Genomic DNA, 1,153,433 nt, shown 5'->3' with positions numbered 1-1,153,433 from the left:
TAACGAGAATCGTCAGATCTTTTAGATCGACGGATATGAATGGCAAAAGAAGAATGGCAGAGGACTAGACCGTGGGGATAGGGGAGCACATAAATTCTTGATCGGGATTGGAGACCCGCACTAAATCACAACCGTCAATCCAAATTTCAAATGCTTATGTCGAAGTTAACTACGGGGGTTGAGCTGTTGGTAATTTGTGTGCTAGTTGAAGGGCTGCATAATGCTGGATTGAATGGTAAGATCAATGACGTAGAGTGAATCACCTGTGCAGAAAGGGAAAGTCAACATGGAAATCAATGTGGGACCGGTTGCTGTTCAGTTGTTCTTCAATTTTTATTCAATTGTTGTTTAGTTGTTGTTCAATTGTTATTCAATTGCTATGAAATTGTTGTTCAGGTGTTGTTCAATTGCCATTTAATTGTTGTTCAGTTGTTGTTCAATTGATGTTCAATCATTGTTCAATTATTGTTCAATTCTTGAGCAGACTAGAGAAGTTTATCTACATGAGTTAAAGTTATTTTTGTTCCAGAGGATGAGTGGAGATCACATGACAACCATTGATCTGATGGAATGAAATCGATGGTGGAGATTGAACTTATAAAGGTGGGCCTCGGAAAATGTGCCAAGGCTGTGGACAAAGTGGAAAGGTACGGTTAATGCAGTTTATGCATATTTCTATTATATGAGGTTATTATAGAAATAAAGCGGATTAAGGAAATTAACCATGGTATGATTAGTGTTGAGTAAACCCAAGACCAGAGTAAGAGAGTATGGTTAATATGCGCGGGTTTAAGAATTAATGAAAGTTTATGAGGGTTGAATAAGATTCCTCTGGAGAGTATAATTAAGTTTTAGACTATTGAATAGTCTTTGAAACATTTCTGCATGAGATATTATTAAGGGGCATTAAACTGTAATTTATGAAGGGTTGACTAGGCAGGGAGATTGAAATTCCTGGGATAAATGAGATTATGCATTTTATATGCATACTGTAGGTATAATTGGCTTAGCCAAGCATCATTTTGGTATCATAGTAGAATTGTGGTTGAGACATTTGGTAAAGCAGAACAAAGAAATCCTATGTGAAAATCTCTTTCAGAAAATTTAGAACAGAGTTATGTGTTAAGATGCGTATGCAGGTAAGAAGTGATCAGATTTTAATCTGACAAACAGTAGGCACACATAGATAAAGTATAGAAGAATATTGGAAGAATTCGGAAATGCAAAGAAACAGAGAACAATCCATTCAAAGTGCAAGTGAATGGTAGAACAAGATCATACAAAGTTATTGTTGTAGCGCACAAAGGAAATTCTACAAAGGACGTGGGTAGAATTGTGAAGGGATAAAAGAAGTGGGTAAAAGTTTCTGAATGAAAGCAGAATGTGGCAGAACCTTGAGGAATTTCAACAAAGGTTGGATAAAGAGGGTAGTTGCATTCTTAGAAGATGAAAATGAGTTGAAGCCTAGAAGGAGCAGAGAGAAGTGCTCAAAGGAGGTTCCAGAGATAGAGAACCAAGTGCTTGCCCAAAGACCAAGTACAGAGGAATGCTTGGTGAGGTAAGTGGCCACAGGGAGGACTTTCTGTTGCAGAGGCTTTAGTGCAGCTCATAGTGAATGAGTGAGGAACTCATAGAGATGGAGAAGAATATGATTACTGATAGTCATAGTGGAGGTTCTGAGGGAAACCACAACAGAATAAAAGTGAAGAAGGAAAATGCCAAGGCAAATGGCAAGAGGATGAGTCAAGAGGAAATTGACAGCGAGATGGCTGAGATAAGAGAAGAACTCGATGTCTTAACAATGTTGCTAGAGGAAAACCAAAGACTAGGTTGGGTATTAAAGAAGAATCTAGTGAAGTGACATAAGTTACAGAGAACGATACAACAGAGGTAAGTGAAGAGCCTAGTGGAAGAACTCAGAGAAGTTGAGTTGGAAATGGAAGTCTCCTCTTGTGAACTAAAGCAGGGTGAAGTTCTAGGTGAAGATGAAGACTTGAAGGTTGAAACTTCAAGTGAGACCAAAGGGTCACATGATTTTAAATCTGATAATTTGTGTATTTTTGCAGGTGAAACAAGTGAAGATGGACAATTTACTGATATTGACATAAAGGAAGAAGACAGACAAAATCTAAATTATGTTCTGAAAGAAGAAGTAGGGAAGGATATCAAGCAATCAAGCGAAGGACTTGATGATATTGAAGACAAGACCATTGAAATATTTATGCGTCATGTAAAGGACTTGGAACAATAGGAGAACTTGGTGATTGAATCATCAAATGAGATCATGAGGTCTTGTGGTTTTACAATTGACAAGTTGTGTGTGAATACAGGTATTGCAGAAGACAAACCATCTCATGTGACTGTCTTGAATGAAGCTGAAATTTGCCAAGTAAAGTATGATGATGACTGCCTTTCAAATGAAGATCGGGTTGAGTTATTACAATAGAAGGAGTTCATAAATTCCTTGATTAGTGGAAGAAATATCTTCGGCGGAGATCAGATAGTTTTGTCTTATGATAAGGAATTTGCTATTGATGAGGACAAAGACGAATTGATTTTCTTAAATGGCCGAAGGGAGAGTGATGGTCAAACATCTAAAAATATCATAAAGATGGAGGATTATATATTTTTTCTAATCAAGAATGAAGAAGTATTGTCAAAAAGAAGTTATACTTGTGACAAAGAAGAAGATAGTGAGGATTGTATAGAGATTTTAGGAGAAATTCCAAGTAAGATGGCAAATTTATGGCATGAGTTAAGTGTTTTGCAGAAAAGGCTAGAAAACCAAAAAGTAAGTGTTCAGGTTATAAAATCAGAACTGAATGAGAATTAAGAAGTTCACTACAGTGGACAAGGATAGGAAGACATCATTGAAACAAATGTTGTGGAGGTCTCGTGAATTATTTTGAGAATTTAGATCAGCATACTGATGTGCTTATAAAGGAGGAAGAATCAGAGCACCATACTAATGTGTTGCCAAAGGAAGAAAAGGCATAGAATCCTTATGATTTTTATTTTAATAATTGTTTCATTAGTGCAGGTTTAGTTGCAGATGCTAGAGAAAATTTGGCACGGATGAGCAGCCAAATAAAAATCAAAGAGGAAAATTATGTGGAAGTATTTAATCGATGGAACAAAGATGTTCAATTACTGGAGAGAATGTTGGATAGTCAGGATTCAATATAGAAAATGATAATCATGAAATAGGGTAAGGATGAAAGGGAGGCAGAACAAGTAAAAATAAGCGAAGAAAAAGTAAGTGTAGGAAAAAGAGTAAGTGATAGAATTCGACAACTTCAAAGAGAAGAACAACAGTTTGAAGAGTTAGTAGACATCAGCAACAACCTGAAACAAAGAGAAAGAGGTAACAATAAGTGGCAAAGTATGGACCAACCCAAGGATGTGCTAGACATGGAAATTGAAAAACTATGGCAGTTGATGATGAAACAATCCATATGGAGAAGATTTATAGCAACAAGAATGATGATTAATCAGAACTTGAACTTGATTGACAAAGAGAGGAAAATCAAATAGAAGACAGTAGATATATAGTAGCAGCAAAGGTGCAGAGCATTCAGACAACTATAAACTAGAGTTTGGGACCCTGGAGGTTTTCTAACTACATATGAAGACACATGATCAGGAGATCATGAACATTTTCTACTTTGGGAGTCTGATGCATGAGACTTCAGCTCAACAATATCATTGTATTTTAGTAGACATAGGGTGTCTTGTATTTTAAGGAAGCTGCTTTCCTAAGCGTTGAATAAATGTAATTACTTAGGTTTTGAGTGATTTTAACGAAAATAGGAATTAATTAAGTATTATGAAGCATATTGTAAATGTTCATGAATGTAGGAGAACATGAGAGAATCAAGATAGTTGAGAGATTGAGAGATTTGAGAATTAATTATAAATCTTAGATTAGGAGCAAGTTCATGGTTTTGTGGATTAGAGAGGATCCTTAGAGATAAGGAAGAGATTTTAGGGTTTTGTTGAGATGTTTGTGGATCTAAACAAAGAATTGGTTGTAGAATCCTTTTGTATAAATTTGAGCTTAAAAGGCATAGCCAGGGGTTAGTTAGTTAGTCAATTCAAGCTATTAGTTAGAGATTGTGAGTTAGAGGTTTGATTATAAGCCTATGTGAGATTGTGAAACAGAGGCCACTGATATTGAAAATTAGGGTTGAAAGAAGAAACTCTGTAAATACCTATTTGTTAATGCAAACAACTCGATTTTGAGTCTATGTGTGTGTATGGAGTAATTTAGTTATAATCTATGTGTGAGCTAGAGTAAGTTCTATGTAACAGAAGTTGCATGTGCAAAATCAGAGGCAAAATATAGGGAAGAGTAATAGAGAGGTGTTACGGCTTTGTATACACCGACAGTATAGGAGGAAGCCTTTAATGTTGCAGTGAAGCTGAAGGAAGCATAAAAGCACGAGCAGAGTTAAGCTTAGGAGGAAGTCGTGATGCAAAACAGCTAAAGACTAGAATCTTGGAAGAATCCCAAAACCACAAGAATAATAAAAAATGTACTAAACGAGGAGTAGGTAGAAAAGAACGAGAACCGTCATATCTTTTAGATCAATGGATATGAATGGCAGAGGACTAGACCGTGGGGATAGGAGAGCATGGAAATTCTTGATCGGGTTTGCGGACCTGCACTAAATCACAACCATCGATCTAAATTTCAAATGCTTATGTCGAAGTCAACTACGAGGGTTGACCTGTTGGTAATCTGTGTGCTAGTTGAAGGGCTGCAAACTGTCGGATTGAATGGTAAGATTAATGGCATAGAGTGAAGCACCTATGTAGAAAGTCAACGTGGGACCGGTTGTTATTCAATTGTTGTTCAATTGATGTTCAACGATTATTCAGTTGTTGTTCAATTGTTGTTCAGTTGTTGTTCAATTGTCGTTCAATTGTTATTCAATTGTTGTTCAGTTGTTGTTCAATTGTTGTTCAATTGATGTTTAATTGTTGTTCAATTGTTGTTCAATTGTTGAGTAGACCAGACAAGTTTATCTACACGAGTTAAAGTTATTTTAGTTCCAGAGGGTGAGTGGAGATCACGCAAAAGTCATTGATCTGATGGGATGAAATCAATGGTGGAGATTGAACTGATAAAGGTGGGCCTCGAAAAATGTGTCAAGACTATGGAAAAAGTGGGAAAGTAAGGTTAATGCGGCTTATACATATTTCTATTATATGAGGTTATTATAGAAATAAAGTGGATTAAGGGCAATTAACCATGGTATGTTTAGTGTTGAGTAAATCCAAGACCAGAGTAAGAGGGTATCATTAATATGTGTGGGTTTAAGAATTAATGAAATTTTATGAGGGTTGAATAAGAATCCTTTGGAGAGGTTAATTAAGGTTTAGACAATTGAATAGTCTTTGAAACATTTCTGCACAAGATTTTATTAAGGAGCATTAAACCGTAATTTATGAAGGGTTGACTGGGCAAGGAGATTGAAATTCCTAGGATAAATGAGATTATGCATTTTATATGCATACTGTTGGTATTGTGGGCTTAGCCCAGCATCATTTTGGTATCAGAGCAGAATTGTGGTTGAGACATTTGGTAAAGCAGAAGAAATAAATCATATGTGAAAATTTCTTTGAGAAAATTTAGAACGGAGTTGTGTGTTAAGATGTGTATGTAGGTAAGAAGTGATTAGATTTTAATCTGACAAACAGTAGGCACACATATATAAAGTATAGAAGAATATTGGGAGAATTCGCATATGCAAAGAAACAAAGAACATTCCATTCAAAGTTCAGGTGAATGGTAGAACAAGATCATACAAAGTTATTGTTTCAGCTCACAAAGGCAATTCCACAAAGGATGTGGGTAGAATTTCTAAGGGATAAAAGAAGAGGCTAAAAGTTTATGAATGAAGGAAAAATGTGGCAGAACCTTGAGGAATTTCAATAGAGGTTGGATAATGAGAAAAATTGTGTTCTTAGAAGATGTAGATGAGTTGAAGCCTAGAAGGAGCAGAGAGAAGTGCTCAACGAAGGTTCCAGAGATAGAAAGCCAAGTGCTTGCCCAAAGACCAAGTATAGAGGAAAGCTTGGTGACGTAATTTGCCATGTGGAGGACTTGCTGCTATAGAGGCTCTAGTGCAGCTCATAGTGAATGAGTGAGGAAACCATAGAGATAGAGAGGAAGATGACTAATGATAGACATAGTGGAGGTTTTGAGGGAAACCATAGCAAAAGAAAAGTGAAGAAGGAGAATGCCAAGGCAAATGGCAAGAGGATGAGTCAAGAGGAAATTGACAAGGAGATAAGAGAAGAACTCGATGTGTTAACAATGTTTCTAGAGGAAAACTGAAGACTAGGTTGGGTATTAAAGAAGAAGCTAGTGAAGTGGCATAAGCTACAAAGAAGGCTACAACAGAGGCAAGTGAAGAGCCTAGTGGAAGAACTCAGAGAAGCTGAGCTGGAAATGGAAGTGTCCTTTTGTGAACCAGAGCAAGGTGAAGTTCAAGGTGAAGATGAAGACTTGAAGACTGAAACTTCAAGTGAGACCAAAGGGTCACATGATTTTAAATCTAACAACTTGTGTATTTTTGCAAGTGAAACATGTGAAGATGGACAATTTGCTGATATTTACATAAGGGAAGAATTCAAACAGAATCTAACTTCTGTTCTGAAAGAAGAAGTAGGGAAGGATATCAAGCAATCAAGTGAAGGATTTGATGATATTGAATAGAAGACCATTGAAATATTTCTACATCAAGTAATGGACTTGGAACAGTAGGAGAACTTGCTGATTGAATCATCAGATGATATCATGAGGTATTGTGGTTTTACAACTGACAAGTTGTGTGTGAATACAGATATTGCAGAAGACAAACCATCTCATGTAACTGTCTTGAATGAAGTTAAATTTTTTCAAGTAAAGTATGATGATGACGGCCTTTCAAATGAAGATTGGGTTGAGTTATTACAATAGAAGGAGTTCATAAACTCCTTGCTTAGTGGAAGAAATATCTTCGGTGGAGATCAGATAGTTTTGTCTTATGATAAGGAATTTGATATTGATGAGGACAAAGACGAATTGATTTTCTTAAATTGCCAAAAGGAGAGTGATGGAAAAACATCTAAAACTATCACAAAGCTGGAGGATTAGATATTTTTTCTAATCAAGAATGAAGAAGTATTGTCAACAATAAGTTATACTTGTGACAAAGAAGAAGATAGTGAGGATTGTACGAAGATTTTAGGAGAAATTCCATGTGAGATGACAAATTTATGGCATGAGTTAAGTCTTTTGCAGAAAAGGCTAGAGAACCAAAAAGTAAATGTTCAGGTTATAAAATCATAACTGAATGGGAATGAATAAGTTCACTACAGTGGACAAGGACAGGAAGACGTCATTGAAACAGATGTTGTGGAGGAGAGCCTAGCTGATAGTCTCGTGAATTTTGTTGAGAATTCAAATCGTACTGATGTGCTAACATAGGAGGAAGAATTAGAGCAGCATACTAATGTGTTGCCAAAGGAAGAAAAGGCACAAAATCCTTATGATTTTTATTTTAATAATTGTTTGGTGAATGCAGGTTTAGTTGCAGATGCTGGAGAAAATTTGGCACAGATGAGCAGCCAAATAAAAATGGAGGAAAATTCAGTGGAAGTATTTAATCCATTGAACAAAGATGCTCAATTGCTGGAGAGGATGCTGGATAGTTAGGATTCAATATAGAAAGAGATAATCATGAAAGAGGGTAAGGATGAAAGGGAGGCAGATAAGTAAAAATAAGCGAAGAAAAAGTAAGTGTAGGAAAAAGAGTAAGTGATAGAATTCGACAACTTCAAAGAGAAGAAAAACAGTTTGAAGAGTTAGTAGATAGCAGCAACAACCTAAAATAAAGAGAAAGAGGTAGCAGTAAGTGGAAAATTATATACTAGCCCAAGGATGTGCTAGAAATGGAAATTGAAAAATTATGGTAGTTGATGATGAAACAGTCCATATGGAGAAGATTGATAGCAGCAGGAAGGATGATCAAGCAGAACTTGAACCTGATTGACAAGGAAAGGAAAATAAAACATAAGGCAATAGACATACAACAACAGCAAAGGTGCAGACCATTCAGACAACTACAAACTAAAGTTTGGGACCCTGGAGGTTTTCTAACTACATATGAAGACACATGATCAGGAGATCATGAACATTTTTTACTTTGGGAGTGTCATTCAGGAGCATTCAACTCACCAATATCATTGTATTTTAGTAGACATAGGGTGTCTTGTATTTTAAGGAAGTTGCTTTCCTAAGTGTTGAATTAATGTAATCACTTAGGTTTTGAGTGATTTTAATGAAAATAGGAATTAATTAAGTATTGTGAAGCATATTGTAAATGTTCCCAAATGTAGGAGAACATTAGAGAATCAGGATAGTTGAGAGATTGAGAGATTTCATAGTTAATTGTAAATCTTAAATTAGGAGCTAGTTCATGATTTTGTGGATTAGAGAGGATCCTTAGAGATAAGGAAGAGATTTTAGGGTTTCGTTAAGAAGTTTATGGATCTAAACCAAGAATTGGTTGTAGAATATTTTTGTATAAATGTAAGCCTAAAAGGCATAGTCAGTGGTTAGTTAGTTAGTCAATTCAGGTTAGTAGTTAGAGATTGTGAGTTAGAGGTTTGATTGTAAGCCTACGGGTGATTGTGAAACAAAGGCCACTGATATTGGAAATCAGGGCTGAGAGAAGAAACTGTGTAAATACCTGTTTATTAATACAAACAACTTGATTATGCATTTATATGTGTGTATTGAGGAATTTAGTTATAATGTGTGTGTGAGATAGAGTAAGTTTTATGTAATAGAATTTGCATGTGCAGAATCAGAGGTGAAATACAGAGAAGAGTAACAGAGAGGTGTTACGGCTTTGTATACACTGATAGTATAGGAGGAAGCCTTTAGTCTTGCAGTGAAGGTGAAGGAAGCATAAAAGCGTGAGCCGAGTTAAGCTTAGGAGGAAGTCATGATGCAGAATAGCTAAAGACCAGAACCCTAGAAGAAACCTGAAACCATAGGAACAATAAGAGATGGACTAAATGTGAAGTAGGCAGAAAGGAACGAGAACTGTCAGATCTTTTAGATTGACGGATATGAATGGTGGAAGAAGAATGGTGGAGGATTAGACTGTTGGGATAGGAGAGCGCAGAAATTCTTGATCAGGTTTGAAGACCCACACTAAATCACAACCGTCGATCTAAATTTAAAATTCTTATGTCGAAGTCAACTATGGGGGTTGAGCTGTTGGTAATCCATGTGCTAGTTGAAGGGCCGCAAACCGTCGGATTGAATGGTAAGATCAACGGTGTAGAGTGAAGCGCTTGTGTAAAAGGGGAAAGTCAATGTGGAAGTAAACGTGGGACTAGTTGATGTTCAATTGCTATTCAATTGTTGTTCAATTGTTATTCAGTTGTTGTTCAATTGTTGTTCAATTGCTATTCAATTTTTGCTCAATTGTTGTTCAATTGTTGTTCACTTGTTGTTCAATTATTGTTCAGTTGTTGTTCAATTGATATTAAATTGTTGTTCAATTGTTGAGTCGACCAAATAAGTTTATCTACACGAGTTAAAGTTATTTGAGTTCCAGAGGATGAGTGGAGATCACGCAATAGTCGTTGATAAGATGGAATGAAATCAATGGTGGAGATTGAATAGATAAAGGTGGGCCTCGGAAAATGTGTCAAGGTCATGGAAAAAGTGGAAAGGTAAGGTTAATGCAAGTTATGCATATTTATATTATATGAGGTTATTATAGAAATAAAGTGGATTAAGGGAAATTAACCATGGTATGATTAGTGTTGAGTAAATCCAAGACCAGAGTAAGAGGGTATCATTAATATGTGCGGGTTTAAGAATTAATGAAATTTTATGACAGTTGAATAAGAGTCCACTGGAGAGGTTAATCAAGGTTTAGACTATTGAATAGTCTCTAAAACATTTCCACATGAGAGTTTATTAAGGGGCCTTAAGCCATAATTTATGAAGGGTTGACTATGCAAGGAGATTGAAATTCTTGGGATAAATGAGATTATGCATTTTATATGCATACTGTGGGTATTGTTGGCTTAGCCCTACATCAAATGTGGACTCATGTGTGAGGGGAATAACACTTAAAGTGGAATTTATCTATAGATGTGATTGATAGTTCTATGCCTTTTATTAATGCATGTGTAGTGATGTTAAAGAAGATATGGCATACCATTTTGTTTATTTTTTATGTATGCACTCGAATAGATGTTGAAGCATCATTGGTAAAGATTGAATATTTGTCGATTCATACTTAAGTAATCATAATATTGAATTTTGCAGACGAAAACAATGGTAGGAACAAATGGTGACATATGCAAAAGATAAATTATGTTTAACATTATGACTGATAAACAATTTAATCATATTGAGGAATGGCATCAACAAGATGATCCATTGATGGGTACAACCAGGCCACAATGACAAGAGATTGAGGATTTGTGGGTAAATGATATCATGATGATTTTAATAGATTTTAGCTAGATATGTTGTATTTAAATGATACTTCTATGTAATATTTTATGACAATAGTTAAGGAAATGACTTCCTTGTAAGCCATTGAGTGAGGGTTGAACACACTCATGAGAATTTAATAATAAAATTAAATGTTTGCTAATTTTCACCATACGAGGTTTGTAGGATATATCAATGCCTAATGATGTGGTTTCATTTTGTGCCATTTTTATGATGATAATTCCTTGCATGATGTGATATCTACATTATCAAGTATGTGATTAATTAACCTAGTTAAAACAATCATGGAAATGATGCAAGGTTAAATAAGAAATTTTATGATAATATGCTACAGAGCTGACATTTAATGGTTATCTAAATTACTATTCCTTTACTAAAGTTATTGTATGTAAATATGATGATTTATAAAATGGCCAATGAAGGAATGTGGTAAGTAATTAAGAAAGTTACATGTTGGAAAATGTTGTTAAACGTTTCTAGCTCCATGCATTTTTATGCAAGGTTATCGGGGGATGTTACAAGTGGTTTCCGAGTTGAAAGTTGTAGCACTAGCACCTTTTGGGAATTGATAAGAGAAAGGAAGTTGAGGTATGATACTAGCAGGCCTCGGCTCAAGTATGATTCTAACAAATTGCATAATGGTATATGCAATAGGTTGCACTTGACATGACATGAATGATGCATGTTAATAACCGAATTGAAGAATAGTAAATGATAATATTATTTTTAAATTGTTCTCATGACATTTGAATCCTCATGTAGATTAACGTTAATACAACCTCTTTTGATTTATGAAAAAATTATGAGCATTCACAACTGATAGTATATAATAACTACGAACCTTTACTTACATACTTATTGATGCATTTAAACAACATGGCTAAAATTACAATGCATTGCTCATAAAGAGTGGAGGCATGTATTGATCAATGTGGTAAGAAAGGATGTAAAAAGTCAGGTTGTCCTTGAAGAGGACAATAGAATGTTTTAAAATACGTTGAAAGAACCCCTTTGATAATTCATGTGATAAGTCTTGACTCTAATGGCTAGAATATCATTGTGTCCTATCATGGTCATATTTAAGATGGTTGCTAGCATTTATTAGTTAGTTTTGTGTGGCTAACTCCTGAAACTTATATGCATGAATTCATTTGACTAAATCTTATTGCAAGTTGTAAACAAGTGATTATGGTAGTTACTTCATGTGTTGGTCTGTTGGTAACAATACACTATGGAAATTGAGAACGTTTGGATTTTTACTCTAATAGTTATTGACACTTACACGTTGATGATAAATCAATGTCTTTGAATGAATAGAGTTTTGTTTAGGCTTTTATGCACATGCAAGTAAACTACAAATATTGCAAAAGTGAATACTCATCTAACCATGCATAACTATGACTACAAGTTCTCTGAGGAGATAAATAACTTGGATTATGATACAGTAGTGTCATTAAAGTGGTTGATTTGAAGTTTCCATCAAATTAATGGTAGTAATAATAAGATGATGTTGATTACCTTATTTGTTAAAATTTACAACTCTACTAATTGATGATTCAATGTTGATGTTAGTTGTTATGCATTAATGGTTGTTGATTATATGCATATGCATAAATTAAATGACATGTTGCATGAGTTAGAAACTCTGGGAATGTTAATGATTAAAGTATTGTTCCCTTAATCGTTGTTTTGGAAAAACAAATTTATAAAAACTTTGTTTTCACATATTGAGGATGTATCCTTACAAGTTATATTACTTTTAATACGTAAAGGTGGTTTACGAAGAGCAACATGAACAATAACTTTTATTAGGTCGAGATATCAATAACATAGATACATGTGAAAGTGAAATGCATCTTGAATGTATTTGACAAATGTTTTATGCATAACAATATTTTGTAGAAGGTGTGATTTTATTAAAAACAATTGTAGCTAATGTTTCTAATGTGATTAAGCAAGGGTAGCCTAACAACAACATGGTACATAGGAACTTGTGAAAGGTAAAACGATGCAATGTGTATTACAACTACGAATAATATGATATAATGTTATGATATGCAAGACATGACAATGTTTTTCTAAATTACATGATGGTTATGAGGTAGAAAAATTTGAAATTAATATTTCCTTCATGATATGAGATGTTAGTTATGTTTTCTTATCAATTTACTTTTACATATTGTGGTACCTATGCTGAGGGTCAAGTATTAATGGATGATGTACATTAATATTAGTTTTTATTTGATGATAATGTGTATATGGTCAATTATGTAAATTATGATGAGAAAGGGTGCTAAAAGATAACTTCATATGCTAGACAACTGTGTACATTTGTGAAAGGCCAGGAGGGCTTTGGTTGATGGAAGTTTCATGTCCGGATGTGTTGATGGTGGTTTTCTTCTCGGATTTCCTCTCCCTAAAGATATATGCTCTCACTAATGGAAAATAATTTTTCAAGATGGTTAAGGGAGTAAAAAGAATGAGGTAACTCTATTGATTTTGGAAACTTTTGGATGAGCCCTAAAATTCCTCATGGAAGGGATGATATTAGAGGAATAGGCAAGACACTACCAAGAGGAATCCTATATTGGACCCTATTTGGTCATTGGAATTTCTAGGCTCATTGGCCAGTGGAATTCAAGACTGGAACTAGTATGGTCACTGTGAGGGAATTGTTTGGATGCGAAAATGGCTAAATTTAGTTTTGGAAACTAGTTTTCATAGGTTGGGAGGAGTATTCCTTACCTTATTGTGGTTCTCATAGCTTAAAAAAATAACTAATCAGTTATGGCTTATGTTAAAAAAGAAATTTTTTATATGATTGTTTAAGAACTCTATGCACATCTTAACAGGCAACGAGCCTAGTGCTCAGAAAAGAATTACTAGAAGTGTAAGTTCCATTTTTGTATTATCAATCTTGTGGATGTATTTAGTAGGGGCTAAGACAACTTTCACTTGATGCAATTAATGATCATTTCGATGATTAGAGAGCTAGGTGCTCTTTGAGTAATTTTAGAAGTATTGTGTGGATATATTTAATAGGAGCTAAGACAATGTGCATGTGGTGCAGTGATTTATAATTTTGATGATTAGAGGGTTCGTTCTCTCTGTGTACTTGTGCAAGTTCTGTGGTTAAAATATCACTTGACATTACATAAATAATTGATGGTTAAAAGTATTTTGATTTCATTAAAAATGTTGTGACTAATGTGACTATGTTGAATTTATCGATCATATATTATACTTCTTTTCTTATGGAGTGTTGATGGGCTATCAAAATATTCTTATAGTGCTTGCATAAAAGTGACCTTGATTTTCAAGAGTAATTGGTAAGTAATTTGGTAAGTTGATATAGATAATATATTTTGTTTCTATGAATATGAATAACAACGAAGTGATGGAAAGTAGAACTTGGATAATTTTGTACTTATAAATTCTTATGACTATTGATAAAATTTTATTGTTTTTTCCTATGAGAATTTCTTGGAAATGAAATCCATCATTTTGAGTGGGAAGTATCCCATTTTAGGTTGTTTACATTGTTATATCATGAGTAAAATTTAAAGTTCCAACGAGAGAAAAACATCGAGGATGATGTTCTCTTTAAGGGAGGGAGTATGTAATGTCAATAGAACCACATAATTACACTTGGGATTCAGAAAAATATTAATAATTTATTTTTAGTCGTTTCATCAAGAATTCATTTCCAAAACTAATTTTAACACTTATAAAATTAAAATGGTCTCTTAGAAACAAGATTGGAGAATGAATGGAAAAAGAAGGCCGAAGATCGTAAAGTTGATGTAACAAAGAAATAGTTAGATTTTGAGTAGTTACAAACTACCTTACACTTACCTTACTGAAAGTGGGTCTCTATGTATAGGGTTTATACAAAAATCTTTTGATGGGAACCAAGTGCATATATTGGAACGGGACATGTAAAGGACCTATCTCCCTATTCGAAATATGAAGACTGTATCATTTAAAAATATGGATGGGCATATGTGGAGGCTATTTCCTTTTCTCTGAGATCATTTAAAATAATTGGGAAATCTAATGCAAAGTCTACGAGATTTATTTGTTTTCTTGTTTGGAAAATCTTATTGCGAACTATATTCTTAAATTAGTCATAAGCATAGTGGAGATTGACCTATCTATTTATGGAGCCATATTATGGTAATTCTTGCACCTGTGAATTATGGTCATTGCAAACTGAAATAATGGTGAAAATAAAAGACTAGGATGGACCGTAGCCACTTGTTTCCCCACCATACAAAAACAAATCCAATCTATGCCAGAGATATAAGTATTTCTATATTTATGGTTTAAACGAAATAGATAATTATTGCGGTTTTCCTTAACAGAACACATTTAATTTGTGCTTAGTCATAGTAAAAGGAAAAATATATTGTTCCCATAGGAAATCATGGTAAAAAGTACGATTAACTATAATAATTTTTGGGAAATAATGCATCACTTACATATATTATGCACATCCAAAGTGTAATACCCCTCTATTTTATATTTTTTTAATGTTGGATATTTTAGGAATGGACCTATTACTAGACTAAAGGCCTATGGAAGCTATGTTTAAACTTTTGTGGTGATGTAATCAGTAGGATTTTTAATAAAATAAATTATTGGAAAAGCACTCAGGAAAATATCACTAGAGTTAGAAGACTTATTTTCAACTTGAGAAAAGTTATTGGTGGTGAAGTCCACATGGTGGACGTTCCCTAACATTCCTAAAAATACCTAGGAAGGAATAGCTAAAAGTACATTGATTTCACATGATGGGAGAGAAAAAATTTGTTAAATCACTTAGTTGGAGACAAATACTATATAGGGTGGAAGAAAGTGTCGCGGGAGAAAAATACAGTCCTTTAAGGAAAAGAAAGTATTCTTTAAGAAAAAAGACTAAAAACTCGTAGGCAAAAAGGATGGTAGACCTTAAGTTGGGATGTTGCTCAAATGTGCTTGGAAGAAATCCAAAAAAACATACCACACATTAATCAAAGGGGTTGTTGATTCAAAGGGAAAGCAAGTCTTGACTTGAGGGGAAATGGTAGAGGCACTTCATGGTTGGGTGGAACATGCTCCACTCTTGAGTGATTCTCCATGTTTTGTTACAATTAGATAAAGTTCTTCACCTTATTTATCTTTCATCCATGTATGTTTTATTTTTTGGAATGAAGTGTCGAAAAATACTAGAAGTATATGGCTAGAATGTTAGAAGTATATCAATGCTAGTGAGTGTTAAATGTTTACATATAAATCATGTGTATATGTTATAGTAGTCCATGAGAAATTTTTGAGCGAGATTGGTATTTTTAAAGCCCTGACTTGCAGGGACAAAGGTAGGACAAGATATGTAAATTATGGAAATACAAGCGAGCATTGTATTTTGAGCTAAAAGAATATTATAATTAGTCATAGAAAGGGTATGTAGCTAATTTTCTTTTAACTAGAATGAGTATAGATTATATTAAAAAATTCGCACCCGTTCCCAACAAAATGGGGTCTTTACAATAGTTTATCCATGCTTCAACATGCTGATAAAAAATTCTTGGCCCATCTAGACTGTTGCAATAGATATGGCTATCTTACTTACAAAAAATTCCCATTCTGGGATATCTACAACTATAACATCAACATCATTGAAATAAGAGGTACATACATTTAGAGTTCATCATTTTGATAAAATAAAAAAACAAAACCAATACAAAGGTGGTCAGATATCCATATGAGTTGGGGAGTTCAGATCCAGGCAAGGGGAGGCATCTTCTGAGTCATTAGAATTCTCATGGTCTATCACACGCTCCATGCTTTCCTCCATTCCATCCTCCATGGCTTTCACCTTGATCTTCAAATCAGCCAATGGTGCAGATCATCCACTTCTTCCTCCAATTGCCTGATGCATTCCAATTTCTCAATCTCCCATTCATGCATGGTCATGTCCTCAGGCATTCGCTGGTGCATGTTGCATTGGAGTTATGAGAGTGATTCCCTCATGTCCCAATAGTCTTGAACACAGGTGAGACAGGAGTGTTTGAATCTACCTCCCTGCCTTGAGGAACCAGCCCTCATCCCACAAGACTATGTCCTATGGCTACCCCACATGCCCAACCAAGAACTGTATTTTGTACCCTACATGTTGGCATCCCAAACCTTGATTTTCATCAGGCTCCAAAAATTTTCTTTGTTTTCCATGATTTCCCATAGCTAGGCACACTCTCTCACCCTCCAAAAACTACCCTGATCCTCGACAAGTATTCACCACCCAACCTCTCACTAAATCCAATTCTCCTCCTTATTCTGAAGAGAATTACAAACCCACTCAGTGTCCCAAATCCAGTCAGACTGTAAACACTCAAAACGACCGAAGCCAAGACCATCCAGCACCCGCAACCTTCCAATTATACTCAAGATTTATTTATTTTCCTTTGGAACCTTTGGCAGATAGACCTCCCTACCCTCATTTCAAATTTTCACATTTTAATTCCCAACCTCCATGACACTAAAACTGATACACAATAGCCTTAGCTCTAGCCACCAAGATTTCGCAGAGGCCACCATCCCACTCTGAAACCTTAAAACATACAAAATCCACATACTGGTTTTCACTTTATAACTAGTTCCTTACCGAGAGGTCATGCAGAGATGAGAGAGGAGATTGCTGCAATCGAGATCCCATGAGTACTCCATCATAGTTCTACCATTCTCCATTAATTTCCCACCAAGATTTTGATCTCTATCATTCATCCACATAATTCTCTCACGAGCGAACCCGACTTCACTAAGGTCCTGAATTAAATTATGCTCCATAAATCTCAAATCCCTGTAGAAGCCCAAGGTGTTGCACCACCCAATTCTTCAAGAACTAGTAAAAAAATAGTAAGGTCGCACATTGTGACTTAATCTTGAAAAAAATGTGATATAAAATTTCCATATGACGCCACGTTTTGAGTGAGCCTGGATTTTTCAGCTTGCCACGAGTCCTCATGGCTAGCAGGATCTTATAGAGGGTGATTTGATAGACGGAGGAGGAACCCAGGGTAGTGGTTATAACAGAGAGGGACAAAGTAGAAAGGGGAGGATCCACAAGGAAGGGGGTAGGGGAGGTTAAGGAGGAAGGCTAGGAGGAATGGGGTGAGGGATAGGAAAGGGGGCAGAGGAAGATGCCAGGAGAGAGTTAGGGGGGGGGCTTGATATCTTTATGGTATGCTAGATGTGACTTTTCCACTTCCTTAGTTATCCCTTGAGACTTTTGTCATGCTCACAACAACGTTTATAACACATTTTCCCTCCTCCAGATGACATGCCTTATTAGCCTGCCTATCATCATCATGGTTATTTCCCTACAAGACATGATAGAAGGACACTAAGTCGAAAGCAGGGAGCAAGTTCCAAATTCTCATAATGATTTGATTTAGGTTAGAGATCTTAGCATTCTAAGTGCTAATCATAGGCCTTATAATGATCATGCAGTCTCCTAATACCTGAGTCTTTTTTATCCCATTTCTTTGTGCCAGGATTAGTCCCATGAACATTCCATAAGCTTCATCTTGGTTATTTGTTTTCCGACCTATCCCCCAAGCATGAATAAATTCAATGATTCCTTTGGGATTAATGCGAATACCTCCCCCTCTTGCCACCCCAGGTATGTAGCTAATTTTAGCTATTATGTTATGGTTAGTTCTATTGAAAAAAGAGAAAATAAATTAGAAAAAAACTACAATCGATTTTTTTAGTGTAATTCTCTATGTTTTGTATAAAGAAATAAAATAGAACAGCAAGGTGAGTAGCTTAAAAATAAAATGAACTCTTCCACATATTTTAGTGAAATATACTTATGATAATTTCATGTTAGTATGAGTATTAGGATATGACATGAAGACAAATGATTATAACCACATGCAACTTGGTTTTAGCCTTTTATTCTAAAAGCATAGCATAGGGAACAAATAGAATGATACACCCGAACCTTTTTTTGTTTAAACTGTCAACCATATGAAACAAATTTTATAGGTGTTACTACTTAGTGAAAAACTCGTGAACAATGCTTAAATTAGTATGGAAGTTAGAACACCATTGTATGGTGACGTCATATTTACTGACCCCACATGGTTACTGAAAAACTATATGGAAGATAACTGGATTTATTTAGGAAGACGATTAAATCTCAAAGAAAACAAAAGGAGATAGGAACCTATTGGGTGGTTCCTATAAAAACCTCCTACTAATTATACAGTGAAAAAATCAGCCACGTGTCTTGTGTTGATAGTATAACTAGCATTTGCACCAGATGTTGCAAAGGAAACGCCGTAAGGCATAAATTGAAAAAAGCAAATAGAACAAAAAAATACTTTGATAAAGAATAAAAATATATTGAACACTGAAATCAATGCCCCATTAACTGAAACCACTTAGTAGACGTTCCATATGAAATGGGCATATGATCCAAGAGTCCCATCCCCAAACTGCTTCCTCTCTATGTAAAATTGTTTGGGTTATATTGTGATTCCATGGGATTGATGCCGACCTCGCAGGCAATGCCCATCCCTAGTGAGTATAGAGGTATTTTGGGTGGCATGATTGGAGGAACAGTACTGCAGACTCTAATTCTTATGTTTATCACGTATAGGACTCACTGGGACAGAGAGTTATTTACCTGTAATTCCAAATCTACTCTTTACTAACATTCTTCCTGGGCTTCGTAATTTAGTATATCGCTGGTTTTACCCATAAATTGCAGGCTTCACAAGCTAAAGATCGGATTAAACTTTGGGGAGGTTCAGTAGATTCAATCAAAGACAGTTTAAGGAAGGTAGATAAAGCAAACCCTTTATGATTTACTATGTGATATCTTGTATTATACATAGATGTTTATTGTTTAGAAGATTAATCCTCTCATGTTATATAGAGATGTTTATTCACAAGATTAATCTTGTGGCAGGACAGTGAAAGAGATGACAGGGAGCAGTTATCTTCTGAAGTATGAAATGAGGATTGCTACACTGTTACTCTGAAGTGATGCATGTACTCTAATCCATCCACATCACCAGTTTCGGCAGATAATAGACATTTTTAAGTGTATTTGAAGAGGACAGTGACTTCATGGTGAATTTGATTATGGTGTCTTCTTCCACAATCAAGAACAAGGAAAGCCATTTTGTCAAGCTGCATTCAATTGTCTAGACAAATTTTTAATTCCCTCATTCGTTGTTTTCGTGGAATCACCCTGTTCTTTTATTGTAGGCTTTGACTTTTACAAATGTTGATTAATGGTATTCTATTTTCCATAACATCATGTGACTATCAGGTGATGTTGAAAAATATACAATCTTCTGCCACATTCAAGGGCAGGGAGAGTCATTTTGTCAAGCTGCACTGACTTGTCTAAACAATTGTTTAGTTCCCTCATTCATTATCTTCATGGAACCACCCTGTTCTTTTATTGCAGACTGACTTTTACAAATGCTGATTAATGGTTTTCTATTTTCCCTAGCATTACGTGACTATCAAGTGATGTTGAAAAATATACAAATAGAAGGAAAACTTCACCATGTCTATGTGAATTTAAAACACATGACATATTTAAATGTGAAAATTATTTTTGTTTTTTTGTAGGGTTTAATCTTTATCAAGCTTTAGGTTTAAATTTCTTGGTGAAGAGTTGAGGATTGAAACTCTCCTATGGAACATCCAGACTTGATCAAACATTAGATACTTTCAATGACAACATCACACAATTGAATAGATTATTCTTCCATCCAACATAAAGCTGAACCTGACATGAAACCAGCCCAACCTAGACTCAACCTTCAACTTATAAAAATATAAATAACAAAATTCAAATAGCTAAGAAGAAAAGGACTACTATAGAGTGTATAAATAAAAAGGTATTAAAACTCTATAAATTCTATTCAAATAGTGTCTACATTCTAACTTCAAATAGCAAAGTAGCATAATTAATATGTTCACTTACCTTGGTATCGTTTCTTGCCTCTTGGTTGATTCTTCGGCTTTTACATTGTGTGGGGGCACATTCGTTGATGTTGTTCACCACATCTACTCTCCTTTCTACTTGACTCGAACCTATGTCTGATGACATCTTTCTCTACTGGCGTTTTATCTTCTTGAAACATCTTAGTTATCTTGTTTTTCCCCTAGGGCTTGAATTGCTGGACAAATCTTTTCCAAACGAATCCAATCTCATATTTCTTCCCAAATTGTTGGACAGATCTTCTCCGGATATAATCAATGTCATGTTTTTTTTGCTAAATTGTATTCTAATATCGTCTTCGAGCCTTCCAATATCATGTTCTTGATTAATGGAAACACCTTTGGCAAATGATTTCATGAATTTGATTTTCATAAATCTCGGAATTTTATCTCTCTAAATCTTGTGAATAGTCATATGCTTGTCTGAAAGATTAAGCCATGCATATCTACATATTAACCAATTCAGACTTTCAAACTTTAAAACTGTGGATGGCTAATAAGATCCAGTCTGATCACAATGCTTTGAATCTAATCAGATTTCCATACAGACAAGCCACCTCTTCAGTCTTACATAAGTGCCGAACATATCTTCTTTAGACAAATCCGATGTCATGTTTCTTCCTAGATTGCCTTACAGATCTTTTCTAGACAATCCAATGTCATGTTTCTTCATATTTCTTACCACACACAAGCCACCTTTATATATTTAAATAGATTTAGTGGGTAGTTATAAGTCAAGGAATAGTTTGTTGAGCTCAGGGTAAATAGTAATCAAACTGCCCTATTTTCCTGAGTAAATTTGGCCTTAAATCTAGTTTGAATTATGACGGAAGTCAGAGTTCTGTTTATTGGAGGTGAACTTTGCCTGTGGAATTTATTTTTGGAGTTTTAGTTGATTATCTCTTTTCAAATAAAGAATAAAAAAGAGTGGAACTTTTGACTCGTGGAAAAACAAAACTCACCAAAAATGAGGCGATATGAGTGCTGGATATCAAACATGGATCTCAATATAATTTCATTGCATCGACCTGGTTGTTAAGTTACCAATAATGTGATTCTGTACACGTTTCTCGTTTATTGGTAAATAATACATTTCTCCACCAACCTCTTTTTGTTGTCAATGAAACCATAATGTTTCTTAGAGAAATAATGTCTGTTACTTACGTGAGATAAAAAAAATTAAACCCAGATTTGGCCACTGCAGCAAAGTAAGTCATTTTCCCTTAATGTAATTGTATTCTCTAATTATCATTTGTTTTTGGTTTAATTTCTTTTCAGGTTGTTGCATTTGTCAACTAGGTTCGTTTGTTGAAAGGATTAGAAATACATCATTTTTTTCAGAGTATTGATTTAGACTTGTTTCTTCATTGAATTTTATTTATTTCTAAGCTAAATGGATCACTCACTACTTTTTTTTTTAATGAAGTTCAGATTTGCTTCCTCTGGAGTATACCTTCCCACCTAGATCTAGATTGGCACTCTCTCCTCAGCCTCCGTATTTCAATTTTGAATTGATTTGGAACCCTTTTTTCAATAAAAAGACTTCATCAGATCTAATCCATGGATCTTGGCATTCCCACTAAGATTTCACTGAATTTCTTTCAGGTCAGTTAGTTTTGTATTAGTTCTATTTTTTTTACATTCATTTGTCTCTTACCTCACAACTTTTTAGCTTTGTTATTCTCTTCCATTACTAGCTTGCTTGAACCCAACATCCACTTTTCTCTACGATTTAGCCTATTACTGGCCACATTACACCCCTATCACTGCTCCTGCAGATCAAGATCTTATGCTGTTCACGGTATCTAAAAGTACAGGTCATGCAGGAAGTCAGATTGGGTAAGTAATGTTGATTCTTTTACAATTATATGCAATTTGCTGTGCTACCTCTTCTTTCTCACTTGTAACTTGAATGTTGGCAGACCTTGTACTCTGTTTCTCTGGGTCTGTATGTGTATGCTTGTTTTTGTGTGCATGTGTGTACTCAATGGCTTGGAGTTTGACTGGTACTTATGCATGTCATGTAAGGTATGTACATTTCAAATGGGTCTATCTGTCTGTTGAAGTAGAGACATCAATGAATGGTGGAACTGAGTTGATGTCTCTACTTTAAATGGTTGAAATGAAAATACTTGGCAAAATGGACTAATTACTCTTACTCTGGCCGCCTGTATCAATGCAGCTCTTGCAGGGCTAAAATGTGAAGGAAAGGAGGATGAAGATTGTGATAAGTTATTGAAGAGCAATGGAATCGTCACACGCAGTGGGATGCATTTTGGTGCACCTCAAACTTATGTGAAGTTGAGTATTATTGACAGAATCCAGACCTTCAATCTTTTGTTTGACAGGCTTTCAACTATTCATGGATGATAAGTTGAATCGCTCAATCATTGATGTGAGATCAACTATATTCCTTTTCAATGTTTAGAACTACAAATACAGTAGTATCTTTAACTAGAAGGCCGAGCGACCATGGCAGGATGATACAAGGCTTTACAAAAGTTTATCCACTCTTCACAATTCTACAAGCAAATTCCCAAATCAGCGTTCTTTTCTCGGTTCTGTTCCAAATAATCTTTATATGTATGTGCACCACCTACTCCTCATAAAAAATCATTCTCAAGATCGTGGAGGGCCTTCCACCTTTTTGTTGAACAAAGAATTAATGTCACTCACTATAGCAATTGAACTTGAAACTACTGCCAGAAAAATCATGAACAATGCGATAAATATGTCCTTCCTGGTTGAGATTCCATGGGTGTCTCTGCAATTAAAAAATAATTGAGGTTAGAAGTTACATGCAAGCAAGGTGAAAGACAAAACCAGAAATGAAAAACAACTTTTTTTCTACCTGAGAGCAATGGAAGCTGGGAAGATGAACCCAATACAAACTGTTGTTGTGGCCCCTGTGAATTGAAATGCATCCCAGATACTTGGTATGAATGATGCCCCGAGGAAAACGATTCCAATTAACCCAGCAGTGATCAAAGTGAACCTCTTATTATCCAAAACAAGATGCTTTTTCGCTGGAAAGACAAGCCCATCAAGATTAAGTCTCAGGGGAAAAAAATGAGAGGAAAGACCAGAATCAGATGTACAACATAGGTCACACGAACAATGTCATTCAGCACAACACTGTAGGGAAATCCCAAGTTGGTGTCAAAATTGGCCAGGACATCATCCATGGTCTGGTCTCCAAATAGAAGAAAGCCAAAAAAGCTTGTACTTATGTATACAATTGAGCACAATACCAATGATGTGCGAACAATGGGCTGCATTTCTGAAGGGTCTTCAAGTTCATTGTATATGGAATGAACTGCATGGCGCAAAGACATCACAATTCATTATAACATAATTTTAAATGCAAATTCAACTAATGAACTCTAAGATACTACACTACAGGACTAGAGATGGAGGAAAATAATCCATACCATTGTAATGACAGATGTAAGCAGTCATAATAACTGGTACCACAGTGAAAAGCTTCAAGAACGAAGTAAAATCTTCAATATCTGGTAACGATCTTGGTGCTTTGACGGTGCCACTGATCAACTTTACAATCACAATACTAGCCGTAATCACAACAAATACAACAGCAAGTGCAACTGATAATGCAGAAGTGAATCTCAAAGAATCTGCAAATTCATGGAAATGAACACATCAATATAGGCATCAAGATTTGAACATCACAACTCCTAAGGAATAACCCATGATCCACATCCTTGAATGTATATTCCATATGCCATTTCTAACAGGGCAACATGAAAAGTCATACAAATCGTTAAGCAGATGCCATAAGTATGTGACATTCCCAAGATATGTTGAATCCCCTCATATAATTACAACAGTTTCTAGACATGTAAATCCCTAATAGCTGTAAGGTATGTATATTTCAAATGGGTCTATCTGTCTGTTGAAGTAGAGACATCAATGAATGGTGGAACTGAGTTGATGTCTCTACTTTAAATGGTTGAAATGAAAATACTTGGCAAAATGGACTAATTACTCTTACTCTGGCTGTCTGTATCAATGCAGCTTTTGCAGGGCTAAAATGTGAAGGAAAGGAGGATGAAGATTGTGATAAGTTATTGAAGAGCAATGGGATCATCACACATAGTGGGATGCATTTTGGCGCACCTCAAACTTATGTGAGATTGAGTATTATTGACAGAAACCAGACCTTCAATCTTCTGCTTGACAGGCTCTCAACTATTCATGGATGATTAGTTAAATCGCTAAATCATTGATGCGAGATCAACTATATTCCTTTTCAATGTTTACAACTACAAATACAGTAGTATCTTTAACTAGAAGGCCGACCAACCATGGCAGGATGATACAAGGCTTTACACAAGTTTATCCACTCTTCACAATTCTACAAGCAAATTCCCAAATCAGTGTTCTTTTCTCGGTCCTGTTCCAAATAATCTTTATATGTATGTGCACCACCTGCTCCTCATAAAAACTAATTCTCAAGATCGTGGAGGGCCTTCCTCCTTTTTGTTGAACAAAGAATTAATGGTACTCACTATAGCAATTGAACTTGAAACTACTGCCAGAAAAATCATGAACTATGCGATGAATATGTCCTTCCTGGTTGAGATTCCATGGGTGTCTCTGCAATTAAAAAATAATTGAGGTTAGAAGTTACATACAAGCAAGGTGAAAGACGAAACCAGAAATGAAAAACAACTTTTTTTCTACCTGAGAGCAATGGAAGCTGGGAAGATGAACCCAATACAAACTGTTGTTGTGGCCCCTGTGAATTGAAATGCATCCCAGATACTTGGTATGAATGATGCCCCAAGGAAAACGATTCCAATTAACCCAGCAGTGATCAAAATGAACCACTTATTATCCAAAACAAGATGCTTTTTCGCTGGAAAGACAAGCCCATCAAGATTAAGTATTAGGGCAAAAAAAATGAGAGGAAAGACCGCCATCAGATGTACAACATAGGTCACACGAACAATGTCATTCAGCACAACACTGTAGGGAACTCCCAACTTGGTGTCAAAATTGGCCAGGACATCATCCATGGTCTGGTCTCCAAATAGAAGAAAGCCAAAAAAGCTTGTACTTTTGTATACAATTGAGCACAATGCCAATGATGTGCGAACAATGGGCTGCATTTCTGAAGGGTCCTCAAGTTCATTGTATATGGAATGAACTGCATGGCGCAAAGACATCACAATTCATTATAACATAATTTTAAATGCAAATTCAACTAATGAACTCTAAGATACTACACTGCAGGGCCAGAGATGGAGGAAAATAATCCATACCATTGTAATGACAGATGTAAGCAGTCACAATAACTGGTACCACAGTGAAAAGCTTCAAGAACGAAGTAAAATCTTCAATATCTGGTAACAATCTTGGTGCTTTGACGGTGCCACTGATCAACTTTACAATCACAATACCAGCCGTAATCACAACAAATACAACAGCAAGTGCAACTGATAATGCAGAAGTGAATCTCAAAGAATCTGAAAATTCATGGAAATGAACACATCAATATAGGCATCAAGATTTGAACATCACAACTCCTAAGGAATAACCCATGATCCACATCCTTGAATGTATATTCCATATGCCATTTCTAACAGGGCAACATGAAAAGTCAGACAAATCGTTAAGCAGATGCCATCAGTATGTAACATTCCCAAGATATGTTGAATCCCCTCATATAATTACAACAGTTTCTAGACATGTAAATCCCTGATAGCTGTAAGGTATGTATATTTCAAATGGGTCTATCTGTCTGTTGAAGTAGAGACATCAATGAATGTTGGAACTGAGTTGATGTCTCTACTTTAAATGGTTGAAATGAAAATACTTGGCAAAATGGACTAATTACTCCTACTCTGGCCGTCTGTATCAGTGCAGCTTTTGCAGGGCTAAAATGTGAAGGAAAGGAGGATGAAGATTGTGAGGAGTTGCAGCTTTTGCAGGGCTAAAATGTGAAGGAAAGGAGGATGAAGATTGTGAGGAGTTGCAGCTTTTGCAGGGCTAAAATGTGAAGGAAAGGAGGATGAAGATTGTGAGAAGTTATTGAAGAGCAATGGAATCATCACACGCAGGCACTCAGGTGGTTAGAACTCCACGGGAGGTATCGTTAATGAGGCCTTAGCCTCCTTCCCTTGGACTTCTCTCTACAACTTGTGTTCGAGACTAGTTCCAAAATAAATCTAGATTAGGCAATATAAGTAAAAGTAACCAACAACTTGCATCTCACATAAATCTATGTCCTGCACTTCATATAGGATAGAATTTACATACTATAGCAACTGTTCATCTGGTGACTTGGAATTCTAATTTAAGTTGTGCAAGTAATCAATTTTTAAGGCACTGGTCTCTAACTAACAATCTCAATAAATCTAATCAAGTGGTGCTTAATGAATATACTTGCCCATCAATTTTAACCAAGTTGCTAGGCCATTCAGTTGTGTCTCCTTCACTTGTTGGTTTCCAACAAGTAGTTCATCTCTTCATCCATCGGGACTACACCCTTAGTTTGTGATTAGGAGACAACTGAAACAGAGAGGGTAGGGATCAGAGTGACAGCCCCTGCGCTGAGCGTTGTCGCAATCCTGTGTACAATTCGGGTGACAACAAGGCCATCAATGGCAACCCAATAATACAAGTTTGCCCTTCACGAGATTTCCAGCATGAGAGAGAACACAGTTCTATCCCAGAACAAGAAGGAGAACATAGTTCCAACCCTGATGTAGGCATGCACAAAGAAGACATAGTCCAATGTACAAAACACAAAGGTTTAATTGGGATGGTAATTAAAATTGCAGATGACTCATATTCAGATAGCACCAATGGTGACAATGAAGATGAGGATGAAGACGAACCTATTCTAGTAGACTGTGCATGGATTTTTTGGATGAATCTTTCTGAGAGTATCGACAAAATCAACGAGCTTGAGGTGATTGATAGGGCATTCTTCCATGGTGATATTGTGGCAACAACTTCAGATCCATAGAGTGGTTAATGGGGATCATATAATAGATTTGTTAACTCCCACATCAGTTACTATAAGAAACGTTTCCAGTAGTGATCTTCATCGAATAAAGGCATTTTTCCCGATGATTATGTCATTCATGGACCTTGGGTGGGAAGAATCGATGAATCGGTTGATAATGTGACAATTATAATTGATGATGGATCAAAATGCAAATATATGAAGGTCAACCCTGACTGCCTTATTCCAAACAAACTCCATTATCCTTACTTTCCAGGGCAACGTGTCCGGCATCAGCAATTTTAAAAAATGCTTGATGGTTGTGTGGTAAATGGACCAAAAGTAACAAGGAAGGTACAATATATAATGTGGAAGTGGGATGAGTTTACATGGATTGGATTGCTGCAACAAATCGTGATTGCAATTCCCAGTCAACTGTCACTCTCGCAGAGAAATAGGACCTGAAACAACCAAAGTTATTGTTTTGTTTTTCATACATTGGTTGGCAGCTAGGCGACTGGTGTCTGCTTCCTACATCTGTAAGCGAGATTAGGTGCATGATTTCCATCCACTTTACCCTGATAGAGCCACTCCTAACAACAACAATCCTCCAGAGGAAGAACATGTGGTAGCTGTTCTCTGCGGTGAAAGATGACGCACTGTACATCCCAGTAATGAATACTTTTAGAGCATGGTTAACTGACCCCAAGAACTGGAATGTTGCTGTGAAGATTTTGGCAACCACTAATCGATTGGTGATGGAAAGTCACCACCCTTCTATTGAATCACAGTACTGTTATAATATGAACGTGTTAAATTTGTAATTTTACAGCGCGCGGTGGTCTTTTGGAAAACCACCTGGTCTCCCCGCACCACCATTCGCTGAAGGCGGTTTCCGTAGCGGAGGCTCCGAACACCCTCACTCGCCGCCACGCGTCCCCTGTACGAACGCCCCAAAACCACTTTCCCCGGACGGTAAAAGTCGTTTGGTTTGCCGGAGGAGGGTGTGCGAATCACGTTGGATCGGCTCAGCGATTTGATCGCGTGATCTCCGCCGTTGACTTCCAGAATGTGCTGTCCGCCCACGTCACATCAAATCTTGTCATTTTCTTGTTGACCGCCGTAGGTGGAAACTTATGGTTTTTAATGCCTGTCGTATTTTCTTTGGTGGAGGCTTTTAATAAGTTATGGGCATACGTCCAATGACTTTAATTTTAGTTATGGGCATGTGTTTAATTTTAGTTATGGGCATACGTCCCATTTTTAAATATATGTTTTTCATATATCGTTATGTAAGTTAGGTGTTAAGAAGTTTTTTTATGTAATAGAGGTGTGGCTGCGTAGTGTGTGTAGTTCTTTTTGAAATTTTTTTTTGGAGTGGTGTGGCTACGCACGAGAGTGCGATTGTCTTTTGTAAATGCACAGCAGTGCGTTATAGAATTTGAATGGTAATGCTTTGATTTCAGATATTAAAGAACAGAGAGCTATTTTTGTAATTTCTACAGCAGTAGAAAATCTATGAGAGCAGCAGAGTTGTTTTTGTGATTCCCTCTTTGAACAGAGGAAGAAATATGTAACAGAGTTTCAGTTTGTTTTTAATTAATAGAAATGCTTTGTGACTGTGTAATGGTGTCTTCTGAGTCATTTTGATTTTAAGAGGTTCTCTGTCAAAAGATCCTGGACAGAGTAAACAGAGCATTGTCTCTGTAGTGGTTATTTTATTCGGTTTTGGTATTTTTCCATCCAAAAATACCCAACAGTGGTATCGGAGCAAGGCTTAGGCTCTTTAAAGAAGTTAAAGAAGCTGAAGGGAGAAGGTTGTTGCTGCAGCAAGATCTCTCAGGCAGACAGAAGACACAGACAGCGAAGGATTCAGGTATTCCCCAAAAGCATTTCTCTTGTTATTGCTGAAGACTGTCAGTTTTTTTTTTAAAAAAAAACCCACAGTCAAGGATTTAAAACCATAGTTCAAGATGCAAGGAATGGCAAGCACAAGCATGGGTATGTTCAACACCCAGCTCCCACACTTTAATGGGAAGAACTATGACTACTGGTCTATAACCATGAGAGCTTTGTTCATCTCTCAAGATATATGGGAACTAGTAGAATATGGGTTTGAGGAACTAGCAGATGAAACTGAGTTTAATGCATTAACTCAGGGAGAGAAGGATCAGCTGAAGCTCAATAGGAAGAAGGATGCAAAGGCCATTGTCTTGTTGTATCAAGCAGTGGACCAGAGTATATTCCCAAGGATAGCAGCAGCTACAACATCACATGAAGCATGGCAAACTCTCAAGACTGCCTATCAAGGCATGGAGAGAGTGAAGACAGCAAAATTGCAAATGCTGAGAAAGGATTTTGAAAACTTGAACATGAAGGAGTCAGACAACATTGAATCATTCTTCACTCATGTGATTGGTGTAATCACACAAATGAGAACTCATGGAGAAACAATTGAAGATAGAAGAATAGTGGAGAAAATATTGAGGGTCTTACCCTCAAGGTTTGATGCCATAGTCACCACCATTGAAGAGACAAAGGATCTCTCAAAATATTCAGTTGATGAGCTACATGCATCACTGATAACTCATGAGCAGAGGTTGAGTAGGAATGAAAACTCATCCCTAGAGCAAGCCTTCAAGACCCAGATGTCCTTTGGAAGAGGAAGAGGTCAAGGCAGAGGAAACAAGAGAGGAAGAGGCAGAAGCCAGAACAGAGGTGGAAGGAACAGCACAGCAAATGCACAAGGAAGAGGCAGCAATCCAAATCAGAACCAAGGTCAAGGCAGCAGCCAACAAAGAGATCAGTATCAGGCTCAAGGACAAAGGTATGATAAATCTAATGTTCAATGCTATTATTGCAAAAAGTATGGACATTATGCTAGTGATTGTAGAAAGAAACAGCATGATATGAACAGCAGACAAAATGCAAATGTTACAAGAGAAAACAGCAGTCAAGAAAATGTCCTGTTAGCTTGTAACATGGCTGAAACACATAGTGAGGACATATGGTTTTTAGACTCAGGTTGCAGCAACCATATGACAGGGAATGTAGCCCTCTTTTCAGCCTTAAATCAGAATTTGAAATCAGAGGTCACACTAGGAACTGATAGTAAAGTGTCTGTTATGGGAAAAGGGGAGGTAAAAATATTTTCAAAACAAGGAGAAAGGAAAACCATAGCAGATGTATACTATGTCCCCGGAATGAGATGTAACCTCTTGAGTGTTGGACAGCTTATCCAAAAGGGTTACAATGTTTATTTTGTAAATGATGTGTGCACCATCATGGACATACCACCCAGCAAAAGATGCATTGCTGAAGTGAAGATGACAAGGAACAGAATGTTCCCTCTTAGAATAAGAGCAGACTTGAAGAACAAGAAGGAAATGGCAGCAGTCACCCAAGAGGCCTTCCAAAGTGTGCCAAAGGATGAGAACTGGTTATGGCACTTGAGATTCGGGCATCTAAATTTTGGAGGTCTAAACTTATTGAGCAGAAAAGGAATGGTAAGAGGATTACCATTGATAGAGAAACCGGACAGCCTATGTGAAGGCTGCATATTGGGCAAACAACATAGAGAAAGTTTTCCATCAGGGAAAAGTATAAGGGCAAAGGCACCCTTAGAGATTATCCACTCAGATTTGTGTGGACCAATGCAAGCTCCATCATTAGCTGGCAGCCTATATTTCTTGACATTCATTGATGATTTTACAAGAAAGACTTGGATATATTTCCTCAAGAACAAAAGTGAAGTTTTTGAGAAATTCCAAAACTTCAAAGCACTTGTGGAGAACCAAAGCGGGCTGCACATAAAAGTTTTGAGAACTGATAGAGGAGGTGAGTATATCTCCAATGAATTCCTAAAGTTTTGTAGGGAAAATGGAATTCATAAACAATTCACAACTCGGTACACCCCACAGCAAAATGGAGTTGCTGAAAGGAAGAACAGAACCATCATGGAGATGGCAAGGAGCATGTTGAAGGCAAAGCATTTGCCAAATGAGTATTGGGCTGAAGCTGTACATTGTGCAGTTTATATTTTGAACAGGTGTCCTACAAAAGCAGTCATGAACAAAGTGCCAGAAGAGGCATGGAGTGGGAGAAAGCAAGGAGTCACCCACATGAGAGTTTTTGGGTGTGTGGCCTATGCACACATTCCAGATAAACTAAGGAGGAAGTTGGACAGCAAAGGGGAGAAATGTATCTTCATTGGATACAGTGATGAATCCAAAGCCTACAGGCTGTACATTCCATCTACCAAGAAGTTCTTTGTAAGCAGGGATGTTCAATTCATTGAAGAGGAAGCTTGGGATGGAAGCATAGAGAAAACAGTGAACATTAAAAGCTGTTTGCCTCATGATGAAGATGAAGAGGAAGTGGCTGAAATGAATCCCCAAACAGCGGCACCAACACAAGGACAGCAAGGGACACCATTGAGGATCAATGAGAGTGCTTCTCCAAGCACACCACAAGGAGGAAATTCAAGTGCATCTTCAAGCACTTGCACACCAAGTGAAAGAGGTAAGAAGTTTAGAAATCTAAGTGACATTTATGATGAAGGAATGAATTCCTTATTTGCCTTGTATTGTCATGTTGATGATCCTATTCATTTTGAAGAAGCTATTAAAGATAGGAAATGGATAGAAGCTATGGATGAAGAGATGAATGCCATAGAGAGAAACAAAACATGGGATTTGGTTGAGCTACCGAAAGGCAAAGAAGTCATTGGTGTGAAATGGGTCTACAAGACCAAGAGCAATGCTGAAGGCAAGATTGAAAGGCATAAAGCAAGGCTGGTTGTCAAAGGCTACAAGCAGCAGTATGGGAGAGATTATGAGGAGACTTACGCCCCGGTTGCAAGAATGGAAACCGTGAGAGCAGTGCTGTCCATAGCAGCTCAAAACAAATGGAAAGTCTACCAAATGGATGTGAAATCAGCATTCCTAAATGGAGTGTTAATGGAAGAGGTCTATGTGGAACAGCCTCTCGGATATGAGAAGAAAGGAGAAGAGCACAAAGTGTGCAAATTGAAGAAAGCTCTTTATGGGCTGAAACAAGCGCCAAGAGCATGGTACAGCAGGATAGATTCATATCTATTGGAGAATGAATTTGACAAATGTGAAGGAGAACCCACAGTCTACATCAAGGAAAAGGATGGTAAAATTTTAATTGTTGTCTTGTATGTAGATGATGTTATTTTCACTGGAAATGATATTTATCTTATTGAGAATTTTAAATCAGTCATGAAGAATGAATTTGAAATGACTGACATGGGTTTCTTGAGATACTTCTTAGGCATAGAAGTAGATCAAAATGAAAAAGGAATTTTTATATCTCAAGCAAGATATGTCAATCAAGTTTTGGGCAGATTTAAGATGCAAGAATGCAAGGCAGCCATCACTCCCACAGTGATGGGATTAAAACTCAGCAGAGAGGACAGCAGCAAGGATTTTGATCCTAGCTTGTATAAAAGCATTGTGGGCAGCCTTATGTATTTAACAGCAACTAGGCCTGATATTATGTATGCTGTTAGTTTGATTTCCAGGTTCATGGAGAGGCCAAAGGAGGCACATTGGCAGGCAGCAAAGAGAATTTTGAGGTATGTCAAAGGCACTAAAATGTTTGGAATTTTATATCATGCCTCAGAACATTCAGATTTGGTTGGGTACACAGATAGCGATTGGGCTGGAAGTGTAGATGATCGGAAGAGCACTTCCGGTTATGTTTTTAATATGGGTTCAGGAGCCATCTCATGGGCTTCTAAGAAGCAGTCCATTGTAGCATTATCTACAGCAGAGGCAGAGTATGTGGCAGCGACAGCAGCAGCATGTCAGGCAGTATGGATGAGAAGGATGTTGAGAAGCTTAGGCCAAGAGCAGGCAAAAGCGACAGTGGTCTTTTGTGACAATAGCTCAGCTATTGCTTTGTCAAAGAATTCAGTGTTTCATAAGAGAACGAAACACATCGACACAAGGTTTCACTACATCAGAGAGTTAGTGAACAATGGAGAAATTGTCCTAGAACATTGCAGGACCCAGGAACAGGTCGCAGACATCTTGACAAAGCCACTGGTTCAGAAGAGTTTCGAATTTTTGAGAAAGTGCTTGGGAATGACTGAACGCGCGGCTGTTAAAATTAAAGGGGAGTGTTAAATTTGTAATTTTACAGCGCGCGGTGGTCTTTTGGAAAACCACCTGGTCTCCCCGCACCACCATTCGCTGAAGGCGGTTTCCGTAGCGGAGGCTCCGAACACCCTCACTCGCCGCCACGCGTCCCCTGTACGAACGCCCCAAAACCACTTTCCCCGGACGGTAAAAGTCGTTTGGTTTGCCGGAGGAGGGTGTGCGAACCACGTTGGATCGGCTCAGCGATTTGATCGCGTGATCTCCGCCGTTGACTTCCAGAATGTGCTGTCCGCCCACGTCACATCAAATCTTGTCATTTTCTTGTTGACCGCCGTAGGTGGAAACTTATGGTTTTTAATGCCTGTCGTATTTTCTTTGGTGGAGGCTTTTAATAAGTTATGGGCATACGTCCAATGACTTTAATTTTAGTTATGGGCATGTGTTTAATTTTAGTTATGGGTATACGTCCCATTTTTAAATATATGTTTTTCATATATCGTTATGTAAGTTAGGTGTTAAGAAGTCTTTTTATGTAATAGAGGTGTGGCTGCGTAGTGTGTGTAGTTCTTTTTTGAAATTTTTTTTGGAGTGGTGTGGCTACGCACGAGAGTGCGATTGTCTTTTGTAAATGCACAGCAGTGCGTTATAGAATTTGAATTGTAATGCTTTGATTTCAGATATTAAAGAACAGAGAGCTATTTTTGTAATTTCTACAGCAGTAGAAAATCTATGAGAGCAGCAGAGTTGTTTTTGTGATTCCCTCTTTGAACAGAGGAAGAAATATGTAACAGAGTTTCAGTTTGTTTTTAATTAATAGAAATGCTTTGTGACTGTGTAATGGTGTCTTCTGAGTCATTTTGATTTTAAGAGGTTTTCTGTCAAAAGATCCTGGACAGAGTAAACAGAGCATTGTCTCTGTAGTGGTTATTTTATTCGGTTTTGGTATTTTTCCATCCAAAAATACCCAACAGAACGCTCTCGTTACAATGTCGCAATTCGAGGATCAATCTAGCCTTGTAGCTAAAGAATGCGTTTTCTGGTTTCGCACATACTCATGTTATTTGAGTGAGAGGAACTCACGATTAACATTGTTTAACTGGAAATCTCATCTCAGTCAAAGACGTCCCTGCTAGTCGTGACTGTACATATACAGTGACTATTCATGGATGATTAGTTAAATCGCTCAATCATTGATGCGATATCAACTATATTCCTTTTCAATGTTTACAACTACAAATACAGTAGTATCTTTAACTAGAAGGCCGAGCGACCATGGCAGGATGATACAAGGCTTTACACAAGTTTATCCACTCTTCACAATTCTACAAGCAAATTCCCAAATCAGCGTTCTTTTCTCGGTTCTGTTCCAAATAATCTTTATATGTATGTGCACCACCTGCTCCTCATAAAAAATCATTCTCAAGATCGTGGAGGGCCTTCCTCCTTCTTGTTGAACAAAGAATTAATGTCACTCACTATAGCAATAGAACTTGAAACTACTGCCAGAAAAATCATGAGCAATGCGATGAATATGTCCTTCCTGGTTGCGATTCCATGGGGGTCTCTGCAATTAAAAAATAATTGAGGTTAGAAGTTACATACAAGCAAGGTGAAAGACGAAACCAGAAATGAAAAACAACTTTTTTTCTACCTGAGAGGAATGGAAGCTGGGAAGATGAACTCAATACAAACTGCTGCTGTGGCCCCTGTGAATTGAAATGCATCCCAGATACTTGGTATGAATGATGCCCCAAGGAAAACGATTCCAATTAACCCAGCAGTGATCAAAATGAACCTCTTATTATCCAAAACAAGATGCTTTTTGCTGGAAACACAAGCCCATCAAGATTAAGTCTCGGGGCAAAAAAAATGAGAGGAGAGACCAGCATCAGACGTACAACATACGTCACACGAACAATGTCATTCAGCACAACACAGTAGGGAACTCCCAAGTTGGTGTCAAAATTGGCCAGGACATCATCCATGGTCTGGTCTCCAAATAGAAGAAAGCCAAAAAAGCTTGTACTTATGTATACAATTGAGCACAATACCAATGATGTGCGAACAATGGGCTGCATTTCTGAAGGGTCCTCAAGTTCATTGTATATGGAATGAACTGCATGGCGCAAAGACATCACAATTCATTATAACATAATTTTAAATGCAAATTCAACTAATGAACTCTAAGATACTACACTGCAGGACCAGAGATGGAGGAAAATAATCCATACCATTGTAATGACAGATGTAAGCAGTCACAATAGCTGGTACCACAGTGAAAAGCTTCAAGAACGAAGTAAAATCCACAATATCTTGTAACAATCTTGGTGCTTTGACGGTGCCACTGAACAACATTATATCGCAATACCAGCCATAATCACAACAAATACAACAGCAAGTGCAACTGATAATGCAGAAGTGAATTTCAAAGAATCTGCAAATTCATGGTCTTCTCTCCGTTTCTCAAGAACGAAGTCCCCTGAGCACCCATAAACCTTCCAACAGCGGCAGCCATGATCTGTAACAAAAATAGGATGATCCACAAACCTAGCTTGAATCCCCAGTGCAAAACAATTCTATCTAAATGTACAGAATGGGTGTACCAAAATCCAGTAAAATACTCAGAGCAGATATTATTGCAAATGTGGGAAAGGTAAGGAAAGCCAATATCTCAAGTTTACCATCATTCGCTAAAAGGAATTCCAGGCGTCGGCGCGTAGGGCTCATACCAGGCATTACAGTGGCAGATTTGGTTTTCTTCTCGCTGGCGTTTGCCGCTGTGTTTCTCAAAAAAACGAAATACAGAGAAAAGATCGAAGAATGGGAGCAGGATTTTTTTGGCCCCATAGATTCATTTACAAGGAACTCCGCATCGCCACCAGTGGATTTAGGCACGAAAATGTATTACGCCAGGGGATTTGGGAAGGTTTATATGGGCGTTTTCCCTAGCAGTGGCCAGGCATAAACTAAGGAGTCAGTTCGGTCCAGATCCAACGGTGTAAAATGTTTTAATCGTCTAACAATCAATTATACGGTGCAGATTGTGCCAGCGCAACAGCCAGGGGAGTTGTTTCCTTACGGCGTAATAAAAACATTAAATGAGCATATATGATCTCGAAGACAATTTATTTAAGGAAATTACGTGTATATATGCACATAGTATAAACCATACTATGTAGGTCGCAAACGAACACAAAGGAGTAAAAATTTCAAAATGCTACTATGGCCTTTATAATTGGAGGGAGTATCTAGAAAATAAAAAATAAAAATTTAATTCCCTTGAGACTACTACTCGGTGCGAATTCAGTTTGGTTTATAAGTAAGTAATTTACAAATGTTAAGTATAGAGGAATTCAAGGTATAGTGCATAAAATGAAATATGTGAACCAAAGTGATTATAACACAATATCCAATGCTTACTGCAACAAACTCAGTACACCAATAGAAGACTTTAGATTCCAAAATAAATAGAACAGAGCAACAATTCCAATATATAATATATCCATAAATACAATAGCAAGGTGAACCGAGGACATATTTACACAAATTCGCAGTTGGAATTCAATTCACTAGGAATTATAAAGAAAATAAGGCCATTGGTCATAATATATATTTTAAAGAAATCACAGTAATGTAAATCGTGACTAAATAACCCTCATGAGCAGGGGTATTTAATATAACCCTGAAGAGAACCCAAATATTGGTTGGAAGCTCATATTTCATTTCGTCGTGATATAACAAGAAGTAGCACCAAGATAAAGTGTGATAATGACTAACTCGTGTGAGAGTGAAAAATATTCAGGGATTAGGAACAATGTAATCCTCCAGTCAAATTTATTCTCTACTATCCTACGACATGCTTACAACCATAAAACTGGAGAAAAATTAGAGATATAATAATAAGAAGTATATACATAATCAATAAAATGACAAAGGGTTAGTAAGTTATAGATATTTCAAGAGGAAGTATCGTGTGCTCCATCCCTACGCATCCAAAAATGAAAACCCTTAACCACAATGAAAGAAATTAATAGTGGTGAACCCATTTTGTATCAACGAATTGACAGGGGGGTCTCATGGTCAAGTCCGCTGAACCCAAGAGGAAAAAAATTAAGTGGGGAAAATACAAGCTCTGCTTGGAGAGTATACACCTATAGGGTTGGATTCTATAAATTATAGAGAAAAGTGATTGGAACAAACTCAGTGAAGATCCCATAATTACCTGCATTCCTAGTTGTGTAATGTCTCATCAAGCCCTCACCAGAACCTATGATGTAGACAAGGGTTGATAACCGCTAAATAGGAGAGTAAACCCTAAACATTCATTCATGGAAATAAAAAATTTAGGAGAAAAAATAAAAGGAATAAAAAAGAAACAAATTACCTGTGATGTTGTTGTGGAGGACTCCCCAAGTTTGAATCAAAACCTTAAAAATCTCTAGTGTAAAACAATCTTCGTATCGACTTCACCAAAGGAAAGGAATGTTGATGGAATACCTGCAATATGGCATCTAATAGAAGTTGATTAGCGTGCAACAAAAAAAAATGGACCATTAAAAACTTATGAACCATAAGTATGCGAAACCCCATTGGTAACCCCACTAGTTGTTTCATTTTATTTTCTCGTGTAACAAGGATTAAATCGACAATATGCGAGTGCCACTGAGCCCCTATAACTAGGAACAAGTGCAGGGATATGTTGTACGCTCATGGTTGCATGATATCAAGTAAACAAAGATAAAAGCCAAGATTGAATGATTGAAAACTCCAAAGTAGAAGCCTAGGGCTTGGGACATACACCAAAACCCTTGGAGAAGGACAAGTAAATCGCCACCATTGAAAAATATTAGGTACTAATGGACATGTGATCATCACGTGGGCCATTGACGTGTGAATAATTCCCTATCACCAGATGTAAGCCACAATATCCATCCACAAATAAGATGTTCCTTAGTCCCACATGGGTTGCAACTTATATAAATGCAAATTATAATAATTGTAAACCAATTTTTCATAACAAGTGTACGTTCAAACCAAAATCAAAAGGCCATATATTATATCCTTCGTAACATGGGAATAATATGCATTATATACGCGCTACAATGGTTACATAAAAAAATATACCTTGGTATTAATATTTGAAGAAATATATTCATTCCATACTAAGAATTTGTCAATGTATATATTTATTATTTTCTTTAGATAGGGCCATCACTCCTTAAGATGTACTCCGACATAAAATGGGTAAAGTTAACAAAAAAGCAAGAGTTCCCCATTAAATCATGTATTGGAACTCTATTCACCTTTATAAGGAATTGATAATCATAAATGAATTAGTTAGAAACATAAATAATAATGGAAATTATTTTCTGGTGGAAAGTAGGTACATGACATATGGTATTAAATTCAGGTTAGAAAACAAAGCCTACAAAGAGTTACGTATAAAAATGTGTATATGTTTGATACATGTAACTTAACATGTGTTGTGTTGATAATAAGGTACCCAAGTAAAGAAACATTACAAGACAAATGGAAGAAACTTCAAATCCACCTCATGTGGAAGAAGGGGGGTTTATGTAGAATTGGGAGGAGAGAATACTCCTCCATCAACTAAATTCCTAGAGAACGTGAGAAGCCTACAATAGGAGTTAGCTAACATCATAACTAGTCATGAATAGTTGCTAAAGGTTATTGAGAACAAGAAAGTTTGATAAGAGATTTGACTGAAAAATCTCTTCATAAACACATGGAGATAATGGGGGATAGAGAGAAACATAACCCACTAAAGAGAAGTAATACAAAGATAGAACCAAAAAAGTAAAAAGGTGTAGATGAATCAAACAAAACCTATCTAAAGACATATAAAAGAAGAATAAAATGGAGATTTAGGGAGAATTTAAGAAAATAAAGCCCCCAACATTTGATGGTGAAAAGGAGGAGGATGCAGAAGCATGACTTCTAAGTATGACAAAGTATTTCCAAGTTTATGAGTAGGACAACAATTTGAAGGCTAGATTAGCAATTTATGAGCTACATGGGAAAGCTTCCCTCTAGTGGGAGGAGCTTAAAATACCTCATACACTGGAAGAAAAGATGGTTTCTTGGGAGAAGTTCCAACAACAATTCAAGTCTAAGTATCTAAATTAACAGTACTATGATGATCGGAAAAAAGAATTCGATGAGTTAACACTGGGACAATTAACTATGGATGCATTTGTTGCTAAATTCACCAATTTGCTACATTATGTCCAGTATATCAAGGAAGAAAAGGCTAAATTATAGATATTTTTAAATTTCTTACTTGTCTCCTATAAATAAAGGATTGAGTTCGACAATCCTAGAACTATGGATGAAGTTGTGAGAAAAGAAGGACTATATTATCAACAATGTAAAAATAAAGGAGAAGGATGAAAATTTTGGCAAGATAGGGACACAAACAAATTTGTAGTGGAGAAAAAAAAGACAAAATCCTGCTGACACAGGGTTACCCCTGCTCTACCCACAGTTTGCATGAATTATGCACATAACTTGTCTGTCCTAGGAATTTTAACTCTCTGCCAGGTTAAATCTTCAATACTTTAGGTTCTAAGGCCCCCTTCTATACACCTCATGTTGAATGATTTATTCACACCCAACCATAGTCTAACCCTTATACAATATCCATGTATCGGGACTTTTATCACCCCTTAACCTTCATATATGACTTTATTAAAGTCTTTCTTTTAAATCCTTCATATCAGGACTTATTAACCCTTATAAACCTTCAATAACCTTTTATCAACCCAATTATATATGCCCGCATATATAATTAAACCACTATTTAACATTGTTATACCATGGAATTAACCCATAAACCCTTATATCTGTGCTACATTCATTATAAACCATCTACAATGGAAATACCCATAAAGCATGCATAACATACCTTTTCCACACTTTTCAAGGCTTTGCACAGTTCCCAAGGTATCCCTTTATCACTAATCACAATCGGCGTTCTCCGCGGTTCACATTAACATGCCTTCCTCTATCGTATTCGATGTGCGATAATGCAATATCTGATTTGAAATAACATTAACCGCGCTTCATTTCCCTATCGAGTCTGCTCTCATCACCCCTTTGCATAATCGCATGTCGCATGTGTTAAAGCCAAGGTCTATTCCAATGAAATATTGCGATCTGATCACACCATTAATCACGTATCACTTCCACTTGAGTTCCAAGGTTAATTTTCTTACCATTGAAACATTGTGATGTGAATAAATCTCCACGGTTGATCTTCCACCATTAGATCGACGACTGATGTCTTTCCCGATCAACCACAACTTGCTCGATGGTCCTCCACCGTAGATATGCACTTAACGGATCCAATGGTCTACAACAATTTTGGGTTAACAACTTGCTGGACACTTAACCAACTTTACACACCCGATGGGAATTATAAACTCCCAGTCTACTAAAGTTTGGGTCCAATTTCTTAATTAATTCAAACTACTTTAGCACCTGATATCCATTGGATGATGAGATCTCTCAATCCCGCGGTCTCCGATTTTGCGATTAGATCACAATTGTTGATTTGATCGCTGTTGTCCAAGACCTGGTTCTGATAATTTCGAAAGGATTCCACCGATGTGATTTAATCCTGGCCATTAATCATAAAGATCCAACGGCTACGGTTCACTGATACTTCATTTCTTCTCTCTTCCACTTCACTTAAAATTTACGCCATTTCTTCAGGTTTCTTTGGTTTCTGGGTTTTCCAAAGGTTTCACCTTTCACTCTTCTGCTGCTCAATTCGTTCCCACTTGAGCTTACCTCTATGATTTCTGTATCACAATCATTCCATATCATCACTTGGTCTTCCAATTGGGTCCTACGACCCTTTACAATCCTCTGTATTGTCTCCTCCTTTATGCTCCGCCTCGACTCTTCCTGTATACATAAAATATGAAAATCTCTGATTACATCATTCAATATTCGAATCACACACTTACACTAAGGATCGAATTCTCTGTATATAAATATAAAACAAATGATTACATATTAAGACTCTGTCTCTCTAGCCTAATCTTCTAATATCAGTGGCCTCTATTCCAACTCTTCCTGTAGGCTTACAGTCACTCCAAATATCTAACCTGCCTTTAATCTGTGTCCTCTCTTCTCTGCCTTTTCACTTACATTTATATAAAGGGATTCTAAAACCAATTTATGGTTTAGATCCATAAATTCCTTAACAAAATTCCTAAATAACTTCCTCATTCCTAAAACTCCTCTCTAATCCATAAATTCATGAACTAACTCCTAATCTAAGATTCATAATCAATTCTCAAATCCCTCAATCTCTCAACTATCCTAATTCTCTCATGTTCTCCTACATTCGAGAACATTTACAAATATGCCTCACAATATTCAATTAAATCCCATTCTCATTAAATCACTCAAAATCCTAAATAATTACATTAATTCACACTTAGGAGACCAACTCCCTTGAAAACACAATATCCATATGTCTACTAAAATATAATGACATTATTGGGCTGAATGCTCCTTCATCAGATTCCCAAAGTAGAAATTTTTCATAATCTTCTGAGCATGTGTCTTCATAAGTTGATAGAAAAACCTCCAGGGTCCCAGAATTTAGTTTGCAAACACCCAAATGTTGTGCTCCTTTGTTGCTGCTATATTTCTGTTGTCTTCTGCTCCATATTTTTCTCCTTGTCAATCAGGTTCATTCTCTGACTGATCATTCTTCCTGCTGCTGTTAATCTCCTCCATATGGACTACTTCATCATCCACTGCCACATTTCTTCAACCTCTGTGTCCAACGTATTCTTGGTTTGGTCTATACTTTTCAACTTGCTGCTATTTCTTTCTCTCTGTTTTAGGTTGTTATTGTTGTCCACTAACTCTTCAATCTGCTATTGGTTACTTTTAGTTTGTAGTTGTTGGTTTGTTACTTGTTCTTCTACTCTTGATCCAACTTTTGCTCTTACTTTGACTGCCTCCCTTTCATCCTTTCCCTCTGTTAAGATTATCTCTTTTTGCATTGAATCATGATTGTCCAGCATTCTCTCCAACAATTGAACATCTCTATTCCATGGATTAAATTCTTCCATCGAATATTCTTCTTCCATTTTCATTTGGTTGTTCATTTGTGCCAAATTTCCTCCAGCATCTACAATTAAACCTGCACTCATAGAACACTTATTAAAATATAATGCTTATGTGTCTTATCTCCCTTTGGCAACACATCAGTATGTTGCTCTAATTTTTCCTTCTCGATCAGCACATCAGTATGCTAATTTGAATTCCCAATAGAATTCATGAGACTATCAGCTAGTCTCTCCTCCATACCATCTTCTTCTATGATGTCTCTCTGCTCTTGTCCACAGTAGTGAACTGATTCCTCTGCAATCACACTGTTATACTCTAAATTTCCCAACAAATACTCCAGCAGTTCAAGTTCTCTGTGACACTTCATAAGTACTTCATCATTACTTATGATTCCTGCATTTATATTTAAATTATCAATTTAAAAATCACAAGGTTCAACAGTCTCAATTGTTGCTTCATATATCAACTCTTCAATCTGAATTTCATCTCCTTCTCTCACAAGAAATTGTTCCTGTGCTGTCACAGTTTCAAACATCAATGCATCATTAAGTTCTTTCTGCTACAATAAGTCACTGCTTTTCTCATTTAAGAGACATTCTCCATCCTTCTTTACTTCAGAGTTTTTATCTTCTGAAAGACACTCTTCCATACTTTTGGCAACTTTAAAATCTTGCTCATCCTCTGCAAAACCTGTAATCACATCAAAATTATTAGATTCAATAATACAAGGTTTTACATTTTCCTTTTGATGGTATGCATTTGTCCAATAGTTCAAAAAATCATCAATGATTCCTTCTTCTTCACCCAGAACTTCACCGTACTCTGGTTCACAAATAGATACTTCCATTTCCAATTCAGCTTCTCTGAGTTCTTCTATCATCCACCTTACTTGCCTCTATTGTAGCCTTCTCTGTAACTTAGACCACTTCACTGGATTCTTCTTTAAAACCCAACCTTGTCTCTGGCTTTCCTCAAGTATCATCATCAATACATTGAGTTGTTATTTCATCTCTTCAATATCTTTGTCAAGCTCCTCTTTGCTCATCCTCTTGTCATTTGCCTTGGCATCCTTTTTCTTCATATTTCTTCTGTTGTGGTCTTCTTCAGAACCTCTGCTATGACTATCAGTAGCCATATTCTCCTCCATCCTTGTGAGTTCCTCACTCATTCACTATGAGTTGCACTAAAGCCTCTACAACAATAAGTCCTCCTTGTTGCAACTTACCTCACCTCCTTATGCTGTTACCTATGCATCAATATAAAACCCACACATTCCCCAATCTTCAAATCAAATCAAACAAAACATATCATTTCACCTTCAAGATCTTTGCATGATCTTGTTCCACCATTTACCTGTACTTTGAATGGATTGTCCTCTTTTTCTTACATCTGCAAGTTCTGCTACACTTTATCTCTTTGTGACTACAATTTATCAGATTAAAATATGATCTCCCTTTCCTGCATACACATCTTAAAATACATCTCTTTTCTATATCCTTTTCTACAGAATTCCCTTGTTTTGTTCTGCTATCAATTGTTTCAATCACAATTATTCTCTAATACCAAATCACATAGGGTTACCCCTGCTTTACCCATATTTTGCATGAATTATGAACATAGTCTGTCTGTCCCAGGAATTTTAACTCTCTGCCAAGTTAAATCTTCAATACTTTAGGTTTTAAGCCCCCCTTCTATACACCTCATGTTGAATGATTTATTCACACCCAACCATAGTGTAACCCTTATACAATATCCGTGTATTGGGACTTTAATCACCACTTAACCTTCATATATGACTTTATTAAATCCCTTCTTTTAAATCCTTCCTATCGGGACTTGTTAACCCTCATAAACCTTCAATAACCTTTTATTAACCCAATTATATATGCCCGCATATATAATTAAACCACTCTTTAACATTGGTTATACCATGGACTTAACTCATAAACCCTTATATCCACGCTACATTCATTATAAACCATCTAGAATGGAAATACCCATAAAGCATGCATAATATACCTTTTCTGCACTTTTCAATGCTTTGCACAGTTCCCGAGATATCCCTTTATCACTAATCGCAATTGGGGTTATCCATGGTTCACATTAACATGCCTTCCTCTATCATATCTGATGTGTGATAACACAATATTGGATTTAAAATAATGTTAACTACACTTCATTTCCCATTTGGGTCCACTCTCATCGCTCCTTCACATAATCACATGTCGCATGTGTTAAAGCCAAGGTCTATTCCCATGAAATATTGCGATCTGATCACACCACTGATCGTATATCGCTTCCACTTGAGTTCCAAGGTTTTTTTTTTTTCTAAGTAAAGCTAAACTATTATATTACAGCAAGAGCAAAGTTACATTATCAAAATTACAACGGGGCCGCGGCCCTGTAAGATTTGTCTGAGGACAGACAGTAGACACCTGAGTATTCATGCCAGTATTACATAGGACACATGGACAAAGACTTAGAGCCACACTCATGTAGCTGACACATGGACAAAAACACTTGAAGAACATCGACACAGAACAGAGATAACATAAAACCGACACAATTACATAGAGACAGAGTGACAGACTCATATATAACCGCATAGGGAGCTGACAGAGAAAAATTCTTGCTGTAGAACCTGGAGCGCGAGCTGGGCATGTTAATCTTCATCAGTAGTCTGCGGTTCATCTTCCGCCTTGCAGCAGGGAGGCTGGAGGATGGCTTTACCAGAGTTGCGCATTCCAAGGTCACTTGGGCCAGCGCCATAGTCACAAACAGGTTCTCTCAGGCTTGCTCCCGGGTCATGTATGGGCCACATCATCTCAACAGCAGGGAATTCCATTTCCACCCTAGGAACAATCCCAGGAACACGCGGAGGGTTGGCCCGGGGATTACCATCCTCATCTTCCCAGGGATTGCTGCAGTGCTCCACAGAGACAGTCACGAAGAAAGTAGAATTGGCTAAGGTGCAGGGGATGCGGTATCTCACCATTGGGTGTTCCGTATGCCCACAGTCCATGCGCGCTGGAGGTTCCCCCATTCTACCTCTGCCTGGGGGCCTTCCCCTCGGCCTTCTGCACTCAGAGGTTTCCTCAATTGAGGAAGAAGTCGAGGGGGCTCTACCACTGTGACCTCCCCTACCACTGTTGCCCCTTCCACGATTGCGCTGCATTCTGGTCCTCTGAACAGAGCGCTCAATTCCGCAACGCAACACCACTGTTGGCACAGGTTTATTGCCAGACCGGATCCTTGCCTCCCAATTGCCCAAAGCTGTGGCCGCAGAGCCTTGACCCTCGCTCTCAAAGCTTGAATGAGAGCCGAGACTCTGAACCTCCACAACTTCTATCGAAACCAGAACAAGAGCCAACGAGAGACGCGGGTAAGTAAGCACTGCCAAATTCTCAGAGTCACCACTGGCTTGCTTGTGAGCCTGCCAATTGCCCCACTCTGCAGCAGCTAAACACTCACAATCACATTCAGGGCCAGACTGAGAGTCGAAGGGCTGAACCTCCGTCACCTCTGGCAAGATCAGAACAGTTGCAGATAGGAATTGCGGGAGAATGTCCGAGAGAATGCGGTTATGAAGCGCCATGTTACGCTTCTCAAGACTCGCCATGAATGTCGACAGGACGCCTCTGTCAACTCCCTTAACTCCCTTCCTTAAATGCAGCGGGTTGATGAATTTATGGTGTGTCCTCCTGTCATGCGTGGCTCGTCCGGGCGGACACCTGCCCTTTGGACGAGCCTTATGCGCCATGTGTCTAGCGACCACCCGCATCCGGGGCACTTGAGTTCCAAGGTTAATTCACTTACCATTGAAACATTGCGATGCAAATAAATATCTATCGTTGATCTTTCGCCATCAGATCGATGACTAATGTCTTCCCTGATCAACCACAACTTTCATGATGCTCCTCCACCATAGATATGTACTTAATAGATCCAATGGTATAGCCCACCTATAATGCCTCTTTCTAGCTAGTTGTTGCATCCAAGTTCCTCCGATGATCCAACTACGATGAAGAGTCATTATAGAAGTAGCCTCACAAAGAGAATGTGCCCTTTAAAGATTTTTTAATCATCTAGACAATGAATTCTAGTCTTTAAAATATAAGTCGTCTATGCATTAACTCTTGAAAATATTGTTTGAATAGATGAATTGTGTCAATTTCTTGATTTAGGTGCATAAAGGGTGAATTTAACCTTATTATTATATGCTTGGTTTTTATGCATAAAATATTTTTATCTATGATAATTTCCTGAAAGGGAAGCATGAGAAACTTGCATGAAGAAAGATAGAAAAACCAAGTTATGTTTGTGAAAAGATTGTATGAGAATCAATTGCATGAAAGCACAAGTATCCATGTTTCCTTTGAAAATATTATGTGATTATTATAATAGTTCATGAATATAGAAATGTTTTGCATGCATCATTGTATTATTATTTTTTAGAAGATATTTTTTTTTCTTGCATGCATTATTGTATTGGATTCTTGGAAAAGAGAAATGTAGTTTGCATTCATGGACGAAATATCAATTGTTGTGGAAATTTTGTGTATTTAATTGAAAAACCATAGCCACTGTGAATGGTTATTATTGAATTAGCTTGAATGGAAGAAGAATTTGCATTCTAATATTTTTACATTTAAAAGAAAAGAAAGTGTCCATTACCTTGGAAAAGGGTGCATACAAAGATAAGTAAAGAAAAATTCCATGGTAAAATAATATTATTTTATTTGATTTCTTAAAGAAGAATATGTTCTTTGCATGCATGAAAAATAACATTGTACTTGTTTTCCTTAAAATGAATATGTTTGAATTCATTAAAGAAAAATATGCATGAAAATAGAGACTTATGTGTTAGAGGAATATATATTTACATATACATAAAATGATAGTGTCACACGGAATAAGTCAATCTTGCGGACAAGACAGACCTCCCTAGAATCTAAAGAAGACCTAATGACAAGCAAACCAACCAGACACTATCTTTCTCTAAATATGCTTTGATAAACAATAGCAAACAAGTGTTTTTAGGGCCTACCTTAGGTCCAATGCAAGCTTGTGGATGCCCTCGCTCCTTCGATCCAAATGAGCTCCTTTGTCGCAAATCCGCAAACACAAACAAGGCAAACAAATTAAATAGCACCTGAAAAGCCAATTGCATAAAACATATTTAACATGAAAGTCAAGGAGTCCATGAAACAAATAACATGAGATACTTGTTGAGAAAAATGAGTTTGATTGTATTAATTCAAAAGAAGAAGAACTTTACAACCTTTGCCTTGACGCTGTACAAGCTCCTCCTAGGGTCCAGCAAGAAGTCTCCTCTACTTTGACAGGTTTCACTAACTCCCCAATGAAGCCAAAAAGGTATGTGATCTCTCCTCTTAAGCTCAACAAGGAAGTCTTGATTTCACCAGCATTTACCCTCAAAAATGTTCAGCTTCTAACCTCCTCAGCAACCAGCCCAATGCCTGTATTTATAATGCAATGGAGGGAGGTTACTAGGTCCTCCTTCAGAGGGATAAAGCCCTCCTTCAAAGGGATAGCTCCTCTCATCAAGGGATTAGCTCCTTCTCTTTTGGGATGCATGAACCACCTCAAAGCGAACAATCCACGTCAAAATTCCTTCTAGAAACCTCTAGAATTAACCCAAAGTGAGTTTTTCAAGATAAAACTTGCGCCTTTTGACTTTCACAGGGGTCCGTACCTACACCGTTAGGGAAAGAGCAGGTAGGTCCGCAGTTTTTGTACACAGAAGGTGCGGGACCGTAGGTGACAGTGAGAGAAAGTGTGGAACTAGAGTTACATTGATTTTTAATGTCTTTCTCTCATTTTCAAAGCTTGATTTGAAGAGCTGAGGTCTAAGACTTACTTAGGAGGACAGTACAAGTGATGATAGACCCATACTGACTGCACATAATCATGGTGATGATATTTTTGTGTAACAGATTGCCCCCTAAAGTGCGAAGTCTGTAGTAGATGAGGATTTCTTATCATTTAGGAAGAGTGAAGTACTTTATCATTTCGAGGATTATCTTGTGGAGAGCCCCGTTGGAACCTGTAAAAACATTCAATGCAAGATATATATATGAGATCATATCATCGCTGAGGTAGGCATTCCCATACTCAGATCAAAACTGACTAGAAAAACTAATTACTGCTCTGATATAGGAATGATCTTGTAAAACATCACAAGTAAAGACTCATGTGGACACAGTATGGACACAGCCATCTGTTTATGAATAGTCCATTATATAATGAATACAAAATTCCTCGCAGCCTGGATTGTGGAAACTAGATCCAGGGTCTTCATTTCTACTTCTCGAAACAATATGATTCTATCCATGCGAATGAATGTGTTGATGTCGAACATGGTAGAAACCACTTGATTACCATTCAATGATGTAAGCCGTTAACAAGTGTGGGAGAAACCACCAGTGATGTCAATGGCTCTCAAAGTACCCAGTACAATCCATGAGATACGAATAAATGTGTTGATGTCGAACATGTCACAGAATCCTTTGATCGAAAGTCAATGATGTAAACTGTCGTCAAAGGCAAGAAACCTGCCATTGAGGCATGCAGATCTCAAGGTACATATATTTTGCAGATGAATGGCTTATTGGCAGTGACCTCTTGAACACATAACGACACGACAGATGGCTTGGTGACAATTGACCCAAAGTTAATACCCAGAAACCGGCTGAAGACTTTCAATGTGGTTTGATCAACTGTTAGGCAAAGGATTTCCCAACCCAGGTGAATAAAAGTGTCATGTTCAAGAGTGGTTACAAAGTATGACAAACAGGCTCATTTTTCTCTCTTTTCCCCCACCATTTCTGGCAAGTACCTCTTTATTCTTGAAAATCTTGAGGAGGATAACATTTGCTTGATTATAAGCTCATCCTTAGGATGAGTCCAACTTAGTTTAAATTCAAACCCTAAGAAGGAGTGGTTCGTTCCTGTTTGTAATTGAACAGGTCCTTTACTGTGAAATTTTAACGAGTCCAGTATAGGAGAAACTCAGGGTTTTTCAATTTTAGAGAGTCTGAAAAAACTTAAGAAAACTCCAGGGTTGACCTTTTTCGTAAATTTGTGTCTCCCAAGCCCGAAAAACTATAAAATAATACTTGAGAGAACCGCTTGATCTTTACGACCAAGGAGTACTTTTCATAATTAGTGCCCTTGATCCGAAAAAGTAAAAAAGTGATCAATGACACGTCGTTTTATAACCGATATCGAATTTGAAACGACAAAAATCCAGCAATATTTTCATGTTTTTTACAGTCGGAAAAGCGCTGTAAGTGGACCGTCTTTTAATTCCGTTTTAACGAGTTTAAAAGAAACACTCGGAAATCTTTTCATGTTTTTTACAGTCGGAAAAGAGCTATAAGTGGACCGTCTTTTAATTTCGTTTTAACGAGTTTAAAAGAAACACTTGGCAATCTTTTCATGTTTCAGGAGTCAGAAAAGAGCTTAAAGGTGACTCTAAATGTTTTTTCATTGAAAATGATAGATTTCGCCTGAATAATCTTTTATCCTGCACAAAAACACAAACATTACTCATACCTGTTTGAAATAGATAAAAATGTCGCAAAAATACCTTTTCAAAGTGAAACATAAACAAATTTGCAATTTATTTACTCAAAAAACTTATAAAAAGGGCCTTTGTCAATTCATTTTTACCGTTTGAGTTTGGGTGAGAAAATAGTGCTTTTGCTCAGAAAACTTCCCGTGAAGATTGCGGGAAATCCAACCGTCGGAATCGAACGTCGTCTTCTCCAGGTAATCCACATCATCCCACTCTTCATTTTTAACCGTTTAATTTTTTGTTTTAGTCATTTATTTCATTTTTGGGAGGGTTTTTAGGCACAAAACCCGCGCGCGGAGGCCCGCAGGTTTACCATTGCAGGTCTGTGGACCCCGACTTTTTCTCCATTGGGAAAAAGCTCGAGGTGCGCACCTTCCATGTAGACAAAGTGCGGTCCCACGCACTGTGTCTAACCTGGAGGGTGCGGTCCCCGTCGCAAGGGTTTTTAACCCAAAAATTCTCAAAAATGGACCACACAAAATAATTTCTAGCAATTTAATTTGTCTTTATACTTGATGCAGAGAGTACATCATGCTAGATTTTTGTGAACGAGAGCACAAGGACGTAGATGCTGCCGCATGGAATCATCAGCCTTCACTTGATGCTTTGAGGGCACGCGGCTTGTACAAATTCTGGGCCATTCTTGGCATGAGGGCTGAGGTGGATTTCTTACAGTGGTTGGTTGACAGATGGAGCATACAGGACCAGTGCTTCTTCATTGGTGGCCACTAGCTCGAAATCGAGCCGGTGGACATATATTTCTTAACTGGTTTGCCTAAGAGAGGCGAAGACTTGACTTTGTTTGGGGCTAGGGTAGGTGGCCAGTCTGTCGATAGCCTCAGGTTAGAGTACTGCAACAGCCAGACTAGAGACAAAGGGATAGACATAAAGACCATATCCTGTCCTGAGCTCATGGTGATTGTGTTCACTGTCACTAGACTTTGCGGAGCTGTCGCATTACATATTGCCACCGGATCCCAGATGAGTATGGCAGTTGATTTCTTCCGAGGCACCATCTTCAACTGGTGGGATGCTGTGTTGGCCAATCTGAAAGGCCAACTAACCAGGGCCAAAAACGGACAACTAAAGACCTTTGGTTATGGGGCTTTGGTTGTGAGTTTTTGCCTGGAGAGGGTTCCTATGCTGATCCCACAGCACCTTACTGTTGGAGCTAGGCTTCCTCGAGAGCCCAAACTGATGCGATGGGTCGCAGTTATGGCCTGTCACCTAGACGAGAGGACAGAGGTTGCTCGATTCAAACCTGAGTATTTCCAATGGCTGGAAAACCAGGTCTTTTCTATTCAGGACTTCCCTTACGCTGGGATAGATTTTCGTGGTGACCCAGACATGGTTCTTCCACCAGGAGAGCAGTGGGATGAGTCAGGTAAAATCCTTTTCAACATTTTTCGTATTTAAATTTTTTTTGTTATTTTTCCATCGTGTCAAAACTGATAGTAGAAAATTTCAAATGCAGATGTGAGTCCACAGGGACCAGCCGCTCTCTGGCCTTACGAGAGGAAGCAACCAGTTGCACCCGCGCCAGCCCCACAGGACGAATCAGCAGAGGTTTTGGCTGAGTTGGAGGGTCATCTCGAGCGCTTGACAGGAGATATTCCTGAGACCACTATAGATGACATTCCTCGTCGACTTCAGCGCTACGTGATTGGGGTCCCGGGACCTTTCAGGAGGTTCCTTTGCAAGGTGGCCCGTGCAGTGGTTTCTTATAGAGATCATCACCAGTGATAGGATGATCGCCTATTGTGGGCACATGTGTCATTTTGTTTTTTGTACTTATCATTTTTGCTGATCATAAGGTGTTTTTCAACCTATGATCGAGGACGATGTATTTTTTGACACACTCCTATATATATATATATATATATATATATATATATATATATATATCACTATCATCGGCTTATCTTGTAAATCATGTTATGGAATGGTTTTAAATTTACGTGTATGATTATTGCAAATGTCTATTTTTAACATTCGAGAAGCAATTGCATCTGCTAATGTATTTAAAGACCTTGGAATATGCTGATATGAAATATAATCATATTCACGTTCCAAGAGACGCACTCTCAAAAATAATCTCAATAACACTGGATTTCTAATGGCATACACTCTATTAAGCTGTAATACAATGAGTTCAGAATCTAACCTCACTATCAAACTCCGAATCCCAAATGAAATAGATTCAGATAATAACTCAATCACTGCACTATACTCGGCAATGTTGTTTGTTGTTTGACCGAGGCTTACCCCATGCATAGATACTAACTTGTCAGAGGGCAAATAGATAACCCAAGCTGCGGAAGAGATGTTCCGTGTATTACGACAAGCCCCATCAGTGAAACCAATGTATGTTTGGAGAGGCATCGACATCTGCAATATCAAGAGTAAAACCAAGATAAGCAGGAATAATGACGAAAAACACTCTCTAAGCTAAGCACACTGTTTAAACTAAAACACACCAGCTTGAAAGAAAAACTATCCTAACTACAAATCTCCATACCCATTCTTTTAAGCATAATACCTCTTCAAGTAAAGGCCATTTATGGGTTTACCCAAAGAGTCCCCGTCAAAGTCTACCAATTCATAGGCCCCTTTGGCTAGCTTTCGCTTGACAACATAGGGACCATGCCACATAGGAATGAATTTTCCAACGTCTAATTTATCATTAGCTTGATCATAAACTAATACTAGATCTCCTTCCGAAAAATTTCGAGGGGTCACATTTCGATCATACTGAGCTTTCATTCGTTTTGCGTGAGTCTCGATCGCCATTGCAGCATCACGTTGATTCTCATCTAATTGAGCCAAGTATAACAAACAATTTTCCTCTTCGGAAGTGGCTGGAAGTAACTCGATGGCCATTTGTAGTGACGGGATTTCGCATTCAATGGGTAACACAGCTTCCAAACCATAGACTAGTTGGAAAGGAGTGAACCCTGTTGATGTTTTTACTGAAGTTCGGTATGCCCAAAGCACTGAAAATAGCATGTTGTGCCAATTCGACCGCTGAATCCCAATGATTCGTCGGATCATGATAACTAAAACTTTGTTGATGGATTCAACCAGACCATTCGCTTGTGGATAATAGGGGGTTGAACTATCGTGACGAAAACCAAGCTGGCCTGTAAGTTCGGTCATCATAACGTTTCAAAAATGATGCCCATGATCAGTAATTATTGCTTGCGGGACACCAAACCTAGCAATTATATGATTGAATACGAAAATTGCAGCTGTCTTGCCGTCTGCCTCAAATGTAGGCATCGCCTCGGCCCACTTAGTAAAATAATCTACCGCAAGGATGATATACGCATGCCCCCCGACCGAGTGAGGGTTACATGTAATAAAATCGATACCCTATTTGGCAAAAGGACCAACGGCAATTATAGGGTGGAGAGGAGCAGGTGGAGCGCGCATCTTAGGATAAAAAATTTGGCAGTTGTGGCATTTTCGGACCGCCGTAATACAATCTTTAAATAAAGACGGCCAGAAGTAGCCAGCGCGCAATATCTTTTGGGCTGTGGCAAACCTAGACATATGACCGCCACATGTTCCAGAGTGACAGTCATTTAGAACCCTTTCAGCTTCCTCGTGAGTTAAGCAACGTCGAAAAACGGAATCCGCCCCATGGTGATAAAGAGTATCTCCAATAATCCTGAATTGTTGGGACTGGAATCGAATTTTTCGACGTTTTGACCTTGAAATTTCTGGCCGAAAGGATTGTGTCTAGAGATAAATGATGATATCCCCATACCATGGATCTAAAGTGCTGATTAGAAACAAGGATTCGTTCGCAATGGGCTCCTCCGCCACAGTTTCCGTGTCAGCACGCAAGAAGTCACACATTAACTCAGCAAAAACTAAAGAATTCTTAGACTTAGATTTCTCAAATTCCAAGTCGAACTCCTGCAGGATAACGATCCATTTAGAGTACTTGCCCCCTAGAAATTGCTTGGTCAAAATTTAGATCATAGGGTTGCAATCTGAAATTACCGCAGTTTTACGTAGTAGAATGTAGTGACGAAAACGTTGGACAGCTTGAACAGCTGCCAATGCCAATTTCTCCACATGTGAGTATTTTAGCTCAGTTGGATTTAAAGTTCAACTAAGGTAATATATCACATGTTCAGTTCCAAATTCATCTTCCTGAACTAAAACCATTCCAATGGTGGAATGAGAGGCGGCGAGATGCAAGAAGTAATCCTGGTTGTAGTTGGGAAGATGCAACAACGGTGCATGGGTTAACGCATGTTTGAGTGCATCAAAAGATTTATGAGCTATCTCATCCCAATAAAATGGAGTATTTTTCTTTAACAACTAGGTAAAACCCTTTGTAACCTTGGCGTAGTTAGGAATGAATCGTCGTAAAAAGTTTCCTTTCCCCTGCAAACTTTGGAGTTGGTGAAGACTCGAGGGACGAGGCAATTTGATGAGAGCTTCGACCTTCGAGGGATCGACGCGAATGCTGGCTTTCAAAACTACAAACCCCAGAAATTGACCTGTTTCTATACAGAAGACACATTTGTGTGGGTTCAACTGAATACGATAATGCCTACACCTTATAAAGATTGCTCGTAAATGGACGAGGTGATCAGCTCGATGTAATGAATGAGTAGGCAAGTCATCGAGATAGGGTTGCACAATGTGCTTGATGTCATGAAACGCATAAGACATCGCCCTTTGAAAAGTTGCTCCGGCATTCTTAAGCCCAAAAGGTAACTTGCAATAAGCAAATGTCCCCCATGGACAAATGAAAGCCGTTTTTGATTGATCAGCAGGTAGAATATTGATTTGATTGTATCCGGAAAAACCGTCCATGAAGGAGAATATTTCGCTGCTGGCACAATCATAAATGATTTGATCGATATAGGGAGTTGGGTAATTGTCCTTTGGACAGGCTCGATTAATGTCCCTATAGTCGATGCATATTCTTATTGTTCCCTGTTTTTTGTTAACCGAAACAATATTCGATACCCAATCCGCTAACGGGATCGGATAAATGAAACCCACTTTCAATAATTTTTCAACTTCTGCTTTAATTGCAACAACTTTTCGTGGGTGAATTTGACGCAAAAATTGCCGGATGGGTTTAGCGTCCAGGTAAGTCTTGATCTCATGAACAACAATCGCAGGATCAATTCCTGGCATTTCCTCATAGGACCAGGCAAACACGTCGCGGAATTCTTGAAATAGGGCCTTATATAGCTGAATTTTGTCATTTGTACACGAGGCACCTATAGGAATGTTCTCAATAATTCCGGGCTTAACCGAAATGTCAATAGGAATAGTTCGAGAGATGTTTCCCAAATTTAACTCTGAATCGGGATGTTTCATTGGATTCTGAGGTTCCTTGATATATTCAGTTGTAAAAATTGATGAGAAATCATTTTCAAAACGATCATCCTCAGGTAAAAACGAAGATCTGTGATGGAGATATTCCCATGGTAAATCATCTACACATAGGATTTCACGAATTTGCTCATCAGAGTGAACAAGTTCAGAAAACGTGGTTAAATCCGAGGTTTATGTGAAAAGTGATTCCTCACAGACCACGTTCATTAAGTCATTTTCGGTTGAAGATGGGTCGGCAAACGACTGCACGGCTTCATAGGAAATTTCATATGGACTTAAAGGCATGGCATTACCAAATGAGTCTATCTCAGATTCAGAAGGAACGATCCAAGGATCATCATAAACAATGGTGTCTGATGTAATCATATGAATAGTTGCAAATGAAGACGATGCGTTGAACGGAGGAAAATGAAAAGTTCTCAGTAAACTGACATCTTTAACTAGTCCTACTCCAACATCCTTATATGGGATAGTCGTTTTACCGACATGCTGAATACTCTCCGAAGAGGCTGGGTCAGATGAAAAGTAAGTGAGCTGGTCTATTGTTACGATCTTTCCATTGTGTGGAAACTTTATTACTCGAAAGACCGATGAAACGATCGCTGTCATAGCGTAAGACCAACTTCGACCGAAGAGAAGGTTGTAATCTAGAGGGGCATCAACCACCTCCACATCTAGACTAACGGTTTTTCCTTCAACCCGTATAGGCAAATCCTGTAGAATGCCAAAAGGATGAAACACACGGCCATCAAAGGCCTTTAGAATCGTCGGGGATTGATTTAGCGAAGGAGAACCAAGCGATCTCCAACACTATATCGACATAATACACGTTGAGGCTCCCTCATCAATTACAGTCCGATGAATAGGCCTGTTTTTTACTATCACTGGTATCTGGAAAGCCATTTGATGAGGTAAACGCGGTGTACTATTTTGTAGATAAAAAATTATTAGGTTCGGATCCTGAACGTCAACAGCTCCTATAGCAGACAAAAGTAATTTACGTTGTGCTGGACATGATTGCAGCACTTCCAAAGCCGACATTGCTGAGGGTGAAACAGCTAAATCCTCAACAATGTTATAATTCTGAGCCGCTCTCGCATGTGGATTGAAAGCTGACTTTCGAAGTATACCCTTGGCGGGCGATTTGATTACCAAGTCTGGATTAGGTTTCTCGATCTGTAGTAGATCGGAACTGGGAGCTGAGGTTGATGGATTAGAATGAGAAGATTCTGCTTCTTTACCATTAACAGGACTTTTACTACCATAATCTTGTGATCGAGTCGCAATTCGAACATGGGACATCATCAGTATGGGTTCTTCATTGGCATTCAAGGATGAACCTATCATCATCCTGTCTTGAGCCGGAAAAGGATCCTTCAAAACAGCAGGAGTTTGGGAACCCTTGACAATCTTCGTAACCTCTACACGATGAGGGTAGTCTCTTGTAAAATGTTCATCATCACAAATGAGACAAGGATAACGCGATTTGCACTTTTCATCATTGGATTCCGCCTTTTCAGGTTTCTCCTTTGAACTTTTGTCCATTTTATTCTTCTTCTTTCCTTTCTTCTTCCCACCGGATTTTGATTTGGCTATAGATGACTCTACAACGTGAATATCGGCGTAGATCTTTGCAGAAGAATCTCCTGTTGGGGAATCAGGCAAGGTTATGATAGGGGAAGAATTCTTGGAAGACTTCTTCTTACTTTTAGTGTTAATCGTGCCAATCATACGATCGGCGGCATGAGATCCCGAAGGAGCTGCAGTGATTTGATTTTTCTTGGGAAGATCGGGGATTTTTTCGTATAACGTACCTGACTGAGTATAGACCAAGTCAAGGTACTATGCTTGAGCAATTACTTGCTCCTCAGTAACAACTCTGTCTTTAGCAACATTTTCAGTGATCTTTGGCAACAAAGATTTTACAAACCACTCGGCCAAGATTTGATCCGGAATAAATACCTTCACTAAACGTCGTCGACATCTCCACTCATGAATATGATCTGAAATGTAAGTGGATGTCGATTGTTTTAGCGAAGTTAACAATTTCGTGCCATTGTAATATCAGACTGGCAACTGAAAATGAGTTAAAAACGAGGTAGCTAACTGACTAAAATTATAAAAAGTGCCTCGTGGTAACTCGATGTACCACTTGGCCGCAAGACCAATTAGAGTGCGCTGGAAAAGTCTAAGACGGATTGAATCATCTGTAATGGAGTTAGACGCACACTAGAGGTGGTAAGTTATCACATGGTCCGACGGGTCCTCTCCTGATTTACCTTCGAACTTGGGAATGTCACTGGGCAACTTATTTGGCATTGGCAGCCAAAACGGAAGATAATTAATGGGATCATTCGTTAGGCGCGACAAGTCAGGTAAGTCCAAAGTTGCGATAAATGGTAACTACCGATTAGGATCCCTAAAACTCTGGGTCATGAGACCAGCCCTAGGAGGATGATATCTAGGATAACTAGGAATAGGAATCGCGTTCGAGATATTATATCCTCCCGGAAAACCAGGATTAATAGGACCGTACTGGGGTTTTTGAGGTTGTTGATAAGTGTACCCAGGGTACAGTTGATACTGATAGACTGGCTGCTGTACAGCAGGACCGAATTGGTACTGTCCCTGGTACTATTGATAAGTGAATTGTGGTTGACTTGTGACAACCGTACTTAAACCAGGTTGTCCTACAGGCATATGAACCGAAGTTTGAATCGTAGATCCAGACGGTGGTAAAGATGTCTGAGGAGTAGATACAGGAACAGTAGAAACCGGAGCTGTCGATACTCCAGAAGTAGGTGGGGTAGATTGAACAGATGTTGCAGCAGTTGTAGCAGTCGTTTGAGGCAGAGTACGAGGTGTACTAGGCCCAGGCTGAGAAACTACCGAAGGTACAGAAGTTTGAATGTTAGACTGGACTGGTTGCTGGAGTGTACCAGAAACTAAGGGTTGTCCAGTTTGAGATGACAACTGTACACTTGGCTGCAATACCTGTTGAGCTTGCGATGGATCCCACACTATATTCATTCTGGCGTACTGACCCATAACTGGTTGAGAATATTGAGGACCATAACCGGATTGATGGTAGGATTGATAATTGAAAGGTACATTTCTCGTTCATTGAACATACGTTTTACCGGAGGGTGATTGGAAACCTTGGTTCGAGTATTGACCTTGGGGTTGATACCCTTGAGGCACATACTGATACTGGGGTTGACCTTGAGGTATAAATTGATACTGGGGTTGACCTTGGGGTACATATTGAGTCTGGGGTTGACCTTGAGGAACGTACTATCCCATAGGTATGTACTGTCCTTGAGGTTGCCCCCCAGATGCAAACTGTGTACCTTGAGGTTGCCCCCCAGGCGGTAACTGGCCACCTTGAGGTTGAGGATTGGGAATAGAACCTGACATCATGAGAATGTCTTCTATGCTCAACAGCTTAGTACCATTGTTTCCAGTTAATAACCCTTGCTTAATGGGTTGAGGAGATGCTCCCGAAAAAGTACCAGAAAGTGACTGATACCTGGAGGGAACAGAAGGACCGCCGTACAAAAAGGATTCGGGCGATTGAGTAAACATGGATGACTGTCCTGACATATTTAGGGGAGTATAAAAACCTCTAGGTGTTGGGTGATAAGGAGCACGAGGTGGTGAAAAACTTAACCCTGAGTTTTCTAGAAAATTAGTCACAGAAAGATACCAAGAACTGCTCCTAGGTGGACTGTAAAAAATTGATTCGCGCTCCCTTAGTTCAATAACAGGTTGATTTTCAGGGATAGGGATGCCTACTTCTTCTTCCGGAGCAAGTTCTTCAATAGCAATAAGTCTAGAAGGAAGATCTTGGGTGATTACTCTTTCTACCCTAGGTGAACCAGGACCACTAGAAGTTGGAGAAACAAACCCTGATGTTAGAGTAGCAGCAAATTCACTTTCAGGCTTGGATATTTCATGTTCCTCACCTATGTCACTAGTAGATGAAAAGCTACCAGAAATTTCGGAAACAGACACTGACTGTGGATTATAATCTGCTACTAGCGGTTGAAAATCAGGATGTACTATCAAAGAAGATTCTCCTTCCTCAGGTGACCCAACTCTACTGTGTCTAGGAGTGACGAGGAATTTCAAGCCTTCACGCTAGCTCGGTACTTCCTCAGGAGGTTAGCCGCGAAGTCTACGGGACTTCCTCAGTAACTCAGCCACGTTTACAAACTCAGGAGACTGGCCCCGAAGTCTACGGGACTGTCTTGGTAATTCAGCCACAGTTGAAAATTTTTAACTACTTCACACACAAACAAAGTAAAATCTCAATGAAGAGCACCTAAAGTCTCTAAAGAACCAAACAAATTTGAAGCACATGCCTAAAGAATCTAGGAGATCAAACACACACAAACAGTAACTTTCCGTACTGAAAACACTAGTTGGTGATGAAATCCAACGTCGCAGAGTTCAATACAGAAATGGTGGTTGGAACAGTTACCCCGGAAACCTGCTCAATGAATAGACTGACACAAGTTCCTCCACTTAACCGTCTCGAGTGAAGTGACCCCCCTAGAAAATCCAAGTGAGTCTAGCTGACGTCTACTCCAGGTACAGTGGGATCTTCCCACCACTGTCACCTCAGCAAGAGTCCTAAAGAATATGGCCACTAAGGTTACCAACTGAGACAAATATACCTGAGGGAACAGTCTACGATTCGATACGCACACAAGGGCAGAGTAGCAAGCTCAACCCCTTGAAGGCTCCTTGACATAATCCAAGGTTTACCAACAAGTGACCCCAGGCTCCTCGACAATGGTTAATCCGAGGTTTACCGTTTTTAATACGTGAATATCTGGCATCGTTCCCAATGAGGAAGGATTGATTCCCACACTGGTTCGGACATGATCTCGTGCTTCTCCTTTAATAGGAGCTTTCCCAGAGCATAAATGCAACAATTGGATTTCTTCCCTACCACAAGATACAGCTACTTGTTTGTTTTACTGTCTTGGAGAGTTAATTACTCTCCTACTCCAAGACACTAGCCTAAGCTAAGTTGGTGTATCAGAGCCCTAGAAATAAAAACGTTACTAAGTGAATTTTACTTTAAGCGTTAATTTTAGTGGTTTTTGTTTAAGTCCAAAGGTGCGGAGATGAAACTCGTGGTATGAAGACTCGACTCAAAATCACTAAAAATGCACCTAAGATGATCAAAACAATCTTTTTCTCTTCGATGAACTTCTAACTGAGAAAGAGTTTGAGAATGCAAATACTTTATAAACACAAATATTTCTCAATCAAACAAATTAAAAGAAGAGCTTTTGCCTTTTCCAATGCACTCAAAACGAGACAAGTAGTTATTTCACAAAAATTTCCCTTTTTCATTTCAAAGCACTCAACCACTACAAAACAAACCTTTTTCAAAAGAGATTTTTATATTTTTTTAACACTCAAAACTATGAAAATGACTAACTTTGAGATCTACAAATTATAAAAACCTATTTGAAGTCAAAGCCTACTAAAAGTCTTTTTTAAGGATGTTTTACTTAGCTAGATGTAAGCTAAGGACCAATTTATGCAGAATCACAAATAAGTCAAGAACAACCAATTTTGTTTCCTTTTTTAAAATGAAAATCCAAACTTTCAAACACAAGCTTTTCGAAGTTTTGTAAAGAGAAAACTCAAAGCAGATTCCTCAGCAAGGGGAGATTTCATAAATGGTCAGACTCATAAGAAGGCTAGTAGACACTAAGGTGATCTGAAGTCCCTACAGCTTGTAAGCTCAGAGCCACTACACAACCAAAGTGAAAAAAAAACCCAACAACAAAAACTCCTAGGAATTTCATTTAAAACCCTAACACTAACGAAATCAATCTAAGGAAAGCTTCTGACAAGTTATATGCAGGTCTGGGCAGTGGATAACAATTTCTAAACAAACACTAAGCTGACTAACAGAGGAAATCTTAGGGTTTTTCACAATTTTGACAGGGTCCGCAGGCCCACAGTTGACACAGGTGTGGTCCCGCTCTGTGCTAAAATCCAAGCTGCGGGTATGTACGCACTGTGTCAAACGGCTAGGGTGCGGTCCTCTCCCAAAGCTATGAAAAACAAAAAATAACCCTGGATCTACAAACTCTACCCAATTTTACACACAACAAGCCAAAAACAGAAACAAAAACACAGTTTCTAAGGTCAAAGTAAAAACAAGGAAAACAATCAAGTCCCCAGCGGAGTCGCCATTTTGTCACACAGAATAAGTCGATCTTGCAGACAAGATAGACCTCCCTAGAATCTAAAGAAGACCTAATGACAAGCAAACTAGCCAGACACTATCTTTCTCTAAATATGCTTTGGTAAACAATAGCAAACAAGTGTTTTTAGGGCCTACCTTAGGTCCAATGCAAGCTTGTGGATGCCCTCGCTCCTTCGATCCAAATGAGCTCCTTTGTCGCGAATCTGCAAACACAAACAAGGCAAACAAATTAAATAGCACCTGAAAAGCCAATTGCATAAAACATATTTAACATGAAATTCAAGGAGTCCATGAAACAAATAACATGAGATACTTGTTGAGAAAAATGAGTTTGATTGTATTAATTCAAAAGAAGAAGAACTTTACAACCTTTGCCTTGACGCTGTACAAGCTCCTCCTAGGGTCCGGCAAGAATTCTCCTCTACTTTGACAAGTTTCACTCACTCCCCAATGAAGCCAAAAAGGTATGTGATCTCTCCTCTTAAGCTCAACTAGGAAGTCTTGATTTCACCAGCATTTACCCTAAAAAATGTTCAGCTTCTAACCTCCTTAGCAACCAGCCCAATGCTTGTATTTATAGTGCAATGGAGGGAGGTTACTAGGTCCTCCTTCAAAGGGATAAAGCCCTCCTTCAAAGGGATAGCTCCTCTCATCAAGGGATTAGCTCCTTCTCTTTTGGGATGCATGAACCACCTCAGAGCGAACAATCCATGTCAAAATTCGTTCTAGAAACCTCTAGAATTAACCCAAAGTGAGTTTTTTAAGATAAAACTTGCGCCTTTTGACTTTCACAGGGGTCCGCACCTACACCGTTAGGGACAGAGCGGGTAGGTCCGCAGTTTTTGTACATAGAAGGTGCGGGACCGCAGGTGACAATGAGAGAAAGTGCAGAACCAGAGTTACATTGATTTTTAATGTCTTTCTCTCATTTTCAAAGCTTGATTTGAAGAGCTGAGGTCTGAGACTTGCTTAGGAGGACAACACAAGTGATGATAGACCCATACTGACTGCACATAATCATGGTGACGATTTTTTTGTGTAACAGATAGTTATTATGAATATGATTTCTTTTAGAAATAATATATATAGAGGTGCACGAAAAATTGTCATGCTTATGATTTATTTTGGAAAAAAGGTATCCACGATATTAGTTCTCCTGAAAACAATAGATTTTTATGTACATAAAATGATAGCTAATGTATCAATGTTCTTGGAAAAGAACACGTTCTTTTTTTTCTCAGTTATTTCTGTTCCTCTTGCATGCAAATGATAATCCATTATGATAGATGTCTTGGAAAGAAATGCAAATATACTTGCATGTAGAGGAGAATATCATTATTCAGTTACAATTTTTTGAAAACAGACATAAATTTTCATGGAGAAAAAAATAGTCTGTATATTAGACTTTGGAAGAGAAAGATGTAATTGCATGCAATAAATATGTTAGATTTCCTAGAAAAGGGACATGCATTTGCATCCATAATAATAATATCTCTTGTGTGGGAATATTAGATAGTTCCATTCATTAAGAAATAGCTAAGGGTCTAGCTACTTACTAATAAGTTTATTTAATTACATGAATGAAGATCAAAGCTAAGATGCGAGTATCCTTTAAACTAAAATGGAAAGTCGTAAAGGTTTTCATTTGAAAAAAAATGCATGCATGTGAAAGGAGGATAATAGTAATGTGGTATTTATCTATAGACATTCTTTAATAGTTATATTTTTGTAATTAATGCATGTGCATTGTTGTTAAAGGAAAAATGTCACGATATTTTGTTTACATTTCATGAATTCACATGAATACATGATGAAGCATCATTAGTATATATTCATCATTGGTTTGATTGTAATACTCGGTATAATCATGATATCGAAGTTTGTTGATAGTAACAGCTGCAAGAAAAAACCGAGATATGCGAAGATGAATTATGTTTACCATTATGAAAGGAAATATGTTAGTGGTGTATGAAGATCGAAGGAATGTCAGTTGTAGGATAATCCATTGAAGGGAATAACCAAACCCTAAAAAACAATTCTCAAGTGTTTATGGGTAAATAATTTCATGATGATTGTAATAAGTTGTAGCTAGTTATATTGTTCTTGAGATGATATTTTTTTGAATATTTTATGAAAATGGTAAGGGGATGGACTCCCATATAACCATTGAGTAAGAGGTGAACACTCTCATGAGCATTTAGTAATAAAATAAAACATTTGGTGGTTTTCAACCTATAGGGTTTCTAGGGTACATGAGTGTCTAATGATCTTATTGCCCCTTGTGCCACTTTTTTATGATGTTTATTACTTGCAAGATGTGACATTTGTATTATTGGGATTGTGATTAATTAACAGAATTAAAGAATGTTGGAATTGATGTAGGGTTGCATTGGGAAGTTAAAGTTAATATGCTAAAAGTGGCAATTAATGGATGTGTAACTTACTATTCCTTTACTAAGATTACTCTATGTAATGATGATTGTTTATCTAATGGTCATTGAAGGAATATGGAAAGTAATTCCGAAAGTTACACATTGGCAAATACCATAAAAATTTTCCCACTCCATGCATTTTCATGCAAGGTTACCGAGGGATGTTACAACTGGTATCAACATTGAAGGTTGAAGCATTGACACATTTTGGGAATTAGTTAGTGGAAAATAATTAGAGGTATGATACTAGTGGTTATCAGCTCAAGTATGATTCTAACAAACCACATAACAATATATGAAGTAGACTACTTTTGACATGAGATGCATGATGGATGTTTATAACCACATTGAAGATTTGTAAGTAATAAAGTCTGTTGCAAAATTTATGCTCATGACATTTGAATATTGATGAGGATAAAAGACAATAAAACCTTTGCTTCATCTATGAAGAATTTTGAGCACTCACTAGTGAAAGTGAGAATTGACTACCAACCTTTGCATATATGATAATATTAATGATATATTTAATGAACATGCTTGAAATTGCAGTGCACTACTTATAAAGAATGAATGCATGAATATAAAAGGTGGGGGATTGTGGTTGAATAGGGCAATAGAATGTTTAAAATACATTTAAGGAACCCCTTTAGATGTGAAATGTTGTTAAAGAAAAAATTTCACAGATAATAGTAATGTGTAGTGTTGTTAAAGGAAAAATGTTGCATTATTTTGTTTACATTTCATAAATGCACATGAATATATGATGAAGCATTATTATTCTAGATTTATTATTGGTTTGATTAATACTTAATATAATCATGATATGAAAGGTTGTTGACAATAGTTGTTGTAAGAAAAGACTGCGACATATGCAGAGATGGATTATCTTTACCCTTATGGTAGGAAATAAGCTAGTTCTCTATGCAGATTGAAAGAATGTCAGTTATAGGATAATCCATTGATGGGAATAACTAGGTGTTAAAGATACATTGCTCAAGGGTTTGTGAGTAAATGATGTCATGATGATTGTAATAGCTTATAGCAAGTTATGTTTTTTTTTGAGATGATATTCTTTGTAATATTATTTGACAATGGTCAAGGGATGGGCTCCCTTATAGCCATTGAGTGAGGGGTTAACACCCTCACCAGAATTCAACAATGAAATTAAATATTTTCTAGTTTTCACCCTAAGGGGTTTCCTTGGTATATCAATGTCTAAAGGTGTGGTTTCTTGTTGTGACATTTTTTTTTATTATGTCGATTCCTTACATGATGTGACATTTATATTATCAATAATGTGATTAATTAACTCAATTAAAAGAATCATAGAATTGATCCAAGCTGATATTGAGATGTTTAATTTAATATGCCACAACAATAACAATTAGTGGTTGTGTAAATTACTATTCCTTTACTATTATTATTCTATGTAATGATGATTTTTTATCTAATGGTTATTAAAGGAATATGGAAAGTAATTCAGAGAGTTACACGTTTGAAAATGTTGTAAACATTTTCTAGCTCCATACATTTTCATGTGAGGTTACTTGGGAGGTTACAAACTTGTTCCAATTTAGCTTCAATTTAAATCCAAAAATAATGAAAATAAAAAATCAAAAGGTAAAAGCTACATATACCAAAAATACATGTACACATTCCTTATATGAAATCATGAAATTTTTCTTACATTATAAATAATTCTAATTATGAGAAAAAAGCTTCCATGGTGATTGGGTATGATAATTCGTTGTTTGCTAAAGGGTTGTGGCAATTCATTTATCACTTTATTTGTTGAAATTGTTGAATGCATACTGATAGTTGCACTGGAATATTTCTTAAGGGATTGTGACATAGACCATGTAAATGTGCACTTAAAAAACAACAACAATATTTTCTTTTCATACATAAATATATGTATTTCATATATTTTTATTGATTCTTGAGATATAATTCATAGATTGTCACTGGATAAATACAGTTGGAAAGAAATTCAATTTAGGTGGCCATGCAAGTGTGAGTCAAGCTCCTTTACCAACGAGAAAATCAACAACCAGATCAAGTGTAATGTCCATGTACTCTCAATATTTCACAATGCCATTGTTTTCAAATGTCACGAAAAAATCATCTATGAGATGGTCATTTGACCCCAAGTGATTCTCCACAGTATTCTCAAACATTGATTTGTAAAAGTTCCCTAGAGTTGTTCCAAACATCACCTCTTCCCCTTTTGTAATATCTCATGATGGATGCAAAGGAAACACATTTAGAACCCCCATTCTCACTATTTCAAATGATTTATCAGTTCCCGCTATGCTCCTCAACAACTCAATAATTGGATCATAGAAAGGAACTTTGAAGGTGTCATGTTTTTCCTTCCTAATGAAACCCTTCCAGTCAAACTTGACTATAGACCGACTATATTCAAACCTAATTATCAAAAATTTAATCGAATTAAATGATCCATGTGGATATTGGTCGCCACCCACCTATGCCACTTGGACCCCCACCATTGTTTCTTTCATTTTTCAGTTTCATTATTTCTAGCACAATTTAATATTTTTTGGAAATTTTTCGGGTCTTGAACTTATAAAGCCATTTTGAGGCCCTAAATGATGTTTTGTTTAGAAAACTGGGGAAAACATGGGCCTTGCATTATTTTTGGCCATTTAAAAGTTGTATTCCTCAGATAGATCTCTCTAACGAGGTATTGTGCACATCAAACAGAGATCATATGCCAAATTTATGACCCCAGGGAAGTTGATGTACCAATTTACCCAAATAGGGCCCATAATTTGACACTTCATCTCCTAGGGTTAGGGTTTTGGATGTTTAGGATTTTCCATAATTTCTCAATAATAAGTAGGACTTTGAGCCTCATTTTAACATAGTTCATAGGCATGTAACCGCCATATATCTTATAAGAGAAAAGCTACCATTGCCCGAGCTAGTCTTATTTCCATTCTGTTTGTAAGCATATTTTTGTATTTGATATTAATGAAATGAAGTGTTTTTTTGTTGCATATCCGTATTTATGGTTATCTCTGTAATTTGTTGTGATCCTGTTAAAATTTGGATTAATGGTGTCAGTGCGTCTGCTCTTTCTTTGTTTTTCTTTGCATATCCCCAACAAGGTCTGGATATAACGAATCTGGGCTTGATATGGTTGAACCTTTGCAAGATCAGCCTTGCAAACCCTGAAAATTTCCCATCGGGGAAGAAAAGAAAGACGAGGGAGAAGGAGATCCTCTCAAAATATTGTTCAAGGAGGCCCTCGAGAAACAAAGGAACATGATGATGGATAAGTTTGCCCAGATCCTTCAACAGTTGCCCACCGATGGCGCATCCACATCCATCATCCAATCTGGGGTCTCCACTCCTTTTAAGGTACAAGTAAGCTTTTAAATTCTCACATTTGAGGGCCATGTAGATGCAGACATCGTAGATAAATGGTTAAACCTACTAGAAGGATATTTTTCAGTACATGATTTTACAACTGGGGAAATATTACATTTTCTCTTCTCAAAGTCGCCCCCCATTTCAAGGATTGGTGGGAAAGCTACTTTGAGTAGAAGGATGAAAGTACAAACTCACTATTTTCAGCACACCCAATTGGAATTCTTTCTGGGACACCATCAAGAAGAAGTACTACCCTACTGGGAGCTATGAGGATAAATACATAAAGTTGATCGCTGTGGCAATGAAGGGGCCAAGATGTGTCGGGGTTTACCAATGTTTTTTATACCCATCACTTGAAGTTGAGTATCAAGGATTCTCTGAAACATTTCGTACTCAAGTACCATGGCTGCTTACATAGGTAAATCGAGGACGAGATGGAATTTCTGGACATCTCCTCTCTCGCCACAGTGTACTGATACGCTATCAAGATCAAGCAAAATTTTAAACAGGAGAAGCGAGACTTTGGATCTGCGAATCTGAAGCAAGTGAATAGTGCCCCCAAACCGTTAAACAAAGGACAAATTCAAGGCATGGTGGTCCAAGACAACTTTCCAAAGCCACAAGAAAAGAACAACATCATGAAACCAAAGAAGGAAATAGGAAAGTGGTGTATGTTCCATAAGGTCTCCACTCAAAACACAAGTGACTGTCAGGCCAAGAAGTCACTAGTGGCTGAGATGAGGGCTTTAGAATCATATGAATGTTCTGACTCTAAGTGAAAACCTAATGAGGGGAATGAAAAAGGGAAGCATATTATAGATGCAGAGCTCAATGCCACCATTTCCACTACAAAGATCTAGAGGAGGAGGAGTGCCTCTTCCACTCCCAGATGTGGGTAAAGGGTTCCCCACTACAGTTCATTCTCAACAACAAGAGCCAAAATAACCTCAATTCTGTAGAGGTCATGAAGTTGCTCGGCTTACCAAATACATCACACCCACAATCGTACATCATTAGGTGGCTTCACCAAGGACAGGATCTTCATGTGAGCCAACATTTTCACCTTCCATACAACATAAGACCCTTCATGGATGAGGTATTATGTGACGTTTCTCCCCTTGATGTTTGTGATGCATTATTAGGCCAACCATACTTATGGAAGTGACATGTTGTGTATGAGTCAACACCTCACGTGGTTATTGTTATCTTGGAAAATAAGTTGTACAAGATACCAGAGGTAGCACTGCCTATCGCCATCTCTTTGGTTACTGCAAAAAAATGCAGTAAGCTCATTTCCAAAATTGGGAATGTTTTTTTCTTGATGATATGCCCTCAAGGAAATAATAAGACGGTGGCCACGACCTCTAGACAGGGCCCCTCTGTATGAGAATAACAAATGGACAAGGTTGTGGAGGAGTGCGAGGACATTTTCACCTCCCCCAAAGGGTTCCCTCTGCACTATCAGGTCAAGCACTCCATAGATTTGATCTGATCTGCATCATTTCCCAATGTACCAATATATTGATGCTCCATTTTGGAGAACGAAGAAATAAAAAGGAAGATTCAGGGGCTGCTATAGAAAGGTCACATCTAGCCAATTTAATCAATCTATGGGAGCCCGATCGTGTTGGTACAGAGGAAGGTTGGGACATGGAATATCTATATTGGCTATCAGGTGCTAAACGATATCACACTCTCGAATAGGTACACAATCCCACAGATTAATGACCCTCTCGACCAACTCAAGGGGGGGAAATTATTTTAGCAAGATCAACCTGAAGTCTGAATATCACTAGGTACCAATCGAACCCTCTGATGTGTGGAAGACTACCTTCAAAGCCAAGGAGGGCCTTTTAGAATGGTTGGTTATGCCTTTTGGGTTGACGAATGCTCCTGCAACCTTCATGAGGTTGATGGATGACATGTTGCGGTCATTCACCAACTCATTTGTAGTGGTATACATGGATGACATCCTCATCTTCAGCAAGATTTGGGAAGAGCACCTCCACCACATCGGCCAGGTTATCCAAACACTAAGACAACATAAGTTGTGTGCCAATTTGGAGAAATGCACTTTTGGCATGATCCATGTTCAATTTCTGGGATAAATTATTGATGAACGGGGGGTGCATGTGGAATGAGATAAGATCCAAGTCATTTGAGATTTTCCAACCCTAGCCACTCTAAGATAGTGCTGCAGCTTTTTGGGTCTTGCCAATTTCTATCATAGGTTCGTACCGTGGTTCCCTAATATCACTTGTCCCTTGAGTCAAGTCACCAGGGAAGAAGCGAAAAAAAATATTTTTAGTATGAATCTCAACAAAAGGCACTCGCAGAGTTCAAACATCGCCTCTCCTCTGCATCAATGCTCACATTACCATACTTCTAACAACCATTTGAGATCGAGATAGATGCATTTGACTATGCTATTGGGGCAGTCGTTACTCAACATGGGCACCCAATGGCATATCACAGTGAGAAACTTTCAGACACAGTCCATAAGTATTCTACTTATGACAAAGAGATATATTCCATTGTGCATGTCTGCTGACAATGGAAGCATTACATTTTGTGGAAGGAAATGGTCATCCACATAGACCACAAACCCTTGTAGTTCATACAGACATAGGGAAAGTTTCACATTGATCACCTTCAAAACTGTCCCACATACCTATAACAGTTCCATTTGAATATCAAGTACAAGAAGTGCAGCACCAATAATGTTGCAGAATGCCTCGGCCAACCAATGATCATAGCATTAACCACAGTGCTCAAGTCTTGTGGGTACAATACTTGTGATTGGCCACTTCTCTACAAAAGTGACCCAAAATTCGACCACACATAATAGATGGTTTTGGAGGGTCAGCAAGTTCCATATTTTCACCTCCACTATTCTATGTTATGCCACCTCGGACAACTTTGTGTTCCTTCAAGCGAGCGTGCCAAGATAATTTTCCAATTGCACTATAGTCAGACCACTCGGCATTTCATGGTCAATAAAATAGTGGTAGTATTGTAGAAGTATTTCTATTTGTCGAATCTTCGAGAGGATGTCGACAAGTACATAAGATCCTACATTTCCTGTGCCATTTCCAAAATGACCATCATGAAGAAAGGCCTCTATACTCCACTTTCTACCCCTAGTCAACTTATGGAATCCATATCCATGGATTACATGTTTTGCCTTCCTTCTACTAAGCATGGAAATGACTTTTTTTTGTGGTCAACGACAGATTCTCGAAGATGGCAATTATGGAAGCCTGCAAGAAGAACATCACATCGAGAGCCACTGCTAAAATCTTCTTGGAACAACTTTCGCTACACTTTTGGATCCCACAGTCTATCATCTCATATCAAGACAACATGTTCCTCAGTACATTCTAGTCTAGTCCTTGGTCAATGCTGGACAACAAGCTCACTAAGTCTACATCTTTCTATACCCAAAAAAATGGCCAGAGAGAGGTCATCAGCAAGATGATCATACACATTCTATGCATGTACAACTCAAAGCATCCATGCACATGGGATGAGGGCCTCCCCTATGTCCATCATTACAATAACCAGGCTCTCCATAACTCGATTTGCTACAGCTCTTTTTAGGTGAGCATGGGATTCCATCCACTATGTGCCACTGATGTGGTCATACCATTTACTGCTACTCAGGAAGATTCAAAACATGTCTAGTCTTAAGCCGATAAGGAAAAAAACATCATTGAGTTCATCCATCACCTCTGCCAGTAGGTTAAAAACATTTCGAAGAATAAAACTCCAAGTACAAGAAGCAGCATGGTCAACATCAGGTGCCACACAAGTTTTAGGTGGGCGACAAAGTCTAGTTGCATTTGTAGAAGGAACACCTAATCAGAGACTTTTAGAAAATCAGACCTCTCAGATATGGTCCTTACACCATTACTAGGTCTATGGGAGACAATACATTTGAGCTCAAAATTCCCCCATTCCTTGGCCTACATCCAGTGCTCAATGTTTACCGTCTTCTACCATACCTATAGAGTTAAATCCAGACTACATGGAACAAGCCACAATTGATTGGATCTGTGAAACACAGATGAATAACACCTAAAAACAAAGGATACAGCTATATCGAGTTTCCAAAGCAAGGAAACTCCTTCATTAGGGCAAGTGGCTTACCAGGGACCAAGTTCAGCAGAAGTTTCCTCATCTCATGGAGGAACTCAACACAATGGGGACCATTGCTTCCTAAGGGGATAGGAATGATCCAGGTGGATATTGGTGGCCACCTAACTATGCCACTTGAACCTCCACCATTATTTCTTTTAGTTTTTCAGTTTCCTTATTTGTAGCACAATTTACTATTTTTGGTAGTTTTTCGAGTCCTGAACTTCTAGAGCTGTTTTGAGGCCCTAAACAATGTTTTTTGGAAAACCTAGGTCAACATGGTTCCTCTTGCAATGTCCAACATTCGAAATTTGTAGTCATTCGATAGATCTTTCTAACAAGGTATTGTTATCGTCAAACAAAGATCGTATGCCAAAGATACCAGCTCGGCAAGGTTTTGTACTAATTTACCCAAGCGAGGCCCATAGTTTGGCGCTTCATCTCCTATGGTTACGTATTTGGATGCTTAAGGTTTTCCATTGTTTCTCAATAATAAATAGGCCCTTGAGCCTCACTATAACAAATTTCAAAGGCATGCAGCCACCACATCTCTTCTGAGAGATAAGCTACCATCGCGTGAGCTAGTCTTATTTCGTATCTATTTGTAAGAATATTTCAGTATTTCATATTAATGAAATAACATGTTATTGCTACTGCATCTATGTATTTATGGTTGTATCTGTAGTTTTTTGCATTCATATTTAAATCCAGGTCAGTGGTATCAGAGGAGTCTTCTCTTTCTCTATCTTCCTTTGCATGTCTGCAACGAGGTCGGCATATAATAAGTTAGGGCTTAATTTGGTTGAGCCTTTGCAAGATTAGCTGCGCAAACCTCGATGACCACCTATGGTTAAAGAAAATAAAAACAAGGGAGTAGAATAACCTATCAAAATATTGCTTGGGGAGGCCCTCGAAAAACATAGGAAAGTAATGATGGATATATTTTCCCAAATCCTACAATGGTTTCCCACCGGTGGCACATCCACATCCAATAGCCACTTTGGAGGCTCCACTCCTTTTAAGGTACAAGTAAACTTTGACATTTCCGCATTTGACGGCCAAATAGATGCAGACACTATAGATAAATGGTTAAATGTGCTAGAAGGATATTTTTTTGTTCATGATTTTTTCAATCGGGTAAAGATTACCTTTTCTCTTCTCAAAGTCTCCCCCCATGTCACGGACTGGTGGGAAACCTACTCTGAGCAAAAGGATCAAAGTATGACCTCACTATTTTTAGCTGCACCCACATGGAATTCATTCCAGGATGCCATCAAGGATAAGTACTAACTTATTGGGAGCCATGAGGATAAAAAAATAAAGTGGACCACGTTGCGGCATGGAGGGGACCCAGATGTGTCAGAGTTTACCATTGCTTTTCATACACTTCGCATTAATTTGGGTATCAAGTATTTTGAGAAAAATTTGGTACTCAAGTACTGCAACTGCCTACATAGGTATGTCTAGGACAATATGGAGTTCCTAGACATCTCCTCGCTTGGCACGACGTACTGAGACACTGTCAAGATCGAGCAAAATTTTAAATAGAAGAAATGAGACTTTGGATATATGAATCTGGAGTAAGGGAAAGGTGCCACAAAAACGCAAAAAAAAAGAAGAAAAATCCAAGGCAGGGTGGCCCAAGACAACCCAGCAAAGCCGTTAGCAAAGAAAAACACTGCAAAGCTGAATAAGAACATGAGAAAGTGGTGTGAGTTTCATAAGATCTCCACTCACAAAAAAAGTGAGTGTCAGGTCAAGCTGTCACTAGTGGCCAAGATGAAGGTTTGAGAATCATATGCATGTTCTGAATCTGAGTTAGAACCCAATAAGGGGAATGAAAAGTGAAGCATTTTATCGACTCGGAGCCCAAAACAACCATTGCCACCACAAACATCCAGAAGGAGGAACCTGAAGATCCAAAGGAGGAGGAGCACCTCTTCTACTCCTAGATGTGGGTAAAGGGTTCCCCACCATAGTTCATTGTCGACAATAGGAGCCAAAAGAACCTCATTTCAATAGAGGTTGTGAAGTAGTTGGGCTTATGGACCATAGCACAGCCACAACTGTACACCACCAAGTGGCTTCACCAAGAACGGGTTCTTCATGTGAGAGAGTAATGTTGTCTTCCATACAACATCAAGCCCTTGAGGAATGAGGTATTATGTGACATTTCTCCCCTTGCTCTTTCTGATGTGTTTTTAGGCCAACCTTACTTGTGGAAGTGACATGTTGTTTATGAGTCAAGGCCTCACACTATTATTGTTACCTTTGGAAATAAGTTGTACAAGACATCAGTAGTAGCATTGCCAACTACCATCTCTTTAGTTACTGTAGAAAAATGTACAAAGCTCATTTCCAAAACAATTTTTTTTCGTAATGATATGCCATGAGGGAAAGAAGAAGATGGTCGCTAGGACCTCCAGATAGGGCCCCTATACAAGACAACAATAGATGGACAAGGTGGTGGAGGAGTATGAGGACATTTTCGCCTCCACCGCATGGGTGCCTCTTCACTATCAGGTCAAGAACTCCATTGATCTTACCCTAGGTGCATCATTTCGTAATGGAAGAATCTATTGGTGCACCATTCCAGAGAACAAAAGAATAAACAGGCAGATTCAGGAGTTGTTGCAGAAAGGCCACATCCAGCCAAGTTCATCGCCTTGTGGGTGCCTGATCGTGTTGGTACAAAAGAGGGATGGGACTTAGAGACTTTGTATTGACTATCAGGCACTGAACAAGATAACTATCTAGAATAGGTACCCAATCCCACGAATTGATGACCTTCTGGACCAAATCAAGGGGGGGAAATATTTCCACAAGATCAACTTGAGGTCCGGATATCACCGAGTACCAATCGAACCATCCAATGTGTGGAAAATTGCCTTTAAAGCCAAGGAGGTACATTACAAATGGTTGGTTATTCCTTTTGAGTTGGCAAATGATTCTGCAACCCTCATGAGCTTGATGGATGACATCTTATGGCAATTCACCAACTCATTTGTAGTGGTATACTTGGATGAGATCCCAATATTCAGCCAAAGTTGGGAAGAGCTCCTCCACCACGTTCGATAGATTCTCCAAACACTGCAATAGAACAAGTTGTGTGCCAATTTGGAGAAATGCACTTTTGGCATGAGTCTCGTTCAGTATCTAGGATAAATTATTGATGAATGGGGGGTTGAATGTGGTTCCAACCAAGATCCAAGTCATTTGGGATTGGCTAGCCCTGACCACTCTGATAGAGCCCCGCAACTTTCTGGGTCTTGCCAATTTCTACCGCAAGTTCATATTAGGTTTCTCCATTAACACTTGGCCCTTAATTCAATTCACCAAGGGAGGAGCGAAAGAAAAAATCTTTTTTTCTAAATCTCAACATAACAGATTCACAGATTTGAAGCATCACCTCTTCTCTGCACTAGTGCAGACATTACTAGACTTGGAACAACCATTTGAGATCGAGACAGATGCCTCTGACTATGCTATTGGGGTTGTCCTTACTCAACAGGGGCATCTAGTGGCATATCACAGTGAGACACTTTCAGACACATTCTGAAAGAATCCCACTTATGATAAAGAGATGTATTCCATTGTGAAGGCCTGCGAGCAATTGAAGCATTACATTTTGGGGAATGAAACAGTCAACCACACAGACCACCAACCCTTTGTAGCCCATACATATGTAAGGCAAGTTGCATAAAGATCGTCATCAGAAGTGGTCCACATACCTAGAAAAATTCCATTTGAATATTAGGTACAATAAGGGAAACACCAATAATGTTTCAAACTAACTCATTCGACCATCGATCATGTCTTTAACCACCATGCTCAACTCTTCTGAGAACAAGACTTTTGATTGGCCACTTCTCTACAAAAGTGACCCAGAATTCGTCCACACATCTGAGACACTCTTGTAAGTTTAGCAAGTTCCATATTTTCACCTATAGGATGCCTTGTTATGCCATATAGGACACCTTTTTGTTCCTTCAAGTGAGCATGCCAAGTATTTTAGAAGCGCACTATAGTTGGCCCGTTGGGCATTTTGGGGTCGAGAAAACAGTGGAAGTATTGCATAATTATTTCTATTGGCTGAATCTTTGATAGGATGTCGGGAAGTACATCAAATCTTGCACTGCCTACGTCATTACCAAACTGACCATCAAGAAGCAAGCCCTCTATATTATGTTGTCTACCCCTTGTCGACCTTGGGAATTCATTTCCATGGATTACATGTCGGGCCCTCCTTCTACTAAGAATGGCAATGAATGTGTTTTTTTGGTTGTTGAAAAATTCTCGAAGATGGGCATTATGGCGGCCTGCAAGAAGAGCATCACAACAGAAGCCACTACGAAACTCTTCTTTGAATGAGTGTGGGTACACTTTGGGATCCCACAATCTATCATCTCAGATCGAGATAGCAGGTTCCTTAGAACATTTTGGTCCACTCTCTCATTGATGCTGGACACCAAGCTCACTAGGTCCACAACTTTCCATCACCAAACTAATGGTCAGATAGAGGTCATCAATGTGATGATCATACACATTTTGCACATGTCCAACTCAAATCATCTATGCACATGGGATGAGAGCCTCCCCTTGTTATAGATATTTTTGGGAACTGCAACCCAAATCATAAATGTCCATAAACCAAGGGCTCTTAAGTCCCTAAAAGTGTTGTTTCGACCCCTAAAAGAACAAGGTCAACTGATTACATCTTCTCCCAGAAGTTCTCCATGAAAAACTACTCAGAATTGGTCAAAACTAGATCATTTCACCTGCTCCATGGTCAAAGTGCATTGCATCCCACCTAAGTACACACAGTAGGTGCGATGCATGTTGAAAAGCCCTTCTATGGGGTGCGATGGGCGAGAGTGGACAAATGGCAGGGTCAATCTGCAAGGTGGAGAAGCAAAGAATCTTCTAGAAACTTCTCCTGTGACACTTGCCTCTCTACATTCGCCCAGGGATGAGTAAGAGATCATCAATCTCCAAGTGGATTCAAGAACTATCAGAGAGAGGACACTAATCAAATCTCAAAAGCTGACTCACCCCCCTTGCAAACATCTATATATGGATCCCTCATCCCAGAGATCCAGAGGCTGGAATTTTGTATCTTGTAAGGAAGTGCTGCTGGTTTCTTGGTGCTACATCATAGTGTTGGGTGATCTAAGATTTTCATGAGGTGAAGAAGGGCTTCTTGCTGAGAGGATGATGCTGGGTCAGAACAATTGGTTGTAATCCTCTTTGCTCTTTCTTGATTATTAATAAAGCTATTCAAGTTTTCCTCCACATTCTTGTGTGATTGATGTTGTATGCATTTGTGTGGTTAATATACATCTGGTCCTATATTGTTTATGATAATAGATCTATGTTCTCGTATAGTGTTATGCTGCTTTGATTCTACAGGTGCTCTTTGAAGCTAGGTATACAAGGAAGCAAGTAGCAAAGGACTATCAGAAGGGAGAGGAATCAAGCAAGGAACCAAGCGCAAGACTGAGGTTGGTCTCCTTTATTCTTCTCTCATCTATTTCTCATAAAGGAAAACAAAAGTAGTTTTAGTGTGTTTGTTTCTAAGGTAGCTATCACCCTTAGTGGGACTAGCAGTTCTGCATAGACACTAGTTTTACTGATAACAAAATGGCGACTCCACTGGGGAGCAAATAGATTGTTTTTTTATCTACATTTGTTTACTTTATAAACTTATAGATGGAGCCTGAAGTTGAGCCAGGTAGCCTTCGAACTGTATTTGCTATGCAAATGCAAAGTAGATAAATTCCACTTCATTCTATCTCCAGGTTTGGTTTATGAATTGAACAATTGATTTACAAGCCCTCTAATTGCCCTTGTGGTGGCTCTAGTAACCTCTTTAGATCTACCCCTGTGATTGATTTACTGATTACCATTTGCTCGGCCTAAATCCCTTAACTGAACTACAAACTGTGACCCAGAACCCAGTCAAAGTCTCGTCCCTGGTCCAACGCACTGTCTGTTCTGTGAACTTCCAATGCATCGCACTTCCTGAGTGTAGTAGGTGCGCTGCATTTCAGTTTCACTGTGTTACAGGTGCGCTGATCAGACAAGGCCTTGTTCCTAAATTTTGGTTTCTATGTTCACTCTTTTCAGATCTATTCAAGAGTTTTGCTGCCTGTAGTCAGTACACCTCTGTTGAAACCCCCTTCCTTGCTATTATTCCACCTCCATTGTGCAAAGAACTGTAAATGTTTTTGTGTATTTTGAGTCATTTTCAGTTCTCCTTTACAAAGAAGTAGCGTAATTGTACTGTCGTTTCTTGATTTGAAAGTGTCGCAAGTGTCGTTTTCAGTCATAGAAGAGAATCTGACTGTTCTTGATAGTTGATTACACTGTTACTCTTGTATCTGATTTGAATTAGTAGTTTTTCAAGTGTCCAAAGCAAGTTTTCAATTTCGAATAGCAAAGTGTTGTCATTGTCCTCATTTTGTGTTGAAAAGAAACTTGTTATTAATTGCCGCTTTGAAAAATAATTCAGATTTGTGCTTAGCAAGGATAATTTTAGGGGCGAATGTTCGCCCTTTGGCGAAATTAAGGGGTTTTAAATTTTTAGTGGGCGAATATTTTGTATCATAGTACATTTTTACAAATCACCTCAAATAGCCCACCTTATTTTAAGGGAGAGGGTAAAAAAGGTAAATTTAGCCCTTGAAATTAGGACTTACAACCTTCCATTCGCCCATTTTCAAGAATATGTTTTATTTAAGTGAATCCATTCGCCCATTTTCAAGAATAGGTTTTATTTAAGTGAATCCTATGGGCCAAATAACATATTTATAAAAGAGGTAGGGTAAATTAATAAAAATATAAATAAATGAGAGGTATGGTAAATAAATAAAACATTTTTTATATTTACTCCATAAGTCACCTTATATACATGTAAGGGTGTAAACAAATAAAAATATAAGTAAAGTGGAGGTATGGTAAATAAATAAAACATCTTTTTATACTTACTCAAAAGGTATGGTAAATAAATAAAAATATAAATAAAATAGACGTATAGTAAATAAATAAAACGTCTTTTTATATTTAGTCCATAACCCTCATTATATTTATGAAGGCTCAAGAAAGAGGTTTTATTTAAGTGAATCCTATGGGCCAAATACCATATTTGTAAAAGAGGTATGGTAAATTAATTAAAAGTATAAATAAACGAGAGGTATGGTAAACAAATAAAACATTTTTTTATATTTACTCCATAAGTCACCTTATATTTACGAACACTCAAAAAATGGGTTATATTTAGGTGAAACCTATGGTCAAAATACTATGGGACAAATACCATGGACTAGATTGTTATTGATACCATGCAGAAAGCCATTATTAACCCTAATATTAGAATTAATAAAAATAAAAATGGCACATGGTATTGACCCATGGTATTCACCAAAATGGCACATGGTATTGACCCATGGTATTCACCTGGAATGTAGCCTATTTAAATGGGGGAATTAAACCAGCATGTAGCCTATGCTAAGATTCACTAGGACTTTACAAAGTTTTATTATTTAGTGAAAGACTCGCCAAGATCTTACAAGATTTTATAATTGAGTAAAATATTCGCCATGCCTCGTGAGAGATTCGCCAAAAAAATATATATACATATTATATTATTGATAAAATCGCCTTTCATTTTTCCTATATACCATGGAGATTCGCCCATTTATTATATTTATAAATTTAGGGGGGGTTCTTAAAATTTTCCCTAGTGCTTAGCTTTCTTTTTATCGTTTACACATTAAGAAGGCTGAAAAAAAATACATGCATGTGCATTTTCATTTAGACTATTTGTTGGTTTGAGTTACGATAGTGCATATAGTGTGTTCTCTTTGCTCTTTGTTGAAAGAACGCCATCCCTCTTTCCTTAGTAGCTAGGATTTTCATTGCAAAAAAGAAGATTAAACAACTGTTTATCATCTTAGATTGCATTTTAGGAATTGCACATCTACATCACGCGGTGAACCTGAAAGGCAAATTTCTTAAGCAAGATCAACTATAAAATAAATTCAATGAATCTAAAAACGCTTTGGAACCTAAGGCACAACATTTAGAAGTCTAGGCTAGAGACGTGTTCCAGCGTCGTAAAACGTGGTAACTGTTGCTTTCATTGTTGGTTGGGTGATTCCTTCACTTTGAGACGACAAGTGCCAATACGGACTTGTTCTCCCACGTACCGTCGAGTATATATGGGGATACCACAATAGGCTTTATCCTTTATCTATAGGAAGCTGTGCCTGCTGCCCTATTGATCACAATGCACTGAACACAACATTCAGGAAAATTGATTGCCGTACCGTAAAAAGTATTCTGCAGTTTTGCGATCGGTTTGGTAATCCCTTTGTCTAGATTTCCAGAGCAGTCCCTTTTGTTCCTTTTCAGACTCCTTAACAGAAAAGGTCGATCTGAGCACTTGTCACTTTAGGCTCATTAAAAATCGAAGGCAACTAGAGTCATCTTTTGTTTTTTCTCGACTCTTAAAAATTGAAAAAACAAGTTGTGTCAAAGCGTTTAAAATTCATCTAATTTGGAAACATATTTCCCCTTTATTTTTAGTTGATCAAGTAATCCGCAATCATGGAAGAAATTCAATTGAAACCTCGTCGTTTTCAGAGGCTTACGAGTCAACCATATTTGTCTCGAGAGTCGAAACTGTTATGGACAAAGCGAACACGTTTAACCGGTTCCAAATCCCCTGGTAAATTTAGAACAAGTGTTCCAACACCATCGTATACTTCGGTTACTCCAAACATTTCTGGTATCCCTGCCTTTATAGAAGAAGTTCAGCAGCCACCAAAGGACAATAACACTGATACTAGTGTGAAGGTAAACACTTGCATTACTAAACCAGCTCCATCTACAGCTGATTCAGAAGGTGTTATTCCCCAAACATCTGTTGCTGCAGATTCTATACCTTCTTCGGCACCAGAAATATTTTACGGACCTAACGGTCTACCTCTTCCACCTGGTCTGGTTGCTATAGAAGAGATTGTAGAGGATCCTCTATCTAGTACTCCATTGCAATTTGGATTTGGGATCACTTTATATCCTTCTTCTTCAGAAATTAGTCTACCGCCATTGGAAGCTCCTGTAGAATTGCTAGGCAAGATTTTGGATAGACTAGAAATTTCTGAACAACCGTCGACATCTAGGACTATGTCATCCGACACAACGACGGCAGAACTTCCTGCTGTCACTCCAACAATGTTCGCCGGCATACCATATGTCCCAACTAGCTCTCAATTTCTAGACGGGGCCCACACAGGGTCTATTTCGACAGTATGGTCCGTTCCTGTTTGTTAATCCGGAATAGTATCCCAGAACTCTTATGTTGAGTCTCAACAAATTGGTCCTTCAGGGTGTCAATTTGGGCAGTCCGGTCCTCAAGGGAAAACAATTCCTTTGAGTACCGGATTACCGCTGTATGGGGGGCAGTATACCCTTTCATTGTCTCCTCTGGGAGGACAACCATACGAGAGTTCGCAACAAAATTCAGGTTATGCTGGAATTACATCTAGCGGTTGGGTGCCAATACTACCTCAACAACCAATAGTTGTATATTCGATGCAATAATGTTTACCTATGTCAAATATACCAACTACGCCGGCTATTGTGACAGTGTCGCAAGTACAAGCACTGCCTATTATATGCCAACCTCAGGTTTCTCAGGTTGTAATGAAACAGCCTCTTGTCCCTGCGACTCAACCACAATCGCCAGCTAGTGGGATGACACAGGCCCAAACGGGTACAATTACCCCTCATCTTGGTCAAACGGTTAGTATTGGACAACAACACATGGCTTCACAACCATGGCTGGTGCAGTACCAACAATCGCAATTCCAACAAGTATACCAAGGATCTGGGCAACAAATATTTGGAAATAGTGGGCAGCTGTATATTCAAAATGGTCAAAATCAACCATTCTACAATGGTTATGCCCATCAACCTTACCAAATTTACCAACATCAAATGCATTATGCTGGTATGCAAAGACCAACTGCTCAGGCCATTCCATCCTATCCTGGGTATGCTTCACCAAACCTGAATCAACAATTATCCTTCATGGCGACTTTAGAGTTACCAGATCTGAATCGGCTAACGAATGATCCAATTGCTTACGCCCCTTGGTGGCCAGCGATTCTGCATAAAATTCCATCATATATTCCTAAATTTAATGGAAATCTGGGTGAAGACCCATCGAATCATGTGATGACATTTCATCTGTGGTGTTCATCAAACACCCTAAACGATGATTCAATTAGGCTTCACCTTTTTTCAGAGGACGTTAACTGGTCCAGCAACCAAGTGGTATATCGAGTTACACAGAGCTTCGTTTGACAACTTCAATACCCTAGCCACAACCGTTTTAACCCATTTTCAGTTACCCATAAGGTACGAAACGGGAATAGAACTTCTTACCAATTTCAATCAAACAACGACCACACATATATCCGATCATATTCATGAGTGGCGACGTCGTCGCAGAATGGTAAAAACGTATGTTCCTGATGAGCTTTTAGCTGAATGGTTTATTAATTCATTATAACCTTCCATAACAGAAGATGTGGCAAAACGAGTCGTCACTAAAGAGCAAGTTATTGCTCGTGCGCAATATAGACTTGATTTATACTCAGTCTGGCATGCTCTACGATAAAATCCCTGATGCTCCCAGACCGGAATTTTCCGTCCCCCCTCCTCCTAAATAGAACAATGACTCTCATGCCGACGATGGCATGATTGGCACGACAGACACGAAATCGACAAAGGCTACATCTAAAAAGGCCCGTAAGATTTCCAGTCAAAATGTGAAAGAAGAAATTGTCACCTCGGAATTAAATGCCGTCTCGACTGATAAAGGCAAAGAAACCAAGCAACCAGGAGGCAAGAAGAAAAACAAAGTGAAAAAGAAGAAACAGGAGGAATCATCACCTGAAAAATCTTCTGCAAATCCTCTTGGAGATAGGAAACCAAAAAATCCATGCTTAATATGTGATGAGGATCATTGGACGAGAGATTGTCCATATAAAGCTGAGCTTAAGAAATTCTGCAAGAATTCAAAAACCTTGGCGGTATTAATTGATCTGTTTCCAAATCCAGGAACAAATCTGGTTGCGAGTGGAAATGCTTCCCCGTCCCAAGTGTTGATGTTGTCAGTTTGGAAACAGCAAAATGACGCTTTGATATCGACAAGGAATAAAGATTATCGGAATCCACAGCTATCGAACAACAAGGATAAAGATCAACCTAGTAGTTCGACAACAACTTTGACAGAAGTTGCGCCGCCCATCAATCTAGAACTGACAATAAAACCGCCAAAGGGAGTAGTACACAAGTCGACATTTAATCCTCATGCCAGAGCAGCACAACCTTATAATATAGTGGAAGATCTGGCCCAATCGCCATCCGCTATGTCGACACTTGAGGTACTCCAAAACTGCCCGTCCCAAAAGGAGGCTTTATTATCAGCTATCGGTGGGATAGACCCAAAGGATTCTAATCTTATGTCCTTTAATCATAAAGGATACGATCCTCAGTTACCAACTCAACTAGCTTTCCTCATTCAAGTGAAAGCCCTCAACAAAACTGTTCATCGAACAATTATTGATGAGGGGGCATCTACATGTATTATGTCGATGAGTTGCTGGAAAACTTTAGGATCTCCAACCTTGTCACGATCTTTGACAACATTAAAAGCATTTGATGGATGAACATATACCTCATATGGTATTCTAAGTAACTTGAAAGTTGAATTAGGGGTAAAAACAATAGAAATAGATGTCGAAGTAATCAACGGAAACCTCGATTACAACATCCTACTGGGAAGACCATGGATATATGTTATGGCTGCCGTTGTGGCGACCTACTTTAGGAAGATTTCATTTCGCTTTCAAGGAGGGATTACAATCGTCGACCAACAAACTTTTCTCCCCAATGGTTCCCAAGTTACGGGAAGCATTCTGATGATCCATCGAAGCCCCCATTCGCTTCAAAATATCGGAGTAGGCCTACTAAAAGACCCTATATTAATGGGTACTTTTGCCCTCCCACCTCCAATCAATCTGGCAGAAGTGGCAGAGATAAGAACCTGCAATATCATATCTTCTATTCACAAGATCTCTAAAAACGATATTAACATGAATCATCCATTGGTGTTGCCTCCAAGCCCAATAGAAATATTATAGCAATCAATGTTTCTAGCATGGGAGGCAAACCCAAATCAATGCTCATCAAGCATTTGGGTAGATAGGTCTAAGGAATATGGCAACCCTTTATATCCTTGGTCGCAAGTGCATTATAGCGACGAAGGAATTGTTCAGTCAATGATAACTGACGGGGTGCCATGGGAAGAATACCACCATCATTCCCATCTTTCGGATTTTAAAGAAGATACTCTTGATGACCGTCATCATCCTTCAGTTTTTGATTTCCTATCAAATATATTAAACACTGTGGATTCAGAGCGAAACTTGTCCAATATTGAAGAGACTATCGCCATAAATATCTCGACCAAAACAGATGTTGAAGAGAATATTTATGTTGGCAAATGTTGTTCTCCTTCAGAACTAGAAATATATAACACTCTTTTCCGCGAATCCAGAGATGTCTTTGCTTGGTCATATGATGAAATTCTAGGCATTGACTCGAGTATAGTTGAACATGAAATCAAGATGTATCCAGATGTCAAACCAGTACGACAACGGCTACGGCAGGTGCACCCCAAGAAAGCCGTTGCCATCAAGGCAGAAGTTGAAAAGCTTCTCCATGTTGGTTTCATTTACCTGGTTCCTCTAACCGATTGGGTATCAAACATTGTTCCTGTGATGAAAAAACAAGGAACGATTAGAGTGTGCGTCGATTATAGGGATGTAAATCAAGCTTGTCCAAAAGACAACTATCCTACACCCTTTTTTGACCAGATAATTGATGAATGCGCTGGATGTGGAATATTTTCATTCATGGATGGATTCTCCGGGTATAATCAAATAAATATCTGCCCGCAAGACCAGTCAAAGACTGCATTTATTTGTCCATGGGGCACATTCGCATATCGCAAATTACCCTTTCGTTTAAAGAACGCAGGGGCAACATTTCACAGGGCAATGAATTATGCCTTCCATGACATCAAAAACATCATTCAACCATACCTTGACGACCTTCTGGCTCATTTGCAAAATCGGACAGATCATCCGCAACATTTGAGAGCGATATTTCTACGTTGCCGACACTACAAGATACGACTCAATCCACACAAATGTGTGTTCTGTGTCAGTTCTGGTCATTTACTTGGTTTTGTAGTCTCAAAGGACAGGATTCCTCTCGACCCGTGTAAGGTTCAGGCAATCATAAACTTGCCTCCACCTTCAAATTTGCTTCAGATTCAGAAACTCCAAGGGAAAGCAAACTTTCTGAGGAGGTTCATTCCAAATTACGTCGAACTTGCTAAAGGTTATACACGTCCATTGAGAAGGGAAGTACCCTTCGTATGGGATCAGGTCGCGCAAGCTTCCTTTGATGCTTTAAAAGAATCCCTAATGAAAGCATCATTAATGTACGCTCCTAATTATCAAAAAGACTTTAACCTGTATCTGGCTGTAGTGGATACAACCATCGCAATGGTTTTAGTCCAAGAAGACAACGGTATTGAACATCCAATATATTATTTAAGTAGGAACTTAAATGATACAGAAAGTAAGTATTCCTATGTTGAAAAGCTCGCTCTCTTGGCTATTCAAGCAATATAGAGATTTTGGCATTATGTCCTCTTTCGAAAAACTACCATTCTGTCAAATTGCAACCCCATGACTTATATATTGTTGCGACAGTTGCTGGGGGGCAAATATTCAAAATGGATAGCAATTATTCAAGAGTTTGATCTGGAATTTGTAAAATCCAAATCGAAGAAATCCCTGGTATTCGCAGAATTACTATGCGATCTCCCATCGTCGTCCAACGATGAAACATCCGAAGAAACCATCGTGGATGAATCCTTGTTTCTGATATCTTCAAGCAATCCATGGTATGGAGATATAATCATCTATCTCCAAACCCAAAAATATAGGCCTAATACCTCACGCTCAGAACAAAAACGTATTCGATACCAATCAAAAGACTACATGATCGTCGGTGATACGCTTTACAGTCGTGGTGTCGATACAGTTCTAAGGAGGTGCCTCACCCATGAGGAGGCCAAAAAAGTCCTGAATGAATGCCATTTAGGCGCATGTGGGGGGCATCAATTTGTTTATGCTACAGCGCAAAATTTTTTTACGAGCAGGATACTTCTGGCCAACAATGTTCAAATATTGCATAACTGCAGTCAGAAGCTGCCATGCATGTCAAAAACCAGAAAACCAGCTGCACCTCTGCAGCCAATAGTTGCTATTGGGCCATTCACCAAATGGGGCATAGATTTCATGACATGTAACCCCACCTCGACCGGGGGGCATGGGTATATCATAGTCGCGGTAGACTATTTTACCAAATGGGCCAAGGCGATGCCTACATTAGATAACACTGGTGAAACAACTTCCCTTTTCTTTTTCAATCATGTAGTCGCCAGATTCGGCGTTCCACAGGCTATAGTCACAGATCAGGGATCGCATTTTCACAATCACATGATGATCAAATTAGCTTCCAAATTAGGGTTGTCCCACGACAGCTCTACTCCATATTACCCGCAGGCCAATGGACAAGTTGAAGCAATCAACAAAGTCTTGAAGCGGATGCTGCAAAGGATGATTGGAGTCCACAAAAGGAGTTGGCACCTAATCCTGTACTCAGCCTTGTGGGCATACTGAACGTCGGTAAGGAATGCAACCGGGTTCACACCTTTTCAACTGGTGTATGGCCTAGAAGCAATCTTACCAGTTCAGTGTGAAATCTCGTCCCTCAAACTCGCAGTTGACCTTCTCCCCGGAACTTCAGAAGAGGAGGCTCGTTTCTTGGAACTAATCCAATTGGATGAAACCCGTCGTGATGCCACTTTGGCTAACGAAGGCCATAAGAAATGAGTCAAGGCGCAGTTCGACAAGAATGTCAAACCTCGTGTCGTCTAAGAAGGTGACTTGGTCTTGCTCTATGACCAGAAATACGATAAATTGGGAATAGGTAAATTCAAGTATTTATGGATGGGCCCCTATATTGTTAAGCGAGTGTTAGTAAAAGGAGCCTACGAGTTAATGGATTATGATGGGATTCCACTGGCGCAACCCCGTAACGGGTTTTACCTCAAGCGTTACTATGCATGATTCAGTGTGGTAACACAATGCTTTTGTTACATTTTTGTTTTCGCTAAAAGTATTTGTTTTGGTCAAGTAATCCACTTTTTACATTTATCGCAAATGTCAAACCTATTGGAATCTTTTGTTGGATATGCTGACGAAGCGAGTCGTAGTTCGTGGAACCTTTCTTCTGTGGCCTGGGCCATTTTTGATCTAAGCGGCGAGTTAGTGAGTTTCAACGGAGTATGTATTGGTCAGTCAACGAATAACATCGCTGAATATAGCACGTTCATAGAACTTTTCTATGATGCCATCACACATGACATATGCCGACTTGTCGTCAAGCTAGACTCACAGCTCGTCATACTACAACTCACTGGTATCTACTCCATTCGAAATCCAGCTATCTATCACATGTTCCTAAGGGTCAAGATTTTGGAAAGGCAATTTGATTTTATTCAATATCAATATATTTCCATAAACTTAAATACGTTAATAGACTCATTCGCAAATTATGTGTTAGATAGACATTTGCGACATTTATAAAAAGAAGCATTTCATCAATATTTGCATTAGGATCATATAACTTAACCAAAATAAAACTCCGAAAATCAAAAATATATATATAAATGTTTATGGTTTACACATAATGTTCTGTAACCAAGACAAAAAATTGGTCAAAGGACCCAAAACTCAAAATGCTAGGGGGCACCCTAGTTTAATGATGCTGGTGTAACAAGTCACCACTTGTGCAATCATGCGTAAAAGCCTAGTCCATCGACTCGGCACGTCGGTAGTATGTCACTGCAATCTCAAAGGCAGCTCGTCAGTCCTCACATCTTGAATACCAAGAGTGAGGCCCTCGACCTAATCCTGTAATGCTAAAAGAGTCTCGGCCACATCAAGGTCGTGAAGGATAGCCCTTCCCACTACCTCTCCTGCTGGAGCGGCAACTGGCACTCTGAGGCGTACTACTGGCCGAACTGGTCCAACATCTGCATGAGCACATGAGTTCTGATTAGTCTTGATAGAATAAAGCACAAGAACATTATAAAGAGAAACAATAAACAGAGATATGGTCAAAATTTTACCGATGGCGCCCCACTGCTTGCCAGCCGTCAGTACCAAATCCGGGTCACCTCGAAATTCAATACCAACATATGGATACTCGAAAAAAACCATCTCCTGACGATCGAACCACCCAAAGAAGGTGTCAGAAAAGGAAATCTGGGACTAACCAGCTTGTCTGGACATATGGTCAACCCATCTCTGCATCCGTGGCTCAGTCGGTGGAGGTAGACCAAGTGAAATATACTGCGGCTGCATCAGTGGGATCTTTTCCAAGGCAAAAGCGGTCAAAATAGAACCATATCCAAAGTTATTCAATCTTCCATTTTTCACCTTGGTCAATTTTTCTTTCATCATAAAGAGTACTGTGTCACACCAGTTGAACACCTTTGGTTCAAGGCATTCTACAACATACTGCATATAAGACCGGTTGTCCACATGAAGAGCCACACTACCAGCCATCCTAGCAAAAATGAATAGAATGGTCCTCAAGGACCTGTCAGTGACATCTCAGATGTTGATCTTGTCATCCTTACTCGGCTGAGATCCCTCCCTGCAATACCTGCGAATGTAATCTCTCACAGATTCACCCCCACAGACCGACCCTGATAATGAGATAGGGGCACTCCGCCTCGATAAACTGGTTAAAAAATAGATTTCCACGACAGTCAAGGGGATAGATTTGACCCTAATCTGGAACACCTAGCTGGTAGGATCCCATGCATCGAGAAAATACTGCAACAAGTTGATTTTTTGCCTCATGTTGGAGATGCAGAAAAACTTGAATAGGCCACAGTTCTGTAGTGCATTTACCGTAACCGGATCATGTAAAGCAAACATGTCCTCTTCTTCATGCTCACTTTCTCACCATGTAACAAGCATTTTTCTCCAATGAATCTCTGAAAACAAACAAGAGAAGAGTTAGATCTTGATTTGGTGAAAAACAGGCAAAAATTTCCATTGAAAACTAGGCACAAATTTCCCTCCTTGCGCCCATCGGACCCCCAGTAGTGTTCTGGGTGCGTTGCATGCTAACTGTCCTATAGACAGGTCAACATGTAATGCACCTTTCGATATAGAAAGGGTGCGATGGAGCCAGGGCAAATTTTTCAAACCCCTGAGGCTCTAAAAAACAAGAAATCAAGCTCAGAATGCAAAATGGAAAGGATGAAATGAAAGAGCTTGGGTTTAGCGCCTACCTGGTCTAGATGGCACCAAGAATCGTCCACAAAATCTCCCGAAATCAGCTGGTGAAAATCAAAGGGGGAAAGCACCTCCAAAGCTCCAACAAACCAAAGTTCAAATGAAATGGTAAAATGAGAGGTAAAAGCACTTTTTAATTACTTTTTACGTAATTCAAGTAAAATGTTAGTGTCTTAACTCATTTTTCAAACATATATTGTTCGTTTCTAACTAGTTTGATGAAGCAATTGAGCAGGCAAGACAACCTTTGAAGGAACAAAGATATTAATGGTAAAATCAAGAAATCAATGACCATTATATCGAGCAGTTTTAACGCAGGGTTCAAGCTCATTAAAAAATAAACATAAGCAATGAGCAAATGTTCCTCCAGATTTTAAGCTCATTTTAAAATAAAAAATGAACCAAATTCCGGTAAATAACCGTCGTGAATGTATTACTTCAGCCTTTGAAGCCTTGGTCGTGTTCTCATCATCATCTCCACTCTGTATTGGCCAATCATTCACCTCCATTTGATTGTTTACCCCTTTTGAGGAACAACTGTGAAGAGTGATCTTGTTAGCCATCCTGTAACACTGCCGTGATTGGAAAATTCCAAACCTTACCTAGAATCAGCTGCTACCCAAATCTATCACTCGTTCCTCAAAAACGAGTCTCCTTTAAGCTCTTTTCAACTGACTCGTAAAATATGAAAATATTGCCGAGCCATTGGCCATCCAGCTCATTAAAGTGACCGGAAGTGCTATCCCTCCTTTATATTTTAATGTTTTTGGACCTGAGGGATTATTACACAAAAGGATCGAGCGCTTGTTTTGTTCAGCTCATTAAAAATACCGAAAATTCATCCCTTTTGTATTGTTTTATACTTTTTCGGACTCAAGGGATTATGTGATGAAGAATGATTTTTGGAGTTTCCTTTACGTCCCTTTTCAGACTCTCTAAAAATGAAAAGGACCGAGTTATCTTTGTCGTTAAAATCGTTAAATCCGAATAGCGACAAACATGTCCATAACAGACAAGAACGAGTTTCACTATCGCTAGGCTCGTGAAAACATAGTGATGGGTTTTCCTGAAGGGCGAATTATAGAACAAGCATATTTTATCCTCCTCAAGCTTGACAAAAATAAAGAGGAACTGGTCAGCAATGACTGGGGAAAAATTGGGATGAAAACTTGAAAAAACTTTGTTGGTAGCAAGTCGCTCTTGAACATGACACTTTCACTCCGCATCCAAGTCGGGTTGGGTTTTTCCATTCACTGGTCACATCACCATGGTTCCGTCACACCATCCACATATGGGGTTAATGCTACCAATCCATCATGTCAGTGCCGCCGATATGTTCAAGAGAAGTCGCTCAGAGAATTCACCTGTGTCTCACCCACTGCAATACATTTACGCTCCATTCTTTCATGACCGCCACCCTGAACCTTATATCACCAGATCGTTTTCACCTCCGTTAAAATCATTTGCTCCGTTCCATGTCATTGATGTGGGATTCCCTAAGGCCCTCCTACGACGGATCACTTCTTGTCAACATCAGATCATTATCTAAGAAGTCGATTTAGGAACACCCCTTTCAGTACTTTGAAGCTTCCATGCCTCAATGGCAAGTTTCTCACTTCCGGCGACAGGTTTAAATCAATGGCCTTCGACCGAAAGATTTTGCGTGGTGTTCGTTTCACACCACGTGAATTGTACTGTAGTACCTTGAGGGTCATCATCATTATCAGTGATTCCTCTCGCACCTGTTAACATCTTACATCATTGGCTGGTAATCAGGAAATGTCTTTCCATGTTCGACTCCTGAACATCTCTCACATGGATCGACTTGTACTTTGGGTGAAGATCGAATGAGATTGAAGACCCCAGATCTAGTTTCATCCATCCAGGTTGCGACATACATTCAGAGAAATAAAGACATCAGATGTATATCATTGTTACACAGATAATCATCTAATCTAAGGGATGATGGCTCTACCAGAATCATCAGTCTAGAGTCAGACGATTGTCTGTCTCATGTACATGAAAATGAATTTATAAAGCTGAGCATGGGAATGCCCGCCTCAGCTAGATTATAAAAATATTATGAAGATAATGTATTGTATTGTATCTTATTACAGGTCTCCTTCCAACTTGAAAGAACTTCAGACCCTCATGATAAAGCATTTCACCCGACATCAACAAATTAATGACCTCATGCTTTAGGGGGCAACTGTTATAGACATTTTTGGGCACTGCAACCCCAATCATAAATGTCCATAAACCAAGGGCTCTTAAGTCCCTAAAAGTGTTGTTCCGACCCCTAAAAGAACAAGGTCAACTGATTACACTAAAACTTGTCACCATGACTATTTGCAGTTAGTATGGCTCCATCAACTGTCATACTATCCTCCTTGGCAAGCCTCATACCTCTGCTCTCCATGTCAAACTCCAAGAAAGAGAGAAAGTCATTTAAAGTCATTTATCTCTGGGTACGCAGTTTCTCTAAGCCTTACCTGCGTGTACGCAACCCAAGTTCACAATACCTGCGTACTTGTATGCTCTGTCTGTAAAGCAATGGGTGCGTACTCTTGTAAAGGTCAAAAGGCGCAAGTTTCACTCCAAAAAAGTTACTTGTAGTCATTTCTAGAGCATTCTAGAAGCTTGTTTGACGTGTATGGAGCGCCTCCAGATGGTTCATGTATCCCTATCAAAGAGGAACTTATCCCATCAAGAGGGGAGCTATCCCATCCAAAGAGGGGGTTATCCCATTGATGGTGGACCTGAATAACTTCCTCTAGAGCACTATAAATACAGGCATTGGGCTAGAGGGAGGAGAGGTTGAAAGCTGAACATTCCTAAGGGTAGATGCTGCTGGAAATAGGACTCCCTTGTAAAGCTTGAGAGGAGAGATTCCCATCCTTTCCTAGCCTTATTTGAGAGTGGGTGAGCTGATCAAAGTAAAGGAAAGCTCTTGCTGGACCCTAGGAGGGACCTGCACAACACCAAGGCTCAGGTTGTAATGGTTTCTTTTGTTTCCTCTTAATACAAATGAACTCATTTTTCTCAACAGATTGTTATTCATGATTTGTTTCATATACTCCTTGGTCTGTATGATGGATATGTATTATTTTATGAGTTTATCAGGTGCTATTTAATCTTTTGGCTTGTTAGTGAATGCAGGTTTCGAAGAGAAGGAGGAGCTCATCCGGATCGGCGAGGCTAGACTACTACAAAGCGTTGGACTAAAGGTATGTTAAAATCCCCTGATTACTTGTATTCTCGATGCATGTTTAGAGAAAGGTAGTGTTTATTTGTCTTGTTTATCACTAGAAAGCCTTTGCTTCTAGGGAGGTCGGTTGTGTCCGCACTATCGACTCTTTTCGCATGACAAAATGGCGACTTCGCTGGGGAACATGTGATATATTATCTTAGTAGGACGTTAAATCCCACTGAGCTAAAATATTCGCATGTGGAGAAATTGGCCCTGGCAGCCGTTCACGCTGTCCAACGTTTTCGTCATTACATTCTTCTTCGTAAAACTACAGTCATTTCGGATTGCAACCCTATGATTTACATTTTGACTAAACAGTTGCTAGGGGGCAAGTACTCTAAATGGATCGTTATCCTGCAGGAGTTTGACTTGGAATTTGAAAATTCTAAGTCTAAGAAATCTTTTGTTTTTGCGGAATTGATGTGTGATTTCTCGCGTGCTGACGCAGAAACTGTGGCAGAGGAACCCATTGCGGACGAATCTCTGTTTCTCATCAGTACTTTAGATCCGTGGTATGGGGATATAATTTCCTATCTCCAAACCCAATCTTTTCGGCCTGAAATTTCAATGTCGGAACACCGAAAAATTCGATTCCAGTCCCAACAGTACAAAATTATTGGAGATACTATTTATAGTCGTGGGGCGGACTTGGTTTTTCGTCGTTGCTTAACTCATGAAGAGGCAGAAAGGGTTATGAATGATTGTCATTCTGGAGCGTGTGGCGGTCATATGTCTAGGTATGCCACAGCCCAGAAGGTGTTGCGTGCTGGCTACTTCTGGCCGTCCATGTTTAAAGATTGTATCATTGCGGTCCGAAAATGCCACAACTGTCAAGTGTTTGATCGCAAGATGCGCGCACCACCTGCTCCTCTCCACCCTATAATTGCCGTTGGTCCTTTTGCTAAATGGGGAATTGATTTTATTACATGTAACCCTCACTCGACCGGGGAGCATGCGTATATCATCCTTGCGGTTGACTATTTTACTAAGTGGGCCGAGGCGATGCCTACATTCGAGGCAGACAGAAAGATAGCTGCGATTTTCATATTCAATCATATTATTGCTAGGTTTGGTGTCCCACAAGCGATAATCATTGACCATGGGCACCATTTTCGAAACATTATGATGACAGAATTTACAGGCCAGCTTGGTTTGCGTCATGATAGCTCAACTCCTTATTATCCACAAGCCAATGGCCTGGTTGAGTCTATCAACAAAGTTTTAGTTATCATGATCCGACGAATCATTGGTATTCATCGGTTGAATTGGCACAACATGTTATTTTCCGCGCTTTGGGCATACCGAACCTCAGTGAAAACATCAACAGGGTTCACTCCTTTCCAACTAGTTTATGGTTTGGAAGCAGTGCCGCCCATTGAATGCGAAATCCCATCACTTCAAATGGCTGTCGAATTACTTCCAGCTACTTCCGAAGAGGAGAAACGTCTATTATACTTAGCTCAATTAGATGAGACTCGACGTGACGCTGCTTTGGCAATCGAGACTCACGCAAAATGGATGAAAGCTCAGTATGATCGTAACGTGACCCCTCAAAATTTTACGGAAGGAGACCTAGTGCTATTATATGATCAAGCTAATGATAAATTAGGTGCTGGAAAATTCGTTCATATGTGGCATGGGCCCTATATTGTCAAGCGAAAGCTAGCAAAAGGGGCCTATGAGCTGGTAGATTTTGATGGGGACTCTTTGGGTAAGCCCAGAAATGGACTTTACCTAAAGAGGTATTATCCTTAAATGATGGGTATGGAGATTTAGTTAGGTTAGTTTTTCTTTCTAGCTGGTGTGTTTGTTAGTATAGACAGTGTGCTTAGCTTAGAAAGTGTGTTTTCATCGTTATTCTGGCTTATCTTGGTTTTACTCTTGATATTGCAGATGTCGACGCCTCTCCAAACGTACATTGGATTCGCTGATGGTGCTTGTCGTAGTATGCGGAATATCTCTTCCGCAGCCTGGGTTATCTATTCGCCCTCTGACGAGTTAGTTTCTATGCATGGGGTGAGCCTCGGTCAAACAACAAACAACATTGCAGAATACAGTGCAGTGATTGAGTTATTATCTGAATCTATTTCATTTGGGATTCGGAGTTTGATAGTGAGGTTAGATTCTGAACTTGTTGTACTACAGCTTAATAGAGTATATGCCATTAGAAATCCAGTGTTATTAAGGTTATTTTTGAGAGTGTGCCTCTTGGAACGTGAATTTGATTACATTGAATATCAGCATATTCCAAGGTCATTAAATACATTAGCAGATGCAATTGCTTCTCGAATGTTAGACAGACATTTGCGATAATCATACATGTAAATATAAAAACATTTCATCATACATGTTTAACAAGATAAGCCGGTAATAATGATATATATAGATAGGAGTGTGTCAAAATATACATCGTCTTCGATCATAGGTTGAAAAACACCTTATGATCGGCAAAAATGATAAGTACAAAAAACCAAAATGTCACATGTGTCTACAAAAGTGACTAGCCAATCACTGGTGGTGCTCTCTATACGACACCACTGCTCGCGCTACCCTACACAGGAACCTCCTGAAAGGTCCTGGGATTGCGACCACATAGCGCTGAAGTCGGATAGGAATATCGTCTATAGTCGTCTCTGGTATGTCCGTCGTGAGACACTCTAGGTCCTGTTCCAACTCGGCTAAGGTCTCTGCGGCCGCATCCTGTGGGGCCGGTGCTGGTGCAACTGGTACTCTTCTCTCGAATGGCCGGAAATTGGCCGGACGCTGTGGACCTACATCTGCATTTTGAAAATTGGCACTGTCAGTTTTGAGACGATATAAAAAAAAAAAAAAAAAAAAAAAAAAAAAAAAAAGCAAATAATTTAAAAACTTGTGAAAAATGAACTACATCTGTCGTCCCATTGTTCTCCCTGTGGAAGAACCATGTCCAAATCACCGTGAAAATCCACTCCGGCATAAGGAAAATCCTGGATCGCAAAGACCTGGTCCTCCAACTAGTGAAAGTAACCCGCAGGAAATCGGACAACTCTCGCTCCCTCATCAGGATGCCGGGCCATCACCGCAACCCATCGCATCAACTTTGGCTCTCGAGGAGGCCCAACTACAACAGTGAGATGCTGTGGGATCAGCATCGGAACCCTCTCTAGGGCAAAGCTCACAACTAAAGGCCCATACCAAAATTCTTTAATTGCCCGTTCTTTGCCCTAGTCAGTTGGCCCTTCATATTGGCCAACACAGCGTCACACCAGTTGAAAATGGTGCCTCGGAAGCAATCTATCGCCATCCGCATTTGGGACCCGGTGGCAATATGCAAAGCAGCTGCGCTGCAGAGTCTGGTAACTGTAAAGGCAATTACCATAAGTTCAGGTAGGGATATGTATTTGATTTCTATCCCCTTCTCCTGGTGCTGATTATTGCACCACTCTAGCCAGAGACTAGCAAGGGATTGGCCACCCGGCCTAGTCCCGGACAGAGTCAGTTGCTCGCCCCTATTAGGCAAACCAGTGAGAAAATATATGTCTAAGGGCTCTATCTCGAGCTGGTGCCCTCCGATGTAAAATCATTGATCCTGAACGTTCCACCTTTCAACCAGCCATTCTAAGAATCGCACCTGGGCCCTCATGCTAGGTATGGCCCAGTATTTGTAGAGACCGCATGCCTTCAAAGCATCAATGGAAGGTTGATGATCTATTGCGGCCAAATCGACATCTTCGTGTTCTCTTTCGCGTCAATCAAGCATGGTGGGCAATATACACACCAAGAAACATTCATTAGAATTCATTAAATCAAAAATTAATGGTTTAGTTTTGAGATTTGGGGTTTTAAATTTACTTTGCGCGAAGTACGCACCCCGCTTTCGGAAAACAGAGCATGGGTACGCAGCTGTTCTGAAGGTAGGCTGCGTACTCCTGCCATTTTCCAATTAACGAAAATGTCGGGGTACGCAGGTCGCCCATGGGGCACCTGCGTAACCCGAAAAGCGGATCTTGAAACCCCAAAGCCCCCAAAAAATCAAACTAGGGCTTAAAATGAAATTCTAAACGGATGAAAACAAAGAAGAGGATGTTGTGAAATACCTGAAAGAGACGACGCTCGATTCCGACGGTCGGATTCTCCGCAAAGTCCACGGGAAGTTTCTTGCCAAAAGCCCTTTTCTCTCCCTCAACAGTAAAATGGTAAAAATGACATGGTAAAAGGACTTTTTATAGGTTTTTTGGATAAATGAATGCTAAGTTTGCTTATTTTTCACCATGGAAGGATATTTTTCAATGTATTTTTGCCTATCTTAAACAGGTATGAGTAATGTGTTGTTTTTGTGCAGGACAAAAGGACTTTCAGGGAAAATTATCATTTTTCACGAACCAAAACATCAGAGTCATCTTTTAAGCCCTTTTCTGACTCCTAAAACATGAAAAGATTGCCGAGCATTTCTTTTACACTCGTTAAAAACGAATTAAAAGACGGTCCCCTTATAGCCCTTTTCTGACCGTAAAAACAGGAAAAGATTGCCGGATTTTTGTCGTTTCAAATTCGATACTGGAAATAAAACGACGTGTCCTTGATCGCTTTTTACTTTTCAGGTCAAAGACACTAATCATGAAAGTACTCCTTGGTCGCAAGATCAAGCGGTTCTCTGAAGTATTATTTTATACTTTTTCAGGCTTGGGAGACACAAATTTACGAAAAAGTTCAACCCTGGAGTCTTCTTTAGTTTTTTCAGACTCTCTAAATATGAAAAACACCGAGTTTCTCCTATACTGGACTCGTTAAAATTTCACAGTAAAGGACCTCTTCGATTCCAAACAGGAACGGACCACTCCTTCTTAGGGTTCGAATCAAAACTAAGTTGGACTCATCCGAAGGATGAGCTTATAATCAAGCATATGTTATCCTCCTCAAGCTTGTTAAAAATAAAGAGGTACTTGCCAGAAATGGTGGGGGAAAAGAGAGAAAAATGAGCCTATTTGTTATCCTTTGTCTCAGAAGAAGCCTTATTACCACTCTTGAACACGACACTTTTCATTCACCTGGGTTGGGAAATCCTTTGCCTCACAGTTGATCAAACCACATTGAAAGTCTTCAGCCGGGTATTAACTTTGGGTCAAATGTCACCAAGCCATCTGTCGTGTCATTATGTGTTCAAGAGGTCTCTGCATATAAACCATTCATCTGCAAAATACCCGTCATCCATTTTGACCATCCCTGAGTCAGTCCTTACAGCTACATTTCTTCAACTTGATCTATGATTTCGTGTTGTGGGCTTGCCTACAACGGGTCGCTTTCTATCGACATCAGCACATTATCTAGAAAGATGACCTAGGAATCGTCAGTACCTTGAAATCTGCATGCATCAATGGCAGGTTTCTCGCCTTTGACGACGGTTTACATCATTGACTTTCGATCGAAGGATTCCGTGAAATGTTCGACATCAACTCATTCATTCACATCTCATGGGTTGTACTGGGTACTTTGAGAACCATTGACATCATCGGTGGTCTCTCTCACACTTGTTAACAATTTACATCATTGACTGGTAATCAAGTGGTTTCTACCATGTTCGACATCAACTCATTTATTCGCATGGATAAAATCGTACCTGTTCGGGAAGTAGAAATGAAGACCCTGGATCTAGTTTCAACCATCCAAGCTGCGAGGAGTTTTGTATTCATTATACAGTAGACTAATCATAAACAGATGGCTGCGTCCATACTGTGTCTACAAAAGTCTATGATTATGATGTACTGCAAAATCATTCCTGTATCAGAGCAGTAGATAGTCAATTAGTTAAAGTTTTCAATCTGAGTATGGGAATGCCTACCTCAGCGATGATATGATCTTATATATGTATTTTGTGTTGAATACTTGCAGGTTCCGACTGGGCTCTCCACAAGATAATCCTTGAAATGATAAAGTACTTCACCCTTCCTAGATTATATGAAACCCTAATCTACTACAGGCTTCGCACTTTAGGGGGAAATCTGTTACAATAAAATTTGTCACCATGACTATTTGCAGTTAGTATGGCTCCATCAACTGTCATACTATCCTCATTGGCAAGCCTCATACCTCTGCTCTCCATGTCAAACTCCAAGAAAGAGAGAAAGTCATTTAAATTCATTTATCTCTGGGTACGCAGTTTCTCTCAGCCTTACCTGCGTGTACGCAACCCAAGTTCACAATACCTGCGTACTTGTACGCTCTGTCTGTAAAGCAATGGGTGCGTACTCCTGTAAAGGTCAAAAGGCGCAAGTTTCACTCCAAAAAAGTTACTTGTAGTCATTTCTAGAGCATTCTAGAAGCTTGTTTGACGTGTATGGAGCGCCTCCAGATGGTTCATGTATCCCTATCAAAGAGGAACTTATCCCATCAAGAGGGGAGCTATCCCATCCAAAGAGGGGGTTATCCCATTGATGGTGGACCTGAATAACTTCCTCTAGAGCACTATAAATACAGGCATTGGGCTAGAGGGAGGAGAGGTTGAAAGTTGAACATTCCTAAGGGTAGATGCTGCTGGAATTAGGACTCCCTTGTAAAGCTTGAGAGGAGAGATTCCCATCCTTTCCTAGCCTTATTTGAGAGTGGGTGAGCTGATCAAAGTAAAGGAAAGCTCTTGCTCGACCCTAGGAGGGACCTGTACAACACCAAGGCTCAGGTTGTAATGGTTTCTTTTGTTTCCTCTTAATACAAATGAACTCATTTTTCTCAACAGATTGTTATTCATGATTTGTTTCATATACTCCTTGGTCTGTATAATGGATATGTATTGTTTTATGAGTTTATCAGGTGCTATTTAATATGTTGGCTTGTTAGTGAATGCAGGTTTCGAAGAGAAGGAGGAGCTCATCCGGATCGGCGAGGATGGACTACTACAAAGCGTTGGACTAAAGGTATGTTAAAATCCCCTGATTACTTGTATTCTCGATGCATGTTTAGAGAAAGGTAGTGTTTATTTGTCTTTTTTGTCACTAGAAAGCCTTTGCTTCTAGGGAGGTCGGTTGTGTCCGCACTATCGACTCTTTCCGCATGACACTCCTTCCAACTTGAAAGAACTTCAGACCCTCATGATAAAGCATTTCACCCGACATCAACAAATTAATGACCTCATGCTTTAGGGGGCAACTGTTATAGACATTTTTGGGCACTGCAACCCCAATCATAAATGTCCATAAACCAAGGGCTCTTAAGTCCCTAAAAGTGTTGTTCCGACCCCTAAAAGAACAAGGTCAACTGATTACATCTTCTCCCAGAAGTTCTCCATGAAAAACTACTCAGAATTGGTCAAAACTAGATCATTTCACCTGCTCCATGGTCAAAATGCGTTGCATCCCACCTAAGTACACACAGTAGGTGTGATGCATGTTGAAAAGCCCTTCTATGGGGTGCGATGGGTGAGAGTGGACAAATGGAAAGGTCAAACTCCAAGGTGGAGAAGCAAAGAATCTTCTAGAAACTTCTCCTGTGACACTTGCCTCTCTGCATTCGCCCAGGGATGAGTAAGAGATCATCAATCTCCAAGTGGATTCAAGAACTATTAGAGAGAGGATACTAATCAAATCTCAAAAGCTAACTCACCCCCCTTGCAAACATCTATATATGGATCCTTCATCCCAGAGATCCAGAGGCTGGAATTTTGTATCTTGTAAGGAAGTGTTGTTGGTTTCTTGGTGCTACATCATAGTGTTGGGTGATCTAAGCTTTTCATGAGGTGAAGAAGGGCTTCTTGCTGAGAGGATGATGCTGGGTTAGAACAATTGGTTGTAATCCTCTTGCTCTGTCTTGATTATTAATAAAGTTATTCAAGTTCTCCTCCACATTCTTGTGTGATTAATGTTGTATGCATTTGTGTGGTTAATACACATCTGGCCCTATATTGTTTATGATAATAGATCTATGTTCTCGTATAGTGTTATGTTGCTTTGATTCTACAGGTGCTCTTTGAAGCTGGGTATACAAGGAAGCAAGTAACAAAGGACTATCAGAAGGGAGAGGAAGCAAGAAAGGAACCAAGCGCAAGACTGAGGTTGGTCTCCTTTATTCTTCTCTCATCTATTTCTCATAAAGGAAAATGAATGTAGTTTTAGTGTGTTTGTTTCTAAGGTAGCTATCACCCTTAGTGGGACTAGCAGTTCTACATAGACACTAGTTTTCCCGATAACACCCCTATGTCCATAATAGCTATAACCGAGCTCTCCACAACTCGACTAGCGATCACCCTTTTCAAGTGGGCTTGGGAATCCAACCACTATGTCCCATTGATGTAGCCATACCATTTGTAGCTACTAAGATATATTCAGCTCATTTCTAGTTTGAAGACGATAAAGAAAACAACTTCATTAAGAACATCTAATACATCCGCCAGTAGGTCAATGAAATTATAGAGAAATTAAATGCCAAGTATAAGCATCAACATGATCAACATTAGGTGCCACACAATTTTCCGGTGGGCGACAAAGTCTGGTTGCATTTGCAAAAGGAATGCTTTACCAGAGCCTATCAGAAACTCAAACCACTCTGATATGATCCTTACACCATTCCCAAGGATGTGGGAAAAAATGCATTTGAGCTTAGCATTCCCTCATTCATTAGCTTGCACCCAGTGTTCAATGTGGACCATCTTCAACCATACTTCCCACCATTGCCAGACATTGCAAAGAAAATCACGCCTATAGAGTTAAATCCAGACTACATGGAACAAGAACAATTGATCAGTTCTTGTACATGCAAATCAAGAACACCTGCCAACAAAGGATCCAACTATATCGAGTTGTCAAAGCATGCCAACTCCTTCGTGAGGGAAAGTGGCTCACCAGGGACCAAGTTCAGCGAAAGTTTCCTCTTCTCATGGAAGAAATCAACGCAATGGGACCATTGCCTCCCAAGGGGGGAGGAATGATCCAGGTGGATATTGGTGGCGACCCACCTATGCCACTTGGACCGCCATCATTGTTTCTTTTAGTTTTCCAGTTTTTTTATTTGTAGCACAATTTAGTATTTTTTTTTGTTTTTAGGTCTTGAACTTCCAAAGCTATTTTGAGGCCCTAAACAACGCTTGGGAAACTAGGGGCCAACATGGGTATAACACCCATGTTGGCCATTCAAAATTTGTAGTCCTAGGATATATATTTCTAACAAGGTATTGTGCATAGCAAACAGAGCTGATAGATCTTTCAAACAGAGATCATATGCCAAAGTTACAAACGTGAGAAGTTGATGTACCAATTTACCCAAACGAGGCCCATAGTTTAGCGCTTCATCTCCTATGGTTAGGTTTTTGGATGTTTAGGGTTTTCCATTGTTTCTTAATAATAAATAGGCCTTTGATCCTCATTGTAAAATAGTTTAGAAGCATGTAGCTGCTACATCTCTTCTCAGGGATAACCTACCATCACTCGAGCTAGTCCTACCTCCATTATGTTTGTAAGCATATTTCAGTATTTTATATTAATGGAATGAAGTGTTACTTTTTCTACATCTCTATATTTATTGTTGTATCTCGAGTTTGTTGCATTTCCATTGAAATTCAAATCATTGGTATGACAGCAGTCTCCACTTTCTCTATTTCTCTTTGCATGTCCCCAACGAGGTCAGGATATAAGGAGTTAGGGTTTGATCTGGTTGAAAATTTTCAAGATCAGCCTCACAAAACCTGTTGACTGCCCATGGAGGAAGAAAAGAATGATGAGGGAGCAGGATATCCTATCAAAATATTGCTCGAGGAGGCCCTTGAGAAACATAGGAACATGATGATGGATGACCTTTCCCAAATCCTTCAACGGTTGCCTACCGATGACACATCCACATCCAACAACCACTTTTGAGGCTCCACTTCTTTTAAGGTACAACTAAACTTTGACATTCGCACATGTGTGGGACAAATAGATGCAGATTATATAGATAAATGGTTAAATCTGCTAGAAGGATATTTTTCTTTTCATGATTTTTCCAACGGGGAAAATATTACATTTTCTCTTCTCAAATCTGCCCCCCACATCAAGGACTAGTGGGAAATCTACTGTGAGTAGAAGGATGAAAGTGCGACCTCACTCTTTTTAGCCACACCCACTTGGAATTCATTCCAAGATGCCATCAATGAGTAGTAATACCCTGTCGAGAGCTATGGGGATAAATACATAAAGTGGACCACATTGCGGTAGGGAAGGGACCAAGATGTGCTGCAATTTACCAATTTCTTTTATACCCTTTGCACAAAGTTAGGTATTAAGGATTCTAACAAAAATTTTGTACTCAAGTACCATGGCTATCTGTAGAGGTACATCTAGGATGAGATGAAGTTCTTGGACATCTCCTCTGTCAGTGTGGCATATTGATACGCTATCAAGATCGAGCATAAGTTTAAATATAATAAGGGAGACTTTGGATCTGCGAATCCGAAGCAATGGAAAGCTTCCCCCAAAGCATAGAATAAAGGACAAAGCCAAGGTGATGTAGCCTAGGACAACCTGCCAAAGCCACAATCAAAGAATAACATCACGAAGCTGAAGAAGGACACGGGAAAGTGGTGTGAGTTCCATAAGTTCTCTACTCACAACGCAAGTGAGTTTCGGTCCAAGCAGTCACTAGTGGCTGATCTGAAGGCTTTGGAATTAGTTTCATGTTCTGACTATAAGTCAGAACCCAATAAGGGGAATGAAAAAGGGAAGCAGATTATTGATGCGGAGCCCAACGCCAACATTGCCGCCACAAAGATCCAGAAGGAGGGACTGGAAGATCTAAAGGAGGAGAAGCACCTCTTCAACTCCTAAATGTTGGTAAATTGTTCCTCGTTATAGTTCACTGTTAATAGTCGGAGCCAAAATAATCTCATTTCAGTAGAGGTCGTGAATAGGTTGGGCTTACCAACCAAAACACACACACAACCATACAACATTGGGTGACCTCACCAAGGATGGGATCTTCGCATGAGCTAGAAATGTCATCTTCCATATAGAATCAAGCCTTCCATGGATGAGGTATTATGTGACATTGCTCTCCTTGATGTTTATGATGTATTATTAGGCCAACCATACTTGTGGAAGCGACATGTTGTGTATGATTCAAGGCCCCGCATTGTTATTTTTACAATGGAAAATAAGTTTCACAGGATACCAGAGGGAGCACTACCTACTGCCATCTCTTTGGTTACTAAAAAACAATGACACAAGTTCATTTCCAAAACTGGGAAATTTGTTTTCCTAATGATATTCCAACAGGGAAAGAAGAAGACGTTGACCATGACCTTCAGAGGTGACCATGACCTTCAGAGAGGAACCCTCTACACAACAACAATATATGGACAATGTCACGGAGAAGTACGAGGACATTTTCACCTCCTCCGTAGGGGTGCCTCTGCATTGTTAGGTCAAGCATTCCATCAATATAACCCTAGTTTCATTGTTTCCCAATGGACCCATCTATCAAAGCTTCATTCTTGGGAACAATGAAATGAAGAGGCAAATTCAAGAGGTGTCATTGAAAGGTCACATCTAGCCTATTTCATCGCCTAGTGTGAGCCTGATCCTGTTGGTACAGAAGAAGGATGGGATTTGGAGACATGTATTGACTATCGAGTGCTCAACAAGATCATTGTCCAAAATATGTACTTGATCCCAAAGATTGATGATCTTTTGGACCAGCTCAAGGGGAAAACCATTTCAGCAAGATCAACTTGAAGTCTAGATATCACCAGGTACCAATCGAACCCTCGGATGTGTGGAAGACAACCTTGAAAGGCAAGGAGGGCCTTTTCAAATGGTGTGTTATGATTTCTGGGTTGACGAATCCTTCTGCAACCTTCATGAGGTTGATGGATGAAATTTTTTAGCCATTCACCAACTCATTTGTAGTGGTATACTTGGATGACATCCTGATCTTCAGCCAAATTTGGGAAGAGCACCTCCACAACATCCAACAGGTTCTCCAAACACTGCGGCAACACAAATTGTGTGCCAATTTAGAGAAATGCAGTTTTGGCATGATCCAAGTTCAATCTCTGGGATACATTATTGATGAAAGGGGGGTGAAAGTGGATCCATCCAAGAACCAAGTCATTCAGTAATGGACAACACCCACCACTTTCACAGAGCTCTTTAGCTTTCTCGGTCTTTCCAATTTCGACCGCAGGTTCATATTGTGGTTCTCTCATATCACTTGGCCCTTGAGTCAAGTCAACAATGGAGGTGTGAAAGAAAAATTATTTTACTATGAATCTGAACAGAAGGCATTTGCAGAGTTGAAACATCACCTCTTCTCTACACCAGTGCTCACATTACCAGACTTGCAACAACCATTTGAGATCGAGACAGATGCCTCTGACTATCTTATTGGGGAAATACTTACTCAACAAGGGAATCCAATGGCATATCACAGTGAGACACTTTTATACATAGTCGAGAAGTCTCCCACTTATTACAAAGAGTTGTATTCCATTGTTAAGGCCTTCCAACATTGGAAGCATTACATTTTGGGGAAAGGAAACAATCATCGATAGAGACCAACCACCCCTACAATTCCTAAAGATGCAAGCGAAGTTGTAGAATGATCACCATTAGTAGTGGTCCACATACCCACAACAATTCCATTTGAATATCAAGTACAATAAGGGAAACACCAATAATACTGCAAACTGGCTCAACTGACCACTGATCATTGCCTTAACCACATTTCTCAACTCTTGTACGCATGTGACTTGTGATTGGCCACTTCTCTACAAAGATGACCAAGAATTCGGCCACACATACCAAATGCTCTTGGAGGGTTAGCAAGTTCCATATTTTCACCTCCAGGATGCCCTATTATGCCACTTTAGAGACCTTTGTGTTCCTTCAATCAAGCATGCCAAGATAATTTGGTAGCCACACTATATTTAGGTGGCTAGGCATATCAGAGTCGATAAAATGGTGGAATTACTATAGAATTATTTCTATTGGACAAATCTTTGACAAAATGTCATGAAGTACATCAAATCCTGCACTGCCTGCATCACTGCCAAACCAACCATCAGGAAGGAAGGCTTCTATACTCTGTTTCCTACTCCTAGTCGACATGGGGAATCCATCTCCATGGATTACATGTCGGGGCTTCCTTCTACTAAGCATGGCAACTATTGTGTTTTTGTGGTCGTCGATAGATTCTCGAAGATGGCCATTATGGTCGCCTACAAGAACAACATCATAGCAAAATTCAATGCTAAAATCTTCGTTGAATGAGTGTAGGTACACTTTGGGATCCCATATTCTATCATCTTAGATTAGGACAACAAGTTCCTCAGTACATTGTGATCTAGTGTCTGGTCGATGCTAGATACCAAGCTCACTATGTCCACGACTTTCCATCCCCAAACTAATGGCCAGAAAGAGGTCATCAACAGGATGATCATACACATTCTGCATATGTACAACTCAAAGAATCGATGCACATGGAATGAGAGCCTCCCCTATGTCTGGTGTTGAGTAGTAAAAAGGGTTTTTTTCACCTCTAACTACCCTACATTAATTATCAATCCAGGTATGATTTGTTATCTCAAAGAGTGTACTGAATTTGAGGCGATCATTTGTCAAGAGTAATGCTAGTAGTATAGTGCTTTTGCAAAAGTAAATAACGGCTAGAAACAAGCTCCAAATGTAATCGCAAGAACTTGAAATGATTGTAACTAAATCATTCATTTAAGAAACTACAACACTTCATCAGTCAAGGGTGTAGTAATGATAACTCTTCCCTTTGTAAATTGATGTAATTGAAAAGAAATCAAGTAAAAGATCATCAATCTAGGAACCAGACAACAATAGTCAATGTTCACTATAGTTTCAGATCATTCTGTTCACACCAAAACAATTACTTGAAATGATAATTCAAATGACAGGAAAGGGAACAACAACTAATCTATTTAAAAAGATTGAATAGCAAAGCTTTAACCTATAGGAAGCAGTAGTTGTAATCTACAGGAATTAAGCAACAATCTTTACCTCAGAAATGATTTGAACAACAAACCGAAAATGGAACAACAAACTAAAGTGAGTTATGAAATATTGAACAACAACCCGAATCAAATGTAAACACACAACAAACTAAATCGAATGTTACACACAACACATCTATACTGAGGGAAGTAGTAATCTGGGTTTCGGCATAACAAGTATTAATCATGGTTATGGAGAAACAACAATTGCAGTTACCATGGAACAACAATCCCAGTGAACAGTAATCACTCTTAGTCATAAACTGTAGCTAAATAGACAATGGTATCGATCGATAAACACACAACAATGTTGCTCTGTAAATGAACAGTAATGGTAATCTATAAGCAACAACAATGTTATACAATAATATCAATATGTGAAGGAACGACAATGTGATATAAATTCAGAATGAGCAGCATAACATTCCAGTTGTAGAAGATAAACTTACTATTCATATATGAATGAAATATAACAGAGCCAATACATGAAATGATAATGAACAACAGATTACTAAATGAAGCAAGTAAAAGAAACCAAACCACACACAACTCGGAACTGGAAAATAATGGTATGGGAAGAAAGCGATCCACCAGGGCTGGGCCCTTAGCCTCCATGGATGCACTGCTGTAATTACTCTAGAATCAAAGATGGAACAAAAACAGAGTTTATGTATTAATCATAAAACATAGTTACAGTAATCGCTTTTTAAAGAGAGTCGATGATCAAAGTTTAAGTTACAGCAGTGAATTTCATAAAACAACAATAATCTACCCCTTTGGATAGCAATGCTGTCCCTTTTTATAGCAGCCAGGCAGGAATACCAAAGATACAGATATTCTTTAAGGTAGCGATCCCTCAGGATCAAAGGATCTTGAGGGATTTTCCACATCGTTTTATTTCAGTTATCTCCTTGTCCTTTTGCGCTGATTTGGTATTTCCTCTTCCTTTTCCTGGCCTATGCGCTCCGATCTAGATTGCCTCGTTTGGATGCGGTTCCTTGTCCAAGGGATAGCAGTTGATTTCATCTTGTCTTTTCCTTTGGAATGGCGAACTTCAAATTTCTTCCTTTTTTGCATAGCAAAAGGTAATAATTAGTCATTTTATGTTACTCACAAATCTTCTAAACTTTATCATAATCTTTCACCAGATGCCCATTTCGTAATGTAAATAAGTTATGAATTAAAGGAAAAGATAATGTGGCAATTACATACCTTTTCTAATGCTCAACACAGCCCCTTGCTAACCCTTTTTCATGCCCTCATGAAAACATTGTAATTGACATGCAAGGCAGTTAGGGAATAGGCTAGAGAAGGGTTTTTGGTCAGTGGTCTACAACCATGATTCCTAGCGAAGAATTCAAAAATATGCCCTGTCTGACCTTCAGGCAATTCATATAAGGCTTTATATCCTAGTGTAGGATACCAAATGATTGGAATTCAGAACCTACGGCCTAACCAAGATGGTCCTTCTCTCAAAATGAGGTCACCATAGATACCCAAGTGGTTAGCAGCTAGCTTAAAATTCTCATAATTGAATGGTTCTCTATTTTGGATATTTCAATTAGAAGTCTGGTATCAGAATTTGGCTACTGTTATGGAAAGGTATTTGATGGTAAAGAAGTATTCTACCCCTTGCCGGATGGTTGCTGTGTGAATAGGGCCCAATGTTTGGATCACACTCTGAGTTCTCATTAGGCTCTTATGTTTATTCCATAATTGCACTGGGTCTCTAGGTTCACCCCTCACCCATATATCTAATCCATTCTCCTATCTTTGAAAGATATTGTAGCCTTTAAGCCACTCTATCTGATTAACACCAAAAGAAACAAATGCCTAAAGTTGGACATCACCCACAAAAGGGTTAGGGTTCTGTTCTGTTTCTCCATCTAACACAAGATTGTGCAAACAAAATTCACATAAAAATCACTGAACTTTCACCCCGTAATGCTTACAACAGTTTATGAAGTCATCAATGGTTTTTACCTCTATAGGCACTTTTGCCATGATAACTTTAATTTTCAATTGTAAATATCTTTCCATTAAAAAAAAGCATAGTTTCTGGCAGGTGCCCTATATGCTAGAACATCAATATATAGAGAACATAAGGTATTCATTTGATTTATAATTGTGTCTAGTCTATGGGTTACCTTTTTGACTCTTTCCTCTGCTTTTTTCCATCCTTCAAAGGCCTGGCTTTCTGATGCATTGATGTTTTTCAGCTGTTGTTAAAACTTCAGGTATTTTTCTTAAGGAACAATCTCCTCTATGAGTTTCTCTATTATTTGTTGGGCTTGTGCCAAATATTTTCACAAAGATACTATCCTCAGGTCATTATCCCACATGGTAATTTTAGGCTAGAGATCTACTTGGATCTCCTAATTACGACATCTAGTATTTATGGTATGAATTTCCTTCTCACTGGAGGACAATGCCTTTGTTTGGATTTCCTTATCACAGTCTAGTGCGACGTCTGTTTGTACTTCTACATTTCGATTCTGAATGATAGGTTGGACTTGAGTCCTCTTGTTATTTTTGTTATGGGGTTTTGCCTGGGTGGTTGCATGCTTTGCCACAGAGGTTCCTTGAGTTCTTCCCCATTTTTAAGACTCTTATTTGCTATCAAAGTTGCTTAATTACGTTAAGAAACCTCCACTGTTCCTTTCTCAATATGTTAATTTCTTCCACTTTCTTAGAAGGAACAACCATTTGTTTTCTCAGGCCTGGGCTTTGTACCTCAGGAATTGTACCTTCGTCTTGGCCAATTTCCATGTTTCCTTCTTGGAAAAATTCTTCGGTGTTCTGCTGAGCAAGTTTTTCAGGGGTAGAAATCCTAGCTTTTTCTGTTGTCTCTTGGGAAACTTCTTCTTCTACCTCTTCTTCATCATGAAATTCTTTGAGTGTATTCTGACTGGGAACAGATTGTTCCTCTTCTTCATCCTCATCACTCTTTTCCCTAGATACACTCTTATCATGAGTAGAGTGATCCTCTTCTTCTTCCTCTTCATCGCAAATTTCCTCGGATGCACTTTTATCATGAGCAGAGTGCTCTCATGGTTCTTCTTCGGTATGGGGGTTGAGTGGGTTGTGACGTTGGACATACTCACCCATATTGGCCAAAATTTGGGCCAATTCATCTTCTTGCAGAGGGTTTTGTGGTGGACTTTTGCTGTGTTACTCTATTTCCTCTCCTTCTTCCTGACCGGATTGCTCAGTCTCCTCCTCCAATTCTCCTTCCACATTTTCTTCCAATTCTTCTTCATTCTCCCCACCTTCAAATCGTGGAGGTTGTTCATCTTCTGAATCATGTATTTCCATAGGCTGGCTAATGTTTCCCTGGGAATCTCCCAGCATTCCTCTGATCCTTCCCAGTCTAATAGATTTTCTTCGTTTCAGTGGTCTGCTCGATGTACTGGCACTATGTTTTCATTTCGGGGCTAGCAAAGCCAATCCTCTGTCTATCAAGAAAATCAATTCTTCCCAACTACTTTTTTGTTGGGAAAGACTGTAGCTAACTATCAGTCATATTAACCCATTGTTGCTTACTACTGACTCTACATGGCGAGATTTCTTCATGCTTTGGGCAATATCATGTAATAAAAAATTTAAAAACACAGGCAAATTCCCAACACATTTTTTCTTGAGCATTCGCCCATTGATTGGGCCTTCTTCAACTTCTGTACCATCAAGACTTCTTAAAAAGTAAGTGTTATTTCCTTGTACAGCCTGAATGACATAAGGTCCCTTCCATAGGAAATCAAATTTTCCATGCTTTCCTTTGTCTTCCCTCCTAGAATCCCACTTGAGCACTTTGTCCCCAATGAAGAAGTCCTCTGCTTTGGTTCTTTTATCAAATATCTTTTTAAGTTTTTCTTGTAAAAGCTGAGATCTTTGATATACTTCCTCTCTTGTCTGCTGCAAGTGAATTGTTTGATTGATCCTTCTCTGAATATCATTAGGTTCTGCTTGTATTTCTTGCATCAACTTTATCACTGGGATTCCCAAAGATGAAGGGAATCTTGCCTCCATGCCATAAACCAATTCATACGGGCTTGTTCCAATGGATCTTTTGGTGGTCAACCTGTCTGCCCATAGTGCATTAACCAACTTCTTATGCCAATTCTTTCTTTTCTCCTCTAAGACTTTTTTGATGATGTTGATTAAGCTTTTGTTGGATGACTCAGCTATACCATTACCTTTAGGGTAATAGGCTGTAGAGTGGCCCAAGGTAATGTGGTACTTGTGGCAAATTGATCATTATTTTTGATTTAAAGGCAGCCGCATTGTCTGTGATAATCTTTTCCGGACAGCCAAATCTAGACAAGATGTTGGCTTCTAAGAATTGCATGATAATTGAGTCATTGGCTTGTCTGCAAGGGGCAGCTTCTATCCACTTGGTAAAATAGTCTGTGGCTGTCAAAATCCACTTATGCTGACCAGAGGATGAAGGGTGGATTTCCCCAATGAAGTCTAAACCCCATTGTTGAAATGGCCTTTCAGTTGAAATAGGTTTGAGGGGCAAAGGCAGCAGCTTATTCTTGCCTTCAAAAATTTGGCATTTGTGGCAAGAAACTACAAATTTTTTCACATCAGCAAATAGGGAGGGCTAGTAAAAACCATCTTTTAGAATTTTATCAGTTGTTGACTTCCAATACAAGTGTCATCCACAGTCTCCTGCATGAAATTCTTTAAGTACTTTATCAGTTTCATCCATTGTTAGGCAATTAAGCAAAATACCTTCATGGTTTTTCCAAAACAACACATTATCTATAATACAAAACTTTGAAGCTTTCATTTTCAAGAATATCTTTTTAGTCTTGGATAACCCTGGAGGAGCTTGCAGGTTTAACAATATATAAACTATATCAGCATACCAAGGTGATTGTAAAAAGGCATGATTGATCTGTGGAGTCACCATCTCCTGTTCCTTACCAGTTCATTGATGTCAAGGGCTTGAAAATTGGTTTCAGTCATCAGCTTGGCTAGCCCTTGTCCTTTTATGAGTTTTGTAGGCTTGATTTCAATGTCATACTCAAAAATGTTGGCTATCCATTTGCCCCTTTTACCTTCAATTCCTTCTTGAGTTAGAATGTCTTTGACTACAACATTTGGAACATAAGCTATGACATGTGAATATAAGATATAAACTCTGAAGTCCTTGATGGCTTTACAAGGGCATAATCTTTTTTTTCCATGATCTGATATTTCAAAGGCGCATCTCTTAGTGCTTTGCTGAAAAAAGCAATGGGCTTCTCACACCCTTGGTCATCTTTTTGCAATAGGACAACAACAATAGTGTGCTCAGATGCAAAGGAAAAGATCATGAAATCTCTATGAAACTTAGGGCTGGTTAGGACTGGTGTTTTTGTTAAAGCTATTTTGATGTCCTCAAAGGCTTGTTTAGCTTCTGTTGTCCATTTGACTTTAGAATCTTTATTTAGCATATTATTCAATAGTCTTATTAACTCGGCCAAATTGGGAATGAATCTTCTTAGGAAATTGATCTTCCCTAAAAAATCTTGAAGTTCTTTAATGTTTCTTGGGTGGGGAACTTGGAGAATAGCTTGAATTCTGTCTGGATCAATTCTAATGCCATCTTTTGAAATTATGTGACCTAGGAGTTTGCCTTCTTCTAGGCGAAACAATGATTTCTTTGGGTTCAATGATATGCCATATTTTCTGCAAATTATAAACACTTGTCTCAGATGTTCTAGATGTTCTTGGTCTGATTTTGAAAAAGCAGTGAGATCATCAAGATATATGACTAAGAAATCATGGATCTCTTTTGCAAAGGCTATGTCCATTTCTCTTTGAAATGTGGCCCCTGCATTTTTGAGTCCAAAAGGCATTTTGAAATATTTAATGGTTCCCCAAGGTGTTGTAAAGGCAGTTTTTTCTTGATCATCTAGGTGGACTAAGATCTGATTGAATCCTGAGAATCCATCTAGCAATGAGATCCTAGAAGCACCCACTACCCTTTGTAAAATATGATCCATCTTGGGTAAGGGGTAGTGGTCTTTGAGAGAGACTTTGTTCAAATTTCTTAAGTCAACACACAGTCTTATCTCTCCCGTTTTCTTCCTAGTAGGCACTAGATTTGAAATCCACTCTGAGAACCTGATTGGTGCAATTATTCCAGCCTCATACATTCTTTTAACTTCTTTTTCAATCAGGGGAAGGAGGACAGGATTCACCCTTCTAAGCTTCTGTTTAAAAGGTTTTTGATTTTCTTTCAAAGGTATAGTATGTTGGATGACAGACGTATCATAGGACTTAAGGTCCTCATAGCTCCAAGCAAGGACATCTTGGAATTCTTTGAACAACTCAATGTATTTAAGTTTCTGCTCAGGTGGTAATGCTTTGGACAGTTTTATCATTTTGGGATTCTCTGTAGTTCCAATATTGCAGTCCTCAATTTCTGCATTTGGTGGTTGGATTTTTGGCTTTCTTGGAATGTCATTTGAATCAAATATATCCTCTAAAGGGGTTAAGCCTATGGGCAGAAAATTATCCTTTAGTTCAATTACTTCAGATTCTCCCTCAGCCATTTCATCAAGGTCCATTTGCTTCAGCTCTTGTAAGTTTTTACAGTCAAAGTTTGTTGGATGAAAAATCAGATTTTCTGTTTCAGCTGATATACTTTGTTCACTTTTGTCTATTTGTTGTTGATCATCAACAGTGCTTGTATCAATGTTTATACTTGAGAATTCCTCCTTTAAAGTAAGGAAATTATTGATTTGGGTATCATTTTGAAACACCTGCCAGTTTTTGACATTATCTGGGACAGCGGGCCTGTGTTTGATTTCAGCAGTGAAGTGGTGGTTTGGCTCAAATAGTAGCTTGCAAGTGTTGGCAAAAGTTGCCAAGCTATGTGCATGTAAATTGTGCTTTCTTGGAATTTTGGTGAGTTGATGTTCTAGGAAAGTGTTTAGTATTTCAATGGCTGCTCCTCTGTAAGCTCTCAACCTAAGGTCATTTGAGACAAAGCTTCCCTTCATCTATTATATAATGAGATCTGAATCCCCTAGAATGGAAATCTTGGTTGCCCCTAGACTTCTAATCAGTTTGAGACCCAACAAAAGGGCTTCATACTGGGCCATATTGTTCGTGCACCTGAAATTTAGCCTATATGTATGACCTTCAGCATGGTCATTTTGCATGTTGTGTATCCAAACCCCTACCCCTGCTCCTAGTTTGTTAACTGACCCATCAAACTCTAAGTACCATAAGGTTTCTTGACTGTGACTAGCCTTAGGAGTTTTGGAAACTTGCTCAGTGGGCAGATTTGGATTTTGTAGCTCATATACTATGTCTTGTTCATTCGTTGCATCAATCACATCAACAATTTTTTGATCTTGAGCACTAGATTGTTCATTTGTGCTTTTTGTTTTTGTTCTTTCTAGGAGTTTGACATCAGTTTTGGGACACATCTCAGCATTGTATAAAATGAATGAATCCATATCGGAAGGCATAGAATAGATGGGGATGTTTTGGGGCTTGTCTTGACTGCTAACCACATATTTCATTAATGTTTCCCGGTACAATATCTTTGGTTGTCCAAAGACTAAAATGGTGGCATAGGACATGTCTAGTTGCAGAGATCCTTGGAGTTTTGAACCCCAAGATCTGGATAAAATCATGCCATATTTAGGTGGAATTTCAGCTACCACCACATCCATCAAGATTATTTTGGCTGGATATTGGACCAAAGATACACAAAGGTCTTTGATTAGGCCTAGACACCTGACCTGTCTGGAATCAAATGAGAACAAGTCTTTGTATGGCCTTGTGATATCTAGGTCTAGTCTTTCCATCACAGACTTAGGCATTAGGTTATGGGATGCACCAGAATCAAACATTGCATTATGCAACACCTTGTCATGAATGTTTAAGTTCACATAGAATTGAGGAATTCCTGCGTTTACTATTTTACCATTGACTTCAGGACCAAAAATCAGTTCTCGTTGGTCATTTAAAACATTGACTGCATCACTATTCTTTGATATTTTGAGTGACCTATTGATTTTCTCTCTATAAACTTCATGTCCAGCCAATTTAGATAAAGGAATGGCTATCTTGAGCTTGCTTATTTCTGTCTCTAGACTAAAAGGTTTTTGCACTTGAAGTCTTGTGTTATGAACACCAAACTTTTCCTTTTCAGCTGAATTTTCAGTGACCATCTCTTCATCATGAGTGCTATTCCGAACTAAATCCATTTTGAAATTATTTTTAGGAGAGCTGGTTACATTTTCTTTTGAGAGAAAGGGTGTAGATGACTGATTTTTTAAGGGCTGTAAATCTGATATGTCTTCCACAGTGGATTCCTTTGGGTCAAAGTCTGTTTTAATAGGGAGTTCTGTTAGGGTAGCTTTGTCTTTTGTTTTCTTTGGCTACTTAGTATCTTTCAGCTTGGTAGCTTTAGGCACATCTATAGTTCTGCTTCTTAATTTTTATTGTTTATGAACCTCATAGACCGTTGCATCATACCCTTCTCTGAAATCAAAAGACTCTCCGGATTTGGTTTGAAATTGGTTGAAATTATGAGCTTCTTGGTCATCTTGGGTTAAAAAGATTTTTTGTTCACTGTTCAAACCCATTAAGTTGATTTTAGGGTCCTCTGTTGGTTCACTAGAGGTTGAGGCTTCGGCATAGTTCTCTTGAAATGGAGGCCTGATATTCTGATCAGGGCCAGCCCTTCCAACATTTGGATTTTGGTTTTTTCCAAAGTTTGGGTTTCTTGCAGTGTTACTTGTTTGACCTTCCCAAGATGATTTCCTTTCAATAGTTTCCACTCTATCTCCAAGTTTGTCCATACCTTTGATGATTGCATCCAGCTTTTGTTCAAATGCTGAAGGCTCTTCTTTGAAGGTTGTTCTTCTTTCAGCTCTTGCCCGATTTCATTTAGCAATTAGGTTTGCCTCCACACTAACAACTATATTCTGCATGTTTGCTAAGCTGGGGGGGCTCTTTCCCTCAGTTGATATGCCATGTCAGAATCAAATCCATCAGGGAATTTGATTAAGGCCAAATCAGGTGGAGGTCTAAGGTTCTGAGGAACAACATTATAGACATTGTTGAACCTAGCATAATAGTCTTGGACAGTTTCTTGCGGACCTCTTTTCAAATTGTCATATTCTGTTAAAATGTGTAAAGGGTCTTTCTTATTTTCCCCTCTGTCTAAAAAGGATTGATAAAGAGCTTCCAGATTGGCTATAGAATTTACAGCAAGTGCTCTAAACCAAGTCCTTACATCACCAGTTAGACTTTGGACAAATATTTTCATTCTCACATCATCATCATCAATCTCATAATTCTCAAAATAATCTTGCATTTTCTTAGTGTGTTGCTGGGCATTATAGGAGCCAGTACCATCAAAATATGTGATTTTACTCTGATAATACTGAGGCATAGCCCCTGGATTTCCAGGTGACTACAGAGGATCATAACGGTTTGCTATATTTACAGGGATAAATGCGACAACAGGAAGAAATAAGATAGTTGGATCAGTAGGGCCAGCAGTGGAAATATGTGCAGTGGATGGGGGAGTGGAGATAATGCTTTGAGGTGTGGATGAGGAACTAGGAGAGGCTGTAGAAAAGACTGTTGCTCTCCCAGGGGTGAGCTTATATTTTGCAGGGTTCTGCTGAAGTATATCCAGATTTAAATCAGTAGATTTAGCTAGAATTTCTTGCCTTCTTAGGGCCTTATGAATTAAGTTAGGGTTTTCAAAAATAGCTAGAGGACCTAGATCAGGATTTGACCTAGTGTAACGGACTTTCTTCTTTGGACTCAGCTTCTAAATTTGTTTTTGGTATTTTCTGAAAATGTTTTAAAGATCGTAATTTTTTGAGAATTTTCTGAATGGAGTTGTTTTGAAATATGGGAAAGTTTGGGCTTTCCTTTAGATATGTTGAATCAAAGAAACTGATCAAGTCTTTGGGACAGCTGTTTAAAGCCTAAAGCTATATTGGATATTGATTGAAGCAGCTTTTATTTACTCCTGTAAATGGACAGCAAAAACAGTTTCAAAGGCTACCTGGCTAACTTCAGGCTCCATCTGTAGCTTTCGAAAATAGACAACAGTAACAATCAGTCATTCAGATTCCCCAGTTGAGTCGCCAAAGATGTTATCACTCAGGTTGTTCCCCAGGAAAGCTCTAATGGGGGAATACAACTGAGGTAACCACTAACCAGTCTTTTAGCTACAGATTCTAGCCAATCTGCAACCAGAGAGGGCTCTCTCTTTTTATTTTAGCTTTGTTTTGGAGTATTTTAGGCTAGATATTATGCACAGATTTTTGTTTTAAGTTTGTTGGATGGTGATCTTGAAAAGAGCTGGGAAGTAACTCTAAACATCTTATTCCATTGGGCAGATGGAGTCAGTGAAGATGAACTGCCGAGGGTGCTTTCTTTAGTAAAGGGAAATACTACAGAGCAAGATAATCGATCTTGGAACAATTTTGAAATCTGGAAGTTGGTGGAATGTAAGCTAGTAGATGAAGGGTAGTTAAGAATCCTTCATTATGCTAGCAGAGGGAAGGTACATGAATATCACCAAGGAGCTGTAAAGAATTCCTAGGCAATATTCAAAGTCAAAGAATTAGTGCAAACATGAGCAGCTAAGAATTCCTATTTATGACTAATTTTGAAGAAAATATAATTAATAGTAGAGATTGAACACAGAGTGTATTTAAACAAATTCTGAGCTATTCTTTTTCTCTGTTACTAAGAGTTGTGAAACATATATGAAATTTTCAAACACAGAAAACATAAAATGCAGGTTAGAACAACTTATTGATCCATAGAAAGATGCAAGAATTCTGTAGCAGTTCCTAGAACTTCAAATCCACATTCAGACGGTCCAGCAACAATGAATCCCAACAGCCTTTTGTATTAAACAATCTCAAAATTACAGCGCAGTCCAGAGAGAAAATCACCAACCATAATACATATCAATTGGGAGTATATATAAGAGAGTTTTTTTACAAAAATATCCCATAGGAAAATATCTAGTAATAAATTTATCTATCTACTTTGGTGAATAGCAATAACTGATGTGGAAGTCTGTGCAACATGAGGGAGTAATTAGGCTGTACTGGCCGCCTTAGGTGTTTTGCCTTTGTTGACTTTTAGGCTCCTCTTTTCGGCTGATAGCTGTAGCTTTGGTTTGCGTCCCTGATGTGCTGTCTTTTGCCACCTATGTTTGATTTTCTTTTAATGAGTTGCCATCACATCTAACCTTCTTTTTCTACTATTTTGACACTTTGTTAGGTGGCCCGTGTATATGGAGTTGCTGACCTGTAGCTGATTCAAAAAGGAACATAAATCAAATCACCCAGGTAAAATTTCCAGCATTGCCTGCCACCAATCTTCTGTAGGCAACTGATGTCTTTGTATCTTTATCAGTGTTTCATCAGCTTCAGTATATCTATAGAAGTTTGGCTAGACTTCAAAAAGGTGATTTATCTCATGTTCAATGTAGAACAAGTTTTCCAGTTTGTCATAAAGACTCTGTCCAGAGGGAGGTCCTGTTTCTTCTGAGGTACTTGAGGATGTTGTAATTTGATTGGAAACATAATTATTTACCCTGTTGGCATACTGATCATGTGTTAACAATTTTCCACTGCTGGTTAGCAAACTGGGCAGCCCTTTGCTCTGTAATGTTGCAAATTTCAGTTTGAAGGCATTTATTTCTGCCTGCATTTCTTGGCATTTTCTCTCTAAAGTTTGTACAAAATTTCTCAGGGTCAGCACCTTCTTCACTGTCAGAATAGTGTCTGTCCTGCTACTGATATCTAGAGCTGCCAGCTGCTCTTTGGTATGAGTGTTCAGGAACTGAATCATTTTATTGGCCTACTCAGGCATATTTCCCAATGATGCCCTGTCCCTTTGAGTCTCAAATTGAGCTATGTTTATCAATTCTATTTTCTCATGTATTGTCTGAATTGACTTCCATTGGTCAGTGATAGACTGGCCAATTTTGTTCCACAAAATTTTCTTGAGTTCAGCAAGATTTTTATCTAGAGTAAGCTCTTTCTCCAAATATTTTATTTTGTTGTCCAAGGCCTTTATTTCTATTGTTTTTTCAGCCACTGTCATCTTGGACTTCTCATATCTTACCTCTAGTTTGGCCAATTTTTCTTTGGCCTCTTTCAGCTCTGTCATTTGAACTTCTAGATCTTTGACTGCTTTCATCATTTCTTCCATACTCATGCTAGATTCTGGTGTTGTTGTTATTGTTGTTGCTGAAGCATTCGTGGTTGTTGTACCTATTGTTGATGCTGGAATGATAGGAGGAATTACTGCTACTGCTGTGGGCAGAATAGTGGGGACTGTTGGAGCTGTTATAGGTGGCTGGGAGGTCGACTCTCCCTGCTTGCCTTGCAATGCTTTCTCCAATTCTTGCTCCATTTGAATTATTCTTTGATTCATCCTCATCATCAGATCCATCATGTCCTCACCTTCCTTTTCTTGTGCAAGTCCTGCAGTTTGAGGGTGCATGGTTGCAGGTAACCTCAATTGTTTTCTGAGTGCAACAATATCTTCTTCTTTTTTCTTCATAAGGGCCTTGATGCCCTTGGCATCCTTAGGATCATGCCCTAGTTCCATAATAATTTCCTCCAATGTCTTTATTCTATTGCCTTTGGCCGAGGAAGACATTCTTTCCAAATACAATTGAGTAGATGTATTGGTCAATGACTGCTTCAATTGGTGGGCCAGCATTGCCTTGTCTGCTAGTTTAGCATAGACCATTTCACCTGTTTGCTTGTGTAGCTCAATTTGGTCCATTGGGTGTATGTCCTTGGCGAGGACCTCTAAGTTTGTCTTTATGTAGTCTGCAGCTGTTTGTGGCTGTGGTATCTTAGGCTTGAAATGACTTAAGATCATTTTCTCTCCTTAAAGTCATAAGCTGCCATTAATCTCTGCTGTTTGGAGGGTGTTGTCTTGAGAAATTGATCATATAGTTGTATTCTCAACAACTCATTTTGGGCTTTGATCTCCATAAATGTTCCTTTAATACCAGGCGGTTGCTTGCTTTGCTGCCTTGAGGAGGACACCTCCATACCATGTTGCCTCTCTTGCTCTTGCTGGAATGAGCTAGTAGGTGTTTGTTGGCTAGTTTCCCTCTCCCTCCTTGGACTCTCTATGATTCCTTCACTAATTTCCTCTTCAATTTGAGGATCTACTCTCTGCCTTTTGGCCTTTGGATGCTCTGTTAACCCACTTGCGAGTGTGGTTTCTTCTCGGTCCTGCTTCTTGCTTCTCTCCTCATTGAGAGGAGTCTGTAATGTTGGAATTTGTGGTGCCTCTATCTGCAGTGGAGGGGCTTGCCCTTGACCCTGCTCCTTTGAAGTAGTTGGCTGTTCTGTCATTGTTTCTTGTTCTGTATAAACTACCTCCTTGCCTTTTGTTGTGCCTACTATTGGTGTAGTCCTTTCTTGGGCAGCTTGTGAAACTGCAGTAGTTGATGTGCCTTCTCCGACTTGTCGTGGCAGTTTGAATGTCACCTGCTCAAAAGAATCCAAGTCAAGAGTCTTTTCCAAATCTTTTACATTTTGCTCCATTATTTCTTCTTGGGTGAACTCTTCAACTAATGTGCCTTCCACCCACTCATCTTGGTTAGCAAATTGTTCTATCTGTGGGATTTTGCAATGGTCATAAGCTGACAGCCTATATTTTATTTTCCTTGCATTGATAAAGCCATATGGGTCATAGGGTACCCACCCAAAACTTCTTTTTAACCTAAGTTTCTCCCTCAATATTTGATCAACATCTTGCCATCCTTCTATTGTTCATGACAAAGGGGCCTAGCTAGTCTTTGAATTTTAACTGAGCCTTTTTCTTGGGGTTGTGAAAATGAGTTAAATCTGAGTTGATAAATTGCCTGTAATATTCCAAGGCAAACAATCTCATTGGCACATATCTTGGCAGCCTGTAGGGACACAACTCACAGCCGTATATCCTGATGACAGTGTGATTCTGGTAAAAGTACCAGTCACCTATTCTGTAGTTTTTTGAGAGTTGTAATATTTTCTCCATGTCCTAGGATAGCCTAGCAGAAGGAGTTCTCATTAGGAGTGAAGAAACTGGATAGAAAAATAGGTCAATGAACTCACAATAGGAGTAGGGAGAGCTGCGAACTTCATGAAAGATTGAGGTCCAAAAACTCACAGACCTCTTTTCTCCTTTTGAGTCCAATCTTTTGATGGGGGCATTGGAAACAGTCTGGCTGATAATAAAGGAAAAGATGATAGATGTAGGATGAGTATTTGAATACTCCCTCCCTATCCAGTCTCAATAGTTGGTCATGTATCTTATTGGCAATAAATTTAGCATAATTGTATTTGACAGCAGGGGGCTATCCTAGGCTAAATGCAGACAGCAAGACTAATATAGTTTCATCAATATGTTCACTTGTCTTGAAACCCAGCACATAGGATATCATATCAACTAATAATTTACCCACATCATTGAAATCTATATAGAGAAAAGGAGGTGGCCCTGTAGGCTGGCGATCTGCTCTCATGAATATTTGGGAAATTCAGGCTATTTATGAGTTGGAGAGTTTGGGACCTTCATCAAGCAGGAATTTCATAGAAAGAGGGACCAGAAGCTGAGTTTGCTTGAAGTTTAGCATTTGATTGATGGAGTCAGGAGTTATATGAAAGAGGATGCTCCCAGATGGAGACTTGACTACCCTTTGGGTTGGCTCATAGTTTTCACAGCAGAGGCGAATTATTTCAGGGAAGATATTGACAGAAGGGAGGAAGTATATGGGAAAATTTGATTCCCATATGCCATAAATATCACTGTTGTTCAAATAACTGTTTCTCAGTTGACAAAATGTATGCAGGTGGTTTCTGTCACCAACCAAGTCTTGGATTAGGTAGTCCCTATCAGCCAAAGGTAATGCTTCCAGTTCCTCGTGGGGTGCATTAAGAGGAGTGATATTCAAGGTTGTTGGAGTGGCCATCTTTAACTTCTCTATGTTTTTAATTTGAAACTCTAGCTTGTGCAACAACAGACAGTAGGACACCGGCTCTGAAGCCTTTCCCAGCGAATTTTTAGACTAAGCTTTGATATAGCAATGGCCTGACTAGGCAGAATTCAAAGGAGAAAGACAAGGTCTGCTGGGTTAAATTGGGCAGCTGGATAATACAGAGGAGATGGTGCTCTTTTACAAGGGATTTTGACAAAATAATTCACTATTTGGGCAGTTTTGGAGACTCTCCCAGCAAAAATGGGCTTGAAGTGTGTTTTAATGGCCAATTTGCAGAGGATGGCAAGGTTTGTGGGTTTTCTTTTGAACAGTGGTTCATATAGTGAATTAAAAGGTGGTGATTCATAGGTAGGAGTGAATTCTACTTTGAATTCTAGTTCCTCAGTGGATTTCAAATGGAGAAATTTTGAAAAACAGGGTTTACGGGTGAACAATGGGTAAATACCTGTTTCAGAGCCGACTGATACAAATTGCAGGTACAACAATGAGCTTGGGGGGCCGCGTTTGGAGGGTGAACTCGTCTGGGTGGCAAATTGGAGCTCTAGAGGAGAAATGGTCGTAAATTGCATACACAATCTTCGCAAGCGAACAAATAAAAATGAACGTAAAACTGTCGTTTTCACGACTTTTAACAAAATTTGGGCATTTTAGCGCTTTTTGGCGCTTTTTTGGCGATGACGTCATCATGACACGCTTTTTTCGTGTAGCGAGTACGGAGGATGACGTGGAAGCTGATGTGTTAAGTGATGTGACAGGCGACACGGTGGTGGGGTGGTGACGTCAGCAGATGACATGGCAGTGGTGCAGAGCAGTGGCGGACGACATGGATGCAACGTCATTATGTGATGTGGGGATGACGTCAAGGGGGGAGGCGGCGGGCGGTAAGCGGTTTTCACCGCATCGCCTTTGGCCCATGGTGGTTTTGCAGGAGGGGGCTCCGATCACGCCGGGAAGCCGACGCGTGGTGGGGGTACGGCAGCAATACCGCCCATCCCCCAGACGCTAATGTTCGGAAGGCGAGGGCTTCCGATATCGCCGGCAGCCGTTGGATCTATGGCGAGGGATCGAATGGTCGATGGGAAATGCAGATGACAGAGGGTTTATGATGCGAGACCCGCCGCAATATTTAATGTTTTAATAATATTTCAAGGGTATAAAACTTTAGGTTATGGGTTTTATGTGTTTGGCGCAAACAGTTATGGTTATTCGTTTAACCAAATGTTAAACAAAATCTTGATATATACAAGCGCGCCAAGGGTTAGTGTATGGTTTAGGTGGAGGTTTAGCGTGGTTATTTATTTAACAAGATGTTAAATAAACCCCAAGGTTTATGAACATGGAAGGGTTCTTATTAAAGTCCCAAATGGACTAATAATTCCCGGACTTATGTTATATGGCTATAGTTGCCAGGGGTAGGAATATTATTTATTTTTTGGGTTTTTTATATAGTTTTTGTAGAATAGGGGTAGGGCAAATGATAGGGGAGCTAGATAATAGAGTTAACTGTTAATATGAATTTATGGAGAGACAATGCTAAGTTTATAAGGTAATCACTTAGGTTTTTTGAAAAAATGAAGTGAAATGGTAAGATATTTTACACAAGAAATGTGGCTTCTTTTCGCTAAGTAAACTCAAAGTTCAACTTAGCATTTCTCATAAAATGAAGTCAAGTAGAACTATTGGGCAGATCCCAAGGTCCTTGAGGGAATGTCAGTAAATGATTTCTGGGGGAATGAAAGGGGAAGTTAGTCATGCTTCCACTGTTCTATAACCAAACAACTGCCATGGTACTTGTATCATCCATGAGATGAGTCTTTCCTAACAAGACAAAAAATGATCACAAACTTGCTTCTGCAACCCAAAACTGCCTACCCAGCCTAAAAACACCTAGCATTTTTTCTTCCTTTTGATTGGGTGCACTTGGACTAGCAAACCCTGATTTTTCTCCTTTTCTTTTGAATACCTTCTTGTCTAAGTCTACCCTTATCTCTTCCAAGGGCTCAGATTAAGCAGTTGAGACCCTTTGTTTCTCTACCTAACTTGTCATCTGCCAAGCTTAAACTGTTTGGACAGATCTTTATTCTCTATTCTAAAAACAAGTAAATTCAAACATGACATAGCCAAGATTGAACTGTCTGGCTATTCATTAGCTGTGGCAAAAATCAACCACCTATACACAATGAAATTCTTCAACAATAGGACAAAAGTGGCATTTAGACTAGCACACTTTCTTGGTCTTTTGGTCTGGGGTTCATTTCTATCATTTTTTCTGACCAATTTACTCTTTTTTTTCCCTTTCATTTTTCTTTTAGGGCATACCCTCTTTTCATTTTTTTTTAATTTTCTTCATTTTTTTACAAAATATGGAACCTTTGCAGCATGAAAGGATGAACATATTTGGCACTTCCACAGTCAATCATGAAAAATGAAACCTATTGGTATAAGAACCTAACACTTAGCACACTGTAAGAACACAGAGATGGTGATGGAACAGTAGGCTGTTCAAATTTTTAGTTCACTGTTAAGAAAACACAGAGGAGATGATGGAACAACAAGATGTTCAAATTTTTAACTTACTGCTAATCTTTGCAGAGAAAAACATCGAAATAGCGTTGGAACAACAATCCTTGCATATTCAGAAACAAAATACCATTAAGCTTGCTATTCCCAAGTCATAATTCTTCTGAATGATGAGATGACACATATGCCAGTGAATTATGGAGATCACCTGTGCCCCCTTTAATTTGATAGGCTGTCCTCGACCGTTAGATAAAGGAGAAGCGTGCTAAACTACAATGGTATGGAGGAATAAAGGAACAATGTATAGAGATATGTCATGTTTACAAAAATCAGCGGATTACTGAAATCAAGGCGTATGATAGAATCTCTAATAAATTTGGAAATGCCATGATATGATGTGAGAAATGGAGGATAGGACAACTGATGTGAATAAAAGTTCTTATGCGGTCATTATTGACTTTTACTGTCATTATTGATTTGTAAATGATTTTCATGTATCAAAGGTTCGAAAGGGTTATATACATAATCTCATTTGAAACCACTTATAAAGATATAAGAAGAAGGGTTTTATAATTACTATTGGTGTACAAGAAATATGACTTCAATACCATCAACAGAGCTCTGTTGCCCACATGTGTCCATAACCTTGACAGAGTTGTTTATTTCACCCTTAGAACCATAATCCTTTGTGTATGCCTAGGAAAGTGTTGCTGCAATGTTAGAATGGAGGCCATTGTGTTGGTTTGGTAATCAGCTAAATCACAATTCCATTCAACAAGAAGGAGTGAAAGGTGGGCAGGCCGGCTCGTGATGAGACCTCCTGTTCCAAGTACTCTTTTTTTTCTAGTGTGCCTCTTGGATCATATCCCTGGTGTGGTGGCCATAGTGGGAATGCCACTTCACTTTGTTCCTTATGATCATGGTAGTTTGGCTCTTGATGAGACCCCCTATCCTTTATCTAACAAATCATGTTAGTAATCATATAGATAAACATTTTTTATTTTTTCTCTCTCTTTTTTTTTTATAGCACATTTCCTATTTATATACAGAGGGTGGTTCAACACTCCTTAAGAGTAGGGATGGTGGAAGAAGTTTGAACATCTCAATAGAGAAAAGTATGCCCTTATTCTTATTCAATAATAATGATCAAAGAGAATTATGGGGATTTAGAAAGAACCATCATGATAAAAATAATCAATCATATTGGTATTAGTAAAATAATGACAGCAAGGTGATATAAATAGTTGTGTCCTTTCCTCTTTTCTCTTATCAATTCAAAGCAATTTCTTCTAAAGATGATGATTTTTCTTTGATTTGCTAATTTCAGTATCCTCTAGTTTTTGTATTCTTGCATAAATGTATGGTTGTGCCTTAAATGACCATCACTCACAAAATCCCTCTAAATGGTAAAACACACATACATAAAAAAAAGAAGAAAAATGCACTCAAAATGTGTTTTTCTCAAGATGGAATAGCTGTTGTTTCTTTATATGGATGACAAAAGAATATTTGCACAAAAAAATGCAAGCAAAAAAGAAAAAACATGCTTGAAGCTATTGTTCCTTGCGAGGAACATCAATTGTTCCTTAATCGGAATAGCAAATAAAGCAAGCACAAACAAAAGATGCAAAAATGTTGTTCCTTCAGAAAGGAACAACAGAAAAATGAAAGTGCTATTCCTTTGGAAAGGAACAACAGAAAAATGAAAGTGTTGTTCCTTCAGAAAGGAACAAAAGAAAATGCAAGTGTTGTTCCTTCGGAAAGGAACAACAAAAATGGAAGTGTTGTTCCTTTGGAAAGGAATAACAGAAAGATGAAAGTGTTGTTCCTTTGGAAAGGAACAATAGAAAAATGAAAGTGTTGTTCCTTCGGAAAGGAACAACAGAAAATGAAAGTGCTATTCCTTCAGAAAAGAACAGCAAAAATGGAAGTGTTGTTCCTTCGAAAAGGAACACCAGAAAGATGAAAGTGTTGTTCCTTCAGAAAGTAACAACAGAAAAACGAAAGTGTTGTTTCTGTGAAAAGGAACAACAGAAAATGCAAGTTTTGTTGCTTCATAAAGGAATAGCAGGAAGATAAAAGTGTTGTTGCTTCGGAAAGGAACAACAGAAAAATGAAAGTGCTATTCCTTCAGAAAGGAACAAAAGAAAATGCAAATTTTGTTCCTTCAGAAAGGAACATCAAAAACGGGAGTGTTGTTCCCTTGGAAAGGAACAGCAGAAAAATGAAAGTGTTGTTCCTTTGAAAAGGAACAGTAGAAAAATGAAAGTGTTGTTCCTTTAGAAACGAACAACAAAAATTTGTATGTGTTGTTCCTTAAAAAAGGAACAACAAAAGTACGGATGTGTTGTTCCTTCTAAAAGGAACAGCAAAAAGGTGGAAATGTTGTTCCTTTGGAAAGGAACAACAAAATGCAACAGTGCTTTTCCTTCGGAAAGGAATAGCAAACGGTGAAAATGTTGTTCTTTTAGAAAGGAAGAAAAAAATTCAAAAGTGATGTTCCTTCGAAAAGGAATAGCAAAACGGTGGACATGCTATTCCTTCGGAAAGAAACAACATAATGCAAAAGTGTTGTTCCTTTGAAAAGGAACAACAAAATGGTGGAAATCTTGTTCCTTCTGAAAGGAACAACAAAATGGAGAAGTGTTGTTCCGTGGAACAGCAAGATGGTGAAAATGTTCTCCCTTGGAAAAAGAATAGCGAAATGAAATAATTGCAGAAATGCATAAATCTGTACAGAAAGTCATTTACACAATCAAAACAAAATGAATTATGTACAAAATTTAAAAGTAATCAAATCACTTAATGAACCAAATGTGAGGAATATTTCTCTTCCTTAGCCAAAATCTGCATGTCAGAGTCTTCCTGGACTTGCTGGTAGAAAGTTTCCTGAGTAAGTGGTTTGCGATACAATCGAACTCGGTGGCCATTTGCTTTGAAGGTGTGTCCAAATCCGTCTATGGTGGTTAAAGTAATGGTGCCATTATCATGCACCTTCTGGATTTCATATGGTCCCAGCCAGTGAGTTTGAAGTTTCCCTGGAAAATCCTAAAACCTCGAATCGTATAGGAGCGCCCAATCTCCTTCACGGAAGACTTTCTTTTTGATGAGGGCATCATGCCATTTTTCTCTCTGTTGTTGGATTAATGTAGTATGTTGAAGAGTGGAGAGCCTAATTTCATCCAGCTCATTGATTTGTTGTAGTCTATTAATCTGGGCCTCATTTAAATCTAGACCAACTTCTTGTGCTGTTCTCAACGTTTGTATTTCAAATTCTATTGGAAAGATGGGTTCCTTTCCAAATAATAGCTGATACGGTGAATAACCAGTAGTGTCTCTCCGTGTTGTTCTGTATGCCGACAAGGCTTCCGGTAATCTTGTAGCCCAATCGTGTTTGTGTGATGCAATGGTTTTGGTAATCTTGTGGTGAATATGATAGTTTTTTAATGTTGCAGCAATTTTATTACCAGCAAACTGTGGTCCTATGTTCGTAATTATGCCTCTGGGGAGGTCATATCGAACAAATATCTGGAACCGGAAATGAATTATGGAATCCTCTGTATCTCTTGGAAGTACCTTTGCTTCAACCCATTTGGTCACATATTCCGTTACTACCAAAATATATGTTTTCTGGTTTGATGATGGGTTGATTGGCCCAACAAAATCGAGCACCCAACACTCAAATGATTCAATGACTAGCTGTGGGATCAAAGGCATTTCGTCGAACTATCTAGGGCATCCTGCTCTTTGGAAACTGTCACAATATTGAACAAATTTCTTTGAATCTTTGGAAATTGTGAGCTAGTAATACCCTATTTGCAGAACTTTATGACTAGTTCTTTGATCTGCAAAATGTCAGCAACATGGTCTGTCGCGACAGGCTTTTAGAATGTCAAATATTTCATCTTCACGAACACACCTTATGATGTGCATATCTACCCCAGTATGGAATAGGTAGCCCCCAATCCAAGAAAATCAGGTACTACACTGTACAATCTGTTTTCATTCATTGGGGGTCAGATGCTTTGGTAATTTTCCTATGGCTAAAGAATTTGCAACATCATCATACCAGGGTGTTTTGATAGTGACAACGAATAAATTTTCATCTAGAAATTGATCTTCGACTGTTTCTGCGTCTACTGGTTTTGGCATTACAAGGTTCTCTTTCCCAAGTCGATCTTTTATTGTGATGTCGAATCCCTGCAATAAAATCAACCATCTTTTTACTCTACCATTTTTAAATAGTTTATTTGCTAAATATTTTATGGAAGAGTGATCTGTATATAAAACAATAGGATATCCAGTGATATAATGCCTAAATTTATTTACAACATGTATTACAGCGAAAAATTCTTTTTCAGTAAGAGTATAATTTAGCTTAGCAGGAGACAAATTCTTGCTAATATAATAGATTGCATACGTTTTTTTTCTTATTCATGCCCAAGGACTACTCCAATAGTTGTGTCTGAAGCATCTGATGAAGTTTGAAATCGTAGGTCCCAATTTGGACCTCTGAGCACTAAGGCTGTTGACACGAGATTTTTGAGATCCTCAAAAGCACGGTCACATTTATCTGTCCAAACAAAATCAACATTCCCTGTTAGTGCGTATAGAGGTGCAGATATTTGAGAAAAATGTTCTATAAATCTCTTATAATAACCAGAAAATCCAAGAAAACTACGTACCTTTGTCTGTGTGGTAGGAGTAGGTATTAACAAAATTATCTGAATTTTGGCCAGATCTACCTGTATTCCAGCTGCTGAGATATAATGACCTAGGATGAGCCCTTCGGTCATCATCATATAGCGCTTTTCATGGCTTAAGTAGAGCCTAGTGGCAATACATCGTTGCAGCACCTTTTTCGATGTGTCTAGTGCTGGGTCAAAATCATCTCCGTATGGTGTGAAATCATCCATGTATACTTTGGGCCCTTCATTTATTAAATTTGAAAAGATGTTGAGGATGGCCCTTCGAAATGTGGCAGGGGCATTGCCTAGGCCAAAGGGTAAAACTCTGTAGGCAAATGTTCCCAAAGGATAGGTAAAAGTAGTTTTGTCTTGGTCTTCAGGGGCAATCTAAATCTGATTGTATCCACTGAAACCATCCAAGAAAGAAAATATTTTTTTCCTGCCAATGTATCTAATACCTGGTCAATGAATGGAAGGGGAAAGTGGTCTTTCTAGGTTGCTTTATTTAATTCTCTGTAATCTACACAAATCATCCACTTTCCATTCTTCTTTGGCACCACAACTAGAGGAGAGACCCACTTGCTATCAGAGATTGGATAAATAAAGTTTACACCCAAAAGCTTTTGTAATTCAGCTTTCACAATGTCTTTCAGATGAGGGTTACGTCTTTCTTGGGGTTGGTGAACAGCTCTTGCATCCCTTTTTGTATAAATGTGCTATGTACATAACTAGGGATCGATTCCCTTCATGTCTGGATAATCCCATGCAAATGATTCCTTGTATTTTCTCAGTAGTTGGATGAGCTTCTCTTCTTGTTCAAGAGTCAGGTTATTATTGATGTTTAAAGTTTTTCTTGGCTCAATCTCTATAGTTTTTCTATCTGAAACAGAGGTAGTAGGTATTGTTTGATCATCAGTGTCTTTCAGAGGATCTTCTTCTAGTTCATTATCAAATGTTGCCTCTATCATGTGATAATGTACGTGGGATCTGGCTTCAGCTTGGTTAATAAAGTTGTTAATAACATCATCCTCTGTTTGATCTTTGAAATCGAGGGCATCTTCTATAGTTAATGGGGATCTAATGTTTTCGGTAAGGTATGATAGAGGATGTTTGTTAGTTTTTATTATTGTTACACTTGGTTGGGTAGGAGGGTATAGGGCTAAATTCTTGATGTTACTCCCTCTAGTTATGGTCATACTACCTTGTTGGCAGCCAATGTAAGCATCAGCGGTTGCAAGCCAAGGTCTACCTAAAATTAACAGATGTCCATGAAGTTAGTTTTTGGGGTTTATTATCAAAACGTCAGTAGGATATTCCTAGGAATCAATAGATACCATGACATCATGTAGTGTACCTTCCGACCTAACCACTGATTGGTCAACCAGCTCTAGTAAGGTAGAAGTTGGTTCTATTGATCTAATGCCCAAATTTTGACAAGTGGTGGTTGTTAAGATATTATTTGCATCCCATAAATCAACTAAGGCATTTGAAAAGGTTTGTCCATTGATTTTCACTATCACTATTGGATTCCTTGGGTCTTCATATTTAATGAGTGCTTCTCTTCCTCATAACAGGTCAGATAAGGTGACAACTACTTGGATTGTTGGGTTATTTGTTTTCTCCTCCTTGGTTTTTTTATACATAGCTCTTTGATGGAATTTTCATATATTGGGATATCTTGGATAGCTTGGAGGAGTGGGATTTTTATGTACAAATTCTGAAGTTCTCCCAGAATATCAAAGTCAGGATGTTCTATAGGACGCGGTATAGTTGATCGTTCTGGGAATGGGAGAGAAGATGTGGTTGCTTGCTCATGAGTCTGTTTTCTGACCACATATTCTTCTTGTAATGGTTGTTCTATGGGTAACTGGTTTTCAACTTGAACATTTTCATCTCCCTCAGTCTCTATAATGCGCCCAGACCTTAATTGAAGGTCGTTGCACTCCCTTGGATCAGTTTGTAGCTCTGGTGTTTTGATTATTTGAATAGATTGAATTGGTCTGCTATTTGGGTTTGGGTTGGGTTGGGCTGGGAGTTGTGCTCTTAAGTTGGACTGGGGATTTTGTTGTAGTGCTGGCAGTGTAGGTTGAGAGAGTGAAATGGTACCTACTGGCTGATTCATCGGTCTTTGCCAGTTTTTCAGCCAAGCTTGACTCTGCAAAGTGGGAGGGGACCATTGTGTTGGATATGCATTGTTTTGCCAATATGGTGGAGCGTAGAGAAAATTTGGCCAATTAGATTGACTTGCTTGATTTGGCCATGGTGATGATGAAGGGAATGGTTGTTGTGATCAATTTGAGAAGGAAGGTTGATTTTTCCACATTGTATTATATTGTTGAGCATGATATTATGGAGGCTGGAAAGAAGAAGCTGGATCAAGGAACATACCTGATTGTCGCGGCTGCCATTGATGGCACTGATTAAGTTGGTACACCGGTTCTGGTTCTTCTTCCGCTTCTCTGTATACTTCTTTCAAACCAGGAAGTGAGGGGAAGCTCTCCATAGATTGGTCTTTTGTACAAATAGCGCAAACTTGAATTATATCTAACGAGCACTCTTTGTGTCTGTGTTTCTTTCTGCATCTGGGATAGAATATTGCTAGATTTTTCTCTGCTTCTAATTGTTTCTACTTGGCTTGCATAATATTGATCTGCATTATCAAAGTCCCCAGTATATTAGTTTGGAAATTTTCTAATAAATTTCCAATTTTCGTGCGAGTTACTCCTTCTCCAGCGATCTTGTTGTCCCTTGTAAACCTATCATGTTCTATTGGTTTTAGCCTTGTGCTTCCTCATGAGCTCCTCATAGATAAATCAATGATGTTAGCAAAGTCTTCTTGGTAGATGTCTCCTTTTCCCATAATATTTAGTGTTTCAATCCATCATTCCTTCATACCTTTAATCAATGTTGTTTTTAATACATTTTCAGGTAAGGGTAATGATGCATAAGGAGATCTTTGAAGATTATACTGAAAACATTCAAGATATTCTTCTAGTGTTTCATTAAGTCTAGCTACCATCTGAAATATTTCATATTTTAACTCTCTGGGTCTAAAATAATCTTGATATTTCCTTAGGAAAGCACCTTTCATCTGATCCTAATCATTTATGACACCTCCACTCAACCCATAAACCAACATAAAGCATCCCCTTCCAATGTAGATGGAAATAGTTTCAGCTTTTGGGGGTCGGTGGTATAGTCATATCCTCTACATAACACATTGAATTCAAATAAAAATGCATCTAGATCTTCCAATATTAGGCCATGGAATGTAGGGATGTGCTAGAGAGGAATGGCCTTCATAGGTGCATTAATTGCGGTATCTACAATGGGATATTGCAGTGTAGAGGTTTGAGGGGTTTAGTAGTTGTGGGCTATTTGGTCAAATATGTGCCAATAACCTTCCGAGATTTCTAGGAGGGTATTCTTAGGTTGGTTAGACGAAGCAGGGATGGCCTTAACAGGAATAGCCTTAACAACACTTCCTTGGTCTGGGATGATGAGAGTTCCTAATGTTTGGGGGGGTTTTAGCTCTTGAGTTTCTTCAACTTCATTTTGGATGATTTTTGTAGCAATTCCCTTATCTGGGTTGCTTAATGGCTGAATTATTCCAAGAGGATATCTAGGTTCTTCAATTTCCCCTGTTTCTCCTCTCCCTTCGCTGAGATTACTAAGGTTCCCTTCTTGCAATGATCTTGGGCTAGAATTCTCAATTTCTTGAAATTCTTGATCCTCTGTTTGGTTTTGAACCTTAGCAAAGGCTACAGATGGTGATCCTATGGCCTAAAGGGAACTAGTAGGTTGTCTAGAAGCAACTTTTCTAGGTCCTACTAAAGGCTGAGAATCTGCTTTTTTAAGGATTTCGGCTATAAAGGTCAATTGGCCAAGGGTCACCAAACCCTTAGCTTTATCAGGCTTGGGTAGTGGCTTAGGATTCTTTTCAGGCTTTTTCTACTTAGTCATGCACACAAATCAAATGTTGATTTATACCCAAAACAATAGCAAATCTGCAGCAAAGCGGGCAGGGGAGCAGGGTCGTTACATGCTCTGTATGCATGTTCTTACCTTCCATTTTTAAAACCCAATTCTCTCCTAGTAGGTACTTACACTACTCTCAAAAGAAACAAATGGTTACACTCTTCGTTGGCAATGGCGCCAAAATGTCGAGGAGTAAAAAGGTTCTTTTTCACCTCTAATTACCCTACATTAATTATCAATCCAAGTACAATTTTTTTATCTCAAAGAGTGTACTCAGTTTCAGGCGATCACTTGTCAAGAGTAATGCTAGTAGTATAGTGATTTTGCAAAAGTAAATAAAGGTTGGAAACAAACTCTAAATGTAATTGCAAGAACTTGAAATGCTTGTAACTAAATCATTCATTTAAGAAACTGCAGCACTTCATCAGTCAAGGATGAAGTAATAATAAATATTCCCTTTGTAAACTGGTGTAATTGAAAAGAAATCAAGTATTTTTAGATCATTTTGTTCACACCAAAACAAATACTTGAAATGATAATTCAAATGATAGGAAAGGGAACATCAACTAATCTATTTAAAAAGATTGAATGGCAAAGCTTTAACCTATAGGAAGTAGAAGTTGTAATCTACAGGAATTAAGCAACAATCTTTACCTCAAAAATTATTTGAACAACAAACTGAAAATGGAACAGCAAACTAAAGCGAGTTATGAAATATTGAACAAGAACTCGAATCAAATATAAACACACAGCACATCTATACTGAGGGAAGCAATAATCTGGGTTTCAGAATAACAAGTATTAATCACAGTTATGAAGAAATAACAATTGCAGTTACCCTGGAACAGCAATCCCAATGAACAACAATCACTCTTAGTGATAAACCATAGCTAAATAGGCAATGGTACCGATCGATAAATACATAGAACTGTTGCTCTGTCAATGAAAAATAGTGGTTATCTGTAAGGAACATCAATGTTATACAATAATATCAATCTGTAAAGGAATGAAAATGTGATATAAATTTAGAATGAACAACATAACATTCCAATTGCAGAAGATAAACTTACTATTCAGATATGAATGAAATATAATAGAGCCAATACATGAAATGATAAGGAACAACAGATTATTGAATGAAGCAAGTAAAAAAAATCAAACCACACATGACTCGGAATTGGAAAATAATGGTACACGAAGCAAGTGATCCAGCAGGGCTAGGCCCTTAGCCTCCAGGGATGCACTACTGTAATTACTCCATAATCAAAGACAGAACAACAACAGAGTTTATGTATTAATCATGAAACAGAGTTACAGTAATCGCTCTTTAAAGAGAGTCAATGATCGAAGTTTAAGTTACAAGAGTGAATTTCATAAAACAACAATAATCGCCCCCTTGGGCTAGCAACGTTGTCCCTTTTTATAGTGGCGAAGAGGGAATACCAAAGATACAGATATTCTTTAAGGTAGCGATTTTGCCACATTCTTTTATTTTAGTTATTTCCTTGTCCTTTTGCACTGATTTGGTATTTCCTCTTCCTTTTCCAAGCCTATGTGCTCCAATCTGGATTGCCTCGTTGGGATGTACTTCCCTATCAAAGGGATAATAGTTGATTTTCTCTTGTCTTTTCCTTTGGAATGGCGATCTTCCAATTTTTTCCTTTTCTGCTTAGGAAAAGGTAATAATTAGTCATTTTGTGTTACTCACAAATATTCTAAACGTTATCATAATATTTCACCATATGCCCATCTCATAATGTAACAAAGTTATGAATTAAAGGAAAAGATAACAAAATAAGCGGCAATTACATGCCTTTTCTAATGCTCAACATCCAGCACAGTTATAACCAGGCTCTCCACAACTCGACTAGACACAAACCTTTTTAGGTGGGCTTGGGATTCCAACAACTATGTCCCACTGATGTGTCCATACTATTTGCAGCTACTCGAGTAGGTTCAACTCATGTTCAGTCTAAAGCTAATAAGGAAAACAACTTAATTGAGCACATTATGGAGAAATCAAATGCCAAGTACAAGCAGTGACATGGTCAACATCGAGTGCCACACATGTTTCAATTGGGTGACAAAGTATGGTTGCATTTGTAGAAGGAATGCCTTACCGGAGCCTATCGGAAACTTATACCACTCCGATATGATCCTTATGCCATTACCAAGGTTGTGGGAGATAATGAATTTGAGCTCATAATTCCCCCATTCCTTAGCCTACACCCAGTGTTCAATGTGGACTAACTTCGACCATACTTCCCACCATTTTTGGGCACATCAGACATTGCAGAATATCTAACATCTATAGAGTTAAATCCAGACTATACGGAACAAGTCACAACTGATTAGATCATGGACATGCAGATCAAGAACAACTGACATTAAAGGATCTGTTATCACTCCTCTAGATCTCCAAGGCTGAGGAAGAGTCTAGTTGAGGTAACCATAAACAAACCTTTTCACTTGGTAGCTAGCCCTACCAAGTCGGAGAGGGCTCTCTCCAAAGGATCATAGCCAAGAGGGATGGATGGATTAGGGTTTTAGGCTAGGTATAAAGTGCAAAGGTTGTTTTGATTTGATTTGATGGGGTTTTTGCTCGATGGTGATATTAGGTCAAAGAAGCTAGGTCATGGAAAATAAGATATGATTGGATATATTAAAAGGGGAAAGATATGCAGAAGGCTTAACACTTAAAAGGTGATTTGGTGAGATATTTTAAGAATGATGAGGAGTTAGGAAGAGAATAGGAGATGTATTCTTCCTAAACTAAAGAAGAAATGGACAAATTATGATAACTTTCCTAAAACAGAGCATGAGAAAACATGTATTCTTCCTCTCAACTTGAAAATTATCTTATAAAAAACATGGAATGGTTTAAGAACTTACAAAACTTTCATACAAATGATAATAGACAAGAGACAATTGTAAACATTCATACCACCTGTATCTCAAAGAAATAGCTACAAATCATCTATTAAACTGACCAAATTCTTATACAATAGTGTCTCTGATAAATACTAGAACATCCAACTGAGTCCAACCTCTGAAAAGAGTGAAGAAAGGGAAGATATATACATCAAAAAAACCTTCTCTCATCCTCAAGGGTCAAAACCCTGAGTTGAGAAAGATATCCACAAAAATCTAAACTAATACCTACAGTGTAGAGAGCTCTAAGTGACTCCTCCCTTATTACATTGAAATTGATTCATTTGACTTGATTATAAATTTTACTTGATGAATATACCCCTAGGTAACTTATCCACATCATTATTACATTTACCATCCTTAATTACATAGGTGAAAACAACATTTTCTGAAAGAAAATTCAAAATTACAATGAAAATTCAAAAATAACAGCAAATGGTCAAGTGCGCCATTTTTCTCTCAAGTGCGCCCTCACAGTGTCAAGTGCGCCCTTCGTATTTCAGGTTGATTTTGACTATCTTCCTGGTGTCCAAATTAATGCCAGGATAGCTCATTAGAAAGCTTGTCTTCTCTAGTTTCCAAAATGAGATTCTCCCAATACTGGTTTATGTGTAGCGCCTAGGCCAAAATTGAGGAAGAAACATGATTTTTTGCTTCTTTTTTCCCTTTTCACCTACTAGTTTTGCAAACTAAGGTTGGAAACATGGTTTTCTTAGATGTATTTTTCATTTTGCATCTAGTGGTGGTCTCCATTTGCTTAAAACATTCCCCAGAAAGGTGTGTAGCCCCTAGGGTGTTGCACGTTTTACCATGCTGCTGATATAACATTGTCCAAAAACACACAGAAAAGACAAAAATTGTGAAAATGAGCCAAAATGTTCCAAAATTGGTGAAGTGGATGATGTTGGTGTGGCTAGGGTTGGAGTGAACCCTTTGTAAGTATATCAAGTTTATTTTTCTCTTCTTGGTGAGTTAGAGCTTCAATTTTTGCCTTTGCTTCCTTGAGCTTTGCCCTTGCATTTCTTTCTCTTTTGGCATAGTGTCTTAATGTTAAAACCCTAGGGAGGTATGATGTCGGTGGAATATGGTTTTTAGGAATAGGGAATGGGAAAGGGAAACTGAGAGAGATGGTGCTAGGGATTTATGAAATGGGGAAGGGGAGAGAGAGTATTAATATGGTGGAATTTAGGATGGGGAAATTATTTACAGATTGGGGGTTGGGAGCCTAGGTAGTTCTAGCACCTAGGGCTTAGGGTATTGGGATAAAGGGTTTAAGGAAATGGAATTGTAATGAGGAAAGGGTATGAAAGTGTAGGGGAATGCAAATTGGGAATTGATAGTGAAAATGGTGATTTGAGGGAGATACTAGGGTTTGAAATGAGTAAAACACCAAATCTTTAATGAAACTTGAAAAATACCATAAGCAATGACAATAGGAGGAAGAAGAATGATATATTTAATTGTCACTCACTTACTGGAGGTTGAAGAAAACATTGTTGAAGCTTTGGAGGCAATTTGGCAAAGTCTGGATGCGTTTCTGGCTTTCTTGGACAAGTGAGCAGTGCCACAAGGAAGTGCGTCCTTTCTTTGGCAAGGGTGTAGCCCTTGAAGGAAATGAGTAGTGCTAGAAGTAAGTGCATAGCGCCTAAAGGAAGTGCATAGCACTAGAAGGAAGTGCACCCTCACAATGTCTAGTGCGCAGTGGTATCTTCAAACCCACTTTTGAGTGCCTTCGCGAAATCCAAATTGAGCTCATGATAGCTCGTTGGAAATATCTCTCTCCTGGATACCAATCTACCTATCAAGCACTACAAATGATCAAGTATAGCCCCTCAAAAATAAATTCTCCCAAGACTGGTAAAAAAATGTAGAATGAGGGTGCAAAAATGAAGTGTGATCTTGTAGGAAACATTTGGAAGTCTTCCTCAACTCCAAATTGCGCTCATGATATCTCATTGGAAATCTACTTCTGTATAGTTATCATTTGACTAATCAATAAAGTCATTGGGACAATCTAGATGGAGAAACAATGATTTTCCCAAGGTCACTCCATAAATGTAGAAAACCTCTTGTAGACACTGTATTTTTGACATTCCTCCGAAACCATGACACCTATGTAAAAAAAGAATGAGTTTTTTCATCCTTGGCCTATGATGGACAAAAACCCCTCTCTCTTTTGTCAAATTCATCTATGTTTGGTCAAAAATACAGTTTGAAGAAAAAATCGCCCTATGTGTGGCAAATGATTTGTCCATTGGAATGACTACTTGAAAAATGATGGAGACATGATGTTTATGAGTTGGAATGGCCTCATACTTGCTGAAATGACCTCCATTATTCCTCCTTTTGTCAAATGTCTCTGATCTCATAGCCAACCCTAGCTCATTGGAAGAGGAAGCTATGGTTTAGTGCTTGTAGAAAATGATGATTTGGACACCCTAATGACCTAATGAAACCTTGATAAACCCTAAAATACCTAATGAGACCTTGAAGGACAGACTTTCAAGATGACATGATGCCATGAAATTTCATGAATGATGTATGCTCAGTAAGACATAAACATGGGCCAAGAAGTATTGATTTTTGAGGGAGAGTGAGGTTTCTTTACTAGGGCTATGATCAATGTGTAAATTTTTTGAATGATGACCTAGCTGGAATGATAAAAATTTCAGAATGGGACCCTAATATGATATAAAAGAGGAGTTGGTCATTGATGGCAGTATGCAAATACTGACTCTAACATCAACCTTATTGGGGATGGCAGGTCCTTGGAGGTGTCAATAACGCCATAGGCCAATTGCCTAACCATGTGGGCCAATATGGTTAAAAGATAACAACCAAATTGAACACTAAAATATTCAATCCAAACAATCAGATCATCAAAGCCTTAGGGCCTTCTCCTCAGGCTTCAACCCTTGATGAATTCTATCGTCACTTGTTGAAAATTGAACTTGAAAGGAAGTTGTTGCTGAAACAAAATCCACACACTATTATATTCTAACTGTTAAATATGATTGCTAAATTAGGTAAAGGAAGAATGCCATTGAAACCAATCAAGAAATTGGATACCTGATTGTCCTCTATTTACACTATCTATAGAAAAATTGAAGATTGGAAACTCAATATACAACTGAAGATGACAACTTTTATTCAAAACAGTATAGCCATCATTATATGTTAATTGTAGCAAACTGGTATAAGGATATTGAAAAGCATGTTCAAAGAATAGATCTTGATGATGAGCGGAAAGATCAGAGCAACTATCAAGTTGAATTGTTTCCTCTTCATGAGCCAAAGGCAACACATTGGCATGTTCGTTCACCTTTTTCCCTTCTACCACCATTGTTGATTGGGTGAAATGATCCTTCCAGTGTAACCAATATAATAGATGGTTACTTACTGAAATTCGGCTCCCACTCACCTTGAGCAGGTAGAATGATGTATATCTAGGAAACTCACAATGAAAATTGAAACCAATATTTATGTTGATAAACAAAACAAAATCCATCTTCTCCAATTCTTATAAAACATTGTCCAAGGGATTGTGAAAATTATGAAGCATTACCTTTTGTGAATCAATAAAAGGGGAAGAATAACCATTATTTCCATATGGCTGTAACAAATTAGCGAAAGGATCCTCCATAATATTTTCAACAACATAAGTGTCCATATCTATGGGATTTAGGGAAAACTCCTTTTCATTAAAAGACCTTTCATCTTGAACGTTGAGGAAGATTTGTATCTGTAAGGGGCTATAAAAAACTGCTTCTTTATCACTATTCTCCTCTTCATAATCACTTGGAAACTGGCAAGACTGTACAATAACATCATCATTCTTAATGGATGGAATATGGATTTGCAAATTAAGAATCTAATTTATTTCTTCTTCAGTCAAAGGAGGAAGTATTTTTTGTTTTCGTTGGACAAAAATACAATTGTCTTCTTTCCCTCCTAAAGTTTCATGAGGATGTTGAATATATTGATTAATTTCAAGCAAAGTAGTATATAAACTTTCATCAGACTGTTGATTCATTTCATGTGATTCTTTCTTGACTATCAAGATTCAAAATTCCTTCATCTTCAAGAAAAGAGGAAGTTATTGTATACTCACTATGATATTAAGTACAAAGTGATTGGCTTCTTCAGACTGTTGTTGAAGGGAAAAATAAGAGAAGGCTTCAATGATTTCTTCATCATCCATACATTTGATATCATTAATACTTTCAAGATATTCAATGAAACCTTCACTATAATCACAACATCTTTCTAGAGAAAGATAAGACTTCACATAATGGTTAGAGAACACATTATGTAAATCTTTTAGAGAACATAAGCTTCTTTCTGGTAACCTTTCAGACCATACCCTAGATTTATCTTCAAGGGTAGCCATAAACAACTTCATGAGACAGTCCTCAGTAAACTCAACTCTTAGTCTACATACATGTACATGAAACCTTACTAAATGAAAAGTAACATGATCTTCTTGTTTATTTTTAAAGATAAGAAGATTTGTAAACCAGTCAACACGAGCCATAGGATTTGGAAATCCATAGATTTGAGATCGCTTCTTAGGAACATACATCAGATTTCTTCTTGAAATAGAACTCATCTTGACAACAGTGAAGTGACCAAGAAGGTTTTGGAAGTACTGGTTTTTGAGAAGTGGAGTCGCCATGAAGTGATGATTTTTTGGATCTTTCAATCAATTGAGTCGCGTTTTGAATGGTACAACCTTCCTATGTGTTTAATTGTTGTTCACCATCAACAATTACATCTAAATTGTTGTCATTTTTTCCTGGAGAAGATAAATATTTCGATCCTTGGAAACAACGCCAACATGTTATCACTCCTTCGGATATCCAAGGCTGAGGAAGAGTCCAGCTGAGGTAACCATATACCAACCTTTTGACTTGGTAGCTAGCCCTGCTAAGCTAGAGAGGGCTCTCTCCAATGAATCACAACCAAGACAGCTAGATGGATTAGCGGATTAGGCTAGGTATAAAGTATAGAGGTTGTTTTGATTTGATTTGATGGGGTTTTTGCTGGATGGTGATATTAGGTCAAATAAGTTAGGTTAGGGAAAATAATATATGATTGCAGACATTCAAGGGGGAAAGATAGGCAGAGGGATTAACACTTAATAGGTGATTTGGTGAGATGGTTTAAGACTTATGAGGAGTTAAGAAGAGCATAGGAGATGTATTCTTCCTAAACTAAAGAAAAAATGTACAAATTATGATAACTTTCCCAAAACAGAGCATGAGAAAACATGTATTCTACCCTTCAACCTGAAATTTATCATATAACAGACATGAAATGGTTTATGAACTTAAGAAACTTTCATACAAATGATAACAGAGAAGAAACAATGCTAAACATTCATACCACATGTATCCCAGAGAAATAGCTACAACTCGTCTATTATACTAACCAAATTCTCATACAATAGTGTCTCTGATCAATACTACAACATCCAACTGAGGCCAACCTTTGAAAAGGGTGAAGAAACGGAAGATATAGACATCAAAACAACCTTCTCTCATCCTCAAGGGTTGATTCCTTGAGTTGAGGAGGTGTTACACACCATTTTTTCACTATCTCTGTACTCCCTGTCCACGATCTTGGACAACCTCTATAGTGAATCCTAAATGCTTTCCCATCATGAAGAAACTCCCAGTATGTCCCTCTTCATGAACATAATAATTCCCCTTTGCATCATTTCCCAAGAATCTTCCTTTCATCCCAGTTTACAAGACCGGCTCTACTAACCAGTTTCCTCCTCATGCCAATTTGCAGAGATTGAAATAGGCACTAGCACCATACAGAGCAACTAAGCCCTTTGGAAATTGGTAAGTTTTATAAATGTTGTGTCAAAGATTCCATCTCTAGAAGCTTCGTAATGGAAGTATGGTAGATGGTTGGGCTAGATGGAGTTGAAGAAGTTAGTTTGGGCTCCTTTCCCCTACTAGGATGGAACTAACTCAAGAGATATGACCTTCTCCCATGATGAGAGGAAGCATCTCCCATTCATCCAAGCTATATAAACCTCTCTTTTCCCAAGCTAAACTAGTTTTGGAGTGAGTTTGAATGAGAAACAAGACATCTATAGCTTGTAGCTTTCTAGTGTATGTTTGAGGGAGAATAGTTTGTTTTGGTTTGGTTCGAGACTAAAGGGGATATGCCTTAAAACTTCCATTGTTGGGCTATCCATGAGATGCTAGCATAAGTGTGGGAACCCAGATACGTCGGAGGAGACCAGCAATGTCAAGGCATTAGTTGTAATATCATTTTGATTTATATGAATACAACTGTTGATTGATTTCCTACATGAAGTGTTATTTTACATCTTTATGGCTTAATTTTCCTTGACATGTCAAGTAGGCTGAATACAATATTCTATTCTATCAGGTTTGTTGTTGTTGTTTGTTTTCTTGTTTCAAGTATTCTATGGAAGCAAATGAAAGATAGTTGGAGTAAGGAAGCAAGATCATTAGCGAGTGGAATAATGTTATAAGAGGTAGGCCCTCTTAATTGGTTCCATCTTAAGGAGATTTTCCATAGATTGTTTATTTGTGGCTAGACCCGCTCTCTCGGGCTAGATGAATTTTTTGTGTCTGCACGATCCTTCTTTTCCTCTTCCTCCTCTAATGACAATGTTCCGTATGTCAACTATGTCAAGCACATCAGTGATCCTTATGAGAGTGTGGGGGAAAGAATCTTTAAATATCATGCCTTGATAAGCATTTTTCCTCTCGCATCTCCTCATGTTGCCTCTGTCAACATGATTTCGGTCAAGTCTGATCCTTGGTTCATTCCTTCACAGGATCTTGTTGATACGTGGGGAAAAGTTATGTTGTTAAGTCCTGTCGTTAACTACTATGCTTAGGTCATCTTGCATGGCTACTTTTGTTCAATAGTGCGTTATTCATTTTTGTACAGTGTGGTTTGGTGTGTTGTTTTGCAAGTAGATTTCCTACTTATTATGTTTCTACCTGCTTTGCAAATGTCAGTGTCTCCTCACATCGGTTTCATTAATGGTGCTTGTCGTAGCACCCGGAATCTATCATCCATGACATGAGCCATTTATGATCCCCATGGTGAGTTTATTGATTTTCAAGGTATTTGCATAGGTCAAACAACTAATAACATCGTTTATTATAGTGTAGTTATTGAATTGTTGTCAGAAGCTATCAGTCTTGACATTTGGGAATTGGTTGTCAACCTTGATTCACAGCTTGTCGTCCTTCAACTCAATGGGAAATATTCGATTAGAAACCCTCAAATATTGAGAATGTATCTACATATTTTTCTATTGGAGATATATTTTGACTACATTACATATCATCATATTCATAGACATATGAATACATTGAAAAATGCATTAGCTAATTATGTGTTGGATAGAAATTTGTGAAACATGTAAAATATAAAAATCAAAACATTTGTACCATAGTAAGCAAGGAAATATAGCATATATATATGCGTGTGTTGATAATGTTTGTCATACATCAAAGCACCAAAAAATAATATGTGTGTTAAAATACATCGGTGGCTTGCAGGCCTTATACATCTGTGGCTCACAGGCCTAAAAAATGTTGAATGCTAGACCTATGAACTAAACAGCATGATGCTCATGATAACATGTAACTTCTTGGACTATGTGAGTAAGCAGTCGGCAAATCCGATCTGATACCCCCATTGTATGCCTCTAATACTGGATGGACATCACCCATCCGGGAATACTCTGGGATACAGTGGGTAAATCCCTCGAGGTTCCGCACAATCTCATCCTCATTATCACTTCCTTCCTGATAAGGAGCGACTTCAAACTGCCAAGAAACCTGCCTGTCAATCGAGGACATCTTGACAAGGCACTCTGGTCCAACATTTACATTCATAAAATTGAAATTTCATGAACACATATGTCTCAAAGACAATAAAAAAAATCATAAACTAAAAATTGTTTGTTCTTACCTCCATCACCATAATCCTTCCACTCTCAGAGTGGCATATTCAGATCACTATGGATGTTGGTACTACTATAAGGCTAGTCCTCTACTACGATAAGTTGTCATCATAGCCATGAGAAGAAGGCGAGATTATAGGACATCTGTTGGCTTCCAGTAATTCTGGGCATCAATGCACTCCAACGGAGCATCTGTGGGTCTTGTGGTAGTGGCAGTTCCACCTCAACCAGCTGGTAGTGAAACAACGAAACCCACTCTAGGAAGAATGTCACTAGAATGAACCCATAGCAGAATTGCATCAGGTTTCCCACCTTAGCTTTTGATAGTTAGTGCTTCATGTTTACCTTCATGTCTTCCATCCAGTTGAATATAGTTGGCACCGTAAAGTCGATAGAATATTTAAACTTTGACGTGTTGGTATCATGCTATGCTTGGGCCCAAACCACTCTGTTTATGGTCAATAGCAACACTCTCAGCACAATATCCTGAACAATCATGATGTCAATGTTGCCAGTTTTTGATTTGAGTGCTTCTGGGCACTGTTCTGCAAGTAGGATAGTCACACTTGCCCTAATCGGCCTTGACCCATATAGATTGACTGGCTGCCCTCTTTGGGACAGTCTTGTGATGAAATAAATGTCTGAAGTTTCGAACTCTAGTTCTTGGTCATAGAGCATGAAAACTTCTCGATTCACATCCCAGAGACTGATCAAATAACGTAACAATTTGGGTTGAACCTGTAGACCTGGTGTGAGGAAGAATTTGAGGAGCCCATGGTTCCTCAGAGCATTCAAGAAATTTGGTTCTGCTATTTCTTGAGTGTCAATGTCCTCATGCTCACATTCCTTCCAATCCACCATTTTTCATGATTTTCTCCCTGCAAAAACCATATAATAAAGTCAACAAACATATTTGGCTAGAAAAATTTGGATTCAATCAGAGAAATTAGGAAAAAACTTGCAAAAAAATTGTTCACAGCATCGGTGCAACTATTTTAAAAATAGTAGCACTGCTGGTGTGCTTCATAGTCTTAATAACCCCTGATTGGCACGATTCCGTGCCCAGAAATCGCACCGACTAAGGGAGAATTTGTTTTGTCAAAATCTCCTTAAAAGATCTGAAAACTTTTAAAAATAGCTAAAATAAGCATGAAAATGGGGCTTATGGTCTTGACTATTACTTGCAACTCACGAATTGACAAATGGCTTCCCGAATCTCCCACAATCTGCTCCTGGAAAACTAGGGAAAAAATGGGTAAAAAGCTCTTCACAGAAACGTAAAATGGTAAATGGTAAAAAATAATTAATTTTTCCACCTTTTATTCATTTTTTATGAAATATTAGGGTTTTTTAAAGTATTTTTGACCCTTTTTTCCTCAGAAACTGGATAATGCATTTACCTTTTATGTAGTGACAGGTGACAGATTATCGATGATGATACTGGAGTTACATTTAAGCTCTTTTCTCAACTCGTAAAACTTCAATGAAAAGATAGTTGAGTATTATTTCCCCATTTTACTCATAAAAGAGAATAAAAATGGGGGGTCTGCTTTCAAGATCTTTTCTAAGTCTTTAAACACAAAAACATTGTCAATCTCTTGTCGTTTTGAACTCGTTAAGGGCTACAAAATGCCGTTTACCTAGTATAAGTTAACACATTTTTCGGGATGGGATAAACTATTTAGGAAAAATTTACTCCTTGACTGAAATGGTCAACTGGTTCTCTCAAGTATCATTTTTGACATTTTCTGGCTTGAGAAACACAAACGTATGAAAAGGGACCGTGTGGAGTTTTATTTTCTGTGTCTTTTTCAAACTCTCTAAACATGAAAAAGATACCAATTTACCCTTTGTAGGACTTGTTAAAATATTAAATGACATTGGATTCATCACCATGACGAACATGAGCTTCTCCTTCCTAAGGCTCATTAAAATTACTAGGTCGGATTCATCCAAAGGATGAACTTACAATGCAACCATATGTTATCCCCTTCAAGCTTACGATAAAAAATATTAGGGTACCTACTTGTAATGTTGGGGGAAATTTGGAAAAACTATGAGTTGTGTCAGCAACTCACTCTTGAACATGGCACTTTCTACTTCATGTCGAGTTGGGATGTTCTCCTTTTCATCATTTACCTTCCTCGGTTGGGCCATTCATTTTTTCCTTCTATTTGATATCTACCAGTTCATCATGACCACTGATCCTATTGATCCAAAAGCTGCCAAACCCCAGAGTCGTGTCACCGATATGTTCAAGAGTTAGTCCTTCTATAGTTATATTGACTCCTAATTCTTTTTATCATCTAAAATCATTTGTATCCCTTTGTCTCATGTTGATGATGTGGGATAAATAATGGCCCTCCTTAGACACGATCACTTCCTTTCAAACTAAGCTCATTGTCGAGGAAGCTGGCTGCGAGACTCCCTTCTAGTACCTTAGAGCTTTCATGCCCTAACAACAAGTTCTTCGCACTCAATGACAAGCTCACATAATTGGCTTTCGATTAGGTGATTACAAGGGTGTTCGACATCAGTTCCTTTATTCACATTTTGTGAACTGTGCTTCTAGTACCTTGAGCGCCATTGTCATTATTGGTGGTTTCTCTTGTGCTTATGAACAATTCACATCATTGACCAGTAATTAAGCGGCTTTCTAGCGTGGTCAAATTCAACACATTCATTCACATGTTAGGATTTTTACTTTGATTGGGTTGTTGAAGCATAAGACCCTGGGCTTAGATTACAATAGTCTAGGTTGTGAGGCGATGTGACATGATCATGTTGATATACATGTCTCTTTCAGATGGATGGATGCGGCCATACCATGAGTTGTTATATTTGATCCTTCTCATTATTGGATGGCTACGACCATACCTTGGTTTCGTTATGATCCTTTCTATTGGATGGATGTGCCCATGCCTTCGATCCATTTACATGATAATTCTTTGGATGGTTACATCCATACCACGATTCATGTATCATTTATCAGAGTTTTCAGTGATGTATATGTAGCTATGCTTGCTTCCAAGTTTTCCGACGACAGACTCTGGTTCCTCACATCCACTTGTAAATAATTTCAACCCTCACTCTAGTTCGGCCTTCATGCTTTAGGGGCCATCTGTTACACATCATTTTGTCACTGTCTATGTACTCCCTATCCACGATCCTGGAGGACTTCTATAGTGAATCGTACATTTTTTCACATTATGAAGAAACTCCAAGTATTTCCCTCTTCATGAGCAAAATAATTCCCCATTTGCATCATTTCTCAAGAATATTTCTTTATCCCAGTTTACAAGAATAGCGCTACTGATCAGTTTCCTCCTCGCACCAATTTGCAGAGATTAAAACTAGCACTAGTGCCATACAGAGCGACTGAGCCGTTTTCCTGCCATGTTGATCCTCTTTTGGCAAGTTTTTTAAATACGAAGTCGAAGATTCCGGCTCTAGAAGCTTTGTAATGGAATTCTGGTAGATGGTTGGGCTAGATGGAGCTGAGGAAGTCAGTTTGTGCTCCTTTGCCCTATTAGGATGGAACAAACTCAAGAGATAAGACCTTCTCCCATGATGAGAGGAACCATCTCCCATCCATCCAAGCTATATAAACTTATATTTTCCCAAGCTAAACTAGTCTTGGAGTGAATTTGAATATCAACAAGACAACTATAGCCTGTAGCTTTCTAGTGTATGTTTTAGGGAGAATAATGTGTTTTGGATTGGTTTGAGAGTAAAGGGAAGAAGCCTCAAAACTTCCATTGTTGGGGCTATCCATGAGATGCTATTAGAAGTGTGGGAACATGGAAATATCAGAGGAGATCAACAACGTCAAGGTGTTGGTTATAATCTCTTTCTAATCTACATGAATACAACTATCGATTGATTTCCTACATGAAGTGTTATTTTACATCTTTATGGCTTAATGTTCCTTTACCTATTAAGTAGGTTGAATACAATATTGTATGCTATCACATTTTTTGTTGTTGTTTGTTTTCTTGTTTCAGGTATTCGAAGGAAGGGAACGAAACATAGCTGGAGTAAGGAAGCATGATCATCACCAAGTGGAATAACATTCTAAGAGGTAGGCCCATTTAATTGATTCGAGCTTAAGGAGATTTTCCATAGATTGTTTGTTTGTGGATTGACCCGTTCTATCAGGCTAGAGGAATTATTTGTGTCTACAAAGAGAATTTAACTGCACCACAGGAGGAGATCCACAAAAATGTGAACTAATACCTAGAGTGTAGGGAGCTCTAAGTGACTCCTCCCTAATTACATTGAAACTTAGTCATTTGACTTGATGATAACTTTTACCTGACGAATCTACCCCTAGGTAAATTATCCACATCATTATTACATTTACCATGTTTAATTACATAGCTGAAAACATCAATTTCTAAAATAAAAGTCAAAATTACAGGGAAAATTCAAAAGTATTAGCAAATGGTCAAGTGTGCCCTCCATCTTGCAGGTCGATTTTGACTTACTTCTCAGTGTCCAAATTGATCCTAGGATAGCTCATTGGAAAGCTTATCATGTGTAGTTTCCAAATATGCCTTCAGTTTATAAAATGGACTTGATTTGAATCTCCCAACATTGATTCTCCCAAGATTGGTCTTTTCATAGTAGCTAGGCCAAAATTGTGGCAGAAACATGATTTTTTGCTTGTTTTTTTCCCTTTTCACTTGCTAGTTTTGCAAACTAAGGTCTCCATTTTTCATCCAGTAGTGGTCTCCATTTTCTCAAAAACTACCCCAAAAAAGAGCGTAGTGCCTAGGGCATTGTGCGTCCGACCATGCTACTGATATAACATTTTCCAAAAGCACACAAAAAGGATAAAAATTGCAAAAATGATCCAGAATGCTTCAAAATTGCTGAAGTGGCTAATGTTGGTGTGGCTAGGCTTGGAGTGAAGCCTCTACAAGTATATCAAGTTTCTTTTTCTCTTCTTGGTGAGTTAGAGCTTCAATGTTTTCCTTTGTTGCCTTAAGCTTTACCCTTGCATTTCTTTCTCTTTTGGCACAATGCGTTAGTGTCAAAACTGTTGAGCCTCAAAATTACTCTTTCCCTAGTAACTCTTCTCATTCCTTTTCTTGTTTTTTTTCTTAAGAAAGATGCATTCTCATCACTAATGATTGGTATATACTGTCTTGAGTAGGACATGTAGTGATTTACATGTTATGCTTGCATGTTTTGCGATTTAAATAAATTTTTGTATATTAGCTACAGAACACAGCCTATTCTACAGCTAATCGGCTATTCTGGAACTACCTTCATGCTCTAACATGTTCCAGGTGTTAGAAGGAGAAACTAGCTACATGGGTAGCTTGGAAATCATCGTGACATGGACCCTGACCTATTCACTTAGCCCATGTCGACAAAGAAGATGGTATAAGACTATGATCAATGGATAAGTCAAATGCAGAGATCGAAGGTAATAGGACTCTATCCATGGTTAATTAAAACGTTTCACAGTGATGGGAAACATTATCTGGAAAAGCTACCTGTACCTATGGACTCCAACAGCCACCATGTCTTGGATTTATTTCTTCAATAGCCGAGGAAGAAATGCTGCATATCTGTCTTCTACGTGTTTGACTGTAGCATGTTTTTCTCCACAAACAATTATATGGTTTTTCTTATAAATACCCGTGTAAAGGACCATAGAAGTTAGTGGTAATAGTGATAGTTTTATTGTGGAATCGAAGTTCTAAACTCTGTAATTTTTAGGCATTTTGTGTCACTGTTTTTAATATGAATACTGCATATTTTATGAAAATATGAAGGAGTTTCCTTGGAGTTAATTGAGCAAGTGTAGCCTAATTAGTTGGCGAGGGCCCATGCACTGAAGAAGGTTTCATTTCATTTTATTTTCTTCTTCTTGTTAACTATAAATTCATCAATTTCTTTCACAGTGTTTATAATCATTTTCTTACTAACAATGTTTATAATGCAATTTCCATCATTTTATTATTAACAATGTTCATAATTTAGAGTAGTTTCCATTTGCTTGATCTCTTTTTAGTTTTCATCAGTAGTTAGAAGATGAAACTTAGTAATGTAACCTAGTTTACTTTATTCATTGTTTTGCTAGTTTAAATTCTCAATTAGAATGATGAGTGCCATTTACTGTCTTTGCCATTTTATTTTTAGTTTACTGACTCATGGTGTTAATGAATGTATATAAAAAAACCCTTCAAATTGATAACTCATCCTTAACTAAGTGGTTGAACATTTCATTTATGCAATGAGTTATTATTGCATCTCTGTATTTGTTTTCTCTTAGATTAATCAAGTATAAAATTCCTCAAATGTCATCCCAAGGAGACATTCTCCCAAAATTGAGAGGCATAGTAACTAAGTATTTCATTTATTTTTATTTCTATAATTGGTTAGACATCAGTTGTAAATTTCATTTTCAGTTTTAATTCATGATTTGGAAATAATGGTAAAACAGGAATAGAAACTTTGTTTTCATTTCTTGCTTAAGCTTTTCTTCCAAGTCTTTCTTAGCTATGTTTTCATTTCTTTCTTAAGCTCTGTTTTCATTTTTATATTTTGAGCAGTCTTTACGAAAGTTAGATTTAAGTTTTTGATAATTATATTGTAAATCATTAGGAATTAAAAGACCAAAAAACCCCCAAAACAACATAAAACACAAAAACAATGAAGTAAGAAGGGTTATCTAGCACAAATAGTACACTACACTTCATCAGTTTACGATACCCAGATTGATAATTTATGTAGAGAAATTTAGGACACTAAATTGACCAAACAAAAACCCTAGGGAGGTATGATGTTGGTGGAATGTGGTTTTTAGGAATAAGGAATGGAAAGGGAAAGTAAGGGAGATGGTGCTAGGGATTTATTAAATGGGGGAGGTGACAGGGAGTAGTAATATGATGGAATTTAGGATGGGGAAATTATTTACAGGTTGGGGGTTGGGAGCCTAGGTAGTTGTAGCACCTAGGGCTTAGGGTATTGGGATAAAGGGTTTAGGGAAAGGGAATTGTAATGAGGAAAGTGTAGGGGAATGAAATTAGGGAATTTAGAGTGCAAATGGTGATTTGAGGGAGATACTAGCGTTTGAAATGGGTAAAACACCAAATATTTGATGAAACTTGAAAAATACCATAAGGAATGGCTGTAGGAGGAAGAAGAATGATATATTTAACTGTCACTCACTTACTGGAGGTTGAAGACAATTTTGTTGAAGCTTTGGAGGCAATTTGTCAAAGTCTGGAAGCGTTTTTGGCTTTCTTGGACAAGTGAGTAGTGCCACAAGGAAGTGCACCCTTTCTTTGGCAAGTATGTAGCATGTGAAGGAAGTGTGTAGTGCCTGAAGGAAGTGCGTAGCACGAGAAGGAAGTGCGCCCTCACAATGTCAATTGCTCAACGCCATATTCAAAGAAACTTTTGAGTGGCTTCCTAGAGTCCAAATTGAGCTCATGATAAGGCATTCACAATATATCTCTCTCTTAGCTACACAATGGACCTATCCAGCACTGCAAATGATCAAGTATAGCTTCTCAAAAATAAATTCTCCCAAGACTGGTCAAAAAGTGCACAATGAGGGTGAACAAATGAAGTGTTCTCTTGAAGGAAACTTTTGGAGCTCTTCCTCAACTCTACATTGAGCTCATGATTGCTCATTCCAAATCTCTTTTTGTATACTTACCATTTGATTGATCAAGAAAGTCATTTGGACAATCTAGCTTGGAGAAAAATTGATTTTTCCAAGGTCACTCAAGTAATGCAAAAAAGCTCTGGTAGCAACTGTATTTTTGACATTTCTCCAAAACCATGAAACCTGTGTAAACACTGAAGGATGTTTTCATCCTTGGCCTATGATGGACAAAAACCTATCTCATGTTTGTCAAATTCATCTCTGTTTGGTCAAAAACATAGTTTCAAGAAACACTGGCCCTCTGTGTGGCAAATGATTTTTCCCTTGGAATGACTTCTTGAAAAATGTTCAAGACATGATGTTTATGAGTTGGAATGGCCTCATACTTGCTGAAATGACCTCCCTTATGCCTCCTTTTCTCATATGTCTCTGATTCCATAGCCAACCCTAGTTCATTGGAAGAGGAAATTAGGGTTTAGTGCTTGTGGAAAATGATGATTTGGACACCCTAATGACCTAATGAAACCTTGAAAAACCCTAAAAGACCTAACGAGACTTTCAAATACTCACTTTCAAGATGACTTGATACCATGAACTTTCATGATTGATGTATGCTAAGTAAGACATAAAGGTGGGCCAACAAGTTTTGATTTTTGAGGGAGAGTGAGGTTTTTTTACTAGGCTATCATCGGTGAGTAAATTTTTGAATGAGGACCTAGGTGGAATGACAAAAATTTCGGAATGGGACCCTAATATGTTATAAAAATAAGAGTTTTGATCACCGACGGCAGTATGGAAATAGTGACTCTAATAGGATCCAACTATATTGAGTTCTTAAGGTGACCCAACTCCTTCACCAGGGCAAGTGGCTCACCAGGGACCAAGTTCAACAGAAGTTTCCTCATCGCATGGAGGAACTCAACACAATGAGAACCATTGCTTTCTAAGGGGAGAGGAATGATCTAGGTAGATATTGGTGGCCACCCTCCGATGCCACTTGGAACCCCACCATTGTTTCTTTCATTTTTATTTTGTTTCCTTATTTGTAGCACAATTTACTACCTTTTATAGTTTTTTGGGTCCTAAACTTCCAGAGATGCTTTGAGGCCCTAAACGATGTTTTTTGGGAAACTTGGGTCTTGGGAGAGGTATCCTGGGATAAAATCATATAATTAATTTTTGTATACTTGTAAAGTATTTGTGTTTTGAGGGAGCGGAGTTCGGATTTCATAGGAGTCAAAAGGGGCTTTAGTCCCTTAGTTTGTTAGAAGATAGGAAGTTTTGTGACCCACCCATGGTCCGTTGACCACGGCATTGTGAAAGAGAAGGCTATATATAGAGGAATCATAGTGAATCTAGTAAGTAACTTGAATAAAATATCACTATAGGGGAAAATAAGCTAAGGCACACAAGTATTTTTGATGTACTTAGGCAAAGGGGAAGGCTCCTACTACCTAGTGCATGGAGACGTTGGTAAGTCTACAGGCTATGTGTGCAGGGAAGAAGAGTGTGTAATCGAAATATTATATCAATAAAGACTATTTGTTAAGCTATAATTGTGTATCTGTGCATCTGTATTTACTTATGTAGTTTCTATATTTTCACTCTATTATCTGAATTTAGATGAATGAATGTTTAATTGATGTGTGAAAGTAGTAGATCAACTCATTTAATTGATGTTATGAATGTTTAAATCTCTTCACGAAGGGTTAGATTATATTTCTACGAGTTACTGCAATTATCTATATTTTAAGGGTTAGGGTTTGCGAAGACCGGAATAAGCCCTAGGAACCATAGAAGCCCATCACACAAACCTTTGGATGTAGAATCCTAGTTATGTCATCCCCCAATACTGCTTCGGGTGATACTGCAACCTACACTACATGGGTTATTGCCGAAATGGCAAGCAGTTAGGGTTTTGTTAGTTGGTGCAACTAAGTCTGAACTTGAGTCAGGACCCCTTAAGCCAACAAATGGTTCTATTGCAGGGACCGAGATCTATCTGAGGTATGTGTGATAAGTGGTTTCCCACTAAGAAAGAGATTAAAATTTGGATAGATTGGAAATGACAAGTGTTTGCAGCCCACAAACACAGGAATATGCACTTGTCAAAGGAAGAGTGGCTGAATAGATACCTATTCACAGATGAATAGGAGATATCCTTATGATCTTTCCTGTATGAATTACATGAGTGGTTATCTAAACTGGTAGATAGTTAGGGTACATGGAAGATTGATGACCCTATTGTGTGGACCCAGAACTAGTGAAGTGCTTAGAAGCTTCATAAAACAAAATCACACGGTCTGTCAACCACTGGATCGGTAGTATTCTATGAGGATTCATTATCGAGTTCATGATCGATACATTCATCAGTTATAGCGAAGCGGAGCATAGATTTTTCAAGGGGTCAAGAGGTAAGTACTTGAAATCCTTGGAGACCTAGATTAAAATGTTATTGTGTGAAAATTGGGTTATGCCTTCAAATTGATGTTTGGGACTACACAAAGTGGAAGAAAATTTAGAAGGAATCTAGATTCGAGTGCTGAGTATAGTCTACTTTTGGGATTTTCTGATAGTGACGATGAAAGAAGTATTCTGAAGACACCATGAGGTGCATTGTAGATTGTAAGTCAAGGCATTGTAGGGGTACCACATCCATCCACTCTACCTCCACCTCCACCTCCGCCTCACACACCTACACATCCACCTCCACCTACACCTCCACCTCCACCTCCACGTCACACATATACACCACTACCTCCACCTCCACCTCCATCATTTAGCATGGTGAACACAATGAAGATGCCTATGTATAAAGGTCTGGGGACTGAAGGCACTGAAAATTATGGTTTGTCGCAGATGTTGTATGTAAGGCACAACAGATTATGGACGGTGACATGAAGAAAGTGTAGTTGGTTACAACACTACAAGATAGAGGTCTGAGTTGGTATATCAAGTTTTTTTTAGGTAAGCCTAATGTGACTATGCTAGAAACAAAAAAATCACTAAACAATGAGTTTAAGAAGCCTAAATCGCAAGCCTAGTCGATGACAGAGTTTAAAGAGATTAAGAAGAGAGTAAATGAGTCCGTGGACTTTGATCAAAGACTAAAATGTCATATTCAACAGGCTAATACGAGGATCATGGATGATCAACATAGAGATAGGTACATTGCTTCACTATTACCTCATCTAAGATTTCCACTGTCTCAATAGAAAATAGGAATGCAAGTCGAAGCCTTGGAGATTACCATGAGATTGGAGGCTTCACCCATGCAGGATATGAATCTAGGGGTTCAACAAGTTCAGTCACAATTGACCAACTTACATATGGAGCTACAAAGCGTCAAGAAGGGAAAGGAAGTCCAACAGGAGGTGTGTGTAGAAGTTTGGTGCCTGAAATGAGAGGGTTGTGGTCATGATAAGAACCATTGCCCAGTCCATTAGAATTATCTTATAGTGGGAGGCCATGTCCCTCTGAAGCCAGAAAATACTATTTCGCATATTGCAGGAGTAGCGTTGTGGTTTGCTATTTGTCAAATTTCTAGGAATCGCGCGATGGATAATTGTCATCTTCTGCAAATCTATAGGTCATGATGAGCGCGACTGTCAAACTTATGAACCAATGATAGAGCATACCCCTATGTATAGGATGCACACCAAAAATTAGCCTCAATATTAGGGTGCACCTATGGCACATGAAGGATTTCAAGGCTAAGGAAGAGGGTGAGGAGGAGGAGCTCGAAGGGGTTGGGGATAGATTATCTGTTACAACTGTGGGGAAGCGACTCATTTCACGCATGACTGTCAGAATCTAACACACCAGTCCTTTTAGTATTGTAGGCAGTTTGACCATGTCATAGAAGATTTTCCACTACTTATAGCGAATATACAAGAAAATAAGACTCAGACATAGCCACCTACGCAAAATATCCAAATGATGTGATCGAAACCTCGCGAGGATGAGCCTACTACTAATACCATTACACGAAGTGATATCACCACTAGAGAAGACAAGGGGAAGAAACCAAAATTTGAGGGATGGGTACACAACATTGCTGAAAAAAAAGTTTGATTTAAGAAAAGAAAATGAAACTTTTATGGAACCTAAGAAGAGATTCGCAAAATCTTATACATCAGGAAGTCAAGGAAAGTCTGGGGGAATCGATAATGCATAAGACATAGACCCTTCATTGTTGGCGACATTTTTGAGGATGTGCATGAAGCGTCTAAGGGATAGGAAGGCGATAGAGGGGCTATGGGAACTAATAGATAATTGTATGGGTAAAAATAAGACTCTATCAGAATAACTCACAATACACAAAGTAGGAAAAATCAAGAAGTGAACCGGTTGCGAGATGAGACTTACTACAAAAATTGGAGAGTATGAAATGGATTAGGTAATTATTTATCTGGGATCTGATGTGGACATTTTTCCAAAGAAAACTTGGGAGAGAATGGGGACACTTGTGTTGTAGTGGTTTCCTATCTAGCTACGAATGGCGAACCAGCAAAACATCATTCCTATGGGGTGCCTATACGGGGTAACGATAGTTATTGAACGAACAACCACTCTAGTTGATATTGAAGTGATCAAGATAGTCAACCATAATAACCCTTACCTTGCACTACTTGGCATCGATTGGGCCTTTGATATGGATGTGATCATTAATCTCAAAAAATGCAGAATGACATTCAAAAGGAAGGATCTCAGGGTTATTGTTCCATTGGATCCAACTGAGGGTGCATAATATACTGAACCATTCCACGATTATGAAGAAGAAGACAACCTTGATCATATCTATAAAATCACTACACGCGATGAGGACTAGATCAACCCCACTATGGACGGATGGATCATGTGGGATATGGATGGTTCCTGCACTTCAGATTTTGATGAGGAGCTTGAGCATTGGAAGAACCGACTACATGTAGTGTCATCGATATGTTGTAACAAGCTTACAAAGTCGCTTTGATGCATATCCACTAAGGTACGAAATTTACCTTATTATGATGGTTCAGAAGATGTTAATTTTATTTTGGATAAGTTTGAAAGGGATGTATAGGAGGAACATTGGTTCCAAGCTCTAGATATTGCAGTGTGAGCTACGCATGCCCATCGGTGGGGTACACATATGGACAACTTCGCCGATTGGAAGGAGTGTTGAAGAATGATGAAGTTGAGGGGTGCACCAATACCTACTTGGTGTAGAAATTCAAAGGGAATGACAATTCATGCAAGAACAAAATCATGGGGAGAAGAATTGCAATCAGAGTGGGTTCACATATTTTTCCATACTTTGGATACCATCCAATTGAACTAGTATTTGGAAACTCAGCTACGACATGGGACGACAGAATGGAATATCCTAAAGGAGATATTTTTGTTAACTTTCAGCTCTTAAGATGGGTTTGAATGTATAGACGGGGTGCTCCAAGAGATCAAAGCAGTGATATTCAAAATGCTTGAAGATCCGGTTGAGAGGGTACCACTAGATTCGAGTACGCAGTTGTGCCATGTGCGTGAAGGTTATAATGTGATCGCGGAGGAGGGTGAAGAATATCCTAAAAACATCAACATTCCTAAGTCTCAAGGATAGAGTGAAGTCAAGGGACCTTAGGAAGATATCCATGATATATTAGTGTCATTAGAGACCAACTAAGTGAATAGTAGATCAAAGGCATAGCCAAAGTTTGCAAAGATAGGAAACTATTGAGATGAAGATATAGTTGATAAACTCACGAAGCTATTGAGCCAATATCAGGACTTATTTCCCACAAAGTTCTCTGATCTAAAAGGGATAGTAGGGGATCTTAGTGTCACGAAGATCACTTTGACGCCAGATGAGAAGCCAGTAAAGTAGTGCCCCTACAAATGAAATCCCAAGTATAAAGAAAAGGTGCGCAAGTAGTTGGATAAGATGCTGGAAACTGGGATCATTGAACTTGTTGAGGAGTTAGACTAGGCGAGTCCCATGGTGGTTCAAGAAAAGAAGTAGCAGGATGAAATTCGGATATGTGTAGACTTGATAAAGTTGAATTATGCGTGCATCCATGATCCATTCCCTATACCATTTATAGACAAGGTACCAGAGAATGTTGGAGGGAAAGAAGCCTACTAGTTCAAACATAGGTTCCCAGGGTAACATTTGATAAAGATCTCGACAGAGGATGAGAGTAAGACCACATTCACGATTGAGTGGGTTTTCTTTCAATAATAGTTATTCCTTTTGGATTGAAGAATGCACCAAGTGGTAATTACCACCTTCAAGCAATTTATCCACAAATTTTTGGAGTTCTACTTTAATGATTTGATAGTGTCTCGATTGGTAAAGTTCCATGTTGTTAGTCTGTGCCTCATACTGGATACCTACTGAAGACATTAGATAGCCCTTAACCTAAATAAGTGGATATTCTATGTACCTTATGTGATACTCTTGGGTCATGTGCTTTCAAAGCAGCGATTGACGGTAGACCCTTCCAAGATAGCAGTCATTGTTAATTTGGAGGCCGCGAAGAGCATTAAGCAACTGAGTGCAACGTTGTGCCACACCAGGTATTTCAGGAAGTTCGTCAATGCGTATGCATAAATAATTGTGACAATGGAAAAACTATTGAAAAATGATGTGACATTTTTCTGGGAAGAGGATTGTTAAAAACATTTGGATATTTGGAAGGAGAAAATGGTCACTACGCCCATCTTAGTGTTCCTTGATTGGAAGAAAAAGTTCTACGTTCATGTACATATGCCTTGTATTGCACTAGCTGCGCTACTGACCCAAACAGGAGAAGGAGATATTGAACACCCAATAGAATTTGTGAGTAGGACTTTGTCGATGGAAGAAAATAACTACTTGACCATAAAGCATGAATGACTAGTGATGGTCTACACGGTGCATAAATTTTGGCACTATCTGTTGCGAGCGCACTTCAAGATGTATACAGACCATTTTGCTTTGAAATACTTGGTCAACAAGCCTGTGTTGGGGGAAATATTTGTAGGTGGTTGTTGTTGTTCTAGGAATATGATTTTGAGGTAATTATGAAGCCAGGATGCCTGAATGTTGGTCTTGATCACCTCTCATGAATTCAGACTGGTGATGATCCTACAAGTTTGGAGGAAGGGTTTCCTAATGTGCAACTCTTCGGTGTTTGCGTTGTAGATGATCATTTCACAGATATAATTCAATTTTTATCTATAGGTACAACCTCGGAAGGATACTTGATGCAACAGAAGAAATAACTGGTGGTCTGGGCAATTGATTTCTTTGTGGTTGTCAGTCACTTATACAAAATGGGCTCTAATGAAATATTGCGCAGATATGTCCCAGAGTATGAGTGGCCAAGAATTCTTGTAGAAGCACATGGAGGAATAGAAGGAGGACATTACGCAGGAAGAGAAACTACACAAAAAATCCTATATGCGGGGCTTTGGTGGCTGACTATGCATAAGGAATCTAATACCTATTGGACGACATGTGATGTTTGTCAAAGGATGGGGAGACCATCACAAAGAGATGAATTTCCCCTAGATCCATAAGTGACAATGCAGGTGTTTGATAAGTAGGCGATAGACTTTGTGGGTCCAATACATCAACGAGGCAAAAAGACCAAAGCTAGATACATTATTATAGCGACTGAATACTTGACCAAATGGGTGGAGACACAACTTGCAAAATATTGTAGCACAACTACAACAACGAAGTTTATCTTTGTGTATATCTTGTCTCGGTACAACTACCCTAAAATTTTAATGAGTGAGGCATTTCTTAAATGAAACAATTGTTGTGTTGCTTGAGGAATTTTAGTTATATTATCAGAAGAGTATGTCTTATCATCCTCAATAAAATGGCATGGTGGAAGCCTTCAATAAAATTTTGGAGTGCCTTGACAAAGATTTACAACGTGAAGTGGAATGACTAGGATGTGCACATAGCAATAGTCCTTTAGGCATATAAGAATACGTGTAAGAAGTTGACAGTCCAAACCCCATTCAGATTGGTATATGGGCCAATGACCATGGAATGCATTGTGCCAAGTTTGCAGTTATAGACATGGTTGATCATGATACTATGGATAAGCGACTTGCGCATCTCGTAGAACTGGAATAAGATCACTTCTTAGTAGGCTTTCATCAATAGGTGGAGAAGGATCATGAAAATGCATGGCATGATTACCATATCAAACAACACACCTTCAAGAATACATATTTGGTATTTCTATATGACAGTAAGTTTACAAAGTTCCTTGGCAACTTTCAAATGCATTGGCTAGGACCTTATGTTGTTAAGGAAATTACAGATTGTGACTGAGTTCAACTCACGAAGCTAAATGGGGAATTATTCCGACGAAAGGTCATTGGTAGTTGATTCAAGTTGTACAGGTGTGATCTTGCCCCCTTACAATGACTATATTATTGTAGAATAGTCTTATTACTCCATGTAGCTACAAGGAAGTACTAGACTATAAAATACACTACTCGAAAGTTTGAAAGCCAAAGTGAGGACGCCACATGAAAAATTGAAGTAAGGTGATGACGGGTGCTATGCTAAAGGAGCTACACCACAAGGTTGGGTGCCACATGGCCTAGCCAAAAAGTGACTATTGGAAGCACTGTATATTATTGGATGGCAAAATTTCCATTGAAAGGAGTGGGAAAAACACATTTATGGAGTATATATTTGGAAATATGCCACCGAAGATGAATTAATGACCACGGATTGGAGGGAACAGTTGCATTTGAATTCAAATTTGCCTATAAATATGGCATGCTTCTCCACATTGAAACACTTTGCTTCCTAAGAGTTTTCCTAAAGATTTTTCACCTTGCTTTGTGCCAATTACAGAACTATATGTCTGATCCAAATTGGGAGGAACTCTTTTCACGACTAGGATTGGCAGACGTGCTTGAATATTTATGTAAGAGTTTTTTTGACAGAATGACTACAAATCCCCTTGAGATGGAGGAAACCCCATCTGGCCCTGCAGTATTTCCAACTATGGTGCTTAGGTCTCCGAGACCTAAGTCTTCTACTTCCAAGGCGGTAGACAAGAAGAAGAAGAAGCCTTAGCAGGTCTCGGTGAGGCAGTCACGATGGAAAAACCCCACAAAAATCCACTAGAAGGGGAAGATAGATTAGTCGCAACAACCGACAGAGCATATGGATTTGGATGAGGAAGAATTGCACGAAGGAATAGAAGAAATTGATGCTGAGGAGGGTGAGCCAATGACTTGGTTGTCAAAATATATTCCTCCGTGAAAGGCCACGGCTAAAGTATTGAAAGATTTTGAGAATGCAAAGTTCATGGTGTCCACACCACTATTGCCAAAGAAAGTGATGTTTAGAGCACATTAGTGGCCCTCATACTGGCACTAAAGATGGAGGATTAGGACTTAGGGGACCATGAGAAGTTCCCTTAGTTGGTGTCGAACAAATACCAAACCAAGGTCTATTATAAAGATTCAGAGGTCACACGGTTGGAGTCGATGAAATGGGTCATTGGTGTTGGGGTCACTAGGCTCCTGAATATGATATGGGTGCCACACTTCAGTTGCACCAACATAAACACCATATGTATGCACCAATTTCTAACACTATTCCATGATAGGTATTGTTGGCTAGGAGAACCCATCACCATAACTGACATGTTGGTCCATCAGATTACATTGTTGGCATACCAAGGAGTGGACACTGACAAGGTGTTTGGAGGAAAAGCAAAGGAAAATAAGCTCGCAGATAAAATGAAGAGCAAGTTTGGTCTAACAAAAGAAGTCACAAGGATACTCCATCCACTCTATCTTGGATTCCACAGTGCAGTTTGTCGCGTAGAGACTAGCAAGAAAGATAATGTGTAAGTGCCACATAGATGAAGTACCAACATCGGTTATCTCCTTAGCTGCACAGTGCACCAAAGGAGTACAGTATAATTGGGCTCAATATTTATGCCATGAGTTTTTGTAGAAATGTAGGCAGGCCCAGGATGAGGGCAAGGCATTCCATTATCTCTAGTTACTGTTACTGATAGCACTGGTGGCTTGGCGGATACCTAAGGATTGTCATTTTCCTCTGCATGAGTTTCGTCTCCCAAAGGCAGCGAAGTTCACAAGGAAGGTGCTACATGAGAGAAAGAAGAGGAAGCCAAAGGAAAAGAAGAATAGGAGACGACAATATCACAAACCATAATTGATGTTGAAGAGTTGGAAACAGAGAAAACATTGAAGGAGGAAGAAATAGATGAAGACAATGAAAGGGCTGCAGATTTAGAATCCCCCTTCGTGGTTAAGAAAAGGAAGAAGAAGACCTCAACTAGGCTGTGCAAGAAACAAAAGTCCAACAAGTCACCAGGCGCGACCCCTTTGGTCCTCACTAAAGGGGACGTAGATGAGATAGGAGATGTGGTCTGCAATATGACCACAAATCTTTAGGGCCACTTTGAGGAACGGTACCAACAAGTGTTGGGAAAGGTTTAGTAAGACCAACGTGAGTTGTAGGTCTAGAAAGGTATGTTACGAGTGAGCATGGGATAGGCGAGCAAGCTTGAGTCAATTGAATGGGTCAATTTTGGACACAAAGATGAATTTGGATCTCCACAAAATTCAACTACCAGAAGGATCTCTCAGCACTGAGACAGAAGAATAAATGGTCCAACTCATGCAGATGAATAACTGAGCTTAAATATTGCGGCGCTCCCCATCCAGACCATGCATGAACTACACCAAGGGATGTCTGATGAATTAAGGATTTGGGAGAAATGCACACTATTGGTAATTAGTGAAGTCAGGACAAACAACTAGTAGGTTTTCTAGGAGAATGTGCATGCGCTTAAAGAAAAAGAGGATATCACAACACGAAGACAATAGTTGGAAGCAACCATTACATAGGTATGCAGTGAGCTTCTAATGCTCAAGATCCCAATACAAGCGGCCTCAGTAGAAAAGATTTAGAAACTGGCCACTGTAGTGAAGGAGTACAAGGATGAAATCAGTTGAGTCTGGCTTGAGCTGCAACTATAGATATCAAAGCTACAATTAAAGTTGCAACCCACTACTCCTCTCGAACATCGAGAGCAACACGAAGCTTCTATCAAAGAAGGCATGGAAACCTTGAAAGATGCAATCAAGGGCTATACTAAGTTGTTTGATCATGCCATGGAGTTAGGGACCTCACTTTTGGAGGATCCAAGTCTGAAAAATATTGGAGCTGACATCTAGGAGAAGTAGAGGTAATTCGATAAAATCAGGTCAACAACACAGACCTTAGCACCGGTGCAAAGGTTTGTTGGACTGCAGGAAGGCAAGTTAATTAGAGCGAGATCAATGAGCTATGCTGCAAGGAAACAATCATCTTTGAGCACGTAACCATGGATAGATGAGGCCAACTAGTTGACTCTATCAGTACAGAGTAAGATCAAAGGGATGCAACAGACTCAAAGTACCATCAGCCTTGCAGTTGAAGGGCCAACTATTGAGAAAATGACTAAGGAGGTGCAACAAGATGTTACGTGGGGAAAAACAAAACTGCAAGATTTGTAGCTTGAATTTAGCAAGCTACATGTGAGTATCAAGGTTCCAGTAGAGTGACTCGAGGACGAGTCATGAAATTGTGTTGGGGGCATGTTGGGACAGGGTCCCCTAGGGTAAAATTTTGTAATTGATTTTGGTATGCTTATAAAGTCTCCACATTTTGAGGGAGTGGAGTGTGAATGTCATAAGAGTCAAAAGGGGATTTAGTCTCTTATTTCATTAGAATATAGGGAATTTTGTGACCCACCCATGGTTCGCAGACCATGGTATTGTGAAAGAGAAGGCTATATATAAAGGAGTCATAACGAGTCTAGTAAGTAAGTTGAATAGAAGATCATTATAGGGGAAACTAAGCTAAGGCAAGGAATTCTGTTTCCTGTACTTAGGGGAAGGGAAAGGCTCCTGTTGTTAAGTGTGTGGAGACCTTGGTAAGTCCGCAGGGAAGAAGAGTCTGTCGTAGAAAGATTATATCAATAAACACTTTTTTTGAAGTTATAATTGTGTATATTTGCATATGTATTTACTTATGTAGTTTCTATATTTTCTCTCTATTATCTGCATTTAGATGAATGATGTTTAATTTATGCATGCAAGTAGTAGATCATCTCATTTAATTGATTCTATGAATGTTTAAAACTCTTCATGAAGGGTTAGATTCTGTTTCTGGGAGTTACTGCAATTATCTATATATTAACGGTTAGGGTTTGCGAGGAGAAGAATAAGCCCTAGGAACCAAAAAAGACCATCACATTGACTTGTAGATGCAGAAACATGGTTTTTGCATCCCCCAACATTGCTTTGGGTGAGACTATAGCCTACGCTATGCAGGTTGTTGCTGAAAGGGCTAGCAGTTAGGTTTTGTTTGTTGGCATAGCTAACTCTGAACCTGGGTCAGGAATCCTTAAGCCAATACCAGGGCCAACGTGGGCTGTAAACCCATGTTTTATATTCAAAGGTTATAGTCCTAGGATGGATCTTTCTAATGAGATATTGTGTGCATCAAATGAAAATTATATGCCAAAGTGACGACCCTTGGAAGTTGACCTACCAATTTACCCAATCAGGGCCCATAGTTTGGCGCTTCATCTCCTATGGTTAGGGTTTTGGATGTTTAGGGTTTTCCATTGTTTCTCAATAATAAATAGGCCTTTGAGCCTCCTTGTAACATAGTTCATAGGCATGTACCACCACATCTCTTCTCAGAGATAAGCTACCATCGCCAAAGCTAATCTTATTTCCATTATGTTTGTAAGTATATTTCAGTATTTAATATTAATGAAATGAATTGTTATTTTTTATGCATCTCTATGTTTATGGTTGTATCTATAATTTGTTGCATTCCTATTTAAATCTGGATTAGTAGTATTAGAGCAATCTTCTCTTTCTTTGTTTTTCTTTACATGTCCCCAACGAGGTCAGGATATCAGGAGTTAGGGCTTGATCTAGTTGAACGTTTACAATATCAACCTCAAAAACGCTAATGACCATCCATGGGGAAAGAAAATAAATACAAGGTAGTAGGAGATGCTATCAAAATTTTGCTCGAGGAGGCCCTCAAGAAAAAAAGGAACATGATAATGGATAACTTTTCTCAGATCCTTCAATGGTTGACCAACGATGACATATCTACATTCAATCGCCACTCTAAAGGCTCCACTCCTTTTAAGGTACAAGTAAACTTTGACATTCCCACATTTGAGGGCCAAATAGATGCAGACACCAACAATAAATGGTTAAATATGTTAGAAGGATATTTTTATGTTCATTATTTCTCCAGCCTAGAAAATATTACATTTTCTCTTCTCAAAGCCGCCCCCCACGTCAATGATTGGTGGGAAACCTACTATGAGAAGAAGGATGAAAGTAGGACCCTATTATTTTTAGCCGAAGCCACTTGGAATTAATTCCAGGATGCCATCAAGGAGTAGTACTACCCTAATGGGAGCTATGAATACATAAAGTGTAAGATGATGTGGGGAGAGAAGGGACCAAGATGTGCCTGATTTTACCAATGTTTTCCATACGCTTCACATGAAGGTGGGTATCAAGGATTCTGAGAAACATTTGGTATTGAAGTACCACGACTTCCTTCACAAGTATATCCAGGATGAGGTAGAGTTCCTGCACATCTCCTCACTCAGCACAATGTACCGGTATGACATCAAGATCGAGTAGAAGTTTAAACAAAAGAAGCAAGGCTTTGGGTCTATGAATTAGAAGCAAGGGAAAGTGCCTCCAAACTATAGAACAAAGGAAAAACCCAAGGTGGGGCGGCCCAAGAAAACCCGCCAAAGCTGCAAGAAAATAAAAAAATCGCGAAGTGGAAGAAGGACATTCGAACATGGTGTGAGTTCCATAAGATATCCACTCACAAAAAAAGTAAGTGTCGGGCCAAGACGTCATTGGTGGCCAAGGTGAAGGCTTCAGAGTGAGATGCATGTTCTGACTTTGAGTCAGAACCCAATAAGGGGAATGGGAAAGCGAACCATACTATCGATGCTGAGCCCAATGCCATCGTTGCCACCAAAAATATCTAGAAGGAGGAATCCGAAGATAGGAGGAGGAGCATATCTTCCACTCCAAGATGTGGGTAAAGGGTTCCCCACTGTAGTTCATTGTCAATAGCAGGAGCCAAAAGAACCTCATTCAGCAGAGGTCATGAATTTGCTGGGCTTACCGACCACAACACACACAACCGTACACTATTGGGTGGCGTCACCAAGGATGGGATCTTCGCGTGAGCCAGCAGTGTCACCTTACATACATCATCAAGCCCTTAACAGATGAGGTATTATGTGATTTTGCTCAGCTTGATATTTCCGATCTATTATTAGGAAAACCACACTTGTGGAAGCGACATGCTATGTATGAGTCAAGGCCTCTCATTCTTATTGTTACGCTAGAAAACAAGTTGTATATGATACTAAAGGTAGCACCGCTTACCGCCATCTGTTTGGTTACTACAAAACAATGCAGCAAGCTCATTTCCAAAACTGGGAAATTTGTTTTCTTGATGATACGACCTCAGGGAAAGAAGAAGACGATGGCCAAAACCTCTAGACATGGCTCCTCCACATGACAACAACAGATGGACAATGTCATGGAGGAGTACGAGGGAATTTTCAACTCCCCCGCAGGGGTACCTCTACACTGTTACATCAAGCACTCCATCGATCTGACGCCCAGACGTCATTGCCCAATGGACCAATATATTGATGCTCCATTCTAGAGAATGATGAAATCAAGAGGTAGATTCAGGAGCTACTGCAAAAAGGTCACATTTGGATGAGTTCATTGCCCTGTGGGAACCCAATCATGTTGGTACAAAAGAAGGATGAGACTTGGAGATTCTGTATTGACTATCGGGCATTGAACAAGATCATTGGCTAGAATAAGTACCTAATCCCATGGACTGATGACCTTCCGGATGAATTCAAGGTGGGGGGGGAATATTTTAGCAAGATCAACTTGATGTCCAGATATCACGAGGTACTAATTGAACCCTCTGATGTGTGGAAGACTACCTTCAAAGCCAAGGAGGGCCTTTTTAAATGGTTGGTTATGCCTTTTGAGTAATGATCCTGCAACCTTCATGTGGTTGATGGATGACATCTTGAGGCCATTCACCCAGTCATTTGTAGTGGTATACTTTGATGACATCCTCATCTTCAGCCAAAGTTGGGAAGAGCACCTCCACCACATCCGATAGGTTCTCCAAACACCGCAACAACACAACTAGAGGTGTGCCAGTTTGGAGAAATGCACTTTTGGCATGATCCAGGTTCAGTATCTGGGATACATTATTTATTAATGGGGGTGTATGTCGATCCAGCTAAGATCCAAGTCATTTGCGATTGGCCAACCCCAAACACTCTGACAGAGCTCCACAACTATCTGGGTCTTCCAAAATTTCTACCACACGTTCATATTGGGTTGTCTCATATCACTTGGTCCTTGAGTCAAGTCACCAAGGGAGGAGAAAAAGAAAAATTATTTTGGTGTCAATCTCAATAGAAGGCATTCACAGAGTTGAAATATCACCTCTTCTCTACACTAGTGCTCACATTACTAGGCTTACAACAACCATTTGAGATCGACGCAGATGCCTCTAACTATCCTATTGGGATAGTCCTTACTCAACAGGGGCATCTCATGGCATATCACAGTGAGACACTTTCAGACATAGTCCGGAAGTATCCCACTTATGACAAAGAGATGTATTTAATTGTGCATACCTTCCAATAATAGAAGCATTAAATTTTGGGGAAGGAAACAATCATCCACACAGACTACTGACCCCTACAGTTCCTATAGATGCAAGGGAAGTTGTAGAATGATCGCCATCATAAGTGGTCCACATACCTGCAACAATTCCATTTGAATATCAAGTACAAGAAGGGAAACACCAATAATGTTGGGGACTACCTCAACCAACCACCGATCATGGTGTTAACCACCATTTTCAACTCTTGTGGGCATGAGACTTCTGATTGCCCACTTCTCTACAAAAGGAACCCATAACTTGACGACACATACCAAATGCCCTTGGAGCATCAGCAAGTTCCAGATTCTCACCTCTAGGATGCCTTGTTAGTCTACCTGTTGATACCTTTGTGTTTCTTCAAGCAAGCATGCCAAGATAATTTTGGAAGCTCACTACAGTTGGACCGTTGGGCATTTCAGGGTCCAGAAAATGGTGGTAGTACTGCAGAAGTATTTCTATTGGCCAAATATTTGACAGGATGTCAAGAAGTACATCAGATCCCGCACTACCTACACCATTTCCAAACCAACCATTAAGAGTCAAGGCCTCTATACTCTACTTCCTACCCCTATTCGACCTTGGGAATCCATCTCCATGGATTACATGCCAGGCCTTCCTTCCACTAAGCATGGCAGTGACTTTGCTTTTGTGGTTGTAAAAAATTCTCGAAGATGGCCATTATGGTGGCCTACAAGAAGAACATCACAGTAAAATCCACTACTAAACTCTTCTTTTAATGAAAGTGGATATACTTTGGGATTCCTAATTCTATCATCTCATATTGGGAGAGCATGTTCCTCAGTACATTTTGGTCTAGTCTCTGGTTAATGCTAGACACCAAGCTCACTAATTCCAAAAATTTACATCCCTAGATTCATGGCCACATAGATTTCATCAACAGGATAATCATACACATTTTGTTCGTGTACAACTCAAAGCATAAACACACATGTGATGAGAGCCTCCCCTATGTATAGCACAATTATAACCAGGCTCTCCATAGGTCAACTCACCACAACCCTTTTCATGTGGGCTTGGGATTCCAACCATTATGTCCCATTAATGTGGCCATACCATTTGCAACTGCTGAGATAGATTCAACTCATGTCAATTCTGAAGATAATAAGGAAAACAACTTCATTGAGCACATCCAACACATCCTCTAGTAGATCCATGACATTCTAGAGAAATCAAATTCCATGTAAAAGAAATGATATGATCAACATCGGGTGCCAGACAAGTTTCGGGTGGGAAACAATGTCTAGTTTCATTTGCAAATGGAATGCCTCACTATAGCATATCGGAAACTCAGACCACTCTAATATGGTCCTTACACCACCATCAAGGTTGTGCGGGACAATCTATTTGAGCTCAGAATTTCTCCATTCCTTGTTTGGCACTCAGTTGGACCATGCTTCCCACCATTGTTGGACACATTAGACATTACATAACAATTCACACCTATAAAGTTAAATCCATACTACATGGAACAAGCCAAAAATGATTAGATCGTGGACACAGAGATCAAGAACACTAGACATAAAAGGATCCAACTATATCGAGTTGTCAAAGCATGCCAACTCCTTCACTAGGGCAAGTGGCTCACTAGGGACCAAGTTCAACAGAAATTTCTTCATCTCATGGAGGAACTCAATGCAATGTGGACCATTGCTTCCTAAGGGAGGAGGAATGATCCAAGTGGCTATTGGTGACCACTGGGCTATGCCACTTGGACCCCCACCCTTGTTGCTTTCATTTTTTCAATTTCCTTATTTGTAGCACAATTTTCTATTTTTGGCATTTTTTCGTGTCCTGAACTTCAGGAGCCATTTTAAGGCCCTAAACGATGTTTTTTTGGGAAAATCGGGGCCCACATGCATCATTCTCCCATGTTGACCATTCAAAAATTGTAGTCCTAGGATAGATATTTCTAATAAGGTATTGTGCGCGTGAAACAAAGATCGTATGCCAAAGTTACGACCTCAGGAAGTTGATGTACCAATTTACCCAAACAATGCCCATAGTTTGGCACTACATCTCCTAGGGTTAAGTTTTTGGATGTCTAGGGTTTTCCATTGTTTCTCAATAAAAAATAGGCATTTGAGCCTCATTGTAACACCGTTTAGAGGCATGTAGCCACCACATCCTTTCTCAAAGATAAGCTACCATCGCCCGAGCTAGTGTTATTTCCATTTTGTTTGTATGCATATTTTAGTATTTGATATTAATGAAATGAATTTTTATGACAGTGGTATGCCCTTTCTCTGTTCTTCTTTGCATCTCCCCAATGATGTCAGGGTATGAGGAGCTAGGGCTTGATCTAGTTGAAAATTTGCAGGATTAGCCTTGCAAACCCTGACGACCACCCATGGGGGGAGAAAAGAAAGAAGATGGAGCATGAGATCCTATCAAAATATTGCTCGAGGAGGCCCTTGAGAAACAAAGGAACACGATGATAGATAACTTTGCCAAGATCCTTCAACTGTTTCCCATCGGTGGTACAACCACATCCAACAGCCACTTTGGAGGCTCCACTCATTTTAAGGTACAAGTAAACTTTGAAATTCCCACTTTTGACAACCAAATAGATGCAAACATTGTAGATAAATGGTTAAATCCAGTAGAAGGATATTTTTGTGTTCATGATTTTTCCAGTTGCGAAAAGATTAATTTTTATTTTCTCAAATCTGCCGCACACTTCAAGGACTCATGGGAAACCTACTGTGACTAGAAGGATGAAAGTATGACCTCACTGTTTTTAGCCACACCCACATGGAATTCTATCCAGGATGCTATCAAGGAGAAGTACTACCCTATCATGAGCTATGTGGATAAATACATAAAGTGGACCATGCTACGACAGGGAAGGGACCAAGATGTGCTTCAATTTACCAATGTTTTTCATACCCTTCGCATGAAGTTGGGTATCAAGAGTTCTGAGAAACATTTGGTAGTACTGCCACTGCCTACATAGGCACATCCATGATGAGATGGAGTTCCTGGAAATCTCCTTAATCAGCACAACATACTAATACATTGTCAAGATCGAGAAAAAGTTAAAAAAAATCAAGCGAGACTTTGGATCTGTGAATTTGAAGCAAGGGAAAGGTGACCCCAAACCACTAAATAGAGGAAAGAGCCAAGGCGGGGGAGCCCAGGACAACCCACCAAAGCCACAAGGAAGGAAAAACACCTCAAAGTAGAAGAAGGACAGATGAAAGTGGTGGAGTTCCATAATATCCCCACTCGCAACACAAGTGAGTGTTGGGACAAGAAGTCACTCCTGCCCAAGCTGAAGGCTTCAGAATCATATCCATGTTCCAACTCTAAGTCAGAACCTGACAAGGGGAATGAAAAAGGGAAGTAGGTTATTGATGGAGAGCCCAACACCACTATTGCCACAAAAAATATCCGGAAGGAGGAACCCAAAGATCTAGAGGAGAAGGAGGACCTCTTCCACTCCTAGATGTGGGTAAAGAGTTCCCAACTACAGTTTGGTGTCGACAACAGGAGCCAAAAGAGCCCCATTTCACCAGAGGTCATGAAGTGGATTGGCTTACTGACCACATTACACCCACAACCATACACCATCGGATGGCTTCACCAAGGATGATATCTTCGAGTGAGGTAGCAATGTTGCCTTCCATACAACATCAAGCCTTTCACCGCTGAGGTATTATGTGACATTGCTCCCCTTGATGTTTGTGTTGTATTACTAGGCCAACCATACATGTGGAATCGACATGTTGTGTATGTGTTAAGGCCTCACATTGTTATTGTTACATTGGGAAATAAGTTGTACAAGATTCTGGAGGTAGCACCGCCTATCGCCATCTCTTTGGTTAATATGAAAAAATGAAGTAATCTCATTTCCAAAATCAGAAATTTTTATTTCTTAATGATACGGCCTCAGGGAAAGAAGAATACATTGGCCATAACCTCCACACAAGTCCCCTTTGCATGACAACAATAGATGGATAAGGTAGCATAGGAGTACAAGGACATTTTCACCTCCCCCGCAGGGTCGCCTCTACACCATCAAGTCAAGCACTACATCGATCTGACACCAGGTGTGGAATTTCCCAATGGACCAATCTATTGGGGTCTCATTCTAGAGAATGACGGAATCAAGAGCTAGATTTAGGATCTGTTGTAGAAAGGTCACATCCGACAGAGTTCATCACCTTGTGGGAGCCCAATCATGTTGGTACAAAAGGAGGATGGAACTTGGAGACTCTGTATTGACTATCGGGAGGTGAGCAATATCACTATCTGGAATAGGTACCTGATGCCATGGATTGATGACCTTTTTGACCAAATCAAAGGGGGAAAATATTTCAGCAAGATTGACTTGAAGTCTGGATATCACCAGGTACCAATCGAATCCTTCAATGTGTGGAATATTGCCTTCAAAGCCAAGAAGGGCCTTTTTGAATTGTTAGTTATGCCTTTTAGGTTGGCAAATGCTCCTACAACCTTCATGAGGATGATAGATGATATATTTTATCCATTCAACAACTCATTTGTAGTGGTATACTTGGATGACATCCTAATCTTCATCCAGAGTTGGGAATAGCACCTCCACCACATCCAACTAGTTCTTCAAACACTGTAGCAACACAAGCTATGTGCCAATTTGGAGAAATGCACTTCGAGCATGACACAAGTTCAATATCTAGGATACATTATTAATGAATGGGGGGTGCATATGGAAGCATCCAAGATCCAAATCATTCAAGATTGGCCAGCCCCAACCACTCTTACAGAGCTCCATAGCTTTCTGGGTCTTGCCAACTTCTACTACATGTTTGTATTGGGGTTCTCTCATATCACTTGGCCCTTGAGTCAAGTCACCAAGGGAGGAGAGAAAGAAAAGCTATTTTGGCCTGAATCTCAACAAAAGGCATTCACAGAGCTCAAACATTGCCTCTTCTCTACATCAGTTCTCACATTACGAGACTTGCAACAACCATTTGAGATCAAGACAGATGCCTTCGACTATGCTATTGGGGTAGTCCTTATTCAACAGGGGCATTGAGTGGAATATCACCATGAGAAGCTTGTAGACACACTCTGGAAGTATCCCACTTATGAAAAATATATGTATTCCATTGTGCAAGCCTGCCAATAATGGAATCATCTGATTTTGGTTAATGAAACATTCATCCACACAGACCATTACCCTTGCAGTTCATAAAAATGCAAGGGAAGTTGCAAAATGATCGCCATCTGAAGTGGTACACATGCCTGCAATAATTCCATTTCAATATAAATTACAAGAAGGGCAACACCAATAATGTTGCAGGCTGCCTCAGACGACCATCGATCATGACATTAACCACCATGCTCAACTCTTATGGGCGTGACACTTCTGATTGGACACTTCTCTATAAAAACGACAAAAAATTTGGCCACACATACCAGACACTCTTAGAGGGTCAGCAAGTTCCATATTTTTTCCTCAGGGAGGCCCTCTTATGCTACCTGGGACACATTTGTGTTCCTTCAAGCGAGCGTGCCAAGACAATTTGCGAAGAGAACTACAGTTAGGTTGTTGGGAAATTCGGGGTCAAGAAAATGGTGGAAGTATTGCAGAAGTATTCCTATTGGCTAAATCTTCAATAGGATGTGAGGAAGTACATCAGATCCTGCACTACTTGCGCCATCGCCAAATTGACCTTCAAGAAGCAAGGCCTGTATACTCTGACACCTAACCCTAGTCAGCATTGGGAATCCATATCCATGGATTACCTGTTAGGCCTTCCTTCTACAAATCATGGCAACGACTATGCTTTTGTGGTCGTCGACAAATTCTTGAAGATGGCCATTATGGGGGCATGCAAGAAGAACATAACAGTAGAAGCCACTGCTAAAGTCTCCTTTCAATGAGTGTTGGTACACTTTGGGATCCCACAGTATATCATCTTAGATCGGGAAAGCAGGTTCCAGGGAAAACTTTAAGGATGGAAGTTTATCTTAAAGTTTAGAAACCTTGGCGAATATTACTAGCCCCTAATATGCAAATTTTAAAAATTTTGGTAACATTTTTGTACAAATATTTATATTTCCAATGATTTTATATTAGTCGATATAATATTTTGGAAATTTTTAAGGTAAAATAATGATGTACTATAAAAATTGGGAAAATAATTTTAGAAAAAATGGAAATTGGCGAATCTTTGTTTCGGAAAAAGCATGGAAAATTAGCCCACCTGTGAATATTAGCCCCTAAAATTTTCCTTGGCAGGTTCCTCAGTACATTTTGGTTCAGTATTTGTTCTATGCTAGACACCAACCTCACTAATACCATAGATTTCCATCCCGAAACTGATGGACAGACAGAGGTAATCAACAAGATGATCATACACATTTTGCGCATGTAAAACTCAAAGAATCCACGCACATGGGATGAGAACCACCCACATGTCTAGCACAACTATAACTGGGCCCTCCACAACTCGACTGACCACAACCCTTTTCAGCTGGGCTTGGGATTCCAACCACTATGTCCCATTGATGTGGCCATACCATTTGTGGCTACTCAGACAGATTTAGCTCATGTCTAGTTTGAAGCTAATAAGGAAAACAACTTCATTGAGCACATCCAACACATCCTCTAGCAGGTCCATGACATTCTGTAGAAATTAAATGCCAAGTACAAGGAGCGACATGATCAACATCGAGTGCCACATGAGTTTTAGGTGGGAAACAAAGTATGGTTGCATTTGTAGAAGGAACCCATTACCACAACCTATTGGAACCTCATACCACTCCGATAAGGTACTTACACCATTACCAAGGTTGTGGGAGACAATGCATTTGAGCCTAGCATTCCCACATTCCTTGGCCTGCACCTAGTGTTCAATGTGGACGACCTTCTTGTTAGAAAATTATATATTAGAGATAAATGGAACACATAGAGTATATTGCATAAATATAAAGACAGAAAATGCTTAAAACAAGAGAGACACAGATATAAATTAACTACAAAAAACGATGAGGGATTCTTGGAGCTCTACAACCCTAATGACCTCGCGGCCATGAGGTAGGTGACATGGAAAACCTCTAAAAAAAGCAGACAAGCATAGAAAGCAAAGTAGACAGGAGGCACAAAAATGACAGAGGAGACTAGGAGGGGAGAGATCCCCTCCTACAGAGATGCAACAGCGGGTGAGGGAATAAGAAATAGCAAACCGAAGGATGAGAAAAGGACATCGCGACCAATCCTTGGAGCAAGATGGTAGGCAGGGAGCAAAGGTAAATGCCTGCCATGCACAACAGAAAGACTGTGATTTTTTATCCCTATGAACAAACTCGAGCATTACCAAAGTTACATGAAAGACCATGCATTGATATGCAAGTTTATTGGTGTCTAGCCGTCTAAGAAAGACCTGACAAGATGGATCTAGCAGAAATGGCAGCCATGCAGCCACAACGAGTTAAAGCTAGGCACAAGTGGGTTCTTTACGGTAATCTTCTCTAACCTACAAGACAAAGAAAAAGTATTTGAAAATGGCCCATATTTCCATAACAATGCAGGTTTATTTATGAGGTATTGGGAGGAATGCTACAACCCAAATAAAGATAAATTCGTAGCAGCGCCCGTATGGGTCAAACTATTTGGATTACCCATGGATGTTTAGAACCCAGAAATCCTGGAAGGAATAGGGAACAACATAGGCAACTTGGTTAAAATAGTAGAATCAAATAGGAAAGGAAGATATAGCTCCTATGCAAGAATCTGCGTATACATGAACATTGTGAACCCCATACTAGGAGTAGTGGAACTAGAATACCACGAAGAGGTATGGCAACAGGCTTTGGATTATGAACACATACCTTTTAGATGTAGAAAATTCCACGAATATGGGCACCTCTACAAGGAATGCCCCTTAAATGTCGAGGAGGAAGAAATAAAGACTAAGCAACAGAGGAAAAACATAGAAGATAATGAAGGGTTTCAAGAGATCAAAACCAGGAAAAGACCTGCAAAGGAAACCCCTAAGGAAGGAAGAAAACAATAGCCAACTAGAGAAAATGAGGTGAACAGGTTTGAAATCTTGTAGGTAGAAGAAGAAGACGAAGAAACCCGAGTCATGGACTACCAAGAGGAAAAGGAACAGGAAGGCAAAATAAATCAAGACACAAACAACACCAAATAGAAAGCCCAAAGAGAAATAGGGGAAAAGGGGAGAAAAGAAGAGGAGGATAAATAGGAAAATGAAGTAATGGAAATATATATGAGTAAAGGGGAAGACCCAACCAAAGAAGAAGAAATTCTGAGGAAACTACTGGACAAGTGGAGGAATATGGATGAGAGGATAAAAAATTATACAAGGAAATCATCCAAAGATATAAAGAAAAGTAAGAGCAAGGAACCATAGGGATGAATGAATAGTTAGGAATACAACCTGACAACACCCAAGAACAATAGAGTAAAGGAAGAGGAGGAAAAAAATGAGGAAGAAAGAATATCTAGGATTCAATACAGGTAATGGGAGAAATTTTAGTTAATACCAGAAGAGTAGTACCGCTCTCAATGGTCTTCCACCAAACCACCCCACCTTCTCAATGATAATTACATCATGGAATATCAGGGGGCTTAACAGCAAGGGTAAGCAAAGGTACCTGGCAGAAAGGATTAAAAAAGAAAAACCCCAAATCATGATGCTTCAAGAAACAAAAATAACGGGGGAAAAAATGGAGGAGATTCTTAAAAAAATCAAGCCCACCTATGAATGCATGATGCTGGATGCAAAAGGGAGTGTAGGGGGTATTGCAATCTTGTGGAACCCTGTAGAAGTCATTGTAGACCATTGGATAGGAATGAAGAGGATCCTCTCAAGTAGATTCAAAATGATAGGACAAAGAGAGTGGTTCTTAGTATCAACAGTTTATGGGCCTCATATACTAGTGGAAAGAGATTCCTTCCTAACATAGTTGCAATGGTTCGGAAACCTACACATAGAAAAACTATGGGTGATAGCGGGAGATTTTAATATGATCATGTCTACCGAGGAAAAGAAGGGTGGACTGCAACGGGAGGATGCAAACATGGAAAGATTTAGGGAAACCCAGGCAGCCCTAAAAATGATTGATATAAACACCATTAATGGAAAATATACCTGGAATAATAGAAGATGAGGCAATGGGCAGATAGCCTCCATACTTGATAGGTTCCTAGCAACAGAACACTTTCTTGGGAAAGACATATTCTATGAAGCAACTATCCTACCATGCCAAGGATCAGACCACTAACCGATAAAACTTGAAATTGCCATGAATAATCAAAACTAGCACAAACCATTCAAGTTTGAAGCCTTTTGGCTATGAGACCCAACCTTCATAGAAAAAATGGAAAACTAGTTGTTAGAAAATTATATATTACGGAGCAATGGAACACATAAAATATTGCAGAAATGTAAACATAGAAAACGCACAAAACAAGAGAGACACAGATATACGTGGTTCACCCAGTTTGGGCTACGTCCACCCCGAACAGCCAGTCCTTCCTTCCTATTATCCAGCAAAATGAATAGGCACAACCTACAGCAAATCCGCTGTAATATCCTCTATTTTCTCTCACAGTCTCACCTCTCTGTTTCTCGCTCACAAAATACACATCTATATCTTAGACTCAAATACAATGCCCTCATACAAAGAGAGGGGGTTGCCTTCTAGGGCAAAAAACCCTAAACTAAACATAAGTTCTACCGTTAGATCATCTGCCTAATGAACGGCCCAGATTGACTAGAAATTACTATACTTTTACAAGGCAATTTTACATTTGTTTTTAGCTTCGGGGGCACTTCCACAGAGCCCCCGCCAGGGGACCACTGGCCCCTGGACCCCCCAGCCGGGGGGGATCGGGCCCCCCAGACACCCGCGGGGGGGACAAGTCCCCCCCGCACCCCCCCGCGTGGAGGGTTGTACAAACTTCCTGGGGTATACATCTAGCTAAAACAAAGACCTCTGAACAATCATGCTCCACACACAACAATCTCCCACTCGGAGAATGATTGTAGAAACTCCACCGCTGCTTCATTTGCTGGACAATGAATCCTCTTTGGACCTGGCTGTTTCTCATCTTCATCGTCATCCTTGAAGACCAATTGAAACTGAGCATATTCTCAGTTTCTCCCTGGTTACAACTTTTGTTAGCATATCTACAGGATTCTGGCTAGTGTGTATCTTTTCCAGCTTCAACTCTTCATCTTCCAACATTGATCATATGAAATGGTACTTGAGCTGTATGTGTTTAGTCCTAGAATGAAATTTTGAGTTCTTTGCAAGATGAATGGCACTTTGGCTATCACTGTATAACGTGCCCATATCATGCTCCTTACCCAATTCACCCATAAACCTTTGTAACCAAATCATTTCTTTACTAGCCTCTGTAGCAGCAACATACTCTGCTTCTGTTGTTGAAAGTGCAACAACACTTTGGATTTTTGAAACCCAACTGACAGTTGTTCCTCTAATAGTAAATACATATCCTGTAGTGCTCCTCTTGTTATCTCTGTCACCTGCCATATCTGCATCAAAATATCCCTGTAGAGAAATGTTTGAACCACTAAAGCATAATGCTTGATTTGTGGTACCTTTCAAATATATGAGAATCCATTTAACTGCCATCTAATGTTCCTTTCCTGGATTGTTCATGTACCTACTTACAACTCCCACTGCATGTGCAATATCAGGCCTTGTGCAGACCATTGCATACATTAAGCTTCCAACTGTTGATGCATATGGAACTTTAGACATATACTCCATGTCTTCTTGGGTCTTTGGGCACATTTCCTTACTAAGTTTGAAATGGCTAGCAAAAGGCGTACTAACTGGTTTTGCATTGTGCATATTAAATGTTTTCAACACCTTTTGTATGTACTCATTCTAAGACAATGTTAATTTACGATTTTTCCTGTCTCTAGTTATTCTCATACCAAGGATTTGTTTTGCAGCTCCCAAATCCTTCATTGCAAATGAATTTTCCAATTTTCTTTTGAGTACATTTATTTCCTGCATGTTAGATCCTGCAACAAGCATGTCATCCACATACAATAACAATATAATATAGCTGCCATCATTTCGCTTTTTCAGATAAACACAATGATCAAAGTGACATCTAGTATAACCTTGTTCAGACATAAACTTGTCAAATTTTAGATACCACTACCTTGGAGCCTGTTTTAAGTCATACAAGCTCTTCTTCAACCTGCACACTAGTTTCTCCTTCCCTTTCACCTCATATCCTTGTGGCTGCTGCATATATATCTCTTCCTCCAAATCCCCGTGGAGAAAGGTTGTCTTTACATCTAACTGCTCAAGATGCAAATCTTCAGTTGCTACAAGACTTAAAATAGTTCTTATTGAAGTCATTTTAACAACAGGAGAAAATATTTCATCAAAATCAATACCTTTCTTCTGTGCAAACCCCTTCACCACATGTCTAGCTTTATACCTCTGCTTTCCTCCATCTTCTTCCTTCAGCCTGTAAACCCATTTATTCTTCAATGTAGTTTTTCCTGCAGGCAACCTGACTAAATCCCAAGTCTGGTTATGCATTAAGGAGTCCATCTCTTCTTCCATGGCTACCTCCCACTTCTTCTTGCTTTCAACCTGCATTGCTTCTTCATAACATTCGGGTTCACCAGAATCAGTCAACAATAAATAATATAATGAAGGAGAGTATCGTTCAGGGGGTCTACTTATCCTGGTAGATCTTCTAACACCACTTTCAGGTGTTTGGGGTGCCTGTTGCTATTGTGGTGGTTGCTGTTGTTGATTATTATTATTTTTAGGCACCTTTACCTTTTCAGTGATATCATCAAGAACTGCGTATTCCTTGTTTTCTTTTTCCTGTTTCTTTTCCTGCAACTGATTCTTATACAAGACCTTTTCATTGAATATTACATCTCTGCTCCTAATGATTTTGTGATTTTCGTAATCATATAAGCGATAACCAAAATCATTAACACCATATCCAATAAAGGTACATTTCTTTGACTTTTCCTCAATCTTTGTTCTATTTTCTTTATCAATATGGACAAAGGCCTCACAACCAAAAGGCTTTAAAAAAGAGTAGTTTACCTTTTTACCTATCCATGCTTCCTCCGGAACACCACCATCCAAGGAGCTTGAAGGCCCTCTATTTATTAGATGAACATCAGTATCTACAGCATCTGCCCAAAACTGTAAAGGCAATCCTGCATGTAATCTCATGCACCTTGCACGCTCCATGATTGTTCTGTTCATCCTTTCTGACACACCGTTTTCTTGTGGTGTTTTTGGAACTGTCTTCTCTCTGCGAATTCCATGTTATGAACAGTACCTATCAAACTCTTTGCTACAATATTCACCTCCATTGTCTGATCTAAGACACTTCAATTTCTTTCCTATCTCAATCTCAACCAAAGCTTTCCATTTCTTGAAAGTATCAAATACATCAGATTTATTCTTAATACAATAAATCCAAGTTTTTCTAGTTGCATCATCAATAAAAGTAACATAATAACGAGAGCCACCGAGAGATGATACCTGAGCAGGTCCCCATACATCTGTATGCACAAGCTCTAATTTTTCATTCTTCTTTTCTTTCCCAACTCTGAGAAATCTGACTCTCTTCTGTTTTCCATAAATGCAATTCTCACAGAAGTCCAAATCAACATTCTTCAAACCCGGCAACAAATTCCTTGAGTGAAGAATCTTCATCCCCTTTTCACTCATTTGTCCGAGCCTATGATGCCATAATGCTGCATCTGCTCCTTTGGAAGTTAAAGCATTAACAGAGTTAGAAATACCATTGCATAAAGACAATGTACTAACCTTTTCGCCTTTTGCTATTACGAGGGCTCCTTTGGTGACCTTCCAAGCTTTATCTGTGAAAGTTGTCACACAACCTTCACTCCCTAACTGCCCTGTTGAAATCAGTTTTTTCCTTAGATCTGGAACATGCCTTACCTTCTTTAATAGCCATTGGTTTCCATTCTGTTGTTTTACAAGAACCTTACCCATTCCAACGATTTTACAGGGTTTATCATCACCCAGACGAACTTGTCGAAAATCTCCTTGAACATAGTCATGAAAGTATTTCTTATCAGGTGTGGCATGGAATGAAGACCTTGGATCTACCACCCAGGAATCAGTAATATTTTTGAAAGAAAGAATGAAAGCATCTTGTAACACCTCACCTGTCACATTTTCTTCATGATTGTTTTCTTGCTATGCATATCCTTCTTTTCCCTTCCGAGATCTACAGTCTTTCTTTAGGTGTCCTTTCTTTCCACATTTCCAGCACACTATCCTCGATTTGGACTTGGATCTACCTTTCCTTGATTTACTGTGATATCCTGAGCTCTTTCCCCTTTCGATTTTTCTTCCTCTAGACTCTGCACTCAAAGCATTTCCCGATGTCTCACCGGAGCTTTTCCGTCGCATTTCCTCGCTAAGGATAGCACCGACAACATCATCAAACTTTAAAGTACTAGATCCAGAAACGGAGTTACTAATGGCCATTACCAAACCATTCCAACTTTCTGGTAATGAGCACAACAATAACAGAGCTCTAACTTCATCATCAAAGTTTACCCCTATAGAACTTAACTGACTTGTAACTGTATTAAAATCATTTAAATGGTTTGCAACAGATCCACCTTCCGACATATTCATATTAAATAACCATTTCATAAGAAATACCTTGTTTGAGGCCGAGGGTTTCTCATATAGTTTCGACAACGTCTGCATCAAACCCTCTATCGTGGTTTCCTTCGAAATGTTGAAGGCGACTGACACAGCAAGGCACAACTGTATTGTTCTGAGTGCCTTTCTATCGAGAAGGTTCCATTTTTCGTCTTTCATACCCGTCGGCATCTTTGTTTTTCCACCCAATGGTAGGTATAGATCTTTTTGATACAGATAATCTTCCATCTGCATCTTCCACAGCGAGAAGTTTTGGCTGTTAAATTTCTTGACCCTAAACTTACCATCTTCCACCATTGATCCCACTCGAACCAGGAACCCTTCTTTCCTGCGAGTTTATCAGCCAAATAGACCTTCGGCTCTGATACCAGTTGTTAGAAAATTATATATTACGGAGCAATGGAACACATAAAATATTGCAGAAATATAAACACATAAAACGCACAAAACAAGAGAGACACAGATATACGTGGTTCACCCAGTTTGGGCTATGTCCACCCCGAACAACCAGTCCTTCCTTTCTATTATCCAGCAAAATCCGTTGTAATATCCTCTGTTTTCTCTCACAGTCTCACCTCTCTGTTTCTCGCTCACAGAATACACATCTATATCTCAGCCTCAAATACAATGCCCTCATACAAAGAGAGGGGGTTGCCTTCTAGGGCAAAAAACCCTAAACTAAACATAAGTTCTAATGTCAGATCATCTACCTAATGAACGACCCAGATTGACTAGAAATTACTATACTTTTACAAGGCAATTTTACATTTGTTTTTAGCTTCGGGGGCACTGCCCCCGAGCCCCCGCCAGGGGACCGCTGGCCCCCGAACCCCCCAGCCGGGGGGGACAAGTCCCCCTCGCACCTCCCCACGTGGAGGGGTGTACAAACTTCCTGGGGTATACATCTGGCTGAAACAAAGACCTTTGAACAATCATGCTCCACACACAACACTAGTGGCAGAACAGTGAAGAGGAAAAAAAAGGAAAAAACAAGATGCACACACTCCAATTAATATTAAAGGAGTTAAAAGGCAAAATCAAGAACTAGAACAGAGAAAAATTTGGAAACATTCAACAGGGCCAAAAAAAGCTCCAAACATAAATGAAAAGGATACAATAGAAAATAATAGAAGAAGGGAGAATAAAAGAGCTAGCATAGGAAGAAGGAGGGGTGCTAACTAGATTGGAGGAAAGAAGAAAACAGGAGGAAATTCTATGGAGGCAAACGTCAAGAGTACAATGACTGAAAGAGAGGGAAAGGAATACAAAATTCTTCCATAGAGCCATGCAGCAACACAGGTAGTAGAAGAAAAATTTCTCCCTAAAAAATACCCAAGGCAACAGGGTAACTCAAAAAGAGGAAATGGAAAATTTACTGATACAACACTTCAAAGGAATATTGACGGAGACGCAAAGCAATAGAGAAGAGGAGATAGCAAAAATAAGTCAATACATTCCTAAAAAGGTAAACAGGGAGCAAAACATGGCCCTCCTAAGGGTAATCACTGAGAAAGAGGTAGAGGATACAGTGAAGACAATGGCCAAGAACAAAGCCCTAGGCCCAGATGGATTTACAACAGAGTTCTTCCAAGCAACATGGAGCTTTATGAAACAAGACATTGTAAATGCAGTGGAAGAATCAAGATGTAATAAAAGAATGCACCCAGCATGGAATGCAACTTTTCTAGCATTAATACCAAAGGTAGAAAAGGCAGATGAACCTCATGGCTTTAGACCAATAGCCCTATGCAATGTAATCTATAAAATTCTAGCCACCATAATGGTAAAAAGATTACAACCAATACTTCTAGAACTGATAGCAAAAGAACAAATAGGGTTTGTGAAAGGAAGACAGATAGTGGATGGGATCATAGTCACTCAAGAGGTGATACATTCATTAAAGAAGTTGAGAAATAAAGGAATGATGATCAAACTTGACTTAGCAAAAGCCTACGACAAACTCAGCTGGGAATACCTCCAAAGAATCCTAAAAGCATATGGGTTTGATGACAGATGGACAACATGGATAATGTCAATGATATCCACTCCAAGCATGTCCATACTGCTAAATGGAACACCAACAGAAACCTTCAAGCCATCCTGCGAACTCAGATAGGGAGACCCACTGTCATTGTTCCTGTTTATAATAATAGCGGATGGTTCAGGAAGATTAATAAAAGCAAGAGTAAGCAGTGGGGAACTTAAAGGTCTAAGATTATGGGGGGAAGAATCAACCATTACACATCAACAATTTGTAGTTGATGTAATGGTGTATAGTTAGTCAAATATTGAGGAAGCAAAGAAACTAGTGGAAATCATTGTGGAATTCACAAATGCATTAGGAATAGAGGTAAATAAGGATAAAACAGAAATATTTTTCTTTAACACCCCAATGGTGGCTCAAGCATTCTTAGCCAAAACAATGGGGTTTAGAATTGGAAAGCTCCCAACTAAATACCTGGGAGTATAGCTAAGTGACAAGCAAAATAGAATAGTGAATCAGAAGGCTTGATAGGGAAAATTAAAAAAGAATGGACAATTGGACATTTAGAACACTAAATATACTGAGTCGACTCATCCTCCTGAAGTGATTACTCCAAGCTCTGCCAATTTATCAAATGGCTAGTCAAGCAGTTCCTAAAACCATATGTCAGAGAATGGTGGAAATTTTCAAAAAAATTCTATGGCAAGGTACAAGAAAAACAAAAAAGTGCGCTTTTCTCTCATGGACACGAATAAGAAAATATGTCACAGAAGGGGGCTTAGGCCTGAGAGATCCCTACATATTAAACCATGTCATGAGTGCAAAATTATGGTGGAGGTGGATTCAAGGAGGGGAATATCTATGGAAATTGTTATGGGAAAAGAAATACGAGATGGCAAGGTAACCTGAAGGAAAACTCTAAAACCAATCAGAAAAGAAAGGTTCAACCATCTAGAACCTTGCAAGCCTTAATAGGGACCTGATAAGAGAACACAGTTTTTGGGAAATTAGAGAGGGGGACAAAGAAAACTTTTGGCAAGAGGCATGGCAGCAGTGAGGAACCCTTAATTACGAACCTCAGCTCCAAGATATCCCATAGTACACCACCCAAATAGAACAAGATGCAGTCAGAAATTACTAGTTACTGGAACAAGACGATTACTGGAGAAAATGGAAAATGAGGAGCGATTGGCCCGAAGCACCAGGAATATAACAACGGATAAATCACCAAAATGAAATGGAAACAACGAAAATTGCAACCAAAGAAGGACTAGATATAATAATATGGGGTAAACGCATAAAAGGCACGTTTACTATCTCAAAAGGATATCATATAAAGGTAGGAAGAACCAGAAACTCAGACATTAAGAAATGGGATAGAATATGATAGTTAAAAACTTGGCCAAAAGTGGAATTTTTTACCTGGACAGTGTTTCATAGGCGCACCTTAACCCGTGACCAACTGAGAAGGAAGGGGACGCATGGACCTTCGCGCTACGCCTTGTGCTAAAACCAAGAAGAAACCATGGAGCACATTGCAAATTCCTGTAGCGTCAGCAACAACCTATGGCAAAATCACCATCAACTCTTTGAGATCACTGACAAGAACATAGGTAGCATAAGAACAACAATAGAGAAATGGAGCAGCAAGTCATACCGTAGCACAATACTGAACCATGCTTGGAATCTATCCATCAGTTTCCTCCTATGGAACCTATGGAAGGCAAGAAACTAGGTGATATTCAGAGAAGATGAAAAATCCAAAGAGGAAATATGGAGCCAAACCATGAAAAACATAAGAGAAACAGTAATCCTCGAAAATTGGAATGAGGAAGACTAGAAGACGGAGGCAACAGAGACCCACATTATGAACCGCCTGCAAATCAAAGTAAAAAACACAAACAAAAGAGGGAAGGAACACAAGCTAGGCAATGCAAGAGCCGAAGAAAGCTATAGGAACCCATCACAGTGTTTCACTAGACTAAACTTTAATGGCGCGGAAAAAGGCAACCCAAGGGAGGTTGGAACAAGAGGGATATTTAGAGATGATGAAGGGGAGATTAGAAGGGCCTATGCAATGAACTATGGAATCGCCACCAACAACGAGGCAGAATTCCACGCGCTAAACAAGGGATTAGAAATAGCGGTTAGGGAAGGATACCAAAGCCTGTAGATCGAAGGCGACTCGATGCTAGTGATAGAAACAATTAAACAACTCTAGCAAGGTGCACCAGCCAAAAAACTGAGTAAAAGTTGGCGGACAGCATGGGTAATAACTAAAATAAGCCAGCAATTAAGGAAGGTCACATACACCATACCATCCCATGTGAAGTGGAAAGGAAATGCGCTGGCAAACCTCCTTGCAAACTGGGGATGCCAGAACAGAGAGCAGCAGTTGGATGTGAGTGTAGAAGAGCTTCATCAGAAAGAGGAAATGAGACAACTGATTCAGGCAGTAGAAGAAGACAGGCGCCAAAGCGAGCATCTAGAGAATTCGCTCGGAGTTGACGGGAGTGACGAAGGACAAGGGTAGATGCAAGTGGGACAGAATAGGTCAGACATGGAACAACAAAGGACAGACACAAGGACAGAGCTGAGTAAGATGATGGAGGGGGAATAGGAAGGATATGCCCAGAGAGTACGGGGGCAGAGATGGAAAGGAATGGAAGAAGAGAGGGTGGGACAGTAAATCCGAGGAGGGGCAGCAAACCAGTGCCAAGTGGCAGAGCAGAGTCAGCAAACAGATGGGTAGCATCGCAAGGTAAGTGGGAAGGGAGGCATGCCAAGGAAGGAGGGAAGGGAGGACAACTGGCAGTAAAATTATGAAGGGAAAATGACAAAGGGATAAAGCCTAAGGAAAAGGAAAAACATGCACTTTGCATGTGGACGAGCAAGGAGAAAGGTGGCGAGATCGAAAGAACAGACAACAAGTGAGAGCCGAAGGAGATAGCGAAGCAAAGGAAGGTAAAAGGGTATGTGAAACTTCCTCCCCCATCCTATGAAGAAATAACCAGTTTGAAATATAGAGTAGGTATGAAATATGTTATGTAGCTCTGGGTTGATGATAGAAGTCACAGTAGAAATTGTAGAGACAAGAAAGAATTTCTCAACGAAGAATCCCTAGGGGCCATGGCTAGAAAGAAGGATAAAAGTAAGGGTAAGGTGAGGGAGAGAAAGGGCTTGCAGGGCCCAAATTTGTAGGACCCCCATAGTAGAATTGACGTCTTGGCAAATAACAGTCCAGGAAGTTTGCATGTCATGTTGAACAATGATAGAGGGGATGGGAAAACCCAAAAACCAGGGAGGAATGAGTGGCACCTCATGGTGAGGGGCGAAACTGTAATCAGCCATGATATGGCTAACAATATTGAGAAAGCCAAAACTAGGAAAGGGGCATGCAACCCAATTAGTGTGAGGCATGACCTCTTGAGAAAGACTGAGCATAAGACTCAGGAAAAGGATTTTAGCATGCATAGTGCAAGTCAGGGTAAACGAGGGTACCCCAAAACCAAAAGAACTAGAGAGGCCATAGTATTGCATAAACTAGAGGGCGAAACCCCAAAGGGAATGAAATTATAGGAACGAAACCAAGAAGAGGGGGGGGGAGAAATAACCTGGATAAAAATGCAAACATAATTGATAACACTGACATCTGTGCTCATTCTGTGATAGGTATAGCCCTAGGAAAGGGTGCAACTGCAAACCAGAATGAATAGCTACAGGAAAAGAGAGCTAAGGAGCATACAAAAAGAAGAATGGCTCCCAAGCATAGCAAGAGGACAGTTAAAAAAGAAGAAGGCACCTACAGTGTAGGGAAGAAAAGGGGCAGGCAGCCAAACAGAGAGCAAATGAAGAAAATCATCTACTCCTACATGGAGGGAAACCTGAAGGAGGTTAGAGGAAAAATCTAGAGCTGGGAGAGAGATTTGAGAAATAACCTCAAGTGCAGAGACTTACCCATGGATGAATGAGAAGGAATGTTGTAGGATTCGAGAACTTCAAACGGCAGGAAATCGCTCTTCAAAAAGACTTTGCAACAATATTGGATCATGAAACACGTCGTAGCTCGAGCCATGACTCTTCATCAGGAACACATGGAAGGGGAAGTTCTAGATAAGCATGAAAGGAGTAAAGACCCAAACCTTGTCTGAGAAAAATTCTGAAAGACCTTTGTTGTTGGGAAAAGTATCCAATATGGAATGACCCTATCCCACTCTAAGGGTGATAGTACCTCAGCAACAACCGAATGCAAAGCTATTCAAGATTATTTCTTTATGAGATGTAAGAGAGAGGAGAAAGGGATCCACTAACCGTTATCTTCTGCTAATGATTGATCCAATCTTCCCTCTTCGCTGCTTGCTCCCAGCTACTTGCTCTTTCACTGGCCCAGCTACACACAGATCCTGCAAAATCACAAGAAAGGGAAACTACAAGAAGCATACATCCATAATTGATTCAAGGATTAGAATAAATCAAATATACGAGCATCAATACGCCATTGAGACACATGCATATAGAAGAACCTCAAATGCTTTATTAATGGAAGAAGTAAAGTTCTGAGAGTGTTACAACCATAAGAGGCCCAATCCAGCAACACCTCCCAACAGAAAGAAATCTCCTCTTCACCTCCTTCAAGCAAATCACCCAATAGTTCTATACTCAAACCAACAGCACTTCCTTACATTCACAAGATTCCAGCCCCCCTAGACCTCATGAGAGAGCTCTATATATAGGAGTTTTGGAGAAAGGATGAGTCAGCTTGACGCTGGCATGAAGCTGACTAGTGTCCTCTCCCACTTCAGTTATTCTTCAGTTCTTGAGTCCACTTGGAGGTTCTTGCTTCCACTTGGAGATCTAGATCCTCTTACTCATCACAAGGCGAATTCCCTGATCCAAGTGTCATTTTGGAAGCTTCCTGGGCATTTGACACCTTGAGGAATGACTGTGCCACTTGGCCAATCTCGCCCAGCGCAGGTAGCCTTCATTGGAGTTGACATTCAGCACAGGTACAGAGTGGAGCAGTTGACATTCAGCGCAGATGCTCAGTGGAGCAGTTGACATGATCCAGAATTAGCTTGTTTTTGAGTGTTTTCAGGTGGAGAACTGATATTTTGTGCTGTGGTTTGCTGACCTTGTTCCTCTAGGGGTAGGAACAACATGTTTAGGGACTTTGGATCCCTCAGATTATTGACATTTCATGCTTCATGCTGTAAGGCACAAAAATGTCTATAACAGTTGCCCCATAAAGTATGAGGTCGTTTATCGGGTGAAATGCTTTATCAGGAGGATCCGAAGTTCATTCAATCGCTGAGAGGTGCCCTGTAATAAAATACAATACAATACATTATTTTTCATTCTGCTTTCATGATCTAGCTGAGGCGGGCATTCCCATGCTCAGCTTTATAAACTCATTTTGGTACATAGAACAGACGATCATCTGATGGTAGACTGATAATTCTCTGCTGAAATTATCATCCTTTGAGTAGGATGATCATCTGCTGTAATAATGTACATATCAAATGTCTTTATATTTCCTGAATATATATCGCAGCCCGGATGGATGAAACTAGATCCGGGGTCTTCAAACTCGTTCGATCTTCACTCTAAGTACAAGTCGATCCACGTGAGAATTGCGCTGAAGTCGAACATGGAAAGACATCGCTTGATTACCGGTCAATAATGTAAACCGTTAACAAGCGCGAGAGGAATCACCGATAATGACAATGACCCTCAAGGTACTACAGTACAATTCACGTGGTGTGAATAAAGGACTTGGCGTCGAACACCACGCAAAATCTTACGGTCGAAGGTCATTGATGTATACCTGTCGCCGGAAGTGAGAAACTTGCCATTGAGGCATGCAAGCTTCAAAGTACTGAGGGGGGTGTTCCTAGATCAACTTATTGGATAATGAGCTGAAGTCGACAAGAAGCGATCCTTCAAAGGAGGGCCTTGATGAATCCCACATCAGTGACACAGAACGGAGCTAATGATTTTAGTGGAGGTGAAAACAATCTGTGAGATATGATTCAGGGTGGCGATCATGGGTGGATGAAGGATAATGTATGGCAGTGGATGGGACACGGTTGACTCTTTCTGAACAACATCTCTTGAACATATAACGACACTGATGTGATGGATCGGTAGCATTACCCCAAATGTGGATGGTTTGGCGAGGACCATGGTGATGAGACCGGTGAATGAAACAACCCAACCCGATGTGATACGGAGGACAAAGTGTCATGTTCAAGAGCGACTTGCTACCATTAAAGCTTTGAGGTTCTCCCAATTTTTCCCCAGTCATTTCTAACCAGTACCTCTTTATTTTTGTCAAGCTTGAGGAGGATAACATATGCTTGTTCTATAACCTGCCCTTCGGGCAAGCCCATCGCTATGTTTTAACGAGCCTAGCGATAGGGAAACTCGTTCTCGTCTAAAGACAAGTTTGTCACTATTTAATCATTTTAACGAGTCTAACGACAAAGAAAACTCGGTCCTTTTCATTTTTAGAGAGTCTGAAAAGGTACAGAAAGTTAACTCCAAAATTCCTTTTTCGTCATCTAATCCCTTAAGTCCGAAAAAGTATAAAACAATACAGAAGGGATGAATTTTCGATAACTTTAACGAGCCGAATAAAACAAGCGCTCGACCTTTTTGTGTAATAATCCCTCAGGTCCAAAAAGATTAAAATCTAGAGGAGGGATAGCTCTTCCGGTCCTTTTAACGAGCTGGAAGGCCAAAACTCGGCAAACTTTTCATATTTTACGAGTGAGGAGAAAAGAGCTCAAAGAAGACTCGTCTTTTGAGGAACGAGTGATAAACAGGGATAGCAACAGATTCCAGGTACAGGTTGGAATTTTCCAATCACGGCAGTGTCACAAGGATGGCTAAGTGAAATCACTCTTCGTAGCTGTTCCTCAAAATGGGTAAACAATCATATGGGGGTGAACGATCGGCCAAATGGAATGGAGGTGGCAAGTGCAAACACGACCAAGGCTTTTCATGGCTAATAATTTTACGATCACAATGGTTATTTACCGGAATAGGTTCATTTTTTAATGAGCTTAAACTCTGGAAGAAACTATTGCTCACGCTTTTCTATTTTTTAACGAGCATAAATTCCACGGTAAAACTGCTCGAACTTCGCTTTTCTATTTTTTAACGAGCATAAATTCCGCGGTAAAACTGCTCGATATACCAGTCATAAGATAAGAAATTTCTCCTGCGAGACTCCAATTTTTATAGAGCTTGCGCCTCACATAAGCTATGCTCCCTCTCATCCTTTCTTTATGCAAGTTCGGAAACGGCTAATCCCAAAAACAGATAAATAACCGCTCTTAGCTTGCACTCCAAAAGGTTTGCATGCCCCCAGGTATAAAATACAATTTCAAGGCTGCCCCTCCTCTCCCCCACTTCTGCTTTTCTTTGGGTGTTCACAGCTACTTGTCGTCTTGCTAGTTTAATGTTAACGATACTTGTCTTCTCGTTATCTTTAACGGGTCTTACGCGGTACTTGTCTTCCCGTCGGCCCAACTTTTGACAGCTCTTTTGCAAGATCGCAAGAGAATAGCTACTTGCGACAAGAGAGTAGCTACTTGCGACAAGAGAAGAACACTACTCAAAGATAAAACATTGGTGTTATTGAGGGAGGCTTGCCTCTTTCTGGTTACCCAAAGATTGTTTTGTTAACACCATCAAACGAAAACACTTCCTCGGCACTGTCTACCGAAGTAGACAATGGTGAATGACCTTTGTCAAACAAGTAACCTTATCAAAAGAATCCTATTCTAGAACAACCCCTCTTCCTTCCACGGACGGGGTACGGACTAGTCATATTCCTTCGCAGAAATTCTACCTTATACCCAAGGTTTCCTCTGCCCGAAGCAGACCAGGATGCATGCCCCCTGGGTTCCAGTCCCATCTTTCCGAATCACTCGCACTCATCGGGAAGGAGGACTGGGGGTGGAGACATTTCTTGGGTGAATAGACCATTGAGGGTTGGTATGTGACCATTTGTGATGCGTGATCCCGGAAATGAAAGTTGGTCTACGAGCTTGACCATTCTTCCTTCGTGTGGAAAACACATTACTCTAAAGAGTGAGGAGACTATAGCTCCCATGCAATATATATAGTCTCGTCCAAGGAGTAGGTTATAATCCAAGGGTCCTTGAACAACCATCACGTTCATCTGAACGGTCTTCCCTTTCAATGTAACAGGTACATTGGGGAGGATCCCTAATGGTCGACTGGTTCCTTTATCAAAACCCGAGAGATTTCTTATCTCAGGAAAAAGCTCCGGGGAACCCAGTGCTTTCCAAGCAATAGAGGAAAGGATACTCACAGATGCCCCTTCATCAATGATAGTTCCAGCCATTACCATTCTGTAGATTCGGACTATGATTCTGAATGGTATACTGGCTGGTAACCGGGGTCTGCCTAGTTGGTTCCAATCAAAGGACACAACCAGGTTGCTTGGTGGTGGGACCGAATACACGGCCGGATATGACCCTGACGATGTTCCTTCCTGCGATAAAGGAATGGGCCCATTGCCCTGATGCTCATCAGAGTCTGTGTTGATGAAAAGAATCTGGATGGTGTCATCCTTATTCTCTTCAGTGAGGGTGTCATTTGAAGATGAATCTTCAGTGACGGTGTCATTTGAGGATGAAACCTCTGAAGGAAGAACCGGGTCAACTGCCGTATCGACCTTTAGACTTTCTTCTGGTCTGGATTCAGTAGGTTCATTTTCAATGACTGACTCTTCAGCTGACCACCTGAGCGGGCCAGCTGTATTTTCAACCAACGAAGGACTTGGCACGAGTTTTTTGTATCCAGGAGGAAGTCTCAACGGTGAAACCGGGCGATCTTCCAAAACCCTCTTTGCTTCGTCTAAGAAGGGACAACGGTGGATGGCGTGATCGCCTTTACACAGCTTGCAGGGGGATCTTACTCCCCCTCTTTGTCTTGAACCTTCACTTTCGCTGGTTGACGGTAAGCATTCAACATGGCTATCAGAGGTTGATGCTCCCGAATCGTGCAACCGAGGGGACCAGTCCCTTAGTATCCGGGGAATACAAGGACAATTTCTATGGAAGTGGTCTCCTCTGCATATGACACATGGCGATTTAGGCCCGGTCTGTGCTGTGTGTGGATTTTTGTCAAATGTCTTTTGCTTGCCCCCAGTCGCCTTAGGCTCCTTCTTCTTCTTCTCTCTCTCCTTCTTCTCCTTCTTCTTCATGGGAGCTTGGCTTTTGCCGGCTCTACCTTGTGAAGATGAAGGATTGGAGGAAGAGTTATAAGAAGTAGAAGGCTGGTGGGCAGCTCTAGACTCATCTAACTGTTGACTCGACTGTTCAGGAACCATGGTGTTCTGAACTACACTGGTTGAGAATAGCCAAATGGGCAGGCCAATTGTCAGTCCTGGAAGCGACAATGTGGCCATGTGGGGCACACCAAATTCTCCCCAAGAGGAGAAAGGACTAGGATTTCCATCATGTGGAATTCCTTGGTTGGGGCGTTCCATGTTCTCAACCTACAGATCAACGCGGGAATAGGAGGTGATTATGTTCCGTTTAAAATAAATTTTATAACGACGCTTTAGACACTTGCTTTTTCACTTTTTAAGAGTCGAGAAAAAGCTAAAGATGACTCTAGTCTCCTTCGATGTTTTAACGAGCCCGAAGTGACAAATGCTCGGATGGACTTTTTCAGTTATAGAGTTTGAAAAAGGCCAAAAGAAACTGCTCTGGAGTTCTAGGCAGAGGGTGTGCCAAACTTTTCGCAAAACCACAGAATACGTTTTACGGTACGAGTGGTCGATCTTCGTGAATGCTGTGTTCACTGCATTGCGATCAGTAGGGCGGCCGACACGGTTTCCTATGGATAAAGGCTTTGATCCTATAGGGGTCTCCCAATATATACACGACGGTACGTGGGAGCACAAGTCCGTATTGATACTTATCGCTTCACCGTGGAGGAATCACCCAACCACTCAACGCTAAGATATCACGTTTAACGACACCGGAACACGTCTCTAGCTTAGACCTTTATGTGTTTGTGTTATGTTTCAATGCGTTGTTATGTAAATTCAATTTATTTTAAGGTTGATCTTGTTTAGCAGTTTGCCTTTATGGGTCACCACGAGATGTATAGTAACACTCCTAAATGCAGTCTAAGATGATAAGCAAGCTTTTCAATCTTTCGACTTTGAAAATCTTAACTACTGAGGGAAAAGAAAGACAACATCTTTTCACACAGATCATAGAGCACACACTAATGCACTTTTCCCTAAATCAACATGCAAACTGTCATAATGCACATGCACAATGCAGGTATTTCTTTTCTCTTTCTTAATGTTTGTGCGACACAAAAAGAAAGCTGTTGTATAACTTTGAATTCAATTTCAAGTGAAAGCAAACAAGCTTGTCCAAAATCAAAAGACACCTTAAGATTTACTTGTTTCGACACTAGAAATATATAAACTCAAACCATATGACGAAAGCAAAAGCTCAATCAGCTATGAACAGCAAACAAACTAACTCTTGAGATCAAAACGACACTTAATCACAGGTCTAGATCTAAGAGGCCACAGCAAGACTAGTTCACTTTCGTTATGGGAAACTGTAAATGATACAAGAAATACACAAAGAACAAACACAGTTTCTTTATGCAACCGAGGCGGAATAGTGGCAAGGAAAGTTGGTTTCAGATAGGTACATTGACTGGTAACAGGCAGCAAAAACAAGAGTGAAAACAGGGCAAGAAACAGCAGGAAACCCTAGTAGCACAAGGCAAGACTGGTCCAGCGCAGGTAGTACACAGGCAGTTTGACCTTCAGCGCAGGTAGCCCCTTCGGGAACTGCGCTGAAATGCAGACAGCCTTCACACAGCCTGCACTGAAGAACGAAACTTTCGTTTCTCTTGGTTTCCGGGTCACAGATTGCTCAAAAATTCACAGTTTTTGGCCAAATCAGAAGCTATCAGTCAAGGACACACTAAGGGATGACAAGGAGGATGAAAAGCTATCACTAAGAGCTATTTAGAGTCCTTGTGGATCAGCTCTTCAAATCATAAACTTGCCCAGAAACTGAGCTAGAGTAGCTGCCCTCTACTTTGCATTTGAAAGATCCAAATGCAGTTCGATTCGGTACTCGCTTTGTTTATGAAATGAATAGCAAAAACACAAACAACCAACAAGATACGATCCCCAGTGGAGTCGCCAATTTGTTGTTGGGAAAAGTATCCAATACGGAATGACCCTATCCCACTCTAAGGGTGATAGTACCTCAGCAACAACCGAATGCAAAGCTATTCAAGATTATTTCTTTATGAGATGTAAGAGAGAGGAGAAAGGGATCCACTAACCGTTATCTTCCGCTAATGATTGATCCAATCTTCCCTCTTCGCTGCTTGCTCCCAGCTACTTGCTCTTTCACTGGCCCAGCTACACAAAGATCCTGCAAAATCACAAGAAAGGGAAACTACAAGAAGCATACATCCATAATTGATTCAAGGATTAGAATAAATCAAATATACAAGCATCAATACGCCATTGAGACACATGCATATAGAAGAACCTCAAATGCTTTATTAATGGAAGAAGTAAAGTTCTGAGAGTGTTACAACCATAAGAGGCCCAATCCAGCAACACCTCCCAGCAGAAAGAAATCTCCTCTTCACCTCCTTCAAGCAAATCACCCAATAGTTCTATACTCAAACCAACAGCACTTCCTTACATTCACAAGATTCCAGCCCCCCTAGACCTCATGAGAGAGCTCTATATATAGGAGTTTTGGAGAAAGGATGAGTCAGCTTGAGGCTGGCATGAAGCTGACTAGTGTCCTCTCCCACTTCAGTTATTCTTCAGTTCTTGAGTCCACTTGGAGGTTCTTGCTTCCACTTGGAGATCTAGATCCTCTTACTCATCACAAGGCGAATTCCATGATCCAAGTGTCATTTTGGAAGCTTCCTGGGCATTTGACACCTTGAGGAATGACTGTGCCACTTGGCCAATCTCGCCCAGCGCAGGTAGCCTTCATTGGAGTTGACATTCAGCACAGGTACAGAGTGGAGCAGTTGACATTCAGCGCAGATGCTCAGTGGAGCAGTTGACATGATCCAGAATTAGCTTGTTTTTGAGTGTTTTCAGGTGGAGAACTGATATTTTATGCTGTGGTTTGCTGACCTTGTTCCTCTAGGGGTAGGAACAACATGTTTAGGGACTTTGGATCCCTCAGATTATTGACATTTCATGCTTCATGCTGTAAGGCACAAAAATGTCTATAACAACCTTGCCACAATACAGATCCAAAACTATAGGAACAATCTCACATTGGGCCGGATTGAACAGACTCTGTCAGAGATAAAGTGGAAATTATCACAGGGATATGAGCTTCCATGCCCTGGGTGCAGGCACCAAGTTCCGGAGTGAAGGCTTTAGTACAGATAGCATCTTTGATCCATTTATAATTCTGAATGCTCATACCCAATTTGATCAATATTAGAAACAAAAATTTCCAATCAATGCAATCATAGGCTTTAACCAAATCCACTTAATGAAGACATGATTTTTGATCTCCTGATTTAATAGTATGGATAATCTCCTGTGCTACTCCAATGTCATCCTAAATTTGTCTTCCTTCCATAAATCCGAATTGTTCTTGAGTTATAATATTAGACAAAATCAGTTTAACTCTTCTGGCTACCATTCTACATATCACTTTATAAACTAAATTACAAAGTGATATGGGCCTATAATCAGTGAATGTGTCTGAGTTCTTCTTCTTAGGATTCAGCACAATAAACATGACATTAATGGCCCTTGTTATATATCCCCTATGCCTGATTTCATAACCACCTAAAGTAGATATTGAAGCATCAAATCCTTGAGAAATATGAATTTTTTTACTCCCCAGCCATCTGGGCTTGGGCTTTTCTATTTGCATACTCTTGCAATGTATACAAGAGTTCTTTAACTCTGATTGATTGACCCAACCTTTGGTTATTGTCCTAAGAAATCCTATTCGGGATCAAATCAATAAAAGCCACCTGGTCCTCATATATATGAAACTTTGTCGAGAATTGATTTTTAAAATGTGAAACTGTTGCCTATTCCAAAGTCTCTAGTCTTTTGTATCCAATACATTCTTCATCCCAAATCTATAGAATATGATTACACTGCTTTTGAAGGTTGGACTGTCTATGGAAATATTTTGAATTTTTGTCACATGCTTTTATCTATGTGGCATCACTCTTCATTCTAATATCTTCCTCTTGTGCTTTCAACTCCAGATCAATTATCTTATCTTGATATGACATCGAAAAATAAAGAGGATCATTAATATCATTCAATAAATTCAACCTATTTTCAATCTCCTTTACCATGTTCAATTCCTCCCTTTTTTATTTCTGATCCAAAAATAGGCTTCTGTTTTCGTGATTGAAATCCTATGATGCATAATCTCCATTGGTGAACGAGAAAGACCAAGGGAAGGACAATTCCAGACTTTGTGAACCATGTCATCGAAACCTACCATCTGCAACCACCTAGTATTGAATTTAAAATGATAAGCCCTCATATCCTCCACACCTTTCCAATCTAGCATAATTGGCCTATGATTAGATACAAATAGAGGAATGATTCTCAATTCAACCTTCGAGAAATTATTTAATAGATTTAGACTAATCAAAAACTTGTCTAAATGTTTAGAGATTCCCTCCGCATCGGTCCTCCCATTCTTCCATGTAGGTTCCAATGGAACTGGCATGACATCGACCAATGCAGAAGACACCAACAATCTTTCAAAAAAGGATGAGAGATTTTCAGCTCTCATATTATTCCCCCGAATTTATGCATCTCCTAGGGAAATATTAAGATCCTTGTCACAATCAAAGAGCTTATATTCAAGATTCCCGAGCTAATAACCCTACTCTAACAACTCCTACACCCTATATATGGAGCACAAAAATTGATAATACAAATTTTATTGCATGAACCTGACATATAACCTATTAACAGGATACATGTAAAGGAATGGAAGGCATTCAAGACAAAATGTCTAGGATTCCATATCACCCCCAAGTCTCTAAGAAAACCAATAGCATTTGTAGCACAAACATGCCACTTAGGATAGATCTTTAACATAGCCCCCCATGCCTTATCTCTATCCACCATGGTTTCTTGTAGTAAAATCATAGACAACTTATACATCCGACAAAGACCTATAAGCGAACAGATTTTGGGTTCAGTTCCCAAACCCCAAATATTTAGGGAAATTGTAATCATGGAGGCACACCAACAACGAGTTGATCTCCTCTAAGGACCCAGGAGACATTTATATCCGAAATTGAAATTTTCCCCACAGTATATGCCTCGTCGATTTAAAATCTGGATTCTAGGAGTGGCCTTCCTCCCATGTCCAGAGAGAGCTCCATATGACTGCAATCAATGAGTTTTTTTAATGTGGGATGTCCCTTCTTCCTCACAGAAACATTGTTGAATGAGGGAAGATCCCTCGAATTCTTTATCGGATTGAAAAAGGACCTATTTATGATGAGATGCTCCAGTTCTTCTTTGTCTCTTAGATTGATATTTTATTTAATTAGTTATTAATATATTTATTAATGTTTTTGTTATTAAATAAATTTTTTTAAAATAAATAAATACATTTTTATTATTAATTATCTATTATAATAATAATAATTATTATAATAATCTATTTATTAGAATTAATAACTAAGTAATTATTATTAAATAAATATAAAACTATTATCAATAATTAGTTATTATTATTATTTATTTCTAAATTCATTATTTGAGTTCATTAAAAACCTAGGTTTTTAGTAGGCTCTTTTTAAATAATATTGTTTTTTTATATTTATTCATTTTTCCTTTTGAAATTTTGACTCTTCCTTCATTCATTCTTTGTCTTGAAGATAGATCCCCATTGGGATTTGAAACATTAACAAAATTCAAACTACACTGTGAAGAATCCAATTCAATTTTTTATATATAAAATTAATTTTTAAGATTTATTAATACTTAAATTTATATGTTAATAATAAATTATATTAGTGCAAAGATATAAATATTTGATAAAGGTCAATGAACACCAATGGGTAGTGGTGAACATCAAAGTATTTACTCATAACACCTCTAAATTGGATTTTAAAGGAAATCATAAAATCTATTTAAATTATGATGTATTTTAATTATTTTTAAAGAGAATTAATATATGAGTTAAATTTAAATATATTTTAAAAGAAAATATAATAATAAAAATATGGTGAAAATACAATAAGTAATTAGAATTCAATGTCATTAAAAGAAACATATTTATCTTCGAGATAAATTCAATTCCTTTTCATTAATTATTATTAAAAATAATTTGTAGATATGCTGTAATAATAATAATAGTTTATAAAATGATTAAATATATATACGAGAAATTCCGATTCTCTATTTTGTTTACTGTTACAAATATCTAGTGAATATTTCATAAAAATCAAATCTTTACCATCCATTTAATAAAAATTGATAATAAAATTAAAATTCTAAAAATTCTATTTCAAAATAACATCTGCATAAATATTAATAATTAAACTAAAATTTTCAAAATCATATTCTAGAATAGTCAGGCTTCTAAACGTAATTATCTTAAATTTAGATAATGATGATGATGGTGGTGGTTAGCGTCCAAACTTTGGACTTAAGATAATAAAAATATATTATCTTAAATATATATATATTGATAAATAAAATGTACTAATTTTCAAATTCAATCTTTTGTGATCCATAACTTGTTAATTCATGAAAATTTTGGGAAAAAATCACATAGAGAATATTTAGTCTAAACTTTTTGAACTAGCTAGTGTAGTTCATCTTCATCTATTAATTTGATATAAATAAATAAATTTTATTCTTATTTAAAAATTTTATTAAAAAAAACCAAAATGTTAAATTAAAATAGAAATGAGTACTTCAAATTCGATGTCGAGATTAGACTGGCGATGAATTATGTATGAAAATGATGAATGTTTCTAACTTTATGGGATGTGCCTGCTCCTTTTCACAGAAGCGTACAGGGACAGGGACACGGACAGCGAGGGGACTGGGTACATGGGTATCATTTCTGCTAAAACAATTCACTAAGTAAAACATGCATGTCGGATAATACCTCCACTGCCCTTTACATTCCATCCAACGCAGAGAAGGATGTATATTACTATTTGTTGTTTCAACCACGGCGGAAATAGGAGATTCCATAAAAACTAGAATGTTTTTGCTAGCTAGCTCTACATGATCGTCTATTCACCTAGAAGAACTTGGAAGATGTAAGATTTTTGAGATACACAGATCTAGATCTGCAAAACAATAAACAAGCTTGCAAGAGAAGGAAGGAAGCGAGCAAGAATTGAGGAAAGAATGAAAATTGATTCTACAATATTAGTTTTAGAATAAATACATAAAAGCAACTAAGTTAAGCTTAGTTGTACATGCAATAACTAAAGCTAAGTAGCTAGTCTAAGTGCATGTACACCAACACAGCTAGTTAACTGGAGCTAATCTAGGTGCATGTACACCAACACAGCTAGTCTAAGTGCATGTACACCAACACCCCCCCTTAAGCATAACTTAGGTGAGTGTGATGCAAAATGAATGAGTCCCGGCAACACGACCATTTTAGGTACCCATATACAATGCATAAAAAGGGAGGAAAGAGGGAAAACCCAGTGGGAAGAAACCCCCCCCCCCCAAAATATAATGCAAAAGTAGAGAAAAGACAACTGCTAACTCGATTTCCCCCATTTTTTTTTCACTCCGCTTGGGTGAAATAACAGGAGGGGATAAGCATTTGTGTAGATTCGATCGCTCTGTAATGTCGAAATTCGAATTCGAACCTTTCCAATGCGCATGTCTCTGCGAGTTGGGGGATTTTCGCTAGAGTATATATGGAAATTGTCGAAAACACCTAGGGTGAAGACTGTGCAAGGATCGTAGACCTCCCAGGTGTATTGCTCGTTCCATTTGGGGCTATAGTTGTCCACCACGGTACGAGTTCGAATCCACTTCTGCCCATATTTGGCAACACATTATCCGTCTGTAACACCCCGCCCATCTTTGGATTTAATGGGGACCAGATTCTTGGCCCCGAGAATTCCCACTTCAAGAACACCGACCGGCGGCTTCCAGAGCTGCTTGGCCGTGGGCCGGACATTGCTGGTGAGCTGCGCGGCCTCGTCGAGAACATGGTAACCCCCATCGAAGCAGAGGCAGAGATGAAGCCTGCCTTTGAATTTGTTGTCGCCACCGCTGCCATTTTCTACCTGCTCTTCCTTTTTTTCGAGATTGACCCAGTGGGAGCTCACCTGCCTGTTATCCGTGCGGCGCTCTATGGCGTTGGGAAGAATTAGAGCATGCCCAATTGCTTCCTCCTTTTCTGGGCTTACACGATCTTCGACTGTCAACACCAGATACTCCTCGAAAGGCTCTGCGGCGACGAAAAGTAGATCTTCGTTCCAGAATGGGCTGTGGCTTCGGTTCGTGGAAACTCCGGTTCTATAAGACTGAGAGCCCAGCTCGGCCTTCACGCTGAGCTCTCCATAACGGCTCTTTTCTTTTGGCTGAACGTCCTGTGCCTTGATCACGTTCACTCGCAGATACCAGAGCTTGGGCGAGAGGTATACCTTAGAACGAGTATGAACCAGGAGCCTGCCTGTATCAGACTGCCATGCCTCGGGGAAGGCCTCATCGGCCCGGGTGCCCATCCACACAGCCACCATGACATCCCCCTGCACTTTGCCTTCCCCTCGCATGTCCGCCAGTCGGTACCATTGCGGAGCCAAAGGGTTGTCCGGAGGCACTCTGGTAGGCACCTCCTGGAGATCGAATGCCACAATCCCAAGAAAATCGTCCTTCTTCCCAACGTCTGCGTCCCACAGGCTAATCTCAAGCGTGGGCGAGTTGAGATTCTCTTTACTAATTGCGAACACTTGATCCCAGTCGGGATTCAGGTTGTTGGCAATTGTTCGCATGCGGATGCTGTGGTTCCCCACTGTAATCCTCGCATAAGGATTCGAGCTTCCATTCAAGTCCTTGGCAGCCAAATTGCGGGCCTTGATAACTCGAACATACAGATATGGCATCTGCTCGACAAGATCGTAGGTGCTCGTCCTGTCGCCACTGATGGCTCCCAGAGATCGCGGGTTCAAGTCCTTGAGATCATAGTCCATGGAGTAACGAGAATCTTGAGCAGGGTGATGAAAAACGGGCACCATTTTCGTGGCCACAGGAGGCTCTTCGGCCAGCTTGGGCTCATCTTCCTTGACAGGTATTTCATCACTTTTGGGCTCCTCGGGAGCCTTTGCAGCTTCATCTTCAGGCTTCTTATCCTCCACAGCTTCAGCCTCTGCTGCTGGTTTTTCTGCCTCAGCAGGTATGATCCATTCTTGTGGTGCAGAATGAAGAGAAATCAAAGCATGCCCGTTACCTCTTGGATCTGGTGCTTTTTCTCCAGACTTCTTCTTAGCATTCTTAGGAATGTGGTCTCCAAGATTGTGTTGTTGGAGTGTCTGCGCCATAAGATCTATAGTCTTCTTCATGCATACAGATTCAGGATGAAAACCACGGTGGCAATAATTCCACATTGATTGCCTTTCGTTCCTTTCCTTTCCTTTGAGCCAGATGATCCATCAGGGGGTTTGGGATGTCCTCCCTTTCTTGGATCAGGATCCTTCTTCCCTTTTCCTTTCTGATGGTCTTTGGAATTTGCCTTTCCTTTTGCATGCACAGTAAGTGCATGCGCTTTGGAATTTTTAAGTGTGCCCATTTTGATGAGCTTATCTTGCTCATGCATCAAAGACTGAATAAAAGAATCCAGTAACGGCATCTTCCAAGCTGCACCAGTTGCAGATCTGACTGTGTGGAATGTAGAGACGAATACTGCATACTCTGGACCAAGTTTTGATAAAATGGAAAGAATCAACTGCTTTTCTTGCTTGGATTTGTCGATCCCGCATCCTTTCAGCTAAACCAACAAGGCTTTATACCTTGTGAAAAAATCTTGAATGTTCTCAAAGTTTCTCGGATCTAATGAGTTTAACTCATTTTTGAGAATGTGACCTTGCATTTCATCCTGTTTTCCAAACAATTCTTCCAAAATTTTCCATACTTCATTTGGAGTTGAACATGATTCAACATGAAATAGCAGTTCCAGAGAAATAGATAAACATAGGATGCCGAAGGCCTCGTCCATGCGATTGAAATATCTTGTTTTCTCCATTGCCGATGTTGGTTCAACTTCCGTTTCCATGGTTATTCGAAATAAGCCTCTACTTCTGAGATGAAGTTGAATCTTTGGCTTCCATTCGAAATAATTATATGGAGTGAGAATTGCCGATTGTGGAAACTCCAATTTAGACTCCATTCTTTGTTGTTGCTTCAATTTTCTGAACCTGCAAATAAAATTGCTTGTGCAGTGATTACAAATCCCTGTGCTCTGATAGCATGTAAGATTTTTGAGATACACAGATCTAGATCTGCAAAACAATAAACAAGCTTGCAAGAGAAGGAAGGAAGCGAGCAAGAATTGAGAAAAGAATGAAAATTGATTCTACAATATTAGTTTTAGAATAAATACATAAAAGCAACTAAGTTAAGCTTAGTTGTACATGCAATAACTAAAGCTAACTAAAGCTAAGTAGCTAGTCTAAGTGCATGTACAACAACACAGCTAGTTAACTGGAGCTAATCTAGGTGCATGTACACCAACACAGCTAGTCTAAATGCATGTACACCAACAGAAGATCAGGGTTTCATTGGTCCAGTTATCTGTCATGTGTGTATGAGGAGAGGAGTAGCAGAGAAGTGAAGCACTCGTTGGTGAAATGTCCCCTTCGCTAAGGAGATTTGGAATGGGGTTTTGGAAACTCTTAACATTATTCCCATTCAGGATCATTACTCTAGAAGCATGCTTAGTTTCTTGGTTCGAAACTGAGCAGGTAAATCGAACCTTTCCTTTCGATGTTATCTGTTCTATATGGCGTAGCATGAATTCTCTGGTGTTCCACCAGAAAACGGTTGTGGTCAGGATGTTGTGACTAAAACAGTGGTATACTATCCTGAAATAAGGTTATTTTATAGTTTTATAACTGTGCATGTATTACTATTTCTGGTGGGACAAACAGTAAGGCATAAATTATTGTTTTATGGGCAGTTCTTATATGTACATGGCGACAACAAAGCACATCATTAATCAGGTCAAGGATTATACACAATTTAATCATTTTATTTTATCAAATTGGATGTAGCCCATTCAAAATGTGGTGAATTCTTTTCAGAATATTTCTTTTAGGTACATTTATAGGAAACCGTTGCCTGTATGTAATCAAAAAGAGGTATTTCTAAAGTCATGGGAAATATCTACATTCCTTTATTTGTTCAGGATGCCTTTTATAAATGTTGGAACGATATTTTGTTCTATTTAGCTAATCTCACTGGGATCAAACTTTGGTTTCTTTTGGGAGACGCAATGTCGGTTATTAATGGTGGGATCAACATCTGCTGTAACTTTTTGATAGGCGATACGAAGTTTATTATGTTCTTATGGATTTCGGTACTTTTATCAGAGGAAAGAAGGGGAGATATTGCATCAAAACAGACAGAAACTAAAGACATCCTCAGTTGGGAATGACGATTAAAATGAGATTCATCTTTGATTTTGTACTATCTTTTTATATCAATAAAAAGAAAGCGTTTTTTCCCTTAAAAAAAATATTCCACCCCTAACACTCCGCCCATAGTCATACATATTTAGCCTTACCCGAAATTGCATGAATCAGATAGAATTGGTTTTCCCATAATTGGAAATAGCCAGATCCCTTGATCGAGAGCTCATTACCAGCTGTCAAGAGAACATCAATAGTAGTCGTCTCGCCACTTCTATTTAACTGTTTCCTATCATCCAAAATCAATTAGGTTCCACCAGGTGAGGCTGCAACCTAGAGAGTACTATAATGCACTCAAGAATTAGAGAGACGATTTTCAATTCTGAGAGAGTGTCCTTCGTCGGAGTATCAGCCTCGGAGTTTGAGTTGTTATAATGTCTCAGAAAATGTGTTACATGTTTGAATCTAGAGGGGATATTTACATCTCCAAAAGGGGCTAATATGTTTCTTTGTGGCCATTGAAATCTTGTGAAGAGGACAATAAACTATTTTCATATGGTTCTTTGTGGCCATTGAAATCTTGTGGAGAGGACAATAAACTATTTTCATATGGTTCTTTGTGGCCATTGAAATCTTGTTGAGAGGACAATAAACTATTTTCATATGGTTCTTTGTGGCCATTGAAATCTTGTTGAGAGGACAATAAACTATTTTCATATGGTTCTTTGTGGCCATTGAAATCTTGTGGAGAGGACAATAAACTATTTTCATATGGGAATGGGAATTGAAATCTTGTGGAGGATAATAAACTATTTTCGCATGGGAATAGGAATTGAAATCTTGTGGAGAGGATAATAAATTATTTTCCCATGGGAATGGGAATTGAAATCTTCTGGACAAGATAATAAACTATTCTCGTAAACATAAGAGTTAAACAATCGAGATTGAAATCTTTTAGTAAACAGAAGAGTTAAACCATGGGAATTGAAATCTTGTGGAGGATAATAAACTATTTCCATATGAAAATGGGAATTGAAACTTTGTCGAGATAATAAACTACTCTCACAAACACAAGAGTTAAACAAAACTGTCCAGTGTTGTTCCACACAGAAAAATGGTCTAGATACCAATTCTATTTTCCACGTGATAGATTATTAATTTTTTTCCTATTTTATATACCAATTAAATTTTCAAATTATAACATCAAACATTAATAATATTTTATAATATTCACTCATATAATTTTTATTTTTTTCCTTTTAGTTTTAGGATAACAATTGTTTTTTATATATATAAATTTAATTAAATAACTAATTATAAAAATTATTTTTATAAAAATTAGAAAATAAAATTATTATATATATAGGTTACATGATGTAGTCGAACATTAAATTAATGAGGGTTTACTTCTAAAATTGTAAGAAAAAACAAAAAAAATAGTTAGCGCCATTATGGGGAAGATGGTGCACTAACTTTTTAGATAAAATGAAATTATTATAAAAATAATAATAACTACAACAATTATATAAATTAAATGGATGGCAAATTGATAAGCATCAAATTATGAAAAGCCTTAAAATACTTCACGATACATTTCACATTATCAAGATTAAAACAAATCATAAAAAATCTCTAAATTATGAATTTATTATTATTAAAAAAATATTTAACTAATAGTCAAAATGACAATACAATTTTGGAGAAAATTATAATTTCTTGTTTAAAATGTATATTTTAATGGTTAAGTGGATTTAGCACTTTTGAAATTTACAAATTAAAGAACTTAAACTTATTATTATTACTCAAAAAAAGTCATTTTGTCTATTAATTAGATTACACTCTTATATACAATAAAAGAAACATGTAATAAAATTATTAACCATGAAGATTCAATCTCACTTGACCATGAAGATTATTAACCCATAAGTGGGATTTCTTACAATACCATTGGTTAATACCATGGATTTTCAATACCACATACACAAAAAACCATAACCCATTTCATAGGACATTTGTTCGTATGATAATTTTTTTTAATTATTCAATTTACTTAAAAAGGAAAAAAAAAGGGCATAACTACTTTTGAGTTAATTTTCTTGAATTTGTAACTACTACCAAGAATATTCTAGAATATTTAATGGAGGTTAAATCTTTACCATCCATCTAATAGTAATTTATAATTAAATTAAAATTGTTGAATCTCTATTACAAAATAGACATGCCTATTTTTGTAATAATAATAAAATAAAATGTTGGTGAGAAAAATTATAAAAAGAAAAATATAATAAAAGAAATCATAAAAATAATAAGTTGGCTTAAATCAATTTGTTATATTGAAACTTTCTTTCATGTCAAGGAAAAATGACATATAAATGTATGCAGCTATATATATTAAAGATGTTTAAATTTAGTAAGTATCAAAGAAAACTCATCCCTAGAGGTGCAAACCTTTTTCAAGCTTTTCACTCTAAAAAGTTTATATATTGAGATATTTAAAACATCTTATAGAAATTCTTGGGGATTTTATAAAACATCTCATAGAAATTCCTGAAGATTTTAAAATTTAACTTTTCTATTGGTTCTTTTCATATTAACATATAACATAAAAACCCAACAGAATATGCAAACGTTGTGATCACTATATATGAATAGTTAGAATAACATAGAGAGAATCTGACCTCCAATCACCTTCTATATAGGTGGCTTTGAAGATGATTGTAACATATCCAAGTGTGTAGCTAGAAAACATTGAAAGGATATGCTGAGGAGTTATTCACCCACTTCCATTCTATTAAGCATTGAATAATTGTTTTTCTTTTTTGTAAGCTTTGTATTACCTTTCAATTCATATATTTCAATAATCAAGTAGGTTACAGTCATATAAACCATTCGATGGCCTCAACCGGCCTAGTGGGAAACCAGGTATGCCGGCCACTGAACTTCATTATAAGCCATGCAAAACATAAATAGCCTGAGTGTGTCTATCTAAGCCTTATAAGACTTATAGTATGTAAATCATCTAGTACGCATAAAACTCTAAACATAAATGCTACCAGAAATTTACATCAAAATATAAGCCAAAAATTATCAAACATGACTTCTAGCAACTAGTCATATGGCGATTGCATCGGAGCAGGATCTTTTGCACTCAAACCTAGAAATTCAGATTTGGGAAGACATGGAATATAGCACTCTATGCGGCGAAGGCAGGCTTTCTAGTGTTGCAGCTAAAGTTGAATTAATTGGATTTCTTTTGAAATGTCTCTGAGACCTGGATCATAATCCACATTTTCATCTATGTTGAGGGAGGAAGCCATTACCTTAGCCACAATACATTTAATAAGCCAAAAACGATGGATAGTCTATTTATACAAAGTGAGGCGGTCGTAGGTATAACTAGGTTCGGGGATCAATTCTCTCCAATCCTATGTTAGTGGCTCAGCCTCAACTTTCAAGTTTAATTATGCTTCTCAGGTCGAAATCAGATGCCTCACCTCAGCCAGGGTCCCTACAAAATAGGCCTTGATCGTATTCTATAAGACCTCAGCATTCGTTTACTTGTCATGCGGGCATAAAGTCTTTCTGGATGCCAAGCCTGTTTCCTTTCCCTTACCACCCTAATTCTTGCAGCCACGGCCTCCACAGCCAAAGGTGCCACCACACAAAGGAGCCTTTGCCATTATGAGCAGAAATGGGACACCCTTCATCAACCTTCTCTCACCTTACCACACCTGAGTCCTAGCCTACTATGCAGTGGTCGGAGGGAGAAGCAACTTAGGAAGAACAACAATATAGAAAACCACCTGAAAATCAAACATAAACCTAATGGGAGGGTAGAAGAATAGACGTAGTGTTGGAGAACACTGCATCACACCATAAATTCACCACCCAAGCCAATACACAGAGACGAACAAGAAACTTCCTTGAGTGTGAGGCACCTTTTGGGTGAGAGCAGCAACCCCCATGCACGACTAAGACTAGAGTTCGTAGACTCGACCGTAACCAAAAATATGAATGATTACTCTCCATAGGATTTTCTAGTGTAGTTATGACTTGAAATGGAAAGGCCCATATTCAGCATGCAGAGGGCACATTATAAAAAAGACTTGAAAACTAGTAATCATGCCCATATGAAAGTAAATTTCCAAAAGAGATAGATATCAAGATAACATAGTTGAGAAATCCAAAGCTTTTTTTAATATAAACTTCCTTCTTAACCATTGTTCCTTTCCCCAACAAACACGAGGCGAATCACGAATTACATCCCCCAACCCAAGGTATATGATAAGCATGGAAACATACTAGACTATGTGCACCAATGGAAATCGGAGATAGATTGCTGTCATGTGTTCTCCCCATGTTCCAAGTGCCACAAACCAGCAAATAGTTGCTTTAGGCTCCCGAAGATACCGTTGACATCAATTTGATGGGCAAAGAAATCTTCTCAAATAAACCTCAGCTCCCACCACGTGTAATCGTAGTGGTCTATAAAACTTCAGGTCGTGGATCCGTTGTGATCTACAACCTTTCACATCATTAATACGGGAGAGCCCATGAGGGCATGGGAGAGACCACACACCATCCTGAGCATTTCAGCCTTCAATCATGTCAATGGCCCCTAGACAAAGCTCTATCTATCTCACACATTGTAATGTTCCAAACTTAAATAAATAGTGATATGCAAAAAAAAATCAATGTATGACATAGGAAATTAAAACAATCAGTAAATTCTCCTTAAAGCTCCATAAGTGAGAACGATTTGAGCCATTTTATTAATGAAATGGTGTACATACAATAATATGTAGGAATTCAGCTGGGATTGCCTCAAGGGCAAGCTTACAGGACCCAGGCAATAAAACAATAATATTGAAGTTGGGAATGACTGCTCCTCTAATGATGTGTGTTGTCCCCAAAACTACATTGCTAGCTAGAAAGGAATTGGAAGAAACCCTTTCTATTGTGCTCATAAAATTCTTAAACTTTATATCCATGATCCTTGTAATAAACCCAGAAAAACCCATAAAGGGTTTGTCCTATCTCCAAGCCAAATTCAAATCCATAAAATGGTACAAACTCCATAGCTACTAATAATTCGTCCTTTTATAAGAATGAGGATTTCATACCCAAATATCACCCAGAAAATTATGAAATTTTAACGACAAACTCCACTAACAAAACCCATAAAATCCTAGAAATGGTTTGGCCAGATTTTGACCATCGAAAATCGTCCCACAATGACTATATGCCCTCCAAAACTACTGAAGCACATTGTCTACCAATACACTAGCAAAATCCTCCTCAAACAATCTTGAAAAGTAGTAATCATCTCCACTAATGCTTTTCTTATCTCTCCCAACAAGTATCAACCTCAATGGTTGAGTCTCCAACTCCCACGTGAGCACAAGATGTTGCCTCTACACTTGCCGAGGAAGTGAGAAAGCCACACTAAATGGGAGCACTCTCCTTGAGCTCCAAAACACTCCAAAATGGTAGAAAAATCCATATGCCCCCTCTCTAGAAATTCTCCCAACAAAAAATAATACAAAAGGTGCCACCAAAAAACCCGGCATCACTCCACTACGTCGTCCATAAATATGAACCACATTAAGATGGATGGAACTGCTAGAAACCACAATGAAATCCTCCTACGTAAGAATGAAGATAAACCTCTCTATAGTGGCACTAAAACTCCTTGAAAGAAAGGGTGATCTCTTCACTTGAATACCTCTTGCTAAACAATAGGTGGCTCGACTAATCAGCTTGAGCAATGAACGAGAAATTTGAGATGCCAAAGATGATGAAATGAGGATAGTTGCCTTCCTTATATAGATTTAGTGGAGAATTTTTCCATCCAAGTTTTCCCTCCTTCATTGACCCTCACTTAACCATAGACTTTTCCCCTCCAATCAATTCAAACTAGGGAGTTCATATTTCCTACTATGGCTAGACCCCTCCTAGAACTTAACCACAACAAAATAACTTCTCCTAATAAAATTGAATGCCCCCTCATCTCCAAAATTGGCCCTAAAATGCAATAATTAGTCTTGTTCCAAATTAATTTAGGAAGGGCCCTCCTAAGGAAGAATGAATATAAACCTCTCTAGGGTGGCACTCGAAGTCCCCCGAAGAAACGGTGAGATCTTCTCTTGAAGAACCCTTGCTAAATAACCAGTGACTCGGTAAGGAGCTTGAGCAACCAAAGAGAAATTTAATTTTCCAAAGATGATGAAATGAGGAGAGATTCCTTATATAGATTTCGTGGAGCATTTCCCCCCAATTTTTTCCTCCATTGCAGGCCCTCACTTAACCATAAACTTTTCCCCTCCAAGAAATTTAAACGAGGGAGTGTGTATTCCCTAGTGTCGGTAGCCCCCTCATAGAGCTTAACCATAACAAAATAACTTCTCCTAAGTATAATCTCCTAGTAAAATCAAATGGTCCCCCCTATCTCCAAAATTGGCCCTAAAATGTAATAATTAGTCTTGTTCCAAATTAATTTAGGAAGGGACATGATAGTCCTCCCCTACCAAATGTTGTTGTTCCCCAAATAACTTTAGTGCTAGACAGTCAAGTATGCGCTTGCCATCCCAAGTAGTATCCTCATCTGGAAAGCTCCCGCAATGCACCAAAAATTGCTTGTCCTCAAACCGTTCCTGAACAGACGCCCTCTTTGACAGTGGATCCCCATTATCACTACAAACTTCACCACGGTCCCAAATATTCCACTGGATCATCCCTGAACCTTGTGCTATGCTATAGTGAAGGATTTCCTCGATATCAAGATCCAAAGACAACCTGATAAATGTGGAGCACCCCTTTCTCCGCTTGCTATCATGCCAGATAGGGCCGTTATAACCCCTCTTCCTACTGCCAATAAGTAGAGAATCATAATGATATAAAACTCCTTCCAAATCCGCATGAATATTCCCTACTGGGTCCACCTCATGTACAATTCATGGTGGGCCCCTTAATATACAACTTAATCACCATTGGAATGAAGCCCCTCTTGCATGAGCTCCTCTTGAAATCCTTTTGTTGGCCATCTTTCCATGTTAATGAAGTCTCACATACCATCAGTGAATCAAGGAAACCCGGTGGAAAATCTAGATGACCCTCTCCTGTAGAGACCAACTCACCCCTATGGGTTGCTGAACCGCTAAGTATTGTGATGCTAGAGCCCCCTACCCAGCATAGCAAGAAACTATCCTATTGACCCCGTGACACTTTGGCCATCACTAATTTTCTAGAACGCTCGTACCATAACCTCCTCTCACATAAATCTCGGCCACAATATATGCGAAGATCGAGGTTAGGCCCAACTTTCCAAAGAAACTCAATAGTTCCAGCACCTATTACCCCATGGTTGGTCCAAACCCTGAGAAGCAATCTACCTCACCCTATTGTGAGGGCTTTGGTGACACCCCATGTGTCTCCCTGTGAATAATCAGTTTTCCTATAATTCTGACCAGGCTGACTCAAGAATGGAGTATCCCATCAATCCACTAGATCCCTCAATCCCATATCCATACTAGAGTTCCACAACCCCAAATCCTCATTGTCTACTATTGTGTTATGTTGCTAGCTGTTGGGAATTCTTTATGCCCCACCTATGTCTCCTATGGGTATACAATAGGTAGACACCGAGGATCAAGAACCTGTGTCATGAATATCCTGTTTCTCAGTACCTTCCATATCACACACCAAGATTTGTTATCCCATCTCCTAATGATGTGCCTGAATAGTTCTAAAAGCCTGGGCATCATCCTACCAACAAGGGTTACCATTCTCTACACCTCATTCTCACCTAATGCCTCGAGTTTTCCAACTGAGAAAGCACCATGTAACTCCATCTTAGTCACCTCCCCAAGTGTGAGGCTAGGGCTGGAGCATATGCTACCTTGGCAATCAACCATGCCATGCCTAACCTTGTATTCTTCAACTCGTGCGCCTACCAAGTGTCTCAACTAGAGAGTCTCCTCTCGGCTCATGACATGAGGTGTCTAATCCAACTACCTAGGGTGAGCCTCGCAAGCCTTGTTTCCTGAATGGAGAGTGTCAAGGGGAAACAAACAAACACTTTGAAACTATAAACAACACCAAAGGAGGATGTGTATGATCAAGAGTCCCCGGAATGCTCAAGAGTAATCCTACGTACAACCCCTTCTCTGTCTCGGATCTATTGATAACCCCCTCGAAGCCCTATCTCCACTAAAAATGGTGTCCCTAGATGCTCAACAATGTCCTCATCGATAGTATGTGGGTTTCATCCAATGGTACACATAGTGCCCCTATCCATAAGTCTCCTAAGAGGCAATTCTCCAAGAACTTGCTACATCACATCATCTTCCATTGCCTACCACCCAGTATGGTCACACTCCTTGACATGCCACTGTACGTTGTAACCTGTCCCATTACAAAACTGGATACTCCTAACTACGGCTATACCATCTTGTGTCCCACCTGTGTCATTGCACTTGTCACTCCCCACATGTACTCAATGCGGTGTGAGGCACTCCCACTCCACAATGTGGTCCAACATACTATGACACAACCACATTCATCTCCATGCCCATCTGTAGACCACTTCTCCACGATAGATGCTCCTACCCATCCTTAATTTTTATGGCCTAAAGTCATGTCCATATACATCTGCCTACACCCAACTTGTATCATCACCTCCACCATCGCATCACTATGCTCTCCAATGAGGGGATATCCCCACCAAATCCTCCCTAAGGGACCTAAGAAGTGAATCCCCCTAGGTACCAGTAACAATGCTGCCATTTCTCTGCTCTTCCATGTCCTCCATGCCCCACACAAATGTGAAGAATCCGCAACTCCATACATGGCACTGTTAGATGGCCTAATGGTGCCACCTCCTCCGGAAAAATCCCGTCAGAGTATGATGATCATTGTGTGATCCCATGGACAACTATCATACCATGGAAAACCAAGGAGTATGCCCACAAACCAGTTGGCTACTCATACTAGCCAAAACTCCCCTATAGAATTTGTGTGCTCAACTGCTAGGCTAACTACTCAACCATGGTCACAGTCAACCGGTATATCTGGGGAATGATAGGTAGTCCCACCTAGATCCCAATGCCAGTCTAGACTTCTGCTATCCCCAATGCATGAAATGTCCTGCTGAGCTTCGTGTCACTCCACTACCATTTCCATAGCCCACTACACCCGGTACCAACTCATAATCCCTTGCCATCCAACCCCAAGAGAGGGATTGAATATACGAACTCTCATACTAGGACAAGTTCTCCATTCGGTGAATGTTTCACCCTACACCACTCATGTTTCCTCATCTCATTAGCCTGGTAAACACATTAAATATGTTGAAGTGGCTTTGCCTCTCTCCCTCAAAGGTCCATAGGAAAACTACTGAAGCTACAAGCCACGTCCATCTGTGTCTGAAGAGAGCTGCTTCGATGCTTTAAAGTGCACCCTTATGGTACCATTCAGGAATCCAATTATTCCCAACCCAGGTCAGTTTGATCGTTGAATTGGCACAAACCACTTTGATGCCCTCCAATTCCTCATTTTGTTGTAGAATAGCCTCTCGTACTATGGTCACCTTCTCTCTCAATGCTAGAAGGCTGAACCAAAACTGCTGAAACTACAATGGGTATATATCGCCTGCAGACTTAGTCACAACTCTAGATACCACAGAAACTATCAACATCTCATCCATGGGTGGCTCCTCCTCAATAGATGGCTCTATGTGTGTAATCTCTATTGTCTCCACCAAGGTGTCAACTGGGGATATTAAAGAGGTCTCGATTAATGGTGCCTCCTATGCCACATCGGGTAAATCGATGTGCTCCTCACCATCATGTGGGCTCTCAACATTATGCTTAACCTCATCCTCAGGCTCATGATATGTAAAGCTATGTCTCCACCAGAAAAAGCACCCCCTGATCTCACCCTCTAATTGTCCCTATCGTGCTTGCTCCTTTTCAGGAGATTTGGTGCCCATATTTTGTCGGCTTTCCCTACATCGTGTAAGTGGTTGTACTCCCATGGAATTTGCACCTCTAGTATATTTGTCGTGAGGAAAAGGATCGACTTGGCCTGACACCATTCTCAACTAAGCCAACCTGTCATTGTTCCAGTGGGTTCCACCCGATAATTCTTGCATATTGAATCTCCCTTGATCCATGGATCATGTATGGTGTAATTGGTAATTGTGAATACATGCCAAAATATCCCATGATATTACTGGTTACCCACAACTAGGCCAAGATCATGCTCCAATACCACTGTAATGTTCCAAAACTAAATAAATAGTGATATGCAAAACAAAATCGATTTGTGACATTGGAAATAAAAAAAATCAGCAAATGCTCATTAAAACTCTAGAAGTGAGAACCAGCTATGCCATTTTATTAATGAAATGGGGTGAGTACAGAAATATGTAGGAATGCACGTAGGCTTGCCTCAAGGGCAAGCTTGAAAGGACCTAGGTTATAAGACAATAATATCAAATATGGAAATGACAATAATATCTACGATGTCCCTAGAAACTACATTGTTGCCTAGAAAGAAGCTGCAAGAAACCTTATCTCTAGTGCTTAGCAAATGCTAAAAATTTATATCCAGGATCCTTGTCAAAAACTGAGAAAAATGTAGAAAGGGTTTGGCCTACCTCCAAGCCAAATTTGAATACATAAAATAGTGCAAACTCCCCACCTATTAAGAATTTAGCCTATGTTATAATAATGAGGATTTCATATCCAAATATCACCTAGAAAATTCTAAAATGCTAACCGCAAACTCCTCTCACAAAACCTAGGAAAAACTAGAAATGGTTTGGCTAGATTTTTACCTACCAAAATCGACCCCCAAAAACCCTACACCCTCCAAAACTACTGAAGCACACTACCTGTGAATACAACAACAAAATCCTCCTCAAACACTATTGAAAAGTAACAATCACCTCCACTAATGATTTCTTTATCTCTCACAACAAGGATCAACCTCAATCGATCAATATCCTCCTCCTATGTGAGCACAAAATGTTGCCTTTGCACTGTCCCTAGAAGTGTGGAAGTCACACTGAATGTGAGAACTCTCCTCCAACTCCAAAACTCTCCAAAATCGCAACAAAAATCCTATGCCTCCTCTCCAAAAGTTCTCCCAACCAAAACACTCCATAAGATGCCACAAACAGACCCGACCTCCCTCCACTCCATCCTCCATAAATACACACCACTTGGAGATGGATGCAACTGCTGGAAACCATAATGAAATCCTCCTATGAAAAAATGAAGATAAACCTCTCTAGGGTGGCACTCGAAGTCCCCCGAACAAAGGGTGACCCCTTCGCTTGAAGAACTCTTACTAAATAGCAAGTGACTCGGTTAAGAAGCTCGAGTAACCAAAGAGAAATTTTATATGCCAAAGATGATGAAATGAGGAGAGTTTCCTTCCTTATATAGATTTCATGGAGCACTTTTCCCTCTAATTTTTCCATCCATCGTGGGCCCTTACTTAACCATCAACTTTTCCTGTCCAATAAATTCGAACTAGGGAGTGGGTATTCCCTAGTGTGTGTGACCTGCACGTAGAATTTAACCACAACAAAATGACTTCTCCTAATAAAATCGAATGGCCCCCCCTATCTCCAAAATTGGCCGCAAAATGCAATAATTAGTCTTGTTCCAAATTAATTTAGGAAGTGACATGACACACCCCAATCAGGAAGATCATTGAATAGATGTTCATAGTAGGACTAGGCCATGATTAATTTTTTAATGGTAGGTGCAGAGCCCTCTACACCCCAGTTTATTTATGTCACTGCAAGTTCCTCCACCAGTTAATAAAAAATCCAACGAAAACACATAATGTGCAATAATTTATATTATTTTTATTATCAAAACTTTATAGTTATATGTTTTAATTTTGTAAAGTTTAAGATATGTTATATATTTAAATCTTTTATATTTAATTTGTAACATCCTTGGTTAAAAATCCATTTAAAAATACATAAGACCACAATCGTGGGACGCGTATTCGAAGATGAATGGTGAGAAAAGTGTATTAGTGGGTATTCATTAAGTTTAGTATGACTAAGGAAATTGGAAAAGACAATGGATAAGGCTTTGCAAAGACAAAATGGAATTTTCAGCACATGTATTTATGAAAATAATGGAAATTAGGAGAAAAGGAAGGCAAAAGGTCACAGGTTGTATGTAAGGAGGAAATTCAAGGAAAATAATGGAAAATGAATAAAATAGATGCCTCATTGATAAAACGGCTTCTGAGGATCATTTGGCAAGTTTTTTCTTAGCATTGTATCAATAAATGAAAAGAATGGAAGAGGAAGGAAGAAGCAAGCAAGAAAGAGCAGGATCAAGCGGCTAAAGTAGGATTCTTTGCAAGTATCAATCTTCTTGTGTGATTTCCTTGTTAGACATGGTATGCATGGTATTGCATGTCATTCTTTGTTATTATGGCATGGATTTTTCTAGGTGTGACAATGTTTCTGCCCTAGCCTTTCCATTTCCAAATAGTCATGGTGTGATGGGGTTCTCATGTTTTCGTTGAGCTAGATTGCCGAATGGATTTGAAGCTAACTGAGGTGGATCTCTCAATGATAGAACACATGGCCTAGTAACCCCTTAACTATACAGTGGGTTGCGGTAAAGATGTAATTTTTTTTTGCCTCGGTGGACCTAGGAATCCTCGACTATTTAATGGTAGGATATATGGTAAAGCCTAGAGGTGGGTGGTCTCCATTAGCCCTAGTAATCCTAGGATGGGATACATAATAAAGCATGAAGAGTTGGTCTCAGATTAGGGCCAATTTATCCGTTATGAATTGCGATAAATATTGAGAGACCAAGAGACAGGAAAATTCCTCATGATGTAGGTGGAGAAATCTGGTGGCATCTATGCTTGGCTTTGCCTAGTGATCTAGTGGAGAACATGGTAAATCTTGTTATTACATGTTTATTGTGTTGTCCTAGTGATTGGGGATGGATTACGAAAAATATTGGTTTCTATTGATGAGAGTGAGGTGGTTTAGCTTCCTCGGGATGTGCTAGTTGGTTATTTTGGTTTGAGTTGCACTTTCATGCTTGTAATATGGCATGGGGATGAATGGCTGCAGAGAGATTTTTTTCAGTGATTCTATGGTCGGGTGGAACATGGTAGTCCCATGCCAAGTTGGATTTTTCATTCATTAATAAGAGGTTCTTTCCTTTATATCTTATGTATAACGTATTGGTCTATATGTGGATTTTATGGCTAATATATCATTGATATTTATATTTATATTATGCTTGTTATAAGCATGTATTATGAAAATAATCATGTATGGATCTCCTCATGTTTTGATTTGTAAATGAATGAACAATGTATCTGTGACCTAATAGATGATAATACAACTAATGATATAATGGAAGAATGCTCCTTAGCAATTCTCAAATAAGTATGAGACTTCTATGTTTAGATCTATTGTTTGAACCTATAGATTACATATTTGTGATATGTTTAATGAAACACATGTCATGGCTAGTAGGGGTCCAATCAATCTATTATTAATTAATCGAATTTGTATGATCATTCCCTTGTTATATTTTTGTTTTGAAGGTGTTATTTAATACTTGGCAGTGACCTAGGCTATGGCCCCCAAAAAGTGGTCAAATCTCAGGGACACTCACACAACACTGAGCAAAAAAGTCCCTAGACGATGGCATACCATGTTGTGGGAGTTTTCAGAGCCATCTAGATGCATGTGTGCCCATATTAAGGCACAGACTAGGACTCTAATGGTAAAAAAATGCAATGGCACGTAGGGGCTGGTTACCTAAGAGGTTAGGATGGTTCATGAGAGTCTTGTTGTTGATGTGGGTATGGTGTGTTTCTATTGGTTTCACTTCCTTAAGGTGACTTAGGAGGTCGAATCATATCATAGTAACTTCTCATCACAAGTTTACCCCGGTTGGCAGATTACTTGGGTAGATGTGGGAGGAGGGTGTTACAAAGTGGTACCAAAGTGGGTTTCATTTTCATTGGGTCACATATGATACCAAAAACTGGTATCAGAGTGGGTTTCACTCTCTTTGGGTCATATCTGATACCATAGAGTGGTATCATAGCATGGTTCACTCTCAGACTGTATCGAAGTTGTGTTCATCATGCATTCATGTTGGTTCCATATGTGTTCCTTATGCTTGTATTCCATGGCTTATTGCAATTGGATTATGTTGATAATAGTTGTAGTGATGTCGCCATATGACGGTTGATGGTGTTGTTGTAGGATATGTCATCATGAATGTATAGTTATATATTCATTTGTTATGCATGACAGTGTTTATATGATGTTATGCATAATTTTCATGGTTATGGTTATGCATGTATGCCAGGTCAAGCATGCATTGTGAGGTCATTGTATGTAGTTAGGTTATCAGGATGCTATTGGTTGTTACTATGTTGATTCTTTGGCTAAGATAGAGCAGGAGATGTAAACCACCATAGAGAATTGTCAAGACTACATTGTTGGGTAAGAGTAGACCGTCATAGAGGTTTGTAAGGTGGGCTTGTAGGTATGTTGTTAATGGTTGTTATAAGAATTAGGGTTACTTATAGAATTGTCATTTTATTTTTGTTATGGTTACATGTATGATAAATGCTAGTTGATTAGCGTAGTCATACACACATGTGTTGGATAGTCATGGATGATAGTAACTTGTGGTTGTATTGTTGGAAATAATACTGAGAGGGGGGGTGAATCAGTATTATCAGATCAATAAAACCTTTTCAAATTCATACTCAGAAACATATACGCTACTTAAATTACGTGAACCCGCGTGTACACGCTACTGTGTCTAATGAAACTCGCGTATATCCAGAGATCTTATAATTCAGTTAGCTTAATCTTCAGTAAATGCATCAGATCATTATTAAGCATATTAACAGTAAACAGGTGCAGAATAACAGAACAGAACATCACACAAGAGCCACACACATGAACACAAAGATATAAGGTGGAAACCCAATGTGGGTGAAAACCACCTGCTGCAAGTCATCTCAATCTTCTTCTTAATAAGAAAATCCTTTTACAATATTTGTACTGGTGCAGTCTTATACCAGTACGGGAGCTACAACCCCCTTTGCTCTTGTACTAGCCGATCCATTTACTAGTACGCAGGCTGCTACCTGCTACAATGCTCCAAAGATCTCCTTTAGCTTTTGTACTAGCTTAGATACTAGTACGTAGGTGCTTGCCTACAATCTTCTCACCTCCAGGTACCACGTTTCATCAATTTTCAGACTGGATACACTGAAGCACAACACATAATCTGAAAGGCCACTTTTCATCCAATTTTCATACTGGACCCATAACTATCATTGAAGCTCAAAACTATCATCAAACTCTGAATCACTGAAACCCTGTTAACAACAGTCACCAGAACACAGAGCAGACACAGAACTCTGTAATAACCATCAGATCCATCTGCAACTTCAAATATCAAGCTTTACAATGTATACGCTACTTCGATGAATCAAACCCGCGTGTATACGCGCTTTTGCCAAAGACAACCCGCGTACAGATCTAAAAATAATTTCTCACAACTTGCAGCTGTACCAGACATCAGTCATACTCATAATATTTATAGAACAATACATGCGTCAGTATGTAGATCTAGAATAAGCATCATAAAGATAGTTCATTTCAAACCATTTGATCCCGATCTCTCCTTAGATCTAGTTCTCCATCAACCGATGAGATCTCTCCTTAGCTCAGATCAAGCAATGCATCATCAACCCATAACCCTGCATACTGGATCTAATGCTTCATCAGATATTCAAGACATTTCAGATGCACTTGCCTAATGATTTCCTTCTCCTTATATAGCCTTAGGCCTTGCTCAATACCAAGAGTAGAAATCCAATACCATCAACTTCAAAACTAGGGATGAGCACGTCCGTCGAGACACAATGGTCCGAAACCATAGGCACAACTTCCAAGGACTAACCGCCATGGACCAAAGGTACTTTTCCACATACACGCGCTTTTGCTGAAGCCAACCTGCGTGTACACGCGACTTGGGCTTAACGAACCTGCGTGTATGAACTTCCTCTTCTTCTTATAGTCTGATCATCAATTCCTTGCTGCTGACCTTCTGTCTGATCATCAATTCCTTGCTGCTGACCTTCTGTACTATGAGTTGTCATCAGTGAGGTTTGCCATCAAGGACAACACTTATCTCATAATGCCAACATGTATGTGTTCTTATTGTTTTCTTATGTCAGATAACTTGATTATTATGTTATATGTTGTTGATGAGTAGGTTTTAGGTTAACTTGTTTTTGTCATATGATAGTTAGCTTGATGATTAGGGTTATAACATTCATATCTTGATGTTACATGTGTCATACTAATTTGGATTTTTCTATGAAAATGGTTAGGGTTATGACATTCAGGTATGAGTTAGTATGTTGTGATATTATGTCATACTAATCTAGATTGATTGTACATACATGATTGTCATGCATGAATGACAACCGTTTACGAGCTTATGATGTGAACATGTTAGTTAGCTACTCTTATGGATATCATGATCTTAATTTTGCTCAAGCTGATGTGTTGTAAATTTATATCATGCTAACTAGATTGATTGTGCAAAAAATATAGCATCCCCAAAGATACATTAAGGTATGAGTTTTCTTATGTCATATACTTGGTGCTTGATCGTTTTATTATGTCGAATAGTTGATTAATGTAACATGGTATGTTTGCAAGTGGGTTGGATGTTTGATGAATTGCATAATATGAGTATGTGTTCAAATGATCTTTTAAGATGAATGTACTAACACATATGTGTTGAGGCAGTTGATATATACTTGAGTGTAGTAGGTGATAGTTGTATCATTATGTCTAACGATTATGAGTTGGCTATGAATTATGACATGATTGTTAGTCTTGGTAAAGTTTTATTTCAAATTGAAAGATATGCTTTTCTTGATATTTGGAACATGTAGTTAACAGGTGTAAACAATTGTAGGAAACATGCTTGGTATTAGCGTGACAAGGTAACAATTGATGTGTTTATATAACTTACAATTGGGTGATGTGACTGTACATAGTAAGACTCGATTGCAACAAGGTAAAAAGGTAAAAGGAAGGAATTGGGTGAAAAATCATTTGGGCTATTTTTGGAACCAACAAATGAGTTCTTTGCATTGAGGAGTCTTCTTAACCCTAATTTGCTTGAAATTATGTGGATATGTGCTATATTCATGGACATGTATTATGATAGGTATAACAGTTTTTACCTAGTCATAACTATATTTTTGAAGGGAATTGGAGTCCCTCGAGACATGGCACAAATATATTATGTTACAAGGCAACGTGCTTGGAACAACAAGATAAGACAACTGGTGTATTGTTATATTTATTTATGCGCTAAGAGTTATGTTTTTATGGATGTATGATGCATGGGATTGCATGGAAAAGAGATTGCAATGAACTCTTAAAGAAGCCTCAGGTTGAAGTTTCCTTTGGGAGCATTGGGAGCCATGTAGATTAAGTCATGGTGTTTGTTTTCAGTCTTGTGCTTTTGGTATTTTGGTGATTTGTTGTGCTTGATTGTGGTTTTGTTTGTATCTTGTGGATGGTCGTGCCACTTTCTTTCTGGTTTCATATTGTTGTTGGTTTTCAATGGTTTTCTTCTTGGTCTTTCCTTTTATGTTTTGGGACTTGAGAATTGGTTTGGGAAAGAGGAAAGTTAATGGAGTTCAAGAAGAGGCAGATGAAACCCAATAAGTAATGTAAGACTAGGATGAAGTTGGTGCATCTTTAAGGTTAGCTAAAGGTAAGAGTATGACAGTTGGCTAAGTTGGTTGGATCCATTAGTGTAAATGGATGGTGGCAAGACAATCATAAGAAAACTAACAGAAAAGGTAAAGTGAATGGATGTGAGGCATCTGATTCCTTGGTGATGTTGGCAACGATTGTTCTCGATGCTGTGCATGCGGTGCTTAGATAAAGGGAGTTCTCGTAACCTTGACCTTATGATATCTACTAGTAATGTTGTGATCGTGATTGTGTTGATGTCTATATGTGAATACATGTATCTATGTATGTATGCCATGGTTGATAGGGTCATCATGGTTCATGATTATTAATGTCAATATTTATATGTATATGTATGTATGTATGTATATCGTTATATGATAGATTGAGTCATTAGGAATCATTCTTGTGGAGGAATGATTTCTTACACAATTGAATGACATGAATAGGTTCCTGGTCCATGAGGAATCAAGTGGGAAGAGTAGTCATGACAAATATATTTGGTTAGTATCATGTGGATATGAATTGATATTGTAATGCTTGTATTATGCCCATATTTATATTGTGACAAGTAAGGCTGAAGGATACATCAACAGAATGAAAAAAATGTGCTTTGTGGCATGCTAAGATAAGCATTGATGGTAGAGATACATTCGAAGGAAGGTTGCTTGGTAGAGACAATGTGGTTTTGGATGTGTGGTACTACTGTTATGAATATGTTGTATACGTTGTACATGTTGCATCTATGATGTTGTGTATATATAGTGTGTGTACATGTTGTTTATCCAATGTTATGTACAGGGTCGTACAAATTGTGTTGTGTGAATATTGCATATGCAATGCTGGGTATAGATATTTTTATGTACATGTTATATATGCGGTGTTCTGTACATATCGTACTGTGCACTTGTTGGATATGCGATCTTGTGTTGTTATGGTATTGTACCCATATTGGATATGAGGTGTTGTGTACATATGATGTTATGTACATGTTGTATATGCAGTGTTATGTACATATGGTGTTGTGTGCATGACTATACATGTGCTGTTGTGTACACATTCTACATGTGGTGACGTGTGTAGGTGGTGTTTTGTACATGTCATGCATATCTCATTGTGTACACGTGGTTTCAAGTACATATTGTGCATGTGGTACCATGTACATGTGGTATTGTGTACACATTGCACAGGTGGTGTGGTGTACATGTGGCATTGGGTGCACATTCTACAGGTGTTGTTTCATACATGTGATACTATGCACACATCGTGAAAGTGGTCCTGTGTACAGGTGTTACTATGTACATATTGTATCTATGGTACTCATGTACATGTGGTATTATGTGCATGTCGTACATGATGTTTTGAGGGCATGCGGTACTATGTATGTGCATTATGTAGTTGTGGTATCGTGACATGTGTACTCATTGTGTTTTACTTTGTTTAGTACATGCATTAGGTTGTGTTGTATGCTAGGTGTATGTACATGTATTATGTGGTGTCACAGGTTGTGTGTAGATGTGTGCGTTGTGATGAACATTATGTATGTGTATGTGATTGAAGAAAATAAAAAGGAACTGGGTGTTTGCTAGGTGTGGCAATTGATTCGACGTGTGTACAAGAAGAGCAAAGGAAAAAGTAAGGATTGATGAAGGATAAATATCGATATTTTATTTCAGTTTATTATGCATGTGATCTATGATTCTAACTCATGATGGTTACATGCGATTTATGATGATTTCATGCAATTCATGATTATAATCTATGGTGGTTGAGTTTGAGCTAATCGGATGTGATATGTTTATACATGATGATTAGGTTAAAGACGCTAGTTTGACATGTTTTGACAAGAAGTGAACATAATTTCAAGTGTACCTTATTGATGGGTTACCAATGAGATTTGACTTGAATTTATTCAAATTATTTTGAATCTAATGGAAATTATGTGTTTAGGTGGTTGGAACCGAATTCAAGAATTAGAACCAATAGTGGAAGAAATTAGAATAGGCAACAATATGTTGGTAAAGCACTTTAGGAGCAGCGCCATAATGGGACACTGGTACCCAACAGTGTCCATTGATTTCCATGAGCATTCTATGCTCAATATGATGATTTTGAGGTAGGTACATGCATTATTTGTTTGACCTTCTGATGCAAGGAAGCCTTGCCAAGGGACGGATCGCCCGGGATAGAGGATGCTTGGGAACTTGGAAGGTGATTGACTACATGAAAGTGGGTGACCCGATTTCTCAAGGGACTGTGTAGTAGAGAAGGGAAGGTCGAGGATATATTTGTTTTGTTCATTAGCATTGCTAGATGGAATCAGATGCACATTGGAAGTGAGCCTTGGAACAATGAGTCGGTAACTGTTCACTGATAAGACACATGGTGCAATATTATAGCGTTGGATATTGGATAAATATTTGGCCTTACAGTGGATTATGGACTTTCTCGGAAGGAGTTCGATCCTGGTATTACTTTAAGGGTGGAGTTGTGAGCCTCTCATTCCCTTGTTTTGGATGCAGCCATCGTATCCTATTATTTTTTGGTTGATCAAATGTGCACGTGTATATGTGTGTATTATTATAAATACTATATTGAGCTAGATTTATAAAGATCCATAGATAGTATGATTATTTGTTGGGTGAAGAAAACGTATATGTGTGTATATGTGGTTATTATTGTAAATATCATAATTAGTTGTGTTATAAAGCTCTAGTAAATGATATGTTTGTCATGTTTTAGTAGATGGTCATTATAAATACTTCAATGAGCTATGTTATAAATATCCATGGGAAATATGTTTTGTTTCAATGGCCTTGTTGGTTATAGCAGTCATTAAATGCCGACAACAGTGTTCCCCTAAGGTGGAGGATTCTGTAACATCCCTGGTCAAAAGTCCATGTAAAAATATATAAGACCACGTTCATGGGACATGTATTCCAAGCTGAATGGTGGGAAAAACATCCTAGTGGGTGGTCATTTGGTTTAATATGGATAAGGAAATTAGAAAAGGCAATGGATAAGGCTTTGGAAAGGCAAAATGACATTTTTGGCACATTTATTTATGAAAATAATGGAAATCATGAGAAAACGAAGGTGAAACATCACAGGTTATATGTGAGGAAAAAATTGAAGGAAAATAATGGAAAATGAAAAAAATAGAGGCCTGACTGATGAAAAGGCTTCTGAGGATCATTTGGAAAGCTTTTGCTCATAATTGGATCAAGAAAGTAAAATAAGGCAAGACTAAGTAAGGAGAAAGCAAGGAAGAGCAGGATCAACCGACTACAATAAGATTTTTTGCAGGTATTGATTTTCATGTGTGATTTCCTTGTAATATTTGGAATGCATGGTATTACATATGGTGTTTTGCTATTATGGCATGGGTTTTGCAAGGTGTGACAATATTTTCAACTTAGCCTTGCCATTTCTAGATAACCATGGTGTGATGGGGTTGTCATGTTTTGGTTGAGTTGGATTTCCGAATGGATTTGAAGTTGAGTGAGGTGGATCTTTAAATGATAGAACACATGGCCTAATAACCCCTGAACCAGACTGTGGGTTGCGGTAAAGTCAGATTTTGTGTTGCATCGATTGGCCTAGGAATCCTCGACCAGTGAATGGCGAGACATACGGTAAAGCCTAGAGGTAGGTGTTCTCCATCAGGCCTAGTAATCCTAGGATGGTATATGTGGTAGAGATTTGAGAGTGGGTCTTGGTTCAGGGCCTAATGGTTTGGTGTGGATTGTGGTAAAGCCTGAGAGACTGAGAGACATGAACATTTGTCATGTAGTAAGTGGAGAAATCCGGTGGCATCCATGCTTGGTTTGGCCTAGTGATCTTCTAGAGATAATGGTATAGCATATTATTACATGTTAATTGTGTTGGCTTAGTGATCCGAGATGGATTACGGTAAAGGAACGTTTATATTGATGATGGTGAGGTGGTTTAGCTCGAGGATGCCCTGGTTGGTTCTTTGGGTTTGAGTCCCACATTCATTCTTGGAACATAGCACAGGGGTGAATGGATGAAGAGAGATTTGGCTCAACCATCCTATGGTTGAATGGAACGTGGTAGTCACGTACCAGGTTGTATTTTGAATTCATTAATAAGAGATTATTTCATTAATATCTTATGTATAAATGTATTGGTTTATATGTGGATTTTATAGCTAATGTATCCTTGATATTTTTGTTGTTATTGTGTTGGTTATAAGCATGTATTATGACAGTGATGATGTATGGTTGTCCTCATGTTTTGATTTGTAAATGAATGAATAATGTATCTATGACCTAATAGATGATAATGCAACTAATGATATAATGGAACAATGATTCTTAGAGATTCTCAGATAAGTATGAGACCCTATGCCTAGATGCATTGTTTATGCCTGTAGATTACATATTTGTGATATGTTTGACGAAATGTATGTCATGGCTAGTACAGGTTCAATGAAGCTCTTGATTAAGTATTTTCAATTGTATAATCATTCACTTCTTATCTTTATGTTCTGAAGGTGTCATTTAATTATAGGAAGTGACCTGGGCTCGGGGCTTTAAAAGGTGGCTCAAATCTTGGGGATGTTAGCACAACATAGAGCATAAAGGTCTCTGGACACTGGTATAACATGTCGTGGGAGCGTCCAGAGCCTTCTAGATGCATGCATACCCATATCAAGGGCGCGTGCGAGAGTGTAATGGTAAAAAATCTCAATGGGACTCGGGAGTTTGTTACTTGAGAGGTTGGGATGGTTCTTTAGAGTCTTGGTTGACGTGGAAGGTCTGTGTGGTGTGTTTTCATTGGTTCCACTTCCGTAAGGTGACTTCAGAAGTCGAATAATTTTATAGTAACTTCTTGTCACATTTTTACCCTGGTTGATCAGTTATTTAGGTAGATGTGGGAGGAGAGTGTTACATAATTGAGTTAATTTTATTCTACCGAGTGTAGGAGTGTGAAGGAAGCTTTCATTATTCTTTCTTATCACCTTGCATGATGAAAGCTTCCTTTGCACCTTTGCACTTAGCATAATGAAATCTTCCTTTACACCTATTCACTTGGCATAATGAAATTTTCCTTTGCACTTCTGTACTCGACACAATCAAAGCTTGCTCCACACCTAAGAGTGAAATTGATGTATTAGTTTCGTGCAACTTAAATTTTTGAGTATATACTTGCTTCGTATATAATATTGTTGAGTGTTTGTCTTGCCTTCATTTAATCCAACTACTTGATTCACTATGTCTTTAGTGATTCCGACTGCTAAAACAATTGCAATGTGTGCATATCTTAGGGCTTAGCTTCCATTATGCATAGTGCAGAGGTGTGGAGGAACCATCCATTATAAGCAATGCAAAATTATGATTTGTGGAAATAAAGCATTCCCAAATAATGACAAAACATGGTCCTACACAAAAGAGTAAAGACTATAGTAACATACAACTATCACCCTTATTTTTAAGTATCATAAATAAACTTTATAACAAACACTAAAATTTATATTTAATATTAATTCCATTAAAATAACAATAATAATAGCAGAAACTTAACAACATCAATAATAATAATAATAATTTTTACCATTAAAATTTTTCATTTCGAACATTTTTTATTAAGTAAAATATTTAAATATATATCTCCATTATTTACCAAAATTTTACGGTAACAAATCATATTTATTTCTTTCTAAATACGATAGATTAAAATAATATACCTACCATTGCATAATGGGAAGTACGAGGAACTGCAAGATTTTGTTCATCGTGAAATCAGAATAATGAAGCAACCATACATAAAACATTGATGTAGGAAAGCAAAACTTTGTTAATTCCACATGTTCTGTTTCCTTTCACAAATAATTTGTTAAGAAAAGAAACTTCCACAATGGTTTAGGAATAGCAATAGTTCCGGATTCTTCACAGCTTTTTGGAATTTCAATATTAAAGAAATAGGATCTTAAAATAATGATATGGGCAGCCTGTCATGTCAGGAGAGCCACCATTTTCAATGGAATATCAGCGTGAAGGAAAAGGACAGTAATTTTGATTAAGGCTGAATGGCCAGAGGCCATATATATGTAATTGTATTTTTTATAGATATAAACCATACTTAACAGGTTTTCTTCTGCGTAGTGTTTTCTGTTCTTTCAGCCGCCAGACCCTAACAAGGGAGACAACGGAAGAGAGTTTGAAAGGGCCGCCGGGCCAGAGCACAAAGGGAACGCTGGAAAGAGCTCCGAGGAGTCCGACCTCCGACTTGAGCGGCGCCCAGTCAGTCGAGATCTACCGTGAGAAAAAGAGAAAGGGTCGTGACGTTATGGAGAATCGGCCGAACACGAAGGGTGAAGGATGTTCCTGCGTTGTTTTGGCAGGGTCGAGGTAATGAAGGTTCAAGCTTTCGAATGAAGCTCGCAATCAACCCCTTACTATTCCTGTGGATACCACAAAATAATATGTTATTTCATATTTTTTTTAACTACACTAAAATTAATATAATATAATACCAAATTAAATAAATATGACAAATTGGTTTTTATTTATTTGGAATAGATATTAATTTTCACCCACACTATGTATAAATTTACAAAATATAACTTTTAATTCAATTGACAAATAAATAAATATAAACCAGACAAATACATCTATATAATTTAACTTTTAAAAGGTAAACATTTTTAAACATTAATTTTCATTAATGGTAGAAGTGTCTAAAGTATCCTCAAACACGTAGTTTTATTAATAAGAAAAAATAATTATACGTTTACACCTTAACAACAAAACGCTCTTGTAATGAGCTATTTATAAGTTCAATGTCCTAACTACCTCTAATTATGGATCACTTAGAAAATAACAAGTGTCCACTTATAATAAAACTTATTCAAACAACTTACTAACGATTCTCCTAAATTAGAGCCTAAGATACGACACATTTGTAGAGTATATACTGATTCCAAATGTTTCCATTAAATAATTAAATATTTTAGATTAATAATTATTAACTTAATATCCTAAATTAATAATTATTTTATTCTAACTTTATAACTTATGATAATATTTATTTTGGATCATCTAACATTTCGCCCCTATGATCCAAAGATATATTGCAACAGGTACCAAATTCATCCCTAAACTTAGTAAATTTTATTCTACCAAGAGGTTTTGTGAAGATGTCAGAGGTATGATCCTCTGAAGGACAATAAATTGGCTTGAGAACATCTTTAGCAATGAGAGATCTGATATGATGATACCTGGTGTCCACATGCTTTGTCTTTGAATGAGAAAATGGGTTCTTGGTAAGCTTGATGGCTAACTAGCTGTCAATAAATAATGACATAGCTTCTGCCTGGGAAATGCCGAAGTCCTACAAAATTATGCGCAACCAAACAATTTCACATGTTGCTTCCCATGCTGAAATATACTCTGCTTCTGTTGAAGAAGTTGCCATTGTAGCTTGTTTCTTACAACTCCAAGACACTGTTGTTGACCTCATGTTCCTTAAATAGTCTGATGTTGATGCTCGATCATCAATACTTCCAGCAAAGTTGGCATTTGAATATCCACCAAGTACAAAGTTTTTAGTCTTTGTGTAAAGAAGACCAAAATATTTTGTTCCTTGGATATATCGAAGAACTCTTCTGGCAGCATTCCAATGGCTGTCTCGTGGTTCCTGCATAAAAAGGGAAAGAATACTGACAACATATAAATAGATCAGGGCAAGTATTTGTCAAATAAATCAAGTTTCCAATCAACTGTGTATAAGTAGTGTTGTCCACAATGTCCCCCCCTTCAAATTTTGAAAGTTTCAAGTTTTTCTCCATGGGGGTAAAAACGGGCTTGCAATTCTGCATTCCAAATCGCTAAAGAACCTCTGCTGCATACTTACTGTGAGAAATGAAAATATGATGTGGACGTTGGGAGATTTCAACTCCAAGAATAGTAGTGAAGTAATCCCAAAACTGTCATCTTAAAACATGCATGTAACTTCATTTTCACCAGTGCAATATGATCATCGGTGTTTTCAATAATGATAAAATCATCTCCATAGATAACAAGAATCACCAAAAATTTACCCTGTTGTTGCACATACAAAGTATCATCAGACTCACTTTGTTGAAAACCAACTTTCCTAAGGTATTCATCCATTTTTACATACCAAGCTCGGAGAGCTTGTTTTAACCCATATAAATCCTTGATCAATTTGCAAACTTTATGTTCATGCCCTTCAATTTCAAAACCTGGTGGTTGTGTCATATATACTTCTTCCTGTAAATCCACGTTGAGAAAAGCACCTTTTACATCCATTTGATGAACTTTCCATCCTTTTTGAGCGGTCAATGCAAGTGTTAATCGGATGGTGTTCCATTTAGCTGTAGGAGAAAAAGTTTTCTCATAATCAATGGCTTCCTGCTACACAAAACCTTTAGCGACAAGTATTTCTTTATAATTTTCAAGTTCTCCCTTTTGGTTGTACTTAATTTTGTAAACCTAGTTGCATCCTATGAGTTTAACATTTTGAGGACAATCAATAAGTTTCCAAGTGTTGTTATCAATTACTACTCGATATTCTTCAACCATAGCATGTTTCCATTCTTTATGTTTCACTGCTTCATTGTATGTGGAAGGTTCAGTAAAATCATTTGCTATTAAGGAAAAATTTCCTTCACTTCTATGTGAATTCCTTATTCTTGTTTTATTCTACTCATCAGGCCTTACATCTTTCAAAAATTGAACTGCCCATTTTGATAGTTGATGCTCACTTGTTTGAGATTCTGAAAAGTCACCATCATTGTAAAGAGGATTAATATAAACTGATTTTCGTCGATCAGGTAAAGATTCTAGAGAATCACTGTCAGAAGAGCTGCTACTTCTTGGAGATGTGGATGAACTGCTAGAAGATCCAGGTGGTCTTTTTTAAGTAGATGGATTGAATGAATCATCTTTAGATGAAGGAAAATCAAGTTCATACCAATTTGGTGAATTTGGTTGAATTTGCGTATTTCATTTTCTTTGACTACCTTTAGTTTCTAACTTTTGAAGAAGGCTTTCAATTTCTTCAGAACTCTTACTCTCTGTTTCATAAAAAATTACATCCTTGCTAACAATAAATTTTCCATTGGTCAAAAGATGGTAACCTTTTTTCTCATCAGAATTGTTATCACTCAGGTTGTCCCTTTTGACTCCCAAAAGGATACGGCCGAGGTAACCACAAACCAACTTTGGACTGCAGGCCCTAGCCTGCTTGCAGTCAGAGAGGGCTCTCTCTTTATGATTTAGCTTTGTTGAAAGGGGTGATTTTAGGCTAGATATTATGCACAGGGGTTTGATTGAGTTTTGGCGGGAAAACTGACACTTTCAGGTAGAGAGGCTGAGTATAGTCTGAATGTTTCAAACCATTGGGCGTGGAGTCGAGGAGGGGAACTGCTGGTGTTTTTCTTTAATAATAGTGAGGTGAAAATGGAGCGAGATAACTGAGGCAGAAGCAACTTTCAGGTTCAAGGGATGGCAAGAATTCTAAAGAAAGAGAGGCAGTTAAGAATCTCTCCAACAGATTAGCAGAGGAAACAACAAGGCGCTACCTAGGAGCAGTTAAGAATCCCTAGATAATTGGCCAGCACAGGTGAACTGGGGTAAACATGAGCCAGAAGGAATTCAATGTTCATAACCAATTCATTCAGAAGAAAACATCAAGAAACAACAGGAGTTGAGCATAGAGAGTATTTAACTAATTCTAGGCTATTCTTTCTTCCTGCTATTTAGATAATGGCAAACACATAAACAGAGATAAGAGACACTTATTGCTTCAGGCCACAGCACAGGAATTCCATCTCCAACTCTTTGACACATTCATCAACAACAGACAGTTCGCTCTCCAAGCTTTAAGCAATCTTTGATTACAGAAATGTTCAGGTATACACAGCGAGTCTCTACCTGAAAGTGTCAGTTTTCCCGCCAAAACTCAATCAAACCCCTGTGCATCATATCTAGCCTAAAATCACCCCTTTCAACAAAGCTAAATCATAAAGAGAGAGCCCTCTCTGACTGCAGGCAGGCTAGGGCCTGCAGTCCAAAGTTGGTTTGTGGTTACCTCGGCCGTATCCCTTTGGGAGTCAAAAGGGACAACCTGAGTGATAACATAATGGCGACTCCACTGGGGAGATGAATCATGTGTTTATTAGTGCAAATCCTCAATTTTGACCAGTTCGCCTCGTTTTCTGGAGAAAGTGTTCCTTTTCTTCAGGGTTTTTCATGTTCAGCTCTGATCTGTGACGGTGGACAGAGATCAGGCACTTTAAGGTCACATCATCCACCTGGCGACTCCACTTCATCCCCATAATAAAGACTCCGCTGGAGAAATGAACCCGAAGGAATTATATAAGCAGATCAGGCTCTCGACTTGGATGATCATCCAAGAAATCATGTTCTTTCTCCTGCACCAAATTTTGTTGTGCATATTGTACTTTAAAAGCGATTTTATGTCAAATTTTTGTGTTTTTCCTTTGGAAGAGATTGTTGAAAAGCCTCCTTGCACATTAGAGCAGCAGCTTTCAAATGCTGTTGAAGATCATCATACAGTCAAGGAGGAACCAAAAATAGAGCCATTGAATATCAGATTGAGGAGGACCCAGAAGCAGAAGCATATGACCAGATGATCCAAATGGATCCCCTGCCTCTTTGTTTTCAGCCATCTGAATTATTCAAAGAAGAAGAAGACCAGCAACCCACACAGATCAGTCCGGCCCTATTCGAGCCAGATTGTAATAAATTACAAGCACCTCTGCAAGTACCGAATGACCTATCCGCTGGCAGGCAGAATAATGAAAGGAATCAGTGCACATCTCCGTCAATAGGCTGCAAGTCTCAGTATCGAGTTGACAATGATCTCCCGACTCCAAGGCATGGTAGTGATCCTGGACCTTTTTACAGTTCTTTAATTCAGCCAAAAAATTGTATATATATGTTGCAGGACAGTTTTGTATAGTATTTAAGCACCGCAAAGGAGGTCAGTAGCTTCCTGATCTTCTCAAAGATTGACAAAGCCATAACAAATTGCAAAATCTCAGTTGATGTCACTACAAGCATAAGCAGCAAAGCCCACTCATGTTATTATTACTTAAGTGGCTGCATTGGTTATTTCACTTCACCTAACAACAAAGTAAGTTCTGGTTAGGGTAGGTAGGTAGGTAGGATTAATAAGGCAGCCAGCCAAGAAAAATTTGCAGAACACAGTAACAGTTGAATACAAGGCAGTCTGACCTGCTGTTCTTGACTTTTCACAAGGAAAAGCCATCCCCAAGTGGAGCCACTGTTAGCCTCCTGCTGCAGCAGGTTAATCATCTTTCATGATCGACAGTTTTACATGCCAAATATGTCGTGCTATGCATGCTGCAATGCTCCATATTTGCTACATATGGCCATAGAGTATCCATGAGAGTAGGCTGGTCTAAAGGCCACTGCTGTGTTCCAGTTTTGATAAAGCAATCCATTTTTGCTTTGAGGCAGTTTTCCAGTTGGAGGTACTCATGCTGGAGTTCACTAACATCTCTCTTTTTCTCATCACCCTTATTATGTAACTCCCTATTAGTTTTTCCCTCCCCCTACTAAAAATCATATATATAACACTCCCCTATGTAAATATCCCATCCCTGGCACTATAGCCATAATTCTACTAAGTCCGGGAAATCTCAGTCCATCTAGGACTGTTTTTAGCCCATCCGAGTCATTGAGGAACTGGTTTGACATCTGGTCAGCCAATAACCTCTCCTTTAACTCCAAAAAACCCATGTTTTCACCTTCCCCCTTGTAAAGATCCACCCCACCGCTGTAAAAACCCCTAAAAACCCATTTCCCTAAGTCCTTACCCACCCCCCGCGCACATTAAACTTGGAATATTCCTGCGAATATTCCCGCCTGTTAACCCCCTGTCCCGTCGCGTTCGCTGCCAGCCCCGTAGATCAATGGCTGGCGGGCATCCTCATCCCCGACGCGCCCGGCCTTTAACGTCAGGGAGTTCGGCGGTTTTGCCGCCGTACTCCCGCCACGCGTCAGGCGCCGGGCTGTGGCGGAGCCCCTCCCTCCGAAACCGCCATCCCCCATAAGCGGTGCGCCACATACCGCTTACCGCCCGGTGACGTCACCAGCCCACGTCACCCCCCCTGTACAGTCATCCAATGAGTCACCTGCCTGCGTGGCCTCCTACCACGTCAGTGCCACGTGTCCCACCACCGTACCTACCATGTCATCATCCATACATGATGACGTCATGCTGATGTCATCCCACCACGTCGCCATGCTGATGTCACCCGCCGTACAATGCTGACGTCATCAGCCCTTTTTTGGACGCAAAGGCGCGAAAATCGCACTTCGGAGCCCCGGAATCGAATTCTGAGGCAGTTTTTGATGAGCGATTTGCGCCTATCGCTCATCGCAGGATTTTTTGGGCCAGAATGGAGAATCTTCAGGAAATCTTTAAGGAATCTTCGCCCCATGCGGTCCCGCGAAGCCCGAAAAGGCGCAGAAATGATCCGTTTTCTTCACAGAGCATACCAAAATGATCAGAAGACAATTCCAGATGATACAGAGGCCGAACCGCGGCTATTTACTGGTGATTAGACACGCAGCACAGCAGATCAATAGCCCAAATTTTGTCAGAGAGTATCAGTGGAAGAAAGGACGCCAGAAAGAATCAATCATGATTTTTTAGGGGCTCGAGGCACCTGAACATTGATGAAGCCCCCAGAAAATCAAATCGATAAGCATCAGCCCATCCTTGCTTTCAAATCACCGTCAAAACATTTAAGGCACCAGGACAGCAAGGAAGCAGAGACCCATACCCATTCATTGGAGAAAGCACTGCAGCAAGCCACCGAGGACAGCATCATTCATTCAGTTTTGACACATCGGCCCTGAGCATGGCCCGAGACATTCTTTGCATTTATTTCTAGATAGGATTAGGTCAAGTAGTCATTCTTATGACCTAATTAGGTCAAAATGTAATAAAGGAAACTCTGCAGAGAGTTTTTCCCTATATATACCACCCTCTGTATAGTTTTAAGGGTTGGTCAATTGAGATTTTCACTAGAGACTCGCTGTGTATACCTGAGTTTTTCCATAATCAAAGATTGTTGAAAGCTCGGAGAAAGAACTGTCTGTTGTTGATGAATGTTTTGAGAAGCTGAAGATGGAATTCCTGCGCTGCGGCCTGAAGCAATAAGTGCCTCTTATCTCTGTTTATGTGTTTGCCATTATCTAAATAGCAGGAAGAAAGAATAGCCTAGAATAAGTTTAAACACTCTCTATGCTCAATTTCTGCTATTTCTCTGTGTTTTTCGTCTAAAATGAATTGGTTATGAGTATGAATTCCTCCTGGCTCGTATTTACCCCAATTCACCTGTGCTGGCCAATTACCTAGGGATTCTTAACTGCCCCTAGGTAGCGCCCTGTTACTTTCTCTGTTAAGTCGATTGAGAGATTCTTAACTGCCTCTCATTGCTTGGCATCTCTTCCATCCATAAAACCTGAAAGTTGCTTCGACCTCAGCTATCCTGCTCCATCTTCCCTCTCTGTGTTTAAAGAAATATAACAGCTTTTCTCATCCTTGACTCCACGCCCAATGGTTCGAGATACTTAGACTATGCACTGCCTCTCTACCTGAAAAATCAATTTTCCCACCAAAACAAAACAAAGAACCCCCTGAACCCAAGACCTAGCCTAAAATCCTTTCAAACAAAGTTAAATCCAAAAGAGAGAGCCCTCTCTGATTGCAGGTTGGCTAGAACCTGCAGTCCAAAGTTGGTTTGTGGTTACCTCGGCCGTATCCCTTTCTTAACCTTTGGGGACAACCTGAGTGATAACAAGAATATCCAATCATTGTTCATTTCAAACTTCTTGAGTCAAGCTTAGTTCTTTTTTCTGTCAGAACTAAGACATAAAATATTGATCCAAAAGCTCTAAGATGTTTAACTCGAGGTTTGAAACTAAACCAAGCTTCATAAGATGTGACTCCGTCTAAAGAAGTAGTTGGAGATCTGTTTCTTAAGTAGATAGTGGTATGTATTGCTTTTGTCCAATATGTTGGACTTAACCTTTTGAAAGTTAACATAGATCTCTCCATTCCTAACAAGGTGCGATTCATTCCTTCTACTACTCCATTTTCTATGGAGTGTAAACATTTGTAAGATGTATTCTTATGCCATTATCGTTGCAATAAATTTTGAATTCATTTGAAGTGAATTCTCCCCCATTATCTGTCCTAAGAGTGCCTATCTTTTCTTTGACTTCATTTTCAACAAGTCGGCGAAAAGTTTTAAACTTTTCAAATGCTTCTGACTTTTGCTTCAAGAAATAAAGCCAAGTCATTTTACTGAAATCATCAATGAATAGTAAAAAATATTTACAACCACCGAATGAAGTTTGTAGTCATCCACAAACATCACTGCGAACTCACTGTAGCAGCCTGTTTGTGCACCATGAACTTTTCATAAAACTTTCTTGACTTTGTTTTCCATAAATGCAAGCTTCAAATTTTGCATTTTCCTTTTTGAAAGTTGGAAGTCCCTTAACCATTCCTTGTTTTTGCAATTGAGAAATAATATCAAAATTTAAATGTCCATATCTTACATTCCATAATCTTATAGATGAAATTCCTGTAGTCACTCCCCTGCAAAGTCACAAAGCCTTGGAGTAACTCTCCCTTTCATCCGTAACAATTTTCCATCTTCATATCCTGTCCTCATAGTTTGCAGGCTCTGTTCGACAGAATTAATCTTAACTAAGCCATCTTCCATAATTACGTGATGTCCTGCTTGATGAATCGTGAGTAAAGATAACAAATTTCTCTTAAAGGTTGGTACTTACCATACATTTGAAATCATTTTCTCTCCAATGCTAGGGAGAGAAACTTTAATTGCACCTTTTCCACAAGGAGTATGTTTTGTATCATCTGCAAGAAAGATGGAATTAAGTTGGAAATATTGAAAATTCCAAAAGAAATCATGTCAACAAGTCATGTGCTGAGTTTCCCCTGAATCCAACGTCCAGGCATCTTCATAATTGCTTTTAATATGGGAGGAAATTTTCAATGCCGACGAAGAAGTAAAGACATATTATGAGCGATCATCATCTTGATCATTTGCAAATTATGTTGAGTTCTTATGAAACTTGGGTATTTTATCAAGAGAAGTTCGACAATCTTCAACATAATATCCAACCTTGTTACATCTTCGACACACAATTTTACCTAAGTGTCTTCCTCTTCCTGGAGACTGTCCTCTACCTTTGGTTTGACTTATGTTTTGAGGTTGTCCTCTACCTTGATTATTATTTCATCTTCCTTGAATATAGCCTCTTCCTTAACTATTTCCTCTACCTTGAAAAATACTCATGCCTAAATTGTTGCCACTATTAAAGTTGTTTCCTCTTATCGAGAAATCTAGTCTCTATGCAGAGCAACTAGTCCCACTAAGACTAGTAGCTGTCTTAGAAACAAACAAACTAAAACTACTTTTGTTTTCCTTTATGAGAAGTAGATAAGAGGGGAATGAAGGACACCAACCTCTATCTTGTGCTTGGTTCCTTGCTTGGTTCCTCTCCCTTCTTCTGACAGATCCTTGTCGCTCCTCTCTCGTCAACACAACTTCAAAGATCACCTGTGGAATGAAAGCAACATAATACTATCGAAGAACAAAGATCTACAATCATAAACAATATAGGACCAGATGTATATTGACCACACAAATGCATATATCATTAAACATACAAGAATGTGGAGGAAAACTTGAATAACTTTATTAATATCAAGAATGAGAAAAGAGGATTACAACCAATTGTTCTGACCCGGCTTCATCCTCTCAGCAAGAAGCCCTTCTTCACCTCATGAAAAGCTTAGATCACCCAACACTATGATGTTACACCAAGAAACCAACAGCACTTCTTTACAAGATACAAAATTCCAACCTCTGGATCTCTAGGATGAGGAATCCATATATACATGTTTGCAAAGGGGGTGAATCAGCTTCTGGGATCTTATTAGTGTCCTCTCTTTTGATAGTTCTTGATTCCACTTGGAGAATGATGATCTCTTACTCATCCCTGGGTGAATTCGGAGAGGCAAGTGTCAGAGGAGAAGTTTCTGGAAGATTCCATGATCATCCACCTCTCAAAATGCCTCTGCCATTTGTCCACTCTTGCCCATCGCACCCCATAGAAGGGAATTTTAGTATGCATCACACCTTGGAGCAGGTGAGATGGTCCAATTTTGACAAGTTTTGAGTAGTTTTTCGTGGAGAACTTCTGGGAGATGATGTAATCAGCTGACCTTGTTCTTTTAGGGGATGGAACAACACTTTTAGGGACTTATGAGCCCTTGGTTTATGGACATATATGATTGGGGTTGCAGTTCCCAAAAATGTCTATAACAGTTGCCCCCTAAAGCATGAGGTTGTTAATCTTTTGATGTCGCGTGAAATGCTTTATCATGAGGATCCGAAGTTTTTCGAGCTGGAAGGCGACTTGTAATAAGATACAATACAATACATTATCTTCGTAATATTTTCATGATCTAGTTGAGTCATGCATTCCTATGCTCAGCTTTATAAATTCATTTTCATGTACATAGGACAGACAATTGGCTGTGTGCAGGCTGATGATTCTGGTAGAGCCATCATCCCTTAGTTTGGATGATTATCTATGCAGCAATCATGTACATTTGATGTATTTACTTTCCTGAGTATATATCGCAGCCCAGATGGATGAAACTAGATCCGGGGTCTTCAATCTAGTTCGATCTTCACTCAAAGTACAAGTCGATCCATGTGAGAGATGTTCCGGAGTCAAACATGGAAAGACATCACCTGATTACCAGCCAATGATGTAAGCTATTAACAGGCATGAGAGGAATCACCGATAAGGATGATGACCCTCAAGGTACTACAGTACAATTCACATGGTGTGAAAAAGGGACTTGGCGTCGAACACCATGCAAAATCTTTTGGTCGAAGGCCATTGATGTAAACCTGTCGCTGGAAGTGAGAAACTTTCCATTGAGGCATGCAAGCTCCAAAGTACTGAAAGGGTTGTTCCTAGAACGACTTCCTGGATAATGAGCTTGATGTCGACAAGAAGCGATCCGTCGTAGGAGGGCCTTAATGAATCCCACATCTATGACATGGAACGGAGCAAATGATTTTAATGGAGGTGAAAATGATCTGATGATATAAGGTTCAGGGTGGTGGTCATGAAAGAATGGAGCATGAGTGTATTGCAGCAGATGAGACAATGAGGTGAATTCTCTGAGCGACTTCTCTTAAACATACCAATGACACTGACATGATGGACTGGTAGTGTTAACCCCAAATGTGGATTGTGTTATGGATCAATGGTGATATGACCAGTGAATGGAACAACCCAACCTGACTCGGATGCAGAGTGAAAGTGTCATGTTCAAGAGCGACTTGCTACCAATAAAGTTTCTTCAAGTTTTCTTCCCAATTTTTCCCCAGTCATTGCTGACCAGTACCTCTTTATTTTTGTCAAGCTTGAGGAGGATAACATATGCTTGTTCTATAATTTTCCCTTCAGGCAAACCCATCGCTATGTTTTAACGAGCCTAGCGATAGTGAAACTCGTTCTTGTCTGTATAGACAAGTTTGTCGCTATTAGGTTTTAACGAGTTTAACGACAAAGACAACTTGGTCCTTCTCAATTTTTCAGAGTCTGAAAGGGACGTAAAGAAAAATCCAATAATCATTTTTCTTCATATAATCCCTTAGGTCCAAAAAAGTATAAAATAATACAAAAGGGATGAATTTTCGGTAATTTTAATGAGCCGAACAAAACAAGTGCTCGATCTTTTTGTGTAATAATCCCTCAGGTCCAAAAAGATTAAAATCTAGAGGAGGGATAGCACTTCTGATCACTTTAACGAGCTGGAGAGGCCAATTGTTGTGGGGAAAAATGCCTATGCAGGACGATCCTATCCACCTAAGGTGTGATAGTGCCTTAGCAACAAACAGAAGCAACTATTCTAGTATTCTTCCTTTATGAATTAAGAATGAAGAGATACGGATGGACTAACGGGTGTCTTCCGTTTGTCCCTCGATCTGGTTTCTCTTCTCTTTGAGAGTTCCCAGCTACTTGCCTTCTCGCTCGCCCAGCTTCAAGAGGTTTCTGCAAGATCACAAGAAGAGAACACTATACAAAGACATGGATTCATATTCATAACTAGTTCAGGATTAGAAATAAACTAAACATACTAATGCAATCATACATCAAAGAGACATCAGTATATAGGAGAAACCAAGATAGCCTTATTGATGAATAACAAGGTTCAGGAAGAGATACAACCCAGAGGGCTCCAATCCAGCATCTCCTTCCCAGCAAATGGAATTCCTATCTTCACCCCCTTCAAAGCATTAAGCACCCAATGATTTCAATCTCAAACCAACAGCAATTCTTTGCAATAACAAAATTCCAGCCTCTAGATCTCATGGAGGAGAGATCCATATATAGATGTTTGGAGAGAGGATGAGTCAGCTTGAGATCTGACTAGTGTCCTCTCCCTCTGTCAGTTCTTGATTCCACTTGGAGGTTCTTGCTTCCACTTGGAGATTGGGAACCTCTTACTCATCACTAGTCGAATTCACTGAGGCAAGTGTCATTGAGGAAGATTCTGGAAGCTTCCTGGGTCTTGACACCTCTTGGAATGAACTTGCCATTTGTCAACTCTCGCTCAACGCACCCTGGTAGTGCTTCTACCTACGTTGCAGTGCAGGTAGCCAGTGTTGGCTTTGACATTCAACGCAGACAGCTAGTGGAGCCACTGAATTGATCCTGAATTGACTTGTTTTTGAGCAGTTTCTGCTGGAGAACTTCTGTGAATTGCTGTGGTTTGTTAGCCTTGTTCCTATAGGGGTAGGAACAACATGTTTTAGGGACTTTGGATCCCTTAGATTATGGACATTTCATGCTTATAGCTGTAAGGCACAAAAATGTCTATAACACCAATTTCTCGACAATCTTTTCATATTTTACGAGTCAGATGAAAAGAGCTTAAAGGAGACTCATTTTTCTAGGAACGAGTGATAAATTCGGGTAGCAGCTGATTCCAGGTAAGGTTTGGAATTTTCCAATCATGGTAGCGTTACAAGGATGGCTAACAGGATCACTCTTCGCAGTTTTTCCTCAAAAAGGGTAAACAATCAAATGGATGTGAATGATCAGCCAAAACAGAGTGGAGGTGATGATGAGAACACGACCATGGCTCAAAAGCTGATGACAATGCATTCACAATGGTTATTTACCAGAAATTGGTTCATTTTTTAATGAATGAGCTTAAACTCTGGGGGAAACATTTTCTCATTGCTTATGTTTGATTTTTAACGAGCTTGAACACCACATAAAAACTGCTTGATCCAGTCATATAATAAGGATGTCTCATCTAAGATGCCATTTTTATGGGGCTTGCACCTTACAAAGCTTTGCTCCGAATCCTTTCTTTATGCAAGTTAGGAAACAACCAATCCTACGAGTTTAAAGGGGTAGAGGACCTATAAATTAAAAAAATAAATGGTCGCTCTTCACTTGCATGCCAAAAGGTTTGCATGCCCCCAAGTATAGCAAAAAATTCCCAGGTTACCAAATATTGTTCTATCCACACTTCAAACAAAACACTTCCTCGGCGATGTCTACCGAAATAGACAAAGGTGAGCGCGTAGCATGCCTCCACTCACATAACTTTGACGGAAGAATCTTATTCCAGTCTAATCTCATGGACTAGTCATATATCCTTCGCGGAAACCTACCCTATACCCAAGGTTTTCCTGTCGAAACAGACCAGGGTGCATGCCCCCTGGGTTTTAGTCATGTCCTCCTGAATCACTCGCGCTCATTAGGTGGACGGACTGGGATTGATGAGACATTTCTTGCGTGAAAAGACCATTTAGGGATGGTATTTGACTATTAGCTATGTGTGAGTCGGGAAATGACTGCTGGTCTACAAGCTTGACCACTCTACCTTCATGTGGAAAACACATTACTCTAAAGAGTGAGGAGACAATTGCTCCCATGCTATACATATAGTCGTGCCCAAGAAGTAGATTACAATCTAGGGGTCCTTGGACTACCATTACGTTTATGTAAACCATTTTCCTTCTCAATGTTATAGGCACATTGGGAAGGATCCCTAACGATCGACTGGTTCCTTTGTCGAAGCCTGTCAGATTTCTCATCTCAGGCAGAAGCGATGGCGAACCAAGCGCTTCCCAAGAAATTGAGGAAAGGATACTCACAGAAGCCCCTTCATCTATGATGGTACCGGCCATGACCATTCTATATATTTGTACAATGATTCGAAATGGTACACTAGCTGGCAAACGGGTCTGCCTAGTAGATTCCAATCGAAGGAAACAACTAGGTTGCTTGGAGGTGGGACCAAATAGACGACCGGATATGACTCTGATGAACTTCCTTCCTGTGGTAAAGGAACGGGTAGGCTGCCCTCATGTTCATTGGAGTCTGTGTTTACGAAGAGAATTTGAACGGTGTCATTCTTATTCTCTTCGATGATTGTATCATTCAAAGATGGATCTTTTGAAGGCAAGGCCGAGTCAACTACCATCTATACCTTTTGACTTTCATCTGGTATGGATTCATAGGGTTTATCTTCAATGATAGATGCTTCAGCTGACCACAATGATGTGTCAGCCGGATTTTCAACTAGTGACAGACTTGGCAAGAGTTTCTTATATGCAGGAGGAAGTTGTAATGGTGGAACCGGACAGTCATCCAAAACTCTTTTAGCCTCATCTAGGAAGGGACAACAGTGGACGGTGTGATTGCCTTCACATATTTTACAACGAAATTTACATTTTCCTTTCTATCCAGAGACTTCATTCTCACTAGTTGACGGTGTGTTCTCAACATGATCGTCAGAGGTTGATGACACCAGATTGTGCAAACGAGGAGACCAGTCCCTTAAGATCCGAGGGATGCAAGGAAAATCTTGATGATAGTGGTCTCCTTTGCAAATGACACATGGCAATTTAGGCCTGGACGGTGCAGTGAGTGGATTTTCACTAGACGATGCCTGGTTGCCCCTTTTCGTCTTTGTCTCCTTCTTCTTCTTCTCTTTCTTCTTCTCAGTTACTTGAATTTTAGCTTTACCAGCTGCATCAAGCGAAGAGGAAGGAGGAAAGGGAGAAACAGATGATGTAGAAGGTTGGGGGGTAACTCTGGTATCATTTAGTTGCTGACTTTATTGCTTAGGAATTATGGTATTCTGAATGACAGAGGTAGAGAAGAGCCATATGGGCAAGCCAATCGTCAATCCTGGAAGCGAGAATGAAGCCATATGGGGTGCACCAACATCTCCCCAAGAGGAGAAAGGAATAGGATTTCCTCCAAGGGGAAATCCTTAGTTGATGGACTCCATTTTTCTCAACCTAAAGACCAACGAGGGAACAGTGATGTTATTTCGATTAAAATAAATTTTAGACACTTTGACACAACTTGTTTTTTCAATTTTTAAGAGTCAAGAAAAACAAAAGATGACTCTAATCGCCTTTGATTTTTAATGAGCTTGAAGTGGCAAGTGCTCAGATGGACCTTTTCTTTTAAGGAGTCTGAAAAGGAATGAAAGAGACTACTCTTGAAGTCTAGATAGAGGGATTACCAAACCAATAACAAAACTGCAGAATACTTTTTACGGTAAGGCAGTCAATCTTCCTGAACGTTGTGTTCAGTGCATTGCGATCGATAGGGTGGTAGACACGGCTTCCTATGGATAAAGGATGTAGCCTATTGTGGTATCCCAATATATACTCGACAGTACGTGGGAGCACAAGTCTGTACTGGCACTTACCACCTCAAGGTGGAGGAATCACCCAACCAACAATGAAAACAATAGTTACCAGGCTTTACGACGCCAGAATATGTCTCTATCCTAGACTTCTAAACATTGTGTGTTAGGTTCCAAAGCGTCTTTAGATTCATTAAATTTATTTTACAGTTGATCTTGCTTAAGAAATTTTCCTTTCAGGTTCACTGCGTGATGTAGATGTACAATTCCTAAAATGCAGTCTAAGATGATAAACAATCACTTAATCTTCTTTTGCAATGAAAATCCTAGCTACTAAAGAAAGAGAGATGATATTCTTTCAACATAGAGTAGAGAGCACACACTATATGCACTGTCCTAAATCAAGCCAACAAACAGTCTAAATGCAAATGCACATGCATGTATTTGTTTTCAACCTTCTTAATGTGTGAATGATAAAAGGAAAGCTAAGCGCAAATCTGAATTATTTTTCAAAGCGACATTACTAACAAGCTTCTTTTCAAGACAAAATGAAGACAATGACGACACTTTGCGATTTAGAATTGAAAACTTGCTTTCAACACTTGAAAAACTACTAATTCAAATCAAATACAAGAGTAACAGTGTAATAAACTATCAAGAATAATCGGATTCTCTTCTATGACTGAAAACAATATTTGCGACACTTCCAAATCAAGAAACGACAGTTCAATTACGCTACTTCTTTGTAAAAGAGAACTGAAAATGGCTCACAATACATAAAAACATTTATAGTTCTTTGCACAATGGAGGCAGAATAATGGAAAGGAAGGGGGTTTACTCATAGGTATACTGACTATAGACAACAAAACTCCTGAATAGAGCTGAAAATAGTGAAGAAAAACGAAAGTCTGGAGGCAAAATTAGCTCTCTCTAACCATCGCACCTGTCACATAGGGATTATAGCATGCATCCCACCTACTGTACACGGGAAGTGCGATGCATACTGATATCCTTGAAGAGAGGGTGCAATGGTACAATGCGAGACTTTTAATCCAATTCTTGATCACAGTTTGCAGCACTTTTCAAGGATTTAGGCCGAGCAAGTAATAATTAGTAAACAAATCACAGGGGTAGATCTAAGGAGGTTACTAGAGCCAACACAAGGGCAATTAGGATGTTTACAAATCAATTGTTCAGTTTATAAACAAAACCCGGAGATAGACTGAAGCAGCGTTGATCTACTTTGCACTTGCATAGCAAATGCAGTTTGAAGGCTGGCTAGCTTGACTTCAGGCTTCATCTGTAAGTTTATAAAACTAAAAAATATAGAAAAGTAAACAAACTATGTGATCCCCAGTGGAGTTGCCATTTTTTTATCAAGAAATCTAGTGTCTATGCAGAGCGACTAGTCCCACTAAGACTAGTAGCTATCTTAGAAATAAACAAACTAAAACTACTTTCGTTTTCCTTTATGAGAAGTAGATAAGAGGGGAATGAAGGACACCAACCTCTGTCTTACACTTGGTTCCTTGCTTGGTTCCTCTCCCTTCTTCTGACAGATCCTTGTCGCTCCTTTCTCGTCAACAAAGCTTCAAAGATCACCTGTGGAATGAAAGCAACATAATACTATCGAAGAACAGAGATCTACATTCATAAAAAATATAGGACCAAATGTATATTGACCACACAAAAGCATATATCATTAAACATACAAGAATGTGGAGGAAAGCTTGAATAGCTTTATTAATATCAAGAATGAGCAAAGAGGATTACAACCAATTTTTCTGACCCAGCATCATCCTCTCAGCAAGAAGCCCTTCTTCATCTCATGAGAAGCTTAGATCACCCAACACTATGAGGTTACACCAAGAAACCAACAACACTTCTTTACAAGATACAAAATTCCAGCCTCTGGATCTCTAGGATGAGGGATCCATATATAGATGTTTGCAAAGGGGGTGACTCGGCTTCTAGGATCTTATTAGTGTCCTCTCTTCTGATAGTTCTTGATTCCACTTGGAGAATGATGATCTCTTACTCATCCCTGGGCGAATTCAGAGAGGCAAGTGTCATAGGAGAAGTTTCTAGAAGATTCCATGATCATCCACTTCTCAAAATGCCTCTGCCATTTGTCCACTCTCACCCATCGCACCCCATAGATGGGCATTTTAGTATGCATCACACCTCCTGTGTGCATTAGGTGGGATGCATCACACTTTGACCATGGAGCAGGTGAGATGGTCCAGTTTTGACCAATTTTGAGTAGTTTTTCATGGAGAAATTCTGGGAGATGATGTAATCAGCTGACCTTGTTCTTTTAGGGGATGGAACAAAACTTTTAGGGACTTAGGAGCCCTTCGTTTATGGACAAATGTGATTGGGGTTGCAGTGCCCAAAAATTTCTATAACATTTCCTCTACTTTGGATTCGAGCTCGACTTTGTACATTATGTGCTACTTGATTGTGCTTGAAATTCCCTCTTCCTCTATTTCTAAAACTATTAGTTGATAATTTACTAGTGTTGGCTTCTGTGTAAAAGACATCTTCACCAACTTTCTTTTTCTTCCCAAAGGTTTTATCATGTTGGGTCAAAATTTCACAGAGCTCATCAAACTTTAGTTTCTCTAACTTTCCAATAAATTGTAGAGTTTCCAAAAAATGTGTGTAGGAAGAAGGAAGTCCAACAATTAAAATTGTGACCATAAAACTATCTCTACTGCTTGAAAACCAAAATTAATGATTTCCTTCTTAATATTCTTATGTCTGGAGATGTATTCAAGAACATCACCTCCTTCCGTCAATTTTTGTTGCAACAATTTTAATTGTAGATCAACTTTCTTTGATTCAGGCTTAGTATCAAAGAAGCCTTTAAAAATTTGCAAAGCAGACCATGTATCTATAGCATTTTCTATATGGACATACATTTCATCATTAACAGAAGATTTAATGAGAGCTAATACCTTGGTATTTTTAACTTCCCATTTTGCTAGTGCAGCTGCATCTATGGGTTTATTTGGCTTAATATCACCATCACATATATCATGTCACATTTCATTATAAATTAGAGTGCTTTCGATGAGGCGTTGCCATGTTTTGTAAGATTTTTTGCTTCAAGTTTTTCAGAATCAGAAAACAAATTAATCAACTTTGACATTGTAGTGTTGAAGCTTCACACCAAGGATTATGCTTAGAAAAAGTGTCAAGATGCGCAACACAACATGCAACACGCTACGCAAGAAAACGATCTATCGGGGCTTGGCCTTGACCATCGTATAGTCATTGAAACAGGAGAAAAAATGACCGAGCTTTGCACTTGGCGCCAGTAAATTTCTAAAATATTTACAAGGTAACTTTCGAAACTTGAATTTTACAACGATGCTCTTGCAAATCCTGGTAAAAAAATGTTACCGCCCCAAAGTAAAATTACTTTGAGTTACAATTTCACACTTATCTCTCCAAATAAAATATTACAAAAAAAATCTCCTTATTACCCCACAATTTACAAAATTTTCTATCCCTAACATTTACAAATAACCCTTACACCTTCTCATACCTTATTTCTCCAAAAATATTACAAATAATAGTAAATTCCTTATATCTCCATATTAAAAATAATAGAAACTTCGTTATTTATCTGAGTTACAAACAAAAAAAAATTCCTTCTCTCCAAATTAAAAAATGCACAACTTCTCTTTGTGGATGTTGCAAACAAATTAGTGATCAACAAACCCACGTCTTCATTGGAATATGGTGGCCCTGCTTTCTTTGTGAATGAGATGAGAGAGGGTGAAAGCGACGTGGCATTTCCACTAGTACTGCACCGCCATCATGTGTTGGTAAATGCGAGGGGTGCAATCTTTTTATGTTTGTGCAGTGCACCCTCACTCCGAAACATCAGTGTCTCGTCAATCCAATATGTGAAGATGCAAATGCATATCTCTTGGCATGGAGATGCGAATGCGGCAACAAAATATTTGACCCATAACATCTACTCTCGAGCATATTAACAATATATAAAATAATATGTAACTTCAAACATTTAAACTTTGTGCAATCAGCTCTAGAAAATGGAGCGGGGATGTGTGTTATGTGGACGAGGGTGCCCATATTGCATTGGATAATGGAATTGTGAGAGTCACCATATCAAAACTAGGGGAAATATTGGATTCAGACCATTAATGCCTATCAATTCTTAAACCTATACATATGCTCCTCACTGATCGTTCATATATCTATATATTATAAATTTGTACTGGGCACCGACTATGGCTGCAACCACATGCTTTGAAGGAAAAAAAAGTATGGCACACTATCGCACATACACAAGTTCAACGATGGCGTTGGATGTCATTATTGGTAGCAGAAATGAGGTGTTTCGCCTGTTTGAGGCGCTGCGTGAGAGAAAAGATCTGGGAAAATGGGCAAGTGTAGGCTTCTTTGCAAAGCTCAAGCTCTGATTTGATTTCCCTCACTCTCTATACTCCACAATTTTGTAGTAACTTGGGGAGTTCTTATTACATTCACAATTTGTTATGAAACCAACTCAAGAAAAAATAGAGAAGATAGATAAACACCTTAGAATTCAGCGTCTTCGAGGGGGAAACCTCCTTTACATTACATAAATGAACAATTCTTGGATGATTCAAATGAAAAAACCTCCTTTCTATATATAGGAGTCTAAGGAGTCACAATATAACCCAGACGACCTAACAATAATAATATAAAGCCACGAAAATAACAATAGAGAGATTCTATGGGGCACAATAATAACAATATGGGGATAATAGGCGCACAACAATATTAATAAGGGATGCAACTACAATAGTAATGGGGTAATCACTAGTATTATCAGGACCCAACATGCCCTTCTCCTTCAAAAAAATGTTGTCATCAACGCTTGAGTAGTTCTGGATGCTTTTGTATAAAATTTTCATCCTCCGATGTGGAATCTTCAGCGGATAAGTTCTTCCACTTGATAAGATACTCTAAAATTGATCGATTTCGTAGCTATCGAGTTCGTGTTTCTCTGACTCCTTCTGGTTCCAATATAATTTTTCCTTCCTCATCAAGTTCTGGCAATATTGTTTGAACTGGGATCTTGTCGCCTATAAACTTCTTTAAACATGAAGCATGGAAAACTAGGTGCAATCGAGAAGCTGCAAGAAGGTCCAATTTGTATGCCATATTACCAATCTTTTGCAACACCTTGTACGAACTGTAATACTTTGGTGATAATTTATTATCCTTCTTAGCTTGCTTGAGGCACATTTGGTTATATGGTTGTAGCCGTAGGAATACCTAATCACCTACATCAAAACTTCTTTCACTGCGATGTTGATCTGCCTGTTGTTTCATTCTATTCTGTGCCAACATGGGGTTATCCTTTAAGAGTTGGAGGACTTGTTGTTCATGTTCGATGTGATGTTCCACTGCTTGAACCTTAGAATTTTCTCTTAAATATGATGTGATGCATCATGGCTGATATCCATAAAGTTCCATAAATGGGGTCATTTTTGTTGCTATATGGAAGGAAGTGTTATACCACCATTCAACCAGAGGCAACCATTTGACGCAGTGTGTCTATTTATTAGATACAAAGCAACAAAGATATCCTTCGAAACATTTTCTTACTATCTAAGTTTTCCCATCAGATTGAGGATGATAAGATGAGTTATGAGCTAACTGAGTACCAATACAAGAAAATAATTATGTCCAAAAATTTCCAGTGAAAATGGGATCTCTGTCACTTACAATAATCTTTGGGTTTCCATGTAGCTTTTGAATTGTTTCCATAAATGTAGTAGAAACTGTACTGGCTTTAAATGGATGTGATAATGCACAAAAGTGTGTATACTTGGTAAGCCTGTCAACTACCACCATGATGACACTCTTTCCCTCAGACTTGGGTAAACCTGTGATAAAATCCATTGAAACCTCCTCCCAACATTGTCTTGGAATGGATAAAGGTTGTAATAAACCCGGTGTCTTAATTTTTTCAGCTTTATTTTGTTGACAAACCAAACATTCCGCCACAAATTTTTGAATATCCAATTTAAGGCCATCCCAAAAAAATTCCTTCTTAACCCTATGGTAAGTTTTTAAAAATCTTGAGTGCCCTCCTAAGGGAGAAGTGTGCAATTCCATAAGAATATTTCTTTTTAGTTGGGTATTATTACAGAGGTATAAGCGATCTTTGTAACATAAAGAATTATTTTTCCAGCTAAATGTACCAGACGTACTAGAATCTTGTTGTAACTTTCGAATAAGTGCCCACACTTCTTCGTCATTCTTCCATTCCTCCCTTGCTTCATTTATCCAATCTGGTTGGATAATAGAAATGGCACACAAAAATGCTTCCACATCCTCATCCTTTCTTGAGAGTGTATCCACCATCACATTTTGCTTCCCTTTTTTGTAGATGATTTCAAAGTCATAACCCAACATCCTTGTGACCCACTTTTGTTTCTCTTCAGAGGATAATCTTTGTTCTAAAAAGTATTTAAGGCTATCATGATACGTTTTTACCTTGAAGTGTCTTCCCATTAGGTAGGGTCGCCATTTCTTAAGTGCATGGAGTATTGCCAACATTTCCTTCTCATAAATAGCTTTGCGTAAAAACTTTCCCTTGATTGGATGACTTTCAAAAGCAATGGGTATTTCATCTTGCATTAAAACAGAACCAATTCCATTTCCTGAAGCATCACATTCCACAATAAAGGTTTTTGTGAAGTCCGGTGTAGCGAAGGCTGGTGCTTGGCACATTGCCTCTTTAAGATGTTCGAAGGCCTTTGTTGCTCTGGAGTCCATGAAAATGCATCTTTCTTCAATAATGTTGTTAGAAGTGCTGTTATTCTCCCATATTCTTAACAAACTTGTGATAATACCCTGTCAACCCGAGAAATCCTTGTAGATGCTTTATGGATGTGGGGATTTTTCATTCCTTAATGGCTTTAATTTTGCTAGGGTCTACCTTAACTCCTTCATGAGATACAATATGACCCAAATATTCCACCTCTTCTACTCCAAAGAAACATTTGGATCTTTTTGAACATAATTGTTTCTCCTCCAATAGTTGTAGCACCCTATCAACATGTTCAACATGATCCTTCCAAGACTTGTTGTAGATTAGTATATCATAAAAAAATACTAACACAAATTTTCTAAGGAATGGTTTGAAAATGGAATTCGTCAAACCTTGAAATGTTGAAGGTGCACTGGTAAGGCTAAAAGGCATGACCAAAAATTCATAATGACCCTCATGAGTTCTAAATGTTGTTTTCGGAATGTCTTTATTCTTCATTTTGATTTGATGATATCCTGAACAAAGATCCAACTTGGTGAAGTAAATTGATCCATGCAATTCATCTAGTAATTCATCAATGATGGGAATGAGAAAATTATCTTTAATAATGAGATTGTTGAGCTCCCTATAATCCGTACACATGCACCATGATCCATCCTTCTTGTGCACTAATACCACTAGAGCAAAGAAATAACTTTGACTAGGTTGAATTATACCAGCCTCTAGAATTTCTGCAACCATACGTTCAATTTCACACTTTTGGGCATAGGGATATTTATACAGCCTGATGTTTGGAGGAACACTTCCCAGAATCAGATGAATAGCATGATCATGATCATGAATAGGTGGGAGACATTTGGGAGTCTCAAATACCTTGGAATGATTGTCCAAGACTTTTTGGAGATCTGGAGAAATAGATGATTCCAATGTGGAAACATCTAGCGAACATAATTGTGCAATTGCACCCCTTTGTTCCTTTCTTAGAAGATTTTTCATACTATTAGAGCTAATTATCTTTCCCGGTTTCCCTGCAATACACCTTAATTCATCTTCCTTTCCTTCCATAGAAAATTTCATGAAATGTTCTTGAAAATTAAAAGCTATTGTACCCAAGGATTGTATCCATTGGACTCGTAGTACAACATCAACACCTCCCATTGGAATGGAAAGCATTGGGCTAGTCAATACATATTCTCCCATCGATAGCTTGATATTATGGCATTTTCCAGAGAAATTTATTGTTCCTCTATTTGCAACCATCACTTGACACTCTGGTGCTGGATATAAGAAGCAATTCAATTCTTTTGCTACCTTACAATGAATAAAATTGTGGGTACTTCCTGAATAAATCAACACTATTACCTTTTTTTCTTGATTTTTCCTTCTATTTTGATGGTTTGAGGAGTGGTCATTCCCGCCAATGCATTACAAGATATGGTCGGATTCATTTCTTCTTTATCTATGCTTTGTTCCAGGAGTATATGCTCTTCTTTTGACCTTTCTTGCTCCTTTTCTTCTTCCTCTTCGCAATCTATGTAGAATAATTTCTTCTCGGCACACTTATGACCTTTAGTGTATTTTCTATCATAATTATAAAAAAGCCCTTCCACTCTTTTTTCTTCCAATTTTGTGGTGTCAACCTTATAGGTTGTGGAAGGCTAGGGGCAACAACACTTCCATCTTTATAGTGGTGAGTGGTATGCTTCTTGGTTGCCATAATTTTGCTTTCCATTTTTCTTGCTAACCTAAATGCCTTCTCTAATGAATCGGGTTCCCAAAGGTGAACATCATGTTGGATATTATCCTTTAAATTCCCTATGAACACATCAATCCTATGCTCCTCTGGAATATTTTTTACCCTTATGTTCAATCTTTGGAACAACTCAATGTGTTCCATTATTGAACCCTTTTGTTTGAGACTTATCAATTGGCTAAAAAAAGTGTTGTTTTTTGTATCCCCATAATGTGCTGTTAATTCTTCCATAAAAATTTCCCAAGTGATAATTTGTTTACGAGAGCAAAGCCATTGATACCGTACAAGCTGATTTGGTTCCAAATATAAAGTTGCAATACGTAACTTTCGTGTGTTTTTTACATTACTGAGATCGAAAAATTGCTCCATCTGTAATATCCATGTTGCGGGATCCTTGCCATCAAACTTCCTCATATCGATTTTTGGAATATGGATGGTCTTCGATCCCACATTAGAGTCTAAGAAATCATGATTAACATTTCTTTCATTCACATCATGAGTTTCCTTTACTACATTTTCACCATTAGTAAGTATTTCTTGTAGAAAATTTGTCAAATCTGTCTTCAAATCTGCCATGTCTGTTTTCAATTCTGTCGTGTTTCTTTTCAAATCTGTCTTCAAATATATCTTCAAATTGTCCATCTTAGCTTCAACATCCTTTATCTTAGATTCCACACCATTTATCTTAGCTTCTGTTAGCTTTTGTGAGAGTGACATTTGTTGCACTTATTCTTGTAATTTTGATATATCATGTATCATTTCTTCCTCTTCTTCATGAGTCATGCTAGAGCTTTCAGGTTGCTTACTAGGTGTTTGCATTTTCTTTCCTCGGGGCATCAGTTACCGATAGTAATTCTCTACTATGCCTTTTGAATTCCTCCAAAACAAATTTTGAACCAAATCTTAAGCAAAAATTTAAAAGAGTCTACACACCTTTTTTCACTTTGTAGGAGCTCGATATTGCCTCTGATGTATCTCTATACTTTCAGACCATCTAATTCAGAAATTACAACCTGAAGTAGCCCTCTGTGTCCTCTTTCTAATGCCACCATTCTGATCCAAATTGGATTCTCCAAGGAAGATTTATGCGAAATCTCCCACAGTGACCTGATTATAGACTAGTTTGGTAGAGCAAACATGTACGACGTGCCATGAGTCACTGTTTCGACCTTTGGCTCTGAAAAATATATAAAAGAAACTACAATCCATCCTATTTTATGTACCTTCTTATGAAATTTCAATCCAATGTGCAGAGGGAAAGTTATGATGATTTCCCCAGGTCACCTGTTTGGAATGTAATTCAGGAGCCTGCAAAAGGACCAAATTCCTCATATCATATCTCCGAAAATGTACTGTGAAAAGCTCTAAAATTTGGATCCGACGTTCAGCATGATTTCTTCTCAAATGGGTTTTTTATTTAGCTTATGAAAAATCACAGAAAAAAATTTATAGCGAAAATTCCACAATGACCTATTTGGAGCAGCGAAACCCTAGAATCCAAAGCTCTAATACCAAATGTTATGAAACCAACTCAAGAAAAGATAGATCAATGCCTTAGAATTCAGCCTCTTTGAGGGGGAAACCACCTTTACATTACATAAATGAACAATTCTTGGATGATTCAAATGAGAAAGCCAGGGAGAATTTTAATAACCCCCCCTAAATTTATATGTAAAATAAATGGGAAAAACTCCATGGTATATAGGAAAAATGGAAGGCGATTTTATCAATAATATAATATGTATATATATTTTTTGGCGAATCTCTCACCAGGCATGGCAAATATTTTACTCAATTATAAAATCTTGTAAGATCTTGGTGAGTCTTCCACTAAATAATAAAACTTTGTAAGGTCCTAGTGAATCTTAGCATTGTGAACTCTTAGAGAATTTTTTGAAAAAGTATAAAACCATATATGTCAAAAGCCACATGGTGGAAATATCACTGTTTTTTTCACATTGCCACAAAATGGAACTTGTTTATAAAATTATAAAAAAGCCAACCAAGTCCCTTATAATATGCATGTAAGCTTATAACAGAGTATGATACATCTACTATGGTTGTCTTCATTCAAGTGTCATAGCTGCTATACTTAACACTGTGAATCACAACTCTCTCAGAACTCAACTCTATAGTGTAATTAAAACCTTTGGAAATTGAATCTGACAACTCTATAAAAAGGATTAGTGAAATAGAAGCTTTTTTGAATGAGCCCACTAATTATCACTGCTAAACAATCAATCCAGACTATGAAGTCTTCCATCTTGATCACGATCATGCTCACGATCAAGGGAGTGCGACCACCTAGCCTGACATAATGGCCATCATAGCTTATAATAATCAACAACCACCTTGCAAGGACATCCTAGCTCATGTCTCATGAGTTTTATTCATCAATCTTAACTAATATAAATCTTATAAAGATAATATTAGAATCCTCTCTGGATTCACTGTTAATACAAGGGTAAAGGAATTTTTCTATCTCAAGTCACTAGCCAATACCAACTTTGGTATTTGTGACCCCTTTGTGGGAATGCACCTACCCTACCCCGTTGAGTTTCTGCCTTGTAACATAGTTCAAGGATCACAAGACTTTCCAATATTCCTACTCCATTAGACACACTTTATATGCTATACATAGTGAATGGAAAAGAAGCATTACATAGTGAATGGAAAAGAAGCGTTATAGAACACACAATTTCACAGAAGGAAGAAAAATCTTAGCCAGTTCAATATCAAAATCTTAACCACTGATTAATAAAGAATAACAAGTGGTGCAATGAATGGTTCCGAGTTATTTATTTACAAGCTGTAAAGAATGTAGTGGAATGGAAAATATTACTTAGGAAACCCTTCAATATTTTCTACTAATATGTCTGTGCATGTACATATGAAATTAAGAGCATTGTTGAATACAAAGTTTCCTTTTCTCTTGCCTCCATTTTGACAAATCAGTGTGAAATCAGTGTCATTTTGAATCTTCTTTCCTATGTGGATGTTTTGACAAATCAATGTGAAATCAAAGTAACTTTGAATTTCCTTTCCCGCGAGGGATCACATCCACAATTGATCAGTAAAATATAATCTACTATATATTATGTTCAAGAAACTGTCTGCAATCTAAAGTGGAAACGAGACCTCAATTCTTATTATAAATTTTAATATCTCAGGACAAAATAAGAGATAAAAATGCATATGGCCTTAGTAGCTAGAAAACAATCACTCCATCATTACAAGACCACCTAGATTTCGGCACTTAATCTAAATAATGGCACTAGTTGTAGTGCTTATTTGCATTAAAAACCATGGAAAAGCAACAACAATGTCTCAAAGTACACTTACTAGAAAAGGTGTAACGTTCTGAGAATATTTAATGATAGCATCTGAACCTCATAGCTATGGTGGGGAAGCTAGGGAACCCAAATATTGGAAGATATCTCATACCAAATCTGAGAAAAAAATAAGAAAGGGAAAAAATCAAAATCTATAAATCAAGCAATGAATTGTTTACAAATCAAATACCATTCCTTTAACTAACAGTTAAATTGTGGTGATATATTTAAATATTTAGTAAGAGGGTAACTTCAAACCATGGAATATTGCCTTTGTCATTACTATCATCCCTCAGTGACTGAGATTACAAACCAATACTTATGGAAAGATTGTAAGAAATTATGTGAAATAGTAAAGTGTAACCTCTATTTTCAAGCAAAAAAATCAAGACATTGTTACATCAAGAGCCATAATTGATACATAATCAATGAATCAAGTCCTTGTATGGCACAAGCTTGTTTCACAATGTTTATTTTCTCAATAACAAAATCAAGACATTGTATGTGGTTATTTCCAAAAGGAAACTGCGTTCTAATTTGGAAGAGGATCTTATCAAAAGACATGGATTTATTCAAAGCTAGACAGCCTAATGGGTTATTGAAAAATAAGTTGGAATATGGGATCATGATACTTAAATTGAAAAAATATGCTTTCCTTTTAGAAACATTACAATTATACAATGTTTTTTGAAAACATTATAATTTGAAATTGGGCCTTTCTATCAAGACAAATTTTCATTAGCAGAATGTACTTTCCTAACTGAAACGTTGTAGATATCCAAGAAAAACTTGAAAAGCATAAGAGAACTTAGCATAATGTACTTTCTTTCATTCCCTAACATTCTTAATAAGTTGAGGTTCCCCAAGTCATTAGGTAACTTTCGAAGGAAATGACAGTTAGTAATAGTCCAATTCACAACTGAAGATGTGTCACAAATACGAAGGGGCATCTCCTCCAAATCACAAAAGTGCTCCAGGTTAAAATCCAGCATTATTGGAAGCTTAATGCTTGACTGATTGTTATTGAACCCAAACATTTTCCATTCTTCACTAAAAGCTTAAAGATAGCTTCTCTAAGTTCTAAATGACTTTACTATGCTCTTGAAGTGGGGGCACATGCAGGCTCTCCAAGTGAATAGTCTTAAACTAAGTGAAGATAAGGCCAATAGATCATTCAGCGTGGATCTCCTTAACCCATAATTGAATACTATGTCTCTCTTGAATCCATAATTGAATACTATTATAACTTTCAAATTTTTCATGGAACTCAAAATTGTTGGAAGAAAGTATTTGCTTCTAAAAAGAGTAAAACTAAAGCCTCTGCTTGAGGACAATTGATGTCACACCACTAACACTTCTCCATGAAATCTATATCGGTAAACCACAAATGCAAAATTCCATTAGAATATTGTGTTTATTGAATACACAAATGAAATCATTGCATTTCTTTAAAATATCTTTTGAAATCAAAATTACTGAAATTACATATCGATAACCTAGTGGGTGTAGGATAAAATTCACCTGTGCCATTCACAGAAAGCATGATAAAAAACCTAATACTATATATAAAACCAAGAAAAATTCAAATTCATCACTTCTAGGGACCTCATAACCACCATGCCAATACACAAGTATGTTCCTGTTTACAGTTAGAAAAATTACCCAAATTACAATCTGTTTCCTCCAGCATATGTTGGAAAGTTATAAAAGGATGACTAGTGCAATCAATCCATTCCTTTTAGCCCTGGATTTGTTTCAGTTTAAAACAAAAGTATACAAATATACTTGTCCAATGTCTATGCTTTAACCACTCACCTTAAGATGTTTTTACAATATAATTTCCTAAGTCTATTTAATATCTTCATTATCATAAAAACCAACCTATATCCATCTACCACTCTTAGGGGGATGAAATCTATTTATCCCTCTGAGCACTTGGTAGACCCATAATTAATATGGATCTAAGATTATAGAATTTCCCCTTTAAATAGTCTATGCTCACATGAATACCATGGTATTACCATGGGTCAATACCATGGGTTATCATAAACCTAGAGCTTAAAAATTACTATTAGTAATTTATAAACATTAATAAAACTAATAGTTGAATTTTATTTTATCCAAGCTAAAATGTTTAACATACATTAAATTACCACATCCATTTTTACTCTTGATCCACCAAGCCCCGAGAGAGATCAAATATTTTCTCACTCTATGCTAGTTTGCATATCACGATATTTGATACCTCTCGGGGGTTAGTAGATCCAGAGTAAAGACAGATCTATGCTGGTTTAATTCCCCCATTTAAATAGGCTACATTCCAGGTGAATACCAAGGATCAATACCATGTGCCATTTTGGTGAATACCATGGGTCAATACCATGTGCCATTTTTATTTTTATTAATACTAATATTAGAGTTAATAATGTTTTTTTGCATGGTATTAATAACAATCTAGTCCACGGTATTTGTCCCATAGTATTTTGCCCATAGGTTTCACCTAAATATAACACATTTTTTTAGTGTTCGTAAATATAAGGTGACTTTTGGAGTAAATATAAAAAAATGTTTTATTTATTTACCATACCTCTCGTTTATTTATAGTTTTATTAATTTACCATACCTCTTTTACAAATATGGTATTTGGCTCATAGGATTTACTTAAATAAAACCTGTTTCTTGAGCCCTCATAAATAGAACGAGGGTTATGGACTAAATATAAAAATAGGTTTTATTTATTTACCATACGTCTAGTTTATTTATATTTTTATTTATTTACCATACCTTTTGAGTAAGTATAAAAAGACGTTTTATTTATTTACCATACCTCCACTTTACTTATATTTTTATTTGTTTACACCCTTCCATGTATATAAGGTGACTTATGGAGTAAATATAAAAAATGTTTTATTTATTTACCATACCTCTCATTTATTTACATTTTTATTAATTTACCATACCTCTTTTATAAATATGGTATTTGGCCCATAGGATTCACTTAAATAAAACCTATTCTTGAAAATGGGCGAATGGAAGGTTGTAACTCCTAGTTTCAAGGGCTAAATTTACCTTTTTTACCCTCTCCCCTAAAATAAGGTGGGCCATTTGAGGTGATATGTAAAAATGTGCTATGATACAAAATATTCGTCCATTAAAAATTTAAAACCCCTTAATTTCGCCAAAGGGCGAACATTCGCCCCTAAAATTTTCTATGGAAAAAACCTCCTTTCTATATATAGGAGTCTAAGAAGTCACAATATAACTCAGCCAACCTAACAATAATAATATAAAGCCACGAAAATAACAATAGAGAGATTTAATGGGGCACAATAATAACAATATGGGGATAATAGGGGCACAACAATATTAATGAGGGATGCAACTACAATAGTAATGAGGTAATCACTAGTATTATCGGGACCCAACACAATTTTTCTTGCTAGGTGAAATGGGTCAAAGAATGAAAATCAAGGAACATTTGATAATTATAGTTGTAGTGGTGATGAATCTAATAATCGGGGTGGCGAATGGGTTAACTTTGGAATCTTCTCCAAAATGATTGAACCACTTAGGAGCCAATGTGACTCTCACGCTCATGCCACAAATAATTGAAGCAATTTTCATTTATGTTGAAGCAATTTTTTTCTTTTTTTTTTTAAAACTACTAAAAAAGGAATTAGATACCAAATATTAACTGACCAAATTAATGGAGTTTTCCATGTGCCTGTAGAGTTGTAATCTCCTCCCCACACCAGCTGCAGCATTACTGAAGCTCTGATTCCACAATAATGGCAGAAGTTTCCTTAGACACGTAATTTTATTAATAAGAAAAAACAATTACATATGGAATTTTGCAAGAGTTTACACCCGAACAACAAAACACTCTTGCAATGAGATATTTATAAGCTTAATGTCATAACTACCTTTAATTATGGATTATGAAGAGAAATGAAAGAGGTCAATCGGGATGGGAGAGAAATTAAGGGTTCTCAAATCCGGATATCAAAGGAAAAGTATAAATGATTAACTGTGCAAAACAGAGTGTACTTAAAAAATTCTAGGCTAAATTTCGAGTTAGTTCATTCAAATTTAGATAACATTTAAGTTTATGAAACACATAAGAATGTAAAAAAATAAGTCAAAGAAGACACTTCACTATAATAACTCATCTCATGAATCCTATAATGCAATATTTTTACTACTTCCTCTAGTCTTTTGACATGAAAATTGGTACAATAACCCTTAGGTTTAAGATTAAAATAACTCTACAAATGTATAGAAATCCACACCTAATACTTTGAATTATGAAGTATTCATACAAAATGAATTTACAAAATATTCCAAACTCTCTAGGGAACTAATCTAGGAGAAAGAAATATCTTCATGGAAGAAGATATAGAGAGTTATTGAACTGCTGCTTGTTGTTCCTTTTATTTAGGTTCTGCTAGCTTTGATCTTTTGATATTTTGCACTTTAATCTACTTTGTTGTTTGGTCTTCACACTGGATGTTTCATTTACTCTGACCTTTGATCTAGTACACTTTGACATGGCTAACCTGTCAATATCCTTTTAATGCGCCCTTTTACTTTGACTGTACATTTTACATTTCTATTGTGTATTTATACATTAAATCATTTAGTTTTTCTCATGTCTCAACATCTGGTAATTTGATATTGAGCATCTTCCTATAAATCTCATATGCCTCTGTATACTTGGAAAAAGTAGGCTTATTGACAAAAAGGTGTTTTACCTCATGCTGGAGGTAAAAATAATTCTCAAAAGTTTGATACAATACTTTGCCAGTAGGTATACCCTTCATGGATGATGTATTTACCTGATCTTTGGTCACTTCTTTGATCTTTTTATTATAGTCTTCCTATGTCACTAACTTGTCGTTGATAACTAAGGGATTTGGTAAACCCTTTTGCCTCAAAATTTCGAACTTCATCGTGAATCTATCAATGGCCAATTGCATAGTTTGACACGTATCCTTTTGGTTCAACAATAAATTCCTCTTGGTGAGGACCCCCTTCACTTCCAAAATTTTACCTGTTCTGTCAGGTATCCCTAATTCTTGTAGCTCATACTTGTTCTTGAAGTTGAGGAAGTGAATGATCCTTGTAGCTTGCTCTGGTATGTCTCCAAGTTCTGCTTGGACTCTTTGAATGGCTTCTGCATCCTGCTTTATTAAATGAATCTATTCAAAAATAACTGCGATGGATGGCCAAAAATCTTTGATAGAGTCAATGATATTAGCCCACAGTTGATCCTTAGCGTAACCTAGAGTTTCTTTCAATGTCAGTTCCTTCTCCAAGTTTTTGATTTGTTCATTCATCCTTGTAGACTTCTATTGTTCTTCTTTGTGCATAATTTGCGCAAGTTTGTAATCTGTTTCTAGGCTGGTATCTTTTTCCTTAAGCCTGTTCATCTCAGTGGTCTGAATGAACATTTGTTCCATTTCTTTGGCCAACCCGTTTCTTTCATCACCTGTAGAACCTATTGCTATAGACCCTGTTGCTGATGTAGTTGTTGTAGATGTTGGCAGTGTTGTGGCCATTAGAGGTGTGTGAGCTAAGGATGTTGCCAAAGTAGAAGGTACATTAGTGGTAACTTTTGGGATGAAATTTACAGGGGCATGATCAAGACTAGCTCGATTTAGCTGAATCAAGCTATCCAATTCTTTCTCCATCTCCTTTAACTGACCATTCAGTTGCAACACTAGGTCCATCATCTTCTCATGACTGGTTTGACTCTCCAAGACCTCCTTTGTTTTTGGGTGTTTTAAATGAGGCAGCTTAAGTTGTTTCATGAGGGATGTTGTATCCTCATTCTTATTTTTTATCAATTTCTCAGCAATCTTAATATCAGTAGGGTCATGGCCCAGCTCAATGACCAAGTGCTCTAATGACTTGGTCCTATTGTGTTTGGTGTTTAGTCAATTTAGTGTGTTCTAAATTGCTATTTAAAATGTCAATCTGGGATTCGTAAACTGACGAAGTGAAGTGTACTATATGTACTAGATAACCATTTCCTTAGTCTTTTGTTGTTTTGAGTTTTTTTAGTTTGTTTTTGGATTTATCTTTCCCTAATGTGTGATGGCGAAAATGAAAGTTAAGTATGGATGGTGATGGTGATTTCTATAGTGATTTTCCCAAACTTAAAAATGTTCAAAAAGAAAGCTTTAAAACAACTGTAATGAAATCAATTCTTAAGAAAAAGTAAATGTATCAAACAGTGAACTAATGAAAATGGCCCAGTATCCTTGCTGCTGAATGAAAAGAAAGTAAAAACTGAACTTAAAGCAACTCAAAGCAAAGCAACTAATTCACACTACTTCAACTCTTCTGATCCTTTACCCTTCAGCTCAATCTACCTTGTGGGAAGCAATCATGAATAAGTTTAAGCAATATGATAAGTACATTGCAAGAAATTAAATTTCATAAAAGAAACTAGTCACACTACTTCAACTCTTCTGATTCTTTACCCTTCAGCTCAATCTACCTTGTGGGAAGCAATCATGAATAAGTTTAAGCAATATGATAACTAAATCACACTACAATAAGTAATATTCTGATTTCTTACCAATAGAGTCACTTGACTTTAGAAAGAAACCACAAACTGATGAGTAGCATGATGTCTAAGTAACAGAAAAATAAATAAGCAAATCACAACTTGAAAAAGGACAGTGCTGGAATTAAACTTCAGAAAATGAAAGTTAGCAGGAAGGACAAGATGATCTCATATGTCAATAGTTATCAAAAAGATGAAAATTTGCCCAGGCTGCCTAAGAAAACCTGCAGAAAAGCGTTGATCAGCTGACAGCTATAAGAAAACGGAAGTGAACATATAAACAATAGTGAATTTAAAAACATCAAAACAGCATGTTATATACAAGCTAATGATTATGAAAACAAAAACATAATGAAATCAAATGACAACTATATAGGGCTTTAGTGCGCAGGGACCCTCTGCCACCTCAGCCAGTCAATGAACAGTCACAAGAACGAGCTCAGCAAAGTAGTCTTCCCATGTATTAAAGCAGCAGCAACATATATAAAACAAAGTACATTGGGGTGCTAATAGAAACAGTTCCAAAAATTTCATCGCAAAAGCTTCTACACAGTGTTCATCAACGCGTTATTTATAATGAAAAAGTGTTGAAACTAACTAACTGAATCCTATGCTATTAACTGCGTTGCCAAGGACACGTAGATCTCCTCAGCCGAGATCTAGCGTAACTGTCATCATGTCTATTAAATCTTCGGAGTGGTAGCTATTGGATTCAGGTTACAGGGATGATCTCTAGGTGTGTCGGTGTCTTCGTGGGCTGAGGACTATGCCACGTAAACATTCACGTGCTCAAAACAGAGACGTGCCACCACTAAATTCCTTGGTTGGCTTTGCCTTTGACCCTTGTTGACCGTGACCTTCTATGGATGATTTGGCTGATTTGAAGGGACACGTTCCATGTACCCGTCACCTGTAGCTTGCCCATGTGGCTCGTTTCTTCATAGGACACTTGTAGCATAGCTTTTAACAAAATAGCTGCGGAATCCTGTGCTGGCTGCGGAAACTGACAAGTTTCCGCAGCTGCCTGAACAAAAATCTAAACCAAACAACAGTCATAAGCATAGTCAGAAAACCATGTAAAAAGCTCTTTTTAGACTATAATGCAATGATTTAACAGCTTGGTGGATGAAGTAAGTGGAAAAAGAAGGCTGAGAGGGTGTATAGGAAGGTGCAGGTTTGAGGCTCAACATACCCCCACTGTGAAGGTGTTGCATGTCCTCATGCAACCAAAATTTAGTTATTTCCCTCTAATCCATATGTTCTGAGGCTTCTACAAGGACATCTAGCCCTCTTTTCTTCTTCTTTGATGCTAACATCATCCTTGGTTTCCTGACTAGACATTTGAACTTGAGATTAATCAATGCTCTGCTTAAATTTTTGCACTTTTTCTTCAGCCTCCTGTTTTTATTTTGCCACAGTTCTAAATGGAGCATAGTTTTATCATGGACAATCTTGTCTACCTTACTCTGCTCTTTGAGTGCTTCATTTTCCTGTTTGATATGCCTATTTAGGACTTCTAATTCAAATACTTCCTGTTTCAAAGAATGAACTTGTGCATCAAGTGGCAAAGTGGTACTCGGTCCTGTAGCTGATTATTCTAAGGATTCCAGGTAGTTATCTACCTCTTGCTGATTAGGATCTACCTCAGGTGTCTTTCTCGAACTAGGCTCAAAATCTGGTGGAGGAGGAAGACTGCTCTCTCTTTCCGGCCGAAAAGGGCTTTCCTCACGTGGAGGACTTGATTCAATGCTTGGCTGAGCTGGAGATTTCTCAAGTGTCTCTTCACCTAAATCAATAAAGTGAGACTGTTTTTCTTAGGTTTTATTCTCTCTCCCTTTTAGCCTAGTGCTCCTCCTTAAGTATGGACTAGTACTCTTCTCTTGTGCACTCTGTTTTGCTTTTTGCTTTTTCTTGGCTATAGCAGCAGCCTGAAGGTGTACTAATCTTTCTGACAGAGGTTGATAATCCTCTTCTATGGATTTCTCAGGGGATGGATAGACTTCTTGAATGGTTCTTTTGCCTTTTTCTTTCTTCTGTTTCTTATTTTTAGCTCTATCTTCTTCTTCTTTTTGGACAGTTTCTTGAATTTCTATTGTAGGGGAGTCTTGGACTGTAATGTTCTTTTCTTTCCTCCTACTTTTCCTTGGAATATTTGGTGGACTACTTCCAGAGGCCTCAGACGGCTCTTGGAAGTAGTTCCTTGTCAAGAATTTCTCCCAAGTATCCTTAGTTTTCTTTAACTGGTCCTCAATAAGAATTTTTATGAATCCATGATGGTAAAGATGAGGTTCAATGTTGCCTACGTGTTTTTGAACTGTAAAACTTATCTTTTTCAAACTTAATAGCAGAAAATGAGGCAAATTAAGAGTGTGACTCTCTATGAAATTCATCATCAGTCTGGCATGATACATATACATAGAACCAAAATTACCTTCACACGTGATAAATTTCTGGATGACTAACAGTAGACTAGACCATTCCTCTTTTAGGGCATGAATAGGGATGCCTTTTGTAAATACGGTGGTATCCATACCTTGGTTTTGTAGCATGATTCTCCATATTTGATCGTCCACACTTCTATTTTTAAACCACCTTTCACCTTTTTGAGGTAGGCCTATGGCAGCTGCTACTGTGGCCTCAGTCACTGTAAACTTTAAGTCTCCAATCTCCACTATTTGTCCATCAAAAGACCGCACAAAAGCTTTGGTCACCTCATTGTTATGCCCTTTAAACTTTTGGATAAATCGTAGCCATCTGCCTTTCTTCAGCAATTCCTTAGTTTGAGGATAACCCTCCAAGTATTTCTGTCCTTCCGGCTCGGTTCTTAGTAATTTCCCCATCCTCTGTTTTAAATTCCAACTGAGAGTTCTTCTGCGTGTGAGGGTTCAGAAAAAAAAATGGCTCGATTACAGGATTTAGGATAGACTGTAGGGGCTGCAATCGAGATTTAGGATGACTGTAGTGACTGCAGTCAGAAATGGAGAACAGGGAATGGAAGTACTCAAATTACCGGAGGAACAGAGGGTGAGCAATAGTGAACAAGTTTAAAATGTGGATGCATACGAGGAGTATGGTATTAGTGGAGTGGTAAACGAGTGGAATAACAGCAGGATTCTTTCGAATCGGGTGACTATGCATGAAATTTTTACACGTCTCAACAAACGGCTGCGGAAATTACGGCTAAGAAGAGCCTTAACACAATAGGTCACGTCTCAAGAGTACAGGTAATAAATAGAAGTGCAGTCAGTCTTGAGTTTAAACTCAGAATAATCATGAGACCGTTGGAGAAATGAATGCAAGGTGTGTGGATTGGTATCGTGGAATAGGAGTGGTAGTGGAGCTATCGTATCAAATCATTGCACATAGTAGAACTTGTTATGGTTTAATAACTATGCGTAATTACGACTTGAATTGTTATTTGATAAATATTTTTGATCATACCTTTGGAAACTTTGTCATTTCTTGCTCAAGGCTTCTAACCAATTGCTTTTCTTTGATGCCTTGGAGATGCCCCATGTCTTTAGCTCAATTACACCTGCATTTCATGATTATGGCACTAACAGTTGACTATGAATTTTGAAAACAGAGTGATGCTGGCTGCAGAAATTGTTTCTGGCTGCGGAAACTGCTTCTGGCTGTGGAAACGGTTTCCAGCTGCGGAAACTGAGACAGCACCCCCTTAACTGCACAAAGATAGTTAGAGAAGAACTAATTGAATGAAAATAGTCCTGGAAGGGACTTTTATTGATGGAGTGAAATGGAATGAGTGGAATGAAATGAAAATGAAGTGGAGTGAAGTGAAATGGAAATGAGAATGAGATGGAGGTGAAGTGAAATGGCAAATGAGATGGAGTGAAGATGGAAAGAGAAGGAGAGGAGATTTTTTTTTTTGAAAAATATAGAGTGCCAGGTGTCCCTGATTTTCACTCTATATTTTCTGTATAAGACTGCCAATCTATGATTGGTTTTCAGGCCTATACGATTTTTTATTTTATTTTTTTTTTAGCTGAAAGAAACAAAGGCTAGGCTGATGGGGGAGAAGGATTCTTCTCCACCAGCCTTATTGCAGAATTCTCTTGGAACATTTTGACAAATTCCTCTTTTGAGAGTGGCTTATGATAAATTTTCAATCGGTGGCCATTCACAATGAGAGGAGTTTGAAACTCATCAATGGTCTTGATTCTTACCGCTCCATTGTTAAAGACTTTGTCAATCTCATATGGCCCAAGCCAATGAGTCTGAAACTTTCCTTTGAATTCTTTAAAATTGGAATCAAATAGTAATGCCCAATCTCCCTCTTGAAACTTTCTCTCTTTGATATATCTGTCATGCCACTTAGCTCTTTGATGTTGAACTAGATCAGTCCTTAAAATTGCATCTTGTCTGATCTCATCTAGCTCATTCAGCTGCTCCATTCTGTGCTTTTGGGCTTCTGATAGATTCATCCCCAACTGAACTGCCACCTTGAAAGTCTTGACTTGAAACTCAATGGGGAGCAGGACTTCTTTCCCATAAACAAGTTCATAGGGAGAACGTCATGTTGTGTTCCTCCATGTAGTTCTGTAAGCCCATAAGGCTTCAGGGAGCCTTTCTGCCCAATCTCTTCTGTGTAGATGAACAATTTTGGTGATGATGTTCTCAAGAACTTTGTTTGTAGATTCCACTTGGCCATTTGCTTGCGGATGGTAAGGAGTAGATTTTATCTGCTTGATTTTGTATTCTTCCATCAGCTTCTCCATCAAGTTAGATGTAAATTGACTTCCCTGATCTGTCACAATTTCTCTTGGGACACCAAAACGAGTAAAAATATCCAAGAAATTGAACAACTGAATTTTCAGTGGCAGAAGACAATGCTTTAGCTTCTACCCATTTAGTGACATAATCAGTGCATACCAATATATACTTTTTTTATTTAGATGGTGGATTAATAGGTCCAATGAAATCTAAAGCCCATTTTTCAAAGGGTTCGATGAGTACCTGTGGTTGCAATGGCATTTCATTCGAAAGAGTCGGTCTCCCAACTCTTTGGCAGCTGTCACACCTTCTGACATATTGTTTTGCATCTTTGAAAAGGGAAGGCCAATAATATCCTAAAGAAAGGATTTTATAGGCCGTCCTTTTGTCAGCAAAGTGTCCACCGCATGGTTCATCATGACATTCCTTGAGGATGTCAGGCATTTCGTCTTCCCGAACACATTTTCTGATCACATAATCTAGCCCTGTTTTAAACAATTCATTAGAAATCCATGAATAACTTCAACTCTCCTGAATAATTTTTCTCTTTTCATTAGGAAATAAATGTGGAGGTAGCTTCCTTGTAACCAAATAGTTAGCAATATCTGCATACCAAGGAGTCTTAGTAGTTACTACAAACAAATATTCATCTAGAAACTTATCCTCTACAGGAGAATCTTTGTTAGTATTTTGGATTCTAGACAAGAAATCAGCTACTGTATTTTGTTTCCCTGGCCTATCCAACACAGTAATATTGAATTCTTGTAAAAGTAAAAGCCATCTTGTAACTTTTCCATTAGTAACAGGTTTGTTCATGAGATATCTAATTGCAGAATGATTAGTATGGACAAAAGTTTCATAGCCTGTTATATAATGTCTAAACTTGTTGATTGCATGAACAATAGCTAAGAACTCTTTCTCAGTCACAGTATAGTTTAACTCAGTGGGAGTCAAATTTTTACTGGTGTAGTAAATGGCATAAGGAACTAAATCCTTTTGTCCCAACACATCTCCTAGAGCTGTATCTGAAGCATCTGTAGAAATATGGAAAGGAAGTTTCCAATTTGGACTTCTCAAAATGGGTGCTTCAGATATTCTTGTTTTCAAAGTTTCAAATGTAGATTGACAATTAGGATCCCATTTGAATTCACAGTCTTTTGTAAGTAATTTGAAGAGTGGAGATGCTATTTTGGTGAAGTTTTCAATAAATCTTCTATAGTATCCAGTAAATCCAAGAAAACTTCTAACATCTTTTTGACAATTTGGAATAGGCAACTTGGAGATGACCTCAACTTTTGATCTATCAACTTTAATCCCATCTCCTGAAATATGATGTCCCAAAACAATCCCTTCAGTAAACATCATAAATCATTTTTCATGACTTAATGATAGGTTTGTTTCTTTACATCTTATAAGGACTTTTTCCAAATTCTCTAATGCCTCTTCAAACGAATTACCATAAACTGTAAAATCATCCATATAAACCTCTACACAATCATGGATTAGATCGGAAAAGATTCCTAGTACTTCCCTTTGAAATGTTGCGGGTGCATTACATAATCCAAAAGGAAGTACTCGGTAAGCAAAAGTTCCCCATGGACAGGTAAATGTGGTCTTGTCTTGATCTTCAGGTGCTACCTGAATCTGATTGTAACCACTAAGACCATCCAAAAATGAAAAATACTTTTTGCCTGCTAAAGTATCTAATACCTGATCGATAAAGGGTAAAGGAAAGTGATCCTTCAAAGTTGCTTTTTTCAATTCCCTGTAATCAATGCATACTCTCCATTTACCATTCTTTTTAGGTACTATAACCAAAGGAGAAACCCATCGGCTATCTGAAATTGGATAAATGAAGTTCACATTAAGTAACTTTTGGAGCTCTTCTTTCACTATCTCCCTAAGGTTTGGATTCATCCTTCTCTGAGGTTGTCTGATTGGTCTACTGTTTTCCTCAATGTAGATGTGGTGAATGCAAGTTTTAGGGTCAATACCTTTCATATCGCTATACACCAATGCAAATGCAGTAGAATGTTTTTGCAAGATTTTGGTTAGTTCTTCCTGTTGTGATCTTTCCAAATTTTTGTTGATATTCAATGTTTTTCCTGGAAAGATCTCAATGGAGGAACTACCAAATTCTTCCATAGAGAAAAGAGACATTTGTCTAGATGATAGATACTCAATGTCGGAATCTAACTGAAATTGTGTGTGGTCATATTCTGAAGATGTTTCAAAATTTTCTAATGTGTTCAGAATTTGACTATCTTCACTAACTTCAGAAATGGTAAAGATAGGTTGTATAGTATCTTCATCATCAACCCACTCATTATCTCCTATTTCTCTAATTTCTTTTGTTGGAGGATACAGATTGAATTTCTTTGTCGAATTACCATCAGAAATATACATATGCCCAGACCTACAACTGATGAAAGCATCGGCTGTGGCTAGCCAAGGTCTTCCTAAGATGAGAGGATGTCCTCCTAAATTACTCTTGGGAGTTAAAATCATGAAATCCACTGGATATTCCCAAGAGTCTAAGGAGACTGAAATGTCTTCTAATACACCATCTGGTTTAATAATTGATCGATCTGCAAGTTGCAGTAAAGTAGGTGTAAAGAGAAGATTAGGAAGTTTCAGATGTTCCATAGTCTGTCTACTCATAATGTTGATAGCAGCCCCTAAATCAATCAAAGTATTTGGAATTTCAACCCCATTGATATGTGTTTGGACAATTGGACTACCGGGATCTACATACTTCTGCATAGTAATTTTTCCCATCATGATGTCTGCAATTTTCCCTACCAGGTGGATTCTTCTTGTGTCTCTAGGTTTCCGTCCTGGTCTTTTAAGAGTCAACTCCTTTATTGTTTTTGCTAGAATAGGAATCTCTTTAATGGCCTGTAACAAGGGAATCTTGATACAAACATTCTTCAATTCATCTAGAAAATCATAGTCAGGCAACAAGATTTGTTTTTCCACCCCTTTGTCAATTTGTAATCTTTCAGGAAAAGGAGGTGTGGATGAAGATGCAGGTTGCTCAACTATAGGAGTTGTGGGGGTTAGCTCTTTTTCTTTTTCTTTCTGAGTGTTTGGGTTTTGAAGAGATGCTTCAGAACCCTTATTGGATTCAAGAGACTCTTCCTCAGAAATGCTTTGATTTTGGTCATCTATAGAAGGTTTATCTAGAACTCTACCAGATCTGAGTTGTACATCATTGAGAGGAACAATCATATAGGCAGGAAATTGTTGACCTTCTATCATGTAAGCATTTTGAGGGTTTTTATTATTGGGGTTTGGCAATGGCTGAGAAGGAAGTTGATTTGACTTCTGTTGGAATGGAAGCAAGAGTTGATAATTTGGATTTTTTTGAGAGGGTTGTTGTTGTTGATGATATGGAAATGATAGTTGTGGGTTTTGATTTGGAAGTTGTGGAGCTTGTTGGTTTTGAAAAGATGGAGGATATTGATAAAATTGAACAAATCTCCCATAAGGATTTTGCATACCTTGTACCCATGATTGAAAAGGATTTTGAGGTTGGGACCAAGGTTTTTGCCAAGGATTCCAATTTGGTGGGGGTTGAAAGTTCATAGAGTTGTTAAACCCTTGATTTTGTTGCCCCTGCCAAGGTCTCCTTGCAACAAAACAGAGAGACTCAATTGTATTTGGATCTTCTTGAAAGACAACTTTGAGCCCAAGAATTGAAGGACAACCCTTGGTCTCATGATTCTCTGAACAGATCACACATGTTTCTACAACTTTTGCATCCAAGGGACATTCCCTGAGAGCATGTTTTTTTCTACATTTTGGGCAAAAGATGGCTAAAGCTTCAGCTTCTGCTTTCTGCTTATTGTGGATCTTAAGAGTGTCTAGTTGCTCACTAAGACTCCCTAAGATATCAGTTTTGGATTATCAAGCATGTTGCCAATCTCAGCCCTACTTACTGATCCAGTTGCAGATTTGTTTGCTCTGATGAGAGAAGGATCTCTAGGCCCTTTTCCAGTTTTAGATTTTCCTCTTGAGAGATGGACACACAGTTCTGCTATATCATGAAGTGGAAGTTGAGATATGTCTCCTTTTCCCATCATGTTCAAAATATCTATCCATTCATCTCTAATGGCCTTTAATAGAAGGTATTTCAAGGTCTCCTCATCTAAGTTACTCATTTTTGCTCTTTTCAGGTTGTATTGAAATCTTTCAAGTAAATCCTCCAAGTTTTCATCTTCTTTTTGTACCATTTTGAATACCTCATCCTTGTGATTGGTGGGCATACAATAGTCCAGGTACATATCCAAAAATGTTTGTTTCATATCATTCCAAGTCCTAATGGATTGAGTGAGTAATCCCATGAACGATTTCAAAGCTACTCCTTTCAATGTTGAAGGAAATAGTTTGAGTTTTTGAGAGTCTTCCAGATAATCATAGGTTCGACACACGACCTCAAACTCAAATAGAAATGTTTCAGGATCTTCATTTCTTAACCCATGAAAGTTTGGGAGGACAGATGGTGAAATATTTTTCATTGTTGCTCGAGAATCCTCATCGACTATAGAAAATCTGAATGAGTTATCTCCATCCCTATTTCCCCCATTGTTACCTCTACCTCCTCCATTATTTCCTCCTCCTCCTCCTTTACCTCTACCTATACCAAATCTGTTTACTCCCTCTTCTGTCATGATAGTTTCCTCAGAGACTTCAGAGTCCTCTATTTCCTCTACTAAGGGCGAACAAGGAGGAATTTCTCCCTCTTCTTCCTCAGGTGATTCTACTTCTTCAATTACAATTTGTCTCCCTATAGAAGGAAAGAAAGGATCTATTCCTAATTCAGATTCGATGGATGGAGTGGGAGAGTCAACTACTGCCTCTTGAATTCCAGGAATCCTAGGGCTAGGAGTTTAGGTTGGAGATGATGGAGGTGTCTCTTGTCTATTCCTTGAAGTAGAAGGAGTTGTAAAAATCGAACACTTGGCTCTAGCTAAAAACCTTCCCCTAGAATCTCTTGCTCTATGCATGTCATTTTTTTTTTCTCTTCAAGTCGGGCTAATAATTCTCTTTCTGATCTTCCAGGTCACTCTAGGTGCAAGAAGAGAGCATACTCAAGAAACTATTAAACCAATAACTTTCTCTTTTCTGATCCTCTAGATCACACTAAGTTCAAGAGGAGAGCATACTTTGAGAGGTTATCAATTTTCCTTCCTTGAAATTTTCTTGTGTTTTTTTTTTTTAAGAAATTGGCTACCTAATTTCATTTCCCCGGCAACGACGCCAAAATGTTTGGTCAATTTAGTGTGTTCTAAATTGCTATTTAAAATGTCAATCCGGGATTCGTAAACTGACGAAGTGAAGTGTACTATATGTACTAGATAACCATTTCCTTAGTCTTTTGTTGTTTTTGAGTTTTTTTAGCTTGTTTTTGGATTTATCTTTCCCTAATGTGTGAGGGCGAAAATGAAAGTTAAGTATGGATGGTGATGGTGATTTCTATAGTGATTTTCCCAAACTTAAAAATGTTCAAAAAGAAAGCTTTAAAACAACTGTAATGAAATCAATTCTTAAGAAAAAGTAAATGTATCAAACAGTGAACTAATGACAATGGCCCAGTATCCTTGCTGCTGAATGAAAAGAAAGTAAAAACTGAACTTAAAGCAACTCAAAGCAAAGCAACTAATTCACACTACTTCAGCTCTTCTGATCCTTTACCCTTCAGCTCAATCTACCTTGTGGGAAGCAATCATGAACAAGTCAAGCAATATGATATCTAAATGGCAAGAAATTAAATTGCAGAAAGGAAACTAATCACACTACTTCAACTCTTCTGATCCTTTACCCTTCAGCTCAATCTACCTTGTGGGAAGCAATCATGAATAAGTTTAAGCAATATGATAAGTACATTGCAAGAAATTAAATTGCATAAAAGAAACTAGTCACACTACTTCAACTCTTCTGATCCTTTACCCTTCAACTCAATCTACCTTGTGGGAAGCAATCATGAATAAGTTTAAGCAATATGATAACTAAATCACACTGCAATAAGTAATATTCTGATTTCTTACCAATAGAGTCACTTGACTTTAGAAGGAAACCATAAACTGATGAGTAGCATGATGTCTAAGTAACAGAAAAATAAATAAGCAAATCACAACTTGAAAAAGGACAGTGCTGGAATTAAACTTCAGAAAATGAAAGTTAGCAGGAAGGACAAGATGATCTCATATGTCAATAGTTATCAAAAAGATGAAAATTTTCCCGGGCTGCCTAAGAAAACCTGCAAAAAAGCGTTGATCAGCTGACAGCTATAAGAAAACGGAAGTGAACATATAAACAGTAGTGAATTTAAAAACATCAAAACACCATGTTATATACAAGCTAATGATTATGAAAACAAAAAATAATGAAATCAAATGACAACTATACAGGGCTTTAGTGCGCAGGGGCCCTCTGCCGCCTCAGCCAGTCAACGAACAGTCACAAGAACAAGCTCAGTAAAGTAGTCTTCTCATGTATTAAAGCAGCAGCAACATATATAAAACAAAGTACAGTGGGGTGCTAATAGAAACAGTTCCAAAAATTACATCGCAAAAGCTTCTACACAACATTCATCAACGCGTTATTTATAATGAAAAAGTGCTGAAACTAACTAACTGAATCCTATGCTATTAACTGTGTTGCCAAGGACACGTAGATCTCGTCAGCCGAGATCTAGCATAACTGTCATCATGTCTATTAAATCTTCGGAGTGGTAGCTGTTGGATGCAGGTTACGGGGATGATCTCCAGGTGTGCCGGTGTCTTCGTGGGCTGAGGACTGTGCCATGTAAAAGTTCACGTGCTCAAAACAGAGACGTGCCACCGCTAAATTCCTTGGTTGGCTTTGCCTTTGACCCTTGTTGACCGTGACCTTCTATGGATGATTTGGCTAATTTGAAGGGACACGTTCCATGTACCCGTCACCTGTAGCTTGCCCATATGGCTCGTTTCTTCATAGGACACCTGTAGCATAGCTTTTAACAAAGTAGCTGTAGAATCCTGTGCTGGCTGCGGAAACCTGTGCTAGCTGCAGAAACTGACAAGTTTTCGTAGCTGCCTGAACAAAAATCTAAACCAAACAACAGTCATAAGCATAGTCAAAAAACCATGTAAAAAGCTCTTTTTAGACTATAATGCAATGATTTAACAGCTTGGTGGATGAAGTAAGTGGAAAAAGAAGGCTAAGAGGGTGTATAGGAAGGTGTAGGTTTGAGGCTCAACATTTGGTCTGTGAGGATGCCTTCTCCAATTTATACTGGATTATTACATTATCTAGTGAATCCTGCAACCTGTGTGAATCCATGGCTTTTCCTGTTAGGGTGGAGTAAATCACTTCTCCAGCCTACTTGTGGAACTCTATTTGGTCAATGGGATGAACATCCCTAGCCAATACCTCAAAATTTGTTTTCTTATAGTCAGTTGAGGTCTTTGGTTGCGGAACAGTGTGTTGCAAAAATGATACCTGCATATTTCCTACTTTAATGTCAAATGCTAACATTAACCTGCTCTGGTTGGCTAGTGTATGTTTGAAGTATTGGGCATATGTCTTTGTCTTCAACTTCTCATTCCTCATCTTTATTTATTTGTACTTGTCTTTGATGTCTTTTTCTCTGTCAGCTAGGCTCAGAAAGGAAGAAACCTCAACACTTTGTTGTCTTTCAATCATTTGAGTGTTGGAGGTTGATGGCTGTTGTGTTTCACCTAATGCAGTTGTGTCTTTGCTTCTCTGCCCCATTGCTTCAGTGTCAGTTATTTCCAGTGATTCAATGTTCTCCTCCTGTTCAGACACAAGATTCAACTTGGGCCTTCTTCTGAGCTCAAACATCTCATATGTAGTATCCATGGTAGAACTAGATGCCTCGTACCTATCCTCTTTGGAATCTTCTCCTCATTGGCTGGGGTCTATAACACAGGAGGATTACTCATTGCTTCCACTAGTTCTGGAGCCTGCAGGAAAGAGCTTTGGTCAAATTTCTTTTCTATATCAATGAGTGTGTTTTCTACATCCACAACTATGATATCCATATCAATCAATCTATTTTCCAACCATTCAGTTTGGTTGGAAAACTATTCAATGTCAGGTCTTGGGTGATGGATGTAAGGTCACAATTTGACCTTGAGTCTTAGCTTGTTTATGACCCCATGAGGGTCATATTGTCACATAAAGTTGCTGTTGAACTTCATCTATTGTAGTATTTTGTCAGCCTCTAGCCCAGCCTCTATGTTATTGCAAATGAAAGGGCCCAATTGGTTTTTCATCTTAAACTGGGTCTTCTTCCTAGCAGATAGTAAGTGGACCTCATCAGACTTGTTGATTTTTCTAATGTACTCAAGTGAAATATCCTCATAGGAAGGTATTTGGGAAACTTATAAGGGGATAATTGGTAGCCACAAACTTTGATGTTAGTGTGGTTCTGGTACATGTGCTAGTCTCCCACCTTGTTGCTCTTGGCCAACTGTAACACCCTCTTGATTTCTTGGTTGATTCTAGGTTGAGTGCTACTAGTTAGCATGTTCATGACTGGGTAGATGAATGAATCTATGAAGTTTTTGTATGTAAATGACCTGGAGAATTTTCTTATGAAGGGTGTCTAGAAGACAACTGATCTCTCTTTTCCCTTGGTATCCAATTTCTGGATGCTTACAGGGAACTTATCTGCTTGGTAATATAAAAACATGTGAAACAACACTAAAGAGTACTTTAAAACTCTTTCAGTGGGCAGTCTTGTGAATTGTTCATGCATCCTTTCTGCAATGATCCGAGCATAATTGTACATAATAACAGGAGGCTTGCCCGGGGTAAAAATGGACATGAAGGCTAGTATGATCTCATCCACATGCTCATTTGTAGTGTATCTTAGGATGCATGAGAGCATGGTGATTATATGTCTGCCTGTTTCTGAAAAAATAGTGGCAGCATAAGGTGGGGTATCTGTAGGAGTATGCCGGTCTTTAATAATGAAAGTTTGAAAGACTTGTCTTATCTTAACTAGGTCTTGGGTGATATAAACATCCAATAGGTCTCCAATGGAGAGAGGGGTCTTATTAGGGCTAGGTTGGACTTGAAGCATTTGGTTGATGTGTGAATAATAACTACTGTTTTGGGGAAACAATAGCCCTTTGGCTAGGTATATAGCATGCATGACAAAAATGTATGATATCAGGGAATTGATGAACTTCTAGGATTAACTATTTGGGTAAATTGGATTCCCAAAGGTGGATATCATCTGCATGGTTTAGGAATTTGTCCTTACTCCAGCAGTGGAGCCTCTTAAGGTGGGCTAGGGTAGTAGTGTCTTTTATTTGGAAATCCCTATCCGCTAGTGCCAAATGGTTGATGTCCAGGTGAGGGGTTGACACAGGTCTTATGTCCAGAGAGGTCTGAGAAGCCATTTTTATGGGGAAAGGTGTGAATTAGGCTTGTATAGGCTGTAGTAGTGAGGCTTTGAAAACTGTGGTGTAGTGAGGGGGTAATTTGCAATTTGCAAAAAAGAGGGGTTTAGGTATTTAAGTGGAAATACTCTTCAATTTAGGGGAAAGCCAATTAAATTCAATTAATTAGTCTTTGAATTAATTGTACACTTTCAAATTTAGAGTGTCATTCTAGTTTTTTCTCAAAATACCTTCAAGTTGGTGGTTTAGGCTGCAAACTAGTTTTAATGGTGTCCATAGATGGTACAGTGGCTTCAGTTGTTTACTAGATGCTTGAACTGGGTGTCTGGATATTTTTCGGGAGGTAAACAATGGTCAATTTCAGTTGTAGAGGTTCAAGGTGGCGCAAGAAATCTTAGGCATCATTCACAGTGCAAACGAGTGAAAAGAGTCGAAATGGGCTTCTTCGGCCTTTTAATTGGCAACGGTTAGAATTTGGCATGGAATTCATAAATGCACCATGAATGGTTATGGCTTTTAGCGGAGAAGTGGTTTCTGGGGCCATTGCACCACTTTTGGGATGCACGTGGCATTTCCTTGAGAGCACACAATTTCACCTAGAGCTACCACGTAGAATAATAGGGCCCAGGAAAAACCTTGAATCTCGCGTGCTCTTAGGGCTAGTAAAGCTTGGAGAGAGAGTGAGTGTGATATGCATCCACACTGTTGGATCTGGGGGTGGAAGATCAGACTGCTGTAGTGCAGTCAAGATGGATGGAGGGAACATGGGTCAAGATTTGCAGACCCCAAGGGATTAACTACAACTAATTGTAATTAATAAATGAATAAGGTGAGGATTAAATATAAGTGAGGGTTAATGGAGTAGGACCAGGGTTTATTGTGGTAGGGTTTCCTTAACCACGCCAAAGGTGGTGGGTTAAAAGGTTTTTTGGGAAATTATGAATTCGGAAATTAATTAAATAATGTGGTGGGGGGGAGGCTAAAACTTAGGATAAGGGTGTTTCATGGTATTTTTAGGTAAAATAGAGAAATTAATAAGGGGGAAGGTATTTTCTTCAATGGGGAATGGGTTTCACACTAGGGAAAAGAGGTTTTGGGTAGGGGCATGATCTTTAGAGGGTGATTTACTAAGGAAATGTGTGAAACCAAGGGGTAAGCGCCAAAATGAAGGGAAAAGGGTATTTCTATAGGACATGAGGGGATAATGGGGAAATTAGTAAATAAGTATGTTGGGGGGGGGATGAAATGAGGGGAAGTTAATCAAGTAAGCTAGTGAACATCCTTTCACTCTCATAAATGCTCCTGGACACCTAAACATAGGATTAAGTATGATAAATGTGCTTATGATTTAACAACCTTGTACATCTGCAACCTTTCTTCTACCTACCCTTTGCTTATCCTAACATTTTTTCTTCATTTTATTGGGTGTGTTTAAGCTGGTAGACCCTTTCTTTCATTTTCTTTTGACAAGAAAACTATCTATTTCTAACCTTATAACTTCCAATGGCTCAGATTAAGCTTATGAGCACATTTTTATTTCTCTACCTAACTATTGACCTATCAAGGTTAAATAGTTTGGCTAGATCTTTATTATCTATCTATAAACATGAAATTTAAAGCATGAATCAGTTAAGATTAAGCTATTTGACTATCATGAGCTATGGCATTTATGACAAGCTAGACACAACCATTATTTTTCACATAAAAGTAAAAGTAGTGGCACTTGAATTTGCACACTTTCATGATCTTTTTTTGTTTTGGGTTCATATTTTTCACTTTTTTAATATTTTGTTTTTCTTTTTGTCCTTTGATTATTCTTTTAGGACATACCCTTTTTACATTTTTATTTTTTAATATGGAAAACATTTTGTAGAAAGAAAAAGTATGTACACTATTATAAGACTAACCATAGCCAAGTCAAAATTATGAATCCTATTATTATAGGACCCTAGCACTTTCCACCCAACTAAGTTGTATAAAATAATATGAAATACATCAATAGTAAGGATTATAAAAGGTAAAACATAGATGTTCATAGTATAACTTAGATATAAAGGAGTCTAATAGCTCATACAAATTTCATGACAAAAGAAACAAACTAATAAAAGAATTAGTTCATTTTCTCATTGAAAAGTCTCTTCATGAACAAAGTGGATGCACAAAAAGACTGGCTACAGCAGTAGAATGATTGACATAAATCATAGCATGAAAGGTTTCAAATGTTAAGTAATTGAGAATTGCAATAGAATCATGAGATAAAATACTTGTTTAAAAACGAGAGAAATAGAAGTTATAAGATTTCGTAATTTCAAATGGAAAGGAGTCTAGTCTAAGAAATAGAGTAGTGAGTGGAATTTATGAGACTTGTAAGTTGAAATCGATATGATAATATTATTTCGATACCCCAAGACATTAATAATAATAGAAGCACATCGATATAGTGTTGTTGATAACCGGAAAGATATCACCTTTACATCAAATTTAGTAAATATTTAGAGAGAAATATAAGGATTAATTTCAAGAATATACAAATTTCCACGCCCATTAAAATATAGAAAATGAATCATGACAACTTTTGAATCTATTGTACCTAATGGATACAGGGGGCATCGGAACTCAACATGGTGTGAGTTACAAACTTGTGGCACTAAACCATGGAATGATTTGCTAATTGGTTTACTTTATAACTACCCTAGAATTCGAAGGATTAGGTTTGATCAAATCAAAATGACAATAGAATTTTGACTAATAGAAATCACTCATGGTGCAATAAAATGAATAGGAAGAGACACAAGAAAGGTCCCTTGGGAAATTTAGTAGGACTATAGAAAACTATATATATAATAAGATCAAGTGATACAATCATAAATTACAGGGGAAAACTATGATGCTCTTTTTTTAAAAGTTTAGGTAAACATCATAAGTTGGAAAAAGGACAATTTGAACAATATATATATATATATATATATATGGTACACAAGACGAAAAATGTGTATATTAATATATTAAGGAGGTTTTTGTATTAACATGACTTCATGGATTTATAGTAAGCATAATGTGATGTGATAAAAAATAGGAGGACAGTTGAGTAAGGTAATCAAATAAACGTGGGCCAAAAACAAAAAACAAAAATTAAATTTGTCGTAATAAAAAAGTTGGTAGCATATTGGAAAAAATGTTACTTATACCATTTATCATAAGATGTGTTAACATGGAAAGTGTATCATGCCACTAGTCAATGGTACCCTAGGCAGGTAACTTAAATTACCTCAAATTATTTTATAGGTACAAGCAAATTTTTGTCAAATAGATGAATAGAATGAACTTATGCTTACTATATTGTTATGTCAATATAACCACATTAAAATAGTGTGTTAAGGAAGCTGACAAACATGGAGATTCAAAGGGAGGGAATATCCAATGGCTTATTACACTTCAACAACAAAGGGAGCCCATGTTACCTCCAAGCACCATGATTAATAAGTTGCAAAATAGAGAGGGATAAAAACCTCAAGAAAAGAATTGACAAAACTCATAGGTGAGGCAGGTGAGGAAGATATGGTGGTAACATTGGTAATGTAGTTTTCTGGTTTTCCTTTGTTGATTCTACTCTAGGTTGTGTCTTGAATTGTTATAGTGGGTTCTACGAATGTTACCTTATGTTTCTAGCCTTAATGGTCTAGTGGGGAAAGATTAAAAGGAAAAGGATATAATAAAGGAAACCAACTGAGTAATAGAACATTGATTTTTGTAGGAAACGACTAGCGAATAAGTAACATGGAAATGATTGGTTCCACTTGTACAAAGGACAAGATAATAATTACCATAAAAGAGGTAAGTTGAAATTATTGTCCTAGAACTTAATAATATTTTATTGTGGAATGTTCTATATCATGAAAGTATGATGGTGCCTCGAGAACAAATCATTGGTTTGAATCCATCATGGGAACAAGGTGAGCAACCCTTCTTTGTGACGATAACAAGTGCAGTCACTATATGAAGGTATAATAAGATAATCAATTATTATTATATTGGAATAGAACTGTTTTCTATTAATATTCCACCAAACCTTACATATCAAACATGTTAATATAATTGTTATTGAATGAAGCCGATAATGGGAAATGTTATGATATACAAGGAATGAATTATATTATAGTAATATGGCAAGTATGAAACAATCAATATGCATACAAACACAAGAGGGGGAAACCCCACGACTGTATATGGAAGAAAAATTGTGTATAACTTACATGAGTAACTTGTAATATAGATTGCCCATGGGGCTTTGGATTGACGATGAATGGATGTACTATTATGGCACTCCTTGCAATAGGTCACCGGTTCAAATCCCCCGTGGGTGCTTGGATAGTATTATATAGAAAAAAGAACTTGTAATATACACTGAAAAAGGGGCCAAATTTGAAAGAATACTACAAAGTGAACCCTTGGATGGCACTAAAGGGACTAGAAAAGAAGCCCAATATGGGAACAATTAAGTTTACTTGGACGAAGTAGCCAACAATATGGACATCTTAAATATATAAGGAAAAAGGAAGTCACCTTAAATTCCATTTGTTCATGACCAATGCATAAGTAATATTTGAATTAAGATTAAGTTATATTAGTGCTATTTAATACAATCTCTCATAAAAGACAATAACAATAAATGGTTTCCTAACGTATTATTATTGTTAAAGAAAATACTGGAGACAAAATTGATACCTTCGTGATCGGAACCTTATAATGGAACCACATGATGGGGTCTTTGTCAATTGGCATATCCATAAGAAGAAATTTAAAAAATGCGCTACAATGACGAGTTTACAATGATGATTGTTAAATATTATTGAATGCAGGTTACTGACCCTTGCTGGGTTCTAATGCATGATAGAACTTTTGATGGATTTCTCAGTAAAAATTGATAATGTTTGTAATGAACATTGAAAAAATATATATACATTATTGAATAATGATTCATGGAGACTAATGACATATGTAGGTCAAATTGATGAGAGTAATATTGGCTTAACCTCTGTGCATTCTCAATTAGAGAAAAAATATGCTACATCAAAGATCGTTTACCCAAGTTACTTCAGCTAGGAGAGGGTACTTCAGAAAATAAGAATAAATATTTTATATGCAAGACATTGTCCAACTTGCTTTGAAGGCTAGGAAACACCAAGGGTGGTGTTTCATTCGAGAGGGGGAATATGTCATACCCCTCGGTGGAAAGTAAATATTTAATTTACTTTTACATCCATGACTTGATAAGACTATGGGTTGAAAGGAAGGTCTAATGATAACATTTAAATGTTTTAAAGTTACTTTAATTTTATAAATAAGTTGGTTATGAGAGCAAGGAAATTACGAGAAAATGAATTAGGGGAATTTTGAGATCTAAAATGGGCCTCCTATGAAAAAGATACAACAAAAATAAACTTTATCAAAACCAATAGGATTCAAGATGATGATGTCAATCGTGAGTGATGATTCACTATATTTGGAGTAAAAAAGTAAAAATATAAACAAATAATAAAATAATAAAACTACTTTTTCAACTCATATTTTTAACTTATCTCCCTATGGTTTTACTCAAATTTCAAGTGGGAGTAGTCATTGGATGAAAAATTTAATTCCTCATCTAAAGAGTACCCATGTTGCATAATTTTGATGGACCCTAGTAAATGAGAAATACATGAAAAAACGTGATTGCAATCACGTTTTTCATATATTTATCATTTTTCATGTAGTAGGGTCCATTCAAAGTATGTAACATGGTACTCCTTGGAGGAGGAATCAAATTTTTCATCCAATGAGCATTGTGACTCGAAATGTGAGTAAACCGATAGGGAGATAAGTTGAAAGTACGTGTTGAAAAAATAATTTTTTTTCCTTCTAACATTTGATGATGTAATGTAATATTATTTTATTATTTCCACTATTATTTAATAATTTCCTTAAGAGGCATATTTCAGACCTAAAAACTCCCCTAATTTCACTAAGTGAAAGTTCATTTACCACATAGTTAGAGGACAGTTTCTCCCATCCCTAGAGATAAATAATATGTGTTGGGAAAAGAAGCAAAGATGAAATGAGAGGAGGAAGCCTGAGGCAACCCAAAGGGGATAGAATAAATTGAAAACCTTGAACAAAGCTTTGTTAAGGTGAGGTATAACACTGCCAATTAGGGTTTTCTGGAGATGGACTGAGAGCCAGAGGAAGCCCTAAGACAGACTTGTGAGTGTGTGATTTCTTGGTTGGACAAGGCAGTCTTGATGCCAAAGAATAGATATTTTTGGGTCATTATCCATTTGTTTTTATGGAAATGAAGTTGGCATGAGGGAAGTGTTGTTAAATATTACCATTCTTGTTAGTTGAGAGGAGTGAACTTCATTCCATGTGTATTTCCTCGCAAGTCTTACCTTGAATAGATAAGTATTTTAATTTGTTGTTCCAAGAATATGAAATTTATTTCTTTTTATAGTTGTAGAAGTATGGTTCCTTTGCATAATTTTTTTTATGAATGACAACATTGATTGGTTGGAACAAATGTTGTAGTTTTTCTGTAAGGAATTCGCGCTGTGATAAAATCACTATGTAAAAGAATTTGTGCTGTGACAAATTATTTGAATAGTGGTTTTTTATGATATGAAATATTATTGTGTTGAATAATACAAATGATCAGTTTCAATTAATAGAATGAAGTCAATCATATGAAATATTCTTCATTCCTATACATAAATATGTGTAGTGGAGCACTGCAGATTGATTTACAATAAGTCCCATAGATAGATAAAGACCCACTGAATATTGTCAATTGTTGGGTGGTGTTATATTCTTTCCATGACTACCCTACATGCGGGGGCATTGTCAAGGGGTCACACGGGACTGGTTGCCCCCTGTTGGGGGACAATAAGGGGGGCAGTAGGCGAACCTACCAATGGTTTTGTGCATTTATTTCACACATGATTTTCAGCATGATGGTTTACTATCCATGGTATTTTGTAGGTCCATTCAAGGGAACTCCGATTATGTTCTAATCCAAGGTGAATGGATTGATGTTTATAGATGCTTCAACATGTAAATATATGTATTGTAACATTGAAAAGAACATAATGAAAAATCAATGTGGTAGTCCCAGTTTTGGGGAAAATCTTTGTGTATATCTATTTTATGTTTTATATCCTGGCTATTGTTTATTTTTTGTTTTCGGAATTTGTATCTAGTTAATTTCTCTATAGGGTTAAAGCCTACATCCATATTATTAATAGTGGTATGAAATAGTAGTAATATTATTTTTTTCCCCAAACTAATATCTTGGCAGTGCCTAGAAGGATGATTTCAATTTCATGGAACCTAAATGAACAACTATCGAAGAGACTGAGAAACCTCAGGGCAAGTGATTAACATTCTTGTAAAAACTTTGGAGGAAAGTAACCAGGAGTGAGAACATGGACCATTTTTCTATAAGATGAAATTTACAGTCAATGAGGAATGTAAACGCCTCTAGTCGATTGACCATAGCAATCAAATCCAAGGTAAAACATTATAGTTATGCTTTAGTATTTGTATATTTAACAAACTTAATAGTATTGAAACAATAATTTTAATAGTGAATGTAAATGGATGAAGATAACAATGTGGTTTTACAAATTAATTAAGAGAGGCATTATGGGCCGCATAGCTTACTCATTGGGGAATAATATAATCTATAAAAAGATTTCATTTTACATCTGAAAACTAGAAAGTCAAATAAGTCTAGTGAACTTAAAAGGCGCTGCCCTTCGGAACCCTAAAATTGTTGTAATAAAAAATTAAAAAAAAAAATAATCTCGACAAATGACCGTGTGGGGAGTATCGTATAACATTGCTATCATAATTTATTAATGGATGCCTGTAGACAAGTAGGAATGCAAAAGAAGTTAAAAACCTGGGAAAATTTCGTATGGCCATAATTATTATACCCATGAGAAATGGAATGGAAGCCTCACCTGAAACAAAACAAATCAACCCTGTCAAATCCTTATAGTAGTATGTGATTAAGGATATTCACAACATGAGGGAAGGGCCAAATATTACCTAAAGAAAGTTTCCAGAAGAGAGAGTTCTCCCTATACCCTAAACAATATACTAACAAGAAGAGGTTAAAGTAACCACTAAGAGTAATGGTTAAATAAATAAATGGATTATAAAACCCAACAAGGAATATATTGTTTTACTTGTAACAGGGTGGTAACTGTTGAATAATCTCAAGCTCGATCGAATCCTAGAACCAAAGAAGGCTGAGAATGATTTTGAATATTTCCAACATATTCCTAGTAAAACGACTATGGATAACCACTAATAGATAAGAGGGTGTATAACCCTACTATGGAGGAGAACTCTAGATTTAGATGTTACCTCCATTTTTGTAATCAAGCCAATGCACAAACATTTTATGGGGCTATTGTGTGTAACAACTCGATAAATTACAAGAAAAAGGAGAATAGTAAAACACACTGCCATATACACGATTTAATGACCAGATTCGAACAAAAATTAAAAGAGAGACACATTTTGAGAAGAGCATCAAATGAAACTCATCACAATGTTACACAGGCTAGGGCATACGTATTACAAGAATTTGCATGATGTTTGGTGCTCACAATAGAAGCAATAACAAATTAGGGTTTCATTTTTGCGATTGAAGAGTCGTCCTCTCTAGGGAAAGGAAATGAATGAGATGGTGGAGTGTAATGGAAGGAGGTGGTTACTCCTACATGTACCACCCACAAATCCCAACCATCCAAAATAACCCTATTCCATATTAATCATAGATCCTTGAAAAATATTAATTACAACAATAATTAATTTCAACACTGGTTAACCACTCTACCAGTACGATTATGGAACATTTACATTATGATAGGTGTAGGTTATTATTATCCCACTAATCTACACATGTAAAATAGAAGGTCTAAGAAGGCCAAGGTCATAATATCCAAGTGAGCGTATCACAATCAACCATGGTGAAATTATTTGAAGATCATAATATCTAAACGAGTGTATCACGGTCAACCGAGATCTGGACTATTCAAGATCATACGATATAATGATAATGCATTTTAGAGATTTCCAGGGGAGGGTTACGAAGAGCTAGGGTTACAAGCTTCTGCAAGTGTTGAACTCCATGGAGGGGTACAAAGGGGTGAGCTCCACTCCCTCCTACAGTCAGGCCATAGCTATCCGAGGTAAGAAACCGATAGAAACTGCCAGAGGTCCTTTAGGAGAAGGGAAAAGGAACATTGAAGAGGAGCATGATTTTACCAATACAAGAGAGGACAATAGAACAAAAGAAAATGAGGGAGAAGACAAGAAACAGGAAGTAGAAAACAAAACGCAAAAGGGGCCATGTAAACCTAAGCCTGAGGTCACGCCCAGAGTAGTTTTAAATGATCCTACTTTGTAAGCACATAGGGACCACATGCGGACCTATGCTATCATTTGTAAATTCATGGGATTATGGCCCACAGAAAAGGCGCTACAAGCGTCGATTAAATACCATTGGAAACTGAAAGGAGGCATAGACCTCCATCTTTGGTCAAAGGGTTTCTTCATTGTGGTATTTACAAATATTGAGGACAAAGACAAGTTGTTTGAAGGAGGGCCCTATTTCTATGCAACTGCAGGCCTCTACATGTGGCCTTGGATGATGAATTTTGTCCTGGAGCGAGAGACTTTCACTTTGGTCCTGGTTTGGGTAAGACTCTATTCCCTACCTCTAGATTACTGGCAAACTGAATCTTTATCTACGATAGGAAACAAATTAGGGAATTTTTTCAAAGCATTTGAGGCCACCAGAAGGGGAAAATATACTTCCTTCACATGAATATGTGTGGAGATGGATCTCTCTAGAGCTCTACCAGATGAGGTCATCTTGGAAGTTTTTTATGGAGAATGGGTGCAAACAGTAGATTATGAATGTATTCCTTTCAGATGTCGCAGGTTCCATGAGCATGGGAACCTATTTAGAGACTGCCCTCTCATTAAAATAGAGAAAAAAAGTAAAGCTACCACAATGAAATACACTGAAAACTTTCACAAAGTGGGATAAGAGGAAAAGGGGGCAAAAGGGGGCCAAAGAAACATCAAACAGGAGGGGAATAGGCCAGTCTAAATAGGTTCTAAGTACATAAGAAGAGGAAGAGATAATAAAGGTAGATCAGGTAATGGAAGACAGCCCAGGGGAGAAGGAGAAAGACAAAAATAGTGGGCAAACACATGATGTTAATAAACAGAAAGAGACTACGTTGAGTGATGGAGAACTGCAAATGGACCAAGAAATGACCCAGAGTGAGATGGAAATGGACGATCATGAACTGCAAGATATTCTTGGTAGAGAACACCTAGATCTGGAAGGGTTCTTGAAACAGGGGACAATGGGAAGGGTAGACTCACTACCTCAAGAAGAGTTTAACAAAGTACAACAGCTGTTCGTATCGAAAACTCAGACTAAAGGGCTGGAAAGGCAAACAAACAATGAAAGGCAGGGCAACGAAGGTGTGAAAACTATGAAAAACACACCAGGATTAGCTCCCAAATTTCCAAAAAGGAAGAGAGGCAGAAAAAACAGAATGAGTTATTGATGGAATGTGGAAAGCTAATGATAGATTCAGGTAAGATGAAATATCTAACCAACTACTCCTTTATAGATCTTTCATAATGAAGTTCACATCTTGGAATATTAAAGGTCTAGGAAGTAAAAGCAAACAAAGAATACTTAGCAATAGAATGAAATAGGAAGCTCTAGTTATGATCTTTATCCAGGAAACTAAATGTTCCATTCAAAAAATAAAATAAATACACAGTAAATGGCTCAATAAATATGAGTTTCTATAAGTCAAAGCAAATAAAACAACAGGAGGTGTACTTACTCTTTGGAAACCCCCAAAAGATTGGCATAATAGATGTTGAGGCATCTAGGAATTATTTATCAGTGGTTATTCAGCTTGTGGGAGATAGGGAGACTTATTTGATTACAAATGTTTATGGCCCCCAAAGACCGAATGATAAACTCAGGCTTCTAGATTCTCTTGTGGAACTGAGAGATAGAGAATCAAGAGTACCATGGATCAGGGGTGGGGACTTCAACATGATCAAATCACTATCAGAGAAAAATGTGGAACCAAAACTTTAAGCAAAGACTCTATAGAATTCCAAACTTTTATAGACAATATGAAGCTAGTTGACACTGATATGAGTAATGACCTCTTTACATGGAACAATAAGAGGGGAGGAGAGTCTCAAGTAGCCTCAAAGTTAGACAGATTCATAATCTTAGAGGACCTTATCCTCACAGATAATGAAATGACAGTGAGAATTCTCCCCTTTAGAGGCTTGGACCATTGACCCGTACAACTTGAGGTTCAGGGAATAGGCACCCCCAAGAATAGACCTTTTAGATTTGAGAATATCTTGCTCACCCACCCAGATTTTATCACCAACATTGCAAAATGGTGGACCGAAGATCCACATATTCAGGGTACAAGAATGTTTCTGCTACACAAAAGACTAAAACACATCAAGCTCAGACTCAAATATTGGAACAAAAATGAATTTGGGAATATTTTTGAAGCAAAAAAAGTTGTTGAAGGTAAAATGCAGGAACTCAATCAAGCCCTTATCACAGATCGCTTTGATAAAGTCAGAAATGATAAATTCACCAAGAATCATCAAGATTGGGAGAACTTATGTAAATAAGAGGAGATATTTTAGAGACAAAAATCAAGAGTTCAATGGCTAAAAGAAGGGGAGCTAAACACTAGGTTTTTCCACAGATCCACCACGGTGAATAGATCTCATAACATAATCTCATCAATCAAGGACACTAGAGGTCAACTACTCAATACTCATTAAGATATAGAAGCTGTGTTGGTTCAACACTTTTGAAGTATCGCAGAGGAGACCATTTTAGACAGAGCTCATTTTATCAGGGACTTAACAAGGTACATACCTAAGCTAGTAACAAGAGAGGATAATTTAAATCTCAATATGCCAGTGAATAAAGAGGAGGTTAGTGAGGTCATTAAAGAAATGCAAAATGGTAAAGTGCCAGGCCTTGATGGTTTCAATGTGTATTTCTTTAAAGCTTGCTGGAACATTGTCAAGCAAGATATTATGAATGTCGTGGAGGATTCCAGGATGAATAGAACCATTTTTATGGTGCTCAATACATCCTTCATCTCTTTGATCCCCAAACAAGACATTTCTCAGACTCTAAAAAAATTTACACCCATAGCTTTGTGCAATGTGGTGTAAAAGATAATATCCAAAGTTATTGCCAATAGACTCAAAACACTTCTTCCTACTCTAGTTTCTATAAAGCAATCAAGATATGTGGAGGGTAGACAAATTCTCAATAACATCATTCAAGTGCATGAGGTGGTTCATTCATTGTTAAGCAATCAGAAGGTGGGAATGATTATGCAATTGGACCTAGCCAAAGCTTATGATAAGTTGAATTGGACCTATATCAGGAAGGTACTTCTAGGCTTTGGATTTGACCATAACTGGGTAAGATTGGTTATGGCCATGGTAACTTCTTCTAGCTTTTCAATTTTGGTTAATGGTTCTCCTTCCAAGACTTTTACTCCTTCAAGAGGCCTCAGGTAGGGAGAAATGCTCTCCCCCTTTCTCTTTATCCTCATGATAGAAGGACTTGGTCGATCTATCAAGCATGCTAAAGAAGTGGGTAGCATCAAGGGTCTCCAAATCTCTGAGACTAGCCAAGCTTTGACCCATCAATCATTTGTTGATGATACCATGCTGAAGGGCTCCCCAATGGTCAAAGAATCACCAGCTTATAAACAAATCTTGAGTGAATTTGCCATGGCTACAGGTATGGAGGTAAATCTCTCCAAATCTAATATTTTCTTCTTTAACACTAATATTGCTATCTAGAGGAATATCTCTAGAATTCTAGGCTTTTAAAGGGATTTCGTTCCTTCCAAATACTTGGGAGTTCCTCTAACTGATAAACCTTTGCACAAGAGCATTTGGGAGCCGATGATTAACAAGATGCAGGATAAAACCCATAAATGGACCATTAGATCTTTAAGCTTGGTAGGCCGGTTGGTGCTTACAAAAGCTATACTTCAATCAATCCCAGTCTACATGCTTGTAGCCCTTCGAGCTCCAAAAGGAGTTTTGCAACAATTTATAACCATTCAAAGAGACTTTCTTTGGGGTAACGGGGAGGAGAGAAAGAAATGGGCCTTGGTAGCTTGGGATAAGATTTTCAAACCTAAAAACCATGGAGGTCTTGGAATGGATGATTTGGAAGTGCTAAGCAAAGTTTTAGGGGAAAAATTATGGTGGCGTTGGGTAACAGATCGAAAGGCTCTGTGGGCTCGTATTTGGAATGAAAAATACACCAACAATTGGAAAGATAATGATCACATAAGGATGATTGGCATCATAAAAGGCTCCTACATCTGGAATAAATGCTAGGAGAATAGAGGCTTAGTGCAAAAAAATAGCTTCTGGAAAATCAAAGAGGGAGATCTTGCTTTGTTTTGGGAGGATAAATGGCAACAAGAACCTACACTTCTAAGGGAGGACTTTATAGACCTTAAGAAAGATACTGATACCAAAGGGTTACTTACAGCAAAATATTTTTTGGAGCAAACCAATAGTGAAGGGAAATGGAGAACCTGGAAGAATATGGAATATAGGGATGATATCCCCTTGAAAGCAAAAGTTGATGCACTTCTGACAATGTTGGACCAAAGGAAAATTCTGGTTTCAGAGGGGCATGACCAACTTAGATGGGGCAACAATAATGAAGGTACCTTCAATCTTAAGGAGGCAAAGTGCATAATCCTGGAGCTGGATTCTAATGAATCGGACAAGGTTTGGCAAAACCTATGGAGGCACCAAGGATGGATGAAAATCAAAATATTCATGTGGCTAGTACATCATAAGAAAATTTTGACTTGGGAAAACATTCAGAAGAGGGGTGTCTTGGGACCTTCTAGATGCCAACTTTGTGAATCCCAAGAGGAAACAATGGAGAACCTTCTTAATAATTTCATTTTCACGTCTAGGTTGAAGGATACTTTTGCCACAATTTTCAAATAGACAGATGGGGACAAAGGAATCATTATCAACACCCTTAATAACTAGAGAAGAAACTTCTCTAATTATGAAATTCTTCGCTTAGCTTGGGCTTTAACTACAAGCTTCATAATATGGAATGTCTGGAAAGAAAGGAACTACAGAATATTCAAAAATGAAAAAGGTTCCTCCCAGCGCATTATTGCACAGATCTTAAGACAAATTAACGAGACGATGGGAACTTTAGTATGAACCTCCCCAAAGAATCCACCTTCAGAAGCTGAAATGCAGATACTTCTTTAGTTGGGTATGTAGGGGCTTATACCACAGGGCATGGATAGGAAGGTGAAGAAACTGGTCAATAAGCCAAACTACTGGCATCCTCCCCCTAAGGGTTTTTTGAAATGCAACATTGATGGGGCCTTAAAACGAAACCTGGGTATTGTTGGTTTTGGAGGGGTGTTAAGGTATGAAAATGGTTGCATCCTTTTTATTTTTTATTGCCATTTGGGAAGAGCTACAAACAATATGGAGAATTAATGGCACTTGAGCAATGTTTAGAAATTCCGAAGTAGGACAATCTCCAGAATATAATAATTGAAGCTAATTCTGAGTTAATCATTAACTCGGTCAAGAGAATCTGTTATGGCACAGAGTCAGAAAAAGTCTCAAGACACTGGAGGCTACTTCAGGTCTTTCAAAGGATTTAGTTTCACCTTTTGTGCTTCCGTACTGTGAGTTTTACTCATGTGCGAAAGACGACAAATAAATTGGCAGACATTCTAACCAATAAAGGGGTGCTCTGCACCAAAAGCAGGGTCAAGTTGTGTTTGCAAGAGATGCCTCAAAATAGATTGAGGGAGCATTGTCTCAATCAGGCGGATGAGGATAGAACGTTATTTTGAAACAGACGCAGAGACAGGGTCTAGTTGATTCGAATTCAATATGAAGGGTTATTTCAGAAGTGATATTACACTTGGGATGCAAGTCTTTGTCTACCTCCTCAGCCCAGGTAAGCGTAAACCCAAAAGTCTCAGGTGGAAGTTGCTCAGCAAACAGTGGTTCTCAGATGACCAGATGGAGAACATCAAGAATGGTAAGAAGATTTTCATTTTCTTTTGGTTCAAGCACTTGAGGAGTTGGGATGGTGCGAGGGACCAGAGTCCTGGCTTTCTCAGTAGAGTAAAAAGCCCCCGCATTACTTCCCGTGGTGTCAATACCACCCTTAGGGTGGTTTCTGGTTTATCGCATGCACTCAAAGTCGGGAGCGGTTTTTCGGAGTTGGGAGTGATTCCACTCACCATGCAACACATGGCCAAGGTTGGGGAGAGAATACTGCCCTCATCGCACAGTAATTCTCTGTGCTTTTGGTTCATTCAATATGATCCTCTGCCTTTGGATCAGGTGAGGAGAATCAATGGTCAGGGAACAATGTGCATGCTGGTGGGTCCAGGTCTTTTATCGCGCGATGGGTCACAAGGTGATCACGCGGTAATTCTCTGTGCTTTTGGTTCTCGTGATATGATCCTTCGCCATTGGATCAGGTGAGGAGAATCAATGGTTAGGGAACATAGTGCTTATTGGTGGGTCTAGGTCTTTTGGCCATTTACATATTTTTATTTTGGATTTGAGTTACTTCGGGTCTTTAGGACCTAGTGGCGGGTTTTTTTATTTTGGTAAGGCTTTTACATAGGGCTAAAAGGTTTAGCCTGTGGTTGTTTGTATTTTATGTAATTTTACCCTTTGAACATTTTGACTAGAAGGCACGACTCTTGCATTAGAAAAAAAAAGTGTATCACAATCAACCACTGTGAAATTTTTTGAACCATACAATAGTCGAGAAATACTAATAATAATAAGTTCAAAGTTGTAAAGTAGAATTTAGAGTGCAGTGTAATATTACCCAAACAACATATATACTTTATATATGAAACCTGCAGTAGTATGGTAGTCGTTCCAACATTGGGATATGACACACCATTATATATTAAACCTATATATATATATATATATATATATATATATATTACTTGATAAGAACTGAGGGATGTTACAATATACTAAAATATATAATCAAATACGTTAATATGAAATTGAAATTGTAATTATTAGAATAAAATGTTTAGGATGATTGCATAAAATAAGGCTACATAGCTAGTGTTCTTTATCGCTTAATTTAATTATTAAAGTTTGAAATGTATGAACTACGTTGTTTATTACCCATAGTCTATATATTGGCCCATTATGACCCGATTAACAAAGTAGGATCTTTGATAGATGCATCTCAAGGTATCAAGGATTGTCAAATTATTAATTCCCTTATATTTTTTGAGAAAAATAAAATAATTATTTTTATAATATAATCTATTTTAATTTATTTTTAATGTATATATAATACAATTATTATATTATATAATTAATATAGATTAAGATTCATGTATGTCTCAATCGAAAAACGAACTCACCCAAGCACTATCAAGTTATCAATTCTTTTACATCTTTTAAAAAATAAAAATGAAAAGAATTATTATTGAATTTTTGTAATATTATTATGTTACAAATAAATTTAATATATCTATCTATATATATGTATATGACAATTATTATGTCAATTATAATATAATTTAAAGCTAATAAGAAAAATAATATTTAGTTTCTATCCAATTATCAATTCTCATAAATATTTAAAAAACAATATTATTATAATTTTATTATATATATATATATATATATATATACTTATTATGACGTATTATCTTCAAAGTTATATTTGACTAAATTATAATATTTTATTTATAATATTAATATCATTAAACTATTCATTAATTATTTAACATGGATATATTTAAAAAACAATATTATTATAATTTTATTATATATATATATATATATATATATATATATACTTATTATGACGTATTATCTTCAAAGTTATATTTGACTAAATTATAATATTTTATTTATAATATTAATATCATTAAACTATTCATTAATTATTTAACATGGATATGGATATAGTTATAATAATAATAATAATTTTGTATTAATACCATTGTTAATATTAATACTTATTTATATGTATAGTATTAATATTTTATACATATATTTTCCTTTAAAATTAATAAAATAATGTAATATTATTTTTAATATTATACTATTAAACCATTTTAAGAGATCATATATAGATCATATATAATATTTTCATTCTAATATTCAGTATTAATACCTGTAATATTAAGATAATAATATTTCTAGTACTATAAATGCATTGGTGAAATACTTATAATGCCTTGATAACCTTAAATACGTAACTTTAACATTTATAATGCTTTGGGATTAATACGTGTATATAAGTTTTTCTATGATTAATTGTTAGTTTATGATTTTTTCCATGATTAATTTTTTTCCTTTACTCCAAAATCAAATATTTTCATAACAATATTCATAATTAATACTCGTAATATCAAGATAAATTATATTTCTAGTATTTTAAATAAATTATTGAAATACTTATAATGATTTGACATCAATACATAATTTTCATATTTATAATGCCTTAGGATTAATACTTATATCTAATTTTTTTCATTAAAGTTATTAGTTTATGATTTTTTTTTAATGTTTTTTTTTTCTTACTCCAAAATCAATGTTCCCTACTAAGTTTAAGTCTAAGTCTAAGTCTAATGCTTACTTATAATAATAATCACAATGTTAATATTATTTATTTATTTATTTATTTTTTTCCGAAGGTGATTAAACCTATCAACTCAGGTGTCAAACCAACAGTGAGGACAGCCATCTCTGGCTGCTATCCGCGAATGCTGGGTTTGACTCATCACTGTTAAATAGGAAAACCACGCCACCTGGCATAACCCTGCTGGTGGTCCGTAATCGGGAGCAGGCTCTCACTCTTGCCAGATGCCTCTGGGTCTTGGGCCGTTAACCTGTTTCCTTACGTCCGAGGAAGACGAGCTCTTAGCCAAGCAGAAGCAGTTTATATATATATATATATATATCATTTTCTTTTAGAATTAATAATAAATTATAATATTGTTTTTAGTATTATAGTACTAAACAATTGTAATACATTACGTTTAATATTTTCATTATAATACTCATTATTAATACTTGTAATATTATAATAATTATATTTCTATTACTTTAAATACATCAATGAAATACCTATAATGTCTTGACATTAATATTTATATATCTTAAATACATAAATTTAATATTTATATTCATTTAACATTAATACTTATATAAATTTAGTAAATTCAGAACTAAAGATCGCTTGCAGAAAAAATTAGGTGCGATGGCTAGGGTTTCAAAGGGCAAGTATGGTGCCGCCGCCGGCCAGGAAGCTAGGATTCTGAGCCGTAACAATGTTGCGCTGCAAGGGATCAGTGTTGTAAAGCTTCGATCAGACCTTTCCCTCTCTCGAGCCGCAGTTCATACAGGCGCAGGAGGATCAGTCAAACAGGGGAGGGCTGCACAAGATGGCGAGAAGGCTATGCAGCCAGTTGAACTCCTGCCCCCATTTCGACCTTCCAATGCTGATCGATTTGGTTTTCTCGGGCAAATCAATGAGGAAAAGGGCAAAATCGTGAGGGAGCTCTATGCGGATGTGGAGCTAAAGACGGCTATGAATTTCCACGCATTGTGTATCGGCGCGAATGGCCTCGGCCGCTCAGGCAAGCCTCTACACTCCAAGGGTTCGTCGTCCCGCTGCGTGATCCCAGAGTTCATGTGCCAGGGCGGTGACCTCAACGGGGGCAATGGTACTGGTGGATCCAACACAAATGATCAGCAACCTCTCTACAGATCTGCAGCCCTATCCTTTGCAGCGGATCTGGGCTGGAGCAAAAGCTACCATAGGCAGAAGCTTTTTCCTCCCCCTCTACCTCCAGTGCGTCAAGAGATAGGAGACCCAAAAGCCTCTGGCCCTGTGTTGCTTTAGAAAGTTTTCGAAAATTTCTCTACCCCCTTTCAGGTTCAAATCACACAGATCTCAGGCAAGACCACTCTGCAATGGGTATACCCTTCAGATCTGGTGCAGAATCTCAAAGTAAATCTGGAACGCCGATTCGGGATCCCCTCTGCCCTACAGAGACTTATATTTCAAGGTAAACAACTCGATGATCCTCTTCCCCTCTCTTCTTACAGCATAAAAAATAATAGCTCTTTAGTGTTTTCCCTTCGTTTGAGAGGTGGCGCTGCAGGTCAATCCTCTTCTGCTCCTCCCTACTCCTACAAAGCTGCAGTACACTCTGAGATACCCACTTCCCCTGATCCTCCAAAACCCAAGCCTTTTCTGGTTGACAAGTTAGAGGAGGTCCCCTCTATTGAGATCTCCCACCCCGACCTTGCAGATGACATTCAAAAATTTGTTGAAAGAGCCATCATTTCCAGATTCAATGGGCTTTGGCCTTGCTCTAAGGACCTTTATGACTGGATCAATGACAACTGGACTCACCATTGCAAGGTTTGCTTCTGCACAAAAGGATATTTTATAGTTCTGTTCGACAGTCCTAAGCACTATGAAAAGGCCTTAGAAGAAGGTCCTTGGTTCATGGGTACAACAAGAATCTTCTTAACTCCATGGTTCTCAGATTTTGACCCAGCTATTGCAGTCATTACCAAAGCCCCTGTCTGGATCAGACTTCCAAACTTTCTAGCTCACCTGTGGCATACAACACTCTATAGGAGCATAGGCAACACCTTGGGCAGCTTTTTAATGGGAGATTATAGGCGGGAACAACAAGGTCTCTACACGTATGCTAGAATATGTGTGGAGCTAGATCTAAGCAAGGGATTACAAGAGCAAATCAATCTCAAGATCAATGACTCTGTCTGGACCCAGAACCTGGATTATGAAAACACTACCTTCCACTGTCGCCACTGTCACCTAACAGGGCACCTGCAGAATTCCTGCCCATCGCTGCCTGCAAAATAAAAAAAGGGCAACCATGCAAAGACCAAACCCAAGCGTTGGACCCCTTGTTCATAGATTGTTTCTGGATAATATAGTGGATAGAAAATAACGTGAAAGTTTCCGTGAGAAAAGCAGCAACCAAGATTGAGTGTAATGTATTAAAGATAGCTAATTAATTTTACATGGAGAGTTGATCAAATTTAGAGAGTCGTCAAGTGTAATGTATTAAAGAATAGCTATTATTTTCACATGAAGAGTTGACTAAATTTAGAGAGTCAATTAATTGAGTTAAGTCTTATTTTAAGTAAAATTGAATTTAGAATGTTTCTGCATGTCAAAATTATTTTAAGTGAATCGCTAGTTGAGAAAGTTGAATATCCCTCACTAGATAGAGTGTAATGTATTACCTCCTCATGAAGAGTTGACTAAATTTAGAGAGTTAGTTAACTGAGTTAAGTCTTATTTTAAGTAAAGTCCAATTTAGAATGTGTGTGCATGTCAAAGTTGTTTTAAGTGAGTCGTTAGTTGAGAAAGTTAAATATCCCTCACAAGGTTCATTGTAATCATCAAGTTTGTGTGATCAATAGAAGAGCCACAACTCACGTTATTGTGTGTATGTTAAATTTCCAACAAATTAATATCATAATTGCTGAAAAATACAAGATCCATTTGCAGAGTTAGTAAAGAAAAAGTTAGTAAAGAAGAAGATCAAGTGACAAAGTTGAGTCAGGTAAAGAAAAAAAAGAGTGAGGTAAAATAAGTCAACGATTTTGTGAAAAGAATTGCGTTCTAAAAATGTCGTATATTTAAAGTTTAAAAGTTATACGAACAAAGAGCGAAACCGTACATGTGAAGTGTTAAGGATGCACCAATTTGGTGTAGACTTATAGTTCGTGTCATAGGTTCCCTGTGTGGACGGGTGCGGACGGGTGCAAGTGTGAAATATTAAAAGGGTAAAAAAAATTGTTCCAAAGGTTTTTAAAACCGATATTAAAGGGACGTGACGTCCTTTTCGAGGAGTTTGTTTATAAAAGATTTGGGCATAATCTTTATAAAAGAGCTTTAAAAAGTTTATGAAAACGGATATTATTATAAGTTTATAAAATTTTATATATAAAGTTTATATATATATATATATATATATAACTTTTATATTAAAGTTTTAAATGAGTTTTGTTATAAAGTTTCTAAAAGGTTTGTTTTTTTGGAGAAATTATTGTGTTAGAACATAAAAAGGGTGTTTCGATTAAATTTTATTATTATTCTTTAAAGTATGGTTTTATGAAGTTTCCAATCGTAGTTTTCAATATTTATAGGGAAATATTATGATGTTTGGCTTATTAAGATGGAGACTACTTTGAAGGCTATGATGTTTGGGAGTATGTCACGAATAGATTTCCTGAACCTAAAGATGAAGCACTTAAACGAGTCCTCACTAATGCAGAGAGGGAATAATGGAAGAAAGAAAAAAATAAGAAAGTGCAAGTGTTGCATCTTCTCTAACAAGGAGTGGACCTAGTAGTGTTCCAGAAAATTATGACCACGTCATCAACAAAGATAGCATAGGAGACTTTGGCGACAGTCTATAAAGGTATGGCCAAAGTCAATATACTTAAGTTGTAGAAAACTAAGAGAGATTAAGAAAGTTTGCAGACGAAGGAAACATAGGACATCGATTCATTCATGAATCGAGTCTTGATTGTCGCAAACCAATTAAGGATTTATGGTGATCACATAGAAGACCAAACAATGATTGAGAAGTGATGAGCCTCGATATTGCAATAAGAATGCTGCAACTCCCAAGACCATCGACTTTAATTATCAACCCGGTGTTCGTACAAACTTAAGAGGTGTCGACACTATATCTGCAGCATACAATGTGTCCTTCCTTTGTTGTCATGATGTAATGGAGTGCATATACTGAAGTGAAATCCTAAATTAATTGCAAAAAATGAAATGTTCAAAATGGAGCCTTAATCTATTGCAAGAAAGAAAGTACAAGGAAAGAGATGTAAATTCAATGCTAAATCACACCATTTCCTAATTAACTACCAAGAAACTATGCTTTGAAATAATGTTAAATTATCATGAACCAAATGTTGCTATGGAAATAAGGAGCATCAAACATCACTAATGTGCAAGTAAAGGGACTGAAATAAATCTATTTTTGTCTTTTTGTCTTTTCATGCAAAATCAAGTATGCAAACTAATGCCTTTTGGTGATGTGGCAGGTGACTTAAGGATGTTGGAGTATGGTTGGAAGGGTTAGGAGATGGTTGGATGGTGTGGGAGACCCTTGGAAGGATTTTGGTGATTTTCTAGGGCTTTTCCCTCAATGCGGCCTCAAAACAAGCCATTTTAGGAAAACCTACATGATGTATTATAAACCTACAGGATGATCCTGTAGAAAAGACAGTGAACGTACAGGATACAAACAAGAGCAAAATGAAAGGTTTTGGAGGTGATGAAAGGCTTAGGAAAGGTGGTATATGGGTGGAATGGAGTGAGAAAATGCCTAGGATCACTCAAAACTCAAAACCAATGTTGGGAGAAGGATGGATTTGCTCAAAAAATTTGGAGAAGTTTCCTTGTGAAATGATGAAATTGGCGAGGGTTTAATGGCCAAGAAAATCAAATCCAAATTGGATGGGACAAATTTTGTTATTAACTAGGATGTATTAGGTCCCTATTCCAATTGGAATAACTCAAAAAGACCTATGTTAACCCATGAAAAAAAGTAAATAACATTACTAGTCGAATATCTAGAAATTCGAGAACTAGTGAGCTAGTAAATCTAAACAAATGCATAACCAAATCAAGTGAAAATGCAATGGGTAGTTTTTGTCATGAACTAGAATATCTTTGTAATCTAATGCAAGTGGAATAAAGTCGATTGAAGCTCATTAGCATGCTCTAAAAAATAGCAGAAATTTACTGTTCTTTGATAACAAGGAGGTCCAACAATCTAGATTTGGGAGTAAGAAGACTAATCCGAGAAACTCAATGATTATTATGAAATTCCAAATATTTTCCAAGGATGAAATTGTTCTTCTGATCCTGCAAAACATCTTACATCAACAATTTAACTCAATCCTATTGTAAGAAATCATTAATATTAAATGCATAAATAGAAAGAAATAACAACTAGAGATGCATGTGAATAAGTAATGGAAAAAAGGAAAGAAAATGATACAAAAGGGCTCTGAGGTTCCTCGGATGGACAAGCCCAAGGAAAATCAAAGCCCTATGGAGCAGAACAAGATTTAGAAGTTGAACATCACACCAATCTTCATTATTTTCATTAATAGAATTACATCTCTGCAAGAAAATATAACGGAGCTGCAAAAATACAAGTTGTTTTCACAATAACACTAATTAAAATATCTCCCTAGAGGAAAATTCGACTTTTTACTTATAAAAAATGATTTGGAATCATTCCCCATGAATGGAGGCAACTTTCCCCACCAAAATCCCTTGATTAGTGGATCTAGTCTCCAATACTAGGAATTTGCATTAAATGGGAGGGAACACATTCCTATATTTTATCAATCATTCCCTAGAGGAAAATTCGACTTCGTACTTATACAAAATGATTAAGAATCATTCCGCATGGATGCAGGAAGCTTTCCCCACCGAAATCCCTCGATTAGTGGATCTTCTCCCTTCATTAGTGGATTTGCTCCCTTGATTAGTGGAACACATTCCTAGATTTTCTCAACCATTGGAGTTCCACAATTTGTGCCATCGTTCCATAATATCTTGTTGACTTATTATTTATTACAGATCATCCAGTAGTAAGGAACAAGTCCCTAAATTATCTCCTCCAACTCTTCATAATTTGCCCAATATTCTCATAATATTCCACAAAAATAAATAATTTTAGGCACAAATATTCAATTATTCATAAAGCTTCTTAATGAATATATTAAAGTTAAAAATAAATTATCTAATGCAAAAACAGAGGTTTAATTTGCTGAAAGATGGTCATAGGCCTTAATTTAAGTTTTGAATTAGAGGCATGGGCCTTAATTTATGACTAATTTAGAGGCCCATCATACCTCCTATTGAAAGTGTTGCTCATACTCTGAGCAACGTAGTGACCTCATTGTGCCTCATCCATGACCGTGGTGGCCTCTCTGTTGTGCATTAATAATCTTTGTTGTAAGCTCGGCAAGGACAAGCCCAAAAACATATTTGTTCAAAGAAAAATCATCATTTCTTGAGACCATTAGCTAGCTTTCTTTCCCTTATTCAAGATGAGTTCTTGAATATTTTTTTTAGTTTTGAAAGGTCTTCCACACCCTTATCAACATTCTGCTACCTTGTTCCACCATTTGGATACCTCCTATAGGATTTTTGGGTCACTATAATTCCTACATGATCATCATGTAGAAAACACAGTCCCTTTGTAAACTGAAGTAATGGATTGGAAAAAATGACAGAAATGGTGGAGGAATGAATGGTAATGAGTGGTAAAATAAAATGTGAGTGACAGGGGTCTCTTTGTGATCCTCCTTTTCTCTTTGACCATCCTTCTTGCTGATGTACAAATGGAAATTTCATGAAAATGGAGAGGATTCTCTTTTTTTTTCTTCAAGAAAGAAATGGGATGGATGAATGATGAATAGACAGTGAATATGAAGTGGATAGAGGTCTTTGAGTGCTGTGGTGACCTTGGCCTTTGCAAAAATTTCTTCTTTTAAATACTGTCCTCATTCCTTGAAATCATCACCCTTCATAATTTGACTTTTCAACATTGCATGAGTGAAGGAGTGAGTTGCAATTAACTAGCTGAAGGCGACTGAGACTATTGACAAATCCTTAGCTCATAAAACCTCATCTCTTATACACTAACAACAAATTTCTAACTATAATATTCTCAAGAGAAAAGGTCAAGAACACTGCATACTTGTACCTACCTGATGGTTGTTGGAGATACATGCATGTTGCTACTGAGTTGATGTTGATGTGCAGGTATTGGATGGTAATGTTGATGATCTTGATGTTGCTGCTAAGATCTGAAGGAGCTTCTTTGACCTCTAGATCTCCTTTAAAGCTACTCGCTACCAATCATGTAGGTGTTGTTCTGTATCCTACAGGTTTATAGGAGATCGACTTGTTTTGTCCATATCTCCCAAATGGTAGAATGGATTGAGTTGAAACCTTTTTAGCATGTTGCCATCATCATTATGCACCTCCATATAGAGAAGGTTTGGTCAATGGATGCATGGATCTTGAGGAAAAAAAAATAATTGAAGGTAGTGGAGTCCGATTGCTTGGAAACCATGCATTGGAATTTGTTGAAATTGCTTGGGCATGTTATCATCCTCCATATGCATCTCCCCATGAAACAAATATTTAAATGTATACAAGGATATTGAGAAAATGAAAAAATGGTTGAAGGTGTTGGAGGACAATTTATTGGAAATTGTGCACTAGAATTTTCTAAAATTACTTGAGAATGTTACCATCATCCATATGCATCTCCCCATAAAACAGTTTGGCAAATGGATGCATGGTTTTCAAGTTATGGCAAAAACAAATTTATGCTCTATGTATTTTTGCATCCTATTGTTTTTTAGGACAACAAGGAAAATGAGTGGTAGAAGCTTGAGAATGATGGGAGGATGGTGAAAATAGATGAGGGTGATGGATTGGCATGGCCTTTGCCCTATTGGAGCATTTGAGCGAACTAGAAGCAAGTCAAAGTTTGACTTCTTTTTACTAGGCTTGACCAATTTTCCTTTTGGTACCAACTTGTTCTTGTTGCTTGCAGATGTTGGAGAGTACAAGCATGCATGGAGCAAGGGTTCTTTTATTTTTTCTCTTTTATTCTTCTAGGCCTACTAGCCGTGTCAATGAGGTTTTCAACTAGTAGGTCTACCTAGGCACCTCGAAGTAGGTTTTCACCTAGGAATTTTTTTTTCTCTTTTCTTTCTTTCTTCCAACCCATTGACCGCATCATGGAGGTTTTCAATCAATGAGCCAATCTAAGGCGCCTCCAAAGAGGTTTTCACCTTATATTTTTTTTAATTATTTTTCATTTTTTTTTTCTACCCTACCCTACTTGAAAAACAAAATCACTTTAAAGTATAAGAATACTTCCAAGAGAGCCATGTGCACCTCAAGATGACATATAAAATGATGTGGAGCCTTGAAATGTATGCTTTCGCATGTACCTAGGTTTCAGAGACCAAATGATTTGACCTTGAAAACATCAAGCATAGTTGAGGAAGAGAGTGATGCTACAACTTAGTGACTATCTGGAACCATATTTCAATTTGGTTGTGATGTCCTTGGTCCTTTTGTTGATCTGGATCATTCTTCATGTATTCTTCTACCGTGACCTTCAAGACTTCCTATTTTTTCTGATTGTTCTCTTCAATACATGGAGGATTTGTGGTAACCATGAGGGAGTTCTCTCAATCTCTTATTGTAATGTCTTCTCTTCATCAAACACACCCCATAATTCTATAGTCTTTTTATTTGAATCTTCTTCTTCTCAATGTGGTCCTTCAATGATATCAGGATAATCTCCTTTTTTCAATACTCTTCCTGAGCTATCGTGAATACCATTGAGCTCAAGAGGAGATGTTTGGAAGTTTTGTACCTTAGCATTGTAAGTGGGTTGAGCTGCCTCAATGTTTCGGTTTGGAAATGGCGGTACAGGTAGTTGAGTGGGAGTGTATACTTGAGATGGATGTGGATGGGGTTGTGGTTATAGTGGAGGTGAATGGTAGGTATAACATGGAGCTAGGTATGGATGATATTAAGGAAAATATTGAGGGTATTGTGGATGACTCCCATGAGTTCCTTTCCAACCTCATTGCCAAGATTGGTTTTGCAGTTGAGATGACCAATGTTTCCAAGGAAAGGGTGTGTTCAAGTTACTTCGAGGTAGATATGCATAACCTTGAAATTGTGAATTAGGCTCTTGCATCATACTAAGATGAATAGGTTGCCATGCTCCTCTTGGAGCTACATAACATAGCTGCATTGGCAATTGACTTGCTCCATTTCCTTCTTGGTAAACTTCCTTCAACCTTGGTAATGATGGACAATGTTTAACATCATGTGATTCTGCAACACAAATATCATCATTTTCTTTTACTTCATCTTGCATTCTTAACATTTCTACTTGTTTTGTTAGATTGCTAAGAATTTTTGTTTTAAAATCATGAAAAAACTTTCCAAGTTTAGCTTGACTTATCAATCTTGATGCTGATTTACGTACTCTTGCTTTTCCTCTTGATATGTGTTTGCATGTTTCACAAATTTCCTCAAATGATAATTGATATACATCACCTCTAATCATGAGATTAAGGAGATCAATCCACTCATCCATAATTGTTCCAAGTAAGAGGGTTCTTAGTGTGTCGGATCCTAAATGGTGTAGTTTTCCCCTCTTAACATTATACATGAACCTCTTTATTAGATCCTCAAGGCTCTATTCTTCTCTTTGATTCATTACAAAGATTTCTTCTTTAAGATCATGATATTTATATTTTTCTATAAATATATTTTGCATATCATTCCATGATATTACTGAATTAGTCCCTAAACTCATGAACCATTTAAGAGATCTATCCTTCAAAGTTGCTGGAAATAGTCTCATTTTTTGAGTTTTTAATAAGTAACCATAACATCTACAAACAATCTGAAATTCAAAGAGAAAGGTTTCCAGATCCTCTGACCTTTGACCATGAAATTTTGGAAGAAAATATGGAGCAATGTTCTTCATGTGCACACTACCATCAGTATCTTGAATGTAAAATCTGATAGGATCTTCCTCATTGTCATCATCAGCATCAATTTCTTCTACATTCTTTGCCATCTTCTTCTTATACTTGCAAAAGTGAATGGTGATATGGCTCTTATTGCACCATGTGATCAAATGGGGGGGTGGGTTGGTGTTGGAGAATTTTTTTTTTGTTTTTATGATTGATTGAAAACTATAATGCAATGCAATTTTCTACTTTTGAAATTACATATGCCTAATGAAAATAATTTTTTTTGTTTTGTTTTTTGCAAAATTTAAAAAGAAATGAATCAACTAGGGAAGAAAAAATGGATACTTTGACACCTCCTCAGCAACAACGCCAAAAAGTGATGATATTGCAACAAGAATGCTACAACTCCCAAGGCTACCGACTTTAATTATCAACATGGGGTTCCTACAAACTTAAGAGGTGTTGACACTATATGTGCAACATACAATGTCTCCTTCCATTGATATCATGATGTAATGGAGTGCATAATATGAAGTCAAAGCCAAAATAGATTGCAAAATAAGAAATGTTCGAAATGGAGCCTTAACCTATTGCAAGAAAGAAGTATAGGGAAAGAGATGGAAATTCAATGCTAAATCACACCATTTCCTAATTAACTGCCAAGAAACTATGCTTTCCAATAATGCTATATCATGAACCAAATGCTGCTATGGAAGTAAGAAGCATCAAATGTGACTAATGTGCAAGTAAAGGGACTTAAATAAATCTACTTTTGTCTTTTTGTCTTTTCATGCAAAATCAAGTATGCAAACTAATGCCTTTTGGTGATGTGGCAAGATAATTAAGGATGTTGGAGGATGGATGGAAGGATTAGGATATGGTTGGATGGTATGGGAGAACCTTGGAATGATTTGGGTGACTTCCTAGAGGTTTTCCCTCAATTCGGCCTCAAAACAAGCCATTTCAGGAAAACCTATAGGATGTACTAGAAACCTATAGGATGATCCTATAGAAAACACAATGAACCTACAGGATACATTCAAGAGAAAAATGGAAGGTTTTGGAGGTGATGAAGGGCTTAGGGAATGTGGTATATGGGTGGAATGGAGTGTGAAAATGCCTAGGATCACTCAAAACGCAAAACCAAAGTTGGGAGATGGATGGATTTGCTCAAAAAGCTTAGAGAAGTTTCCTTGTGAAATGATGAAATTGGCAAGGGTTTAATGACCAACAAAATTAAATCCAAATTGGATGGAAAAAACTTTGTTATTAAATAGGTTCTCTTAGGTCCCTATTCCAATTGGAATCATTGAAAAAAGACCTATGTTAACCCATGCAAAAAAATAAAAAAACATTACTAGTCGAAAATTTAGAAATTCGAGAACTAGTGAGCTAGTAAATCTAAAGAAATGTCTAACAAAATTAGGTGCAAATGAAATGGGGTAGCTTTTGTTATGATCTGGAATGCTTTTGTGATCTAATGCAAGTGGAATCAAGTCGATTGAAGCTCGATAGAATGCCCTAAAAAGTAGCAGAAATTTATTGTTCTTTGCTAACAAGGAGGTCCAACAATCTAGATTTGGGAGTAAGAAGACTAATCCAAGAAACTAAATGATTATTATGAACTTCCAAATATTTTCAAAGGATTAAATAATTCTTGTGATCCTACAAAAGAACTGACATCAACCACTTAACTTAATCCTACAACAGGAAATCATTAATACTAGATGCATAAATAGAAAGAAATAAAAACTAGAGATGCATGTGAATAAGCAATGAAAAGAAGGAAATAAAATGATACAAAAGGGCTCTGAGGTTCCTGTGATGGCCAGGCCCAAGGAAACTCAGATAACTATGGAGTAGAAAATATTAAGAATCTGAACATGACACCAATATTTATTATTTTCATCAATAGAATTACATCCTTGCAAGAAAATACAATGGAGCTACAAAAATACAAGCTCTCTTCACAATAACACTAATGAAAATCTCTCCCTAGAGGAAAATTCGACTTGGTACTTATAAAAAATGATTAGCAATCATTCCTCATGAATGGAGGAAGCTTTCACTACCAAAATCCCTTTATTAGTGGATCTAATCCCAATACTAGGAATTTGCATTAAATGGCAGGGAACACATTTCTAGATTTTCTCAATCATTCCCTAGAGGCAAATTCAACTTGGTACTTATACAAAATGATTAATAATTATTCCCCATGGATGGAGGAATATTTCCCCACCGACGTCTCTTGATTATTGGATCTTCTCCCTTGATCGGTCGATCTGCTCCCTTAATTAGTGGAACACATTCTTAGATTTTCTCAATCATTGGAGTTCCACAATTTGTGTCAAAATTCCATAAAATATTGTTGAGTTATTATTTATTATTTTTCCTCTAGTAGTAGGGAACAAGTCCCTAAATTATCTCCCACTCCAACTCTTCATAATCTTCCCAATATTCTCATAATATTCTACAAAAGAAAATAATATTAGGCACAAATATTCAATTATTCATAAACCTTCCTAATGAATATATTAAAGTTAAAAATAAATTATCTAATGAAAAAAGAGAGGTTTAATGTGCTGAAGGATAGTCATAGGCCTTAATTTATGTCTAATTTAGAGGCCATCAAGAAGGTCCTCAAATCTTTATCTACTAAGTTTGATGTTGCTGTAGTAGCCCTAGAAGAAACCAAGGGTTTAAAAATGTTGATAGTTGATGAGTTGATGGGATCATTTCTATCCCATGAGGCAATGATAGAAAAAAATAAGGATTCCACTTTAGAGACTACTTTTAAAATCCATGTTTCTATTTCAAAAGCAAAGTTCTAGGCATAGGTAGATCAATAGGTAGAGGATAAGGCAGAAGACATGGGACTCAGAGAGATGGTAGAGAAGAGTAGGAACATGAAAGTGCAAGTAATAGCAAAAGATCAAAGAACAATCAAAGAGTCAACAATCAAAGGTGAGATGTTATTATTGCAATAAATTTGGTCGTTATGCCCATGATTGCAGGAAGAGGATAACTAACGAAGGAAATCATAGTGCTAATGTAACAATAGGGAATACTAAATCCACCTTCCTAGTTTACCATACCATGCATGAACCTTCTTATAATGTGTGACTATTAGAAAATAGTTGCAGTAACCACATGACATGAAATAAGAATTTGGTTGCAAATTTGGATCAATTTGTGAAGAAAAAGTTAAAGTTGGGAAGTCACAAGGCTGTGGAGGTATATTGCAAAGGAGTGGTCAACATTCTAACCAAGCAAGAGGAACCGAAGACAATCTCAAAGGTATATTATGTCCCTGGTCTCAAAGATAATTTAATAAGTGTTGGTCAATTGATGCTTAAGGGATATAGAGTTATTCTTGAAGAACAAGAGTGTGTTATATATGATGGGCATCCAAGAAAGCAACTGATAACAAAAGTGCAGATTTCGGGGCACAAAATCTTCCCCTTAATCATGAATTACAATGATTAGGTCACTTCTTTTACAGTTGCATGTTCTAATAATTATTGGTTATGGCACATTTGGTTTGCACTTTCATTTCTCTGGTTTGAGATTTTTGTAGCAAAAGAAAATGGTTACAAGATTATCTCCCATCAGGGAACGTCTTAGTACTTGTGAGTGTTGCATCTTGGGAAAGAAACATCGTGAGATTTTTCTAAAGGGAGTTGCATATAGAGCAAAGAACCCAATAGAGTTGGTTCATACAAACTTGTGTACAACTATGAGGACACAGTCAATTGCTGGAAGTTGTTACTTCCTCAATTTCATTGATGATTTTAGCAGAAAGACATGGGTTTATTTCTTGAAGCAAAATTCCGAAATTTTGCAAAGTTCATAGAATTAAAAGCCTTTGTATAGAACCAAAGCGCACATCAAATCAAGGTATTGATACCTTATCGTGGAAGATAATATGATTTGAAGGCATTCCATGCTTACTTCAAACAACATGGAATAAGAAGGTAGTTTACAACTAGATACACACTGCAACAAAATGGTGTAGCAGAGAGAAATAACATGAAAATTATGAACATTTCAAGAAGCATATTGACAGGAAGAAACTTGTCTAATGTGTATTGGGCTGAAGTAGTTGCATGTCTTGTTTATTTCATAAACAGAGCCCCTACAAAGAGTGTGACGAATAGAGTACCAAAAGAATCATGGTTAGTTATGTTCTGCAGTGTCTCTCATCTTAGAGTGTTTGTATCTATAGCATATGATCATGTGCCTAAAGAGCTAAGAGGTGAGTTGGATGATAAAAGTGAAAAATGCATATTTACTAGTTATAGTGAGCAATCAAAAGTTTACTAATTGTGTAACCCTCTCCCCAAGAAAACTATAATAAAAAAATATGTTGTGTTCAAATAAAAAGAGTCATGGAATGAGAGTGCAGACCAGGCAGTTGGTGCAAGAGTGTCACTAATGGAAGAAGACGATGTAGCAGAAAAGGAGCAACAAGAATCACAAGATAAGACACCTAACAAAGTGACGTTGACAAGGACTCCAAGATTTTCTGAATATCATAGATATTCAAGCAGATCAACAGATAAAAATTCTCCAAAGAATAAATCAGGTGATAAATCAAGAAATGGTTAAAGAAAAATGAGGAGCCTTAAAGACATTTATGATGATTTGGATGTTAGTTAGAATTTTTCATTATTTCCTTTTCAACCTTAATTGTTTGAAGAAACAATTAAAGATGAAAATTGGGTGCAAAACATGCATGAAGAAATTGAAGCCATTGAAAAGAATGATACATGGGATTTGGTTAATTTGCCAAAAGATAAAAATAACATTGGTGTAAAATGGTCGTATAAGAAAAAAATTTAATGAGAAAGATGAGATTGTGAGATTTAAAGCAAGACTTGTAGCAAAAGCTTTCTCGTAGTGATCAAGAATAGACTTTGGAGAAATGTTTCCTCTCGTAGCCATATTGGATACTGTAAGAGCAGTGTTAGAATAAACAACTCAGAACAAATGGAAATTATATTAGATGGATGTGAAATCAACATTCTTGAATGGAATTCTAGAAGAATAAGTCTATGTATAGTAGCCTCCAAGATATGAAGTTGAAGGATAAGAAGATAAAGTCTACATGTTGAAGAAAGCGCTCTGTGGAATTAATCAAGTGCCAAGAGCTTGGTATAAGAGAATTGATTATCACATGATGAAGAATGGATTTTGCAGAAGCAACATTGAGCCTACCTTGCACATAAATTTAAATGAGCATGGACAAATTTTGAGTGTCTGCTTATATGTGGATGACATGATTTATATTAGTGATCTTGAATTGAATGAATTTAAAGCAACCATGAAGAAATAATTGGAGATGACAGACCCTGGTCTTATGAAATATTTTCTTGGCATAGAGATTGACCAATATGAAAAAATCATATTTATTTGTTAAAATAAATATGCTAAAGATTTGTGGAAAGGATTCAAGAGGAAAAATCCTACATTGGTTGCAACAGGTACAAAGTTAAGTAAGGATGGTGAAGGATCATATGTCAATACAACTTTATTCAAAAGATTGGTTGGAAGCCTCTTGTATCTCACAAATAAAGCTAGATATTATGCAAGGAGTTAGTTTGATTTCTAGATTTATGGATTCTCCAAAAGACTCACATTGGAGAGCAGGCAAAACAGTTCTGAGATACATAGTAGGAACTATAGGTTGTGGAAGAAGGATTTTTTTGGATACACTGACAATGATTTTGCAGGAATTTTGGATGATAGGAAGAGTATTTACGGTTGTGTGTTCCATCTTGCTTTAGGTGTGATTTTATGGCATATAAGAAGCATCCTATTATTAAACTTTCATCAATAGAAGAAAAATATGTAGCAACGACATCAACAACATGCCAAGCACTATGGTTAAGGAGATTTTTGTATGGACTCAAGTATAAACTCAAGTAGAAACAACAAGGAGCAACAACCATATATTATTAAAACACCTGAACCATTGCACTATCCAAGAATAGTGTGTTTCATCAAAAGAGAAATCATATTGATACAATATATCACTTCATTAGAGAACGTGTGAGTAATGGATAAGTCTACTTAAAGCCTTATAAATTAAGTGATCAATTGGATGATATGTTTTGTAAGCCATTAGAAAAATATGTATTTGAGTTTCATAGAGGAAACTTGGGTGTTGTATGTGTAGTTGAGACTTAGACCAGTAGGCATGTTTGAGTTGTCATCAGTAATTTCTTATTTTAGAAATCATAATTAATGGGGAGTTTTTGAAGATAGCTAATTACTCCCGCATGAATATTTCAATAAGTTCAGAGATTTAGTTAATTGAGTCAAGCCGAGTTAAGTCTTATTTTAATAAAAAATGAATTTAGAGTATGTGTGCATGTAAAACTTAATTTAAGTGAGTTGCTAGTCAAGAAATTTTAAATACCCCTCACTAGGTTCATTGTAATAATAAAGTTTGTGTGATCAATATAAGAGTCGCAACTTGTGTTATTGTGTGTGTGTGTGAAATTTTGTGTCTTTCTTCCTTGTCCTTTCCAACATAATGTGCATCTACTCTTGATATTTCAGAGTGGCTCTACTTTCAAATCTCATGAAAAACTCATATGCAAGATGTCGATCCAATCCCAAGTGAGTCTCCATGATATTATCAATCATTGCTCTATAAAACTTCGAAACAACTCTTACAAACATCACCTTTTCCCCTTCTGTAATTTCCTATGGTGGATGCAAGGGAAACCCATTTAGAACTTTGATGCTCTCTATTTCAAATGATTTATTTATTTTCGCTATGCTCCTCAACACCTCAATATTTGGATCACAGAAAGGAATGTTGAAGGTGTCCAGTTTTTCCTTCTCAATCAAACCTTGTCAGTCCAAATCAATTATAGATTGAATATATTCAAACCTAATTATCAGATATTTAATTAAATTAAAAGATTTACGTCCTTCACTATCTCCGCAAATGCATCTTAAATGAAATAAGCACAATATGAAAATCCCCCTTTATCCTTTGCGCGTGTCAATTTACGTCCATCGAGAGCTATGAACATGCATCCTCTAGGGATAATCTTCTCCGTTGTGGCCTCTATGAAAATTGTGAATTCTTGTCTAAACTGGTGGAGAAAGGCATCAACCACTGTATCACTGGATATGTAGACATGCCCGTCAATCCAATCAGGAGAAATTATGTCCATGATGCTAGGGGGAAAGTGGAATTTAAATCCATTAAAATGCCTTTTCATGATAATTATCAAATCTAAAAAAATATTGTGCAAACAGATTATTTCATGTCATGTAAGTTAAACCTGGAGGGGTTATTTACATCTCCAAGATAGGCTAATATTTTTTTTTCTTTTGTGGGAATTGAAATTTGGTGGAAAGGATAACAAACTATTTTCACAAAGAAATGGGCTAAACATAGTAGTCAATTGTTATTTCATAAAGAAAAAATATCTTACACACCAATTGGATTTCTAAGTTGACAATAATGTCACTTTATAGTTAGATTATTATTTTTGTAACTATATATACAACTAGTTTATGAAATTATAACATCAGACATTAATAATATTTTATAATATTTTCAAATTATATGTGCACATAATTTTTACTTTTATGATAACAATCACCTTTTATATACAATCACCTTTTATGATAACAATCACCTTTAATGATAACAATCACCTTAGCTTCTTGTTGTCCCTCTAGCTCATCATCCCACAATGCATCCTTAAAATTTGAAGTAATATTTTTTTTAATATTATCCTTATTCTCTAAGATGATCTCATCCTCCCCTAGTCATTGAGCCAGGGCTGGGCATCCTTATCCCAACCTCTCTTGAGCCATAGGTGGGGTTTTTTCTAGACTTAGAAGCAATTTTGGGGAGCCACTTGGATTCCATGTTCTACAACATTTTTTTTACATCCAATACTTTTTAACTATGCTTTAGATGGGACAAAGGCTAGCTTCAATCAAGAGAATATGGTAGGGAGTGTTTCCTTTAATGTTGAGGTTGTAATTTATAAATTAATTTTGGATAACATCAAACTTTCTCAATGATTATCTAGATATACTAAAAACCCAACTTCACATCCATATAAAATAACAAGGGCGACAAGCATCTCAAAGAGGATTTTTTTTTTTACTCCAAACCAAAATATTTGTCAACCTACAATCGTTTTCAAGCTCATTGTAAGTGTTCCAACCTCTAATAATATTTTTGTAAATGTTATGGTTCCAATTGAGCTGACCGTGAATGTCAATACCTAAATACTTGTATGATGAACTTCTCGAGTAATTGTTATCATAAATGAAATTATCATAGTTGATCCTTTTGGATATAGTTATCATGACTTTAGTCATGTTGGTATTAACTAATATACCCATCTTGGAGAAGTAATCATGGGGGATTGTAAGTTTCTTATCCAGATCGTCAAGCCTTATGTAAAGAATAATGATATTGTTAGCATTGAGAAGAATATTAATGAATATACCAATGAGCTTGGGTCCATCGCAAGCAACAACTTCTAAACACCCTTCTACCTTATCAATGTAAATTCCAAAATGGGAAGAGTATAAGGGATGACCTTGCTTAACTCGTATATTTCATTTAATCTCCTCATACGAACCTTCAGTTGTTTTAAGCTTGACAACAACATTCTCTTCTAACCTAGTTACAATAACCCTCATCTCAATAGGAACCATTATCACACTTATCATTTTCCATAAATTCTCCCGAGGAGAAGTCTCCAAAGAGTTTCTCGCAAAAAATATAACATAAGAGTTCAATGTTCCTATTGTGACACTCCTCGATAATGACCCTAAGAGTAACAAGGTGGTCAATAGTTGAGTGATGTATCCTAAAACTAACTTTCCCTTTATCTTTTTTACTATGGATTTGAAGCTAGAGGCAAATCTTCTTCTTCAAAATGAGCCCATACAACTTGTTAAACTATGGCTAATCATGATAGTCCTATAGTTAGAGGGAACATTTTTATCGCCACTTTTAAATATATGCACAATAAGGCCTTGAGTCCAAGACTTAGGGAAGCCATGTTTAACCACCAAATTTAGGAGCTTGTGAATACGATGGATGATGATAGACCCGCTTATTTAGAAAGTTTCAACTTAGTAACCTTCAATATCTCTAGATTTCCCATTAGCGGGCTTCTTAATCTCAAACTAAATTTTGTCCAAAGAAACTTTATCTTCCTCTATAGGAGTGTTTATGATGTTTCCCATTGTGTCTGGGGAGTCATATATATTCTTAAGATAAATATACCATTCTTTTAAGCACATTAAAATATCCTCTTTCGTTTTACAGATAAGAATATTCCTACAAAATTTTCTACTATCCTTTAGAAAGGTGAAGCAGACACTATTGCCTCTTATTTATATAGTACATTTCCCTCCTTTTGATAAGAGATTTATACACGATTATATTTTCAAGCTTAACAATGTTTTTAGGAGTATCTCTTATCATCTTCCTAGAAAACTTACAATCCTTAATTCAATTTGTTATATTGTAACATTTTTTCTTGTCAAAGTGATCCAGTATACCTTTCCTACCATCATTATACAAGATCTTTTCTTTGGTTGATGTTAGAAAAATTGCATGAAAATACCAAGTAAAAACCATATGTGCAAATACTTAATGAAGAAGCCATAAATGGGACCATAAAGACAATGAAAGACAATGCACACAAAATTTTGATAATGTAGTTTGTCTATTGTGGCCTACATATCGAGGCACTACTTCAATAGTGGGGAGGTTGCTTCATTCATCTCAAAAAAAGGAAGTCTAAGTGCATGACACAATACATAATTATACCTCCAACCATAGGATTGAATTGAAATTTGACTTCTCAAAACACAACAATAATAACACCAAAAGGTTTGTCTCATCCTCTTGAGGACTTGTTGATGGTGCCAGACCCACCAACATGTCAGGGGATCTCTCTGGTAAGAATTCCCAACAAGACCTCATATTTTTTGGTGTAGGAGCCCCAGCAGTGGCTCATATGGTATTGCCTTGACCTCGATTTCACGCAAAGGCAAGTAAGATTTCTCTGTTGGTATCAAGGGTATGACATGCACAACAAGGTAAGGAAGGTTCCTCAATGATTCTATCACATAGAGAGTGAGGTGAGTGCACCCCTTGGAAACCTATGAAAGAACATGGTTAAGAAGGGAACACATGAGCAAGGATGCATCACAAACTGGAAGGAAATTAAGTTGATAATCCAATGTGATGATTAAACCAACATCACATTTCAATAAGATTCATACTTACATATACAGAAGGAGTTTATACACACATGCACAAGAAAACAAATACATATATAATTTAGAGTAAACAAGATAGCTGAAATACAATAAGACATATGCATGAAATGTGTTGGATTTGTTATATTAAGCAGTGAGAGTTCCAATCATATAGTACAACCACGACCAACCACTAGTCTCGATAGGGGAATGTTATGGTCACTGCTGCCTGCTCCTCCAAAGAGATGTACTAGCTCAGCACAGTGGAGATGCCAAGGCTCATTAGAATAATCTCCAAGCTTTCTCTAAGGTACTCCTATCAGAAGCTTGGCTGATCAAAAGCCACTACAATGAGTTATGAAGTACTATAAATAGCAAAGGGTGGGGTGACCCTTGACATTCCCCTTTCTGACTATTCACCTACCCTCATGAATTTTCAACTACTCTATGACTGTTACATTCGACTATTGATAGTGAAAGTTTCAACCATACGATACAACCATGACCAAAGACTAGTCCCGATAGGGGAACGTTACAGTCACTACCGCCTACTCTTCCAAAGAGATGTACTAGCTCTGCATAGTGTAGAAGCCAAGGCTCATTAGAATACTCTCCAAGCTTTCTCTAAGGTACTCCTATTGGAATCTTGGCTGACCAAAAGCCTCTACAATGAGTTATGAAGTACTATAAATAGCAAAGGGTGGGGTGACCCTTGACATTCCCCTTTGTGACTATTCACCTACCCTCGTGAATTTTCAACTATTCTATGATTGTTACATTCAACTATTGACACTTGGACTTCCTCTTGACAAGATGTTACATTGAATTTGCACATATACCCATGTGAGACAAAATAGGCTTGAGATATCCATGCAAGCTATCACTAACACTCAGACAGTTGTGGTAAGACCAACCCTTCGACATCGTCATGATGGTCGACAATGGAGAAATGATGCCAATCTTGGTCATCTGTGATTGTGTCTATGTGCTGAATGGTGACATCTCGTTGAAAGCAAACTCTTACCTCTGTTGCATCTAGGTACACTCATATGGCTCCTCTGTCCAACTCTTATGACTAACATGCACATCACGTCTTGAGTGCAATTATGCCAGCAACATACTAATGCATAGTGTCTATGTTGATCTCCAAGTCTGTGGTGGTGACCATGCACATAAACTTGTCAAAATACATGTTTAGCTCTAGTCAGACTTGCTTCTTGTCTTCACCTTGGTGAGTGTGGAAAATGGGTGGGATCACATGCATGTGCATAATGACATTCGTGCTCCTAAACACCCTTACAAGTGATCAACGAAACTTCTCACCCTCTTTGCTCCGTGCCAGCTGTTGGGATGGGTCTATAACCTATATGGGCACAATTTCATGAGTTTTTGCATGTTGTGCCTCATTCTTTACCAGTTCCTACTGCAAATCCTTCGATCATGTGTGCAACTCCTATTCTTCCTTGAGTTGCTGCTCCAACACCTGTAACTCGTTCTTCGTTTCTTTCTCTGCCTTCGCGGGGTCCTCTTGTTGCACTATCACCTCATATCCTCAATCTCCATAGGTGGATCTGCTTGATTTTGCAACTTTATTCTGCATTTGCATTGTCAAAACCCTCCTATTGCATTTGTCGCATGTAGGTGTGCTATCTTATGTTGTTGTTGATGGTGATGCTCGTTCTGATGCTGCTGCCACTTCATCTTGATATCCTTGTCTATGAACAAATTGATGTCTTCATAGATAGGAAAATTCATAGACACTTGATTGACTACATCTCCACTTGTGCTCTGAATGGTGTCTTCCACTCTACCCCCCAAGAAGCCATTGTACCTATGTTGTTGGGAGGCAGATGAAAACTTGTGATACATAGAGACATAACAACACTCATGACAAGAAATATATGAGTCAAAAACAAAAAAAAACTATAGGACTGACATGCAACATACCTATGTGACTGTCTGAGAAGATTGTGCAATTTTTACTAAGAGGCTGGGAGAGTCAAGATTATTTGCAAAAACTGCGCAATTCATAATTTCAGTCAGCAGTGACATGCAAACTAGCAAACTGCATTGCATAGTTTCTGGGGCTAGCAAGGAACTGCCTCCTATGATTGCGCAATGCAATCCTAGAGGTTAGTGTTGGGCTAGACTCTCTTAATTTCTGTATGGAAGGCAGAGCCTTCATTTCCAAAAATGTGTTATGCTAGCTGGGTAACGAAAGGTTCAGGATAACAAAACCCATACCCTCTAATGGGTGATTAAAAACATGAGAAGACTGAATGCATGATGATACTGAGTGTAAGAAAGAGTGAATGATCACGCATGCAAATAGTAAGTGCAGGATTTAGAAAATGGGAGAGCATGAATACATGTCAAAAATGTCACCATAATGGCGATCGTCGGTGCAAAAAGAATATCATGCATGTGATAGTAGTGAGATGATAACGAAAACTAAAATGGTTCTTATACAAGCTAACATACATTGCAACAACAAAAAATGCTCATTGAAATCAAGTAGACAACACTCACACAAAGTGAAACACAAAAAGCAACTGAAATGTAGCGCAAGACATGAAAAGTAGACTTACCAGAAAACAACTAAGATGAAGGTGTCGAAGACTCCTGGATGTAATGTGGGATGTCAAAGTTGTAAGATCGATGTGAGGAATGAGCTTTGAAGTGTATGATTCATAAATTTTGATAAGATCAAGGTTAAGATGCACATGGCACAAATTTAGGAAAAAGCGACACTTGGTGAGAGGTTTCTAAGTGAGCTTTGCATGTAACCTCCAAGCAGTAAGAATAAATCCATAGATCTAGGGATGACTTTTTCATGTTGCCTTTTTCTATTTCAGGAAGTATATCCCATGCATGCAAATTAGTTTTTCTGATTCCCAAAGGTAATCGATCAAATTGAAGGCACATGTGACAAACTACTTGATTGAGAGAGAGGGATTTGCACAATTTCTAAGAAGAACTAGGCTGGCTGTCCCAGAGGGATTGTGCAATTTTTGGGAAGAGTAGGTGAATGCTGCCTAGAATTACCCAATTTCTAGGAGCTGAAGTGCTATCCAGATTGCACAGTTTTTCCAAGGAAACCTGTCTAACTGCTCTGCGCAATTTTGGAGCTCAGTAGTCTGCGAAACTAATTTTCACAATTTCTAGGCTGAATTGTAGTGCTAGGCTAGATTGCACAATTTTCCTAAGCAAGAATCTCTAATTGCATTACGTAATCCTGGCAGGCTGCCCCGTAGGTTCGTGTAATTTTTGGAGGGAAGGCTGGTTCCCCTCCATAATTGTGCAATATTTTTAGGGAGCTTCTCAACTAGCAACTAGCCCAATTCTGGAGTGGTAGCCTGTGAGGCGAGTGAAGCAAACTATCATGCACAAGTTGGAAAGTTGTTGAAAAACCAATGAAGCCTATGTACTTGACAATGCAAGACATGCTGCTAGGATGGTTGGTAGGGAGGATCCAAAATGAAGCTAAGAAGCTATTTTGGAGGGTGGTTGTAGCTACTATAACACTTAGCAACACACAAGTAGAACTCTAGCTCTCTGAATGGACCATGTTCATGAAAAGCAAGTCTAACACCTTTGGAAGTATTCTTTAGTTCTTTGTTTCTCTTGGTTTCCACACTTTCCTGATTATAAGATGTAGCATCTGCCAAGCTCTTGGTCAACCGACACACATTCCAACCCAAGTCAACACAGTTGTTTCGATTGGGTATGAGGGATATATTGGTGCACAAACTTTATGGTCATCAGAGTTTTAGTTTCATATCTGTTGTTGTGCCACAGCTAGTAGGCCTGGATAGTACCCTGGTGGAGTCACCTAGGAACACAAGCATCGCTCCACTACCAGCGAGCCTACACAGTACCCCAACGGAGTTACTTGCATCACCTCTCTGCACAGGAAGCCTTTTTCTTCTTTCACCTTATTCATTTTTCATTTTTTTGAAATTTTTTCACATTTTCTTTTTTTATTTTTTTATTTTTTTTTAACTGTGCATAGAAATTATTCATTTCAGAGGTGGAAGAGGGATCTCGACTTATTGAGAATAGAAGAGGTTTTTCCTTGAGAGAAGTAGTTTATATATACATCTGACATGTTTGTTAAGGTTTTCCTCCTCACCTTACTCTACTTTATTGAGTTGTCAAGGATCAACCCAAAAACATCGAAATAGAGTAGGTGACACTAGTTAGTGCGCAAGCGTTATGTTTTCACCAAAGTTCAATTCAAACAATACATATTTTCGATTGATGTAACATGGAATGAAGATAAAAAGTTATTCATACAGACACAGGATGATAGATAACCAATTATTGGTAACTACACAAGTCCTCTTGTACATTACCCATCTTGTTTCAAGATTCGCACACGGCTTCATGCGAAACTAACCTATGAATGGAAACAGGCATACAAACAAAAAAATAAAACAAAAGTAGAAGTAATGCATAAGAAAAGAGAATAACAAAACAAGCATGCAAGAAAACAAACATGCAAGGTAAGAAAAAGACGTACATGCAAGCAAACATAAAAAAAAAAAAAACACTACTCCTACTCCTAAGCTAATGGTGCATACCTAGAGACATAACAACACTCATGACAAGAAATATATGAGTCAAAAACAAAAACAAACTATAGGACTGATGTGCAACATACCTATGTGAGTGGCTGAGAAGATTGCGCAATTTTTACTAAGAGGCTGGGAGAGTCAAGACTGTTTGCAAAAACTACGCAATGCACAATTTCAGTCAGTAGTGACATGCAAACTAGCAAGCTGGATTGCACAGTTTCTGGAGCTAGCAAGGCACTACCTCCTATGATTGCGTAATGCAATCGTGGAGGTCAGTGTTGGGCTAGACTTTCTTAATTTCTGTATGGAAGGTAGAGCCTTCATTTCCAAAAATGTGTTATGCTAGCTAGGTAAGGAAAGTTTCAGGATAACAAAACCCAGACCCTCTAATGGGTGATTAAAAACATGAGAAGACTGAATGCATGATGATATTGAGTGTAAGAAAGAGTGAATGATCATGCACCACAAAAAGTAAGTGAAGGATTTAGAAAATGGGAAAGCATGAATACGTGTGAAACAAGTCACCGTAATGGCGACCGTCAGTGCAAAAAGAATATCATGCATGTGACAGTAGTGAGATGCTAACGAAAACTAAAATGGTTCTTATACAAGCTAACATACATTGAAACAACAAAAAATGCTCATTGAAATCAAGTATACAACACTCACACAAAGTGAAACACAAAAAGCGACTGAAATGCAGTGCAAGACATGAAAAGTAGACTTACCATAAAACAACTAAGATGAAGGTGTCGAAGACTCCTGGATGTAATGTGGGATGTCAAAGTTGTAAGATCGATGTGAGGAATGATCTCTGAAGTGTCTGATTCATAAATTTTGATAAGATCAAGGTTAAGATGCACATGGCACAAATTTAGGAAAAAGTGACACTTGGTGAGAAGTTTCTAAGTGAGCTTTGCATGTAACCTCCAAGTGCTAAGAATAAATCCCTAGATCTAGGGATGACTTTTTCATGTTGCCTTTTGCTATTTCGGGAAGTATAGCCCATGCATGTAAATTAGTTTTTCTCATTCCCAAAGGGAATCAGTCAAATTGAAGGCACATGTGACAACCCACTTGACTGAGAGAGAGGGATTTGCACAATTTCTAAGAAGAACTAGGCTGGCTGTCCCAGAGGGATTGTGCAATTTTTGGGAGGAGTAGGTGAATGCTGCCTAGAATTACCCAGTTTCTAGGAGCTGAAGTGCTATCCAGATTGCACAGTTTTTCCAAGGAAACCTGTCTGACTACTCTGCGCAATTTTGGAGCTCAGTGGTCTGCGCAACTGATTTTCGCAATTTCTAGGCTGAATTGTAGTGCTAGGCTAGATGCACAATTTTCCTAGGCAAGACTCTCTGACTGCATTATGTAATTTCTGAGCCTAGCAAGCTGGCCAGTAGGTTCGTGTAATTTCTGGAGGGAAGGTTGGTTCCCCTCCATAATTGTGCAATTTTTTTAGGGAGCTTCTCAACTAGCAACTAGCCCAATTCTGGAGTGGCAGCCTGTGAGGCGAGTGAAGCAAACTATCATGCACAAGTTGGTAAGTTGCTGAAAAACCAATGAAGCCTATGTACTTGATAATGCAAGACATGCTGCTAGGATGGTTGGTAGGGAGGATCCAAAATGAAGCTAAGAAAATATTTTGGAGGGTGGTTGTAGCTACTATAACACTTAACAACCATGTTCGTGAAAAGCAAGTCTAACACCTTTGGAAGTATTCTTTAGTTCTTTGTTCGTCTTGGTTTCCACACATTCTTGATTATAAGATGTAGCATCTTCTAAGCTCTTGGTTGACCGACACACATTCCAACCCAAGTCAGCACAGTTGTTTGGATTGGGGATGAAGGGTATATTGGTGCACAAACTTTATGGTCGTCAGAGTTTTAGTTTCATCTCTATTGTTGCGCCACAACTAGTAGGCCTTGAAAATACCCTGATGGGGTCACCTAGGAACACAAGCATCGCTCCACTACCAGCAAGCCTACCCAGTACCCCGACAAAGTTACTTGCATCACCTCTCTGCACAGGAAGCCTTTTTCTTCTTTCACCTTATTCATTTTTGATTTTTTTGAAATTTTTTCACATTTTCATTTTTTACTTTTTTATTTTTTTAAACTGTGCATAGAACTTATTCATTTCAGAGGTGGAAGAGGGATCCCGACTTATTGAGAATAGAAGAGGTTTTTCCTTGAGAGAAGTAGTTTATATATACATCTGACATGTTTGTTAAGGTTTTCCTCCTCACCTTACTCTACTTTATTGAGTTGTCAAGGATCAACCCAAAAACATTCAAATAGAGTAGGTGACGCTAGTTAGCGTGCAAGTGTTATGTTTTCACCAAAGTTCAATTCAAACAGTACATATTTTCCATTGATGTAACATGGAATGAAGATAAAAAGTTATTCATACAGACACAGGATGATAGATAACCAATTATTGGTAACTACACAAGTCCTCTTGTACATTACCCATCTTGTTTCAAGAGTCGCACACGGTTTCATGCGAAACTAACCTATGAATGGAAACAAGCATACAAACAAGAAAATAAAACAAAAGTAGAAGTAATGCATAAGCAAAGAGAATAACAAAACAAGCATGCAAGAAAACAAACATGCAAGGTAAGAAAAAAACGTACATGCAAGCAAACAAACCAAAAGAAAACACTACTCCTACTCCTAAGCTAATGGTGCATGGGTCTGCTCACATGAATTGATACTTCCAATGTAGCCACTAGCACATTGGTTGACCCATGTTGGTGAAGAAATCGTTCGCAAATAGCACAATTGCACAAAACAATATGCATGAAATATATAAAAATGAAGACAAACACACCCTGAGTTTAAAAGCATCCACAGAACATAAGTGGGTGAAAGTGCATGACATGCACTCTGTGGACGTTTCATGGTGTTTGCTACAATGTGTGTAGATGTTAAATGTGTGGATTCTCTTGACTGTGACATGCAAGTGAACGTGAGAAAGGTAGACCACTTACATTTTGCAAGTGTGCTCGCTGTGTAAGATTCCTCCAATTCAAGAAAGATGGTGTCATGTAGTTTGAGTGGAGGAAGTAAAATCTTGGTGTCTGGTTGATATTAAATGAAAATTAGAGATTGATGAGGAGCCTTGCTTGTTTCAACAATTTCCTAATCTGAAGTGAAACTAACCTTAGAATAACGAGGACCTAACATAACCATCAACTCAGTCTGAAGTGCCTTGACAGTCTGTAAGGTTTCAACATCATCAATTGATAGATCATCGTAGACCAGTGTCTTACATAGATTAACAATGATTGAATCAACATCATGATTGGATGAAGAAGTATAGGGATCACGACAACCAAGATAAAAAAATTTAGGATGTTTGTCAGTGTCCTCATGATTTGATGAATTGTGTAGAGGGGTGGATGAGAAACAAGGATGTTCACCCTCTATTTTTTTAGAAATTATAGATGACAGATTGGATGGATTTTAAGAGCAAGATGTGTCGTATCCACAATTTAATGATAGACTGACATCCAACATGTCCTGTGAATGATCGGAAGTAGAAACATCTAGAAAAGAGTTTTCACAGGGGAAATCAATAGTGGCAGAATCACAAGGGATGTCAGGATAGAACGAGTGAGGTGCAGATGGAAGGAAGTCATGCTTCACCGCAGGTTCTTATTAAGATTCCTGCACACACTCATGATGAATGATGGCAAAGGTTGGCTTCACAACACCAACTCCATCGACAACTTCATCCTTATTCACAACAGGTGAGGAGTCTGAAATGGAAGAGAACAAGAATTACAATTTGGAAGATCAACAGAATGCAGGGACATGGGTTGAGGGAATGAATCCATGTGACAACCAATAGGCTTGTAAGCCAGATCTTCATAGATATCATGAGAAGGTGTGGTGGGAGGATGTGACAGTTCATCATATGTGTGTGCATGTTCTCCCACATCACTCTACTATGGTGGAGTTGTTTGATGAGGTGAAGATGGATAATTGCTCGTGACAACAATTGTACTTGCCAGTGATTTCGTAGCTCCATCACTGAAGTGTGCTGAGAAGGTTTGGATGATTTCAATAATTACGAATTTTGATATATGTGATGAAGATACTCCAATATTCCATCGAGAAACTCCCAATCAATTTCATCTTCGGGAAATCAGGATGAAAGATTACAAACGCCTATGTGAAACTATTCAACAGATTCATCGGGTGCTTTTCGTAATTCCACAATTTCATTGTTGAGTTCTTTATGGTTAGGGTGATTGAAATCATGGCATATCTTTGCTACCTTATGAGAAAGAGAATGAATATATTTTTTAGGAAGCCTAGCACACCAGTGCATTGGGTTCCCTCAAAGCGTGTAGGTGAACAACACACAGGTCATGTGTTCTTCAAATATCCCATGTCTTTCACATGAGCCTACAACTTTGACCATGTTCCTAACCAAGGCGAGATAGCCTCCACCATCATTTGTCTTATGTGACAAGTTATCTTAGAGCTCTTCCGAGATTTTGAAGTTTTTCCCATAAGACATACAGTCCAAAAGAGAAACTCTATATTTATTCATGATAGATATGCAGAGATTCAAAACAGGTTTTGATGACACATCTTGTCATCTGGCCCTCCTTCTAGTGCTAGAAATGTTGATGGTACTAGAACCACTAACATGTCAGGGGATCTCCCCAGTCAAAAGTCCCAACTAGACCTCAGACTATTTGGTGTAGGAGTCCTAGCAGTGGGTCGCATGGTATCACCTTGACTGCGGTTGCACAGAGAGGCTACTAAGACGTGTTTGTTGGTTTCAAGGGTGTGACATGTGCAACAAGCCAAGGAAGGTGTATGAATGGTTCTATCACATGGAGAGTGAGGTAAGCATGCCCCTTGGAAACCTATGAAAGCACATGGTCAAGAAGGGAACACACAAGCAAGGATGCATCACAAACTGTAAGGAAAGTAAGCTAACAATCCAAAGTGATGGTTAAAACAACAACACATTTTAGTAAGATTCATACATACATATACATAGGGAGCCTATAAACACATTCGTAAGAAAACATATACATATATCATTTAGAGTAAACAAGATAGTTCAAATACAATATGACATATGCATGAAACGTGATGGCTTTGTTATATTAAAAAGTGAAAGTTCTAACCATATATTACAACCAGGACCAATCACTAGTCCTGATAATGGAATGTTATAGTGACTGTCGCCTCCTCCTTCAAAGAGATGTACTAGCTCTCCATAGCGGAGAAGCTAGGCTCGTTACAATACTCTCTAATATCCCTCTAAGATACTTCTATCGAAAGCTTGGTTGACCAAAAGCCTCTACAATGAGTTATGAGGTACTATAAATAGCAAAGGGTGTGGTGACCCTTGAAATTCCCCTTTGTGACTGTTCGGCTACCCTCACGACCCTTCAACTCCTCTATGACTATTACATTCGACTATTGACAGTTGGACTTCCACTTTACAAGATGTTACATTCAATCTGCATATGTACCCATGTGAGAAAAAATAGGCTTGAGAAACCCATGCAAGCTATTACTAACACTCGGACAGTTCTGGTAAGACCAACTCTTCGACATCCTCATGATGGTCAACAGTGGCAAACTAATTCAAAGCTTGGTCATCCATGATGGCGTCCATGCACTCAAGGGTGACATCCTACTGAAATCAAACTTTTTCCTTTGTTGCATTTGGGTACACTCATATGGCTCCTCTGTCGAACTCGCCTAATTAACATGCGCATCACATGTTGAGTGCATCTGGACCAGAAACATACTAATGCATGGTGTCTATACTTATCTCCAAGTGTGTGCTAGTGACCATGCGCATCAACTTGTTGAATTACATGTTCAACTCCAGTCGAACATTCTTCTTGTCTTCACCTTGGTGACTGTGCCAAATGGGTGGGATCACATGTGTGTGCATAATGATATCCATGCTCTTGAACACCCTTACATGTAGTCGATGGCACTGCTCACCCTATCTACTTTGCGTTAGCTACTGGGCTGGGTCTATGACCTATATGGGCGCGGTTTCATTGGTCTATGCATGTTGCGCCTTCTGTCGTACCTGTTCCTGCTACAACTCCTTCTGTTTTTTGTGCAACTCCTTTTCTTCCTTGAGTTACTGCTCTAGCACCTGCAACTCCTTCTTTGTTTCTCTCTCTGCCTTTGTGCAATCCTCTTGTCATGTCTCCACCTCATACCCTTAATCTCTAAAGCCACTTTCATCACATGTAGATCTGCTTGATCTTGCAACTTTAATTTGCCTCTATGTTATCAACAACCCTCCTCTTGCATTTGTTGCATGTAGGTGTGCTACCTTCTGCTACTGCTGATGGTGTTTCTCATTCTGACATTGCTGTGATTTCATCTTGATATCCTTGTCTATGAAAAACTTGATGTCTTCATAGATAAGCAAGTTCATAGACACTTGATCGACTTCATCCATAGTTGTGTTATGATGGTGTCTTCGACTCTACTCTCCTAGAAGCCATCGTACCTATGTTGCTGGGAGGTAGACGAACACTTATGATACCTAGAGAAATAATAATGCTCATGAAAATCAATCTCTCAGCTGAAAACCAAAACCAATTGGAGGTCTGATATGAAACATACGTGTGTGTCTATCTAAGAAGATTGTGCAATTTTCACCGAGAGGTTGGGAGACTGACTACCAAAACTATGTAAGGCACAATATGGGATGTCAGGAGGCTAACTAACTGCTGGAACTATGTAATGCACATTCCATCTTGGCATGTTGAGGACTAAAATTGCACAATGCATAATTTCAGTCAGCAGTGACATGCAAACCAGCAAATTGCATTACGCAGTTTCTAGGGCTAGCAAGGCACTACCTCCCATAATTGAGCAATGCAATCCTGGAGGTCACTACTAGGCCATACTTGTGTAATTTCTGGAGGCAAGGAAGAGACTTCACTTCCAAAAATGTGCAATGCTAGCTGGGCAAGGCACGGTCTAGGCTAAGGCAACCTAGACCCGTCGATGGGTGATTGAAAACATCAAAATACTGAATGCATGGTGATATTGAGTGTAAACAAGAGTGAATGATCATGCGTGAAAACAATAAGTGCAGGATCAGAAAACAGGAAAGCATTCATGCGTGTGAAATGAGTCACCGTAATAGCATCCGTTAGTGCAAAAATAGTGTCATGCATGCAACCACACTAAGACACTAATGAAAAATTAAATGGCGCTTCTAAAAGCTAACATACATTGAAGTGACATCAAGCACTCATTGAAATCAAGGAGAAAACACTGACACAAAGTGAAACACAAAAAACGAGGGAAACATAGTGCAAGACATGAAAAGCATACTTACCCTAAAATAGCGAAGATGAAAGTTCTGAAGACTCTTGAATGTAATGTGGGATGTCAAAGCTATAAGATCGATGTGAGGAATGAGATCTGTAGTGTCTAGTTCATAAGTTGTGATAAGATCGAGGTTAAGATGCACATGCTGCGAATCTAGGAAAAATGACACTTTGCGAGAGGTTTTGAAATGAGATTTGCATGTAACCTCGAGCTGCTAAGAATAGATCCCTAGATCTATGGATTCCTTTTGCATGCTACCTTTTTTCTATTTGGGGAAGATAAGCCTGTTAGTTGTTACAATCTCCTAGGCTGGAAAGGAAATCAACAAGGGTAACCTTAAACCACTTCAACTCAGTAACTCGCCCTACTGAGCATGAGAGGGATCTCTCTAAATATCTTATCAGTGATATGAATTTGAAGAAAATGAATTTTATGATAGATATGTGCATTTGTTTGTTTGTTTGTGAAAATTTGGTTTTCAAGGATTTGCTTAACTTAGGGTTTGGAGCCACAAGTAGGTCTAGGTGGTGGGAATGCAAGAGCAAACATACAAAGGAGCTAGATATCAGAAGACTTGGTGTAAATTGAGTATTTTTCAGTGTAGTATAGAGGATATAGTGTAGAAGAAACTAGTGAGCATAAGTAAACATGATTTCATTAGCTTAGGAAGACAAAACACATAACTATGAAACCAGATAATAGAGCTTGAAAAACAAGAATTATGTATATTTCATTGTAAGGAATCCATAGAAAGAAGAGATATAATGTAGATAAATATGTTTAAACCATGATAAAACAAAAATAATGAAGTACAAACACCATGAACTCACTGGGCTAGAGTTCCTTGAAAATAGCTGCAACTTGTATCTGTATTAGCTTAAAGATGATTACAATGCAAGCCTCCTTCACAAAAAGTCCAACACCCCCTTCTCCTGAGGAGAAATGATATATATAGACTCTCCTTGACCACTTGTCTACCTTCAGGAGTCAAATTCCTTATCGGAGGAACTAACTCTAAGATTCTCTTAACCAACTAGTGAGAGTGAGAAGGTGCAACTCAAACACTTCATGAAGAGTTTGTTTAGGAGTTTGCTTCTTTTACGAGGTCTAATAAGAATAAAAAACAACCTATGATGTACATTTACTCATGCCTACATCACCTATCCTTGTAACTAGTGCCATTACATAGAGAATCTTGACTTTGACCAAGTCAGACTGAAAACTATAAATTTTACATAGTGAAATTTTCCAAATAAAAACACAGAATGTGTAGAAGTGCAACGCCAACTTTCAGCTGCTTTTTCGATGTCTTCCAAGGGTCAAAATGAAAATATGAAAGAACGGTCAACTAGCCATCAAGTCTAGTTTCCCTAATAGTTTGAATATCTGAATTTGGAGCAAGGAAAGACCTTCAAATATCTATTGTCCCAAGGCCACGCCAGAAGCACAATGCATGTCAAAAAAGTGGTCCATAATGCTATTTTTTTGCCACTTTTTTGCATTTTTCTCCAAAACTAAGCCACCTCTACAAAATCTGGAAAAAAGGATTTTTAGAGGATGTTAAGACCTTTCCAAGAATGTATACCTTTCCTCAAATCGAGGCCTGAGGAAAAGTCATAGTGCCAAAGCATTGCAGTTTTGGAGCAATTGAATTTCTGAACTTAGACCAAAAATTCTTAAAAAACTCAAAATGCTCAAAATTTGCTCAAAATTGGAGGGAAGATGTAAAAATATGCTTTTTAATAGCTTCATGGATGCTTCAACAAGCATCTCCAAGTTTCACTCATCCTTTTGATCTTTCTTTGCCTCCTTGAACTTGTTTTCAAGTTGCTTTACCTTGACACTAGCGATCATGTTTTGAGCTTGGTAGTGGTGCACCATGTGTCTAAGCAACTGATTGTCTTAGTTTTCCTTCTCAAGAAGCTTCTCCTAATGTACATTCATTCTATTGAGCCAATATTCCTTATCTTGATTAACCTCTAAGGCGATCCTATCCTGTAGGTCTAGGTCTTCGTTCAATAAAATGTGTTCCTGCTCCCCTTGCAAAGCTTTCTTGATGCCTCTTGTTCATGGTATTTTACATTTTCCTCTCACCTCTGATGCTTCGGGCTCGCTTGATTTCATGATCTCCTTGCCTTTTCCGACTTGCTGCATTAACATGGCTTTTTTCTTTTCTAGGATCAGCTCCTTTGCTTTGAGTTGATTGTTTTCCTCTTCAAGGAATGATATAACATACCTTGACCTTTCCAAATTGATTTCTAGCTCCTTGGTTTGATAATCCTTATCCCTGATTATCTGTTGCATGTTTTAAGTTTGACCCTCAACCTCTGAATCAACTAGTTCAAACTCATGCTCAGTTGTGTCTTTCTCTTTTGCTATCGGTTTCTGCTTTGTCGATGAAGAAGGATTGGCCCCTTTCCCTCCATGAGAAGAAAACACAAGCCTCTATCCTCTCTTTTCCAGTTTAGTCACCTTCGGCCTAGGTACTTGAGTTTTCTCCACTGATTTTCTAGAGGAACCCACCTCCATTTGAATGAAAAATAAACTGTGAGGTATGAATGGGAATGAAGTGATGTGAAGTTGGATGTTGACAAAATGAAAGAGGAGGTTTGAAAAAGGTGGATATTAAATTTGGAAGCTGATGAAAATGAGTGAAGAAACAGTGGAAGAGTGATCTACTTGCAATGAGGAAAAACAGGGTTTGTAATGAAAAATGCCCAAAAACCTCTAGGAATGAGCTATATACTTTTTGAGGGATAAAACATTGTTTTGAGATGAATTGAATGGTTAAAATTGTTTATTAAACATTCATGAAATTGTAGGAAACCATTTTACATGTTTTAGAAACCAAAAATAAAGATGCCCATTTTCACCCTATCATTTCCCATGCAATTTTCACTACAAACCCTAACTTGAAGAATCATTGACATGAGATGAATTTGGAAAAGAAAAATAGGGATAGTGATGGTGTACTTACTTGTCCCTTGGCTTATAAGTCAATAAAATCAAGCTTTCAAGTGAAAAATTGAGATTTGGGAGAGTTTTGAAGGATTTATGGGCACTCTGTCTTGTGCGCAGTGCAGTTCACAGAAGCGCAATGCCATATTATAAACCACTTTTGGAGGCCTTAATATGCTCCAAATTGAGAGATTTATACCTCTTGGAAATCTCAAGACTGTAATTTGGACACTCCATGAGGGAGAAAAGTAGATTTCCCAAGGTCACTTCAAGAACACAGGGTTTCTATGACAAGAGCACAGCGCCAACTTGTAGATTACTTTTTGATTCCTTCCACTAATCCAAATCACAAGATGAAGGTACCATTGGAAGGCTTAGGATGTATGCTACATAATATTGGCCTCAAGCACTAACAAAACCTACTCTAGACCCCTGAAAATCTGTCTTGAAGTCAAGTTGTCCAGAAGTGCAGCAACTCTCCCGTAGCAAGTGTATTTTGGGAATTTCGTTAAAATCATAACATCTATCTATAAAATGAAGGATGTTTTTGTTCCTTGGACTATAATGGACACAAACCGCTTTCACTTTTGTAAAATTATTCTCCATTTGGTCGAAAAAGTATTTTGCAGCAAGCATGTCCCTATGAGAAATGATGAGGGGAGGTAGTGTATTGCAACATTGTCTTATTGGAAATAAAACATTACCTTTACCTTTATTTTTCTTTCCCTAATCTACTAACTCCGTTTACCCACTGAATTAACTGATGGACATGTTTTGTTTTGACATATTCTATCATGACGACAAATGGAGTGAAACCCTAGACCATGACCTAAAATGAGGAATTTAACCACTTCATGACCCAAGACACTTAAATGGAGATATGATACCTCCAAGAATACAATGACCATGATGAGAAATGAAGACCATGAGTAAGTTAAGGGAGCAGTAGTGACCTAGACACAAGAACTAGTGACCAAATTTTTATTTGAAGACTCACTGAAATGAAAAAAATTTGACTTGACACCATAACAACACATTGTAAGAGCATATTTGATCACTAGTGACAGGCTGAACTGACTGACATTAACATTGGCTCCAAATGGGGATAGCAGCTCCTTGAAGGTGTCAAGAACACCACAAACCAAGTAGCCTTATCCATTGGGCAATGGAGTCAGAATGCAAAGACTACACTCAAATTGAAAACTAACTGACTTGACTATACAAACATACTAACTAAACTTACTTATGTAAATAGACCATCAGGATCATAGGGCCTTCACCTTGGGCTTCAAATCCTGATGATAACTACCAACCTGCTGAAGATGTATAAACAATCATGTGTAGTGATCTCTCCATTGTAACCAATCCAGCAAGTGACTACTTACTTGAATTTTGCTTGTACTTTCCTTGAGCAGGTAGAACAAACAAAACCTAGGCAACTCCAAATTCCATATAGATTCAACACGTGTAGTGGCAAACTTGAAAAAATCTTCCTCTACTGATGATTGCAATAAACCCACCAGAGGATCATGGAAAGCATGCAACATATTCTTTTCTGGATGATTTAAAATAGGAAAACAAACCTCATTCCAAACTGTTGATTTATCTATGTGCTGAAACTGATCACCTTCATCAATGAATGTTGCAACATTGAAATTCATTAATGGCTGTAACAAACTTTCCATAGGATCATGAAGATCATGAAAAATTGGCTCTTTCCAATTTGGAGGAATCAAGAAACATCCTTCTATTGCAACTAGTCACTCTTCATGATGAATTTTGGGGAGAGAGTGCTCTTGGTCTTCAAAAAGTTCTGAACATATAGATGGAAAAGTTTCATCTTGAAACAATAATTAAAGAAATGAAATATTTGAAGAGAAATTTGATTGACACTCCTCATCAATGTCTTTGTCTCCTGAACACTACTGAATACCTTCATATAATTTGAGGGAATGAATGTGACCTTCATCAATTGATTGCTAATCAATATTATCTTCAGTCAAAGAAGACATTGTTTGTTGGAAGTTTTCCTGAATATAATTCTCTTCTATAATATTCTTTAGAACAAACTCCTCTTTCACTGCTCTTTTCTTGATCCTTGAGAATCTGATCAGTTTCATTTTCAGCCATAGAAATTGCTGCCTCTTGGAGATGTTCTTATGGATCATAAGATTGTTGCAAATCAACAAATGATTCTTCAATGATATGCTCAATTAATTTTTCCTGATGATTGGAAAGATAACTTTGTTTGACAGCCACAGTGCTAAGGTATACACCCACAGGATCTAAAATAACTTGTTCTTTTTCATTATTCTCCTTTTCTTGATTAGTTTTAGGCTGTTGAATTTCTTCCTTTACCTCTAGCTGATCAGTTTGTTGTGTTGCTTCCAGAATTGTTTCTTGTGGGGAATATTTATGAGCATCTTGACAATATTCATCATCTGATTCTTCATCAATCAAAGAGGAGGCTATTGTGTGTCGAGTTTGATCTCATGTATCAAAGTGATTAGCTTCTTCAGATTGTTGTTGGGAAGAAAAATCATAAAGGGCCTCTATGATTTCATAATCTAGACATTCTTCATCACCAAAAGCCTCTTCAAGGTATTGAATGAAGTTTTCACAGGATTCACAACAATCTTTGAACAACAAAAATGAATGATGATATTTTCCATAAAAATAAAAGAATGTTGTGTGGAAATCTTTAAGAGAGTATAAGCTACCTGGCTTCAATCCTTCATACCAAGATCTTGCTTTTCCTTCTAGGGTAGCCATAAACATTTTCATCAAACAATCCTCATGAAACCTGATCTCGAGCTTATGTATATGCCAATGAAATTTGATTAGATGCAGAATAGCCTCATCTTGGCCATCCTGACCTTTAAACTTTGGAAGCCCTATTTTCCAATCTATACAAGGAATATTATCCAAAAAACCAGGAATATGAGCTCGATTCATAGGAGCGTAACTTCGACCAATTGAATCCATATTGAAAACAATTAAGACACCAAGAAGTTCTTCAAACTACTGATTTTTGAACAGTGGAGTCGCCATGAAATTTCAAAACCTTTGGATTCTTTGACACTAGAGTCGCCAGCTGAAAGATGCACAACCTTTCTTGTGTCTGATCACTGTTCACCATCAACAATCAGATCTGATCCTTGTTGTTCTTTCCTAGGGAAGACATGATCTTTCATTCACCGGCAATGGTACCAAAAATGTTAGTCCTTACAATCTCCTAGGTTGGAAAGGAAATCGACAAGGGTAACCTAAAACCACTTCAGCTCAGTAGCTAGCCCTACTGAGCATGAGAGGGATCTCTCTAAATCTCTTATCATTGATATGACTTTAAAGAAAATTAGTTTTAGGCTATATATGTGTATTTGTTTGTTTGTTTGTGAAAATTTGGTTTTTTATGGATTTTCTTAGCTTAGGGTTTGGAGCCACAAGTAGGTCTAGGTTGTGGGAATGCAGGAGAAAACATAAGAAGGAGCTAGATATCAGAAGCCATGGTGTAACTTCAATATTTTTTAGTATAGTATAGAGGCTATAGTGTAGAAGAAACTAATGAGCATAAGTAAACATGATTTCAATAGCTTAGAAAGACAAAACACATAACTATGAAACCAAATAACAGAGATTGAAAAACAAGAATTTTCTATGTTTCACAGTAAGGCATCCATAAAGAGAAGAGTATAATGCAGATAAAGATGTTTAGACCATGAGAAAACAAAAATAATGAAGTACATGCACCATGAATTCACTGGGCTAGAGTTCCCTGAAAATAGCTGCAACATGTATCTGTATTAGCTGACAGTCGATTACAATGCAAGCCTCCTTCACAAAAAGTTCAACCCACCCTCTCCTGAGGAGAAATGATACATATAAAATCTCCTTGACCACTTTCCCACATTTAGGATTTGAATTCCTTAGTGGAGGAACTGACTCCAAGATTCTCTCAACCAACAGGTGAGAATGAGAAGGCACAACTCAAACACTTCATGAAGAGTTTGTTTAGGAGTTTGTTTCTTTTATGAGGACTAATAAAAATAAAAAACAACCTATGATGTACATTTATTCATTCCTATATCACCTATCCTCGTAAATAGTTCCATTACATAGAGAATATTTACTTTGATCAAGTCAGACTGAAAACTATAAATTTTACATAGTGAAATTTTCCAATTAAAAACATAGAAAGTGCAGAAGCGCAGTGCCGACTTTGAGCTTATTTTTGGGTGCCTTCCAGGAGTCAAAATGAAAATATGAGAGAACAGTCAACTAACCCTTCAAGTCTACTTTCTGGAACCATTTTAATATCTGAATTTGGACCATGGGAAGACCTTCAAAAATATATTCTCACAAGATCACTCCATAAGCACAACGCCTGTCAAAAAATGGTCCAGAATGCTAGCTTTTTGCCACCTTTTTGTATTTTTCTCCAAAACTAAGCCACCTCTACAAAATCTGGGAAAAAGGAATTTTAGAGGATGTTAAGACCTTTCCAAAAATTTTGACCTTTCCTCAAACAGAGGCCCAATGAAAAAGAAAGACGCCAAAGCGTTGTGCTTCTAGAGCAGCTGAGTTTTTGAACTTAGACAAAAAATTCTCAAAAAATTAAAAATGCTTAGAATTTTCTAAAAATTGGAGGGAAGGTGTAAAAATAGGTTTTTTATAGCTTCATGGATTCTTTAGCAAGCATCTCCAAGTTTCCGTCATCCTTTTGGTCTTTCTTGGCCTCCTTGAGCTTATTTACAAGTTGCTTTACCTTGACACTGGTGATCGTGTTTTGAGCTTGGTAGTGGTGTGCCATGTGTCTGAGCAATTGATTGTCTTTTTTTTCCTTCTCAAGGAGCTTCTCCAAATGTTCATTCGCTCTATTGAACCAATCTTCCTTATCTTGATGAACCTCTAGGGCAATCTTATCATCTATGTCTATGATCAGGTGCTCATGTCCTAAGTGTCGTAAAATGCTCAAAATTTAAAATGCTCAGAACTAGTTCAAAGTTGAATGGTTGGAAAGTTCTCGTCCTCCTAATTCTGGCACTACAAACGGTTCAAAAAACGGTCGCCATATGAGAAAGTTATGGCAAAAGAAGAATTTCTCAATAACATTGAAATTTTGAATTTTTCAAAAAAAAATAAAAAAAGAATATTCCACAGAATATTCCTTGGAATATTACAAGGAATATTCCATTTGACCAGCCAATAGCAGGCTTCCACGTGGCAGGCTCAGAGGCCGCCACGTGGCCAAAGGTGATGTCAGCAAGGATATGTGCATTGTTTAAAATTTTGCCTCGGGCCCGTGGTTTGAACTCGCAACCTGCTGGGCACAAGTCCTACGTCTAACCATTGCGCCATACAGGTGAGTCATGTTAAATAGGCGGAACAATGTATACAAAAGGTTTAAAAAGGATATGGCAGGGCCCTAAAGGGGCCAGCCCCTAAGGGCCAACCCCGTCCATATGACCCTACGCCCATGACCAGGGCTTAAGCCCAATAACCGCCAACAGGTAAATGCATACAGTCACGTACATGTTTCAACGTGGTCATATGTCCATTGAATGTGGGGACAAACAATCAGTTCACAACCGTTAATTCAAAAGGCTCGGCACGCTATTCAATGCAGCATAACCACCAAGCCCGCTCGGTCACATGCAATTTTAACAACCAATTAACGCGTGGTTAAGATGGTGGGAATAATGGCGGAGCGCCAAATTTGGGCGGTCCCGCCATATTTGGGTTGGACAATGGATCTTCTGAAGTTAGCCCACTAAACTGATGAGGTTCGACATCAATGCTGATAGGAGGCATCTTCAATACATTCCCTGAGCGGCAGAAGGAGAAACTTTCAGTACAAAGAAATCAGAGGAAAAGAGTAGCAACAACGAGGCATGAAAACTGGACCGGCGACAAGGGAGAATCTAATATATATATATCTTTGCACGTCGGGAAGGGCTTACCCTAACCTTGTTTCGCCGCTAACCTTAGCAAGCAAGCCTTCGGGACTCGAGGCTAGGGTTGAATAACTAAACGCGGGCCTAACTGGCTCCAACTAAAGTTAATTGGAGTTTTTCAAGGGCAACTGGCAGATGGGAGTAAATGGCCATAACTTTGGCTAGGAAAGTCCGTTTTGGACGAATTTTTATTTTTATTTTGGGTATTTTCAACCTTTTGAAGCCATTGGCATAGGTCTTACAACCATCTGAGGTCATTTGTAGAGGTTTTGGAGCCGTGGAAGTTCTAGGAGCCACTAGGGCCCAGTATTGGGAGAACTGTATAGGGTTGCAGGTATCCATTGGAGGTGAACCAGTAGTCAATCCTGAAGGATTCAACTGTGCTGAATCCATTTTTACCATATATTCCACCTGTATATGCTTCTATTCAGCTATATATTTAATTTTAGCATTTAATTAAAACAAGGACATGCCCATTTGGGAGCCTTGGACCCAACAGACGTAGCCCAGGAGGGGTGAACTACTTCATCAACTTCTTTTGCATATGTGGTTGATTTATTTTGCAGAACAGATTCGTTTTAGTGTGTTAAACAGTGAAAGGAAATAAATCTGCTATACTTAAATGGGTCATGAACAGCTGAAAATTTCATTTGTTTCGTTTCTGCAAGACATGGACATTTTTTAAACATGTATATGTCTGAATTGAATACCTTGCAAACCATTTACAAGTAGTTTCAAATTCAGATCAAGTTGGTATCAAAGCTATGTTGTTGCTTCTTTGTATCAAAAGCAGTCCAATAAGCTATAGACAGAGCCTGTAACGAGCCAGGAAGCCTTCGAAATGCTCTTGTTAGACAATTGCAAAGTAGATAAATGCTCTTTCAGTCAATCTTTGGTGTAGTTGTCTTTTGATTGTTCTTGTGCAAAGATATTCTAAATGTCTTGCAAGTATTGATGCTTACCAGGTTGAAACTTAAAAGAGGGGAAGGACAGTTGACTAGAGAATGAGAGAATCCTCAGTCAAGGAAGGCCAGAGAGCCATCACCTCCACCTTCAATTTCACCCTCAAGAGTCTCAGCAGAAGCTTCAAGAATGTCTGCACATGAAGGAGAAATTCCTGCAGACATGGATCCAAAAGAAGAAGAAAGAGTCTTCAGAAAGACTTTCTTGGACCTCACTGAAATGGTGAGGATATTGTACCAAGAAAGAAATGAGAAATTGGCTGGAGAAGGGTCCAAACATCCACAGGAAGGAGAGGGCTCTTCAAGAGGTAAGAAGGATGATGATCATTCCAAGACATGACATGGAGGTAATGGTGATCGACCACCCCCATCGTCACCTTCTTCCTCTTTATCCTTGTCTTCTTCATCTGTGCATAAGCATAGATCCTTTGGAAAAAGTCCTTTTTTGAAGATTGATGTAAAATTCGAATTACCTATGTTTAATGGTGAAGTGAATGCATAAAATCTTGACAACTGGATTAGGCAGTTGGAAGTTTACTTGAGGATCCAGAATATGCATGATGATGCCACAAAGATTCAGTTGGCTTCTTTGAGAATGGATGGAGCGGCATTGGTTTGGTGGGAGGCCAAGACTAAAGAGGAGATCAACAAATTTGGTAAGGTTACCCTAACATGGCCTGAATTTCTGTTAGCTATTAAAAAACAGTTTTATCCTCTAGCTCACATGCAAAAAGCCATTATGAATTGGCAAAATTTCAGACAACTTAAGGGTCAGAGTGTCCAAGCCTACACCCAAGAATTCAGGAGAAGAGCTCTCTTGTTAGGGGTAGATTTACAGACCCATGAAACCTTGTTGAAATACATTGGTGGCTTGCATAGCTACCTTAGACACACCATCTTGATGTTTAACCCTACTAGCCTGGATGAGGTTTGTGTCCAAGCTACCCATTTAGAGGCAAGGGGAAAAAACACATTTGAAGAGGGTAGAAACAAGCCCCCCAAGGGGAATAACAAAGAGAAAACCTCCAAGGGAAAGGGCAGAAAGAATGCATCTGTCAAATAGGAGAGTGAGAAAGTGATTTGTAAACACTGTTCTAAACCAGGCCATGAGGAGAAAATTTGTTGTAAATTAGATCCTGAAAAAAGACCTCAATTTAAAAAATCCAAAGGGAAACAGAAATCTGCTGCTACTACATCTACACCACAAGATTTAGGGGATGATTCAGGTGACGAAACCAAAATTGCAGCCATGGGTTTGAAAAACTTGAAGGGAAAAGAAATTGAAACTCAAGCCAGCACTAGTACCTCAAACTGTCATGTACAAGCTCCTAATGAGGAAGAAAGAATTGAACTGTTTCATGTGAGGGTGATTTCAAAACATACTAAAATTGACACACTTTTTGATAGTGGGTCACAAGCAAATCTTATATCAGAGGACTTGGTCAAGCAGCTTAAACTTGAGACCGTTCTACATCCGAAGCCATATCCACTTGGATGGATTTGCAAGGATTCAAATTTACAAGTTTCAAGAAAGTGCACATTGCGCTTTGCAATTACTGCACATTTTATTGACACAGTTGAATTTGATGTGGTACCTTTTGATATAGCAGGAATTGTTTTGGGAAGTCCTTACTTGTTTGACAGGAAAGCTATCTTTCATCGCCATGAAAACAAATATCATCTTTTCAAAGATGGCAAGGAGTTCATTGTTAGAGCTCATCGCAAGAAGACAAATATAGCGATGGTGAATGCAGGACAGGTAAAAAGGCTGGTCAATTCAAGTAATAATTTTGTTCTTCTTATGATTAAGCCCAAGGTTGATGTGAATCATGAGTCATTTGACAATTGTGATCCAAAATTTAAGTCAGAACTGTATGATGTAGTTGATGCATATCATGAGATGTTTCAGGAGACAACAGGTTTGCCTCCTAAGAGGGAGATTCAGCATGAAATCCATTTGCATCCCGATTGTCCTCTTCCAAACATAGGCATGTACCGCATGTCTATTATGGAGAATGCTGAAATAAAGAAGAAAATCAAGGACTTGTTGGACAAGGGTTTCATAAGGCCAAGTACTTCGCCATGTGGGTCACCAATTGTATTGATTCCAAAGAAAGATGGCACTTGGCGTATGTGTGTTGATTTCAGGGCCTTGAACAAGATAACGGTAAAGAATCGTTACCCACTCCCAAGGATAGATGATTTGCTAGACCAGCTGAAAGATGCTTGATATTTCACTAAGTTAGACTTGCGCAGTGGATATCATCAAGAATTGAAGAAAGTGACATTTGGAAGACAGCCTTTAAAACCAAACAAGGACTCTTTGAGTGGCTTGTGATGCCATTTGGTTTGTGCGATGCACCTGCAACTTTCATGCGGGTAATCGATGATGTCTTACGTCCTTTTCTTGATGATTTCATTATTGTCTACTTAGATGACATCTTAATTTTCAGCAAGTCTAGAGAAGATCATGTCATGCATGTTAGGAAAGTACTTGATGTTTTGAAGAAGAATTAATTATTTCTTAAAATGTCAAGGTGTGAATTTGGGAAGAATTCTTTGCTTTATTTGGGACACATAGTAGGAGGAGGTGCTTTGAGAATTGATCATGCTAAGATTGAGGCTATTGTGAAGTGGCCTACTCCCAAATCCATAACAGAGGTAAGAAGTTTTTTGGGTGCAGCTCAATATTGGAGGAATTTCATCTCTAACTTCTCTTCTATAGCAGCTCCTATGCATGCAGTGACAAGTGTGAAGCATGCTTTCCAATGGGGAGGCAAGCAGCAAAATGCTTTCGAATCTTTGAAAGAGAAGATTAGTTCAGCTCCGGTCCTTGCATTACCAGATTTGAGACAGCCATTTTAGATACAAACCGATGCTAGTGATTATGCCATGGGTGCAGTTCTTCTATAGCATGGTAAGCCTATTGATTTTCATTCTGAAACTTTTAATGGTGCTATTGTAAGTTATCCTACATATGATAAGGAGTTGTATGCATTGGTACAAAGCGTCAAAAAGTGGAAACACTACTTGATGGGCAAAGAAACTGTTATACATACCGACCATCAACCCTTACAGTACTTGCAATCACAAAGCAAGTTACAACAATCACGACACTTCAGATGGATGGGCTTCTTGCAACAGTTCCATTTGGTAATAAGGTACAAGAAAGGTACTTTGAATAAGGTTGTTGATATGCTTTCAAGGCCTATTATTGGTGCTGTTACTTTACTTAAGAATGATTCCATGGTACATGATAGTTACATAGAACAATATGCATCTGATGATGACTTTAAAGATGTGTATGCTAACTTGAGTAAAGGGAATCATGTAGATGAAAATGACTATCACATGCATAACAATTTGCTGTTTCATTTGGGAAAGTTGTGTATACCACAGGGGGAGAGAATAAATGTCATAAGAGAAGCTCATTCTTCTCTTATTGCTGGCCATTTTGGTGTAAGCAAAACAGTTGCACATCTACAGAGGTATTGTTATTGGCCTCGCATGGTAGATTCTGTTTCAAGATTCATAAGAGGTTGTTCATTATGTGCTACAAGCAAGCCTAGTAATAGAAAGCTTGGCTTGTATACTCCTTTGCCAATACCTTCTAGACCATGGGAGAGCATCTCTATGGATTTTGTAGGAGGTTTGCCAAAATATAGAAAGCAGCATGATTATTTATATGTAGTAGTTGATCATTTCAGCAAAATGTGTATACTTATGCCTTGTAAGAAAACTATAACTGCTGAACAAACTGCTGAATTATTTTTTCATCATGTATGGATTCAATTTGGTTTGCCTACTTCCATTATTAGTGACAGAAATTCCAGATTTGTGGGGAATTTTTTTTCCAACCTATGGAGATGATGGACACAAAGTTGAAGAAAAGTACTGCTTTCCATCCTCAAACAGATGGACAAACAGAAGTTGTGAACAGAACCATTGTGCACCTCTTGAGAGGTTATTGCAGCAAGCATCCCAAGCTTTGGGATGAACATTTGCACCACATACAACATGCTTACAACCGTGCCAAGCACTCTTCCACAAACACCTCACCATTTGAAGCTTGTTTTGGTTACTTGCCAAAATCACCTCTTGATTTCATTCTTGAGAAAGATGTCGCCATTGAGGGACATAGTGATATTGACAAATCTCGTTCATTCATTGAAAGAATTCAGCAAATACATCAGCAAATTCAAGAATAGCTTGAGAAGAGTCAAGGCAAGTACAAGGAAAGACACGACAAGCATAGAGTCGATCACAAGTTTCAAGAAGGGGATGAGGTATGGTTGTACATTAGTAAGGAAAGGATGCAAGGAGAAGGTAAAAAGATGAAGCCTATTCGTTATGGTCCATTCAAAATCCTCAAGAAGGTTGGAAATAATGCTTTTCAATTAGATTTGCCTTCCTACATGCAAATGTATTCTGTTGTCAATGTGGAGAACTTACGTTTGTATGAACCTCCTTTGATTTCTGATCATGAAAGTGTTGTTCAGCTTCCATCTATAGAAGGTTTCTCGCCAGAATTCTTAGATGAGTTGAAAGAAGATACAATCCTTGACAGAAGGACACGCACTTCAAGGAGGGGCAGTGTAGATTATGTTCGGTTGGTTTCAAAGGCAACAAACTGAACAAGGCAAAGTGGATGGATGTGGACAGACTGAGGGAGCTGTACCCTCACCTCTTTAATAGGTAGTTGAAGGCTTTTGGGGTCCAAAAGTTTCCCAATGGGGAGGAGTGATCAGGTGCTCATGTCCTAAGTGTCGTAAAAGCTCAAAATTTAAAATTCTCAGAACTAGTTCAAAGTTGAATGACTGGAAAGTGCTCATCCTCCTGATTCTGGTGCTGCAAGCGGTTCGAAAACGGTCGCCGTATGAGAAAGTTATGGCAAAAAGAAGAATTTCTCAGTAACATTGAAATTTTGGATTTTTCAAAAAAAAAAAAAAAAGAATATTCCACAGAATATTCCTTGGAATATTCTAGGGAATATTCCATTTGAGCAGCCAATAGCAAGCTGCCATGTGGCAGGCTCAGAGGCCGCCACATGGGCCAAGGTGACGTCAGCAAGGATATGTGCATTGTTTAAAATTTTGGCTCGGGACCATGGTTTGAACTCGCAACCTGCTGGGCACAAGTCCTACGTCTTACCACTGTGCCATACGGGTGAGTCATGTTAAATAGGTGGAACAATGTATACAAAAGGTTTAAAAAGGATATGGCGGGGCCCTAAAGGGGCCAACCCCGTCCATATGACCCTATGCCCATGACCAGGGCTTAAGCCCCATAACCGCCAGCAGGTAAATGCATACAGTCACGTACATGTTTCAACGTGGTCATATGTCCGTTGAATGTGGGGACAAATAATCAGTTCAAAACCATTAATTCAAAAGGCTTGGCACGCTATTCAATGCAGCATAAGCGCCAAGCCCGCTCGGTCACATGCAATTTTAACAACCAGTTAACGCGTGGTTAAGATGGCGGGAATAATGGCAGAGTGCCAAATTTGGGCAGTCCCACCATATTTGGCGAGCCTAACTGGCTCCAACTAAAGTTAACTGGAGTTTTTCAAGGGCAACTGGCAGATGGGAGTAAATGGCCATAACTTTGGCTAGGAAAGTTCGTTTTGGACAAATTTGTTTTTTATTTTTGGTATCTTCGACCTTTTGAAGCCATTGGCATAGGTCTTACAGCCATCTGAGGTCATCTGCAGAGGTTTTGGAGCCATAGAAGTTCTAGGAGCCACCAGGGCCCAGTATTGGGAGAACTGTATAGGGTTGCAGGTATCCATTGGAGGTGAACCAGTAGTCAATTCTGAAGGATTCAAGTGTGATGAATCCGATTTTACCATCTATTCCACCTGTAGATGCTTCTATTTAGATGTATATTCAATTTGAGCATTTAATTAAAACAAGGACAGGCCCATTTGGGAGCCTTGGACCCAACAGACGTAGCCCAGGAGGGGTGAACTGCTTCATCAACTTATTTTGCATCTGTGGTTGATTTATTTTGTAGAACAAATTCGTTTTAGTGTGTTAAACAATAAAAGGAAATAAATCTGCTATACTTAAATGGGTCATGAACAACTGAAAATTTCATTTGTTTCTTTTCTGCAAGACATGGACATTTTTTAAACATGTATATGTCTGAATTGAATACCTTGCAAACCATTTACAAGTAGTTTCAAATTCAGATCAAGTTGGTATCAGAGCTATGTTGTTGCTTCTTTGTATCAAAAGTAGTCAAATAAGCTATAGACAGAGCCTGAAACAAGCCAGGAAGCCTTCGAAATGCTCTTGTTATACAATTGCAAAGTAGATAAATGCTCTTTCAGGCAATCTCTGGTGTAGTTGTCTTTTGATTGTTTTTGTGCAAAAATCTTCTAACTATCTTGCAAGTATTGATGCTTACCATGTTGAAACTTAAAAGAGGGGAAGGACAGTTGCCTAGAGAACGAGCGAATCCTCAGTCAAGGAAGGCCAGAGAGCCATCACCTCCACCATCAATTTCACCCTCAAGAGTCTCAGCAGAAGCTTCAAGAATGTCTGCACATGAAGGAGAAATTCCTGCAGACATGGATCCAAAGGAAGAAGAAAGAGTCTTCAGAAAGGCTTTCTTGGACCTCACTGAAATGGTGAGGATATTGTACCAAGAAAGAAATGAGAAATTGGTTGGAGAAGGGTCCAAACATCCACAGGAAGGAGAGGGATCTTCAGGAGGTAAGAAGGATGATGATCATTCCAAGAAAGGACATGGAGGTAATGGTGATCCACCACCCCCATCATCACCATCTTCCTCTTCATCCTCGTCTTCTTCTTCTGTGCATAAGCATAGATCCTTTGGAAAATGTCCTTTTTTGAAGCTTGATGTAAAATTCGAATTACCTATGTTTAATGGTGAAGTGAATGCAGAAAAGCTTGACAACTGGATTAGGTAGTTGGAAGTTTACTTGACGATCCAGAATATGCATGATGATGCTAGAAAGATTCAGTTGGCTTCTTTGAGAATGGATGGAGCAACATTGGTTTGGTGGGAGGCCAAGACTAAAGAGGAGATCAACAAATTTGGTAAGGTTACCTTAACATGGCCTGAATTTCTATTAGCTATTAAAAAACAGTTTTATCCTCTTCCTCACATGCAGAAAGCCATTATGAACTGGCAAAATTTCAGACAACTTAAGGGTCAGAGTGTTCAAGACTACACCCAAGAATTCAGGAGAAGAGCTCTCTTGTTAGGGGTAGATTCACAGACCCAGGAAACCTTGCTGAAATACATAGGTGGCTTGCATAGCTACCTTAGACACACCATCTTGATGTTTAACCCTACTAGCCTGGACGAGGTTTGTGTCCAAGCTACCCATTTAGAGGCAAGGGGAAAAAACACATTTGAAGAGGGTAGAAACAAGCCCCCCAAGGGGAAAAACCAAGAGAAAACCTCCAAGGGAAAGGGCAAAAGGAATGTATCTGTCAAATAGGAGAGTGAGAAAGTGATCTGTAAACACTCTTCTAAACCAGGCCATGAGGAGAAAAACTGTTGGAAATTACGTCCTGAAAAAAGACCTCAATTTAACAAATCCAAAGGGAAACATAAAAATCCTGCTACTACATCTACACCACAAGATTTAGGGGATGATTCAGGTGATGAAACCAAAATTGCAGCCATGGGTTTGAAAAACTTGAAGGGAAAAGAAATTGAAACTCAAGCCAACACTAGTACCTCAAACTATCATGTACAAGCTCCTAATGAGGAAGAAAGAATTGAACTGTTTCATGTGATGGTGAATTCAAAACATACTAAAATTGACACACTTTTTGATAGTGGGTCACAAGCAAACCTTATATCAGAGGACTTGGTCAAGCAGCTTAAACTTGAGACCGTTCCACATCCGAAGCCATATCCACTTGGATGGATTTGCAAGGATGCAAATTTACAAGTTTCAAGAATGTGCACATTGCACTTTGCAATTACTGCACATTTTATTGACACGGATGAACTTGATGTGGTACCTTTTGATATAGCAGGAATTGTTTTGGGAAGTCCTTACTTGTTTGACAGGAAAGCTATCTTTCATCGCCATGAAAACAAATATCATCTTTTCAAAGATGGCAAGGAGTTCATTGTTATAGCTCATCTCAAGAAGACAAATATAGCGATGGTGAATGCAGGACAGGTAAAAAGGCTGGTCAATTCAAGTAAGAATTTTGTTCTTCTTATGATTAAGCCCAAGGTTGATGTGAATCATGAGTCATTTGACAATTGTGATCCAAAACTTAAGTCAGAACTGTATGATGTAGTTGATGCATATCATGAGATGTTTCAGGAGCCAACAGGTTTGCCTCCTAAGAGGGAGATTCAGCATAAAATCCATTTGCATCTAGATTTTCCTCTTCCAAACATAGGCATGTACCGCATGTCTATTATGGAGAATGCTGAAATAAAGAAGCAAATCAAGGACTTGTTGGACAAGGTTTTCATAAGGGCAAGTACTTCACTATGTGGGTCACTTTTGTCATCTCTGACTTAGGTACTTGAGTTTTCTCCACTTTAGTCATCTCTGACTTAGGTACTTGAGTTTTCTCCACTGATTTTCTGGAGGACCCCAACTCCATTTGAATGAAAAATAAACTGTGAGGTATTAATGTGAATGAAGTGATGTGAAGGTGGATTTTGAAAAAATGATAGAGGAGGTTTGAAAAATGTGGATATGAACTTTGGAAGCTGATTAAAATGAGTGAAGAAATAGTGGAAGAGTGATCTTCTTGAAGGAGGAAAAACAGGGTTTGTAATGAAAAATGCCTAAAAACATCTAGGAATGAGCTAGGGTTTTACTTTTTGAGGGGTAAAACTTTGTTTTAAGGTAAAATGAATGGATAAAATTGTTTATTAAACATGTATGAAGGTGTAAGAAACCATTTTGCATGTTTAGAAACCAAAAATAAAGATGGCCATTTTCACCTTATCATTTCCCATGCAAATTTCACTACAAACCCTAACTTGAAGAATCATTGACATGAGATGAATTTGGAAAAGTAAAAGAGGGATAATGATGGTTTACTTACTTTTCCCATGGCTTATAAGTCAACAAAATCAATATTTCAATTGAAAATTTGAGTTTTGGCAGAGTTTTGAAGGATTTATGGGCAATTTGTCCTACGCGTAGCGCAGTGTTCCTTCGCGCAGTGCCAAAGTGCAATACAATTCACATAAGTGTAGTGCAATATTACAAGCCACTTTTGGAGGCCTTAAACGGCTCCAACTTGAGATATTGATAGCTAGTTTGAAATCTCTTGAAGCCTTCTATATGATGGACACCTCAAGCATGTAATTTGGACACTCCATGAGGGAGAAAATTCGATTTTTCCAAGGCCACTCCAAAAACGTAGGGTTTCTATGACAAGAGCACATTTCCAACTTGAAAATTACCTTTGGATGCCTTACTCTAATCCAAATCACAAGATGAAGGTACCATTGGAAAGTTTATGATGTCTGCTACATAATATAGGCCTAAAGCACTAACAAAACCTGCTCCAAACCCCTACAAAACTATCTTGAAGTCAAGCTATCCAGAAGTGCATCAACTCTCCTGTAGCAAGTGTATTCTGGGCATTTGTTTCAAATAATAACACCTGTGCATAAAATGAAGGAGTTTTTTATTCTTTGGACTATAATGGACACAAACCTCTTTCACTTTTGTAAAATTATTCTCCATTTGGTCAGAAACATATTTTGTAGCAAACATGTCCGTATGAGAAATGATGAGGGGAGGTAGTGTACTACAACATTGTCTTATTGGAAATAAAACATTACCTTTACCTTTATTTTTCTTTCCCTAATCTGCTAACTCCCTTAACCCACTAAATTAACTGATGGACATGTTTTGTTTTGACATATGGTATCATGATGACACATGGAGTGAAACCCTAGACCATGACCTAAAATGAGGAATTTAACCATTTCATGACATAAGACACTTAAATGAAGATATGATACCTCAAAGAATACAATGACCATGATGAGTGATGAAGACCATAAGTAAGTGAAGGGAGTAGTAGTGACCTAGACACAACAACCAACAACCAAATTTTTATTTGAAGACTCACTGAAATGACAAAAAAATGACTTGACACCATAACAACACTTTGTAAGAGCATATTTGATCATTGGTGAGACACTGAACTAAGTAACACTAACACATCCCATGCATGCAAATCCATTTTTCTCAGTCTGGGAGGGAACTAGTCAACCTGAACGCACATCCAACATCCCGCTTAACTAAGACAGAGGAGTTTGTGCCGTTTTTGAGAGGAACTAGGTTGGTTGTCCCATAGTGATTGCGCAATTTTTTGGACGAGCAGGTGACTACTACCCAAAATTTATCAATTTCTGGGAGGAGATGTAGTGTTGGCCATATTGCGTAAATTTTCCAAGAGATCCTATCTAATTGCTTTACGCAATTTTGGAGCTCAGCAGTTTGTAGAACTGATTTTCGTAATTTATGGGCTAATCTGTATTGTTGGGCCAGATTGCACAATTTTCCCAACGAAGATTGTCTGAATGCATTGCGCAATTTCTGAGCTGAGCAAGTTTTCACAATTTCTAGACGGAAGGTTTGTTACCCTCCAGAATTGCGCAATTTTATGAGGGAGTTTCTCAGCCATCAACTAGCCCAAATTTGAAGTGGAAGCCTGTGAGGGGGGTGAAGTGAACTATCATGCATAAGCTCGCAAGCTACTGAAAATCCAATGAAGCCTATGTACTTGACAGTGAAAGACATGCTGCTAGGATGGTTGGTAGGGAGGCCCCAAAATGATGCTAAGGAAAATATTTAGAAGGTGGTTGTAGACACTACAAGAGGCTTTTAACTGTAAAAATGACCCACTTCTAAAAGGCGCACTGTTGTCTCAAACTTTGTTCCCAACAATTAATCGCAAATGTGGTTTTCTTCCAATACCCTTCATATATGCTACTCAAATACAAAAAAAAAATCACCATTGTGATGCATGTGAAATTATAGTTAAAATGAGTATAAACTTGAGTATATTCTATCACCTACAATTGTAGCCCCTCAAGGAATCTTTTAGATTCCTCACAAATTCTACTACATGAATATTCCCTTGGAACATTCCTCCAATAACAACATGATGTCAAGGTTCTTCCACACCTAGTTTTTTCCGCTCGCCCTACTAGTTCCACTCACTGTTCCATGTGGTCATCCTCCATTGTTTTGATGGCAAATGATTCGATTTTAAATGAATTATGCCTTGAGAATATTACAAAGGCTTGGTAGCTGATGAGTTGGTTAGAATATAATATGTGGAACATTGAATGGGGATTGGTCAAGGATTCAAACCCACCAAATCTAAGTTTTACCAAACAAACTGTTTGAAAAAAATACCTATCGATTCGTTGTACCTAAAATATTAACCCCACCGAAACCATAAACTATTGTCATTGTGTATTTAGAAACCCAAAATGTTTATTGGTGACAGTTTATAACAGTCTGCAGTTATTGTTGGCAATAATAACTAGTCTACCAATACAAACCACTGCTGAATATACAATTGATTATAATATTACTAGTTGTTGTAAAGTCACCACATTTATCTCAAATTTATATTGAGTATTAACATTTTTATAAATAACCATTGGTTATGTATAAAAAAATTGTTCTCCATATAAATGAAACTATCTATTATTATTTTTGATCACATGCTACCAATTAGTTGGTTTGGGCCCAACTTGGATGCCAACTAGTTTCCATGTGGCACCATCTGATTGGATCACTTGGTGCTATTGGGCTACATTTTTGTCCCGAAAGTTAGCAAGATGTTTCCATATTTGGAGGTGCCACCAAATTAAACTACTACTAAACCCCTTTGTTCATTTTATCAAACCTTCACAAAATTTATCCAAGGACCACCAAATTTGGTTTCCAGTTTGGCCAAATCACTAATTTGGTGGGGCTCCAAATTTATCTGGCGACCTACTAAAACAATCATTTTTTCCTGGTTTGACTAGAACTTTGACCGGCCATAACATTCACATACAAATTCAGTTTCAGGCACCATTTTCATTGTTGGAAATCTTGTGAAGAGATCTTCAATATGGTCCTAGTTTCATTACAATCCAAGGGTATTTATTTTTTAGCCATTAGGGATCCACGTAGATTATTCCTCCCCACTGAAGGAATTTTTGTCCTCCAAAATTATAAACAATATTACAATGTTGATCTGCATAATAAATGCCTCTGATAGGCCACCTTCGCTTTCCTTCACCTTTGTACCTTGAAACTTGGAATGATGCAACCGAAACCTATATCCATATGCAAATTTGTATCTTCCAATACATCTTAAAGTTGCGAGACCATACTTTCCAAGAGTTTATAACACACTCATGGTGAAGGTTTACAACAAAATCCATACCCTTTTCTATCCAACTAAGGGCCAAAATATTGCTATGTTGCATTCATAATTGATGTTATACAATTCATCATTTTTACAAACATTTTTGCAACATGTGATTTACAATGGTGGCCATTCTCAATTACTTAAAAAGGATACCCATCTGTTACTTAACCAAGTGAATGGAATCTCTTATTATATTTGTCTTTCTTGTTGAACCACTTCATTGGTCATTTCCTCCACAGGTTCTCCCATAAGCTTCGTGTCCTTCCTTGGGCATACTTATGGATGGAGGCTACAACATGTAACTTTATAATGTCCACTATTATTTCAATGTCTACAATTGTTTTTCTTCCTCTAAAATTTCTTAACCTTCTTTCTCCCTTGATGTTGAGAGGGATCCTTATGTCATGACTCCTTCCTTGTCGACATAACCTTCCCCAAATGATTGTCTCTGGTGTAGCTCCCTCAACGTGAATTTGTCTTAGATCATCCTTTGAAATTCTCACCTTCCTTTGGATATGACCTACCATCATGATCTCTGGAATGGTGTGATGTAGCCTTAGTATGCATTGATTCAAACTACCTTTCTTCTATAGTTTTGGAGTTTCTTTAAAATGCACTTGAAAGTAAAGAATTATTGACATTGTTTACCTCAGTTTTTAATTCTAAAGAAGGTAATGATGCCTTAAATAATTCTTTGTTGCACTTAAACTTTACCAAGGCTTCTTTCATGGAATTTAACTGATGTTGCAATCCTTGCTTCTCCTCTTCTTCTTTTTGTAGCAATCTCCTCAACTCAAAATTATTTTCTTGTATGCTTTGGTTAATCTCCTCATTTGAATCAAGTGATTAAGTGGAAGAAGAAATTGAACTTGAATATGGAGATGGAGTCTTAAGAGTGTCTCCTCCAAATTCCTAGTTCATTGAAGCATCATCCTGTACTTTGGTTTTCTTCTTATTTTCCTTCTTTTCTATTCTCTTCCCATAATATGAAAATAATTTTTTTACCTTTTTTGTCATCTGGTAGAAGGTCTTATAGGGATATTCACTATTCTTCATTTTACTTCTTCGTGTTTCATATCCAATATTTGGTTATCGTTCACACTCACAATTGGCATTAGCAAGAAGACTGATTTTATATCAAACATGATTCAGTATTCCTTTGATAGCATCATTATCCAAGTCTTTTCTTCAGACATTGATGTTAGCAGATCTGCATGAAAAGAGCATCTAAAAACCATATTTTCAAATAATTATAGAAGAAGTAACATAAAGGAGATCATAAAGATAATGCACCCAAAATTTTGATAATAGAGTTTATCCAATGTGGACTACATCTATGGGCCTTGCTTCAATAGTGCGAAGGCCACTTCATTCATCTCATAAAGCAGAAAGGAAAGTACATGGAAAAATACATCACTATATCTCCAATCCTAGGAGTGACTTGAAATTTGGCTGCTCAAAACTCAATAGTCATAGCAACAACATTTTTGTATCATCCTCTTGAGACTTTTAACCATAAACATGATGCAATTCTGAAAGGTGCATTGTTGTCTCAAACTTTATGCCAAAAAATTAATGAGGAATGTTTTTTTATGCCATGACCCCTAAGATTCAATGCTTAGATGCAAAGATAGACTACACCATTGTGATCCTTGTAAAATTTTGGTTAAAATGGGTATAAACTTGACTATATTATGTCACCTATAATCCTGGCCCCTCAAGGAATATTTTAGATTCCTCATAGATTTTATTATAGGAATATTTCCTTAGAATAATCCTCCTTTAGAACCATGACGTCAAGTTTCTGCTATGCCTTGTTCCTCCTGTCAGCCCTCTTAGCTCTGACCTTTGGTTCTACTCACCATTCCACTCAACCCTCCTCCATTGGTCTAATGGAAAATGTTTTGAGTTTAAATGAATTATGCCCGACAATATTAGAAAGACCCACTAGCCGATAGGTTTCATGGCATACCATATGTGCAATGTTGAATAGGGATTGGTCAAGGGTTCGAACCCACTAAACCCAATTTTTATAAAAATAATTGTTTCAAAAAAATACTCATCGATTTGTTATACATAAAATGTTAGACCCACCAAAACCCTAAACTATTTTCATCGTTGTATATTTAGAAACCCTGAAGGTTTACCAGCTCTAATTTATAGCCATCCATGGTTATTGTTGGAAATGGCACCGATTTATAACCATCTGCGATTATTGTTGGAAATAATAGCTCATCCACCAATACAAACCACCACCGAATATATGGTTGGTTAGAATATTGTGAATCATTGTAATGCCACCACATTTTTATCAACATTTTTATATAAATACCATCAACCAATAGTCAGCTGGAGCCCATATTTCCCACAAAGTGGGTGCCACGTGGCAGCATTTGATTGGGCCATGTGGACCAACACTATTGGACCACTTTTTTGTCCCCAAATTTAGTAGGTGTCACCAGTTTAAATCAATGCTAAACACTTCCATTAATTTTATTAGATCTCAACTAAATTTATGCAAGTTATACCAAATTTGGTTGCCAGTTCAGTTGGACTACCGATTTGGTAGGGCTCCAAATTTATATAGGGACCTCCTAAATCTATCAATTTTGTCCAGTTTGACCAAAACTTTGATTGGGCACCACTTTCATATACAATGTCAAATTGAGGTGATGTTTACATTGTTGGAAAGATTGCGACGAGCTCTTTTATTTGGTCTTAGTCTCATTATAATTTAAGGACTTTGACTTTTGAGCCATTAGGGATCCACATGGATCACAAACAAGAATGAGATACACATATGTATGTAGCTATATATATTATGAGGGTTTTAAATCTACTAAGTTTCAAGGGGAATCAAATCTTTGGAGGTACAAACCTTTTTACAAGTTTTTCTCTCTAAGAAAAAGTTTGCATATTGATATTTTAAAAGCATCTCGAGCATTAGTACATCTAAATTAAAGATAAATCTATGTTTGCTCTAACCTTTTGGTGTGCGTATATAGAAATTTGTAAAGGTTTTATTTATAAGATTTTGTAATTTAACTTTTTGACGAGTTCTCTTTACATTAGCACATAACATAAAAACCAAAAATATCTACACTAAATATGAAATAAAAAACATTGACATCAAAGGGGAGGTTTGTCTAAATTCAATGAATTTTGTGAATGAGAGGGTTATCTAGAGATCTAAAGTTCATTTACCATTGGATTCATGTTAATAAATAGATAAAACATTCAATCTATTCATTATCACATGATCGTTTCTTAGTTATTTCTTTCATGGGATATTAAAGAAAACCTTTAATCTCACCAAATATTGATAAAAGTCCTCCAAAATTCTTTTTGTGGACCCCACTCCTAGTAAATATCTCTAATAAAATTAACCCCTATTTTTCATTGTTTATCATTATTTTTACCAAATATTCCTTTTATACCCTAAGTAATTGTAGATCCATGTCCCATAGCTCCTATAACTACAATATATTGACTCTATTTTTTACTATTTTACAACCCCCTTTACAAATGAACATGGTAAGGTATTTGTCCACAAGTTGAAGCCTTCATGCTTTTAATACACTAAATTAGATAAATAGTATTCCATTAATTTTATTTTAATAATGACCAAAGATCATTAATTAAATTATTTTTCTTTTCCTATAAATCACTCACCACTTCCCCATTTCATTATAGATTTCTTGTCTCAACAGTAGGAAATCTATGAAGAACCGAAAGAGTGAAATAAACCCCATCTTCAAAATTCGTACCCCAGGAGAAATATTTCTTCTTTTTTCTTCTTTTGTTCCAGTTTTTCTTTGGGACAACATAAATATTGATTTCGTTGTTAGAAACTGCTATTAGAAACAGCAAAAGGCTCATTGCTTTTTAACGTTAAAGCAGTTTCTAATCTTAATGTGACCCGATCTAATCTTAAAGCATTTAGATTTTATCCTAAAGCAGTTTCTAATCTAAAGCATTAGATCTTAAGCGTTGAATTGGTATATGATGGACGTACCAGATTAAGAGTAAAATATATATAAAGGATTAGGTCCTCTCTCTCCCACACACAAGAGTTGCATTCTTCTCCATCAAGAAGCACATAAAGGAAGTGAGGGCAAGAGGAGAGAAACTGAATTCTGAAGAAGAGGAACAGTTAGGAGTCAGATCAAAGTAGATGGCAGCCATTACATCTTCCGCTGTTAATCAAGGTATGTCATCTATCATATTAAGTTCTGTATGTGAAATATTCGGTATTGATGATCTTTGGGCTGTTAATGCATATTTTACATTCGTTTCCCAATAGTCCAACCTAAATGTGAACAACTACACTTCTCTCTTGATAATTATTTTCCCATTTAGTTTGAATTTCTATACTAAAACATCATTTAATGTTTAAAACCATTCCCCTGAATCAACAAGCTATCATTTACAATACAACCTATTTTTCCTCTCTTAGTATCTCTTTTACTTTTATAACACATGCTTTGTATAATGAAAATGTCATCCCAATTAGTTTTCAAAGGACAATTATAATTTCACCGATCTTTTAAATTTTATATAGTTCAAGTAACTTTGTATTTTCACAAACTTTTATTACGCATCTTACCACTGGTAGGATTCACACATTAACACTCTAGGTATCAAATCGTTTTCCAAGTAGGTTTCCACTTACTCTCTCATGGCCCACATACTTCTATTATGCAAATGATATTTTTCTTGAGGGTGGACATAGCTCATGCTCCATAGTTTGTGACACCTTTTCACCTTGTTCCATTTGTGCAAAGTGTACAACATGGATTTTTTATTTACAAAGTGTTCAAATTCCAAACGTTTCCTTCATGGAAACTACTCTTTGGTTTCCATTTACCTTAGGCCTTGTTAATATATGAAGGGAAAATAGCATAAATTTAGCACTACCCTTCGTCTTTCACACTTTCTTATGCGACCAAAGCCATGTCTATTATATTATTCCCAATTTAGTTCAAGGTGCGTGATGCATTAAGCCCCATTCATGTTTTGACCTATGATTTTAGTTATACGATCATTAACATTAAAAAAAAAATAAAAAATCATAAGGTAGTTTTATTTTTAACTTTTGTTCACATGCAAAAATAAATAATATTTTTATTTTTTCTATCCAAACCTTTCACAACTAAAACCACATTAATTTTATTTTTCATATAAAAGATTTTGAAAGTATTCTAAATGAGCTTCTATCAGTGTATGAATTTAAACTTCAAATATCTAAATTAAAAAACATTATTAAACCCGAAACATACAATAACATACCCATTTCCAATCCAAGTCTTCGAGGATCCAAATCACACCACACCTTTGTAATGGGAGGCTTTTCGTCCTCAAAATATCTTAATCTAATCTAGAATACTTATAGACTTGAAATTTTTAGTTTTATATGATTTAAATTCACACCATTCTTAAGGGTGCTCAAACAAATTTGATGTTTTGAAAAGTGTAAAAAACATTAGCATGGATGTGCTCATGTGGGAAATCACTGTGGGAAATCACTTATGTTCCTAGAAACATGCATGTCTTCATGATTATCTCTCTTTTCCATTCTGTGAGCCAACATAAAAGACACCACATAAACCTTAGGTAGGCATGGAATAATAGTAAGAAGAGCCTCCTACGAATGCCCACATGATCCCAGGAAAGTGCACATGCTCCTAGGAATGAACACACACTCTAGAAATGTGCTTGTGTTGATGTTCCCACATTTCTTTTAGTTCCCATGGTTGATGATTTTCAAAAATAATCTATTTGAGATGTTTTAGTGGGAATTAAGGAAATTGAGGAAAAAGAAGTGATGCGACTTAACAATTGTTGCCAAACTCTATAGATTTGGTCTTCAATCATATTCGAATGACTATTTTAATGGAAACTGTTTTTTCTTACTTTTGTATTTTTCTAAAAGAAGAAAAAGATGAAGTCTGTTTTTCTTATCAAATTGAAGAAAATATTAATTAATATGTATCTTAGACAAAATCTAAAACTAACACAACCATAGGAGGACACATTAAACCCCTTCCTGTAAGAATTGGACATTAACATGAAATTTATGTGAGTTTGAGCTCTATTAAAACATTCATCCATGACATCATAAATATTAGAGAACCCTCATGGTTGTCACTAGCCACTTGACTAGAAATAATTGTATCATCCATTGAAAAGTCCCAGCGAATGTTAACTAATATTTTTTTATTAAAGGCTATAATATTTCAATAATATAGGGAAGTTCTAAATAAAGACTAATCTACAAATAAAAAAAATCCAAAAAAAATGATGATGTTGTTTATCGACAAAAGAACCCAATCACAACTACCAATCATAAAAATATGCCTTTTTATTTCCACAGGAAATTATGGACAAGTTTATATAACCATGTCAACTTTACTAACATCAATGAATTCTATGGGGTGGGTCATGGGTACACTAGATAGAGAGAATCCTATGCATGACCCAATATTATGCTTTTATCCTCCTAGTTGAAGGACTAGGCCTCCTAGATAGTATTGTTAGGGGACAATTAGGAAAACCTATAAAACCATATCCACCTTGAATTATCACCTAGTGTAAAAAATGACTTTCATAACAATACAATTCCATGAAAAATTTATAAGTTATATCAATGAATAGTTTGGGCCTCTATTCCATATAGTAGAGTCTCACAATGAGAGGCCATACATAATATCATGTAAGCCCCATATATGTTTGATCTATGGGGAGACTCATTATGGGATAATGGAATAAAGTACGCATACAAGTTTTATGGAGGAGGTTAGTAACTTGACCATCTCCATGTTCTTCATTATACATACACACACATACTTAAATACACACATACATGTGTGTGTGCATGTGAGCATGTGTATAAACATGAACATTGAGATGGTCAGGATACTAACATCCTCCATAAAATTCATATGTGTACTAGTGTTTCTACTATATAATTCATTTTGCATTTTATATCTATATCTAATTATACCAAAGATATTTTACACAATATCATTTTTTTGTTATTTTTATCCTTGGTGCCTGGAGGTTTCTCATATTTTTGACTATATATTATATTTTTCATGTTTCTAAATTGTACTCAATGAATTCCTAGGAACATGTATTACCCACATGGAATTGTCACATTATCAAAGAATTCATCTCATCGACGAGCTCCAAAACATGAGGCTTAATTATGCCAGCCAAGATGTAATAGCTAGCAAGAAGTAAGCCAATAATCGATTTACTACCTATTAATCATGATCATTGAATATCACGTTATTCTCATCCAACTGATAATATAGTAAAGAAAAGTTAGTTAATATATTGAATGAGGTTGTACAATGATCAATCTTGATCACTGCCACCAAGAGTTACTAACCTAACCAGGCCAAGGTATGACGTTACTCTAGTTCATGGAATTATAAGGGTTTTCCATCAGTTTTCCACTACATGAATTTCATGAAGTGATATTGGTCAGGCCAAAAGGGAATTGATGGATTTTCATCCAAGTATCAAATATATATCATGAAAGCAATTTTAAGAAAAATCCATGATCACTCATGGTGAAAATATACGTGGTTGTATTAATTCTTCCCATAAAAATATAATCCTCTCATGCATCAAGCACTTGGTCTACAACACATCATCTACCATTAACCATCAGTTCTACTATATTCCCTCCTACTTGTGTATATCCAAATCACACTCCATAATGTAGTCTTATGCTTTGTGCATTATTGTAATGGAGACTATAACTATGATGCTTTTCATGTAAAGATCCTAGTACTATGAGGAATTAATGGAGTATTGATAATTCTTTTACTATACTTTTATGATATGTGATTCTTGATGTGATCTTTAATTTTTAATATATATATGATATTGAACGCAAATTGTTAATAATGTATGTATTATGAAAAATATGTTTCTAATATATATGTATGACTATGTCAAATGAGTTTGTAACCTAAAGGTTTTGAAATTCCCATAAACTTCAATGGTGTAAAAAATGCATATTTTATATATCAACATTCACCTTTTTTATTTTCTTCCTGAGAAATATAAGCCAACAATGGTTATCAATATTTCGAGTTCATAAGTAAAATCCATATAACATTATTCTCCAATAACATTCATTTCATTGAAAAAATATTATAGTATACCTAGGATAAAAAATATTTTAAAATACTCGACTACGAAAAGTATTTTGTACTCATAAAATACTTTTTAGTCAGCCAAACACTAATGTGCAAAAATAGGAAAGACATGCCTAATGAAACCATAAAAATGCACAACATATCCGTAAAAGGAATGCCAAGGTTATATTATATTTTAGATTTTTGTTGCACAAGTTGTTCGTGGTATGGATTATCATATTATAGTTTTTCATGTCGTTAATTTTTCAAATGAAAGTAAAAAAGGGTTGATGTGCAAAGGAGGCAATGGTTGCCTTATCATTTGGAAGGTCAAAAGTATACTGAGGGACCAAATTAAAATGTATACCCAAGCTTTTTTTCAAATACAAAAATTGTTTTAGGAGTTGTAATATATATGTATGTATGGGGTAAGTTTTCCTATTTAATTTAAAATGCATTTGAAGAATATGGAAGGTTTTTTCATACGCTGAGATTAGGGATTACAAATATATTTTAAGGTAAATCTTATTTTTAGTAAAATGCATTCCATCATCTCAATTTGTAGTTCAAATTTTATAAGGTTTAATTTGTGGTTTTACACTATATATAACTTTATATTGGTGTTTTTAGAGAAAAAACTATCTAATTTGCATAATGACTAAACATTACGTTGTAAAATCAAAGGTCATGTTAGATTATACTAAAATGCATGTGAATTTTAAAACTCATTTTATTTGAGTGTTTCAAATAGTAAATGATATTTCAAATGATTTTCCATATTCATATATACTTATTTTTTCATTTGTAATCATAAAGGAATATGTTGTGCAAAAATAGGCAAAAAAAAACCTACTAAAACCTTGGGAATGCACAACTTCTTTGTAAAAAGTAAACCAAGGTTGTATCATACCTCACATTTTAGCTATGAAATTTTTCAAGGGTGTGATTTAGCATATTATACCTATTCACATTATTGATTTTTCCATTGCAAGTTTGAAAAGGGTTATCGCGCAAAGGAGGAAAAGTTTGCCTTGTAATTTAGAATGTAAAAATTTCATTAACTAACCAAATTAAAATGCATACTCCATCTTCCTTGTAGTTCCAAAAAAATAATGATAAGTTGAAATATATATTTATATATATTATGAATTTACACATTTCATTGAAATTTCAAATGAGGAACAAGATGTGTTGTATTCATGCACCTAGATTTGGGATTTCATGTAAATTTAAAAGGAAAATTTCCCTAGACTTAAATGTAATCCCCAGTCTCGATATTTTCCCAAATTGTGTGGTTCAAAATTTGAAATTATAATTTCTTGTTTTATAGTTGTATATAAACTTATACTGCCATTTTTATACAAAAGCCTCCCTACTCTACATGAATTGTAATAACAAGCACCATAATCTGAATTTGAAAAATAATATCAAGAATGATTGCATGCTTGTGCCAATTAGGTATAACTCATATGGTTTGTAGGAATGTTTTCATCCAATTAATTTAGGTTAAATTCTCACGTGTCATGTTTGAACTCAAAATGAGTATATTATTATAATGGCTTCAAGCCTTTTGTTGATTAGCCTTGTGTATTGAAGCCATAGGGAAATTTTGAGCTAAAAAATGAGTATGAAAACAAAAATGTACTAAAAATCAAACTTAAAAGAAGAAATAAGATTCAGTACGATGAAGTCATCCCTAGGGGTAAATATTGTTTTAGGAAGAAGAAGAAACTACTCTTTTTAATTATATTTTCATTTTATCTCCTAATAGGTTTACTCAAACTCCAAGTATATGAACCTGATGTTTGTGGGATTAAATTCTACTTCCAATGAATATCCACCATGCATACTTTTGAGTAGAACCACACCAATTTGTTCTCTTTTGTGATTGGAGGAATTAGTGACTAGCATAGCTTCGTACTCGCATGACATAAGGTCAATCTCAACTGCTACCGTTATAACCTATAGATACCATGTATGCCACTTCCATAGAAATGACTAAATTGTGTAGATTTAAGCCTGAAAACTCTTGGTACATAACACTTCATTTCCATTATGCTTTCCAATTGAGATGCCCCTTGGAGGCTACCCACACCAAAAATGTTGAAATTACATGACAATATATTTTTTGAAAGAAGCATGTTTATTTTCATTTATTTTCAATATTTTTGGTTTGGACTACTTGAAAGTATGCAAATTAGTCACACATTGGGTGAAGAATTAAAATTTTGCATCCAATGATTAACTACACCTGACAAGAAACTTAAAATTTTCATGCATTTTCTATTATATTTGGCTTGTCTCTACTCAACAATATGCAAAATAGGCACTCTTCGGATGAAAATTTTAATTCCACATACAATGGGTTCTTCCACTTACATTAAAGTAAACCTATATGGAAATAAGTTGAAAGTGCAATTAAGAAAAATATTTTTATTTCACCTCCATTAAAAATCCATAACTCATATTTTATTATTTAACTATTATTTTATTGTTTTCCCTAGGAGACCCATTTTATACCTCGAAATTCCCCTAATCATAATTTTGAGATCAAAATAAATTTTTTTGTCAACTCTAACACAAACACACACATACAGATTTACATAAAATCTCAAATTACATGATTAAGAAATGTATCTTGCATGCATTGGAAATAAATAATAGGTTTGGAAGACTTATAAGTACTTATAGTTTCTAATATTATGAGACTTGTACATGATTATTTTTCCTTGTGTTTTCTTTTTTAAGCTCTTAACATGCTAGGATTTCACTATCGAACTTTTAGTTTTATAAGACTTAGTCTCTCTCTTGACTTTAACCCCTATTTCCATAATGAGGTATCTATAGATTCCACCATTGGAGCTCATTTATAGAATCCACCACTAGAGCATACTTCTAAACAAAGGAATTATATTTATCAAAGGAATAAAATATACCTTTCAATATATTATTAAACGATATTTTAATACAACCTTCAATCATTTACATTATGGTTTAAAAAAAAAAACCTACCATAGTCATGTCACCTTGAATTCTGGTTTGAAACACTACATTCCAAAAAGTTGTAACAAATGAATATACAAGTTTAACTACTTAAGTATGACTAAAAATAACATTTCAAACAAGGGTTTAGGGTTGTTATAAAATATTCCATAATAGTGTTAGTCCTACAAAATGAACCAACAACCAATTTCGTTTACATCCTATGAAAACAATTATTATTGGCTAAGGAAGAAGCATTTAATGTCAAGGCCATGATAGGGATGCAAAATATGACATGGGCGTGCATAATTTGTTGTGTACACATGCATTTTTCTTTAAAAATGTATGGTTAATCTTATTTACTATGTATACACACAATCCCATGCACTCAACACACATTTTCAACTTGGGGTATACATTTTTCTCAATACTTTGTCTTAATGTAATTTTAAAACGTCAACATCCAATCACCAATATATGGCTTGGATTTTCCTTCCTAGGGCATGCATTTTTCATAATTCCTTAATTTCATCCATTTTTTCTTTTTACGACGTATATATCGCACCATGGGATGTGCACGATTATCTCAAGGATTGGATGCTTCATAAGCCTACATATTCCTAGTATCATCATGCTCATTTCACAATTGGGCATGCATTTACCTCAAGCTAACACATATTTAAGCAAGGCTAGGTTTAACAATTTTATATCTTTGTTTTAGACACCAATTTTTTTGCCATATCCATTGTTCCTATTATCCTTTACATACAAATAATTATGCTCTTCCAAGTGAATGTGAGTAAGTACTTTACTCATAGGTTCCAAGTAATTTTGATTGGTCATATGTCATTAGATATGATCTAAGAGGAAGACATATAAAGTATAATGCGATAGAAGAAGATGATGAAGAGGAGTAGGTAGATGTTTTAGATAAAAAAGGTCAAATAATTTGATCTATATGCATATAATGATGTTCTTGATGATAGCATGAGTGATGTAATTATTGAAAATGACATTGATGATGATGTTTCTATGGCCAATCCTTTCAACAATGATTGTGAATTAGATGATAAAGATGGGGAGTTAGAGAAAAAAAACTATTAATGACACCAAATTGTGGAAGTATACGGGTTATGTAGGTATATATTTTTTATCATTTATTCTCATTAAATTACTTTCTTCTATGGTTTAATTATGTTTTGTTTAGTTTTGTGCCATTTTGTATGTATAATCAATTGTTTATATGTCATTGGAATTGGTTTCTCAAATAATCCAACCTATAACCTCCTAATCCATATTAAGCAGGTGTTGATTGATTTATCTTGATGTCTTACAAGTTATGGATGAAAGTTTTGGGGGGTTTATGGCTTAGGGACTTTAGTGGTTAAATATTTAGTGGGTTCTAAGGTTTAATAGGGATATATATAAATATATAAAACATATTTTATATAAATATAAATATAAATATAAATATTTTACAAACAAATGAAAAATAGAATGAAAAACTCAAACACTAAAAACACTCACATCAATACCCTAACCAAATCATCCTTCTCCCAAACTAATTTAGCCAAGTTACTAATAGAAAGAGTATGCAAAGGATAAACCCACTAAAAATTGCATTATATCCACCCACTCATCAATAAAAAGAGTGAACAGAGGATCTCATTCATCCAAGGAGAAAAGAATATAACCTACTTCTCCAAGGAGGGATTGAACCAGAAATGTATTTGGTGTGTATTCTACACAATCCCTTGGCTTCCTGCTCAATTTTCAAGGTAAACAATTCTGCTCACTTGTATATTTTGGGACTAGAAAATGTTAGAGCATTTATAGTGAAAAATGCCAATAGAATGTTAATATGGTGTTAACAGTAAAGTATACATTTTGGTTTGGGTTACATGCATGAAATAAAATCTATATCTTTGAAATGATTTATAGTGACCTAAGTTTAAGTTATGGTACACACGCAAAAATCCATATGGAAAGAATTATTCCAAAATTTTAGTTTTAAAGTAGTAGAAAAAGGATTTAAGCAATTACAAGTCTTTCTTGAATATTAGTTTGGCAAACAAATAATATATTTGTTATATGTTTGATTCGATAATAAAGAAAATGTAATTAAGAAATTTAGGGTTTCCATTTTTAAATAAAAACCCTAATCGAGATTTTTATGAGCATGTGCTTTATATGTGTTTTTCTAGAAGTATATTTCCATTATACTTGTAGACCATATTAGATTTAATAGATGAATGGGTAAAAAAAAAATTGTATTCTTGTTGTGAAGCGTTATTTGGTATTTAAAAAGATTCAATAAGGTATTTATCCATATGTGATAATATCATGTATGGCCTTCGTCACCTAGTATTGAAAGGTTCCTTTTGGATACAATTTTAGTTTTTCAATCGGTTGTGAATTTTGACCAGTTATTCCATCCTTACCAATTCTTATGTAGGACGAATTTATTGTAAATGGTGGGCCTATATACTATACATCTTTCCATATATAATTTGATCATATTCCCATCATGGTTCAGCTACGATTCCTACCCTTAGTCACACGTATGCACCATATAATTTTTTCACCTCTCTTTATTAGTAATACCATAGATATGAAACATTTTCCTTTTGTCCCATAGCTACAAGTTTTCTAGCATGCTAGTGTGTTTGGTCCATTTCCCATTAGATTTTTTCAACTAGCTAGTAGGCTTTTAGTAGGATACCGTTGTGTCGGAGATCATGTGACAAGAAATATCAACATATATACAAATGTTAGGAATTCTAATTCCTATGTTTATGCTCTTGCTTTTTCTTACATGTAAAAAATGATTCCCACTTATTGTTACTAAGAGAGTGGTCATCAACATACTTTTATCCCATAGCCACAAGTTTAGTAGTGTCCTTTTGGTTCATTTCTCATTTTTGTTGTTTAACCAACTATTAGGTTTACAAGAGGATATGTTGGTATAGAATATCATCTATAAATAAATATTAACATAGACAAACACACAAGAAAGTCTAACTCTCTACATTTGCGTTCTCGTTATTTCCTAAATGTAATAATTGTTCCTTTCCTTTTGTTGCTACTAATACCATAGTTATCAACCTATTTTATTTTTTCCCGTTGGTATAAGTCTCTAGTTTGTTAGTTCTTTCATTACATTTCTTATTAAATCTAGTTATCCAACTACTGAAGTTAAAATAATATCTATAGCTATAGAAGGTCATGTGCCAAGAAATATCAACATGCACATACATTCATGTAGGTATAAATTTTACCTTTGTTCTCTTGTTATCTCCTAATTTAATGAATTTGTTAGAGCCTAGATTTGCCTCAGGCTAAAAAGAAAAGGTTCTAGGTCCACATCAAACCCTGCTTAGCCTCGTAGCTAGCCCTACGAGGACAGGAGAGAGCTCTCTCCGCGTTAATCTCGACAAAAGATAAACGATGGGGCTTGAGATGACTGTAATAAAATCTAATCTTAGGCTAGGTATGAAGTACAGAGGTTTGATTTGAGTTTTTGGGGATTTTGTGCTAGAAAAAGGGAAAGGAAAATTGGGCTTGGGGATGAGGCACAGTTTCTGCAGAGTTCTAATTGGGGCAAGGAAGGTAATCATTTTGATGCTTTAAAGTGAGTGAATGGATATATCAGACTGGTGAGGAGCTAAGGAGAGCAATAGAGTCTCAATAATTCTCCTTAAATAGATGAAAACATGGAAATTTAAACAAATTCAAAGGTAGAGCATAGCAGTTAATGGATTCTACCTTAATCATTCATTTGTTCAAATTCAGAAGAAGAGACAGGAAAATGATACACATAACACTAATGAATTTAAAATTACTTCGAGAAGAACACCATCAAAACATAAAGCCACATGGATCCCAAACAGTGCTGCAAAACCCTGGTCTTTCCTTAGCCAAAAATGCAGAGATAAAATGTACAATGATATGCCAAAATAATCCCAAGTGTCCAACCATGAAAATGACTTAGGAATTACATGATATAGACTAGTCCAACCCATTCCCTTGCCTCTAGGGGTCGAGCTCATCATTCTAGGATCTATTTCAACCAATTCTAAACAAAGCACTAAAATCTAGGCAATCAAAACAAATTACCTCTATAAAGTAGGAAACTGATTCATTCATTAAATTTTCACTTTTTGGTGAATGAATCCTCTAGAAAAAGTAAATAAGTTCCAAAATTACATCGTGTTTATCCAATTACATCAATATAGATCAAAAATTACATCACAAAGCAAAACTAGTCAAACTGGCTGAATTTCTGAGCTGGAAGGTGAAAATTTGAGCAAAAATCCTCTGTGCGCCACACCAAAATCTGTATGCATCGCGCCACTTTGAGGCTGAGTTTGAGGCACTTCCTGAAGTCCAAATTGAGCCCAAGTGTGCTTGCTGGAAATCCCTGCTTGTCTACTTTCCAACCCAAGTGAAATTTCTGAATTTGGATGTCATTTTCCCCTTTCAATCTCCCAAGACTGCTTTTTGTGTGTCAAAATAGGGGCAGAGAGGTCATTTTTTGAGTGCTTTTGACCTCTTGGGGACTCAAAACTTGCCCAAACTTCTTGGCCATGCACCAGCAGTCGTGATTTTTCATTCCAAATCCAAAAATTTAAACTTTTTACAATTTGGAGCTCCCTAGAAAAAGCGCGCGCCACGTGGCACAGCGCACATGGAGGAAAACCGTGTTTTTTTTGCCAAAATTTGTCAAAATGCCAAAAATGCCCCAAATTTCTTGAAATTTGGGCTGGAGCTTCTTCATTAAGTGTCATGTTGGGCTAAATAGGCTTAGGCCAATATCTGAAGACGATAAATCTCCTTTTGCCTCTTTTTCCTTTTTGATGCCTTCTTTAGGTTTGCCTTTAAATTACTTATTCGTGCCTTGCAAACATGCTTTCGTGCCCAATAATGGTTTTTCATGTGTCTGAGCATGTACTTGTCCTTTCTTGCTTTTTCCAACAACTTCTCTAAGTGGATGTTGATCCTCTCAAGCCAAACCTCTCGATCAGCCTCTATCTCCTGCTGAATGGGTGTCCTCTCATTTAGGCATCGTTGGGCAGTTTGTTGGTCTTCACGGATGTTTTGCCACCTCTATGAGGCCTCATGGGTGCATGTAACTCTGTTGGTGAATCACTGTGTTTCTCTTCTTCATGATCATATGATGGATCAGATGTCATGTCTGCTGGTGGACAAACTGTCTTGGACAAATAGGTGTTGATACGTCACATTGTCTTGTAATGCCTTTGATGATGTGCTTGACCTTTGTCACCAAGAGAAAAGAATGACATGAGGGATAGTAAGGGGATGGAAAAATAGTGAGGGATTAGGGACTATTGGGACAAATTTTATTACGGAAATGTAGGAGGGTTTGAGGGGTTTTATGTATAGGGTTAGGAGAGTTTTGGTAGGGTTAGGGTTTGAGTTTTGGAATTTGAGAATTTTGGGACAGAGAATTTGGGATAGGGGTTTGATGTGTTTAGGGAGTAGGGAAACTTAGGAACGATGGAAATAAGGAAGAAATTGGTGGGGGAATGAATTTGGTGAAAACCCTGAACAACAACTTTCATGTGAAGATTTTGACATGGTATGGTTTGAGTTTTTGTTTGAACCATTACCATCCATCAACCACCATACCCTAGCACAAAATTGGATGAAACACAAAAATGGGGCTCTACCTACATGTGGAATGAAGAATTTGCAATTTGGAGGAAGATTTCAGTGAATTTCAGGCCTTTTAGCCCAATGCGTCGCGCCTCTCCAGTGCGCTGCGCCAGTGTAAATTTACACTAGAAAATTTCTCCTAGTGCACCGCGCCTTTTTAAAGGAGCCTTTTGGAGGCCTTCCAGGTGTCCAAATTGGGTTTAGGATAGCTAGTTGGAAAGGTATTTCAGTCTTCTTTCCAACCCAACTGGAATATTTCAGTTTGGAGTTCATTTGACCTATCAAAAATCAAATCTCTCAAGACTGGTCAAAATGTGCCAAATGAGGCTGCCTCAAGGCAGAGTGCTGTTGCAGTCAACTTTTGAATGCCTTACTCAACTCGAATTTGAGCTCTTTGTGTCTAGTTATCATTTGACGTATCAAGAAAGTCATTTGGCCAACCAATATAGGAGAAAAGTGTGATTTTCCCAAGGTCACTTCAGAGGTGCATCAATTCTCCCGACGCGATTGTATTTTTGACATTTCACTAAAACCATGACACCTGTGTAAAAAGTGAAGGGGGTTTTTCTTCCTTGGCCTATTGTGGACAAAAAAATCTCTCATTTTTCAAAAATTCATCTTTTATTGCTCAGAAAAATCATTTGAGTGAAACCTATCCCGATGTGTGGAATAGGGGATTTGTCAAAATGAAACGAAATGAAGGGGATAGGGGGCTTCTAAATTCTTGAGGAAATTTTGATAGGTGGGGAGGGATGTTAGGAAACAGTGGAAAGTGGAATCTCATAAATTGAGAGAGGGGAAGGGATCCAAAAGGGCAAAACACTGGCCTAGCCTAGAAAATAGGGTTTGTAGCAAGAAACTAGGGTTTGAGCAAAAATGAGGAATTTGGGGGATCTCAGTGATGGGAAGTGTTTAATAAGGTACATTATGGATAGGGAGAGGTATATGAACATCAGGATACAAGTTTTACTGATGATTTGACCATCCAAGAGAAATTACCTCCAAAACCCTAGGAGAGGGAAATGGACCTTACCCAAGCACAACTGAAGCATGAAAAAGGTGCAAAATGACCCATTGGAACCTAACATGATGATGGAAACCCTCTAAATTATGGTACACATAGCTGAATGATGACATAGACTGACATTTGACAACTTTGAAAGGAGTGAAAGCAATCCCTAGACCTAATGCCTAGTGACCAAATTTTACTTGAAGACCCACTGAAATGACAAAATTTGAACTTGACACCTTAAAATCACTTTGTAAGAGCATATTTGATCACTGGAGGAAGGCTAGAAAGACTGAAACTAACAGAATCCACAGTTGTTCTTACTAAATAGGGATATCATTGGATTTTGGGGGAGATCTAGTAAGTTCCCCTATAGATGCATCTAGCTATTGTGTGGATAAAAATACCTTGCACATGTTTAGTTTCCTTTAACATATGTTGACTAATATTTTCAAACCAGATATTGGCCCAATAAAAAAATACTAATTGATCCAAAGAATCGAGATTGTTTGGAGTGCTACATGGTCATCTTTTCTTATTGATGTTTTGAGCTAAGTATCGCATGCCATCATTACGACATCTATGGAAGAATCCTAAATTTTCATTTAGTTGATTAAAATATGTGGATAAATAATAATATTACTTATCTAGGCTATGCCTCACTCTATTAAACTTGAATTGTATTAAAGAGCTTCCACACTCGATGCACATAGGAATAATGAGAGAGGAGATAGACCACTCTTAGTCAATATGTTAGGTAATCAAAATATTCTCTAGGAAGTGGTTTCATAAATATATTTGTGCTTTGTTTGTTATTAGAAGCATACTCAAGCATAATAATTTGATCAACAACTTGATCTCTCGGGAAATGATATTTAATAGGAATATGCTTTGTTTTTTATCGCATTACAAGATTCATTGAAATACTAATTGCACTAGTATTATCACACATAATGGGAATGGAATCAATGTGTTCAACTTTGATATATTTGAGGGTTTTTTGCATCCTTACAATTTGAGTGCAACATGTAGTTGCTACTATATACTTAGCTTCAACTATAAAGAAAGATGAAATAGAGTTATTTTTTTTGTTAGTCATGACAGCAAATAGTTACCCAAAAATAAATGTGCACCACTTGTTCTCTTCCTATCATCAATATTGTCTACCCAATTTTCAACTGCGTATGTTGTTATAGTGAAGTATATGCTTCTTGAATACCATAGGCCATAATCAATCACTCCCTTTAGATATATGAAGATTATTTTCACTGCATTCACATGGCTCTCCTTGGCATTAGATTGCATTCTAACAACAAATCCTATAGGTTGCATTATTTCATGCCTTGATGTTGCTATATATAGAAGAGTTCCAATCATTGACCTATATGTAGTTTGATTTGCATTAGGGGATTCATCATCCCTTCTCAATTTTTATCCTATGACTATGGTTTTTCTAATAGGTTTAAATATTCCATGCCAAATTTCTTCAAGATTTTTTTTAAGTGTTTGGAATGAGATATTAAAATACATTTTTTTTTATTGAGAAACTTATGATCCAAGGAAAAATGAAAATTCCCCTATCATTGACATCTCAAAATCCTTCCACATGTCTTCTACAAATTGTTGACCCATTTGACCCACATCACTTCCAAATATGATTTTATCCACATGCACCACATTGATGTGAATATTTTCATTATTGGATTTGATATAAAAATGATTGTCTACTATTCCCCTTTTGAATCCTTACTCTTGTGGACATCTATCCAACTATAAGTACTACACTCTTGGTCCTTTTTTATCGATATAGTCCTTTCTTTAGTATACATACTTTATATGCATCTTCTGAAAATTGAAATCCCTTTGGATTCTAAGTGTACCTTTCCTCTTCGAGATCACCATTTATGAAGTATTAGTTGACATCCATCTCATATACTTTAAATTCTATATGGAAAGAAAATTCCAATAGAATTCTTATTGCCTCTAGTCTAACTACAAGGGAAAAGGTTTCCTCAAAATTAAGTCTTTCCATCCTTGGATACCGTTTGGATACCAATCGAGATTTATTTCTCACTACTTCTTCATATTCATTCATGTTTCTTTTATAGACGCACTTGGTTCCAGTGACATTTTTGTATTTTCGTCTAGGAACTAGTTCCCAAGGGTCATGTTTCTCCATCTAGACTAATTCCTCATTCATTAATTTTATCCAATGCTTATCTTCATTGGTCTAGTTAAAACATTTGGGTTCTACTTTAGAGAAGAGTGCCATATTTTTGTGTCCAGTGGTGCTTATTAATTTCATCCTTGCCTAAACTCCCAATTCTCTATTTCCAAGTATTTGAATTCCATGATGTTGTTCTTCTACATATATAGATGAATTTTGAGCTTTTGAGGTGCCATTTATTCTTCTTCTTTATCTTGCACTTCTTCTTATTCATTTTCTATATCAACACCTATTGGTTCATATTATTTTTAGTAGATTTGTGGCTTTTCTTTTTATGGAAATTCTTAATCCATCCTCACACCAATACACTCCACTATCTTTCTTAGTATTTTGTTATAGCACTAGTAGCCTTTGATTCTAAATGAGTAACCAATGGATATTCCTTCATTATCTCTAGGTTCAAACATACCCAAATTCTATGCATTTCTCTTGATATAGCATTTTCTACCATAGACTATTAGATGCTTGACTAAGGATGGTCCACCCTTCCAAAACTCATATAGGGTATTATCACCATTTTGTCTAAGTTGAACTATGTTTGATAAATGGATAGTTATTTGAGTGTATTCTCCACAAGAGGAATTCGAAATTTTTTCTTCATCTATCATAGCTATTATCATCTTGCGTATGTTTTGTACTTTGTTTCTACTACATTCTATTGAGGGGTTATAGCCACTAAGTAATGCCTTCAAATTTTGTGCAAATGACAAAATTCCTTAAATTCATTTGATGTAGAATATGCTCATATATTAGATCTCAAACATTTTATCTTTAGGTCCATTTGATTTTGAACATGAGCCTTTCATACCTTTTACTTACTAAAATCTTATAATTTTTCTTCAAGTAGCATGATCGATGTATCCCTTGTATTTATCTGGATTTTAACAGGAACAAAAAAAAGTTATAGATATAACCATAAATATAGAGATGAAACAAAAATAACTCTTCCTTTCATTAATATCAAATAATGAAATATGCTTACAAATAGAATGGAAATGACACTAGCTTGCATGATGGTAGCTTATCTCTGAGAAGATATGTGGCAGCTACATGCCTCTGAACTGTGTTGCAATGAAGCTCAAAGGCCTATTTATTCTTGAGAAACAATAGAAAACCATAAACATCCCAAAACGTAACCCTAGGAGATGAACCGCCAAACTATGGGCCTCGTTTGCGAAAATTGGTACATCAACTTGTTGGGGCTGTCACTTTGACATACGATCTTCATTTAACATGTAAAACACCTCTTTAGAAAGATTCATCTGAGGAATAAAACTTTCAAATGGCCAACACAAGGTTATATCCCTTGTTGGCCCCTGTTTTCCCAAAAAATATCGCTTAGGGCCTCAAAATGGCCCCGAAAGTTCAGAACCTGGAAAAAATTGCCAAAAATACTAAATTGTGCCACAATTAAGGAAACTAAAAAAATGAAAGAGATAGTTGTGGGGATCCATGTGGGATAGGTGGGTGGCCACCAACTTTCACCTTGATCATTCCTCTCCCTTAAAGAAGCAATGGTCCCCATTACGTTGAGTGCTTCCATGAGATGGGGAAAATTTTGCTGAACTTGGTTCTTGGTGAGATGGTTTTCAATCTCTCATACTTCTAGTAATGGTGGGAAGCATGGTCGAGAGAGGTCCACATTGAACACTCGGTGCAAGCCAATAAATGGGGAAATATTGTCCTCCAAATTATTGTTTCCCACAACCTTGGTAATGGTGTAATGACCATATCAGAGTGGTCTGAGCTTCTGATGGGCTCTTGTAAGGCGTTCTTTCTGTATATGCAACCAGACTTTGTCACCCACTTGAAACTTATGTGGCGCCCGATGTTAATCATGTCACTTCTTTTGCTTGGCATTTTCTAGAATGGAGTGACGATAAATCGACCTATTGAGTAGAGGTGCCCCGGGAGTCAGATCGAATGAATTGTTTACCTAAAAATGAAACAGTACCCCTATGGGTGAGGAGAAGATGTTCCTATATTCTTTCATGACCATATCCATCTGCTTCTGCTGCGTGGAGGAACCCTTCCTGGGGACCATGGATGTGGGTATGAACTTCCCCTTAATTTGAGAGCGAACTAGAAATAAAATGAATTTCCTAGTCTAGGAGATGATCTTACTACATTTCTTAGCAGAGATCAAAGAGGTGGGAGTAGGTGGGGATACCTCTAGTATCTCGTATAATGAATTACCCAAAGAAATAATAACAACACATGGCCTTCACTCATACATAGCATGTTGCTTCCACAAGTATGGTTGTCCTAATAATACATCAAAAACATCAGTAGGACCAACATCACACAATACCTCATCTGTGAAGGACTTGATGTTGTAGGGAAGGTGAGATTGATGGCAGACTTAGAGATCTCATTCTTGATGAAGCCACCTGATATTATACAGTTGCGGGAGTTGTATGGTTAATAGGCCCATCCTCTTCATGACCTCTTCTTAAATGTGGTTCTTTTGGCTTCCACCATTGATAATGAATTGTAGCAACGAACGCTTCACCCACATTTATGAGCAGAAAATATGCTCCCCCTCCTTTGTATCTTCAAGCTCATTCTTTTGGATCTTAGTGCTAGAAACAATGGCACTAGGATCCGCATCAATGATCTTCTTCCATTTTTCATTCCTCTTGTCAGGTTCTGAATCAAGTTAGAACATGCATCTAATTCTAAAGCATTCAACTTGGCTACCAGTTACTGCTTGGCCTAACACTCACTTGTGTTATGAGTGGGGTGCTTATGGAACTCACACCAATTTCCTGTGTCCTTCTTTGACTTCGTGGTGTTGTTCTTCTCTTGCGACTTTGACAGGTTGTCTTGGGTCAGACCATCTTGGCTTTGTCTTTGGTTTTATGGTTTGGGGAAGCCTTTCCCTTGCTTCAGATTCATAAATCCAATGTATCGCTTCTTATTTTTAAAATTCTGCTCGATACTGATAGTGTATCGGAATGTCTTGCCAAGCAAGGAGATGTCCTGGAACTCCATCTCATCCTAGATGCACCTATGTAGGCATCTGCGATATTTGAGTACCAAATTCCACTCAGAATCCTTAATACTCAACTTGGTGTGAAGGGTATGAAAAATTTTGGTAAAGTTTGGCATGTCTTGGTCCCTTCCGTACCACAACATGGTCCACTTTATGTATTTATCCTCATAGCTTCCAACAGAGTAGTACTGCTCCTTTATGGCATCCCAGAAAGAATTCCATGTGGGTGCAGCTGAAAATAGTGAGGTTGTACTTTCATCCTTATGCTCGTAGTAGGTTTCCCACCAGTTCTTAGCGTTAGAGGAAGCCTTGAGAAGAGCGAAAGTAATCTTTTCCCAGTTGGAAAAATCATGAATAGAAAAATACCCTTCTAGCAAATTTAATAATTCATCTACAACATCTGCATCTATCTAATGCTTGAATATGGGGATTTCAAAGTTAACTTGTACCTTAAAGGGTGTGGCATTTAGTAGTTTCTAGAGGTAGATGTGTCACCCCCTGGGTAGTCGCTAAAGGATTTGGGAAAATATTTCCATCATTGCATTGCTTTGTTGCTCAAGGGCTTCTTCAAGCAAGATTTTGATAGGATCTCGTCTGCCCTTGTCTTTCTTTTCATCTACTATGGGAGGCCATCAGTATTTATGAGGTTGGTATTGCAAAGGTTCAACTAGATCAAGCCCTAACTCCTTATTTATCGACCTCGTTGGGGACATGCAAAGAAAAAAAGAGAAAGAGAAGATCGCTCTAATACCATTGATCCAGATTTGAACAGGAACACAACAAATTATTGATATAACCATAAATAGAGAGATACAGTAAAAATAACACTTCCTTTCATTAATATCAAATAATGAAATATGCTTACAAACAGAATGCAAATGAGACTAGCTCGGGCGATGGTATCTTATCTCTGAGAAGAGATGTGGAGTCTACATGCCACTAAACTATGTTGAAATAAAGGGTCGAAGTCCTATTTATTGTTGAGAAACAATGGAAAAGCCTAAACATCCAAAAACCTAACCCTAGGAGATGAAGTGCCAAACTATGGGCCTCGTTTAGGTAAATTGGTACATCAAATTCCTATGGCCATAACTTTGGCATACGATCTTCGTTTGATGTGGACAATACCTCATTAGAAATATCTATCCAAGGAATACATCTTTTGAATGGACAACATTGGTCTATAACATATGATGACCCTGTTTTCCTAAAAAACGTTGTTTAGTGCATCAAAATGGCTTCGGAATTTCAGGCCTTGAAAAAAAACTACCAAAAAATAGTAAATTGTGCTACAATTAAGGAAACCAAAAATTGAAATAGACAATTGTGGGGTCCAAATGGGATAGGCGAGTGGCCACCAACATCCACCTGGATCATTCTGTCCCCCTTAGGAAGCAATGGTCCCCATTGCATTGAGTGCATCCACGAGATGTGGAAGCTTCTGTTGAACTTGGCTCATGTTGAGATGTTCTGAATCTATGATGCTTCTAGTAATGGTGGGAAGGATGGTTAAGGGCGGTCCACATTGAGCACTTAGTGCAAGCTAATAAATGGGGGAATGATGTCCTCCAAAGAATTGTTTCCCAAAACCTTGGTAATGGTGTAAGGACCATATCAGAGTGGTCTGAGCTTCTGGTTCATTCTTGTAAGGTGTTCTTTCTATAGATGCAACCAGACTTTGTTGCCCACATGAAGCTTGAGTGGCACTTGATCTTGATCTTGTCGCTGCTTGTACTTGTCATTTTTCAGAATGGAGCGGCGATAAATCGACCTGTTGGGTAGAGGTTCCCTGGGAGTGGGATCGAAGGAATGATTGACCTAATAGTGCAACGGTAGCCCTATGGGTGAGGAGAAGATGTTCCTATATTCTTTCATGATCATATCCACCTACTTCTACTGCATGGAGGAACCTTCCTGGGGGCCATGGAAGTGGCTATGATCTTCCCCTTACGTTGGGAGTGAACCAAATAGAAAATGAATTTCCTAGTCTGGGAGATGATCTTACTACATTTCTTAGTAGAGATGAAAGAGATGGCGGTAGGTGATGCTAACTCTTGTCTCATATATAATTAACTATCCAAAGAAATAATAACAATGCGAGGCCTTGACTCATACACAACATGTCACTTCCATGAGTACATTTGGCCTAATAATACATCACAAACATCAAGAGGTGCAACATATCATAATACCTCATTTTTGAAGAGATTGATGCTATAGGGAAGGTGACATTGCTAGAAGATGCAGAGATCCCATCCTTGGTGAAGTCACCCAATGTTGTATGATTGCAGGTGTGGTATGGTTATTAGGCCCAACCGCTTCACATCCTCTGCTGAAATTAGGTTCTTTTCTCTACCACCGTCGACAATGAATTGCAGCAGTGAATTCACCCACATTTTTTAGTTGAAAAGATGCGCCCCCTCCTCTAGATGTTCAGGCTCATTCTTTTGGATCTTGGTGGTAGTAACAATGGCACTAGGTTCCACATCAATGATCTAGTTCCCTTTTCCATTCCTCTTATCATGTTCTTAATCAGGGTCGAAACATGCATATAATTCTAAAGCCTTCAACTCGGCCAACAACGACTGCTTGGCTCGACACTTATGTTATCAGTGGGGATCTTATGGAAATCACACCACTTTCCTGTGTCCTTATTTGACTTTGTGGTGTTTTTCTTTTCTTGCGGCTTCATCAGGTTGTCATGGGTCACATCGTCTTGGCTTTGTCCTTGGTTTTGTGATTTAGGGAAGCCTTTCCCTTGCTTCAGATTCGCGAATCCAAAGTCTCGCTTCTTCTGTTTAAACTTCTATTGGATCTTAACATCGTATCAGTACAACATGCCAAGCGAGGAGATGTCCTAGAACTCCATCTCATCCTGGATGCACCTATGTAGGTAGATGTGGTGGTACCAAATTCTACTCAAAATCCTTGATACCCAACTTTGTGTGAATGGTATGAAAAATGTTGGTAATATCTGGCACATCTTCGTCCCTTCCCTACCACACCATGGTCCACTCTATGTATTTATCCCCATATCTTCCGATAGGGTAGTACTACTCCTTTATGGAATCTCGAAATGAATTCCAAGTGGGTACGACTAAAAATAGTGAGGTTGTACTTTCATTCTTATTCTTGCAGTAGGTTTCCTACGAGTCCTTAACTTGGGGGGCAACCTTGAGAAGAGGAAAGGTAATCCTTTCTCAGCTGGAAAAATCATGAACATAAAAATACCCTTCTAGCATATTTAGCCATTTATCTATGACATCTAGATCTATCTAACCCTCGAATATGGGGATTTCAAAGTTAACATGTACCTTAAAGGGTGTGGCATTTCCATAGTAGCTACTGGAAGTAGATGCGTTGCCACTAGGTAGTCGCTGAAGGATCTGGGCAAATTTTTCCATCATCGCATTCCTTTGTCACTTAAGGGCTTCTTAGATCAAGATTTTGATAGGATCTCATGTCCCCTCATCTTTCTTTTCATCCACCATGGGAGGTCGTTAGGATTTACGAGGCTAGTCATGCAAAGGTTCAACCAGATCGAGCCCTAACTCTTTATATCCTGACCTCATTGGGGAAATGCAAAGAAAAACAGAGAAAGTGAAGACTACTCTAATACCATTGATATGGATTTAAATATGAATGCAACAAATTATAGTTATAACCATATATACAGAGATGCAGCACAGAAAACACTTCCTCTCATTAATATCAAATAATGAAATATGCTTACAAACAGAATGGAAATGAGACTAGCTCGGGCGATGGTAGCTTATCTCTAAGAAGAGATGTGGTGGCTACATGCTTTTGAACTATGTTGAAATGAGGTTTGAAGGCCTATTTATTGTTCAAAAACAATGGAAAATCCTAAACATCTGAAAACATAACCCTAGGAGTTGAAGGAACAAACTATGGGCCTCATTTGCGTATATTGGTACATCAAATTATCAGGTTTGTAACTTTGGCATATGAACTTCATCTCATGCGTGCAAAACCTCATTAGAAGGATATATCCAAGAGCTACAACTTTCGAATGGACAACATGGGTGATAGACCCATGTTTGCCCCCATTTTCTCAAGAAATATCATTTAAGGCCTCATTACGACTCTAGAAGTTAAAGACCCAAAAAAACTGCCAAAAATAGTAAATTGTGCTGCAATTAAGGAAAGATTGAAAGAGATAGTTGTGGGGGTCCAAGTGGGATAAGCGGGTAGCAACCAACATCCGCGTGGATCATGTATGGTCTTCAATAAAAGGCATAAAATATGTATCTCTTAAGTTTTGTGTTCAAATAGGAACAAATATATGTGTGAGCTACCTCTAATGGTCTACACGATGAATGTTCTTTTGTCTTGAGTTAGACACTTGCTTATTTCCCAAGCTAGCATGATTTACATATGGAATCATTTGGGTTTGATAATTTGGCCTTCCTCTCATTGCTTCTTTGTTGCTAATTTTTACGAAGTCGTAAACGTGTATATGTTGCATTCTTACGTTCCACAACGAGGTTTCATCCTTTTTTCCCATGTAGCATTTTTTACTGCTTCCATAAAATACATATACATTGCATGGAGTTCTAATTACTTTGGTTATCACTTTATGATATGTGGATTTCCTAATTTCACAATACTTACAGAAAAATGTGATGTCATAACCATGGTCACACATTTAAATTACACTCAATAGATTGTTCTTTACATCATCAACATATAGAGCATTTTGAGCCCTTGTCTTTCATTTAGAATGATAATCCCCTTTTCTTTTATCTTAGATAGTGCTTTATTTATGAATGTAACAATTCCTCCTGTATGCTCCTTTAGAGGGAGGAATTTAATCTTGTCCCCTGTCATGTGCTTTGAGCACCCATTATTAATATATGATTTTCTTGCTTGGTTTCTGGCATATAATGAAAATCCACACTCCTCTGAATTTTCTAGTTTGTTCTTCCACCTCTTTATGTATTCTTGTTGTTGAAATTGCTTAGGAAATTATTTCCTAAGAGGATTCATGAGTATAATTCTATATTGACTTTATTTTTGCCCAAAATTGTTACAATTATAACACTCAGTTTCTTCCAAGAGCAGAGAAAATGCATTATTCTCGCAAGTGTAGGAATTTCTAGATTTAAAATTTGAAAATTGACTAGGTATAACACATTCATTTCTATTAAATCCATGGGCTCGGTAGTTATTAACATTATTTCCAAAGTTATTACCTGAATAATTGTAACCAGAAAATAAATCCAAGCACTTGAGAGTGTATGATCTTCACGGAGGAGTTGTTTTGCTGAACCTTTGCTACCTTCCTTATTAATCTTTTCATTTTCCTTTAATTCCATTCATGGAGCTGATGCGATTATTTCTTTTCTGATTCATCCCTTTTTAGTGCCTCTATTAATCTGAATGACTCTTCCTTTAAGTGCATTTTCGCAATCAAGGTATTCTTCCTTTTTCTGGAGTTAATGAAATAGACACACCCTTTGTAATCACATGGGGTTATCTACAAGGTAGAATTGTTTGAATTGTTGGAAACAATTGGACATTGAGGATGTTATTTATTCCATCTGATCATTTACAAAATTTTAGATTCAAGTCTATTTGGCCTCGATTTTCTATAAATATTTTCTTTGAGAAATAACATCTGTTTCTAACTTTTGATAATTCTTCTTTGATTTTTTCAACTAATTTGTGAGGATTATAACACTCCAACCAACCCCTGAAAGCTTCCAATATGAGCAAGAGTTGTTACATTAATTTAACCCAACCTTTATAGTCCTATCATGGAAATGGGGTTATAAAATTACTTAATTTCCAACTTCCTTGAATCTAAAAATATATTCCACCATTTCATCCAATTTGTAGATATCATTTTGGTGATATAGTTTTTTCCTGGATTTCATTAGCAGATCAAAAGTTATTTCCATTGGAGACTTGGGCCCTTTTAAACCCTACTACATCACCGTGGTTTCCACATGGCATTCATAGGGTGGCCCACATGGCTTGCCCCATCATCATGGTAGTTCTGCATAGGAGGCCATGTCTTTCTAAACTTCGCTACAGCATCTCACCCTTCTTTCATTGTTATCCTACCATGCATAATATAAATCCTGCCTAGGTATAATACCCCAAGGTCCCATAATGCTGAAATAGTTGTGAACTACCAAAGGAGTATCCTATCGGTCTTAGCTCCATCAACCTTGGCCTACTCCTTATGTCATTTCCCCTTTTTCCTCTAAGGTCTCGAGATAGCATCATCCTAAGATGATGTTAAGATGCTTTCATACCATTCAAGCGGCCCACTCCAAGGATGACATGTGTCACATAGATTCATCCCACTTGGCCCTCCAAATTACCTTTATCACTTACCATGTTTCACATCACTTTCACTCAACATAGTTTCCATCACCATGTAATATGTTAAGTCAATGTGTATGTCCACATAACATTGGCCATGCTATCTTTGTGCACGAGCCTCATTAGTTTCCCTCATAATCTGTTTTGTGAATAAAATATGTTTTATGAATTTATTTGAGACTTCATAATGTCAGTAGGAATGCATTGAACTTACACCCCAAGTCCCTGAACACTAAACCCCTGAAGCCATTTGGAACTAGGCTCACAATTGGGGCTTTGAGTGATTCCCACAACCATCAACCTATTCGGCCAGACGCTACTTGTCATTTAACAAATACTTCTCCATCTTGGTCTTCATTGTTAGAAACTTATATATTATAGAGGAATGTAACACATAAATATATTGCAGAAATATAAACACAGAAAACACATAAAACAAGAGAGAAAGAGATATATGTGGTTCACCCAATTTGGGTTATGTCCACAGAGAAATAGCCAATCCTTCCTTCTATATTATCCAACAAATTGAAGAGATATAACCTACACCAGATCCACTGTAATTCCCCCTTCCTTCTCACATAATCACCTCTCTCTTTCTCACTTAGAATACAAATCTACATACACACAATACAATTCCCTCATATATACCGATGGGTTACCTTCTAAGGAAAAAACCCCTAAATTAAACATAACTTCTACCGTCAGATCTCTGCCTAAGGAACAACCCAGATTGACTAAAAAATTACAACATTTTATAAGCCAATTTTACAACTATTTTTAGCTTCGGGGGCAATTTCCCCGATCCCTTGCCAAGGGGGGGGGGGATCCAAATAATCATCATCACCCCCCCCGGACCCCCCTGGCAGTGAACAATTTACGGGCAGTGTTCCCACCACATTATGAACTGGGGTCCAATGCAGCAATACCTCTCAATAATGAAGATAATCAGTCTCCACACCCAACATTCATCACCGCTCTCCCCTTTTGTAATTTTCACACTACAGGCCAAAACCAAGGCCTATATCTCAAGGTACTAACATGATATCTAGACGATGTTTCTCACCCCACCCCAAATTTTAACACACACTATGAGGAAACAATTCTACTTGGCTATGATAAGGCTGCATCTCCCGTATATTAATAGACATCACTCTCTCTCTTAGGTCCATTCCTTCGGGCAATGATCCCTCCTAAGATATATATTACCGTTGGCCCCCTAGCATCACTTGGCGGTGAACATTTTATGGGTAGCGTTGGAGCCACATTATGAACTAGGGTCCAATGTGGCAATACCTCTAAATAAAGAAGATAATCAGGCTCCACACCCAACAATCTCCCACTTGGAGACTCATTATAGCAGCTCCACTACCACTTCATTTGCTAGACAATGACTCCACTTTGGACTTGGTTGTTTCTCATATTCTTCATCATACTTGAAGACCAATTAAAACTGAGTAGAATCTTAGTTTCTCCCTGGTTACAACTTTTGTTAACATATCTACAAGATTTTGGCTAGTGTGTATCTTTTCTAGCTTCAACTATCCATCTTCCAACGCTGACCATATGAAATGGTAGTTGAGATATATATTTTTAGTCTTGGAATGAAATGAAGAGTTCTTTGCAAGATGTATGGCACTCTGGCTTTCATTGTATAACCTTCCCAACTCCTGCTTCTTGCCCAATTCATCTAGAAACCTTTGTAACCAAATCATTTCCTTACTAGCCTCTGTAGTAGCAACATACTATGCTTTCATCATTGAGAGTGAAACAACACTTTGTATTTTTGAGACCCGACTGACAATTGTTCCACCTACAGTAGACACATACCCTATTATTCTCCTCCTGTTATTTCTATCACCTACCATATCTACATCAACATATCCCTGTAGAGAAATGTTTGAACCACCAAAGCATAATGCTTGATTTGTGGTACCTCTCAAATACCTGAAAATCCACTTCATCGACATCCAATGTTATTTTCATGTACCTGATGAGCCCCAATTTTGGGTATAATTTGGGCTCATTTGGCCTACTTGTTTTGCTCAACCCATTCACTTTTTACTGCTTATGCATGCATTTCTTAGTTTATTCGTGTTGTTTGTAGGAAGAAGGGTAGACACTTTATCTACGTGACTAATGCATTATGATTTCAGGTTTTTTGCATTAAAAGGGAGAAAAGACCACGTGAAAAGGAGACAAGGAGACAAGGAGGTGGCACTGCTGGTTTTTAGGAGAGGATGTCCACAGCCTTGGGACCCTCCTCGTGTTTCCCACCAAGAACTCCGAGCTCCAATCCATCTCCCCACTGAGCTTAGAAGCAGCCAGGTGTTCTACAGGAACAACAGTTATAACTGTTCTACAGGAACCGCAATTATGACTGTCCTACAGGATCAGCAAGTTAAACTTCAGTTGGACAGCCGAGCTCCTAAAATCAAGGACACTTGTTGGATGATCGTTTTTGTATAAGTATGGAGGCCGTAGCCTTTGATAGGTTGTTGAAACTCTCGCATTACTATTGTAATTTTTGAGCATAGCTCGGTCTTTGTTCCTTTTTGTAAGCCAATTTGGCATGATATCAGATTATGAATAAAGAAGGCAGATTTTTAGCTAGTTCTGAGTTTTCTCAAGGAGCTATAGCTCTCAGGTTAGGGCCCAACCTGAGAGCAATAGATCTCCTCAGTGTTGTAATGTGTTTGCATTTCGTTCCAGCACCTTGAGTTTGTTTATTTCCACATGCAATTCGAATTCACAGTTTGGTAATTTAGTCATTTTCATGAGTATAGATAGGACTAGTTTATGGTTGAATTGATTTCGGTTGTTTAGTTAGATTAGCAGGTTGATAATACATTGGAGCTCCAGCAAAAAAAGGTTGAGAAAGTCTCCACTGCCATCTCTATTTGGAGATTGGAGTGCCGCCTATACCAGCCACAAAAATACGCAGTTCTTCACGTTATACATGCTGCAACATAGTCTCGTTTATGATCATTCCTTCCATGCACTTCACTCTTGCACCATACACCTTCATCCCTGCTTCATGCACATTCCTTGATACGCTTTATCTTGTTGTTCATTGAGTTCAGGTAGATTAGGTTAATGAGTTTTCATCTTGGTGACAGTCATAAGCATTTGTTTCATTTACACTGCTTTTCCTCATTCTATTACCTCCTTCTTCGTCTTGATCACACATACAACCATATTCTTGACCTCTGTTACGCTCTGTTATCTCCTAGACCCCTCCACTCCTCACGTAACTCCATCCTTTAGACATTTCGTTGTTATAACCTTTCGTCCATCAACCCACTTCACACACTCGTTCTCCAACCTACCTCTCCACCCCTGAGCCATCACCAACCTTATTCCTACCTTACACATCTTCCCCTACCATTCCATCACTCCTCCATCACTTCAAACATCCACGGTAGGTCATCCTGTAGAAATTTGTAGACTTCCTGTAGAAACCTCTGCGGTTCCTATAGAATCCCCTGCAGACATCCTGTAGGAGGCCACTCACTCGGTTGCTGAGCTTCTGAATGTGAGGAACCTCTGTGGACTGATGCTAAGGATCTCTGGGGACCTCTCCTAGCCTCCCCAACCTTTCCCAAGCTTCCCTTCCTTCCGCATCACATCTGCACAACCAAACCCTAATAAGCACAAAATCACAATCACTCCATCCACTTAAAGGAAAAATACAAAAACATGTCTTTTATGCTGCAAGTAGATTAGATTCATGCATTTTCACTTATTAGAAGTAATGGCACCATTGGTAGAAGTTTCCTTCACATTCTTTGCATCATAGAGGTTAGACTAGTTAAATTAGGGTTTCCTAGGGTTTCATGTTTTGATTTGCTTTCAGTTCATTTTTGCCAAGTAGATTAGTCTTCTTTGAGCTAGCTTTCGTCCATCATTGATAAAGCTTCTTCTGTGAGCCTATAGAAGTTGGCTTGAGCCCTAGCGGACTTGTGCCAGCTGACCAAGTGACAGCTGCGACAAGAGCTAGTACTTGTGCATACAGCACCGTCGCTTCCAAGTTTGTACGAACTACCGGGTTGATAAAATTAAGAGACAGGAAGCCCCAGGAGTTGTAGCATTATTGCTACAATACTGGAGCTCACCATCTTTTTGGCGCCATTGCCGGGGAAGCGTCAGAGTATTAGTAATTGTTGCTTTTCTTCCACTTTCTTACTCTTACCTTCTGCTAGTAGTTTACTTCATTTCCATTCTCCAAAAGTAGCATAGACATTTCCTGCTTTCATAGATTAGCATTTCCTGCTTTCATAGATTAGCATTTCTTGCTTTCATAGACTAGCATTTCTTTTCTGCAATTTCTTTGAGCAAAGTAGATTAGTTCTTTCCTGCTTTCAGTTAATTTTGCATCTTTCATAGTTAGTTGTAGATCAATCTGTCTCAGTTTTGCAGGTACCAAAAGAAAAGCAAAGCAAAAGCAAGCAAAAAGAAAAAGAAAGTCTTTTCCATTTCATGCCTCGTAGGAACCGAGATAGATCAGGCAAATTCCTACCAAACACCCCCACCACATCACTGAGTCACCCTTCTCTCTTCTTTGGTGACAGTGACCCAGAGGAACCTATAGGTGAACAACCTGAGATATCCAAAGACCCTATAGTAGAAGAAGAGTTAGAGACCAATCCATCTGAAGCTATGGCTGACAATAGAAGAGAAGATGAGAAAATAGAAGGTGCCTTCCCCATCCGAGAGACCAATGGAGAGATGAAAATGAAAAACATTAGCCCCTCCGCCTTACCTCACTTCCATGGGTTGACCACTAAAGATCTAGATACCTTCCTGTTTGAGTTTTTTGTCCTTTGTAGAACCTATGACTATACTGAAGATGAGCAAAAGTTGAAACTTTTCCCTTCCACTCTCAAGGATGCAGCACTACGCTGGTTCATGGGTTTACCTGGGAATAGTATCACTACTTGGGCTCAGATGCAGCAAGCCTTCAACACCAAGTACCGGGATTACTGTAGGTCCAAGGAAACAAAGGGGGAAATCTTTCGGATGTCCATGGGAAATGATGAGTCCTTAGAGGATTATGAGGAGAGGTTCCAACTAAGCTATAAGCGGGCCAGGTGCACACTTGACCCTGAATCCCTCAAGTTGGTCCTACTCCGAGGAGTCCCTGAAGATCTCTTAGATACCCTTCACATGTTAGCTGGGGGGGACATTTACCAACTGCCTTATGAGGACATCAAGACTGTATTTAGAAACCACTCCAGGGCATCTCGGAAACGAGGTAGAGGAAACCACCTCTCCACTAGTGTCCCTTTCTCCAAACATGAGCTTGCAAACCAATTAGAAGATCTTAAGAGTGAGGTGAGACAAACCATTGCCATGCAGCTTGATACATTCAGGATTCAGCAAAAGAAAGAAGAGGCTGAGAGAGCCTTGGCTATCTTCTGTCCTAGGTGCACAAGGAGGCACCCTAAGAACGAATGTCCATTGCATTCGGTTGAAGTGTGTTTCGTTTGTGAGGAGGACCATCCCACGAATCAGTGTCCAACCTTACCTGGGTTTAAAGCCATGTACCAAGGGGCCGAAGCTCCCACAGAGCCTCTTTATTACCTCAACCAAAGGAGGCCACAAGGATCTAGACCTTATCAGCAGGGGATGCAAGGGGCATCCCAAGCTTATTACAACCCCAACCAGTCAACTCCTATGCCTTCCTGGGGTCCCCCTGCTCATCCTTCATGGTCCATGCCTCCTCCATGGTCTTGTCCACCTCAGTACCCCACTCAACCTACTTCTCATCCATATCACTCACATACCCAGCCACAGCCTCAATGGAATGCACCTCAGTCGGGGTGGAGGCCCCAATACAACACTCCTCCTGCCATTTTGCCTCCACCACCAGTGCAACCTCAACCATTACCTCCTGCTCCTCCAAGGCAACCTCAAATGCCTGCTCAACTGAACCCGAACCCCAACAATAGACAGGCCCAGCAGGTATACACTGGGGAAACCTCATGCCCTACCTATGCTGTGGAGATCCAGGAGATCAATCTTAGATCTGGAAAGACTCTTCCAGATCGCCAGCGTCCTCCCCGAGAGGATGAGGAAGACCATCAGGAGAGTGAACCAAAGCCTATTCCACCCTTTCCTGAGAGATTAACAGCCACCACACAACCTAATCCAGAAGAAGATGAGCTTTTGGGTGAGCTCAAGCAGTTGTGTGTAAAAATCCCACTCCTCCAAGCCATCAAGGATGTGCCAATATATAACAAGCTGGTTAAGGAGAAGTGTTTCAAACACCCAGGCAGACGGAAGAAAGATGCTTCAACTATCAATGTCATAGGACAACTGTCTGACCTTATGCTAGGACAAGTCATCTGCCCAAAGTACCTAGATCCTGGAAGTCCTGTAGTAGATGTTCACATCAATGGCACCATTATCCCCCACACCTTGATTGATCTAGGGGCGGCCATCAATGTGATGACCAGGGATACCATGCTTAAACTCAATCTTCAGGGTTCCTTGAGGAAGACCTCGACAGTACTGCAATTAGCAGATCGCTCCACCGTGACTCCCGAAGGGATTGTGGAGGATGTCATGGTCTCCATTGATTCTTGGGAATACCCTGCAGATTTCCTGGTTCTGCAACCAAAGGCTAAGCTTACTGGATATCCTCTCATTTTGGGAAGGCCTTGGTTAGCTACTGCAGATGCTTACATAAGTTGTCGGGCAGGAAACATGACCATAAAAAATGGTCCCATGTCCAAGCAGCTAGTCCTATACCCTCCTGCCCAACCCTCTTTAGAGCATGATTTACCACTCTGGTTGGAGGAAGGAGAAGAAGACGAGGTGTATTCAGCACCTCTGTGTACCCTAGATACCACTAGAAGAAACCCCCCAACCGAGGATGACTTGATCGAGAACTTGATCCAAAACCCACCTACCAGTGCACTACCCTTAGAGGAATTGGTGGAGGATGCCCAAGCTAGCACCTTAGTGGATCTCTGTACAACCAACCCTGTTACTCCCAGAGTCAAGAATGTGGAGTTCGGCCCTGAGAGAGCATTGAAAATCAGCTCCTCCTTATCTCCTTCCCAGGAAAAGGAGCTGTGTAGTCTGTTGGCCAACCACCTAGATGCTTTTGCTTGGAGCTATAAGGAGATGAAAGGAGTCCATCCTTCGGTCTGTACTCATCATATATACATCAAGGAGGATTGTAAACCGGTTAGGCAACCTCAGAGGAGAATGAATCCAGCCCTTAAGGACATTGTCAAGGAAGAATTGCAAAAACTGTTGGATGCCGGATTCATCTACCCCATCTCAGATAGTGAATGGGTGTCCCCTCTAGTGTTGGTTCCCAAGAAGAATGGGAAGTGGAGAATCTGTGTGGATTACCGTGAGCTGAACAAAGCTACCAAGAAAGACCATTTCCCTCTACCTTTCATAGATCAAGTGTTGGATGGACTGGCAGGAAAGAAGTTCTTCTCTTTCCTGGATGGGTTTAGCGGGTACAATCAAATCCAAATCAGCCCGGAAGACCAAGATAAGACCACCTTCACTTGTCCTTGGGGTACCTTTGCCTACCGAGTCCTTCCCTTTGGGCTATGCAATGCTCCTGCTACCTTTAAGAGAGCTGTCTTGAGCATCTTCTCGGAGCTGGTCCATGATGCAGTGGAAATATACATGGATGACTTTACTCCATATGGGGCCAACTTCCAGGAAGCATTGTCTAACCTGGGGAAAGTCCTAACCAAATGCACCGAGATGAACCTGTCCCTCAGTCCCGAAAAATGTGAATTCCTGATGACTGAAGGGACCGTGCTAGGCCATACCATTTCTTCCCAAGGATTGCAGGTGGATCCTAACAAAATTGCTCTCATCAAGAGGGTTCCACCTCCTCAAAAGGTAAGGGATGTTCGGAGTTTCTTGGGATTAGTAGGATACTACCGGAGATTCATTAAAGATTTCAGCAAGCTAGCCTCGCCATTGTTTGGTTTGTTGGCAAAAGATGTGGAGTTTAAATGGACTGACGATTGTCAGAGGGCTTTAAATGAGTTGAAGGACAAGTTGGTGTCAGCCCCAATCCTGAGAGGTCCAAACTGGGCCCTACCTTTCCACATCCACACTGATGCCTCGAACAAAGCCATAGGTGCAGCTTGAGGACAAGTTGAGCAGAAACTTCCATATGCCATTTACTTTGTTAGCAAAAACTTGTCCAAAGCTGAGCTGAATTACACTGTAACCGAGAAGGAATTCTTGGCTGTGGTCCATGCATTGAACAAGTTCCGACATTATATTACTGGTTACCAGACCTTTGTACATACTGACCATGCTGCTATTAGATATTTGATGAATAAACCAGATGTGAATGCTCGTATCATTAGATGGTTACTTTTATTGCAGCAGTTTGATCTAACCATTGTTGATAAACCAGGTAGAGAAAATGTTGTTGCTGACTTCTTGTCTAGATTGGATTTGTCTGCAGATGAAGGTGGGATGGTGGATGACCAGATGCCTGATGAGCATCTGTTTGCTATCTTAGTACTCTCTCCATGGTTTGCTGATATAGCAAACTACCTTGTTTCAGCTCAGTTCCCTCCGCACCTCTCTTCAAAAGAGAAGAGCAGAATCATCAGAAAAAGTGCCTCATTTACTTGGATCGGGGGCAATTTGTTCAAGCTTGGCCCCGATCAGATCTTAAGGCGTTGTGTAAGGGAGGAGGAAGTCTTTGATATCCTCCTCACTTGTCATGATGGGCCTTGTGGAGGGCATTTTGCAGCAAAGAGAACTGCCTTCAAGATCCTGCAGGCAGGCTACTATTGGCCCACACTTCATCAAGATGTCAGAAGATATGTCAGTCAGTGTGACCAATGCCAAAGAATGGGGAAACCGACCCAAAGGGATGAGATGCCTCTCCAACCTCAAGTGACTCTTGAGCCATTTGAGAAGTGGGGCATGGACTTTGTGGGTCCAATCAATCCCTCTTCGAGGCAAAGATCCTACATCATTGTGTGTACTGACTACTTGACAAAGTGGGCAGAGACTAAAGCAATCAAAGCAGCAACTGAAGAGAAGGTGGCCGAGTTCCTAAGAGAGAACATCTTCTATAAGTTTGGCTATCCAAGAGAGCTAGTCACCGATCAAGGGAGCCAGTTCACCTCCAACCTGGTTGAAGATCTCCTAGCTCATCACAAGATCAAGCATAGGACTTCCACTCCCTATCATCCTCAAGCAAATGGGCAGGTGGAAGTCACCAACAGAGCATTAGAAGGGATCTTGACCAAAGTGGTGAGCAGCAGCAGAAAAGATTGGGCAGATCGCCTGGTTGAGGCCACATGGGCCTACAACACCACTTGGAAGACCACCACCGGTTTCACACCATACGAGCTGGTCTATGGGAAGAAAGCTTTTCTGTCCATTGAGTTTGAGTATAACACTTTGAGGATGGCAGCTCAGCTGGATCTAGACCTCAGCCATGCACAGCAAGAAAGGTTACTGCAACTGAATGGCCTGGACGAGCACCGCATGCAGGCCCTCCTTCACTCAGAAGTGGTTCAACTTCAGAGGAAGGTGTGGCATGACCAACATCTCCATGACAAGCAATTTCAGCCAGGAGATTGGGCCTTGTTGTATGACTCCAGGTTCAAAGACTTCAAGGGGAAGTTGAGAACCAAATGGCTGGGACCGTATGTAGTGGAACAATGCCATGACAATGGATCTGTCCTCATTCGAACCATTGATGAGGAAGCCATTCCCATGCTTGTCAATGGGCATCGATTGAAGATCTACAGGAGACCTATCTCAAGACAAGAGTTTATCAAAACTATGGAGAAATCTGTATTGGTCATAGAGAAGGGTTCTGCCTCTGCCTCTGGCACACCCTGAAAGAAGATCTGAAAGAAAAAAAAGAAAAAAAAGAAAAGAAAAAATAAAGATCCTTGGGTGAAAACCTCTCTGAGGCGCCCAAGGCAGGTAGTAGGGGTGAAAACCTCATTGAGGCGCTCCTATTGCTTTTTCAAAAAAAAAGAAGAGAAAAGGTTGAAAAAGATCCTTGAGTGAAAACCTCTCTGAGGTGCTCAGGGCAGGTAGCAAGGGTGAAAACCTCTTTGGGGGCGCCCCTGTTATCTTTTCAAAAAAAGAAAAAAAGAAAAAGAGAGAAAAATAATAAGCACAATATGAAAACTGCATGCAAGTTGCAGATGTTCTATGGAGGAGAAGAAGCCTCTTCAATCACAGCCAAGGGTCCTTATCATGCTATCAAGGAACCTCATCAGTACCTCCTCCAAGAGCACCCATGTTTTTCAAGGTATGTGAAATTTTATCATGGTTTGAATCTTCTACAGGAAGCTGCTGTCTTTCTACAGGAAGGCGCAGTCTTTCTACAGGAAGGCGCAGTCTTTCTACAGGAAGGTGCGGATTTTCTACAGGAAAGATCAGACTTTCTACAGGAAGGCCGAACTTTCTGCAGGAAGCTCTGTGTCTATAGGAAACTTCCTGTAGAAGTCTGGGACGGCCAAAAATTTGTTTCAAACAGAGATCTAGCGGCTGAGGAATGGGTTGGATGCATGCATGCCACTGATTGGCACCCCTGAACATTGTTGTAACCTTGCTCCACCACCCTCGTCGCCATGCAACCAAGATCCCTGCACCAACAAACCAGATCAATGAATTCTCGTGGTAAAGCCATTTTTCAAAGAAAAGAAAGCACCGAGAGCTCATACCACATCCATGTCGAGCATCAGAAGCTCCGGGAGCGTGATTAGAAGATTCCATCCATCGTCGTGCAGCATGCACCCAAGGAGGCGAGACTGTTACAAGGCACCCCGCGGGAATCCTGTAACAATCAAACCTGCATGAGTGGATACCATTCACAACACCGCCCTCTGCAAACAAAACACGGGCGCAGGCAACCAGATCATCCACTCCATCGCCAGAATCCTGTAACCATGAGCCTCCGGGATTGTGTAAGCCGCATGCAGCAGGTAGATCCGCTCCCCATCATCCAAAAACCGAAAAATCGTGTACAGCCGCGCGCAGGTAAGTGTCTCAACCTTTCCTTCCACCAAATCACATGAGTATTACTTTGATTTGTTTTGCATGGCGTAGAAATGAATGGTTGAGCGGCCGTATGGCCAGTTGACTGGCCACGTCGGCCAGTTATGGTATAGTCGGATGCTTGGGTGGCAGCCACGACAAAGAAAATACGCAGCACGCACGTGAGGATAGTCCCGTCAGCCGAGAAACGAGTTTAACCGAAAAGGGCGGCGGCAGATCTGTGGGAATGAATGCGGCAGCGACTGAATGTGCAGGTGAATGATGGGTGACGTCGCCCAACGGTCCGGCGGGGACAGCTCACCCCCCGCGCCACGAACTGCGCCGATTCAAAATCTAATCGGCTAGATTATGTGCATGTATTCATCAACCTCCACTTCAAAACTCGAGTGGCTCTTCTGATTTCCTCTAAACGTTGATACGCCGAGCTTTTGGCTACCAGAACACCGGTGAAGCACCTCTCGACCGCTGGCCAACTACAGTCCTCCCCGAAGTTTGCACACTGCTCCTACAGGAACAGTTTCTACAGGAACGCAGTCCTACAGGAAGCAGTCTCTAAGGAACAGACTTCTACAGGAAGTCCGGAAACAAAGACACAGGCTTCTACAGGAAGCCCAAAGACTCAAGAAAAGGCTCCTACAGGAAGCCCAAAGCTGCTAAAGGAAAAGGCTCCTACAGGAAGCCCAAAACCGGTCAAGAAAGGGTCTTCTACAGGAAGCCCAAAAGTGCTGAAGGAAAAGGCTTCTACAAGAAGCCCGAAATTGCAAAAACAGGCTTCTACAGGAAGCCCCAAAAAGGTAAAAACCAAAGAAAAGGAGGTGGATATTCTAGCACGGGAGGCAGCAGCTGTATTAGCTGGCCTCAATACGCCACATAAGCCAAAAGACAAAAGGAAGAGGGAGACTCCTCTGTACTTTAAGGCTCGGAGAAGTGTTAGGATAAAGACGGGCAAGCCACAGGCCCAATCCAGCAGCCCGATCGTCATCGAAGATACACCTACTTCTCCCAAAGAAAAGTCACCCTCCAAGGTCACAGTCACCTACGAGAAAGGTAGTCCAAAGAAAAATACATGGCAGGAAAAGTTAGAAAAATCTCAGCTACAGGAAGCCGAAAACGTTCTACAGGATACTCTGGCCCGGCTACAAGAAACAGAAAAGAGGGAAGGAGAAGGACCCTCATCACCAAGGGAGGGTGAGGCAGAACTGCCTGAAGAGATAGCAAGAGAACACATACCAGAACCTAGCCCTTCGCCCAATCTGAATTCATATTACACCTTTTTAGAGGCGGGCAAAATCGTACCGCAGAAATTCACCGTGCCTCTATTTTTTGAACTAGAGAAAGAAAGAGTCCGTTCCCACACATGGATGCAGATCGCCAAATCAAAGGGTGTGGCAGACATAGACCCTCTACAGGATCAACTCAGGGAGGTCAGGAGCGAATTCACCATGGTTAAACATGTGGCTAGTTGCCAGCAGGCACTTCTACAGGAAGAAAATCAAAAGCTATGGTTGTGGCTACAAGAACTAAAGGCAGGGGCAGGAACCTCCTCCAAGGACATCACAAATCAACAAGAAGGCAAAAAGGAGCTGACCACCAGTCTTGAAAAGCCAATGACACTTCTATAGGAGGCAGAACAGCAGACAAGAATTGAAGTGCAAGCCTTAAAGGAACAGCTGCAACAAAAGGAAGCACAATTGGCCTGCATGGCCAGTTGGGCCATGGAAGCAATTCAGTGCAGAACGCCCGCAAAATCTTATGGACTGTTTTTAAAAGATCAATGGCTTTAGTTCCAAATAAACACCTTGGCCCAAAGAGGTATTGCACACATCGAAAACCCACAACAATTTTCTGAATTATGCACTACTAGTTCGGCAGAAGACAAAGCCAAATTGGCAGAGTTTTACCTCCACAACTTGGCTTTTCCTAATGAAGTCTCATGGGATCCCAACATTGCCTTGGGTGATATGCAATTGATGGCCCTTGCCTCATGGTTAAACCATGAAGATCAAAGAGCAGCTGAAGCAAAATCGGTCATGAACCGAGAAGTGATCGAACCACTATTCATTAGGCCGGAACTAGAGGACCCGGTGGAACTCATCTCAACCCACCAATAGTTGGCTACGGATCCCACAGCTTCCTTGAAGTTTATGGACCAACAAGCCCAGGCCATAGCTCACTTTGAAGACATGGAAAGGTTGTTGGGAGAAAGTGCTGCCCAGGCTTGTGCACGCAGATGGAATACCATGGCCCACAGCTTGAAAATCCGGGAGTACCATACCCCCATCCGGATGAGAGAAGCTTTGGCAAGGGTTGACCTTTACAAGAAGTCCATAAAAAGCCTCCAGGCCAGCTGGATTGGCCTTAAACTCAGCCCACCACTATTGCTAGGATTGACTGAAGGAAGTACAAAGGAAGATGACAGTCAACAATGGGAAGAGGTAAACAGAAAAGCAGGGTTTCACATCTACAGAGAGGACCCTACCACAGAACCTTGGGATGAAAGAGAAGCAGTGAAAGCAATGAAAGATGAGGACTTGGACTAAGTTGCTCAAGGATGAGCAAATAGTTTAGCTGGGGGGTGATGATGAGCCCCAATTTTTGGTATAATTTGGGCTCATTTGGCCTACTTGTTTTGCTCAACCCATTAACTTTTTACTGCTTATGCATGCATTTCTTAGTTTATTCGTGTTGTTTGTAGGAAGAAGGGTAGACACTTTATCTACGTGACTAATGCATTATGATTTCAGGTTTTTTGCATTAAAAGGGAGAAAAGACCACGTGAAAAGGAGACAAGGAGACAAGGAGGTGGCACTGCTGGTTTTTAGGAGAGGATGTCCACAGTCTTGGGACCCTCCTCGTGTTTCCCACCAAGAACTCCGAGCTCCAATCCATCTCCCCACCGAGCTTAGAAGCAGCCAGCTGTTCTACAGGAACAACAGTTATAACTGTTCTACAGGAATAGCAATTATGATTGTCCTACAGGATCAACAAGTTAAACTTCAGTTGGACAGCCGAGCTCCTAAAATCAAGGACACTTGTTGGATGATCGTTTTTGTATAAGTATGGAGGCCGTAGCCTTTGATAGGTTGTTGAAACTCTCGCATTACTATTGTAATTTTTGAGCACAGCTCGGTCTTTGTTCCTTTTTGTAAGCCAATTTGGCATGATATCAGATTATGAATAAAGAAGGCAGATTTTGAGCTAGTTCTAAGTTTTCTCAAGGAGCTATAGCTCTCAGGTTAGGGCCCAACCTGAGAGCAATAGATCTCCTCAGTGTTGTAATGTGTTTTCATTTCGTTCCAGCACCTTGAGTTTGTTTATTTCCACATGCAATTCGAATTCACAGTTTGGTAATTTAGTCGTTTTCATGAGCATAGATAGGACTAGTTTATGTTTGAATTGATTTCGGTTGTTTAGTTAGATTAGCAGGTTGATAATACATTGGATCTCCAGCAAAAAAAGGTTGAGAAAGTCTCCACTGCCATCTCTGTTTGGAGATTGGAGTGCCGCCTATACCAGCCACAAAAATACGCAGTTATTCACGTTATACATGCTGCAACATAGTCTCGTTTATGATCATTCCTTCCATGCACTTCACTCTTGCACCATACACCTTCATCCCTGCTTCATGCACATTCCTTGATACGCTTTATCTTGCTGTTCATTGAGTTCAGGTAGATTAGGTTAATGAGTTTTCATCTTGGTGACAGTCATAAGCATTTTTTTCATTTACACTGCTTTTCCTCATTCTATTACCTCCTTCTTCGTCTTGATCACGCATACAACCATATTCTTGACCTCTGTTACGCTCTGTTATCTCCTAGACTCCTCCACTCCTCACGTAACTCCATCCTTTAGACATTTCGTTGTTATAAACTTTCGTCCATCAACCCACTTCACACACTCGTTCTCCAACCTACCTCTCCACCCCTGAGCCATCACCAGCCTTATTCCTACCTTACACATTTTCCCCTACCATTCCATCACTCCTCCATCACTTCAAACATCCACGGTAGGTCATCCTGTAGAAATTTGTAGACTTCCTGTAGAAACCTCTGCGGTTCCTGTAGAATCCCCTGCAGACATCCTGTAGGAGGCCACTCACTCGGTTGCTGAGCTTCTGAACGTGAGGAACCTCTGTGGACTGATGCTAAGGATCTCTGGGGACCTCTCCTAGCCTCCCCAACCTTTCCCAAGTTTCCCTTCCTTCCGCATCACATCTGCACAACCAAACCCTAATAAGCACAAAATCACAATCACTCCATCCACTTAAAGGAAAAATACAAAAACATGTCTTTTATGCTACAAGTAGATTAGATTCATGCATTTTCACTTATTAGAAGTAATGGCACCATTGGTATAAGTTTCCTTCACATTCTTTGCATCATAGAGGTTAGACTAGTTAAATTAGGGTTTCCTAGGGTTTCATGTTTTGATTTGCTTTCAGTTCATTTTTGCCAAGTAGATTAGTCTTCTTTGAGCTAGCTTTCATCCATCATTGATAAAGCTTCTTCTGTGAGCCTATAGAAGTTGGCTTGAGCCCTAGCGGACTTGTGCCAGCTGACCAAGTGACAGCTGCGACAAGAGCTAGTACTTGTGCATACAGCACCGTCACTTCCAAGTTTGTACGAACTACCAGGTTGATAAAATTAAGAGACAGGAAGCCCCAGGAGTTGTAGCATTATTGCTACAATACTGGAGCTCACCAGTACCTATTTACAACTCCCACTGCATGTGCAATATCAGAGAACTGCTGATGCATATGGAACTTAAGACATTACCACCATTTCTTATTGAGTCTTTGGACACACCTCCTTGGTTTGAAATGGCTAACCAAAGGTATACTAACTCGTTTTGCATTATACATATTAAATCTTTTCAACACCTTTTCTATGTACTCACTTTGAGACAATGTTAATTTGTGATTCTTCCTGTCTCTAGTTATTCTCATACCAAGGATTTTTTTTGCAGCACTCAAATCCTTCATTGCAAATGAGTTTGCCAAAATTGTCTTCATCAAATTTATTTCCTACATGTTAGAACATGCAACAGGCATGTCATATACATACAATAAGAATATAATATAGTTTCCATCATTTCTTCTTTTGAGATAAACACAATGATCAGAGTGACATCTAGTAAAAGCTTGTTCAGACATAAACCTCTCAAATTTTAGATACCACTACCTTGGAGCTTATTTTAAGCCATAAAAGCTCTTCTTCAACATGAACACTAGTTTCTCCTTCCCTTTTACCTCATATCCTTATGGTTGTTGCATATATATATCTCTTCCTCGAAATCCCCATAGAGAAAGGTTATTTTTACATCTAACTGCTCAAGTTGCAAATATTCAGCTACTACTAGAATTAAAATAGTTCTGATTGAAGTCATTTTAACAATAGGAGAAAATATCTCATCAAAGTCTATACCCTTTTTCTGTGCAAACCCCTTCACCACAAGTCTACCTTTATACCTTTTTCTACCTCCATCTTCTTACTTCAACCTGTAAACCCATTTATTCTAAAATGTTGTTTTTCATGCAGGCAACATGACTAAGTCCCAAGTCTGGTTATGTGCTAAGGAGTCCATCCCTTCTTTCATGGCTTGATCCCACTTCTTCTTGGTTTCTCCCTACACTGCTTCTTCATAACATTCTAGATCACCAGAATCAGTCAACAATACATAATATAATGAAGGAGAGTATCGTTTAAGGGGTCTACTTATCTCGCTAGATATTCTAACACCACTTTCATGTGTTTGAGGTGCTTTTTGTTGTTGTGGTTGTTATTTTTGTTGTCCTCACTATTGATCATTATGATTTTTAGGCACCTTCACTTTTTTTGTGACCTCATCAAGCATGGTGTATTCTTTATTTCCTTTTTATTGTTTCTTTTCCTACATTTGATCCTTATACAAAACCTTCTCATTGAATATGACATCTCTGCTCTTCACGATTTTGTTTTTTTCATAATCATAAAAGAGATAACCAAAATCATTAACACCGTATCCAATAAAGGTGAATTTCTTTGATTTTTCCTCAAGCTTTCTTTTATTTTCTTTATTGATGTGGACAAAGGCTTCACAACCAAATGTCCTTAAAAATGAGTATTTTACCTTTTTACCTTTCCATGCCTCCTTTGGAATACCACCATCCAAGGAAATTGAAGGTCCTCTGTTTATTGGATAAACAATAGTATCTATAACATCTACCCAAAATTGTAAAGGCAATCATGCATTCAATCTCATGCACCTTGCACGGTCCATGATTGTCCTGTTCATCCTTTCTAACACACCATTTTCTTGTGGTGTTCTTGGAATTGTCTTCTCTTTATGAATTCCATTCTTTGGATAGTAATTATCAAGCTATTTGCTCCAATATTCACCTCCATTATCTGATTTGAGACACTTCAACCTTTTTCATGTTTCTCTTTCAACCCAAAGATTTCCAATTCTTGAAAGTATAAAATACATCAAATTTATTTTGAATAAAATAAATCCAGGTTTTTTTGGTTGCATCATCAATAAAAGTAACATAATAATGAGAGCCACCAAGAGATGATACTTGAGCAGGTCTCCATACATCTGTATGCACAAGCTCTAATTTTTCACTCTTCTTTTCTTTCCCAACTCTGAGGAATCTGAGTCTCTTTTATTTTTCATAAACACAATTTTCACAAAATTATAAATCAACATGCTTCAAACTTGGCATCAAATTTATTGAGTGAAGAATCAGCATCCCCTTCTCGCTCATGTGTCCAAGCTTATGATGCCACAATGTCACATTTTCTATTGTAGAGGTTAAAGCATTAACATGATTAGAAATAGCATTGCATAAATACAACGTACCAACCTTTTCTCCTTTTTCTATTACCAAGTCTCCTTTAGTGACCTTCTAAGTTTTATCTGGAAATGTAGTCACAAACCTTCACCTCCCAACTGCCCTATTGAAATAAGATTTTTCTTCAAATTTGGAACATTCCTTACCTCTTTTAATAGCCATTGATTTCCATTCAATTGTTTTATGAAAACTTTACCCATTCCAATGATTTTACAGGGTTTATCATCACCCAATTAAATCTCAAAAATTTCCTTGAACATAATCATGAAAATGTTTCCTATCAAGTGTGGCATGGAATGAGGCCCCCTAAATCTACCACCCAAGAATAAATAATATTTTCTAATGAGAGAATCAAAGCATCTTGCAACACATCACCTGTCACATTCCCTTCATGATTGTTTTCTTGCTATGCGTCTCCTTCTTTTCCCTTTTGAAACTTGCAGGCTTTCTTCATGTGTCATTTCTTCCCACATTTCCAACACACTATCCCCGATATAGACTTGGATATTCCTTCCCTTGAATTACTGTGATATCATGTGCTCTTTCCTCTTTCCATTTTTATTCCCCTAGTCTTTGTAGTCAAAGCATTACCTGATGTCTCACCGAAGCTTTTCTGTCTCATTTCCTCGCTAAGGATTGCACCAACAACATCATCAAACTTTAAAGTACTAGATCTAGAGACAGAGTTACTAATGGCCCTAACTAAACCATTCCAAATTTTTGGAAATGAGCACAGAAATAACAGAGCCATAACTTCATCATCAAAAGTTACCCCTACAGAACTTAATTGACAGGTAACTGTATTAAATTCATTTAAATGATCAACAACAGATCCACCTTTTGACATCTTTATATTAAATAAATGCTTCATAAGAAATACCTTATTTGAGGCTGATGGTTTTTCATATAGTTTGGCCAATACTGACATTAAACCCTCTATTATCATTTCCTTTGAAATATTAAACACTACCGACGTTGCTAGGCATGGCCATATTCTTCCAACTGCCTTTCTGTCAAGAATATCCTATTCTGTATCTATCATACTTGTTGGCTTCTTTGTCTTTCCACTCAATTGTAGGTACCGATCTTTCTAATAAAAATAATCTTCCGTATGCACCTTCCACAAATGGTACTTTTGGTTGTTAAATTTTTCGACCCTAAACCTACCATCTTCCACCATTGCTCCCACTTAAACCAGGAACCCTTCTCTCTTTCGAGTTTATCATCCAAATAGACCTTCTGCTCTAATACGAGTTGTTAGAAAATTATATATTACAGAGAAATAGAATACATAAAATAGATTGTAGAAATATAAACTCAGAAAACACATAAAAAAAGAGAGACACAAATATACATGGTTCACCCAATTTGGGCTACATCCACAGAGAAATAGCCAGTCCTTCCTTTTATATTATCCAACAAACTGAAGAGATACAACCTACAACAAATCTGCTGTAATTCCCTCTTCTCTCACACAATATCCTCTCTCTTTCTCACTAAGAATATAGATCTACATAGATGGAATACAATTCCCTCATATATAGCGATGGGTTCCCTTCAAGGGAAAAAAAATACCTAAATTAAACATAACTTCTACCATCATATCTCTACCTAATGAATGGCCTAGATTGACTATGAAATTACAACAATTTACAATGCAATTTTACATATATTTTTAGCTTCGGGGGTGCTTCCCCAAGTCCCCCGCTTGACCCCTGGAGGTAGGCATTTTATGGGCGGCATCAAACTAGGGTCCAATGTGGCAATACCTCTGAAAAAAGAAGATAATTAGGCTCCACACCCAACATTCATCACTCCTCTCCCCTTTGTAATGTGCACACTACGTGCCACCACCAAGGCCTATATCTCAAGGTACCAACATGACATCTAGATGATGTTTCTCACCCTACCCCAAATTTTAACACACACAATGAGGGGCCAACTCTGCTTTGCTACGAGAAGATTGATATTCTCCAGTATATTAATAAACATCATTCTCTCTCTTAGGTCCATTCTTCGGGGTATTGATCCCTCCTAATGTATATATGTATCTTTGTGTATATATATATATATATATATATATATATATATATATATATATATATATATATATATATATATATATATATATATATAGATATATATATATATATATAGATATATATATATATACCATTGATACTAAGCTTAAACACTGCTTAGCCAGTTTCCATATACATATATATAATAATCATATCCCTCTTGACCTTAAATAATTTCAAGTATCCTTGTTGATATATTCATGCATAAAGGAAAAATTCTCTAAATGACTCAATAGCCTAATGATTTTTAAACAAATTCATTTCATTATGATTGATTAATCAGCTAAACAAAGATCCCATATATCTCTCACACCATGGTACTTAACATGCCTCAACTTATCAATAGACATAGGGGCATAATTTTGTCACCTAATATACATGAATATGAATACACATTAAAAATACATAGGAATTAGGAATTCCTCATCATTTTCATATACCTATATATATTTAGAACTTCCATCCAAACTTTGAAATTCCCTACACAAATATGAGTAGTCCATGGATATTCAAATCCCTCATTTCATAAGATTGAACACATGAACATCTCATCATAGGCATGTAAAACAACACCATTTAAGCAACAGTCTCGGTATACCTCAAGTAACCATACAAAGCTATATAGGAAATATTGCATCTATTAATAAATCATGTTTGGATGCATATGAGTAATAATTGATCATTCAAGCTACAAGTATTTACAAGCATGTAAAATTATCTTATTTATACATAGATGTTGGGAACTAAAGGAGGGACCTTGACTCTCCTCCAAACCATAGGCTAGTCTGGGCTACAATATTTCTTGTATATAGCCACCCATTATCCAGATTTAGAGCTTGAGTGGGAATATCCTTCATCCAATCAACAAAACACACAATAGTCAAAGCATATAACAATGACTCAACCTACAACCTTGGAAATAATTGTCTAGCTAGTATGACCCCTTCTCCACAACAACTAGACATTCTTCTCAAATTACTTCCCCTTCTCTCTCTATCTAAATGCCCTGATACTTGGTTCTCTATCTCTCCTCCTTGGATCCATTTTCATGTGAATGCCCCTTTGACGAATATGTTATTCCTTTTTCCTTATTTCAATTTGAATTTCTCCTTGTGCATTAACCACACCAACACAGTTATCAAGAATAGGGCTACCTTCATCTTTGTGCACAAGAGTCCAATACCTCTGCCATACATGTACTGAGTTATTCCTTTTACTTCTATAAGAAGCTAATGTCTTCTTAGTTAGATCTTTATGTGAAGTCTTTTCCCAAGAAGACATCCAACAACTTCCCCACTTAAGCTCTGAACCTGTCTCCTTTCCTTATCCATCCAATGTGTTATATTTCCACATTAATTTACATGAATGTAATTCATAGAAATTCTTACAAGAGGGATTAGAAAAAGGGTTCCCACAAAACACACCCCCTTAGAGGATCATCATACCTAGTGTTATGTTCATAAGCACAAAATTTTAATAACAAGATTTATAATTATAGCTTCCTTTCAATTGTTTTTATTTAATTTAAATTTCATATTTGCAACAACTTTAATGGGTATAACACCCCATTACACTAGCCATTCTCTTAGTGGATATTTCTGATTTATAGTACTTATTTGTATGCCTTTTTACATCTTGATAACTTTCCTTGTGGAGTGTTGTCTATCTCAAATGTCTATACATGTTTTCCACTACACTCAATGCTTATTTACTAAACAATTTGAGCTCATTGTTGCTCTGGACACACCCAATGTAGCACTGATCCCAATTAGTCACGCCCATGACTTTTTTAAAACCAAATTTGTTTTTTTATTTTTTACATCCCCTTCTATTCTTCTCAATCCCTTGGGTGATCCAATCTCTCTTTCATGTTGTCAATCAACTTCCAAGTTTAGTCATCCCTTTCCTTTCTTTCCAAACCCTTAGGTGATACATCCCTTGGAAAGAATTTCTTGCCCCAAAAAGTGTTTTTATAAAAAAGGAATCTCTTTTCATTAACACACTCATATCAGTATTGGCATACTTCATTGCAATTAGTGGACATCACTAGGTTCCGTGTCACCATAATGGCCCAATTCTTGAAGTCTTTATCTCCAACTCACTGTTGCACACTTTGATATCTTCAATTTGTTGCTCTTTGATTTACATTTATACTCATATGATCGTGTTGGAACTTCAATTCTCTTCCTTTTGTTGATGGTGTTGGATCGTAACAATAGAGAAGGGGGTATCCCTAATATGAATTCCCAATTATGCCTCACACCATTTGGAGTAGGAGATTCATCTAGGAAATATGGTCGACTATCGTATATGTGATCTTATAGATGTGCCTTCACTGCAAAAAAAAGTCATAACAGGAGAAGCACATAACATTGAGGAAAACAAGTGAGTAAAATTTTTGGAATATCAATCGTAATGCATAAAAGGTGCTTTCACATAAGGAGGAAAGAGTGTGAGCCTCTAGAAGAAAAGTAACAATACTATCCTAAAAGAGACACATACATATACGAAGGAATCATTAGTTAGCTTGTGAAATAGTTCACAAGATATAACAATCATGAAAGAAAATACAACACACATTCAATACAATATGTACTAAAGCTAATGAAATTATTTATTTACCTTAGAATGTATGAAACAATATATAGTGTAAACATTAAAGAACAATCTTACAATATCCACAATAAATGCATTAAAGTGTGCTAGATCTGAGAGATTTTGATTATTAATTTAAATTTCCAAGTACACAATATGACGATATGGCATTAGCTCCAATAGTGGAACATGAATTTTACACTTGCTTCTCCGAAGAATGATATTCACTCCTATTCTAAGCTAGAGAATTGAAGGCTACCAATCCTAATTTCCATGCCCCTTGTTTGAGTTATGTGTATTTATTTATAGCAAATGAGGTGACCCTTAACCTCCTATTATGACCTTTCACCTCCCCCGGGACTCTTGAGCTTTTTTCTTTCTTTGTTTTATCTAATAACCCTTCACATTCCCCATGTGACTCTTGGACATATACTTTACATTACATTCCTTATTATTTTAAAAATACAGAACTACATAAGACAAAAATGTGGCTAACTTTCCTAATAAGACAAAACTAATACATCATGGTTGAGCTTGATGAAGTTGTAGCTTGAAAACTTTCACTTGTAGTTCTGATGTGACACATTGGTACTAATCCTTTTACTATGTTGAATGTCTTCAACATTTGATGGAAGATTAGGATTATATATAAATCTATCCTCCATTTCATTTAGATACATATTTTTGGAGATTCATATTCAACTTGGCAAGCCCATCTAAAAGTTGTATAATTTTATCTCTTGTAATTTCTAAATCTTCCTTAGTTTTCACCTTTCTCAAGTTGCTAAAAACTTCTTCATCTTCTTTCTTGACAAATTTATGCCCTTTGTTTCTGCAAATGATCGAATGGAAGGTGTATTGTGCACTCTTACCAAGGATTCCAACCCATGATACAATAGTGAGTAGGGAATCATGGTGTTGGCCACATAAGTACTGAGCTATTTACTACCCTGTATAAGGATCCTGACCTTGACTCTTTCCAACTCAGCATCTTGGCTTTCGTTTCTTACCAGATTTGATGGTTCATCTATATACTTAGTGCCCCATTTTGGATTGCATCAATATTTTCATAAAATGAGTTTAAAACCTTTACATTCTCCCAAGCTCACTTTTTCATTGTACACAAGGAAACTACCACGTTATGACGGGTGATCATTTTCTTGTAAAGTTGCCACGTTGTCTCTTCCAATGACTAAATTTCTTCAAATATTGATACTTGAATCTCCTTTCTATTATAACTAGATGAAGAAAACATTAGATTCTTTGTAAGGAGAGGATTAATTTGTTTCCTTATAGAAGTCAAATCCTTTGCATGTTGCTCATTTTATTTCATCAAGAAATTAGTGTTTACTTTTAAATCTTCTGCAAAAGTTGCATTTGTTGCCATGGCCTTTCTCATATTCTTCCTAGTATTGGGCATAATTTACTTCTATGTTTTTAGAAATAAAATGAACATGGTCATTTGGAATTTACCTTCTCCTATCCTATAATATTTTTTTCTTAAAGTATTTGAAGGTAATATTGGAGATATCCATGACTAGGTCATATTGTGGAGAACATATTCCCATATCACTGTATGCGATGTGACCACTAGTAAGAGAAGATGGAAAATCATATTTGGTCCATTCTTCAATAGGTATAATGTATGCCTCCTTTTTATCATCCTACTACTCAACCTCTATGTCTTGGGCTTACATCTCTTCCTATCTTTCTCTTATAAGTTCCTTATCCTACTTCTTCCTACTTTCTTCATCTTATAATTACCTTTTTTTGCTTACTCTTCTAGCTATTTTTGGTGTTATTCTTCTTCTGTATGCTTCTATCATATTTATTCTTGCTACGGCTTTTGGACTTCCTCTTATTCCTTCTTTATTTTCTCTTCCTATATTTTTTGCATCTCTCCTCTTTCCTTCCCCTCCTATTTTACTTTTTTCTTATGGTCCTCTTCTTATCTCCGCTCCTCTTCTCATTGCTTATTTCTAGTTTCCTCTTCCTCCTTCTCTCTTCTCTCTTATGATTGAATGGCCCCTTTAGTAATAGTAGGATATTCTTTAAACTTTTGTATTTTCTTTGCTTTATGATTATGTACAACTTTCCTCTTTCACTGGGAAATGTTGAATAGAGTGGGCACTTCCGATTGATTCCCCTCTTGGACAACATCCTACTTGTTAGTTGTATGGGAAGGGAATGCCTCATTACCTGGCACATGTGATTAGGAATAATTGTACCAATTCCTCATATTTTCTTCTTCTTCCTAGCAATCATAATTCTATGGCCATGAAAAATGCAACTTGGCACATTGTTGTTTACACACACCTCTGGGATCATATGTATGAAAACTTATCTCAATGAACCTAAATTTGATGAGTTCTTTAGCTTATGTTTCTGCAACTTTCAAGCTCTTAAGCTCATAATATCCCACTTGTAGAGGAAAGTAATGCCAAGGTGCCTTATTATTTTTCTACAACAACTAAGATAAGCACGTGGTAAGTTGCTATGAAACCTCTTGCATGACCACTTTATCGGTCACATACCTTGGCAGAAGATGTGGAGGCATCTGAGAACCAAACACTCTAAGGTATGTGCCTTAAGGTGAGGCAAACAAATATTTTATCTCAGAAACTATTTCTCTAGCCTCAAAGGACATCTAAGGGGCTTCTTCTTCAAAGATCATATAATACTACCAAGAATAAGTTCTCAACAATCTTTTTATATACTCCTTTGTAGTTGTACTCTGACAATAACCTGCAATGAACATAGATAGGAAATTCTCTTCGAGTCCACTTCAATTCTAGACATGGAAACACATGGCAAGGATAAATACCATCTAGTAAGTAGGCATACATGTATAACTATGGTTGGTTTCCCTTTAGTGGTTATTTTTCCTTGATCAAATTATCCTTTAGCTGCTAGGACAAAAGAAATTTTGGATTGAGCACTTTTCCTTCTATGAAAACTGGATAAAGCATAAATATATAACCCTCTTCACACAATTCAGTGCTCTTATGCCCATATATCCTACAACACATAGCCATTATATACTGATAAAATTTCCTGAGATAATTAGACCTGTAGATATAATCTATATTCTAGCAAAACCTAGTTGGTTCCTTCCACCATGACTTAATCGATTCCCTAGTGTCCAAATAACTACAAGTATCATAAAATTGGGAATTCATATGTTGCTCAAGCATGGGTGTGAAAGTCATGTGGCTAATACGAGGCAAGTTTCTACACACTAATACAATTAAGCACCATGTTCTTGGTGTCTAGACCCTATAGTATCCATTTGATGCCATTGGTACAAGGTAACACATAATACCTATAGGAAACTTTATGGAATGTTGACTTATTGATATTGTCATAAACTCCCTATCTTTAAGATGTCTTGAGAACTCCTTTGTAATAAATACATCTTTAATTGTAAGTCATGTAAAAGTGGAAGACTTCTAAATGAAACACAAAGTGTCTAACAAGATGGGCACTCTTGTCAAGGTATTATGCACGACATCCTTAGTGCTACTTTATGTGACCTCCTTTGATGATCCTTTCTTTATGGTGGGAGGAATGGTGTTGTTGGATGATGAAAGACTAATGTGATCCAGATCTCCAATACCTAGTGAAATAGATGCACTCATGGAAATAACAAGTTAGTCCCACAAAATATCAACTAATATACTAATAAATCACTAGCAAAGGACAACTACTAAGAGAAGGATTGCGCAATGTTGGAGCACAAGGGAGGAAAAGTGACTCACTTGTCACTAGAAATGTGCACTGCATAGTGGCTGAGAGGGGATTCCATAATACTTGTCAACGAGAGAGAGAGAGAGAGAGAGAGAGAGAGAGAGAGAGAGAGAGAGAGAGAGAGAGAGAGAGAGAGAGAGAGAGAGAGAGAGAGAGAGAGAGAGAGAGAGAGAGAGAGAGAGAGAGAGAGAGAGAGAGAGAGAGAGAGAGAGAGAAAGAGAAAGAGTATGGAATATGAATACACAATGCATATTTACTGTTGGATACAAGCTTCCCTATTGCATAGTTTACAGTGACAATGAACAAGAAGGACCTTGTTGTTGGATGGGATTGTGCAATGAACATATGGGGCCCAAGAATTTCCTAGTGCATAGTTACAGAGGGAAAGAGGGAACCTCTACTGACTGAGATTGTGCAATGTGTAGTTGGAGAGGGAAGGAGCTTTCTTAAGATTGTGTAGTTTTATCTGGTAGAGGGAAAGACTTGAGATATGATAAACTAAGGGAGGAAGACTATATATAGGCTCAAGAAACATGAAACAAGAATTGCCATCAAGTAAGAAATATAATGAAAGTGATAATACAAGAAAACATTAATATGTTGAGCAACAATAATTACTATAGGCAAAAAGACATATAATGTGAAGTGACACTAGAAAGGAAGCATAAAATATTGAAATGACACTTGTAGAAGCTAATAATAGATAAAATGAAACTTTTTATATGAAAAGAAAGAAAAAGTGACAAAAGCAAATAGCTCACGTGACCAAAGGGAAAAATTGACAGTTAAGAGTACTTACTTGGAAAAGCTATACAAATGGAAACGAAAGCTCATTATGCTCACAAGAGTAGGTAGAGCTCCAAACGTGAGTGTGAGAATGAAATCTAGAGATGCCTTGTTATATGGATGAGAACTCTCAAGATTAGTGTTAGGTTTTTATTTTACATGCCTAAAATCAAGGAGATAAAATTAGTAAGTTAACAAATGTAAGATAAAAACTTGGAAATATGTGCCACAGTACCATTTAGAAGTGTGTATGGGATATCTTTGAAAAGTGTTCACTTCCTTTTTTAATGGAATGCATAATTACCTAACTCTAGGGACTCCATAGTTCACTGACACAAAGGATTACATAATTTATTGTCTTAGTGAAGTGCATAGTTGTCTATCACTTGGGAGTGCACAGTTGACTTCCATAGTTTATTGCATAGTCTATCATAAGGGATTGCATAGTTCACTAGGATAAGGAGTTGTGTTTTTAACTACCAAAAAGAAATGTGAAATCCCTCAAGTCAAGGCATGAAATTAGTGTCATGAGGGCATGCCTAAGCATGTCTTCATAAAAGTGCATTGTCTATCTATTAGAATATTAATAATTATTTTTCTTCAATATTGGGTGTCATCATAGAGTCTTCCGTAGCTATTTAAGGAAATCAAAAGTTATAATATCACAAGCTTCACATGGAAGAGTGAGAGGTTGCAACACAATACTCGAAGAAGGAAACATGACAGTTAGAGAACTATGACCAAGGATGGCCTTATTGTGTTAAAACAATACTTCGTATGGCCAAAGGGAGGCTCCAAAATCAAAGCATGTGAAACTTTTTGGATGGGGGTTGTAGTAGCTACAACTCTTGGCGACACATTAGTATAACTACATATTCTGATTCATTGGGCATAACTTTTCACATTGATTCTAGCTTTCATGAAGTAGTATTTCAAACTTTAGATCAACATAGTTTCTCTACTTATTTTGATTACAAATGTGAGCTATTCCATCCTTTTTGTTGGCTTAACACTTCCATGGAACTAGTCAGACTTTAGTTGTTTCAATTAGGGGTTAGAAGTATGTAAACATGTGGGTGTAAGATGTCATAGTTTTAATATCATCTACGATGTTGCTCCATTAATAAAAAACTTGTTCAGTAACCCATAAGAGTCACTTCAAAGAGTCACAGGCATTTCTTCACTTCCAACAAGATTGTTCAGTATCCTAACGAATTTTCCTACTTCACCTCTCTGTGTAAGAATCCTTTCTCTTCTTTCGCCCTTTTATTTATTTTAGAACTTTTATACTCATTGAAATTTTATTGAAAATTATATAGCCATGGGAGAAAGAGGTATCATGAATTATTTAAAAATAAATAGAGGCTTTTCCTTGTGTTATAGAGACTCTTAAGTATATACCTTTGAAGTCTGTTAACTCACTTAAGTTTCCTCCTTCCCTTCACTACTCGATCGAGTTGACATGTTGAAACCAACCAGATATAAAGGTAGGCCCAAGGAAGAAGATATTATAATAGATGAGAGAATCATTGATCTAATATGGCTTTCATTGATAAAGAAACATATTTTTTGTTTAAGCATCATGTACTGTTAAAGATGTAAGGCCCTAACAAATAAGGTTGATCAACAATTTACCAAGTTCTATTAGTTTTACAATATCCTCTCAAACATTATCACACCATTCCAAAGGCACCAACTTTCACTTGGGGGTTATTATAAACAAAGTCAAAAGATAAGTGTGAAAGGAAAAGGTGACTAATGCAAACAAAGAACAAGAAACCTAGACTAAACCTACTCCTAAACTAACAAGAGGGAATTCAAGGTTATGTGGAATGAAATTTCCAATGTAACCATAGAAGTAGCTCCTAACTTGAAAAGGTGAAGGTGTGAGTAATAAGAGAGATTGTTAAGCATAGTGTAACAGAGAAAATACAAAATGATAATATTTTCTCCAAAAATCGAAGTGTAGGCACATTAGTAGAGAGGTATGACAAGAAAGCTAGAGTTAAATAATATAATATTGTATCTTGTTAACCACATAAATCTTGACAACTTCCAGTGAAATACAATCATCCATGTCTTAAAACTTGGCAAACATCAGGAAATATCGAATCCTATTACAATTGAAAGAGATTTCTAGGTAAGATTCTTTTGGCCATTCGATGATCTAATCATGATATGGAAAAGAACCAAGTGAAGAATCTTGAAATTGAAAGGAAGATAGAATTCTACTATGTTCAGCTGAATCATGAAGATTATCGTGCAAGGGGATTTTGATCTAATCCTCTTTGGAAATATTTCCCAGATCACAAGATCCTAACGTAACCATCAATAGGCACTGAAGTACCTCAACTTCCTATCAAGTTTCCAAACTATTGAATGGTAAGTATTCAAAAATATGTGGCCTGAAATGATCAACTGATGTAGATGGAAAATCCTAACTAAATGTGTCAATAAAAACATTAGCAATGCGAGAAGTGAATATTCATGGTTAGATGAATCAAATTATGGATTTTCTTGAACTAATGGAGTTACAAACTCTTATACTTCACATATCAAAGATTAGGAGTGAAAAAATTATGAACAAAGGATTCCACAATTTCTTCTTTAGATTGAAAACCAACACTATGTCATTCTCGATTGTAATAAATACCAACAACATAAGGAACAAATAGCATAAAAGATTTAGTAAACATATCAGGGAATGATGGTTAGTGTGTCAAAGGTGAAGAGCGGGAAGAATAAATAGATGGTAGATAATCAATAATGGCATATTATTGTTCACAATATAAATATCATACATAATCATCACAAGAGACATCATGACCCTTTTTCTCTTCTACTAGAACAACACCACCATCTTGTACTTGATCACTATAAGAATCAAAATTAACTAGTAGAAAATGTTGATTGGGTGTATCAAGACAAAGAGGATCACAAGATATAGTTGATGGAGAATAAGAGGTGTATCTTGAAGAAACGATATAAAAAATTAAATCAGATTTAAGATTTTTCAAACACATGTTCAAACCTTCATTATGATGGGAAAATGAAGGTTGGACAGATCGATCAACAATTTGACTTTAAATTTTTCCAACTTCAACATTGGTATGTGGAACTGTTTCTTTCTATAAATAAATAGGAGAAGAAACAAAAGAAATATTATATTCTTCCTCTCATAATTTAAGTGTTCTCAGGACAAGAAAAATGGGAAGACTTGTAAGAGATTCAGATTCAAGGGATTCCAAAAAAATCCTCACTAAATCTTGAAACTCTTCATTCATAAAACCCCATTCTATGTCTTCCTCATAAAACACATAATAAAAGTGAATGAATTGATCAAGAAAATCTTCCAAATATTCATTAGATTTCATTCAAAGCCAAATAATCTTCTCATATACATGTTGATAATCATACCTATCAAAATATTGATGGAGCTCCATGACAAGTTTTTCAAAGTAACGAATGGAAGAAATCAACAATGTATAACACCACTATTTAACAAGACCTTCAAGGGTGAGAATGAACAACCTACAAGAAACATCCTCATAATTAACTTCAAAATAATAATAAAATTCAAGAATGTGAAGGGTGTGCTCAAGAACGGTTATTTCACCCTCGCCATTAAACTTTAAATTCAACAAGTTATGAATTATTTACATGGGAAATTTGAGATTTGCAATCTTATAAAAACATCCCAGGATTATGATTTGAGAGGAAGTTATTCATGATGAAATATTGAAGCCAAAATTCATGAGTTGAGGTTGTCATTTGGAACTCCTTCTAACACAAATCCTATTGATGATGATTCAAGAAAAGAATAGGGAAGCGGGTCTCCTAAGTATGAAGTACCAATTAGAACTAACACCATTTGGAGTAGGAGTCCCATCTAGGAAACATGTCCAGCTTCCATATATGTGATCTTATAGATGTGCCTTGGCTACAATAAACAACATAAGAGGGAAAGCACATAAATTTGATGGCAACAAGTGAGTACTTTTTTTGGAATATCAATCATAATGCATAAAATGTCCTTTCACATAAGGGGGAAGAGAGTGAGCCTCTAGAAGAAAAGTAGTAGTACACAAGATAATAATTATCATGAAATCAAATAAAAGACACATTCAATAAAAATGTGTACTAAATATAATGAAATATTTCATTTACCTTAGGATGTATGAAACAACATATATCGTAAACATTAAAGAACATTCATACAATATCCATAATACATGCATCAAGGTGTGCTAGATCTAAAAGTTTCTAAGTATTAGGTGACTCTTTCGAGTACACAACACAATGACATGATAGTAGCTCCAATAGTGGAACACGATGTTTCCACTTTCTTCTCCAAAGAATGATATTCACTCCTACGCCAAGCTAGAGAAGCCAAGGCTACCAATCCTAAGCTCAAAGCCCATTTCTTGAGTCACTGTTATAGCATCATTTAGAACTCCTGCATACTTGATGCTCGCATATGGACTTGGGCAGCATTTTTCCGTGCAAACTTGATCTTATATTAAAATAAAAATATTTCAAATTCCATATGTGACTTTTCCCACATGAAACACATACATATGTGGGTCCTATAACTCTATACATGCGTATATCTTTAAAAACATGAAAAAATAAAATTATATGCTATTTTTAGCCGGGGTTCACGGGTTTTATTGAGATACCAACTACAGGAACTTGTAGCACAATTGAATTAACTAATTTTAGGTGGTATATATATACCCCTTTTGTAGACCTAAAGGATAGAAGAGAAGAGATATCAACATTATACCCATTTTTCTCCCAGATCAAGTATGATTTTCTTGTGTCTCTTGGACTTCTAGTCTCTATGGAAACCCCGGTTTCCTTTGCAGAGATGTCCATAATTTTTATAGAATTTCCTTACATTTTTTTAAGAGTTTGTCTTCGTGGATCAAGATGGACAAATCTAGAGGAAGGCCTCGTTGGTGCTTTGGCTTGGATCAAGTTGTAGCTTTCTTGTACCTATTGTTGTTAATCAATAAAGAAGCACATGTCATGTTCGTGATATATTATTATCTTATGAATAGTAATTTGTATGCTTATATATGATGATCTAACATATATTTTATGTATTTACATTGGATTATCTATCATGTATATGCTTCTGTGAATTGACTTGCAGGTTTGCTCATTCTGGAGGAAGTAGAGGATTTGGACCTTTCATAAACATCATCAAACATAGGACCTCTGGGTATATTTCCAATTACATGTTTAATAATTCATTTTTTTGGAATGCTTTCTTGACTTCTCTTTGTTTATTATCTTGTTCTTCTCTATTGAGGTTTCCAACCCTTACCTTAGAGAAAATTTCCCGCAAAAACAATTAGCGACTCCAATGGGAAATACCATTAAGTATTTCCTAGAAGTGTTATTATTTGATCTGGGTTTTGGTTTGCTGTTTCTTGACTTTTCCAACCTTCTTAACTCTTAGGAAATTCGGTCATTTAGCTCGATCTCTTAGATTAGGGTTGTATTTTTATGTTTTTCCTAGTTTTCCATTTATATGCACTTTTATTCTAGACAATAGCGTATATATGTGTTTTATTCCAAAGAAAACCATGTATACATTATTTTATTCTAAAAGCCACATATATACATGGTTCTAAACTCACGCAACCCCGTACAAATATGAAAACTTGACTTTTTCATTTCTGGATTTTGTTGGGGGTTTGATCAAGTTTTATTTTGTCTTTTTGTTTTGAATGAGATCTGGAATTATATTTTTATCAGTTGTTTTCAGTTTCTTCCATCTCTTTTGTGAAAATATTATGTCAACCTAGGGTTTGTAGTTTTTTAAGATTTTTGTATCTAAAATTGAGTTTTAGACTTTCTCTAAGATGTTTCTGGTTGTTATGTGCTTTTGGGATAGTTGGTTGTTTTCAATTTGTTTATAACCCAGTCTTGTTGATTGCTTCTTTTACATTTTGAAGTTGGCTTTTTTGTTCCTTTCATTAGTTGTTTGAGAAAGGTGTTTGCAATTATTTGGTAAATGAGAGATTTCAATTCTCTTGAATCTTTCTGATTTCCATAATCCTTTGTGTCTTCTTGACCAAATTATTAAAGGTGTTTTAATCTCTTATTAAAATTAGTATTTTAATCTTTGGGAGAGTTTGTTTCTTGTTATTGGTCTTGAATTTAATGCTTGCTTTCACTTTCTGAAACATTCAATATTTAAATATTTTAAAGAAAAAGAAAAACATTTGTTTGGGTTTATTTTCTTTGGTATTTTGACTTTTTGATCTTTCGAGTTTTTGGAAAAGGTATGAATTATCGTTTTAGGGATAAGAGTGTTTTTGCTTTAAGGAGTGTTTCTTATTTGATATTTTCTTCTTGTTGCTTGATAAATTGGCTTTTTCTTTTAAGTTCACCTTTGTTTATGTTTGAGCTGTTCCTGAATCTTGCATTTACATTCTAGTGTGCAATAGGGTAAGTTTCATTTTAGACATACTTTAGTCTTTTTAGTTAGGTGTTGAATGTGTGAGTTCTTAAAAATAAAAAGAAAAATATTTTTTATTCCTTAGTTTTCTCGTAGAACTTGTGTAGAATTCACTTTCATTGAAGAAAAAAAAGTGTCAGAGTTGCATGTATCCTAGATTTTCTATTGATTTATTTTGGGTCATAACATCATCAACTACACTTATGCTTCCCTTGTCCTAAATAAAAACAAATTAAAATAAGCCCTTAATTAAAATGAAATATACTTTTTATTTTTGTGAAAGAAACATCAACTAGTCTAGGGAATTAGGGCCTTAGAATAAGTGTGTGTATATTAAACTCTACAAGGCCACTTGAATTAAAAGTATATAATTTTACTAAAGAGTGGAAATCTAGTATCATTAAGCTATCTGGGAAATCTCTTCTAACACATGAGTTAAGCATGAAGACGTATGAAGATAAGGAAAGAGAGATAACTCCCTCTCCTACCTGTTGGATGATGCACCCACGACTCTCCCACCTATATTATGATCACGAAATTGTGACCTTACTTGGCCTTCCTACAGACCACACAGGTGACTATAGGGCAGAATACCCTTCATACTTAAGCTAGAAATTGCATCACTTTCATAATACTTTTGGAGGGTTCCCTTGCAAAGCTTGGGTACTTGCACTGGAAAAGGATATTGTCTGGAGGTTAGCGTAACTACTTATGATAACTTTTTTGGTAGGCTTGGGCCCTCATCATACTAATCTACCTTCGAGAGATCCTTATCTTGATTTTCATGTATTTTTGTGTCCAATCCCAATCACCCAGAGCGGAAATACCTAGAATTTGTCTTCTTGGTTGTATCCTTAGGATAATTTTAGTGACTTCTCTGTGCTCCTAGCTTGTGATAGGTGTTTGAGTCTTTAGTTTCTCTTAATATATAAAATTGGATGACCAACGAGTTCGTTGGTCTAGAAGGCTTCATGTGAATTCACCTGTGAATGCTGAGCCTTCACCTAGAAGGAGAAGGATTAATTATTTTGGTGCTTCTGAACCAGTATTAGCTAGTTCAAAAAAGATGGATCCTTCTCCGAGGGTTTTCACTTCACAGGGTGAGCCTATTCGAGTGCATAATCCAGACAAAAATGCTCTGGTGCTTGCTAGAGTACTCTTCCAATTGAAAGATGAAATATAAATTGAAGACATTTTGGATCCTCCTAAGACTCCTACTGAACCTATTCATTCTCATCTTCTTTACATCGTTTCATATGTGGGTACTCTGACTCATAGCCCAATTAGCCCTGTTCACTCTTCTTATTTCTTCCCAATGGAGAATCTTAGTAGCTTTGTTCATACTACTAAAGTACATACTCCTTTCTTAGTTGTAGGAGGAGTTACTATTCCTATATATACTATTACACCTAGCACAGTAGTTGTTGGCTCTACCTACATCCCAATTCTAAGTGGGGTCACCTAACCTTTTAAATCATTTTACATGATCTTATCCTTTAGGAATTCCATCTATTCAGATTCCCTCAGTGTCTTCGACTTTACCCTCTATTGCTTCTACATATATGACTTCGATGGATAGTAGTTCAGTGCCTTTACAAGGTTTTCAATTTGGAAGTGGACATGTTCCTCCTTCCAATCCATCTTTGAATTTAGGATCAATTCCTTTATTTGGCCATCCTCAAAACCTTAATCCTTTTAAAGGGAACTAGGGCTTGCCACATCCTTTTGTGAGTGGTTTTGGGTTAGTGAATCTTTCCCATTTATTTGGTCAGCAGGGGAGTATGCCCTTCCCTACTGATAGTACTTCATAGGTTTTCCCTCCTTTAGCTAGTTCTTGGATTCCTTATCAGGGGCTTTCTCCTTCTTATAGTTTTCCACAAGGAGGAAGCCTTCCTATGAAAACTAACCCAGTAGTAGGGGGTGGATACCCTCCATATACCCCTCGACTACAAGGTTTTCCTTATGGTTTTGGTGTTTCTACGAGTAACCTGTGGCAACCTGGTGGCACTCAAAATCTAGCATATTCTTTTTCGAATGTTGGAAATACCACTAGGAATTCTCCATTCCTCTGTAATAACACTTCTTGGAAACATTTTATTTTCTAGATCTTTCAAAATTTATGAATGATCAAATCCATTATAACCTGGCTTCACCTCTAGTCCCTACTAAACTTCCATATAATATTCCCAAATTCAAAGGGAAGTTTGGGAGGATTTAACCGACCATATAACCACTTTCCATTTGTGGTGCTCCTCAAAGTCCACATTTGATGGTTAAGTTATTTTTAGAGTATTCTAATGCACTTTAACTAGAAATGTGGCTAAATGGTACATCGAGTTAAGTGGGTGTACGTTTTCTATGTTTGGTGAATTAGATACAATGCTTCTAAACTAGTATTCAGTTGTTTGTTTGTTATGACACCGGAACTGAGCTTCTGGCCAATTTTGAGCATGACAAGTCTACATATATTTCCATCCACATTCAAGTGTGGCATAGAAGGAAGATAATGAATAAGGCCTATATCCCTGATGAGTTTCTTCTGGAATGGTTTTTTAAATCATTACAACCATATATTTATAAGGATGTGTCACTTTCCAGGTTGTTGACTAAATACCAAGCTATCTTTAGAGCCCAACAATTACAACTCATCTACTCCTAGTTGGAGGTTCTCTATAATATTTTGCCTAATGATCCTAGATTAAAATTTAGTCTCAGCAAGTCGAAAGTGGGTTCCCTTGCTGACAGATTTATAGGAGCAATAAATTGAAATGAAACTAGTTTATTTAATCAATTGTAGCAGTTATCATTACAATCCGCTTTTGCAACACAAACTATATCATCTATGTGTACTCATTCTCAACCTCTATAAGTTAACATTGTCCATTCCTCAAATCGCAAAGGAAATTAACAATTGGATGGGAAGAAGAAGGGACATGGGAAGAAAAAAGATAAGGGAGGGAAGGGAAATGATAGTAAATCCAATGATGACATTAGTGTGGGAAAAATGGAATCTAAGAAGAATGTTATGGTCTCATGTAATTTATGTAGTGGGGATCACCTTACCCATATTTTCACCGATGGCTAGGACACTCAGTGCTTGTTAGCTCATTAAGTTTCTTCTAGTTCCCAAGATGTTCTTACCAATCCTTTCCCCCAATTTTAGTAATTATTTGTTGGCACGAACGCTAGTGCTAAAACCACTGTAGGGGGGAACCAGGATGGGGAATCTACATCAAATGTATATATGTTTAAGTATCATGTTGATATTTCAACAAGAAAACATGATTATGGAGAGTCAGAACCTTCTAAAGATACAACTACTTATGATACCCTAGAACCTCTTCATATTGAGAGGCTCACAATAGAAACTTTACCTCTAATGTTAAAAGACTCCTCAAAACGTTCGACATATAATCCTAATGCAAGGGTTGCTCAGAACTACTCTACTATCAAAGATTTAGCTCAGAACCCCTATTCCATGTCAGCGTTAGAGGTACTCCAATTGTTTCTTTCACAAAGGAGTGCTTTTCTCACTGTGATCCAAGCAGTAGACCCAACGAATTCTATGGTAGTTAAACTGGATATGTAAAATCTCAAGACTAAACTCACTCATCACATGACTTTCTAGATTAAATTTATATATGATAAGAAGATCATCTTTCGAAATATAGTTGATGAAGGGGCTTCCACATGCATCATGTATATGTCATGTTGGAAGGCTATTGCGTCACCTGAATTTGTTCCCTCTCCTACTCTCTTAGCTGCATTTGATGGCCATTCTCATATGCCTTATGGGATTTTACCTTCCTTCCCTATTTGTGTAGGGGTAATGATGGCTAATGTGGAAGTAGAGATAGTTGATGCTAATCTCTATTATAATATTTTGCTGGGTCACAAATGGGTATATGTAATCGACGCCATTGTCTCATATTTATTTTGCATCCTATGCTTCCATCATGAATGGAGAATTGTTATGATTGATCAGTTAGCTTATTCTCCTAATGCCCCAACGCATCTGCTGACTCCACTGTTCCCTTGGTAAAGAATGCCAAGTAGCTTGTCGAGAATTTAGGAGTTGGAATGTATTCTTCTTTGATGGATACTTTTGATCTCCTTCTCTTGTTGCTCACATAAATATCATTTCATCCTCAAGGATCATTCCTTAGCAATTTTCTTTTAGAAATCATTATTATTATGATCCTTGTCTCTTTCCCCCTCCTACTGCCACTTTAGAGAGGGGAAAGTAGATGGAATTTCTTATCCAATATATGTAGTGGAAATTTTGTATAAATCTATTCCGAATTATCTAGATCTTGACTGCATCCCTCTCCAATTATAGGATGTATATGCAGATTTGGTGTCAGTCTAGATAGTTGATTCCATTTCGGTTATGGATTACCTTGATACTTTTTTACCATATGACGAGACAATTCTAGAAGCAATGACTAGTATAGAAATACCATGGGATGATTTTCATATGTTAGGGTCCCATAATAGGAATCACTGATGTTGGCCTCTTACTATTCATTTTGGTCAGTTTGGCCTATGAATCATTGGGTGTCATAGTCTAAAATTTTCTCATGTAAAAAAGGTCATTTATAAAATCCATCTAAGATTGCGAAGGATTTTTTCTTGCGAAGTGTCTATAGAATGATCTTATAGGTATTTTCATGGTGATGAGCTCTGAATATTCTTTCCAATGAGCCAAAGGTATCTTCAAATGGATCCAGGCATCAAAAGTTATGGAAAAATGGAAACCCCTCTTTAAAGGCTTGAAAAAAAGGAAAAAGGCTAAGTATGAGTCCTAGATCCCGCATATTGCATATTTGGAAAGGAGGAATAGTAGAGGTGAGAGAACATTTTTAATCAGCAATCACCAATATTGCATATCAGTGATTGGAGGTTCCAAAGTATAGTGCAACAAAAAAGCAATATCAATGATTTGCGATCGCTGATCAGATATATTAGCTGATCGAAAATTGGTGGGGCCCTGTGCATAATGCAGTTGGTAGTTAGTGATGAGGCCATATCACATATCCATGATCACCATTTTGAAAGTGTCAATGCTAATGAAATTGTGATATGCGAAGTGCTATATACAAATAATGCTTTTAGTGTTAAATCACCCGGAAATGTGTTATTAGTGTTAAATTGGTTTCGATATGCCACGTGGCATATGATGTCAACAATGATGTGAGGGTGAGGTTGACACATGGCATGTAGAAGCAGAATATTAGCAGGACATAAGAGACAGAAAAAGAGTGACATGTCTCACCACTCACCATGTGACACATGGAAAAGGATGATGTTAGATCATGATAAGTAATTAGAGTATGAGGAATTTCACTTCTTGAAATTAAAACTTCCGATTAAAATTCTCCGATTGAAGGGCTCCGATGTAGGGGCTTGCAACATGGTCATGAGAGCTCAAAGGAACCAAGAGATATTGGCATAAGGAAGGTGAGAACATAAATATATGCTTTACATGTTAAAATTATAAGGTTGGGTGGAAAAGGTTTAACAAAGGTTTTATATGTTAAAACCTAGTGTGTGCCCTCCCCTACTTCCTCTCCACATGGACCATTCCATGTCATATATCAAAGATCACAAGTCTTTGGGGTTGAAACCAAATCCAACATTATAAGATCACTAATGAGGCAAAAGCTCTAAAATAGAATCATGAAAATATTATAGGGCTTAAAGGCCCCCATAGTGAAATGAGTGGAAGTGTTACAGCATGAATGGTTGGGATGCTATGTGAAAAATACAAAAGGTTGCAAAGTATCAGGGAATTGTTGATGTGGGACTTCTTCGATAAGCCATGTGGAAGTGTGAACAAATGTATGGGTCGGCAACTGTTTAAATTCAGAAAAGAGAGTAGTAGTGGTTTGAAAATCACATTCAAAAAGTCCCAGGGAAAATAACTACAAACACTCCAGTTTTAAAGGCAAAGGATCAGAAATATTGAACCAATTTCTAGATTTAGAGGCTAAGGATTTTCTAGCAAAATTAAGAAGAGCAAAGGAACTATTTTGATGAATTATTGTAGAGGGATCTATTCTGATAGCAGAAATGCTAAAAATTCAATTAGGAACCTATTCTACTTTCAAGGGAAGTAGTTAACCTGATACTTCCTATATTTGTTCTAGGACATATAAAATATATTTTAAAGTTTATTTTTGCATACGCGAAATTGAGAGATACTAAAAATACCTTTGTCTCTTTAATTATGTAATGACAATTATTTTGTAAAACTGTTATGTAAAGCACCATATAAACAATATCTAAATATGTAAATAGGGTTGAAACCTATATGAGGAAAAGGGATATGCATTGATGTAGGTCGTTGATTGGACTCAAAGTGATCAGTTTATAGAAATACGAAGATTTTTCTTCTAGGATTCATGTGTCAGAAAATTGGTGATGTGCTTCTTATGTTGAATTGTTTCTTTTATCAGTTTCCATATGTTCTCCCCTCTTTAATGTTGCAAGAAGATTAAGGGCTAAATTTATTTAAGTGTATTCCACTCTGGCTTGTTAGCAATATCCATGTTTTCTTTTTTATGTTAAATATAGAATTTATCCGAGTATGCTCTATATTGAACTCAAATCATATTCATCATATTGACACCACAAACACTCTATAAGGTCCAAAAGTTTTCTTATTATAGCCTGTTATAGTTACTTGGTCATTTTGTTGATTGATTACCCAAAGGTTCATGATTCCAAACCCAATGGACTTTTCCAGCTTATTTCAACCAAACTTTTGAAAAAACCATCTTGAACTCAAGTAGCTAGCCTAAAATCTAAAACATAAATTTAAATCATATAGTGAGATCCCTCTCTAAAGATGGAAGGGCTAAATCTGAGTTTTACTAGTGGTTTTGTGGCTACTGTTGTATTTATCTTCCCCAACATAGTAAAATTATAGAGTGATAACATCTTGGCGACCATACTCAAGGAAACCTAAAAACAAAATATTTCCCTGGTAAATACTGATTTTAAAGCTCCAAAGCTATTTCCTGCAGATGATAGTGAAGCAGAAGTTATTTAGGCTTATTTTTCCACCCCGAATTTGTACATATACCTATCTATAAATAATCTATTTAAAAATATGGCTCATAGGAAAATCTACACTAGATCCCACCCAGATCCTAACACACCTGAAATTGTGAATAATCCTAAGAAGTTGATTAGGAAGAAGATTTTTACAAAGACCCAAGAAAGCAATAATGTTTTTTCAAGAGTTAATTCCCTTCCAGAAAGTTTTAGAAGTATTGAGAATATTGAATTTGACTTACCCTTTGAGCATAGTCTTTTCATAAACAAATCAGAAAGTTTTGTCCCTTAGATAACAATTGATGAAAATATTTTGAAACGTTATATCTCAAAGCATCAGCCTGTCATTTCAGATTCTGATAAAATTTTATAAAACCATTTGAAAAGGCTTAATATTTGGTCACTAAATTGAATCATGCCACTCAAAAACCATTTGCAGATCAATCAACTACTTTTTCTTCTTTTGCCTCATCATCAAACCCTCCTTTGGTTTCCCTTGTCACCACTATTCCTTTTTCATATATCATCCAAACTCCTTCTATATCAACTCAGCAAGTCATCAACCCTAGCATCAAGAACAACCATAGTTTCATCCTCCTCACATATGTGATTCATGGAAGCTTTCTATGCTCCTCTAGTTTTACAAGCACATCTGCATTCGATGCCACCAGATTATCAACAACGCATGCCTCAATTTGATAGCACTAGGCCTATCATAGCATAAAACCATGTAAACAAGATGAATGAATTCTCATACCTATAGGAATTTGATGATGATGATGTGAAAATGAGGTTCTTTTCACAAAGTTTGATAGGGGAAATTAAAAAATGGTTCAAGGAATTGCGAGCGGGTAGTATTGAAATTCTATAACAATTTCACCGAAGTTTTCTCATAAGATGGGAAGTAAAAAGAATCATCTTCAAATCCTAGAAGAATATGAGAGTTTGAGGAGAGCTCATGGTGCAACATTGTATGATTACTGCACCAAATTTAATAATGTTTAAAATTCTATTCTAGAAATACAACCTCCAAAAGGACTAGATTTGATATGATTTCCAAATGTTTTTTATGCTGATATGGCTTATAAATTAAAAGAGATAAATCCTTCCACCTTATAAGATATTCAAATAAATGTTGTGAGTGGAGAAGCAAATTTGTTGTCAAAAAGAGCGATGTTAAAAGTTGAAAGAAGGGCGATCATCAAAGAAGAGCCTCCTTCCTCTTCATCAAATGCAAAGCTAGACACCCTAGATAGAACTATGGAAAGGATTATGGAAAAAATGAGTTTGACGAACAAAGGTCCACCAAGAGAAACTTAAGGGTGTTCAAAGATCATAAATCCTAACTTTAGGAGGAACCCACCCAAAATTAAAAATATAGATCAAAGATCCCGAACAGATCAACAGTAAATTAGATCTCTATTACAGGAGAATTATGCAGATGAAGAAACTGAGATAGGAGATGACCCTAAAGAGAATCAGATTAATATTTTTGGGGAAGGAAAAATGGACAATATTTTCTTAACGAAGTAGGAACCAGATCAGTTCTTGTTATCACAACCAGAAGTCATCCCTGCAGAAACAAATGATTATAAAAAAGGATATCAGAATGTTGTAATGGAAGTACATAAACAATACAGTTTGAGAAGAAAGAAGGCTATAGAAAACCCTCCCAAGAAGATGTAGATTGACACACCTTCCACTAGCCAGATGAAGTTTGACTCCCTAAAAGGGATTTCTCAAAAACATGATGTAAGGATTAAAGTAGATAGACCTCAAACTTCTTTCAGTATTGAAAATGAATTAACAAAGGTTAAAATTTATATTCCTTTTCTTGAATTAATGAAGAAGAATGTTTATATATCTCTGGTCATAAAGACATTAAAGATAGAGGAGGAAACATATATGGCTAACCTAAGCGATGACCAACCCAAATTATCGTTTGAACCTACAGTTGAAGGGAAGTCACAGGATGGTAATGTGACACCATTCTACATCAGTTTAACATTTACGACTACATTTTTCATAATTCCATGCTCAATTCTAGTGCTTCACACAATCTCATGCCTAGAGTCATTATGGAAAAGTTTGGATTAGAATTAAAAAGACCCTATAAATACCTTTACTCCTTTGATTCTAGCAAATTAAAATCTGTAGGTCTTATCAAGGATTTATGTGTGACCCTGGCCCAAATCCCAGTAAAGAGTGTGGTTATGGATGTAGTAGTGGCTAATATACCTCCCAAATATGGAATGCTATTATCAAGATCTTGGGGGGGAAGTTACAGGGTACCATGCATATAGACATGACTTATGCAAGTATTCTTGTCTTTGGTCAACAGAGGATGTCACATAAGGAAGAATTAATGAAATATATGGTAAGAAGCCAATTCAAACCTAATAAATACCCACTTTATTATGTGCATTCCGACATGGATTATTTCATTCTATATAATGATATATGTGTAGAAGAAGAAGTAACAGAGTTGGAAAGTAAATCAAGAAAAACAAAGGATGTGAAATTAAATGCTAGAAAAGGATATAAAATGTATGGAGTGCTATGAAATATGGATTTTGGATGGGTAGTCAGTAAGGATGGAGCAGGGGTGGGAGTTTGGGTCTTAAACTCAAAAACAGGCATAGAAAAAGGATATTCTTACAAGATCAATTTTCATTGCACCAATAATGTAGCTGAGTATCAAACACTGATTTTAGGATTGCAAATATTGATGAGGTCAAGAGCTAAAAGGATTTATGTATATGGTGATTAAAAAAACATAATTAATCATATTAAAGGTGAGTACTTGGATAAACATCCTACGTTAAGGGCCTACAAAAATGTTGTCTTAGATTTTCTACGTTGTTTTCTATAATATGAGTTGTCTCTAATTCCTAGGAATCAAAATATATAAGTGGATGCACTGTCGACATCCGTAAGTACCTGTAAGATTCCATTCCATCCCAATAAAAGATATGAGATTGAAGTGAAGCATAGACCAACTTTCCTTGATAATATTATATATTCGCAAGTGTTTGGTGATAAGAAATTATAAAGAAAATTCGCAGTTGAAGGAAGAATTTTAGAATGTACATATTGATACATATAGTAGTGTATATAAGGATACAAATGAAACAATGTTGAACCATATCAGTGAAGATCTAAAAGAACTTGAAATCCTACAATTGAAAAATAATGTGCTACCAAGGGGTTTGGTTCCATTAGAAGAACTATTTGATTTTAATATTGTGGCTAAAAATCCCAAGATAGAACGCGTAGGATCCAAAGTTGAGGACTGTAATATAGGTACTGACGATAATCCAATGATTGTAAACATTTACAAAATTCTTTACTTCCTGAAGAAAGACAAAAGTGCATTGATTTATTGAAGGAATATTATGATAGTTTTGTGTGGGGATACAAAGATCTAAAGGCATATGATACCAACATTATACAACATATTATCCCCATCAAAGAGGACTAGAAGCCTTTCAAACATAAATTAAGGAGTGTGAATGCAGTTCTATTAACCTTAATAGAAAAAGAGGTTAGACCTTTTTTTTTTCCAAAATCGTTGTACCTTTGATATTTTCAAAATGGCTATCAAATCTAGTGTCGACGAGGAAGAAGACTAGAAGAATAAGACTATGTGTGGATTTCCAAAACCTAAACAAATATTCTCTCAAAGATAACTACCCTTTACAAAACATGCATCATATTTTAGAGAAGGTAGTTGGTTCTAGCATAATTTCTTTGTTGGACGTCTTTTTAGGTTACAACTAAATTCTTGTGCATCCACATGATCAACACAAAATATCTTTCACAACACCATGGGGAACCTTCATGTACGTGAATACTCCTTTTGTGTTGATGAATGAAGGAGCCACTTCTAAGAGATAAATGGATAGTTCTTTCAAAGATGAGAATGATCAATTTATTGTAATACATTTAGATGACATCATTGTGCCCTCCAAAACTGATGAGGATCATCAGTTTCATTTAAGAATAGCCTTTGAGAAATGTAGGAAATATGGTATTTCCTTGAATCCAAAGAAGTCTTCATTTGGTTTGGAAGAAGGTAAACTACTTGGTCACATAATTTCAAAAGATGATATCTGAATTGATCCAAGTAGAATTGAAGCTATTATGAAAATTGATCCACTTCGAAGCAAGAAATAAGTGTAGTCTTGATCCAAATTGGATCCTAGAACACTCTCTAAGTTTTCATGAATTCCGTAAAATTCATGCCAAAGTTTCAAAGTCTTATAAAGATCAAGCTTGTCAGAGATAACCTCGTAACAGTTTCGATTTGTGATCAGTGTAGAGCAACGAGGACCCTCGTTCAAGTGCGCAGACCATCGGTCCATGGTAATGCGCGCTACCAATAATTAGCAAAACTAGGAGTCAATTCATGAAACGAGGGTAGTTTCTGATATGTGATTAGCGACAGGTCACTAATCGGATATCGTAGGGAAAACCCCTTAAAGAAGGAAAATCCCCAAGAGCCCGAACCCGAAATAACTGTAAATTATGGAAAAGTATTGTTTTGATTCCATCAGAAGCAGGGTCCCAAAAAAACTGGTAGAATATCGGAAGGGCTTCGATTAGTAAGCAATTTCGACTGAGTCCTATCCAATGCCACACAATGGTTGCCATGTGTCCAGTGGAATAGAGAGAAAACCGTTCACATCGGACAAGTAAAAATCATATTACTTACCTGCCCGATATGGATGATGACCATAGCATTTGGAGCCCCCAGATCAACGGTAGAGATGCGTTCCGATGGGTGGCTAGACCTGACGAGGTAAATAGATAGAGTTGTATAAGATTTGAAGTTCGATGTGGACGATGCATTGGCAGAATGTCGTGTTCGTGGGAATTCTTGTAGTTAATAGAATAAATGGTTGTTTTGAAAACGTCCAAGAGAACTGACACTCAATTCATTATGAAATAGGTGGCCACGTCCTTGTGCGGCGTTATATAGTGATGATTACGTAGAACAAAGGGATTCAAATGGACAAAGGCAGGGGAACCAGAAAGCCAGGAAGCAAAAGTGAACAGTTAGAAAGTAGATTGGCTTTAAAGCCACGAGCAAGCAGTAAAAACAGTAAACGAGTTAAGAAAGCTAAGAGCAGAGAATAGAGAGAAGAAGTCGAGCTAACCTGCAGGAGCAAAGGCAGCATCGAGACAGAGTCAGAGAGAGTCAGAGAGTCTGTGTACTCTAGAAAGGGCTTGAGAGGTTCAAGTGAACCCCTCTATATATGCCCGTCATGTATTGAGTCTTAGATTGGACTCATACCATTGTGACTAGTAGAGGTCAAGAGTCAGTAAGGAGAGTCTGTGTACTCGAGAGACTTGGGGAATCCAAGTACAATCTTGCTGATTTGTGTCTATTACATGAGACTCAAATTGAGCTCACTGTTGTAAAAAATATGCTTTGAAAACATAATAGAGAGGCCACCACTGAAGGCAGGACCAGGAGACATAGCCCAGGAGTATTGGGTGGACTCCTTATTAAACTTGTTGTGTTTATATGTTTGTTTGTTGTGTTTTCTTTAACTTCTTAAGTGTCTGTGTATTTCACAATCTTATTGATCCATTGCATAAAATAACATAGACACATCCATGCACATGAGTCTGTAATACCTTATTAATTGTCTTAGATCAATTAGTGGATCAAGTGGTATCAGAGCTCTAGGTTTCTAAGGTTAGACAAGTTTGTGCTGGATTTTGTTGTTGAATGCTAACTAGGACAAAGCTCAAATTAGGAGAAGGAGAATTGGTTGAAGCTAACCCAAAAATTTGAAGAGTCTACCCTAAGAGGATGGCAGAAGAAAGTCCCTTGGAATCAGACTCCTAGTTCATGGATAGTTTCATGACTATGAAAGCCATGGTGGAGGAAATGTATAGAGAATTTAAGAAAGGTAGAGATGAAGATTCATCAAACTCAAAACAAGATAAAGGAGCAGAAGAATCTCTCCTCCATGACCATTCTAAAAGAAAAGGGAGAGAAAAAAATCTTCCCACACCTCTTAATAGCCCTGAGAATAAAAACAAAACATCTTTCATTAAATTAGATGTTAAATTTGATTTGTCGATATATGATGGAGAGTTAAATGTAGAGAAGCTAGATAATTGGATTAGACATATTGATGTGTATTGCAAGTTGTAGAGCATTGATTTAGACAAAAGTAAGATTCAGCTAGCTAGCCTATGCCTTGGAGGCATTACCTTGGTATGGTGGGAAGGCAGGACACAAGCTGACATGAAGAAGCATAGTAAAATTCTTTTTTTCTGGAGTGAATTTGTTTATGCAATTAAAAATCAATTATATCCACTAGCTTATATGTAGCGAGACATGATGAGCTAGAAAACGCTTTGACAATTAAAAGGGCAATGTGTACAAGGCTACACTCAAGGATGTAGAAAAAGAGTTTTGATTCTAGGAATTTCTTTAGACTTACCTAAAACTATGTTGAAGTATATAGGTGGTATACATAGCTATTTAAATCACACTATTCTCATGTTTAATCCACTAGCATAGATGAAGTATCTATTCAGGCTACACATCTAGAGGCTAGAGGTAAGAATGTGAACCCAAAAGTTGGGGGATCATCAAAACCCACTGCAAGCAAGAACAATGAAAAGAGAAAACAGAAATGGAAAGAGAGGAAGACAAATTTTGTACAAAAGACCAAGACTTCATGCACTCATTGCAAGAAGGATGGGCATGATGATGAACACTGTTGGATTCTGCATTCGGAGCTGAGACCCAAGAAGTTCGATGGCAAAATGGAGAAGGTTGTTGCAGCTATTCAAAAGGATTTTGGGTCAAACTTAGGGTATGAACCGACAATCAAAACCACATGTATAAAAGGTTGTCTGCTTTAGAGAATGCAGAAATCAAGAAGTGGGTACATGATCTGCTCAAGAAAGGGATCATAAGACATAGCACATCACCATGTGGGTCTCCAATTGCCTTGGTGAGAAAGAATGATGGCTCGTGGAGAATGTGCATTGATTACCAAGCACTGAATAAGATAATGATAAAAAAATCATTATCCCCTTCCTCGCATAGATGATCTACTAGATCAGTTGAAAGAAGTTGTTTACTTGTCCAAGTTGGACTTACATAGTGGCTACCATCAGGTTAGAGTTGCAAAGCAAGATGCATGGAAGACTACTTTCAAAACAAATCAAGGATTGTATGAGTGGTTAGTTATGCCTTTTGGCTTAACTAATTCTATTTCTACTTTCATGAGAGTAATGAATGATGTACTTAGGCCATTTATTGATGATTTTGTCATCGTATATTTGATGACATTCTTATATTTAGTAAAACATAGGAAGAACATTTGAAGCATGTAAACCAGACTTTAGATGTTTTGAAAAGAGAAAATATTTATGTTAAGTTATCAAAATGTGAATTTGGCAAAACATCTTTGAATTATGTGGGTCATATTTTACGAGGTGGTGAATTGAAGATATATCCCTCTAAGGTTGCAATCATTGTAAATTAGCCTAAACTCAAATCTCTACAGAAGTTAGAAGCTTCTTAGTAGCAGCACAGTATTGGAGAAAGTTTATTGCTAACTTTTCCTTGATTGCAGCTCCCTTACATGCTTTAACAAGATTGAACAAGGTGTTTCAGTGGGGAGAAAAATAGCAGAAAGCCTCCGACACCTTAAAAGAAAAGATTAGTACAGCACGAGTACTAGAACTGCCCGATCTTCAAAGACCATTTGAGATTGAAATAGATGAAAGTGACTATGCCATGGGAGCAGTGCTATTGCAACATGGTAAACCCATATGTTATCATACTGAGACATTTAATTCTGCAGTAGTTAATTACACCACATATGATAAGGAATTTTATGCATTAGTAGAGAGTATGAAAAATTGAAACATTATCTAATGGTCAAAGAGATAGTTATACATATTGATCATCAACCACTTCAATATTTACACTGAAACTAAATTGCAGCAATCAAGACACTATAGGTGGATGGGTTCTCTACACTAGTTTCATCTTGTCATCAGATATAAAAAGGGAATATACAATAAATTTGCAGATATGTTGTCCAAACCAATCATAAATGCATCTACTATACTTAGGCATAATTCAATGTTACATGAAAGCTACAGTGAACAGTATGCTTGTTAGGACCCTATAATACTAGTGTAACCCCTTATTGTTATTAGTAAAACCCCCTTATTATATTGGTGTACTCATGTAGTCCCCATATTGTTACTATTGTGCCCCATAGAAGCCCACTATTGTTATTATTGTGCCCTTATAGTATTATTGTTATGTCGGCTCTGATTATATGATGACCCCTTGGAATCTTATATATAGAAAGGAGGCCTTTTCATTTGTATCATCTAAGAATTGTTCATTTGTGTAATGTAAAGGAGGTTGCCCCTCGAAGAGGCTGAATTCTAAGGAATTCAACTATCTTTTCTATCTTTTTGTGAGCTGGTTTCATAAAATTTGGTATCAGAGCTTTGGATTCTAGGGTTTTGCTGCTCCAAATAGGTAATCCTGGCATTTTCATTATAACCTTTTTTCTATGATGTTTTAGAAGTGAAAAAAAAACCATTTGAGATGAATCGCACTGAACCTCGGACCTGAATTTCAGAGCTTTTCGCAATATATTTGTCGAGATATGATCTGAGGAAGTTGGTCTTTCTGCAAACTCCTGAATTACATTCCAAATAAGTGACCTGGGAAAATCATCATAACTTTCTCTTTGAACATTGGATTGAAATTTCGTAAGAAGGTACATAAAGAGGATAGGATGTAGTTTATTTTTTATATTTTTTAAGATCCAAAGGTCGAAACAGTGACTTGTGGCATGTTGTACAAGTTCGCTCTACTGAACTAGTCTATAATCAGGTCACTGTTGGAGATTTGGCATAACTCTTCCTTGGAGAATCCAATTTGGACCAAACAGGTGACATTGGAAAGAGGATGTAGAGGGCTACTATAAATCACAATTTTAGAATTAGAAGATCTGAGATTACAAAGTTATAGTCGTTTCAATATCGAGCTCCTAAAATCAAGAAAAAACGAGATGAGGAAGTTTGATGGCAAGGATCCGTAAAATGGATACTTCAGATGGAGCAATATTTTGATCTACATGGTGTACCACTATTACAAAAGGTATGTATTTTATCTTCATATTTAGAACCAGATCAATTTTTATGGTATAAAGGGCTTTGTTCTCATAAACATCTTGTTACGTGGTCAATTCTCATGGAGGAAATGATAGCACAATTTGAGGATACAAAGAGAAACACCTTCTTTAGAGCAACACCACAACAATTGGAAAGAGTAAAAGGGCTTTGTGACATAGTGGAAAGTAAAGTTATGGCAACAAGGAAGTCTACCCCTCACAACTATAAAGATGGAAGTGTTGTTTCTCCTAACCTTTCACAACCTACAAGGGTTACACCACAGCAATTGGAAGAAAAAAGAGAAAAAGGGCTTTGTTACAATTGTGATAGCAAATGCACTAAATGTCATAAGTGTGATGAGAAGAAATTATTTTACATAGAGTATGAAGAAGAGGAAGAAAATGATCAAGAAACATCAAAAGAAGAGGATATATGCTAGGACTCAACCCCAGAGAAAGAAGAAATGAATCTAACCATATCTTGTAATGCATTGCCCAGAATTACCACTCCACAAACTATCTAGATAGAAGGACATATCAAGAAAAAAAATGTTCAAGAAGTGAAAGATGACAACGAGTATCAAGAAATGAATCAGACCATATCTTGTAAAGAATTGGAAGAAATTACCACTCCTAAAACTCTCAAGATAGAAGGACATCTCAAGAAGAAAAAGGTTCAAGCAGTGAAACATCACATCGAGCATTAACAACAAGTTCTCCAACTTTTAAAGGATAATGCCACTTTGGTGCAAAATAGAATGAAGCAACAGGTATATCAACATCGTAGTGAAAAATGTTTTTATGTAGGTGATTGGGTATTTTTAATGCTACATCTCAAGCAAGCTATTTATGAGAAGGAAATATTAGCAATACTACATGCACTTAAGAAATGGCAACCTTACCGAATGGGAAGACACTTCAAGGTAAAAATGGATCATGATACTTTTAAATAATTTTTAGAACAACTATTATCTTTAGAAGAATAGAAAAAATGGGTCACAAATATGTTGGGTTATGATTTTGACATCATCTATAGAAAAGGGAAGAAAAATTTTGTTGCAGATGCACTCTCAAGAAAGGATGAGGATGTGGAAGCATTGTTTTGTGTTATTTCTATTATCCAACCAAATTGGATAAACAAAGCAAGGGACGAATGGAAGAAGGATGAAGAAGTATGGCCACTCATTCAAAAGTTGCAAGAGATTTGAATTCAAACAATATTGCCAAAACTTGAAGAGGAAGGAAAAATCATATTGGAACCTGGAGCAGTCACAAAAACAAGAACTCGACAGCTACAAAATTGATCAATTTCAGAGTATCTCATCAAGTGGAAGAACTTATCCACTGAAGATTCCACATGGGAGGACAATAATTTTACACAGAAGCATCAAGAACTACATAAGCATTGAGGACAACAATTTTTGAAGGAGAGGGGCATGCTAGGCCCCTATACTACTAGTGTAACCCCTTATTGTTATTAGTACAACCCCCTTATTATATTGTTGTACCCATGTAGTCCTCATATTGTTACTATTGTGCCCCATATAAGCCCACTATTGTCATTATTATGCCCTTATAGTATTATTGTTATGTCGGCTCTGATTATATGATGACCCCTTAGACTCCTATATATAGAAAGGAGATCTTCTCATTTGTATCATCTAATAAGTGTTCATTTGTGGAATGTAAAGGAGGTTGCCCCCTCGAAGAGGCTGAATTTTAAGGCATTCAACTATCTTTTCTATATTTTTGTGCTAGTTTTTTAACAATGCTCAAGATATAGATTTTAAAGATGTATATGCAACTTTAAGCCGTGGCAAACAAGTAGAAGAATTGGATTATCATGTTAAGGACCAACTCTTGTCTCATTTTGGAAAGTTATAATTCAAGAAGCATACACTTCTCTAATATCATGTCACTTTGGTGTAAGTAAAATATTTGCACAACTGCAAAGATTTTGTTATTGGAAAAAAATGAATGAGACAGTCTCTAGATATGTAAGAGGGTGTACTATGTGTGCTAAAATCAAGCCTAGAGAATAGAAAACTAGGCTTGTACACTCCACGACTAGTTCCTTCTCATCCTTGGGAAAGTGTTTCCATGGACTTTGTTGGGGGGTTGCCTAAATCTAGAAACGGTCATGACTATTTATATGTTATTGTGGATAGGTTCAGAAAAATGTGTATTTTAATACCTTGTAAAAAGCAGATTACAACTGAACAAACAAAAAGGTTGTTCTTTCAAAATGTATGGGTTCATTTTGGATTACCCACTTCCATTGTATCTGTTTGAGATTCCTGATTTTTTGGGAAGTTTTGGTCAAGTTTGTGGGAATGGATGGACACCAAATTGAAGAAGAGCACAAAATTTCATCCACAAACAAATGACCAAATAGAAGTGGTCAATAGGATAGTGATACATTTGCTCAGAGGCTATTGCAGCAAGCATCCCAAGCTGTAGGATGAACATTTATGTTATGTGCAGCATGCTTACAACCGTGCTAAACATTCTTCTACACAAAGATCTCCTTTTGAGACATGTTTTGGTTTCACACGAAGGTATCCCTTGGATTTTGTCTTTGGTAAAGACATATTGGTTGATGGACATAGTGATGTGAACAAGGCAACCAAGTTCATTGATCAAATCCAAGAGATTCACCAGGCAGTACAAGAACAATTGGAAAAGAGCCAAGCCAAGTACAAGGCAAGGTCAGATCGAGCATAGCTTCCAAGTTGGTGATGAAGTCTGGTTGTATATCAACAAGAGAGCATGCAAGGTGAAGGTAAGAAGCTAAAGCCAATAAGGTATGGACCTTTCAAGATAATTGAGAAAATTGTTGAGAATGCTTTTCACCTTGATTTGCCAGCTTACATGAAAATCTATTCGGTAGTTAATGTAGAAAGCTTAAGACTATTTGAACCTTCATTGATTGAAGATCCTGAAGAGGAGAGTCAATTACCTTCTATTAATGATCTTTCACTTGAATATCTCAATGAATTTCAAGAAGATACAATTCTGGATAGAAAGGTGAGAACTATGTGCAGAGGTGATGTTCAGTACCTCAGGATTGGACTCAAAGGTTCAAAAGCAAGTAGTGGAAAATGTATAAAAATTGGGCAAGTGAGGAATTTGTACCCTCACTTGATTGATGCTTAACAACCAAATTTTGGTGGTCCAAAATCTTCTTTTTCTTCAGTGTGAAGGTTGCGATCCAAATTGGATCCTAGAACACTCTTTAAGTTTTCATGAACTCTATAAAATTCATGCAAAATTTTCAAAGTCTTCTAAAGATCAAGATTATCAGAGATAACCTCATAACAGTTACAATTTGTGATTAGCGCGGACCAACGAGGACCCTCGATTAAGTGCACAAACTGACGACCCATGGTAATGCATGCTACCACAAATTAGCAAAACCAACAATCAATTCAAGAAACGGGGGTAGTTTCTAATATACGATTAGTGACAAGTCACTAATCGCATATCGCAGGGAAAACCCCTCAAAGAAGGAAAATCCTCGAGCACCTAGACCCAAAATAACTGTAAATTATGAAAAACTACCATCCTAATTCCATTAGAAGCGCGGTCCCACAAAAACCAGTAGAATATCCGAAGGGCTTTGAGCGGTAAGATTTTTCAACTAAGTCCCCCCTGATGCCACACAATGGGTGCCACATGTCTGGCAGAAGAGAGAGAAAACCATTCACATCGGACGGATAAACACTATGTTACTTACCTGCCCGATATGGATGATGACCGTAGGATCTGGGATGCCCAGATCAATGGTGGAGATGTGTTCCGATGGGTGACTGGACCTGATGAGGTAAATAGATAGAGTTGTATAAGACTTGAAGTCTAAAGTGGACGATGTGTTGGTAGAAGGTCGTTTTCGTGGGCATTCTTAGAGTTAACGGAATAAACAGTCATTTTGAAAATGTCTAAGAGAATTGACACTCAGTTCGTTATGAAACAGGTGGATACCTCCCTGTGAGGCATTATACAATGATGATTACATAGAACAGAGGGATACAAACGGGTAGAGGCAGGGGAACCAGAAATCTGGGAAGCAGAAACAAACAGTCAGAAAGAAGATTGTCTTTAAAGCCATGAACAAGCAGTAAAAGTAGTAAGCAAGTTAAGAAAGCTAAGAGCGGAGAACAGAGCGAAGAAGTCGAGCTGACTTGCAGAAGCGAAGGTGTTGAAGGAAAAAGTCCCCTAGGGTTTTGGGTCAACACCCTAGTAGAGCAGGGGTTATCTACGGTAAAAAACAAACATTCTACACAACCATGATACCTAAATAAGAAAACTACGTGAAGAGAGGTGCACCTGGGGGTCCTTCATTCAAGTAGATCTAGCTAGGGTCCAAACCCTCTTGGAGTTCCTCTCGAACTCCTTGAACTTGCAAAATAACCAATTCAAAGAAGCATAGCCATATATAGAAAAAGTATCATATAAAAATCAACTTCATAACTTATTGAAAGATGGTTAATTATACATTGAAACAATTATTCATATGTAGACCATAACAATAACATCATATGCATAAAGAATATTGATTTCAGGAACAAGACAAATGTTTCTTTATTATAGATAACTAAAAGAAAGCAAGGAATGATATCACCTGAATATTCCTCTTGTTGGCTCCAAGCGAAACCGTCGTCTGGGTCCGTCTAATCCCAAGTCTTTAAAATGCTCCTTCCATGACTCACACAAAGATATATCAACTAGTGAAATGACATCATAACTAAGGAAACAAGGGTTTCCTGTAGTGGGGGAAGTGCTGGAAGCATGGGGATCTTTAGACTTGATCAGGGTTAATCTCAGCAGAGTAATTCTCTCTCTTCTCTCCTCCTTAAGGCCTTACCATTGAAGCCTTTTTATACTTCTCCCAAAGTATTTTTTTAGTTGAGAATTCGTTGGGAACATTTGGGGTCATGGGCACTAATAGGTAATCAACAGGTAAAACCCGTGATCTCCACCAAAATTAACGAGATTTATTTTTTTTTAAGTGTTTTAAGACATATACGTGGGTTGGGTATACACTGACCCGCATACACACACATTTAGCTCAGGGAAATTTCGTGTACAGGGAGTAAAATGTTGTTTTTTAAGTATCTAGACCAAGTCTGGAAGGAGGGGTTGCCATAGGCCATAAATGCAACATCAAAAATATCAAAGGTGAGATTTGGAGCTATAACAGATGCCCCCTAATATATGAGGTCAGAAGGGGTACATGATGGCTGAAATGTATTAAGTACATGGAAAGGAAACCTGTCAAAAACTGAGAAGGAATTCACCAGATTTCAGTTTGCCAAGCCACAAAAGGAAATAAGAAAGAAACACTGTCTAAGGTGGGCATACCCATGCTTAGAGAAAGTAAAGAATGTCCACATATCAAGTACAAGTGGGTCCACTGTATATACAAGCATAAAGAAATGAAACTACATAATGGATCATCTAATCATGATCGAACAAGTACATGTCTGAATATCACATAGAAGATGATGCTGAAGGATGGAGCTGATCGCTGATGTCAAAAACTGGTCCCAATAGTACCAAATGAACATGATGGCATAAGATGATACTACATTGCAAACTCGGGTGCCAACATATAAAATGTTGGCATGAATGAATACAACATATAACATGGAATGGTATCAACTAGCAGCAACAGGAGAAACTGTCAAGTGAACCAAGGAACATTGATGCAACCCGAGGTCTTCACTGACCGCTAGGGTACATTTCTACACAATGGGAATAAATGAGCTGAAGTCAACCATGTGAGAAATCATTTGATTATTGATCATTGATGTATACTGTTAGCAAACGCAAGACTACTCACCGATAATGATAATGAGAGTCAAGGTACGCCAATACAATCTAACAAATATGAATAAATGATATGAAGTCAAACACCTGGAAGAATCTATCAATCAGGGGAAAATGATGGTTTCCGACTGTCGATAGCGAAGGATCTGCCACTAATGACTAAAAACCCCAAGGTACTACCAAATGGACTCCAGACCTTTTCCCTAGAGCAATGATTTGTAGTTGATGGGGAAAGATTCACTAGAAGGAAGGCATTAAGGTATCCTTCATAAATCTAGTGCGAGTGTAACCCGTACGCAAATAATGTGGAAGGAATTGGATGAAAAAGATGCAGTAACCCAATCAAAGCACATTTCCAATGTACACAAGATGTAGCTAGAGCACGATATAAACCCTTTGAACCAACCAATAATGAAAGCTGACACAGAGGTGAGGTATCCACCAATAGGGTCAAATGGAAACCAAGGTACTGCACAAATCCTAATGTGTGATAATGTAAGCTGACGTCAAACACAAGGGAAACCACTCAGTCAAAGACCCATGATACTGATTTATGTTGAGCACATGGTGACCTATCAATAATGAAAATAGTGCCAGGGTGTGGCTCTAGGCCTATCATCAGAGCAAGATGTCATCGTCGATAAGGACAAGACCCACCAGCAAGAAGTCAATGCAGACCTTCTCAAACCAGCATGAGTAAAGGACCAATATAACTGATGTGATGATAAAAAAGACACTGACAACCAGGGATGGTCGACTGGAAAATGAGTCAAGAGACACCGCAGAGAGGCCAAATCAGGCTTACTTCCCTTGAACAAAAACATGACTCATTGATGACTGTGTGGCAGCATATGATGACTTTGTATAAGTTTGTCATGTAGGAGGCACGAGCGAACACTCCATATGATTGGAAGAGATAACCAATCGGAGGAGAATTGACTCAATAACAAGGTTAAGGCGTACTTAAGTGAAGCAAATCCTACCCAAATGGAGGAGAGACTTTCTTTTGAGTTCTTTATTCAAGGGAAACATGACTAACTCTAGCTGCCAACAATAAATGGAAACATTGTCTCGTTCCTACTCTTTTTGGAATATATAATTTTCTTTCGTCTTTTTCATTAAGCTTGAAAAAGAATAAAATAATGCTATAATACAATGGAAAGAATGAGCATCTGTGAAGTAGATGATCTAGTTCCTGGGATTGGAACAATCCTATGCTCAATGCAAGGAGGCGAAAACTGGTCAAAGACACTCAAAGGTATGTTTCTTCCACGGGTCATAATGTGTCAAGTTGTATAAGTTAAGGGATTGCAAGTTTTATTTTTCAGATGACATGGTCAAAAGGTGGCTTAAAAATGAGTCCAAGTGAAGTTGGCTCAAGGCCAAAATGTGCAAATGGTCAAAATGCAATGTAGTAGTACAACTCAACACAAAGGAGCCTCTAGGGTATAAGGCCAGAACGAAGCGAAGAAGCAAAGAGGAATGAGTCTTCAACGCATAACTCATGGCAGGACTACAAAGGACCCCCTAGCCTACTCAATGAAGCAGCATGGGAACCAATGTTAGTGAGGTGCTAACTACAATGCCCATGAAAAGGATGGTTCTACCATCATGCCATGATTTTAAAAAATCAACGAGTGAAGATGGTTTAAGAACCATAACACGATGGGATTGACCCTATCGTAAGTGTATCGACAAATGGAGGCTAGTATGCAAAATGCAATGGAAAAATGGCTTCCCTAACCTATATGCCAGTGAGAAAGAGATACCTGCCATGACGGGTCAGTAGTCATGGAACCGACTCAAAACTGTCAAAAAAGCATTCAAAATGTCCTGAAAAAAATCCATTCTCGACACTCCAAGCTCCCAAGTTAAAAGATACATGAGACAAAACAAAATGAAGTTTTGAAAAAATTTGACATTTTCAAAGCTTATAAAATTGTTTTTTGACTCACCATTGTTACCGTTTGAGTTGAGAGCACAAGGAGTGGAGAAAAAGAAGCAAGCTTTCCTTTTTCCGAATCAGACCATTCAAATCTTCTCAAAATCATTAGGTTACCCCAAAACTTGGCTTGCATCAATTTGTGATTGTTTTTAAAAAATTTAATTAAAGTTTCACCTTTGGACCTACGTCAATTTTTTTTTCACTGCATATATGCGGGTTGGCTATATGAAACTTGCATATACGCACACCCTAGACGCAACTATGTATAAAACAAACCCGGGTATACACCATTTTAATTTCAAAACAAGAAACTAATGGTCTAAACTCGTTTTTTCCTTAGGATGACAATCACCTAGAGGGAAAGGTAGCATGCCATTGTTGATGATGAGGTTATGAACAATCAACAGCCCTTAGATGCACTAAGGGGATGCGGTTTGCTAAAAATTTTCATAATACAAAATATGAAGGCAAATACCCGCTTGCTTGAGATGTTCATTCACTGTCGGAGTATCAAGGATGATTCATTCATGATTGATCAGATGCCACTGAGGATATAGATTGAGGATATATACTTTATCATAGGCCTTTCTCAAAGGAGAGAGGTAGTACATTCTACGGGCCATTCACGAGGTAGCCTTTCTATAGAGGACTATATGCATATCTACTACCCAGGCCATCCAGAAAAATTTGGAAGCTAGATTCCAATCAAGCATGTGGAGAGTTTGTCATTGAGGATCATCCTATTCACTATAGCTAGAGTGAATGGATCAGCTTCCTTACACCAGGCTTCACGACTTGCCATGAGCTTGGATGTAGACTGTCTCACCATAGTGTTTGATTGGTGTACACCTATCCTCACCAACTTGAAGAGCCATCTATCATCTATTAAAAATGGCCAGACCAAAAAAATTGGGTATGGGACTATTTTTTGCTCCTTCTTTTTCGAGAAGGTTCCAATGCTACGTCCTAGAGTACCAATTCCGACCAGCAGCTTGCGAGATCCACGGATGGGTAGGTGGGCTAATCTGATGAAACATCTAGGAGGTGGGGATGTACCGCAAACAACTTTTGACGATGATTTCTTCTCCTGGTGGGAGCAGCAAATCATCGTAGTGGATGATTACCCGTATCCAGCTTGGACTTCTAGGGAGACCCTGATCTGGCATTACCACCAGGCGTGGCATGGGATAATATAGGTAACAAATATTTTTATTGATTTTATGATTTTTATTATTTTTCAAATATGAAAATGAATTTAAAAATATTTTTGATGGGATTCAAATGACTAATATAATGATCATATTCCAGATATTGGGCCAGTACGACCAGATGGATTCCTACGGCATGGATGGCGCAGTTGAGGTGTCGAAGAGGCAGCTGCCGATACAGAGTGGGTCCTATACATAGTGCAGCGGAACTTGGTGAGACTGACTCACTGAGTACCGATGGTGGTAGTAGAGGATCTCCCTGAGTACATGCAGCATCACATGGTTGGAATGCCACGGGACTGGGTTCAGACTCTTAGTCATGTGACTAAAGCTGTAGTCACATACTTGGCCGCTCATCCTGAGCCAGGTCATAGATATTCTGGACATGGTTATGGGCATTTCAGTCCCAATTCTTGTATATTATTTTGGACACACTTATGTAAATTCAGGATGTTTTATGATATATATATATATATATATATATATATATATATATATATATATATATATATATATATATATATATATATATATATATATATATATACAGTTTTGACTTTTTGATGTTTGATTTTATCTTGATGAATCAATGATGTGAAAATCTAAAGCTTGATTACCAACAGAATCTGCTAATGAATTATTAGATCGTGGAATGTGCAAATAAGTAATATAAACAAATGATCTTTGCAACATCCTCACTCTCAAACATTGGCGATATAAAAATGGATCCCCAACCCAATAAATGTTATTTAAATGAGACGCTATCAACTGTGAATCAAGATACACTACTAACGAATCAATTCCATAAGAAATAGCTTCGGGTAGTAGATTAGTAATGACAGTATACTCAGCCATATTATTTGATGTAGGACCAATGCATACTCCCCTTGACACCATCAACTGACCAGTTAGATAGTAGATCACCCAAGCTACAGAAATGAGGCTCCAAGTATGCTGAATAGCACCATCGATAAATCAAAAATAGACCAAGTCATCCATCAACACCTGCCAAAGCAGATAAAGAAGTGTCAATATCATGAAAATTCTCAATATGATATGTACAAAAATACAAAATATACAAAGAAGCCATTGCTTAGCCATAACCTAGGCAAAGTACTTCTTGAGATAGAGCCCATCAAGGGGCTCCACCTGCTTTCTCCCAGGAATGTTTATAGGTACAATCATTGAACCAATCAATATATTACCTTCGGCAGACATCTATGTTGGAGCCAAAGGAACTGTACAAACATCGCTAGTAGGTAGATTGGAGGACCTAGATTCGACTTCATGCAAAGGAGGATGGAAATATGAATGATGATGTAAATCTTCCAACAGTCGATCTACAGTCGTCATTGCTTCGAATATTTCTTCGTCAAATGAAAAAACTGTATCTAAGCAATCCAAAGCAGAAGTGGAATGAAGGGTCCAAGTGGGGGCCACATCACCATCTAACTCCTTTTATGAAGGAGAAGTAGGAAGGTCGTCTGTAGAGTTATTGATAGATTCATATCTAAGCTCTGCTGCAGACATAAAAGATTGTATTTCACCCACCTTATCGTCATCTGATGTGGTCACAGATGAAGATAAGGCCCCAGGAACTGAGAAATAATGAGCTTGAACAAACTCTCCCCGTAAATGCTCCTTGGAGGATGAAATTGTATCTATTCTAGCTATAGGAGCAAGAAAATAAAATACACCCATAAAGGAAGAGTACATCCTGACTCCTAGATTCTCGACAAGTTCATGGGGGTTATCCACCATTAAAAAAGTAGAATCCGAAGTTACTCGAGGGTCCGCTGGAGAATAATTCAATTGATCAACCTTAACAATTTTCCCCTCATGAGGAAAGCAAAGGACTCGATATATAGTCGAAACAATGACATCCATTTCACAAATCCAATTTTTTCCTAAGAGGAGATTGTAATCTAGGTTGGCATCAACGATTTCTACTTCGACATTATTTACCTTTCCTCCAACACATATAGGAAAGGATGGGATAATCCCATGTGGCCTATGAGAATGACCATCAAACGCTGTCAAGAGGGTAGGTGAAGGACTAGTCGAAGGCAATCCAATGGCCTTCTAGCATGAGATAGACAGGATAGACGTGGAAGCTCCCTCATCTATAACCATCTAAAAAATATTGGTTTTTCGATAAGTAGACTTTATTTGGAAAGCCATATGATGAGGAAGTTTCTTTTTAACATTATGGAGATCAAAAGTGAGAGTTAAAGAATTATTTGGATCAACTAACCCTATCGTTGAAAGCAAAGCACTTCGTTGAGATGGACATGGCTGGAGTACCTCTAAAGCAGACATCGCGCATGGACTCTGAGGTGGATCCTCAACAATGGAGTAATTCTAAGCTGCCCTAGAAATAGGGTTGATAGTTGCATGTTTGGCAGAACCTTTTGGTATCTGAGGTATAGAATCGATAGAGGGTCGCTCGATATGAAGTGGATCCATAGTTCCAGGAACATTTTTATCCTTGGATGTTTCAGCTTCACCATAATCACATGACCGTGTGGCCACATTGGCATGAGAACCCATCATGAAGACATTTGAGGAATTGCCCCTCTCCTGGTTGCCCCCTGCAAAGGTACCACGGTTTGAATTCGTGCCAGCAAGAAAATGTTTCCTTTAGGGGAAAGGGTTAGTTAAGACTGCTTGGGAGCTAGAAGTTCCTTACTACAATAACAAGCTCTGAGCATCTTGAATTTTCCTGAAGAGATGAGTCAAATGGTCTCCACTTCATAGTTTGCATGGAAACTTAACTTTCTTCTTAGACCCATTTCCACCCTCACCAACACCATTGCCGAGATTGTTCGCATTACCCTTCCCATCTCGATTCTTATTTTTACGTCATCCCTTCTTCTTCCCATCAGAATTTTTATTTCCTTTGGGGTTATAAGCCTAAACGATGTTTACTAAATAAGGTTGAGAAGGTGGAGTAGTAGATGGTGTAGCTTGATTGAAGAACCAGTTTGTAAAGAAAATTGTTGTAATTGGCTCAGAAGGTTCATCTCATTCACATCAATCGATCCAACAATACTATCCACATGGGGACCTAGCTTCGATTTTGCTATATCAATGTTAGTCCCAGGACCATTAGGCAAGATTTTTTGAAGTATCCCAGATTGAGAATAAATCAATTCTAACTGCTAGGCCAGAAAAATAGCTTGCTCTTCATAATAGACTCTGGACAAAGGGACATCCTTGGAGATCTCAGGTTGTAACAATTTCAAAAACCATTCAAGATGATATTTAGGAGGAATTTCGGCTCTAATGAGCCTCTTTCTTCGTCTCCATTCTTGAATATGATAAGAGATGTGAGTTGCTGTATCCTGACGGAAATTGGCCAGAAGTTCAGTTCCAGCATCATAACGGATGGACAACTAGAGAAGGTTTACAAAAATGTTAGCCGAATCAACAAAATATGTAAAGCTACCCCCTAGCAACTCTATATACCACTTAGCTGGATTGCTATTTAAGGTGCATTGAAAAAGTCTCAACCTAATTGAGTCATCGATGAGGGAGTTTGATGAGCACCACAAATGGAATGTGGTTACATGATTGCCTGGGTCTTCACCTCCTTTCCCATCAAAATTTGGAATATCTGATGGGAGTTTGGTTGGGACTAGAGGCTAGGCCAAACTATATCTGATTGGATCATTTATCAATTTTGTGAGATCTGGCAAATTTAGCATTGCTAGAAAAGGAAGTTTGGTAGGACCCTAGGGATTCCAACTAGATTGGGTGGAGTTCCCAAAGTTCTAAAAAGATTGGCTTGGATTTTGAAAGGCACCAGGCTGCCTGAAGTAACTAGAAAAACCCCCTGAACCAAAAGGTGACCCTTGTGGTCCAGCAAAACTCAGAGTTTTACCAAGTCCAGGTGAAACACCTTCGTAACCAGTGAAGTTTTCCCCTAATGCATTATTATAAGGAGTGGAAAACCCTTGGTAGGGGTTCCAAGCATTAGCTAAGGGTGGAAAACTTCGAAATGAACTAAGTGTGGAGTATGGCCTATTCCCTTGTTGGCCAAAAAATAGATTCCCAGTTCCTATGCCACTAACTGCAGGGTTAGTCCAACCTTGAAAGGGATTACTGCCTTGACCCATAGAAGAGAAAGACATAGATCCTATTGTCGGGTTGGAGTGTGGTATATGACCACTTCCAAAAGTAAAACCCTGAAATGAAGCTGATCCACTCATCATGGATGTGGAGGCATTAAACGGAGCTGACAAAATACTCTGAGAATGGGTGCCAAACAGGAAAAATCTAGAATAAGATACATTGGCTTGGGAATTTCCACTCATAGATGGAATGGAGGTAGACCCAACTAAGGATTGGTAGCAATAGACCTAAATAAGGATGCAGAGGGGATGGAAATAGTTCCTCCCCCTTGTACTAATGTTGGAGTCTACATGGTTATAGCACTCATGGTAGATGCCATGCTTCCAGCTGCGGTCATTGAAGGTAAGTGCATGAAATAACTTGGACTTGATGGTCTATGCATCAAAGTCCCAACATATAATAATACATCTAGATGATTAGAAGGTAGAGGAGAATTCGGAGCCGCTAACGACTCTGAGAGTTCTTCTACCTCAATGTTATCTTCTGACTGGAAGAGAACTCGAGAAAGAATTGGGGTGTTCCTCTCTAGCTCTATGGAAGTACTAGGCCTATCTTGAACACTAATTCCCCCGAGCATAGGATCAATCTCCAATGCATCGGCTACCACACTGTGAAAACCACTGGTAGTGTTGCCCCTATGCCTTCTAGGAGAAGCATCTAAACTTGGTGGTGAAAGACCACGAAGTCTGTGAGACCGTTTAGGCAATCGGTCAACCACTTTGAATTTTTGTTAAGATCTAATTAAAGACTCAAGAAAAATGAAGCTAGGCCATCTAGGAGCACAGAGCACATACTAAAAATGTCCCTGAAAGAAATCAACCAGTCAAACAACTTTCATGCGTTTCTGCTCGTGGTGATGAGGACCGGATACCAAAATACAAGAAATTGTAGTAGGGGCCTTTCGAAGATAATATGAGATAATGACAGCCCAAGCCTACCATTGAAGGTATCAGAGGAAGTTATGATGACCTCCAAATAATATCTTGTGCCATTGCAAGCCCACAAGCTTCGCACAGGTGCCCTCCAAAAGTACTGCTGAGAGTGATACAACGTCGACCTTAGGTGCCATGGGATTCCCCTCTGCAACCACCTGTTTAGATCCCTAGGATAAGCCACTAAGGTTACCAATTCCTGTTAGAAGTGAGGCAGAATAGTATTGAGGTAAGATACGACAAGTAGGAGAGGGGATATCTCTCTTCCTTATCTTCAAAAACCCTCATTCTTAACTCCCAGATCCGGAGCTTTCCTGGTCTCCCTAATACTATTGGATTTGCACTCTTTATTCAGACTTCTATGTTTGATAGTTTAAAGTGGCCTTAGAGATTTTTCTCCCCATTCGCCTAATCCAAGGCCCTAAATATCCTAAAACTTGTTGGTGTCTCTAAATTGACAATATAAAAAATTTCTAGTATATTTTAGTTAGTGCTTGTTTTTAAATTGGTTGTTCTTAAGTCAAGGGATAAATGGAAGTGAAACTTGTGGTGTTCTTCGATGCAAAAGAAATTAATAAAACCCAAACTATATGCAAATGCACTTGTTTCGTTCTTCGATGAAACAAATTTCTACCAGGTTCTAAGGAACTGCTAATAAAGCAATAAATTTCTCTTTTAATTTCAACAAGCTTCACACTGACAAAAACTAACAAAACTATTAGATTCCCTAAAAAATGCATGAAATACCCTAATGCAATGAGTATATGCTAATGCAAAAACTTAAGATTACTCTAAAGCAAAGAATGAATGCAAATTTTTTGTTGCTTCTAATTAGCCACCTTAAATGTTCAGATAGAATATAAGTTCCTAATGAAAATTTTCTTCCAAACACTAAAAGAAAATCTTAAGACAAACAAAATGTACTCTCACTCACAAAAAGAAACCAAATCAAAACAAGGAAAAAGAAAGCAAAAACCAAGTTTTTCTTTTTCACAAAAGAAAAACACAACTTTTCAAAAGTGCTCCAAATACTATTGAAGACTTTTAGATTGAAAAAATAGGCAAAAAAACCACTTTTCAAGTTATCAACTCAATATGGGCGAAAACTCAACAAGGTAGGTGTTTCAAGATGCCCCAAATGACCAAAAAGTAGAAAAAAGGGCTTGTGAAAATGATCAAAAGACCAAGAAAGACAACTTTCAAAATCATCAATCAACAACTTTCAAAAAGAAAGAAAAGAAAATGGCCACAAGATGCAGTTTTGACACAAAGCAAAAAGATCACAAAGATAAAGTTTGTGACAAAGATTGAAACCAATCCTACTGTTCTGTAAGGCCAAAACAACCAAGATTCTCAGAAAGAAATCTCATGTTCTCAAACACAAATGATGACACTTGCAACAAAACCAAACAAGACCAAAACTTTCCACAACACAAGAGAGTTCAAAACCGTGAACTTGCTGCAAAACCAAGCACTGACAACAAAAATTGACTGCTCAGGAAATACTCAGACCAACAAACAAATCTTCTAAGACAGAAAGATTTGAAGAAATCTTGGAAAATTAGGGTATATGCGACTGTGTCAATACATAGTTGAGTGTATACACGATTCAGCCCAAAGAAACCTACATATATGCGGGTTCATATGGGGAAACTTGCATACATACGCTATTGTAACCTGAGAAAATTGCATATATGACACTTCTCAAGAAAAAACAAAAAATAGGTTTGAAGAAACTGCTCAGACTTAAAGTCCAAGTTCCTACAGGAACAAACAAATTAGTTACAGCAAGAACACCAATGGTTGAGCCTTGATTGGCTTAAATTAACCCAAACTAGGAACAACAATACTATTGTCCCCAGTGGAGTTACCAATTTTGTTGAGGGACAAAGTCCCCTATGGTTTTGGGTTAACACCCTAGCAGAGCGGGGGTTATATACAGTTAAAAACAAACATTCTCCACAACCATGATACTTAAATAGGCAAACTACGTGAATAGAGGTGCACCTAGGGCTCCTTCGTTTAGGTAGATCCAGTCAGGGTCCAAACCCTCTTGGAGTTCCTCTCGATCCTTGAACTTGCAAAACAACCAATTCAAAGAAGCATAGCCATATATAGGCAAAGTATCACATAGAAATCAAATTCATAACTTATTGAAAGCTGGTTAATTATACATTGAAACAATTATTCATATGAAACGATAACAATAACATCATATGCATAAAGAAGATTGATTTTGGGAACAAGGAAAATGTTTCTTTATTGCAGATAACTCAAACAAAGAAAGGAATGATATCAAATGAATCTTCCTCTTGCTGGCTCCAAGCAGAACCATTCTCCAGGTCTGTCCAATCCCAAGTCTTCAAAAGGATCCTTCCATGACTCACACAATGATATCTCAGCTAGTGAAATGACATCATAACTCAAGGAAAAAAAGGTTTCTTGTAGTGGGGGAAGTGCTGGAAGCACAAGGATCTTCAGAGTTGATCAAGGATAATTTCAGCAGAGTAATTCTCTCTCTTCTCTCCTCCTTAAGGCCTTCCCATTGAAGCCTTTTTATACTTCGCCCAAAGTAGTTTTTTATCTGGGAATTCATAAGGAACAGTTGGGGCCATAGGCACTAATAGGTAATCAACAAGTAAAACCCATTATCTCCACCTGAAATTAACGAGATTTAATTTTTTTTAAGTGTTTTAAGACATATACGGGGGTTGGGTATACATTGACCCATGTACAGACGCATTTAGCTCAGGGAAATGTCACGTACAGGGAGTAAAACACTGCTTTTTAAGTATTTGGACCAAGTCTAGAAGGAGTGGTTGACCTAGGCCATAAATGTAGCATCACAAATATCAAAGGTGAGATTTGGAGCTATAACAAAAGGCAGCATCGAGACAATGTCAGAGAGAGTCAGAGAGTCTGTCTACTCAAGAAAGGGCTTGAGAGGTTCAAGCGAACTCCTTTGTATATGCCTATCATGTATTGTGTATCCGATTGGACTCATACCATTGTGACTAGTAGAGGTCAAGAGTTAGTAAGGAGAGTTTGTGTACTCTAGAGACTTGGGGAGTCCAAGTACAGTCTTGTTGGTTTATATCTGTTGAGTGAGACTCAAATTGAGCTCATTGTTGTAAAAAAATTGCTTTGAAAACATAATAGATAGGCCACCACTGAAGGCGGGACCAGGAGAGGTAGCCAAAGAGTATTGGGTGAACTCCTTATTCAACTTGTTGTGTTTATATGTTTTCCTATTGTGTTTTCTTTAATTGCTTCAATGTTTGTGTATTTTAAAATATTATTAATCCATTGCATAAAATAACATAGACACATCCATGCACATGAGTCTGTAATACCTTATTAATTGTCTTAGATCAATTAGCGGATCAAGTCTTTTATTGGTAGAATAAAGTTTTTAAGAATTTTTATTCCAAATTTATCTGAGATCTTAAGAGATATTACATACATGTTGAAGAAGGAAAATGAGATGAAATGGAATGTTGAAGCCAAAATATTATTTAGTGATGTGAAGACAACCTTAACATGTGCTTGTATTCTAATTATCCCAAATTATACTAAATACTTCATAATATCTTCCTTTTGTTCATAACATACTATTACAGTGGTATTATTACAGAAAAACAACGAGGGACATGAACAACTGATAGTCTTTTTCAGAAGAGATTTAAGAGATGCTCTACTGAAGTATAACATCATGTAAAATCAATATTTTTCTTTAGTAAAGGCCTTGAAAGATTTTAGAGTGTATGTGCTACATTCTCATATAATTTCTTATGTTCCAAGTGCAATAGTAAAGGATATCCTCACTCAAATAGATCCAAATGGAAAAAGGCATAAATGGATAGTCGTGATTTTGGAGTATGTCATGGAAATAAAGCCTACAAACTTATCAAGGGTCAAGGATTAGCTTAATTAATGGTTGAGTCAAAATTTCATGCACTAGACATCAACTTTTTAGCTTCTCTTGATGGACAGGAGGATTTGGCGACTCCACAAGTATCATAATTTTTTTTCACTTCTCCCTGGAACACAGATATTATTTATGTTCTACAAAATCTACAACCTCCACCTGGTTTGATAAAAACCAAGTCAATATTTCTTAAACTTAAATATGTAAAGTTTGTCATTTTAGATCAAGCTTTGTACTGGAAGGATGCTAGAGGAATGTTGTGAAATTGTTTGTTGAAAGATGAAGCAGATAAAATAATTGAGGAATTCCATCAAGGTGATTGTGGAGGACATCTTTACTGGAAAACCAGAGCAAACAGAATCCTGAGAGCTAGTTTTCACTAGCCTATTGTTTGCTGACATTCATAAATATCTTTCAACTTGTCATTAGTGTTAGTTTTTTGAAGGAAATAGAAAACCCTTACCTTTACCTCTGAAGCATATATCCGTGGAGGTGGATTTGTAATAGTGGGGTTTATATTTTACAGGATAAATTCATCCAAGTTCTTCAGCTCAACACAAGTGGATCTTGACATCAATAGGCTAATTCACAAAATGGATAGAAGTAGTCCCAATCAGAAAAGCTACAAATTTGGTAGCCATACAATTCATTGAAGGTAATATTTTATCTAGATTTAGTTCCCCATAAAACTATCACAGATAATGCTACTTCTTTCGAATATAAATGGATGACTGAGTTTTTCAAAAAATATCATATATTATTAGGCCATTCTAATGATTATTACCCTCTTGGAAATAGGTTGGGAGAATCTTCTAATAAGAGCTTAGTCAATATCATAAAGAAGGTGTTTTAGGAAAACAATAAATCCTGACACAAGAAATTGATAAATTCTTTATGGGCAAATAGGATAAGCACACAGAAATTAGTTGGGATGTCACCATAACAATTGGTATATTGAATAGATGTAGTTTTTCCTACTTCTCTAGGAATTCTAGTGTCAAATTTGTTGGAGGAAGTGGAAATAGAACCCAATGATAAATAAGGGAGGATCAAACAAATGATACATTTACAACGGACGAGAGAAGAAGTATACAATAATGCACAGATAATTCAAGACCAGATCAAAACAATTCATGACACAAGCATCAAAGAAGATGATTTCCAGCTCAATGACCTTGTTATAAAATGGGATATCAGGAATGAGGAGAAGGGTAAACATGGAAAGTTTGATGATTTGGGGAAAGGCCCTTACAAGATTTGAGATTTCGTGGAACCAATGCTGTTGTTGGGAAAAGTATCTATTCAGAATGCCCCTATCCCACTCTAAGGTGTGACAGTGCCTTAGCAACAAATAAGGAAAACTGCTTGAGTATTCTTCTTTATGAAATGTAAATGAAGAGGAAGGATGTAACTAACCTGTGTCTTTCATTAGTTTGTTGATCCAATCGCTCTTCCCTTTGTTCGCTTCCCACTGCCTGCTCCCTTGTTGGCCCAGCTTCACTAAATTCCTGCAAGATCATAGAAGAGAGAAACTACACGAAGACATAGATTTACATTCATAAAAATCTCAGGATCAGATTAAGCTAAACATGCAAATATAACAAAACATCACTGATATACAAGCATGTAGAAGAAACTCAAATAGTTTTATTGATATGATAAGAAAGTCCAAGAGGAGATACAACCAAGTGAGTCCCGATCCAGCATCTACCTCCCAGCAAAGGAATCCCTTCCTCACCTCCAACAAAGCATAAATCACCCAATATACTAATCTCAATCTCAAACCAACAGCAATTCTCTGCAAAGTACAAAATTCCAGCCTCCTGGATCTCTGGGATGAGGGATTCCATATATAGATGTAAGCAGAGAGGATTAGTCAGCTTATGTTTTGACTTGTGGATTCTCTCTGTTAGTTCTTGCTTCCACTTGGAGACTGAGAGCCTCTTACTCATCACTTGGTCGAATTCAGTGAGGCAAGTGTCATTGGAGAAGATTCTGGAAGCTTCCATTGTCTCTCCACCTCGTTGAATGACTCTGCCACTTGTCATTTCCCACTCAACGCACCTGGGTAGTGCATTCAAGTGCGTTGCAACGCACCTAGACAGTGTATTTGGGTGCTTTGCAACGCAGGCAGCTAGTGGAGCATCTGAATTGATCCTGATTTGACTAGTTCTGAGTGGTTTTTGGTGGAGAACTTCTGGGAGAAGCTGTCATTGGTTGACCTTGTTCCTTTAGGGGCAGGAACAACACTTTTAGGGACTTTGGATCCCTTGGATTATGGACATTTCATGCTTAAAGCTGTAAGGCACAAAAATGTCTATAACAGTTGCCCCCTAAAGTTTGAGGCCGTTTATCGAGTGAAATGCTTTATTAGGAGGATCCGAAGTTCTTTCAATGTTGGGAGGAGACCTGTAATAAGATACAATACAATACATTATTTTTGATACTTTTTTCATGATCTAGCTGAGGCGGGCATTCCCATGCTCAGCTTTATAAATTCATTTTTCTGTACATAGGACAGATAATCATCTGATGGTAGACTGATGATTCTGATGAAATCATCATCCTTTTGGTAGGATGATTATCTGTGCTGCAATGCTGTACATGTCAATGTCTTTATTTTTCCTGAATATATATCACAGCCCGGATGGATGAAACTAGATCCGGGGTCTTCAATCTCGTCCGATCTTCACTCTAAGTACAAGTTGATCCATGTGAGAAATGTTCTGAAGTCGAACATGGAAAGACATCGCTTGATTACCAGTCAATGATGTAAACTGTTAACAAGCGCGAGAGGAATCACCGATAATGATAATGACCCTCAAGGTACTGCAGTACAATTCACGTGGTGTGAATAAAGGACTTGGCGTCGAACAGCACGCAAAATCTTTCGGTCGAAGGTCATTGATGTATACCTGTCGCCGGAAGTGAGAAACGTGCCATTGAGGCATGCAAGCTTCAAAGTACTGAAGGGGGTGTTCCTAGATAAACTTCTTGGATAATGAGCTGATGTCAACAAGAAGAGATCCGTCAAAGGAGGGCCTTGATGTATCCCACATCAATGACACAGAACGAAGCAAATGATTTTGATGGAGGTGAAAACAATCTGATGATATATGGTTCAGGGTGGCGATCATGAAAGAATGAAGTATAATGTATGGTAGTGGATGGGACACGGTTGACTTCTCTGGATGACTTCTCTTGAACATATCGGCGACACTTATATGATGGATTGGTAGCATTTACCCCAAAGGTGGATGGTATGGTGAGACCATGGTGATGTGACCGATGAATGAAACAACCCAACCCGACTCAGGCACGGAGTGGAAGTGTCATGTTCAAGAGCAACTTGCTACCAATAAAGGTTCTTTGACTTTCTTCCCAATTTTTCCCCAGTCATTGCTGACCAGTACCTCTTTATTATTGTCAAGCTTGAGGAGGATAACATATGCTTGTTCTATAATTTGCCCTTCGGGCAAACCCATCGCTATGTTTTAACGAGCCTAGCGATAGTGAAACTTGTTCTCGTCTAAAGACAAGTTTGTCGCTATTAATGTTTTTAACGAGTCTAACGACAAAGATAACTCGGTCCTTTTCATTTTTAGAGAGTCTGAAAAGGTACGTAAAGTTAACTCTGGAATTCCTTTTTCGTCATCTAATCCCTTAAGTCCAAAAAAGTATAAAACAATACAGAAGGGATGAATTTTCGATAGTTTTAACGAGCCGAACAAAACAAGCGCTCGATCTTTTTGTGCAATAATCCCTCAGGTCCAAAAAGATTAAAATCTAGAGGAGGGATAGCACTTCCGGTCGCTTTAACGAGCTGGAAGGCCAAAACTCGGCAACCTTTTCATATTTTACGAGTCAGATGAAAAGAGCTTAAAGAAGACTCGTCTTTTGAGGAACGAGTGATAAAAATGGGTAGCAGCTGATTCCAAGTAAGGGTTGGAATTTTCCAAGCACGGCAGTGTCACAAGGATGGCTAGTGAAATCACTCTTCGCAGCTGTTCCTCAAAATGGGTAAACAATCAAATGGAGGTGAATGATCGGCCAATGGAAAAGTGGAGGTGACGGTGCAAACACGACCAAGGCTTTAGTGGCTGATAATGTTACATTCACGGTGGTTATTTACCGGAGGATAGTTCATTTTTTAACGAGCTTAAACGCGGATTGAAACACTTGCTCGGTCTTATGTTTATTTTTTAACGAGCATGAACTATGTACTAAAACTGCTCGATTAGATGGTCTTGTTTTGATTTTTTACCATAAATAGCTTTTCTTTTCAAAGATAGTACTGTATCTTCAATTGCTTCATCAAACTAGTTAGAAATGAACAACATTTGCTTGAAATTTAAAAAGCTAATATTTTACTTTGAACTACGTAAAAAGCATTTAAAAAGTGTTTTTACCTCTCATTTTACCATTTTATTTGAACTTGGTTCGTTGGAGCTTTGGAGGTGCCTCTTCCCCCTTGGTTTTCATCAGCTGATTTCGGGAGATTCTGTGGACGATTCTCGGCGCCGTCTAGACTAGGTAGGAGCTAAACCTGAGCTCTTTCATTTCATGGTTCCTTTTCTGCATTCTGTGCTTCAGTCCCTGCTTTTTTGAGACCCTGGGGTTTGATGGGTTCGTTCTGCCATCAACGCACCCTAGGCATATCGAAACCTGTGCTGATTGTGGGTCATCATGAAGGTGACTTGACATTCAATGCACCCATAACACATGTGTAGGTGCGTTGGGCGCAGAAAGGAAAGTTGTTGCACAGTTTATAATGGAATTTTTCCCTATTTCTCATCAAAATTAGGATTTAATCTCCTCTATTGTTTGTTTTTGCAGAGATATTGGAGCAAAATGACCCTTACATGGCGAGAACGAGAACATGAAGAAGAGGACATGATTGCCCTACATGATCCTATTACAGTGAACGCGCTGCGGAACTGTGGTTTGCTGAAGTTCTTCCGCATCTCTAGCATGAGACAGCAGATCAACCTACTGCAGTATTTGCTCGATGCTTGGGATACCATCAATCAAGTTTTCCAGATTAGGGGCAAATCTATCCCCTTGACTGTAGTAGACATTTACTTCTTGACTGGCTTGTCGCGGCGGGGTGCCCCCATTTCTTTGTCGGGTTCGGCCCGAGCGAGTGACTCTGTGAGAGATTATGTCCGCCAGTATTGCAGGGAAGGATCTCAGCCGAGTAAAGACGGCAAGATCATCATCCGAGATGTCACTGACAGGTCCCTCAGGTCTATCCTGTTTACTTTTGGTAGGATGGCCGGGAGTGCATCTCTTCATGTAGCCAACGGGTCCTATATGCAGCATGCCTTGGAATGCCTCCAACTAAAAATATTCAACTGCTGTGATGCAGTACTTCTTGTGATGAAAATTCAGTTGACCAAGATAAAGGATGGGAGGTTGAAGAACTTTGGGTTCGGTTCTATTTTGACTGCCTTTGCCTTGGAGAAGATACCACTGATGCAGCCACAGTACATTGCACTCGACATACCTCCTCCTACTGAACCACGTATGCAGAGATGGGTTGACCATATGTCTAGGCATGCTGGTCAGTCTCAGATTTCGTTTTCTGATACCTTCTTCAGGTGGTTTGATCGGCAGGAGATGGCTTATGCCGAGTATCCATATGCTGGCATGGACTTCCGGGGTGATCCGGATTTAGTACTGCCGGATGGCGAGCAGTGGGGCGCTATTAGTAAAATCTTTGACCATATCACTGTTTACTGTTTTTATTTATAATGTCCTTGTGCTTTATTCTATCAAGAATTTTATTAAAACTCTTGTGTGCATGCAGATGTTGGTCCTGTTCGTCCAGTAGTCCGTCTGAGAGTGCCGGCCATTGCCCCAGCAGGAGAGGCCGCCGGGAGGGTTATTCTTCATGACCTTGATGTGGCTGAGACTCTCACAGCTGTGCAGGAGCAGGTTGAGAGCCTTACTCTCGGTATTCCCGATGTGAGGATCGACGAGCTACCTTTGCAGTTACAGCGGCATACTACTGCTGTGCCTAGACGATGGACTCGTCTCTTACGCATGATCGCACAGGCCGTGACTTGCTATCACGAGCATCATTAGACTAGGGTGCCCCTTAGAATTTTGAGTTTTTGGGTCATGTGACCGATTTTGTCTTGGTTACAGAACATTATATGTAAACCATAAACAGCTATATATATATTTTGATTTTCGGGGTTTTATTCTGGTTGAGTTATATGACCCACATGTAAAACATTAATGATGTGTTTCTTTTTATAAATGTCGCAAATGTCTATCTAACACATAGTTTGCTAATGAGTTAGTTAATGTGTTTAATTTTCTGGAAATATGTTGGTATTGAATAAAATCAAATTGTCTTTCCAAAATCTTAACGCTTAGGAACATGCGATAAATAGCTGGGTTTCGGACAGAATATATACCATTGAGTTGTAGTATTACGAGTTGTGAGTCTAGCCTGACGATTAGTCGGCGTATACCATGGGTGATGGCATCAGAGAGAAGTTCTATCAACGCACTATACTCACCGATGTTATTCGTTGATTGACCAATACATACACCTCTGAAACTTACTAACTCGCCGCTTGGATCAAACATGGCCCAGGTTGCGGAGGACAGGTTCCGCGTACTACGACTCGCTCTTTCGGCATATCCAACACATGTCTCCAAAAGGTTTGACATCTGTAATAAATGTAAAAAGGTGGATTACTCGACCAAAACGAACACTTTAGCGAAAACAAAATACAACAAAAGCATACTGGTCACTATTTAAGCATAGTAACGCTTGAGGTACAACCCATTACGAGGTTGCGCCAGTGGAATTCTGTCATAATCCATTAACTCATAGGCTCCTTTTGTTAACACTCGTTTAACAATATAGGGGCCCATCCATAAAGAATTAAATTTACCTGCTCCCAATTTATCGAATTCTTGGTCGTAAAGCAAGACCAAGTCACCTTTTGAGAAGACACGGGGTTTGACATTTTTGTCGAACTGCGCCTTGACTCGTTTCTTATGGGCTTCATTAGCCAAAGCGGCATCACGACGGGTTTCATCCAATTGGATTAATTCCAAGAAACGGGTCTCTTCTTCTGAAGTTTCGGGGAGGAGATCGATTGCGAGTTTAAGGGACGAGATTTCGCACTGGACTGGTAAGACTGCTTCCAGGCCATATACCAGTTGGAAGGGTGTGAACCCGGTTGCATTCCTTACCGATGTTCGGTAATCCCACAAGGCTGAGTACAGGATTAGGTGCCACCTTCTCTTGTGAACTCTGATCATCCTTTGCAACATACGCTTCAGGACCTTGTTGATCGCTTCAACTTGTCCGTTGGCTTGCGGATAATATGGAGTGGAGCTGTCGTGAGACAATCCTAGCTTGGCAGCTAATTCAAGCATCATGTGATTGTGAAAATGTGATCCATGATCCGTGACTATAGCCTGTGGTACGCCGAATCTGGCGACTACATGATTGAAAAAGAAAAGGGCAGCTGTTTTACCAGTGTTATCTAATGTAGGCATCGCCCCGGCCCATTTGGTAAAATAGTCATCTGCGACTATGATATGCCCATGCCCCCCGGTCGAGGTGGGGTTACATGTCATGAAATCGATGCCCCATTTGGTGAACGGCCCAACAACAACTATTGGCTGCAGAGGTGCGGGTGGTCTTCTCGTTTTGCTATCAAAAATTTGTAAAGCATGGCAACTTCTGACTGCGGTTATGCAATCTTTGAACATTGTTGGCCAGAAGTATCCTGCTCGTAAGATTTTTTGTGTTGTAGCATATCCAGATTGATTCCCCCCACAAGCTCCTGAATGACACTCATTCAGGGCTTTCTCGGCCTCCTCATGGGTGAGGCACCTTCTCAGAACTGTATCGATACCACGACGGTAAAGTGTATCACCGACGATCATGTAGTCTTTTGCTTGGTATCGTATACGTTTCTGTTCTGAGTGAGAGGTGTTAGGCCTAAAATTTTGGGTTTGGAGATAAATTATTATATCTCCATACCACTCATTGCTTGTAGATATCAGAAACAGATTCTCATCCACGATTGATTCTTCGGATGTTTCATCGTTGGAAGACGATGGGAGATCGCATAATAATTCTGCAAAAACTAGAGCTTTCTTTGATTTGGATTTTACAAATTCCAGATCAAACTCTTGAAGGATTGCTATCCATTTTGAATATTTGCCCCCCAGCAACTGTCACAACAATATATAAGTCATGGGGTTGCAATCTGATAGAATGGTAGTTTTCTGAAAGAGGACATAGTGTCGAAATCTTTGTATCGCTTGAATAGCTGCAAGCGTTAGTTTTTCAACATAAGAATATTTACTTTTTGTATCATTTAAGTTTTTACTTAAATAATATATAGGGTGTTCAATTCCATCGACTTCTTGAGCTAAAACCATTGCGATGGTCGTATCTGCTGCAGCCAGATACAGGTTAAAATCTCTTTGATAATCGGGGGCGTACATTAATGATGATTTTACTAAGGAATCTTTTAAAGCATCAAAGTAAGCTTACGCAACCTGATCCCAGACGAAGGGTACCTCCTTTTTCAAAAGACGTGTATAACCTTTAGCAAGTTTGTCGTAATTTGGAATGGACCTCCTCAGAAAGTTTGCTTTCCCTTGGAGTTTCTGAATCTGAAGCAAATTTGAAGGTGGAGGCAAATTTATGATTGTCTGTACCTTGCATGGGTCGAGACAAATCCCATCCTTGGAGACTACAAAGCCAAGTAAACGACCAGAACTGATGCAAAATACACATTTGTGCAGATTGAGTCGTATCTTGTAGTGTCGGCAACGTAGAAATATCGCTCTTAAATGCTGCGGATGATCAATCCGCTTTCGCGAATGAGCTGGAAGGTCGTCGAGGTATGGTTGAACGATGTTTTTGATGTCATGGAAGGCATAATTCATTGCCCTCTGAAACGTCACCCCTGCGTTCTTTAAACCAAAGGGTAATTTTCGATATGCGAATGTGCCCCATGGACAAATGAATGCAGTCTTTGACTGGTCCTGTGGGCAGATATTTATTTGATTATACCCGGAAAATCCATCCATGAATGAAAAGATTTCGCATCCGGTGCATTTATCAATTATCTGGTCGATGAAGGGTGTAGGGTAGTTGTCTTTTGGACAAGCTTGATTTACATCCCTATAGTCGACACACACTCTAATTGTCCCTTGTTTCTTCATAACAGGGACAATATTTGATACCCAATCGGTTAGAGGAACCGGGTAGATGAAACCAGCATGGAGAAGTTTTTCAACTTTTGCCTTAATGGCAGCGGCTTTCTTGGGGTGCACCTGTCTGAGCCGTTGTCGTACCGGTTTGACATCTGGATACATCTTAATTTCGTGTTCAACGATACTCGAGTCGATGCCTGGCATTTCACTATATGACCAAGCAAAGACATCTCTGAATTCGCGAAAAAGAGCGTTATATATTTCCAGTTCTGAAGGAGAACAACATTTGCCAACATAAATATTCTCTACAACATCTGTTTTAGTCGAGATATTTATGGCTATAATCTCTTCAATGTTGGATAAGTTTCGCTCGGAATCCACCGTATTTACAGTATTTGAAAGGAATTCAAAAACTGAAGGATGATAAAGGTCATCTTGAGTATCTTCTTCATAATCTGGAAGAAGGGAATGATGGTGGCAATCATTCCATGGTGCCCCTTCAATCAACATTGATTGTACAATTCCTTCGTCGGTTCCATGCACTCGTGACCAAGGATCTGAAGGGGTACCATATTCTCTAGACCTATCTACCCAAACGCTTGATGAGCGTTGATTCGGGTTTGCCTCCCATGCTAGAAACATTGATTGCTATAATACTTCTATTGGGCTTGGGGGAAAAACCATTGCATGATCCATGTTGATATCGTTTTCTGAAATCTTTGTGGAAGATATTGTATTGCAGGTTCCTATCGATGCTACTTCCGCCAGATTGATTGGAAGTGGAAGAGCGAAAGTTCCCATTAGTATAGGATCTTTTAGTAGGCCTACTCCGATATTCTGAAGCGAATGGGGGCTTCCATGGATCATGGGAATGCTTCCTGTAACTTGTGAGCCATTGGGGAGGTAGTTTTGTTGGTCGATGATTGTAATCCCCCCCTGAAAGGGAAATGCAATCTTTCTAAAATAGGTCGACACAACAGCTGCCATGGCATATATCCACGGTCTTCCTAGTAGGATGTTGTAATCAAGATTTCCATCGATGACTTCAACATCTATTTCTACTGTTTTTCCCCCCAGTTCAACCTTCAAGTTATTTAGAATACCATATGGGGTATATGTCCTTCCATTGAATGCTTTTAATGTCGTCGAAGATCGCGACAAGGTTGGAGATCCTAAAGTTTTCCAGCAACTCATCGACATAATACATGTAGATGCCCCCTCACTAATAATTGTTCGATGAACAGTTTTGTTGAGGGCTTTCACTTGGATAAGGAAAGCTAGTTGGGCTGGTAACTGAGGATCGTATCCTTTGTGGTCGAAGGATACAAGATTGGAATCCTTAGGATCAACCCCACCAATGGCTGATAACAAAGCCTGCCTTTGGGATGGGCAATTTTGTAGTACTTCAAGAGTCGACATAGCGGATGGCGATTGGGCCAAATCTTCCACTATGTTATAATGCTGTGTCGCTCTAGCGCGGGGATTAAACGTCGACTTGTGTACTACTCCCTTTGGCAGTTTTATTGTTAATTCAAGAATGATGGGTGGTACAACTTCTGTCGAAGTTGTTGTCGAACTACTTGGTTGATCTTTATCCTTGTCGTTCGACAGCTGCGGATTCCCGTAATCTTTGTTCCTTGTTGAAATCAAAGCACCATTTTGTTGTTTCAAAATCGACAGCATTAGCACTTGCGACGGGGAAGCATTTCCACTATCAACCAGATTTGTTCCTGGATTTGGAAACGGATCAGTTAACACAGCTGAGGTTTGCGAACTTTTAAAGAATCTTTTAAGCTCAGCTTTGTATGGACATTCTCTCGTCCAGTGATTCTCATCACATATCTGACACCCAAAGGGGGGTTTCCTATTTCCAGGAGGGTTTGAAGAAGTTTTTTCAGGAGATGACTCACCCTGTTTCTTCTTCTTCCCTTTGCTTTGTTTCTTCTTGCTTCCTGGTTGTTTGGTTTCTTTGCCCTTATCTGCTCATACGGCATTTACTTCCGAAGCAAGAATTTCGTCTTTTGCATTTTGATCTGAAATCTTACGGGCTTTCTTGGACGTAGACTTTTTCGATATCGCATTTGTCGTGCCAATCACGCCATCGCCGGCGTGAGAGTCACTATTTGATTTAGGAGGAGGAGGAATTGAGAATTCCGGTCTAGGGGCGTCATGTATTTTGTCGTAGAGCGTGCCAGACTGAGTATAGACCAAGTCCAGATATTGCGCACGAGCGATAACTTGCTCTTCCATTACGACTCCCCCCTTTGCCACATCTTCCATTATGGTAGGAAGTAACGACTTGATAAACCATTCAGCTAATAGCTGATCGGGAACATACGTTTTTACCATCCTACGACGACGTCGCCACTCATGTATATGATCAAATATGTGAGTGGCCGTTGTCTGTTTGAAGTTGGTTAGGATTTCTGTTCCCGTTTCATACCTTATCGGTAATTGAAAATGGGTTAAAAAAGTCGTGGCTAAGGTGCTGAAATTGTCGAACGAAGCTCTAGGCAATTCAATATACCATTTTGCCGCTGGACCCGTTAACGTCCTCTGAAAGAGGCGAAGCCTTATCGAATCATCATTTAGTGTGTTTGATGAACACCATAGATGAAACTTCATCACGTGATTCGATGGATCTTGACCTGGATTTCCATTAAATTTAGGAATATCTGATGGAAGTTTATGAGGGATCGCTGGCCACCAAGGGGCGTAAGCAATTGGATCATTTGTTAACCGGTGTAAATCAGGTAACTCTAAAGTTGCCACGAAGGGTAACTGTTGATTCAGGTTAGGTGAAGCATACCCAGGATATGATGGAATTTCCTGAGCATTTGGCCTTTGCATACCAGCATAATGTAGTTGATGCTGGTATGACTGATACGGTTGGTGGGCATGACCATTGTAAAATGGTTGATTTTGACCATTTTGAATGTACGGCTATCCACTGTTCGCAAAGATCTGCTGCTCAGAACCTTGGTATACTTGTTGGAATTGTGGTTGTTAGTATTGCACCAGCCACGGTTGTGAAGCCATGTTCTGTTGCGCTATACTAACCGTTGGACCAAGGTGTGGGGTAATTGTACCCGTTTGGACCTGTGTCGCCCCACCAGTCGGCGATTGTGGTTGAGTCACAGGGTCAAGGGGTTGTTGCATTACAACCTGAGAAATCTGAGGTTGACATACAACAGGCAGCGTTTGAACTTGTGACACCGTCACAATAGCTGGTGTAGTCGGGATGTTCGACATAGGTACACATTGTTGCATAGAATACACAACTCTTGGTTGTTGGGGTAGTATAGGTACCCAACCACTTGATGTAACTCCAGTATAACCTGAATACTGTTGTGAAATCCCGTATGGATATCCTCCCGGAGGGGGTAATGAAAGGGCATATTGTCCCCCATACGGTGGTAATCCGAAACTCAAGGGGATTGTCTGCCCTTGGGGACTGGATTGCCCAAATTGACCTCCAAATGGATCAATTTGGCGAGTCTCAACATAAGAGTTGCCGGATATTATTCTGGAGGAACAAATAGGAACGGACCATACTGTCGAAATAGCCCCTGGATGGACTCCTTCTAGCGGTTGCGAGCTATTCGGGACAGATGGTACGTCGGAAAACATTGTCGGAGTGACGGCAGGGAGTTCTGCTGTCGCTGTGTCAGTCGACACAGTCCTAGATGTTGACGGTTGTTCAGACATTTTGAGTCTATCCAAAAGATTACCTAGCGATTCTACAGGAACTTCCACTGGTGGTAGACTAACTTCTGATGTCGAAGGAAATAGAGTGACCCCGACTCCAAAATGTGTTGGAGTACTTGCTTGCGGATCTTCTACAATTTCCTCTATCGCAATCAAACCAGGTGGAAGGGGAAGACCGTCAAGTCCGTAAAATATTTCTGGTGCCGAAGAAGGGGTTGAATCGACAGCGACAGATGTTTGAGGAGCAAGACTCTCCGAACTGGTTGCAGATGGAACTGGTTCAGTAACACAAGTGTTTGCTCTCAGACTAGGATCAGTATCACTGTCCCTCTGTGGCTGTTGAACTTCTTCTGTAGAGGCAGGGTTTCCAGAAATGTTTGGAGTAACCGGAATCTCGGATGTTGTTGGAACACTTGTTCTAACTTTAATAGGAGATTTGGAACCGGTTAAACGAATTCGCTTTGTCCGTACTGTTTTCGATTCCGGAGACAAAGACAGTTGACTCGTAAGCCTCCGCGAACGATGGGGTTTCAATTGACTTTCTTCCATGATTGCGGATTACTCGATCAACCAAAATACAAAAAGGGGAAATATGTTTCCGAATTAAATGAATTTTAGACGCTTTTAGACACAACTTGTTTTTTCAGTTTTTAAGAGTCGAGAAAAAACAAAAGATGACTCTAGTCTCCTTCGATTTTTAATGAGCCTGAAGTGACAAGTGCTCAAATGGACCTTTTCTATTAAGGAGTCTGAAAAGGAACGAAAGGGACTGCTCTGGAGTTCTAGGTAGAGGGTGTGCCAAACCTTTCGCAAAACCGCAGAATACTTTTTAAGGTACGAGCGGTCAATCTTCCCGAATGCTATGTTCAGTGCATTGCGATCAGTAGGGCGGCCGACACGGCTTCCTATGGATAAAGTTTTTATGCCTATAGGGGTCTCCCAATGTATACTCGACGGTACGTGGGAGAACAATCCGTACTGGTGCTTATCGTCTCTCAGGAGGAATCACCCAGCCATCAGTGAGGCCGACAGTCACCAGGTTTTACGACGCCGGAACACGTCTCTAGCCTAGACCTCTATGTTATGCGTTAAGTTACAAAGCGTTGTTAGGTTCATTCAATTTATTTTAGGTTGATCTTTCTTAGAAGTTTGCCTTTTTGGATCACCACGAGATGTAGATGAAATTCCTAAATGCAGTCTAAGGATGATAAACAAGCTTTTATCTCTTTTCAACAATGAAAATCCTAGCTACAAGGGGAAAAGAAAGACACAATGTTTTCTCAAAGAGCATAGAGCACACTGTAAATGCACTTTTCCTAAATCAAACCATACAAACTATCAATATGCAAATGCACAAATGCATGTATTTGTTTTCACTTTCTTAATATTGATGCCTAAAAAGAAAGTTGTTGTACAAATTTGAATTCGATTTCAAGTGAAAAACACAAACAAGCTTCTTTTCGAAATCAACAAAGTAGAGACGATTACGACACTTTATGATTTTGAAGTAAACACTTGTTTCGACACTAGAAATTCACAAATTCAAACCAAAAGACAAAAGTAAAAGCGCAATCAACTGTCAACAACAAACAATTTTACTCCTAAGATCAAAACGACACTTACGATAGGTCTAGATCTAAGGGCGACAGTATGACTAGTTTACTTTTGTAATGGGAAACTGCAAATGATGTAACAAATACACAAAAACAAATATAGTTTCTTTTATACAACTGAGGCGGAATTAAGGCAAAGAAAAGGGGTTTTCAGATAGGTACACACACTGATAATAGGCTGCAAAAATCAGAGACAAAACTGAACAAAATAAAGCAAAGAACCACAGCTGCACAGGGCAAAGGCTGATCAGCGCGCCTGTTTCACAGAGAAACTGAATTGCATCGCAGGTAGCCCTCTCGGGACCTGCGTTGAAATGCAGAATCTCTTCACAGAGCCTGTGCTGAAGCAGAAACGAGAATTTTCTCCGGGTTCTGGGTCACAGTTTGCAGTTTAATCTATGGTTTTTGGCCGGATAAAAGCTATCAATAAGGTACAATTAGAAGGATGATTTAAAGGAGGACTAAGAACTATCACAAAGGGCAGTTAGAAAATTTGTGGATCAGCTGTTCAGATCATAAACAAGCCCAATGAATGGACTAGAGTAGCAGATCTTTACTTTGCATTTATAAATGGCAAATGCAGTTCGATTCGCCACTCCTAAGTTTATGAGAAGAACAACAATAGAAACACAAATAAACTAACTAGATTTAATCCCCAGCGGAGTCGCCAATTTGTTGTTGGGAAAAGTATCTATTCAGAATGCCCCTATCCCACTCTAAGGTGTGACAGTGCCTTAGCAACAAACAAGGAAAACTGCTTGAGTATTCTTCTTTATGAAATGTAAATGAAGAGGAAGGATGTAACTAACCTGTGTCTTTCGTTAGTTTGTTGATCCAATCGCTCTTCCCTTTGTTCTCTTCCCGCTGCCTGCTCCCTTGCTGGCCCAGCTTCACTAAATTCCTGCAAGATCACAGAAGAGAGAAACTACACGAATACATAGATTTACATTCATAAAAAGCTCAGGATCAGATTAAGCTAAACATGCAAATATAACAAAACATCACTGATATACAAGCATGTAGAAAAAACTCAAATAGTTTTATTGATATGATAAGAAAGTCCAAGAGGAAATACAACCAAGTGAGTCCCGATCCAGCATCTACCTCCCAGTAAAGGAATCCCTTCCTCACCTCCAACAAAGCATAAATCACCCAATATACTAATCTCAATCTCAAACCAAAAACAATTCTCTGCAAAGTACAAAATTCTAGCCTCCTGGATCTCTGGGATGAGGGATCCATATATAGATGTAAGCAGAGAGGATGAGTCAGCGTATGTTTTGACTTGTGGTTTCTCTCTGTCAGTTCTTGCTTCCACTTGGAGACTGAGAGCCTCTTACTCATCACTTGGTCGAATTCAGTGAGGCAAGTGTCATTGGAGAAGATTCTGGAAGCTTCCATTGTCTCTCCACCTCGTTGAATGACTCTGCCACTTGTCATTTCCCGCTCAACGCACCTGGGTAGTGCATTCAAGTGCGTTGCAATGCACCTAGACAGTGTATTTGGGTGCTTTGCAACGCAGGCAGCTAGTGGAGCATTTGAATTGCTCTTGATTTGACTAGTTCTGAGTGGTTTTTGGTGGAGAACTTCTGGGAGAAACTGTCATTGGTTGACCTTGTTCCTTTAGGGGCAGGAACAACACTTTTAGGGACTTTGGATCCCTTGGATTATGGACATTTTATGCTCAAAGTTGTAAGGCACAAAAATGTCTATAACAAATGCATTTCTATTAGAGGATATGACTGGAGAAACACTATCAGGGGGACCTATTAATGGCATGTTTCTCAAACACTGCTTCACCTAAGTTCATCTGGTCACACAATATGTCATTGTATATATAGTTTTATTATTCCAGTTACTACAGGTGCGGGTAACTATCATCCAGAATTGAAGCCCTAAGTTTCAGATCAATTACTGCTATATCTATGATATTCAATTTACAGAGGTTAGTTTTAGTTTTTGATGATGTAATAACTACCCAATGGTTAGGATACTAGTCTCCCTTTTGTTCTTGGCACCTCACAGGGAGGATTCCATCCCCATTGTAGCCAATGCTAGGGTCCCATAATAGGAATCAGTGGTGTTGGTCTCTTACTATTCATTTTGGCCAGTTTAGCCTATGAATCACTGGGTGTCATAGTCTAAAAGGATTTCGTGTAAAAATTGTCATTTACCAAATCAGTCTAAGGTTGGTAAGGCCTTTTTCTAGGAAAGTGTCTGTAAAATGATCTTGCACGTGTTTTCATGGTGATGATATCTTAATCGACTTTCCAATGAGCCAAATATATCTTTAAATAGATCCAAACATCAAAAGTTATGGAAAAATGTAAATCCCTCTTTAAAGGATTGAAAACAAAGGAAAAAGGCTAAGTATGGGTCCCAGACCCTGCACGTCGAAGATTTGGAAAGGATCAGCAATAGAGGTTGGAGCGTTCTACAATCAATGATCACCGATATTGCATATCGGCGATCAAAGGTTCCAAAGTATAGCACATAAAAAAGCAATGTCGGTGATTTGTGATCGCGATTAGATATATCAATAGATCATAAATAAATGGGGTCTTATGCACAAGGCAATTGATAGTCAGCGACTAGGCCATATCGCATATCAGCAATTGCCACTTTCAAAGTGTCAATCGTACTGAAATTGTGATATGCGATGTGTGATATACAAATAACGCTTTCAGTTCTAAATTATCAGGAAATGTGTTCTTAGTGTTAAAGAGCTGGGGGGATTCATGAAACGTTTTACAAAGGATTTTATTAAACAACAGAGTAGGTTTGGTCTTTTTCTCTCGCCTCCAAAGAGAAATATAGCTAGCAACGATTGGTTCTGATATGCCATGTGGCATATGACATCAAAAATGATGTGGCAGTATGGTGGACATGTGGCATGCAAATTCGACGTTTTCAAGGGTCATAAGAGGCCAAAAAGGGGTGACACATGTCACCACTCACCATGTGACATGTGGCAAAGGATGACGTAAGATCGTAATCGGTGATTGGAGGATGAGAAATTTCGCTACTTGAAATTAATACATCATATCAAAAATCTCTGATTAAAGGGATCTAATGTGGGGGCTAACACCATGGTCATGATAGCTCAAAGGAACCAAGAGCTATTAGTAGAAGGTGGATGACAGCATAAATATATGCTTTATTTTTTAAAATTGTAAGGTTGGGCAAAAAGGGTTTAACTAATATTTTATATGTTAAAACCTAGAGTGGGCCCTCCCCTATTCCCTCTCCACATGGACTAGGCCACGCCATATATCGGAGATCGCATGTCTTGGGGGGTCAAACAAAATGCAACATTATAAAATTTCCAATTAGAATGTTACGATTATGCGTAAAGGCTCCCATAGTGAAATGAGTGGAAGTGTTAGATCATGAATGGGTTGGTAGCTGCGAAGTATCAAGGAATTGGTGATGTGGGACTTCTCCAATAAACCATGTGGAAGTGTCAACAGATGTATGGTTCAGCAGCTATTTAAATGCAGAAAAGAGAGGAATAGTGGTTTGAAATGCACAGTCAACAAGTCTCTGTGAAAATAACTACAACCACTCTAGTTTTAAAGGCAGAGGATCAGAAATATTGAACCAATTTCTAGATTTAGAGGCTAAGGATTTTCCAGTAGAATTGAGAAGAGTGAAGGAGCAGTTTTGATGAATTATTGCAGAGGGACCTGTTATGATAGAAAAAATGATAAAACTTTAGTTAGGGACCTATTCTACTTTCAAGGGAAGCAATTAACCAGATACTTATTTTTCCTTAATGCAAGCATATTTTCCTATATTTGTTCTAGGACATACAAAATATATTTTAAAGTTTATTTTTGCATACATGAACTTGAGAGATACTAAAAATATCTCTATTTTTGTAATAATGTAATGACTATCATTTTTTAAAACTATTATGTAAAGCACTATATAAATAGTTTCTGAAGATGTAAACAAGGTCAGAACCCCTATGAAGAAAAGGTATTTATATTTATGTAAGCCATGGATTAGACTCAAAGTGATCAATTTGTAGAAATGCAAAGAGTTTTGTTCCAAGATTCCCATGTTAGACAATTGATGATGTGCTTCTTATGTTGAATTGTTTTTCTAAGTTTCCATAGGTTTTTCCATCTTTATTGTTGCAAGAATATTAAGGGTTGAATTTTATTAAGTGTACTATACTCTAGCTTGTTAGCAATATCCATGTTTTATTTCTGATGTTAAATATATAACTCATCCCAGTATGCTCTATATTTAATTTCAATTAAATCAATTTCATCTTGTTGACCCCACAAACACTCTATACAATTCAACATTTTGCCTATCTTGCCCTGTTACACTTACTCTATCATTTTGTGATTGATCACCCAAAGGTTCATGACTCCATGCCCAATGGACTTTTCCAACATCTTTCAACCAAAATTTTCAAAAACCCATATTGAACTCAAATAGATAGCCTAAAATCTGAAACCTAAATCTAAATCATATAGAGAGATCCCTCTCTAAATCTAGAAGGGCTATATCCTAGCTTTACAAGTTGTTTTGTGGTTACCTTTGTAGTTTTATTCCTTAGATTAGGAAAATTATGGAGTGATAATAACATCACCAGTCCTAGTTTCTCCCTGATTTACACGAAGTTGAATCAAACTTGTCTATTACTTGCTCTAGTGGAAATTTTCATAACCCTTTAGCTTCATCACATATTTATGTCGAAGGTAACATGTCTAATGTTTGAAAAACCATTGCATTGACCATTTATAGGAATATCAATGTTATAGAGAATATCTTCATTGGAGCTAAGTGTTCCCCTAAAGAAATCAAAATCTATATCAATATCTTTAAAGAATTTTGATATGTATTCGCTTTGTCTTATGAATAAATTCATGGAATCGATCCTTCAATAGTTCAGCATGAGATCAATACCTACGAAAATGTGAAGCTTGTATGGGAAAATCTTCCACCAATTAATCCTAGGAAAATTGTGACTATTAAGGTTGAGGTAGAGAAGCTAATTGGAGTAGGTTTCATCTACCCTGTTCCTTTAACTGAATGAGTTTGAAATCCAATCCCTGTCGATGAAAAGAAAGGAACAATCCACATGTGCATCGATTTTAGGGATTTCAATAAAGCTAGTCCTAAAGACAATTTCCATACTCTGTTTATTGATCAGATTATTAATGAGTGTGTTGGAAATGAACTATTTTCCTTCATGCATGGATTCTCTAGATAAAATCAAATAATAATTCATCTGGATTACCAAAATAAGACAACATTTATTTTCCTTTAGGGTATATTTGCATACAGGAAAATTCCTTTTGGCCTTCAAATGTTGGGGCTACGTTCCACTGGGATATTTCATACGCTTTCCATGACATCGAGCATATAATTGAAGCGTATTTGGATGATTTAGTTTCTCGCTCTTAGGATAGAGCAGAAAATATAGAACACCTTCGTTCGATTTTTGAAAGATGTTGTTACTACAAAATTCAGTTGATGCCTAATAAGTGCATTTTTGTGCTTACATATGGCCATTTATTATCATTCAGCACGTCTAGTGAAGGGATTTGTATAGACCCCTTCAAGGTTAAGGCAATAATTTAGTTGCCTCCCTCACCAAGTATCAATAAACTTCAAAGTCTTCTAGGAAAATTCAATTCTTTAAGGAGATTTATCATAAATTATGTTGAGATCACAAAAGAATTTATGTGTTTACTCAAGAGAGAAGTTCCATTTATTTGGGATGAATTTTCTTAAATCTCATTCAATGCTTTGAAAAAGGAATTGACCTCTACTCCTCTTCTGATTCCACCTGATTATAGTAGATATTTCCTCTTGTTTCTTACAGGAGCATAATCAACCATTGGTATGGTTCTAGTTCAGGAAGACAATGCCCTTAGGGAGCATGTGGTGTATTATCTAAGTCATGTCTTAGTTGGTCTTGAAATTAGGTATTATCATGTTCAGAAATTGGATTTTGCAGTTATTCATGTGGTCCAATGACTCTGTCATTACATTCTAATCAGAAAAACCTTTGCATTGGCCAATGTTAACCCATTGCAATTTTTTATTAGTAGGAAATTGATTGGGGGGAAATATAATAAATGGATTGTCATTTTGTAAGAGTTTGATCTCAAGTTTATGTCAACTAATTCGAAGAAATATTTAGTTTTTGTGGAATCAATTTTGGAATTGTCTTGTGAAGGAGATGTTGCTTATGAAAAATGATTTCCAAATGAGCACCTTTTCCTCATATCCTAACAAGGTCCTTGGTATGGAGATATGATTGTATATATCCATACTTCAAAGTTACCTCAACCTTTTTCTAAGGATGAATATCAAAAATTGCATCACCTGGGTAAAAAGTATCTTATCATTGGTGATACTCTATATCATTGGGGATTGAATCAATCCTTAGATGTTTTTTAACCTTAGAGGAAGCTAAGTTAGTTTTTAATGAATGACATAGTGGAGCTTGTGGAGGTCATCTATATTTGCTTCCTATAGCCCAAAACATATTGTGTGAAGGTTATTTATGGCCCTCAATTTTCAAATATTGTATTCAAGTGGTCAAGAAATGTCATCCTTGTCAAGTTTTTAATAAAAAACTATGCACACATCTAGCTCCACTTTTTCATGTTATCATTACCAGTCCATTTACCATGTCGGGTATTGATTTGACTACTTATAACCTAACTTTGTCTAAGGGCCACATGTATATTATTGTCACAGTAGACTAATTCACCAAGTGGGTCCAAGTTATACCTAATTTCAATAACGATGGTGATACAACAACTCTTTTCTTGATCAATCTAATAATTGCACACTTTGGTATTCGTAAAGGTATTTTCACTAATCATGATAGTCACTTCTAGACCAAGATGATGTTTGAGTTAGCTTTGAATTGGGATTTTGGCAACAACATTCATATCCTTTTTATCCTTAATAAAATGGACAAGTAGAAGCCCTCAATAAATCCATCAAGACCATCCTACAAAGGATGATCAATAAGGAAAATTCCAACTAGAACATCATGTTATATCCTGCACTTTGGGCACATCAAATGTATAATAAGACCACCACGGGTTTCACTCCTTTTTAGCTAGTTTATGGGTTGGAATCAATTTTTTTGTGTAGAATTTGAAATTCCATGTCTCAAGTTAGTAGTCTAGCTTCTTCCATACACCTCAAGTCTTGAAAAATTCCTCATTCATTTGGAACATATCGATGAGTATTTTCAAGATTAAACTAGAATGAATGAAGCTCATCAGAAAATATCAAAAGCCTAATATGACAAGACTATATGACCTCATTTTTTATCTTAAGGTCACATTGTTTTGTTCTACGACTAAGAGAAACACACCTTAGGGGCAGAAAAATTCAAAGCTATGTGGTATTGTCCTTATATCATTAAAATGTCTTGAAGAAGGGTGCGAATGAATTGGTTGACTTTGAAGGAAGTGTGTTGTCGAAGCCCAGAAATGGGCTCTATCTCAAGAATAATTATGCCTAGGCTCTTGCCTAGCATTTACTTTATTTTGTAAGTATTGCACATATTCCTTTATTTATGTCTATGGGTCTCATAGTGATGATGATATTTTTGATCTACCATGGCAGGTTTTGATGGTTGATTTAGTGTATTTAGGATTCGCAGATCGTGCTAGTAGACATACTTAGAATTTAGCTTATGTCTCTTGGGTAATAAATTATCCATATGGTTAGCTATTAGTCTCAAGAGGCATTGTATTGGTCCTGCTTCTGGTTGAATACAATACCCTCATCAATCTACTATTTGAGGCAATATCTTATGGTATTGAATCGTGGTTTATTTGGATTCACAACTAGTTTTGTTTCAATTAAATAACATTTATCATGTTAGGGATCCTTTATTACATCACCAATTTATGAGAATAAGATTATTACAAATGTCATTTACTTTTATTACTTTCATTCGTATTCCATGATCAACTAATGCATTTTCTCATTTTATAGTTAACCAAGTATTGGATTGGCACATTAATAATTCATCACATTAAATAAAAAATATCTCATAATCATTTGTATATATGTTCGAATCATAATGAAATCTCAGTATATACATATCTGGAGTATGTCAAAAGATTATAAAATGTGGGAAAATTCCCTAAAAAAATAGGTCTTAAGCTTGATCATGTCCATATATCAGAAAATATCAATCATCTAAATATCTAAGGCTCTGGGTCGTGCCCTAGATGAGAATCTTAGAAGAAGGCAATGGCATTTTCCACTAGTCAGAAGAGTCACACTAACAGTCATGGTACTCCAACCACTCATCTTTTTATAGCCTGAGGGAGGTACTCTACTGCTACCATGGGAACCCGATGAGTCAAACTCTCCAAGTTCCTCTGAACAACATGAAGAACTCTCTCAGACTCATTTTTTCTCTCTCTGTGTATTTGTCGCAATACCTATGCATTGGTAGACCATTAGGTCTCACTGGTATAATATCTATATCATGATCATTTGATATTGTAATATTTTTGTTTCAAGAAAAAATTCTTGAATTTCTTAATATTATACTCAAAAATCCAAAAAATCAAATAAGTTAAAAATCACAATTTTGGAGAAATTCTCACTGTAGATCAACAGATTATGCAATATACTAAAGAAAAATACAAGATCTACTTCTACAACAAACTTTGTGGAAGCTTAATTGAATATGAGCAAGATCAAATAGAACACATATAACAGATGAAGAGAAATCAATCACACATGAACACAGAAGAATAACCCGGGGAAAGCCTCAGCCTAAAACACCAATCTCTATATTATCATACAAGTGGAAATATTTTCAGTATTACGAAAGGAATCAGCTCTCAAGCTATCCTGCTCTCTCTGCAATCAAACATACAGCTCATAGACTAAATAGACACTATATATGCCTTCCCTCAGCCCTCCAAGCCTCCTATTTCCTTGCACAGTTTTCCTTGTGATCCAGTGATGCCACTTGTGTGAATTGGCCTCATCACACTCACTAAACTGAATAAGTAATTGTGCAATCTCAAAGGAATTAATTCCTTCTGCATGCAATAGATATTCACAATGTAATATTCCTACAATTGATAGTACATTATCCCTCCATCTGATCTCAACTGGGTCTGTATCTGAACTAACATGCATGAGTTATTTATGCGATAATATTCAGTTATCTAAAGTGAAGTCGTTACATGCATGCATGCATTAACTAACTAAATTTACAATTATTTCAACAAACTATTTGAACTAATCTAACTGGACTTGACTCAGTTAATTAAGCCAACTAATTACAACTTAATATTACAACTCATACTTATCTCTTTAATTGATGGATAAATTCCTCAATCAATGGAGAAATTGTTACATGTGCCCACATAGACTTCATGTTTGATTTTCTACAACTAATTAACTCAAGATGAATTAATTAATTATTTTACAAACAACTGCTAAGATCAAATTCGAATTTTTACTTCTCTATTTTAGTTCGGGGACTAACTAAAATAGGAAGGTATCTCAAAATGCTATTTATAGTAGTACTAAATTTTGCATTTCTTGTTTCTATTTTCAACACTCCCTCTCAGCAAGAAAGGGATTATCAGTAACACTAATCCTATCTCTATGGAACTCGAACTTTCATTTCGACAATGCCTTCGTCAAAATATATGCATCGTGTTCCTTGGTTGAAACATACCGCAACAACATGATCCTCTTGACCACACAGTCTCGAAGATGGTGATATCAGATATCAATGTGCTTATACCTGTCATGAAAAACTATGTTCTCAGAGATTTTGATACAATTTTGATTATCACAGTAGATCATTGTTGGATCCATCCTTTGACCAAATAATCCCACTAGAATCATCCGCATCCAAATGGCCTCACATGCAGCTTAACTAACAGCCATGTATTTAGCCTCTGCTAAGTGAAATGCAACTAACCTCTATTCCCGCTCTACCAAGAAATTGCAGATGAACCAAGGCTAAAGATTCTTCCAGAAGTGCTCTCTCTGTCTGACGGACTCCCTACCCAATCTACATCTGTGAAGCCCTAAATCTTCACTCCCTCTGTCCGTCTGTACCATAGTCCAAACTGAGATGTGCCTCTAAGGTATCTTAGCACATTCTTTGCTACCTTCCAAAATAGCTTGGTAGGTTGAACCATAGCTTGACTCAACTAGTTCACTGCAAATCATAAGTTTGGTCGTGTGTTCACTAGATACATAAGTGAACCCATCAGCTGTCAATAAACAATAGCAACTACTACCTCACCTGAAGTAGCATCCTCCCTCCTCTGGTTCCTAGCTATAGGAGTCTACATGGGCTTTCACTTCTCCATGTGAAAGCGCCTGGGTATCTCATTGGCATACTTGCCTTGAGACACAAATACTTCACCATCTTTTTGCCACACCTCCATGCCTAGAAAGTAGTGCATAAGACCCATGTCTTTCATTTCAAACTCTCTTGTAAGGTCCTCCTTCCAAGACTAGATCAGCTGATCATCACCTGTCAAAATTAGATTATTGACATAAAGAACAACGATCAATGCCTTACCTTCTACCATGATGTGGTAAAGGTTTGCATCTGCTTCACTCTTGGTGAAGCCCGACCCAGTGAAGTAGCTGGTGATCCTCATGTACTAAGCACTGGGTGTTTTCTTCATCCCATACAAATCCCTCTTGAGTCGGCACATATGTGACTCATGATCGAAGGTCTCGCAACCCTCTGGTTGCTCAATGTACACCTCCTTCTTAATCTTCCCATTTAGGAAAGTTGCCTTCACGTCCATCTGATGGATCTTCAAAACCATCTGAGCTAATAGTGCCAACATCGATCTGACAGATGAGTACCTTGCTACAGGAGCAAAGGTCTCATTGTAATTGATCCCCTTAGCTTGTGAGAAACCATGGGAAATTAACCCTACCTTATGTTTCTCAATACTACCATCAACTGCCTACTTTACCTTATAAAGCCATCTGGAACTCATCACTGACTTGCCCTGACGTTTTGGGAAAACATCACACACACTATTCTGAATGATAGAGTTGTACTCCTCTACCATTACATCAACTTAGATTGGTTGTTGCATTGCCTCCTCAAATGAAGAAGGTTTTGTATCTACACACTCCCCAACTAGGGCCATGTACCCAGTGTACTGCTCGGGTGACCTCCTCTATCTGTGTTGAGAAGATGGTTGTCCCATATTCTCCCACGCATATAGCATCAACCTGTTAGCTTCCCTTAAGTGATTCCACCCATCTCTGGAAGTGTCAGCATGAGTGGATGTATCCACTCCCAGATCCTCTACATGCGGCTGCTCTGCACCAATCTGAGGCTCCTCCTCCTTAGGAACTGAAAGTTCCTCCTCTGCATGTAACCTGAGCTCTGTCTCAAGTGATACTCGAATGGATTTCTACTCATTGAACATCAGATCCCTGTGCACCACTGTCCTCTGGATGGTAGGTAGGTACATCCAATAGTTGTGGGGTGTATCAGTGTACTCCACAAGTATTCCTAACTCAGCTATTGGATCTAGCTTCTTCTAGGCATCTTTCATCACATGACAGTAAACTGATGATCCAAATATTTGAAAGTGACTCACAACTAGTTGCTTCCCGGAAGAGGCCTCCATAGGTGTCCTAATTCCTAGTATATGGTGCGGGCTTCTGTTCTGCAAGTATACTGTTGTGTTGCATGCATTAGCCCACAAATACAATGGTAGTCTTTGGTCATGCAACATTGCTCGACTTGCTCCCACAATCGATCTATTCTTCCTTTCGGCCACCCCATTCTGCTTTGGGTTATAGGGTGCCATCAACTCCCATTTAATTCCTTCTACAGCACAGAAGTCCTTAAACCGTTGGGAGACATACTCTCTACCATTGTCACTACACAAGGCTTTTATTTTCTTTCCAGTTTCTTTCTCTGCCAAGGCTTTAAACTCAGAAAACCTCAAGAAGTTCTGATCATTATTTTGCATAAATTAAATCCAACATCTACGAGAAAAATCATTAATAAAAATAGCATAGTACCTTTGTTTAGTAGTGGAGGCTATAGAGAATGGTCCACAAACATCTGAGTGAACTCACTCTAGGATTTCTCCAGCTCTATTGTCTCGATCCAGAAAGGAATATTTCGCATACTTACCCAAGGTACAACCTTTGCATGTATTTGTCTGCTACAGTTTTCCCTTGGGAATTCTAGTAGAAATCAGTTGTATGATCTTCAGGGCTCCATGGTATGAGTGGCCCAATATTCTATGCCATAGCTCACCGACATCTTGGCTCTGCACCATCTTAGCTTTGGAACTCAATGGAACACAATCATCTACCTACATCTTTTAGATATTATTTACGCGAATCCAGATTTGCTTAGTCTGTCCAGTGCTGATATGCCTCAGGAATACCTTTCCTTCACTAAAGACAACATCATAGCCTTTATCTTCTATCATAGCAATGGACACAAGATTCTTCTTCAGACTTGGTACATACTTTACATCAATTAGGGTGAGGGGAGCTCCATGCTCCCTCTGAAACACAACCGTACATTCACCTGAAACATGGTACTGAAAAGATTCTTGTCACTTGAAATGTGGAATGAAGCTCCACTATCCAAGTACCACACACATCTCACCATGGATGAAACCATGCATGTGGTATGGGAGAAATCCAGCTCAAACTATGAGGCTAGCGCCTCACCATCAGATCCCTTCGAGGATCCCTTCTTGGATTTCTTCTGTGGACAATTTGTAGCATAATTGCCCACTGCATGACAATGAAAGCATCAAAATTTTGATTTGTCAAACTTAATTCCACCATGGGAAGAACCAAATTTGGGATGGGACACCTTCTCTTTCCCTTTCCTCACCTTACTCGCTAAGGCTAGATTTTTCTCATCGTCTTGCTTTGATGAGGATCCATCTCTGGTGCTTCTTCTTATTTCCTCCTACATCAAATCTGACCAAAGTCATTCCCAATCTAGAAGTTTTTTTCTCTTCCAGTAACTGGGTCTTGGTAGCTATGCTATCTCTTAGGAAGACTAAGGAGCGCAAGATTCACCATGTCATCATCATCTGTCATGATCCCTACACTTCCAAGCTCATCCCTGCAGGTGGTGAGCTTGTTTAGATATGTAGAGATCGTGTTGCCCTTTTCACACTTGATTTTCCGAAGATTTTCTTTCAGCACCAGCTTCCTCTGATCACTGCTATTCTGATATAGATCTTTCAATGTTTTCCACATCAAAAATGGTGTCTCCTTCCCATGGAGACTTGAGACTATGTGGTATCGAACTCCCTCCATAAGGATTCTCCTTACTCTAGCCACACATTTCTTCCATTTCGCAATTTTGCAACATTAGCTCTTGCAGGCTTGGAGACTTCTTAATCAATGAAGTCCTTTAGACCGTTATCCTCTAATATTGCTCCCACATGATCCTTCCAAGCTGTATAATTCGAGCTGCCGTCAAGGGCATACTCGAGTCTTAAACCATTGAATGCCATTAGTTAAATTGAGATGTCATAAGAACTCGATTTCTATATTCAGGAGCCTCGAACTTTGAACTTCTCCCTTCTTGTATATTGTTCTCTCCTTTGATCAACTTTGCTCTAATACCATGTAGAAATTCTCACTGTATATGAACAAATTATGCAATATACTAAAGCAAAATACAAGATCTAGTTCTACAACAAACTTTGTACAAACTTAATCAAATATGAGCAAGATCAAATTGAACACATATAATAGATGAAGAGAAATCAATCACACATGAACACAAAAGAATAACCTAGGGAAAGCCTCAACCTAAAACACCAATATCTGTATTATCATACAAGTGAAAATATGTTCAGTATTACAAAAAGAATCAGCTCTCAAGCTATCCTTCTCTCTATGTAATCAAACAATACAGCTCACAGACTAATAGATAGTAGATATGCTTTCCCTCAACCCTCCAAGCCTCCTATTTCCTTGTGTAGTTTTCCTTGGGGTCTAGTGAGGCCACTTGTGTGAATTGGCCTCATCACACTCACTAAACTAAAGAAGTAACTATGAAATATCCAAGGAATAAATTCCTTCTGCATGCTAGAGATATTCACAATGGAATATTCCTGCAACTGATAGTACACTATCCCTCCATCTGATGTCAACTGGGTAGCTGTCTGAACTGACATGCATGAGTTATTTATGAGAGAATATTCAATTATCTGAAGTGCATTAGTTACATGCATGCATGCATTAACTAACAAAACTCACAATTAGTTCAACAAACTATTTGAACTAATCTAACTGTACTTGACTCATTTAACTGAGCCAACTAATTACAAATCAATATTGCAACTCATCCTTATCTCTTTAACTGATGGATAAATTCCTTAATCAATGGAGAAACTGTTGCATGTCCCCACATAGACTTCATGTTTTATTTTCTACAACTAATTAACCAAAGATTAATTAATTAATTATTTTACAAACAACTACTAAGATCAAATTCAAAGTTTTGCTTCTCTATTTTATTTCAGGGACTATCTAAAATAGGAAGGTATCCCGAAATGATATTTATAACAGTACTAAATTAGGAACTTCTATATTTAGCATTTATTGTCGCTATTTTCAACAAATTTTACCAATTTCGTCCCATTTAGGTCCTGTTGAAAGTGCTAGCTCCAGGTATTCTCAGAAGTCTACACTTGAATAGGGATAATAATATATGCAAATGACTTTTCTCCCCCTCTAGTAGAAGAAATCATCATCAAAGGTCACCCAAGTGACTTCACCTGCGCTAAGTTGCTTCATTATATCTACCCATTTGGCCATCCTGGGATCTCTAGGACTATTGATGGCAGTGGCTACTCTGGGTCGTAGTGCTATAATCTAGTCAAAGAAAAATGATCAAAGGATCCTACCATTGCAAAATTTCTTTACCCTTTCTAACTGATGTCAATTGTTTCTTCATGTTGATCAAGAGCATTGTACACTAATCATATACTACTGGTCTTAGGAATTCTACTATCAAGAACATAGAAGGGCATGAAGCCTGATGGAGTGAGGTTGAACTTGCTATCATGGAAATGGTAAAGAGTATGATTTTGATTTGCAGGTTCATTATTTCTTTGACCAGAACATATGAAATGACCTTTTTATTATTTGGTGCATAATTGACAATATAATTAGCAATGTTAAGGCCTCCATGGGCCTTTCCTTTCATGTCAACCACTTCTCCCCTTCAAGAATGCCTTGTTATGAAACGGATATCCTCTACTTCGATTTGTAGGGGAATATGATATATAATAAATAATTTATTCTCTAGGTCCTAATAATGAACTAACATCTCCAACAAGTGAGTCTGTGTTTTCATGTGAGGCATCATGAATAATTTGAGAAATCTCTAATGTTTTAATCCATACAATGATTCTTGATCCTCTAACACTTCATTATCAACATCAGTATGCTCTCTATCTCTCTCCAAATGATTGGCATCCTACAAAATTGAAGGATTTCATCCATTAATAATTTAGTTTTTCATTTCACTCTACGTGTACATGACTTCTGAAAATAACATTCACGTACACATGTGCCTTTTCCTTTCAAAACTTGCATATAAGTATTTCTAAATGTGGTCCTTAAGTTGTTGACCGATGTAAAAGCCAAGCATCATTTGAAAACAAAAAAATCTTGTCTAAAATAGATTTAAAATCATGAAATATTGGATCAGGTGGATGTACTTGAGGATAAGAATTACCCAGAGACCATGTGATGAATTCGTTGGTGGATTTGATTGAATCGATTTGCCCAATTTTTCTCCATGAGCCCTCTTCTCAACACTTGGATGGTGTAAATGAATTAGGGTAAGTCCAAAAATCTCTTTTATAGATAAATTTTAATAAACCCACTTATCTAAAGTTTAATATTTATAATTTTTATAATATTATGAACTTTTGACTTTTTGCTGGAAGTGTTGGGAGAGGTCATTTTTCAGGGTAAAGAAAAGTAAGTGATGTTTCTCCGCCGCTTCGACTCCAATATCATTGACCTATCATGGCAGGTATCCTTTTCAAATTGGCATATAAGTTAAGAGATATCCCTTTTCCTTTGCATTATGCATATTGACCTTATACTATGATATTTTTCCATAAGGTCAACCCCATTTTATTGCGATTTTTAACCACTTTCAATCATTGTTTTGTAAAATTGTAACATAGTGGTCGAGATTTTCCTTCCATGGGCTTCATAGTTACATCCTTGCTAACATATGTCTCCCATGCTACAAGTATTTTGTAGTCTCAGGAGTCCTCTTTAGTCCCGCCATGACTTTTTGTTGAAGCCTCATTCTTCTTCCTCATTATTTTTTTTCCTTAAACACTAGAGGCTCCCATGTGTTAAGTTATACTACTGCACTGCATTTTCACTACAGGTACCCCTTTTGGCCTTAATATGACTTCATTTGGACTCATGTATAATCCACTTTTTACCATAGCCTTTTGCAAGTTCAAACCATGCATTCATTAGCCTTTATGACTTGGCACCTATTTTTTCTGTGGAAAGAACATCCCCCAAGTGTCGATGACCAGCATACACCACCTTGCATTAAGCATAGGATTGTTTTGGTTCCAAGAAATAGTGCACTTGGCCTTGAAACTCGTTCTCTCCACTGTACTATAGGAATTATTTAATTACTTTTCAGGTTTTAATATGAAAAATACAAAAGAAAATCCAAAAAGGGCGGGAACAATATAGTTTCTTCATCATTTGATGGAAGCAAGAGTCGGTCATGTCACCCTTGAAAAAATCACTTAAAATGAGTCTTTCCTCCATTCAGATGGGACTTAGTCTAATTTTAGGGAAGCCATAACCTTGTTCTTGAATCAGTCCTCCTCCAATTGGTTAGCTCTTCTAATCATATGGAGAGTTTGTTAATGCCTCCTACACTCCAAAAATATACAAAGTTATCCTATGCCTCAATAAAGTTACATCGAGTCATTATTTTGTTCAACGGAAGTAAACCTATTATTAGACATTATGTGGTTTCACTTAACTCGTTTATGTTAGCCATACCTAGTCTGTCAAGTTATCCTTGGTATCACATCAGCTATTTGGTTCTTCACTCATGTTGGTTAAGGACGTCGCCATTAAATTCTCATTGGCAGATCTACTCTTATCAACTCCGAAAAATTTCTCTATGAGTAGAACTAGAGTTGCACCCTGACACTATTTACATCATTGATAGGTGACCTTGTGCTCAACATGGATTAGTATTATGGCTCTTTGAATGAGTAGTTTCCCTTATGTTCGACGTGAGCTTACATTATCACACATTAGGATTCGTGTAGTACCTTGGTTTCCAGTCCCCCTATTGGTGGATTCCTTGGCTCTAAGTCAGCTTTCATTATTTGTTGTTTCAGAGGATTTATCTCATGCACTAGCCACATCTTGTGTACACTAAAAATGTACTTTAGAATAGTTACTTCATCTCTCTTTGTTCAACTTCTTGAAAATTATTGGCCTGCGACTTACACTCATGTTATTTGATGTGGGATGCCTTAATGCCTTCCTTCCAAAACATATTTTCCCATCGACTCAGACTCATTTCTCTAGGAATAAGGTATAGATTCCTTTTTTGAGTACCTTAGGGTTTGTAATTGTTAGTGCCACACTCCTTCTCTATCAATAATGAGAATACATCAATGTCTCTTGATTGGCAGATTCTTTCAAGTGTTCAACTTCAACATATTTATTCACACTTGTTAGATTGTACTAGGGTACCTTGACAGTCATTATTATTATTGGTGAGTTGTCTCACATCTTTTAATGATATACATCAATGACCAATAATCAAACGATTTCTGACATGGTTAACTTCAGCTCATTTATTCCAATAGTGCATAAATGTACCATCTACGGTTGGTGAAGACCTCGAGTTTTGTCAACATTTTGGTTCACTTGGAAGCTCCTTTAGTTTCCTATCAGTGACAACTTCCACCCTTATATGTTGCAGTCCTTCATAGCAACATCTTATATGTTCGTAGCCAAGTTTATGTAGTAACACTATTTCACCTATATGCCTTGGTACTTTTATGAGGATCAATTATGCAATATCATTGATCAGATAGTCTTCTAGCGTCATTGAATGGATATTATTCTATATGTGATATTGAGAAATAAATTCATTGTGTTCTTTTGTGGCTATGTTGTGATGATCCATTATGTATTCTGCAACTCCTTTCGTATACATTATGGATCCTATTTATACTTTATTAGCGGACATGATTTATTACTTCTGAGCATGGATATGCCTTCCTCAGACATGATGTTTCTTTCTAACTCCTTCCATATGTATTCAATGAGCTAGAATCTTGTGATCTCCTCGTTGGTTTTCAAATGAATCCTCTCTCTATACTTAATATATCTCGGCCATCATGTATCCCTTCTGACCTCATATATTAGGGGGAATCTATTATAGCATCATTTAGCACTCCTCTAGACTTGATTCTCTTATATTGACATAAGAAGCCTTTTCCCATGCAGACTTGATCTTATATTAAAAAATCAATATTTCAAATTCCATATGCCTCTGCCCACACTAAAATGCATACATACGTGGGTACCATAAATATATACCTGTGTATACCTTTTAAAATATGAAAAAATAAAATAATATGCTATTTTTTAGATGGGGTTCACAGGTTTACTTAGAGCCCACCTAAAGGACCTCATAGCACAAATGAATTAAGTAATTTCAGGTGGTATATATAGACCTCTTGGGTAAGCCTAAAGGATAGAAGAGTAGGGCTATCAACATTATACTCGTTTTTCTCTGAGATCAAGTCTAATTTTCTCATGACTCCTACACTCCTAATCTTTATGGAAAGCCTTGTTTCCTTTGTAGGGATGTCCATCATCTTTATAAAATTCCCTTGGATTTCTTAGAGAGTTTGCCTTTGTGGCCCATACTAGACAAATCCAGAGGAAGGATTCATCAGTCCTTTGGCTTGGATCATGTTGTAACTTTCCTATATTTATTGTTGTTAATCAATACAAAATCTCATGTCTTATTCCTGATATGCTATTGCCTCATGAATTGTAATTTGTATTCTTATAAATGATGATGTAACATATATTTTATGTATTCACATTGAATTTTATATCATGTATATGCTTTTGTGAATTGAATTCTAGGTTTCATCATTCTAGAGGAAGAAGAGGGTTTGGACCCTATGGGAACATAATCAAACATAGGACCTCTCGGTATGTTTCCAAATCCACATTTAATAATTCATATGTTTGGCATGCTTTCTCGATTGCTCTTTTTTTATTATCTTGTTTTTCTCTGTTGAGGTTGCAAACCCTTACGTTAGGGAATTTTTCCTACCAACAGTTATGAGGGTTAATTTAGAACAAATGTGGTCACCGTTCACCTCCTCTTGTGACATTTGAGCTCACTCATGAATCCTGAGCATCTTTTATATTTATTCTATCTAATAAATCTTCATATTCCCCATTTGACTCTTGGACATCGAATCTCATTATATTTCTTATTCTTCTCAAAATAGAAATTACATAAGGAAAAAATGTGGCTAAGGCCTAATGAGGCAAGGATAATACATAATGGTTGAGCTTGAGGAAATTATAGATCGAAAAATTCCACTTGTAGTTATGATGTTACATATGGGTACCAAATCCTTATACCACATTGCTATGTTTTCAACCTTTGATGGAAGATTGAGATTACATATAACTCTAGCTTCCGTTGCATCTAGACAAATAGTTCTGGAGCCAATTTGAAAGTTTTTCTGCAAAAAAACAAGCTTTACATTCAACTTGGAAGGGCCAAATACAAGTTGTAGAATATTCTCTCTTGTAATTTCTAAATCTTCCTTAATGGTCACCTATCTCAATTTTCTCAAGAATTATTCAACCTCTTCCTTGACAACATATTTTCCTTTTGTTTCCATAAATGCTCCAATGGAAGTATTCTTGTTGTGAAAAACACCCTCCAAAACTTTACCTACACTTGAATTTTGGAGCCTATTTTGGACCTTGCAACCAATCGTTCCATATTCACTTCTTGGCCAGTTGATGCTCGGTTAATTCTTAGGGATTTATTCTTGAATTGTAATTGTTAAAGTCACCTACTCACACATGATCTATCTTCAACAAGTTCATGAGTGCATTATTTACAGAAAATTTTACAGGAATAGAAAATTCATCAAGAATGTGCCTATGTGATAATAAAATCATGTCAACAATAAATGCATTCTTTCATTGACAATCTCTCACTTTTGGTTTTGATTGTATGTCTGTTTTGGTGAGTTTTCCAAATTGATGTGTTTGCATGCGTTCACTTTCACGAGTGTCACTTTCATATTTTATACTGCTGCCTTATCTTTCTTTCATATTAATTAGTGTCTTTTGTATGTTATGTTGTTTTTGGAATGTGTTGTTTTCACCATCATTCTCAGATCGCAAGTGTCATTCACATTTTCCTCTTTATATAGTGAATTTCATCTTTTCGCATAGGAAGTGTTGCTTATCATGTAAAGTGGAGTTTTGGTTTGCTCCAAGGGGTAAATTTCATGTTGATGATTCCTACTAGTCACGTAGGCATGTTTTAAACTCATTCCCAAAGTTTCATGCTCTCTCACACAAGTGTTGTCACTTTCGTCACAAAATGTATCTTTTGTGTCACACTTGGAGATGTATGTTACATTCTTGTTGCATTGAGGGCATCATGTTTTTATTGATTTTTTTATTGATCAATGTTGTGTTGTTGATTATTATAAGTGTGTGATCATGATCTAGTTTTGTCTCTTCTCAGTTGAGCATCACTTGTCCCACACTTAGCCTTATCGGGAAAATTTTGTTCCCATGAAACTTGACATTACTCAGCCTTCTTGAACTTCTCATTGTGTAGTCTCGACCCTCAGTCCTTGACCTTTCCTATTGTAACTTCAAACTATGTAGTCTTGGTGCTCGGTCCCATTCGTTGATCTCCATAACTGTGCAATACTTTCCTCCATCCAACCTTCACTGCGGACTATGTAGTCTTAAGAATTAAGCCTCAACCTTCAACTCTTACACTATGCAACTACGCAATCACTTGGCCTATCTCCCTCCAGAACTAAATATTGGGAAAGTTCAATACTGAAGCCTCAAGGTTAATGCCTTGAACCACTCCACGATGCAATATCCTAGCTTGTTCTCCTATCTGAGTAGTGCATTGGGTAACTTTAAGCCTCAAGTTTGACCTCTTGGGTTTCTTAACTACGTAGTCACTTAGTCTAGTCGTTCAGAATTATGCACTGCATATTCTAAAGCCTCAATCCTTTAGCTTGATCCCTTGAATCCCTCAAATGCACAGTCCCTTTGTTCAGGCCTCCAGAACTAATTCGTAGTCTCAAGGCTCAATCCTCCAGCCTAAGCTCTTGATCCCCTCAACTGCACAATCCTTTGACCCTATCCATTTTGAAATACACATTGAGTACTCTCAAGCCTTAGTCCTAAACCTTTACCTCTAGAACTATACAATCCCTGAGTCATTAACTCAACCATTCATGAGTTCCATCACTAATAATTGATTTCATGAAGCATCATAGGCTAGGGTTTTATCATATTGATGCCATCATGTCATGAGTGTATTGAAGTCACATGTATTCTATTATGTCATGACAGGATTATGATGAAGGAGATGGAGAAGGAGACCATATTAGAAGACACCTAAGGAGCTTAGGAGATAAGATGATCATCAAGAAAGAAGATGAAGGAACACTATATTACAGTAGAATACCAAAGATCAAGACTGCATGAACATTCCATAATGATTCACAACTCTTTGCAGGGTGGATATAAAGAAAATATAACATCTCTTATGAAGAGGAGGACCATGTTCCACCTCTCATGAAGACACAAAGAAAGAAACAACAAAAGGTGGCTTGACATTTCCATGCCATCATGTAGTCCATGTCATCAATGTCATGTCATTCGATGTCATGAGTCATCACATGCCACACCATTTTGTGGATTATGTAAATTCTATAATGGACAAATATAATTTAAAGTGAAAGTCCAAGAGACATGTATTGAATGTGAAAATTCATGTAAGAGTTGAAATGTCATTGAGAAGTCAAAGAGTCATGATAGTAGTCCAAGAGTCACAAGGGAGGTGAAGGATCACCCCCTTTGTTATATATACACCTTCATTGCACAAGAAAAGTACATTTTCACCTTACCTTCTCCCATAAGGCATCAGAGAGACAAACTTAATACTTTTTCAGAGAAAAGTGTGGCTCCAACACTCCACTATTAGAGCGAGTGATGTTTTTTGTATTCATGTATCTTGGGAATTTTACTTAATACTTGAAGCATGATGACCAACAATTATTCATGCATGGATTGCAAAAATTTATAAGTCTATTCTATAAATGTTTATGACTCATGTATTTTTCCACCTGTACTAAAGTAGTTGAAATATTTGGTTATTTTAGTGCTTATCTTATTTAAAACATGTTGAAATGGTTGTAACAATTGTCACATCTATGTGGAGTATTCAGGTTGATGTTAGCAGATTCTCTTTTCTCTCGTGTGTGCCTCTAATAGGGTGGTACTATTACCTCTCTCTTAGAGGCTCATGTTTCCTCCCTCTACAATAGAAGAACCTTGATACACCTGCAACCAAACATTCACTAGAGACACTTACTTGATTTTGGAAAGGCACGTATCGCCTCTCTCTCTTGCTAACGTCTTAAGCCAAGGAAAATTATAATAATATATGGCGGTTTGGCTAATACTCTAGATGGGTCTCCTATACCAAAAGGTGTGAGCTATAATTGGGGCTTCACATTGGGGAGACCCCCTTCGTTGAGGGATTTCCAACATTGTAAACAAAATGGCACTAGAAGGAGGGTGAGACGATAAGTTGTGCCCATGGAGTACATTTCGAATCTCTTATATTTAATATCTCATTTTTAAATCTTACTCCCAACATGTTTATATAATTTAAGCATTTTAAAATTTTCAATCGTTGATGAGCCTCTTTATCACTTGTCTCAATTTAATTTTGATGGTGAGGATGGAACATCCGTAGCCGAGCACATTTATGATTTTCTTAAAATTTGTGAATCTTACAAAATCGATGATGAATATTTTTCTTTACTTCTTTACTTCCTCACCCTTGAATTTCATGCTAATCAATAGTGTAATACCTTACCATATGCTTCCTTCCATTCTTTTCACCATTTCCAACAAGAGATTTATCAAGACTTCGATAGGTATGATTATTGGAATGTTTTTAAAATAATTAATTGGTTAAGAATGAAGCACAATGAATCAGTTGGGGATTTATATTATCGATTTGTTCACCTTTGTTTTGAATTTCCTAAAGAATATATCGATTGTGATTTCTTGAATCAAAATTTTGAGTGTTTGGTTCATAACGATTTTTCACGGTGAACCTGAACCTCCTGATGTTCCTACTTTACCAACTCTTGTAAATAATGTGACACCTCAAGTTTTAGAGGAGGAATATACTACTACTTTTGTTCCTTGTCCTCTTGTTTTTTCAATCCCGATACATGTACCTCCTTGCAAAGAAAATGAAGTTTGGAAATCTACAAATAAAATTCCTAATCCATATCCTCATCCTCCTTCCATTTTTCATGATTCAAATCCCATGGAGGAAATCCTAGAATGGTTGATGAAGCCTATGGCAAAGACTAACTCCTCTGTTTTGCAAGATGATATTACTACTCATAACTTAAGTCTTTAATCTAATTTAGATACCTGTCATCCTTTACCATCTCTTTTTCACGACCCCTTGTCCCTTGATTTTCCTAACCAGTCTCTTTCAAATCTAAGCAGTGATCACGTGCAAGGTAGTCACATTTTGCAGGTTGAGGAGAAGAAAGGTGAATATTTTTTCAATGTTTCTTCTCTTTTTCAAAATCCTCCATGTGAAGATGGTGTTTCCTCATTATTGGCTGATATTGACTATGGGAATCTTGGTAGTCAGTCAAATGTGACTAGTTTTGCTCATCGGTCTCAAGTCTTGGGAAACAATCATTTTACTGAGGATACCTTCGTTGATACATATGATGATGAACACCTAAGTGCACCAACTGATCTTTCAGTTTCTAAGGAAGATTTTGTTTTGAAATATTTATATCTTAAATCAATTTTGGTACACAAAGTTCACTTATGAACATTTCTTCCTCTTCATCTCCCTCTCCTTTTTTCTCTACTATTAACAATGCATCAACTTGCGATGGAGACTCTCAATTCTCTTCAAGTTTGTTAGCTCATGAGTGTAACTTTGAAATGGCACACAATAGTGAGAATATCTGTGATGAATAAGAAAGTAATTAAACTATATATCATCCATTCCATCCTTTATCATATATTGTCTTGTATGGGAGAAGCTCTTCAAATCAGTGTGATCATGAGACTTTTCTGATTCATACATCCTCAGAATTATGATCATAGGAATATTATGACTTGATTAATTTGTTTATTGAAGTTGAAAAGACTGATCAAACTAGTGATGTAGATGGTTCCCATCCAAATGATAGTGATCTTGTTCATGGTAGCTATCCACATGCAATTTGTGATATTACACAGTTTACAAAATGTTTTTATCAATCTTTTTAAAGTTCTATATCTTCTCAGGAGGTCGACACACTTCAACTGACATTGAAGATTATGTCAGGTTCTCGCAATACTGGTGAAATTATTGCACCATATCAGATTTGGATTTTCTCACACAGCTTTCTTTCGTATTAGTTCATTGGATGCAAACTCATTCTTGATGAATTTCGATATTTCTCATTAAAATTTTCCTATTTCTTGAGATCTGGTTTATGATCATACTATTATAGTGAAGTCATCTTGATACAAATCCCTTATATCAAATTCTGGTTTGGAGTGTATACCTTCCGCAAATATTAGGAATCACAAATTTTATTAATTTGAATATTACCTTTGGTTGAAGAATTCATATCTATGGAGTGTCATGGTGAGTAATCAACTCCTAGTACTTCTTGTGAATGTATTCATGACACAAACAATCCTCTTGAGTGTTAGCAAGTGCTATAGTTATTTTTTAAATTGATTTCTTCTGTTTCATCCATTACATCTTGATTGGTTTCATATTCTCACTAGACTAATATTCCTTTTTAATTATTTGAATGATTGTGATGCTTGTACATTTTTTCACTAGTTACAGGAAAATAGTTTATCGCGTTTGCCAATGTGAGGAAGTTAGTTCTATTGTTTAGATAATTTACAGAGCTGCTTAATTTATTTTTCTTTGTTAACTACAAAATAGGAATCTGATGCTTTAATCGACCCATCTAATCATGATTCTAGCTTTGATGATTGTTATTATGTTTACCATTTTCTCATCAACACATCTGTCGACAATTGTTTTACATATTTTAATCTTTATGGTTTAACATCATGCTATTCAAGTGCTTGTCATGTAGTTGAGGCACTTCGGCCTTTGTTGATGCTTATGTTAGGTCATCACTGTCTTGACATGATTTATGAATATGATCAGTTCCATTTTACCTCATAATATTCTCATCCTCACCACCTACTTTTAATTGAAAATTAAACTTTTCAAATATTTCAAGGTTCTCGAGAGGATTGTTTCAAATTTTACGATAATTTCTTTTAATGTTTGGAGAAATCCTACTTAGCAATCTTTGTTGCAAATAATTTTTTTGATCTTTCCTCATGCTTGCTAAGAAGTATAGTGCACATGAAGATGTATTCATGAGAAGTATTTGAGGTTTATTTAATTATGGTTTTCATCAAAAAGGTAAGAATGGGAGATGGTTAGAAGTAGTGGTTATGACATATCTTTATGCTATCTAGAAAGACATTCAATTTTTTTAGCAAGATATTCAAGCTCTTATCTTTTACACTTCACACTGTTTTTTATATTCTTTAATTTGTTTTATCTTTATGTATGCAGGTTAGGAGAAACTAATGTTGGAATTACGATGCATGTGTTGTCCTTGATAGAAAATCACTTGTAACAAAACAAGTATATGCTCACTATATGAATCCACACATCAGTTCAGAAGTGACAAAGTGATGGAACAAAATAATAGAATTATGGGATGAAGGTTTACAAATCAAAATCAAAAGTTTGATAAAAGTGAATATTTGAAGATATACAAGCGGGTTCATCAAGGCCAAGTCACGTATACATGCAAGTACAAAGAAGTAAAGTCATGCACATGTTAGCACATTAATTTAAAAATACCAAGGGTCCTTACCATGGTATTTTCCCACAATATTGAGCACAATAATGGTTACTTGATCCTATCCAAGATTACCACCAAAACTAGTGTAGTTTTTACTCATGGTATTAGATAAGGCTCTAACTATATAAGGAGGTGAAGATCAAAGTGCTAAGTTTGCATGTGAAAATGATTTTTATGAATACTTCAATATAAAGCATATTTTCATTGTACGTGCCATAATTGACACATAGATCTCAAATAATTATGCACCGATGAATGGAATGATGGATTAGGATCATGAGTCCTAAAATGAATTTCCATTGTATGATCTACTCATGAATTGACTAGATCTAAGTATTGAGGCACGTTTTTATCTATGAATATTATGATCTAGGTATTTCTGAAGTTTTGAATAGCTACGCAATTTTAGGTGAAAATATGCAGATCCCTACACAGGTTGCTCTCGATTAAGTCATGTATACATGTGGGTTTGTTTCTTCAAAGTCACGTACATAAAGGAAGGGTTTTTTTTCATAAATGACTCATGAACCTGATCAGTGTTGTTGTATCTTTCTTTTTGTTAATGATGTCCTCATGTTGAAATGGGTTGAGTGATAATGTTTGAACTAGAACTGATTGAATGATGAAGTTGAATTTGGTTACATGTTGATTGGTTGAAAATACTATTGATGTTTCTAATTGTATGAGGGTTCTGTAAGCTAATAGAATATTTCGGAATAAGTCTAGTAAACTCTATGTCTGATTTAGAATTATAGGTTTTTAATATATTGAGATTTCTAAGTAGGTTTCTCTATAGAAATCCATGTATACATGCGGGTTTCCTTAAGTGAAGTACCGTATATGTGTTGACATATGAATACTAGGGGTTTCAGTTGATTATGTTTGTTGATGTAGTATTTTGAGTTCAGTTCTGTGTTCTTGTTACATTGATATCACTATTTTGTTTGAATTAAGTTGGTGTTTCCTTTAGCTGATCTACAAGTTGTGATGTATTAAATCAGGTGGATCTAGTGTGAAACTTTATGAAACTTGGTCCATGAATGTTGCTAATAATTGGAGCCTTCAGTGATGAAGTTGAAGCTTCCTTCTAGTAATAGTTGGTAATCTAATCAAGGGGTTGGAACTCCCTTCCAATAGGAGTTGGAGAATGAGTGAAGGTTGTAGCCTTCAGCAGGTGGGTTCCTATGCACTGGCATGATTCTACACCAGTACAAGAATGTAAGAAGTTTTTGATATTAATAAGTTTGAATACTTAGACAACAGTAACAATGGTTTAATCCCATATTGGGTTTCTATTGGGTATACGACCAAAGTCCCACATTAACGAGAAGTGGGGAGGATCATGGGTATATAAGGATGGACAAATATCTCCATTGGTATGAGGCCTTTTTGGGTAAAGCCCAAAAACAAATCCATGAGGGCTTAGGCCCAAAGTGGACAATATCATACCATTGTGGAGATATGTGGTGTCCAGAGTCCTTACATTTGGTATCAGAGCTGTTTTGGCTTCAAGGGGATGCCTTTGTTGCTGAGGGGTTTTTTTTTTGCTCGGGCCTATGGTAGACTCTATTCAGTGGGAGATCTATGAGATCGATTCTGGTGGTGAAAGAAGATGGTGAGCAGTGGAAAGATAGAGATTGAGAAGTTCAATGGTCAGAGTTTTGAGATGTGAAAGCTCAAGATGGAGGACTTGGTGGATAAAGATCAGTGGATCATGGTAGATCTGGGTACTAAACCAACGGGAGTGACCGATGAAGAATGGAAGAAGTTCGATCGGAAGGCAAAGAGCACAATCTGATTGTGTGTCTCAGATTCAGTATTGTTGAATGTATCAGGGGAAGCTAAGGCGAAGGCTTTGTGGGACAAGTTAGGGACTTTGTACCAATCTAAGTCTCTGGTGAATAAATTGTTCTTGCGGAAAAAGCTATATAACCTGAGGATGAAATATGGAGACTCGGTGATAGTGCATATGAATGCGTTTAATATTGTGGTAAGTTAGTTATCATCTATTGAGATTAAAATTTTAGATGAAGATAAGTGCATCAGTTTGTTGTGTTCTCTAGCAGATTTGTGGGATAGTCTGGTTATTGCAATAGGTAGCAATGCAATTGCTTTGCAGTTTGATGAGATAGTCTCAGCCTTGCTGACGGAGGAGATGAGATGAAAAAATATGGAGAGCCAGAATGGTGATGCCTTGTCTGTACGAGGACGGTCCCTGAACAGAAACAAAAATAAGTCATCGAGTGGGAGATCTAAATCTCCAGGAAAACCCACAAAGGTGGTGTGCTGGAAATGTAGAAAGGAAGGGCACTTCAGAAGGGACTGTAAATCTAAAGCTCCTGATAAAGGAAAGGGATCTGATGATTCTCCTTCTGCAGAGGCGAAAACCACCTCAGATGAAGGTGGGGATGTGTACTTGGCTTCTTCAAGTACACATGTAGATCATGAGGTAGGTGGTGTTCCATGTAAGGCATGTGCTTCCAACACATTGGAGTGGAGAATTCTGGTTGGTAGAGAGGGGAGAATCCTACGGATGGATAATCGTTCGAGGGGAGGCTCGATGGTCCTTTGTTCGAGGGGAGGATTTTTGGGTATATGACCAAAGTCCCACCTTGACTAGAAGTGGGGAGGATCATGGGTATATAAGGATGGACAAATATCTCCATTGGTATGAGGCCTTTTGGGGTAAATCCCAAAAACAAATCCATGAGGGCTTAGGCCCAAAGTGGACAATATCATACCATTGTGGAGATATGTGGTGTCCAGAGAGTCCTTACAAGTGGTATCAGAGCCAGATTCAAAGTTAGCCAAGTGGATGAATCCTCGGAATGCCGAACAAAGGTGGTGAGCCCCGGTAATATCACAATGGGATCCATGGATGAGCTCGGTTAGAGCAAGCTCTCGAGGTAGGTGGTGATTCCATGTAAGGCGTGTGCTTCCAACGCATTGGAGTGGAGAATCCTCGTTGGTATAGAGTGGATATATGGATAATCATTTGAGGGGAGGTTCGATGGTCCTTTGTTCGAGGGGAGGATTGTTGGGTATACTACCAAAGTCCCACATTGACGAGAAGTGGGGAGGATCATGGGTATATAAGGATGGACAAATATATCCATTGGTATGAGGCCTTTTGGGGTAAAGCCCAAAAACAAATCTATGAGGGCTTAGGCTCAAAGTGGACAATATCATACCATTGTGGAGATATGTGGTGTCCAGAGTCCTTACAGTTTCCAACTTAAATCCTGGTGTTCATGTGTGTTTCTTATGTGTGCTACTTTATTTTGTTCTTACTGCACCTGCTTATTGCTTATCAAGTGCCTGATAAATCCCTTACATTCTAGTTTAACTTTAACAGATAAAAAATTAGATATTTTACAAGTTTACTAAGAATACACTAGTTTATTTTACAACAGTCATGTACATATGTTATTTTGGTTCAGTAAAGTTGCATGCCTATTTCAGAAAAGGAAATTATTACTGTGAGCTTTTAAAATGTTGATTCACCACCCCCCTCCTCTTAGTATTTTTCCCAACAATTGGTATTAGAGCATATCCTTCAAAAGAAGCTTGATCGCTTGAAGGAAGATCTCCCAAGATGAGAAATTGTTGGCTTGATGGGCCCTGACCCAGGTTGAATGTTAAGCAGCTAAGAAAATCACTAGACTACTTGCCCTTTTGTCATCAATCCATGATGCGTAGACTGAAGTCTCACTTGAAGCAGTATGGGGAATGCAGGAACCAAGTTTCTGCACCCTAAGATGGTTGTGATGTCAGTTATTTTCCCTAACATTCCTTCGTGCAAATCGATAAGCCCTTTATGGCTTATCAATGTACTTATCTTATTCATCCTCAAAGCCTCAGTGAAAGTCTCCAATCATCCTTCAGAGACCCTAAATAGATAGATCAAGCATTTACAAGCCCTTATAATTACTCTTACTTTTGTATCTACCCAGATTCGCTTAAGTATTGGTTACTTTAACATGCATTACAATTATCATCGCATAAACAGATATTCCTACTTGTGTTCATATGAAAAATTAAAATACATATATTCACGCATCAACATAACATTACTTCATACTCCAATATTCAACATAGCATAATTGAAACATTCATAACATAAGTAAAATAATGCATACACAGATAATTGTGGAATATTCCTCTTTATTAATAATCCAGATTTCTGGTACAAAATTTGACTTCACTGCACACACAACGGTAGGGCTCTACACACTCAGTTGTAAACTTCTACCCTAGGCCTCTGCACACTTAGCTATGGAGCCTCTTCCTATGTTAAGACTCTTTGCTCTTAGCTCTCAAAGACCCACACATAAAACATAGCACAAAAACTACTCTACCAAAAACTACCTTAGACTCTTCTAAGACTCCCTTTTTATACAACCCTATGGTCCACAAACCATGTGTAGATCTCTAAAGCCAACATGACTTATACAAAAGAAGGTTGGAAACTTATGCAAAATAATGCTGGAAAAACCTTAGTGGCGCTTTACATCTTCATGCTCTGTCGCCAAAAAATGCGGAGAATTCACATTATTTACACAAAACTTGGGCCTTTAGCACCAAAACTTGTGCTTTTAACCCCATAATTGACGCTAGGGCACCTATTCTAAACAGGCCCCCAACACAAATATGGTGACTCGCCCTTTAGTGACTCTGTTAGTGTGGAGATCCTGTCGCGAATACCTCCTAGCTCCACTTGCACCACTGGGACTTTGGTAGTGCACTATGTTGCCACCTTCTTCATCTGCTCTACCAATTGCTTTGTCAATAGCCCTGTGACATCTACCTATACCTTCTACTATGTTTTGTGTAGACTAGCCAATTTTTCCTCAACGGTGGTCATGAGAACATAAGCTTCGTCTAGCCAAGGTTTCACTCGAGCATTCAATAATTCTTCCTTGTGCTATGCTGCATCCACCTGCTCTTTTAGCACCTTTGCTTCCTACAACTTTGCTAGCCTTTTTGTAATGGTCATAGTGTGTGCCATCACTTTAATCTCGTCATATCACTGTTGCAGCTCCTGCACCTATGTTTCCAGCCTCTGCACATTGGGATCCTCCTGTAAGTTGGTGACTACTTCGAGTGATTGCTCGAAGAGCATAGTGCAATCCTTTATTGCACTATCTATTGCTCCAACGACATTCGTAAGAGTTGCCTTGTGCTACTCTCTAACCACAGGTGAAGTCAAAGGCTGGGCCTTCAACACAAGTTATGCAATCTTAAGGTTTAGTTCAAACTGAACCTTTGCCAATTTTGTCCTCACTTCAGGTACTCCAGCAGTGAGATTGTAAATTCGTACATCCACTGGCTCATCTTCGGGAATGTCTAGATCTGGGACAGAGTTGCATGCCTAAGCCACGACCTTGGTCATGCACTCATTCTTTTACGTGATGGCCTTAAAGAGATAAATATAGGAGTTCGTTTGCGTAACCATCTAAGCATTATTCACCCTCTGCTCACTAATAACGTGTAACACATGCTATTCACAAGCCTGAAGTTTTGCAATCAAACCATCCTCCAAAGTGTGAAGGGCTTCACTTGGAAGCGCGACCAAATTGATTCCAACACACTTGAGGGTGCTGATAGTGGCTTTGTCACATTTGGCTTCTCTAGTCAGTGCTTCGTCTGCCAATGCTATTTCCCAGGGATCCCATGTATGCACCATCCCTGTTGCTTCTAGGGTTTGAGGTGCCAAAATAGTTGACGCCACACTGCTCTATCCCACATTGGTCTGTAACTGCAACACCTAGATCTGCAACTCACCAGATCCATCTAAATGGCATCGAAGGCCTATTTCTACTGTTGCTCGAACTGCTGCAGGAGTTCCATGGTTGCATCCCTCACAGCATCACTAGTATCATTCAAATCACCTTCATTCAAGGTTGGGTCAAGGGAAGTCTTGTTGGCCTTGGACTTCTTCCACGACCCTATTTTCTCTTGCTCCCTGGCATGCTTAACTCAGCATGGAGTAGTCTTCAGGTCCACCCCTCCCTGCTCTGATTGTTGTTCATCCTCCTTTATCTCCGAGTAAGGAGACTTCTTTCTCGTGTCAAAGCCATGCTCCTCCTCTTCTTCCTATCCTCCTATTTATTCGCGGCAACGTGCTCCACCTTGGTTTTATCCCCAGCCTCCTTCTTCCTTTTCTCAGCTAATTGTTCCATATTCAGCCTAGCCTCTTCCCTTTTTCGCTACACTGTAGACTTTCTAGACCCAGCTATCAAGTCTAAAGTAGTGTGATAATCTACCATCCAGTAGTTGAGTACAACTATGACTACCTCATATATGGCTAAGTATGGAAGCTCATACCACTTTTGTTCAGGATTCCTCCACATGCACATGGAGACATGGTGGAGGTCCTCCTTGAACTCCACATACTCTATATACTCCTTCACCCCCATGTCAATTTCTTCCCCATCCATAGGGATTTCTTCAACATCCTCTTCGGGCTCCAGGTCAATTAGCTTTTCCTTCTCATACACAATGGCCTTTTCCTTCTGTGGGTGGTTTCTGGGTGATGTGTGCACCGATTGTGGAATTTTCTACTTGTCCTTCTTTGTTTTTGGACCCTCTTTGGTCGGTGTAGGCCTCGGCTTGGGTGACATTGGTGATTTAGACACTTATGTCAGTACTTCGATGCTTGCAACCTCTGGGGTAGCTCCCAAAACTGCCATTGCTACTTCTAGGGTAGTTCACTTAGCTTCCATTACTTCTCCAGTGATCACAGTTTTTGCGGGTGCCAACATGATACTCGACAACAACTATTGTGTCTCCTTTGGCAACCTATCAAACGTTGAACTCGCTATCAAAGCTTCAAAGTACTCACGGTTCATTTGTGCTTAAGATCTCAACACCTCAATTCTCAAAATTCTAATTGTTTTTCACTAGGCACCCACCTATAATTTATTGGCATTTTCAAATCCAAATCCCACAGTTCCCCCCAAAATTCATTCATAAATGGTGGATTGGTGGTAGATTTTCATAGATATTTCCCTTAAATTCTAACTTAAATGTCACCCCCCCGGCACCATTTAGCCATTTTCCCACTATCAAGTCATGAACAGTGACCGTAATGGTCATTTGTTGGCTACCTTGCATGGTACCTTCTTGTTTAGCATAGCTTCCCACGCGTTTCTACTGACACTATGAAATTCCTCCATTTTGCACAGTTCCCCAAGCACACAACTCCCGAACCTAGGAAGTGTAGTTTATAGTCGTGCACCTCGTTTCAGTTTCCTGGAGAGCTAAGATTGTGCTTCTACCATGTATTCATTAGCCATATCGTTGCTGTATGGATTCAATCGACTACCACTCACTCACCTTGGGAATGGTTCTCCATTCAACTTTACCAACTAAACTGCTCCACCATCGGTAATTTCCTTGATGGCATATGGTCCCAGCCAATGCATCCGAAGTTTTCATGGAAATTTATCAAACTTGCTATCATATAATAGAACTAAATCAATTACCTTAAAGGTGTGTAGTTTGATGTGTCAATCGTGCCATGCATTTTCACACTCCTTTTGAACTTGTTGATGGAATCCGCCTAGAAATATATCTTCTTGGAATCCGCCTAGAAATATATCTTCTTCAAGCTCTGTTAGTTGCGCGAGACTCTCCTCTAGGGATCCATGATCTGCCATTCCTGTGAATGTCGCTATGTGCAGACTAGGTACAATGTACTCCATCGACATCACATCTTCCATGCAATAAACCAATGAGAATAGCATTTGTCCAATCAACTTCTTGCAAGTTGTTCTATAAGCCCATAGCACCATGGGCACATGAACATCCCAGTCTTTTCTTTGAGCATTGAAAACCTTTGTGAGTGCACTCACCAATATTTTATTAAATGCTTCCACCATCCCATTATCCCATGGATGATATGGTGTGCTCTTTTGATGGTAGACATGAAATTCTTATGTCATTGCGCTAAATTAACGTCTCATTAAGAAAGTGTGTACCGTGAACGCTCATTAAAAGTTTTGGACAACCAAACCTTGTCAGCACGTACTCAAAGATGAATTTGGTTGTTTTCATGCTTGTATAGTCCTTCAAAGGCTACACCTCCACCCATATGGTTAAGTACTCAGTCACGATGATGATGTACCATGCACCCATCTTCTTCCCTCAAGGCTAAATTGGTCCTACAAAGTCAATCTCCCACTTCTCGGAAGGGCTGTAGCAATATCTGCAGATTCAATGACAACTCATCCCTACACGAGGGTCTCCCCATCCTAGAATCTTGTGTGCTATTGCTTTTATTGCATAATGACTTGTTGTAGCTCCCACATGAGCCTAAGTGATGATGTTGCTTCATTCAAACTCTGGCACATAATGTCCAAATATTTCATCTGATCCCATTTTTTAGAAGTGCCTTGTAATGAGAGAAAATTATGTCCTGTGTACCACTAGTTCCTTCTTTTCTTGGCTTGAATATGGTAAGCCATATTTCTTACCTCTGATGATAAACAGTGCAACAACTTGGTCATCATATTACAGCACAATGTAGATACTTCATGGAGTCAATTCTACCAGTGCTCCAATTCTCGTCTGAATTTGATGTGTAGGAGCTCTCGTCGTCCCATGCAATATGTTCATCTGCTATTAGATTCACCCAATCCCGATCTCGCACCGTTATCTTATAAATTTGATCCAAATCGCCATCACTTTCATAATCATAGACCTGTTCAATATAGCGTAGTCCTTCTGCAGGGTCCAGTGGCACCACCACATAGAGAAATTTCTTATCAAATATCATCTTTCACTTCTTCAGGTTGATTACATCATTCACATCACTGGCCCAATTGATCCCAAGGAGCACGAGCTAGGGATTGTTGTCATCCATAATCTTTATCACTACAAAATCCGCTAGTGCACTGACACCTTCGATATCAACTGTTACCCCCTACAACCTCTACATTGGGATGATTTTCTACTGATTCCCCATCCTTAACTGAATCAGAAACCATTGTAATGTAGGTCTCCTCATGCATTCCCATGTTTGTTTCGGCAAAACATTCGCATCGAACCCGTAGGTGCAAGATAGCTTGGTCGATTTGGTATTCTCCTATCTGTGTGGTAAGACTTATCTCACATCTAGTTCGTGCCTTATGCTTCCCAAGCTTCCTAACTACATGTGGTTCGTCAGTAGCAGTTTCCTTGCCAGCACACCTATTGATTAGTGCCTGCAGTCCCTTCATAACCTTACTACCGTGGAGCAGTTTCATGCAGGTCTCTAAGAACATGGTAATCATGTACGGATCCATTTCTTCAACCAGTTTCTCCTGACTCCCTGAGGTAGAGGCCTCAACAAAACTTTTTTTCCTTCCATAAAGTTTTCTTTTGCATGTTCTAGATAAAATCTAGTCTCCTTTACTGGTTCTCTGCGGACCCACTTGCCTTCTTCAGGCTGCTTCCCCTTATCCTCACCAGTCGTCACTCCAATTCGCGACACAATATTGACCTTAGGGTCATCCTCGTGAGGCTCAACACTTATCATCTCTAGGTGCTGATTCAATTACTAAGGTTGCACCCGCTTCTCACATATCCTGGCTAATAATATAGGGAAAACCTCCGTCGCATGGTCAAACTGAGTACAATAGCGACATGACAACCACGTCAGATTCGATAATTCTCGTGTGTAGTTTCCTTGTCCACCAAAATTGTAGCAAATAATCAGCCCTCGACCTCTACTATGTCCTCCTCCACATCGGCCTTGTCCGTGCCCCTGATACTCGCCTTGTGTGCCTCCAGTACCTTGCTCCAAAGGATGTGTTTCTGTCTACACCCTGTATGCAGGTGTCATGTCCATCATTAATTCATAACTTCAGGAATTGCACTCATCATGACCCACATATTGACAAAAGTTGCAGAAGAGCTATTGCGGTGTCCATATGACTTTCAGTAGAAAATGACAATTGTCTATCACATGTTTCCCAACTACCTGATAGATAACACACCATATCGTGGACCCTGTACTTGGCCCTGCTGCAGCTTCCGGCCTCAGAGGCATTGGTCCCCCTGATGCAATATAATTTTTGAAAATAGGACAATGATATTTGTCTTGCCCCTAGATTTTTCACTTTAGGCACCACACTTCTTCGTGCACCTTTGGCCGAGCTGTTTTGTCTTTCTTCAGACTTTTCATTTAGAGGCAAAGGTTTTACACGAAGGTTCTGCAACTGCACATGAATATACTAAACCCTGAGATTAGCATCCTGAATTAGTGTCTTTTGCAATCTCATCGCAATTTCTAGATCCTCCACCTGGGTCCCGATGTTTCATTTTGATAGTGCAACCCTCAGGTGAGGCAGGATCGAGGCTACAAACCATTCGTGGTGCTGCCCATCAGTCTGATTCATGTTGAATTCACATATTGTACACTTCAATCTTTCATCCAAATCTAATTGCATCTCTCTAGGCTCCATCATGATCTCCTTGAATCCCACAATTGATTGTGCCTTAGAATTAGGTCTACTCAATTCCTTATTCAACATAGTCTAGATGTCGACCAACACAGATATCAGATTATCAATGCAGTACTTAATGTACCAAGTTAGTGCACGGTCTTACAAAGCACTAACCAACATTGCTTTCTTCATTTGATCATCTGTGATACCCTCATCTTCCCACAAAGCCTTCGGGACGAACCAAAACTAGTCTAAATATTCATTTCCTGCGCACTTGAACACAAGTAGCATTACGGAGTTCGCCATGTTGAATAGTGGTGGAGGTGGCAGTAGTGTGGGCAGATGAGGTGAGGATGGAGGCCGTGTATTTATTCAACAGAATCCATGTCTGATCAACTAAATAGCGCTTAACAAAGAAGCATGTGTTTCTCATTCGACATCTCTTAGAGGAGGCTCAATCAGCAGGCTATATTCATGGAATTTTCTTCCTTCGTCCTTGAAAGTCCTTCCACTTTGCGTAGCCCCAAACATCAAGGTAACTGCATAACCCTCTTTTCACACAAGAGAATCTTAATCCAAGTATTTAATTATTTCAAATAATTACCTCGCGTCCCCTTGAAGAAGTTGCGCTTTGCTTCGTTGTAACTAACCAAAGTATCAACGGCAAACTCTATCACAAACCCCCCTATGATACGGTCGAGCCAATGATCGATAGTGTGTGTGATCATATCTTCAGATGCTTCCAATTTCCACACTAACTCTTGGGTTCAAACAATCGGACTGTCAAGCCTCCACCTCCCTTGGTCATCTACCAACTTTGGGATCCACTCGTATAATTCAACCAGAAGGAACAAAAGAAGATTCCATGTATCTCTGTGTACCGATATATATCTAACCACTATTCTTTCATCAATTGTAGATTCTTGTTTTCTTACGCCGTGAATTCATTGATCTTTCTATCCACCCGGTCTTCAATTTCCTTCTTAGTTGGATTCCAATGATGTGACATCACACATCTCACTATGCAGATCTAGGTCCCGACAACAGAACCATTTGTTGGCTTGATGGGCCCTGACCTAGGTTCAACGTTAAGAATCCAAGAAAATCCACACACTACTAGCCCTTTTAGCCTCAATCCATAGAGCGCAGACTAAAGTCTCACTTGAAGTAGTATGGGTGGGGTGAAGGAACCAAGTTTCTGCATTATGAGATGGTTGTGATGTCAGTTATTTTCCCTAACCTTCCTTCATGTAGATCAATAAGCCCTTTAGGGCTTATCAAAGTACTTCTCTTATTCGTCCTTGAAGCCTCTTCAAAAGTCTCAGGTTGTTCCTCACGGCCCTAAATAGACAGATCAGGCACTTATGTGCCCTTGTAATTACTCTTACTTTTGTATCTACACATATTAGCTTAAGTATTGGTTACTTTAACATGCATTACGATTATCTTTGCGTAAGCAAATATTCCTACTTGCATTCATATGACAAATTAAAATGCATAGATTCACGCACCAATATAGAATTACTTCATACTCCAGTATTCAATATAACATAATTGCAATATTCATAACAGAAATAAAATAACGCATACAAAAATAATTGAAAAATATTCCTCTTTATTAATAATCCAGAATTCTAGTACAAACTCTGGCTACCTTGTGCACACAGCTGCAGGGGTCTGCGCACTCATCTGTGCACTTCTACCCTAGGCCTCTACACACTCAGCTGCAAAACCTCTTCTTACGCTAAGACTCTTCACTCTTAGCTCTCAGAGACCCATTCATAAAGTATAACACGGAAACTGCTCTAGCAAAAACTACCTTATACTATTCTGAGACTCCCATTTTATACAATCACATGGTCTGCAGACCATGCATATATATCTAAAGCTAACATGACTTATACAAAAAAATGGAAAAAAACCCTTATTAACTCTTTAGATGTTCCCACTATGTGGCCAAAAAATGCGGAGACTTCACATTCTTTACACAAAACTTGGGCCTTTAGCCCCAAAACTTGGGCCTTTAACCCCATAATTTATCCTAAGGGGCCCATAACCAATAGAAATCAAGATGGAACGACATTTATTAGGCCACCACTCTTCAATGGAAATAATTTAATATATTGGAAGACATGAACTAGATCCTATATTCAGTCCCTTGGAGCAGATGTTTATGCAATTGTGGAAGGAGGTTACTAATATCTAGCCACAGTTCCCACAAATGCAGTAGAAAAGAAGACATATGAAACCAATGCCAAAGTTGTCAATGCAATATTGAGAAGTTTGACAGAATTGGAGTGTGTCAAGGTTATGAAGTTTAACACTGCAAAAGAAATACGGGGAAAAATAATTCAAAGCTATGAGCATGATACCAAGGTGAAAAGTGATAAAATCCAAACTCTCAGAATTCAATATGAAACTCTCAGAATGCATAATTATGAATGTATTTCTTGTTTCTTTCTATGTATATATGAGATTATAAATCGAATGAAAAATCTAGGTGAAGAAATAAATGACACCACTTTAGTAGAGTAAACCTTAAGATTTCCAACTCCTAAATTCGAGTCAAAAGTGTCTACCATTGAAGAGAAGTGGGGTTTGAAGACTCTTACTATTGTTCAACTTCACGAGATCCTAACTCCTTTTGAAATGAGGAAAGGAAGTCCCTTAGAAGGTAGAGAAGCCGCATTTAAAGCATCTGCAAAATGAAAAGTAGAGGAAGAACATAAGGAATCAGGATATATATCAGAAGAACATGAGGTGAACTTTGTAAATAAACTTCAACTAGACATTGGAAGGATCAGAGGTAAGCTTCCCTTCAAATGTTTTGACTGTGGTAGAGTTGGTCATTATGCAGCTAAATGTCCTTATAAAGGAAACCATGACAAAGGGAAGGATAATGCAAAGGGTAATAGGAGACGATTTGATAATAGAAGAAGTTATTATACAAATGGAAACAGTGATGGCTTGTCAAATAGTGAAGAAGGTGAATCTGATCAAGATCTTAAATTACTCATGGACTTTTAGAAAAATAATAATTATTATAATGATAAATTTGTGGATGCTTTAGAGGAAAAGGTTTTCTTTGAAGAAATTACATAACTCAAAATTTTCTTGGAAGAAAACAAAGTAACGATAGATACATTGAAGCATCAACTCGTAGAAAAGGAAAAACATAATGAGAAGTTAGAATGTGTAGTAATTCTAAGAAAGGAACTTGTAATAGCTCTGACCCAGAAATATATATGAGAATACAAATATACCTAGAAATAACAAGATAGAAGTAGACAGAAATGCTTCTTTATTGATCAAACCCTTAAGGTATGGAAACACCATAAATTCACTCCTTAAGGAAGGAGAACACTCCACAAGCCATATGCTAACCAATAAAATATTCCTTGACCTCTCTCCATGGGGAGTCTTTAGCCTCTATATAGGTCTCATACATACAATACCATGGGTCATTACCATGGTTCCCTCAATACCATATATCTAATACCATAGGGTTACCACATTATTTATTACCTATGGCCCATCCCATTATTAGATTATTCCCTTGGGTACCTCCCTTTGTACCCCATACTATCCCCCCAGCTATACTGCACCCTCTAACCACAAGTTGAATCTTTAGAAAAAATTTTGATTCAAAAATATGACTCTATAATGCAAATGAGTATGACATTCTTATCACGAAGGACTCATACTTACATCAATCACCCAAACAAGTGGGGATAAATATTTGACTCAACCAACCAACCATGTGGGATTACATTTTTGACACTACAACCCAACCAAGTGGGATTACATATTTGACATGACCTCAAAAGTTCATACATGATTGAATATGAAAATTATTACATCATAGGTCTCCACATGACCTTTAAATAAAATGACAGATATGAAATTAATCACTGAAACCAAAAGATGTTAACAATAGCATAATTCAACAACCATAATGCCAACAATGCATTATATTCTGCAAGGCTAATGCTCCCCTTCAACCTATGCTACGTGTTCATTGTCAATAACTCATTCATCAATGCATCTTCATCAATCAAATAAATATCAATGAGAAAAACATAACTCAATACCATATCAACAGAATATACTCATCAACACCAGATCAATAAAAATCAAATCATAGATGTATGTAGCATGTCAGAGGTTGATCTTGAATCCGTCCCACTATTTTTCTATCAGAGAAAATCATACCCAACTGTTGGCAAATAAAATTGTGTATATAAGCAACTATTCTTCGTGAAAACTGCGTACAGAAAGAAACCTTCTGAATTTTCACCTCTAGACTGAGTGGACTAGATTAACAACAAAAATGAGGCAGAGACAACTCCCACTTTCTGTCTAAGATATTCAAATGCTTCTTTGGGAAAAGGTTTAGTAAATATATCATCAACTTGTTCTTTGGAGGGAACATACTCTAATTTAACATTTTTCTCAAGCACGTGTTCTCATAGAAGGTGATACTTAATTGGAATATGCTTGGTCTTGGAGTGCATAACAGGATTTTTCGAAATACTAATAGCACTTGTATTATCACATAGGATGGAGATGGGTGGAGAACATTTTATCTATATATCTTGTAATGTTTGCATCATCCAGAGAAGTCGTGTGCAACAAGTTGTAACAACAACATATTATGCTTCCATTGTAGATAAGGCAATGGAACTTTGTTTCTTGCTGAACAAAAATACCAATCTGGGCCCCAAGTAAAATGCACATCCACTAGTGCTTTTTTGGTTATCAATATTTCCATCCCAATCCACATTTGTTTATGCATGAAGGGTAAAATCTGCATCTTTAGGATACCATAGACCAAAGTCTTGGGTTCCTTGGAGATATTTTAATATTCTCTTTATTGCCTAAAGATGTCATTCATTTGGATTGGCTTGGAAACGTCCAAAAATCCAAACTGCATGCATGATATCTAGTCTGGTACCTGTTAGATAACATAAAATTCTTATCATAGACTTGTAATCTTTTTGGTTTATTGTGGGAGAATAATCATTAGAACTGAGACTACATCCTATCATCATGGGAGTACATACAAGTTTTCAATCTTATATCCCATACTTCTTCATAATCTTCTTGAGATATTTTGTTTTTGAGAGAAACATGCCATCCTTTTCTTGTTGCACTTGTAGACCAAGAAAATAGGTTAGTTCCCCAAGTAAAGACATTTCAAATTCTTGTTGCATAACAGAAGAACATTTTTGACTCATAGATTCTTCATTATTGCCAAAGATGATATCATTAACATAAACAAAAATAATTAGTAGTTTATCATCCTCAATTTTCGTGTATAAGTTTTTCTCTGCGGATGCTTTTATGAAACCTTGTTGTTGAAGATATTTGTCAAGATGATAATACCATCACTACGGAGCCTTTTCTAGCCTGCATAAATCCCTTTTGATTTTTCATAGAAGGCTTTCATCATTCCCCAAAACAAATTATTCTGGTTTTTTAATATATACTCCTTATTCTAGATCTCCATTAAGGAAAGAAGATTTTACATCCATTTGATAAAATTTGAAATGTCAAAAAACTTGAAAGCGTAAGAAACATTCTTATGGCTTTGAGTCTGGCTACTGGTGCAAATGTTTCTTCAAAGTATATACCTTCTTGTTGAGCATAACCTTTACAAACAAGTCTAGCTTTGTTCCTAATGACCTCTCCATTTTCATTCAACTTACTTTTGAATATCCATTTTGTCCCAATAACATGTTTATCATGAGGCCTTGGAATCAATTCCCAAGTATCATTCTTTTCAATTTGATCAAGTTCTTCATCCATGGCCTTAACCCAACATTCATCATTACTAGCTTGATTACATTTTGTGGTTCAATGGTGGATAATAAATCTAGATAACAAGGATATGCTACAAGGGTTCTTCTTGTTTGTACCCCAAATTCCTTTTCTCCTGGAATTTGAGTTTCTAGATGATTCTTTTGAACATACCTAGATGGAGCCTTTTCTTTTTCTGATGTGTCTTCTTTTGTTTCATCATTAGTTTCTTCTTCTATATCATTTCGATTTGATGTGGGAAAGCATTCATCATCATCATCCTCTTTTGTTGATGTTACCTTTTTGGGATCTATGCATGCTTCATCAATCACAACATCAATGCATTTAACAATTTTCTCGAGTCACTTATTGTAACATTTGTATCCTTTTCTTCTAGATGAGTAACCAATAAGTATTCCTTCATCTACTCTATCTTCAAAATTACCGAGTTTTCCATTATTATTTTTTATGAAACATTTTCTTCCAAAAATTCTAATATGCTTTATAGTGGGAGGCTTACCATACCAAAGTTCATACAAAGTTTTATCACTATTCACACAAACATGAGCCTTGTTGACAATATTTACTACGGTATGTGCAGCTTCACCCCATAAGGTGTTAGGAGTTCTAGACTCACCAAGCATACAACAAGCCATTTGTTGAACAATTCTATTCATTCATTTTGCTACGCCATTTTGTTGAGGAGTTCACGTTACAAAAAAATTATCTTTTTATGCCATGTTTTTCACAAAAATCAAAGCATTCATCTGATATGTATTCTCCTCCTTGGTTATATATGGGACATTTGATTTTTGGATCTAATTAATGTTCAACTAATTCTTTGGAGACTTCAAATTTATTGAATGCTTCATCCTTTTGTTTCAATAAAATGGTCTAGCACATTCTAAAAAAGTCATCAATGAATAAGATATAGTATTGTTCTCCACGAGGTGACCTTTTCCTTACTTGTCCACACAAATCAGTAAGTATAAGTTCAAGAGGCTTACTTGATGATCCTTCATTGGCATTGAATTGAACTCTCTTTTTCTTACTGAATTGACATGACCTACATATGGTACTTTCTAATAGGGTGATGTTGGGTAGATTAGGAACAACTTTGAGCCTACTTGATTTTCTTATTTGAGACAAGCTTCGTTGTCCGAACCTTTTGTTCCATAACTAGGTTTCCTCTACCTTTCCTAGGTAACATTTTTCTTAGCCACCTTTCAATATATTCAGATTGCTTAGGGTCCTTGTTCCTTTTATAATGGTATTTCATGTATCAAGTCCACACACCACATATTCTTCTGATCATAATACCACCTCATTTCCTTGGTCACACATTTGGCTAATACTAAACAAGTTATGATTTAATCCATCAACATACATAACATTACCATATTTAACCTTTTCTTTTAGAAAAACATAACCTTTACCCTTAATGGCAATAGGCGAGTCGTTTCCAAAAGTGACATTCTTTTCTTTCTCTAAAGCATTTTATGAAATAAGTTTACCTTTATCACCTGTCATGTGCTTTGAGCATCCACTATCAATGTACAATTGATTTTCTTGTGATTCTGCAAAAAATGTTATGCCACGGATTTCACATTGTAACTCCTTCCTTTTCCATACCTTAGAATTTGTCAATATTTTCTCTTTTTGAGATGTTGGCTATAATTTGTTCTTGCATTCACATTCTTCATGTCCAAAGTTCTTACAAAATGAGAATTAACTTTCATCTTTAAGAGGTGAGAAGTTATTATAAGTGTTCTTCTTGGCTCATCTCTCATTCCTTTGTTTTCTTGCTTCTCTAGTCATGATGTTTTTGTATGCAACACATTGAGTAGCCTTATGACCAAAATTATGACATGAGAAACATTGTCCATTCAAGAGGATTTTTTTGTGATCATAGAATCTTCTAGTATTGTTTACCTTTTGACTCGTGCTTTTCTTGTTGTTCATCCTTGGATTAGAGTGAACATGATTTACCTGTGGAATTCATTTATTCTTTTGATAAGTATTGAAGCTTTGATGACTAGTTTTTGCTTCATTTATATGGCTTCTCATGGTGGTTGAAGAATTTTCTGTTTGAGATGTTTCTCCAGTGTATCCAAGATGTGTCTTCATAAGATGAGAGGGTTGTCATTGATAATTTCACCTAAGGTTTCATATCCTTTAGAAAATCTAAGATTCAAAGTTTTTATTTTCTCAAGTTTTGTAGTATACCTAGGGGGGATACTATGGGGTACAAAGGGAGGTACCCAAGGGAATAATGTAATAATGGGATGGGCCATAGTTTATAAATAAAGTGGTTAACCTAGATCAAGTAAGGGACCACATGTAGTTAGCAATAATGTGATAAGCCCATGGTATTAAATGTATGGTATTGAGGGAATCATGGTAATGACCCATGGTATTGTATGTATGAGCCCTATATAAAGGCTAGAGACTCTCCATGGAGAGAGGTCAAGGTATATTGTATTGGCAAGCATATGGCTCGTAGAGTGTTCTCCTTTCTTAAGGAGTGAATGTATGGTGTTGCCCTACCTTAAGGGTTTGATCAATAAAGAAGCATTTTTATATTTAGATCTTGTTATTTCTTGGGTTTATTTCTATTATCATATACTTTCAAGTCATATCTATTACAACTGGTATCAGAGCACTTTCATGGACAAAGCGAAGAATTCTTTATTTATTTTTTGCAGGAATTTTTTGGGTGGTGAGTTTGCAGATTAGATCTGTAAGTTCTAGTGAAAAATTTGCAGAATTTAATTACAGATCTGGATTCTTTGCACAAAAATTACAAAATTTCAAAAAACAAATCGGTCAAACTGGAGTCCAGATGAGGGAGATATTGCTGATTTAAAATCAACTCTTTTTCATTATGTTTTGTGACGGTGGGACAGTTGCTGCGCGAATAAACAATTGTAGTCCCTAGATTGCGATTTCTATCACATGGGTAGATGCAAAATGGTTGTTCCATTTCCAAAAATAGATCATAATAAGGATTTTGAGAAATATTGACCGAACTATGGCCATTTTAAATTTTTTCCAAGTAAGTAATTGTTTTTTAAAACCCCCTTCATTGCTTCTAGCAATATGTTTTCAGGAAAAAATGATGGGCTGACTATTGAAATATTTATACTAGAAAAGAAGGTTGACTTCCTAGGGTATTGAAAGGACAAAATAGGGTATTATTTGAAAGATGAGGTTGCTATATGGTGCAAATCACTTAACAACGAGATTCTAAATTTATGTCATGCTAACAAAATTGAAAAACTATTTTTGGATAAATGGTCTCATCCTAGAAAGAAGGAAACCAAAAAACCTAGCAAAGAATTTATTTCTACACAAAATAAGGAAACCAAGAAACCTAAAGGGTTATTTTCTGTTGGTATCTCCTTATTACAAGTTCATGGATTGATTCATAAAGAGAATATCATTCTGTCTATAAATCCTAGTTGCAAGCATAATTTTATCAATGTTGATTTGGAAGAAATATTGCAGGTTCCAGCAAAACACATTGAAAACATGTAGGTTGATATGAGGATGTTTTAGTTTAGAAAGATTTGAAGCTTTCTATGGATAAGTATATGTTGCATTGTGATTTTTATACTTTAGATATGGATAACATGGATGTTGTTTTGGGATATCCTTGGATGGAATCTATGGGCACTATCAATATTAATGTGCAAAAGAAATTCATAAAGATTTAGTATAGAAAGAAGAAAATTACATTGTAGGATATTTCCATTAAGACCCAAGCAGAGACTATGGAGGAAGAAGAACAAAGCTCTAATGACACTAACACATCAGATGATTAGAATTTGATGGTTGAAAACCAAAAACAAACATCAAACTAGGTACCAGGAAAATAGGTAGAGTCTAAGCAAGCTAAAGCAGAAAATATTAAAAGTACTGATACATCAGATGAGCAATCCATGGTTGAAGTAATATTGGAAGATAAGAAAGAAGAGCAAGTGCCAAAACATGTACCAGATACCAATCAAGATCCATTAGGTGGTGAATTAAAGAAATATACACTTTTCGTTAAAACTTCACCATATCACCACCCACATCACCCCGAAGAAAACAACCAACATGATGGAAACAAATTAACCACAAGAATACAACCCCCGCATGAAAGATAGAGAGGGAAGTTGATCCACCCACAACACATCAACACAAAAGAGCCGTCAGGGTCAACTTCCATCTCAAGCTGAGCGAGGCACCAGCTAGATCGAGGGTTCACCTTTCTCTTGGGTGGATAGATGCACGTGCATGGTACTAGTGGACTACCCTTTTGAGTAGATCTTATTATTTGTGTTCTTCTTATGTTTCGGGGACGAAACATGTTTAAGGAAGGTGGAATGTAGTATACCTAGGGGAGATGGTACGGGGTATAGAGGGAGGTACCCAAGGGAATAATGTACTAATGGGATGGGCCATAATTAATAAATAAAGTGGTTCACTCGCATCATGTAAGGGACCACAAGTAGTTAGCAGTAATGTGATAAGCCCATGGTATTGGATGTATGGTATTGAGGGAACCATGGTAATAACCCATGGCATTGTATGTATGAGGCTTATATAGAGGCTAGAGACTCCCCATGGAGAGAAGTCAAGGACTATTGTATTGGAAAGCATATGGCTTGTGGAGTGTTCTCCTCCAGGTCTCTGCGTTCTGTAATACCTATGAGCGTTGCTATGCGTAGACTAGGCACAATGTATTCCATAGGCATTATGGCTTCCACTCCATAGACAAGCCTAAAAGGTGTATGTCCCATTAGTTTCCTGCATGTCATCCTATAAGCCCATAATACTGCAGGTACGCGCAAGTCCCAATCACTTCGCTGCGCATTGCATACCTTGTTCAGCGCGTTGCACACCTTGTTGAGCACCTCTGCATGTAGAATATTTTGTGTGATAGCTCCTCCTATATAATGTATTCCCAACATTAACATACATTTACACCATTTTCCTCCCATCACACGCTTATTGACCAAGTCTTTCACCGTAGAGTGCATGTGCATCCGCGTAGGTTGGTGCTCCTTTTCATAGGCTTGCATCCTCCTAGCCAGATGTGCGCGTAGACCATCCTGTACATTGTACTTATCTATCAATCACACCCTAGGCTTCCCAAATTATGTGCACATCAGTCTCCTACATTCCCACCAGTCATCTAAGCTCCCTTTATGTACCCCACCATCTCGTGGGTGTAGCACGCAGTACCTAGTCCAAGGCATGGAATCGTTGCTTTTCTGGCACTTCTCTTCCAAATTTATCCAAGAAGGTATCTACCTCACTTAAACCATCATAAGTAGGCAGGTCTCTTACTTTTGTCAATATGTAGCGTAGCAACCTTTTCATCATATTAAAATTTAGTGTAGTTACCTCATGTAATCAATTTTGCCATCACTCTATTTCCTCATCCGAATCCGAAGTACAGGAGATTTCGCACTCCCATGAAATCTGCCCATTCATGGTGGGATTCACCAGTCCTGGTCATGTGCTATTATCTTATAGATGCAATCAAAATCATAATCACATTCATAGTTGTGCACTGGTTTCGTATAGCGCGATCCTTTAGAGGGTCCAGGGGTACAATTACGCACAGTGACTTCTTTTCTATAATAATTTTTCACTTCTTTAGATTGATTACCCCATTCATGTCGGTAGCCCAATCAATTCCTAAGAGCATGGGGTAGGGATTGCTATCATCAACAGTCTCTATCACTTCAAAATTTTCCAGCACAATCGCTCCTTCAATATCCACAGTTATTCTCTGTAATCACCCCATGGGTATTAATTTTTGTTGGTTCTCCATCCTTAGCTGAATTGGACACCACTGCAGCATAGTTCACCCCATTCGATCCCATGTCCACTTCAGAAGAAAATTTTCATTTGATCCCAAATCCAAAATTACTTGGTCCATCTCATATTCTCCGATCTATGTAGTTAGTCTCATCTCTCTTCTCGTTCTTGTCTTATGCTTTCTGATCTTCTTGACTACGTGCAGTTCTCTTGGTGCAGTCCCAACGCATCTATTGATAAGTTCCTGTAACCCTTTCACCACCCTATTGTCACACAGTAACTTCATACATGTTTTGAGGAATGTTGTGAGCATATCTGGGTCCATCTCCGGCTCCAGTTTATCTTTGCCTCCTGAAGAGGAGGCATCAGCGAAGCTCTTCTTAGCTTCCATAAAGGTTTACTGAGTGTGCTCCAATTCAAATTCCACTTCTTTCACTGGAGCCTTGGGAACCCAAGTACTATCTCTTGGTTGTTTTCCTTTGTCACCTCTCATCGCGATTCCACTTCGGAGCACAATGTTCACATTCGGATCTTCCTTGTGTAGCTCAGACCTCATCATCTACAAGTTCTAAGTCATGGGAGATGGTAGCGCCTCTTTATTGTGTATCCTAGCTATCAGTCTAGGACAATCTTCTACCTCATGATCAAACAAGGTGCAATAAAAACACGACAGGCACGTTGGATTCATGTAATCATGGGCATAATGTCCTAGACCTCCACAATCATAGCATATCAATTGTCCAATACTGCTTCCAAGTCCTCCTCTGCATCAGCCTCGTCCGCACCATTCCTGCATTTTGGTCAAGGGGCTACATTTCAGCCTGAACTTTGTAGGTGGGATTTCTATCCATCATCAACTCGTAGCTTCTACAAGTGCACTCATCATGTCCCATTAACCTACAAAAGTTGCAGAACAACTATTGCGAATTTTGCGTATACTTCTGTAACAAGTGACAATTGTCTATGTTATGTTTTCCAGCTATTTGACAGATTGTGCACCACAAAGCAGGTGCCACACTAGGTCGTACATGAGCTTCTGGTGTTAAAGGCATCGATCCTCCTCCTATAAGGTAATTTTTAAAAACTGGGCAGTGGTCTTTTTCATGACCCCAACTCTTGCATTTCACACACCATACTTCTTCGTGCACTTCCAGTTGAATCGTCCTATCTTGTTTTATACTCTTCATCTCAAGGCACAAAGTTTTTAGCTGCATGTGGATCTACTAAACTCTTAGATTTAGATTTTACATCAGGGTCTCATGTAGCCTCATCTAAATATCTAAGGCCTTTTCCTAAGTCGTTATCTTCTGTTGCGATAACACACTCCTTAAATGTGGTAGTAGCGAAGCTACAAACCACTCGCGATGTTGTCCATCCATCAGATTCATATTGGCTTCGTGAATCATACATTTGAGCCTCTGATCTAGCTCCCAAGGAGTCTCACTTGATAGCATCGTAATTTATTTAAATCCAATGATCGATTGCACTTCAGATTTAGACCTGCTAAATTCTTTATTTAGCGCTGCTTGGATACCCACGATTCCAGCATTTGGATTATCATTGGAGTGCTTAATATACTAGGTCACTACATGGTCCTGCAGGGTGCTAACCAGTGTCTCTTTCTTTATATTGTCATTTGTAACTCCTTGCGCTTCCCATACAGCCCTTACCACGAACTAGAATTGGTCTGGATCCTCATTTCCCAAACCTTTGAACATAGGCAACTTCATTGTGCTTGCCATATTGAATCACAGTGGTGGTGGAGTGGGTATGAGTAAAGATGGAGGTGATGGTGGTGAAGCTAGTGGCAGCATAAGTGGAGGTGGTATTCGTGGAATTATTTGTCTTATCAGGTGGATCACACTTCACAGTGAGACCTTTGTGAGCTCTTCCTTGTCCCCTCACAGAGGTGAAATCAAGGGGCTAGCTTCTGGTCCCTTATATCCTTTGTTCCTGTAAGATTTTCCACTTCGCATAGCCCCGCACATCAAGGTACCGCGTAACCCTCTTTTCATACAATAGCATTTTAATCCAAATATTCAAATAAATTACATACTTACCTTGCGATCCTTTGAGAAAGCGTCACTCTGCCTTGATGTAGCTAACTAAGGTGTCAACTGCAAACTCCTAACGAATCTTCCTATAATATGATTGATTCAATGATCGACAACACGCACGATCTTATATTTTGATGCTTCCAACCTTCATACTAACTTTGGGGTCCACATAATAGGACCGTCAAGTTCCACCTTCCTTGGCTATCTACTAGCTTTGCGATCCATTTGTGTAGCTTAGTAGGGAAGGACGCGAAGAAGATTTCATGGATCTTTATATATAGGTAGATTTCTAACCAATATTATTTTGACAGTCGCGGGTTTTTGTTCTCCTATGCCATGAACTCGTGAATTCTTTTGTCCAACCAGCCTTCAATTTCTTTGTTAGTTGGATTCCATGGATACGACATTAGACATCTCTATGCAGATTGTTGTCCTAGTAACGAAACCATTTGTTGGCTTATGGGGGCCTGACCTAGGTTCGGCATCAGCCCATAGAGCATGAGAGCTAAAGTCTCACCCGAAGCAGTATGGGGGGATGCTAGAACCAAGTTTCCACACCTCTGAGATCCATGTGATATCAGTTTAGTTCAACTATGTCTACCTTCGCGCAGGTAGTTTCATGCACTATTCTAACCTTCAATATCCTCGGATTTTTTATAATCATCTTTCGTGTAGCGATAACCAGGGGCTGAGATGCTTTCATGCTGTTATGGCAGCGACCTACACTATTTTCCCAAACTACATCGTGTATCTTACTTGTCTTCTTAAGATACCTTACTTATCTTCACGTAAACAATGATTCTATTTTTTGTTCACTTAATCAACACAGTTATACACATTTGCGCATCATATAAGCATTAAAAGTGCAATTTATATCCAATGTAACAAATGCATAAAATAGGTAATAAATACACAGAAATGATAAGAAAGTTCTCTTTATTAATACTTCCAACTATTACACACTCGACTCACCCTATGCTCTCAGCTGCAGGGGTCCGCGCACTCAGCTGCGAACTACTAGGCCTCTACGAACTTAGTTGTAGAGCGTTCTCCTACTCTATGACCCAAAACTAGACTTTTCTCCTACGATCTATCTCGTATACATCATTGATTTTTCCATTCCTTAGGTTAGATTAGATATCTTAACTACTTAGAGCCTCGCTCTATTTATACAATCTAATGGTCCACGGACCATGGGTAGATCTCTACAGCTGACTTTATAATAAAAAAATTAAGGGTGAACAACCCTATGACTATTTTACAAACTACGTGCTTCGCACCCGCAAAATGTGGAATCTTTACATCGGAATTACAATAAATATGGGCTCTAAGCCCCAAAAATTCCCTTCGGGGATAATGCTCGCAAGACTGTGGACCATGGGTAGATCTTCTAAAGCCAAAACAAATTACATAAAGAAAGGGTGGAAGCCCTTTATGACACTTTACATCTATGCACTTCACGACCAGAAATTGCGGAGACTTTACACTTTACATACAAGAACTTGGGCTTTCTACCCCAAAACTTGGGCTTTTAACCCCAAAATCAACCCTAGGGGACCTTGTGCCAACTCTCAAACTTGGAGATTGGGCTTGGCCCAATAGTTTTTAATAAGTATTATAAATCTATTATAAACATGAGACCATAAAAATATCAAACATCATATTTTCCCCAATTTTTCCAACAACTTGAGAGTATAGATAAGACTATAAAGACAACAAAAATTTTGGGCAAATTTAATGAAAATTTTCATATGCAGATAAAACTTTGAAAATTTTCGTAACATTTTAAAGGTCTAGAAAATGTTACAAGATTGGCTCTAATTGGGGACTAATTCCCCTTGTGGGATGAAAAGAACTTGTATACCTATGCCTTTTTCCATTGGGCATGGAGGTAGTACCCCTTCTATCTACAATTTGAAAACTGTAATATGTGAACTAAAACCTTTCACCTATGTCCAATATGAAGTTTACTACAAATATCCGCCTACTGTAATAAATTGTAAACTAATATATTTGAGCAGAAAATGAAATCAATAGTAGTATCTTATTCATTAAGTTGTGGAGGTAGGTTCACAACCATTGAAATACATCCCCATTAATAAATTATGCCATTTTCCATATCGTGCACCTGATTTCACTCAAACTAAAAATAAATTTTTGAATATGAACAATCCATCTACTGAAATCTGAAAGTGGAAACCAATCTGAAACGATTGTTGAAGCAAAAAGAATCCATAAAATGCACACTAGAACCAACTAATATATTGCACACTCAATACTAAAATAAATCTTATTTAATTTCACACTTATACTTTACTTTGCTGAAAATCAACATTTAATCATAATTCTAGTGCAACCAAGTGAAAATTGGATTAACTTCCAGACTACCTTACATGTAGTTGAAAACTTAAAAAATATCTGCAATATAAAGCAAAAACTCCATAGGAAATTGATACTTAGAAGTCAACTTGGAAAGTTGTATCCTCTATAGACATCTGATATTTGTTATCACAATTGGGAGGAAGAAAAGTATGTTGAAAAATGCTTCCATTACAAGACTTTGAGTGAACACAACAATGAATGCAGCTGACATCTCAAACCAATGGAATCAGTAAACCAATGGAATTTCCATATAGAGAAAGTGGAGTAGCTAGGTGAAAGAGATGAAACTAATATTAAATGTTTAGCCTTTGTTCACCAACAAAGAATATATCTAATCAATCGTCATTGTCCCAGGGAAAAATATCTTTGTTATTTCCCTCCTCGTAGATGGTGCCAAATGTTGTAATTCTTCTCAAAGGATTTTTCTGGTTATGAAACTATGCTGAGAAACCAATTCATCCAACTTTAGGTCCAAGTTTGCCCTCAAACTAGAGGCGGTTCCCTCAAGTGTTCAGAGGCTTTTAATGTTTTTCACTATTAGTGAACAAAAACCTATGAAGTACAATGGAAATATTTAGGGTTTGTTATATATGTGGTTCATGATGAGTCAAAAATCCCTTCTTATAAATAAAGCCCTCTCATGTAGAGGCCTTATCAAAATTAGAACGGTTAGCTATGACAAAATAACACAGCTTGAAAGGTTTTGACAGAGGAATAGAAGATAAATTATATATTCCAGCATCCTCCCTAAATACGTAATCAACTAATAATAACATAAATGTATATTTGAACCTCTACAATGAACAAAAATACATCTAAACATAAAATAGAAGCAACAATATAGTGATTTTTGGGTGGCCAAATAAATAGATTGTTCAATCTATTACTCAGTGTGAAACATAACTTTTCAAGGGATGTTGGGGAGGTTGATACTCAACCCAACCCTTCCCATTATCCTACACTACCTTAAATATTTGTAGAAACGGATTATGAAGGCACGGGAAGAGACATACAACTATACAAGTTTTGGTAATAAACTGAACCAGAAGCCCTTGATTAAGAACTCGGTAAGAATATACTTCACAAAATATTAGAGTTTTGCATCAAAATCCAACCCTTTTACATTACAAATCCAACAATATAGAGAAAAATAATTCTTCTAAACTATTGCAATTTTTATAAACTAAAATATATACAATGCACCAAAACTAAAAATAATCTCTAAATAATTGCATAAAAGCTAGAACTAATTGGAAGTCTTGTGGCTTGTAAACTAGAGTTAGTTCACTAGCTGTTGATCTTTTTCCTAAAATATATGGATCATGTTGATTCTCCTCCTTCAAATTTGAATTTTTTGGATTTTTTTTCTAAGAACTTGTCAACAGCCCATAAATCATTGTAAACTTTTCCACTCATGTCATCCACTTTCCATATACAACTTTTACCCTCAATTAAATATTTGAATATTTCTTTTAATGACAGAAAAAAAAAATTTCCAAGTCAATTTTATCCCTCTATTGTAGCAGCTATAACCACCCTCTAAAATTTTTCCTTAGCTTTGTTTTGGAGCCTCCCCACCAACCTTTCGTAGCAGCATGTCTTGCTTCATCAAGTACACAAGCTTCAGTTATTTTCTTGCAGAAAGGCAACCTTTCTATTAGAGCTTGATACATTCCCCTTACAAGTTGTTTCTCTCGACTTGGTCCAGCTACAAGCTTAGAAACTCCTTCAAGAAATTGCACAATTCAGGAGGGCAACCATCCTTTCCTCTAGAAATTGTGTAATTTAGTTTGGCATCCTGCTAGGCTCCATAATTTTGCAATTATTCCAGTTAGGCTTCATCCAAAAAATTACACAGTTCTTCCCAACAGGGCTGCTCAACCCAAGAATTACGCAATCTTGGGTAACAGTTAGTTGCTCTGTCCAGAAATTACACAAATATCTTGGGTAGTCAGCCTAGCACCCATCTAGAAATGCGCATTTTCTCCAAGTAGTTGAGCAACCTCTTGCATCTATAGTTGGCTTGACCAATTCAACCCAGGACCAAGGAAACTTCACTTGCATGCATGGCTTTCTTTTCCCAAAATAGCACAAGGAAGCATGAAAAAAGAATCTATTGATTCAGGGAGCTATTTTTAGTAGCTAGAGGTTACAGCAAAGATCGTTTTGGAATATTTCCTCCAAGTGTCACTTTTCCCTATATTTAAGGCATTCCCAAACGTATTTATTTGATGCATCACATCTCATTCTTTTACATCAAGCTTGGAGCTCTGACATCCCACATCACATCCAGGACTCTTTGACACATATGGCTCAACTATTCATGGGTAATTGGTCTCAACTTGTCTTTTTCAACATTTTGTCGCTTTTTGTGTTTTCTCTTGTATGACTATTGTTTTCTTGATCTATTGGAATGCTTCTTGTCATTTACATGCACTATATTATACTAGCATTGTTTCAGTTTTTTTTGCTATCTCACTGTTATCACATGCATGAAACTGTTTTACATGAACAGTCATTGTTTTAGCGACTCGCTTCACCCACATGCATGTTGTTCCATTTTCTGAGTCTTTAATTCATTGTTTTCATGCATGATTGTCTTCTTCTTCTTACACTCAGTATCACCATGCATTTTCTGTCACATTTGCATTCAGTTTCCCAACGATGGGTCTGCGCATCCTTGGCCCTGGCTCTGCCTCACCAAGACAGCATTACACAATCCTAAGAGGGAAGGCTCTAACTTCCTCTTCAGAAATGTGCATTTCTACCTAGCAGCTATTCCCCAGACCTACTTTGTGCAATCCTGAGGTATAGTGGCTGTTGGTCCAGAAGATTTTGCAATGCAGTCGCTAAGCCTACAGTGATTGCTAGCTGAAATTGCACATTGTGCAATTCCAGTAGTCAACATGCATCCTGGATTGCGCATTGCGCAATTCCAGTAGTCAATAGTCATCCTGGATTGCGCATTGCACAATTCCAGTAGTCAGCAATCATCCTGGATTGTGCATTACACAATTCCAGTAGTCAGCCATGCCTCCTAGATAGCCCAGACTACCTTTTGTGCAGTTCTGGAAGCCAGTCATCCAGCCTCCTAGAAGAAATTGCAAAATCTTTGCCTATCAATACCTAGGTATGTGTTATGTCATTCCCTGAATTTTCTTCTGTTTTCGCTGAAAGATTTCTTGTCATGCATGTTTCTTTGTCTCTAGATGTTTTAGGTGTTCACCTGCCTCTTAGTAGTACATGATCAATGGGCTCTAATAAAGCATGATCAAATGACACTGACGGAATTGAAACTGGAGAAGAAGTTAAGCAAGTGTCCTCAAGTCTACCGATCTATGAAGATGCCAAGTTGTTTTTAGACAAGGACATCAAGATGAAATGGCAAGAGGTCAATTATGCATTTACAAGCACATTTGGAAAAGACCTCGAAGATTGCCCAGTGTACGTGAACATTCACAAGTCTGGCCTATATCGAGTTGCATGCAGATACCCTATGCTCCCATGTGTAGACATGATACACTAGATCATCTCACACACTAACCCCGACATGATAACCTTGAGCAGTGTCAGTGGGACAAAGATTGCAACCTTCAGGGTAGAGGATTATGAAGAGATGTATCAAATTTTAGATCCCATGACTATCATGGAGACTCCCTTCAGCTTACTAATGAGCTTGATTAATGAATAATTATATGGGCATTAATTGACCTTAATTCACCTCCTATCTTAGTGAAACCAACTATTATCACAACTTATTGCATACTTTTGATTATATTTTTCTTATGAGATGAGTAGATTTGGATATTTTGCTTTGTGGTCTAATATGCATGTAATGCAGGAATAAAGGATAAGAGAAAGGGAAATGCAGGGATAAAAGATAAAAGCAAGGAACTATGGTAAAGACCTTGGTAGAAACTCTAATGGGACAAGGGAGAGGAATTACAAGAGGTAAATCCTCCTCATTTACTGCCCCTCCATCAGCTTCATTTATGGTTTTTTTCAATTAGCATGGTAGCAAAGGAAAGATCCACAAGGTTGCCCACAGGTGTCTCAGTCTCACCTACTCCCTCTAGGACGACGACATGAGGAAGAAACCTTGTAGCAACTCCAAAAACACAAGTTGTTGGTTTCCACAGGGAGTTTGTTGTTTAACACGTCACAGAGCTAATTTCATATCACTTTGTTCCTTTACTGGTCAGCTTCTCCTTCACTCTATTCCTATCATTTGATCCCCCTCACATCCCTTTGATTCTCCTTCAGCACACAAATCTAAGTAGACACTGTTAATCCACATCCAAATAGTTTTTAACTGTATATCACCTCACACAGTGAAACTAACCAGTTATCACCAGAATCCACTTTTAGCATTTGACTTCATGCACTTTAAATCCCAACAATTGATTTTCCTTGTTAGAATTGATGGCTATTGTGCGCCCACTCATCAGCTGGCTTAGACAAACTCCACAGTTGATTTTCCTTGCCAGATCCGGCAACGATCACACCATATCATGTGGATTTCTGTCCGATCGTTATCCACCCGAGGGCACCCAAAACGTGTGGTTTCCCCATGCTATGTGCCAGCTAGGGAGGCTAATCGCGTGAAATTTGAGAAAAATTCTTACATCTTTGAGGGCACGTGAAATAATGCTTACCGCCCTCTAAACCCGCTCCCTCATTTCTACATATGCCTTTAAGTGCTCCAGTCTCCACCATTAATCTTTCTCCTGATCTGACAACCATTGCTTCACCTGATACCATTTCTGAACATTTATTTTTCCTAGAATCTAATCTCTTCCATCCATCTGCCGATTAATCATGTCTGTCCATCTCCTGACTCCAACCACATGATATAATCTCGGTTGTCCATCCTGTTAGTTAACCTTTATTGCCTATCTACCTACGTGCACTCCTGTGATCCGATCTAAGCCTTTCAATTGCCTTTCACCTGCCTGATCCAACAGTTCTTATGCATTGTTTGCTCCCTCACGTCCTCCTTTGACCAATTTTGATCTCTGACCATTTTTCCGCTTAAGCACAAACTTAGCTTAGTTTCCTTTCCTTTCACCTTAGGATAATTTTATGCTCTTTTAATTCTTCAACTTAGATAGTTAGCATTAGATTAGTGTTGTTTAGCAGTTCTACTTAGCCTAGTTGTTTCCATGGTTAATTAGGTTATGATGTGATTTCATTTTGCACGTTGTTTTCTTCATTTCTACAGTAGAGTAGCTCTCCCTTAGAATAGATTTCCTCTCCTTCCATCAAAATCAAGCTTCTTCTAACCCTATATAAGTTTGGCTTGGAACCCCTAGAGTCTCTTGCCAGATGAGGAGTAACAACAGGTAGTACCTTCACTTCTACTTGTGTATATAGCACAGTAACCTCCAAGTTTGTACGAACCCTAGGTTGATAAGTAAATATGGTAGCCCTAGGAGTTGCAGCATTCTTGCTACACTACCTAGGCTCATCACGTTCTGGCGTCATTTCTAGGGAGGTGTTAGAGTAGGAGTGATTATTGCTCCTTCTTCTATTTCTAGCCTCTAACTTTCTTTTCTTCTACTTCTAGTCTTCAATTTTTTTCCATTAGTTTATTTCTACAAAAGTAATCTAGTTTCTTTCTTTCATTTGGCATTTATCTACTTTCCTTTCCATTTTGCAAGTAGAATTTCAATTCAGCAAGTAGTTTCCTTCTTTTTAGTAGTTTTTCATTCAATTAAGCAATTTCATTCTGCAAGTAGTCTTCTTTCTATCAATAGTCTTTCATTCAAAAATTTCAATTCAGCAGATAGTTTCATTTTTGTTAGTGGCCTTCATTCAATCAATAATTTCCTTTTTGTACAATACTTTCTAGCTTTAAAGAAGAATCTTACAAAAACCAAAAGCATTTCCTTTCATGCCTTATAGGAATAGGGATAATTCAAGAAAATTCTTCTCAAAAACCCCCACTACATGCAACAGTCAACCTTGTTTATTCTTTACTAATGGTGAAACCTTACATATTTTAGCAAGCTATAGGGGAAGAAGAAGAGGAAGAACCCATTCCTACTGAACCAATGACTTAAAACCAAGATGACAGAGGAAATAGAGAGAGAATTGAGAGTGCCTTCCCCATTAGGGAAACCAATGGGGAAACTAAAATGAAGAATATAAGCCTCTCTACTCTACCTTATTTCCATGGCTTGACCATAGAGGACCCTGAAACTTTTCTGTTTGATTTTTTTTTTTATATTCCGAACCTATGACTATACAAAAGATGAGCAAAAATTAAAATTGTTTCCATCTACACTCAAGGATGTAGCATTACGCTGGTTCATGGGTTTACCTAAAGATATCATCATAACTTGGGCTTAGTTGCAGTAGGCCTTTAATAAAAAATATAGGGACTACCATAGGTCAAAAGACACTAAAGAGGAGATTTTTAGGATGACCATAGGCTAGGATCAATCCCGAGAAAACTATGAAGAAATATTCCAACTTATTAACAAAAGGGCCGGGTGCACACTTGACCCCGAGTCACTAAAGTTGTTCCTACTTAGAGGAGTAAGGGAGGATATCCTAGATAATTTGCATTCATTAGCAGGAGGAGATATCTACCAACTACCCTATGAGGATATCAAGACTGTCTTTAGAAACCATTCTAGGGCAACTAGGAAAAAGGGTAGGAGTAGTCAACCTATGGTCAGTAGATCATCTTCTAACTCATCCATCAAGGGTGAAACTGGAACTATGTTGGAGGACTTCAAAAGTGGGATGTTGCAAACCCTTGCCTTGCAATCGGATTCCATGAATATTGAAAGGAAGCAAGAGGAAGAAGAGAGAGCTTTGGCCATATTTTGTCCTAGATGCACCAGGAGGCATCCTAGGAATGAATGCCCATTGAACTGTATTGAGATTTTCTCAATATATGAAGAAAACCACTCCACAGACAAGTGCCCTTCTTTACCTGGACTCAAAGTTGTATATCAAGGAGATGAAGGGGTGACTAAGAAGCTTTGCTACATCAACCAAAGGAGACCTCCTGGGCCTAGACCATACCAGTAGGGTATGCAAGGATCATCCCATGCATATTACAGACCCAACCAAAAAACAACTATACCTTATTGGGGACACCCTACTCAACCTTCCTAGTCTACACCACCTCCTTGGTCCTATGCACCTCAGTATCATTCCTAGCCAGAAAGCCAGTTATTTCAACCTTACATTCATCCACAACACCAGTGGAATACCCCACCCAAAGGGTGGTGGCCCCAAGTCAACAATGTTCCAGCCCTATTGCCTCTTCCACCTACCCAACCATAACTCCTGCACTTTGCTCCACCTAGGCAACCCCAGATGCCTACCCAATGAAATCAAAGACCCAAACAATAGGTAAAATCAACAAGGTTACAATGGAGAGACATGATACCCAGCTTATGTTGTAGAAATCCAAGAGATCAACCTAAGATCTAGGAGAATTCTCCCAGATAACCAACCTCTCTCTCCACATAGGGAGGTTGACGAAGAAAGAGAGGAAAGCAACCTTGAATGAAATCCAACCTTTCTTGAATGATTAGCCCAACCACTCCAGCCTACCCCAGAAGAAACTGAACTTTTCGAAGAATTGAAGAGTCTATGTGGAAAGATCCCCTTTCTCCAGGCAATCAAAGATGTTCCTATCTACAATAAGTTGATTAAGGAGAAGTGCTTAAGGCATCCCGGAAGAAGAAAAAGGATGCCCCTACCATTAATGTCAATGGGCAGTTACCAGCCTTAATAATGGGGCAAGTAATATGTCCAAAATACATATACCCTGGAAGCCCTATAGTTGATGTGCACGTCAATGGCACCATTGTCCCTCACACTCTGAACGATCTTGGGGCTGCCATCAATGTGATGACCAAGGACACCATGCTGAAGACTAACCTTCAAGGGTCATTATGGAAGACCACTAGTGTTGTAGCTTGTAGGTTGTTCGACATTCACCCCTGAGGGGATTGTGGAGGATGTGATGGTCTCCATTGATTCCTGGGAGTACCCTATAGATTTCCTAGTTCTCCAGCCTAAAGCTAAGCTTACTGGTTACCCTCTCATCCTTGGGAGGCCATGTTTGGCCACCACTAATGCCTACATTAGCTGCAAATCTTGGAATATCACCATCAAGAATAGGCATATGTCGAAACAGTTATTCTTATACCCTCCTGGTCAACCCTCCATAGAACATGATTTACCTTTATGGTTGGAGGAGGAGGAAGAAGATGAGCTTTATTCTTCCCAACTTTATACATTCGAATCCATCATAGGAGGAGGACAACAAGATGAGGATGATTTAATTGAACACTTGCTCCAAATTCCAACGCCTAGCTCATAACCATTAGAAGAAGAAGTAAAGGAAACACCGAACTATTAGTGCCAGTATATGCATACTTCCATCAGGGATCAAATCTGCTCTTTTCATTTTCATTTTAGGTGTCTCATATTGAATTTTTGGTTCATTCCACTAGGTAATGTCAAATTGTCCACTGATGGTTGTCTTCTTCTTAGAAAATCAAATCTTCCCTCATGAGGTACATTTGTTGACCCATCTCCATGTTAGATTCAGTTATGGTTTCAGTTATGTTATTTTTAGAGTCAAGGCAACTATCTTTCCATTAGATCCTAGTGTTCATTTCCAAGGTCCTTCCATTAGGTCTTCGGGTTCATTTCCAATGTCAAAAGCATAGATTCAAGTGTAAATAAAGGGCATAAAAGGTATGAGGATGAACAATAAACAAAGAGTGATTGCTAGTAAGTCATGGTTATTGTACAAAGATATTATTTCATTAATGTAATTTTCATCTCAAAGACATGTTTTTGAGATGAAAAAAAGTATTTTTAGTTGATTTATATTTTTTGATGTAACTCAAGTCATTTCGCGTAATAAGTGTTCCCAATCACCCTAAGCATTCCTCCTTGCTGCAAGAAAATGAAACCATTGAAGAAATCAGTTCAACCAAAGCATCATCCATTTGAAAAGAGACACAGAAAGAAAAACATTAAACAGAGATTTGAAGACAAAGAAAAAGTTCCAAAAAACATTAGAAAGTGAGATTTTTTAAAGAAAAATCAAAATCACCATCTATATAATATTTCAAATTCCTTTTCCAAATTCATCATATTCATTCGACAAAGAGAAAGAAAAAATTTGAAGGAGAGAAGGGAATTAAAGCCAATTGGTGGCTGAACAAAGAGGAAGCGTTGCACATAGAGGAGAGAGCATTGCGCATAGGGCCGGAGCACTTTCATGCCCAGTTTGCCAGTGTAATTTTATACGATGTTGCACATAGAGCAGGAGCATTGCACACCTATACAAGGCACTGCACATATGGCCAATAATCCCCAAAACCACCCTATCAATCATCCAAATTGCTCTTTTGCCACCTAGAACTTCTAAACAAGTGCACTCCTTAAACTATCCTCCCGACATTCAGTTCATGATTTTGAAGTTGGTATTCTATTTAAAATTTCAAACCCTAGGTTGACTAAAAATCCCTCCACCTATCCCTTATACCCTAATTCCCTCATACAAATCCCTCCAGCTATCCCTTATACCCTAGTTCCCTCAAAAAAATCCCTCCACCTAACCCTTATACCCTAATTCCCTCAAACAAATACCTCCACCTATCCCTTATACCCGATTTCCCTTAAGAAAACCCCTCCACATATCCCTTATACCCTAATTCCCTCAAAGAAGCCCCTCCAAATATCCTTTATACCCTAATCCCCAAAACAAAATCCTTAAAACCCTATTTACTAAACAGTCCCTACCAAAACTACCCTCCTTCTCACTCTCATATCATATATATCTAATCCTACATCACATAAGGTCCTCTCTCCTTCCCCTATCCCTATTCACCATAACTCACTTCTTGATTACCTTCTATAGGGTTTCAAAGCTTCAAAATTCAACAAACATGGACAGAGAGGATGGAGATTATGAGGAGGAGGAAAACAGTGGTAGTGAAAGCTTGGGAGATGAGCCTCAACATCAAAGAAAAACACATAAGTGAGGTAGAATTACGAGAAAGGAACCATCAAACATCAAATAGGTACAGGCTTCTCATATAACTGTCTCTTGTTTTAGGCATCTAGGGTGTTATGAGTTTTGTGAGCAGGTAGAAAGAGTTTAACATCATCTTGAGTTGACCAGGCTTTTTGTAGCCAATCTCTGTGATAACAAGGTAACTCTTGCCAGGGTGACATTTATAGTTTCATCCTCCATCATTGTTGATGCTACAAGGATTCCAAATGTGGGGGGAAAATGGTATAAGGCACAATATTTGGATGAGAACTAGTAAGAGCCATGCATCAAATCCAGGTACAAGAATGAAAAGAATAGGACCTTTCCTTTCAAGTTCCTTGAAGACAACTATGCTCCTATGATGAGGATCATTATGAAGTATTTTACATGTGAGGATAGATTTTCTAGATTGTACAACTATCATATTAGGCTTCTTATGAACTTCACAAGATTGAAAATGTTGAACATCCTGTATTTCTTATTCAGGAACATTGAGAAGATCACTTATAGTGTACAAAAATAGCCATACCCCTAGCAATTGAGTAGTATCTATCACTACTGCTTGATTAAGATGATTGTGCTACATCATCTCATCATCCTCAACATCTCCTGGGATACATTTATTTCCAATGACATCTTCAATGGTCCTCAGATTCCTCCACTGGTGCCCCAAGAAGTAGAAAGGCCCTCCAGCAGTGCCAAAGTAAAAAAAAGTGAGAAGGCTAAAGACACTAGAGTTGTTTAGAAGCCATCGCCTACAAAACATATCGAAGAGGGGCTAGAAAGTTGTTTTCATTGGATAGGCAAGTGTTTACTCCACTTGATGTGAAAGGGGCCTTTCCTTCTTCATCAACTCATAGGCAAATGCTTGCTCCACAAAATGTGGAAGGGCCTTTGCCTTCTTCATCAACACAACAGGTACAACAGGTGCAGCAGTTGCATAAAGGGAAGGAAAAGATGTTGGAGGAAAGCCTCAGTGATGAAGAGGAAAGTGAGTATGATTTGATGGAAGATGATGAATCATAGCAGCCACACATCCATCATGGCATTGAGATAGTTGACTTGGAGTCTCAATATGAGGCAACAAATGAAAATATAACCATAAGGGAAAAAGGTGCACAGATCCAAGCACTGATGGACAACTTGGCGAGAGCTAAGTATTTCATTTCATGCCTTGATCAAGAGATCAAGTAGCTAAGTGAAAAAAATTCCTCATGGAGCTGCAACTTCTCAAAGCAAAGAGGCAAGGTGACAAAGGCAAGTCAGTAATGTAAGACGAAGAAACCCGAGCCACCTTGACTACAAAACAAAGACTTGAGAAGGAGATTGAGGAGGATAGATAAAATTGGCTTGATAGGGTCAATTTTCATTGGGAGAGACTTCTAAAAAAGGCCAATAGGGACAATCAAATCATCACGCACATGGCTCGCTATTACAGGATCCAGAACAAGATTTGCAACATAAGGGTCAAGCAAATGAAGTAAAGGTTAAAACAAGCACTCAAAGGAAAATAGGAGGGTGATAGGCTTAGGTTTCTTGCTGAGGCTTCCTTGTCTAACCAAGACACTTGATGGTTGTGTTCTCCACAAATTTTGAGTAAGTTTTTAAGAGTTCTTTCCTTTTGAAGAATTTAGCAATTTTGGACACAAAAATTTTGGCTCTATGTGCAGCGCCACAGGTGCTACACTTTTCCTATGGGCCGCCGATGAGGAAATGGTTAGAATTTTTGGATTCACAATGATAAGTACATGTGCCCTGTGAATTTTCTAAGATTTTGGAGCCGAACTGGTCAACCAAAAGGTCAAAAGCCACCCAAAATTGACCTCTCTGCCTTCTTTTTGAGCCATAGAAGCAGCCTTGGGAGAATCAGTTTTTGAGGCGCCAAATGAACTCCAAATGAAACAATTGAAGATGTTCTGGAAATTATACTTGAAGATATTTTGAACAACCTATTTTAGGCCCAATTGGGACACCGGGACGGCCTCCAAAGTGGCCCTGCAAAAAGCCTTGTGCATAGAGCTTGGGCACTGTGCATAGGGCAATTTTATCCTAAAATTTCACTTCACTGTGCCATGACTATAATTTTGAGTTTTCTCTCATGAATGATGTTTTTACTAATGTGAATGGTAACTAGGCATGCAACTAGGATGGATAATATTTACTAGAATGTAGATTCATTATATCAAAATTTATCTTCAGGACAAATAAATCAGTTTCCTCCCTTTTAGAGGCAAGTTGTTAGGTTGCCTAGATTCTAGTTTCTTGTTCAGTCTTTGATGGATTAGTTCCTCATCCTAGGGATTGAACCCCTAAGGATGGGAGGAGGTTGAATCAATGTCCATATATTCTTCTTCTTTCTCATTTTAAAGGGTCTGACTCAGTTGGATCCTTATGCTTTGAGTAGACATCATTTTGTGTCAGTTTTAGTAGGAGATTAATGAAAAGTTGCAGTTATTTCTTTGGGATCCATGTCGCATGATGTTCAATTCAGTTTTTCTTATGTTTTCATGTGTTAAAATGTATTTTTGACTCCACTTCATCATTTCATACTCTTTACGTGGGTGTTTTCAAGTTGATAGGCAAAATCCATAATATTTATGCTTTGTTTTGGGAAAATATTCACAGTCTATGTTTTCTTTAGTTTAGGAAGAATCCATGTTGCTTACATGCTCTTTATAGCTCCTGACCTATCTTGAATCATCTCACCCATGAAACCCTAGAATGTTGAGCCTTATTCCTACCTTGCCCCATCAAAAACCCTATAATTTTGACCTAATTTCCTTTCCCTAACTATTTAGCTCCTCTTGATCCAGCAAAACCCTTCAAAATCATATGAAACATTATGCTACTATACCTAGCCTAGTATGATTTTCTTGATCCAATCATCTTTGTTGAGATCCTTATGGAGAGATCCTATCTCCTGGCCTAGTAGGGCTAGCTACTTGGCTAAGCATGGTTTGTGGTTACCTTGGCATTGCCTTCCTTCAGCCTGAGGTTCAATCTAGGTGATAACATAGTGGCGACCATAATGGGGAAGGAGAGATCAGAAATTAACAACCCCAGTAAGATGTTTCATTTGAATTCTTAAGCTTGTGGATGATGAGTTTTAGAATTTAATAGGCTGAATTGGAAAGTTGTAAAGTAATATATAAAATTTCAAAATTAGACATATTGGCTTCCCGAAAGTACACCAGATCCAATCCAGATCTGAATCCTCCAACCATTGTCAATGATCCTCATAAAATCGGGTGAAAATCTAAGAAATCTACAGATAAATCTTGTTTAGCTAGAGAACAATCAAGTGAGGATTTCATTCCTCGACTTAATTCACTCCTGGGAAGGTTAGACACTTTGTAAGACATTGAGTTTGATATTAATTTTGAGCATAGTTTATTTCATAGTAAATCCTTAAGTTGGATTCATCAGACAATTGTTGATTCCTCTATATCTCTTTATAAACCCGTTGAAGACTTTTTTTTACACAATAAATTAGGGTCATGTCTTATTCACACTCTTGATCATTTGTAGAACCTCTCTGCAAACTTAAACACTTATGTACAAAATAAGACTCATAGGCCATCTTTTGATTTTCGAAATACCTCCTTTTCATCTATTATCACTAAAACTATCTCTCACCCTCTACCTTCTTCTTCACAGATTGTTCACACCACTCAAGCTATCGTTAATCCCCCCTTTGAGCATACCAAATATACCAATCCTTGTTTTAAATCCACCACCTTCCACGCCTCGAGTTATGGCTACCCGATATGCACCCCTTGTTTTTCCTCAAAGTCCTGGTGCCATGCCCCCTGATTATGAAAAAAAATACCTTTCTTTGACGACACCCAAACCATCACACCTCAACAGAACGTAGACATGATGAATGATTACTTTAGCCTCCATGAAGTTGAAATTGAAGATGTGATGATGAGGCTGTTTGTACAAAGTTTTGGAGGAGAAATTCGGAAATGGTTCAGAGCCCTACCAGCAGCTTCTGTCACTACTCTTCCCATCCTCCATAAGCAGTTTCTAGATCGGTGGGTGGTGGAGAAGAATCCCCTTCATATTTTTATTTGAATATGAAAACATCGAAAGAAATGTTGGCGAGAGTGTGCAAGGCTATTTTGTAAGATTTAATGCAGTGCATAATGCTATCCCTGCAAATATCAAACAACCAGAGGGATTGGCTAAGCTTAAGTTTCCAGATGGATTTGATGTCGATATGACATATCAATTGCATGAATGTGATCCTACAACTCTAGAATACATGCAAAAGAATGTCGTGAGCATAGAAGTGAACTTGCTAGCCAAAAGAGCAAGAATGAGATCAAAGAAAAGAGTGACCGTGAAAGAAGAAGCATCTACTTCAGATGTAAAAATGGATACATTGATTTAAACAATGGAATGGATGGTTGACTGGTTTTCCATCACAAATAGACCTAAACTACAGATCCAGAACCCAAACTTTAGAGGGTAACAATAGCCCCAATTCTAAATCAAGAAAAGAGAGAAGAAAGCACCGGAAGAACTAGCACAACAAAAATAGCATATCAGAACTCCCTTACAACAGTATTATTTTCAAGGAGTGGAAGAATAAGAGGAGGAAGATCTGGTAATTGAAAAAAATCACTTCTTCACTGATAATGGTATGCCTATATTTTTGACCAAATATGAGGAGTATGCATGAAGATCCGACACTCTAAAGGATGAGGACTACATCTTGGCAAATGATGTTGTTTTAGAGGCCGAATCTGATGATTATTAGTGTTTTTACATGAATCCTTTGAGCACACAATAGAGACAATATCCTATTCAGAAAAAGAAGGATGTTCAATCGAAGAATGATCCCTCAAACAATCAGAAAAAGGGAAAGGAGCTTACTGATTAGAATCCTAGCAAAGTAAATCATCCATCAACAAGTACAGCTACAAAGGAGAAAGACAATCAGAGAAAGGATAGTGCAACAAAGGAGCAAACGGATAAGAGGGAAATTGGTGTCAAAGAGGTAGAAAAAGTCACATCTTTTAATTTAGAAAGTGAAATTGCTAAATTGAAAGTGTCCATTCCTTTGACCAAGCTTGTTAAGAATAGCCATTACAAGTACCATGTGTCTACAATACTACAAATTGATACTTTGTCCAACATGGTGAATGTTGAGGATGATCACCCTGAACTTATTTTTGGTCCAGCTATAGAAGGTCAGCTAGAAGATAGCAAAGTCCTGCCCTTTTATTTGAGTCTGAGACTGCATGAGTATATTGTTCATAATGCTATGCTTTATTTTAGAGCTTCCCATAATCTGATGCCCAAGGCCATCATGGAAAATATGGGCTTGGATATTACGTGAAAATATCATGATTTGTACTCATTTGATTCTGGTACAGTTCGCTGCATTAGTCTGATAAAATATTTGGTGGTTTCCTTATATCAAATCCCATCCAAGAATTCCTTGATGGACATGGTAGTAGTTGATATACCACCTTGATTTGGTATGTTGTTGTCTAGATCATGGGGAGCCAAACTCAAAGGCACTTTCCAACTTGACTTCTCTTATGATACAATCCTTGTTTTCAGTCAATTGAGGAAGTTGTACTAGGAAAAGAAAATGAAATATATGATCACTAGTAAAGAGAAGCCCATAAATCATCTAATAAATGTTGTGCATACAGATTTAGAGTCTTTTATTTTTTACACTGATAGTGGATTGAATGATGTAGATATTCAACTTGTAGAAGTAGATGATGTACCAGAAATTTCTGAGAGGTTTGGAGTAGTTCTTAATCAAGAAAAGAAAAATATGGCAATTCCTTCTGAGCAGGCTCCACATGAGTAGAAAGTCATTGAAGAGTAGAAAAATGAAGCAACCAGCAAAGGTAAGATCAAAACTAAAGTAGAATTCCAACATCTGGAAGATGAAGACGACCATTGGAGCATGGATTTTGATGGTGCTTTGGGTAAAGATAGTGCAGGTACTAGAATTTGGATTCGAAGTCCTATTTTTCAGCCAGACAAAGTCCCATCTATTGTTAGAGTATGTTCCTATAAATTAGATTTCAATTGCTCTAATAATGAAGCAGAGTATGAGGCACTGATTACATGTCTAAAGATTTTAAAGAAGCTAGGTGTGAAAAGGATTTATGTTTATGGTGATATAGAGCTAGCGATTAAACAAGTCAAAGGAGAATATCAAGCAAAGCATCCGTGGATGAGAGCTTATAGGAACACAATCCTGGATATCTTGAAAATGTTTCTAGAATACACATTGATAGTGGTGCTGAGAAGTCAAAAATAATTTCTTATTCACTTGCTACAACAGCGAGCAATTTGAAAATTCCAATGAATTCTAGCAATAAATTTGAAATTCATGTCAAACATAGGCCTATTTTTCTTGATAATCTGATATATTGGCAAGTTTTCTAGGATGACAATGAAAGTAATTCCTTTTTGTAGAATGAAGGGATGTTTAAGAATGCTTTCACTGATGATATTTACGATTCTGATGAACAAGACGTTGAGGTAAATCAGATGGATGTTTTATAGCTAAAGGATAATGTTATTCCTAGAGGTCTTATACCTTAGAGGAGTTATTTGATCAAGATGATGTGGTGAGAAAACCAGCATTGGTTCCTATTGACAAAGAAGTTGAAGATGTAAACATTGGAACAACAGACTAGCCAAAGCTTGTTAAGCTATCGACAACATTATCTTTAAAATCAAAGGCTATGTATGTTAAGTTGGTTTCTAAATTTTCTGATGTTTTTGTGTGGGATTACTCAAATTTGAAAGTATATGAAAATAGCATCATTCAGCATACCATTCCTATCAAGCAAGATCAAGAAACCTTTAGAAAATTTTTGAGGAGGATCAATCCAAAGCTGCTTCCATCCATCGAGAAAGAAGTAAATAGATTTTTAAAGTTGGTATCATTGTATTGATTAGATTCTCTGATTGGGTTTCAAACCTAGTCCTGGTATGAAAAAAGACCAAAGAGATAAGATTGTGTATTGATTTTCCGAACCTAAATAAAGTGTCCCTGAAAGATAACTATCCTCTTCCTAAGATGGACCATATTCTGCTAAGAGTAGTTAGAGCATCACATATGATGCTACTAGATGGCTACTCAGGTTACAATCAGATCTTGGTGCACAAAAAACACTAAGACAAAACTACCTTCACAACACCATGGGGTACTTTTTAGTATGCCAAGATGCCATTTGGGCTGAAGAATGCCAGGGCCACTTTTCAGCGGGCCATGGATATAGATTTCGTTAACAAGAAGGATTCTTTCTTGGTGGTTTATTTAGATGACTTGACAATATCTTTTGGTTCTAATTATGACCATTTACACCACCTGAGGATTGTTTTTCAGAAATGAAGGGAGATCGGGATTTGTTTAAATCCCAATAAGAGTCTTTTTTCCATGGAGGAAGGTAAACTCCTCGCCCATATAATTTCCAAAGATGGTATTCACATTGATCCTTCTAGGGTCGAGGCAATCCAGCAAATAGACTTTCCGTGCAACAAAAAGGAGATTCAAGCCTTCAACAGTAAGATGAACTTCTTACGCAAATTTATACCAAATTTGGCTGAGAATTTGTGTGAGTTAACTAATATGTTGAAGAAGGACAACACTGTGAAATCGATAGAAGATGCCATGAAATCCTTCAACTTGGTAAATCTTACTTTTACCACAGCCCTTGTCTTGATCAGTCCCGATTATACTCATAATTTTATTATATTTTCATTTGCATCTGAGCACAATTTGGCTCCAGTGTTGATGCAAAAGAAGGATTAGGTGGAGCATCCCATTGCATTTTTTAGTCAGACTATCATAGATGGTGCTTTGTGCTATAACATCATTGATAAACAATATTTGGCTCTTATAGAGGCATTAAAGGATTTTCAAGTTTACATTCTACATTCACATACCATAGCATATGTTTCCAATACTGCTGTCAAATATGTCCTCATGCAATCTGATCTGGAGGGAAGGAGAGGTAAGTGGATAGCAATGATGTTAGAGTATGATCTTGAGATTAAGCCTACCAAACTAATCAAATTTCAAGGATAGGCAAAATTCATGGCTAAGTCGAATCTTCATGCTCTGAACATAAATGCCATTGCAACAATGTCAGATGATGAAGATGGTGGCACCCTCATTTAGGTATCAGAGATGTTTCTCAATTCACCTTGGTACTTCGATATAGTATATGTTCTTCAGTATCTTTCTCCTCCTCCTGGAATGTCGAGAAGTAAAGGTAGATCACTAAAAATAAAGTCTGCAAAATTCTACATTTTACATAGTGCTCTCTATTGTAAAGATCTGGGAGGGGTTCTTCTTAATTGTTTGGTTGAAAATGAAGCTTAGTAGGTAATGAATGACTTTCATAGAGGAGATTGTGGGGGATACTTGTTTTGGAAAACAACAGCTAGTAAAATCCTGAGAGAAGGATATTATTGGCCATCTTTGTTTTAAGATTTATATAAGACAGTCATGAGCTGCCACGAATGTCAAGTTTTTCAGGGAAAAAGGAAGTTTCTTCCTCTTCCTTTTAATCTAGTTGTAGTTAATGAACCTTTCTAGTAGTGGGGGCTTGATTTCATAGGAGAAATTCATCCTACATCATCAGTACAGCACATATGGATTTTGGTAGCTACCAATTACTTCACCAAATGGATCAAAGCCATTCCAACAATGCAAGCTACAGACATGGTAATTATTCAATTTTTAGAGTCCAATATCATGTCTCATTTTGGTTTCCCTCACAAGATTATTAAATGTAATGGAGCAGCATTTAAGTCGAAGAGAATGGTTTATTTTTGCAACAAATACAACATCACATTGGTCATTCCACAACATACTAACCATAGGGCAATGGACTCGTTGAGTGTTCAAATAAATCCTTGGTAAACATTTTTAAGAAGATGTTGGAGGGAAACAAAAAGAATTGGCATCAAAAGTTTGTCAATGCTTTGTGGGCCGACAGAGTGAGCAATAATAAATCAATAGGTATGTCGCCTTTTGAGTTAGTTTATGGTACTGATACAATGTTTCCCACATCCCTTGCAGTCTTGATCATGAAATTATTGCAAGAAGTAGGCAGTGAAGAAGATGATATTCAACACCAAATCAATCAAATGATTCACCTTCAACAAACAAGATAAGAGGTTTCTCAAAGCAATTTCCAGCTGCAAGAGAAGATAAAGAAAATTTATGACTGCAAAACCAAGGTAGAAAAGTTTCATCTAGAAGACGTAGCGCTGCGATGGGATGCAAGAAATGAAGAAAAAGGAAAACATGGTAGGTTTGACAATCTATGGAAAGGACCTTATAAAATCTCAACCTATCGAGGACAAAATGCATTTTTATTAAAGGAAATGTATGGTCAAGAATGCTAAGGAAGACAAGTGAATGGTAGGCTCCTAAAACACTATTCTTTCTGATGTATCTTGCTGAATTTGTTTCATTGTCATCGTATATACCAGTTTGTTTTCGTTGCAAGTTTTGAAGTAAAATCTCATTTGAGCTTGGGCCCCGAAGTGAAGGCTATCAAGATTAAATGCTTTGTGATGAGTTTAGTTGGTTTTTGAGTCAGTTTAGAGTCGGTTGTGAGTCAATCTTTAGTTTTTATCGAGTGATTTTTCAAAATTTTCAAAAATGTTTTCAGTCTTTCATTTGTTTGACCGTATTGGCCCAATCAGCTAGGAACTTGGTATATGGTGTTCTTGACACCTGCAAGGATCTTCCATCCCCAATAATGCCAATTTTAGTGTCAATATATGCATACTTCCATCAAGGACCAAATCTTCTCTTTTCTTTTTCATTTCAGGTGTCTCATACTGAATTTTTGGTTCATTCCACTAGGTCATGTCAAAATGGTCCACTGATGGTTGTCTTCTTCTCAGAAAATAAAATCTTCCCCCATGAGGTACATTTGCTAACCCATCTCCATGTTGAATTCAATTGTCGTTTCAGTTATGTTATTTTTATATTCAAGGAAGTTGTCTTTCTAGTAGGTCATATGGTTCATTTCCAAGGTCAAAAGCACAGTGTAGGAATTTACAGGGTAAGTTCCTCAGACAGAACACCAAAGGACACCACTCAAAAACAGATCACAGATCAATACATCAGTATTTTTGACATGGTTAAAACCCTCAAAGAGGGAAATAGTCCACGGCCTGAGCCAATGCGGCCACTTCAGGCATTTTATTAATAAAAGAATGAAGATTTACATAAGCTTCTCTCATGGACGGTTACCCTACAAATGACCCTCCATGCTCTTTAAATAGAGATCATGGACCAATAAGGTGTTAAGCCACAGATCAAGTGTTAGTAATACCGATGAGAGAAAGAACCGTCGGATCACTACATATCGTGACTGTCAGATTGTAAGTTACAAAAAGTACATAGTAAAGAAACACACTTTACCTAACTCTATACTAGAACAAGTTATACTTAACTAATTCCTATGTGTTGGAATATCCTAGCATCCCCCCTTAAGAACAAATCGGGATAGGATTGAAGGATTTACAAATATGACACAATAGGAGAAGGAAGGAGGCACTAGAGCCTATCCCCCCTTAGTGACAACTTCCTGAACTCCAACCATAAATCAAAGTTTAGTAAACTTCACCTCTATGAGAGCCTTTGTAAAGATGTCTGCTACTTGATCATCTATTGAACAATATTGCACTTCAAGAACATGGTCATGAATGAGCTTTCTGATGAAGTGCATGTGCAGTTCAATGTGTTTTCTGCGTTGATGTTGGACTGGATCTTTTCATAGTTGAATGACACTTTTATTATCACACCAAAGTGTAGTCGGATGCTGCTGTTGAAAGCCAAACTCTGACAAGATCTGACGAAGCCACAAGGCTTCCTTACTAGCTTCTATGGCACCACGATACTCTGCTTCTGCAGAAGGAAGAGAAATGGAACCTTGTTTCTTGCAAGCCCATGTAATAGGTCCTAAACCAAGAGTGAACACATAACATGCAGTAGACTTCTGATCATTAGGGTCACCAGCCCAATCAGAATCAGTGAAACCAACCAATAGAGGAGCTACTTCGGCACTGTAATGAATCCCAAACTGAACTGTACCTCAAACATAACGAAGTATTATTTTAGCTACTTTCCAATGAATTTCATGTGGGTTTTGCATAAACCGAGCAACAAGGCCAACAACAAAGGAAAGGTCAGGACAAGTATGGGTTAGATGCAAAAGCTTTCCTACAAGTTGATGGTATAAGGTAACATCAACTTCAGGAGAAGTACAAGTGACTGAAAGTTTGACTCCAGACTGAAAGGGAGAAGTGGTTGTCTTACAGTTTTCCATGTGAGAATGGCATAGAATATCACAGGCATACTTGGACTGGGAAAGGGAAATACCTTCCTTGGATTGCAAGACTTGAAGACCAAGAAAATAATGTAAGTGTCCTAAGTTTGTCATTTCAAACTTCCTTTTAAGGCTAGACTTCACATGGTTTATAAGGTTGGGATCACTACCAGTAAGGATAATATCATCAACATAAAGAACAAGAATGATAAGAGACTTGCCCACTTTCTTGGTGTAGACAATATTGTCAGAATGACACCTAGAAAAGCCATTTTCTAAAAGAAAGTTATCCATTTTGGCATACCAAGATCGAGGAGCTTGCTTGAGACCATAAAGGGATTTCTTAAGCCGACATACAAGGCTAGAGTCTATTTGTATAAAGCCAATAGGTTTTTCCATATAAATTTCTTCATGCAAGTCCCCATGTAAGAAGGCATTAACATCCATCTAATGGACTTCCCATTTGAAAGAGGCAGCAAGGGAAAGAGCAACGCGGATAGAGTTCATTTTGGTAATAGGGGAGAAGGTTTCAGTGTAGTCAATGCCTTAAACTTGTGAAAAATCCTTAGCAACAAGACGAGCTTTATGTTTGTCAACTTACCCATCTGGTCCATACATGGTTTTGTAAACCCATTTCCATCTAACAAGTTTTCGTCCCTTTGGTAGAGGAACAAGATCCCATGTATCATTTGCCAATAATGAATGATATTATTCATTCATAACTGCTTCCCAATCTGGATGGCCTGAAGCTTCTCCAAAGGTGTCAGGATCATTATTCACTTAAGCTTGAGCCAGTAAAGAAGAGGCTCTATCAAACTGAGAATGTGTACGTCACTAATCTGTATGATCACTGGCAAGATCACCTGCTGCATCCCGAGTAGCACAGACCCATTTTGGAAGCTCAGGAGCTGAAGGGGCATCCTAAGAAGGTGGGGGAGGATTTTCATCCTCTCTTTCATCATCTGAAGAAGAAATATTTTCAAAAGTAGAAGAGATAGGGAGAGGTGGCACATACGCCGAACTAGGCTCATAGGCCGATATATTTTCGGCAAAATTTACATCTCTTCTAATGATAACATTTCTAGACTTCACTCTTGAGTTTTAAGAAGTATACCCAAGTGCGTCTGGAGAAATCATCAATGAAAGTTAAGAAATGCTTGTAGCTAGAGAATGAAACAATTGGAAGTGGACCACATAAATCACTATGCACAAGCTATAAAGGGGCTGAGGCGTGCCAAGAGGCATGTTTTTCAAAGCTATCCCAATGATGTTTTCCGAGTACACATTCGGAACAAACACCATCTCTACAAGATACCATTGGAAGACCTGTCACCATATTTTGTTTACATAGATTCTGAAGGGAGCGATAGTCTAAGTGACCAAATCGCTCATGCCAAAGTTTGCTCACTTCATCGTTATGAGCAACAAATATCGAGGGAAGATTTGATGACCCAAAGTTGTGAAACTTATATAACCTTGTAGAATCATCAGTAATGCCAGTAGTTAAAATCTGTCTAGGATCTCTTAGGTCCTTAATTACAACATCGTGAGGTGAAAATTCAACGATTTTACCTTCACCTGAATGAGTTATCTGATATATAGATAGAAGGTTACAGGATAAGGTTGGAACACATAATACATCATTAAATTGACCATTGTCTATATGAACAGTTCCAGTCCCTACAACAGTAAGAGATCTATCATCACCAACATATACATTTTTGGTGTTACAATCATTTAAAGAAGAAAACATGGCTTTGTTTTTGGCCATGTGATAAGAAGCTCCAGAATCAATAAGCCACTCATGGGAATGAGAAGAAGAAGATACATTTAGTGCATAGCTAGACCGAGATGCTTGACAACCACATGTAGAAAGTGCTATTCCTAAAGATGAAGTTGAAGTTGAAGAGTGCTCCAAATGGATGTTATGCTTCTTCATTGCTGCTTCCAAGGCTTCCATCTTCTTAAAGCATTTGGATTCAAAGTGGCCATCTCGATTACAAAAATTGCAATGTCTATCAGTCTTCTTCCCTTTGTTTTTATTTGTCTTATCATTTTGTTGAAATGATTTTTCATTTTGAGGCTGAAATTGCTTAGGACCCTTGTTTGGTTTAGGACCATTCCTTTTAGGATACAACTTCGTAGGATTCTTTGAATTTGGTTGTTGTTGGGTGGCTAACACTTTCTTAGAAGAGTTTCCAAGATGAAGAAGACCAAGGTGTAAGAGTGTTTCTTGTTCTCTTATTAAAGAATCACAAAAGGAATGAAAGGAAGGGGACTTGTAGGCTTGTCCTTGAGAAATTAAGGCTTCTCTTTTAGAATGGAAGGTGGAAGCAAACACAAAATAGGTTGGTCCCAACTTAGTATGAATGGAATAGATAAGGTTAATATCTTCTTTCTTAGCCTTAACACCTTCCAAGAGAAGTCTAAGGGTCTTGAACTTGGACAAAAAATCTTCAATGCAAGAAAAATTATTGGGGTCCAATGTAAGCAACTCATTTTCGAGTTGATGGGCTTTAAGTTCATTTTTAATTCCAAAAACTTTAGTGATTTGTTTCATTTCTTCCTCAAGAGTATCAAGTTCTGCAATATGGAATCTAAGATCTCGAGAAATAGGCATCCCTATCAACCCTCGTGCTTGATCTTTCCTATTTTCCCATTTAGCTACCTTATCTTCATCTTTCAGTTTGGTTTCTTCACCTGAGGCTATTCTGTAGAGACCTTTACTTCTATGTAAATCCACAATGTAGGACCACCATTTGAAGTAGTTGGTGCTGTCAAGAATAACTTGGTATGGAATTTCCATTTTAACATAAACTTAAGCTATAGATGTTGAAACCAAGTGTTCCAATGGAAAGATCTCAAAAATTAGGTTGTTTAAAAAAAAACAGCTCTGAAAACGGCTTCCAGATGAAGAAGTTATGGCTTTTCGAAGAAAATTTGATGAAGATGCCGACGAAGTGCGAGAATGTGCAGAAATGAATGATAATGTTAAAAAAATCCATGCCCTTTTCAAACTTAATCCAATTATCTCAACAAAAAGAAGACTTGAACTCAAGAGCTCTACTCTCATAAAGTAGCTTTGGACCAAGTGAGCTAAACTAAAAGTTTAGTAATTTTTGGAAAAGAGGAAAGGGTATTTTTTTTTAGTCACTGAAGCTTTGGGTTGCACGCTTACTTTGAGAAAGCTCTTTTCCCTACAAAACCAAAAAAAAAAAACCCAACATGGACATACAAAAAAACAAAACTTACGGCTCGGAGTTAGCTTTAGCTGGAAACTAAATATTTTCCTCAATGTTTCTGATTTTCCGAGATCACACTAAGGCACAACGAAAAAGAGCATACGGATGAGAAAAATGCTTCATTTCTGTTTCTGATTTGCCCAGATTTCACAGAGTCATGGGGCAAAGAGCATATGCAGAAATGAAAGGTATAGATCCTGTAATAGAAAAACAAAAAGCTAAATAAACCGAAACCGAAATAAAGAGAGAGAAAATAACTGTAAAGTGCAAATAAACACTATATACCTCCAGATCTCAAAATGGCATAGCTAGGGCTACCAAAAACCTTTTTGTGTGAAATGAAAGGGGTTCCTCAATCGAACAGATGCTCCTAACACAATAGAGCAGACCTCTTGGCCCGAAAGTAGTCATAAATAGTAGATCTAGGAAAAGATAGTCAGATGCAGTTCTACCGGCTTAAGATTTGGATCACCAATGGACATGGCCCTCAAATAGCTCTGATACCATGTAGGAATTTACAGGGTAAGTTCCTCAGACAGAACATCAAAGGACACCACTCACAAACAGATCACATATCAATACACCAGTATTTTTGATGTGGTTAAAACCCTCAAAGAGGGAAACAGTCCATGGCCTAAGCCAACGCGGCCACTTCAGCCAATTTATTAATAAAAGAATGAAAATTCACATAAGCTTCTCTCATGGACGGTTACCCTACAAATGACCCTCCATGCTCTTTAAATAGATATCATGGACCAATCAGTTGTTAAGCCACGGATCAAGTGTCGGTAATACCGACGAGAGAATGAACCGTTGGATCACTACATATCGTGACCGTCGGATTGTAAGTTACAAAAAGTACATAGTAAAGAAACACACTTTACCTAACTCTATACTAAACCAAGTTATACTTAACTAATTCCTATGTGTCAGAATATCCTAACATCCCCCCTTAAGAACAACTTGGGATATGATTGAAGGATTTACAAATATGACACAATAGGAGAAGGAAGGAGGCACTAGAGCCTATACATAGCTTCAAGTGTAAATAAAGAGTAGAAAAGGTATGATGATGACTAATAAACAAAGAGTCATTGCAAGTAAGTCATGTTTATTGTACAACAATCTTGTTTTGCTAATGTAATTTTCATCTCAAAAACATGTTTTTGAAATGAAAGCTGAATATTTTTAGTTGATTTATATTTTTTGATGTAATTCAATTCATTTATCTAATAAGTGTTCCCAACTACCCCAAGCATTTCTCCTTGCTCCAAGAAAATGAAACCATTGAGGAAATAAGTTCAATTAAAGCATCATCCACCTGAAAAGAGACACAAAAGGAAAAGCATTAAACAGAGATTTGAAGACAAAGAAAAAGTTCCAAAAAACATGAGAAAGTGGGTTTTTCCTAAAGAAAAGTCAAAATCACCCTCTATATAAGATTTCAAATTCCTTTTCCAAATCCATCATATTCATTTGACAAAGAGAAAGAAAAGATTTGAAGGAGAGAAGGGAATTGAAGCCAATTGGTGGTTGAACAAAGAGGAGTTGCTACGCATAGTTTAGGAGGTATTGTGCACAGAGTAGAATGAGGAGGTGCTTTGCATAGAGGAGAGAGTGTTGTGCATACGGATGGAGCGCTGTACATAGGGCCGGTTTGCCAGTGCAATTTTACATGGCACTGTGCATAGAGCCAGACTGTTGTGCATAGGACCAGCAAGCACTGAAACCACCCTATCAATCATCCAAATTAGTCTTTTGCCACCTAGAACTTCTAAACAAGTAAGTGCACTCCTTCAACTATGCTCCCGGCATTTAGTTCATGATTTTGAAGTTGGTTTGCTATTAAAAATTTCAAACCCTAGGTTGCTACAAATCCCTCCACCTATCCCTTATTCCCTAATACCCTCTAATAAATCCCTCCACCTATCCCTTATACCCTAATTCCCTCAAACAAATACCTCCACCTATCCCTTATACCCTAATTCCCTCAAAAAAATCCCTCCACCTATCCCTTATACCCTAATTCCCTCAAATAAATCCCTCAACCTATCCCTTATACCCTAATTCCCTCAAGCAAATCCCTCCACCTATACCTTATACCCTAATCCCCAAAAAAAATCCTTAAAACCATATTTACTAAAGAGTCCCTACCAAAACTACCCTCCTTCTCATTCTCATATCATATATATCTCATCCTACATCGTATAAGCTCCTCTCCCCTTCCCCTATCCCTATTCACCATAACTCACTTCTTGATTACCTTCTCTAGGGTTTCAAAGCTTCAACATTCAACAAACATAGACAAAGAGGATAGAGATTATGAGGAGGAGGAAAACAGTGACAGTGAAAGCTTGGGAGATGAACCTCGGCATCAGAGAAAACCACACAACGGAAGAAAAATTATTAGAGAGGAACCATCAAACATCATAGAGTTACAAGCTTCTCATATGACTATCTCTTATTTCATGCATCTAGGGTGTTATGAGTTTTGTGAGCAGGTAGAAAGAGTTCAACATCATCCTGAGCTGAATAGGATTTTTGTATCCAATATCCATGATAACAAGGTAACTCTTGTTGGCATGACATTTACAGTTTCATTCTCCATGAGTGTTGATGCTACAAGGATTCCAAATGTGGGGGAAAAATGGTATAAGGCACAAGATTTGGATGAAAGCTACTATGAGCCATACATCAAATCCAGGTATAGGAATGAAAAGAAGAGGACCTTTCCTTTCAGGTTCCTTGAAGACAAGTATGCCACTATGATGAGGATCATTATGAAGTATTTTACATGTGAGGGAAGATTTTCTAGATTGTACACCTATCATATTAGGGTTCTTATGCACTTCAGAAGAGTGAAAACGTTGAACATCCTGTATTTCTTATTCAGGAACATTGAGAAGATGGATTACATTATACAGAAAAAGCCATACCTCCAACAAATGAGTAGTATCTATCACTACTCCTTGCTTAATATGATTGTGCTACATCATCTCGATCTCCTCAACATCTCCTGGGATACATTTATTGCCAATGACATATTCAATGATCCTCAGATTCCTCCACGAGTGCCCCAAGGAGTAGAAAGGCCTTCTAGCAATGCCAAAGTAAAGAAAAGTGAGAAGGCTAAAGAGATTAGAGTTGTCGAGAAGCCAAAAGCCTACAATACATATCAGAGAGGGCCTAGAAAATTGTTTGCAGTGGATGGGAAAGTGTTTACTTCAGTTTATTTGGAAGGGGCTTTGCCTTCTTCATCAACTCCTGGGCAAATGGTTTCTCCACAAAATGTGGAAGGGGCTTTGCCTTCTTCATCAACACAATAGGTACAACAGCTACAACAGGTGCATAAAGGAAAGGAAAAGATTCTAGAGGAAATCCTCAATGATGAAGAGGAAAGGGAATTTGATTTGATGGAAGATGATGAACCAGAACAACCACACATCCATCATGGCATTGAGATAGTTGACTTGGAGGCTCAAGATGAGGCAACAAAAAGAGAATATAACCATAAGGGGAAAATATGCACGGATCCATGCACTGATGGAAAACTTGGCAAGAACTAAGTATGTCATTTCATACCTTGAGCAAGAGAACAAACAGCTAAGTGACAAATAAGTCCTCATGGAGCTGGAATTTCTCAAAACAAAGAGGCAAGGTGATAAAGGCAAGTTAGTAATGTAAGAGGAAGAAACTCTAGCCACCTTGACTACAAAACAAAGACTTGAGAAGGAGATTGAGGAGGATAGAGAAACTTGGCTTGACAGGGTCAATTTGCATTTGGAGAAGCTACTACAAATGGCCAATAGGGACAATCAAAGCATCAGGCACATGGCTCACCATTACAGGACCTAGAACAAGATTTTCAACATAAGGGTCAAGTAAATGAAGACAAGGCTAAAACACACACTCAAAGGAAAAATGGAAGGTAATAGACTTAGGTTGCTTGCTAAAGCTTCCTTGGCTAATCAAGACACTTGATGGTGGTGTTCTCCATAGATTTTGAGTAATCTTTGAAGAAATTTTTCCTTTTGGAGAATTTAGCAATTTTTGACACAGAAACTTTGGCTCTATGTGCAGTGCCACCGCCGCTGCACTTTTCCTAGGGGAATCCAATGAGGAAATGGTCAGAATTTTTGGATTCAAAATTATGTGTACATTTTCCCTGTGCATTTTATAAGCATTTCGAGTAGAACTAGTCAACCAAAAGGTCAAAACACACCCAAAAAATGACCTTTCTGCCTTCTTTTTGAGCCACAAAAGCAGCCTTGGGAGAATCCATTTTTGAGAGGTCAAATGAACTGCAAATGAGAAAAATTCAAGATGTTCTAGAAAGTAGAGTTGAGGAGCTATCCAAAAGGCTATTATAGGCCCAATGTGGACACCTGGAATGCCTCCTAAATGGCCCTGGAAAAAGCGTTGCGCATAGAGCTTGGGCCTGCGCATAGGGCAATTTTATCGTGAATTTTCACTTCACTGTGCCATGACTGTAATTTTGAGTTTTCTCTCATGGATGATTTTTTTACTGATGTAAATGGTAACTAGGCATGTAAATAGCATGGATAATAGTTACTAGAATGTAGATTCATTAGATCAAAATTTATCTTGAGTACAAATGAATCGGTTTCCTCCCTTTTAGAGGCAAGATGTTAGGTTACCTAGATTCCAGTTTCTTGTTGAGTTTTTGATGGATTAGTTCCTCATCCTAGGGATTAGACCCCTGACGTTGGGAGGAGGTTGAATCAATGTATATATCTTCTTCTTCCTTCTCCTTGTAAAGAATTGGGCTCAGCTGGATGCTTATGCTTTGAGTAGACATCAATTTGTATTAGTTGTAGAAGGAGATTAATGAAATGTTGGATCTGCTTCTTTGGGATCCATGTGGTATGATACTTAATTCATTTTTTCTTATGTTTTCATGTGTTAAAATGTATTTTTGACACCATTTCATCATTTCATACTCTTTAAGGGGATGTTTTCAAGTTGATAGGTAGAACCCATAATATTTATTCTCTGTTTTGGGAAAATATTCACAGTCTATGTTTTCTTCATTTTAGGAAGCAACCATGTTGCTTACATGCTATTTCTACCTCCCCACCTATCTTGAATAACTTCACCCATCAAACCCTATAGTTTTGAGCCTTGTGCCTACCTTACCCCATCAAAAACCTTGTAATTTTGACCTTATTTCCTTTCCCTAACTGTTTGGCTCCTCTTGATCCAGCAAAACCTGTCAAAATCAAATCAAACCTTGTGCTACTATACCTAGCTTAATATCATTTTCTTGATCTAGTGATCTTGGATGAGATCCTTATGGAAAGATGATGGCAGTCTGGGTACAGGTAGGAGTGACAATCTCCAAAACTATGGAATTATAGCTTCTACTTCTATTGGTGGGTGTAATTTCTGGTCTAATAGGTTCTCTTTCATCCACTTCTAACCTTAGAGCTTCTACTAAGTTAGCAGCCTCCTATAAAAACCACAGAGTACTACTAAACCTCCACTAGCTCAGACCCAACGGAATATCAACCATAGGTTAACAAAATTTGAAATCTGCCTTCTAAACCTGTCGGCACTTCTTCACTGTTGATCTATTAAGATCCAATGGTCACAACTCTTCCCCCGACCTCGAACTTGATCCTCATCTGTCAACCATTGATCTTGCTCGGTTAGATCTAATAATTCAAATGAATATCGGCCAGGACACTTGCGCACCTCAAACCTGCCCGATAAGTGGTTTCTCTCCTCTCCTCTCTACTACGTGTCGTGATATGTATGGAATCATAACCAATCGGAAAATATTACTTATGCCCTTTCTTTCGCCTGATAACCACTTGTGGTTTTCTCCAAACCCACTTCGGCTCATTAACCGTCGGTAAACTTCCGTGCGCAAACACCTTTGATCTGTCTCGACTGAGATCTAACAGTCCAAGTTAAATATTCACACCACAACATCTTTGGTCTTCCTTCACTGATCTCGATCGTCCACTCCACTGATCTCGACCATTCATTCCACACACTCATATTTCATGAGAAACACGGTTAAAAGAACATAGAATTTAACATAGTCAACATTATTTCATTCAATCTCACAGAACACCATTTAAAATATGAATTTCACAATAACACAGAGATTTCAAAGGACTTCATCCTTGAAGATTTTACAGAGAATTTCTCATCCACACACACAAAAGCTAAAATTTCCCAATCTACTCGATTCACTCAAGGAAAGCCAAATTCCTTCAACAATCAAAATCCCTTTACAATAGTGTGAAAATTACATAAGTATTGGTTCATCCTAACAACCATATCCTAATTCAAAGGCTAAAACTTATTAACCCTCTCTGTTATACAAGGCATTCTCCTCGAGAATCTCCACTACAACTAACTAGCTAAAAATTATTACATATCAAATCCTATATTATAGCTCTATGCTTAACTAGAGAAACATAGAAATTGACGGGTAAAGGATCCCACTTCTTTGCTTGTAGATTTTTTTGTATTTTTGGAATAACTCTTTGAATTTGTCTTCAAGTCTTATGCTCCTGCATCAGACTCATGAGGACAAAATTCTTCATGGGATCCTATCCATGAGCTCTTCCACAAAACTGTCCAATTTCTATAGCATGTTTTTTGTTACCTAAGTAGCTTCAGCAATCGGTTGATCCTTCCATTTGACCAAATACTGAAAGTAATCTTGTCCTCTGGTTTTCTTGAACACTTTCTTGTCTAAAATCATTTTTGGTTGTAATTCCTTTGTTGTAGGTAACTATTTTACCCAATCAATTTCTTGTGCCTCTTTGTCTTCTTTTGTATCATTTGCAATTTCACCTTCATACTTGTACAGATTAGCAACATTGAAAATTGGTGATATTCCAACATTAAGGGGTAATTCAATTTCATATTCATTTGCAAAAAATTTCCTCATGTTCTGCATGGTCCAATTTTCTTGAACTTCAATTTGTTATACTCCCTCTTTGGAAATCTTTCCTTCCTTAGATGTGCTAAAACCAAATCTCCAACATCAAAGTTCACTTCTCTTCTTCTCATGTCTACTCCATTTCTGTACTTGATGTTGCTATCTTGAAGCTATTGTTTCACCTGTTCATGTATTTCTTGTATTTCTGAAGCAAAATCTTCTCCCTCTACACTTCTCATCTCATCTTTTTCCACATTTCTTAACTCAAACACTCCTCTTGGATGTATTCCATAAATATATGGAAAGGACTCTGCTCTTTACTCTTTTTAGGTGAATCATTATATGCATATTCAGCCTATGCCAATACTTGATCCCATTGCTTTGGATTTTTTGTAGTAAGACTCAAAAGATTGCCTAAACTCTTGTTCACAACTTCACTTTGTCCATTAGTTTGTGGATGATAGGTAGAAATAAAACTTAGTTTGGTTGCCAACTTTTTCCATAGTGTCCCCGAAAATGTCTAACAAATTTGGAATCCCTGTCTAAGACAATACTCTTAGGCAACCCATGTAATCTTAAAATCTCCTTGAAAAACAAATTAGCAATGTGAGTAGCATGAGTAGTCTTATAACATGGAATAAAATGTGCCATTTTTGAAGATCTGTCCACTACAACAAAAATTGAATCATTTCCTCTTTGAGTCTTTGGTAAGCCCAAAACAAAATCCATACTTACCATATCCCAAGGCCTATTTGGAATTGGTAATGGAACATACAAACCTATGTTTTCGCTTCTTCTCTTTGCATATTGACTAACTTTGCAAGTTTTCACATACTTTTCGACTTCATATCTCATTTTCGGCCAGAAATAAAATCTATTCAATTGCTCATAAGTCTTATCTATACCTAAATGTCCTGCAAGTACACCACTATGTTTCTCTTTGATTAAGTTCTCCCTCATAGAACAATTTGGTATGCACAGTTGATTTCTCTTAAACAACAATCCATCTTGTAAGAAATAACCCAACCATTTATTCCTATCCACCAAAACAAGATTCTTACAAGCTCCAAATGCCTCTTTAAAATCTAAATATTTCGCATACAATTCTTTAAGAAAATCAAAACCCAACACTTGAATTTGACTCTCTTGAAATAATGTCTTTCTACTACTTAAAGAATCAACAACATTGTTTGATTGGCCATTTATATGCTTCAAGACAAAATGGAAACCTTGAAGATACTCTACCCATTTGGCATGTTTCTAGTTAAGCTCTAGCTTCTGCATAATATACTGTAATGCATGGTTATCTGAATAAAGTATGAGCACTTTTGACATTAGATATTGTCTCCAATTCTTCAATGTCTGCACAATTGCATAAAATTCTTTATCATAAGAAGATTACTTCTTCATTGAATCATTCATCTTTTCACTAAAGTACGCTATAGGTCTATCTTCCTGACTTAAAACACCTCCAATAGCTTCTCCACTGGCATCACATTTCACTTGGAAAGGTTTACTAAAAGCAGTTAGAACCAAAATAGGTTTTTCAGTGATCTTCTTCTTCAACAGCTGAAAATTCTTTTCTACTTCAGCATTCCATCTAAATGGTTGTTTATCCTTTTTTATAGTCTCAACAATAGGAGCATTGATCTTACTAAAATTCTTTATGAATTTCCTATAAAAACTAGCAAGACCATGAAAACTTCTTACCTCAAAGATACTTTTAGATGAAGGCCACTACATGATTGCCTTGGTCTTTTCTAGATCCATCTTCAATCCTTCAGTGGAAATAAAAAAACCCAAATAAACTAATTCCTCTTTCATGAATTAACATTTCTTAAAATTCAACAATAATTTCTCTTATTGTAACCTTTGTAAGGCATAATTCATATGCCTCATGTGCTCCTCCTTAGACCTATTGAAAACTAATATATCGTCGAGATATAATATTACAAATTTACCAATAAACTCTTCAAGAACTTCATTCATGAGTCTCATAAATGTACTTGGTGCAATTGAAAACCCAAAAGGCATTACTCTTCATTCATACAATCCTTCATTTGTCTTAAAAGTAGTTTTCCACTCATCCCCTTATCTTATCATTATCTAATGATATCCACTCTTAAGATATAGTTTTGTAAAATACTTTGTTCCACTCAAACAATCCATCAAATCTTCAATTCTAGGTAAAGGAAATCTATACCTAATTGTGATTTCATTGATGGCTCTTGAATCAGTACACATTCTCCAACCTCCAACTTTCCTTGGACTTAACACTATTGGTACTGCACAAGACCTCAAAATTTCTCTGATTAGTCTTTTGTCAAGCATTTCGTGAACCTGCTTTCTAACCTCTTCATTTTCGGTGGGAGTCATTCTATAAGCTACTTTGTTTGGTATATTTTCTCCAAGAATCAAATATATATGATGGCTAATTATTCTAATGGGTGGTAACTCATTAGGTAAATCATCAACAATTATATCACAATAGTTGTCCAACATTTCTTGAATTTCAATGTGTAAATCAGAAACATTAGAAGAAATCATTATTACTTTGGGCTTGCAAATTACAGCAAAATTTACCTCATGTCCTTCTATTTGTTGTAAGTATTCCTTTCCTCCTAGTAATAGATTTTTTGGATCAGTCGTCTTTCCTGATGCATCCTATTCTCCCATAGGCAGCAATGTATGATTGACACCATCTTTACCAAAATTGTAGGTGTTTCTTTTCCCATCATGCATAGCTCCTCTGTCATATTGCCAAGGTCTCCCAAGAAATATGTGACACACATCCATGGGCATCACATCACATACAATTTTATCCTTATATTTTCCCAACTGCAACTCCACTTCACATTGTTCATTCACTAACAACTGATGTCCCTTTTGTAACCATGACATCTTGTAAGGTGTTGGATGTCTCATTGTCTTATACTTCGATTTCTCCACCACTTTTGTAGAGACCAAATTATCAGTGCATCCACTATCAATGATCATCTGACAAAATTTCCCTTGAACCTTAAAAATTATTCTTAACAAAGTATTTCTTTGTGATGGTTCAACTATCTCCTTTGCTGACTTGAGAAAAAATTTATTGACTACCAAAGGTTCTCCTCTCTCTGGTACATCTTCTTCTTCTATCATTGTTGTTGCTTCTTCTTCAACTTTAGTAACAATTTCATTCCTCTAACTTGTTTCTACATTCTCTAGGCACTCAAAAGCTCTGTGTCCTAGTTTGTTACATTTGTAACATCTTACTTCTCCTCCTCTGCCTCTGCCTCCTCTTCCTCTAGAAAAAATTCCTCTACCACCTGCATCACCTCCTATGGTTGCATGTTGGGTTGAGTTGTTGCTAGCTCCATATTTAGGTGTTGTAGATCTTCCTCTACAATGTTGACTTCCTTTTCCTTGGAAAGTACCTCTTCCTCTAGAAAACATCTTCCTCATGAGTTTTTCTTCAGCCTTCAGTACCACTTGATAAGCTTCTTCTACAATTTTAGGAGACAATATACTTATCTCATCCTGAATGTCCATCCTAAGACCATCCACATATCTACCCACCTTCTCATCTATATCCTGAGTTTGTCCAGCTCTTATACTTACCTTATAGAATTCGTCTGTATATTCTATCATACACCTATGTCTAAGATTTTGCATCTGTCTGAACAAGGTTTGTTGATAATTACTTGGTAGGAACTTACCTCTTATCTTTGCTACCATCCTATTCCAATTTTTGAGTGGTTGCTTGCCAAGACTCTTTCTTTCTACCTGCACTCCATCCCACCAAAGTGCTGCATGTCCCTTTAGCTTGGTGACAACAAACTTTACTTTCTTCTCATCTTTTGTTTCTTCATAATCAAAGAATTTATCCATGCCATTAATCCAGTCTATCAATTCTTCTGGATTCAATCCTCCTACATATATTGAAAACTCAGTTTTTGGCCTAAATGTGGATCTCAACACTGATTGGAAGAATCTCATCTTAGGAGTAACTGCTATAGTTTCCTCCTCTTCTTCGGTTTCAACCTCCGGCTCACTAACATCTCCATCATCTATATTTCTACCTGCTGTTAATGCTTCTAATCTAGCCTGCATCTGTTGCATAGCTTCCATCACCTCAGCATTTGCAACTGGTCTTCCTCTTCAACCATGTCCTCGTCCCCTTCCAACTCTAAAAACCATATTGGATTTCCTTCTCTTGCTTTTGAGATTCAATTTATTGTCAACAGGTTGCTCTGATACCACTAATGATGGCAGTCTAGGTACAGGCAAGAGTGACAATCTGCCAAACTGTGAAATTATACCTTCTACTTCTATTGGCGGGTGTAATTACTGGTCTAATGGGCTCTCTATCATCCACTTCTAACCTTAGAGCTTCTACTAAGTTAACAGCCTCCTCTAAAAACCACAGAGTACTGCTAAACCTCCACTAGCCCAGACCCGATCGTAATATAAACCATAGCTTAACAAAATTTGAAATTCGCCTTCTAAACCCCTCGACACTTCTTCATCATTGATCTATTAAAATCCAATGGTCACAACGCTTCCCCCGACCTCGAACCTGCTCCTCTTCTGTCAACTGTTGATCTTTCTCTGCCAGATCTAATGGTTCAAATGAATATCGGCCAAGAGACTTGCACACCTTAAACCCACCCGATAAGTAGTTTCTCTCCTCTCCTCTCTACTACATGTTGCAATATGTATGGAATCAGACCCAATCAAAAAATACTACTTATGACCTTTGTTCTACCCAATAACCACTTGTGGTTTTCTCGAAACCCACTTCGGCTCGATAACCATTAGTCAACTTCCACGCGAGAACACCTTTGATCTCTCTCAACTAAGACCTAACGGTCTAAGTTAAATCTTCATGCCATAGCATCTTTGGTCTTCCTCGGCTAATCTCGACCATCCTCTCCACTGATCTTGACCATCCATTCCACACACTCAAACTTCACAAGAAACATATTTAAAAGAACACAGAATTTAACACAGTCAACACTATTTCATTCAATCTCGCAGAACACCATTTAAACTATGAATTTCACAATAACATGGAGATTTTGAAGGAGTTCATCCTTCGAGATTTGAAAAATAATTTCTCATCCCCATACATAGAAGCTAAAATTTCCCAATCTACTGGATTCACTCCAGGAAAGCGAAATTCCTTCAACAATCAAAATCCCTTTACAATAGTGTGAAAATTACATAAGTACTGGTTCATCCTAACAACCAAATCCTAATTCAAAGGCCAAAATTTATTAACCCTATTTGTTATGTGAGGCATTCTCCTCGATAATCTCCACTATAGCTAACTAACTAAAACTTATTACATCATTATCAAATCCTATGTTCTAGCTCTATGCTTAAGTAGAGAAACATGGAAATTGATGGCTAAAGGATCCCACTCCTTTGCTTGTATATTATTTTTGTATTTTTGGAATAATTCTTTGAATTTGTCTTCAATTCTTATGCTCCTGCATCAAGAGAGCCATCTCCTGGCTTAGTAGGGCTAGCTACTTTGCTAAGCGTGGTTTGTGGTTACCCTTGCATTCTCTTCCTTTAGCTTGAGGTTCAATCTAGGTGATAACATGAACAATCATGAAATTGACTTACGCTTGGCTGCTTCCAACCTAATCTGAGTCGAAAACATAGAATTTTTCCCAAAGAGAACCTTGAAGATTAATCCATCTCTTTCTACTTTAGAAGAGGAACAACTATGCAATGTGTTGAGAGAGAACCTAGAAGCCTTTGCTTGGAGCTAAAAGGAAATGAAGGGAGTAAACCCCTCAATGTGTACTCACAACATATACATCAAGGAAGGTTGTAAACCGATTAGGCAACCACAAAGAAGGATGAATCCAACCCTTAAACACATAGTCAAGGAAAAACTGCAAAAATTGTTAGATGCAGGGTTCATTTACCCTATCTCTGATAGTGAGTGGGTCTCTCCTTTAATGTTAGTTCCCAAGAAAAATTGGAAGTGGAGGAATTGTGTCAATTATAGGGAGCTGAACAAAGCCACAAAAAAGGATCATTTTCCCTTACCCTTCATTGACCAAGTGCTAGATGACCTGGTAGGGAAGAAGTTCTTTTCTTTCCTAGAAGGATTCAATGGGTACAACCAAATCCAAATCTTCGTAGAAGACCAAGATAAGACCACATTCACCTATCCTTGGGGAATTTTTCCTATAGGTTCCTTCCACTTAGCCTATGCAATGCTCTTGCCACTTTCCAGAGAGCAACCTTGAGTATTTTTTGCTAAACTAGTGCATGACACTGTGGAAATCTATATGGATGATTTTACACCTTATGGCTATGATTTAAAAGAATCCCTCACTAACCTAGGAAAATTATTATGCAAATGCGTTGAAATGAACCTGTCCCTCAATCTAGAAAAATGTGAATTTTTAATGATTGATGGGACCGTGCTAGGTCATTCCATACCTCAACAAGGACTGCAGGTGGACCCAAAAAAAATAGCAATAATTCAAAGGGTCCCACCTCCACAAAAGCAAAGATATGTTAGGAGTTTTTTAGGGCTAGCTGGATACTACAGAAGGTTCATAAAGGACTTTAGCAGGTTAGCCTCTCCTTTGTTTGGATTATTGGCCAAAGATTCTAAATTTATATGGTCAAAGAGTTGTCAAGAGGCTCTAGACATTCTAAAGGGTAAATTAACCACTTTACCAATCCTTATAGGCCCAAACTAGCCCCTCCCCTTTCATATCCATGTTGATGCCTCACATAAAGCCATAGGAGTAGCCTTAGGTCAGGTAGAGGAGAAATTGCCTTATGCCATCTATTTTACCAGTAAAAACCAGTCAAATGTTGACTTAAATTACATTGTGACTGAAAAAGAACTCCCGATTTTTGTGCATTCATTGAACAAGTTTAGGAATTACATTACAGGCTATCAAAAATTTGTGCATATTGATCATGATTGAATTAAATATTTGATGAACAAACAAAATAGAAATGCTAGAATCATAAGATGGTTACCTTTATATAGTTGTTTGATCTAACTATTGTTGATAAGCATAGTAACAAAAATGTTGTTGTTGATTTTTTGTCTAGAATGAATCTACCTGCAAGTGAAGAAGGAATGGTGGATGATTAGTTACCAGATGAACATTTGTTTTCTATTTCAGTGCTCTCCCCATGGTTTTTTGATATAGCAAACTATTTGGTATCACCAAAATTCCCACCAAACTTGCCCTCTAGAGAAAAGAGCACGATAATTAGGAAAATTTCCCTCTTCACCTAGATTGGGGGAAATATATTCAAACTTGGCCCAGATCAAATCTTGAGAAGATGTGTAAGGGAAGAGGAAGTCTTTGACATCCTTCTGGCCCGTCATGATGGGCCTTGTGGAGGTCACTTTGCAGCCAAGAGGACAACATTTAAAGTGTTGCGAGTAGGCTATTATTGGCCTACTCTTCATCAAGATGTGAGGAAGTACATTAGTCAGTGTCATTGGTGCTAGAGGATGGGAAAGCCTATGCCAAGAGATGAAATGGCCCTACAATGACTTTTGAGCCATTTGACAAGTGGGGCATGGACTTCATTGGGCCTATCAATCCTCCTTCAAAGAAAAAATAACACATTATTGTGTGCATTGGTTACTTGACTAAGTGGGCCGAAACCAAAGAAATCAAGGCAACAATAGAAGAAAAGGTGGTTGAGTTCCTAAAGGAGAATGTATTCTACAAATTTGGGTGGCTGAGAGAGCTAGTCACAGATCAAGGCAATCAGTTTACCTCCAACATGATTGAGGAACTTCTCAAGCATCACAAAATCAAGCATAGGACCTCTAGTCATTATTATCCACAAGCTAATGGTCAAGTGGAGGTGACCAACAGAGCACTAGAGAACATCCTAACCAAGGTGGTGAATAGTAGCAGAAAGGATTGGGAAAAAAGACTAGTTGAGGCCACCTAGGCCTATAATACAACATGGAAGACCACCATCGGATTTACACACTATGAGTTGGTCTATGGGAAGAAGGCTTTGTTTTCCACTGAATTGGAATATAATAAATTTAGGATGGTATCCCAACTAGATCTGGATCTTAGTCATGCAAAGAAAGAAAGACTATTCCATTTGAATGGCTTCTATGAATTTAGAATGTAGGCCCTCCTCCATACAGAGATAGTTCAGCTTTAGAGGAACATTTGGCATGAAAAGCACATTAAGATGAAGAAATTTCAAGGATACTGGGCTGTGTTATATGACTCTAGATATAAAGACTTCAAGGGTAGGCTAAGGACAATATGGCTCAGACCTTATGTGGTGGAAAGATGCCATGACAACGGTTCACTGTAGATCAGAACTATAGATGAAGAAGCCATTCCATTACTAGTTAATGGACATAGACTGAAAATGTATAAGAGGCCTTTATCTAAACAAAAGTTCATTGAAATTATCAATAAGACAGTGATGATGGTGGAGCAATTTTTAGCTCCTCCCCCATTAAGTCATTGAAAAAGAAAAAACAGAATAAGGATTCAGGTGAAAACCTCCATGAGGCGCCTGAGTCCCATCTTTGGGTTGAAAACCTCCATGAGGTCGCCCAAGGATGAGAAAAATGGAAAGAAAAGGAAGATCCCTGGATGAAAACCTTGCTTGAGGCACCCAAGAAAAATATCTAGGATGAAAAAGTCTCTAGGGTAACCTAGGTTTTTTTTTTTTTTAAATATATAATAAGAGAAAAAGGAAAAAAAACATAATTGTTATTTGCAGGAGAATGAGAAAGACAATCAGGGAGAAAAGAGAAGATCCAAAGAGTGCCATGCCTCAGATATGTTCATCGCCTCCACTCCTTACCATGCATCCCTCCATAAATTCAATTGTTTTTCACTTCATTGCTCCAATTTAGGTGAAAACTATGTTTTCTACAAGTACCGCTCACCTCATCCATTACCATCATCCATGCCTTCACACATGCTCCTACTCCCTCTGTCCATTCAACAACATCATATCTATAGTCATAGACATGATGAGCAGACAACAGAGGAGGAAGAAGAATGACCATCAACGTCACCTCTGATCATTGACCATTATAGTGTGGCATTAAGGCAACATGTAAGCATCCTGCTCACTCACACATATATATATCATTTGATCAAAAGTTGTAAAGGTTAAGAGGTAGTTGGTTTGTAAGTAAAACAGTGGACATTTTCCTCTTAGAAAAGAGGCTAGTGGATTACATACAAAAGAAACTCAATTTTCTCAAGAGTTTTCTCATTTCCTCTTCAAGCGTCACAAGAAAAATGCTCATCAAGTATATCTCATGCAAAGGTAGATACAATATTGTTTATGGCTACCATTTTAGAATACTTAAATAATTAATATTTGGGGTAGAAACACTAGTTCATCAAAGCCTCAACATACCCTATTCTCTGATGCAATCACTTATGGACTCCAGCAGAAAAGAAAAGAAAGGAAATTCCCAACAGTTAATTTCACCATGGGTTAATCACAATCCTCATTGAGGATGCCCTCCAAAACCTCAGGATCCCTATAACATGGACAATATTCAATGACTTACCAGCAGAGCATGACATCAAAACCTTCATCTATGGTGTTAGTCCTTTTTTTAGTGAGGAAGAGGCAAAACAAGAAGAAGAAGACACAGAGCTAGATGGGGATGAAATGGATAAAGAAGACACTAATACAAAGAAACGTGATGTTGAAATAGAAGAATAAGAAGGCATTAAAATGAAAAAGAAAGAGCAGTAAGAAAAACATAACTAAGTGGCTTCAAGGATAGAGAAGTAGCTAAACAATCAATTCCCATGACCGTAATCAGCACCCATAATCTAATTTCAAATGATCCTCAGCTAACACTTAGATATCTTGCTGCCCAAGGGCAAGCAAGTACACATTTTGAGGATATGTTTAGGCTGCTAAGAAATGATAATATACATTCCTACTAAAGGAGATGGAAAACATTGCCACATAGCTTGAAGATTAGAGAATATCAGTGGGAAGAAGGATACAAGAATGTAGGTTGCTATAAACAAGAAGGAAAGACCACAACAAAAGCATAAGATTTCAGAGAGGCTACTAGATCCACTAAGTTGCTCAGAGGATGAGAAACACTTTCAGTAGGGGGTGATGATAAGCCTCATCATTGAATAATTATATGGGCTTTAATTTACCTTAATTCACCTCCTAGCTTAGTTAAACCAACTATTCTCACAACTTATTGCATACTGTTGATTATATTTTTCTTATGAGATAAGTAGAGTTGGATATTTTGCTTTGTGGTTTAATATGCATGTAATGCAGGAATAAAGGATAAAATCAAGGGAAATGCAAGGATAAAAGATAAAAGGAAGGAACTATGGTAAATACCTTGGTACAAACTCGAATGCGACAAGGGAGAAGAATTACAGGAGGTAAATCCTCCTCCTTTACTGCACCTCCATTTGAATATCCCTCCATCAACTGAAAGTACAAATAATCAAATCAGGTGTACTAGAAGGAAGTGAAGCAAGTAAAGGTGCAAATAGCCAAATCTGGTATACTAGAAGGCAACCAAGCAAGTGAAATTATGAGCTCATCTTGAGTTGGGAGCCAAGCCTCCCTACTAGAAGGCAACCAAGCTAGTGAAAGGGAAAGGATGAGTTTACCATTTGAATTGGGAGTTGTGCCTCCCTAATTTTTGAAGGAAGTCATTGGAGACTTCAATTGTATAAGTAGAGAGGATTAGGACCTTAGTTTTGGGAGTTAGTTAGTCACAATTAGTTAGTTAACAAGAGTTATCAAGAATTCAAACTTTTGATTGTAGAACTAGACCTCCAACAGTTCTTGATGTAATACATTGTCTTTATAATGAAGATGAGTTTTTTTCTGACCTGACACTGAGTTAACTCATAGGGTTGAAGCTCTTGGGTTAGGGCCCAACCCTAGTAGCCAAAGCTCCTCTTTATTGTATTATTAAGTAGCATAGTTTTCTGTTTATTTCTTTAAGTAGTTGCATTTCCATTACAGTAGTGTAGAACAAATTAGTTGTGCTTTAGTTTGCTTGATTTATGCTTTTGTTCAATAAGCATGGTAGAAAAGGAAAGATCCACAAGGTTTTCCACAGTTGTCTCAACCTCACCTCCTCCATCTATGACCATGACGTGAGGAACAAACCCTGCAGCAACCCCAAAAACATAGGGTGTTTGCTTTCACAGGGTGTTTGTTGTTTAACACAGTCACTAAGCTCATTTCATATCATTATGTTCCTTTAATGGTTAGTTTCTCCTTTGCTCTCTTCCTGTCATTTGATCCCCCTCACATCCCTTTCATTCTCCTTCATCATGAAAAGTAGAGCGGAAGTTGTTAATCCACATCCAAATGGTTTTTAACCGTAGATCGCCTCATAGAGAAAAACTGAACAATCACTGCCCAAATTCACTTTTAGGATTTGACTTCATGCACCCTGAATCCCAACCATCTTGGACAAACTCCACCGTTGATTTGCCTCGCCAGATCCAACGGCTATTGTGCGATATCACGTGGATTTCTGTTTGATCGTTATCAGCCTGAGGGCACGCGAAATGGTTGGTTTCCCCATGCTACATGTTGACCAAGGAGGCTAATTGCATGAAATTTGAGAAAACTACTTACAGCTTTGAGGGCACGAAAAATACTGCTTAGCTCCCTTGTTATAGACATTTTTGGTCACTGTAACCCCAATCTTATATGTCCATAAACGAAGGGCTCCTAAGTCCCTAAAAGTTTTGTTCCATCCCCTAAAAGAACAAGGTCAGCTGATTACATCATCTCCCGGAAGTTCTCCATGAAAAATTACTCAGAACTGGTCAAAACTAGGCCATCTCACCTGCTCCATGGTCCAAGTGCGATGCATCCCACCTAATGCACATGGGATGTGTGATGCATACTGAAAAGCCATTCTATGGGGTGCGATGGGCAAGAGTGGACAAATGGCAGAGGCAGTATTTGAGGTGGATGATCATGGAATCTTCCAAAAACTTCTCCTGTGACACTTGCCTCTCTGAATTCGTCTAGGGATGAGTAAGAGATCATCATTCTCCAAGTGGAATCAAGAACTCTCAAAGAGAGGACACTAATCAAATCTGAGAAGCTGACTCACCTCCATGCAATAATCTATATATGGATCCCTCATCCCAGAGATCTAGGAGGCTAGAATTTTGTATCTTGTAAGGAAGTTCTGTTGGTTTCTTGGTGTAACATCATAGTGTTGGGTGATCTAAGCTTTTCATGAGGTGAAGAAGGGATTCTTGTTGAGAGGATGACGCTAGGTTAGAACAATTGGTTGTAATCCTCTTTTCTATTCTTGATATTAATAAATCTATTCAAGTTTTCCTCCACATTCTTGCATGATTAATGATATATGCATTTGTGTGGTCAATATATACATGGTCCTATATTGTTTGTGATAGTAGATTTGTGTGCTTGGATAGTATTATGCTGCTTTGATTCCACAAGTGCTCTTTGAAGTTGGGTAGACGAGGAAGTGAGTGGAAATAATCTATCAGAAGGGAGAGGAATCAAGCAAGGAACCAAGTGCAAGATTGAGGTTGGTGTCCTTTGTTCCCCTCTTATCTACTTCTCATAAAGGAAAACGAAGGTAGTTTTAGTTTGTTTGTTTCTAAGATAGCTACCAGTCTTAGTGGTACTAGCAGCTCTACATAGACACTAGATTTCTTGATAACATCCCTCTAAACCTACTCCCTCATTTTTACACATGCCTTTAAGTGCTCCAATCTCCACCATCAATTTGACTCCTGATCGGACGGCTGTCACATCACTTGATACCATTTCCACATGTTTCTTTTGCCCACAATCTAATCTCCACCATCCATCTGCTGATTAATCCTATCTGTCCATCTCCTGACTCCACCTGCATGATATAATCTCAGCCGTCCATCCTGTTAGTTAACCTTGTTTTTCCATCTACCTACGTACCCTCATGCGATCTGATCTCAGTTGTTCAACTGCCTTTCACCCGCCTAATCCAGCAGTTCTTATGCATTGTTTCTCCATCGTGTCCTCCTTTAACCAATTTTGATCTCCAACCATTTTTCCACTTAAGTGCAAACTTAGCTTAGTTTCCTTTGCATTCACTTTAGGATAATTTTATGCTCTTTTCCTTCTATAACTTAGATAGTTAGAATTAGAGTAGTGTTTTTTAGTAGTTTTGCTTAGTCTATCTATTTCCATGGTTAATTAGGTTATGGTGTGATTTAAGATTTCATGTTGTTTTCTTCATTTCTGCAGTAGAGTATCTCTCCCTTAGAATAGATTTAATCCCCTTCCATCAAAATCAAGCTTCTTCTGATCCTATAGAATTCTGGCTTGAAACCTGTGGTGTCTCTTGCCGGATAAGCAATGACAATAGGAAGTACCTTCACTTCTACTTATGCATATAGCATAGTCACCTCCAAGTTTGTATAAACCTCAAGTTGATAAGTAAAGCTGGTAGTCATGGGAGTCACAACATTCTTGCTGCAATACCTAGGCTCATCACTTACCCATCAACAATGCCAACTCCAGAGACATTCTAAAGGACTAGGTAAAGGAGTCGGCTAGATTAAGGATGACACCCAACCAGATATACAAGACAAAGATACTATGGAAGGGGTACCAATACTTCGTCATTTTTTCATGTCGATTGTATAGCCAAGGAAGCACAGAAACCTTCCCACGAAGTTGTGTGATCATGCTTGACCAACTAGCTAGAGAAGGAAACCCATGTAACTGGTCTAGCATATTATCTCATCAGCTAAAGGAATAGGTAAGAAGGGATATAAAGTCACCTGAAGGTATCCAAGAAGAAAGCTACATGTCCACCTATATCTTGGATGTAGTTTGTGCTCAATAGGATTTCCCAGGCTTAAAGTGGGCATGGTCACCAACGAAGACTGTCCTGAACACTTATTGTAAGTTTTGTCTTAATGAAACTTCAAATGAGTTATCACATGACTATCCAATCATATTCTCACCCTAATTTACAAGATGATATTAGAACAACATCCACCCTACATGTCGAAGGTGACAACAGAGGCAATGATAGACATATCTCATTGGTATGCCTGACTATCCTACACCTTCATGTGAATGCACAGTGTAGAGAAGCCTCCACATGTTCTATCAAAGTTTTCCTTGGACATACTCATCTTGTAGGAAGTAGCATATCACATATTGGCAGGATTGACAGCTGGACTACACTAGAAGGAGAAGGTAGCTTCGCCCACTCTTCCATTGTGATTGGGCTATATGAGATCCATAGTTTCAAGAATATGGATGTCGAAGCAGATCAGATGAAGAATTATCCATTCCACCTCCGAAGTTACAATTGGCATGAGCCACACCGTCTTGTGAAAGATCATTGCACAAAAGTACAGTTCAACTAGATCCATGGGGAATTTCATTGGGCAAAGGAGGATCCATGGAGATATTGCTATAGTTTCTCTAGACCCAATGAATAGGTCGGCTCCGCTATGGAGAGGTTAGCAAAGCAACATGAAGCAACATCCTAGAGAGCACTACAAGTAGTAGAGGTGAACATACCAGTGCATGCCAAGGGTAAGAAAAATATTTTCAATCACATGGAGGAAGAGAAAATCTACAAGTTTCAAGCATATCCACTTGTAGAGAAAGTAGCTATGGCTATTGACGGTAAGAGGAAACATTGCGATAAGCAAACCATGAAAAGGCAGAGGGAGAAAGGGAGAATGGAGGAGATAGAGAAGGAGTTAAGTGAGTTGAAGGAGCAACTCTAAAAGGGAGAGGTGCAACACCAACAGGAAAGGGAAGTGCAGTATTAACAGGTGTGGCAAGCGGTACAACATGTGTAAGTAGATGAAACAGTGCCTGTATAGGTAGTGGAATCATCAGAATAGTTGGCTTCAGGCAGACAGGTGGAACCATCGCAGGAGAAATACTTCACTAGTGAGATAAAGAACACACCCAACAATTTGATATAGATATGGAGCACCAAGAATCTGAACAAGACATTGACCTCCTGCGCCATCACCAAGAGGTCGACTTAACTGCTTCACCACATCCAGAAGATGAGAAAGTCTTAAGCAACCAAGGAGGCACTAAGATCCTTGGAATTCAGCCAGAAGGAGAGATGCACAACATCTCATTCGACGAGTCTCAACATAGAGTTGTGCAGTCTCAGAGAGTGTCAACTCTGGATGATCATACATCTCCTACAAAAGTTGAGGAGCGAGTGATCGTGTCTGACATGGGAAAACATCCAACAACCTTGACTGATGCTACCAGAGTGTATGCCGAAGTGACTAGAAAAAGTGTTTTCTTTTTTATATCTAAGAATGAGAAAATGGTTAACGAACTACAGATGACTAAGCAAGGAGGAGAGTTGGTTACAGTATTCTCCTGAGTATAACTAAAGAAGGAAATACTAGATGAAGTGTTGTCCCTTGACATAGTCATGCAGGCATTGTATTCCAAGTTTGCTACCATGGACAAGGCAATTGTCCATCTCAATGGATGGAAAAAATGATGTGTTAGAAGAGAACATATCTTGGTGAACGTGCATGTTGTTGTTGATGACATCTAAACATGGACGATAAGATACACGGGAGCCCCACTTCACTTGCATAATATGATGAATCCCAGAGCGGTTGACTGAACGCACATATCCAGAGTCAGATCTAGAACTATGAAGAACTCCTGCAACTCATCACTAATATATAGGGTTTCCAGGCATGTGTATTCAAGAGTATGGATGTTGTGGTGCACACACATGCAATCCCATCTATTGGGACTCTAACCTAGGTGAAGACAAAGGCACAAGTTACACTAGATCTTGACTTGTACTTTGAGGAGTTGATGTTCATTGCCACCAGCCCATACTTGCTCATCAGTGTAGACATCAGGCACAACTATGTTTTTGGTCCATCTGCATTGAAGAAAATGATGTGCATGCTTTTAGATGAGTTGGACAGAGGAGCCTGAGTAGTGTACGTGGATGCTATGGAGGAAAGAGTCAAGTTCCATAATGATGTCACCTTGGATCACATGGACACTATCAGAAACTACTAGTTTTGTCATCAGTACATTATTATCAACCACAATGAAGATGTCGAAGAGTTCATCTTCCAATAGTTGTCTGAGTCATAGTGGTTTCTAGCATGGCTTTCTCAAGTCATTTTGCATCACATGGGTACATGTGCATTGTAATTTAACTTCTTATCAAGTGTAAGTTCAAGTGTCGATAGTTGTATGTAACAGTTATAGAGTAGATGAAGAGTTAGGAGGGTAGATGAACTATCACAAAGCAGAATGTCAAGCGTCACCCCACCCTTTGCTATAAAGAGTCCCTCAAAACTAATTTTATAGGCTTTTGGTTAGCCAAGCTCTGATAAGACTATCTTGGAAAGAGATTGGATAGTATTGTAACGAGCCTTGGCTTCTCCACTGTGCAGAGCTAGTACATCACTTTCGAGGATCAGGCAGTTCTGGTTGTAATGTTTCGCTGTCGGAACTAGTGGCTGGACATGGATGTATTGTATGACTGGAACTTACAATTCTTAATATTACAAGAGCCAACACATTTCATGCATATGTTGTTTTGTATTCTATGCTATCTGGTTTACTATTAATGATATATGTATCTATTTTCTTATGTATGCATGTATAGATTTCTATTTATGTATGTATGAATCTTTTTTAAATGTGTTGTTGATTTAACCATCACTTTGGATTGCTAGCTTACTTTCCTTCAATGTTGTGATGCAAATTTTATCGTGTGTTCCCTTCTTAACTCCGTGCTATGATAGGTTTCCAAGGGGTGCACTCATCTCAACCTCCGCGTGTTAGAACCTCTCATACACCTTCCTTGGCTCACTACATATGTCACACCCTTGATACCAACATAATTATATTACTTGCCTTTGTGCGAAATCACAGTCAAGGCATTACCATATGACCCATTGTTGGGAATCCTACACCAAACAGTCTAAGGTCTAATTGGGACTTCTTACTAGGGTGATCCCTTGACATGTTGGCGGGTCAAGCACCATCAACATTCTGGTGCTAGAAGGAGGGCCAGATGACAAGTTGTGTCCTATCATCCTATTTTGAACCTTTTCATATCTATCATGGGTTCTCACACTCTTCTACCTCCGCGATGTTTTTCAAATCACAAAGATGTCCCCATCACGAGGGAGTTCTTTGATATCTTGTCCACTTACATGTATGATGGTGAAGGTGAAGTGGCCTGGCCTGAGTTCTTACATGACTTTCTTTCCATGCTTCATAAGGAAGATGGATGTTCTGACGAACATCTCAGTTCGTTGCTTGCATACAAACTTTGTAAATCTCCACATCGGTGGCTCTACAGCCTACCAACTGACGGCGTGCACTGATCTACTTGAAGACACTTTCTATCATTTTGATCTAAACCATCTTGACCAAAAACTATTACAACAATGGGAAGCTCTGCGTGAATCGACTATGGATTTTTGGCAGTGCTTCTGCGATTTGCAGTTTGAAGCTCTGAAGAACTGGATGAAATTTTCTATCTTTGGGACTGATAAGAGTACTGCGTTAAGAAATATTCTCATCCCAATAAGAAGTTTGAAATCAAGCCTCGCTGAGTATTCTTTAGTGCTTGAGCTGCACAATCTTAGACATTTGTCCTCAATATCACAATTGACTGTCTGACATCCCCTCATCAAATAGCTCCACCACAGCAAAGTGATGTGGGAGAACATGCTCGCACAGCTGTTCAGCTATCACATTCTCCCAACATCACTTTTCTTAATTTTCACACAGATTTGATTGTGAGTTCATCAAGTTGTCACATGCATGTTTTTCCACAACTGTCGTCTTCGTACTTGGCTAATCCTCCGGATGGTACTGTCTTGTGCTCTTCCATTCCAGACTCTACACTTCTTGTGAATGAAAATCAAGCTAGGTGGTGTTTCACAACCAAAATGTGCTATCATTCATGAAGAATATGATTGGGAGCTTGAGAATCAACACTTGGCGAAGGATGACTCCCATCTGTTTGAGCCTTCGTTCTTTCCTAACATCTTTGGTGAACCTGCCATCCATGATTTCGTATGTGTATCTTCATCCATGGATGCACCCATTGTTGATCACTAGGAGGACACATCAGATGTCAATGCTTCATCTGATAATGGAGAGGATAAGTTATTCATTGAAAATCCACTTGATTTTTCAGCTACCTTTTCTAGAAACATAGAGGATGAATTTGTTTGCTTCTCATATATCCTTCTGTTTGATTCGTCAGATCATAAGGATGTCGATGAAATAATTGATTTTACTGATCGTGGCTATCATGATCCATTTACTCCCATATTATATCACGATCATGTTTCTATCGCAGTTGATTTTTTAAAGCCACCAGTTTATAATTATCTGTCTGATGATGAAGTCGAAACACCAAAGACTATTGAGGCACTTCAGCCTGAGATGATGGTTATGTCAGTCCCTCGCTCTCTTGGGGTTAGTTTCACTTCCTATCAAAAAAAATTTCAATAAGCTGAGGCTCCTCATCACTCATTTGTATGCATTGAAGATCAATCTCACACACAGATCATGCTTCCTCCACTCGAATTGCACGATCCTATCACTCATGCATTGGGGGAATCTTACATTGCAAGAATGCATGTGCAACACAAGTTGTCTTTGTTTCTTTCATTTTCTTGCATGCCACAGTCAATAATGTGTGTATGCCTCAAAACTTCATGTAGTGTCACAAAACAACATGATAATTCTATGGACTGCTTGTCATGCACTTGCACTCATTTATGTCTTGTGGACACTTTTAAACACAAAGTATGTTTGTCTTCATTGTTATACCTTTCTTGCTTACTAGTCTACACAATTTGGTTTCTTGTAGACCAAGCCTTCACCAACATGGGTCAACCAATGTGCCGATGGCTGCATTAGAAATATCACTTCACATGATCAGGCCCATGCACCGTTAGCTTAGGAGTACGAGTAGTGTTTTCTTTCAGTTAGTTTGCTTGCATGCTTGTTTGCTTACTTGTTTTATTTGTTTATTTGTCTACTTGCTTTTTTTCTTGCTCACTTTGCTTTTGATTTTTCTTCTACTTGCACTTTGATTTTTTGTTTGTTTTTTGTTTTGTTCGTAGGTTAGTTTTGCATGAAACCATGTATGACTCTTGAAACAAGCTAGTAAAATACAAGAGGTCTTGTACTAATATCACTACTTGGTTATTTGTCATTTGGCCTTTGTATGATGAACTTGTTACCTTTAGCCCATGATATGTTGAAGGAAAATACGTATAGTTCGAAGTGAACCTTCGTGAAAACATAATGCCTGCATGCTAACTAGTGTCACTTGCTCTAGTCAGTTGTTTTTGGGTTAACCCTTGTCAACTCAGTCAAGTATAGTAAGGTGAGGGGTAAAAATTAACAAGTACGTCAAAGGTATATAATAAACTATTTCTATGAAGGAAAAATCTCTTATCCTCTCAATAATTCTAGTTCCCTCTTCTGCCTCTGAAATGAATAAGTGATATGCACAGTTGTGAAAATAAAAAAATGAAAAAAATGAAAAGTGAAAATTTCAAAAAAGTGAAAAATGAATAAGGTTAAAGAAGAGAAAGGCTTCCTGCAAAGAGAGGTGATGCAAGTAACTCCGTTGGGTTATTGACCAAGCTCACTGGCAGTGGAGAGATGCTTGTGTTCTTGCGTGACTCCGTCAGGGTACAGTCCAGGTCCGCTGGCAGTGGAGCAAAACTAGATATGAAATTACGACTCCGACGATTATATTTCTTGTTCACCAATATACCCTTCAACCCCAATTGAAACAATTGTATTGCCTTGGCTTGGAATGTGTGTCAATTAACAAAGAGTTTGGCAAATGATACATCTTACAATTAGGCTAGTGTGAAACCAAGATGAACTAAGAAGTTAAGAATACTTCCGGAGGTGTTAGAATTGTTTTTCATGAACAAGGTCCATTCAGAGGGTTGAAGTTCTACCAATGTGTCGCCAAATATTGTAGTGGCTAAAACTACCCTCAAAAATATTTCCTTACCTTCGTTTTGGAGCCTTCCCACCAACCTTTCACAGTAGCATGTCTTGTTTCATCAAGTACACAAGCTTAAAAGATTTTCTTGCAGAAAGACAGCTTGTCTATCAGAGCTTGATACATTTACTTCACAGGCTATTTCTCTGGACTTGGCCTAGCTACAGGCTGAGCAACTCCTTTAGGAAATTGTGCAATTCTAGAGGGAAACCAAACTTCCCTCTAGAAATTGTGCAATTAAGTCTGGCAACCTGCTGGGCTTAAGCATTGCACAATTATGCAAGTCAAGCTTCACCCAAAAAATTGCACAATTCTTCCCAGCAAGGCTACTCAGCCCATGAATTGCACAATCCTGGGTAGAAAACAACTACTCTACCCAAAAATTATGCAAATCTCTTGGGCAGTCAGCCCAGCTCCCATCCTGAAATGTGCATTTTCTCCCAGCAGTTGAGCAACCTCATGCATGTGATATTGGGTTGACAAGTTCCGCCTAGGACCAATGAAAATTGACATGCATGCATGGGTTGATTTTCCTAGAAGAAAGGAAACATGCACAAAGCATCCCTTGACTTAGGAACCTATTTTTAGCAACCATAGGTTACATGCAAAGATTGTTTTGGAATATTTCCTCAAAGTGTCATTTTCTCCTAGATTTGTTGCATGCGTGTCATGACTTCAAACTTATTTATTCTACGCATCAAAGCTCATTCTTTCACATCGATATTAGAGCTTTGACATCCCACAACACATCTAGGACTCCTCGACACATCTAGCTCAACTATTCACGAGTAAGTGGTCTCAACTTGTTTTTTTCATCATTTTTGTCACTTTTTGTGTTTTCATTGGTGTGAGTGTTTTTTTGTTGATTTATTTGAATTCTTTCTATAGTTTACATGCATACTAGCTTGTACTAGCACTGCTTTAGTTTTCGTTACTATCTCACTGATGTCACATGCATGAAACTGGTATGCATCAACGATCGTTGTTTCGGTGACTCGCTTCACCCACATGCATGTTGTTCCATTTCTGAGTCTTTCATTCATTTTTCCCATGCATGATCATTTTCCTCTTCTTACATTCTATATCACCATACATTCACTGTCACCTTTGCATTTAGCTGCCCATCGGCGGGTCTGGGCAGCCTCGACGTAGACTATGCCTCACCAAGACAAAATTGTGAAATCTTGAGAGGGAAGTGTCTGCCTTCCTCTCTAGAAATGAACATTTCTTCCTAGAAGTTATTTCCCAAGCCTACTTTTCACAATCCTAAGGGACAGTGATTGTTGGCCTAGAAAGTTTCACAATGCAGTCACTGAGCCTACAATCATTGCCAACTAAAATTGCACATTAAGCAATTCCAATAGTCAGAAGTCAACCTGAATTGTGCATTAAACAATTCCAGTAGCCAGTCATGCCCCCCATACACCTCAGACTTCCTTTTGCATGGTTTTGGCATCCAGTCACCCAATCTCCCAGACGAAATTATGCAATATTTGCATATCAATCCCTAGGTACGTGTTATGTCATTGCCTAAATTTTCTTTGGTTTTCGCTGACAGATCTCTTAGCATGCATGTCACTTTTTCTCCATATATTTCAGGTGTTCACCTGACTCTTAGTAGTACAAGATCAATGGTCTCCAAGAGAGCAAGATCAAAGGACACTGACGAAAGTGCAACTGGAGAAACAATTGAATGAGTGTCCTCAAGTCTACTGATCTATGTATTACCACGTAGTTTTTGGATAAGGACATCAAGCTAGAATGGCAAGAGGTTAATGATTCATTTACGGAAACATTTTGGGAAGACCTCAAAGACCACCATATGTATGAGAACATTCACAAGTCCAGCTCTCCGACCCTATCTTACCAAGGCATCAACTTTGAATTTAGGAGCACCAACTCTAAGGACACCAATGCTTCCAATTCTGAGGCATAAACCCCAAGGGCTCTGAACTTGTAGATTTACTCTGTAAATAAATGTTTGATTGTATTATACTACTTCCAAGGACTTCTTTACAAAATATTGTCCTTGTAGCTTTCCAACAAGTTGTCTGTGCTATGGCTTCACTTCCAGTTCGAACCTTCTAAGATGAATTAGGTCAAAATATTGTCCTCTTTCTCTGTCTTTTGTTTCCTTCTTTGCTTGGCCTTCGACTTCTACTCCACCTTCATCATATGTGTCTTCTTGAGCTTATAATTCCTTTGTCTCATCAAGTTCATGAGTTGTGAACCTTTTTTTAATTGTTCTCTGTGCCTGATACCCAATTGATCGATGCTTAAGGTGAGGTATTATAACTTGTATTTATATGAGTTTCCCTAATACACAAATGAAACGTTCATTTGGAAGGATAGACCAACTTATGGATACTTATGGAGAAGCCATAAAGGAGAGACTATATGGGCAGTCCCCACATGCCACGTCATTAATCACAATCATAATTTTCTGAAATCCCGCAATTGCAAATTTTGGAGGTCTCTTACAAGAATTCTCATAACATATCAAATTTCCATATTGCCGATGGAGTGGATGTGATATAATATTAAAAAATACTTAATAAGTGCGTTAGGTCCACAAACTTTATTGCAATCAACAGTTTTGCATGTAAATTCTCAAGACTTGCGATATGATTCTCCACGAGGTAGATGCGATATTACATAAAAGTGTATTCTAATGGAGCTATCAGGTTCGCATATTATATTGCAATCGGAGTTTTCAAATTACATCCCTTTAAGTCTTGTGATAAGAATGTTATGATACAATGGATTCGATGTTTCTTTAGGGCATGTTATAATGGAGCGATCAGGTCCACAATAATATTGCAATCAAGGTTTTACGCAGTGACAACCCTTTCAGAATTGCAGTATGAAACTTTTGATGCGATGGATGCAATATTCCCTTAAGGAGTATTGTAATGGTTTGACAGTACGCAATTAGAGTATTTGGTGTGGTGATCCATAATAAAATTTATAGTTTGCGATTATGCGATGGATGCAATATTCTTAATGAGTTGTATTACAATGGTACAACATGTCCATAATGGTATCGCAATCACAAGTTTTGGGTGGTGGTATTTATGACTTGTGATACTTCCAATAGTGGCAGGCACGGTATTACGTTAAAATTGTTTTTATGGTCCTATTAGGTCAATACCTCATATCACACATCAAAGGTTTTGGGTAGTGGCACATAATAGACCATTTGTAAAGTCACCAATACAAAGCCACCGATATGTTTTATTACATGTGTTGGGAATTTTAATAGGTTTCCATGGTTCAATACTCCCTCTTCTTATTTCTTTCATAGTATTGTTAACTCCTTTGTTAACACTATTTATGATCATTCGTTGCGTGTTCCTCTTTGTTTCGTAGTTCTTTCCTTTTCTGCTACGTGTTCCTATTTACTCCTTCTGATGAAATTCTTCCTCTTACTCTTTGGCTTCCTTGATGGCTCTCTTCCTTGGCTTCTTTCTCTTGTTGCTTCACTTCTTATCCTTGGCTTCACATCATCATTTGGTATCCCAAAATATTTCCATATTGACATCAATGATAATCTAGATCAATAATCTCCCCCTGTGTCATTGGTGGAAATATTCTTCTTCTCTCCCCCTTTGACATCAATGGAGAAGGAGTGCACAAGGATTCCCCCTGTTGAACTGCTCCCCATGTCAGACTACTCCCCCTATCATGCAACATCTTAATGATCAGTTTATTGTGATGCTAAAGCAATATCCCCCATCTTTTGATGGAGATTTTCAAATGATTCTCGAGGAAGAGCTTTGGTGAAAATATCTACAATCTATTACTTAGTATTGATATATTCCAATTTGATGTTTTGTTCAACCACCTGTTCATGGAGAAAATGATACTTGATTGGTATATGTTTGGTATTTGAATGCATAACTAGATTTTTACTGAGACTGATAGCACTTTTGTTGCACAATAGATGGTGATTGGTTGTTTAGTTTCTATGTTGACATCCTTCAAAGCTTCCTTCATCCATAGTATTTGTGTACAACATTTAGCTACGGTTATATATTCAGATTCAACTCTAGACAGAGATATAGATGACTGTTTTCTGTTGAGGCAAGCTACTAGGAAATCTCCCATAAAAAAATGCATTTCCACTAGTTCTTTTATGATCATCCATGCTTTCAGTCCAATCAACATCAGTATAAAGTGTCACTGTAGTATTTGTGATTTTGGGATACCAAAGACCAAAAGTCAACTGTTCCTTTCAAGTATCTGAGAATTATTTTCACAGCCAACATGTGGGATTTCTTAGGAGCTGATTTAAATCTTCCCACCATTCCCACTTCTTGCATAATGTCAGTTATTGTAGCATTTAAGTATAAGAGAGCTCTAATTATTGACCTTTAAATAGTTGCATCTACCGAGGGGGATTAATCATCTTTGCTTAATATGCAATTTGTGGTCATCGGTGTGCTCATAGGTGCACATTCTTCCATTCCATAGAGGGAAAATTTAAAGGATGGAAATTTGTATTAAAGTTTAGAAACCTTGGCGAATCCCATTAGTCCATAATATGAAATCTATAAAATGTTTGGAGATATCTTTCTAAAAATATTCAAATTTATAATACTTTTGTATTTTTGGCAATTTTTAGGGTAAAATAATTTCATTTTATAATTTTTGGGCACATACTTTTACAAAAAAATGGAAATTAGCGAATCTTTCTTTTGGAAAAAGTATAGAAAATTAGCCCATGGGAAAATATTAGCCCCTAAAATTTCCAGTGATTCCATATATTTTAAGCATATCTTTGAGATATTTTGTTGGACAGATAAACATGTCTATTGTGGTTTGTGATACTTGTAGTCCAAGGAAGTAGGATAGCTCACCAATAATTGACATTTCAAATTATTTTGACATATTTTGAGCAAACTCATGGCTCATTTCATCGTTATTTCTACCAAGAATCAAATCATCAACATACATAAGGGTGATTAGTAATTTATACTTATCCATATCCATGTAGAGATTACTTCATACCACCCCTTTTTTGAAGTTTTTTTTTTTGTTTTAGATAGTGATCCAATCTTGTGTACCACACTCTAGCAACGTGTTTCAAACCGTATAATGCCTTTTTTAACTTGCATACAATGTCTTTTCCTTATGCTAGATCAAAACCTTTTGGTTTCTCCATGTATACTTCTTCCTTGAGTTCCCCATCCAAAAACACTAATTTTACGTCCATTTGATAGACTTTGAATCCTTTTGAGCTTGCAAATGCCAACAACATCCATATAGCTTCCATACGAGCCACTGGTGCAAATGTTTCTTCAAAATTGATTGCTTCAATTTGTGAATAATGTTTACAAATGAGTCCTGCCTTATTTATGATGATTTTTCCATCTTAATTCAATTTTTTTTTTAATACCCACTTAGTTCCAATTATATTTTTATCCTTTGGATGAGGTACCAACTCCCATGTCCCATTTTTCTTGATTTGAGACATTTCTCATTTCATGGCTTCCACCCAATGAGGATCCTTACTTACTTGAGTAAAAGTTTTTGGTTCTATCATAGATAGGAGAGCAACACCATTTCTCTTTGGTGTACTTGTCATCCTTCTTCAGGTTTTTGTTCCTTCATCTACATTGCCAATAATCTACTCTTTTGGATGTTGTTTTTGGAGGAATTTCACTTTTGAAGGAGATTGACATGGTTCTTATTTTTTTGTTTTCCTTGATATTTTTCTTCCTCTTCAGGTTCTTTCTTCAATAAAGGGGTTAAATTCATGATCTTCAATTTTATTTTTTGGAAGCCCTTCATTAGTCTTCACATCAATACTTTCCCCTATTTTCCGTAGTCAATTATTGTAGCACTTGTATGTTTTTCTTCTGCTAGAATACCCAAGAATATTCCTTCATCAGCACGAGAATCAAATTTTCCTAGTGAGTCATCATTGATGTTTATGAAGCATTTTATTCCAAACATCCTTAAGTATTTTACTGAAGCAGGTTTTCCTTTCCATAATTTATAAGGACTCTTCTCATTATTTGGTCTTAGTTGACTTCGATTCAAGGTATAAACTATTGTCCCAACTGCTTCCTTCCAAAATTTTGGCTGCAAGTCAGCTACTAGTAACATAGTTCTAGCCATTTCTTGAACAATTTGGTTTCTCCTTTATACTACCCCATTTTTCTTAGGAGTTGTAGCAATAGAGAGCTATATTTTGATTCCATGTTCTTTACATAATTCATCAAATTCTTTTGATGTGAATTCTCCTCCTCTATCCATTCTAAGATATTCAATTTTGGAATCCTTTTCATTTTCTACAAGAGCCTTAAGATTATTAAGACATTCAAATGATTCAAATTTATATTTTATGAAATATACCCACATTATTCTAGTATAGTCATCAAAAAATAAAGAAAAATACCTTTCTCCTTGGAGTGCTAGATTTATGGTTGGCCCACATAAATCTGCATGAATGATCTGTAGAGATTTTGATGTGGAGAACTCCTTAGTGTTGTCGTTGATTATATTTTTCTTGCCATGCTAACATGGGCCACATACAACTTGATCTAGTTTGGATATCTTTTGAATGTCCCTTACTGCAATTATTTTTCTGATATTGATCAAATTATCAAAACTTGTACACCCCTGTCGTTTATGCCACAACCAAACTTCACACATTTGACATAGATAACTCCTTTCGCCACAAGTTCTCTTGACAAATAGTTCCTTATTTCCAAATTTTTAGTGTTGAAGACAACATTATGTCCTTGATCACAGATTTGGCTAACACTCAAGAGACTATTTTTGAGACCATCTACCAACAAAGTATTTTTATCCTTTCATTTTCCCTTAATAATAGTAATGATTCCTTTTCTAGCAATTTTGGAACACCCACTTCCAAAGGATACATTTCCTTCCCTTTTTCTTAATGAGACAAACTTATTTTTGTCACCTGTCATATGTTTGGAGCACCCACTATGCAAAAACCAACGATTTTCCTCACTCTGAGCACGTAAAACTAGACCACATTTATCCATATTGGGATATTCATCTTTTTCTTATCTACTTTTGAGGGGGAAATTTTGTTCACTACATCCATTATCATTACATAATGAGAAAATTGGATCAAATCTGTCCAAAGGATCAAATGAGTTGAAGGTCTTAAATTTTCCTTTCCCTTTGAGACTACATGGTTTGTTTGCTTGATCCTTCAATCTTTGTGCTTCATTATTACAAGCCATACAATTTTTAGCTTGATGACCAAATATTTTACAATAATAATAGTGTCCAAGAAAAATAGTTTGTTACCTATTATAATTTCAATGATTTGAATAAACCTTCTTTCTTGGAGTTTCTATTTCTTCATTCTTTGGATTTGAGTCAGGCCTTTGATGAGATGATTTTTCTTCTTTTGGATTGCTGTAGAGTACATCAACATAGCTTCTTGTATTATCCTTAGCACTCGATGAAAAGATGATCCCGAAATTGCCACTTTGATATTTATGAGTGTTAAGAATGTGATCAAGTGTTTGAGAAATTTGCCAAATTATTTTGATTTGTTCCATTTCCTTTTTGAGTGATACGATTTCAGATTCATGTCTTTCACATATAATTTCCTCCTTTTAGCTTCCTCTTTTTCCATTTTTAGAGACATGACCTTCTTTTGTAACTCCTCATTTTCTTCAATGGTACTTATCAGTAATTCATTTGTATCTTCTTCGTTTTCCTATCTTGGTTCATCATTTTCAGTGAATGCCATCAATACACTTCCTTGCTTCCAGCATAGTCATTCTCTTCATCTGATTCATCATTAATTTCTTTGTGATGGAAGATATCTTTGGATGATTTCTTATTGATGACCACATATTCATCGTCATTAGATTTATCTTGTTTAGAGAGGAAATTCTTCTTAGTAAATCCTTTCTTTTTGTATATCCTTCCTTCCTCATTATCAATGTCATGCTTATGGGGACATTTTGTGGTGTAATGACCTATTATTCCACAGTTGAAACAAATTAGAGGACGCTTACCTTTTACCTTGGATCCTTTCTTTAGTCTTCGTAGAAATTGTACCAATTCGGATTCAACATCTGAGTCATCACTGTTGGTATTCCATTGTTTTCCCTTTCTTGATTTTGAGGCCTTGAACATTGCACCTTTGGAACTTAGGATTCCTTTTCTCATCTCATAGGAAGTGAGGATTCCATGAAGTTCATCCATTCTGAGAATGTCTAGTTCCTTCATTTCTTCTATAGCACTTTTTTTGGAGTCAAATTTATTTGGGAGAGACCTCAAGACCATTCGAACAACAGTTCTTTGTTCAATATTTTCTCCCAGTCCTTTAAGAGAGTTGACTACTTCAACTGCTCGGAGGAAGTATGATGCAATATCTTCTTCATCATCCATTTTCAGAATTTTGAACTTCCTCCTATGAGTTTGAATATTTTCCTTCTTATCCTTGGAGTCCCTATCATATAAGCTAACTAACTTATCCCATAATTATTTGGCTGAGTCACAATTCAAGACTTTCATAAACTCATAATTAGTAATTCCATTAGTAATGGAATTTATAGCTTTGGAATTTACAATGTACACTTTCCTTGCATCTTGATCAGTAGGAAGAGTCGGAGGGGAATTTTAACCATTCAAAACAACGTTCCAAACTTTAGGTCCAAGGGACATTAAGTAGTAAGACATTCTCTTTTTCCAAAACCCAAAATTAGTACGATCGAACAAGGGAAGTCTTCCTGTAATTTCTTGATTCTTCATTGTAATTAAGAATCATTCTTACAGTTGTTAGGCTAACCCTTAAGAAGTTTTCTCTGATACCAATTGTTGCAAATATTGAGAGGGAGGTGAATAAATATTTCTTTTCAATTTCTATTATTACCAGTTTATATTATTTACAATTTTAATCAAAGAAAGGATTTAATTAAATATAGAAAAAGATTGAATAAAATATCTGATGAATATTTCAAAGCACCAACTTGGACATTGATGAGGCTCTAACCTCTAGGGCTCCGACCCTATATTACCAAGGCACCAACCTTGAATTTAGGAGCACAAATTCCAAGGACACCAATCCTTCCAATTCTGTGGCACCAACTGGAAGGGCTCTAGCCCTATAGATTTACTCTGTCAAGAAATATTTGATTGTATTATATTGCTTGCAAGGACTTATTTACAAAATAATTTCCTTTAAGTGTTTGCAATAGGTCGTTGTTTGCGCTATGGTTTCAATTTGGGACCGAACGTTCCAAGATGAATAAGGTCAAAATAGTATTCTCCCGCTCGGTCTTCTACTTCCTTCTTCATTCAGCCTTCAGCTTCTGATGCACCTTTGTTGTCTGCTAGGCCTTCAACTTCCTCTATTTCTTCAAGTTCATGAATTGTGAACCTTTTTTTAATTCTTCTTTGTGCTTGATGCTAATCCAGGTGGATGTTGGTGGCCACCAACCTATCCCATTTGGACCCCCACAATTGTCTCTTTCAATTTTTCAGTTTCCTTAATTATAGCGCAGTTTACTATTTTTAGCAGTTTTTCGGGTCCTAAACTTCCGGAGCCATTTTGAGGCCCTAAATGACGTTTTTTGGGAAATCTACCACTAGTGATTTTTCTTTTAAAAAATCATCTTTTCCGTCGTAGTCCTCGGAGAGATCTTTCCAATCGACTACATGCACATCAAATGGAGATAATACGACCAATTCGCGATCCCAGGAAGTTGGCTGTCCAACTCACCCCAAAACGGGGCCCACAATTTGGTGTTTCATCTTCTAGGGTTAGGTTTTGGAATATGAAGGGTTTTCCATTGTTTCTCAATAATAAATAGGCCTTCGAGCCTATTGTAACACAATTTAGAATAGTTCAGAGGCATGTAGCCACCACATCTCTCATCAGAGATAAGCTACCATCGCCCTAGCTGGTTTATTTCTATTTCTGGTTGAAGCATATTTCAGTATTTTCCATTAATGAAATGAAGTATTATTTACACTGCATCTTTGTGTATATGGTATCTTTTTATTTTGTTGCGTTCCTGTTTAAATCTGGATCAGATGCCCAATCGGTCCATGCTTAAGGTGAGGCATTATAACTTGTATTTATATGGGTTTCCCTAATACCCAAACGACACATTCATTTGGAAGGAGAGGCCAACATATGGATATTTATGGAGAAACCATAAAGGGGAGAGTATAACCATATCATAATAGAAGTCTGGTGGTCCCCATATGACACGTAATTAATCATAATCACAATTTTCAAAAATCCTACAATCCCAAATTTTGGAGGTCTCTTACAAGCATGCTCATAACATAGCCAATTTCTCTATTGCCGATGGAGTAGATGCGATATAATATTAAATGATCGTTAATAAGTTTGTCGGGTTCACAACCATTACCATGATCATTGATTTGGCTCTGTCAGTCCTTAAGAGTTGCAATATCACTCCCGACGAGGCAGACACGATATTACATAAAGGTGTATTCTAATGGAGCTGTTGGGTCTGCATATTATATCACAATCAACATTTTAACATTACATCCATTTAAATCTTATGATATGAAATTTATGATACGATGGATGTGATGTTTCTTTAGGGTGTGTTATAATGGAGTGATCGGGTCCAAAATAATATCACAATCATGGTTTTACATGGTGACAACCCTTTAAGACTTGTGGTATAAAACTTCTTATGCGACGGACGTGATATTTCTTTAAGGAGTATTGTAATGGTCCGATGGGTCTGTAATACACATATCGCAATCGGCGGACTTGGGGAGGTGATCCATAATAAACTTTATAGTTTGTGATTATGCGATTGATGTGATATTCTTATTGGGTTGTATTACAATGGTGTAGTGGGTCTTCAATGGTATCGTAATTGCAGTTTTTTGGTGGTGACATTTATGACTTGCGATACCTAACATCTGATAGTGGCAGACACGATATTACATTAAACCTATTTTGATAATCCTATCGGGTTCATACCTCATATCACACATAAGAGGTTTTGGATAGTGGCACATAATAGATTGTTGGTAAAGCCGTCAATATGTTTTATTACATGTGTTGGGGATTTTAATAGGTTTCCATGGTTTAATACTCCCTACACTTATTTATTTGGTATTACTATTAACTCCTTCGTTAACATTGTTTATGCTCCTCTCTGCGTGTTCCTATTTGTTTCTAAGTTCTTTCCTTTTCCGCTGTGTGTTCCTCTTTGCTCCTTCTGACGAACTTCTTCCTCTTACTCTTTGACTTCCTTGATGGCTCTCCCCCTTGGTTTCTTGATCACATTGCTTCTCTGCTTCTCCTTGGATTCACAACATCATTTGGTATCCTAGAATATTTACATATTTACATATCCATATAACCTTTTGTGGAGGGTGTATTTGACGGAGTTTTGTGTTCCACTGAGTCTTTGGAAAGCAAGGTCTTGTGTTGAATCTTGCAGAGTTTCTGCTCATCATAGTTCATTCGGTTTGCAAGCTTACAAGATTAAAGAAGCCTTTTCTAGTATAGGATGTGCGTAAGGGTAAAACTATATTCTCATAATTTTCATAAATCTACTAGACAATAGTCAACCCATATATTATAAATCTAGTATCATACTTGGTATTGGAGGAATTTTGTTTATTTGGTGTATTTGGAAATAAGTTGAGGAGTCGATGTTTTCAAAAGTGGCTTATGTTACAAATTGGAGTCATTTAGGGTGAAAATAATATTTATGAACTTTTTATTGTTGAAGTACGTGAAATAAGAATGTGGTAGTTGTTATGGGTTCTTAAATTCATGGAAACTTCTAACTAAGTAAAAAGTAAAATAAGTTTGTGGTGGTTGTTATGGGTTCCTAAATTTATGGAAATTTCTAACTAAGTAAAAAAAGTAAATTGTGGTCATGAAATAAGCTTGTGGTCATTGTTTTTAATTGGTATTTTGAAGATTTTAAAGAATAGGAGTTGTGTAGTCATGATGGTTATGGAGTGGTGAAATAAGAGTTTTATTTGAGTACAAGAGATAGTCATATGATAAAATTTTATGACTTATGCTTGAGGCTTTATATGTGTGAGGAAACTATGTGAAAACTAGTATTTTTTGGCGGTTTGCACTTGGTGAAAATAAATAACAAAGCTAATGTATTGATGAAATCTTATTTATTTGACTCTAATAAGCTACAGGGTGAAAATTATGAAAATTGGAAGTTTAAAATGCAGACTTTGATGGAAGGTTACTATATATGGATGATTAAGTATGGAGCTGAAGTTAAGCCAGTGTCCCCTCAAGCCACAAATGTTGTAATTGAAGATTGGGAGCGACGTGAAAACAAAGAAAATGGACTTTTGCTGATGTTTGCTAAGGACAACATTATTCAACACATTAAAGACTGAAAAACATCCAAGGAGACATGAGACACTCTCAAAAATTTGTATGAGATGAAGACTACAAATCAAATATTGTATTTAAAGAGTAATATTCTTTCTATTAATATGGAAGAAAATTAAAGTGTCAGTAATTTTATATCTAGAATTAAGGATCTAAAGGATAAATTAGGTGACATTGGTGAAACAATATCTAGTACTGACTTGGTTCTTGTAACATTAAATAGAATTCTTCATTAATATAAAATGTTTATCAGTGGTATTTTAGCTACAAAGAAGGCTCCTACATTTGATGAGTTGGCATGTATACTTGCCAGGAAGAAGAGCAGAGAAGATGTCTTAAACATAAATCTCCTAATTCATATTTAGCGTTGATGGCTAAAGGGAAGTAGTCCTTCAAAGGAAAACAGTGGGAGAAAAATAAAGGCAAAAAGTTATAGGTAAAATAATTTCAAGGTACACTTTTACCAAGGACAAATTCCCAATCAAGTAGAGATAATGTTTGTTATTACTGTGAAAACCTGGTCACTTTGCTAAGAATTTCATGAAAACAAGATATGATCAATTTAAACAAAGAATACATTCAGGGAATGATGTTGATAGAGATGAAGAAATTAGTCATGACTTTAGCAATGTTAATTTGTTTGTGTCCAATACTTTATCAGTAGAAATTGATGATGATAATGCTTGGTTTATAGATTTTGGTGAATCATTCAACATGTCATACAAAAGAGATTGGTTTGATACTTATAATGAGGTTAATAATGGTGGACACATATATTTAGGAGATAGTAGATCATATGAAATTAAAGGATATGGTGATATACGTGTTATGATGCCTAATAGACAACAAAAACAAATTCAAAATGTGGTGTATATTCCAGAATTAAAGAATAACTTAATTTCAGTCTCTATTATTACAAATCAGCATTTAAAATTTGAATTTGTGAAATCAAATTGTTTAATAAATGATGTGAAGGACAAGTACAAGGTTTCTGCAAAAGGAATGAGAGTTGGAGGATTATACAAGTTGGGTGTAGTGAAGAAAGGGTATCAATTTTTGTCAGCAACATGCATGTCAAATAAAGAGCTTTGGAATCAAAGATATGGACACTTAAATCATAATGACCTAATGTTACTACAAAATAAATTGATGGTAGAAGGCCTTCCAAATATTAAGGGTGAACACTTTGAATGTAAACGTTATGCACGAGGAAAAAAACATAGGGAAGAATTTCCCATGCATGAAAACAAAATAAAACGTGAAATACTTGAACTAGTGCATACTGATGTATGTGGTCCAATGCAAACTAATTCATTGGTGGAGCATATTCCTTCCTTATATTTATTGATGATATCAGAAGATACACGTGGATGTAATTTATAAGAAATAAAAGTGATGTGTTTGAATACTTAGAGAATTCAAGAATATGGTTGAAAATCAAATATGAAAGAACATTATAATTCTTCAATTAGATAAAGGTGGTGAGTACACCTTAGGAGCGCTTTTTAAATATTTCAAACAAAATGGAATTTTGCAATAATTTACAGTACCACATACAACTCGGCAAAGTGAAATAATTGAGATAAAGAATAGAACATTAGTTGAATGTGCTCATAGTATGTTAAAAGTCAAAGGACTTACTAATACCTTTTCGGTTGAAGCCATTAATACAACTGTGTATCTTAAAAATAGAAGCCCTACTAAGTATCTTGAGCAAAAATATCATTTGAAGAATTTTATGGTTTTAAACCTAAAGTTAGTCATTTAAGGATATTTGTATGCAAGGTATTTCGTCATATTCTGAAAGACAATAGATAAAATTAGATGCCAAAGCCATGAAATGCATTTTTATTAGATATTGTACTGATCAAACATCATATGAAATGTATGATCCAAGTAGTCACAAGGTCTTTGCAAGTAGAGATGTTATATTTCATGATCATGCAAATAAAAAAACAAAAACAAAAAAAGATGAAAATGATGTATGACGACCTCCTTATGACAACATTAAGGAGAAACAAGAAGTTGTGGAATCATCTCAAGCTCAAGAAAGCGTGGACATTCCAGAATACACATCAAGAAGTAAAAGTCCACAGAGAAGTGATGAAGGCACTTCACAGAGAAGAAGAGGAGGAGAAGGTACTCCACAGTGTAATGAACATCTAAGAAGGTCAACATGACACATTGAATCCCCTATCGGGTATAAAGATTATGCTTTAATGTCTCAATTAATGACTACTTTTGATCCTTTAAGTTACGAACAAGATTAAAAACATAAATAATGGGTGGAAGATATGAAAGAAAAATATGACTACTTAATGAAAAATGAAACTTGAGAATTAACAGAATTATCTGAAAATAAAGTACCTCTAGGATCAAAATGGTTGTACAAGACAAAATTTGATGTATATGGTAGCATAGACAAATATAAGGAAAGATTAGTTGCAAAAGGTTATTCACAAAAGGAAGGTATACATTATGAAGATATCTTTGCTCCAGTTGCAAAAATGAACACAATCAGAATAATGATACCATTGGCAACTAAATATCATTAGAAGCTACATCAATTAGATGTGAAGTCAACTTTTCTAGATGGTGACTTAAAAGAGGAGATTTATCTTGTTCAACCAAAAGGATTTGTAAAGAAGGGACAAGAACATCCTGTAGGCAAGTTAAAAAAGGCCTTATATGGACCAAAACAGGGACCTAGATCTTGGAATAAAAAAATCGATAAATTCTTCTTTTAGCAACGATTTAACAAAATAAAAATGGTCCTAATTTGTATGTCAAGCGAGTTAGAAATGGATATATAATATTAATCGCTATATATGTTGATGATCTGATCATAACAGGGAGTGTTGATAACTTGATTAAGGATATAGAAAGGAAATTATCACAAGAATTTGAGATGAATGATCTTGGTCAGATGCACTATTATTTAAGTCTTGAAGTATGGAGAGATGATGGAAGGACATTAATTACACAAAGAAACTATAAAAATGAAGTACTAAAGAAATTTCATAAGAAAGGATGTAAATTAGTAAGTACTCCATAAGAACAAAATAACAAATTGAGAAGTGATGATGGAACAAAAGAAATGAATGAAACATTGTATTGACAATTAGTGGGATGCCTAAATTATCTCACTACCACTAGACTGGACATTGCTTATGTAGTAAGAATACTTAGTCATTTCATGGGTAAGCCTCATGAAAGTCATTGGATAACTGTAAAAACGGTCCTTCAATATTTCAAGGGAATTACCAATTTTGGTATTGAATATACTAATGATTGTAATGTTGATCTGATAGGTCATTCTGATTTTGACTAGGGTGAAAATCCAGATGACAAGAAATCCACCATTGGATACATGTTCAATATAGGATCAGGAGCTCTATCATGGAGTAGTAAGAAACAACCAACAATTTCCTTGTCATTAACTGAAGTAGATTATAAAGCATTATTTAGTGCCACCTGTGAATCTATTTGGCTCAGAAGGATACTTGAAGATGTTGGTGAAGGTCCACAAGGACCTACAATGATCAGATGTGATAATCAAAGAACCATCAAATTGGTTAATAATCATGTATGTCATCCAATGTGAAAACATATAGACATACAATATCATTTTGTAAGCAAAAAATTCCAATCAAAGGAAATTGACTTAATCTTTTGTAATACAAATGAGAATGTATCTGACATATTCACTAAGCCTCTTGGGAAGGCAAAATTTGATTTTCGTTGAAGTAATTTATTTGTTGTAGAAAATCTAGATTATTGTGTAAGCCTAGCTGAGACTTAGACCAACATGCATGTCAATTACGAGTATGCTTATGTCTTATTTATTGTGTTATAGGATATTTTGTGTGTTGGAATTAAGGGAGAGTGTTGGATAAATAGTAATTCCAACAACCAACCTTTTGCATTAACTATGATAGGTAGGGAGTCTTCTCGACAGTTCAAGAGATTGTCTCGAGGCTTCTAGAAACTTCAGATAGCTTCCTGAAGAAGTCACAGTCATTTACAACTAGAATCAAGAAACTTCATCAACCATGTATAAAATCATTTGATGGCAATGTAAAGTTCAATTTGTGTTGTGTTGAGTTCTAGATTCTCTTATTATTCTTCTACATTATTTTCAGCTACATCATTCTGAGAGACACCAAGGATGTGCTTGTGGTCACTGCCAAGGGAAGCAATGAAGAGATCATTCCATTTCTCAAGACATGGGTTAATTTTCCAATGCTTCAGGGTCATGGTTTTTTACACCATATTTTATTACTTCTTCATTTTTGGGCCTTTGATTGGTGCAATAGCAAGAACGAAAATTGAAGAATAGATGAATGGTTTTGTAGCATCATCCTTTGAAAAGCCCTTTCTAAAATTATCACCTCAAGAAAAGTATGATTTCATTCTAGCCCTTGAACTTAATGAAATATGTTTGTTGTAATTGCATTGATACCCATTTTTTATTTTGCAAAGATTTTGATTAGGAATTATTTATAAAATATTTAGAAAATGATTTGAAAAATGTAAAGAAATATTCAAAGGATAGTCCAAAAGGTTCAAGTTTCGATGGAAGATATTAAATTATTCTAATCGATGAAGGTATCAAGTATATATGAAGTTTTGGCCCATGGTTAGAAAATCATTGTGTGAAATTTTGTCAAAGAAAAATGACCAAGAACTCTCTAGAAAAAGGGTAGTTGTCATATCTTGAGGAAAGAATAGGTTGATTATATCATTCACTCGACTTCACTAGTCAAACTCGGAAGACATATTTCACATTTATGTATTCATTCTCAATTTATAATAGTTGAAGTGCTTGTTATGAGCTATTATGTAAAATGTTTGATATAATAGTACAATTAGACTTATTGGTCTTAATGTTTATTGGCTCCTACACAAAACCACTAAGTTGTGCAGTAAAATAGACGTGATACAGCTGGAGTTGTATGTGAGTGATTTAAGGGATGAGAACACTTAGGAAAAATACTATGAATCATCAATTTTATAATCATTCTACTAGTTTTCATACTAGACTTGCTACAAGTTGGGAACATGCACAAGAAGAATGCAATGAAAGACAATTCCTATGAGAAATTCAAAGAATTATATTTTACATTCTCGAAGCCTAGTGTAAAAATGTTGGTATGCAATTGGATGGTGGATGTTTTATAAAGAAATAAAATAATTAAAGGATAGGTGTAATTACTCCTGGTAATGTTAATAACTATCAAAGTGAAACCTGAGTGTGGTCCTTTAATAGACTCTTATCTTTATCTTAAAACATATTACCTATGAGTAAGAGAAGAGCAAGTTTTCAATGGTTATATTATCAAGATTGAGTTGCACGGTGTTGACAGTGTTGGACCCACCAACATGTCTGGGGATATCCCCATTAAAAAGCCCTAATTAGACCTCATACCATTTGGTGTAGAAGTCCTAGCAGTGGGTCATATGGTATTTCCTTGACCATGATTTCACACATAGGAAAGTAAGATAACTCTGTTGCTAGCAATGGTGTGACATATTCAGTGAGCCAAGGAAGGTGCATGAGAGGTTCTAACACATGGGGGGTTGAGATGACTGTGCTCCTTGGAAACTTGTGATAGCACGGAGTTAATAAGGGAACACACAAGTAGAGATGGATCACAACATGGAAGACAAGTTAGCTAGCAATCCAAAGTGATCGTTAAACCAACAAAAAATTTCAGAAAGATTCATACATACCTACATAGAAAGCTATACATGCTTGTGTAAACAAATAGATACCTATATCATTTAGAATAAACTAGATAACATAGAATACAATACAACATTTGCATGAAATGTGATGGCTCTTATTATATTAAGAAGTGTAAGTTCCAGTCATACAGTACATACATGCCCAACCACTAATTCTAATTGTGAAACGTTACAGCCACAACTACCTTCTCCTTCAAAGAGATGTACTAGCTCTACATAGTGGAGAAGCCAAGGCTCATTACAATACTATCCAAGCTCTCTCCATGATAGCCTTATCGGAATCTCTGCTAACCAAAATCCTATACAATGAGTTATGAGGGACTACTTATAGCAAAGGGTGGGGTGACCCTTGACATTCCCCTTTGTGACATTTCATCTACCCTCATGACTCTTCATCTACTCTATGACTATTACATCCAACTATCGACACTTGAACTTACACTTGACAAGATGTTACATGACAATTCACATGTACCCATGTGAGACAAAATGGCTTGAGCAAGCCATGCTAGACATCATTATGACTCAAACAACAATTGGAAGACCAACTCTTTGACATCTTTGTTATGGTTGACAGTAACACACTGATGACAAGACCAGTAGTGCATGATAGTATCTGTGTGCTCCAAGGTGACATCTTTCCTGATCTTGACTCTTACCTCCATAGCATTTGGGTACACTGCTCAGGCTCCTCTATCCAACTCGTCTGAAATCATGCGCATCATTGTCTTCAATATGGCTGGACCAACAACATACTTGTGCATGATGTCTACACTGATGGAAAATTCTGGGCTGGTGGCAATGCATATCAACTTGTCAAATTACAAGTCAAGCTCTAGTTGGACCTGTGCCTTTGCCTTCACCTGGGTGAGAGTCCCAAAGATGGGATCGCATGTGCGTGCACCACAACATCCATACTCTTGAATACACATGCATGGGAATCCTGTATACTAGTGATGGGCGGCGGGAGCTCTTCATAATCCCGAATCTAACTCCGGATATGTTCCTTCAGCTCGACCATTTTTGGATTCATCATCTTATGCAACTGAAGCAACGCTCCCTTGTATCTCATCGCCAATGTTTACATGTAATCAACCACATCATGCACATTCACCAAGATACGTATTCTTGTAACACATCACTGCTGCGATCCGTTGATATGGATGACTACCTTGTACACAATAAAAAACTTGGAATACAATGCCAACATGACTATGTCAAGGGACAACACTTCATCTAGTATTTCCTTCTTCAATTCTACTCGGGCGGATGCTATAGCCAACTCTCCTCCTTGCTTGTCCGTCTGTAGTTACTTAGCCATTCACTCATTCTTAGGTATCAGAAAGTGAACACTTGAGCCAGTGGCTTTGACATACACTTTGGTAGCATCAGCCAAGGTTGTTAGATGTTTACACACATCAGACATGATCACTTGTTCCTCAACTTGTGCAGGAGATGTATGATCTCTCGGAGTCGACACTCTATGAGACTACACAACTCTATGTTGAGACTCATCGAATGCGATGTTGTGCATCTCTCCTTCCGGCTGATCTCCAAGGATCTTAGCTCCTTGTTGGTCGCTTGATACTTGCTCATCTTCTAGATGAGGTGAAGTGGGCAAGTCAACCTCTTAGTGATGAGGCATGAGGTCTATGTCTTATTCCAATTCCTGTTTCTCCATATCTATATCCAACTGTTGAAGTGCTTGCTCTATCTCATGAGTGAAGTCTTACTCCTACGATGGTTCACCTTGTGTTCTTGATGGTAGTTGTTCTGATGAGTCCGCTAACTGTACGAGCATTGTTTCATCTGTTTGCACATGTTTCACCCCCTACTGCACCTGTTATTGTTGCGCTTCCATCTCCTGTTTGCACAGCTCTTGTTCCTTTTAGAGTTCTTCCTTCAACTCATGAAACTCCTTATCTATCTCCTCCATTCTCCATTTCTCCCTTTTCCTTTGTGTGATTCACTTATTGTGTTGTTGCCTCTTCGCTTCTATAGTAATAAATTCTTTCTCTACAAGTGGATCTTATCAAAACTTGCAAATTTTCTCTTCCTCCATGTGATCAACAATCTTTCTCTTGCCCTTGGTGCACACTAGTATGTTCACCTCTACTATTGCTACTTCACATTGCTTCCCTAACCACTCCAAAACAAAGCTGACCTATTCATTGGGTCTGCTGAAACTATAGAAATCTCTCCATGGTTCCTCCTCTACCCAATGAAATGGCCCATGGATCCAATTGAACTGTACCCTCTTGTAGTGATCTTTCACAAGACAATGTGCATCATACGGATTGTAACTTTGAAGGTCGAATGTATACTCCTTCATCTGCTCTGCTTTGACATCCACGTTCTTGAAACTATAGATCTTGTATAACCCAATCCACAATGGAAGAGTGGGACAAGGTGCCCTCTGCTTCTGGTGCAGTCTAGCTATCAATACTATCAAGATGTGATATGCTACTTCCTACATGATGAGTATGTCCAAGGAAAACTTTAGTAGAACATGTAGAGGCTTTTTCACACTCTAAATTCGCATGAAGGTGTTGGATAGTGAGGCATACCAATTAGCTATGTCTATCAATGCCTCCATTTCCAACTTCGACATGCACGGTGGATCATGTTAGAATATCATCTTGTAAACTTGGGTGACAAAATGGTTCGAAAGTCATGTGATAACTCCTCTGAAGCTGAATTCAAATAGAAACTTACAATAAGTCTTCACAACATTCTTCAGTGATGACCATGCCCACTTCGAGCTCGAGATCGTGTCGGGCACAAACAACATCCAAGATATAAGCAGACATGTATACTTCTGGTTGAATGCCTTCGGGTGACTATCAAGCCCTTGTTACCTATTCCGTTAGCTGATGAGCCAACATGTAGGAATAGTTACATGGTTTTCCTTCTCTGTCTGTTTGTTACAACAAAATCACCCAAATATGTGGTAAGGTTTCCATGCTTTATTGGCCATACAGTAGACATGCGGAAATGACCTAGTATTGATATGCCTTCTGCAATATCTTTGTCTTGTAGATCTGGTTGGGTGTCATCCTAAACCTATCCGGCTCCTTCACCCAGTTGTTCAGAATTTTTCTAGAGTTGGCATTGTTACTAGGTAAGATGAAGGGAGTTTCCATAATAGTCACAGGCTCTGACATATGATACATATCATCATAATCCTCTATCCTGAAGGTTGCAATCTTCATCCCGCTGACATTGCTCAAGGTCATTGTCTTGGGGTTAGTGTGTGAGATGATTTAGTGTATCATGTTTGTGCACGAGAGCACGGGGTATTTGTATGTAATATGATACAAGGCATACTTTTGAATGTTCATGTACACTTGGCGGTCTTCGAGGTCTTCCCCAAATGTGCCTATAAATGCATCATTGACCTATTGCCATTTCAGCTTGATGTCCTTGTCTAGAAACAACTTGGTATCTTCATAGCTCGGTAGACTTGAGGACACTCGCTCAACTGTTGTTGCAATTGCACTTCCATAAGTGTCCTTTGATCTTGTTCTCTTGGAGGCCATTGATCCTGTACTGCTAAGAGGTGGGTGAACACCTAAAATATTTAAAGAGAAAGCGACATGGATGGCAAGAGATTTTTAAGGAAAAACCACAGAAAATTTGTGGAACAATATAATGCATACATGTGGATTGATAAGAAAATATTGCACAGTTTCTTTTGGGAGGCTGGGTGACTGGCTGCTAGAACTACCCAAAAGGTAGTCTGGGTTGTCTAGGAGGCATGACTAGCTAATGGAATTGTGCAATGCACAATCTAGGCTGATTGCTGACTGCTAGAATTGAGAAATGCATAATTTCGGCTAGTAATGACTACTAGCTTAATGACTGCATTGCTCAATTTTTTGGGCCAATAGTCACTATCCCTTAGTATTGTGCAAAGCAATTCTAGGGAAAAATTGCTTGCTAGAAATTTGCATTTCTGGAGAGGAAGGAAAAGTCTTCCTTCTCAGGATTGTGCCATGCTATCTTGGTGACGTAGAGTCTGGCACAAGGCTACCGAGATCTGTTGACATGCAACTGAATTCAAATGTGATAGTGAATGCATGGTGATATGAGTGTAATCAGAAGAAAATGATCGTGCATGAAAACAATGAACAAAATACTCAGAAAACAGAACAACATGCATGTGGGTGAAGCGAGTCATCGTAACTGCGACCATTCATTCAAAACAATTTCATGCATGTGACAACAGTGAGATTGAAATGAAAACTAAAATGGTGCTAATACAAGCTATTATGCATGCATATGATAGAAAGCATTCAAAAAATCAAGTAAACAACACTCACACAAGGAAACAAATCAACAAAAATGCTAAAAAGGACAAGATGAGACCACTTACTCATGAGCAGCTGAGACGGGTGTGTTGAGGAGTCCTGGATGTGCTATGGGATGTCAGAGCTCAAAGATAGATGTGAAATAATGAGCTCTTATGCATCGAATAAATAAGTTTGGGCTCATGATGCGCATCCCATGGATCTAGGAAAAAGCGACACTTGGAGGAAAGGTTCCAAAATGATCTTTTCATGTAACTTTTGGCTGCTAAAAATAGCTCCCTGAATCAATGGATGCTTTTTGCATGTTGACTTTTTCTATTCCAGCAAAAGAAAGCCATGCATGCAACTAAAATTTCCTTGGTCCCAAGTGGAACTTGTCAACCTACTTGAACATGTAAGAGGCTACTCAACTGGTGGGAGAAAATGTGCATTTCTATATGGGAGCTGGGCTAACTACGTAGGAGATTTGCACAATTTCTAGGCAGAGCCATTGACTACTGCCCAATATTGTAGAATTCCTTTTTGCAAGAGAACCACTGAAGCTTGTGTACTTGACAATGCAAGACACGCTTCTGTGAAAGGTTGGTGGGGAGGCTCCAAAATGAAGCTAAGGAAAAATTTTGGAGGGTGGTTGTAGCCACTACAACACCTAGCAAGACATTGGTAGAACTGCAACTCTATGAATGGACCTTGTTCGTGAAAAACAAGTCTAACACTTCTAGAAGTATTATTCAATTCTTAGTTCGTCTTTGTTTCACAATAGCCTGATTGTAAGATATAGCATCTACCAAAATCTTGGTCGATTGACACACATTCCAAGCCAAGGAAACACGGTTGTTTCAATTGGGGCTGAGGGGTATATTGTTGCACAAGTAATATAATCAACAAAGTCTTAGTTTCATCTCTATTCTTGCTCCTCTGCTAGTGGGCCTGGACAGTACCCCAACGGAGTCATGTAGGAATACAAGCATCACTCCACTACCTGTGAGCCTAGTCAGTACCTCGACAGAATTAATTGCATCACCTCTCTACGTAGGAAGCCTTTCTCTTCTTTCGCCTTATTCATTTTCCATTTTCTTGAAATTTTCACTTTTCAATTTTTCATTTTTTTTCATTTTCACAACTGTGCATAGCACTTATTCATTAAAGAGGCATAAGAGGGGTCCCAACTTATTGAGAGTACAAGAGGTTTTCCTCTCAAGGAAGTGGTTTATTATATACCTTTGATGTACTTGTTAAGGTTTTCCCCCTCACCTTACTCTACTTCACTAAGCTAACAAGGGTTAACCTAAAAATAACCGACTAGAGTAGGTGACACTAGTTAGCGTGCATGCATTGTGTTTTCACCAAGGTTTGTTTCAAACACTCCAAATTTTCCTTGGACGTATCATGGACTAATGGTAACAATTTCATCATACATAGGCAGGATGATAGATAAGAAAGTAGTGGTAGCAGTACAAGTCCTCTTATATTTCACCCAACTTGTTTCAAGAGTCATATATTGTTTCGTGGGAAATTAACCTACAAAAAGAAAAAGAAAAAAATAATAAAGCAAAGTAGAAGCAGAAGGAAAATCAAAAGCTAAGTGAGTAAGAAAACAAGAAAGCAGACAAATAAGCAAGCAAAACATGTAAGCAAACAAGCATGCAAGTAAACCAACTGAAAGAAACACTACTCCTACTCCTAAGCTAATAGTGCATGGGCCTGATCAAATGAAGTGATATTTCCAATGCAGCCACCGATGCATTGGTTGACCCATGTTGGTGAAGGCGTCGTCCATGAGCAATCTAGTTGTGCAGATCAACAAGAAAGAAAGAGATAACAATGAAGACAAACACACTTTCTGTTTAAACAACCCCATGGGACATAGGTGAGTGCAAGTGCATGATGGGTCTTGTTCGACATTGCTTGCAATTTTAAAGCATATACTGTTATAGGACAAAATGACCTCCTCATCAACTCAGAGGTGAAAGACAGCATGGATGAAGCAAAGACCACAATTGTAGGCCTTGAATCCACACTAACGTTGGTTTTGCATTGCTACCCTACTTTATAAAGCTTGTTACCAAGCATAGAGGAGCTTTATGTGGATTACTAAAAAGGTATGTTTTTGATGATCATTTCAATGGCTTTTCAGTGGAACTTGTGAACCTTTTTGTATCATGAATGTGGAAAACAATAAAGAATTATAACAAAACATGTGGGATTAGTATGCAAGACTTAACCGCTGATAGTTGTCATTCTCCTATGCAGGAAATGGTAAAAACGAGGAGCTGTTGTTCCAAAGAAAAAGACAAGAATAGGGTAACTGCTATCCCTTTGACGAAGGACCGAGTGCAAACGAGGCTAAGCAGGTTGAAGCAAACTGGTCCGGAAAAGGAGGAGAAGACACCAGCTTGGCGGAGGAGAAAAGAAGTGATTAAGGATTAATAGTTTGGCGAATCCCTCAGGATCTTCGATCTTGAGGGATCGCTGCTTTATTTATCTTATTGCCTAGACATCTCCACCGTCACCCTTATATAAAGGGACGACATTGTTAGCTTTGGGGGATTATGCTTTTATGTAACTTTCTGTTAAAGATTGAACTTTGATCATCGAGTCTTGTTGAACTTGGCTCATTGTACTTTTTGTTTTATGCATTAATATAAACTTGGTGATTATCTTATTTTGCATCTGGATTAACTTAAAGCGGTGTACCTTGAGGCTAAGGGCTCGGCCCCGGAGGACACTTGCTTCTATATTACTACGATTTGATTTCTGTGTGGTTTGCTTAGCGTCATTATTTGGTAATCTGATATGCTTTATAAGTTACATCATATGCTCTGTTAAGATTCGTTCATTAATGTTTTTATAGACAATAACTGTTGTATTGACTCTACATTATATCACTAATCCTTTCAGAGTTGATTGAATATTATTAGACTTAACTGAACATTGTTACTATTTTGTTACAGAGCTCTTATGCTGTATATTCGTGTTATGGAATTTATCTGAAAGTTGTGTTCTTTACGATTCAGGAGTAATGTTGTTCCATTTTGAAACGCAGTTGTATTCCTGTTGATGACAATTGATGCTAGATCAGATTACTCTTCAAGTGTGTTGTGTGTGTGTATGATTTCCAAACGCTGTTCCATAACTTATTAGTAATTAATGCTGTTCCATTAGTGCGTGCTGCTTGATTTGCCTGGAGAATGAAAGATTGATGTTTGATTACAACGAGTGCATTTGAGTTGGTAGGATAAAGCTTGATTACTGCTCACGAGATTTAGTTGTTTGATTGCTGTTCCATTTCAGAATTGCTGTTCCATTTTAGCATTGTTGTTCCATTCCAGATTTGCTGTTTGATTTCTTATTTGTTGTTCCATTTTTCTACCTGCCGTTTCATTTACTCGCATTTGTTATTTTGGTGTGAGAGACGATTTGTGGCTGTAGTGAGCCTCGACATTTACTGCCTAGCTCCCAGACCCGTGGTCCATGCTCTAATTTCCTTTCCATCAATTTCCAAAGGGATGGGCTATTGCTGTCGAACCCTTGACTGATAAAGTTGCCTAGTTTTAGAGTGTGTGATTTATTCATTTGAAGTAACTTAGTTATAGACAAGCATCCATTTACTCTTGTATTTTTGTTAAACGTTGTACTACTAGCATTACTCTGACAAGTGATAGCCTCAGACTGAGTCACTCTTTGAAATAACAAAATGCTCCCGGGTTGACATATTAATGTGAGATAATTAGAGGTGAAAGAGACCCTTTTTATAGCTCTACATTTTGGCGCCGTTGCCGGGGAAAGAGTGTAGCCATTTGTCTTTTTCAGAGTAGTGTACGAACCTGCTAGGGAAGAGTTGGATCTTAAAAACGGAAGGTAAGAACCTGTGTGCGAAGCATGTAAAAGCCCTGCTCCACTATCTGCTTTCCTAACAAATTTGTTGTTGCTTTGTTTGAATAGAATTTAGTAGTTCATTTGAGTGCATGACTAAGCAAAAAAAAACCAGAAAGAATATTAAGCTTCCATCCAAACCCGAAAAAGCTAAGGGGCTGGTGACCCTTGGCCGAACAACCTTCATAGACGAAATCTATAAGAAAACAGAATCTCAGCCATCAGTAGGCCCCAGGAAAATCATTTCTAAACAACCTACTAGTTCCCTTTAGGCCACAAGATCACCATCTGTAGCCTTTGCTGAGGTGCATAGTCAAACTGAAGATCAGGTGTTATAGACATTTTTGTGCCTTACAGCTATAAGCATGAAATGTCCATAATCTAAGGGATACAAAGTCCTTAAACATGTTGTTCCTACCCCTAGAGGAACAAGGCTAACAAACCACAGCAATTCACAGAAGTTCTGCACCAGAAACTGCTCAAAAACAAGTCAATTCAGGATCAATTCAGTGGCTCCACTAGCTGTATGTGCTGAATGTCAAAGCCAACACTGGCTACCTGCGCTGAATGTCAAAGCCAACACTGGCTACCTGCGCTGAGCGAGAGTTGACATGTGGTAAGTTCATTCCACGAGGTGTCAGAACCCAGGAAGCTTCCAGAATCTTTCTCAATGACACTTGCCTCAGTGAATTCGACTAGTGATGAGTAAGAGGTTCCAAATCTCCAAGTGGAAGCAAGAACCTCCAAGTGGAATCAAGAACTGACAGAGGGAGAGGACACTAGTCAGAGCTCAAGCTGACTCATCCTCTCTCCAAACATCTATATATGGATCTCTCCTCCATGAGATCTAGAGGCTGGAATTTTGTTATTGCAAAGAATTGTTGTTGGTTTGAGATTGGAATCATTGGGTGCTTAATGCTTTGAAGGGGGTGAAGATAGGAATTCCATTTGCTGGGAAGGAGATGCTAGATTGGAGCCCTCTGGGTTGTATCTCTTCCTGAACCTTGTTATTCATTAATAAAGCTATCTTGTTTTCTCCTATATACTGATGTATCTTTGATGTATGATTGCATTAGTATGTTTAGTTTATTTCTAATCCTGAACTAGTTATGAATATGAATCCATGTCTTGTGTAGTGTTCTCTTCTTGTGATCTTGCAGAAACCTCTTGAAGCTGGGTGAGCGAGAAGGCAAGTAGCTGGGAACTCTCCAAGAGAAGAGAAACCGGATCGAGGGACAAACGAAATACATCGGTTAGTCCATCCATCTCTCTTCATTCTTAATTCATAAAAGAAGAATACTAGAATAGCTGTCTCTGTTTGTTGCTAAGGCACTGTCACACCTTATGTGGATAGGATCATCCTGCATAGGCATTTTTCCCCACAGAAAATTGGCGACTCCGCTGGGGAGATCTGTTTAGTCATTTTATTTGTGTTTCCATCATTGTTTGTTTCATAGACTCAACAGCAACAATCGAACTGCATCTGCTATTCCTAGATGCAAAGTAGACAGTTGCTGCTTTGATCCAATCACTGGACTTGTCTATGATATGAACAATGGACTCACAAATGATTTGATGATCCTTTGTGATAAATCTTAGTACTCCCTCAAAGCATCCCTTTGATTGCACCTTGCTTGTTGCTTTGATTTGGCCTAAAACAGTAGATTAAATAGCAATCTGTGACCCAGAACCCAGTGAGAAATGAGAGTTTCTCCTTCAGCGCAGACCCTGTGAAGGGATTCTGCATTTCAACGCAGGTCCCGTGAAGGCTACCTGCGCTGAATGTCAAAACCCCTGTGTTGAGGTTGCGCTGAACTAGTTTGGCCTTATGCAGCTGGGGTTCTCTCCTCTGTTTTGCCTTGTTTTGATCTCTGATTTTTTGCAGCCTGTAACCAGCATAGGTACCAGTCTGAGAACTCCTTTTCTCTGCTTAAATTTCGCCTCCTTTTGTACAAAAAGACTGTGAGTGTTTTTATGTGTTTGTGGCGTCATTTACAGTTTTCCTTTGCATGAGTGAAATAATCATCCTGTAGCCCTTGATTCAGATCTGTTGATCGTGATCTTAGGAGAGAGTTCATTGGCTGTTTGCAGTTGATTATACATTTACTTTTGCATTTGGTTTGAGTTTGTCTCTTTTAAGTGTCGTAACAAGCATTCATTTCGGAAATCGTTAAGTGTTGTAATCTCTTCTACCCTCTCTGATTTCGGAAAAGTAAACTTGTTTGTATTTGTCATTTAAAAGCAAATTCAAAGTTGTACAAAAAGCTTTCTTTGTAGGCATCAATACTAAGAAAGCGGAAAACAAACACCTGCATTGTGCATTTGCATTTTGATAGTTTGCATGTTTGATTTAGGAAAAGTGCATTAGATTGTGTTGATTGCTCTTTGAGAAAAGATGGTGTCTTTCTTTTCCCTTAGTAGCTAGGATTTTCAAAGTTGGAAAGATATAAAGCTTGCTTATCATCTTTAGACTGCATTTAGGAATTGTATCATACATCTTGTGGTGAACCTCAAAAGGAAAACTTCTAAAAAGATCAACCTAAAATAAAATGAATGAACTTAACAACGCTTTGCAACATAACACACAACATAGAGGTCTAGGCTAGAGACGTGTTCCGGCGTCGTAAAGCCTGGTGACTGTCGATCTCGTTGATGGTGGGTGATTCCTCCTGAGGGACGATAGCGCCAGTACGGATTGTGCTCCCACGTACCGTCGCGTATATATTGGGAGACCCCTATAGGCATAAAACCTTTATCCTTAGGAAGCCGTGTCGGTTGCCCTATTGATCGCAATGCACTGAACACAGCATTCAGGAAGATCGACCGCCCGTACCCTAAAAAGTATTCTGCGGTTTTGTGAAAAGTTTGGCACACCCTCTGCCTAGAACTCCAGAGTAGTTCCTTTTGGCCTTTTTCAGACTCTATAACAGAAAAATTCCATCCGAGCATTTGTCACTTCGGGCTCGTTAAAACATCGAAGGAGACTAGAGTCATCTTTAGCTTTTTCTCGACTCTTTAAAATTGAAAAAGCAAGTTGTGTCTAAAGCGTCGTTAAAAATTTATTTTAAACGGAACAATCACCCCTTTATTCCTGCATTGATCTTTAGGTTGAAAAAATGGAGCACACCAACCAAGGAATCCCCCTTGGTGGAAATCCTAGTCCCTTCTCCTCTTGGGGAGATGTTGGTGCGCCTCATATGGCCACATTGTCGCTTCCAGGACTGACAATTGGCTTGCCGGTCTGGCTCTTTTCAACCAATGTCGTTCAGAACACCACTATTCCTGAACAGTCGAGTCAACAGTTAGACCAGACCAGAGTTTCCCATCAGCCTTCTACTTCATCTAATTCTTCCTCTCCTCCTTCCGCTTCGCTTGACGGAACTGGTAAAACAAAAAACCAAGTTCCTAAGGAGAAGAAGGAAAAGAAGAAGAAAGAGAAGAAGAATAAGGAGCCAAAAGCGACTGGGGGCAAACAAGTGTCGTCTGACAAAAATCCACACACAGCACTGACTAGGCCTAAATCGCCATGTGTCATATGCAAGGGAGACCACTTCCACAGAGATTGTCCCTGCATCCCTCGGATTCTAAGGGACTGGTCTCCCCGTTTGCACAATTCGGTAGCATCAACCTCTGATAGCCATGTTGACTGCTCACCGTCAACTAGTGAAAGTGAAGCCACAGGACAGAGAGGGAAAGCTAGATTTCCCTGCAAACTGTGTGAAGGTGATCACGCCATCCACCGTTGTCCCTTCTTAGACGAGGCTAAAAGAGTTTTGGAAGATCGCGCAATCTTACGAGCGCAACTTCCTCCTGGATATCAAAAACTCCTGCCAAGTCCTTCACTAGTTGAGAACCCGGCTGGCCCGCCCAGGTGGTCAGCCGAAGCACCTATCATTGAAGATGAACCGTCTGAATCCATACCTGACGAAAGTCAAAAGGTCGAGGTGGCAGTTGACCCGGTTTTGCCTTCAGAGGCTCTATCTTCGAATGATACCATCACAGAGGAGAATAAAGACGACACCGTCCAAATTCTCTTCATCAACACAGACTTCGACGAACAAGGGGGAAATTTTCCCATTCCTTTGTCGCAGGAAGGAACTTCGTCAGAGTCATACCCGGCCGTCTATTCGGTCCCACCACCAAGCAACCTAGTTGTCTCGTTCGACTGGAACCAACTAGGCAGACCCCGGTTGACAACAAGCATACCATTCAGAATTATCGTTCAAATATACAGAATGGTAATGGCTGGCACTATCATTGATGAGGGGTCATCTGTGAGTATCCTTTCCTCTATTGCTTGGAAAGCGCTTGGTTCGCCAGCGCTTTTGCCTGAAATGAGAAATCTATCAGGCTTTGATAAAGGAACCAGTCGACCTTTAGGGATCCTCCCCAATGTGCCCATAACATTGAAAGGGAAGACCGTTCAAATGAACGTGATGGTCGTTCAAGGACCCTTGGATTATAACATACTCCTTGGATGAGACTATATATATTGCATGGGAGCCATCGTCTCCTCACTCTTTAGAGTAATGTGTTTTCCGCATGAAGGAAGAATGGTAAAGCTCGTAGACCAACTTTCATTCCCCGGATCACGCATCGCAAATAGTCATGTACCATCCCTATATGGTCTATTCACGTAAGAAGTGTCTCAACCCACGGTCTGTCCTCCTGATGAGCACGAGTAATCCGAGAGGATATGACTAGAACCCAGGGGGCATGCGTCTTGGTCTGCTTCGGCAGGAAAACTTTGGGTATAAGGTAGGTTTCCGCGGGAGAATATGACTAGTCTGTACCCTGCCCATGCTGGAAGAGGGTTATTCTAGAATAAGATTCTTTTGTCAAAGTTACGTGTTTGGCACTAAGGTCATTCACCTTTGTCTATCTCGGTAGACACCGCCGAAGAAGTGTTTTTTTTGAAAGATTAACGGAACAATCTTTGGGTAACCTGAAAGAGGTAGGCCTTTCCTGGTAGAACAAATGTTTTACTTGCAAATTGAGGGGTAACATCGAAATCATACTTTATACCTGGGGACATGCAAACCTTTTGGAGTGCAAGCAAGGGGCGGCTATTTATTTTTAAAATTTTTAGGTCCTTCCCCTTAAACCTGTAGGTCTAACCCTTTAAACTCGTAGGATTAGTCGTTTCCAAACTTGCATAACGAAAGGATCCGGAGCAAAGCTTTGTAAGATGAAGCTCCATAAAAAATAGAATCTTAATGAGACATTCTTATCATATGACTGGGTATTCGAGCAGTTTTAGCACACAGTTCATGCTCGTTAAAAAATAAACGCAAGATCTGAGCAGTTTTAGCACATAGTTCATGCTCGTTAAAAAATAAACATAAGACCGAGCAAATGTTTCCACCCGCGTTTAAGCTCGTTAAAAAATGAACTATCCCGGTAAATAACCACTGTGAATGTAATATCATCAGCCATTAAAGCCTTGGTCGTGTTTGCACCGTCACCTCCACTTTTCCATTGGCCGATTGTTCACCTCCATATGTTTGTTTACCCATTTTGAGGAACAACTGCGAAGAGTGATTTCACTAGCCATCCTTGTGCAACTGCCGTGATTGGAAAATTCCAACCTGTACCTAGAATCAGCTGCTAACCTGTTTCATCACTCGTTCCTCAAAAGACGAGTCTCCTTTTAGCTCTTTTCATCTGACTCGTAAAATATGAAAAGATTGTCGAGTCCTTGGCCTTCCAGCTCGTTAAAGGGACAGGAAGTGCTATCCCTCCTCTAGATTTTAATCTTTTTGGACCTGAGGGATTATTGCACAAAAATATCGAGCGCTTGTTTTGTTCGGCTCGTTAAAACTATCGAAAACTCATCCCTTCTGTATTGTTTTATACTTTTTCGGACTTAAGGGATTAGATGACGAAAAAGGACTTTTGGAGTTAACTTTATGTACCTTTTCAGACTCTCTAAAAATGAAAAGGACCGAGTTATCTTTGTTGTTAGACTCATTAAAATAATTAAATAGCGACAAACTTGTCTTTAGACGAGAACGAGTTTCACTATCGCTAGGCTCGTTAAAACATAGCGATGGGCTTGCCCGAAGGGCAGGTTATAGAACAAGCATATGTTATCCTCCTCAAGCTTGACAAAAATAAAGAGGTACTGGTCAGCAATGACTGGGGAAAAATTGGGAGAAACTAAAGAAAACTTTGATGGTAGCAAGTCTCTCTTGAACATGACACTTTTCCTCCGTACCACAATCGGGTTGGGTTGTTTCATTCACCGGTCACATCCATGGTCTCGCCATACCATCCGTATTTGGGGTAATGCTACCAATCCATCGCATCAGTGTCACCATATGTTCAAGAGAAGTCATTCAGAAAAGTCAACCGTGTCCCATCCACTGCCATACATTATCCTTCATCCTTTCATGACCGCCACCCTGAATCATATGTCACAGATCATTTTTCACCTCCATCAAAATCATTAGCTCCATTCCGTGTCATTGATGTGGGATTCATTAAGGCCCTCCTTTGACAGATCGCTTCTTGTCGACATCAGCTCATTATCCAAGAAGTTGATCTAGGAACAACCCCTTCAGTACTTTGAAGCTTGCATGCCTCAATGGCAAGTTTCTCACTTCCGGCGATAGGTATACATCAATGACCTTCGACCGAAAGATTTTGCGTGGTGTTCGACGCCAAGTCTTTTATTCACACCACGTGAATTTTACTGCAGTACCTTGAGGGTCATTATCATTATCGGTGATTCCTCTCGCGCTTGTTAACGGTTTACCTCATTGACCGGTAATCAAGCGATGTCTTTCCATGTTCGACTTCAGAACATTCCTCACATGGATCGACTTGTACTTAGAGTGAAGATCGAACGAGTTTGAAGACCTCGGATCTAGTTTCATCCATCTGGGCTGCGATATATATTCAGGAAAGATAAAGACATTGACATGTACATCATTGCAGCAGATAATCATCCGACCCAAAGGATGATAATTTCATCAAAATTATCAGTCTACCATCAGACGATTGTCTGTTCTATGTACAGAAAAATGAATTTATAAAGCTGAGCATGGAAATGACTGCCTCAGCTAGATCATGAAAGCAGTATGAAAAATAATGTATTGTATTGTATCTTATTACAGGTCTCCTCCCAACATTGGATGAACTTCGGATCCCCCTGATAAAGCATTTCACCCGATAAACGGCCTCATACTTTAGGGGGCAACTGTTATAGACATTTTTGTGCCTTACAGCTATAAGCATGAAATGTCCATAATCTAAGGGATCCAAAGTCCCTAAACATGTTGTTCCTACCCCTAGAGGAACAAGGCTAACAAACCACAGCAATTCACAGAAGTTCTCCACCAGAAACTGCTCAAAAACAAGTCAATTCAGGATCAATTCAGTGGCTCCACTAGTTGTCTGCGCTGAATGTCAAAGCCAACACTGGCTACCTACGCTGAATGTCAAAGCCAACACTGGCTACCTGCGCTGAGCGAGAGTTGACATGTGGCAAGTTCATTCCACGAGGTGTCAGAACCCAGGAAGCTTCCAGAATCTTTCTCAATGACACTTGCCTCAATGAATTCGACTAGTGATGAGTAAGAGGTTCCAAATCTCCAAGTGGAAGCAAGAACCTCCAAGTGGAATCAAGAACTGACAGAGGGAGAGGACACTAGTCAGATCTCAAGCTGACTCATCCTCTCTCCAAACATCTATATATGGAGCTCTCCTCCATGAGATCTAGAGGCTGGAATTTTGTTATTGCAAAGAATTGTTGTTGGTTTGAGATTGGAATCATTGGGTGCTTAATGCTTTGAAGGGGGTGAAGATAGGAATTCCATTTGCTGGGAAGGAGATGCTGGATTGGAGCCCTCTCGGTTGTATCTCTTCCTGAACCTTGTTATTCATTAATAAAGCTATCTTGTTTTCTCCTATATACTGATGTATCTTTGATGTATGATTGCATTAGTATGTTTAGTTTATTTCTAATCCTGAACTAGTTATGAATATGAATCCATGTCTTGTGTAGTGTTCTCTTCTTGTGATCTTGTAGAAACCTCTTGAAGCTGGGCGAGCGAGAAGGCAAGTAGCTGGGAACTCTCCAAGAGAAGAGAAACCGGATCGAGGGACAAACGGAAGACATCGGTTAGTCCATACATCTCTCTTCATTCTTAATTCATAAAGGAAGAATACTAGAATAGCTGTCTCTGTTTGTTGCTAAGGCACTGTCACACCTTAGGTGGATAGGATCGTCCTGCATAGGCATTTTTCCCCACAACATCAGGACTTCCAAGAAATCGAAAATTCTACTCCAAAACCATTGCAGGAAGGGAATTTCAGCAACTTTTGTGAAGGAGAAGGAGAAACAGGGGAAACCGAGGAACCAAAATCTCCCATTGGAACAGATCAGCCATTAAACAGCCCAGATAAGGGGAGCGCTGCAAAAATCATTATTGAAGGAGTCCAATCTCCTCAGACATCAGGTATTCCCCTTATCCCACATAAAGGAAGTGCCATTAAAGCTATCCCTACCAAAACCGTTCCCTCTCAACCCAGGAATACCCTCCTAGATATCCCAGAAGGTTATTGGCATATATTCGATCCTATGGCTTAGAACCAGCCAAATACTCAAACCTCTACATTACAATATCCTATAGTGGATTCTGCAGCAAATGCACCCATGAAAGCTATCCCTCTTCAACATATCCCTACATTTCATGGTCTCACATCAGAAGATCCGGATGCATTTTTATTCGAATTCGATGTGTTGTGCAGGGGAGATGATTACACCACCGATCCCCAGAAATTGAAATTATTCCCCTCTACATTAAAGGGAGCTGCTTTAAGATGGTTTATGGGACTAGGTGGTGGGGTCATCAACAATTGGGATCAAATGAAAGAATCCTTCTTAAAAAAATATCAGGGTTATTGTAGGTCTCGAGAATTGAAAGATGAAATATTCCAAATGACAGCCAAACCAAATGAAACATTAGAAGAATATGTGGAACGTTTTCAGTACAATTTACAAAGATCTCCTTATGTATCACTACCTTTACCTGATAATGTGTTAAAAACTGCATTGATAAGGGGCATGAAGGAAGAGTGGATTGAAACATTAAACATCATGAGAAGAGGGGATATTTATCAAGAGAATTTTGCTGACATCATTGATTTATGTATCAGGAGTTCGAGAGGTAGCACAAGAGTAAAACCGGCAGAATATGATCGGTTTGCAAGAGACAACAAAATATCAACAGAAGGAGTAACACGTGTGGAGATTGGAAATTTATTAGAAAATTTTTAAACTGATATTCTAGGGACACTAACTACACAACTTGATATTATGCAGGCCAAACAGAAGCAGATGGAGGCAGAACAGAATTTGGCAATCTTCTGCACCCGATGCAGGAAAAAGCATAGTCACAAGGAGTGTTCACTAGATACAGTCCAAACATGTGCCATCTGTACAAAAGATCATCTTATGGAAAGCTGCCCCTCACTTCCTGGATTAAAAGCAGTATATAAGGAAGCAGAGGAAGAACCAGAATCAGTGTACTGGATCAACCATTGCCGCCAGTGGCAGCCGAGACAATCTGGTATGTTTCCAGACCCAACTTCTTCTTTTCAGCCTCCACAATATAATGCTCAACAATATAGTATGTGGCAAAGTCAGTCCCAACCCCCATTTTCAAACTGGTCACCACCGTCGCTTCGTTCTTCAAACCCGTGGCTGAATCAGGCAAGCCAATCTGGTTGGCCGAATTTCCCTTACACTCCACCATATTGGCAAAATAGCCCATATCCTCCACAATGGACTCCCCTTACTTCAAAAAGTTCACCCTGGCAGACAAACCGGCAAAGACCGATGCACCAGCCAGTAGGAACTATTCCGCTCCCTCAACCTACTCTGCCAGCTTTACAACAAAATCCCCAGTCTAATCTGAGACCGCAACTCCCAGCCCAACCCAACCCCAATCCAAATAATAGACCGGTCCAATCTCTTCAAATCATAGAATCACCAGAAATAGGACCCGACCTGTGGGAGTGTAACAATCTCCAGTTACGATCTGGACGTATCATTGAAACTGAGGGAGATAAAACAGTTCATATTGAAGATCAGTTATCAAGAGAACATCAGTTGCAAAAAGAGTATGTAAATAAGCAGTAGACTCATAATCAAGCAACCACATCCTCTCCTCCATTCCCAGAACGATTAGTCATACCTTGACCTTACAGTATCCTGACTCTGACATTCTGGGAGAATTACAAAATTTGTACATAAAAATCCCATTCCTCCAAGCCATTCAAGACATTCCTATATACGCAAAAACTATCAAAGAAGTGTGCATAAAGAAACCAAGGAGGAATATAACAACTAATCCAAGAGTCCAAGTAGTCGGTACTTTATCTGATTTACTATTCCGAAAAGAAACACCCATTAAATATGAAGACCCAGGAAATCCAATTGTAACTGTTCAAATTTATGGTCAGACCCTGTCTAATGCCTTAGTTGATCTAGGAGCTGCAATCAATATTTTAACAACCACTACCTGTCAAAAGCTCGGAATTACATCTGTAGAACCCACCTCTACTTTGTTAGAATTGGCTGACTGATCTGTGGTTAGACCAGAGGGTACTCTACATGATGTCATGGTCTCTGTAGATTCCGGGGAATATCCAACCGATTTCCTGATAATTAATCCAAAAACCCGACTTGATGGACACCCGCTAATCCTAGGTAGACCTTGGCTTGCCACTGCTGATGCTTACATTGGTTGCCGGCAAGGAAATATGCCCATAACCAAAGGACCTGATATCAAGAATTTAGTTCTATACCCTCCAATGCAGCCAAGTGTCACAATAATTAAAACTAACAATTATCCTGTATCATACCTTACTGATAACATTAGATCTCCATTGACTATACAAGAGGCACTTGATTTTAAAGATCAAACAGAAGATGATGTCATTAACAACTTCATTAGTCAAACTGAATCTGGATCCTACACACAATGTCACATGATAGAAGCAGCATTTGATAATGAATTAGAAGAAGATCCTCTGAAAGATACACATGATCAAACAATACCTATTACTTCTGTCGTAAATAGTAAAAATGTGGAAATTGAACCGGGAAAAGCTTTAAATATCAATGCCAACCTCACACTTGAACAAGAAACGAAGCTCATCCATCTGTTAAGAAAATATCAAGAAGCATTTTCATGGGATTACCCTGATATGAAAGGAATCGATCCACAATTGTGTACACACCACATTTATATAGAAAAAGATGCTAGACCTGTCCGTCAATCGCAAAGAAGACTTAATCCTCATCTAAAGGATGTGGTAAAAGCTGAACTTCAGAAACTTTTAGATGTCAATTTTATTTATCCTATTTCTGATAGTAAATGGGTCTCTCCGCTTGTGGTGGTACCAAAAAAGAATGGGAAATGGAGAATTTGTGTGGATTACAGAGAACTCAATAAAGCAATACAAAAAGACCACTTTCCTCTCCCGTTCATAGACCAAGTGCTAGATACTTTGGCAGGAAAGAAATTCTTTTCTTTCCTGGATGGCTTTAGTGGATACAATCAGATTCAGATTGCCCCTGAAGACCAGGACAAAACTACTTTTACTTGTCCTTGGGGAATATTTGCCTACCGAGTTCTACCTTTTGGCCTATGTAATGCTCCTGCCACATTCCAAAGGGCTATCCTTAGCATTTTTGCAGATTTAATAAATGATGGACTTGAAGTATATATGGATGACTTCACACCATATGGAGATGATTTTGATCCAGCACTAAGCACCCTAGAAAAAGTTCTACAACGCTGCATAGCTACCAGGCTTTGCTTAAGCCATGAAAAATGTTACATGATGATGACTGAAGGATTTATTCTAGAACACTATGTTTCAGCAGCCGGCATTTAGGTAGACCCGGCCAAAATCCAAATACTTTTGCTTATTCCCACTCCTACTACTCAAACAGAGGTACACAGCTTTCTTGGATTTTCTGGTTATTATAGAAGCAAAAATTTATCCCCTGTTGAATTAAATTACACTGTTACTCAAAAAGAATTCCTAGCTGTAATACATGCTATCAATAAGTTTAGACATTATATTACAGGCTATCCTATTATCTTGTATACAGATCATTCTACCATCAAATATTTATCAAATAAGCCTGTCACAAATGCCAGAATAACTAGATGGTTGATCTTATTGCAAGAATTCGATCTCACAATCAAGGATCGGCCCGGTAAAGAAAACCATGTAACTGATTTTCTCTCAAGAATGCCAATGCCAATCGATGCAGCAGCAGTTGAAGATCAATTTCTGGACGAACATCTGTTTGCTGTTGCCGTTCAAACACCCTGGTATGCTGATGTTGCCAATTACCTTGCAGTAGGTAAACTACCAAAACACCTAACCCCTAATGAACGAAAATAGATTGTTCAGAAGAGTACTCGATTCTCCTGGATTGGGGGCTATTTGTTTCACACAGGGACAGACATGCATATCAGGAGATGTGTTCGAGAAGATGAAATCTTTGACATCCTAAAAGCCTGTCATGACGGACCATGTGGGGGACACTTCGTTGAGCGTAGAATTGGACATAAAGTATTACAGACAGGATATTATTAGCCCACAATTTTCAGAGATGCAAAGAAATTTGTCCAAGCCTGTGATAGCTGCCAGTGAGCAGGACGTCTTGGTCAAGCTAACGAGATGCCTCTGAAACCACAGTTAGTCATCGAACCATTTGAGCGATGGGCTCTTGATTTCGTTGGACCCATCAACCCCTCATCAAATCAGAAAACATATATCTTGGTGGCAACAAAATATGTCACCAAATGGGTTGAAGCAGAAGCATTGCCAAGAGTCATAGAGGACTCTGTCATACAATTCCTCTTCCATCTATTTGTACGTTATGGCCTTCCAAGGGAAATAATTACAAACGGAGGACCACAATTTTCTGGCAATATATTAGCTGCAACACTTAATAATTATCATGTCCAACATAAAATCACTACTCCATATCACCCACAGGCAAATGGACAAGTAGAAAGCAGAAATAAGGTAATAGAATCAATCCTAATGAAAACCATTGTGTCACATAGGCGTGATTGGGCTACCTGACTACCTGAAGCACTCTGGGCCTATAGAACAACATGGAGAAGCACCATTGGTTACTCACCTTATCAATTAGTGTTTGGAAAACAACCCATTTTTCCTATAGAATTTGAAATCCAAACATTACGAGCAACACAGGAAGTTGACTTAGATCTAATCGAGGCACAGATTAATCGACTACAACAGATCAATGAATTGGATGAAATTAGGCTCTCTGCACTACAAAATACAGCATTGATTCAATAGCAGCGAGCTAAATGGCATGACGCGCTCATCAAAAACAAAGTCTTCCACAAGGGAGACTGGGCTCTGTTATATGACTCTCGGTTTCAGGACTTCCCTGGGAAACTCCAGACTCATTGGTTGGGACCATACGAAATCCAGAAGGTACATGACAATGGGACCATCACTTTAATCACCATTGACAGTTCTGGATATGCCTTCAAAGTAAATGGCCACCGAGTTCGTCTCTATCATAAAACACTCACTCGGGAATCCTTCTGCCAGCAGCTACGCAGAGACACTGATATGGAGATTTTAGAAGAGGAAGAGAAGTCTTCCTCACCTGTAATTCATTAAGGAATTCATTTATTTTTACAATTTGTACATAAGTTATTTTCTTCAAGTCATTCGTGTACATATGCTTGAACTAAATGTGTTCTTGTCATTTTCTTTTGCTCAAAGATTTCGATTTTTGCCATTCCATTTCTAAACGAATGGAATTTGTGTGTTTCTATTGTTCCTTTTGAAAAGGAACAACATTCTTGATTTTTCTGCTGTTTCTTTTCAAAAGGAACAACATTCTTTATTTTTCTGCTATTCCTTTTCAAAAGGAACAACATTCTTGATTTTTTTGTTGTTCCTTTTCAAAAGGAACAACACTCTTGATTTTTCTGTTGTTCCTTTTGAAAAGGAACAGCACTCTTGATTTTTCTGTTGTTCCTTTTCAAAAAGAACAACATTCTTGATTCTTTTGCTGTTCCTTTTCAAAAGGAACAACACTTGATTTTTCCTGTTCCTTTTTCAAAGGAACGACACTTGCTTGTTTTGTTGTTCCTTTTCTAAAAGGAACAAAATTTTGATTTTTGCTGTTCCTTTTTCAAAAGGAACGACACTTTTGCGTCTTTTGTTGTTCCTTTTCAAAAGGAACGTCATTTCGAGTGTTTCGCTGTCCTTTTTTTTTCTTTTCAAGAAAGAGAGCATTTTTTTTATTTTTTGCTGTTCCTTTTTCAAAAGGAACGGCATTGGTGTGTTCTACTGTCCCTTTTTCAAAAGGAACAACATTTTCACTTTTGAGACCTATGCTCCTCTGTTGTTCCTCTTCCCAAAAGGAACACTTCTAGCATACTTTTTCTCTCCTTGTGAAATAGCTTATCCCTTTTGCTGATCTAAATTGAGGATGCTTCTTGCTCCTGTTCTTTCAAAGTCTTTTAGAGACAGCTATGCACTTATGCAATGAACACAAAATCACAACATACTGAAATCAGAAAATTATAAATCGCTATCTTTATAAGGCTCTGTATCGGTAAGAGGACAGAAGGAAGGACATACTTATTCATCATCTTTTGTTGTCATTGTCTTACTAATTTTTCCTTGATTGGTTATCTTTATCATGACATTCTCTTTAATCCTCTTTGATTATTGTTTAGGAATAAGAGCAAAGGGTTTATATCTTCCTATTGAGATGATAAGACTTCTTCCACCATTCCTACTCTTAAGGAGTGTTGAACCACCCTTTGTGTATAAATAAGGAAAAGTGCTTTATGAAAAAAGAAAGTAAAAAAATGAATTATAAGTTGTCAAATGCAAGATAGGGGGTCTCATCAAGAGCCAGCCTACCATGATCATGAGGATGGAAGTGAAGTGGCATTCCCACTATGGCCACCACACCAGGGATATGGTCCAAAAGGTATATCAAATAAACAAACCTTGGAACAGGAGGTCTCATCACAAGCCGGCCTGCCCACTCTTCGCTCCCTCCTCGTGAATGGCATTATGGCTAACTGGTTACCAAGCCAGCATAATGGCCTACACTTTGACATTACATTCCTTAATATGCACATAAAGAATCATGGTTCCAGGGGTGAAATAAACAACTCTGCCAAGGTTATGGACACCTGTCGGCAGCAGAGCACTGTTAATGGTATTGAAGTCACATTGATTACACCAATAGGTAGGATACTAATACTCTTTTGTTTCTTATATCCTATGCACTAATCATACATTATTTCCCAACTTATATATCGCATGAACATTTATTACCACCAATCATGGAAAAGGAGGTGACAATGACCACTTGAGATTTGGCAAGTACGATAGACGTCCTATCCCCCAGCCTCGCATCATATCACAACAGCCTCTTACGTAATACGCGATCCAACTTTATGCCTCGATTTCGGTAATTCCTTGCTGTTCTAAACATGGCATATTTTCATACGTTGTTCCTTTATGACTTGGTTGCAGATCGGGTGCTGCTCCTTTCTTTGACGGCTGGGATAGCCTATCACATTGTGGGGGGGGAGGTTAACCTCATTATTCCCCGGGTTATGTGTCAGCTCACTATTCGGGAAAGATAGTGTACTAGGGAATGCCACAGCCTAATGGCATGATATTTCTATTTTTTACACTAGTTGTTATTCATAAGCGATTTCTGTTGCATACTCTGTGTTTTTTTCAAAATATTGCGATTATTACCCCCTCTGTGTTTCAAACAGCACAAGCAGTTGCTGTTCCATTGAGAATCCACAGTGAAACCGTCGGAGGCAGGGCAATTCGAAGGGAACCTCAGGAGTTAACAGTCTCCGCTACTGCCCGGGAGATCCTAGAAAGAGCAGGGTGGCTGACTTATCTCAGTCGCTTGCAAGAGTCTAATGAAACAATGGCGATTGAATTCCTATAGAACCTGCATGAGGATCACTCCACATTAAGGGGGAAGCAGATAGCGGTCACCGACGATATAATCGCAGAAGTCTCGGGACTACCTGCCACCGGACCTGTATGGACACTAAAGAAGGAAAGATTACAGAAGATCATGGAAATTTTTTAGGACAAAGGCCAGAGCTTGACGATTAAGGGGAAGGGAGTTTTTCCAGCAACGCTAGGAGAACCCTGGGCAGAATTAGCAAGAACAGTGCAAGGCTACATCACCTGCGAGGGGAGAAAAGACGTGGTAAGACCACGACATCTTAAACTCTTAGCTGTTCTAAAGCAGAAATTCTCTGTAAATCTGCCTGCACTTTTGAATTCATTACTTCATGACGTTGCATGAAGACTAAAAAAGGCACAACATGTAGAGTCAGTTGTCAGCCGCCATGGGTTAATTCGATTAATAGTTAGTCACAGCCTCACCCAGCAGCAAAGCAGCTGGGAAGAGCTAATTGCAATAATTGAGGGGAGGGTGACAGCACCATCCCCAAAATGTAAACATACTACAAGAACACTAGAACGTCCGGAAAAACGCAGAGAATTAGTAAAACAAAAACATGTTGCGAGCACATCTGAACGACCAGAAACACGCCAGGAATCAAAAAAGTGTAAGCATGACATCGGTACACCTAAATAGCCAGAGAAATGCATAAAATCATTCTGGTTAGCCCGGATAAGAGGAAGGCTGGAAAAGCTCTAGGAAAGCACCAGCCAACCAGTGGTAATTGAGGACGAGCAATCCTCACGGCCAGAAGTAGAAGAGGAACAAGCTAAAGGAGAAAAGAAAGGAGAGGCCGAGGAGGCCGAGCAATCCGAAGAGGAAAATGAGGAAGAAGCTGAGCATTCTGAGGCAGAAGCTGGACAATCCAAGCAGGAGGAGGAAATGGGACAGCAGGTGCGTAGCCCACCACAGGACCCAGTGAGAGAAGATGAATTGGCCGCAGTCTTGGCCAATATGGGTGAGTCTGGCCAACCTTCCACTCCATCAGACCTCTACGGCAAACCCCAGGAAGAAGATGCATTTGAAAAACCACATGCAGAAGAGGCAGAAGAAGGAAATTTACCTGTTCATGATGAAGCGGAGATAAGAGACACTGAACGAGAAAAATCTGTTCCCAAGGCACCAGAGGAAATTCCGAAGGAAGTAGGAATAGAAAAAGAAGTCACCCAAGAAGTGACGGAACCAGTTAGGGTTCCTAACCCAGAACGGCCAGCACAAAACAGCGAAGAAGCACCCCAGGAGAAAGATCCAGGGACTAGTCACGACCCAAAACGCAGCAGAAAGCCTACTGTTCCTTCTAATAAAACGCTAGAAATTAGGGAATTACGAAAGAAATAGTGGAGATTATTGAGCATAATAGCCCAGCTCCACCAGAAGATTAGGATCCTGAAAGTGAGGCAGAGGGTAAGGAAGACCGAAGGGAAGAAAAAGATGACCACTACAGTAAAAATTTGCAAGATAAAAAGGCGGAGGACCAAAAATTGCCCTGCTGAAGATCCAGCTGCTGTTCCAAATGATGCTGAGGAACAGTCTGTTGTTCCATTTGAAAAGGAACAACAGCAAGCTGATATTCGTGTTAAAAAAGAAATGGACAACAAGAAAATTCAGACGGAGGCACCACCCTCAGGGGTGATAAGGGTTCTGAACTCGAAACAACGCAATAAGAAAATTCATGTAAAACTCCCGGCCTCCACTGCTACATGGAGAAGAGATCCAAAGACAGTGACCTTACGCAAGGGATTGAAACAGGCTCAGCAAGAAGCAGAAAGGCTTAGAGAGCAAACGGTCCCTCGCGAGAAGTATGAAGAACTACAACAGCAACCAAGGAACGTCAATCAATCTGAAAGCCAGGCCTTTGAAGGGTGGCGAAAGGAACAAGAGAAAGTTGCAAAGGTAACTCGTAGGCTAGATACTATTATCAAGCATGATGCAGGAGCATCATCTCCGAAAAATACCTTGTATTTTACCTAAGCTAGGGGGTTTCATGTTTTGAAGAAATATTAAAATTTCATGTAAATATTAATATTATTTTGAGTGATTAATTAATTATTTGTGAGAAATTGTAAATGTGAGAGAAATTAGTTTCTATATTATTTAGAATTAATGAGGGAGCCTAAGTTGGAATTAGTTTCTAAGTTTTAGGGATGAGAATCTATCTTTTAACAATGTTGAGAGATTTAGGGATTTGTTGAGATATTAAGGGGATTGGGCATTTAATTAGATCATTTTTTAAAATTGTATAAATAGGAAGGGGCTTGAGAGGAAAATACATTGAGATAGTTGGAGAGTGTGAGATTGAGAGGAGGCTTGAACAGTAGGGCTGTAAGCTTCAGCAATTGTAAAGGGCCAAATTATTGGAAATCAGGCCTAGGAAAGGATTGTATTATAAGTATTTTGTGTGTCAATATAGCCTTTGATTTTTTACTGTATGTCCAGTATTGAGTTTGCGTGAGATTGGATTCATGTGTTCAATGAATAAAACTAAATTAGGTTGAAATGAATTGGATGTATCTGTGGAATAGAGATTCGATTTTATATCTCACTCTCAATTTTTATATTACAAATTAAATTCAGAAAGTGATGAAGATCAAATGCATTAATGAAAAGCCGACTAATGTTATTGACTGCACTGGAAATGCGAATGATGGAAATGTCTAACATAAAATTAATCCTGCGTTCTCTGCATGAAGAATTGTATTGAAAGTACTGTTCTATGTCAATTAGTGGACCCATATTATAATTTCTATCTGCAGAAATCGATTAAGTATGTTGATGGAATTTATATCGATCTGCAATTTGTTGGAAGCGCTGAAAAAGGCGCAGAGTTGTGGTTCAAACTCTGTTTGTGATCCGGATTTAGACAGGAACGCAATAGATTACAACAATAACCATAAATACAGAGATGCGATAACCATAAAAACAGAGATGCAGCGGAAATAATACTTCATTTCATTACTGTAAAATACTGAAATATGCTTACAAACAGAAATGGAAATAAACTAGCCAGGGCAATGGTAGCTTATCTCTGAGAAGAGATGTGGTGGCTACATGCCTCTGAACTGTCTTATAATGAGGCTCGAAGGCCTATTTATTGTTGAGAAACAATGGAAAACCCTTCACATTCCAAAACCTAACCCTAGAAGATGAAACGCCAAATTGTGGGCCCCGTTTTTGGGTAAGTTGGTACATCAACTTCCCGGGGTCGCGAATTGGTCGTACTATCTCCGTTTGACGTGCATGATAACCCGTTGGAAAGATCTTTCCGAGGACTACGACGAAAAAGATGATTTTTATCAAAAAAATCGCTGGCAGTGGATTTTCCAAAAAACGTCGTTTAGGGCCTCAAAACGGCTCCGGAAGTTTAGGACCCGAAAAACTGCTAAAAATAGTAAACTGTGCTATAATTAAGGAAACTGAAAAAAACTGTAAGAAGCATTAGAAGGGATCCAAATGGAATTAGCGGGTGGCCACCAATATCCACCTGGATCATTCCTCCCCCCTTAGGAAGCAATGGTCCTCATTGCGTTGAGTTCCTCCATGAGATGAGGGAACTTCTGCTGCACTTGGTCCCTGGTGAGTTGTCCTGCAATCTCTGATGTGTCCAGAAATGGTGGGGAGCATGGTCGGCGACAGTCCACATTGAACACTCGGAGCAAGCGAAGGAGTGGAGGAATGCTGTGCTTCAAATTATTTTTTACTGTAGCCTTCTTACTGGTGTAAGGACCATGTCGATGTGGTCTGCGTTTCTGATGGGTTCTGGTAAGGCGCTCCCTCTGCAAATGTAACCAAACTTTGTCGCCCACCTGAAACTTGTGTGGTACCCCTCCGGGTAAGGAGAAGTTGTTCCTGTGTTCTGTCATGACTGTATCCCTCTGTTGTTGCTGTTGTGTGGAGGAACCCTTCGCGGGGGTCATGGATGTAGCAGCGATCTTCCCCTTACTTTGGGAGCGAACCAGACAAAAAATAAATTTCCTAGTCTATGAGATGAGCTTGCTACCTTTCTTAGCAGTGATCAAAGAGGTGGCGGTAGGTGGGGCTACCTCCGGTATCCTGTATAATGAATTATCCAAAGAAATGATGACAACGCAAGGCCTTGACTCATACACAGCATGTCGCCTCCACAAGTATGGCTGGCCTAATAGTACATCACAAACATCCAGAGGTGTAACATCACACAATACCTTGTCTGTGAAGGGCTTGATGCTGTAGGGAAGGCGGCACTGCTGGCAAACTTTGAGATCTTTTCCTTCGTGAAGCCAACCGATACTGTACGGCTGTGGGTGTGGTGTAGTTGCTAGGCCCAACTGCTTCACGACCTCTGCTGAAATGAGGTTCTTTTGGCTGCCACTGTCGACAATGAATTGCAACGGCGAACCCTTCACCCACATCTGTGAGTGGAAAAGACGTTCCCCCTCCTTTGGATCTTCGGGCTCATTTTTCTAGATCTTGGTAGTAGCAACAGTGGCGTTGGGATCCGCATCAATGATCTGCTTCCCTTTGTCATTCCCCTTGTCGGGTTCTGACTCAGAGTCGGAACATGCATCTGATTCGGAAGCCTTCAACTCGGCCACCAGTGACTACTTGGTCCGACACTCACTTGTGTTATGAGTGGGACTCTTGTGGAACTCACACCACTTTCTTGTGTCCTTCTTCGGCTTCGTGGTGGTGTTCTTTTCTTGCGGCTTTGACGGGTTGTCTTGGGTCACCCCGCCTTGGCTTTGTCCTTTGGACTTCGGATTTGCAGATCCAAAGTCTCGCTTCGTCTGTTTGAATTTTTTCTCGATTTTGATAGCGTATCGGTATGCTGTGCCAAGTGAGGAGATGTTCAAGAACTCCATCTCTTCCTGGATGTATCTGTGTAGGCAGCCGTGGTATTTGAGTACCAGATGTAGCTCAGAATCTTTGATACCCAACTGTGTGTGAAGGGTATGAAAAATATTTGTGAACTCTAGCACATCTTGGTCTCGTCCCTGCCGCAGTATGGTCCATTTGATGTATTTGTCCTCATACCTTTTGACAGGGTAGTACTGCTCCTTGATGGCATCCCGAAAGTCATTCCAAGTGGGGGCGGCTGAAAACAATGAGCCTGTACTTTCATCCTTCTGCTCGCAGTACGTTTCCCACCAGTCCTTGACGTGGGGGGCTGCTTTGAGAAGAGCGAAAACAATCTTTTCCTGACTTGAAAATTCATTAACAGAAAAATACCCATCTAGCAGATTTAACCATTTATCTACAGCATCTGCATCTATTCGACCCTCGAAGATGGGGATTTCAAAATTAACTTGTACCTTAAACGGTGTGGCGTTTCCAGAGTAGCTGTTGGAAGCCGATGCGTCGCCTCTGGGTAGCCGCTGAAGGATCTACGCAAAGCTATCCATCATTGCGTTCCTTTGCCGCTCGAGGGCTTCTTCGAGCAAGATTCTGTTAGGATCTCCTGCTCCCTCATCTTTCTTCTCATCCGCCATGGGAGGTCGTCGAGATTTGCGAGGCTAGTCTTGCAAAGGTTCGACCAATTCAAGCCCTAACTCCTTATATCCCGACCTCGTTGGGGAAATTCAAAGAAAAACAGAGAAAAAGCAGACCGCTCTGATACCACTGATCCGGATTTAGATAGGAACGCAATAGATTACAGCAATAACCATAAATATAGAGATGCGATAACCATAAAAATAGAGATGCAGCGGAAATAATACTTCATTTCATTACTGTAAAATACTGAAATATGCTTACAAACAGAAATGGAAATAAACCAGCTAGGGCGATGGTAGCTTATCTCTGAGAAGAGATGTGGTGGCTACATGCCTCTGAACTGTCTTACAGTGAGGCTCGAAGGCCTATTTATTGTTGAGAAACAATGGAAAACCCTTCACATTCCAAAACCTAACCCTAGAAGATGAAACGCCAAATTGTGGGCCCCGTTTTTGGGTAAGTTGGTACATCAACTTCCCGGGGTCGCGAATTGGTCGTACTATCTCCGTTTGACGTGCATGATAGCCCATTGGAAAGATCTTTCCGAGGACTACGACAAAAAAGATGATTTTTATCAGAAAAGTCACTGGCGGTGGATTTTCCAAAAAACATCGTTTAGGGCCTCAAAACGGCTCCGGAAGTTTAGAACCCGAAAAACTGCTAAATATAGTAAACTGTGCTATAATTAAGGAAACTGAAAAAAAACTGTAAGAAGCATTAGAAGGGATCCAAATGGAATTAGCGGGTGGCCACCAATATCCACCTGGATCAGTTTGAAATCCAAATAAATACAGTTTTAAATTGTTGTGAAATACTCTGATTAGAGTGGTAAATTGGCAAAGTAGTTTGCGCAGCAGTGAACACAGAGCAAGCATTGAAACTGTGTTGATTAAATTGTGAATCGTTCTGGCTATGTACATATATCGATATTCTGTGGGTACTCGGTTTTGAATTCTAATCTTACATGAATTGATTGTCACAGAAAAATATTGCTTGCAGAAGCCATAATAAAGTTTAATTATCCTGTCGATGTGGGAAAACAGGGGCGATAAGTCTTCAACTATGGAATCGATTTGTGAAGGGCGCAGATCTGAGTTTAAAATGCAGTGATTCAAAAGCGAGTTGTAAGAGGAACAGAGGTAATTTTAATGTGATTTGAATTTGTTTCAGAAGGCGTTAAACACTGGGCAGCGCAGGTGCAAAAGGCGTTAAACACTGGGTAGCGTGGAGAATTGATGCAATAATTTTCAATTGATATTGTGGAGATGTTGAAACGTGATGCAGATGACGTAACGCAGGTAGAGCATTTAATTGGCAAATGTATTTATGTGTTGAGTTTTGAATTAAGGATCAGTGAAAATGTTAAAGGCAGGATGTGTTGTGAAACAATAACAACACAACGTTGATAACTCTCAATGCAAAGCACAGATTTATATGGGATTAACCAATTATGTTTTGATAGCATGAACTTTGGAAAGGAGGACTTAAAGTCTTCAGTTGATATTAGGGCAAGGATATTATGCCACATCGCTCTTGAGACAGTGTTTACAGGTATGAACAGCATCACTCTTTGAATTAAATAAATACGGAGACAAATTGAATTGCTTGGTAAAGTCAACTGTAAATATTGAAATTGAATTGAGACCGCTGGGAACACTGAAAGGGAAGAGGGCGCACATATATTTGGTGCTTTGATTAGTTGAAACATGTAATTTTGTGCATTCAAATGATATTGGTGTTGTTTGCCATGTTCACTTGAGGTTGAAAAGCATAAGTTCATTTTCTTGATTGAATCCAGTCATATCTAAAGGATGATTTTAAATGGAAATAATGAATGAAGTTACTAAAACGAAGTTTGGGGTTGATGAGCATTTGAATGATTTGAGTCATTGTGTTAAAAATGGAAGGCTTCAAAGGTTATGAATTTGCATGCTGATGAATATTGCATTTGAGATTATTCCATATATGATGACGTTAATGAAAGTATGAGACCAATGGTGAATGGTTTTGAACCACATGAAAGATAAACTTCCACATGTAAAATGGTGTAGTTGTGAGATTGCCAGTAATTGGAGTTTTTGATTAAAGTAAAAACTTAGATGCATACAGATATGCACAGAGATTAAAGATCTTGGGTAATGCAGGCCCTGCCTGTGTCAATTTTTGGTATCAGAGCTTGGCTCTGTTGAATTGAAAAATGTTTATTTTCTAAATGAGGACGAGAAGGTTTTATTGAAGACTGAAATGTATTTTTGACTGTATGATGAATGATGAAAGGAAGATCAGAGTTTTAAATTTGATATGCAAACTACACAAGTGAACAGGATTGCAGGGAGGAAAAGATCATGCAAGATCTTAAGAGGTGAGATGATTTTTCTGATTTGAAATTTGTGATGAGAGTTTATAGTTGCAGAGAAGATGATGGAAGTGAACCTGGCATTCAGCTAAAGGCTGGATAAGGAGGACAATTGCAGTGTCCTGAAGAAGAAGGTGAGTTGAAGAGATAGCCCAGAGAGAGAGCAGAGGAAAGTGCTCAAAAGGTTCCAGAAGCAGTGAACCAAGTACTTACCAAAAGACTGAGTGAGGAGAGCTTGGTGAGGTAAGTGACAGCAGAAGAGATTGTTGTCGTAAAGGCTAGTACAACTCATGGTGAGTGAGAAACTCATGGAGAAGATGATCATGGAGGATCAGAGAAGAGGTTCAGAGGAATGCCACAGAGATGAGATGACTGTAGATGTTTGAGAAAGAGATATTGCAGTAATAAAGGTACAATTGCAAGTACTAGAAGAATGGCTGCAAGAGCAGGAAAACCAGAATAGAGGATGGATCTTTCCACTGAAGGAAGAGAAAGCGAAGTGGCAAAAGCCACAACAGAAAAGAGATCGACAGATAAACATGCAGTTAATGGAAGAGCTGAAGAAGCTCGAGAAAATGATGGATGTACAGTTGAACTGTATGCAACTCAGAGCAGCTGAGTTGGAAGGGGAGGTTTCCATTGATCAAATAGAGGAGGAGATCATTGATGATTTCTTGAATTACTGGGCAGATCCAGATCAGCTGGATAATGTGAACTCTTGTGTTTTTATAGCTGACAGTTGTGATGTGATTACAGGTTTTGTTGAAGAGGATGCGCAATCTTGTGAAACTGTCATAAGCATGGAAAAGAATCTCTCGGGAGATAAGTACTTTAAAGAAGAAAGCAGTGATGCTTTTGCTGTTACAGTACAAGAGGAAGTTCATGTGAATGAAGAAGATGATCAGCTGGAAGAGCTGGTATATGAACCGACGATTAAAGTTGTTGAGACTTGTAGTTTTCAAACTGACAAGTTGTGTATGAATGCAGGGACTGTAAGTGATGGTGATGTTATGCTTCAGCAATGTCACAGAGAAATTGCATTGCTAGAATATTTGTTGAAAAATTCGGAGTATGACAGGGAGATGGCAGAAGAAAGAGTTCAGTACAGTGAACGAGTGCAGAAAGATATCATGGAAGCAGATGATGTGAGAGAAAGACTGGTTGACAGTCTTGAGGATTCTTCAGAGGATTCTTTGGGCAAAGAGAATCAACATACCGATGTGCTGATAGTGGAGGAGAATTCAGAACAACATACTGAAGTGCTAGCAAAGGAGAACAAGGCACTGATGCCTTCTGATTTTTATTCTAACAAGTGTTTTGTGCATGCAGGTATTGTTGCAAAACATTTGACTCAGTTGAGCAGTCAAATGAAGGAAGAAGAAGTTTTCTGTTCCAGAAGACAAAAGGGCATGGATGATCGGGTGGCAGTCAGAACAGAAACAAGAATAGAAGTAAGAAGTTAGCAAGTGACAATACAGATAGAGAAAGTAAAAACTGAGCAAGCCGTCTTAGCTCAGCAGGCAGCAAGAAATCAACAGCCGGGAGATTATTTGGACCGAGAGATTGAAAGTATTAGAAGACTGATGACAAAAGAATCCCGGAAGAGACCAGTAGCAGAAAAAAAGAAAAGGAAAGAAAACAAGAGAAGGACAGCGAAAGATTGCAAGAGCAGAGCAAGTGGAGGACTACAGCACAAAATATGGAAGCCTGGAGGACAACAGCAGTAAAGCAATTGACAAGCAAAGAAAGATTACAAAATAAAATTTGGGATCCAGGAGGAAATATCCAGACTTGTGACCAGGTGGTCATGAATTTTCTTACATGGGGAGTCTGATGTAGGAGCATCATCTCTGAAAAACACCTTGTATTTTACCTAAGCTAGGGGGTTTCATGTTTTGAAGAAATATTAAAATTTCATGTAAATATTAATATTATTTTGAGTGATTACTTAATTATTTGTGATAAATTGTAAATGTGAGAGAAATTAGTTTCTAGATTATTTAGAATTAATGAGGGAGCCTAAGTTGGAATTAGTTTCTAAGTTTTAGGGATGAGAATCTATCTTTTAGGGATGTTGAGAGATTTAGGGATTTGTTGAGATATTAAGGGGATTGAGCATTTAATTAGATCATTTTTTAAAATTGTATAAATAGGAAGGGGTTTGAGAGGAAAATACATTGAGATAGTTGGAGAGTGTGAGATTGAGAGGAGGCTTGAACAGCAGGGCTGTAAGCTTCAACAATTGTAAAGGGCCAAATTATTGGAAATCAGGCCTAGGAAAGGATTGTATTGTAAGTATTTTTTGTGTCAATATAGCCTTTGATTTTTTACTATATGTCCAGTATTGAGTTTGCGTGAGATTGGATTCATGTGTTAAATGAATAATACGAAATTAGGTTGAAATGAATTGGATGTATCTGTGGATTAGAGATTCGATTTTATATCTCACTCTCAAGTTTTATATTACAAATTAAATTCAGAAAGTGATGAAGATCGAATGCTTTAATGAAAAGCCGACTAATGTTAATGACTGCACTGGAAATGCGAATGATGGAAATGTCTAACATAAAATTAAGCCTGCGTTCTCTGTGTGAAGAATTGTATTGAAAGCACTGTTCTGTGTCAATTAGTGGACCCATATTATAATTGCTATCTGCAGAAATCGATTAAGTATGTTGATGGAATTTATATCGATCTGTAATTTGTTGGAAGCGCTAAAAAAGGCACAGAGTTGTGGTTCAAACTCTGTTTGAAATCCAAATAAATACAGTTTTAAATTGTTGTGAAATACTCTGATTAGAGTGGTAAATTGGCAAAGTAGTTTGCGCAGCAATGAACACAGAGCAAGCATTGAAACTGTGTTGATTAAATTGTGAATCGTTCAGGATATGTACATAGATCGATATTCCATGGGCATTCGATTTTGAATTCTAATATTACATGAATTGATTGTCACAGAAAAAGATTGCTTGCAAAAGCCATAATAAAGTTTAATTATCCAGTCGACGTGGGAAAACAGGGGCGATAAGTCTTCAATTATGGAATCGATTTGTGAAGTGCGCAGATCTGAGTTTAAACTGCAGTGATTCAAAAGCGAGTTGTAAGAGGAACAGAGGTAATTTTAATGTGATTTGAATCTGTTGTAGAAGGCGTTAAACACTAGGCAGCACAGGTGCAGAAGGTGTTAAACACTGGGCAGCATGGAGAATTGATGCAATAATTTTCAATCGATATTGTGGAGATGTTGAAACGTGATGCAGATGATGTAACGTAGGTAGAGCATTTAATTGGCAAATATATTTATGCGTTGAGTTTTGAATTAAGGATCAGTGAAAATGTTAAAGGCAAGATGTGTTGTGAAACGGTAACAACACAGCGTTGATAACTCTCAACGCAAAGCACAGATTTATATGGGATTAACCAATTATGTTTTGATAGCATGAACGTTGGAAAGGAGGACTTAAAGTCTTCAGTTGATATTGGGGCAAGGATATTATGCCACATTGCTCTTGAGACAGCGTGTACAACAAGGATAATTTTAGGGGCGAATGTTTGCCCTTTGGCGAAATTAAGGGGTTTTAAATTTTTAGTGGGCGAATATTTTGTATCATAGTATATTTTTACAAATCACCTCAAATAGCCCACCTTATTTTAAGGGAGAGGGTAAAAAAGGTAAATTTAGCCCTTGAAATTAGGACTTACAACCTTCCATTCTCCCATTTTCAAGAATAGGTTTTATTTAAGTGAATCCATTTGCCCATTTTCAAGAATAGGTTTTATTTAAGTGAATCCTATGGGCCAAATACCATATTTATAAAAGAAGTATGGTAAATTAATAAAAATATAAATAAATGAGAGGTATGGTAAAGAAATAAAACATTTTTTATATTTACTCCATAAGTCACCTTATATACATGTAAGGGTGTAAACAAATAAAAATATAAGTAAAGTGGAGGTATGGTAAATAAATAAAACGTCTTTTTATACTTACTCAAAAGGTATGGTAAATAAATAAAAATATAAATAAACTAGATGTATCGCAAATAAATAAAACCTCTTTTTATATCCATAAACCCCGTTCTATTTAGAAGTCTCAAGAAAGAGGTTTTATTTAAGTAAATCCTATGGGCCAAATACCATATTTGTAAAAGAGGTATGGTAAATTAATAAAAATAAATAAAACCTATTTTTATATTTAGTCCGTAAACCTCATTCTATTTAGAAGGCTCAAGAAAGAGGTTTTATTTAAGTAAATCCTATGGGCCAAATACCATATCTGTAAAAGAGGTATGGTAAATTAATAAAAATATAAATAAACGAGAGGTATGGTAAACAAATAAAACATTTTTTTATATTTACTCCATAAGTCACCTTATATTTACGAACACTCAAAAAATGGGCTATATTTAGGTGAAACCTATGGCCAAAATACTATGGGACAAATACCATGGACTAGATTGTTATTAATACCATGCAAAAATCCATTATTAACCCTAATATTAGAATTAATAAAAATAAAAATGGCACATGGTATTGACCCATGGTATTCGCCAAAGTGGCACATGGTATTGACCCATGGTATTCACCTGGAATGTAGCCTATTTAAATGGGGGAATTAAACCAGCATGTAGCCTATGCTAAGATTCACTAGGACTTTACAAAGTTTTATTATTTAGTGAAAGACTCGCCAAGATCTTACAAGATTTTATAATTGAGTAAAATATTCGCCATGCCTGGTGAGGGATTCGCCAAAAAATTATATATACATATTATATTATTGATAAAATCGCCTTCCATTTTTCCTATATACCATGGAGATTCGCCCATTTATTATATTTATAAATTTAGGGGGGGTTCTTAAAATTTTCCCTGGTGTACAGGTATGAACAGCATCACTCTTTGAATTAAATAAATACGGAGACAAATTGAATTGCTTGGTAAAGTCAACTGTAAATATTGAAATTGAATTGAGACCGCTGGGTACACTGAAAGGGAAGAGGGCGCACATATATTTGGTGCTTTGATTAGTTGAAACATGTAATTTTGTGCATTCAAATGATATTGGTGTTGTTTGCCATGTTCACTTGAGGTTGAAAAGCATAAGTTCATTTTCTTGATTGAATCCAGTCATATCTAAAGGATGATTTTAAATGGAAATAATGAATGAAGTTACTAAAACGAAGTTTGGGGTTGATGAGCATTTCAATGATTTGAGTCATTAGGTTTTAGATGGAAGGCTTCAAAGGTTATGAATTTGCATGCTGATGAATATTGCATTTGAGATTATTCCATATATGATGACGTTAATGAAAGTATGAGACCAATGGTGAATGGTTTTGAACCACATGAAAGATAAACTTCCGCATGTAAAATGGTGCAGTTGTGAGATTGCAAGTAATTGGAGTTTTTGATTAAAGTAAAAACTTAGATGCATACAGATATGCACAGAGATTAAAGATCCTGGGTAATGCAGGCCCTGCCTACGTCAAAGCAGATGGATACCTTGTGTTCTTTATACAATGACGTTTTAGCATGTAGGGACCCTGCCAAAAACTATGCTCTGTTTTTACTGGAACGGTACTTACAATTAAAAATAAAAGCTGTTAAAGCAGGCGCCCCAATGCAAATTAACACTGTCAATGAATTTATAGACTGTTGTAAACATTATGGGGTGAAGGTCCAGAGATTGCTGTGTGAATTCTATTTACATAACCTCGTGCTAGATTAGGAGACTGAACTGAACCCTGGCCCTTTTTTTGGAGACATCCAATTGCAAGCATTCATCTCATTCGGGGTTAATCAGATTAAATGGCTCAATGCCTATAATACTTTCCAGAGGCAGGAAAATGGCCTAGACTTGTGGGTAAGGGTTGAGCCTAGGGACCAGTATAGTTGTGGAAAGCACATAGAAACCTCATGAGAACTCCAGGTGTCATCGAAACGTTAGGACCCATGCACGAGGCACTCATTCAAAAAAGTTTAGAATATTTTCTTTCTATCAAAGACCTCGCCATTGATGCAGCCAAATTTCGGTACCGAATCTCTAATCCAAACATCCAGCTCAGGGAGCCATTTAAGTATGAGAATTTTCAATTAGCTGCCAATCGTTTGAACCTCTATGGCGAAAGCATTTTGAGGGCACGGCCATCCTGGTTAAGATATAGATTCTGCAGTCCAATTATCTGGCACCCTGCACCCGGATATCAAGCCCTATATGAGATGCCTGAGGGTAAAACATGCCAGTTCTTTGACTACCTAGTCACTCACCATAGCTATAGGCCTCCGCATGAGATTCCTTCTCCAGCCTATTCTCTCACTGCTTTGCATGTCAACTACAACGTTTTCATGAGGGCATGAAACAAGGTAAGCAGGGGGGTGTGTGGAGTACTAAAAAGGTATTTTTTTTATGATCATTTCAATGGCTTTTCAGTGGAACTTGTGAACCTTTTTGCATCATGAGCGTGGAAAAAAATAAAGAATTATAACAAAACATGTGGGATTAGTATGCAAGACTTAACCGCTGATAGTTGTCATTCTCCTGTGCAGGAAGGGGTAAAAACAAGGAGCTACTGTTCCAAAGAAAAAGACAAGAACAGGGTAACTGTTGTCCCTTTGATGAAGGACCGAGTGCAAACGAGGCTAAGCAAGTTGAAGCAAACCAGTCCGGAAAAGGAGGAGAAGACACCAGCTCGGTGGAGGAGAAAAGAAGTGATTAAGGATTAACAGTTTGGCGAATCCCTTAGGATCTTCGATCCTGAGGGATCGCTGCTTTATTTATCTTATTGCCTAGACATCTCTGCTGTCACCCTTATATAAAGGGATGACACTGTTAGCTTTGGGGGATTATGCTTTTATGTAACTTTCTGTTAAAGATTGAACTTTGATCATCCAGTCTCGTTGAACTTGGCTCATTGTACTTTTTGTTTTATGCATTAATATAAACTTGGTGAATATCTTATCTCTGCATCTGGATTAACTTAAAGCAGTGTACCCTTGAGGCTAAGGGCCCGGCCCCTGAGGACACTTGCTTCTGTATTACTACGATTTCATTTTTGCGTGGTTTGCTTATCGTCATTATTTGGTAATCTGATATGATTTATAAGTTACATCGTATGCTCTGTTAAGATTCTTTCATTAAGGTTTTTACAGACAATAATTGTTGTATTGACTCCTCATTATATCACTAATCCTTTCAGAGTTGATTGAATATTATTAGACTTAACTGAACATTGTTACTATTTTGTTATAGATCTCTTATGTTGTATATTCGTGTTATGGAATTTATCTGAAAGTTGTGTTCTTTACGATTCAGGAGTAATACTGTTCCATTTTGAAACGCAGTTGTATTCCTGTTGATGACTATTGATGCTAGATCAGATTAATCTTCAAGTGTGTTGTGTGTGTGTATGATTTCCAAACGTTGTTCCATAACTTATTAGTAATTAATGTTGTTCCATTAGTGCGTGCTGCTTGATTTTCCTGGAGAATGAAAGATTGATGTTTGATTACAACGAGTGCATTTGAGTTGGTAGGATAAAGCTTGATTACTGCTCACGAGATTTAGTTGTTCGATTGTTGTTCCATTTTAGAATTGTTGTTCCATTTTAGCATTGCTGTTCCATTCCAGATTTGCTGTTCGATTTCTTATTTGTTGTTCCACTTTTCTACCTGCCGTTTCATTTACTCGCATTTGTTATTTTGGTGTGAGAGACGATTTGTGGCTGTAGTGAGCCTCGGCATTTACTGCCTAGCTCCCAGACCCGTGGTCCATGCTCTAATTTCCTTTCCATCAGTTTCCAAAGGGATGGGCTATTGCTGTCGAACCCTTGACTGATAAAGTTTCCTAGTTTTAGAGTGTGTGATTTATTCATTTGAAGTAACTTAGTTATAGACAAGCATCTGTTTACTCTTGTATTTTTGTTAAACGTTGTACTACTAGCATTACTCTGACAAGTCATAGCCTCAGACTGAGTCACTCTTTGAAATAACAAAAGCTCCCAGGTTGACATATTAATGCGAGATAATTAGAGGTGAAAGAGACCCTTTTTATAGCTCTACACTTTAGTCACCCTGCTAACTCAACTTGTTAGACCAGTGGGAGCCTTAGTGAAACTAAGAGATGTTCAGCAGGGCAAGCCAATGAATCTGCTCACAAATATCTTGATATTTATCCCTAAATTTTCTCAAGAAAAGTAGGCAAAGTCCCAAAAATCAAATTGTTTGGGGGAATTCTAATCTGAAAAAGAAGGAAAAATTGAAAGAGCTAGAATAAGAGGCAGGTTCATTGCCTTTGCCCTAATGAACTCTAGGAGGATTTTTGCTGCCCTAACTCGATTGATACATAAGCAGTGAGAGGGCCATTGTGAAAGGGGTCAGAGCATTTGAAAGGATAGCCCACTAAGCTATTGTGAACTGTCATACACTTGAAGAAGTGAGCTAAAATAGAGAGAGAGAGAGAGGAAGAAAGGGAAAGCGAAGGTTGATACAACGGATGGTTGTAATCACTCTTCCATTATAAATATAGAACTATAGTTGTGTTATCTACTCCATAATTTCGGTAACCTTGTTCATTGAGTTGTTCATTTTGATACTTGTCGAGTTGAGTAGTTTAAGCTGTATACAAATATATGTTCATTGTGCATTCTTATATTAGTTTTCTAGATTGTATATCATGATTGTGTTTGCCTTTCCTTTATGCAAGAATTGTCTTGGAGCTAGCTTTGGAGGAGTTCTTCTTGGTAGCATTGAGATCTCCAAACAAATCTAGAAGGAGATTTGGGGTAAACATTATTTCCATACTTGGTTAACTAATATTTGATAGATGAACATGTGTATAACTTGGTAGCTTCTGCAGATAATATTACAGTCTGTCAAAGGTTCTGGGTAGACCTTTGAGGGTAGTTTTCATTCTCCATACATCGTGCATTTTACCCCATAGTAGAATTCATGACTCCACTAGGGACTATACATCTAGTTCCCGGTTTACGCAAACTCTTCTTTGATCTCTCTTCTTTCTAAGAGTTCCCTAATTCTTCAAATCCTTTTCTGATCCACCAACTATCTTGTTACATCCTACTAGTTTGCATTCTCCTCAAAAACTGATCCTAAAGGCCCTTTGTTTGAGCAATTTCCCTCAGTAGTGCAGGTTACCAGGCTAAACATAGCTTTATAAAGCACTGTGCATGTGTACAGGGAGCTTTAGTGGAGCAACTAACTCTCTGTTTACACTGAAACAAAGCATTAGTCTCCCATTTCCATGATTTCTAGTAGTGTCTGTGGACCAAAAGGGGGGAAGTTTCTCATGGGCTGAAGTAAGATCTGCAACTATATTATGTTAGCAAATTTGGTGTCCTGAAAATTTATTTTTAGGAAAAAGTTTTAGTTTTTCTCTCTTAAAATACATTTTTTTTGAAAGAAAGAGTGATCAATTGTATTCATCCTTCTGTCGAAATAGTTGTAAGCTGCTTCATTTTAGTTTTCAGTAGTTGTTAGGAAATATTGGAAAAAGAATCTTTTGGTTATGCAAGTGTTGAATAGCTTTAGATTCACAAACGAATCTATGAATATGTGAAAAGATGAATATGTAGAATAAGACTTGTTTGCATAAAAAATTTCTTTAGAGCATTGTTCTACATGATTTATTGAGTCAACAATCTCACCATATTCATACGTCAACACCCCTATCGAAGGCAAATAATTAAGTACACTTAAAATTTACATTAAAGTCAATTAGTTACTCTTTTGAGAAAACCAACATTCCCTAGGCTAGGTTCTTGGGATAAGCATGTGAGTGAACTGCCCAAGGTTGAAAACCAAAACTAGTGTTGTTAATGACTGAAAAATTCCTTCTGCACCCATATTACCATGACCACTCCACTAACAATTGATCAAAATACGAGACAACATCGGACTGTAATTGAAGGTAGCCCACCTTCTCTTAAAATCCTTTGGGCATTCTGTGTATTGGGGGTCCCTTCGGGGATTTCGGAAATGAGTCGGGGACTCAGGTTTCCTGCCCACACAACATGCTATCTACAACTATATCCCCCATGGTAATGTCTATGATTTGAGGTATCTCTAGTGGCCAAAACTTCTATGTACTTACACAAGGTGATTGGGATGGGTTGTCCTGGTACCTAACACAGACGGATCTACTCTATCTTCAGTTATTGGGAGGGTGCTCACCTTCACAAGAGTACTTGGTCCCTCAATCTGAGGTTTGGGCAAAGCTCTAGAGTAATCATAACCATACATTTGGCCATCCTTCTTTGTTATTCATTGAGATACTGGGTTTCATCTCCAGTGATTGACGCTTATCAGATGAGGTACTTTCCCTCTATTTTTTGATTGATATATTTAGTGTATTTCTTATTTTTAGGTACTTGGATGCTATCATTTTTTAGACATTAAGGAAGATCACATTAAAATTTATTTGATAAAACTTAATAGTCACCGTGGCTACATCTAGCCCTCGTTGTCACTCTAGATGATTTTTAGGACTTCCTCCACTCATTGTGGAAGATCTTCTAAGTTCCACTGACTCAGATTCCTCATCTTTGAGGAATCAATATCCTAAATCTCACACGGGATTTGTGTGGACGACCGACGATTGAAGTTTGCCAGAGGATTTCTTCATGGAAGGATTTATTCCTCACTTTAACACTCCTCTCACAAATCCATCAGACCTTATTGTGGTTCTCGTGGTACCTGTACTTCCTTCTTTAGTAGGTGGAACTTTCCCATCTATCCAATCAACAACTCACGGGTTGTGGGATTTTAGGGACACTAGTGGTCCTCTACCACTTCCCCAGTCAACGGTCATCACAACACTGGTAATGTGGAATACCACTATCCCGTTTGTCCTAGGTACGAAAAAAAACATAACATTATTTGAGGTAAACACTATTTCCATACTTGTTTAACTAATATTTGATAGATGAACATGTGTATAACTTGGTAGTTTCTGCAGATAATCTTACAGTCTGTCAAAGGTTCTGAGTAGACCTTTGAGGGTAGTTTTCATTCTCCATACATCGTGCATTTTACCCCATAGTAGAATTCATGACTCCACTAGGGACTATACATCTAGTTCCCGGTTTACGCAAACTCTTCTTTGTTCTCTCTTCTTTCTAAGAGTTCCCTAATTCTTCAAATCCTTTTCTGGTCCACCAACTATCTTGTTACATCCTACTAGTTTGCATTCTCCTCAAAAAATGATCCTAAAGGCCCTTTGTTTGAGCAATTTCCCTCACTAGTGCAGGTCACCAGGCTAAACAGAGCTTTATAAAGCACTGTACCTGTGTACAGGGAGCTTTAGTGGAGCAACTAACTCTCTGTTTACACTGAAACAAAGCATTAGTCTCCCATTTCCATGATTTCTAGTAGTGTCTGTGGACCACAAGGGGGGGAAAGTTTCTCATTGGTTGAAGTAAGATCTGCAACTATATTATCTTAGCAAATTTGGTGTCCTGAAAATTTATTTTTAGGAAAAAGTTTTAGTTTTTCTCTCTTAAAATACATTTTTTTTGAAAGAAAGAGTGATCAATTGTATTCATGCTTCTGTCGAAATAGTTGTAATCTGCTTCATTTTAGTTTTCAGTAGTTGTTAGGAAATATTGGAAAAAGAATCTTTTCGTTATGCAAGTGTTGAATAGATTTAGATTCACAAACGAATCTATGAATATGTGAAAAGATGAATATGTAGAATAAGACTTGTTTGCATAAAAAATTGATTTTTTTTTTTATTATTTTCTTTAGAGCATTGTTCTGCATGATTTATTGAGTCAACAATCTCACCATATTCATACGTCAACACCCCTATCGAAGGCAAATAACTAAGTACACTTAAAATTTACATTAAAGTCAATTAGTTACTCTTTTGAGAAAACCAACATTCCCTAGGCTAGGATCTTGGGACAAGCATGTGAGTGAACTGCCCAAGGTTGAAAACCAAAACTAGTGTCGTTAATGAGTGAAAAATTCCTTCTGCACCCATATTACCATGACCACTCCATTAACAATGGAGCAAAATACGAGACAACATCGGACTGTAATTGAAGGTAGCCCACCTTCTCTTAAAATCCTTTGGGCATTCTGTGTACTGGGGGTCCCTTCGGGGATTTCGGAAATGAGTCGGGGACTCAGGTTTCCTGCCCACACAACATGCTGTCTACAACTATGTCCCCCACGGTAATGTCTATGATTTGAGGTATCTCTAGTGGCCAAAACTTCTATGTACTTACACAAGGTGATTGGTATGGGTTGTCCTGGTACCTAACACAGACGAATCTACTCTATCTTCAGTTATTGGGAGGCTGCTCGCCTTCACAAGAGTACTTGGCCCCTCAATCTGAGGTTTGGGAAAAGCTCTAGAGTAATCGTAACCATACATTTGGCCATCCTTCTCTGTTATTCATTCAGATACTGGGTTTCATCTCCAATGATCGACACTTATCAGATGAGGTACTTTCCCTCTATTTTTTGATTGATATATTTAGTGCATTTCTTATTTTTAGGTACCTGAATGCTATCATTTTTTAGACATTAAGGAAGATCACATTAAAATTTATTTGATAAAACTTAATAGTCACCGTGGCTACATCTAGCCCTCGTTGTCACTCTAGATAATTTTTAGGACTTCCTCCACTCATTGTGGAAGATCTTCTAAGTTCCACTGACTCAGATTCCTCATCTTCGAGGAATCAATCTCCTAAATCTCACACGGGATTTGTGTGGACGACCGACGATTGAAGTTTGCCAGAGGATTTCTTCATGGAAGGATTTATTCCTCACTTTAACACTCCTCTCATAGATCCATCAGACCCTATTGTGGTTCTCGTGGTACCTGTACTTCCTTCTTTAGTAGGTGGAACTTTCCCATCTATCCAATCAACAACTCATGGGTTGTGGGATTTTAGAGACACTAGTGGTCCTCTACCACTTCCCAAGTCAACGGTCATCACAACACTGGTAATGTGGAATCCCACTATCCCGTTTGTCCTAGGTACGAAAAAAAACATAACACCTCTATAAGTGGAACCCAACAAATGCCAAGTTCCACTCCTATGGTGCCAAAATGCATACCTTCAACAAGTGCCACATACAGTGCTCCATATAACACTCAATGCAGCACTATGGGTACGACTACCATTTACCAACAATGCGGTTGGCTGCCAATGTACAGTTCCAACCCCTAGATTAAGATATCTAAGGGGATTCCCAATATGCACATGCCACTGGGGAATTTCACAGTTTCCCCTCCATTCTCAGGCATTCATGGATAGTCGCTAATTGACATGAGTGTTCCCTCTGTCAACCAAAGCCAAATGCTTAGTTTTGTGTCGATCAGGAATCCAAAATGGGTTCCCAACCAATCCATGGGGGCACCCTACTCACAAACTCAAATGAGTCAAGGGGGCACCGCTTATACTAGGGGAAATTTCATACCCCAATATCAAAATCCTCATGGAAATCCACTCTACAACACCATACCACAAAGTAACTACTACACCATGCAACCCATGTACACTATGGGGAACTAAATGATCAGAGGAGCACAAAGCTCCTTATTTCATCCATCATCACCATGGTCTGAGTTGGGGGCACCTAACTCTCTGCCCTTTTTGAAAATGTTGGATAGTCCCAACTTATACAAGCTGACAAATGACCCCATCTACCACAGCTTGCAATGGCCGCCAGTCCCACATAAAATACCAACGGACATCCCAAAGTTCAATGGAAAACAAGGGGAGGATCTGGGCACCCATATCACCACCTACCATCTTTGTTGCGTTTCTAACTCTATGGTGGATGATAGTGTCCATTTACATATTTTCCCCCCACCCTCATTGGCAATGCCGTGTAATGGTATACTGAGTTACCATGTGTGTCAATAAATACCTTTAACGCTTTAGCGATGGAGTTCCTAAAGAACTTTCAGTTACCTATCCACTATGAGACTGGGACATATCTCCTTACTTCATTTCTTTAGGATACTTCCACCCACATCTCTAATCATATTCATGAATGGAGACATAGGCGGAGGTTAGTCAAAGCTCGCATCCCTGATTTTCTCTTAACGGACTGGTTCTGTAAGTCCTTACTCCCATAAATCGCTAGAGATGTTGCTCTAGGTGGTGCGGTCAAAGAAGACCAATCCATACATCATTCCTAGCACTTACATTTGATTTATTCACAATTTGGCACTCTTTATGACATACTCCCCCATCCTCCTGGTAACCCCAATTGCTTCCTCCAATCAGCACCACAGAGTGCACGCCGACAGGATTGTCGGTGCAACCTCTGGGGTCATTGTAAAACAACTCAGTGGTTCCATTGCCAAGCTGGCAGTGGACCCCTCTACCAAAGCGACTGCTCTTCCTGCCACTGTGATAAACTTTGTGCAGTCTACACAAAAATCCGTGGTAAGAAAAAGAAGAATAAGAAAAAGATCGCTCCTTCCGAGGAGAAGTCAATAAAGGGTATACCTACTAGATTTCCTTGCAAACTCTGTGCTGAAGCCCACGTAACCTAGCATTGTCCGCATCTTCAAGAATGCATAGATATCTTTGCTAAAAGGGATACTGGTAAGACCCTCGCTATCCTTAGGAATCCTTTTCCCACACAGTAGCAGCAAAATCTTATTGCAAACCAATAGCAACCCACGCCAAGGGGCAACGATGGTTCACAACATCCTTCATTTGGTGAAGGATCTTCTACCATTTTCACATTTGAAATGGTAGAACTCTCCACAAGAGCCAAACCTTATGGAGCTCCTATCTCTCTTGTAGTAGAACCATCTTCAGGTCAGAACCCATCGTCGCCCAACGATTTGAATATCGAAAGGCTAGTTGAGGACTTTGTAATGCGACCCCCCAAGGAACCACTTTGACGCACAATGCACAATACATCTGCACATGCCGCCAACACTACAATATTGTAGAGGATTTGGTGCCAGCATCGTCAGCTATGTCGGTGCTTAAATTATTACAAACATGCCCCAGCCAATAGAAAGCTTTACTTTTGGCTATTGGAGGTATTGACCCTACGGATTCCATGCTTGCTATTTTCAACATGGAAATGTGTAAACCTCCCCTTTCCCACTAGCTTGGATTTTAAGTGCATATCACTTCGAAAGGTAAAGGTATACAAAGAACTGTCATTGACGAAGGTGCTTCAACTTGCGTCATTTCAGCTTCATGTTTGCTCGCCTTGGGTTCTCCAACCCTATCCCCACCGTCGAACGCCCTGAAAGATTTCTATGGACACACCTTTATACCAAAAGGATACTTAGTTGGTTCCCCATCACTTTGTTGGGAAAACTGTAATGGTGGAAATAGAAGTCGTGGGCAGAAAACTTGACTATAATCTCTTACTGGGTCATAGTTGGACATATTCCATGATGGTCGTCATTTCTACTATCTTTCATATAATCCAATTTCCATTGGATGGAAAGGTAGTTATAGTAGATCAGTTGTCTTTCTGCACCCCTGATTATTCACCACTACCAAGTGGCTTCGTACCCCTAGTAGGAGGTCGAACTCACTCTTATGTCAGTTTAGGTATTGGTCTATTGAAGGTTTCTTCCCTCATGGGTTGTTTCCCTCTTCAGCCACCGAAGGTTTCACAGATGGTCAATATGCTTTCATCTATTCCTCATGAACAGACCGATCCATGGATCCTACTAGCTTCTTCAGAAATTGACACATATTGAGTACAAATGATACTATCACCGATTGAATTCGCCTACGAAGCCATTCAAGTTGCGTCTGAATCTCCAGTCACTTTGGTTTCAGCCACCAGTACCACTGCCCCTCCCATAACCACTCCTTTCGATCCACTCAATCAAGTCCTACATATGGATGAAGCTATTAGAGAGATCATGAGTTTAGAAGAGAAACCTTGGGAGGATTCGCACCATCATGTTTTGATATCTGATTTGGACATGATGCCTCTTCAAATCCTGCCATCTGATGCAAATGAAATATTTTCCTCACCATACGACTATGCAACCTTTGGACTCGGAAGGAAACAGGGGCAATATTTCAAAAACATTGCTCCTTGATATTTCTATCATGACAGGCATCATGGAAAACATACAGATTGGAGCCAATCACAATCTTGAGGAAATTGTGAGCTTCACCTACCTATTTAGGGAGTTCTGCGATGTTCTTCCTTGGTATTATGAGGAAATGCATGGCATAGACCCTTCTAATGTCAAACATGAGATCGAGAAAGATTGAGCATTACTTTTATAGTATTTTTCTTGCTCGTTAATCTGAAAAACTCAAGTCTCCTTCTTTGGGCTAGTTAAACTACTACAATGAAGAATATAATAGAGCACTTTTTGAGATATTTTATTGCTATTTAAAAAATATAAACATATCCAAGTTTTTATCATTGAGCTTGTTAAAACTATGCAACGATAGTCAGAGAAATTTTTGTGATATTTTATTGCTCTCTAAAAAAAATATAAACATCTTCAAGTTTTCATCATTACGCTCGTTAAATACATGTAATGCTTCTCTAAGCAACTCCTTTTTGATCTTTTTCTAGCTCATAAACCGAAAAAGACCAAACGAGCATTCTTTTTAGGTGATTTTTTTGTTGCTCTTTAAACTGAAAAAATCCCAAGCTATGTCTTTGAGCTCATTAAACTCGATAAAGATGACCCGAGAATTCTTTTAGGTAGTTTTCTTGCTGATTAAAAATGAAAAATATCGAGTTTTTGTTACTAGGCTCATTAAAAATAGACGGAAGCAGCAAAAGCACTTTCATTTTTGGGACCATTTCTCGCTTTTAAATTGAAAAATCCCGAGTTTTTCCCCTCCTTCAAGCTCGTAAAACTATGATGAAGGTATGAGCCATTGTTTTCCCTCTCTTTCTCACTCACTAAACTGAAAATGATACCATGAGTTTTCTTCATTTGACTCATTAAAAATTTTGATGAAGGTATTGAGTTTGTCATCGCGCAACTCATTAAAAATTCACAACAAAGCATGAGTTTAATCTGTTGCCTCGTACTCATAACAAAATGAGGTCTACATCTATTGGAAAAAGGTTTCTCTTTATCTGGGTTCAATAGATTAAAAGATGGAAAAGTAACTGATCCAGGTATACTATTAACCTTTTGTCGCACCTGGTTAACAACTATGACAAAGGGACCACCATGGAGTTTCTCTTTACAGTCTTTTCAAACTCTCTAGATATGAAAAGGCCACTGAGTTGTCTAGTCTGGACTCTTTAAATTACACAGACAAGATATAGAGTCATTCTTTTTACGATACTTTTTAGACTCTTATAAACATGAAAAAGTCGATGAGTTTGCCTGTTTGGACTCATAAAACTAATCAGATAGGGTAAAGAGCCATTATTTTTTCGATCCTTTTCAGACTCTTTAAACATGAAAATATTGATGAGTTTACCCTTCTAGACTCATTAAAAAATCAGACAGGGAAAGTAGGTAACACAGCTGTATTCCATATTAGAAAGCTTGGTTTGGTAGCAATCGTTCCCTTGAACATGGCACTCCCTTAGATAAACCTTAATTTTGATGGCCTCTCAATATGAATCCTACCAACCTATGAGTTTTTCACCTATATACCCTAATGTAATTGCATCTCCTTATCCTAACACTCTGTAATGTTCATGAGTCTACTGCTATCTTGTTAAAACCGTTGTCGTGCCTTCTATTGTTCAAGGGTCCCCATTTTTTTCTCTATCAACCAATCATACATATCCTTTCATCATGCCCTCCTTTGTTTGGACCCAAATGCTCAAAAGATTCCTCAAAAAACAAAATTATTCTTGTTTGGTTTCGTGTCAATTGATGTAGGACACGTCATTTCCTACCTTTCGACAAGTTTCTTCCTATCGACTTCAACACTCTATCTAGGAAGATAACCCAGAAACACATTCAGTGCCTTGGTACTTGCAAACATTAGTAGCAAGTTACCTTGTGTTTGATCAGGGGTTTTCATTGTTGGCTCTTGGTTAAGAGATTCTATGAGTGTTCAATGACAAAGAAATCTTTCACAGTCATTAGTTTGCACTGTGTATCTTGGATACCATCACCATTATCAGTGGCCTTCCTCACATATATTAATAGTCTCCATTATTGACTGGTAATCAGATGATTTTCCTGCATGTTCAACTTCAACACATCTTATCACATGTACCAATCTACACTGTTCGGTGAAGCAAAAATCAAGACCTTGGGTAGAGGCTTGCATCATTCAACATTGATTCCTCTCCCAAGCTGTGGATATTGTTCTTTGGAGACAGCAATTTCAGGATGATCTATTATGACACTGGATCCGCTCTGTGCTTATCGGCGGCCAGCATTGTTATATCTCATAATAGAGAATTACTCTAACATAGCTACAGAGCATGGGAATGCCCAAATCAAGACATGATTTTAGCAGTTTATATATATGCATGTTTTTGTATTAGGTTTTCCATTGTCGCCCAAAGATTCTCTCTCTAAAAATTTTGACACAAAATTACAGTTTTACTAAAGTATTTCAGCCATCATCTCTACCTTTGATCTCACACTTTAGGGGGAATCTATTATAGGAAAAAATGACCTCCTCATCAACTCAAAGGTGAAAAACAGCAAGACTAAAGCAAAGACCACAATTGCAGGCCTTGAATCCACACTAACATTGGTTTTGCACTGCTAACCTGCTTTATAAAGCTTGTTACCAAGCATAGAGGAGTGTTAGTCACCCTGCTAACTCAAGTTTTTAGACTAGGGGGAGCATTAGTGAAACTAAGAGATGTTCAGTGGGTTAAGCCAAAAAATCTTCTCACAAATATCTAGATATTTATCCCTACATTTGCTCAAGAAAAGCAAGGAAAGCCCCAAAAATCAAACTATTTGGGGAAATTCCAATCTGAAAAAGAAGGAAAAAGGGAAATAGCTGGAATAGGAGGCAAGTTCATTGCTTTTTCCCCAATGAACTGTAGGAGGAGCTTGGCAACCCTAACTCAATTGCCGCATAAGTAGTGAAAGGGCCATTATGAAAGGGGTCAGAGCAATTGAAAGGATAGCCCACTAAGTTGTTTTGAACTGTCATACACTTGAAGAAGTGAGCTGAAAGAGAAAGAGAGAGAGAGAGGAAGAAGGGGAAAGGGAAGGCTGATACAATAGATGGTTGTAATCACTCTTCCATTATAATACAGAATTGCAGTTGTGTTCCCTACTCCATAGTGTTTGTAACATTGTTCATTGAGTTGTTCATTTCGATACTTGTCGAGTTGAGTAGTTTAAGTTGTATACAAATATATTTTCATTGTGCATTCTTATATTAGTTTTCTAGATTATATGTCGTGATTGTGTTTTCCTTTCCTTTTTGCAGGAATTATCTTGGAGCTAGCTTTGGAGGAGTTCTTCTTGGCTACATTGAGATCTCCAAACAAATCTAGAAGGATATTTGAGGTAAACACTCTTTCCATACTTGGTTAACAGATATTTGATAGATGAACATGTGTATAACTTGGTAGCTTCTGCAGATAATCTTACAGTCTGTCAAAGGTCCCAGGAAAACCTTTGAGGTTATTTTTCATTCTCCATACACCGTGCATTTTACCCCATAGCATACGCACATTCTTGATTGTGACATGCAAGCAAATGAAAGCAACAAATACAACTTGCGTCATGCACCCATCCTTGAAATGTAAGATTCCTTCAATGCATGAGTGATAGGATCATGCAGTTCTAGTGGAGGAAGCATGATCTGTGTGTGAGATTGATCTTCAATGCATACAAATGAGTGACGAGGAGCCTCGGTGATTGAAAAATTTCCTGATCAGAATTGAAACTAATCCCAAGAGAGAGAGGGATTGACATAACCATCAACTTAGACTAAAGTGCCTCAAGAGTCTTGAATGTTCCAACTTCATCGTCAAATAGATCATCATAAATTGGTGACTTCCAAAAATCAACTACGATAGAAACATGATTGTGATTGAATATGGGAGTAAATGGATCATGACAACCATGATTAGAAAAATCAATGATTTCATTGACATCCTCATGATCTAATGAATCGATCATAGGGGTAGATGAGAAGCGAACCAATTCATCGTTTGTGTTTTTAGAAAAGGTAGTTGAAAAATCAAATGTATTTTCAATGAATAACTTATTCTCTGTATTGTCAAATGATGGAGTGACATCCAGCTGTTGGCATTATGATACATATGCTGTACTTGATGGCAACCCACTCATCTCAGATGATAAACTATAGTGCATAAAAGTTCATGCACTTTCATGAAGAGAAAAGTTCCTTTCATGTAGAGAAAAGTTCACGCACTTTCATGCAGAGAAACGTTTCTTTCATGTAGAGAAACGTTCACGCACTTTCATGCAGAGAAACGTTTCTTTCATGTAGAGAAAATTTCACGCACTTTCGCGTAGAGAAACGTTTCTTTGATGTAGAGAAAAGTTCACGCACTGTCACGCAGAGAAAAGTTTCTTTCATGTAGAGAAAAGTTCACGCACTTTCATGCAGAGAAAAGTTCCTTTCATGAAGAGAAAAGTTCACGCACTTTCATGGTTGGCTCATGGTATTAGTCCAACAGCTTTTGATCCTATGGTTTTGGTCCATGGTATTGCATCCAAAAGTGTTGATCCCAAGTATTGGGTTCATGGTATTGTGTTATTATGGTTTTGGACCGTGGTATTGTGAAAGGCCTAAGACTATGAAAGAGGAAGGAGATCATTTGGCAAAGCATCAATATGAATAAATTGAATATCTAATAAGTGCTAGATCTGAAATATTTGTGATTGGGGTTATGGTGCAGATCTGGATCTGAATGAAGGAGGAACCTTAGCGCATAAAGAAGGATAAATTCTATTGATGGGTCATAATCTTTAAGCTTGAATGATAGTTTCTTTGTATAATTTTTGATTTGTTATATGTGGCGCATGCTTGATTTATAAATCGGATAATTTGGGTTAATTAGTGTCTGAATCTTTGAAAGAGTGAATTATCATTTATAGATATGTACGTAGGTTCAGTGAAGCAAAAGCGTGTATACATGCTGGTTCAATGAATGCAAACAACGTATACGCAGGTTGTTCCAAACGCAGAAGCGTATGCACGTAGATTTCAGGTTTTTGAAGTAGCATATATCTTTTTAGTTGTGATCTAGCTACTTTTGTTTATTGTTGTAGTGTTCTGGGTTTAGAATTTGTTGTGTGGTTACTATAACTGTGTTTTGGGTATAGCTGTCAGAGAAGTATCTACTTGATTCAGTTCTAATTGGTTAAAATGATATTGTTTGGTACTTGATGATTGATTGATATGGATCTAGTCTGAAAATTTATGAAACGAGGTCCCTGGAAGAAAGAGAAGGTTGTAGCCTTCAGTAGGCCAACACCTACGTACTAGTATCTTGGCTAGTACAAGAGCTAAGGGGGTTGTAGCTCCCTTCCAGGAGAAGCTGGAGAACGAGAGAGGGTTGTAGCTCTCTGCAGGTTGCAGCCTGCGTACTGGTAAAGGACTACACTAGTACATTGTAAAAAAACGTTTCTAATTAAAAGAAGATTGAGATGAAATGTAGCAGGTGGTTTTCACCCACATTGGGTTTCCACCTTATATCTTGTGTTCTTGTGTGTGTGATTGTCTTCAGATCTATTTTACTGTTTCTGGTTATTGTTCATTTGATCCTGACACACAGATTAATGATTAACATTAGTAAGATAAATTAAATTATAAGTCTACATTGCATACGCGGGTTTCCTTCTCTGTAGTTGCGTATATACGCGTTTTTATCTAACTGAAGTAGCATATATGATTTGGGTTTGAAAAGGAAAATAAGTGACTTAATAATACTAATTCACCCCCCCCCCCCCCCCCCCCCCCAAGTATTATTTCCAACAATTGGTATCAGAGCAGGTCCTTCTAAAGAAGCTTGATCGCTTGGAGGAAGATCTGTCATCATGAGCAAGTACGAGAGAGAAGCATCTATCAGGCCACCAATTTTTGATGGGACAAACTTTGTATATTGGAAGGTAAGAGTTACTGCCAATCTTCAATCTCTTGGTACAGAAGTCTGGGATATCATAGATAGAGGGTACACTTTTCCATTAGCAACTCCTACAGATCCGGCTGAGAAGAAGAAATATGAAACAAATGCAAAGGCTGTCAATACCCTATTGGGATGTCTATCTCAACCGGAATTCGTCAAGGTTATGCAGTATAAATCCATAAAAGAAATATGGGACAAGATTGTTCTGAGCTATGAAGGAGATGAACAGGTAAAACGAGCAAAACTTCAAACCCTCAGAATTCAGTATGAAAATCTCCAAATGCACAATGATGAAAGTGTGGCTAATTATTTCCTTCGTGTAGATGAGATTGTTAATTGTATGAAAAATTTAGGTGAAGAAATAAAAGAGGCTGTTGTGGTTGAAAAGGTTCTAAGATCTTTGTCCCCTAGGTTTGAATCTAAAGTTTCTGCAATAGAAGAAAAAGAGAATCTACAAAACCTTACCATGTCTCAACTGCAAGGAATTCTGACTGCTTATGAAATGAGGAAAGGAGGACCATCAGACAAGAGAGAAGCTGCTTTCAAGGCTTCAAGCAAAGGAGATTACTATGAGTTAGGACATGTGTTAGAAGAAGAGGAGGAATCAAATTTTGTCAAGAATCTTCAACGGGGTATTGGAAGATTCAGTGGTAAGTTACCTTTCAAATGCTTTGCTTGTGGAAGAGTCAGTCACTATGCTACCAAATGTCCTCATAAGGATAAGATTGACAAAGGGAAGGAACCTGTTAGATGGAACAAGAAACAGAATGTAACTAAGAAAAGTTACTACACTCATGAAGACAGTGATGGTCTTTCAAATAGTGATGAAGATGAATGAGGTAATAATTATAAAATTTTAATGGCTTTTGAAGATGATAATTACATGGATGCTATAGATGAAGAAGGTTTTTATGAAGAGATTTCTAGACTCAAAATATGTTTAGAAGAGAAGAATGTGATCATTGATACTCTGCAATTCCAACTTGCTGAAAAAGAAAAATTTCTTGAGAAGTTAGAATGTGAAATTGTTGTCTTAGAAAAGAGATTGAGAAAAAAAAGGCACTTAATATTAAATTTGTTAAAAGATCTGAAATTCTGGATGAGATTATCAATGTGCAACATTCTCCTCTAATCAAGATAGGTCTAGGGTATAATGGAGAAGCATCTCAAGCATCCACCTCCAAAATCTATCTTGATGCAGCAAGGAGGAGCGAGCAAAGGCCTAATAGAAATCATCAGGTAAGTCAGGGACAATTTACCTCAAGAATGAACAAAGACTATCAAGAAAATCGGGGGCAATCTACTTTAAGGACAAACAGAAGCCACAATCAGCCACAGGTAAAATCTTCCCAATTTGCCTCAAGAATGGATGACAATAGAAACTACAATCATTTGGCTGGTAGATTTGATAATCGCAGGAGTTTCTTCAATGGCCAATGTTTCTCTTGCCATAACTTTGGTCACAAATCAGCTCAATGTGTTGCCTATAAGACAATGATGACTAGAGAAGCTCAAAAACAAAGAAATATGACTGGAATCACGAAAACGGCCTATAACAACTTTTCCGCCCTTGAAAATGAAATTGAATGTTTTATTTGTAATAACTTCGGGCATGAAGATTCTGAATGCAGGAGCAGGCTTTGGAAGACAACTCAGAAGGAACAAACCTCAAGTGCCAGAACATGGAGAATGAAGGAACCGCAACCAGAAAGATGTGGGATAGCTTTATATGCACAAGGACAGGAAAATCAATGGTACATCGAAAGTGGATGTTCGAAGCATATGACAGGTGATAAAGAAAAAATTGAATCATATAGTGCTTTAGAAAAAGGTAAGAAAGTTTCATTTGGAAATGATACCCCTGCAGTCATAAAAGGAAAAGGCACTATTCAGTTGAAAGAAAAGGTCAAAGCTGGAAATGTTTTGTATGTTGATGGCTTAAAGCATAATATACTAAGTGTCAGTCAAATGTGCGATCAAGGAACTGAGGTAATATTTCGATCAAATGGATGTAGTGTTCGAGATCTTGATACAGGAAAAACATGATCAAAGGCATAAGAACTCCAAATGATTTATACATATGTGAAGAAGGACAACAACAATGCTGTTTGAGCAAGAATGATGAACACTGGTTATGGCACTAGAGGTTGGGGCATCTAAGCTTTTCACAAATAAGGAAAGCATGCAAATACCAGGCAGTTCGTGGTATTCCAGACATCAAGATTCCAGACAATACAATATGCAAATCATGTCAATTTGGTAAGAAAACCAGAACTAACTTCCCTGAGAAGGAAGGATCAGCTAGCAGGCCTCTTGAACTAGTCCATATAGATGTATGTGGTCCATCTAGGAAAAGGTCACCTCGAGGAGAAGAATACTTTATATTATTCATTGACGACTTCTCCAGGATGGTTTGGATAGGACTTATGAAGCACAAAGATGAAGCATTCGAAAAATTCAAATCTTTCAAAGCCTTGGTTGAAAACGAATCAGATCACAAACTTAAGTGCCTCAGGTCTGATAGAGGTGGGGAGTTTACCTCAAATTATTTTTTTTATTTTTTTGAAGAACATGGAATAAGAAGGGAATTCTCTACACCTAGGACTCCTCAACAAAATGGAGTAGTGGAAAGGATGAACAGATCAGTTCAACAAATGGCTCGCGCTATTCTTTATGAGTCTGGAACTCCCACAACCTTCTGGGGTGAAGCTGCATTTGCTACGGTTGTTATTATCAACAAAACAAATTTTCGGGTGAACAACACTCAAACTCCTCATCAGCTCTGGTGTGGTGAGACTCCTTCGGTAAAACATTTCAAAAAATTTGGAAGCAAATGCTATATCAAGAATAATGATGAACATCTTCGCAAGTTTGAACCTATAGCAGATGAAGGTATTCTCCTTGGTTATTCTCCCCACATAAAAGCATATAAGTGTTACAATAAAAGACTTGGAAGAATTGTTGACAACATTTATGTAGTGGTTGATGAAGAAGGAAACATTCCTAGGCAAGTAAATTATGAAAATATTGAAGAGGATGAAGACTATCCTTCAAATCAGACTGATGATGAAGAAGAACCTCAAGAGGCACTAGAGGAACAGATAAGGATAGAAGAGAAGACTCCATCCAGGTACGTTCAGAAGAATCATCCAGAATCTCAAATTTTGGGGCAGAAAGAGGTAGGTATACAAACAAGAAGAACAATTTCAGAAGCCTCAAGATATTTGGCTTTGCTCTCCTCCACTGTACCACAAAATGTAAAAGAGGCATCCAAAGATGAATGCTGGGTCAAGGCAATGGATGAAGAACTTGAGAAGATCGAAAGGAATAACACTTGGGAGTTGGTTCCTAGACCAAAAGATAAGAATGTCATAAGGACAAAGTGGATCTTTAAAAACAAGTTGAATGAAAATGGGGAAGTGATTAGAAACAAGGCCAGACTTGTGTGTAAAGGGTATGCTCAACAAGAAGTAATAGACTTTGAAGAAACCTTTGCTCCCGTTGCTAGACTTGAGGCCACTAGAATGTTCCTCGCTCTCTCAAGTTTTCAGAAGTTCAAAGTATTTCAAATGGACATGAAATCAGCCTTTCTGAATGGAGACTTAGAAGAAGAAGTGTACATTGAGCAACCAGATGGTTTCATTCTTTGGAATGATCCAAATCTAGTATGCAAACTAAAATAGGCTCTCTATGGTCTTAAATAGGCTCCAAGGGCTTGGTACTACCGTTTGGACAAATATCTTCATCAACAAGGATTTTCAAAAGGATCAGCAGATAGCAATCTTTATACAAAAATTGAAAATGACAAATTGCTAATACTTGTTGTGTATGTATATGATATTATCTTTGGCAACAATGAAGAAGCTATGAGTCAAATCTTTTCCTTGGTGATGCAGAAAGAACTTGAAATGTCTTTGCTTGGAGAACTGACATATTTTCTTGGATTGCAAATCCAACAAAATCAAGGAGGTATCTTTTTGTCTCAAACCAAGTATCTCAAGCAGATCTTGAAGAAATATGGCATGGAAGATGCAAAACCAGTATGTACCCATATGGTTACAGGTTGCAGCATCAGTGCAAATGATGAATCAGTAGTAGTGCATCAACCAATCTATAGATCCATGATTGGAAGTCTACTTTATTTGACAATTACCCAACTAGACATCATGCATGCAGTGGGAATAGTTGGAAGATTTCAGGCAAATCCTAATGAAACCCATCTTCAGGCAGTAAAGAGAATTTTCAAGTATCTTCAAGGAACTCAAAACTATGGCTTGTGGTATCCAAGAGATACAGATCTCACTCTTCATGCTTATACAGATGTAGATTGGGCTAGAAGCGTGGATGACAGAAAAAGCACAAGTGGTGGTGCATTCTTTATGGGTTCCAGATTAGTATCTTGGTTCAGCAAGAAACAAAGGATCTATCTACAGCTGAAGGGGAATATGTGGCCGTTTCATCTTGTTGCACTCAACTCCTTTGGATGATGCAAACCTTGCAGGACTTTCAAATCACTTGTACACCACCTATATCTATCTTATGTGATAATACAAGTGCAATCAGCATTTCAAAGAACCCAGTCATGCAGTCAAAGACTAAGCACATATCGATCAAGTATCATTTTCTCCAAGAACAAGTGCTGGAAAAAAAGGTCAAGCTGGAGTATGTTCCCTCTAAGGAACAAGTTGCGGATATACTCACCAAACCACTACCCAGGGAAACTTTTGAACACCTCAGACAGAAGCTAGGAGTAGTTGATGTATCATCTTGCTGTTAAATCTTGTCTGTTTCAGAGAAAAATGGGTGTACGCGAGTTTCCTAAGGAGGATCCACGTATATACACCGGTTTGTGCAGAGACAGTCGTGTATATGAAGGCTTGATGGATATCAGTAGGGACAGGCTCTGGTTGAAGATAGTCTGATATGGATCTGACAGAGACCATCTGGCACAGGTTCAGGGGGAGCAGATAAACTTCTAATGATGCATTGTTGGAATTATCTTAGAAGCTTTTTGTTCTAGTTCATAGTTGTTGTTGGTTTCAGGTGGAAAAAAGGCAGAGGAAGAACAAAAGGAAATCAGGGTTGCTGATCTGAATGGTGATTGTTAGATGCTGCTGCTATCCGTTATTCATAAATTTTGCTCTAGATATTTCGTCTCTATGTCTCTTTTATGGTGACAAGGTCATGTAACAGCCTATCTTGGTTTCCCCACTATGCCTGGGATGAAGATGTAATGTTCTTGTTTTATCATGTGTAAACTTTTGATGTATCCCCACTTGGTTGGGTGGATGAGTCAATTCTAGTATATCCCCACTTGGTGGCAAATGGATGTATGTATGAGTCCTTGTTGATAGGAAGGTCAATTATGATAGAGTCATGTTCTTCTTGTAAAACATCTTTTTGCAGACCTTGCTTATAGACAGGGGGAGCATGAACAGCACACTTCAGCAGAGCAGAGACTTCAGCATGTACTCAGAGGAAGCATGGATAGAGTGGTACACCTTGGCATATACAAAGGGGGAGCTCACTCAGAGATTTCAGCAGGTACTCAGGGGGAGTATGGGCAATAGAATGTTTATCTAGGAAAGAGATTATATTGGTCTGCCCTTTTCCCTTGATGTCAAAGGGGGAGAGTGATTGGTTGTTGTTGCCATCAAGTCCAAAGGGGGAGATTGTTGGCATTATGATACATATGTTGTACTTGATGGCAACCCACTCATCTCAAATGATAAATTACAGTGCAGCAAAATTCACGCACTTTCATGAAGAGAAAAGTTTCTTTCATGTAGAGAAAAGTTCATGCACTTTCATGCAAAGAAAAGTTTCTTTCATGTAGAGAAAAGTTCACGCACTTTCATGCAGAGAAAAGTTTCTTTCATGTAGAGAAAAGCTCACGCACTTTCATGCAGAGAAAAGTTTCTTTCATGTAGAGAAAAGTTCATGCACTTTCATGTAGAGAAAAGTTTCTTTCATGTAGAGAAAAGTTCACGCACTTTCATGCAGAGAAAAGTTCCTTTCATGAAGAGAAAAGTTCACGTACTTTCATGGTTGGCTCATGGTATTAGTCTGACAGTTTTTGATCCTATGGTTTTGGTCTGTGGTATTGCATCCAAAAGTGTTGATCCCAAGTATTGGGTTCATGGTATTGTGTTATTATGGTTTTGGAACATGGTATTATGAAAGGCCTAAGACTATAAAAGAGGAAGGAGATCATTTGGCAAAGCATCAATCTGAATAAATTGAATATCTAATAAGTGCTAGATCTGAAATATTTGTGATTGGGGTTATGGTGCAGATCTGGATCTAAATCAAGGAGGAACCTTAGTGCATAAAGAAGGATAAGTTCTATTCATGGGTCATAATCTTTAAGCTTGAATGATAGTTTCTTTGTATAATTTTTGATCTGTTATATGTGGCGCATGCTTGATCTATAAATCGGATAATCTGGGTTAATTAGTGTCTGAATATTTTAAAGAGTGAATTATCCTTTATAGATCTATACGCAGGTTCAGTGAAGCAAAAGCATGTATAAACGCTGGTTCAGTGAATGCAAACAACATATACGCAGGTTGTTCCAAACACAAAAGCGTATGCACGCAGGTTTCAGGTTATCGAAGTAGCATATATCTTTTTAGTTGTTATCTATCTGCTTCTGTTTATTGCTACAGTGTTCTGGGTTCAGAATTTGGTGTGTGGTTACTATAACTGTGTTTTGGGTACAACTGTCAGAGAAGTATCTACTTGATTCAGTTCTAATTGGTGAAAATGATATTGCTTGATACTTGACGATTGATTGAATGGATCCAGTCTAGAAATTTATGAAACGAGGTCCCTGGAAGAAAGAGAAGGTTGTAGCCTTCAGTAGGCCAGCACCTACATACTAGTATCTTGGCTAGTATAAGAGCTAAGGGGGTTGTAGCTCCCTTCCAGGAGAAGCTGGAGAACGAGAGAGGGTTGTATCTCTCTGTAGGTTGAAGCCTGCGTATTGGTAAAGGACTGCACCAGTACATTGTAAAAAGACGTTTCTAATTAAAAGAATATAGAGATGAATTTCAGCAGGTGGTTTTCACCCACATTGGGTTTCCACCTTATATCTTGTGTTCTTGTGTGTGTGATTGTCTTCAGATCTGTTTTATTGTTTCTAGTTACTGCTCATTTGGTCCTGATACACAGATTAATGATTAACATCAGTAAGATAAATTAAATTATAGGTCTGCATTGCATATGCAGGTTTCCTTCTCTGTAGTTGCGTATATATGTGATTTTATCTAACTGAAGTAACGTATATGATCTGGGTTTGAAAAAGAAAATAAGTGACTTAATAATACTGATTCACCCCCCCTCTCAGTATTATTTCCAACACCAGTGTCTCATGCGAGTGGTCAACAATGGGTGCACCTGTGGATGAAGATACACATGTGAAGTCATGGGCAGAAGGTTCATCAAATATGACAGGAAAGAATGGAGGAGGTTCAGATGGATGGGAGTTATCCTTCATCGAGTGTTGATGCTCAAGCTCCCAGTCATATTCTTCATGAATGATAGCGCATGTTGGTTGTGCAACACCAACTTCGTCAGTGGCTTGATCCTTGTTCACAACAAGTGTAAAGTCCGGAATGGAAGAAAACAAGATAAAATCATCTAGAGGATTAGCCGAGTATGAAGACGGAGGTTGTGGAAAAAATGCATGTGACATCTTGATGGAATCACAACCAAATTTGCACAAAAATTAAGCGAAATCATGTTGGGAGAATGTGACAGTGGAACAGATGTGCGAGCATGTGCTCTCGCATCACTCTGCAGTGGTGGAGATGTTTGATGAGGGGATGGTGGACAATCACTTGTGACAGTGACGACATCTGTTTGAGATTGCGCAACTCCATAAATGAAGAATACTGAGTGAGACTTGATTTCAAACTTCTTCTTGCGATGAGCAGATTTCTTAACACAATAATCGAATCAATCCCAAAGAGAGAAAAATTTCATTTGGCTCTTCGGAGATTGAAACTGAAAATCACAGAAGTGTTGCCAAAAATCCATAGTCGATTCATGAGTAGATTTTCATTGTTGTAACAGTTTTGGGTTAAGGTGGTGTGGATAAAAACGATAGAAAATGTGTTCAACGAGATCATAGAATTTCTCAAGAGAGTGCACGCTATCAGCTGGTAGGCTGTATAGCCACCGAAGTGGATATATGTGAAGTGTGTATGCAAGCAACAAACTAGCTTGTTCGTTAGAACATCCATCTTCCTCATGGAGCATGGAAAGAAAGTCAAGCAAGAACTTAGACCATGCCACTTCACCATCATACGTATAATTGGACAAGAGATCAAAGAAATTTCTCATGACGGTGAAATCTTCATGATTCGAAAAACATCATGGAGGGAGAAGATTGCATGAATCCATGATAGATATGAAAAGGTTCAAAACAGGATGAGAGGACACATCCTGTCATCTAGCCCTCATTCTAGCACCATAAATGTTGATGGTGCTAGAGACTCCAACATGTTAGGGGATCTCTCTAGTTAGAAGTCCCAATTGGACCTCATATTCTTTGGTGTAGGAGTCCAAGAAGTGGGTCATACGGAAATGCCTTGACTACGATTTCGCATAGAGGAAAGTAAGATAACTCTGTTGGTAGCAAGGGTGTGACATATACAATGAGCTGAGGAAGGTGCATGAGGTGAGTGCACCCCTTGGAAATGAGTGCACCCCTTGGAAAACTGTGTTAGCACAGAGTTAGTAAGGGAACACACAAGAAAAGATGCATCACAACATGGAAGGAAAATTAGCCAGCAATCCAAACTGATGGTTAAACCAATAACAAATTTTAGAAATATTCATAGATGCATACATAGAAAGCTATACATGCATGCGTAAGCAAATAGATACATATATCATTTAGAGTGAACCAGATAGTATAGAATACAATACAACATATGCATGAAATGTGTTGGATCTTGTTATATTAAGAATTGTAAGTTCAAGTCATACAATACATCCATGTCGAACCACTAGTTCCGACACCGAAACGTTAACACCACAAATGCTTGCTCCTCCAAAGAGATGTACTAGCTCTGTGTAGTGGAGAAGCCATGTCTCTTTACAATACTATGAAAACTCTCTCCAACATAGTCTTATTGGAAGATTTTCTGACCAAAATCCTATACAATGAGTTATGAGGGAATATTTATAGCAAAGGGTGGGGTGACCCTTGAAATTCCCCTTTGTGACAATTCATCTACACTCATGACTCTTCATCTACTCTATGACTGTTACATCCCAGTATCAACACTTGAACTTACAATTGACAAGACGTTACATTACAATGCACATGTACCCATGTGAGTCAAAATGGCTTGAGAAAGCCATGTTAGACATCACTATGACTTAGACAATTATTAGAAGACCAACTCTTAGACATCTTCATTGTGGTTGACATTAGTGGACTGGTGCCAAGACCTGTAGTCTATGATGGTGTTCATATGCTCCAAGGTGACATCCTTCTAGAACCTGACTCTTTCCTCCATAACATCTAGGTACATTACTTGGGCTCCTCTATTGAACTCATCTAAAAGCACACACATCATCGTCTTCAATGTGGCCAGACTAGGAACATACGTTTGCATGATGTATACACTCATGGGAAAGTCTAGGCTCATGGCGATGTGCATCAAATCGTCAATTTATGAGTCAATCTCTAGTCGTACCTTTCCCTTTCTCTTCACCTAGGTGACAGTCCCAATAGATGGGATCACATGTGTGCACACCACAACATGCATACTCTTGAATACATGGGCATGGGAACCCTGTATACTAGTGATGAGCTGTAGGAGATCTTCATAGTTTCAGATTTGACTCTAGATAGATGCCTCCAGCTCTACCACTCTAGGCTTCACCACATTAGGCAAGTGAAGGGGGGCTCCCTTGTATCTCATCATCCCTGTTTGCATGTAATCAACAACAGCATGCACATTAACCAAGATACGTGCTCTTCTAACACATCGCTTCTGCCATCTGTTGAGATGAGTGCCTGCCTTGTGCATGGTACCAAAATTGTAATACAACAACTACATGATTATGCCAAGGGACAACAATTAAACTAGTATTGCCTTCTTCAATTCTGCTCAGGAAGATGATATAACCAACTCTCCTTTCTTTGACATCTATAGTTCCTGAACCATTCTCTCATTCTCATCTATCAGAAAGAAAACAATTGTGCTAGTGGCTTCATCATACACTCTATTAGCATCAGTGAAGGCTCTTGGATGTTTGCACACATCAGACACAGTTACTCATTCCTCAACTTGCACAAGAGATGTATGATCATTCAGAATTGACACTCTACGAGACTGCACAACTCCATGTTGAGACTCATTGGATGAGATGTTGTGCATCTTTCCTTCTCGTTGATCTCAAAGGATCTTAGTGCCTCCTTGGTCGCTTGAGACTTTCTCATCTTTTGGTTGTGGTGAAGTGGGTAAGTCAATGTCTTGGTCATGAGGTATGAGGTCGATGTCTTATTCCAATTCCCATTTCTCCATATCTGTATCCAACTGCTGAAGTACTTTTTCTATCTCATGAGCCAGCTATTTTGATGAGTCCACTACCTGTATGGGTGTTGTTTCATTTGTTTTCACATGTTGTGCCCCCTACTGCACCTATTGTTGTTGTGTTCCCTCTCCTGTTTTCACAACTCTTGTTCCTTTTGAAGTTTCTCCTTCAACTCATGTAACTCCTTCTCCGTCTCCTCCAATATCCATTTCTCCCTCTGCCTTTACACAATTCGATTATTAGGTTGCTACCTCTTTGTCTCTATAGCCATATCTGCTTTCTCTACAAGTGGATCTGCTTAGAATTTGTAGCTTTTCTCTTCATCCTTGCCATTCAGAATCTTTCTCTTGCCCTTGTAGCATACTCATATGTTCACCTCTACTTTTGCTGCTACTTTTGGTGCTCCTGGTATGTTGCTTCACGTTGCTTAGATAACCACTCCATAGTGAGGCCGAACTTTTCATTAGGTCTGGAGAAACTATAACAATATCTCCATGGGTCCTCCTCCACCCAATGAAATGCCCTGTGGATCCAATTGAAATGTACCCTAATGCAATGATATTTCAAAAGACAGTGTGGGTCATATGGATTGTAACTTCGGAAGTCAAATGGATACTTCTTCATCAGCTCTGCTTTGAAATCCATGTGTTTGAAACTAAGAATCTCATATAACCCAATTCACAAGAGAAGAGTGAGCCAAGGTGCCTTCTTCTAGTGCAGTCTAGCTATCAATCCTATTGAGAAGTGATATGATACTTCCTACATGACGAGTATCTCAAAGGAAAACTTCGGTAGAACACCCGAAGGCTTCTTTGAATTGTAAATTTGCATGAAGGTGCCAGATGGTGAGGCATACCAATCAACTATGTCTATCAGTGCCTCAATTTCTGCCTTTGACATGCAGGGTGGATCTTTTTAGAATATCATCTTGTAAAATGGTTTAGCAAAATGATTAGAAAGTCATGTGATAACTCCTCTGAAGCTGCATTCAGAAAACAACTTACAATAAGTGTTCATAGTAGTCTCTGTCGGTGACCATCCCATTTCAAGCCCAGGAACTCCTCTTGGGCACAAACTACATCCCATATATAGGCAGACATGTATATTTATGCTTGCATACCTTCAGGTGACTGTCGAGCCCTTATTACCTGTTACTTCAGCTGATGAGCCAACATGCCAGACCAGTTACATTGTTTTCCTTCTTTGGCCAGTCAGTCCAGCGTGATCACCCAACTCTATGGGAAAGTTTCCATGATTTCTTGGCTATATAGTCGACATGCAGAAATTTCAAAGGATTGATATGCCTTCCATAGTATCTTCGTCTTAGAGATCTGGTTGGGTGTCATCCCGAATCTAGTTGGCTCCTTTACCCAGTTCTTTAGAATGTCTCTTGAGTTGGCATTATTGCTGGGTAAGTTGAATGGAGTCTCCATGATAGTCATGTGCTCCCAAATATGATACATCTCATCATTATCCTCTGCCCTAAAGGTTACAATCTTCATCCTGCTAACACTACTCAAGGTCATCATCTTAGGGTTAGTGTGTGAAACAATCCAGTGTATCATGTTCATGCATGGTAGAACAAGGTATCTGCATGCAATCTGATATGTAAAATAACAAATGAAAATAAATATTGATTCACCCTCCTCTCGGTATTTCTAGCATTGCACATGGACACTCTACAACAGACAATCAATTCTCAACACACTGACAATGATCTCACAATTGATCGCTCGCAGAGAAACTTCACACTCTTAGACTGACCTCTCCAAGTGGACTTCAGGTTCACGGTAGGTCCACTTGGAGAAGAAAATCTCACATAGAATGACACAATCCCCATGATCCAAATGGATATTTTTGGCCAACCGCCAAGTCCACTTGGAACCCCACCATTGTTTCTTTCTTCTTTTTAGTTTCCTTAATTGTAGCACAGTTTACCATTTTTAGTAGTTTTTCGGGTCCTGAACTTTCGAAACCGTTTTGAGGCCCTAAGCGATGTTTTTTTGGAAAACTAGGAGCAACATGGGTTCATGGACCGATGTTTCTATAACCAATGTTTTAGTTTTTGGATAGATATTTCTAGCGAGATATTGTGCATGTTAAATGGAGAACATATGCCAAAGTTACGACCCGGGAAGTTGATGTACCAATTTACCCAAATGGGGCCCATAGTTTGGTGTTTCATCTTCTAGGGTTAGGCTTTTCGATGTTTAGGGTTTTCCATTGTTTCTCAACAATAAATAGGCTTTCAAGCCTCATTGTAACACAGTTCAGAGGCATGTAGTCACCACATCTCTTCTTAGAGATAAGCTACCATCGTCCTAGCTAGTTTATTTCCATTCTATTTGCAAGCATATTTGAGTATTTTATAGTAATGAAATGAAGTATTATTTCTTTTATATCTCTATATCTATGGTTAGATATGTAATTTTTTGCGTTCTTGTTTAAATCTGGATTAGTGGTATCGGAGTGGTCTGCTCTTTCCCTGTCTTTCTTTGCATGTCCCCAATGAGGCCAAGATATAAAGAGTTAGGGCTTGCACTGGTTGAACCTTTGCAAGACTAGCCTCACAAATCCCAATGGCCTCCCATGGTGAATGAAAAGAAAAACAAGGGGGCAAGATATGTTATCAAAATCTTGCTCAAAGAGGCCCTCGAGCAAGAAAGAAATGTGATGATGGATAACTTTGCTGAGATCCTTCAACAGCTACTTAGGGGTGACACATCTACTTCAAAAAGCTACTTTGAAAACACCACACCCTTTAAGGTACAAGTTAACTTTGACATTCCCATATTTGAGGGTCAGATAGATGCAGATGTTGTAGATAAATGGTTAAATCTTCTAGAAGGTTATTTTTTTGTTCATGATTTTTTAGGCTAGGAAAATATTACTTTTGCTCTACTCAAAGCTACCCCCCATGTCAAGGACTAGTGGGAAACCTGTTGTGAGCAGAAGGATGAAAGTACGGCCTCACTATTTTCAGCCACACCTACTTGGAATTCATTTTGGACTACTATAAAGGAGTAGCACTACCCTGTCGGAAGCTATGAGGATTAATACATAAAGTGGAACACACTCCGGCAAGGAAGGGACCAAGACGTGTCAGAGTTTACCAATATTTTCCATACCCTTCACACAAAGTTAGGTATTAAGGATTCAGAGAAACAGTTGGTGCTCAAATACTGCGACTGCCTTCATAGGTACATCCAAGAAGAAATAAAATTCCTAAACATATTCTTGCTCGGCATGACATACTAATATGCCATCAAGATCGAGCAAAAGTTTAAATAAAAGAAGCGAGACTTTGGATCTGCGAATCTAAAGCAAAGGAAATGTGTCCCCAAACCACATAAAAAAGGACAAAGCCAAGGTGGGGCGACCCAAGACAACTCACCAAATCTGTAAGCAAATAACAATGTTGGGAAGTTGAAAAAGGACACGGGGAAGTGGTGTGAGTTCCATAAGAGCTCCACTCACAACATAAGTGAGTGTTGAGCCAAGTAGTCACTAGTGCCCGAGCTAAAGGTTTTAGAATTAGATGCATGTTCTAACTCTGAGTCAAAACATGACAAGGGGAATGACAAAGGGAAGAAAATTATCGATGCAAAGCCCAATGCCACCGTTTCCACCATAAAGATCCAGAAGGAGGAACCCGAAGATCTAGAGGAGGAGGAGTGTCTCTTCCACTCCTAGATGTGGGTAAAGGAATCCTTGCTATAGTTCATTGTCGATAGCAGGATCCAAAAGAACCTCATTTTGGCAGAGGTCGTGAAGCGGCTGGGCTTACTGACCACACCACATCCACAACCGTACACCATTGGGTGGCTTCACCAAGGACATGATCTTCGCGTGAGCTAGCAGTGTCACCTTCCATACAACATCAAACCCTTCATGGATGAGGTATTGTGTGATGTTGCTCCCCTTGATTTTTGTGATGTTTTACTAGGACAACCGTACTTGTGGAAGCGACATGTTGTGTATGAATCAAGGCTCAGTGTTGTTATTGATACTTTGAGAAATAAGTTGTACATGATACTGAAGGTAGTACCACCTACCTCCATCTCTTTCGTTACTACAATACAATTCAGTAAGCTCATTTAGAAAACCAGGAATTTGTTTTCCTGATCATACGCCCTTAAGGAAAGAAGAAAATGGTGGCCACAACCTACAAACAAGGCCCCTTCACGCGAAAACTAAAGATAGACAAGGTCGTGGAGGAGTACGAGGACATCTTCCCCTCCCCCACATGGGTTCCTCTGCACTGTCAGGTCAAGCACTCCATTGATCTGACCCTAGGTGCGACGCTGCCCGATGGACCAATCTATCAACACTCCATTTTGGAGAATGATGAAATCAAGAGGCAGATTTAGGAGCTGCTGTAGAAAGGTCACATTCGACTAAGATCATCACCTTGTGGGAGCCTGATCATGTTGGTACAAAAGAAGGATGGGACTTGGAGACTTTGTATTGATTATCGGGCACTGAACAAGATCATTGTCTATAATAGGTACTCGATCCACAGATTGATGACCTCCTGGACCAACTGAAGGGGGGAAATATTTCAGCAAGATTGATTTGAAGTCAGTATATCACCAGGTACCGATCAAACCCTTCGATGTGTGTAAGACTACCTTCAAAGCCATGGAGGCCCTTTTCAAATGGTTGGTTATGCCTTTTGGATTGACAAATGCCCTTGCAACCTTCACGAGGCTAATGGATGACATCTTGAAGTCGTTCACCAACTCATTTCTAGAGGTATACTTGGATGACATCCTGATCTTTAACTAGATTTGGGAAGAGAACCTCCACCACATCCGATAGGTTTTCCAAACATTGTGGCAACACAAGTTATGTGTCAATTTGGAGAAATGCACTTTTGGCATGATCCAGGTTCAATATTTGGGATACATTATTGATGAATTGGGGGTGCATGTGGATCCAGCCAAGATACAAGTCATTCAGGATTGGCCATCTCCAACCACTCTAATAAAGGCTCACAACTTTTCAGGTCTTGCCAACTTCTACCACAAGTTTGTGTTGGGATTTTATCATATCACTTGGCCCTTGAGTCAAGTCACCAAGGGAGGAGTGAAAGAAAAATTCTTTTGGTCTGAATCTTATCAAAAGGCATTCACAAAGTTGAAATATTATCTCTGCTTGGCACCAATGCTCACATTACCAGACATGCAACAACCATTTAAGGTCAAGACAGATGCCTCTTACTATGTTATTAGGGATATCCTTACTCAACACGGCCATCCAATGGTATATCACGGTGAGACACTTTCAGACATAGTTCGGAAGTATCCCACTTATGAAAAAGAGATTTAATCCATTGTGCAAGCCTGCCAACAATGAAAGCTTTACATTTTGGGGAAGGAAACAGTCATCCACACAGACCACTGGCCCTTGCAGTTCATACAGACCCAAGTGAAATTGAATAATGATCACCATTAGAAGTGGTCCACATACCAGCAACAATTCCATTTGAATATCAAATATAAGAAGGGCAACACCAATAATGCTGCAGATTGCCTTAGTCGACCACCAATCATGGCGTTAACCACCATGTTCAACTCTTGTGGGCACGAGAATTGTGATTGGCCACTTCTCTATACAAAAGTGACCCAGAATTTGGCCACAAATACGGGACACTCTTGGAGGGTTGGTGTTGAAAATAACAATAAGAAATGATAAATATAGAACTGCTAAAATTAGCACTGCCATAAATAGCATTTTGGGATACCTTGCTATTTTAGTTAGTCCGTGAACTAAAATAGAGAAGTAGAATTCGAATTTGATCTTAGCAGCTATTTGTAAAATAATTAATTAATCCATGTTGAGTTAATTAGTTGTAGAAAATAAAACATGGATTATATGTGGGGACATGCAACAGTTATCCCATTGATTGAAGAATTTATCCCTCAGTTAAAGAGATAAGAATGAGTTGTAATTAGTTAGCTCGGTTAACTAAGTTAAGTCCAGTTATATTAGTTCAAATAGTTTGTTGAACTATTTGTGAGTTCAATTAGTTAATGCATGCATGCATGTAACTACTGCACTTCAGATAACTAAATATTCTCTTATAAATAACTCATGCATGTCAGTTCAAACGAAGACCCAGTTGAGATCAAATGGAGGAACAATGTACTATTAGTTGTAGGAATATTCCATTGTGAATATCTCTTGCATGCAGAAGGAATTCATTCCTTGTAGATTACGTAGTTACTTCTTCAGTTTAGTGAGTGTGTGATGAGGCCAATTCACGTAGGTGGCATCACTGGACCTCAAGGAAAACTACGCAAGGAAATAGGAGGCTTGGAGGGCTGAGGGAAGGCATATCTTGTGTCTATTTAGTTTGTGAGTTGTATTGTTTTGATTGTAGAGAGAGAAGGATAACTTGTGAGCTGATTCTTTTTGTAATCTGAACATATTTCCACTTGTATGATAATATAGATATTAGGGTTTTAGGATGAGTCATTCCTTGACTTATTCTTCTATGATCATGCATGATTGATTTCTCTTTATCTGTTGTATGTGTTCTATTTGATCTTGCTCATATTCAATTAAGCTTCCACAAGTTTGTTCTAGAAGTAGATCTTGTATGTTTCTTTAGTATATTGCATAATCTATTGATCTACAATTGGAATTTCTACATGGTATCAAAGGAAAGGTGATCAAAGGAGAGAACAATATACAAGAGGGGAGAAGTTCGAAGTTTGAGGTTCTTGATTATAGAAATAGAGTTCTTATCACATCTCAATTTCACTAATGGTATTCAATGGTTTGAGACTCAAGTATGCCCTTGATGGCAGCTCGAATTATATAGCCTGGAAGGATTGCATGGGAGAATTATTAGAGGATAACGGTCTAAAGGACTTCATTGATAAATAAGTCCCCAAGCCCGCAACAACTGATGCTACAAAATTGGAGGAATGGAAGAAATGTGTGGCTAGAGAAAGAAGAATCCTTCTGGAAGGAGTTCAAGACCACATAGTCTCAAGTCTCCATGTGAAGGAGGCACCATTTTCGATGTGGAAAACATTGAAAGATCTATATCAAAACAATAGCAATCAGAGGAAGCTGATGTTGAAAGACAAGCTTCAGAAAATCAAGTGTGAAAAGGGCGACATGAGCTCTACATATTTGAACAAGCTCACCACCTGTAGGGATGAGTTTGGAAGTGTAGGGATCATGATAGCCAATGATGACATGGTGATTATTGCACTCCTTAGTCTTCCTAAGTGCTGGCATAGCTACCAAGACTCGGTTAATGGAAGAGAAATGCTGCCAGATTGGGAATGACTTTGGCTGGATCTAATGCAAGAGGAGATAAGAAGAAGCACCAGAGATGGATCCTCATCAAAGCAAGATGATGAGGAAAATCTAGCCTTAGCGAGTAAGGCGAGGAAAGGGAAAGGGAAGGCATTCCATCCCAAATCCATCTCTTCCCATGGTGGGAAGAATTTTGACAAATCGAAAGTGCGATGCTTTTATTGTCATGAAGTGGGCCATTATGCTACGAATTGTCCACAGGAGAAATCCAAGAACAGATCCTCGAAGGAATCTGATGGTGAGGCACTGACCTCACAGTTTGAGTTGGATTTCTCTCTTATTATATACATGGTTTCATCCATGGTGGGATGTGTGTGGTACCTCGACAGTGGAGCTTCATTCCACATGTCAGGTGACAAGAATATTTTCAGTACCTTGGAGGAGAAGGATCTCCAGATGTGGATCGAGATAGGCGATGATGGAAAGTACCCTGTTTCAGGTGAAGGTATAGTTGTGTTTTAGAGGGATCATGGAGCTCCTCCCATCCTCACTGATGTAAAGTTTGTACCAGGTTTGAAGAAGAATCTTTTGTCCATTGCATGCCAGAAGATAAAGGCTATGATGTAGTCTTTAGTAAAGGAAACGTATTCCTAAGGCATATCGGCATTGGACAGACCAAGTGAAATGGGATTCGAGTAAAGAATCTCTACAAACTAGAGGTAGATGACTATGCTGCATTGATTTTCAAAGCTAAGATGGTGCAGAGCCAAGATGTTGGCGAGCTATGGCATAGAAGATTGGGTCATTTGCACCATGGATCCCTAAAGATCATGCAACAGATTTCTACCAAATCTCTGAAAGGAAAACTAGAGAAATCGAATACATGCAAAGGTTGTACCTTGGGTAAGTATGTGAAATCTTACTTTCTGGATCGAGATAGTAGAGCTGGAGCAATCATAGAGCGAGTTCACTCAGGTGTTTGTGGACCATTCTCTACAGCCTCCACCGCTAAACAAAGGTACTATGTTATTTCTATTGATGGTTTTTCTCGTAGATGATGGATCTAATTTATGAAAAATAAGGATCAGACCTTCTTAAGGTTTTGTGAGTTTAAAGACTTGGCAAAGAAAGAATCTCGAAAGAAAATAAAATCCTTGCGTAGTGACAATGTTGGAGAGTATGTCTCCCAATAGTTTAAGGACTTCTATGATGCAGAAGGAATTAAATGGGAGTTGACAACACCCCAGAACCCACAGCAGAATGGGGTGGCTGAAAGGAAGAATAGATCAATTGTGGGATCAACTCGAGTGATGTTGCATGACCAAAGCCTACAACTGCATTTTGGGCTCAGACATGCAATACAAAAGTATACTTGCAGAACAAAACAATGCACCATATATTGGGAATGAAGACACCTATTGAGGCCTTTCCAGGAAGTGACCAGATGTGAGTCACTTTTGAATCTTTGGATCATCAGTTGATTGTCGTTTGACCAAATATTCCCGGAAGAAGCTAGATCCAATAGCTGAGCTGGGAATACTTGTGGGGTACGTGGATACACCCCACAACTATTGAGTGTACCTATCTACTAGGTAGAGGACAGTGGTACGCAAGGATCTAAAGTTTGACGAGTAGAAAGCCATGTGAGTATCACCTGAGAGGGAGCTCAAGTTGCATGCAGATGAGGAACTTGCAGTTCCTAAGGAGGAGGAGCCTCAAATTGATGTGGAGCAGTCACATGTAGAGGATCTGGGAGTGGAGACATCCACTCATGTTGATACTTCCAGATATGGGTGGAAATGCTCAAGGAAAGTTGATAGGTTGATGTTGGATGTGTGGGAGAATGTGGGACAACCATCTTCTCAGCATAGACAGAGGAGGTCACCTGAGCGGTACACTGGGTACATGGCCCTAGTTGGGGAGTGTGTAGATACCAGACCTTCTTCATTCGAGGAGGTAGTGCAGCAACCAGTATGCTTTGATGCAATAGTAGAGAAGTATGACTCTATCATTAAGAACAGTGTGTGTGATGTTGTACCAAGACCTCAAAACAAGTCAGTGGTTAGCTCCAGTAGGCAGCTGATGGAAGTGTTGAGAAACATAAGGAAAGGTTTGTTGCCTGAGGTTTCTCACAGGTCGAGGGGATCAACTATGATGAGACCTTTGCTCTTGTAGCAAGGTACTCATCTACCAGATCTATGTTGGCACTATCAACTCAGATGGGTTGGAGGATCCCTCATATGGATGTGAACACAACATTCCTCAATGGGAAGATTGAGGAGGAGGTGTACATTGAGCAGCCAGAGGGTTTCGAGACCTTCGATCATGAGTCGCATGTGTGACGACTCAAGAGGGCTTTGTATGTCGCATGTGTGCTGACTGAAGAGGGCTTTGTATGGGCTAAAGAAAGCACCCCATGCTTGGTACAACATGATCGATAACTATTTCACTGGGTTGGGCTTCACCAAGAGTGAAGCAGATGAAAACCTTTACCACATCATGGCATGAGGTAAGACATTAATCATTGTTCTTTATGTCGATGATGTGATTTTGACAGGGGATGATCAGCTAATCCAGTCTTGCAAGGAGGACCTTACAAGAGAGTTTGAAATGAAAGACATGGGTCTTATGCACTACTTTCTAGGCATGGAGGTATGGCAGAAAGATGGTGAAGTATTTGTGTCTCAAGGCAAGTATGCCAATGAGATAATCAGGTGCTTTCACATGGAGAAGTGAAAGCCCATGTAGACAACTCTAGCTGGGAATTGGAGGAACGAGGATGCTACTTTAGGTGATGTAGTAGCTGCTACTGTTTAATGGTAGCTTGTGGATTCACTTGTGTATCTGGTGAACGCACAAACAAACTTATGCTTTGCGGTGAACCAGATGAGTCAAGCTATGTTTCAACCTACTAGGCTGTTTTGGAAGGCAACAAAGCATGTGTTGAGATACCTTAGAGGCACATCTCAGTTTGGACTGTGGTATAGAGCGATAGAGGGAGTGAAGCTTCAGGGCTTCACAGATGTGGATTGGGTAGGGAGCCCATCAGACCAAAGAGCACTTTTGGAGGAATCTTCAACCTTGCTTCAACTCCAGTTTCGTGGTACAGCAGGAAATAGAGGTAAGTTGCACTTAGCTCAACGGAGGCTGAATGCATGGCTGCTAGTCAGGCTACATGTGAGGCCACGTGGATGTAGAAGATTCTACTGGGATTGTTTGGTCAGACAATGGATCAAACTGTGATCTACTACGATAACCAGAGTTGTATCAAACTCTCTGAGAATACAATTTTTCATGATAGGTACAAGCACATTGATATCTAGTATCACCATCTTCAAGACTGTGTGGTCAAGAGGATCATGTTGTTGTTGTATGTTTCGACTGAGGAATAGGATGTAGATATTTTGATGAAGGCATTGTCAAAATGCAAGTTCGAGTTCCACAGAGATAGGATTGGGGTTACCTATAATCCCTTTCTTGTTGAGAGGGAGTGTTGAAAATAGCAACAAGAAATCATAAATATAGAAGTGCTAAAAATAGCACTGCCATAAATAGAATTTCGGGATACCTTCGTATTTTAGTTAGTCCCTGAACTAAAATAGAGAATTAAAATTCGAATTTGATCTTAGCAGCTGTTTGTAAAATAATTAATTAATTCATCTTGAGTTAATTAGTTGTAGAAAATCAAACATGAAGTCTATGTGGGGACATGCAATCGTTGTCCATTAATTGAGGAATTTATCCCTCGGTTAAAGAGATAAGGATGAGTTGTAATTAGCTAGCTTAGTTAACTGAGTTAAGTCCAGTTAGATTAGTTCAAATAGTTTGTTGAGCTAATTGTGAGTTCAATTAGCTAATGCATGCATGCATGTAACTGTTGCACTTCAAATAACCAAATATTCTCTCGTAAATAACTCATACATGTCAGTTCAGATAGAGACTCAGTTGAGATCGGATGGAGGGATAGTGTACTATGAGTTTTAGGAATATTCCATTGTGAATATCTCTTGCATGCAGAAGGAATTCATTCCTTGGAGATTGCGCAGTTACTTCTTCAGGTTAGTGAGTGTGTGATGAGGCCAATTCACATAGATGGCATCACTGGACCTAAAGGAAAATTGCACAAGGAAATAGGAGGCTTGGAGGGCTGAAGGAAGACATATCTTGTGTCTATTCATTCTGTGAGTTGTATTGTTTTGATTGCAGAGAGAGTAGGATAGCTTGCAAGATGATTCTTTTTGTAATCTAAACATATTTCCACTTGTATGATAATACAGAGATTGGGTTTTAGGCTAAGTCTTTCTTCGGGTTATTCTTCTGTGTTCATGTGTGATTGATTTCTCTTCATATGTTATATGTTTTCTATTTTATCTTGCTCATATTCGATTAAGCTTCCACAAGTTTTTTGTAAAAGTAGATCTTGTATTTTTCTTTAGTATATTTCATAATATGTTGATCTAGGATGCCCTATTATGCCACCTGCATCACCTTTGTGTTCTTTCAAGTGAGCATGCCAAGATGTTTTGGGAAGCATGCTACAGTCGAGCTGCTGGGCATTTCAAGGTTGAGAAAATTATGGCAGTACTACAGAAGTATTTCTATTGAGTGAATCTTCAATAGGATGTCGAGAAGTACATCAGATCATGCATTTCCTACACCATTCCAATTCGACCATCAAGAAGCAAGGCCTCTATACCTCCCTGCCTACCCCTAGTCAACCTTGGGAGTCCATCTCCATGGATTACAAGTTGGGCCTTCCTTGTACTAAGCATGGAAATGACTGTGTTTTTTTAGTCGTTGTTAGGTTCTTGAAGATGGCCATTATTGTGGCCTACAATAAGAATATCACAGTAGAAGCCACTGCTAAAATCTTCTTTGAATGAGTGTGGGTACACTTTGGGATCCCACTGTCTATCATCTCATATCAGGATAGCGGTTCCTCAGTACATTTTCGTCTAGTCTCTAGTTGATCTTGGACACCAAACTCATTAGGTCCACAACCTTTGATCCTCAAACTGATGGCTAGACAGAGGTTGTCAATAGGATGATCGTACATATTTTGTGCATGTACAACTCAAAGAATCCACGGACATGGGATGAGAGCCTCCCCTATGTTTAGCACAACTAAAACTGGGCTCTCCACAACTTGACTTGCCATAGTCCTTTTCAGGTGGGCTTGGGATTCCAGCCACTATGTCCCATTGATGTGGCCATGCCATTTGCAGCTACTCATGCAGATTCAGCTCATGTCCATTCCCAAACAGATAAGGCAAAAAAATTCATTGAGCACATCCAACATATTCGTTAGTAGGTCCATGATATTATGGAGAAATCAAATGCCAAGTACAAGCAATGACATGATCAACATCAGGTGCCACAAAAGTTTTAGGTGGGTGACAAAGTCTAGCTTGATTTTCAAAAGGAATGCCTTACCGGAGCCTATCGGAAATTCAGACCACTTTGATATGGTCCTTCCACCATTACTAAGGCTATGGGAAATAATGAATTTGAGCTCAGCATTCCCCCATTCCTTGGCTTGCACCCAGTGTTCAATGTGGACTGCCTTTGGCCATACCTTCCACCATTACTAGACACATCTGACATTGCAGAACAACTTACACCCACAGAGTTAAATCTAGACTGTGTGGAACAAGCTACAACTAATCAAATCATGGAAACACATATCAACCACACTTTCCAGTAGAATATCCAACTATATTGAGTTGTCAAAGTAGGACAACTCCTTCATGAGGGCAAATAGCTCCCCACGGACAAAGTTCAGCAGAAGTTTCCTCGTCTCATGGAGGAACTCAACGCAATGGGGACCGTTGCTTCCTAAGGGGGGAGGAATGATCCAGGTGGATATTGGTGGCCACCCGCCAAGTCCACTTGGATGACCACCATTGTTTCTTTCAGCTTTTCAATTTCCTTAATTGTAGCATAGTTTACCAATTTTAGCAATTTTTTGGGTCCTGAACTTTCAGAGCTATTTTGATGCCCTAAACGACATTTTTTGGGAAAACTAGGAGCAACATGGCTTCGTGGATCGATGTTTCTCTTCCCAAAATTGTAGTTCCCAAATAGATCTTTCTAATGAGATAATTGTGCCCGTCAAACAGAGATCATATGCCAAAGTTACAATCACGGGAAGTTGATGTACCAATTTACCCAAACAGGGCCCACACTTTGGCATTTCATCTTCTAAAGTTAGGTTTTTGGATGTTTATGGTTTTCCATTATTTCTCAACAATAAATAGGTCTTCGAGCCTCATTGTATCAAAGTTCAGAGGCATGTAGCGGCCACATCCCTTCTCATAGATAAGCTACCATTGCCCTAGATAGTTTATTTCCATTTTTATTTGTAAGCGTATTTCAATATTTTACAGTAATGAAATGAAGTATTATTTCTACCACATCTATATATCTATGGTTATATCTGTAATTTGTTGCATTCCTGTTTAAACTTGGATCACCACATAGACTTCAAACTGTCTTCTCCATGCAAACTGCAAGTTTACGGTAGCTCTACGTGGACAAGAAAAACTTACACACATCAATGCACTGCACAAACTTCCCTTAATGCTCAACATAGTTGTCTCAAGAGGTCACACTATATGAAACTATATGAATTCTCCAAAAGCTTTGGGACAATCTCTTGAACTCTCTAGAAGACTCCCTACTTAACATAGTTAATGTAGAAGGTTGGTTGGTTCAAATTACTGTTTATCCAACAATAACATCATTCCAATGGGAAATTCTATGATTTCAAATTTCCTACATGATACCTTGAGAATGAAAATATTCCTTACTATTACAAACTAAAAACTCCGAACAAATTTTTAAACCAAAAGTGGATTGTGGGGCGGAGGGGGGGTGATAGGGGTTTCCAATTTTTGCAAGGGGTGGGGTGCCCAATGCACAAGTGTGTGCCACATATGAAGAGGTGGTTTGAATGAAACCATTTATTGCAGATCCCATCCCTTGGTTAAATGTTAGATAACCAAGGGATCCGTAATTAAATGACATTTTTTAATTTCCATAAGCCAAAACTTACCTTTAAACCTTGCGAGTGTTTTAACCAAACCGATGAACGTGTCTAGCTTCTGCAAGGCCAATAAGCTAGTTAGATCAAGCTTTGATTCTTTTTGTCATCAAGAAATTTTGTTGCAATTAGCACAAGTTCCACATGCTTAACAATGAAAAACACACTTGGCGTTTTGAAGTTGTTTATCAACATTTGGCACTCAGGATATGGAATTTATACTCGAAAAAATTCAATTATAATCGATACGCAGACCCTTCTCTACCAGATTCTACTTTTGAAGCTTTATAACCTATCGTATAAAACATTGTCAATGATATATGCTCACGTTTTTATTTTTTCTTGGGAAAAGAAGATCGACATTCGAAAGGCCACATGATAATGTGTTGTTTATAATGCCCCTTTCTGTCAGTAGCTTTTGACTACTGAGTTTAATCTTGAGAAATTGGGATGTTCTTCCTAGTTTTCCACGTGTTAATTTTAAAAGTCTTTGATAGAAAACCTATGTGTCTTGAGATCAAAAAGAATTTTCATAATATCTATCACTGGTGGATCAAGCTCACCCTGTACACCTTTTTTATCAATTGACCCATTAGCCACTTTAGGCAATTTGAAAAATTAATTTTTGCATTTTGTCTATTTGATAAAATGCATATTCGAATTTGAAACTTGAGAAAACACAAAATTTCCAAACCTGAATAATTTGTTTATGATCAGGACAACCTTTTCGGTATATCTTGCCATCATGAAAAATAATTTTACACAAAGCCTTTCTCCTCTCTTTGCACAACATGCAACAAAAGAGGATAATCATATGAAGCAAAGATAATAAGATTGTATATTTTCCTAACTACATTTTCAACTATATATCAAGACATTCCTCCCTTTGGTTTCTTGCTAGAAAGAAATGCTAGAATACATGTTGAATCCATTACCCTGGTGTCCTTCAAAGAATTCAAACCTGCCACTGTATTTATTCAAAAGATAGAGTTAGACCAATTCCCATATATTTTTCTTCCATGCATTTTCTAATATATGCAAACATAATTTAAGTCTTTCCCATTCTGCACCCGCCTAAGAAGGATTATATGGAGCATAGATATCAACCAAGCCTCTGTTAATAGTTGAGTAGAGGGTATATTTTACTAGAGTAATTGTAAATACTCATTAATAGTTCTTTCCTAGGTATTATTTTGTGTTGTCTATTATTCACATTATAGAGTGGTATGCCAACAATACTCACTTTCCATAATTGTATGCATCTTGACCAAAAAAAACTGCAACTACCGAATTTGAGAGAGTTGAAAAAATTTGTGGCAGAATGACTAGATCTCTCTAATTTGATAATGAATTTTGAGATTAAAGTGAAGATCGTCTAAGACATGGTCGGGTATAGTTTCAAATGAGCATCTGCATGTTTTATTTGGCACCATTCAACATTTAATTTTCTATGTGTGAGTTGTACACTATCCTAGTAAAACTTTTTCATTTTCCAACACTTAGCTCTGTCCCTTAGCATCCTATGTGACTCTTGTGAGAAATTATCGAGGGTGTATTGACATTTTTCCAAGCTTCTTTAAGTATTGGAACTTTGTATTGAGTGCACCCTATTTACTTCATTGTAGGGTTTTGAAAGTCAATGTTTCATTTTTCTTTTTATTTTTTTTGCATGATGGTTTATACCACACTCAAGAAGGGGCTTGATATGTAGTAGATGATATTTATGAGCACCCATCAATCATGTTGATGCGTTGAGCAATTATGAGTCCCTTGTGATCGCTCCTACCTTGGATTTCCATGTTATATTAAGTGTTGGTTGCAATGTTACATGGATTTAAACACTTATATTAAGTGTTGATTAGATTGTAAGTGTTGATTAGATTGTTACTTGATTGGCTTGGTAAATAGTGGTGTTCACTAAAGTATGTAATATAATTATAACTTGAAAGTGTTGATTGGATTATTACTTGATTGGCTTATTCAATGGAATATGTAATATAATTATAACTTGAATATTTCCATGTTATATTAAGTCTTCAACACTTATATTAAGTGTTGATTGGATTGTTACTTGATTGGCTTGGTAAATAGTAGTGTTCAATGGAATATGTACTATAATTATAACTTGAAGTGGGATTACTTGTTGATTTGAGAGTATAGATCAACTTATAAAGACCAATAAAATTTTAGGAAATTTAATTTAAATTTGCATAACATTTTATTAAAATTTGCATAAACTTTTGGGAAAATTTAATTAAAATTTTCATATGCCCAACACACATATTTCATTAAATTTGGAATTAAATATTGGATCTATATTTTCAGAATAACCAAAAAGGGGTGGAAGGAGGAAACACTCTTAGGCTACACTTCAACAACATGTAGTTCCTATTTTAGTAAAATAATCCTCAATAGAAATAGAAATATAAACCTGGAAGCAAGGAGTCATGTATTGTAGTTCCCTCTGAACAAGGACTATTCATGACTATCTGATATAAGTAGATGAATAAGTATAAACAATAAAGTTTGTGTCAGGACCCAGTAGTGCTCTATACTTAACAAATAGAGAAGACTTTCTAAAACATGATCATGCCAAATGTATAAGTAGCGGATTAGAAACATAAACATGCATAGTTATTACAAGAAATATAAGCTTAAAAGAATTGTGCTAATCCAAAAATATAAACAGGTAAGGAAGCATCTACTTTCTTCTTATGAAGACTGATTTTTGTTGGAAATATTATTTATAGCTATAAATATACCTTTTGGGAAAGAAACAATATAAGAAAAAAATCAAATAAAAGATACCCATTTTCAAGTTCTAATATAAGAAATAAAGTTATGATAAACTCAAAATATAGTGTTTATTTATATATCTATATATGTCAAATATGATGTTGAACTATACTCTGCCCTAGTTGAGGAGGAACAACTATACATGAAACATAGGTATAATTTAAAGATATATAAGACCTACTCTATTAAAATACAAGCAATCAAACTTTATGCTTAAAATTTTGTAGTTTCAAACTCGATATCAAGTCTTGTAATTGTATATACACTTACATAAAATTCCTAGTTGCAGGAGTAAGTAAGCTAGAGCATGGTTTTCACCATAATTTGGCCTACATTTGGCATACAATAACAAAAACAATGCATGAGGGAAATAATTAAAAAGAAGTAAGATGATGGGTACCTAGGGTGAAGCAGAGAATAAAAAACCTAGGATCCTTCTTCTTGATAACCCCTCAAATGGAAGACTAGAACTAACTTGCAACCAACAAGAATCATATTAGAAGTCGAATCGAATGAAATAGACGAATCATTTAAAATAATTCCAATATAAAATAAAAAAAGTATTACTTTAGAGGAATTTAGCAAGGCCAAGCATCGTAACCCTATGACATAACCAAATCCTATTAGAAAGGGGGCATTTTACAAGTTAAATATGAAAAGAGAATATATATTTTTTTTATTTTGAAAAGAAACTATGGTAAGGAGAAAAATAAATTATGTGAATATTATCACTGAGGGCCAACGTGCCATTGGAATTTCTAGGAGGCCATGACCTTGACACTATAGAAAATAAGTGTAGAGTCTTCTTATAAAATTACATAAATCAAATGAGAAAAGTAGCTTTCCCCTTTAGGGTTAAGGAGAAAACAAATGAAAATTTATGTAAAATTTCCTACCTATAACACTGTAAAACGCATCATACTTCAGAAGTTGTGACCCAAAAATGTTATATGTGGTCCATAAATAGAAAAATGGAGGAATTATTATGCAGGAGGGTTTCTTCCCTTAGTAGACATTAATGTATCAAATATCGTGTGTGGAGTTCTAGACAGAACTAGAAGAAAGAAATATCAAAACCCTAGTGAAAGATTACCTGAGAATTTATTGAAGTTAGAGGATAGTCATTTAATATGACATGAGATAATCATATCCATAGCCGCAATTTTGTAATAAAGGAAGATACCCTCATGTTTCTTAAAAACAATATTGAGAGACAAGTTCCTTGTGTGAACCCTAGACCTACATAGGAATGTAGAAATCTCCTTATCTACTAGCTCAGAAGACTTTCGAAGAAAAATCATAAGATGAAGGGAAGGTACTAACTTGTGTGCATAAACTTATTAAGGAAAAATATCTAAATGTACATAAATGTATCAAAAGTGGCCATGCTAACAACTTGATAACTCTACAAGTGTATAATAGTAACTTCAAATGAATAAAAAAACTATAGCATGGATGACTTGGTTGTAAAACCCTACCAGATTGTGAGTCAAGGAAAATTAAAACCCTCAATCTTCATCTTCTTGCAGAGAATTTGTGGCAAAGTGTTAGGACATGAATGAAGACAACTTCGGAGAAGAGTGGTAGTACTTAGCCTAACCACCCAACAAAAGTGATTTCCATGTTTTGAATCATATAACATTTTGTTATTGTTCTCATGTGAAAGCCAAATTAACCTACACTTATGTATGAAGCATAAAAAGAATTATAAAAAACAAAAATGGATGAGTAATGGGACACTTAATCAGAATAATCTTAATGTACAAAAAAATCAAATGAGGATGGTAGGATGCCAATTGGATAGAAATGTTGGCCACTTACTGAACTAATTAAACAAAAAATATCTACATATAGAATAGCTTGGGGAATAGTAATAGCACGAGGTTAAAGTTTCATGTAATAAAGGATAATAAAGGAAAAATAAGACCAAGGTCATGGGACATGTATTCCAAGTTGAATGTTAGGAAAATCATTATAGTGGGCATGAGTTGTGGTTTAATAATGGCTAAGGAAATTGGCAAAGGAAAAGAGGTAATAAATAGTATTTAATTACGAAATGGAAGGAAGGTGGGATAAAAGGAAGGTGAAGAGACAAAAATATGCATGCAAGGTAAATTATATGAAAAATGAAGGAAAACGAAGGAAAAATGAGACATCAATAATAAGAAGGAATCACAAGATCAATTCATGACCTTTGTCATTTCAATTTTGCTCTCCCCTTCATTCTCTCCCTCATACATTCTTGCACACGTAGAGTATTCTTGGAACATTTTGGAATTCACTTAGATTCGGAGAAATAAAAAACAAAAGAAAGTGAAGGAAAGCAAGAAGAAGGTTGGAATAGTAGCTGAAATAGAAGGATTTTATAGGTAATAGGTTGCATTTGTAATTTCCTAGTTGAGGTGTGAATGTATGGTACATGCATTTTTTTATTTGGTTCATTTTTTCCATTGGCATGGGTTTTTCTTGGTTTGACACTAGTTTCATTTTTGCCTTGCCATTTCCTAGATAGCCATGGTGTGATGGGATTCATTCTTGGTTGAGATTTTCATTTCTAGAATATTTTGAAACTAGGTGAGGTGGTCTCAGGAAAATTCCCAAGGGTTGGGGGTGAGATGGTTTTCTATGAGAAGCCCTCGATAGGTGGGTGGAGATAGGGAAACTCATCAAGATATGGTGAATAAATTTTGATTCATCCAACCTCGGTTTGGTTTTTTGATCTCAGGACAAGTTTAGGTGAGATCGGGGTAGTTTGAGGGTAGAGTTGTTTTAACATATAGAGTCCCTGATTGATTATGTCTTATTTTATCACATGAGAACCCACGTTCATGCTTGGAATATGTAATTGGGGTGGTTGGATGAAAGAAATATCTAGTTCAGCCCAACATATGGTCAGGTGTTATGTGGAAGTCCCTAACATAGCTAGATTTTGCATAAGTTCATAAGAGCTATTTTCCTATTGTCATCTATGAGGACTTGTGCTTGTTATTATGTTGATGTGATGGTTGATTTGTGTGGTTATTATTCTAGTTATATGTTCATTATAATCATGGTTAAAAAATGTTCTCTAGTTATTGATCTTGTTCATGATTTGATAAGTATCTGAATGGTTGATGAATGCATGGGTGAAAAAGTGTTGTTGCAGCTACCTGAGAGGGAATTAGACCTTCTTGGCGATTCTTAGAGAAAGTTTAGAGTTTTAGATCAGATACTATTTCATAACCTATAACTTGCAAGTTTACCATATGTTTGACGAAATGTCTAATGTGTACTACACATTCTAGCTCAAGTTCTGATTTCAAGCTTCAATGTTTGGAATTGTTATTATCTTAATTATGATTATGGAAAGTTATAGGTAGTTCTCGGAATTGGTCTGGAGGATAGCCTGGAAAAGTGTCTTAGATGTTAGAATCACTAGCATAGAACTACGGAATTTAGGTCACAACTACTTGAAGAAGGCTTTTGAGTGCAGTTATAGCCTCATAACCACATGCAGGGCGTGTCAAGGGTGTCATTATGGGGTTAGGTCAGTGAAAAGGGTTCAAACTTAGGGATTGACTACTTTAGGTGGTTTGCAATCTCCTGGGTGGTCTAATGTCTCTAAGGGATGTCAACTTTGGGTTAGATTATAGGTCCCACTACCATAACAGGAACTTGGGGGCCGTGTCATGTTATAGTAATGCTTAGCCTCACATTTACCCTGGGAGATTGTAAAAGCGGGTAAATATTTGGAGGGGTGGTTACAAATTGGTATCAGAGTTGGTTCCATTCTCTTTGGGGATATTTGAAACTACAAATTGGTATGAGAGATTCTAGGTTCAAACACATGGTCTGGATGGGCTAGATGTGATTGTTATGCATGAATGTCATTTGTATTCATGCATTACAGTGTCTATGGTTTTCATGTATATAGTCAATGTTACAGTTGAGTTATCATGCATGATGTGAGATGTTGATAGGTTGATGTCATTCTATATATGTACATGTATCCCATGCTAATATGGATTGATTTGTGTAGAAAATATATCCTCCCCTAAAATTCATTAAGGTATGTTTGATCATGTTTGTATTTGGTTTATCTAACATGGTATGTTTGCAGGAAGAAAAAGATTAGTCATGACGAGAATAATGGTGGATTACAGCTCACATGACTCTCCTTAGAGATCAACTAAGAAAAAAGGAGATGAGTACATTGCTGAGATAGTAGATACACTAAGAAGTCTAAAGGAAGAAATCATAAGTTGCAAAGTAGATAATGACAAGATAATTTAGTTGCAAGAAAGGCTTTCTAGAGCTTAGAAAAATAAATTCGAGGTTAATGCAGTGATCCTTAAGAGCATATCAGATCTGAGGAGATAGTGAGAGCCACATATAATTCATTGATAAGGAGAAAGGACAAATGGGGCATATGGTAGTAGGTCTTGATGAAGATGCAAGTTGGACTCCGAGTTGACATATGGTTGGATACATCTGATAAGAGCGGTAGTGATTATGGATTCTATTCTAGTTCTAGTTTAAAGAAATTCCATCGTCATCATTCCCATCATCCTTATAGGAGACATGAGAGATCATACTTTCCAGATGAGTTCCAGAAGGCCAAGCCTCCTACATTTGATGGAGAGATGAAGAAACTTGAAGATGCACAAGCATGAATGCTTGGGATGAAGAAGTTCTTTTAATTGCATGACTATATAAAGAACATGAAAACCAATATAGATATTTTCAGTCTCAATGGAAAATAATATATATGGTGAGAAGACGTAAAGTGTATCGAAGGCATAAAGGTAGAAGAGTTGAGTTGGCATGAGTTTAAAAGACTCTTAAGAAAGTAGGACTTGTCTGAGAATTACTATGATGGAAGGGAAAAGGAGTTCTATGAGTTGAAGAAGGTTATATGATAGATGAAGAGTATAAAACTAAGTTTCTAGAGTTGTTGAGGTATGTTCCTTACCTCAAGGATGAGAAGAAAAAATTTCAAAAGTTCATTAGTGGACTTCCATTACAATTCAATGATCATATTGAGTATGATGAGCCTCGATCATTGAAGGAAGTCAACAAGAATTTGAATCATTGTTATGAGAAGTCAAAGTGTAAGTATGGCCCTAAGCATAACAATGTAAACTTTGAAATGGGAACTATAAACTCAAAATGGGAACTCTGGCCAAAAAACCCGAAAAAACATCAAAAATAGTGCTAAAAACGAAAAGTGTGTATACTGGAACGATGATTTATTTTTTAGTGGTCAATTTTGAACATGTTTTAAAAATGGTGGTGACTACGAAATTTACTACAAATTTTTTGTGCAAAATATAGCTTCAGAATGAAAGTGATGATACTGGAACAATGATTTTTTTTTTAGGGTTAATTTTCAAACCTTTTTAAAAATGCTAGCAAAACCAAATTTTTATGTGCCAAACAAAGTTGTTTATGAGGAAAAAAAACACATTAATTTTTTTGGTAGAATATCAGTTTTCTTTCCTAAGTATAAATTCAACATGTTTTCAACCATAACATGCCAGATACAAAAGAAATTGAAATTTTTTCAACTATAAAATTAAAAAACCATGACATTATGAACAAATTAAATCACTAAATGAATTCAAAAGTCATTATTTGTATATTGAATAAAACATACATTATATCTCTAATTTAGTATTTCATTGTAGATATTTCAAACAATAAAAATTATCATAATTAAGACATATAATCCAACAACATAAAAATGCCTCATAACTTCTCACTTAACACCATATGGAAATCATTAATTTTATTTCAAGATACAATGCATACATCAGTTATATAAATTGTCTTAAACAATTATTCAAAATCACTCATATTTTCTTGCACACCATCAGAATTCACATCTTCATATGGGTGACTGGAGGTTAACAAATATGTTCCATATTCTTCTCTTTCGTCAACTAGTTCCCCATCTGAGTCCACATGCATGCTCAACATTTCAAGTTTCAAAATTCTTCTAGATCTACGACTGGTTTCAACAGACTCCCATCTCAACAATGTTCCTTCTGGTAACAACCTTTTCAGAATCTCTATCATCTTGAAGCGAAGAGTTCCTCTCTTTATTAAATTGAAGTTATAAACAATTATGTCAACATCCTTCAATTTTAATATGTCTATGTGGCAGGGATTTATATTTGTACCCTTTCTTTTTCTCTTTCCGCCATGTTTTTGTCGACTACCATCTCTAGCTTATACACACCATTGAATGGGTGTGTATTTGTGGCATACCAATGTAATTCAACACTTGTAACTTCCTCATTTTCTGTAAAGACCTTTATAACTTTAGCGACCCAGAATGGATAGACATTGGGATCTCTATCTGCTAGCACTGCAATCATGCAACCCTCCTTAATATCCTGTACTGAACCCCTGTAAAGGTCTTCCATGGCTTCATGTTGTGCACGAGATATTCTAGAACCAATATACATCTCTCTTTCCTATGCCTGTGAAGAATTAATAATACCTTGAGATTGTCGTTGTTCAACAATGTTTATTTCCTCATGTTCACTCAACACATTTTGTGGCCAAATAAATGGATTTTTCAAAGGCATATCTTCATTTGTTGTTGTTGAAATGATATCACTTTGATTATTGAAAAATGACTCCCACCAAACTGAATCAGCAATGTCAAAGTACTCATATATATATATATATATATATATATATATATATATATATATATATATATATATATATATATATATATATATATATATATCTAATACATTTTTTAATTTCTTCCAGGCAATCAGAATAATTTATATCTCTATTTTGTCTAAGTGCATTCTAAACTTCACCAACTGATTGTAATAACAACTTTTTTATGAAAATATTGGATGATCTGGAATGAAATTCAAAAATTGCAAACTTGATGATGGTGCCCATTCTGCAGTATTTGAATACTTCTTGCCCCATATTAGTGTTTTCCCATCAATTTTTTTGATATGAAATTGATGTTGGAAGCTAATGTCATTAAGTTGTTCAATGCGTTTCCCCTCACCATATGATCCCAGAATAAACCTTTGCATGTCAACAGTTTCTTCCAACACATCAAAATTAGGCTCTGGCATGTATGATTTCTCAATACATTCAATTAGTGATGGAAATCTCCCAACTTCCTTTCCCCTCAATGTGACTGAAAGAAGAATGAACATCTGATCAATATGGTCACCAGTGTGCCCAACAAGAAGGAAACCAACCTTTACCTTTTGAAAAATTCTCAATTCAACAAGCATGTTTAGATATCCAAAAACAACCTGATTTTTTTTCACGGCAAGTGTTGTCCAATTGTAGATACAAAACTTCAAGAAGATTACCAGACCAATGAGAAATCACATCATGAATTATGGTTATGGTCATATCTACATCATTATGAATATTTGGAGCTGTGAAGTACACCTTGTGCAACGTTTTCCCATTGGAGACCATACAACTGACCAAGTGAAACTAAATAAAATTTTCCTCTTGTAAATTTTTGGGTGTGCGAACAAAATGTGGTAAAAGTGTTTTATTTTGGTCCATACCATAAATGATCAAACCCAAATATTTATTCGGATTATCATAAAACTTCTTTCAATGCTTGTACAACTTCTTCCTTTCATTTGTTTGTTGTTCACAATGCTCTTGAAGTTCTTTGAAAATTAAATCTACATAACATAAAAGAAATTCATTAAGAAATATGTTTTCATAGTTGATGACTATACAATTTTAAAAGTTAAAGTTATGAATACCTACCTCTTTCTGACCCTTCACATTTGTCCCTTTTTTATTGAAGAGAAGCACATGTACTGCAAATCTCCATCCTTGTCTTCTTAGGAATATGGACATTGTTGAATTCTTTCTTCCATACTTTCACAAAATATTGATATGTAATAAAATGGCCATGTCCCTCAGCACCTTCCGCATATTCTTTGTATGAGTTGTAGATTTATCATCTTGAAAAATTATGTGCAATATGTATTGTCTCTCTATTTGGCATACACTCTCCATGCTTTGAAAAGAAATATTTCATCCATGACATTGCAATATTTGATAATGGCCCAGACTGTCTTTTATGACGTACTTCTGAATAAAATGTGGGATCCATTTCCAAATTTTCTTGAATTCTCGAGAGAAAAATTCCCAATCAAATGAAACATTTCGAAAGCTTTTCTTCACATAAATAAAGTCCTAATATGATAATCATAACCTGACAATGTAGATTGCATGCACCCAACTACATATGAATTTTGCATGCTTTTATTCATTGACAAATATCTCTCCCTACTTTCTATTGCAAATTTGAAATCCATATGTTTCAGGCAATCTTTTTGGAAACATTCACTTGAAATGAGAGTGTTGATAGAACTTCTTCTCATGATATATTCTGCTCTACCCCTTGTATAACTAGAATAGCTTGCATTGATACGAAAAGGTCTACTCCTACTCCTCGATACAATATTTCTTGGCAACATCTCCATCATTGGATCATCATTTGTATATGGATTTTCATCATCATTAAGAGGAATGTTATCCACACTATGATCAGCTCTGCTTTTCAAATATTGACTTGGAGGATATTCTTCATCTTCCCCTTCTTTAGTGCTACTGTCATAGTGCTTAGAATTCAGACTAAATGTAAATTTGACTCGATGTTTAATGGATATTCTTCCTCTGTTCATTTTCAATGCTACTCTCATAGTCCATAGAATTAGGACTACGTAAAAAATGTGACTATTTACTTATTGAAGATGCTACATCCTGTCCTTTGTCACTGCTACCTTTATACTCATTAGAATTAGGACTAAGTGCATCATCCTGTCCTTTATCACTGCTACTCTCATAGTCCTTAGAATTAGGACTAAGAAGACACTATGACACTCCATTCTTTTGAAATTCATCATCACGCTCTTCATAATTGTTGCTCTCATAGTCCTTAAAATTAGGACTAAGTGGACACCGTGACACTCCAATCTTTTGAAATTCATCATCCCGCTCTTCGTCACTGATGCTCTCATAGTCCTTGGAATTAGGACTAACTGGGCACTGTGACAATCCATACTTTTGAAATTCATCATCATGCTCTTCATCGCTACTGCTCTCATATTCCTTAGAATTAGGACTAAGTGGAAACTTTGACACTCCATTCTTTTGAAATTCATTATCACACTCTTCATCACTGCTACTCTCATAGTCCTTAGAATTAGGACTAAGTGGACATGACACTCCATTCTTTTGAAATTCACCATCATTCTCTTCAAAACTACTACTCTCATAGTCCTTATAATTAGGACTAAGCGGACACCGTGACACTCCATTCTTTTGAAGTTGACCATCATGTTCTTCAAAACTGCTACTCTCATACTCCTCAGAATTAGGACTAAGTGGACACCGTGAAACTCCATTCTTTTGAACTTCACCATCATGTTCTTCATCATTGTTGCTCTCATAGTCCTTAGAATTAGGACTAAGTGGACACTGTGACAATCCATTCTTTTGAGATTTCTCATCAAGCTCATCATCATTGTTGCCTTCATAGTACTTAGAATTAGGACTAAGTGGAATCTGTGAGTTTTTATTTATTTGAAATTCTCCATCCCCTTTTTCATCATTGCTACTCTCATAGTCCTTAGAATCAGGACTAAGTGGAATAATTGACTTTCTATTCATAGTGGAGGAATTCCCTCTATATTCATCAATATGAATAGAGTTGTTACGTGATGAAGATGTTAACAGTGCATAAATCGAAACTTCACTATCAGAACAATCCATCCCTTTCAAATAGAAGATGTTGAATGATACAAATGAAGAGTCTCCTAAAGATATTATATAGCTTAGAGAATGAATTTTTCCCTCCAAAAAAATTCGTGAAAATATTTCCCTCCAAAAATTTTTGCGAAAAATATTTCCCTCCAAAAAGTTTGTTAGATTTATTTACCTTCATTATTTTATTCTACAATTTATTGAAGAATGTAAATTAATTTTTTTATATGAAATAAATCAATAAAATTAAAATTGTAAACTACAATTTCTACATTAATTATTTTAATAGTTAAAGTATATAATATTTACGAAACAATTGAATATATTTTTTAATTTCTATAATATATTCTAAAACAAATTAATCCCACATTCAACCCATTGTAAAACAATTCTACAATATTCACTTTATAATATTTTAAAACAAATTATCCCACATTAAACATATGGTAAAACATCTCTGTAATTTCACTTATATACTATATTTCATTATCACTATTACTCACATCACATCCAGGTTTTCTGAAGTTCGTTGAAAGACTTGTGAATTTGTGGGGTAACTACATTGCTATCAACAACATATTCAATGAAGAATTCTCACAATTGAAAGGTGAGTTAATTTATTTCCTTGAAAATTTTCATATTAAATTAGTTTAATGAAGAAGAATTTTATTTTTTTTAATATTAATTTTTCTGAGCCAAAATAACAATTAAGTTTGTCGTGAGCATGGTGGGCCCGACCAAAGTCAATCGCCCAACAGCCATGGGCGAGCCACCGTGGTGTCGTAGGGTGGGCAGGTGAGCAGGCGGGGTGTGAGGGCACGGGTGGGGCGGTAGGGGGTGTGGGGGCGAGTGGGGTTGTGGTGCCCACCGTGATGGCCTACGTGCTTGCCGTGGGGGTTGGACGATTCTAAGAATCGCCCAACCCTCATAGTAGGCGCGCAGGCCACCAAGGTGGCGCCCCAGCCCCACCTGCCCCCACACCCCCTACCGTCCCCCTCACACGCACCTTACCCCCCCCCCCCCCCACACACACCCAACCCCCCACCCCTCACACACACCCAACCCCCCACCCCTCACTCACACCCTCGCCCCCCACACACCCACCGACGCAGCCCCCACCCCCCCTCACATGCACCCTCACCACCCACCACACCTCACATGCACCCTCCTACCCCCCCACATGCCCACCCCCGTCAGAATTTCCCAACCCCCACGGCAGGTGGGTAGGCCATCTGGGTGGGCACTGTAGCCCCACTCGCCCCCACACCCCCTACTCTCCCCTCACATGTACCATCCGCCCCACCACACACATCCACGCACCCACGCCGCCCACCCCGCCACCTTGACGCACACCCTCGCTGCCCACCGCCACCTTCCCCCCACCCCCCAATCCTTGCCTCACACGAACCCCACCTCCCCACACACCCACCCCCTCACACGCACCCAACCCCCCCCCCCCCCCCCCCTTGCCCGCCTACGCATGCCCGTACGGCCTGCCCCACCCTTTCCCTCCTGACCACGCCTCCCCCTCACCCACCCGATCACGCCCACCTACTTTCACCCACCCTCGCCTACCCGCCCACCCACCCACCATAACGCGACGCGCCCACCCACCTACCCTCATCCCCGCCCACCCACCCACTGTCACCTGGACCACCCCACCCACCCACCCGCCAACCCACCCTCACCCAGCCTGCCATGCCCACCCGCCCTTTCCCACCCGACGCACCCCCTCGCCCTCGCCCAACTGCCCGCCAGTGCCCGACAACCCTCCCGCGCCAACCTACCCACCCGCGCCCAGCTCACCCGCCCATTCCCACCCGGCCCGCCTTGCCTGCCACCCTCGCCCGACCCGCCTCGCCCTCACCACCCATGCCCTTGCCTTCCTACCTGCCCATGTCTGCCAACGCCTGCCCTCCCACGCTCACCCCCCCCCCCCCCCATGCCTGCCCGCCCATGCCTACCCACACCCACTCGCTCACGCCCCCCGGCCCATGCCCACCATACCCGCTCGCCTATGCCTGACCTCGTCGCCCGACCCGACCCACCCTTGCCCACTCGCCCATGCCTGCTTTCTCTCACCTGGCTTGCCCGTCCACTCACCCACATGCCCTCGCCCGCCCGTCCGCTCACACCCGCCCCCGCCCAAAATAAAAAATTTATGATATATTTTCGTTGTTAATTTAAGTTAATATTTTTTTGTTATTTACTGATTTATGTGTTTCTATTTTTCAGGAAAATGGCATCAAAGAAGATTTATGTGAATCTTTCTGGACCAAAGACTCTTAAAGGTGCATCTTCAAGAAACATTGATGAATGAACTTCACCTGAGCTCATGGCTACAAATCTTTCAAGTGCCTCAACTGATAAAAAGATGATCTTAGACTGGAAGAATTCAAAAGAGATGAAATTTCCATCAAGAATCTGGTATGTGAAAGAAAGAGAAAGAAAAAATGTCAATATATATCTACATATTGATATACCAAATGATAATGGAATTTTTGAGGTGATGGGCAGAGTCATAGATATGTGTTCGGTATCGGACACTGAAGTTGTTGACATACTTACAAAAGCTCCCAAGTCACATGAAAGGATTAATTACTAACTATCATATTCATTGTATGACACAAGAGAGGTATCTACAAAGTTGTGTAAACAAACCATAAATGAAAAGACACAAAACATTGTAATCATTGTTATTTATATCTGTATTTTGCGTTCTTGAAAGTGTCTCACTATATTTTTTAACTTTGTTTTTATTGACATATGATATTTTGTTTGGTAAAATTTTGTTGAAAGTTGTTCAGTTAGGTTGGGAGGCATTCATTTCATAGAGCATGATATCATGAAATTTGTCATCAGTTTTTACTCACTGTCAGAAGAAGATATGGAAAACAAGCAAAATGTAGTAATTGATGATGTTACAAAAATACATCCAAAGAATTAGAAAAGAAGGCCACTCATGGATAAATCTAGCAAGGCTAAACTAGTTACATTTGAGGACGATGAAGTTGAAATTGATAGTGAAGCATATGTTGCCATTACTGAATATGACATTGGAATTGAGAACAGTCATAAAAGACCAAAAGTAACAATTCCCAAGAATAAATCTATTGAAGTAACAATTCCCAAGAATAAGCAGACAAATCATTACACCAGGAGCTGATTTAGAGGATGGCATTATCAAAACAAAATAAAATGCCATTCGACAAAATTTGACAAAGAGAAACTTAATTGATGGTGGTCATACATTTCATCTTAATGTCAGACAAACCTATAAGGCAAGTGAAGGACAATGTCAATATCAAGTCAGAAAGCCACAACATCTGCATGTTGACAACTTTAAGACATTGATGGGGTACAATCCATATGCTCATGTGGTTATTTATGTGCTTCTTGTTGATCCACTTCAAGTTCCCAACAAAGAAGCATTTGATAAGTCAAAATGTTTTGAATACAATTATTATGTGCTTGGGGAGAACCATTATGTAGAAGCTCAAAGACAATTGATGGAGGAATATCCTAATAACCCGCATTTTGAAATAATGAAATGTAGCATTTACGTTGTTTTATCAGATATAGAAGCAAAGTTAGTGGCATGGGATCATAATTCAGGTAATGAATATAGGATGTCTATGACTTTCATCCAAAGGGTTAGATTTATTCATAGTGAAGTTTGTAGAAATTTTGAATAATTTAACACATATTCAATGGAGATTATCCTGATCATGTACTAATGCGGAAAACATACACAATACATAAGCTCCTCTACGTTGATCAAGAATATAGCAGCATCAATAACAATAAAACATCAAGAGCATTCACACATTAACACAGTATGTATCACGGGGAAAGCATCTCGCTAAAAACCCCACACTATCTGTATATTAATGATTGAGTCATGTAACATTACACAGCATAATACTTCTCACAAGTATCTCCACCTCTGTTACACACAATACAGCTCAGATCTGATCTCCAAATCTCTTCCACTACTTGCCTGCCTCCACTGCTCAATACCTGCTCAAGAACTGATGAGAATTGCTTCCCAAACTCGATTTTCACCTGCAAAATAGTCACTCACTCTTTGTGGACGTGAGCAAAGGCTAAAATGCAGGCCAAATACGTGAGCAAACTCATTGGCATACTCAATCCTTTGATTGTGCAAGATCTGGTGCACAACTATAGTCACAACTGATAGCAATCTGATTCTCTACCACCTGTCCCTATTGAACTGAACATGCACTGACATGCAACTGAGTTAACTGATGTATTCTTTAGTTGTATTATGAGTTAATAATTAGTTTAACAACTCATCATTAGTCTATCTGCGGTTAGACTAACTACAACCAGTTTAACTAAGTTAAACTGAACACAACTCCATCAACTGTACCTCCAGTCCACTAAACTCAACTCACTTGAGTTCTAACTGAAGTCATGCATGCAACAACTCAACTGACTCATAAGAAAAACGAATTTCCTTCTGACAACTGCATGTGCCACTTCCGTAGCTCAAACTGAAGTGCTCCAAGAGAATAAGATTAAGTTTATAGTCCAAATATTATTGTGAGATAATAATATTTGACTTTTCTATTTTTGACAGCCAGTCTAAAAATAGACTTGATCACTCACACTGTGATCACTCACACTTTCATCAAAAATAGAAGTCCATCTATTTTCCCAACTTGATCAATCATCCATAAACATAGACATGATCCATATGTCTAAAAATAGACATAGTCTAAAAATAGACTTGCGCCAAAAATAGCCTGCGGGCCCACTTAGTGAAGGCGACTCTTTTCACTAAGCTCCATCATCTTGTTGCAATCTCAACACTCCCTCTCGACAAGATATGGATTATCAGCAACCCCTATCCTGCCTCGGTGGTACTCGAATTTGCTCCTGGTGAGAGCCTTCGTCAGAATATCAGCATCCTGATCCTCCGTTGGAATGTACGAAAGTAACATGATCCTCCGCTGCACACAATCTCTGATATGATGGTACCTGATGTCAATATGTTTAGATCTATCATGAAATACAGGATTAGCCGAGAGTTTAATGCAACTCTGGTTATCACAGTAAATCACAGTAGGATCCAAATGAGAACCGAACAAACCAACCAGGATCTTCCTCATCCATATAGCCTCACATGCAGCCAAACTTGCTGCCATATACTCGGCCTCCGCTGAACTGAGTGCCACAGATCTCTGCTTCCTGCTGTACCAAGAAACTGCTGTCGATCCGATACTGAAGACCCCTCCTGATGTGCTCTTTCTGTCTGTTGGGCTCCCTGCCCAATCTGCATCCGTGAAGCCACATAGCTTCACCTCATCCTCCTGTCTGTACCACAAACCATATCCCGATGTGCCTCTCAAGTAGCGCAATACATGCTTGCCCGCCTTCCAGAAGAGCTTGGTAGGCTTAACCATAGCTTGTGAAAGCTGGTTAACTGCATAGCATATATCAGGTCGTGTATTGACCAAATACATCAGCGACCCCACCAACTGTCGATAAACAGTGGCATCCACTTCTTCTCCCGAAGTGGCATCCTCCTTCCTCCAACCTCCAGGAAGAGGAGTATCAACAGGCTTGCAGCCATGCATGTTGAACTTCTCCAGTATCTCCCGAGCATACTTGCCTGAGAAACAAACAGTCCACCACTGCGCTGCCATATTTCCAATCCTAGGAAATAGTGAAGGAGGCCCAAATCCTTCATCTCAAACTCTGTAGCAAGATCCTTCTTGCATGACAGTATCAACAGCTCATCACCCGTTAGAATCAAATCATCAACATACAGTACAATGATAAGCAACTTACCCTCCACCACAATCTGGTATAGGTTCGGATCCGCCTCGCTCTTGGAGAATCCAAGTCCTGTGAAATAGCTGTCTATCCATGTGTACCAAGCACGTGGTGCTTGCTTCAACCCATACAACGCTCTCTTGAGCCTGCACACATGCGACTCGCTGCTGAAGACTTCAAAGCCTTCGGGTTGCTCAATGTACACCTCCTCCTCAATGACTCCGTTGAGGAACGCAGTCTTCACATCCATCTGATGAATGTGCCATCCCATCTGCGCTGAGAGAGCAAGAATCGTCCGTATGGAAGAATACCTTGCGACAGGTGCAAAGGTCTCCTCATAATCGATCCCCTCAATCTGTGAAAAGCCTCGGGCAACAAATCTTGCCTTGTACTTCTCCACACTCCCGTCAGCTGCCTGCTTAACTTTGTAGATCCATCTCGAACCTACCACTGATTTCCCTTCCGGTCTAGGAACAATCTCCCATGCACTGTTTCTGACAATAGAATCATACTCTTCCACCATGGCGTCTACCCATGCGGGATCCTCCACAGCTTCCTCGAAAGAGGATGGCTCAGTCACAACACACTTGCTCATAAGAGCCATGTATCCAGTGTACCGATCAGGTGACTGTCTCTGCCTACGTTGGGCTGTAGGTGGTCCTACAACTTTCCCTGCATCTTGAGCCAGTCGCTCAGCTTCTGTCAAGCGCTTTCGCCCTCTGATGGTTGGCGCTGCATGAGTGGTCTCTTCCACTCCATGAACCTCGTCCTGTGGCTGATCCACGTCCTGAAGCTCATCCTTAGGAACTAATAGCTCCTCATCTGCATGCAAGTGTAGCTCCCTCTCAAGCGAACACTTCATGGCTTTCTCCTCCTGAAATTTTATATCCCGTCGCACAACAGTTTTACCACTATCTGGCAAATACACACGATAGTTGTGGGGCGTATCAGTGTACCCCACAAATATCCCAACCTCTGCAGTCGGTTCCAACTTCTTTCTGGCATCCTTCGTCACATGCATGTAAACGTTAGCACCAAAAATCCTCAAATGAGAAAGATCAGGCTTCTTACCAGAATAAGCCTCCTCGGGTGTACTCATGCCAGGTATCCTATGAGGACAACGTTTCTGCACATAAACTGCTGTATTGCATGCTTCCGCCCACAAGTGAAGGGGTAGGCCTTGATCATGCAACATTGCCCGTGCAGCACCCACAATCGTTCTGTTCTTCCGCTCAGCTACCCCGTTCTGCTGTGGGTTATGGGGAGCTATGAGCTCTCTACGAATCCCTTCTGCCTTGCAGAAATCCTTGAACTCGTCCGAGATGTATTCACCACCATTATCGCTCCTAAGAGCCTTCACCTTCTTCCCCGACTCCTTCTCGACCAGTGCTTTGAATTCACAGAACTTTGAATATGTCTCGCTCTTCTTCTGCATGAAGAAGATCCAGCACTTACGAGAGAAATCATCAACAAAAATCACATAATACCTGTGTTTTGCTGTCGAAGCAACTGAGAAAGGTCCACACACGTCTGTGTGAATTCTCTCAAGGATCGTCGTGGCGCGACTATCCTTCTCGTGAAAGGTGGCTTTCACAAACTTCCCCAAAGTACACCCCTTGCATTGATCTGACTGCGCAAGTGTGCCTTTAGGAAGCCCTGTAGTGATCTGCTGCAGTATCTTCAAGGCTCCATGGTGAAGGTGACCCAATCTCCTGTGCCACAACTCGCCATCATCCCGGCTCACCAATCCTTCTGCCTTGCCTGCCATTGCTGCGCATCCATCTACATGCAACTGATAAAGGTTCCTCACTCGAACCCCAATCTTCCGGGTCTCACCAGTTGTCTTGCTGCGCAGGAAGGCCTTTCCCTCGCTGAAAACAACATCATACCCCTTGTCTTCTAACATCGCCACTGAGATGAGATTCTTCTTCAATCCTGGAACATGCATGACTTCCTTCAATACAAAGGGTTTACCAGACTCCCTCTCAAAGGAAATGGTACCGATACCGATCGCACTGTATCTACCATCATCGCCCATCTCGATGTGCACTCCAAGATCTTTGTCCTCCAGATCAGAGAACAAATCTCTATCTCCCGTCATGTGAAAAGACGCACCACTGTCCAGAAACCACACTGATCCCATCACACTTGAAACCAAGCATGCTATCAATGAAAAATCAAGCTCAAACTGAGAAGCTAAAGCCTCTCCCCCTGCAGATCCAGCAGCTTGCTTGTTCTTCTTCTTCTGCGGACAATTTGTGGCATAGTGTCCATGCTGGTGACAGTGAAAACACTTCACCTTGGACATATCCTGCTTCTTGCCTTTCGCACCAGACTGAGAAGCTTTCTTGGTCTTCCCTTTCTTTGCTTTGGCAGCCAAAGCACAATTCTCTTCATCAGCTCCCTTTGACGAAGATCCGTCCCTGGTACTCCGCCTGATCTCCTCCTGCACAAGATCTGACCATAGTCTTTCCCATCCTGGCAACTTCTCCCGACCATTGACAGAGTCCTGATAGGAATGCCAACTCTTCGGAAGACCAAGGAGAGCCAAGCTCACCAAGTCCTCATCATCGACAGTAACCCCCACACTTCCCAGCTCATCTCGACACTGAGTGAACTTCGTGAGATACTTGGGAATACTGTCTCCCTTCTCGCATTTGATGTTTCTGAGTTTATCTTTAAGCGCCAGCTTCCTCTGATCGCTCTTGCTTTGGAATAATTCTGTTAATGATTTCCACATCAAATATGGAGTAGCCTTTCCATGGAGGCTGGACACAATGTGATCCTTCACGCCCTCCAACAGAATTCTTCGACATTTTGCGATCTTCTTTTGCCAAGCATCAGCTTGAGTAGCATCAGTAGGCTTTGGGATATCCGTATCTATGAATTCCTTCAGCCCGTTATCATCCAATACTGCCTCCATCCTGTCCTTCCATGCAATATAGTTTGAGCTGCCCTCAAGAGCATACTCCAATCGCAATCCGTTGAAAGACATTGCTGCGTTGTCACCAAGAAAACACTGCTGCAAATTCGAATTCCACCAGCAACCAACTCAACTGCTTCCGATCAACCCTCGCTTGATATCCTGTAAAAATCTCTTCTACAAATCAAGCTGCTCTGATACCATGTAGAAATTTTTTCTACAATTATCTAGCTCTGATACCATGTAGAAATTTTGAATAATTTAACACATATTCAATGGAGATTATCCTGATCATGTACTAATGCGGAAAACATACACAATACATAAGCTCCTCTACGTTGATCAAGAATATAGCAGCATCAATAACAATAAAACATCAAGAGCATTCACACATTAACACAGTATGTATCACGGGGAAAGCATCTCGCTAAAAACCCCACACTATCTGTATATTAATGATTGAGTCATGTAACATTACACAGCATAATACTTCTCACAAGTATCTCCACCTCTGTTACACACAATACAGCTCAGATCTGATCTCCAAATCTCTTCCACTACTTGCCTGCCTCCACTGCTCAATACCTGCTCAAGAACTGATGAGAATTGCTTCCCAAACTCGATTTTCACCTGCAAAATAGTCACTCACTCTTTGTGGACGTGAGCAAAGGCTAAAATGCGGGCCAAATACGTGAGCAAACTCATTGGCATACTCAATCCTTTGATTGTGCAAGATCTGGTGCACAACTATAGTCACAACTGATAGCAATCTGATTCTCTGCCACCTGTCCCTGTTGAACTGAACATGCACTGACATGCAACTGAGTTAACTGATGTATTCTTTAGTTGTATTATGAGTTAATAATTAGTTTAACAACTCATCATTAGTCTAGCTGCAGTTAGACTAACTACAACCAGTTTAACTAAGTTAAACTGAACACAACTCCATCAACTGTACCTCCAGTCCACTAAACTCAACTCACTTGAGTTCTAACTGAAGTCATGCATGCAACAACTCAACTGACTCATAAGAAAAACGAATTTCCTTCTGACAGCTGCATGTGCCACTTCCGTAGCTCAAACTGAAGTGCTCCAAGAGAATAAGATTAAGTTTATAGTCCAAATATTATTGTGAGATAATAATATTTGAGTTTTCTATTTTTGACAGCCAGTCTAAAAATAGACTTGATCACTCACACTGTGATCACTCACACTTTCATCAAAAATAGAAGTCCATCTATTTTCCCAACTTGATCAATCATCCATAAACATAGACATGATCCATATGTCTAAAAATAGACATAGTCTAAAAATAGACTTGCGCCAAAAATAGCCTGCGGGCCCACTTAGTGAAGGCGACTCTTTTCACTAAGCTCCATCATCTTGTTGCAATCTCAACAAAGTTCAAGAAAAATGTGGTGGGGATAGGATAAATATTACTGCAGATTTCTGAAAGGAATGCTGTATGGAAATAGGCTATCAAATTGAAGAGAAAACCAATTCAAATGGTGGAAAAGGAAACAAAAATAGTGATTTATTCACAGGTGTTGATAACATTTTCCAATTGGCATTTAGAACTAGAGATGTCTGGATGTTGATTGATGAGATTTTTAGCATGCGGGAAGACATTGGAATTAAAAACTAGAGGGTCAAAAAGTCTAAGCCATTGATATGTAGCAACAGTAAATCAGCTCCTGAAATGAAGCAGCTTCTAGATGATATGACTATCACACTTTTGAGGGCAATGCAAGGAGTGAAAGATGAAAAAACTGTCACAACAATATTATCTCATGTGAGGTCAAGCGAATTATCATTGGAGGAAATGTCTGAAGAATTTCAAAAGTAAGTTTGTTGAATTATTTTTATTTACTTCTATATTATAATTATATTTTAAATAAAACATGTTGTTCTTGGTAGTATTTGTTATACATATCATTATATTAACTTTTTTTTACTTTATCTATGTAGTCACAAAGTTTACATGAAAATTCAAGAACAAATGGTTAGATTGTTGAATGAAGATAGTTGGGATGATGTTGTACGCAACTATCCAGATTCAAGTTCTACTTCAACACTAAAAGCTTTTTATCTTGCATTTAAAAAGGTATCTTGATTTATACATTCATTTTTATTCATCTATGTACTATTTTTAATTTATAACTTACACATATATTTGTTTATTTTATAAAATATGAGGAAGGATGATAATGGAGCACCAGATAGTTTCAAAACCTTTATTGAAAAATAAAGATCGAAAGACTGAGGAAGCAATGTATTAAGAATGTTGAACTTGATCCAACTCTTAATAATTTCATTTGGAATGGGCTAGACACTATTCAATATCAAGTAATACAAGGCGATTGTGAAAACATTGCTAAACTCATACCTAAAAGGGATTATGCCCTAGTCATTGCAGATATTCCCCATGGTTTCAGTATTCCAAAAATTGACTATGATAGTGACCCTTATACTTATCAAGCTCTTAGTAAAGTGGTTGCGGGATTTGTAGAAGTCACATCATCACCATTATGGATATTTGTAACATTTCATTTAGACACACAATTGGCAATGATATTGTTAAGCTTCAATGGGAAAACAAATTCAAGGATGCAACTTACATGGTAAGACGTTTAAAATGTATATTTGATTAATGTTGAAAAATTATTTTATGTACAAGTTAATTGAACTTTTACTATTTCATGTTATAGGCAAAAGTCAAATCTTATTAACAATGAAGATCAACAATTTATAAATAATTGTGAGTTCATTCATATTGATAGTTGGGTAAAAATGATAGCCATATGTCTATGATTTTTAATCGAGTAGATGGAAAGAGTCATAGCCAAATACTGACTTATGATGTTGTGAGAAAACTAACATATGAAGGCATAGAAGCAAAACGAGAGATAGTTAACATTTATCAAAAGCCACAATTATTGATTAACTATCTTATAGACATATGTTCAAATGAAGGAGATTGGGTTCTAGATTTATTTTCTGGCTTAGGTAAGTTTTATTATATGGAATTGAATTTCAATATGTTATTTTTTAATTAATATGTCATTGTACTAATTTAGTTCATTATTTCTTTTGTGCTTGATAATTAGGTACAACACTAGCATGTTGCTTTCAAAAAAGAAGAAATTGCATTGCAATTGAAAAAGATCCAGTACAGTGCAATTTCATTCAGTAAAGAATTAATGCTCTTCAATTTCTTCTAGATGAGATGAAAGAAATTGGGTTGAAGAAAGGGGACTTTAGTGAATCACGTGTGGCAAAAAAGGCAAAGGAACCCCAACCACCATTACATGGAATGTCTGGAAAGACATGATGGGAGATTCGCAGACATCAAAGATCCATTAGAAGAGAAAAATGAGCAAAAGGAAGAAGAAAATATTGTGGAAGAAGACAATGATGAAACTCTAGAGGACGAAGAGTTTAGATTACGTGACATTGTTGATTAAATTTAAGTTATGCTTGGAAATCAAGATTTGCAATGTTTTGACTTTGACATTTTATGAGAAGAATAAAAACTCAATTAAGGTTGCTATGCGTTCAATATTTGTAATATGTGATTTCTGCATTGATTTTTAATTTAATCATTATTTTTTGAAAAAAAATGATTATTATTATTTTTTGACATGAAATTCATAAAAAAAAACTATTATTTAACCATTTTTAGTTAAAATTTTCGTATAAAAATTGTGATTTTGACATGTCAATTCTAGCAAACAATTATCAAAACATGTAGTTTTTTAGTTATATTTATGTTAAAAATGGTTATTTTTATGTCCATTGTTACAAAATATTATTTTTTAGAAACAATTATTTCATGTGGATTGAAAAATTAATTAAGGATGTATAAATATGTAGAATATCAAAAATTCAAAATATTGACCTTCCAATTTAAAAATGCAAAACAATAAAAACCTCACTACGAAAAAATTAAAATTAAAGTAAAAAACAAGAAAATATGAAGAAAACGACTACTTCAAAAATTATCAAATTTACGAAATAATTATTTACATTTCATACATTAGAAAATTTAAAGCCAAAAAATAGGTCTTTTAAAAAAAGGATCTGATGCAGAATATCCACTTTTTTAAATCAGCATAAAAATCACTACCATTCTAAAACGTAATGTACATAAAAAAATTAAAGTGCCCAAAACTATGCTCTAAAAAAAACGTGTGTTCTGCATCACCCCTTTTCAAAATCAGGTTACTTTTTTGCTATCTCTACGAAACGGGTAACAGTATCAGTTCCCGTTTCAAAGTTTACATTGTTGTGTCTATAAATTGAATGAGAGGGCTAAAGGAAAATTCCCTTAGAAGCGAGGAAGATCTCAAGATGCATGTGAGAAAGAAAATGTGGCTCCTTATAAGAAGTTTAATGCATTTGAGAAGGCATATGGACCTCAGACTTGAGAGAAGCAAAAAAAAACCAGTGGTAAAGAACTGTTGTAGTGTTGAATTTGTGGCATGGATCACCACAAGAAGGATTTTCCATTGTACCAAGGTATAGGCCTCAAATATATAGTGCTCAAGTGGCATAGACAGTTGTGGATTTTGGTCATAGCAATCCTCATATCTATGCATCACTTGATAACAAGATGGCAGACCATCAAGCAGCCATTATTGAGATGGAAGGTAAGCTCTTTCATCAAGTTGTTTCCATTTTTATTGGTCTTGGGTCTAATTATAACTATGTTAGTCCTAATTTGGTGCATAAATGTAGGCTTGAATAAACAAGTACATGCAGATTGCTAGTTTGTGCAGTTGGTTACAAGGACTAGGAAAGGAGTTCATCATTGGGTGAGAGGTTGTGCATTTTAGTTGAATGGTATGCCTACATCGACACATCTAGATGCACTTCCATTGGGTTAATATACTATACTTTTGGCTATGGATTAGTTGTTTACTCATAGGACCAAGCTATATTTTTATGAGAATGCCATTGAGTGCTTGGATGATGATGAAGAGAAGAGAATCTTGTAAGGAAAGGAAAACCCTACATCAATGAGAATGGTTAAAACTATGAAGGAAAAACATAGTTACAGGAAATGGTGTGTATTATTTGCAGTGTATATTTCTAGTCAAAAAGGAAATGATGTTGAGGATGATATATTCTTAAAGAGGTATCCCCTTTTGCACCAATTTTAGGATGTGTTTCCTGTTGATATTTTAAAGTTACCCCCTGAGATTGTAAGCCCATACCTCTAACATTTTTGTTGAAGAGCCTTTTTCCCTTTAACCTTATTAGGATACCTCCCCTATGGTAAAACCATTCCTTCATGGAATTTTCCCCATTTAACCTATTGCCTCATAGGGAAGTGGACCTCTCTATTGAGTAGGTACCAGGACCAATATCGACATCAAAGGAACCTTGTAGGATGAGCACTCCAAAGTTGGTGGAATTGAAGTTGCAACTTCAGGAAATCCTTGATAAAGGATACTTAAGGTGAAGTGTATCTCCTTTGGGTGAACCCATGTTGTTTGTGAAGAATAAGGATGGTACTCTCAGGTTGTGCATTAATTATAGGTAGTTGAACAAGGTGACCATCAAGGAACGGTACAAATATCATGGATTGATGATTTCTTTGAATGACTGAAAGGATCATAAGTGTTTTCAAAGATTCATCCGACATCAAGATATCATTAGGTGCACATCAAAGAAGAAGATATCTACAAGACCGCATTTCGTACCAGTTATGGGGATTATGAGTTTGTGGTGTTTCCATTTGGTCTTACTGATGCTCTTGCTAGTTTCATGTGCTTGATAAAAAATGCATTGCATCCTTGTCTTGACAAGTTTTTGATAGTGTTCATTGATGATATATTGATATTTTTTGAGAATGAGGGAGAACATGTAGATCACCAACTACCAACAATATTGATACTATTGAGATAGCATCAGTTGTATGCCAAGATTATCAAGTGTAGTTTCTTTCAGACTAAAGCTCATTAATTAGGGCATATATTTCCAAGGATGGTAAAGTAGTGGAACCATAAAATATTAGAGCTATCATGGAGTGGCCAACTCTTAGTATTGTAGATGAGGTCAAAACATTCATGGGACTATCATGTTAGTATAAGATGTTCATCAGGAACTTCTCAAGGATTTGCTATCCTATTACATCTTTGTATATAGAATGAAATAAGTTTGAATTTATTGAGGAGTGGATAGCTAGTTTTGAGCAGTTGAATCATTTCCTTACAAATAATTCAATTTTTATTATTGTAGATCTTGATAAGGAATTTGTAGTCTATACAAATGCTTGCAAGAAAGGACTTGGTGGAGTCTTGATGTAGGAAGGATAGGTGGTATGTTATGCGTCAAGGAATATGAATGATCATGAGAAGAATTATGTGACTCATGATATTGAGTTGGAAGCTATCATTCATGCCTTGAATATGTGGAGAATTATCTTCTTGGTAAGAGGTTCATTATGATGAGTGATCATAGTGGATTGAGGTACTTGTTTCACCAACCTAATCTAAGTGTGAGGAAAGCTAGATCATTGGCTACCCTAGGTGTATTTGACTTTGAGATTAGGTACATCAAGGGAAAGGAGAATTGGGTTGTAGATTCTCTCAATAACATAGTGTAGGTGAATCATATTTTATTATGAGATCTTACAGGACATATTTGTAGGAGAGGATCTTCCAACCCTGGCACCATGATGACATGTATCAATAGTTGAATAAAAGGTTATATAAATATAGTGAAGGTGATAGGGATGAGGCGTATCACATCACAACAGATGGTTTAGTCAGATGCAAGAACAAGATTTATGTGCCAGATGACAGTGAGCTCAAGAATCTTATCTTGAGGGAGTTTCATTTCAATCCCTATTCAGGTCCCCAAGGATATCATAAGACATTGACAACAATTAAAAAGTTTTATCATTGGACAAACTTGAAGAAAGGAGTTCCTGAGTTTGTTTTTATATGCTTTGACTATTAGCAGGTTAAAGTAGAGTGTAAGCACCAAGAAAATTTATTTCAGCCTATTCTGATTCCAAAATGGAAATGGGAGGTCGTTTTCATGGATTTAATTATAGGTTTTCAAACGACATCAAAGGAACATTATTTCATCATGGTTTTGGTTGACAGGTTGAGTAAGGTATCTCACATCATTGCAGTTAAGTCTAATAATATAGTTAGTGAGGTAGCTTAGATCTTCATCACAGAGATAATGAGATTGCATGGTCTTCCCAAGAAGATTATATCAGATAGAGATGCCATGTTCACTTCCATGTTTTGGAAGGAGCTATTTGCAAGTTTCGGGATGAATTTAACATTCTGTACATCTTATCATCGACAAATAGATGGATAGAAAGAGAGGGTCAAAAAGATTCTTGAGGACATGTTGAGGATGTATGTCATGCATCAATAAAGGAAGTGGGAGGAATATCTTCTACTGGTCGAGCTTTCATATTGATGGGTATTAGGTGTCCCTGATAATGATTTCATTTGAGGCTCTTTATGGGTGGAGTTTTAATACTCCTATCAGTTGGAGTGATGCAAGAAATAAGGTATTGATTGGACTAAATATGTTGGCTATGATGGAGCAAGAAATTTTGGTTATTAAGAGGAATTTGAAGGTAGTGCAGAATAGGAAAAAAAATTTGTGAATGAACATAGATCATTCAAGGAGTTTCCAGTTGGGGAGCATGTGTACCTTCACATTAATTCTAAGAATATTTCCTTAAGGATTGGGGCATGCACCAAGTTGTCACTTCGGTATTGTGGGCCTTTTGATATCCTTGAGAGGATTGGAATAGTCGCCTACATATTTTCACTATCACCAACAGTGAAATTCCATAATGTTCTCCATGTTTAATTAGTTAAGAGAGATGTTAAGGATGTTGATCATGTGACTGATTGGTCTGTATTGCACATTGAACTAGATGGAGAATTCTATCCAGAACCTTAGTGAATTTTATAGTGGAAATAACTAATGCTTTGGAACATAGCAATAAAGAAAGTTAAAGTGTAGTGGAAGCACTTTGGGCTTGGAAATCCTTTGAAGATAACCAGAACAAAAGAAGAAAGATATAAACCACAAAAATATTTCTCTTCAAAAAAAGAAATAACGACTTTACATCAAGCCGCTTCAAAGTTTCCTTCTTTCATTTTGCCATCCATAAATACTCAAAATAAAGCCCATGTTTTCAAAGAAATTTCAAAATACCCAAGAGTTGAAGAAGATTTACATGCTGCTAACAAAAGTGGATATGTGTTAGATCTAGAAAACTCTTCAAATCCAGGAGAATCCATTAGAATGTGGATTGGTTCCTTCTATCAAATGCAAGTCACAACAAAACTAGATAATGTCTCCATCATGGTCCTTGCAGAAAAAGGAATGACAGGAACAGAATTAAGAAGAATGGAGTTAAGGGATCTAAAATATCTTAATCAATTTGGAAAAGACTTCATGGCCAAAGTCTTTAAAGCTAATTTGCCTAATGGCACTACTCAAAAAATTACATTTCTTTCAAAGCTTCCAGGGAATTTAGGAGATCTAATAATAAAGGATCCTGGTGTACAAAGTAAAAAGATAAACCAGATTTATTGGTTTTGATATTTTTTTCAGATGTATAGAAAAGGTAAAATATTTATGTTGGCAGAAGAAGGCTCATGATATTACACCAAGTTCAGATGTCTGTAGAGTAGTACTACCATGGACACCTTCTAAGAAGAAAAAATCAAAAAAGAAATATGGAAGATTCAAGCCCAAGAAGATCTCAAATCCAAAAGGCCATTTAGAAAGTATAAATTAAAAAAGAAAAGAAAAAAGAAATAGACCAAGAAACAACAACTGTTGTTTTATTTGTAAACAAGGGGGTCATTTTGCAAGAAAATGTCCTAACAGTTCCTCAAGCAAATTAAAAGCTTGTTTTGAAATAGAGTAATATAAAGATAATTGGTCTATAGTTTTTTCAGAAGATGATGTATCTGATGTATATATTTTAACAGATGCCTCAGAAGAAGAAAAGGATGAAATTGTTCAAAAAAATGATCATTTGTAAATATTGTTCAGACGAGGATTCTTTTGAAGAAGAAGAATTGCATTATAGTGATAAATGTGAAGACAATGAAACAAAAGAAACTGAAGGAATTGAGGACAATTCAAAAGAAAACTCACCAGAAGCATAAGCATAGAATTTTTCTTCTTCATCCTCCCATTTTCCAAAAAGAACAACTCCCAAAAAACTGTCAGAAGCATCTGTTTGTAAAATAAGAAGGCCATCTCCTGGAGGTTGTAATTTAGGTAGTTGTTGACATTCATATTTCAAAGCTTTCACTGCTGCCATAGCTTCTTGTGACCATCCTCCTTTCAAGTGTTGCCTTATTGGAGCTTTTTTAACAAACGGTTTTGGAATATATTTATGAATATAATTCAACACACCTATAAATATCTAGATAGACTTGGTATCTGGTAATTCATAAAGAAATTGAGACAATTTTGTCGAAACATGGGGTTGCATTTGTATTTGTCCATTTACAACATTAATCCCCAAAAAATCTATACTTTCTTGAAAGAGAACCATTTTCTTCTCTGATAAAACAATACCATGACTTTGCACTTCTTTTAGAAAAGTCTCTAAATGTTGCAAATGGGTTTTCAAGTTTGGGCTATGTACAAGGATATCATCTATATACGTAACTATAAAATCATATTTTCCAAAAATATAATCCATTCTCCTTTGAAAAAGTGTAGGGGCATTATTTAATCCAAATGGGACTACCTTCTGTTGGTAAGAACCAGCTAGACAAGTGAAGGCAGTCTTATGCCGATCTGCTTCTTCTATTTGGATTTGGTAGTATCCAAACTTCATATCGAATTTGTTGAAAATCTTGTCATTCTGGATCTTTTGCATTATTGTTTCTGGCCTTGGAAAAGGATAATGGAGACTTTGAGTGATTGCATTCAGAGGTTTATAATTTATAACCATCCTGGCTTTTCCTCGAACAATCTCTGAATGGTTTCTCACAAGAAATGTTGAACAAGGATAGTGAGAAGTGCTTGGTTCAATTAACCTTAACTTCAACAATTCATCTATCTATTTTCTAACTTCATGTTCGTCATTAGGAGTGTAGGGAATAAATTTTCCTTTGACTCCATTATCATGTAGAGTTACTATCTCTTGTTTGGGGGATTCTACCTCCCAGAATTGCTAATTATTATTTGAGCAACCTTTTAGCAATCTTTCATGGATAGAACTCTGCTCGTTTACCAACTCAAATTCGTACATGCCTTTTGTTTAAATTAGACTCTACTCTTTCTTCATATATTTGTAACACTTCTTGCCAGTTGTTAGATTTCTTTTGTGGTTTTCTTGCTCTTGCCTTCTTCTGACTGTTTTCTTTTCTAGCTTCTGAATTTTCAATTAATAATCTTGGCATAGAAACTACTTTTTTCTTGAGATTGATTATCATCTTTTCTTCACTGATAGTCATAGGAAGCATTGAATTAATAAAAGGAATTCCTAGCATCAAACTTGTAGATGGGTCGTAATGTTGGATGGCATAAATTTTTATAACATTCCCCCCAATTTTTAAAGGAATATTATCAACATAATGAGTTAATTTGGTAGAACCACCTACTGTTGCAGACACTAAGATGTCCTGTAGTCGTTTCCAGATAGGTTTGAATAAAGATGGTCTAGAAAGGTATTAGATCCACTAGTGTCGACAAAGGCATCAACATTAATCCATTCTAAACTTGGGAATTTATTTTTCCTTTCTCTTTTGTCTTCTCCTTCTTCTTTCTTCCTTTTCAGCCTTTTCTGTCTGTTGTTCTTCATAAAAAAGTTTTAGGTTTTCATTTATCAAATTTGGTTGTTTTCCCAAATCATCTAACACATCTTCTATATGTGCACACCAGGTAGTCAGATAGTTTCCTATCTGATATACTTTATCTAAGTCGGTTGGGTTATTGGAATTATGTTCTAAAAGTGGGGCATAATCGGCTCTAGTGGGTGGTTGTTTAGACTGAGAAGAGGAAGTATAGAATTTGGTTTTTGGCAGCCATTTCCCCACTTTAACAAACTGGTAGTTTGCATATTGAAATTATTCTATGGATGGAAACTGGGAAATGGATGTTCGGAACATTTTATTTACTACAAAGAAAGGATTTTCTTCAGGTATATACAACTGATTAGACTGTACAGACTCATTAGATTCTTAAACAAGATGATTATGTACAATTTCTGTAAAGGACTTTTGACTACTTGTAGATGCTTTCTCATTTTCAATTGGTAAGACATATCTTTTTTGTCGAAAAATAGGCTTAGGTACTGCTGACGTATCTGGAAAAATTCAAACATGACCATCATTGACAATCATTCTTCTTGATTTACCCTTTAGACTGTCTGAGTTTTCTAATGACTTATATTTGATGTATTCGAATCACTTGGAAGAGCTTCTTTATCATAAGGTACACCTTCTACCTAAGCATTACTAATGCCAACAGTCACACAATCCTTTAATACAGGCTATTTCAACTTTGGATGAATATTATCTATGAGTTGAAATGAGGTTTGGATTAAAACAGACAAATATTCACTATCTTCTACCATTTCGAGACTTTGAACTCCAACTAAGATTTTCCAGCAATCTTTAAGATGCGTATATGACAGACTGATTATGTAATCTGGATATAATGTCATGTATTGACAACCAAATGACAAATTTCCCATGATAGTTCCAATTCGGGCATGATCATAGTTATTATGCTTGGTATCAAAGATTTTTGATATGTAGGGTGTATTTAATCCATGACGGAACAAAGGAGCTAGGCCAATCCTTATACCTCCAAAATGAAAGTAAGAAAATTTATTTTCTTTAGCATAGTCTCTAAATTTTTTAAGTTCATCTTCTGAAAAAAGATTTAGACCAACTATTTGGACAGAAGGACCTGAAATCTTTATTTTTAACTCAACTTATTTTAGCAATGTTTTCTTTGAGATGTTAAAGACAGATGGAACTTTGTAAATTTCTTTGGAGCTAAGAACAGGTGGGTTCCAACTTTCAGGGTCTTCTATCTTTTCATGTTCTGAATGATTTATTTTTGTAGATTGAAAATCTACTTCAGTTATAGTCCATATATCTATAGATGAAAAAGAGCATAGAAGACTCGACATAATAAAACTTTATAAATTGCACGAGATATTGACTGAAGTAGCTTTTATCTAATTTGCAATTGTACAAAAAAAGCATTTTGAAGGCTTCTTGGCTAACATCAGACTCTATCTATATTTTATAGTGCTTCTTTTACAAGGAAAGACAAGGCATTAATACCAATAATAAGATTACCAAGACTTCTGTAACTTACTTGAGAAATATTGAAGACGAACGAAGAGTCAGAAAACTTCTAAAAATCCTCACACTAAGAATATAAGTGCACATGACCTCTCTCCTTTGGGTCTTAAAAATTCCATCACTTTATATCTTCAAGTTCTTTTGAATTTTGCAGAAAGTTGGAACCCACCTGTCTCTTCCAAGTGATTGGTAAATCTAATATAAGTCTTTGGAAATCTCAAATAGTCTAAAGGGTAGATCAAGAAGAATGACTGTAAATGATGGTTGTGTTTGAATTTTACCAGATAGGTCAGTTGTACCTAAGCCTGTTTATGAACCAAAAAGTTATGTCTTACCAATAGACAATGAGAAAGCATCTACAAGTAGTCAAAAGTCCTTTATAGAAATTTTACATAATCATCTGATTTTAGAATCCAATGAGTCTGTATAGTCTAATCAGTGGTATATACCTGAAAACAATCCTCTCTTTGCAGTAAATAAAATGTTCAGAATGTCCATTTCCCAGCTTCCACCCGTAGAAAAATTACAATATGAAAACCATAGGTTTGTTAAAAGGGGCAAATGGCCACTGAAAACCAAATTGTGTACTTCCTCTTCTCAGTCTAAACAACCACCCACTAGAGTCGATTGTGCCCCACTTTTAGAACATAATTCCAAGAACCCAACCGAGTTAGATCAAGTATATCAGATAGGCAACTGTCTGACTACCTATTGTGCACATGCAGTAGATGTGTTAGATGATTTGCGTAGACAATCAGATTTGATAAATGCAAACCTAGAACTATTGTATGAAATACAATAGATGGAAAAGGCTGAAAAGGAAGAAAGAAGAAGGAGAAGATAAAAGAAAAGGGTAATAGAAATTCCCAAGTTTAGGATGGATATGAGTACTCCAAATTATTGGGAACAAGAAGAAGAGGCCAAAACCAAAGAAGTAGCTTCAATAACCAGTGCTGAAGAGTCTAGTTCTAAAGTCTCCAGAAATCCTTTGTAGATAACTAGAACAAAAGAAGAAATATATAAACCAGCAAAATATTTCTCTTCAAAAAAAGAAATAATGACTTTAGATCAAGCCACTTCAAAGTTTCCTTCTTTCATTTTTCCATCCATAAATAATCAAAATAAAGCCCATATTTTCAAAGAAATTTCAAAATACCCAAGAGTTGAAGAATATTTATATGCTGCTAACATAAGTGGATATGTGTTAGATCTAGACAAATCTTCAAATCCAGGAGAATCCATTAGAATATGGATTGGTGCCTTGTATCAAATGAAAGTCACAATAAAATTGGATAATGTCTCCATCATGGTCCTTGCAGAAAAAAGAATGACAGGAATCGTTTATGATCGGTGGATGGTACCATCGAATTAAGAATGCTGAGGAGTATTGGAAGCAGGTGACTCTGTCAAAACTTGAACTTTTGTTAAAAACTCAATTTGTTCCGGAACTTGTAGATGAAAAGAAACAACTTATAATAGACTTGAGCAGAATGGAATTAAGGGATCTAAAATTGCGAATTAGATAAAAGTTGCTTCGGTCAATCTCTGGTGTAGTTTATAAAGTTTTATGATGTCAAGTATTTTACGCTCGTTTTCATCTATAGATAGACAGACTGTAACTAAAGTAGATTCTCTATCTACTAAAACAAATCATTCAGAACATGAAAAGATTGAAGACCCTTAAAGTTGGAACCCACTTGTTCTTAGCTCCAAATAAATTTACAAAGTTGCATTTGTATTTAACATCTCAAAGAAAACGTTGCTAAAATTTGAGTTGAAAATAAAGATTTCAGGTCCTTTTGTCCAAATAGTTGGTCTAAATCTTTTCTGAGAAGATGAACTTAAATGATTTAGAGACTACGATAAAGAAAAGAATTTTTCTTCCTTACATTTTGGAGGTATAAGGATTGGCCTATCTCCTTTGTTCCATCATGGATTAAATACACCCTGCATATCAAAAATCTTTGATACTCGGCATAATAACTATGATCATGCCTGGATCGGGACTATCATGGGCAATTTGTCATCTGGTTGTCGATACGGAATAATATATCAAGATTATGCAATCAGTCTATCACATACACATCTTAAAGATTGCTGGAAGATCATAGTTGAAGCTCAAGGTCTCCAAATGGTAGAAGATAGTGAATATTTGTTTGTTTTAATCCAAACCTTGTTTCAACTCACAAATACTATTCATCCAAAGTTGAAACAACCTGTATGAAAGGATTTTGTGACTATTGCAATTAGTAATGCTTAGATAGAAGGTGTACCTTATGATAAAGAAGCTCTTCCAAGTGATTGGTACATCCAATATAAGTCATTAGAATACTCAGACAGTCTAAAGGGTGAATTAAGAAGAATGACTATCAATGATGGTCGTGTTCGAATTCTTCCAAATAGATCAGCTGTACCGAAGCTTATTTTTCGACCAAAAGGATATGTCTTACCAATAGACAATGAGAAAGCATCTACAAGCAGTCAAAAGTCCTTTATAGAAATTGTACATAATCATCCTGTTTTAGAATCCAATGATTCTATATAGTCTAATCAATTGTATCTACCTGAAGAAAATCATTTCTTTGTAGTAAATAAAATGTTCTGAACATCTATTTCCTAGTTTCCACCCATAAAATAATTTCAATATGCAAACCACCAGTTCATTAAAGGGGGGAAATGGATGCAGAAAACCAAATTTTGTACTTCCTCTTCTCAGTCTAAATAGCCACCCACTAGAGTTGATTGTGCCCCACTTTTAGAACATAATTCCAATAACCCAACCGAGTTAGATCAAGTATATCAGATAGGCAACTATCTAACTACCTCGTGTGCACATGCAGAAGATGTGTTAGATGATTGGGGCAGATAATCAAATTTGATAAATGCAAAGCTAAAACTATTGTATTATGAACAATAGACAAAAAAGGCTGAAAAGGAAGAAAGAAGAAGGACAAGACAAAAGAAAAAGGAAACATAAATTCCCAAGTTTAGGATGGATATGAGTACTCCAAATTATTGGGATCAAGAAGAAGAGGCCAAAACCGAAGAAGCAACTTTAGCAACTAGTGCTGAGGAGTCTAGTTCTTAAGTCTCTGGAAATCTTTTCAAGATAACCAAAACAAAAGAATAAATATATAAACTAGAAAAATCTTTCACTTCAGAAAAAGAAGTAATGACTTTAGATCAAGCCACTTCAAAGTTTCCTTCTTTCATTTTTCCACCCATAAATAATAAAAAATAAAGCCCATGTTTTCAAAGAAATTTCAAAATACCCAAGAGTTGAAGAAGATTTATATGCTGCTAACACAAGTGGATATGTGTTAGATCTAGACAACTCTTCAAATCTAGGAGAATCCATTAGAATATGGATTGGTGCCTTGTATCAAATGCAAGTCACAACAAAAATGCATAATGTATCCATCATATTCCTTGCAGAAAAAGGAATGACAATAATTGTTTATGATTGGTGGATGGGACCATTCGATGAAGAATGCCAAGAAGTAATGGAAGTAGGTCTGTCAACACTTGAACTTTTGTTAAAAACTCAATTTGTTCCAGAACTTGTAGACGAAAAGAAACAACTTATAACAGACTTAACAAGAATGGAGTTAAGGGATCTAAAATATCTTGATCAATTTGGAAAAGACTTCATGGCCAAAGTCTTTAATGCTAATTTGTCCAATGACACTGCTCAGAAAATTGCATTTCTTTCAAAGCTTCCAGGGAATTTAGGAGATATAATAATGAAGGATCTTAATGTACAAAGTAAAAAGATAGACCATATTTATTGGGTTGATCTTTTGTTCAGATGTATAGAAAAGGTAAAATATTTATGTTGGCAGAACAAGGCTCATGATATTACACCATGTTTAGATGTCTATAGAGCAGTACTGCCATGGACACCTTTTAAGAAGAAAAAATCGAAAAAGAAATATGGAATATTCAAGCCCAAGAAGATCTCAAATCCCAAAAGGCCATTTAAAAAGTTTAAATTAAAAAAAAAAGACCAAGAAACAATAACTCTTGCTTTATTTGTAAACAAGAGGGTCATTTCGCAAGAAAATGTCTAAATAGTTCCTCAAGCAAATTAAAATCCTATTTAGAAGTAGAGGAATTTAAAGATGATTGGTCTATCGTTTGTTCAGAAGATGATGTATCTGATGTATATATTTTAACAGATGCCTTAGAAGAAGAAAAGGATGTGTTCAGAAAATGAACATTTGTAAATATTGTTCTCGCGAAGATCCTTTTGAAGAAGAAGAATTGCATTATAGTGACAAATGTGAAGACAAGGAAATAGAAGAAGACAACACCTCAGAAGTTTTGCAGAAAATACCAACCAATAAAGGTAAGCAGCCAATAATACCTTTACAACAGTTAAATTATTTTTACACATATAAAAAGGACACTGCTACCTCTACAACTTTAGTTGTTCCAGAGTATGATACAACTGAAGAACAAAATCTATTGAAAAATATAGTCAAGACAAATAGCCTGATCGATATACCAGTTGAAGTTTAGGTTAAACGTGAATGGATTAATGTCGATGACTTTGTCGACACTGGTAAATATAATAACCTTGCTAGACCATGTTTATTCAAACCTCTCTGGAAACCAATGTAGAACATCTTAGTGTCTGAAACAGTAGGTGGTTCTATCAAATTAACTCATTATGTCTATAATATTCCTTTAAAAATTGGGGGGGATGTTATAAAAATTTCTTCCACCCAATATTACGACCCATCTACAAGTTTGATGCTAGGAATGCCTTTTATTAATTCAGTGATTCCTATGACTATCAACGAAGAAAAGATGATAATCAATCTCAAGAAAAAGGCTATTTCTGTGCCAAGATTATTAATTGCAAATTTAGAAAGCAGAAAAGGAAACAGTCAGAAGAAAGTAGGAGAAAGAAAACCACAAGAGGAATCTACCAACTGGCAAGAAGTGTTACAAATATATGAAGAAAGAGTAGAGTCTAAAAATAAACAAAAGGCATGTATAGATTTAAATTTGTCAAATGAGCAGAGTTCTATCCATAAAGATTGCTTAAAAGTTCAAATAATCCTCAACAATTATGGGAGGTAGAATCCCCCAAACAAGAGATAGTAACTCTATATGATAATGGATTCAAAGGAAAATTGATTCCCTGCACTCTTAATGACGAACAGGAAGTCAGAAAATAGATAGATGAATTGTTGAATTTAAGGTTAATTGAACCAAGCACTTCTCACAATTCATGTTCAACATTTCATCTTAGAAACCATTCAGAGATTGTTCGAGGAAAAACCAACATGGATCTAAATTATAAACCTCTGAATGCAATCACTCAAAGTTTCCATTTTCATTTTCTAAGGCTAGAAACAATAATGAAAAAGATCTAGAACAACAAGATTGTCAACAAACTCGATATGAAGTTTGGATACTACTAAATGGACGGTAGTCCCATTTGGATTAAAGAATTCCCATGCTTTTTTCAAAGGATAATGGATTATATTTTTGGTAAATACGATTTTATAGTTAATTATATAGATGATATCCATGTACATAGCCCAGACTTGAAAACTCATTTGCAAAATTTAGAGACTTTTCTAAAAGAAGTTCAAAGTCAGGCATTGTTTTCTCAGAGATGAAAATGGTTATCTTTTAGGAAAGTATAGATTTTCTAGGGATTAATGTGGTAAATGGACAAATACAAATGCAATCCCATGTTTTGACAAAATTGTCTTAGTTTCCTGATGAATTACCAGATGCCGAGTCTATCCAGATATTTCTAGGTGTGTTGAATTATATTCATAAATATATTCCAAAAATGTCTATTAAAACATCTCCAATAAGGAAACACTTGAAAGGAGGATGGTCACAAGAAGCTATTGCATCAGTAAAATCATTGAAATCTGATTGTCAACAACTACCTAACTTACAACCTCCAGGAGATGGCCTTCTTATTTTACAGTGACAATTTTTGGGGAGCTGTCCTTTTTGAAAAATGGGAGGATGAAGAAGAAAAAATGTTTGCTTATGCTTCTGGTGAGTTTTCTCCACACCAGAAGCATAAGCACATAAATTTTCTTCTTCATCCTACTGTTTTTCAAAAAGGACAGCTCCCCAAAAACTGTCAGAAGCATCTGTTTGTAAAATAAGAAGGCCATCTCCTGGAGGTTGTAATTTAGATAGTTGTTAACATTCAAATTTCAAAGCTTTTACTACTGCAGTAGCTTCTTGTGACCATCCTCCATTCAAGTGTTGCTTTATTGGAGCTCTTTTAACAAACAGTTTTGGAATATATTTATGAATATAATTCAACACACCTAGAATTCTTTGGATAGACTTGGTATCTGGTAATTCATTAGGAAACTGAGACAATTTTGTCAAAACATGGGGTTGCATTTTTATTTTTCCATTTACCACATTAATCACCAAAAAATCTATACTTTCTTGAAAGATAACCATTTTATTCTTTGATAAAACAATACCATGACTTTGCACTTCTTTTAGAAAAGTCTCTAAATGTTGCAAATGGGTTTGCAACTCTAGGCTATGTACAATGATATCATATATATAAGTAACTATAAAATCATATTCACCAAAAATATAATCCATTTTCCTTTGAAAAGATGCAGGGGCATTCTTTAATCCAAACAAGACTACCTTCCATTGGTAAAAACTGGCTCGATAAGTGAAGGCAGTCTTATGCTCATTTGCTTCTTCTATTTGGATTTGGTAGTATCCAGATTTCATATCGAATTTCCTGGAACTCTTCTTGTTCTGGGTCTTTTGCATTATTGGTATCTAAGCCTTGTCCTTCCTTATAAAATAAGCACTATAAACTATAGATAGAGTCTGAAGTTAGACAGGAAGCCTTCAAAATGCTTTTGTTAGACAATTGTGAATTAGATAAAAGCTGCTTTAGTTAATCTCTGGTGTAGTTTATAAAGTTTTATGATGTTGAGTCTTCTACGCTCTTTTTGATCTATAGATAGACAAACTGTAACTGAACTAGATTCTTGGTCTACTAAAATAAATCATTCAGAACATGAAAGGATTGAAGACCCTGAAAGTTGGAACCCACCTATTTTTACCTCCAAATAAATTTACAATGTTCCATCTGTCTTTAACATCTCAAAGAAAACATTGATAAAATAATTTGTGTTGACAATAAAGATTTCAGGTCCTTCTGTCCAAATAGTTGGTCTAAATCTTTTTTCAGAAGATGAACTTAAACGATTTAGAGAGTATGCTAAAGAAAAGAAATTTTCTTACTTACATTTTGGAGGTATAAGGGTTGGCCTAGCTCCTTTGTTCCATCATGGATTAAATACACCCTGCATATAAAAATTCTTTGATACCAGGGATAATAACTATGATCAAGCCCAAATCGGGACTATCATGGGCAACTTTTTGTCTGGTTGTCATTACGGGACATTATATCGAGATTACGCAATCAATCTGTCAAATACGCATATTAAAGATTGCTGGAAGATCTTAGTTGGAGTTCAAGGTCTCCAAATGGTAGAAGATAGTGAATATTTGTTTGTTTTAATCCAAACCTCATTTCAATTCACAAATACTATTCATCCAAAGTTGAAACAACCTCTATGAAAGGATTGTGTGACTGTTGTTATTAGTAATGCTTAGGTAGAAGGTGTACCTTATGATAAAGAAGCTCTTCCAAGTGATTGGTACATCAAATATAAGTCATTAAAATACTCAGACAGTCTAAAGGGTGAATCAAGAAGAATGACAGTCAATGATGGTCGTGTTCGAATTTTTCCAGATAGATCAGCTGTATCGAAGCCTATTTTTCGACCAAAAAGATATGTCTTACCAATAGATAATGAGAAAGCATCTACAGGCAGTCAAAAGTCCTTTACAGAAATTGTACATAATCATCCTGTTTTAGAATCCAATGATTCTGTACAGTCTAATTGGTTGTATCTACCTAAAGAAAAGCATTTCCTTGTAGTAAATAAAATGTTCTGAACATCCATTTCCCAGTTTCCACCCATAGAAGAATTTCAATATGCAAACCGCCAGTTCGTTAAAGGGGGGAAATGGCAGATGAAAACCAAATTCTATACTTCCTCTTCATAGTCTAAACAACCACCCACTAGGGCCGATTGTACCCCACTTTTAGAACATAATTCCAATAACCCAACCAACTTAGATCAAGTATATCAAATAGGAAACTATCTGACTACCTGGTGTGCACATGCAAAATATTTTCTAGATGATTTGGTCAGACAATCACATTTGATAAATGCAAACCTAAAACTATTGTATGAAGAACAACAGACAGAAAAGGATGAAAAGGAAGAAAGAAGAAGGAGAAGACAAAAGGAAAAGGGAAAAGAAATTCCCAAGTTTAGGATGGATATGAGTGCTCCAAATTATTGGGATTAAGAAGAAGAGGCCAAAACTGAAGAAGAAACTAAAGCAAATAGTGTTGAAGAGTCTATTTCTAAAGTCTCTGGAAATCCTTTGAAGATAACTAGAACAAAAAAGGAAATATATAAACCAGAAAAATATTTCTCTTCAAAAAAATAAATAATGACTTTAGATCAAGCCACTTCAAAGATTCCTTCTTTCATTTTTCCATCAATAAATACTCAAAATAAAGCCCATGTTTTCAAAGAAATCTCCAAATACACAAGAGTTGAAGAAGATTTATATGTTGCTAACAGAAGTGGATATGTGTTAGATCTAGACAACTCTTCAAATCTAGGAGAATCAATTATAATATGGATTGGTGCCTTGTATCAAATGTAAGTCACAACAAAACTGGATAATGTCTCCATTGTGGTCCTTGCAGGAAAAAGAATGAAAGGAATTATTTATGATTGGTGGATGGGACCATTCAATTAAGAATGCTGAGAAGTAATGGAAGCAAGTCGGTCAACATTTGAACTTTTGTTATGTTGACACCTAATCCGAAACGGATGGGTGAACTGGACAGTCATCCAGAAGATGAACTGATCCATCATATGTATGTATATAAATAATATGTTAGCTAATGAATAAATCATCAGTTCTTTCCTCCGCTCATTTTGGAGTTACCCTGGCCTGACATGGTATCAGAGCACAGGTCCCAGAAATAGCTGTAACTCCTGCTGTCCTGAGAGCTGCTCATACCTGAGCGCTGCCTCTGTCATGCGTTTCGCCCTCTGCCCTGCTGAATGTGCAATAGACCTAAACGTTGATGCGTTTCTGATTTCATATTGAACGCCCTGCGCTCTCTGACTGCCAGAGACTGCGCCCTCCCTTTCCGCTGGTCTCTTTTTCGAACTGCAAACTGTAGGTGAACGCCATCGATCCATTCGTGGACTATCAAACTATGAGATCTCTATAAAAAAAAGGAAAGCAGCAGCGTCTTGAATGAAAAGGAATGCAAATTTTCAGTTCCGCAACGAGGAGGTATTGAATTTATTTTTTTTGAGCTGCAGTCTTTCTCATAATCGTCTTGATTTCAAACATGTCGTGGAGTGCGGTTTGAAGAGAGTCGTGCTCTGTGTATCCAGAAGAGCAGTGACATGGTGTTGTGTTGCATGCGGTTTGAAAACGCTTAAGAAAAGTCAAACAATCTCTGCTTAAATTTACATTCAGAGGAGCCCCCTTCTGTGTATATAACCCTGATTCATAAAGATGATATTATTGTATGCATGTATTTGAAACGAGGTGTTTGGCCTTTTCCGGAAGTGGAAATTTAGCTTCGACAGTGTATGCGAATGAGTGGAGCGTGCCGCAGAGAAGAAAGTGAAAAACCTCACTCGTGGTGCTTGTTTGAGGTTTTGCGTTTCCAGGTGCTTGTTTGAGGTTTTGCGTTTCCATTTCTCCTTCTGCACGGGTCGTAGCTCCAAATATAACCGACAGCGCACTCCCCGACCTGGGCAACGAATTCTCCTCTTAGTTTTCTCAAGAAGCTATGTTGACCATGTTGAGTGAGGGCGTGGCCTGACATGCTTCGAAGATCCTTCGTTTGAGTCCCAAATCCACGGTTGTGGTACAAGGAACAACGAAGCGATCTACGAAAAATATATTTACAAAATTTTTGAATGCTGTGAAATTGTTTGGTAGTAACGTGGAGCAGACCGTGTGAAGTCGAAGAGCCAACACTTCCACTGGTTTGTTCTCGTTGGAGGACAAGAAGCGGCTACCTTGGGGGTTGCAAAGTACGACAGTTGGGTGGTGAAAAGAAGAGGTGGTGAACACGTTTCCATATTCTGCGTTCGAAGGTGAAAGAATTCACGTTTCGATTTTGTTGTGTCTGAGCATTGACATCAAGCTCCTACATATTTTGTTAATCTGACTTGTAGTACATTTAAAAGGTTGATGTAATATGTAATATTTTATGGGCATTTACTACATTTTGAAGTGATATGTAATACTTAATATTTGAAATACTGGATGCTTTTGGAGAGATTTGAAGAAATAAATTTGGAGAAAATATGTTGCAGCTTGAAGTATTGAGGTACTTATTGGAAGAGATTTGAAATTTTTAAGAGTGCCCTTTTGAGTACAGTTTCACTGTATATCAGCAGAATATTTTTTTTATCAGCAGAAGTATTTTTTTTAACAAAATGCATTCAATCATTTCTATGGTAGGAATAGTTCTCACTGGCAAGGAGAACTATTCAGAATGGTCTCGGATGGTAAAACACACTCTCATCTACAATGAGCTGTGGAAAGGAGTGTGTGTCGGAGAAGAAGACAAAGACCTTGTGCAGCCTACATCAGATAAAGAACTTGCCATTTGGGAAAACAAGAACAACAAAGCCTATGCATTGATCGCAGCATCTGTAAATGAGGAAGTAAGTCGTCATATTTCATCCTATTCCACTGCCTTTGAAGCTTTACAAAAGCTGAAAGAACTCTATGATACACATTCTGCACTTGAAGTTGTTCAGCTCATGATTAAACTTTTCACTCTTGAACTGAAAAATAATGATCCTCTTGCTCTTGCATCTGAAATAAAGGCTATAATGCATGATATTAAATCCACTAAGGTTGAGCTAGATATCTCTCTTATTGCCTTTCTCAAAGCACTCTATCCTACCTACTCCAATTATCTTGAGTCTTTACAAGCAAATGGAAATCTTAAAGATATAACCTTTGACTCTCTTGTGAAAAAGTTTGCTGAAAGAGAGAAAGCCTTTGGAAAGAAAACAGTCCCTGAATCTTCTGAAGAGACTGTTTTCCTTGCTCATAAAGAAAAGCATCCTGCTCAAGATTCTACAAGAGGAAGAGGTGGACGAAGAGGAAGAGGAAGATACTTCAGAGGCAGGGGGGGCAGACATTCTCAAGCAGAAAAGGCAGATCTGCATTGCATTCGCTGCAAACAAAATGGATCACATGATGCTTCTACATGCAAGCTACCATGTGACAAGGTTGAGCAGAGAAGAAACCAGCAGAAAGGTAAAACTGATGACACAGATAAAGGTAAAGCACCTGAATCCGCTCACTATATTGAGGCACAATGTAACATTGGAGTAAATGAAGACTTGTTTAATGCTTCACTTGCTTCTTCGAAAAATGACTGGTTGCTTGATTCAGGAGCAACCTGTCATATGACTCATAGGAAAGATTTTTTTGATGATTTCACTGATAATGTTGATGGAGTAGTATACTTTGCAGATCAGTCAAAAATCAAGCCATCAAGGCTTGGCACAATCAGGCTTAAACTGCCTGGTCTTCCAGACTTTCTTCTGGATCATGTTCTATATCTCCCACAGCTCAAGAGAAACTTGCTGTCCCTGGTCCACATCCACCAGCAAGGTCACTCCATTCATATGTTTGATAGAAAGCTTGAGGTAAGAAAGGCATCTGACCATTCACTTGTCATGAGGGGTATAGAAGAAGAAAGACTTCTTAAACTGCAAGGAACCTCTACTCATGCACAACATTTTTCATATATTTCTCATCATGAAGAAGGTACACTTCCATCAAGTTTATTATGGCATGCTAGATTTGGACATTTAAACTATGATAGTCTCCGCTTGTTGAAGAAAAATGGTGTTGCGGGTTTGCCTACAATTCCTAGAAAACATAAACAATGTGATGCTTGCATTCTAGGAAAGCATAGCAAACAGTATTTTCATGATTCACATTCAAGAACACATAGGAAGCTTGAACTTATTCATTCAGATTTATGTGGTCCAATGCCTGTTCCTTCTGCAAATGGAAATAAATATATCATGACATTTATTGATGATTACACCAGAATGTGTTGGGTTTACTTATTGAAGAACAAATCTGATGCTTTTCAAACATTCAAGAATTTTCATAAGTGGATTGAAAATGATGCACAATCTCATATTAGGTCTATTCGCACTGATAATGGAAAAGAATATACATCAAATGGATTTGAACACTATCTTCGCCAACATGGGATTAAACATCAAACAACTGTGCCTTATAATCCTCAACAGAATGGTGTAGCTGAAAGAATGAACAGAACAATTTTGAATATGGTACGATCCATGCTTTTCTTCAAAAATGTAAAGACAATGTTTTGGGCTGATGCTGTTCTATGTGCTGCATATATAAAGAATAGATGTCCATCTAGTGCTATAAGAAAGAAGACTCCTTATGAATTGTGGTATGGACATGTTCCTTCGATAAAACATCTCAGGATTTTTGGTTCCACCTGTTATGCTTTAATACCAAAGGTACATAGAAACAAACTTGGTGCTAGAAGTCATAAGTGTATCTTCCTGGGGTATTCAAACACATCTAAAGCATACCGCCTCTATGATGAAGTAAATAAAAAGTTTGTTTTATCTAGAGATGTCATTTTTCTTGAATCATCCAAATCTGACAGTGTTGTTGAGCGGCAACTTGATCGCTTGGATAAATTCACAAAACCGAAATCATTTCAAGAGTTTGATAATCATATTCCACATCTTGAAGGGGGGATTCCTATACTAGATCAACATGTGGAATCTTCTTCTGAAGAACAATCTCCCCTGCATGACACTCCAACAACGGATGATGCTTTAAGTGATGTAATTGATAGAATTGGGAGACTTAATCTTGATTCAGTCCCAACTCAATCAACAGAACAGTCTGGACCATCTCAGAAAGGTCCCCCAAAGTGGCTGACAAAGACACTTGAAAGTGTTCATCCTGATGAAATTGGAAAAACAGGAACCAGAAATACAAACCGACAAGATGGAGGTGATGTAGATAACTCTAATTCACCTGTTGATATGGATGTTACTTATGATTGTGAATTGAACTTGTCTACAGATTTTGAACCAACTTCCTTCAAAGAAGCTGCTTCTCATGATGAATGGAAAGAAGCGATGCAGAAGGAGTATGATGCCCTCATAAAGAATGGCACTTGGAAGCTGGTTGATCCTCCATTTGGAACCAAACCAATTGGTTGCAAGTGGGTCTGCAAGAACAAGTACAAAGCTGATGGCTCACTTGACAAGCACAAAGGAAGGCTTGTGGCAAAAGGTTTTGCACAGAAGGAAGGGGTCGATTATGAGGAAACCTTTTCTCCCACAGCAAAATGGGCCACCATCCGGACACTCTTTGCACTAGCTGCTCAGAACGCTTGGAAAGTCCATCAAATGGATGTAAAAACTGCATTCTTGAATGGAGATCTAAAAGAGAATGTTTTTATGTCCCAGCCTGAAGGATTTGCTGTGAAAGGACATGAACACAAAGTATGCAAACTTGTGAAGTCCTTGTATGGCCTCAAACAAGCACCACGAGCCTGGTATGAAAAACTAACTGAGCATCTTCTGAAACTCAACTTCAAACATTTTGATCTTGATGATGCAACTTTATTTGTCAAGAAAGTTGGCAAAACAGTTGTATATCTTGTGGTATATGTAGATGATCTTTTAATGATAGGGAACAATGAAAGCTATATTACATCCATAAAGAAAGAATTAGGAAAAAATTTTGAAATGACTGATTTGGGCTATGTTCATTACTATCTTGGCATTGAAGTAACCCAACATCCAAAGTCCATATTTCTTTCTCAAAAGAAATACATTGGAGATTTGTTAAACAGATTTGGCATGACAGAGTGCAATCCCCTTTGTACTCCAATGGAACAAAACTTGAAGCTCACATCTATTGAAGGAAAGGAATTTGAGGATGCAACAAAGTATAGACAACTTGTAGGAAGTCTCATCTACCTCACTACTACCAGACCAGACATTTCATTTGCTGTTGGAATCCTCTCCAGGTTTATGCAAAAGCCTTGTGAGGGACATTGGTCTGCTGCAAAAAAAGTTCTAAGGTACTTGAAGGGAACTCAAGACCTTGGAATCAAGTATACACAGGTGGACGACTTCAACTTGATTGGATACTCTGATTCAGACTTCGATGGAGACAAAGAAACTGGGGTATCTACTTCAAGATATGCTATGAGTCTTGGATCGGGAGCTGTCTCCTGGAGATCACGCAAACAATCAGTACCAGCAGATTCCACAACAGAAGCAGAATATGTGGTAGCAGCTGAAGCAACGAAAGAAATTGTGTGGCTCAGGAAAATTCTTGAAGATTTGCAGGTAAAACAAATACAATCAACTCCACTCATGATTGATAACACTTCTACAATAAAGTTGGCCAAGAACCCAAAGTTCCATGATCGTACTAAGCACATCAATACTAAATATCATCTGATCCGACATCATGTTGAGGCCAAAACAATCCATCTCCGTCATTGTTCCACAAACGAGCAAATTGCAGACATCTTCACCAAAGCACTTGGAAGAGAAAAGCTTGAAAGATTCAGAATGATGCTTGGACTCACCAACATCCCTTCAAATTAAGGGGGGGAATGTTGACACCTAATCCGAAACGGATGGGTGAACTGGACAGTCATCCAGAAGATGAACTGATCCATCATATGTATGTATATAAATAATATGTTAGCTAATGAATAAATCATCAGTTCTTTCCTCCGCTCATTCTGGAGTTACCCTGGCCTGACATGTTAAAAACTCAATTTATTCCAGAACCTGTAGATGAAAAGAAACAAATTATAACAGACTGAGGATTAATATAGTTAAGGGATCTTAAATATCTGGATCAATTTGGAAAAGAGTTCATGGCTAGAGTATTTAAAGATAATTTTTCCAATGACACTGCTCAAAAAATTACATTTCTTTCAAAGCTTCTAGGGAATTTAGGAGATCTAATAATGAAGGATCTTGATGTACAAAGTAAAAAGATAGATCAGATTTATTGGGTTGATATTTTGTTCAGATGTACAGAAAAGGTAAAATATTTATGTTGGCATAAGAAGGCTCATGATATTACACCAAGTTCAGATGTCTGTAGAGCAGTACTACCATGGACACCTCTTAAGAAGAAAAAATCAGAAAAGAAATATGGAAGATTCAAGCCCAAGAGGATCTCAAATCCCAAAAGGCCATTTAGAAAGTTTAAACTAAGAAAAAAAGAAATAGACAAAGAAACAACAATTTTTGTTTTATTTGTAAACAAGAGGGACATTTTGCAATAAAATTTCCTAATAGTTCCTCAAGAAAATTAAAAGCCTCTTTTGAAATAAAGGAATTTGAAGATGATTGGTCTATTGTTTGTTCGGAAGATGATGTATATGATGTATATATTTTAACAGATGCCTCAGAAGAAGAAAAGGATGAAATTGTTAAAAAAATGAACGTTTGTAAATATTGTTCTGACGAGGATTCTTTTGAAGAAGAAGAATTTCATTGCGGTGACAAATGTGAAGATAATGAAAGAGAAGAAACTAAAGAAACCAAGGATAGTTCAAATGAAGACAACGCCTCACAAGTTTTGCAGCAAACACCAACTAATAAAGGTAAGCAACGAGTAATACCTTTACAAGAGTTAAATTCTTTCTGCCCATATAAAAATGATACTACTACCTCTACATCTTTAGTTGTTCTAGAGTATGATAGAATTGAAGAACAAAATCTCTTGAAAATTATAGTTAAGACAAATAGCTTGATCTATATACCAGTTGAAGTTTAGGTTAAAGGTGAATGGATTAATGTTGATGCCTTTGTCAATACTGGTGGATCTAATAACCTTGCTAGACCATATTTATTCAAACCTCTCTAGAAACCACTGCAGAACATCTTGGAGTCTGAAACAGGAGGTGGTTCTGTCAAATTAACTCATTATGTCGATAATATTCCTTTAAAAATAGGGGGAATGTTATAAAAAATTCTGCCATCCAACATTACAATCCATCTAAAAGTTTGATGCTAGGAATGCCTTTTATTAATTTAGTGCTTCCTGTGACTATCAACAAAGATAAGCTGATAATCAATCTCAAGAAAAAGACTATTTTTGTGCCAAGATTATTAATTGCAAATTCAGAATCCAGAAGAGAAAAAAATTAGAAGAAATCAGGAGAAAGAAAACCACAAAAGGCCTCTAAAAACTGGCAAGAAGCGTTACAAATATATGAAGAAAGAGTAGAGTCTAAAATTAAACAAAAGGCATGTACAGATTTGAATCGGTCAAACGAGCAAAGTTCTATCCATGAAAGATTGCTAAAAATTTGTTCAAATAATCCTCAGCAATTCTGGGAGGTAGAGTCCCCAAACAAGAGATAGTAACTCTACATGTGTTATAGACATTTTTGTGCCTCGCGACATGGAGCATGAAATGTCAATAATTACAGGGATCCTCAGTCCCTAAACATGTTGTTCTTACCCCTAAAAGAACAAGGTCATCAAACAACAGCACTTCCAATCAGTTCTCCACCTGAAAACACTTCAAAACAGGCTAATTTTGGATCATGTCAGCTGCTCCACTGAGCATCTGCGCTGGAATGCAACTGCTCCTCCTTGTACCTGCGCTGGAAGTCAAATCTAATGAAGGCTACCTGCGCTGGGCGAGATTGGCCAAGTGGCACAGTCATTCTGCAAGGTGTCAACTGCCCAGGAAGCTTCCAAACTGACACTTGGTTCATGAGATTCGCCCTGTGATGAGTAAGAGGTACTTGATCAGCATGTGTAAGCAAGGATCTCCAAGTGGACTCAAGAACTGAAGATTAACTGAAGAGGGAGAGGACACTAGTCAGCTCTATGCCAGCCTCAAGCTGACTCATCCTCTCTTCTTCTCTCCTATATATAGAGCTCTTCTATGAGGTCTAAGGGGGCTGGAATTTTGTGTAAAGCAAGGAGGTGCTGTTGGATTACAGTTAGAGCTATTGGGTGATTGTTTTACTAGAGGTGAAGAGGAGAGTTCTTGCTGCTGGGGAGGTGCTGCTGGATTGGAGCCATCATTGGTTGTAACCTTCTCAGAACCCTGTTACTTCTATCAATAAAGTTTTGCATGTTCTCCTATATACTTGTATTGCATTGATGTATTGTATTTACATGTATATTTGATTCACTCTAATCCATGCATCAGTTATGAGTACTTGTATCTTGTAGTTTCCTCTCTCGTTTTGTGCAGGGCTTGTGTGTAGCTGGACCGGCAAAGAGAGCAAGGAGCTGGGAACAAGAGACAAAGAGAGAGGATCAAGATCGACTAAGCGAAGGATACCAGGTTGGTTGATCATTTCTTCCCCCTCTCTGTACTTTCATAAAGGAAAACATCAAAGCTTTACTTTCAGTTGTTGCTAAAGACTGTCACCTTTAGAGTAGGGATAGGGTCATCCGCATCGGATACTTTTCCCCACAACAACATGATAATGGAGTCAAAGGAAAATTGATTCCCTGCACTCCTAATGTTGAACAGGAAGTTAGAAAATAAATAGATGAATTGTTGAATTTAAGGTTAATTGAACCAAGCACTTCTCACTATTCCTTTTTAGGATTTCTTGTGAGAAACCATTTAGAGATTGTTTGAGGAAAATCCATGATGGTTATAAATTATAAACCTCTGAATGCAATCACTCAATGTTTCCACTATCCTTTTCCAAGGCTAGAAACAATAATGCGAAAGATCCAGAACAACAAGATTTTCAGAAAATTTAATATGAAGCCTGGATACTACCAAATCCAAATAGAAGAAGCAGATCGGCATAAGAATCCCTTCACTTGTCCAGCCAACTTTTACCAATGAAAGGTAGTCCCATTTGGATTAAAGGATTCCCTTACATTTTTTTCAAAGGAGAATGGGTTATATTTTTGGAATATATGATTTTATAGTTACTTAAATAGATGATACCCTTGTACATAGGCCAAACTTGCAAACCCATTTGCAGCATTTAGAGACTTTTCTAAAAGAAGTGCAAAGTCATGGTATTGTTTTATTAGAGAAGGAAATGGTTCACTTTTAGAAAAGTATATATTTTCTTGGGATTAATGTGGTAAATGGACAAATACAAATGCAACCCCATGTTTTGGAAAAATTGTGTCAGTTTCCTGATGAATTACCAGATACCAATTCTTCTAGAGATTTCTAGGTGTGTTGAATTATATTCGTAAATATATTCCAAAACTGTCTGTTAAAACAGATCCAATAGGGAAACACTTGGAAGGAGGATGGTCACAAGAAGCTACTACAACAGTAAAAGCATTGAAATCTAAATGTCAACAACTACCTAAATTACAACCTCCAGGAGATGGCATTCTTATTTTACAAACAGATGCTTCTGATAGTTTTTGGGGAGCTGTCCTTTTTGAAAAATGGGAGGATGAAGAAGAAAAACAATGTGCTTATGCTTCTGGTGAGTTTTCTCCACACCAGAAAAATTATTTCATTGTTGAGAAAGAAACTTTAGCATTTTCAATGGAATTCAACGTTTTGAATTATGTTTAGCACGAGTAAAGTTTTTAATAAGGACAGACTCAATGAATTTCAAGTATTTCCTATCTGCAAAAATATCAAGGTAGCTTGTGAGAGGAAGACTGCTTTCTTGGCAGATTTGGTTTCAACAGTTTGAATTTGAAATTGAATGGGTACAAGGGATCTCTGATTATCTAGCTGATTCTTTAACTAGAGGTATGAACAAAGCATTATTTACAATTCCAGGAAAAGATCTAGCAAATGATGATTTCAGCACATTTATACATAGATTCAAGATTTTTGAAAGTCATCTTGGTCCTTTAGCAGAAGAGATAAAGAAAATTGTAGGGCTAAGATTGCAAAGAAATCAATGGATTCAAAAATGCCAGGCTTGGCAGTCAAAGAATGTGGGCATAACACTAGGTTTGGATGTTGAATTGGTAAAGGTCTATCCTCTACCCAATATGAAAGTTAAAATTTATTTCAAATACCTAGATGATATTTGGTCAATCCAGTACATAGATGAAATGTTTTGGATCCTAAAAGTCTTGAATTATTATTAGCTGATAGGGGGAGTAGATTTTTCACTTGGCATATTCACTGGAGCAAAGATTTTGGATCTAGAAACCATCCAAGTTCATGATAAGGTAGAAAGATATATCTTGTCCTTAAGAATTCCAGATATATTTGATGAGCTCGAAGCATCATTTTTACAAAGGTTTGATGAAAATTATGTAGCCAATGATACATTTCTTCAATATGAGATATTTGAAAATTTTGGTGACTGGGAGATTATAGAAGGTTTTTGTAGAAAGAAACAAATAATTAGGACTTCTCAGTGTGTTCAAAGAACACTACAATATTTAAGAACTTTCTCGTCGCCTTGGGACTATCATAGTTTAAGATTGAGAGAAAGCCTTTCGCCCAATCCTTTTGCTCAAGTTTTTTGTCATGAAAAATTGGGAATCACTAATGTTGCAAACAATAGAGAACTTATTAAAAAAATATCTCTTTGGTTGAGGGAGTTTAATAGATTTAAAGTTGGTGGAAAAGAGGCAAATCCTACAAAAGATTGATGAACTATAGGGAGAACTAAAGGTTCTAAAATTTGTAATTAATCAAAAGTCTCTTATCATTATAAGTATAGTGTCTGGGAATTGGTACAATGATGTAGTTCATATTGTTAGTATAATGCTCTCTAGCAGGGTTTGTTCTTCTATAATTTTTTAATTAGGTTGGCAAGTAAAAACTTTGATTAATGAAAATTGTCGACTGTGGGTACAACATGCAATAGAAACTTCCACGAACATTTTTCAGATTTTTAAATGGGATCTTCTAGATGGAATTGAGCTTGTTGTTTAGCCTATGCTAGCTTTTGAAAAAGCTTACAAATATTCCTTTCTTGACATTGAAGTAAATCCTATCTCTTTTATGGATAGATGGATAAAGAAATATTTGATGTTTACTCCACAACAAAAGAATCTTCATACGATAAGAGAATACGGAAATAGGACAAACTTCAATAGGAAGAGCATCTACAATAGGTGAAAGAACAATAGCAGCACTTGGAAAAGGAAAAGAAAAAGCAGAAGATACCTTCTTTCTAGACATGTACCAAGATGCGCAGGACCCAGACAACATCAATTGGGAAGAAGAATACTCAAAGATGATGGACATTGATTATTTGAAAATGCTGGAAAGAACTGCTTTTGAAAGAGAAGAATCTTCAAAGGACGATTATGATAGTGATAGGAGTCTGAAAGGACCTTGGTAGTTTTTGCTTTGTATTTGAAAAAGTTGAGTAGACATTGTCGAGATTAGAAATATCCAATAGGACCCTCAATTATTTCCACTTTGTGTCTTGTCATTTTAGATAGGATAGATTCGATTGAGTAGTTATAAAGGGGAGGTCATAAACCAAGAAGCCCACAAGTTGGACAGAGTGCTTCTTTGATCTCTAATTGTAAATGTCTCACCAGTCTTAAAACTGTGCAAGATATTTGCTGTAATTTTTCTTTGAGTTAATATTGAAGCCTTTTGGGCTGCCTGTCTCAAGATAGTTCTATAAAATTCAAAAGAACTTGGAGATATAAAGCGATGGCATTTTTAAGACCTAAAGGAAAGAGGTCATGTGTGCTCGTATTCTCAGTGTGAGGTTTTTCAAAAGTTTGCTGACTCTTCGTTTTCCTTCGATATTTTTCAAGTAAGTTATAGAAGTCTTGGTAGTCTTATTATTGGTATCAGAGCCTTGTCTTTCCTTGTAAAAGAAGCACTATAAACTATAGACAGAGTCTAAAGTTAGCCAAGAAGCCTTCGAAAGGCTTTTGTTATACAATTGTGAATTAGATAAAAGCTACTTCAGTCAATCTCTGGTGTCGCTTTTAAAGTTTTATGATGTCGAGTCTTCTACTATATTTTTCATCTATAGATAGACAGACTATAACTGAAGTAGATTCTTGATCTAATGAAATAAATCATTCATAGCATGAAACGATTGAAGACCTTGAAAGTTAGAATCCACCTGTTCTTAGCTCCAAAGAAATTTACAAAGTTCCATCTGTCTATAACATCTCAAAGAAAACATTGCTAAAAGAAGTTGACTTGAAAATAAAGATTTCAGGTCCTTCTGTCTAGATAGTTGGTCTAAATCTTTTTTCAGAAGATGAACTTAAACGGTTTAGAGACTATGCTAAAGAAAAGAAATTTTCTTATTTACATTTTGGACATATAAGGATTGGCCTATATCCTTTGTTCTGTCATGGATTAAATACACCCTACATAATAGAAATCTTTGATACTAGGCATAATAACTATGATCATGCCCAAATTGGGGCTATGATGGGCAATTTGTCATCTAGTTCTCAATACGAGACAATATATCCAGATTATGCAATCAAACTATCAGATATGCATCTTAAAGATTGTTGGAAGATCTTAGTTGGAGTTCAAGGTCTCCAAATGGTCGAAGATAGTGAATATTTGTCTATTTTAATCCAAACCTCATTTCAACTCACAAATACTATTCATCCAAAGTTGAAACAGCCCATATTAAAGGATTGTGTGACTGTTGGCATTAGTAATACTCAGGTATAAGGTGTATCCTATTATAAAAAAGCTCTTCCAAGTGATTAGTATATCTAATATAAGTCATTAGAAAACTCAGACAGTCTAAAGGGAAAATCAAGAAAAATGGCTGTCAATGATGGTCGTGTTCGAATTTTTCCAAATAGGTCAGTTGTACCTAAGCATGTTTTTTGACAAAAAAGATATGTCTTACCAATAGGCAATGAGGAATAATCTACAAGCAGTCAAAATTCCTTTATAGAAATTGTACATAATCATCCTCTATTAGAATCTAATGAGCCTGTACAGTCTAATTAGTTGTATATACCTAAAGAAAAGCCTTTCTTTGTAGTAAATAAAACGTTCCAAACATCCATTTCCCAGTTTCCACCCATATAATAATTTTAATATGAAAATCACCAGTTTGTTAAAGAGGTGAAATGGCCACCAAAAACCAAATTTTGTGCTTCCTCTTCTCAGTCTAAACAACCACCCACTAGAGCTGATTGTGCCCCACTTTTAGAACATAATTCCATTAACCCAACCGACTTAGATCATTATATCAGATAGGAAACTATCTGACTACCTAGTGTGCACATGCAGAAGATGTGTTAGATGATTTAGGTAGACAATCTGATTTGATAAATGCAAAAATAAAACTATTGTATGAAGAACAGTAGATAGAAAATGCTGAAAAGGATGAAAGAAGAAGGAGAAGACAAAAGGAAAAGGCAAAAGAAATTCCCAACTTTAAGATGGATATGAGTACTCCAAATTATTGGGATCAAGAAGAAGAGGTCGAAACCGAAGAATCAGTGTCAGAAACCAGTGTTGAAGAGTCTAGTTCTTAAGTCTTTGGCAATCCTTTGTAGATAACTAGAACAAAAGAAGAAATGTATAAACCAGAAAAATATTTCTCTTCAAAAAGAAAAATAATGACTTTAGATCAAGCCACTTCAAAGTTTCATTCTTTCATTTTTCCATCCATAAATAATCAAAATAAATCCCATTTTTTCAAAGAAATTTCAAAATATGCAAGAGTTGAAGAAGATTTATATGCTGCTAACACAAGTGGATATGTGTTAGATCTAGACAAGTCTTAAAATCTGGGAGAATCCATTAGAATATGGATTGGTGCCTTGTATCAAATGCAAGTCACAACAAAATTGGATAATGTCTCCATCGTGGTCCTTGTAGAAAATAGAATGACAGGAATTGTTTATGCTTGGTGAATGGTACCATCCGATTAAGAATGTCGAGGAGTAATGGAAGAAGGTATGTCAACACTTGAACTTTTGTTAAAAACTCAATTTGTTCTAGAACCTGTAGATGAAAAGAAACAGCTTATAACAAACTTAAGCAAAATGGAGTTAAGGGATCTAAAATATCTCGATCAGTTTGGAAAAGACTTCATTGCCAAAGTATTTAAAGATACTTTGTCCAATGACACCGCTCAGAAAATTACATTTCTTTCAAAGCTTCAAGGGAATATAGGAGATCTGATAATGAAGGATCTTGATGTACAAAGTTAAAAGATAGACCAGATTTATTGGGTTGATATTGTGTTTAGAGGTACAGAAAAAGTAAAATATTTATGTTGGCAAAAGAAGGCTCATGATATTACACTAAGTTCATATGTTTGTAGAATAGTACTACCATGGACACCTTTTAAGAAGAAAAAATCAAAAAATAAATATGAAATATTCAAGCCCAAGAAGATCTCAAATCCCAAAAGTCCATTTAGAAAGATTAAATTAAAAAGAAAAAATAGTAGACCAAGAAACAACAACTATTGTTTTATTTGTAAACAAGAGGGTCATTTCCCAAGAAAATGTCGTAATAGTTCCTGAAGCAAATTAAAAGCCTGTTTTGAAATAAAGGAATTTAAAGATGATTAGTCTATCATTTGTTCAGAAGATGATTTATCTGATGTATATATTTTAAAAAATCCTCAGAAGAAGAAAAGGATGAAATTGTTCAAAAAATGAACATTTGTAAATATTGTTCTGACAAGGATTCTTTTGAGGAAGAAAAATTGCATTACAGTGACGAATGTGAAGATAGTGAAATAGAAGAAATGGAAGAAATTGAGGACAGTTCAAAAGAAGGCAATGCCTCAGAAGTTTTGTAGCAAACATGAACCAATAAAGGTAAGCAGACAATAATACCTTTACAAGAGTTAAATTCTTTCTACCCATATAGAAAGGATACCACTGCCTCTACAGCTTTAGTTGTTCGAGAGTATGATAGAATTGAAGAACAAAATCTCTTGAAAAAGATACTCCAGACAAATAGCTTGATATATATACCAGTTGAAGTTTAGGTTAAAGGTGAATGGATTAATGTCTATGCCTTTGTCGACACCGGTGGATCTAATAACCTTGCTAGACCATGTTTATTCAAACCTCTATGGAAACCATTGCAGATTATCTTAGTGTCTGAAACAGTAGGTAGTTCTGTCAAATTAACTGATTATGTTGATAATATTCCTTTAAAAATTGGGGGGAATGTTATACAAATTTCTGCCATCCAACATTACTACGCATCTACAAGTTTGATGCTAGGAATGCCTCTTATTAATTCAGTGCTTCCTGTGACTATCAGTAAAGACAAGCTGATAATCAATCTCAAGAAAAAGCTATTTTTGTGCCAAGATTATTAATTGCAAATTCAGAAGCCAGAAAAGAAAACAGTCAGAGGAAAGTAGGAGCAAGAAAACAACAAAAGGACTCTAAAAACTGGGAAGAAGTGTTACAAATATATGAAGAAAGAGTAGAGTCTAAAAATAAAAAAAAGACATGTACAGATTTAAATTGGTCAAACGAGCTCCAATAAGGAAATACTTGAAAGGAGGATGGTCACAAGAAGCTACTGCAAAAGTAAAAGCTTTGAAATCTGAGTGTCAACAACTACCTAAATTACAACCTCTAGGAGATGGCCTTCTTATTTTACAAATAGATTCTTCTGAGAGTTTCTGGGGAGCTGTCCTTTTTGAAAAATGGGAGGATGAAGAAGAAAAACTGCATGCTTATGCTTCTGGTGATTTTTCTCCACACCAAAAAAATTATTTCATTGTTGAAAAAGAAACATTAGCCATTTTCAATGGAATTCAAGGTTTTGAATTATATTTAGCACTAGTGAATTTTTTAATAAGGATAGACTCAATGAATTTCAAGTATTTCCTATTTGCAAAAATATCAAGGCAACTTACTAGAGGAACACTACTTTGTTGACAGATTTGGTTTCAAAAGTTTGAATTTGAAATTGAATGGGTACCAGGTATCTCCAATTGTCTAGCTAATTCTTTATCCAGAGATATGAATAAAGCATTATTTAGAATCCCAAGAAAAGATCTAGAGATGATGATTTCAACACATTTATACACAGATTCAAGATTCTTGAAAGTCATCTTAGTCCTTTAACAGAAGAGATAAAGAAAATTTTAGGGCTAAGATTGTGAAGAAATCAATGGATTAAAAAATGGCAGGCTTGGCAGTCAAAGAATGTGGGCATAACACTAGGTTTGGATGCTAAATTGGGAAAGGTCTATCCTCTACCCAATATGAAATTTAAAATTTATTTCAAATACCTAGATGATATTTGGTCAAGCTAGTACACAGATGAAATGTTTTGGATCCTAAAAGTCTTGAATTATTATCAGATGATAGGGGAAGTAGATTTTTCACTTGGCATGTTCATTGGAGCAAAGATTTTGGATCTAGAAACCATCCAATTTCATGATAAAGTAGAAAGGTATATCTTGTCCTTAAGAATCACGGATATATTTGTCGAAGTGTCATTTTTACAAAGGTTTGATGAGATTTATGCAGCCAACGATCCATTTCTTCAATATGAGATATTTGAAAATTTTGGTGGCTAGGAGATTAGAGAAGGTTTTTGCAGAAAGAAACAAACAATCAGGACTTCTCAGTGTGTTCAAAGAACACTACAATATTTAAGACCTTTCTCTTCACCCTGGGACTATCATCATTTAAGATAGAGAGAAATCATTTCACCTAATCCTTTTGCTCAAGTTTTCTGTCATGAAAAAATGGGAATCACTAATGTAACAGATAACAAAGAACTTATTAAGAAAATATCTCTTTGGTTCAAGGAGTTTAACAAATTAAAGTTGGTGGACAAGAAGCAAATCCTACAGAAGATTGATGAACTACAACGAGAACTAAAGGTTCTAAAATTTGTAATTAATAAAAAGGCACTTATCACTATAAGTATAGTGTCTGGGAATTTGAACAATGACGCAGTTCATATTGTTAGTATAATGCTCTGTAGTAGGGTGACATGGTTGATCAGATGTGGGATTTGTATGCTTCATTATTTTCTGGTTCAAGGAAATGAATGTTGAAATATGGTAACAAGAATATTCCAATTTAATTTTTCCTTGAATTTAGTTGTGAATTAAAATCGAATTTAGTCTTAACATCTACTTAGAATAATTAATTAATTTATTTCAAATTAATTTGTTGGAGAAATTCAAGTTAGAAGTCTTTCTAAAGTCATGCAAGAGTTATCCCTTAAATTAAGGAGATAAGATAGAGTTATATTTGAGTTGTAATTAGTTAACTTAGTTTACTGAGTTAAGTCCAGTTAAATTAGTTCCAAACTATTTGAGGAACTAATAGTGAGTCAATAGTTATTTGATGCATGCATGCACTCAACTAATGCTATTCCAGTAACTGAATATTCCCTCATCAGAAACTCATGCATGTCTATTCTAAGAAAGACCCAGTTGAGATTAAAGTTCAAGGAAATGTACTATCATTTGCATGTGTTTTCTCATGGAGAAAACTCATGCATGTAGCCAAGGATTTATCCTTGAGGATTGCACAATTTTGGAGGATGTGTTTTCCACTTGGTAAGAGAGAATCATCCACAAGGAAAAGCGCAAGGAAATAGGAGCTTGGAGGGTAGAGAGGAAGGTTGGAGAGAAACCAATATTGCCTGTGAGCATCTATGAGGATTGTACTGAGAGCTGGCTAGCTGTCAGAGCTAAGGCTTTGTATAATTCCTATGTATTTCCACCATGTATGATAATACAATAGTGTGGGGTTTTTAGTTGAGGCTTTCTCCAAAAGTATTTTCATGTGTACTTTGCATTGATTCTTCTTCCTCTGGTTATATTGCTTAGCTCAATCTTTAAGCTTCTACAAATTGATAGTAGAAGTAGGTTATAGTATTCTGCTTTGATTTATATTACATTATTGGGTTAACCTACCATCATATTTTCTACATGGTATCAGAGATGGATTTGTAGAAATTTTCTACATGGCATCGAAGCTGTGAATAGTTTACTGAGAAGAAAATTTGAAGTTTTAAGTTCAGGGTTACAGCTGCAAATCAAATTTATATGATACTTCAAGATTGGCCATTGGTGTTCTATGGCTTGAGACTTGAGTATGTCTTGGAAGGTAACTCAAATTACATAGCGTGGAAAGATAGAATTAAGGTTGTATTAGAAGACAATGGCATGAAGAAATTCATTAATCACGAAATCCCAAAGCCAGCTTAACCTAATGCATAAGATTTTGTTGAGTGGAAGAAGTGTGTGGCGAAGGTGAGATGAATCATCCTTGAGCGAGTTCAAGACCATGTTTTGTCGAGTCTCCATGGGAAGGATACTTCATTTTCAATATGGAAGACATTGAGGGACCTCTACCAAAAAAGTAGCTCAAGGATAAGCTTTGAAGAATCAAGATGGAGAAGGGCGATACTATTTCCACATATCTTAACAAACTCACCACTTGTAGAGATGAGCTTGGTAGTGTGTGAATAACTACTTCCGACGATAATATGGTGAGCCTCATTCTCCTTGGCCTTCCAAAGAGTTGTAATAGCTACCAGGACTCTGTGAATGGAGGGGAGAAACTTCCAGATTGGGAATGACTGTGGTCGGATCTTATACAGGAGGAGATCAGAAGTAACACATGAGATGGTTCTTCATCCAGGAATGATGATGAAGAAAAGCTGGCCTTTGCAAGTAAGGCAAGGATAGGGAAGGGGAAGGCTTTCCATTTCAAATCGAATTCTTCTCATGGAGGGAAGAAGGGTGACATGTCTAAAGTGAGATGCTTTAGTTGTCATGATATGGGACATTATGTGACTAATTTCCCATCGAAGAAGTCTGAGAAGGGATTCTTGGAAGGATCAAAAGGTGAGGCATCAGCCTCTCAGTTCGAAATGGACTTTACCCTCATCACATGCATGGTGTCGTTGATGATGGGTTGTGTCTCTTATCTTGATAGTGGAGCCTCATTCCACATGACCGGTGATAAAAATTTATTCAGTCCCTTGGAGGAGAAAAACCTCAATATGAGCATAGAGATGGGTGACGACGGAAGGTATAGTGTTTTTGGTGTGGGCACGATTTCTTTTCATAGGGAGCATGGAGCTCCTCTCACCTTGATAGATTTGATGTATGTGCCTGGACTATAGAAGAACTTGGTATCAGTCATGATGTTGGAGGACAAAGGCTATGATGTTGTCTTCAGTAAAGTAAAGGAATTCCTAAGACACATAGACACAGGTCAGACCAAAAGGATAGGGATTTGGGTGTAGAATCTCTATAAACTAGAGGTAGATGATTGTGCAACATTGAGTATGAAAGTAGAATTTGTGCAAAGGGAAGACATTGGCGAGTTGTGGCATAGGTGGTTGGGCCATTTGCTTCATGGAGCCTTGAAGATAATGTAGCATATATCTAAAGGACTTTCCAAAGGTAAAATTGAACAAGTTGACACATGCAAAGGTTTTACCTTGGGAAAGTACACCAAGTCTTCCTTTCATGATCAAGATTGTTGAGCAGAGGCTATCTTAGAGTGAGTTCATACTGATGTGTGTGGACCATTCTCAATAGAATCCATAGTGAAGAAAAGGTATTATGTGATTTTCATTGATGACTATTGTTGTAAATGTTGGATTTATTTCATGCAGAAGAAGGACCAAACTTCCACAAAGTTTTTTGAGTTCAATGCTTTGGTTGAGAAAGAGTCAAGGAAGATGACCAAGGCCTTGAGAAGTGACAATGATGGAGAATATGTCTCTCAAGTGTTATAGCTCCAAATCTCACTCTTGATGATTGTGATGCTACACTCATGGCCTAGGGCAACCCCTCCTTCTAGACCTAGTCCAAATATTCAAAAAACAGTGTTTTACTCCCTGTACGTGACATTGCCTTGAGCTAAACATGTGTGTATGCGGGTCTTTGTATACCCAACCCGCATATATGTCTTAAAACACTTTAAAAAAATTAAAACTCCTTAATTTCAGGTAGAGATCGCGGGTTTTATCTGCTGAATACCTATTAGTGCCCGTGGCCCAACTATTCCCAATGAATTCCCAACTAAAAAACTACTTCGGGAGAAGTATAAAAGGCTTCAATGGGAAAGGCCTAAGGGAGGAGAGAAGAGAGAGAAATATCGCTCTACTAAGATTTTCCCTGACCAAGTCTAAAGATCCTTGTGCTTTCAGCACTTCCCCCATTTGCAGGAAACCCTTGTTTCCTTGTGTTATGGTGTCTTTCTACTACTTGAGATATCTTGGAGTAAGTCATGGAAGGAGTTTGTTGAAGGCTTGAGACTGGATGAATCCAGAGGACGGTTCCTCTTGGAGCCTGTGAAAGGAAGACTCAGGTGAAATTATTCTTTTCTGTACTTTAGTTATTTATAATAAAAGAAACACCTGTCTTCTTCCTGATATAAATCTTCTTCATGTTTATGATATCAATGTTATGATTCACATATGAATGGTTGTTTTTAATTGTATAATTAACTACCTTTCCTTATGCTATGAAGATTATTTCCTTATGATGCTTGATCAATATACTGATGTACTTTCTCGAATTGTTTGTTTTGCAGGTTGGAGGACTGAAAGGAACTCCAAGTGGGTTTGGACCCTAATTGGATCTTCTCAAACAAAGGACCCCTAGGTGCACCCCTCTTCATGTAGTTTGTTTATATTAGCATCATGGTTATATGGAATGTGTGTTTATCTTTGTAGATAACTTCTGATCTGCTAGGGTACCAACCCAAGACCCTAGCGAAATTTATCCCTTAACATCAAGAGTTTAAGGACTTATGTGCAGCAGAAGGAATTAAATGAGAGTTGACGACACCTCATAACCCACAACGTAATGGGGTGGCCAAGAGGAAGAAAAAAACTATTGTAAGGGAAGCATGGGATATGCTGCATGACCAAGGCCTACAAATTCACTTGTGGGCTGAGTCATGCAACACAATAGTCTATTTGAAAGATATAAGCCTGCATCGCATACTTGGGATGAAGACACCAGAGGAAGCTTTCTACGGTAAAAGACAAAATGTGGGTCACTTTAATACCTTTGGCTCATTGATATATTTCCATGTGACAAAGGATGCATGGAAGAAGCTTGAGCTAACAACAGAGTTGGGGATATTTGTGGGGTACATTGATACACCTCACAACTATTGGGAGTACTTTCCTACAAGTTGGAGGATAGTGGTTTGCAGAGATCTCAAGTTTGATGAGCAGAAGGCCATGCAATTTTCCTTTGAGAGGGAGCTCCAACCACATGCTATGGAGGAACTGTTGGCTCCTACAAAGGAGGAGCCTCAGACTGTTGTGGATCGACTGCATGCAGAGGTTACAAGAGTAGAGACGTTCACTCAAGCAGAGTCTTCCAGAAATGGATGAAAGCACATAAGAGAAGCAGACAGATTGTTGGAGGATGCGAGAGAGAATTTGGGAGCACCATCTTCTCAGCGCAGACAAACGAGGTCACCTAAGAGGTACACTGGATACATGGCCCTTGCTGTGGAATGTGTTGAGACCGAGCCATATTCCTTTGAGGAAGCAGTGTGGAAGGGTTGATGCTATGGTGGAGGAGTATGACTCCATAGTTTATAATAGTGTTTGGGACGTGGTTCTGAGACCGGAGAACAAATCAATTGTGAGTTCTCGTTAGCTTTACAAGGTAAAGCAAGCTGTTGATGGTAGTGTTGAGAAGCATAAGGCAAGATTTGTTTCCCACGGTTTTTCACAGGTTGAGGGGATTGACTATGATGATACATTTACTCTTATCGTAAGGTACTCATCTATTAAATCTATGTTGGAACTCTAAGCATAGATGGGTTGGAAGATGCATTAGATGGACGTGAAGACTGCATTCCTCAATGGCCGGATTGAGGAAGAGGTGTACATATAGCACCTGGAAGATTTTGAGACCTTCGATCGTGAGTCACATGTGTTCTGACTAAGAGAGTGTTGTACAAGTTGAAGCAAACATCTCGTGCTTGGTACACTAGGATAAACAATTACTTCACCAGGTTGGACTTCACAAAGAATGAAGTGCATGTGAACCTGTACCACATCATGGTGGAAGGTAAGGTGTTGATCATCGTTCTTTATGTCGATGATCTCATATTGAATGGTGATGATCAGTGTAAGGAGGACCTTGCAAGAGAATTCAAAATGAAAGACATGGGTCTCATGCATTACTTCTTTGGCATGGAAGTGTGGCAGAAGGATGGGGAGTTGTTTTTGTCTCAGGGAAAGTATTCCAACGAGATACTCAGGAGATTCCACATGGAGAAATGCAAGCCCACGTAGACTCCTCTAGTAGGTAATTGGAGGCAGGAGGTTGTTTTGATGCTCCGAAAATCGTTGTATCAACATTGGGGGATAACCACCCGGTCCTGACCTTAATACAGCTCCTTTTCTATTTGGAATGGTGGCTCCGACTGGATATAATGGGACCAGTTTCCCAATAATGAATAAAAGGGGATGGATGAGTGATTGATTTCTAATAAATGATAATGAATGGATGACTTAATCTATCAGCGAAAATATAAATGACTATTCTATCCCAGGAGGCTTCTATTTTTTGAAGTGCAACGTTTGATGATCTCTGTTCATCGATAGGCATATAGATGACTCTAAGCAATAAACATAGGCATTCCTTTACTTAATGATTACTTTGTTCAAATAGTTGAACAAAGTGATTAACACATTGTTACACCTATCCTTTTATATTACCGATACATGTATGATTAAAAGGAAAGCATGCTGTAAACATCCAGTAGTGGAAAGTATAAAGAATGTTGTTAAAACACATGCATATATCTGATAATAGCAAGAGCGATCAAACAACAATTCACATAAAAGGAATGAACTCAGACATAGATAGTAGTACCATATGAGCTGCAAATCACTCCCAATATCAATCGCTATTTGGATTCCTTCTTCCGACGCAGAAATACTTTTAAACAAAGGCAGTAGTGCACATTCACATAAAAGCTTCGTTATCAAAATTGGAATAATTGGCCCAGTCTTTATAAAAGAATATGCCTGAAGTATAGTAGTACAACTTCAGGTTTAAGTCATATACAAAAACTTACGACCCTTTCTAAATACATGAAAGGGTCTATAAATACTTGATTAAAACTAACTAACTATGAAACTAAATCCTACTTAATTGGTACAACTTGATTCAGAATATCTTCCTCACGGTAATCTGGTAGTTGGCAGCATGATTCATCACTTAGGCTGTTTGCTTTTAGACCTGAGCTAGCATATTGCGAGCATTGGTTCCACTTCTGGTGGTCGGTTGAGATGAGAATTAAGTTGGACAGCATAGGTGGCATCTTGTATATCGGGAATGATACACCCGATTGCATCTGTGAGGCACTTGAGGGTGGCTCTCTAGCTGTATGGTTTGACTAGGAACAACCAATAGGTGTCCCATGTCAAATTGTTGATTCTTGCGATTAATCTCCCATTTTTCTCTAGCTCTTCATAACATGACTGCTATAATGTTTTAGCCGATAGCAATTTACCCGAAGACTCATGCTTGTGTTTTGCTAGGTTTTGCCTCCAATCCCGAATGGGTTCAGATTCAATTTCGTTCTCATTTCTGAATTTCTCCAAGAAAGCCTTGTTGTACTTCTTTTCCGGTACAGGTAAATGGTACATTTGCCTCAAATCATCAGGTTGAAATGAACCGAAGACTTTTCCATCCATGGTACAAAATGTTCTGTTTGTGATTGGGATTTCTTCAATTGCCCACTTCACCACATCAGTATATGGGAGAATTTGTTCCTGGGCTGCTATCCGATGAAGGAAAGAGTCGGCTAAATCCTTTAGAGTAGCATCAGATTTCCGAGTCGTGTCTGCTGTGGCTTGCACTGTTGTTACCTCAGGCTCTTCGGCCTCAATTAAATTATAGGTGCTTAGCCAAGTAGTTTTGTCGAGTCCTAGACATGTAGTGTCGGATATCAGTCCTTTTCTGTTTGTTCTTGGATCGGTAGAGGGTTGCCCTGTAGCTGGCGAAGCGGAAGGTGTTGCGGTCTTCTTAGATTTCTTCCCCATTCTGCTTGAATTTACTGCTTCGGAAGAGCTCTGCACAGGAGTGAAAATGAACGTAATGTGGAGAATTGATAGCACAAACCAAAGAAGAACGAGATATATCAATCAACGAATAATGGAGGATTTAAATTAAGGTGGCCACGAATGCGATCTTCGAAGAGATTTTAGACTTACTGTTTCATTAAATGGTCGTTTAAACCTGTCAATCCTTTAAATGCTCATTATGTCGTTTATTGGCCAAACGATTCATTTAAGCGTGGCTCTGATGTTTTGGTGGTTGAGTGCAACTGAATAGCTATCGGGAAAAGAAAGGCCATTAATACTAAATAACCATAAAATATCCCAGCTTTACCAATCCTTTTTGAAATCTGCGCTTTAGCTTTATCGCAATCGACGATCGGGGGAAAGCTTAAGTTGTTCTATTGGTTCCTTTCGGAATCCCCAATTGTCGATAGCGATATTGCCAAGTCACATCAGGAGTTTTAAATGAGGGCTTTGAAATTCATGCATGGTACATCCCCGATCGCCGATAGCGATATCGCATCGCATCGGAGCGAAAAGGGACTTTTGTTATGATATCTTGCGATTGCCGATATCCGATAGCCATTCGTGTATTGTCGCATTGGGGACAACTTAATGGGCCTTTTGTTATGTATCCTTTGTTATTGTGATATGCGATCTTGTGATTTCTTTATCGCAATAATAAGGGATTATTCGTTTTTTATTATAAGACCGTTTATGTGATTTATCAAAAGGTTTATAATATTTTATTTATTTTCGGACCTTTTGAAAAATACTAAGTTGATACCAATTTAATTCTAAAAGGGACCCATTTCATATTATAGTTATGAAAATAAAATTTGTATGAAATGGGGGGTTGTTGTAGAGCACAACAATTGGCGATTCGCTGGAAGGAACAATTATCTCTGAAAATTACTGAAATACTTAAACTTTCTCTAAATAGGAATCTCATCAAAGAGGAAAATTCTAATATAATTAGGTATATATGCATTCCAAATAAAATAAAACTATCTTTGCTAATTTCCTCTCTTGTTTAAACTTAGATACATTCTAAGTTTTAAATTGGCCTCTATTGGTTGATAATGATAAAACAGAAAACCTTTCCAAATCAGCTTCTAGAATTGACTCATCTGTCATAGGTAGAGCCTCTGCTGCTAGCAAACGTTCATAGTTTTAACAGGGACACCTTTTAACCACATTATTGTCCATTATCCCATCCACTTCAGAGTATGATTAATAGAATGAATTCAAAACATGCTTTCATATTTTGTATTTTTTTTACTTTTCTGTTATTTTGTAAGATAAAAAGTCATTGTCCTGGTTTGGTGGCCAGCTGAGTGACAATGCCATTCACTGGTAGTAATTTTATTGAACAAGCTGGCTCGTGATGAGACCCCTTGTCTTATAATTCTAAGCCATTACCCTGTTTTGGTATGCAGTGTTGGTAATGTCGGTTAAACTATTTCCCGATGATCATGGTAAGCAGGCTTGTAATAAGACCCCTTATCTTTTATATCAAATATTTTAGAATTACACTCTGAGTAATTATAAACTTTGATGAATGGGATGGACAATTTTCTCCTTAAGAGAGAATGGATGACAGGGTAAGAGTTGAAGATGCTGAAATTGGATTAGTTTCTGTTTTGATATTGATAACCTTTTTTTTTGTGACCAATTTGAAAACATAAAATGATTTACAATACTTCTAAATCTTGAGAAGAGTTCACAAAAATTGAAATGTGGTTTCAGAATGCAATTATACCTGGTTTCCTAGAAATTGTCCCTTTTGTCTAAGGCTTCTATTATTTTAAAAGCAAATATCAACACTAATTCTTTGAGCAACTTTTAAATACAGCAAAAGGTCAATGGAAGATACCTTACAACTTTATTTTTAAATGGTCCTACAAATGACAAATTTTACTAAACTATAAAAGGGGAAGGGGTTACCTCCTCAATTGAAGAATTTCTTTAAGATAAGGCCATTAACAGGGAGAGAATCCCTCAAACCTAACAAATATTGTAATATGAAGGTCGAATGGCCTATCTTTTCGCAGATCTGAAATGGCCCAAGCCACATATTCTGGAACTTGGTGTGTTTTCCTTTATCCTCATGGGTTTTGTCCCATTTCAAAACTAAATCACTGACTTGAAACTGTTTTGAACCGGATGAGGTTGAATCAAAGGATGGCTTGATAATTTGCTGATGTTTTGCATGAGTAACTTTGGCTTTTTCTCTGTCCTCTTCTAATTTTAGGATTTGATCATGTCTAAGTTGAATAGAAGAAGAAGGGCATTCTTCAATAAACTGAACTAGGGCTAGAGAAGGAAGGACAAGATTTGTTGGTAGCACTGCTTCTTTTCCATACACAAGATTGAATGGAGAAGAACCTATGGAAGCTTTCTGTGTTATCCTATCAGCCCATAATGCGAATATTAAAGCTGTATGCCAGTCTTTATGATTCTGTTCAATAGTTCGCTTAATAATCTTAATTAAATTTTTATTGGTAGATTCTGCTAAACCGTTACCTTGGGGATAGTAATTAGCAGAATATTTCAATTTAAATCCTCTTTTAATAGCGAAATCAAACATAGCATTGCCAGAGAAGTAAGATGCATTACCAAAAACAAGAGCATTTGGGACACCAAACCTGGTAATGATGAATTGATCTATGAATTCTATGATTGCCTCAGAATTTGTTGTCTTTAAAGGAATCACTTCAACCCACTTAGTAAAATAATCTGTGGCAGTAAGGATATACTTATGTTGTTTGGAAGAATGTGGAGTGATTTCTCCGATGATGTCCAACCCCCATTGCTCGAATGGTTGTTCAATGTTGACTGGTTGCAAAGGGAAAGCTGGCTTTCTTTGTCTTCCACTAGAAATTTGACAATTTCAGCATTTCCTTACATATTCATGAGCATCTCTAAACAGGGTGAGCCAATAATATCCAGCATGAATGATTTTGTGGGCTATTGTGTCAGCTCCAAAATGTCCTCCTGTTGGTCCATCATGTAATTCTTGCAAAACATTTTGTGCTTCAGGTTTTTCTAGGCATCTTAATAAGATTGAATCATAATTTTGCCTAAAAAGTACATCATCAACAATTGTGAAATTTCCTGCTTTCAATGTAATGGCCCTCTTGATTTTATTAGACATGTTAGGAGGTGCATATCCATTTTTCAAATTAAAGATCAAGTCTTCATATTGTGATTCAGAATTAGTAATACTTATCTGATTGATTTCTTCGAAATGGTCTGCATCACCTGGTTGTTGAATGTTGGATGCTCTTGCCAATAACCTGCAAAAACCTTGGCCTCTAACAATCTTTGCTAGATTGATTTCCAAGTCATATTCTTGAAGTGCTGTAATGCAATTTTCCCTTTTTTCACCTAATTCCCTTTGGATTAATAGTTGCCTTACTTCAGAAAAAGGAACTATGACTTTTGTATGGGCTTTTAAAAGGAAGGGTCTGTAATGTTTGACAGCTTTATATACAGCAAAGGCTTGTTTTTCTACTTCGGAGTAATTCAGTTCAGCACCCTGCAAGTTTGAACTATAAAATGAAATGGGTGCTTCCAAGTTGTGATCATTAATCTGAGTGAGTACTGTTGCATAAGACAAATCGGATGCGATAGTATACAATGTGAAATGATTAGAAAAATTAGGAGTATTTAAAGCGAGGGCATTAATTATTGATTGTTTGATTAAATCAAATGCTTCCTTTTCTGCTGATCCCCATTTAAACACTGAATTTTTCTTAATCATAGTTTGTAGTGGCAAAATGATGTGAGAAAAGTCTGGAACAAATATTTTGACAAAATTGATTTGGCCTAAAAATGACTGCATGGATTTTTTATTATGAGGAAAAGGGATTTCAGAGATCTCTTTGATCCTACTCAGATCAATATAAATGCCATCTTTGGACACAATAAAGCCCAAAATATTTCCTTGATCAAGAGCAAAGAAGGATTTTTTAGGATTGAGTGAAATACCATACCTTCTGCAGCGTTGAAAGATTTAGTTTAAATCATGCAAATGATTGGTTCTCTTTTTACAAAACACAGTAATATCGTCTAAGTAGACAACTACTATTTTATTGATCAATCTTTTGAAATCTATATCCATCGCTCTTTGGAATGTGGCTCCTGCATTAATCAGTCCAAAAGGCATCTTCTGATAAGCATAAGTTCCCCACTTTGTCTTGAATGTAGTTTTAAGTCTGTCATCGGGATGGACCAAAACTTGGTTGTATCCTGAAAAACCATCTAAAAAGGACATCAATTCAGAGCCTGCTACTGAATGGAGTATCTGCTCCATAGAGGGAAATTGTCTTTTAGGCTTGTCTTATTCAGATTTTTGAAATCTATACAAATCCCGATATCGCCATTTTTCTTCCTAACAGGCACCATATTGGAGACCTAGTTCGAGTGTCGAACAGGAAAAATAATCTTGGCCTTTAAGAGTTTATTAAGTTCAGTTTTAATTTGACTCTCTAGGTTCGGATGTATTTTCCCGAGCTTTTATTGAACTGGTTTTTGTTCTGCAAGCATTGGAATGGCATGCTGGATGATAGATGTATCATATGTCTTTAAATCATCATACTTCCAAGCGAAGACATGTTTATTCTTTCTTAATAGTCTAATGAATGCCATTTTTTCTCCCAGAGAAAGTCCTAATCCTGGATTAATGTTTTGAGGATTTTGTTCAGTGCCAAGATTAATCAACTCAAACCTCAAGGTGGAACTGTGGAGCTTTGTATTGATCATAGATTTAAATCTGTCTTTAATATCATAAAGATCCTCCAGCTTCACCACAGGCTTCGGTATTGAGTTTTCCTCATGCTTTTCTCTCATCTAAATATCATGATCGCTCTCCTCTATAATCTGATCATCATAGGACTTTTCAGAAGTCAAAAATTGTAAAATGTCTTCATCGTGATTGAATACTCTCAAATTAGTGATATTGTCAGGAATTGATGACCTAAAAAGCAATTCTACTGAAAATCTATCTGGGCTATAATCTTTGGAAGGTAGGAGTTTGGAAGCAACATTGGCTAGCAAGTCGACTGTCGAATTTTGAGACCTAGGGATGGAAGAGATATTGAATGCTGAAAAGTGTGAGGTGAGTTCTTGCACCAGTGATTGATAATGCTTGAGGTGATTTGAAAGACAATGAATCGTATTTCTCACCTATTTGACAATAATTTCAGAATTTCCGAACACTTTCAAATATTGCACCTTAAGGCCAATCGCTTTGTACAGTCCTTGGACTAAGGCTTCATACTCGGCCATGTTGTTTGTGCATTCAAATTATAACCTACAGGACAGCATTGTTTTTTCTCCTTGCGGGCTAACCAGGATACATCCTGCTCCCGAGCCTTTGTTAGATTTAGAGCCATCAAAATATAAAGACCAAAATAAAGAATTATCAACAATTTTATTTACAGTTTTCTCAGTATCATTAAAACATCTTGACCTATCTGTTTGTGAATAATTTTCGATGTGAGATGTAAAATTGTTTACTGAGAAAGGAGATGGTTGGGCTGTGAAGTTGCCAAAGAATGATTCTGACGAATAATTCCCTAAGATATTGTTATTAAATGCTATGGGTTGATTTTCCTGTTCGAACTCTGTGACAGTGTGGGTCATGTGCTTTTCCCGATTGATTTTTATTTGATTTGGCTTTCCATTGTAGGGTAGCCACATGTGGGACCAACCGGTAGAAATATACCCATGGAGCTTCTCGTACCAATCCCTACTTAAGATTAAACCACAAAATTCAGGTATATCGGTGATTAGGATATCAATTCTTTGAACTACTCGTGGATCGGCTAATAACCTGATAGTTACAGAGTTAATTTCTCCTACAACCTATACCTTGGTTCTATCTAGCTGTACAATGTGAATTGCAGATTTCTAGGGTTCAATGTTCAGTTTGGAACAAACCAAAGCTGGCATTATATTTGAGGATGCCCCTGAATCAATCAAAAAATTGTGCAGATTACGATTATAAATCTCATAGGTTAATAGGAAAGGAGGAGTATGGGAATTGGATCTGTCTCCGATCAGAATCGTATCAGTAGCTTCAATCCTGCTAGAAGGTGGTTGTCCTGAATCATTTGCAGCTTTAGCACTGGGAAGAGGTGAGGAAGGAACAACATTCAATTCTTTGAGAAGCAATTTCTGCCGATGTTTTAGTTTACTAAGTTCAAACATAGTAATGTTTGCCTTAGTTTTCTTCATATCATCAACGATATTGTAATCCATTGAATCAGATCCTACTAATGTTTTAAATGTTGAAGGCATATTTGAGGTTGAAGGTTGGTTTTGGGAAACCGTTGCAGCTGGCTTCCTTGTGGATACCTTTTCCTTTGTTGTTGTGGCACCTGCACTTCTTTTCTTTGAAGTTGCCTGGACGGGTTCAGGGGCACATTTACTCCTAGTGGTGACAGGAAAAGCTTCTTCTTCATTTTCTGTATCGGAGTTAGGCAGTATGAAATCCCACATTCCATGGCATTCAACAACTTCCTCTTCATCATCAGTTGGTGAGATTTTTTCCTCTTCTTCTTCTTCAGGGTCTGAATATGCATTAGATATAACATTCGGTGGTTTTGATTCGGTTTTCTTGTAAGCTCTAAAGGGCCTTTTAGCTGAGGTTTCTGCTACTTGCTTTTTGATTTCAACCATTTCATTTGACAAAGTCTTAAGGACCTTTTGCAAACCTTCCATATCATAGGAATCTTTACGTGTTTTCTTCTTTGAATCATCTTTAAAAGAAACTTTTTTGGCTTTTCTATCTTCAAGAGCAGCTTTCTTCTCTAGAGCATTAATACGTTTCTCCACAACAAGTGCTTCTTTCATGTTTTCAGCTAAAGTTGGTTTTGCAGCCCTGTCCACAACAATAGCTATATTGGCAGGTAGGGTAGTTATATACCATTCGCTTCTGATTTGTTCACTTGGTTTGGAAGCCGTTGGGATTTTATTCGAGAGTTTATTAAATCGCGCATTGAATTATTTAATCGGTTCCCTATGCTCTATCCTAAGATTGGAGAGATCATTTATTAATGTGGCTAAAGATCTATCATCACCATACTTAGTGAGAAACTGTTCTTGGAAAGTGGTCCAACTGGTAATGGAACTAGATGGCAAGGAAAAATACTGGGATCCTGCTGATCCTTGCAAAGTATAAGGGAAAAGCCTAACTACACCATCTTCCTCAGTTACTCCTTTGAGATTAACTGATAACATGAACTTATTAATGTAGAGCTGTAACAAGGGTCTCCTTCACCTCTAGTTATGCTACATTAATAAGTCAATCCAGGAACGCTTTGTTATTGCAAAGAGTAGCTCAATCCGAGGCTATTCGTCAGAGTAATGCTTAGTAGTACAGTGTCTAGAAAATACAAGAGTAAACGGCTGCTAAATCTATGACTAAATTGCTTTTAAAAAGAATAAAATCACACAACGCAGTTTATCAGTCAAGGGTACGGAAGCGATAACCCATCCCTCTAGAAACTGATGAAAAGGAAATTAGAGCATGGACCATAGGTCTGGGAGCTAGGCAGCGACTTGCTGAGGCTCACTACAGCCTTAGACCTTCTCTCACACCAAAACAGTAAATGCAAGTAACTGGAATCGGCAGAAAGTAAAATGGAACAACAAACAGAAAATGGAACAGCAAATCTGAAATGGAACAGCAAGAAATGGAACAGCAATCCAATAAACTAAATCTCGCGAGTCAGACTATGCTTGCTCTATTGAATTAAACTCACATCCTGCAATCAAATAGCAATCTTCTCTCTAAAGCAACTTCAATGAATTATACTTTATGGAACAATATTCACAAATGAATTATGGAACAGCAATCATCAAACGTATATACACAACACACTTACTATAGCAATCTGATGAGTAAAGAGAATATGACTATGTTTCCAAATAAATTAATATTACTTCCGGACTCCAATAACTGAGATTTCAAATGAATCCAATACAACAATATTCAATATGAAGGCTCTGTAACGGAAACAGTTGGCTTAGACTACTAACATGCAATCAACTCTGAAGAGATTCACTTACGCAATACAGAGTCACGATATAAATCTTCTTAACATAAACCATTAATGAATTGATTGTAACAGAGCATGGAATAGCATATGAAAAACATATCAGATTACCGAACTGTAAAGATAAACAAATCACACAGAAACCAAATTATAATGATACAAAAGCAAGTGTCCTTCGGAGCCGGGCCCTTAGCTTCCAACGGCACCCTGCCTTAGATTACTCCAGATGCAGAGACGAAATAAACACCAAGTCTTTTGTATTAAAACATCAACAAATGTATAGCAAAACAAGTCTTAGTGAGAGTCAATGATCAAAGTTGAATCTGGAATTCACAGTTACATATATGAACAAAAAGTCCTCTTGCTTAACGCTGTTGTCCCTTTTTATAAGAGTAACGACGGAGGTATCTAGGTAACAAAAATAAGAAAAACAGCGATCCCTCGGGATCAAAGATCCTGAGGGATTCGCCAAGCCGTTAATCCTTTACTTTTCTTCCCCTGCTCCGCCGAGTCGATAATCCTTCTTCCTTTCCAAGGTCGTCTTGCTTCGATCTGTTTGATCTTGTTCGCATCCGGTTCCCTCCTAAAGGGACAACAGTTGTTGCTTCTTTGTCTTTTCCTTTCGAATGGCAATCCTTCTTTTCCACCCTTTCCTGCATGGAAAAATAACAATTATCAGCGATTAAGTTTTCCATGCTAATTCTCACACATTCTATTAAAATTATTTATTTCTTTAAGCTCATTATGCAGAAAGGGTTACAATTGTTACTGAAAAGTTACTAAATTGTTCGTTAAAAACATACCTTTCCAGTGCTCCACACACCCCCCTGCTTACCCTGTTTCATGCCCTCATGAAAACATTATAGTTGACATGCAAAGCGGTAAGAGAATAGGCTGGAGAGGGAACCTCGTGTGGAGGCCTACAGCCGTGATGAGTAACTAGATCATCAAAAAACTGATTTGTTTGACCTTCAGGCATTTCATACAAGGCCTGATATCCAGGTGCAGGGTGCCAAATAATTGGACTACGAAATCGATACCCTAACCAGGATGTCCCTGCTTGCAAAATACGCTCGCCATAAAGGTTCAATCGGCTGGCAGCTAGCTCAAAATTTTCATATCTGAATGGTTCCCTGAGCTGGATGTTTGGGTTCGAAGTCTGGTATCAAAATTTTGCAGCATCAATGGCAAGGTCTTTAATAGTCAGAAAATATTCCAGATTTTGTCGGATTAGGTCCTCATGCATGGGTCCTAATGTCTCCATAACACCCGGGGTTCTCATAAGGTTCCTATGTGCTCTCCATAATAGTACTGGGTCTCTAGGCTCGGCTCTTACCCACAAGTCTAGGCTGTTTTCCTATCTCTGAAAAGTGTTATAAGCCCTGAGCCATTTTAGCTGATTAACCCCGAAGGAAATGAAGGTTTGCAATTGGATGTCCCCAACAAAAGGGCCAGGATTTAAATCAGTTTCCTGGTCTAGCACGAGGTTATGCAAGTAAAATTCACATAATAACCTTTGAACCTTAATTCCATAATTCTTGCAACAATCTATGAAATCATTAACAGTATTGATTTGTATAGGGGCACCTGCCCTGACAACTTTTATCTTTAATTGTAAATATCGTTCAAGCAAAAATAAAGCATAGTTTTTAGCAAGGGCCCTACAGGCCAGAACGTCATTATACAAAGAACACACAGTGTCCATCTGTCTAACAACAATATCTAATCAACGAGTTACCTTTGCAACCTTTCCTTGCTCCTTTTGCCAGCCTTCGAAGGCCTGGCTCTCGAACTGACTAATATCCCGAAGTTGCTATTGCAACTCTTCATATTTCTCCCGGGGGACTATTTGTTCCTTCAACTGTTCAGCTTCTTGCTGAGCTTCTTTCATCATCTTGTGCAAGGTTCGTGTTTTTGGATCCTTTTTCCATAGGGCCGTAGAGGCCGGGAGTTTTACCTGAACCTTTTTATTATGTTGTTTGGAGTTCAGAACCCGGATCACCCCTGAGGGCGGTGCCTCTGTTTGGATCTCCTTATTCTCCTTTTCTCTCTTAACCCGAATGAAAGGTTGTTGTGGTTCCTCTATTAATGGAACATCATCCTATCCCTCTGCCCCAAATGGAACAACAGTTTGTTCTTCATTATCAATTGGAACAGCAGTCTGTTCCTCATCGTCAATTGGAACAGCAGTCTGTCCCTCAGCGTTATTTGGAACAACAGTCTGTTCTTCTGTGACAATTGGAACAACAGTTTGTTCTTCTGTGACAATTGGAACAATAGTTTGTTCCTCAGTTTCATTTGGAACAGCAGTAGATCTTCCAATCGGGTTTCGACCAATAGTGCGACTGTAAGTCCTTCGTCTTCTTGTTCTGCGGGATTTTGCTGTAGTGGTCCTCTTTCTTTTCCTTGTGGTCCTTTGTATCCTCAGACTGGCTTTCAAAATCCAAATTTGTTGTCGGAGCCGGGCTATAGTGTTTAGCAGCCTCTGCTGTTTAGTCCTTAATTTCTTCATTTCCCTTGCTTCAGCAGAGGGTTTGCGACTGGCCCTTAAATTTGCTCCTATTTTATCTAGAATTTCTTCTGGTGCCTTGGGAGCAGATTGTTCTTGGTTGGTGTCCCTTATTTCTTCCTCATGAATGGGCGGGTTTTCTTCTCCTTCCTTTTCTGCATGTGAACCCTCAGGTATGTCTACCTCTGGAGGTTCATTGGGAGGACCTGCTGGGCTGGAGGGTTGGCCATATTCCCCCAAACTGGCTAGGATTGCGGCCAATTCTTCTTCGCCCACAGGGTCTCGCAGCGGGCTGCTTTCTGGCTGTATTACTTCCTCCTCCCGATTGTCCTGTTCAGTGACTACCTTAGGGTGTTCAGCTTCCGTTTCTGTTTCAGAGTGCACTTCTCTCTCCTCACCTCCTCCTCTGGCTTGCTCAGCTTCGCCCCCAGATTGCCCAACATTTTCTTCGGAAAGTACTCCCTCTGGTTCTGGAGGTTCGTCTATGATCTCAATTGGTTGGCTGGTGCTTTCTTGAATCTTTTCCAGCCTCCCTCGAATTCGAGCTAGCCGGACTGACTTTCTTGGTTTCTCTGGTTGTTCAGGTGTGCAAGCAACAGGTTTTTCTGCTATCACTTCTCTGCGTTTTTCTGGTTGCTCCGGTGTACTTGAAGAATGCTTTCATTTTAGAGCAACACGTTTTCCTGCTGCCACTTCTCTGCGTTTCTCTGATCGTTCCGGTGTGCTAGAGGAAGTTTTAGGTTTTGGGGATGGTGCAGCCAATTTCCCTTCAATCAATGCAACAAGCTCCTCCCAGCTGCTATGCTGTTGAGTGAGACTATGGCTCACTATCAATCGAATCAGTCTATGGTGGCTAACAATTGCTTCTACGTTCTGTGCCGTATTCAGGCTTCGGGCCGCATCATGCAATAGTGAATTTAAAAGTGCAGGCATATTTACAGAACATTTCTCTTTTAAAATAGCTAAAAGTTTAAGATGGCGTGGTCTTACCACGTCCCTCCTTCCTTCGCACGTAATGTAGCTCTGTACTATCCTTGCTAGTTCATTCCAGGGTTCTCCTAACGTTGCTGGCAGAACTCCCTTTCCCTTTACTGTCAAGCTTTGGCCTTCGTCCCGAAAAATCTCCATAATCTTCTGCAGTCTTTCTTTCTTCAGCGTCCATACAGGTCTGGTGGCTGGTAGGCCTGAGACTTCTGCAATTACATTGTCAGTGACCGCGATCTGCCTTTCTCTTACTATGGAGTGGTCCTCCTGCAAGTTTTGCAGAAATTCCAACGCCACTATCTCGTTTGATTCTTGTAGGCGACTGAAATAATTCATTCATCCAGCCTTTTCCAGGATCTCCCGGGCAGCAGTAGAGACTGTCAATTCTTGAGGTTCGCTTCGGACTGCCTTTCCTCCCATGGTGCTACTAAGGATGTTCAATGGAACAGCAACTGCCTGTGTTGTTTTGGGATGCAGAGAAGGTGAGCGTCGCGGAAAAAACAAAGTATGCAGCAAAAATGGATTGCGAATGGAAACTTTGCGTAAAATAGAATTATCATACCATTAAACCATGCCATACTTTCGTACACTATCTACCCCGAATGGTGTGCTGACACGTAACTCGTGGAGTAATGAGATTACCTTCCCCCCCCCCCCGCGATGTGATAGGCTGCCCTAGCCGTCAAATAGAGGAGCAGCAGCCATCATGTAACCAGTCATAAAGGAACAGCATATAGAATTACGCCATGTTTTAGATGGACAACGAAATACCGAAATCGAGGCAAAAAGGTGGATCGCGTTTTACATAAGAGCCTGCGTAATATGATGCGAGGCCGGGGGATGGGACGTTTGTCAATCGTACGAAATCCCCAGAAGTCATTGTCAGTTCCCTCGCCATGATTGGCAGTAATGAGTGTTCATGCGATATGTTCATCGGGAAATAAAATATGAATTATTCATAGGATAGAAGAGACGAAGAGGTATTAATATCATCCCTGTTGGTGTAACTATTATGACTTCGATACCATTAACAGAGCTCTGCTGCCGACAGGTGTTCATGACCTTGGCATAGTTGTTTATTTCACCCATGGAACCATGATCCTGTATGTGTATAAAAAGTGTTTTGTCAAAACGCAGACCATTATGCTGGCTTGGTAACCAGGTAGCCATAATGCCATTCACAAGGAGGGTGCGAATCGTGGGCAGGCCGGCTCATGATGAGACCCCCTGTTCCAAGGTCTGTTTATTTAGTGTACCTTTGGACCATATCCCTGGTGTGGTGGCCATGTTGGGAATGCCACTTCGCTTCCAACCTGATGATCATGGTAGGCTGGCTCTTGATGAGACCCCCTATCCTGCGTTTGACAATTAATAATCCATATTGATTATCATTTCTTTCTTTGCAAAGCACCTTTTTCTTATTTATTTACACATAAGGGTGGTTCAGCACTCCTTAAGAGTGGGAATGGTGGAAGAAGTCTTATCATCCCAACAAGAAGATATAAATCCTCTGTTCTTATTCCTGTGTAATAATCAGAGAAAGATTTTTAAGGAGATCGCCATGATAAAGATAACCAACCAGGACAATTGGAATAAGTCAATGACAATGGTGATTAGAAGTAAAGTATGTCCCTCCTTTTGTCCTCTTATCAATACTAGGCTCTATAAAGATAGCGATTTTATGATCTGCTGACTTCGGCATGTTGTAATTGATGTTCATTGCATAAGTATATAGCTGTATCTTAAAGACTGGAGAGATCATAGGCGTGAAGCATCCTTAATATGAATCATCACTGAGAGCAAGGATATGGCTATGGTATTCCTTTTGAAAGAGAAGAATCCATGCAAGCAAATAGTTGGGATGCCGTTCTTTGAGAAGAAACAACCTAAGATCATGAGTGCTGTCTGCAAAAACTCTCAACTGCTGTTCCTTTTGAAAAGGAACAGCAATAACTCGCAAATGTTGTTCCTTTTGAAAAGGAACAGCAAAAACATGAAATGTTGTTCCTTTTGAAAAAGGAACAGCAAAAACACGAAATGCTGTTCCTTTTGAAAAAGGAACAGCAAAAACACGAAATGCTGTTCCTTTTGAAAAAGGAACAGCAAAAACACGAAATGTTGTTCCTTTTGAGAAAGGAACAGCAAAGACACGAAATGTTGTTCCTTTTGAAAAAGGAACAACAAAAACACGAATTGCTGTTCCTTTTGAGAAAGGAACAGCAAAAACACGAAATTCTATTCCTTTTGAAAAAGGAACAGCAAAAACACGAAATGTTGTTCCTTTTGAGAAAGGAACAGCAAAAACACGAAATGTTGTTCCTTTTGAAAAAGGAATAGCAAAACCTGAAAATAAGCCACTGCTGTTCCTTTTGGAAAAGGAACAACAATAACTCTCGACTGCTGTTCCTTTTGAAAAGGAACAGCAAAACCCCAAAAATGCTGTTCCTTTGGAAAAGGAACAGCAAAAACTCACACCTGTTGTTCCTTTTTGAAAAGGAACAGCAAAAACACGACGAAGCAACTGCTGTTCCTTTTGGAAAAGGAACAACAAAAACCCAGAAATGTTGTTCCTTTTGAAAAAGGGACAGCAAAAACACAGAAATGTTGTTCCTTTTGAAAAAGGAACAGCAAAAACACAGAAATGTTGTTCCTTTTGAAAAAGGAACAACAAAAACACGGAAACAAGCAACTGCTGTTCCTTTTTGGAAAAGGAATAGCGAAAACATGCTGACTGTAAAAAGCAATCTTAAGAAAGAAAGATCAAAGAAATATTAAGAAAATGTATATACAAGAACTTATGTACAGGTCAAAAAAATGCGTTCCTTACTGAACTATAGGTGAGGAAGGTTTTACTTCCTCTCCTAAAATTTCCATGTCAGTGTCTTGACGTAGCTGCTCACAGAAGGATTCCCTAGTGAGTGGCCTGCGATAGAGACGAACTCGGTGGCCATTTACCTTGAATGCATATCCAGAACCATCGATTGTGATGAGGGTAAGGGTCCCATTATCATGTACTTTCTGGATTTCGTATGGCCCCAACCAACGAGTCTGCAGTTTCCCTGGGAAATCCTGAAACCGTGAGTCATATAACAGAGCCCAGTCTCCTTCATGAAAGACTTTATTCTTAATAAGTGCATCATGCCATTTAGCTCGCTGCTGCTGAATAAGTGTTGTGTTTTGTAATGCAGAGAGCCTTATTTCGTCCAGTTCATTAATCTGCTGTAGTCGATTGATTTGTGCCTCACTTAAATCTAGGCCAACTTCCTGTGCAGTTCGTAGTGTTTGGATTTCGAATTCTATGGGGAAAATAGGTTGTTTCCCAAACACTAATTGATAGGGTGAATAACCAGTGGTGCTTCTCCAGGTGGTTCTATAGGCCCAGAGTGCTTCAGGTAGTCGGGCGGCCCAATCACGCCTATGTGAAGCAATGGTTTTTGTTAAGATTGATTCTATTACCTTATTGCTACTTTCTACTTGCCCATTCGCCTGCGGGTGATATGGGGTAGTAATTTTGTGCTGGACGTGATAATTGTCAAGTGTTGCAGCTAATTTGTTTCCGACAAATTGTGGTCCTCCATCTGTGATTATTTCTCTCGGAAGACCATATCGTACAAACAAATGGAACAGGAACTGTATTACTGAATCTTCTGTAGCTCTAGGCAACGATTCGGCCTCAACCCATTTGGTAACATTGTTGGCATTATGTTTCTGGTATAGCTATATGTTACAGATGTTGTACTTGATGGCAACTCCCGTGGCAAGGCTCTCAATTTGTTGAAAATTAAGAAGGACGCAGGAAAGCAGTTCAGAAGGTGCGTACCTGCAGGTACACCATGCAGGGACTGCGTCCAGGTACGCAGGGCAGCCGTTCAGGAGGTGCGTCCCCCAAGTGCACACAATTCAAGGCAGAGAAAAGCACACATGGGGTTTCTTATGTTTTACTCTTGGTATTTAGCCGACGGTATTGGGTTATTATGGTGTCGGCTCGTGGTATTGTTCCATGATTTTAGGAGGAGCGTGCCTATATAAAGCAAAGGAGATCATTTGGCTTAAGCATGGTTTTTGGTTGAATATCTTATGAGGGCTAGATCTGGTCTAGATCTAAATAAGGCGAATCTACTGATGGACCGAGATCTCTTCGGCGCATGTTCAGATCTGTAGATCTGACTGTCTGGGTTACTTCTGAAGTCTTGAAAGCCTGGAGATGCAGGTGCAGTAAGGGTTTAGGTGTGCCGGGACGCAGGCACAGAAGGATTCATGTGCGCCGGGATGCAGGCGCAGAAGGGTTCAGGTGCGCCGGGATGCAGGCGCAGAAGGGTTCAGGTGCGCCGGGACGCAGGCGCAGAAGGGTTCAGGTGCGCCGGGACGCAGGCGCAGAAGGGTTCAGGTGCGCCGGGACGCAGGCGCAGAAGGGTTCAGGTGCGCCGAGACACAGGCGCAGAAGGGTTCAGGTGTGCCGGGACGCAGGAAGTTCAATAGACTCAGAGTGAGGGACGCAGGCTAGCAGTTGAGCAGGGTGCGTCCGGGACGCACGCTAGCAGTTGAGCAGGGTGAGTCCGGGACGCAGGCTAGCAGTTGAGCAGGATGAGTCCGGGACGCAGGCTAGCAGTTGAGCAGGGTGCGTCTGGGAAGCAGGCAAGCAGTGGAGCAGGGTGCTTCCTTCTCTTAAAATCTTTGTTTATCATTGTTGTGTTCTGGGTTTGGTCCTATTACTGTTGATCTGGTTACTACAGTTGATTGGGTGATTCTCTCATACTTGATGATCAATTGATGCTTATGGATCCAGTTTGAAAATTTATGAAAAGTGGTCCTTGTAATAAAAGAAGTAGGGGGTTGTAGCTCCCTTCCAGGAGAGACTGGAAAACGAGAGAGAGTTGTAGCTCTCTGCAGGTTGCAGCCTGCGTACTGGTAAAGGACTGCACCAGTACAAAACCATTGTAAAAGGAGTTTCTAATTTGAAAGAAGATAGAGACATATTGCAGCAGGTGGTTTTCACCCACATTGGGTTTCCACCTTACATCTTGTGTTCTTTGGTGTGACTATCTGTTTTCTTTTGTTCATGCTCATTATTTTATGGCACTGACATGCAAAGATAATTCAAAGAACAAATAAAGAAGATTTATTAAAAGTATTATATAATACTGATTCACCCCCCTCTCAGTATTATTTCCAACAATTGGTATCAGAGCAGGTCCTTCAGAGAAGCTTGATCGCTTGAAGGTAGATCGTTCATCATGAGCAACTACGAGAGAGAAGCATCAATCAGGCCACCGGTTTTTGATGGGACAAACTTCAATTATTGGAAGGTAAGAGTTACTGCCTATCTTCAATCTCTTGGTACAGAAGTTTGGGACATCGTAGAGACAGGCTACGCTTTTCCTTCAGCTACTCCTACAGATGCAGCCGAGAAAAAGAAGTATGAAACAAATGCGAAAGCAGTCAGTACTCTATTAGGATGTATATCTCAATCAGAATTCATGAAGGTAATGCACTATAAATCTGCAAAAGAGATATGGGACAAAATTGTCACAAGCTATGAGGGAGATGAACAGGTAAAGCGTGCTAAACTTCAAACTCTCAGAATTCAGTATGAGACTCTCAAAATGTATAATGATGAAAGTGTGGCTAACTATTTTCTTCGGGTAGATGAGGTTGTTAATTGTATGAAAAATTTGGGTGAAGAAATAAAAGAGGCTATTGTGGTTGAAAAGGTTCTAAGATCATTGTCCCCCAAGTTTGAATCTAAAGTATCTGCAATAGAAGAAAAGGAAAATCTACGAATTCTTACTATGTCTCAGCTACATGGAATTCTAACTGCTTATGAAATGAGAAAGGGAGGTCCATCAGACAGAAGAGAAGCTGCTTTCAAGGCATCAGGCAAAGGAGATTATTATGAAGCAAGCCACGTCCCAGAAGAAGAGGAAGAAGAATAAAATTTTGTCAGAAATCTTCAAAGGGGTTCTGGAAGGTTCAGAGGTAAGTTACCATTTAAATGCTTTGCCTGTGGAAGAGTAGGTCATTATGCTGCAAAATGTCCTTATAAAGATAAAGGAAAAGAACCTGCTAGATGGAACAAGAAACAGAACGCAAATAAGAAAAGCTACTACACTCATGAAGATAGTGATGGTCTATCAAACAGTGATGAAGATGAACAAGGTAATGAATATAAGTTGTTAATGGCATTTGAAGATGATGATTATATGGATGCTGTAGATGTGGATAACCTTTATGATGAAATTACTAGACTCAAGAGATGTATAGAAGAAAAGAACATGATCATTGATACTCTACAATTTCAAATTGATGAAAAGGAAAAACATCTTGAAAAATTAGAAGGTGAAATTGTTGGTCTTAGAAAAGAGATTGAGAAAACAAAAGCTATTAATCTCAAGTTTGTCAAAGGATCTGAAACTTTGGATGAGATTATCAATGTGCAGCGGTCTCCTCTAAACAAGACAGGTCTAGGCTATAATGGAGAAACTTCTCAAGCATCCACCTCAAAAAGTTATCTTGATGCAGCAAGAAGAAATGAGCAAAAGAACAATGAAGATCAACAGGTAAAGCAGGAACGAATTACAAACAGAAACTATCAAGGGCAATCCATCTTAAGGGTGAACAAAAGTTACAACCAGCCACAGGTAAAATCTTCTCAAATTGGTTCAAGAATAGATGAAAATAGAAACTACAATCAGTTGGTTGGTAGATTCAATAACCGCAGAAGTTTCTTCAATGGACAATGTTTTTCTTGCCATAAATTTGGTCACAAAGCAGCTCAATGTGTTGCATATAAAACGATCATGACTAGAGAAGCTCAAAAGCAAAGAAGTATGACAGGGATTATAAAGAGGACCTATAACAACTTTTCGGTTCTTGAAAATGAAGTTGAATGTTCTATTTGCAATAACTTTGGTCATGAAGACTCTGAATGCAGGAGCAGGTTTCAGCAGAAAAAGGAACAAGCCTCAAGCACCAAAACATGGAGAATAAAGGAACCTCAAACAGAAAGATGTGGGATAGAATTTTATGCAGAGGGACAGGAAAATCTATGGTACATTGACAGTGGATGTTTGAAGCATATGACAGGTGATAAAGAAAAACTCGAGTCTTATTCTGCTCTAGAAAAGGGAAAGAAAGTCTCTTTTGGAAATGATACTCCTGCAACTATAAAAGGAAAGGGCATTGCTCAGTTAAAAGAAAAGGTCAAGGCTGGAAATGTTTTGTATGTTGATGGATTGAAGCATAATCTTCTAAGTGTCAGCCAGATGTGTGATCAAAGAACCGAGGTTATATTCAGATCAAATGGATGTCTTGTTCGTGATCTTGATACAGGTAAAACAGTGATCAAAGGTAAAAGAACTCCAAATAATCTGTACATATTTGAAGAAGGACAACAACAATGCTATCTGAGCAAGGATGATGAGCACTGATTATGGCATCGGAGGTTGGGACATCTAAGCTTTTCACAAATAAGGAAAGCATGCAAATATCAGGCAGTTCGTGATCTTCCAGATATCAAAATTCCTGACAACACCATATGCAAATCATGTCAGTTTGGAAAACAAACCAGAACTAACTTTCCAGAGAAAGAAGGATCAGCTAGCATGCCTCTTGAGCTAGTACATAGAGATACATGCGGTCCTTTCAGGAAAAGAACACCTCGAGGAGAAGAATACTTGATATTATTCATTGACGATTTCTCCAGGTTTGTCTGGTTAGGATTTATGAAGCACAAAGATGAAGCATTCGAAAAATTCAAATCCTTCAAAGCCTTGGTTGAAAATCAATCAGGTCACAAAATTAAGTGCCTCAGATCTGATAGAGGTGGGGAATTTACTTCAAATGAATTTTTCGATTTTTGTGAAGAACATGGGATAAGAAGAGAATTCTCTACAGCAAGAACTCCTCAGCAAAATGGAGTTGTGGAAAGGATGAACAGAACAATCCAACAAATGGCTCGTGCTATGCTTGATGAGTCAGGAACTCCCGCAACCTTCTGGGGTGAAGCTGCACATGCTGCGGTTGTTATTCTCAACAAAACAAATGTCCGGGTGAACAGCACTCAAACTCCTCATGAGCTTTGGAGTGGTAGGACTCCTTCGGTAAAGCACTTCAAAATCTTTGGGAGCAAATGCTATATCAAGAATACAGATGAGTAGCTTGGCAAACTTGAACCCAGAGCAGATGAAGGCATTCTTCTTGGTTACTCTCCACATAGCAAAGCATACAAATGCTACAATAAAAGACTTGGCAGAATTGTTGACAGCATTGATGTAGTGGTTGATGAAAAGGGATACATTCCTAGGCAAGTACATCATGAAGACATCGAAGAAGATGAAGGCTACCCCCAACGACAGAATGATGGAGAAGAAGAACCTCAAGAAGAAGAACCAGAGGAGCAAACAAGAATAGAAGAAAAGACTCCATCCAGATATGTTCAGAAGAATCATCCAGAATCTCAGATTATGGGGCAGAAAGAAGCAGGTGTACAAACAAGAAGAACAGTTGCAGAAGCTTCAAGCTATTTGGCATTACTCTCCTCTACTGAACCACAAAATGTGAAAGAGGCATGCAAAGATGAATGTTGGGTGAAAGCAATGGATGAAGAACTTGAGCAGATCGAAAAGAACAACGCTTGGGAGCTGGGTCTTCAAAAATAAATTGAATGAAAATGGAGAAGTAATTAGAAACAAAGCCAGACTTGTTTGTAAAGGGTATGCGCAGCAAGAAGGAATAGACTTTGAAGAAACCTTTGCTCCTGTTGCAAGACTTGAGGCCATCCGAATGTTCCTTGCTCTCTCAAGTTTTCAAAACTTCAAAGTATTTCAAATGGACGTGAAATCAGCCTTTCTGAATGGAGACTTGGAAGAAGAAGTGTACATTGAACAGCTAGATGGGTTCATTCTTGGAAATGATCCAAATCTTGTATGCAGATTGAAAAAGGCTCTCTATGGTCTCAAACAAGCTCTAAGGGCTTGGTACTACCGTTTGGACTAATATCTTCATCAACAAGGCTTTTCAAAAGGATCAGCAGATAGCAATCTTTATATAAAAGTTGAAAATGACAAATTGCTAATACTTGTTGTATATGTAGATGACATTATTTTTGGGAGCAATGAAGAAGCTATGAGTCAAAACTTTGCCTCTGTCATGCAGAAAGAATTTGAAATGTCCCTGCTAGGAGAACTGACATATTTCCTTGGTTTGCAAATCCAACAAAAAGAAGGAGGAATCTTTTTATCTCAAACAGATTTTGAAGAAATATGGTATGGAAGATGCAAAACCAGTATGTACACCCATGGTCACAGGATGTAGCCTCAGTGCAAATGATGAATCTGCAGCAGTACATCAACCAACCTACAGATCTATGATTGGAAGTTTACTTTATTTGACAGGTACCCGACCAGACATCATGCATGCAGTTGGAATAGTTGGAAGATTTCAGGAAAATCCGAAAGAGACTCATCTTCAGGCAGTGAAGAGAATTTTCAAATATCTTCAAGGGACTCAAAATTATGGCTTATGGTATCCTAGAGATACAGATCTTACACTTCATGCTTATACAGATGCAGATTGGGCCGGAAGCATGGATGACAGGAAAAGCACAAGTGGTGGCGCGTTCTTTATGGGTTCCAGACTGGTATCTTGGTTCAGCAAGAAACAGAGTTCAATTTCCTTGTCTACAGTTGAAGCAGAATATGTTGCTGCTGCATCTTGTTGCACCCAACTCCTTTGGATGATGCAGACTTTGCAGGATTTTCAAATCACTTGTACACCACCAATCCCCATCTTATGTGACAACACAAGTGCAATCAGCATCTCAAAGAATCCTGTTATGCATTCAAAAACCAAGCACATACCAATCAAGTACCATTTTCTCCGGGAACAAGTACTTGAACAGAAGGTCAAGTTGGAGTATGTTCCTTCTAAGGAACAAGTTGCTGATATTTTCACCAAACCATTGCCCAGGGACACTTTTGAATACCTCAGGCAAAAGCTGGGGGTTGTTGATGCATCATCTTATTGTTGAACCTTTTCTGATTGATGGCACAGGTTCAGGGGGAGCATATAATGCATTGTTGGCATTATGGAGGATGGTCAGAAGGAGATCTTGGAAATAGCTGCAATATGTCTCTATCTCTTTCATGGTGGATTATGATTCTTTGTTGCAGATCTGGTTCATTTTCAGGAGGAGCATGATCTTAGGGGGAGCATACCCCTTTGCCCTTGATGTCAAAGGGGGAGAATGAAGCTGAAGTTTGTGAGGTTGCCATCAAGTCCAAAGGGGGAGATTGTTGGCATTATGTTTCTGGTATAGCTATATGTTACAGATGTTGTACTTGATGGCAACTCTCGTGGCAAGGCTCTCAATTTGTTGAAAATTAAGAAGGACGCAGGAAAGCAGTTCAGAAGGTGCGTACCTGCAGGTACACCATGCAGGGACTGCGTCCAGGTACGCAGGGTAGCCGTTCAGGAGGTGCGTCCCCCCGGTGCACACATTTCAAGGCAGAGAAAAGCACACATGGGGTTTCTTATGTTTTACTCTTGGTATTTAGCCGACGGTATTGGGTTATTATGGTGTCGGCTGGTGGTATTGTTCCATGATTTTAGGAGGAGCGTGCCTATATAAAGCAAAGGAGATCATTTGGCTTATGCATGGTTTTTGGTTGAATATCTTATGAGGGCTAGATCTGGTCTAGATCTAAATAAGGCGAATCTACTGATGGACCGAGATCTCTTCGGCGCGTGTTCAGATCTGTAGATCTGACTGTCTGGGTTACTTCTGAAGTCTTGAAAGCCCGGAGACGCAGGTGCAGTAAGGGTTTAGGTGCGCCGGGACGCAGGCACAGAAGGATTCAGGTGCGCCGGGACGCAGGCGCAGAAGGGTTCAGGTGCGCCGGGACGCAGGCGCAGAAGGGTTCAGGTGCGCCGGGACGCAGGTGCAGAAGGGTTCAGGTGCGTTGGGACGCAGGTGCAGAAGGGTTCAGGTGCGCCGGGACGCAGGCGCAGAAGGGTTCAGGTGCGCCGGGACGCAGGCGCAGAAGGGTTCAGGTGCGCCGGGACGCAGGTGCAGAAGGGTTCAGGTGCGCCGGGACGCAGGCAGTTCAATAGACTCAGAGTGAGGGACGCAGGCTAGCAGTTGAGCAGGGTGTGTCCGCGACACAGGCTAGCAGTTGAGCAGAGTGAGTCCGGGACGCAGGCTAGCAGTTGAGCAGGGTGAGTCCGGGACGTAGGCTAGCAGTTGAGCAGGGTGCGTCCGGGAAGCAGGCAAGCAGTGGAGCAGGGTGCTTCCTTCTCTTAAAATCTTTGTTTATCATTGTTGTGTTATGGGTTTGGTCCTATTACTGTTGATCTGGTTACTACAGTTGATTTGGTGATTCTCTCATACTTGATGATCAATTGATGCTTATGGATCCAGTTTGAAAATTTATGAAAAGTTGTCCTTGTAAGAAAAGAAGTAGGGGGTTGTAGCTCCCTTCCAGGAGAGACTGGAAAACGAGAGAGAGTTGTAGCTCTCTGCAGGTTGCAGCCTGCGAACTGGTAAAGGACTGCACCAGTACAAAACCATTGTAAAAGGAGTTTCTAATTTGAAAGAAGATAGAGACATATTGCAGCAGGTGGTTTTCACCCACATTGGGTTTCCACCTTACATCTTGTGTTCTTTGGTGTGACTATCTGTTTTCTTTTGTTCATGCTCATTATTTTATGGTACTGACATGCAAAGATAATTCAAAGAACAAATAAAGAAGATTTATTAAAAGTATTATATAATACTGATTCACCCCCCTCTCAGTATTATTTCCAACACTGTGGCTACTAAAATATATGTTCTCTGATTTGATGATGGGTTGATGGGTCCAACGAAGTCAAGATCCCATCGTTCAAATGGCTCAATAACTAATTGTGGCCTCAGAGGCATTTCGTCAGCTTGACCAGGTCGTCCTGCTCGCTGGCAGCTGTCACAGGCTTGAACAAATTTCTTTGAATCCTTAAAGATTGTAGGCCAGTAGTATCCCGTCTGCAATACTTTATGTGTTGTTCATTTCTCGGCAAAGTGTCCCCGACATTGTCCATTATGACAAGCTTTTAAGATGTCGAAAATTTCATCTTCTCAGATACACCTTCTAATTTGCATGTCTGCCCTGTGTGGAACAAATAACCACCGATCCACGAAAACCGAGTACTCTTCTGAACAATCTGCTTACATTCATTAGGGGTTAAGTGTTTTGGTAGCTTACCTACTGCAAGGTAGTTGGCAACATCAGCATACCAGGGTGTTTGAACAGCAACAGCAAACAGGTGCTCATCGGGAAATTGGTCTTCTACTGCTGCTGCCTCAATTGATTTTGGTATTCGTGAGAGAAAATCAGCTACAGGGTTCTCCTTGCCGGGTCTATCTTTGATTGTGATATCGAACTCCTGCAATAAGATCAACCATCTCGTTATTCTAGCATTTGTAACAGGCTTATTTGCTAAATATTTGATAGCAGAATGATCTGTATATAAAACAACGGGATAGCCTGTAATATAATGTCTAAATTTATTGACAGCATGTATTACAACGAGGAATTCTTTTTCAGTGACAGTATAATTTAATTCAGCAGGGGATAAATTTTTGCTGATATAATAAATAGCGTATGGTTTTCTATCCTCCTCCTGCCCCAGGACTGCACCGATTGCTGTGTCTGAGGCATCAGATGAGATTTGGAACGGCAAATTCCAGTTTGGTCCTCGAAGGACTGGAGCTGTTGATACAAGCTTCTTTAAATCCTGGAAAGCGCGGTCGCATTTTTCTGTCCACATGAAATCAACATTACCAGTTAATGCATATAAAGGTGCAGCAATGTGTGAATAATGTTCTATAAATCGTCTGTAATACCCAGAAAATCCAAGAAAGCTGCGTACCTCTGTTTGAGTAGTGGGGGTGGGGATAAGCAACAAAATTTGAATTTTGGCCGGATCTACCTGAATTCCAGCTGCTGAGATGAAATGTCCGAGAATGAGTCCCTCAGTCATCATCATATAACATTTTTCGTGGCTTAGACAAAGTCTGGTATCAATACAATGCTGTAGGACCTTTTCTAGGGTGTCCAGAGCTGGATCAAAGTCATCTCCGTATGGTGTAAAGTCATCCATGTATACTTCAAGCCCATCATTTATTAAATCTGCAAAGATGCTAAGAATGGCCCTTTGGAATGTGGAAGGAGCATTACATAGGCCAAAGGGTAGGACTCTATAGGCGAACGTTCTCCAAGGACAAGTAAAGGTAGTTTTATCCTGGTCTTCAGGGGCAATCTGAATCTGATTGTATCCACTGAAGCCATCCAGGAAAGAAAAGAATTTCTTTCCTGCTAAAGTGTCCAATACTTGGTCTATGAATGGAAGGGGAAAATGGTCTTTTGTGTGGCTTTGTTTAGCTCTCTATAATCCATGCAAATCCTCCATTTCCCATTCTTCTTGGGTACAACCACAAGTGGAGAGACCCACTTACTATCAGAAATAGGATAGATAAAATTAACATCTAAAAGCTTCTGAAGTTCTGCTTTTACAACATCTTTTAGGTGAGGGTTGAGTCTTCTTTGCGGTTGGCGAACAGGTCTTGCATCTTTTTCTATATAAATATGGTGGGTGCATAATTGGGGGTCAATCCCTTTCATATCGGGGTAATCCCACGCAAATGCTTCTTGATGCTTCCGTAACAGGTGGATGAGTTTTATTTCTTGATCCGGTGTAAGGTTGGCATTGATGTTTAGCATTTTTCCCGGTTCGATTTCCACTGCTTTACTATTGGCAACAGAAGTTACAGGTATCGTTTGGTCATGTGTATCTTTCAAGGGATCTTCTTCTAGTTCGTTCTCGAATGCAACTTCTATCATAAAACACTGTGCATGAGGTCTAGATTCAGTTTGACTAACAAAGTTATTGATGGCATCATCTTCTGTTTGGTCTTTAAAGTCTAGGGCCCTCTGTATAGTCAATGGTGATCTGATATTGTCAGTAAGGTATGATACAGGGTGCTGGTTAGTTTTTATCATTGTCAGACTTGGTTGTGCTGGAGGGTATAGGACTAGGTTTTTAATATCTGGTCCTCTGGTTATGGTCATATTCCCCTGCCGGCAACCAATGTAAGCATCGGCGGTAGCAAGCCAAGGTCTACCTAAAATTAGCGGGTGTCCATCCATTCGGGTTTTTGGATTAATTACCAGGAAATCAGTTGGGTATTCCCAAGAATCTATAGAGACCATGACATCATATAGAGTTCCTTCTGGTCGAACTACAGATCGGTCTGCCAATTCTAACAAAGTAGAGGTGGGTTCTACCGATGTAATACCGAGCTTTTGGCAAGTAGAAGTTGTCAAAATATTAATTGCCGCTCCTAAATCAACTAAAGCATTAGTCAGGGTCTGGCCATAGATTTGGACAGTTACAATTGGATTTCCTGGATCTTCATATTTAATGGGTGCTCCTGATAACAGGTCAGATAAAGTACCGACTACTTGGACTCTTGGGTTAGTGGTTACATTCCTCCTTGGTTTTTTTATGCACAATTCTTTTATAGTTTTTGCATATATAGGGATGTCTTGAATGGCTTGGAGGAAAGGAATTCGTATGTACAGGTTTTGTAGTTCTCCCAGAATGTCAAAGTCTGGATGTTGTACAGGTCGTGGTATGACTAATCGTTCTGGGAAGGGAGGAGAGGGCGTATTTGCTTGATGATGAGTCTGCTCCTTATTTGCACCCTCTTGTTGTAACGGTTGTTCTATTGGTAACTGATCTTCAATGTGAATTGTTTTATCTACCTCTGTTTCTATTATACGTCCAGATATTAAATGAAGATCATTGCACTCCCTCAGTTTGGGTCCGATTTCTGCTGATTCTATAATTTGGAGGGATTGGACCGGCCTGTTATTAGGGTTAGGATTGGGTTGGGCTAGGAGTTGCGGTCTCAGATTAGACTGGGGATTTTGTTGCAAAGCTGGCAGAGTCGGTTGAGGGAGCGGAATAGTTCCTGTTGGCTGATATGTCGATTTTGGCCAATTTGTCTGCCAGGGTGAACTTTGTGAAGTAGGGGGGGTCCATTGTGGAGGGTATGAGCTATTCTGCCAATATGGTGGGGCGTAAGGAAAATTCGGCCAACCAAATTAGCTTGGCTGATTCATCCATGGATTTGAAGAAGGAAATGGTGGTGATGACCAGTTCGAAAATAGGGGTTGAGATTGGTTTTGCCACATACTATATTGCTAAGCGTTATATTGTGGAGGCTGAAAAGAAGAAGTTGGATCTGAAAACATACCTGATTGCCTTGGTTGCCATTGGCGACGTTGGTTAATGAAGTATGTTGGTTCTGACTCTTCTTCTGCTTCCTTATATACTGCTTTCAATCCAGGAAGTGAGGGGCAACTTTCAGTAAGATGATTTTTTGTACAGATAGCACATGTTTGAACTACATCCAGTGGACATTCCTTGTGGCTATGTTTTTTCTACATCGGGGGCAGAAGATCGCCAAATTTTGTTCTACCTCTATCTGCTTCTGTTTAGCCTGCACAATATCAAGTTGTGTGGTCAATGTCCCCAGGATATCAGTTTTAAAATTTTCTAACAAATTCCCAAGTTCTACACGTGTTACTCCTTCTGTTGGTATTTTGTTATCTCTGACAAACCGATCATATTCTGCTGGCTTTATCCTCGTGCTACCTCTCGAGCTCCTGATACATAAATCAATGATGTCAGCAAAATTTTCTTGATAAATATCCCCTTTTCCCATGATATTTAATGTTTCAATCCATTGTTCCTTCATGCCTCTAATCAATGTTGTTTTTAACACATTATCAGGCAGAGGTAGTGATGCATATGGATATCTCTGCAAATTATACTGAAAACGTTCTACATATTCTTCTAATGTTTCGTTTGGTCTAGCTGTCATCTGAAATATTTCATCTTTCAGTTCTCTAGACCTACAATAATCTTGATATTTCTTTAGAAAAGATTCTTTCATCTGCTCCCAGTTATTTATAACCCCACCACCTAAACCCATAAACCATCTTAAAGCTGCTCCTTTCAAAGTGGAGGGGAACAACTTTAATTTCTGGGGGTCAGTGGTGTAATCATATCCCCTACACAATACATCAAATTCAAATAAGAATGCATCAGGATCCTCTGATGTAAGTCCATGAAATGTAGGAATGTGTTGAAGGGGAATTGCTTTCATAGGAGCATTTGCTGCGGAATCCACTATAGGATATTGTAATGTAGAAGTTTGAGTGTTTGGCTGATTCTGTGCCATGGGATCGAATATGTGCCAGTAACCTTCCGGGATTTCTAAGAGGGTATTCCTAGGCGGAGAAGGAACGGTCTTAACAGGGATTGTTTTAATAGTACTTCCTTTATCTGGAATAACGAGAGTCCCTGTTGCTTGAGGAGATTGAATCCCTTCAACAGTGATTTTTACAGCGCTTCCTTTATCTGGGCTTTTTAATGGATGAATTATCCTAGGAGGAGATTTTGGCTCCTCAACTTCTCCTGTTTCCCCTTCTCCTTCACAAAGATTGCTTAGATTCCCTTCCTGCAGTCGTTCTGGAATAGAATTTTCAATTTCTTGAAAGTCCTGTTCATCAGTCTGACTATGCACCTCAGCGAAGGCTACAGATGGTGATCCTGCGGCCTGAAGGGAGCTAGTAGATTGTTTAGAATTGGTTTTCCTAAACCCTACTGATGGCTGAGATTCAGTTTTCTTATAGATTTCGTCTATGAAGGTTGTTCGGCCAAGGGTCACCGGCCCTTTGGCTTTTTCGGGTTTGAACGGAGGTTTGATAATTTTTTCTGGCTTTTTCTGCTTAGTCATACACTCTATAAACTACCAAATTCTATTCAACCCACAATTCTGCCAGGAAAGCGGACGGTGGAGCAGGGCTTTTACATGCTCCGTACGCAGGTTCTTACCTTCCATTTTTAAAATCCAACTCTCCCCTAGCAGACTCGTACAATACTTTGTAAAAGACAAATGGTTGTACTCTTTCCCCGGCAACGGCGCCAAAATGTAGAGATGTAACAAGGGTCTCCTTCACCTCTAGTTATGCTACATTAATAAGTCAATCCGGGAATGCTTTGTTATTGCAAAGAGTAGCTCAATCCGAGGCTATTCGTCAGAGTAATGCTTAGTAGTACAGTGTCTAGAAAATACAAGAGTAAACGGCTGCTAAATCTATGACTAAATTGCTTTTAAAAAGAATAAAATCACACAACGCAGTTTATCAGTCAAGGGTACGGAAGCGATAACCCATCCCTCTAGAAACTGATGAAAAGGAAATTAGAGCATGGACCATAGGTCTGGGAGCTAGGCAGCGACTTGCTGAGGCTCACTACAGCCTTAGACCTTCTCTCACACCAAAACAGTAAATGCAAGTAACTGGAATCGGCAGAAAGTAAAATGGAACAACAAACAGAAAATGGAACAGCAAATCTGAAATGGAACAGCAATAAATGGAACAGCAAGAAATGGAACAACAATCCAATAAACTAAATCTCGTGAGTCAGACTATGCTTGCTCTATTGAATTAAACTCACATCCTACAATCAAATAGCAATCTTCTCTCTAAAGCAACTTCAATGAATTATACTTTATGGAAAAATATTCACAAATGAATTATGGAACAGCAATCATCAAACGTATATACACAACACACTTACTATAGCAATCTGATGAGTAAAGAGAATATGACTATGTTTCCAAATAAAATAATATTACTTCCGGACTCCAATAACTGAGATTTCAAATGAATCCAATACAACAATATTCAATATGAAGGCTCTGTAACAGAAACAGTTGGCTTAGACTGCTAACATGCAATCAACTCTGAAGAGATTCACTTACGCAATACAGAGTCACGATATAAATCTTCTTAACAGAAACCATTAATGAATTGATTGTAACAGAGCATGGAATAGCATATGAAAAACATATCAGATTACCGAACTGTAAAGATAAACAAATCACACAGAAACCAAATTATAATGATACAAAAGCAAGTGTCCTTCGGAGCCGGGCCCTTAGCTTCCAATGGCACACTGCCTTAGATTACTCCAGATGCAGAGATGAAATAAACACCAAGTCTTTTGTATTAAAACATCAACAAATGTACAGCAAAACAAGTCTTAGTGAGAGTCGATGATCAAAGTTGAATCTGGAATTCACAGTTACATATATGAACAAAAAGTCCTCTTGCTTAATGCTGCTGTCCCTTTTTATAAGAGTAACGGCAGAGGTATCTAGGTAACAAAAATAAGCAAAACAGCGATCCCTCAGGATCAAAGATCCTGAGGGATTCACCAAGCCGTTAATCCTTTACTTTTCTTCCCCTGCTCCGCCGAGTCGATAATCCTTCTTCCTTTCCAGGGCCATCTTGCTTCGATCTGTTCGATCTTGTTCGCATCTGGTTCCCTCCTAAAGGGACAGCAGTTGTTGCTTCTTTGTCTTTTCCTTTCGAATGGCAATCCTTCTTTTCCACCCTTTCCTGCATGGAAAAATAACAATTATCAGCGATTAAGTTTTCCATGCTAATTCTCACACATTCTATTAAAATTCTTTATTTCTTTAAGCTCATTATGCAGAAAGGGTTACAATTGTTACTGAAAAGTTACTAAATTGTTCGTTAAAAACATACCTTTCCAGTGCTCCACAATTAATATTTTCCTCAGCTTGTGTTCCATCATCTAGGTTAAACTTGGGTAGCCATTTTTCAGGAGCGTCAGGTAATGCATGTAATGGTGCAGGCATATTGACCGCACCAGGCCTGGTCCATGGATCTGCCATTGTAACAGCAGTAGTGTATGATACTACTGTTGAAATTCCAGATGTTTGGGAAGGAGTTGATATTGAGGATTGCGCAGGTTGGGATGTTGAAGTTCGTAATCCCTGATGAACAACAATATGTAATGAGGGAGTGGATGGTTGACTTCGCACAGGGGAAGATGACATGGAGGATGTGGATGAAAGTGCTTCACTGTCAGATCCTTCAGTGTTCTTCTTGGCCCTTTTCCTCTTAGGTAAAGGGAACTCAGTGGGTTCAATACTGAGCTTTCCACTCTGAAGTCTAGTGAGGGGACGAGGTATATTGAATTGCGAAGTCTCACTGCTTTGAGATACTTTAGATTTCTGTGGTGTTATCGAGAAGCCTTGAAGTTTCTGGATGAGTAACTGAACTTCAGGGGACTCAGGACTTAATCGTTCCGGAGTATTGTGGGTGAGAGCAGTGGTAGTTGATTCCTCTTCTTCTTGCTTGGATACTGGAGAACCAACATGCAATTGGGAAGTATGAGGTGATGTGGAGGGATATTTACTTTGAGAATGGTTTGTAGATTTGGGTTTGCTCGCCATTCATAGTTCATGCCCTCCTTCTAGCGCCAAAAATGTTGAAGCCCCGAAAATCCTTGTAACAACATTGGGGGATAACCACCCGATTCAGACCTTAATACAGCTCCTTTTCCGTTTGGAATGGTGGCTCCGACTGGATATAATTGGACCAGTTTCCCAATAATGAATAAAAGGGGATGGATGAGTGATTGATTTCTAATAAATGATAATGAATGGATGACTTAATCTATCGACGAAAATATAAATGACTATTCTATCCTGGGAGGCTTCTATTTTTTGAAGTGCAACGTTTGATGATCTCTGTTCATCGATAGGCATATAGATGACTCTAAGCAATAAACATAGACATTCCTTTACTTAATGATTACTTTGTTCAAATAGTTGAACAAAGTGATTAACACATTGTTACACCTATCCTTTTATATTACCGATACATGTATGATTAAAAGGAAAGCATGTTGTAAACATCCAGTAGTGGAAAGTATAAAGAATGTTGTTAAAACACATGCATATATCTGATAATAGCAAGAGCGATCAAACAACAATTCACATAAAAGGAATGAACTCAGACATAGATAGTAGTACCATATGAGCTGCAAATCACTCCCAATATCAATCGCTATTTGGATTCCTTCTTCCGACGCAAAAACACTTTTAAACAAAGGCAGTAGTGCACATTCACATAAAAGCTTCGTTATCAAAATTGGAATAATTGGCCCAGTCTTTATAAAAGAATATGCCTGAAGTACAGTAGTGCAACTTCAGGTTTAAGTCATATACAAAAACTTATGACCCTTTCTAAATACATGAAAGGGTCTATAAATACTTGATTAAAACTAACTAACTATGAAACTAAAATCCTACTTAATTGGTACAACTTGATTCAGAATATCTTCCTCACGGAAATCTGGCAGTCGGCAGCATGATTCATCACATAGGTTATTTTCCTTTAGACCTGAGCTGGCATATTGCGAGCATTGGTTCCACTTTTGGTGGTCGGTTGAGACAAGAATTGAGTTGGGCAGCATAGGTGGCATCTTGTATATCGGGAATGATACACCCAATTGCATCTGTGAGGCACTTGAGGGCGGCTCTCTAGTTGTATGGTTTGACTAGGAACAACCAATAGGTGTCCCATGTCAAATTGTTGATTCCTGCAATTAATCTCCCACTTTTCTCCAGCTCTTGATAACATGACTACTCCAATGTTTTAGCCGATATCAATTTACCCGAAGACTCATGCTTGTGTTTTGTTGGGTTTTTCCTCCAATCCCGAATGGGTTCAGATTCAATTTCATTCTCATTTCTGAATTTCTCCAAGAAGGCCTTGTTGTACTTCTTTTCCGGTACAGGCAAATGGCACATTTGCCTCAAATCATCAGGTTGAAATGAACTGAAGACTTTCCCATCCATTGTACAAAATGTTCTATTTGTGATTGGGATTTCTTCAATTGCCCACTTCACCACATCAGTATATGGGAGAATTTGTTCCCGGGCTGCTATCCGATGAAGGAAAGAGTCGGCTAAATCCTTTAAAGTAGCATCAGATTTCCGAGTCGTGTCTGTTGTGGCTTGCACTATTGTTACCTCAGGCTCTTCAGCCTCAATTAAATTATAGGTGCTTAGCCAAGTAGTTTTGCCGAGTCCTAGACATGTAGTGTCGGATATCAATCCTTTTTTGTTTGTTCCTGGATCGGTAGTGGGTTGCCATGTAGCTGGCTAAGCGGAAGGTGTTGCGATCTTCTTAGATTTCTTCCCCATTCTGCTTGAATTTACTGCTTCGGAAGAGCTCTACACAGGAGTGAAAATGAACGTAATGTGGAGAATTGATAGCACAAACCAAAGAAGAACGAGATATATCAATCAATGAATAATGGAGGATTTAAATTAAGGTGGCCACGAATGCGATCTCCGAAGAGATTTTAGACTTACTGTTTCATTAAATGGCCGTTTAAACCTGTCAATCCTTTAAATGCTCATTATGTCGTTTATTGGCCAAATGATTCACTTAAGCGTGGCTCAGATGTTTTGGCGATTGAGTGCAAGTGAATTGCTATCGAGAAAAGAAAGGCCATTAATACTAAATAACCATAAAATATCCCGGCTTTACCAATCCTTTTTGAAATCTGCGCTTTAGCTTTATCGCAATCGGCGATCGGGGGAAAGCTTAAGTTGTTATATTGGTTCCTTTTGGAATCCCCGATTTCCGATAGCGATATCGCCAAGTCGCATCGGGAGTTTTAAATGAGGGCTTTGAAATGCATGCATGGTACATCCCCGATCGCCGATAGCGATATCGCATCGCATCGGAGCGAAAAGGGACTTTTGTTATGATAGCTTGCGATTGCTGATATGCGATAACCATTCGTGTATTGTCACATCGGGGAAAAGTTAATGGGCCTTTTGTTATGTATCCTTTGTTATTGCGATATGCGATCTTCTGATCGCTTTATCGCAATAATAAGGGATTATTCATTTTTTATTATAAGACTGCTTATGTGATTTATCAAAAGGTTTATAATATTTTATTTATTTTTGGACCTTTTGAAAAATACTAAGTTGATACCAATTTAATTCTAAAAGGGAGCCATTTCATATTATAGTTATGAAAATAAAATTTGTATGAAATGGGGGGTTGTTGTAGAGCACAAGAGGTTGCTACTTTAAGAGAAGTGGTAGAGGCTATTGTGTATAGGAAGCGTATGGGTTCACTAATGTACTTAGTGAACACATGACCAAATTTGTGCTATGTAGTGAATCAGTTGAGTCAAGCGATGGTTCGGCCTACCAAGATGTTTTGGAAGGAGGTGAAGCATGTATTGAGATACCTCAGAGGCACATCTTAGTATGGATTATGGTACAGACAGACAGAGAGAGTGAAGCTATAGGGCTTCACTGATGCATATTGGGTAGGGAGTCCATCAGATCAGAAGAGCACATCAGGAGGGATTTTCAACCTTTGGTCAATGGTAGTTTCTTAGTACAATAGGAAACAGAAGTCGGTTTCACTCAGCTCGGTAGAGACATAATACATGGCTGCAGGTTAGATAGCATGTGAGGCCATCTGGATGCAGAAAATCCTAGTTGATTTGTTTGATCAAAGGATGGATCCAACTTTGATCTATTATGATAATCAGATTTGTATCAAACTCTCTCAGAATCCAATATTTCATGATAGGTCCAAGCACATAAACATTTGGTATCATCATCTCAGAGGCTTTGTAGCGAGGAAGATCATGTTGCAGTATATTTCGACAAAGGAGCAAGATGCTGACATTTTGACAAAGGCATCGTCGAAGTGTAAATTCAAGTTCCATAGAGATAGGATTGGGGTGGCAGATAATCCCTTTCTCGTTGAGAGGGAGTGTTGAAATATGGAAACAAGAATATTCCAATTTAATTTGTCCTTGAATTAAATTGTGAATTAAAATCAAATTTAGTCTTGAGAGCTACTTGGAAATAATTAATTAATTAGTTGGAGAAATTCAAGTTAGAAGTCTTTCTGAAGTCATGCAAGAGTTATCCCTTAAATTAAGGAGATAAGATTGAGTTATATTTGAGTTGTAATTAGTTAACTCAGTTTACTGAGTTAAGTCTAGTTAAATTGGTTCCAAACTATTTTAGGAACTAATAGTGAGTTAACAATCAGTTGATGCATGCATGCAGTCAAGGATTTATCCTTGAGGATTGCGTGGTTTTATAGGATGTGTTTTCCACTTAGTAAGAGATAATCATCCACAAGGAATAGTGCAAGGAAATGTGAGCTTAGAAGGTAGAGAGGAAGGTTGGAGAGAAGCCAAGATTTCCTATGAGCATCTGTGAGGATTGTACTGAGAGCTGACTAGCTGTGAGAGCTAAGGCTTTGTATAATTCCTATGTATTTCCACCATGTATGATAATACAACGGTGTGGGGTTTTCAGCTTAGGTTTTCCCCAAAAGTATTTTCATGTGTATTTTGCATTGATACTTCTTCTTTTGGTTATATTATTCGACTCAATCTTTAAGCTTCCGCAAATTGATAGTAGAAGTAGGTTATAGTATTCTGCTTTGATTTATATTGCATTATTGGGTTAACCTACCATCAGATTTTCTACAATGAGATTTTAGTGTGTGTGTGTGTGTCTACATAAAGTTTGTAAATATCACAATGAGTTGTGTTATAAATCTCTAATAAGCAGTATGTTTGTTTTACTTTTAGCAGGGTGTCATTATAAATACTGAATCAAGCTATCTTATAAATATCAATAGGAAGTATTTTTTTTATTGTGGTTTTCTAGTCATAAGTGTTATAACACCGAGGATAGTGTTCCCCTAAGGCGGAGGGGATTATAACATTCCCATGTTAAAGTTTCATGTAATAAATGATAATAGAGGCACAATAAGACCAAGGTTATGGGACACATATTCCAAACTGAATGTTGGTAAAGAAATTATAGTGGACAAGCTTGTGGTTTAATAATGGCTAGGGAAATTCGAAAATAAATTGTAAAATGCAAAGAGGCAATAAATGGTTTTAACTATGAAAATAATGTAAAATAGGAGAAAAGGAAGGTGAAGAGACACAAATATGCATGTAAGGGGAATTATAGGAAAAATTAAGGAAAATAAAGGAAAAAGGATACATCAATAATAATAAGGCATCAAAGAGTCATTTCAAAGCTTTTTTAAGTTCGCTTCAGTTCTCTCCTTCATTCTCTCTCTCATACACTCATGCACACCTAGAGTATTCTTGGAGAATTTTGGAATTCACTTGTATTTGGAGAAAGGAAAAACAAAGGAAAGTGAAGGAAAGCAAGAATAAGGTTGGAACAACAACTTCAATAGGAGGATTTTGCAGGTAATAGGTTGTATGTGTGATTTCCTAGTTGAGGTGTGAATGCATGGTATATGCATTTGTTTATTTGGTTCATTTTTTGTCATTGACATGATTTTATCTTGGTTTAATATTGGTTTCAACCTTACCTTATAATATCCTGGATAGCCATGGTGTGATGGGATTCATTCTTGCTTGAGCTACAGATTGTCGGAAGATTTTGGAACCAAGTGAGGTGGCCTCAGGAAAATTCCCAAGGGTTGGCGGTGGGAATGGTTTTCAACAGTAAGCCCTTACTAGGTGTGTGGAGAAAGGAGAATTCCTTTAGGTATGGTGAAGAAATTATGAGACATCCAAGCTCGATTTGGTTTTGTGATCTCGTGACCAATTTAGGTGAGATTGCAATAGCTTGAGGGTGGAGGTGGTTTAACATATGGAGTCCCTCGTTGAGTATGTCTTGGTTTATCCCATGAGACACCACATTAATGCTTGGAATATGGCATGGATATGATACATGAAACAAATATTTGGTTCAACCCAATATATGGTTGGGTGGTACATGGAAATCCCTAACTTGGATGTGATTTTCATAATTTGATAAGAGCTACTTTGCTATTTTGATCTATGAGCACTTGTACTTATTATTATGTTTATGTGATGGATGATTTTTCATGGTTATTATTCTGGTTATATGATAGTACTGACAATGTAACAGCCTCCAAAAAGTTTCCCACACTTGAATTTTGGAGCATACTGTAGATCCCACAATCTTTCTTTCCATGGCTAATTGGTGTTTTGTAAAATTTTTAAGTCTTGTTCGAAGCCTTAACTGTAAAGTCATTTGCACACACATGCTCAATATCTGATTAGTTCACTAGATCACTTCCTTTATGCATGCTTTTGAACATGAATGGCACCGTCCATCATGACAATGCATGTGCAATGTTTATCTCATGTCGACAAACAATGAATACTTCATTGACATTCTCCCTCACCTTAGTTTCGATTGTATTATATTTATGTGAGTGTCCTCATATGTTATTTTTGCATGCATTTGTGTTCTTAAGTGTCTTTTCACTTTCACAACTATCATGCTTTCTTTCTTTATCCTTAGCAAGTGTCATACTCATGTTATCTTCACTCTGCCATGTGTTTCCTTCAATTTATTTAACGTTTTCAAGTGTCACTTTGTTATCATTTCAAGGTGTGATTTTTGTGCATGAATCTTGTGCATTCCCTTAGCTTGCATCAATGTCATTCATGAGTGTGATCCTTTTTTGAGTTGTGATCATATGAATTTTATTTATTTTACTATATTATTCTCACACTTAGCCATTTTGAAACCCTTTCTTGGTCCTACTATTCAATGCAAGTTGTAGAGGAATCAGCCTTCTTACTATGTAATGAGTTCAACTTATCCATGAGCCTCATTGGCCCATCTTTCCTCCCATACTTTTCCACTAATTATTTTGTAAAGTCTCCTTCCTCTCATAGTGCATTATTATTTCCTAAGGATAAGTCATCTAATATTTTGATACCTTTCTTAGTGAAAAAGTGCACTTCAGAAGAAAAATGACCTTCTCCCCTAAAAAGGGAACTTCAGACAAACAAGGACCTGCTTTCCTTAAAAATTGCACTTTTAGAGCCTAATCGCACTTCAAAACAATGGGCATACTTAAGGAATATGAGCACACTCCTTCATCATGAATAAATTCACCCTCTTAAAGCGCATGTCGCACTAACAAAGAATTAATATTCATCATTCCCTTTAAGCGCATGTTTCATTCACGAAGCACAAATCTTGTGTGAATTCCTTTGGCATGAATAAATTATGCCCTTTATAGCTTATTTCAAACTAACAAAGCACAAATCTTTAGCACACTCCTTTGGATCAAATAAATGCTCCCTCTTAGATTGCATTCCATAGTAATGAAGCAAGAAACTTCATCCTTCCTTTCGAGTGCATGTCATAGTCACAAATCATGAAGCTTGAGTGCACATATTTAGCATGAAGAACTGTGTCCTCTTTGAGCAAATGACTTCACCTCGAAGGTTTAAATTCTTTCCCTTCATCCCTTCAAAATTCTCTAGTGCACCCTCCTTGTCCTTGAGCACATGAAGTACTCTAGAAGCCTAAAGCTTTTGAGCACACTTCTTCTGCTCAAAGAACTGCACCCTCCTTAAGAGCACATGTTGCACCCATGAATCACGAAGCCTTTGAGCACATGTCACACACACAAAGCACGGGGTGTTAGAGTTCATAAACCCATGAAGCATGAAGCTACATCCTTTCCTTTGAGTGCATGAGTGCACCTCCAAGTCTTGAATGTTTTTTGTTCATCCCTTCGACATCCTCCAGTGCACCAACCGTTTCCTTGGATGCATAAGCGCACCTTGAAAGCCTAAAGGCTTGAAGATTCACTCATTCATCTCTTTGAAATACAATTTGGCACCCTTGATATCTCTCTCTCTTGATTAAGTGCAGAAGCACACCTTGAAGGCCTCTTGTGAACCTTGATGAGTTTAATTGTGCCTTGCTAATAAAGTGTTCTTCTTTTAAACCTCACATATGCCTATCATAAAAAATTCATTCCATAAGCTAGGTAGTGATACAATAGATGATTTTAGATTGATTTAGCCTTGTGATGAATGATTTTCATTGGCAAGAGTACCTTCCTAGCATTACAAGGTGATTCTCAAGATCATATAGCAAGGAGAAAACATAAAGAAACACCTATGGAGAAGAGGAAGAAACGAGAGCTATCATTTAGACATGAAGCAGATCATGGACCAAATGGAAAGAAGACATTGCATGATGACTGAAAGGATTCTAATATTGATCAAAGACCCTTTGAAGGGTGAATATAAGAAAAAAATCATATCTCCCATGAATATGAAGCATGGATAATATTTATCATCTAGAATGCAAGATGAAGAAGCAATGAAGACAACTTGGCATCACCACCTCATCATGAAGTCCATGTTATCATTTTCAATTTGTAACTTGTACAAGTGTTGTCATAATGGAAAATGTATGTGTCATTCCACATCATCATGTGGAGTGTAATGATGTATTTTTGAAGAAAAGGACAAAATGTAATGTGTGGAAGTCGAAGAGTCATATGTGGACAAAGATTGTATATAAGTCCAATAGGCATTTATAAGTTCAAGAATCGTTTAGAAGTCCAAAAGTCATTAAGAAGTTCAAAAATTGTTTAGAAGTCCAAGAGTCACGAGGATATTAAAGGTTATTCCTCTTGTTATAAAATCAACCTCATAACTCAAGCAAGGGGATTTTGGGAGGATGATGCTTTGGAGAGCTATTCTTGGCTTCTCTACCTAGCATAGGAGAGAAAACTATTCTTTGGAGAATGAAGAAGCAGCTTAATGTTCCACTATTGTATCTAGTGTCTCATCATTGCAACTATGTACTTCAATCCTTCACTTAATTGAAGCTCTATCAGATGACCCATTTTCATGCATGTATCACAAATGTTTTAGGATAATTATTGGGATGTTTATGGTATATGTTGTGTTCATATGTACTAGATAAATTGAACTATTTCAGTGGCTTCAGTATTCATCTTATTGAATGTGAGTTGTATTCACTTTAATTCCGTTATGTGAACTATTTCACTAACAAAACTTTTATCCTCTCATGTGTCTCTATTAGATTAGTAATATTATTTTCCTTTTATAGGCTCACTTTTGTCTCTCCCCTCATGAAAGTCTCATTTTACACATTGCAATAGTTTTTTCAAAATGTCAACTTACTTGATTATTCAAGGTTTATTTATATAATATCTTATGTTATCAGTTGAAATTGAGACAAACCTTTTTGGTATGGCAGTCAGGTCGATACTTTGGATGGGTCTCCTACTCCTAACAGTGTGAGGTCTAATTGGGACTTCACATCGCAAAGACCCCTTGTATGTTTTTCGTATCCAACATCATCAAAAATAGGTTATAAGCATGGTTCTCTAATGTGATCTAGATATGATTCTTCTTCATGATTTTATAAGTATTTGAATGGTTGATGAATGCATGGACTAACAATTGTTGTTACATCTACTTGAAATAGAATTAAACCTTCTTGGTGATTCTCAGATGAAGTTCATATATTTAAGATCAGATATGCATTCATGACCTATAACTTACAAGTCTACCATATGTTTGACGAAATGTCTAATGTGTACTAGGAATTATAGGTCTAGTTTTGTCTTCAATTTTGAATACTTGGAATTTTTATCATCTTAATTATAATTGTAGTAAGTTACAAGTAGTTTTGAGTAGTGGTCTAGAGGTTATCCTAGAAATGTGGCTCGGATTTTGGAACTGCTAGCAGAAAATTGGGGAATTTAGGACATAACCACATGAAAGAAGGCTTGTGAGTGTGGTTATAGCCCCATATCCACATGTACAGTATGTCAATGGTGTAGTTATGGAGTTATGTTATTGAAAAGGGTTCCATCTTAGGTATTGACCACTTGAGGTATTTTTTTGATCTGATATTGAGATCTTAGACAATTATTAAGGTATTACATACTCATGTGCATGGATTTTCCTTTATTACTTTGTGTAATGGATCAATAAGATTGCGAAATACATAGGCAATGAAGCAGTAAAAGAAACATAATAGACAACACACATAAACACAACAAGTTTAATAAGGATTTCACCCAACACTCCTGGGCTACATCTCCTAGTCCAACCTTCATTGGTGACCTCTCTATTATGTCTTCAAAAATACAGTTTTACAATAGTGAGCTCGATTTGATCATTTCACAAAAGATACAAAACAATAAGGCTTTACATGGATACCCCAAGTCTCTTTTGAGTACACAGACTCTCCTCACTGACTCTCTATTTCTGTTGCTCTATGTTAGCACTGTTTGTCCCTGTTTTCTCTTTGTCTATGGCTTTAAAGCGAATCGGTGTTGTCTGTTCATTTCATCTTCTCGGGCTCTCAGGCTTCTTGACCTTTGTCTAGTCAGATCCCTTTCTGATCATTAGCAATCATTACTAAATGCTTCCCGGGATGGTGGCCACCTGTACTGTAACATAATGGTCATTGGGCCTTTGAAATCCTTCGAAATTGTTGTTCTCTGTTTACACAGAGAAATACATTCAAACACAAGAAAAGTTTACCAAACACTATTTATTGGACTTGAAACATTATGAATTTGCCTTATAACTCCTATCAGGTCCACCTGTATAGTCACATTTCATCTCCACCATTGATCTGGGAGATCCATATCCAACGACTATGGTCCATTTCAGGCGTCCCTTTTGTACAGGGGTTAATCACTTGATGCGGGGGTTTTCTCTTTCCTCAGCCTGGACATGTGGCAGACATTGTATGGAATCGGGTGGAGCCCGACCCAAACCACTTACCACCCACGACCTACCTGAAATTCTACCTATTTCTTTTGTATTAAAAATACATTAAACACTGAAATCCCTCTCATATCATACTTGAAATAGTATTCAACAACATTAATAAACCATCTCAGGTATGTAATATCGCATTGGCCCTTGTGATGTAGGAAAGTGTTCCCTCTGCGAACAGAGGCAACCCCTCTAGCCCTAGAGTGGGTCTAGTCACAAACAAGGACAGATGAACAATAGCTTTCCTTAAACAGTCATAGTTGGAGGCCTACCTCAACCAGTGGTTGATGGAGTTCTGTTTCACTGCTCCAGCTTCCGTTTCCTTCTGCTAATGAGTGATCAACTTGAAACAATGCAAAGGAAATACAGCAAAGAATGTAACCAGAAAACAACAATGATCTATATAGTCACAAAGTCAAGAAGTCATAAGCTATCAAGTAAAATACATACAATACATAGGAAAACATCATTGATTGTATTAATAATGAAATAAGAGTAAGCTTACAACCAAAGTCTTGATGTCGTAAGCCTTCTCAGAGGAATCCAACCAGCATGTTCCTCAAGCATTCACTCTTTGAATATGGATCTCCCAACATACAAGATCACTCTCACTCATAATTTTTACACAAAATTAAGGGCACTTCACAACCTTCCACAAGCTATCAACAATCCCACACTTATCACACTCACACCAGCTATACTAACAGCACTACCCAATCCAAGAATTTACCAACTAGCCAACTATCAAAAACTAGCAGTGCATAGTAATGGTAAGAGTTTAAATAGGAGAAGGAATCTCCATAAAAGGTGGAAGAGTGAGCTTATCTCCAAGGAAGGTAGCACAATTGATGGAACTGCCATGCCAGAGAAAGGAGGGTGACACAAACTATGCCAACAACTATGTCTGGAGTCATCCAGAAGGCCAACTATTGGAACAAATTCACCCAATTTGGATCATCGCGGGTGAACAACTGAGCTTTAGCACTGACATCGCTAGTGAGCAATGTAGCTAGTCAGATCATTGCTAAAGATAATAAGAAACCTCGTGCTGGAGCATGAAATTGGACCATTGTAGGATAATATGTACTTCCACGTTGGCAGCACAGCTAAAATGTTTATGAGCGCCCTTCAACATGTATATTTAGTCCATAGTCACGAAGAGGTAGATAACTTAGGAAAAGTGGGTCGTTTGGTAGCACAAGAGAGCATTTGTTCAATATGAGAATGTTTGATTTTGACACATGGCACAATAAAATTACTGGAGTGAAGGCAGTGACAAATTACTATGTAACAGATGCCCCCTAAAGTATGAAGCCCAAGAGAGTGGGAGGGGTGAAATGTTGTACGAAACTGACTAAGCTGGAACACCATCTGGAAGAACCTGCACGCAAGTACAACTGATATCTATGATAATGAAATACATGTAGTCTAGGCATGGGTGTAGCCATCCATGAGGACTCAGATATGGTCACATCCATCCATCAATGAGTCATGTAATCACAAACCAATCCACGCAACCCAAACATATGTAACCTGAGTTTGGGGTCTTGAACCCAACTAACCATAGTACAAATTCTAACATGCGAATAGATGTGCTGAGGTCAACCATGATAGAAAGTCACTTGATTACTGGTCAATGATGAAAACCGTTAAGAAGCGTTAGAGAAACCACCAATAATCCCAATGGTTCTCAAGGTACTATCTAGCACAATCCACAAAGTGTGAAAAAGGAACTAAAATCGAACACTCATGGAATTGCCCAATCGACGACCAATGATGAAAGTCGGCCATCAGGTGCGAAGAACTTGCCATTGAGGCATGCAAGCTCTAAGGTACCAAAGGGGATCTCTAGATCAATCTCCTGGATAATGAGTTGATGTCGACAGGAGATGATCTGTAGCAGGAGGGCCATAATGTTTCCCCCATCAACGACACGAGATAAGGAAGAAGCGGTAGATGGAAAAACAGAGTATCAGAGGAGGAGGCAAGGGTGTAAACTACAGAAGGATTATACTCTTGAACATGTTGGTGGCACGACTATAGAGTGTGGTAGCATTCAGGTACCAAGGGATCAGAGGCACGATGGAGACAGTGTGAATCGGATGGAATGAGGCTAAATGGCAACCCAAACCCATGGAAGGCCAAATGACGATGTATGGATGTCCCAACCCGACAAGAAGAAAAAGTGTCGATGTTCAAGAGTGATTAGCTGCCAATGATGGTTTCCAAATTTTCCCCACCATTTCTGGCGAGTACCCCTATTATTTTTGAAAACAAGCTTGAAGGGGATAGCATATGCTTGCAATATAAGTTCGACTGTTGGTCGAATCCAACCTAGTAATTGTTTAATGAGCCCTACGGAGGAGAAGGTCGAGTCCTGTCATGGTGACAAGTGCAATGTCATCAGAGTTTAATGAGTCTAACATAGGTAAAACTCGAAGTCTTTTTCATGTTTAGAGAGTTTGAAAAAGACACAGAAAATAAAACTCCAGGGGGGTCCTTTTTCGTAGATTTATGTCTCTCGAGCCTGAAAAAGTATAAAATGATACTCGAAAGAACTGCTCGACCATGGAGATTGAGGATTACTTTTCGTGATTATTGACCTTGACCCAAAAAGGTAGAAAAGCGATCGAAATCATGTCGTTTTGTAACCAGTAACAAACCCGAAACGACAAAGGTCCGGCAATCTTTTCGTTTTTACACGGTCAGAAAAGAGCTTAAAGGCAACCACCTCTGATTCCTTTTAATGAGTCAACAGGAGGAATTTGGCTATCTTTTCCTCTTTTAAGTCAGAAAAGAGCATTAAAGATGACTTTACGGATCAAGTGTACACAATGCATGACATAACTCCACTACATGTAGCTCTGCACAAAACACGTCAAATGTAAACCCATTCAACATAAAATGAACAATATATGTGGAAACATAGTTAAAAAACAAATTTTTTTATCTAACCATATGATAAAAATGAGAAAAAACCCACATTTTTAAAATATAATTTTTTAATTTTCAAAAATTACTATAAAAGTGGGATAATTCATTCATTTTTACCATTGGTACTCTTCATTTCACCTTGGAGCGATTTGGAGCACCAAAGTTGGCAAGGTGATTTCAGCCCCATTCGTCCACCGTTCATCCTGAAACTTTTGCTAGGTACATAGACTTCTTCACGTGCTTCAATTCAATGTCTTTTTTATGCATTTTGACGTCAGAAATGTGAGTTGAGGTGGATTTTTTGAGTCAAAGTTCGCCACTCGGTCATTGCGGGTATACCGCTCGGGTCCGTGATGACCGAAAATATTTACACATATCGCTTTCCGATCATTCCGGGAAAGTGATGTACTTTCGCGATAACCGCGAGAAAATTGAACTGGCAACCTCACGTCATCTTGACTGTTTTAAAAATAGTCACGATGGTGACACAAAACTATTTTCTTGTGCAAATTATGGATTGAAATTTGCAAACGAAGTTCTAATTCATTCTTTCTCGTCATGCAGTCCATAATGGAATTTGTCTGGCAAGAACAAATGCATGATGATAATGATGTGGAATCTTTTGCTAATGTTAGGTGCCGAAATACTTTACGTGCATGTGGATTGCTAAAATTATTCCTTACTCCACACCTTCGGTCCCAACCCTATCTATTAGAGCTACTGATCTGTGCCTGGAATCCAACAGATGGGAAATTCATAACCCGAGGCTGAGACATCGAGTTTGGTGCCACAGACGTATATTTCCTGACAGGGCTATCCTGTCACGGTGAGAGGCCCATTCTAGAGGGGCAGCAACCTGTGGGTGATTCTCTAGAGATGTTAATGGCACAAGCGTGCCCATGGGCATGCGAATCGAGTAGCGAGAAGGTGGCAATCCCAACAGTGGAAGACGTGGTTCTCTATACAATGCTATTTATGGTGACATTGGCAGTGGGCTCCCAAGCCCAACACAAGGCATCGAAGACCCATGTTTGGTTAGCTCTCGAATGTCTCAATCTGACCATGTTCAACTGGGCAGAAATAGTGACAGCCAATATGAAGAGACAACTTACCAACTGTCGTCAAGGAGAGATGAAGCAGTTTGGCTACGGGTCCATCTTAGTCCCGCTAATGCCGGAGCAGGTGCTAGCACTGCAGTTATAGGACATGGATTTGGATTTGCCCAGACCACGTGAGACTAGGATCACACGGTGGGCACACATTATGCCACGAGGAGGTGGCGGATGACCAGTGTTGTGGGGGACACTGTTTCGAGAGTGGCTAGAGCACCAAATGATATTCGTTGAGGACTGGCCACATGCTATCATGGACTTCCGTGGAGATCTTGACATGTAGTTGCCCATTGGTGAGTAGCGAGATGATGGTGGTAAGACACTTGATCACATTATTTTTGCATTTTATTTTTTATGATGTTTTTTAGATTTTTTCATGTGTATGTCTTGATGATGAACTCTATGGTATTCACAGATGTGGGACCGGTGAGACCTGCAGGGCTGGCTCCAGAGGCACGGAGGGATGCACAGGGCATCGTAGCACTGGCCTTATCTCCCCGAGCTGATGATCTGGTGGAGACAGTAGCCCGAAACCTTCTGGGCTTAATGGTGGGGATCCCCGATTACATGGTGTTACACAAAAATCTGTCACCATGACTATTTGCAGTCAGTATGGGTCCATCATCAACCATATTGTCCTCCTTGGCAAGTCTCATACCTCAGCTCCTCATGTCAAGCTTTAAAAATGAGAGAAAGTCCTTTAAAAAGCATAAATCTCTGGTTCCGCACTTTCTCCTACTATTGCCTGCGGTCCCGCACCCCATGTTCGTGTTACCTGTGGACCTGCCCACTCTGTATCTAAAGGGGTGGGTGCGGACCCCTGTAAAAGTCAAAAGGCGCAAGTTTAACTTCAAAAAACTTACTTGTGGTTGATTCTGGATGATTCTAGAAGGTTTCTTGACGTGGATGGTTCGCTCCTAGGTGGTTCATGCATCCCAATATTAAAGGAGCTAATCCCTTGATGAGAGGAGTTATCCCTTTGAAGAAGGAGCTTATCCCTTTGAAGGTGGACCTAGTAACTTCCCTCCATTGCACTATAAATTAAGGCATTGGGCTAGTTGCTGGGGAGGTTAGAAGCTGAACATTTCTAAGGGTAAATGCTGGTGAAATTGAGACTCCCTAGTTAAGCTTGAGAGGAGAGATTACATACCTTTTTGGCTTCATTGGGAAGTGAGTGAACTTGTCAAAGTAGAGGAAACTTCTTGCTGGACCCTGGGAGGAACTTGTACAGCATCAAGGCACAGGTTGTAAAGTTCTTATTGATTTAAGTTAATACAATCAAGCTCATTTTTCTCAACAAATTGTCTTATGTGATTTGTTTCATAAATTCCTTGATCATTATGATGGATACACTTTATTATATTGGATTTTCAGGTGCAATTTAATTTGTGTGCTTGTTTGTGTCTGCACATTCTACATCAAGGAGCTCATTTGGATCAAAGGAGCTTGGCTTCTACAAACTTGCACTGGACCTAAGGTAGGCCTAAACACTTGTTTGCCTCTATTTATAAATTGCATATTTAGTGAAAGATAGGGTTTGGTTGGTGTGTTTGTCGCTAGATATCATTAGATACTAGGGAGGTCGATCTTGTCCGCAATAACGACTCATTCTGTGTGACAAAATGGCGACCATACTGGGGATCGAACCCAGAATCTCTGGTTTCCAAATTTTCATCTCAAACTGGACAACCTTTAGTTTCTAGTTCAACCCAGTAACCTGTCCAATCTACTATTCAAACTTCTGCATCTTCTGTAGTTTCTCAGCCTGGGCCTAGTACACCTCGTACTCCGCCTCAAACGACTATTGCAACATCTGTTCCATCTACCCCACCTACATCCAGAGTATCTACAGCCTCGGTTTCTACTGTTCCTGTGTCAATTCCTTAAGCATCTTTACCCCAATGTGGACCTACAATTCAGACTTCGATTCAAATGCCTGTAGGACAACCTGGTCCAAGTACGGTTGTCACAAGTCAACCTCAATTTACTTATCAAACATACCAGGGGCAGTACCAATATGGTCCCACTGCGCAACAGCCAGTCTATCAGTATCAACCGTATCCTGGGTATACATATCAACAACCTCAAAACCCCAGTATGGTCCGGTTAATCCTGGTTTCCCAGGAGGATATAATATCCGAAATGCAATTCCCATTCCTAGTTATCCTCGATATCCTCCTCCTGGGGCTAGTCTAATGACCCAGGGTTTCAGGGACCCTAATCGTTAGTTACTGTTTATCACAACTTTTGATTTTCCTGACTTGTCGCGCCTTACGAACGATCCAATTAACTATCTTCCGTTTTGGCCGCCAATGCCGAATAAGTTGCCTAGTGATATTCCCAAGTTTGAAGGCAAACCAGGAGAGGACCTGTCAAATCATGTGATGACCTATCACCTCTGGTGTGCCTCTAATTCCATTTCAAATGATTCAATTCGTTTAAGGCTTTTTCAATGCACTCTAATTGGTCTTGAGGCCAAGTGGTATATAGAGTTACCGCAAGCCACATTTTATAATTTTAGTCAGTTAGCTACTTCGTTTTTAACTCAATTTCAGTTGCCAGTTAGGTATGACAATGGCACCAAGTTATTAACTTCATTAAAGCAGTCAACGTCCACTTACATTTCAGATCACATTCATGAATGGAGACGTCGACGGCGTTTAGTGAAAGTTTTTATCCCAGATCAAATCTTAGCTGAATGGTTTGTCAAATCATTATTACCGAAAATTACTGAAGATGTAGCTAAAGCCAGAGTAGTTACTGAAGAGCAAGTAATTGCTCAAGCATAGTACCTTGACCTAGTTTACACGCAGTCAGGTACGTTACACGAGAAAATCCCCGATCTTCCCAAACAAAATCAAATAGCTGCAGCTCCTTCAGGGTCTCATGCTGCTGATGGCATGATTGGTATGGTTAATACTAAAAGTAAGAAGAAATCTTCCAAGAATTCTTCTCCTATCATAACCTTACCAGATTCCCCGACAGGAGATTCTTCCGCGGAAATTTCCACTGATATTCACGTTGTAGAGTCATCTTCAGCTAAATCAAAATCTGGCAGTAAGAAGAAAGGGAAGAAGAAAAATAAAGCAGATAAAAATTTGAAAGAGAAACCAGAAAAAACAGAATCTAATGATGAGAAACGCAAACCTCGTTATCCTTGTCTCATTTGTGAAGAAGAACATTTTACAAGAGACTGCCCTCATCGTGCAGAGGTTGCGAAAATTGTCAAAGGTACCCAAATGCCTGCTGTCTTGAAGGATCCTTTTCCTAGTCAGGACAATAAGATGATAGGTTCTTCCTTGAATTCCTCTGAAGAACCCATAATGATGATGTACCATGTTAGGATTGCGACTCGATCGCAAGATTACAGAAGTAAAAGTCCTATTGGTGGTAAGGAAGCAGAATCTTCTAATTCAAACCCACCAACTTCAGCTCCCGGTTCCGATCCGCTACAGATCGAGAAACCTAACCCAGACTTAGTAATCAAACTGCCCGCCAAGGGTATACTTTGAAAGTCTGCTTTCAACCCTCATGCGAGAGCAGCTCAAAACTATAACATTGTTGAAGATTTCGCTGTTTCACCTTCGGAAATGTCGACTTTGGAAGTGTTGTAGTCATGCCCAGCACAGCGTAAATTACTATTGTCGGCTATAGCAGATGTTGACGTTCAGGACTCGAACCTGATAATTTTCGATCTAGAAAATAGTACACCTCACTTGCCTCATCAAATGGATTTCCAGATTCCAGTGATAGTAAAAAACAAGCCCTGCTATAGGATTATGCTTGATGAGGGACCCTCGACGTGTATTATGTCGATCCAGTGTTGGAGATCGCTTGGTTCTCCTACACTTAATCAATCCCCGACAATTCTGAAGGCCTTTGATGGCTGTGGGTTTCATCCTTTTGGCATTCTACAGGATTTGCCTATAGGGGTTGAAGGTAAAACTGTTAATCTAGATGTGGAAGTGGTCGATGCCCCTCTGGATTACAACCTTCTCTTGGGTCGTAGTTGGTCTTACGCTATGACAGTTGTTTTTTCATCGGTCTTCCGGCTTGTAAAGTTCCCTCATAATGGAAAGATCGTAACTATAGATCAGCTGACATAATTTTCGTCCGACCCAGCCTCTTCTGAAAGTATTCAACATGTCGGTAAAACAACCATCCCTTATAAGGATGTTGGAGTAGGACTCGTTAAAGATTCTGGTTTACTGGGAACTTTTTCTTTTCCTCCTCCGAATGTAACGTCTTCTATCGCAACCATTCATATGATTTCATCGGATACTCTTATTTATGACGATCCTTGGATCGTACCCTCTGAATCTGAAATAGATTCATTCGGTGATGCTATGCCTTTGAGTCCATATGAAATTGCGTATCAGGCTGTACAGTCGTTTTCCGACCCATCTTCGACCCAACTTGACTTAATGAACGTAGTCCATGACGAATCATTTTCAACCTCGAACTCAGATCTAATAACGTTTTCCGAACCTGTTCACACTGATGAGAAAATTTGTGAAATCCTATGTGTGGATGACTTACCATGGGAAGATCTTCATCACAGATCTTCATTTTTACCTGAGATCGATCGATTTGAAAATGATTTTTCATCTATTTTCTCAATCGACTATGTCAAGGAACCTCAGAGTCCAATGAAAAATCCTGATTCTGAGCTAAATTTGGGAAACATTTCCCGAACTAATCCTATTGACATTTCAGTTAAGCCCGGAATTGTTGAAAACGTTCATATAGGTGCCTCTTGTATGGAAAATGAAATTCAAACATATAAGGCCCTATTTCAAGAATTCCATGACGTGTTTGCCTGGTCATATGAGGAAATGCCAGGAATCGACCCCGCCATTGTTGTTCATGAGATAAAAACTTACTCGGATGCCAAAACCCATCCGACAACGTTTGCGTTAGCTTCCCCACAAAAAGTTGCTGCCATTAAAGCAGAAGTTCAGAAATTACTCAAAGCAGGGTTCATTTATCCAATTCCGTCAATGGATTGGGTATCGAACATCGTTCCTGTTAATAAAAAACAAGGAATAATAAGAATATGTATTGATTATAGGGATATTAATCGAGCCTGTCCAAAAGACAATTACCCAACACCCTATATCGATCAAATCATTGACGATTGTGCCGGTAGTGAACTGTTTTCCTTTATGGATGGTTTCTCCGGTTACAATCAAATAAATATTCTACCTGCTGATCAACCAAAAACGACTTTCATCTGTCCATGGGGGACATTTGCTTATTGAAAATTACCTTTTGGGCTCAAGAATGCCCGGACAACTTTTCAACGGGCCATGTCTTACGCGTTTCACGACATCAAGCACATTGTGCAACCTTATCTCGATGATTTACCTGCTCATTCATTACATCGAGTTGATCATCTCATCCATTTACGAGCAATCTTTATGAGGTGTAGGCATTATCGAATTAGGTTGAATCCACATAAGTGTGTTTTCTGTATAGAAACAGGTTGGTTACTTGGGTTTGTTTTTTCGAAAGCCGGCATTCGCGTCGATCCCTCAAAAGTTGAAGCTATCATCAAATTGCCTCCTCCTTCGAGTCTTCGCCAACTCCAAAGTTTGCAAGGGAAAGCAAATTTTTTACGTCGATTCATTCCTAACTATGCCGAGATCACTAAGGGTTTTACCCGGTTGTTGAAACAGAATACACCATTCTTTTGGGATGAGATAGCTGAAAAATCTTTTGATACTTTAAAACACACGTTAACCCATGTGCCGTTGTTGCATCCGCCCAACTACAACCAGGACTACTTCTTATATCTCGCCGCTTCGCGTTCCACCATTGGGATGGTCCTAGTTCAAGAAGATGAATCCGATAGTGAACATGTGATATATTACCTTAGTCAGACCTTGAATCCCACTGAGCTAAAATACTCACACGTGGAGAAATTGGCCCTGGAAGCCGCTCAAGTTGTCCAGCGATTTCGTCATTACATTTTACTACGCAAAATTACAGTAATTTCTGATTGCAACCCTATGATATATATTTTAACTAAACAATTGCTAGGGGGAAAGTACTCCAAATGGATTGTCATCCTACAGGAGTTCGACCTAGAATTTGAAAAGTCTAAGTCAAAGAAATCTTTAGTTTTTGCGGAGTTAATGTGTGACTTCCCGCGTGCTGACACGGAAATAGTGGCAGAGGAACCCATTGCGGATGAATCTTTATTTCTAATCAGCACTTTAGATCCCTGGTATGGAGATATCATAGTTTATCTCCAAACCCAATCCTTTCGGCCTGAAATTTCAAGATCAGAGCGTCGAAAAATACGATTCCAGTCCCAACAATTCAAAATTATTGGAGATACACTTTATCGTCGTGGGGCGGACTCCGTTTTCCAGCGCTGCTTAACTCATGAGGAAGCTGAAAGGGTTCTTAATGACTGTCACTCTGGAGCGTGTGGCGGTCATATGTCTGGGTTTGCCACAGCCCAAAAGATATTGTGTGTTGGCTACTTCTGGCCGTCTTTCTTTAAAGACTGTATTAACGCGGTCCGAAAATCCCACAACTACCAAATTTTTGATCGAAAGATGCGCGCTCCACCTGCTCCTCTCCACCCTATAATTGCCGTCGGTCCTTTTGCAAAATGGGGAATCAATTTTATTACATGTAACCCTCACTCGGCTGGCGGGCATGCGTACATTATCCTTGCGGTAGATTATTTTACCAAGTGGGCCGAAGCGATGCCTACATTTGAGGCAAACGACAAAACTGCTATGATTTTCATGTTCAATCATATAATTGCTAGGTTTGGTGTTCCACAAGTGATTATCACTGATCATGGGCATCATTTTTGAAATATTATGATGACGAAACTTACAGACCAGCTTGGCTTGCGTCACGATAGTTCAACGCCTTATTATCCACAAGCTAACTGTTTGGTTGAAGCCATCAACAAAGTTCTAGTTATCATGATCCGACAAATCATTGGGATTCATCAGTCGAATTGGCATAACATGCTATTCTCAACGCTTTGGGCATATCGAACCACAGTAAAAATGTTAACTGGTTTCACTCCTTTCCAACTAGTTTATGGTTTGGAAGCTGTGCTACCCATTGAATGCGAAATCCCATCATTGCAAATGGCCATCGAATTACTTCCAGCCACCTCCGAAGAGGAGAGACGTTTGTTATACTTAGCTCAGCTAGATGAGAGTCGACGAGATGCTGCACTAGCAATCAAAGCTCATGCCAAACGTATTAAAGCTCAGTATGATCGAAATGTCACCCCTCGAAATTTTTCAGAGGGAGACGTAGTTTTATTGTATGGTCAAGCAAATGACAAATTAGGCACTGGAAAATTCATGCTCATGTGGCATGGTCCTTATGTTGTCAAGCGAAAGATGGAAAAAGGGGCCTATGAACTGGTAGACTTTGATGGGATCTCTTTAGGTAAACCCAGAAATGGTCTTTACCTGAAGAGATATTATGTGTAAATTTAGGTGTGGAGATCATAGTTAGGTTAATTTTCTTTATAGCTAGTGTGTTTTAGATTTAAAAGTGTGCTTAGTTTTAAAGAGTGTTTTATCATTATTCTTGCTTATCTTGATTTTACTCTTGATACTACAGATGTCAACATCTCTTCAAACATATATTGGTTTCGCTGATGGTGCTTGTCGTAATACACGAAACATTTCTTCCGTAGCTTGGGTTATCTATTCACCCTCTGATGAGTTGGTATCTATGCATGGGGTAAGCCTTAGTCAAACAATGAACAACATTGCAGAGTATAGTGCAGTGATTGAGTTATTATCCGAATCCATCTCATTTGGGATTCGGAGTTTGATAGTGAGGTTAGATTCTGAACTCGTTGTGTTACAGCTTAATAGAGTATATGCCATTAGAAATCCAGTTTTATTGAGATTATTTTTTAGAGTTCATCTCTTGGAACGTGAGTTTGATTACATTGAATATCAACATATTCCAAGATATTTAAACACATTAGCAGATGCAATTGCTTCTCGAATGTTAAATAGACATTTGCAATAAATCATACAAGTAAATTCAAAAACATTTCATAACATGTTTTGCAAGGTAAGCCAGTAATAATGTCATAGTATATCATAGTAGTGTGTCAAATATACATCGTCTTCGATCATAGGTTGAAAAACACCTTATGATCGGCAAAAATGATAGTACAAAAAGAAAAAATGTCATATGTGTCTACATAAGCGACCATCCTATCACTGGTGATGATCTCGGTACGAAACCACTGTACGGGCCACCCTACAAAGGAACCTCCTAAAAGGTCCTGGGACCCCGATCACATAGCGCTGCAGCCGGAGAGGAATGTCATCTATAGTGGTCTCTGGAATGTCCGCTATCAGGCGCTATAGATGTCTCTCCAACTCGGCCAAAGTCTCTGTGGCTTCGTCCTGTGGGGCCAGTGCCGCTGCAACTGGTTGCCTTCTCTCGTAAGACCGGAGAGTGGCTGGTGGTCATGGACCTACATGTGCATTTGAAATTTTTACTATCAGTTTTGGGACGAAATAAAAACAAAAACAAAAAAATTATTAAATTAGAAAATGTCAAAAATGATGTTACCTGAATCATCCCATTGCTCTCCTGGTGGAAGAGCCATGTCCGGGTCACCACGGAAATCAACCCCGGCATAAGGAAAGTCCTGAATAGCAAATACTTGGTTCTCTAACCAATGAAAGTACTCAGGAGTGAATCGAACAACTTCCGCCCCCTCCTCAGGATGACGGGCCATAACTGCGACCCATCGCATCAGTTTGGGCTCTCGAGGAAGCCCAACCTCAACGGTAAGATGCTGCGGGATCAACATCGGAACCCTCTCCAAGCCAAAACTCACAACTAAAGCACCATATCCAAAAGTCTTCAGTTGTCCGTTTTTGGCTCTGGTCAGTTGGCCTTTTACATTAGCCAACACAGCCTCGCACCAGTTGAAGATGGTGCCTCAAAAGCAATCCATTGCCATCCAAATCTGGGATCCAGTGGCCACATGTAGTGCCATGCTCCCGCAAAGCTTGGTAACTGTAAAAGCAATAACCATAAGTTCAGGACGGGATATGGTCCTGATATCTATCCCTCTGTCTCTGGTCTGGACATTGCACCACTCTAGCCGGAGGCTATTGACAGACTGGCCACCCTGTACCCTAAATGCTGGTGAAATTGAGACTCCCTAGTTAAGCTTGAGAGGAGAGATTACATACCTTTTTGGCTTCATTGGGAAGTGAGTGAACTTGTCAAAGTAGAGGAAACTTCTTGCTGGACCCTGGGAGGGACTTGTACAGCATCAAGACACAGGTTGGAAAGTTCTTCTTGATTTAAGTTGATACAATCAAGCTCATTTTTCTCAACAAATTGTCTTATGTGATTTGTTTCATAAATTCCTTGATCATTATGATGGATATGCTTTATTATATTGGCTTTTTAGGTGTTATTTAATTTGTGTGCTTGTTTGTGTCTGTAGATTCTACATCAAGGAGCTCATTTGGATCAAAGGAGCTTGGCTTCTACAAACTTGCACTGGACCTAAGGTAGGACTAAACACTTCTTTGCCTCTATTTATAAAGTGCATATTTAGTGAAAGATAGGGTTTGGTTAGTGCGTTTGTTGCTAGATATCATTAGATACTAGGGAGGTCGATCTTGTCCGCAAGAACGACTCATTCCGTGTGACACATGGTGATGGAAGAAGTCCCCATAACATTCCAGATTCACACAGTAGGAGTGGTACCCAGGGTGCACCATCTGTTGAGGCTAGTGGCACAAGCGGTGGTGTGCTATAGGGAGCATAACCCACCATAGTAGACGCCCAAGTTTTATTCTCTGGTGATTTTTTGAGAGACATGTATCTCGAATGTATGGAGAACACAGACTCTATTTGGACATATCCACTTATTTTTTGAGTGCCTTGGTGCGCCGCACAATATATATATATATATATATATATATATATATATATTATATATATATATATATATATATATATATATATATATATATATATATATATATATATATACATATATATATATATATATATATATATATATATATATACATATATATATATATATATATACATATATATATATATATATATACATATACATATTCCTATTGTTCATTATTGTGTTTTACATGCTTCTTATATGCTGTTTTGATTACATGTTACACAAATGTCTATCTAATACATGGTTTTCCAATGCATCAGTTAACGTGTTTAATCTTCATGCAATATGCTAATATGTGATAAAATCAAAATTCCTTTCTAATAATTTAACACGTAAATACAACCTTAAAATCCGATGGTCTCTGACGGAATATTGCCCATTGAGCTGGTGGACGACAAGCTGAGAATCCAGGTTCACAACCAATGTATGAATACCGAGATTGATCTCCTCGGTGAGTAACTCAATAACATCACTATAGTCAGTGACATTGTTTGTAGTACAACCTAGACAAACACCTTTGAGGTCTACTAACTCACCGTGAGGATCGTAGATCACCCATGCTGCAGAAGACAGGTTGCGGGTACTGCGACAGACACCATCAGCGAAACTAATGAAAGGTGCACCAGACATCTGCATAAGAAGCAAAAGACACAATAAGCGGCAATTATGCTTACACACCAAGCCAAAACATGAAAACGCACACACAACAAACCTGCTAAAAACACACGTATGTACAAATCAGAGTGCATGAAGTTCACGCATAATATTTTTTCAAGTACAACCCATTTTGGGGCTTATTCAGAGGTTTCCCTTCATAATAAATCAGCTCATAGGCCCCTTTTTACAAAACTCACTTTACAATATAAGGCCCGTGCCACATGGGCTCGAATTTACCTGCCCCCAGCTTATCGTTTGCTTGATCATAGAGCAGGACTAAATCTCCTTCAACAAAAGAATGAGGATGGACAGTATGATCGAAGTGAGTATTCACTCTCTTCTTCTGTGCTTCAATAGCTAGAGGGGCTAGTCAATGAGTCTCGTCCAACCACTCTAGGTAGAGAAGGTGTTCTTCTACCAGAGTAGTGTTGGGGAGTAATTCGACAGCTAATTTCAAAGAAGGGATCTCACCCTCGATGGGAAGGGTAGCCTCCAGTTTGTAAACCAATTGGAACGGAGTGAAACAGGTGGCATCCTTCACAGAAGTTTGGTAGGGCCATAAGGTGGAGAACAACATCAAGTGCCAATTGGACTTGTGCATGCCAATGGTACATTGAAGCATCGTAACTAGAACCTTGTTGATAGCTTCTACTTGGCCATTGGCTTGAGGATAATATGATGTCGAGCTATCATGCTACAAGCCTAACTGGGCTGTTAACTCAGTCATCATATGATTACGGAAATTCTTACTGTGATCAGTGATGATAGCTTTAGGGACTCCGAACCATGAAATAACATGATTAAACAAAAATTGTGCCACTATGTGACCGTCTTCAGATAGTGTAGGCATGCCTCGACCCATTTTCTGATGTAGTCAATGGCAATGATGATATACCCATGCCCCCCAGCCGAGCGAGGGTTACAGGTCATATAATCAATGCCCTATTTAGCAAAAGGGCCGATGGTAACAATAGGGTGCAATGGAGCAGGGGGTGCATGCATCTTCCGTTGGTAGATTTGGCACTCGTGATAAAATAGGATGACAAGAATGCAATCCTTGAAGATAGAGGAACAAAAGTAACTAGAAAAGAGGATTTTTTGAGCAGTAGCATATCCGGACATGTGACCACCACAGGCACCAGAATGGTAGTCATTTAGAACTCGTTCAGCTTCCTCGAGTGTTAAGCATCGATGGAGAACAGAGTTAGCGCCGAGGTGGTACAGGGTCTACCCAATAATACAATAGGGCTGAGACTGATGGCGAATCTATCACTAAGCACCCTTAGGACACATCGGGATGAAAATAGGACGTCTGGAGATAGACGATGATATCACTGTACCAAGGATCGAGGGTGCTAATTAAGAATAGAGTTTCATCCGGAATATTTTCCTCTAACCCAGAGTGTGCAGTAAGAGATGGCAGAGAGCAAAGCAACTCAGCAAAGACGAGGGATTTCTTAGACTTGGCAGTGGTGAACTCCAAGTCGAACTCTTGGAGGATGACAATCCACTTCGAGTACTTGCCACCCAGCAACTGACGCGACATGATGTACGTCATCAGGTTGCAATCAGAAACCACCATTGTGGTGCATAATAAGATATAATGGTGGAAACATTGGATGGCACAAATGGTGGCCAATGCCAACTTCTCGACGTAGGCATATCAAGTTTCCGTATCTAGTATATTTCGGTTGAGATAATAAATGACATGCTCAGAGTCATCGTCATCATCTTGAACGAGAACCATGCCGATAGTGGTATTGGCAGCGGCCAAATGCATAGTATAGTAGCAGTGATAATTAGGAGGACACAACAACGGAGCAGAAACAAGGAGAACCTTGAGGTGGTCGAGTGACTCTTGAGCAGTGGCATCCCAAAGAAAAGGGGTATCCTGCTTCAATAACTGTGTATAGCCTTTGGCCACTTTGGCATAGTTCAAAATTAATCATCGTAAAAAATTCGCTTTGCCCTGCAAACTCTGCAATTGCTACAAAGAAGCAAGGGGAGGGAGATTCAAGATGGCCTCAACTTTAAGGGCATCCAAATGGATACCCTCTCGGGAAATGATGAACCTGAGAAGTCTGCCTGACTCAACATAGAAGACACACTTATGTGGATTAAGCTAGATGCGGTAGTGTCGACAGCAGAGAAAGATTTCATGAAGGTGAGCTGGATGGTCCTGGCATTTGGCTGAATGAGCGGGCAGATCATCTAGGTAAGGTTGCACAATGTATCGGATATCATGGAATGCATAAGACATTGCGCGTTGGAAGGTGGCACTGACATTTTTCAAACTGAAAGGGAGATTTTTTGTAGGTGAAAGTGCCCCAGGGATAGATAAAGGTGGTCTTGTGTTGATCTGCGGACGCAATATTAATCTGATTATAACCAAAAAAGTCGTCCATGAATGAATACATTTCACTCCCAGCACACTCATCAATGAGCTGGTCAATGAAGGGTGTGGGGTTGTTATCTTTGGGACAAGCCTGATTAATATCATGGTAATCAACACAGACCTTGATAGTGCCCTGTTTTTTAGTCACATGGAAAATATCAGAGACCCAATCTGTGAGTTGGATGGGGTAAATAAAACCAACCTTAAGAAGATTTTCAACTTCCGCTTTAATAGCTATAGCCTTTCGGGGGTGCACGGGGCATAAACACTGTCGAACAGGCTTAGCACCTGGATATGTAAGTATCTCATGCACCACGATGCTAGGATCAATGCTGGGCATTTCTTCGTAAGACCAAGAAAACACATCACAAAATTTGTGAAAAAGATCAATATAGAGCTAAACCTCCGTCGAAGTACAATTTACTCCAACATGGATGTGTTCGACAATCCCTGGTTTAACAGAGATGTCGATTGGTTGAGTTTGTGTGATGTTTCCCATGTTCCCTTTAGAAGACAGTTGATGAACTTGAATGGGTGTCTGAGGGGGTTGGGATGGGAGACAAGGAGCAAACCGCTCGAGACAGGTAAGAATTTCCTAGTGGGTAGGGAGAAATGAGGAACGATGGTGATGATCGTACCAAGGGGGTTTCTCAAGAGACATGGTCTCGATAATGGATTCATCAGAAGGAAAAATTTCCTTTAAAGGGTTTGAAGAAGTGCCATCTCCAAGCCAAGGGGAATGCGCATACGAGTCGAGAGCTTTGCTCGAAGGGGAAAATTCAAAGGGTGGAGCCAATGCAAAACAATTTCAATGTAGATGATCTCGGTAGGACTCAACGGCATCTCATCACCCCAGGATTCTATCTGATCAGTGGGGGGGAGAGCCCAATGATTAGAGCGGACAGAAATCATGTTAATAGGAGCAAAGTTGGGAGGTGGGAGTGAAAAAACACCCATAAGGGTAGGATCTTTAAAGAGTCCAACTCCCACACTCTCACATGGAATGGAGGTATGCTCCACAAAAGGCATGTTGCCATCGGAAGAGGAGGCGAAGAAAGATAGCTAGTCTACTGTGACGATCTTCCCCTGATGAGGGAAACGAATGACATGAAATAGAGATGAAGCCACAGCTCGCGTGGCATATGTCCACCTTCATCCCAAAAGGAGGTTGTAAGTTAGATTGGCATCAACGACTTCAACCTCCACTTCGATTTTCTTCCCTTCCAAAGTAATAGGCGAGCGTTGGAGTATACCATAAGGATGAGACTCTCTCCCATCAAAGGCTTCCAAGGTCGTAGGAGACTGGCTCAGAGTCAGAGAACCAATGACGATATGATGAATCATTTTAGAATTGATGATGACCTAGATAAGGAAGGTAATTTGGTGAGGCAACCTCAGTATATGGATGTCTAGGTAAAAAATGATCAGATCCGAGTCATTCGAGTTGATGCCACCGATAGCGGATAGCAAGGACTTCCTCTGAGAGGGGCAGCTCTGGAAAACTTATAAAGTGGACATAGCTGACAGAGACTGGGCTAAGTCCTCAATGATTCTATAGTGTTGAGAAACACGAGCATTAGGGTTTTAAGAATATTTTCGAAGCACACCTTTAGGAGGAGGTTGGATGGGCGTCTCAGTGATAGGTTTCTCGATATGGACGGGACCAGAACTAGATAGAGGAGTGCTAGAGGGGACCTCAGGCTCTTTCTCGGTAGGCAACGGATAGTCTTTTCCCTGAGTACTAATGTGGAGGGGAATCATCCCAGCCATAAATACCTGAGAAACAAAGGGAGAAGAGGATTGGGATGGATCAGCCACCATTTGCATTTGTTGTGACGGAAAAGGCTCTTTGAGCATGGCACGAGTCCTAAGAGCACCTTTCAACAAATTACTAACTTCAGACCGCCTCGGGCAGTCTTTGGTATAGTGATCTTCGTCAAAGATAAGGCAAGGATACTTAGGCTTGCGTTTGGTACCCTCCTCAGGTGGAGGTTTAGGGGAATCCTGCTTTAGTTGATCAGCTTTATTCTTCCTTTTTCCCTTCCTTTTTCCTTTTGAGGCTTTGCCTACTGTGGTGGACTAGACGACGTTAACCTCGGAAGTGTTACCAAAATTGGATACAGCTTGAGAAGTATTTTCATTCAAAGCATTCGACTTTTGCTTCCCAGGGTTTACGGAAGATTTCTTAGAGGATGGATTAATAGAACCAATGACGCCATCAACAGATGGTGTTGGTAGGGCTTTGGAAGTTCCAAGTCTTGAGGCATCAGGAAAATAATCATATAGTGTACCAGACTAAGAGTAAACCAAGTCAAGGTACTGAGAACACGCAATAGCCTGCTCTTCAGTTACACATGCCCCCATGGCAATGTATCGTGCTATTGGACTAACAAATGAGGTCGTGAACCAGTCGATCAAAGCTGATCAGGAATCGAAAACTTAATCAAACGGTGATGCCGTCTCCATTCATGGATATGATCAGAGATATGTGTAGCCGTTTTCTGTTTCAAGGATGTCAGGAGATGTGTGCTCGTTTCATATCGAAACGACAATTGAAAATGAGTTAAAAATCCCATAGCCAATGAGTTAAAGTCCTGAAAAGATCTGCGAGCTAACTCAATATACCATTTAGCAGCAGAGCCAGTGAGGGTCCGTTGAAAACGGTGGAGCTGGATTGAATAATCAAGCCATGAATTTGACGAACACCATAGATGATAAGTCATAACATGGGCTTGGGGATCTTCTCCAGCTTTACTGTCAAGCTTGGGACAATCACATGGAATCTTAGTTGGAACTGGTGGCCAATACAGATTATGAAGAATAGGATCATTTGTCAGTTTGGACACATCCGGTAACTCCAACGTTGCTAAAAAGGGTAATTGAGGATTAAAGGACATCTGAGGCAACGAGTAGGAGGTAGCACCAGAGTTCCAGCCAGTTGCTTGTTGCCCCCATTGCTTTTGTCTGGAAGGATTGGGCCTAGAAGGGTTTTGTCCGTAGGGATTTTTTCCATAGGGGTTATAGCTATAACTGGATGGCTGACCCTGGATTTGCCCCCCAGCATTCCATTGATTACGAATTGGGTCTATAGGAGCAACATATGGTTGTTGGTAATTCTGATAAGGACTCACATGTAGTTGTTGATTATTTTTGTACGGGGAAAATTGTGTTTTCCCTTAGGATTGCTGGAAACCATAAGGCGGTTAGGCTCCAAACTGAGCCTGGGAGCCAGACTGCATATGATAAGCAGTTTGAGGTTGGGATCCAACCTGCATTTGAGGATCAGATTGGGTCTAGAGCCCAGACTGGAGCTGAAAATCGGGTGGAGCTTGAGAAGCAACAATCATTTGAGTGCCCAGTTGAGCAGGCCTGGAAAGATGTCCTTGAAAGAACTGAGGCTGAGCCACCTAGCCAGAAGGTTGACCTAGTTGAGATTGAGATTGACCCATTTGCCCAGAAGGTTAAGCTTGTTGGGTATTAGGTTGTCCTTGCATAATTGAGGGTTGTCTTGTTTGACCGGATGGCTGAGCAGACTGGATGGTTGGTTGGCCTGATTGGATTTGAGGCTGACCAACTTGTCCAGATGGTTGACCAGAGTAGACGATGGGTTGGACTTGTTGAATGTAAGGCTGACTCACTTGCCCAGAATGGTAGCCTTGCTAGACACCAGGTTGGCATTGTTGCATGTAAGGTTGTCTCGGATTACCAAAAGGTTGCTCGAAATATGTAAACGATGAACCACTAAGGGCTGAAGGTTGTCCTTGTGGGCCTATAGGTTGCCCTGGATAAGGCTATCTATAATACTGCTGCCCATAGGAGGGCTGCGTGTAAGACAACTGACCTTGATAGGGTGGTCCTTGAAAATTGGCAGGGGGTACTTGGCCGCCATGATAACTGGTGGTACCCCAAGCAACGAATAACGGTACCATGACCTCAACCGCAGGTTGAGATGCCAAAGGTCCAGGGTAATAAATATGAGCTCCTCGAGAATCGTAATAATGAAATGGATCTTGGGGTCCAGATTCTGAAGAGCTTGTAAATATTGATGATATGCCCCCCTGCTAGAATGGAACCAGAAGAAGGTGGGGCATTTAGTGTAGGATCAACAACTAAGGATGTAGATGCCGATGGGCCACTATTTGTTGATCTGGATGAACGTCCAACAACAGTGGTCACAACTGAGGATGTAGTGACGTCACCAACAACAGGGGCTGAAGAAGCCACACAGACAATTGGAATAGTCGGGACTGAGGTGATAGACACATTGTGAATTTGAGGAATGAAAGATTCCAAAGTCGGAGTGATGGTGTGAGACCACATGGAACTCGTGAGGGAGGTCCTAGAACCCATAACATCCCTCAAAGCGTTATAGCATAAAGGCAACATGACACCGAGAGGGGTGACACGAAAGGGTGTAGTTTCCATTGGGATAGGAATTTCACCACTCGTTACAACAGATTCTTCACTCGTGATGGGGGATGTGTCATCCATGTCAGAATAAGACATTGGGACCGAAACACTAGGAGAAGTATTGGGAATATCTTCTTCGGAAGGCTCCCAAATAGGGTTCCAATGAATATTGTAAGACTCGTCTTCTAGGGGACGAGAGTTAATCGATTGGATACTAAGAATGATAGGGAGAATATCACTAACGACTAGTATCTCAGGAGCAACAGAAGAGGGAGACCCTTGGTCACTTGGAACAGGAGACGGGATCGGTGATTCTACCAGGATGATTCAATTCAAAAATCCTAGGAAAACTAACGAGAAAGAACCCTACTCAAGCTAACACAAACAAGATCTAATAGGGTAAATTTGAACGTGGCCGAATAAATTTTAAGACATGGGAACAGAACTTGAACTTTTCATCTTTAGAGAGTCGAGAAAAGGACAAAAAGATGACTCAGTCGCCTTTGAATATTTAATGAGCTTAAAGTGACAAGTGCTCCGATGGACCTTTTCGTTTAGGGAGTCCGAAAAGAAACGAAAGTGACTACTCTGGGGAACTAGGCAAAAGTTTTACCAAACAAGCCGTAAAATTGCATATACACCTTGGCAGTCATATGAAAACCAAGGACTTTCCATATGGCAATCAATCTTTCTAAATGCTATGTTCGGTGTGCTATGGTTTGCAAGGTGGTAGACGCGACTTCCTAAGGATGAAGGATGATAACCTAGTGGGGTCTCCCAACATAAACTCGACAGTACATGGGAGCAAAATTCTGTACTAGACCACTATTGAGTCACAGAAGGAGGAATCACCCAACCTTGAGCGAAAACAATAGTGACTAGGTTTAATGACGCTGAAGGATGTCTCTAGCCTAGACCTCTAAATAGTGTGTGTTATCTTCCAATGCATTATTAGATTTATTCAGTTCATTTTAGAGTTGATCTTGGATTATGTTTCAGTTTTCAAGCCTTAGCGTATATATACAGCAAATCCTAGGATGCAGCTAGAATGAATGAAATATCATTTTTCTTCAATGAACACCTACCTACGGGAGGGTAGAGAGATCATTCCCAAACCAAGAAAACCAAGATAAACAAAGATAATCACTCAATGCATACAGACACCAATTCCAAAAGTGCATGGATACTACTAATGAGAGATTTTATCATTCGCTTTCCAATATGCAAACTTGAAATGCAAATTCACTTTCACCTTTGTACACTAGATGAATGCAATATATTTTATTTTGATGTCTTTAAATCTAGAAGAATCAAATAAGCAACAAGAAAGTGTGGAAAAAACCGGTTGATCCAAACAATTGTGATCTATTTTCAGTAGTGAAAAAAATTGAATCAATGCCAAAGATTGGCTGAATAATAGTCACTAAGCAATCAAATATAAATGAGCAATGGGAGGGCTCAATCAACCTAAAAAAAAGTTGCAAATGAACCTTGAAGAAACCAACAACCAAGCCAACTGATTCAAGAAACTTGAAATAATGAACTAGGTCACATAGGGAAAAAAGCAAGATTCATTCAACAAAGTTGACAAAAGAGTGCCTTAGCCATAGAAAGTGAAAAACAAGCTACTAAGAAAGCGAGAAAAGCAAGGGACTAGCAGGATTGATGGACTCAGGAGAAAGATTGAGAAAATCAATCATACAGCAATCAACGCAGGTAATACACAAGCAACTAGCGCTGATGAATAACTAGCTGCAACAACAAAGTGATGTCAGCATGGAAGTACATGACTTTTTCGCGATGGTTGGATTTTCAGAAACGTTGCGACTGCGAGACATAATTACGCAATGCACATGATATTACAAAAGTGTGAGAATGATGAAAATGCAAATGCTAAATTTAAATCCGCGATGATGTTCAAAACAATGACAGGTGAACAAAAACTCCCAAATCAAATATAGTCAATCCTTCAATCAAATAGGGGTATTTCCCATATCAAGCCAGGAAACTCAAAAGACTGATAATTAATCCCCAAAATTCAAAAGAGACCAAATCAAAATTCAAAACAAGAGCAAACAAGGGAATAACAGAGGCCAAACTCACCAGAGGAGTCACCAATTTGTGATGCAGGAAAGTGTTCCCTCTGCAGACAGAGGCAACCCCTCTAGCCCTAGAGTGGGTCTAGTCACAAACAAGGACAGATCAACAATAGCTTTCCTTAAACAGTCATAGTTGGAGGCCTACCTCAAACGGTGGTCAATGGAGTTCCATTGCGCTGCTCCAGCTTCTGTTTCCTTCTCCTAATGAGTGACCAACCTGAAACAATGCAAAGGAAATACAACAAAGCACGTAACTAGATAACAAAAATGATCTATTTACTCACAATGTCAAGAAGTCATGAGCTATCAAGTAAATTACATACAAGACATAGGAAAACATCATTGATTGTATTAATAATGAAATAAGAGTAATCTTACAACCAAAGTCTTGATGTTGCAATCCTTCTCAGAGGAATCCAACCAGCATGTTCCTCAAGCATTCACTCTTTGAAGATGGATCTCCCAACATACAAGATCTCACTCAATCATATGTTTTACACAAAATTAAGGTCACTTCACAACCTTCCAGAAGCTATCAACAATACCACACTTGTCACACTCACACCAGCTATACTAACAGCACTACCCAATCCAAGAATTTACCAACTAGCCAACTATCAAAAACTAGCAGTGCATAGAAATGGTGAGAGTTTAAATAGGAGGAGCCTCCATAAAAGGTGGAAGAGTGAGCTTATCTCTAAGGAAGGTAGCACAATTGATGGAACTTCAATGCCAGAGAAAGAAGGGTGATACAAACTATGCCAACAACTAGGTCTGGAGTCATCCAGAAGGCTGACTACTGGAACAAATTCGCCCAATCTGGATCATTGCGGGTGAACAACTGAGCTTTAGCACTGACATCGCTAGTGAGCAATGTATCTAGTCAGATTATCGCTAAATATAATAAGAAACCTTGCACTGGAGCATGAAATCAGACTATTGTGGGAATAAGATGTACTTCCATGCTTGTAGCGAAGCTGGACTGTTTATGAGCACCCTTCAGTGCGTATATTTAGTCCATAGTCTCGATGAGTAGATAGCCTAGGAAAAGTGGGTCATTTGGTAGCACAAGAGAGCATTTGTTCAATATGAGCATGTTTGATTTGGACAAATGACACAGTAGAAGGACTGGAGTGAAGGCAGTGACAAATTACTGTGTAACAGCCCTTTATCCCTTGTATTTTGTTTGTTTAATGAAAATGAAATTTACACTGAATAAGTGATGTTTCTGGACTTGAAATATTATCAAATATCATCCATAGTTTTATCGAGTCTGGCCATCACATTTATGGTTATTATCCACCCCACTTCATTGAATTGTTCCGATGTGATATTGTGATGTGATTGATCACAGTCGCATATCGTACATACCCTAGGCCATTGTTACCACTCCTTTGCATTTGTCGATAATGATACTGTGATGCAACTGGGGCCGTCAATCTGTGTGCTTGATCAATGGTCCTTGTTGATACTACTGGTCAATGTCACGTATTCCTTGTGGTCTTGTCTGATAGCCTCCCTTTTCCACTGGCAATTGTGATTTTCTTATCAGATCTGGACTATTGATCAGCCAGATCCGACGACTCTTATGCAAAGTTTCTTTAAGCCTCTGATAGGCCTATTTTCACTGATTTCGTCATGTTTTTACCTCCCAATAGTGTAATACGACTTTTTAACAAGTTATTATTATGCAATAGTTTTGAGTGTTTGAAGACTTAGAGGGTTTCTAGGATCCATTTCAATCACGCCTTCCTTCCTAGGATCCATTTCGATCACGCCTTCCCACTGAAAAAGGCTTTTGGATGACCAAAAGTTGGTTTTTTAAGAATTAATCAAGTGAGGATACAACTTCCTCACTTCTTCAATCTCTATCCATCTTGCACTGGTTGGTTTTGAACCTTTGAGTCTAATTCTAAGGTACTCAACATCCCCTTTGTGCGTAGTTCTCACCTTCCTATCTAGAACTATATCTTACTACAACTCATTGAGATATTCAGGCAACAGATCATTAGTAGAAGGAAATTGAATTTGCTCTTCGAGGTCTTCAATGAATGAAGGTTCAAATAGTGTCAAGTTCTCTACATTAACTACTAAATAGATGTCCATGTAAGCTGGAAAATCAAGGCAAAAAAAATTCTTAGCAATTTTCTCAAGTATCTTGAAAGGCCCATACCTTATTGGCTTCAGCTTCTTACCTTCACCTTGCATTTTGTCTTTTTTGATGTACAACCCGACTTGATTACAAACTTGGAAGCTATGCTCAATTTGATGATTATCATGCCTTGCCTTGTACTTGGCTTGGCTCTTTTCTAGTTGTTCCTGCACTGCCTGGTGAATATCTTGGATTTGTTCAATGAACTTGGTTGCTTTGTCCACATCACTGTGTCCATCAACTGCTATGTCTTTACTAAAGACAAAATCCAAGGGAGACCTTGGTGTGAAACCAAAACAAGTCTCAAAAGGAGATCATTGTGTAGAAGAATGTTTAGCATGGTTGTAATCATGTTGCACATAACACAAATGTTCATCCCAAAGCTTGGGATGCTTGCTACAATAGCCTCTAAGCAACTAGATCACTACCCTGTTGACCGCCTCTATTTGGCCATCTGTTTGTGGATGAAAGACTATGCTCTTCTTTAGTCTAGTGTCCATCAACTCCCATAGGCTTGACAAAAACTTCCCAACAAATCAATAATCTCAATCAAATACAATAGAAGTGGGTAACCAAAAATGAACCCGTACATGCTAGAAGAACAACTTTGTTGTTTGTTCAGCTATAATCTGCTTGTTACAAGGTATTAAAATACACATTTTGTTGAACCTATCGACAATAACATATAAATAGTCATGACCTTTTCTAGATTTTGGCAACCCCCCAACAAAGTCCATGGAAACACTTTCCCAAGTATGAGAAGGAACTATAAGTGGACTGTACAAGCCTAGTTTTCTATTGTTGGGATTACTTTTAGCACACATGTGATCCAGGTGGACGTTGGTGGCCACCGACCTATCCCATTTGGACCCCCACAACTGTCTCTTTCAGTTTTTCAGTTTCCTTAATTATAGCACAGTTTACTATTTTTAACAGTTTTTCGGGTCCTAAACTTCCGGAGCCGTTTTGAGGCCCTAAACGACGTTTTTTGGGAAATCCACCGCCAGCGATTTTTTTTATAAAAATCATTTTTTCCGTCGTAGTCCTCGAAGAGGTCTTTCCAACGGGCTATCATGCGCGTCAAACGGAGATAATACGACCAATTCGCGACCCCGGGAAGTTGGCTGTCCAACTCACCCCAAAACGGGGCCCACAATTTGGTGTTTCATCTTCTAGGGTTAGGTTTTGGAATGTGAAGGGTTTTCCATTGTTTCTCAATAAGAAATAGGCCTTCGAGCCTCATTGTAAAGACACTTCGAAACAGTTCAGAGGTATGTAGCCGACACATCTCTTCTCAGAGATAAGCTACCATCACCCTAGCTGGGTTATTTCTATTTGTAAGCATATTTCAGTATTCTCCATTAATGAAATGAAGTATTATTTCCGCTGCATCTCTGTTTTTATGGTTATCACATCTCTGTATTTATGGTTATCTCTGTAATCTATTGAGTTCCTGCTTAAATCCGGATCAGTGGTATCAGAGCGGTCTGCTTTTTCTCTATTTTTCTTTGCATGTCCCCAACGAGGTCGGGATATAAGGAGTTAGGGCTTGAATTGGTCGAACCTTTGCAAGACCAGCCTCGCAAATCTCGATGACCTCCCATGGTGGATGAGAAGAAAGACGAGGGGGCAGGAGATCCTATCAGAATCTTGCTCGAAGAAGCCCTCGAGCGGCAAAGGAACGTGATGATGGATAGCTTTGCGCAGATCCTTCAACGGCTACCCAGAGGCGACGCATCGGCTTCCAACAGCTACTCTGGAAATGCCACACCGTTTAAGGTACAAGTTAATTTTGAAATCCCCATCTTCGAGGGTCAAATAGACGTAGATGCCGTAGATAAATGGTTAAATCTGCTAGATGGGTATTTTTCTGTTCATGAATTTTCAAGTCGGGAAAAGATTGTTTTCGCTCTTCTCAAAGCAGCCCCCCACGTCAAGGACTGGTGGGAAACATACTGCGAGCAAAAGGATGAAAGTATAGGCTCAATGTTTTCAGCCGCCCCCACTTGGAATGACTTCTGGGATGCCATCAAGGAGTAGTACTACCCTGTAAAAAGCTATGAGGACAAATACATCAAATGGACCACTCTGCGGCAGGGACGAGACCAAGATGTACATGAGTTCACAAATATTTTTCATACCCTTCGCACACAGTTGGGTATCAAAGATTCTGAGCTGCATCTGGTACTCAAATACCACGGCTGCCTACATAGATACATCCAGGAAGAGATGGAGTTCTTGAACATCTCCTCACTCGGCACAGCATACTGATACGCTGTCAAAATCGAGCAAAAGTTCAAATAGAAGAAGCGAGACTTTGGATCTGCAAATCCGAAGCCCAAAGGACAAAGCCAAGGCGGGGTGACCCAAGACAACCCCTCTACGCTGCAAGGAAAGAACAACACCATGAAGCCGAAGAAGGACACAGGAAAGTGGTGTGAGTTCCACAAGAGTCCCACTCATAACACAAGTGAGTGTCGGACCAAGCAGTCGCTGGTGGCCGAGTTGAAGGCTTCCGAATCAAATGCATGTTCCAACTCTAAGTCTGAACCCGACAAGGGGAATGACAAAGGGAAGTAGATCATTGATGCGGATCCCAGCGCCACTGTTGCTACTGCCAAGATCCAGAAAAATGAGCCCGAAGATCTAGAGGAGGGGGAACGTCTTCTCCACTCACAGATGTGGGTGAAGGGTTCACCGCTGCAATTCATTGTCGACAATGGCAGCCAAAAGAACCTCATTTCAGCAGAGGTCGTGAAGCGGTTGGGCCTACCAACTACACCACACCCACAGCCGTACAGTATCAGTTGGCTTCACGAAGGACGAGATCTCAAAGTTCGCCAGCAGTGTCGCCTTCCCTACAGCATCAAGCCCTTCACAGACGAGGTATTGTGTGATGTACTATTAGGCCAGCCATACTTGTGGAGGCGACATGTTGTGTATGAGTCAAGGCCTCGCGCTGTTATCATTTCGTTGGATAATTCATTATACAGGATACCGGAGGTAGCCCCACCTACCGCCACCTCTTTGATCACTGCTAAGAAAGGCAGCAAGCTCATCTCACAGACTAGGAAATTTATTTTATGTCTGGTTCGCTCCCAAAGTAAGGGGAAGATCGGTTCTACATCCATGACCCCCGTGAAGGGTTCCTCCACACAGCAGCAGCAACAGAGGGATACAGTCTTGACAGAACACAGGAACAACTTCTCCTTACCTAGAGGGGTACCACACAAGTTTCAGGTGGGCGACAAAGTTTGGTTACATTTGCAGAGGGAGCGCCTTACTAGAACCCATCAGAAACTCAGATCGCTTCGACATGGTCCTTACACCAGTAACAAGGCTGTGGGAAGCAATGCTTTGAAGCACAGCATTCCTCCATTCCTTCGCTTGCACCGATTTTTCAATGTGGACCATCGCCGACCATGCTTCCCACCATTTCTAGACACATCAGAGATTGCAGAACAGCTCACTAGAGACCCAGCTCAACAGAAGCTTCCTCATCTCAGGGAGGAACTCAACGCAATGGGGACCATTGCTTCCTAAGGGGGGAGGAATGATCCAGGTGGACGTTGGTGGCCACCCACCTATCCATTTGGACCCCCACAACTGTCTCTTTCAGTTTTTCAGTTTCCTTAATTATAGCAGAGTTTGCTATTTTTAGCAGTTTTTCGGGTCCTAAACTTCCGGAGCCGTTTTGAGGCCCTAAACGACGTTTTTCGGGAAATCCACCGCCAGCAATTTTTCTGAGAAAAATCATCTTTTCCGTCGTATTCCTCGGAGAGATCTTTCCAACGGGCTATCATGTGCGTCAAACGGAGATAATACAACCAATTCGCGACCCCGGAAAGTTGGCTGTCCAACTCACCCCAAAACGGGGTCCACAATTTGGCGTTTCATCTTCTAGGGTTAGGTTTTGGAATGTGAAAGGTTTTCCATTGTTTCTCAATAAGAAATAGGCCTTCGAGCCTCATTGTAAAGACACTTTGAAACAGTTCAGAGGCATGTATCCGACACATCTCTTCTCAGAGATAAGCTACCATCACCCTAGCTGGGTTATTTCTATTTGTAAGCATATTTCAGTATTCTCCATTAATGAAATGAAGTATTATTTCCGCTGCATCTCTGTTTTTATGGTTATCGCATCTCAATATTTATGGTTATCTCTGTAATCTATTGCGTTCCTGCTTAAATCCAGATCAACATGGTACACCCTTTAATATATATATATAAATTGTTTCATGCATTCTTGGCCAACAACAGAATCTTTGCAGTTGTGCAACTGTTTTACTTACACCAAAATTCCTTGATACTAGAGAATTGTGTGCTTCTCAGATTATGTTAACTCTTTCAGTTTGAGCAATGTATAACTTTCCTAAATGATACAAGAATTGGTCCTTAACATGATAATACAATTCTTCTACTTGTTTGCCAAGACTTAAAGTGGCATATACATATATAAAATCTACATCATGAGCATATTGTTCAATGTAGCTTTCATGCAATATTAAGTTATGCTTAAGTATAGTAGATGCATTTATTATTGGTTTGGATAACATATATGCAACCTTATTGTGTATTTCTTTCTTATATCTGATGACAAGATGAAACTGTTGTAGAAAACCCATCCACCTAAAGTTTCTTGATTGCTGCAATTTAGTTTGTGAGTGAAAATATTGAACTGGTTGATGATCAGTATGTATAACTATTCCTTTGCCCATTAGGTAATGTTTCCACTTTTTCACACTCTGTACTAATGCATACAATTCTTTATCATATGTGGGATAATTAACTACTGCGGAATTACATGTCTCAGAATGATAACATATGGGTTTACCATGTTGCATCAACACTACTCCCATGGCATAGCCACTTGCATTTGTTTCAATATAAAATGGTCTTTGAAGATCTTGCAATGCTAGTACTGGTGTTGTACTAATATTTTCTTTCAAGGTGTCGTAGTCTTTCTACTATCTCCCTCCCCACTAAAACACCTTGTTCAATCCTGTTAAAGCATGTAAGGGAGCTGCAATCAAGGAAAAGTTAGCAATAAAATTTCTCCAATATTGTGTTGCTCCTAGGAAGCTCCTAACTTTTGTAGCAGATTTGGGTTTAGGCCATTTCACATTGACTTCAACCTTAGAGGGATCTATCTTCAATTCACCACCCCCTATAATATGACCCAAATAATTCAAAGATGTTTTTCCAAATTCACATTTTGGTAATTTAACATAGAGATTTTCTCTTTTCAAAACATCTAGAGTCTGCTTTACATGCTTCAAATGTTCTTCACATGTTTTACTGAAAAAGAGAATGTCATCTAGATATACAATTACAAAATCATCAATAAAATTCCTAAGTAAATCATTCATAACTCTCCTGAAAGTGGCATTAGCATTAGTTAAGCCAAAAGGAATAACCACCCATTCGTACAACCCTTGCTTTGTTTTGAAAGCAGTCTTCCATGCATCTTGTTCTACTACTCTAACCTGATGGTATCCACTATGCAAGTCCAAATTGGAAAAGTAAACATCTTCTTTCAACTGATCTAGATCATCTATGCAAGGAACAGGATAATGATTCATGATCATTATTCTATTCTGTGCTTTGTAATCAATGCACATCCTCAACGAGCCATCTTTCTTTCTCACCAAGACAATTGGAGATCCACATAGTGATGTGCTTGACCTTATGAACCCTTTGTTGAGCAGCTCCTCTACCTGATTCTTAAGCTTTGCATTCTCTAAAGCAGATAACATGTACATTACGATGTTAGGCAATGGAGCATCTTGCTGCAAATGAATATCAAGTACTATTTCCCTTTTGGGTGGCAGACCTTTAGGTTCTTGAAATAGGATATCATATTCTGAAACAACCTTTTCTAAATAAGCTTTCCATTTAGCATCACAACCTTCAAATGCATTGGTTTTATCAGGGGTCTTTTCCTTTACAACCATTAGTAAAAATTGCTTGCATGAATTTACAATTATTTTCATCCGCCCTGAGTGTTACACAGCAATTTGTCACCGTCCCTGCTACCCCTCTCCCGCATCTTGGAGGACTCATTCCGGGACCTATGAGAAGTGACATGACATGCAAACACCTGCATTGCATCCCTCTGAACATGACCTTTATTTTCCTTGAAGACATCTCTTGCTGAAAAACCCTAAAAATATCCCTTTTTCCATTGGCGCGGTTCCACAGTGTGGCCCTCGCACCAATGGGGGCAATCCTCTAAAGAGGGCGTGCCAGTTGGCGCTCTGTCATAAAGTCACACTCGCGCCAACCATAATCAGTGGTGTTTTTAACAAAACAAGAGCGGAAGCTTCATCCTAACAAATTTTTGATTCAAATCTATCTTGAGTTGGGTAGGTTGGCTATGGGTTTCCATAGAAAGGAAGTGGTTTGCCACCTCTCATGGAAGCTTCCTTGATGATAAGGCCAATCCCATGATTATTGTGGATGATCCCAACTCCTCTTCCTCCATCTATAAAATCTTGTCCATTTCTCTTGGCAGGCTAGTTCTAGAATTCCAGAGATTGAAAATTGTTAAGAGCTTCATGCTGTAAGAGCCTTCTTAGTTCCCATAAGGCCAAATCCAAGCAAGGAGATTCTTGTCCAATAACCAAAGAGAGAGAGGCTTATCCAAATTCCCAACAAGCTTTGCAAGACATGTGCTGCTGATTACCCAGCCAAAGGAGGATCTAGCGTCAGAACATTGGTTGTATTCTTCTTTGATCAGTTATTAATAGACGACTATTGGTTATGGTTCCACTCTTATTATTGATTATGATGATGATGAGTTATATCCTTTCTGACTGATATATAGTTGCATATACTAGATTTTATGCTTGTGTTTGTGTCGTTTCTTGTATGTGTAGGTGTCCATTCATGGAGATCATGAGGATTGTGATCTGCAGGAGCAAAGGAACGGGAGCACCACCTCTTCTACAAACACTAGTGTTGGAATCCAGGTAGGCCTCCATCACTAGTCTTTTAATTTGCAATTAGGAACTTGCGTTGTATCATTGTGTGATTGTTGCTAGACCCAGTCTGGGCTAGTAGGGATCGCCTCTATCCACAGTGGGGATTTACCTCCACAACAATTTGGCGACTCCACTGGGGAGCTTGTCTTGCCTTTTTGGTTGTTTCTTGTTTTTGCTTGCTTGGTCAGCCTTTTGGGTTGAATCCTTTTGCTATTTCTTGCTTCTTGGTCTGTCTGGGTATCGTTAGCCTAGTCTTGGATTGCTTATTTTTATTTTGGCATAGAAAACTTGACTGGCACTCTTTTTAGCATGACAGTTGCGCCAATTGGCGCACGTTTCTCACATACAACCCGTGCCAATCCCTGAAAAATGCTAGTTGCAGCCTGCCAGTCACGCCAGTCTTGGAAACTTTTAGATTTTGCTTGTTTTGAGCCTTCTGAGCTTGGTTTTTATGTTTGGATACATTCTTTCGACCACTTGAGTGTGTTAGAGTCTTATTTGACTGGTTTTTTGCCTTTACCCTTTGGGTGTTTGCCTTTTTCTATCAATTTCACGTTTTAGCCCTAGGGCATCTAGTGGCTTTGTGCATCGAGCCTTCCTTAGGAGTTTTGGTCTTCTATCAGTCCAGTCGACTTTCCGGTTACTCCCTTGCACTCGTTCAGTGGTTGTTAAGTATTTTATTGTGTTATTTGAGTGATTTACTCCTTTTTCACTTGGATTCCACTTGGCTTCATTTTGGGCCTAGATCACACGGCTCATTGGTGTCTTTGGGACTTTTCTTGGTTTTGAAGGACTGCCTTGGTATTCAGGGATCTGATTGTGTTTGCATTGGGTGAAATTTATGTTTTTACTCTTTTGTTATCATTTCTCAAAGTTTGTTTAGTGCATCTTGCCATCAAAAGGAAAAAAAAAATGATCTCTTTTGCTTTTCATTAGTTAATGTGAATTAGAGCTTTTCATTGTTATTAGTGATTAGTAACTTTAGAGAAAAGTTTGTTAATTGCCATTAGCTACATTAGAGATATTTTTTATTGTTCTATGATCATTTTGTTTGTCTAAAAGCTCTCAACTCTCTCATAGTTATCATTCATCGAATGAAATGATATATTGTGGCATATAGTTTGGATTTAGGAAATCTTGAGCATTACATATGGTAAGGCCTGAAAATTGAAACGTAATCCAAGATCAACTTTGAAATGAACTAAATAAATCTAACAACGCATTGGAACTTAATGCACACATTTAGAGGTCTTCGCTAGAGACGTGTTCCAGCGTCGTTAAACCTAGTCACTGTTATTTTCACTTAAGGTTGGGTGATTCCTCCTTCTGTGACTCAATAGTGGTCTAATACGGATTTGTGCTCCCACATACCATTGAGTATATGGGGAGACCCCACTAGGTTATCATCCTTTATCCATAGGAAGCCATGTCTGTCGCCTTACAAGACGTAACACACCGAAAACAACATTCAGGAAGATTGACTGTCGTACGGAAAGTCCTTGGTTTTCATATGATTTCCAAGGTGTATATGCAGTTTTACAGATTTGTTTGGTAAACCTTTTGCCTAGTTCTCCAGAGTAGTCACTTTTGATCCTTTTTGGACTCCCTAAAAGAAAAGGCTCATCTGAGCATTTGTCACTTCGGGCTCATTAAACACTCAAAGGTGACTAGAGTCATCTTTTGTCCTTTTCTCGACTCTTAAAAAATGATAAGGTCAAGTTTGGTTCCTATGTCTTAAAATTTATTCAGCCATGATTCACATTTATCTGGTTAGATCTTGTTTGTGATAGCTTGAGTAGGGTCCTTTCTCGTTAGCCTCCCTAGGATCTTGTGAAGTTTTCATCCTGGTGGAATCACCGATCCCATCTCCTGTTCCAAGTGACCAAGGGTCTCCTTCCTCTGTTGCTCCCGAGGTACCGGTTGTGAGTGGTACTCTCCCTATTATTCCGAGTATCCAACTGATTAACTCTCGCTCTCTAGACGATGAGGCTTACGACATTCACTGGAACCCCGTTTGGGAGCCTTCTGAAGAAGATATCCTTTTTACTCCTCCTGGTCTTTCGGTCCCAATGTCTTCTTCCGATATGGAGGATGTATCCCCTGTCACAAGTGAAGAATCCATTACGACGAGTGGTGAAATTCCCACCTCAACAAAAAATACACCTGTTCGTAGCACCCCTCTTGGTGAAAGGTTGCCTTTATGCTATAATGCATTAAGGGATGTTATGTCTTCTAGGACTCCCTCCACGAGTTCTATCTGGTCACGCACCATCACTCCCACCTCGGAGTCCTTTATTCCGCAAATTCACAATGTGTCCGTTACCGCCATCCCAAATATTCCGATGGTTTGTGTAGACCCCCATTTTCAGTGCCATTACTGCATCCTCAATTGTGACCGCTACTCATAGTGTCCCATCGGCATCCGTACCCGTAGTCGTTGATCCTACGTTGAATGTCCCATTTTCTTCTGGTTCCATTTCGGCAGGGGGGGGGGCATATGATCAATATTTACAAGCTGTCCAATATGATTACATCGATCCCAAAGGACATCACCTTCATCTTGGTAGACCCTTGCCGTCTCAACCGGCCGTTGAGGTCATGGTTCCATTGACAGTTGCTTGGGGCACCACCAGTTATCATGGTGGCCAAGTATCACCTGCGCATCTTCAGGAACCACCTAATCAAGGAAAACTGTCCTACATGCAAGCCTCTCAAGGGAAGCAGTATTACGGACAGTATTACCCAGGGCAACCAGGGGGACCACAAGGACAACCCTTTCAGGGACAACCTTTGGCCTCTGGTGGTCCATCTTTTACCTATTTTTCTCAACCTTCTGGTAATCAGGGACAACCTTACATGCAACAACGTCAACCTGGTGCCCAGCAAGGTTATCCTTCTAGACAAGTTGGTCAACCTTACATTTAGCAAGGCCAACCCACTGTCCAGTATGGTCAAGCATCTGGACAAGTTGGTCAACCTTACGTTCAGCAAGGCCAACCCATTGTCCAGTATGGTCAAGCATCTGGACAAGTTGGTCAACCTTACGCTCGGCAAGGCCAACCCACTGTCCAGTATGGTCAAGAATCTGGACAAGTTGGTCAACCTTACATTTAGCAAGGCTAACCTACTGTCCAGTATGGTCAAGCATCTCGACAAGTTGGTCAACCTTACGTTCAGTAAGGCCAACCAACTGTCCGGTATAGTCAAGCATCTAGGCAAGTTGGCCAGCCTCAAATCCAATCAGGTCAACCAACTGTCCAGCCCGCTCAGCCATCTGGTCTATCAGGACAACCCTCAGTTGCACAAAGGTAACCCCACACCCAGCAAGTTCAATCTTCTGGGTAAGTGGGCCAACCTCAATCTCAACTAGGTCAACCTTCCAACCAGATGGCTCAACCTAAAGGACATCTCTCTGGGCCCGCTCAACCGAGCACTCAAATGATTGTTGCCTCTCAAGCTCACCTCGGTTTTCAGCCCCAGGCTGGACCCCAAGCCCCATCTGGTCTTCAAATGCAGGTTGGAGTTCAATCCCTACCAGCCTATCAAACGCAACCTCTTTCTCAGGCTCAGTTTGGGACCCAGCCGCCTTATGGTTTCCAGCAGTCCCAAGGGAAAACTCCGTTTGCCCCATATCAAAATTATCAACAACTGCAGGTGAGTCCTTATCAAAATTACCAACAACCTTATGTTTCTCCTGCAGGACAATTTGGTAATCAATGGAATGCTAGGGGGAAAATCCAGGGTTAGCCATCCTATAACCCCTATGGACAAAATCCCTACGGACAAAACCCTTCGGGGCCGAGTCCGTCCAGACAAAATCAATGGGGGCAACCACCAGCTGGCTAGAACTCTGGTACTCCATCCTACTCGCAGCCCCAGATGTCCTTTAACCCTCAGTTACCCTTTTCAGTGACGTTGGAATTACCGGATGTGCCCAAACTGACCAATTATCCCATTCTTCATAATCTATATTGGCCGTCAGTTCCAACTAAGATTCTCGGTGATTGTCCCAAATTCGATGGTAAAGCTGGTGAAGATCCTCAAGCTCACGTCATGACTTATCATCTGTGGTTTTGATCGAATTCGTGGCTTGATGACTCGATTCGGCTTTGCCTCTTTCAAAGGACCCTCACTGGCTCTACAGCTGAATGGTATATTGAGCTAGCTCGCGGATCCTTTCAGGATTTTAACTCGTTGGCTATGGCATTTTTAACTCATTTTCAGTTGTTGATTCGATATGAAATAGGCACACACCTCCTGACATCCTTAAAACAGACAACAGCTACGCAAATCTCTGATCATATCCATGAATGGAGACGGCGTTGATGTTTGATCAAGTTTTGGATTCCCGATCAACTTCTTACCGATTGGTTTACGACTTCGTTCATCAGTCCGATAGCATGGGACATTGCGATGGGGGCATGTGTAACTGAAGAGCAAGCTATTGCGCGCGCTCAGTACCTTGACTTGGTTTACTCCCAGTCTGGTACGTTATATGATTATTTGCCTGATGCCCCGAGACTAGAAATGTCCAAAGCCCAGCTAACACCATCTATTGATGTATTATTGGTTTTGTTAATCCGCCCTCAAAGAAAACTTCCACGAACCCTGGGAAGCAAAATTCGAATGCTCCAAACGAAAATACTTCTCAGACTACATCTAATTCTAGTAATACTTCCGAGGTCAATGTCGTCCAGTCCACCACAACAAACAAAGCCTCGAAAGGAAAGAAGAAGGGAAAAGGAAAGAATAAGCCGGATCAACCTAAGTAGGACTCCCCTAAACCTCCACTGGAGGAAGGCGCCAAGCGCAAACCCAAGTACCCTTGTCTTATCTGTGATGAGGATCATTATACCAAAGACTACCTGAGGTGGTCTGAAGTTAGTCGTTTGTTGAAAGGTGCTTCCGGGACTTCTGCGGTGCTCAAAGAACCTTTTCCCTCACAGCAAACCCAAATGGTGGCTGACCCCTCTCAACCCTCATCTTCCTTTGGTTCTCAAGTATTTATGGCTGGGATTCCTGTCCACATCAGTACTCGGGCAAAAGAATATCTGTTGCTGGCCCGGAAAGAGCCTGAGGTCCCCTCTAGCGCTCCTTCGTCCAGTTCCGGTCCGCTCCATATCGAGAGACCTAGCACTAACACACCCATCTGACCCCCTCCAAAAGGTGTACTCCATAAATATCCTTACAACACTAATGCTCATGCTGGACATCACTACAACATCACTGAGGGCTTAGCCCAGGCTCCATCAGCTATGTCCACCTTAGAAGTACTCCAGAGCTGCCCCTCTCAGAGGAATTCCTTGCTATCGACCATCAGTGGCATAGATTCGGCCGACTCAGACCTCATTACTTTTGACTTGGAAAGCCATACACCAAGACTGCCCCACCAAATCGCCTTCCTCATATAGGTCATTATTAATTCCAAAATGATTCATCGTACAGTCATTGATGAAGGTGCTTCAACTTGCATCATGTCTGTTGCCTGTTGGAAGGCTATTGGTTCTCCGACGCTGAGTCAGTCTCCTACAACCTTGGAAGCCTTTGATGGAAGAGAATCCCGTCCTTATGGTATACTCCAACATATTCCCATCTCTTTGGAAGGGAAGATGGTCGAAGTAGAAGTTGAAGTTGTTGATGCCAATCTTACCTACAACCTCCTTCTGGGACGTAGCTGAACATACGCTATGCAAGCCGTAGCTTCATCTCTGTTTCGTATCATTCATTTCCCCCATCAGGGGAAGATTGTTACTGTAGACCAGCTCTCCTTCTTTGCCTCCTCTTCCAAAGGCAACGTGCCTTTTGTGGAGCATACCTCCAAACCATATGAGAGTGTGGGAGCTGGACTTTTTAAAGATCCTGCCCCCATGGGTGTTTTTCCACTCCCACCTCCTAACGTCGCTCCTATCAATATGATTACTGTTCACTATGATCCGTGGGTTCTCCCTCCCACTGATCAAGTAGAATCTTGGGGCGATGAGATGCCGTTGAGTCCTGCCGAGCTCAACTACGTCGAAATCATTGATGCATCGGCTCCCTTTTCTGAACCTGCTCCTTCGAGCAGGGTTCTTGACTCGTACGATCCATTCCCTTGGCTATGAGATGAAGCTTCTTCGGATCCTTTGAAGGAAATATTCCCTTCTGATGAAGCCATTATCGAGACTATGTCTCCCGAGGAACCTCCTTGGCTTGATCATCACCATTGTTCCTCGTTTCTCCCTGCCCAGCAGGATATGCTTACTTGTCTTGAGTGGTTTTCTCCTTATCTCCCATTTCAACCCCTTCAAACACCCATTCAATTTTATCAAGTGACGTCTGAAGGAAATATGGGAAACATCATGCAAACCTAGCCTATCGACATCTCTGTGAAATTAGGGATTGTCGAGCATATTAACATTGGAGTCACTTGTACTCCGGAGGAGATTCGGCTTTATACCGATCTTTTTCACGAATTTAGTGATGTCTTTGCTTGGTCCTATGAATAAATGCCCAGCATTGATCCTAGCATAGTGGTGCATGAGATACCTACGTATCCGGGTGCGAAGCCTGTTCTCCAATGTTTACGCCCTGTGCACCCCTGAAAGGCTGCAGCCATTAAAGCGGAAGTTGAAAAGCTTCTTAAGGCTAGTTTTATTTACCCCATCCCACTCATAGATTGGGTCTCCAACATCATCCCTGTGAATAAAAAAACAGGGTACCGTTCGAGTTTGTGTTGATTATCGTGGTATTAATCGGGCCTGTCCTAAGGATAACTTCCCCACACCATTCATTAGTCAGCTCATTGATGAGTGTGCGGGAAACGAAATGTATTCATTTATGGACGGTTTTTCTGGGTATAACCAGATCAACATTACACCTGTTGATCAGCACAAGACTGCTTTTATCTATCCATGGGGCACTTTCGCTTACAAGAAGCTCCCTTTCGGTCTGAAGAACGCCGATGCTACCTTCCAACGTGCAATGTCCTATGCCTTTCATGACATTCGCCACCTTGTACAACCGTACCTGGATGATCTCCCAGCTCATTCAGCCAAATGTGAGGACCACCCCACTCATCTTCGCGAAATCTTTCTCTGTTGTCGACACTACCGCATCAGGGTTAATCCTCATAAGTGTGTCTTCTGCGTCGAATCAAGCAGACTTCTCAAGTTTATCGTCTCCCGAGAGGGCATCTGTTCGAATCCCCTTAAAGTCGAGGATATTTTGAATCTTCCTCCCCCTGCTTCTTTGCAGCAATTGCAGAGTTTGCAGGGTAAAGCAAACTTTCTAAGATGACTCATTCCGAACTATGTCGAAGTGGCTAAATGTTTCACATGGTTACTAAAGCGAGATACCCCTTTTCATTGGGATGTCGTAGCTTAAGAATCCTTTGAGCGTCTCAAGGGTCTCCTTGTTTCCGCTCCATTGTTGTGTCCCCTGAATTATCATCACGACTATACTCTGTATTTGGCCGCTGCCAATATCACTATCGGCATGGTTCTCGTTCAAAATGATGACAATGACATTGAGAATGTCATATATTTTCTCAGCGGAAATCTCTTAGATATGGAAGCTCAATATGCTTATGTCGAGAATTTGGCTTTGGCTTCCATTTGTGCCGTCCAACGTTTCCGCCATTACATCTTGTTGTGCACTACAACCGTGGTTTCTAATTGCAACCCGATGATGTACATTTTGTCACGTCAGTTGCTGGGGGGAAAGTACTCGAAGTGGATCGTCACCCTCCAAGAGTTTGACTTGGAATTTACCACTGCCAAGTCTAAGAAATCCCTTGTACTTGCTGAGTTACTTTGCTCTTTGCCATCTTCTACCCCCCCCTCTCAGTTAGAGGACCATATCCTGGATGAAACTCTGTTCCTAATTAGCACCCTTGATCCCTCGTATGGGGATATCATCGTCTATCTGCAGACATCCTCTTTTCACCCCGTTGTGTCCAAGGATGCTCGGCGAAGGATCTGTCATCAATCTCAACCCTACCGTATAATTGGGGACACCCTGTACCACCTCGGTGCTGACTCTGTTCTCCGCCGATGTATAACTTTCTAGGAGGCTGAGCGCATTTTGAATGACTGCCATTCTGGTGCCTGTGGTGGTCACATGTCCGGATATGCTACTGCTCAAAAGATCATCCACGCCGGTTATTTCTGGCCCTCCATCTTTAAGGATTACATTCTTGTCGTTCACTCCTGTCACGAGTGCCAGATATACCATCGGAAGATGTGTGTGCCTCCCGCTCCATTGTACCTTGTTATCACCGTCGGCCCTTTTGCAAAGTGGGGTATTGATTATATGACCTGTAACCCTCGCTCAGTCGGGGGGCATGGGTATATTATCGTTGTTGTCGATTACTTCACCAAATGGGCCGAGGCGATGCCCACATTAACTGAAGATGGTCACACAGCGGTGCAATTTTTATTCAACCATGTTATTTCATAGTTCGGAGTCCCTCAGGCCATCATCACTGATCACGGGAAGCATTTCTGTAATCACATGATGTCCGAGCTAACAACCCAGCTAGGCTTACGGCACAATAGTTCAACTCCATACTATCCTCAGGCCAATGGCCAAGTTGAAGCCATCAACAAGATTCTGGTTATGATGCTTCAACGTACCATTGGCATGCACAAGCCTAACTGGCACCTGATGTTGTTCCCTGCCTTGTGGGCCTACTAAACCTCTATGAAGGATGCGACCGGTTTCACTCCATTTCAAGTAGTTTACGAACTGGAGGCTACCCTTCCCATCGAGTGTGAGATCCCTTCGTTAAAGTTGGCCGTCGAACTACTTCCCAACACTACTCCAGTAGAAGAACGCCTTCTTTACCTAGAACAGCTGGACGAGACCCGTCAGCTAGCCTCTCTAGCTATCGAAGCATAGAAGAAGAGAGTGAAAACTCACTTCGATCACACTGTCCATCCTCGTTCTTTTGTTGAGGAAGATTTAGTCCTGCTATACGATCAAGCGAATGATAAGCTGGGGGCAAGAAAACTCGAGCCCATGTGGCTGGGGCCTTATATTTTAAAGATAGTTTTGCAAAAAGGGGCCTACGAGCTAATTGACTATGAAGGGAATCCTCTCGATAAGCGCCAAAGCGGGTTGTACTTGAAAAAGTACTATGTGTGAATCCCATACACTTTGGTTTATAAATACATGTGCTTTAGCAAGCGTGTTGTGTGTGTGTGTGTTTTCATATTTTTGGCTTGGTGTGAAGGCATGATTTCCGCTTATTGTGTCTTTCGCTTCTTGTGCAGATGTCTGGTGCACCTTACATTGGTTTCACTGATGGTGCCTGACGTAGTACCTGCAACTTGTCCTCTGTGGCGTGGGTGATCTACAATCCTCATGGTGAGTTGATAGACCTTCAAGGTGTGTGTTTAGTTTGTACCACCAACAATGTTGCTGAATATAGTGCTGTAATTTAACTACTGGCTGAGGCGATTAATCTCAGTATTCGTACATTGGTGGTGAACCTGGACTCTCAACTTGTCGTCCACCAACTCAACGGGCGATATTCTGTCAGAGACCATCGCATTCTAAGGTTGTATTTACGTGTTAGGTTGTTAGAAAGGAACTTTGATTTCATTACATATCAACATATTCCACGACGATTGAACACGTTAACTGATGCATTGGCTAATCATGTATTAGATAGACATTTGCGTAATAGGTAATCAAAACATCATACAAGAAGGCGTATAAAGCACAATAATAGACCATAGAAATAGGCATATGTATATATATATATATGTGTGTGTGTGTGTGTGTCTCGAAATGTTTTCACAGCGTGCATCACATAGATCAGCAAAAAAAACTGTTCGTCTTGATACATCCGGAGATGACATGTCTCTCAAAAATATTCATGAAAATTAACCTAGGTGTCTAATCCTTTTGGTGCTCATGATAGCACGTCACCACACGCACTAGGTGTCTCAAGAGACAGTGGATGCGACTAGGCACTCCCACTATATGCCTATGGTACGCTAGTGGGACGTCTGCTAGTCGGGCATAATCAGGAATCCCCGAGCGATTCCCTCAAGATTCTGGATCAGTTCCCCTCCCTCGGCACCCTCTTCCTGAGGGTCAGCTGCAGGGTGGTTTCTCCACGCAATAGGGGACATGCCAGTTGGTCTCTCTGGGCCAACATATGCATATGCATATGATTGTTGTTAGAAAAAGCATGTATTAACAAAAAAAACCATAAAACATAAAATCAAAAAAATATCATACCCAGCTCCTCATCCCACTCCTCTCCCTCGGGCAATGGGAGATCTGGGTCACCTGTGAAGTCGATCCCTGCATACGGCCAATCCTCGACCACGATTAGTTGGCAACAGAGCCATCCGAAGAACTCTGGCCTCCAGGACATCTGTTGGCCTCCTCCTCCTCTGGGCATCAGCGCTGCCCAATGAGTCATCCTAGGCTCTCGTGGCGCCGCATCAGCCATGATGGCTCCCTGGCCCTGAAAGATTAGTAGTCGTTCTAGAAAGAACGATACCAGAATCGAACCGTACCCAAACTGCTTCAGCTTGCCGTGCTTGCATTTTGTAAGTTGTCTCTTTATGTTTGTGGTCACTGCTGTGGCCCAATAAAAAAGAGTGGGATTTAGACACTCTGAAGCTAATATAAGATGGTTTTTTGTTGCCTCGTGGGGCACCTGCGACCCCGCAACCCGGGTGATGGTAAATAACACCGCCTTGAGTGTTAGATCCCGAATGGTGGTGATATCCACCTTTGCACTCCCGGTCCCGAGTCGTGCCCTTGGGCACACCCGTTCCATCACCTCACCCATCTTTTCACCAGATGGTCTACTCCTAGTCAATATAGGCACCAGCCATCTCCGGGAAAAACCCATGATGAAATAGACGTCAGAAACGTCCAGCTCCAATACTTGGTCTCGTAACCGGAACACTTGATAATTTTCATCCCAAAGGTTGATCAAGTACTGTAGCAGCTCAGGTTGAGCTCGTAAGGCATGAGGAAGAATTTTTTCAGCCTGCAATTCCTCAGGGCATCCATACAAGCTTCGTCTTCAATGGCTAATGCATCCACACTATCATGCTCCCTTTCTTTCCATTCCACCACCATTTTGTTTGCTTGCCTACATCCACAAGGACAAACAAACCCTGATTAGATCTCTCGTAAGCTTAAATTCATTTAAATTCATTTATGGTTTTGGAAATTAGAAGTAAAAAAATGGTTTCTGCCATTGGCACGACTGTTTCTAAAACAGTCGCGGGCCTTTGGAGAAAAAAGGGCCATTGGCGCGGGTCCATGCCCGATAGCTGCGCCAATGGGCGTAGCCCTAATTTCTCAAAGCCCCCCCCACAGAGGTCAAATCAGGATGAGAAAACTATTAAAAAAGATATTGAAATGGAGCATAAGGAAGCACCTCTTACCTGGAATTGATGGAACTCCAAATGGTTGCACGAATCTGTCGCAAACGCCGCCTGAAGTTCGCCACCCAAATGGACCACTGCTACTCTTCAAAGAGGTAAAAAGTAAAAATTAATTTTGTTTTTACCATTTTGACATATTTGGAAACATAGAATAGCGAGAGACAACATCAAATATTTTATTATTCAGAAAGCAATGTTCACTGGCCTCTTCGAGGGGGCAACCTCCAATAGAGAAGAGCTCGATTCAAAAATAAGACATGATGCTCCTCGCAGGGAGTCCCTATCCTTTATATATGACTCATACATGCAATACCATGGATCAATACCATGGGTTTTATTAATACCATTTATCTAATACTACAGCCCATTTGCAACTAACTGTGGTCTCGTCATTAATTGCGAGTTAACCACTTACAATTATTAATATGGGCTTTATTGACTCTTGACTATGACTCGATCCCATTACATAAATAAGGGGGTTAGGATGGGAACCTAACACACTACCACGAACTTAACAGCAGGATCTACCAAGTCCAATGCATAGTAAAAGAAGGAAGAAGCCAATCTAAAGATGTAACAGTTGGCCATGAAGAAAAGAAAGGAGGCGAAGGATAAGGGCAAGCCAGAGTGCATTGCCATGAAGCAGACAGGTGGGTAAGCAGAGGAAGAGGAGCATGGTTCTGACCGAAGTCAGAAGTCGCCTTCCCCAGAGCCAGAAGAAGAAGACGAATAGACAGAGCAGGGAGGAGCGAACCCAAAGACGATTCCATTCCACACCAAGTGAAACAGAGATCCAGAAAAAGTATGACTGCTAAAGAAGTCCAAGGCTAGCAAGACATCTCTCAACTTGATCACTCTAATGTAGCAAGAATTGAATGACATAGGCGGTACGATGAGGTATGCCACTGCTGAACTACTACAGCAGTTTGAGCAGCAACATCAACAAGTTTTCGGTGCTATCGAGACGGGTATACGTGAGCTCCAAATCCAAGCAGCATAGTTACAAATTGGTGCAACATCAACTAGTTTGGTGCCTGTTACCTCAAAAGTCGTAGGGATGCTGCACACATGGGATCCCCAAGAAATAGTGCCACTGGATGGAGAACAGACTACAGATATAGAAGCTAAAAGGCCTACTGTCAGCATCTTGAAGAGAGTTGGACTTAACCTGGATGCACTTCCCAGTGAGGTGCTCCACCTTTTGTAAGATGGTGTGATCATAGTACTGCGGCCTCGCGAACAATGTGCATTATAGGTAATCCATGAGCAGAAGATAAAAACGCCCAAATGGTTATACTACGAGACTCCACCATTGACCTTGTGAAAGACCTTATCGACAATAATCAAGGCATAACTAAGGTTGTGGTTGAGGCATGCAGATCTATCCCAAAGCTATACATTCTTGAGGTTGAGCTAGTATGTGCGGGTTCGGAAGCTTGCTACTAGAGTACACGATGCATGTAGAAAATTGGCAAAGGTCCAGCTGGAACTGAACCTCAAAATCTCAGAGTTCCAGTTTAAGGCCCGGCCTTTGACTCCACCAGAAATTGGAGAACTTAATGAGTCAGTTGTGAAAGACATCGTAGCAGTGGTAGACAATGCAGTAAAGGACTACACAACACTCTTTTAGTAGTCACTTGAGGTGGTCACAAGCCTGTAAGAAGACCCCATTGTTAAGAGGCTTGAAACAAAAGCGCTACGATGAAGTTAAGCGAAGGTGCAAACTGTTGCCATCATGCAGAGGCTAGAAAAGATGCAGGAGGCCAAGGCTTTGAAAGAGCAGGTAGATGCAACTCAACACATGGAAGCAATGTTGAAGGCTCGCTTACAGCCTTAGCTGGATGAGGCCTATTTGATCATGACCACAATTGAAGGTAAGATGGATAGACTATAGAAGACTTAGCAGAAGATTGAGTCAGATGGTGCAGGGCCAACAATGGAGCAGTTGGTCGACAAGATGAAGCAGGTAGCAACACAGTGTACCGCTGAGGTTGCAGTAGTCCAAGTCGAGCTAGGAGGTCTTGGCGACAAGATCTCTAATCCCACTGAGTGACTCAAGGGCGAATCACCATGTTTTTGTTGGGGGCCTATTGGGAATGGGTCCCTTTGGGTCATTTTTGGGACTAAAAGCTTAAGTTTGTGGTAAAAAGACCTAATTTTGTAGAAAGGAATGTAAATTCTCCACAGTTTGTGGCTCCAGAGCGCGAAGATCATAAGATTCAAAAAGGGTTTCTGCCTTTAGTTTAGATAGCTTTTGTCGGCTTTAGAGATCTACCCTTGGTTTGCAAACCATGGGATTTTATAAAAAGGGAGTCTTAGAACTAGGGTTCTAAGGAATTTTAAGTGCTCGAGGAGTCTATGAAGAGCTAAGAGGGAGAGTCTTAGCATAGGAAGAGGCTCTACAGCTGAGTACAGAGGCCTAGGGTAGAATTCCACAGCTGAGTGAGCAGACCCCTATAGCTGTGTGCGCAGGTCATATAGAGTATGAACTGGAAATCTGAATCATTAATAAAGAGAAGTGTTATGAAATTATTTTGTATTTTTTCTCTATGAATTGCATGCGATTATTTTATGTTACATCCTAGGTTTATTTTATAATGCTCATTTGATGCTCGAAGTTGAAAAAAGTTTACATAAGCAAAAAGCCAACAAAAACCCAACAACATTCTAACCCTAGTGAGGCCCTAAGCCTTTCTACTTCTACCAACAACTTCCTTAAAATCAGGGAGGCTTGGCTCCCAAAACTCAAGATAATCATCAGTTATCCTGCACTTGCTAGGCTGCCTCCTAGTGCATTGATTTGGCTGTTTGTACTCCAAGCTAAATGAAGGGGAATTCAAAGTGGGGAGTAATAAATGAGGGGGATTCCCTCCTATAAGTCCTCTCCTTTGTCCATTTCAAGTTATTGCTGCCATTTGTCCACTAAATCTTTGACTTTGTCTTCAAAATTCAACAATAAGCTACATTGAACACATATTAGACCACATGGCATCATAACTAACTCAACTCACTCCATAAGCATAAATAGAATTAAAAAACATACAATAAGCTAAGAGGATGGTTGATTTGACTATGTTAAGAGGTAAAATGAGCCCATATAATTACCCATTCATGGGGCTCATCATCACCCCTGTACTAAAGGTGTTGCCCATCCTCTGAGCAATTGAGTCCGTCTCCTCATCTTTTATGGCCCTAGTGGCCTCTCTAGCATCCCAAGCTTCTGATGTTGTTTCCTCTTCCTTGTCATAAAATCCTGCCTTTCTGCCTATCTCTTCCTACTACCTCTACTCTTCTTCTTCTGTTCTTCCTTCTAGCATGCCTAATAGCAGTGGGGGACTCAGTTTGAGGCCAATCCAGTTGACCTACAGCCTCTGCATGGAGTGCTTGTACATTGGCACTCCTTAGTGCCTGCTTCATCCTCATGGGGGAATGGTATTCCCTAATCTTCAAACTGTGTGGTAAGGTGTTCCATCTCCTCATACATGCATGCACACAGTCGTCCCCAAGTAGCCTTTCCATGTCCTCAAAATTTGCAATGGCTTGTGCTTGATCACTTATATATTTGGGGACAATCTGAGGATTATTGGCAAGTAGATAGTGTGTGTTGATGAGTGCCATGGGATATGAGGGCTTAGCTCTGATTATTAATAGCTCATTTTGCTCTCTTATCGTCAACCGTTTTACTTTTGTTTCCCTCAACTCTTCATGATTCATCCATGAGACCATGGCCATTAGTTGTAGGTCCCCTAGCCTAACACTGGGATCCCACACATTCGTGTCTATGAGGACCATATCATGTAGGTAAAATTCTACCATATTTGCCTTATCTTCTGTTGTGCTTTGGTCACATAGGTCCATAAAATGCCTGTAATCTTGAAATGCATTGTGCCTCTTTGTGCTAAAGTCTTGATCTGAAATTGTAGCCATTATTCCTTGAGATATAAGCCATAGTATTTTGCTAGTGTTCTACTCTGTAATGCCTCCATGGATAAGTTGGCCATGCATGCCAATTGGGTTTCTTTCTCCTTTAGCTACCACCTTAGCAATTCATTTTCGGTTTCTAGTTAGCTTCTTGCAATGGCTTCTCTATGTTTGACAACACTTAACTCTCTGCCCATTTCTCTAATTTTATTTTCCATATGGCCAACATCCTCAACTCCCTTGGATTTGGCTATTTGCATCCACCGATGTGTTCTTATTCTTTTCCTTTCTAATTCAAAGAATAGTGGAATTGCAAATGTTTGTGGAAATATCCTACTTCCTTCTAGAAGATGGTAATAGGAGGCAAGGCTGGACTAGGGATCAGGTTCTTGTAGCTTTGTAGCTTCCTCCTTCCCCTTTGGCTGTTCTTCTGTTCTTTTCTCAAGCTATTGGGTCTTCTGTAATTTTGACAGTGTCTCCTGTAGAACTGTTTGAGCCTCCTATAGGACTGTTTTTGGGTCCTGCAGTTGCACTTTCTCCTTCCAGGTGAAAGATCTAGGAGTCACTCCTTCATATGTGATAGGTGTTTTGGAAGGAGATTCTCCCCCTTTGATAGAGGGTGAATCTTCAATTGTAATTGGCAATGTTGAAGATGGTTGCAGTTTCCCTATTTTGATCCTTGTGCTTTTCCTGGCCTTGAAATACATGGAGGCCTATGTTTTTCTCTTTTCTTTTGGCTTAATTGGTGTGCTTAGGGTAGTGAGGCCAACTACTGCCTCCCTTTCTAGAGTCTCAGGGGACCCTTCTCTTTGTTTTGCCTCTGCTGCCTCTTTTTTTCCTCCCTTTGTCTCTTTTTCTTTCTCTATTTGCTCTCTTTCTTCCTATTCTATTTCTTCATCCTTCTCCTCTTCTATCTTAGTTTCTTCCTCCTCCCTTTATTGTCCTGTTGAGTCATCAATTGCTTCACCTTCTCCCCCTTTCTACTCTTTCTCCTCATTGTTAGAAGGACTGATATGATAGGTGAGGGCCTTTATGTCATCTTCTGCTCTCATGTTTCGAAAGACTTCCCATGCTATAGGGAGTGTGAATGTATGGAGGGCTTCTTCCCTAACATTTTGATTAATGCATGGTGAACTAGTTGATCTGAATTCCCTGCCTTGACCTAAATGTTGGAGTCTATGAGGGACTGCAGGAGGAAATAGGGGATGTTGAGTTTCTGGGGTGTTGGAGTGTCCATGCCATATCTTATTTCATGAAGGATTCTAAAATGGTAACCATATACTATGTTGTACCTCCCTTCACGAGAAATGTATTTGATGATTTCATAACTAAGCTCATCCCAAGGCTATGGTATGATATCCCTTCTAATGCCATTTTTATCATCTAAAGGGGTTTCATTGTTTTGTAAGAAGTTTTTCTTAGCAACCTGTCCAATTTGTTTTTTATCTTTGCTCCAAGGTAACCTAAGAGGAAGGGTGGTAACCCTGCTGGTAAATTTAGGGGTTATCTCCATGTAAAGACCTCTAAAAATGACAGTGGCATGTGTTCTTGAGTGAGGTACTAAAGAGAGGGCAAACTCTTGGGCAATTTCCTCATCAAACCCTCAGAATTTCTCAAAAAAGTTAATCCAATTTGCCCTTGTGAATATGGCCACTACTTGGGGGTGTTCATGGAGCTTGGTGGAATTAGTGGGATCCTTCCACATGAACCCTCCTGTCATTGTGTTTATACCCCTTTGGAACACCAAATGTGGAGATGGAGAGAATATTTTTGAAGAAAACAGAGGAAAACTATGCTTCATTTTTTATTTTTCTTTTTTTTAAACAGGCAGAAATTTTTATGTATTTCTCCTTCTTCTATGGGCTTAATTCCTCCTTATATTAATATCATTTCTTGCATATACTTATAATCAAGGTGGGCATGCATGGAACGTACCTCCTCAACCCAAAAAATTGTGCTAAAAACCCATGTTTTCTTCTTCAAAACAGCTCATTTCCCCTCCTGTAGGTACTTCTGTAGAACCTGTAAGTGTTCCTGTAGAGAACATCAAGAGGAGGAGGATGGGAGAGATTGATGGAGAATGTTGGTTTCAAGACTGTGGGAGCATAAGGAGTCTTCTACAGCTTAGTTTACGAGGAGAGAATGAAGGAAAAGGTGGTGGGAGTGCTCGAGGAAGAGTACTTATTAATCTTTTTTGATATTTCCGGTGATGGGGGTGAGGTGGAAAAAGTGTACGTTCACCATATTTGGACCATTGGTCCCCACCTACCTTGTCATCATGGTTTCTTCCTGCAATCACATTTCATCATTGCATTGGAGTTTACACACCCTCCACTACCTGTCCTTGACATCTCTCTTAAGTTGACTGTGCACACGTGTGGGTGACATCTTTGGATGAGTGCAATCAACTAGATGAAGGTGGCCAAGTTAACTAGCCACCTTTTGCTTGTTCAACCTTAACCATCTCGTTGCTCATGAATATCTTTCAATTACACAAATGAAAAAAGAGGAGTGGGTTAGTCACTTACCTGTGATTCGAATGCATGTGCTGTGAGGTATTTTGGCTCTTTCTACTACTCCATGCCTATATTTCCTTTGATGCATGATGTTTGCTTGCTGATGTGTGGTTATTTGTCTTATGTAGGTATCCTCTGGCTGGATCTGAGCTTCAGATTTCTCTTTCAATCCTCATGGTTGCGCTTCTTTTGCTGCTGTGGTTGGATTTTAACGCGATCAACTACTATAGGAATTCCTACAGGAGCTCCTGTAGCTACTTTTCCCTTTGAATATTCAAGTTCTTTCTATGTTGGGAGCTATGAGGATGATGCAAAATTTGCAGATGGAGATGGAGAGGTAATGGGTAAGCTGCACGTGATATTTAAGGCGTTGCTTCCTCTCTTATTTTTGTTTTTTTTCTCTTTACTAAAGACTATTTTTTCTGTGTTTTTCTGTGACAGGAAGAAAAAATGATGATTAGGGTGTGATGCAGGTGTGGAATGGATGGAAAGGAGGATTTAAGACTGTAGGATGGTTTATATGTTCTTCCTGTAGCTTCCCTGCCCCTCAAATTGTGGAGGAGATAAAATAGGTGTTGTTGTGAATGCCAAGGCTCTGTGGCATCTTCTCTTTCTCTCTGTAGTCCTCCTACAAACTTGCAATGCACATTAAAATTCAATTTTATTTTTTTATTTTTTATTTTTTTAAAACAACTAGGGTGCCTCAAGGAGGTTTCACCCTAATTTCCCGCCCTAGACACCTCCAAGGGAGGTTTTCACCTAGGGATATTATTCTCCTTTTCTTTTCTTTTTTCTTTTGACATCACTAGGACGCCTCAGTAGAGGTTTTCAACCCAATTATGGGACTCAAGCACCTCATGGAGGTTTTCACTTGAATCCTTATTTTTTTTCTTTTCTTCAATGAGTGGGTGAAGTGGAGGCTAAGACATGCTCCACTGCCATCACTATCTTATTAAAATCTTCAATGAACTCTCACTTAGAGAGGGGCTACTTGTAAATTTTCAATCAATGTCGATTGACAAGCATGGGGATGGCTTCATCATCAATGGTTCTGATCAGAACAGAACCGTTGTCATTGCATTTTTCCACAGTGTAGAGTCCCAGCCATCTTATCCTCAGCTTTCCTTTGAAGTCTTTATATCTTGACTCATAGAGTAGTGCCCAATCTTCCTCTTTTAATTGATTCTCCTTGATATTTTTGTCATTCCATATCTTCCTCTGAAGCTGAACTACCTCTATGTGGAGAAGGGCCTGCAATCTTTGTTCATCCAACCATTGAGCTGGAGTAATCTTTCCTTCTATGCATGGTTGAGGTCTAGGTCTAGCTGAGCTACCATCTTTAGTGTATTGTATTCAAATTCTATTGACAGCAAAGTCTTCTTCCCATAGACCAGTTCATAGGGTGTGAACCCTGTAGTGGTCTTCCATGTTGTGTTGTAGGCCTAGGTGGCCTCAACTAATCTATCCGCCCAGTGTTTTCTGCTGCTACTCATTACCTTGGTCAAGATCCTTTCCAAAGCTTTGTTAGTGACTTCCACCTACCCATTGGCTTGTGGATGGTAAGGTGTGGAAGTCCTATGCTTGATTTTATGATGTGTGAGCAGGTCTTCAATCAAATTAGAAGTGAACTGATTGCCTTGATCTGTGACCAATTCTCTTAGATACCCGAACATGTAGAGTATGTTTTCTCTCAAGAATTCAGCTACTTTTTCCTCTGTTGTTGTTTTGATTTCTTTTGTTCTGCCAACTTTGTGAGGTAATCGGTGCACACAACGATGTGTTGTCTATTTTGAAAGAGGGCTAATAGGACCCACAAAGTCCATGCCCCACTTCTCAGATGGCTCAAAGGTCACTTGAGGTTGCATGGGCATCTCATTCTTTGGACTAGGTGTCCCCATCCTTTTACACCCATCACATTGGCTGGTGTATCTCCTCACATCTTGATGTAGAGTGGGCCAGTAGTAGCCTACTTGCAATATCTTGAAGGCAGTTCTCCTTGCTACAAAGTGACTTCCACAAGGCCCGTCATGACAGTTTAGGAGAATGTCAAAGACTTCCTCCTCCCTAACACATCTTCTCAAGATTTGAGTTGGGCTAAGTTTGAAGATATTACCCCCAATCTAGGTGAAAGTGGCACCTTTCCTTACTATCTTGCTCTTCTCTTTTGAGGACAGGTGTGGAAAAAACTATGCTGAAACCAAGTAGTTTTATATATCAACAAACCATGGAGAGAATATTGAAATAGCAAAAAAATGTTCATCTGGCATTTGTTTATCCACCATTCCTTCTTCACCTGCAGGCAAATTTACTCTAAACAAAAACTCAGCAACCACATTTTCTTTAGTAGGCTTATCCATAATGGTCAGCTCAAATTTCTGCAGTAAAAGCAACCATCTAATAATGTGAGCATCTACATCTAGTTTTTTCATGAAATATCTAATTGCAACATTATCATTGTGCACGAATGTTTGATATCCTGTGATATAATGTCTGAATTTTTTCAAGGAATGCACAACAGCTAGGAGTTCCTTGTCAGTCACTGTGTAGTTTAACTCTCCCTTTGACAAATTTTTGCTTATAAAATATATGGCATAAGGCAACTTTTCATCAATTTTTCCTAAGGCTGCTCCTATTACTTTGTTCAAGGCATCTGTGTGAATGTGAAAGGGTAGTTCCCACTTTGGACCTCTAAGAATTGGGGTAGTTACTAACTTGGTCTTCAAGGTATCTAGGGCTTCTTTACAATTTTTGGACCATATGAACTCAACATATTTGCCTAAGAGGCCAAACAAAGGAGAGGCTAGCTTACTGAAATATTTAATGAATCTTTTGTAATACCCAGCTAATCCTAGGAAACTTCTGACATCTCTCACCTTTTGAGGAGGTGCGACCCTTTAGACAATGGTAATCTTCTTGGGGTCCACCTGTAGTCCTTGTTGACATATTGCATGACCTAACACAACCCCTTTAGTCATCAAAAATTCATATTTTCTATATTGAAGGATAGTTTCATCTCAATACACTTGTCTAGAAATTTACCTAGGTTAGCTAAAGCTTCTTGAAATTCAGAACCACGAGTAAAATCATCCATGTATATTTCCACTGCATCATGAACCAGTTTAGAAAATATACTCAATACTTCTCTTTGGAAAGTGGCTGGAGCATTTCACAAACCAAAAGGAAGGACCCGGTATGCAAAGGTACCCCAAGGACAAGTGAAAGTGGTCTTACCTTGGTCTTCTGGGATGATTTGAATTTGATTGTATTCGCTAAACCCATCTAGGAAGGAAAAAATATTTTTCCTTGCTAGACCATCTAACGCTTGATCTATGAAAGGTAAAGGAAAATGGTCCTTTTTAGTGGCTTTTTTCAATTCCCGATAGCCAACACAGATTCTTCACTTGACATTTTCTTTGGCACTAGCACCAAAGGAGAGACCCATTCACTATCAAAGATGGGATAGATGAATGCTGCATCAAGAAATTTCTACAGTTCTTCCTTAACAATATATTTAAGTGCTGGATTCATCCTCCTTTGAGGCTGCCTGACTAGTTTGCAATATTCCTTAATGTATATATGATGAGTACATACTGAAGGGTGCACTCCCTTCATCTCCTTATAAATCCAAGCGAAGGCATCTAAATGTTTTCTCAGTAAGCTACATAGCTCCTTCTCCTGGGAAGTGGATAGGGATGGATTGATTTTCAAGGTTCTTTCTAAGCTGAACTCTATATTCTTAACACGGAGAGAGGTCAGGTCGGCCACACAAATATTAATTGAGGGGTTTTTTTGGGTTTCTCTCACTATGTCCTCTAAGGGTAATACACTGGGATGTGGATTCTGAATCAAATTTTCAATCATATCATCCTCATCTTGCGGATTTCCCCCCATGATGGTTTCTAAACCACAAAGTGGTGCAGAATAGACTTCATCCTCATCCTCATCCTCCAACTAGAGAGGTAGATCATGTTCTAGCAAGGGTTGGGCAGGAGGGTATAGGATTAACTACTTGGGCATATGCTCGTTCTTTATGGTCATGTTCCTAGCTCGACAGTTGATGTAGGCATCAGCCGTAGCCAGCCAAGTTCTTCCTAGGATGATAAGATACCTAGTGAGCTTTGCCTTCGGTTGGAGAACTAAGAACTCAATAGGGTACTCCCAAGAATCAATGGATACCATCACATCTTCTACAATCCCCTCAGGAGTCATGGTGGAGCGGTCTGTTGGCTGTAGTATTGTCGTGGTCTTCCTCAAGGAGCCCTCAAGCTTAGGTTTTATCATTGTGTCCTTTGTCATCACATTAATGGCAGCTACCAGATCAATCAAGGTGTGTGGGATCATGGTGCCATTGATGTGGACATCAGCTATTAGGCTTCCAGGGTGCAGATATTTTTTACAGATTACCTTCCCCAACATCAGGTCGGACAGTTGTCCTATGACATTAATGGTTAGGGCATCTCTCTTGTGCCTTCCTGGATGCCTAAAGCACTTCTCTTTGATCAACCTATTGTAGATAGGTACATCTTTTATGGCTTAGAGAAGTGGCATCTTCACACATAACTGTTTCATTTCTCCCAGAAGTTTAGTTTCTTCTGGGGTAGGCTGTGTTGTCTCTGAGTCTCTAAGGAAAGGGTGGAATTTCTTTAGGTTCACTTCCCTCTTTATCTTTGTCAACCTCCCTAGGTGGAGGCCGGCTATCTAGGAGAACCTTCCTAGATTGCATGTTATCTCCTGAATCTCCATAGCATAAGTTGAGCATGATGGTTCCCCAATATACACTTGTTGAGATTGTCTGTTGTTTGGGTTCAGGTTTGGTTGGGCAAGCATTTGGGGTTACCTTGGTGGAGCATAAGGTAATGGTTGTGGTTGAGTAGGTGGTGGAGGCAAAATAGCGGGAGGAGAGTTGTACTGGGGTCTCCACCCCTAATGAGATGCATTCCATTGATGTTACGGCTAAGCATAGGATTGAAATGAATGAGCAGTTGGTTGAGCATGATATTGAGATGGGAAGGACCAAGGAGGAGGCATGGAATTGGAAGGATGAGCAGGAGGGCCCCAAGAAGGTATGGAAGTGACTTGGTTGGGGTCATAGTATGCCTGAGATGTCCCTTGCATCCCCTGTTGGTATGGTCTAGGTCCATGTGGTCTCTTTTGGTTCATGAAATAGAGTGGTTCAGTGGCTCCTTGAGCCCCTTGGTATATCGCTTTAAGTCCAGGCAAGGAAGGGCACTTATCTGTAGAATGATCTTCTTCATAGACTGAACAAACCTCTATAGAGTTCAATTGACATTCATTCCTAGGATGCCTCCTGGTGCATCTAGGACAAAAAGATGGCCAAAGCCCTCTCTACTTCCTCTTGTTTTCTTTTGATATGTAAGGTATCCATTTGCATTGGAAGATTCTACAGCATCTCACTCTTGAAGTCTTCCAGCATGTTTCCAATTTCTCCTTTAATGGATGAATTGGAAGAAGAGGTACTAGCTATGGGTTGACTCCCCCTACCTTTCTTTCTGACTACTCTAGAATGGTTTCTAAAAATAGTCTTTATGTCCTCATAATATAGTTGGTAGATGTCTCCTCCAGCTAGCAGATGGCAGGTATCTAGAAGGTCTTCCGAAATTCCCCTGAGTAGGGCCAACTTCAGAGATTCAGGGTCAAGTGTACACCTGGCCCTTTTGTAACTGAGCTAGAACCTCTCTTCATAATATTCCAAGGATTCATCACATCCCATGGTCATTTGGAAGATTTCTTCTTTGGTATCTTTAAACCTATAGTAGTCTTGATACTTGTCATTAAAGGTGTGTTGCATCTGAGCCCAAGTTGTGATGCTATTGCCAAGTAACCCCATCAACTAGTGCAATGTTGCATCCTTGAGAGTATAAGGGAATACTTTCAACTTTTGCTCATCTTCTGCATAGTCATAGGTTCGACAGATGATAGCAAACTGAAAGAAGAAGGTGTTAGGATTTTCTGTAGTCAAACCATCGAAGTGAGGTAGGGCTAAAGGACTGATATTGTTCATTTTGGTGTCCCCATTGGTCTCCTAATGGGAAAGGCACCCTCTATTCTCTCTCCATTTCCCCTAGCATTTATGTTTTTAGCCATCGACTCAGGAGGGATGTTTTCTTCTTCTTCTTCCCCTATAGGTTCTTCAAATATCTCAAGTTGCTCACCTAAAGGTTCTTCTTGGTCACTGCCACTAAAGAAGAGAGAAGGTTGGCTGTGTGAAGTAGTGGGGGTGTTGGGAAATTTTTTTCCTGAATTATCTCTATTCCTACGAGGCATGAAAGGAAATATTTTTTGTTGGTTTTTGTTTATTTCTCTCCACACTGATTGTGCTTGCAAAATTGAAATTGATTGAATAAAACAAATTGTAACTAACTGAAATGAACTTGCTGAAATAAAATTTGTAGAATTGAGAAGGAAAGCAAGGAAATGCAGAATTTGAAGGAGAAGAAATGACTAGTCTACTCTTGTTGAAGTGAAATTTTCAGAATTGAAAAGGAAAGCAAGGAAATGCAGAACTCAAAGAAATGACTAGTCTAATTTTGCTGAAATAAACTATTAATAGAATATTGCATTAGAAAATAGAAGAAAGAAGTAATTACAAAATACTCTGACTCTTCCCCATAAACGGTGCCAAAAAGTGGTGAGCACTAGTATTGCAGCAATAATGTTGCAACTCCTGGGTTGCCTACTTTACTCTTATCAACCTAGTAGTTTGTAACAACTTGGAAGCGACGGTGCTATATGCACAAATACTAGTTCTTACTGCAAGTTGTCACTTGGTCAGCTAGCTCAAGATTACTACGAGCTCAAGCCAACTTCTTTGGATTCCAGAAGAAGCTCTATATGTAATGAAAGAAGAGATTACTCTACAGAGGCTACTCTAATTGTAGAAAGGAGAAAGACTGAAACACAAAGCAAACATAGTAAACCCTAATTAACCGACTAATCCTACTTTTGTAGAAAGCACTATGAAAACCATGAAATGAATACCATTACCTAATCAAGGAAGTAAACAAAATGTACTCAAGCTATTTCTTGAAGTAAATGAGAAAAAAAAACATCTTTTTGGATTTCTATGTATTTTTATGTGAATTTTACGTGCAAGTATTTTATTGTGTATGAAGGTGGAAGCGAATAAGTGGGGTTGAAGGGAGAATTTGGGACATGAGAGGATGTAGGATGGTGTGGATGGGTCCTAGTTGGTCTCAAGTGGCCTTTTGGAAGCTTTTCCCACACTCAGCCTTCAAAGGAAATCCTACAAGAAAATCTACAAGAGAACACAGGGGATCTACAGGAGGTCTATAGGAGGAGGCCGAGAGCAAGTTTCATGGTTTTGAAGGCATGAGAGTGGGTGGAAAATGTGGATGAAGGTTGGAATGAAGCATCAAGGTGCCTAGGGTCTATCAAGAATCACCAAGAGAGAGAAAGATGATTGAGTTCACTCAAGGAGAGAGGAAGAAGTTCTATGAAAAAATGCGGAAAACTAAGGCAGACTTGAGGTGAATTTTGGGCGACCTGTAGGGCATGGATCAAAGAGAGGATGTGATAGCTGATAATTTTTCCTACTGTTAGAAGATATCTACTGCAAAATAATGGATAGTCAACCAATAAGATCAAACAAGCAATGAAACGAGTGCATCTGGAAAAACATGATTTTGCATCAAGCTAGTCTAAACTATGATCTATGAAAGCAAATGCTGAGAAATGATACAAGAAAAAAAGAATGGAAGAAGACTTCTTTCAAATAAAGAAGTGATCCTGGTGGAAAATATCTAAATGAAAGCATTACCCTTCTAAAAAACTGCAAACACTAGAAGTCTTATGAATGAGGAAAATTTGTGTTTTTGGGGCAGCAAGAGGGTCTTTGCCTCAATTCATGGTCCCAAAGGGAGGAAGAGAGGCCAATGCACTATTTCTAGCCTTTTGAATCTTCTTTTTATCACTGCTTAACCTACTATAGAAATCACGAATGGAAGCAAACTCCTAAATCATCAAAAGCAACCTATTCTTAACCATGAAAGAGATACAACAAACATCAACTAATCTACAAAATGAAACAAGGCATATAAATACAAATAAAGAGAAGCTTGGTTGCTTGGATTGGGCCCTACCCAAGGGCTTCAACCCTCTGAGGTAACTCAATGCTAGCTCAAAAAGTATTCCATCTTTATTATCAAAATAATAACAAGATTACATGAAACTGTCACAAAAATAAGCTCGATGTTGAGAAAAGTTTACATAAGCAATAAGCCAACAAAAATCCGACCCTAGTGAGGCCCTAAGTCTCTCTGCTTATAAAAATGAAGCTACTAATAGCTTCCCTTGCTTAGATGCCTCCTAGTGCATTGATTTTGTTGTTTGTACTCCGAGCTAAATGAAGGGGAATTCGAAGTGGGGAATAATAAATGAGGGGGGTTTCCTCTTATAAGTCCTCTCCTTTTTCCACTTTGAGTTATTGCTGCCATTTGTCCACTGAATCTTTGACTTTTTCTTCAAAATTCAACAATACACTGCATTAAACACATATTGGACCACATGGCATCATAACTAACTCAACTCACTCCATAAGCATAAATATAATAAAAAAACATACAATAAGCTAAGAGAATGGTTGATTTGACTATGTTAGGAGGTAAAACGAGCCCATATAATTACCCATTTATGGGGCTCATCAAATACATTCCTATTAATTGTGTTACGATGAGGCTTAAGGGCCTTTTATTATTGAAAAACAAAGGAAAACCATAAACAACCAAAATAGGGCCAAGTGTTTGTGGGCCCTATTGGGTTTATTTGGGAAACCAACTTCCTGAGGTCATAACTGGGTCATATGATCTTCGTTTGGTGCATACAATGCCTCAATGGAAGGATATCTCTAAGTACTACAAAATTTTCCTCTATAAGTATTGAAGGCCCTCCAAACTATAAGTATCTCTATCTTGTAAATAGTCTATTACAAGATAGTCCAAGAGCTTATTTCCAAGGACATCATCATTGTAGTAGCACTTGTTTCACCTACAACCTAGTATGAGGGAAATTCCTAATTCTTTCCATGTTCAACCTATAGTTGATAGATGTCCATTTTAAAATAAAAATAAAATATTGACTAAAAGAGAAAGGGAGATGTCAAATAAAATATTGACTAAAAGATAAAGGGAGATGTCAAATAAAATATTGACTGAAATAAAAATGGAGATGTTTAATTCCTTCTATATTCAAGCTATAGTCTATAAATGCTTCCCAATTTGAGGGATATGTGTAATCTTCATTTTTTAAATATATTTAAATACACCAATAAAACTTTTGAATATTATCTACATATAATCTATTTATAGAGAGAGCGTACATACAAAGTGTATTTTAGTGTTAACCATAAACCAACAAAGATTCATATCAACTCTGAATCTACCAACCATCTATAGAGATCAAATAGTTTAAAGTATAAACTTATTCTTGATTGAAAAAATAACGAAATATTTTCTCCTTCAAGATATGACTCATTTTGGTGCTTGGTAGATCAAGTGTTAAGGTATATCTATGCTAGTTATACATGTTTTCATGACCGCTCAAACTTATGTTTGGAAATCCTAAATGAAAAATCCATGTCATATAATTAATCGGGCTGTTTTCTAAGTCATGACATAAATTTTGTAAGTATTGGCTTTTTTTAGCATAGTTTATAGTCAATTCTACTCAAAGTCTAGTAAGGATCTGTTGGAATCACAAATTTTAGTTGTGAAATTTACATAATCCAAATTCCATATTTTTTTAAGATGTTAAATCCATTTATATATTGAAAAGTACAATTTAAATAGTTACATAAAATCATGATTTCACAACAAAATTGATTACCTGATTCCAACAAAGAAAAAAAACGTTGAAGAATTAGACTAGATCATTTATTAATGGTAAATGAAGAAAAAAAATTAAGATAGAGTGTTTGAATTGCACTTTATTTAGACAATCAAATATTGATGGATTATAATTAAATGGAAAAGGTGATCTGATAATATGCTTTTGGGTTTTACCTTTTTCTTAAGTTTTTAAAAGGTTTTCATTAAGAGGAACTTGATCTCATATTGTGCATGATTAGAGAGAAATGTCATGCGTGGAAAAAGAAGAGATAATTTTAGAATATGAGATTGCAGGAGAGAAAGGAAATATGGAAAAAATGAGGTTCCAGTGGGAGAGAAAGATTGGACTTGTATTAATAATATTCTAACACGGTTATAGCATAACATTGTTAGTATTGAGGAGGTGAAACTGTGAAAGTTTCTGATTATTTTCCTAACCGGGAAGGAGCCTAGAGGTTGGGGGAATCACTATTTGGATTAATTGCATTTGTATGTTGAATAGATGAGTTTTATTTTGGTTTGTCAAAAGAGGAAAATTTTTGTTTTTACGTGAATGATATGTAGATTAATATGAATGAGTTTACCACGGTTGTTATTTTAGAGTTGGATATATATGAGTGCTAAAAGCAATGAAGAAAGATATTCAAACGTTATAATGATGATGTACAAGAAATCTTATTGTTAACAAAAGATGGTTTTGGATATCTTTCATACATGTTACACACACACACACACTCAATACAATCTCACCCTTCATCCCCTAGTGAAATCAATTTCTATTTTATAATTTTTATGATTTTATAAGTTTGAAAAATGGTTGAAATATTGAGAAGTAAGGTGAAAAATTTTATGATATTGTAAATATTTAATTTTATTAATGAAACATTAATTTTTTTTTACTTACTCATATTTTTGAAAATATAAGAGGAGCCACTATATGAGTAGTTAGGCTCCCAATTGTTAGGAAACAATTAGAACTAGTTACAGTCCAAGAGAGGACATAGAAACAAAAAAAGAAAGTCCTCCATCTAGTAGGGATGATTTATCCCTACCAGACATGGAGAAAAGAGAGATTATTTTAAAATATGAGATTGCGAGAGAGAAAGGAAATATGAAAAAAGGGGTTCCAATGGGAGAGTAAGATTGGACATGCATTAATACAATTCTAACCGAGTTATAGGAAGACATTGCTAGGTTTGAGGAGGTGACACTGAGAAATATATTGATTATTTTCCCGGCAGGGAAGGATACAAGAGCTCGAGGGGAATTTCTGAGACAATAGTTCGTTGGTTGGGAGGAGCATGGTAGCTCCTATTTTATTTTCATAAAAAAAAATTGGGTTAATTTCATTTCCATGTTGAATATATGAGTTCTATTTTGGGTTATCATAAGAGGATAGGTTTGAGTTTTACGCGAATGATATGTAGATTAATATGAATGAGGCTTCTATCATTGTTATTGTATAGTTGGATATGTATGAATGTAAATAAGAAAGATATTCAAAATTTGCAATGATGATGCACATGAAAACACACCGTTAACAAAATATGGATTCTGATATATTTCATACGTGCTATACACACAGACACAAAAGTAATATACATATTTAGGTTATATAATTATCAATATTACAGGTCAACATTAAGAATAGTCTTTCAGCTGAATCATTAAGCCTCATGCAATCCCTGTCAAATGACAATCCTTCATGAATATCGAAGAACATAGACCTAGAATCCAAGAGTCAAGTATTATTTTTCTTATATGTAAGGATTGTCTCTAATTTCTAGAATATATGAATACACATCAATACATATATATAGTTAAAGAAAAAATAACAAGGGATACAAGCATGATGGAACATAGCCTAAATATTATCCACTAAATGGTAAAAGAAAAACCTAAACATTGAATTGCATTTCTGAATAAATAATGAAAATATATATGTTATGTAGCATTGTTTCAAATAAGAAAAACAAAACATGGTAAGTAAATATTTAATAGAATAGTTAGAACTCGGACATGTCTATATAAGTAGAAATTTCATTTTAAAAAACAAACCCATAATATTAATGCATTTTCTAGTTCCTAAAACTAAGAGGAGCCCGAAAGAAAATTGATGTTAATAACATGCAAGAATTGATATACAAGCCCACTATTAATAATACTCAAACTTTCAAATATATATATATGTGTGTGTGTGTGTGTGTGTGTGTGTGTTTATAATAAGAGGTGACAACTTCGAGGTCACGAAGGACTGAAAAATGTATGTCCAAAAGCTACATATGTAAAATAGATAGATTCCCAATTATTGGGTCAAAATAAAAACTTGGCATCTTGACAAAGAGAGGACAAGTCATCTTACAGTATCCAAGCAAGGGCTTATGGTTATTATTCCATATAAATATTCCTAAAAGAGAAATAATTCCAATAAATGAGTACTTTTCATTCATGTACCTAGAAGAAGAAATTTTGAATGAAACCTTAATTCTCTCCTTGCAACCTTCAACTAACCATAAATGGAACTTACCTGCAATGAGTTAATGAATGTAATTAACAAGGGAGCAAGGAAAAATTCAAAGAATTTTAATACACCCACATATTCAAAAGAAAAGAATCAATTGTGCTACCTGAGAGGGTTAAGTTGTAAGTACATAAGAACTGGACTTGAGAGACTGTGTGAGACTATCAATATAAATGCTAATAAAATAGCAAGCCAAAAGGAAATATGGATCTTTTATCATTAATACAAGAAAAATGAGTGAACAACTTCAACTCATGTATCATATTTCTCAAAAGAGTGAGAGTCGACGAAGAAACCCTGACATTGAGGACACAAAGTAGGGTTTTACTATTGTTTTGTAAATAAAAAAGTTGATAAAAAGCTAACAATATAAAACCTTCTCTAGGGTTTCTAAAAGACTAGACCACTTGTTAATGGCTTACCAAAAATTTCAAGAAAACCCTATGAATATTTGTTGTAATTGTGACATTAAATATATTAGAGTCCCAAACTGTGAACATAAATTCATCATTAGGTCGTCTAAAAATAAACAAATTGGACTTATTATAGCTAGATCTAGATACAATGTGTTGTCTCAAGTAAATTCTCTTGCTTCTTCAAAATGGTGGCACAAATTACTATGGAAGGGATAAGGACACTTAAATGTGGTCTTTTCCTTTTAATGTTATCAAGAGGAAGAACATTGACTTGGGATATTATTGTGAAGAGAGGATTGGTAGGTCCTAAATTTTTCGTTCTTTATTGGATGAATGGGGATTCTATTGCTCATTTATTTATTTGTTGTCCTTTTGTAATATTTTTTTGGAAGGAGGTTTTCTATTTTTTCTAACCTTATTTCCTGGTGGAATGGAAGCTCGCTTGAAGAGTGTCTCTAGACTTGGAATCAAAGGTTATTTCCTCTTCCCTTTAATTCATTTCAGTCTTTGTTTTGTGGGGAATTTGGATAGGGAAAACCGTTGTCTACTCAATGTCTTTGGGATTCTATATGAAGTTATTTCTCATGTTGGAATATCGTCTTATCTTGAGCAAGTGAAACCACTAAAAGGGAAGAGGATGAGGTTATTAAAATTGCAGAGATACCAATTGGAATAGCATGGGGATTTTTGATGGAGCTAGTGAGAGGGATGATTTTTGTGCGGGTATAGTCATTTTATGCTCCCATAGTCTCATGATTAAATAAACCTAGGTATTTACAACACACAAATGTATAGATAAACTCCTCGCTATGTGGTGTTACATGAATATTTCCCTTTGAAGGAAGGTAAAAGTATTCATATTGTATGGGAATTTAAAATTCCTTCATGATCGCTTCAATGGAAAAGATAACTTGAGGGTCCTTCATTTAGAATCTTGGAAAAGGAAAATCTTCTAGCTATAGGAGAAATGTGATGATTTTCATGTTCCTAATACATACAGGGAAAATAATATAATGGCAGATATGTTATAAAAGGAAGATCTGCTAGTAGATTTTGTGTTGCTTTCCATCTCATATTTGTTAAATGGTAATGTGTTGTCTATTTTGTCCTTCAATATGTTTAATCATATTCAAAAACAATTTAGTTAAGTTTCAAGATATATTTAGGATCTATTGTATATCGAGTATTTTATTCTCATGCTCACTTTTTTAAATTATCTAATGTGTTACTATGCATCCAAGGAATTATACTTTTTAATTTCATATGGAATATCAAAAACATGTTTTTGTGTATAAAAAAAATAAAATTAGGAATAGACCATATGCAAGTTTAGTTGTCATTTTTCAAAGGGTTGTTTTATTTTTTGAAAAATAAAGCTCATAATTACCAAATTTAATTCAAGTTTGAATTCAACTTCAGTTATATATATATATATATATATATGGAAAAAAATTAGATACATCTTTGAAATACTTGAATATGTTATTTTTTCATTATTTTAAAAAATTACTCCTAGGGCAGAAAAATGTGAAATTGTTGAAACTCAAAAGACTATGGTTCAAATCCCCCTGTTTGTAAGTTTTAACAACATATGGAAATTACTTGTATATGAATTCTAAAACAAAAAAAATAAACAATGCAAGAGAATAACACATAAAACATATATACACAGAGATTTTCCCCTCGATCCCAAAACCGAGACTACCAGCTTGATTTTTCATTATGTTCCTTTCGATGTTACAATACATATTTATACATGTCGAAGCATCCAATACCATGGACCGAAAACCATCGTGTCCAAAACCATGGACCAAAAGCCATCGCGTCCAAAACCATAGGTAGGTCTGCCCAACCTAATATAGGATCCAAAAAAAAATTCCCTGAGGTGCTACCCTGGACCCCATAGAGGGGGGCTACCCTCCCCCCTCAAACCCCCTTGTGACCCCCTACTACACAATTGATGCAATGAAGGGGGGGATCCCCCCCCCCCCCAACCCAACCCCTTGGTTAACTATGTGGGCTAGTCATGGAAAAAATATAACACAACCCAACATTCTCCCACTTCTTGTTTTCTTTCCACAGGGGGCCCACAAAAGATCTTAATCATTTATCCAACCCTGCAATGCCCATTTTTTTTCTACACCAAGAGAACTTCTTAGAGCTCATATATTTTTTCAATGCATCCTGAGTATTCTTCAAAGTGTCCACATTTACTAACAACACCTTTTTTTCTTCTATCATATCCCTCACAAAGTGATACTGGACATCAATGTGTTTTGTCTTTGAATGGTAAGCAGGATTCTTTGCCAGGAAGATTGTTCTTTGGTTGTCATAGTCTATCCCTATAGCTCCCTGCACTAACCCCATACTTTAACACAATCTCTGCAACTGAACTGCTTCCTTTCTTGCATGAGTGGCTACCATGTATTCTGCCTCTGTAGTTGATAGTGCCACTATAGACTGTTTCTTACTCATCCAACTAACTACACCTTAAAATAGGTTAAACACATACCTTCTTGTAGATCTTCTCTGATCCAGATCTCCAACCTAGTTTACATCAACAAAGCCATGAATAACCAAAACTTTGTCCAATCCCAGTCATCCTTGGTAGCACAAACCATAATCATTAGTGCCATGCAAATACCTGAAAACCCGCTTCAGTATTGTCCAATGCCCCTTCCCTATTTTTGACATAAAGTTGCTCAATACTCCCATTGTATGTGAAATGTCTGGTCTAGTATAGACCATCGTATACATCAAACTATCAACTGCACTTGCATATGGAACATGGGACATGCCCTCTTCCTCTTCCTGTGCCTTCGGACACTATTTGGCAGATAACTTTACACCTATAGTAATAGGAATCTTCATCGATTTACTATCCTGCACATTAAACCTCTGCAGTATTGTCTCAACATACTTCCTATGGTTTAACCAAAGCTTCCTCTTTGCCCAATCTATTTTAATTTCCATGCCCAAAATATAGTTTACAGCACCAAGATCTTTCATGTTGAATTTGGAGGACAATTGGGTCTTCAAATCCTATATAATTTCTTTGTCATTTCCAACCAGTAACATACCATCCACTTACAAGACCAGACAAATAACATAGTCATAATTTAATTTAAAATACACATAGTGATATGGTTTGCTTTTGGTGAAGCCAAGTCCTCGTATAAAAGTATTAAATTTATGATACCACATCCTTGGTGACTGTCTTAACCCATACAAAGACTTCTTTATCTTGCATAACAGTTCTTTCTTACCCTTCACCGCAAAACCTTCAGGTTGCTTCATGTAGATCTCCTCTTCCAGATCCCCATGAAGAAATGTTGTCTTCACATCCATCTGTTCTACCTCAAAATCAAAATCAATAGAAACAAATAAAAGTAATCTAATATAAGCTACCTTGGTAACATGAGAAAAAATATCACCAAAATCAATTCCTGGCACATGGGAATAACATTTTGCTACCGACCAAGATTTATATTTCTCCACCTTTCCTTCTACATTTGTCTTCTTCTTGAACACCCATTTGCTGTGAATGGGTTTGCTTCCAGTCGGAAACTCCACCAGATCCCAAGCCTCACTTTTGTGCAAAGATGCCATTTCATCAACCATGGCCTCTTTCCAAAGTTTTCCATCCTCTGAATCTATTACTTCCTTCACAGTTCTAGGATCATCATAAGTAATAGATAAATCAAAATTTGAACAGAAAGCAGATAGACTATACCTTTTTCACTGCCTTGTTTCTCGAACTGATCTTCTCACACCTGGAGTTTGTGGTTGTTCATATTCTGATTCTCCTCTACTGTAGAGTTTGATTCTTCCTCGTTTAGCTAAAACTCTATCTTCTCAGGTTCCTTTGATGGGACATCATGTTTAATAACATATTTCACCTCTCTGAACACCACATCTAAGTTGTACACAACATTCCTTGTTACTGGGTTCCAAAGCTGATAACCTTTTAAACCATCCTTATACCCAATAAAGATGCACTTTTCATATTTACTATCCAACTTGGTTCTTTTCTCCTTTGGAACATGTACATATGCATCACATCTAAATACCCTCAGATGTGAAAGACAGTGTTTCTTACCAGTCCATACCTCTTGTGGAATCTTATCCTCCAACATTGATGAAGGTGATCTGTTGACTAGGTAACATGTTGTCTCACTACCTCTGCCCAGAATTCTTGTCCTAACCTGACACCACTTAGCATGTGTCTTGCCATTTCCATCAACTTCTTGTTCATTCTTTCTACAAATCCATTTTGCTCAGGTGTATATAAAGTAGGATTTTGTTGTGCTATACCACCCGTCTTATAGAATTCTTGAAATTCCTTACTGCAAAACTCTCCACCATTATCTGTCCTTACCACCTTTATCTTCTTCTCTGTCTAGTTTTCCACCACAACTTTAATTCTTTAAACCTGTCAAATACTTCAGGTTTCTTCTTAAGGAAATATATCCATGTATTTCTTGAGAAGTCATCTATAAAAGATACATTGTACATAGACTTACCCAGTGATGGAACCTTCACAGGTCCAAACACATCACTGTGCACAAGCTCTGATATTTGTTTCACCCTCTTACCACCAGAGGGGAAACTTACCCGATTCTACTTCCCATATACATAATTTTAACACAAATAAAAATCCAAAGAGCTATTACTCATACCTTCTACCATACCTTTACCATGGAGTATTCAAATGCCCTTCTTTCCAATATGTCCAAGCCTTTAATGCCACAACATGGTCTTCTCTCTAGAGACCACTAGATTTTCTGCTCCACTTTCAAGAACTACAGAGTTGTTGCACCCATCAACAACAATACTACCTTGCAGCTTGTACAAAGTTCCAATTCGAACTCCCCACATCAATACCAGTTCTCATCGAACCATCTTGCATGTATCCTTATCGAACACTATTTTTACGCATGCATCATCCAGCTTGCTTACAAAAATCTGATTTCTCGCCAATACAAGAATATGGAGAACAACTAGAAGTGTTCTAACCTTTCCACCTTGCAACTTCAACTTTAATTTTCCACGACCAACGATTATAGCCTTCCTATCATCCCCTAAGAAGACATCATCACCATCGTATTTCTCATACTCATAGTACCACTCTCTATGGGGAGTGAAGTGAAAGGATGCACCTGAGTCAATCAACCATGGCATCATATGCATGTGTACTTAAAGAAGCCAAGTACACATCCCCACCTTCATCTGAAGTGGTTTTCGCCTCTGGAGAAGGAGCATCATGAGATTCCTTTCCTTTGTCAAGAACTTTAGATTTACAGTCCCTTTTGTAGTACCCTTCCTTTAAGAATTTCTAGCAAACCACCTTTATTAGTTTTCCTAGAGATTTAGATCTCCCACTCAATGACTTATTTTTGTTTTTGTTATGGGATCGTCCTTGTACAGACAAGGAATCACCATTTTGGACCTCCATATTGTTCTGTCTCATCTCCTCCGTTAGCAAGGATGAGACTATTTCATCAAACTGCAAGGTAGTTGCATTGCTACCTATTGTAATAACCAAACTATCCCACGAATCTGCTAGAGAACACAACAAACTGATGCACTTATCTTCATGTGAAATTTTAATATCAACAAACAATAACTAGCTTACCACAGTATTAAATGGATGAGATTATTTGTCTCTGAGTCTCCATCTTTCATCCTCAGGTTATAAAACCTTTTCCGCAGGAACAGTCTATTCACGAGAGACTTAGATTGGTACAAAGTCCCCAACTTGTCCCACAAAGCCTTCATCGTAGCTTCCCTTGATACATTCAACAATACCGAATCTGAGACACACAATCGTATTGTGCTCTTTGCCTTCTGATCCAACTTCTTCCATTCTTCATTGGACAATCCCATTGGTTTAGCACCCAGATCTACTGTGATCCACTGATCTTTATCCACCAACAAATACTCCATCTTGAGTTTCCACAACTCAAAAATATAACCATTAAATTTCTCGACATCTATATCTCCACTTCTCACCATATTCTTTCACCACTAGAAACGATCTTGTAAATCTTTCGCTGAACAGGGTCTACCACATGCCCGAACGAAACAACTGAGCAACAAATAGTTTCCACAACTCAAAAATCTGACCATTAAATTTCTTGACATCTATCTTTCCACTGCTCACCATATTCTTTCACCACTAGAAACGATCTCATAAATCTCCCACTGAACAGGGTCTACCACATGCCCAAGCGAAACCCCTGAGCAACAAAGATGTCCCCTTGAAGCCAAAACAACTCTGATACTAAATTTAGGTCTTAACCCCGTACAGAAAACCTGCATATGAATTCTAAAACATAGAAAATAAACAATACGAGAGCATAACACATAAAACATATATATACAGAGATTTCCCCCTGGATCTCAAAACCAGGACTACCAGCTTGATTTTTCATTATGTTCCTTTCAATGTTACAATACATATTTATACATGCCAAAGCATCTGATACCATGGACAAAAAACCATCACGTCCAAAAACATGGACTGAAAACCATCGCATCCAAAACCCTGTGCAAAAACCATGCATAAAACCATAGGTAGGTCTGCCCAACCTAATATAGGGTCCAAATAAAATTTCCCCGAGGAAGTGCCCTAGACTTCGTAGAGGGGGGCTACCTGCCCCCCTCAAACTCCTCAGACATGGGGGGTTTCCACCCCTTGTTATCCCTCCGCTGCGCAATCGGCATAATGAAGGGGGGCTTCGGCCCCCCCCTCTAACCCCTCGTTAACTATGTGGGCTAGTCGTGGAAAGAATATAACACAACCCAACACTGTTGTGAGGAGGACATACCATAACCCCCCGAGAGGGATTTACCAATAGTTACATGTCATATGGGCTATTGGATTCCTCTTAGTCATAAGGGCTATTAGATTCCTCTCAGTCGTAAAAAAAATTATTTAAAATAAATAAAATAAACAATTAAAATATTTAAAACCTCTTAAAATTTGTTTTCATTGATAAATGTTGCAAATAAAGTTATATAACTTTAAAAAGTACATAACTTTACATCAAAATAATATATTAATAAATTTCTATCTTCATCGATATACCCAATGTAACAGGCCATGGTAAAAGTTGTAAATATTTTGTTTTACCACAAAAAGACTTGGTAAAACTATGGATGATAAAGGCATAAGTGGATAGTAAAGCATAAGCATTATTTTATTTAATTGGAATTAGTTTTATAAATAATACAAGCTATGGACACCCATAAAACTATGGGAAAAAATATTAAAAGAGAGTTTCATTCACTATACAGTTAAGGAGGTTATTCCTCTCCTTAGAGATAAATATTCTTAGTTGGGACAAGGTAGCCAAGTGGGTGAGAGGGAAGAAAACCTTAGGCAACCTTGGGGGTTGGTAATTGGTTGGAAGAGGTCCAAGAGAGTTGTTGAAGCTTTAAATTTTCGAACATGAAACAAGACAATGTTGAAGGATTGGTGGGACACTGTAAGTGAGCGTATTCTTTAGCTAGTTAGTAGCGAGTGGAAACCCTAAGATAGAACTCAGTGTCTTTGAGTTCCTTTGTTGGACTTGAAGAGTCTTGATGCCTTTGAAGAAGGCCTTGTTAGGTCAGTGTTAAGAAACCGTTATGGAAAAAAAGTAGCTTGGGGGGGAGAATTGGATGTAATTGGCATTCTCAATTGCTGAGTGGAGCACTCCCTTTCCTTGTGATTTTGTGGCTGGACCAGATTTTGGAAAACATAAGTATTTCAGCTTGTTTTGCATTATTATTTTCTATTTAATGAGTAGATTTTCGCTTATGTTGACAAATTCATTTCAAGAAAAGAGAAAGTGTGATAAATATCTACCAACAGTAATTCTAATCATAATTGATTTCAAAAAAAAAAATTGAACCAATGTTAGCTACCAGGCTTAGCTAGCTAACGAGGAGCCTCGAGAAATAGTCCTCACCCCAAAAAAGAGTTTTAGGGTCAAGTTCCTTCGAGAGATTCCATATTAGTAAGAAGAATAGTAAGGGGTAGAAATATCAACCACTAGTTTATTGTAAAATTGAACATTGAAAGTTGAAATCAATATAATGATCTATCTAAATAAAGGAACCATATGATGCTAAACTACTATAACAGATACTAGATTCCATTTAACAACCAGAAAACAAGTATTCTGTGCAAAGCAAACTATATTAATAACAAAGTTGTATAGTGTTTGTGGTTGAGGAAACTCCTAGAGAGCGTAAGCTGGCATTTAAAGTAAAACCGTATATACATATTTGGCCAAGGAAGTGAGAAAGGTTATCAAAACCCCAGAACCCCTGTAATGAAATAATTTCCCAAAAAATAAATTGTGTAACATTTCAAGAAAGGGTCCAACATAGCATCTTAGAACTCAACAAGAGAAGATAAGTCTCAGCATAGTATGTGAACATCGGGTAGAAAATTAACCACACAAGAGGAGTTGGTTCTGGTAGCATAACTGTAGTCAAAATTGGGGTTTTGTTACTAAAACGTAATGAAGGAAATTGTGTTAGTTAGGCCCTCAATGCTCCTTGAATTAATTGGTTATGTTACATTCCATCTGTAAATTCATTGTAACGACTATTGTGGGTTTGGATGAATTCATAGAACTAAAGAAGCTCGAAAGGAAATTGTTCTTCTGAATGCAACCACAAGTAGTGATAAGAACACTTTCTTTTAAATACCAAGCAAAGGATTTCATTTTAATCCAAAGTATTTTTACAATGCATATTTGAAACAAAATGAGAACACTATGAAAGTATGTCTAAGGCTTCAGAAATATACAAATAAGTACTAAAATATCGACCAATGAGAAATATATAAATAAGTACTAAAATATCGACCAATGAGAAGAACAAAAATGTTACTACAAATTGCTCTACATTAAATCTCTTAGACAATTTTTTTCTCTCATATAAACCTAACACCAATCAAAGCTATATCAAACCATTAAACAAAATCACAAGTAAAATGAGCTTGAAGGGTTAACAAAGTATGGTTGTGCCATAACGCATGAAAATAATTCAGATTATACATTTAAACTACCAGGTCATGGTGAGTTCCAAACAAAGAAGTTATGGTAACCATTTTAAGCTATCCATGGAGTTCATAAACCCTAATTATTATTCTCTCTAGCAACCATAACCCTCATAGCATGATACATGTTTCCAATGCAGTGATATTATGAAAAAACCATAGTCCGATGAGGCTAAATGGCTAACTTGCTAACCTGGAAGGGGAAGGACTGAGATGATGTAATTAATAATTATATAATCGCAAACAACACTTTCAATTGAACAATAAACCTCACCTATTAAACAAACAAAGGTTTCCATGAGCTTGGTGGGTTACCTGTAAATATTCTAAAGAATGAGTAAAAGAATAAAAGTTTAATTGCAATCATTACCTAAGTACAGGGAAAGAAAACCCCATGCAAGCAATCCTGCAACCGAAAACGCAAAAGCGTGTATCAAGTATTGTTTGTGTAAAGACCCACTCGTCAGTAAACTGAACTAGTAGCCATTTAAATTACCTTACCTGAGCAGAGAGAGGCTGCTTAGTAATTATGAATGAAAAAATATGACCCTAGAAGTATCCATTGCAAAACTATCCTCGCTCTGCGAAAACTGGCAGATAATTAACCTGAGAAATTACCATCATTGATAGATGGTTTGACAAAAAAAAAATTGAAAAGGGTTCTCAAGATAACGTAGTTGACATGGAAATATCTAGCTGGGACAAGAGTGCCTTGAAGACAAGAAAAAACGTTGGGAAACCCCACGTAAATGAGTCAACTGTGGCGCTCGGGAGGGGAGTCTTACCACATGTAACTTCTTTCAATCCAAATCATCGATCTTTGGGTTAGCAAGAGAGCGATATATTACTTTTTTGTCTCGAGATCTGAAATGCCAAGTTTATGGCTAGAATATGGGTTCCATACAGTTGATCTATTAAAAAAATAAAACGTTCCCTCAACCATACATGAGTAATAAAACCCACGAGTATGTGTAGTTATGATAGGCATAAAAGAAAAATAAATTTATGGTAGTTGTTCGATCATGTAACTCTTGGAAAGTTGGTGTAAGGATGTTTGGTTATACAAACCTCATAATATACCTACAGTCGTAAATTATTCAACATGTGTTATAATGCTTATAATTAATATATACTGTGACTATGCAACCAATTATAGAGTATGGTATTAAGTTAAAATAAAAAATATGTATTTTATGGATTTTTTTTTGGAAGATGTGACAAGTGGTATCAAAGTTGAAGGGTTCAACACTATGGTCTCATTAAGGGAAAAAATTAAATCGACATGGATGTGTTGCCTAGGAAAAGAATTGACAATAAATAGTAAAAGAGAAATCAAATAAATTTAAGTATCAATGCTAAAGTAATGAGAAGTAAAGAATCTTGTCACAAGTATTAGATAATAATAATAATATATATATATATATATATATATATAGGGTATAAGTATCTCAATATGATAATAAATCAACTTGTACGATTTAGTACAAATTTCATGACTCTTGGAAATAAACTTGTAAGGAACTAATAAACCCTCCCACTAGAAAGTATCTTCATGAAAGTAGTCACAAGAAACCAAAAATTACAAAAAGGTGGCCAATATGGAGATAAGATCTCATAAACTATTATAGAAGGGGACTAATCTTGGAAAATAGTGAATGAGTAGTGTAGTTGAGATTTTGAGTGGGAGGTACATAATGACAATATTTGGGTCACTATAAGACACCAAATAAATATGGAAACATTTTAGAATAATGTTGCTAATACTTAAGGGGCATCAACTTGTTACTAAATATAGTAAGCAAGATTGGAATTAATTACATAATGTGGAAATCATTTAGAAGTAAAAACAATAACTCCCTAGATGAATGAAAAAAATATAGAAGACTTTTTGCATTTTCTATATTTGAGGGACGCAGGTGAAGACTAAGGATTGTATGAGCCACCCAATTATAATAATGAATGGTGCAATAGTTCACTAAATTAGTCCAACTTACAACCACCTCGTGGCTGAAATCTAGACAACCAAAGAGTTTTGATTTATTGGAAAGATTGTTTTGATATTTAGTGATTCTATCTAAAGTGGAACAACATGGTAAATAAAAATAAGTGCAAGCTACACTCTACGAGGATTCTAGTAGAGCCTCGAATAATATGTGTGTGTGTGTGTGTGGAAATGAAGGTCAAATGATATAACCATAGACTATAAGGGATAATTTTCAATTTGGTCATTCCTAATCTAATGTTTTTCTTTAAATTTTGGAAATAATATAAGCTCGATAGAAAAAGAAAAGAGACACCATAGAAAATTATGTATACATACATATGCACAACGAAGGATGTGTATATACTTTGAGGAGTTTATTTTCCTAATGAGAATGGAAGGACTCATCATGAAAAAAAGTGACTAAGGAAATGTGGCATATAATTTTAAGGAAAATTTACAATGATGATAAAAGAATGTTGGTGGCTTATTCAAAAAAACATTACCTAGACCTAATGACATGGTCAAGTAATTTCTGGTTAAATGATTATATTGAAGGGACATATTCTTACAAATTAATGTGTCAAGATAATCACACTAACATAATCTAATAGGAGGCTAATAGGGATAGAGATGCCAGGAGGAAAGGACAACATAGTTGGGGCATATGCAACTTGAGACACCTTAGCCAACAATTTACAAAATAGAAGAGGATGCAAAATCCCAAGAAGAGAATTGTGATGAACTCATACATGAGGCCTATCAAAGAATTATGGTTTTAGGAATTGGGTGGTATAATTATCTTTCGTCAATCTTAGCCATGATCATATGTTTGTAGGTTGTGCCCTAAAATTGTCATAATGGTATCTTTCAACATTAAATTGAGCTTTTGGCCTCACGAGTTTGCTGTGATAAATTGGAAAGGAAAGTAATGAAATTATAGAACTATGATCAAGACATTTGCATGAAACCATTTGCTAGTAAATAACATGGGTACAACTCAATCCATATGAGTAAGGGACAAGAATGGTAGTAAATGTCCAAGAACCTTGGTAATGATGTGTTGTAGTATATTTTATATCATAAAGTGTAATGTTGTCTAAGGACATATTTTTATTGGTAAGCGATCATGAGATAAGGTAGGGAAATATTCTTAAACAGGAATGGAGACAAAGGTAAAAAATATATTTGTTGAGTGAATGGTAAGGAGAAGATTGATAAAAATTTTGTGTGTTAACAATCCCATGAGACCTTAAGGTCAAAGGTATTAAAATATTTTTTTAACATGCTATATATATATATATATATATATATATATATATAGTATACATAAGTAAGAACTATATATAATTGTGTAATGTAGAATGACAAGGGATCAAATGGAAGAAATGTAATTCTTGTTGAATACTAAAAGGTAATAAAAAATTACCTAAAGTGAACCTCACTAAGGTTATTTGGATGAGTAGATAGCAATATAGTCACCATGAATAAGCTTTAATAAGGAAAGCAAATAAGTACCCTGCAAATTTTTAGATCTTCATTCTCCAATACTTTAGGAATTATGATTAAGTGTGCTATAATATGAAATGTGTTAGGGAACTATGTAAACTATTCGGGTATTGTCTTCCTCGAAATGGAACTTGATATGGAAACTAAGAAGTAAATAACCACCACTAGAATTACTATACAATATTGTAAAATTGTTAGTGCATTTGAACTAGTAATTATTTTTCATAGTGTTCATATCTTAAACAAAAGAGGTGAACTAATAATAGTGGAATCATGGTGTAGCTATGTAAGACTTGGGTTATTTCCTAGCCAAGTCGGGTTATCAGCGGACTAGGAACAATCTCTTAGCTCCACATAACTATAGTACCAAATCGTTTTCCTTAATGGGAGTATTTGGGATCTCACAAATATATTCTCTCATATGCTTCTATTTATCACTCATACAAGTATGGAGATATGGATATCAGTAACACTAAATCTACCATTACTACATCTCATTGCTTTCCCCATGAGTTTCATTTAGCACTTCACAGATTCCCCTTTACTTTATAATCTATGGATGATGGTTTCAAGTACCTTGGGTTTCATCTTAAGCCTTTTCATTATAGAATTGCAAGTTGGATATGGTTGGTGTCAAATATTGAAGGCAAACTCAATATCTTGTATCATAAATACCTCTCTAGGGTCCCTCCACTTGTACTCATTTTTGGAAGCAACTCCTGTCTACTAGATGTCCTTGACTTGGATTCTAAGGGGCATCCTTATGAGAATACAAAAACTATGTTGCATATTTCTATGGAAGGGAAGACAAGATGAATGAATATATGGATGGGTCTTTTGAGAATTGATAGGCCTTCCTAAGAAATGGGGAGGGTGGGGATTAAAAAGCCTGACTCATTTCTCCACCACCCTAGCAACCAAATTGGGGTGGAAAATTCTCACTACACATAGTCTATGGACTAAGGTTGTACTTCATAAATATATTTACCCCCTTGGTATTCTAGATTGGATTAGATTACCCTCTTGGAACAAGAGAGGTTTCTCAGTAATCAAGTTAATTCTATTTCATATATATGTGATGGTCTAACCTTGAGGATTAGGTGAGGTACCTCTATTAGAGTAGGATTGGACTCGTGGACAAGAAGTGGCAATGCATACAGTCTACCACAAGAATTGATCACATTATTATCCAACATGGGTATCTCACATCTAGATGAGATTGCAGACCCTCCCCGTGAACTCCAATATTTTCTCCCAAGCTTCAAGGAATAACTATATTATTTCTCTCATAGAATCTCATGTCAAGATCATTGATGGGGACAATGAATTGATCTAGGCAAAGGCAAATCATATAAAATATACCCCTAAGGATGGATACACTATCATATTTTAAGCTTATCCACCAAGAGCTCTCGAGAGTTGGTGGAGCATATTGTGGAAGATGAGGCCCCTGCCTCCTTTCTCCATTATTCATGTGGATTGTTCTCAGAAACAAAGAACCATCAAAACTATGAAATCATTCATCATATTTTTCTACATTGTCATATTACAACGAAACTTGGGGACTGATCCTCTCTTCTCTTCCCTTACCCACTGTATTGAAAGGATACTCTATTCACTAGGCTTGGCTCACTTAGTGGTTGTTCGTTAGGCAACTAAAGGCTTTGAATATTCTTGTCCTTGTCTGCTGGGCCATTTGGCTTGCTAGGAACAAGCTTATATTTAGTAATATAACACTTCTCTCAAATCTTATCTCTACACTCGTAGTGTCCATCTGTTCCTTAATACATGATGATGATCAACCTGCCTTAAAGGGTATTTTTATCCTTGAAGTAATTCATAAAAATATCCCATGGGCCTACTCATGGTTCAGCACAAGAGTTAGGATGTGGGGAGGGGGGCATATTATATCTATCTCACACACACTTCTTCAAAATCCATATGGGGTTGGGCAATGGGACAAACAATTTTACTGAACTAATCACCCTCGCACATCTTCTACAATTTTCATTAGAAAAACAATGTAGAGATCTACAAATATATGGGGACTCTAAGATCATTACTAATTGGTTCAACAATGTATATATACATGTCATGCTTTTTCTCTAATGCATATATTGGATGATTCACTTCCTTTAAGGGCCCAATTTGATTCCATTGTTTGTCACCATATCTAAAGCCAAACCTATCAAGTTCCCCACCAGCTTTCCAAGTAGGCTGCAATGGTGCCTAGGGCTTCATGGATGATTCTAGAGAAGTTGGATGGGAACATTACAAATACTACCACAGGCCATATATTGACATCAGAGTATAGGGGAGTGAAGGGCCTCTTTTTTGTATACTTTTTTATCTCCATCTTGTATGTATCGTGAACACTATGTCATATATATATATATATATATATATATATATATATATATATATATATATATATATATATATATATATATATATATATATATATATTATGGCATGTAAATATGCTATTACTATGAGCACTCCCATGGGGTGTTTATAGTTAGCATTTTTTAAGGGGGATTAGCCCCAACTTACATCATATTCTTCTATAAGCATATACAACATGTAATTTTCTAATCTTAATGAAAATGATGATTTTTCCTTAAGGGAAAAAAACTATAGTACCAAATTCAATAAAAAAAAAATTGATAATTTCATAATACATGTAATAATTATTATTAATTTTTGATCCTATATGGACATTGAGAAAAACATAAATGAATTGAGTATGAAACCCTTCACCATAAGTGGGTTAAGAAGAGAAATTCAATTGTTTTGTAATGACTAATAAATTCTAAAGTGGAACTATGAGTAGTGATATAAATATTAAACAAAAGACTCTTAACTCAAAAGACAAGCAATATTACATCTGTTCTAACATACATAATATATATATATATATATGGAAAACAATCCCCATTTGCAAGACTATATCTATCAATAAACATTATAACAAGTCAACATATATGTAAACTATACTCAAGGATGTACCTAACTGTTATAGACATTTTTGGGCACTGCAACCCCAAGCATAAAATGTCCATAAACCAAGGGCTCCTAAGTCCCTAAAAGTGTTGTTCCAACCCCTAAAGGAACAAGGTCAACTGATTACAGCTTCTCCCAGAAGTTCTCCATGAAAAACTACTCAGAACTGGTCAAAACAGGATCATTTCACCTGCTCCATAGGCAAAGTGCGTTGCATCTCACCTAAGTACACTCAGTGGGTGCGTTGCATTTCAAAAATCCGTTCTATGGGGTACGATGGGCAAGAAGAGACAAATGGCAGTGTCAATCCACGAGGTGGAGAAGCATGGAATCTTCCAGAAACTTCTCCTGTGACACTTGCCATCTTGAATTCGACCAAGGATGAGTAAGATATCATCAATCTCCAAGTGGAAGCAAGAACTATCAGAGGGAAGACACTAATCAAATGACAAGCTGACTCATCTCCCTTACAGATATCTATATATGGATCCCTCATCCCAGAGATCCAGAGGCTGGAATTTTGCATCTTGTAAGGAATTGTTGTTGGTTTCTTGAGGAAACATCATAGTGTTGGGTGATCTAAGCTTTGCATGAGGTGAAGAAGGGCTTACTTGCTGAGAGGATGATGCTGGGTCAGAACAACTGGTTGTCACTCTCTTCGCTCTTTCTTGATTATCAATAAAGCTATTCAAGTTTTCCTCCATACTCTTGTGTCATTTGTGTTTAATGCATTTGTATGGTCAATTTACATCTGATCCTAGATTGTATATGATAATAGATCCACGTTCTTGTATAGTGTTATGCTACTTTGATTCTACAGGTACTCTGTGAAGCTGGGTGTACAAGGAAGCAAGTAGCAAAGGACTATCAGAAGAGAGAGGAATCGAACTAGGAACCAAGCGCAAGACAGAGGTTGGTCTCCTTCATCCTTCTCTCATCTATATTTCATAAAGGAAAACAAAAGTAGCTTTACTTTGTTTGTTTCTAAGGTAACTACCACACCTTAGTGGGATTAGCAGTTCTACATAGACACTTTTCCTTGTAACAAAATGGTGACTCTGCTGGGGAAGAATTGTTGTTGTTCCAAAGTCCCTAAAAGTGTTGTTCCAACCCCTAAAGGAACAAGGTCAACTGATTACAGCTCCTCCCAGAAGTTCTCCATGAAAAAACACTCAGAACTGATCAAAACAGGATCATTTCACCTACTCCATAGGCAAAGTGTGTTGCATCTCACCTAAGTACACTCAATGGGTGCGTTGCATTTCAAAAATCCCTTCTATGGGGTGTGATGGGAGAGAAGAGACAAATGGCAGTGTCAATCCGCGAGGTGGAGAAGCATGGAATCTTCCAGAAACTTCTCCTGTGACACTTGCCATTCTGAATTCGACCAAGGGTGAGTAAGAGTGTTGGAAATAATACTGAGAGGGGGGGGGGTGAATCAGTATTATCAGAAAAACTTTTTCATTTTATGCTCAGAAACATATACGCTACTTCAGTTAAGTGAAATAGCGTGTACACGCTACTGTGTCTAAAGAAACCAGCGTATAACAAGAAAACTTATGATTCAGTAGCTTATCTTCAGTAAATGCATCAAGACATTATTAACCATGATAGTAAAACAGGTGCAGTATAACAAAACAGATCATCACACAGAAAACACACACATGAACACCATGATATAAGGTGGAAACCCAATGTGGGTGAAAACCACCTGCTGCAAGTCGTCTCTATCTTTCTTTAATATGAAACTTCAATTTACAATCTTTTGTACTGGTGCAGCCTTATACCAGTACGCAGGCTACAACCTGCTGAAGGCTTCAACCTTCTCTCGTTCTCCAAACTTCCTTGGAAGGGAGCTCCAACCCCCTTTGCTCTTGTACTAGCTAAGATACTAGTACGTAGGTGCTGGCCTACAATCTTCTTTCCTTCAGGTACCACTTTTCATACATTTTCAGACTGGATATTCCTGAAGCACAGCATTACAATCTGAAGACCATAATTCATTCAACTTTCAGAACAGATCATTGAACCAATACTAGCATCATCAATCTTTGAATCACTGAACCACTGAAACCCTGTCAACACCAGTCACCAGAACACAGAGCAGACTACAGAACTCTGCAATAGCAGTCAGACCCAACTGCAACCAAAAATCAAACTTCAAAGATATACGCTACTTCAATGAGAGAAACCCGCGTATACACGCGCTTTTACCAAAGACAACCTGCGTACAGATCTAAAAATAAATTCTCTTAACTTGCAGCTGTACCAGACATCAGTTAGACCCAGAACATAACATTGCGTCAGTATGCAGATCTAGAAATACGCATAATCAACCATATCATAATAGTGCATTTCAAACCATTAGATCCCGATCTGTCCTTAGATCTAGTCTTCCATCAACCGGTGTGATCTCTCCTTAGCTTAGATCAAGCAACCCAGAACCTGCATACTGGATCTAATACCTCATCAGATATTCAAGACTTTTCAGATACCTTTGCCTAATGATCTTCTTCTCCTTATATAGCCTTAGGCCTTGCTCAATACCACGGGCCAAAACCATAGAAATCCAATACCATCAACTTCAAAACTAGGGATCAACACGTCCGTCGAGACACCATGGTCCAAAACCATAGGCACAACTTCCAAGGAATAACCGCCACGGACCAAAGATAAGTTTTCCACATACACGCTCTTTTACTGAAGCCAACCTGCGTGTACACGTGACTTGGTATATAGTGAACCAGCGAACCAGGGTGTATATATTTTCTCTTCATACTTGTAGTCTGATCATCAATTCCTTGCTGCTATCCTTCTGCACTATGATTTGTCATCAGTGTGATTTGCCATCAAGGCCAACACTTGTCTCATAATGCCAACAATCTCCCCCTTTGAACTTGATGGAAACCCCAAGATCCTTAGAATCATTCTCCCCCTTTGTCATCAAAGGCAAAGGGTTGTGCTGAACATGCTCCCCCTGACTGTAGGCAAGATCTGCAAAAGATGTTCTTCAAAAAGAACCACTTATACACCCTAAAAGACCTTCCTATCACCAAAAGACTCAATACATACATCCATACTCCCAACCAAGAGGGGATACATCAGAAAATAACAACCAATTATATTGCATCATTCATCCCAGGCATAGTGGGGAAACCAACATAGGCCGTTACATGACCTTGACACCATAAAAGAGATACATGACATAGAGACGAAAGATCTAGATCAAGACTTATGAAAGTCATCAGCAGCATCTGATAATCATCTTTTAGATCAGCAACCAAGATTTCCTTCTGTGCTCCTTCTCCTGAAACCAACAACAGTTGTGAACTAGAACCAAAAACATCTAAATGCCAACAATGCTTTATTGGATTTTAAGCTGCTCCCCCTGAAACTGTGCCTGCTGCAACCCTTGAAACTGTGCCTGAAGGATTCTGGCATAGTTATCTCAGACCTTCTCCAACCAGAGTCTGCCCTAGCTGTTCAGAACTCCATATACGCGACTTCACCTGCATAAGACAGCGTATGCACGCGGATATCCTTTATACAACACGCGTACACCATATACGCGACTTTCCCCGCATAAAACAGCGTATGTACGCGGATATTCTTTATACAATACGTGTACACCAACTTTTCTTTAGAACAGACAAGCTTTAACAGCAAGATGAAGCATCAACTACTCCCAGCTTTTGTCTGAGATATTCAAAAGTTTCCCTGGGCAGTGGTTTTGTGAGAATATCAGCAACTTGCTCCTTAGAAGGAACATACTCCAACTTGACCTTCTGCTCAAGCACTTGTTCCCGGGGGAAGTGATACTTGATTGGTATGTTTTTGGTCTTTGAATGCATGACTGGATTCTTTGAAATGCTGATTGCACTTGTATTATCACATAAGATAGAGACTGGTGGAGTGCAAGTGATTTGAAAATCTTGCAAGGTCTGCATCATCCAAAGAAGTTGTGTGCAACAAGATGCCGCAGCCACATATTCTGCTTCAGCTGTAGATAAGGCAATCGAACTCTGTTTCTTGCTGAACCAAGATACTAATCTGGAACCCATGAAGAATGCACCACCACTTGTGCTTTTCCTGTCATCCACACTTCTGGCCCAATCTGCATCTATGTAAGCATGAAGAGTGAGATCTGTATCTCTAGGATACCATAGGCCATAGTTTTGAGTCCCTTGAAGATACTTGAAGATTCTTTTGACTACCTGAAGATGAGTTTCCTTTGGGTTGGCTTGAAATCTTCCAACAATTCCTACTGCATGCACAATGTCTGGTCGAGTACCTGTCAAATAAATCAAACTCCCAATCATGGATCTATAAGTTGGTTGATGAACTGCTGCTGATTCATCATTTGTACTGAGGCTGCATCCTGTAACCATGGGGGTACATACTGGCTTTGAATCTTCCATGCCATACTTCTTCAATATCTGCTTGAGGTACTTGGTTTGAGACAAGAAAATACCTCCTTCATTTTGTTGGATTTGCAATCCAAGAAAGTATGTCAATTCTCCAAGTAATGACATTTCAAATTCTTTCTGCATAACCAAGGCAAAGTTTTGACTCATAGCCTCTTCATTGCTGCCAAAGATAATTTTTAGAGGTAGAAGCTTGAGATGTTTCTCCATTATATCCCAGACCTGTCTTGATCAGAGGAGAACGCTGCACATTGATAATCTCATCCAAGGTTTCAGATCCTTTAACAAATTTAAGATTAATTGCTTTTGTTTTCTCAATCTCCTTTCTAAGACAAACAATCTCACATTCCAATTTTTCAAGATGTTTTTCCTTTTCTGTTAGTTGACATTGTAGAGAATCAATGATAGCACTTTTCTCTTCTAAGCAAACTTTGAGATCATTCATTTCTTCATAAAAGCCTTCTACATCTATGGCATCCATGTAATCATCATCTTCAAAAGCCATTAAAAGTTTATGTCTATAACCTTGTTCATCTTCGTCACTATTTGAAAGACCATCACTATCTTCATGAGTGTAATAGCTTTTCTTCTTTTCATTCTGTTTCTTGTTCCATTTAACAGGTTCCTTTCCCTTGTCATTCTTATCTTTGTGAAGACATTTGGCAGCATAATGACCTACTCTTCCACAAGCAAAGCATTTAAAAGGTAACTTACCTCTGAACCTTCCAGAACCCCTTTGAAGATTTCTGACAAAATTTGATTCTTCTTCTTCATCTTCTGGCACGTGACTTGCTTCATAATAATCTTCTTTGCCCGAAGCCTTGAAAGCAGCTTCTCTTCTGTCTGATGGACCTCCTTTTCTCATTTCATAAGCAGTTAGAATTCCGTGAAGCTGAGACATGGTAAGAATTCGTAGATTTTCCTTTTCTTCTATTGCAGACACTTTAGATTCAAATTTGGGGGACAATGATCGTAGAACCTTTTCAACCACAATAGCCTCTTTTATTTCTTCACCCAAGTTTTTCATGCAATTAACAATCTCATCTACCCTAAGGAAATAGTTAGCCACACTTTCATCATTATACATTCTGAGAGTCTCATACTTAATCCTGAGAGTTTGAAGTTTAGCACGCTTTACCTGTTCATCTCCTTCATAGCTCGTGACAATTTTGTCCCATATTTCTTTTGCGGATTTATAGTGCATTACCTTCATGAATTCCGATTGGGATATACATCCTAGAAGGGTACTGACTGCTTTTGCATTTGTTTCATACTTCTTTTTCTCGGCTGCATCTGTAGGAGTAGCTGAAGGAAAAGCGTAGCCTGTCTCTACAATGTCCCAAACTTCTGTACCAAGAGATTGAAGATAGGCAGTAACTCTTACCTTCCAATAATTGAAGTTTGTCCCATCAAAAACCGGTGGCCTGATTGATGCTTCTCTCTCGTAGTTGCTCATGATGAACGATCTACCTTCAAGCGATCAAGCTTCTCTGAAGGACCTGCTCTGATACCAATTGTTGGAAATAATACTGAGAGGGGGCGGGGGGGTGAATCAATATTATCAGAAAAACTTTTTCATTTTATGCTCAGAAACATATACGCTACTTCAATTAAGTGAAATAGCGTGTACATGCTACTGTGTCTAAAGAAACCAGCGTATAACAAGAAAACTTATGATTCAGTAGCTTATCTTCAGTAAATGCATCAGGACATTATTAACCATGATAGTAAAACAGGTGCAGTATAACAGAACAGATCATCACACAGAAAACACACACATGAACACCATGATATAAGGTGGAAACCCAATGTGGGTGAAAACCACCTGCTGCAAGTCGTCTCTATCTTTCTTTAATATGAAACTTCAGTTTACAATCTTTTGTACTGGTGCAGCCTTATACCAGTACGCAGGCTACAACCTGCTGAAGGCTTCAACCTTCTCTCGTTCTCCAAACTTCCTTGGAAGGGAGCTCCAACCCCCTTTGTTCTTGAACTAGCTAAGATACTAGTACGTAGGTGTTGGCCTACAATCTTCTTTCCTTCAGGTACCACTTTTCATACATTTTCAGACTGGATATTCCTGAAGCACAGCATTACAATCTGAAGACCACAATTCATTCAACTTTCACAACAGATCATTGAACCAATACTAGCATCATCAATCTTTGAATCACTGAACCACTGAAACCCTGTCAAAACCAGTCACCAGAACACAGAGCAGACTACAGAACTCTGCAATAGCAGTCAGACCCAACTGCAACCAAAAATCAAACTTCAAAGATATACGCTACTTCAATGAGAGAAACCCGCGTATACATGCGCTTTTACCAAAGACAACCTGCGTACAAATCTAAAAATAAATTCTCTTAACTTGCAGCTGTACCAGACATCAGTTAGACCCAGAACATAACATTGCGTCAGTATGCAGATCTAGAAATACACATAATCAACCATATCATAATAGTGCATTTCAAACCATTAAATCCCGATCTGTCCTTAGATCTAGTCTTCTATCAACCGGTGTGATCTCTCCTTAGCTTAGATCAAGCAACCCAGAACCTGCATACTGGATCTAATACCTCATCAGATATTCAAGACTTTTCAGACACCTTTGCCTAATGATCTTCTTCTCCTTATATAGCCTTAGGCCTTGCTCAATACCACGGGCCAAAACCATAGAAATCCAATACCATTAACTTCAAAACTAGGGATCAACACGTCCGTCGAGACACCATGGTACAAAACCATAGGCACAACTTCCAAGGAATAACCGCCACGGACCAAAGATAAGTTTTCCACATACACGCTCTTTTACTGAAGCCAACCTGCGTGTACACGTGACTTGGTATATAGTGAACCAGCGAACCAGCGTGTATATATTTTCTCTTCATACTTGTAGTCTGATCATCAATTCCTTGCTGCTATCCTTCTGCACTATGATTTGTCATTAGTGTGATTTGCCATGAAGGCCAACACTTGTCTCATAATGCCAACAAAGAGATCACCAATCTCCAAGTGGAAGCAAGAACTATCAGAGGGAAGACACTAATCAAATCACAAGCTGACTCATCTCCCTTACAAATATCTATATATGGATCCCTCATCCCAGAGATCCAGAGGCTGGAATTTTGCATCTTGTAAGGAATTGTTGTTGATTTCTTGAGGCAACATCATAGTTTTGGGTGATCTAAGCTTTGCATGAGGTGAAGAAGGGCTTACTTACTGAGAGGATGATGCTGGGTTAGAACAACTAGTTGTAACTCTCTTCGCTCTTTCTTGATTATCAATAAAGCTATTCAAGTTTTCCTCCATACTCTTGTGTCATTTATGTTTCATGCATTTGTATGGTCAATTTACATCTGATCCTAGATTGTTTATGATAATAGATCCATGTTCTTGTATAGTGTTATGCTACTTTGATTCTACAGGTACGCTTGTGAAGCTGGCTGTACAAGGAAGCAAGTAGCAAAGGACTATCAGAAGAGATAGGAATCGAACTAGGAACCAAGCGCAAGACAGAGGTTGGTCTCGTTTATTCTTCTCTCATCTATATTTCATAAAGGAAAACGAAAGTAGCTTTACTTTGTTTGTTTCTAAGGTAGCTACCACACCTTAGTGGGATTAGTAGTTCTGCATAGACACTTTTCCCTGTAACAAACCCTGGGATTACGAAGCTATTGTCAACTGCATTCTTGCCTCGGAAGTAAATGTCGTCTCGACAGATAAAGGCAAAGAAACCAAGCAACCAGGAGGCAAGAAGAAAAACAAAGGGAAGAAGAAGAAACAGGAGGAATCATCACCTAACAAATCTTCTACAAACCCTTCTGGAAATAGGAAACCAAATCGTCCATGCTTTATATGCGATGAGGATCATTAGACAGCAGATTGTCCACACAGAGCTGAGCTTAAAAAATTCTTCAAGAATTTAAAAACCTCGGTAGTATTAACTGATCCGTTTCCAAATCCAGGAACAAATCTGGTTGACAGTGGAAATGCTTCCCCGTCTCATGTGCTGATGTTGTCGGTTTCCAAACAGCAAAATGATGCTTTGATATCGACAAGGAAAAAAGATTACGGGAATCCACAGCTGTCGAACAACAAGGATAAAGATCAACCTAGTAGTTCGACAACAACTTCGACAGAATTTGCGTTGCCCATCATTCCTGAGTTAACAATAAAACCGCCAAAGGGAGTAGTACACAAGTCGACATTTAATCCTCATGCTAGAGCGGCACATCATTATAATATAGTGGAAGATCTAGCCCAATCGCCATCCGCTATGTCAACACTTGAGGTACTCCAAAATTTCCCATCCCAAAAGTAGGCTTTATTATCAGCCATCGGTGGGATAGACCCAAAGGATTCCAATCTTTTATCCTTTAATCATAAAGGATACGATCCTCAGTTGCTAGCTCAACTAGCTTTCCTCGTCCAAGTGAAAGCCCTCAACAAAACTGTTCATTGAACAATTATTGATGAGGGGGCATCTACATGTATTATGTCGATGAGTTGCTAGAAAACTTTAGGATCTCCAACCTTGTCGCGATCTTCGACGACATTAAAAGCATTTGACGGACGAACATATACCCCATATGGTATTCTAAGTAACTTGAAGGTTGAACTAGGGGGGAAACAATAGAAATAGATGTTGAAGTAATCGACGGAAACCTCGATTACAACATCCTACTGGGAAGACCATGGATATATGCTATGGCTGTTGTTGTGTCGACCTATTTTAGGAAGATTGCATTTCCCTTTCAAGGAGGGATTACAATCGTCGATCAACAAACCTTCCTCCCTAATGGTTCTCAAGTTACGGGAAGCATTACAATGATCCATGGAAGCCCCCATTCGCTTCAAAATATCGGAGTAGGCCTACTAAAAGACCCTATATTAATGGGAACTTTTACCCTTCCACCTCCAATCAATCTGGCGGAAGTAGCGTCGGTAGGAACCTGCAATATGATATCTTTGATTAAAAATATCTCAGAAAATGATATCAACATGGATCATGTGCAGGTATTGCCTCCAAGCCCAACAGAAATATTGTAGCAATCAATGTTCCTAGCATGGGAGGCAAACCCAAATCAATGCTCATCAAGCATTTGGATAGATAGGTCTAAGGAATATGGCACCCCTTCAGATCCTTGGTCGCGAGTGCATGACACCGACGAAGGAATTGTTCAATCAATGATAATTGAAGGGGCACCATGGGAAGATTACCACCATCGGTCCCTTCTTCCGGATTGTGAAGAAGATACTCCTTATGACCTTTATCATCCTTCAGTTTTTGATTTTCTATCAAATACTGTAAACACGGTGGATTCCGAGCAAAACTTGTCCAACATTGAAGAGACTATCGCCATGAATATCTCGACCAAAACAGATGTTGTAGAGAATATTTATGTTGGCAAATGTTGTTCTCCTTCAGAACTGGAAATATATAACGCTATTTTTCGCGAATTCAAAGATGTCTTTGCTTGGTCATATAATGAAATGCCAGGCATTGACTCGAGTATAGTTGAACATGAAATCAAGATGTATCCAGATGTCAAACTAGTACGACAACGGCTACGGAAGGTGCACCCCAAGAAAGCCGCTGCCATCAAAGCAGAAGTTGAAAAGCTTCTCCATGCTAGTTTCATTTACCCGGTTCCTCTAACCAATTGGGTATCGAATATTGTTCCTGTTATGAAAAAACAAGGAACGATTAGAGTGTGCGTCGATTATAGGGATGTAAATAAAGCTTGTCCAAAAGACAACTACCCTACACCCTTCATTGACCAGATAATTGATGAATGTGCTGGATGTGAAATCTTTTCATTTATGGATGGATTCTCCGGGTATAATCAAATAAATATCCGGCCACGGGACCAGTCAAAGACTGCATTTATTTGTCCATGGGGCACATTCGCATATCAAAAATTACCCTTTGGTTGAAAGAACGCAGGGGCAACATTTCAGAGGGCAACGAATTATGCCTTCCATGACATCAAAAACATCGTTCAACCATATCTTGACGACCTTCCAGCTCATTCGCGAAAGCGGACTGATCATCTGCAGCATTTAAGAGCGATATTTCTACGTTGCCGACACTACAAGATACGACTCAATCCACACAAATGTGTGTTCTGTGTCAGTTCTGGTCGTTTACTTGGCTTTGTAGTCTCAAAGGATGGGATTCGTCTCGACCCATGTAAGGTTCAGGCAATCATAAATTTGCCTCCACCTTCGAATTTGCTTCAGATTCAGAAACTCCAAGGGAAAGCAAACTTTCTGAGGAGGTTCATTCCAAATTATGCCGAACTTTCTAAAGGTTATACACATCTTTTGAAAAAGGAAGTGCCCTTCGTCTGGGATCAGGTTGCGCAAGCTTCCTTTGATGCTTTAAAAGAATCCCTAATGAAAGCATCATTAATGTACGCTCCTGATTATCAAAAAGATTTTAATCTGTATCTGGCTGCAGCAGATACAACCATCGCAATGGTTTTAGTTCAAGAAGACAACGGAATTGAACATCCTATATATTATTTAAGTAAGAACTTAAATGATACAGAAAGCAAATATTCTTATGTTGAAAAGCTAGCGCTCGCAGCTGTTCAAGCGATACAGAGATTTCGACACTATGTCCTCTTTCGAAAAACTACCATTCTCTCAGATTGTAACCCCATGACTTATATATTGTCGCGATAGTTGCTGGGGGGAAAATATTCAAAATGGATAGCAATTCTACAAGAGTTTGATCTCGAATTTGTGAAATCCAAGTCAAAGAAAGCACTGGTTTTCGCAGAGTTATTATGCGATCTCCCATCGTCATCCAACGATGAAACATCCGAAGAAACGATCGTGGACGAAAATTTGTTTCTGATATCTTCAAGCAATCCATGGTATGGAGATATAATCATTTATCTCCAAACCCAAAAATATAAGCCCAATGCCTCCCGCTCCGAACAAAACGTACTCGATACCAATCAAAAGACTACATGATCGTCGGTGATACACTTTACCATCGTGGTGTCGATACAGTTCTATGAAGGTGCTTCACTCATGAGGAGGCCAAAAAAGTCCTGAATGATTGCCATTCAGGCGCGTGTGGGGGCCATCAATCTGGTTACACTATGGCGCAAAAATTTTTACGAGCAGGGTACTTCTGGCCAACAATGTTCAAAGATTGCATAACCGCAGTCAGAAGTTGCCATGCCTGTCAAATTTTCGATAGCAAAACCAAAAAACCACCCACACCTCTGCAGCCAATAGTTGATGTTGGGCCATTCGCCAAATGGGGCATCGATTTCATGACATGTAACCCCACCTCGACCGGGGGGCATGGGTATATCATAGTCGCAGTTGACTATTTTACCAAATGGGCCGAGGCGATGCCTACATTAGATAACACAGGTGAAATAGCTACCCTTTTCTTTTTCAATCATGTAGTCGCCAGATTCAGCGTCCCACAGGCTATAGTCACAGATCATGGATCACATTTTCGCAATCACATGATGGTCGAATTAGCTGCCAAATTAGGGTTGTCTCACGACAGCTCTACTCCATATTACCCGCAAGCCAACGGATAAGTTGAATCAATCAAAAAGGTCCTAAAGCGCATGTTGCAAAGGATGATTGGAGTTCACAAAAGGAGTTGGCACCTGATCCTGTACTCAGCCTTGTGGGCATACCGAACATCGATAAGAAATGCAACCGGGTTTACACCTTTCCAACTGGTGTATGGCCTAGAAGCAATTTTACCTATTCAGTGTGAAATCTCATCCCTCAAACTCGCAATCGACCTTCTCCCCGGGACTTTAGAAGAGGAGGCTCGTTTCTTGGAACTAATCCAATTGGATGAAACCCGTCATGATGCCGCTTTGGCTAACGAAGCCCATATGAAACGAGTCAAGATGCAGTTCGACAAGAATGTCAAACCCCATGTCTTCTCAGAAGGTGACTTGGTCTTGCTTTATGACCAAGAATCCAATAAATTGGGGGCAGTTAAATTCAAGTCTTTATGGATGGGCCCCTATATTGTTAAGTGAGTGTTAGCAAAAGGAGCCTACGAGTTAATGGATTATGACGGGATTCCACTGGCACAACCTCGTAATGGGTTGTACCTTAAGCGTTACTATGCATGATTCAGTGTGGTAACCTATATGATTTTGTTACATTTTTGTTTTCGCTAAAGTATTTGTTTTGGTCAAGTAAATCCACTTTTTACATTTGTCGCAGATGTCGAACCTATTGGAATCTTTTGTTGGATATGCCGACGGAGCAAGTCGTAGTTCGCGGAACCTATCTTCTGCGGCCTGGGCCATTTTTGACCCAAGCGGTGAGTTAGTAAGTTTCAGAGGGGTATGCATTGGTCGGTCAACGAATAACATCGTTGAATATAGCGCATTGATAGAACTTCTCTCTGATGCCATCACACATGGCATACGTCGACTGGTCATCAGGCTAGACTCACAGCTCGTCATACTACAACTCACTGGTATCTACTTCGTCTGAAATCCAGCTATCTATCGCATGTTCCTAAAGGTTAAGATTTTGGAAAGGCAATTTGATTTTATTCAATATCAGCATATTTCCAGAACCTTAAACACATTAATTGACTCATTGGCAAATTATGTGTTAGATAGACATTTGCAACATTTATAAAAAGAAGCATCTCATCAATATTTGCATCAGGATCATGAAACTTAACCAAAATAAAACTTCGAAAATAAAAAATATATATATATAACTGTTTATGGTTTACACATGATGTTCTGTAACCAAGACAAAATCGCTCAAATGACTCAAAAATCAAAACGCTAGGGGGCACCCTAGTCTAATGATGCTCGTGATAACAAGTCACCGCCTGTGCAATCATGCGTAAAAGCCTAGTCCATTGACTTGGCACGCCAGTAGTATGTCGCTGCAACCTCAAAGGCAGCTCGTCAGTCCTCACATCTGGAATACCGAGAGTGAGGCCCTCGACCTGATCCTGTAGTGCTGAAAGAGTCTCGGCCACATCGAGGTCGCGAAGGATAGCCCTTCCAACAGCCTCTCCTGCTAGGGCGGCAGCTGGCACTCTCAGGCGTACTACTGGCCGAACAGGACCGACATCTGCCTGAACACATGATTTTTTATTAGTCTTGACATAATAAAGCACGAGGACATTATAAAAGAAAAACGATAAACAGGAATATGGTCAAAGAATTTACCAATGGCACCCCATTGTTTGCCAGCCGGCAGTACCAAATCTGGGTCACCCGGAAGTCCATACCAGCATATGGATACTCGGAATAAACCATCTCTTGACGATCAAACCACCCGAAGAAGGTATTAGAAAAGGAAATCTGAGACTGACCAGCATGCCTAGACATATGGTTGACCCATCTCTGCATACGTGGTTCAGTCGGTGGAGGTAAACCGAGTGCAATATACTGCAGCTGCATCAGTGGTATCTTTTCCAAGGTGAAGGCGGTCAAGATAGAACCATATCCAAAGTTCTTCAGTCTCCCGCTCTTCACCTTGGTCAACTGTTCTTTCATCACAAGGAGTACTGCGTCACACCAGTTGAACACCTTCGGTTGGAGACATTCCAAGGCGTACTGCATATAAGATCGGTTGGCCACATGACAAGCCGCACCACCAACCATCCTACCAAAAGTGAACAGAATAGTCCTCAGGGACCTGTCAGTGACATCTCAGATGATGATCTTGCCGTCTTTACTCTGCTGAGATCCCTCTCTGCAATACCTGCAAACATAATCTCTCACAGATTCACCTCCTCGGGCCGAACCTGATAAAGAGATGGGGGCACCCCGCCTCGATAAGCCAGTCAAAAACTAGATGTCCACTATAGTCAAGGGGATGGATTTGCCCCTAATCTGGAACACCTGGCTGGTAGGATCCCAAGCATCGAGCAAATACTGCATCAAGTTGATTTATTGTCTCATGCTAGAAATGCGAAAAAACTTTAGCAAGCCACAGTTCCGCAGTGCGTTTACTGTAACCGAATCATGTAAAGCAAGCATGTCCTCTTCTTCATGCTCACGTTCTTGCCATGTAATAGTCATCTTGCTCCAAAAATCTCTGAAAACAAACAAGAGAAGAGTTAGATCCCGATTTGGTGAGAAACAGACAAAATTTCCATCAAAAAACTATGCATAAATTTCCTTCCTTGCACTCATCGCACCTACAATAGTGTTCTGGATGCGTTGGCCAGTAGACAGGCTAACATCCAACGCACCTTTCGATACACAAAGGGTGTGATGGAGCCAAGGCAAGTTTTTCAAACCCCAGAGGCTCAGAAAAACCAAAAATCAGGTTCAGAATGCAAAATGGAAAGCATGAAATGAAAGAGCTCAGGTCTAGCTCCTACGTGGTCCAGACGGCGTCGAAAATCGTCCACAAAATCTCCCGAAATCAGCTGATGAAAATCAAAGGGGGAAATCACCTCCAAAGCTCCAACAAGCCAAAGTTCAAATGAAATGGTAAAACGAGAGGTAAAAGCACTTTTAAAATAATTTTTACGTAATTCGAGTAAAATATTAGTGTCCTAACTCATTTTTCAAACATATATTGTTCATTTCTAACTAGTTTGATGAAGCAATTGAGCATGCAGTACAATCTTTGAAAGGACAAAGCTATTTATGGTAAAGTCAAGAAATCACTGTTATATCAAACATTTTTAACGCGGACTTCATGCTCGTTAAAAAATAAACATAAGCAATGAGCAAATGCTTCCCCCAGCGTTTAAGCTCAATAAAAAATGAACCAATTCCCGGTAAATAACCATCGTGAATGTAGTACTTCAGCCTTTAAAGCCTTGGTCGTGTTCCCATCATCACCTCCACTCTGTATTGGCCGATCATTCACCTCCATTTGATTGTTTACCCCTTTTGAGGAACAGCTGCGAAGAGTGATCCCACTAGCCATCCTTGTAACATTGCCGTGATTGGAAAATTCCAAACCTTACCTGGAATCAGCTGCTACCCAATTTTATCACTTGTTCCTCAAAGACGAGTCTCCTTTAAGCTCTTTTCAACTGACTCGTAAAATATGAAAAGATTGTCGAGCCATTGGCCTCTCCAGCTCGTTAAAGGGACCGGAAGTGCTATCCCTCCTTTAGATTTTAATATTTTTGGACCTGAGGGATTATTACACAAAAATATCAAGCGCTTGTTTTGTTCAGCTCGTTAAAAGTATCGAAAATTCATCCCTTCTATATTGTTTTATACTTTTTCAGACTTAAGGGATTAGATGACGAAAAAGGATTTTGGAGTTTCCTTTACGTCCCTTTTCAGACTCTCTAAAATTGAAAAGGACCGAGTTATCTTTGTCGTTAAACTCGTTAAAACCTAATAACGAAAAACTTGTCCATAGCAGACAAGAACGAGTTTCACTATCGCTAGGCTCGTTAAAACATAGCGATGGGTTTGCCCGAAGGGAAAATTATAGAACAAGCATATGTTATCCTCCTCAAGCTTGACAAAAATAAAGAGGTACTGGTGAGCAATGACTGGGGAAAAATTGGGAAGAAAACTTGAAGAAACTTTGTTGGTAGCAAGTCGCTTTTGAACATGACACTTTCACTCCGCATCCAAGTCGGGTTGGGTTGTTTCATTCACCGACCACATCACCATGGTCCCATCACACCATCCACATTTGGGGTTAATACTACCAATCCATCACGTCAGTGTCGCCGATATGTTCAAGAGAAGTCACTCAGAGAACTCACCTATGTCTCACCCGCTGCAATACATTTACGCTTCATTCTTTCATGACTGCCACCCTGAACCTTATATCACCAGATCGTTTTCACCTCCATTAAAATCATTTGCTCCGTTCCATTTCATTGATGTGGGATTCATTAAGGCCCTCCTATGACGGATCGCTTCTTGTCGACATCAACTCATTATCCAAGAAGTTGATCTAGGAACACCCCTTTCAGTACTTTGAAGTTTGCATGCCTCAATGGCAAGTTTCTCACTTCTGGCGACAGGTTTACATCAATGGCCTCCGACCGAAAGATTTTGCGTGGTGTTCGACGCCAAGTCCTTTATTCACACCACGTGAATTGTACTGCAATACCTTGATGGTCATTATCATTATCGGTGATTCCTCTCACGCCTGTTAACAGCTTACATCATTGGCTGGTAATCAGGCGATGTCTTTCCATGTTCGACTCTAGAACATCTCTCACATGGATCAAGTTGTACTTTGAGTGAAGATCGAACGAGATTGAAGACCCCGGATCTAGTTTCATCCATCCGGGCTGTGATATATATTCAGGAAAATAAAGACATCAAATGTACATCATTGTTGCACAGATAATCATCCAATCAAAGGGATTATGGCTCTACCAGAATCATCAGTCTACACTCAGACGATTGTCTGTCCTATGTACATGGAAATGAATTTATAAAGCTGAGCATGGGAATGCCCGCCTTAGCTAGATCATGAAAATATTATGAAGATAATGTATTGTATTGTATCTTATTACAGGTCTCCTCCCAGCTTGAAAGAACTTCGGACCCTCATGATAAAGCATTTCACCCAACATCAAAAAAGATTAACGACCTCATGCTTTAGGGTGCAACTGTTATAGACATTTTTGGGCACTGCAACCCCAAGCATAAAATGTCCATAAACCAAAGGCTCCTAAGTCCCTAAAAGTGTTGTTCCAACCCCTAAAGGAACAAGGTCAACTAATTACAGCTTCTCCCAGAAGTTCTCCATGAAAAACTACTCAGAACTGGTCAAAACAAGATCATTTCACCTGCTCCATAGGCAAAGTGCGTTGCATCTCACCTAAGTACACTCAATGGGTGCGTTGCATTTCAAAAAGCCCTTCTATGGGGTGTGATGGGAGAGAAGAGACAAATGGCAGTGTCAATCTGCGAGGTGGAGAAGCATGGAATCTTCCAGAAACTTCTCCTGTGACACTTGCCATTCTGAATTTGACCAAGGATGAGTAAGAGATCATCAATCTCCAAGTGGAAGCAAGAACTATCAGAGGGAAGACACTAATCAAATCACAAGCTGACTCATCTCCCTTACAGATATCTATATATGGATCCCTCATCCCAGAGATCCAGAGGCTGGAATTTTGCATCTTGTAAGGAATTGTTGTTGGTTTCTTGAGGCAACATCATAGTTTTGGGTGATCTAAGCTTTGCATGAGGTGAAGAAGGGCTTACTTGCTGAGAGGATGATGCTGGGTCAGAACAACTGGTTGTAACTCTCTTGGCTCTTTCTTGATTATCAATAAAGCTATTCAAGTTTTTCTCCATACTCTTGTGTCATTTATGTTTCATGCATTTGTATGGTCAATTTACATCTGATCCTAGATTGTTTATGATAATAGATCCATGTTCTTGTATAGTGTTATGCTACTTTGATTCTACACTTTGTGAAGCTGGGTGTACAAGGAAGCAAGTAGCAAAGGACTATCAAAAGAGAGAGGAATCGAACTAGGAACCAAGCGCAAGACAGAGGTTGGTCTCCTTCATTCTTCTCTCATCTATATTTCATAAAGGAAAACGAAAGTAGCTTTACTTTGTTTGTTTCTAAGGTAACTACCACACCTTAGTGGGATTAGCAGTTCTGCATAGACACTTTTCCCTGTAACACTAACCAAGATTATAGTTTTAACATAAAAATCATAACAAGAGGCTACCATTGAAAGAGATTAAAATCCGAAGTAAATTATTTCTGAAATAATATTATTACCAAGCTAGTAATGCTAATGGAATTGGTACCTCAGTGATCCAAAATGTATGGTGAAACCACATGGTGTGGTCTTTATCATCGTCATTTCTATTGCTTACGAGCTTAAGAAATAAAAGAGAAAAACAAAAATTTCTTACGATATTATTACCCTTTAAACAGTTCATGAACTGGAATTTATAATAGAACCAAGTGATGGAGTCCTTGGTAGTCGCCACAGACATTGGCTAAGTCAAAAGAATTAAAATTATTATTGATGAGCTATATCAACGCTAATATTGAGTGCAGGTTGCTAATCTTCTAGGGCGGTGAAGTATGCAAAAGAGCTTATTGAATACAAAAGTAACAATTGGTGATGCCTATTGAAAAAATAAAAATTCAAACTGTCATAAATAGCTATCAACAGTGATTGTTATCGGAATTGATTTCAAAGAAAAAAAATTGAACCCAACTTAGTTACGAGGCTCAGCCAGGAGCCTCGAGAAACAATCCTGAGTTCATATCTACCAACAGTGATTGTTATCGGAATTAATTTAAAAAAAATAAATTGAACCCAAGTTAGTTACGAGGCTCAGTGGGCTAGGAGAAACAGTAGTGAGTTCTAGGGTCACGTTCGGCCTAGAGATTCCATATTAGTAAGAAGAATAATAAGGGGTAGAAATATGAGACACTACTTTATTGTAGAATTGAACTCTGAAAGTTGAATTTAATATAATGAGATCTCTAAATAAAGGAACCATATGACCCCAATCTGCTATAGCAAAGATTAGATTCCAATTTAACAACCAAAAATCAAGCATTATTTGCAAAACCAACTATAGTAATAACAATGTTGTATAGCTTTTGTTGTTGACTCCTCTAGAGCTTAAAGTGGCATTTAAAGTAAAACAATGTATACGTATTGGGGTAAGCAAGTGAGAAAGGGTATAGAAACCCCAAGACCCTTATAATGAAACAATGTACCAAAAAATAAAGAATTGCCTAACACAACAAGAAAGGGTCCAACATTGGAAGTAACTCAAGAAGAGAACTTAAGTCTGGGCATAGTATGTGAACATCAGATAGAATGTTAACTAAATAAGAGAGGTTGGATATGGTAGTATATCCCTAGTCAAAACAAACTTGGAGGAATGTTAAGTTGCATTCCATCACTAAATTCACTTTAACTGAACTAAAGAAGTTCGGAAGGAAATCGTTCTCCTTAAGTCAACCACAAGTAGTGAGAACAACCTTTACTTTTAAATACCAAGGAAAAGGTGTAATGTTAATAGCAACATTTTTAAGATGCATATTTAAACCAAAATGTCAACGCGACCAAGGTATGCCCAAGGCTTCAGAAATACACACATAAGTATTAAAATATCCACCAATGGGAAGAACAAGAATGTTACTGCGAATTGATCTACATTAAAGCTGTGAGAGGAATTGTTTGACACTCATATGAAACTAACACCAATGAAAGCTATAGCAAACTGTTAAACAAAATCATAGGTAGAGTGAGCATGAAGGCTTAACAAAGTATGGTTCATTTAAACTAGCAGTGGCCAATTCAAAACTAAGAAGTTATCGTAACCATTTTAAGCTATCCATTTAGTTCAGACACCACAACTATTATTCTCTCTAGCGGTCATAACCCTCAGCCAGACCAGTGATATTAGGAACAAACCACGAACAAACCCTAGTCAGATGAGGCTGAATGGCTAACCTGGAAGGGGAACTGTGAGATGATGTAACTAATAATTTTGTAATCGTAAACTACAGTTGAAAATGAACCATAAATCTCACGTGTTAACACCAACCAACAAAGGTTGACATGGGCTTGGTGGGTTATTCGTAAATATCGTAAAGAATGAGCAAAAGAAGTAAAGCTGAATTGCAATCATTACCTGAGTACAGGGAAAGAAAACCCCATGCAAGCAACCCTACAGCCGAAAACGAAAAAATGAGTATCAAGCAGAATTCATGTAAAGGCCCATTGGTTAGTAAACTGAATTAACAACCATTTAAATTACCTACATGAGCAGAGAGAGTTTGTTTAATAGCGCCAACTGGAAAAAAATGACCCTGGCAGTATCCATTGGAAAACTATCCTAGCTATGTAAGAGAAATTACCTAGCTAAGAGAAATTACCATCATTAGTAGAGGGTTTGACAAAAACAAAATGAAAAGGGTCCAGAGTTGGCTTGGACAAAGAGGCAAAACACCGGGAAACCCCGCGGAAATCCTGTGTTACAGAGCGAGATCTCTGGAAAGACAGGTGGGGAATGAGTCAACTGCGGCGGTGGGGAGGTGAGTCAGTTACCACAACTGACTTCTTTCAATCCAAACGGTCCATATTAGGATTAGCAAGAGAGTCGTAGATGCCGAGTTGATCTCGAGATCTGAAATGTGACGTGTATGGCTGGAAATTGGGTTCCAGAAAGTTCATCTATTAAAAAAATAAAGCATTACCTCCACCATAAGGGAGTAATAAAACCCACAAGTATGTTTAGTTAATATAGGTATTAAAGCAAAGTAAATTTATGCTAGTTGTTAGGTCATGTAACTCTTGGTGTAAGGATGTTTGGTTATACAAACATGATAATATACCTACCGTCTTAAATTATTCAAAATGTGTTATGATGCTTATAATTAACGGCTAGGGTGCCTGTGCAACCAATTTACAGTCTGGTATTAAGTTAAAATAAATATTATGAATTTTATGGCGGGAGATGTAACAGTCAATTATTTTATTATATAATTTCTGATGCAGTTGTCAACTATTTTATTATTTTATTATATAATTTTTGATGCAGTTGTTTTTAGTGTTGTTTTTTAGAAAAAATTTCTGATGCAGTTGTCAACTATTTTATTATTTTATTATATAATTTTTGATGTAGTTGTTTTTAGTGTTGTTTTTTAGAAAAATTTGGGGTGAAATTTTGATTTATATTATTTAAATTGAATTTTTTATTTTATATATAGATTCAACACCTTAACAAAATTTTAGGGCATTTGGATTGTGCATGGGTTAGTCATCACACTTGTGATTTCAATAAATTCTTAAGACAAAGCTAGAAGTGAATGAAATAAAATTAGAGGTAATTTCCATTATCTATGGCTGAATGGAGCACTCCCATTCTTAGTGATTTTGTGGCTAGAAGAGATTTTGTGGAGTATGCCAGTTTGTTGTGCATTATTATTTCCTATTTAACGAGTAGATGTTCTGGTCTGCTATAAAAAAATTCAAACTGTGATAAATATCTACCCATAGTGATTATTATCTAAATTAATTTAAAAAAAGAATTGAACCCAGGTTGGTTACCGGGCTCAGTTGGCTAACCAGCAGCGTCCAGAAACGGTCATGAGTTCTCAAAAGAGTATTTAGGTCAGGTTTCGCCCAGAGATTCCAGAGTTCTACGAAAAACAGTAAGGGGTAGAAATATCAGCCACTAGTTTATTGTAAAATTGAATACTGAAAGTTGAATTTAATATAATGAGCTTTGTAAATAAAAGAAACATATGATGCCACAGTGCTATACCAAAGATTAGATTCGAATTTAACGACCAGAAGAAAACAAGTATTATGTGCGAAAACAACTATAGTAATAACAATGTTGTATAGCTTATGTGGTTGAGGAAATTCCTGGAGAGCATAAGGTGGCACTTAAAGTCACATATACATATTGGGGTAGGCAAGTAAGAAAGTGTATAGAAACCCCAGACCCCTATAATGAAAGTGAGAACTCAACAAGAGAACGTAAGTCTGTTAATAGTATGTGAACATCGGGTAGACAGTTCACTAAAGAAGAGGGGTTGGTTTTAGTAGCATAACCCTAGTCCAAATTGGGGTTTTGTTAGGTTTTGTTACCAAAACGTCGAGGAAGGAAATTGGGTTAGTTAGTCACTCAATCCTCCCCTAATGAAATGGTTAAATTACATTCCATCAGTAAATCCAATGTACCGCCGCTCTGGGCTTCGATGAATTCGCAGAACTAAAGAAGCTTGCCAGGAAATCGTTCTTCTGAACACAACCACAAGTAGTGAGAACAATATTTACTTTTACATACCAAGCAAAAGGTTTGATGTTAATGGGCAACATTTTTACCATGCATATTTAAAAGAAAATGAGAACAAAAGGAAAGTATGTCGAAGGCTTCAGAAATACACAAATAAGTATTAAAATATCGCCCATTGGGAAGAACAAGAATGTTACTGCAAATTGTTTACGTTAAAGCTCTCAGACAAATTGTTTGACACTGATATAAAGCTAACACCAATGAAAACTATAGAGAACTGTTAAACAAAATCATAGGTACAATGAGCCAATGAGCCTGAAGGCTTAATAAAGTATGTCTGCGCCATAACACTTGCAAGAAATTCAGACTATACCTTTAAACTAGTAGGCTGTGCCCAGTTCTAAGCAAAGAAGTTATCTTAACCATTTTAAGCTATCCATCCAGTTCAAAAACCCTAACTATTATTCCCTCTAGCGGCCATAACCCTCATAGCACCAGAAGTGCTGCGAGGCCAGTGATATTAGGAACAAACCCTAGTCCGATGAGGCCGAATGGCTAACCTGGAAGGGGAAGAACTGTGAGATGATGTAACCAAGCATTCTATAACCGTAAACAACAAGAACAGTGAAATATTTTGAAATCTGACGATCAGAAATGTTAAAAAATTGATAATTGAGAAAGTCAAAATTCAAGATATTTTTCATCTCTACAATCAAACTCCAAAATATTCCTCACCTCTACAATCAAACTCCAAAATATTGCTCACATCTGCAATCGACATAAATTAAGCTCCTTTGCGAACCAGAAAAGCAACAACCAGGTCGAGTGTCCTGTGCAGGTACTCTGGATATTTCGCAGCGGCTCTCTTTGCATACCTCGAGAAAAACTCGTCTACCAGATATTCATCCGACCCCAAGTGATTTTTCACAATATTCTCGAACATTGCTCTGTAAAAGTTCCCTATAATTCTTCCAAACATCGCCTCTTCCCCTTCTCTAACATCCCACGATGGATGCAAAGGAAACCCCTTTAGAACCCTCATGCTTTCTATTTCAAACGAGTTCTCTGTTTCCACTAAGCTCCGCAACAGCTCCACAGATGGGTTGTAGTAAGGAATGTTGAAGGAGTCCAGTTTTTCCTTTTCAATCAAACCCTGCCAGCCCAGCTCTGTTACAGATCGAATATATTCAAACCTAATCATGAGATATTGTATCGAATTATATAATTTACCTCGTTCACCAGCTCCTCGAATGCAGTTTTCATGTAATGAGCGCAAGCTACAAACCCATCTTTGCCCTCTGCGTCTTCAGAATCATGTCCCACCAGAGCTAGGAACATGCATCCTCGTGGAATAATCTCTTCTGCTCTGGCCTCTAAGAATGCTGTGAAGTCTTGCGCGAATTGATTGCGATAGGCATCGGCCACTGCAGCGCTGGATATGTACACATGCCCACCATTCCAAGCAACAGAATTTATGTCCTCTACGCTAGCAGGAATCTGAAATTGAAATTCATTAAATACTTTTATAGCGACAAGATTTTGTGAAACAAAATTTAAATAAAAAATTGGAATTCATTATATACTTTTATAGCGAAAAGAGTATGTGAAATAAAATTTAAATAAAAAATATGGTGTAGATGATTGTAGATTCTTAAGAATATTTTGAAATTTTATCAATTAATTTTAACTTGATTATCAAATTTAGAATTTTAGATTAGATTTAACAATATTTTCGACCAAATCAAAATCTTAAATCTGAATTTGCAACTGAATTGAACCAGTAATGTAATGTCATGTCACTGACTTTAGAGAGCCAATGCAGGCTGATGGAAGAATGGCAGAAATGGAGACTTTGCCGCGGGAAAAGACGTTGATACTGTGATCCCAACACTGCTGCCGCGAAGTAAGATCTTTTGGCCGGAGGTTTTCCCTCATCGTTCGCTGCTGCTGCTACTAATGCATCACCCACGGTCATGTCATCTTCTAGCAGTGGAGGCAATGTCTGAAACAGTGTTTTGAAATCGTTGGAGGGAAGATCGACGAAGAAAACATGGAACTCTGGCATGTCTATGGAATGGCGACTGAATATTGATTTGACAGCTTTGACAATAGTGTCGGCTGCGATAAGAGTATTAATCCCCGTTCCACACCCCATGTCTGCAATACGAAACGCCGCAGCTCCACCGCCGACTGTAAATCTGATGTTCTGGGAGATCCCATTCTCTAGGAAGGGTTTAATGGCCGTAACCATCTTTAACTGCGCTATGGAGAAATGCGTTATTTTGGTAATTAATAACCAGAAACTATGAGGTACGACAAACCTACAGTTTCATGGGTTAATGCTAAAATCAAGAACATGAAACCGAAACAACTGAATCCTTTAAACGAAAACCTAAATGTTCAACCATGAATGAACATAGGAAGTACACTGTAATTACCTGGACATATGGAGAATTGGTTGAATAACTTGAATCTCCGTTTCCGCCCTTCATGGAGAGCACTTTCTCGATGTTTTTCACCATCTTGATTGGATACGGTACGAGAATATGGTTTCCCTGGCCGAAAAGTATCTCCAACCTCCTTTCAAACCTTCAATCCAGCGCTTTGCGAGGTCGGCTGCAGAGCAGGCTTTTTGACTCACGGAATTTAAAGGGTGTGTCAGATCTTAACATTTCGTTTTTGAAGGGTTAAAATAAACCAAGAAAGTGGATATTGATTTATTTTAAGAAAATAATTATTAAAAAATTATGAAATATACGATTTTCTTTTTTCGGATTTAAAAAAATTATAATATGTATAACTTTTTATTTGAAATAAATTAGAAATATTAATATTTAGAATACTCATTAAATAGAGGCATTTTAGTTCAATATAGTAAAAAGGTTGTAAAGTAATGTAAAAAGGTTGTAAAGTAATGTTTAACTATTTGATTAAGTTAAATTAAATTAAATATAAAATATAGTTTAAATTAAAAGACTATTATAATTAATGTAAGCATTTTAATTTTATCAAAATAAAATAAAAATAACTTTATGAATTATGGGATTATTGTGGAATATAATTTATGTAAAGGATTAAATTACAATATTTTAGATTTATCATAACTATGGTTTTACCAAAAGTCATGAAGAATCAAATATTTTGAAATACTAACTTTTTTAAGGTGAGAAGAGATTTGATCTCTCTTGATTTTTGGTAGCTCTGAATTATGATAGATCTAGACTGATAAAAACTAAATGGCTAATATCAATTTATAACAAATAACAAAAAAATTTACTAATGCATGAGCATGAAGACCATTTTTTCATTTGTAAATATGTGATGAAAGAGAGTATGACAATTTTAATATTTTATTAATTAATTTGTTATTAAAATAGGAGATAATTATGAGAAGTGAGCATGAGGTAAATATTCTTTAATAAATAATCGACCTGTTGAGACGTGGAACCAGAATTGAATCTGGTAATTGGGAATCGAAGTTAATCAATGCACAGAGTTCTGTTTTGATATTAAACGCAGAGTTCTGTCAATTGTAACAGATTTTTAAATGACCGGACAATCCGTCCATTGGCAACGAAACAATGATCGATTGAGATGCGATGTCGAAGGAATTGTGGTTGAAATTAATTTGCAGTGAATTTTGAAGTCGATCTGTGGTATTGCAGGTATTTTAAATAGCCGGACTGCAACTAAGTTTAAAATGAATCGATGCTCACAAAGTATGGAGTGGATATGCGTTGGGCCAAACGTATGATTAACATTAGTACGTGGCTGGAAATCGATGTATGGCAGCGTAAATTGCTGTTTTGGACATTTTCTGATGGATGGAGCGTTGAATAAGAAGAGGCGCATTATGAATTGGAGGTAAGCGCATTTACAAGCATGTGTTAAATTTATGGTAGGCCATTATTGCGTTTTGCAGATATGTAAATGAGTTGCCGTAAAGATCGATTCATGAATGAATGAACGCATTACTGTTTGTATGGGATATATATATTTGAAGCTGCCGTGACATGAGGCGAAAGGTGTAAATAGCGAGTTGAAGATTCAGTTGCAAAGATGCGGAGAGCGCAGTAAAGGTTGAGTTTAATGAAAGCGCTGGCAATTTGATGCAGAAACGCAGAGCAGTGTGGTAGTATGGGCATACCAAGATGAAGGGCATCCAAGTAATCAGAAAAGCGATTGATGAATTCGATTACAGATTGGTAAGTGGTAAGAATGTCTTCTGTTGCATTGAATAGAGATTGAAGACAGATTTTTAAAATCTGAATGGCTGTATGTTTGAAAAGGGCGCATTAATATTAAAACATGGGCACATTGTTTGTTGATTGAATCCAGCATATGTGAATGTGATGGTGTATGAGACGTAATGGGTCTGAATGATGAGACCGTTGAATGTTAATGACAAAGGTGCATGTACAATTCAAGCTTGACTTTAATTGAATTGTGTTTGAATCTTATGTTTTGATAAGTTTAAATTCATGAGGAAACCTTTTGTATGAAGATGGTTGGTTCTGATTGTGAACTATATGATAGCTTCCGCAACTGGGAAATGTTCGAAATTGCCAGATTGGAATGATAAAAAGGGGAGTGATTGCAATGCATGTTTAATATAAAGAGAGTTGTGGAAGATTCTGGGGTTAGCAGGCTAGTTTTGGGTCACTTACTTTATTACTTACTTTATTATATATTTCAAATTGAAAAAATTAAAAAAATCATAAAAATCAACTAAATTATTAAATTATCTAAGATAGTAATTATTATTAATGATAAAAATACCTAATACATAAGTTAAACTTATATATTTTTAAAAAATAGATATGTAACAATATTATTAACGATAAATATTCACCTTTATTTCACTAAGAAGATTCTTAATTTATAAATCAACATTATTACAATAAGATGGACCAATACCATGGTTTACTAATACCACATGTCTAAAAAAACATCACTTATTTTATATGACACTTGTACATATAACTTGTTTTTAATTAATAAAATTAATTAAAAAGAAAAAAAGACACAATTACTTTGCAAATAAATCTTATCTTTGAATTTGGATATACTATTAAAAATGTCCTAAAATATTATATAAATATTAAATTCTTATCATCTAACTAATAATTATTAATAATTAAATTAACACAATAAAATCCTTATTTCAAAATAGACATACTTACCAACATAAATATTAAACATTATCATTATATTTAACATTAAAATTTATATTCTTTTATATTAAAATATTTCAAATATTAAATTATTAAATATATAAAAAAATAAACCTATAAATATAAAATATATAATCATAATTATATTTAAGATAAAAAAATTATTATTTTTTAATAAATTTCAAAAATTATAAATATTAATTTAATAAATACATCAAAAATGGTCCATAACATAAAAACATATAATTTATTTGAAAAATTGATCCATCTTTGATCAAAATAAATATAAACATTAATGAATAAACGTAATAGATCACTTAAACATTTATTCATTAATGAATAAATGTAATACATCACTTAATTATATAGTTGCATTTTTTAAAATTAAAATTTTAATTATAGAAAATTAACTTGAACTCATTTGAAATGAGATTCAAGAAAAAGACAAATAAATATAAGTGGACACATGTACATCTATACTAAACCATTAGTAAGATAATAATCATTTATTTTTATTTTCATAGATATATCTTGAAATGTTTCGAAGTTGACACTAAATATATACTTACATCGAAATAGTTACAAGTGTATTTATTTATATTGGTAAAAAATTTAAAACTAATTAATAATATTTATTAATTTTATTATATATATTTCAAATTTACAAAATAATGTATATCATATTTTTAATATTTAATTTTAAAAATTAAAAATTAAATTATTTTAAAAATATTAATTATTAAATAATAATTTATATGACATAGAATAAATGATGATAAAATGTATTGTTAATGTTCTGTGTGATAATAAAAATGTTACTGGTTCAAACTTAATAAAAATCAAAATAATTTTGATAACTTAAATAGCTTTACATTACACTTTCTCAAATCAAATATTAAATATGCAATAATAACTCACACAAATTAACAAACAAACAAAAATAAATATATTTTATTTTAACTAATATAAGTTATCTTCCTTATTATTACTAAATAAATTTAAATCAAAAAATATTAAACTTGAATTTTTTTTGGTTAACGATGAATGATTTTTAATACTAATCTAATTAGTAAAACTAAGAAAAGTATATATACATTATTTTTAAATTTAAACCTCCACATATATTTTCAACTATTCAACGCACTTAAAGCGACTTACAATCTTTGGAAAACTAAACCATTAACGCGTCAAAAATCTGTCGATGGAATCAGAAGATGATGAGAACACTAGTGTAAATTAGGAATGTACATGGCAACCATAAGCTCAACATAAATCTCCTCATTCCATGCCAGTAATGTTTTGTGGATAATTTTCAGAATTTTGAAAGTAGAGTCCTTTCAGGGATGAACATTATTACTTCGATGTATTTTAATTAAATTAAACATGAAAAACTGTGTGAATGTCCTCCTCCTACTCCTAGACCTTTAATGAAAGAACACCCCATCACAATATCAGAATGTACAAATTAAATTCCAAAATTTCGACGCTGACGCTGAACTTGGTGAAATATAATCTTCTCGTTCGTCTGAGTGACATTTTTTAAAAAGTCATTAAAAAAAAAAAAAACTGGTTGAGATCATTCATATATCAAATTTTAATTTAAGATGAGTTTATTTTAATTAAATATTAGTGAGGATGGTCTATTAAAAATAAAATGAAATTCATGTTAGTGTCAACTCGTACAAAATTTTTCAAGGTTTTTAATTAAAAAAAAAAAGGCTGGTTTTCACGAGATTATTTTTTATAAATCAGTTTTATATATATAGATATCTCAAGTTAAGTATCACAAAAATATATATATTCTTTTCTTTATATTAGTGTATTAAAAATTATATATTTTATATTAATTTAACTGTATTAACTTGACAAATAAAAAAACAAAATCAATTATTTCAAATATTTTCCTTTATTTTTATATAATGTTTGAAATAAAATATGGATATTGAACCTTTTTATTTATGGTTAATATTAGTATTCTTTTTATTATTAATAGACTTTTTAAATTTCCATGTTATATTTAAGAAAAACAAATGTAAAAAAAAAATTAAAAAATCAACTATTTTATATAAATAAAAGATATTATACATAATATTATATATTATTTTTTGGATTCAAGTAATTCATTAATGACAATTTTTATTAGAGGTAGTGACTAATTTTTCATGATTTTTTATTATTTTTTGGATTCAACTAAGTTAAGTAAGTCATTCATGTATGACCATTTCCATTAAAGGTACTCACTAATTTCTCATGACTTTTTATTAATCCACTTAGCACTCATTGCATCAGGGGATTATCACAGGGATGAAGAAGTAGGATTGAAACTAGTGAAAAGAATCACATAGCCTCAATCATCACAATTTATATTAATATATATATTTGTATACATAGTTATATATTTTATTTTGTATCTAATATGCCAAAGTTATATTAATGATTAAAAGAATAATATTTATCAAATAAGTAAGGAATTATATTTTTTCAATTACTTTATATGTCTTTATATTAATATTTATAAGAAAGTATAAATACGATCCACTAAATAAAAAATAGTTTCTTTTAAGTTGATATAAAATTATTTTATTAAAAATGCATATTTAATTATTTTATTTATAATTTATATGGAAATAATTTTTCGTTATTAATATTATTTTTAAATAATTTCTCAATTTCCCCTTGAATATTAAAAAATTTACTGAATTCCCTAGGTTAGATGATTTGAAGAGTCATCAAATATTATTAACTTAATTGACATTCAAAATTCATGTATAATTTTTATATGATTTTAATAACTTAAATAACTATAAGAACGAATAGTTAAAAAAATTGATAATTATTTTAAGAATTTCATTTCAATTCTTAAAAAACCTATATAGAAAGATTATATATCTCTTTTATATTAAATTGTAAAAAATGTGATTAATCTTTTCTTCTCTCAAAAAAAATATAATATTAAAATATTTTATTTATAAAATACATTTAAATATATATTTTTTATTAATATTTTTTTTTAACTTTACTTATCCATTTTTTTTAACTTTGCTTATCAACTTTACTTATTAATATTAGGAGTTCAAGTATTCATCCTATGCGATCTTCAAAGGACATGGAAACCATTGCTCAATTTTGTATATAGGTTAAATTAATTAAATTATTTTTTTAAATATTTAAATTAATTTTATAAAAATGTTACAAAATAGGTTAAAGTCCTATTCATATGTTAGCGGAAGAATTTTATATTTTTAGCCAAACATATCTTTGAAGTTTTTCTTGAAAAGTTTTGACTTCATCGCTTCAAAATTTATAAGTTCAACACTTACCTAATTAAAATTTTATTATTAAATTAAAGTAAAATTATATTAAAACTTAATTATTAAGTTAGAGTTGAATACATGTTTTTCTTTAAACCTTGCATGGGACAAACTTTTGATTCAAAAATCTTTTAAGTAAAACTTCAATAAAAATTTAAATTTATATTACCTTAAAATATAAGTTATATTATGTAACTCAAATTGTTTCATTTTTTTAAATGGAGTTTTTTTGGAGCTTTGCAACTTTAATGGTCATGCAGCCATGAGGTAGGTGGCACGGAAAGCCACAAATCGTAGTGAGAAAGCAGCACTGAAACCAAGAGATTACAGTAATGACATAGGAATACAGGAGGGGAGAGATCCCCTACTCTAGAGACGCGGCAGTAGGAGAAGGACCGAGCAACAATAATCCAAATGAGGAGACGAAGATACAAGGACCTGTTCTCGGAGCAAGATGGCAAGCAGGCAACAGAGGCAAGTGCTTACCATGTGCAGTGGAGAAAACGAGATTCATTATTCCAATGAATAAACTAGAGTGATATCAAAGCTACATGAATGACCATGCTCTAATATGGAAGTTTATTGGAGTTTGGCCGTCAGAAAAGGACCTCACCAAATGGATCCAGCAAAAATGGCAACCCCAAGGCCACATAGAGCTAAAGCTAGGAGCAAGAGGCTTCTTTATGTTAATTTTCTCAATCCTGCAAGATAAAGAAAGAGTGTTTGAAGATGGTCCCTATTTCCATTATAATGTGGGACTGTTCATGAGGTACTAGGAGGAATGTTATAACCCTGATAAAGAAAAATTCCTAGCAGCCCTGGTTTGGGTAAGACTGTTCGGATTACCAATGGATTTCTGGGATCCAGAGATCCTAGAGGGAATAGGAAATACCATAGGAAGCTTTGTTAAAATAGATGAATCAACAAAGAACGGAAGATACACTTCATATGCAAGAATCTACTTCTATATGAACATAGTTGACCTGATCTCAGGGTCAGTGGAGCTAGAATACCATGAGGAGGTATGGCAACAAATGTTGAACTACGAGCATATCCCTTTTAGATGCAGAAGGTGTCATGAATATGGACATCATTTCAAGGAATGCCCTCTTAACACAGAAGAGGAAGAACGAAGAAACAAGCAATAGAGGGAAAATCAAGAAGATAAAGAAGGGTTTCAGGAAATAAAACAAAAAAGACCTATAAAGGAAAACCCCAAGGAAGGAAAAAAGGAACAACAAACTAAACCAAATAAGTCAAACAGATTTGAAGTTCTACAAGAAGAAGAAGAAGATAAGGAAACTCAAATAATGGACTATCAGGAGGAGAAAGAACAGGAGGGCAGCACAAGCCAAGGCACAAAACATACTAAGAGAAAAACCCAAAGTGAATCAACGGAAAAGGAAGGAAAGGAAAAAGGAGAGAAAATGGAAAATGAAGTAATGGAAATCGATATCAGCAGAGTGGAAGATCCCATGTTAGAGGAAGAAATCCCAAGGAAACTTCCAGATGAATGGAGACACTTGGATGAAAGGTTCATCCCAGAAGAGGAAAAAAAATTATATAGAGAAACCTTTCAAAAATACAAAGAAAAACAAGATCAGGGAAAGACAGAAATGGTTGAACAATTAGGCATTCAACCAGAAAATAATCAAAATCAACAAAGTAAAGCAAAAGCAGGAAAAAAAAGAGGTAGAAGGAATATTCAGGATTCGATATAGATTATGGGGGAAATGTTAGTGAACACTAGAAGAGTAGTTCCACTCTCGGCGGTATTCCATCAAACAAATCCAACCACCCAATGATAATTACATTCTGGAATATACGAGGACATAACAACAAAGGTAAACAAAGATACCTAGCAGAAAGGATAAAAAGAGAGAGACCCCAAATAATGTTGTTACAGGAAACAAAAATAACAGGGATGAAAATGGAGGAAATCTTAAACAAAATCAAACCTACATATGAATTTATGACAATTGATGCATCATACAGTGTGGGGGGGATTGCAATTTTATGGAACCCTACAGAAGTCATAGTAGATTACTAGATAGGAATGAAAAGGATACTCACCGGGAGGTTCTGGCTTATAGGCCATAGAGAATGGTTCTTAGTTTCGGCAGTATATGGACCCCATATACCGGTGGAAAGAGGAAGCTTCCTCCTTCAACTGCAACAACTAGGAAACCTGCACAAAGAAAAGTTGTGGCTGATAGCTGGAGACTTTAATATGACAACCTCAAAAGGTGAAAAGAAAGGCGGACAGCAACAAGAAGAACCAGACATGGAAAGATTCAAGGACATACAATCAGAACCGAAAATGATAGACATCCACACAATTAATGGAAAATACACATGGAACAACCATAGAGGTGGGAGTAAGCAAATACCTTCCAAGCTTGACAGGTTCCTTGCAATAGAACATATCATAGGGAAGGACATTTTCTATGAAGCAACAATCCTACCCTACCAGGGGTCCGATCATTGGCCCATAAAATTAGAAATCGCCATGAACCAACAAAATCAGAATAGACCCTTCAGGTTCGAGGCATTCTGGTTGAGAGACCCAACCTTCATAGAAAAAATGGAAAATTGGTGGAAGGAGAATGAGACTGGAATAAACGGAAGAAACAAAATGCACACTCTATAGCTAAGATTAAAAGATCTCAAAGGTAAAATAAATAAGTGGAATAGAGAGGAATTTGGAAATATTCAAAAAGACTAAGAAAAACTTCAGATAGAAATGAGAGGAATTGAACAGAAACTCATAGAAGATGGAAGAAAGGAGGAATTAGTAGAGGAAGATGGAATGGTACTAAACAAGCTAGAGGAAAGAAGAAAACAAGAGGAAATATTGTGGAGACAAAAATCTAGAATACAATGGCTGAAAGAGGGGGAGAGAAATATGAAATTCTTCCATAAGGCTGTGCAACAGCACAAACAACAAAATAAAATATTCTCTCGAAAGGATAGCCAAGGCAACAGGATAACTCAGAGAGAGGAAATGGAGAACCTGCTGGTACAACACTTCAAAGGAATTTTGACCGAAACACAAAACAATAGAGAGGAAGATATAGCTAAAATATGCCAATATATACCCAAAATGGTGAATAGAGAACAACATGGCACTCCTAAGGGTTATTATAGAAACAGAAGTAGAAGAGACAGTGAAGGAAATGGCAAAGAACGAAGCACCAAGACCAAATGGATATACCTCAGAATTCTTCCAAGCCACATGGAGCTTCATGAGTCAAGATATTATAAATGCAGTGGAAGAATCTAGATGCACAAAAAAGAATGCACCCGACTTTGAATGCTACCTTCCTCGCCCTGATTCTGAAGACGGAAAAGGCTGAGGAACCACAAGGATTCAGACCGATAGCACTCTGTAATGTAATTTACAAAATCTTAGCTACTATAATGGTGAATAGACTAAAACCTATACTACCAGAGCTGATTTCACAGGAACAAACGGGGTTTGTCAAAGGGAGACAAATAGTGGATGGAATTATAGTAGCTCAAGAAGCAATCCATTCACTGAAGAACTCAAAACACAAGGGGATGATGATCAAACTAGACTTAGCTAAAGCATATGACAGGCTAAGCTGGGAATATCTCCAGAAAATCCTCAAAGCTTATGGCTTTGATGACAGATGGATAGAGTGGGTAATGTCCATGATAACTACTCTAGTTATGTCCATACTGCTAAACGGGACACCTTCAGAAGCCTTTAACCCATCTAGAGGACTAAGGCAAGGTGATCCACTATCCCCATTTCTGTTCATCATAGCTGCTGATGGTCTAGGAAGACTGATAAAAGCTAAAGTGAATAGCAGACAGCTAAAGGGACTCAGACTGTGGGGAGATGAACTACCCCTAACCCATCAACAATTTGTGGATGATGTCATGTTCTATGGACAGGCCAACCTCAAAGAAGCAAAGAAATTAATGGAAATCCTCGGTGAATTTACAAGAACAATAGATACTGAGATAAACAAAGAAAAATTGAAAATTTACTTCTTCAACACCCAAATGACTTCCCAAACATTCCTCACAAGAACCGTGGGATTTAGAGTAGGGAAATTCCCCACTAAATACCTAGGCATTCAACTATGTTAAAAGAAAAAAAGAGTTGCTAACCGGGGAGTCCTGATGGGAAAGATACAAAAGCAAATGGACAACTAGACTTTCAGGGCTCTGAATACCTCGAGCTGCATCATCCTCCTCAAATCAGTTCTCCAATCCATTCCAATCTACCAAATGACTAGCCAAGCTATTCCAGAAACAATATGTCAAAAAATGGTGGAGATTTTCAAAAAATTCCTATGGCAAGGGACGAGAAAAACTAAAAAGTGGGCGATGTTATCCTGGAAATGGCTAAGTAAAACATTAACAGAAGGATGACTAGGGCTGCGAGACCCATATATCCTAAACCATGTAATGGGGGAAAAATTGTGGTGGAGATGGATACAAGGAGGAGAAGACTTGTGGAAAAAGTTGTGGGAGAAAAAATACGAGATGGCCAGATCTTTAGAAGGAAAATTGAGAAGCCAATCGGAAAAGAAAGGCTCTACAATATGGAACCTAGCAAGATCAAATAGGGACCTGATAAGAGAACATAGCTTTTGGGAAATAAGGGAGGGGGACAAAGAAAACTTCTAGGATGAGGCATGGCAACAAAGAGAGAAACTTCGCCAGCAACCTCAACTCCAAGAAATTCACCAGTTCACCACCCAAATGGAGGAAGATGCAGTCTAGAACTAATAGCTCCCTAAAATGGATGGATACTGGAGAAAATGGAAAAAAGAAGGAAGACTGGCAAGAAGCACCAGAAACAGAACAATGGGAAAACTATGAAAAGGAGATGGTGACAAGAAGAATAACGGTCAAATAAGGGATGAACATCATAAGATGGGGAAAAAGAATTAAATGGATTTTTATGATAGCAGAAGGATACTACATAAAAGCAAGTAATACTAGCAACCCTAAATCAAAAAAATGGGATAGAATTTGGAAAATGAAAATGTCGTCGAAGATAGCTTTGTTTACCTGGATTACGACCCATGGGCGATCTTTAACATGGGACCAGCTACGAAGGAAGGGGACGCAAGGCCCCTCACACTGCATGTTATGTAAGAACAAGAAGAAATGATGGAACACCTCACTAACACTTGCCGATTCAGCAGCATCCTGTGGCGACACCACCAGAAACTCTTCGAAATTAGTGACCGAGACATAAATAGTATGAAATTAATGGTAGAAAAATGGAGGAGTAAACCTTACCAAAATGCAGTCCTGAAAAGAGCTTGGAATATTTCCCTAGGGTTCATCCTATGGAATATATGGACAGAAAGGAACTAGTTGATTTTTTAAGGAAGATGGCAGAGCAATGAATGATATATGGAACCAAACTATCCAAAACATAAGAGAGACCATAATTATAGAGAAGTGGAATGACGAAGACTGGAAAGCAGACCAAACAGAGACACGAATTCTGAACCGTCTGCAACTAAAACTAAGCAAAATAGATATGGCTGCAAGGAAACACCAGGTCAAAGAAGTAGAGGACAATAGTCACTATAAGAATCTGCAGCAAGGATTCATAAAGTTGAATTTCAATGGAGCTGCAAAAGGAAACCCAAGGGAGGCAGGCATTGGGGGAATATTTAGAGATGATGGGGGAAGAACGCTAAGGGTATATGCGATGGACTGTGGCAATGCATCGAACGACGAAGCAAAATTCCATGCGCTGAAAAGGGGGATGGAGATAGAAATACGAGAGGGGCACCAAAAACTCCAGGTAGAAGGAGATTCGAAGCTAGTTATAGACATAATTAAATAGCTACAGAGTGGAACACCAGCAAAAAAGCTGAGTCGCAGCTGGCAGACTACATGGATAGTCAAGGAGATAAGAAAATTGCTGAGAAGGATAGCATACACACTACCAACCCATGTGAGAAGAAGCGGAAATGAACCAGCAGACTGCCTAGTGAATTGGGGATGCAGGAATGGAGACTAGTAGCTGGATGTAAGTGGGGTAGAGCTCAACCAGAAGGAGGAAATGGCACACCTGATACAACTCATAGAAAAAGATAGGAATACGAGCGAAAATCTAGAGAAATCGAAGAGAGATGGCCGGAGTGGAGAGGGAAAAGGACAAATGCAGGAAAGGACAGGAGAGGAACAGGATAGGAGTAGACAGGTGATCGGAAGGATGACGAAGCAGGGAAGAGGAGGTACACCTCCCGAGATTACGGGGGAGGAACTGGAAAGGAATGTCAAAGAAAAGGGCAGGACAAAGAAAATGAAGGCGGGCAGAGAAATAACGACAAGTGGCAGAACAGAACCAGAATTACTATGGCAAGAGCAGCTAAGAGAGGAAAGAAATTAATGAGACACAACGGTAGATAGGACATGAGGGCAACATCCCGAGACAAGAAGGAAGGGATCCGTGCCGGGAATAAAACAAGACAGCTGGCGGTAAAGACAAACGCCAGGAACAAAAAAGAGATAAATCTCAAGGAAAATAGGAAAGAGACATTATGCATGTAGAAGAAGACGAGGAGAGGTGACAAGAAAGGAAGTGGAGGAAGCGAGAAGAAGCAGAAGGCGGAAGAATGGAGAAGCTTGGCAAGTCAGTATGTAATACCCCTGGCTCTAACTTCTGATAGCTTTGTATGTTTGAGCAGTAGGACTCTAGGAAATTGGTTTTGCAATCAAATCTAGCATTTTCATTTCAATTCCTTTAGCAGTACCAGTGGAATGGGGGAAAATAGTCCCGAAGAGATAACATCTACCTAGGACAGAGAGAGCGAGAGGAAAGGCCTAGAAACCTATGAGAATGAGGGCCACCCTGAGATAAAATTCAGCAGTTCCCCCTTTAGAGTCTGGATCATATCTAGTCCCATAGGTATGAAAGGCCAAGGGCCTGAAGATCCGAGAGAAGAAAGCTAGGAAAGGAAATTCTCGATTTCCAGTGTGGAGGCATTGCATTCTAGGGGGAGGGGTGGGAGTGCAACCAGAAGAAATCCTGTAAAAAAGCCTGAAAAACCTGGGTCCAGGGGATACTTATGTCACCATCCATTACCTAAGGGTGAGTCCCCGAGAGTGAGGAGAATAAAAAGGCAGGAGTTGAACTTATGCATGGGAAGGGATAAGAGAAGAACCTATCACTACCTTCTGACCCTGGGAATAAAAAGAGATGGAGCCAAACCCAGTCTGGAGGGAAATTAGAAGGAAGGAAGTTCAAGAAGGAAAAAGGAGAAAGAAACTGGGGAAAATGTTTTCAACCAAAATAATATGTCTAACATATGCTTTGATTTTGTGATAGGTTTAGTATCAGAGCAAGGAAGGCACTTAGAACAAGTCAGAGAGCACAAGACTACAAGTAACAATCACCAAGCTACAAGCAGAATGGCTCCTAGGAGAGGAAAGAGGGTAGCTAAGAAGGAAGAAGGAACAAGTGGTCAAACAAAGAAAAGAGGCAGGAAGACAGAACGAGAACAAATGATGACAATTATCGACGCCTACATGGAAGGAAACCCGAAGGAAGTCAGAGATCAGATAGCAAGCTGGGAGAGAGACCTAAGAGAGAATATTAGGTACTGAGATCTCCCTATGGACGAATGGGAAAGAATGGTTCCAGACCCTGGGACTACCAATGGAAGACAATCCATGTTCAAACAAACCATGCACCAGTATTGGATCATGAAAAACATAGTGGCTCGGGCAATGACCCTCCACCGTGAGCACATGGAAGGGGAAGAAGTCGAAAAACAAGAAGACAAAAAGGAGAAGGACCCAGTTCGAGCTGAACTTCTAAGGGAAATAAAGACCATACAGATCCAAATATACCAAAACGATTGTGCGTTAAGAAGGATTGAACAGACCCTGAAAGAAATAAAGTGGAAAATGGAACAGAGAAGCGAGATGCTAGGATCCAGCGCCAAGGCACCAGCTCTAGTAATATCCTCAGATGAGGAATGATCAAGCGAACCAGAATGCTTTGAATTTTGATTATGATGATGAATAAAAACATGTTTATTTTGATCTTTAGAGATAGCAGTAGAGACAATCAACATAGAAATAGTGGATGGATTGCTCTGAACTTATTTAAATTTTGGACTGGATTTAAAGCTAATTGGTGGTCACTTGGTTTCCTCCGAGTACGTGACTACCCTGAACAAATGGATGTAAAAAATTTTGGAAAATAAATGATAAATAGAAATTTGTCAAGTTTAAAAAAAAAAAAATTACATCATGTAACTCAACAATAAATATATCTGTGAACTCATTACCTAATAATATTTTTTATAAAATTAATTTAAAGAGTATAAAAAATAAATTGTTTAGTTTATTCTATGTACAATATTAGGTAAGAAAAAAGATCTCCATTATACAATTATATATATATATATATATAAAATTATATATGTTAAAATTTCACAATATTAATTAATTTTATAAATAATAAATATATATTTTAATTATTAATAATATTGTAAATATTTAAAAAAATAAATTAAATTTGAAATTTATTAAATATCCAGATAAATCAATATTTTAATTATATTTTTCTTAAAATAAATACGAACCCATTAGAAATAAAAAATTACAGATATATAGAAATACAATTTCTGTTATTATTAAAATATTTATATTTTTATGTGATATTATTTATAATATTTTTATTTATATATAAATTTCTATTTCCTTTTTTTCCCAACATAATTTTATTTGTAATTGTATTTATATTTTGTTAATATATATTATTATTGTTTTTTTTTATTATTATTATTATATATATATATATATATATATATATATATATATATATATATAATATTTTTACCAATACAATTATTTTTTTATATATTTAATATAAGATTAAATTAAAAATTTTCAATATAATTAACTGAATATTTTATATATATAAATATAAATATTTATAAATAATAATAATTTATTCTAAAGAAAATGTGATATTAATATTGTTTTTTTATTAAATAAAAACTTAATATATCTTCAGGTGAGCGTATGAAGACATTGAGTGCATTTAAGATGTTTAATATTTAACGTTATAAAGTAAAAGTAAATAAAAAATTAATTATCAATAAGGAATAAAATCGGACCGCTATTTATTAATACTGGAATAACAAACTTGAAAATAAAAAAGTAGTAAAACTTTAGGGTAAAATTTGAAAATGAAAATCGACTAAAGTTTAGGAACAACCTATATAATTTTGCATTTAAATATTATTTATTTTATTTAATTCAGTGGATTTAATAGTTAAGATTATATATTTTATTATAAATGATTATAAGTTAAAATTAAGATTATAAAAATAAGAGTATTAATGATGATGATGATGATGGTTAACGTCAGCTCAGACTAAATAATGATCTATCGGACCTAAAAAGACAAATTATCTATTTTGATTTAAGATTTTATTCCTATGCTCAAAAAGCTTGGAGAGAAGCCTCCCGAGTTCACTATAATTTTGGCATTGTAAAAGGCTAGGAAGGTCAGTATTGTAACAAAGGTTGTGAAATTGAGATCTAATGTGGTTGTATGCAGGGCACTCTAAGAGGAAGTGGTTTTCATCCTCGATGCTCCTATTCTCACAAATATGGCAGATCCTTTCTATCCATGGCGTTTTAGGAACTGCCCAATGGCCAGTTTCACTATGGAGCTCATGAGAATTCGTTCCAATCTTTGCTATATTAATTTTCTTCTTTGAGCTAGTTAAAATAGAGAGATACTTTTGATCTTCAAGGGTGGGGTTGATGACCCTCTTATAATAACTTAATTTTCTTTTAGACGCTAAATCTTTCTCACACCACAATTTTTCTTTGAACTTAGAAGTAACAATATCTTTAATGTTATTTATGTTTTGCAAAGCATCATTCTCATTGATCTCCCAATAGTTTAACCAGGCCCTTGTGTCCTTATGCCATCCTCGGTTAAGCCTTAGGTGGCTTTGGCTGGAATTTAAAGCTAGCTTAGGAAGTCTATGATTGTCTATGTTATTGAGCTTGTGCTTGTACATCAGAAACCTGAGCATAGCTAGGCTCTCAATAGGAGAAAGACCTGCTTCTATAAGGAGAATAGGATAGGGTGTATTACTTTTAATTTTCAGGTTATAAATTATAAAACGCTTCTGGATTTGCTCAATCTTTCTCCATGATTCTCTGGAGATGCTGCAGCCCCAAACTTCACAGCCATATAAGATAACAGGAATGACTAAAGTTTCAAAGAGGAACTTATTTTTATCCCACATTACGAGGTTTGCAGTTTTACAATTATTTTCAAGACCAAAATAAGCTTTCCATCCCCCATTGATCCTTTTCTCAATGCTATGGTTCCAGTTGAGCTTATGATGGATATCAATTCCTAGGTACTTGTAAGAATACACTTCCTCCAAGTTATTATTGTCATACATAAAATTAGCGCAAGTGTCCTTCTTGGATTTGATAATCATAACTTTTGTTTTGTCAGTGTTAACAGTCATACCCATGGTAGAGCAGAAATCCTTAAGAAGCTTGAGTTGCTTATCAAGATCAGAAGGGCACCTTGCCAAAAGAACAATATCGTCAGCGTAGAGAAGAAGGATAACGACTATCCCAGCTAAGATTGTGCCACCACATCCTGCTTCTTCTAAATAACCTTCAAGCTTATCGATGTAAATGCCAAATAGGGTAGGGGAGAGGGGGCAACCTTGTTTAACTCCGATGTTACACTTAATATCTTTTGACCACCCCTCATTGTTCTTTAGCTTGGCAATTACATTCTCGTATAGCCTTATAGCAGCAGCTCTCAACTCAAGAGGAACCTTTAGCTCTTCTAACCTATTCCAAAGGTTGTATCTAGGAACCGTATCGAAAGCCTTTCTAAAGTCTACAAAGCAGCAAAAAAAATTGGATTTATCATTACGACATTCCTCCGCAATGATCCTAAGCGTAACAAGGTGGTCTGTTGTTGAGTGATGCCTTCTGAAACCTGCTTGGCCTTTAGCCCGCTTACCTTCACTTTCAAGCCATATGCTTAACTTTTTTTCCAGAATACTACCGTACAACTTGGCTAAGAGAGGGCTGATCATAATTGTCTGATAATTAGAGGGGTTATTTTTATCTCCACTTTTAAAAATAGGGATAATGAGGCTCTCAGTCCAAGGTTTAGGGAACCCTTGCTTAACAGCTTGGTTGAAAAGCTTGTGGATGTGGGGGATGAGGACAGGGCCTCCAATTTTTAAGATTTCTGCCTGGTAACCTTCAATGTCCTTAGCTTTCCCATTCGCGAGGCGATTAACCCCAAACTTAATGTCTTCTAAAGAGAAGACTTCTTTCGTTGTGAGCAGGGTTTCCAAATTATCCATGACATTAGGAGATTCATAAAGCTTTTTAAGATAAGAATTCCAATCGTGAAGAGCAATTTTATTATTATCCTTAGTCTTCCTAGTCAGAATCTGCCTCCAAAATTTCTTAGGAGCTACCTTAGAGAGGTGTAAGAGATTCTCCTGTCTTTGACGAATGTACTGCCTCTTTTTCCTTTTAATTAGGGCTTTGTATATTCTTATCTTGTCCATTTTAAGAGAATCATCAACAGCTTCCTTAATTGCTCTCCTCGCATTTTTACAATCTTTGTCATACCAAGGATTGGTTTTGCTATTTCTTTTATTATTTGAGACTTCAATTGAGAACCTTTTAATAGAATATGAGAGGGTTGTAGTAAAATTATGATATAGGTCTTCTATGTTGTCTATACTAGATAAAGGAGGCAAATTAGTTTTTAATTCATTTAGAAAGAGGTCCTTTTCATTTTTATCAAATATTAAGTTCTTTTGGTTGTAAGTATTATTTTCTATGGGAACTCTATGCATGACAAAATTGAGGGTTATAAGTAAAGGCCTATGATCGGAGTCAGGCTCGTGGTCGTTTAAGATGTCAAAGTTTATCATTTCGTTGTATAATGGAAGATCGGAAATAACGTAGTCTACCACGCTGCTACCAAGTCCATGGATGCAGGTCATCTTGCTGGAATTGGGCCACTTTTTTAGACCGTTGCAAATTATGAGATCCTGAGCACTACAGAGCTTGACTAGCTCTGACCCAAACAAATTTTCCCTGAGGTCTTCAGAGCTCCTTTTGTACCTACTAGCCAGGGTAGGGTCTTCGTCTAACCAAAGAGGATTAGGGTTGGAACGATTGCTTAAAATAATAGCTTGGTTGTTTGAAGTTCGAGCATTGAAGTCACCTATTAAAAGGATATTACCCTCATTCCTTAGGCTAGAAATATCGTTCTCTAAACTATTGTAAGGGTTAGTTTTATCTAGATTCAATTTTAATATTAAAACTTTTATTATAAAAGTTTTAATATTAAAATTGAATTTTTAATTTAATTATAATTTTAAAATTATATTATTATTGTTTTGAGTAGGTAACTTAATTGATTGACGAGTTTATTTTTTTATTCACTTTTAATTCCATTTCAATAATAATGTTAAATATTTCATTTTAGATATTATAATAAAATTATATGTTTTTAATTTTATTTAAATTTCAACTTTTTGAAAATACCATAAAATTTAAATATAAACAAACATATAAAATCATTACTTCACATGAATATTTAACTAACATTCAAAATAAATCAAATTCATGTGCTACATTATCATATTTCTAATTGTACATTGCTAATATCTTTGTCATCTATTAAAAAATATCTAAATCTTATCATATTAAATTCATTACTTCATCAACAAATGGTACGTGGAAAATCTAAATTCCAACTAACTTTTTATTATTATTATTTTCCTAGAATATTATTTCAAAGAAGATGAGTCACTACATTCACCTAGAAATTACCAAGATGACTCACTACATTCACCTAAAAATACCAAGAAAAGTGATCTCTCAATAATAAAAGCGGTTAACTACGCGTGATGAATTGAACTAACCCTGAAAACTTCGTTCATTATAATAACATAAAATTTATATTTATATTATTTTTTTTTATTTTTTTTTAATAAAAAAATATAATCTAAATTAATTTTAACTACCAACGGCCAAGTTAATGAACATCTATTGATCTTTATTTACCACTCAACTCACTCAATCCAATATACTTCAAAATAAAATGTCAAACCAAACAGCATAATAATATCTTTTACGTTTAAAATGTACTTTTAACATATTGATTCCTGATTTATTATACAACTTTTAGAAACCAATCTCGTGCTTACATTTGGTTATATTCTACATTATAAAACCAAATTCATTAATACATAAATAAATAAATAGTGCGTACAAAATGTAGAATTCATTTAACTTTATTATAATAAATATATAAAATATAAATAATATCTTCATTCTAATAAAAAATTATCATATTTTTTATTTCTAAATAATTAATAAGAAAATTTTATAATTTTTTATTTATGAAACAACCAAGTTAAAAGATAATTATTTTAATTATTCATCTAACTCATTCATCTCACTCTATCTATACTCCACTGTGAAATCCCCCTCACAACAAAGAGCACATGAAGTAATGAATTGCTCTCCTCTTTTATAAAAACCCTTATGAAATCAATCTCTTTTATTACTCTATGGAAAGGAAAGTTAGTTTTCTTTGGGAAAATATTTTAGGTACTTGGCTTCTTAATCTTGGTTCAAACATAATCATCTTAGGTAGTTTGGTAATGGGTTTTTAAGTTATCCAATGTCTCTTTTATGTCCATGACCATGCATTCTCCCATATTCAAATTTGACTCATGCCTTTTCCTACAATAACAATCCATCTGGATTTCAAAGACTCATGCATCTTTCAAATTCATGGACTCATGCATCTCTCAAATTCATGGAACTTTTGTGTTAATTATATGTTATGAACTAAATTCTTCAAATATCATAAAAACCTAGGGTACACACTATGTACAAAAAAAAAAAGTGAGCATAAAGCGTCACTCCAAAATAGATATATAAATGAGTTATATAATAAATCCATTAAAAAAAATAGGAAAACTTTCTTTAGTTACTCCAATATATTCTTACTTTAAAATAACATATTCATGAGAAATGATAACACAATTTCTAAATAAACTTCTTAACACAGGGCACATATATCCCTTTTTATCACACAAACTACTATTACATATTACATTATATTTAACCTCACATTTACTCATTTAATGTTATATCATATACATTTAGCTTTTAGCTTTTTATATGTGCTTTATAAAACCATGTTATTATACATAATAGAAGATAGGGAGAACATAAAAGTTTTTATAGAATAAATAATGTTGAAAAAAATGGAAAAATAACCTCTTATATTTATATATAGATATATACTTTTTTATAAAGTATGCAAAACTTATCATGAATGTGGAACATTTTTTATTACATTTTACTTCATAAAAGGGAACATAAATAGTTATTTTAATTAAGGATGGTGAATAAATAGGCAATAGTTAATAAATAAAGTGGTTAAGCCCCATTATGCAAGGGACCACAAGTTGTTAGGAAATAATATGATATTAATGGAATAATTCCATTGTATTGGATGTGTGGTATTGAAGGTTCATGGTATTACCCATGGTATTGTATGTATGAAGTCTATATGGATATGGAGGCTAATTGTATGGTGTTACCCTACTTCAAGGGTTTTGTGCAAATCATAATAAAAATAGAAGTTCATCCTAGAAACTATTATGTTATTTCTTAGGCATATTTTGGAAGTTCAATATATTTGCCAGCAAAATATACTGCATAAGTGCATTTTAAAATCATATTATTATAAATAAATAAAGACAAAAAGAACATAAAAGTTCTTATTACATAAGTAAGAATGAAAAATAATGAAAATACAACCTTCAATTTTTTTTATACATTTTATATTCTCCCTTTTATAAGACATACAAAACTTCTAGTGAATGGCTTAAATTTCTTATTAGTGCATACATTCTCAAAGGTAAGTGAGAGAATGTTTTAATACCAAAGAAAAATTTAGTGTTTCTTCGAATTACATGTGAAATTATTATTTAAATCATTTATCATGGGAGTCATTTCCTCTTCCCCTATCATGGCTTCATAATATTCTCATGCTCCTTTACAATTATTTATAATTTTTTTTGTGTTTATGTATAACATAATCACACATCAACACAACTACACCTATATTTTAGAGCGATAATAATTCACTTGTAAGGAAATTACTTTCAACATATATTAACAAGACTTATATAATAAGATTGTTATAATTAAAAATACATATTGAAAACACTATATAGTAGGATTGTTATAGTTGATCCCATATAATTGTAATTTGTAAAACAAACAGCATTTATACCATTTATATAATTTTTATAACCTAGTCTAAGCATCAAAATTTGGCTATCCCTTTACTTTGAAATAAAACTCGCCTTTCATGCTTTTTTCTTCTAACTTAATGCTTTTTTCTTCCTAACTAATTTAAATTACATTAAAAATTTTATTACTAACAATTTAATTTTTTATTATTTAATTATTAATTATACATATTATCTTTCCTAAATTTATCTATCTAATTGCAAAGGGTTTTCTATTTCTTTTATCATTGACAATTAAATTATTTATTATTTACTTATTAATTATACATGTTATCTTTCCTACATCTATCTAATTTGCAAGGAGTTTTCTGTTTCTAAGAACTTAGTGAGGTCCACGTTATACTATCATATATTTCTAACCAAAATGTCTAGCTTTCAAAATAAAATAACCTATCATTTTTAATTTAGCAAAAATTATACTATTGGTTACTTTTCATATTACATTTTATAAATTATACAATTTCAATATTTCCATAACATTTTAAGTAATATTTATCAGACTAATATATGCCACAAGTAGCTGCAGTATGTTCTAATTCCACAGAAACGAAGGCATTCGTTGGTCGCTAGTCTATTCCCCTTTTTGGTGTAAAAAATTTACATTATTGGATAAAAAGGTTTTGAATTTCCCACCATATGCTTCAGAATATATCCTCGGATTGAATGCTCATTATGTACCTCTCATGAATATGAGACGATGTAAGCTTATCACAATCAATTTTATATGTATAACAAAAATCAAATTAAAAGTGGAAGAACAAACATTTATTAAACCAATAAAATATGTAATATATATCTAATAATTGTCTATATAGATATATGAATACAAATATAATATGTAATAGATATCCAATAATTTCCAATAAGAATATATCATCAAAAATATAATATTCAATATATATTGAAATTTATACCATGATTAAGAACAGAGTGGATAGTAGGTATTATGCACCATAGATTGGTCTTAAATATTTTATATGAGTTAGATGATAAAAATAATAAATTTAAAAATTAATGAATGTTTTAATTATTTATATAAATGAATGATAAATTTAATTTTCAATTATGATTTATGTATGGGATACTTTATGGTCGTGGGAGATTATAAGCATCAATACTAGTTATTTTATGTCAAAGATACATATTAGGGTTATGCAATTGGTCAGAATATGAAATCAAGGATCTAAGGCCATAAATGAAATTCCTTGAGCTGAATGGAAACTTCCACATATAATCTTTTTATGAAACCTTTATCTTCCCACTAAGAACATGAGAAATGTTAAAAGGTATTTTGCACAAGTACATGTATTAGTTTCATGAAAATGGTACGACACAAATCATTTTTCTTGTACCTTGAATGAGGCTTGATAGGCTTGATATCCATTAATAAAGCCGCAAACTACCACACATGGCTATTCTAGGCGACCTTTGGCCTTCATTGAAATCATGATAGTTATGAGGAATCATGAAAATTGTCAAGGGCTGCGATTAAAATCCTTAAGCCCTTCAATGAGGCTCCTTAGGTTCAACTTCGGTGAACAATGCATCAAACCAATACACATGACCATTGTAAGGGATATTTTATTTACCATTAGCAATGGAGAATTTCTATGAGGTATTTCACACCATGGGTGAATCTCTCCACCATGTCATTGGCTAGAGAATGAAAAAAATGGCTTAGTACCTAAATCAAGGTTCTTTAACATGAAAACCATGAACAAGGTCTTAAAGCACCACACACTAAAGTTGTATTGGATATTTTTCTTCCAACAAAAAGTAAAGGACCACTATTAGGAGGCATTGTCGACAACATATAGGTATGAATTCCTTCATAACCTTTGAGGATGAAATTAAAATCCTATGGCCCTAAATGATGATTCTCCATCTTAATGGTAATGAAACAGGTCTCTAACTCTCACACATAATCTATATATAGGAGTATTAGACCTTGACTAGAAATGTGATGATATTTAGGAGGAAGTAGTTACCATAGAATGATGGTAGGGCCCTAACTTTGGTGGTCACATGGAATGAAGGTTAGAAGGCCTTAAATAATGCTTGTAAACATCAAGGTCCATGAGTGAGGCCTCAAACCATCCTACTTGAACCTAAGTGTATTACCTAATTTATATATAGGTATTATAATCTGATATCTTTGATAATAATCACCCAACACAAAGTGATTGTAAAGCCTTAATGCTGGTTAGGTTATAAAGTTGAAGGATTAAGGCCTTAGAACAATGATCATTAGGGTCAACTTCCATGAATGGTGACTCAAACTACCACATATAAACTTTGTACTAGATATTTGGCTTCCCATTCTAAATATGAACATCACTAATGGATATGGTGCATGTATGATTTTCCTTGAAAATGATTACATGATGAAACCAAGGGACTTAGGGCTTGGATATTGTTCATTGCATGAATGGAGCTTCAAATTGCCACACATGACCATTGTAGGACATATTTATCCTTTCACAGAAAATATATGAGCATTGGTAAGAGGTATCGCACACTACATATAGCTATCATAACCTTCATAAAATTGGGAGATGAAATTAAAGGCCCTGAGTTATGGATTACATTTCATAAGACTAAGGATGATGAAAGAGGCCTCAAACCGGGGAAAATTTGGTTAAGAATGTGATTATTGTTCGGAGAAATTCACCCATACGCTGATCATGAACCCTGAGATGAAAGAAAAGAACAGAACTTAAGCCTGGAATAATGCTCACTGGGATCAAGGCACATGGATAAGGCATCAAAATTAATTGGGTTAGTTTATATTTCAGCATTCTATCAGGATATCTTTGATATATGATGCAGATGAAAAGAAAAAGATATGAATCCATCATAGATATTATTTTACCTTCAAACAGATTGAGAGATTGTGACTCAGGATGTTTCTGAACGGCCCACACTTCCTCTAGTGTTTAATCTATCAAACTTTGTAGAATCTGAACCACGATTTCGCCGCGTGATGATCTCCATCAACAAATACAAATGTAACCTTCAATTTCTGCTATTAATGGTTGTCTTCTGGCACGAATCCCCATTCCACAATCTCATCACATGTTAGAAGGGAAAGTTATAATTTCCTTGTTGCAAAATCCCATTCTAGTTCAAACTCCTATTTTCACTGTCACAGTCTCTGGATCTCAAAAACCTTCATACTCCAGGGTTCGACTTGCTAAACAACGAGTTTAATAGTTCAATTCCGATTGCTTCAACTAAGAGGCCTGGGTTTTCGTATACATTTCTAAATTTATGTCTGATTTCGTCTCTTTTCAAACTTGCATCGCATATTTCCAAGTGAAAGAAAATGAAAAAATAAAAACCTGCTCTTTAATTAAAATTTACAGACCTGAGATCATCAATCCTGTGATAGACCACATAGGAATTCGCATACCTTTAACTCCAATTCCCCTGCGCGACCTGCTACTCTCTCCTCTCGCATCCCTCCTACATTTCTCGATCTCGCTGCGCCAGGGTACATATACATACACAATGACAGATCATTATTCTCGCAATTTGAATCGAATTACATTGATGGATCAATTCCTCGAAATTGATTCGAATCATAAGGATGCATCAGTATACTCTACTCTAATTTTAGGCAAAATCTAAACAAACTACCTCTAAAATTATGTAACTGTCTCAACTAAATAAGAAAAGTGAAGATGTAACTCAACTAAATAAAGAATGTGAAGGAAAACAAACCATTTTGTTACTATAAATTTGAGTATGGTTAAGAGAATGTGTTTCTTCCTAAAATGTCACAGGTTCAAAACCAAAAGGGGTAGAGTATGTATGCTTTGCTAGATTTAACAGACAAATCGCTGTGCAGAGGTGAATCTCTTGACTTTAAAAATAGATATTATTATATATATATAATAGTTTTTATATTTCTTTCTACTGTCTTCAAAATATGATTATATTAGAAAAATGAAAGAAAACTAACCTCTTTGTTTTTAAACAAATATACATCTTCTAAACAAATATACATCTTCTAGAAGCCATTATAAATTTAACTCTTTCTTTTGAAATCAACCAAAATATTATATATATATATTATATATATATTTTTTTTTTTCCAATCACCCCATATACATAATAATTTTTATATTTCTAATTTACGTTCATCTTTCTACTGTCTTTAAAATATGATTATATTATTTTTATTTTACGCTCTATTTTACATCATTAACTAAATATATACATCTTTCCCTTTATATATATATATATATATAAATAATTTTAACACAGTATTTTATACCTTACTTATGTATACATGTTCTCACTTCAAAACTCTTACGTAATTAATTTGGTACTAACTATTTGATCATTAAATCACTCCCCATCATTAATACACTTTGATATAAAGCTTGCACCATAATTAAGTGTCTAAATGATCTCAAATGCAACATAACGCATTTGATATATGTTTTCTTTTCTTTCGCATATTAAATTAGATAATGTCTAACATGAACATACATCATGCTTGTAGTGTACATGGCTAGTTTGGCGAGCTTGGAATTCGGTTTGGCCGGACCACCATAATAGTTTTGAGTAACATAATTGGTTTTTGTTTGTTTGTTTGTAAGTAAGATAGTTTTATTCTTTCTATTCACATTAAACATAAAGGCCAGATACACAGCTATGGTGGCCTCAACCTACCCCAAGGGGAAACCAGGTCTGTTGGCCACCTCAGTTTACTGTAGGCATTCCAAAACCAAAATTTGATAATTCTGTCCATACTGGCTATATATACCAAACATCTAAAATTTCTTATAAAGCTTCTATTCAACATAAGACTATAAACGTAGAGAAACAAGAAACCTCCAGCATATCGTCAGCGGCATTAGGCCTTTCTGGTTCCATTATCTTTGTCTGTTTCCATGGGGAAATTCGCATGATCTTCTTGGATTGGGAACAAACCTGCCATCCTGGACAGGGTCTGAGATATCTGGTTGATCATAATGGTTTGGAAATTTTTCATTTCCTTCTGCAAGTTTGGCATTCCATTGGCAATTTCAGCCATTTCTTTTGCAACTTGTTCCAGGGCCTTTGCCAAAAGACTCTTTAGAATCCAATAAATGTGCAGGGACCTTCGATAGAGCGTCTGTCTACCCCTTGTATTGCCTGGGTCACTAACTATAGTAGCCCACTCTTCAGTTTCTAAGCTCGACTGTTCTTCCAGGACTTTTTCCTCTAGATTTTGAATTATATGACAAATGTCTTCGTCAGTCTCTTCCTGGTAAGCGCGGGCTGCCTCTTGGGCAACAGTCTGGGTGGACCGCCTCCCTCTGCGTTGGTTCCCTGGTTCTTCCACAGGCCTGTCACCCTGGTTACTTTGCCTCAGACGACCCCTGCCTCCACGACCACGCCTCTGACCCTGTCGAGCCATCCTGTCTTCTACCTTCTCCTGTTCAAATGTATCAATCACAGGTGTTAGTTTGATAGAATTTTCATTCTCCTCATCGTTAAACACTTGACTTTTGGGTATTTCCCTACTCCTACTACACTACCCTTCCGTTTTTATACTTTGTTCCTGATAACCCTTTCTCGAGATCAGGAGATGAAGAACTCCCTCTATCATGCAGGTCAGGTACAAAGTTAAGGGATCCATCGTCAATTCTCCGGTGTCTATCTTTCCCTTAGTTCCAGCCATGGGTGTCACATTTTGGTTTTCCTCATTGTTCCTCAACCTTTGCCTCTGACTGCAGTTTCTTTTTTCTTCAGGGTATCCACCCTGGGACCTCTCCAGGTGGTCTTCATACTGCGAAACATGGGGCCTTCCCAGTTTTTTCAAACTCCTATCAAGTCCCAGATCCTTCCACGACTGACTGATAAAAATGAAAGCAAGTAAGGTGGAGAAAGCAGTTTGCACATACCCAAGCTTGCAGATTACCCTGGTAATGTTTTCCTCTTGCTTCTCGAGCCGTTTCCTCCTTCACTCTGTCTGCGTTATCATTTACTTTGGCGCCCGTCACCTTCCTGTTATGCCTCTTCGCCATCCTTCTCTCCCTGCCATAACCACTGCCATTTTTCCTAATCATCTGTACTCCTCCTTTCCCACTCCTGCCACTTGAAATTTGATCTGATAGAGTACTCATTTCACTTGTTGGGAAGGTAGCCTGAGACCTGCGGTCACCTCCTACTGTCATGTCCTTATAATAAATGCCCCTGTCGTTATCACCTCCATGTTTCCTCATCCTGATCGGGAGCGAGTAACATAATAGGGTTAATAGTTTTCTTCCAAAGCATTTTCAATAGAGTTTGGTTTTCATAATATTTCTAATTATTAAAAACATAATAATTTTTTTTAAATTAAACAAGCTTGTAAAACACACACACACACACACACATAATACCTATAATATTTTTTCATTTTCTAATTAAATAAATATATCATAATTTTAAATGCAATAAAGTATTGTTTCTATATAAATTTTAAAATATTTCAAAATAAAATTATTTATATATATATTATTTTCTAAAAAAATATGATGATAATGATTGACATACACTAAGACCAATATGGTCTAGAGGACCCTAAAAAAAGCAAGATATTAATTACAATCTTTTAACGTTTTATTTCTATGTTCAAAAGAAGTTTTCCAAGTTAATAGGTCAATAAGGTTGGTAGTGTGCCAAATCTTTTGAAAAATAGATTGAATATGATTATAATATGGACAATGTAAGAGGAAATTGTTTTCATCTTCAATCCTCCTGGGATCCAACTAGTCACAAACTCTTCCATCTCATGGTGTTTTGGGAATCGACCAATGCATAGTTTCACTATGAAGCTCATGAGAATTAGTTCTAATATTGAAAATATTCCTTTTATTCTTAACACTAGTCAAAACAGAGAGATAATTTTGGTTTTTGGGATTGAGGTTGATGACCTCCTTAAATATCTTATTTTCTTCTTTTCTCTCCAACTCTTTATTTCCCTACAATTTCTTCTTAAATTTGGAAGTAATAATATTTTTAATATTATCCAAATTCTACTCATGGGGTGTAGAGTAGATGGCGTCATGGTGCTCTTTTAAGAAACTATGTGGCGTAATAGTCACCAATTCAAAACTCCATGGGAAAAAATTTAGTCATGCTAAGGGATGGTGTGGTCCATGGTGGGTGTAATCCCTAGGTAATTTTAACGGCTAATATACCGCTAAGTTGTGGATACTCAAGATACAAGTTAGGCATACCAGTCATTACAGGGCTCACATCACCTATAAAACAAAAAAAAAATATTTGAATTATACACTATGATCTCCCCCTTTATTCCCTAATAGTCTAGCTAAGACTCGGCATCCTTATGCTACCCTCGCTTATGTCAAAGGTGGAGATTTTGGCCAAAGTTGGAAGAAATTTTAGGAACATAGTGGCATCCATGTTGTATATTTTTTTCTTATACATAAAATACCTATTCATTGTCATGTTTTCAATGGGGGAAAAGATTGCTTAAATATGGAGGATACAGTAGGGAGCATTTCCTCTAATATTGAGGTTGTAGGTTATAAAAAAAATAATTGTTCAATATTCACCCATTACTCTTTGGATATACCATTACCCAAACCTTATTTCGATATAAAATAGCATGAGCGGCAAGAGTCTCAAAGAAGAGACTATGTTTATTACCATTGCAAAGATATGTCAACTTGCAATCGTTTTTCAACCCCATAGTAAGATTTTCAACTTCCACCTATCCTTTTCTCAATGTTATAATTCAAATTGAGCTTCTAGGATGTTAATTCCCAAATATTTGCATGAAGAAACTTTCTCTGAGTGATTGTCATAAATGGAGGAACCTTAGGTGATATTTTTGGATTTAATTATCATGAATTTAATTTTGTCTATATTTATTGTCATATCCTTCTTTGAACAAAAATCTTGGAGGATTTTAAGTTTCTTGTCAATATTGTAATGGTTCCTTTCCAAAAGAACAATATCGTTATCATAAAGGACAAGATTTATGACCATACTATTGAGTGTGGTTCCAATACAATCTACATCTTCCAAACATTGTTCTAGCTCACCAATTTATATGCAAAAAAGGGTAGGAGATAAGGGATGCCCTTGATTGGATCCAATATTGTATTGAGAAAAGGCAATAAGAAATTTCAGTTTACTTTGTCCTTGAATTAAAATGAGAATTAAAATCAAATTCTATTCTCATAGAAACTTCTAAATAGATAATTAAGTTTAATTAACTTAATTAGCTTAGTAATTTCAAGTTGGAAGTCTTTCTGTGGTCATATATATGTTCTCCCTAAGTTTTAGGGGTCCAGTATGACTTTAATTTGAGTTGGAAATTAGATCACTCAGTTTATAGAGTTAAGTTCAGTTAAATTAGTTCCAAATTGTTCGAGGAACTAATAGAGAACTAACAGTTAATTGGCGCACTAGTGCATCCACTAGTGCGACTTGAGTTAACTGAAGATTCCCTCATCAGAAACTCATGCATGTTGATTCTGATAAAGACCTAGTTGAGACTAGAGTCTAGGGACAGTGTACTATCAGTTGTATTATTTACTGTAGTGTAAATATCATGCATGCATTAGAGATTGATCCTATGTTTAGATTGCGCAGTTTTGGAAGCATGAATTCCCTTTAAATACTGGTTATTCATCCCAGGAATTACGCAAGATATTAGGGCCTTATAGAGCTACTGAATAGGCTAAGGATTTGGCTTGAGCTAGCTTGTGAGCTGAGAGAGTTGAGCATACTTGTGAGGAATTATTCTAGTGAGAATAAGATTTGTATCTTCACTCATATTTCCAATATATGAAACACAAATAGCGGGGTTTTGAGTAGTTCCTTTCCCTAGATACATCTTGTGTTTTGTTCCATTGATTTATCTTCTCCTTCTTCATATTATTTTCATCTATCTATTGGCTTTTGTCGGTTTAAAGTAGAAGTAGATTCTTGTCCTATGCTTTAGTATATTGCTTGATCTTGTGAATCAACAAAATTTTCTACATGGTATTGGAGCTTAATTCAATATATTAGAGGGGATTTTGAAGTTTTGAATTTTGGGTTATAGGTGAAGTTCAAATTTGCAATACATACTTCAGGATCGGCAAATGGAATTCTATAGTTTGTGGCTCAAGATGCCTTGCAAGGCAGCTAAAATTTTATATCCTGGAGGGACGGAATGGAGGTTGTGCTAGAGTATAAAGGTTTGAATGAATTCATTGATCAATAAATTCCTAAGTGAACAACATCGGATGCACAAAATCTAGTCGAATGGAAGAAGTGTGTGGTGAAGGCGAGGTGGATAATCCTTGAGGGAGTTTGAGACCACATTGTCTCAAGTCTCCATGGCAAGGAAACTCCATATGCTATTTGTTATCCTGCATCAATTCACAATACGTTTCAGATTCTAAACTTCCATATGTGATTTGAAACTCAATGTAACTTAATGGCTAGGATTCTGGAGTGAAATAAGCTTGCATATCACAAGTGACCTTCTCAACTAATTCATGAGAAGGCTTCCCATTTATGTTATTTACAACTCATTTACCTACTTGCTTATAATTTTATCTTATTTTTTCAAATGAGTAGAAACATAAGGATAAAGAGTCTTCATAAAAAAGTTCATTGTCTTCTTCATGCTCAACATAAAAACTGAAAGAGTGTTGATTTCTCATCTTAGGAAAGTTTTCCCTCGATAATTGAAATGAAGTAAAACATAAAGGCAAAGACCTTTCATCTGCTTTGAATTTTTTTTTCACTTTCTTCATTTCTTTCATAGCTAATATGTATAGGCTAAGTGCTATAATTGAGTTGTTGTAACTAAACTTCTTCCTCACAAAAATGTGTCATTGATTGCCTTGAAGATTCAGCCTCTATTTCAACAACATAATTATCCTCATATTTATCATACTTGGGTAACTAATCATTATAAGGAATGACATAAAGCATACACATTAGATCAGCGGATTGCTTCTCCATGGGTTGATCTACAAATCGATTTTCATGACTGTACATAAATGAATACATAAAATAATTATTTTCTGATCTTCGATAACTGGGATTAGCAACAAAATGGTTAGGGTTAGCAACCTATCCTTCTTCTTCAATAAGTGGGACATGGTGTTTTTTAATAGTAATTTCATCTCTCATGGTGATCTTTCACATCATTTCTTCCATTATTCTTACCAAAATGTCGAGATTCACTTCTGAAGATGTCAAGTGTTCTTCTTCTATATTCTCCCTCTCTGGTACCTTCAACTTTGACCTTTTGACCAATGGATTAGCTTCCACAACTATTGCATTATCTTGCATTTATCCAAGTGTCATAGTGTTCCTTTCTCTCAATTAAAACTCCATTTCCATATCAAAGACATTTGGGTAGTGTAAGATAGCTAAACCAAGAGGCGGTTTTATATCGTAGGCATTGAATGGTTTACTTTATTGAACCTTGCTAAAAAGTATTGCACTGTTTCTCCTGGTTGTATTTTCAAATGAAATTCTTTTAAAATTAGAAAAGGATTACTCTTGATCACCCATTTATTAAGCAATACTTTCGTAAACTAATAGAAATCGAGAATTCTTGCAGTTAGCAAGTTTTTGAACCATTTCTTAGCTTCACCTTGCAAAGATAAAGAAAAGATCCCTATACTGACATCATCTTCTTCAACCTCAAAAAGGTCAAGAAGATCTTCAAAATTCTGAATGTGTTTTTCAACAGTGATATTACCATATTCTCCATCAAACGTGCGAAGATATTTGTAATATTTTTCAGGGAAATCATGGAGTATATGAGGTAAGATGAGTGGCTTGTATTTGTTTGGCATTTTATAAGGTGTAAGAGTATGTATAGAAGCTATAGGATTAATATTGATCTCTTGAGGCTCATCAAGTTGAAGATGATCATCGTAAGATTTAGAAAAAGGATCTTAGCCAAGAGCAAAATTTTTATTCACAATATTCAAAGGAAAGAAGTCAAATGCAGGTTTGTGATATTTTCTCGAATATAGTATAGTTTGCAAAAGCTTCTTGACATTCTTAGGAAAATAGAAGAAATAATTTACAATAAAGCATATTATATCTTGGATGAAATTCCAACTTGAATACTTGATCTTCCCATATTGCCTTTTCATTTTTCTGTTGGTAAGGTTCATCCTCTAGTGGAGTCTTTGAATTAAATTTGAAACTAATTTGGAGTCATCAAGTGAATGATTTCAACCTTCCTGTGTTTGACCATTGTCCACCATCAACAATCAGATCTTATCCTTTTCATTTCTTTTTGAGGGAAGATATGATCTTGCATTCCCTGATAATGGCGCCATAATATTATCCTCCACAATATCCCAAGGCTAAGAAAGGAGATCAATAGAGGTAACCTCAAACCACTTAGGGTTCAACAGCTAGCCCTGTTAAACCAGAGAGGGCTCTCTCTATAAAGCTCATAGCGAAATATGTCTGGAGTGGGAAAAATATATTAGGTTAGGTATGTTGAACTCTAGGGTTTCTAAATTTAGGATTTTGCTAGATCAAGAGTGAAAATCAAGGAGCTAAGTCAAAATATCAAAGGTTTTAGTTGCAAGAGATATAAAAGAGCAGAGTAGGTATGCCCTTGTGATACTTTGGGGTTTTGTCGATGTAGTGTAGGGTGGAAAAGAAAAGATTCAAAATGAGCATGGCAAGCATGAATTCATTTATCAAAAGACTAAGTACACAAAATGATATTCATAACCATAATAGAGCTTAATTAAAAGAATTCTGCTTAAAACCTCTTAGGAAAATCACTGAAGAAGGAAGATATGGAAAAGACACTTATATATCATTCATATAAAACTATAATAGAGAGAAAACATTATCAAAAACTCACAACACAAGAATTCTTGAATAATAACTGCAACTATCCTTTGATTTTCTGTAAAAAATGTTGAAGTACAAGCTACAAGAGTTCCACTCTATGATGTTCAACCCTTTCTCTAACTTAGATTGGGTTACATATATATCAAATTATCAATTTCCCCCTCTTAGGGGTCAAATCCAACATTCAAGGAACTGCTTACAAGAATATCTCCAACCATACCTAAGACTAGGGAGGTTAGAAACCAACTCCTAATTTGGTGCAAAACTGATTCATTTGACCATAAGAACCTATACAAGCATGAATCTACTTAAGTTTTACTTTGACAAACATAATTACACCTCAATGCATCATCACAACCCCTAAAATGACAAATTACATCAGCGAAAGTCAAACTGGACTAAGAAAACTGAGAAAAATGAGTTCCAAGAAAAAATATAGTGAATTTCCTAAAACAGTAGCATGCCTGGAGAAAATATAACGTGCTACTTGTAAGTGACTTTTATAGGGGTTTCAAAGCTACAAGTAAAGATCTGAAAAATGCTAGAGAAATCGATGCCTGTCTACTACACCATAGAATCTTCAACCACTGAAAAATATTGCTTCTAGACCTCCAAAAAACATTTCTCCCATAGCTACTCAAAAAACGTAGCATGCCTCTGAAAAACATGGCAGAAAAGTGTTTTTTGGGTACTTTTTTTAATTTTTGATCCAGAAAAAAATTGCTAACATGGATATTTGGTTACATAAATTCAATGTGCAGGTCATAAGGAATCCAAAAATGCAAAATTTTCGTGATTTGGTTGCCTCCAGCAAAAGCGTAGCATGAGACACAATACCTTTTCTGCCCAAAAACTGTATAAAATTTCTAAAATGCCCAAAATCTTCAAAAATTCCAAAATATGTTCAAATTGTTTGAAATTTGTTCCTTGGAGCTAGGTAAAAATTCTTAAATCTGTGAGTGAAGCCTCAGCCAACAACTCAAGATTTTCCCCCTTGTTTTGCTGAATTAGGGTTTCCCTTAGTTCTCTCTTCAAGTTTTGAATTCTGATTTGGGAAACCATGATTTTGGTTTAATAATGTCTAGCCATGTGCCTTTGTAATTTGGTGGCCCTGTTGGCCCTTTTAAGGGACTTCTCCAAGTGGAAATTAAATTTATCTAGCCAATACACCCTATTTTTCTCAAAATCTTGTTCAATGGATTTGTTAATGTCTTGCTACTCCAAAGATGTAGATGTCTCACTCATTTGGTGTCTTTTCCTCTTCATGCCCTTGGTTCTAGGTCTCCTTGGTTGTATGGTTTCTTTCCTTCCTCCATTATTCACAACTGGAAAGCAAAAAACCCAACCACAAGGATGGGAAAACAAAGTTTTTTTAGAGGGAGCAGGGGATTGGGATTAGTATATTTAGGTGATGGAATGAAGGGGTTAGGGAAGATATATGTGGGTAAGAAAAAATGGGGAGGTATGGAGACGTGTTACGAAGTTTAGGGAGGTGAAAAATGATGAAAATAGTGAAGGGATTTCTGTAGGGAATTTAAACAGTTTCTTAACCCGAAAATGGCCAAAAATCTAGCATGGAGACTAGGGTTAGGCCTAGGGGTTAGGGAAATGAGTGAGGAAGGGTAATGAAGGTTGTGGGGAGTGTATTTGCGTATGAGGAATGGTAGGATAGCTAAGGAACTAAGAAATTGTTTGCAATTTCGGAATATGGAGCTTCACCCACCAAAATGCAGTGTGGAGACTATGGGAGGTTTGGACCACTGAAACGATGAAAAAAATTGATGAAAGAAGATGGAAATAGCTTCAACTAACCTATCAATCAGCTGATGAAACCTTTACTAGCCCCAAAAAACCCTTGCAGATGAAATCCTTGCTTCTGGGAGTGAAAATGTAGCAGACTATAGAAAACACCTTTTGAAGCTGCAATTTAGTGTTGAACGTGATTGGATGACCTTTGTTGATGTGTTAGTGCTCAATGCCAATGGAATGAGCAATATAAATGCTTGTATGGTCTTTATAAGAGTAAATTTCACCTTTTGTATATGTCATGGCATGACATCATCCTCCATTTTGAAACCAAATTGAAGCGTTTTGCAATAATAATTTTATAAGTTGAAGTAGTACCTTTACCTTTATTTCACATGCATCCTAATATGCTAACTCCCTTATGTGTGGACTCAAGACCATAAACATGGCCTTTTTTAAGATTAAAACTTACATAATGATGACTATTACAAGTGTTGACCTAGACCAATCCCTATAGGATTATTTAACTGATCCATGACCTGTAACACTTGAAAAATGACATGACCGTGATAAATAATGATAACCATGAATGTTGAAGGGAGTTGCATTGACCTAGACACACCAACCAATGATCAATTTTTTTTATTTGAAGACCTACTGAAACCATAAGAAACTTGACCTAGGACCCTAACAAAAACTTTGAAATAGCACATTTGATTACTGGTGATTGGAAGGACTGACAGGCACTAACGTTATGTGGAAAACATTGACAAACTTGTATCAAAACAACAATGACCAAAGGAAATTGGCACTGAAGGATAAACTTCAAAAAATCAAAATGGATAAAGGCGAGATGATTCCAAAATACTTGACCAAGTTAACTCAGTGTCATATTGAACTTATAAGTGTTGGAATCACATTTTTTGAGGATGATATGGTGAGTATTTCTCTTCAAGGACTCCCAAAGAGTTGGCATAGTTATCAGGACTTTCTGAATGGGCAGGAGAAGCTGTCAAATTGGGAATGACTGTGGTTGGATTTGATGTAGGAGGAGATCATGAGGAACACCAGGGATGGATCTTCATCAAAGACTGATGATGAAGAGAATTATGCCTTAGCGATTAAGGCAAAGAAGGGGAAAGGGAAAGATTCCCATTCCAAATCAGATTCTTATCATGGAGATAAGAAGAAAGACATGGGAAAAGTTAAGTGCTTTCATTATCATGAGTTGGGCCATTTTTCTACGCATTGTCCACTATAGAAGTCCAAGAAGAAGTCCTTGGGACGAGCGATGGGTGAGGCTTTGGCCTCTCAATTCAAATTGAACTTTTTCCTCATTGCATGCATGGTTTCATCAATGATGGGAATTGTATAGTACTTAGATAGTGGAGATTCATTCCACATGACTGGATACAAAGAGTTATTCAGATACTTGGAGGCAAAATATCTCCATATGCATATAGAGATCGGTGACAACGGGAAGTATATTGTTATTAGATTGGGCAAGATTACTTTTCAGAGGGAGGATGTGGGTACACTCGCCCTGAAGAATGTTATCTATGTTCCCGAGCTGAAGAAGAACTTGGTATATGTTTCCATACTTGAGGATATAGGCTATGATGTGATCTTCTCAAAAGGAAAGGTGTTCCTTCAACACATAGCCATGGGTCAAGTAAAGAAGATAGGGATTCTGCTGAAGAATATCTATAAGCTAGAGGTAGACGAGTGTGTTTCTTTAAGCACAAAAGAAAAAATGGTGTAGAGCTGAGACATTGGCAAATTGTGGCACAGACAATTGGGCCACTTGCTTCATAGGGCTTTGAAGATATTGCATCAGATCTCTACCTCTCTTCCTAAAGGTACGCTTGAGCAAGTTGATATATGCATGGGTTGTACTTTGGGAAAATACACCAAGTCTTCCTTTCACAATAGAGACAGTCGAGCAGAGGCTATTCTAGAGAGAGTCCATTTAGATGTGGGTAGACTATTCTTGACAACATCCATGACCAAACACAGGTATTATGTTATATTTTTTGATTACTTTTCTCAAAAATGTTGGATATTTTTCATGCAGACAAATGATCAAAATTTCACAAAGTTTTGTGAGTTTAAAGCATTGTTGGAGAAAGAGTCAGGCAAGAAGGTTAAAACTCTATGTAGTGATAATGGTGCTGAGTATGTCACAAATGAGTTTAAGAACTTTTTTGTATTGGAAGGGATTAAATAGGAGTTGATGACAGCCCATAGCACTCAGTAGAATGGGGTGGCTGAGAGGAAGAACATAAGCATAGTAGGGGCAGTGAGGGCGATTTTGCATGATTAGGGCCTACCACTACAATTGTGGGCTGAGGAATGCAACAAAATGGTTTATGTTCATAACCCTAGTGCACATCGGATACTTAAGACGAAGAAACCAGAGGAGGCTTATTCCGATAAGAGGCCAGATGTTGGTCACTTCAGGTTTTTGGGTCATCGATATATTTCCATGTGACCAAAGATGCATAGAAGAAGCTTGAGTTGATAGCATAGTTAGGGATATTTGTAGGGTACACTGATACACCTCATAACTATCGATTCTACTTATCAAACAACAGGATGAGAGTGGTTTGCAGGGATGTCAGATTCGATGAGGAGAAGGCCATGTGAGTTTCCCTTGAGAGGGAGCTTTAGCTACATGCAGATGAAGAGATTTTAGCTCCTAAGATTGAGGAGCCTCATATTGATGTGGGGTAGCCACATGCAAAGGATCCAGGAGTGGATACATTGACTCAGGCAAACCCTTCTAGAGAGGGAAGAAAGTGCACTAGAGAGGTTGAAAGATTGTCGTATGATGCACAGGAGAATGTTGGAGCACCCACTTCTCAACGTAGGTAGAGGAGGTCACATGAGAGGTACACTAGATACATGGCTCTTATGGGTGAATTTATTGTGACGAAACCTCTTCCTTTAAGGAAGTAGTGCAACAACTGTTTTGGGTTAATTCCATGGTGGATGACTATGACCCCATAGTTTGTAACAGTGTTTGGGATGTGGTCCCGAGATTGAAGGACATGTCAATGGTGAGCTCCTATTGGCTTTACAAGGTAAAGAAAGCTGCAGATGGTAGTTTGGATAAGAATAAGGTTAGTTTTGTGTCCCATGAATTTTGACAAGTAGAGGGGATTGACTATGATGATACCTTTGCTCCTGTTGCAAAGTACTCGTCAATAAGATCTATATTGGATCTATCAACACAGATCGGTTGGAAGATACATCAAATGGATGTGAAGACAACCTTCCTTAATGGAATGATTAAGGAAGAGGTGTACATAGAGTAGCCTGAAGGTTTAGAGACCTTTGACCATGAGTCACATGTGTGTCGGCTGAAGAGAGAGTTGTATGGGCTGAAGCAAGCACGTCGTGCCTGGTACACTAGGATAGATAGTTTCTTCACTGGGTTGGAATTCACGAAGATTGAAGCAGATGCAAACCTATACCACATAGTGGTGGAAGGTAAACTGTTGATCATTGTACTTTATATTGATGATCTCATACTGATAGGTGATGATTAATTGATCAAGTATTGCAAGGAGGACCTTTCAAGAGAGTTTGAGATGAAGGAAATGGGTCTCATGCATTACTTTCTTGGAATCAAGGTATGGCACAAAGGTGGGGAGTTCTTTGTGTATCAGGGAAAGTATGCCAACGAGATACTCAGGAGATTCCACATGGAGAGCAACAAACCCATGGAGACTCCTCTAGCATGTAACTGGAGGAAGGAGGATGATACTTCAGGGGAGGTAGTGGATCTGTTGTTCATAGGGAGTTTGTGGGTTCATTCTCATACTTGGTGAACACATGACCAGATATGTGCTCTGCAGTTAACCAACCTAGTCAAGCGATAGTTAGGCCTACCAAGTTGTATTGGAAGGCGAAAAATCATGTGTTAAGATACCTCAGGGGCCCTTATTCGTATGGATTATGGTACAAATAGGTAGAGGGAGTGAAGCGTCATGGTTTCACCGATGCAGATTTGGCACGGAGTCCATCCAACAGGAAGATCACATTAGGAGGGATCTTCAGTATTAGGTTAGCAGAAGTTTCTTAGTACAATAGGAAATAGAGATCGGTTGCACTCAGTTTGATAGAGGAAGAGTACATGGTTGCGAGTCAGGCAACATGTGATGCCATCTGAATGAGGAAGATCTTGGCTGGTTTCTTTGGTCAACAGATGGATCCAACTATTATTTACTGTGATAATCAGATTTGTATCAAACTCTCTAAAAATCTAATTTTTCATGACTGGTCCAAGGATATTGATATCCGATATCATCATCTCGAGGATTGTGTATTGAGGTAGATTATGTTGTTAGAGTAGATTCCCATGGAGAAGAAAGATGTTGACATTTTGACAAAGGCATTGTCAAGATGTAAATTTGAGTTTCACAGAGACAGGATTGGGGTAGTTGATAATCCCTTTATTATTGAGAGGGAGTATTGAGAAATTGAAAAATGAAATTCTAGCTTAATTTGCCCTTGAGTTAAACTGAAAATTAGAATCGAAATTGTATTCTCATAGAAACTTTTAAATAGTTATTTAATTTTAATTAACTTAAGTAGCCTAGAAGTTCGATTTGGAAGTATTTTTGTAGTCGTGTATATGTTCTCCCTAAGTTTTAGCAGTCCAGTATGAGATTAAATTGAGTTGGAAATTAGATCACTTAGTTTACTGAGTTATGGTTAGTTAAATTAGTTCCAAACTGTTTAAGGAACTAATAGAACACTAACAGTCAGTTGGTGCACTAGTGCATCCACTAGTGATACTCCAGATAACTGAAGATTACCTCATCAAAAACTCATGCATGTCGATTCTGAGAAAGACCCAATTGAGACTAGAGTGTAGGGACAATGTAATATCAATTGTATTATTTACTAGAGTGTAAATATCATGCATGCACAAGAGATAAATCCTATGTTTGGATTGCACTTTTTTGGAAGCATGAATTCCCTTTAAATACAAGCTATTCATCCTAGGAATTACACAAGAGATTGGGGGCTTAGAGAGATTCTGAATAGGCTAAGGATTTAGCTTAAGCTAGCTTATGAGTTGAGAGAGTTGAGCGTACTTGTGCCAAATTGTTCTAGTGAGAACAAGCTTTGTATTTTCACTCATATTTATGATATATGCAATACAAATAGTGGGGTTTTGAGTAGTGGATTTCCCTAGGTACATCTTGTGTTATGTGCTATTGATTTATCTTCTTCTTATTCATATTGTTTTCATCGATCTATTCACTTTCATTGCTTGAAAGTAGGAGTAGATTCTTGTCCTGTGCTTTAGAACATTGCATGAGCTTGTGAATCTATAGGATTTTCTACATATTGTATTTAAGTTCCTAAAACCAACCCTTATTAGTCCTAATTTTATCAATTTCATTCTCGTACAACCTTGTCACAACAACCCTCAACTTTAGAGGAACCATTATCCCTTCTAGCTCCTTCCATAGCTTTGTTCTAAGAATGGTGTGAAAATATTTTCTAAAGTCAACAAAACAATAGAAGAGATCACTTTTATTACTTTGGAATTCCTCTAAATTTATGCTAAGAGTAACAAGGTGGTACATGGTTGAATGGTGTCTCTTAAACCTAGATTTTCCTTCAATGATTTTACCATGTCTTTGAAGTAAAAGGCTAATATAATAATCCAAACTAAGCCCATGAAACTTTTCCAAAATGTGGCTCATCATAGTTATCTTTTAATTAAAAGGAAAAAATTTATTCTGAGTTTTAAGGATAGGTACAATAATGATTAGGCCCCAAGGCCCAGGGAAACCTTCATTCATTGCTAAATTAAAAATCTTGTGTTTATTAGAGTTGACGGTAGATTCTCCCATTTTAAAAATTTCAACTTGGTAGCCTTCAAAGTCCTTAAATTTACAAATAATGAGTTTTTTAACTCTAAAATCAATGTTTTCAAAAGAAAATATATCATCAACTATAGGGCAATTCAAAATGGTGTTCATGGTGTTAATGAAATCATGCTTATGTTGATGATGAGCAAGATACAACATGCTCGACATTCAAACCTGATCAGGGCACAAACCTCGATTATGAGCAGGCATCAACCTGCTTAAGGCTCCAACCTCAGTGGATGCACCCACCTCCTTCTTCAACCTATTCTGAAACTCTTTTCAACATCTTTCAAACTAGATCCACCTAATCTTCAAACAATATAAATCTTCAAATTGAATAATATGCTACCTTCATACTATTGCCAATGCTTAGTCATGCCCTATTAAGAACTCTACTTCAACCTATTCATTAATCTAGTCACATATGGCTTGTCCCATAACTTACTTATCCCTTATACTCAAAACACTACAAATCTTACAACATATATTATCATCATTATATATTAGCCCTCAAATCATACAACATATATTATCATCATTATGGATATATCGATAAGGTTATCCATGACTTCATAAATGTCCACTTCTAAGCCCCTCATCACCATGCTTCTTCTAGAATTCAATTTGGCTAATAAAATGAGCCAAGAAACTCCTAAAAACCATTCAAAACCATATGTAAAACTAATTGTTATACAAAATATCCTTTTTAGGGCATGTTAGACATAATTAAAAATAAAATTGGCATCAATGCTAAAAAGTATACACCATCAATGTCTTAAGTATTCGACAAAATGGGGATTGTGGTGGAAAAATAAAAATTAATCTAACTTGATATCCATTGGGGATTGAACCTGAGTCTTGGTCAACATACCATGAAACCTGTCACTAAACAAGTTACATGATGAGACTTGTTACTCTATGATCTCACAAACCTTTTGTTACATGTGGACTATAATTAACAGAAAAGCATGGGGATTCAATCCCATGTTTGGTCAAATGCAATGCCAATTCATATTACACATTAATCCACTACCATTGTAAATTTAATTTGACCAACAACACCAACTCATATATTATTTGACTGACGTGTAAATATAATGTTGTTTACCCATCCGGGTGACTTGATGGATGAACCAACATGTCTGGTGAATGTTGTGCCACTTATGTTTGACCACAGACATCACTATATCTATACTTTCCTTCTACCTTTATTTTTGAGAAATAAAAGAATGTAAATCCTCCTCCACCAAATCTAGCCTAGCCTCCACTAACATAGTCGGTCCCACCATCATTATGAACTCCTCTTATCAAACTATGCCATATATATAATACTTAGACCAGAGTGACAACCTCCATTTTTGAACCTTCATCCAAAATGAGACAAGTACTTCCTCTACTCTATCATCTCCACTATGCCCATGCTCATCGAAACTAGTCACAAAAACAAATCATCCTTCGCCGGGATAGAATTTAAGCTAAAACCAAATCAAGGCAACAAACTAGAATCGATTAACCAACGACCAAGAAAATATAATATATCAATCAAATTCATGGGTGTGTTAGCTATGAGATCTTATACATACATATATACCAATGTATGTGGTCTTGGGGTTTAATTAAGCCAACCATGGGCCGACGTTCATGCCTGAGAAGTTGGGGCTTTGAAAATATGACCAATACTATATGACCTTGCCAATACTTAATCATGTATTTAATGCCCTTAAACTTTGTGTTGAGGCCCCATAAGACCATGCACTGTTACTAGGTCCTTGCGGTTCCATGGTCACCTGAATGACGACATCAACATGACATCGTCATGTTAGGTGGCATCCCATCAGGGTGCCATGTGTCACACATATTTGTGTTTTTTTACCAATGATAAGTTTCCAAACGTGGATGTCACATGGCAGTGGTAGGTGGTGTCACGTCACCATGATGACATCAATTGCTAACATCATCTATTGACTATCTAAGGAAGCCATGTCACTCACCCATCTGTTTCCATGTGTCATTCATTTTGATTGTGTCATCTACATCATCATATCTAGCCTATCACAATGCACCATGTTTTAATGCATAATTTGGCAATCGTGGAGGGGGCTAATTGTGCAGGTAGCCACGTGTCATCTATGTCATACCATCCACTCAATCATAATGTGCCATGTGTCATTCATGGATTAACCACTATGCTCTAGCTAACTAGTGCATGTGTTTCCCTATCTCTATAGTTTAATCTGTGAAAGGTGCACACTCTTTAATAATGTGAAAGGTCATTCAAGTCCCTATAGTTTTGGGCCTCTAATAATGTTGATTTTCAAATGGCCATAACTGCTCATCTAAGAGGATTTTTTTAGAGTGAGATATACCATTGGAAAGGTATCGATGAGGCCTACACAATCATAATGTTAATAGGATCCTTATAGAATCATAACCTTGTAAATAACTTAATAAACCTCAATATTCCCTTAACTTCACTTGATGAGGTTATACAAGATATATGGTTATAACACTAATTCCTTTGACCCATGAGTGATACTATTGTTGTCCTAGGAGTTCTCTTTAACATCAATGACATTCACTATCATCAAAGAAAACACTCTATACAATAATATTCCCCTTTGTTATTCATGGCAAGGCTGCTAGAGATTGATGCCAATAAGTCAATCCTTAATACACATCAAACTCACCCCTATCATGCTATTGAAGAATCCCCCTATTTGATTGTGAATATTCTCTTCCTTATTTCTTTCCTTCTATCAATGCCTACATTCTCTCCTTCAATATTCTTGCACTATTGTTAAAGGTGTGTATCATTGTTTGCATTCTATCCCCCTTTGACATTAATGGAAAAAGGCCATGGTTTTCTACCAAAATTACCATACTCATGTGTGAGCCTGACCCTGTGGAGTTTCCCTGTCTACCATTTCTATAATGTATGTTTCTTCTAAGTGTCTATGAAAACTTCACAAACTATAGATTTTTGTTATAGTCTCTATGGAACATGCTTCCACTATTCCTATTCTTGTATAATATTTTGGAGTTGAAAAATCTCACTGTGAGACCATAATTCCTTCTTTCTACTAATCATTAACTTAATCATATTTCCATTTTATGAAACTAATAAATTATCCCTTTGAGATCATGATATTTCCTGTGGACCTAGTCAAAGTCTCCCCCTGAGACCATGCTTCCAATGTTGCTCCTAGGTATTCCTTCACTTTGTTGTGGACCTGGCAAAGTCTCCCCCTAAGGCCATACTTCCCTCACATGTCTTCCACTACATTTGATATTACATCCATATTCCATATTCTTACTTTACATATGAGATATCATCATCAAGTCATACCAGCCAATGTAATCTTTCCCTATCACCATTCACATGTTTCTCTCATACTAAGGTGTTCATTCTACCTACATAGAACTACTTCTTCAAGTTTTGATCCAAGAAATAATATTCTTGAAGAATCCTTCACTAAGGCATTATATCTAAGGAATCATATCTAACCAAGGTTATACTTATCTTCTTATCCATCCTATAGAATTAATCCTTGTATTGATAGGTAATTCCTTGTGCCATATCAATTTGAGTCTGCAATCTCATGTTGTATGAACTTCATTATGACATATGTAACATTTAACTTTGGGATTCAACTTTGTGGAAATGGTGGAGGAAGTATATTTATTTGGTCCACATGCCTCCATATAGGAACCTAATCATATCCTCTGTACCTAACCATATCATAGATTATTCAATCTTGTGATTTTTTGTTAGAAATACTCTTTGGGGGGGGGGGCAAAATTACTATTTCATTTTACTAGTCACCAATTAAAAAAATATACCACTTATTTCAAACCACTAAATTATTAATTCGTTGAATAAATAGTTAATCAACAGTATTTATAACATATAATATAATAAACCATGAACCACAAGCATTAATACACATGAAGGAACATCAATCAAAATATCTAGATATAGGAACACCAAATATAAGGTGGAGACCCTTCAAGGAGGAAAGCCACCTTATGATGTATCTACTTCTTCTTATTATATAAAATATTTCTTTTACATCATACATTGGCTCACCACCAGTGCACAAGCCCCTTCCTACTAGAGGACACCACCTCCATTAGCTTCTCCAAATACCATTGGAAGGAAGCCACCACTCCCTAATCAAGTTCTCCAACCACTACTAGAAGGACACTACCATTCCTTGATCAAGTTCTCCAACCACCACCATAAGGAAGCTACCACTCCTTGATCAAGTTCTCCAACAACCATCAAAAGGAAGCTACCACTCCCTTACTGAAGGATCCAACCCTTAGACCACTACGGACCTCATTTCAACATTTTCATATTGGATCCACCTACAAAATACTCAAATAGCATCGGCCACATTTCACAGTTTTTAGGCTAGACCCACATATACATTTATGCTCAAAATAAGTACTAAATCAACTGACTTAAACATCTGCTTGCAACACAAACCCTAGTAGCATTCAATCAATATTTTGTCCCATACACAAGAGGAAACACCAACACTCCCTCCTCATCAAACTCAACAACAAATCTCATCAATAACAATTACAAGGATCTAGGAATAATATACATGGCATCTCACACATCAAACCTAGCATAAGACAATGATTCCTAATACATCATACTCTAACAGTCATAATAATGGTACATGATATATATCAAGGCAAATTTATGACCCAACAAAATGCCACTGGAACCACATTTTAAGCAACATAATCACCATGTAATGAAGTAGAAAAACTCTGTCAATACACTGCCATCGATATTTGTTATACATATTATGTCATAAACCCTAGCAACATCAAACCCTTTGCTTGAACATCGACAACATTCTCTTTTCCTGTCCAACTATATACATTATTCCAGTATCATCACAAACTAATCTTCCCTTGGCAACAACATACTCTGATCATACACATCAAGACGCAAACCATGAAGCTACCAATCCATAAAAACATACAACACTCACTCAAATCCACTTACAAATTCTCTCTCAACTTTAATCACATCAACAAACACTAACTCAACATTCACCCATACTCCCAATGAACAATAACATTAATGAACACATTTTAAGGTAACTCAAACAAATCTTCTCAAAACACCTCATACCTCAATACATCAACATATCAAAATGTGATTCAATATCTCTCAAAATGCAACTCCTGACAACGACATATATATACTCTAATTTACAAAAAAAAATATCTAAAATCTCAAACTAGTAGCATACTCTCAACCTCCATCACAACTGTATGACAATCATTCTCTTCCCATGCAACATCAACATCTCAACCCTTAGTAGTATCTCTCTTTGACCAATATACTAGCAAAAAATTGCTATTTGTAACTTTATAGTAAAGACATGACAACGCATAGGTCATGGTAGCCACACATCAAAATAATGAGATAAATACATACTCAACAAGATACCCACTGCAACAACACCTAAATTAGTAGTCAAAATATCACCTTTGCTTTTTATTTCTAGCCCTGGCAACACACTTTTCAATTATCCCTCTATCATATAAAATGCACATCACCACCAGATACTCAAATTAAGATAGACCACCACACATATGAAAACCACTCAAGTAAAAATTTTGTCACATTGAGTTGAGTGCATAAGCCATAACTATATATATATATATATATATATATATATATATATATATATATATATATATCTATATATATATATATATATATATATATCACTCAGATCTTTGATCTCAATTGCTCTGCCTCTGTCAATCTTCTACTATAGGTGATGAATCATTATTCTATATGCACTATACTTAATTTTAACTCTTGCAACAATCTATTAGCAACAACATATAAGCATGTATTTCTGACAATGCATTGATCAGAAATGATCTCCATAGCTTCATGATATCCACATTAAATCTTCTTCATCACATTATTTTTGCAGATAATGCTCTAATTATATAAGACTCTAGATCGATTTCCAAATAAAGAAATAGTTGTACCTTCAATCTATGCACATATGAGATACATTCTCTATGATGATGAAGGTTAGTTACATGACCACATCAATCAAACACTCAAGCTTCAATCTATTCCATTAAGAAAAATCACATTAATTGGATGCTCTATTACTTCGAACTGGAAGATTAATCTGTATTAAAGCATCTATGCACATGATACATATATCAACATAAGAACAATCTTCGCACATAAAAATATTCAAAAAAAAATGTCAACCTATACACTCAATCAAAATTTGATCCACATATGCACTCTATCTATAAGCTTCAGACCCTGAACTATGGATCCACGCACTAGACCAAACCATTTACACAACCATCATATCAGAAAGATGCAATATCAAAACAAGCTGACTTTGATCAAGTCTATCTCTACCATAACAGACAAAGAAAAATAACTAGAACTCATACAACACCATCTCTCTAAACATCAATGGATGCCAAAAAAAATATCAATAGCTGAGTCAATTTCCTCAGTCGCCATCTGACCACCACAATCAATATGGTATATATAGTCTTTTTTAGGGTGAACAAATAAAAATAACAGAGGAATTCCGTGGGAATATTCAACGATTAAACCTAAAGTACTTTTAGTTTACACTTTGCATACCATAGCAACTAATGGTCAAATCCACAATGCACAAATGATCCAATCAAACGGATCCCCTTATATGGATTATGTTCACACCTTTGAAAACCAAGTCAATCACCTTTTTGGACTGTGACTAAATAAAAAATGGTTGAATTTAATTTGTGGATCGAATAAAAACACTTTGGACCATATCAACCATGTTTAAACTCATTTCATTCTTTTCTATTGGAGAATTTATCAGTTGAATGTTATGGACTAATTCAAAGCTCTTCTAAAACCAAAACCATGGGTAAAATCCATAGAATTTTATTGTGCACACACAGGCTTCACAGATGCGGATTTTTACACCTAGAGGACTAAGGATGCAGGTTTTTAACTGCAAATCTGAATTTCCTCTGTGGATTTTCAATGGAAAATATAAATCTTCACCTTAAGGACATGATTTTACCTCCTTTAATTTGATTCTTTAAGCTAATTTGGGGAAAAAAATTAAAAAATCTCACCCAATTAAGAAAACTTTTGCATCATCACATCCTCTGGCATCATGTAAATCTACAATAACACTAGAACACCCTTTTCAAGCATCAAATCATCACGAAATCAATTGGCCTATTGACATCAATGTTATGCTCAACTAGCTCTAGGGATGACATCAATGCCAACGCCATGCTACCAACAATTGTGACCAAATTTTGTACATGAGAAACAATAACCAAATAACTTATTTTGATACCTAGAAGTATAAATTGATCTTTATCCCTAGAATTTATTCCTTGGAGGAGCCTCATTCATTTTCTAATTTCTAACACCTACTCCAGTACTCCTTGTGGATCCTTTATGAAGATTCTTTTCATGGGATATTTCCTTCCTTCTTTCTAGCTTCCTCTATTTTGTGAACTTTGCTACATTTTTTAATTTTCTTGATAATCATTAATTGTGACATGCTTGGGTAGGTTCATCACTTTCTTGGGATATTCAATGGATTTTTTTCTAGATGCAATGAATTTTTTATCAATCCTCTTGGGATGATCATTTGATTTCCTTTGGGTGCCATTATTCTTGGTTGATACACAACCTTCTTGACAACCAATACCTATTTTAATGAGAGGAGACCATTTCATGTTAAGAATGTGATATAATACTTCTCTAAAGAAGACAAATTCCTCCTCTAGTATTTCACACATTTTTTCCTTCTCATTTAGCTATTTTGACAAAAACATTGTTAGCTTCTTCTAATTTGACTTTGAGTACAATAATGGTGTCTCCGTTTAGATTTTTGTCTTAAAGCTACTACATTACTTGACCTTCCCTCTTTTTGATGGTCTTTATTTCTTTTAATGCACTTCTAAGTTCCCCTTCATAGTCTATTTCTACTTCAGGTTCTTAAATTTTATCTATGAACAATATTTCATCCCTTTCATCATCTACCACGCTTTCATTGTTTTCATTGTCACTTTGTTATTTTGAGTAGAAATTCTTGTTCGTACTTTCTTGCTTCTTCATTTGATGCTTAGACTTGAATATTGAATCATCATCACTATCATTCATTTTATCGTAAGGAAATTTAGAAGCATAATGTCCTCTCCTTCCATACTCAAAGCACTTGAAAGCGATCTTACATTTGAACTTCATGTTTCCTCTTTTTAGCTTTTGAACAACCTTGGCTTCTTCTTCATCAGAGTTAAGATTCTACTTGATCTTCTTGTTTTTTCTCTTCTTTGGCTAATTTGAATGCTACTTCCTTGACTCCCCATTTGTCCTCCTTTATTCTCCTCTCATATACTTAGAGTGCCCCATGAAGCATATACAGAGTAATTTTTTCCACATATATTAATTCTTTAAGGGATGATTATTTAGTATTAAATTTGGATGGAAGACACCTCAATACCTTTTGAGCAACAATTCCATCATTGATTCTTTTTCTAAGACCTACAATGGAGTTGACAATGTTGTCTACTCGAAAAAAAAATGAAGTGATATCCTCATCTTCTTCCATATTAAAGATTTTGAATTGGCCCTTAATAGATTGTAGCCTAGATTCACTAACTTTCATATCCCCTTCAAAAACTATTTCGAGCTCCATCCATACCTCATGAGTCGACTTACATTTCACTACATTGGTGAATTATAAATCTGATAAACTACCTAGAATACCATGCTTGGCTTGTGCATAGGATATATAGAGTGTCATAACAACTACATTTTTAGGAATAGTACTGACGACTTTTAATCAGTCTCCACAATTTCCCAAACATATTCTCCCAAGGAAATGATATTGGTTTCCATCATTATCTTCCAAAAGGCATAGTTGGATCCATCAAACATCAAGGGCTTACTTGTTGCTCTGATCATAGTCATATTTCCTTGAACTTAACCTTTTAGTAGTTAGTTTTTCATGAATTAAACCTTCTCTAAAACCACTCATTGGACCAAATATCACATTGTGGGGTGGGGGGGTGAATTAGTGTGTGAGCAATTTTAAAATTTCACATTTTTTCTCAAAAAATAATTATATAGTGATGAACCATAACCATTTGTAGCACATCAATCAATATAGAAATGCATTATAAGCTACCATTACAAAAATGAAACATCAAGAAGCCATCAACACAAGAAAAAAAAATATTTTACATGGAAACCTATACAAGAGAAAACCACAAATTCTTATTCATGTTGTTCTCTAATTCATTACATAGATTTGTAGGCTTTGACTTGTTGGAGGTACCCACCCCCAAGATATGAAAATTGCTATTTGTAGTAGGATACAACCTGACTAAGGCACTATTTTCACTGCGTAAACGTCCCTCCAAATATTTTTCCTGTCTATTTTGGAGGCTACGTGCACTGTCATTTCAAGATCCTTACAGTCATTACATTGTTTTATTTGTTATTATTTTGTTTTCTCAAGTGTCACATCCTCCTAAGTCAATGTTTCCTAAGTGTCACCACCTAACCCTTAGAAGTGCATGTGTTATCAAACCTATGGTTAGGTGAACTCATAACTTAACTTATAAACTAGCCTTTATCACCATGCACACACAAAAAAATCACACAAAATCTCACAAAAGCAAACAAAAGCAAGAAAAAAAACCCTTTAAGGTCACACTTCAAGTTGATGAAAACTAGCTCTTGTGTTGAGCGTACTCCTTCGGGCTGAAGAATTTCACCCTCCTTGAGCGCACTCCTTCATGCTTATTAAGTGCACCCTCTATGAGCACATTCCTTCGACATGAAGACATGCACACTTCTATAATGCATGCATGAGATTCCCTTTTGCATGTAGGTGCAATCTTAGAAATAGAAGCCCACTTATCTTCTCTTAACTAACTCGGTCACTTTTTGATAAGTGATGAGCATGCATGAGACAGATTTGAATCTAATCTCTTTCAAATTAACCCAGTCAATCATTCATTCTCATATAGGTTGGGCACACATATTTGGATAAAGAAACACTTTGTTGATCGACATTCCATGAGAGTCTTAAATGTCAAATCTATTGGTCGCCTTTAATGATTTTTCTATTGATCTTGCTTTCATTGTTGTCATTTCTTTTATTTTTCAATTTATTTACTACGGTTTCTATTCATTTATTCATCTACATGTGTTAACTTGTTATCACAAGTTATCACTCTACATATTCCTTACCTCTTCACATTCTAATCATCATTACAACAACACCCATAAAAAATTGTAGATTTGTCCTCTCCACATTTATATCATGCAATCTTGTTGCTACACTTCTCAATGAGCCATTCTATGACAGAGCGCACTTATGGATATTGAAGCTTGACTATCTCAGAAAACTACACCCAGAAAATATAGGTTTGCGTCTTGAGCGCACTCCTTCTTCACGAAGAACTGCACCCTCCTTGAGCATACGAGCACATCCTGAATGTCTGAATGTTTTCCCTTTGTCCCTTCAACATGAACTAGTGTGTCCTCCTTTCCCTTCAGCTCATGGTTGCACCTTGAATGCCTAAAGGACCAAAGCTCCATTCCTTCGTCTCTTCAGAGTGTACCAATGCACCATATTAAAATCCTTAAGTGCTTGAGAGCACCTTGAAGGCTCAAATGTTTCTCCTTCGTACTTTGTCAGCGCGCCTGACACCCTTGATGGATTTCAATCCCTTACTTGAGCACATTAGTGCACTTCAAAGCCTTGAATGACCCTTGAACTTCCTTCATTCTTTGGAAGTGAACCCTCCTCATTTGCATGCATATTTCTTACCCATGTAAGTATCTTTGTGAATTCAATGATATGATTACATTCCTAGTTACATTTAATGACTCTTTGAATATGATTTGCTAAGATGTTGTCTGTAATAGTTAGGATATTTCATAAAGCTAATAATTTTTTCCATGAGTGTTCTTCAACAAATAGGTGTTCGAGCTGCAAGTACTGTATCTCTTTCATCATCTGTTGGAACCATGCCTCCTGCTATACATAAAGTGGCCTCCAAAAAGAACAAAGGAAGTAGTTGAAGTGATAAAGCTTACCATTATCATATATGCAGATACATAATGCTTCATAGATAAGTCTATTATGCTCACATGGGATGACATAAAAGACACATTCATGCAGAAACATTTTTTTTCAAAACTTTGAGGATCTATAAGTATACATCAGTATCAAGAGGTATGGGATGCATAGGATGGCATGTAGATTCTTGGTCATCCCTTCTCCAGAAGTGATTCAGTGGATTCTTACACACATGGATGACTCTCATCTTGTGCTTCATAGTGAAAGTGATCGTAAGCATGCCACCTGTTATGGAGAAGACATGCAAACTTACTATAGTATGATTAGGCTGACAAAATATGCCAATTACAACTTTTACACCATATGGGCCAATATCGACATAAGTAACATCATTAAATCTTGGTTTCGAGAGCCTGCTAAGTTTTGTCACTGCCCATCCGCAGTTTATCCAAATAAGGTTATCATGGATGCATATTTGTTTATTATGGCTATGTGTTATCAGTTACATGAGTGAAAGAATGCTGAGGTGTTTGACGAAAATTGGATATATATGCCCATCATGGTGGTTACCCGTGGTAAGATCTCCAATTGGGAAAAATATATTGTCATTTAAGTTGCAACATCATGTGGGGCAGGCAAAGGCATCTTTGAGGGAAAACCAAGAAGTGTATTTCGATATGTTTGTATTTGTGTTAGATGGAATATGTGCATGATATGTTTTCCCAGGAATGTACTGAAACTAGACCTCACAAAATATGTTTCCACTATACTTCCACTACAGAATGTTATCAGCATTAAGATTCATACGTGCATGCAACAAGTTGGCAGAGAATTTCTTTGCAGTTGTATTCCATATGATATATGAGATCGATCTCCTTACATGTCCAATCAAGTGAATGATTCACTACATGATTGGTTTGTATCACCTGAGGGTACTTTTATATTGTGCTTTGGATGTCATATCTCCCCTTACCTCATCTTGTAATGTGTGACCAATAAGGTGGTCTTGCAAGAATTTGCATATCAATTGGATAAGGGTTTGTCAGGATTTTTTCATAGAATGAAGAAATCCCCTTGGCACACCATCCCTTTAAGGATTGGATTGTATTAACTACAAATCCACAGGGTGGAAAGTACAAAAATACAAGAGCTAGATCACTTGCAGTTCGTAGTTAAGGACTTCCATGGATATGATCCTAGGAGAGTGTACAGACATCATTATGAAAGCATCAGTTTCAATTGGGGATATTCATCAATGTCTACAACAAAAGATGATAAGATTAGGAACTGGTACAATGCAATTAGAAAGATACATCTAGGAATGAAATTTGGTTCACCCCATGATCCACCACCTCCAGATATGCTGGTACAGTAGGAAACATAGATAACGCATTAAGAAAAGAGTGTAGCTCCTAGGAAGAGGATCAAGCATACTTTGATAGGATAAACCAACAAGAAATGGAGAGTTTATACTTTGAACACAAGAGATATTTAAGCTAAACATGAAAGGAGAGAATTAGAAGAAGAGGAGAAGAGGAATCAAGATGAGTTTCTTAGAAAGAAACAAGAAGAAGAAGAAAGAAGGAGGTAAGAATAGGAACATCAAACGCAGTCCCATGAGGAAGAAGAAGCATAGAGACTAGAGGAAGAGCAATTGAATCAAGATATAGAGGAAGAATTCGAGGAAGAGGATACCATCCAACCCATAGAGGATGAAAAAGGTTCTCCACAATAACCTCCTTTCATGGGTGTTCATTTCCCATTTGATGAAATGGGAATCATATCTCCACCTGAAGATAGAGTCATGGATGTGTGCAATGCCATGTTTTATCATCTCAAGAAGAGGATCATGCGATAGAGATGCAAGTATTTCAAAAAGTATCCTTAGAACCCAATCTCAGTATCTACAGAGAAGGTGATAATTTCCAATACCAAAATGAATCCCAAGGAAATCATGGTGCAAAATATTTCTTTTTCAACAACAGGGAAGGACAACTCTAAATATATATTGAATGAGAATGCTATATTAAGAAGAGAGTTAGTTGCAATGAATAAATAGATTGAACACCATTCTAAATAAAATTAAAGGTTATCTTATGTTGGCTTGGTGGGGCCTGACCGAAGTTGAGTGTTAGTTAGCTAAACAAATCCCTACACTACTGGCCCTTTTGACATCATCCCATGGAGCGCAGACCAAAGTCTCACTCGAAGCAGTATGGGGGGATGCTGGAACCATGTTTTTGCACCCTGATATGGTCATGATGTTGGTTTATTCCTTCTATTCCTTCTTTCCTTTATGTCACTTAGTTCTAGGGCTTTCCAGACTAGCCCTTTATTTCCCCCTTTAGTACCTCCGTGGAAATGTACGATTGACCTTCATGCAGCCCTAACCTGTGACTCAGGTACTTTCATGCTGCTAAGGCAACATACCATGCAGATTCTGAAACTAGTTTGAGTGTCTTACTTATCTTATTAAACAATCATAGTTAGCACTGCATTAACAGATGTTCCTACTTGCATTCACTTAACCAACATAATTACATACATTCGTGCATCATATAAGCATTATAAATGAAATTCATATACAACATGTCAAGACGCATTAAAAGGAAAAAAAGACACAGAATTCATAGAATGTTTCTCTTTATTGATATCTTCAGATGATTACAGACTCTATCCACCCTGTGCACACAGTTGCAAGCGTCTGTGCACTTGGCTACAGACTTCCACCCTAGGTCTCTATGCACTCAGTTACAGAGCCTCTACCTACACTATGACCCGAATCTTAGACTTCTTACTTCAAAGCTATGATTATCTAACTCTCGAAAACTATGGCTATCTACTTCTTAGAGCTTACTTACTTAGCTCTTTTTATACAATCCCATGGAACGCGAGCCATGGGTAGATATTTTACAGCTAACTTTACTTTAAAAAACTAAGGGTGGACAACCCTTTATGACTCATGACAGCTTCGTGCTCCGTAACCACCAAATGCAGAGACTATACAATTTTATTACAAAATTCGACCCAAAACATGGGCTTTTAGCCCGAAAGCTATCCTTGGGGGATCTCATTCCCAACAGGCCCCCAACACAAACATCATGACTTGCCCTCGAGTCACTCGGTAGGTGTAGAGATCTTAGCACGAAGACCTTCCAGATCAACTCGTATGACTGCAACCTCAGCAGTGCACTCTGTAGTCACCTGCTTCATGTCTTCAACCATCTACTCAGTCACTGCTCGAGAATTGTCAGCCTGAAGCTTTTAATAAGTTTCTTGTAGAGTCACAAGCTTTTATTCAATAGAGCCTATCACCATGTAAGCCTCATTCAACCAGGACTTCAGTCGTGCCTTCAGCACTGCTTCCTTGTGCAGTGCTGCATCCACCTATTCTTTTAGCTGCTTGGCCTCCTGCAGCTTTACTAGTCTTTGTGTCAGTGCGACGATTTACGCTATACCCTTGACCACATCATAGCAATACTGTGGCTCACACACTTATGTCTCTAGTCGCTATACATTGGGGTCCTCCTGCAAGCTTGTCAGGACCTCGAATGACTGATCAAAAAGTTGTGTGCAGTCTCCTACTGAACTGTCCATCGCCGCTATTGCTTCTGTGATAGTGGTCGCTCAATGCTCCATTACTTCTAGCAGAGTTGAAGGCTGGGACTTCAACTATAACTATGTGATTTTCAAGTTCAACTCCAACTAAACCCTCACCATTTTTGTACGAGTGTCAGGCAACCCTGAGGCTAGCTTGCGGACGTGCACCTCAACTAGTTCTTCCTCAGGAATGGCCAACTCTGGGACCATTCGGCGTGTCTCCTTGGAAACTTTCATAATACACTTGTTTTTATTGGTTTCCTCGGTCACAGTGGCGATGGAAAAGTATTTCTATAGTGCCATTTTCTCATTGTTATTCCATTGTTCACTAATCACCTATAGGGTGCGGTGCTCACGGGCCCTCAGCTCTGCAATCACTCCATCCTACAAGAGGTGGAGTGCTTCACTAGGGAGCACTTCCAGATTCAACTCTACTCCCTTGAGGGTGCTGACGGTGGGCCTATCAGCTTCATTCTCCATGGTCAGTCCTCCATGAGGTGGCATTATTGTGTTGGAGGCCTTTGCATGCAGTATCTCGGCAGCTGCTAAAGTGCCAATAGCAAGGCTGGTAGACACTGTGCCAGCCTATGATGCACAGGTCTATAGCTCCTGTAAACCTTTCTAGATATCCCCCAAGATTATTTGTTGTTGCTACTCAAACTATTGTACGGCCTTCGTGGTGACATCCCACACTGTGTCACTGATGTCTTGCAGATCGCCGTCTATTAGTGTGATTGGGTCGAGTGATGTCTTGGTAGCCTTTGATTTCTTCCAGGACCCTCCTCTCTCTTGCTCCTTTGGACACTTGATACTGGTGGATGTCGCCTGTGAGTCTACTCCATGTTGTTATGTCTTCTCATTCGTCTCCTCCTATGTCTCAGGTGAAGGCAACCTTGCGCCTTTGTCAGAGCCTCACTATGCTCCATCTATTTGCTTCTCTATCTATTGAGCGACATCGCGCTCTGCCTAGCCCTTGTTAGTGGCCTCCTTTCTTTTTTTAGCCAGCTGCATCATATTTAGCTTGGCCTCCTCCTTCTTTCTTTGCGTGGTAGACTTACTTCCTTCCATCGCTAAGTCTGTTGTGCTGTGCCGCTCTGCTGGCCATCGACCAAGTACTGCATCAATGGTGTCATCTGTTGCCAGGTAAGGCAAGTCATACCATTTATGTGCAGGGTCCTTCAGCACCCTGATGGACACATGGTGAAAGTCTACCTCAAACTCTGCGTAGCCCTGCAAGTTAGCATACACTGTAGGCGACAACCGTGGTTTGCGATTGATCGCCATGCGAATGTTCATCTCCATCAAGATCTAGAAGATCTTGTTGTCCTTGAAGCAATGCACATCCTTGGTCACCCACAATGAAGTGTACTTTTCTGCTTCTAGTAGGTATGGCACAACCAAAGGGAATTGATTGTCCTCTGGTAGCTCCCATGCTACTAGCACAATCAACAACAAGAGCCATGCGTAGTGGAACATCTTGTTGAGCCCTTGTGCTTTGGGACAGTTCACAAGGAGCTCACCACATAGATAGTCCACCCAATTGAACTGAACTCCTTTGGCACACTCGGGTGCTAGCACGATGACAGGTGATGACATCTCGTAAGTGTGATAGTTCCTCATCACCTTCCCTGCTAAAATCTGTGTAGCTACCTTTATAGTAGGGTCACAGATGTTGGTTATGGAATATCCACGTGGCTTCTTCACTAGCTTAAACTTTTCTTTCATGGCCTCTGCAAGGGCTTTCTCACCACCTTTTCCACCAAATATCATGGCCATATTTTCTCCAGCGTAAGGTAACCGCGTGATCCTATGGATCAATCTATCAGTGATGGGTATTGGCTCCTCTAGCCACAGACACCCATCATGCACCAAACATAGTAGCTGCTTAATGATAAACACTGTAACCAGGGTGTGGTTGTAGTGCAACACCCAAAGCAGGTGAGCAACTCGCCCTTGTCTACTCCTTTGAGCCATCTCTGCGGCTACGATGCGGTCATTCTGGTGGTTGTATCAATGATGTGACACATCAGCTACTCGGTCGCCAGGTGTGGGAACTTCTCATGATCATCCAATTCCAAGTCTTTGATTTTTACTATAGGAACCCACCCCAAGCATGGTCCTTTGAAGACAATTTCATCTGGCAGCAGAGGGGTTTGCAAGGGGACCTTGCTCTCATCGATGTCTTTCAGCACCTTAGTCTTGCACGGAGGGAGGTACTCAAGCAATCGAGTGATGGGGTCATCACATTGGGCTTCAACTTCATTCACATCTACTCCCATATCCGCATCATCCATTGGGAAGTCTTCAATTTCTTCCTCCTCTGGCTCCAAATTGATGGCTTTTCCCTTCTCTTGTTACATAGGCTTTGGTGGATTTCTTCTTGGCAATGCACACACCAGTATTGCAGGTTGCTTGCCCTTTTTATCATTTACGCTCTCCTTGGTTGGGGTCTTCTTTGGTCTCAGCGTCCTTGGTGATTTGGGGACTTCGGCAACCTCTAGAGAAGCTTCTTCTACCTCCATCTCAATTTCCATCACCAACTCCTTTGTTGCAGTATCTATAGCTTTTGTTGGCATCAACATGATGTTCTGCAAAAACTCTTATGTCTCCTTCGGCAATGTCTCAAATACTTTACTAGCTATTAGAAGCTTGTAGTGCTCGTGATTCATGTGCGCCTAAGAGCTCAACAACTCAATTCTCAAAATGCTAAGTGTTTCTCACTAGACAATGAATTGTAATTTATAGAGAATTTTGAATTCAAATCCGATAGTTCTCCCTAAATTTGATTCATTAATGCTAGATTGGCGGCATATTTTCAAGGATTTGACCCATAAATTTCGTCTTAAATGTCTATTACTCACTCCATTTCACTGCATTTCTATCGTCAAATCATGAACAGTGACTTTAACAGTCACTTTCTAGCCGACCTGCACGATTTCTCGTTGGGTAGCGTAGCTTCCTTCAGACTGTCGTGAACCCTGTGATGCTTCCTTGCTTCACACAATCCTCCAACCACACAGCTCCCCAACTCGAGTAGTGTAGTTTATAGTCATCCACCTCATTTCAACTACCTAGACTGCTAATACTATGCTACCTTCATCTAGTCACATGGCCGGACTTCCAGTGTATGGCTTCAATTGACTACCATTCACCTTTCCTACAAAGGGATCTCCATTCAATTTGACCAGTTGTACGCTCCTCTGTCGGTAATCTCCTTAATGACATAGGGCCCTAACGAGTTGTTAATTTTAGGTATGTTCTATGCTAGAGCAATTTATTTCAATTTTCCAGATTAGCAATCACATCAGAATTAAAGTAAATTGTAGATAGAACATAAATATAAATGGAAACAAGCCAAGACAAGAGGACACAAGATGTGGCGCCAGCAAGGGATAAACCCCAATGTGGGGAAACCCTTCATCAATTCTTCTTTTATGTTGTTCAAAGTTCAACAGAGAGAGATAGTACATATATAATAGAAGTCAACACTTTGAATTATCTAGATCTGATCATAGATCATCACCTATAACAATGAGATCAGTTGAAGACATTCTGCTTCATCTGATTCTCGAAGGTGACGACTTCACCTATCATAGTGCTACCTTTTGTCCATTTGTTTCACATAACTATGTGACACCATGCTGTACTGTCACATGTGTTGAACCTTGATGACTAAGTTGCTCTCAGCTTCATGTTGTTCATCATGTTGCATCTTCCATGGTCTTATTCATCATCAAGCTACCAAAGCTCATGATCTCATTCATCATCATTTTGTCCTATTGTAACACTATTGTCTTCAATATTGTTGTCATCATTGATAACATTATTGTTGCACCATGATTGTCCCTTAGAAGTTACCATAGAGGTGATCTTTGAATCTTTAAGAAGATCGGGATCTTATAAGAACTTAGATCATGACTTTGTCATTGATCATTCTTGATACAACTTCTTCCATTATGCTAAGAATGTAACTATCATCGTCATTCCTACAGTAGGCTTCAACAAGATCTTACTTGATACTGAAACCATCGCTGTTGCAACTTCACAACTATATCACCAAGATCATTCACTTTTGTATCTTTCCACGAGGGTATCCAGACTGAGACAATGATCACCAAATATGTGTGGCTGAGTCAAGATTGAAGGATGTTGAGGTATACTATTATGAGATCATCGAGTTACAAGTATGTTGAGAATGACAGATATGAATCTTCTCATTGTAATATACTCCTATGCGGAGTTATACTGCTATCTGCTATAGGGATACTGTACCTTAAACCCTCTTGAGGATACTTCTAATCCATTTGACTGCGTATAATAGGTGAACAGGACTGCGTGCATCCTTTGTGTGAACAAGATTGCGTGTATCCTTTGCATGAACATGACTTCTTATAACCTTTGTGTGAATGAGGACTGTGTGTATCCTTTGCATGAATAGGACTGCATATAATCGGTTGCACAATTTTCTGCATATAGTAGGTCTCCTTGCTGTGTTAGAATGGCTCCATTTCAACTGTGGATATGCCTCCTTTTATCACTGCATATAGGGCTTACGGTCACCTTTATATAGCATATAAGGATCCTCTATTATCGCGTCTATAGGGCCTGCATCTAGATGTCCAGCATTTCATCTTCATTAGGGAAACATAGATATTAGGGCACTCCTTTTAGATTTCTTCTCCATCAAACCCAAAACAGGATCAAGAGAGATCACGAGAGAGTGAGTGTGTCGAATGAATTAAATTTTTCTTCTATTTATACTAAAACGTAGATGATGAATAGGCATGACTATTGGGCTTTTGAGCCTACACAAGTTGCTGGTCGGCTTGATAATAATTCCATAATCAAAATAAATTCATATCTCCATAAATACTTATCGGAATCGGATGATCTCTAGATCAATCCTACACCTCTCGATGAGAGAAATCCAATAAAATATAATCTACCATAAATAAGCTGACCCACATGGAGTTTGGCCCTAGTTACCAATTTTAACACTCCCTCTCAACTAGGGAGAACTCTATCTGTTGGTCCATATGACCAACTGTACTATCTCTACAATCATGCCCTGCACTACTCTGCCCAACTCTTCTTAGCTTTGCTCAACTCTGTTGTCTTTGCTCTGCTCTAATCAGCTCTACTAGCTCTACTCTACTCTGTTGGCTCTATTCTGCTCTACTTAGCTCTGCTAGCTCTATTGGATCTGCTCTGCTCAACTCAGCTCTATTGGCTCTGCTCAACTTTGCTCAGCTCTGCTGGCTCGACTCAACTTAGCTCTATTGAACTATGAAGAAAAAGAATTGATCAAGAATGTCTCATACCATTCTCCACTGACTCAAAGTTAGTCTCAAAGTGCATACCACTAGTCCCAGACCAGTCTCAACCAACCCAAAGTCGGCGTCATAGTGGGTACCACTCCTACCACTGGTCCCATACCAGTATCATCCATCTTAGAGAGTGTAGCATTGGTCCCAGACTAGTCTTAATTGACCCGAAGCCAGCATCATAGTATCTACCACTCTCACTGGTCCGAGAACAATCCTGCACTGACCTGAGGTCAATCTCAGAATATGTACCACTAGTCCCAGACCAGTCTCAACTAACCTGAAGTCAGTGTCATAGTAGGTATAACTTCTACCACTGGTCCCAGACCAATATCTTTGATCCCAAATCAATGAAGGTCATCCTAGTGTAGGGAGTACGGTAGATACAATGATGTGTCCATCCGTACTACTATGGTCCCTATCTTCATTTCCCTACTCATTGATTAGATGAGAGGTATTTCCCATGATTCCCTGACTGCATGGGTAGGATACCTCAATAGGAGATCTTAATCAATCATGTCCTCACAAGAGAACTAATCATCCTGCTACAATTATCATGGAGAACACATCATCCAGACCTTACAGGAGAACTAATCATCCTGATACATTTTGTCATGGAGAACACATCATCCAGACCTCATAGGAGAACTAATCATCCTGCTACACAGGAGAGTGAATCATCCTATCCCACAATAGAGTGAATCATCTTGTCCCACAAGAGAGCGAATCATCTTGTTCTAGTGCACACCACCAGGGGAGGGTGAGTCACCCTATGGCCGTATGTTGCTCCCATAAGAATCACAAGCCCCCAGAGCTCCCAAAGCTCAATGTATGCAACATGCAGGACCCTTTTACAAGGGTCTCTTGACGACTCAAAGTCGTACATGGAAAATCACAAATTTGATCTTTCCCTAGGGCCTTGTTAAAATGTCAGCGACCTGTACATCAGTCTCAATGCGATGGAGCCTCCTTTCTCATCATCTTACCATATCCCAGATAAGTCAACATCTGATGTTTATCTACTAGAGCAGTCATCGAATATAGGATTCCTCTATAGTCGAATCCCACCTCTAGTTCTCACAGAGAATCACAGTGGTATTCATCATGTGTACAAACAACTCACTGAAGAGTTTTCACAACCAAGGAACTTCATACAAGGTCATACTTGTATTTATGTATCCAGTCTCGGTGGTACTTATAACAACCGACTTTTGCTTCCTTCTTCGAAGCAGAATCTAAAGAGAACCAACACTGAGAAGTGCTCTAGTGTTCCTCCACAATGCTTGCCCAGTCAACATTCAAATAATCATGTAGTTTTCATATTTTTGGCAGTGTATCTCAATCCATGAGCGATTGTGCCCCAAAGATATCTCAAAAGATTCTTGGCACCAATCTAGTGAGGCTCAACCAAATATGAGCTCACCATGCTAACTACAAAACATATGTCTGGAAAGAAGTTCACCAAGAACATCAACACGAATGAGTTTATGAGACTCAGAGGAATTTCCCAAATTTGGTCTAACATCACTACCATATAACTTCTGAAAGTTGAGATCCTTGAGGTAGTCACAGGTTTCTAGTTTATCATTCCACATCTGAAATCCAACTCCCTCTGTCTCTTACAAATGAGAGGATTTCCACCTATTAGACCTAGGTGCCGGTATGAGAGGTCTATCATCCACAAACTTCGAATGGTTTGGATCGATTTCACTCTTAGTGAATCTCAGCTTCATCAGATAGCTATTGATCCTCTCATACTATGTTTGAGGTATTTTGATTCAAGCCATAGAGGTATTTCTACCACCTGCAGACATGAGATTCCCGAACATGAATCTCAAACTCCTCAGGTTGCTCCAAACCTGTGGACCTATGGCATGAGAGGAATGGTCCCCTTATATTTTCCTCTGATACATCTCAGACATGTACCTTCATGTTCTTTTTGAATTCAGGCATCCTTGTCACCATCTGACTCACAGACCTCTGGTGCTGTGTTAATGGACATGGTCCCCAGTGGACTTCCTACAACTTGATACAACCCTGAACTCAAAAACATCTTTGAAAAATATATTTTTAAACACATACCTTTCCATCGATGAGTGCCACCCTGTAACCTTTGACTTCCATTGCTGAAATGGACACCAGGTTCTCCTTGCGACCAGGTACATAAAACAGATTTTGTAAATTTATCGAGTTATCCTAATTCAATTAAGAGGTAACATTCCTTACACCCTTTTCGGGATAGGTGGCATCGGTTCCAATTATAATTCCATGATTGTTTCCATCTCTATCAAATTAGAGAGTGCACCCATCTATCTGATGAAGCGCCTGGGGTCCCTTGCTTTCTATGAAGAGTCAACCATTTCTCCTTGATGAACTATATTACCTTTCATTCCCTTAACCCTGGAATGATTTGTTCATCTTCATTAAGAGAAATGTCTCTACCATTTAGACACTCCTTCACATAATGACCAAACTTTTTGTAACCAAGGCATCTGTCTTTTCTTCCACCCTTAGATTCGAACTTCCCAATGAAGTGATATTTAGGTATGTCATCAGAGCCTTCCGCTGTGCCATTCTGATAATATCCTCTTCTTCAACTTCACACTGGGTGAATTATGAGGAACCCATTGATCCCTTTTCTTGTCCCAACTGTCTTTGACGATTTCTCTTTCACTCCTGTTTGGGCATTTTCTTCACCTCAGCTCCGATACCATGTTAGTTTTAGGTACGTTCTAAGCTAGAGAAATTTATTTCAATCTTTGAGATTAGCAATCACATCAGCATTAAAGTAAACTGCAGATAGAACATAAATATAAATCGCAGAAGACAAGCTAATACAAGAGGACACAAGATGTGGTGCCAACTAGGGACAAAGCCTAATGTGGGCAAGCCCTTCATCAATTCTTATTTTATGTTCTTCAAAGTTTAGGAGAGAGAGATAGTACATATACAATAGAAGTCAACACTTTGACTTATCTAGATCTGATCATAGATCATCTCCTATAACGATGAGATCAGTTGAAGACATTTTGCTTCAACTAATTCTCCAAGGTGACGGCTTCACCTATCATAGTGTTGCCTTTCATCCATTTGCTACACATAACTATGTGACACCATGCTGTACCATCACATGTGTTGAACCTTGATGACTGAATTGCTCCCCACTTTATGCTACTGATCATGCTGCATCTTCCATGGTCTTATTCATCATCAAGCAACCAAAGCCCATGATCTCATTCATCATCATGCTGTCCTACTGTAACACCGATGTCTTTGGTACTGCTATCATCATTGATAGCATTATTGCTGCACCATGACTGTCCCTTTGAAGTTACCATAGAGGTGATCTTTGAATATTTAAGAAGATCAGGATCTTACAAGAACTTAAATCATGACTTTGTCACTAATCATTCTTGATATAGCTTCTTCCATTATGCTGACAATGTAACTATCACTGTCATTACTACAATAGCCTTCAACAAGATCTTACTTGATACTGAAACCATCGCTATTGCAACTTCACAATTGTATCACCAAGATCATTCACTGTTGTGCCTTTCCACGAAGGTATCTAGACTAAGACAGTGATCACCAAATATGTGTGGCCGAGTCAAGAATGAAGGACGTTGAGGTATAATTTTATGAGATCATCGAGTTACAAGTATGATAAGAATGATAGATCTAGTCTTCTCATTGTAATATACTCCTATGCTGAGTGATATTGTTGTCTGCTACAAGGATACTGTACCTTAGACCCTCCCGAGGATACTTCTAATCCATTTGATTATGTATAACAGGTGAACAGGACTGCGTGTATCCTCTGCGTGAACAGGACTGTGTATAACCTTTGCATGAATCAGGATTGTGTGTATCCTTTGCGTGAACAGGACTGCATATAACCTTTGTGTTTTATCCTTTGCATGAATCCTTTGTGTGAACAGGACTGCGTATATCCAGTTGCACAATTTTTCTCTATATAGCATGTCTCCTTGCTGTGTTAAAACGGCTCCATTTCAACTGCGGCTATGCCTCCTTTTATCACTGCATCTAGGGCTTATTATAGTCACCTTTATATAGCGTATAAGGATCCTCTATGACTGCATCTATAGGGCCTACGTCTAGATGTCCAGCATTTCATATTCATTAGGGAAACATAGATATTAGGGCACTCCTTTTAGATCTCTTCTCCATCAAACCCAAAACAGGATCAAGAGAGATCACGAGAGAGTGAATGTGTCGAATGACTTAAAATCTTCTTCTATTTCTACTAAAACGTAGATGATGAATAGGCATGACTATTGGGCTTCTAAGCCCACACAAGTTGTTGGTCAGCTTGATAATAATTCCATAATCAAAATAAATTCATATCTCCATAAATACTTATCGGAATCAAATGATCTTTAGATCAATGCTACACCTCTCGATGAGAGGGATGCAATAAAAATATCAGCTACCATAAATAAGCTGACCCACATGGATTTTGGCCCTAGTTGCCAATTTTAACACCAGTGCATTCTGAATTTCCCTCGAAATTTATAAAACTTGCTCTCATATAACAAAACTAGGACATTTACCTTAAAGGTCCGCAACTTAATGTGCCAATCATGCCATGATTTTTCACGTTGATTTTGGACATGTTGGTGAAATCTAGCTAGAAATCTCTCTTCCTGAAGTTCAGCCAGCTGTGCAAGCCTTTCCTCTAGGGCTCCACTATCCATCATACCCGTGAGTGCCACTATGCATACACTAGGGACAATTTATTCCATGGGCATTACTGCTTCAACACCATAAACAAGCCAAAAGGGTGTTTGTCCAGTCAACTTCTTGCATGTCGTCTGATAGGCCCATAGTACTGCGGGTATACGTAGTTCCCAATCACTTCGCTGAGCATTGGAAACCTTGAAAAACACTTTCTCCAACACTTTATTGAATGCTTCCATCGTCCCATTAGCCTGCGGGTGATAAGGCATGCTCTTTTGGTGATATACCTAAAATTCCTCTGTCAGCACGGTGATCATCTCATTCAGAAAGTGCATACCATGATCACTCATAAAAATCTTTGGATAGCCAAATCACATCAGTACATACTCAAAGAGGAACTTCACAATAGTCACACCTATGCAATCCTTCACAGGTTGTGCCTCCGCCCATCGAGTCAAATACTTTGTCGCAGTGATAATGTACCTTGCTCCCGTCTTTTCTTGGGGTTGGATGGGTCCCACAAAATCTATTGTACATTTCTGAAAGGGTTGTAATGTCATATGTGGATTTAGAGCCAACTCATCCCTCCACGATGGCCTACCATTCCTTTGACACACATCACATGCTTTGTAGTAAGATTTTGAATCTTGATGGAGGGTTGGCCACCACAACCCTGTGTGTAAAATCTTCTTCACAGTCGCTCTCCCTGCATAATGTCCTCCCGTGGCGACCCATCAGCATCCATGAGGATGTTGCTCCTTTCAAACTTTGATACATATCATCGCAATATCTCATCAAACCCCATTTTGTATAGACACCCAACAATGACGGAAAAATCTTTCATGCACACCAGTAACTCCTTTTTCTAGACGGTGTACCCTTTCGGGGCAGTTCCTATCGTTAGGAAGTGCATGATATCTTCAAAATGACAATCCGCGATGCACACTACAAATAGTTGTGAGTTAGGCAATCCTTCTTCCAAACTAGTGGGTTCTTCCCCTATTCCGATGCACAATAGACAATCTGGTCTCGCGCTCAGTTGTCCAAGCTTCACAATAACTTCAAAGTCATACTCCTAGAATAATAACAACCACCTACAAATTCTCCCCCGCAACATAGGCTTATTGACCAGGCATTTTAGCAAGGAATGATCTGTATACATCTTAAAATGGCCACCCATCAAATAATGTATAAACTTTTAGAGCGCATATACCATGCCTAACCCTTCATGCTCGGTGGTGGAATAGTTCTTCTCTGCCTTGGATAACCTTCTACTTGCGAATGGTATAGGATGATCCAAGTCTCCTCCACCAACCTGTGACAATACTACTCCCACCGCTATACATGACGCGTTGACATGTACATGAAACCCCTTCTTTAAATCCGAGAAGACTAGGATCGGCACGGTGACCATTTTTTCTTTCAATACATCCAAGATTTTCTTATAGTCCTCATTCCAACAGAATGTGATATGCTTTTTAACAACTTCTCCATAGGCGTGGTGATTTGGGCATAGCCTTTGATAAACTTTCTGTAATATTTTGTATTTCTTAGGGTAGCATGCAACTATTTCACACTCCTCAGCACTTCCAAGTTTAGTATCACTGTGATATTTGCGAGATCTACCATCATTTCCTTTCTGCAAACCAAATGACCCAGCAGGGTCCCAAAAGGAACAAAAAACAGGCACTTCTTAGGCATGATCTGGCATCTTCGACAAGTATCTAACATCAGGTGTAAACTGGTGAGATGGCGTTTCACCAGCCCAAACATAGTCCAATCATCAAAGTATAATTCCAGGAACTTATGAATAAATTCCTTGAACGCCGCAATGACTATGCGCGAGAAAATCACAGGTGCATTCTTTAATCCAAATGGCATTACAATGTACTAAAAACACCCCCACTCAGTCGTGAAGGTCATCTTGCTCTTATCCTTCGGTGTGATATTGATATGATGGTACCCAGAGAACCCATCAGTAAAGGAATATGCTGCCTGGCCACCTACATTGTCCAACACTTCATCAGTGAACGAAGTCTAGAAAGGATCATGTACGCAAGCATCATTCAACTTTCTGAGATCCACACATGTCTTTATTTCATCCTTCTGCTTCTTTTCCTGTACCACCATTGGGCTTACCCAGTCAAATTCTTCCATAAGCTCAATGATGCCTGCCGTGAGCATCTTGTCTAGCTCTAAGAGGAACTTCTCTTTATACTTCAGATTGAGACGGTAAGGTCTTTGCTTAACCGGCTTCACATCAGGCTTCAATGTGATCTTCATAACACCTAGGTCCCTGATTATCCCTTTTAGATCCATAAACTTGGTAGGGAATAAATCCTGGTATTCATAGGGAAATTCAGCGACCTTATCCACTGTTACATTATCCCCATAATCTCTAATCTTCGAGAATTTGGGCTCTACCTCCATACCAATGTCTACCTGTTTCGTTTTCAGCAGTGCAGTTATATCAGGATTCTCGATCTGAAGTCCTTCAACCTTGTGATGACCTTCCATTTCAGGGATGTTAACCTTTTGCAGATCCTCATCTCCTCCTTCGGTGGTTACGTTATAGCATTCCAGCACGTGACTCAGTTGAGTAGCCCAATCAGGCTGAATTAGGTCGAAAGGATCCTTCGATATCCTGAAGACTGTTGCTTTTAATTCTTGTAGCGCCTCGTCAATAGAGTCAAACTTTTCTTCAAAGTTGAATGTCATTATGAATCCTTCGCACAAAATATCCCATTCACTTGTACCATGGCGGAGCTCTGTTTCTATGTACCAGTTCATCGGGATATCATCTAGGGTGTGACAGAATAAGTGCACCCATTCAGGTTGGGGCTTCTCTACATAAGCCTAAGCCCATTTGGCCAAGTGTGCATGTGGGTCATCCTGCCCATCATACTTTTCTATCATTCGTACCCTCAGCTTCCCAAAGTATGTTCTCATCATCCTCCTACATTCACGCCAATCATCAAAGCTTCCCTTACGCGTACCCCGCCATCTTGCGGGCATAACGCAAACTGTCCAGACCAATGCCTGGAAGCACTGCTTTTATGGTACCTCCCTCTCAAATGCATCCAAAAATATATATACATAATTTAGGCCATCATAAGTGGCCAAATTTTTTACCTTTGACAACACACAGCACAGTGACTGGGTCATCATGTCACAGCTTAGTTTAGTTACTTTATGTAACTGATTCTGCCAGCACTGTAATTCTTCATTAGAGTCTAAGGTGTAGGAACTCTCGCGATCCCATGTAATTCTTCCATCTGTTGTTGGATTCACCCAATCTTGGTCTCACGCTATTATCGTATAGATTTAGTCCAGGTCGTCATCACTCTCATAGTCGTGAACTGGTTCAGTATAGCACGATCCTTCAATAAGATCTAGGGGTACTATTATGCAGAGCAATTTATTCTCAAATATCATCTTTTGCTTCTTTAGGTTGATTACCCCATTCATATCAGTAGTCCAATCAATGCCAAGGAGTGTAGGATAGGGGTTGCTATCATCCACAATTTCTATTACTTCAAAGTCAACCAACATGCTCGCACCTTCAATATCTACAGTCACCCCTTGTATCTGCCCCATGGGGGTGATATTCTACTGATTTTCCATCCTTAACAAAATCGGAGACCACTGTAGCGCGGGTCTTCCCATCTGCTCCCAAGTCTGCTTTGGAAGAACATTCACGTCTAACCCCAGATCCAAAATAACCTGATCCATTTTTTACTCTCCTATCTACGCAATAAGTGTCATCTCCCCTCCCGTCCTTGTTTTATGCTTACTAATCTTTCATACTACGCGTGGCTCACTCGGAGTGTTTCTGGCGCATCTATTTATGAGCTCTTGTAACCCCTTCACAGCCTTGCTATCACACAGTAACTTCATGTAGGTGTCCATTTCCTGATCAGGCTTATCCTTACTCCCTAAGGTGGTGGCCTCAGCAAAGCTCTTCTTCGCTTCGATGAATGTTTCACGTGTGTGCTCCAAATCGAACTCATCCTCCTTCATCAAAGCTTTGCGAACCCATGTGTTATCTTCGGGTCATTTCCCCTTGTCATCTCCTATTGTGATTCCACTTCGGAGCACTATATTCATGTTTGGATCCTCTTCGAGTGGCTCAGACCTCATCATTTGCAGGTTCTGAGTCAATTGAGGTAGTATTTCCCCTTTGTTACGTATTCTTGCTATATTTTCACGAAAAATGTGTTGGGTTAGTGCAATAATGGGCATAACATCCTGGTCCTCCGCAATTGTAGTAGATTAGTTGTCCCTGACCTCTACAAGGTCCTCCTCCACCTTAGCCTCGTTCGTGCCCCTGAAAGCCTTTCTCTGCCATCCCCACACTATAGTCAGGGGGCTGCATTTCTGGCTGTACCCTATAGGCAGGTGTTCTATCCATCATCAATTCATAGCTTCTATAGTTACACTCATCATGCCCTACTAACCTATAGAAGTTGCAAAATAGTTGTTGGGGTGTCTTACAAACTTCTGCAACAAATGACAGTTATTTGTGGCATGTTTTATTGCTATATGACATATAGCATACCACAATGAAGGCCTCACGCTTGGTCCTGCCTGAGCTTCCAGCCTCAAAGGAATCAGCCTTCCTCCTGCAATATAGTTTACAAACACTGGGCAATGGTATTTGTCATGCCCCTAACCCTTGCATTTCAGGCTCCATACCTATTCATGCACCTCTGGTTGAATTGTTTTTTCCTACTTCAAACTTTGCATTTCAAGGAAAATATTTTTCAATTGTGCATGGATTTGATGAACCCCCATATTTGGATCTTGTATCGGTGTTTCATGCAGTCTCATTGCAATCTCCAAGGCCTCTGTCTAAATCGTTTTCTTCTATTGTGATAATACAACCCTTAGGTGTGGCAGGAGCAAAGCCACGAACCATTTATAGTTTTGTCCATCTATTAAGTTCATATTAGCTTCATGGATCTTACACTTCAACCTATGATCTAGTTCCCAAGGGGTCTCACCTAGTTGCATCATGATTTCCTTAAACCCCACAATCAACTATGCCTCATATTTATGCCTACTTAATTCTTTTCTCAACACGGTCTGGATGACTTCCACTCCAACATTTGGGTTATCATTAGTGTACTTGATGTATCAGGTTACTGGACAATCCTGCAGAGCACTAACCAATGTTGCCTTCTTCATGTGATCATTTATAATGCCTTGAGCTTCCCATACAACTTTCATGACGAACCAGAACTATCTGGGTCCTCATTTACCAAACCTTTGCACAAAGGTAGCTTATCCAAATTTGCCATACTAAATTGTAGTGGAGGTGGAGGTGGTAAGGTGAAGTCATAGGAAATGGTAGTGAAGTTGGAGGTGGTGTGGGTGGAGGTGGCAGTCATGGGAATCCTTGTCTTATTAATTGAATATCTCTTCGTCGAGAAGCCTGTTCTATTCTCTCTTTGTCACCTCGTGGAGATGAAATCAATGGAATATATTCAGGACCCTTTCTTCCTTCATTCCTGTAATTTTTTCTGCTTCGCATAGCTCCAAACATCAAGGTAGCAGGATACGCTGTTTTTTGCACAATAACATTTTAATCCAAGTATTCAAAGATTTCAATTACTTACCTTGCATACCATTGAAAAAGCACCACTTCACCTCGTTGTAGCTAACTGAGGTGTCGACCACAAATTCAATTACAAATCCTCATATGATGTGATCAAGCCAATGATCGACAGCATCAGTGATCTTATCCTCAGATGCTTTCAATCTTTGTACTAGCTCTGAGGTCCAAATAATAGGACCATTAAGTCTCCACCTTCCTTGGCTATCTGCTAGCTTTGTGATACACTCATATAGTTCAACTGGAAAGCAATAGAAAAAGTTCTTGTGGATCTCTATATATAGGTACTTGTCTAGCCAATGTTCCTTTGTCAGTTGTAAGTTTCTATTCTCTTGCGTCATGAATTTGTGGATCCTCCTATCCAACCAGTGTCCGATATCTTTCTTAGTTTCATTTGAGTGATATGACATCACACATCTCTTATGTAGATTCTGGTCCTGGCAACAGAACCATTTTTTGGCTTAATGGGGCCTCAACCAGGTTCAGTGTTAGTTAGCCAAACAAATCCCTACACTACTAGCCCTTTCGGCATCAGCCCGCATAGTGCGGACCAAAGTCTCACCTGAAGCAATATCGGGGGATGTTGGAACCAAGTTTTCACACCATGAGATGGTCGTGATGTCGTTTTATTCCTTCTATTCCTGCTTCTACGTAAGTCACTTAGTTCTAGGGCTTTCCAGACTAGCCCTTTATTCCACCCTTCAATACCTCTGTGGAAAGGTACGATTCACCTTTGTGCAACCCTAACTTGTAGCTCAGGTACTTTCATGCTGCTAGGGCAGCGTACCATGCGAATTCCCAAACTAGTTTAAGTGTCTTACTTATCTTATTAAACAATCATAGTTAGCACCACGTAAACAAATGTTCTTACTTGTATTCACTTAACCAACGTAATTACATACATTTGCACATCATATAAGCATTATAAATGAAATTCATACATAACATGAGAAGATGAATTAACAAGAAATAAAGACATAGAATTCGTAGAATGCTTCTATTTATTGATATCTTCAGATGATTACAGATTCTATCTGCCCTGTGCACACAGCTGCATGGGTTCATGCACTCAGTTGCGGACTTCCGCCCTAGGTCTCTCTGCACTCAGTGGCAAAGTCTCTACCTATGCTACGACCCGAAACTTATACTTCTTACTTCAAAGCTATGACTATCTATCTCCCGACAACTATGGCTATCTACCTCTTAGAGCTTACTTACTTAGCTCTTTTTATACAATCCCATGGTTCGTAAACCATGGGTAGATCTTTTACAACTGACTTTACTTTACAAAAATAAGGATGGACAACCCTTTATGACTCATGACACCTTCGCGTTCCGTGACCACAAAATGTGGATACTTTACAATTTTATTACAAAATTCAACCCAAAACATGGGCTTTTAGCCCCAAAACTGTCCTTGGGGAATCCCATTCCCAATATTCACATAGCTTTAATATAGTGGAATGGCATTCAACCATGCTAGAGTAACCAGGGATAATCGAGGACACCATGGCATGATTATATGATGAGATGATACCTCTAAAGTGGGTATTGGATCCTCTCATTGGGATTTAGAAGAAAGGACAAGAATTCTTGAAGCTCCTAAAAGTGGTAGGCATAACAGTTGAAAAACTTCATGAATGGGTGCCAAATACCTGAATGCTTCACCATAGTTGGTTAAAATGGATAGGATTGTTACTGAAATGGACTGAGTGTTGTTGAGACTCCACCATTAGAATTATGATCGTCTCATAGAACATGCAACTAACACTATTACTACATATAGTCATTTGCACAATCATTTTGAGTCTCTAGCACAAAAACATGGGATGCCTTCAGTAGGATCACTTGAAGAAATAAGAGGGAGGAAAATCATCTTCCCCGAGATCAGGAAGTACAATGAATTGATTAAGCAAGCATCAGAGTAGGAAGGCTTGGATATCACCGAAGACATTATTCTACAATATTTCATTGCACTAGTCAAGGCCCACACGAAATTGTGATGGCTATGGAATAATGTACAATCAAGCTTGAAGACCATATTGATAGAGGCACTTGAGGTTAAGATGTGGTTTGCAACTGACTTGCCGGTTGGGGTCAATGTCATTACTACAAAGTTTAGAGCATGTCACATATACATCACCAATGAGCTCCATGAGTAATCAAATGACTAATCAATTTGATAATACTTTGTCCTATTATCATTTTGTCTCACATAGCCACTGTCTCATATGTAATTTTTCTTTTGTTATAAGTTGTAAGTAATGCAGTCCAAGGGACACATGTGGAATATGAATATTCACATATGGAATGTAAAAGTCCATGTAAATGAAGATTCATAGGAGTTGAAGAGTAATGAGGAAGGTCAAAGGTCATTTTTATTTTTTATAAATAACTCCTCATAAATCAATCTAAGGGATTAGATTCTTGGACTCTTGACTTGGCTTTTCTTGTAGTACATAGGAGATACATCATTCTTTGGCGAAGAAAATTGTGGCTTCCTCTTCCATCACTGGATCTAGTGTTTTGTCTATTTAAAAATGTAACTAGGATCTTCCATTCATAATAAGAAACTCTACGAGCCAACACTTATTCATACATGTATTGTGGAGGTAGTAGGACTATTCTTGTTATGTTTATGGTATATGATGGTTTAGTTACATTCTAAGGCTAATGAACTATTTCGTTACTTAGATATGGTTATGATTGAATAGTTGTTGTTATGTTTTCATTATTGTTTTTTATTATGTCGACTAATTTGTTGGTAATCAACAAGCCTTTCTCTTCACCCCTAGGACCCCCTTTAGCATAGTGCTATTATTTTCCTAACTGAAAGCTCATTCTTCATTACCAACCATGGAAATTCCCCATGCACTTTACATTTGGTGTCTCACAAAGCTTGCATACTTGTTGCCCCAAAGAGGTGTTCAAATCTCTTTGTGTGTTTTGTAATCAAGGCATATATTTGAAACCTTTTCAATTGTGGCTAGATCATATAGCCAGATGGGACTCCTACACCAAATCGTGTGAGGTCTAATTGGCACTTCACATCAGGGAGATCCCCTCACATGTTGGTGGAATCCAGCACCGTCAACATTTTAGTGCTAGAAGGAGGGCCATATAACAAGTTGAGTCTGTGAAGTTTGTTTCAATCTATAACCTTTAATGGTTTCATCCCATATCATAATCTAGAGGTGTTTTTCTAAACCTTTTGACCTTTCCATCCCCACAGAATTTTTTTCATAGATTCTCACATTTGAAATTTGATGGAAAGGGTAGAAAAACATTCCTTGATTATGTAATTGACTTTTTTTAATTTTTTATTTTAAGTGGTGTTTATTCTGAAGAAATCCTTGCAATTTTGTTTACCCTTACATTAGATGGTCATGCAAAGCAATAATGCTATTATTTACTATTAAAATTGGAAACTAGTCACAAATTCCCCTTTTGCAGCTCATTTGATAGAGAAGACAATTACATTGAATTCCTATTTTCAAGAGGACCAAAATCAACCTAAAGTTCATCAAATTTGGATAAGGTAAAATATTTTTTTGAGGTCAAGCCCACACATGTGCAAATTGTCAAGGTCGGCCATATCATCATGTAGGCTCATGAATCCCAAGAGACATGTCTCTCAACAACTTGTATAAATATGAGAGATATCAAACCTCATTTTGCATCATCTCATCTCACGCATTCTTCTGTATCCTCATTTGATTCATTTGTACATCTTATTGGACATCTTTTTTCCTCACACATGTGGAAGAAGAAAGAAAAATTGTAGGATGAATTATAGGGCCAAAATTTCAGAGACTATTGCAAGTTTTGCCAACTTTGACCAGGGGTGGTCTAACCTCCTTTGACTATGATTTTTCTGGCTAAATTACATTTTTGGTAGGCTACATTTATTGGCATAGGAACCAATGCATTCTGTTGACTTTGACCACAGATGAATCACAGGGTTGACCACAGACATGACCCTAGAGTTGACAACGGAGTTTAAAATAGTTTGACTGTTGGTTTCGTGACTGTTTTGGGATGAATTTGACCACCTTTGAAGGTTGAGTTTGACCGTGTATCAACAAGGTACATTGAGGATGATTTGTTTACATTTTGACTAGCATTGACTTTCTAGTTAGGCTTATTGACTACTGTAGGAAACTTTCATATTTAATAGGGTTGTTTTGAATTTGATTTGGAAAGTCAATTTTGAATTTTGTACTCTCTCTCTCTACTAAACATTTGATATTTAATAAGAAGAATTGATCAAAGGGTTTTCCTAATCTTGGATTTTTTCCATAGCATTCACTAAATGTGGTGTACTCTTGTCTTGGCTTGTCTTCTGCATTTTGTTATTCATGTTCTATATACACTTACTGTTAATATAATTTATGGTTAATTTGATTTCTATTGGAAAACGAAATTGAAAATTTCCATTAGGATGCTAAAGGACATTGAATTAATTGTGCTAAGCATAAAATATACGATTTTTAACTAAAATTAACATGGTATTAGATCCCAGATGAAGACAAAGCCCAATCAAGGGAGAGAAAATAAGTAACTAAGAGAAATCGATTGGATAAGTCCCCATGGTATCTACATCTTACTTCAATATTGAGCACAAGCTCAATGACAAATCTGACTATCATGCATGGAAAATGACTTTGGACTTGACTTTGGAAGAGCATGATGCAATGGACTATGTGCAAGGAAAAGTGGTGGAGCCTCCTTCAAATGCACCGCTGCTACTAAGACAAAGTATAATAAAGATGAGGTGAAAGCGAAGAAAATTATCATTGACTCCATTCAAAAGCATTTGGTTGCTTATTTCTAATTTAGGAACATCTAAGGAGATGTATGATAAGTTGGTTGGGATTTTCAAAGTGAACAATGAAAGTTGAATCCTGTTTCTCAAAAACAAGTAAAACGACATCAAGTTGGATAAAGGAGAGTCAATCCAATCCTACTTCATGAGAATAAATCAAATCAAGAATGACCTACTATATATTGGAGAAGGTATTGCTGACAGGGAGCTCACTATCATCACACTCGTAGGCCTTTCAAGACCTTGAGATGTATTTGTCACCATTATTCTCAACAATGACAAGAAACTGGTTTTGATGAGTTACTGGCTAGATGCACTCAATAGGAGACAAGGATGATGGAGAGAGATAAGACCTCCAATGGAAATGAACCTACTACATTCTCTACTCATGCAAAGAGGAATAATAATATTGGTCTAAGGAGACAGGGTCAAGGATTCATGAAGGGATTCAAAGAAATAAGAAAAGGAAGGTGCTACAAGTGCAATAGTTTCGAACATCTAGAGAATGTCCTCAAAAGAAGGATTATCAAAGGGATGATGACAACATCAACCATAAAAAATTAAATGGAAATGGAAATCAAAGGAACAACAGATACAACAACAAAGGAAAGAGGAATTCTCCTGCTACTCAAAATGGAAATGGTTGACCTCCCAAGAGGACAAGAAATCACAGGGATGAAGAAAGTAATGTTATAGAAAAACATGAGTTTTTCTTATTTCCTCTTTATCTATTACCTCTCCTCTAAATACTTTGGATCATTGGTTGATTAATAATGGAGATTTAAGGCACTTCATTGGGCACAAGGAGGCCCTCTCAGATATAGTTGAAAAGAAGATTAATTTAGAGATCATACTTAGAGCCGCCTACCCCATGAAAAGGATAGGTATTGTCACTCTTCACTTGAATCAATGTCAAACCATTCATTTACAAGATGTGTTATATGTGCCTGATTTGAAGAAGAACTTGGTGTATGTTTCTGGAATGGAAGATAAAGGCTTCAAGGTAGAATTCATTAATGGAAAGGTACATGTTTGGAAAATAAACCCTAAAGATGCATTTAATCTTGGATTTAGGTTTGACAGTCTCTATCATGTTGGAGGAAGTCCTTTGGGAGTTTTTTTAAGTGACACTTCTCTTTAATTTGATCTATGGCACTAGATATTTTCCACTTACATTACAAAGCCTTACCTAGGGTATGGAAAATGGTCAGAGGTATGCCTAAGTTAAATATGAACAATGAAGGTGTCTGTCCGGGTTGTGCAATTGGGAAAAATTCAAAGTGACCATTCCCTTGTATTGAAAGTAATATTACCAATATTATTCATTTGGTCCATTTTGACCTATATGGTATGTTCCCTGTAACATCATTGAGAGGATACTTCTACTATGCAATCTTTATGGATGACTACTCTCACAAAACATGGATCTATTTCTTGAAAAGGAAGGATGAAGTTTTCAAATGGTTTCATTATTTCAAAGCATTGATGGAAAATAAAATAGGGAAGAAGATAAAGATATTGAGGACCAAAATTGGAACTCAATATGAATCAAGTGAATTCAATGACTTTTGCAGAGACGTTGGCATCAAGAGGGAGACAAATGTCTCATATACTCTTGAGTAGAATGGAATTGTTGAAAGGAAGAATAGAACAATTATGGAATCCATCCATGCCATGCTCCATGATTAAGGCCTACCAAAGTTCTACTGGGAGAAGTTTCCAACACTTTCGTATATGTTCAAAATAGGAGCTTGCATCCAGAATTGGATTTCAAGACACCTGAGGAAGTTTTCACTAGTGAGAAACCTATTTTTTCTTTTTTTCTCATTTTTTGTTTTTCCCATGTACTTTTATGTGCCTAAAGAGAAAAGAAACAAGTTGGGAGAATTTGGGAATAAAGGCATATTCGTTGGGTACAGTGAAAATTTGAAAGCATATAGGATTTATGTACTTGGTCAAAGAGATGTTGAAGTAAGCCATGATGCCACCTTTGATGAAGATACCTCCCTTGGGAAAGCTAGAGATCTCCCTATCCCAAAGAAGGACGATGATGATGTTGCTAAAAAACAAGAAGAACCTTCGATATATGAGCCTATGCCCAATAGATCCCATCAATCCAACTCCTGGTGATACCTCTACCTCAAGGAAACTCCAACTATTGATCAATGATACACCCAAAGATGATGAGAGACATTTTGTTCCAAGAGGGAAATTTTGTGAAAGTAAGAATCCAAATAGGTATCAAGGTTATTTGGTTTCTATGAGTACTATTATTCAAGTTGAACCATGTAGGTTTGAGGAAGTCATAAAACATTAATTTTGGAAAGATGTGATGAATGAGAAGTATGACTCAGTCATGAAGAATATGTCTGGGATGTGGTGCCTAGGCCCAAGGACAAGTCTATGGTCACTTCTAAGTGGCTCTAAAAAATTAAACACGAAGTTGATGGGAGTGCTGAAACATATAAGGCCAAGTTCATTTCTCAAGGCTTCTCTCAAAAGGAAGAAGTGGACTATGATGAGATATTTGCACCGGTTTCCTGATATACCACTACCCTATCTATTATATCTCTTGCTACCAATAAAGGATAGGTGCTACATCATATGGGCGTTAAGACTACTTTCTTGCATGGCTCACTTAAAGAGGAAGCCTAGTTGGAACAACCTCAAGGGTTCGAAGTACAAGATCGAAGGACACATGTATGTAGGTTGAAGAAATCTTTATATGGGTTGAAGCAAGCTCCTAGGGCTTGGTATGAGAGGATTTACAGTTCTCTCATGAATCTTATATTTACAAGGAGATATGTTGATCCTAACCTATACTTAAAGGTTGAAAAGGACATGCCTCTCATTTTGGTCCTCTATGTTGATCATCTCTTTCTGACTAGTGCATACCCTCTCATTTATCAATGCATGAGAGAGTTGAGCTCCAAGTTCAAAATGAAGGACCTTGTAACGTCCTCCTCCCACATCAACCCACGTAACCAGTTAACTAGGGTAAACATGTGATGAGAATTTACTATGATATGATTCAACATCCTAAGTCACCTTGAGGAAATGGAATTGACAAAAAATAAACCATAGAGACCTTCCACATCAGCAACTGGACTCTTGGGAACCATCCCAACCACTCCGGTAACCAGCCCCTGGGTCCCACTCTTTTAGACCATTAAACCATCAGAAGTTGTCTTGACATGGACAAACACACATCCAAAAGGCTCTAGATGCTCCCACATCATGGGTAGGCATGTGTCTAGGGGATTTTCTGCCCACTTTTGTGACTGCATCTCCGAGACTTGAGCCACTTTTCGAGGCACAAAGCCCAGGTCACTGCCCATAACTCAATGACACTTTCAAAATCCATAATTTACACGATGAAAAGACTTACAAATCAAAAACTGACTTGAGGACTAGGCCTGATCATCCCCAACTAGGACTAACATTTTTTCAAACACTTTGCATCAATTCAATGTACAGGAAATGAATACAATATGGAGTGTAAATGACTGATACTCCTATGGAACTTGATAATAAGCATCACCACCCTCTTCCCTTAATTTTTTTGACATAAATTAGGTCTTGCATCCATTTTATTTTCCGCTGCAAGTAAATACATGAAATAACCATGACAATAACTAGTCATATAACCATGCTTATTACCAGCATTAAAACATGCAAATAAAAATGATATAACAACTATTAAATCCATATATCAACAAGTACAAAATAAAGAGAACTTAGCTTTTATTAAACATAGGCAAAGCCGACTAGGTTTGGGACTTCCACGTACCACCCGATCATAGACATGGCTAAACCAAATATTTCTTTTAGTGAGTCACCCCCATACCATATTCGAAGCATGAATGTGGGATCTCATGGATAAACCAATCCAAAAAAAATCAAGGGAATCCAAATGTTTAACCACCTCCACCCTCACTAAATTGTGATATAACCTAAACTTACAACGATATCACAAAACCAAATAGAGCTTGGAATGCCTATAGACTCGATCACTATCCTTGAGGAATTTTTGTCTCTTTGTCTCTAAGGCTTTATTGCAAATTACACCAGATCACTAGGCCCTAAATCGGGACACCATTCTCTCAGGCTTTACCACAATCCACACTAGATCACTAGGCTCTAAACTAAGACTCCACCCTTAGGATTTACTGTTTATCCTTCCAAAACCCGTCAAGAGATTCCTAGGACTTTGGGATTTTCCTGAGAGAACCTCCACCCTAGATTCCGAAACCATCCAACAATTCTGAAGCTCAAAACTGAGAAAAAATCCCATCATACCATGGTTATCTAGAAAAAGGCAAGGCAAGGTTGAAAACCACTATCATAACCTGACAAACCATGCCACGAACAATAAGAGAACCATCTACCAACATGAAAAGCCATGCATGTCCAAGCCAGCTAGGAAATCACACATGCAATATCTTAGCTGCAAGTATTCCTACTGAAGATGCATGATCCTGCTCTTTCTTGCTTGATCTTTTCTTTCCTTCCTTTCCTTGTCCTTCCTCTTCTTACTTTTCCTTTTCCTTGTGCCAAAGTTAGAGTGCTCCAAGAAAATTCTTAGTGTCCAAGAGTGAGAGAGAGAGAACAATTAGAGAGCTCCAAAACTAAATTGACAGTAGGCTACAAAATGATCCTTAGAAGCCTTTTTATTAATGAGGCCTCTGTTTTTTTCATTTTCCATTATTTTCCTTCAATTTCCTCCTCACATGTAACCTGTGACCTTTCACCTCCCTTTTCTCCTATTTTTCTTTATTTTCATAAATAGAAGTTCCAAAAATACATTTTTGCCTTTTTAATGCCTTAGCAATTGCCTTTTCCAATTTCTCTTAGCCATAAACACATCCAGTGATTCCCACTAGGATACCTTTCCTCAACATTCATCTTGGAATATGTGTCCCTTAACTGTGGTCTTATTTTTCCTTTATTGACTTTTATTACATGAAATTTTAACCAAAGGTTGTTACAAACCCCTCCCCCTTCAGGAATAGGATCCTCGGTGTTAAAATACACCGAGACCTCAACAAAACTACTGAAAATCAAACATACTACCCATGGAGCTTTATAACTTAGCTCATTGAAATATTTACAATGAAGGACCTGCTGAAAAACAAAACATCATGTCGACATGACAAGATAACCACCATACCACGTATTGGAGCTTTATAACTAAGCTCATGGAGGTATTTACATCTATATACATATGTACATATACCAAAACATTAACAAAACATATGCCAAACATATAGCAAACATCAAACCAAAATTGATTTTCCTTAACTGGAAAATAATGAAGGATACATGGCCTGCATATGATCCACCATCTCCAATGTAGCTTCTTCGGGCCCAAAGTGCTTCCAATGCACTTTAACTTTCTCTATGGATTTTTTCCTAAGCATGAGTTGCTTCTACTACAATATGCATTGGGGCTCTAGTTGGAATTCTCCTTCTTGATCCACATACAATACAAACCAATCAATAACGTGATCAACCTCCTTTATATACCTCTTGTTATAGACATATTTGGGCACTACAACCCAAAACTCATATGTCCATAAACTAAGGGCTCCTTAAGTCCCTAAAAGTGTTGTTTCACACCCTAAAGGATCATGGTCAACTGATTACATCATTTCCTATAGGTTCCACCTGAAAAACTACTCATAACTAGCCAAAATTGGACCATACAGACTGCTCCAACGGCAAGGTGTGACTGACTGCCTAACTGGCTAGGTGTGATGCATACTCAATTGGCCTTCTGTGGGGTATGATGAGCGAGAATAGACAAATGTCATATATAATTTGCAAGGTGGATGATCATGGAATCTTCCAGAAACTTCTCCTGTAACACTTGCCTCTCTGAATTCGCCCAGGGATGAGTAAGATATCATGAAATATCCAAGTGGAACCAAGAACTATTAGTGGAATGACACTAATAAAAAACCCAGAGCTGACTCACACCCTTGCAAGACATCTATAAATGGATCCCTCATCTGAGAGATCTGGGAGTTGGAATTTTGTATTTTGTAAGGAAGTGTTGTTGGTTTGTCGATGAGAAGAGACATTGCATTGTTGGGTGGTTTTCTTGTTCATGAGGTGAAGAGGGCTTCTACAACTGGGAGGATGATGCTGGATCAGACAGCTGGGTTGTAATCCTCTCTTACATTACTATTAATAAATTTCTTTGAGTTTTCCTCCATATGATCTCATTCTTGTGAATCTTATTGTTTATAAATGCAATTGTATGGTCAATGTGTTTCTGATTCTGCATTGTTTATGATGTTTTAGATAGAGATGCTTTGAAAGCTTTCTGTTACTTTGAAGTAGGACAAGTAGGAGAGGAGTGGCAAATTCTATCAAGGAGAGGAGAAATCAAGCTAGGATCAATGCAGAAGATCCAGGTTGGTCCTCCTTTCTTCTCTTCCATCTATCACACTTAAAGGAACTCTTGAAAAGCTTTCATTGTTTGTTTCTAAGATAGCTACCTGTCTTAGTGGGACTAGTAGTTCGAATCGACACTAGTTTTCCCTAAAACATCTCTTCAACAATGAAACATGGAAAACATCATGGAATTTCACTGTTGGAGGCAGTGAAAATCGATAGGCCACTTGTCCAATCTTCTCAATGATCTCAAAAGGTTCACAATACCATGGTGCCAACTTGGCACATGATCCAATCCTCAAATATCTCTTGTTGCACTTTATGCACAAATACACATGCTCCCCAAACTAAAACTCCTTGAATTCCATCTGATGGTATGCATAACTCTTCTTTATGTCTTGCATTGTATTTAGATTCGTATTTATAACCCTCATTTCATGTTCCATGACTGCCAACATATATGGTCCAATTAGTAACCTATTCACTCTATTACTCTAGCTAAATGGAGTATTACAACTAGGCCCATACAATGCCTCAAAATGACTCATCCTCAATCACTCCTAATAATCGTTGTTGTATGAAAACTCAACCAACGGAAGATACTCCTCCCATCTCCTCTTTTGGTGCTTCACTTACATCCTCAGCATATCCTACAAGATCTTGTTGACCCTCTCTGCCCATCCATCTATTTATGGATGATAAGTGGTACTGAAGGCCAACTCTGTTCCCAAACCTGCAAGTATCTCCTTCAAAAAATTGGAAGTGAACTTCACATCCTCATTTGACATGATCTTCTTTGGAACACCGTTTAATATCATGATCTCTCTAATGAAAACTTGTGCGACCTCACTAGTCGAATATGTAGTCTTCATTGGAATGAAGTGAGCTACCTTGTTCAACCTATCAACCACAACCATAATGGAATCATGTTGTCTCACTGTCCTCAGAAGACCTGTAATGAAATCCATGGAAATGACCTCCCATTTCCATTTCGGAATCGGAATAGGATATAGTATACCACCTGGAAGCTTACATTCTGCCTTTACCTGCTTAAAATCCAAACATCTAACCACGAAGTCTACCACTTCCTTCTTCAAATTTGGCCAATAGTAGAGTTTATTCATCATCATCAACATCTTTTGATATCTTGGGTGAACTGAGTATGGATTGACATGAAACTCCCTCAAGATAAGCTTCTTGATTTCACTACAATCCAACACATAGATCCTATCCGTAAATCTCACCAAACCATCTGTCGTGAGATGATAGATATTGTACAGGTACTTGTACCTATACATGTACCTTGTACCTGTACATGTACTCTTGATATAGGAGGATTCTCCAGTTTCTACAAATGCAAATGTTTGAGTTGGTCTGGGAAGGAATGCCAAGCAGTAGGGCCCATCATTCTGAAACTGGCACTGCTTTCTATTTCTCATTTGGTCTCCAGATGAAGAAGGAATCATCCGTCAAAGTTTAGGTGTTGAAGGGGGCCTTGCTAGCCATGTGGAATTTTTGCAGTTCAATGTGGCACAAACTTCATCTCTAGGTTCATTTTTTAGTTGGAGGTGAATGGTGGAAAATTCAGGTTTTGGGTGCATTAATGATTTGGGCACATTTGAATTTGGTGCAAAAATCTTATAAGCCTATGGTCTAGAAAAACATTGTAATAAGTTACATGGTTGGGAACTATGGAACAAAATATGGTGCACATTTTATTAAACCTAAGATGCAAACCTATGGTGAGCGCATATATTCAAAACCTATGGTATGAAACCTAAGGAGCATATATATATATCTACATATATATATATATATATATATATATATATCTATATATATATATATATATATATATATATATATATATATATATATATAACCATGGTGTTAACGAAACCTAGCGCAAAAGTGACATGTCAAATGTTTGAGCGGATGTTACAAAACCTACGACATAAACTATGGTATAATGCAGTTTCCACGAAGTCACATTGTGTATATGGTTTAAACAAAATGTATTAAAACTATGCAAATGGTGGAGATATAACAAAGTTAAAATGATTCATGGCAAATCAAAGTCCAAGGGCAGTTGGAAACTAGTTGGCGCAGAGGTGGTAGGGTAACATGGCAGAGTTCGAAGCCACCAAGTAGTAACCATTGGAGGTTTTGATGACCTATCAAGACACGATGCCATGTGGAATCGTTGGATTCTGCCAAAGTAAAAAAATTGAATACGAAGATTATATATGGTTAGAACAATGGATAAATGCATGGAGGTTTGTTATATAAAACTTTGTATAAACCCGCTGGATTGTAAGGTTTTGTTTCAACATATGCCATGTTATACGTTGATTGGCGCTCCAACGAAACTTTGGATAAAGTTTTGAGTTAATTTATTTAATATGTAAAAAAAACCATGGCACGATACAATCAGATCATATCCTATAGTTTTAAAACAATATATTGGATACATGCCAAAACAAAGAATGATATTATTATGCCACCATAGAAATGTTATACCAAACCCAAAACAAATCTTATGTTTAGCCTCAGAGGTTCGACATTTTAACCTTCCCGAGGATTATTAAAATATTCAATCAATGCACTAGTGGTGGGGGGAGTGATTAGTGAGGCTTTGCACTAAGATTTGTATTTTCCTTCAGATATTCATTTAAGTGTATATTGCTCGTCCTTGGGCCTTATTTGGAGATAGGCATTGGAAATTTGAGATTGAAAGCTTCTCTTTTACAGTAATGGTAGTGCTTGCGTGCATAGTTCATCTAGCAAAATTTGATGTAAATAAACTCTTTGGAGCATTTCCTAATAAAAACGGATGCCCATTGGAAGCAGACCTGGACACATAGTCTAGGAGGGATGAACTCTGTCATTAATTTTTGTTGAGTTTGCATTTTATTTGTTGTTTTTTGTTCCTCATTTCAATTCATTAATTTTTATTATTAAGGCACATTAACATCTTATTTTCACTCTTCGTTCATTCATAAGTAACCTTAGTTAATGTTTGGTTAATTTGTGTAAATATTCAATCCTATCGATTTCAGATCAACTCTATTGTAATCTCTGAATAATATCCATGTACCTATAATCCAGTTGTCGTGCCTGTAAGATCCTATCCTATAACTCTGTCCCATAAGAGCTCATAGCTGCTATATGATTCACCTATACCTTCCTACTAAGAGCATCTACAACCTAGTTCTCCTTTCCCTTAATGTATCTAATCTCAAAGTCAAACTAACTAAGGGTAGCTAACCATCTAGCTTACCCGGAGTTTATATTTGACTGGTCAAACAAATATCTCAACCCACTATGATATCTCATCAATAAAAATTTCCTACCAAGAAGATAATGTCTCCACATATTCAAGGCATGAATAATAGCTACCAACTCAAGATCACGAGTCACGTAGCTCTGCTCTTGCTCATTCAACTTCCTAGACTAGTAGCGCACTACCTATCCCTCCTACATAAGGACCCCACCTCCTATTCTACATGCATCTATACACACTAAAAACTCTTTATCTAGATCTGCAATCTTAAGGACTAGAGTATTGGTCAACAAATACATCAACTGGTCAAAAATAATTACACATTCTTTTGTCCACTTGAACTTCTTACCTTTCCTCTGCAAGGATGTCATAGGATATGTAATGCATGATAATTTCCTGATGAACCTCCTATAGTAACCTGCCAATCCCATGAATGATCTCAACTCATCCACATTCTTAAGAGTTGCCTACTCCATGATGGTTGTTATCTTTTTTGTACCTACTACTATGCCTTCCTTGGAAACAATGTGTCCTAAGTAATGCACCTCCCTTTGAAAGAAGATGCATTTTCTAAGCTTGGAATACAAGTGATGCTCCCATAGAAATCTCAATCCTGTTGCTAAATTTTTGGCACGATCTTCTTCATTCTTGGAGTATATCAAGATGTCATCAATGAATAAAGTAACAAACTTGTCCATATAAGGGCGCAACAAGATATTCATCAAACACATAAATGTAGTTGGGGCATTAGTCAAACCAAATGGAACTACAAAAAACTCATAACACCCATACCTGGTCTTGAATGCAGTCTTGTAGATATCCTCTTCCCTGGTGCGTATTTGATGGTATCCTGATCTCAGGTCAATCTTAGAGAACATTGTTGCTCCCTACAACTGATTAGACAAACCATCAATCCTTGATAATAGATACATTTTATTGATCGTTACCTTGTTCAGTTTCCTGTAATAAATGCACAATCTGAGATTACCATATTTTTTATTTACAAACAACACTGATGCAGCCTAATGTGATACACTTGGGCTACTGTATCCCTTGTCAAGCATCTCCTTTAACTGAAATTTCAACTCTACTAGCAGTGGGGTGCTCATCCTATAAGGTTCCTTTGATGCTAGTGTTTCCCATGGAACCAACTCAATAGAGAAATCTACTTCCTTGTGAGGATGTAACTCTAGAATCTCTGCTAGAAACAAATCCTGATACTGCATCAATCTAGGGTACCTCTTCAATGTTTATGCATCCTCCACATCTTTACCCTTGTCACTAGATATATGCATTGCAAACATCAAATAACATGTTCTACAACTATGCTTAGCTTGCGAAGCATAACCATATTCACTGATGTAGGCTTATTCTTTCCCTACAAAATTATATTTTCCCCATTATCATTCACACAATCAATGGTCTTGTCAAAGAAATCCACTTTGGTCCTATGAAGGTGCAACCAATCCATACCTAAAATCATGTTATATGATACCAATGGAAGTACATTGAAATGTGTTGTTGTAGGAATAATATTCAAATCCAATGCGCAAGCTCTTACCCAATGGTGAACTCTCTTCTTTGGATTTGTAGCCAACTCTACCAACCACGGTTCTACATACCACCAGGTCAGGATTATTATAACTATAATTAGATCTAGGATCAATCAAAATAGAAACAAATTGATCACAAAGCTTACCATCCATTTCAATGATATATGCGTGAATGATCTTCCTCCCTACTATCCATAACTGCATAAATCCGAGGAATGTTTTGATCAACATTCCCAACTATATGCACCTCCTGAGAACTATATATTTGAGGTATACCACCCTAATACTTATGGAAATCCCTCTTATGATGATCCTTACCACATATCCAACACTACAACGGTGCTCTAACATCGCCTCTAGTATGTTTCTATCCATGTCCCTTCTCAACTGTATTGAAATTATTGTAAGGGACCAAAATTTTATTTCTCAGCTGCATATTGAGGTATTCCTTGCTTTGGTGGCCATTTTCCTTTGACTTTCTCATTTCCTTTCAAGTAACGCTTATGCTCAACTTTGCACTTTGACTACTCATAACAATGTTTCAAATTTCAGATGGCCTCCTTCAACAATCTACGCTCATTGAACTCAATCTGTTCTCTGTGTCAGCACCTAAATCTGTCTTAGGCTGAAGGAATGCAAAATTCAGGGTAACCACAAACCACGCTCAGTCTGGTAGCTAGCCCTACCAGAACATGAGAGGGCTCTCTTCGAGTCACGCTCAGTAAATAGATAAACGAAATAGTATGAGATGACTTATAGTGAAATATTGATCTTAGGCTAGTAAGTGAATATGGATACAAGAAACAATTTTTTATGAATGACTAAGTTTCTGGGATGGCATGGGACCAACAGACATCAATGAACAAAGAATTTAATACAAAGGCACAGATTACTTCGTGAGGCAAGACCGGCGGAAAGTATAGCAATTTAGTTCGAAATAACGTGGAATGGAGAGATTTCTTAGGGGAGTGGAAAGGGCATAAGTACATGAATCCTTTTCAACAGAAGAAGAACACCGAACATGAAATTTTCCCACAGGCAGAGAAATATAAATGAATTCTACCTTATCTAACTTAGAAAATTTCACTGGAAATGAATATGAAATGAACTGTGAAACATAACGAAATACATATGAAACATAAGAGACACATTTTCTACACTCACAACCACATGAATCTCATGAAACATAGCCATTGCCTTTCATTAATCCTCTGTCAAAATATACAATGAAGAAACAGAGTTTCTTTCCCACAGTCTCCCAGAAGTTACCAGCCAACCGACCCTTCACAAATGGTTTGCATACAATATATAGAATTTGCCATGAAGAGATAGAATGCCAAGGGTTGGGGAGTTACTCGAATCATTACAAAATGGAGGTGGAAAGCCAACCATTAGCTACAGTTGCAGGGTTACAAACATGACAAATGGCTTGGGTGACTGTTTGCCTTCCTTTTCCACTTGGATAGAATCAAATCTGGAGTGGAAATACTTTAAATGCCGCCTTAGGTGCTGAAAAATTGAAATGTAGATGAGCAGGCCCACTTGGAGAAGTCGCGAATTGAAATTTCGCAAAACAGAGGTGAAATTGGCCTTTTCCCCTATATGCGCCGCGCCACTTTGCATCCTATTTTTGGGAACTTGCAAGAGTCCAAAATGTGCCCAAGTGTGCTTGTTGGAAAGCCTGTTCTGTCTACTTTCCAACCCAAGTCGAATTTCTAAATTTGGTGCTCATTTTCTCCTCCAAATCTTCATTGTCCCAAGATTGCTTCCTGTGTGTCAAAATAGGGGCAGAGAGGTCATTTTTTAGGTGCTTTTGACCTCTTGGAGACTCAAATCATGCCCAAATTTCTTGTCCAAGCACCAGTAGTCATGATTTTGCATGCTGAATCCAAAAATGCAAGCCATTTCCAATTTGGAAATCCCAATTCTAAGCGTCACGGGCACAGGGAGGAAAAACCTGTGTTTTGACAAAAAATTTGTCATGTGACCAAAATTTCCCCAAATTTATTGAAATTTGGGCTGGAGGTTCTCTATGAAGTGCTAGGCTAGGCCAAAGAGGCTTCGGCCAATATCTGAAGTTGATCGATCTCCTTTGGCCTCTTTTGCTTCTTGATTGCCTTCCTTAATTTCGCCTTCAAATTCTTGATTCGGGCCTTGCACACTTTTTTCGTGCCATGCAGTGGAAAGTCATGTGTCTCAGTAAGGCATGGTCCTTGTCAGCTTTGTCTAGCAGCCTCTCCAAGTGCATGTTAACTCTCTTGAGATTGGCCTCCCGATCCTCATTGATTTCTTGCTCCAATGACGTAAGCTCAACTATTCTCCTTTTTGCAGCTTGGCGATGCTCACGAATGTTTTGTAGAACCATGATCGATTGCTAATCCTCAAGCTATTTGTTCCTCTGCTCTAGATATTTCATTTTCCATTTGGCTCTTTCTAAATCAAGGGACAAGGCTTCAATCTCTGATTGCTGCTCCTGTATGATCTCTCTAAGCTCTGCATTTATCGGTTATGTATCTGTCTCATCATCATGAAGGAGAACGAATTCGGTCTCTCGTTCACTTGATGGCTCACCTGAAGGCCCCTCATCCTGCATTGGCTCCTTACCTCTGTCCTGTTCCTGTGTCGTCAATGCCGGAAACGAGGCCCCTTCCACCCAAGGTGGAGATAACACTCGCTTTGCTGCTGCAAACAAATGTCTACTGCGTCTCTGATAGGTGATGGATACTGACATAGTAGTGGCCTCGTGGCGTTCATACTGATGAGAAGGACTACCTATCTCATGTTCTACCTCCGATAATACCTGTGGAGTGTTGAAGAAGTCACAGGAGATGAAGTCCTCCCAAGCAATGCCCTGCAATCCCAACTGATGATCCACCAAAATCCGGATAAGAGACAAGTGATAAACACTGTTAAATTGCTGCTGAGGGGTCTTATGCTGCATGCAGGTGTTCATCCTCTCTATGTTTCTGCAAATGAAAAATGGGAGGTTCATCATCCGCACCCTGGTAAAGTGCATGAGCAACCTAACGTGATAGGCATATAGACGAGAGAACCTCCCCTCACAACTGAAGTACTTCATGATCAACCTCATGAGTGGAGCATACTCATTTCTCAAATATCAGAATGGAAAGACTCTTGTGAGCTGCCTCAAACAACTGGCCTTAATGTAAGGCTCATAGTGTTACCTATCCACCTTCTTCTTCTTATGCCACTATTCTCCAACATTCGGTATGCCTGTTGCCACTAAGATAGTTTCAGGTGTCAATGTGAAGGTGACCCCAGCCAAGATAGACTAACCTCCATGTAGGTGAAGTAGAAAAAGATGGGCCAACTCATGACAAACTCTAACATTAGCCACCCTTTGACAAAATTCAAAACATGCTAGGTGTTTGAAACATGACATAGCAAGAGGGCATGCCTACAATTCTGTGAGGGTGTTTGCCTCATACCTAACATGTTTGCCACTCTTGTGATGTCTCCTGGGAGCCTGTTCTTCCGAGGGTGTATCATTGTGAGTCTCCACGTCATACTTTGATGAATCCTCAGATGCCATGACTGCTGTTTATGTACTGTGCTTGGACTGCCCTTTGATGATGGTGATACTAGGTGTTGTTGTGATATTTGCCACGAAGGGGAACAATGAAACAAAAGGGAGTATTAGGAGGGGAGTAATGTGATGGTAATAGGGGTTATGGGGAGAAGTTTGTTTAGGGATATGTAGGGGGTTTAAGTATTTGATAGGGTAGGTTTTTGGGGTTTTGACAAGGTAGGGTTTTGGGGTGTCATGTTGACAAATAAGAGGAGGGGAAAGGGAATAGGGTTTGGTAGTGTTTTAGGGTATGGATAATGGGAAAAATGAGAAAGGGAGGACAGGGAAAAATGGTAAGTGAGGGAAAAATGGTGGGTGAAAATGGAACCTTGGCTTCAATACCACAAATATGCAACCCTAGCAACAATGGCCTTTGGTGTTTTCTTGTGGTTGAATTTATGAGTTTTGTTGCATTCAAACATAGACATTAACCACCATATCATTTATAAACTTTGATGAAAAAGTGATGTTATAGAACCTACCTTTCAATTTGATGGGCTTCAAAAAAAATTGAGGAAGTTTGGCACGGTTTTGGCCCTTTGTGGGTGTGCGCCGCACGCAAAACCCAGTGCGCCACGCCCTGGGTGTGCGCCACGCCCGTTGAAAGAATACACTAAGGGCTGGCTTTGTGTGTGCCACACCCTCTGTGTGCGCCTCGCCCCTGTGTATATGCACCTTGCCCTGAAAACTTCCTCCAATCTTGCTCCAAACACACATGATGCACACTCAAAGACTTTGCATTGTTTCCCTATGCCTTGATTTGCACAATGACTTTGATTTTTTAGTGTAAACTTGTATATAAAGACTTGGAAGTCATGGGTTAAATTTTTCTTTTTCAAAAACCCATTTTTCTAATGTTATGTTTTGACACTTTTTCACTGACTTAAAGCAACACTGATTTTCACTTTTCCTTTGAAATTTTAGCTCAAATGATGAAATTTTCGGCACTCTTTGCAGGGATTGCATGACAGGGTATTTGGCCACGGAAACCATGAATACACCTGAAGAAATCAACTAATGACCTTATTGAAAATGTTATCACAAATACACTGTTTGACTTTTCTTCAAAACATAGTTTTGGAGAACAGTCGAAGTTTATCAATATGATGATGAAACTCTCTGAATCATTACTTTGCAAGGGCCTCACTATGGCCTGCATGGCTTTACTAGACATATTTAAAGACCAAATTGATTAATCCCTAGACCTGATGATCGAAAATGACTTTTGTCCGTTAAAGGACCAGACCTTGACTGTCATGGACTTTAGTGATCATTGACCAAAGACCTAAGCCAGCAGGAGCCAAACATGAGGGGAAATGACTAGCATGACCTTTTTCGTCAAATTATGGCATGCCCCTAGTGGAATGCAGCTAAGTGAATGGAGCGGGACACCTAAAAATGAAATGCATAAATAGTTTTGATCTCTGATAGAGGACTGGACAGACCCACTCTAACATTGGCTCCAATGGGGGATGGTAGCTCCTTGGAGGTGCCAAGAAAAGCAGATCTCTGGAAGAGATAGACAGTGCCTTCGTCCATTGGGCTATGGAGTCATTTTTCCGACAACAACACAAGACTCTGACTCATTTATGAAACTAAAATGACCAAAAAATTGACTCAAACTTGACATTGAAATGACTTGAAGACTAACTTGATAAACTCAAACCAAACTGAAATAAAAATGGTATTTACAATGACAGTGGAAGCAACGTTAATAACTCAGAAATGGTACCACTTGAGTAGCCAACCATTGATCAGCCCTCCTGGACAATCTTCCCCATTCATTTCCTTCAGAAGAAAGGCGTTCTGACCCCTATATGCTGCAATCTTGAAAGGACCTTTCCAAGGATTCTCTAACTTACCATGCTTACCTTTCTCCTCGTTCCTTGCATCCCACTTCAGTACCACATCATCCAACTGAAATTTATCCGCCTTTGCTTTTCTATCATAAATTTTCTTGATCTTCTCCTGCAATTTGGATGTGTTCTTGAAAACTTCTTCTCTGGTCTGCTGCAAGTGGACCATTTGATTAAACCTTCTCTGCATGGGATCTTCTTCATTGCCGGCCTCCTGAAGAATTTTGAATACCGAGGCAGTGAGAGAGGTAGGAAATACTGTATCAACTGCATAAACAAGCTCAAATGGTGACGTACCAATGGATTTCTTTTGACTGACCCAATCTGCCCAAATCGCATGGACCAACCTCTTATGCTAGCTCTTCTTATTTATTTCCAGCAGCTTCTTGATGATGTTGATGAATGATTTGTTCGAGGACTCCATCAAGCCATTTCCTTGCGGATGATATGCAGTTGAGTGACCCAAAATGATGTGATATTTATGACAAAACTCTACCATCCTTTTTGATTTGAAAGTTGTTGCGTTATCAGTGATTAACTTATTCGGGCAACCAAAGCGAGACAAGATGTTATTTTCAATGAATGAAATGATTACCGCATCTGTAGCTTGTCTGGTGGGAATTGCCTCGATCCATTTCGTGAAATAATCTGTTGCTGTGAGGATCCATCTATGCTGACCGGAAAAAGCGGGATGAATTTCACCAATGAAATCCAACCCCCATTGCTGGAAAGGAGAACTCACCTGAATAGGCTTAAGTGGAAAAGGCTCTAACTTCTACTTTCCTTCGAAAATCTGACACTTACGATAGCACTTGACCACCTTATATACATCAGCAAACAATGTCGGCCAATAGTACCCTGCTCTCAGAATTTTATTCGCTGTTGACTTCCAAAAAAGGTGACCACCACATTCTCCTTCGTGGAAATCCTCCATAACTTTCTTTGCTTCTTTTTCCACCAAACAATTTAACAAAATGCCACCAGGATCTTTGCAATATAGCGCAGAATTTAGAATGCAAAACTTGGCAGCCTTCAACTTGAATGTTCTCGCTTTGTTTCTTGTCATGCCAGGAGGTGGTGACAAATTTTTAAGCACATATATGATATCTGAATACCATGGAGAAAGAGCAAACATTTCAGATACTTGAATTGAAGATCCTTCCTCATTCTCATCGGACATAGCAGCAATCAGATTTATACCCAAGGCGTGCAAGTTTGATTCGGCCATTAACTTTTCCAATCCCTGTCCTTTAACCAGCTTTGTGGGCTTTATTTCCACATCATATTCTAGCAAGGCTACAATCCATTTGCCTCGTCTTCCTTCCGGATCAGTCTGTACTAAAACATCTTTTATAGCAGCGTCAGGAACATAGGCCAAAATATGAGAATGTAGAATATATACCTGGAAATCTTTCAATGCCTTCACAAGTGCTAGGGCTTGCTTCTCAATGATGTTGTACTTTAAGGCTGCATCTCTTATGGCTCTGCTGAAGAATGCAATGGGTCTTTCGTGATCATCTCTTTTCTACAATAACACAACTGCCATAGTGTGCTCCGAACAAATGAAAACAATATGAAATCCTGAGTGTAGTCCGGGCTGACTAGAACTGGAGCTGAAGAAAGAGCCAATTTAACCAAATTGAAAGATTTTATAGCCTCCTCCGTCCATTTCACTTGGTTGTCCTTCTTAAGCATGTTTGTCATCTCTCTTAAGTGTTTAGCAAGATTATGTACAAATCGACGTAGAAAATTCATCTTACCATTGAACAATTGTATCTCTTTTTTATTCCGGGGCAGATTGATTTGCTGAATTGCTTGCACACATGTTGGGTCAATATGAATGCCATCTTTTGAGATAATGTGCCCGAGTAGTTTTCCTTTCTCCATGGTGAACAAGCTCTTCTTCGGATTCAGCGACAAACCATATTTTCTGCACTTTTGGAAGACAATTTTTAGACGGTACATGTGCTCTTCATCAGATTTGGAAAACACTGTCAAATCATCCAAGTACACCACCAACATGACATCCTTCTCATTTGCAAAAGCCAATTCTATTGCACGCTGAAATGTGGCACCTGCGTTCTTCAAACCAAAAGGCATTTTAGCGTAATGGAAGGTTCCCCATGGAGTGGTGAATGCTGTCTTGTCTCGGTCATCTTCATGGACAGAAACTTGGTTATATCTGGAATAACCATCAAGTAGTGACATACGAGATACTCCCACTACTTGCTGAAGTATATGTTCCATTTTGGGCAGTGGATAGTTGTCCTTCAATAAAAATTGTCTGTACTGGCTATTGTGCCGTCTGCTCTTGGGCTCACTGATCTCTCTGTCTTATTCTATATTGTGGTTGTTGCTGACCACGAAAGTTAGGATTTCTAACTTGTGGCTCCGGTTTGTCAAGTTTCACCCTTTGAAGCATCTACTCTACCTTCTTCAGTAATTGATCCATCAAAGAAGACTCTTCCTTGACTGTGACCTTCTTTTCTGCTTTTGCTTTGGCTCTTTTGGACAATAGATTTTCTTCAACGCTGACTGAGATTTTCTGCATGTCTTCCATTATGGCCGGCTCTCTCTCTCTCTCAGTTGGTAGGCCATGTCAGCATCAAAACCATCCGTAAATTTCATCATAGCTAGTCCCACACGTGGTTTTAGACGATCTGGAATTTCGTTATAAACTGAACTAACACAATAGCCTTGGACCGACTCACCAACGCTTCGTTTGATTTGCTCATATTCAACCAGAATTTGAAGAGGATTCTTTTTCACTTCCCATCAGTTTAAAAATTATCTTTGCAGGTCGGCCAAGGTAGCGATACGTGCCGCTGGCAAACCTCTGAACCATTTCCTCATTTCACCTGCAAATGTCTATACAAAGAGTCTCATTGCCACATTCTCTGCATCGATCTCATGAAGTTCATAGAAGTCTACCATTTTGTCCACATGTTGTTGAGCAGTAATGTTGTTAGTAGTGCCATAAAAAAACAGGATTTTTCTTTGATAATTTGCAGGCATATCATCTAGAACTTGAGGCAAAACAAGGGGTGCAAAACTGGTGGATTTGGCCTTGGAGGTGTTGGAGGAGTGTGCACAGTTTGTAAGGGGCTAGCAATTAGAGTTTGAGGATGTGTTGCGATATAATTATCAATTAACCGGTTAGCTCTTTCGGTTTCTAGGTCTATAAGAAACTATGGATTGGGGACAGTATAGTCAACCCCTTTCGGATTTGGTCTCGAACAATGATATTTCAAACCATTCGTCAAACTCAAGCTCTTCAAGATACTAAAAAATGTCAGGACATGAATGGGATTTGAACACGGGAGTTATAGAGCTCTCTTGACAAAGGAGTCTTGGAATCAAATTGGGGTTTTTTTAGATATGAGGAGGATCTGGATCTGGATTGGCTCTGGTATATCGTCTTGAACCCAGCGTGATATTGAGAAAAATCACAGGACACAACCAACTTACTTAGCCTATCCAATCCTAAACTTATCATCCAGAAGCTTAGAATTATTAAGAAGTAAGGGGATTTGATTTCAAGTCCCCAGTATGGTCGCCACTATGTTAGCACCTAAATCTACCTTAGGCTGAAGGAAGGAAAAATTTAGGGTAACCACAAACCGCGCTCAGTCTGGTAGCCAACCCTACCAGAACAGGAGAGGGCTCTCTCCGAGTCACGCTCAGTAAATAGATAAACGAAATGGTCTGAGATGACATATAGTGAAATATTGATCTTAGGCTAGTAAGTGAATATGGATACAAGAAACAATTTTTTATGAATGATTGAGTTTCTGGGATGGTATGGGACCAATGGACAGCAATGAACAGAGAATTTAATACAAAGGCACAGATTACTTCATGAGGCAAGACCGACGGAAAGTATAGCAATTTAGTTCAAAATAACGTGGAATGGAGAGATTTCTTAGGAGAGTGAAAAGGGCATAAGTACATGAATCCTTTTCAACTGAAGAATAACATTGAACATGAAATTTTCCCACAGGCAGAGCAATATAAATGAATTCTACCTTATCTAACTTAGAAAATTTCACTGGAAATGAATATGAAATGAACTGTGAAATATAAAGAAATACATATGAAACATAAAAGACACATGTGCTACACTCACAACCACATGAATCTCATGAAACAGAGCCATTGCCTTTCATTAATCCTCTGTCAAAATATACAATGAAGAAATAGAGTTTCTTTCCCACAGTCTCCCAGAAGTTACTAGCCAACCAACCCTTTGAAAATGTTTTGCATACAATATATAGAATGTGCCACGAAGAGATAGAACGCCCAAGGGTTGGGGAGTTACTCGAATCATTACAAAATGGAGGTGGAAAGTCAACCATTAGCTACAGGTGCAACGTTACAAACATGACAAATGGCTTGGGTGACTATTTTCATTCCTTTGCCACTTGGATAGAAGCCAATCTGGAGTGGAAATACTTTAAATGCCACGTTAGGTGTTGAAAAAGTGAAATTTAGATGAGCAAGCCCACTTGGAGAAGTCGCAAATCGAAATTTCACAAAACAGAAGTGAAATTGGCCTTTTTCCCTATATGTGCCACAACATTTTCTATATGCATCGTGCCAATTTGGAGCCTGTTTTGGGGCGCTTGCAGGAGTCCAAAATGCGCCCTAGTGTGCCTGTTGGAAAGCTTGTCCTGTCTACTTTTCAACGCCCTTGGAATTTCTGAATTTGGTGGTCATTTGCTCCTCCAAATCTTAATTCTCCCAAGACTGCTTCCTATGTGTCAAAATAGGGGCAGAGAGGTCATTTTTTGGGTGTTTTTGACCTCCTGGAGACTAAAATCATGCCCAAATTTCTTGCCCAAGCACTAGTAGTCGTGACTTTGCATGCTGAATCCAAAAATGCAAGCCATTTCCAATTTGGAGCTCCTAATTCTAAGCGCCGCACCACAGGGAGAAAAAACCTGTGTTTTGACAAAAAATTGTCATGTGACCAAAATTGCCCCTGTATGATCTCTCTAAGCTCTGCAATTTTCGGTTCTATATCTGTCTCATCATCACGAAGGAGAACGAATTTGGTCTCTCGTTCACCTGATGGCTCACCTGAAGGCCCCTCATCCTACATTGGCTCCTTACCTCTGTCCTGTTCCTATGTCGTCGATTTTGTAAACGAGGCCCCTTCCACCCCGGGTGGAGACAACACTCGCTTTGCTGCTACAAACAAATGTCTATTGCCTCTCTGATAGGTGATGGATACTGGCATAGTAGTGGCCTCGTGGCACTCATACTGATGAGAAGGACCACCTATCTCATGCTCTGCCTCTGATAATACCTGTGGAGTGCTGAAGAAGTCACAGGAGATGAAGTCCTCCCAAGCAATGCCCTTCAATCCCAACTAATGATCCACCAAAATCCGGATAAGAGCAAAGTGATAAACACTATTAAGCTGTTGCGAGGGGTATTATGCTACATGAAGGTGTTCATCCTCTCTATGTTCCTGCAAATGAAAAATGGTAGGTTCATCATCCGCACCCTGGTAATGTGCATGAGCAATTTGATGTGATAGGCATATAGACGAGAGAACCTCCCCTCACAGCTGAAGTACTTCATGATCAACCTCATGAGTGGAGCATACTCATTTCTCAAATATCAGAATGGAAAGACTCTTGTGAGATGCCTCAAACAACTGGCCTTAATGTAAGGCTCATAGTGTTGCCTATCCACCTTCTTCTTCTTATGCCACTGTTCTCCAACATTTGGTATGCCTGTTGCCACTGAGATAGTTTCGGGTGTCAATGTGAAGGTGACCCTGGCCAAGATAGACTGACCTCCATGTAGTGGAAGTAGAAAAAGACGGGCCAACTCATGATGAACTCTAACATTAGCCACCCTTTGACAAAATTCAAAACATGCTAGGTGCTGGAAACATGACATAGCAAGAGGGCATGCCTGCAATTCTGTGAGGGTGTTTGGCTCATCCCTAACATGTTTTCCACTCTTGTGATGTCTCTTGGGAGCCTGTTCTTCCGAGGCTATATCACTATGAGTTTCCACCTCATACTCTGATGAACCCTCAGATGCCATGACTACTGTTTATGTACTATGCTTGGACTACCCTTTGATGATGGTGAAATTAAGTGTTGTTGTGATATCTGCCACCAAGGGGAACAATGAAACAAAAGGGAGTATTAGGAGGGGAGTAATGTGATAGGAATACGAGTTATGGGGAGAAGTTTGTTTAGGGATATGTAGGGGGTTTGGGTATTTGATAGGGTAGGCTTTTGGGGTTTTGACAAGGTAGGGTTTTGGGGTGTTATGTTGACAAATAAGAGGAGGGGAAAGGGAATAGGGCTTGGTATTGTTTTAGGGTAGGGATAATGGGAAAAATGAGAAAGGGAGGATAGGGAAAAATGGTAAGTGAGGGAAAATGGTGGGTGAAAATAGAACCTTGGCTTCAATACCACAAATATGCAACCCTAGTAACAATGGCCTTTGGTGTTTTCTTGTGGTTGACTTTATGAGTTTTGTTGCATTCAAACATAGCCATAAACCACCATATCATTCATAAAATTTGATGAACAATTGATGTTATAGAGCCTAACTTTCAATTTGATGGGCTTCACAAAAAATTTGAGGAAGTTTGGCACTGTTTTGGCCCTTTGTGGGTGTGCGCCGCGCCCATTGAAAGAATACACTGAGGGCTGGCTCTGTGTGCGCCACGCCCTCTGTGTGCACCACGCCCTTATGTATATGCACCGCGCCCTGAAAATTTCCTCCAATCTTGCTCCAAACACGCACGATGCACACTCAAAGACTTTGCAATGTTTCCCTATGCCTTGATTTGCACAATGACTTTTATTTTTTGGTGGAAACTTGTATATAAAGACTTGGAAGTCTTGGGTTAAATTTTCTTTTTCAAAAACCCATTTTTCTAATGTTATGTTTTGACACATTTTCACTGACTTAAAGCAACACCGATTTTCACTTTTCCTTTGAAATTTTAGCTCAAATGATGAAATTTTCGGCACTCTTTGCAGCGATTGCATGATAGGGAATTTGGCCACGGAAATCATGACTACACCTGAAGAAATCAACTGACAACCTTTTTGAAAATTTTATCACAAATACACTGTTTGAATTTTCTTCAAAACATAGTTTTGGAGAACAGTCGAAGTTTATCAATATGACGATGAAACTCTCTGAATCATTACTTTGTAAGGGCCTCAATCTAGCCTGCATGGCTTTACTGGACATATTTAAAGACTAAATTGATTAATCCCTAGACCTGATGATCAAAAATGACTTTTGTCGGTTAAAGGACCAAACGTTGATTGTCATGGACTTTAGTGATCATTGACCAAAGACCTAAGCCAGCAGGAGCCATACATGAGGGGAAATGACTAGCATGACCTTTTCTGTCAGATTATGGCATGCCCCTAGTGGAAATCAGCTAAGTGAATGGAGTGGGACACCTAAAAATGAAATGCATAAAGAGTTTTGATCTCTGACGGAGGACTGACCAGACCGACTCTAACACTTTATATGCTACTGGCAATCCAATGATGAATCTTTGAACCTTGGCCTTCTCCTCCTTAAGGTAAGGCACATATATGAACAACTCCAAGAACCTGCTAGTATAGTCATCATTTGTCATGGAACCCATCTGCAACTCATAAAACACCTTCGCTCTATCATCATAATCCCTTTCTAAAAAATACTTCTTCTTGAAGAGCCTCTTAAACACATTCCAAGTCAAGTTATGCTTCCAACTTCCTTTAAAATTATTCACATTTCCCAACAAATGACAACTTTACCTTTGAGACTAAAAGTGGCTATCTTTGCTTTCATGTTCCCTGAATAATTGAACAGTCTAGAAAACTTCCTCATACCAAGCAACCATGCCTCTACATCCTGTGACTTCTTCATTTATCAATCGAATGTAGGTGGCTTTTCTTTCTTAAACACATCTAGAAACTATTCCTTGTCACTTCTCTTGTAACGATGATAACGATGATGATCATAATGCCTATCAGAACCAGAACTAGAATAGTACATGTGTATATTACCCCTCCTATCTAAAGTATCCAAGGACCTTCCATATCTAATCATCTCATCTCTATCTGACCTGTACTCACCATGAGTCCTACTGCCATATGCCCCATTAGTTTTGTCATCATGCACATAGCTAATCTGGAGTGGTCCCTATCACTATAATTTTGATAAACTCTTAAGTATCACTGCATTTACCTCTACTTGCTTCTCTTGTGCTTATATGATTCTCTCATTGTCTGCCTTGCAACTCCTTATTTCCATCTTTAAGCTTCTCAAATTGTATGCTAAGTTAGAAGGATTCCCAACACCATGTTGCTCATATAATCCATAGAGAGGGTCTCAGGAACTGTCATCTAGCACGTTGCTTCTCATATTTGATATTCTTCCTACAAGGTATATCATGTAAGATAAACCAAATCAAAATAAAATAGCATACCTATTGGCAGTGCTAGACCTAACAACATTCAGGGGATCCCCCCTATATGAAGTCCCAACTAGACCTCAAGCAATTTGGAGTAGGAGTCCCAAAAGTAGGTGGTAGTGTAATGTCTAGACTGCAGTAGTGCATAGAGGTATGTATGATAACTTTGGGTGAGAGAAAGTGTGTGACCCTGCGGAGAGTTAAGTGCGATGCATGAAGGTTCTAACACATAGAGGGGAAAAGGAAGTGTGCCCCTTAGAAGATTTTAATAGTACACAACTTGAAAGGAACACACGAGTGGAATGACATCACAAGAAAAAATGCAGGTTAGTCTACAAATTAAAGTGATGAGTTAATCCAGCAACACACATTCAACAAGATTCATAGAAATGCATACGAAGTAGTTCATAACAAAATCCGTAATTTGAACAACATATATTACCAACGCAACCAGAATTGTCCAACTACATTAACAACATATGCATGAAAGTGTGTTGGCTCTGATATTATTACTATAAGTGAAAGTTCCATCCATACATACACCATTGATGACCACTAGCCTCAATAGTGGAACAGTACAGTCAAGAACACTTGCTCCTCCAAGGAAGTATACTCACTCTACGCTATGGAGAAGCCAAGGCTTTTCACAGTACTCCCAAGCCTTTTCTAAGCCTAAGCCTAGCCAAAATATTGGTACCAAAAACCCCATTCTATGACTTATGAGGTTCTATTTATAACAAAGGGTGGGGTCACCCTTGACATTCCCCTTCGTGACTCTTTGACTTGCCTCATGTCTCTTAAACTTCTTTACAAGTAACTCATTACAAAACGTGATGGATTTTCACATTCCACTAACGACACTTGGAATTTCACTTACAACATATTTACAAATCATATTACATTTTCCACATGTACCCATATAAGAAAAAATAGGCTAGAGACAGCCTAACAATACAAAACACTATAATTCAAAAGTTTGGGGAAAGACCAACTCATCAACCTCCACTTGGTGCTTCTTGGTCACATATTGATGTCAATCTTGGTAATGTATGATGGTGTCCCCAAACTATTTGATGGTGTCTTTCTGAAGAAGACTTTTGCTTCCATAGAATCTGGGTATATTGTCTTGGAACATGTATCCAACTCATTTTGAAGCATGTGCAGCATATTCTTGACCATGACAGGGCCACCAAAGTACTTCTGCATGTTCTGTGTGCTCAGCTCCAAGTTTTCCCCAGTGGCCTCTTATCTTAACTTCTCTACGTACTCATCAAAAGCCATCCATACTTGGTTCTTACGTTTTTCCTCAATGAGGGAACTGATTCATGGGATATTATGTGTTCTCACCATTGCATCCAAACTATTTTACAGTTCTGAATATGAGGCCTCTATGCTACTAACGAATGGGACGAGCTTCTCATAGTTCTAGATCAACATTCAAACCTTTGCTTTCTCCAGCTCGACTTGTGGGTTAATCTTGTTTACTAAGTCAAGCGGGGACCCTTTGTACCAAATTTTCCACTCTTGTACATGGGTGATGGCAGCATGTATGTTCTTGAGAGTTTGAACAAACTATTTTCTCCATTGTTGTGAGCCATGTACATGGACAACTGCTTCATGGATGGTGATAAATCTACCAGAGAACTTCCACACGGTATCACTAAGTGTTGATACATCAGCAAGTATTTTTGTATTCATCTCCCCCAATGCAGAAACTACATTTTGTGTTGATGCTTGGAGTTATTCTACATCTTGCTAGCAACCTCACAATTTCTTTGTCACTTGTTCATTCTCAGCCATCAGGTACTTGACTTTGAGCTTGTCTCTCTAGCATATGCCAAGTTGGCTTCAACAAGGGCAGTTGGATTCTTATTGGTGTCTGACACTATCACCCTTTCCTTGATGAATGCAGGTGATGCATGATCATCTAGAAAGTGCTTCTTTTGCACCTGTATAATCTTCTTATGTAAATCATCAAACAATAGATTGTACACATCTATGACCAGATCATCATCAAGGATAACAACATCTCCTTTCTTTCTTAGGGTTGGTTTTGACACTTGATGTGGTGGATACTGAGAGATGACCTGTGGTGCTCTCTTCATCAAGTCAGTGCCTTCATTTTATGGCTCCTGCTCCAATTCCATGTTTGTCACTTCGATCAGTTGCTCAATATGTTAATAAATCTCATGTTTCTGCATCTTCTCACCCTCTTCCTCAACTATTGGTTGTTCCATCTCATCAACCTGTATGGGCATTGTTTTCTCTATTATTGTGCCTTTCCTTGGGTCTTCTTCCTATTTATTCTTCTCTTTCTCTCCTTCTCAAATCTCGTTTTTCCTTCAATTTCTTCTTTGTCTCCTGCAACTTCAGTTATGCTTCTTTCAACCTCTATTTTTCTCTCTTACCTCGCTCTACGCCACTACCAAAGCTACCTTATCCAAGATATTATCTGCCCTCATCTTGTAGCTTTGCTCTGCCTCTGCGTTCTTAACCATCTTCCTCTTTCCCTTGTCCTACACTAGATTGTTGCCTATTGCTACTGTTGTTGTTGCTTTCGAGGCTGCTATTGTTTGTAGAGAAGCAACTTCCTACAAAGTTGACTGGCTCATTGAGTCTGGAGGCATTATAGAAGTACCTCCAAGGGTCCTCCTCTAGCCAGTGAAGTGTACCATGGACCATAGAAAGTATTCCCTCAGACATAGTTCCTTGCAAATACCGTGGGGATCATATGAATTAAAGTATTTGGTGCCAACTCAAATTTCACTACGTCTTTAGCTTTGACATCAACATATTTCAAGTTCTTAATCTTGTATAACCTGATCTGCAAAGGAAGAGTATGCCATGTTGATTTTTTCTTCCTATGTGATCCTACTGATAACCTAGTAGTGAGGTGGTATAAAACTTCTTGCATGATCATCCTTGTTACGCAGTAATTTGTCACTGTCTCCCTATCAGTCACCCTACTGTGTCAGGAGCTCACAATAGTCAAGTTCATGCCTTCTGAACTGGCCAAAAGCCCACTTTCCCAAAGTTTTCCTCATCAGCGCGTCTGTTTCTAAAATACCCGCGCTGACTGGCGCTTCATAACAGACCGCGTGCGCTGCCAGCGCGGAAGCACACGACTTTTCCGCGCTGATCGAATTTCATGACCAGCGCCGCCTCTGTTTGTATTAACCCGCACTGACAACAGCTTGACCATTATTGCCTTGCGACGTCAGCGCGCCAGACCAATTATGCACCCGCGCTGATCCAGTTTGAGCGAATTTGTTCCAACAACCAGCCTTCCAGATAACTCCAAACTTGGTTGTTGGCTTTGTGAGTATCGCCTCCCTTCTATGGCATGTCTGTTCGACCCTTTGCAACTACTTCCCTTGAAGATAAGCTCCTCCTTCCACCCTTTTAGGAGACTCCTTCTCCTATTTAAACCACCACCATTGCCATGAGCAGCTAGTTTTTAGTTTTTAGTTTTGATAGTTTTGGATAGTGTGGAATTCATAGTGCTTGGATTGCTGCTGTTAGTAGCTATTGGTGTGACAAGTGTGGTTTTGCTAGAGGAAGCTTAAGGAAGGTTGTGAGTGTTGCTTGTGTGAGAGAGAGCTTTTGTGTTGGGAGAATCCATTTCCAAAGGTGAATGCTTATGAGACTTGCTGACTGGACCCCCAAGAGAAGGACTCAGCGTTAGAACATTGGTTGTACCTTTCTCTGTTATTGATTTAATAATAGATGACTACTTTTATGGTTCCATTCTCATTTGTCTTACAATGGTTAATGTGAATTACATCTTTTCTGACTGATGTATAGTTGCTTTTATTAGATTTCACGCTTGTGTTTGTCTGTCTCTTCGTGTGTGCAGGTATCTATTCACGGAGATCGTGGTAGATCGTGACCGGCTGGAGCGAAGGAGCGAGAGCGGCATCTCTTCATCAAACAATAGCGTTGGAATCTAAGTAGGTGTTCTTTACCTACCTTTTAATTGCAATTACGAACTTGCATAGTAGCATTGACTGATTGTTGCTAGACCCATTCTGGGCTAGTAGGGATCGCCTCTATCCGTAGAGGGGATTTGCCTCTCCAACAATTTGGCGACTCCGCTGGGGAGTTCAGCCTTTTGTCTCTTGTGTCCGCTCTTGTGTTTGAATTTGATTGTTCTCTCTTTTCAAGATTTTGGGATTGATTCTCTGCTTGTAGACTTCCTGGGTCCATCTGGGAAGTGTCTTAATTGTTAAAGGGTTTCTACCTTTGGTTTGGGAGCTTTTGCTTTGATTCTACTCGTTTTTTACCCTCAGCGCGGTTTAATTCAAAACAGACGCGCTGACGTCGCATACCTGCTTCTTTGTTTTCCCTGTCATCGCTCCTGTACGACTAACAGTCGCGCTGACCTCGTTTTTGAGACAGCGCGCTTAATCCATGTGCTTCCGCGCTGACGGCGCAAAGTTGCTACAGGCCTTCTCTTGTCAGCGCCGAGTTGCTGAAGGCCACCCGTGCTGATCCTGTAGAATTCATTTTTGTCCAAATTAGCCTCCTGAACCTGTTGCTTTGACTTTCCCCTCTTCTCTCCACTTGGTCTATGACTTGTTTTTCATTGCCTGAACTCTGAGGTACTTGTTTGCGAAGTCTTGTTCCACAAGGTTTCGTTTTTGCTCATTTTTCGGTTTTGCAAATACCTTCCTCTTTGTTGTCGCTGCTTGGTTTGTATTTCGGCCATCACTTTACAGTTGCTGGATTGTGTTGAATCTCTAATTGACTGGTTGTGACTCTCATCCTCCGGGTGTTTGCTCTTCTCCATTGATTTCGCACTCTAGCCCTAGGGCATCTAGTGGCCGTGTGTGTGTCAAGCCTTCCGTAGGGATCTTGTTCTCTTGTTTGACCAGCCAACTTCAGATTTGTTTTTTACACTTGTTCAGTGATTGTTGAAGTGTTTTTGGTTGTGTTTCCGAGCAGTTTTTGCTTCTTCCTTGCTTGAATTCCTGTTTGTCTTGCCGAGCTCAGATCACATAGCTCGTGCGGGACTTGGTTTTTCCTTTTGATTTGGAAATCTTTGTTGGATGTTTTGGGAACTCTGTGTGCTTTCATTAAGTGATTTTCTTGGTGTTCCTGTTCCTCAAAATTCATTTGGATGCTTTGTGCCATTGAAAGAAAATCAAACTAGTAGCTTTGCTTTCGAGAATAAAAGGAAAAGAACATTTCATTGATTCGCATTTTCAAAAGAAAAGTTTCCTTTCCTTGCTTTTAGCTGCATTAGGTTGTTTGATTACTCGTGTTCATTTTGTTTGATAAAAAAAATCTTTACCTTCTCATAGCTAGAGTTCATCGAACAAAATGGTATTCTTTGGCATGTAGTTTGCATCTAGGTAATTGTGAGAGAACATACGATAAGGCCTGAAATCGAAACTTAATTTCAAGATCAACCATAAAATGAATTGAATTAACCTAAAAACGCATTGGAACTAAACGCAAATATCTAGAGGTCTAGGTTAGAGACGTGTTCCGACGTCTTTAAACATAGTCACTGTTGTTTCACATTATGGTTGGGTGATTCCTCCTTCTGTGACTCGATTGTGGTCTAACACGGACTGTGCTCCCACGTACCGTCGCGTATATAGGGAGACCCCACTAGGCTTTTATCCTTGATCCATAGGAAGCCGAGTCTACCGCCTTGTGAACCGTAACGCACCGAACACAGCATTCGGGAAGACTGACTGCAGTATGGAAAGTCCTTGGTTCTCATACGATTGCTAAGGTGTATAAGCCGTTTTACGGATTGCTTGGTAAACCCTTTACCTAGAGTCTCCAGAGCAGTCACTTTTGATCCTTTTCGGACTCCCTAAATGAAAAGGTGCCTGTGAGCGTCTTGTCACTTCGTGCTCATTAAACATTCGAAGGAGACTGGAGTCATCTTTTCGTCCTTTTCTCGACTCTTGAAACATGAAAAGGTCAAGTTTGGTTCCTGTGTCTTAAAATTTATTCGGCCACGATAACATCACCTGGTTAGATCTTGTGTTAGCTTGAGTAGGTTTCTTTTTGTTTGTCATGGCAACTTTTCCGGGCTTCACCAACCCGAGCTCCCCTCCTGACGGGAGTCCTGGTCATTTCCCTCCTCTTGGGAATGTTGGTGCTCCTTATATGGCAACGTTATCCCTTCCAGGGTTAACTGTCGGGTTGCTTGTTTGGTTGTTTTCAACCTCTTTGGTCCCTACCGTGTCGGCTGTTAGTCCATCAGTACCTCCACCTGAACAACATCATGTTGATCCTAAGGTGGACCTCTCTCCTTCGACGCCGACTTCTACGTCCTCATCTTCTACTTCGCCTAGTGAAGGCCTCGTTCCGAGTAACCAGGTGGATAAGAAGAAGAAGAAGAAGACCAAGAAGAGGAAGTCTCCTAAGGGAGAGGCTACAAGTATAACTGTTACTCCCTCGAGTACACCTGAAGTCGGGCCCCCTTCTGCTCCTCTACGGAAGGTTAAGTTTCCTTGTCGATTATGCAAGGAGGACCATCTTCTTCGCGATTGTCCTGGCATTCCCAGGGTATTAGAAATATGGTCTCACGATCCGGCCCACCCCTCATCGTCCTCTGAAGCTCACGGCGATGCTACCTTATTAGTTGGGAATGGTAAGGGAAAAGGGAAGATTCGAATCCCTTGTAGACTTTGTGAAGGCAATCATCCCCTTCACCTTTGTCCACTCATGGATAAAGCCTCCAGTGTCTTGGAAAGTCTCCCAGCTCCCTCACCCCAACTTCCCGTTGGATATCAACGTCTTTCTGCAGTTGCAGATCATCCGCCTCCCGACAATGAGATTGGTTCACATTCTTCTCTTGTCCAGGCCCCTCTTCCCGAACCTGGCTGTCCCCAGCCTGTTCCAGACCAACCATTGGTCGGAAAGAGTGTTGATTCGAGTCCGCCACTCGCTCACTCTGTTTCGGAAGAGAATCATGCCCACGTTCTTCTCGTCTCTTCAGATTCTCCGGAGTCCCGAAATGACTCTCCTAACCCAGCTGCTCCCGAAGGTTCTCCTTCGTTCCCTTTAGCACCTGGGGGCAATCATACGATTCCCCCACCAAGTAGTCTGGTCGCTTCCTTTGATTGGAATCGCCTGATCGCCGGTCGCCTTCCATCCCATGTGCCCTTCCAGGTTACAGTACTTGCCTGTGATAAGGCAGTACCTGGCACTCTTCTGGATGAAGGTGCGTCGGTCAGTCTTATGCCGTACACTACTTGGCAAGCTTTAGGTTCCCCGCAGCTCGGGCCGGTCACACAGAATCTGTTGGCCTTCGACGGAGGAGCCTGTCCATCTCTAGGAGTTCTCCCGAAGTTCCCTATTACTTTGGGAGGAAAAACCGTCTATATAGACGTCTTGGTTACCCAAGGTGTTTTAGACTTTAGTCTTCTCCTTGGTCGCGACTATGTTTACGCCATGGGGGCACTTATTTCTTCGCTTTTCCGTGTGGTTTGCTTTCCACACGATGGAAGAATTGTGACTATCGATCAATTGTCATTCGTTAGTCCCCCGATGCCTCCTGCGTAGTTGTCGCCCCCTCCTAGTTTTTATCCACCAGTTGTATCTGCCCCACCGTAGATCAACTACGTGGCCACCTACCCCGTGCCTGGATCCAGTGATGCTGCCATCGTGCATAGTGTCCTGGGGGCATTGGGCCCTGACTTCCAAGATGTTTCCCTTCCACCGGGAGTGGCAATCTTGGAAGCCCCAACTTTCTATTCATTATGATGAAGTTCGGGTGGAGCATAGTTCTTTCCTATGTCAAGCTCCTTAAAAAATGAAACTAGGCTTGGTTGGAGCACAGTTCCTTGTCTTGTGTCAAGCTCGTTAAAAAATGAAACAAAGTGTCCCGAGCATAGTTCCTGATCTTGTGTCAAGCTCATTAAAAAATGAAACAAGGGTTATGAGGATAGTTCTTTTACTGTGTCAACCTCATTAAACAATGAAACACCTCCATTTCCAAATCGAGTCTTTTGATTAAGATCTCGTAAAATACAAGTCGAGTCTTTCATCGATCTCGAGAGTGAACCTTCATTCCATCCACTTTGTTGCATGCAATGAAGCTTAGGGGGGCATGTACCTCGATTTGCGTTATTATGCTGGGGGCATGCGAACTTATAACAAGCATAGTTTTTCGTTTCAAGCTTGTGTAAACATGAAACCGAATCCAAGCAAAGTTCTCCATGGTTCAAGCTTGTGTAAAAATGAACCCATACCCAATTTACATCTCGTGATTGCCATTTTTATCCGCTGAATTCTACTAGATGAGCCTTGGTTGTTTTCATTCCATCGCCACCATCTCTTTGGCCGATCATATGCTTTCACTTGGTTGTTTATCCTTTCCTGAGGAACCGCAGCGATGAGTGGTTTTATTAGCCAGCCTCTTGACCATTACATGTTTTGAGCAGTTCCACCATTGCCAGAACCAGTTACTACCCTTTATACCACTCGTTCCTCTAGGACGAGTCGCCTTTGAGCTCTTTTCTGACTCGTAAAATATGAAAAGATTGCCGAGTATTTTTCCCTTTTTGACTCGTTAAAGAGAATAAAAATGGAGGTCTACTTTCAGCTCTTTTCTGACCGTTTAAAGATGAAAAGATTGCCGAGTCCCCCTCTCGGCTCGTTAAAAGGAACGAGAGGCGGTCGCCTTTAAAGCTCTTTTTTCGACCGTTTAAACTAAAAAGATTGTCGGGTGTTTGTCGTTTCGCACTCGTTATTGGCTCCAAAACGACGTACTTCTGACCGCTTTTTTACTTTTTCGGGTCGAAGTCACTATTCACGAAAAGTACTCCTCGATCATACTGGTCGGGCGATTCTTTCGAGCATTGTTTTATACTTTTTCGGGCTCGAGAGACACAACTTTACGAAAAAGGACCCCCCTGGAGTTCTCTTTTCCACTGTCTTTCCAGACTCTCTAAACAGGAAAAGACGCCGAGTTCTTCCTTTGTCAGACTCGTTAAAACTTAATGACATCGGACATCGTCGAAATGACACCTCTCCAAGCATATGCTATCCCCGTCAAGCTTGTCATCCAAAAATAACCGGGGTACCTGCCAGAAATGGTGGGGAAAATGAAACTGTAATAATGGTCGTGTCGGCAGTATGTCGCTCTTGAACATGGCACTCCTCTGCATTCGTGTCTGGGTGGGGATTTCTCATCTTGTTTTACACTGGCCTCCATGGGTTTGGGTTATCCTATTTGACCTCTCATCTGCTCATTGCCTTGTCACCATGACCTCTGCTCATTTGATGTCAAATACTGCCAAATCCGCTTTTGTGCCGCCGATATGTTCAAGAGAAGTTGGCCTCTGCAAGATTACCACCTCCCTCTGATGTCTCACACAAAATCTTTTATCCTTCTCTGTCTCGTGTCGATGATGTGGGAAACATTATGGCCCACCTTCGATCAAGGTTACTTCCTGTCGACTTCATCTCATTATCCAGGAAAGTGGCTTAGAGACTCCCTTCAGGTGCCTTAGAGCCTGCATGCCTCAATGGCAGGTTCTTCGTGTTCGACGTGAGGTTTTCATCATTGGCCTCCGATCGGATGATTCTGCGGGTGTTCGACACCAGCTCATTGATTCACACATCGCGGATTGTACCTATAAGTACCTTGAGGACCATTGTCATTATTGGTGGTACCTCTCGCGTCTGTTAACGGTTTTCATCATTGACCGGTAATCAGACGATGTTCACGCATGTTCGACTTCAGCTCATGTATTCACATGCTTGAACTTGTACTTTGTTTGGGTTGGATGGAGCGCAAGACCCTGGTTTTTGTCTGTGATGAACCAAGCTGCGACTTTGTGGATTTTTATTACATGACTCATTGATGGATGGCTGCGCCCATACCTGAGTCTTCGGGATGGCTGCGACCATACCCTCTTATCTTTACGGTCTCTTTAGCTGGGTGGCTGCGTCCATACCATAGACCTTCTTCGTATGTCTTTTGGATGGCTGCGCCCATGCCTAGACTACATGTGATTGAGACATCAGTTGTACATTCATGCAGGTCCTTCCTGGCAGTGCTCCAGTTCGGCAGTTTTGTAAAGCATTTTACCCCTCCCACTCTCTCGGGCCTCATGCTTTAGGGGGCATCTGTTACGCAGTAATTTGTCACTGTCTCCCTATCAGTCACCCTACTGTGTCAGGAGCTCACAATAATCAAGTTCATGCCTTCTGAACTGGCCAAAAACCCACTTTCCCAAAGTTTTCCTCATCAGCGCGTCTGTTTCTAAAATACCCGCGCTGACTGGCGCTTCATAACAGACCGCGTGCGCTGCCAGCGCGGAAGCACATGACTTTTCCGCGCTGATCGAATTTCATGACCAGCGCAGCCTCTGTTTGTATTAACCCGCGCTGACAACAGCTTGACCGTTATTGCCTTGCGACGTCAGCGCGCCAGACCAGTTATGCACCCACACTGATCCAGTTTGAGCGAATTTGTTCCAACAACCAGCCTTCCAGATAACTCCAGACTTGGTTGTTGGCTTTGTGAGTATCGCCTCCATTCTATGGCATGTCTGTTCGACCCTTTGCAACTACTTCCCTTGAAGATAAGCTCCTCCTTCCACCCTTTTAGGAGACTCCTTCTCCTATTTAAACCGCCACCATTGCCATGAGCAGCTAGTTTTTAGTTTTGAGTTTTGATAGTTTTGGATAGTGTGGAATTCATAGTGCTTGGATTGCTGCTGTTAGTAGGTATTGGTGTGACAAGTGTGGTTTTTCTAGAGGAAGCTTAAGGAAGGTTGTGAGTGTTGCTTGTGTGAGAGAGAGCTTTTGTGTTGGGAGAATCCATTTCCAAAGGTGAATGCTTATGAGACTTGCTGACTGGACCCCCAAGAGAAGGACTCAGCGTCAGAACATTGGTTGTACCTTTCTCTGTTATTGATTTAATAATAGATGACTACTGTTATGGTTCCATTCTCATTTGTCTTACAATGGTTAATGTGAATTACATCTTTTCTGACTGATGTATAGTTGCTTTTATTAGATTTCACGCTTGTGTTTGTCTGTCTCTTCGTGTGTGCAGGTATCTATTCACGGAGATCGTGGTAGATCGTGACCGGCTGGAGCGAAGGAGCGAGAGCGACATCTCTTCATCAAACAATAGCGTTGGAATCTAAGTAGGTGTTCTTTACCTACCTTTTAATTGCAATTAGGAACTTGCATAGTAGCATTGACTGATTGTTGCTAGACCCATTCTGGGCTAGTAGGGATCGCCTCTATCCGTAGAGGGGATTTGCCTCTCCAACAATCCTGTCAGTGGCATACCTTGGTGGAACATGTGGAGGCTTCTCTCCATCAAATACTGTAAAGAAGTTTCTAGATGTTGAGGCATATGAATTCGTAATGTTAACTATTTCATCCATTGCTTCTCGGGACATGTAATGTTGATCCTACTCAAAGGTAAGTGTTTCAAAAAACATTGTCACCATGACATTCTGCAGTTAGTGTGATTCTATCACCACTCATACTTTCCTCCTATGTAAGTCTTAAACCTCAGCTCTTCATGTCAAGCCTCAAAACATGAGAGAAAGTCCTTGAAAATCTCTAAAACTCTGGTTCCGCACTTTCTCTTAGCATTACCTGTGGTCCCGCACCCACTGGTCATGTCCCCTGCAGACCTGCCCGCTCTGTTTCTATGTAATGGGTGTGGACCCTTGTAAAAGTCAAAAAGGCACAAGTACATTCTTGAAAACGCACTTTGGGTTATTTCTGGAAGCTTCTAGAGGTAATCTTGAGGTGGCAAGTTCTCTTCTTTGAGGTTCATGCATCCCATAACTAAAGGAGCTAACCCCTTGATGTGAGGAGCTTATCCCTTTGAAGGAGGACTCTATCCCTTCATAGGTGGACCTGTAACTTCCTTCCTCTGCACTATAAAATGAGGCATTGGGCTGGTTACTAAGGAGATTGAAAGCTGAATATTTTTGAGGGTAAATGTTGTTGGAATTTAGACTTCCTAATTGAACTTGAGAGGAGAGATTACATACCTTTTGATCTCATTGGGAAGAGTGTGAAGCTTGTCAAAGTAGAGGAGATTCTTGATTGGACCCTGGGAGGAGCTTGTACAACATCAAGGCACCAAAGGTTGTAAAGTTCTTCTTTGTTCAAAGTTAATACAATCAAGTTTATTTTTCTAAATAAGCTATGATCACCATGATGAATATTATTTATTATATTGGCTATGCAGGTGTTATTTTATGTGTGCTTGTTTGTGTTTGCAGGTTCTCAAAAGGAAACTCATTCGGATAGTCGAAGCGTGGCTGCCACAAACTAGCATTGGACTTAAGGTAGGGTCTAAAGACACCTCTTGGTTTTTATTTATAAATCGCAATATATTTAGAGAAAGGTAAATTTGCTTGTTCTGCTTGTCACTAGATATCAGTTGATACTAGGGAGATCGGTCTTGTCCGCAAGAACAATTTATCCAGCTGACCAATTGGTGACTCCACTGGGAAACAAACCTAAAATCTCTGGTTTCACATACCAGCGATGATATGATCATATATATATATATATATATATATATATATATATATATATATATATATATTGTATTGTATTGAATGTTTTTACAGGTTCCAACTAGGTTGTCCACAAGATGATCCTTGAAATGATAAAGTGCTTCACTCTTCTTATATGAAAAATGAAATCCTCATCTATGTTAGGTAAAATTGACTCAGAATGGAGTCAAAGTTGACCAAGTTAAATAGTGATGGTTTTGGGGCACATGGTATTGTGCACCCATGGTATTCTGCCCGTGGTATTATATGTAATGGAGGTTATAAAAGGCTGGAAGAACTTCATTGTAATGCAAGACCTAGAGGTGAGCGGTGAAGGCTCACTTGGTCGGATTGGCCAGGGTTTTGGCCAATACTAACGAAATCTTATTAGGTTAGGTTTTTCCCCAGATTTATGGTTTTCCTGGATAAACTTATGTGTTTATGGTTGTTACTGGTTATTGTCTTGTATATATTCATCTTGGTAATTATTCATGTTATGCAGTAAATTTCTTAACAACTAGTATCAGAGCCGAAGGTTTATTTGGCTGATAAACTCGCAGGAAAGAAGGGTTCCTGATTCAAGTGGGAGCAATGGAGGAAGATGGTAAGTTTAGGGTCGAGAAATTTAATGGCCAAAACTTCTCGCTATGGAAGATGCAGATGGAAGATTATCTGTATTAAAAGTATTTGTACCTACCATTGAGCGGAAAAACAAAGAAGCCGATGGCTATGATAGATGAAGAATGGAACCTTCTCGATAGAAAGGCACTTGGAACAATACGGTTGTGCCTCGCTGCGTCAGTCATCTTCAACATTTTGAAGGAAACAACGATAGATGGTTTGATTCAGGTGTTGTTGAAACTATATGAAAAACCCTCGGCCTCAAACAAGGTATTTCTTATGAAACAGTTATTTAATATGAAGATGTCGGAAGGTCGATCTGTTGCAGACCATTTAAATGATTTTAATACAGTTACAAGTCAGTTAAGTTCTGTAGGGGTAAATTTTGAAGATGAAGTTAGAGCTCTGTTATTCTTGTGCTCATTGCCAGAAAGTTGGAATGGTTTAGTAATGGCCACTAGTAACTCTGTGTCTAGATCTATTACTTTAAAGTTTGATGATGTTGTTGGTGCTATCCTTAGTGAGGAAATGCGACGGAATATCTCCAGTGAGACATCGGGAAATGCTTTGAGTGCAGAGTCTAGGGGAAGAAAAATGGAAAGAGGAAAGAGCTTAGGATATCATAGTAAATCAAGGAAAGGCAGATCCAAGTCTAGATCGGGGATAGTGTGCTGGAAATGTGGAAAGAAAGGACACCTGAAGAAAGACTGTAGATCTCGGAAGGGAAAAGAAGGAGATGAACAGCAAGAAAACAATCACAAAGCAAATGTAATAGGTGAGGTGTTACAAGATGCTTTGATTTTTTCTTTCGAAAATATTACTGATTCCTAGGTGGTAGATTCAGGGGCCTCATTCCCTGATAACAAATACTTTCATGACTATGTTAAGGGAGATTTTGGACAAGTTCGTTTGGTTGATGATAAACCCTGTAAAATTGTTGGAATGGGTGAGGTTCTTGTAAAACAGGAGAATGGAAATCAATGGCTACTGAAGGAGGTAAGGCATGTTCTAGATCTAAAGAAAAATCTGATTTCAGCAGGGCAGTTAGGCAATGAAGGTTGTGTGACAACTTTCCCTGATAAAGCTTGGAAGGTCACCAAAGGAGCCCTGGTAATAGAAAAAGGTGAAAAGGTTGGTACATTGTATTTATGCAATGGCATTTCTAACTCTGTTAATGCTTTAACTTCCAAAGGAGCAGATGCAGCGTTATGGCATCATAGGCTCGGACACATGAGTGAAAAGGGGATGAAGATTATTCACTCAAGGAATTTGTTTCCAGGTTTGAATAATGTTGATTTGGACTTCTGTGAGAACTGCATTTATGGAAAACAGAAGAGAGTCAGATTTCTCAGAGTTGGGAAAGAAAAGAAGAGCGAAAAATTAGAGCTTGTGCATACAGATGTATGGGGACCTGCTCAGGTATCATCTCTTGATGGCTCTCATTATTATGTTACTTTTATTGATGATGCAACTAGGAAAACATGGATTTATTGTATTAAGAATAAATTTGATGTATTTGATACTTTCAAGAAATGGAGAGTTGAGATTAAGACAGGAAAGAAATTGAAGTGTATTAGATTAGACAATGGAGGTGAATATTGCAGCAAAGAGTTTGATAGGTAATGTTCAGAGCATGGAATTCGCAAAGAGAAGACACTTTCAAGAACACCACAAGAAAATGGTGTGTCAGAAAGGATGAACAAAACAATCATGGAGCGTGTAAGGTGCATGAGATTGCATGCAAGATTGCCTTTACAGTTTTGGGCAGATGCTGTAGATACTGCTATTTATCTAATAAACAGAGGGCCTTCAAGTTCCTTGGATGGTGGTGTTCCAGAGGAAGCATGGATAGGTAAAAAGGTAAACTACTCTATTTTAAAGCCTTTTGGTTGTGAGGCCTTTGTCCATATTGATAAAGAAAATAGAACAAAGCTTGAGGCAAAGTCAAAGAAATGTACCTTTATTGGATATGGTGTTAATGATTTTGGTTATCGCTTATATGGTTACGAAAATCACAAAATCATTAGGAGCAGAGATGTAATATTCAATGAAAAGGTCTTGTATAAGAATCAGTTGCAGGAAAAGAAACAAGAAAAATAAAACAAAGAATACGCAGTTCTTGATGAAATCACTGAAAAAGTAAAGGTTCCTGAAAATAATAATAATCAACAACCACAACAACAACAACCACCACAACAACAACAGGCACCCCAAACACCTGAAAGTGGTGTTAGAAGATCTACCAGGATAAGTAGACCCCCTGAACAATACTCTCCTTCATTATATTATTTATTGTTGACTGATTCTGGTGAACCAGAGTGTTATGAAGAAGCAATGCATGATGAAAGTAGGAAGAAGTGGGAGGTAGCCATGGAAGAAGAGATGGACTCATTAATGCATAACCAGACTTGGGACTTAGTCAAGTTGCCTGCAGGAAACTACATTGAAGAATAAATGGGTTTAAAGGCTGAAGGAAGAAGATGGAGGAAAACAGAGGTACAAAGCTAGACTTGTGGTGAAGGGGTTTGCACAGAAGAAAGATATTGATTTTGATGAAATATTTTCTCCTATTGTTAAAATGACTTCAATCAGAACTATTTTAAGTCTAGCGGCAGTTGAAGATTTGCATCTTGAGCAGTTAGATGTAAAGATAGCCTTTCTCCATGGTGATTTGGAGGAAGAGATATATATGCAGCAGCCACAAGGATATGAAGTGAAAGGGAAGGAGAAACTAATGTGTAGGTTGAAGAAGAGCTTGTATGGGTTAAAGTAGGCTCCAAGGCAGTGGTATCTAAAATTTGACAAGTTTATGTCTGAACAAAGTTATACTAGATGTCACTTTGATCATTGTGTTTATCTGAAAAAGAAAAATGATGGCAGCTATATTATATTGTTATTGTAAGTAGATGACATGCTTGTTGCAGGATCTAACATGCAGGAAATAAATGTGCTCAAAAGAAAATTGGCAAATTCATTTGCAATGGAGGATTTGGGAGCTGCAAGACAAATCCTTGGTATGAGTAACTAGAGATAGGAAAAATCGTAAATTAACATTGTCTCAGAATGAGTACATACAAAAGGTGTTGAAAGTATTTAACATGCATAATGAAAAACTAGTTAGTACACCTTTTTCTAGCCATTTCAAACTTAGCAAGGAAATGTGCCCAAAGACCCAAGTAGACATGGATTATATGTCTAAAGTTCCATATGCATCAGCAGTTGGAAGCTTAACGTATGCAATGGTCTGCACAAGGCCTGATATTGCACATGCAATGGGAGTTGTAAGCAGGTACATGAACAATCCAGGAAAGGAACATTGGATGGTTGTGAAATGGATTCTCAGATATTTGAAAGGTACCACAAATCAAGCATTATGCTTTTGTGGTTCAAACATTTCCCTACAGGGATATGTTGATGCAGATATGGCAGGTGACAGAGATAACAAGAGGAGCACTATAGGATATGTATTTACTGTTGGAGGAACAACTGTCAGTTGGGTTTCAAAAATCTGAAGTGTTGTTACACTTTCAACAACAGAAGCAAAGTATGTTGCTGCTACAGAGGCTAGTAAGGAAATGATTTGGTTACAAAGGTTTATGGGTTAATTGGGTAAGGAGCATGATAAGGGCACGTTATACAGTGATAGCCAAAGTGCCATTCATCTTGCAAAGAACTCAACATTTCATTCCAGGACTAAACACATACAGCTCAAGTACCATTTCATACGATCAATGTTGGAAGGTGGACAGTTGAAGCTGGAAAAGATACACACTAGCCAAAATCCTGCAGATATGCTAACAAAAGTTGTAACCAGGGAGAAAATGAGAATATGCTCAGTTTCAATTGGTCTTCAAGGATGACGATGTTGTAATGCAAGGCCAGGGAAGTGAGCAGTGAAGGCTCACTTGGTCAGGTTGGCCAGGGTTTTGGCCAAGGATAATGAAATTTCACTATGGTTGGGTTTTTCCCGGATAAAATTATGTGTTTATGTGTTTATGGTTATTGTTGGTTATTTTCTTGTATATATTCCTCTTGGTAATTATTTATGTTATGCAGTAAATTTCTTAACAATTGGTATCAGAGCCAGATATTGGCTTCAAAGGGATTCTTTGATGCCAGGGGTTTATAGTGCCTGATGAGATCAATGAAGCCTTTTTACATATCTGGGTCTGAAAATAATGGTGGAAAAATCGTATGCAAAAGAACCTCGAGGAGAATGTGCGGAATATAGTGCCGTTCTTCCAGGGATCACAATGCATTTGCGATATTTACCGGCTTGGAACATGCTGACGAATTGTTCGGGATTCATGCGGCTATTTAAAGAACTTCAGCAGAATTCCACTACGTGAGGCCACTGGTGCTGAAATCTATGAGGTTCCCATCGGGCTTGTAGTTAGAGTGGTTTGATAGAAGTTTTTGAGCAAATCAAATTGAGAGAGGATGGATCAGAATCGCAGTAGGAATAAACAAAAAAAATTTAATGAAGTCAAAATTATTGCATGTAAATGGGCATACTACTATAAGACCTGGTAAGGCATGTGTACCCCTCGGTGATCACCGGTAAAGTCTGGGCTAGACCTAGGTGATAGGGGGGATGTCGGGTTAACAATACCCTGGGTAAAAACTATGAGGGGGTTAAGAGCTAGAGTGGGCGGGATTGTCTCACTTAACAGGTTTGGCTGGAGTTAGCGAAGAAACCCAAAGTCAAGTTTAAGGGGGGAATTGTTAGGTAAACTTGACTCAGGATAGACTCAAAGTTGACCAAGTTAAACAATGATGGTTTTGGGCACATGGTATTGTGCACCCATGGTATTCTGCCCATGGTATTTTATGTAATGGAGGTTATAAAAGGCTGGAAGAGCTTCATTGTAATGCAAGACCTAGAGGTGAGCGGTGAAGGCTCACTTGGTCGGATTGGCCAGGGTTTTGGCCAATACTAATGAAATCTTATTAGGTTAGGTTTTTCACTGGATTTAGGGTTTTCTTGGATAAACTTATGTGTTTATGTGTTTATGGTTGTTGCTAGTTATTTTCTTGTATATATTCCTCTTGGTAATTATTTATGTTATGCAGTAAATTTCTTAACAATCTATTACATACTTCGCACTTTAGGGGGCAATCTGTTACACAAAATATTGTCACCATGACATTCTGCAGTCAGTGTGAATCTATCACCACTCATAATTTCCTCCTATGCAAGTCTTAAACCTCAGCTCTTCATGTCAATCCTTGAAAAATGAGAGGAAGTCCTTGAAAATCTCTAAAACTCTAGTTCTGCACTTTCTCTTAGCATTACCTATGGTCCCGCACCTACTAGTCATGTCCCCTATGGACCTGCCCGCTTTGTTTCTGTGTAATGGGTGCGGACCCCTGTAAAAGTAAAAAAGGCACAAGTACATTCTTAAAAACTCACTTTGGGTTATTTATGGAAGCTTCTAGAGGGAATCTTGAGGTGGCAAGTTCACTCCTTTAAGGTTCATGCATCCCATACCTAAAGGAGCTAACCCCTTGATGTGAGGAGCTTATCCCTTTGAAGGAGGACTCTATCCCTTCATAGGTGGACTTGTAACTTCCTTCCTCTACACTATAAAATGAGGCATTGGGCTGGTTACTGAGGAGGTTGAAAGCTGAATATTTTTGAGGGTAAATGCTGTTGGAATTTAGACTTCCTAATTGAGCTTGAGAGGAGAGATTACATACCTTTTGATCTCATTGCGAAGAGTTTGAAGCTTTTCAAAGTAGAGAAGATTCTTGCTTGGACCCTAGGAGGAGCTTGTACAACATCAAGGCACCAAAGGTTGTAAAGTTCTTCTTTGTTCAAAGTTAATACAATCAAGTTTATTTTTCTCAATAAGCTGTCTTCTATGGTTTATTTCATGGATTCCTTGATCACCATGATGAATATGATTTATTATATTGGCTATGCAGGTGTTATTTGATGTGTTCTTGTTTGTGTTTGCAGGTTCTCAAAAGGAAACTCATTCAGACGGTCGAAACGTGGCTGCCAAAAACTAGCGTTGGACTTAAGGTAGGGTCTAAAGATGCCTCTTGGTTTTTATTTATAAATCGCAATATATTTAGAGAAAGGTAGATTTGCTTGTTTTGCTTGTCGCTAGATATCAGTTGATACTAGGGAGATCAGTCTTGTCTGCAAGAACGATTTATCCGGCTGACAATAAGCATGTACAACGAGATGATAAAATTTTTAGTTAGCCTTGCCATCACTCCTCGATTTTTGCACTCAGAAAGAAACTTACAATCGATGTTGACGATAGTCTCTTTTGGTGTCCACTTCTAGCTTATGCCAGGGAACTATTGTTGGGCACAGATTGCATCTAGTAAGTATGCATACATGTAAAATATTCCTTACTCATTCTTAGTCAGATTCTGAGCATTAGCCACATGAATCTTCAACTTATGAGCCAAAAAATCTAACTAGTTGAATTTCCTCTCATCATTCACCAACTAGTCCAATAAGACCACCCACCCTTCAAGAAAGGTTTCTGTGTTCTATTGACCATATATTTTGCAGGCAAAGATGATAAAGAATGGGTAAGCCTTCTTGAGGGACTTCGTCTTGTAAACATGAATGGGTTTCTATATAAATTTCAATGGCTATTTCACCCATTGCTTGATAATGTCTCTAGTGTTAACATAACTATGGGTGGCATAGAATAGTGAGTCCATGTGCTTCACCGGCTCAGGAAAGTGATACATTTTTTGAAATTTCTCTACCATGAAAGTGGCAAGATCTATCCCGCTAGCATTTCCCAATGTCATAGTCTACTCGTTTGTGTGTGAGACACTCCAACTAATGATGCCCACACATGGGAAGATGAGGTACCAACATGCAACCTTGTATAGCCCTAGCTGCTAGATGCTATAATAAACTTCCCGTCCCTCTAATTTTGCCTTGAAGTCCTCTACAATTTTTTTTCTTCCAAGTCAATGTTGTACCCTTCTCAAAGAACATCTAAGTATTTGCATAAACTGGTAGATAAACTTATATCTGCTCAACTGCTTCCCCAGTACTGCTCTCAGTAGTTTCCTTTGATGCAACTATCTTGGGTGCCATGTTAACTATAACTTGTAGAGAGATGCTCAACAACTAGTGTACCTGTGGGACAGAGAGGGCACTCATGGAAATAAAATGTTAGAAAAAGTAAAACAACTTCAACACAAGATCAAGTAGCTAACTAGGCTAATGATTGGAAGAATTGCACAATTTTTGCTAACAGAGTTCATTAGCTGACTGTGGGAATTGCGCATTGCATAGTCTTAGTAGTCAGTCGGGAAGCTTTATGACTGGAACTATGCAATGCATAGTTCAATCTGAGTAAAGGCTAGGAGAAATTATGCATTGCGCAGTCTTAGTGACCAATATGGGAAGTTGGCTCTTGGAAATTCATAGTGCGTAGTTGGCACCAACCCAGGACAAGCTCGACGCAATTTGAGAAGCCATGTTAGAGGTCCTCAGCTCCAAGATTGTGCAATGCATGCAGTGAAGTATGAGATCCAGGAAAGGGGACCCATATATTCCCAAGGGGAGTGTGAAAATCAAGTAGATCTAAAGGATGGTGTGATGTTGAGTGTATATCTGGCTAACTGTTGTTGCATGAAAGTGAAACAAGTGGAGGAATCAATTAAACTAAAGGAAAATGAAGCATGTGAAGAGAGTGGTTGCAATGGCAACCATTGGTGCAAAACAAGGTAACTCATGTGACACATGGGAAAGGAAATCTAAAACTTGAAACAACACTTCTACAAGCTAAAACAAGTTAAAATGCTAGAATTCATTCAAATAAACAAGTGAAACAACACTCTCTCAAGCTAAATAACAAAAAGCAACAGAAAAAGTGGGAAAAGACGCGAAAAGCAAGACTCACTTGGAAAAGCAATGATGATTGCACTGAAGGTTCCTTAATCCCCTCGGGAGTGCTAGAGATCTAAAATTAAGTGTGCAAATGAGCTCTAGTAGTCGATTAAATAGATTTGGTCAAGCTAGGGTTTATGACGTCCATGCCTAAAATCAAGGAGAAAGAAACACTTGGCGGAAATTTCTCAAAATAATTCAAATGCCTCCTTCGGGTTACTAAAAATAGATCCCTATTTTTTAGGGATGCTTTTACTTTTTTCCCTTTTCAGGAAAACTTCCATGCATTGCCTAGAAGGATTGCATAGTTCTAAGAAGGACTAGGCAACTCTCTGGCTCATGCACTATGCAGTTACTGAGCATAGTGGGTTTTGAAATATTTTTGGGTTGAGTGGCTCTAGGTTGTCTCTCATGTCTATGCAATTTCCTAGTTCAATGTTGGCTTCCATTCAATACTGCACATTTCCTAAGCTCAAGGCTGACTGGCAGTCAGGACTACACAATTCTCGAGAGGAAGGCTAGCTTCCCTCAAGAATTGCACAATTCTCTAAGGCAAACCCGAAATTGTCAAGGGACCAAGTCATGAGATTGGCTTGTGGGTTAGAAATGAACTAAGTGAGTGAGCACAAGCCAAGAGGAAAATAATAAAGCTTAGTCAAAGCACAAGTACTTGATTCATTGTAAGATGAGCTACTGTTGTTTAGAATGAAGGCTGCAAAATCAAAGCATAGGAAAAATTTTGGATGGTGGTTGTACCTACTACAACATTGGTAACACACTGGTAGAACTCCATCTCTCTGTATGGACCTTGCCTCATGAAAAGTGAGTCCAACTCTTCCGGAAGTATTGCTCAATTCATTGACTATCATAACTTATTCACTTAGCTTGAGTTAATGATGTATCCCCTACCATTCTCTTTATTGACAACACACATACCAATCAAATTCACACTGAGTTGTTCCAATTGGGGATGAGGGGTATATAGATGCACAAGTAAAATAATTTGTTAGAGTTTTAATTTCATGTCTAGTATTGCTCTGCTACTAGCAGGTCTAGATAGTACCTCGGCAGAGTCACTCCACGAACACAGGAATTGCTCTGATTTTAGTGAGACTAGACAAAACCTTGACAAAGTTACTTTATTCACCTCTTTGCACACGAATATTTTCTCTTATTTCTCCCTTTATTTTATTTTTTTCATTTTTCAAATAACTGTGCATAGGCACTTATTCATTTCACGAGGTGGAAGAGGGATCTCGACTTATTGAGAGAAGAAGGGGTTGTCCCTTCAAAGAAGGATATTTGTATATACTTCTCACATACTTGGTAAGGTTTTCCCCCTGCCCTTACTCTACTTGACTGAGTTAACAAGCGTTAACCAAAAATAGAAAACTGATTAGAATAGGCTATACTAGTTGAGAGTGAAAGCATCGTGATTTCACCATGACTCTCTCTGAAGCGAATGTATTTTCCATCAAGGTATCATCATCTAGAAGAAAAACAAGACTCACACAAAGAGAGGGAATAGACAGATAACCAAGTGTTGATAACTATACAAGTCGCTCTTGGATTTTGCCTTGCTTGTCTAAGAAGCCAAACATGGTTTCATGTGGAAACTAACCTACAGGTGCAAAAGAAAACAAAAAAATGAAATAAGTAAGACAAAGTAATCAAATCAAGAAAAAGAAAAGAAAAGCATAACTACTCCTACTCCTAACCTAAAAAGAACATAGGCCAAATCACGTGAAGTAATACTTCCAATGTAGCCATCGACGCATTGGTTAGCCCATGAAGGTGAGAGCATGATCGACAAGAAATATGCAAGAAAACCAATAGACAAGAGAGATAAAACAATTCAAATCAGCATGTTCAAAGCCTGAATGCATCCAGAGAAAAGAAAAACTTGAAAGCACATGAAAGGCACTTTGTGGATGTATCATGGTGTCCTATCACATTGCACATGGAACACAAGAATGTACACACCTTTGAATTTGACAAATGAGCAAACATAAAGAAATAAGAAAATTTCTGTTTTGCAACAATGCTTACTACATATGACTCCTCCAATGCATGAGAAATAGGATCGTATGATTGAGGTGGAGGATGTGAAAACTATAATGTAGATTGATTTTTAATGTGAAAAACTAGGTGATGAGGATCCTAGAAAGATTCAATAGACTTTTGATCTGAAGTGGAACTAACCTCGAGGCTACGAGAACTTGACATACCATCAACTTAGGCTAAAGTTCCTAAACAGGTTGAGGAGTTTACAATTCATCAGAAGATGGATCATCAAAGATTGGTGGCTTAGAATTATCAACGGTGGACAAATCAAAATTGTGATCAAATGAATGAATGAAAATATCACAAAATCCATGATTAGAAATCTCAAGATGATGGACAACAACATCCTCATGATTTGACAAATCATACATAGGGGATGATGAAAAACAAGAAATTTCACCCTCTATGTTTCCAGATAGGTAAGATGAGAGATTGGGAGGATCATTGAAGATAGAGTTTTCATGTCTACAATCTAATGAAAAATTGGCATTCCACGTGTTCTACGAAAGATCGGGAATAGAAATATGTGGAAATGGATTTTCAGAAGATGGAATAGAAATAATAGATTCATGGAAGATTTTCGAATAAAGAGGACAAAGTGTGGATAGAAGAAGGTCATTCTTCATCATAGATTTTCATTTAGATTCCCACACATACTCATCAAAAATGATATCCCAAGTTGGTTGTTCAACACCAACTCCATCCAGAACTTGATCCTCATGAACACACATGTGAGATCCGAGACAGATGAACATAGCACACCAAAATATGCAGGATCAAATGGACCGAAGGATGGAGTACGAGGATATAATACCACATGACAACCATCCGAGTTATATTCTGAATCTATGCAGAACTCCTGAGGAGGTGGGGAAGGAGGAGAAGGTGTTAGATCAACATGTGTATTCCCAAATTCCCCCGTATCGACCTACAAATATGGATTTGTTTGATGGGAAGGGGACAAAGGGTTGCTTGGGACAACAACATACTCCATCTCATAATTAGAAGCTCTAACAAAAAGTTATGTTGGGAAAGATTCGAAAGATTATAACTCTTGCATATTCTAAAAAACGTGAAAAATATATTGAAACCTTTCATCCAAAAATTCCCAGTCAACCACTTGTTCAGGAAATTCATAATAGTATTGAAGAAAGCAATTGTGAAAATATTGAATATATTTGTCAAGTGATTTTTGTAATTTTAATTTTTTTTATTAAGTTCTTTACAGTCATAAAGAATGAAAGCACGACATAACTCTCTAAACAAGTGATCAGAAGAGTGTATAGAGATTGTAGGCAATGTGTGACACCATTGCCTTGCATGCCCTTTGAACATGAAAGCGAACAACCCATAGACAATATCATCAAATGGTACATCATGGCTATCAAAGAAGCTAGCAAAGGAAATTGTGTGCCTAAAAAATGTCCTTATGTCCTCGCCATTGAACTTATATATGGACAAGTAATCTAAAATGCTCACCAACACTTCACAAACAATAGCATGAGAAAAACATGCCAGGATTTTTATTTAAACTGAAGTCATGAAATATGTGAAAAATTTTAAAAAAGACTTCAAGGGCTCAGCTTATCATCTACCCTCATTCTAGCACTAGAAATGTTGATGGTGTTGGACCCGCCAACATTTAGGGGATCTCCCTGATATGAAGTCCTAACTAGACATCAAACTTTTTGGAGTAGGAGTCCCAGCAGTGTGTGGTAGTGTAATGCCTTGACCATGGTAGCACGTAAAGGTAAGTATGATAACTTTGGGTGAGAGCGAGTGTGTGACAATGCGGAGAGTCAAGTGTGATGCATGAAGGTTTTAATACATAGAGGGGAAAAGGAAGTGTGCCCATTAGAAGGTTGTAATAGTACGCAACTTGAAAGGAACACACGAGAGGAATGACATCACAAGCTAAAATCAAGAATAGTCCATAGATTAAAGTGATGATTTAATCCAACAACACGCATTCAACAATATTCGTACAAATGCATACACAATATTTCATAAGGAAATGCGTAAGTTAAAAAACATATATTTCCAATGCAGCCAGAATAATCCAACTGCATTAACAACACATGCATGAAAGCGTGTTGGCTTTGATATTATTATTATAAGTGAAAGTTCCATCTATACATACACCATTGATGACCACTAGCCTCAATAGTGGAACATTACAGTCAAGAACACATGCTCCTCCAAAGAACTATAGTCACTCTATGATATGGAGAAGCCAAGTCTCTTCACAATACTCCCAAGCCTTTTCTAAGCCTAAGCCTAAACAAGATCTTGGCTCCCAAAAGCTTGTTCTATGAGTTATGAGGTTTTATTTATAACAAAGGATGGGGTGACCCATGAAATTCCCCTTTGTGACTCTTTGACTCCATTCATGACTCTTCAACTTCTTTACAAGTAACTCATTACATAACATGATGACTTTTCACATTCCACTAATGATACTTGGAATTTCACTTCCAACATATTTACAAATGATATTACATTTTCTATATCTACGTGTATAAGATAAAATAGGCTAGAGACAACCTAACAAGACAAAACACTATCATTATGAAGTTTGGGAAAAGATTAACCCAAAAACCTCCACTTGGTGCTTCTCGGTCACATATTGATTCCAAGCTTGGTACTATATGATTGTGTTCCCAAACTGTTTGATGGTGTCTTTCTGAAAGCAGACTCTTCCTTCCATGGCATTCGGGTATATGGTATTGGAACCTGTATTCAACTCGTTCTGAAGCACGTGCAACATGGTTTTGACCATGACAAGACCACCAATGTACTTTTTCATGTTGCGTGCACTCAACTACAAGTCTTCTCTAGTGGCCTCTCGTCTCAGCTACACCACGTACTCATCAATATCCAATCGGACTTGGTTCTTGGGTTTATCATTTGTGAGGGAACTTATTGATGGGATCATGTGCATTCTCACCATTACATCCAAACTATTTTATAACCGTGCATATGACACCTGTATGTTGTTGATGAATGGGGTGATTTGCTCTTCGTTTTGGATCAAAATTCGGACATTCACTTTCTCCAACTTGACCTGTGTCTTCATTTTATTTACTAATTCAAGAGAGGCCCCTTTGTACCGTATTTTCCACTCTTATACATGGGCGATGGTAGCATGTATGTTCTTAAGAGTTTGAACAAACTATTTTGTTCATTGTTGTAAGATACATACATGGACAACTGCTTTATGCATGGTGACAAACCCATCAGAGAGTTCTTCATGGTATCACCAAGTGTTGATACTTAAGTAAATATTGCTATTTTCATCTCCCCCAATGCAGAAGTTTCATTTTGCATTGATGCTCGGAGTTGTTCTACCTCTTTCGTAGAAAGCTGCAAGTTCTTTCGCAATTGTTCATTCTCGGTCGTGAGGTACTTGACATTTGACCTTGTTGCTCCTGCATAGGCCAACATATCTTTGGTAAGGGCGGTTGGATTCTTATTGGTGTCTCACGCTATCACCCTTTCCTTGATTAATGTAGGTGATGCTTGATCATCCAAAAAATGCTCCCTCCACGCCTGTACAATCTTCTTCCGCAACTCATCAAATGATAGATTGTACACATCCATGACCAGGTCATCATCAAGGAGAACAACATCTCCTTTCTCGCTCATGGTTGGTTTTGACACTGGAGGTGGTGGAGACTGAGAGATGACCTATGGTTCTCTCAGCATGAGATAAGTGTCTTCATTATGTGGCTCCTACTCCAACTCCATATTTTTCACTTCGATCAGTTGCTAAATCTGTTGAGAAAGCTCTCGATCTTGCATCTGCTCACCCTCTTCCTTAGTTGTCAGTTGTTCTGACTCATCAACATGTATGGATATTGTTTGTATTATCATCACACATTTCCTTTATTCTTCTTCCTGTTTTGCTTCTCTTTTCTTTCTCTCCTCCTCAACTTATATTCTTCGTTCAACTTCTTCTCTGTCTCCTACAACCTCTTCTTTTCTCTCTTCCTTCACTCTACTCTCTTCATCTTTTTCTCCCTCTTCTCTTTAGCTGCCAAAGCTACCTTCTCCAAGATATTATTTTCCCTCATCTTGCAGCTTTTCTCTACCTCTAGGTTCTTCGAAATCTTCATCTTTCCCTTGTCCTGCACTGTATTGTTGTCTTTGTTGTTTCATCCGGGGTTGCTATTATCTGTAGAGCATCATTCCAATTTCTTGCTAAGCTGACAAGCTCATTGAGTTTGGAGGCATTATAGCAATACCTCCAAGGGTCCTCCTCTGGCCAATGAAATGTCTTGTGGATCCATGGAAAGTACACCCTTACAAACTGGTACTGGCAAATGTCACGAGGATCATACAGATTAAAGTCTTTAGTGTCAAACTCAAATTTCACTATGTCTTTAGCTTCAACATCAACATCTTTGAAGCTCTTAATCTCATATAACTCGATCTACAAAGGAATAGTGGGCCATGATTATTTCTTCTTCCTATGTAGTCCTGTTGATAACCCTATAGTGAAGTGGTATGAAAATTCTTTCATGATCAACTTGTCTATGGCATACTTTGGTAGAAATTGCAGAGACTTCTCTCTACCAGGTACTCTAATGAAGGTGCTACTTAGTGAGCCATACCAACCTGAAATGTTAACTATCGCCTCCATTTCTTCTTAGATCATGCAAGGTAGACCCTGCTAAAATTTAATATTATACAATGGGATGATAAAATGGTTAGTTAGCCTTGCCATCACTCCTCGATAGCTGCAGTCAGAAATTAACTTGAAATAGATGTCGATAGCAATCTCTTTTTGTGTCCTTGTCCAACTCATGTTAGGGAATTTTTGGTGGGCATAGATTGCATCCAATTAGTATGCAGACATGTAAAATCTTGCCTGCTCATTCTTTGGTGGTTTTGTACCTTAGGAGAAAGTTCCCAGTTGTGGGCAAAACAATGCCTGAGACATTTTGAGATTAATTAAAAACAGTTAAATTCAATGTATGGAAGTATAAGCCATAAGGGCTTGCAAGCAAAGATTCAAATTATGAAACCCCAACCTTCCAAGGAAGAATGGCTAGAGAGGCTATGAGAGTTGTAGGGTGGAGGTGTAAAGCAAAAATTGGAGACAAAATCTTGGCATAGGTAACTAAGAATATGTGCTTTAACTCTGTAGAAATAATGATGTAAGATTGAGAAAATATGAATGAGGTTACTGGATGTAGAGCACCCGTTAAGGACTTTAGGATTAATTTTAATGAGTACAATTATGTAAATTCATCAAAAAATAAACCAAAGCACATGTTGCATCTTACACTATCCAAGAGAGGAAAATATATAAATATGAATATTCAAACTCAAGAGAAAGACAATCACTACAACTTCCCAATGCTGGAATCAAACTAAAATTTCATCTTCAGATTTTAGAGAAAATGTTTTTTTTACATTTCAATTTATGAATGATTTTGGCCTTCCGAACTCCCCAAAATCTTATCCTTGGTTTTTACTTCTGCCTCCTAACCTAACTGTTTCAATCCGTTTATAAAACTAATTTGTGACACTGTTACAAATTATTCATTTTGTTTTTCTTTTCTTTTAAAAGATTCTACAAATAAAACAAAACTTCTAAATATATATAATATTTAATATTTTGGTTACCAGAATAAAATCTCGCTAGATCTCAACCAATTATTACTGGGCTAAGAATGAAAAACATAGGCCCTAAACTTTTCTTAAAGCCACATGAAGTCGAGTTGAAGGGTCGGTCCCAGGTAATAGTTTTCGCATGCATGTTACAGCAACACATGTTGACCCTTGAAAACAATAAACCACTCCATGAGAGTACTTGAGTGGTTTCTAGAGTATAGACTGAGTGATGCCATAAAAAACCTTGATCATTGATCTCTTCTTCAATGGATTTGACAAATTCACTTATGGGGGCATACTTTGTCATAAACTTGGTGCAATTTGTGCCACCAGAGTGTCGTTGATTTAGAGTACCGTTATTGTGAGCCATCGATCTATAACATTTAACACTACCTAGATTACCCAGAATTTGTACGGATGTTCAGTCATCACTCCGTTAAAGGTCTTTCAAATTTCAGGATGAGTAAAACAAGGATGAGGCTCATTTGCCTAGATGGAACTTATGAAGAAATTCTTGTAACATTATCATCAAACCTTGAAGAAAATACAAATGACGGACAGTGCTCCGGTATCATTTACAGTGGAGCAATCATGACCCTCTAGTGTTAGACGTTTGGCAGCAAATCATATATTGACCTCTAAATATACATACCCATAAACCAATTCTGGCATATGAATGGAGAGCTTCTTCTTCTAGTCGTCTCACTTGGGCCTCCTTGGAAGCCATTGCTCCATGACTTTGTGAACCATTTGGATGAAATTATTTTCCAAACAAGTTCAGATGCAGATACTAGAAAAAATTTGGGAGAATCTACAAAGTCGTGCCAATGGATGAGACAGGTTGATGGCACCAAACAATCCTATCAAGGTTTTTTGTTTTTTGTTTTTATTATTGATTCATACAAACAAAAGAAACATTTTGGATGGTGAATCTTTGGAATAGAGATGATGTAAGATGTTGATTTTCAATATTTATTTTAAGAACATTTACAACTTCAACGCCCTGCTTGTATTTACAATTATTTCCAACACAAATTAAAGCTTTGCCGCTATAATCCATGTGATTATAAGAACAGTCTAAATTTCATAAATTGCTTTTAGTGGATTCTCCTAGATAAGTGTCTTGAAGGATGAATTGAACCAGTGCAATTTTCTTTTGTGATCATTCCAATTTTCACTTGCTACATTGTGTAGGTTCTCAAAACTGCAAAATGAGGGGGATCCATGCTCCTCTCTATTGATATGAAAAATTCAACAATAAATTACTGAATAGGGGCATTTAAATTTGCAGGTGTTACAATGCCAAACATCTCACCTGCAAATAGGTTTTTCGCTAAGCTCATTAGTGAGGCTAGAGACATGCCAAAATTGCATAGAACTTCTAAAAAGGGCCCTCATAAGTAAAATTCATGTGCATTTGACAGTGTCAAAAAACAAAAGTTCAACCTGTATTCCAGACCTCATGGTCATTGAAAGTAAGCATTTTGATAATGGAAAATATTTATATTTCATCGCATTTAGTTCAACCTGTATTCCAGACCTCATGATCATTGAAAGTAAGCATTTTGATAATGGAAAATATTTATATTTCATCGCATTTAAAGGGTTTCTAGTTTCAAAGTTTTGTAATTCCATTCGAGTATGGCACAAACGACTTGGTGGTTCAGAACTAAGGTTCTCCCACCTTAATAATTTTTCCCTTCTACTAATATTCACCGAGCATGTTTTAAATAACTGCAAGCCAAATGCAATACATCACCAATATGAAGTTTCTCTTAGATACAGTGGAGACATATGTACCTTCCCTTCTAGAAACCTCTTTTCCCCTAAAGTCAGGAAATATTTCAGTCTTGTCCAAATTCAATTTGCAGACTCTCTTAGCAAGAATTTCACTACATTCAGTGCAATTGGCCTTGTGACGACGCTTTCGAAAATAAGTAACATCCGTTTTGTTTGCTACAAATGTGGAAACTTCTAAATGATTCTCTTGGCCTACGTTGATTTTAGTACAATGATCAAGCCTACTGGAGTAAGTATAAAAAATAACATTGACATTGTCGATGTTAGTCTTCAAATTCGGAGGGAAATTTTGAAATTCTAAATTCATTGTCTCCTTCTCTAACTCCATATCACTGCAATCTGCCAATTCTGAAGCACCAATGACAACATGATCATCCCCCGTGCTACCCATAGAAAGGAACAATGTTCCTAGTGGAAAGGAATCTCTGGATCATACTTCATGTGCACCCATAGTATCCATTTAATACTCGTCACTAAAAAGCTTCTTGAATATTTGTGTATTATTCAATAAAATGATTCCTTTGAGAATTTTAAATATCAAATGAAGGCCATCATTGTTCTCCAAATCTTCACATATTTTGAACAAATCAAGAAGCTTTCGTATAGATGTTTGATTTTGAACTACATGCTCAGCCACATGAATATGATCCATAATATAGCCCTCCATTACAGTCTTCAAGATTACAGGAAGTGTCAATAGCTCCCCCTGTGGATGTTCTATGAATTGAAACCAACATTGAACAACCTATAGCAGGATGAACACCATATTCGCTCACGAAAATGTTTTTCACTTTCTCTATCTTTCATAAAGACATCGAAATCAGCAAATTGTTCAGGTTCAACATGTTTAACATCCCATATTGACTCAACTACTTTGCAAACAGAGGCATATCACATGATATTCTCTTGTAAGTATAGGTTAGGAAGTACCAGACACGAGGAGGAAATTGAACCAAGGGTGGTTCAAGGCAACCTATATGGTAAGTTACGCGACATTTTTTTCAATCACTACACAACTACTCTCTTCCTTCTTTATAGACTTGGCAGACATTATTATAACAATCTATTGAAGACTTCGAGACAAAACCACTTATATACATAGTAGATGGTTCCTCAATGTTAATATCTTCTCTACTTATCTCTATTCCACCAACGATGCCCTTAAGGTCCAAAGTGTACTCATCTTCACATTCCTTTAAATAAATCTAATGACTATCAAACCCTGAAACATTCTTACTCAACCCTTTTTCCCCCTTTGCATATGTGGTCAATAATGTGTTGAACTTCATAAGTCATCCAATCTTCTTGTTGGTATAAAGTCATACTCCTAAAAAACCTCTCTGCTTGCAAAAAGATGAAGCCCAGAAATATCACTTCTAGCATCATTTTATCATTTTTAGGAGCACCAAGAATGTCTTCCACTTGTAAAGTTGCCAGAAAATACTATCAGGTGCCATCAAATTTTGTTAAATTTAATCTTGTGCTGGAACTTTCTTGAAGATCCTCGATTTTCCAGCTATGCCAAAATGAGCTAGAAAAAAATTAAACTGAAGGAAAATGAAGCATGTGAAGAGAGTCACCGCAACAGTGACCATTGTTGAAAAATAGGGTAACTCATTCGACACTTGGGAAAGGAAATCTCAAACTTGAAACAACATTTCCACAAGATAAAAACAAGTTAAAATTCCAACAGTCATTCAAAGAAACAAGTGAAACAACACTCTCTCATCCTAAACAACAAAAAGCAATAGAAAAAGTGGCAAAAGATGAGAAAAGCAATACTCACCCAAAATCGACGATGATCACATCAAAGGTTCCTTGATCTCCTCAGAAATTCTAGACCTCTAAGATTGATTGTGCAAATGAGCTCTAGTAGTGTCAATTAAATAGATTTGGTCAAGTTATGGTTTATGACACGCATGCCTAAAATCAAGGAAAAAGTGACACTTGGCGACAATTTCTAAAAATAGCACAAATGCCTCCTTTAGGTTACTAAAAATAGATCCATATTTTTAAGGGATGTTTTTTTTGGGAAAATTGCCATGCATTTCCTAGAAAAATTGCACGGTTCTAGGAAGGACTAAGGAACTCTCTAGATCATGCACTGTGTAGTTTCTAAGCATAGTGGGTTCTACACAATTTCTGGGTTGAGTGGCTCTAGTCTGCCTCTCATGTCTGCATAATTTCCCAGTTCAAGTCTAGCTACCATTTAGTACTACGCATTTCCTGAGCTCAAGGCTCACAGGTAGGGAGGACTGTGAAATTCTCAAGAGGAAGGCCAATTTCCCTTGAAAATTGCGTAGTTCACTAAAGGAAGCCAAGAGTTGTCAAGGGACCAAATCATGAGATAAACTTGTGAGTTAGAAAATGAACTAAGTGAGCGAACACAAGCCAAGAGGAAATAAAAAAGCTTAGTCGAAGCACAAGTACATGGGTCAGTGCAAGATGAGTTGATGTGGTTTAGAACGAAGGCTCCAAAATTGAAGCATAGGCAAAATTTTGGAGGGTTGTTGTAGCCACTACAACAATACCTGGGGATAATTCCGGGAGGATACCTCATCTGGAAGATCAAAAAGTCTAAGTAATACATGTATAACATAATTATGACATCATTGATACATATAATACATAAGCATATAGTAATATAACCATCATTCTAGCTAGAGTCCAGTTATCAATGCATGACCATATCAAATACACATACCATGACCTCATGCATGACAATAAAAACCAAATTAATGCACATTTGATAACTTTCATGCATTGACACAGACAGAAATGCATAACCAATCAAAAACTCATGACAACACTCTATGCAACAACAATATCCTCTTTCACATGGAGACATAACTACAATCATGACCGACACCATTCATATCCAACACAGATATAGACCACAAGGATGATTAACACACTTAAAACTGACATGAATGCATGACCAACACATAGCCCATCTGATCCAAGGGGTGAACCATGCTTTGATACCACTCTACAAATCCCTCCTCCTAGATCTACCCATGTAACCCACCCACTGGGTAAACATGTGACGAGAAGTTACTATGATATGATTTGATCTCCTAAGTCACCTTAAGGAAGTGGAATCGATAGAAAACACACCATACATACCTTCCACATCAGCAACAAGGCTCTTAGGAACCATCCCAACCACTCTGGTAACCAACCCCTAGGTCCCACTGAGTTATAAGACCATTAAACCCCGTGACACTCCCTTTATATGGACAAGCATGGGTCCAGAAGGCTCCAGACACTCCCACAACATGTGTATGCATGAATCTAGGGACTTTTCTTCCCAGTGTTGTTCCTACATCTCCAAGATTTGAGCCATTTTTCTAGGGCCAGAGTGCATGTCACTACCCATAACTCAATGACACTTTTAGAATCCACAATTTACACAATGAAAATATTTACAAATCAAAAATTGACTCCAGGACTAGGCCTAACCATCCCCAACTAGGATTGACTTCTATCAAACACTTCGCATCAATGCAATTTATAGGAAATGCATAGAAGACAGAGCATAAATGAATGATACATACATGGAACTTGACAATAAGGATCACTACCCTCTTACCTTAAATTTTTGACATCAATTGGGTCTTGTATCCATTATCCTTTCAATTAAAAGTAAATAAATGAAATAACCATGACAATAACCAGTCATATAACAATGCTTATAACCAACATTAAACCATGTAAATAAAAATGAGATGACAACCATTAAAGCGACATATCAACAAGTAAAAAAGAAAGATAACTTAGATTTTATTAAACATAGGCAAAGTCGATGAGGTTCGGGACTTCCTCATACCACTCGACAGTAGACAAGGCTGAACCAAATATTTCTTTTATCCATTCACCCCCATGCCATATTGCAAGCATGAATGTGGGATCTCATGGTGTTGAAGCCCCAAAAATCAGTTCTACAACAAGGGGGATACCCACCCGGTCTGGACCCTGAAAGCAGCTCCTTTTCCGTTTGGGATGGTGGGTCCAACTGGGGATAATGGGATCAGTTTCCCAATTTGTGTGTGTGTGATGAGAATTGATATTTCCTTTTCTATTGATTTCTACGTAAAATGCTTTTAATCTAAGTCTAATTTAAAACATGCAATTTTATTCTAATGAACAAAAATATCTAATTCTAAAACTAACCCAGAATTTTAACTTATCAATTATGCGATCTAAAATAATTTCTAACAACAATTGATAATAAAGATCATTCAATTGGTACGAGAAATTATTCGATAAAAATAAATTGTTTCATATAAAAAGTTAGCCGAAACAATTGTGAGAAGCATATCGCATAATAAGTCATTCATACATTAAGCATAAACAAAATAGTCACCACTGTACTAAAGTGACAAATGCTAACTCAAACATTCAAACCTTCATATATAAATAACTGAACATAAATATCACTTTAACACATAAGCAAGAATCGTTAAGATATAAAAGTACCATTGATAACAAGTTCTACTCATGAGCTTTAGCAATATAGATTTATCTCTTCCTAATTCAACATCTACTAAGAGTACAAAAGTGCATTTCAGTAGCAACTATTAAACACAGATATCAATAAATCTCGTTCCATTCATTCATGAAAACCTCCTCTGAGGGTGCAGAAGTGCATGTTTTGAAGAAATGTTTTTGAAACATTCCAGGACCCCTCTCTAAATGCATGAGAGGGGTTAAAATACTACTAATTAAATACTAAAAATAGTTTATTACAAAAATATAGGGGGAGGTTTAAATGACCATCGTCATTTAAGGAAAAAATAAATCAAAACTAAAACTAAAACTGAATCTGGAAATTAACTATCTATGTATCTATTCTTTGAGATCGCAAGCATTCAGCATTGGCTTGAGGAGCATCGGTTGGCCAACCTCCGATTTTAGTTTCCCTGCGAAAACAAAATTGGCAAGTGTTGGTGCTATCTTTTCGACAAAGTTCGTAAGGCATTTGAGAGTCATGCATTGACTGTGCGGTTTAACCAAGTACTGCCAGTAAGAATCCCAATTCATCTTGGTTAACTTCTTGATGGACTTTGCCCTTTCCTCAGCTTTTTGTCTCCAGCCTGTTTGCAATTGTTGTTCCTTGCAGAGAAATCCCAGAGCGGCCTCTGATATGAGGTTTTCTCTGTGCAGGTTTTCATTGACATAGTCAATGACATTGTTTGCCACTATCGCTGCTTCTTCTACTGCACATTCTACCTTCCTAATCTGTGCATCCCACTTATGAAAGATCATTTCTTTGTGGGCTTCATTGATTCTGAACGCACTTTCTTTCCTCCCTTCTTCTGATTCCTACCAAGTGCTAGGTTTCAGTGAAATCCGCTTACCGCCTAAAGATTCCCCTGATAAATACCACTGGTTTTGTAGCGTGGGTCTCACCTTTAGCCTTTAGCGATTTTCCCCACAGTTTTCCTAGCTTACATGCGACCGAGAATTCCGGGGCTTTCCTTCTTGAGGGGTTTTGCCCAGTGATGCATGATTAGCACACATAGGAAACTGCTTCCTTTTCCTGATCCGGGCTTCCCAGGTGCTAGTTTCGCCTCCTGTGTGTTTCTGGTAGATGATACATAAACCTTTAATCCTATGGAGTGAATGACCCAATGAGGTCTTGGCTTTGAGATTTGAATTGTTTGTCTGTTATATCAGCATTTTTTAGTACCCACTTAACCATGTTTGTGTATGGAAGAATTTTAGGTCTTGCCGCTATCTAGTGCAAGAACGAACATGCAGGTTCAAAAATTGATGCCTCAGATGACCCGTGTGAGTCTGTTGTTGCTTTAACTTCCATGACTCTGGGGTTTCTTCTTCGATCAGACTGTACATGCCTTCCCAAGTGGTTATGTTGGCATCTCTATTACAGGTGGTGTTTGTGTATGAGGGCGTCATCTCATTGTCCTCAACAACCGAAGCTTTTCCCTTCTTTCCCATTATGCTCTACAAACTACTGCGTATATTATTCTGCTTTCCACTCCTACAAATTTACAAGTAAGAAAAGAATAATGGTAAGAGATAAGGTGACAGGAAAGCTCTTAATGCCGAAATAATATCAAATATATCACCCTACGTGAAATGACCTTTCGACCAAATCTAAATCTTATCTCATTAATGGCCATCAACTAACCATTAAATTGACATTAACGCTGATAACTTGGTATCAGATTACGAGAAAAACTTTATCAAATGATGAGCGCTACAGATCTGTGATAAAGCGACTTTATGATTTGCTTCACAATATTGTAGATCGCAATATTGTAGATTGTAATATTTCTTATCTGTTTCATTAACAATCATTTATCACCTCATGCTTTTATGAGATGTGATTTGCGAGATGCCCTATCACATATTGCTGGATCGAGATATTTTGCCTTAGGTGATACTTTCGCGATGGGTCTTTAAGGCGTGTGATCTCACATCACATTTTCACAATTTTGGAATTTTTCTTATATGATGTCCTCCATTACCCTTTGCAATGCGATGTCTTTTTGTTAAGGGAATGGTTTTATTCTAAAGATTATCATAAAACTTAAGTTTTTTGGGTTTTGTAGGTGTTTTCCTAATTTTATGATAGTATGTTTTATTCAAAGGTGAATATAAGTGCTACCTTTTATTTTTTAGAAGGGTCCCCATTTATTTAGTATTAGTAATAAAACTAAATAAAAAGGGGGGTTGTTGCTGGCCAAAACAATTAGCAATTCACTTGGAAGAACCAGTTATCTCTGATTATCTTTTGAATTTTCTAAACTTCCAAAACAGAAAAGTTTTCTAGAAAATCAAACTTTATTATAGAAATATAAAGTGCATCATACTTTCAGCTATTAATGGTAGTTTGTTTCTTCTGTGTTAACTCTAATTATTTACTTCTCAAATATAGTCATTGTATTTACATCAGCCACTACTTGGTTTATATAATAAAAACAAAGACTTCTCTATAGATCAGTTTTAAGTATGCTCATTTGTCATAGGTAGAGCCTCTGCTACTAGTAGGCATTCATAGCCTCAACAGGGTTACCTATTACCCAGCAATGATCCTGTATCCTACTTGGAGAAATATAAAATTTTCAAAGATAAATCCATATCCACACTTATTTCTTTTGTTTTCTTTTAATTCTTAAAGAACAATGTCTTTATTTGGTAGCCAAATTATGACAGTTCCATTCACTTGATTTATAACTATGTTGAACAAGCTAGCTCGTGATGAGACCCCTTGTCTTTTGATTGCAACAATCTTGAGTCATTTCCCTGTTTTGGTATGCAGTTTTGGCAATGTCGGCAAGTTATAATATCTTTGATCATGGTAAGTCGGCTCGTGATGAGACCTCTTATTCTTTAAGTTTATAGTGTATCATTGGATTACTCCTTGAAACTCGTAATTCTCTAGGTTGGGAGGAAGTCATTGGTTCCTTAAGAATAGCTCTGGACGACAATTATAGAGTTTTTGGAAACAACTTTTCTACAAAGAATCTTTGTTTTGTTATTGATGCTTTTCATTGACTAATATAAAACAAATTCCGACTAAAGGTTACCTTTTATCAAAATTCGCAAGGCTAAAACTAATAATATTTCCAGGCTTATAGCATTTAACTATACCTTTCAATAATAATGATCAATTTTCCAAATCAGTTCTATTTATACAACCAAAAAAACAAAATCTAAAAGAAACACTAGTCTTTTTTGTGAATTCCAAACGTATCCATTTACAACCTGTTTTATTATCAAAATAAATCTATAAACGATAATTTAAAAAAAATAGAAGAGGTCATCTTCTATGGAAAATATTTTTTAAGGATCTGCCCATTAACAGGTAAATATTCTCTTTTCCTTGTTAAATCTTGCAACATGAAAGTGGATGGACCTATTATTTCAACAATTTGGAATGGGCCAAGACACATTCGTTGGAATTTTGAATGTTTTCCTTTTTCTTCGTGAGCCGTATACCATGTTTGAATCGAAGGAAGCCTTCACTAATTCTTGGTGATGAGCGTGTGTGATTTTAGCTTGTTCTCGTTGCTCTTCTAGCTTAAAGATCTATAGTTGTTTTAGTTGTAAAGATGAAGTTGGTTTTTCATCAATAAATTGAACTAAGGCTAAAGAAGGAATTGCTAGATGAGTTGGGAGAACTACTTCTTTCCCATAAATTAAATTAAAGGGCGAAGTGCTAATGGAATCTTTCTGTGTTATTTAGTGTGCCCAAAGAGCATACATCAAAGATTTGTGCCAATTTTTATGATTCTGATCAATGGTTCGCTTAATGATTCTGATCAAGTTTTTATTCATAGATTCAGCCAACCCGTTCCCTTGTGGGTAATAATTGGCAGAATATTTAAGCTTAAAACCTCTTTTAAGTGAAAATTCAGTCATAGAATTGCTAGAAAAATATGATGCATTATCGAACATTAAAGCAAAGGGTAAACCAAACCTAGTGATTATGAACTGAGCTATGAAATCAATGATGTGCTTAGCATTAGCTGTCTTGAGAGGAACTGCTTCTACCCATTTAGTAAAATAATCTGTAGTTGTAAGGATATACCTATTCTATTTAGAAGAGTGAGGAATGATCTCACCAATTATATCCAATCCCCATTGATCAAAGGGTTGATCGATATTGACTCGTTGCAAAAGCAATGATGGTTTCTTTTGTCTCCCAGCAACAGTTTGAAAAATTTGACATTTCCTCACATGACTATGCGCATCTTTAAATAGTGTAGGCTAATAGTATCCTATGCACAAAATTTTATGTGTTGTAGCATCTCCCGCATAATTTCCACCTACTGCTCCATCATGGAGTTCCTGTAACACCTTTTCAGCTTCATATTTGTCAAGACATCGAAGGAGAATAGAATCATAATTCATCCTAAAACGTACATCATTTACAAGTTGATATTGCTTAGCCTTCAATCTTAAAGCTCTTTTCTTTGTATAATCTAGATTTGAAGGAGCATATCTGTTCTTTAGATAAAATATGATATCCGCATATATTGATTCAATATCATTTAGGCTTACCTCATACATTTGTACTTCTTGATTTGGAGATGGTATTTTAGAAATAAGCAATGCCCTAGTCAACATCTTGCAAAATCCTTGACCTTTTACAATATTTGTTGGCTTAATCTCAGCGTCATATTCTTGTCATGCAGTGACCCAATTTTGCTCTCTTTTCACCCCACATGTTTCTGTACTAAGAGCTTTATTACCGCTGGAAATGGTACTATGATTTTTGTATGATTTTTAAGAAGAAAGGTTATAAAATGCTTGATCGCTTTGAAAACAACATAAGCTTCTTTCTCAGCATCAGAATAATTTAATTCAGCCCCTTGTAGATTTGAACTAAAAAAGGCAATTGGGGCTTTCACCTTATCTTGATTAGCTTGAGTGAGTATCGCAACATATCATTTATCAGAGGCAAATGTATACAGAATAAAAGGATCTGAAAAATTTGGAGTCACTAAGGATGGGGCATTAACAGTCGCTTGATTTATCAAATTAAACACTTCATATTCCTCTTGGCCCCATTTGAAGAGTGAATTCTTCTTGATCATTGCTTGTAATGGTGACACAATCCTTGAGAAGTCTGTAACAAATCTTTTAACAAAATTAATTTGGCCAAGGAAGGATTGCATGGCTTCCTTATTATGAGGTAAGGGTATTTCAGAAATCTCCTTAATTCTATGAGGATCAATATGGATTCCAGATTTTGACACTATAAATCCAAGAAGTTTTCCTTCACTTAATGCAAAAAAAGACTTTTTTGGATTAAGCGAAATCCCATACTTTTGGAAACGTTCAAAGATCTGCTTTAAGTCTCTGAGGTGACTACCACATTTTTTAGAGTATATTGTTATGTCATCCAAGTAAATCACCACTGATTTGTTTACTAATCCCTTAAATGTGATATCCATGGCCCTTTGAAGTGTGGCGCCAACGTTAATCAAACCAAACAACATATTTTGATATGCATAAGTACCCTATTTGGTTCTGAACATGGTTTTAGTTGATCATCGGGATGGAAGAGAACCTGGTTGTAGCCGGAGAAACCATCTAAAAAGGACATTAATTCTGATCCTGCAACCACTTGCAATATTTTTTCCATAGGAGGCAGGAGAAATTATCCTTTTGGCGGGCTTTGTTAATATTTTGAAAGTCAATGCAAGTTCTAATATCTTCGTTTTTCTTTCTGACGGGAACCAAGTTGGAAACCCATCTAGAATGTCAAACGGGAAAAATAATCTTGGCTTTCAATAATTTATTGAGCTTAGATTTAAGCTGGCTTTCCAGATTAGGATGGATCTTCCTCAGCTTCTGCTAGACAGGTTTTTCATCAGCTATCATTGGGATTGTATGCTGAATGATTGAAGTGTCATAAGTCTTAAGGTCATTGTAGTTCTAGGCAAGGAAACTTTTGTATTGTTTCAGGAGACGAACATAGGCTAATTTTTCTTCTGGAGCTAGGCCAAGACCTAGGTTGATATTCTGTGTCTTGGTATCCATTCCTATATTTACTAATTCATAGTTCAGAGTTGAACTCTGAAGTTTTGAATTGGTAGATCTCTTAAATCAGTCTTTCAAATCATATAGGTCTTCCAACTTGACTATATATTTTGGTAAAGCATTATTAATTATTTCTTGTTGTAACTGTTTGTCATGTTGGTCCTCATCAATTATCTGATTATTATAAGATCCTTTCGATGTCAGGAAACTTACAATATCAAGATCATCATTAAAAATTCTCCAGTTTGTAACATTATCAGGGATGGAGGGCCTAAAGATCAATTCAATTGAGAATCTGTCTGGGCTATAGTCTTCTGATGGAATGAGATTGGAAGCTATGTTTTCCAGGAGGTTGGCACTAGCATGTTGGAGTCTGGGAATAGGTGAAATATTAAATGCTATAAAATGTTCAGTCAGATCTTGCACTAAAGATTGATAACATTTTAAATGACCTAATAGACAATGTATAGTATTTCGTACCTGTTTAATAACAATCTCAAAGTCTCCGAAGACTTGTAGATACTTGATATCTAATCTGATTACCTTGTACAGTCCTTGGACTAGAGCTTCATATTCTGCAATGTTGTCTGTGCAATCAAACTTTAGCCTACATGTTAGCATAGTTTTGTTTCCCTCTGGACTAACTAATACACATCCTGCTCATTCTCCATTGTTAGACTTAGAAACATCAAAAAATAATTTCCAAAATAAAGATTTATTTACAGGACTATCTATAAAATTAACACATTTAGAACTATCTGTTTGAGAAAACTTTTCTACTTGAGACAGAACAGAATGTTCTAAATAAGGTGAAGTATGAGCTTTAAAAGTTCCTAGGAAAGAGTCAACAGAATAGTTTCCAATCATATTGTTGTTGTATGCTACAGGTTCATTTTCTCCTTCCAATTTTGTTACTATGTATTTTTGGTGTCTTTCTCACTCAACCTTTATTTGATTTGGTAAACCATTATAAAGGAGCCACATATGTGACCATTCGGTCGCAAAGTAATCAAGAAGATTTTCAAACCAATCCCTACTAAGAGTTAAGCCATAAAATCTGGGAATGTTTGCAACTAGAATATAAATTGCTTGACATACCTTTGGATTAGATGACAACCTTATGGTAACTTGATTTAGTTCACCAATTACTTCAACCTGTGATGCGCACTGCAGATTTTTGAGGTTGGATGTTTAGCTTTGAACATATTGTTTTAAGAAAAATATTAGATGAAGCTCCTGAATCTACCAAACAATTATGCAAGTTTTTATTGAAAATTTCGTAAGTAAGAAGGAATGGGAGAGTATGAGATTTTGACCTACCTCCAATTAAAGTGATATCGTTTGGATCAACTTTATTTGCCATGTTAATTGGAGGTCTTCCCATCTCATGAGAAGGTTGTGAGATTACAGAAGCAGGAAGAGGTGCAGCAGGTATTTCATTTAACTCTTTCAAAAGTAGCTTCTGTTGATGTTTCAATTTGCTTAATTCATGAAAAGTAATGCTAGCCCTAGCCTTCTTCATGTCCTCAATGATATTATACTCCATTTCATCAGAAACAATCGGTGTTTTAGATGGATTTTGTGAAATATATTGGACTGGGCTTGTTTGAGTCACTTTTGGTGATGACTTCTTACCTGCGACTTTATCTTTGGATGTCGCACTTGCGATCTTCTGTTTAGGACTAGGTTGTGGAGGATTGAGCTGATTTCTATTTCTCGTACTGACTAGTGATGCCTCTTGATCCTCTTCATCTGGAAGAATGAAGTCCCACATTCCCTGCACTTCTACAACTTCATCTTCATTAATAGGTTCCTCGTTAGAAACTCCTTCTTCCTCTCCTTCTGATTCCACGTTTTTTATAGCATTGGGAGGCTTTGAATCAGTTGAAGGAATATTTCTATAAGGCTTGTAGGGATTTTTAGAAGAAGCCTCTGCTACTTATCTCTTAATGTCAACCATTTCATTAGACATGGTTTTTAGTACCTTTTGTAATCCTTCTAAATCAAATGCGTCTTTTGATTTCTTTTTCTTAGGATCATCTCTAAAAGTAACCTTCTTAGATTTTCTTTCATCGACAGCGTTTTTCTTTTCTAAAGCTAAGATACGTTTTTCTACCACTATCGATTCCTTTGTGTTTTCAACTAATGTTGTCTTGCCAGCCCTATCAACGAAGATCATTATGTTTGATGGTAAAGCAGATATATACCATTCACTTTGAACTTCTTCGCTAGGCTTGGAAGTGGTCAGAATTTGATTCAAAACCTTGTTGAAACATGAGTTAAAATCTTTGATAGGTTCTCTTGATTTAGTCTTAAGATTTGATAGATCATTGATCATTGTGGTCGTAGATCTATCATCACCGAACTTAGTCAAGAATTTCTCTTGGAAAATGTCCCAACTAGTAATGGATCCTGATGGTAATGGAAAATACCAGGATCCGGCTGCTCCTTGTAAAGTATAAGGGAAAATCTGGACAACAACATCTTCATTAGTAACACTATTTAAATTTATCAATAACATAAAGTTTTTTATGTGTTCTTTTGCTAGCATGCCTGCTTCAGGATTAAACTTGGGCAGCCATTTTTTAGGATAGGTCGGTATTTGACTGAAGGGCGCAAGCATTAAGAATGCCCTTGGATTATTCGATGGGCTTTGAGCCATTCTTTAACTACTAACAGAGTAAAGCACAGAGGATGTTCCTTGTGGTTGGGAAGATGAGGATATTACAGTCCTAGATGGTTGAGAAGTAGATGTTGAAGTTCCAGTACTCTGATGGACAACAATTTGAAGTGGAGGGGTGGATGGTTGACTTCGCAGTGGAGAAGTTGAAATGGATGATGATGATGAAAGAGTCTCACTATCAGACCCTTTAGGTGACTTCCTTGCTCTTTTCCCTTTAGGTAGAGGTAATTCAGTTGGTTCAATACCAAACTTTTCACTCTGCAATCTGGTAAGAGGATGAGAAGGATTGCATTGTGAAGTCACACTACCTTGAGATATTTTAGACTTTTATGGTGATATGGAAAATCCTTGAAGTTTATGAATCAAAGACTCAACTTTAGGAGGTTTGATAGTATATTTCTCTGAAATGTTTGGGTTTGTGGCAATGGTTGTTGTTTTATCGACTTCTCGATCAAGATCTAAAGATTCAAAGTGTGATGGAGAAGTCAGGGGAGATGTTGAGGGGGATTTACTCTCATAATGGTATTTAGTTTTGGATTTACTAGCCATTCACATTTCGGGGCCCTCCTTCTAGAACCAAATATGTTTAAGCCCGGAAAATCGGGTCTACAACAAGGGGGATACCCACCTGATCCAGACATTGAAAGCAACTCCTTTCTATTTGGGATGGTGGGTCCGACTATGGATAATGGGACCATTATCCCAATTTGTGTGTGTGTGATGAGAATTGACATTTCCTTTTCTAATGATTTCTAAGTAAAATGCTTTTAATCTAAGTCTAATTTAAAACATGCAATTGTATTCTAATGAACATAAATATCTAATTCTAAAACTAACCCGAGATTTTAAATTTTTCAGTTATGCAATCTAAAATAATTTCTAACAGTAATTGGTAACGAAGATCATTCAATTTCTACGAGAACTTATTCCATAAAAATAAATTGTTTCATATAAAAAGTTAGCTGAAACAATTGTGAGAAGCATATCGCATAATAAGTCATTCATACATTAAGCATAAAAAGAATAGTCACCACTGTACAAAAGTGACAAATGATAACTCAAACATTCAAGCCTTCATATATAAATAACTGAACATAAATATCACTTTAACACATAAGCAGAAATCATTAAGATATAAAGGTACCATTGATAACAAGTTCTACTCATGAGCTTCAGCAATATAGATTTATCTCTTCCTAATTCAACATCTACTAAGAGTACAAAGTACATTTCAGTAGTATATATTAAACACAGATATCAATAAATCTCATTCCATTCATTCATGAAAACCTCCTCCGTGGGTGCAGAAGTGCATGTTATGAGGAAACATTTTTGACAAATTTCAGGACCCCTCTATTATAGGACAAATTGACCTCCTCATCAACTCAGAGGTGAAAGACAAGGTGACTGAAACAATGACCAATATTATAGGCCCAGAATCCATACTAACGCTCTCTATACACTAACAACCTGTTTTATAAATCTTGTTACCAAGCATAAAGGAGCATTTGTCAGCCTGCTAACTCATGTTGTTAGACCAGGGGGAGCATTAGTGAACTTAAGTGATTTTCAATAGGTTATGCCAATGAATCTACTCATAAATATCTAGATATTAAATCCCTAAGTTTGTGCAAGAAAAGCAAGGAAACTCCAAAAATCTAGATATTTGGAGAAATTCTATTCTGAGAATGAAGGCAAATGGGAAAAAGCTTGTAAACAGGGAAGGTTCATGGCTTTTCCCTAATGAACTCTAGATGGAGCTTGGCAGCCCTAATTCAATTACTACATAAGCAGCGAGAGGGCCATCACAAAAAGTTCAGATCATTTAGAAGGATAGCTTATATATAGCTGTTTTGAAACTGTCATATTTTTGAAGGAGCTAGCTGAAAGAAGGAGAGAGAGAGAGAGAGGAAGAAGGGGTAAGGAAGGCTGATACAATGGATTTTTGTAATCACTCTTCCATTTTGAATATAAAACTGCAGTTGTGTTCCCTAGTCCAAAGTGTCGGTGATATTGTGCATTTATTTGTTCATTCTGATGCTTGTCGAGTTAAGTAGTTAAGTTATACATTTATACATGTTTATTATATATTCTTACATTAGTTTTCAGAAGTGTATGATGTGATTGGTTTGGTTGGTCCTTTGTGCAGGAATCAACTTGGAGCTGGCTTAGAAGGAGTTCTTCTTGACGCACAAAGATCCCCAAGTGAATCTAGAAGGAGCCAAAGGTGATCCTCTTTCCTTACCCTCTGAATTTATGTTTGATAGATGAACATGTGTGTAATAGGTAGATTTTGCAGATAATATTACAGTCTATCGAAGGTCTCAGGAAGGCCTTTGAGGGTATTTTTCATCCCATGCATTTTACCCCATAGCAAAATTGGTGACTCCACTAGGGACTATGCATCTAGTTCCCAGTTACTCGGACTCCTCTCAGATCTTCTCTTTCTTTTATGAGCTTCCCGCTTCTTCAAATCCTTTTTTGACCCACCATCTACCTTGTTACATCCTGCAACGTTGCATTCTCCTTAGAAACTGATCCTAAATACCCTTTGTTTGAGCTATTTCCTTCACTAACGTAGGTTTCTAGTCTACATAGAGCTTTATAAAGCTCTTTGATTATGCACAGGGAACATTAGTGGCCAAACTAACTCTCTGTTTACAAAGAAACAGAGTGTTAGTCTCCCATTGCCATGTTTTTCAGAAGGTTTTGTGGACCAAAAGGGGGGAAGTTGTCTCAAGGGCCAAATTAAGATCTACAATAGTATCATGCTAACAACTTTGGTGTCTTGAAAATTTTATTGTTAAGAAAACGTTTTAGGTTTTCTTTCTTAAAAGATTTTTTTTTGGAAAGAAACACTGATCAACTGTATTGTTCCTTTTGTCGAAATAGTTGTAGGATGCTTCATTTTGGTTTTTAGTAGTTGTTAGGTAATATTGAGAAAAGAAATTTTCAGTTATGCAAGTGTTGAATGGCTTTAGATGCACTGATGAATCCATGAATATGTGAAAGAAACATGTGTAGAATAAGACTTGTTTGCATAAGAAATTGAAAAAAAAATCAGAGCATTGTTCTGCATGGTTTATTGAGTCAAGAGTCTCACCATATTCATACGTCAACACCCCTACCAAAGACAAATAAGCAAGTACACTAAAATTTACATTAAAATCAATCAGTTACTCTTTTTTGAGCAAACCAACATTAGATAGATTAGGACCTTGGGATAAGCATGTGAGTGAACTGCCCAAGGTTGAAAATCAAAACTAGTGCCATAAATGAGTGAAAAATCCTTCTACACTGATATTACCAAGATAACTCCACTAGTAATGGAACGAAATACGAGACAACATCAGACTGTAATTGAAGGAAACCTTCCTTCTCTTACATCTCCTTTGGGCATTCTGTGTATTGGGGGTCCCTTTGGGGATTTCGGAACTAAGTCAAGGACTTAGATATCCTGCCCACACAACGTGCTGTCTATGACTATGTCCCCCCTAGTAATTTTTGTGATTTGAGGTATCTCTAGTGGCCAAAATTTCTAGGTACTTACCTAAGGTGATTGGGATGAGCTGTCCTAGTACCTCAAATGAACGGATTTGCTTTGTCTTCAGTTTTTGGCTGGGTGCTCCTCTTCATGAGAGTACTTGGCCCCTCAATCTGAGGTTTGAGTGAAGCTCAAAAGTAACTGTAACCATAAATTTGGCCATCCTTCTCTATTATTCATTGAGAGACTAGGTTTCATCTCCAGTAATCGATGCTTATCAGAAGAGGTATTTTCCCTCTGTTTGATGATTAACATATTTAGTGTATTTTTTCTTAGGTACCTGAGTGCTCTTATCTTTGAGACTTTAAATAATATCACATTAAAATCTATTTGATAAAACTTAATAGTCATTGTGGCTACATCCGGCCCTCATCGTCAATCCAGACAGTTGTTAGGACTTCCTCCACTCATTGTGGAGGATCCGCTGAGTTCCACTGACTCGGATTGCTCATCTTCGAGGAATCAACCTCCTAAATTACAGATGGGATCTGTGTGGATGACCGACGATTCCAGTTTTTTAGAGAATTTCTTCATGAAAGGATTTCTTCCACATTTTAACACTCCGCTCACAAATTTGTTAGAACTTATCATTAGTCTCATGGTACCTGTACTTCCTTCTTCAGTAGGTGGAACTTTCCCATCTATTCATTCAATGCCTCAAGGGTTGTGGAATTATGGAGACGTTGTTGGTCCTCTACCACTTCCCTAGTCGACGGTCATCACAACACCAGTAATGTGGAATCCCGCTATCCCGTTTGTCCTAGGTACTGCAACTCACATAACACCCTCTATAAGTGGAAACCAACAGATGCCAGGTTCCACTCCTATGTTGTGACAAAGCATACCTTTGACTAGTGCCACATATAGTGCTCCATATAACACTTAATGTGGCATTATGGGTACGGTTCCAGTTTACCAGCAACAAGGTCGGTCGCCAATGTATAGTTCCAACCCCTAGATTCAGATATTTGTGGCCTTTCCCAATATGCACATGCCAGTGGGGAATGTCACAGTTCCCTCGCCATTTTCAGGCATGCATGGATAGTCATTGATTGATATGAGCGTTCTCTCTATCAATCAAACCCATATGGTTAGTTCTGTGTCGGTTGGAAATCCACAAGGGATTCCCACCCAATCCATGGGGGCACCTTACTCACAAACTCAGATGAGTCAAGGGGGCACTGCTTATACTGGGGGCAACTTCATACCCCAGTATCAAAATCCTCATGGAAATCCACTCTACAACATCGTACCATAAAACAACTGCTAGACCACGCAGCCCATGTACACCATTGGGAACCAAACTATAGGAGGAGCGCAGAGCTCCTCAGGTCATCCGTCATCACCATGGTTCAAGTCGGGGGCACCCAACAATTTGCCTTTTTTGGCAACATAAGATATTCCTGACTACCACAACTTAAAATGGCCGCCGATCCCACATAAAATACCGACAGACATTCCTAAGCTCGATGGAAAACAAGGGGAGGATTCGGGCACTCATGTCACCACCTACCATCTCTGGTGTGTTTCTAACTCCATGGTGGATGATAGTGTCCAGTTATGTCTTTTTCCCCACACCCTCACTAGCAATGCTGCAAAGTGATATTTTGAGTTACCACGGGCCTCAATGAATACCTTTGACGCTTTAGCAATGGAGTTCCTAAAGCACTTTCAGTTACCTATCCGTTATGAGATAGGGACAAAGCTCCTTACCTCATTTCATCAGGATACCACCACCCATATCTCCAATCATATCCATGAATGGAGACATAGGAGGACGTTAGTCAAAGCTCCCATCCCTGTTTTTCTCTTAACGGACTGGTTCTGTAAGTCGTTAGTCCCAAAAATCACTAGAGATGTTGCTCTAGGTGGTGCGGTCACAGAAGACCAATCCATACATCATGCCCAGCATTTAGGTCTGATTTATTCACAGTCTGGCACTCTCTACGCCATCATCCCCTATGCTCCTAGTAACCCCATTCCTCCCACCACTCAGCACCCTGGAACGCACACCGACGAGATCGTCAGCGTAACCTCTAGGGTTGCTGTAAAACAACTCAGTGGTTCCATTGCCAAGCTGGCAGTGGACCCCTCTACCAAAGCGACTGTTCTTCCTGCTGCTGCGATTAACTCTGTGGATTCTACACATAAATCTAGTGGGAAGAACAAGAAGAAACAGAACAAGGCTGCTCCTTCTGATGAGCAGTCATCTAAGCAGCCCAACCCAAAACAGAAGGTCGTTGCACCTACTGATGCGGAAAAGGATAATGGAACCAACTATTCATGCAAACTCTGTCTTGAATATCACGTAACCTGGCATTGTCCATGTTTTCAAGAATGCATGGATTACCTTGCTAAAAGAGATTCTCGTAAGGCACTTTCTGTCCTTATAAATCCTTTTCCTACTCAACAGCAGCAAAATCTCATTGCCAACCAACTGTCACCCACGTCATGGGGTAGCGACGATTCGCAACATCCTTCTGCTGGTGAAGGAAGTTATACCATTTACACATTTGAAACAGTAGAACTAACCACAAGAGCCAAATCTTATGGAGCTCCTGTCACTCTGACAGCAGAACTATCCTCTTGTCAAAACCCATCGCCGACCAACGATCCACATATTGAAAAGCTAGTTGAGGACTTTGTAATTCGACCCCCCAAGGGGTCACTTCGACGCACAACACACAATACATCTACACGTGCCACCCAACACTACAACATCATAGAGGATTTGGCGCAAGCACCGTCAGCCATGTCGGCACTCGAAGTGTTACAAACATGCCCCAGCCAAAGGAAAACTTTGCTTTTGGCTATCGGGGGTATTGACCCTACAGGTTCCATGCTTGCTATTTTCGACATGGATAAGTGTAAATCTCCCCTTTCCCACCAGCTTTCATTTCAGGTGCATATCATTTCGAAAGGTAAAGGTATACACCGAACTGTCATCGACAAAGGTGCTTCAACCTGCATCATGTGGGCTTCATGTTGGCTCACCCTGGGTACCCCAACCCTATCCCCATTTTCGAACTCCCTTAAAGCTTTCGATGGCCACACCTTTGTCCCAAAAGGATACTTAGCCAGTTTTCCCATCACTTTGGTTGGAAAAACAATGACAGTGGACATAGAAGTCATAGAAAAGAAACTCGACTATAATCTGTTGTTGGGTCGTAGTTGCACATATGCCATGATGGCCATCATATCCATTGTCTTTTGTATCATCCTATTTCCATTGGATGGAAATGTCACTACAATGGATCAGTTGACTTTCTGCACCTTTGGTTATTCACCATTACCAAGAAACTCCATACCCCTAGTAGGAGGTGTAACTGACAGTTTTGTCAGTATAGGTACCGATCTGTTGAAGGCTTCCTCCCTGATGGGTTGTTTTCCTCTTCAGTAGCCATAGGTTCCACAATCAGTCAACATGATTTTATCAATTCCTCATGAACTGACTGATCCCTGGATCCCAACGGCGCCTTCAGACCTTGACACATTCGGAGACCAAATGATGTTGTCACCAGCTGAATCAGCCTACCAAGGCATTCAATCTGCATCCACATCTCCAATCATCTTGGCTATAACTGATGGTACCACCCCCCTTCCCATAACCACTCCTCCTTTACATCCATGCGATCAACTCCCCTCAACGGATGAAGCCATTCGAGAAATCATGAGTTTTCGAGAGCAACATTGGGAATATTGGCATATTTGGGGTCCAACATCTGATTCAGACATGATGCCTCTTCAAGTTCTATCCTCTGACACAAACGAAATCATTTCCCCACCCTATACAAGCATCCAAACTTTTAGGTTCAAAGAAAATATAGACGACACTTCCAGGTCAATTCCCATAGATATTTCAGTCATGACAAGCACCATGGAAGACACCCAGATGAGATCAGATTGCAGTCCTGAGGAAATTGCAAGCTCCACCTGCCTACATGAGGAATTTGTTTTGTCTCATGAGGAAATGCTCAACTTTAACCCGTTGTTTATCCCGCATGAGATCCAACTTTACGACGAGGCAAAACAGAATGGGTGGCCAATTCCTTCCCTCGAAATAGTTGTTGAACCCATGCCCAGCCCCACAGTCAAAGAAGAATGCCTACTATACCTAAAACAACTGGATAAAACCCGTCAAGATGCCGATTTGGCACTCGCAGCTCACAAGGAGTGGGTACAAACCCAATTTGCGAAAGAGGTTAGGTTTTGTTCTTTCCAAGAGGGCAATTTCATATCGCTCTATCATCCAAAAGATAATCTCTTAGAGGCATGCACACTTTGACCCATTTGGCTAGGTCCCTGTCAGGGGCATATGGACTGTAGGACTGGGATGGAATCCCGCTCAAACAGCCCACATACGGGCTCTACTAGAAAAAGTATTGTGCCTAGTGTCATGCTAGGCAAGTGCTTTGTAATTTTATGTATTCATAAGTTTTGCTTACCTTTTGATGTGATTGGATTGTTTTGTTGTTTAGTGGAGTACTTGTCTCATGCATTCTTCTCGCAATGCAGATGTCGTTGTTGCCCTTAGTATACGTAGAATATGCGGATGGTGCTAGTCATCACACATGGTACATTGCATTAGCTGCTTGGGTCATCTATACACCCGAGTTAGAACTATTTTGCTCTAGGGGGTTCTTTCTTGGTATCACCACTAACAATATTGTCGAGTACATGTCCGTCATTTCGCTTCTCATGAAAGCGTCATCAAGGGGCATCTCCAATCAGGTGGTCAGGTTAGACTCCCAACTAGTCGTTATGCAATTGACAAACCATTATCACATCTGTAATCTAGCCTTGTTACGTAACTATCTAAGGGTGTGCCTCTTGGAATGCTGATTTGAAATAATCACATATGAGCATGTTCCTCGAGAATTAAATACCATTGCTGATTCGTTAGCTAACTATGTATTGGATTGGCATTTGTCTCATTTATTATAGCAGCATGCATGAGAAGTAAAACATTTACTAAAGTTAAAAATTTGTCACAAAAAACATTTAAAAAAACATTTACACCACCAAAATACCAAAAATATTTGTATATATATATATCGAAATCCAGTTTTTTACATCAAAATACTCCAAAACTTGGATGATTTAAGTACAAAATGGCTCAAAGCCTAGCTACACACACTCATATGGCTACGCCAAAACACCTGCTAAAATGAGCCTATTGCTCCAGAAAATCTAAAATAGCTCTACCTACCCTCCGAAGAGGAACCGGAAACCGCTAAGGTACACCAATGGTGTGTCGCTTCATATGAGCGGGAATCTCCCTCATACGAACTAGGGGGGACACCCATAGTCAAACCCTCTAGGTTTCCTCAGAACCTCATGGAGACTGTCGGCATCTCCCCCTCCAGCAAGTAGTTGGCCACCTCGTCGCACATAGCGAGGTTTTCCTGTAGGTCATATTGGTGCCACATCTGTGTTAAGCATCAAAGTTTCATGTCAGTCCTTATCTCATCATTAAAAAACATTACATATACATTCAAAAGTACAAAAATACTTAAGTACTATCAAAATTATTCTCACCTTGAGGACCCCAGTTGGTCCCGGGCGGTAGCATCAAGTCTGGGTCACTGGTAAAGTCCATGCCTTCATAGGCATAGTCGTCAACAATCACTATCTAGCTACGGAGCCACTAGAAGAAGTCTTCGTCAAAGAAATGCCGGAGTGGTCCTCCTCCTGTGCGAGGATCAAGTGATGACTAGCGACCCTACCTTGGCTCCCTCAGATCAAAGGGACCTAAGCTCACCCGTGGGCACATGACAGGTACCCTCTAAAGGAAAAATGAGACTATGATAGTACCATACCTAAAACTGTGTTGGGTATAGGTCTTGCATGTTGTCAATTCTGCCTTCAACCGGTGAAGCACTCCTTCACACGAGTTGAACATCTAGGGCTAGACACAGTCAATGGAAAGCAACAGTTGGGCCTTTGTCGCTACATGGAGACCTTTTGACCCCGCCAAATGCACAATCAACCATAAAACTGCCCTCATAGACTGAGATCGAATCCTCTCTATCGCGACTCTATTGCTGACCAGTGCACTCTTAGGGATGCAGTAGATTTGTACCAGCTCTGAAGTAGATCATGAATCTGACCTACCACCGGTAAGGTTTTATTGTGCCCCACGGCATGACAAACCAGTCACAAAGTAAATATCATCTTTGTCAATCGCCAACTCCTGATCTCCAATCCTGAACACTTCCTCTTGTTCATCCCAATGCCGTATGATCCCTATCAGTAAATCCTCCTATCCTTTCATTAGCTCTAGCCTTGCATACTTCAACAAACCACAGTGGCGGAATGCAAGTATGCAAGCTGGATCATTTCGCATCATCAATTCCTCATTATCATGGACCCATTCTCTCCATAAGTGAGTCATTTTAGCTTGAAACCTGCACAACATAACCCTAAAAGTAGTTAAAATGGGTTAAAATCACCTAAGCAATCCATGCATGAGGGTTTCAAATGTGCCCTACTGCCCTAACACCCCCGCCAGTGGCTCGTACAGAGCTTTTAATGCTCCTTACTGGCTAGCTGGAGGGAATTAGTGCACAAACATGGCTCTAAGGCACCTCAGATATGCAAATTTCCACCCATAAAACTGATAAAAAAAGGTTTAATAAAGCATAGATCAAGGTTTTAGCTCTCACTTGGGACTGGCGGCACGTTAAATGGTTGCCTGGATCTCCTGCAATGGTCTGCAGAAAACCTGCTCCTCTTTAGCTCCAACAAGCTCTCACAAACTTCAAAATAGTGAAAATGATGCATGTGAAAACTCAAAGCATCTCCTTATATAACTTTGAGAGATATGATTTTTTGAAAATCATTAAAGAGGATGTAGTCCATTCTACATGATTTTTTATCATGCATGAACCCAAATAATAGGAATTGCTGCCTATTTTTATACTTTTTGCCGCTTTTGATGAAATTACTTTTAGGAATGAAAAGCAGTAAAAGCTGCATGCAATTCTCAGAAGAGCACTTTTGGAGACATTTTATTGCTCTTTAAAAAATATAAACATTTCCGAGTTTTTGTGGTAGGGCTGGTTAAACATATATACCATAATCAGTAAAGCACTTTTAGGGATATTTTATTGCTCTTTAAAAAGTACAAACATCCCCGAGTTTTCATCATTTTCACTCATTAAATATATGCAATGATGGTCAGAACACTTTTTATGATATTTTATCACTCTTTAAAAAATAGTAACCATATCCGAGTTTTTCAACATTTGCACTCACTAAATATATGCAAATGTTGCTCTAAGAACCTCGTTTTTTTATCTTGTTCTAGCTCATAAACTGAAGAAGACCAATGGAGAATCCTTTTTAGGGAATTTTTTCTCGCTCTTCAAACTAAAAAAATCCCAAGCTCTGTCTTGCAGCTCATTAAACATGCTAAAAGATGACTTGAGCATTGTTTCAGGTACTTTTTTCTTGCTCGTTAAAAAATGAAAAATCTCACCTTTTTGTTACCGAGCTCATTAAAGTGTCACAAAAAAACACGAGTTTAGTCTAGTGCCTCGTACTCGTAACAAAATGAGGTCGACATCTATTGGAAAAAGATTTCTCTTTATCTAGGTTCAATATATTAAAATATGGAAAAGTAACAGATCCGGGTATACTATTAACCTTTTGTAACACCCGGTTAACAACGATGACAAAGGGACCACCATGGAGTCTCTCTTTACGATCTTTTCAGACTCTCTAAATATGAAAAGACCACCGAGTTGTCTAGTCTAGACTCTTTAAATACACAGACAAGATATAGAGTCATTCTTTTTATGATACTTTTCAGACTCTTAAATGATGAAAAAATCAACAAGTTTGCCTGTCTGGACTCATTAAACTAATCAGATAGGGCAAAGAGTCGTTCCTTTTGCGATCATTTTCAGACTCTCTAAACATGAAAAGATTGATGAGTTTACCCGTCTGGACTCATTAAAAAATTAGACGGTGAAGGTGGACAATAAAATTATATCCTATATTCGCAAGCATGCTTTGGCAGAAAATGTTCCCTTGAACATGGCCTCCCTCAGATAAGCCATTATTTTGATAGCCTCTCAACATGAACCCAACCAACCTATGAGTTTTTAGCCTATATACCCTGATGTAATTGCATCTCCTTATCTTAAACACTCTGTAGTGTTCATGAGTCTAGTGTTGTCTAGTTAAAACCATTGTCATGCCTTCTATTGTTCAAGGGTCCCTACTTGTTTCCTCTATCAACCAATCCTACATATCCTTTCATCATGCCCTCCGTTGTTTAGACCCAAAAGATCAAAAGATTCTTCAAAAAACAAAATCATCCTTGTCTGGTTTTATGTTGACTCATATAGGACACATCATTGCCTACCTTTCGATAGGTTTCTTCCTATCAACTTCAACACTCTATCTAGGAAGATAACCTAGAAACACATTCAGTGCCTTGGTGCTTGCAGACATTAGTGGCTGGTTACCTTGTGTTTTATCATGTGTTTTCATTATTAGCTCTTGGTTAAGTGATTTTACGAGTGTTTGACGACAAAAAATATTTCACACTCACTAGTTTGCACTGTGCATCTTGGAGACCATCACCATTATTGGTGGCCTTCCTCACATCTGTTAACGATCTCCATTATTGACTGGTAATCAGATGATTTCGTGCATGTTCGACGTCAACACATATTATCACATGTACCAATCTATGCTGTTCGGTGAAGCGGGAATCAAGACCTTGAGCAAAGGCTTGCATCATTTAGCCTTGTTTCCTCTCTCAAGCTGCAATATTGTTCTTTGGAGATTGCTATTTCAGGATGATCTATTATGACACTAGATCCGCCCTGTGCCATATTGGCAGACAACATTGTTATATCTTCGAGGAGAAAATTACTCTAACATAGCTACTGAGCATGGGAATGCCCGACTCAAGACATGATTCTAGCAGTTTATATATATGTATATGTGTTGTATCAGGTTTTCCTTGCTGCCTGAAACTTCTCTCTCTCTCTCTCTCTCTACAAAGATTTTGACAACAAATTACAATGGTTTTTTCATAAAGTATTTTGGCATTCGTCTCTGCCTATGATCTCATACTTTAGGAGGCATTTGTTATAGGACAAATTGACCTCCTCATCAACTCATAAGTGAAATACAAGGTGACTGAAACAATGACCACAATTGCAAGCCCGAAATCCACACTAGTGCTCTCTATACATTGACAACCTGCTTTATAAATCTTGTTACCAAGCATAAAGGAGCGTTAATCAGGCTGCTAACTCATGTTGTTAGACCAGGGGGAGTGTTAGTGAACTTAAGTGATGTTCAAGAGGTTATGCCAATGAATCTTCTCATAAATATCTAGATATTAAATCCCTAAATTTGTGCAAGAAAAGCAAGGAAACTCCAAAAAACAATATATTTGGAGAAATTATATTATGAGAATGAAGGAAAATGGGAAAAATCTTGTAAACAGGGCAGGTTCATGGTTTTTTCCCTAATGAACTCTAGATGGATCTTGGTAGCCCTAATTCTATTGCTACATAAGTAGCGAGAGGGCCATTGCAAAAGGGTCAGAGCATTTAGAAGGATAGGTTATAGAGCTGTTATGAAACTATCATATTCTTTAAGGAGCTAGCTGTAAGAAGGAGAGAGAGAGAGGAAGAAGGGGTAAGGAAGGATGATACAACAGATTGTTGTAATCACTCTTCCATTTTGAATATAGAACTGCAGTTGTGTTCCCTACTCCAAAGTGTCGGTGATATTGTGCATTTATTTGTTCATTCTGATGCTTGTCGAGTTGAGTAGTTAAGTTATACATTTATACATGTTTGTTACGATTCTTACATTAGTTTTTAGAATTGTATGCTGTGATTGGTTTGCTTTTTCCTTTGTGTAGGAATCAACTTGGAGCTGGATTAGAAGGAGTTCTTCTTGCCGCATGGAGATCCCCAAGTGAATCTAGAAGGAACCAAAGGTGATCCTCTTTCAATACCCTATCAATTTATGTTTGATAGATGAACATGCGTGTAACAGGTAGCTTTTGTAGATAATATTACAGTCTGTCCAAGGTCCCAGGAAGGCCTTTGAGGGTAGCTTTCATCCCATGCATTTTACCCCATAGCACCCTCTCTAAATGTATGAGAGGGGTTAAGATACTACTAACTAAATACTAAGAATAGTTTATTACAAAAATATAGGAGGAGGTTTAAATGACCATCCTCATCTAAGGAAAAAATAAATCAAAACTAAAACTAAAACTGAATCTGGAAATTAACTATCTATGTATCTGTTCTCTGATATCACAAGCATTTAGCATCGGCTTGAGGAGCGTCGGTTGGATGACCTCCGATTTTAGTTGCCTTGCGAAAAAAGAATTTGCAAGTGATGGCTCTATCTTTCCGAAAGAGTTCGTAAGGCTTTTGAGAGTCATCCATTGACTGTGCGGTTTAACCAAGTACTGCCAGTAAGAATCCCAATTCAACTTGGTTAACTTCTTCATGGACTCTACCCTTTCCTCAGCTTTTTGTCTCCAGCTTGTCTGCAGTTGTTGTGCCTTTGGGAGAAATCCTGGAGCAGTCTTTGATGTGAGGTTTTCTCTATGCAGGTTTTCATTGCACAGTCAATGACGTTGTTTGCCACTGTAGCTGCTTCTTCTGCTGCCTATTTTTCCTTCCTAATTTGTGTGTCCCACTTATGAAAGACCATTTCTTTGTGGGCTTCATTGATTCTGAGCACGCCTCCTTTCCTCCCTTCTTCTGATTCCTGCCAAGTGCTAGGTTTCAACCAAATCCACTTACCGCCCAAGGATGCCCCTGATAAATACTACCGGTTTTGGTGTGCAGGTATCACCTTTACCCTTTAGCGCTTTCCCCATGGTTCTCCTGGCTTACATGCGGCCGAGTGTTCTAGGGCTTTCCTTCTCAAGGGGATTTTCCCAGCGATGCGTGATTAGTGTTAAGCGCTAATTGCACATCGAAAACTGCCTCCTTTTCCCGATCCAGGCTTCCCAGGTGCTAGTTTTTCCTCCTATGCGTTTCTGGTAGATGATACATAAACCTTTAATCTTCTGGAGTGAATGACCCAATGAGGTCTTGGCTTCGAGATTTGAATTGTCTATCTATTATATCAGCACTATTCAGTACCCACTTAACCATGTCTGTGTGTGGAAGAATTTTAGGTCTTTCCGCTATCCGATGCAAGAACGAACATGCAAGTTTAGAAATTGATGCCTTAGATGACCCCCATGAGTCTGCTATTGCTTTAACTTCCATGACTCTCGGGTTTTCTTCTTCGAGAAAACTTTACATGCCTTCCCAAGTGGTTATGCTGGCATCTCTGTTACAGGTGGTGTCTGTGTCTAAGGGCGTCATCTCTTTGTCCTTAGCAACCAGAGCTTTTTCCATCTTTCCCATTATGCTCTGCAAACTGCTGCGTATATTATTCTACTTTCCTCTCCTCCAAATTTACAAGTAAGGAAAGAATAATGGTAAGAGATAAGGTAACGGGAAAGCTCTTAATGCCAAAATCATATCAAATATATCACCCTACGTGAAATGGCCTTTCAATCATATCTAAATCTTATCTCATTAATGACCATCAACTAACCATTAAATTGACATTAATGCCCATAACATGGTATCAAATTACGAGAAAAACTTTATCGAATGATGAGCCCTGCAAATCTGCGATAAAGCGACTTTTCGATTTGCTTCACAATATCGCAGATCACAATATTGCTAATCCATTTCATTAAAAATCGTTTATCACCTCATGTTTCTGCAAGATGCCCTATCGCATATCGCTGGATCAGGATATCTTACCTTAGGTGATACTTGCGGCATATGAAAGCTACGATGCGTGATGGGTATTTAAGGCATGCAATCCCGCATCGTGTTTTCATAATTTCGGAACTTTGCTTATATGATGTCCTCCATTACCCTTTGTAACGCAATGTATTTTTGTTAAGAGAATGATTTTATTCGAAAGCTTATCATAAAACTTAAGTTTTTTGGGTTTTGTAGGTGTTTTCCTAAGTTTATGATAATATGTTTTATTCAAAGGGGAATATAAGTGCTACTTTTTATTCTTTAGAAGGGTCCCCATTTATTTAGTATTAGTAATAAAAAAAAATAAAAAGGGGGGTTATTGCTGGGCATAACACATGGATAAACCAGTCCAAAAACAATTAAAGGAATCCAGAGGTTAAACCACCTCCACCCTCACCAAACCATGATCTCACCAAAACTAGCACCATGGTTACAAAACAAAACCAAGCTTAGAATTCCTTTGGACTCCATCACTATGCTTTAGATTTACCAATCTCTTAAGATTTACCGCAATCCACATCATATCATTAGGCCCTAAACTGAGACTCCACCATTAGGCTTTATTGTGTATCCCTCTAAAACTAGTCAAGGGATTCCTAGGCCTTTGGGATTTTCCTGAGACCACCTCTGCCCTAGATTTTGAAACCATCGGCAGCTCCAAAGCTCAAAACCAAGAAACAATCCCATCATACCATGGCTATCTGGAAAAAGGCAAGGCAAGGATGAAAACCACTATCATAATCCGGTAAAACCATGCCACCGATAGCAAGATAGCCATATACCAACATGCAAATTCATGCATGTCCAAACCAACTATGAAACCACACATGCAATATGTTACATGCAAGTATTCTTGCTTAAGATTCTTGATCTTTCTCTTCCTTGCTTGATCTTTTATTTCCTTTCTTTCCTTGTCCTTCCTTTTCTTTCTTTTCCTTTTCCTTGCTTCAAATCTAGAATGCTCCAAGAAAAGTCTAAGTGTCCAAGAGTGAGAGAGGAAAAATAATGAGAGAGCTCCAAAATTGAAATAACAAAAGGATACAAGTTGATCCTCACAAGCCTTCTTATTAGTGAGGCCTCTATTTCCTTCATTTTCCATTATTTTCCTTCAATTTCCTCCTCACATGCAACATGTGACCTTTCACCTAGCTTTTCTCCTATTTTTCTTTATTTTCATAAATAAATGTGCCAAAAATACCTTTTTTCCCTTTTAATGCCTTAGCCATTTCCTTTTCCAATTTCTCTTATCCATAAACACATTCATTGATGCCCACTAGGATATATTTTCTGAACATTCAACTTGGAATACGTGACCCTTAACCATGGCCTTATTTTTCCTTTACATGAACTTTTAAATAGGGGTTGTTACAGACCTAGGGATGATGCATTGATTCCTAGACCTAGAGGTCTAGAAAAATACGACCGAGATTTTCCATTCTCAAGGAAAATATATTGTGAAGCTACTAGAGAGATGTGGGATGGTGTATTGCAAGTTTGTGTCTACTATGATGGAACTCAACTTCAAGAAGCTATGTGTAAGTGTTGCTGGGAGCGAATTAGAGAACCCTTCCAAATATTAACAACTTGTAGGGGGCCATATGTTCTTGGTAAACTCCTGATCTAACATATGATTTGTTGTGAATACATTGACTCAATTTATGGTTGAGCCTCATCACATACATTAGATTATTGCTAATAATATCTTGAGATATCTTTGTGGCACAATCAACTATGGGATGAGATACATTGTCGGTAGTTTGAAACTACATGGATATAATAATGTTGACTGGGTTGGAAGTGTCATGGATAAAAGTACACGTTAGGATGTTACTTCTCATTGGGATCTGCTTCGATTTCTTGGATGACCATGAAGCAAAAATTGGTTTCTCTAAGTACTATTGAGGCCAAATATATTATAGCTAGTATGACTTTTTGTTAAGTTTTTTGGTTGAGGAAGCTCTTTAGTGAGCTATTTTAGCACGTGCTAGATACCACTGTGATCTGTTGTGAAAACCATAGTGGGATTCATATTTCAGAGAATCCTATATTCCACATCTGCTCCAAGCACATTGATATGAGGTACCACTTTATTCAGGATATGGTACAACAGGGATCACTAAGGCTCTAACACATAAGGACTGATGAGATGGTTCCAAACACCCTATCAAATCCCTTAGGGAGGGTCAAATTCTTAGGCTTCCGAGGGATACTTGGAGCCGTGGAAGGACCCTCCCATGAGGGTCTCAGTTGAGTTGGGAATTGAGCTCTAGGATCTCCTGCGAGCTTGGGGTACTTCTTGGAGCTATGTGAAACCATAGGGTGAGTGTTTCACCTTCACCTGTGATACCTCATGATGGTTGAAATTTGTGTAGGGTGAGTGATTCACCTTCTCCTATGGCATATCAGTAGGATGAGTGGTTTACCTTCTCCTATGGATGCCCCAACATACATCCTACCTATGTAGTCTGAGACTCATGTGAAGTACCTCTCATCTAGCCAATGAGTTGGGAAGAGTGGATAGGGACCATAGAACTATAGATATATGCATCGTTTATTGTCCTACTCCCTATGTTTAGGATGCATGGTGCTCAAAAACTTGATCTAGGATCAAGTATGATTGGGGTTCTACCCTGGAACTGAATTTTCTTAGTGGAGAGTGGTAAGGTCTTGTGACTCACTATCAATTGATTCTTCTTCATTATCTATATCAGTGCTAAACAAAGTAGATACCAGATACATGGATGTCACATGAGGTTAGGATGGCATGATGATCAATGATGATGGATGGATTGGCCAATGGAATTCTCCCTAGTTGAGTGGGAGTGTTAAAATTAGAAACTAGGACCAAATTCCACTTTGAACATCTCATTTGATGGGGATTATGATTGAATTGACTTCCTTTTTTCGAGAGCACAAAAATAAACCTAAATATTTTCAAATTTGGACAAGGGAAAATATGTTTTTGAGGTCAAGCCCACACATGTGAAAATTATCAAGGTTGGCCACATCAGCATGTAGGCTCATGAAGCACAAGGGACATGTCTCTTCACCCTCAACGACTTATATAAATATGAGATACCTAAAACCTCATTTTTGATAGTCTCATCTCACACATTATTCTCTCTCCTCATCTAATTGGTTTGTACAACTTATTGGGCATCTCTTTTCCTCACACGTGTGGCAACAAAAATATGAATTATAGGATGAGATACAGGGCTGAAATTTCATAGACTATTTCTGATTTGACCATCTTTTACCAAGGGTGATCTAACCTCCTTTGACTGCATTTTTTGTGCCATAATTTTATTTTTTGAAAGATGCATCTATTGGCATAGGAACCAAGGCATTTTATTTATTTTCACCACAAACCAATCTCATGGTTGACCACAGACCTGAACAATAGAGTTTGACCAAGTTTAACCATTGTTTTCATGATTGTTTTGGGCTGACTTTGACCACCTTTGAAGGCAGAGTTTGACTGGTTATGACCAAGCTACATTGAGGCTGATTTGTTATTGTTTTGACTGGCATTGACTTTCTAGTTAGGTTTGTTGATTGTTGCAAAAAACTTTCAAATTTGATAGGGTCGTTTTGAATTTAATTTCGAAAGTCAATTTTGACTTTTTTACTCTCTCTATGTGCTGAAAATTTGATGTAATAATAAGAATAATTAATCAAAGGGTTTTCCCCATCTTGGGATTTTTCCCTAGCATTTGCTAAATCCGGTGTCCCTTGTCTTAGATTGTCTTCTATATTATTTTATTCATGTTATATCTACAGTTACCATCAATTTGATTTATGGTTAATGTGATTGCTATTGGAAAACTAAATTGGAAATTGTCATTGGGATGCTAAAGGACATTGAAGTAATTGTGGTAAGTATAGAACATACCGTTGTTAACTAAAATTAACATTTACCCACTTATTCTATCTCATCTTTTAAGCAATTGGTTAATGAGATTCTTCGTGTTTTAGAAAAATAAGAATATAAATATGTTCTTAATGAAATCAAGGAGCCTAGAAGCAGCTGGTTCGTTCATCTTTGTTATGAATTTCTGGATGAGGATGTGGACTGGCAATTCTTGGATGAAAAGTTTTGTTTCTTAGTCAAGATGTGAAGGAAGTATTCTGAGTCATATTCATCATGTTTTCTTATTCAAATGGAACTTCAACTTCCTCAATACGAATCTGATATTCCTTTTGTTCCTTGACTACCTACTTTTGATATTTTGTTTTTTGAACCCAAACTAATCCATAAATTGGAAGATGAATTTGCTGATGAAGAATTGATTTTTATTTAATATATTCCCCTGATGATGATTTGTCTAATATTATTAATTATTCATATTCGATTCTTGATATTTCATGTGTCAACTATGAACCTATTAATCAAGTTGAATCCTTGGAAAAGCATGAACCTGGTCATTTCCTTTTGTCTACATTATATGGTGATGATTGTTCAAGCCTCGTGGATGAATCTATTTTCCCACAAGAAGATTCAAATTTCCAGAAGTTTTAAATGGAGTCTGATGCAATCATTGAATATTTTCTTTCAAGCATACTTCATTTTGATCAAGAATATGATATGTTTATCATTGAGGATTAATGGCAGAAATGTCCTCGGACACATAATTTTATTAATCAGAAAAAAACAATTACATAATTGATTTTGCAAGAGTTTACACCCGAACAACCAAACACTCTTGCAATGAGCTATTTATAAGCTCCATGTCCTAACTACCTCTAATTATGGATCACTTATTAAATAACAAGTGTCCATTTACATTAAATGTTATTCAAACCAACTAGCTAACTAATCTCCTAAAATAGAGCCTAAGATACGACACATTTGGAGAGTCATATCTTGTTACAACAATATACTAATTTCTGATTGTCTCCATTAAATAATTAATCATTCTAGAATAATAATTATTAATTTAATTTCTTAAATTAATAATTATTTTATTTCAATTTTATAACCTATGATAATAAATTATTTTTGGATCATCTAACATTCCCCCCTATGATCCAAAGATATATTACAACAGATACCAAGTTCATCCCTGAACTTAGTAAATTTTATTCTGCCAAGCGGTTTTGTGAAAATGTCAGAGATCTGATCTTCGGAAGGACAATAAACTGGCTTGAGGACATCTTTGGCAATGAGAGATCTGATATGATGATACTTGGTGTCCACATGCTTTGTCTTTGAATGAAAAACTGGGTTCTTGGCAAGTTTGATGGCTGACTGGCTGTCAATGAATAACGATGTAGCTTATGCCTGAGAAATGCCCAAGTCCTGCAAAATTCTGCGCAACCAAACAATTTCACATGCTGCTTCCCATGCTGAAATGTACTCTGCTTCTGCTGAAGAAGTGGCCATTGTAGCTTGTTTCTTACAACTCCAAGATACTGCTACTGACCCCATATTCATTAAATAACCTAATGTTGATGCTCGATCATCAATACTCCCAGCAAAGTCGGCATCAGAATATCCACCAAGTACAAAATTTTTAGTCTTTGTGTAAAGAAGACCAAAATCTTTTGTTCCTTGGATATATCGAAGAACTCTTTTGGCTGCATTCCAGTGGCTGTCTCGTGGTTCCTGCATAAAACGTGAAAGAATACTGACTGCATAAGATAGATCAGGACGAGTACTTGTCAAATAAATCAAGCTGCCAATCAACTGTTTGTAAGTTGTACTGTCCACCTTTTCCCCCCCTTCAAATTTTGAAAGTTTCAAGTTTTGCTCCATTGGGGTGAGAACGGGCTTGCAATCTTGCATCCCAAAACGCTGAAGAACCTCTGCTACATACTTACTCTGAGAAATGAAAATATGATGTGGACATTGGAAGACCTCAACTCCAAGATATTAGTGAAGTAATCCCAAATCTGTCATCTTAAAACCTGCATGTAACTCCTTTTTCACCTGTGCAATATGATCATCATGATTGCCAGTGATGATCAAATCATCTACATACATGACAAGAATTACCAGATATTTTCCCTGTTGTCGCACATACAAAGTATCATCAGATTCACTTCGTTGAAAACCAACTTTCTTAAGGTATTCATCCATCTTTGCATACCAAGCTCGGGGAGCTTGTTTTAATCCATATAAAGCCTTGATCAATTTGGAGACTTTATGTTCTTGTCCTTCAACTTCAAAACCTGGTGGTTGGGTCATATACACTTCCTCCTGTAAATCCCCGTTGAGAAAAGCACTTTTCACATCCATTTGATGAACTTTCCATCCTTTTTGAGCGGCCAATGCAAGTGTTAATCAGATGGTGTTCCATTTAGCTGTTGGAGCAAAAGTTTCTTCATAATCAATGCCTTCCTGCTGCGCAAAACCCTTTGCGACAAGTCGTGCTTTATGCTTTTCAAGTTCACCCTTCTGATTATACTTAATTCTGTAAACCCATTTACATCCTATGGGTTTAACATTTGCCGGACAATCAACAAGTTTCCAAGTGTTGTTATCAATTATTGCTTGATATTCTTCAACCATAGCCCGTTGCCATTCTTTATGTTTTACTGCTTCTTTGTATGTGGAAGGTTTAGTAACATCATTTGCTATCAAGGCAAAATTGCCTTCACTTCTATGTGCCCTTCTGGTGCCAGTTTTATTTTGTTCATCAGGCTTTACATCTTTCAAAAGTTGAACTGCCCATTTCAGAAGTTGGTGCTCACTTGTTTGTGCTTCTGTAAAGTCCCCATCATTGTAAAGAGGATTAATATAAACTGATGTACGTCGTTCAGGTGAAGAATGTGGAGAATCACTGTCAGAAGAACTGCTACTGCTTGGAGATGTGGAAGAACTGCTAGAAGAACCAGATGATGTTGTTGATGTAGATGGACTGGATGACTCATCTTCAGAGGAAGGAAAATCAAGTTCATACCAATTTGGTGAAGTTGGTTGACTTTGCATTTTACCATTTCTTTTACTTCCTTTAGTTTCTAACTTGTGAAGAAGATTTTCAATTTATTCAGCACTCTCACTCTCTGTTTCATCAAAAATGACATCCCTGCTCACAATGAATTTTCCATTGGTCAAAAGACGATACCCTTTCTTCTCATCAGAATAGCCAATCATTATGCATTTTAAACTTCTTGAGTCAAGCTTAGTTCGTTTTTCTTTCGGAACTAAGGCATAACACACTGAACCAAAAACTCTAAGATGTTTAACTCGAGGTTTGAAACCAAACCAAGCTTCATAAGGTGTGATTCCGTCTAAAGAAGCAGTTGAAGATATGTTTCTTAAGTAGACAGCTGTATGGATTGCTTCTGCCCAATATGTTGGACTTAACCTTTTGAAAGTTAACATGGATCTCGCCATGCCTAACAAAGTGCGATTCATTCTTTCGACTACTCCATTTTGCTGTGGAGTGTAAATAGTAGTAAGATGTCGTCTGATGCCATTTTCACTGCAATAAGTTTTGAATTCATTTGAAGTGAATTCTCCCCCATTATCTGTCCTGAGAGTACCTATCTTTTCTTTGACTTCATTTTCAACAAGTTGGCGAAAAATTTTAAACTTATCAAATGCTTCTGACTTGTTCTTCAAGAAGTAAACCCAAGTCATTCTGCTGAAATCATCAATGAATAGTAAGAAATATTTACAACCGCCAAATGAAGTTTGTAGTGGACCACAAACATCACTGTGAACTAGTTGTAGCCGCCTGTTTGCACGCCATGAACTTGTTGGAAAACTTTCTCAATTTTGTTTTCCATAAATGCAAGCTTCACATTTTGCATTTTCCCTTTTGAATGTGGGAAGTCCTTTAACCATTCCTTGTTTCTGCAATTGAGAAAGACTCTCAAAATTCAAATGTCCATATCTTACATGCCATAGTCTTATAGGTGAAATACCTGTAGTCACTGCCCCTGCAAAATCAGAATGCCTTGGAATAACTGTCCCTTTCATCCGTAACAGTTTTCCATCTTCATAACCTGTCATGACTATTTTCAAGTTTTGTTTCACTGAATTAATCTTCACTAAACCATCTTCCATAATCACCTGATGTCCTGCTTGTCGAATTGTGACTAAAGAGAGCAAATTTTTCTTAAAACTGGGTACATACCATACATTGGAAATCATTTTTTCTCCAATGCCAGGGAGAAAAACTTTTATTGCTCCTTTGCCATAAGGAGTATGTTTTGTATCATTAGCAAGAAAAATGGAATTAAGTTGGCAATCTTGAAAATTCCAAAAAAAATCACGTCGACAAGTCATGTGCTGAGTTGCCCCGGAATCCAAGATCCAAGCATCTTCGTAGTCACTTCTAAGATAGGATGAAATTTTTGATGCTGGTGAGGAAGTAAAAACATATTCAGAGTTATCTTCATCTTGATCATTTGCAAATTGTGCTGAATGCTGCTGAAACTTGGGAATTTTATTAAGTGATGTTCGACAATCTTCAGCATAATGGCCAACTTTGTTACGTCTTCGACACACAATTTGACTTAAGTCTCTTCCTCTTCCTGAAGATTGTCCTCTGCCTCTGCTTTGACTTCTATTTTGAGATTGTCCTCTACCTTGATTATTATATCCTTGTTCTTGAAAATTGCCTCTTCCTTGGTTGTTTCCTCTACCTTGAAAATTATTTCTTCCTCCTCTGTTAAAATTGTTTCCTCTACTTTGGCTTCGACCTCGATTATGTGCTGCTTGATTCTGATTCCATCTGCCTCTTCCTCGAGAACTATCTGCTGATGACTTACTAGTGCTGGCCTCTGTGAGAAAAACATCTTCACCAACTTTCTTCTTCTTCCCAAAAGTTTTATCATGTTGACTCAACATTTCACAAAGCTCATCAAACTTTAGTTTCTCTAATTTCCCAATTACTTGTAGAGTCTCTAAAAAATGCGTATAGGAAGAAGGAAGCCCAGCAATTACAATTGTGACCATAAAGCTATCATCAATTGCGGGAAAACCAACATTAATAATTTCTTGCCTGATATTCTTAAGTCTTGAGAGATATTCAAGAACATCACCGCCTTCAGTTAATTTTTGTTGCAACAATTTTAATTGTAGATCGACTTTCTTTGATTCAGGCTGAGTATCAAAGAGGTCTTTAAAAGTTTTCAAAGCAGTCCATGCATCTAAAGCATTTTCTATATGGACATACATTTCATCATTCACAGACGATTTAATAAGAGCTAAGGCTTTAGCATTCTTGATTTCCCATTTTGCTAGTGCAGCTGCATCTGTGGGTTTATTCGGCTTAACATCTCCATCACATATTCCCTGCCATAATTCATTGTAAATGAGTGTGCTTTTGATGAGACGATGCCATGTTTTATAAGATTTGGTGCCTTCAAGTTTGTCGGAATCAGAAAACAAATTAATCAACTTAGACATTTTAGCGTTGAAGCGTCGCACCAAGAATCAGAACAGAAATGACAAGATAGTCAACACAACACACCACGCAAAAAACACGATCTATCGGGGCTTGGCCTTGACCCTCGTATAGTCGTTTGAAGCAAGAGAAAAATGACTGAGCTTTGCACTTGGCTCTAGTCAATTTCTCAAAAATTACAGGGCAACTTTCAAAATTTGATTTTTACAATGATGCTCTTGCAAAACTTTGGTAAAAAAAAATTTATCCCCCCTCAAAGCAAAATTACTTTGAGTTACACTTATCCCTTCAAAAAATTACAATTGAAATCCCCTTTTTACTCCAACAAAAAAAATTTCCCAAATTACAAAATGCCCAGACCTCTTCAAAATAAAATATGCATTATATTACAAAAAAAAACTTTATGACCCAAGCTGACAGGCTTCACTCTGGCTTTACGCTGACTTCACTGCTTGGCAAGCTGGCAACGCTGCTCCACCATCTTATTCTTCAATATTATCTCTTTGTTGAGCGTTTTGATTGCCACACTTTGTCCCGTTTTCACGTTTTTCTGAGTTGAACTTTGGCACTTTCATTGCTGGTAGTTATTTTGATGTTTAGAAAACCTCTAGTTTTCCAACCGTGCGATTTCGGCCATATGCCCTCCCATATCTGCACATTTTACAGTCTAGCATAAGGATTACTGGTCCGCCACAAGAAACACCAGTGAATCACAATGCCCCAACAGCAGCCTCTCAACCACTTGTGACAGGAAAAAATGAAATTACATTTTGACCATCCCGATTCAAAGAATAAAATGTGAAACTAGCCCAGAAGAAATTTAAAAATGTCACTTAAAGAGATAATGCCTTCAACGCGGTTACTCCCAGCTTCCACACATATGAGCCATCGGACACCAGGGTTAGCTAAACACTCCATCACTTTTGAACGGTGTCAGAGCGTAAGCACATGTGGAATCTCAGTCCACCATAAAAAACACTAAAAACGCTGGTTCTGGTCATTTTGAATCCTCCCAGAGCTGCGGCATTACCTGCTTTGAGTCCAGGTTCACGCCAATTGTCGAATTCGGAGAATACACTTTTCTGATCAGCGTTATTCAAAAGAGGAAATTCCACCAGAATTTTAAATTTTATTCGCCTGTACAGAAGCTGTGAGATGGCATTTCCGTTTCCACGAAGATAATGTAAATTATAGGAACATAACAATTTGTTCAAAACGGTATTCATTCAAGGCAGCATCGCCGCAATGAAATAAATCCATCGATATGTGCTGATGGAGTTTATAAAGGAATAAACTGCACTAATTTAAGTGCCCGGGAGAAGCAGAGATAAGAATCAACAAAAGCACCAATTTTTACATTATTTCAACAATCTGGACGAAGGCCGGCTATCTCATATTAAATTACAGTAAATTATCCACTGCAAAATGAATTAAAGCGGCCACAGAAAAGTTTTTGAGTACCTCCGAGAGTCATGACCAAACTTCAACAGACCATGAAATTTTTATGATTTACTCAAATTCGCTTGGAATTTATCCTCTGTGAAACCGACCTGCAACTTATCTTGCAATTCAATCGACCGAAACGACCCTTATGCTCATGGAAACCCACGCACTCTAGGGAATGAATTTGTAATTTGTTTAAACCCTTATGTATCCAGCTTGGCTTTTAAGATCAAATTAGTGCAAGGGCGGTCGCCAGTTCAATAATAAAAGAGAGGCAAATATTTGATAATAATAACAGATATTTTCAGATTTAAAAAATCTAAAATCAATAATAGATTTTTCTTCTTTTTTTTAAACAAAAAATTGGATAATTTCCATACCAAGCATTTGTTGATCAATTCAATGGAGTTTTCCAAGAACTTGTAGAGTTAGAATCTCCTCTTCAAATCAAATGTAGCATTACTGGAGCTCTGATACCACAATAATGGCAGAAATGTCCTCAGACACATAATTTTATTAATCAGAAAAAAACAATTACATAATTGATTTTGCAAGAGTTTACACCCGAACAACCAAACACCCTTGCAATGAGCTATTTATAAGCTCCATGTCCTAACTACCTATAATTATGGATCACTTATTAAATAACAAGTGTCCATTTACATTAAATGCTATTCAAACCAACTAGCTAACTAATCTCCTAAAATAGAGCCTAAGATACGACACATTTGGAGAGTCATATCTTGTTACAACAATATACTAATTTCTAATTGTCTCCATTAAATAATTAATCATTCTAGAATAATAATTATTAATTTAATTTCTTAAATTAATAATTATTTTATTTCAACTTTATAACCTATATAATAAATTATTTTTGGATCATCTAACAAGGATTTTGGTGGTAATCTCAAAAATCTATCTGATCAACTCCAATTCCCTTATGAATCCCATGATTTCAATGATGACTCTTGTTTGGATAAGAAGTTGACCATGTCTTCTCCATCTAATTTTCAATCTTGTCAGAATCCAAAGTTAAGTCAAGTGAGTAGTACACTTCAGCCTGTGCTAATGGTTATTTCAGGTTCCTATCATCGAGACAGTATTTGTGATTTTTCTTAGTTTAAGATTTTCTTGCAAAATATTGTCATAGTTGTAATCTCATGCAATTTGGACTCTCTCTTGAGGGATTCTTTTTTTCTTCACATAAAAATTTGAAACCCTTAAGGAATAAAGTTTAATTTGACTGTTGAAATTTGATCATAACTTCCCACCTCAAAAAAAATTCTAATCTATCATGTGGAAACAAATAGTGATCTTAATGATTATGCAATATTTCAATCTAACCGACCATTTGCATCATCCAAAAAAGAATTTAACTCACAAAAGAACATAAATTAGGGTCACCCTATTGATATTGCTTATGATGTGGATTTATCTTTGATCTTTTTTTCTTGTCAAATTTTCCCAAAAGGTTGTTTCCATGATCCTATTGGAGATTCCCTTGAAGAATCTTATTAGTCAAGACCTATATCTCATGGCTTGTACTTGCATGCATTTAATTGAATCTTGTGTGCTCATGAATATAGTATTTGTTATTTTTGTGGGTTTTTTCATCCAATAAAGTAGTCAATTGTGTTACACCATTGTGATTGAACATTTTGTTTTTAGGTCTGAGTGTGGATGTTTTCATTGTTTATCTTTTTCAATGCATTGTACCTTACTCTGGTTTTACACGATTAGTTTTTCTGACCCAAAGGTAGGGATCAACTTCTATGGCTGAATTGGAAGTTCCATTTCAAATTACCCAACTCTGTACTCTTTAGTTTAGGATAGGATAGATTCCATTTTCTTAGATGCAATGTATTCCTGCTTTTTTTTCCATTAATCCTTGGATAAAGCTAGTTTTTAGCTTCAACATGATGTGGATATTATTTTGTGGAAGGAAAGTTGTGGTAACATAAAACCCTTGGCTTATTTGTTACCCTCTCATTTTATTTGGTTTATATATTTCAAGTCAATGATTTTTGGATGGAAAATACGATCCTTCAGATGGGATCCTACAAGCAAACCATGATGCCCTTATCTATTTAGGATTCTCATTCCTATTCTTGTTCTTTTATATTAATGATGTGTTCTTGCCGATTTATTTGATTAGAGTAATATAAGGGGATAACTTTTAGAGAAAAAAGTATCAAAGGTATTAAAATTGTCTTTAAAGGAGAAACCTCTTCTGCTTTCAATAAGTCAGGATCTCTCTTCCACCTCAACTTAAAATAACAAGTTCCTAAGAATATTTCTATGAAAAGAAAGAAAAATAAAAGGTGAAAGAAGAGAAAGGATTCCTTGGCAGGGAGGTGATGCAAGCAACTTCGCCGAGGTACTGTCGAGGCTCATTGGAAGTGAAGCAACACTTGTGTTCCTGAAGTGACTCCGTTGGGGTATTTTCCAAGCTTATTGGCAGTGGAGCAATATTAGAGATGTAGAAATCATCCTCTAATTTATTTTAACTTGTCGTACTATATTACCCTTACTTTCTTTGAAAGGATCATGATTTGTCTTGTTTTATGATGTGTTATTCCAAGTAATGGAACATGGAAGACTATATTTTAACTGGGTAGAGTTGGGATCTAAGGTAACTCAATGATTGAATTAATAATTCTTGGGGAATTCATACTTTGTGCATAAATGAAACCATATTAGACAAGTTTGGGTTCTGCCAGTCTGTTTCCAAGTGTTATGACTGCGACAACGACCATCCAAATTTTTTCTTAACTCAATTTTGGAGCCTACTTGAAATCTTGTTTCAATATCCTTAGTGTCGTTACATTATTTCATTTTTTATTCTTATGTTTTATCTAATTTCTGCATCCTCCTAAGTGTCTCCACCTAACCCTTAAAAGTGTTTATGCTATCTAACCCATGCTTAGGTGAACTCATAACATTTTTTGACTTAGAAACTAGTCTTTGTCATCATGCACACACACAAAAAGTATGCAAAATCTCACAAAAGCAATAAAAAACACCCTTTAAGGAAAAAGTGCACTTCAAATTGATGAAGACTATCTCTTGTGTTGAGTGCACTCCTTCGAGTTGAATAAATGCACCCTCCTTGAGTGCACTCCTTCATTCTTAGCAATTGTTCCATCCTTAATAACATTCCTTTGACATCAAGGCATGCACCCTTCTAGAATCAATGCATGAGCTTCCTTGTTGCATCTGGGCACACTACTAGAATCTAGGATCCCACTTCTCTTCTCTTTACTAACTCAGTCACTTGTCAACAAGTGGCGAGCATGCATGAGACAAATTTTCATGTAATATCTTTTAAATTAACCATGTTAATCATTCATTCTCATCGTAACACCCTCCTCCCACATCTATCCAATCAACTGGCCAGCCAGGGTAAACATGTGATGAGAGGCCACTATGATATGATTTGACCTCCTAAGTCACATTAAGAGAGTGGAACCAATGGAAACACACCATACAGAAATTCAACATCGGCATTAAGACCCTCAAGAACCATTCCAACATTTCTGCAAAACTACCATTGGGTCCCACTGAGCTTTTGGACCACTTGACATCTAGATGCTCTCATGCTATGGGCATGCCAGTGTATAGGGACCTCTAGACGTTCTCACAGGCCTACAAACCAACATCAAGGGACTCTTTTGCACAGTGTTGTGCCAACGCCCCCAATATTTGAGCCATTTTTTTAGGCCTAAAGCCCAGGTCAATGCCCAGAATTGAATCACATCTTTAGAATAGTAAAAAAACAAGGAAATGACATTATAAATGCAATCACTTGAATGATACCTTGACTAGACCCCTATTAGCCATGACAGGAATTTCGCAAAACATATTGCGAATATGTAATCTATAGGTGTAATTAACATATATGAGAATAGGGGTATCATACTTAGATGTGAATTGCTAAGAAGCATTGATTCCCAAAAAAATCAACTTCCATTTCAACCATTAGGTCATAGATACATGTTTCATTCATTTACCAGTAAAAACATGATTATATCTACACATAACTTCTATCATAAAACATATACATAAGTAGCATAATAGCAATATAAATACCAATGAAATCACATCCATATGATCCACATATAAACCAATATAATACTCATATAAATACAAGGAAAAATAAAGCTCATATTGATGATGCAAAAACCAAACTCGTGATGGAAATTGCATGTTCCACCCAACTGTAGAATGGTTTATCCAAATCTTCAGTCATTCACCCTTGTGCCATATTCCAAGCATAAATGAAGGATCTCATAGAACACATAAATCCAAAACCATCTAGGGCATCCAGAGGCCATCCACCTAACCCATCAAAAAGTGATTCCACCTCATGGTTGGCCATCACAAAACCTTCATCAAATTTGTCTTCATCCAAGCCTCCCAGGGCTTCTAGAGTGTTTGTTCCAACCAAGGCTTCTAGGACTAGTAACTCAACCCACAACTATCATCAGGCTTCCAAAGCGTTTGTCCAATCAAGGCTTCTAGGACTAGTAACTCAACCCACCAAGGGCTTCTAGAGAATTTTTCCATCCAAGGCATCTAGGACTAATAACTCAATCCAAGCTATTACAGGACTTCTAGAGCGTTTGTCCAACCAGGGTTTCTAGGAACTAATAATTCAACCCAAGCTAAGGAAACATGAGAACAAAAAAAAAAACAAGGAACCAAACCCAAAATATCCTTGGATATCTAGGAAATGGCAAGTTTAGGCAATCCTCCATGCCAATGATAGATCATGACCAAAAATCCACATGCATATGCCATACATGCCAAAAATAGTGAGAAAAGCATACATGCAACTTAGTACCTGCAAGAAAAAATATTGTAATTGTTGATCTTGATTCCCTTTTGCGCTTTCCTACTCTTCCTTTGGCTTCTTTCTCCAAGAATCCAAGTATGCCACACCCGCCAAGAGTGGTCCAAGAACACTCTAAGTATCCAAGAGTATGAGAAAGAGAGAGAATAATGAGAGAGCTCCAACACTGAATTGACAAAAGGTTACCAACTGATCCTCATATGCCTTTTTATGAATGAGGCCTCTATTTTCTTCATTTTTCATTATTTTCCTTAATTTTCCACCTCACATGTAACATGTGACCTTTCATCTCCATTTTCTCCTAATGCCTATTATTTTCATAAATAAATGTGACAAAAATTCCATTGTTCCTTTCCAAAGCCTTAGCCATTTCTTTTGCCAATTTCTTTAGCAATTAATTTCTTTAGCATGGAATAAGTGTCCCATCAACCATGGTTATTATTTTTGCCTTTATTAAATTTTATTACATGGAATTTTCACGAGGGTTGTTACAGAACCCTCCCTCTTTGGTGAACACTCTCCTCATCATTCAACAACACCTATAACCACAGTACTGTTGTAGGAAAAATATATTTGTTATGGAGCTTTATAACTTAGCTTGATACAATATTTACAATGATCAACCTATTGAGAATAAAACCAACATGAAAACATAACAACATAACATCATAATGATATGACACCCATACCCCTTATTGGAGTTTTATAACATAGCTCATGGAATTATTTACATCCATATACATATGTACATATACCAAACATCACCAAAACATATACTAAGACATACACAAAAACACCATACCAAAACTTCTTTGCGTCAATCGACAAAAAATGAAGGACACATAGCCCACATCTGATCTACCATCTCCCATGTAGCTTCATCGGGCCCAAAGTGCTTCCATTGCACCTTAACTTGCTCGATTTATCGGTTCCAGAGCATGAGCACCTTTTTTCTGCAATATACATTGAGGCTCCAATTGGAATTCTCCATCTGGTTCCACCTACAATACAAACCAATCAATCACATGATCAACATCTTTAACATACTTCTTAAGCAACAACACATGGAAAACATCATGGACTTTAATTGTTAGAGGAAATGCAAGTCGATAGGCTACTAGCCCAGTCCTCACAATATTACTGAAGGGTCCATAAAAATGTGGTGCTAGCTTGGCACATGACCCAACCCATAAGGAGATCTTCTTCAGTTTGATGTGAACGTAGGCATATTCCTGAACCTGGAACTCCTTGAATAACCTGTTCTGATCTCCATAACTCCTTTTCCTATCTTGTGCTTCCTTTAGATTTTTATTGATTACCTACATTTCTTGTTCCATGTCTTCCAACATGTCTAATTAAACAACACCCTGTTAACTGGATCACTCCAACTGATGCAAGTATTGCAACTTTGCCCATAAAATGCCTCAAATAGACTGATATTTAAAGATTCTTGATACCCATTGTTCTAAGCAAAGTCTACAGTGGAAGGTACTCTTCCCACTTTCATTATTGATGTATCACATACATCCTCAACATGTCCTCCAATATCCTATTTACCTCTCTATCTATCCATCTATCTGCAGATGATAACTTGTACTGAAGACCAATTTCGTGCGCAAACCTGCAATTAACTCCTTCCAAAACTTGGAAGTGAACTTCGCATCCCTCTCTGACATAATCTTGTTCGAAACACCATAAAATATGACCACATCTCTGATAAATACCTGCGCTACATCTCTAGTTGGGAATGTATACTTCACTAGAATGAAGTGCACAACCATTTTCAACTTTTCCACAACAGCCATGATGGAATCATGTTGTTTCACTGTCCTAGGAAAACATGTGATGAAGTCCATGGAAATGACCTCCCATTTCCACTCTATAATCACAATCGGTTATAGTCGTCTACCTAGATGCTTGCACTATGTCTTCACATGTTGACAATCAAAACACCTAGCCACAAACTTTGCTACATCTCTCTTCAGGTTTGGCCAATAATAAAATATATTCACTGTTTTCAGTGACTTATGATAACTTGGGTAACGTGAATATGGTTTCACATGAAATTATCTCAAGATCACCTTCTTGAGATCACTTTTGTCTGGCACATATATCCTGTCTCTAAATCTAACCAATCCATTTGTTGTAAGACAATAATCCACATCTTGTGCACCTGCACGTATACTTGTACCTTCACCTGTACCTACACCTGTAATATCACATGTACCTATACCTATACTATCACCTATACCTCTACCTGTACTATCACCTATACATGCACTTGTACTATCACCTGTACCTGTACCTATAGTCTTCTCCAACCTGTGCATAATCTCCATATATCCTACATCCTATTGACCTTATTGCAAGATCCTATCCTATAATTCTGTCGCATAGAGCTCATAGCTTCTAAGTGATTTACATGTATCCACCTACTAAGAGAATATGGCAATGTATTCTCTCTACCTTTGATATGCCTGATCTCAAAATCAAATTCACTGATCGTAGCCAACCATCAAGCCTGCCTACCATTTAGATTCATTTGGTCAAATAGATACTGCAAACCACTGTAATCACTCATCAATAAACCTCTTGCTCATAAGATAGTGCCTCCACATCTTCAATGCATGTATAATTGCTTCCAACTGAAGATCATGTGTGGGGTAGTTCTACTTGTGCTCATTGAGTTTTCATGACTCAATATAGCATACCTGTTGGCATTATGATACATATGTTGTACTTGATGGCAACCCACTCATCTCAGATGATAAATTATAGTGCAGCAAAGTTCACGCACTTTCATGAAGATAAAAGTTTCCTTCATGTAGAGAAAAGTTCACACACTTTTATGCAAAGAAACGTTTATTTCATGTAGATAAAAGTTCACACACTTTTATGTAGAGAAAAGTTTATTTCATTTAGAGAAAAATTCATGCACTTTTATGCAGAGAAAAGTTTATTTCATGTAGAGAAAAGTTCACGCACTTTCATGCAGAGAAAAGTTCCCTTCATGCAAGAGAAAAGTTCACACACTTTCATGGTTGGTTCATGGTATTAGTCCGACAATTTTTGATCCTATGGTTTTGGCCTGTGGTATTGCATCCAAAAGTGTTGATCTCATGCACTTTCATGGTTGGTTCATGGTATTAGTCCAACAGTTTTTGATCCTATGGTTTTGGTCCATGGTATTGCATCCAAAAGTGTTGATCCCAAGTATTGGGTTCATGGTATTAAGTTATTATGGTTTCGGACCGTGGTATTGTGAAAGGCCTAAGACTATAAAAGAGGAAGGAGATCATTTGGAAAAGCATCATCAAATGAATTGAATATCTAATAAGTGCTAGATCTGAAATATTTGTGATTGGGTTATGGTGCAGATCTGGATCTGAATGAAGGAGGAACCTTAGCGCATAAAGAAGGATAAGTTCTATTGATGGGTCATAATCTTTAAGCTTGAATAATAGTATCTTTGTATGATTTTGATCTATTATATGAGGCGCATGCTTGATCTATAAATCTGACAATCTGGGTTAATTAGTGTCTGAATATTTTAAAGAATGAATTATCCTTTATAGATCTGCACGTAGGTTTCAGGTTGTTGAAGTAGCGTAGATCTTTTAAATTATGATCTAGCTGCCTCTATTTATTGCTGCAGTATTCTGGGTTCATAATTTGGTGTGTGGTTACTGTTACTGTGTTCTGGGTACAACTGTCAAAGAAGTGTTTACTTGATTCAGTGCTAATTGGGAAAAGGAGATTGTTTGATGTAGATATACTTGATGATTGATTGATGTTCATGGATCTAGTCTGAAAATTTATGAAACGTGGTCCCTGGAAGAAAGAGAAGGTTGTAGCTTTCAGTAGGCCAGCACCTACATACTAGTATCTTGGCTAGTACAAGAGCTAAAGGGTTTTTAGCTCCCTTCCAAGAGAAGCTGGAGAAGGAGAGAGGGTTGTAGCTCTCTGCAGGTTGCAGCCTGCGTACTGGTAAAGGACTGCACTAGTACATTGTAAAAGGAAGCTTCTAATTAAAAGAAGATAGAGATGAATTGCAGTAGGTGGTTTTCAACCACATTGGGTTTCCACCTTATATCTTGTGTTCTTGTGTGTGATTGTCCTCTGCTCTGTTTTACTGTTTCTGGTTACTCGTTATTTGATTCTGATACACAGATTAATAATCAACATCTGAAAGATAAAGTAAATTATAAGTTTGCATTGTATACATGGGTTTCCTTCTACATAGTTGCGTATATATGCGGTTTTAATTAACTGAAGTAGCGTATATCATCTGGATTTGAAAAAGGAATATTTGACTTGATAATACTGATTCACCCCCCCTCTTAGTACTATTTCCAACAATTGGTATCAGAGCAGGTCCTTCTGAGGAAGCTTGATCGCTTGGAGGAAGATCAATCATCATGAGCAACTACGAGAGAGAAGCATCTATCAGGCCACCGATTTTTGATGGGACAAACTTCGTATATTGGAAGGTAAGAGTTACTACCTATCTTCAATCTCTTGGTACAGAAGTCTGGGGTATCATAGATACAAGGCACTCTTTTCCATCAGCAACTCCTACAGATCTGGCTGAGAAGAAGAAATATGAAACAAATGCAAAGGCAGTCAATACCTTATTAGGATGTCTATCTCAATCAGAATTCGTCAAGGTTATGCAGTATAAATCCGCAAAATAAATATGGGACAAGATTGTTTTGAGCTATGAAGGAGATGAATAGGTAAAACGAGCAAAACTTCAAACCCTCAGAATTCAGTATGAAAATCTTAGAATGCACAGCGATGAAAATGTGGCTAACTATTTCCTTCATGTATATGAGATTGTTAATTGTATGAAAAACTTGGGTGAAGAAATAAAAGAGGCTGTTGTGGTTGAAAAAGTTCTAAGATCTTTGTCCCCTAGGTTTGAATCTAAAGTTTCTGCAATAGAAGAAAAAGAGAATCTATGAAACCTTACCATGTCACAGCTACACGAGATTCTAACTGCTTATGAAATGAGGAAAGGAGGACCATCAGACAGAAGAGAAGCTGCCTTCAAGGCTTCAGGAAAAGGAGACTACTATGAGTCAGGACACGTGTCAGAAGAAGAGGAAGAATCAAATTTTGTCAAAAACCTTCAACGGGTGTTGGAAGATTCCGTTGTAAGTTACCTTTCAAATGCTTTGCTTGTGGAATATTTGGTCACTATGCTGCCAAGTGTCCTCATAAGGATAAGATTGAAAAAGGGAAGGAACAAGAAACAGAATGTAACCAAGAAAAGTTACTACACTCATGAAGACAGTGATGGACTATCAAATAGTGACGAAGATGAACGAGGTAATAATCATAAACTTTTAATGGCTTTTGAAAATGATGATTACATGGATGCTATAGATGCAGATGGTCTTTATGAAGAGATTTCTAATCTCAAAATTTGTTTAGAAGAGAAAAATGTGATTATTGATTCTCTGCAATGTCAACTAGTTGAAAGGGAAAAACATCATGAAAAATTGGAATGTGAAATTGTGGGTCTTAGAAAAGAGATTGAGAAAACTAAAGCTCTTAATCTTAGATTTGTTAAAGGATCTGAAACTCTAGATGAGATTATCAATGTGTAGCGTTCCCCACTAATCAAGGCAGGTCTAGGATATAATGAAGAAGCATCTCAAGCGCAGAAACCATCCACCTCAAAAACTTATCTTGATGCACCAAGGAGAAATGAGCAAAAGACCAATGGAGATCACCAGGTAAAACAGGGACGATTTACATCAAGAATAAACAAAGACTACCAGGTAAATCGGGGGCAATCCACCTTAAGGATGAACCAAAGCTACAACCAGCCACAGGTAAAATCTTCTCAATTTGCCTCAAGAATGGATGACAATAGAAACTACAATCATTTGGCCGGTTGATTTGATAATCACAGGAGTTTCTTCAATGGCCAATGTTTCTCTTGCCATAACTTTGGCCACAAAGCAGCTCAATGTGTTGTCTATAAGACAATCATGACTAGAGAAGCTCAAAAACGAAGATGTATGACTGGGATCATGAAAAGGACGTATAACAATTTTTCCGCCCTTGAAAATGAAATTGAATGTTCTATTTTCAATAACTTCGGTCATGAAGATTCTGAATGCAGGAGCAGGTTTCGGCAGACAACTCAGAAAGAACAAGCCTCAAGTGCCAGAACATGGAGAATGAAGGAACCACAACCAGAAAGATGTGGGATAACTTTTTATGCAGAAGGACAGGAAAATCAATGGTACATCGACAGTGGATGTTCGAAGCATATGATAGTTGATAAAGAAAAACTTCAATCATATAGTTCTTTAGAAAAGGGAAAGAAAGTTTCTTTTGGAAATGATACCCGTGCAGTCTTAAAAGGAAAAGGCACTGTTCAGTTGAAAGAAAAGGTCAAAACTGGAAATGTTTTGTATGTTGATGGCTTGAAGCATAATCTACTGAGTGTCAGTCAAATGTGTGATCAAGGAACTGAATTAATATTTCGATCAAATGGATGTAGTGTTTGTGATCTTGATACAGGAAAAACAGTGATCAAAGGAATAAGAACTCCAAATAATTTATACATATTTGAAGAAGGACAACAACAATGATACTTTAGCAAGAATGATGAACACTGGTTATGGCACTAAAGGTTGGGGCATCTAAGTTTTTCATAGATAAGGAAAGCATGCAAATACCAGGCAGTTCGTGGTCTTCCAGACATCAGAATTCCAGACAATACAATATGCAAATCATGTCAGCTTGGTAAGCAATCGAGAACTAACTTCCCTGAGAAGGAAGGATCAGCTAGCAGGCCTCTTGAACTAGTCCATACAGATGTATGTGGTCCATTTAGGACTAGGTCAACTCGAGAAGAAGAATACTTTATATTATTCATTGACGACTTCTCTAGGATGGTTTGGATAGGACTTATGAAGCACAAAGATGAAGCATTCAAAAAATTCAAATCTTTCAAAGCCTTGGCTGAAAGCGAATCAGATCACAAAATTAAGTGCCTCAGGTCTGACAGAGGTGGGGAGTTTACCTCAAATGAATTTTTCGATTTCTGTGAAGAACATGGAATAAGAAGGGAATTATCTACAACTAGGACTCCTCAGCAAAATGGAGTGGTGGAAAGGATGAATAGGACGGTTCAACAAATGGCTCGTGCTATGCTTGATGAGTCTAGAACTCTCGCAACCTTCTGGGGTGAAGCTGCATTTGCTGCAGTTGTTATTCTCAACCGAACAAATTTCCGAGTGAACAGCACTGAAACTCATGAGCTCTAGTATGGTGAGACTCCTTCAATAAAACATTTCAAAATTTTTGGAAGTAAATGCTATATTAAGAACAATGATGAAGAGCTTGGCAAACTTGAACCTAGAGCAGATGAAGGCATTCTCCTTGGTTATTCTCCCCATAGCAAAGCATATAAGTGTTACAATGAAAGACTTGGAAGAATTGTCAACAACATTGATCTAGTGATTGATGAAGAAGGAAACATTCCTAGGCAAGTAAATTATGAAAATATCGAAGAGGATGAAGACTACCCTTCAAATCAGACTGATGATGAAGAAGAACCTCAAGAGGCACCAGAGGAACACATAAGGATAGAAGAGAAGACTCCATCCAGGTACGTTCAGAAGAATCATCCAGAATCTCAAATTTTGGGGCAGAAAGAGGCAGGTATACAAACAAGAAGAACAATTGCAGAAGCCTCAAGCTATTTGGCATTGCTCTCCTCCACTGAACCACAAAATGTAAAAGAGGCATGCAAAGATGAATGTTGGGTCAAGGAAATGGATGAATAACTTGAGCAGATCGAAAATAATAACACTTGGGAGTTAGTTCCTAGACCAAAAGATAAGAATGTCATAGGTACAAAATGGATTTTTAAAAACAAGTTGAATGAAAATGGGGAAGTGATTAGAAACAAGGCCAGACTTGTTTGTAAAGGGTATGCTCAACAAGAAGGTATAGACTTTAAAGAAACTTTTGCTCCTGTTGCTAGACTTGAGGCCATCCGAATGTTCCTTGCTCTCTCAATCTTTCAAAAGTTCAAAGTATTTCAAATGGACGTGAAATCAGTCTTTCTGAATGGAGACTTAGAAGAAGAAGTGTACATTGAGCAACCAGATGGTTTCATTCTTGGGAATGATCCAAATCTTGTATACAGACTAAAAAAGGCTCTCTATGGTCTCAAACAGGCTCCAAGGGCTTGGTACTACCGTTTGGACAAATATCTTCATCAACAAGGTTTTTCAAAAGGATCAGCAGATAGCAATCTTTATATAAAAATTGAAAATGACAAATTGCTAATACTTGTTGTGTATGTAGATGATATTATCTTTGGTAGCAATGAAGAAGCTACGAGTCAAAGCTTTGCCTTGGTGATGCAGAAAGAATTCGAAATGTCTTTGCTTGGAGAATTGACATATTTTCTTGGATTGCAAATCCAACAAAATTAAGGCGGTATCTTTTTGTCTCAAACGAAGTGTCTCAAGCATATCTTGAAGAAATATGGCATGGAAGATTCAAAACCAGTGTGTACCCCTATGGTTACAGGATGCAGCCTCAGTGAAAATGATGAATCTGCAGCAATGCATCAACCAACCTATAGATCCATGATTGGAAGTCTTCTTTATATGGCAGGTACTCGACCAGACATCATGCATGTAGTGGGAATAGTTGGAAGATTTTAGGCAAATCCTAAAGAAACCCATCTTCAGGCAGTAAAGAGAATTTTCAAGTATCTTCAAGGAACTCAAAGCTATGGCTTATGGTATCCTAGAAATACAGATCTCACTCTACATGCTTATGCACATGCAGATTGGGCTGGAAGCGTGGATGACAGAAAGAGCACAAGTGGTTGAGCATTCTTTATGGGTTCCAGATTAGTGTCTTGGTTCAGCAAGAAACAGAGTTCGATTGCTTTATTTACAGCTGAAGCGGAATATGTGGCTGTTGCATCTTGCTGCACTCAACTCCTCTAGATGATGCAAACCTTGCAGGATTTTCAAATCACTTGTACACCACCTATCTCCATCTTATGTGATAATACAAGTGAAATCAACATTTCAAAGAACCCAGTAATGCATTCAAAGACCAAGCACATACCGTTCAAGTACCACTTTCTCCGGGAACAAGTGTTGGAACAAAAGGTCAAGTTGGAATATGTTCCCTCTAAGGAACAAGTTGCTAAAATACTCACCAAACCACTGCCTAGGGAGACATTTGAATACCTCAGACAGAAGCTGGGAGTAGTTGATGCATCATCTTGCTGTTAAAACTTGTCTGTTTCAACGAAAAATGGGTGTACGCGAGTTTCCTAAGGAGGATCCGTGTACATACGCCGGTTTGTGTAGAGACAGTCGTGTATATGGAGGATTGATGGATATCATTAGGGACAGGCTCTGGTTGAAGATAGTCTGATATGGGTGTGACAGAGATCATCTGGCACAGGTTCAGGGGGAGAAGATAAACTTCTAATGATGCATTGTTGGCATTATCTTAGAAGCTTTTGGTTCTAGTTCACAGCTGTTGTTGGTTTCAAGTGGAACAAATGTAGAGGGAGAACATAAGGAAATCAGGGTTGCTGATCTGAATGGTGCTTGTCAGATGCTGCTGCTATCAGTTATTGGTGACTTTCATAAGTCTTGCTCTAGATATTTCATCTCTATGTCATGTATCTCTTTTATGGTGTCAAGGTCATGTAACGACCTATCTTGGTTTCCCCACTATGCCTGGCATGAAGATGTAATGTTCTTGTTTTATCATGTGTAAACTTTTGATGTATCCCCACTTGGTTGGGTAGATGATTCAATCCCCACTTGGTTGGGAAATGGATGTATGTATGACTCCTTGGTGATAGGAAGGTCATTTATGATAGAGTCATGTTCTTCTTGTAAAACATCCTTTTGCAAACCTTGCTTATAGTCAGGGGGAGCATGAACAGCACACTTCAGCAGAGTAGAGACTTCAGCATGTACTTAGAGGAAGCATGGACAGAGTGGTACACCTTGGCATATATAAAGGGGGAGCTCTTTCAGAGATTTCAGCAGGTACTCAGGGGGAGTATGGGTAGTGGAATGTTTCCCTAGGAAAGAGATTATCTTGGTTTGCCCTTTGCCCTTGATATCAAAGGGGGAGAGTGATTGGTTGTTGTTGCCATCAAGTCCAAAGAGTGAGATTGTTGGCATTATGATACATATGTTGTACTTGATGGCAACCCACTCATCTCTGATGATAAATTATAGTGCAGCAAAGTTCACGCACTTTCATGAAGATAAAAGTTTCCTTCATGTAGAGAAACGTTCACGCACTTTTATGCAGAGAAAAGTTTATTTCATGTAGAGAAAAGTTCACGCACTTTTATGCAGAGAAAAGTTTATTTCATGTAGAGGAAAGTTCATGCACTTTTATGCAGAGAAAAGTTTATTTCATGTAGAGAAAAGTTCACGCACTTTCATGCAGAGAAAAGTTCCCTTCATGCAAGAGAAAAGTTCATGCACTTTCATGGTTGGTTCATGGTATTAGTCCGACAGTTTTTTATCCTATGGTTTTGGTCCGTGGTATTGCATCCAAAAGTGTTGATCTCACGCACTTTCATGGTTGGTTCATGGTATTAGTCCGACAGTTTTTGATCCTATGGTTTTGGTCCGTGGTATTGCGTCCAAAAGCATTGATCCCAAGTATTAGGTTCATGGTATTGTCTTATTATGGTTTCGGACCATGGTATTGTGAAAGGCCTAAGACTATAAAAGAGGAAGAAGATCATTTGGAAAATCTGAAATATTTGTGATTGAGTTATGATGCAGATATGGATCTGAATGAAGGAGGAACCTTAGCGCATAAAGAAGGATAAGTTCTATTGATGGGTCATAATCTTAAAGCTTGAACAATAGTATCTTTGTATGATTTTGATATGTTATATGAGGCCATGCTTGATATATAAATCTGACAATCTGGGTTAATTAGTGTCTGAATATTTGAAAGAATGAATTATCCTTTATAGATCTGCACGCAGGTTTCAGGTTGTTGAAGTAGCGTATATCTTTTAAATTATGATCTAGCTTGTTATAGACATTTTTGTGCCTTACAGCTATAAGCATGAAATGTACATAAACCAAGGGATCCTAAGTTCCTAAAAGTCTTGTTCCAACTCCTAAAGAAACAAGGTCAACAAATTACAGCTTCTCCCAGAAGTTCTCCACCAGAAACTGCTCAAAACTAGTCAAATCCGGATCATTTCAGATGCTCCACTAGCTAGCTGCGTTGCAAAGCACCCAAATACACTGGCTAGGTGCGTTGCAACGCACTTGAATGCACTACCAGGGTGCGTTGAGTGGGAAATGACAAGTGGCAGAGTCATTCCACGAGGTGGAGAGACAATGGAAGCTTCCAGAATCTTCTCCAATGACACTTGCCTCACTGAATTCGACCAGTGATGAGTAAGAGGCTCTCAGTCTCCAACTGTAAGCAAGAACTGACAGAGAGAAGCCACTAATCAATTCATGAGCTGACTCATCCTCTTTGCATACATCTATATATGGATCCCTCACCAAGAGATCCAGAGGCTGGAATTTTGTACATTACAGAGAATTGTTGTTGGTTTTGTGATAGATATCAGAGTATTGGGTGATTTATGCTTTGTTAGAGGTGAAGAAGGGACTCTATGCTGGGAGGTTGATGCTGGATCAGGAATCATCGGTTGTAACTCCTCCTGGATCTTCTTGTTTTATCAATAAAACTACTTGAGTTTCTCCTACATGCTTGTATATCACTGATGTTTGTTATATTTTTATGTTTAGCTTAAATCTGATCCTAAGCTTTTTATGAACATAAATCCATGTCTTTGTGTAGTTTCTTTCTTCTGTGAACTTGCAGGAACTGGGTGACACTGGGCAAGTAAGGGAGCAAGTAGCTGGAAGCTGTCAAAGAGAAGAGAGATTGGATCAAAGGACTAGCGCAAGACACAGGTTGGTTCATCCTATTCATCTTCGTTTATAGTTCATAAAGGAGAATACAAGAGTAGTTTTCCCTGTTTGTTTCTGAGGTCTCTGTCACAACCCAATGGGATAGGGTCATTCTGAATAGACACTTTTCCTGAAAACAAAATGGCGACTCCGTTGGGGATCGTGTCTAGTTAGTTTGTTTGTGTTTCTATTGTTTTTCATCTCATAAACTTAGGAGTAGCGAATCGAACTACATTTTCCATTTAAAAATGCAAAGTAGACATCTGCTACTCTAGTACATTCATTGGATCTGTTTATGATCTGAACAGCTGATTCACAAATGATCTGATTACCCTTTGTGATAGCTCTTAAACCTCTTGTAAATCAACCCTCTGATTGTGCATTACTGATTGCTTTTACCCGGCCAAAAACCATAGATTAAACTGCAAACCGTGACCCAGAACCCAGAGAGAATTCTCATTTCTGCTCCAGCGCAGGCTCTGTGAAGAGACTCTGCATTTCAGCATAGTTCCCGAGAGGGCTACCTGCGTTGCAATTCAGTTTCTCTGTGTAGCAGGTGCGTTGATCAGCTTAGCCCTGTCTAGTTGAGGTTCTTTGCTCACTTTTTCCAGTTTTGCCTCTGATTTTTTGCAGCCTGTGATCAGTGTGTGTGTTTGTTTAAAAGCCCCTTTTCTTTGCCTTAATTCTGCCTCAGTTGTATAAAAGAAACTGTTTTTGTTTTTGTGTGTTTGTTACGTCATTTACAGTTTCCCATTGCAAAAGTAAACTAGTCATACTGTCGTCCTTGGATTTAGATCTGTCGTAAGTGTCGATTTTGATCTTAGGAGAAAGTTTATTTGCTATTGATAGTCGATTACGCTTTTACTTTTTCCTTTGGCTTGAATTTGTGAATTTCTAGTGTCGAAACAAGTGTTTACTTCAAAATCATAAAGTGTCGTAATCGTCTCTACCTTTTGATTTTGAAAAGAAGCTTGTTTGTGTTTTTCACTTGAAAGCGAATTCAAATTTGTACAACAACTTTCTTTTTAGGCATCAATATTAAGAAAGTGAAAAACAAATACATGCACATGTGCATTCGCATATTGACACTCTGTTTGGCATGATTTAGGAAAAGTGCATTTACAGTGTGCTCTTTTCTCTTTGAGAAAAGATTGTGTCTTTCTTTTCCCTTTGTAGCTAGGATTTTCATTGCTCAAAAGAGATAAAAGCTTTCTTATCATCTTTAGATTGTATTTTAGGAATTACATCTACATCTCATGGTGAACCCAAAAGGCAAACTTCATAAGAAAGATCAACCTAAAATAAATTCAATGAACTTAACAACGCTTTGTAACTTAACGCACAACATTTAGAGGTCTAGGTTAGAGACGTGTTCCGGCGTCGTAAAGCCTGGTAACTGTCGTCCTCACTGATGGTTGGGTGATTCCTCCACTTTGAGACGATAAGTGCAAGTACGGACTCGTGCTCCCACGTACCGTCGAGTATATATTGGGAGACCCCTATAGGCATAAAACCTTTATCCATAGGAAGCCGTGTCGGCCGCCCTACTGATCGCAATGCACCGAACACAACATTCGGGAAGATTGACTGCTGTACCCTAAAAAGTATTCTGCAGTTTTGTGATTGGTTTGGTACTCCCTCTACCTAGACCTCCAGAGCAGTCCCTTTCGTTCCTTTTCAGACTCCTTAACGGAAAAGGTCCATCTGAGCACTTGTCACTTCAGGCTCATTAAAAATCAAAGGAGACTAGAGTCATCTTTTGTTTTTTCTCGACTCTTTAAAACTGAAAAAAAAAAGTTGTGTCAAAAGTGTCTAAAATTCATTTAATACGGAAACATACTTTCCCTTTTATTTTAGTTGATCAAGTAATCCGCAATCGTGGAAGAAAGTCAATTGAAACCCCGTCGTTCGCGGAGGCTTACGAGTCAACCGTCTTTGTCTCCGGAAGCGAAACCAGTACGGACAAAGCGAACTCGTTTAACCGGATCCAAGTCTCCTATCAAAGTTAGAACAAGTGTTCCAACGACATTAGAGACTCCGGTTACTCCAAACATTTCTGGAATCGCTTCCTCAACAGAAGAAGTTCAACAGCCACAGAAGGACAGTGGTACTGATCCTAGTTTGAGAACAAGCACTTGTGTTACTGAACCAGTTCCATCCATAACCGGTTCAAAGAGTCTTACTCTTCAAACATCTGTCGCTGCCTCTTTGGCACCAGAAATATTTTACGGACCTGACGGTCTTCCCCTTCCACCTGGTCTGATTGCGATAGAAGAAATTGTAGAAGATCCGCAAGCAAGTACTCCAATGCATTTTGGAGTCGGGATCACTCTATTTCCTTCGACATCAGAAGTTAGTCTACCACTAGTAGAAGTTCCTGTAGAATCGCTAGGTAATCTTTTGGATAGACTACAAATGTCTGAACAACCGTCAACATCTAGGACTGTGTCTTCCGACACAGCGACGACAGAACTCCCTGCTGTCACTCCGACAATGTTCGCCGGCATACCGTCTGTCCCAACTAGCTCACAAACGCTAGAAGGAGCCCATCCAGGGGCTATTTCGACAGTCTGGTCTGTTCCTGTTTGTTCATCCGGAATTATATCCGGAAACTCTTATGTTGAGTCTCAACAAATTGATCCGTTTGGAGGTAAATTTGGGCAGTCCAGTCCCCAAGGGCAAACAATTCCCTTGAGTTCTGGATTACCACCGTATGGGGGGCAGTACGCCCTTTCATTACCACCTTCGGGAGGATATCCATACGGGAGTTCACAAAAGCATTCAGGTTATACTGGAATTACCTCAAGTGGTTGGGTTCCTATACTACCTCAACAACCAAGGATTGTATATTCGATGCAACAATGTGTACCTGTGTCGAACATACCCACTACGCCAGCTATTGTGACTATGTCGCAAGTTCAAGCGCTGCCTGTTGTGTGTCAACCTCAAGTTTCTCAGGTTGTAATGGAACAACCCATTGACCCTGCGACTCAACCACAATCGCCAACTAGTGGGGCGACACAGGCCCAGATGGGTACAATTACCCCTCACCTTGGTCAAACGGTTAGTATTGGGCAACAGCACATGGCTTCACAACCGTGGCTGGTGCAATACCAACAACCACAATTCCAACAAGTATACCAAGGTGCTGAGCAGCAAATCTTTGCAAACAGTGGACATCCGCACATTCAAAACGGTCAAAATCAACCATTTTATAATGGTCAAGTCCACCAACCTTACCAAACATACCATCATCAAATGCATTATGCCGGTATGCAAAGACCAACTGCTCAGGCGATTTCATCATATCCTGGGTATGCTTCATCTAACCTTAATCAACAGTTATCATTCGTGGCAACTTTAGAGTTACCTGATTTAAACCGGTTAACAAACGATCCAATTGCTTATGCCCCTTGGTGGCCAACGATTCCACATAAACTTCCATAAGATATTCCTCAATTTAATGGAAATCCCGGTGAAGATCCATCGAATCACGTGATGACATTTCATCTATGGTGTTCATCAAACACTTTAAATGATGAGTCGATAAGGCTTCGCCTTTTTCAGAGGACGTTAACGGGTCCGGCGGCAAAATGGTACATTGAATTACCTAGAGCTTCGTTCGACAACTTCAGCACCTTAGCCACAACCTTTTTAACCCATTTTCAATTACCGATAAGGTATGAAACGGGAACAGAACTGCTTACCAACTTCAAACAGATGACGGCCACTCACATATCCGATCATATACATGAATGGCGACGTCGTCGTAGGATGGTAAAAACGTACGTTCCCGATCAGCTATTAGCTGAATGGTTTATCAAGTCATTACTGCCTTCCATCACGGAAGATGTGGCAAAGGGGGGAGTCATAACAGAAGAGCAAGTGATCGCTCGTGCACAATATCTGGATTTGATTTACACTCAGTCCGGCATGCTCTATGACAAAATAACTGATGCCCCTAGACCGGAATCCTCGATTCCTCCTCCTCCTAAATCGAACAATGACTCTCACACCGGCAATGGCGTGATTGGCACAACAGACACGAAATTGACAAAGGCCACATCCAAAAAGGCCCATAAGGTTTCAGGTCAAAATGCAAAAGACGAACTTCTTGCTTCGGAAGTAAAAGCCGTATTGACAGATAAAGGCAAAGAAACCAAACAACCAGGAAGCAAGAAGAAAGGAAAAGGGAAGAAGAAGAAACAGGATGAGCAATCTCTCGAAAAATCTTCTTCAAACCCTCCTGGAAATAGGAACCCCCCTTCAGGGTGCATGATATGCGATGAGGATCATTGGACGAGAGAATGTCCATACAAAGCTGAGCTTAAGAGATTCTTTAAAAGTTCGAAAACCTCAGCAGTGTTAACCGATCCGTTTCCGAATCCAGGAACAAATCTAGTTGAAAGTGGAAATGCTTCCCCGTCTCAAGTGCTAATGTTGTCGATTTCGAAACAGCAGAATGATGCTTTGATTTCGACAAGGAACAAAGATTACGGGAATCCGCAGCTGTCGAACAACAAGGATAAAGATCAACCAAGTAGTTCGACAACAACTTCGACAAAAGTTGTACCACCCACCGTCCCTGAATTGACAATAAAACCGCCGAAGGGAGTAGTACACAAATCGACATTTAATCCTCGCGCTAGAGCGGCGCAACATTATAATATAGTGGAAGATTTGGCCCAATCGCCATCTTCTATGTCGACTCTTGAAGTACTACAAAACTGCCCGTCCCAAAGGCAGGCTTTGTTATCAGCCATTGGTGGGATTGATCCAAAGGATTCCAATCTTGTATCCTTCGACCACAAAGGGTACAATCCTCAGTTACCAGCTCAATTAGCTTTCCTTGTTCAAGTGAAAGCCCTCAACAAAACTATTCACTGAACGATTATTGATGAGGGGGCATCTACATGTATTATGTCGATGAGCTGCTGGAAGACTTTAGGATCTCCAACCTTGTCGCGATCTGCGACAACATTAAAAGCATTCGACGGAAGGACATATACCTGTACGGTATCCTAAATAACTTGAAATTTGAACTAGGAGGGAAAACAGTAGAAATAGATGTTGAAGTCATCGATGGGAATCTGGATTACAACATCCTACTAGGAAGACCATGGATATATGCCATGGCAGCTGTTGTGTCGACCTATTTTAGAAAGATTGCATTTCCCTTTCAGGGAGGGATTACAATCGTTGACCAACAAAACTTCCTCCCCAATGGTTCACAAGTTACAGGAAGCATTCCCATGATCCATGGAAGCCCCCATTTGCTTCAGAATATCGGAGTAGGCCTACTAAAAGATCCTATACTAATGGGAACTTTCGCTCTTCCACCTCCAATTGATTTGGCGGAAGTAGCGTCGATAGGAACCTGCAACATGATATCTTCCGCAAAGATCTCAGAAAATGATATCAACATGGATCATGCAATGGTTTTTCCCCCGAGCCCAATGGAAATATTATAGTAATCAATGTTTCTGGCATGGGAGGCAAACCCAAATCAATGCTCATCAAGCATTTGGATGGATAGGTCTAGAGAATATGGTACTCCTTCAGATCCTTGGTCGCAAGTGCATGACACTGAAGAAGGAATTCTCCAAGCTATGGTAGTTGAAGGAGCACCATGGAATGATTCCCACCATCGTTCCCTTCTTCCAAATTATGAAGAAGATACTCAAAATGACCTCTACCATCCTTTAGTAGTTGATTTTCTATCAAATACTGTAAATACGGTGGATTCCGAGCGAAACTTATCCAATATAGAAGAGACTATAGCCATAAATATCCCGACCAAAACAGATGTTGTAGAGAATATTTATGTCGGAAAATGTTGTTCTCCTTCAGAACTGGAAATATATAGCGCTCTCTTTCGCGAATTCAGAGATGTCTTTGCTTGGTCATATAGTGAAATGCCAAGCTTCGACTCGAGTATCGTGGAACACGAAATCAAGATGTATCCAGATGTTAAACCGGTACGGCAACGGCTGAGGCAGGTGCACCCCAAGAAAGCCGCTGCCATTAAGGCAGAAGTTGAAAAACTCCTCCATGCTGGTTTCATCTACCCAGTTCCACTAACCGATTGGGTATCGAACATTGTCCCGGTTATGAAAAAACAGGGGACAATTAGAGTGTGCGTCGATTATAGGGATGTAAATCAAGCTTGTCCAAAAGACAACTACCCTATGCCCTTCATTGACCAGATAATTGATGAATGCGCCGGATGCGAAATCTTTTCATTCATTGATGGATTCTCCGGGTATAATCAAATAAATATCCGCCCACAGGGCCAGTCAAAGACTGCATTCATTTGTCTGTGGGGCACATTCGCATATCGAAAATTACCCTTTGGTTTAAAGAACGCGGGGGCAACGTTTCAGAGGGCAATGAATTATGCCTTCCATGACATCAAAAGCATCGTTCAACCTTATCTCGATGACCTTCCGGCTCATTCGCGAAAGCGGACTGATCATCCACAGCATTTAAGAGCGATATTTCTACATTGCCGACACTACAAGATACGACTCAATCCGCACAAATGTGTATTTTGTGTCAGTTCTGGTCGTTTACTTGGCTTTGTAGTCTCCAAGGATGGGATTCGTCTCAACCCTTGTAAGGTCCAGGCAATCATAAATTTGCCTCCACCTTCGAATTTGCTTCAGATTCAGAAACTCCAAGGGAAAGCAAACTTTCTGAGGAGGTTCATTCCAAATTACGCCGAACTTGCTAAAGGTTATACACGTCTTTTGAAAAAGGAGGTACCCTTTAACTGTGATCAGGTAGCGCAAACTTCCTTTGATGCTTTAAAAGATTCCCTAATGAAAGCATCATTAATGTACGCCCCTGATTATCAAAGAGACTTTAACCTGTATCTGGCTGCAACAGATACAACCATCGCAATGGTTTTAGTTCAAGAAGTCGATGGAATAGAACATCCTATTTATTATTTAAGTAAGAACTTAAATGATACAGAAAGCAAATATTCTTATGTTGAAAAACTAGCGCTTGCAGCGGTTCAAGCGATACAAAGATTTCGACACTATGTCCTCCTTCGGAAAACTACCATTCTGTCAGATTGCAACCCCATGACTTATATATTGTCGCGACAGTTGCTGGGGGGAAAATATTCAAAATGGATAGCAATCCTTCAAGAGTTTGATCTGGAATTCGTAAAATCCAAGTCAAATAAAGCTCTAGTTTTCGCAGAATTATTATGCAATCTCCCATCGTTGTCCAACGATGAAACATCCGAAGAATCAATCGTGGATGAAAGTTTGTTTCTGATATCTACAAGCAATGAGTGGTATGGAGATATAATCATTTATCTCCAAACCCAAAAATTCAGGCAAAATACCTCTCCCTCCGAACAAAAACGTATTCGATACCAAGCAAAAGACTACATGATCGTCGGTGATACACTTTACTGTCGTGGTATTGATACAATTCTGAGGAGGTGCCTCACCCATGAGGAAGCCGAAAAAGCCCTGAATGAGTGTCATTCAGGCGCGTGTGGGGGGCATCAATCTGGATATGCTACAGCACAAAAAATCTTACGAGTAGGATACTTCTGGCCAACCATGTTCAAAGATTGCATAACCGCAGTTAGAAGTTGCCATGCTTGTCAAATTTTTGATAGAAAAACCAGAAGACCACTCGCACCTTTACAGCCAATAGTTGTTGTTGGGCCATTCGCCAAATGGGGCATCGATTTCATGACATGTAACCCCACCTCAATGGGGGGGCATGGGTCCTTGGTCGTGTTTGCACCGTCACCTCCACTTTTCCATTGGCCGATCATTCACCTCCATTTGATTGTTTACCGATTTTGAGGAACATCTGCGAAGAGTGATTTCACTAGCCATCCTTGTGACACTGCCGTGATTGGAAAATTCCAAACCTTACCTGGAACCGGCTGCTACCCATTTTATCACTCGTTCCTCAAAAGACGAGTCTTCTTTAAGCTCTTTTCATCTGACTCGTAAAATATGAAAAGATTGCCAAGTTTTGGCCTTCCAGCTCGTTAAAGCGACAGGAAGTGCTATCCCTCCTCTATATTTTAATATTTTTGGACCTGAGGGATTATTGCACAAAAAGATCGAGTGCTTGTTTTGTTCAGCTCGTTAAAACTATCGAAAACTCATCCCTTCTGTATTGTTTTATACTTTTTCAGACTTAAGGGATTAGATGACGAAAAAGGAATTCCGGAGTTATCTTTACGTACCTTTTCAGACTCTCTAAAAATGAAAAGGACCGAGTTATCTTTGTCGTTAGACTCGTTAAAAAGATTAATAGCGACAAAATTGTCTTTAGGCGAGAACGAGTTTCACTATCGCTAGGCTCGTTAAAACATAGCGATGGGTTTGCCCGAAGGGCAAATTATAGAACAAGCATATGTTATCCTCCTCAAGCTTGAAAAAAATAAAGAGGTACTGGTCAGCAATGACTGGGGAAAAATTGGGAAGAAACTCAAAGAATCTTTATTGGTAGCAATTCGCTCTTGAACATGACACTTCCACTCCGTGCCTGAGTCGGGTTGGGTTGTTTCATTCACCGGTCACATCACCATGGTCACGGCATACCATCCATAATTGGGGTAAATGCTACCAATCCATCACATAAGTGTCGCCGACATGTTCAAGAGAAGTCATCCAGAGAAGTCACCCGTGTCCCATCCACTACCATACACTATACTTCATTCTTTCATGACCGCCACCCTGAACCATATATCACCAGATCATTTTCACCTCCATCAAAATCATTTGCTCCGTTCCGTGTCATTGATGTGGGATTCATTAAGGCCCTCCTTTGACGGATCGCTTCTTGTCGACATCAGCTCATTATCCAAGAAGTTGATCTAGGAACACCCCATTCAGTACTTTGAAGCTTGCATGCCTCAATGGCAAGTTTCTCACTTCCGGCGACAGGTATACATCAATGACCTTCGACCGAAAGATTTTGCGTGGTGTTCGACGCCAAGTCCTTTATTCACACCACGTGAATTGTACTGCAGTACCTTGAGGGTGATTATCATTATCGGTGATTCCTCTCGTGCTTGTTAACAGTTTACATCATCGACTGGTAATCAAGTGATGTCTTTCCATGTTCGACTTCAAAACATTTCTCACATGGATCGACTTGTACTTAGAGTGAAGATCAGACGAGATTGAAGACCCTGGATCTAGTTTCATCCATCCTGGTTGCGATATATATTCAGGAAAAATAAAGACATTGAAATGTACAGCATTGCAGCACAGATAATCATCCTACCAAAAGGATGATGACTTCATCAGAATCATCAGTCTACCATCAGACGATTGTTTGTCCTATGTACATGAAAATGAATTTATAAAGCTGAGCATGGGAATGCCCACCTCAGCTAGATCATGAAAACAGTGTGAAGATAATGTATTGTATTGTATCTTATTACAGGTCTCCTCCCCAGCATTAGAAGAACTTCGGATCCTCCTAATAAAGCATTTCACCCGATAAACGGCCTCATACTTTAGGGGGCAACTGTTATAGACATTTTTGTGCCTTACATCTATAAGCATGAAATGTCCATAAACCAAGGGATCCTAAGTCCCTAAAAGTGTTGTTCCAACTCCTAAAGAAACAAGGTCAACAAATTGCAGCTTCTCCCAGAAGTTCTCCACCAGAAACTTCTCAAAACTAGTCAAATCAGGATCATTTCAGATGCTCCACTAGCTAGTTGCATTGCAAAGCACCCAAATACACTGGCTAGGTGCATTACAACGCACTTGAATGCACTACCAGGGTGCGTTGAGCGGGAAATGACAAGTGGCAGAGTCATTCCACGAGGTGGAGAGACAATGGAAGCTTCCAGAATCTTCTCCAATGACACTTGCCTCACTGAATTCGACCAGTGATGAGTAAGAGGCTCTCAGTCTCCAAGTGGAAGCAAGAACTGACAGAGAGAAGCCACTAATCAATTCATGATTTGACTCATCCTCTTTGCATACATCTATATATGGATCCCTCACCAAGAGATCTAGAGGCTGGAATTTTGTACATTACAGAGAATTGAGGTTGGTTTTGTGATAGATATCAGAGTATTGGGTGATTTATGCTTTGTTAGAGGTGAAGAAGGGATTCTATGTTGGGAGGTTGATGCTGGATTAGGAATCATCGGTTGTAACTCCTCCTGGATCTTCTTGTTTTATCAATAAAACTACTTGAGTTTCTCCTACATGCTTGTATATCACTGATGTTTGTTATATTTGTATGTTTAGCTTAAATCTGATCCTAAGCTTTTTATGAACATAAATCCATGTCTTTGTGTAGTTTCTTTCTTCTGTGAACTTGCAGGAACTGGGTGACGCTGGGCAAGTAAGGGAGCAGGTAGCTGGAAGCTGTCAAAGAGAAGAGAGATTGGATCAAAGGACTAGCGCAAGACACAGGTTGGTTCATCCTATTCATCTTCGTTTATAGTTCATAAAGGAGAATACAAGAGTAGTTTTCCTTGTTTGTTTCTGAGGTCTCTGTCACAACCCAGTGGGATAGGGTCGTTCTGAATAGACACTTTTCCCGAAAACATAGCTGCCTCTGTTTATTGCTGCAGTATTCTGGGTTCAAAATTTGGTGTGTGGCTACTGTTACTGTGTTCTGGGTACAGTTGTCAGAGAAGTGTTTACTTGATTCAATGCTAATTGGGAAAAGGAGATTGTTTGATGCAGATATACTTGATGATTAATTGATGTTCATGGATCCAGTCTGAAAATTTATGAAACGTGGTCCCTAGAAGAAAGAGAAGGTTGTAGCCTTCAGTAGGCCAGCACCTACATACTAGTATCTTGGCTAGTACAAGAGCTAAGGGGGTTGTAGCTCCCTTCTAGGAGAAGCTAGAGAATGAGAGAGGGTTGTAGCTCTCTGTAGGTTGCAGCCTGCATACTGGTAAAGGACTGCACCAGTACATTGTAAAAGGAAGTTTCTAATCAAAAGAAGATAGAGACGAATTGCAGCAGGTCGTTTTCACCCACATTGGGTTTCCACCTTATATCTTGTGTTCTTGTGTGTGATTGTCCTCTACCCTGTTTTACTGTTTCTGGTTACTGGTTATTTGATTCTGATACACATATTAATAATCAACATCTGAAAGATAAAGTAAATTATAAGTTTGCATTGTATACGTGGGTTTCCTTCTACATAGTTGTGTATATACGCGGTTTTAATTAACTGAAGTAGCGTATATCATCTGGATTTGAAAAAGGAATATTTGACTTGATAATACTGATTCACCCCCCCTCTTAGTATTATTTCCAACAATACCACCTACCCATCGTGTATAAAGACTCTAGCAAGTCCTTTCTTGCAATCATCTATGCATGTTACAAACTCTTTGTCTAGATCTATAGTATTTAACACTGGTGCATGTGTCAACAACTGCTTAAGATGCTCAAAACTAGCCTCACACTCTAGTGTCCATTTAAACTTCTTACCCTTTCTTTGAATGATGTGATAGGATAAGAAATCTATGAGAAGTTATTGATGAACCTTCTATAATTACCTACCAACCCCATGAAATATCTCACCTCATCTACATTCCTCGGAGTTACCCACTCCATGATGGCTCTTATCTTTATTGGATCTACTATAATGCCCTCCTTGGAGAAAATGTGTCCCAAGTAGTGTACCTCAGTCATAAAGAAACTACACTTATTGAGTTTAGCATACAACTATTTCTCTCTCAACAACCTCAACACTGCTGCTAGATGCTCAACATTCTCTTCCTCATTTTTAGAATATACCAATATGTCATCAATGAATACAATAACAAACTTATCCAAATAAGGATGCAATAAACTATTCATTGTGCAAATAAATGTACCTAGAGAGTTAGTTAAGCAAAATGGAATGACAACAAACTAATAATTCCCGTACCTGGTTTAGAAGTTGTCTTATATATGTCCTCCTCTTTGATTCCTACTTGATGATATCCAGATCATAGATAAATCTTCAAGGGCGCTGCTTCTCCCTTCAACTAATCAAACAAGTCATCAATCCTTGACAACAGATACCTATTCTTGATGGTTACTTTGTTGAACTTCCTGTAGTCAATGCATAATCTAAGAGTACCATCTTTCTTCTTCACAAACAATACTAGTGTGCCCCATGGTGATACACTTGGCCTAGTGTATCCCTTGTCCAGCATTTCCTTCAACTGTAGCTTCAACTCTATCTATTCAGGTGTTCTCTTCTTGTAAGGTTCTTTTGATGTTGGAGTTTCATGTGGCATCAACTCAATAGAAAATTCTACCTCCTTGAGAGGTGGCAACTCTGAAATTTCCCTAAGAAATACATCCTGGAATTGTTGTAGAACTGGGTATATTCTCAACACATCTACATCCTCAACTTCCTTACACTTGTCACTAGAAATGTGCACTGTGAATAACATACATCCTTTTCTGTAGCTATGCTTTGCATGCATAGTTGTCACCATCCTAATCGATATGGATTTCTTCTTTCCCTGCAAGACTCTTGGTTCCCCACTGTCATCCACACATTCAATGGACTTGTCATAACAATCCACCTTGGTTCTATGAAGGTACAACCAATCAATTCCCAACACCATATTGGATGATCCCAGTGGTAATACATTCAAATGTGATGTAGTAGGCATACCATTCAAATAAAATGCACAAGCTCTTACCCAATGGTGAACTTGCTTCTCCTATATCCAACTGCACTAACTAAGATTTTTCATACAATTCCTTACTAAAACCATACTTATCCACCAAGTAAGGACTAAAATAGCTATAATTAGATATAGGGTTAATCAAAATAAAAATAACTTGATCACAAATCTCACCTTCCATCTCAATGATAGATGCTTAATGGTTTGCCTATTTTTTATCCAATGTTGCATAAATATGAGGAATAGGCTAACCAATGTCCCCAACAGTTTATGAATCATATGCACTATATATCTAAGGCCTACCACCCTACTTCTATGGAAAAAATCTCCTGCAATGATCCTCTCCACAGGTCCAACACTCTATAGGCTTCCATCCCACCTCCTAATTATGTTCTTCTGATTGAAATCCTTGTCCTCTATCTGATGCATTGAACTTATTATATGGCGCTAAATTCTCCTTATTACGTGAATCCTGAGGTCTTTCATGCTTCATGTCCCATTTTTCTTTATTCTTTGCATTACCTTTCCCGTTTGGATTAGTTTCAGATTTGTGCTTCGATTGCTCATAGCAATGACTTAGCTTTCATATGGTATCCTCCAATGATTTAGGCTCATTGAACCCAATATTGTCTTTGAATGAAACTGGTATCCACTAATGAACCTCTGAATCTTGGCCTTTTCTACCAGTAGATAAGGCACATACCTTAGTAACTCTAAGAACCTACTAGTGTACTCCTCATTTGTCATCGATCCCATATTTAGCTCATAGAATTATTTTTCCCTGTCATCAAAGTATCTCTCTGACAGATACTTCTTCTTAAATAGCCACTCAAACTCACTCCAAATCAAGTCCTCCTCGTGAATATATCTGACATTCTTCACATCTTCCCAAAAAATGTCTGCTTTACCTTTGAGACTAAATCTAGCTACTATGGCTTACAGGTTCTCTGAATAATCATGTAACCTGAAGAAATTCCTCATGACAAGAAATTGTGCCTCTACATCCTATGGTTTCTTCATCTCCCCATAAAAAGTAGGTGGATTTTCTTTCTTAAACTCATTCGGTAAGTATCCCCTATCACTCCTCCTGTAAGGATGATAGCGATGATGATCATAGTGCCTGTCTAAATCAGAACTAGAATAATACATGTGTCTATCTCCTCTCTTATCTGGAGTGTCCAACAATCTTCCATCTCTAACTGTGTCATCTCTATTTGACCTATGATCACCATGCGACCTACTACCATATGCCCCATTAGTTCTATCCTCCTGCTCATAGTTGATCCGACATGGTCCATATCACTGCAAATATGACAAACTTTGAAGTATCACTACATTTATCTCTACTTTTTTCTCATGTGCCTACATGATTATGTCATTATCTACCTTACAACTCCTTATTTATTCCTTTAAGCTTCTTAGTGTGTCTTCCAAATTAGAAGAATTCCCAACACCATACTACTCTTCTGATTTATAGGGAGAGTCTTTGTAGTTTACCATCTTTCTATCCATTTGGTATTTATTCTTGCAAGGTATATCATGTTAGCTAAGCCAAATCACAATAAACCAACATACCTTAGTATAGATCGGGGTGGACACCTTGTCTACAAGATCAAAAAATGAGCGTGATACATGCATAACATAATCATGACAACATGTAGAAACATAATACATAATCATACAATGATGTAACCATCATTCTAGCTAGGGTCCAGTCATTAATGCATGAACTTATCAACAATGCATACCACATCCTCATGCATGAAAACAACCATTACATCACTATACACTTGAGCACACGCAAACATTAAAATGCATAAGCAAGTGTAACCAATCACACACATGCATAAACACATGTAATCAAGGATAAACGAAAAATACTTGTAAGAAAAACTACAAGAATGATACATGTAACCAAGCATATAAGAATGTAACCAAACATACGAGAATGTAACCAAGCATGAAAAATGATACATGTAAGCAACATATAACAACATGTAACTAGTCATACTCTCATGACAATTCACTTGACAATAACAACATCAACTTCCACATGATGACATCATTACAACCATGATCAGCATCATGCAAATGAAAAAGCACATGGAATGCAAGTGTAAGAGACACACATGCAACCGACATGCATGGATTACAAACACACAACCCATCCAGTCCGAGGGGTGAGCCATGCTCTGATACCACTTTGTAACACCCTCCTCCCACATCTACCTAAGCAACCATCCAACTAGGGTAAACATGCGATGAGAGGCCACTATGATATTATTTTACCTCCTAATTCACATTAAGGAAGTGGAACCAATGGAAACACACCATATCGACATTCAACATCAGCATTAGGACCCTTAGGAACCAATCCAACATTTCTTCAAATTAGCCCCTACGTCCCACTTAGCTTTTGGACCACATCACCCATTCATGCTCATGCTATGGGCATGCCAGTGCCCAACGACCTCTCGGTGCTCTCATCGGCTTACAAGCCAGTGTCTAGGGACTCTTTTTCACAGTGTTGTGCCAATGTCCCCGGGATTTGAGCCACTTTTTCAGGCCCAAAACATAGGTCACTACCCATAATTGAATCAAAACTTCAGAATAGTCAAATAACAAGGAAATGATGGTATGAATGAAATCACTTGAATGAGACCTTGATTGGACCCCTACTAGCCATGACATGCATTTTGTCAAACATATCGAAAATATGTAATCTACAGGTGTAAATAACATATATGAGCATAGGGGTCTCATACTTAGTTGAGAATCTCTACGAAGCATTGATGCCTCAACACATCAACTGTCATTTCATCCATTAGGTCATAGATACATTGTTCATTCATTTACTAGTAAAGACATGTTGATATCCATACATAACTTTTGTCATCAAAAATATATATAACCAACATAATAGTGTCAGAAATACCAATGAAATCACAACCATATTATCCACATATAAACCAATATAATACTCATATAAATATAAGGAGAAATAACCTCATATTAATGATGCAAAATCCAAACCTAGGATGGGACTTCCACATTCCACCTAGCGATAGAATGGTTGAGACAAATCTTTCTTCGTCCATTCACCCCCCATGCCATATTCCAAGAATGAATGATGGATATCATAGAACACATCAATCCAAAACCATACAGGGCATATAGAGGCCATCCACCTCAACCCATCAAGCAATGATTCCACCTCAGGTCGGACATCACAAAACCATCTTCAGATTTGTCTCCATCCAAGACTTTCAGGGCTTCCAAATCATTTGTTCCAACCAAAGCTTCCAAGGCTAGTAACTCAACCCACAAGTCCCACTGGGCTTCCAGATCAGTTGACCAACCAAGGCTTCTAGGACTAGTAACTAAACCCACAACTATCAATGGGCTTCCAGAGCATTTGACCAACCAAGGTTTCCAAGGCTAGTAACTCAACCCACCAAGGGCTTCCAAATAAATTGTCCAACCAATGATTCCAAGACTAGTAACTAAATCCAAGTTGTTACAAGGATTCCAGAGCATTTGTCCAACGAGGGCTTCCAAGAACTAATAACTCAACCCAAGCTCAGGAAACATGAGAACAAACCAAAACAAATAAGGAAATAAACCCACAATCTCCATGGCTATCCAGGAAATGGCAAGAATAGGCAATGTGTTGTCAATCCAGAAAATCCTCCATGCCAGTGATAAATCTTGACCAAAAATCCACATGCATATGCCATGCATGCCAAAAATAGTCGGGAAAACATACATCCAACTCGATATGTGCAAGAAAAATTATTATAGTTGCTGATCCCGATGCCCTCTTTCACTTTCCTACTCTTCCTTTGCCTTCTTTCTCCAAGAATCCAATTCACACCCTCCAAGAGTACTCCAAGAAAACTCAAGTATCCAAGAGTATGAGAGAGAGAGAGAGAGAGAGAGAATAATGAGAGAGCTCCAACACTGAACTGAGGTGTTTGAGGGAAACTAGATATATATGCTCAACATGGTGGTTACCCGTGGTAAGATCTTCAATTAGGTAGATATATTTACATTTGAGTTGCAACGTCATGTGGGGTAGGAAAAGGAATCTTTGAGAGAAAACTAGGCATTAAAGTTCTATATGTTTGTATTTCCATTAGATGGAATATGTGCACACTATGCTTTCTTAGGAATGGACTGGAACTGGACACCATATAATAAGTTCCCATTATACTTCCACTATAGAGTTTTGTCATAATCAAACTTCAGAGGCACATATGACAAGTTGGTAGAGAACTTATTCACAGTCATATTATATATTATATATGAGAGTGATCCTCCTTGCATCACCAATCAACTGAAGGAGTCACTACATGATATCACGGATTGGTTTGCAACATCTTAGGGTACTTATCAGATGATTTGGAGGTGAGATCTCCAACCACATCATTCAGTGATAGGTGACCAATAAGGATGCCTTGAAATAAGTAGCATATCAGTTGGAAAAAGGGTTTTCAAGAGTTCTTCATAGAAGGGAAAAACCCCCTAGTCAACCTTCCCTTTAAGGATCATATTGTATGAACTGAAGAGGCACAAAGCAGAAAGTGAAAAATACAAGAGTTGGATCGATTTCACTTCACAATTAATAAATTTCATGGATATGATCCCAAAATAGTGTGTAGGAAACATTGTGAAATGATAGATTTCAATTTGTGATATTTATCAATGTTTACCACAAAATATGAGAAGGTGAGAAACTGGTACAATGCAGTTATAAAAATACATATAGAAATGGAATCAGGTTCACCCCATGATCCACCAACTCCATATATGCATGTACATGAGGCAAAACAGATAACCCCTCAAGAAAGAATTGCATCTCCTAGGAAGAGGATCGAGCATGATTCGACAGAAGAAAGAAACATGAAATGGAGAGTTGATCCTTTGAGCGCAAGAGTTATTCAAGCTAAACAAAAAAGGAGAGAATTAGAAGAAGAGGAGATGAGTAAGCAAGATGATTTTCTTAGAAAGAAATAGGAAGAAGAAGAAGAAAGAAGGAGACAATAAGAGGAACAACAAAGGTATTTCGAGAAGGAAGAAGCAACACAGGGACTGGATATGATCTAGCCCATAGATGAAGGACTAGGTTCTCTAGAAGAGGATACCATATAGGACATAGATGATGAACAAGGTTATCTAGAAGAACCTCCTCTCATGGGTGGTCATCTCTGATTTAATGAAATGGGAATCACACCTCCACCTCAACATATAGTTGTGGATGTGTGAAATGTCATGTTTGATTAGCTCAAGAGGAGAACTGGGCAATAGAGGCATAAATATTTCCCAAATGATCCTCAAACCCTAGTCTTAGTATCTAAAAAGAAGATGATAACTGCCAATACCAAAATAGATATGGTTATTATTGAATAGTTGTTATTATGTTTTCATGATTGTTGTTTATTATGTGGACTAATTTGGAGGTAATAAACAAGCCTTTCTCTTAATTCAGAAGACCCCCTTTAGGATAGTAATATTACTTTCCTAAATGGAGCCTCATTCTACTTTACCAACTATGGAAGTTCCCCATGCACCTTACATTTTGTGTCTCACAAATATTAAATACTCGTTTCTGCAAAGATGTGTTGCGATCTCTCGTGTGTGTTTTGTAACCAAGGAATATCTTCGAAACCTTTCCAATGGTGGTTGGACCATAAAACTGGATGGGACTCCTACACAAAATCGTGTGAGGTCTAATTGTGACTTCACATCGGGGATATCCCTTTACATGTTGGGGGCATCCAACACCATCAATATGCACCAACCTCGAAAATGTCAAAACGAAAAATCATTGTACACTACAGCCTAATTAAGGCATCAACCTTGATGATGAGCAAGATTTGACTTGCTCTAGGCTCCAACCTTATTGAAGCACCAACCTCGATGATGAGAAATATTTTACCTACTCTAGGGTCCAACCTTATTAAGGCACAAACCTCAATGATGAGAAATATCTGACCTACTCTCAGTTCCAACCTGATTGAGGGACCAACCTTGATGAAGAGCAAGCTTCAACCTACTCTAGGCTCCAAACCAACTAAGGCTCCAACCTCAATGAAGAAACCCATCTCCTTCTTAAACCTCTTGTGTACCTCTTTCCAAAATATTTCAAATTAGATCCACCTGTTTTTCAAATAGTATAAATCCTCAAATTGAATAACCTATTGTTTTCATAAAACAACCAATGCCCTATTATACCCTGTCAAGAAGTCTTGTTCAACCTATTCATCAACATGTTGACATAAGTCTCATCCCGGAACTTGTTTCTCACTTATACCCAAAACTCTACAACCTACTCATAATCTCTCAAAACATACAATAGAACTTTTGATCATCAATGATATATTGATAGGGATTTTCATGCCCTTAGAAATGTCCAGTTTTGAGCCTTGATCACCATGTTTCTTGTGGAATTCAATTTGGCTAAAAAAATGAACCTAGAAACTCCCAAGAACCATTCAAAATGATATATTAAAGTAACCATTATGCAAAATACCCTTTCCAAGGTGCAATAGGCATAATGGATGTTTTTCAGCATCAATAGTACAAAATTTACACCGCCGATTTGTTAAGTACACAAAAAAAATGGGAATTATGGTATAAAATTAAAAATTAAATTGAGATGATATATGTCAAGCCTTGAACCTAAGTCTCAGCTAACATACCATGAACCCATCACCAATCAATCTAGATGATGATACTTGTTACTCTATCTTCCCACAAACCTATTGTTATGTGTGGAACACATCAACAAGAAGGGTGTGAGGATTCGACCACATGGATAGTTAAATGGAATGCCAATACATATTACACACTAATCCACTTCCATTGTAATGTTAATCTGACCAACAACACCAACTCATATATTATTTGACCAAGATGTTAATATAACACTAGTTATCAATCCAAGTGAATTTGTAGATGAACTTCCATACCTGGTGAATGTCATGCAGTTGATGTTTGGCCATAGACATAGCTATATGTATACTCTCCTTGTACCTCTTCTTTCAAATATAAAAAACGTCAATCCTCCTCTACCAAATGTAGTAGGGCCTATGCTAACATAGTGGGTCCTACTATTGTTACAAAATTTTAGTCATCAAACTCTACCATATATATACTACTCAGACTAGAGCAACGACTTGCATTTCTGAACCTTGATCTACAACAAAACTAATACTCCCTTCGATCTGTCATCACCAACATTCCCATAGGAATACAAAATAGAACACATAAATAAAACTTCATCCTTCACCGATATAGAATTGAAATTGAAACCAAATCAAGGAAACTAACTCAAATTAATTAACGAATGATAGAGCCCATATTATATATTAATCATGTTCATAAGTGTGTTAACTCTAAGAACTTGGACACATATATATACTAGTCCCTATTGTCTCGAGGCTTAATTAAGCTAACCATGGGATGACACTCATTCCTTTGAAGATGGAGACTTAACAATATGACCAACAACATATGATCTTGCCAAGACTTAATCACCTTGGTCATGCCCTTAAACATTTTGTCGAGGCCCCGTATGACCATGGCCTATGACCAGGTCCCTAGGGGTACCTAGTCACCTACACAATGATGTCATCATGCCACATGGTAGCTCGTGAAGGGTACCACATGTCACCCATAGTTGATCCTTTTTCCAATCAAAATTTTTGAAATGTGCATACCACATGGTTGTGCCAAGTGATATGATGCCACCACGTTGATGTCACTTTCTTATGTCATATGTTGACTATGTAAGGAAGCCATGCCACATACCCATATCTTTTCATATGTCATTTAGTTGATTGTTTCGTCTATCATCATATATTTCCAATCACAATGCGAAGAGTGTCAATGCATAATGGGTCCACTATGGCAGGGGCTAACTATGTAGGTATCCATGTGTCATTTATGTCATTACATACATTCAATCATAATGTGCCATGTGTCATCCCTAGATTAGCCAATATGTGTTATAGCACCATTTACCGCCCTTGGTATTTGTGATGCTTGGTTTATGGCCTAGGGCAACCCCTCCTTCCAAACTTGGTCCAAATATTTTAAAAACGATGTTTTATTCCTTGTATGCTACTTTGCCCTGAGATAAAAGCGTGTGCACGTAGGTTAGCCAATACCCAGCCCACGTATTTGTGTTAAAACACTTAAAAAATAAATTTCCTTAATTATGGGTAGAGTTCACGAGTCTTACTTGTTGATTACCTCCTATTTCTGTGGCCCAACTATTTCCCGACTAAAAAGCTAATTGGGAGAAGTATAAATAGACTTCTATGGGAAGGCCTAAAGGAGGAGAAGAGATACAGTTATTATACTGAGATTATCCCTGACTGAGTTTGATGAATCCATGTGCCTCATTCACTTCCCCAAGCTTCAGGAAGCCCTTGTTTCCTTGATTATAGATATTCTCCCTCTTCCTTGAGATATCATGGCATTGGTTATGGAAGAATATTGTTGAAGGCTGGGATAGGACGAATCCAAAGGACGGTTCCGCTTGGAGCCGGAAGAAGAAGACTCAAGTGAATTCTCTCCATGTTATTTATAGCTTACTGCAATAAAAGAAATGTTGTCTTGTTTTAGAAATTAACTTTGTTTATTCATCAAATTATGTTGTAATTCATATATGAATGTTGTTTTGAGTATGATCAATCATTTTATTGTATGATATAAAGTCAAATTTCGTGAATATTCTTTACTTCTATACTACTATGTATGGTTGAATTGAATGATTTTGAAGTTTGAAGAACATCGAGAGTTACAAAGGGTCTGAACCCTACGGGACCTACTCGAACAAAGGGAATTCAAGTACGATCGCTCTTACGTAGTTTGATTATATATGCATTTTTCCTGAGTTGTATGAGTGTTTCTTGTTGTAGTTTGCTCCTACTATGTTGGGGTTCTAACCCAAAGCCCTAGGGTACTTATTCCCGAAATAGAATTGGCGACTCTGCTAGGGATAACAATCTTGTTATTCCTAGTTTGGGTTGTTCAATGTCAATCAAGGCTCAGTCTTTGGTTTTCTTTTTGTTACAGTCTTATGTGGTCTACTAGAGTCTCAGACCTTAAGTCTGATATTGTTGATCTAGCTTTGTTTTTTACTTTTCTTGCAAAGCTTTGTATACGCTTTTTACTCTATATACAGTAGCGTGCACATGTTTGTTTCTGTTAAGTCAACCTGCGTATACATGAGCTTCCTATATCAGAAGAGTGTGTACATGCCTCTGTGCTTGAATACAACCTCATATACCAATTTTTTCATTGTTTTTCCAAATCTCGTGGCCCAGAAAGATTTGTTTCCTGGTGTGTTTAGTCTCTGCGTGGTCAATTTCTATCTAAAGAATTTCCTTACTCTGAAAGCTTACTGTTTCAAAGTATCTTCCTCATTCAAAAGATTTGGCCTAGGTTTAATTTCTAAGAAAGTTTGTAATTGGTGTTTTGGCACACAAGAATTCGTTCATAAGTTCTTGATTTTTCTGGTCCTCCAAAACAAGTGATTGCTTTCAGTCTTAGTGTCAAGCTCAGTTTTTGATCTACTTGCTTTGCTTTCCTTCATTTCGTGGTCTTATAGATTTTCTTGCTTTTTGAAAGTTTTTTTGATGAATTTGAAAGTACTTCTTTCCTAGATTCTTGGTCAGTTTGTCAAGCTCTTTTTTGCTGTTTGGGTCGCTCAGTGCAAGTTGAAGCGTTTTATGCTCAAGTTTTCGTTCATTTTCAATTTTGTAACTTGCAAAGACTCTTTGTGCTCTTTTTTCGATCTTTGAGTTTTAGTAGCATTTTGAGTGATTTCAAAAATCTTTTGCCAAGTTTTATTTTGGTTTCTTTTGGTTTTTGAAAGTGAATTGCAATATTATACGAATTTTCCTTCTTATTTGCAGAGAATTTTGTATTCAAAATTTGTATCATCTTCAATACTTAAGTTGGCTCATTGATAGTTATAAACAATTGCTTTCACTTTTTTAGAGTGATTTAAGATCTTGCATCGTCATTATACCTTGCATTAGGGTAGTTTGCATTGTTAAAGCATTCGTAGTCTTTTTAAGTTTTGGGTGTGTGAAGTGTGTTTCAAGAAAAGATAAGAAAAAGTATTTTTCTTTATAGAAGTTTCATAGAACCCACATAGAAATCTATTTTCATTGAAGAACAAATGATTGCATTCATGTAGTTAGTTTTTCATTCATTTCTTTTGTGTCATGTTAGCACCTAAATCTGCCCTAGGCTGAAGGAAGGAAAAAATTAGGGTGACCACAAACCACGCTCAATCTGGTAGCTAGCCCTACCAGAACAGGAGAGGGCTCTCTCCGAGTCACGCTCAGTGAATAGATAAGCAAAAACGGTCTGAGATGAATTACACTAACATGTTGATCTTAGGATAGTAAGTGAATATGGAAACAAGAAATAATTTTTATGAATGACCGAGCTTCTGGGATGGTATGGGACCAACAGTGAGCAAAGAACAGAGAATTTAATACAAAGGCACAAATTACTTCGTGAGGGAAGGTAGGTGGAAAGTGTCGCAATTTAGTTTGGAATAATGCAGAATGGAGATATTGCTGAGGAGTGTGAAAAGGGCATAGGAACATGAATCCTTTTCAACAGAAGAAGAACACTGAACATGAAATTTTCCCACAGGCGAAGCAATAAAATTGAATTCTACCTAATCTCATTCAGAGAATTTCACTGGAAATGAACATGAATTGAATTATGAAACATAAAAAAATACATATGAAAACATAAGAGACACATTTGCTACACTCACAACCACAAGAATCTCATGAAACAGAGTTGTTGCCTTTCATTAATTCTCTGTCAAAAATATACAGTGAAGAAACAGAGTTTCTTTCCCACAGTCTCCCAGAAGTTACAAGCCAACCAACCCTTTTCAAATAGCTTTCATACAATATATAGAATGTGTTAGGAAGATATAGAATGCCCAAGGGTTGGGGAGTTACTTGAATCATTACAAAATGGAGATGAAGAGCCAACCATCAGCTACAGGTCCATCATTACAAACATGACAAATGGCTTGGGTGACCCATCGCCTTCCTTTGCCACTTGGATAGAAGCCAATATGGAGAAAAAATAATTTAAATGCCACCTTTGGTGCCAAAAAACCGAAGTGTATATGAGCGGGCCCACTTGGAGAAGTTGTGAATCAAAATTTCGCAAAACAGAAGCAAATCTGGCAATCTTTCCTCTATGCACCGCACCATTTTCTCTGTGCGCCGTGCTACTTTGGGGCACTTTCAGGTGTCCAAAATGTGGCCAAGTGGGCTTGTTAGAAATTGTTTCCTGTCTACTTTCTAACCCAACTGGAATTTTTGAATTTGGTGCTCATTTGCCCCTCCAAATCTTCGTTCTCCCAAGACTGCTTCCCGTGTGTCAAAAAAGGGGCAGAGAGGCCATTTTTTGGGTGTTTTTGACCTTTAGGAGACTCAGATCTTGCCCAAATTTCTTGTCCAAGCACCAATAGTCATGATTGTCTATGCTGAATCAAAAAATGAAAACCATTACTCATTTGGAGCTCTAGATTTTTAGCGCCGCGCCATTAGAGAAAAACCCTGTGTTTTGCGCAAAAATTTGCCATGTGACCAAAAATTTCCCAAATTTCTTGAAATTTGGGCTGGAGGTTATCTATGGGGTGTTATGATGTTACAAGGAAGCCTCAATGAATATTCGAAGCCGATCTTGCTCTTTTTCCTCCTTTGCCTTTCTTTTTGCTTTCCTCAATTTCGCCTTCAAACTCCTTATTTGGGCCTTGGCGCTCATGTTTTGAGCCCTCTAATGAAAAGCCATGTGTCTCAATAGAGTAAGGTCCTTGTCGGACTTGTCTAGTAGCATCTCCAAATTCATGTTGACTCTCTCAAGATTGGCCTCCTGATCCTCATTGATTTCGTGCTCCAGAGATGTGAGCTCAACCCTTCTCCTTTGAGCAGCTTGGCGATGCTCACAAATGTTTTGCAGCTCCATGATCGCCCGCTAATCCTCCAGCTGCTTGTTTCTCTGCTCTAGGTACTACATGTTCCATTTGGCCCTCTCCAAGTCAAGGGATAAGGCATCAATCTCTCATCGCTGCTCCTGGATGATCTCTTTGAGCTCTGCAGTTGTTGGCTTTGTGTCTGTCTCATCATCATGAAGGAGAACAAACTTGGTCTCTCGTTCACCTGATGGCCCTTCTGAAGGCACCTCATCATGCACTAGCTCCTTACCTCTGCCCTGCTCCTGTGATGCTGATGTCGGAAGCGAGGCCCCTTCCACCTCGGGTGGAGATAACACTCACTTTGCTGCTGCAAACAAAGGTCTACTGCCTTTCTGATAGGTGATGTATACTGGCATGGTAGTAGTCTCATGGCACTCATACTGATGAGATGGGCCACCTATCTCATGCTCTGCCTCTGATACTACCTGTGGAGTGTTGAAGAATTCATGGGAGATGAAGTCCTCCCAAGCAATACCCTACAATCCCAACTGATGGTCTACCAAAATCCGGATAAGAGCAAAGTGATAAACACTATTGAGTCGCTATCGAGGGGTCTTATGCTGCATGAAATTTTTCATCCTCTCTATGTTACCGCAAATGAAAAATGGGAGGTTCATCATCTGCACCCTGGTAAAGTACATGAGCAATCTGATGTGATAGGCATAAAGGCGAGAAAACCTCCCCTCACAAGTGAAGTATTTCATGATCAATTTCATGAGCGGAGCATACTCATCTCTCAAAAATCTGAACGGGAAGACTCTTGTAAGATGACTCAAAAAACTGGCCTTAATGTAAGGCTCATAATGATGCCTCTCCACCTTCTTCTTCTTATGCCACTGTTCTCCAATGTTTGGTATGCTTGTTGCCACTGATATGGTTTCAGGTGTCAATGTGAAAGTGACCCCAGCCAAGATAGACTGACCTCCATGTAGGTGAAGTGCAAAAAGACGGGCCAACTCATGATGAACTCTGACATTTTCCACCCTTTGACAAAATTCAAAACATGCTAAGTGCTGGAAACATGACATAGCAAGAGGGCATGCCTGCACCTCAGTGAGGGTGTTTGGCTCATCTCTAACATGTTTGCCACTCCAGTGATGTCTCCTGGGGGCCTGTTCTCCTGAAGCTGTATCAGTGTGGGTTTCCTCCACATACTCTGATGAAACCTCGGATGCCATGACTATTGTTTATACACTGTATTTAGGTCGTCCCTTTGATGATGGTGAAGCTGGAGGTTGTTTTGATAATCTTCAACCAAGGGGACAATGAAACAAGGGAGTATTAGGAGGGGAATAATGTAATGGGAACATGGGTTATAGGAAGAATTTTGTTTAGGGACATGTAGGGGGTTTTGGGTATTTTTTGATAGGGTAGGGTTTGGGTTTTTTGGCAAGGTAGGGTTTTAGGGTTTTTATTGAGTAATGGGAGGAGGGGTAAGGGAATAATGAGTTTGGTAGAGTTTAGGGTAGTGAGAGTAGGAAAAATGTAATAGGGGAATAAGGAACAGGGGTAGCGTAGGGAAAATACCTTGGCAGCAATAACACTGTTACACAACCCTAGCAAAATGGTTTATCTTTGGTGTCTTCTTATGGTTAATTTTATGAGATCTTTTGCATTCAATCACTAACAATAAACCACCATATCTTTACCAAATTTGATGCACAAGTGAGTTTAAGTAGCCTACGTTTCAATTAGAGTGGCTTCACAAAAAAATTGGGTGAGTTTTGGCACGTTCTAGGTGCTTTATCTCTGTGTGCCACGCGCAAAGCCTAGTGTGCCACGCTTTGGGTATGCGCCATGCTAGTTGTAATTTAACACTGCAGGCGGGCTCTGTGTGCGCCGCGCCCCTGCCTGTGTGCACCGTGCACCCTGAAATCGTCTCCAAACAGCTCCAAATCGCTCAATTGCTCACTCCACGACCTTGCAACATTTTTTCCCAATGCCTTGATTACACAATGAGTTTGTTTTGTGATGGAAACTTGTGTATATAGGTTTGGAGGTCATGATTTAAATTTACTTTTTCAAAAAACCCACTTTTCTAATGTCCTGTTTAACACTTTTTCATGACTTTAATATAACCCTGATTTTCACTTTTTCTCTGAATTTTAGGCTCAAATGATGAAATTTTCGACACTTTTTGCAGGGATTCCATGACAAAGAATTTGGCCACAAAAACCATGACTGCACTTGAAGAAATCAATTGTCGACCCTTTTTGAAAATTTTGTCACCAATAGCACTGTTTGACTTTTCTTCAAAACAGTCGAAGTTTATCAATAGGATGATGAAAATCTATGGATCATTACTTTGCAACAGCATCACTCTGGCCTGCATGGCTTTACTAGACATATTTAAAGACCAAATTGATTTAATCCCTAGACCTAATGACCAAAAATGACCTTTGTCCGTTGAAGGACCAGACCTTGACTTTCATGGGCTTTTTTATTATTTGACATAAAGACTTAAGCCAACAGGAACCATACATGAGGGGAAATGACTAGCATGACCTTCTCCATCAGATTATGGCATGCCCCTAGTAGAATGAAGCTGAGTGAATGGAGTGGGACACATAAAAATGAAATTCATAAAGAGTTTTGATCTCTAACGGAGGGCTGACCAGACTGACTCTAACATTGGCTCCAATGGGGATGGTAGCTCCTTGGAGGTGCCAAGAACAGCAGATCTCTGGAGAAGTTAGATAGTGCCTTTCGTCCATTGGGCTATGGAGTCATCATTTCGACAAACAACACAGGACTCTGACTCATTTACGAAACTAAAATGACCAAAAAATTGACTCAACTTGACATTGAAATGACTCAAAAACTAACTTGACAGACATGAAACCAAACTGAAATAAAAATTGTATTTACAATGACAGTGGAAGTAGTGTGATAACTCAGTAGTGGTACCATTTGAGCAGCCGACCATTGAGCGACCCTCCTGGACAATCTTCCTCGTTCATTTCCTTCAGAAGAAAGGCATTCTGACCCCTATATGTTGCAATCTTGAAAGGACCTTTCTAAAGATTCTTGAACTTTCCATGCTTACGTTTCTCTTCATTCCTTGCATCCCACTTCAGCACCACATCATCCAACTGAAATCTATCGGCCTTTGCTTTTCTGTCATAGATTTTCTTTATTTTCTCTTGCAATTTAGATGTTTTCTTGAAAGCTTCTTCTCTTGTCTACTGCAAGTGGACCATTTGATTCAATCTTCTCTGCATGGGATCTTATTCACTACCGGCCTCCTGAAGAAGTCTGATTACCAGGGCAGCGAGAGAGGTAGGACATATTGTATCAACTCCATAAACAAGCTCAAACAGTGACATACCAATGGATTTTTTCTGACTGATCCGATCTGCCCAAAGCGGATGGACCAGCCTCTTATTCCAGCTCTTTTTATTTATTTCCAACAGCTTCTTGATAATGTTGACTAATGATTTGTTCAAAGATTTTGTCAATCCATTGCCTTGCGAATGATAGGCAGTTGAGTGACCCAAAATGATGTGATATTTATGACAAAATTCTACCATCCTTTTTGATTTGAAAGCTGTTGCATTATCGGTGATTAACTTATTTGGAAAACCAAAGCGAGACAAGATGTTATTTTCAAGAAATCAAATGATTACTGTATCTGTAGCTTGTCTGGTGGGAGCTTCCTCAATCCATTTTGTGAAATAATATGTCACTGTAAGGATCCCTCTATGCTGTCCGAAAGAAGCAGGATGAATTTCTCCAATGAAATCCAACCCCCACTGCTGGAAAGGAGCGCTCACCTCAATAGGATTAAGTGGTAAAGGCTGTAATTTCTGTTTTCCTTTGAAAATCTGACATTTATGACAGCGTTTGACCATCTTGTACACATCAGCAAACAATGTGGGCCAATAGTACCCTGCTCTCAAAATTTTATTTGCTGTTGACTTCCAAAAAGGGTGACCACCACACTCTCCTCCGTGGAAATCCTCCATGAATTTCTTTACCTCCTCTTCCACCAAACAATTTAACAAAACGCCACCGGGATCTTTCCAATACAGTGCAGAATTTAAAATGCAAAACTTGGCAGCCTTCAACTTGAGTGTTCTCGCTTTGTTTCTAGTCATGTCGGGCAGTGGTGACAGATTTTTTAGCACATATATTATATCTGAATACCATGGGGACAAAGCAAACATTTCAGATACCTGAACTGATGATCCTTCCTCATTCTCATCGGACATGGCAGCGATGAGATTTATCTCCAAGGCATGCAAGTTTGATTCGGCCATTAACTTCACCAATCCCTGCCCATTGACCAGCTTTGTGGGCTTTATTTCCACATCATATTCCATCAAGGCCGCAATACATTTGCCTCTTCTTCCTTCCAAATCGGTTTGCACTAAAACATCTTTTACAACAGCGTTAGGAACATAGGCCAGAATGTGAGAATGTAGGATGTATACCCAGAAATCCTTCAATGCCTTCACAAGTGCCAGGGCTTGCTTCTCAATGATGTTGTACTTTAATGCTACATCTCTTATAGCCCTACTAAATAATGCTATGGGTCTTTCGTGATCATCTCTTTTCTGCAATAATACTGCTGCCATAGTGTGCTCCGAAGCAAATGAAAACAATATGAAATCTTGAGTGTAGTCCGGGCTCACTAGAACTGGAGCTAAAGAAAGGGCCAATTTGACCAAGTTGAAAGATTTTACAGCCTCCTCTGTCCATTTCACCTGGCTATCCTTCTTAAGCATGTTGGTCATTTCTCTTAAGTGTTCAGCAAGATTAGGCACAAAGCGACGTAGAAAATTCATCTTACCATTGAACGATTGTATCTCTTTTTTGTTCCGGGGCAGATCGATTTGCTGAATTGCTTGCACACGTGCTGGGTCAATATGAATGCCATCCTTTGAAATAATGTGCCCGAGTAATTTTCCTTCCTCCATGGTGAACAAGATCTTCTTAGGATTCAGTGACAAACCATATTTTCTGCACTTTTGAAATATAGTTTTTAGATGGTGCATGTGTTCTTCATCAGATTTGGAAAACACTGTCAAATCATCCAGATACACCACCAAAAACACATCCTTCTCATTTGCAAAAGCCAAGTCCATTGCACGCTGAAATGTGGCACCTGCATTCTTTAAACTGAAAGGCATTTTGGCGTAATGAAAGGTTCCCCATGGAGTGGTGAATGATGTTTTGTCTCTGTCATCTTCATGGATAGAAATTTGGTTATATCTGGAATAACCATCAAGCAGTGACATACGAGATGCCCCCACTATTCACTGAAGTATATGGTCCATTTTGGGCAGTGGATAGTTGTCCTTCAATGAGACCTTATTGTGATTTCTGAAATCAGTGCACAAGCAGATCTCACCTGTCTTCTTTCATATGGGCACCAAGTTGTAGATCCAATCTGAAAATTTGATACCTGACTTGTACAACATGTTTACTTCCTTTTCGATAGATGGCAGCAACTTTGGATTTACCCTTCTCAACTTCTGTCTAAATGGTTTTTGATTGGGCTTGATAGGTATCGTGTGCTGAATAATATTGGTATCATAGGTCTTTAAATCAGAATAATCCTAAGAAAACACATCTGCAAATGAGGCCATCAAACTGATGTATTTGTCCTTGATCTTTTGCGGCAATGCTTTAGACAATTTTACCAATTTAGGATTGGCAGCTGTTCCGATATTGACCTCTTCTACACCTTTTTCTGTTGGCTGCAATGTTGGCTTGCGGGCTACATCATCTTGATCAAAAAGTTCTTCTAGAGGTATCAAGCCTTTAGGAATAATGTTATTCTTCAGCTGCAACACGTCCATTTCATTGATCTGCACTTCATCTGTACCATTCCCTTTTCTATCGTCATTTTCTACATCAATTGAGGTTTCTTTGAACTTGCCTTTGTTTTGCAGAAAATCCTTAATCTCCTCATCATCTTGAAACACTTGCCAATATCTCTGATTGTTTGGAATGATTGGACGATGCTTGACATGGATTTCAAATTTATTGCTGGAATTCATTGGGATCTTCAAACTACTTTCCGCCTTGGCAAGAGCGTCAGCAATACTATTTTGTATATGGGGCACACATGTCAAGGTGTATTCTGAAAATAATTTTAAGATGTCTAAAACTGCATTACGGTAGGCCCGCATCCTAGGATGCTTTGCTTGATACTTGCCTCTGACCTGCTTTATTACCAATTCAGAGTCGCCATATACCGAAATCCTTTTAGCATTAAAATTTCTAAGAATCTTTAGGACAACAATCAGAGCTTCATACTCAGCTTCATTGTTTGAACACTCAAAGGCCAGCTTGTAAGAGCAAACCCTCACATTACTAGGCACTTTGTTTGGGGTGGAGAAAGGACTACATACCCAAATTCCAATTCTAGCACCATCATTTCCTACTGCTCCATCAAAATCCATGGTCCACAAGCCTTCTTCCTCCTCTTGTAAGTGCTGGAAATCTGTTTTTTGTGCCTTGCCTACTTGTTCTCCATTGCTTTCAGCTGATTGTCCAACATTTTTCTGCTTTTCTTGTCCTTCTTTCTTCAAAATTTCTCTGAAATTTTCTGTTATTTCCGGAATATCATCTGCTTCTACTATCTGACTATATATATCATTTAAACTATCTGAAAACAAAACAAAAGACTCTAAATCTGTATGTACATAGTTAATTGGATGATTTATAGGTTTCTCCTTGCTTGTGATCATATATTTCATTTTCTGTTCCCGATATAATTTCCTCATTTGTCCAAACACCAGGGTCGTTGCATAGGAGAAATCTAGTTGTAGTTTCCCTTTCAATTTCGCTACCCAAGACCTGGAAAGAAGCATGCCAAACCTTGGAGGAATATCTACTACCACCACATCCATCAAAACATTTTTCATGGGAAGTGTTGGAAATAATACTGAGAGGGGGGGTGAATCAGTATTATCTAGCAATTTAATAAATCTTCCTTATTTGATCTTAAAACATAATGCCAACAATCTCCCCCTTTGGACTTGATGGCAACCTTACTAACTTCAGCTTCATTCTCCCCCTTTGACATCAAGGGCAAAGGGTATGCTCCCCCTAAGATCATGCTCCCCCTGAACCAGATCTGTAACAAAGAACCATAATCCTCCATGAAAGAGATAGAGACATATTGCAGCTATTTCCAAGATTTCCTTCTGACCATCCTCCATAATGCCAACAATGCATTATATGCTCCCCCTGAACCTGTACCATCAAACAGAAAAGGTTCAACAATAAGATGATGCATCAACAACCCCCAGCTTTTGCCTGAGGTACTCAAAAGTGTCCCTGGGCAATGGTTTGGTGAGAATATCAGCAACTTGTTCCTTAGAAGGAACATACTCCAACTTGACCTTCTGTTCAAGCACTTGTTCCCGGAGAAAATGATACTTGATTGGTATGTGCTTGGTTTTTGAATGCATAACCGGATTCTTTGAGATGCTGATTGCACTTGTGTTATCACATAAGATGGGGATAGGTGGTGTACAAGTGATTTGAAAATCCTGCAAAGTCTGCATCATCCAAAGAAGTTGGGTGCAACAAGATGCAGCAGCAACATATTCCGCTTCAGCTGTAGACAAGGCAATCGAACTCTGTTTCTTGCTGAACCAAGATACCAGTCTGGAACCCATAAAGAACGCACCACCACTTGTGCTTTTCCTGTCATCCATGCTTCCGGCCCAATCTGCATGTGTATAAGCATGAAGAGTAAGATCTGTATCTCTAGGATACCATAAGCCATAATTTTGAGTCCCTTGAAGATATTTGAAAATTCTCTTCACTGCCTGAAGATGAGTCTCCTTCGGATTTGCCTGAAATCTTCCAACTATTCCAACTGCATGCATGATGTCCGGTCGGGTACCTGTCAAATATAGTAAACTTCCAATCATATATCTGTAGGTTGGTTGATGTACTGCTGCAGATTCATCATTTGCACTGAGACTACATCCTGTGACCATGGGTGTACATACTGGTTTTGCATCTTCCATGCCATACTTCTTCAAAATCTGTTTGAGATACTTGGTTTGAGATAAAAAGATTCCTCCTTCCTTTTGTTGAATTTGCAAACCAAGGAAATATGTCAGTTCTCCTAGCAAGGACATTTCAAATTCTTTCTGCATGACCGAGGCAAAGCTTTGACTCATAGATTCTTCATTGCTGCCAAAAATAATGTCATCTACATACACAACAAGTATTAGCAATTTGTCATTTTCAACTTTTATATACAGATTACTATCTACTGAACCTTTTGAAAAACCTTGTTGATGAAGATATTTGTCCAACTGGTAGTACCAAGCCCTTGGAGCTTGTTTGAGACCATAAAGAGCCTTTTTCAATCTGCATACAAGATTTGGATCATTTCCAAGAATGAACCCATCTGGCTGTTCAATGTATACTTCTTCTTCCAAGTCTCCATTCAGAAAGGCTGATTTCACGTCCATTTGAAATACTTTGAAGTTTTGAAAACTTGAGAGAGCAAGGAACATTCGGATGGCCTCAAGTCTTGCAACAGGAGAAAAAGTTTCTTCAAAGTCTATTCCTTCTTGCTGCGCATACCCTTTACAAACAAGTCTGGCTTTGTTTCTAATTACTTCTCCATTTTCATTCAATTTATTTTTGAAGACCCATTTTGTTCCGATAACATTCTTATCCTTTGGTCTAGGAACCATCTCCCAAGTGTTGTTCTTTTCGATTTGCTCAAGTTCTTCATCCATTGCTTTCACCCAACATTCATCTTTGCATGCTTCTTTCACATTTTGTGGTTCAGTAGAGGAGAGTAATGCCAAATAGCTTGAGGCTTCTACAACTGTTCTTCTTGTTTGTACACCTGCTTCTTTCTGCCCCACAATCTGAGATTCTGGATGATTCTTCTGAACATATCTGGATGGAGTTTTCTCTTCTATTCTTGTCTGCTCCTCTGGTTCTTCTTGAGGTTCTCCTTGGGGTTCTTCTTCTTCATTATTCTGTCTTTGAGGGTAGCCTTCATCTTCTTCTATATCTTCATGATGTACTTGCCTAGGAATGTATCCCTTCTCATCAACCACTACATCAATGCTGTCAACAATTCTGCCAAGTCTTTTATTGTAGCATTTGTATGCTTTGCTATGTGGAGAATAGCCAAGAAGAATGCCTTCATCTGCTCTAGGTTCAAGTTTGCCAAGCTGCTCATCAGTATTCTTGATATAGCATTTGCTCCCAAAGATTTTGAAGTGCTTTACCGAAGGAGTCCTGCCACTCCAAAGCTCATGAGGATTTTGAGTGCTGTTCACCCGGACATTTGTTTTGTTGAGAATAACAACTGCAGCATGTGCAGCTTCACCCCAGAAAGTTGCGGGAGTTCCTGATTCATCAAGCATAGCACGAGCCATTTGTTGGATTGTTCTGTTCATTCTTTCAACAACTCCATTTTGCTGAGGAGTTCTAGCTGTAGAGAATTCTCTCCTTATCCCATGTTCATCACAGAAATCGAAAAATTCATTTGAAGTAAATTCCCCACCTCTGTCGGATCTGAGGCACTTAATTTTGTGACCTGATTCATTTTCAACCAAGGCTTTGAAGGATTTGAATTTTTCGAATGCTTCATCTTTGTGCTTCATAAGTCCTAACCAGACAAACCTGGAGAAATCGTCAATAAACAATATCAAGTATTCCTCTCCTCTAGGTGTTCTTTTCCTGAATGGACCACATGTATCTGTATGTACTAGCTCAAGAGGCATGCTAGCTGATCCTTCTTTCTCTGGAAAGTTAGTCCTGGTTTGTTTTCCAAACTGACATGATCTGCATATGGTGTTGTCAGGAATTTTGATATCTGGAAGATCGCGAACTGCCTGATATTTGCATGCTTTCCTTATTTTTGAGAAGCTTAGATGTCCCAACCTTCGATGCCATAACCAGTGCTCTTCATCCTTGCTCAGATAGCATTGTTGTTGTCCTTCTTCAAATATGTACAAATTATTTGGAGTTCTTTTGCCTTTGAGTACTGTTTTACCTGTATCAAGATCACGAACAAGACATCCATTCGATCTGAAAATAACCTCGGTTCTTTGATCACACATCTGGCTGACACTTAGAAGATTATGCTTCAATCCATCAACATACAAAACATTTCCAGCTTTGACCTTTCCTTTTAACTGAGCAATGCCTTTTCCTTTTATAGTTGCAGGAGTATCATTTCCAAAAGAGACTTTCTTTCCTTTTTCTAGAGTAGAATAAGATTCAAGTTTTTCTTTATCACCTGTCATATGCTTTGAACATCCACTGTCAATGTACCATAGATTTTCCTGTCCCTCTGCATAAAATGCTATTCCACATCTTTCTGTTTGAGGTTCCTTTATTCTCCATGTTTTGGTGCTTGAGGCTTGCTCCTTTTTCTGCTGAAACCTGCTCCTGCATTCAGATTCTTCATGACCAAAGTTATTGCAAATAGAACATTCGACTTCATTTTCAAGAACCGAAAAGTTGTTATAGGTTCTTTTTGTCATCCCTGTCATACTTCTTTGTTTTTGAGCTTCCCTAGTCATGATTGTTTTATATGCAACACATTGAGCTGCTTTGTGACCAAAGTTATGACAAGAAAAGCATTGTCCATTGAAGAAACTTCTGCGGTTATCAAATCTACCAGCCAACTGATTGTAATTTCTATATTCATCTATTCTTGGACCAAATTGAGAAGATTTTACCTGTGGCTGGTTCACCCTTAAGATGGATTGCCCTTGATAGTTTCTGTTTGTAATTCGTCCCTGCTTTACCTGATGATCTTCATTATTCTTTTGCTCATTTCTTCTTGCTGCATCAAGATAACTCTTTGAGGTGGATGCTTGAGAGGTTTCTCCATTGTAGCCCAGACCTGTCTTGTTTAGAGGAGACCGCTGCACATTGATAATCTTATCCAAAGTTTCAGATCCTTTGACAAACTTAAGATTAATAGCTTTTGTTTTCTCAATCTCTTTTCTAAGACCAACAATTTCTCCTTCTAGTTTTTCAAGATGTTTTTCCTTCTCATCAATTTGAAATTGTAGAGTATCAATGATCACATTCTTTTCTTCTATACATCTCTTGAGTCTAGTGATTTCATCATAAAGGTTATCCACATCTATAGCATCCATATAATCATCATCTTCAAATGCCATTAATAACTTATATTCATTACCTCGTTCATCTTCATCACTGTTTGATAGACCATCACTATCTTCATGGGTGTAGTAGCTTTTCTTATTTGCACTTTGTTTCTTGTTCCATCTAGCAGGTTCCTTTCCTTTATCCTTATAAGGACATTTTGCAGCATAATGACCTACTCTTCCACAAGTAAAGCATTTTAAAGGTAGCTTACCTCTGAACCTTCCAGAACCCCTTTGAAGATTTCTGACAAAATTTGATTCTTCTTCCTCTTCTTCTGGAACATGGCTTGCTTCATAGTAATCTTCTTTGCCTGATGCCTTGAAAGTAGCTTCCCTTCTGTCTGATGGACCTCCCTTTCTCATTTCATAAGCAGTTAGTATTCCATGTAGCTGAGACATAGTGAGAACTCGGAGATTTTCCTTTTCTTCTATTGCAGATACTTTAGATTCAAACTTGGGGGATAATGATCTTAGAATCTTTTCAACTACTATAGCCTCTTTTATTTCTTCCCCCAAATTTTTCATACAATTAACAATCTCATCTACCCGAAGAAAATAATTAGCCACACTTTCATCATTATACATCTTGAGAGTCTCATACTGAATCCTGAGAGTTTGAAGTTTAGCTCGCTTTACCTGTTCATCTCCTTCATAGCTTGTGACCATTTTGTCCCATATCTCTTTTGCTGATTTGAAGTGCATTACCTTCATCAATTCTATTTGGGATATACTTCCTAATAGAGTACTGACTGCTTTTGCATTTGTTTCATACTTCTTTTTCTCAGCTGGATCTGTAGGAGTAGCTGAAGGAAAAGCATAGCCTGTTTCTACAATGTCCCAAACTTCTGTACCAAGAGATTGAAGATATGCAGTAACTCTTACCTTCCAATAATTGAAGTTTGTCCCATCAAAAATCGGTGGCCTGATTGATGCTTCTCTCTCGTAGTTGCTCATGATGAACGATCTACCTTCAAGCGATCAAGCTTCTCTGAAGGACCTGCTCCGATACCAATTGTTGGAAATAATACTGAGAGGGGGGGTGAATCAGTATTATCTAGCAATTTAATAAATCTTCCTTATTTGATCTTTGAATTATTTTTGCATGTCAGTACCATAAAATAATGAGCATGAACAAAGAAAACAGATAGTCACACCAAAGAACACAAGATGTAAGGTGGAAACCCAATGTGGGTGAAAACCACCTGCTGCAATATGTCTTTATCTTCTTTCAATTTAGAAACTTCTTTTACAATGATTTTGTACTGGTGCAGTCCTTTACCAGTACGCAGGCTGCAACCTGCAGAGAGCTACAACTCTCTCTCTTTCTCGTTTTCCAGTCTACTCCTGGAAGGGAGCTACAACCCCCTACTTCTTTTCATAAAGCATCAGATGATCAACAAGTACATAACAGATATAGACCACTACAGATATCAGATCAGCAATAACAGAACTAACCCAGAACACCTTATCAACAGAGAAATTCAATCAACAGAACATCTTAAAACAGAGACGCAGTTTTTCCTTCTGTGGCCTGCGACCAGACGCAGTTAACCTTCTGCTACTCTGCGTCCACACGCAGATATCCTTCTGCTGCGCTGCGTGCCCACGCACTGTTCCTTTAACTGCTCTGCGTTCTGTTGCTTCAGGGACGCACCCAAAGATACTATCGCGCCGCGTCTTTTGCTACAGAGACGCACCTGAAAACACTATCGCGCCGCGTCCTTCTGCTTCAGAGACGCACCTGAACCTTGATCGCTCTGCGTCCCCACGCAGATCTACAGTCACTGCGCTGCGTCCCAGACGCACCTGAACTTCGTCTGCCCTGCGTCCCCACGCAGATCTCCAGACTCTGTACTGCGTCCCGGCGCGCTTTCCTTTCACTGTACCTGCGTCCCTTTGGGTATGAATGATTTCAAGACCTTAAGTGTAACCCAAACAGTCAGATCTACAGATCTGATCTTGCGCCAAAGAGATCTCAGTCCTTCAGTAGATTCGCCTTTTAGATCTAGACCAGATCTCACCCAATAAGATATTCCACAAAAAAGACATACTTAGCCAAATGATCTCCTTGCTTTATATAGGCAAGCTCCTCCTCAAAACATGGAACAATACCACGAGCCGACACCATAGAAACACAAAACCGTCGGCTAGATACCACACAAGAAACCCCCACGTGCTTTTTCTCTGCCTTGAAATGTGTGCACTGGGTGGACGCACCCCCTGAACGGCTGGCCTGCGTCGCTGGACGCGGACCCTGCATGGTGTACCTGCGGGTACGCACCTTCTGAACTGGTTTCCTGCGTCCTTCTTAATTTTCAACAAACTGAGAGCCTTGCCACTGGAGTTGCCATCAAGTACAACATCTGTAACATACAGTCATACCAGAAAACATAATGCCAACAGGAAGCTGATCCAAACTCACAACCAAGTCTTTGATAAGTCCTATACATCTCACTCTGCTGGAATCAAATGAATATAGATCGTGGTACTGTCAGTGATGTCCAGACCGAGCTTATCCATGATAGCCTTGGGCATGAGATTGTGAGAAGCTCCGAAATCGAACATGGCATTATGTAACACAAAATCATGCAATCTTAAACTGATGTAAAAGGGTGGCACATCACTATCAGGAGACTCACCATTTGATGCTGGTCCAAAAATCATTTCAGATTGATCATCTTCTACATTTACCATGTCGGACATTGGGTCCAAATTCAACATCTTAGATACCTGTCCTCTATAACTGTTGTTCTTCATTATTTCAGTCAAGGGGATGGATACCTTTAACTTAGAAATCTCATTATCTAAGCTAAAAGTAGGAGTCCTTTCTACCTATTTGACTGGGATATCTTTCCTTTCTTTTTCTTTTGATGCAGCTTGCTGCTGTGATTGTTTTGCTGATTTTGATTTGCTGCTCTCCGGACCAACCACCTCTTTTCCTTTTCTTTGTGTAGCTGATGAATAGTTATTTGATGTTTCAACCTCCTTATTTTTCTGAATTTGTTTGGCCAACACATCTCTGTTTCTGGGTGAATATCGTTGCTGTTGTGCGCATAGAGCATTCATATATCCCCTTTGATATTCCTCTGATTCTTCTTCCAAAACCGTGTCATTGGCTAGAATGAAATCTACATCTTTGTGTGTAGCTGAGCTCACCGCACACTCTTCTTCTTCGGTAATGTAAGTAGGCAGCTCATCTACAGTAAAGAGGTGGTTTTCTTCACCTATTACATTTCCGTCCTCATCTGACTCCAGTCCATGCACAAAATTTTGTTGCAAAGGTGTTTGTACCGGCTGTTGTGCTGTCTGCTCTTAGGGTCACTGATCTCTCTGTCTGATTCTATATTGTGGCTGTTGCTGGCCACGGAAGTTAGGATTTCTAACTTGTGGCTCAGGCTTATCGAGCTTCACCTTTTCAATCATCTACTCTACCTTTTTTAGTAGTTGATCCATTGAATAAGACTCTTCCTTAATAGTGACTTTCTTTTCTTCTTTCACTCTACCTCTTTTGGACAGCAGATTTGCTTCAACGCTGACCACAATCTTCGGCATGTCTTCCATTGTGGCTGGTTCTCTCTCTCTCTTAATTGATAGGCCATGTCAGCATCAAAACCATCCGGAAACTTCATCATAGCTAGTCCCACAGGTGGCTTTAGATGATTTGGAATTTCGTCATAGACTGTATTAAATCTAGCACAATAATCTTGGACCGACTCACCGACATTCCGTTTGGTTTGCTCATATTCAGCCAGAATTTGAAGGGGATTCTTTTTCACTCCCCATCGGTTTAAAAATTGTCTTTGTAGTTCAACTAAGGTAGCGATACGTGCTGCCGGTAAACCTCTGAACCATTTCCTCACTTCACCTGCAAATGTCTGCACAAAGAGTCTCATTGCCACATTCTCCTCATTGATCTCATGAAGTTCATAGAAGTCTGCCATTTTGTCTACATGTTGCTGAGCAGTAATGTTGTTAGGAGTGCCATCAAAAAATGGGATTTTTCTTTGATAATGTGAGGGCATATCATCTAGAACTTGGGGCAGAACAAGGGGTGCGAAACGGGCATCCATCACTCTCGGTGGGTTTGGCCTAGGAGGTGTTGGAGGAGTGTGCATAGTTTGTAAGGGTCTAGCAATTGGAGTTTGGGGCTGTGGTGCAATATAATTATCGATCAATCGGTTAGCTCTTTTGGTTTCTAAGTCTACAAGAAATTGCGAATTGGGGATAGTATAGTCGACAACCCTTTCAGACTTAGACTCAAACAATGATATCTCAAACCGCTCGTCAAACTCAAGCTCTTCAAGGTACTAAAAAATGTCAGGACATGAATGGGATTTGATCACGGGATTTATGATGCTTTCTTGATACAGGAGTCTTGGAATCAAATTGGGGTTTTCGTAGATGTGAGGAGGATCCGGGTCTGGATTGGCTCTGGTATATCGTCTAGAAGCCAGCGTGCTATTGAGAAAAATCACAGGACACAACCAATTTACTCAGCCTATCCAATCCTAAGCTCATCATCTGGAAGCTTAGAATTATTATGAAACAAGGGGATTTGATTTCAGTTTATCTCCCTAGTTGATTCGCCACTCTGTTAGCACCTAAATCTGCCCTAGGTTGAAGGAAGGCAAAAATTAGGGTAACCACAAACCACGCTCAGTCTGGTAGCTAGCCCTACTAGAACAGGAGAGGGCTCTCTCCGAGTCATGCTCAGTGAATAGATAAGCAAAAACGGTCTGAGATGACTTATAGTGACATGTTTATCTTAGGCTACTAAGTGAATATGGAAACAAGAAATAATTTTTATGAATGACCGAGCTTCTAGGATGGTATGGGACCAACCGTCAGCAAAGAACAGAGAATTTAATACAAAGGCACATATTACTTCGTGAGGGAAGGTAGGCGGAAAGTGTAGCAATTTAGTTTGGAATAACTCGGAATGGAGAGATTGCTGAGGAGTGTGAAAAGGGCATAGGAACATGAATCCTTTTCAACAGAAGAAGAACGCTGAACATGAAATTTCCCCACAGGCAGAGCAATAGAATTGAATTCTACCTAATCTCACTCAGAAAATTTCACTGGAAATGAACATGAATTGAATTATGAAACGTAACGAAATACATATGAAAACATAAGAGACACATTTTCTACACTCACAACCACAAGAATCTCATGAAACAGAGCCGCTACCTTTCATTAATTCTCTGTAAAAAATATGCAGTGAAGAAACAGAGTTTCTTTCCCACAGTCTCCCAAATGTTACAACCAACCAACCCTTTGCAAATAGCTTGCATACAATATATAGAATGTGTTAGGAAGAGATAGAACACCCAAGGGTTGGGGAGTTACTCAAATCATTAGAAAATGGAGATGAAGAGCCAACCATCAACTACAGGTGCATCGTTACAAACATGACAAATGGATTGGGTGACCCATCGCCTTCCTTCGCCACTTGGATAGAAGCCAATCTAGAGAAACAATACTTTAAATTCCACCTTTGGTGCCAAAAAACCAAAGTGTAGATGAGCGGGTCCACTTGGAGAAGTCACGAATCAAAATTTCGCGAAACAGAAGCAAATCTGGCAATTTTTCCTCTGTGCGTCGTGCCATTTTCTCTGTGCAATGGGCTACGTTGGGGCCTGTTTTGGGGAACTTGTAGGTGTCTAAAATGTGCCCAAGTGGGCTTGTTGGAAAGCTTGTCTTGTCTAATTTCTAACCCAGCTGGAATTTTTGAATTTGGTGCTCATTTTCCCCTCCAAATATTCATTCTCCCAAGACTTCTTCCTGTGTGTCAAAAAGGGGCAGAGAGGCCATTTTTTGGGTGTTTTTGACCTCTAGGAGACTTAGATCTTGCCCAAATTTCTTGTCTAGGCACCAGTAGTCGTGATTTTCCATGCTGAATCAAAAAATGCAAACCATTCCTCACTTGGAGCTCTAGATTTTTAGGCGCAGCGCACAAGGAGAAAAACCCTGTGTTTTGCCCAAAAATTTGTCATGTGACCAAAAATTTCCCAAATTTCTTGAAATTTGGGCTAGAGGTTCTCTATGGGGTGTTATGATGTGCCAAGGAAGCCTCAGCCAAGATTCAAAGCCGATATTACTCTTTTGCCTCCTTTTCCTTTCTTGTTGCTTTCCTTAATTTCGTCTTCAAACTCTTTATTCGGGCCTTGGCGCTCATGTTTCGTGCCCTGTAATGAAAAACCATGTGCCTCAATAGAGAAAGGTCCTTGTTGGCCTTGTCTAGTAGCCTCTCCAAATGCATGTTGACTCTCTCCAGGTTAGCCTCCTGATCCTCATTGATTTCTTGCTCCAAAGACGTGAGCTCAACCCTTCTCCTTTGAGCAGCTTGGAAATGCTCACGAATGTTTTGCAGCTCCATGATCACCTGCTAATACTCTAGCTACTTGTTTCTCTACTCCAGGTACTTCATGTTCCAACTGGCCCTCTCCAAGTCAAGGGATCAAGCCTCAATCTCTGATTGCTGCTCCTGGATGATCTCTTTGAGCTCTGTAGTTGTTGGCTCTATGTCTGTCTCATCATCATGAAGGAGAACAAACTCAGTCTCTCATTCACCTGATGGCCCTTCTGAAGGCCCCTCATCATGCACTGGCTCCTTACCTCTGCCCTACTCTTATGATGCTGATGTCGGAAGTGAGGCCCGTTCCACCCCGGGTGGAGATAACACTCACTTTGCTGCTGCAAACAAAGGTCTACTGCCTTTCTGATAGGTGATGTATACTGGCATGGTAGCAGTCTCATGGCGCTCATACTGATGAGATGGGCCACCTATCTCATGCTATGCCTCTGATACTACCCATGGAGTGATAAAGAAGTCATGGGAGATGAAGTCCTCCCAAGCAATACCCTGCAATCCCAACTGATGGTCTACCAAAATCCGGATAAGAGCAAAGTGATAAACACTGTTGAGTTGCTGTCAAGGGGTCTTGTGCTGCATGAAATTTTTCATCCTCTCTATGTTACCGCAAATGAAAAATGGGAGGTTCATCATCCGCACCCTGGTAAAGTTCATGAGCAACCTGAAGTGATAGGCATAAAGGCGGGAAAGCCTTCCCTCACAACTGAAGTATTTCATGATCAATTTCCTGAGTGGAGCATACTCATCTCTCAAAAATCTGAGCGGGAAGACTCTTGTAAGCTTACTCAAACAACTGGCTTTAATGTAAGGCTCATAATGATGCCTCTCCACCTTCTTCTTCTTATGCCACTGTTCTCCAATGTTTGGTATGCCTGTTGCCACTGATATGGTTTCGGGTGTCAATGTGAAAGTGACCCCAGCCAAGATATACTGACCTCCATGTAGGTGTAGTGAAAAAATATGGGCCAACTCATGATGAACTCTGACATTTGCCACCCTTTGACAAAATTCAAAACATGCTAAGTGTTGGAAACATGACATAGCAAGAGGGCATGCCTGCAACTCAGTGAGGGTGTTTGGCTCATCTCTAACATGTTTGCCACTCTGGTGATGTCTCCTGGGGGCCTGTTCTCCTGAAGCTGTAACACTGTGGGTTTCCTCCTCATACTCTGATGAAACCTCAGATGCCATGACTGTTGTTTATACACTATATTTAGGCTGTCCCTTTGATGATGGTGAAGTTGGAGGTTATTTTGATAATCTGCCACCAAGGGGACAATGAAACAAGGGAGTATTAGGAGTGGAATAATGTAATGGGAACAGGGTTATAGGGAGAATTTTGTTTAGGGACATGTAGGGGGTTTTGGGTATTTTTTGATAGGGTAGGGTTTGGGTTTTTGGCAAGGTAGGGCTTTAGGGTTTGTATTGAGTAATGGGAGGAGGGGTAAGGGAATAATGAGTTTGGTAGTGTTTAGGGTAGTGATAGTAGGAAAAATGTAATAGGGGAATAAGGAACAGGGGTAGGGTAGGGAAAATACCTTGGCAGCAATAACACTGTTACACAACCCTAGCAAAATGGTTTATCTTTGGTGTCTTCTTATGGTTAATTTTATGAGATTTTTTGCATTCAATCACCGGCAATAAACCACCATATATTTACCAAATTTGATGCACAAGTGAGTTTAAGTAGCCTACCTTGCAATTAGAGTGGCTTCACAATAAAATTGGGTGAGTTTTGGCATGTTCTGGGTGCTTTATCTCTGTGTGTCGCGCACAAAGCCCAGTGCGCCATGCTCTGGGTATGTGCCATGCTAGTTGTAATTTAACACTGTAGGCGGGCTCTGTTTGCGCTGCGCCTTGTGTGCGCACTGTGCCCCTTCCTGTGTGTGCCGCGCACCCTGAAATCGCCTCCAAACTACTCCAAATTGCTCAATTGCTCACTCCACGACCTTGCAACGTTTTTTCGCAATGCCTTGATTGCACAATGAGTTTGTTTTGTGATGGAAACTTGTGTATATAGGCTTGGAGGTCATGATTTAAATTTACTTTTTCAAAAAACCCACTTTTCTAATGTCATGTTTAACACTTTTTCACTAACTTTAATATAACCCTGATTTTCACTTTTTCTCTGATTTTTGGGCTCAAACGATGAAATTTTCGACACTTTTTGTAGGGATTGCATGACAGAGAATTTGGCCACATAAACCATGACTGCACCCAAAGAAATCAATTGTTGACCCATTTTGAAAATTTTTTCACCAATAGCAGTGTTTGACTTTTCTTCAAAACAAAGTTTTCAAGAACAGTCGAAGTTTATCAATAGGATGATGAAAATTTGCGGATCATTACTTTGCAAGAGCATCACTCTAGCCTGCATGGCTTTACTAGACATATTTAAAGACCAAATTGATTTAATCCCTAGACCTAATGACCAAAAATGTCCTTTGTCGTTTGAAGGACTAGACCTTGACTGTCATGGACTTTTTTATTATTTGACACAAAGACTTAAGCCAGCAGGAACCGGACATGAGGGGAAATGACTAGCATGACCTTCTCCATCAGATTATGGCATGCCCCTAGCAGAATGCAGCTGAGTGAATGGAGCGGGACACCTAAAAATGAAATGCATAAAGAGTTTTGATCTATGATGGAGGGCTGACCAGACCGACTCTAACACGTCATACAAACACCATTGATTTCACTTCCATCTATACCCTCGACTTAAAAGAACAACCATTAAATTCAAGCACTTAATTAAAATAAACTAGAAATTTTGTATTGTCATCAGAATACACCAACAAGTTTAGGTTTATTAGGGCCGTGGATTAGGTGAGAGGAGATTTAACTGTCTAAGTCCACTATAAATTACAAAAGATAGAAGTTTGATTAATGGGAAAAATCCAATAGCGTTAGGGAGACCGAGAAAGCTTCATAACTAGGTGTAAAGCATGAGGGTTAGTGAAGATAAGGATGAGAGGTACCCCTTCTCTTACTTGTCGGATCCTACCTCACGACTATTCTGCTTGGATTCTCGTATGAGTTGGTGACCATATTTGCCTATCCTAGGAACTACACAAGTGGCTGCAGAGGGGAATCCCATGGCACCTAAGGTTGACATTGTATGATGTTCAACATTACTTCTGGAGGGCACCCTTCCAAAGCTTGGGGGCTTTCACTGGCAAAAGCTATTGTCTGGAGGTCAGTGTAACTACCTTTGATACCTTTGCTAGTAGGCCTGGGCCATAATTACCCTAGTCTATTTTCAAAAGGCCCTTTTTATTAACCTTCTTGTAATTTGGTGTCTGGTCCTAATCACCCAGAGTGGAAATACTTGAGAGTTGTTTGATTGATGATATCATTAAGGACATTTTAGTGAGTGTTCTTTTCTCCTAGTTAGCCTAGCTTTATAATTTTTTGAGTCTATAAGTAGATCTTTTACGTAATTTAAAATGGCTGACGGACCATCTTGATGGTCTAGGAGACTTCGTGGACTATCACCTATGAGTCTGGAGCCTTCTGCTAGAAGGCATAGGGGTGATTTTTCCAATGGTTTTCAACTAGTGGTAGCAAACGCATTGGATATTTATCCTCCGCTTGAGGGCATTAGTTCACAAGATAGACCTAGAACTAGTACAAAGTTAGAGAGTAACACACCAGTTCTTTCTCGAGTACTCTTCCAGTCGAAAGATAATATCGAAGTAGAAGAGCTTTCAGAGTTAGTTGTAGCTCTAGATTCTCCTCTTCCTCCTAACCAACCAGATATTTTGCTATACGTTGGAACTCCAAATCATAGGCCTTCGAGCCTAGGTTTACATACATCTATTCCTTCGATGACCACTGTTTGAAGCATGGCATCTATGATGAGTGTTGCGAGCATGCAGACTCCCATATATGTACAAGGGGGAGGAACTATTTACATCCCTTCTATTACTCCTAGCACAACTATATTTGGGTCTACTTTCATTCCATCAATGAGTGGAAGTTCTCAAGCTACTGCATCAAGTTTTGGATTTTTCCCTTTTGGAATGCCATCTCAAGGGATTCCTTCAGTTCCTTTGCACATACCATTGACCACCTCTACATCCATGATGAGTGGATGGACTTACTTTTAGGGTTTCCCATTTGGAAGTGCTCATATACCACATTCCAATCCAACAATAGGCTCAATGCCTTTTCCTTTTACAAGTCAAGGTAATAGCCCCTTCTAGAGTTGGACAAACCCTGCGATTAGTGGGATAGGAGCTGGGAACCAATTTTTTGGCCAACAAGGGAATGTGTTGTATTCTTTAGTTAATTCATTTCAGAGTTTTCCACCCTTTGCTAATGCATGGAATCCTTATCAAGGGTTGTCAACTCCTTTCAATACTTCGTCAGGGGGTGACTTCACTGGTTATGGAGGATATTCAACAAGAGTTGGTTAAACTCCAAATTCTGCTAGACCACAAGAACTACCTTTTGGTTCAGCAAGCTCTACAAGTTACTTCGGGCAACCTAGTGCCTTTCAAAATCCAAGTCATTCTTTTCAAACCTTTGGGAACCCTGCCCGCTCTGGATGGAATTCCCAAGGTCCCCCACGACTTCCTTTTCTGCCCACACTTAATTTGCTAGACTTAACTAAATTGATGAATGATCCAATTAGGTACAATCCAGCTTGGCCTCTGGTCCCAACTAAACTTCCCTCAGATATTCCAAAGTTCGAAGGGAAGAGTGGTGAAGACCCAGGAGACCACGTGACCATGTTTCACTTATGGTGCTCATCCAACTCCCTAATAGATGATTCGATCAAGTTGAGGTTATTTCAGTGCACCCTAACCAGAAATGCAACCAAATGGTATATAAAGTTGCCAGGGGGACCCTATACTTATTTCTATGATTTGGCTAATATCTTCTTGAACCATTTTCAATTGCTTGTCCACCATGAATCCGGAACTGAACTTCTGGCTAACTTTCAGCAAGACACCACAACTCACATTTCGGATCACATCCAGGAATGGAGAAGGAGAAAAAGGCTTATCAAAGCCGATATTCCATGAATTCCTTCTTGAATAGTTTCTCAAATCATTACAACCTGAGATCTCAAAGGATGTTTCTCTTTACGGTGTTTATTCAGAAGAGTAGGCTATTTTTCGAGCCTAGCAATTAGAACTGATATATTCTCAGTCTGGGACTTCAGAAAATCCTACCTGATGCTCCTAGATCTAAGGTCAATTTAGCCAAACTAAAGCCAGGCCCTCTGATCTAGGTTGATATGGGTGGCCACCTGCCAAGTCCACTTGGACACCCACCATTGTTTCTTTCAGCTTTTCGATTTCCTTAATTGTAGCAGATTTTACTATTTTTAGCAGTTTTTCTAGTGCTAAACTTTTGGAGTTGTTTTGAGGCCCTAAACAATAATTTTTGGGAAAACTGGGAGCGACATGGGTCCATGGACTGTTATTTTTCTCCCCAAAGTTGTAGTTCTCAAATAGAGCTTTCTAACGAGATACTGTGCATGTCAAACGAAGATCGTATGCAAAAGTTATGATCCCATGAAGTTGATGTACCAATTTATCGAAATGAGGCCCATAGTTTGGTGTTTCATCTTCTAGGATTAGTTTTTTGGATATTTAAGATTTTCCATTGTTTCAAAACAATAAATAGGCCTTCAAGCCTCATTGTAACACAGTTCAGAGGCATGTAGCCACCCCATCTCTTCTTAGAGATAAGCTACCATCGCCCTAGCTGGTTTATTTCCATTTCTATTTGTAAGCATATTTTGGTATTTTACATTAATGAAATGAAGTATTATTTCCATTGCATCTTTGTGTATATGGTTATCTTTGTATTTTATTGTGTTCCTGTTTAAATCTAGATTAGTGGTATCAGAGCGGTCTGCTTTTTTCTCTGTTTTTCTTTGCATGTCCCTAATGAGGACGGGATATAAGGAGTTAGGGCTTGAACTGGTAAAACCTTTGCAAGACCAGTCTCACAAATCCCGATGGCCTCCCATGGTAGACAAAAATAAAGATGGGGAGGCAAGAGATCCTATCAAAATCTTGCTCGAAGAAGCCCTCGAGCGACAAAGGAATGCGAAGATGGACAACTTTACACAATCCTTTAGCAGCTACGCAGGGGCGACGCATCGGCTTACAATAGCTACTTTGGAAATGCCACACCATTTAAGGTACAAGTTAATTTTGAAATCCCCATATTCAAGGGTCAGATAGACACAGATGCCATCAATAAATGGTTAAATCTGCTAGAGGGTTATTTTTTTGTTCATGATTTTTCTAGTCGAGAAAAGATTATTTTCTCTCTTCTCAAAGCAGCCCCCGACATCAAGGACTGGTGGGAAACCTATTGCGAACATAAGGATGAAAGTATAGGTTCACTGTTTTTGGCCATACCCACTTGGAATTCATTCCGGGATGCCATTAAGGAGTAGTACTACCTTGTTGGAAGCTATGAGGATCAATACATAAAGTGGAACATGTTGTGGCACAGAAGGGACCAAGACATGCCAGAGTTCACCAATATTTTGCATACTCTTCGCACAAAGTTGGGTATCAAGGATTCAGAGTAGCATCTAGTACTCAAATATCGTGGCTGCCTGCACAAGTACATCCAAGAAGAAATAGAATTCCTGAACATTTCCTTGCTCAGCACTACATACTCATATGCTGTCAGGGTCGAGCAAAAGTTTAAACAAAATAAGAGAGACTTTGGATCTGTGAATCCGAAGTAAGGAAAAGGTGCCCCCAAACCGCAAAACAAAGGACAAAGCTAAGGTGGGGTGGCCCAAGACAATCCGCCAAAGCTACAAGCAAAGAATAACACTGTGAAGCTGAAAAGGGACACAGGAAAGTGATGTGAGTTCCATAAGAGCTCCACCCACAACACAAGTGAGTGTTGGGCCAAGCAGTCACTGGTGGATGAGCTAAAGGTTTCAAAATCGGATGTAGGTTCCGACCCTGAGTCAGAACCCGACAAGGGGAATGACAAAGGGAAGCAGATTATCGATATGGAGCCCAACACCACCATTGTCACCATGAAGATCCAGAAGGAGGAACCCAAAGATCCAGAGGAGAAAGAGCATCTCTTCCACTCCCAGATGTGGGTAAAGGGATCCCCACTATAGTTCATTGTCGAGAGTGGGAGCCAAAAGAACCTCACTTTGGCAAAGGTTGTGAAATGGCTAGGCTTACCAGCCACAGCACATCCACAATCGTACACCATTGGGTGGCTTCACCAAATATAGGATCTTCGCGTGAGCCAACATTGTTTCCTTCAATACAACATCAAGCCCTTCACGGATGAGGTATTGTGTGACATTGCTCCCCTTGAAGTTTGTGATGTATTACTAGGACAACCATACTTGTGGAAGCGACACGCTGTGTATGAATCAAGGCCCCATGTTATTATTGTTATTTTGGGAACTAAGTTGTATAGGATACCGAAGGTAGCACTGCCTATTGCCATTTCATTTATTAACGCAAAACAATGCAATAAGCTCGTTTCCAAAACCGAGAATTTTTTTTTCCTTATGATACACCCTAAAAGGAAAGAAGAAAACGGTAGCCATGAACTCCAGACAGGGCCCCTCCACACGACAAATACAAATGGACAAGGTCATGGAGGAGTACGAGCACATATTCACCTCCCCCGCAGGGGTTCCTCTGCACTATCAGGTCAAGCACTCCATCAATCTGACCCCAGGTGCACCACTGCATAATGGACCAATATATCAGCACACCATTCTAGAGAATGATGAAATTAAGAGGCAGATTCAGGAGCTGCTACAGAAAGGTCACATCCATCCAAGTTCATTTCCTTTTGGGAGCCCAATCTTATTGGTACAAAAGAAGGATGGGACTTGGAGACTCTGTATTGACTATCGGGTGCTGAACAGGATCATTGTCCATAATAGGTACTTGATCCCATGGATTGATGACCTCCTAGAAAATTGAAGGATGAAAAATATTTTAGCAAGATCAATTTGAAGTTAGGATATCACCAGGTACCAATTGAATCCTCTGATGTGTGGAAGACTACCTTCAAAGCCAAGGATGGCCTGTTCGAATGGTTGGTAAAGCCTTTTGGATTGACGAACGCTCCTGTAACCTTCATGAGGCTAATGGATCACAACTTGCAGCCATTCACCAACTCATTTGTAATGGTATACTTGGATGACATCCCGATCTTCAACCATAGTTGGGAACAGCACCTCCACCACATCTGGCAGGTTCTCCAAACACTGCGGCAACACAAGTTATATGCCAATTTGGAGAAATGCACTTTTGGCATGACCGAGGTTCAGTATCTGGGAGACATTATTGATGAACAGGGGGTGCATGTGGATCCATCCAAGATCCAAGTCATTCGAGATTGGCCATCTCCAACCACTCTAACAGAGCTCCATAGCTTTCTAGGTCTTTCCAACTTCTACCGCAGGTTCGTGTTGGGATTTTCTCATATCGCTTGGTAGTTGAGTCAAGTCACCAAGGGAGGAGCGAAAGAAAAATTCTTTTGGTCTAAATATCAACATAGGGCATTCACAGAGTTGAAAGATCACCTCTGCACAGCACTCATGCTCGCATTACCAGACTTGCAACAACCATTTGAGGTCGAGACAGATGTCTCTGACTATGCTGTTGGGAAAGTCCTTACTCAATATGGGCATCCAATGGCATACCACAGTGAGACACTTTCAGACACAGTTCGGAAGTATCCCACTTATGACAAAGGGATGTATTCCATTGTGTAGGCCTACCGACAATGGAAGCATTACATTTTGGGGAAGGAAACGGTCATCCACATAGACCACTGACCCTTGCAGTTCATACAGATCCAAGGGAAATTACAGAGTGATCGCCATCAGAAGTGAACCACATACCTACAACAGTTCCATTTGAATATCAAGTACAAGAAGGGTAGCACCAATAATGTTGTAGATTTCCTCATTTGACCACTGATCATGGCATTAACCACTATGCTGAACTCTTGTGGGCATGAGACTTCTGATTGGCCACTTTTCTACAAAAGTGACCAAGAACTTGGCCACACATACTGACCACTCTTGGAGAGTCAGCATGTTCCAAATTTTCACCTCCAGGATGCCCTATTATTCCACCTGGGTCACCTTTCTATTCCTTCAAGCGAGCATGCCAAGATGATTTGGGAAGCACACTACAGTCAAGCTACTGGACATTTTGGGGTCAAGAAAATGGTGGCAGCACTACAAAAGTATTTCTATTGGCTGAATCTTTAACATGATGTTGGGAAGTACATGAGATCATGCACTACTTGCACCATTGCCAAACCAAACATCAAGAAGCAAGGCCTCTATACCCCGCTGCCTACCCCTAGTTGACCTTGGGAATCCATCTCCATGGATTAAATGTTAGGTCTTCCTTCCACTAAGCATGGAAACAACTATGTTTTTTTGGTCATCAACAAGTTCTAGAAGATGGCCATTATGGCCGCCTGCAAGAAGAATATCACAGCAGAAGCCACTGCTAAACTCTTCTTTGAATGAGTGTGGGTACACTTTGGGATCCCACAATCTATCATCTCAGATTGGGATAGTAGGTTCCTTGGTACATTTTGGTCCAATCTCTGGTCGATGCTCGACACCAAACACACTAAGTCCACAACCTTCCATCCTCAAACTGATGGCCAGACAAAGGTTGTCAACAGGCGCATTCTGCGCATGTACAACTCAAAGCATCCATGCACATGGGATGAGAGCGTCCCCTATGTTCAATACAGCTACAATCAGGCTCTCCACAGCTCAAGTGGCCACAACCTTTTTCAGGTGGGCTTTGGATTCCAGCCACTATGTCCCATTGGTGTGGCCATGCTAGTTGTAGCTACTCACGTAGATTCAGCTCATGTCCAGTCTGAAACAGATAAGGCAAATAGCTTCATTGAGCACATCCAACATATTCACCAGCAGGTCCATGATATTCTAAAGAAATCAAATTCTAAGTACAAGCAGCGACATGATCAACATCGGGTTCCACACAAGTTTCAGGTGGGCGACAAAGTCTGATTGCATTTGTAAAAGGAATGCCTTACCAGAGCCTATCGGAAACTCAGGCCACTCTGGTATGGTCCTTACGCCATTACCAAGGCTTTGGGTGACAATGCATTTGAGCTTAGCATTCCACCATTCCTTGGCCTGCACCCAATGTTCAATGTGGACCGCCTTCGACCATACTTTCCACCATTACTAGACAAATCCGACATTGCAGAACAACTCACACCCACAGAGTTAAATCCAAATTGCATGGAACAAGCTGCAACTGATTAGATCATGGACACATAGATCAAGCACACTCGCCTGCAAAATATTCAATTGTATTGAGTTGTCAAAGCAGGTCAACTCCTTCACCAGGGCAAGTGGCTCACCAGGGACCAAATTCAACAAAAGTTTCCTCATCTCATGGAGGAACTCAATGCAATGGGGACCGTTGCTTCCTAAGGGGGGAGGAATGCTCCAGGTGGATATTGGTGGCCACCTGCGAAGTCCACTTGGACCCCCACCATTGTTTCTTTCAGATTTCAGTTTCCTTAATTATAGCACAATTTATTATTTTTAGCAGTTTTTCGGGTCCTGAACTTCCAGAGTTGTTTTGAGGCACTAAATGACATTTTTTGGGAAACCTGGGAGAAACATGGGTCCATTGACCGATGTTTCTCTTCCCAAAGTTGTATCTCTAGAACAGACCTTCCTAACGAGATACTATGTGCGTCAAACAGAGATCGTTTGCAAAAGTTACAACCCCGGGAAGTTGATGTACCAATTTACCCAAACGGGGCCCATAGTTTGACGTTTCATCTTCTAGGGTTAGGTTTTGGATGTTTAGGGTTTTCCATTGTTTCCCAACAATAAATAGGCATTTGAGCCTCATTGTAACATAGTTCAGAGGCATGTAGCTGCCACATCTCTTCTTAGAGATAAACTACCATCGCCCTAGCTGGTTTATTTCCATTTCTGTTTGTAAGCATATTTCGGTATTAGACATTAATGAAATGAGGTATTATTTCCACTTCAGCTTTGTGTATATGGTTATCTCTATATTTTGTTATGTTCCTGTTTAAATCCGGATTACCCTCACGTCGATGGTATACTTGGATCAATCGACGCTAATACAGTGAACCTTTTGAATCAATTGCAGCAGTTATCTCTACAAGCTGCTTCTTTTAACCAGGCGGCACCGTCTACTCCTACACCTTCCCAACCTACCTCTATAAACGTTGCCCAGGCCTCTAACCCCAAAGGAAATAAAAAATCCGATGGGAAAAGGAAGGGATGAGGTAAGAAGAAGAACCAGGAAGGGAAATGCAAAGCAAACAAACCTGCCAATGGTGCCGATGAGGGTAGAAAAGAGTCCAAGAAAAAGGTTAAGTTTCCATGCAAGTTATGCAATGGAGATCATTTGAATCACCTCTACCCTAAGATACAATATGCCTAGCACTTACTAGTGCAGTGAGGGTCCTCTAGCTCCCAAGCTGTTTTGACTAAACCTTTTCCCAAAGGGCAGCAATTACTTATTAGTGCGAATTTGAACACTGGTACCTCCACAAGGAGTAACCAGGAAGGGGAAAATTCCTCAAATGTTTATATGATGAAATCTCATGTCGACGTTGCTACACGAGCACACGATTATGGTGAAATAGAAACATCTAAGGCTAAATCTGTTCCCGAAACCACAGACCCAGTTCATATTGAGCAACCCTTTGCTGAGTCTATACCTTAGATACCGAAAGGTTCCGTAAAGTTCTCCACTATTAACCCTAATGCTAGGGTAGCCTAGAACTACTCGATTGTAGAAGATCTGGCTCAAAGTCCTTGTGCTATGTCTGCTTTGGAGGTCCTGCAATCGTGTCCTGCTCAGAGAAGTGCTTTGCTTTTGGAAATCAGTGTAGTATATCCAAAGAATTCTTTAGTGCTCACTTTTGATATGTTGAATGTCAAAAGGAGACTCCCTTGCCATATGGCTTTACAGATAAAGTCCACTTATCGAAAAACCAATATTTTTTGGACAGTTATAGATGAGGGAGCTTCCACATGTGTAATGTCTATGTCATGTTGGAAGGCCATTGGATCACCTTTAGATGTTCCTTCACTGACTCTCTTGACAACATTTGATGGACATTCTCATAGGCCACACATGATTATCCTAGCTTTTCCTATATGTGTTGGGGGAAGGCTCGTGAACATTGAGGTTGAAATCGTTGACGCCAACCTAGATTATAACCTCTTCTTAGGTAGGAATTGGATTCACAGGATGGATGCCATAGTTTCATTTTTATTCCACATCCTCTGTTTTCCTCATAAGGGGAGGATTCCTAAAATTGATCAGTTAGATTATTCCCCAAGTGACTCCCATGCAACTTCGGGTTCTACTCTTCCATTGGTGGATAATCCCCGTCAACCTATTAGGAATTTAGGAGTTGGGATGTACTCTTCATTAATGGGTATATTTGACCTTCCCACTCCTACAACTAGAATCAATGTAATTTCATCCTCTAGGGGACCTTCACGGAAAGAGTTCTTTCGAACTCATTGTTTTTTGTACCCTTGGACATTACCTTCATCTACCACCACATTAGATGGAGGGAAGGTTGGTGGAATGGCATTTCCCATGTCTACAATAGAACTTAGCTATCAATCTATCATTAGCTCTACAGAAAACCATCCCACTCCTTTTTCACAAGAGGAGTTAGATGGCGATGCCGCTCCATCTTGGACCCTCGATTCTACTTCCACTCTGGATTGCTTGGATACAATCTTACCATATGAAGAAGCAATTTTGGAGGCAATAATGGGTGTGGATCAACCATGGTAAGATTTACATCACCATTCATATTTTCTTCCTCCATTGCATGAAGTTCAATCTAGCTTCTCCAATTTGCTTACTAGTGATGTTTTTATAGTTTCAAACCCTTTGGCTCCAACAAAATTATCTTCCAAAGGTAACATGTCTGTTATCTCATGAACGGTACCTATAAACATCTCTAGGAATCCTAACATCATAGAAAATGTCTTCATCGGATCCGATTGTTCCCTTGAAGAAATTCAAATCTACACTGACCTCTTTAAAGAGTTTCGAGATGTGTTCGCTTGGTGTTATGAGGAAATGCCTGGAATTGATCCATCTATAGTCCAGCATGAGATCAAGACATACAAAAATGCCAAACCTATTCATCAGAAATTTCAACTCGTCAATCATCGGAAAGTGGCAGTTATTAAAGCTGAAGTTGAAAAGCTGCCTAAGTCGGGTTTCATATACCCCATTCTTCTAACTGAGTGGGTATCCAATCTAGTCCCAGTAGATAAGAAGCGAGGAACGATCTACGTGTGTATCAACTTTAGGGATTTGGATAAAGCTTGTCCAAAAGGCAATTACCCCATGCCTCTTATTCATCAAATTGTTGATGAATGTGTGGGTAATGAAATTTTTTTGTTCATGGAAGAATTCTTTGGTTGCAATCAAATTACTATCCGTCTAGAGGACTAGCACAAGACAGCCTTTATTTGTCTCTAGGGCACATTTTCATACAAGAAGACACCTTTTGGTCTTAAAAATGCTGGAGTTACTTTTCAACGGGCCATGTCTTATGCTTTCCACGACATCAAACATGTTATCGAAGCATACCTGGATGACTTAGCTACTCATTCTCAAAGGTGAATTGATCATCCTATCCACCTTCGGTTAGTTTTTGAGAGATGTCGTTTTTATAAAATCCAATTGAATCTGAATAAGTGTGTTTTTGTGGTCACATCTGGTCGGTTGTTAGGATTCATCGTATCAATTGAAGGGATTTGAGTTGATCCTTTCAAGATTGAGGCAATAATTCAGTTGCCTCCCCCATCTTCCATTCATTAACTTCAAAGTCTCCAAGGAAAGGAAAATTTCTTGAGGAGATTTATAGCAAATCATGTGGAGATTACTAAAGGATTTATGCATTTGCTTAAAAAAGGAGCTCCATTTTTATGGGAAGACTTCGCGCAATGATCTTTTGATGCTTTGAAAAAGGCATTAATCTCTGCTCCATTATTGAGTCCACCAGATTATGGCAGAGATTTTCTTTTGTATCTCGCTGTGGAAAAATCAACCATTGGTATGGTTCTGGCTCAGGAAGATGATGCTCTCAATGAGCATGTAATCTACTACTTGAGTCGAGGCTTAGTAGGACCTGAGCTATGCTATTCTCCTATCGAGAAATTGGCCTTGGTAGCTGTCCATGTTGTCTAGCAGATTTGTCATTATATTTTGCTGTGCAAAACTTTCATCTTAGCATTTGTTAATCCTTTTAAAATTTGTCCTCAGTAGGTGAGTGATTGGGGGCAAATATAATCGATGGATTGTTATTTTGCAAGAATTCGATCTTGAGTTCTTGTCAGACAAATCTAAGAAGTCATTGGATTTCGTGGAATTAATTTAGAGCTACCTTGTAAGAAAACCATTGCTTATGAGGAAAATTTCCCTGACGAACATTTATTCCTCATTTCTTCAGAAGATTCCTGGTATAGAGATATCATTATATATCTCTAGACTTTGAAGTTCCCATCTGCTTTCTCCAGAGATGAGCGTTGAAAGTTACGTCACCTTGCCAAAAACTATGTTTTCGTTGTTGATACATTATATCGCAGAGTGGTTGAATCAATCCTTAGGAATTGCTTAACTTTGGAAGAAGCGGAGTTTGTACTTACTGATTGCCACAATTGAGCTTCTAGCGGTCATCTATCAGGGCTTGCAACAACCCAAAAATTTTTGCGTGCATGCTACTTTTGGCCTTCAATTTTCAAAGACTGTATTGAAGCGGTCAAACGTTGCCACCCTTGTAAAATCTATACTTAAAAAATCCGCACGCATCCAGCTCTACTTTTTCTTGTTATCACTGTCTTTCCATTTATGAAGTGGGGCATTGATTTTACTACTTGTAATCCACCTTCGGCAGTGAATCACAAGTACATCATTGTGGTCGTAGACTCCTTTACGAAGTGGGCTGAGGCCATGCCTACTTACAAAAAAGATAGTGAAACAGCAGCCTTGTTTCTCTTCAACTAGGTTATTTCACAATTTGGTATCCCAAGAGAGATTGTCACTAACCATCGCAGTCACTTCCAGAATCAACTGATGACCAAATTGGCTTTCAAGTTGGGCATTCGGCAAGAGCATTCATCTCCATATTATCCTCAGCCCAATGGGCAAGTTGAAGCCATGAATAAGTCCCTTAAGACTATCCTGCAAAGGAAAATTGACAAATATCGATCCAATTGGCACATCATGTTGTACCCAGCACTCTAGGCATACCGAACCTCGGTGAAAACTGCCACCAGTTTTACTCCTTTTCAATTAGTTTATGGGCTGGAATCTATTTTTCCTATCAAATGTGAAATTCCGTCTCTTAAGCAAGATGTAGAACTTCTTCCAAAGACATCTAGTCTTGATGAATGCCTCATTCATTTGGAACATCTGGATGAGTAGCATCAAGATGTATCCATAATAAATGAAGCCCATAAGAAGAGGATTAAAACTCAGTATGATAAATTTGTCCACCCTCAGGTTTTTTCTGAAGGCAACCTTGTCTTAGTTTATGACCAAGACAAAGATGCCCTGGGGGCAGGAAAACTCAAGTTTATGTGGTATGGTCCCTTTGTAGTCAAGTGAGTTTTGGGAAAAGGGGCCTATGAATTAATTGATTTTGAAGGGAACAAGCTAGAGGAGCCACAAAATGGGCTCTATCTTAAGAAGTATTTTTTTTAGGTTCTGGATGAGAAATTTCTTGTTTGTATATATTGTATTTGTGTACATATTTGTCTGACATTTTGTGATATCGACATTTTTCTATCTACTTTGGTAGGTGTTGATGGGTGATTCGATATATTTTAGATTTGCCGATGGTGCTAGTCGACACACTTGGAATCTTGCTTCCGCGGCTTGGGTGATTTATGATCCATCTGGCTAGTTGATGGTGTCAGGGGGAGTATATATTGGAGGTACTTCGAATAACATTTTCGAATATACTTTCATTATTAATTTACTATTCGAAGCAATTTCTTATGGGATTGATTCGTTGGTAGAAGCTGGTGGTGTTGCAGTTGAATAACATTTATCGAGTTCGTGATCCTCATTTATATCGCCAATTTTTTAGAGTGAGAATGTTGAAATGATAATTTATTTATATTACATATGTTCACATTCCACGATCTGAGAATTCATTAGCAGACTCTATTGCTAAGCAAGCATTAGATTGGCACATTAATCATTCATAAAATTAAACAATATCAAAAAATTTGAATATATATATATATATATATATATCATAAAATCGCCTATATGTAGATAAAGTGTTCAAAAAATAATATACAAAATTGGGACAAGATTCCCTCAAAGTTTGGGTTCATGCCCATAATCATGTCCAGCCATACATAGGTTTGTCTATCAACCCGTCTCAGGATAAGCGGCTAAAAAGTTAACTACTGCATTGGCTACACACCGAAGCATGCAGACCCTATCCCATGGTACCCCTACCACACGACACTACATCTCCTCAAGTAGATCCTCTATGGCTATCATAGGTACCTGGTGTGTTAGTCTCACCAAGTTTCTCTGAACTGTATATAAGACTCTCTCTGTCTCAGCTGTTGCCTCTTCGGCTTCTCTTCCAGGATGCCTGTGCCTCGGAAATCCCTCTAGTCTCACTGGACCCACATCTAGAACATGGTCATTTTGTCAATATTTTGTCTCATCAAAAATATTTCTAAGTTCATTTCATATTAAAAAATCCAAAAAATCTTAAAAATTTACAAAAACTTAAAAAATTGTTACCTATGTCTCCCCATGTTGCATTTGGTGGCAACACTAAGTCTGGATCTCCTTGGAAATCCATACTAGCATACAGGTAGTCATTGACTGTGATGATCTATTGGTCCCACCAGGCGAAAAACTCATCATCAAAAGTTTTCCTAGGCACGTCCCCACCTCTGAGGCATTTCCTCATGTTCGCTCATCTGCCCATCCATGGATCTTTACGGCCACTGATGGAGACAAGTACTTTGGGATGTAGCCCAGGTACCTTCTCGAAGAATAATTACCATAAGATAGTCACATATCCAAAGTTCTTTGTCTGACCCTTCTGAATAGAGGTCAATTGGCTCTTCATGTTGATTACAAGAGGCATGCACCAGTCAAATACTATGGTAAGGAATTCCACTGTTAGGCTCATGGACACTCATGATGCTTGATGCAATGAAGCTGATCCATTTACCCTTGCAATGGTAAATAGAAGAATCCTCAGAGATAAACTTTCCATGTGTTTGATTGGAATCTGACTTCCAATATTCTCTGGGTGTCTAGGAAAGTATATATGTACATAGTCTTCTCCTAAAAGACTACTTCTTGTCCTTCCAATCGAATGCACGACCTCCCCTCTTTGGGAGAGACCTATAATAAAGTAGATGTCTTCAACTTCAATTCGTAGAGGCATCTGGTCTATCATGAAGGCATCATCCTCTGCACTCTAGTAGTGGATCAGTAGTTCGAGCAGGCATGTGTTGGCATTCATGTTTGGAATTTTGAAGAATTTCAATAAGCCATAGCCTCTCAGAGCATCTAGTGCATTTTGTTCATTCATTACCTCATTGTCAGTTGTGGTATGCTCTCTTTCTATCCATGTGATGGTCATCCTACAAAAAAATTGAGTTTCAACCGTTAGTTTTTATTTTTAAACTTCAACTCGCGTACACTTGGGTTCCCTTTACACACAGTCGCATGCAGGGCTATCATATACGCAGGTTGATCACATCCAACCAAAGTGTACGCAGAGTTGGATTTTTGGTCATAAATTCCCATAGTCAAAACTTTAAGAAAACTTATGAAAACTATCACAAAACATTACAGGCATGATTTGAGGGTCACCTAAGAACTTTGGTGCAATTTGAATGGCCCAATTGTTAGCTGAAATATTGCTCCTTTTTTCTCCACAGCTCTTTGCTCTAAACAGAAATGAAAAAAAATGTGAGTCCAAAAGTCATTATATAACATTGAAATTGCAAAATATTTTTTCAGAAATGGATTTTTATCTCATGGAATTTTTGACCTGTGGGCTTGGATTGTCAAGAATGGTTTGTTGTTTCAGGATATTTTGGAGACCTTCTTTGAGATGTCATTTTGGTCCAATGACCACTGACCCATCATGGCAGGTATCATTCACTCACTAGAATTTAGGTTAGGGAAAACCATTTTTCCACTGCATCTTCCATTCTAGCCTCCATTCAATGATACATTATCCATAGGGTCAACCCCATCGTATCTTAGTTAGCAAACCAATTTCAATCACTGATTTTTAAATCATGACGCAATGGTAGAGCTATCATTTACATGGGCATCTTAGTTAGAACCTCGCTGACATTGATTTCCAATGCTACTATACTAAGTAGGCTTGAGAGTCCTATTTAATCCTGCCATGACTTACGCATTGAAGACACATTCTCCTTTCTTATGCACTGATTTCTGGCGTTAAATCCTAGAGGCTCCTTTATGTTGAGTTGTAATATTGCATTTCATTTTGACTATTTTCACCTTTTGGCCTTGAGTTCACTTGGACTCATGTTTAAGCCACTTATTTAACCATGTCTTTTGCAAAATCAACCATGCAATCACTTATCTTCTACAACTTGATGCATCCTTTTACCTGTGGAAAGAGCATCCATTTGAGTGTCCTTGACCAGTTTCGAACCCCTGCATTGAGCATCGGAATGTTCCCATCCCAGGAACTAGATCATCTATTTCTCTGACACTCGTTCTTTCCACTGTACTATAGCATTCTTTTATTCTTTTTCCAGCTTAAAGAAAAAGAAAAAAAATATATATATTCCAAAAAGAGCGGGAATGGAACAACATTTCCATATTTTGTTGGCAGGTAGAGTCAGTCATGTTGCCCTTGAACAAAGCACTCAAAAGAAAGTCTCTCCTCCATTTTGGGCGGGATTTAGTTTGACTTAGGTAGGCATTAAGTTTGTTATTGAGTCAATACTCCTCCGATTGGTTACCCCTTCTAATCATATGGAAAGTTTGCTCGTGCCTCCTATATGAGGAACTTATACAAAGTTATCATATGCTGCCATATAGTCATCACTAAGTTGTGCCTTTGTTCAAGGGAAGTAATCCTGCGTCAACCTCTCTGTGGTGTCTAGTGACCTATTTTTCAGTTGGCCAACCCTAGTTGTCTGTGTCATGTTTGCCATCACATCAGTTCTATTGGTACTTTGCTCATTCTGGTTTGAGAAGGTCTCCATTGACTTCTTGCTAGTGGGTCTTGTCCTTATCAACGACGACATATTGCTCTAAGGGCAGGCCTAGAGCTACACCCTGGCCCTATTTTCATTATTGATAGGTCACCTTATGCTTAGCATTGATAAGTATCATGGGTCTTTGGTTGATTGGTTTCCCTTGTGTTCGACATCAGCTTTCATTATCACTCATTGGGATTCATGTGGTGCCTTGGTTTCCATTTGACCCTATTGGTGGATTCATCGCTTCTGTGTTAGCTTTCATTATTGGTTGGTTCAGAGGGTTTCTATCGTGCGCTAGCTACATCTTGCGTATGCCGGAAACATGCTTCAGTTGGGTTACTACATCTTTTTCGTCTGATTCCTTCCACATTATTGGCCTACGGGTTACACTCACGCTAGATTGATGAAGGATGCCTTAATGCCTTCCTTCTAGCGGATATTTTCCTATTGACTATAGCTCGTTTGCTCTGGGATAAAGATCTAGAGTCCATTTGGTAGTACCTTGGGGTTTGCAGTCATTAGTGGCAGATTCCTTCACTATCGACAGTGGGAAACCATCATTGTCCCCTTATTGATAGATTCTTCCAAGTGTTCAACTTCAACTCCTTTATTCGCTCTTGTTAGATTTTACTAGGTACCTTGACTATCATTTTCATTATCGGTGAGTTGTCTCGCATTTGTTAACAGTATACATCAATGATTGGTAATCAAACAATTTCTCACGTGGTCAAACTCAGATCTTTTATTCCCATTGTATAGAAATGTACTACGGTGGTCAGTGAAGACCTTGACTTGCATCAACATGTTTTGGTTCACTTGTTAGTTGCTCCTGTTGCTGCTAGTTGACACCATCCACCGTATATGTTGTAGTTCTTCACATCGAAATCTTATATGTTGGCATCTGAGTTTTGATGTAGTATCATTTTATTCCACCATGTTCATTTGGTACTATTGGGATCAGTTTTTGACATCAGTGACCAGCTTCATCCTTTAGCATCATTGATCGTCTTCTTATATGTGATATTCAGACATGTACTTTTTTTATCACGATTAAATGGTCCATTATGTACTTTCAGTTCTTTATACTTGTATACATATTAGATCCACTTGTACTTGATATGCAGACATGCTTTACTTTATTTGAGCATGGGTATGCCTGCCTCAGACAACATTTTCTTTTTGATCTCTTTTGATGGCTTGGCAAGCTGAATTCTGGTGAAGTCCTTCTCAGTTTCGACAATATTCTTTCCATACACTTAATAAATTTCGGCCATTATGTACCCTTTATGACCTCATATATTAGGGGGCATCTGTTATAGCACCATTTACCACCATTGGTATTTGTGATGCTTGCCTTATTCCCTCGGGCAACCCCTCCCTCCAGACTTGGTCAAAATATATTAAAAACATTGTTTTATTCCTTGTATGCTACATTTCCTTGAGATAAAAGTGTGTACACGTGAGTTAGTCAATACGCAACCCGCATACATATGTTAAAATACTTAAAAAATCAAATTTCCTTAATTATGGGTGGAGTTCACGGGTTTTACCTGTTGATTACCTCCTATTTCCCATGGCCTGACTGTTTCCTAACTAAAGAACTAATTGGGAGAAGTATAAATAGACTTCTATGGGAAGGCCTAAAGGAGGAGAAGAGATAGAGTTATTATACTAACATTATCCTTGACTGATTCTGATGAATCCTTGTGCCTCGTGCACTTCCCCAAGCTTCAGGAAAACCTTTATTCCTTGATTATAGATATTCTCCCTCTTGCTTGATATATCATGGTGTTGGTTATGGAAGAAGATTGTTGAAGGCTGGGATAGGACGAATCCAAAGGATGGTTATGCTTGGAGCCGGAAGAAGAAGACTCAGGTGAATTCTCTCCATGTTATTTATAGCTTACTGCAATAAAGGAAATGTTGTCTTGTTTCCAAAATTAACTTTGTTTATGCATCAAATTCTGTTGTAATTCATATAAGAATGTTGTTTTGATGTATGATCAATTATTTTCTCATATGATATAAATTTCAATTTCGTGAATATGCTTTACTTCTATACTGCTATGTATGTTCGAATTGAATGATTTTCAGGTTTGAAGAACATCGGGAGTTACAGAGGGTCTGAACATTGCGGGACCTACTCGAACGAAGGGAATCTGGGTATGATCGCTTTTACGTAGCTTGATTATATAAGCATTTTTCCTGATTTGTATGAGTGTTTCTTGTTGTAGTTTACTTCTGCTCTGTTGGGGTTCTAACCCAAAGCCCTAGGGTACTTATTCTTGAAGCACTATGATCTAGCCAACTATTTACATGTTTCCCTATCTTTGTAGTCTGGTACAAAAAGGTGCCCACTCTTTAATAGTGATAAAGGTCATTCAAGCCATGTCAAGATCCATCACTAACCCAACCAATGAACCATGGAAGCATCTGAGAGTTGACTACATTTTAACATATTAATATTTTTGGGGTTTCCTCCCCAGATTTTTGGGCCTCCAATAATTTTGAGTTTCAAATGGCCATAACTTCTAATCTAGGAGGATTTTTTTTCAGTGTGAGATATACCATTGGAAATGTCTTGATGATGCCTAGGAAACCATGCCATTTATAGGATTGGAACCTTTACAAAAACTCAATAAAATTAACTATTCCTTTAACTTTTCGTAATGAATTTATGCAACATATTCAGTTGTCACATTACATTGTTTGACCCATGAATGATAATAATGCTATCTTGGACGTTCCCTTTGACATAAATTACACTTATTTTCATCAACGAAAATACTATATATAACACACCATTTATCATTCATATTTATTTGATATAGCATAGGTTTGAAATTATTAAGTGATTTAATTTAGAAATTGAATAAAATACCACATTTCTCTTACATGTATTTGGGTAGTTATTAACAAATATAGCTCGTGGATGACACTACATTTTCACAATGTGAATGGTAATGTAATGTGGAAATATGAACCTATAGGAAACTAACTTAGCTTCCCAATACGATGGGGGGCTTCTTAATGTGCTCAAATGTGGTTCTCAATATATTTATCAATTGAAAATAATATTGGGGACATGTGGCACATATTTAGAAGAGAATCGTCTTGCATGAGGAAACTTGGATAGTAAACAATGGAAGATGACGTCTTGGATTAAAAAAATGTTAGAGAGTGCACCATCTAAGAGGTGGGTTGTTGAGATCAAGGAGGATCGTTCTTGGAGAAAGTTTCGCATATATGGAATTATGTCCTCATTATGTTCGCCTCCCTCACCTATTGTATATATAAGGGAGGATAGAGTTGCTGTATATTTAGTGATAATTGTACTCTATTCATTATATTGTCTTAGATAAGTTCATAGGGAGAAATAAATTAGGTTCATGAGGAAAACCTAGTAGTATGACATTAGGGTGCAAGAGGAAATACTAGAATAAGGAAATGGGAGAGAGTGAGATCCATTATATATTTCATGAAGATATTTCTTTTGTTGAATTTTAGGTTTTCTTATATAACAAACCCAGTTAAAAATTCATGTAAAAAATATAATACCAAGGTCATGGGACATGTATTCCAAGTTGAATGTTGGGAAAGACATCCTAGCCATGTGTTCATTTAGTTTATTATGGCTAAGGAAATTGGAAAAGGCAATGGAAAAGGCTTTAAAAAGGCAAGAGATATTAATTGGCATTTTATTTATGAAATAAAGGAAATTAGGAGAAAAGGAAGGTGAAAGGTCAAAGGTTTCATGTGAGGAGGAGAATGAAGGAAAATAATCGAAACTGAAGACAATAAAGGCCTCATTAATAAAAAGGCTTGTGAGGAACAACTCACAACATTTTTTCAATTCAATCTTCCAGTTAGCTCTCCCTATGCTCACTCTCTCAATCTCTTGGACACTTAGATTATTCTTGGATCACTCTAGCATTGAAGGAAAAAAGGAAATAGAAGGACAAGAAAGGAAGAGGAAGCAAGGACCAAGTAATGAATGGAAGGAATCAAGCGGCTATAGTGGGAGTACTTGCATGTATTGAGTTGCATGTATGATTTCCTTTCTAGCATTGGCATGCTTGGTACATGAATTTGTGTTTTTGGTTCTCTTGTTGTCATTGACATGGTTCATGCCAGGTGTGACAATGTTTTCTAGTCTTGCCATGCCATTTCCACATAGCCATGGTGTAATGGGGTTCTTTGGTTTTGGTTGAACTGGATTTTTGGATGGATTCAAAGAAGAGTTGGGTGGTCTCAAGATTAATCACAAGGTCTAGGAATATTGGGGTGGGATATAAGGTAAAGCCAGGTTTGAATACTCTTTATTGGGCCTAGGAATTCCTTGACTAGTAATGGAAGGATACACCATAAATCCCGGAGGGTAGTGACCTTGATGGCCTAGGAATCCATTGACTGGTAATGGCCAGATAGACAGTAAAATCGAGAGGTGTAGATGGAAAAATTCCTCATGGTTTAGGTGGCGATATCTCAAGGGATCCACTCTTGGTTATGGCCTAGTGATCTGGTGGGATTGTGGTAATGCCTAGTTGTATTGATTAGGGTTTCGGTTTGAGGAACCTATTGGTGGGATATAATGTAAAGCCTAAGGAAACCCTGGTTGGTTTTGTTGTGAGTCCCACTATCATGCTTCAAATATGACATTGGGGTGATTGACTGAAAGAAATATTTGGTTCAGCCCAATCTATGGTCAAGTGGTTCTTCGAAGTCCCTGACTTGATTTGCTTATGCACACATTAATAAGAACTCCTTTTTCTTTGGTACTTCATGTGTAAATGTACTTGTTAATATGTGGTTTTTATGGTTGTTCTATTCTTGTTAATTTGTTGGTTATATGTTGGTTATAAGCATGGTTTATGACTGACTGCAGGGAAAATCTTAGGGGCTAATATTCGGAGGTGGCCTAATTTTCCATGCTTTTCCAAAAAAAAGATTCGTTAATTTCTATTTCTATAAGAAATGTTTCGCCCAAATTTTATGGTATAAAACCATTTTAACTTAAAAATTGCCAAACTTTTATATAGAGACTATATAAAATTACTAGAAATTTGAATATCTTTACGGAAATATTGCCGAACATTTTACAAATTTTATATCATGGACTAGTGATATTAACGAAGGTTTATAAACTTTAAGATAAACTTTCATCCTTAAAATTTTCCCTGACTGACTAGAGATATGGCTCTTCTCATGTTTTGATTATTAAATGAATGTGAATGAATATATGATGTAATAGATGATAATTCTACTACTATGATAAGGCATCAATTCTTCATGATAATTATCACATATTTATGAGACTCCTATGCTCAAATCTCGGGTTATGACCTACAGATTACCTGTTTGTGATATGTTTAATGAAATGCTTGTCACGGCTGATAGGGATTAGGACAAGTCCTTTTACTAATATTTGCATTAGTAGCTTGAATTCCTTGTTATTTATCATTTCTAGAAATTTCATGAAGTATTGTGCAAAGGCCTAAGACCTAGCACTGAAAAAGTGGCACTAAATATGGGGTTGTTGTCTTAGAACTGCCTATAATAGGCCACAATTGCATGCACACCTTTTTGTGGGAGAAACTGGAGGGTCTCAGTCGCATGCATGGCTTGCCATGGAAATGGCTGGGGCTCTAGCTCAAAAAAATGACAAGTTGTCTCAAGGTTTAAGCACCTAGAAGGGTTGGTTGTATCCTAAAGGTTTTGTAGCTCCTGAGGAAGGTTAGATTGGTGTTGTTTTGTCGATTCCACTTCCCTAAATGTACATTTGGAGTTGAATCACATCATAGTAGCCTCTCATCACATGTTTACCCTAGTGGACCGGATATCTTGGGTAAATGTGGGAGGAGTGTGATACAGAGTGGTATCATAATGGGTCTCATTCTCTTTAGGTGGTCTCTAGTTTCTGTTCTCTTAGTGTGATATCTAATACCACAGAGTGGTATCAGAGCATGGTTCAACACTTGGACTGGATGGGAGGAATTTGGTTGACATGCATGCATGTAGGATGTATATGTTCTTTTTACGTATGCATGGTGGTAGTCATTGTTATAGCTGTGTGTCATGAAGAAGTTCTTGATGTTGATGTTAGGATGTGTTTGTCTTGAATGCATATCAATTGGATATGCATTTGTTATGCATGTCAATGTCTATATTTTGTTATGCATGCATTTTCATGGTTAATATTTATGCATGTATAGTAGGTCAGACATGCATCATGCATCGTGAGGTCATTGTATGTAGTTTGTGTCATCATGATGTTGTTGGTTGTTATGACGCTAATGTGTTGGATGAGATAGAACAGGAGGAGCATATTATTAGAGAGAGGTTACAACACTAGACCTTGGGGTTAGAGAAGATCATCATAAAATTTTTTATGGTGGGTATGCAGGTATGTGGTTAATGGTTTTTATAAGAATTACAATTACTTCTATGCTTTTAATTTTGTTTTTGTTATGCTTACATGTATGATAAATGCTAGTTGATCAGTGTAGTCATATGTACATTCGTCGGTTAGTCATGAAGGATAGTAACTTCTTGTTATCTGCAATATGGTTATATGAATGATGGTTATGGTTATTGTACTTAGGATCTAGATCAGGGAAAATTTTAGGAGCTTATATTCACAAGTGGGCTAATTTTCCATGCTTTTTCCAAAAAGCGATTCACCAATTTCCATTGTTTTGAAAATTGATTTGCCCAAATTTTATAGTATAAAATTATTTTACCCTAAAAATCGCCAAAATTTTATATATACTAATATAAAATAATTAGAAACCTAAATATTTTTACAAAAATATCATCAAAACTTTTACAATTTACATATTGGAGACTAGTAAGATTCACCAAGGTTTCTAAACTATAAGATAAACTTCCATCCTTAAAATTTTCCCTAATTTTGATGTTATTATGTATCATGTTAATCTATATTGGCCTGTGCCGATGGATTTGGTTATGATAACTCGGTATGAGTCGATATATTTGAGATATTGTGTCGTACTAATTCAGATTGACTTGCGCAGATGTGATAGCTTCCCTTGAGATACATTGAGGTATGAGCTTGATTATGTCATCTATTTGGTGTTTGAGTGTTTGATTATGTTGTATAGTTGATTTATCTAACATTGTATGTTTATATTTTGTTTGAATGTTTGATTAATTGCATGATATGAGTATGTGTCTATAAGATTGCATGATGTTATGATCTTGTTTTAAAATGGTTGTACTAACACCTTATATGTTGAGACAATTAAGATGCACTTAAGCACAAGTGAGTGCTAGTTGTAGTATTAGGATTAATGATTGTGAGTTAACTATTGGTTTTGGCATGGTTGTTAGTCTTGGTAAAAGATAATTAGTAGACATGATTCCTTGATCTTTGGAATGTGTGACTGGAATGTGTGAACAATGGTGTGGAAATATGCTTGACATTAGTGTGAAAAGGTAATACTTGATTTGTTTATATAACTAATAGTTGGGTGATGTGATAGTACATAATAAGACTCAATTACAATAAGGTAAAAAGGTTAAAATAAATTAATTGAGTGAAAATTCCTTTGGCTATGTTCGAAGATTGCAATTCCAAATGAACGAGTGATTTTCATACAAAAAGTCTTCTTAACCTTGATTTTATCTGACATTAAGTGGATATGTGCTATATTTAGAAAATGTATTTATTAGGTACAACATATGGCTTTCAGTTATGGATGGAGTTTTCAAGGGTTTTAGTGTCAGTATATGCATACTTCCATCAGGGATCAAATTTGCTCTTTGCATTTTCATTTTAGGTGTCTCATACAAAGTTTTAGAATCATTCCATTAGGTCATGTCAAAATGGTCCACTGATGGTTGTTTTCTTCTTAGAAAATAAAATCTTCCCTCATGAGGTACATTTGCTGACCCATCTCCATGTTGTATTCAGCTGAGGTTTCAAATATGTTACTTCAGGTGCCAAGGCAGTGGTTTTTCCATTAGGTGTTAGGGTTCATTTCCAAGGTAAAAAGCATGATTTCAAGTGTAAATAAAGGGCAATAAAGGTATCATGATGACCACTAAACAAAGAGTGATTGCGAGTAAGTCATGGTGATTATACAAATATCTTTTGTCACTAATGTAATTGTCATCTCAAAAAAATGTTTTTGAGATGAAAACATAGTATTTTTAGTTGATTTATATTCTTTTGATGTAATTCAATCCATTTTATGTAATAAGTGTTCCCAGCTGCCCCAACCTTGCTGCAAGAAAATGAAACCACTGAAGAAATCAGTTCAATCCAAGCATCATCCACCTGAAAAGAGACAAAGAAGGAAAATCATTAAACAGAGATTTCAAGACAAAGAAAAATTTCCAAAACATTAGAAAGTGGGTTTTCTTTAAAGAAAAATCAAAATCAACCTCTATATAAGATGTCGAATTCCTTTTCCAAATTCATCACTTTCATTTGATAAAGAGAAAGAAGAGCCTTAAAGGAGAGAAGGTAATTGAGGCCAATTGGTGGCTAAGCAAAGAAGAGGCGATGCGCATAGGAGAAAAAGGCGCTACACATAGGAGAGATGGCGCGCCACATAGGAGACAGAGCGTTTATCAAAGAGGACGGAGCATTGCACATAGGAGTGGAGCATTGTGCATAGGCTAGTTTCACCAGTGCAAATTTGAACAGTGCTACGCATAGAGTCGGAGTGTTGTGCACATGTAGGTGGCACTACACATAGGGCCAACAAGTGCCAAAACATCCTATCGACCATCCATATCGTGTTTTTTTTTTCTATAGCTTATAAACAAGTAAGTGTAATCTCTGAGCTATCCTCTTGGCATTCGATTCATAATTTTGAAGTTGGTTTTCTATTTCAAAGGTCAAATCCTAAATTGCCTACAAATCCATCCACTTATTCCCTAAACCCCAATTCTTTCAAACACATCCCTCCACCTATTCCTTCAACCCTAATTCCCTCAAACACATCCCTCCACCTATTCCTTATACCCTAATTCCCTCAAACATAATGCTAAAACCCTATTTACTAAATAGTCCCTATCAAAGAAAAATACCCTCCTTCTCACTCTCATATCATATAAATTCCATTCTACACCGCATAAGCTCATTTCCCCTCTCCTATCCCTGTTTACCATAACTCACTCCTTGATTACATTCTTTAGGGTTACACAGCTTCAAAATTTAGCAAACATGGATAAAGAGGATAGAGATTATGAGGATTATGAAAACAGTGGTGGTGAAAGTTTGGGTGATGAACATCAGCGTTATAGAAAACTACATAAGGGAGGTAGAATTATTAGAGAGGAACCATCCAACATCAAAGAGTTACAGGCTTCTCATATTATCATCACTTGTTTTAGGAATCTAGGGTGTTATGAGTTTTGTGAGAAGGTGGAAAGAGATCAACATCATCCTGAGTTGACCAGGCTTTTTGTAGCCAACCTTTGTGATAACAAGATAACTCTTGTTTGGGTGAAATTTACAGTTTCATCCTCCATCGTTGCTGATGCTACAAGGATTCCAAATGTGGGGTAAAAATGGTATAAGGCACAAGATTTGGATGAGCACTACTATGAGCCATACATCAAATCCAAGTACAGAAATGAAAAGAAGAGGATCTTTCCTTTCAAGTTCCTTGAAGACAAGTATGCCCCTATGATGATGATCATTATGAAGTATTTTACATGGGACGACAGATTTTCTATATTGTACACATATCACATGATGCTTCTTATGCAGTTCACAAGAGTGAAAATGTTGAACATCCCATATTTATTATTCAGGAACATTGAGAAGATGGCTTACATTGTAGAGAAAAAGCTATACCCCCAGCAAATGAGTAGTATCTATCACTACTCCTTGAATAAGATGATTGTGCTACATCATCTCAAACTCCTTAACATGTCCTAGGATACATTTATTTCCAATGACATCTTCAATGGTCCTCATATTCCTCCACTGGTGCCTCAAGAAGCAGAAATACCTTCCAACAGTGCCAAAGTAAAGAAAGACGAGAAGGTTAAAGAGACTAAAGCTGTTGAGGAGAGAGAAGCCTACAAGACATATCAAAGAGGGGCTAGAAAGTTGTTTGTAGAAGATAGGCAAGTGTTTACACCACTTGATGTGGAAGGGGCCTTGCCTTCTTCATCAGCTCATAAGAAAATGTTTGCTCCACAAAATGTGGAAGGGGCTTTGCCTTCGTCATCGACACAATAGGTACAACAGGTGCAGTAGCTGCATAAAGGGAAAGAAAACGTGTTGGAGGAAAGCCTTGATGATGAGGAGGAAAGGGATTTTGATTTGATGGAAAATGATGAACCAGAATAGCCACACATCCATCATGGCATTAAGATACTTGACTTGAAGGCTTAAGATGGGGAAAAAAATGAAAACATAACCATAAGGGAAAAAGATGCATAGATCCAAGCATTGATCGACAACTTGGTGAGAGCTAAGTATTTCATGTCATACCTTGAGCAATAGAACAAGCAGATAAGTGACAAACAAGTCTTCATGGAGCTGGAAATTCTCAAAGGAAAGAGGCAAAGTGACAAGGGCAAGTCAGTAATGCAAGAGGAAGAAACACCGATTACCTTGACTGTAAAACAAAGAATTGAGAAGGAAATCAAGGAGGATAGAGAAACTTGGCTTGGAAGGGTCAATTTGCATTTGGATAAGCTAGTACAAAAGGCCAACAGGGACAATCGAGTCATCGAGCACATGGCTCACCATTATAGGAACCAAAACAAGATTTCCAACATAAGGGTCAAGCAAATGAAGATAAGGTTAAAACAAGCACTCAAAGGCAAAAAGAAGGATGATAGACTTAGGTTGCTTGCTGAAGCTTCCTTGACTAACCAAGATACTTAAGGGTGGTATTCCACAAACTTTGAGTAGGTTTTGAAGAATTTTTGCCTTTTTAAGAATTTGGCAATTTTTGACACAAAAAGTTTGGCTCTATGCGTAGCGCCACTGGCGTTGCGGTTTTCCTAGGGGCATCCAATGAGGAAATGGTCAGAATTTGTGGATTCATAATGATGAGTACATGCACACTGAAAATTTTCTAAGAGTTTAGAGTAGAACTGGTCAACCAAAAGGTCACAAAAAACCCAAACAATGACCTTTCTGCCCCTTTTTGGACACACAGAAGCAGTCTTGGGAGAATATGTTTTTGAGGGATCAAATAAACTTCAAAAGAAAAAATTACATATGTGCTAGAAGGAAGACTTGAAGAGATTTCCAATTCGCTATCATGAGCACAATTTGGACACCAAGAAGGCCTCCAAACTGGCCTTGCAAAAAGCGTTGCGCAGAGGAAAAAATTGTGTTGGATTCCCATTTCATTGTGCCTTGACTATAATTTTGGGTTTCCCCTCATGGATGGTGTTTTAATGATGTAAATGATGACTAGGAATGTAAATATGATATTTAATATGTACTAGAAGGTAGATTCATTATATTAAAGTTATCTTAAGAACAAATGAATGAGTTTCCTCACTTTTAGAGGCAAGTTGTTAAGTTGCTTGGATTCCAGTTTCTTGTTCAGTTTTTGATGGATTATTTCCTAATCCTTAGGAATTCGACACCTGAGGATGGGAGGAGCTTGAATAAATTTCTATATCTTCTTCTTCTTTCTCATTGTAAAGGGTTGGACTCAATTGGATGCTTATGCTTTGAGTAGACATCATTCTGTATTAGTTTTAGTAGGAGATTAATGAAAAGTTGCGGCTATTTCTTTGGGATCCATGTGGTATGATGTTCAGTTCAGTTTTTATTATGTTTTCATGTGTTAAAATGTATTACTGACTCCATTTCATCATTTCATACTCTTTAAGTGGATGTTTTCAAGTTGATAAGTAGAACCCATTATATTTATGCTCTGTTTTGGGAAAATATTCACAGTCTATGTTTTCTTCAGTTTAGGAAGAATCCATGTTGCTCACATGCTCTTTCAAGCTCCTCACCTATCTTTGGATCACTTCACCCATCAAATTCCTAGAGTGATGAGCCTTGTGCCTACCTTACCCCATCGAAACCCTACAAGTTTTACCTAATTTTCTTGCCCTAACTGTCGGGTTCCTCCTGATCCAGCAAAACCCTTCAAAATCAAATCATGTGCTACTATACCTAACCTTATATAATTTTCTTGATCTAATCATCTTGACTGAGATCCTTACAAAGAGAGCTCTCTCTTGACCTAGTAGGGTAGCTAATTTGCTAAGTGTGCTTTGGTGTTACCCTAGCATTGCCTTCTTTCAGCCTAAGGTTCAATCTAGGTGATAACAAAGGGAATGGAGGCCATTGAGATATTATATAGGTATGATTTCAGTTACAGGTAAGTGTGTTGGGTACAACAAGGTAAGGTAACTGCTATATTGATATATTTATTTATGCACTAACAATTATGTGTTTATGGTGGTATGATGAAGGGGATTAGTTCCTCATCCTTAGGAATTCGACACCTGAGGATGGGAGGAGGTTGAATCAATTTCTATATCTTCTTCTTCTTTCTCATTGTAAAGGGTTGGACTCTACTAGATGCTTATGCTTTGAGTAGACATCATTTTATATCAGTTTTAGTAGGATACTAATGAAAAGTTGCAACTATTTCTTTGGAATCCATATGGTATGATGTTCAATTTAGTTTTTATTATGTTTTCATGTGTTAAAATGTATTGTTGACTCCATTTCATCATTTCATACTCTTTAAGTGGATGTTTTCAAGTTGATAGGTAGAACCCATAATCTTTATGCTCTGTTTTGGGAAAATATGTACAGTCTATGTTTTCTTCAGTTTAGGAAGAATCCATGTTTCTCACATGCTCTTTCAAGCTCCTCACCTGTCTTTGAATCACTTCACCCATCAATAGCCTATAGTGTTGAGCCTTGTGCCTACCTTGCCCTATGGAAACCCTAAAATTGTGACCTAATTTCCTTACCCTAATTGTCTGTCTCCTCCTAATCAAACAAAACCCTTCAAAATCAAATCAAACCTTGTGCTACTATACCTAGCTGTTATAGACATTTTTGTGCCTTACAGCATTGAGCATGAAATGTCCATAATCTAAGGGATCCAAAGTCCCTAAACATGTTGTTCCTACCCCTAGAGGAACAAGGCTAACAAACCACAACAATTCACAGAAGTTCTCCACCAGAAACTGCTCAAAAACAAGTCAATTCAGGATCAATTCAATGGCTCCACTAGCTATCTGCGCTGAATGTCAAAGCCAACACTGGCTACCTGCACTGCAACGCAGGTAGAAGCACTACCAAGGTGCGTTGAGCGAGAATTGCCAAATGGCAAGTTCATTCCAAAAGGTGTCAAGACCCAGGAAGCTTCCAGAATCTTCCTCAATGACACTTGCCTCAGTGAATTCAACTGGTGATGAGTAAGAGGTTCCTAATCTCCAAGTGGAAGCAAGAAACTCCAAGTGGAATCAAGAACTGACAGAGGGAGAGGACACTAGTCAGATCTCAAGCTGACTCATCCTCTCTCCAAACATCTATATATGGATCTCTCCTCCATGAGATCTAGAGGCTGGAATTTTGTTATTGCAAAGAATTGATGTTGGTTTGAGATTGGAATCATTGGGTGCTTAATGCTTTGAAGGGGGTGAAGATAGGAATTCCATTTGCTGGGAAGGAGATGCTGGATTGGAGCCCTCTGGGTTGTATCTCTTCCTGAACCTTGTTATTCATCAATAAAGCTATCTTGGTTTCTCCTATATACTGATGTATCTTTGATGTATGATTGCATTAGTATGTTTAGTTTATTTCTAATCCTGAACTAGTTATGAATATGAATCTATGTCTTTGTGTAGTGTTCTCTTCTTGTGATCTTGCAGAAACCTCTTGAAGCTGGGTGAGCGAGAAGGCAAGTAGCTGGGAACTCCCAAAGAGAAGAGGAACCGGATCGAGGGACAAATGGAAGACACCGGTTAGTCCATCCATCTCTCTTCATTCTTAATTCATAAAGGAAGAATACTAGAATAGCTGTCTCTGTTTGTTGCTAAGGCACTGTCACACCTTAGGTGGATAGGATCATCCTGCATAGGCATTTTTCCCCACAACAAATTGGCGACTCCACTGGGGAGATTTGTTTAGTCATTTTATTTGTGTCTCTATCATTGTTTGTTTCATAGACTCGACAGCAACAATCGAACTGCATCTGCTATTCCTAGATGCAAAGTAGACAGTTGCTGCTTTGATCCAATCACTGGACTTGTCTATGATCTGAACAATGGACTCACAAATGATTTGATGATCCTTTGTGATAGATCTTAGTACTCCCTCAAAGCATCCCTTTGATTGTACCTTGCTTGTTGCTTTTATTTGGCCTGAAACAATAGATTAATCAGCAATTTGTAACCCAGAACCCAGTGAGAAACGAGAGTTTCTCCTTCAGCGCAGACCCTGTGAAGAGGTTTTGCATTTCAACGCAGGTCCCATGAAGGCTACCTGCGCTGAATGTCAAAACCCCTGTGTTGAGGTTGCGCTGATCCAGTTGGCCCTTATGCAGCTGGGGTTCTCTGCTCTGTTTTGCCTTGTTTTGATCTCTGATTTTTGCAGCCTGTAACCAGCATAGGTACCAGTCTGATAACTCCTTTTCTTTGCTTAGATTCCGCCTCCTTTTGTACAAAAAGACTGTGAGTGTTTTTATGTGTTTTTGGCGTCATTTGCAGTTTTCCTTTGCAAGAGTGAAATATTCATCCTGTAGCCCTTGATTCAGATCTGTTGATTGTGATCTTAGAAGAGAGTTCATTGGCTGTTTGCAGTTGATTATACATTTAATTTTGATTTTGGTTTGAGTTTGTCTCTTTTAAGTGTCGAAACAAGTATTCATTTCGAAAATCGTTAAGTGTTGTAATCTCTTCTACCCTTTTTGATTTGGAAAAAGTAAACTTATTTGTATTCGTCATTTAAAAGCAAATTCAAAGTTGTACAAAAAGCTTCCTTTGTAGGAATCAATACTAAGAAAGCGGAAAACAAACACCTGCATTGTGCATTTGCATCTTGATAGTTTGCATGTTCGATTTAGGAAAAGTGCATTAGAGTGTGCTGATTGCTCTTTAAGAAAAGATGGTGTCTTTCTTTTACCTTAGTAGCTAGGATTTTCAAAGTTGAAAAGATATAAAGCTTGCTTATCATCTTTAGACTGCATTTAGGAATTGTATCATACATCTCGTGGTGAACCTCGAAAGGCAAACTTCTAAAAAGATCAACCTAAAATAAATTGAATGATCTTAACAACGCTTTGCAACATAATGCACAACATAGAGGTCTAGACTAGAGACGTGTTCCGGCGTCGTAAAGCCTGGTGACTGTTGATCTCGTTGATGGTGGGTGATTCCTCCTCAGGGACGATAGCGCCAGTACGGATTGTGCTCCCACGTACCGTCACGTATATATTGGGAGACCCCTATAGGCATAAAACCTTTATCCTTAGGAAGCCGTGTCGGCTGCCCTACTGATCGCAATGCACTGAACATAGCATTCAGGAAGATCGACCGCCCGTACCCTAAAAAGTATTCTGCGGTTTTGCGAGAAGTTTTGCACACCCTCTGCCTAGAACTCCAGAGCAGTTCCTTTTGGCCTTTTTCAGACTCTATAACGGAAAAAGTCCATCCGAGCATTTGTCACTTCGGGCTCGTTAAAACATCGAAGGAGACTAGAGTCATCTTTAGCTTTTTCTCGACTCTTTAAAAGTGAAAAAGCAAGTTGTGTCTAAAGCGTCGTTAAAATTTATTTTAAACGGAGCAATCACCCCTTATTCCTACGTTGATCTTTAGGTTGAAAAAATGGAGCACACCAACCAAGGAATTCCCCTTGGTGGAAATCCTAGTCCCTTCTCCTCTTGGGGAGATGTTGGTGCGCCCCATATGGCCACATTGTCGCTTCCAGGACTGACAATTGGCCTGCCGGTCTAGCTCTTTTCAACCAATGTCGTTCAGAACACCACTATTCCTGAACAGTCGAGTCAACAGTTAGACCAGACCAGAGTTGCCCAGCAGCCTTCTAGTTCATCTAATTCTTCCTCTCCTCCTTCCTCTACGCTTGACAGAACCGGTAAAACAAAAAACCAAGTTCCTAAGGAGAAGAAGGAAAAGAAGAAGAAAGAGAAGAAGAAGAAGGAGCCAAAAGCGACTAGGGGCAAACAAGTGTCGTCTGACAAAAATCCACACACAGCACTGACTAGGCCTAAATTGCCATGTGTCATATGCAAGGGAGACCACTTCCACAGAGATTGTCCCTGCATCCCTCGGATACTAAGGGACTGGTCTCCCCGTTTGCACAATTCGGTGGCGTCAACCTCTGATAGTCATGCTGACAGCTCACCGTCAACTAGTGAAAGTGAAGTCCCAGGACAGAGAGGGAAAGCTAGATTTCCCTGCAAACTGTGTGAAGGCGACCATGCCATCCACCGTTGTCCCTTCTTAGACGAGGCTAAGAGAGTTTTGGAAGATCGCCCGATCTTACGAGCGCAACTTCCTCCTGGATATCAAAAACTCCTGCCAAGTCCTTCACTAGTTGAGAACCCGGCTGGCCCGCCCAGGTGGTCAGCCGAAGCACCTATCGTTGAAGATGAACCGTCTGAATCCATACCTGACGAAAGTCAAAAGGTTGAGGTGGCAGTTGACCCGGTTTTTCCTTCAGAGGCTCTATCTTCGAATGATACCATCACAGAAGAGAATAAAGACGACATCGTCCAAATTCTCTTCATCAACACAGACTCCGACGAACAAGGGGGGAATTTGCCCATTCCTTTATCGCAGGAAGGAACTTCGTCAGAGTCATACCCGGCCATCTATTCGGTCCCACCACCAAGCAACCTAGTTGTCTCATTCGACTGGAACCAACTAGGCAGACCCCGTTTGCCAGCAAGCATACCATTCAGAATTATCGTTCAAATATACAGAATGGTAATGGCTGGCACTATCGTTGATGAGGGGGCATCTGTGAGTATCCTTTCCTCTATTTCTTGGAAAGCGCTTGGTTCGCCAGTGCTTTTGCTTGAAATGAGAAATCTATCAGGCTTTGATAAAGGAACCAGTCAACCTTTAGGGATCCTCCCCAATGTGCCCGTAACACTGAAAGGGAAGACCGTTCAAATGAACGTGATGGTCGTTCAAGGACCCTTGGATTATAACCTACTCCTTGGACGAGACTATATATATTGCATGGGAGCCATCGTCTCCTCACTCTTTAGAGTAATGTGTTTTCCGCATGAAGGAAGAGTGGTCAAGCTCGTGGACCAACTTTCATTTCCCGGATCACGCATCGCAAATAGTCATATACCATCCCTAAATGGTCTCTTCACGCAAGAAATGTCTCAACCAACGGTCCGTCCTCTTGATGAGCGCGAGTAATCTGGGAGGATATGACTGGAACCCAGGGGGCATGCGTCCTGGTCTGCTTCGGCAGGAAAACTTTGGGTATAGGGTAGGTTTCCGCGGGAGAATATGACTAGTCTGTACCCCGCCCATGCTAGAAGAGGGTTATTCTAGAATAAGATTCTTTTGTCAAAGTTATGTGAGTTGGCGGGCATCTTCGCTCACCTTTGTCTATTTCGGTAGACATTGCTGAGGAAGTGTTTTGTTTGAAAGATTAACGAGACAATCTTTGGGTAACCTGAAAGAGGTAGGCCTCTCTCGGTAAAACAATTGTTTTGCCGGACTAAAGTAGGGGTAACCTTGAAATCGTACTTTATGCCTGGGGGCATGCAAACCTTTTGGAGTGCAAGCAAGGGGCGGCTATTTATTTTTTAAATTTTTAGGTCCTTCCCTTTAAACCTGTAGGTCTAACCCTTTAAACTCATAGGATTAGTCGTTTCCGAACTTGCATAACGAAAGGATGCGGGGCATAGCTTTATAAGATGAAGCTCCATAAAAAATAGAATCTTAATGAGACATTCTTATCATATGACTGGGTATTCGAGCAGTTTTAGCACACAGTTCATGCTCGTTAAAAAATAAACGCAAGATCCGAGCAGTTTTAGCGCATAGTTCATGCTCGTTAAAAAATAAACATAAGATCGAGCAAATGTTTCCACCCGCATTTAAGCTCGTTAAAAAATGAACTACCCGGTAAATAACCACTATGAATGTAATATCATCAGCCATTAAAGCCTTGGTCATGTTTGCACCGTCACCTCCACTTTTCCATTGGCCGATCGTTCACCTCCATATGTTTGTTTACCCATTTTGAGGAACAGCTGCGAAGAGTGATTTCACTAGCCATCCTTGTGACACTGCCGTGATTGGAAAATTCCAACCTGTACCTGGAATTAGCTGCTAACCTGTTTTATCACTCGTTCCTCAAAAGACGAGTCTTCTTTAAGCTCTTTTCATCTGACTCGTAAAATATGAAAAGATTGCCGAGTCATTGGCCTTCCAACTCGTTAAAGGGACAGGAAGTGCTATCCCTCCTCTAGATTTTAATATTTTTGGACCTGAGGGATTATTGCACAAAAAGATCGAGTGCTTGTTTTGTTCGGCTCGTTAAAACTATCGAAAACTCATCCCTTCTGTATTGTTTTATACTTTTTCGGACTTAAGGGATTAGATGACAAAAAAGGACTTTTGGAGTTAACTTTATGTACCTTTTCAGACTCTCTAAAAATGAAAAGGACCGAGTTATCTTTGTCGTTAGACTCGTTAAAATCATTAAATAGCGACAAACTTGTCTTTAGACGAGAACGAGTTTCACTATCGCTAGCCTCGTTAAAACATAGCGATGGGCTTGCCCGAAGGGCAGGTTATAGAACAAGCATATGTTATCCTCCTCAAGCTTGACAAAAATAAAGAGGTACTAGTCAGCAATGACTGGGGAAAAATTGGGAGAAACTCAAGAAAACTTTGATGGTAGCAAGTCGCTCTTGAACATGACACTTTTCCTCCGTACCACAATCGGGTTGGGTTGTTTCATTCACCGGTCACATCCATGGTCTCGCCATACCATCCATATTTGGGGTAATGCTACCGATCCATCGCATCAGTGTCGCCATATGTTCAAGAGTCGTTCAGAAAAGTCAACCGTGTCCCATCCACTGCCGTACATTATCTTTCATCCTTTCATGACCGCCACCCTGAATCATATGTCACAGATCGTTTTCACCTCCATCAAAATCATTAGCTCCGTTCTATGTCACTGATGTGGGATTCATTAAGGCCCTCCTTTGACAGATCGCTTCTTGTCGACATCAGCTCATTATCCAAGAAGTTGATCTAGGAACAACCCCTTCAGTACTTTGAAGCTTGCATGCCTCAATGGCAAGTTTCTCACTTCCGGCGAGAGGTATACATCAATGACCTTCGACCGAAAGATTTTGTGTGGTGTTCGACGCCAAGTCCTTTATTCACACCACGTGAATTGTACTGCAGTACCTTGAGGGTCATTATCATTATCGGTGATTCCTCTCGCGCTTGTTAACGGTTTACCTCATTGACCGGTAATCAAGCGATGTCTTTCCATGTTCGACTTCAAAACATTTCTCACATGGACCGACTTGTACTTAGAGTGAAGATCGAACGAGTTTGAAGACCCCGGATCTAGTTTCATCCATCCGGGCTGTGATATATATTCAGGAAAGATAAAGACATTGACATGTACATCATTGCAGCAGATAATCATCCTACCCAAAGGATGATAATTTCATCAAAATTATCAGTCTACCATCAGACGATTGTCTGTTCTATGTACAGAAAAATGAATTTATAAAGCTGAGCATGGGAATGCCCGCCTCAGCTAGATCATGAAAGCAGTATGAAAAATAATGTATTGTATTGTATCTTATTACAGGTCTCCTCCCAGCATTGGATGAACTTCGGATCCTCCTGATAAAGCATTTCACCCGATAAACGGCCTCATACTTTAGGGGGCAACTGTTATAGACATTTTTGTGCCTTACAGCATTGAGCATGAAATGTCCATAATCTAAGGGATCCAAAGTCCCTAAACATGTTGTTCCTACCCCTAGAGGAACAAGGCTAACAAACCACAATAATTCACAGAAGTTCTCCACCAGAAACTGCTCAAAAACAAGTCAATTCAGGATCAATTCAATGGCTCCACTAGCTGTCTGCGTTGAATGTCAAAGCCAACACTGGCTACCTGCACTGCAACGCAGGTAGAAGCACTACCAGGGTGCGTTGAGCGAGAATTGCCAAATGGCAAGTTCATTCCAAAAGGTGTCAAGACCCAGGAAGCTTCCAGAATCTTCCTCAATGAAACTTGCCTCAGTGAATTCGACTGGTGAGGAGTAAGAGGTTCCTAATCTCCAAGTGGAAGCAAGAACCCCCAAGTGGAATCAAGAACTGACAAAGGGAGAGGACACTAGTCAGATCTCAAGCTGACTCATCCTCTCTCCAAACATCTATATATGGATCTCTCCTCCATGAGATCTAGAGGCTGGAATTTTGTTATTGCAAAGAATTGCTGTTGGTTTGAGATTGGAATCATTGGGTGCTTAATGCTTTGAAGGGGGTGAAGATAGGAATTCCATTTGCTGGGAAGGAGATGCTGGATTGGAGCCCTCTGGGTTGTATCTCTTCCTGAACCTTGTTATTCATCAATAAAGCTATCTTGGTTTCTCCTATATACTGATGTATCTTTGATGTATGATTGCATTAGTATGTTTAGTTTATTTCTAATCCTGAACTAGTTATGAATATGAATCTATGTCTTTGTGTAGTGTTCTCTTCTTGTGATCTTGCAGAAACCTCTTGAAGCTGGGCGAGCGAGAAGGCAGGTAGCTGGGAACTCCCAAAGAGAAGAGGAACCGGATCGAGGGACAAACAGAAGACACCGGTTAGTCCATCCATCTCTCTTCATTCTTAATTCATAAAGGAAGAATACTAGAATAGCTGTCTCTGTTTGTTGCTAAGGCACTGTCACACCTTAGGTGGATAGGATCGTCCTGCATAGGCATTTTTCCCCACAACACTAGCCTTATATCATTTTCTTGATCCAGTCATCTTGACTGAGATCCTTATGGAGAGAGCCTTATCCTCACCTAGTAGGGCTAGCTACTTGGCTAAGTGTGGTTTGTGGTTACCCTAGCATTGCCTTCTTTCAACCTGAGGTTCAATATAGGTGATAACAAAGGGAATGGAGGCCATTGAGATATGATGTAGGTATGAGTTCAGTTACATGTCAGTGTGTTGGGTACAACAAGGTAAGGTAACTAGTATATTGATATATTTATTTATGCACTAACAATTATGTGTTTATGGTAGTTTTTTATGGATTAGTTCCTCATCCTTAGGAATTAAACCCCTTAGGATGGGAGGAGATTGAATCAATTTCTATATCTTCTTCTTCTTTCTCATTGTAAAGGGTTAGACTCAGCTGGATGCTTATGCTTTGAGTAGACATCATTTCGTATCAGTTTTAGCATGAGATTAATGAAAATTTGCAGCTATTTCTTTAGGATCCATGTGGTATGATGTTCAATTCAACTTTTCTTATGCTTTCATGTGTTAAAATGTATTGTTGACTCCATTTCATCATTTCATGCTCTTTAAGTGGATGTTTTCAAGTTGATAGGCAGAGCCCATAATATTTATGCTCTGGTTTGGGAAAATATTCATAGTCTATGTTTTCTTCAGTTTAGGAAGAATCCATGTTTCTCACATGCTATTTCAAGCTCCTCATTTATCTTTGAATCACTTCACCCATCAAAACCCTAGAATTTTGACCTAATTTCCTTGCCCTAACTATCTGACTCCTCCTGATCTAGAAAAACCCTTCAAAATCAAATCAAACCTTTTGCTACTATACCTAGCCTTATTTCATTTTCTTGATCCAGTCATCTTGACTGAGATCTTTACAAAGAGAGCCCTCTCCTAGCCTAGTAGGGCTAGCTACTTGGCTAAGTGTGGTTTGTGGTTACCCTAGCATTGCCTTCTTTCAACCTAAGGTTTAATCCAGGTGATAACATAGTGGCGACCATACTGGGGAACGAGTGAAAGGTTTCGTATTCCACGGGAAATATCATCAAAGTTCAGATCTTATTGTTGATTGTGAACAATGGTTAGATGCATGTGAAGTATAAAATGATTCACCTAGTGACTCCAGTGTCAAAAAATCCCAAGGTTCAAAGTTTTTATGGCGACTCCATTCTTCAAGAATGAGTAGCCTGAAGAATTTCTTGGCGAATTCATTGTTATAAAAATTGATACCTTTGATCAAAGGTATGCTCCCATCAGCCGAGATCCTATTCCAGGTTTCCCAAATAAAATTCCTAAGGTAGATTAGCAAAGGAATTTGCCTATGTTTAAAGATGATGATAGGAATGATGCTACTTTACATCTAGTTAGATTTCACGTGCATACTCTCAAGTTGAAGGTTGGTTTTCCTAAAGACTATTTGATGAAGATATTCATGGCCACTATGGAAGGTGAAGCTTGATCATGGTATGAAAGTTTGTCACCTGCTTGTATTTACTATTTAAAGGATTCTCATACCATGTTCTTTGAAAGGTATAAAGAATCTTTTCCAACCTTAATATTAGTTCAGAACTGTTGTAAACATGTTTATAGTTTTATTGAAAATCTTGAGATATTTTATGAAGATGATGACTTCATGGACAATGAGATCATGGAAGCCTTGTATGAAAATCCATTTCAGCCGCATAAAGAGAGCTTAGAGGATACTTATAAAGATGCTCAGGAAAATTTGTAGCAGGTTCAAGTTCTTAGTACAATTGAAAATGATGAAAGAGAGGGTCTTCTTTAAGATCTGCTCATAGTACAAGACAGTATGCAGGAAAATCAAGTCCCAATTTCAGATTGTGATAAAGTCAAGTTGGCTATTTTAGATCTAGATTCAGATGATGATGGTGAAGAAACCACTGAAGCCTTCTCTGATCTTTCCCTTCAACAACAGTCTCAAAGAGCCAGTCACTTTGGTACACAAGATCATAGTCAGCATACAGTAGCTTCCTCTTTGCTTGAAGATGAAGGAATTTTGCATCCTAATAGTCAACATGAATCACATGAAATGATACAGTAGTCTGATGAAAATTTATATACTCCTTTGCTTGAAATTAATGAAGATATTCAACATCCTTCTCAAACTTTTGGAGGAAAAGAAGACAATTATTTTTTAAGCAAAAGAAAACAAAGAGTACTATATCCTCTGTCTGAAGATGAGATAGATCAACTCCTGAAAGGTCATGTTAGAGCCCAAGCTAATGCAAGTTTGCAGTGTTCACATCGTCAAGAAGGTGTTAGTGAAGCTTCTTCCACTTTTGAAAATGAGGATAGTCTTGAAATTAGATTTATATATTAGTGAGCAGATATTGTTTTCTTTCATGAAGATGACAGGGCTGTCATGTTTGATAATCTTGAAGAATGTTTTCTATTTAATAATGAATTATACTATGAAATTGAGGATTATGAGCTCGAGAGAGAAAGTATGCCAGAAATCGAGACAAAATTTCTCATGCTCAAGGAATTTACAGCCAACACTCAGATAGCAGAATCTTATACTTTTCTATGCCTTCCTATCAATCAGCAACCAATTGTTCTTTCAAATTAGAATGAAGGGAGTACTTGTATTTTTGCTACTAAATCTGAAGACAAGCTAGTGCTTCAAGATTTTCAAGATCCCTTCGGCATTCTTTTGCAAGCATTGGAGAAGATGAATGTTGTTTGGTTTGTTAGCATAAGCCTTGGTTTTAGTTTTTATTGTAAGCTGCCTACATGTACATCGTTCTGCCTGCTCGGGGAAAGTGAGAGAAAAATTTCAATGAGTAGCCATCTATTGGATTGGTTACATTCGAAGGTCCACTTCACATGATTGTACATATTTCTTCAGTAGGCAGGTGGTTGTCATCAATATTTGAAGCCCTCAAATTTTGATGGTCTACTGTCACTAATAAGTTTTGTAATTACTTGTTTCAATTAAGTAAGTCTTGAGTCATTTTTTCAGTCAGTTTCGAGTCAGTTGTCATTTGAAGTTGTTAGTGTTTAGTCATGCATTTCAATTTAATTTTTTGCCCATATTGGCCCACATAGTTAGGCACTTGGTCTACAGTGTTCTTGATAGCTCCAAGGAGATGCCATCTCCAATAAGGCCAATGTTAGTGTCAGTATATGCATACTTCCATTAGGGATCAAATCTACTCTTTGCATTTTCATTTTAGGTGTCTTATACAAAGTTTTTGGATCATTCCATTAGGACATGTCAAAATGGTCCATTGATGGTTGTTTTCTTCTTATAAAATAAAATCTTCCCTCATGAGGTACATTTGCTGACCCATCTCCATGTTGTATTCAGTTGAGGTTTCAAATATGTTACTTTAGGTGTCAAGGCAGTGGTTTTTGTATTAGGTGTTAGGGTTCATTTCCAAGGTATTTCCATTAGGTATGTTTTAGGGTTCATTCCAAGGTCAAAAGCATGATTTCAAATGTAAATAAAGGGAAGAAAAGGTATGAGGATGGCCAATAAACAAAGAGTGATTGCCAGTAAATCATGGTGATTATACAAAGATATTTTGTCACAAATGTAATTTTAATCTCAAAAACATGTTTTTGAGATGAAAATAGAGTATTTTGAGTTGATTTATATTATTTTGATGTAATTCAATCCATTTTGTGTAATAAGTGTTCCCAGATGCCCCAAATGTTTCTCCTTGCTGTAAGAAAATGAAACCATTGAAGAAATCAGTTCAATCCAAGCATCATACACCTGAAAATAGACAAAGACGGAGAAGCATTAAACAAAGATGTCAAGACAAAGAAAAAGTTCCAAAACATTAGAAAGTGGGTTTTCTTTAAAGAAAAATCAAAATCAACTTCTATAAAAGATGTCAAATTCCTTTTCCAAATTCATCACTTTCACTTGACAAAGAGAAAGAAGAGCCTTGAAGGAGAGAAGGGAATTGAGGCCAATTGGTGGCTAAGCAAAGAAGAGGTGCCGCGCATAGGAGATGGAGGCGCTGTGCATAGGAGACAGAGGCGCTACGCATAGGAGAGAGGGAGTTGCGCATATGAGACAGAGCACTATGCATAAAGGCTGGAGTGCTACACATAGGAGTGGAGCACTGCGCATAAGGTAGTTTCACCCTTGCAAATTTGAACGGCGCTACGCACCTGTAGGTGGCGCTGCGCATAGGGCCAACAAGTGCCAAAACATCCTATCGACCATCCAAAACGTGTTTTTTGCCTTCTATATCTTATAAACAAGTAAGTGTAATCTCTGACCTATCATCTTGGCATTCAATTCATCATTTTGAAGTTAGTTTGCTATTTCAAAGGTCAAACCCTAGATTGCCTTGAAATCCCTCCACTTATTCCCTAAACCCCAATTTTTTCAAACACATCCTTCCACCTATTCCTTGAACCATAATTCCCTTAAACATATCCCTCCACCTATTCCATATCCCTAATTCCCTCAAACAAAATCCTAAAACCATATTTACTAAATAGTCCCTATGAAAGAAAAATACCCTCCTTCTCACTCTCATATCATAGAAATTCCATTCTACATCGCATAAGCTCATCTCCCCTCTCCTATCCCTGTTTATCATGACTCACTCCTTGATTACCTTCTCTAGGGTTACACAGCTTCAAAATTCAAAAAACATGGACAAAAAGTGTTGGGCATGGAATCCCCCCTAAGGCAAGTTTTGGGGCTCAAAGCCCAAGTTTTGACCCGATATTGTTGTAAAGTCTCTGTGAATTATGGGCACGAAGCGCAAAATGTACGATAGAGTCACAGGGTTGTCTACCCTACTCTTGTAATATAATGTCGGCCTACACATGGTCCGTGGACCATGGGAGAGTATAAATAGAGTGAGGCTCTAAGTGTAAAATAAAACTAATGGCATAGCAAAGAAGTAGAGAGAAGAAAGAATCTAAGTATCTTAGTGTTTTTTGGTCGTAGGGTAGGAGAAGGCTTTACAACTGAGTGCACAGAGGCCTAGTAGTCTACAGCTGAGTGCATGGACCCCTGCAGTTGAGTGCGTAGGGTGGATTTGAGTCTGTAACTGAGGAAGAAATTAAGAAGTTTTACCTTAATTTGTGTATCTCTTCGTGGGTTATTGCATGTTTGATATAAATTCCAAATATATTATCTATTTAATGCGCGCACTTGTATGAATGGTTTATATTGTTAAGTATAACTTAAAGCATGCAAGTAGACTAAGATAATCAACTAACATTGGAAAATCAATAAGGACTTGGGTAATAACAGCGTTCGGCCCTAGAGTAGGGCTATGCAAACGAAGTATCTCAGGTTGCAGTGTACAGGAAAGTCCGTGTAGCAATTTGAACGCAAGGTCGAACCGTGGACCACTTGAACTCATCAATCATCTCGAGCGTGCGGAAACCTGGTTCTAGCACCCTCCCATACTACTTCGGGTGAGACCTCAGTCCACGCTTCGTGGACTGTTGCTGAAAGGGCCAGTAGTACTGGGATTTGTTTGGCTAAATCACCTCTGAACCTGGGTCAGGCCCCAACAAGACAACAAATGGTTTCGTTGCTGAGATCGGGATCTGTATAAGAGATGTCTGATGTTGTGTCACTAGAATCCGAAAAATAAAGAAATTAAAGAGTGGTTGGAAAAAAAGATTCATGAGTTTGCGGCGCAGGAGAACAGGAATCCATGAGTATCAAAGGAAGAGTTGTCAGGCCAGGTAGTAACTCCAATAGGAAGTAAAATTGATTCGTGTTATTCCATAGGTAGGTTATTGTTATATACAATAGGGATTGACTGTTCAGTTCATCTCCCGATGACTGTTCACATTCTTAATTTAATTATTTACATAAAATTCACCCAATCATGAAGATTAGGTGTCAACATTCCCCCCTTAATCTGAAGGGATGTTGGTGAGTCCAAGCATCATTCTGAATCGTTCAAGCATTTCCTTTCCAAGTGCTTTGGTGAAGATGTCTGCAATTTGCTCATTTGTGGAACAATGAAGGAGATGAATTGTTTTGGCCTCAACATGATGTCGAATCAGATGATATTTAGTATTGATGTGCTTCGTTCGATCATGGAACTTTGGGTTCTTGGCCAAATTTATTGCAGAGGTATTGTCAATCATGAGTGGGGCTGATTGTACTTGTTTTACCTGCAAATCTTCAAGAAATTTCCTGAGCCACACAATTTCTTTCGTTGGTTCAGCTACTGCCATGTATTCTGCTTCTGTTGTGGAATCTGCTGGAACTGATTGTTTGCATGATCTCCAAGAGACAGCTCCTGATCCAAGACTCATAGCATATCCTGAAGTAGATACGCCAGTTCCTTTGTCTCCACTGAAGTCTGAATCAGAGTATCCAATCAAGCTGAAGTTGTCCACCTGTGTATACTTGATCCCAAGGTCTTGAGTTACCTTCAAGTACCTTAGAACGCCTTTTGCAGCAGACCAATGTCCCTCACAAGGCTTTTGCATAAACCTGGAGAGGATTCCAACAGCAAATGAAATGTATGGTCTAGTAGTAGTGAGGTAGATGAGACTTCCTACAAGCTGTCTATACTTTGTTGCATCCTCAAATTCCTTTCCTTCAATAGATGTGAGCTTTAAGTTTTATTCCATTGGAGTAGTAAGAGGAATGCACTATGTCATGCCAAATCTATTTAACAAATCTCCAATGTATTTCTTTTGAGAAAGAAATATGGACTTTGGATGTTGGGTTACTTCAATGATAAGATAGTAATGAACATAGCCCAAATCAGTCATTTCAAAACTTTTCCCCAATTCCTTCTTTATGGATGAAATGTAGCTTTCATTGTTGGTGGGCTCCAGTATTGCAACAATAATGCTGCAACTCTTGGGACTCCCATCTTTAATTTTATCAACCTGGTAGTTCTTAACAAACTTGGAAGCGATGGTGCTGTATGCAACAGTACTAGCTCTTGCCCCAGCTGTCACTTGGTCAGCTAGCACAAGTCCGCTAGGAGCTTAAGCCGACTTCTATGAGCTCTTAGAATAAGATTTTTAATTGATTGATGAAAGCTAACTCGAAGGAAGCTAATCTAATTGCGAAAAGAGATTGAAAAAATAAAGGAAAACGCAAACCCTAGGAAACCCTAATTCTACCAGCTAGTACTACTGATGTAAAGGAGAGAATGCAAACTGCTAAAAGAGATGCCATTACTTCTATGAAGGTAAAATACATGTGTCTAGACTACCTCTATCTGAAGAAAACATATTTTTGTATTTTTTATTAAGTCGTCAGTTTCATCATGCATATGCTTTCGTTGTTCTTTGACTGTGCAGGGGTGGATCAAGGAGGAGAAATGCTTGGAAGAGGTTTGGAAGGTTCAGAGAGGGTTTAAGGAGTCCCTAACACCATTCTAGAGAGTTTCAAAAAGTTTGGCTATCAAGAAACCTCATTTGTGAGCTTCTACAGGAAGTCTGCAGGGGTTCTACAGGATGTTCAGGAATTTCTACAGGATGTTTTAAAAATTGGATTTTGGAGGATGGGTGAGTGAGGGAAGATGCATGAATGGATATGGAGGTAGGATAGGGGTCTGAAGTAGCCCAGGGACTGGTGGATGGAGTGGTGAGAAGGTGTAGATGGCTAAATTGGCTCAAAGAAGGCTGAAACAATGATTGCACAAAAAGGTAGGGTTACGTGGGCAAGAGAAAAGATACGAGACAAGGAACCTAGCTAGGAGATGGAGCAGATGGCTCTGATGAAGCTTAGGTGGATGAAAGAGTGGTAGAGATTCTCTGCACCGTATACATTCAACTGAATCAACAAAGTCTTGCAAGTAATCAAAGTCCTAGCTAATCTAATCTATCTAACAATAAAGTGAATGAAAAATAGCTTTATTTGGAAGAGAACCATGTATATCAACTATGCAATGAAACATTTTAGAGATCTGAACACATAACTAACTTCTGCAAATGAAAACAGTACACTAAGGATTGCATGGTAAAGCAAACTAGTGTTTTTGTTTGGGACAACACGGTTACTTCAATTCCAGCCCCTAATCCAATAAGGAAGAGGTGAAACCAAAAGTGTTTGTTGAACCTTTTTTGGAGCCTTTTTCCTGTTAACAACCTATCAACTAAATCTGAATATGAAAAGCTATTTTAATCAGCAAAAATGACCTAAGTAACGAAGCAATATTTTAATCTAAATAACAGATTTTATTCTAAGAATGCAGCAAAGACATATGAAAGTAAACAAAGGAGGTACTGGGCACTTGAGATGGGCCCAACCCCAAGAGCTACAACCTCCTAAGAGAGATTTAGAGCTGGTGCAAATCTGGATTCATATTTATTGAGCAAGAAATGTTACATTCCAAAAACTGTCCACAAGGAGAACTTGAAAATGTGTTGAAATCAAAGCTAATCTACTGCCTAAAAATCAAACTACAAACTAGCTAACTTCTGCCTATAAAATGACTAAAAAATGACTACAAAATGACTAACTAAAATGAGGCCCTAAGCCCTCTTATTTATACAAATTGAGAACCCCAACAATCCTCCTAAACTTGAGGGACTCGGCTACCCAAAACTTGCAATTAACAGCAGTCCTAATTGACTTGCTTGGCTGCCCTTGTGATAATCGATTTGGTGGCCCTTGAACTCTGAGTTGATGGTGGAGAATTCGAGGTAATGGCCCATAAATGAAGGGAACACCTTCCTAAAAATCCTCTCCACGAATTCGGCTGCCAAGTGCTCATTTAAACCTTTGATTTTGTCTCCAAATTGACCAAAAAGGCTACACAAAGCACACATTAGACTTGTTGGCATAACGACTAACCCAATTCACTCTATTAGCATAATTATAATAAAAAACATGCAATAAACTAATGATAATGGTGGATTAAGTCGAATTAGGAGGTTGAATGAGCCCATATAATTATCCATTTTTGGGGCTCATCATCACCCCCTTACTGAAAGTGTTGCTTATCCTCTGAGCAACCAATCTATCTCCTCATGTTTGATGGCCTTGGTGGCCTCCCTGTCATGCCAAGCTTCTGAAGTGATTTCCTCTTCTCGGTCATGAAACCATGCTTTTCTCTCTACTTCTTCCCACTGTCTGAGCTCTTTTTCCTAGGGGATTCTTAGCTTCCTGTAGAACTGTCTCAGCTTCTTGTAGAGCTGTCCTTGATTCCATCATCTGAATTCTCTCTCTCCAAGTGAAGGTTTTTGGCTTTCTAATTCATAGGTGATGGACATCCTTGAAGGAGGCTCCTCCTTTTGTTTAGCTTTTGTGTCTTTAATGACAATTTTCTCCTTTGTCTATGGTTTGGGTCTGCCCACTTTTATCCGTGTGCTCCTTGCCTTAAAATACATGGAAGGCTCCCTCTTTCACTTCTCCTTCTGCTTGGGGGATGTACTTAGCGTGGCCAGCACAGCTGCTGCCTCCCTAGCCAAAATTTCGGGTGATTTCTCCTTCTACTGCCCTTTCCCCATACTTCCTGTAGAAAGTCCTATAGTGGCCGTTTTCTGGCTTCATGTAGAAACAATTTTTTGTCTTCCTATAGAAACAGTCTGTTGGCTTCCTGTAGAACCAGTTTTCCCTGATTTGGCTTGCTTGGCTAGGGGTGCCTTCTATTTGAATTGTGTTATGGTTGCCTTGGGTGTGCCCTTACTTGTTTGGTCTTTTTTCAGTCCTCTCTGCTCTATTCTGAAATCTTTTTTTTCTTGGGTGTTTGTGCCATTGTTCCTCCCATAGTTTTAGGCTTCAGCAATTTGGCCTTTGCTCCTTTTCCTCTATGTTCTTGCCTTGTCTAAATGTCTTGCATTTCTTCATCATTGGTTTTCTCATATTTTTCAAGGTTTTCTTCTTCCTTGCCATCCTTTATTTTTCTCTAGCACTTCCACTAACTCATCAACATTAGTTCTTTGAGTATCCAGCCTTGTCCTCCCCCTCTCGCTTTTATTTGGCTCCTTGTATTTCTCTTGATCATGTAAAAGATCCCACATATTCATTGTATGACTGTACTATGACAAGACACAAACTTATTGTTCCTAGTTGGTTAATTACATGCCTTGAATGGTCCAACCTACGACTGATTTCCACCTTACACTTATTTCATCTCATTAGTCGTATGGTCAATTTTAAGTCGCACCAATGTTTGCTAAACCTTCATTTGTACAATTTAACCAAGTTTTTTTCTTCGGTTCTCTTCTTTTTTTTTGGTAGAAAGAGATCTCAAGGACATTAAAAATTCTTCAGCTATCCGGTTATGAGAGGAAGAGTTATGCTTCTACAGATAGAGGACAGAGACCAAGTTTTCTTCTCAGGACACATTCAGATATGCAAATTTTAAAATTTTCATCCACAGGCTGGCTCTCACAATTTCATATGCCTTCCTTATAAGAGAATTTTAGACCGGAAACGTGGAGATATGCAGAAAAACTGAGAAATTCCGTGCAACACACAATCACACTGCTATTTTTGACTTACAGGCAGACTTGTCTCTAATTCTCCTGCTCCAGATAGTTCAATTCACCACCTTTCAAAATATATCATGCATGGAAGAGTGTTTTGGAGCCTACCCTTCTCGGAACTCTAAATATGATGAGGGAAAGCTCAGGTTTCTCTGTTCCAGAACGCTGTGCCATACTTCCTGTAGAAGACCCCCCGTTTCCTGTAGAACACCCTTGCGTAGGAGGGTTTTAAAAAAATGGCCGAGACAGCTTGGTTTGCTGCTATGGGGCTGGTATGGAGCTTGTTGCAGCTGCAAGGATGATGATAAATTGGAAACAACAACGATGAAAGTTTGATTGGCTATTTATGAAGATTTCCATTGATGGAGGGTGAGTTGGCCAAGTGCACATTGGCCCCATGCAGACTGTTGGTCCCCACTGCAGTGTTTAAC

At 38.2% G+C, this 1,153,433-nt stretch overlaps 2 protein-coding genes and 3 pseudogenes across 3 annotated transcripts; all 5 read right to left on the bottom strand.

The window, feature by feature from the left end:
- Positions 1 to 23,028: 23,028 nt before the first annotated feature.
- Positions 23,029 to 24,285, bottom strand: LOC149250750 (amino acid transporter AVT6A-like; annotated as a pseudogene).
- Positions 24,286 to 24,771: 486 nt separating this feature from the next.
- Positions 24,772 to 26,401, bottom strand: LOC149250749 (amino acid transporter AVT6A-like). Of its 2 annotated transcripts, XM_089456471.1 has the most exons (3): positions 25,825 to 26,401; positions 25,244 to 25,709; positions 24,772 to 25,156 (listed from the first exon to the last, which is right to left on the bottom strand). In XM_089456471.1, exons 2-3 carry the CDS (start codon positions 25,669 to 25,671, stop codon positions 25,111 to 25,113), a joined length of 474 nt encoding a protein of 157 aa, XP_089312597.1. In that variant the 5' UTR covers positions 25,672 to 25,709; positions 25,825 to 26,401; the 3' UTR covers positions 24,772 to 25,110. The 2 variants fall into 2 exon arrangements, with proteins under 2 accessions (XP_089312597.1, XP_089312596.1); XM_089456470.1 differs by lacking the exon at positions 25,825 to 26,401 and having other exon boundaries at positions 25,244 to 25,809.
- An 8,275-nt stretch (positions 26,402 to 34,676) lies between these two features.
- Positions 34,677 to 43,595, bottom strand: LOC149250748 (amino acid transporter AVT6A-like; annotated as a pseudogene).
- Positions 43,596 to 195,144: 151,549 nt separating this feature from the next.
- LOC149250747 (FT-interacting protein 3-like) lies at positions 195,145 to 201,248 on the bottom strand (annotated as a pseudogene).
- Positions 201,249 to 870,634: 669,386 nt separating this feature from the next.
- LOC149250746 (indole-3-acetate O-methyltransferase 1-like) lies at positions 870,635 to 872,372 on the bottom strand. Its single transcript, XM_089453738.1, has 4 exons — positions 872,289 to 872,372; positions 871,655 to 872,107; positions 871,081 to 871,347; positions 870,635 to 871,003 (listed from the first exon to the last, which is right to left on the bottom strand). Exons 1-4 carry the CDS (start codon positions 872,370 to 872,372, stop codon positions 870,635 to 870,637), a joined length of 1,173 nt encoding a protein of 390 aa, XP_089309864.1.
- Between the last annotated feature and the right edge of the window lie 281,061 nt (positions 872,373 to 1,153,433).

This window comes from Pinus tabuliformis, chromosome 7 (genome assembly GCF_031772625.1).
Source record: "Pinus tabuliformis cultivar Carrire ecotype Pingquan chromosome 7, CPIR1, whole genome shotgun sequence".
Classification (NCBI taxonomy): Eukaryota; Viridiplantae; Streptophyta; class Pinopsida; order Pinales; family Pinaceae; genus Pinus; species Pinus tabuliformis.
Note: the sequence above shows the minus strand (reverse complement) of the source record. Positions and strands in the feature narration are given on the sequence as shown.

Bases quoted from the DNA above. Each gene is read 5' to 3' on its own strand.
- LOC149250749 (XM_089456470.1), bottom strand. From the start codon at position 25,728: ATGTCTTTGCGCCATGCAGTTCATTCCATATACAATGAACTTGAGGAC. The intron at 25,157-25,243 runs GTAGAAAAAAAG...TTTTAATTGCAG, and splicing joins CCAGCTTCCATTGCTCTCAG to AGACACCCATGGAATCTCAA.
- LOC149250746 (XM_089453738.1), bottom strand. From the start codon at position 872,372: ATGGTGAAAAACATCGAGAAAGTGCTCTCCATGAAGGGCGGAAACGGA. The intron at 871,348-871,654 runs GTCAGTGACATG...TTTCAATTTCAG, and splicing joins GCCTGCATTGGCTCTCTAAA to ATTCCTGCTAGCGTAGAGGA. The intron at 871,004-871,080 runs GTAAATTATATA...CTGGGCTGGCAG, and splicing joins TCGAGGAGCTGGTGAACGAG to GGTTTGATTGAAAAGGAAAA.